Genomic DNA, 1,153,433 nt, shown 5'->3' with positions numbered 1-1,153,433 from the left:
CTTTTTGAGAATTAATTATGATGTAAGGACGAGTTAGGGGCAGACGGGCTGGGCAGGGAAAGATAAGGGAAAGGCCCCAGAGTCAGGCTCCTACTCAACCCAAGGAAACAGAGATAAGACAGTAAAAACAGAAAAAAATAAACCTGGCTCCCTAGCTCCAAAATGTTAGGGAGTATCCCCCTTTAATGGCTACTAAGTAATCAGAGAAACTCATCAGACCACAAAGAAATATGTCATGAAGGTGTTATCAATAGTCCCCGCTCAAACCAAGATGGTACAAGAAAAGCCATGGGCTCCCTGACTAGGCTCATGGGAGTAGAGAAGTGTTATGGAGGAGACATTAACCAGAGAGAAGGGAACACCTTGTTTGGGCTCATGATATATATATATATATATATATATATATATATATATATATATATATATATATATAATTTTTTTTGACAAAAACATCTTCTTTGGTATTATGATGGTTACAAGTGTACCATGTTTGTTCTAAATATACACCTGGTACTGATGGATTCCTTGGTCAGTTTCCTATAAAAGACAGGCCATAAAAGCCCTCCATGGCAACCCCGTCAGGGGCCATCTCACTTCTGAGAACTTTCTCTGTGTCTCTGCTTCAAACATCTATCGCTTTGCTCAGTCTCTGTTGTCTGCGAGATTCATTCTTCCACTCGGTGAGCCAAGAACCAAGCTCTCCCGTATCAGTTATCCATTCTAGTCCCTCTCAGATTCCTTTTCTGGTTCCTGCTACTCCCCAACTTCTTGATTTTGAAGCATCATAAGACTCAGTGTTTGAGCCTTTTCTCTTTTATATCACAATTAGCTTATCCAGTCTCCTAGCCTTAAATACTTCTATAAGCTGATGACCTCCACATTTATATCTCTGTCCTGGACCTTCCATTTGCTAAGCCCTCAAATCTTAGAGTTATAATTAACTTCTCTCATTTTTGCCATATCCCACATTAGGTCCATCAGCAAATATTTCTATTACTGACTTCAGAATATACCCAGAATCCAACCGCATCTCACCATCTCCACTGTCATCCCCTTAGTTGAACCACAGTTTTCCCTCACCCAGATATTGGAGTAGTATCCTAACTGGCCTCTGTTTTCCCATCACTCCATTTCAATTTGTTCCTAACACAGTGGCCAAATTGATTCTGTGGTATCATCAAGACATGAAGTCATGTTTTTCCTTCTGCTTAAAAACCTTCCAAAACTTCCCATTTTACTCAAACTTAAAGCTAAAGCTTTTGGCATTACATATAATCACCACCTAATTTATAAGCGTACCTCCCTACTCACACACACACACACACACACACACACACACACACATTCACACACCCAGCACTGCCCATCTCCCTTCTCTGATTTGTTTTTCTTCAGGATCTGCTCCTCCCCCTCCAACCTTACCTCTCTGACACTATCCCCTGTTTGCTCCCCCGTAGATACGGACATACTGCCCTTTCCCACAACACCCAGGGCACCCTCCTAAGTGCCTGCAGTTTCATCTACTCAGACCCTCTGCTCTCAGGTTTGTACCTGGCTCATCTCCTCACCTTCTTTAGTCTTTGTCCAAACATCACCTTTTCAACCAGACCTTCTGATTAAATTTTCTTCAGCTTTTCTGATTAAATTTTCACCCTGCTTTTCTGATTAAATTTTCTCCAGCCTCTATTTAATATGTTATACTGTATAATACAATATAATTTACTTATTTTTATAAATATCTGTTTGTACACACACATTAAGAGTGTAGAGATTTTCACTTTTGTTCACTGCTATTTCCTAAAAATATAGAATGCTGGCTGGTACATATTAGGCATTCAATAAGTGTTTGTTGAATACATGAAATTGTCTAACACCTCTTACTGTGTATGGTGTCTCAGTTTTATCTAGAAGCATATATAGATATGGATATAGATAGAGATAGGTATAAGGTAGTTGAGCAAGTCCCATCTTCTCCAAAATAGGTAGTCACATTATCTGGCACCATAAATATCATTTGCTATTCATTTCTCATGTCCCTTTTCTACCAGAGTACCATAGTTAAACCAGAAGGAGATAGGGAAATATCTGCCATGCATTCCTGTCATTCAAGTTGCGCTTGAATCCTTACAATCCTTAAAATATCTCCTAGATTTGTCCTAATGGTATCATTCATCTTGTGTCAGGTAGTATGGGACTATGTGACTACTGTCAATGTAACTGATACTTTAAACAGATTTTCTTCCTTAACAGATGTACAGCCTCCTGGAAATTGGCCAATTCAGAGACTGGTTAAAAATAAAACAAAGATCTCCAGAGTTTTAAAAGTAGCTAGTGTCTTGGTCGGCTATCACAGAAGACCATGAACTGTATGGCTTACATACAACAGAAATTTGTTGCTCACAGTTTTGGAAGGTCAAGGGTCCAAGACCAGAGTGCCAACATGGACAGGTTGTGGTGAGAGCTCTCTTCTGCTTGCAGATTGCTGGCTTCTCCCTGTGTCCTCACCTGGTGGAAGGGGTAGTGGAGCTCTCCAGGGGTCTCTCTTATAAGGGAACTAATCCCATTCATAAGGGTTCCATCCTCATGACCAAATCACCTATCAAAGCCCTTGCCTCCTAATACCATCACGTTGGAGGGAAAGATTTCCACATATGAATTTGCCTGTTTGCAGCCAGATTTTATTAATTTCCTGGATAAAGAGAAATTTCAGGGGCTTTTAAGTGTTAAAAGGAGTGAGTTCACGGTGGTTATGCCAATTAAGGAGTGAAACTTTGCACCCCTATTATGACTCCAATGAGTTTATCCATTTGAACACAGGTAATTAAAACAGGTCCCATTGTTCATTGTTAAGGAACGTCTTCATTTGGTTTTAATAAGGGTCTAGTATCCCAGAGTCTCTCAAAGTTCATTATCCTTTATCAGCTTCAGCTGATTTGAACCTGTCATGATGAAATACACATTCATTTTTTATTGAAGCTCTAGATGACTGCAGTTGTGAGCAAAAATTTTTCTTTTATACTACCTGTGGCTGCCTATATAATTTTCAGCACTCAGGCAACAAACACTACACTATATATATTATTCCCAGGGTTAAATTTTTTTTGACTTTTCTACTATAGAACAAATGAATTTTTCCTCTATAAACATGGACTCGAATTTGTGGAGAAAGATAATAATAGTTCATTTATTTACTCTTTAATGCATTCTATATGTAGTAAATGCCAGACACAATGCTTTTTACCTATTTTTTAACTAGCTGGAATTTCTTCTTTTGTCTCATTCTCTGCAGTGCCTTCTTCTATTTGTTAATTTCTTGTCACTAATTGAGTTATCCTCTCTACCTTCCATTTGGTGATTTCTTTCTTGAATTATTTCCTGAACAGACATCATTACTAATAAGTTTGTATAGTGAAGGCCTTTCAACGAACCCTTTCATATTATTGAAGGAAGAGCATAACTTTTATTCAATACAGTTATATAGGGGGAAATATGTTTAACAGGAAAGTTAATCTACTCAAACTTCTGTAGCCCATCAGTTTTCAAATCTCCTAACAATTAGAGACTATTGCACAATTTTATTCATTCAACATTTACTGAGAAATAAATAAGTGCCAAACATTCTGCTAAATTCTAGGGATGTTCAGCTAGACCCAATTTTTCTGTGGCTCTGCAATCAGACAACTACAAAGCAAATTATGATGCCAAGTTTCCTATTTGCTCCACTTGTTCTCCAGGATTTAGGAGCAAGGCTCCTCCGGCCGGATTCCTGGGACTGCTGGCCCTTCTTAGTAGAATTTTTTTCATTGCCAAGGCTTAATGTTCAGCAATTATGAGTAGCTATCAGTTGACCCAAAGATACCTAAAATATACATATTTTGAAATAATGTATTAGACTTTATTCTACTAATGAGAAAATTAGAGGCCTAAATTTGTGGCTGTGTGTTAGCCTTGTGGCTAACCTTTAGCCTTGAGTACTACTATTGAGTATTAATATCATTCCTTGCCACTCAAATTTTGACCCACACACATGCAACATCAGCAGTATCTGGGATTGTATTAGAAATGAAGACTCTGTGGTGATCCCCAGACCTACTAAATCATAACATGCATTTTCACAAAATCCTCTGGTGATTTGTATGTACATGGAAATTTGAGAAGCTGCTGTAAATCACTTTGACTTTTTGAGCCCTTCCTTGTAAGTGATTAAAGCTCTTTCCCCTACATAGTTATATTATTAATTTCAGTGAAAATAAAAGGAGATGAATAAGAAAGAAATCAAATTTTGAATCCAGAGAGGCCAATATTAGGCTTTGTTAGATGAGGTAGATACATCTAAGGTTTTAATGGGATGGTGGCACAGATAAATGGCAAAATTATTTAGAAGTTTTGCTACCTGTTGACATTATTGGAAATGCCTTCCAAGCAATTGGAAATCATCATGCAGGATTAACGTAACCCACCAGTCAGGAGCCTTTTGAACACTTGTAACTAATTGATGTTCACCCCTCCAGGCATCAAATACAATTACTGTTTTATCTGGGGCACAATTTAACTTGAATTTGATGTATTGAATGTAGAGAGAATCACAAACACTAAAGGCATGAAGAAGTCCACTTCAAAGGAGAGCATCTTTCATTCAGCAGTGGAACACACAGGGCACTGGCCCACTGACATGAGGCCTGAATCACACTGCTGATCTGTCACAGAGGTGAAATAAATAAATCCAAAGTCTTATAAAACTATTGTTAAGTATGTGTGCTATGTGGGGAAGTAGCTAAGAAATTAGTCCTAGGATCATACTAAACAAAATAAAAAAAAATGAAGGTCTCATTTATTAGTGTTATTTCTTAACCCTAATAAAAATAAATTAGGGCCTGTGGTTTATCAACTGCAAACATGGATTCTGGCTCTTTCTAACTAAAGTTTGTTGATTGCCCTGGGTTGAGGTTTGGGAATTGTGAAGATGGTATATCTGAAAATGCTTTGTAGGAGCACCAGAGTGGCTGTCGGTAAAGTGTCTATCTCTTGATTTTGGCTCAGGTCATGATCTCAGGGTACTGAGATGGAGCCCCACATCAGGCTTGGCATTGAGCAGGGAACCTGTTGGGATTCTCTCTCTCTCTCTTTCTCTCTCTCTCTCTCCCCCTCGGCCCCTCCCCCACTTACACCCTCTGTCTGTCTCTCTCTCTTAAAAAAAATGAAAACACTTTGTAGACAGAAGTTGATCTGACATATTATTCATCATTAGGCATAAGTATCTTTCTTATTTCAAAATTTGACTTATTTTTTTCTACAAAATAAATCTCCTTATTGTGGAAAGTATAGCTCAAATTATGCAAATGTCAGTAAAATCAGTTATTTACTCATCAATTCTCTGACATGACCCCACAATAAGGATTTCTATGCTCACTCAATAGAAGGTCTGTATTGTTTTTTATCCTGCATGCAGTTATCTCAAAACAGAAAGATTATTTACATGACACGTAAATCACTGCCATCCACAAATCTCTACTTCTGAATGCTTAGGCAACTGTGATTTAAAGTTCTCACTGCCTTGTTTTTAGAAAAATGAGCCAAAAAAATACATGTAATATTCTGGTCACTACCTCCAAAGTATAAAATGAATTTATTGAAGCACATTGTATTGATGTCATATGGAGACATTTGAAAGGTATGGGATTAGTTATTGGTATACTTTTAAAGAATATTCTAACAGAATTTCTTTTGTGGCTTTTTATGTGAATACACACACATATGTATGTGTGCACATAAATATAAATATAACAGCTAAAACTTTCTTCTTGCCAACTCTAGGTAGCATTACTTGCATTTAGTGTGGCAGAGATTGGCTACTTGCTCAATGACTCAATTCCTTTTTCTTCCAGGCAATTTTAGAGTTCATTTTATAGACTGCATTAGAGTTGACGCACAAACTGCCAACTGGAATTTATGTGGGCAAGAAGTAGACCTCCATTATATTCAACTACTGAGATTTTGGAATTTATGTGGTGGTATAGCTAGCAATGCTTTTTCTGCTAGAGAATAAGCATGCATCTGAGAACAATCACATATAAAATTTGAGAAGTTCTTCCTTATTAATTGTTCTTAACCGTACTCCCCTCCTACCCCATACACGTGTCTTTTTTAATCTAGAAGAAGAATGTGAACCAAAAAAAAGGAAGAATAAGGAAGAAGTAAGAGTGAAGATAGTACAGGAAGGGAGATATGTGAGTACAGAGGCCTGATCTTGTCCAGTGGGTTGCCAGGGGCAGTCTGTATGTCCCAAACTCCAATAAGCTGTTTATTACTAGACTCTTAAAGGCCCTCCTCTGTTGCTAATACTCATTTGCTGCTCTCATCCCTATCTTCATCCATCTGGTTTTGCTAACTGCTCAATAAACCTGTTTTCCCTACAACATATCAACAGGACAGCCGGCCCAAGTGCAGCTTGCACTTCAGAAGGGCTGTTGCTCTACTCTCCATATCCTGTTAATGACATCTGTCATGATTATTGTAATAATTCTATGGAAAAGATATACAGCTCAGATTTTAATACTCTTAGAGCTCATTCTTCATTCTCCCTTAAAGATGGTTGGTTTTTTTCTATGCCTCTGAATATGATAACATAGTGATTCAAACAATTATTTCGAGCCTGTTAATTTCTGGTACTATATTTGGCTTTGGGAACATACGGAAATAAGGCACAACCATCCATGAGAAGCTTTTAGTCTTTTACAAGCAGTCAAGTACATAAGCAATTCCCTTCAGTACAACATGATGAGTTCTATAATGGGGGTGTCTGTGGAATTTGCAAATTTACAAATCAGAGAAGGGAGTGGAAGTATGTCCTGGAAATACGGAAGATCATGAGAAAAGGAAGAGGGACAAAAGGACCAAGATATACATTCACCAACAAAGAATACATATTGCTAGGAGGAGAATATCTGAGTTTGTGAAAAGGATTTTATGGCAAGCATGTCCAGAGGCTTGGCTGGCATGTTAAGAAAGCTCTGTAAGACCTGGGTGCATGCTACAGGTACGTGTCTTAAGATATGGCACAGCAAGGTAGATAATGAGAGACAGAGTAAGAGGGTCAATTAGAAGTTGATTTCAACAATCCAGAAAGTGATGATTGTACCAATAAAATCAGTGAGGAGTACACAGATTATTTATGATACAGATTAGGCAAGATGTGGTTACATCTTAAACATAAAAGAGTCAGAGATGGCTAAAACTCTACCCAAGGTAGAAAATTAGGGAATCACTAAGAGATTGGCTGAAGCCATGGGAAATGATAAACATTCTTTGAACTGCATGTAGGGTGGAAAAGAAGGTCAACCAAATGTTCACAAGGTGATTTGGAGTCACAGGAACAAACCATCAGCATTCAATATTGCTGAAGTTAGATGAAAAGAAAATCTAAAAATGGGAAAGGATGAACAACATTGCTTCAAATGATGTCAAGAACAAACGTGATCTATGATAAAGTAGAATTATGTCTAGGATTAAAGTAAATTATTAATAGACTTTAGAACGGGTTAGTTATGATTTCCTTTATATGGAGATATATATTTTTATGTTTAATTTTCAGACAAAATTGCTACTTTTTTGTCTAATGCCGAAAAAACACTTATACTATGAAACTACATAGAGAGTAGGAGGAGCTTGATATACTAAACACTTAACTTACCCTAATAGCTTCCTACCCATGCCTAAAACCACATCCAAATAAGAAGAAACACATTCCCCAAGTGTCACTTCAATTGTTCTTAAGTAATCCTTACTTTCTGCCTTTAAACCTTTGAGACCACAAAAAAATTAAAATAAATTTTCTATGTTCTATCATGAATATCTTCATTAAAGTACTGAACCATTAAATTATTTCAACCAGACATCAAGGTGATGCTATAGTGCAGTAGTACACTGTGAGTACAATGGAACAGAGAAGAATTGAAAATCTTTTAAACATGTCAAGGAATAATGGGAAATTCCCGATAATACAACTCAAAAAATTAAATTCAAGAATAAAACACAAATATAAAGGAGATTAATACAAAAGAGGATCTTCAGATCATAAGAAGCAATTAATAAGATTTGAGTAAAAGATGAAATTTAACAATAGAAAATGTCTCTCAAAATGAATGTAAATAGTTTTAAATTACATGCATTATATTTAGCCTGTAAGAGTTATAATGGTCATTTCTTGACCATTCTAATTTTAAACATGAGTTGGAATTGTCTCCCAAGAGGTATTTAAGACAATAGGTGTCTTTGATTTAGGAACAGAAAAAAAATGCATTGTAAGAATCTCTAAAATATTTTCCAATCAGATTTAGCAGCTATCTAATATGATATAAAGCAAATCTGTCCCTTCTCCTTCTAAACATTTCTGTTCCCAGAATACATTGAACTGCAACTGCATGCTTATCTAAAAATAAATCTTAAAAAACTCTAAAAAGAGGAAATTCTCTGTTCTTTCCTGAAGAAATTCATAGTCCACTACATTTCCAATTTCTCTTAGATTTTTTCCCACCTGGACATTCTACTTGAGACTCAGATTCAGGATATACCACGCTCAATTTCCTTTCCTCAATCCTCTTCACTTTTCTGGCTTCCTTAATTCTCTTACAATTCTAGGATTCAGTCATATTTGACTCCTTCTTCTCTTCAGTTTCTAATTGGTAACCAAGTAAGTCATACTGGATCTCATTCTGATTCTCATTCCCTTCTTATAGCCTGTTCTTGTTCAGATTCTCTTTACCTTTTCCCCAAAGCATTGTCCTAGTTTCCTAACTTGCTTTATTTGGATTTTCTTCATTCCAATCCACTCTAGACTTTATTGTCAGATTACTATGTTTGACGCTCAAGGGGCACCTGAGTGATTCAGTTGGTTAAGCATCAACTCTTAGTTTCTGCTCAGGTCTGGTCTCAGGGTCATGAGATCAAGCCCTGCATCAGGCTCTGGACTCAGCATAGAGTCTGTTTGGGATTCTCTCCCTCCTTCAGCCCCTCCCCCACCTCTCTCTCTTTCTGTCTCAAATAAGTAAATAAATCTTTAAAAAAATACTTTTGTAGCTCTATTTGATCATAAATGCCCTTTATTCAAAATCTTCAATGGCTTTCCAGTGATTTGTGAACAAACTCAATGGTTTTGCCAGGAATGCAATATTTCTCAAATCTTTTTTTTTCCAATTTTATCCCCATTATTTCTTTTTATGCATGTCAGCTCCCACTAACAGCAAAATATTCCTTCCTTTCTATACCTTTTGATCTATTGTTTCTATTGATCAGCTCATGACTTGTGCCAATAATGTCCTTCCTGCATATCTATTATTAATCCAAATCCCATGTTATCACTGGAAATACTATCTCCTCAAAACAATTCTTCGTATTCTCCATCACATTCCACCCCTTTAGAGTTTCCTCTGAATTCCTTGGATTCCAGTAGTATTTTTTTTTTCATTTTTAAATTATACTCATCATTTTTACCTTATCTTACAGTTATTTGTATACTTATCTCACTTACAATCATGAAAGGTCCTTTAAGACAGGGCACTTGATTCATCCTTATAATAGTGCATACCTAGTATTTCTTTATTAAATACAAAATGAGGGCAGCCCGGGTGGCTCAGCGGTTTAGCACTGCCTTCAGCCCAGGGGCCTAATCCTGGAGACCCGGGATCGAGTCCTATGTCAGGCTTCCTTCATAGAGCCTGCTTCTTCCTCTGCCTGTGCCTCTGCCTCTTTCTCTCTCTCTATGTTTCTCTCATGAACAAATTAAAAAAAAATCTTTTTAAAAAAATGCAAAATGATGTGAAGATAAAATTTCTTTGTCCTGCTTCTGATTTTAAAGTGGAACTTTATACCACATCAGGTAGCACAAGCACAGTCATGAAGCAAAATAACACCAATATTAGCACATTTAGGATCTTAGTATCATCAAGATATATGAAAAAAAGGAAGGTAATTAGAACTCCAACTTTTGAGGGGAGGTATCCTTGAAAAGTGAATACCTCAAAATTTCAGATAATGAGTCTTACAAAGTTTTAGTAGGCCAGGAGAATCTACTGTGTTCAATTTTGAGTTGTTTGAAATTCTTTCCATTCTAACTATGGTAAAATAATCTAATTTCTTCTACAAGAGACTGTAAATAGCACTTTGCACTGGCTTAAAACAGAAGTAATCAAATAAGGACCAGAAGCTTTACAACAGTCTGATAAACCTGGAATTTTATAGTATAACCATCCTTCCTAATACTTAAGCATTATTAGTGGAACAAGGACCTTGAAGAGGGTGTCAAGAGTAGATAGGAAGGAAGGAGTAGAAAATAAGAGAGAGCAGCAACAGCTTCCAAGGAGGATTTTAGGAGTTAAAGGGATAAGAATGGGAGGTAGACAGAAAGATGTAGATTGCAGTTAAAGGAAAACTTTGGGAACAAAGAGATAAAGATTCAATTCACAGCTCTACCACTTACTGGCTATGGCTGTCTAACCAATTATCCTTAGCTATAAGGTTCAAATAGGGTAAATACCTAGTACACTAAAGTGAGAGCAGTGATTTCTACTCCAAAGATGTTCTAAAGATCAAATGAGATAATTACCTAACATAGTAACGATTATATAACCAGTGCTTAATTCATGGGAAGCTATTGCTGTAGGACTTTCCACTGCAGTAATGTAGATGTAGACCTAGGTGGAGAACCTAGTTTTGTCCTCATTAGTTTATGACTTGAAAAAAAATACCTAAATCCACCTTCAGCCTCAATTTCATCTTTAGCACAGGGTCTATGTGAACATTAAATAAAATTATATATATTTCATGCACTTATCAATTGCCCCTTGAAAGTTAGATGAAATTGGCTGGAATTCCTATGGTATGTTCTGTGAACAATCCAATACCGTCACAAAAACATGCATTGTATTTTGGGAGAGGAGGAGAGAAAATGAGAAAAGAGGGTCATATTTTAGTTTTACTAAATAATACATTCATTGAAGTTGTGCTTTTGTTATCTAATATTTCCCTAATGGGTGAAGGTAGTTTTACCCTGAGCATGTACATTTTCTTTTGCAGGTGACTTTTCTCCCTTTAGAAAAAGTAAAAGGTCTATTTGGAGCAAATGTTTTATAAATTAAAAAAAATTATTTCTGATCAAAAACAGCTCAATTGGAAAACATTTTACTTCAACAAACTTATTTTGTCATGTAAAAAATAAAAATGTTGAACCTATAGATATCAGACCTCCTCACCTCTGTCAGAACTGTGAAGAACATAAGTCAATGGGAAACATTAGTATTCTGTTTTTAAAGAAATAGCCTAAGATAAATGCATTATCTTCTAGTGGAAGGAGAGAAAGGTGGTATTTGTGTTGAAGGTAGTAAGGAGGTCAATAAAAATTGTGAACTATTACACATGGGGACTATTTGAATTGATCAAATATTCATTCTTTATACTGATCCACTGAGAGTCTGCTATTTCTAGAGTAGAAAGATGTAAACTTCTAAGATTTAACCATGATCAGAAGCTTCATCCATCCCTCTGGGAAGCATGCACGCCAGACTCATGAGTCATCCACCCTTGGGTGAAGGATGGAGGAACGGAGAGTCCAGGCGTTTGATGCCATTGGTATCATTTCCTTTTTTGAAATTTTTTATCTCTTTTGAATAAATAAACTTAATAGTTTCTGATAATTATATCATGGGATGGTAGTGGCTAACATTGGCACCAATTATGAATATATTTTAGTTAGTCCATAGACGGATGTTCTACAACATTTTTCTCCAGCTCCTATTTCTGACTCTTCCATTTATGTTCTTTTATCCTTGCTAGGACATTGTCCTCAACTCCATTCTGTGACTTCCAAAAACCAATTGCAGCCACAAAATAAAAATCAAAGGCAAACACCAAAACAAAGAAATAAAGAAAACAATATTTACAAAGGTTTCTATGTGTCTGGAAGTTTTGGAGTAGGTGAAAATAGTACTACATCAGAGGAACAGAAACATCTTTAAATTCGTTGTTATTATTATTTCTTGTCCTTGCCCACTATGAGACTCAGTGCTTCCATGTAACTCATTCCTCCTTTCTCATCCTTTTCATGATAAAAGCAAAAACATACAGTTATAAACCCAGTAATGACATTACCAACAATTCTTCCCTTTTCCTAATGCAGAGAGTTTGGTTCTCCATTGCCCCCGCGGTCAACTCAGGTCAGAGCTTCCCTTTACATGTCCAAAAATTCAGCAAAAGCTTTGAAATGACTACTTTGAAGAGCCTGGTGGACTTCCTAGGCCATACAAAATGTTCCATCTTTTTTATCTATAAGCAGCTGAGATAATGGGGGATTGAAGCAAAAGAAGAATTTTTACTTTGTACTGACACTGGTCTAAGAACCATAAATACATTAACTAGTTTAATTCCACAATTCCCCTAGAGGATCAGCATACTATCACCCCCATTTTGCAGGCAAAAATGCTGAAGTACAGAAAAGATTAAGGAATTTACCCAATGATACCCAGCTGGAATGCATCAGAGGGAAGAAGCCAGACTTTTTTAGTCAGGATAGGTTGGATTTTGCTGTCATATATTAATCAATCAATAAATCAATTCAGAATTTCAGCAACTTGATCCTTGATATGAAGTTATTTTAAATGCATTGATAATAAATGGAAATAATTTCCAAACAGCAAAATCAAATTGAAATGTAAGTGAGCTTTATGTTAATAAACGTTTATTATGGGTAGTCATAATTTCCAAGTCCCTTGTTTACCTACTCATTTGAAAATGACTCAATTAAGTAAAAGTGAAATGATTGTTTGCCTTTTTACCCACATAGTTACCAGAGTATGGCATAGGATTACCACATCAAAGCTAATCTCATAGAGAAAAAAACTATGCACAGGATTGAAGACAAGGAAGGATTCAAATCCTGGCTCTTCCCCTTCCTGGGACAATGACCTTCTCTTAGTGATCTCTTCTGGGCTTCAATAACGACAATGTCTCAATGGGATTATTGTCAGAAATAAAGGAAGTAAATAACATGCTAAGTGGAAAGGCGATTTTCTGGTCTTTGTGGTACGACTGCCCTGGGTTCAAATTTTAGCTCTGACAAATGATATGCATATGATATGGGGGCTGTTGCTAATTTCCTTACCTCAGAAATGGTAAAAATTATACCAACCTGGGTCTTACAGAGTTATGGGAAGCTGAGAGTGAAAATGCAGAAAACTGGTAGTTGAACTGACATACAGCAAAAGTTTAATATGTGGTTGATCTGAATATTTCATATTACCAATTTTTTATATCTGTAGGACACAGAGGCCATGATACTTTTTTGAGGCATTATTAATTACCCCAGACTTCAATCAACTTAAACCCCAAATGAAATAATCACACATTATTCATCTCTTCTTTTAAATCCCTTCACTGACTCACCATTGCCTTCTGTGTAACATTTTAATTTCTACTCCTAATAGTTCATGTATCTGCACAGCAGGCTTACAAGGCAGGCCTTGGTCCTTCTCATATAGGTTCTGTGGGCACAAGAAGGACTCAGTTCTTAAGGCATATAGAGAGCAGGCTAGATGCTGCATAAAAATGTGAGAAGACCAGTTCCTGCAATCTGACTTCTCAAATTGATTTTGTTATGTAATATAGAAATGATTGTTCAGGTTCCCCATCACTTTTTTTTCTCACTCAAATGTCCTACTTCCACTTTTCTCTCCCTTCACATCTTTCCATAGCTGTCTTAACTGGAATAGCTCTGGAGTTTAATTAAAACAATGAGCATCTAGTTTGCACAGTTTGTACAGGTGAAGAATATAACCCAGCAGTGATTATTTATTGATGTGAGGGTTAAACTCCTGCACTCTCCATGTTAGTGGGCTAAGCAACATTTTCCTTTTTAAATACCCCTTTAAATACCCTTTTAAATATCCTTGTAGAAGGGCTTAATTGATATAAGCAAGACAAGAGCAACACAACACACCCCTGGGTCTTACGTGTTAGAGCCTAACGAGAAGGAAGAAAGAAGTAATATGCCCATATGTCTATGATGCATCTTCAGAGTATTAGACCTGTTTTTAAAAGTAATATCATTCCTGAACATTTTGTTAAAGCATCAATAATTTAAATATTATATGCCTACATCTCAGTTGTGCTGGTCATTTTACTTAGCTGTACAGTGATGGGTCATTCACTTGTGCAACAAATATTTTGAACTAGTTAGTGGGTTAACTGAAGAGGTCCTGTGCTCTGAGAGAGAGCTGAGAGATGAGAAGGAGTTTGGGGGGAAGGTGGAAGAATTTTTCAACTGCAAGAAACATTATGGTGAAAGAATCCAAGGCTGAGGTGAGACTGGAATGGTAAATAGTGGTTTGATCCCCTAGGACCTTGTGTCCCATATTTAAGAAACTTGAGCTTTATCTTAAGTGAAATGACCTTCAAAATCATACAGTAGAAAAGGACTTAAAGGAGCAGAAATCTCACAATTCATAGCAAAAATATATCTGGCTATTAAAGAGGGGGAGCTCAGTAGGCAACAATGACGTAACATAAAAACTCACCTAACACCAGCCTGGTATGTTAGGAAAGAGTCTTCTGGGAGAGTGATGTCGATTCCAAGACCTGAAGGTTGAGGAAGCAAGGGGAAGAAATTACGAAGGTATTTCTGATAGAAGGAAAACATGGAATGACTGCCAGAGAGAGGACTAGATACATTAGGTCTGCAGGCGTGGAGTGACGACTGCTGTGGGGTGGAGGGCAGAGAGGAAATGGGATAGGCGAGCTAGCTCTGAATCAAGACGAGCTTTAACCACCACAGCTACCATTAAGTTTATTCTAGGGGCAATGAGAACTATGAAGGGAGTATCTTCTCTCCTGCCGTCACAGTTGTCTTCCTCTGGCAGTCAACACAAACAAGTGAAAACACAAGTAAAAACCACAAGTAAACAAGTAAAAACCACAAGGGTACACTGCATTTGCTTCTTCAACAGGTATTTCTTTTGAGCACCTATTTTGGGCTAGCACAGCATTAGGTACGAGAAAAGACAAGCCAGAAAGCAGGCAATATACTCATTTCTATCTTCCATTTTTGCAATTATTTTTATTAAGCAGCCACTGCGCTATCTGTGCCAGGAATACAATGCTGGGAGAAACACAGACAGGGCCTCTGCTTCTACTGAGATCTAACGCACGTTACCGCAAAGCTCATAGGGCTTTGAAAACACAAAGGACGGGCACCTAAAATGACTTCTGTCTCTGTGTACCATCTGGGTAAGGGGGCAGGCAAGAGATAAAAAAGCATTGTTAAGACAGGTTTTCCAATAATGTATTGGAGGAAGAGGGAGAAGCTTTACGAGTACAAAAAGAGAGGAAAGACCATGAGGTTTTCAGGAACTACTACAAAAGATGCCAACTATACCATCAACTTTAGCACAAATCCTGTGAACAACAGAGAAAAAATGCCCATGTTCAAAAAGGTTTCCTCTCTGCTTTACAGAAAGAACCAGATTCGTTCCTTTGTTAAATATAAAACCAGTCACATTAATTGACATTAGGTTAAATTTGACAGGATCTAGGGACCGGACTAAAGGACATTACTATTTTAATCTTAAATGACTTTATTTCTATACCTCCAATAGAGAGTAAATCAAAGGCTTATGAAAGTCCTGCAGCTGGGAAAAGGAAGCATGATGCAGATAACTATTTTTATTTAAATCAATGTGTTGTATTCATAGAGAATAGGGCAGGATGCTGCAGCTGCAAGAGGGAATTTAAAATTAGAGCAGCTTCAATAGTGTTGTTCACAATTTCATCCAAATTCCTGGGCCTTGCCCCATAGTAAGCATATTTTTTTGCATTTGTGATGTGTGTGCATATGCATGCATACACATTTAATATTTTCATGGGAAATTGAGACAAACTGCTCTAGAGTCTGAAAATAAAATTATTCTCTGTTGGATAATAATCCCTCTCTCTTTCTACTTATGTCCGTGGCCTCAAAGTCATGTCAAAACTGCTACTTCATAGCTGCTGCTTCTACAAATAAGGAACTTCATTCAATTTCCAGTACCTGGACAGGTACTGTTTGCTCCACATATGACAGAACTATAAAAACTACCCTCTAGTGTTATCCGACCAAAAGAAATAGCTGCCTTTCAAAGAATTGCTTATGTAATCCACACGTCCTAGATTTCTTCAGGTTTCAAGGGTCATCTTTTCCTATAAAACCCAAATGAGAACAGTCCAAATCCTCAACTGGCTTGCCCACGGAGGTCTAGTTTTTATCGGGTTCCCTTCTTCATCTATTTCTAGGAATCTTTACAGATGTCCTGAGTCATATAAATAATAGAACACAACCTGGCTTACGAGGGCATTGTCCACCTGAAAAATATAATTGCTTTATATCTGCCGCGCCTTTACAAAGCACTTGCTCACTCATCATCTCATTTATCTTCACATTATCTTGTACACAATGGCACCCAGATGCAAATAACACACATATTTATTGATGGCTTGGATCCACATTTAAGGATTCCCAATCCTGTGTTCAGTCACACACGACATTGTCTTGTCCCCCGGGGCTGTTGTAGTCAAGTGAGCTAACACATGTGAGAAAGCAGTAAAAAAAAGTGTGTTCCAAATAGATTGCTGTTTGATTTTTGTTTTGTGTTTGACATAGTTAAAGGTGTGCTAGGCCAGGTTGTCCCTTGTGCTCTATTCTTTGGATAATGATCAGATTAATCTCTCTGCGTGTTGCATCTGTTATACTGCCGAGTATACAAGAAGGCTCTACTTTGAAAACTCCTCTACTTATAGTCCAAGGAATTGCATCATGATAGTGTTCGAAGTTTCTCAGCTCAAGGGAGAACTTACCCAGCTTGAAAATCCCGGTTGTGGTACCTATTTCCGCAGACCGCCCAGCCTCCTCACCAGACTCTCAGCATCTCTGGGGAGAGTAGACCTACCGTTGGTAAAGTTAGCAAAACAACAAGGCCGCTGATTGATTTAGGAAGTGACAAATGTGTCAGGATTCCCCTGTGGGAAGCTGTGGAAATCTGGCCTGTCCACACATCCTTGGCAACTGTTACAAAGCCTTTTCAGTTGTGGTAAGTTGTAGTCTGGCTGACTAATTCAAAAGGAGCTCATGCGTGGACCAATTTTCTGCCAGCTTTGCATAGAAACACCCAGTAATAAGCCCGTGGAAGTCAGTAACATTTGCTTTACAATTTCACAGAGGCCACAATTAGAATTCTTCCTCCACAGTCAGGTGAATGGACAGAACAATCCAGAGAGTGAAGGTGTGATGGCAGGGAATGTTAGCACCCTTCAATGCTTCAATGGCTTGAGTCTGGAAATGCTCCTGGAAGGAAGACTCTGTCTCCAATAACCTCTGGTAGGCTCCATCCTTCGGTGTATTCATTTTATGCCAGTTCCTTTCTGCCTCTGGTGTGATTTACCAGCACTTCTCCACCATGCTCACATATGCCACCCTTCCAACTCTGACACGATTTCAGCCTGTCTCCTGCCTTTGACGATGACCTAAATAACAAAATCTCTGTTCTGAAACACCTTTCTTCAGGAAAGATATTTCACTACAGTTTTTGGCTTGGTTCTGTTTTGCTTAGCTGAGGTAGAAAAAAAAACATGGTGAAACAACTCATTATGTGCACTGACTTCTTTAAAAATATACATAAAGTATTTGAATAAATAATGTATATATTTAAGAATTCTTGATAAGTACAGATGAGAACTATTAAAATTAGATTTAAGCGAAGGAAGGAAGGGGGAAAAGCTAAGTAGAAAAATATTTCAACCATAAAGTAAAATATGTAGTTCGTACATCATAACTCAAACACCTACACTGATGTGCACAGTATGTGGATGATCCTACAACTGTGATTTTCACAATAGTTAAGTATGCTTTTTCAAAGACAATATTTCATTCAATCATAATCTAATCTTACTAGTTGTAAGGGAAGGAGGAATATATATATTTTAACCTGTTTCTAGGAAGGAATAAATATATTTTAAAAAAAAGATTGTTAAATCAGAATATCAATTTCCCATAGCATGCCAAAATCTAGAGTTTTGAGATTAAAACTACAACTGGCTTGTAGTCTTTAAGACAGCTCCCCTCACTTTTTAGTAGATACTCAGAAATAATCATCGTGAAAACCAGTATCACAAACATCAACTGATTTTCTGTCTTTAACCTATGTAAAAGAAAAATCCATGTTGCTTGGAATACTCAAGTGCTCTGAAAGCCTACTATTGAAAGCCACAGAGCTATACTCATGAATCTGAGAGAAAACCAATAATTAAAAGTAGGGTAGAGCATAAAAATAAGATTATATGGCTCAGATGTTAATCAATGATTCCTAGTTGCAATCTGTATTTGTCGTACTTGGTTTGTCCCAAATCAGTTGAATATCTTTTGGGTATTTGTGAGAATTTCCCACAGTGTGAGTCCTATCCTTCTAAAGTCAATCCCAGGACTCCTCGTGCCATCTTTTCCCACTGGTAGGCCATCAGGTAACTTAGATTCTGGCAACTAGACGTACCCACGTGAGGCAACCAGAAGGAACAAGAAGACTCCCTATATGAAGTGGGCAGCCTGGGTAGCTCAGTGGTTTAGTGCCACCTTCAGCCCAGGGTGTGATCCTGGAGACCCAGGATCAAGTCCCATGTCGGGCTCCCTGCATGGAGCCTGTTTCTCCCTCTGCCACTCTCTCTGTGTCTCTCATGAATAAACAAATAAAATCTTTAAAAAAGAAAGATAAGAAGTAGGCACGTGCAGAATCCACCTTTTAGTGAGTAACATAGTGAAGGGGTAAGACCCTTTGAGAGTGGCAGTGGTGCAATTTTGTTGTGGCCATTATGGCATTGGTGGTACACACTCTGTTGACTCAGAACTATGCTATTTGTGCAGGTTGGGGACAACAGCGATTTCTTCTTTGCAACAGTTCTACATGACATTGTTGGGGATTTTTCATGGCTAGTCATTGGCTTTCCAGAAGATGCTTTCAACTACCTAATGAACTTCAATAAATTCCTACCTGTTTTCACCTGAAAACATTGACTGCACTAAGTAACCATTTTCTCATTGTATTTGAATAGTATTCTAGTTCTGGTCTAATTTTCTGACCTGCTGGTCTATTGTGTGGTATAATTGCAAATTCACATCAGTAGGGCAGATGCAACAAACCCTCTTTCATAGTATTTGAGTGCCCTCTCACTTGATCTTCTTTCTTTTTCAAGCATTTATCACCTATAAGCAAAGTATATAGTTTATTCATTATGTTTAATACCTAATGTTTGTCTAACCAAAGCTTCCTGTAAAATGTAAGCTCCACAGGGCCAGGGATTATATTCTGTCTGGGGCATTGCTGTTTCACAAGTATCCCAAAAGAGTCAAGCACATAGTTGGGACTCAGTAAATAATGAGTGAATGAATTAACAAAAAAATACATCAATTCATCTTTGTGGTTCTAGAGGATCTAGGGAGAGATGGGTCCTGATGGCATTTTTAAATAGAGGTATGCTAGAGATGCTTTACCTATTTTTCCCATATTCTTGGTCTTTAAGTGAACCTGGGAACTTAGATCAAGTGAATCTTAAATGTGAATGAAGGAAATTCCTTTCTCTCCCACTCAATTGCCTTCATCAGAGAAAATCTATATCATTAGCCTGCTTTTTCTTTACTAAATACTTTGCTATTCTGCATATGTTCTCCTGAATTTCCTCATGCCTACCTACTAAAGGTCTCCATGAAAATGTATCATCATCATTAAAATAGCATTATCAAGAAAGTACTTCAAGTAAACACATTATTGAGACAAGTCCACTATTAAGTGAAAATAAGTGGCAGGAAAGTGAATTGATATCAAAACAACTAGGAGGCATTTGCTTAATAAAACTGATTGAAAATGGAAAGCTATTAAATATTTTTAATTATGCTCAGAAATAGACAAATGCATTTCGAACAAGTTTACAAATTTCTCCTCACTCACATAAGTACAAAATCATTTAACATGATTCACAATCAGATCAAGTCTCTTTTCTTTCTCAATATGAAAGTATTTTCCAAGGAGTTGGAAAAGACATATATGACATTTTCTACCAAATAGAGAATATTGACAATCAATGCTATTTATTTTAGTAAAACCTTTATAACTTTGAGAGAAGGAAAGAAAAGGAAATGGAAAAAGAGGAATATAAACACATATGTTGAATATCACAATGGGTCAGAAGCTGGGCTAGGTCTTTATACATGCATGACCTTTTACATATGTCTTTTCACGTCATCCTCATTATAACTCCAAGAGATATTATTATTGCTGATTGAGAAAATTGAGTCTTTGGGAATTGTCTTAAGTCAATGGAGCTAGTAAATGGGACACTTACAAAAATCTGACTTTAAAAGTATTATTGAACTGCAGTGTACTGACACACTAAAGATAAGGCTAATGGGAAGATGCCATTAGGATCCCTCTTGCCTCTTATTGAAGATGAAAGAAATCATCTCTAACATAGACTTGAAAACTCTCAAAGGACTTGGAGAAAATGACTGGCAAGGTTTAAACATGTCAGTTATCATGGCACAAGAGAATTGTCATAAAAAAGGAATGCTGATTATTCAAATCCTAAGAGAATAAAAATGGATCCAAAGTTCAAATTTAATTAAAATTACATTTTTGTCCCTGGTAATCTAATTTGCATTGTTGGACTTGATTGTTTTATTAACATAAGTAGAAAATCGAATAACATGGCAAAGAAGTAAAGAGTGAAAGAATGAAGAGAGAAAGTACCAATCTTTGTTTACTTCATAAACATAAACTAGCTCCCCAAATTCCATTCTTTGGTAAACAACTCTCTCCCCGGTTTTATGAAGCACTGCTTCTAAATAAAATCTTTTTTGAATAACAAGTTCTTCTTTATGAAATTTCCTACATAAGTCAAACTAATTTTCTCCCTGGAGAAAGTTCTGGTCCCAGCATGACGGAAGCCCCAGAACATACCCCTGTGGTCCCAAAGAGACTAATCAAACTGCATCAAGATGTGACACTCAAAATTTGACTTTCATGAGAAAAATATTATAAATGGATGCTTGCAAATGTAATTAATATCATAAACCACATATTATGGCACATTTCACTGAAACATTAAGAGATCATTGAAGCTGCAATTTAAAGAATATTCTTACATCATAGGACATGTTCCATAAAAACCATATATTCCAAGAAGCAAATCATCAAAATGGGAAATATACTTCATTATACAAATCTGTGGGTTTTAAGAATGTTTTGTGCATCAGTTTAAAGCATTTTGGTCTAAAAAACAAACATGCAAAAGGTATTCAAAGACTATTCAATGTGAAGAATTTTTCTGCAAGTGACCAACTGAGAGATCGAAATGTGTCACTTACGTTTCAAAGCCAAAAGCATGACCCAGAGACTGAACTTATTGCCAAAGACCAGTGAACTGCACCTAAACTAACTTATTTTTTTATGATTCATTTATTTATTTGAAAGAGAGAGTATGTAGGGGGAGGGGCAGAGGGAGAACAGGAGAGAGAATCTCAAGTACACTCCACCCTGAGCATGTGACCCCACTCGGACTCAACCCCAAGACCTTGAGATCATGATCTGAGCAGAAACAAGAGTGGGATCCTTAACCGATAACCACTCAGGCACTTCATGCCCCTAAACTCACTTTTGACTAATCAGAAGAATTAGATCCTATTAAATATTTCACAAGTTACCAAATATTAACTTTGTCATTAAAAATGAAACAAATGAAAAAAAATGAAACAGATGAACAATGGTTATTTGTTTGGATCATGTTTTGATTGCTTGTTTTATGTAAGAGGAAACTGGTAGAAGATAAGTCTCTTTCCCTGGACGTTAATTTTGTGATATTTCATATGATCTTAAGTCCTCACCATCCTAGTGAACTATAAATAAGTCTTTTGCCACCACCAACTTCATTCTAGAGAAATGTGGTTTTTGTACATAATAAATAGGTAAGTTTCAGGGAGCCTGGGTGGCTCAGTCAGTTAAGCCTCCACCTCTTGATTCCAGCTCAGGTCTTGACCTCAGGGTCATGAGATGGAGCCCTGTGTCATCTCCACACTGAGTGTGGAGCCTGCTTAAGATTCTCTCTCTCTCCCTCTGCCCCTCTGTCCTCACGTGGTCTAAATAAATAAATAAATAAATAAATAAATAAATAAATAAATTTCAAAAACCTACCTGAATAAATTATTTGAATATTTGCAAGCTATATTTGCAATATATTCTGAATATAGGAACATAGTGTTAGGAATTCAGGAATATAGTGTTAGGAACACTAACTGGGCCCAGAGAGGTTGAAACACTTTTCCAAGGTCATACAGCTGGTAAGTAACCAAACTGGGATTCAAACTTCAGCAGGAGCTTGAGGTGGCTCCAGAGTTTGTGTCCTAATCTACTATCTTATTTGCAAAGTTCTTTATATTATTCATATTCATACTTTGATACGTATATCACAAATATTATTTTCTCCAGGCATATTTGTTTTTTTTTTTCTCCAGGTATATTTGCCTTTGAACATAATTCAAGTTTTTTATTTAATCATGTACATCAACCTACTAAAACTATTGCCAGGATTCATGACACATGTTTCCACTGATCCCATAGACCAAATATCTCATCATCCTCACTTCATGTAGACTTTCTAATACTACGGTAATTTGTTTCTACTCCTTCTATCTTTTTCTTGATATTTCTAGATCTTTCTAAATAAGATCAGTTCTTATCTCTCTGAAGGCACTGTCTTTCATGTTCAGATTAAGCTATCTGATCTGTGGTGTTTTTCTCTAAGGGTCATCTAGAATTCTTGTATTTCATTCTCTGAAAAACCTAAATTATTCAGAAAAACCAGCCCTTGCACTGGAAGCTGTAAAAACCAAAGTCATGTTGCCAAGTTATAATCTCCTCCACTGTTCCCATGACTCTATTTCCGTGATATCTACTCTATGATATATTCTTAAAAAATATATTTTCTCTACATATGCAAAGGTGTTGTCCCTGTTGGCATAAAGAGCATGCTAAGGATGTATGAATCATATATTCCTTTTCTTCTCTTTTTTCAGTTTTTATTTAAATTCCAGTCAGTTAACATATGGGTTACTACATGTTAGTTTCCAGTGTATAATATAGTGATTCAACATTCCATACATTACCCAGTGCAAATCACAAGTGCACCTTAATCCCCATCACCTCTTTAGTTTCCCATTCTGTCTATATTGTTCTTTTTCACTTTGAGTCAAGGTGCAGTTGTGGAGGTTTACATAGTTATTATAATACAATGAATCACATATTTCTGATCAGTCTGAACACAGAGGCCCCCCCACCACAAAAAAAAAAGCAAAATAAAAATACAAGATTTTCTCAGGGCATCAAAGATTTATTAGTAGGCCCTTCTTGACAGGTTCTGTTGCCTTCAGGCAAATAGAGGGATTCACATTAAAAGATGTGACTAAATATAAATATGTGTTCATTAGCTGTGAAATTGAGTCATTGTGTTTTCATGGATTTCAGTAAGTTCTTAAAAGTTTGCTTTTAAAAAGACGAATATACATCATGGCATTTTGTTCAAAGTACTAACATTGTTCAAACATCCTTTGTAAAATTAATGACTGTTGCACACGTCTGTGTTCCTGCTGAAATATTTGAGGGAGGGAGAAAGGGCAGGGGTGTAAAGGAGGGAAGAGAGTCGGGCTTGTTTGTAATAATTGTTTTTTCAAGAGCGGTATCTGTGAGGTCCATTTAAAAATGGACACTGAATATAATTTCACAATGTAAAGTAATCAAGTTCAATACTTATTTCTTGGATTTGTTGAGTTCTTCTCATCCTGGATGTACTCATGCACTTCACAAACAAAGCCACCTTCTCCTTCTATCCCCGTCAGAATCTGGTGGGAGTTTACCTTTCCCACTAACACCCATTTATGTGAATTGGATTCATTGAATTAAATCAAGAGCAATCACAAGATTTAGAAATGGAAACACAGGGGCACCTGGGTTGCTTGGTGGTTGAGCATCTGCCTTCAGCCCAGGTTGTGATCCCGGAGTCCCAGGATCGAGTCCCACATGGGGCTCCCTGCATGAAGCCTGCTTCTCTCTCTGCCTGTGTCTCTGCCTCTCTCTCTATGTCTGTCATGAATAAATAAATAAAATCTTTAAAAAAAAAAAAAAGAAACATTGGAGACAGCAAGAGAATTAAAATGCATGAATGATGGGATGGAAGAGGAGGATAAGTTAAAGAGAAATTTCATACTTGAATGAGGAAAAATAAACAACAATTTAAAAAAAAGAAGAAAAGAGAAAAGCAATCATGTGATTCTGAATTTGCTTAGTAGTGGGACCTGTGTCAGGGTCCCAGTGTTTTTTTCAGGGCTCCAGGCCTTCCTCACTGATTTCACTCTGCACCTATAAGTTGATAAAGCTATCGCTTCTTTAAACAATTGTCACTAATATATGGCATTTGTATTTATATATATTAAATGGTAAGCTATCAGTGCATCAGAGGTATTTAATGTATCCCATCATTTGATAGACCCGTCCCCAAATAACAACACTCCAGAAAACACATTAGTGCTGTTTGCGTTGGACAAAACAAATCTTTCCTTGTAACTACTGTGAAATAAATATGGAGACTTTATCTGTGAGTTTCTAAAGATTTCATTATGAGGCAGATCTATTGTAGAAAATGTCACCTGAAACATATTTATATATTTATCAATTTTTTAGCATTTCTTAGTTACTAATCCAAGTTTACTTTTCTTTACCCCTCACTATGAAACACACGGTATATCTCATCTTTAGGAATTTTAAGGGGCTTTAAATATTCCCCTCCACAAGGGTTTAACTATAACATGGAAAGTATGAAGTAATTTCAAAACTAGCTTTCAAAACAATGACATTACTCAGGCAATTTGTATATTCCTAATCAGTTCAACAAATACACGTTAACTAGCTATTAAGTTTTGGACACGATTCATCTTGAAAGCAAAAATATATAAGAATAAATCCTGTCCTGTGCCTGTAAGTGGAGACAGGCATGTCAGGATGAAAATGCAAAGAATATATAATTCATATTTAATTTCTGTTTAATATATAATTAAGCTTTTAAATCACTAAATGAAATATATTATAATTGGTAGCGAATACTAGTTACTGAGAAAATGTTTTGTGTCACGCATTATGATAATACATCGTAATACATTATCTAATTTAATCTTGACAACTCAGAAAGTTAGGAAGTTTTATCTACCTGTTAACAACAATGACAATGAGACTTAAGCTCCTTGTTGACATTGTTGGGTTTAAGTGTTTGGCCCCTATTGTCAGAGCACCCGGGGATTCAAATCCCTTCTCTATAACCAGTTTTTGCTCCGCGGTCTACATCTCCAAAGCAGGATTGGTAAGAGAAGTGGCCTCACACAGAAAAGTACAGGAATAAGGAAGTCATCACCAGCAATGTGCTTCACGCTGGGCTCCTCGCATAGCAAGGGCTGAACAAATACTAGGTGACCCCACTTCTTCAACAAAACCAATGGAAGTACCTGGGGCAGGTGCATCAGGCACGAATGAGAATTACTGCACAGAACCGAATCGCTACACAAAGCTTTGTGTTTCCTTCTCCTTAATGAGCTATCAGGTAGCTAGGAGTGGCTGATACATAGACAAGGACAAAGTAAATGAGGGAAGCAGTTATAATTCAGAAAATTCACAGATTGGGGGCCAGGTTATGAGAGTAGAATGTGATTAGATTGTGATTTTCCATTAGTACCTTCCACCATTCAGATAACAGAAGAGAACTAGTAACAGTAGATAGAATGTAGATAGCAGAGGGTCATAAAGAAAAAAAGGCTAATTCCATTTTGTTAACTTTTTGTTTTTCTGCCAGAATCAGTGTTTTCACTTTTTCTTATCAGGAAAACTGCCTGTACTTTATTTTCAACAGTTGTTGAAAATACAAACAGTTGTTATGAGATCCATGATTCCTAACTTATGTTACAGCTTACCATGAACAAATAATGACTCTAATCAGTTGCTGTGTGGTGTTTTTTCCCCATTAAAGCAATTGAAAGTGACTGTTTCAGGTCCTAATTGAAAAGGTAAAACAGAAACACACACTTCATAAATAATGTCAAACAAATGTGGTATTGAAAAGATCAATTTAATTTTAATCTTCTAGATCACCAATTTTACGGTGGCAATATTCTGTTTGAGTCAAGAGTTACATGGAAGAGTGAATGACAGTTTTAGAGCCACAAACACCAGGGTTCATATCCAGCATCTCACATCAGCTGCTGTGTGCTCCTGGGCCAGTTGATTAACCTCCCTGATTTTCAATATTCTCATCTGTAACATGGAGATAATGCTTTACTGTGGTTTCTTAGAAAATTAAATGGATGTGTGGATGTTAGCATCCAAAATAGTGATTATCAAGTAGTTTTTACTTACTACATATTAGATTTTTTCCACCATATTCCAATAAATTAGGGTAGGATTGGTTTTATTATTCAAAAATATTTTTAGGGCATAAGAACAGGGGAAAACTACACTATCACAGGGAAAAGTAATCAACTGATTTCTGTATATCCAGTCAAGTTTAATTACCATATATGTGTGTATGTGTCCACATATAGTGGGTGTATATGTGTATGTGGAGAGAAAGAGAGAGAAAGAAGCAGAGACCAGGAGAGAGAGAAGGAGGGGGAGAAAGAGGAGAAGGGAGAAAAATTATTTCTATGTATTTTAAATGATTCAGGGGAAAAGGAAACTCAAATTTTAGAGCACTATCAAAGTACAGTTATCATGAAATACACTCATCTATCAATATAAACTTTTAAAGAGATACAGTCATCACTATCATCTTATAATTGACTCTATGCCTTACTGCAATTGGGGTGTATAAATAACCCAGATAATCCATCATTCCCAGACTCTGTCTGGTTTTCAAGCCTTCCATAATCCTGGCTTCATTTTGCCCACAATCCCTCATGTCCACTCATCAGCAATATGTATTTTTAACTTCAATGGTTGAACCTTCATCATAGTTCCACAAAAGTGCTAGATTCTATTTCTTCAGATATTCCATTCCCCTGGCGTAAAACATTTCTAATCCCTACTGTTCACAAAATCTACTTTGCTGAAGAAATCCAGCTCACTGTGTCTACAAAGTCATTTTGCGTTACTTCCAACAGCAGTTTTTCAAATGTTGATCCACAATAAATATTTCACTAACACAGAGGCAAATAAAAAATAAATAAATAAATAAATAAAACCTTTTATGTTGGTCACTGAATATAAAGTCCTGAGTAGTAAGGTTCCAGTTGTCATCATTCTTTGTTATATTTGAATTTCCAAAATACATTTATATCTCAGGTTTTGTGGGACAAATCTAATTTCAAATATATTTCCTCTCTCCATAAGCTCTTGAGATAACAAACTACTTTTTCCAAAGAGTCTCTTATACCCAGTAATGAAACAAAAATAATTTATCAGAAGAAGGGTACTGATTTTTGGTTTTGTAATATATGGCCATATATGTATATCACACAATAAAATACTTAAAAATAGATAGAACTTGCATAATTTGCATAGTTTGCCAACGTCTTTAGGATCTTTTATACTGTCTCCCATACATATATTGTCTCCCTTACATATTGACATTGTACTGTTTAGGAATCATACCTAGGCTGGTGCAGAACAGACACTCAGTAGTTGCTTGCTGATGAGCTGGGATGCTCCTTCCATCTGGAAAACAAAATGAGATCTCTATTAGAGCAAAGCTTCATAAAGACAATGACTTGATGCACAGAGTTAATAACATGGATCATTCTGATAATATCCAGCTAAAGTAGCAAAATAGCAAATGATGAAATATGCATTTCTGGTTGAAATATTTCCCAAAGATGATGAGTTATTGATCTTCTCTATGAATGTTGAAAGCAGTGCTTACTTGGGCAGACTTAGGAGCACTTGCTCTCTTCTGCACTAAGGGACCCTTTTGGTTTCTCTAACTCTCACAACCAAATAGATAATACACTATACACCTTGCGAAAAAAAAATTCTCCTGCTTTGAAGAGTACATCAGAAATCTTTCTTTTCTGTTTCAAAAATTGTAAAGATAGAGCCTAGAAAACTGCTACAGAGGTGAAATACCAAAACCTCTGTTTATGAGGGGAAAGACCAAGTGTATAATCCTCTTGCCTTGCCCTGGGCCAAACATGTTTAATGTGCTGAAAAGCAAGGAATTTTCTCCTTCTTCTTACATAAAATGTAAGCCTTTGTACATGTGCCCTATTTAATTTCCCCTTGGGTTAGAGCTGCCTGCACAGTCAATGTGACCATTTTCACTCAACTGCCTCCCTTTATTTATATACTTTTCAAAAGGCCAAACCAATTTGTGCATCATGTTGAAGTCCAATGCAGCGTTCATTCTTTATATAATTATAGAAAGTTGCTTATTGCTTCCTCTACATCAACAGTATATTTATCTTAATAACAACTCCCTAAGTTCCCAAGAAATCCTTGTCTTTATTCAAAAGCAAACTATGTTGGATTGACTGAGGCCAGGACGTGACCTGAGGCCAGGATCTGTTTCCAGATCCTTCTGCAGAAAATATTTTGGGAAAGCAGCTTGGAAATCTTTATATCACGGATGTATCTGTGATGACTTTTTCTGTTTAGGATCTATAGAAATGCTCGTCATTTATTTACATTAAGAAAATGATTACTGGACTGCAAAAAAAGCTGAAATCTTGTTTATTAAGTTCATGTTTCATATAAATATTAAAATTTATACTGTTTCCTTATGAAGTTTAATAAGAGCTTTATGATTAATATAACAAGGATAGAAGTTAAGTTGTAAACAATATTAATCAATTAAATTGAAGCAATTTATTATGAAAATTTTAATGACCTCTTTTTTTCCTGTTGGAGAAAACAAAAACTTTGTGAAATTCTATACCAAGAGAAACAAGCTGTTCCATGTCTTGTCTGACGTATGAAGAAGATTCATATGAAATAATTGTTCCCAGAAGACCCAAGAAAAGCACATAGTTTTTAAACTTGGAGGCAAAGCTTGAAATACATGACTCATGGCATTCAATGTTTGAATTTCACCGTACTGTTACCTGATTTTTTTAAGAAATGACAATCCCAGTGGGTTGAAGGGATAACTTCTTTTGAAATTATCAATAAACCATGAATGGTGAGATTGTCCCAAAATTTAACCAGGCAGCAAGCAGTGATAAAATATGAGGTTTTGTCTCAATTGGACACAAATGATAAAGAAGCAAAAGTGGTGAACTTCAAGAGGTATCCCAAGGCTAACAAGATAAATCTGCTTCAGGAAGCAAAAGAAGGAAACTTCTAATTCTTCTCTCCTACAATTTTAAGAATAAATGAAGAATAAAATAAATAAATTCTACTCTCTCAAAATCAAATCAGCATCTACTTCCTTAATATCTACAATATGCACAGACTATCTAAAACAAAGGGAGCAAAATGATTAGTTGGAAGATGAGTAAACTTCCTAATATATACAGGGCCCCTTTATCCTCACCCAAAAATGAGGAAGTTGAACCTTGATTGGTCTTTTTCCCAATAGAAAATAATTGGAGCTGGGTGTTCAAAAGTATTAGAGAAGGGAAAATGGAAGTCAGAAATTGTATAGGTTTTTTCGGCCTTTCTCTGTCTTCTTTAGCTTAGCAATAGGAGTTGTCCAAAATTCTCATTGCCCCTACTGACTGACAACCAAGGTTAAAAGTGGAATAAAACCATTACCAATATATTACCCCAGAGTGTGAAATTGACAGCATTACTAGTACTGACATTTTTCAGTTACCTGGATAAAATATTTATGTTATTGAATTGTATTTGAGTACCTCTGCAACAAAAGAAAAATGTTGCTAACGTAACAGAATACAAATATGTTACTAATGTTATAAAACACAAACTAATGTTTAAGTTGTTTGCATTGGAATTAATTTTCTTATAAAGCCCTAACTGTATGAAAATAGGCTTAGAAAGAGCCAACAAATTATACACAAGTATAATGAAAATCAACAAAGAAGTTAAATTAAAAACCTATTTATAAAGGAAGAGAAACTATGTCTTATGGCCAATGTATTATTGTTCCCTATAGTGTACAGGGGACAGTGTTTCATTTTATCATTAAACCACAAGCCAAAATATTCCTCTGAGTTTTTCTGAGATGCAAGGAACATCTCTTGAAGATTTTATTAAAAACAAGTCCAGGCAAAAACCTATTCTAATACATACTTCATGCTGCTGGCCCAGGAGGTCACTGAGTTTTTTTCAAAATACTTTTGAAACAGGAATTCAAAAACAGTCTGCTGGAAGCCAAGAAAAATCTTGAGTTTCTCATATGGTTTAATAGCTAGAGTTGCTGTGTTCAAAAATTAAATGAATTCAGTGATACATAAAATTTCTACCATTTGCCTTGCTTTATAAGTTCACGGGGTCAAAAGTAGCCAAGATTCAAGAAATCTACTTTATTTTAGTATTTAGTTATTTTTAATTTTTTGAGTACAGTTGAGCATTTAGTTATTTTTAATTTTTTATTTGAGTATAGTCGACATACAACGTTACATTAGTTTCAGGTGCACAACACAGTGATTCAACACCTCTGTATATTATGCTGCACTCACAAGTACAGCTACCATTTGTCAAGCTACAATGCTATTACAATATCAGTGACTATGTTCCCTCTGTACCTTTTATTCCCATGACTTATTCATTCCATAATTGAAAGCCTGTTTCTCAATCCCCTTCACCCATTTCACCCATCATCCTACCCCTCTTCCCTCTGGCAACCATCAGTTTCTTCTCTGTATTTATAGGTCTGATTTTGGTTTTTGTATGTTTATTCCTTTGTTTTGTTTTTTTAGATTCGTGAATCAGTAAAATCACATGGTATTTGACTTTCTCCGTCTGACTTAGTGAAATATATATTTTTTTAATATGTCTGATCCTTAGAATCCAGACTTGGATGTGCCCACCAGGAAACTCCATGAAGTAACATGTATGATGTTGGAATCAAATAGTCCACATGTTTTATTCTCCCTTCATGTAAGTAGATAATCTCTTTTTAGCATGTATTTTTTCGTATGTATCAAATATCACATACTTTTAAAAAATTGATAGTAAATAAATTACATTCTTCTTCCCCTTCCTTCATGTAGGGAAATGTTACAGATACTTCATACTGTCAAGAAGGGACCCCACACCAAATAGTGAAGTAAAAGAAAAGAAAACCATAAAACTCCTAGAAAAACCTATGGGAGTAAATCTTCTGGACATTAGTCTGGGAAGTGACTTCTTGGATATGACACCAGAACCACAGGCAACAAAAGCAAAAATAGATAAGTGAAACTACACCAAAGTAAAGATCTGCACAGCAAAGGAAACAATCAACCAAATGAAAAGGCAACCTATGGAATGGGAGAAAATATTTGCAAACCATATATCTGATAAAGAGTTAATATTCTGGGGGCACCTGAGTGACTCAGCCATTAAAGCAGTGAACTCTTGACTTTGGCTCAGGTCATGATCCCAGGGTTCTGGGATTAAGCCCCACATCAGGCTCCATGCTCAGTGGGGAATCTGCCTGAGGATTCTTTCTCCCTCTCCTTCCTCTCCCCCACTCACTTTCTCACTCTAAAATAAACAAATAAATCTTTAGAAAAAAAGAGTTAATATCCAAAGTATAAGGAATTCATACAACTTAATAGCAATTATCATCATCATCATCCTATTATAAAGTGATCAAAGGAAATGAATAGACATCTCTCCAAAGACATATAAATGGCAGGAGGTATATGAAAAGGTACCCAGTATCACTAATTATCATCACAAATCAAAACCATAGCAAGACATTACCTCATACTTGTTAGGATGGCTATTATAAAACAAAACAAAACAAAACAAAACAAAACACCACAAAAGATAATAAGTATTGGCAAGGGCATGGAGAAAAAGAAACCCCTGTACACTCCTGCCAGGAATGTAAACTCATGCTACTACTATGAAAAACAGTATGGAGGTTCCCCAAAAAATTAAAAATAGAACTACCATATGATCTAGTAACTCCACGTCTGCGGTTACCTCCAAAGGAATTGAAACCAGAATCTTGAACAGATGTCTGTAACCCCATATTTATTGCGGCAGAGTCCGTAACAGTCACCACATGAAACCAATGTAAATGCCCACCAATGGATGAATGAATAAGTTGTGGTACTGTCATGTGACAGAATATTATTCAGTTTTTTTTTAAAAGGGAAATTCTGTTTTTTGTGACACATGGATGAACCTGAAGGACTTTATGGAAGAGCAATAAGCCAGACACAAAAGGACAAAAGCTATATAATACCACGTCAGGAGGAATCTAGTCATGGAGAAGCAAAGTAGAATGGTGGTTGTCGGGGGCTGGAGAAAGATGGAAATGGAGAGATAATAGAGTGCAAAATTTTAGTTATGCAACATAAATAGTCCTAGTGATCTACTGTGCAACAATACTGTATTATATAGTTAAAAAATTGCTGGAGGATAGATCTTGTGCTAAGTGTTAATAATAATAATAATTAAATAAAGAGGATGGGAGGAAACTTTTAAAGGTGATGGATATGTTAATGGTAGAGACTGCAGTGATGGTTTTACAGGCATGCACTTATCCCCAAACTTACTAAGTTATATACATTAAATATGCACGCCTTTCTGTATGTCAATCAAATCTCAATAAAGTGGTTTTAAAAAATAACAACTACACTAACCTCTATTTAAGATCATAACATTGTATATAACCCCTAATGTAATATTGTATTTTTACTTATCTTTAGTGTATATACCCCCTAATATAATATTGTATTTTTACTTATCTTTATTGGAAGGAACAATTAGTGGTCAAGTTCAATAGGGGGTTGAGAGAAACAGCTGTGGGTACTGAGGGCATGCAGGGAACATAGTGGAAAAATTTTAATCCTCCCAGGTCTCTTTCAATGTAGGTATATAACCCTGCTAAGTACCAATATTCATTGCTTCCATTATATTTGTTTTTAGTTATATTTTTATCTTTAACTCTTTTCTATAATAGACTATCACAATCTAGGCAGAAATTCTAGATTTCTTATTGGATTCTCTTTTTACAGTACACTGTAGTTAAATTAATAAAATAATAATTTTATTCTAAACACATTTTTAAATAACCTTGATGGAAACTAATTATTTTTCCCAAAATAATATTCTTATAAAACTGAGATGCATCTTATCCATGTCCTAAGCATTAGAAAATCATGATAGTAGTTAGTCACCTGGTAAAAACAAAACAAGAGTAGTGTTGTAGAAACTAGATTGTAAGGGCTCGATGAAAATGTAGACAGCAAGGGGGTGCCTGGCTGCCTCAGTCAGTAGGGCATGCGATTCTTGATCTCAGGGTTGTAGGTTCAGGCCTACGTAAAAACATAAATATATAAAATGTGGGTAGTGAGGAAGTAGGAGCAGTAGGTAGATATTTATGTTAAGATGTCTGGCAGAGAAGGAAGGGGAAGAAGCAGGGACTTAAAGGATCAAATGGGAATGGCTTTTAGAAGAGAGGAGTTTAGGGGCACCTGGATGGCTCAGTAGGATAAGCACCCAACTCTTGATTTCAGCTTGTGTCATGATCTCAGGGTCAAAACATTGAGCCCTACATTAAGCCCCACCTTGGGCTCCACAGTGGGCGTGGAGCCTGCTTAAGATTCTCTCTCTCCCTCTCCCTCTACCCTCCCTCACTCTATCAAAGAAATGTAAATAAATAAATAATATAAAAGAGGAGTATGTTCATTAGACAAAAGGGGAAAAAAGAAGACTGAAGGATAGATCCTTTGGAGGAATGTCTCATTAGATGTAGAAAGTGATAAGAGCAGAACAGGGACTGAGATGAAGCAATCCACGTCAGGTGAGTTTCATTCCTCAGGAAAGCTTTAAGTAACACTATCTGCTAAGAGTAAGAACGGTGGGGAAAGGGAATGAATCTTCGGAAAATTGAGGGAGTGGAGATTAGCAACAGATGTCCTTAAGAGTCCTCTCGGGAGTCTCACTAGCTCAACTGCGTGTTGACTGCCAGCTCTGTTAAATAGGGAGCTGATTGAAGTAGACAGTAGGAACCTTTTTATAGTCTAGGAAAATAGTGTGCCAAGCAAATTAATAGAAGTCTAGGCATGAAAACTCAAGCTTGTGAAACTGTGCTCAAATAGACGGCGCAATAGACAATTATGCTCATTTCAGTTGATTCTTATGTGTTTGAAAGCTCATGCAGGTTCCTCAAAATCCTAAGAGATGTAGGTATAGTTCTATTTCCCTCTATTTCTATCAAGAAAAAGACTACACTTCTTCCATGTCTGACAGCTTCCACATACCACAATACAACACTATCTCCTACCAAACACACACACACACACACACACACGTGCACACATATACACACACACTGATATTTATTATATCTTGGCTTTTGTTTGATAAATTTAAATGGTACAGTCTGGTGAGTTATGGCTGAATGCATGTGTATCTCTTCGGGACAACCTATTCTGTGACATTCTCAAAGCTGAGCCGGGGACGGTATTTATGAATGTCATAGATATTAGAATGAATAATACCTAACTAAAATTATAAAATGGCAGGATAGTTAGGCATAAAAATACTACTAGTGGAATGCAGAAATATGATTCAATGTAATCACAGTTAATTTCAAAAGTAGTCACATAAAAAAAGATTTTTTTAGAAGAAACAAGATGATGAAAGATGGCCACAGATACAGCAAAAAAAAAAAAAAACCACACAAAAACAAAAACAAAAACAAAAAAACAACTTGGGTGGAGAGATTCAAAGTAGATGTGAAACAAACATTACACTTCCTATTATTATAGGAGACACAGCTCTTCTTCAGACACTGGGATAAAAAAAAGGGGTAGTGGACTTCCTTTATGGTATCAGCTTAGCTCATTATGACCCTGTAACTTACCTCCTCAAAAATATAAAAGGGAAGCAACTAGGGAATCATGTTTAAAGTACATAGCCTACCACACTTATGTCCACACTTTAGGCATTTGACCCAAGCTTCTTTCTCCTGCATTTTTCTCTCCTAAAAATCTAGACTTTAAAAAATAAAGAATTCTAGTTCAAGGAACCTAATTTTTTCTTTTTATCTTTTAAGCATGCATAAGCAAATGTATGCCAGTCATTTTTCACAAACCATATAGGCCAAGAAAAAGAACTTAGAACATGGCTACACCATAAGAAGATTCCACTTGAGATCACTGAAAGATCCAGGTTTGGCATTCTGAATGTACATGCATACACACACACACACACACACACACACACACAACCATTCTGAGTATAAATCTCTGCATGTAGAGATATGAAAAGAATGGGTCACTCAAATGTTTTGAAGGGTGAATCTGATTTCTCGGTGATATGATCACGGTTTATTGCTTCCACTGAATGTCAAATTGTAGAGAAGCAGGCTCAGCAGGCTTAAACATCGAGATAGACTTCAAATGAATTTCTTAACATCTCTCTCCTTGGAGGGCATTAAGAGGACTGATAAGTACTTTTGAAGAAGTGTTCAAAGCTTATGAATAATCAGGGAAGTAGATAAAGGAGGGTTGAGATAATACAAGAGTGTGTTTAAAAATATTTTTGCCATAGTTCCTTTACAGAACTTTTATCTATGAAGTTATTAATAGTATTACAGTAGACCTCCCTTATCCACAGTTTTGCTTTCCATGGTTTCAGTTACCCACTGTCAACCACGGTGCAGAAGCACATGATCCTCCTTGTAACATATCATCAGAAGGTCAAAAGTAGTCTAATACAATGTCATGATGCTGATGTCATCACCTCATTCATCTCATCATATAGGCACCTTATCATCTCATAGCATCACAAGAAGAATAAGTAAAACACAATAAGAAAAGAGATCATAGAGACCACATTCATATATTTTATTACAGTATATTGTTATCATCGTTCTATTATTTTATTGCTGTCAATTGCTGACTCCACCTAATTTATAAATGAAACTGATCATAGGTATGTATGAAAAATCACAGTATAGTGGCACCTGGTGGCTCAGCAGTTGAGTGCCTTCCTTTAGCTCAGGTTGTGATCCTGGGGTCCTGAGATCGAGTTCCACTTCGGGCTCCCCACAGAGAACCTGCTTCTCCCTCTGCATGTGTCTCTGCCTCTCTCTGTGTGTCTCTCATGAATAAATAAATAAAATCTTTAAAACAAAAAAAGAAAGAAAGAAAGAAAGAAAGAAAGAAAGAAAGAAAGAAAGAAAGAAAAAAAGCCATAGGATACATAGGGTTTGGTACTATCCCTGGTTTCAGGCCCTAAGGGCCTTAAGACATCTCCCCCAAAGAGAAGAGGGGACTGTTGTAACTTACTATGAAAATTTGGAAAAGTTTAGAATCAGAACTTGGCTACTTCTTGTATGACAGTCTTTTCGTCTTACAATATTAATAAATGAAAAGTAATAACAAGTAGCATCTACTGAGAACTTTAATATAAGACTGAGATCAAGTAACTTGCCCGCACTCACTAGCAATTGACAAGAGTTGAGATTTGAAGCCACAAATCAGTGGTCAGTCTGACCACAAAGCTCATGCTCTTCTAACCACTGTGCTATATGGCCATTCTTCATCTTCATGCCTCTGAACAATTAGAATTCATCTTGATAAAAACACATACCACCTGAACCCTATGTACAGTAGAGTTCCACAAACTTCTACTTCAGTGAACTTAACAAAGTGTAACCAGTCAGTTTACCCATACTGTGTTCTATTCAGGATTCATGGCATTCACTTTAGTATCTTAGCTTTGTTTACTCTCTGCTTTTCTTACTGAAACTGCTTCTCATCTTCCGACAGCTTTCAGGAACAGTAAAATCCGTTTTTCTGAGGTCATTCTATAAGGAAACAATTGGGAGTTAAAGACATAGAAAGATGTATTTAAGTCACAAAATATTTTCCATGCTGTCTCTTCTGCCTTCAAAGACAGAATCCAGCCTTATAGGGATTTTTACCATTTGGGAAAAGAAAAAAAAAATTCTGACACAGTGCATGCCAAAAGAAATATTCTTCTAAAATATCCATTCTCCTCTTTTAAATGTTACTTTCAAATGCCAGCCCATAATTTCCAAGCGGCATAAACTATTGTAAAAATCAAAGAAATTTAGTGTTTTTCATCTGAACAATACATTCTATGTGCAATCTTAGTGCTTCAGTTTTGGGTGTAGAGAGTTGGATATTTTTCATATTTCTTCTCTGTAATTCGATACCACATGTCTAACAGCATGGATATTCTCTTTTTTTGGATAGAGAGACAAGATGTGAGGGTGAGTGACAATGGTTGTAGGGACAGAGACTATGTGCAGTTCAGAACACTGTGCATAATTCATGGAATTCCATTTTTACTTTGTAAGTGTGCCACAAAATTCTAATTGGGTACTCATTAGCCTGGGAGAGGGGAAAAAAGAAAAAAAATGCTTCAAGATATATTTTTAATTTTCAAAGCATTCCATTTCAGATCTCTTGAATCTACAACAATATCTACTTTATTTGTTGATACAGATCCTATAAAATGCTTCCATTCAGTCAATTGCTGTGGTTGACTTTGACACTGATTTGACTTTGGGCCTAACTTCCACTTCTCTTTCTTGATGTCCACGATAAAACTCTCAAGCATTTGCCCTATTCGGAGAGCTGGCAGGTTGTTTTTCAATATCATTTCATGCAGCTGAGTGTTAAAGAAGTCTTTCACTCCAAGAATGGTGTTGCTTATTTAAACTACTGAAAAAAACTTAAGGACCCATGTGTTCCAAATAACAATAATACAAATAGTAAACATCATGGAGAACAAACAAAAAATTTTTATGGAAATTAATGAGCCATTCTTTATTCCCTCTCCCCAATGTGAGACACAAATAAGCAAAGGCAAACAACTTAGACAAATGAGCGTATGGAGATTGGAAGGGTTGAAGTGGACAGGTGGAAATGACAGATGCTCCGGGGGTGAGGAGGAGACCTGGGGACAAATGATAAAATCTGATCCAGACAATTGGAAGAAAATGATGGCTTGGTTTAGACAAAGGCTCTAGCTAAAGAGGAGCAGCACACAGGGACCCCAAGAAACAGGTGAAGGCCCCATCTAGAAAGTAAGGCTGGTGTTATTTGTGCCAGTGAGAAGAGGAGACAAGACACGTAAGAGACTGTAGCTGGCCAGGGCTGGGTGACGCCGAGGAAAAGTCTTGTTAGGATGACATGACTGGCAAGCAGTAAGTTGGATGAGAACTACCACTTCCCTGAGGGGAGACAGATGAAGGTAAGGACAGCAGGAGGAAGCATTCTGCTCCCAACTGACATAAAGATTGTCTGTTTGTTGAGGCTCACTTCTGGAGTCTTGATCTCCTTCCAAGGAGGGGAGGCTTCTTTCTCTATGAGGGGTGTTACCCTGGCCCTAAGTATAATTATAGCGGTAAAAATAGAACCTGTGTAGCTCAGGCAATAAATATATAGGTTTCTTAGAAGCCATATGGATTCCCTGAATGCCACATGTGTTCTTGAGGAAAGCCAGAAAAAGCCAGTTTAGTCACTTGAGAGCTAGAGATCATAAAGGACACACTGAAAGGAGTTAGAAGTTGTGAGATGCCCCAGGTCATCTCTACACACCTCCACCCACATGCACACAGTTTAAACACACTGTTCTGGAAACAACGGAGGAATTTTGAATAGCCCAGGCTCAAAATAATCTTGTTATCAATTTAGGTATGTACTCTTCCTCCCAGCCTAGCACTCTTCCTCCCAGCCTAGCACTCATGAGGAATTGCAGCATTACTAGTTTCTCCTCCTACACAGAATCTAACATGTTCTAATGACTCAAAGTAAGTGCCTAAGTTCTCTATATATTACACAGAGAGAAGCCCTGTCAGGTTTTTTTCTATGGTTCCCAAACCTCCGGGTTGCATACCCAGTTCCTTTACAGTATTCAAGGGTGGTGCACCTACGTGGCTCATTGGGCTAAGTGTCTGGCTCTTGATTTCAACTCAGGTCATGATCTCAGGATCTTGATCTCAGGGACATGATTTCCAGTCCCATGTTGTGCTCTGCACTGGGCATGGAGCCTACTTAAATAAAATAAAATAAAATAAAATAAAATAAAATAAAATAAAATAAAATAAAATAGGTTCAAGAGGCATCTTAGTCTAGTTTGGTCCTCTCTTGATTCAGCTTGTGAAACATGCCATAAGCAAAAAAGATGAGTTATTATCCAGGCTTCTCTAAAAGCCAAGGGGTCAAGGCATGTTGGTGGCCTGACTGTCACATTTTCAGGGGGATGCTCACTCCCAGTCTAATGTCCAATGGAGAGACTACACCTGACTTGCTCTGAGCTTTTTGATCTGAAGATCTTTCAACTTGCTCACTATGAATAAATAGAGGCAACAGATGGAGCTGAAGGTGGAATAGGTTATTAACCAAACTTTCCAGGGATCTTGGGGTTAAATAATTTATAAACCTACAGGGTTTCCGAGGAATTAGGTAGCAGTGATTTGTCTGTAAAGGCTAGAAGACTGGGTGTTAAGTTGCAGCTCCTTGAGTATGAGATGACACAGGAACCCGATGGTTAATGGTCTCTGTCACAATCTAGATACATTGTAGGAAGGACAAATAGACTAAAGCAGACTTTTCAACAATAAGAAGAGAAGCCAAGACAATGGGATAGTGATACACAGTCCTGAACTGTTCAGAACTGTTAATCTAGAATCATAGACTAACATAAACTTTCACCTGAAACGGAAGTGAAATTATGACATTTCAGAAAAACAAAAACCAAGGATTCACCACCAACAGAGCTTCAGTAAAGAACTTCTGGAAAGAAACTGAACAAAAAAGGAAAATACAGTGAAAGAAATAATGGCGATCAAAGGAAATCATGAACGTGTGGGTGAAACTAAGCAAATGATAAGTGCAGGAAGCAAAAGCATTAATAAGAATCTGGAAGGTAAAAACCAATATTGTTCTGATGGAACTAAAATACTGGAAAACAAAACTATGTAAATTGGAAGAAAGTAATGGAAGTCAGAGCATAGTGAATTGTTCAGAAGCAGCATAGAGATATTCATTAACTTCAGATTTTGTTAAATATGCGCGTGTTAAGTCAAAGTTTAAGGGTGATCGCTAAAGAAAATAATCGAGGTGTAATGTCCTAATCACCATGGGAAAACATATAATGTAAAAATATCTCAAACATTTCAAAAGAAAGCTTTGTAGAAGAAGAAGAAAAGAAGAAGAAGAAGAAGAAGAAGAAGAAGAAGAAGAAGAAGAAGAAGGAGAAGGAGAAGGAGAAGGAGAAGGAGAAGGAGAAGAAAGGAGAAGGAGAAGAAAGAAGAAAGAAGAAAGAAGAAGAAGAAAGAAGAAGAAGAATCAGGACAAACCAAAAGCTAGAAGCTATTAGAAATAAGGGCAAGTTGGGACGCCTGGGTGGCTCAGTGGTTGAGCGTCTGCCTTTGGCTCAGGGCATGATCCCAGGGTCCTGGGATTGAGTCTTGCATCATGCTTCCCGCAGGGAGCCTGCTTCTCCCTCTGCTTGTGTCTCTGCCTTTCTCTCTGTGTCTCTCATAAATAAATGAAATCTTTCTAAAAAAAATAGAAATAAGGCAAGTATATTCACAAATTCAATAAATACAAAGTAATTCAATTTATCTATTAAAAATAGATATTCTAAGATTGTGTTAGAATATTCCAGCTCTATTGTTTAAAGAGATCTAAAACATAAAGACCCAGAAATATATTAAAAATGAAAGTTCGTGAGAATTAAGTATTGCTTTATTACTATCGAATAAAATAAACTTAAGGGTTAAACATAACATGCTAAAGATAAGGGGGGACACAATATAATAAGTAAGTAGTTAAATATACCAAGAAGGCATAATACAATAATCCTAAATTACTTTACACCTAATAACACAGATTTAGGAGGACAAAAAGGAAAAAATGAAAGAATTACAAGAAGAAATTAATGAAGCTATGCTGAAGTGAGGAAATTGAATGTACTTGCATGCAGAAAATTTTAAAGCATCCTTCTTAATTTATAAATCAACAAACAAAATAAATGTGTGAGTTTATAGAAAATTTGAGCCAATAAGATAAAAATATGACAGTGTATCATAGGCATGTACAAAGCAGCATTCAAAAATTGGAGAACAGGAACAAATGAAACATTTATGCTAATTAACAACACAGTGGGGTAAACAATCAAGCCTTAATCAGCCAAAGACTTCCACTTCAGGAAGCTGAGTTTGCCACTTACCCCAAGTTTTTTGTTTGTTTATCACGGTGGCCTTGAAAAGCATTAAAATAGAACTCACAAGCATACTACTGACAGGAAGGACTGTAGGACAGATAAACACATGCAGCATAATACCGTTCACAGTGAAAATATAAAGACCTGAATTTTAAGTTTTGAAATTCAAGATGCCCACCTTGGGGCACGTGGGTGGCTCAGTTAAGTGTCCTTCTCTTGGTGTTGGCTCGGGTCATGATCTCAGTGTGCTGGGATAGAGGCCCCCAGTTGGCCTCTGAGCTCAGGGCAGAGTCTGCTGGAGATTATCTCCCTCTCCCTCATCCTCTGCTCCTCCCCTGCTCTCTCTCTCTCTCTCTCTGTCTCTCTCTCTCTCACACACACACACACACACTCTCTCTCTCTCTCTCTCTCTTTCTAAAATAAAAAAATAAAAATAAAGATGCCCACCTCTTAGAGGTAGTAGATAAGGAGGAGGAGGTGGCTATGGAAACATTTCTTGTAATGTTTCATTTCTTGGAGGTGCTACACAAGTATTCATTATATCATTCTTTATGCCTTTTTGGATGCCTGGAAATTTTACAATCAAAAATAATATAACAAAAAAATAACAACAAAATAATAATATAATAAATAAATACATATTTCTAACAGTGATCTAGAATAGAACTCATAACAACTTTCTTATAAGAAAGACAAACGTTTCAGCCTCTCAAAAATAAAAAAGAAAACAATGGAAGATAATTTTATGTGTGCAGATAGAGATACGTTTTGAAAGGTGAACAAAATAATATGAAAATAAAATCGCAGATGACCAACCATTGCAGAGCATTATGTCTTACTTACAGACATCCACCATCATGTTCTTCCCCAAACTGTAGTGTGCCACGTTAATGGGAATTCTCGGTGAAAGTTTAGGAAACATTATAAATTATATCTCCTCCTGGAAAATCACAAGACACATTATTACATGAAATGGCTCTAAGAAACTAGCTGTAAAATAAGCCTGTTTAATTTTGTTGAACTTCATTTCCCAAACTGATTTGATCTTAAAATCCTTGTTCTAAGGAATGCCTATGAGCGAATTTTCAGGATGCTAATGTTCTATTGAACAAATTTAGGAAATGCTGCCCTAAACATCCATTTCTTAGAGTCATAACTAAATGGGAAATACTCTAGTCATTTAAATTTAATTTATATAAAGAATTAAGGTACTCAGTCATTTTTCAGGTGAAATGCCCCAGATGATATGTTTTTTTTTTCTTCCTAAGCCTGTATCTTGTCATTTCTGTAGTTAAAATTTTTAAAAAGAGTGTTCTAATTACAAGAAAGAACTTGTTAACCACCAGGACTTTATTATTAACTATTTACCAAACAACAGATAGTTTTTGTTCAATTATTTTTATTCAATTTTATTTTTCACTGATTGCAAAAGTGAAACATAGAAAACTAATTAAATATGAAAACAAAAAGGAAGAAAATAAACCTATTTGAAATCCAGATCTAACTACTATTCTGGTCCTATAGGTATGACAGGCCCAGTTTTTATATATATGTAAAAATGTATATATTTTATTTTTTAACGTACTTTTCCAAACCCCATCTCTCACTTGCTCTCAACTTGATTTCTATTCTAAAAATAATTTATTATCTTCTGTGAAAGCCAGTGTTTTCATGATTTGACGCAGTGCATCTTAGATTTAGTCGATGTAAGTTCATCACATGAGCTCAATATCAAAGGCAGAGTTCAAGAGAAACATCTTCAGTCAGCCTCTTAGCACCAGGGTTAAATTTTTCTCTTACCCAAAAAGCAATTCAAGAGCTCCATTGATCAGCACTGCAGTCCTTTTATTGACTGTCAAAAAAGACTATCCAGCAATATTTCCATTATTGCCGTGTAACCTTCATCTCATTCATGTATTTATATCCTCATTTATTCATCCACTTAGCTAGATATGCCCTTTACTTAACTAGAAAATTAAGATGTATGCTCCCTCTTTAAACTGAACTGGATTATATAGGCTAGATTACAGCATGGCAAGTGTGTAGGGAAAGCAGAAGGAGGGATTGGCATGGTCTCTCAAGTAAAACTTGCAGCAATCGGAGCTAAATACAATTTCATTAATGCTATGTTTAAGGACACCTGGGGGGCTCAGTGGTTGAGTGTCTGTCTTCCGCTCAGGTCGTAATCTCAGGGTCCTTGGATCGAGTCCCACGTTGGGCTTCCTGCATGGAGCCTGCTTCTCCCTCTGCCTCTCTCTGTGTGTCTCTCATGAATAAATAAATAACATCTTTAAAAATAAATGCTGTATTTAGTCCAGCGAAGTGTTATTTTGTGGAAATAAAGAAAATATTTGAATTATACTAAACCACCATAGTCTATGAGCAGTCCTGCTGGCATGAGACTGCTGGGAGACACTCTCTCCCGGGCCCCTCAAGATCCCGAATGGGCCTCATACTCTGCTCCAGCCCCTTCCAGCCCCAGGTTAGGAACCCTCCTGCCAACCCCAGAGGCAGGCCAGCGACCTCAGTTGAACAGAAAGTCCTAAAATGGATGCTTGTGAGCTTCAATTTCTCCCAGTTGTGGTCCTGGAGAAGTTCGGTCCCCTCAGAGACCCACTGGGGGACATGCCCACCCGTGCTCCTGTCAACCTTGGTCTGTTGCAGAGCCTGAGATGGTCCTGTAAGTCAGCTTCAGGCTCCCTCAGTCATGGTCACGGAGCCACGGTGATGCAGTCACCTGTCCAAAGAAGAGGTGGGAGAGGAGCCCACCTGGGCCTCCAGAGCAAGCCTCTACCTTGGCTGTGGACCAGCAGTAACCGCAGGAGTCAGTTGTAGCCCTTCCCAGCCAACATCCGGATTTAGTCCTCTCCATGCAAGGATGCATCCAGGATCCCGGCAGGAGCCCATCCCCTCCACCCGCCCCACTCTGTGTACCTGGTAACAGGCTTGCTATTTAAGGACCCAACTGCACACCCCAAAGTGGATCCTTGTGCCAGCACCACCTACTGAACAATGTCCCTTCCACCTGGGGGGGGTCCCCCTATGCCCAAGACTCTAGCAAGAAGCCTGCCACCTCTGACCCCACAGCAGACCCAACAACAGCTTTATTTAAGGCAAATATTAATAGAACTGAAGGGAGAAATAAGTAACAATATAGTAATGATAAGGGAATTTATCACCCCACTTTTAAAATTGGTTAGATCATCCAGACAGAAAATCAATAAGGAAATAGCAGACCTGATTAACCCTGCACACCAAATGAACCTAATAGGCACATACAGAACATTTCAATCAAAAGCATCAGAACACACATTCTTCTCAAGTGCACATAGAACATTTTCCAGGGTTTCTGGACTGAACCCAGCTCTGCCCCTCTTCCCTTACCCTGCTCACGCTCTCCTCTCTCTCTCTCTCTCTCTCTCTCTCTCTCAAATAAATAAAATCTCGAGGGAAAAACCCTGGCTTAATCTACAATTCAGAGGTTTTCTAACTACTTAAATATATGTCATAAATCAGTAATTCTAGCTTCAGTATTATGTCAGCAACCTTACTAGACGGGTACGGTTTTCTAACACTTTCATAGCAAAATATTCATTTAAAATCATTTAAATGGGTATAACTTTGAGTATAAATGAAAAGAAGCTTGCATATGTCATCTATGTTCCTGAAGAGCCTATATTTTTTCAGTATGTATTTATTTAATATGCTCTTTTGTTCTCACTCATTATCTTCATAAGTGATAATGCACATAGCCTACTGCCATTCACAATTAGCAACACAAGTTCACTGCTTAGAATTTTGTCTTCTAATTCCTCAAACTCGTAGTCATGAAAACATGTTATGAATTTGGAAAGAATACTGATTTTCTCCCAAAAGGTATCTAAGTCAACCATGATACTGCTTTCAAAGGTAGAGAATTACAAAGGGGAGAGTTCACATTTGCTTTTGCCGGTGTTTCTATACCAGAGCTGTATTCAGGTGTATTCAGGCAATTTCAGAAATGTTTTAAAGAGACAAAAAATACCAGATACACATAAATAAAAATTGAAGGAAGACAAGTACTAAGTGCAACAGTAATAAGCATGCCATTGAAAGCCTTCCGGGAGGGAAAGGAATTAATCTATTTTTAGCAGCTGGGCATTATTTCTTAGTCATTTGCAGAACTAATGAGCTTAAAAGTTAGTCCTCCAGTTTCTTCCAAATGTTAGCACATTTAACCTAATTCATAAAACGTTTTCTGGTCTGAAGCTATCAACAGATTATTAGAAACTCAGTGATTTTTCTTCTTGCCACTCTGATAGCGTTCTTGTAACCTCCGCTGTCTTTTGTAACACAGAGTCCATTTTATAAAGTTAAAACGAAACAAAGCTGAGGAAAACAACCTCCAGTGTTCTATTGATGAAATATGTGATCAGCTTAGTTTAGAACGTATAGGAAATGTTAGTAAGCAAGTTAAATAAAATCATAAATAGGCTGCTTCTCTAAAGCCAACCACATAATAAAAATGTTCTAGCTTGAAGTTATATGAAAAAAGGACCATTCTTGGCAAAATAGAAAACAATCCAAAGGAGGGAGAATGAGAAGTTAAAAGTCTATCTTTGACATCAATTATCACTTTGTTCTCTCATTGCTCCCTTTTTCCCTCCAGGTGCCAGGGACTGAGTCTCTGTAACCCTCCCCAACCCCAAATCAATTTATATCTCAAGATTTTCTTCATCCTCTCTACGCCATCATCTAAGCTTCTCAATTTAAAGTTCCATTTTCTAAATATGTTAGTACAGTATTTCCCCCACATGTCTGAGAATCGGAATCATTTAGGAATCTTTAAAATACACACAAATCTGGGCTCCACCCAAGATAAATAAATCCAGAATACCGAGAGTAAGGTTCGGTGTCCAAATTCACTTTCCTGATGATTCTGATCATCAGGTTTGGGGAGGACCGGGGCTCTATCCAAACAGCTGAGATATCTGACAAATCTTTTTTTAAATGTATAAATAAATCCAAGAAACTACGGATTGTTAAATTTGTTTTCTTCAGGATCTTGTTTGTATATTAACAGGCCGTTCGATGGCAAAACTCCTAAAGTGGTAATTTTGGATATTTGAGATATTTACTTACATATTAATCAAATACAGAGCATCACACTGGGCTTTCCCAATTACTGTTCCAGGCAGTAGAGATTAAAAAAAAAAAAAAGACTAAGGTGTTGCTCTTGCAAAAATGGAGCTGTAAGTAGGGAAGAATAACAAGAAACAGATGAATTTTAAACACAATAGAAATATGAGCAAAGGCTTTTGGGATTCAAAGAGAGTAGATAATTCCTCCTTGGGGAGTTTGGGAAAATGTTATTGGAAGAGGTGATATTTAAACAGGTCAAAAGATGAGTAGTTTACCAAGTCCAGAAAGACAAACATTATTGCAGGATGGGAAAACTGTAAAGAGTGCAGTCTTCCTGGGCTCTGGATTGTACAGCTATTGAACAGAGAGATGATACTGAAAGCATGATTGAAGAAGCCCCACTGTGAAGGGATTTGAATACCCTGTTAAGTTGTTTACACTTTAGTCCAAAGATAGATCAGTGAGGGTCCATTTGGTTGCCAGGGACAGAAATCTCAAATAAAACTGTCTCATAGGAATAGCTTCAGTTGCTGGCTGAACCAGGAGTTCAAACCCCGCCCCCAGGACTCCCTCTCTGACATCTCTGCTTTCCTTCATGCTGCTTTTATCTCAGGCTTCACCTGGTGGCAACAACACTGCCAAAGAGTTAGAGCTACATGCTTCCCACCTACTAATCCCAAGGAACACAATGTCAATATCCCATAGCTCTCTTCTGAATCTCAAGGGGTTCTTTCAAGTGCCCAAACAGTTATCAGGTGCACCAGGACCCCATCTTGCAGGTTCTACTCCAGGCAGAATGAGAGTGTTCTCTCTGTAGCTCTACCACACATTCTAAGAACCAATCTGATTGCACCAACTTGAATTGATAGTCCCGTCCCTGAACAAATCACTGTGCTGGCGGGGTGAGAGGGGATGGCAGGGGGAAGTTGATTGGTCAGGACTGGCCAAACAGCCATCTAAAGCAGCCCTATAGTCAGGGTAATTTGGTGCCCTCATTGAAAAGGCAAAACAGGGAATCGTGTGCTGAGTATCAGAGACAAACAAAATATATAAGACAGAGGCAGTTCTGGTAGCCGACTAAAGAATTGGGTGAAGAGAAATGGACTGCAGTCAAAACAAAAGACAGTAGCCAAATTAACTTAGATGGAATTCAGGAGGAGAAACAAAATATGAAATCATTTATTTAGTAGAATCTATTAGGCCTCTGAATGATACGGGGGGTAGAAGATGCAGAGGAATTAATGCCAACTTGAGTTTCTACCTTTCATTGCCACTAAAATCACCATTTATATGCACAACTGAGCCCAATGTTAGAGATACCTTCACACTTCTCCGGATAGTCTCTTTGCTCATAAGATCCAAATGAGTAGATGCTAAATCTCTCTGAAATAACTAATAAGACTATGAACACACTGAGACACTTTGCACAGATATACACTCACACAAACACATAGGCATACATTTCTTGGATTTTAATCTATGTGCTGCTAATTAATGCAATGTTAATTAAAATTGTGATTTTGTGATACTGTTATTGCCTTTACAGCTGACTTTCCAGCAGAAACTTTTAAAAAGGTATTCCTATGAGTCCTTGAAAAGAAACATGACGGAAATGTTTCTGTTATTTGATTTTAACTGTTCAAAAATATCCTTAATTACCGCATGAAAAGAGTTTCAGCAAAAGGTATTTTAAACAAATTGGAATTGTTACAATAAAACTAATTCAAAAACTCTTTGTTTACTTTTAAGGATGCTAAATATAAAAAGGTAAATTTTAGATGAAGCTAATCAAAGGATCCACTGGAAGTAAAAATTTTTTCAGTCTCATCCATTCCATTAGTCTTTCAACTTGTTGCTCATTATTAAAGAAGATAGAATGTTTTATACACAATATGCAAGCAATTTAAATTACCTAAATGAATCCCTTTAAGTAGCTGTCATCTGTAACCGAACATTCCTTGACAGAATAATTCCAGATCCCATTTAACTATCTACTCAGTATTTTGCTGACACCACTTTCATGATTGTCTACTCACTTAAAACTTATTACCTGTAGATTCCATTCAAGGAGCATAGACAACAAACGTCTGCTTTGTGCTTACTTATTTGTTACATAAAATATTTTCTCATAAGGAGGCCATGTGTTTAAAATGTGTTTTATGCTGGTTTGAGGGCAACTGTAAGGAGGCAGAACAAGGTAGAACAAAGAAGGCAGGTTTTAATCACATTCTTCAGACTCAATGACTTAAAAACTAAATAAGAAGGTGAACCAGCCAGGATGCAAGAAGACTCTACAAATCTGCACAGAAATAGGCAATACCCGTGATATGTTCATGGGGAGTTCCAACTAGAAAAAAAACATAAGACTATTAAATGGAAACTCATCCAGGAGGTGAACATGATGGAGGTCACAATCTACAAAGAGTTCTTGACCCTCAGTGTCTTCTCTGCCATTTGACCTGGGAGAAACAGAGAGAAGAAAGACCCAGGAGAGAAGCTCAGGGAAGCTCTTGGGCTTTAATTGCACAAATGGCCAGCCAGTTCACATTCGGCTAAAATAATTGTAATGTGCTATGACCTTGGACTTTAGTCTCTGAGCCTCATTTTCCTTGCTTGCTGAATGCGGCCCATAATGCCTATCTTCAAAGGTGATATTCAAAATAGTTAACAATTAGCAAGACACAAGTTCCAGTCAATCAGCACAAACGTGTGATCAATGAGAACAGATATAGATAGTGAAGTACAGCTTGATATCTCTTCCCTCTCTCCCCACAAAGTTGATATGGTGATTAAATGATATGGCTGTAAAAGCTGTAACAGCACAGTATCAATAGGAGTTCAAATTATTTGTTTTTCTGCTTCTTCCTATAGCTTGCCCTTGACTCAGTGCACAAGACTGACTCCATGTACAATCTTTTGTTCATAAGGGCACCATTTCCAGAAAGTTCTACACTTAAATGAGAGCCTAAAAGGTGTTTTCCAACTCTAGCAGCTACAGATAATTTGTTAATTGTAAAAAAATTGTTAGCTCAAAACTCTGTCATTCACTCTTGTAACTTTTCTATGCTCATTCTTTTTAAATTTCCTCAGTTTTCCACCTAAGTACTGATAATTCCCAATTCTATGTCTCCAATCCAAATCTTTTCAACTATATCTTTAAAAGTTCTATTTCATTCATTCTTTTATTCAGCAAATATTTACTTAGCCGCTGCTGGATGCCAGGTCTCTACTAAGCAATGGTTATTTAGTAGTGAACAAAACAGATATCCCAGCAGAACATGTCCCCAGAAAAGCAGCGACAAAAATCTTTCACCAGAATCAATTCATTTTCTTGTCTTTCCTAATTCAGTGAATGACATTGCCAATTAGCCAAATGACAAAGTCAGATCTTGCCTGACATACTTAATTCCCTCCTCCTTATTCTCCAATACCCTACACAAAGTCAGCCTCATCAACCATGAAAGTTGGTTCTCTAAAACAGACTGTTTCTATATACTATAAAGCTGTAGTAATCAAAACAGTAAGTACTAGCACAAAAATAGACACATAGATCAGTGGAACAGAATAGAAAGCCCAGAAATAAATCCACATGTATATAGTCAATTAATTTTTGGCAAAGAAGGCAAGAATATGCAATGGGAAAATGATACTCTCTTCATCAAATGGTGTTCAGAAAATTAGCTACATGCAAAAGAATGAAACTGGACCATTTTCTTACACCATAAACAAAAATAAATTCAAAATGGATTAAAGACCTAAATGTGAAATCTGAAACTATAAAAGTCCTAGAAGAGAGCATGGGCAATAATTTTTCTGACATTGGCCACAGCAATTTTTCTAGATATGTCTCCTAAAGCAAAGGAAACCAAAGTAAAAATAAACTATTGGGACAACATCAAAATTAAAAGTTTCCACACAGCTAGCTGGGCAGCCCTGGTGGCTCACAGGTTTAGCACCACCTTTAGCCCAGGGTGCGATCCTGGAGTCCTGGGATCAAGTCCCACATCAGGCTCCCTGCATGGGGCTTGCTTCTCCCTCTGCCTGTGTCTCTGCCTCTCTCTCTCTCTGTGTGTGTCTCTCATGGATCAATAAATAAAATCTTAAAAAAAAAAAAGTTTCCACAAAGCAAAGGAAACTATCAACAAACTAAAAAGCAAACTACCAAATGGGAGAAGATATTTGCAAATGATATCCCTGATAAAGGATTAGTATCCACAATATATAAAGAACTTGTACAATTCAACACCAAAAACTCCACAAATAATTAAAATTGGGCAGAAGACACGAACAGACATTTCTCCAAAGAAGACATACAGTTGGCCAACAGACACATGAAAAAACATTCAACATCATTTATCATCATCAGGGAAATGCAAATCAAAGCCACAATGCAATTACCTCATACCTGTCAGGATAGCTAAAATAAACAACACAAGAAACAACAAGTGTTGGCGAGGATGTGGAGAAAAAGGAATGCTCATGTACTATTAGTGGGAATGCAAACTGGCACAGCCCCTGTGGAAAACAGTAAGGAGGTTCCTCAAAAATCAAAACTAGAATCATCATATGACCTACTCATTTCACTGCTGGGTATTTACCCAAAGAATATAAAACACCAATTTGGAAAGATAATTGGACCCCTGTGTTTATTGCAGTATTTTTTACAATAGCCAGATTATGGAAGCAGCCCATGTCCATCGATACATGAATGGATAAAGAAGGTGTGGTATATATATATATATATATATATATATATATATATATATATATATATTTTTATCTGTAAAAAAATATAAAATATATATCTATATTTTATCTTTTTCTTTATATAAATATATTGTGTGTGTGTGTGTGTGTGTGTGTGTGTGTGACACATAGTGGAATATCACTCATTCATTACAAAAAATAAAATAAAATCTTGCCATTTGCAAGAACATAGATGGATCCAGAGGGTATTATTCTAAATGAAATGTCAGTGAGAGAAAGACAAATAGCATATTATTTCACTCATATGTGGAATTTAAGAAACAAAACAAAGAAAGATAAAAGAGGCAAACCCCTCAAAAAATCAAAAAACAGACAAACAAACAAAAAGCTAGGGGTGGCTGGGTGGCTCAGACAGTTAAGCATTTGCCTTCAGCTCAGGTCATGATCCGGGAGTCCATCACTGAGCGCATGTTGGGCTCCCTGTTCAGTGGAGAGTCTGCTTCTCCCTCTCCCTCTGCTCCTCCCCCTGCCCCACCCCATTCATTTTCTCTCTCTCTCTCTCTCTCTCCCTCTCTCTCTCTCACACACATACACTCTCAAATAAATAAACAAAATTTTTAACAAAAAAGAAACAATAAGCCAGACTCTTAAATACAGAGAGCAAGCCAATGGTTATTAGAGGGAGGTGGGTTAGGAGATGGGTGAAAAAAGTGAAGGGAATTGAGAGCGCACTTATGATGAGCACTGAGTAACATATGGAATTGATGAAGCACTATATTGTATACCTGAAACTAATATAACACTCTTAACTATACTGGAGTTTAGGTTGGTTTTTAAGTAAAATAAAATAAAAGTAAAATGGCAGATTTTCTTAATGACTGTTTGTTAGAAATGTATTAATTGAGAAGAAAAAGAGCATTTATATTCTATACCCATTTTAGCAATTTTTATTAAAAATCACTTTTGCAACCGTTAGAGTGTGATGCTTCACATTTGATGATTTTTTTTAAGTAAAATAAAATAAAGACACATTTACTTGACAGACAGAAAGCTCTTCCTCCCTCACCTCTTGTTTCAGAGTCCTGAAGCCTTATTGCTCTGGCCCTCTGTGCCTTCCATAGTGTTTTTAATGATCATTTTGCTATTGATTCCATCTTGAGATGTGTTCCACAGCAATTATGACCTCTGACTTCCCATTTTCCCATTGAAATGTATATGTTTCATTCCTGCTAAGAAGCAACCCACATGTTTTGTCTTTTGAAGCTCAAGTCTCAGCCTAAAATTTTCTTTGCTTTTACATTTTATATTCTATCAGCAAGAGGCAAGGTTCAGGAAGAGAACACTGCTCTTTTGGTGGTGTTATATTCCATCCAAGTTTGCACAACATTTGAAATTGCAGACTGAAACAGTGCGTCAAATACATAGTAGCAACCGCTGGGCTTTGAAAAGCCTTTTTCCACTTTACAAAAAAATTCTGCAAGGCTCATGCTGTCCTATCACAGTTATGGTCTTTCTTTGAATAACTTATATTCAAACTTTTGCTTTATTTTATGGCCAAGAGAATTTCACACATCAAAGAAGGTTCAAGCAGGTCAAAAGAAGTGCCCGAATAAGTGCTAAGAATGTTACTACAATGAAAAGAACAATATGAAAACTAACATATGCCCCATAATAGCAGCTGCACTCTTTTAACTCATTATATCACTTTGCAGCTTTGTGCTTTTTCAGAGTTTTAAATCAACACATAATCCTATCATGATTTACTCATCCATTTAACAAATGTTTACCAAGACTATCTTCCGAGGCTCAAACCAAGCTTTCTTTTAAGAAAGCGGGATATGAAATGAAAAAGTCAAGCTCATGGTGCTAATTACATTTTATTTAAAGAATAAAGAATATGCATAAAGAGCCTGTTAAATTTGTTTCTAGAGAAACTATCATTCATAGTCCTCAAATTATAATTTACTCTCACTTTTCTTCTGGCCAGTCTTGAATGTAACAGAACATTTGAAGGGAAATCGCACATGGTCTTTCTTCATAAGGAAGGACAATACCATTGAAAGACTGAGTCATATTGCCTCATGAAACCTAAGTGAATTTTGCCATAGTCTTTTGTTTACTCACTAATTCAGTCAATAAATATCACATAAGTACTTAAAATATATCAGTCACTGTGTAACAGGCCGAGGTTATAATTGTAGTTGAGGCAGAAAAGGAGCCTGTCCTCAGACATCTTAAGTTCTGGTGGAAAAGAAAGGAATTAACCAAATAACACTGCGAATATACAACGTTGACACAACACTGTAGATTCACCTTCCACCACCCATCTCCCTCTACATTGCTATTTTCCTTCCTATGATAGTCTTCCCACAAAGATTGCAAGAAATTCTTCTGGGTTATAATTACAATGCCTGAATTCAGGGTAACTTGATGCCTGTGGCTCTGCCTCTTTTCATCCATTGTTTGTTGGACACTTTGATACAAAACAATAAAGAAAAATTGTGCTCACTCCGATCCTGTATATTGGCTTACTAAGCACACTGTTGTTCTCCCCATAACATTTCACAGCTCTGCTCTATTGCCTGAAGTTATGCCCCCAGATGTCCTACTGACTGTTGTTTCCCCCCTTCTTATGTTTTAGTAACTTCTGTACATTGCCCACGTCTAGTTCAGTGGAGCTCAAGGCAGCAGACCGGGTTCCCTGCTGGTAGACATTGCTGTCCAGGAGACTACGATTGTCGTTTCAGGTTTGCCACATGGTGAATCAGAGATAACTCTGATGCAACTCATCCAACTTATTTGCATTCTCTGGCAGTGAACTAAGAAATGCAGATGCAAGATAGCTGATAAAATCATCATGGATGAATATATTTCTTTACTTTAGGTTCATTCTTTCTACTCAAGTTCATGCTGATGCTTGGGTATTACTCAGCTACATCTATGGCTCCTATTTATCTTGTCCATTCGGTTGCCTATAAAATATTTATTACCAATTTCTGTTCATGCATTGCTTGTGCCTGGGGATGAAAAAAAACATGAATAAAGCACAATGGTTGATATGTAGTAGACTCTCAACAGTGTTTTTAAATAATAATAATAATAATAATAATAATAATAAACCCTGATGACTGACAAACACAGTGTCTATCTCCAATGACATTCTCTTTAGCAGAAAAGATAAGTAAACACAACACAAGGGGCATTGCCAGTAAAGAAGGTATAAAATGCACCTAGAACAATGCCTGTGATATGCTAGGCCACAAACATTTGTAGAATGAATGAATATGAACAAGTAAGGAGGTACTAATTACTGTGAGTTGACAGAAAATGAAACCCCTAATGTCTACCCCTAAGACATACAGAAGGAATCACTGTGCAGGTGTCGTCTGAGATAGATCTGAAGTTTGCTTAGCTATTCGCCAGGTGTGCCAAGGAAGCCTGGTTTGTTGACTATAGGAACAGGACGGGCTAAGCAGAGCTATGTAATTTATGGGGCCCAGTGCAAAATGAAAACATGGGATCAGACCCTTTGTGCAAAAAGTAGGGGGGGGGAGATGGTGTCTAAAGTACTAAAGTATAAAGCTTTTCCTGTCTTCCATGGTCTTTCTCCCACTTCTCAGCATGTTTATTATTTACTACTTCTATTGTTCTAAGTAGAAAAAAATTAAAAATTTTAAGTTATAAGCATCAATTGTGCCCTTCATCTTTATACTTTTCATGATATCAGTTTTAAATGAAAATATAAGAGCATTTAACTTGTGGGCGGAATCACCGAATCACACAATTTGTATTTCATAGCTCATATGTGTGTAATGGAAGTGCTACAAAAGCCTATCAGTTCTAGTTCAATTTTTGATATGCACACATTCTACCTGAATGAAGGAGAAAGGACCTATGGTCTGCCCCTTACTTTCCCTTTTTTACCACGTCATCATTTCCAGTACAAGTAATTGGCTAATATTGAGAAGTAATACAAGTGACAAAGGATATGATAGAATTCCTTGGTATTTCAAATTTCCTACAATACCATTGCCTTTCTTTTACATTTGAAGCCAGTTCAGATTCAGTAAGAAAGTGTGGCGTCTCAGGCTGTGTGCCCCTGCCTCCTAAATTGTAGACTTAGTACACGTATCTTGCTTGGACTTGCATTGAACTTCAACACCAAACTTCCACCATATTGTTGTAGTCATGGGGCCTCTCATGGGCAAATAAGCAACAAGCAAAGTCAAACACACAGACAATTCTCTCTGTTCATGTTCATGCCTCCTTGTTCCTTGGAACTTCACTAAATAAACACAAGTTCAAAGTTAAAATTATTTAGACTTTTTGGACCATGACAGCACAGCTTTCAATGAAGTACAGGGCCCTGGTATGTATGGAACCCTGTGCAACACAGGTTGCATGCTCATGAAGCACACCCTCGTTCAAAGGCCAAAGGCACAGAAGCAAAAAACAAACAAACAAACAAACAAACAAAAACAAAGGCACAGAAGCATGAGCCAGAGGTGTGGCCAAGGACCCTGGCACCGTCCCACTGTGAGGGAGCCTGGAGTCTGAAGGGAGTATAAGTGAAGCTGTGGCCAGGTAGGGTCGGTTGCCCTTTGCATTTTGCTCAGGAAATTTTCTCGATTCAGGTCTCTGGCGACAAAGACAGAGGCCCTAGGTCAGTGCGGGTCTTGAGTCAGGCCTCCAGGGTTCAATATCTGCTCCAAGTGAGACCTGCCTCACTCTGGCCTGCCTCAGTTTCCTCACTTATAAGAAGCATAAGAGTTGCAAAAGCATTTATTACAGTGGAGGACGTTTAGTAAACAGTGGAGGAACTTTAGTAAGTACACAACACATGTTAAGTAGTATTACATAACCTCTAGAATCATTCATGCAAACATTTACTGATCACAAGCTATTCACCAGGGACTCAGCTAAGAGACATTGTAAGAACAGTACTTATGTAGAAACCTGAATTATGGCACTAAAGGACTGTCAAAGCAACTTTAATTGTGGCGAGAGAAGGAGCTTAAGAAGGCACACTAATGTGCTGCTCCTCACAGCAAAAGACGCAATTGGAAATGGAACATCAATTGCAACTGGCCAGCCAAATGTTTCATTTATCAAGAAAGGAATTGGGAGAATTGTCAGCAACATGGACAAAAAGCAGCATGATCATAGAGGTTCTACAACCATTGTGAAAATTTGATTCCTTAAGAGACATCAAGTGTTTAAGTAAATATCTCCAGTAAATCATGTGAACCTCAGATGACATGGACATTTCTCCAAAATGAGACTACCTTAAATATTTTTAAATCAGATTTTGACTAGAATCTTGGTGATGGGCTTCAAAACATTTCAGTGAGGTTTCCACTGTGATAAATGTAGGTCCACCTTCTTATAAATGTTAATGGTTCACATGTGCAAATTGGTCCATTTGCCAATAGACACATTTATTTGCAAATTGACCTATTCTCTCTACCCTTGAATTCAAGAAAACATTTAGACTCATTTGGAAGCATAAAAAGTATTACAATTCTTACCTAGTACAAAGATTCTACCCATAATGGGAATTAATAATCACCTGCAATAGACTTTTACCTTTGCTCAACTATATTTCATGTCCACACAACAGCCGACTTTAAAAATTACAAATCAACTACCACTTCACTGCATGAAACCCTTTAATAACTTTTCCAGAGCAATTAGAATAAAACTAAAACTATTTAATATGATGCTAGGGATTGATATTACCTTCCTCCTTCATAACCATGATTCCAGATTTCCTGATTCTAGAACATATTACCAAGCTCTTTCCCTCATATTTGGCATGATCTTGGCCCAGAATTCTCTGGGTCCAGGTTTTCCCAAAGCTGACTCCTAACATGCATTGAAATCTTGGTTGAAATATCACTTTCTCAGACTAGCCTTCTCTTGCTGTCCTTTGAAAAGTGTTTCTCAATAAATAAATAAATAAAATAAAATAAAAGTGTTTCCTAGTTCACTTGCTATTCCATTACAATAGGTTTTTTCCCTCAATTCTCAGAGCACTTTTATCCTTTAAATTCTTATTTTGTGTTTACATGTTATTATTTGTCTTATCCTAGATGTAAGCTCTAGTAATCAGGGATTTTTAAAATTATTTGCTGTTTTATCTCCATCATTCAAAACTGTCACTGGCACCTAACAGAAACTTACCATAAATATTTGGCTGAATAAATGATCAAATGGATGAAGAAACTGCCTCTGTGATTTTATTATTTTTTTGCCCTCTTGTTCTTTCCACTATAGTTTATGATGCTTTTCAGAAGTATAAGCAATTACTCATTTGGTGTTCTAATTGATTTCTGCCAAAGAGAGTTAATACTTTCCTTGGTTTGGAAAGCCTTTGGTGTTTTATCTTATTTGGGCAGAACATTAGCTTATTCTCTAAAATGCACACTCAGAAAACAATCCAATTCTTATAAAAGAATTGAAACAAATATTACAGCTCCAAACAGTGTCTCAACTAGGGAATATTAGGAACTACAGCTATAAACAAATCAATCTAGAGGGTAGAAATCATTCATTCATGCCCCAATCCTACAAAGTCCTGCTCAAACTCATAAAATTGTGTGAAGCATCCCCAGAGCCCTCCATTCTTCTCAGTTAAATTAATTACTACTAAATCTAAATTTCTATATCTACTTTTTATACCTACCTTTGCTAGAGTGCAGCATTATATTTAACTGTTTAAGTATCTGTCTCTTCTGTTGGACTAAAAGTCCTTTGATATAGTAATCATATTTATTTGCCTGTCCAGTCTCAGTGCTATTACATAGTAGAAATAAAATATTTTAACGAATGCATATAGTCCATCAGTCTGAGGATCTTCAGAGTCCTTAGAGACTACATATTTGCTGATACTGAACTAATGTCTATAGGAAAAAATAGAGCTTAAATTTGGGGTTGGAAAGTAGAAAGCCCTGTTTCATAATCCAGATCTACCCCTTGCTAACAGTGTGGATTTGAGCACTTAAATGCAACCCATGGAAGACAGTTTCATCACCTCTAGACTAAGAATTATAAGAACATTTCTAGAAGGTTTTTGCGAGGATTAAATAAGATAACATTTCTGAAAGGTTTACCATAGTGCCTAGGACATAGCAAGCACTCAACAGAGAAGACACCTGATAGAGGTGTGAAGGAGCTTATGTTTGAAATGAGGGGCATGAATACAAGAAACTGCATATAATTCTCTTTAACTCTGTTAAAAACATGTGGAACTAAAAGTTGTGATATGTATTGAGGAGGAATGTTCCTCTGTATATTAAAAGCTGAATTCATGATCATCAGGGATTAAACTAATCCACAAAAAGCCATTTTTTTTTCTAACTATTGTTTTTATTGGGCCATTGAAAGTTTTAACTTTTGTCAGATTAGCTGGCAATAACATAGACTATCCATACTGATTTTGACTTTTATATAACTCAGCAAATGTCCAGTTGGATTTAAAAATGTGTTCAGGGACACCTGGGTGGCTCAGCGGTTGAGCATCTACCTTGGGCCCAGCGCGTGATCCCGGGGTCCTGGGGTCGAGTCCCGCATCAGGCTCCCTGCATGGAGCCTGCTTCTCCCTCTGCCTGTGTCTCTGCCCTTCTCTCTGTGTCTCTCATGAATAAATAAATAAAATCTTTTAAAAAATGTATTCAGATCCATCATTAGTCTTTGCACATATCAATTGTTTTCCTAAAACAGGAGTCAATAATCAATGACTCAGCCTGTGGTCTTACATCATAGGTTTTACACAACCCATGAGCTAAGAATGGGTTGTACAATTTTGAATGGCAGAAAAAATTAAAAGGGAGACATTTTCAAGACCCCTGAGAGTTATATATAAAATACAAGTTTCAATGTGCATAAATAATCTTCTGTCGAAACACAGTCTTCACAATATAGTGTTGATAAAGTTAAGTAATTGTGAGAGAACCCATGGCCAGCTAAGCTTAAAGATATTTACTATCTGATTCTTGATAATAATAATAATAATAATAATAATAATAATAATAATAATAAAGTTTTACAGCACTAACTGAAACACCAAAGAGTATCTTTATTTTCATGCACTGGGAGAAAGGACCGTTCTCCCCAAAACTTCTTCACCTGTTCCACCCTATGCCACCAACCTCATGAGGGTGTGGTCACTTTGTATGCTCACATAGGCACTCCTACAGAAACATGAATTTGTTAGCTCAGCGCATCAGTCTTCCACTCCAAAGTGCCATGTTTTAGGAGCCGAATCCAATACTCTCCTAATTTACTAGTAAAAACTGCTTCAGATTCACTATAATTGACTTTAAAACTGAAGATATTCTCTTTATTGTTGTTTAACTAATTTAACCTGACTTTTCAAGAAATGGGCTATGTTGTGAAATAGCTTGGAAGAACACACCTAATATTTGTCCCAGACTGTGTACTGTTATCCTGCTTGATATACATCTTGAAATAAGTCAATTTTCTTTTATGCTCTGCTAAGAGAGAAAGATGTATTTATTCTTAGGCTTCGTGAAACATTGGAATGAGTAAGTCGCTCTTCCATTTACTCAATGATAAACTCAAGGAGAATAAAAATGTAATAGTCAGCGAGAAAATTAGCATGTCACTTATTGTACTGGATGGTACTCCTGAAACATGCCTGTGCCTTTTTTCTTAAAATCTTTGACTTCCTCACCTCCATTTTCTGTGCCCAACACAAGTCCAAAAAAGTGCAAGTGCTTATCCACAAACACACCTTTCCATTTCTCATTTTCCAAGTAAATCAACAAATTTGAACAGATGACAGAGCCAGAGAATTGCTCTACAATACCATTGCCCTCAATTAACATTTCCTCTGGGCAATTCACACTGAAATAAAGTTCCCTTTGTCTCCAGTCAACATCTTAAGGAAACAAGGTGTAAATTGATGAAAGAGAGAGGAATCTTTTGGATTGGGCTTGGTAGGGTAACATCTAAGTGGCTATCTTTTTTCTCCTAGTCAATTCTTAAAAGAAGAAGCAGAGTCCTTAAAATATTTCCCATTTAGTTTGAAGTAATCATTGTCCAGGTTGATTGGAAACACTGTTCTGTGACGGCTAGCAGACGTCGAGCACTGCATTCTATATAAGAAATGAAGCTATCTCTCTGAACATAGTTTGTATGCTTTCAGGATGAAAACAATCAAAATGCTCATCCAGACACTGAAACAATCACTAGGGTCTTAAAGGACAAATTCACCAAACACACACACACACGCACACACACACACACACACACATGCACATGTACCCAAAGCATTTACACATAAATGTCTAGCCAGACAGAGCTAGATACTTGCAAACTAGTCCTGTGAATTAAGACAATCATTTTAGTTACTGGAAAATGTAAAAATTGGAATGCTGCATGTGGGTTTCTCCATAGCTTGCTTACTCTGTCTTAAGAGAAATAGTATTTAGATACTGTTTTCCTCAGACATGTAGCCAGAGAAAAAAGCATTTTGAAATTTCAAAGCTGAAGAAAAGAGTGACAGTATAGAGATATATCAGCTGATAAAAGTAATGCTGACCAGGAAGCTTTTAAATTATTTTCAAAATCTTTTATCAAGCTATATTCTATTATGGAATATGGCGGCTTTTTAAATTGGATTTCCCTCAAGCTGCAAAAGTGAGCTTGTTGTTCTGCTACAATCTCCTTTGAGGGAGCTCCAGGGTTATTAACCCTCTAACTTAAGAAATGCAGGCGATATCCCAAAGCCTAGTTCTGAGAGGAGTTGGCATCTGCGAGCATATAGAGAGCCTGACAGATGTGTGTTCACTAATTCAATGGTTATTTATTGAGCCCAGTACATGCTGTGGATATATGTGGGCCAAGGGCAGGCTGCCCTCAAATGTGCCACGATGGCATATGGACTATTTTGAATTAAAATCACTTAAGAAGAAGCCAGTGCAGAAAGAATGCTCTGACACCCCCCCGCCCCCCCCCCCACACCTTTTGTCTCCAGAAAGCAGGAAACAAATCTCCCATGTGAAAGATGGCATCCTTGTACCAGGGGGTAGATACACTTATTGTCAGACATAGGAAATTCAGAGCTAAAAGGCGCATATAAACAAAGCTTGTTGGTTTTTTTTTTGTTTTGTTTTGTTTTTACTAATTTACTACCTCAGCGCAAACTCTGTTTAAAATTCCATCTAGTTGAAGCTTCCAAACATACATTTCTTTGTCTTGTCAATTCCTCACAGATTTTTTTCTTTGTCTAAAAAGTATACAAATGCCTGCTTTGGTCACTTCTTTGGGTCTCAATATCAATATGGGCCTCCATGTGTATATAAGTAAACTTTGTGTTTTTTTTTCTCCTGCTAATCTGTCTCAGGTCAATTTCATTGTTAGATCAGCTAGAAGAATTTTGAAGAGTACAGAAAAATCTTTCCTCTCCAACACATACATCAGCAATAAAAACAGACAAAAGTCCCTACTTTTGAGCTTAAGAGGAGCTTACCTTCTAGCTGAGAGATACAGATAACAGACAATAAATGTATCAAATTAGTAAATAGCATAGTATAGTAAAAATATTCAGTACAATAGAAAAAATAAAGCAAAGTAAGAAGCGCTGAAGTTGGGAGAGTCACAACATTAAAAGAAATGGTAAACAATGTAGGCCTCATTGAAAAGAAAACGTTTGAAATCTGAGTTTCATATCTTGGAGAAGAATGATTCAGGGAGAGCAAGTGGCCAGTACAATGACCTAATCTACAATATAGATTAGGACACACTCAGTAAGTATGAAAAATATCAAGGAGGCCAGAGAGGGTTAGGCATAGGATGAGTGAGGGTAAAACTAGTAGGCAATGGGAAAATTGATAAACAGATTATGTAAGTGTTTAAAGTAATAATCTGAAAAAAAAATGAGGACTCACTGGCAGGTTTTGGGCAGAGGCATATTATGATGTAGATGTTGTGAAGCTTATGCCTGAGATGACTTGAATATTTTAGAAACTGAAATTTATTCTCGTACATGAAGTATGACTTGTCTCATATGAGATGGGGCACTACACGGATATTACATAAAAACCCCTCACTTAGAACACGGGAGAACTGACTAGCGCCAGGTTTTCTGTGTGATAAGTGAGTCATTTAATTTCTCTATGCCTCCAAAAAGTTGAAAAGAATAATGTTACCTGCCATGTGTAGCTCTCAGAGTGGTTTGAGGAACTGGGGAGATAATGGAAGAAAGATAAAGTGTCAGATCAATATGGGGTGTCTTAGAGCTCAAGAGTTGATGACGATTTGTGTACATTCTGGTTGTCACAGTGATTATAGTCCTTTCTATCAGGAGTGAGAATGTCTATGCTGAGGCTAGAGAGTCAAATTTTTAGAAGATTGTTATATTTGTGAGAATGATAGGATATGAAGTATGTATAAGAGCTTTACAGGGATAATGTAGTAGAGGTGCTGACAGGAGGCCACTATGATAGATGTCAGATCAATCTATCAGATGGTAAACTCAGAAGTGAATATAGAACGTGGGAGGAGAAGCTCAATCCCAAGTCAAGCACGTCACCAATGTTAAGTGACAATGCTTGCTACTGGGAAAGCTATGAAAGAAAATAATATTTGCCATTATGAAAATATCTGACTTGTCTTTTTCCATCCCTGCTCAAGCAAGAGAGTAGATTTTTGTTGGCTGAAAAATTAAATGGAATTAAATATCTGTAATTTTTAACATCAAAAATGTGAGTGAAATGTTCCTCAGACTATAAGTACATAGGAAAAATATATCAATGGGTATAAATGAAAATGACAGAACAACACTAAACTCTCTTACATAATGTAAGAGATGATAAATTCCTTCAGGCCATATTACATAGAATACAGATTACGGAAAACAATTTTGCTCCATTAAGATATTTACTCTATGATTTAGAGATTTTTTTAAATGCGTTCTTTGTTATTTTAAAAACCTCACAAGTTAACTGTATGTAGAAACATTAGCTCCCCCATGAGAATAAAATGAATAGGTTTATCAAATATCTTATCCTAAAAGATCTAGGAAGACAGATACATAAAATAGAAATGTCCAAATGCTAGAGGATAAAGACGGAGGAAAGCATTTCCCAAAGTGACTTGCTAATAGATTTTGCTGAAAGGGGTAGCGGGGTCTGCAGTCAAATTGATTTGGGAAATACTTGCCAAGAGCATATCCTGCTTCTAAAAATGGCAAACTAAATAGGTTAAAATGGTAGGGCACACTGAAGGAGAAATGTAGGAACAGCTAGAAATCCAGTGAGAGCCACAATGCAAAGAGACATGGAATCCCAAAGAGAAAGTTTCTTACTTTATACTTTTGCTGAATACACACATTTGTCACAGCACACGAAAAAAAATTATTTTGTGTTCATAGCATTTTTAGAGCAACTGGTTTCTTCTTTTAGAGGTGTATAAGCTGAGTTCCAAGAGATCAAGTGATTTACCTCAGGCCATAGAGCTGAGATTGGGTCTTAAATTCAAGTCTTCAATCAAAGTAATATTCTTTGACTTCTAAACCTCTAAATATCATTTTAAAAATGGAAGATTCTTACAATAAACTTATGATACTCTCCTCTCCTTTTTGGTGAATTATTTCTAATGGCTTTTGCCATGGGAGCTGAATTTTCCTTTTCTGGAAAAGAATCTCCTAGTTCCTATATAAAAAATAAAACAACTCTTGGTACCTACCAAGTGTTCCACAGATACAGTGGTCTAAATATTTGATCTATGTTTTACCATGTTTTTTTTTTTACTTTCTCCTACCAATTTACCATCAATAAATTTTTTGTCAGTGTTTGAAGACTTAAAATAATTATAGAGATGATTTTAGAAAGATACTGTGATAATATATGGCATAAGACATAGATATATGATAAATTTTGATGTGATATGAGAACTGTACTATGAAACAATAAATTCAAAGTCAACAATCCTGACAAAATTGTGATATATCTACAGAGAGACACACATATTCACACAAAAATGATTGCATGCAAAAAGCCTATGACAATTTAGTTCTATAATCTAGTTAAACATTATTGTACCAATGTTAGTTTCCTGGTTTTTATATTGTGCTACAGTTAAATCAGTTGTCACCACTATGGAAAGCTGGATGAAAAAAAAAAAGGAAAAAAAAAAAGAAAGAAAGCTGGATGAAGATATACAGATTTTATGCATTATTTTTGCAACATCCTGAGTTTATAATGACTCAAATGATCAGTTAAAAACAGACAAAATACAAAAACAAAAAGAGCATAATTCAGAAGAGGGATCCACAGTCCTCTTCAGGCAGCCAAAAGAGCACGGGGCACAAAAAAAGTTAAGAACACCTGGCCTAATCCTTGGTAACCACAAGAGGACAGGCTCAAGGACAGGCTGAGGCATCCTCTGTAGATCTCCTTCAACTTGACAAAATCCAAAGAGATATATTTTCAGGAATCTTTGAGAGTCTTTGTTTCTTCATCTGTACAATGGTTCACTCACAATGCCCACTCTGAATCAGAAGCAAGAAAACTTTTGTAGTGTTTTGGCTGAGTATCTATCTCCACGCTAACACCTTGGATCTCTACCCCCTACTTCCCTCCCTAATTTGGCAAGGGGCTAAAAATAAATTAGATTCAGGTCAGTAAGAGTTATCAATCCGAGTCAAAAAAGAAAGAGAAAACAAAAACTGTGATTTGTGAAACAGCTGATCCCCCTTTACTTATTCCTATCTATCTATCTATCATCTATCTATCTATCTATCAAGAATAAAGACACTGTCTGGAGCATGGCTTATTATGGAAGATGTAAGAAGTATTTTTCTTCTATTTTATGAGAAAATATAAGCATTATATTACAAAAAGTAATAGGCTATATATTTTACCATTAATTTGTATCAAATATTTTGAAAATCAAGTACTCAGTCTCTAAAAATACTACATTTAATAATTAAGTCTATTACTGAGATAATTGATCCAAAGAACATATTTTTCAAAATTATTTTCATCAATAGTATAGCTCCAAATAAATTTTAAAAATGCAATGTTTGGAATATCTATGCATATCAAAAACGAAACATGAACATATTGACTGTTTACTTTAGAAGAGATTGAAAGAATACTTACACTTTTTCAAATAATTTTTGCCTAAACTGCAACAACAGGGACTAACTTTGCACCCCAAATATGAAATGTCACTTTTAGAATTGAAGCTCAGCCTGCTTGATATTTGAAAGAAAGAGAACAGATTTCAACATCTCCACAATGCAGTCATTCTAGTCAAACATGTTCATACCATGAGTGCAAGTGTGGGATGTACTTTGAAAAGTATCTTGGAATTTTTTTTCCCTCCTAATTATCAGTAATGTTGAATGTATTTAGTGAGCTCAGAAAGAGTCCAGGCTGATTACTCTAGCAACGCCCTAATGCAATTGTATGAGTTTGCTAGGGCTGCCATAACAAATGACCACACACTGGGTAATTTGTTTAAAACGACAGAAATTTATTCTCTCGAAGTTATGGATGCCAGAAGCTCAAAAATAAGGTGAGTGGAGAACTTCTTTTGAGGCTCGAAGGAAAAATCCATCCCGTGCTCCTGTTCTAGCTTCTGGTACCTGACAGCAATCCTGGTGTCTTGGTTTAGTACTATGTAACTCTAATCTCTGTTTCCATATTTCACTTTCTCTTTGTTTGTATCTGTAGCTCCAATTTTTTTCTATCTTTCTATTATAGGGATACCTACCCCTGGACGTAGAGCCCAACCCAAATCCAGGATGATTTCATCTCAAGATGTTAACTACATCTAAGAAGATGCTTTTCCAAATAAGCTCACATTCATGAATTTTAAAGATTAGGACTTGGACATATATCTTTTGGGAGGCCTTAGTTAACCCACCACAGCAATGATCTATTTTAAAAGTAAACAAGGGGGGGCAGATCCCTGGGTGGCTCAGCGCTTTAGTGCCTGCCTTCCATCCAGGATGTGATCCTGGAGTCCCAGGATGGAGTCCCCCATCGGGCTCCTTGCATGGAGCCTGCTTCTCCCTCTGCCTGTGTCTTTGCCTCTTTCTCTCTCTCGAATAAATAAATAAATAAAATCTTAAAAAAATAAAAGTAAACAAGGAAAAAATAATAAATCCCACATAATCACAAATAATATGGACATCAGATTTGGCCATTTGGTAATATTAATATCACCCTACACATCTGTAGGGATTTTTTTAAACAGTTGAAAAGGGGTCTTGGGGCACCTGGGTGGCTTAGTGGTTGAGTGTCTGCCTTTGGCTCAGGTCCTGATCCTGAAGTCCTGGGATCAAGTCCTGCATCAGGCCCCACAGGCAGCCTGCTTCTCTCTCTGTCTTTCTCTCAGTGTCTCTCATGAATAAATAAATACAATCTTTAAAAAAATAAAATAAAAAGGGATCTCACATTTACTTTCTTTTCAATATTTATAACAATTACTAAAGATAGTTTTATTCTATTCTCATTTTGCAGATGACAAAGCTGAGGCTCAGAACAGTTACTGACTTATCAACATCAAATCAAGAGAGAATGTTAGGACATGTCAGAATTTTTTTTTAAAGGGCATGTCAGAATGTAACTCAATGTTGAAACCCAAGATGCCCGATTCCAGGATAAATTCATTGCTCTAACCTATGAGAAATTTTCTCCTTTGCACCTGATACAAAGATAAGACATAAAAAGAAGCTAGTGTCTTAATAAATCAAATACAGTCAGGTAAGTGTTGCCAATAATAGAGCTTGAGCAATATAGACAAAAATCATCCAGACCAATAAATGGACAATATCATGAAAAGGAATTGTTGATTCATAACAACAAAACTGTTAATAAAGCCTCACTAAAAGGCTTAGTTTATTATTTTCCTTCTTTTCTCTTTTAAACATTAGTGTATATGTAATAGAGCAAATGATGTAATAGAGCAAATGACCAGTGTCTGGATAATTTACTTCAAGAAGGTTGGATTATTCTTTCTCAGGGAAAAGGTCTGTTGACCTCTCTATTTCTGCCTCCTTGTTATGCCTTGCTGCAGGATTCCTTCCTTACCTCCTAGACAAAGCTGATGCTATATTTATCATGTGAGATTCTGAAAAGAACCACAGATAACATGTATTTGACACCTTACAAGATTGTGTAAGATGTTAGCAGGATAAGATTTCAGTTCTTTGATGTTTTTGGAAATCTCGCATTCTCCATTGCAATAGAAATAATGACCACGGTGCCTTCCTTTATGTAAGGAGTTTTAATGGTCAGGGACGTAGAATACATGATTTTGTGAAGTATGCCTTTTATCTCCCTAGAAATAGTGCCTTACCATCTCTGACTATCTATAAAGTCATATGAAACTGAAATGTTCAAATCTTAAATTTGGACCTCTCTGGATTAGAACATTCCAAAGGATATAATGAATCTATCTAAACCTACATTCGTCTTGCACACAGCAGGCTGACTGGATGAAAACACAGAAAGTGCCTATTAAGTTCTGGTCTAGAAGCATTCCACAATGAAATGAATTCACTGGAGTTGATTTCCACAGTAAGCTACATTAATCACTAGGTTCTCAGCTGTTATGTTCTGTGTGTTTGCTGCCTAATATGTAAAAGAGGCTGGGTAAATCTTACCAATTCTTTGACAAGCAGCTATACAGTATTTTATTCTTTATTACAGAATAAGAATCCCACTGAAAAATGAAGGTTTTTTTTTTTTTGATCACTCAATGTCAGGCAAGTCAGAAAGTATTAGTTCGTAATGTACCTTTCACTATTTAAATATTAAAAATGGTGAGGTGCAAAGCAATATGGAACAAATCCTTATGTGTAGGATAAGGTGGGGAACTTAAAAGGATATGGGGAGAAAATTAACCTCAATAGCAACAAGGAATTTGCTTTCTTTCCTTTCTTCCTCTTTTCCTTGGTAAGGGAGAAGGAATAATTTTCCTTCCACCCTTCGAAGTTCTTGGCTAAGACCCATCCTTTACAGGAGAGATACTCAGGAAGGCTGAGTAGCTCCCCAAATGGCTCAAACCACCAACTTAAAAATACTAACCTCAGCTAATGACAAAAGAAAATGTTGAGGAGGATGCGGAGCCTGAGCCTGGAAGCTTATCAGACAAAGCAGGGTCAACAACCGTATGCACATTAAAGTCAGTGTCTTCTCCATTGAAAGCTTCTGGAGATTCAGTGAGCTTTTCTTCCTGGTACAGAGAGGAACACCCTTACAAAGGAAGATTTCTCTTATAAATGTAAATGTCTCCTACAAAAGGATAACTTCTACCTGGTTTTCAAAGCTTCTCCCATGTCCTAGTTAAAAATAATCCCTATACACCACAGAGAAACATTCTAGAGTGGGGAGTTCTGCTCTTCAGCACCTCCTTCCATTTGTCCCTCATTTTCTCCCTTTCAGCCTCTTTCCCTCCCGTCCTTCTTTTTTCCCTTCTTTCATCTTTCTTCCACTTTTCCTTTCTTTCTTTCTTCCTTCCTTCCTTCCTCCCTTCTTTCCTTCTTTCTTTTTCTTTCTTCCTTTTTCCTTCTCTCACTCTTTTTTTTTTCCTTTCAAAGTTTGGAAATGCCATGATTTTACTCTACACATCTGACTCTAGCCATGAGATGTATGGAAATAAATTTGGATGACTCACATTCAATTGGATGAATTTTTATTGTTGTAAGAGTGTTATCCCTGTAAGAGGACCCTTGTCATTCTTTTATGTATTCGGTAATGTCTATGATTACTTACTTATGTGTCAAAAAGTGCAGTAGACACTAGGGATTCAACAGTGAACAAGATTTTCAGGGACCTCAGGCTTTATAGGGGACCCAGAAAATAAAGAAGGAAAACAACAAATTAAAAAATCAGATCCAGTTATGGTTAAACAGTTTGCTATGATAGAGAAAGAAACGGGTCACTATTATATAGAATAATAGGATTGAGTAGAATAACCTGATTTATATACTATAGTCAAACATATAGAAAAATGCAGTTTTATAGTCAATTTTATGCTATTTGGCATAAGAGAATAATGAATCCAGAATCAAATATTCTAATCAATGAAGTAAGTCTTTGAATGTCAGACAATATCAATATCACTTGCTAGAGGAATATAAAATTATGTTCTGACAAATATAGATTGAGTATCATTTATATGCAAAATACTGGCTACTCACTATAAGTAATACAAAGCTGAGTAAGACCTAGACTCTTGCATTTCTGGATTTATAATTTGGAAGGAAAGACACACAAATAACCACATTACCAAAAAAAAATCAACTATGGTAAATGCCATATGAACAATAAAGAAAGGCTACCAAAGATCAGAGGAACAATTCTTTTACAACATGAGTCACATTATGTCACTCCTCCACTGAATTTTTCTAATGGCTTGCTGCCTCACTGAATATAAATGTCAAAGTCCTCGCAATGAGCTTCAAGACCCTACACAATCCGGCTGCTGTTACATCTTTTACCTCATCTACTACCAACGCCCACCTTACTCTCTTAGGATCTGTGCTGTTTCACAAATCACCAAACACCATCCCATGTCAAGCCTTTGGAACTGGTTCTTTCCTTCAAATATCCACATGGCTAATTCTCTCACCTCTCCCAACACTTGTGTCAAATCTTACCTTCTAAAGGAGGCCTAATGGTTCCTTTATTTAAAATTAAGATACTATCTCCACTGCACCTTTTCAAATTCCTTTATCCTACTCTCTTGTTTTCTTTATTCTATTATGCTTATTATCTTCTAGTGTACTGTGAAAGTTATCCACTATCATGTGTGTCTATCGTCCATTTCTGCCAACAAGAATATAAACCCCATGTGGATAGGAATCTCTATCTGTTTTATTCCTTGATCCATTCCAAGTATCAGATCAATATCTGAAGCACAGTAGGTGCTCAATAAATAACTACTGAATAAATTAATGAGTGACCAGCTTTGACTGGGGAGAAAAGGCAGTGAAAGAAAACACTTATGACTTAATGTATGAGGAGGTAACTTGATGATAAAGAACTTTGACAGGAAGAGATGGTCTTCCTGATTTATCCATCCCTCTTTCAGCACATGGAGGATATTTTTCAAACATAGGTAAGTTCATAAAATTTCTCTATGTAACTATACAGTGGATAAGTATGAATCATAAGATGTGATCATAAAACAAGTTTATTTTGGTTTCCCAATGTCCTTGTCATGTATTTAGTTGTTCTCTTTCCACTGGATGAAATTCTTACGATTCTTTTGGTCATTCTAAGGAGGCTACTTTTAATCAAAGTTACCATCTCACTTTTATAAGTAAAACATTAAATCCAACTTGATTAACACAGACATGTATCCTCTCCACTGTAGTGGGTGGGGTCAGAAGGTGCAGAGAAGAGAAGGGAGCTCACAATTAAGAAAGAAGGATGGTTGGGTTTCTCCCTTCTTCTTCCAGCTTGAAAATATTAGTTTCTGAACACTACAGAATTAAGTTCAGGAAGGACAGAGTAGCATGGAGGACTTAACCGACCTTATTGTCCTGAGCTGCATTCCGTGGGTCTGTCAGCTGTTCAGAGCAGAATCTCTCCCTCATTAGTGCTTTCATGGGCTCTCTGGAGATTGCTCAATCACTGATGATCTCTCACTGGCAGTTCCCTAAATCCAAACAAAAGCATCTTTATTCTGAGCGCTCAATTACTCCTTCTACATCCCACATAATCCAGATTCCAGAAAGTGATGCCTGTTTGCTCCTGCAGGCAGCCTTTTACACAAGATCTAAGATAATACCTATAGACTTCCTTTAGCTCCTGACATATCTGGAGCCCATGGAAAATAGTCAAGCGTTCAATCACTTCTGCTACAACAAAAACAGTTTCTCTTTCACTCTGGCTATTAGATTAGTTATCCAGTTGTGTTTCTTCTTTTAGAATTTGAAAGCAGGAGTTAACTATCTGCCCACTCTATATCCCCCCACCACCAAAACCAACAACAACAATAACAACAACAATACACACACACACACACACACACACACGCACACACACAACCCTGCATAAAGTGTCTATTAAGATATTGGAGTAGTTTTAAAATGCACCTTTTTGACTTCAGGTAGAGGAAAAGCACCCCAACTCTCCCTATTATGGACAGAACTGAGACTCATATAATGGCCTTCTTCTCTACCATCTCTCAGTCTCCACTCAATGAATCCTTATATGTATTTGATAACATTTTGACCAAGTTAAGAGTGGCAAACATGGCTTGCGGTCAATTCGTGTTTATGAGAATTCTATAGGATGGTTCGTCTCACTGTTTAGTTGAGTACCTGGTATGGTACATTTATCCTTCCAATTTTGGCTGAAACTTTCATTTTTACATCCAATTCCCTACGCAAAAATCTTCTCTGCTTCACAATTACTCATAAGATAAAGTCTAAACTTCTGAACTAGAATTCACAGATTGATAGTATAGCTTCATATTTGCTTCCCAGTCTTGTCTTCTATTATGTACCTCTAATACATTCAAGTCTGACAGTGTTTAATTCATTTATTCAACAAATACCTATTTAAGCACATACAGCATTCCAGATCATGTTCTAGACCTTGTATGCACGTCAAAGATGAATGTGCTAGACTATTTATCTTTTCCCAAATATATCATAAACCATACTTTTTTTTACTCTTCTCATGTCATCTCCACCTTATGGAATACCATTTCACTCTTTTCTGAATAGTAAACTCAAATTCATCTTTTCTGTTACTGCTCTAAAATCACCTTCTCTGTGGAGCTGACCCTGAATTTCACGTCAGCATTCCTCCTCCTATTCAGTGCTCCCACTGCACTTTATTGATTTGGGCCAGCACATTATTATATTCTAACCTGTATATGTCAGAATTGTCTGCTAGTTAAGAAGATACATTATATTTATAGATTTCATTTCTAATACCTTAGCTAGGCATTCTTGCCTCATAATAGAAAGAACCTCAATAGGTTTGTAGAATAAAAAATGAAAACTGAGAAGGGAATGTCTTCGATGGGGATGCAGGCAGGTAGCACAAACATACTTGCAGACCAGTAGGTCAACCTAGCATAAGGTATGCATTAACTGGTGAAAGATAAGGCTTTAAATGTAGATTGGATCAAGAATAGGTGATATTCTGATAGGTGTTGAATACCATAGGGGGATGTGTACTTAACTCAGCAAACAATAAAGGGTTATAAAAAGCTTCAAAGAAATGCGTTATTATAGTTGAATAATCTGACAATATTACACAGGTTGCTTTGAAGTAGGAGAAGACCAAATAGTTATTAAAATAGTTATTAATTTGGGGTTCCTATGTGGCTCAGTCAGTTAAGCATCTGCCTTCAGCTCAGGTCATGATCCCAGGGTCCTGGGATCGAGTCCCACATCAGGGAGTCTGCTTCTACCTCTCCTCCCAGGCTCATGCTCTCTGTCACGATCTCTGTCTCTCTCTCTCAAATAAATAAAGTCTCGTTTTCAGAAAAAAAGAAAGTGTTCTTTATAAAAGAAATAGTTATTAATACGTAACATGAGAAGGAACAGCACAACCGTGAAGGAAACATCACATGAATCATTGTAATACAGGAAACTGTCTTTAAGAAAGGGTCAAAAAGAAAAGTAAAAGATACTCCAATTAATCCTGAGTGATTGGCAGAATGATAGCATAATTGTGGGAGTTGAGAAGGGGAAGAAGGTGATTCTTAGTCTAGTTTGGACATGTTAATTTTGTGTGAAAAGTGAGATGTTCTATTAAGATTTTCAGGAGGCAGATTGAAGCCCTGGCAACTTGATGGGAGCCTTTAGGAAGGATTTGGATAGAGAATTGTCACAACTTGTAATGAAACCCAGAGCAATTGTATAATTATAAAACTATAAGAAATGTACATTTATTTGTAAAAGATAATTTATCCAAAAGAGAAAAAAAAAGAATATCAATAAATAGCACATAAGAAAGGGTCTCGATGTAAGAAAAGGAGAATTGCATTCAATTCACTAGATTCACATTCTCCTTAAGGAATAGAAAGAAAAAAAAACAAATCAGTGAAACATTGCCCCTATGAAACAGAAACAGATGACAAAGATGAGGAAAAACTGTTGATAAACAGTACACTTATTGAATTAAAAAACACTTTAGTCTGAATCAATAATTAGCAGACCTGACATCACAGAAAATTTAATTAGTGATTTACAGAACAAGACGGAGAAGGAACTAAGGAATCCAGAATAAAAGGGCAAAGAGAGTATACAGGCAGATAAAATGAGAAAAATAGCAAGTCATAGTGAAATGCAGTTAATATAAGAGACTTCCAAAAGAAAGCAGAATAAGTATATTACGACAATAATCAGAGAGGAATTCTAGAAAATTATCTAGAAAATTAGACAAAAATTATCCAGTTTTTAAAAATGATCTATATTTGGAGATTGAGAAACTAGTCATGTTCCAAGCAAATTAATAATAAAATTTATACAACAAAAAATAGCTTGGTGACATTGGTGAATTCTAAGCATAGAGAATGCTCCATACAAAGAAAAAGTAAAATGTAAGACTGGCCCAGCATTCCTTTCAAACACCAAATGCTAGAGCACAAGGGAACAACACCCCTAGAGGTTGAAAGGAAAGACTGTGACCCACGATCGCCACATCCTGCTTCGCTGCTGTTCAAACATGAAGGCAACAGCTGGACAAGGGCCATAAAATAGACCATTATTTTGAAAAAGTTTATCAAAAATAATTATCTATCTATACAGTCAATATCTATCACACAAGCCTATGACTGTCAAATAGTAATCTCTTCCTTAGATCTGTTTCCTGAGCTCCAGACTTATATATTTAACTACTGATAGAATCTCCATTTAGATGAAATTCTCCATCCTAGAATGCCTCAATTCTCTCCATTTCCAGAGCTGCCACCTAGCCTAAGTCATGATTGCTTCCCTCCTAGGTTACTTCAATAGCCTCCTCTAGTTTTCCTGACACCCAGTCTTGCCTTTCTCCAAGTCATTCTCCACATTGTAACTGGAATGATCTTTTCCAAAGTGCTGTTGTCATCATTTCACTTCTTTGAATGAATCCTTTGATTCATGGTTTGTTTCTTTGTCCTTAGGATAAAGCCCAACATTTTCCAAGTAATTGAAAGAGTCATCTCAAACTGTTTAGTGTTCACTCTTGATTTTGGCTTAGGTCATGATCTCAGGGTCATGGAGTCAAGCCTCACATTGAGCCCCACCTCAGGCTCCATACTCAATAAGGAGTCTTGCTTGAGATTCTCTCTCTCTCTGCCCTTCTCTACCCTTCATAAATAAATAAATAAATAAATAAATAAATAAATAAATAAATAAAATTATAATCATGACCTGAGCTGAAACCAAGAGTCGATGCTTAACTGATTGAGCCATCCAGGTGCCCCTATTATTCCCTCTTTAAATGGCAACAGAATGCATAAAATAATATCTGTAGTAACTCCAAATTAACTGACAGATGTACATATCAGTGGTAGATTTAACATACATTATTATTTCTTATATTAAATAAAAAATGATAAAGTATTTTAATAATGGATTTGGTAGGATTGAGTTTATATATTTTTACCTTAAAAAATAAAATTTTATAACCATGAAAAAATTTCTAAAAATAGATCACATAAGAGATTATAAAGAAAACCTAAATAATTCATAATAATCTTATCAGTGGTTATTTTTAAACTTACCAGTCACTTTAATGACTTTATGTATAATCCAAAGTTCTTACAGTTAGTAGATATTGTTTCTATCAATAGGGAAAATTAAGCCTACCTTTTTAAAATCTAAACAAAAAGAAAGAAGAATGTGGAATGGCTGAGGCAGATGATGACCATGCAGACCAGGTTGCTTGATGATTAGATCATTTGTGATTTTTTGAGAGAGAATGTTAAAAAAAGATGCCAGATCACATGGTACTGTGGAACAGTGAGACAAAAGGAAGTTTGGGGGAAAAGCAGAGGAAGCAAAAATGGGGTTAGAGAGTAACGTGAGTGAGAGAATTCCACGCCTGAAATATTAGAGATTAAGTAAGATTTATTATCTTTTGCTTTCTCTTACCCTACATTTCCAACTTTCTAGAATTAATGACATCATTTGTGTCTTCTTATTCTTCCACATAAATCCCCAGAGTATACTCACCACATCCCTGAACTTTCTACATCCATCTACAACCTTCCTATAAGAAGCACATTTCATTTTATTTGATATTTCAGTAGCAAGAGACATTGGTAAATACCTCTTCCCTCTTTGTTTCAAACAGATGCTTGCTTTTTCCTCCTTGACGATCCTCTTGATATTCCTTCTGAATTGGCAACCAGGTAGATAGAGAATCAAGTCTAGACTTAGCAAGTCTGAGCAGATGGTGCTTAGAAGAGAGTTAAAGTATATAAAGATTAAGGTACATAGATGATCATAACCAGAGAGGAGGTTTTGATATTGTACTTCTTGGAGTACAGAGATTACTAAAATATGTAGGTGGCTGAGACAGAAAAAGAAATGGTAGTCTTTGGATAGAGGGAATATGCTCTCAGAGATTTCAGTGGTGTCATCAAGATGCTTTATTGGGTTTGTATACAGGCTAAGCTGTTTTTACAACACATCCCAAAATATACTTGTACAAATAAATATACTGTTTCCTAAAGTTCCAGTTCAAATGTAGGCAGGTGTGGGTAGGCGGTTAGCTCTCCAAAGTAATCCAGAAATTCAGGTTCTCTCTCTTTTGTTCTTCCACCATCCCCTAGGCTGCTTTCCTTTTCTAAACAGTCTGTAAGAAGAAGCAAGGGGGAAGCTTAAGGCAAGCAGTTGATCTGGGAGTAGTACATCTCTTATGTTCCCAACCCATTGGCCAGAGCTTAGTCACATTGCACATTTGAAGAACATGGAAGAAAGGAACAGTTGCAAAGAAGGTTTAGATAGATAGTCTCTGGCTGGTTGACAATGTCCTGTTAAATATAATGGGGTTCTTTATTAAAAGAAGTGAAGACTGTCTATTGGAAGTCTGCATGCATAAATGTAAGATAATTAGTAGTTTCAGACACAAAGTCAAAATACAAGATAGAACAAAGGACCATGAAACAAACGTTGAAATCAGTGAGGAAAGAATTAAAATCTTTTCTGGGTGGTAGGCAGGTGTCTTTAAGACAACAAAGGAAGTGCCGTCGGTAGAATGCATGAATTTTATTAAGGAAAAGATCCTAGGTTTTTCCTTGAGAATGTTGAACTCTTTTTCTGAGACTGTGAGTTGCAGTGCTTTTGAGAAGAGGAAAACTAAAGAGATATGGAATCTCTGGAGGTATGACACTTATTTACACATTTGTGGAAGAATGTGGAACCCGAGTTTTAAAAGGAAGATATTAGCACAGAGGACATTAGAAGTAAGCAGCAATAACTAAGGACAGGGGGATGCTAATTTTAGAGAGAAAAATTAGGGACACTGGGAAGGAAAAAATGCTTTTGGAGAAATCATGTCAATACCCAGAATAGGAGAAACAGGGAGGAGTCAGTGTATATTGACACAAAGGTAACTGAAAGGATAAATCTTTTTTTTTTTTATAAATCTTTTTTTATATATGGTTTCTCACCTTTAATTTTATCTTCATTTTAACAGTTCTTTGAAAATTATTAAGAACTCAACTCTTCCTGAATTTGAGTAGAAATTATAAATAAATATAAGTGCATGAGATATAAAAATAACAAACTGGGCAAAATTTCAATCCCAGTGTGAATTTATAAAACTAACCAGCTTAATCTGGACTCTTGGTATAACAAACTTACCTTAGAAACTGCCATCCCCCAATTGCTATCTTACTCCATTGTTTGCATTACACGTCCTGTGTTAAGGGACCAGTGTGAAAGCCAGCGTGGTAGCTGACACATATTTGCTACCTGCTTGTCCAAGTAATTTGCCCTAGTCTGGTCACAGGTTCTGGTGTTGGATTTATTCTCCTGGAAATAGTGATGGTGGAAGGATTTTAAGTAGACTTGGATCGCATTTTAAAGAGTTTACTGGGGTGGCAGAGAGAAAAAAATAAATGAAAATGAAATCAAACTAAAAAATAGGGAGAACACTTTGGAAATTAGCACTATAAAACCAAGTGAGAGAAGATACAAAAGGAATTACTCTGTCTTGCGGGCCTTTAGGACATCATTACAAACACAGCTTATCGATATACTCTAAACATATAGAAATACAACCTAGATGATAGGGAATAAAGCATATACTTGTTTTATGGAATGGATTTGGAAGAACCCAGAATCTTTGGATATTATAGCCAACGCCACTAAATCTTTTCTAGGTGGTAATATTTTTTATAAGCTTGTGTTTTTTTGAAATGCCTCCAGGGTTGGTTAACTTTTATTACAAGATGGAGGAATCATGATCACAATAATACTTCATAAGAAAGTATTTTGTTAGTCTGATTCCTGCTAGTGGACCTTTAATGCTATGCTTTTAGAAGAAATGTAGTACTTTGGTATGTCCCATCAAATTCTGCATCAGAACACTTGAAAAGTTTGATTTCTGTTATTCAGTGACCTCTTGACTAGACACTAATAGATTTCCAATCCACTGAGAAACAAACCCTCACAGACACTTTTTAGACTTTCAAAGCTATGATTAAATGTGCCTTTACATCAAAAATCAATCTTTTTTAAAGGATGCAAGGGATTTGTTCTGCAGAGCAGAGACTAACATGCTAGACAGGATCTCCTAGACTTTGCAATTATCTGTCTTTTCCCCTTGCAGGAAGTCATTGTTCCTGGGGCTGTTTATAGAGGTATATTTTCAAAGGTCCCCAAGCCTCAATTAAAATCATATTAGCTTAAGTACATGCTCTAATTTATTGCAGGATATTCTTGAATTATACAAAAGTTGCATGCTAAAAATATAACAATCAGCAACTAGTAGATGTGCCTTTCTGATACTTTGACTGGTTAGCAAAACAGCACATTTATCTTTACTTTTCAGAATCTTTCAGATAATATATATAGGAGATTTTTTTTCAAATAGTTATACCAATTCCATAAAACAAAAAGAAGTTTGCTCTTTAGAATTGTCATGATAATAACATAAAGTAAAATAATAAAATACACTAAAAATAAAATATTACAGGTGAATTTATCTAGCATTTATTGAATTCCCCACATATAAGATACAAAGATCATTGATTTTATATAGTTTTTAAAATAATTTTAATGGTTTCCTGTGCTTGTTAACCTTTCTTCTCCTAAAAGATAACGTGAGTTGCCTGGGGACAGGGATTCCATCTTATATTTTTCTTAATTCCATTACCACATTTAGCACAGCACCAAATTTTCCCAGGTAGTCCTCAGTAAGTACTAACAATGAGCCTTTAATACTACAAGTTCAATAACAATTCATTTTTCACTTTGTGAGGTACAAATAATAGCCTTCGTCAGTTCAATAAGCAACAGTAAGTAGATTGAAATTAACAGGTTCTATTGTCATCGAACTGGCATTATTAAATTGTTCACAGTTTTTTGTGTGGCCAAACTACAATATTGAAGCAGTCAATAAAACCTTTTCACCAGTTGTCCCAAATGTCATGTTGACCTCTTATAGGCTTTGTGATGTCATTGTCTATTACACTTGCTTCAGCTGTATCATTTTGTTATACCCTAGGCTTTAATTTGTACACTTTTTTATTACATATCAGGCCTCCGTGTGGTTTCCCACTATGTTTTGTGATGTTCCAATGTTTAATTATCTTGTTAAGTTGCTAAAAAAAATCTACAAAAGTGGACCTAAATTCATAAAAGAGGTCTGCACATGATCATAGCCTACATGGCAGAGGCTGGCATAACATGTGCCAAAATATATAAAGCATAAAATGCATAAGATGGTCCATAACAGGATGAAAGAGCTCAATAAATAATATTTATCAGCATTTCATGTCTCAGTGAATGGTGGTGGTTATCATTACAAAACTGGAAGAAAAGCATTCCTTTTAAACCTACCAAGAATTTGAGTAAGATCCCTTTGGAAAATATCAGAATTATTTTTAGGCCAAGAACTACTCTTATCTAGAAAAACATCTAGATAGATGCTTTTGGGATTGTGAAATCTAAGGCCTTGTGGATGTGATGTAGGAGGAGAGTTGAGAGCTCTGCATAAAAATAATTTAAAAAACCCCCACCTATATGGATCCAGGAGGGAATTTTGTAGAGATGAACAAGGAAGGCCATGGAGTAGAGACCCAGTATCATGACCAAGAGCAGAGGCCAGATAAGGATATTGGTCAGCGAAATATTCTCCAACACACTGCAAGCTAATAAACTTGTACAAATCCTGATTATAACAATGAATATGTTGTTCTTTGTTCAATACCGTGCCACAAACACCTCTATTACTGGTTAAAATTTTAGTAGAAGGTGGTTCCCATCAGCACTCTTGTTTTATTGGTGCCATGGGGAATGAGGCAAAAGAGGCCAGTGATCAGCTGGGTGCAAAGCAGCCTGAGCATGCAGTGTGCATGATTAGATCAAGCAACACAGAGAAGCAAGGGCCATATGGAGAGTGACTCATCAGGGATAGGAGACAAATCTCTTTTTTTTCCAAATGTACTAGAGGAAGGAAAAACTTTTTTTTTTCTTTTTTGAGAAGAAGGAAAGCAGAGGGAGTTGTTCATTTCTGATCTCACACATTTTCTGTTACAGAGTTAACTCTATCCAGATACCAATTATTATTTTTGTGAATTATTCACGTGATGATGATGGTGATGATAGTTTTGTTATTATTTCCAGGTGGTCTACATTATTTCAACATTAAGAAATATTTGAAAAGTTTTCTCAGAGGCATCATAGAAAAGCATTAAGAAATCTTGGAGCACCCAAGAAGCATAAGAAGAATGAAAGTGTCATATCATAATTATCTAAAAAGGGAATATTTTAGTTTCTAGTATGTAAAGATAGGTTAGCAATGCAAATCCTCACAAAAACCTAAAATTTATGACTTATCTGATGAATCGTACTTGGAATATATTTACTAGGTTACCATAAACTTGAATAGATTCACCCTAAAAAAAATCATCTTGTGAAACTTTTTTCTATTTTAAAGATATTTCTAAGCTTTTTTTTATTCAACTGAGTATTCTAAAAAAACAATTTTTAATATTTTATTTTTAAGTGATCTCTACACTCAACTAGGGGCTTGAACCAACAATCCCAAGATCATGCTCCACTGAATGAGCCAGTCAAGCACCCTAAAAAGATCATTTTTGCCACAAATGTAAGATGCAGTAGAAAAATTTCTTCCAAAAGAAAAACTTTTTCCAAATGACAATGTTGCTTTTTGGAATATTATGTTAACCTCTCCAGATTACTAAATTACAAACATAGCAACATAACAAGTTCTAAGTCTAAAAGATGTACCATAATCTAAAAATATGTATGTAAAGAAGGTACAGTATTTCCCAATCTGCTTTTATACATCTTATTTCCTCTGACAAAAATATTTTAACCTCCTTCAGTTCTATGATCTATTGTAGATGTTCTAAATGTAGAACATAGGTGATAATATTTATTTTTGTAAAGCTTGATTGATTGATTGATTGATTGATTGATTTTAAAGAAGGGGGAGGGACAGAAGGAGAGAGAGAAGCCTAAGCAGACTCCCCGCAGAGCACGGAGCCCACCGTGGGGCTTGATCCCACCACCCTGAGAGATCATGATCCAAGCTGAAATCGAAGAATCAGCTGCTCAACCCCCTGAGCTACCCAGGTGTCCCAGTGGTAATACTTTAAAATCATACTGTAAAATAAGGAACACATCCCCAATTAAATCAAAACCAATAATTTTTTAAAGGACTGTGTATAAACAGATGTTCCGGGGACACTCTAAGACACCTCCAATCATCTCTGTCTTCTGGTACTTGTGACCTTGTACAATCCCCTCTCCTTAAGTGTTATGATGCTGTCGCTTGTTTCTAACCAATAGAATACAGCAAAGGTGATGGAATGTCACTTCCAAGGTCATCTTAGAAAGTTTTGACGTCTATCCAGCTAAGATCCCCCTTCTCTTATTGGCTTTGATAAAGCAATACTGGGAAAGCCACATAGCAATGGCCGGAAAGTGGCCTCAAACTGACAGTCAGCAAGAAGTTGAAACCTTTAGTCTAACAATCCACAAAAGTGAATGCTGCCAATAACCACCTAGTTTGAAGCACATTTATCAAGCTTTTAGGTAAGAACCCAGTCGTGCCTGACAGTTTGGCTCTAGCTTTGTAGAGGACCCAGTAAAGCTATGCCTAGAGCATACAGAAAATGCGAGATAATGAAGGCAAATATTTTTATTAAACTTTCAATTTTGAGGTAGTTGTGGAATCCCATGTAGTTGTGCGAAATATACAGAGAGATACTCTGCACCCTTTCCTCAGTTTCCCTAATGAAAACACTTTTGCAAAACTACAGTATGATATCCCTACCCAGATATTGATACTGACATATTCAAGGTACAAAAAATTCCGATCACTATAACTAGCCCCATGTTGCCCTTTTACCTTGGAGTAACATAATAAGTCTTAAAATTTGGTAGGCTGATTTGTTCTCATTATTCATCTTTTACAAAATTGATCATCTTTTTTTAGTTCCTTTGCCTTTTATATAAATTTACAATGATCTCGTCTATTTCTATATATTATCATGATGGGATTTTTGTAATGATCACATTAAATCTGTATATAAATTTGGAGAGAATTGACATCTTTACTTTGTGAATCTTCCAATCTATGAAAACAACATATTTCTCCATTTGTTTAGATTCTTAGGTTTAGATTCTATGACTTTTAAAATCAGAACTGTGTCATTTTCATCATGAGTCCTGTACATGTTTTTTGTTAGATTTATGCCGTCATTCCTTCGTTTGCTTTAGTAATTCTGTCCACCTGTTTGCTAGCATTTAGAAATAAAATTTATTTTTATATATTTACTCTGCATCCTGCAATCCTGCTTAAATTGTTTTTATTAAGAATTCTTGGAATAATCTATGTAGACAATCATGTCATTTATAAAGAGAGACAATTTTAGCTCTTTTTTTTAATCTGCATTTTTTAAATGTCCTTTTCTTATTGTACTAGCTAAAATTTCCAGTACTATGCTAAATTAAAGTGATGAGAACAGACATCTTTGCTTTGTTCTTGAAATTAAGAAGGAAGCACTCAGTCTTTCTTCATGAAGTAGAATTTTAACTGTAGGAATTTTGTAGATGATCAAGTTGAGGAAATTTTCCTTTATTACTAGTTTTCTGAAAATTTTTATCATAAAAGAGTGGTGAATTTTGTCAAAAAATTTTTTCTGAACTGACTAATGTGATCATATGGATTTTCCTTTAGCTTGTTAGTATGGTAGATTACACTTATTTTTTTTTAAGATTTTATTTATTTATTCATGAGAGACACAGAGAGAGAGGCAGAGACACAGGCAGAGGAGAAGCAGGCTCCCTGCAGGGAGCCCAATGTGGGACTTGATCCGGGGACCCCAGTATCACACACTGAGCCGAAGGCAGAGGATTAACCATTGAGCCACTCAGGTGTCCCACATTTATTTATTTTCAAATACTGAAACAGCCTTGCATTCTGCAATAAAGCCTACTTGATCGTGATACATAATTATTTATGACTAAATTCTACTTGCTAATATTTTCTTAAGGAATTATATATATATAATTCATGAGGGATATCAGTCTGTGGTTCCCTTTTCTTGTCCTGTCTTTGTCTAGTTTTGATATCAAAGTAATACTAGCTCATAAAATGAATTGAGAATGATCACTCTTTTTCTATTTTCTGGAAAAAGTTGTTTTGAACTGGCGTTAGTTCCTCCTTAAAAGTTTGGTGTAATTCTCCAATGAAACCATCTGGGACTGTATTTTTTTATTTTAAATTGTGAATTCAATTTCCTTACTACTTATGGGGCTGTTCTAGTTCTATATTTCATATTGAGTGAATTATGGCAGTTTGTGTTTCTGAAAAATGTGTCTGTTGTCAAATTTATATGTGTAGAGTTGCTCATGGCATTCTCTCATTATGTTTTTAATGTCTTCAGGATCTGCAGTGATATGTGCTGCTTCATTCCTAATATCAGTAATTTATGTCTTCTTTGGGGTTTTTTTGTTGTTGTTGTTGTTGTTGTTGTTAGTTCTGCTGAAGATTTGGCAATCTTATTGATCTTTTTAAAGAACCAGATCTTTGTGTTGCTGATTTTTCCTATTGTTTCGCTGTTTTCGATTTTATTGATTTCCACTCTCATCTTTATTTCCTTCTTCATGCTTATTTTTGGATTTATTTTTCTTTCCCTTTTTAAGATTCTTTAGATGGGAAATTTATGTTATTGTTTTAAGACTTCTACTGTCTTCTAATATATTCCTTCAATGCCATAAATTTCCCCATTGGCACTGATTTAACTGTACTACACAAATTTTAATATGTTGTATTTTAATTTTATTCAGCTCAGTGTGGGCTTTTACATTTTCCTTGAGATATTATCTTTGGTCAATGAATTATTTAGAAATGTGCTGCTTAGTTTTCCAGGTGTTGGGAATTTTTCTGTTATTTTTCTGTTATCAATTTCCAGTTTAATTCCAAATAATATATCTGATAATAGTCTAACATTGAGAATTCATGGAGAACTCTTACAACTCAACAACAAAGACAGACCACCAAATTAAAAAAAAAAAAAAACAAAAAACAAAACTAGGCAAAGCACTTGAATAAAAAGTTTTCCACATATATAGTGATGGCCAATGGCCACATAAAACATGTTCATCATTAATCATTAGGGAAATACAAATCAAAACCACAAATAGATAGCACTTCACACCAACTAGGATAGTTGTAGTACTTGTAGTAATACTAATAATAATAGACAAAAACCAGTGTTTGTGATAATGTGGAGAGGTTGAACCATCATAAGTTGTTAGTGAGAATATAAAGTGTGCAGCTGTTGTGAAAAACATTTGGCAGTTCCTCTTAAAGTAAACATCCAATAACCCCATGGTCCAGCAATTCCACTCCTAGGTATACACCCAAAAGAATTGAAAACATAATCAAGCAAAAGCTGATACATGAATCTTCCTAGCAGCATTGTTCACATTCACCAAAAGTGGAAACAATCCAAATATTAGTTGACAAATAAATAGATAAACATGAGGGAATATAAATAAGCCATAAAAAAGAATAAAGTACTGATACATGCCAAAACACGAATGAATCTTGACAATACAATGCATAGTGAAAGAAGCCATGACAAAAGGCCATATAGTATATGGTTTCATTTATATGAAATATCCAGGGTTGGTAAGTCTATAGAGAAAAAAAGTATAATAGAGGTTTCTTAGAACTTAAGGGATAGGGAAGTAGGGATGACAGCTAAATAATATGGGGTTTCTCTTTGTGGCAATGAAAGTGTTCTAAAATTGTGGTGATAGTTGCACATAACTGTGAGTATAGTAAAAGCCATTGAATTTTACATTTGAAATGGGTGAATTGTACAGTAAATAAATTATACTTCAATAAAGCTATTTATTAAAAATATGAATGTGATTCATGTATACATTATCATATTAGAAAACAAATAATGGCATCTTTAAAAAACAAAACAAAACAAAACAAAAAACAAAGAAAGAAAGAAAAAACTCACAACCGTGTCAATTTCTAGGTCCCAAGTTGCCTAGTCAGTCTACCTTCTTCTCTTCACCTTTCAGATTTCTTCTATTTGCTTTCTATATAATGTCCAGGAATTTTACTTTTACCTAGCATAAAGGATAGGAAAAGTAGTATCTATTCTATCTTCCTGGAAGTACAATTCGCCAGTGTGTGCTATGTTAAGCTGATAATTTTGCTTTGAGATTGTTATGCAACAATAAATAATATGACATGTAATTGTATTTGTGTCCATTAAACACCAGGGGGTAAATATTTATCACAGATCATCATTGTAAGCATTAAATTACATAATACCAATAAACTGATAATAGTATACAAATATCACCTATATCCCAGCTTCATACCATGGTGGAACATAGATGAATGTTCCAATGCCTACTCCTCCAAATACTAAAAGTGTCCACTAATCAGTGCTTCCAAATCCTAGCGGCATATTACAGTCACCTGGGAAAGTTTAAAAAATTATAAATATCTCAGGAAAGAGTGATTAAATAAGAATATCTAGGCATGGATCCCTTGAGTCAAGAATTTTAAAAATTTGTCATGAAATTCTGATGAGTCATTGAGTTTTGGGAAATACTCCTCTAAGCCTCTCTAAAATTGTCTCCACCTAAAATGATGATCATAATGGGATAATGATAAGACAATGATATTGGTGTCACAACTTGCTATAAGATCTATAAGACACAAATAACCTAACTCAAGTTCCCAGCACAATACCAGCATTTTAAAGTTGCTGAAGTACAAGCTTTATTAACCAGGTTCATGACTGCCTGCATCACTTCTTAGGTTAGTCACTGATGAAGTCACATGACCTGTGAGCCTTGGTTTCCTCATTTCTAAGCTGGAGGAAACTCTACTTAACCCATGGGGTTTATGTAAGGTGAAAAGAGATAACATATATAAAAGCACTTCACATGTTGTAGGTGCATTAGTTCCCAGACCTTCTTTCTTAAATGTCTCTGCAAAGAACAAATAAAATACTGTTATCATGATATAAAGTTTCCTATGGAATTTTAAATGCTAGGAAAGAAAAAGACACTTTCTATGGGTTCAGCCAATATAGCATCCATACTGGATGCTACCAATAGTTCTTTGACCTCTTCTAGGCCTGGCTGCTGGTATAGTAAGTTTTTCAGAGTAAGAGGTTGTTTAAGTTTGCCTCCCTAAGAAAAGAGTACAGTTATTGTTCAGTCATCAATTTTTGGACAAATTTTGGACATCTATTTTTTCTCCCTTTATCAAGATTTCTGCATATCAGCCTTGTCCCAGGAGTCACCGGCTTCAAAAAGCCAAAATGTCATCCCCAGGATGTCTCTTCTGACATTCTAAAATTGCTATGCATTTAAAAGAGGTCCTGTTAGGGCACCCGGGTGGCTCAGTATCTCAAGCATCTGTCTTCTGCTCAGGTAATGATCTCAGGGTCCTGGGTTCAAGCCCTGCATCAGGCTGTCTACTCAGTGGGGAGTCTGCCTCTCCTTCCCCCTCCCGCTCATGTTCTCGCTCTCTCTTTCACATAAATAAAATCTTTAAATAAATAAATAAATTATAAATAACTAAGGTCCTGTTGTGTTTGTGAATTTGAGACTTTCTCCCCAATGTTAGATGCCTTGAAAAATTTCCGGGATATGCAATGAAGGAATTCTAAGACACTTCTCTGCATTGTCTGTCTTTTCGTCTCACTTCATGAAGTTTGCTCAGAATTCACACAAGTGGGTGATATTGTAGAACATGTGAAACAGATCTGAGAGATGTAATGCAAACCCCAGAACTGCCCTGTTCCAACTCTGTATCGGGACTCAGAGATTCAACATCTTGACTTAATAAACACAAGGGTTACTCATACTCCTACCAATCTTGAGGGTTTGGTTGATTGCAGAAAATCTATCATTTTTGGAACTTTACAAAACTATTCTCTCTCTGGTGTAGTTAATTAAACTACAAAATATTACTTGATCCATTATTTTATCTTTAGACAATTAGGCCAATGAAAGCATGATTAGATTCTGGAGTCTAACATCTGGGATTACGCTGCACACCACATCAGAAGTTGAAATAACCCACTGAACTCATTACCAGAGCTCTAAAGACAAAACCCCTCACTCTGCAATAAATAGACTTAATATAAAATGACAAAAGAATATATGATGCCCAAAGGAAAACAATTACACTTTCCATTTATGAGTACCATTAGAATAACTATGTCACATTATGAAAGTAAGATAGTAAAATGGTTTCTTTTAATAAACTATTGCCAAAGTATTTTAGGAAAAGAATATTTTCAACGACAGAAGTGAGTCATCATAAAGGCACACTATATTTTCTAAACAGATATTTTTGATCAGGGTCTGGGTTTAATTTTTGGACAATCTTTAAATGCTTTTGTATAAAAGAACTATTTTTAGCTGAGTCATGATATTCTTTTCATCCTCAGAATTCATTTTGTGTGATAGGGTTGGAGAGGCTGGAAATAAATGGATCAGATACTGACTAACATATATATATATATATATATATATATATATATATATATATATATATAACTAGATATTTGTACAGGAGGACAAAGCCGGCTAGCATTTAGAGTAGTGATTTGGGTCTCCTGGATTTCTGTTGACTTCCCTACCTTGAAAAAGTCAAAGCCTTTTCATTTTCTTGATTCTAAACAGAAGCAAAATGGACTCTCAAACTATTCCAATCCAAACTAAGCTGCTATTTTCCTACTGGAAAGTACTATTAACTTTCCCCTGAGAAAGAGAGGTTTATATAAAAGCCAAATAAATAAGACTCCCTTTAGAAGACCCTAAGAGTGCCTACAATGAACCTAAAAATCAATGTGAGCCCCTTTGACAGCTGAAATTAGATGTCTCATATGTTTTGCCAGCCTCACAGAGCATTGTATATTTTAGAGGCACCCTCTCTGCCTTTGTGCTCCTTTGTCTTCGTTTGCCTCTCTCGTTAAAAATACAATTTTGCCCTTTTGCTAACATTTCATGGGCTTAGGGATTTTCTTTTAAGACTTAGCCACAAAACCGTGAATCGGTGGCATCGGGGCTGCTATCAGCAAATTAAGCTGAGAGAATATGCACCTCAATGAAATAACCCATTTTGTTGGTAATTTTTATTTTGAAGCATGGCCCTCTTTCCATTTTATGTCACATGGCATCTGGATAAAAATGACTAAAGGCTGCAGAGAGTTGCCTACAAGAGACAAATGCCCTGTGATGTTGCAGGATCAGTGACATTCTCACGTCTAAAGCTCCAGGACTGAAATGCAAGGCACCAGTTTGGAGTCAGGAGAAGGAAACGGAACCAGCCAGCTAGTTCAAATCAGGTTCCTTAGGGACAATGGAAAACCACAGAAGTAAGGCATTACCACTTCTTAAAAAGATGGACACAGAAACACGCTATTTAATAAGACCATAAATGTAGGCATCCTTTGCGAAATTTTTCATACTCTACTCTGAAAGTTGATTTTATCCTTACAGAAAAAGACGTAATAAGAAAATGATTCATTTCAGGCACTATGTTTTCTATTATAAAACGGTCTGACCCAACAGCCTTTGAGGCCCTATCCTGACCACTCATTTAAAATCCAACCTCTTGGCATCTGGGTGGCTCAGTCGGTTAAGTGTCTACATTCTCAGGTCATGATCCCAGGGTCCTGAGATTGAGCCCCACATTGGCTCCCTGCTCAGCAGGGAGTCTGCTTCCCCCTTTCCCTCTGCCCACCACCCCACCCAACTCACACTCTATCTCAAATAAATAAAATATTTAAATAATTAAAAAAATAATAAAACCCAACCCCTCATCTCCAACACAGCACCCTGATTAACCTTAACTTGCTCTACATTTTCCTTCTTGTACATTCTAGAATAACTAGTAATTTACATATCTTCTGTGTTTATTGTTTATTGCAGATCTTTTCCTATGAAAATATAAAATCTACAACGGCAAAGACCTTTGTTTTATTCATTGGTGTATCCCAAGAGTGTTGAATAATGCCTAGCACAACATATTTGGTGAACAAGAGAATGAAAAGTACCACAACATGTATTAACCAGGATGTTTTTTCCCACATATAGAAATGAGCCCACTGGGAGCTGACTTAGTGTTCAGTGTTGGCTCTAGCATTTTGTCTCTGTATTAACGATTTACTGTAATTTACTCTTCTCGCCTTCAATTTACAAACATAAATTATATGGTTTGAAAAAACATTGCATTTTCTTCTAGTCTCAAAGGAATTATGCAATAAAGCCAGAAAGAGACTTAGGACCTTACAGTACTATACTGTATAATCTCTTATGGGCACATAGTGTTTAATACTGCAAGTATTTATTCATCCACAAGTCCCCATTCTTTTTTTTTTTAATTTTATTTATTTATTTATTTATTTATTTATTTATTTGAGAAGAGAGAGAGGGAGAGGGCACACTCATGCAAGCTGGGAGAGGAGCCAAGAGGGAGAGAAGGAGGGGGAAAGAATTCAAACAGACTCCCCACTGAGCACAGAGCCCAGCCTGGGGCTTGATCTCATCACCCTGAGATCATGACCTGAGCTGAAACCAAGAGCTGGACGCTCAACTCACTGAGTCACCCAGGCACCCTAGACCTCATTTTAATTTAATCACTATTTTAAAGACACTGTCTCCAAATATAGGTACATTCTGAAGCACTGGAATTAGGTGTTCAACACATAAATTTTGAAGGAAGACCCAATTCAGCTCATAACACGTATTAGAACGGGTTGACAGAGATTTATATAATTTCTGAAGCAAAGATCAGCATTAGATAAGATGTAGAAATCAGAATACAATATTAAAAACAGTCTGTTCTATTCTATCCTTTAAAGTGGAATTAACGTTCCAAAACAATCTCCTTCAATGAGCCAAGGAAAGGAAGGTGTCTATTCAAACAGCAAACATATCAGCAGGCATCTAATGCCAGTCTAGTGCCCTCTGGAGATGCTCTATATTGGCTCACAGTCTATTTTCTTCTAACCATATGGTTTTGTGCAGATGATTTAGCATGAAAATAACCTTCTTCAGTGAATAGTGATACCGTGTGCAGAAAGCTCACCCTTCCTTTTTTAACCACTCACAGAGGTGTAACCCCCAGAGGAAAGGCATCTGTCCTCCAGCAACAGTTCAGAAATTGGAGGTTATAGATTTGACAACTCACTGAAATGTCACAGAGAATCATTTTCTCAACAGAAATTTGCCATTTCCTCTTTCTTAAAGATTTATTTATTTATTCATGAGAGACACAGAGAGAGGCAGAGACACAGGCAGGGGGAGAAGCAGGCTCCATGCGGGGAGCCCCAGGTGGGACTCGATCCCGGATCCAGGGATCACGCCCTGAGCCAAAGGCAGATGCTCAAATGCTGAGCTACCCAGGCATCCCGAAATTTGCCATTTCTTATATTGAAGTTCAGAACTTTGCAATGAGACACAAGCTTTTTCTAAATTTATGGGGTTGAATTTTATATATAATTTTTTAGCATTTTAATAAGTATTTTATTCTGCTGGTCCATTAAACCAAAGCAAAATGATATAGCCTACTACTTTTCCCCCATTTTCTTCTTTTATTTGTTCATTTTAAAAATGGAGGGGCAGGACGCTTGGGTGGGTCAGTGGTTGAGCATCTGCCTTCGGCTCAGGTCATGATCCTGGGTCCTGAGATAGAGTCTCATATCAGGCTCCCTGCAGGGAGCCTACTTCTCCCTCTGCCTGTGTCTCTGCCTCTCTCTGTGTGTCTTTCTTGAATAAAAAAAATCTTTTTTAGATAAATAAATTTAAAAATGGAGGGATGCCTAAGTGGTTCGGTCAGTTAAGCATCTGACTCTTGGTTTTGGCTCAGGTCAGGATCTTAGGGTCATGAGGTCAAGCCCTGTGTTAGGCTCTGCACTCCACGTGGAATCCACTAGAGATTCTCTCTCCCTGTCCCTCTGCCCCTCCCCCTACTTATGCACACAAACTCTCTCTAAAATAAACAAAATATTTTAAAATTAACTAACTAATTAGGATGAGGTCATTGTGGTCATTGTAAGGGCTCTAATCCAATCCAGTGTCCTTGCAGGAAGAGAAAATGTGGACAGAAACATGAACAGAGGGAAGCTTATGTGAAGACAAAGCTTCACATAAGCTTCACATAAAGACAAAGAGAAGATGGCCATTTACAAGCCACAGAGAGACTCTTCAAATAGATTCTTTCCAGCCTTCAGAAGGAACCAACCCTGCAGACATTTTGATCATGATAAAATAAAATCTCGGGTGTTTTTATTGCCTAGTCTATGGTACCCTATTATGACAGCCTTAGCAAACCAATACAATACACAAGAATCTAAAAACTCTCTTCTGGAGTTAATTGAAAATAACTAACAAATTGATGGAGGATAGGTGATTTCTGCCCTATAAAGAACATAATAGGGACACTTGGGTGGCTCAATGTTTAAGCATCTGTCTTTGGCTCAGGTCATGATCCCAGGGTCCTAGGATCCCTGCTCAGGGGAGAGCCTGCTTCTCCCTCTCCACTTTCCTGCCACTCCTCCTGCTTGTGCTGTCTCTCCCTCTTTCTCTGTCAAATAAATAAATGAATAAAATCTTTAAAAAGAAAAAAGGAACACAATAGTCAGAGACCATTACCTACTTGAAAAAAAAGTATCCATATAGGGATAAAGATAAGCATAACATTAAATGTACAATAGTTTCAGAGAAATAATAATGAAAAATACAAAACAACCAATGTTTGCTCTGCACTCTTCCCAACCCTCTTTTGTTTAATGCTATCGACCTCACAAAGCAGTGTTGTAGATTTCAACCTTCAGGTTGGCTTGTCCAGTGCACACAGCTGAGACATGAACCCAAGTGCTTTAACTTTAATTCCTACTCTATCACAACGTCACTTCTGTGTCCTAATTGTATCTGGGCTTAATTTCTGTTATATTAATTGCTCTTAGTGAAGGAAGTTCAAAAATTTTTTTCTTACCTTGGTAAACACCACGCTCCTTGTAAGCAATGGAAATACTAGCAGTCAGTATATATATTAAGTAAGTTCTTTTTAATTGCCAATAATTTCACATTATTAATTATTTTGTTCTTTTTTAAAAGATTTATTTATTTATTCATGAGAAACAGAGAGTGACAGAGACACAGGCAGAGGGAGAAGCAGGCTCCCCATAGGGAGCCCCATGTGGAACTCAATCCCAGGACTCTGGGATCATGCCCTGAGCCAAAGGCAGACACTCAACCTCTGAGCCACCCAGACATCCTTCATTTTGTTCTTATAATGACAATTAATTTAGCTCCTCAAAACACTAAGACCTACTCAACCTTGTGGGCTTATAATCTGTGTCTTAAAATAAATGGCAAAATGTGTTATTCACTATTTTATAGTACCTAAGGTACATAATACAGAAATACCTCAATTATCTAAGCAGAACTCAGTTACTCTCAGCATGATTACTGCTACATTTTTTTGTTATGGGGTTACAAATTATTCATTTCATTTTTGTTATTTTCTATATTTTTGTGTAATGAGAAGAGATGCTTAGGAAGAGGAATTGTACATTTTCTAACATCAAATAGCCAATTTTATCTAGCAAGATTACTTCTAAGTCAAGAAAATCTAGATAATATGTTTTCATTAAAGTTTTGACCAAAAACATTAGAATAAATAGTACTGTGTGTCTTTATATGGCATTTATCACTTTGTACATTCACTATAGTCTGTATGTACAGGTTTTATCCTCTACTGATTTATAAAACCTTGAGATCAAGATTCATGTCTAATTTATCTTTGCAACCTCACTGATTTCTTTATAGTATGTGTTCAATAATTATTGATTCATAAATGAGTCAATTCAAACCAAAATAGTTCTCTGTGCCTCACTCAGATATTTAAAATATGGATTAAATCAGAATAACCCACTAATTATTTCATATCAAAGAAAACTTGTGCATCAAAATAAGAGTATTTATACCTTAGATTCTAAACAAATGAAACACTAACATATGGTAGAGTCCTTTCATCTGTGTTAAACAGATCTTTAATATTAATTTATGAATGGTGCTTATTAAATTTTTATGGCATGAAAAAGTATCCTTCCTTAAAATTACTATATTTGGTCTATGGCTTAAAAACCAAAGTCCATTAGTCTAGCTTTATTTATGTCATCACCTTGGCACACAGGACTCCCCTGGGATATTTGGAAAGTCACCATTCTCTCCTGCTGTTTCAATTAGCACTCAAGAACACTCATTATCTTTAGTAGAAACTATCTTTGAAACCATAACACCCTTCAGCATGAAATATTTTTTTTTGACTGTTCAGAAGTAAAAGGTTTAGGGTTTTTATTAGGGATCTCACATAGGGATGGAAATTACAAGTGGTGGAAGACCTTAGCCAAGACATTCAGAGAAGGTGATCACCAGTCCCTCCTGCCACTTAGCAAAATAACCAAGTCCATATACTAGGGCATAGCTGAGGTGAAAATGCAAGGAACACATTTTGCCAGCTCTCCAGATGAGAGAGCCTTGACCTAAACTATCTTCCTCATTAGCGAGATTATAAAACCTATTTTCTCACTCTGCCTGAACTTGAGTTGAGAAGGTAAGAACATTTCTTTGCTCTTTCCTCATTTGACTATGTGGCTCCAACCACTAGCCAACAAGGTTTATTGACCTCCTTTTCTTTTCTTTCTTTTTTTTTTATTTAAATTTATTTTTTATTGGTGTTCAATTTGCCAACATACAGAATAACACCCAGTGCTCATCCTGTCGAGTGTCCACCTCAGTGCCCATCACCCAGTCACCCCCACCCCCCACCCACCTCCCCTTCCACCACCCCTAGTTCGTTTCCCAGAGTTAGGAGTCTTTCATGTTCTGTCTCCCTTTCTGATATTTCCCACTCATATTTTCTCCTTTCCCCTTTATTCCCTTTCACTATTTTTTATATTCCCCAAATGAATGAGACCATATATTGTTTGTCCTTCTCCGATTGACTTATCTCACTCAGCATAATACCCTCCAGTGCTCCCTTTCTAGGGAAAGGCTGTGCTGCCATATCGTTTACCAGTGCTGAAGAATTGGGGTGTGAGGGGAAATGATCTTTGTCTTTGAATATCTCCAAACACAAGAAACATAGGCAAGTTAATTCCTACGTCACTTATTTCTTTTATTGGAATATACAGAGAAAGAAATTAATATGAATAAGTGCTGCCAAAGCCATATTCTTCCTCTGAGTTGGGTATGCCATAATGCAAAAGACAGGTGAGATAAAATAAGGATCCTTAGCTCACACAAATTGGCCTTATTTTTAGGCAAGTACCCCACATGAATATGAGAACACATGCCATTTACTGAAAGGTGACCTTATTAGGAAAATTAGCAACTATATGCTATAAAGGCATGAAATGTATGATAAAATGGTTCTAAAAATATTCTAGTACAGCTCTCACATTTTCAGATAGAGGCTACTTGATTAATTCACATGAAATCAAAGTTTATTAAAGTTTATCACAGTCTCATGTTCTTTTAAACAAATCATTGTTTTAATATAAAGATTTAGAATAATTCTTATCAAAATGTTTTATTTCCCATTAAAAGGTTGCTGGGGATTTATGTGTGTGTGTGTTTGTTTTTTCTGTGTCCTACACTCTCATCTGTTGTTGGAAGCATAGTGTTTTGATAAACGGATAAAGACGATGTGAAGCAAGTCACTGAGAGGGAAGCCCATTTCTAGAACCATTTTGTGATAACTTTAATCTCTCCTAATATATTTTTCCTTGCAATGTTCTTTATGATCAATAAATAAGTTTCTCAATGTTCCTGAGATTGAGTGGTTTCATCACAGGCAAGAAATTTATTCTACCTAAGTTCACTGACTGCTATCCCCAACACAATTTTTGCTGTCTTCCCCACGCTCCTCTCTCTCTCTCTCTCTCTCTCTCTCCCCCCCTCTCTCTCTCTTTCATAAAACATTTGGAGGAAAGAGGAAAAACCGAAACTAAAGGTGATTAGGAAGTATGACAGGTAATTCTTTGCCAGAAGTTGACCTCTGGGAAGCAGAGATGTAGTTTCTGGCTACAGGAAAGTGAAGACCTTTAATAAAAGTGAAAGGTCAACACCTAAATCATCACATCTATTGTGTGTCAAATAATCAATACTCATTATTAAAACTGGTTATAAACAGGTCAGACTTTCACTTGCCTCTATTTTACTGAAAGAAAACTCTTGAACTTTTGTCCTCTCGAGGTGGAAATATGAGAGGTTAAAATAGCAATGGCTTCCCACTGGCAAGATATTTCTTCTTAATATTCTACAATAGTGTTGCCTGGAACATTTTCTCTTGAAATATTCAGCTAATGCAAACAAAGAGAGTTGGGAATCGAAGTAGATCAGGGAGATGTAGCTTGTAAGGAAGGATGTGGGTGGTAATTTGATTAGGAAGTCAGGACAGCCAGTTCTGAAACAAAAGTTATTTCACAAAAGACTCTCTGTAATAAACCAAAAGTAAAAGGAGGAAAACAATTATAGGTTCTCTAGTTAATATTAAAGGGGAGTCATTACTTTGAAGGCAAGGTTAACTAACTTTATAAAACATACTCTGATGTCTTTTTTTTTTTAAGCATGAAAATCTGAATTATCTTAAGACTCTATGCATGAGTAGACTCAGACGCTGACTTAGGTGCTGCATGAATACCATCATATTTCCTTCTTAAGGAAAGGGAAATATTTTCTTTCTTGAATCTGAACTTTATGTCCTTCATGCTAGGGAGTTTATTGTAAGTGCTCAGTGTAGGATAACATAGAGGTACACATGCTTAGAAAATTAGAGATGTATTTCTGCCTGCAGGAATGGAGTTGGCTGGAATAATTCAGTAATTCCACAAATGTATATTCAGCTTTCTCTGGATTTTAAGCAAACACAAAGTCAAAGAAAATGTAATCCTTGATCCAAGGGTCATATAGCCTATGGGAAGTTAAAGGATACACACATTGCCTTCTTGTTAAATAAAATATGTTCAAAATTATGGGAGGTTACCAAATGCTATGAAGTTGACAGAAATAAAAAAAAAGGAAAAAATAGTTCCTCATAGAGAAAGTAGCAAAGGTTTTATTGAAATAGGAGCCCTCAAATTGGGACTTAACACCTAAGAAAACATAACTAAGAAAAATTGGCAGGATGGATATCGGACACAGTGGATATATTAAAGAGAACAAAGGGGCATGAGAAGGCAGATAGGGTCTTTGAGACTGAACAATCTAGTCTGACTAGAGAACAGAGTGTGGGAAAAGGAATCCAGAAAAGGCAATTTGATAAACATCCTCCATGTTCTTGAATACTAAGCTGTGAGGAATTTAGACTCTATTCCTCAAGCAATAAATGACAATTAGAACTATTTGAGATTGCATCCATTGTACACCTTCTAAAACCAGTTCTGGACTTATGCTATATCCTTTAATTTTCTCATCAGCCCCATAGGGTAAACAACTTACACGCAGGAGTCTGTAAATGGGATTTAAGCAATTCTTATGCCAAAGTGCTTTCCCCTCCATTCTCTTCATGGTCAGGAACATCATTGAGAATCTCAACAAAGCTACAAACTTCTTCCCAGAAAAATGCATATGCATATATGCACACAAAAGCTTTCTGCACTTTCAGGGTATTCACTAATACTCATTTTCATCATCTGTTAGAAACTCTCACACTATCGAAAGATATCACCTAGTGAGGGAATACATTGCCTTCTAATTCCGTGATCCACTAATATTTCAACAGGAAAACATATCAGAAAATGTTAAGGAAGTAAGCTGTTAAATAAGACATTATTTTTTCTTATTCTGTAGAAATGGAGTATATAAATTAAATTATTAATTAAAACAATGTAATAATTTCACCTCAAATTTACAAATGTTCCTCTTATTAATTAAAAACAACAGATTGATCTAAATCCACACCATACCACCATTCAAATCTCCTTAATGTTTCACTAACAACTGTTCTATTTGTCTTCATATTTTATCTAATGCTCTCTCTTTTAAAGAACCTAAATACCATTTCAACTTTACCCATATTTTCCAATTCAAATATCAACATTTTTATCAGTTGAGAATTCTAATATTTCAGTTGCTCAGAGGACAAGTTCTTAGTGATAGAATGTCTAAAACTGAGTCCCAAATCTGTACTTTATAGCCATATGAACCTGGACACAGTACTCAGGGTTTTGGTCAAGCCCATAAAAATATCCCATATCCCTCCTCTATAATAATAATTATACTTTTTCCTTGAAAGGTTATTATGTCCAGAAAATTTCTAAATGATAGAAACAATAGAAAGATCCTTTACCAATTCAATTCACCAACCATGTTTTAAGAACCTGGTTTGTGTAACAGCACTAAATTTGGGAATAAAGACTTTTAAAAAGGAAAAAGTTAAAAATAAGAAAAAGCTCACAGCATACTAAAAGAGAAAGACACATAAGTAATAAATTGTATAGAGCATGTAACAAAGATATACATAAAATGCCAGGAGAACACAAGTGAAGAAACAATAAATGATGGCTGGAGTGGTATAGTGACAAGGGGATATTTGAGTAGAGCCTTTCAGGAGGGGTTTTCTAGGTTGACCTCGCTTACTGTTGAAACAATTCTCAATGTAAAATGGCTACTTCCTATTGTCACATGACACACTAGTCCCTGGAATAGTGCTTATGCTTCTGAATAAAAATATTATATAAGCAAGAGAGAAATGCTATATCTCAGCTTAAATGCTACTTACTCATCCATATATTATGATTATAAAAGCACAATACCTTTCCAGTTACATGGGGAAATACATTGTTTATATGAACTTCAGGTAGCAGAAAAAGATCATATAAATGATGTTCACAAAACAACAAAACAAAGGCTAATTCAATTATTTTTCAAGAATTTGAAATTCCCTTATTCACAATATAAGGAAAGAGTCAACAGTTCTCGGCAACTCATCAACTCACATTAATTAGTTTCCTTTTCTTGATTAAAATATAACTTTTTAGTAATTTTGCTTTTTATTATCTTTGGGGAAATGTTTTTTCTCTCTAACTGTTCAAGCCCACCTGGGAATAGGAGAACATTAAAATCTAATCTTTTTAGTTTTGTTGATTCTTTCTTTCACCATACAGAAGCTTTTTATCTTGATGAGGTTCCAATAGTTCATTTTTGCTTTTGTTTCCCCTTGCAACCGATGAAATGAGAGAAGGTATTTGCAAATGACATATCAGATAAAGGGCTGGTATCCAGAATCCATAAAGAACCCAATAAAATCGACATCCAAAAAAATAAATAATCCAGCTAAGAAATGGGCAGAAGACATGAACAGACATTTCTTTAAAGAAGACACACAAATGACTAGCAGACACATGAAAAAATGCTCAACAACATTCATTATCAGGGAAACACAAATCAAAACCACAATGAACAGTTAGTGCAGGGTCAAGGGTCCAGCCAGTTCAGAGGAGTATAAGACCTCTTCCACATTAAATTTTACTCACTTGAGAAGAGACATCATCACTATGATAACTAATTGACAAGTGCCCTAACCACCAGCTACCTGAAGCCAGGAGAATGATTCTTCTCAAGTGTAATTTCTATCAATGTCACAGGAAGTAGGATTTTGCATCCCAGAGTTTTTCAAAAAACATAAAGGTTTTTCCACATTGTATGATATTTCTAGCCTAGGGTCTTTTTGCTAGGCAGACCTGGCCATGACCTACTAAAAGTTTCTTTGAGCTTAACCCTAGGATTTGAGATAAAAATCAAAAGTACTAGAATATTATTTGTTTAGTGAAAGAAAGAATGAATGAACTAGTAAGGTCAACACACACTGATGCTCATCTAATATAGCATGCCTTCAGGTCAAGAATCACATCTTATTTACTCTTTTGTCTCCTACACTTAAAAGAGTGACATCATATAGTGAATATTCAACAAACATTTGTGGACAAATTCTTTGGTCATTATTCATACATTATGACCTTGTTTAGACTTCCCAAGAAAGCTTTGAGATATGCTATTATTATCCCTGTATTTTAAATTAGGTGGTTACATCTTTATACCAAGAAGATGAAACTGGCAAGTGACTGAGTTGAAATTCAAAGCCAGAACTTCTGACCCTAAATCTAGTTTTGAAAGTGACATCAGTGAATTGAATGATTCAAAAATTTATAACCAATGACAAGGGATTTAACATATTATCCAAAAACTTTAAGACACATCACTAGACATTGTCAATACTCATTTAATCCTCATAACAATCTTGAGAGGTGACTGCTATTATTCCAATTTCACAGATATAATAAGGAAGCTCTGAAATGCTGAAACAGTCACCCAGGGTCAGAGGTTTAGAAAATGACTACTTACTACATGTCGAGTGCTTTATGTTTATTAACTTCTCAAAGAACTAGGGAAGGATTTGAACCTGGAAACTCAAACTCCAGTGTCCATACAATCTGATGCTTCATATATTCAGTGAGATTGATTTTAATTTCCCGAATTTGACAGTAAACATTTGGTTTCAAACAGATGAGCAAAATACTATTACATGTAAGATACAAATTCCCAAGTCCCTCTGGTGTAAGGAGTTCAGGCAGCATCCATAACACGTGTTGGACTTCACCGTCTGCCACCCATGCTGCTTCATCCTCATCTGCAAGGCCTGCCTTCTTACTTAGCCTGTTTTGAATATTCAAATGAAAACCTCAACTGTGGTAGGATCTCATTTGATCCTACATTCATAAATAAAATAACAGAACTCAAACCAAAGCTTTCAAGATAGCAAAATATTCACCCATTATACTAAAGACCAATTAGCTATTGCAGATTAGATGTTTGTGAACTGGTTTGATGGTTTACAAAACTCAGAATTTTATTTCATGCAAAATAAGATAAGCAGTAACTGTTCTAATATATGTCAACTTCTAAATCTAAAATTGAGGATAACAAGGCGAGGTCCTGCCTTGATAACCTTGAACATTTTGGAGAAAGGAAACAGTTATCTGCCCTTTCCAGAACTCTGCAATGAAGATAAACTGGAAAGAAAGCATGACAGCGTATATTTTGCACGGAGATTATTTAACAGAGATTTAAAAATGAAAAGTAAATAAAAAGAGCCACGCTTTCCCTCATACTAGTAACATTATATATTTGCTGGCTTGTTTTTGAGGTTTTTTGTTTTGTTTTGGGGGGGATTGTTTTTTTTTGTTTCTAAGCTCTTGAGAGTAAAGATTTGTGTTTCATCTATGCTCTTATAAATCACCAACCAACCTAGCCATGCTCCATAAATATATAATAAGATACACAGGAACACAAATATTACAGCAAGAGAATGAAGTCCATGGTGACTCAACTTCTCAATTTATGTGTGTTCTTCAATTTCTTTTTGCTCTGATTCAAAATCTTGGGACCTCTGAGCTTCTCCCCAATGAGTTGCTCTTTTCATATATATCTAAGGACTGACTTTAACCTTCACGTCTAGCACTTACGAACATTGGCTAATTCTTACCAAGTAATTATGAAGTTAGCCCTTACTAGTGCTGGATTTATGAAGTACAACAAAGGTCCCTACTTTATCACATAGTAGGAAAAATTACTAGAGCTAAACTGATCAACTTTAACATTATGCCTCAATTCTAAGAAGATAAGGAAATGCATGAAGACTTAATGAATCCAGAACCCAGAAGGGAGTTTACCAGGAGGACTCCCAGACAGATTGCTTGGGATGAGAATATTAATGCCAAATTATGTAAAATGATCTCCAGATGCAGAAACAGAAAATATATGAATATGTTCCTCTAAATGTGAGTAAATTTCTCTAAAAGTTCTCAGTATTGGTCACTGCTGTGTAAAAACACAGTGGTCATTTATTAAGAAAAGTCTATATAAATGTATAAATTCTTCATAGCCCCTTTCACAATTATTAAACCAAATATTTAGGGAAAAGGATTAGAAAATCCTATGAAAATGTCTCCCTTTTTATATCTCTTCAAAATAAATGTTATTAAATAAATAATCCTTATTTATTTATTTATAATTCATATTTTAACCCAAAAGTATACTGAACTTCTACAGTAAAGTTCTGGTATAATGAGTAACAGTGCCTAACTTAGTTTCTCTGGCACAGAAATGCACCAATAATATTCTATTTTAATTTTAATACTGATGGAGGGACAGTCAGGTTCCATCCCTCCCTTTACATGTCAACTTACGTTTTTCCTGCTCTAATCATTTGGGTATTATATATACTTTTTATATAATTTAGGTTTTAGAAATAGAAACATACTGATTCCTTTTTGGCATATGCAATTGAGGCAATTACTAGGTATTTAAGGTGAAAAATCATAAGAGAAATTAGTTTGTAAACTATAAAGAATGAGTTATTTTTAGATTATCATCTCCTTCTCTAGGAAGACATGTAATCTCTGGGATAGATTTTATTTCTGTTCACACATCTTTGATGCCTCCATTCAGAGCTCCTTCTTGTGGAAGGATTTTACATCTCCACCCTCTGGAATAAATTGGCCATGTGACTTGTTTAGGCCAACAAAATGTGAGAGGGGTGATGGGCATCACTTCTTAGCCAGACTTAAAGAGTGAGTGCATGGTTTGCATGTTTGCTAATATCTTTGTCAACTCAATCAATGAGCCAAGGAATTACTACTTGATTATGGATCCTAGAGTAAAGGCACAGCTGCCCTGCAATGGACATGTAGGATGAAAATGATATTTTTTTAAGTAAGTACTAATATTTTGTAGTTGAGAACATAGAATTACGTAGCCTGTCCTGTCTGATATACCCTCCATCAATATGCCTTGAAAATTGCTGATGCTTTATTTCGAGGGAGTAACTAGCCATTATTTATACATCAGAACCTCTAGAAGAATATATTCAATAAGCTCACTAATGATAAAGAGTTAATTGTAAACAATGAAAAATTGTCGTTGCTGTGGTCATTTAACAGGACATAGAAATCATTTTGCTTTAAAAATTCTCTTTGTTAACAGATTGTATCCAAGTCTGTTAAATAAAATTATCACACTCAAGTTTAAGTCATGACTTTATAATAATGTGAGCTTCCTCCTTATAGAATATTTTCATATAGAGAATCAAGAGTGAAGAACATAATTGGTGAAACCACATATAAATATTCCACGTTCTGTAAGAAGCATGTACATTTAATTTTTTTTTCTAACAACAACAAAAAAAGCACTGCTCCCTGGTCCAATGAGAAACATTAAGCGCAGAGAAAATGTTCTTTGGTTCAAAGCCCAAATTTTCCCACTTCACTTCTCATTTTGTACTTGAAGTGCTGGTACTGAGAAGTGATTTTACAGTGTAAACAGCTCAGTATTCCTTTCATTTCTAGTCGTTGCTAATGGGCTTTTATTGTGACTTTTGAGAATTATTTGTTTCATTTATTGCCACATAACATGTCTGATAGATCATATCTAAACCAAAAGGAGGTGACTAAGTGCCTGTGCACAATTATGCAGTGTGGGAAAGAAATAATATTAGCATCTGTAATCCTGACAGAAAGGGAGAGGAAAGGGGGAGGGATAGAGGAAGAAAGAGGAGGAAAGAGGGACAGAGGAGAGGAGAGATGAGAGTCAGAGCAATAAGCTGCACAGGGGCCTCGGAAGGGAATGGACATGTTTCACTGTATCATCTTTCCTGTTAAATACATTACGAAGAACTTCAAAATGTACTTTCTGAGAATGATTCAGAGTTAGGAAAGTCTTCTTTCATAATAAAATAGAGATAGATTTTCCAGCTCAGTAGACGTTACAAAATGTCAGCCAGTCAAACAGCAACTGTACCAGATTAAGAAAATAAAAATATCAAGACATTTTCTCAGTTTGGGCTACATCGTGGAGGCCTTAATTATATGCTCTGTTTAAAAAGATGGTCTGTTCCATCAATAATTCTCATTTTCTACCTTTAGATGAAAGATGCCCAGCCTTCGAGAAAGCTGGTTAGATACCCTGCTACACCAGGCACCTGATGTTTGCAGATATGCTTTTGTTTTCATCTCGGTATCAACACAACATCTTTATTTGCAAGGTCTGTCATTCTGACTTGCCTGTGAAAAATGATTTCCTCTTCAAGAGATAATCCATGCTCATCTTCCTCAGACAGAAGTCAGCAACAAATGGAGGAGAGTTCTAACGTCCAGAATTCACAAACATCTTGTCCCAGAAAAAGATATTTTTTAGTAATTATCATTTTGAGAAGAGGGAGTAAAAATCTGAAAATACTCTCAGTTCAATGAACCACTTCCTACCTTTTCTCCTTCCAGAAAAATAAAATATACATGAATGAAAGATACAAAAGCAGTCAGGTATAGCAATGCTGTTTCACTGTTGAGTGATTAGCCTTCTGAAGCTCTTCAAAAGCAGTTAGGGTGAAGGGAATCTCTTGGTCTTTGAGGAAATTAGTTGAAATGACAATGATTAGAAATAGGAAATATAGGCAGAAAAGAAGCTAGGCTTCTCTCACTCGAAAAACAGATAAAAGACAAAAAGAACTTTGAATGATGCTGATTAGTACTATTCAGGGGCAGCCACAGAAGCCTCAAAGTCTGGTTTTTTTAAGCATGAAGATGATACCAAAAAAATAAATAAATAAAATAAAAATAAGAAAGTAGTCTCAACCTTCAAAAATAGAGTATACCATTCTGAACTAAAGGGGCAAACCTTCTGATCCGGATGATCAATTATAAGATGTAGGAAATAAAGATGTTTTCCTAAGGCAAACTACTATGTAGAAGAGAAAGTATTCTCACGTGGCAATATTACTTTCAATAATATCTGAATTGATAAGTTCAACCATTTGACAAACATGCTTCATCTCAGCCCCGGTATCAATCTTAGCTGTTCAGGAAAGCTACAGCCCACATGGAACCATCTGTCTACTGCGTTTTCGGCCATGCTATCTTTAGGGCATTATGACATGCTGATCTTAATCCCTAGCCATGAGTACGGCTTCTAGAAGTTGGCCAATGAAACATTGAACTGGAGTTTTCACCTCTGAGATAGGCTTGATGACCTTGGCCTTTAAATGTCAGAGGCTGCGCAGAAAAGGTCAAGACTCTCCTCTTAAAATATCTAGCAGCTCCAATCATCGTCCCGGCTGATGAATAAAAAGCAGGGATCTCATTTTGTTTTTTTTAAAATCTAGAAAATTTTTGCTCCTCAAACTGCAAACGTGGGCCAACCTTTGTCTCTTTAGTCATTGAACTAAGAACGATTATACTCAGCAACTTTCCTAAAGGTAGTCCTTAATCTCCAAAAGATGAATCTGAAGCAAGGGGCACCTGGGTGGCTCTGTGGTTGAGAGGCTGCCTTCGGCTCAGGTCATGACCCCCGGGGCCTGGGATCAAGTCCCGCATCAGGCTTCCCATGGGGAGCCTGCTTTGCTTCTCCCTCTACCTGTGTTTTGCTTCTCTCTGTGTCTCTCATGAATGAATGAATGAATGAAGAAAGAAAGAAAGAAAGAAAGAAAGAAAGAAAGAAAGAAAGAGAAAAAAATAGATATGTCTGAAGCATGTTCTTAAAAGGAGAAAAGTGGCCCTCCAGGAGTTGCAGAGCAGACACTGATTAACAGTAAATGTGAAGAGCTTATATTCTGAAGGAAAGTGATATTTTTACCCCTAAGCATCTAGCATATGGGTTCCCTTTCATGAAAACTGCTTTAATGTTTAAAGTGGGAATAAGAAAAATATATATATATATATTTATAGAAAAGAGAACAAATATAGCTCATTAATATTTTTATTGAACTTGTATAACCATTTTTATCAATGTCCATAAAAGCAGGATAGCCAATGGAAATTATTCCTCTAAAACAACACCATCCAAAAGAAATATACTGAGAGCCACATATGCAATTTTAAATTCTCTAGTAGTCATCTTGAAGAAAAAGTAAAAAGAGGGACGATTGGCTGGCCCAGTGGTTGAGCATCTGCCTTCAGCTCATGGGATCCAGGATCGAGTACCACATCGGGCTCTTTGTGGGAGGCTTGCTTCTCCCTCTGCCTATGTTTCTGCCTCTCTCTGTGTGTCTCTCATGAATAAACAAATCTTTTTTAAAAAATTAAAAGTAAGTAAAAATAAATTTTTAAAAAAAGTAAAAATCAACAGGAGAAATGAATTTTAATATAATATTTAAACTAATTTTATTTTAATAATTACTAAAAATCAAATGTATGCTGCATTTGTTTTGAAACTTGAATTTAAGTGAATTAAAATTAAATAAGATTGAAAAGATAGTCTTTCAGTTGCAATAGCCACATTTCAGAGCTCAAGAGCCACATGTGGTTGGGGGCTCCGATGCTGTACCACACAACCTGGCATCACGTCAGGGTCAATGCACACTCATGGAAAAAAGGAAACGGAGGCTCACATGCGGAAAATGAGCTTCTCGAGGTTACCTAGCTAGAGAGTAATGTAACCTCAGCTAGAACCTCTTTCTTTGGTAAGCTTATGATATTCCTTCCATGAAAAGTTTTGTTGAACTCTAATGAGCTAAGTTGAAATTTTGCATTCCAGAGTAGAAAACTCTGAGGACTATCTCTAGTTTTTATTATTTAGTAACTCAGATGTATGAAAACAAATTCATTGATTACACTATAAAACTCCACAGTTTCCAGATGGGGCTCTTTGTGACACACGCAGAAGCTCTGCAGCGTGGTCAGGAGACATGGACACTTTTAGGGCTCACATTTTACTCTTTTCCTAAAAGTCAGTCAAACGTCCAAAAATCATCACAGGTCGCCTTCTCATGATTTTCTTTCTCTTGTTGGTTTGCCACCTGGTCATGGGTTTTGACTTAGGTTTTCTTAGGTTCTTAGAGTCAGCCACATGCCAGAAATAAAGTACATGTCATGCCATATCCAGGTTCTTTTTTAAAGTGTTTTCAGACAACTGGCCACAGGCAGAGTCACTTCAATTAACTCAACTGTAGCAGATGATGGATCTCCTTCACTGTGGGACCTCTCATCCATCACGAGGCACACCCTGCCCTCCATGGAAGTAATACATCATTATAGGGCTCAGGGCCATACGAGCGAAGACCCACAAAGATTAATATACAAAACAATGTGTTTTGTCAGCACAGACTAGGGCCACATCAAACAAACAACAACTTCAAATCCTCTTCAGGTGTGAGTACATTTTCCTTATGACCATTCTCTGGTTTGATGCCCACTTGTGCCTGCTGCAAACATGCTCTGTGGCTGTGTAAAATGAAGAGTCATCCTCTGCCTTCTGAGACCTTATATCTCTTTCATTGAATTATCTTCTAATGCCCTGCCCTGAACTGGGAGCTGTCCCAGCGCCTTGTCAAATCCTTTTATTTTTGTTATGAAGCAGGTTTCACCTGAAGGAGATGCCCATTTGTTGCCAAACTTAATTAAGGGAGGTTGGATCTTTTAGAGCAGGAAAGCATAGGAGTTGCTAAATAGCAAAGGGCATTTTCTGTGTTTTTCTACAGCACTAACACCATGTTCATTTCATCTAAGCAAACAGAACACCTCTAACCTCTGCTTACACTGTGCCCATCATTACCCCCATTTAGCAGGTGGGGAAACTGAGACCGTGAAAGGTAATTGGAGCTGCCTGGCACTAGGAAACAGCAGCCCGGGCTAGAAGTCATTAACTTTGTCTGTTTCCACAGCACAGCTCAGGCGCTGTGGTTTTGAAAAAGAACAGATGGTTAGTGAAGGAAGGACGAAGGCAGCGTCCTTCCTTTAGTAACTGGGAAGGCTGTCGGGTGCTCTTCTGCATGCTAAACAGCACAGAAATTCCAGACATTGAAAGCAAGCCATATTGCCTTATAGGAGGCTGTAAAAATAGTTTTCTTTGTAAAGGGTGGCCTATATTTAAAATATCCTCAGTGTCCTATTTTCAGGGGGTTCAGTTCAAACAGGTGTTTTGGTTTGGGGTTGCTTTTTATTTTTTTTAATAGCAACTGGTCTTCTCAGTGGTCTGTTTAAAATGGATTACTCTAAGCAATAGGCTACACTCTTTTTAGGTGATTTCCTTCTCTCCCTGTCTCTGTCTCTGTCTCTCCACCGTTCATTTCTGCAGAGCACTCTGACAACTCTAATCCTACAGATGAAGTCTAACCCCTTTCCCCCTACAAATAGGTTCACCCAATCAAGATTTTGCTTCTCACTACAAAAACTGTAGGGGAAAAATGCCTTCTGTAATGCAAACATGAGGACCAGGAAATCTGGTTCCTTTGCTTCTGTGATGTTATTTTCTCTGTGCCCATGATTCTTTGCCTCCTTGATACATTAGAGTAGTGTTGCTTTAAGCTATGAGGGGTACACTTTTTTTCTATCGCGTGCGTATCAGTGATATTTAATTTTAATATTATGATATTTTTACTTCCATCTATAATTAGGATAAACTAAATTAGTCAACTTTTCACTACATACCCTAACACAGCATTAATATGATAGCCTCTAGCCACATGGACCTATTAACACTTGAAATGTGGTGAGTTCAAATTAAGCGGCACTGTAAGTACAAAACACACACTAGATTTTGAAGACTTAGTACAAAAAATGGAATGCAAAAATCTCAATAATGTTTAATACCGATTATATCTTGAAATAATAATTGAGGTATATGTGGCTAAAATATCTCTTCAAAAGTAACTTCACCTTTTTAAAAACATTTTTTAGTGTACCTACCAGAAATTTTTAAACTACGCATGTGGCTTATTGTATTTCCACTGGACAATAGTACTATAGAGAAGAAGTTGGCAATTTTTTCTTGTGAAGGCCCAGATAGTAAATATTTTAGGTTTTGCAGCCATATGGTCTCTGTTTCAATTACTCATCTCTGTCATGATAGCTTGAAAGCAGCTATAGACAATGCGCAAATGAATGAGCATGGCTGTGTTCCAATAAAACTTTATTTATGGACACTGAATTTGAATTTCATGTAATTTTCATGTGTCATGAAATATTATTCTTCTCTTGATTTTTTCCCCAACAATTTAAAAATATGAAAAAAGAGTCTCAGAGGTCACCTACAAATAGATGGGGGGGGGGGCAATCTGTCAGAATTTGCCCATGGGACAAAGTTTGCCAACTCCTATATAGAATGGGTTACAGAAAGTACATGTAGGGACAACCTTATCATCCACCAGAGCCTACTGCCCATCCTAAAGGGGACCAAGTTATGTTACAAAATTAGGATAGAAAAGAAAATCGTAAATGAGATTTGCAGGGATGAAAAAAGAGGCAAAGTTGCCAGATTGATTTTGCACGAATCACAAAACCACAGAAACCCTTTTTTTTTTTTTTTACCCACAGTAATTAATACCATCAACTTTTACTACAAATATTCTTATGCTAGTAAATTTGTTTAAAGTTTCTTTTTCAGTAATCTCCACACCCAACGTGGAGCTCGAACTCACAACTCCAAGATCAAGAGTCGCATGCTCTTCTGACGGAGCCGGCCACGCACCCTGCTAGTAAAGTTTTCTCGTGCAAGTTTTAAAAATGCAAGAGATGATGAAGCTGAGACAGAAGGTAGAAAAGAAGTCACAGATGTTAGGTAATTCTCCTGCATAAGCGTCAGTTGCGCTGCGTGCTGGCCAGTAGGTGAATTAGCCAGAGAGACCAAAGAAAATTCTGTGCGGAGTGAAGTCTGTGTCTTGGGAGAGCTAAATAGCAGACAAAGTTTGTTACCCATCTTCCATCTTTGCCCATTAGTCCCTGACTTCATACAGCTTATAGTCTAGTGGATCAAGCAGGCTTTAAGCAGATAAGCAGGTATGTTACTTAAAAATGTGAAAATACTACAAAATAAAGGGCGAATACACTAGACGAGTGTTTGTCAAACTTAAACATCCATCTGTTTATGTAATCTGAGGATCTTGTTAAAAGGCACAACATAATCTAGCAGGTCTGGGTGATACCCAGACACTGTTTAAAATGGATTACTCTAAGCAATAGGCTACAATCACTCTTTTTAGATGATTTCCTTCTCTCCCTGTCTCTGTCTTTCTCCACCGTTCATTTCTGCAGAGCACTCCGACAACTCTAATCCACAGATGAAGTCTATCCCCTTTCCCCCCCGACAAATAGGTTCACCCAATCAGGATTTTGCTTCTCACTACAAAAACTGTAGGGGAAAAATGCCTTCTGTAATGCAAACATGAGGACCAGGAAATGGTCCACACACTCTACACTTACAAGTTTCTGGGTGATGCTCGCATTCTTGGTCCTTGGCACACATTTGACTAAAACACAAAGTTCACAAGGGCCATCAGTTGTGTCTACTGCGGTCTCTGATTAACTGAGGTTTCCAAAGTACCTTGAACAGCACTTAGCTGTACTGAGTAGAGGCACTCAGTAAGTACTCGATAAATACGTTTTAAATGAATAAAAGTCGATACAAGAGAAAATCACATGGAGAGACCTATCATTTAGATTGAGGTATCGAAAAAGGTCTCTGATGGAGAAAATATTTTAGCTAAAGCTAAATAAATAACAATATCCAGAGCCCTCTTAACCTTCCGAAGGTCACCACAGTGTCCCCATCCCCTCCATCTTACTCTCCACTATAAGAATGGGTCATCATAAAATAATTCAAAGATAAAATTATAGATAATAGTCAAACATGTTGCCTCTCCCATGATATTTACAGTCCTAATGTTGGTGCCAGGAGAAGGAACATTTTCTAAGGAATGACTCTCTAAGGGTGGAGTTTGATGATTAATGACAACTGAATAGGGAAATATTTATCCTTTTGTCAATGTCCTTTTGGTTACAGCAAATAATACCACTTACTACCAGTCTCTGCATAAAACTAGTGATATAATCATTAACAGATATGAGTCACATTTTCTTCAAAAATTAAGGCTACCATTTATGATTAACATTTCCTCTTACAGAAGAACTGATGAATAATAGACTGTTAAAGTTGCAAAGGATCTGAGTAATCATCTAGTTCAAATACTTTCTTAAGACAGGAACTTTTTATGCCATATCCTGCCTTTGAACAGTCATGCAATCTGAACTTCCTTACAAAACTATCCATTCCACAACTAGTACCTGGCAAATGATACTACTTGAATGATTCTCCCTTCCTAAAACTTTTATGTACTGGTTCTGGTTCATCTAGTCAACAGTTATTTTGGCTCCAACAAAATGCTAAGATATAACAGTATAGTCATTCATGGGCCCTGCTTATATCATTCTGCCCTCTGGAGCCCATCAGAATACATCTGATCCATCTTCCCGGTGACAGCATCTCATAATTTTGGAAGACAGTTATTCTTAAAGATGTGGAAAGCTGCCCATTCATCTTTATGAGAAGGTGTTTTATTTGGTCGCTCTTTCACAACTGCCATGTGCTCGTTGCTGGCCTAAGCATAAGGATATTGCTCTGCACAAGACAGACGTGGTCCTTGTCCCCATGGAAATTAAAGTTTATTTGGAAGCATATGCATTCAATAAGTTGGTACAATATTGAGTATTATGACAAAGCAAGAAATGATGCTCTGAGATCTGGGTAGTCAGAGGGTAGGGGTCTTAATAAACTGACCTTTAAATTGAAATCTCAAGGACTGAGGTTGACCAGTATGGGGGAAAGAATATCCCAGACTGGGGAACAGCAGATGCAAACACCCCATTTGAGAAAGAGAAGGGCACACTTAGAATAAAGATGGCTAGAGCATAGTATGTAAAGGGAAAGTGTTAGTGAGATGAAGCTGGGGTGGGAGGGTGATCAGTAACCAGGTCATGAAGGACTTTGTAATTTAATTAGAAGGTTTTGTATTTTAGCCAAAAGGACAAGGAGAAGAAATTAAAGGGTTTTAGCAATATGATCGGATTTGAATTTTATAATGGTTGCTCTAGCTTTGGTGTTCAGAATGGAACAAAGATAAAGAAAGCCAGAGGAAGGGGTATATGTCAGTGTTTCTCAAAACATAGCATGCATATAAATTATCTTGAGATCATTCAAAATGCAGATAATAATTATATTTGAAAAGGGGCTGGGATTTCATATTTCTAACAAGCTCCTGAGTGATGCTGATGATAATGAACTGAGGTCCTCACTTTAAGTAAAAGGCTATTGGGTGAGAAATGATGGAGACTGGATAAGGTGATAGCAGGGCAGTTGGAAGAGAAGTGGATGAGTTCAGGTGAGTTTTAGAAAGCTGACTTCAGGGCAACTGGATGCCTCAGTTAGTCAAGCAACTGCCTTTGGCTCAGGTCATGATCCCAGGGTCCTGGGGTTGAGCCCTTGTCAGGCTTCCTACTCAGCAGGGAGTCTGCATCTCCCTCTGCCTCTCCTTCTTGCTTGTGCTTTATCTCTCAAATAAATAAATAAAAATATATATTTTTAAGATTTTATTTATTTATCCATGAGAGACACAGAGACAGAAGCAGAGACAGAGACTAAGGGAGAAGCAGGCTCCTTACAGGGAGCCTAATGCAGGACTCAATCCCAGGACCCCGGGATCAGGACCAGAGCCAAAGGAAGACGCTCAACCACTGAGCCACCCAGGTGCCCCAATAAGAAAGAAAGAAAGAAAGAAAGAAGAAAGAAAGAAAGAAAGAAAGAAAGAAAGAAAGAAAGAAAGAAAGAAAGAAAGAAAGTTGACTTCAGTAGGTCCTACTGAATGATTTCTAATTCATTTTAATTGATTGGTGTGGGAAATGAGAAAAGGATGCCTCTTAGGTTTCTAGCTTAGCAAACAGGGACGTAGAGGTTGTGGTATATTTGAACATATTGTTTATGATTCAAAACAAAACTCTTAATAATTTTCCAGCTTCTCATAAATATAACAAGTTTTCTCCAGCCAGTTGTCTCTGGTCTATAAAAGCTGATATATTTATTCTAAAATGTGTTAAGTGGCTTAGAAAATGCATAAGCTTAGGCATATTGCCTTGATACGGTATTTCGGTTCTTTAAAGACAAACAGTCGAGGGTTAAGCTTTCTGTCTACAAAGCAACACACACATTCAGTACGTTTAGTGTTGCAAGTGTGCAGATCTACATACTTCTACGGTGCATTCTGGACTTCAAGGGACTGCATACCAATTTGGGGTCCCTATTTGGCTTTAGCAGTAGAAATGGGTAACTAGAGATGAAAGGGCTCATTTCCTAAATTTTTACTACTGGTGTGGTAGGAATAGTGAAAATCACATTTCTGCAACATGGTTCTTAATGACTAGGATTCCTTCTATACTCCCACAGTGCATTCCCTGGCAGATCTGTGTTAAACAGAAGAGGTAATTTAAAGGATTGATTATTATAGATTTCTTGAAGTTTAGCACACGTAGCAATCGCAGCCAGCCTTGCTAGAATAGTTGGGGGTTGGGGAGGGAATCTGATATGTTGAAACAACGAAACCTCATTTTGAGAGACAGCTCATATCCATTTTGTGTTTTATGAACAAAGTGTTTGTTGCACTATTCAGGCATAGGATTGATGAGCAGGTCCTAGACTTGTCAGCTGACGTGGAGAGCTGAAATATTCCTGGTTGCAAAGCTTAAAAAAGATCATTGTTTATGGTATATATTCCATAGTTTTCCATCTATTTAAATTGAAGCTGACAGAAATTCAAAGTCAATGCCTTCCTTATAAAGTGATCCTTTGTGATGTAATTACAGAATGAAATCTCTTGGCTGAAATAGGATTTTCTCCCCTAGAGATGACATTAAAAAGAAATAGAGATTACCAATAAACAATCTGAGAACCTAGATGAGTAGCCGCGAAAGGAAGTAATTTCTTTAATTCTCTTGAACGCTGTCAGAAAATAACATCATTCGGTTGAAACAAGTAACTCAAACCAGGCTGCAGAGACCAAGGCATTGCTGAAGTCCCTCCTAGGAAAAGCCAGTCATCTCATAACAGAAGACATCTCTGGGGATCTGCCCAGCAGTGCCTTTCTGACAACTTCCCCGAGGATGGATCCCTGTGGCAAAGATAATTCCATTTCCTTTCCTCCTCGGCTCATCAGTAGACAGAATTCCCCAGCCTCCCTTGCATTTAGATGGGTCCTGTGTCAGAGTTCTGGCAATGGCAAGTGGGTGGAAGTAATGAATGTCACTTCCAAGCCTAAAGCCTAAAAACCCTTTCAGGAGCTGCTCTACATGCTCTCTCTCTCTCTCTCTCTCTCTTCATTTATTGGCCTCCCCATTACAAAAGAGCCAATGGTGAGCTCTGGCATCATAAACGAAGTTGTAAAACAAAATCCCCTGATTCGTTTTTATTTATCCTTTTATCAAGGAAGTATCCCACCACAACGAATATGATCTCTGTAAGCCATGTCTTATGACTCCAGGATCCAAGTTCATTGGTCCAAGAGTGAGTAGCTCACTCTTGTTGGGCCAGGTTCCCATATCTTGCTGCTAGCCTCTAGAACTAAGGACATGTCAGTTTAAAAGCCTGGAGCAGACTCCTTTGGTTGCATGCAGGTAGAGGTAAATAAATGAAAACAGTCCGTGGAAGTGAGTACGCAGGCCGACTGCCCAGAAAAGTGACCATGGACCACAGAGATACAATATGAGATGTGCGGTAAGAGCTGGGCACCTTGAAAGTCAACTATTTCCTGGTTCTCTCTTCTCACTAAATTAACTTTTTCTATTAACTGTAGTCTTCTGATCCAAGTTGGGAGTTGGAAAAATTCCTACAGAAGGCTTCATATCAAGGCCATTTGTTGCCTATCTTCATGAGACTTACAATAAAACTCATTCTAGTGAAGATTCAAGAGTTCAAATTATACTGTTTTTATTCAGTAATTCAGGTTATTCTTCGGCAATTGCAACGGGGAGCAAGAACGCTATCCCATCTGGACTGCCTGTTGCTTTATTTCAAATCACACTGTTGGTTCAGAACAATGAGATCCATTAGCTAGATGAAGACCCCTCTGGCCTTAGTGATGAGAAGAGGGAAGGAGAGGAATGTATTCAAATATTTTGATTCAATTTAGGAAGAAGGAAGGGAAGGGAAAAGAAGTTAATGATGGAGGGTAAGAAACAGATCAGAGGCAGGTGGAAAGGAAAAATAAGGCAGAAAAGAAAACGAGAAAAGTGGGGAAAGCAGACACTGTACCCTAACACAACCCCTGCTGGCTGGTCAAGTTTATCACTGATGGGGGCATCAAAAACAACTAAACGGGGGGGGGGGGGGGGGGCGAAAAGAGGGGCACCGGGGTGGCTCAGTGGTTGAGGGTCTGCTCAGGTCATGATCCCAGTGTCCCACATGGGGCTGCCCCTAGGGAGCCTGCTTCTCCCTCTGTGTCTCTGCCTCTCTCTGTGTGTCTCTCATGAATAAATAAAATCTTAAAAAAAAAAAAAAAGTTTGCTCTTACAAGCCTCAACCAGTTCAATCTTCCTGGAAACAAACTGCAGTTATGAGGAAAACATAAGATCCTCCTGTGTTTGAGTCTTAAATATTGGGGGGCGGGGGCGCTGTTGATACATGTAGCTATTACTCTGTAAAATTGTTGAACTATGCTTCTGAATGCTATGTAGATGGGAGAAGCAGTGGGAATCTACATCCTCGTGGGAAAAACAAGTAAAAATTTGCAGGCTACTAAAGGGTCTTTATGTAGATAATGCAGTTTCTAAATTGGTTGGCAAGCCAACCGATCATTATTTTCAAGCAATGATGATAGCTGCTCCTATTGTTCTGGATTGCGTTGCCTTGCTGACCTCTGATCATCCTGTCTCTAGTTCCTTCTACACCCAATTTCCTTCTAAGTGCTACCAAATTGTATGTCTATACCATAAATCTGATTATCCATATTTCATGTAAAAACTCCTTGGTGACATCCCATTTTTTAAATTAAGCAGTATTTCCTAAATAGTCCAATGCAAAATGTCCTTAACATATATGTTTGGGCTTACATTTTCCTTTTTCCTCACTTCTCCTCCATTTGGAAAGAAGACTTCACTGAACCTAACAGTAAAGAAATCTCCGGAACATAGAGCCACATTCCACAACCATCAAAATGAAATATTTCTTATTTCCAAGATGGCCCTGCATAGCCTTACTACACTTTGTTTTCGTATCTTTATTTGTGCTCCTCTCATGGCATTACCAATTAGTATTGTTTTAGTATTATGAATGTATAATATTTCCTTTCACCGATGTACAGTGGAAACAAAGGATTCATATTCTAATCTCGTTGGCCATCATACAGATTGATATGAAAATGTTGGGGCTTAGGAGCAAATGGACAAGAAAGAATTCTTGAGTGGTCTTTGGTGCAAAAAGGGTGGTTTTATTAAAGCATGGGGACAGGATCTGTGGGCAGAAAGAGTTGTACTAGGGTCAGGAGGAGTGACTTGTTATATACTTTCAAGTTGGCAGGGGGTTAGGGATAGCATAAGTCTCTAAGGAATTTGGAGGCAAGGTTTTCAGGACCTTGAGGGGGCTAGCTATTGCCAGGGAAAGGTCCTCAATTAAAGTCTAGTGAAACCCTTGTCATGAGACCCTTCAGATGTATATTAGTGGACCATATGCTTGAAGGATGACTGCTAATGTATATCTTGGGGAGGTAGAGATAAAGGAAGTTTCCAGAGGAATTTTTATTTGTTAAAAGAGACTTACAGGATCCTGGAGGATGGGCTAATGATAAGCTAAGGTTGCCTTTTCCCCTGAGCAAAGTATTAACATCAAAGCAGTCAAGCTCCTAGAGGAAGGTCCCTCTGCCTTTTTCAAGGACTTGTCAATGGACTGGAAGTTGTAAGGGTATTTTTTTTTCTAAATTTATTTTGCCTTTGTTCTCTACATCACAAATGACCAGATATTGGTTTTTTTTTATATTGTTTGATCCAATTGATTCCACCTGCTTTTTAATCCTAAAACAAAAAGGTGGCTCCTTCCCTGATTTCTTTCATGCTCCCCCCCGTAAAGCTACATAGTGTGTTTGTTTTTATCTGTCTCCTAAGCACATCCCAGCAACCATAACAGCACGAGCAGCTGGCAGTCCTTTAAATGAAGGTTATGGTAGATACTATCCATTTCCATTGAGTCTTTGAAAAGGAATTGCTGAGCCGTTAACTTAATCCTATCACATGGAAGTAAATGTTTTCAAACTCTGATAAAATATGGGAGATAGGAATTAAAAATTCAGGTGATGTCTTCAACCTAACAATTTTTTTAAACTCCCATCATTTCATGAGATCACTTTGTGCGATGGTTTTCCACACTGTTTATTGGACGTGGAGCTACACAAACATGAAAGTGTTTAGCTGCTGTGTTCGCTTCGAAGTGAGCTGTTTGCCTCGGATTACTCAAGTCTTGTTACATTAGAATTGGAGCGTATTTCCTCCGAAAGGAAGAAACGTGTCACACAACTGTCCAGGGACAAGCTTGTGTCGCCTTTTGCCAGAGCACCGGACCAGACCCTTCTGAACCTGGAATACTGCACTGCCATCTGGGGGATAAACGTTTAACAGTCATTTGCTGGTAGCTGAGATGGAGGGGTGAGAGTCCTCAACAACCTAAAGAAATCCAGAGCAATGAGACTGTTTCTAAAATACAATGTGAAGACCGGTATTCTCCTTGGGATTGTTTACCCAAAAGTAAAATATATACATCAAATTCCATTCCCTTCCTTCAGAATAGGGTTCTGTTATTGTGATGTGTCACTTTCTCTTTTTAATGACACTTTATTTCCTTTAAGTTATAATCTGAACCCAAAGAAGTTTTAGGGCACATCTACCATAAGCTCCTTATGGCAGAGATGATGAAATGGAAGTCTAATATTGCTGCAAATTGCCCTGTCCTTGTAACTTGTCAGTGCAGGAGCCAAGCAACCCAAGTCCCTATCTCCTCATGGAATGTCCTCAGTTTTGGCAAGATCCCATCCCCAGTAGTATCAGGACATAAATATTTCCCAGCCTTGTAAATAGTCATTTAGCCAGTCTTCCAGGAGTAAAACACAAGTACAAGTGAGTCAACGGTGTTGTAGAAGAGTGAGTGGACATATTGGTTTGTGTGCTTATTTGATAAACTAGTATACTTATCCTTTATTAGTGTTTGAGAACGATCTCCAATAAGGTCCAGAGTTGTTGCTGTATTATATTTTATTATTATTTTTGTTGTTGCTGCTGCTGCATTTTTGAAATGATTTTTTAATTGGCTCATATAAAGTTAACATTATGAATTTAACAAAAAAAAAAAAACGTAAACCACATTAATTTGACCTCTGTTTAGTAGCTACTCACTGGGTTATATGAGTAGAAATAAATCATAAATTCCCCAAAACATGGCTTCATGTTGTCACATGTTTTTTGGGTTTTTTTCCATTAATTTTTAACTTATTTGCTCAATATATGCATCAGTAACACTGCCCACTTAATTCGTTCATCAATTTTTATATCATTCCTATTCAAAAGGGACCGGGCAACTTACTGATATGAACTAAAACTAAGTCATCCTTCCCTGCATTAAAATTCAAAAGTCCTAAATCTTACCTTCAATGGACAGGATTCCCAAGGATCTAAATGGATAGGATACAGCTGAGTCATCCTGTGAAACCATGCAGGGTTCTTTTTTTTTTTTTTTTTTTTTAATTTTATTTATTTTTCATGAGACAGAGAGAGAAAGAGAGACAAAGACACAGGCAGAGGGAGAAGCAAGCTCCATGCAGGGAGCCCGATGTGGGACTCGATCCGAGGTCTCCAGGATCACGCCCTGGGCTGAAGGCGGCGCTAAACCGCTGCACCACCGGGGCTCCCCCCCCCCCCCCCCCCCCGCCCCGCAGGGTTCCTGTGTCTGTCCAATCCTTTAGGCATAATAGACAGGATACCTTCCTCCCTTAGCCAAACTCCTGGAGGTCTGCATACCAGACAGCTCAAAGCACTTTGCATTTGGAGTAACTGATAAAGGGGAGCAAAATTTACTATGCCAAAATATGCCACTTAGGCATAAGGATTACCTAGAGCTAGTTATTTGTGAGAAACTACAGATACAGGTAAAGCTGTGAAAACTAAGTTACCTTTTTGTAAGAAACATTTATGTTCTGAAGGGAAATCTCCATTTGCAAGGGTGTTTGTCTCCTTCTCTATCCCAGGAAAAGGAGGAGGACCAAATCTCTAGAAGTGCTTTTCAACAGAAAAGGCAACAACTTCAATCCAGATAACAATCATACCTTTGTTTACTGTGCTTTTTTCCCAGTAACCTCCCATAACTGCCCTGCCAGCCCCTCGCAAACATCTTTTGTCTTTACCTGGATATGATCTACAAGGTGGTAGCGTGGGCCATTCAGGGAGTTATTCGGTTTTCCTGGGTATCTCCCATGTGGATAGGAGGTGTCCATGTTACTAAACCCTCTGTTTTTCTCCTGATAATTTGAGGGGGGGTGGCTTTTTTTACGATTTTACTTATTTATTTGAGAGAGAGAGAGCAGCTCCAAGAGCATGAGCAGGGGGAAGGGCAAAGGGAGAGGGAAAAGTAAACTTCCCACTGGGAGTCTAAGGCAGGGCTGCCCAGGATCCTGAGACCATGACCTGAGCTGAAGTCAGCTGCCTAACCGACTGAACCATCTAGGTGCACCTAATCTGTTTTTTTATTAAAACGGGGGGTCTCAGCCAAGGACCTAGAAGGTTTAAGGGGAAATTATTTTACCTCCTCTCCATGATGTCATTTCTAGAGGCAGTTGACAGCATAAATACCAAAGAAAGGCACTGAGTTTATGAGCCTTCTATCTACTGAGATGCCAAGAAGAAGAGAAGCTCCGGAGACATCATATTTAAAAAATATTAGTGGAATTCATACAATAGAAGAGCCTAAACTTTTTAAAACTACAACCCACAGAAAAATAAATTTTGTCAATCATACACACACATATATGTATAAGGTAAGCTATCTGTTCAAATGCTATAAGAGAGAGAGACTTCTTACATAACAATGATTTAAACAAGAAAAAAGTTCATTGCTTTCATGTAAAATTCCAAATGGGTAGCCCAGGCCTGCAATATTGACCTAGGCTCCCCCTATCTTGTGTCTGCCTTCCTGTGTAAGATGGGTGTTTCATTTCCTATCACCATGCCCACACTCAGTTAGTGGAAGAAGAGAAAAGAAAAGGAGACATGCTTCTTCTCTTAAAGGGTATGCCATAGAAGTTTACAAATCATTTGATTCATATCCCACTGGCAGCACTTATTCAAGTAGTCACATCCACATGCAAAAGAGACTGGAAAATATAGGCTTATGCTGGGTAGCCATGTGCCAAATTAATATTCTATTACATGCAAAAAGGTGTTTTAGGCACAGTAATAACAAAAAAAGAGGGGCACCTGGGTGGCTAAGTTGGTTAAGCATCAGACTCTCAGTTTCAGCTCAGGTCATGATCTCAGGGCCATAAAATCAAGCCCCATATCAGGCTCCATGCTGGGCTTGCAGCCTGCTTAAGAGTCTCTCTTTCCGGGATCCCTGGGTGGCGCAGCGGTTTGGCTCCTGCCTTTGGCCCAGAGCGCGATCCTGGAGACCCGGGATGGAATCCCGCGTCGGGCTCCCAGTGCATGGAGCCTGCTTCTCCCTCTGCCTGTGTCTTTGCCTCTCTCTCTCTCTCTCTCTGTCTCTGTGTGTGACCATCATAAATATTAAAAAAAAAAAAAAAAGTCTCTCTTTCCCTCTGACTCTACCCCTACCCTATGGCGCATGTGCTCTTATGCTCTCTTAAAAAGAGAGAGTCCTTTCCAAATGCAAAGTAGGTCAAATACAATAAAAGTTTCACTTGTATTTGGAAGTCGTTCAAAAACCCAGCCTGATGGTAGCTCAGTCATCCTCGATATATGGATTCCACCACTGAGGGTGAGGGAGGGATTTTCCTGTCCTTTCCAGCCATGAGATAGTGAGGAAAGAGGATTAAAAAAGGTATTTCTGTTTCTTAAACAACTTGGTCAAGAAATGACAGTCTCAAAAATAAATAAATAAATAAATAAATAAATAAATAAATAAATAAATAAATAAGAAATGACAGTCTCCACACATCACATGGACTTGCATTCTTTGGCAAGTAGTTATGTGAGCCCATCGGGGTATAAGAGGAGCTAGAAAATGTGGTCCCTGAATCCTGAGATCGACTCCGTCTACCTCAGTCTTTGCCATCGTTGTCCATCCAGGGCACATTTCCCTTCTCAGGTCGCAGTTAGAACATGTTCCTTCCCTCCCATTCTCTGAGACAGACAGCCCCGAAGTCTCATCTAACTCCTGCATCTTGTTCTAAGTCTGGCATTTCTGGGTGATAGGCATTTCTACCAAAACTGGAAGAGGCTTTGCACGAACTGACAATCTATAAATCAAAATTGACTTATCTGCGCCCCCCCAACCCTTGACGTAGGAACAGGGTCAACATAATGGACTCAATTCTGAAAAGGGAAGAGTTAAGAATAGCACTACAGTAGTGAACTCACTACTTGGCAGTAATTTCAACTGTGAAGCTCTCTGGCAGCCTTTGGTTCCATTTTCTGGAGCGTTCCTCTTTGGTCACTATCTTGCCAACATGTGACTTTGCCTTGAGCGAGGTTCTTGTATGTCTATTATATTCAAGGCCACATGAGAAGTAAACATCAGAGCCTATTCCCAACTCGGGAAATTCAGAATGTTGGCAGGCTCTTCCTACTAGTTGGACAGGTTTAGGGAGACAAAGTTTGTTTTAAGGGGTGACCTAAAATAGAATTTTGCAAGGCTGGCCCACAATTTCTCTGGTTACACCATGCAACAAAAAACTTTAGAAGATCAGTGGACTCTTGATTTCCATCAGTTCTGGTTACATGTAAATAAAGACAAAGTTCTCTTTGGTACATGGCTTTTTAGCCTGGAAATTCTGGTCTTTTGTTTACTTGCTTCTGTGCCCTGTCAATCACTCTCTTACTCAATTTAATAGTGACTACCTTCAGGCCAAATAAAACAATTGGCTTCAGTAGGAAGGCTGCATCTTTAATCTAATGTTTCCCACTGGGCTGGCTCCCACTGTCTGATAGTCTTAATGGTTTGTCCAGTCTTATCTCCTGCAAAGACTGTTTCTTGATTTAGAGACTCATTTTATCACTGCCTCCGTTTGGGCACAAATGGCATTGTTTCCTGTCAGAACTGATTTACAAGGCCCTGCATTATAAGACTCTCAATTTAGATTGCAGGCCAAAGAAACAGAAAGTCTACCTTGTCAGAGCTTCATTCTCTTCTTTCACTCCTTGCAAGTGGCCAGTTCTAACTTGAGTTCACCTCTCTGGTATGACGTGCCAGGTGGCAAAAATAAATAAATAAATAAATAAATAAATAAATAAATAAATAAATAAATAAATAAATTTAAAAAAATAAATAACTATCAGGGAGGAAGAACTTCCTCTCTCCTATAAGGTCCTTCTGTCTGGACTTAGAATCAAATTGACATGAGACAGATTAACAGGAGAAAATCAAAATAGGTATACACTCGGAATCCACACAAACATGGAATTTCAAAGACAACGAGGCAACAGGAAGCTTATAGGAGCTGAGAGGGAAGAGTCTGAGGCTACAAAGGGGAGAAAGGCCATTAACATAAAGGTGAAAGGAGATGTTTTGAAAAACAAAGTTTGCCCTATTATGCAGATAAACTTTTTAGGTAAAGAGGAGTGTCTGTTAATTGCCTGGTACATGCTGTCTTTCTATTGGAAATCTAGGCAGTTGAGGACCAGGAAAAGAGCTTTTACTGAATCTACTGGGTTTTGATAACATGTAGCTCAAAATAATACTGTCCATGCCACAGTGACCCATCTTGGGGCAGCTTGCTCTTGGTCCCTACACAGCCTACCAGTAACAAAAATATTAACGGTTTGGTTGGCACATGGTCTTCCCTCCAAGATGTCTCCAAATTTGTCATTTGGCAAATATTTTCTTACAACATACATATTGTCAACAGCTTCCTAGTCCAACATTTATGTCTTCACTTTGATGCTAGCTGAGGACAAAGCATGAGCTGATACCCAACAAACAAACCCTCCCCCCACCCCATGGTGGGATATATATGGCATTCCTCAGGAAGCTTCCAGTTGTCTTAATGCTAATGCCTTGCTAGAGGGAAAAACGATCTTTAACGTGACAATGGCAAGGCCTCCAGTATCTTGTAGGTCCTCCTTACCACATGAAAATTCTTTTGAAATCTCCCTTTTCCTTACCTCCCCCAACTCCCTGGTATATCATCAGCCACTCCTCACAAGCCAGAGGCAGCAGCTCTTCCTGCCACGGGTCCTGTCCCCAGGCTTTAATAAAACCACCATTTAGCACCAAAGACATCTCAAGAATTCTTTCTTGGTCGTTGGATCCAGACCTCACCCCACCAAACTTCACCTATATTCCAAAACTTCATCAAGTTCATGCCTCCGACTCACTAAGTCACTGTGATATTTTTAGGTTCTGCTTCTACAGCTCCACTACCAGATACCTTGAACTGCATTAATTGGAATAGCAATTCAGCCATGGTTAGAGAGAATCCAAAGAAGTAAAAGTTTAAACAGGAGAGTTGTTTGTGTCCTAATTAGAAGTCAGCTAGAAAGTCATGGACTGATATAAAGGCTCCATAATAATCAGGGATCCAAGCTCATTAGATCTTAACCAGCCATTTTCAGTATATGATTTTTATTTAGTGGTTTGGCTACTCCAAACGTGTGCATTCTAGCTAAAGTGAAGGTCAGAGAAAGAAAGGTGTGGCATTTCCCTCCCTCAAAGCCCCAACATAAAAGCATACTTCACTTTTGTTCATATGCCTTTAGCCAGAATTAGGCTGTAGAAGAGGAAAATAATCTTTTTTTTTAATCTATCCATCTTGGATTTTCCAACTGAAAACCTATCATTTAGACTGGCCAAAGACAGATAAATGGGAGAAAAACAAACAAGTTTATTAACAAGTGCATCACGCATGTGCATAGGGGAGCACCCATCAATGCACAACCCAAAGGGCTGGTCAGAACTTGTGCTTATAGACCACCTTAGGCTAAACAAAGGGAAAGAGGTTTGGGGCTTCTGGGCAGGGGAGTTTAAGTTATGGGAAGGTGACCAGATAAGTATGATCGACAAATCATTTAAGATTTGTTATACATATTTAATGGGGTATCTTTTCCATTAATAAGTTATTAGGAGTCCTCCACTTCCTGGTATGGGAGAGGGAGACATCTTTTACAAATGTAAATTTCCCTTACAAAGGGAAAAATGTGTGCTCTATATTTGGAGCTCTTCCTGCCTATGCTGATTTTGAATGACTGTTAGCTCAAAATAAATCCATATGCCAAAGAGGCAATTTTGGGGTGGCATATTACAGTACCCTTCAAAATGTTAAGCCTAGACAGCTACAGGGTGCCAGGGAAATGTAGTTGAAATGTAGTTATTCATTATTTAAGAAGAGAAGAATAGATATCTGGGGAAAATCTAACAGGCTTTTTCATTCATTTGTCTACATAACTGAAATGGAAATTGAACCACATGAAACCCACCCTATTAGTGTTGCTGTGCGGACTGGGGAGACCTGGGCATCTGAGGCCTCAATCCAGTCCAACCAAAACATATGGCTGGGGGCTCTTGGTCTCAACACGAGACAGATATAAGGTCCTTTCATAATCAAGGGCAGACATAACACAGGGGATGGGCAGTACAAGCAAGAAAGTCCATTAAAGAGAAAGTATACTCTTAAGATGTGAGCGGTGAGCTCAAGAAAGAGCTGTGTCCCCTAGGGCTTAGGTCTCTATCTTTTATTGACAGTTGTTAGCAAGGGGATGGAGTATTCATTACTTGAGGTGGGGATTTCTTGGAAGCAGGGTTCCAGGCTTCTTCTTCCTTATTTGGTCAGGGGTTTCCTGTCTTGGCACCCTTAGGGAGGTGACTTTAGAATGTGAATATAGAGTAATGAAGGAATAGTGTGAACTGTGGCCTACTTTGTCAGCCATCCTGGGCCTGTCTCGTTTGATCTAGTTTCTTGTGGTTTCGTTTTGGAGTCCCACCAGGACAGGCCTCTGACTTTCTCCTAGTTGGCCATGACCTGCTTTTTGCAAGCCTCCAGACATCCTGTTAGAACCTAACCAGCTGCTTACTCTAGCATTTGTATTACCCTCTGATATTTTCTATGACCATCTAGTCTAGTAATAGTGCTAGTCAAACCCACAAGCTTATTTTCTCCATTCATTAATGCATGAAAGCCATCAGTTGCAGTCTCTGGGTCTAGAAGTCAAGTTTAAGCTTCAGGTGAATTCTGCAAACTTGATTATGAAAGGAAGCTTACTTTTAATGATAATCTCAGAGGTAGGATGAGTTCCAGAACAAAAAACAAAAAAGCAAACAAACAAACAAAAACAAAAAAAAACAAGCCTACTCCCAGACACAAAGCAACAAACACAAAAGAGGAAAAAAGGAAAATAAATCTCTCCCATTAGCCTTAACTGGAAACTAAGTCCTCCACATTCAGATATAAAAAGCTTGGCAATGCAAGTACCTGGAGATATAAACACATGACTGTGAATGAGTTTCTATGGATTTCACACCCTGCAGGGTAACTACAGTCTACTACATTTTTGCTATTCAAAATAAATAATACCCCTGTTAGCATACCTCAAATTCTTAGGATCCCTCTGAGCTCACAATCACATCTTTTTCAGACTGCATTTATCCTCAGCACATGACTAGGACAAGAAAAAGCAGCTGTCTTTTTCTTAGAACAAGTCTGAGGGTGTACTCCATATGGCTTCACAACAGAAAAAAATATATAAATGTACATGTTTTTTAAAGTAATTATTTTCCTTTTTAACTTTTTTTTAAATCACATTTCAGTTTGGGAATTACATGAAATCTGGAGGAAAATAAACACTGATCCTCAGTAGATAAAAATTTCAGGAGTGAACAAGATTTTGTAAGTGTTCGAACAGAAATGAATTTTAGACAACACTTCATTTTTTAAAATGCAGTTTGAAACAATATATTGATTCTTCAGAGAAGGTAGTAGTGCTGAACTCTGATCTGGTTTTTTTTTTATTATTGTTGTTATTTCAATAAAATTGCTTTTAAAATAGCATATGCCATTAAGATTTTTAGTCACAGAAATAACAAATTCAACATCCCGTAAATATTTCCAAAACAGATATAAAATAGCAAATCCATTTTAGAGTAATAAGGTGGTATTTTGCCTCTCATGACAGTGACCTAAGAATCTCGGCTCCTCCTCCAGCACCTCCTACTGTAATGAGGACTATATTCAACATACTTACTACTTTTCATTCTTCAGTTCAACCATATTCTGAACTGATTGCCACTGCTCTGATATGCCCGGTATTTTGGCATAATAAGGTATAATATCTAGAAACTAATTTTCCTTTGGCATTAGAAGATGCCATTTTATAAGTACCCATTTTTCTATTAACATATACAAGAAGGCAAGTGGTAATGCCAAACACATAACATTTAAGTAATTATATTTCAGAATCACTATTCTTTTATGTTCACTCTTTCCTTTACTCCTAACCAAGCTTCCCTTTGACCAGCATAGAGAGGAGTCAAGCTGACCTACTTGTGTTATTTGGCTCATACAATCTGTGTAGTGACCCAGATTAGTTCCCTCTATGCACACAAATGTTAGCTTCAAAACCCATCCCTCTTTATCTCACACTTGAACCTTGAACAACACATGCAATCAACCAAAACATTATATAGCTCTAGCTCAAACTGTTGATAGTGGCATATGCTTTATTTGCAACTAGTTTCCTGCTTCTAGTAATCCCACTGCTACCTCCCTCCAGTATGCTCCCTTAAAATCTCATGCTTACCTGGATTTTGTATTTAACACACTGTAATTGCTTGTGTTCATAACTGCCCTTTTTTAGACCATGGAGTTAAGAATGTTGCCCGTACCTAGTTCATCTTGTTTACATCAGCATCTAGAAGAGCACTGTACATAATAACACCTTAATGAAGCCTTCCCAGATGAACTCGTAAACATAAGAATATGAAAATGTTCATAACAGCCAGAATGCACAGCGCCATGGAGGGGAAGGAGGGGGGGCCTGGGGGAGGATGGAGGTGGGGGGAATGTTTAACTATTACAGGAAAGTCACATCTCATATTTCTTGCTTGTGGGCATTTTCCAAACTTAAAGTTGATTTGGATACAATTACAATCATATTTATAAAACACAGAAGTATTGAATTGGGTAAACATCCTTACTCTCTTAATTTGCTAACACTGAGATTTTGCCCGTGCCAAGTAACAGGCATCCTTAAGTGTCATATACGGATGTTAAACCATGTTTTATCACCTGATTTTTCTGGACTAGCATCTAGAGCACCTGTGATAGCTCAAAATGGAAGCTTTCTGGTAATTAGCATCTAACAAGCCATCAAAAAACCTTCCAGAAGAGTTCAGAATTGTCCATTATAAAGCAATGCAGAGAAGCCATCAGAATGGTCCTTAGTGTCTTGATAAGAATGTAACAATATAATATTTGGTTGAGTATTGAGTTTACTAACAAAATATGTAATAGAGGAAAGCAATAGATAAATGAATTATTTTTAAATTTTTCAGCAAATTTTTAAATGTATTTCTATATCTTCTTCAGTTACAGCCATTATTTATACACTGATTCCTCTTAGATAGGCTTTAAGCCTTAAGAATTAAGACTTCTAGCATTTACACTGAAACAGGCATGTGCCATAACACATAGCAAAAGTCACTCACACTGTTATAAATTATATACCAATAGCAATAGTAGTAATAAGGAACAGCAAGGCAATTAAAACTGTTTTGTTCTTGGGAAGATTTGCCTAAGGGCTCCTGTGAGCCAGACTGATAAGAGGTAGCATTCCTCTCTCCTGCTATAATATGTCTGATATTTTTTTCTTAATATTAGAGAGAATTTGGAACAAACAAAGAAACAAACCACAATCACTTGAGAGAGAACCGTGATTTTAAAGTTATTTCACAAAGGGTACCTTGACCCAGCTACAAAATCACGGCCAATTCCATATGGTATGAGAAGCCCTCCTCATCAACAGTTACTTTTTCCTGAAGCTTGGCATTTTCCCTACACTATCCCTCAAGGTAACCTCAAACAGAAAGAAAAAGAAACAGGCTGTAATGTCCTACCTTAGGATTAATCAGGCAGCAAGACAGAGTTGGATTGCTTATTTATTTCCTTGTTCAGAAAATAGAATAAATGTTGGGAAATATCAGGAAGGGAGACAGAACATAAAGACTCCTAACTCGGGGAAACGAACTAGGGGTGGTGGAAGGGGGGAGGAGGGCGGGTGTTGGAGGGGAATGGGTGACGGGCACTGAGGTGGACACTTGACGGGATGAGCACTGGGTGTTTTTCTGTATGTTGGTAAATTGAACACCAATAAAAATTAATTAAAAAAAAAAAAAAAAAAAGTACTGTTTGGTGTGAGTACTGGCACCTGAGGCCACAGTCAACCAAGAAGAGTTGTTCAGAGTCCAGTAGGGGGAGCCACACATGTGAGGCAATAAATCTAATTCATTTTTAAACAGTTTCACAAGAAACTGAGCAGTCTCAGCAGACAGTCAGGACACAAAGAATTCTATCAGCTTATCAAGGAAAGTCTTCACAGAACAAATAACACTTGGAGAAATGTAAAAGAAAAAAAAAGGCAGAGAAATGAAAGGACATCTGAGGAACTACAAATTCATTGATAAGGCTGGCAGATGTAAGGAAAGGCAGCTAAGAAGTTGAAGTAGGAAAGATGGTAAAGGTTGATATCATGAAGGCCTCTGCAAATCACACTAGGTGTTTGAATATCATCTTGAAGTCAACAAAGAGCCAGAAAATAAATTGCGAATAAGCACAACAGGGAGACCCCGCAGGGAACTATTCCAATAGTCAGTCACTGAGCAAATCAGTGATGGTAAAAATAAATAGGAAGTGGTTAAACCAAGAAATGTTCATGAGAAAATATATATAAACACTAGCTTGTTGCCTGGCAAAATAGAAATTGCTAAATATGTATTGTCTATACATGTTGTATTTATTATCCACAAGGAGATTACTTGTGTAAAGTAGTGGGCTCCGAAGAAGCTCCTGATTATTTAAGATATTGATAAGGACACTTCTATTTCCAGCAATACAATAGCAATAATGGCCCTAGATCTAAGCATGAGAGGTGTGTGCCTGACTACAGCACTGTGGAGAGCCTGAAACAGTTCTTTTTTGGCCACGCCAGTCTTCAAAGGGTAAGGAATATAGATTCAAGGAGACCTGTCTAGTCAGAGCCTCTAGTCCTCCTCTTCTAGAACATCCTCCTGGTACGTAGGAACCCAAACTCCATGCCCATGAGACCTTAGCCTGTCCCACATTTTGCTAGCATCCCTTCCTTGTGTTGTTCGTCTTAAGAGCAAACAGCCACAGCACTAGGCTGGAGGAGGGTGGCTAAGGGAAAACTGTGAGTGGGGTCAGGGATGGAGCTTGATATGTGGATGCCATGTCTATGTGCAAGTGGGGGATGCAATGCTGGGCAGAGAAGGGGACCAGACAGCTGGCCACAGGCCAGGGGCCCTAGGGCTAGGCGATGGCATTCTTTGTAGCACAGATGCATGAAGAGTCCAAGCATTCTAAGTTCAATACTTGGCCTTTCATATTATTATGAAGGTTTGTTTGGATCTTGTTTTATGTAATGACTTAATTTGTCATGTTTAAATATGTAGAGATATGGTACATGGGCCTTTATTTGCACACTTGTCCTGAACCCTACAAAGATGAAGGATGAAAGTTCATGTAAACCAAATTTTCTTGAAAAATTAGCAAACAAAATTCTTACCTTAGATAAAATTCAACACTTACAATCACAGAAATGTTTTCACAAGAAACTGAGAAATATTTCCAAAATCACAAAAAGCCAGAGATAGATATAAAACAAAGAAGAAAAAAATAACATGAAAGGTATGATGAGAAATGTCTTCCAGATCAAAGAGGAGAAGAAAAGGAAAAGAGAGGAAACAAAATTCTCAAAGAAATAATGTATAAAACCTTTTCAGATTTAAAGCACTAAGATTCTTTCAGGTACAGGGAGCTGTACCTGAATCAGTCCCAAGCTGAATCTGTAAAAGAGAATCAAAACCTAAACTTACAAGAGTAAAAATTCATTTTAAAAGAGGAGGGAGGGACGCCTGGGTGGCTCAGCGGTTGGGCCTCTGCCTTCGGCTCAGGGCATGATCCTGGGTCCTGGGATCGAGTCCCACATGGGGCTCCCTGCATGGAGCCTGCTTCTCCCTCTACCTGTGTCTCTGCCTCTCTCTCTCTCTCTCTCTCTCTCTCTCTGTGTCTCTCATGAATAAATAAATAAAAATCTTTTTAAAAATACATAAATAAAAGAGGAGGGATTTCAAAGCAATTATGGTAGAAAGATGTAGTATATGTATAGGAATAAAGGAACAAAGGAAATCAAAAAACAGTAGAACAATATCTTCAAACTTCTAAAATAAAATAACTGTCAACACAGAATTGAGTGCACAAATAAACTATCATGCAAGAGCTAAGGTGAAATAAAGTCATTTTCAAGTAAAGGTGAATAATTTATTACCAATGATACCTCATTAAAAAAACTAGTTTGGGCAAAGTAACGAAACAAATCCAGAAACATCTTAGTATATGTGCTGCTGAAGTGAGCCAAAACATCTTAGAATGTAATATGTCATTTTAGAGTGAAGAAAATGATAAACATGAATAAATACAAAGAAACATCAACAATAAAAGTTGATCATTATCATCATGATAACGTCAAATTTGGGGAGTGTTATGGGTTGAACTGGGTCCCCCAGCGTTCATATATTAAAGTCCATAATATGTAAACTTTAATGGTTCAGAATGTGACACTACTTTGAGATAGGGTCTTTACAGAGATAATCAAGGTCATAATGAGGCCGTAGGGGTGGACCCTAATCTGATTGGAGTCCTTACAGAAAGGGGAAATTTGGACACAGTGGCATGCATAGAGGGAAGCTGATACAAAGAAACTTAGGGAAAAGTTGACCTTCTACAAGCCAAGAGAAGTGGCTGAAATACATCCTTCTCTCCCAGCCCTTTGAAAAATCAACCCTGGAGTGGCTGAAATACATCCTTCTCTCCCAGCCCTTTGAAAAATCAACCCTGCCAACACCTCAATTCTGGGTATCTAGACTCCAAAACTTTGAAACAATAAATTTCTGTTACCTTATGCCACTTAGACTATAGTTAAAATGGAAGTTATAATTATAATTTTATAATTAATGATATGTAAGACTGGGGTGGCTGTAAAACTTTTTAAGGCCCAAGAATCATTATGGAGGTATTAACATCAGATTTTAAGTATGCATGTGAAAATTCATGAGTAAATAACAGAAGTAGGAAGTGTACTTATAAAATCAATTGGGAGGGGGGAATAGAATTAAAGCAAAACCTTAATTTAAAAAAGAAGGCAATAAACAAGGAGGAAATACCTAAATAAAGGGAAAACAGACAAAAAGAAAATACACAATAAGATGGTAGAGGTGACTACAGATATTAATATGCCATTTATTTAAAATAAATTCAACAGTTGAAACAAACAGGATTAAAAAATAAAATCTCTCAATATCATTTACAAAAGATACATCTGAAACATAAGAGCATGCTCACATATTACCAAGTGTCTACAAGAGCATCTGAGAAGCAGTTTGGGAAAGGAATTACAAGAAAATCATAGGAGGGGTTATAAGAGTAAAATATCCTTTGGGTATGTCTTTAAAATGTACAGCTGAGGGCACCTGGGTGGCTCAGTCTGTTAAGCCACCAACTCTTGATTTCAGCTCAAGTTTGATCTCAGGATTGCCTAACTCTGGGTCAGGCTCTTCAAAGGGCATGGAGCCTGCCTAAGATTCCCCCTCTCTCTCTCTCTCTCTCCCTCTGCCCCCCCCCCATGCTATCTCTGTGTAATAAATAAAATGCATGGCATAGTTTTGTAAATTATTTTTTAAGTATCTTAAGTAACAGTATTTCCTATCCCCACTAAAAGGTAGCATGTATTATTTATATTACAATAGATACTTAGGGAGAAAAATTAGGTTTTTTTTAATATCTGAAAAATACATTTTTAATTGAAAATTTGCCTTCCTAAATTAAAACATTAATACTCCACAAAAACAAGAAACTGCTTTCTTAATAGTACCTTATGTGCACAAAGTATAAATATTATAATTATTATAACATACCTTTGAAGCAACTTTGATGTCATTAAATAATTAGTATAGTGCTTGTCTAGAGATTGCAAAATGAAATAAAGTTTCAACTAGAAACATCTAAAATATATTTTTTTCACTTTTTTTTAGAGATTTAATTACTAAGAGAAAGAGAGAACACAAGCAGGGGGAGGGGCAGAGGAGAGGGAAAAGAGGACCCCCACTGGGCAGGGAGCCCCATGTGGGGCTGGATCCCAGGATCCTGAGATCACAACCTAAGCCAAGGCAGACACTTAACCAACTGAACCACCCAGGTGCCCTACAATTTTACTTTTATGAAAAATCATATACTAGGTCAACTGAAAAGTAATATAGTAATTACCTATAACTTAGATTTTAAAATTACTTATAACCCATCAAAAAAGTATTAGTGACCTCAAATATGTGAAAAGAGATCATTTTAAAGATAGAAAATAAGTTTTTTGATTTGTTAGGAAAACAGTCATTACTGATATTTTTTCCAGGGTTATACTATATGTTTCCCAAACTGAAAAACAAAGAAAATAGATTTTCGTTCTACATTTTATGTATGATATACACACTGTGTGTTGTACTAAACGCATTAAGAAGTAAGTATTAAAACAAATGAAGAAATTCGAGGAGTATCTGACTGCTTCACATTTAAAGTAATGGTCGTAGTAGTGATGAGAGTTTGAACCGGGTAATTCTTGGTTGTGTGTGGGGTGGGGGAAGAAGGCTGTCCTGGGCATTGCAGAATGTTGAGCAGCATCCCTGGCCTTTACCCATTAGACACTGGTAGCTCCTCCCTGGTTTTTCCCACTCCCTCCCCAAAGTTGTGATGATCAAAAATGTCTACTGAGTGGCTCAGTGGATTAAGCGGTTAAGCATCTACCTTCAGCTCAGGTCATGATCCCAGAGGATCAAGCCCCATATGGGACTACCTGCTCAGTGGGGAGTGTGCTTGTCCCTTTCCCTCTGCCCCTCTTCACCACTCTAGCTCTCCCTCTCTCTCTCAAATAAATAAAATCTTAAAAAAAAAAAAAGTCTACAGATATTACAAAATGTCTCCTGTGGGGCAGTCATCCCTGGCTGAAAATCACTGATTTAATTTGAGTATTTCTGGCTTTTTCTTTTTTTCTTAGTGATGCTTCCACAGTCTTAATTTTACTTAATTTCATTTTAGAGTATAAATATGCGCAATATGTATCTAAGACAATGATTGCCACTTGAATGGAAGCAGTGATATTTATATAAAGCACATCTAAAAAAATTTTTTTAAATAAAGCATATCTTTTATAGGGTATTTTTTAAGTAGATTGAAACATTTTTAGTTCTCTAATATGATTACTAAGGAAGCTCATGAGCATTCTTTTCAGCTGAGTCCATGGTGGAATTCAGTTGTAAATAGGACCTCAGTACAAATCTCATTTAAAGAAAGAGCAGTTTGAGGATATCTCATGCAATCCAAGGGCAGGAGGCTATCTGGGATATTGTGAATCTCAGAAATATTTTCACTCCTCTTCTCTTTAAATGCCTACTTTATGTTTTTACTTTAAACTTTTTACTATGAAAATTTTCAATTACACGCAAAATTCCAAGGAAGAGTATAATCAACACCAATTCACCCGTAACTCAACAACTTCGATTACAATATTCTGAATGGTCTCATCTTTTACTTCCCTTTTTCATTCAACAGTATTGAAGCATACAAAAGCATATTCTAAACATTATAACATTTCATTACTAAATATTTCTGTACATACTGCTGAAAGATGTGCACCATTTTATAATATAACCATAAGCCATTATGACATGTAAATTCAAAATAAAATTAATTTGATACTATCAAACATGTCATCAGTGTTCAACTGTCCTTGATTGTCTTTTAATCATTAATTTGTTTAAACTAGAGTCCAAACATGTTCAACATTTAGTACTTGTTTGATCCATCACTTAAATCTGTTTCAATCTATAGCAATTACTAGGTCCTCTTTTTTTTTTTTTTGCCCTTTAGCCACTTTAATCGGTCAAAGAAACTGGATTATTTGTCCCATAGAATTTTCTAGGTTATGGATTTTGCTAACTATATTTCTTTACCATTTAATATTCCCTTCTTCTGTGTCTATCCTCTAATTTGTTATTTAGGGCTAGATGCTGATCAGACTCAGGTTCAAATTTTTGGCAAGAATATTTCATAGGTTATACTATATAGTTAGTTCTCACTGCATCATATCAGAAGATAAAAAATGTCAAATAGTCTCTTTTTTGTGAAGTTACATTCCCCATCTCTGCTTTGTTCTTTATTAAATGTCTTATTGTCCAAAATCGTATTTAGCGTTACGTAGCTTTAATGTGTACAATTATGCCATATTGACAACTAGTTTTGTTTAATGTCACAGTGGGACCATATCAATGACTTTCTATTTTCAAATGGATTCTAAATCATGCTTGAGCAATAATAACATCATTGCAATAAAGGGATAATTTCCCAAATATTATTTGAAGAGGCTAAAACTCATTCAAATGTGTAATTGCTAGTAAATTTATTTAAAACAAAAATGTCATGGCCTTATAATCACACTATAAAGCTGGTGACAACACTAATAATCATGATCCCCTAGATATGACTAGTGCTTTAGACCTTACAAAGCAGTTTCACATCCATAATTTCATTCAGGTCTCAAGACAGAGGAAAGGTGATGCTGGGAAGCTGGCTTGCACATTCAGGAGGGATATGGCACTGCTTGCCTACCTGAGAGTCCATCTGTCATCCCTGAGAAGAAGGGACTTGATGGTTGATAATATGACCATTTTTAGAAAATGAATACAGTGTTTCTATCAGTGATTTCTTACTCAATTTTAATAACTTTAGAATAGGAAAATAAAGTGGCAAAATGAACTGGGTCTTGACAGACAATACTACTGAAACAGGTTGCATGGGTTGGAAGTGATCATCTACATAATATTTTGGAAGAGGAAACTGAGACCAAAAATAAGAAATATAAAAATGAGGCAATCATCTGTGGATATTGTTTACATTTATTAATTTATCTACCAATTTACTAAATAATTATTATTAATTACTGATTCTTATCATCTGTGCATAAAAAATGTAGCATTACCCAATACTACACTAGACTGAGACATTAAAAATTCAAAATTAGATTTCCCTGAGAAAATGTTGACAGAAGGCCTGTCAGGGAGATGTATGTACTAGTTCCTAGCCAGGCTGTTTCAAAGACAGGAAAAGAGTAAAAAATAAATCAAACATATGGATGCTCATGAAGACAGGAAAGATTATTTAACTTCATTATATTAAATATAACTATATCCTTTCTGGTTTGATAAATATTTAAGGGTCTTGTATATTCAAGGATCTAAAACCAGAATTAGAGAAGCATAGCTGTGGATTGGAAATAGTCTGACTTCAAGCATGTAGGTCAATGTGAAATGTGATAAGCCATTGAAATAAACAATTAAAATGAAAGATGATTTTAAAATATTACAGGTTGAAACTGTAGAAAGCTAATTCTAACTAAAAGTAGTTAGAAAGACTACATGAAAGAGGTGGCAATATTAAAGGAAGAATAGCTGTCAGGCCTTCTAAGCTGAGAAAACAGCATGAGCCAAACACAGAGGTTTTTTAAAAAACGTTCAGGTCATGTAGAGAGAACAATAAACATCATGGTTTGAGGAAAGAGTTATGCACAGGAAGGACAAAGGCACGATAAAAACTCGGTGGGGGAGGGCAGGGGGGAGTGAAATTAGAAGGGCCTGGAATGCGTACTAGGGAATGGGCTTTATTTTACTGACAATGGGACACTTTCAAAGGATTTTTAGAAGGGACACACATGTTTAATACACTGATGTAGAAATATTCTTCTATCGGCTGTATTAAAGAGTAATTTAAAAGGAAAAAGGGTTAGAGATGGTGGACGAGAGAGCCAACCAATCTCTAAATTAGGAAATGAAAGTAGGAAATGAAAAATAAGCAAGAGAGTTGAAGGAAGAAACAGCTTGGCCATGACCACATAATGGCTAAAACCACCTGTCACATCAATCTGATGCTTCCACTTGTCAGTCAATCAAACTATTGTGTTTACTCTTCTGTTTGAGTTTCTAAATAATGTAGTTTTATAACACCAACAACCATATCAGCTGGATAATAGTATAGATGTCCCGCCAAAAAAATGGCATCTAACAATACTTAGTACAACATCTAATAAACTTTCACTTAATGAATTTTTTAAAGGTCAAGTATGAAAAAAATTGTATTCTGTAAACACCAGATTAACTAACAAGATAGTGGTGTTTACTTGCCTTGGTTTTAGGTTTTAGTAACCCAGCTGAGAAACAAGTGAAGAGCACAACCATTAAAAAGCCTACCTACATATTCATTGATAGACTCACTCAATGTTTCTATATAAAATATCTCATTGGAAATAATATGTGACAATGTATATCATTGGGTCCAGATTAAGTTCTTAAACTTGGAAAAGATTTGCATGAGAAAAGGAGAATTAATCTAGAAATTAAATGTTTAATCTTTTATCTGGGTGAAAATTTTTAAAAATCATATGATGGTCTGTTTGCTACCATCTAGAAAGAGTAGGAAGTACGTTATACATTGTATATCAGTGTATATGATTATTAGAAAGAAAATATATGAGTAGTTTATATTTCTCTGTGACAGAGAAACCAGCATCATTGGTGAGAGGAAAGCCCTCGACAAACTTACGTAGTATCGGGACTTCTATCAGATTTTTGTTTCCATCTTATGTAATATTTGTGAATGTAATTTGATTCAATGTCCTGTTGCAAGATATTGGAACAAATAGAAAACCAGATTATTTCTAGCGTCTTCCTGTCACCTGGGTCCCATGGGGTCTCACTGGATGCTCCACTCCAGCAGCCAGCCTAGGGTAGTCCCAGAAGACTGTCTCCCTTTTTTGCTGTATTTTGTTGCCTTTTTTTTTTTTTTAAGATTTAATTTATTCATGAGAGAGAGAGAGAGAGAGAGAGAGGCAGAGACACAGGCAGAGGGAGAAGCAGGCTCTGCAGGGAGCCCGAAGTGGGACTCGATCCGGGATCTGAAGGCAGCACTAAGCAGCTGAGCCACCAGGGCTGCCTTATTCTGTTGCTTTTAGTTATTCCTTTGTAATGGAGATATTTTTCTATGTAAATTAGCTTTCCCTTTCACATTTAAGTGTATTCAATCTCCTCCCAAATCAGATTGAAGCATGCATTTATCTATGGTTGATGAGGAATAGGGGCAAGGTGGGATCATTACAACAGGAATTCTAATGCTCTGATCACTTACTTGTTCACAGCTTCTTAAACTAACCTGGAAGTGGCTGTACTCATTAATTAATTAATTCATTCATTCATTTAATCATCCAGTCAATAATATTTCCTGAATAAATGTGAGAAGAGATTCCCAGGCAAATGAAAGACCAAGACAAAGGACCTGAGACGGGAGAGTGCTAGGTTTATCTGAGGAAGAGTAAGAAGATTGAGCAGTGAGGCTGGAGGGGAGTAAGTGAGGGTAACACTGTGATTTGTGCCAAGGTCTTAATTTATAAAGGTGACTGAGTGATGACACAGATTGGAGAGTGTCAATGAAAGACTGTATTGCTGACAGTTCCAGAGAGAAAAATGACATGCCACACCACACAAAGCCACACAGTGAAGCAGTCAGTAGGTTTTGTCAGGAGGCAGAGCATGAGTGAGGGGAAAGCATAGGACACAGTTTCTGTTGGGGTTTCTGTGGGAAAAGCAAGGCAGGGCAGGGTAAATAATTTAGGATTGGCTAGTTTCAATAATTTCAGCAGATTTGAGAACATTGGGGCTATTCATAGTTTTCTAATATCTGGCCCTCATTTGGTTTAATAATACTGGAGAAATATTGGCTTCCTGTGGGAGTTAGATACAGGAGGTGGTTGGAGATGTGGATTGGTTGGAGGGTGTGCAATGTGACTTTCACGTGTCTGTAAAAACTGGATCACAGGGGGAATGTAAACAGATTTGGCCATTAATCTGGCCCTGTGATTCGTGGATGCCAAAGAGAAAAATATAGAATTCAGGAAAATACAGAACATGGGGGTAGGACACAAGGCCAGAAAAGTAAAAGGCAGCAGAAGATTGATACAGGTGTCCATAGCCACTGTAAGGATTTTGAATATTACTCTAGGTAAGAAAGCAGTTGGAAGGTCTTGACCAGAGGAGTGACATGACCTGACCTACATTTTATTTTATTTTATTTATTTATTTTTTAAAATTTATTTGTGATAGTCATACAGAGAGAGAGAGAGAGAGAGAGAGAGAGAGGCAGAGACACAGGCAGAGGGAGAAGCAGGCTCCATGCACCGGGAGCCCGACATGGGATTCCATCCTGAGTCTCCAGGATCGCGCCCTGGGCCAAAGGCAGGCGCCAAACCGCTGCGCCACCCAGGGATCCCCCTGACCTACATTTTAAAGGGGCCTCTGCCATTGCTGTGTTACTATGGTAGAAACAGGTTGAGGGAAGAGAGAAGAACATCAGTAGTTTGGCTTTTTACTTGTTAAGTGTGAGGTGTCTGTTGGATATCCAGGAATTTAAAATACAGGTTGGTTAGATGAATATGTCCTTGATAAATATATTTGGAAATCTTTGGTGTACTTCAGATTTTTCTTTTTAAGGCCACGAGACCAAATAAGATCCTTCTATGGAGTGGGCACAGTTATAGAGGTACAATTGAGCTCCGTGGCACTGCAACATTGTGGGGTCAGAGTAATGAGAACAAAACAATAAAAAAGACTCCGAGGAATAGTCAGCAAGAAAAGAGAAGTACAGTGTTTTGTGAGCTACATGATACACCTGTTTTGAGAAGGAGAGGATCACTCAGTATCAAATTCTCCTTAAATTTTTGTAAGATGAAGTTGACTGGATTTAGCAATTCAAGGTCTTTGGTAACATTGATGTGTTCTGGTGGAGAAGCATGGGTGAGATACTAGTTAGAGAAGATTCAAGAAAAAGTACAAGGAGAGACACTTGAGAGAGTATAGACCTTTTCATGGAGTTTTGTCGCATAGGATTTGGAGAATGGAGGGTAGAGGGGCAGCTGCAGATAACTGCTGGGTCAAGGAAATTGTTTTGTTTTTAACATGGTTGCTATCACAGTGTGTTTTTATGTCTATGGGACTGAGTCAGTAAAAATGGGAAAAAAATAAAGATACTAGATAGAGAAGGGGAAATTAGTGGAGACATGTTCTTAAGGGAATAAAATCAAGTGAGCAGACAAAAGAGTTAGTCTTAGATAAGAACAAGCACATTTAATCCATGGCAATAGTAGATGTGTAATGTAATGTAATGTAATGGCAGATTTGATGGAAGCTATTTCCTGATCATTTCTTATTTTCTTCAGTATAATAAGAAACTGAGATTGCAGAATGGAGAAGAGGTATTAGATCTTTCCTACTTCACATCCCTGAAATATCCCATCGTGGACACACAATAACTAACCTACTTTAGTGTGTGCATCCACTGGGCCAATCCCTGGAGAAGGCTGCGTCAGTATACACCACACCCAAGGATACCCTCTTCCATGTAATTCACATGTGCCTCTTTGGAGAAGCATTGCTTCATGCCACCTCCATTGGGAATTTATTATTTAGAATGAGTTTTCTCTAAGGATACTCTCTGCCCCTTACAAATATATTTCCACTAAATCTATCTTACTGCTTGCTAGACATGTCCAGGCTTTTGTGAATCCTAGAAATATATTCAAGCTTCATTCCAACCGAGATAGATACTAATGTTACACCAATATGTATTTATCAATTCTGTTAAGCATTGTGAAGGGAGGAGGTAAACATTGAGCTGAAGTCTGAAAGACGAGGAGAATAGGCAAAAAGGAAGAGAAGAAAGGGTATGCATAAAGACCCTGAAAAAGGTCTTGGAGAAACTGATAAAAGACCAGTGAGCCAGGAGCATAGAAAGGGAAGTAGTGACAAACAGGAGTGACAAAGTTGGGGAAATAGGCAGAATTAGGTCATGCAAAATCTTCTGGGTCATTTTCTGGATTTTGGTCTTTATTATAAGACCAATAGAAAGATGATGCAGTCAGTTATGCAGATATGACATGATCAGATTTGCCTTGCAAAAGCAGTTCGGATCTAAGGTAGCCAAAGATGAGAGATTGGTTTTCCTTTTCATGCAGTGAGCCCCAAGTGTACGTGGGGTGGTTTAAAGGAGACAGAGAATCAGGAGGCATGAGCAAATGCTATAGATATTTAAAGGACAAAAGAATGGATACATGAAACAAATCTGGGAAGGTAAGATTGATCTAATCTATCATTTAATTCTTTTTTTTTTTTTTTTTTCGATTCTATTTACTTATTCATGAAAGACACACAGAGAGAGGCAGAGACACAGGTAGAGGGAGAAGTAGGCTCCCTGAGGAAGCCTGATGTGGGACTCAATCCCAGGAACAGTATGCTGAAGAATTATTATTATGCTAGATTTTGGTTTTCAGCTATTTCTCACCATTATATTGATCCAAGATTTCCTCATATAGTTGAGAGCCCCAATTATACAGCACAAGGGGGTATTACAGTTTTTCCTTTAAAAGGAACAAAAGTTACTGAGTATGATGAGCATTATTAATAAAGTTGTTAAGGGGTGCTATAAATGCTGATGAAGAGGAAAACAAAAGGTTGAAAATATTTTTTCATGGTAAATGAATAAATGTTTTTATATGACCTTCTTAAAATGCATAATTATCCTAGAGCATAATGGATTTATGAGTTTTAAAGTGTTTTCAGATTAATCTGTTCAATAATGACAATACCGCCACCTAGACTGTATATTTTGCAAACAATATGTGTAGGCTTACACACATCAGCATGATTTTCAAATTGTAGACCTTTTCCTAGTGACAGTGAATCACTAATAGGAACAATGTAATAGCACTAATTCAGAAATCCCACTGAACCATCTTTGAGACTTGCTTTCCATCTCTGCTTGGAGATTAATTTGATTTAAGGATCTCTTGAGTTAATGTCACAAGTGAGTTCTCATGAGTAACCTTCAATTTTTCCAGTCAATGATAATTTTAAATGAAATTTCATCAAAGTTCAGTATAAGAGATAAGCTCTGGGTTAGGAAGACTTGTTTAGAGTCATAAAAAGAAAAAAGGTAGTGGTCTTGCTCTGTATGTTTTACATTAGAAATTACATTTATAAGGTGTGGAGGAGAACACTTTCAGTTGTTTGAACAATAGACATTCCCTTTTTTGCTCTGTCCTTCGCTAGTAGATCCTACTTTGTGCATTATGAAGATGAAAAATGCCACATGGTCTCTCAAGTAGAGCATAGGCATATGACTCAATCTTCCTTAATGAAACCCAAGGTTAAGTTTGCTGATAGATTCCTGATGAACATTTTTGTTCTTCATCAAAAGAGGATAAGCTGCCTGGAGCTGTGGCAGCCTTCTAGTGATCATAAGGAAACACACCTATGAATACAAGCCAACACACTGAAATTGGAGAGCAGGAAAGGGGAAAGAACTTGAGTTCCTAATGTCATAATAATATCTCTGAACAAACCTGGAGCCATTCTACAGTTATACGTATTTTTTTTTAAGATTTTATTTATTTATTCATGAGAGATACACAGACAGAGAAGCAGAGACACAGGCAGAGGGAGAAGCAGGCTCCATGCCGGGAGCCCAACACGGGACTCGATCCCAGGTCTCCAGGATCACGCCTTGAGTCACAGGCAGATGCTCAATCACTGAGCCCCCCAGGCACCCCATTTATACTTATTTATGATTTATTACTTTTTCCCCTTGTGTAAGCCATCTTTATTTGGGGGAAATGGTCTGATTAAATCTCTAGATAAACATGTTAATGAAACATCTTACTAGTAGTTACAAACAGAAAAGTAACAGACAGTTCTTATCTCTAGATGCTTTTAACAGAATCTATCTTGATCATTCAGATTGTTAGTGATAAACAAACCTGGAATTTATGAATTTATGAGGCATGACCAGCTACAAAATGCCATACCAGCTACATAATTAACAAAGTATAAAATGAAGAGTTTTATGACCATCACTTTTCTCTTTGTGTCAGCAATGCCCTATATGCATCACTTAGAGAATGATATTAAATCCGGGGCAGGGTGGATACTAATGTTTTAAGGATAGGCATAGAAAACTGTCTTATTCATCCTGGATTTTACCACATTTCACCTCAATTTCCTTTGAGTTATTAGAAAAGTTTGATACAGCGTAGGATCTCTGGATTTTATGAATGAATGTAATTTGACAATTGAACCCTTAGTGGTATCTCACTGTCAGTCTCTATGACTTTCATTTTTTATGAGAAATATAAAACAGCAACTCAAGCAGGACAATAATATTTTCAGAAGATGTCTAAACAGCAACACTTGATGCTTTCTTTCCGCCAATTAACTCTGTTTGTGTTCTTCCTAGCAAAAAGCTAGACTCTGAAACTGCTCATGGATAGATTTTCTTATTTGAAATTGTGAGATCTGAAGAGAAAGCCTGTACATTCTCAAGACATCCTGGATTTTGAGCTGAGTTCAATAAATGGTTGTTTTGTTTGAGGAGGGATGTGGGGGAGCAGGCTTAAAGTAGAGGGAGGAATGTGTTTCTGGATATTTGAATGTCTTATTGTGGAAACTAATATTTTGCTCTCAAATCCACTCCTTCTTACATAATAGGATTTGTGGTTGGGCGCAACACAACGTAAGACAACATTCCCCGACTTCCCTTACAGCTATGTATGGCCTCATGACTAAGTGAGCCAATGAAATGTGAATGGGGTTGTCATGTCCAATTTCCAAATCATGGCCATAAAGGAAGGAAATATGCCCTCTGTTTTCCATTTTTATTCTCTGGTCCTCTCACCGGCAAAAATATTGTACCATGAGATGGAAGTTGTTTGTTAAAGATGAAAGGGCAACAGAATAGAAGGAGCCTGGATTTTTTATATTTAAGGAATTACCATGCTAACCAGGACTGAGTTCTTAGGCTTTCACATGAAAGAGAAAAAATTCCTTTTTGATCAAGCCACTATTATCTTTGTTCTCTACTACTGAGCTGAACCAATATTTAAACTATTATATTCATTCACCCCCATAATGACTTGGTATTCATCCTCTCTCTATATATTTTCTTATATTTGGTCTTTTATAAAGTTTTCATTTATTTTTTCCATTCTCTCATTTTAAAAAATCTTAATATGCTCAACTAAAAGTGTTGGTATCATGCAAAAAATTAATAGATATTGGGCAGTATCTAGCAGTTTCTATTATGTTAGATTATTTTAGTAAGTGAACAAAACACAATTTTAGTGTACATAGGCTTAAAATATTATTTAACAAATGTATTTCTCAATTATCATCACCCAAGATTTTCCTCACCTGTTATTTTAAGAAAATGCTAGCGTTTGCTTAAAGTTCTCAATATAAACTCTTTCTTGCACCATGAGCCTTCCCAAAAATAATCAGGTAGCTTAAAACTTGTTCCTAGAAAATCATTTTGGTTGGAAAAATGTCAATACAGAAGCTCCTATATTCATGAACTCTTAAAGTAACAAGTTTTGTTCATGTTAAAAAGTGCCATTCCAGGGCAAAAAGTACCATAACTCTTCATAAGCATTTGGAAGAATGGTAGTAGAAGGTGATTTTATTTTCCTCCATTTTTTTTGGCTTTTTTTTTTTTTCTGTTTAGAGTTGATTTTTCATATTTTATGAACTTATGCTTACCAACACTGGAAAAATGCAAAAGGATGTGAGAATGTGAAAAGTTCTTGGAAAAGAAGGCTTCTGATTGGGAAGGAAAATAGTAATGATAAAAATAAGCAATTTGTGATAAAATAATGTTGCATGTAACTACTGAAGTCATAGTAGGAGGTATTTTCTTAAGAGTAAATCATGCAATGTGTGTAAAGAGCGATGGGCCTTCCAATATGTAGTCACCAAGTGATAAGAAAAATGAGTTACGAATGGGAAAACCAGATCTGTATGGCAAGATCCATAGTCCACAAACTTTGGCAGATGTTAAACTCATTGTGAAGGCATTAAAAATATTGACTGACTTCTGCTTGCCCCTCCCCAGAGATTCTAATTTAATTAGTCTGTGATATAGCATGTGGTCTGGATATCTAGATCTTTTAAGTCTCCCCAAATAGCTCTAATGTGCAGTCACGACTGAGGATCACTGAATTAAGGTAATAACATCAATGCCAGATGCCAACTAATATTAAGGCAGGAGAAGGTTGGGAATTCATTCAAAACCTTACAATTAAGATTGTAGAAGGGTCTGATTATAAAAGTATTTCAAGCCACAGAAGGTCAAAGCCTCTTACTCTATCTATAAAGAAGTAGATCCTTTGATTCTATAAGGTAACACTGGCCAATAGAACTTTCTGCAATGATAGAAATGTTCTAAATCTTTGTTGTCTGATACAATAACCACTTGCCACATGTGATTACTGAGGATTGGAAGGGGGCCAGAATGACTAAAGAAATTACTACTCTTAATATAGCTCTAAATTTTGAATATTATTTTGCAAATAAATATTTTTAAATATTATAATTAAATTTTAATTAATTTATATATAAATTTAAATAGCCATGAGTGGCAAGGGCTGTCTTACTACATAGCCCAGCTCAAAGAACATCAAGTTAGAACATAATCTGATTCCACAGACTTTCAATATTGAAAAACTGGGCAGCCTATTTTAAATAAAGTTGTTTTACAGAGCATATATTTGGTATTTTTAAAATAAAGTTGTTGTATAGAACATATATCTGCAAGAAAAAAATACCAAAATTCTTTAAAGTTCCAAAGAATAGTCTTTTTCTTATAACTGCAGAAAGAACTATAAGCTTCAAATCATCCTTTGTAAATCTTGACCCACCCTACAAACAGATTTATAAACAGACCTTCAGAAGAAAAATCTGGTTGTAATTATGAATTTATATATGGTTTTAATTTGATAATTTTTATTAAATTAACCACTTAATCTTTAAATATAAAAGTACAGCATAAAGCATCACGTCCAAAATAAATTCATGTGACGGCACATATATAGAGATATAAACTAAGTATCTGTGCAATAAAATAAGCATGCATTCTTTTTTTCATCTTTACTTGAATTACTAGAATTGTATGTTTACTATAAACTGGATACTGTGCTTATAGCTTTAGATCTATATTTTCACTTTATTCTCATTATCAGCTACTGAGGTAGGTACTATTATCCATATTAAACACAGGAGAAAATGGATCATAGCAGTTCATAATTTTTAAAAATTCACCCAATTCATGAATGTTCCAGCTAAATGCTGCATTTTGTCTTTATCATAATAACAATTGACAAATGTTTTCATAATTACATAAGGATATTTAATAATGTTAATTTTATTGCTATTTAACATTTCAATACCACTACTGAAATAAATGCTCTATCAACAGAAAATAATTGGTTCCTGTCTGAGCAAGGTGTTATTTGTGTGTATTTGTGGACTCATTTTCATTTTGTTACTATACCACTTATATTTCTACAGCTCTAGCTCTCCAACAGAAGCTTGAACAAAGCCAAATTCTAGAAGCCACAGTAACAAAAATTCATTACTATTCATAAATTAGAACAATTGTTTGCTTCCAATTGGCTCCTGTAGTTTTGCCAAGGTAGCAAGAACAAAAGAAGGATAATGATTATCACCCATGCCTTTTGTTTTGGAACTATTCATTAAGTAAAGATAATTTAGCCAAAATATACTTCAAAAAGACTTGCTGATTTGCACATTTCTTACAAATGCATTCAGCAAGTGACAATGGCATTTAAAATCTAAATTTATCATAAAGAGATATCACAGAGTTTTGAAGCAGCAAAGCCGTTTCTAGCTGCTGAAATGCAAGAATGAAGAGACAGAAAAAAAAATGAGACCTTGCGAACATGTCTAAAAATGTGACACCAATACACTGAACATCCATCTCAAGCTGTCTCCAGAAAGCTTGATGTACACTTAAAATGCATGGCACTGCCATATCAGGGCCTTTTTCAAAATTTATCACCTGGCTCTGTATATTTTACTCTAGATTCCACTAGAAAGATGTAGAACTAACTGAATTACTGTCACCAGCCAGTGAGTTCTTGCAAGGTTATTCTCCAAATACCTCCGAGACGAGTATCTCCAAGGCCTCATCTAATAGACTGAAGCTGCCATTTTCAATCAGTGAAATGAGACAATACATTTGAAGATTCATTTTATCATATATGTTCAATGCTGCCTTTACTTTGGTTTAACGTCAATGTGTATGTTCTTATTAATATTTTGATCTTTTAAAAAATATGGAGTCATCTAAAATAAAGTCCAACTTCAAATCTAATAATAGTTATTGGTTGAATAATACATATGAAACATATGTGCTTCTTTCATCTCATTTAATCCTTTCAGGGCATTGAAGAAGACATCATTTTTCCATAGTTTGCCCATAACGAAACCAAAGGTAAGAGGTAAATGACTTTCTCAAAGTAACACAGCTAGTGTGAGTGTAAGCCTAGAGTGCCATGCTCTTGACCATTCTCTCCTCTCTGCCTACCTAGGAATGTACCTAGAGATAATTAAGTGTTCTGGTCCTTCATGTGTGAAAATGGACTGTCATTTCTTTCACAGAAGAAGCCTTCTATGAGAAAGGAAATGTGGTTATTTAATATCCGCCAAAGCAATCCTTGCTTTTTCTACAAATTGTCCAGAAATAGTCAACAGAAATCATTTCTTTCACTTTTATAACTTTGCAGAGTCTTCCCTATTTTTCCGATATTAAGTGAATTTGAAATCATAACTTTATGAACTCAAATCCATTTTATTATGTTTTTATTCTACACTGTGAATTGACTCCTTATTGAGAACTCAAATTGAGTCAAAAGTAAATTATCGCATTGTTACAGACCAACAGAACAGGTGGTAACCTAAGTCTAGAAGGGAAAACAAGACCATGTAAATAGTAGAAGAAAGTATGGGCACATTTCTTAAGAGTCTTAGAGTAGAGAAAACCTTCCAAATTATACCTCAATTCCTAAAGTCATTAAAAGCTGTATAAATTCAACTCCTACATGAAAAACACTATAAGCAAAAGTGATTTATAAGCAAACTTTCAAATTATATATCTCACAGAAAGAATAGATAAGAAGCTCCTAGTAGATTAAAAAGTAAAACAAAAACAAAAACAAAAAAAAAAAACACTTGGTAGAAAAGTGAGCATAGAATGTGCACCTCATGTTTATAGGCTAAAAGAAAAACAAAGTCTCAAGCACATGAAAGCATAATCAACCTTTCTCAGAATAAAACAACAGCAAACTAAAAACTACACCAAAATATAATTTTAACCTATATAGATAGAGCAAAAACTTAAAATTTACAGCAAACTTTCTTAGCAAGTGGGGAATAATTTCTCTAATATATTGCTAGTGGGAGTAAAAAGGTGCAGTCCCTGTGGAGACAACTTGACAATGACTTAAAAATGCATTTACTGCTCAGTCCGTCTGTCCCCACTTCTGAGAATTTATACTGCCAATTTGCATGCCTATGTACAATATGGCAAGTCTACAGGCTTCTTCATTGTGACATTTTTCTGTAACAATCAAAGATTGAGAAAGAAAAACAAGGATCTCTCAATAGGTACATATGTCATAACTGACTTAACCACTATCCTTTGGTTGAATTGTTTTCTTTTCTTTGCTTTTCTCCCCCAATATTATATGCCCCAGCCTCGAAGGGAGATGACATAACCTGGGCTACTACAACATGGAATTCTGGGAGTGAGACCCTGTGAAGCCAAATTAAAGGTTGCTAAGGAAACATGGCAACAGCACTCACGTGATCTCCCTGCTCTAGAGAGAATCTGGCCCAGCACAGTCACTAAGTCAGGAGGAGGGAAGCAAACTTGAGATAGATCCCAGGCAGTAATTCGTGTTCAAAGGGAAATAAAACTCTAAGGAAAAGGACTGAGGTCATGGCATTAGAAGAAGAAACAGATGGAGGAGTCATTTGAAAGATATCCAGATCTTTCAGAAATGGTGAGAAGGAACAAGAAAATACTTCAGAATATTTTGCTGAGAAATTTGCCTCACAATTTGGGAGTAACGTCCAAGACCTAAGGAGATAAGAAGTATCTCAGGCCAAAAAAAAAAAAAAAGCAAATAAGCAAATACCATCTTCCTTTCCTCAACCTGGCCAGGATAGATTGACTAAGATGTTGCCCGACAGGATTGCCAAGCTTCGTGTTTCTCTTCGGGCACTTTTGCACATGGTCTTAACACAGGATAGGAACATTTCAGAACTTGATTCATCAATGGTAAGAAAGCTTTTAATATATTACATGACCAACATGTAGTCTCACTTGCCAAGCAGCATAGCTCCAGATCTTGGTTTGCTATCATGTCAGGTCAAAAGGAAACTAACAACTCAATAAATACATTTTATTAATAAAGTACAGGTTTATGTTCTGCTGATCGATGTCCTCAAGTTGAATTACCATTACACAGATAGTGACCAATTATTTTCTATTGATAGAGCACTTATTTCAGTAGTGGTATTGAAATGTTGAATGATGGATTTGGGAGGGGGAAGGGAAAGACAAGAGATAGGAACTGAGTATACATCTTGTCTGTGGCAGGCAAAATGTCAGCACATGATTTGTTTTCTCACTTAATGTTCTCATAAACATTAAAAATTAAGTATTTTTATCTTCTATTTTGGAGATGAAGAAATTGGGAGTTTGATGAGTTTTAAGACTATTCTAGTGGCAGAGATCAAACTTGAATATGAATGGCCTGATTCTAAAGTTTATGCTCCTTCTAAATTACACTGCATTGTCTCTATGCCAAAAGCCAAAACTGAGATTTGCAAACTAACAGGTCAGTCTGCCATGGTTTTCATGGATTCCAGCAGAATACTTGAGACTCCTGGATCAGAGACAGAAGACACTTTATTACTCAGAAAAATAGAAATTGCCAGAATATTATAATTTTTCATGTATCAGGGTGACATAAAGAAGGGCAGGTGACACCTGCACATGCGGTGGGCTGTGTTATAGAAGAACCTTGAGTTTTTTTTTTTTAATAATCCAAATTTCTCATAATGGGTGATCAATATCCGGGCCTTTTGCCCCGGAGGGAGACATAATTTCTCTGAATAGTAAAAAGGCACTATTCCTATCATCCACATGATGATATTTGCTATATTTATATTTGCTATAAAACATCCTTGAAAAGATTGTCCATAAAAACAGCCGTCTGCACTTCTGTTTACAAAATGTAAGAAATGAGAAAGACCCGTGAAGAACTATCTCCTAATACCAAATGAAGGATCATATTAAAATATTGTTTCACAAAGAATGTATAACAATTTGCAATTCCTTCTGAAGAGTTTATGTGTATGACTTTCCCAATAAATTCATTTGTACCTGAGTACAATCATCTTTTTCATTTTATTTAACAGATGTAGAATTATTCTCAAGGTTGAATTGACATTTGTTATACTAGAAAATAATGATTTCTATGCAATGCAATTATATTTAATATCTATATTCTGTGAAAATTATTCTATTATTTGCATGTTTCTCTTTTAGAATTTTAAAATGTATCTTGTATATTTCTTTATGTAATATAGATATTGTTTGTATATGGTAAAATGGCTTTCCATTTTATGTCTTATTTTCATTTTACTATACCTTATAAAAAGAACTTAGAAGTTTTTGTTTTTGCTTTGTTTTGTTTTGTTTGAACTGTGAAAAGCTCTATCAACACTTTTACTATTTTTTTCTACTACCCGCAAAATATAAAAATTACCTCACAGGATTGGTAGCCATTACATTTTAATTTCAGCTACTTTTTTATAAAATTTAAGTTTATATTAAATTGTTTCTATATAATGTGGTTGTTGAATTATTAAAATTAAAGACTTAAAATGAACATATGTTTTTCAAAGTACCTCTATGTATATTACCTCAGTTAATCTCTGGAAAAATCTTGTAAAATATGTAGGATAGATGTTAGAGCCTTGGAGAGGGTTTTATCATTTTATCTTATGATCTATTTAATAGTTGAACTCCTGTTAGAGCCTTGGAGAGGGTTTTATCATTTTATCTTATGATCTATTTAATAGTTGAACTCCTGAAATGATATATTTATCCAACAATGGTCTAGCCTATTCTTGAATACCCCCAAATTAGGAATTGAGTATTCTTGAGTGACTCATTCTACCTTGGCACAGGTCAACTCTTTTCCAAAAATCCCAAGGCTAAATCTGTTCAACCTTAGTTTCCTGTTTGTACCCTTAGAGCCATTTAGAGTAAGCTTAGTTTCTTATTCCTGTGACAATGAAGAAAAATGTTTTTGTCTCTCCTAAATCTTCTCTCCTCTAGCAAGAACATCCCTAGTGCCATCAGTCCTTCTTTTTATGTCTCTTCATCATGTGATTTACTCTAAGCTTAAATATAGGAAAGTCAAAATTCTAGTCATAAACTGACTAATGAGAATAGAGTCATCTTGTCCATGCTGATTTGAGATATTGTACTTCTATAAATTTGGAAATTTTCAATTGGATTTCAAAGTCTTTTTGGTCAGTTTTTGGTTCTGAACCATATCTCAATATCTCACTGTCCTTTTTTTTTTTTTTTTTCCATTGGAGGAAAGGGATGATATTAGGGGAAAAATTGAAATCCTGGACTTGATTTATTGGATTGAGCCCCCAAAAGTTGTCATGGCAATTCACATCGATATAAAAATACATTGCACTTGTAAGTCTACATACTTGTATCACCACAAATTTTATGAATATACCTATATAAATCCCCTTTTCTGTGGATACAATACTGGATCATATGAACCTTCCAACCTATGAGTCAATACTTCCTTTCTGATTAGCAATGGTTATAATTTGTTTTCTCACTTAGTAAGTTACCTCTTCTTTTTGCTAATACCCAAAGCTTAAACATGAGGTTTTCATGATAAATCCCCTTAAATGTCTTATTGTAGTCCAGATGTGCTAGCTTTTCCATACTTTCATTATCTACACTATCTAAATACAAGAAAATAATTACTTATAATATTCATAGCAATGAAGTCCACCATTAAAATGCTGAATCTTATTCTAATATTGGCATTAATCTAGGCAATTGTCAGGAAATCAAAAAGATGGGGGAAAATTGAGCAGCCATCAGATATTCTAGATGCTGTAGTAATAGGTCTGAATCAGTTATTTAGAAATTTGAGATAGTTGCATTCAACAATAGCCAAAAAATTTGAAAAGGATCACTTCAGTTGTGCATAAAAAGGCAGCAAGAATTTTTCTATGTGCATGGGTCCAGCTGTATCTAGAACATTACGTTTTCTTTTCCTCTGTGATTATTTAAAATAGACTTGCAAGTACTAAGCCTATAATTTCTGAATATATGAGGTTTCAGGAGGCCGTATTTTAGCCACAGAAACCTAATTGACGAAGTCATTTTGTAACATATAATTTAAGTTTCAATACCTTAAGCCTATATAAATCACAACTTTATTAGATGGGAGTTAGTGGAACTGAGATTTTAAGATGCATTGACTTTTGATTATACACACAATCCAATAGGAACATTTGGACTCAAATGACTAGTTGATTAGTCAGTTCAAAAAGTAGTCAAGCTAATTTTGAGCTTACTAGACTTTTTAAGAAAAGTGACTATTTAAATTAATTAGACATGTAATGCAAAAATCTATTATGTGAATAATATGTATTTTAATCACTATTTTTTAGAGATAGGCAAATGAGAGTTAACTATTCAATCTAATAAGTATTTGTCTATTTATCTAATCTAATAACATGTTTTTGAATTTTTTTCTAAGAATTCCTATCTCCATTATTGTTATAAGATAGAAAAAAATGATAGGATATATATATTTTTTTTACAGGATGATGCACAATATAATTTATTCTGTTTGGAATAATATCTTCTTGTAAATAAATTACAAACAATTTCATTAGAAGGGTTTTTGAGAGTCTGGTTTTTTGGATTGATTATTTTAATAGCCTTGGCACATATTATAAAATTGTTTGTTACAGTGCTTATGGAATTTGAGCTGTAAGAATTGAACTAAATTAATTCTGAGCCGGACAATGTTATTAAATCATGTGAGACCTTGCCAATGTACTGCCTGTGACATCAAGATCAGATAGGATTTTGAAGGAGATACCCATTTAAACTACACACACACACACACACACACACACACACACACACACACAGAAGTGGATGAGGAGTATCCATTAAGGAGATTTCAATAAAATTCTGTGCTTGAGTTTTAGATGTTAAGAGAATATGACAACCCAAGTACTCAGTCCACAAAAGCAGAACAGAAGTTGATTATAGTACCCTTCATGGGTTGGGGAAAGAGGTTTCTCTAGGGCAAGAAGTCTCATAGTAAACAGATGAAGACAGAGCCTCCAGACCAAATTCAACTCTCATCATAACTTTCATTCATAGGATTTAAGACATTTCAGGTATTCTCTACATTTCTATAGGTAGAAAACCTCTGAGGTTAAAAAAATTTGAAGAACACGTTGTAAAAGTGACCCAAAATAACCCCAACACTCTTACACATAGTATGGACAAGATTAACTCATCCTTTGGACTTCAAGCACAGTGTATCTCAATTATCCAGCATCATTGTTGGCTGCTTTCCACATAATTTTTAAGAATGGAAATACTCATATGCTAGTATGTATGTCAATATTTCTTATCTATGGAAACCTGTCAGTTGTTTCCTAAAATCCTTTTCTCCTTCTTCTATAATAATAAGATTGTAGCTGAGCATGTGGCTACCCTGCTAAGGACAGTATTTCTCAGGGCCCTTGCAAGGTATGGTTACATGACTAAAGTTACAGCCGTGGAATGTGCACATAATGGAAACCACCTTCTCACTTACTTTAAATGAAATTGATGCCATCCATTTGTTGGTTTTGTTTTTGGATTTTGTTTGTTTGTTTTGTTTTTGTTTTAGCAGAAGAACTTAGTGATTCGTCAGTTGCATATAACATCCAGTGTTCTTTACATCAAGGGCCCTCCTTAATGTCCAATCCTAATGTTCATAATATATATAATATATATATATTATATCACATCTTTATGCATCCATCATTTGATGGACATTTGGGCTTCTTTCCATGTTTTGGCTATTGCGGACATTGCTCCTATAAACATTGGAGTGCAAGTGTCTCTTCGAATCATTACATTTGTACCTTTAGGGTAAATACCTAGGTGTGCAATTGCTGGGTCATAGGGTAGCTCTATTCTCGAGTTTTTGAGAACCTCCATATTGTTTTCCAGAGTGGCTGCACCAGCTTGCATCCTGACCACATTTTAAGAGGGATCTCCTTTTTCTGCATCTTCACCAACATCTGTCATTTCTTGACTTGTTCATTTTAGTTGTTTTGACTGGGGTGAGGTGGTATCTCATTGTCGTTTTGATTTGTATTTCCCTGATGATGAGTGATGTTGAGCATTTTTTCATGTGTGTGTTGACCATCTGTATGTCTTCTTTGGAGAAATGTCTGTTCACGTCTTTTGCCCATTTCTTGACTGGATTTTTTTGTCTTTTGGATGTTGAGTTTGATAAATTCTTTATCGTTCTAGATACTAGCCCTTTATCTGATATGTCATTTTCAAAACTCATGTCCCATTCTGTAGAATGCCTTTTAGTTTTGTTGATTGTTTCCTTTGCTGAAGTTTTTATGTTGATGAAGTCACAATAGTTCATGTTTGCTTTTGTTTCTCTTTCCTCTGGGGACATATCTAGTAAAAAAGTTGCTGTGGCTAATGTCAAAGAGGCTGCTGCCTGTCTTCTTCAATTTCTTTCTTTTCTCCTCCAGTATTTTGATAGATTCCCATCTCATTTATGCCTTTCATCCACCTTGAGGTTATTTTTGTGTATCATGTAAGAAAGTGGTCCATTCTTCTAAATGTGGCTGTCTGATTTTCTCAGTACCATTTGTTGAGGAAACTTTTTTCAATTAGATTTTCTTTCCAAGGCAGCCCTGGTGGCTTGTTGGTTTAGTGCCGCCTTCACCCGAGGTGTGATCCTGGAGACCCGGGATCAAATCCCATGTCGGGCTCCCTGCAGGGAGCCTGCTTCTCCCTCTGCCTGTGTCTCTGCCTCTCTCTGTGTGTCTCTCATGAATACATAAAAAGTAAAATCTTAAAATATATATATATTTTTTTTTTCTTTCCGGCTTCATCAAAGATTAGTTGACCATATAGTTGAGGGTCCACTTTTGGGTTCTCTATTTTGTTCTTTGGATCTATGCATCTGTTTTTGTGCCAGTACATACTATCTTGATGATTGCAGCTTTGTAATACAGCTTGAAGTCTGGAACTGTGATGCCTCCAGCTTTGGTTTTCTTTTTCAACATTACTTTGACCACTCAGGGTCTTTTCTGGTTCCATACAAATTTTAGGATTGTTTCTTCCAGCTTTGTGAATAATCCCAGTGTGATTTTGATAAGGATTGCACTGAATGTGTAGATTGCTTTGGGTAGTATAGCTATTTTAACAATATCTGTACTGGCAATCCATGAGCATGGAATGTTTTTCCATTTCTTTGTGTTTTCCTCAATTTCTTTCATAAGTGTTCTATAGTTTTCAGAGTACAGATCTTTTACCTCTTTGGTTGGTTTATTCCTAGTATCTCATGGATTTTGGTGCAATTGAAAAAGGGAACAACTCCTTGATTTCTCTTTCTGCTGCTTTGTTTTTGGTGTTTAGAAATGCAACAGGCTCCTCTGCATTGATTTTATATCCTATGGCTTTACTAAATTCCTCTATCAGTTCTAGAATTTTTTGGTGGAGTCTTCCAAGTTTTCTACATAGAGTATCATGTCATCTGTGAATCTACTGTTTTTATCACCTTTTACAGGTGGGTGATGACCTAGCTTCAAACACACATACTGCCTTTGAGGTAGGAAGGACAGAATGGAAGGAAATGTTTCCTAACACCTCCTCAAGCTGGTTTGCCTCACCTACCTGTGACTAGCTGGATTACTGAATAAAAAAAAAATCGAATTACAGTATATTTGAATAATTATATTTGAAAATCTCATTGATAAAGCAATTTAGCCTTTACCCTAAGGAATATAATTCTTCATATCCTATATCAGTAAAATATCCTATGCTGTGAAATTCTTAAGGGAAAGAAGATGACTTATTTACCTAATCTAGAGCTTAGCTCCTAGTAGCTTTCAAAAAATATGTACTAAAAAAATGTACTGAATAGATAATAAATTCCACAAAGTAACCAATCTTGGTAGTCTACCACAGTGTTACCCATGCAAAAAAAACTTCATGTATTTGAAGATAGTAATCATATTACTCCTCTCCAGGCTAAATGCCAATTCTTTTAACCTTTCCATGTAAGACTGACTTTTCAGCCCTTTAATCATTATGTCACTGTCACCCTTCTACAAATTCTGTATAGTTTCTCAGCATTTCTTTAAAATGTGATGATCATATATGCACACAAACTGTACAGTGAGGGAGTTCAGAACTTGTCACCCCAAAATATGCTGCTCTGCATATTTACTATTGTGAGTTAAAGGTGCTTGGAAAACACCAAATACAAGAAAATCACTCTGCTCTCCCTTCTTTTTTCTTAAAATCAGATGAAAGTCCAGTCTGAAAGCAGAAGCAAAAGGATATTCTTAAGAGAGAAAATTTTATATGGGTCTGGTTAAAATAATAGTGATCTGCCTTCGGCTTCTCCACAATTATCTTTGTTCAACCTAATATAAAAAGAAGTAGATTTTGCCATTTCTTAGTCTTCATTCTTTATGAGGGCCCCCATGCCACGTAAAACTTAATATAGGGACCCCCGGGTGGCTCAGCAGTTTAGCACCTGCCTTCAGCCCAGGGTGTGATCCTGGAGACCCAGAGATCGAGTCCCATATCAGACTCCTTGCATGGAGCCTGCTTCTCCCTCTGCCTGTGTCTCTGCTTCTCTCCCTCTCTTTGTGTCTCTCATGAATACATAAATAAAAATCTTTTTAAAAAAATACAATATAAATGTGTGTGCTTTTCTCCTGTTAATCTGTTGTCAGCTTAATTCTCAGGCACAGCTGAAAAACCCTAAGAGGATTGAGGTAAAAATTTGTTTCCTTTGCAACAGGAAGATTTTGACTAATGGAAATTAAAATGGAAGGATTATTTTCTAAGTGCTACTTGTGATATTCAGGCATATTTTAGTAGATTGAAAGAATGGTTAGTTGTTCACCAGAGAACCACAATAATAACTATACTTACTTTATGATCTAAAAAATGCTCTACTCTTTCTCTGAACTACTCCTTTTGCTACTGTAAATTATTATCTCTACTATTTAGTACCTACTTCCTGATATTTCTTCCTCTTTGGAATTCCATTATGTTTGTGTGTCTAGGTCATTTTTATATCTACAAATGTAATAATCAGATTTTGATTCATTTGACAGGTTATCATAAAACTATCAAGTAAGATAGAGAAGATCTCTGTGAATTATCACCTGAAATGTTACTCAGGTTGATCCAGAGCCACTGATAATTATCTATGCTGTGATCTTGTTTGGTATCAACATGTGAATCAACTACATATAATAAAACTTGCACTAATCAAATAGATTCTATTTTTCTCACTTAATAATAAGCCCAGGAAGGGAACAAGGGAATAGTTACCATATCTGTTGTGCATTACACTGAGAGAGTCCAGATTATAATTCCTAGATAATGAAGAATTTATCAGTAAGCAGAATAAAAAATACAACTAGTAATTAACTCTTCTTTCCAATTAATCAGCATAACTCTGTCTTCACTAACCATATTACTACATAACACTGACCTAGGTTATAGCACAATGTTTGATAATCTATTTTGGTTTTTATGTATAGCTATAATTTCTGAAATTCTTGATTTTACTTCTCATAAAAAAGACTTCAGTATTTTTCCTTAACCAACCCTCTGGGAATATGAGGCCCATGCTGCCAAGGAACATCAAGAAATAAATAAAACCAATGTTTTTAAACTGTTTGTGCCCTCGCTTCTGAAAAAAAAATTTGAGGTGCTCTTCTTTCCCCAAATTAAGTCTTAAGAAGAGAATGAATGTGGATTTATTGAGTCTCTGAACAGTTGTGTCTATTTAAATAGATTAGAACTCCCTATTTAATATGGAGTACTTTCTGTATACAAGACTCTTCCAAGATATATCTTGATATTTGTGTTTTTGCAGGTGGTTTACACTCATCATTCTGGAAGGAAAACAAGCTTTTATGATGCATATTTTCTGTTTTACTGTGGCTATTTAATGTGTTCCCAAATCTAGTGGAATGAGGGAGAATCTAATACTTACTACATATTTTTCATTCAGGAGCACTTTGACGATTAATAAACCCTCAGAAGTCACCAAATATTTTTGCCATATGGCAAGTATCATGGGAAAGTATCTTGACTCTGAGATCAGCTATGCCTTGGATTGAATTCTCTGCTTATTATTGGGTGACTCTCATCAAGTCATTGGAACTTTTGGTGACTTGATGAGAATAGAATTTACATGCTATCTCCCTGCAAGAAAGGAATTATGGTGTCCCACTCCATCACTGCCAATCCTCATTATTCTTTCCCAGAATGTCTTACCAGAATTAGGATTTCACAGCAATTATTTCCAAACACTTCACTGTGAAGAACTTAGTAAAAGACATTTTAGCTTGCTTTGCACCTCTGAAAGTTGACAACTTTTGGAATGATACAGAAAGCCTATTATTTTCCATTCTTCTAGTCCTCAGAATTATAGATCTGTAGGTAAACAGTGGCTTCTGTCATTTTTGAAATGTGTATTATTTTTCTAAAATAATGCACTAAATGTTGAAAACACTAATAGCTACAAAGATACAAGCCCAGCGCTTACTCATTGTAATTCCATTTAAATCTCTTTGCCTCAGTGATGTGTTTCTGTCTTCCACTTTGCCTCTTTGCTGTGTTTTTCACATTCTCACTGCCTCCACATTTATTATATGTTTGTATACTTTGGGGGTTTGCTAAGTTTTACCATAAAAGATATTATTTCAGAATTCTGTAAAGCTCTTACTCTAAGTATGATATACTTTATTTACATTATCTTGTGGCTATTTTTCTTTTAATTAATTAATTATTTATTTATTTATTCATGAGAGACACAGAAAGAGAGGCAGAGACATAGGCAAAGGGAGAAGCAGGGTCCTTGCAGGGAGCCTGACGTGGAACTCCATCCCAGGACCCTGGGATCACGCCCTGGGCCAAAGGCAGACACTCAACCCCTGAGCCACACAGGTGTTCTATTTTTCAAAGTTTTTAATTTACATTTTACTATAGGAATTTTAATGCCATTTTTCAAAACAAAACTGTTCCTCAGGTTGTATGGATTATACGCATTGTTAAACTTACCCTTGGATGCACAGTTAAATAGCTACTTCTTAATGAAAAACACCTTTTAATTAGCATGCAATATTTCTCTTTTAACTCCTGTGCAATGATGGCACAGCAGAGAGGAAAATCTACGATCTTCCCCGTGAGAAACACAAAGGCTAGTTCAAACTCTATCTGCAGACGAAAGGATGAGGCTGCACCCAGGATATTTCTAGGGATGTGGGGAAGCCATTATGGCTCATAGGCATGGTCCTCCACAGACTTGCCTTTTTCTCTGTGCACATCTTCTTATAAGGAAACAAATCATATGAGATTAGGGCCCCACCCTTATGATTTCAGTTAACCTTAATTCTCTCTTTAAAGGCCCTATCTCCAAGAATAATCACAAGGATTCAACAGATGAATTGCATGGGGGGTGAGGTGAAGAGAGACCTACACAATTAAGTTCCTAACAACATGGGTGCGAGGCATGGTATAGGAAAATCTGTCTCCTTTGCAAGTCCTTTTTTTTTAATTTTTTTTTATTTATGATAGTCACAGAGAGAGAGAGAGAGAGAGAGAGAGAGAGAGAGAGAGAGGCAGAGACACAGGCAGAGGGAGAGGGAGAAGTAGGCTCCATGCACCGGGAGCCCGATGTGGGATTCGATCCCGGGTCTCCAGGATCGCGCCCTGGGCCAAAGGCAGGCGCCAAACCGCTGCGCCACACAGGGATCCCTCCTTTGCAAGTCCTAATCCCAACACCTTAACATAGCTTCATGGGTGAAAGAATAAGAAATGTATATTTCTGGGGTAACCACCGATGCCTGTTGCAGAGGCGGGTGGGGAAGTTAGGGTATAATTTGGTCTGGCGCACACACTACACTCCTTTCCAACCAGGGCTTCAACAAAGGCTCTCATTCTGCAGAATTAGAAAAACCTATGTTATTAGTCATAGTAAGAAAGCTCAGTAACAGGACACATACACATGCAACAGACCCGTTGTGGTGCCAGCTGTGTGCCAGCTACCGTGGACACAGCTATAATTAAATCAGATCCAATTTTTGTATTTATGGCACTACATTCTAATAGCTCTTAAATATCTACTAATATTTTGAAGGAGAAAAAGAAAAGATAATATCCCCTTTTCTAAGAAATGTGACAAAAGAGACCAAAAGGGTAAAGGATAACTCCTCCACGCTTTCACTTCCTCATCTGAAATGTGAGGAGTTTGGATTAGACCGTTGCAAGGACTCTCGCTAGCTCCACGATTCTGTTCTATTGCATCCACAGTGACATCCGTGACCTCCAGAGCCAACACTAAATCTTCTCAGGTGCCCCCACCGGTCAGCATTTATTTCCAAGTGCCCTGATGGGTGCCAACTGGTGGAAATAAGGGGACTGCGACAACTCACAAAGCAGTGACAAAGGAGACCCAGTTGTGCAGCCACATTCCACAGAACAGCAGAGGAATAGCTGAAGATGACTGAGCCCAGGTGACCTTCCCCTCGTCCCCAGCCAGCCTGAGCTTCATCCCAAGGAAAGAGGGGCCTCAGGAGCACCTCCAGCCACACCACAGCACAGACACCTGCAGTGCTGACTTAGAGGCCTCTCGACTGGGTCCGAGATGGGAGCAACTTACTCACATAGCCACCATCTTCGCAATGCTCCAAAGTTCACAAGATTTCAGTTCTTGGCTGTGTCAATAAGCAGAATGTGGGTGCAAGCCTCCTTTGAAATTCTCTTTGTGTTTTGATTTCCATCCTTTTGTGACAGGCCTCTGTGTTCTCTGTAAGAAGGTGCTGAAAAGACAAAAGCCTACCTTTGGAGCCCTGAATGTGTGTCTAAATCCTTTCCTAAAGACTTTTTAAAAGATGATCTTTCTCTTTGTTTTTCTATCACCAGTTCACTTTCTTCCTTAAAAAGAAGAACCTGTGCCACAGGACTTGGGGCTCTCTCTCCATCTCATTCCCTTCACATAAAACGTTCATTTGCAATTCTAGGGCAGTGGTTCGCAAATTTTAACTCCAATCAGAATCGCCTGGAGGGTTTGTTAAAGCACAGATTGCTGGGCCCCACCCTAGGAGTTTCTGATTCTGGAGACCAGTCAGAGACAATTTGCAATTCTAACAAGTACCAAGTGATGCTGACGCTGCTGGTCTGGGGAATACAATTTCAGAGTCCCACTGCATTAGGGTCCCCGCGAAGAATCAAGTTTCCAACTATTTTCTACACTCTTAAGTACATTTGTAATGGTAAACTATTTTACTGCCTCCCAAATCTGATAATTTGTGCCAACAGTATAAATTTTGAAAGCCTGAAATTTCTTGCTTCATGTGAAAACTAGACCTGTTGCCTGTTTGCCTAAATCCCTGAATGATACAAAATAATAGGACGTCTGAGATGAGCCTTGATGAAGTCATGTCCTATCCACTGAGTTATTTGCATGGAAGTTTTCATCCAAGGGAGAGAAGACAGTTCCTCCTCGTCTTCTTTCCTTTCCCGTGGAAGCCTATCTTCTGTTGGTTTCCTCCCTCATAATACCATCTCGAACACTTATAAATAAGTACGTTAAGACATAAAAGACATAAATTCAGGACATAAAAGAAAGAGAAAGGCCAACTCGTCCAAGTGAAACTGTCCCCCACATTTCCTAGTCATTATTATCAACCCAACCTTAGATTCTGGTACAGCGGACACAACATTTTTTTCAAACCACTTATAAAATGAGGATATTAGACAGGGTATTTAACCTCTCAAAGCCTCAATTGCTTAATATATAAGGCAATAGTAATGGAATTTGCCTCCCTATGTGCTTATTAGGACTAAATCTCAAACATTCCCCATCACTGAGCCGGAAAATTTTGCTGATTGCTTTTTCTCTTTCCTCTCTTCCTCCTCCTACCTCTGATAATACTAAAACTTTGGGATCCCTGGGTGGCGCAGCGGTTTGGCGCCTGCCTTTGGCCCAGGGCGCGATCCTGGAGACCCGGGATCGAATCCCACGTTGGGCTCCCCGTGCATGGAGCCTGCTTCTCCCTCTGCCTGTGTCTCTGCCTCTCTCTCTCTCTGTATGACTATCATAAATAAAGAATAAAAAAAAATTTTTTTTAACTTTATCAAAAATAAAGATTAGGGGCACCAGGGTGGGTCAGTGGGTTGGGCATCTGTCTTGGGCTCGGGCCATGATCTTAGGATCCTGAGATCAAGCCCTACCACGGGCTCCCTGCTCAGTGGGGAGTCTGTTTCTCCCTCTCCTTCTGCCTGCTGCTTTGCCTACTTGTGCTCTCTCTCCTTCTCGGTCAAATAAATAAAATCCTTAAAAAAAATAAAGATTAAAAACAGATATTATGGGGAAAACACTATAATTTACCATACTTTTATGTTTCATGTTGGAGTAGAGTATAATTGTTATGAAGTTAAGATCTCTGTTGATTAAGCATTCTTTCATGCTGTGAGCTTTCCAAGTTGACTTTAATTTACTTCCTATTTTTATTTATTAGTGTTTAAATTAGTTGTCATTCCATAGAAAAATCCTCTCTTCCTTTGCGTCTTAGTCAATCCCTTTTCCAGAGCTTAATGCTTTCTTAAATTATTGTTAAGACCTTGAGCAGGGCAGAAAATGCTTAACACATTAATTTACATGTTCCTTTTCATCTTCTCTGCATTTATATTAGAGAACATAGCTGAAAATTTCTAGGGTTTGATACAGAGTTACAGCAATAATACAAAAATTTTGAGCACTTATTTCATGACAACCATTGTTCTATTTGCCCCGCCTCCTTTAATTTTCAGAACCCTTTGAGGTATTATAACCATTCCAATGAAAATGTGTGTTAAATGAGGCACAAATAAATCAGATGACACATAAATCTCAAAATAGATTTCAGAGTCTGAAATCTCTTAGAATAGATTCTGATTCCAAAGATCATGAGCTTAATTATTACACAGATTCCTGTGTAAACTTAGAATAGTTTTGGATTAGTAATACAATTTCCAACTGTTATGTAACAGAACAATTCCCTAAGAATTGCATCATTGATAAATGTGATTTTTTACTTGGTGCTATCAAAGAAAGTGTAATATTGACATATTCTCATTATATTCTGACATTTTAATCATCTTTACTCTTTTCTCAAATTTTTCTCCATCTTTGGCCATCAGCCTCCATGCTCTATACACACAAACAAAAATAAGTAGTTAGAAAGCATCAATTTTACCAGCTGCCACATATTAAACCCTAGTCTTAGTCACTAAATTTTCCTATATCAGATGGCAGTAAAGGATGAAGCCAAGAGAGCTTAGAGCTTTGTCCAGCCTTTGTCCAGCCTAAAGTGCTATCTTGGGCCCCTGGATGTGAAAGCAAAGGTGCATAAGCCATCTATCTAAGTCAATTATTTCATGTGATGCTTGGGAAATTATATTTGTTGCTATTAAGACAAGCCCCAAACTCCTACTTTTTTATGACCAGAATCTCTTCAACATCTTTTTGTCCTAAAAAATGCTAGAAAGAAACAAACTCACCAGTTACTGTTCAGGCTGCTATGATTTTTAGGAGGCCTGCGGGTGCTAGCTATAATGGATATTGATAATTACAAGGGGACAAAATACACAGATCTTAAAAACAGAAGGGATGATGTTTGTCAACCATCCTTTTTTTTTTTTAACCATCCTTTTTCTATATATTCCATCTGATTGGCATTCCTTATTTTATGACCAGTTCTTAAACTAGAATTTCCTGAAGCAAAGGCCAGAAGTTGCAAGAGCTTTGATTTAAAAAACAACAACAGGCGCACCTGGGTGGCACAGTTGGTTAAGGGAATGACTCTTGGTTTTGGCTCAGGTCATGATCTTCAAGATCATGAGATCGAGCCCCACGTCGGGCTCCATGCTCAATGTGGAGTCTGCATACGACTGTCTCCCCCTTTCCCTCTGCCCCTCCAAATAAATAAATAAATCTTAAAAAAACAAAATAAAATTAACAACAAACGATCAAACAAAAACAAACAAAAAACTTCTGAGGTTTTAAGAGACATAATATTTTACTGGGAAGAAAATACATTTTATCAACATAAAACCTGGGATCAATAATGAGGGCAAAGAGGGAAAGGAAGAAGGGAGGATATACATAAGAAGCAAAGGCCACTGATGCTGAAGCTGGTGTATTTGGAACAGGATGATGTACAGAGCCAAGGGAATGTGGTTATGGAAGGAAACAGATATAATTCAAAGCCATCGAGATGGCTTTCCTCAATTTTCAAGCAGTTGGTTCTCTCCCAGGCCTCTGCACAGGCTGAGATACGCTCAGGGGTGGGAGGAGGGATGCTGGTAAGGCAATATCTGTCACATATTCATATATCACATATTCACCACACATTCAATAACCATCACATATTCCATCCCATAATCCTCTGTGGATTCGTTTCCTGTGGCTGCTGTGATATTGAAACTCTGTGTCATTAAATAAGACAGAAATGTGTTCTCTCACAGTGATGGAGGCTAGGAGTCAGAAATCCAGGTATTATTAGCAGGGCTGTGCTCCCTCTGAAAACTCTAACAAAGATTATTTTGTTCCTAGCCTCTTTCAGTTTCTGGTGGCACCTGGTATTTCTTGACCTATGGCTGCATCACTCCAATCTCTACCTATGTGTCTTATCACTTATCCCTCTTTCTCTCATAGGGACACTTATCATCAGATTTAGGGCTCACCAGGATAATCTAGGATGATATCATCTCAAGATCATCACCTTAATCACAGCTGCAAAGGTCCTTTTTCTAAATAAGCTAACATTAATAGGTTCCGAGGGTTTGACAAATGTGTATCTTTTGGACAGGGACAGGGAGTGCCATTCAACCAACTACACCTTGATTGAATATTTCTCACAAATTCAGTCTCTGGTGAAGTGAAATAGCCTCTCTTCCCGGGGATAATTTTCCCTTCTTCGGATGAGTTTGAGCTTGGTCTTCTCTTAGTGCAAGTATGTGGAAGAGAGAGAAAAAAAGAGAATGGGGTCCAGCTATACTTCACAAATTTTGGACTCTTTCTCCACCCTATATAAAATCCTGGCTCTTTGAAAAATGTTCTAAGGATGGCTTCTTAATATCATGATACAGAAATATGTGAAGAAAAAAAATCACTTTTTCCATCACCAAAAGCAATTTTCTTAGGACAAGCTGCAAGTTTAGAGTAAATCCTCACTCTTTCAGGCCACCAGAGACCTACTAAATGTCTGTAATGGTCATACTTCCAGGCTTGAACAACTTACAAGAGAAATGTCTAATCTGCACCCAGGGCCCAGAGTAAATCTTGCCCTTGAACATCTGGTTTGACATGATATTGAAACGTGGTCGTCTATGTTTCTGCAATTGGCATCCTCACCAAGGATGTTAGAAGCTTAGTCAATTTGCTAACACTGGAAGTAAAGGATTAATTATTGGTGACCCAGCTAATGGCTGTTTCTCTATTCTTATCTAATAGGTCACATAAGAATAAGATCATGGGCCTTTGCAATACAATAGCATTTCTCTCCCAAGCATATGGCTAAGGACTTCAGAAGGAGTTATGAGTATTAACTACAATTAGACCCACTAATTGAGTTTTAAAAATCAAATTATAAGTAATAGAATGAGCCTCATGAAAGTTATCCTGTTCTTGGCAAACTAATAGTAGATAAGTGGACGTAAGAACTCCAAGATTTTAACTACTGTAATCTATGTCATACCCAGGAAGGAGCAGGGGGAAAAAAAAAAAGAATCTAACAACAAAAATAGTAACTTGATAATAACATCTGAGATCCATTTCAAAAACCTACTAAATGTCTTGCCCCTTGTCTTTGTCATCACCCATGTATGTATATACTGAGGTGAATAACTGGCACTGGAAAGAGCAAACCAGCACATTGTAGAGTTTAGTTCCCAGTTTAGTTATTTTATTCTGTAGATGCCTTTCCTCTTAATTCAGTATTAATAACATCACAGAGCACCTTCTCTATTTCACATTCACTCCATAACCTTCATCTGTATGCCTCTTTAAAGACAGAGCTAACTTACAAAAACAATTTGCTTCACTGGAGGGAATAATACAATGCATACTGATGCGGGGAATTTCCATCCCTAACTCTAAGGGGTTAACAGTTGCAAAGACAACAAAAAGTTCTCTGGCTTTCTCTCTCTCTCCCTCTCTCTTTCTCGATCCCCCTACCCCCCCCCCCCCCACCTCTCCTTCCTTCCCCTCCATCCTCCCTGGCTCTCTCCTTCTCACCCTTTGTAGTTCCCACTCCCCTGGTTCTCAGTTCCCAGCTTCCAAAGGAGGACCCAGCTGTCAGCATTGTGCTGCAATGGAAGTGGTGTCAAGGACATTTTGATAGGCAATGAACAGGACCATTGATCATTGTTTATCTTCACTGCTTACAGAGACTCTCTGGGCAAGAGAGTGTCTTTGCCAGGCAGAAAGAATTGAGAGTGCTGCATGGTTTGGGCTTTTTGGAACAATGCATTAAGCTTATTAAGTTCAGAATATTCAGCACTTTAAAATAGCTGTTTGCTTTTCGTCATTTTTGCCTCGGTGAAGAAATATGTGTACTTACATCTAAAAACATAAACCCGGAGTCTCTGTATAGCAAATATGGGGAGGAAAATCTTTCCCCCCACAGTTCTATACTGAAGCAATGTGAGTGACAAAAAACCCAAACACGCAAGCATAACCATTTTAGTCTGATAACTGTGCATTTTGTAGGCAAAAAGAACAAAAGTAAAGAACACTCAAATTACCATTTGCAAAATAGCCATGAATTTTTAGCATACAGCATGAACCATGGAAGTTGTTCTTTAAAAGCTTTGGATAAGCTTTTAAAGTTATGGATCTGCAACACAAACAAATTTAAACCTAAGAAGACATCCTGTTGCCATGACGACATGATACACCAGCTCCCTGTCATCATGGATCGTGGGCTTCTGGAATACGATCACACCCTGTACTTCGGCATTCTCTGATAACAATGTGCTGCTTTTAAATCTTATTAATTTATTACTCAGATGTTTGCTCTTAGTCTTCAAAAATAGATATAATGTCACAGGCAAAGCCCCTAGCAGGAAAAGTATTACATATCATTTCTTTCAAAACGTTTTTTTTTTTCTGATGTTTGTCTTAATTGTGAACTTAACCACAAAATCTTTAAATTAGACAAAGAAAGTCTACTATTCAAAAATGATAAATGTCACTTGTCAGAATCACAAGTTTTTAATGTTTCCATGACAAGCCATTTACTAATCTGACACCTCACAGATATTTATTGTGATATATTATTCATTACACAATAATGTCTACAAATATACTTTAAAAAAAAAATAGCTCAACAGGCCTTAACTCATCACAAACAACCTGAGTCAAAAAGAATCTTTTGAAGCACAAAACAAACAGGGTAGGAGGGTTTTCTTTCTGTCCGGGCAGATGGCAACCTACCACAAGTCCCTCACCTTCCTCCCAGATTTTTCCTTGCCTGGTCCTTATCTTATTGTTTTGCAAGCGATAAGAAATGAAATGCTAAAGTGCATTACCATTTTTCATTCTCCCAGTAAACATATAACAAGCATTTTTATTTTTTAGTAGGAAAAAAGATTAGAGAAAAATAAGCTCAGCCTAGAGAGAAAGGCAAATGTGAGAAAAATAATTATGTTACAATTTACTTAGAGGCAGTCAGTAGTCCTCAAATGTAAAAGATTCTGTAAAATCACAAAAAAGTATAGGGCTCAAAGAGCCTCTTGGCACAGATAAAAGTCCAGAGAAGAGGTTTTGTTTCAGGCAAGCAATTTTCCAGGCAATGAGGGGTGAAAAGAAGAGGGACTATTCCAAGGAGAGGACATGTACAAAGACAGGAAACCTGGGGATTCAGACCCTATTTTGGGAAGCCCATCATGTCTGTATTCCTAGAGCCAGGTGCAGATGGGAAAACAGTATTAAAAATGTTTATCATAATATAGAATCCATACTTTGTCCTATAAAATACAGGAACCCTTCAAAAAATTACAAGGCATTTGAAAATGAGCTCAAAGTGTTTTAGAAAGATCATTCTAACAGAATGGTGGAGGATGCATTTGGGTTGAGGTGAGGTTGAAGACAGGAGGCGACTTTCACAGTCCAAGTGAGAAAGACTTGGACAAATACAGCGTCTATAAAGAGCTTTGGGAAATCTTTGAATGGTAACTTCAACTAACCTTGGTAATCTCGTGAATATAGAAGTTAAAGAGGAGGAACTATTTCTGGCATGAAGGATTGGGTGAGTGTTGTTACAGTTTTCCACAGTAAGAAATGTGATTCAGGAGATAGCTATGGGCAGATGGATTGGTGAATTAGAGAAAATCACAACCAGTAGGACTATAAGAAGTGAAGAGAGGATATCAAATACCAAATGATGCTTATACAGAGGTAGACAAACAAAAAAGATGGCCAGAAATTGGTAGCCTCTCTTCAACAAAGCATTTCGAGAAGGGACGCTTAGGTGGCTCAGTGCTTGAGCGTCTACCTTCTGCCCAGGATGTGATCCCAGGGTCTGAGATTGAGTCCTACACTGAGCTCCCTGCATGGAGCCTGCTTCTCCCTCTGCCTATGTCTCTGCCTCTTTCTCTGTGCCTCTCATGAATAAATACATAAAATCATTTTTTAAAAAACGCATTTATCCCGGTGCATGGAGCCTGCTTCTCCCTCTGCCTGTGTCTCTGCCTCTCTCTCTTTCTGTGTGACTATCATAAATAAATAAAAATTTAAAAAAAGAGAAAAAAATTATTTAAAAAAAGCATTTAAAGACAAAAGCCTGCCATATTGAAATGTATCTAAATGTTTCTAATGTGATCAAGATATCCATTGATATGAAAAAGGTATATTATACCCTATTTAACACTTTATGGTACATCCTTATACAATGTATAAGCATCATTTGACCTCTGCCACAAATCTATGTGACTGGTTTAGGTATTATAATCCCTCTCGTTTTATGGAAGAGAAAATTGAAGGTCAGAGAGGTAAAGCTAACTCCCCCAGGTTACACAACTGGTAATCCAGGACTGCAAAACCCATATTCTCCAGATACTTCATTAAATAATCAAGTTATGCCTGAACTGCATATAAAGCTTTATTTAATGAAAGTATATAGAAAATTATTTCATTAATTAAGACCGTTCCACATCTTCTCAAGTGATGAGAAGTGATTTAAATAACAAAACAAATGGTATTTGGAGATAACTGTCTTCAGTGGGACTCCATGCTCATTTTTTTACCCTGAATTTATGGAACTAAGATATGACAGTTATAAAGAGAAAGAAAAGTAGAAAGCATCCTAACATCTTCTGAAGAAGGTATTTTTACTCAAATCAGAGAATCAATGAAATTTTTACTCTCAAGCAAATACCACCAGCCTCCATTACCTGTTTCAGATACACAAAAGCACTCTCAGTTTTAGACTCACTAAGTAATGTGGCAACCTGTTAACTAAGCCAAAGAAAATAATAGAAAGGATAAAATTATTCCAAGTATTATCGTAGAACTGTTTCAAAAATGGCACACCTAGGTCTCTTGCATAGATAGATGTTAAAGGGTAAATGGTAAAATGCTTGGGAAATCTGCCCAGCCCCAAAAAAGTGGCACAGAAAACAATGAAAATATCAGATTAAGAACTAAAACTAAAGCCACCTTTGCACAAACATCTTTCAGAACTGTAACAGATTCTACGGGAGTCACGGAGAAGTCAGCAAGGATAATAGGAGGCATCCTAGAGCGGTCACAGAGAATTTCTCCCTCCGATTAGTCCTTTGTAAAAACGAAAATTAGTACTCAGGAAGCTTAACCAGAATTTTATGTCACTTTACAACTTGTTTCTTTTATTTTAGTCTAAAAATCCTTTTTTGTGTCAAGGTGAGCAGATACAGTTTCCATCATTTAAGGATGAGGAACTGTTGCCTCAGGAAGGTTGTTGATATTTGCCCAGTTTTATCAGGAGGAGAAGGAAGAAAGCCAGAATGTGAATTCATGTGTTTGTATATCAGATCACAATATCACTCTATGGTTTGTTTGTTTCTCTAGAAACTTCTACTCTAACATTCCCATGGTAAAGCCCATAAAAATAATCCTTTACCAGATAGGAAGAAATCGAATCATATTGAGATGTCAACTGTCTCACGGCAATTATGACTTATTATGAGATTACTCATCTGGTGCATAGGCAGCTAATTCCTTTTTCTTCTCTAAACATAAAGTATGTTTACAAATAGCCAAGGGTGTGTCCTAGGCTGGATTAAACCCCTTGTGGGTTAACAGGATGCATAGACTGCATTTTAATTATACACAGTGAGTTCGTAACTCAGTCCCATGGCAAATCACCATAATAAACACTTCAAAAGAAGTCTTATTTCTTTTTGCATAATGCAAGTATCAAATACAATGACCTTTCTCATATTTGCACATTAGTAATTTCATTTTAGTAAGGGTAATGAATTCCTTTGCTTCTGGATTTGATCTTTGTTTTTGTAAAATATTAATCATCTGGTATTCAGAGTCCTTTATAAGTCAAATTTTAAAATCTCTTTGCTATAACCGAAAATATAAACAGAATTCTCAGATAATAATTATGGATTTCCTAAGCCTCTTAACAGTACTTCAAGGAGGCCAGCCAAAACATGCCTGCAAACAGAGAAGAGAGTCCCCAGAGCTTTAATCCTGGGACATTCTCTCGGAATGAAGCAATTCTGCAAAGTGTATTGGGCCTCTTTGGAGAGTCCTATGGATTTGTGCCTTGTGCCATCAATATGAGGCTTCCAGGGTGAGGCAGATATTTAAGTTACTGATTAAATTAGGTTTGGGATGCATTTGTGAGATGCGTGTAAGTCTGTTTCTATCCATAAGTCTCCCAGAATTGAGGAGACCTGAGTTTGAGCTCTGTCGACAGGTATATTGCCCAAAAAGGGAGTTCAGATTCGCATACCATAATTATATTTTAATAATACTTATATAATTATCACAATTATAGTTCATTATAATTTATTTTTTTCTTCAATATTTTTTTAAGCATCTACTATGTATGTGCCAACCGCTCCACTGGGTGCCAGAAATACAAGGAAGAGAATCATAGCCTGTTCTCAAGGAAATAATATCTCCAGCATCATCATTATCATTATAATAGCAAGTTCTTGTCATTATTAAACATATTTCTATGTGAATGTAATTTTTAGAAAAATGATTCCACATTGAAAAATGATTTTCCTACAAATAAACTGAGGTATTTCCTCCTGAGTTTTCAGAATTTTGGATCCAAAAGTGTTGCCACCTATTTTCATCCTATCCCTGTTGACACTGATCCTGCTCAATTAACATTTTGGTGGGAGAGGTCAGTGCCTAATGCCCTGTATGAAAAAAAAAAAAATTGTCCTGGGCATGCTCCTAAATGCAATGTTACCACCAAGTCTAAGAGCCTAGGAGGCAAGACAGACAGAGAAAGAGAAGCAAAGGACAATTGCTGGACAATTTAAAGGAAGAAGGATGAGGAAACACAGAGACAAAGGGAGAGAAGATGAAGATAGGAAAAGAGAGGAGGTAAGAAGGATCATAAACAGTGTGCGAGGAAGAGATAACGGATATAATAGGAGGTAAAAAGATAGTCGAGCAATATTCTGGTCAGTGGCACCAACACATTAGTTTTTCATATCACAGGTCACCAGTAAGGTGTCAGATACAAGGCCTCAACTCTGCTGATACTACATTGTGTATACTTGAAATAAAATCTTTGTACAATTATTATTCCAAATTTATATGTGTGTGTGTGTATATATATATATTTAACTCATAATATATAATATATAATATAATTTAACTCATTATATATAATATATAACTCATTATATATATATAATGTATTATATATATATATATATATATATAATACAGCTTTTTTGATAAAGAAATTGTAAAACCCAGGGCCAAATTCATCAAGTTCCTTTCCATTGGCCCCTCCACAGCCTCCCCAAAATTTGACATTATCGCTGGAGTCTAAAAGCAGAGTTCAGATAATTAACCGTAATCTTGTGTCAGGTATTTTACCTCTTAAAGCCTTAAATCTTTGTATATAAAATAAATACAAGAAAAGTAAGCATATTGGTATCATTCTTGAAATTAAATAAAATAGTTCATATAGAAATTATTTGATTTCTAGCTATAACAAAATACTCAATAAATAAGTTAAAATAATTATCTTTACCATCATCATCTGTGTTCACTGCTTAGCTAAGGATACTGAGCATTGAGCTCGTAGGAGTTCCACCCTTGGCTCACTGACCAGTATTTTAGAATACTACAGGGTTGATAGTGGTTTAAAAATAAAAGGCTACAGTTCCATATCAATTATGGATTTCTGAAAAAGCTTCTTTAACAGTGTCCAGAATATAAGTCCTCAACAAAGGGGACTGAGTTTAATGTAATTACGTGAAAATACATAAATACTATTTGGCATTACTGGAAGCAGCACATGCTGCTCATGCCCTTGGGTTCTGAGAATTATGGTAAGTGGCATCAGAGTGTCACAACTCCTGCCGTAGTACACTGGACGAGCGCATGGTCACCTGGCTAATGTCTAGCATGCACATGGCGAGGAGTAGAATATTTTTGCAATAGGAAATAATTTCCCCTTGTTCCTCTCCTCTTTTCCCCTCTGCTCAGCTCCTGCTTTTCCCTCACGCACAGCCTCCCCATTGCCCTTCTATTCCTGTGCTTGGGCTCTTCTGTCCTTACCAAGTAGTGGAAAGTAAAGCAAAAGAAGAGTCACTTAGCTGCAATTTGTAGAAGCTTCGTAGTCACTTTAGGGAAAAAAAGAGAATTTTAAGCATAAACAAATTCTTTGAGAAAAGTAGGTTGAAGGGAATCGGTATGACCCAGAATTAGGAGTAACGAACAAAAAAATGGAAGACTGTAAGATCCTTGATGTGGTCAGGGAACCAGGAACAAAGCATGTTTTAAGAGACTGGTGTGAAGCAGGCTGGTCAATTCAGTGAGTACCCACACCCAGACAACCCGCAAGACCATAGGCCCTCCCTCTACAGCGCTGTCTTAGTTCCTCAGACTGTCATGACAAAAATGCCATAGACTGGGTGATCTACAAACAACAGAAATTTCTTTCTCAGTTCTGGAGGCTGGGAAGTCCAAGATCAAGGTGTAGTCAGATTCGGTGTCTGGGGCAAGCTGGCTTCCTTGTTCATAGGTAGCTGTTTTCTCACCATGTCCTCCCACAAAATGAGCAAGGTAGCTTTCTCTGGGGTCTCTATCATTCACTCATTCATTCATTCATACATTTGTAATGGATCCTGGCAGCCAGTTGTGGTCCCCAGAAGTCCCTGCTTGTGACATGACCTATTTCTACCCTGCCCAGACCCAGGACCCATCCCACAGAGCCTGAACGCTGAGTCAGAGGCCCACACCTGTGCAATTTGCACCCCCACAGGCCAGGCCCTCCTGGCCTGTTGGATACAGCCTGCCTGTCCTAGCTAATCACATATTCCTGGAGCCAGAGCTTTCCTGATGTGGAGGTTGGAATGGTGGTTGCCATCAGACCCCTTCTGGCCCTCCTGTCCTTATGGTTCTTGGGACCTGTCTGACAATCATGATTTCCAGTTGTCTCTCCTGGAGTCTCTTTATAAGAACACTAATCCAATTCATGGGAGCAACGCCCTCATGACCTAATCACATTCCGGAGGCGCCACCTTTGAATACAGTCAGGGTGGGAATTAGGCGTCTACATACGAGTTCTGTGGAGACACACGGAGTCTATACCAGAGATAGTACATAAGCTTCCAGAATTTAGTCACAACCCTAGTAAAGGCGACAGAGTTCAAACCATTATTACATTTCTGTCACAGGTGTAGAATGAAAGCTCGGATTAGAAATTGAATATTTATATGAAGTGCAATGTTATTTTCTTGCACACCTGAATTAATGGACTCAGTTTATACCCACTCTACACATCCTAGCTTTGTGTCTCTCTGTTATATGTATTTAAATACACATACAAATCAATATAGCTATAAAATTATGGATTTAATGCCCAATAAATTATACATAGTAAATACTACATAATTTTCTCTCCTGGGAACCTGTAAACATCTCAAAGGCAAGAATGCTCTTTTATTCATGTTTATATTAGGAAGACCTAACACAGCTCCTGAACTTAGTAAGTACTTAGAGTAGCTCTTACACTATTAAGTATTCACTGAGTTAAATTAAATGACTACTATTTAGTAGTCCTTTAATGTGTAAGAAAGCAACATGATTGAACAGTGTGCCCTGAATACATTAATTTGGAAGCTGTAAGTAAGGGGGTGACTGGGTGACGGGCACTGAGGTGGGCACTTGACGGGATGAGCACTGGGTGTTATTCTATATGTTGACAAATTGAACACCAATAAAAAAATAAATTTATTTTTTAAAAAAAAGGAAGCTGTAAGTAAGATAGCTTGAATAGCTCAGCTGGGAGGCTACTGAAACACCAGGGGAGGACATAAGGATCTGAATCAGGTTGGTGGCACCAGAAACAAAAGAACTTGAATCAGATGGCCAAGTGGGAATGAATAAAACTTGATTGTGGGGGTGGTTTGCAGAGGGTCAGAGTGTGCTTTGTCCTCAGCTAGCCTTCTGCTCCCTCATCAAATTCACACGTGAAACAACTTGCTAGAACATTTATATGTGGTATAAATTTCAAACTGGAATTGGAATTGTTGCCAATTCCACACTTAAAGAAATAGGTTTTACTATGCCTGGGGTCTTTATTATCTTTGAGCTCTGATGAAATATAATATATCCTAAGGAAATAAAAAGAAGATATTCAGGTTTCCGTGGTTGGATCAAGGTAAAAAGTAAAACTTTATCATTACAGGATATAAAATTTAACCAATATAACTTTTAAATATAAAAGGGGGCAAATACCCTTTTAGCATTAGAATTTTAACTATAAAAAAATAAGAAAAAATAGCCAAAAATATCTTGAGTATACATAGACTCTTAGAGCATGACATTTCTCTGTAAATTTTATGCTTGTTTAACAGAGTATAATTTAGGTGGAATTGGTAGAAAATTACAATTTCTGGTCCTTCTTTTGTGAGTTGCTTTCAAATATCAGACTTGATTTTGATGTTCTTTGATATAAATTCTGAGGGAAACCAATCTCTATTAGAGAGAATTCTTCAGAGGCCATATTTGTACAACACAGCTTGATACGATCTCAATAATTATACTATGTAATAATGGAGTCAAATGATTTTATTATTTTATGTTGTTAATTAAATCATAAAAATTCCCCCAGTGCACACCAAAAAGTATAGGTGACACGTGTAAACAGAGGCAATCAAGCTCAGGCTCAAGGGCTTGAAATAAAAGTCAAATTTGCAATTACAAAAATGGCAGTTTATTAATTATTGAAATTAAATCACAAGGACAAACCATAGTGCTCTTTTTAGAAGCCTTAAGGCCTTGTTGGGGGACAACTTTGGAGTTAAGGGGGACCAGTGATGAACTGGCCATGATGAAAAGAATCGGAATGAAAGGAATATGACCATATTCCAGATAGAGGAAGGAGAAAACCACATCCCTCTTACTGCATGCGTCTCCCAGCCACAGGAGCCGCGCATGCTCAGAGCCTAGGGGCTCGTGGGCCACTAGCATTTTCTAAGGCCTATGTGGTTTCCAAGCTTCCTTGCACATCTATCACAAAACTGCATCCTATGTACAGTTGGGCCCTCATTCTTAACAAACTTCACAAAGATTTCATTACTGTATTTATTTCTAGTCTTGGGAGGAATGGGTAGGGTAGGAGAGAAAAAATAACCCCCATGTTCGCCATGGGCCATTCTGATGACAATGTTCATTCCAGTGCTGCCCTCTATGGAAGGTAGTGGCCTAGGCAAGTGGCTTTCAAGAGTCTAGGCTGCTCACCCTTAACTGCCCTCACCCTTAACTAGAGGTAAAGGCACCTAAAAGGTTCCTTCATTTTCTGACCCACAGGATATCTCTAAATAGTTTCTGAGGGGCCGGAATTAGGCTGAAATTTCTTCAGAATTGTTTGGCATGAATCCCCCTCACTGTACAGTTTGCTACAGTCCTCTTGGCTCTGCCATTGACTACCAAACTATAGGATGGCCGCTGGTCTATGCCACAGAAAGCCCTGCCCCAAAGCATTCCTTGAACCAGATGGTGAAGTTCCAAATCAACCAGATTATCCTTTAAGGACGAGGCTTACAGAGATTCTGATGATATTTGCAAAAGCCTTTAGAAAGCCAAAGCTATGAAAAATATAAGCCAGAGTGATGAATAATGAAAAAGTAATTATAGATCCCAGAACCTTACAAGCAGACACACACAAAAAGACACCAAAATCCTAGACTGGTTGGCTCCTGTGTCACTTTGACATACCCCCCGTCACACTGTGCAGATGGTAATACTGCCTTACTTTCTGGAATTATCAGATGTGCCAGCTCGTCATATATTTACTGACTCAGTCCTAAGAATTAGCCATTTCTCCAAGGAGCCCTCATATTCAAAATCTGTGCAACTAGCTGAGATGTTATTAGTGTAATTTTGATCAAAATTGTCAAAGGCTAACAAACCTGGCCTTATCACACTAAAAGACCAGTTACTGTGGGGTTTGGGGCCAAGGACCAAGAAAGAATTCTTGAAGTATCTTTGTGAGTTAGAGACAAACAGGGCTAGGCAGGGCTAGGTAGGGGGCCATGGAAGCAGGTTCACAGAAATCTCAAAAATGCTGAGGTGCATGGAAACCAGAGATAAAGGAGCAAGCCAGACCACCCTGCCCTAGATGTGGGTGGGGAGGGTGTCTTGTTGTGAGTCATCTGTGACCAACAATAACCAGACCCCAAAGAAGTAGGCCATTGAAGATGTTAGCACCAGTCCTAACTCAAAGCAAGACAGCACCAGAATCTCAAGGCCACAAGCCTTCCAGTCAGTTCTCAATAAAAGACCAACCCTACAAGCCCTCAGTGGAAATTCTATCGGGAGCCCCCCTCATTTCTGAGAGTTTTCTCTGTATCTTAATACACTTCTATCCCTTTACTCACTCCCCTGTGTCCATGAGATTCATTCTTCGACTCCGTGAGTCAAGAACCAAGCTCTCCCGTTATTATTTGGTGCGAAAAAGGCAGTTTTATTAAAGCACAGGGACAGGACCCATGGGCAGAAAAGGCTGCCTTGGGAAGTGAGGAGCAATTGATTGTACACAGAGTCGGGGAGGTAAAGCCAAGGGAAGCTTCCAAAGGGATTTTCCCAGGTACAGGAGACCCAGAGGACCCTGGAGCTTGGCTATTGTCAAGCTAAGGTTGTTTTTCCCTCCAGCAAGTCATTCTCCTTAAGATTGGGAGTTCCTAGAGAAATGTCCTTCTCTACCTGCTTCAAGTACTTGTCAACGGGCTGCAGGTTGCAGGGAAATTTATCTACATTTCCTTCTTGCCTTGTTCGCCTCATCATTCACCCTCCTTGCTCCACCACTAAAACCTAGTTCAACCACTAAACTTGGAATTCATCAAAACTATCTTATCCACTAGAATTTAATTTATTCACTAAAGACACATATAACGTGTGGCACAAAGTGCTTGGCTCAGAGTGAAAGGTTGAAAATATCCTCGTAACAACCATCTGAGGAAAGACAATTAACATCCCCATTTATCAATGAAGAAACAGCAACACAGAGAGTTCTAATAACTTGCTCAGGGTGCACAGATTAGACCGACCTAGGTTGGAGTCCTCTTCTTTTCATCCCTACAGCAAACTACCTCTTTTCTCCCCGCCCTAAAATAAGAATTTTCACTAGGATTTTAATTCTTTTTTTTTCTTTTTTCTTTTTTTTTTTTTTTAGGGAATAGGATTTTAATTCTTAAGGATTTCTCTTCTAAACCAGCCAAAGGGGATCCCTGGATGGCGCAGTGGTTTGGCGCCTGCCTTTGGCCCAGGGCGCGATCCCGGAGACCCAGGATCAAGTCCCACGTCAGGCTCTTGGTGCATGGAGCCTGCTTCTCCCTCTGCCTCTCTCTCTCTGTGTGTGTGACTATCATAAATAAATAAAAGTTTTAAAAAAGATTTTAAAAAAATAAATAATAAAAAAATAAAAAAATAAACCAGCCAAAGAAGCCTGGTTTGTGTAACTTTCCAGAATGGAGACTGCCAGTTGGCAATTTCAACAGAGGGCAAATGTGGGGTGTTTTTGCAGATGGCAGGTATACTGAGACATTTTAGCACTCTGCCAATGAGCCCCTGCTGGCCTCAAAATCTTCCCTAGCAAATATCCAGGCAGCCACCAAGTCAATGTCACCATCTCTGTGCAGAAAATATTGGCAATATCATTCTGAAAAGGTAATTATATGAATATATAAGGTTAAATGACTCTGACCAAGACAAGTAATGATTGCTCTGTCCCATAAAAGCACATATAATGAGTGAAAAAGCTGGCCTCAAAACAGAAATCTTTTGGACCAAGTCAAAATACGGAATGAGCATCACTCCTATATTAGGAGTTGGCAATTCAGACCACACATTTATCTTTCCCCTCTGTGTTTTCCTGATTGTTATCAACACAGAGATTAAAGAGCCTTACAGACCAGACTCTTGAGGTTGGGAGCTCGAAGTTATGACTTCTCCAATTTTATTTACATCCCCCTTTTCCAGTCCCTGGCACTGACAGAGTAGACAATCTTTGGTGATATACTATACCATGTCTGTAAGACAATTTGTTCATTTATATCAAGAATGGCACAGCCTTCACCTTTGGCAATCTGAACGCTGTACATGAGAATTTACAGAAGTTTCTACTGAGTAGAAGTTTAGAACAACTTCCCCAAACTCAAAGATTCCCAGAGGGGGAATGAATAAAAGCTTCAGGAAATCTGCACTGCATGAATCAAGGCATTAAATAAATACCTTCTTTTCTGCATTCATCTCAGATAAAACAAAACTGGCATTTTGGTTGTATACATTAAGATCAGGCCTCAGAAAAATGGAAGAAATTGTATCCCCTGAGATGGAATTTAGGAAGAATAATTGCTTATTTGTGGGAAAATCCGACCTGCAAGCAAATATAAACTAAGTGCTGAGTCAGAAGTCTTCATAGAGATTGTAGCACAGTCCTGATGGTGGTTGAAAACAGAACTGCCCTTTTTTCCCTTTTAGAGAATTTTGATAACCAGAAGCTAACCATAACAAGAGAATATAATGCCATCTCCTGTGGATATGTTGGGGTTCAGAGGCGATAACCAAGAATTCTTGAGATGTCTTTGCTGCAAAAATATGGTTTTATTAAAGCACAGGGACCACGGGCAGAAAGAACTTCCGTCCTGTGATTTGTGAGGAGCCACTGATTATATACTATGGAGTTGGGAGGGAAAAAGACTAGGGAAGTTTCTAAAAGGACTTTCATACGCTAAAAGAAGACTCTGAGGATCCTGAAGTCCTGGCCACTGTCCAGCTAAAGCTGTTTTTTGTTTTTCTTTGAATTCAATTGATTAACACATATTGTATTATTAGTTTATTAACACATAATGTATTATTAGTTTCAGAGGGAGATGTCAGTGGTTGATCAGCCTTATGTAACACCCAGTGCTCATTACATCACGTGGCCTGCTTAATGTCCGTCACCCAGTTACCCCATCCCCCCACACCCCTCGCCTCCAGTGACCCTCAGTTTGTTTCTTATGATTAAAAGTGTCTTATGGTTTGTCTCCCTGATTTTGTCTTGTTTTATTTTTTCCTCTCTTCCCCGATGATCTTCTGCTTTGTTTCTTAAATTCCACATATAAGTGAAATCATATGATAATTGTTTTTCCCTGTTTGACTTATTTCACTTAGCATAGTATTGTCTGGTTCCACCCATGTCATTGCAAATGGCAAGATTTTATTTTTCTGATGGCTGAGTAGTATTCCATTGTATTATATATATACCACATCTTCTTTATCCATTCATCTGTCGATGGACATCTGGGCTCCTTCCATAGTTTGGCTATTGTGGACATTGCTGCTATAAATCTTGGGGTGCACGTACCTCTTCAGATCACTACATTTGTACCTTTGGGGTAAATACCTAGGAGTACAATTGCTGGGTCATAGGGTAGCTCTTATTTTCAACTTTTTGAAGAACCTCCATACTGTTTTCCAGAGTGGCTGCCCCAGTTCACATTCCCACCCACAGTGCAAGAGGGTTCCCCTTGCTCCACAGCCTCACCAACATCTGTTGTGTCCTGACTTGTTCATTTTAGCCTGGTGTGAGGTGGTATCTCATTGTGATTTTGATTTGTATTTCCCTGAATAGCATTTTTTTCACGTGTCTGTTGGCCACTGTATGTCTTTGGAGAAATGTCTATTCATGTCTTCTACCCATTTCTTGATTGTACCGTTTGTTCTTTGGGTGTTGAGTTTGATAAATTCTTTATAGATTTTGGATAGTAGCCGTTTATCTGATAAGACATTTGCAAATATCTTCTATTCTGTAGGGTGTCTTTTGGTTTTGTGGGCTATTTACTTTGCTGTGCAAAAGCTTTTTATCTTGATGAAGTCCTAATAGTTCATTTTTGCCTATGTTTCCCTTGTAAACTAAGGTTGTTCTCCGCCTAGCAAGGCATTTACATTGAGATTGGGAGTTCCTGCAGGAATGCTAGACTCCCCCTGCCTCAGCTATTTGTCAATGGTCTGCAAGTTATAAGGAAATTTAATTTTACCTACATTTCTTTTGCCTTTGTCCCTCACATCACAATCCATGGACTAACCAAATTCGAATTTAAAAAATGATACCAATGTAAATTTTGAATATATAAAATATATAGATGGGCTCCACATGTAGCAGTAATTCAAGTAATAAAATATTCTGAAAAAATGAACAGGGCAATACAAGCAAAAAGTAATACATTTACATCATCAAGATATGTTTCAAAATTCCCCTAAAAACATCTTTCATTGCAAGACTGCATGTTCTTTAAATAATTGATCTTTAATGAATTATTTTTAAATAAAACGGTATTATTTTTCCATATATATATGGAATATATAAAATATATATATATACCATATAAAAATATATTTTTTTCCATATATATATATATACCATAAAATATAACATACTTCTTCTTAAAAAAATGAAATAATACCAAAAGTTTAAAAACTGAAGCAAAAATGAGGAACCTAACCATTCAGCAATAATAGCTAACATTTGATTATCTTTTCAGAAAATCCATCAGGCTTATGTACTAGGAAAATTACATAAATTTGATACAACAAAATTTATATTTTCTAACTTATTCATTAAAAACAATAATGGTTCATGGGCAACTTTGAATATCCATAACCATCAATCAACAGACCAATTTATAATGGTGAAATAATATTTCCTGTGTGATTGTATCATATTTAACTAATCTTGTATGATACGGATATTTCTAATTTTTGTGCTATAAAATTGTGAGCACATCTAGTATGCATCTTTATGTGTCTATTTGATACTCTTTATGAGAAATTCTTATAAGTAGATTACTATATTAAATTTATTCATTTTAAATAGAATGTATCATGCCAAACTACTCAATAGAAAAGCTGGGTATAAATTTTCAAGGAAAATGCTTCATTGTAATTGGTTAGACTAAATTTCTCAAGCTCAGGGTTGTTTTTGTCTTGGTTTTTGCCCTATCCTCAATGCTGAAACTATTTCTAGCACGTAATCAGCACACAATAAATATTAGTTGAATAAATTAATAATGCTTTAGTTGAATTTTTAAAAATTAATTTGCATCTAATTAGTTTTATATTTGAAACTGACTGCAACTGTTGTTAGGCCCTCTTCTTCAGCATAACCATGGAGGAAATGTGGCTAGGAAATTTAAGGACAAATTCTCTCCTCACATTCCACAAGGATTATGTATGATTGTGCTCTGCTACCTACCAGTTTGTATGACCTTTGGCCCATTAATATCTTTGAGTCTCCAATTTTCCATAGTGCGATGAGTATAATAAATCCCACTTTACCAGCCTGTCAGGATTGTTGTGAGATTTAAACACTGTAATGTGAGGTGAAAGCACTTTGTATACAATAAAATGGTCTACAAATAAGAGATTAACCATTAAAAACAGGTTTAACATTCTGGAATACATTATACTCAACTCATATTAACCTGAAAAGATTTCTGCAAACATCCTAAAGCTCCAGGCTCAGAGGGACAGGCCCCAGTGCCCACCTGCAGATGATGCATCATAATGACGATTTCTTACAAGATTGGGAAATGGCATTTATTTTCACTTTTAACTGTTATATTTAGCCAAACAATGCTTCTTATTGATTTGCAGCAACAAAGTCACTTCCTTTTTCCAGGCATGACATTTGCTATTATCTCTTTGTAAGCACGCAGATCTAAAAGCAACACCATAAAAAAAATAAATAAGCAAAACCCTCATAGCTTAAGTATTGATTAAAATCAAGTTTGGTTCATTAAAAACACTGCTGGGATTTGAAAGCACTTAAAAGTAATCTTTTCTTTTTCTCAGCATTAAAAAATATAGTGGTTTATAGGTCTCCACAGTGCCAAGATAGTAGTTGTTAAAGTAAGCTTTGGATTTAAAAAAAAATTATAAGTTAGAGTCCAAATTTTCCCCCTCATTCTATTTTGTACCTAAATATGGGAAAGATGATTTTTCTCCTCATAATAATATCTTATCAATATTTGTATAGCACTTTTTCTATTATAAGGATCTTTCCTATAATATATTCTATATCTTTGACTTATCCCTGAATTTTTTAGTCCAAAAGAGACAAGGTCAGGGTTGTGGTAGAGGTGAGACTGAGCAGTCACTAGCTGCTGTCTTTAGGGATCCTCCCAGGGAGGGAAAAATCTGTGCTCCTGTCAAAAGGAAATATGTGTCCCCATCTCAACCAACTGCACTGTGTCCCTCTTCTAGCCAGGTGTCATCTTGGTTGGAAGGAAGAGTGGCGAGTCATATGATGACCCAAACCCTTTGCCCTTTTGAAAGGGCATTCAGCTTATATCCTACCTTAAACAAAGGGAAATAATGACATTGGAAAGAATTCTTAAACTTGCTTAAAACTCTTTGCAAATAAATTTTGTTATAGATTTGTGTTTCATTTGTTTGATTATCCTATACATCAGTGGTCTTAATACTGACTCTAAACACGCGTGCATCATAGTTTTTGCCCTATCCATGTATTACCAATACTATTATTGTCTTACTTTATTTAAAATTGACACATTTTTACTTAAAGTTTAAGAGGAGTTTCAAATCTACCATACTTTAAAACTGTACATATAAAATGATTACAATGTACAGTACAATAAAAACAAGATAGTAAAAACTTGCTTTATCATTGTCTGTCAAAAGCTATTTCTCTCTTTTTTAAAGAGACAGTGGTAGAAAAATGTTAAGAGAAATAGTCTCAAAAACGCTTGATTCCAGTTGATCAGAGGATTGAAAGAGATTGGGAAATAGAGTTATGTTCTCAGTCATTGTTATGTAACACTGTGTCCATTACCACCTAAAACCTCCTATGTCGAGTGATACCTGTCCTTTAGAAACACAGCAATGTTATAATTTTTCATGATGTATCTTTTGAGCTATTTATTTTTAAAGATTTTGTTTATTTATTCATGAGAAACACACGGAGACAAGCAGAGACATAGGCAGAGATAAGCAGGCTCCCTGCAGGGAGTCCCATGCAGGACTCGATCCCAGGAACCCAGGATCACAACCTGAGCCAAAGGTAGATGCTCAACTACTGAGCCACCCAGGTGCCCCTCTTTTGAGCTATTTAACCTCCAATTCTGGTGTTCCTACTTAAAAGGGTAAAGCAGCAGCATGACAACCATTTTAGTGTGCAAGTAAAATATCCAAATTGAATTTTCTAATTTTCATCCAGATTCACTGATATTATTTGGGTATAATCTCTGACTTTGACTAAAAAAATCATAACAGAGTATTCTATTAGCCCAGAATTATCTCTCCCCAAAAACCTTTTGGATACAGAAGCAGTATACAGTGCTTCTCAAACTTTTGTGTGCATGTTATTTACCTGCAGATATTACAAACGTGCAGGTCTGGGTGAGGCCTAAAATTTTATATTTCCAAGAAAATTTCAGATGGCATCAATGATGCTGGTTGGGGTGTGCAATTGAGTAGCAATTAGAGCATAGGCTCTGAATTCAGGTTCTGGAGTTATAATCCACCAAATTCCAGCTTCGCTTTTTTTTTTTTTTTAAGATTTTATTTATTTATTCATGAGAGACACACACACAGAGAGGCAGAGACATAGGCAGAGAGAGAATCAGGCTCCGTGCAGGGAGCCGGATGTGGGACTCAATCCCACCTCTCCAGGATCAGACTTTGGACCAAAGGCAGGTACTCAACCGCTGAGCCAGCCAGCTTCATTTTTTTGTAATTATGTGAATATGGATAAGTTGTTTAATTTTTTTATGACAGTCACACACAGAGAGAGAGAGAGAGAAAGAGAGAGAGGCAGAGACACAGGCAGAGGGAGAAGCAGGCTCCATGCACCGGGAGCCCGACGTGGAATTCGATCCCGGGTCTCCAGGATCGTGCCCTGGGCCAAAGGCAGGCGCCAAACCGCTGCGCCACCCAGGGATCCCAGTTATTTAATTTCTTGAAGCTTGTTTCCTCATCTGTTAAATGGACTAATAAGAAAGAGGCAGACACCTACTTCACAAAAGAACACTTCATCTGTTCTTTGAACAAAGACCTGTTAGTACATGGACTAAATTCCATGAATAAATCTTGAAAACACCTGCAATATCTGATCACACTCATGATCATCTCTTACTATAGTCCTTTAAGAGCCCTGCTAAGGCTACACAGTAAAGTCACAATTCATTGACAGGCAATAAAACTCAACCTGGCTTGTGATTATCACTCTAATGCTACTTTCTAGCTCTCCATCTTTAGTTAGACTAAAGTATCAGACTAAATAGGCCACGTTTTCTTACATCTCTGTGCCTTTAACAGATGAAGAGCACTGGGAGCCAAGCGTATTTCACCTGCCAGGGGAGAACCAGAGTGTATTCTATGTCACCAGCTTTCTCTTTTTGCATTATACCCCCTTCTTAAATGATTTTTAAATGATACAGTTACTCCCTTGATTTTCCCGTTATTTTATGTTACATATCTTGAAGCAATAACCCTGCATCGGTGTACCTTCAGCACTGAGTGGAATAATGAGAAATGTAATGTTATTTTCACTATACCATTTGGCACAGTGGTGCTAAATACTTGTTGAATTAATGAAAATCACAAACTAAAATGATATATGCATGCTTCTAAAGCCATTCCTCTCACTCATTCAGATAAATTCACACTCATCAGGGAATATAATGATATTTAACTAGACACAACTCAATACATACTAAAGGATCACTATTATAAATAATTTCTAAAACAATGCAAAATACCCATTAGTCCCAATCAGTAATTCTGAAAGTTTCTTCACAAAAGAACTCTGGGTGTGTCATGTTTAAAATCTTGTGTACCCTATTACATAATATACTTTTGTGTGTTTATTTTAAAACACAAAGATTTTATATTATTTTTCATAAAATATTTTTAAAATTTCTTCTCTGTTTCATTAATTAATGAAGTCTTTCTTTCTTCTTCTTCTTTTTTTTTTTTTTTTTTTTTTTTTTTTGGAAAGAGAGCACACACAGGAGCAGTGGAGGGGGCCTGGTGGTGGAGGGTTGGGGATAGGTAAGCGGGGAGGGGTAGAGGGAGAGGGAGAAGAGAATCTCACCCTGGGCCGGGCATGGAGCCCCATGCAGGGCTCTATCTCAGGACCCTGAGATTATGACTTGAGCCGAAATCAAGAGTTGGTCACTTAACTGCTGAATTGGACAAAGCCACCCAGGTGACCTTCGTTAATGATGCTTTTAAGCATATCAACCTCAGAAATAAGACTGAATTGGGAAAAATCCACAGTATGCATCAGATTTTTATAGTAGGCAATTTTTTCTTTCCTTTTCAATATTTCATTATGAAATATTGAAATTTTTCTTTAAATTGTGATATATATCATGTTACTTCTTAAAATCAATATCATCTTAAACACAATAAAATTTAGTACAAGGAAGAAAATGGCAAGAGGTCTTTACCACTTAATGAGCAGTTTACTGCGATCACGAAGGAGAAATGCCCAGAGTACTATCAAAGACGTTGTGTAACACAGGTCGCCAATACTAGACATTTTGATGTGTATCCTCTCGTTAGGAGATGTGGTTACGTGAAATTGCTACAAGTATCTGATTAGTTATATTGATTATATTGAATGTCTCATTTAAATACCCCTGAAGTTTTTTGTTTTCAAATAAAGAGGTAAGAGTACCACTTTTAACAAACTAGCTTGTCAGACCAATCCTCTCACCGATAACAGTATGAGAAGATGGATAACAAATGTTAAAACATCTGTTTTAACGACTAAGATTCCTAAACTGATGGCCAAGATTCCAAGGAGAAGTGCAGAGGCACAATCTTACGTTTTGTACATCCTTTGTCCTGGAAGCATTTGACAGTTCATTAGTAATGGACGAGCAACTGAGTAGTTTTTAGCAGTTTCAAAAGACAACTAGAAAAAAAAAAAAACAATGTAGTCAGAGCCTGTCAGTGAGAGGGATTCTGGTAAAATTCTCAAATTTTCAATCAAGATTCTTGAAAGTCTATATGAAAGATTTAATGGAGAATCAAAGAGTCTTCATACTGACAGGAACCTAATTTCATCTATGATTGGTTTAAACAATCTCTTAGTCTAACTCTTGCCAGGGACAAGAGAAAATCCTCAGTGAAGAAAAACAACATATTCAAAAGACTCAAATTATGTCTCTAATTTTTCATGTACAACAATCAGCATGCAGGCAAAAATTAACGGATGCAGCACTAGATCACACCATACCTGATATATCATGTTGCCACAATCAAGGATAAAAAAGAAAAAGACCTTCAGGAGACTCTGATATTAGAGGTATCAGGCATGGACTTTAAAATATCTATAATTAATACATTAAAGAAAATCAGGGGACATATGGTTAATATCAGCATATAACCAGGATTTATGAAGAATTACTGTGGAAACCATGGAAGATTTAGAACTAGGGAATACCATAAATATAAAAAATAATAGACGGATTTGACAAATTAGACACAGCTGAAGAGAGGACCAGTTTGAAGGTAGAAAAGTTACTGGAACATATCTAGGCTAAAGCATGGACAGTAAAGAGAAAGCACAATACAGAATATAAGTCTATACACAAAACTACAAAATATTACTGAGAGATATTTTTTTTAATTTTTATTTATTTATGATAGTCACACACAGGGAGAGAGAGAGGCAGAGACACAGGCAGAGGGAGAAGCAGGCTCCCTGCTGGGGGCCCGAGCTGGGACTCGATCCCAGGGCCCCAGGATCACGCCCTGAGCTGAAGGCAGGTGCTCAACCACTGAGCCACTCAGGTGCCCCTTGAAATAACATTTTTAGCAATTTTTTAATTTGCTATTTTGATTAAGTTGTTATTTTATTGTATTCTATACACAGTACTTTTCTTTTAGCTGTAAAATCTTCTGATGTTTTATATTTAGATTATCTATGATTATCATTTACATGCTACAAAAAGACATTACATTTATATAATTTTTGCTCAGGAGACTGACTTATTTTCATCTTTGGTATTTATATTTTAATAACATGCAAACACATCCTAGTCTTTCTTGTAATTTGCCACTTATCACTAAGTCACCTGTTATGATTGGAATGATGATAGCATCTTCTTTACTGTTGTCTTAATAATTTAATGCTCCTTTACTGTATTGTGACATATTTACAGATTCATTCTCATACTTTAAATGTTCTTTAATGTTTTTAAATTTCTAAATTATTATTTTAAGTTAACATGTTTTTTAAATAAAGTGTTATAGATGAAAAATTATGGATACAACTGAATCACAAATCTTGGATTATTTGATACTTTTACTGAAAAAGTAGAACAATCAATACAACATGTAACCAAAGTATCTGATCTACAGTGATAGCAGCAGGAAGATGAATGGATTTTTGAGAGTCAAGTTTTTTTTTTAAGTAGTTAAGAGCAAAAATTAAGCTGGTTCATAAGATGATAAATATAAATTTTTAAAGAGATTTTCAATATCAGCCTCTTATTTTAAAGAGATTTTCAATATCAGCCTCTTAACTTTCTAACTTCAACAAGAAATCATGACAGTGCGTCCCTGTTCTACATTAGCATACTTTGTTCACTCTAACGTACTCTGTTCACACTGATACACTATACCATAGAATTCCCTAGTATCACAAAAGTAGTCACTGTTAAAAAAATATGAGATTGGCTGACACAGTAAAGTGGGTTTTACTGACTTTTCATATGAGCACACATTAAAATACTTTTAAAGACCATATGCATTCAAAACCAGTTTTCTTCAGATATTCAGGGAAAATTGGCATTGAACTGAAATGTGTTTTGGTTATCCTATAGAAAACTAGTGTCCTGTGAAAACTCACTGTCATGCTCCCGTGAGTGTCATCTGGAAGGCACTTTAGTTTGAGATGCTCTGAAATCCACCACTGGTTTAAGCCAGGTCGCCAGAGAAGTGGCTGCATAAAATAGATTTCCCTGGTCTTCTTTGGTCTTCTTTATTCAAACTGTGCTTTGGTATGATGCCTTTCTGAGTAGACAAAGAGGTGTATTTTCTAGGGCTACTGCTACTTGATAGAAAATTCATACTGCTTTAAGAAAGTTCATTGCAAGGGACGCCTGAGTGGCTCAGCAGTTGAGCATCTGCCTTTGGCTCAGGGCATGACCTGGGTCCTGGATCGAGTAGCACACTGGGCTCCTTGTGAGGAGCCTGCTTCTCCCTCTTCCCGTGTCTCTGCCTCTCTCTGTCTCTCATGAATAAATAAAATCTTTAAAAAAAAGTTCATTGCAAGATATACCTAGAACAGTAAGAGAGATGAAATATCAAGCAAATCTAAGAACAGTAAGTGGGAGGTGTTAGGTGATCAAGAGTGATTGCATTTCTGTACCCTTCCTTACTCCCTACCTCACCCTACCCCAACCTTGGTGCATATAATATGAATAAATCAGATGATTGTATGTAGTACTAATACATAATGGATTTTTAGTTTAAATTTTTTTTTATTGAATTGCAGTTGGCGTACAATATTAGTTTCTGTTATACAACATAGCATAGTCCTTCAATATTTATATACATTATGAGGTGATCACCACAATAAATCTAGCTATCATCATACAAGGTTTTATTTTTTTTTGTTTATATTCTCTATGCTGTATACCATTGTGATTTATTTGCTTTATAACTGGAAATGTGTACCTTTTAATCCCCATGATCCTTAATTTTATGTCAACAGGATGACTTGAAAAGTTGTGAATGTAAGGCACAAATATATCAGTAGGAAAAAACATACAATGTTAACATTTATTATCTGTAGAAATTATAGTTCCAACAGATAAGAGAGAAAATATAAACAGAACTCAGAATTCAATGATTGAGAAAATACATTAGTTGTATCAAACCATTGGCATAGTCTCACCTCAAGTAGGATTACAGACTCTAATATGACTTGTAAATTAGGCAATGCTAAATCTCAAGTCCCCCATTTTGGGCGACCTGACCAATGCTAAATGGCTATAAGAAGGGTTTCATCGAAGCAAGTCAGAAGAGTGCAAAACAAAAACTAACCCTGGTTCTGAGCATCTTCTGGATATATCCCTGGATTAGTTAGATCTCTAGTTGGTAAGTGATATCAGCTAAGAAAGTAACACAAAAAAATTTGCCTTGTGGAAACATTCCCAAATTAATTGGAATATATTAGAAAATTTAGCTTTAAATTTCTTAGTAATTCTTTAGGTACATAAAGAAGAAACTATTAAATAGGTAAAGGCATTTAACTTTCCAGTTCTATAAAGGCAATAACATTAATCAAAAGTTTTCTTAAAAGTGATTGTTCACAATTACTAGACTTACAAACAAAGCAAAAGAATAATGTTTATAAACTGAGCTTAAAATCTTACGGAAGATCTGGCTCCTTTATAAATAAAATATAAATTTTAAAACCAAAGGTGACCTATGAATAATCTTTTGTGTCCACAAAAGCCACTTTGAATCCATCAAAAATTCACCTTAATGATACAAAATTTGGGGCACCGGGTGGCTCAGCGATTGATCCTGGATCCCAGGTCTGGGGATCAAACCCCTCATCAGGCTCCCTGTAGGGAGCCTGCTTCTCCCTCTGCCTGTGTCTCTGCCTCTTTCTCTGTGTCTCTCATGAATAAATAAATAAACAAAATCTTTAATAAAATACAAAGTTTAAAAGTTATTTTTTCATAATCATAATTTGCACTATGGCTAAATTATAACATATTATCAATCATAGCATGGGTCCTATTGTGTCTCTGTAGGGAAACAAGTTTTCACATGTAATTGATGAGTCAGTAATCTTCACTGGAGATGGTATGACTTATGAAAACTTTCATGATGCTAATAATACAACACATTCAGGGTGCCTGGATGGCTCATTTGGTTAAGCATCCAACTGGTGATTTCAGCTCAGGTCATGATCTCAGGTTCTGGGATTAAATCCCCTACATCAGAGTTCTGTGCTCAGCAGGGAGTCTCCTTGACATTCTCTCTTCCTTTCCATCTGCTCCTCCCCCTCAGCTCACTCTCTCACTCTTCTCTCTCATAAATAAATCTTAAAACAATAATAATATTAATATCCATTAATATGAAATAAAGCTATTCAATCTACCCTATAATGAGTTCAGATATTCAATATAAAATAAAGTTATTCAATCTACCTTATAACTGGAGTTCAGTTATTTTCAGGGGCATCTTTGTTACCATATTTAAATTTCCAATGTTGCATAATACATATTCGAGTTTTTATTTTACTCTTTGTTGAGATTTGAATATGAATAAACTGGTAAAGAACAAATGTCTGTGAACTGTAAAACTCCAGGAAATACTTTTCATATTACAGTTTATATAGACAGGGCCACCTTAGACTGGCAACTTGGCTACTGATCATCCATAGTCATAGTAAGTTTTCCAAAAATGGTACATTTTTCAAGGGAAAAGTCATAAAGTTACTGAATTAAGTGTTCTTTGCTTCCTATGGTTCATCTGAAATCTTAATTCATCATCTAGCACATTTTAACTTACAAGACAATATTTTATTTTTGATCTCCCAGTAGCATGCTGTTGTAACTAGTCAGAATTTTTTACAGCAAAGTGAATTTAAGATTATCTAATATTGCTTCATAATGTTATGAAAGGAATTATAGGCATTGAAGTAATGCACATTACTCCCACATCTTTCACCTCACTGTGCAGTCAGCCAAATTATATATTTATTAATTTTGTTAAGCTGGCCTCATGAGTCAATAGATTGAATAGAGTCCCTGTTAATTAAGTTTGCTGATGAAATGACTAGAAGCTTGGAGAATCGCTTTGGAATTAAAAATGAGTTTAACCAGCTGGAAGGGATTTATGCATTGGATAAGGATTGGACCAGATGACCTCTGTGGTCCTTTTCAACTCTAGGATTCTATAAAAGACTGAGAAATCAATATAACAAAAAATTTATCTAGAATGAATTCAATATAACAAAATGCTACATGAAATGATATATATATATCATATATATATGATATATATATATATATATGATTAAATCAGCAATGAATGGTAACCACAGACACGGTTTTAGATTCTAGTAGAGAGACAATCTAAACATATGTTAGCAAGTTAGGTTGATTTAATCATGACACTGAGATACATTGCTTCATAAAAATTTTTCTATAGCATATTTTTTATGGTGTCAGAGTCTGACTAGGTGCTCAAACATCTTATGGTTTCCATATCAACGTTAATCAATAAGATTACATTTTCTTGTAACTAATGGGATTCCTGTAGCTAAATTAAATTTTGACCAATGAAATGTGCATAGAAGTGACGTGCATCAATTTCAGGCCTTCTTTATAAATGTGCTCTCATGGAATCCTACATTCTCTATTTCTTTCCTTTTTTAGATTAACTATCATAGAGTAACCTCCAGGGCAAATTTGGATGCCCTGTAACAAAGACAGACTCAGATATAAAAAGACAACATATATATACACATACACATATATGATTTTTAAAAGCACAATAAGAAATAGCAGAAGTCGAATCTCACAGTGGGCTTCTTGCATGGAGCCTGCTTCTCCTGTCTCTGCCTCTCTCTGTGTGTGTCTTATGAAAAAATAAAATCTTAAAAAAATACACAAAATGGAAAAATATTCATCAACAGTAGGATGGACAAATTGTGCTATATTTTTATGACAGAATATCATAGAACAGCAACAACAAAAATGCGAATTCCTTTATCTGAGGCAGAATTATATAATGTTGAACAAAACAGCCCTGAAACAAAGGTCAACGTATATACTAATATTTACTTGAAATTTAAAAATAGGAAACTAATAAGAATAGAAATAAGGGATCCCTGGGTGGCGCAGCGGTTTGGCGCCTGCCTTTGGCCCAGGGCGCGATCCTGGAGACCCGGGATCGAATCCCACGTCGGGCTCCCGGTGCATGGAGCCTGCTTCTCCCTCTGCCTGTGTCTCTGCCTCTCTCTCTCACTGTGTGCCTATCATAAATAAATAAAAAATAAAAAAACTTTAAAAAAAAAAAGAATCTTTAAAAAAAAAAAAAGAATAGAAATAAAATGGTAGTTACTTTCAGTGTGTTTGTAGGGGGGGAATATTATTTTGTAGTGGATTGAAGGGATTGAAGGAGGCTTCTGGAATGCTAAGAATGTTGCACGTTTTGATTTGTAATCCCAGTGTTTCCATTATAAAAACATATGGAGCTTTAAACCTAAAATTTGCACACTTCACTGCAAGTTTTTAAAAAGTTTAACAAAAAAAAGTGTTAGTCTGATGAGTCTAGGTTAAATGTCCCAAATACCCATCTGAAATATTAAAACAGCAAAAATGTACAATTTCCTTTCTCAAAGGAGATTCTATCGTTTAAACGCAATCATGCCCAGAGGCAGGCTGAGAGATTTGATGACCTTTCTGGGTCCCTCTCAGCCCTATGATCCTATGATATTTCCTACAATGTGTTGTTTTCTTAAAACTCCCTTCAGCCTTTCCATTTCTCTAGTATTGTGTCGTCCAGGACTGAATTTAATACTCTAGGGGGTTTCTCACAAGGGCAACATAAGTTGAAAGCCTGTCACCACCCTAATAAGTAATATGATGGAGTTGTGTCCAGTGGGAAATCTAAATGGCATTTTGTGCAGCCCTGCTACAGTTGGGTGGATAATGCAAGGTCATATACTATTCTCTCTCTGCTCTCACCTCGGGATATTTTAACATTATTTCTTCACAAGTTTCCTGTCATGTTGCATGCTTTGTACTAGACTTACTCCCTCCACCCCCCAAGAGATACTAAATTGACTTCCTTTTTGTCATCTTCAGAACAATTTCTTAAACATTCTAATTCTGTGAATATATGGGATGGAAAATATATATATATATATATATATATGGGATGGAGAACACTAGTGATTTCAAGAACTTTTATGGAAAAAACTAGTGGGATCATTGTCATTATATAAATAAGGGGGTCAATTAATCAAATAAACTATTTTGCTTTTAAACATAGATTTTAATGAAATGGGGACAAACTAAAAAGAGTCTTGAAAAGAGATGAAAAATTTTATACAAAATAATTTTATCGTAACTACAGAGATTTGAGCTTTTACCTAGTAAATTTTCTTTCATGGGAATTTATTTGTTTGAGATACAGTGAATGAGCAGGGGAGAGGTGCAGAGGGAGAGGGAGAACCAGACTCTCTATTGAGCAGGGAGCCAAATATGGGAGGGCTTGATCCCAGGACCCTGAGAGCATGACCTGAGCTGAAGGCAGACATCCAAGCACTGAGCCAGCCAGGCACCCTTTTCATGGGAATTATAAATGTTACTATCAATGCTACTAGTAAAGTCCTTGATTGACTAAGCTTCATATTTTTTTAAATGAACAAACTCACACCAGAGTATATGGCAATATGAATAAATTCTTACTGCTAAAATGTTGTAACTTTCAAATAAAATTTAATACTAATTTTCATTTAGTTTATGAAATATGATACATGTATTTTGCTTTGGCATTGTTGAACTTCCAAAAAACAATGAAGAAGTAGCTATCTCTCAACATACACATTTTAGGGACATTTTTAGTTGGAGAATTCACTGGATACTAGAAGCCTATTATTTCTGGAAATTCCCCAAGTAAAACATTTACTCTGGTGTAATAAGCTTATGGATTTGAAGACAACTACATTAATTGACACAACAACATTTGTTCCAGACTTTTAAGGCTCTCCAAAGGCTGTGATTTTAGGACACTCTTTCAAACTTTATGCCACTGAATGGTTTGGGGCAACTACAGAAAAACAGCATTCCACGGGTACTGTGCATCTGTGTATATAGCAATCTCTAAATGCAGCTAATGGAATCTCAGCATGAAACCAGAAAGATTTTTCGAAACTCATTACAGTTGCAGGTTACTCTAGTTGAAAAATTGATTTTACACAGGAAAGTAAAAATCTAACTTTACAAGGTCATCAATCACTGGGAAAACATAACTGAGGCCTGGTTGCAAAACCTATCCATTCACAATTCTTAGAAAATCTTTAGGTCATTCAAATGCAACCAAAATCTCAATATAGTTTTAAAGAGCACTTATAGGAATGCAAATAGAGTATTAGTATTTATTTTACAAAAAAAAATTAAATATAAGGTCAATTTCTAGATATTGTAGACCAGGGAAGATTTGTAAGAAAGTACATAGCAACTAGAATTTGTTTTCATTCAAGAACCTTCTTCTTCAGATAACTAATGTCAGAACTACAAATCCTAAATGATACTCCTTGTTTAGCATGACTGATATGGCAAATGAGTTTTATTCATTCACTTATTCATTGATTAATTTAGCAATTTTTTAAATATTCAACTGCTTAAAAGGAAGGATGGATTTGCCTTATGTTTCTTTTAAAAGCAGACAATACTAAAAGTATTTCTCAACATCCTAGGATTTCAAGGATACCTGATAGAAAAACACTGGTCTAATTGATTATAGATAAATATTGCTATCCTCATAAAGACTTTTGTGAATGTGGACTCCTCAACCAACCTCAAAGTTCTGTTGCCATTTGCCAAACACACAGTTGTTGTGTAAGTCAGAGAAGAATTTTCATTAATTTCTACTTCCTATATTTATAGAGTTGGTGTGTTAGGCATCTTCTACTTTAAAGTTAAACCTGACCTGTGGAAGGCAGCCTCCAAAATGGTACCAACATCCCACTTCCTGGTATTCACACCTTTGTCCCTTTAGTGTGGGCTAGATTTAACTGGCTTACTTCTAACAAATAGAATATAGCAAACTTAATCAGAATGTCGTTTCCTAAGTTAGCTTGTAGAAAAGGCTATGGCCTTCATTTGGCTGCTTGTCCTCTCTTGCTCTTTCATTCATTTGTTCTAAGAGAAGCCATTTGCCACATTGTGAGCTTCTCTATGGAGAGAACACATGGAAAGGAAACGAAGAATGTCTCTGGTCAACAAATGTTAGGGATCTAAATTCTGCCAAGTGCAATCAAGGAAATCTCCTGCCAACAAGCCATCAAGTAATTAAGTTCTGCGAGGAACTGAATCTTACCAACTGTATTACTGAGTTTGCAAGTAAAATTCCAACTTGAGCTTTCGGATGAGACCACAACCGACAGCATGATTAAAACATCAAGCGACATCATTAAGAGAGGCACCCAGCTAAGTTGTGCTCAGTTCCTAGAAACAGAGAAGTTCTAAGATAATAACTGTATTGTTTTAAGCCACTAAGGTTTGGGGCAATTTGCTACACAGCAATAGACAACTCAGCTACTTTTTTTTTTTAAAGGATACTTTAAAAAAAAAAAAAAAAATATATATATATATATATATATATATATTTTATTTATTTATTCATGAGAGACACACAGAGGCAGAGACATAGGCAGAGGCAGAAGCAGGCTCTCTGCAGGGAGCCTGATGCTGAGCTCAATCCCAGGACCCCGGATCATGACCTGAACCAAAGGCAGACACTCAACCACTGATCCACCTAGGTGCCCCTAAGTTACATTTTTATATTCCTAGAAAAGTAGAATTAACTTATCACATCTTATGATTAACTTCTGAATTTAAATTTTTTTGAAAATATTAACAATTATTAAAGTTGGATTATGAGCATGTTGGGGTTTATGACATTCTTTACCTTTGTATATTTAAAAAAAAACACAAAAGCTTCTTAAAATGCTTTATATAATCAGAAAGAGAATCTACATTTCTGCTTCTCATTTTCTACTTGGATTAAATATTCTCCTTCTTACAAATTCTCATATGAATTATCCCTCATTTTTTAGTTTTTTTCCCACATAAAGAGCATATTGATATAATTAGATACATTTATCTAAAAGCTACCTGACATAAAAAAGAAAGCCTTAGGAGATTTTATTAAATGTAGAATCTGTAGGATAAAAAGATTTCTAACTTACATGTCCATGAAATAAGTATGGATTTTATAATAAAGTAAGCCTGAGTTTAAAACCATGCAATAATAGTTATCATCACCAATCTTGAATTTTTAATCTTCAAAATTTTAATAAAATTTGCCTCATTGGCCCATGATAAAGAGTAGTAGGATAATACTAGCTAACATTTGGTGAACAATTATTATGTAGCTAGCAATTATTTTTCTTTCTCTTAAATCTCATATAAAACATAAAAGAACCAATGAGATAGATTCTGTTATTATTTTTCTATTTATCGACAGGGAAACTAGGCACTGAAATATTAAGTTAACTTTCCCAAGGACACACAGGTAGTAAGTGATGAAGCTGGGTAATGAATGAAAATTTTAATCATTAAGCTATACTATTAATAAGATAATTATGTTATGTATCTAAACAGTATCTAGCACTGAGAAAGTGAAATTACAGCGTAATTTCTTTCTTTTCATCATCCTCATGCAAATACAGATTTGAGAGACAGTGAGATAACTCTTTGTCATGTTTCTATCAGCATATGTTGTATAACTACCTCCAAATTTCCATGCCTTAAAGCAGCAAACATTTATTTTATCCTTACAGATCTACATTTTGGCTGGAAAGTTCTGTTTTAAACTGAAGATTCAATTCAAGACCATGTGTTTCTCACCAAATACCCAGGTCAAGTGTTTTTCATTTCAGATAAAAGAGTCTCAAGTGAGCAAAACTATTTTATGTTTCTTTCTTGGGGCTTCAACTCAAAGCTGGTACAAATGCACCCTCATTCCATTGCCAAATGAAGTCACATGGCCAAGCCTGAAGTCAATGGCACAGGAAAGTATTCCAGGCTCACAATGAATCATGCTAGGGAGAAGGAAGAAGGACTTCTAGATAAATAATAGTTTACCACAGCATTCATGGATATGTCATAAAACATTGGCTATATAGTTGGAACATTTAATGTTTAAGTTCTACACATCCTAAAATTCTATATATTTAGCATAATTTAGAAATCGCTTTCTAAAAAATTAATAATAAAATTAATAAAAATTAATTTCTATGTGAAGGAAACCTTCAACAAAAAGGCAACCTACTGAATGGAAGAAGATATTTGCAAATTATGTATCTGATAAGGGGTTAATATCCAAAATATATAAAGAACCTATACAACTCAACACCAAAAATAATAATTCAATTAAAAATTGGGCAGAGATCGAAAGATGAATGGATAAGGAAGATGTGGTTTATGTATACAATGGAATATTACTCAGCCATTAGAAATGACAAATATCCACCATTTGCTTCGATGTGGATGGACCTGGAGGGTATTATGCTGAGTGAAATAAGTCAATCAGAGAAGGAAAAATGTTATATGGTCTCATTCATTTGGGTAATATAAAAATTAGTGAAAGGGAATAAAGGGGAAAGGAGAAAAAATAAGTGGGAAATATCAGAAAGGGAGACAGAACATGAAAGACTCCTAACTCTGGGAAACGAACTAGAGATGGTGGAAGGGGAGGTGGGCAGGGGGTGGGGGTGACTGGGTGACGGGCACTGAGGTGGGCACTTGATGGGATGAGCACTGGGTGTTATTCTATATGATGACAAATTGAACACCAATAAAAAACAAATTCATTTAAAAAATTGGGCAGAGGATCTGAATAGACATTTTTCCAAAGAAGACATATAGATGGCCTACAGACACATGAGAAGATGCTCAACATCATCATCACTGGGGAAATTCAAATCAAAACCACAATGAGAAATCACCTTATATCTGTTAAAATGCCTAGAATCAACAAGACAAGAAATAATAAGGGTTGGCAAGGATGTGGGGAAAAAAGGAATACTTGTGCACTGTTGGTGGGAATGGAAACTGGTGCAGCCACTAAGGAAAACAGCATGGAGTTTCCTCAAAAAATCAGAATTGCCATGTGATCCAGTAATTTCACTGCTGGGTATTTGTACAAAGAAAATGTAAGCACTAATTCGGAAAGATACATGCAACCCTATGTTTATTGCAGCATTATTTACAATAGCCAAATTATGGAAGCAGTCCAAGTGTCCATCCGTAGATGAATGAATAAAGATGTGGTGTGTGTGTGTGTGTGTGTGTGTGTGTGTGTGTGTGTGTGTGTGTATAACATATGTAGTACTAATGCTAAGTGAAATCAAAGAAAGACAAAATACCAAATGATTTTACTCGAGGAATTTAAGAAACAAAACAGAACAAATGAACAAACAAAAACAGAGAGAAAAAGAAAATAGTCTCTTAAGTAATGAGAAGAAACTGGTGGTTGCAAAGGGAGAGTGAGTAGGGGGATGGGTGAAATAGATAAAGGGGATTAAGAGTATGCTTATCTTGATGAGCCCTGAGACATGTATAGAATTGCTGAATCGTTCTACTGTACATTTGAAACTAATATCCCTCTACATGTTCTGTCTCGCATGCATGCGCTTTCTCTCTCTCCCACGTATCATGCCTTTCCTAATTTTTTATTGGTCACCCATAGGCCTGTGCCTAGCTGGGTGGGGTCTAGGGAGGGGGTCACTGCTCCCTCCTTGGAGAATGAGAAAGCCCTGCCCTAGCCTTCCAAGTCAGAGATCAAAAGGGCAGGTGTAGACTTTCTCAGGTCAGCATGGGGTAACCAGGTAAGGGCACAGGTAGGGATCTAGAGCCCAAGCTTTCTACCTGTCAGCATAGTTGTGTTTGGACAGCCTTGCTGTCATCCACATTTTGGGCTTGATTGTGTCACTGTCCGGCTGCCACCCAGTGGGGCCGATTTCCCCACGTTCATCTGTGTACAGGAAGTCCTGAACAGCTGCAGAGCTTCGTCCATGGAGCACCCACAGGCAAATCACTGACAGTGATCTCGTGAAGGGCATCCTTGTTATGGATGATAAAGAGGCCCCTGTTGGCAATGCCCTCATCTTCCTTCGACATACCATAATCTTGTGACAAGTTTCTGGTTACATCTGCCAGCAGGCATGTTCAGGGGGTCCAAGGCTCCTTCCTTCTTGGGAGTTTTGATCAAAGGCCAGGTGGGTAAACAGAGAGTGGACAGAGACCCCAGCAGCTTCCAGCCTAACTTGCCAAAGTGCTCAGCATGTTCTCTGAAAGTGATCTTCAGCCAAAAGATGATGTCCAGTGGGTACAAAAAGAGGACCAAAGTATCTCTCTCTGTAGTCAGAAACTTCACCTCTTTGAAGGTGCCCTCCACCACAGAGATGGCTGGAAGTCCGGAGTGGGCTTCCCATGTGTATGTTGTCTGAGGCCATGACAAAGATTCTTGAACAAGGACAGGTCATGCAGACTAGCAGACTCGTGAACATGCATTTCAGTGCCCCCATTATATTTCAATTAAAAAAAAAAAGAAAAAAATGCTTTCTATCCTATAAATCATTCTCTTATTAACACTATATAGGTATTAACACAAGCCATCCTTTTCTATTTTTACACTTTTTTTTTTTAATAAGGAAAGCATGGATCTTGAGTCATTCTCAGGAAATTTCAACAACTCCTCAAGTTAATACGTAATGGCTCATAAGTAGTATCTATAATAACTGAATTATTTTAGAAATGATGACCACAGTTACTATGACTTTGGTTATTTTAATTTTTCTAAGATTTTATTTATTTATTTGATAGAGCGAGCACGGGCAGGTGGAGTGGCAGGTAGAAGGAGAGGAAGGCTGAGCAGGGAGGCTGATTTGGGGCTTGGTCCTAGGAGCCCAAGATCATGACCAGAGCTGAAGGCAGATGCTTAACCGACTGGGCCAACCAGGTGCCTGTTACTATGATTTTAAATGTATGATTTCTAGGTAACTTTGAGTAAAAGTTTTCACAACTATAGTCTGATTTCCACGGGTAGAATACAAGTGATATTTATTTTAACTAATTCTCCACAGCTGACCTTTTTTGCATTGGAGAATGTAAGAAACATCAAAAGAGGGACACCTGTGTGGCTCAGTGGTTGAGTGTCTGCCTTTGGCTCAGGGCATGATCCTGGAGACCCAGGATCGAGTCCCACATCGGGCTCCCTGCATGGAGCCTGCTTCTCCCTCTGCCTGTGTCTCTGCCTCTCTCTGTCTCTCTATGTGTGTCTCTCATGAATAAATTAATAAAGTCTTAAAAAAAAAAAGAAACACCAAAAGACTTTGGGTTTCAATTAAACTCCGTTATTCCTTATCACTCTTTGGCTATCAAGGACACAGGTTTGCTGCTGTTGCCTTTTCCAAGGGGTACCTCTCCTCAGGCCTTCCATTTTATTCATTGTTTTGTTTGCTTGTTTTAGAATGAATGGTTTAAGTGTCCGTCTCCCTCAAGGAAGAGGTTGAAACTGATTTACCTTAGTACCAATTGTGCCTATTCCAGTGCCTAAAACCTAGTAGATGCCTAATATATGTAAATTAAAGGAAGATTGACTGAATAAGCAGATGACGTAATTTTTACCATCTAACCTGCCTCTCAAAGTTACAAAGTTCTTTTTTTTTTTTAAGATTTTATTTATTTATTAATGAGAGAGAGAGAGAGAGAGAGAGGCAGAGACACAGGCAGAGGGAGAGGCAGGTTCCATGCAGGGAGCCTGATGTGGGACTCGATCCCGGGTCTCCAGGATCACGCCCTGGGCCGAAGGCAGGCGCTAAACGCTGAGCCACCTGGGCTGCCCACAAAGTTCTATTTTGAAAATAATAGTTTTTGACTAAGAAATACCCAAATTTATTTTATATACAAGTGAAAAACTTATCACCAACTAAGATGAAAAAGACTAGAAATCATAAATTGATCATGCAAGCCATGTTGCGATCAACATGGTAAAGTCAAGGAACTCTACATAGTTGGCATGAGCCTCCACCAGCACACAAAAAAACAGTTCTAATCCCAAAGAATAAAGGCTCACCATACTATGTAAAATATCAAGCATCCTAGGTATACTCTGGAGCTCACACCCTCAGTTTCTGGTTAGATGGGAAAATGCAATCCTAAGATGCATCACAGGGATGAAGTTACTATTGCAGAAACAGAGTAGTCAGTTTTAAGGACTGTCAAAGTTCCTGCCGCAGGTTCCCCTTTGGTACATCAGAGTTTAGGTTCATGTTGGCAACAGATCTCAACTTCAACTGTACCTCAGGAAGGAGAAAAAGAAAAGGGAGAAAGATGGCATCACTGCATACTATTTTCTAGGAATTCCATTGACTGCTCGCATGTATGTTATTTCTTTATCCAAAACATGTTTAGTGGAGGTCTAGTTGAGTTATGGATCATTTTATGTGCAAGGTAGACATAGAGGAGAGTATAAACTCTAGTGAAGGAGATGTCGAATTATATATAAAATAAGACATTGTAGGTACAATTTGCTCTATGAGAACATAGGACTCCCAACCTGGACATGAAGGCTATGGGAAAGCTTCCAGGGGAGGAAGCGGATTCTCAGCCGAGAACTGGAGGATGAATGAGAGTCAGCCAGAAGAACATTTTCAAAGAAAGAAAGACGTGGGCAGCTCAATGTATTTCTTTTATAAGCCATGTTGTTCAGGTCTGGACTGGAGAATTTGAGAACTACTGTTGATTTTCAATTGTCATTTTGACAATGTCTTAAAGATTTGTTTATTTATGAGAGAGAGAGAGAGAGAGAGAGAGACAGAAAGCTTGGGTGAGAGAGGGAGAAGGAAAGAATCTCAAGAAGATTCCCCACAGAGCACATAGCTCAACTTGGGGCTCTATCACATGCCTCTGAGATCATGACCTGAGCCAAAAATCAGGAGTTGGACACTTAATGGGCTGAGCCACCCAGGTGCCCCTGACAATGTCTTATATGAACATCCTTGCTTTTGGTAGAATTCCCAAAAGAAAGGCATGGAGATATTCCCTCTCCCAGGCCCTGGAACTCAAGGGTCCTGTAAGGGATCAAACTCAATCAGAGAAGATGGTGCCTATAACAGAGTCTTAGCCACAGTTGGTTGTTCTTATTTGCAACCAAATTCCCTGATAATTCAATCTTTAAAGGATTATGAGCAGAAAAGTGGCAAGGAGGTGTTTGCAGTTTAGGACAATTTGTCTGGCTGTGCTGTGCAGTTTATAACATGAAGGAGGGTGGCTGGTCAAGATTCTAGTTCTGGGAGTCTTCAATCAGCCAAACTAGAGATGCTGATGGCTACCTACAGTGGTGGCACTGAGCAAGGAGAATAGCCAGTGGCCTTGAGGGACATTGATGGAGAACTTACAAATATAAAGGAGTTAGGGAGGAGGAAAAACCGTGGCTTTCTTCATTCCCATGAAAAACATTTACTGACCAACTTCTGAATATACATTATGGTGTATAGGCAACTACGTGGAAGAAATAATAGAGGGGCAGTAGTTAGGATTTTGTAGAGAGGAAATGGAGTCTCTGATGTCAAGCAGGAGCTTGTGTCAAACAGGGGCCAGTGTCAAGCAATGACGCAAGCAGTTAAGGTACTGCAGCTAGGAGATATCACCCGGACCAGTGTCAGCTGACACCCCAGAACTGATTAGGGGCAGAACCAGAGGAGGTCTGCAGAGACCCAGAACAAATTAAATCCCTTTAAAAAGGGAAGGATTTTGGCAGCAAACTGTCAGACTCCCCAGACATGACCCCTCTGTCTGATCACTTAAAAAAAAGGCGACTATCACCAAAGGTTCTGCCCAATGGATCTCCGAACAGGACTGAGATCCTTCACTACTTGAACATAAGCAGCAGTAGGTGCCAAGAGCTGACCTGGACCAAATCGAGGCCTTAGCTCAGCTGTGTGCCCATGGACTGACTTCACATGTGGTTCGTTAGCTTCCTGTACCCTTCCGTTATCTTTGTTGCGTGGCTTGTCTTCTGTTTTGTGTGCTGTGTATGAAGCCAAATTTAATCACATAATGAATTGCCATTTAGTTTGGAATCCTGAACCTGCTTTATCATAGTGATTTAACTTTATGATTGAATAAAGTTGACATTGCAGCAAGACACAACTCATGTGTGCGCCCTCATAGCGTGCTCGTGAGAGACTCAAATAAGCAAAAACCTTTTTCGAAGTGACTTAAACAGGAAGGAATTTTTGTGCTCATTTATCTGAGAGTTGAGAGATAAGATTATTGATTTAATCTCCCTGATATTTGCTTGACTATTTCATCCTGTTTCTGTGCCTTTCCTTATTGGGATGATATGAATAGGATTAGGGCAGTTTGGAGCCACAAATCTGTGCCCAAAAATGTTTGGAAGAAGCGGGTCATTTCTTTTTGTATCTGTCTCTTAAGGGAAAGTCCCTAATTTCCTACAGGTACAGAAAGCTTCTTCTCCTTCATCACTGTTGTATATTAGGGCATGTGTCCATTCCTGAAATATTTATTGTGGCTAGAAAATTACATGTGTGACAGGCTTAGGCATGAGTTCCTCTGATAAGACTGATTAAGGAAAAAAATATATAATAGTAATAAAAGGAAAGAGTGTTTATTACAAATAAACACTATTAGCAATTTCAGGGGACAAGATAGTGATAGAACATTAGAGTTTTTTTTTTATCACAAGAGAATATTACAATAACTTTATGCCAATATATTTGAATAGATGAAATGGTCAATTTTATATAAAAAATAAGTTACTAGGGATCCCTGGGTGGCGCAGTGATTTGGCGCTTGCCTTTGGCCCAGGGCGCGATCCTGGAGACCCGGGATCGAATCCCACATCAGGCTCCCGGTGCATGGAACCTGCTTCTCCCTCTGCCTGTGTCTCTGCCTCTCTCTCTCTCTCTCTCTCTGTGTGTGACTATCATAAATAAATAAAAATTTAAAAAAAAATAAGTTACTAAAATTGACTTAATAAGTAGAAAAATTGAATAGACCAGCAGCCATTAAGACACTGAACTGGTTGAGGGGGACGGACAAAAACCTTTCCCTAAAACAGGCAGTAGATCCAGATCATCGTATCCATTTTACCAGATGTTAAAGTTATTAGTAATTCTTATACTACCAAATTATTTTAGAAACAACAACAAAAAAAAAACCTATGGAAAACTGCCTTACTCATTTTATGAATCTAATATAGAACATAATATGGGAATCAGGCAATGGTATAAAAATTAAATTATAGTTAAATCTCACCTTTCAAAAAACATGAAGAAATAATAAAACAGAAATCAAATTCAACCCAGTGTAGTATTTAAAAAGAACTCAAAAATACCAAAAATTTTTATTCCAGGAATGCAAGGTTGGTACAAAATATTTTTTAATTACCAATTCAATATAAAACACGGATCTATTAACTGAAAGATCACATTATGAGAAAAAAATAAGTGCTAAAAAAATTGAAAAACTAAGCACCCGTTTATTTAAAAAGCAATTTAGGAGTCAACAGGAATGTCTTTACCTGATAAGGTTTAACAAAAAAATCTAGAGGAATATTATTCCTAAAAGCAAAATGCAAGAATCTTTCAAAACAAGTGTTTTACTATCATTCAATTATTGAATACTGCATGGGATATCCTAGCCAATATTATAACTCAAGAAAAATAAATACGAAGCATACGAATTTAAAAAGAAGTCACAAAAAAAAAGTCACAAAATAGTTGTTATTTACATAGAACATCCAAGACAATCTTAGCATTCAATCAAATAGAGAGTCCAGTAAGTTTCCTGGGGACAAGATCAACATAATGAAATCATTAGAATTCTTATAAGTAAGCAATAATAAATTAGAAAATGCTATGCAAGACATAAACATTCACAGTAGCAACACAAATTACATTTTCCTTTAGTACCTGTTAGAAGTAAATTTAATGAAAATTGTGTGACACATCAAAGAAAAAATATAAAATATTAAAATCCACAAAGGTGTATAGGTGGATAGATAGATGAGACTCATATTTATACAGAAAGCAGAACATGTCCATATTGGCCAATTTTGGGTGGTGGGCACACTACTATGTGTTATACTACTTGTTGTACCTTACCTTGCTGTATTTTGTGTGTGTGTGTGTGTGTGTGTGTGTGCGTGTGACTTTTCAAAACAAATCAGTAGAAGGAGTTTCATGGTTCTGAAGAGAAAAATACATTCTACTACATGAATCAATAACATAAATTTCCTATAATGCTTTTCAGAAGTAAAAGTTTGACACAAGTATTTCATCCCTAGAACCGAGGCAGAAATGTTTTGTAGAGTGTCTGCCTAAAAACATTTGCTGTTTGAAACCAGGAAATACGGAAGTCTATTCAAAAATAACATAAAAAATAGGATGATAGGATTAAAGTCTTAAATAAAAACTACCAAAGTGGTCTTCATTAAAATGATTGTCAAGGGATCCCTGGGTGGCGCAGCGGTTTGGCGCCTGCCTTTGGCCCAGGGCGAGATCCTGGAGACCTGGGATGGAATCCCACATCGGGCTCCCGGTGCATGGAGCCTGCTTCTCCCTGTCTGTGTCTCTGCCTCTCTCTCTCTCTCTGTGACTATCATAAATAAATAAAAAAATTTAAAAAAAATGATTGTCAATACAGAGTCTCAAGTATACAATAAAATTGTGATAGTCTCATCTCATTCAGAGAGCAAATCAAGCTAATGTGACTGAAAAGTGTTTATGAAGCAAAGTGAGGAAAGTTTTGAGGAAAATAATATTTTTCAAGTGTTTTCCAATGTATTTTTTAATAGTCTGTATTTTATTCCTAAGTACTACATTCATTTCTGCTAAGACACTAAATCATACATATCTTCTGTCTGAAAGTTGTATTAACACTTTTCAGTATATCCATAAAACAGAATTATTTTTTCTTTAGGAATTAGTGAAAGATATTTTTCTCATCCTAGTTCCGAATATTATTAGATACTTGACGCCTTGGGATGATTTAAATTACTTTCGATAAGCTCAAGATACAGTTTTACCACATTGCTTCCTTGAACCAAAAGGAGAAGAATTCCATATTAGCTTTATCTTCTTACTAAACTAAATTAAACTAAAATGGGAATGATACCAATTTTTTTAAACCAAAATATATATATATATATTTGGGGGTCAAATATTGGTATGTATGGGAACCTTGAATTTAGTTCTCCTCATAAGAGCTGGGAGCTTGGAAAATCACTGGGGGTTAAATAGAGGATCCAGACAACTTCATGGCAATGAACTATAAATCCTGAATATTTTCTCGCCCGAATATGTATCCTATTGTCTCAACTATTAAAATTCTACATATGATTAAAATCCAATTTAAATTTTATTGTTTCTTAATGTTTTCTCACTTGATTAAAATTAGATATGATCTCTGCCCAAAAGCTGGTTTAGGGGTTTGTGTGAACCATGCTTGGAATAGTATTCTGCTGGATTTAGGAGAAGAACATTCAGATTATCTGGGTCAAGCCTCTCTCCAATGAATAAATGATGTCACAATGCTGCCAAATAGGCCAGCTTCTGTTTAAACACTGCTAAGTGCTTACAAACCTCAGCAGATACTTTACATGGCCCATCTAAGACACAGTATCTCTACCTCTGCTTCTCCTTACCCAAGCCAGAAAGCTAAGGAAGTATCATAAAAAAACAAATCCAGATTTACGTAAGGAGAGACGTTATTGAGAAGAACGACTATTTCATTAGGAAGAACTCATTGGTCTCAGAATTCTAGAAACATCTCAAAATGAAACAGAAAAAAGGCTTTTCTTGTAGAGGGAGGGGTAAGCAGTAAGTAAAGAAAGTTAGCAAAAGAATGCAGAGTGAGCAGACTGCGTATTGCCTGTGGCTGGACAGAGAATGTCTTGTCTTGGGTAGCTACTTCTCCCCCACGCTGAGAGGGGGACGTGTTCTGCATTTTGGTGCTTGCTTAGGGGGCAAGCTGACGCTCAGAACCTTCTGGCGGAGAGGGAAGTCAGACTGAAGTTTGGCAGAAACAAAGCTATGATTTAGAAATGGTCAATTATGATCACTGGGTGCAAAACAATAATGTGCATCTGGAAGATGGTTTTGTGATGCTGTCCTGGCTGTTGAGATGAAAGCAGAAGATTATTTCTGCTTTTGTTTTCAGGATAAAAAGGGACCTGCTTGGCTGGCAAACATCTTCCATAGATATGACACCTACATGTGGAGAGCAATCCAAAGAATATGAAGAAGAAAGCTACGAATGAGGAGAGATGGTAGGAGCCAGATCACTTGGCATCATTGAGTCGGCATAAATGTCTAGACTGAGACTGCTTTCTGCAAAATAAATAAATCAATTAATTAATTTTAAAAATGCTGTTAGGTTAAGTCACAATTTCTGTTACTTGTAACCAAAGATCATCTTAAGTGATAGGAAACACATATTTAAGAATCTACTCTAAACTTTTGGCCAAAAAGCAACACTAATACATTCTTTTTTTTTTAGATATCCAAAATCACCATTGTACTTTTCTTGCAAAAGTTTTCACATTTATAAATCCCCAGTCCTGTGGATTTTCATTGATTTTTTTCATACTTATTTTCAAAAATGAAATGAAAGTAAACAAATACATGTATCTTTACAAGAAGCCAAATTTAATGTGTGCATATATATGTATGTGTGTGTCTGTGTTTTCATTCTGCCTTTTACATGGTAAATACTCTATAAATATTTTTGAGTAATTCCATCAAATTTCTAATTCTGACAAATTATACACATTGAGAGGATTTGGAAAGCTCTTTCAGTTTTAGTGGCATTTCAAAACATCACCACTGTGCTAATAGCTACGTGACAAGAATGAACTAAAACTAAATATGGATATCTCTCTGAAAGTCTTTTTTTTAAAGTTAATTGAATTATTTCAATTTGCATTAGTGAAGTACAATATTTAAAGAAATCCTATGGTGAAACCTCTTACAAACGTAATGTTTCCTTTACCCATAACTTATCTGCTGGGTTTTTTAATTGCTCTAGGCAGAAACTGGAAGACCCCAACATTCACTGTTGTCCATCATATAAGCGTTAACCAGGATGTCAGCAAACAGTTTGAAGAGCATCCGGGAGTCAGAGGAGAGGCAAAGGGTAGCTCAGGACAACTCTTCCAGTAAAAAATTCTACTAAATGAGGTGATTTAATCTGGAAGCAGCTTGATTCTACCAACCGACTTTGCTGAGGGTTGGTCTGGGTGCCCCTTTATGGTCCATGTTCATCTCCTAAGTAAATCTGTATCCCTCTTGGTTTACTAAGACCCTCCCTCATCGTAGCCATAAAGTTTCACTTTTTGAAGTTCACTAATTCCCTATCAGATCCATGTGCACTTGAGGGTGATCAGAGTTGCAGCAGTTAATAAGACCTGACTGGAGACCTGATGCTGCCTACGATGGAGTCTCCTAGGATCTGTAGAATGTTATATAAGGACAATAAGAAAGCAAAGACCAATAAAATCAATAAGTCACAGGGATGGAAAGTATAGCACAGGGAATATAATCAATACTATTGTAATCACTTTGTATGGTAACAGGATGGTAACTACACTCACAGTGGTGAGCATTTTGTAATATACATAATTGTCGAATCACTATGCTTTACACCTGAACCTAATATTATATGTCAACTGTACATCAATTTTAAAAAAAAATGCTCTGGGATCCCTGTGTGGCGCAGCGGTTTGGCGCCTGCCTTTGGCCCAGGGCGCGATCCTGGAAACCCGGGATCGAATCCCACATCGGGCTCCCGGTGCATGGAGCCTGCTTCTCCCTCTGCCTGTGTCTCTGCCTCTCTCTCTCTCTGTGACTATCATAAATAAATAAAAATAATAAATAAAAATTTTAAAAAATGCTCTCTACCCCACATCAGGCTGTTTGATTTGCTTTGGCCAATGTAAGTAAAACTGACATGTGGTATTTTTGAGCAAAATATTAGGATCCTTCACGAGGCTATGCCATTTTTCATTTCAATTTTTGCCTGTCATAGGAGCTTCATGTACCAAGATGCTAAGGCCTGTTTTTCCAACTTGATCCTGGATTGAAGATGTGAAGTAGAGTCACAGCCAAACTGAAGGTAACATGTAACGTGATAAAAAAATTATTATTTGTTGTTGTTGTAAGCCTTTGAGATTTGGGGGTTCTTTGTTATCAATCTAGGCTAAGCTGACTCATACAGAACATTATTCTAAATGGTAGGAATAAAAGTTAGAATATCTTAAAAAAAGAAAAGGAGGCAAAGACCAGATAATATATCCTATTATTGTCATAGTTAAACAAATTCCCTTAGGAAAGATAAACATCAAAATAAGTTTTAAACGTGGCTCTCAATATATGCTGAATGAGGAAAAAATAATCTAAAGAGGGATGCTATGTTATTATATATCAAAAAATTATATCTTTCAAGCGTAATGCATGACAGCAAAAGGTTAACATTGCCCATTATTGGTATTTAAAATATATTTTAAAAGGCTTGTAATTAGGAATTCAATCATTCATTCATTGATTTGAGAGAGAGAGAGAGCTTGCACGCATGAAGGGAGGAGCCGAGAGGGAGGGAGCTGACCTCAGACTCTTGCTGAGGGTGGATCTCTACCTGGAGCTTGATTTCATGACCTGAACCGAATGCAAAAGTCAGGTGCTTAACCAACTGAGCCACCCGGGTGACCCTAGGAATTCAATTATTCATAAGTAAATGCATCCTTCCCTGTTTTGTGTGACCAAACACAAAATTCATTATATTTTAGATATAAAACATTCAAACATTTTAAAACATTTTTTAAAACATGTTTTTGGCAATTCACTTTGAATAATCCATTTTCTTTAGCAAAACTTCTGATCATGAAATGCAAAATTAAGCTTCATATTAGGTGCTAAATAAAAGACAATTCACTCAAAATCTCAAATATGTGTAACACTGAGTTTTCTATCAATGTGTTATACTCCTCTTTATATAAGGACGCAAAACAATATAAATTATTGTTGGTAAAATTTTATGACATAAAAGCTATCCCTAAAGCCTTTATTTTTTTAAAGATTTTTTTTTATTTATTCATGAGAGACACAGAAAGAGAGAGAGAGGCAGAGACACAGGCAGAGGGACAAGCAGTCTCCATGCAGGGAGTCCCACGTGGGACTCGATCCCGGGTCTCTAGGATCACACCCTGGCCTGAAGGCGGCACTAAACTGCTGAGCCCCCCAGGTTGCCCTCACTAAAGCTTTTAAATAAAACCATCCTATATTGGAAAATGTTTGATATTTGAAACGCACCAATTCTGGGCCCTTTCCTGGTATTTATAAATAATTCTTATCTGGAAGAAGAGATGTGTTTCTTATAAGGTTTTATAAAGAAAGGGCTAGATTTCTTTTTATTGTTTTTTTAAAACAATACTCAACTATTATATTGATGAAGTTATAGTGCAATTCTGTCCTCTGCATTTTGGCCAGGGTTTTTGACCATAAGAGCTCTGCAAATCAAGTTTATATGATGTTTATTGCCGAGGTCTGCAGATGGAGTTTAGGGAGGAACGAGACAAAGAAGAAAGAATTGGAGGGCAACTAAAAAAACCTACCTGTGGAACAATATCTGTATATTTAATATCAAGCAAGGGATAATGCCTCTGCCAAATCTGTGATGTTTTTGCAGATCACCGGCAATGATTTGAGGAAAGGGAACATTTTTGTATATTCTGATTTACTCATTATCTCTTCAATTCCTCTCAGCTCTGATAGCATTGAGAGCTAGAAAAATATGCTATTTGCATTGAATAATTACAGCAGGAGACTTGAAAGTATAAGCATTGCTTTCTTTCAAAGTAGAGGGCACGTCAAGCCAAATGGGTCATGGGGACTAATCCGAACAGTGTCCTGGCTGGGCAGGCTGGCTGACCCCAGCTTCCCTTGGCTCCTGCAGGGCCCTTTACACTGGGTGATTGAGGAACTGGAAAATAACGACCGGTCTTAGAGCAATTCAGAGTTCCTTCCCATGAATACTAGAGGAATGTAGTTTCTTTCCCTGAGGTTGTCAAGATTTTATGGGCAAAACTTTTTTTCTTTTTCTAGCCTCTAGCTCCATTATCCCTCTGTTACCAGTGTAGGAATCAGACGTCAAGTCAGATACCCCAAGACCATCCCTCGAGTTTTCTAGTAACTACTAAGGTGCTGCTCCATGTTTTCATCCGTTTACTCTAAACTCCTCCAACCATTATGGTTCATGATTAGCTCCTTCAAAACTTCCATCCTGGGGCTGGACTTGAGCTCGAGGGCCCTTATAAAGAGAAAGAACTCAGCAAACCAATGCAATTTTAGAGCTGAGAACAGGCTGACATTCTAGAGCTTGCATCACTGAAGCGGGAAGGCTCCATGTGTAGTAGTGTTTCATCTAATAATAATATTGTTTCCTCAAAGAAAAGAAAGTATAGGAAGGCAGTGAGATCATACCGAGGGGAAAACCACAAGTTCAGGAAAAGAGAAAATAAAACAGAAAATCTAAGTAAAGAAGGACGAGACCTGATTTAATGCTAGCCTATCGATTTCTAGACTGCTCATCAGAACTGCATTTCCCAGCAAACTCTTCTTGCTTAAGAATCACAATTCCAACTGATTTCGAAGATTATCTTGGATACTGAGTATGAACAACTAAAAGCTGACTTTAGCTCTCCGTATATTTGGATTTAGCAAACATTTTGTAATTAAGTTCTATGAACAAAATAAATTCATTCTTCTTTGTCAGTCTCTTTTTTATTATGGAAAAACAGTAAAGGGTGAAGTAATATGTAAAATGCCCAAGTATAAACACTTTTAATCCCAGAACCTGTTTATAAAATTGCATTGACCAAAAACATACTTATTTTTGTCATTTGTATTACCCTGGATGGCTTTTGCAACACTTAAATTTTCATGCAGAATTCTTGTTTCTTATATTTTGAGAACAAATATTGTAGTGTTCTTTGCACTGGGAACCAAATTCAAAACTCCTCTAGCATCTTACAGTAAAATTTATTTCTTTTCCTTCCAACACTCATTCTTCCTTACCAATATCTATATGAGAGATTATACATATGATTATATATATGATATTTTTCTGAGACATATGAATTCATATCATGACATATTAGGAGAGCTCAACATTTTGACAAAACACAAACTGTTTTTTTTAGAATTTAGAACACACATTAGTTACCCAATGACTGATAGTCAATAATCTTTGAGATATAATGGCTAATAAAAAATTCTAAAAACTTAAGGCATCAGAAAATGTTTTTAAATGACTGCTATTTATGTTTCCTAAAAATATGCTTTGTTCAAACAGAAATGTTCCGTTCTGTGCACATGAAAAAGTCTTTCCTGATGAAAGTTTAGCATCAAATGCTTTTTACTTACAGCTTCAGAATCACAAGTGTCTTCAATTTCTCAATACAGTGGAAATAGCAACAGGAAATGGATATGGTTGTGAATTGACCTAGTGAGGATCAGTGCAGATGTTTGGACTCCCTTAAATGAATGCTCATTGTAAAATTCAAAATGACTAACAAAATAGCAGAAAATGCTAGATTGCTCAGTTTTTTCAAACTTATGTTTTCTTCACATGGATATGGACTTACCATCACTGGAGTTCAGGAGCTCTGAGATACGTAACACAGGCCTAAAAGCTCCATTAAAAGGTGTCAAGTTTTTCACAATTGTTTCAAGAGATGAAACATGAGGTCAAAATTTTAGAAGGTTCCTCCCAACTTTTTGGTTTATTTGTTATTACTATTTTCCTTGATTTTTATCCGTTCTCTAGTATCTTTGTCAAGGGGTGATGCTCTGCAGCAAGGGCACAGGACAGCAGGAGTACTCTGATGAATCAAGGAAATGCAGCCACTGGGGCAAGTGTTCTCCTCATTGGTTGCATGGCGTCATTGAGAAAGCAACCCAGTCGCTGGCTTTTTCTCTATCCAGGTACATCTTGATATAGCCATCAACCCATTGGTTCTATATATGTGCTAGGAATTAACCTCTGGCAAAGCAGAGCAAGGCTCTGACTGAAAAAAATGGAAAAATCATAAAAGACGACAATAGAAATACATTATTTTCTTTAACCTTTTTGTTTACTTCAACATCCTCATTGGAAAACAAAATGAGCCATACGTGATATTTACTCAAAGGATTCATATTATCCATAAGGATATATCAAAGATTAATTTATTGCTACCAGATTAATCAGGTGTAGGATTTATACCTGTCAGTTCTGCAAATAGATGGCCTATTCAAATATTTCTTCATTCATTCATTCCTTCAACAGTATTTATGGATAATATGTTGGTTCATAGAAATTCTTCTGTGTGCTGAGCATAAAGTAGTATATCTCCTAATACCAAAGACTTTCTATGTAGAGAAAGAAAACAGAAAATATGTAAGTTGACAAAGAGAGATGGTAATTTCATAAGTGCCCTGATTGACAATAAAACCTGATGCTGTAACACAGTGCCTAAGATAGGAGGGAAACAACTTTAGAGTATTCAAGGAAGGACTTTCTAAGAAAGTAGCACCTGAGTCATGCACTTTGGGTTTTCAAGTTCCCGTCTATACCAGATTGCTTTAGGCGCAGGGAATCGGAGTTTCCTACCTATGCATATCTCATAACACCCAGCAAATTGCCTGCTTGGAACAAATGCTTGTGAAGAGGGCAGAGATGAGGAGGTGAAGTCTGTTCTCTATCCCATATTTTTTAGACAAATGAAGTGAAGGAGAATGCGTACAACCAGGAGAGAAAAAATTGGAAGTGCATGGAGTCCTCTCCTTCCCCAGGAGGAGAGTGACATATCTAATTGGTTCATTAGGGAGAAGAACCTAAGCCTGTCAATCCCTGCCCTGGTATTTCTTTCTAGCAGTTTCTCCTCAAGATGCACATTTTCTCTGCTTTCTGAAAGCAGTCTCTGCCTCCATCAAGGGGAGGCATCTGCATTTCTGAGTATATGGATTTTATTCTGAAGGAAAAAATACAAGGAAACCCAGTTGCAGACCTGTATCTGAAACACATTTTCTGTTTCAACTTATTAATAATAAGACTGTGGTATTTTTAGCTCTGTCTCTCTCCTCCTCCATCTTAAAAAAGCAAAACAAAACTCAAGACTGCTTAATGAATGAACGAATGAAAGAGTGTACATCAAGTAGAGGTTATAACCCGCCCACTTATCTCGGCCTTCTTTGTGGGCTTGTTAAAATCACTGCTCTTGGAAGATTGAGGAAATAAAGCAAGAATCTAAATCAGTAACTTCTTAGTAGAATTGCCTCATCTGGCAGCCAAGATAGCCAACAATGGGGCAAAGATATGTTTTAATTTTTTTTCTCCAAACTAAAGACCCTCTTAACTTGAAAGAATAGAGGTCTGAGTGCTAAATATCTTTGCAACCAAGATTAATGAGAAGTTACACCAGGGAGAATGCTTTACATACATAAAGAGGTAAGTTCCATGCATTTCTAATCAGCCAAGTATCCTCATTTATTTCAATACAACTTTGTGTGCCTGAAGACTGATATTTGAGAAGCTAGGAATTTTAAACACTTCTTTAACTCATTAGGAAGAGCTTATTGGATCTTATTGGGGGGGGGGGGCTTTTAAGAAATATTTGACATCATCAAAATTAAAGTTATTGAGGAAAACATACAGTAATTCTCAAAAGCAATGTACTTGTTATGAATAGCTCCTCCAAGAAAATTCCCAGCATCCGGGGATCCCTGGGTGGCGCAGCGGTTTGGCGCCTGCCTTTGGCCCAGGGCGCGATCCTGGAGACCCGGGATCGAGTCCCACGTCAGGCTCCCGGTGCATGGAGCCTGCTTCTCCCTCTGCCTGTGTCTCTGTCTCTCTCTCTCTCTCTCTCTCTCTCTCTCTCTCTCTGTGACTATCATAAATAAAAAAAATGAAAAAAAAATTCCCAGCATCCCGTCTATGTCCAAACAGTACATATCTAAAATAAAGATCATGAGTCACACCAAAGAACTAGAATCCTAAATTCACCAGCAAAGCAAAATACAAGGGAAAATCACTTTGTTTCGTTTTAAAAAGTGACATCCAAACCTTTTCTTCTAATTCTCTTAAAGATTTAATGTTTTCTAGTATTATTTCTTTTCCAGAGTGGTCACGTCTTCCTCTATAATAAGCATGAGACGATTTCTGGGAAGGAGATTGTACCAATATTATTCTGTAAGAATATAGCAATTACTTAACAATTTTACTGTCACTGGAAAAAATTTTAAAAATAAAATCTTTGCTGCATATAACTCAACACCCTCTTATATCCCGCAGGACTTTAATTTAGATTTTAATTCATGTATTCCACCCTTTAGAACTTTTTCAATTTCCTCTTCATGAATTCAACATTTTGATTTGAATATACTGGAAGGGAATTGAAGCTTAAGCCATTGTGGTCAGGTGCGATTATGGTATTAACCACCCATGCACGGGCTCACCTATTAATAATTTCCAGTAACAATGGAAACACCACATCACGGAGGTTATTCCATCGAAGGCAGGCTTCCTTCAGCTGTGATCTCACCATCTAATCGCATTTTTCACAAGTTATTAAAAAGACAGTGTTGGCTAGATGGAAGCAGCCCAGAGCTCCACTGAATCTTAAACTATCACAAAGAGGCAATTTATAGTTGTTAGCCACTTGGCATTGCATGAATACCAGATTGTACTAAAACATTACCTCTCAATGGTTCTCATAAATTTCCATACCACCACATGTTGTGTACAAATGGCTACCCATTCAGAAGTCTATGAGCACCCGGTACCGGTTGAGTCTTGGCCTAGGAAACGGGTATTTTGGCAGCTTTTGATCAGAAAAAGTTGATCCCAAATTTATCACATTAAAAGGAATTTCCAATGAAGGAAATTTCAGAACTGGTAATACCTCCAACTCACCCATCTTATACTTTAGTACGTATGGTCTAGGTTCAGCTCATCCTCTGATACCTCTACACAGGAGCACAGCAGAACTCTGACCTGCTTGCCCATGGGCTTGCCCTCTGCTTCGTAATGGACAGTCCCAAGGCCATCACGCTTTGATACTCTTTTCTTTACCTTCCCAAAGTATACATGGCAAAAGCAGTTCTTCTATTCTGCTAGTAACACCACTATCCTTTTTTCTCTTTCCAAATAATGATCTACTTTTCCACTCATTACCTACAGAATGAATTATGCACATTTTGAAAATATGAAAAACAAATTAACACTTTGTTAGACTTAGTCTTTCAGACTTGTCTAAAAAATAATATGATATATTCTGGTAATTATTCATGTCAATAATGCAAGATAGATTTAGGACTTATTTTTTTTAAAAAAGACTAATTAAAACAGAGTAAATAAATTATCTTTTATTTGGGAAAGGCAGGGAGGGGGCTATTTTTCCATTCTTCTGGTGTTTGCTTTCTCATGGAGAGGACTCCAAGAGGGGAACGTTTCTAGTCTTTCTCTGTTCCATCATTTATTTCTCCCAAGGTGTAAATAATGACTTAAAATTATTGGTTATTTTGTGATGAAAAACTGGGGAATTCAGTCACTTCCCCTTCTCCTTCTCTTTGGAGCCAGAGTGTTTACAAACAAACACAGACATATTTGTTTTGCCTCTCTATGCTCACGCCCCAAGCATGAAGGTCTGGCCCCAAAGCCAGAGTTAACTGTGGCTAAGTCTATCTAATTATCTGCTTCCATATTAAATATCCCACCTTCCTTCAGATATAAGCCACCATCTGCAATATCAGTGTTATCAATAATGCTGCTTTACTCTTTTGTCTTAATATTTCAGTTGTTCAGAACTCAGGCAAAGAATTTACTTTTGTTTCTTAGGCTCCCCAAACCCTAGATTATTTGAAGAACCACAACAAATTAAGTAAAATGTAATGATACCACCTACTGCAAGGGATAACACAAAGATCATTGGAGTAATCAAGGGACTTGACAAACACCCATTCTTTTCTCATGTTATTTTTTTTTTCCTGACCTAGCAGCATATCATATTAGAATATGGCAATTACCTGAATCACCTGCTCAAATATATAATAGGACATTAATATTTGCAAAAGTTAATATTATTAACTGCAGAGCAATAAGTCCATACGAGGTAATAGTCAAATGATAATTAATAGCTAACACTTTTGAGTGCTATGTGAAAATAATTCTGAAGACATAATATCTTATTTAAACTTGAAAACAGCTCTATTAGGAGCACGATTATCATCTCCACTTAGAAGTGTTAAAATTCAAGCATAAAAAACCTTTTGGAGGATATAAAGCTCTTTCAAGATTGAAAGCCAAGTCTGTTAGATCTCAAGGCCCATGTATTCTAAAATCATACTGTATATTGTCTCCAAATCATATTTTCCAGAATATTCTGGGGAAACTAGAGAATCACTTTGAAAATAAATGCAACTTCATTCAACTTGTTTCTCTTAAGATTTTATTTATTTATGCATGAGAGACACACAGGGAGAGGCAGAGACCCAGGCAGAGGGAGAAGCAGGCTCCCTGCAGGGAGCCCAATGGGGGACTCGATCGATCCCCAGGCCCCAGGATCACAAACTGAACCAAAGACAGATGCCCAACCATTGAGCCACCTGGGTGTCCCTGCTTCATTCAACTTGTATTTGCAGTTCAAATCTCAACAATATGCTAAAACACACACGCATTAATAAAAAACATGGCACTGCAAAATTCATAGATTTTATTAGATACCCATTGTCTTGAAACAAAAGGTTTGCCTAAAAGATAATATGTAAAGGTGAGGGGATTCTTCAGGATTCAAGGAACAGAGCTATAGGGAGATCATGTCAGTAATTGGAGATCCATCCTCAGGACACAAAGGAAGGTAAGAACTAGAGGAAGTAGTCCCAACTGCCATGTAGTCAAACCTCATGCAGAACCGAGATGCTTGCTGTTCAGCATCTTATAAAAACAATTTCAGCAGCACCTCAATGAACTCAAACATGTGACGCCCTGACTTGATGGTGACTCAACAGCTCTGTTTTTGTTTCTCTCTCCATGTGCTGCTTTTTTTTTTTTTTTCCCCTATTCTGCTCCTAACTGCCTTTAATCTTCTCCATGACTTCTGCTTTCTGAAGACATCAATTGCTTCATGGCTTTCCTTACAGATGAGGTTAGATCATTGGCTTTCTGACTCGTTCAGAGTCAGGCTATCATAGGTTGATGGATTATTGTTTTCATGCTTTTGACTTCACCCTTCTCTAATGCTGTATAACAAGCAATTTTCTTCCTGAAGCAGACTTTCTTTTGCTCATCCTGAAACCTCTTCTTTGATGTCTCATCATGTTTGATCCTAATTATTTCAAAGAAAGACAATGCCTTTGATGATATCCTTACTTGCTTAAGAGGCATATAGATTTGCTAAGACACAGTATGTAGCCATTTCATTTAAATTTTTTCTACTCCTGTCTCAGTCCATCAGTTTTTCATTTTGTTTTCTTTTAATCATTATTGATGATGTTGTCAGCTGACTAGGGTAGCACGCACTAGTGTTAACATCCTGCACAGTGACACAGTTGTAAATACATGATATAAGCATTATTATATCATAAAATTGGAAGGTGCACGTTGAACCATCTTTGAGGGTTTTTTCCTCAGGAGATATCATGTTCTCCTCCACCACCTTGGGTAGTGATACATTCCACCTTCCTGTCCAGAGAGATAGTTGTTAACCATAGTATCACTTGCCCCTGACCACAGTAAGTGGCTCAGGGATGCATTCACCCAAACCAAACCAATCAGAGCCCTTTGCCTGAAGGCTAACAGTTCCTCTTTAGAAAAAAATTCTCTAATAATGTGCTTCCAATGTTGTTCACTAATCACTATTTTTATGACAGGGGAAAAAATTGCCTACCATAGAAGGAAACAGAATCAGAAGACAAGCAAAAAGAGAGATGGGGGGCGGGGGGAGATAGGGAATAATTTCTGATTGTGGCCAAGCCCCGGTTTTTATTCCATAATCCCCCAGAAGTCTCCAAGTCCTGAGGTTGTTCCTTTGTGTTGTGAGCTACTCCAGTGCCCTTCCGATAAATCTTTTTTATTGCTTAAACTTATTTGTGTGAGGTTTCCATCATTTGCACCTGATAATGCTGTGATATAGTATCCTTCTTAGACTATCACACATATGTGGTCCCTGATACAGAAAAGCCTGAGTGTGTGTCTCAAATTCTCTCCGGTATAAACCAGCTTTATTTAACAGACTTCTCATTCAAGGTTACTTGAATGTGCCTCTAATTCACCATGTATAACACAAATGAATTCATCCTTCATCCCCCAAGTACTATTCTTATGTCATTTCCTTTAAAAAAAAAAAAAAGATTTTATTTATTTATTTGTGAGAGAAGCACAAGCCTGGGGGAGAGGCAGAGGGAGAGGAAGAAGCAGGCTCCCCACTGAGCCGGGAACCTGACTCTGGGCTCAATCCCAGAACCCCAGGATCATGAGCTGAGCAAAAGGCAGACGCTTAATTTACCCAGCCACCCAAGCGCACCCCTGTGTCACTTCCCATGTGTTTTCATTATCCCTTCAGTTTCTCACTTCCTATTCATTTTCTCTAGCATAGCAGTGCAGATTTCTTATATAAACCTGTGTAGCTGATTTCTTTCTCCTCTGCCTTCTACATGCCACTTTCCACAGTTATCTATTTATACATCATTTTGAGCAACACCGCTCAACTTCAGATGAAATTTTAAAATCTGTACAGTAAGTCTAAACTTTTCAAGTCTAAATCCAAAGCCATTTTTTAAAGGTAGTTTATTTTTTTTTAATTTTTGAAATATTTTATTTATTTGACAGAGAGAACGTACACAAGCAGGGGGAGCAGCAGGCAGAGGGAGACAGAGAAGCAGGCTCCCTGACTCTCTGGGGTTCTATCTCAGGATCCCGAGATCATGACCTCAGTCAAAGGCAGACACCTAACCAAGTGAGCTATACAGGTGCCCCAAAACTCAAGGCTATTTTTGTGGCCTATACCTATCATTTCTACCTAAGCTTTTACTGTTTTCTTTCATCATTCCCACAGTTATCCACATAATGTCCCCTAGTCACATATTTATGTTTCTACCTCTGCACCATCCATTTTACCTAGGATGCCTTCCTATTTTCATCTTATTTTCTAAGTTTGTCAAGCTCTGTTTTTTCCTTGGAGGATGTGTTTGCCCAGAGGCTAGATAAACTAATCAAGAGGAATCGAAACTAAATGTGATAAGAGAGGAGAAAAACATTCAGATAAATATGTAAATCAATTTACTATGGAAAACAAGTAGCTAAGATATTCAAAGAAGGAAAACATGGTGGGAGGTGCCAGCGAGTCATATGAGAAAACATTGGACCAGCAACCATTAATTATACTTATAACCTCAAGTGAAAATATGTATTTTTGTGCAGGTCCCAAGTAAAGTGAATTTTAACTTTTAAGAAAAAAAAATAAAATCAATGGGTAGACTTTGTAGAGCTTTATAGGAGGGAAATACAGTGTTAGAAGGACATATAGACATATGTCATTTTGACATATGTCATATGACATTTTTTTTTTAAACACAGCAAGATCTGTTTAATAATAAAGTGGTTTGTTGAGGTCTAGGATTTTATTATTTCTTTTTAGAAAAAGGACAAAATTTACAAGATGCAAAGGTCTTACACAATACATTATCACTGATGTTTGTTCTCTTTACACCCTAACACGGGCCCTGGCTTAGCCAGTACTGGGAAGAACATGGATGCAGTTGAGACCCATCATGGACACATGTGAAAGGAGGACTCAGTGTCAGGTGATGTTGGGCCAGCCTGTTTCAAAAGAGAGCCAAGAAATCATAGGAACCAGCAGAGTCTTTTCATGGGGAAAGCATGGGTGTATGCCCTGCTGCCATGTGCATGAGGTGCACTCCCCCATACCTCCAACACCCACTTTCTCTATTAGACCACAGCAACAACAGAAAATGTTAATGTTCCTTTGGTGGTGTTGTTTTGTTTTATTTTTTTTTTTTTGTTTTTGCAGGGCTACTCAGGTTCCCAATTTCTTATTCTGTCTTCCTTTTCATGACTCAGTTCCAAATTCTTAAAGCAGTGTAGGTACTTAGCATCTTTCATGAATTTTTCAGGATCCAGTTCCGCCCAATGATAATGCACTGAGTTTCATCCCTAAGTCTACGGTTCCCGTTCAGAAGACACGTCGCCCTCTGCATGGTTTTATGTGGCCTAGAAAACCATTATCTTAAGAGGTAAAGATTACTAAAGAACATCTAGGAGATGATTTTGTTTTTTAAAAGAGCAATGATTATCCCAATGAGATTTTGCTATGGGGTTAGAGGTTGGATCACAGGGTTAGTGTTGGAGTTTGGGGTAAAATTAAGATTAGGGCCATCAATTGGGGAATAAGAAACTTTCCTCAGAAGTGAGACTAAGTAGTATGTTCAAAGACTCATTTCACTCAAAACAGAGTATCTTACAAGTTCTATATTAGCTTTGCTGAAAATCAAAACTCCCAGAGAGAGGAGGAATTATCCAAGGGAAATTATTTAGAAGCTAATTATGACCAATAAAGAGGATTAAATGGCAAAATGAGTAAGATGCAAAAGTTGAAAATGATGTTAAAATACCATGAACATGTAGGCCTGAAGAGAGCTGGCATGACTGAATTAATGGCAGGCGCAATGTGCTTTAAGACAGGAAGCACAATTAGGAGATAAAAAATGGTCTCTACATAATAATAAAAATAATACTGAACAGGAAAATATAACAATTTAAAATCATCATATACCTAAGAATAAATCTCAGAATACATTTGAGATAACAATCTAGAGAAATTAGAAATTCTGCTACCATAGTAGGAAACTTAAAAATATCTGCATACCTCCTTCAGTAATTGGAATATTCAGCAGAGAGTCAACAAGAATATAAAAGATTTGAACATATTTATTACTATATTTGGTCTGATGATACGTATATATAACCACGCATACCAAGATTTAAGACTACCCAATTTTTCAGGCTCACATGATATTTTTATAAAAAATTTATCATGTACCAAATAATAAAAGAGTTTCAAATAAATACCAAAAAATAGATAATATGCAGAACACATTCTTAATGATAAAGCACTTCATTTAGGCATACGTGATTTTTAAATAAGGAGAAACACATCTGAAAAGTATAAAAAGTATTTTTAAATAATTCAGATTTAAAAATAATAGAAATTGGAATATATTTAAAATATCCAAATGTGGAAATAATGCATGTTTAAACTTATTAAACAAGCTAGGGCTTTACAAGTGTACCTCACTACACAACCTTTCAAATGATATGAAAACTCAAAATAAAGGATTGCAAATTTTTGCCCAAATTCACTGAGTTGAAACTCCCTACTAAAAATCCATATCTGTATACCAGGAAAAATGTTGAATTTATACACCACCCAGCGCCATAGAAGACAATTGGCTTCAGTCTAAACTGGATTGTCTCCCAAGGATAGTACTTTGACCTCCTGTTATTTAAAAAGATTCTCCATAATCACTATATATTCCCACATATTCCTTGGGCAGGATGGTTTGCTTGTACTGGGCAACTTGGCACAGTACCAACCTGGGTCCAGTTGAAATTAGTATCTTTAGCCTACTGTTTCTTTATTTGTGTTATGTAACATATATTATGTATACATTACAAATGTCATTTGTATCTCATATTGCATCCTTATTTAATAGTGAAAACAACAGAATAAATGGTTTTGGGTGTTTTCTATTATACAAAAAGCCTTGTATTAAAGTTTTAGTGATATGTGGAGAAACTTGACTAAGGGCTTTGGATGGCCTGAGAATGCATTTTTGTGTACCATTTAAAAATTGGAATGGAATATACGAGAATGTTCAGCCTAACATATTTCCAGGTACATATTAGATATTGATAACAAAGATTCCCATATTAACATTGTATGAGGACAATAAAACCTTAATACAAGTCTAGATACAAACAACTGAGGAAAAAAATGCAAAAATTTTATTTCTGAGTGTAGGTATAATAATCCTACATAAAATATTGTCAGAGAAAATGACGCAAGGTACATAAAACATAAAAAACATAAAACATAAAAACATCATATAATTAGATTTATCTTATACATGCAAAGATTATCTTATATTTGAAAAATCTAACTATGCTAATAGATGTAAGGAAAAAAGAACATAATTGCAATAGGTTTGGGAAAGGGATTTGAGGGAAAAAAAAAACTTTTACAAAGACTATGGTCAAATGGAAACTTTCTCAACCTATTAGAAGGTACCTGACCAAAAAAAAAAAAAAAAAAAAAAAACTACAGAAAACATTATGCTTAAAAGTAAAACATGAGAAGCATTTTCTTTAGTCACTAGAAGAGAAGAAACTCACATTACCACTGAAGCAGTTATCTACTGCTGTGAAACAAACTGTCCCAAAACTTTGTGCTGTATGAAAACAATAATTTACTAATTCTCATGATTCTGTGAATTCATTGGGCACAGATGGGATGACTTGTCGATTCCACAGAACTAAGTCTCTATTGGGTTTGCTAACATGGCTTTAGTTTGGGCTGAAGAATTCAAGATAGTCTCCATCACATGCCCAGTTCCTAACCTAGGAAAGTTGGGTCCTCTCTCCCTCTACTTGTATGCTTTTCTCCTCTAGGGCCTCTTTCCCTGTTTAGGCTTTCATTCCCTAGGTTCTTTCTCTCCATGTGGCCTCTTTGGTGGGAATGCTCAGGCTTCTTTACATTGTATCTCAAGAATTTCAAGAGAACAAAAGCAGAAACTACAAGGTTTCCTAAAGTATAGGCTTTTGACCTCAGATAACATGATCTCTGCAATATTCTATAACTTAAGCTAAATGCTAAGTCCAATTCAGCGTAGGAGGAGATTACACAAAGGTATGAATACAGAGAAGAATTTGTTTGTGGGGCATCATTTTGTATTAATCTATCACAGCCATTTCATTTCAAGTTTGTATTCAAGATTTTATCCATCACATTAAATGAGAAGGAGGAGAAGCATGATAAAGATGATAATGATGATGATATTAAAGATTGGGAGGAGACTTATTTAAGAATTACATGATTGTAATTCTTAAGTATACACAGGAAATCTAGGAGAATGAACAAAAAACTATAAAACAAAACCAATACTGCCAATAATCGGAATATAAAATTAGTATGTAAAAGTAATTTTATATACCATAAAGAAACACAAAACTTTTAAATTATTTTAAAAGATATAGGGGATCCCTGGGTGGCTCAGCAGTTTAGCACCTGCCTTCAGCCCAGGGCATGATCCTGGAGACCCAGGATCGAGTCCCACATTGGGCTCCTTGCATGGAGCCTGCTTCTCCCTCTGCCTGTGTCTCTGCCTCTCTCTCTCTCTCTCTCTCTCTCTCTCTGTGTGTGTCTCCATGAATTTATTTTATTTTTAAAAAATAAAATAAAAGATATATACATTAGCAAAAAGTCAACATAAAGTATATAAGAATATCCAGCAAAGATATTCAAGACCTATTTGAGAAAAATGAAAATATTTTATTGACTAACATTTAAAAGTACCAAGTAGAGATTGCAAATAGACGATTCCCAGTATCATAAAGCAAATAATTTTTTCCAATATTAATCTATAAATTTAATGAAATTTTAATGAAAACTACAAGATTTTCCATGAGACCTAATAAACTAATTTTACAATTAATGTTCAAGGGTGAAAAGCCAAGAATAGTCAAGACGAATATGAAAAGGAAGACAGAAAAAAAAAAAGAGAGAGAGAGAGAGAAGGAAGACAGACAAGAGTTGGGGTCTTACCCTACCATATATGAAGACCTAATAAGAGATATTTATTAAGCCAATGTGCTTATAGGGATATGTCATAGAGACAAAGGAAAACAAACAGAATAGTCTAGAAACATGCATAGATTTTATAAAACGATAGAAATGTCATTAGTACGTAGTAGGAAAGAATGCATTATGATCTTGAACAATCACTCATCCATAAGGGAAAAATATATAATTTTATTTCTAATACATACTGCATAGGAATATAGCTTTAAAATAGACAATATTTAATTGTATAAAGTAAAACACTGAAATGTTTCTGATAAAAGACAGGACAAATATTTTTAAGATTCTGAGTAAACAGGAAGCAAAAAGCACAAGGAATAAAGTGAGAGACAGATAAATTGAATTACATTAACAATTAGAAGCTCCTGCACATCCAAAGACACTATAAGAAATAGAAATGACAAACAACAGTACAGGGGAAAGCATATGCGATGACTCATCTGATAATGCATTCTTATCAGAAAATATTTTTTAAACCTTCAGATTAATAAGAAAATGACGATAGAGGAATGAGCATACAATATGGATAGATAATAAAGATGGGAAATCCAAAATGTCCAACAAATAAACTAAGGGTTATTCAGTTTTTCTGAAAATGGCAAATTAAAAATGATTTAGTAAATTTTAAGCCATCTGAAGATTATTATAAGTTTTTAAAAGTAGAGACATTCATATTATGCTCATAGTAGTATGGATTTAAGCAATTTCTTTGGAGAGGAATTTAGCAATATAAATTTGAAAGTGCCTAATGGAACCTTCACACATTTACCCTCGGAATATACAGACAAGAATGTTTCTTCAGGTTCATAACAGCAAAAAAAATGGAGTCCAACATATCAAAGCAGAAGCATAAAAACATTTGGACTACCCATACATACAATGGAAGAGCAAATAACTGTAAAAATTGATAAAATAGAGCTATCTTATAAACACAGATAAATCTCACAGATTCAATGTTAAGAGGGTAAAAACAAAAGTAAGTTGCTTGAGGGCTATATAACTTGATACCAGTTATATGAAATTAAAAAATAATCTAATCAAGCAAAATAAGTTTATATGTTTAGTAAAACTATCTTTTAAATGATTTTGATTAAAAACTATATTCAACACAGTAGTTAGCTCAATTTCAAAAATATTTTTAATGTTTTATTTCATAATCTTGTTGGTAAGTCCATGGATGTTCTTATTGTTATCTAGACTTTTGTGTGCATGCCCTTGAAATATGACAAATGTTCAAAAATAATGCAGGAAATTTGAATTTGGCAAATGATGATCTTCTATTTTTATTTATTTATTTTTAAAGATTTTATTTATTTATTCATGAGAGACACAGAGAGAGGCAGAGACACAGGCAGAGGGAGAAGCAGGTTCCCTGTGGGGAGCCTGATAAGGGACTTGATCCCAGGACGCCAGGGTCATGACTTGAGCCAAAGGCAGATGCTCAACCACTGAGCCACCCAGGTGCCCCAATGATCTTCTATTTTTAAAAAGAAAACAGGGATAGATTTTTCATTCATTTTTCAACAAATATTTGAAATATTTTTTCAACAATTACAAATATTGTAATTCCAGTATGTGCCAGACACTGTGCTAAACGCTAGAGAAATATCAGTGAAAAGAAAGATGCCTTCACTGCATACTTGGTATTTATAATCCAAATATTACATAACCTACCGACAGTCAGGATTTATGTGGTTCTGACTCAAAAATTTTTTAGTGGTTAAAGTGCTCGTGGCTTGTGACAAAATAGAACAAATCATACCAGGCTAACCTCATTTATTTAAGGCTAACTTCATTTCTTTCTTTTAAGGGATTCCTCTTAAAAGTACTCTGCTTTGATCTACTAACATACTGTTGTTTTGTTTTGTTTTTTTTTAATGGCGTGGGCAAAGATATAGATGATATGTTTATTTCCATTTTTCCACATGAAACTTGAAGAAGTAAAAAACATTAATATGCAAATGCTAGTATACCAAATTAACCAAAACTATGTCAAAATTCTATTTTTTCTCCCAAACCACACTGCCTGTCATAAATTTACAAATACTCTCATAGCATGAATATACATGCATATATATATATATATATAAATCATTCTCTAAAATTCATGATTATCAATTGCATTGGTTTAACTGGTTTGTCCCAACCAGTTCCAACTACGTTGCAAGATACATGCTTACAACAAAGATAGATCCCAAGTTTTCAAATGATTTTCTAAAAAAGCAAAGTGAGTAGATACAACGTGTATCTCAGCAAAGAATATATTAATAACTGTTACTTCTGCACACATTATATATCAATGCCACTTTCCTAGTGGCTTGGCTTTTGATCACAGCAACTTATTAAGAAAAATTTTGCAAAGGATAGAATTGACCCTTTTATTATTATTTTTTAAAGATTTTATTTATTTATTCATGAGAGACACAGAGAGAGAGAGGCAGAAACACAGGCAGAGGGAGAAGCAGGATCCCTGCATGTGGGACTCAATCCCAGGTCTTCAGGATCAGGCCCTGGGCCAAAGGCAGGTGCTAAACGGCTGAGCCACCCAGGTTGCCCAAGAATTGACCCTTTTAGTTAGTTCAACAAAAAAGAAAAGATGTATCAGAGCAGACATTGTGGCAGTGCATAAAGCATTAGCACCTCCGACACCAAACCAGGATCTGAACTCAGGCTGTCTCAGCGCCACAGTCCACACTCTGAACTACGCACCATGGACAGCTGACATGTTGTACGGCTCCATGTATCCCACACTTACGCAGATAGGAGAGTCTCTTGGAAGACTTGTTAAAACACAAAGCAGCCCACCCCTGCAGGTTCTAGAGGTCGGATAATCTGCATTTCTAAAAAGTTTCCGGGTGGAACTGATACTACTGATCCTTAGCCTATGGCTTACGGGGTTAAATTGGCTTGCTGAAGAACTTTAAAGCAAGAGAAACTTTATGAGCCTAGCACAGAGAGACAAATTACCATCTCACTCCAGAAAAGCAAGATGGAACAAACCCATTTATTCCAAGATGGAATAAATCCTATGATTACATGAAACCCTTTCCCAAATCACTGTGGTTTATAGCTCAGAGACAACCACAACATGGTTTACATGATAATTTAAAAAGCATTTTTTTTTTTTTTTTGCCTGCCAAGATGCAGAGAAAAGGCACGCATACTAGGAAGTCTTTTCTTATGATGGTTCTACAGTGAAGATGAGGGTGACAAGACAATAAGCATCCAAACTTCTGGAATCTTTTGGGTTTCGGGGCTCAACTCTGTCCACCATCTGCTTACAGGTACAAACTCGAGAACTAGTATTTCATCCAGGACACGTCAGCTCAGGAAACAAAATGGGCATTTTATATTCTAATAAAGCTAAGCTTCTCTCACACAATTTGGTTTCTAAAAGAGGAAGCTAATTTGGGGGAAACGTGCAGATCTTAGCTCCAGAGACAAGAGTGGGGGAGGTGGCGTTGAAGGAAGCGGGAGCATCGCATTAGTCAGGGCCTCCCGGGCCCAGCCTATCCGGAGAAAGACAGCTGCTTGAAGTTCAGCACCAATTAAAGATTTCACAGGCTTTAGTCACTTTCTTTTACAAGAACATTCGACTTGCTTACTTAGAAAGTAAATCAATGGAATATTTTGTTTAAGGGGGAAAAGAGCATACGCTGCAAGTCTTTTACCATAAGAAGCAAATATTGGGAGAGATAATTTTCATATACAATGGCGATGTAGTTTGAAACCTCTTGGCCAAGTGTCCACAGGGTGTGTCCCAACAGGATTATTTGTCAGCCTTCCTGCAGTCAAGTTCTCCACTTGAGAACTTGAAGTTTCAGGTCTTAACGATGTGATTTTTCTAGTACGTTTTATCTTCAGTTCTCTGCCACATCTTGGGACATAGTGATTTCTCAGAAGTTAAAAAGTTTGTTCAGAAGTGCTGCCATTTCTATGTTGAGAAGGAACTCCTCTTGGACCTCTGTTTCCCATATTTTCAGGAACAGTGAAAAACCATATTTCTTCATGTTTCTGCTCATCAAAAACCAACATAAGGGGGTGGGGAGTGTGGAGAGAGAGGGTTTAAGCAATAATTCATGAGCTGTGAACTATGTTTCCAGGCTGTGTTGTTAAAATGTTTTTGTTAGCTCTTGAACCTGAGACTCTTGCTCTGGGATACAAAAAGCTCATAAGTCACGTTTTTATTGATCCATATAAATGCATACCTCACAAGAAGCCTATGAGAAAGTTAATGCTCATGCTTAAAGGAGGGCAATGTAGCTACCTACCTAAAGACCCTCAGTCAAGGGTCTCTTTCCACTCGATTCCTTAGACAGTTCGAATGTACCCAGATGATTTCTTTTGTAACCTGGTGACAAGCCCATGAGAGAGAGGCTGTGATTCCACTGCATTAAGTCTGTTTTAATTTGTCCCCTGTTAACCGAGCTTGGAATCACTATCAGGAGAGGAGAAAATGCCTATTTAGGAATTATTTGTGCTGACTACCATGTCTTAATTGTCTTTAAACTGCTCTGCTGAAAGATTCATTTTGAAATAAATATAATGATACAAGTTTACATGTGGGAGTCCAGTAAATATTTGTTTTGAGGAGCCTGCGGTATTCAGGACAGATTCTTTGGGGAGTCCCTGGAAGAGCTTTAAATCCAAGAGGGGAAAGATTTGGAGATAGATTTTGAAGGCCTCCTTGAGCCCATGGAGCTATTTTAAGTCATGGCAAAAAATAGCCACACTCCTATATTCAGGAAGTTTCAAAAATTATTTCTATGCATATTTCTTGCATAAGTACTAGAGGAGAGAATCTAAGAAATATCTGATGGAGTTAAACAAGGACTTCCTGGGACGCCTGAGTGGCTCAGGGGTTGAGTGTCTCCCTTGGGCTCAGGGCGTGACCCCAGGGTCCCGGGATCGAGTCCCACATCAGGCTCCCTGCATGGAGCCTGCTTCTCCCTCTGCCTGTATCTCTCTGTCTCTCATGAATAAATAAATAAAATCTTTAAAAAGTAAAAATAAATAAACAAGGGCATCTTAGCTGGCAAGGAAGGAAGGTTTTTCTGAGGAGCCAACTTTTAATTTCTAAATTAATAAAATCAGCTGAGAGAGGGACAGGTGGAAAGGATAAGGAAAACCATGATCCAGCCATACATAGAGAACATGGGGTGTGAAGCCCATGAAGAAAGAGGCAGTAGAAAGAGTTTGAGACATGGAATAAAAGTCACTGTGAGGTGGAGAAAGCAAGGGCGAAGAAAAGCGTGACACGAGGCTGGGAGGGAAAGAAATTTAAAAAGTCAAAAGAAGAAAAAAAAAGACAAAAAGCAAAACAAGAACAAAAGATGAAAATGACCCCCCCCAAAAAAAGAAAAAATAACAAAAAAGAAAAAGAAAGAGATTTTGAAAACAAACAAACAATAGAGATTCAACAAAGTAAAAAAGAAACAAAAAAAAAAAAAATGAGGCTGGGAGGGGCCAGACCAAGAGGGCTTGTTGGTGACATCGAGGAGCTCCCACTGTGCTCCTGGAGTGATAGGGGATCACAGAGGGCTTTAAGCAAGGAAATGGAATCACAGTATTTATGTCTTTCAGGAAACCTCTCTCCATGCTACGTGAGTTGATTGTTGGGTAGGAGTGGAGGTAGAGAGGCCACGGAAGAGATTTCCTTAGCCCAGCAAGGTGAGGGTGCTGGGCACCGATTTAGTGGGAGTGAAATGGATAAAATGCTTATTTACAGAGGAAAATAGATGGCACTGAAGAACAAGAAGGAGGTCTCAAAGACGAGGCCCACATTTCTGGCTTAAGAAATGGTAAGATAGAGAAGCAAGAACTTGCATCAAGAATGGGGCTTATGTATTTATTGAATACTTACTACGTGCCGAGCATCAGTCTAGATACTTGGACCTGACATAGAGCCCCTGGATCCAGCATAGTAATAATGTCTGGTGTTTGTTGAGCTTTTACCAGGACCTAAGCACTCTAATACATACATATTCACTCCACCCTTAATTAGTCGTATATAATAAGGACTATTTTCTCCATTTTGAAGATGAAGATGAGAAAAGTGAGGCATAAAATGTTTAAAGAACACATTGTATGTAGTAAATTCAGAACCGAAACTAGAGTTGATAGTTGGCCCTAGAGTTGATAATTTTTATTTTTTTTAAGACTTGAGAAAGGAGAGAGGGAGAAAGAGCACGTGAGTGGGGGGGGGGGAGAGGGAGAGAAGCAGACACCCCACTGAGCGCAGGGCTGGATCCCAGGAACCTGAGGATCAAACAAGGGTCTTGGGCAGCTGAGCCCCTCAGGCGCCCCATAGCGTTGATGCTGTGAAACGCCGAGCTATACCACGGAGCAAAATGTGTCGTTGCACAAGTATGTACTGAGCCATTGGACGCAGCAAAGGCCATTCTGTGCTCTCCAGGTCTCCAGGAAGGACTAGTACATGCTACAGTGGACACTATATGGACACACAATTGCATAGTCTCCCAACTGCAGCGGTCTCATCGTACAAACGTGCAACTTTTGCCAAGTCAAATATACGGGGTGGACACCAAAATGGAGAGAAGAAAGGAAAAAAAAATGAACAAACAAAAAAAACAAATCCAATGTGGAAAAAACAAATTCCAAAAACAAATTCGCATGGAAGCTTTCTGCTGCTGTTCCAACCAACGGAGGTTACCCCCACCCCCCCGGGTCGGTGTGAAGTGGGAAAGGTGACTCTAATGTCAACTCAGTTAGTCCCAGTTCCCAACCGCCTCCGCAGAGTGTGCACTTCTCCCAGAGGTGAGTGTGATTCTTGTGTTAAGGCTCATGCTCCATGTCCCCAAATAGAACTACTTCATCAGGTATGCATATGGAGGAACGAAGGCAGCTTGCCTCACTCTGTTCTGAGATATCACATATTGCCAATGTGACACCTTCTAAAGGGACGTCGTGCTAGATTGTGTGGTGGATCCCATTTGTGCTGAAGATTTTATTTTTATTCTCCGTTCTTCTGTGCAACTCCCAATAATAGCGCCTACACCCCTACTCGGTGCCTGTGACTGGCTGAGTCTTTCCCAGTGGAAGCAATCAATATACTTCCCACGGTCATCATCTTCAACCTTAGCCAGGTGACTTGCTTTTTGGACAGTGGGACATAAGCAGGGGTGAAACTTCTTACGACTGAATTTGCAGAGCCGTCAGATGGTTTCCCCCTGGCTCTCTGATCCCCTACCACAACAATAGCATGTACCAGAAAAGGACTGATCCTGCAGTCTGGTTCCCAGAAGGAGGGAAAACTTGTGGGATCAACCTGCAAGTAAATCGAGTCAACATCTACCATGAAAAAGAAACAGGTGTTTAAACTGCTGAAATCTGGGGGCCATTTATTACTGCAGGACAAGATGGTCCAAATTAACTGACACGAACATCCCAAACTGCTTTTGCTTAAACTTGAGTGTATGAGTATTTTACTTTAAATTCACCTTGAGAACCTATCCCAAGGAAGATGAAACTCCAGGTACTTTTAGGGAGTTGCCATTATCCCGCTTCACTCCAGGGCTCAGATCTCATAACTGAGGTCATTAATGGAAGATCTACAAGCAGAGAATTTTCAGCCCCAGAATGATACACCGTGTTCTGGGTTCCCCAAGAAAGCTGAAGATCTTCAGGGGGCCTGGTCCTAGACCCCTATTTTGACCACCAGCTCCAGTAACTCATTCTAAACATTTCCCATTCAGGTCTTCTGCATGTAAGATTAACACCCAGGCGTCCCTCTCATTTCTACTTTTACAGACAAGTGTCACACTGCCTGCCATGTTTCTTAGGCTGCAAGTCTGATTTTGCCTTTTTCCAGAGGTAATGAATGTTTTCTCTATGAAGTCTGTGCTAACTCACTGTGTACACCTCCATAAACTCCAGGTCTTCCATAAACTCCTGGGTTTTGCTGAATTTTACTTAGTCTTAGTATCAACTAACCTGAATCCTTGTCAGTAACTCATCCTTTCTCTGTCTCTCTTGTACACACACACACACACACACACACACACACACACAAACCCACAGGCCACCAATCACTATTTCTGGATGTTTTCTCCTCTGTATAATATCTGGCAATGACAAAAGGTATCAGTAGCACTAGCACAACACACCTGAAAGACCAGCTCTCCATGAACTCAGGATGAATAACCCAAGACAGAGAAGAGATCATGAAACTTTTCTCCCTGATGCCATATAACCTAGTATAACAAGATGGCAGTAAAATGACAATAAGGTCCCTTGATGGGGCTTGAGCACCAATTATCTCAACCTTTGATTGTTTTTCCATATACAAAGTCCAGTAAAGAAATGGCCTTGTAGATTTACCCAAGGAAGGAAGGAATGTGTCCCTAGGAGGACCGATAATTTGAAAGTAAGCAAAAAGTTCCAAGGAAAGAAGCCCATCTGAAATTGTCATTTTGACTTGAGCTGTGACAAACCGAGTTCTGCTCACTGCCTTTCGGGACATCAAATGGAAAGAAAGTGACTCTTTCCCTTAGCATTCTTCTAGTCTTCGTATGCCCATCTTGCTTATGAGCTATGTTTTTTTTTCTTAAAATTTAAACACCCTCTTCCTCCCGCCCACAAGATAGAATGCCAAGTGCTGTTCTCTAATCAGCTATTGATTTGGTGCCATCTGTTACCTACAAAGCATGATTTCAAGAAAAGCAATGGTGTGGCATCTCCTAGCTTAAAGTGTTCTAGCCAACCTCTTCTTCCAAGTGCTAGACATAAACCTGTTTGTTCCCTGTCTGCCACCGTGATTTATGATTTGTCATTATTTATAATTTATATCTAAACGAATTTATAAAGTATAACAGAAATTTGCAGGGCACCTGAGTGGTTCAGTGGTTGAGCGTCTGCCTTCAGCCCAGAGTGTGATCCTGGGGGCCCGGGATCGAGTCTCACGTCAGGCTCCCTGCATGGAGCCTGCTTCTCCCTCTGCCTGTGTCTCTGCTTCTGTGTGTCTCATGAATAAATAAATAAAATATTTTAAAAATGTTTTTATAATAGAAATTTGCATTGGGCAGATAGGTTGAACAGGTTTTTAAACCATTATTTTCCCCAGTCAGGAGGTTCTTACGGGCATGCAGGTCACCCAAGTGAGCTTTCTAATAAACATCATTTCTTGTAACTTTTTTCCACTTATTTCTGCCATTGCTAATTCTTCTACCTCTCCCTCCTTGGGAAAAAAAAATCAGTGAAGAAAATCTACACCATTCTTTAATTTGAATGCCACCATTTATTAAAAATAGTGTGCTATTAAAGGATATGCTTTAACTGCTGGTCAAAATAGAAGTTTGCTATGACAGTAGCATAGGAATAATAATTACACTCATTTTAACCATGTAGCAATGAGTGAACTGAACATCTCTATTATTTCACATGATGCAATTTCTACTTTCCTAAATCTTTGGTCTTTCCCTTCTTTGTTTACCTAACCATCTATTTACTTTATACACATTTTCTCTAGTTATGTTTCCTTTGTTTTCAAGCAACAGGTATTTCATAAGCCAAAACAGAAAGAAAAACTGGGATTTTCATTATACTCACAAACATTGTAATTTATTGGACACTCAGAAACAAAAACCAAAGTACCATGATATCTAATGGAGACCATGACAAGAAAGTCATGGATTAAAAAAAAAAAAAAAGTCACGGATTGAGATGACAATCTCTTTCTCCCAGGTCATAGTGTCTACAACACATATATATGGAGTAACATCTATGTGCCAGGCACTGTGTGAGCCACAGAAATGAGAAATTAGACATTAACCAATTATTTAAAATACTTTAAAAATAGAAAAACCGTACAGAGTAGAAATACTAGATGCAGAACTCAGCTGAGTTTGAGAGTACAGTAAAGTCTTCTTAGAAATGGAATTGAGGGGGCCCCTGGGTGGCTCCGTCGGTTAAGCATCTGCCTTCAGCTCATGTTCCTGGGGTCCCGGGAAGGAGCCCCACATCAAGCTCCCCGCTCAGCAGGAATCCTACTAATTTCTCCCTCTCCCTTTGCCTGCTGGTCATGCTCTCCCTTTGTTAGATAAGTAAATACAATCTTAAAAAGAAAAAAAAAATGGAGTTGAGGTCGAAATCTTAAGAATAAACAGAAGGTAATCAGGCAAGTGGTGCTATGAACTTTCAATTAGTACAATTGTGTGTTGTCTAAATTGAAGTCTGCTTCATTCTTCCCCCTGTGCAGTTTCTTTTGGCTATCTCTGCATTTTGTACAGACCCAAAATATAGATGACTTCAAATCTGGAAATTATACAAGCATTAGGCTGTTAGAGGCCTACTGTTATCTCTCAGAGTGAAAAATCTAATGGACTTAGCCTGATCTATGGAGGATTTGGCTAATATTAGGTGATGCCATCAGTCCAATTAACCTGTGGAGAAGGATTAGGGGAGGGAAGGTCTTGAAGTAAATGGCTGTGGTTATCGCCAAGTCTATGCAAGAAGGAAAAGTAAACTGCAGCAGATGAACTGATGGACATACTGTAGAATACAGATCTTTTTGCGCACACACGCATATGTGGTGCCTCCTGGGCAGTGCTCTGTGTTGCTTCTCCCTGGTGGTGAACAGTTCTGCGTGCCCTAATCCAGCTCTCTCTCTGATTACCAGGCAGCGTGTGGCTGGAGCTAAGGAATGGCCAAAGGCAAGAACAGATTGTGGCTATTGAAATAAATCCAACTTCCTTGGGGAAAGTATTCCTGACCTTGCCTTGACTGGCTATGGTCTCAACCCCTGCATAAAGCACTATCACGGTTTGAAAAGAATTCTGTTGCATGCTACCCGATGTGGATGTTCACAATGAAATTACCAGGATTGATCTAGCAGTAGATTGTTGCATTCTAGAGTCAGACAGACCCCAACTTGAATCCAAATATGGTAAAAGTTACCTAACAGGGTTGGCTAACATGGGTAAGATTCGTCTTCCCTGAAATCAAGATAACAATACCTACGTACCAGTTATGACTTCTGTGGGATAGCGTATAAAATAGACTACCCACAATAACAGTGGCTTAAACACAGATGGTTAAACCTCTGTCACAAAAGAATTACAGATATAAGCAGTTTGCAAGTGGTTCCAGAAAGTTCTCCAGAACCCAGGATCCTTGATCTTTCTACTTTCCCTCAGGCTCAGTGCTGGCTCCCGTCCTCAAGCTGTAATGGTCCATGCTGGCCTGAGTCATCGGGGATCATCTCTGCATTCCAGAGTTAAAAAGGAGAAAAGGAGAGCGAGAAGGTGGGCTCAAAAGGAGGATCTCCCAATGGCCTGAAGTTCCGCACAGCAAATCTGTACACACGCCGTGGGCTGGTACTCGGTCAGGTGACCGCACAAAGCTGCAAGGTGTCCCTTAGCTTGTCACTCATGCTCCAATTGGAAGCTAACTCTCACATGGTTGGGTGAAGGTATCCAAGGACAGATGAAAATGATACTCTCTGCTGACTTTCCTGAAATTTTCCCCATTGTCCCAGTCAAGCTACAGCACAATAAAGAGGAAGTTTGCTTCAAAAAAAAAACAAAAGTGAATACAAAGGAGATCAGGGGAATGAGACTGGTTGGCAACCAGCCCTCTTCACCCCGATGCTCCCCACAGAATCACAGTGCAGACCGAATGAGCATATTCAACGTGTCCTAACACGTTCAGCTCTGAGCACAGGGCCTAATGCATTGTCAGCACCCCGGAGCCAGCCGATGCCAGGGAGGTAAGACTCTATCATCTAAAACTTATTAAAAAGGAAATTATCTATATCTCTGAAATATGCTAATTCCCTCCTTCTATGTGTACTGATTACATTTTAAAGGAAATGATTTTAAAAAGTCATAGAGTATATGGGGAAAACAGGTTAAGCCAGCAGTTAAAAATCATGCTGAAAAAAAAAATCATGCTTTGGAGTTTGCATAAATCAACACAAACCTCTTGAATAAAAGATCCAAAAGCTCAGAAACTGTAGAGAACTACATATACGGGAAAGGAAATGGTTTCCTTGATTTCTAGAATGTGTCTCAATAAACAACTCAGATGAGATGATAATAGAATGTGGGTTTTTCCTCAATACTTCACAGATTTTCACACAGTTGAGCACAAGTGCTCGTGTGGGCGGCCGACGGAGGGGAAGCAGCGTGTTCCTGTTCTTCCCCAGACGTCTTTAGGCTCTGCTCGCTGCCTCTCCTCCGTCTATTTTCTCCATCCTTCCCCTTTCTCTCTTTTTTCTGCAAGACTCTGGGTCCTTCCCCCGCTCCCTTTGCATCCTCCCCTGGGCCTGTTCTGTTGTGCTACTCTGCAATGTTTCTGAGGTTTGAGGCAAATCATAATCAATGTTTTTTCTTCTTTTCTAGAGTATGTACATCATCGTGAATCACTGTTTCCAGGCAAGTGCTGATGCCAAGTTCTCTGAATGCTAATTCTCACGTTCAGTGCCCTCTCGAAAGTAAAATGGAAATCAACTGCTAGAAACATGTTAGAGACTGAAGACGGGAGTGTAGGTAAGCGCACAGCACGGTAGGAGGCCTGGAGCAGGTGACTGTGAGCTCCGGTAAGAACGATGATTGTAATGAAACTAGAGACAGAAATTCTACAGCCAAGCCTCTGGTATCTGCAAAATATTGTCATTAAATAATAACTACATTACCATGCTGTTAGGTCAATGGGGACGTTCCACGTGGAGCCAAATAAATAAACAAAAGCTCAAAAACAAATATGCTACGTTTGATTATCTTTTGGGTGAATTTCAGTCCCTGGGAAAATACTGCAAATTGTCCAAAGTCTGTCCTTGTGGCTACGGCCCAAGAGCACTTTCTGTTTGATGAAATACGATGCTTGCTCTCGGCCTTCCATCATTTAGTCTAACTCAGAAATAGATGGTCTCTCGGTTTAGTTTTTTTTTTTTTTTCCTTGTATCTTGAAATTATTTCCTTGTTGTTCATCATTCTCTAGACAGAATAATCCAGACTTCGTCTGGTAATCTATACAATATCAGTCTGCATTGAAAAACCTTTAGTCTAATTAGTGTGGATATGTTTATCCTTTGCCTGACCATCTGACATAAAAGCTCCCACTCATTCCCTTCCTTCCAGGGCACATATGGTGTTTTTCTAATAATCCTCTCCCCAAGGCACTGACATATCTTGACAGATTTTCCCTACCTCTGTCAAAAGCGAAGGTTCTTAAACTGTTTTGGCTGATGGAGGTTTCTGAAAACCTGATGAAAAAGCGCTATTTGGGGTTGGGGGAGTTTGGGGGGAGGTTCACACATGTTGCTATAGACCAAATGGTTCCCCCCCCCAAAATACCTATGTTAAAATCTTAAATTCCAAAGTGATGATATTCAGAGGTGGGGCTTTTGGGGGGTTGATTAGGTCATGAGAGTGGAGCTCTTGTAAATGGGATTAGTGCCCTTATGAAAGAGGCCCCCCGAGAGAGCTAGGTTACCTCTTCTACTAGATGAGGATAAAACAAGAAGCCTGGGTCCTGGAAAAGGGGCCTCACCCAACCACTCTGATCTCAGACTTCCAGCCTCTCAAACTGTGAAAACTAAATGTCTGTTGTTTATAAGCCACTCTGTTTATGGGACTTTGTCACAGCAGCCTGAACACACTGAGACCACACTTACATGCCAAGTGGTGTTTCTACCTTCCTTTTGCCTGTGTTTTTTCCCTACAAGTCATGCCTTTCAAAGACCAGCCCTTTAAGTCTCACAAACCTTCCAACTCCTTCTTGGAGTCCATGCTCTGATTTATTAAGGTCCACGGTTAGCATTTTTAGACTTCTGAGGGAGGCTGGATACTTCTGGCAGTAGGTTTGGATCAACCGTAGGCTCATTCTGGTTCCCACCCTCTCCCTCCACAAGAGTTCATGGTTTCCTTTGCTTACTTAAAGGCCCTGGGGTAGGAGGTGCTAGATGGCCCCAAGCTGGAGTTTCCTGTTTTGGCTGCCTTAGAATTTACCTGAAGTTTTTAGTATTCTTTCTAAATTATGCTGAAGGTGTTGTTTTGGTATAGGTTTATTCTTCCCTCCTTGTTGATCTGTGTTGTTTTAGGAAGAAATCCTAGGACACAGGGACACGAGCAGCCACCCTTGTCTTCAACGGTCTGAAATTCCTCACTGATAATTCTGTTCCCAGTGTGAAGGGCAGGTTAGAAGAGAGGCTGCCACATGAAAAGGTTCACTTGGAACTATTTCAGTGGTGTAAATAAAATATAATGAGGGCCATGATCAACTCTGGACACAAAGATGTGGTTTTATTTTTTATTAAGTATCTGGTAAGCATGAAGCAGAAGGAAGGAAGGGTGACCGGTAGGCTTCCGGCTTCACCATTGCAATCGTTGTAGAACCATTTAGAGATCAAGAAGACGGGATGGGGCAGATTGGGGCAGGTGGGGAGTCTAGATAGAAAGAATTTAATGAGTTTCATTTCAAAACCAGGAGTTTGAGATGCCTGAGAAATATCCAAGAGAATTTGCTCCCTGGGAATTTAGAAATAGAGAGCACACAAAAATGTTACAACTAAAGATAGAAATCTGGAAGTCCACGCATAAAGCTGATAGAAGGAGCTGTGCTCATGTGCGAGGTTTACCAATGAAAAGGAGGAGGAAAAAGTATAGAGGAGGAAAGGGTGCCAGGATAACACCCAGGAAGGCATTTGTACCGCCGGCGCAGGCCAGGGAAGAGGAGCCAGGGGAGAGATCTGGAAAAGAGTAGGAGGCAAGCCAGGGGAAAACCCGGGACAAACCCTGTCCACCTTGGAAGTTGAGGGTGGGCCCAGTTTCTTGGTGGATGACCGTGTTGTGAGTGCCCAACAGAAAATAAAGGAGGAAGTGAAGATATGAACACCAAGTTGCTTGAAGACTAAAGATCAATTGAAGTTGTCAGCATTAGGTCATGGGTGATGTTAGCAAAGAACATCTCCTACGGACTGGTGGGGGGGTGAATGTCAGGCTACAGTGGGTTGAGGAATGAGTCAGAGGTGAAGCACTGAGGGTAGGAAGTGTAGACCTCTCATTGATAGTGCCTTGTCCACAGCAGGCCCTAAAGGATAAAATAACAACGGTAGTTGAAATCCTACACCTAGTGGTTTTCTCATAACACTGAGCACTCCTGGCCTGCGACACTTCCCACCATGGGTGCAAGGATCACTTCTTCCACTTTGAACTGGAAGTTCCTTTACGTAGGAACTAAGTATCTATGTATCTAAGTCCTGTCTGTATCATGCAGAAGAGGGCACCTGTGACGAATTCAGTGAGAAATTGTTGGCTAAATGAGTGAGCCTAGACCCAACCGTGTTCCAAATCCCAGGCATAATAGTTGGTCCTGGTTTCCAGGTGCCACTGCCTAGAACGGTTAGCCTCCAATTTGAAACAATGAAGAGATGCCCGACTCGTGGCTTATTTTATGCGATGTGACTGGCAGCCTGGCAGCCTGGGCCGAGGAACTATTAGGTCGCGCCGGAGAGGCCCTGACAACCAGCTGGGTATGTACGTGCCACTCGGACAGCTCTTCTCCAAAAGGGCCTTGCCGAGCCTAATGTGCTTTGCCATTTCTCTGTCATTGTACAAGTAAAGAAATGTTTTCTCATCTGTAACTACCCACAGGCACTTACCTAACTTTCTTACTGCTCTCCTCAGTGCTCCCAGGCAAACATCCCCTGAGACTATTTTGATTAATAGCTTGGTTTGCGTGGAGTGTCTGATTTGCAAGCATATCTCAAAGTGAGACTCCAGCGTGGACTTCCAGGTCTTTTCCACATCAGCTCTGTTTTGAAAGGGAGGCTCTGACTGAGCTAAGGTTCAGAGAACACTGAGCGTGAATACAAGAGCAACAGCATGTACACAGAGCCCAGAAAGGAAGAGAAAACAACCCAGAACAAATGTGCCAGAGCTTGGTTTTTAAGAGGAAAAGAACCAGAGGACAGATGTGGACCAAAATATCCAACGCAAGATTTCATAATCCTTTTTGACTTTCACCCCAGGTGTGGCTTCCTATGTAGGCCAACGATTTTTTTTTTTTAAAGCCAAATACAGAAGTGCAATTGGAATGTTTCTAGTTATGCTTGTGATCTACACATCTAGAAATGTCTAATTTGGCCAGCTGGCTGTGGTGGTCTTAGCCTTAATATATGCATGACATTGGCTTGGATTCCTCAAATCTCCTAGGATTATCTGGGTAGAGACCTGGAAGGCCAGCTACATTTCTCCCTATCATTTTAGCTTCCTCGTTGATCTCAATTTCAAGCTATGTCAACTGTGCGTACAGTTCTTTGGTCTATACTCCACAGCCACACACGGATACCTTTATCCTCCCAAATTCCTCCAACCCAAGATGACAAATATTTCAGATTTTATTCGAGAATTCAGAGGCTACAGTGGGAAAGGTGGGTTTATGTAGCTGCACAGCAGGACAAACAATTTAACATTGACTGTTAGCCATCACTGGCCTTAAAGGTCCTTGCATTTACCCACGGAATTTGTGGTGACCATTTTTTTTCTGCTAGGATTTTAGCTTAGCAATGGTGCTAAGTGCTTGCTGCCCCTTTCTCCTCAAACCAAACTCACTCGCCCACAGCTCTCAATAAGAGGTTTTAGATCATTTTCTGCTGTGGAACAGTTTAGCTAGCCCTCTGTTTCATTGCAAAACATCTGCTTATGCCCAAAAGGGCCTCATTCTCATATTTATGACCAAACAGGACTCTTCTCTCCCTAGAAGGAGTTCTGCACCAGTCCTTAAAATAATGCAATTTTTCCTCTCTCTGCTACTTCAAAATAGAGCTTGCATGCTGGGTCTCTCCCTGTTATGGAAATTACATACTTCTGTCATCACATTATCATAAACAATTTAAAAATGGAGGTATAAGGATTTATTTTGCCTCTTTTGCTTTTGTCCCCAAAGGATTTATCCTAATCCTTCCCATCTTGAGCTAATCTTTCTCTAAGGAGTCCCAACAAAATGGTTAAACGAGGAAAAGTGGAAACCTTTAGTTCTGAGCATGTTCCCTGCAGGCCCCAGCCCCCATCTTGGTTCCCTGCATCCAAAAGGCTTATTATACTCCTGTGCTGATTAATTTTATGTGTCAACTTGCCAAGGCCACTGGATGTCCAGACATTAGGTCAAACATAATTCTGGTGTGTCTGTGAGAATGTTCTTGAATAAGATTAGCATTTGAATCAGTAGACTGAGTAAAGCAGATGTAGTTCATAGGATAGTTGCATCATATTAGTCAGATTTATGACCTTGTCTTTGGCTTTATTTGAAGATGGTATGGTTTAAGGAGATATGTATGGGTACCAACTTGAAAAGGGATGTATTTGTGATAGTTAATTTTCTACATCAGCTTTTTTAAAAGCTTCTCACTAACATTTAATTTTACTCATTTTATGTAGGCAAATTTTATCAACCCAAACAAAAATACTGAGTATATTTTGCATCTGTTAAAGCAATATATTTCTATTATATAAAGGGTTTTCTGAAGCACACATTTTAAACCAATCATTGCTTACACTCCACAGAAAGCTGCATTAGGGTCTTAGAATTTCTTAGTCCTGGGAAGACTGTGGTCACAATACCCAACACTGCAAACGATGCACCATTTTTAGTTTTTAAGGAACAAAACATAAAAAATTAGATTGTGTAAAATAGATTGCATTCCCTAAGGTGAGTGGCCTTCATCCAACCAATAGAAGACTGAATAGAACAAAACAGCTGTAGGAAAAGGTACTACTTTGGCCTGACTGCTGAGATGAGACATTGGCTCTCCCATTCTCAGGCCTTTGACTCAGATAGAACTTAACATTATTGGTCACCTGGGTCTCCAGCTTGCTAACTACAGATCTTGAGACTTCTTGGCCTCAGTCACATGATCCAATTCCTTATAATAGATCTCCCAACTTGATATATAAATAAAATCAGGTTCTCCAGAGAAACAGAATGAGTAGGCTCTATGTATGTATGTATGTATCCATCCATCCATCCATCCATCCATCCAATCCTCCTGTAGGCAAATCCCCTCTCTCATTATAGGCTATTCAGGACAGATGTACTCTCAAGTTCAGAGTCTATTATGCCTTCTATAACTTCCTGATTTATGTTCCTTTTCTTTTGTGCATGCCCGTGCTAAGAGATACACATTTGTTCAGAGTAATTGTCTCAGTGAGAAAATGCTATTTCAGGGATGCCTGCATGGCTCAGTGGTTGAGTGTCTGCCTTCAGCCCAGGGTGTGAAGTCCCACATCAGGCTCCCTACATGGAGCTTGCTTCTCTCTCTGCCTGTGTCTCTGCCTCTCTCTCTCTCTCTCTCTCTCTGTGTGTGTGTGTGTCTCATGAATAAATAAATAAAATCTTAAAAAAAGAAAAGAAAATGCTATTTCCTAGGCACTGTTTGGGTGCTACACACAAAGCAGTGAACCCGATGGACCGAAATCTTCCCTCACATAACATTCATCATTGGGAAAAGATAGAACAAGCAAAACAACTGGTCAGTTATTTACTACACAGTGGGAAGTGCTACAGAGAAAATGAAAAACAGGGAAATGAATAGAGAGTGAGGATGGGAGCAGCAATTTTAAATCGTGTTGTCAGAGGAGGGCTCACTTGCAAGGTGACACTTAGGCAAATACCGGTATATTTTCCTATTGCTGCTGTAACAAATTATCACAAATCTAGTAGCTTAAGGCAACACACAGTCACTCTGTTACAGTTCTGATGGTCACAAGTCCAAAATCAATTTCACCAGGAGGAAATCAGGGCAGCAGGAGGGCCATGCTCACCCCGGAGCCCCTAAAGAAGGATCTATTTCCTGACCTTTTCTGGATTCTAGATTACATTCCTTGGCTCAGAGCCCCTTCCTCTGTCTTCCAGGCCAGGAGTATAGTATCTCTGGCTCTGGCAGTCACATTGCTTTTTCTGTATCTACTTTCCCTCTGCATCCTCTTATAAGAACACTTATGATTATATTTAGGGCCCATTTGGATAATTCAGGATAATCCCTTCATCCCCAGATCTTAAATTCAATCACATCTGAAAAACTCTATTGCCTTATAAGATAACATTTGCAGATCCCAAAGGTTAAAAACTGGATATCTTGAGGGGCCACTAATGAGTCTATGACAGGTAGTAAAAGAGCAAGCCATGCAAATATATGGGAGGAGATCTCTCCATGAATATAGAATGGCAATTACAGAAGTCTGGAGAAATGCATGTTCCCATGTATTCAAAGAATAGGAGGGAAACCAGTATAGCTGGAGTGAAGTGAACAAGCACAGGGTAGCAGATGAGGTCAGAGAAATAATGAAGAGGGTCTAGTGACAGAAGAGATAGGTCAATCACCCTTGTGAGCTCATTTTAATTTAACTTAATTTTTTCCTTAAAGGCCCTATCTTCAAATAGAGTCACATTCTAAATACTGGAGATTTGGGCTAAGAAAATAATGCACCAGCACTGAGTGGGACTTATTCTAGGAATGTAGGGTCGGTTTAATATTAGAAAATCTATTAATTTTATATATCATTATATCTAGGGGAAAAATTATGATTACCTTCATAAGTGCTGCAAATACCTTTGACAAAATTCAACACACATTATTTTTAAAAACTTCAAAGTAAGAATTGAAATGCACATGCTTTCTTAAAATTTGTGTGTGTGTGTGTGTGTGTGTGTGTAAGTAAGAAGTAATAGCTTACTTCTTTAACCTATTGTCTTATTTAAAGGGGAAGTACTACATGCATTTCTACTATCTCCTACTAGTTGATATTGTACTAGAAATATTAGTCAAAATAATTATACAAGAAAAGTCAACAAGAGACTAGGAATAAAGAAGTAATCCAACCTCTACTTATAGGTGATAGGTTAGTATACCTGAAAGTATACTTGAGAGAATCAATGATTCGGTGAAGAAACAAATATTAAAATAACATAAAAAATCAATAACCTTCATATACACATGTAATAAATAGTTAACATAAAGGTAGAGGGAAAATCCATTTAAAATAGCATCAAATAAAATACACTATTTAGGAATAGATCTGACACCAAGTGCATAAAATCTTTATGAGGAAAACTATAAGACACTCCCAAAAGTCACAAAGGTAGATTTGAAAAATGGAAAGACATTTCCTGTTCTTGAATAGAATGCCTCTATATAGAGAGGTCAGTTGATTTATAAAATTAATGCAATCCCTATAAAAATGCAAATAAGCTATTTTTGCAGTTGGATAATTTGCTATTAAAATTCACATGGAAAAACAAACATGCAGGAATAATATGGAAAATATGGCTAAAGAAAATTTATGAGGCGAGGACTAGGCCAGTAGATATTAAAACATACTATTATAGAGACTCTATAATTAAGAGTGTGTTACTGTGCATTTCTAGACAAATAGATCAGTGGATTAGAATAGAAAGTCCATAACTGGACACAAAAACAAATGGAAACTTAATATATGACAAAGATAGCATTGCAAATCTCTGAGTAAAGCTGGACGTTTTTAAATAAATGGTGCTGGGTCAACTAAAGAGTCATTTGGAAAAAAGATAAAGTTAGATCCATATCTCACACCGTAAACAAGAATAAACTGCAAATGAATCAGGAATCTAATTGAAAAATGAAACCAAACAAATAATAAGAGAAAGCAAGATGAATTCCTCTTTAACCTCATTATAGGGAAAGGCTTTCTGTAGCTCAGTATCCAGAGGCAATAAGAAAAGATAGGTTAACTTGACAGCAGTTGTTGGTTTTATTTTTCTAATTTGCATGAAAACAACAACAACAACAAAACCATAAACAAAGTGTAAAGAAAACTAACCAACCAGGAGAAACTATTCACAATATATATCACGGACAAAGGGCTAACATATAAATAACTCTTAAAATTAAGAGGAAAATTACAACAACCCAATAAAAATGTCTCCTCAATAAATACATTAGAAGTCTACTCTGAAAATATGCCACCAAGAATAAACACATATGCATAAGGTCATTCATTGCTGCACCGTTTGTAGTAGCTAAATATTAAAACAACTTAAGTATCCATATATAGGAAAGTGGTTGAGTAAACTCTAGAACATCCACATGATGCAGATACTATGCAACTGTAATATAAGCATTAGGAAGACATCTACAAATTGATATGGAAAGCTCTCAAGGATATTACTGTTAAGTGAAAAACACAAAGCATAAGATTATGCTACCAGGGAATATATGAAAATACACATTTTTCTGCTCCTTTGTGCAAAATAAGTGCTGGAAGGACAAACCAGAAACTAAAAAGAACAGATTACCTATAAAGAGTAACAGAAATGGGTGGCAAGAAGGGGGCAATTAGGAACAGGGTAGCAGAAAGAACTGAATCACACTTCTCTGAGTTTATTTTTTAGTATGGCTCTAATGTATAGACCCATAGGAAGGCTTCACCCACCCAAAAAAGAAAAAAAAAGAAAACCATCCAGGATGAGGAGGAACCCAAAATAGAATATAAACACTAACAAATGAACTCAATTATCTGAATTATATGAAGAGCAACCACATTCATTTGCAGGAAGGAAAAGATAGGGAAAAAAGAACTAACCTATATAACTTTGGACACTGCAAGGTCAAAAGAACATACAGTAGATAAGAGCCAGGTTGGAGTAAGAGGCTAAAAAACAAAGGAAGAAAACTAATAATGAACACTTGCTGGTGGACTGCAAAGTCAGTATCTTAGTGAAAATGCATGGTTTGTAATATATATACAACTAGATACATAAATATAGATATTTGAATATGACCAAGTTAGTATACATACACGTATTCCTTACCTCTCTCTGAAAATAGGTGAAAAGCAATGACATCCCAGTAACAATGAGCAGAAGAGTGCCCAGATGCGGTTACTAAACACTATCCTTCACTAAAAGGAACCAGGGATCCTTGGAGAAATAGTTGGTTCCAGGACGGGGGCAGTGAAAATATAAGATGAACCTGAAAATTATGTGGTATCAGATAGTATGAAAGTGTTAAAACAAAAATAGATGGAGACTTGTCAAAAGCATAGGCACCAATCTAAAGGAGTTTCTAATGACCAAACCCAGAACAACTTGAGGCCCTCCTCACACACACACACACACACACACACACACACACACACACACACAAAAGTAGTATTAGATTATAACCCATAAAAAATAAATATCTTAAAATTAAAAAGGGAATTATCATATGATTCCACTTATGACTACTTATCCAAAGAAAATGAGGGGCGCCTGGATGACTCAGCAGTTGAGCATCTGCCTTCGGTTGAGGGCATGATCCCAGGGCCAGGGATTGAGTCCCACAATGGGCTCCCTGCAGGGAGCCTGCTTCTCCCTCTGCCTGTGTCTCTGCCTTTCTCTCTGTGTCTCTTGTGAAAAAAATAAATAAAATCTTAAAAAAAAAAAACAATGAAAACGAAAATGTAAATTTGAAGAGATAACATGCACCCCTATGTTCCTTGCTGCATTATTTGCAATAGCCAAGATATGGAAGCAACCTAGGTCTCCACTGATGGGTGCATGGATAAAGAAAAAGTGGTATATATAACAATTGGAATATTAGCAATAAAAAAGAATGAAATCTTGCCATTTGTGACAACATGGATGAATCTAGAGGATATTATTCTGAGTGACATACATCAGACAAAGACAGACATATGCTATATGATTTCATTTATATATGGAATCTATATAACAGAACAAGTGAATAAACAAAACAAATCAGAAAGAGATTCACAGACATAGGAAATAAACTGTGAGTTCCCAGAGTAGGAGAAGCTGGGGAGAAGGGCAAAGTAGGTGAAGAGGATTAAGTACAAACTTTCAGTTATAAAATAAATAAGTCATCGGGATATAGTGTATAGCATAGGGAATGTAGCCAATAGTATTGTAATAATTTTGTAAGGTACAGATGGTAACCAGGCTTATCAAGGGGATCCTCTTGTAATGTATAAAATATTGACTCGCTATGATGTACACCTGAAACGATTAAAATATTGTATGTCAGTTATACTTCAATAAAACAATCAAAAGAATAAATAGTTCTGGAATAATAAAAAAAAAACCACAAGTCCATATTGATACAAATCAGTAATCAAAGAAACACATTAGGAAGAAAAGATAGCTCTTTAACACAAAATTCCAACTAATAATATAGAGAGAAATATGAATTCATCATTGGCAAACACCACACTAATAACTTTTTGCAGACAAGATCAACAGGCAGACGCTAAAATTATTGGTCAAATGTGTGAAGGAAAAGTAGATTTCCACATTGTCAAAGTAACTCCCAATGATATTTATTAATTGCAAAGGAAAAGATAATAACTTTACAGTAGAGGAATCCAGCTTCTGCTGGATTATTTTATATTTATTTATTATTATTCACTTTAAGCAAGTGATCAAGGTCAACATCCGTAGCAATCACACACACCAACATCACGAACCCCATGATACGAAGTCTTGAGGAGCACATATCATTTCTGTGGTATGCTTGCCAAAAACATATACCCTCGATCCAATGATGAGAAAATTTCAGACATCCGTGAATTGAAGAACATTCCACAAATCACTGTTTCATAACCTTTGAAAATGTCAAGATCATGAAGGACAAGGAGTCACTTATGAAAGATAAGACTAAGGAACTGCAGGAGACTAAGGAGAAATAACATTTTAAAGTAGAATGGGATTCTGAATGGAATTCTAGAATAGATGACATCAGTGGTAAAACTGGTCAAATTCTGATAAGGTCTTTAGTTCAGTTAATAAGATTATTATTATTGTTAATCTAGATTATTATTAATCTAATTATTAATGTTCACTTCCTGGTTTTAATAGTTGCAGTGTGGTTCAGGGCTATAAAGAAAAGATGTACAGAAAGTCTGTGCGATTTTTGCCAATTTTCTGTAAGTCTAAAATTACTTCAAAATTTATTTTTAAACATTGTTGGGCTTTATCTCAACAGCAATGTCCAAAATAATCTAATTGTTTTTTTTCTTTCAACCCTAAGTATTGGAGTTATCCTAGTGACATATCCTAGAAGAGTCCTGGTGCTTCGGCTTTTCCTCCCAGTCACACCATGCGGTCACATGGCTACCTAAGGCTCTTGTCACCATTCAGGTCAGCCAGAGTGCGGCTCTGCTCGGTTGTAATCAAAGAAACATAACTGACACTGACTGGCTAGTTTATGAGAATGATTTTTCAAGTCTATTTTCAAGGTTTATTTTTTCTATTATACAAGTGGAAAATGTATTGAAAGAAAAAAATTTTAAGTGAGTTCTATATGGGCTTTTTTTTCTTTCATTTCATATAAAATGCTCACATCCTGTCGTCCTAAGAGTTATAACAAGCCTTAACATTTAGGGAAATTCTTCATTACAAGTACAAGGATGTAGAGAGAAGAAATGGTAATAGAAGACAAAGTTGACTTCTGATGATAATTTTTAACTGCTTTCAATTTTAACATGCCACAACCCAACTTTCTGTCTGATTACACCTGGAAGCCTCTTCGGTACTAAGTCCTATAAATCTAGGAGTGATTGTCAAACAGTGCAAGGTGCTTCCTCACTGGGAAATAACTATTTCCTCGTTGTGAATCTTCAACCCTAATTTTCTGGCTTGTTTCTCTCTTCACTCCTGTCTCTGCATCTCTTGCCATCTATTGGGCCTCTCAAACCTCTCTATGGTAGAGACCAGGATTCAACACCATTAATTTTTAAAAATAAGAGTTAAAAGACCTTCTAACTCTGAATCTGCAATAACAACTCCCCTCTTCTGATGTGGATCTGTATCAGAATGCAAATATATTTAATGACAGAGCTAGTTCAGAACTAGGCAAAACTGTGAAGAAACTGAAATTTATGTACCTTTCATATCCTCCTCCTCCTCATTTTTTTTACTCAAATATTCATTTATTTATTTATTTGAAAATTATATGTAGAAAGAGAAATGAGAAAACCTCCATTAGAGTTTCATACATTGATAGGAAAACAGATAAACAAGCCAATATGGTAATATATAAGGGCTATAATGTTTATACGAATCGTCTTGATTTATTTATTTTGTAATTTTTTTAGGAGATTTTATTTATTTATTCATGAGATACACAGAAAGAGGCAAAGACACAGGCAGAGAGAGAAGCAGGCTCCATGCAGGGAGCCCGAGTGGGACTCCAGGCCCAGACTCCAGGACCACGCCCTGGCCCGAAGGCAGGCACTCAACCACTGAGCCCCCCAGGCATCCCAAATCTTCTTGATTTAAACAACAACAATCTGAATAAAGTATGTGCCTTTAAATTAAAAGTATTTTTTTCAGCTTAAACCAATTTAAAAAGAAAAAGGAAATGATGGTGTAGACCTAGCAACCATTAATTTAAACTCTTATTGAAATTTGTTTTCTTTCTGTGGCACTATTTCTTTTACCTTTCTTGTACTAATCATAGCACTGTGCGCTTTGTCCAAAAGTTATCTTCAAATAACTATTTTTTCCAATACTTTTGGAAATTTGGAAATTTCCAATACTTTTGTGTATTTCTTCTTGTTTCTTAGCACTTAGGGATGTGCTGTCTACACTGAGAATTTTTGATTGCCTGCAAATAATTCAAAACAAAACCAAAAAAAATCCCAAATCTTATTTGGTAAAACCATTTTGGTTTGATGAATCTAATCAAGCAGAAGTATTGGGTTGGCTCTCATGTTTAATTTCCTGTTTTCTCTAATAACCCCTGATTCTGTGGTGAAGGGCAGAGGAACAAGAAGAACGAGGACTGTTATTTATTTTCACTTGACATAACTCACTTTGCTGTCAGCATGCAATCTATAGCTGTCTGGAAGTCTAGAATAACTCCTAAAGTTCTTTCCTTGGGTTGTAGCAGTTCCTTGAAAGCTATAATTGTCTAAGTGCTGGTTCTGCACTCCTGGGCACTTGCCAGATTAATGTGTTATCTATTGGTCATGGTCATTAAATGATTATCTTTTGGAATAACAGATTGATGAGTCATCCTTGGATTAAATAAAGAATTAATTCTCCTCTGATTTTTCTATGAATTACTAGTCAACTTCCCTCCTTGTTTCTAGTCCACAGGGATGCTGAAACCCATATGTTATAGTCATTAGTACTATTCAATAAATAAGAGAAACAAACTTTTGTTGCATTAAGCTTCTACCATTTTGGGATATTTATTACTACAGCAGGACCTAGCCTGTCTTTACTGGTATACTGCTGAACTTCATAATTAAGGACAGTGAACATAATATTTTCCCATCTTAGGGACGACAGGTCTGTGGCAAAAAAGAAGAGTAAAGAAACAACTTCATCCTGGATGAAAGTATTCAATCTTTATTCATTCAATGAGTATTTGAGTGCCTCCTATGTACCAATTGGAAAAATGGAGATCAAAAAGGAAGTTGCAGCCCTGTCCTTATTGAGCCTATGTAAAGTGTTATGAAGAAGCCTACGATGCTGCTTAAGTAGGTGGTGGTTATGGTGCTCAGAGCCACAAAATGGGGAAATTTGGACTGGTTGGGGAAATCAAGAAAGGCTGACTGAAGTAGTTAGATGTATGCTGAGATAGGACTAAAGAAAATGAATCAGCAAGATACGGAGATGTGAGAAGTGTTCTGAACACAGGGATCAGCATGTGCGAAGACCTAGTAAGGAAAGGATGAGTGGGAAGAACTCAAAACAAGGCTAATACGATAGTTGGCGAGTGAAGAAGGGATGAAGTGTGATGAGATGAAGCTGGAGGTATAGGTAGTCCATGTTAAAAAGTTTTGTCTTAATCCTAAAAGCGCCGCAGAAGCTATAAAACAGTTATCAAGGGGGTAATGGAGATGAATGTTTCAAAAGAATCATGTGGAGAACCAATTTGAGTGACTACCAGTAGAGATGAGGTTATTATAGAAGTCTAAATGGAAATAGAAATGATGGATTCATGAGAAATCTGAAAGATAAGTATCAGCAAGGCTCAATAATGAATAGGAATTGGTGATAGAAAGAAGTAGGAATCAAGAATAACTCCTAGGTTATTGTCTTGGTTCCCTTCACAGAAATAGGGCAATAGTGACAAAGCACCTGTAGGGGAGGAGAATTTTCCCTCTATCCTCCTAGGTTCAACGGCTGGCATCCATGAATCACTACTGCTAAAAGACAGATTAACAAGAGAAAATACAACCTTCATTGTGTAAATATGCACAAAATTTCACAAGGAAACATGTGGCTCAAGGAGGCAGCCAGATAGATGACTGAGGTTTGTTTATATACCATCTAGGTGAAACAAAGGAAAAGGGGGCTTGGGGTTCTGGGCTATGAAGGCAAGTTATGGGAAGGGGAAAGAAGGAAATGTATCCTAAGTAAGAGTCACAAAATATAGTATGCACGGAAGTCTCTCAGGTAATAAAAGTTGTCTCCAGGAATAGCTCCCTTCCTGATAAGGAGATTTCACAACAAATGGAAATTTTCTTTACAAAGGGGAAATGTATATTCTTAGGGGAAGGTAAAGAGCTTTTTCTGCCTCAGTTCTTAGTTGCCTTTAACTCAAAATAAATCCAAATGCCAAAGGGGCATATTTTGAGGTAGCATATTCTCGTACCCTTCCTGCCAAATTTAGGAGAGCTAGGGGTGAATAGGAGGTACCACTGAGATGTGCAAGAGGAAATGTCAATACTATTTAATACCATTGACTCTGTTTTCTCCAAGACATTTTCTTCTCTTGGTACCTACCTGGTATTGTTCCTATCTTTCTATAATCTTTTATTAAGTCTATTTGCCTCTCCTGAACACTAAATGTGGGAATGTCCCAGAGCTCTCTGTCCTTGGACTCATCTCTTTTCTATCTTACCCTCTCCCTACATGATCTCATCCAGTGGCATGGCTTCCCATACCATCTATACTGTGACGACTTACCCATTTGGAGCTAACAATGCAACTGATGAATTATTGAACACATCTGAAACTAATGATGTACTAGATGTTGGCTAATTGAATTGAAATCAAAAAAAGAAAAAAAATAATCTACATAAAGTCAGAAAACTAACACATTTTATTTTTGTAATATACAATAATGTGCCATTAGTTAAGAAAAAAAGTAAATGAAAGTACTTCCAATCACTGCTTGCTTCAAAAAAGAAATCTCAAATGTTGTGTTATCTAGAAGTTGGCGTCTAGTTCACAAAAATTTTATAGGTTTTCTTTCATGCGCAAGATCTCCCGTTACCTGTCTACCTCCCACACTCAAACACACCAGGGCTTCTTTTATGGTCCAAAGAAGAGGGAGGGCCTTGAACTCACAAATAAACACACTTTAAAAGGCTATTTGAAAAGGAGCAGTCAGCAGTCATTTGAAAAGTGCTCAAATATACACTTGAAGATATGGGGGGGGGGGATCACTTTTTTTTTTTTAGATCAAGAAGAAATATGTAATTGAACACTATTTAAAAGTTTAAGATGACTGAGTAAGTAAAACATATTATCTTTTTGTTATTTTAGTTTGTTTTAATTTTTGAATTGGTTACATGGACTCCTGGTGATTAAAGAGGACCTGATTTCATAATATTCAGATGTGGTTACTCTGCAGAACTACAGATTTATGGACACAACTTCCCCCTGGGCTTCTCTGCTGGGGTGTATCTCAGAGTCAGCCTGTCGAACCTGAGCTCCTGCCACCCACCAACACCTCCTGCACGTGTTGTCACTGCAAGTAACGGTAGCATCATCATTTCACCTTTATATGACCAAAACTTTTGGAGTTGTCATTGCTCAAATTCTCTGGAGAAGCAAGGCACCAATAGGACAGAAAACATATATATAAGGGGATGACGTGGGAAGCAAAGGCAAAAGATAAAATTAAGTTTCCTTGCTACCTATGGCCCATTGGCAATCCTTGAAACAGGTAGAGTGACCTTCCTCTAGTTGCTCAGCTGTCTTGACGTGGAAACTTTGCTAAGAGCAAAAGGCGCTCTTAGCTTAACATTATCCCAATCCCCCAGGATCCTGTGAGTCTACTCTAAACATACAGAAATTCCTTTGGAAACTTCCTTTATCTCTATCCCCCCCAAGATAAATGTTAGCAATCATCCTCCAAGCATATGGTCCACTGATATATATCTGAAGGTTCTCATGACTGAGGTTTTATTAGACAGTGATAAATGACCTTTTTCTAATAGCTAGCCCCTTCAAGGTCCTGGAAACCTTGCTTCCAAAATTCCCTAGCTACTCATGGTATCTCTAACTTCCTCCCAACTTGAAAGTATAAAATCAGTCATTAGAACCCCAATGCAGCCCTTTGTGTTCACAGGTCCCGTCCCCGCGCTTTAGTAAAACCAGTGTTTGGCACTGTAGATGGCTCAAGAATTCTTTCTTGACCATTTGCTCTAAACCCTATCACTTCCACCTCAGGTGACATAAGAGGGCGTTTTTGTTGTTGTTGTTGTTTTTAAAGATTTACTTATTTGAGAGAGAGAGAGAGAACATAAGCAGAGGAAGAGGGAGAAGCAGGCTCCCCACTGAGCAGAGAGCTTGATGCAGGACTTGATCTCAGGACCCTGAGATCAGGACCTGAGCCGAAGGCGACACTCAACCGACTAAGCCACCCAGGTGCCCTAACATGAGAGTTAATTTGACTAAAATACAAAGTTCAAGATAGAAGCAATTAGTACGAGATGAACTTGGATTAGTTTGCAGGAGCTAATTATAAAATGTCTTATGGGAACTTTATGCCAGATGATGGGGAGACACTGGAAATTTTAAGAAGAGAAGTGGCAAGGCCTTATTTTCATTCTAAAAAATAAAATCATAAACTGCAACTTAGACAATGTAGTAGAGGGGGCTAGGAAGAGGAGTTCGTGTAATGATCTTACCTACAATAAGCTAGCTCTCAGGGTTACTGCATCTTCTTAAGGAGAGAGACACAAAAGGGTCATTAAAGGTGGGAATCCACTCCTATGTTAAATATGAATAGAAACTGTGAGGAAAAAAGTGATGTGATTATAGGTTTCTAAGTCTGTGTTGCATTGAAATAAAAAGTCATTTTGAAGTAATAAACAAATGTAATTGTAACAATGATTTGGGTACACATGGGAACTGAGGAACTAATTATTTTCCCCTTCTAAAGTGCCCACTGCTGTTTATCAAGTTTGCAAGATAAATGCTTTAATTCATTACATTTACATAAATCCCCTCGCAGCGCCTTCTTTATCAGCGCACTTACAAAATGAATGGATTCTCTAACACTTTCTAACTTTTTTCAATTAACATGCTTACATTTGCAGTTTATTAAATTCAGTTTTTCTTCAGTTAAAGTATCTTATCAACTTATCACCAAAAAGTGGATTCCAGAATCAATCAGAATTTGAAAACTTAATTTCCGCCCTTATGAATAGAGTCCACCTTTTCTCACCTTCTGCATGATACCCACTGCTTTCATTAAATCAAATCCAGTAACTTTGCCCTTGGTAGTTTTAGCCTCGATAAAAGAACTGAAAAATTAAATAGCAAGTTGGTATAAAAGCTTGGTTTATCATGAAGAAGACTGAATAAATTTTTTTTCAAAAAAATTAAACTCTCCAGGCATGAGTTTCCCTTGATGTGAATTGTTCTCTTCTTCCTCATAACACAGAACTTAGTGATTTGTAATTACATTACAATCAAGAAACAAAATTTTGCCCTTAATAGTACTCACTACATATATTGGAATAATAGGGATCCATATGTATTTCTGTCCTTCTCTTTTCTAAGGACCTCCTATAAGAGGCTAAAGTAGCATTTGAGAACCGGGAGGAAGAAGTAGGAGGATACAGTCATAACTTTCAGCACATGAAAGAACAGAACAGATCTAAGGTGATCTATTGAACAAAGAGCTCTTAGGCACCTTCAAATATTGGTCTGGACAAGAGAACAGCTGCTTCTCTTTGGATACAGAGTGACTCAGATTTGATTTATTTGGCTCCTGTTTTTATCCATTTCTGAGCCTTCTTCTGGCTGTAAAACCAATACCACCCACCTGAAGTCTGATCCCCCTTCAGCTTACCTAAATTTTAGACCATTTTCTTCCGAAGTGTTGGTTCCTGACATCCCTTTTTTTTCTTTTCTTTTCCTGTCATCCTTTTTCTTAGAGCATTTACTTGATTCTTTCTCTGACCCTTTGAGACACAAATTTTTTACAACCTGAGACTGCCCTTCTCAGACCTGTGAGCCTCCTTTTTGAAATGTCATCATCAAGAAAGAAAGAGAAAGAGAGACAGAGAGAGAGATAGAGAAAGGTCTCAGTCTCCCAGTCCCTGTGGGAGGACTAACTTCACAATAAGCACCTCTTGGCAAACTCAGAGGGCCCAATCACATGGACCTGCACGGTCCTCTACTACTTCGGCCCTCACTCCAGAGCTTAAAAACTCTCTCACCTTTTGTTTCAGTGAAATTTAGTTCATTCTCCCTCTCCTATCTCAATGACTTTGACTCTTATTATAATCGTCTTGAATAAAGTCTTCTTTGCCTCTAGAACTCCATCGGGTACAATTGGGTTTGACAGGTCACAGGCTGATGTTGTGGAGACAGTCACAGCCCTGTTTGGGCATAGTTTTAAGGATTACATCCCCAAGAGCACCTCGGTGGCTCAGTGGTTGGAGGTCTGCCTTCAGGGCGTGATCCCAGGGTCCTGGATTCGAGCCCCACATCCAGCTCCCTGCATGGAGCCTGCTTCTCCCTCTGCCTGTGTCTCTGCCTCTCTCATGAATAAATATATAAAATCTTTTTTTTTTTTTTTAAATGGTTAAATCCCCAAAGGAACAAGAATACAAAACTGGAGGTTTAGAGTGTGTGTGGCGGGTGGGTTAGTTAGGGAACATCTTTCCCTTGGTTTCCCCTTCTCATCTGCAGGAGTTCCTGTAGATAACCCCCTCACCTCTAGTCCTCCACTCCCCTCCCCTGCCTGCCCCTCCTCCCCTGCAGGGGATGCTGAGTGAATTGTTGAAGAGGCAGCCTTGAGCATCAGAGATCTGCTGACTATAAGGCCAACTTGGCCTGGCAGCCTGAGAGGGAGGAAAGTAAGCATTACATAAGTGTTTGTTAAATTGATCAACTGAAATATAAACAAATAAGGTTCAAACTCAGGCAAGAAGCAGGTAAATCATTTTTGACACCTTCAAATGCTATTTTTCAGGTCAGTGCTTACAACAAATTGAAGATACTACACTTCTAAATTCTGTTTAAAATACTTAAGGAGATTTAATTAACTAAGTTGCTCAAGGAGTCGATTAAGAGTTTAAATCATTAGACTTGAGCTAATCAATATGAATTAAAGAATAAGTAAAAGAGGGTGACTGATCTTTCCCAAATATAATTTTTAGATTTATAAATGATATGATAAAACTTGTGGAAAATACCTTAAAGACCGATGGAAAATGTGGTTTTAAAATTTGTAACCTTAAGAAATTGTCAATTTAACTGTAAAATGTAAAAGTGTATTAATTGACAAAAGGCATTCTAGAAACTCACACGAACTATTAAAATAACTTACTACTAATTTCAATGTCTCAGGGATTACTTTGAACAAGCAGGACTGCAGATATGAATGCCACTAAAAAGTCAATAAAAGGATTTTGAATATTGACAATGAATATTTGTATAAACTTCTTTAAAAGATTTTATTTATTTATTTGAGAGAGAGAGAGAGAGGGAGAGAGGGAGAAAGAATCTTAAGCCAACCGGGCGCTAAGCATGCAGGCTGCCACAGGGCTCGATCCCAGGACCCTGAGGTCACAACGTGAGCTGAAACCAGGAGTCCGACGCTCTGAGTGAGCTACCCAGGTGCCCCATCTGTATCAACTTCTTTGGATAGTTTTTTTAAAAAGAAACCAGCCATCAACAGATATGGCCCTTTAAAATAAACCTCCTATATTCTAAAATAAGAGATATTAGTTGCTGTTTTTAATCTCTATTTATTTGAGCAAGCACATTGTTAAAAACAAGACGACAGGCCAAAGGTGGAGCCCTTTATGCCCCCCATCCCCACATCAAGACTTAATCAGTTTCAGCTCCCCCAGAAATGGAATCTTAAACCAGTCAAATCCACATCACCTGCTCAGCATGCTGGCTGGGTAATCTGCCTCAGAGATGCCGTGATCCCCTAATGGGAAGGGACCTTGCAACCACAATCCCCTTCTTTGTCTAGGAGCACTTCTTGCTCCTACTCTGTTCTGCCTATGGAAGTCTTGCATTCTGGACAGTACTTTGGAGCCCCTTCCTGTCCACTAGGCTGCATGCCGTCTGATTCATGAATCACTGGATGAAGCCAACACCATCTCTAAAATTTACCCAGTTGAATTTTTGCTTTTTAACAACAACATAAAATTTCAGTAGGTCTTCCATCACTCAGTGACCCAATTCTACACATGGGTAGAATTTTAATTTTTAATGTTGTCGAAACAAATGAAAACAGAGCCACTTAACACCAGGAATGAAACGGAGGTAGCAAAGGCAGGCACATTAAAGAAAGTAAAATTTAACCTTACCTAACAGAAGTTGCAGAAATTCATGGCTTTTTTTTTTTTTTTTTTTTTTGGAAATCAGTAGAGGACACCTGCCAATCCCCGGCTGCCAAGTCTGTTCACGCGAGCTCTGGACTTCCTGGTTTCCCTACCTCAACTACTCTGATCCAAATAACCAATCCTGATCCAGCAACCAATCAGCGGGAAAGTCGAACAATTTACGCATTTGCTCTGTAAAAACTCCTTTGTGTGTAAGCAACTCAGAGCTCATTGTCCCCATAGTCTTGAGTTTCGACCAACTCAGAGCTCACTGTCCCCATAGTCTTGAGTTTCAAGGATCGCAGTTTGAAAACCTTGCAATAAATTAATCTTTTTGCCTTACTCAGTGTTCAGAGCTCGGTTTTTGGTAGTGTTTTAAGGCCGCGAGACACCTTTATACCAGAAATAAGCATGATACAATTGTGTGGATTTAGAGAACTGCCACCTAACTTTACTATTTTAAATGTTTGTACAGGTAGAAGGCATTATGCTAAGTACCTTAACCTGGCCCAGTATTTCTATTCTAGTTGTACTGATACACATACAAAATAATACTATTAAAAAAAAAAAAAACCTGAAATAGGAGAGCTACTCTGTGATGCACAGTAAGATCACATCTCTCACCAGAGTCCCCAAAGACTCAGGTCGATTTGCTTTCAAGTTATATAACAGGTAGGCATTGACATGGCTGTGATGCAACTGTGATGTTTTATATGTAACTAAATGCCCATGGTCACATATGTGACTTCCCCAGTTGTCAAACTGTCCCTACGGGAAAGAGACTATATTTCAAGAAGATTTAATTTACTCTGTGAGCATCAGGAAATCATTTAGTGAAAAAACAAATGGGAACTTCCTCTACTCAGACTTATGAGGCAGGTCCTATTGCTCTGAGTAAACACATCACAAAGGTGGTTACCATGTGAATGGATGGAAAGATGAGAAAGCTACTCCTCAACACATTCAAGAGGAAGAACCTGGGGAGACTTCTCAGAAGCTAAGTGAAAAATAGGTTGGGGTTTAAGAGTAATTAAAGAGAAATAAAGTAAGCAAGAATGAAAAATGTGAGGGGGTGAGGAGGTGACAAGGCCAAGTGGAAGGAGATGGTAGACAGAAGGCTTTTGCAAATGGCCTCGAGGGAGGAGAAAAGCTGGAAGAGGAAGGTGGAGCAGTGAAATTCACAGGAGTTGGTTGCTCCCATCAATAATAAGAGGAGGCATTTCTCTAGGCCATTTCACCACAGAGGAAGAGAGGACGCTGGAGGAAACAGCACGGCCCAAGGCCAATGTATTTCACCTGGCAAGGGTTGACCTGGCCCTGTGAGCTGTTGGGAAGAATGGCAGCTGAGGGAGAAATCCAGACCTTTTTACTTTTCATTAGCTCAATAAAAACCAGGACACAATCAGCATAACAAAAGGTGTGCGGATCACTTAATAGAATTCTACTGTGCTCATCAAAGGCCTTTCTCTCTTTAGAAGCCTGTTAGAGGTCTTACAGAGCTAAGGAAAGGCATCATCAAAGGAGCACTTGCCCTCACCTGCGTTAGGGAAAGCACAGGCAGGGCCACCTGCCGGATATGCCAGGAAGTGCAAGGAGAGAGGTTCCCCGTTTGAAAATCCCTCCCTTTGGGTTTGCAAAAAAAAAAAAAAAAAAAATCAAATTCCCCTTAGCAGAGTCATTCGGGCTTAGGCATTCATTTCTTTGATGTCCAAGGTTAAAATGTAAGTCAGCTAGCTAACTGGAAAAAAAAACTAGACTTCTTTTTTTAGGCAGGATCCTCGTCTCTAACGGTAATAACACTGTAGATGGTAATGTGGGGCCATCTTCTCAGCTTTTCTTCTTTGTAAAGAACCCGAATTAATAGGAGTCGGACGGAGAGGAACATTTTGTTACTGTGAACCTGCCATCCTGATCATGGCTCACTGGACGAGGGAGGAGATGGGATCCAAGCTAGGCCCATCAGGATCTTTTCCTTAAGCATTTAAACTGGCATACACAGAGATTAGCAATTGAACTGAGATGAAGGATTTCCTCAAATCCGAATTATGTAGGCACCACTTTTTTTTAAGATTTTATTGATTTATTCATGAGAGACAGAGAGAGAGAGAGAGAGAGAGGCAGAGACACAGGCAGAGGGAGAAGCAGGCTCCCCATGGGGAGCCTGATGTGGGACTTGATCCCAGCATGCCAGGGTCATGACCTGAGACAAAGGCAGATGCTCAACCACTGAGCCACCCAGGTACCCCATACAGGCACCACTTTTAAGTGAGGAAAATATGGAATTCCAGCACGATCATAACAATTTTTTACAACACGATGTAATCATGGATAAGAATAACCTTATATTTGTATTTATAACCGCTATCCATTTATAAGATCTAAGTTACAAATATAAACACAATTATACAATCAATAATAGTCAAATTAAGATAATAAAGATCATGTGAAGAGCATGCTGTTTTGCTTAAATCATGGAAAGCTCAACATGCTGTGATGATGAGCCAATTTTTCCCGTGACTGACCCTAAGTGAGATAGTACCTTTGAGGTGATGGGTTGATGTTACAGATTCCATGTCATGTACCCCTTGTTATAAAATGAGTTGACTTGGTTCTTTTATCAAGAGCCTTCATCAGGGGATCCCTGGGTGGCGCAGCGGTTTGGCGCCTGCCTTTGGCCCAGGGCGCGATCCTGGAGACCTGGGATCGAATCCCACATCGGGCTCCCGGTGCATGGATCCTGCTTCTCCCTCTGCCTGTGTCTCTGCCACCCCCCCTCTCTGTATGACTATCATAAATAAATAATAAAAAAAAATTTTTTTTTAAATAGCCCTCATCATTTAGAGCACCACTGCCTGCTTGAAACTCCATTAGAAACATCCAAATTTGGGCAGCCTGGGTGGCTCAGTGGTTTAGCACCGCCTTCCGCCCAGAGCATGATCCTGGAGACCCAGGATCGAATCCCACATCGGGTTCCCTGCGTGGAGCCTGCTTCTCCCTCCGCCTGTGTCTCTGCCTCTCTCTCCTCATGAATAAATAAATAAATAAAATCTTAAAAAAAAAAAAAAAAGAAACATCCAAATTCCAGGTCTTAAGTGAAGCACAGGAATCGATTTGCAGTATTTGGTTTTAAGATGGTGGTCCAGATGATTCAGAATGTGTTGATTTCTTAAAAAATGATCGATACAACAAACATCTCAAATATATAAATCCAAATAAAAGTAAGAAAATATATCCATGTTTTCCTGAGCCTTTGAAGGCTCATTGCTCCAGAGCCACACGGTCTCGTAGAACCTTCTAAGATAATAAAAATCTTCTGTATCTGCACTCTCTGATACAACAGCCACCGACCACATGTGGCTATAGTTACTTATAATGTAACTAATGTGACTGGCAAATTGAATATTAAAATTTATTTAATCTTAACCAATTTAAATTTAAATAGCCATATGTGGCTGGCAGCTGCTGTAATGGCCAGCAGCTGTACTTTTTTTTCTGACTACCTGTCAAATGTTGGCTTTCCAAAATATTACTAAAACAACTTTTTGCATGACGAATTACTCATGCAATTTAGTAGCTTAAAACAACCAGCATGTAGTTGCTCACATAGTTTCCACGATGCAGGAATTTGAGAGCAGCCTAGCTGAATGTTTATATGCAATATTGATTAAGAATATTAATTATAATTACATGACATCAATTCTTTCATGCATGTTTCATGTAAGTATTAAAACAGAGCATAGAAATAGTTTGCCCGAGTCATATAGCTGGTCAGTGACTGAGATGGGATTTGAATCCACACAGTCTGCCTCCCAAGGTGAGACTTCTGACTGCTGCACTCTTGGGCTACTCTAAGGGGGAATCCCTGTGCACAACACAATCATCTCCAAACTTCGTGCCCTGACCTGTGGAGCCTCCACTATCTAGCCCACAACTTTTAGCTAATCCCATTACTTTAAGCCTCATCAACTCCAGCCTCCCCTCCCACGGCCCCCCAGAGTACAGGGCCAGCCTGCTTTGCACCCCCCCCTGCACCTTCATGCCTTCTGAAACTGGAAAACCTCGGGGAATGAAGGCGAGCTCTCAGAGAAACCAGCGCAGGGAAGCAGCCGGCCTCCCAACTGCCAACATCTGAATTCTGAGGCTGTAGAATCCAACTTTGACAATGTGATCCTTCAGACTGTTTCATAAGTGTTTATTTAGACTCTCCGCCCAAGAACAAGGAAAAGGAAATTTAGTGCCGAGCTGTGTGAACATGGTCCGACTCTCGGATAATTTATTTTTTATGACAGATTCCATTTTCTGCAGCTGGCATGATTACACGGGAATGCATTTGTCCACTGGGAGTACATTTGTGTCTTTTGCATGGGCTAACTCAGTGGCAGCATTTAATTTGTGCAGTATTATTCACTTATCAGCCCAAAAGACAGTACATGCTCGGAATCACTAAGTTATTGAAATGTTATTACAAGAATCAGTCTTGAGAGGCAAAAGGAACATTAGTGTGCAGCTTGAGATTGTCTCATTATCTTTAAAGTGCAGATGTCATTGAGATGATTAGTTTCCCGGATAAATTTAGGTTTGAAGAGGTGTGAATATGTGCTGTGTCAGAAATGTTGTGCTGCGTATTATTTATTGCACAATGCACCTGTTGGAAACCGAGAGAAGTGCAGAGTGAACCTGGGTGGATATACAGCCGTAGGGCTGGGATGTAGTCCGTCGAACAGTGCTCCTCTGCAAGAGATCGTCACTTGTCAAGTCTCTCCAATGGTCCTAATGGTGGAACGTGGCCCAATGTTGCTAGAAATTTTGATTTTAAGAGGAACCAGATTTCTGGATATCTATATGAAATATCCCGATGTTTGAATGTTGGTAAGCATGGTAGGCATCCAGTTGCTAGAAATTTTGATTTTAAGAGGAACCAGATTTCTGGATATGAAATACCCCGAGGTCTGAATGTCTGAATGTTGGTAAGCGCAGTAGGCATCTTTCTAACAAGGACTCCTAATGGCTCTCTTCTGATGTAGTCCTTTTCCCTTAGAATGTGAATGGGATCTGTTACAGGAATGAGCTTACTATTACTCCCTTGACTGTTACATTATGTGGCAAAAGGCTGATTATCTAGGGAGGCCCAATACCATCACATACTATCAAAGGGAGAAAGCAGGAGAAGGATGCCACAAGTTTTTGCTGCCCTTGAGGCTGTAAAAGGCCACACCAAGGACTGAGAAACATACAGATGCTGAGAGTTGCCCCAGGCTGATAGCCAGCAAGACTATGTGGGACCAACGTCCTACAACCACAAGGAATTAAATTCCGCCAATGACTTGAACAAGCTTGGAAAAGACTTCTTCCCCAGAGTTTCCAAGGAAGAGCTCATTGCAGCCAACACTTCCATTTTGGTCTCGTGAGACCCTGAACAGAGAACCCAGCTGAGCCCAGCTGACTCATGACTAACAGACTCTGAGATAAATAAATGGGTGTCAGTTTTGGTTGCTACCTATGTGGTCGTTTATTACCCAGCGATAGAAAAATAATATTTTTATTATAAATTGTAAAATAATAATTGTAAATTATTTTACAAATAATTGTAAGCAATTAGAACTATTTACAAAAAGCGTTAGTAGGTCAGTTAGTGTGCATCTCCGAGGCATTGGTTTGCAGGCTCTAGTACAGCTACTGTGAGGTGAGGCAGTTCAGAGGGAAGAGGGTCTACAGCGGCCCTCCCTCTTCTAATGGAACAAGCTGTACTCTGTGCTTCTTGTGGTCATCCCTTAAAGGGTATCGTAAAAGAAATGAACTTTTGATTTGACATGCAAATAAAAATGGCCACGTTTTGGGTAATGGGCAAAAGCATACGTGTGAATGCATTAACTGAGATGATTCATTGGCTTTGTGGGTATTTTCTGTATTCGGTTAATGTCAGATCATTGAGGTAAATGAAGAAGGGAAACGTCCTGAACATTTTTTCCTAAAAAATGAATTGGGGATAATTGTTTTCTTTTGAACTCTCTCTTGTCGGCCTATACAAATCTGCTCCACTTATTCTTGATCAAGGGTGTATTTTTTAAAAAATAGATGGTGACAATTTGCACCCCTAAAGGTTCTCCACTTGAATACTAGGTAGTGAATATGGGCAAGTGCAGGAATTCCGGAAGAGGTAGTTTCTGTTTTGGCAAACAAGTTTTGGAAGGTTATCCCAAGTGGCTCTGGGAATAAATTTGTTCTCCTTGCGTATGTAACAACATCCCTTGGCTAACGTGTTTCTTGAATGTAAAAATGATTAATCAGGGACTCCTGCGTGGCTCAGTGGTTGAGTACCTGCCTTCAGCTCAGGGTCCTGGGATTGAGTCCCCCATCAGGGTCCCCGCAGGGAGCCTCGTCCCTCTGCCTGTGTCTCTGCCTCTGTGTGTCTCTCATGAATATATAAAAAAAAATCTTTTTAAAAATAAATAAAGATGACTAATCAGTAAGTACCTTCTGTTGCAGGCCTTAGAAGGCTCCCCTGATCTACTCAGCAGAGCCAACTGAACACCGAGCGTTTTCAAGATGTGTGTTGTGGATAGAGAGCCGAGGACAACGCTGGCTGAAAGGACGCACTGGCCCCCTGGCTGCCGCTACCTCACTACCTCCTTTTCTTTTTTAATCTTTCTGTTAAAAGATGTTACCCAGATTTCCTGGCTATGCACCCTGCCCCCCTACCATACCCGCAAATACCAATTCAAAGTCAGAAGACAGCTGGACTTGCTCAGTGCGGGTGAAAAGCTGGGGAACGTCAGTACACCCCCCACCCCATACCTAGTCCAACTGTTTGCAGAGCCCCTGCCCAGGGATGCTGGGCAGCTGGATTTGCACACAAGCAGATTTGAGACCATTCTGCTCTCTTTGGCAGAGAAGTGTGACCTGCTGCATATCTTACCCAGCACATAGGTCACTCTTGCTCTGGGTAAGTTCACGTGAAGGGCTTTTAAGAGCAGGCTGGGCCTTGGAGAAATTTTGAGGGTAACCTGGCTAATACTAATAATATTTACATGAGATTTTTACAAGTGCAACTGGTTTGGCCTCTGGTTCATCACCCTCACCCCTTCACCCCCGCCCCCCACCTCACTCTTCCTTTGCAGCATACTAGGCCTTTATTTGTATAAAGCTCTTACCCTGGGGGTGGAGATGGGGTGTGGGCCCTGCAGGTCTTCCCAGGTGGAATTTCTATTCCCTTATGGCCCAAGGCCAAAATGTGGGGAGAGGAGGAAAGTTTCCCTTTCATTAGCACTTAGAAAGTCTTTAAAATCAGCCATTTGTTTACTCAGTGGAGTCCTGAGATAATGGATGTTCATGAAATAAAATGTCTTAACCATAGAGACCAGAGATGATTTTTACTATCTGTTTGGGAACGCTAAAAACTTACATAATATAACTACCACACTATAATTGTTGTTTCTTTCTCTTTTAAAAAAAAATTATTTATTTATTCATGAGAGACAGAGAGGCAGAGGGAGAAGCAGACTCCGTGCAGGGAGCCCGATGCGGGACTCCATCCCAGGACTCCGGGTTCACGCCCTGGGCTGAAGGCAGGCGCTCAACCACTGGGCCACCCAGGCGTCCCTATCATTATTGTTTTTGGAATTTTCCAGTTAGTGTCTCGTGCACGTGCACATGAAATAAGGCCTGCATTTAGCTACCTTGTTATTTGATTGAACAGTAGGTTATTCTGGGATTCCTCTTCCTCTTCAGTTTAGGTCCTACGTCGTATATGAAGAGTAATACAATGTAAGAGATTTTTTTTTTTTCTGATACTTTCCGAAAATTGGTTTATACTACTTTGTAGATATATCTGTATATTATTAAGACTTCATAACATGCCAGAAGTCTCAATTCTTTGATCACAAGATCTTTTTTTTTTTTTCTTTTTTTCTTCAAATTAACCCTTGGGTTGATTTCTCAATGGAAGGTAACGAAGTAAAATTGCATACAGCATTTTCCTATGGTATGTTCAAACTCCTGTTCCACTTTTGCCTTGTTGATGTTAAAATCTGCAACTTGACCTTTCTCTGAAATTAATGGTCACACAGACACTATAGGTCAGGTTCTAGCAGTATCAATATTTGCTTGGCCGGAAAAATGTTTTCATCTGTTTGCACATGATCTATTTTCCAGTTCTCTGAAGGTCCTGCATATCTTTTTGCAATTCATTCTGTGAGGAGGAAATTTCCAGAGCAGACTGCAAATCCATGGTGTCCTGCAGGAGCATCACAGGAGTCACTCTCACGTAGTTACCACACCAGCTGGTCACCTAGAAACTTTCCTCCCCGTTCTTGTTTTATGCTAGTGGCATTTAACTTTCAGGCTGGCGATTAATATAACGTTAGTATCAATTATAATTTCATTTGATAGGATAATGAATTCATTTCACTTAAACCAATAATAATTTTGAATAGTTAAAAAGTATAATAATTTAAAATTTCCGAGGGTGCCACTGGTATTACAGGCATCTTTTTCTCAAGCTAGTTAGTGAAACACTTGGTTGATACCGAAAAAAAGCAAACAGCTACAGAGGACAGTGTAAATATTAAAAAAAAAAAAAAAAGGCTAATTACTGTGCTACCCTGGCAAGGGGACTATTGTCTTCTTTATAGACAGCCCTGTGGCTTCTGCAGATGAACCAAATTTCTAGTAGCAGCGCTTTAAAAAAAGATGTAGTCAGGGAAATATGGTTTTTCAGATCTTGGAAAGAACTAATCACTGAACTTTAGTATATAAGAAAAAGAAAAGAAAAACATTATATTTGAGAAATACCTATATAGGTTTCAGGGTTTCTAGGAAACCAGATTAGCAATTAGAACGACGTTTGGTGAATAGCACATGTGGGCAAGAAAAGGGGGTCGCCCCAGAGGGATATTTTATGCAGATTAGGAAAAGCCTGCTGCTTCTCTCTCATTCAGTAAGCAAGTCCATTTTTAGTGTATTGGTAGGTATTTTTCTCTTCTTCTGTCTCCATCTCTGAAAACATTCTCTCTTTATATTTATATATGTTAATATTATTGATAGCTTTGCAGTGAAATTCTGATCTTGCGTTGGACTCATTCTGCTATTTCAAATATCTTTGAATGGTTACCTTTCTTTCTTTTCTCTTCTTTCTTCTTCTTCCTTTTCTTCTTCTTCTTCTTCTTCTTCTTCTTCTTCTTCTTCTTCTTCTTCTTCTCTTCTTCTTCCTTTTCTTCTTCTTCTTCTTCTTCTTCTTCTTCTTCTTCTTCTTCTTCTTCTTCTTCTTTTCTTCTTCTTCTTCCTTCTTCTTTTTTTTTAATCTGGAGAAGAGAATCATTTCCTGCCAGGCAAAAGGATAACTTGAGGTAAGTTCCTTCCTTATCCAAATGTAGGATGAGGAGGCATTCTTTTGTCCTGGGATTACGGAGTAAGAAATATATATACAGAAATCTGGAACTCAATTTTTAACTTGATGGTAACCATCCAAAATTTAAACCTAAAACTCCTACCCAATTTTTTAAAGAAGATTTTATATATTTACTTGAGAGAGAGAGAGAGAGAGCAAGCTAGAGAGGACACGAGGAGAGAATGGGGCGGGGATGGGGGGTGTTGAGAGGGGAAGGGGTGGACGGAGAAGGAGAAGCAGGCGTCCTGCTCAGCAGAGAGCCTCATGCAGGTTCCATCCCAGGGCTCTGGGGCCCGACCTGGGCTGAAGCACATGCTGAACCCACTGAGCCACCCAGGTGCCCCTCATGTTCAATTTATATTAACTATTTTTGGAGCAACTTACCTATGTGAATCTACTTTTTAACTATTCAAATTTTTTTTAAAAAAAAGATTTATTTATTCATTTTAGAGAGGGAAGAATGCATGTGCCCTGGAGCAGGGGAGGGAGGGGCAGAGGGAGTGAGAGATAAGCAGACCCCCCTCACCCCACCCCTCGCTGAACGGGGCTCCAGCCCAGGGTTCTGAGATCATGACCTAAGCCAAAATCAATAGCTGGACACTCAACCAACTGGGCCACCCAGGCACCCCCTTAACTATTCATTTTTTAATTCCCAATATAGATCAAGTTCTTCTGATAAAGACTGTGTCCAGATTGACATGTGCTATACGTGTAAAATACATGCTGGATTTCAAAGGCTTAGTTCCAAATATAAAATACAAAATATATTAAAAAATCTTATTAAAGATTTTAAAAATCTTATTAAAGATCTTATTATAGCTTGATCATATGGTGCAGTGATAATAACAGGCGTCATCGGTTGGGATGCTAAAGTACATTGTTATAATCAGTTTCACCTGTTTCTTCTACTGCTCTCAGCATGGCTACTGAAAAAGTTCAGATTGTGCATGTGGCTCTTTTTTCCTAAGTTCTGCAGTCGCCCAGGATATGAAGCCATACAGTGAGCAAACACAGTCCTTGGGAGTTTCCTTCCCCTGAGAAACCCCTGGTATTGGAGAAGGCTCTCCTTTAGCTTCTAGGTAGTGGCCAGACTTGAGGGGTTATCCTCAATCACCAGGAGCCTGAGGCTGGCTGTTCATTGCGCTTGCTTTTGGTCTCAAAAGTCCAACTAATGCCAGGCTTCTGGGCAGCATTTCCCCATCATTATCTGAGCTTCTAGCTCACTGGCAACCAGCCCACAGGACTGCCCCGTGCCCACACCTTGTAGGTAACCCATGCAAGGGCCAGACTAGGGAATGAGAGCAGCTAACCAGGACAGCCATTTGCCTTGGAACTTGGCAGCCCACCTTCAAAGAGGGGCAGAGGGAGTGGGAGATAAGCAGACCCCCTCACCTCACCCCCTCGCTGAGCAGGGCTCCAGCCCAGAGGCCTGAGATCATGACCTAATGATGTTAAGCAAACAATCATTTGCCTGCACTCAAGCACTTTATGGGGGATTTGGTCCAGCTTCTACACCTCGGACACCACCCTCTAAAACAAGCCTTACTCAGCGGCCTCACATCGGTCACACTGATTAGGACCAAACTGAACACAACTATTGAAAACACAAGCGCTCAAGTATTCATGGATGGGCTGTGACTAGACTTCAAGATTTTTTTTACCACTCCCTAAGAATATGTTTTCTAGGAACTGATAAATACACGTCATTTGCATCACGATGTCGAGAGTGGCTGCTGTCCTGCTACACTGGGGACATCAGTTATCCATCAGCATCTTTAGGGTATAAAATCTAGATGAACACAGATGACAGGTTAGTCATCCCTGAAGCAGTCACAACACATGACAGATTTCTGACTCTGAAATGTTTTTTTTTTCTTCCATTACACCCCTCTTTTATAAATGTTGCATTAAATGGGCAGAGACAAATTATGCAAATTGAAAAAGACCAAATGAACTTTCTGGAGTTTTAGTCTCAGTCTTCACCACTTGGTCAAGATCTTTCCTGTGGGAAAACATCCCAAAATGAAATTCACAACTTCACTTCTCATTTCTATGCTAAGGATTCCTATTTTGATCTTTTCAGCCCCCACTTGTCTTCTAGGCTCTAGCACTACATTTCCAACTGTTTTATCCGTTCCCCCCCAAACCCCACACATTTAAATTGCACTATATATAACTGAGTCATGTTCAAAAACTTGAAAAGCAGAAGGAAAAAGAAAACTTGGTAGAAAGTATGTAGTACATTACATCTAAAGGGAAAACAAATCCTAAGCGGGAGGCAGTATTTTGTCTCTACTGGATTACACAAACCCTCAGGTTATCCACTTCCTTCCCTGGTCATCAGACAGCTTCTAATCAATCTGGCTTCCCAGGAAGCTCCTCACCTGTAAAAGTAGTTCTTGAATTTAATGCTTTTGCTTTACAGATGCTAACATTCTGTTGTTATCTCCACATACAGATATTTTTATTAAATATGTGTATTGAGAATACACTATAGTCTAAGTCCCGAAATTGCATAAGTGGCATTAGAGAAGCATATAAGATCTATGCCTTTTTTATGTAAGATAATGATATGTAATGCCTAGAAAAGTGGATTCTTGACCTAGTCTGAAGGACCAGAAAGGCTTATCCAAGGTAATAGCATTTGAGAATGCGTAAGGGCCTGGGGGTGAAAGGAAGTAAAAAAAATTATTGTGAAAGAAATACTGTTCCAAACCCAGTTTGGGATAAAACCTTATTGCTTGATATAATTAGTAATCTCCTTATTGAATAAATTAGAATTCTGAGAATTGCTTAATTATTTATGGGATAAACATTGGTCTTGGGAAACCGATCACTCATGCTTCCGCCGGACAGTCAAGAGTCTGCAGACCTTGAAATAAACATTCTTTTTTGCCTAATCTATATAGTCCATGCATGCCCTCTACTAGAAGAGACACTCCAGCTGGCCCACTAGAGGTTGTTCCCATGCAGCAAGATTATAATCAAACTGGCACGTGCTCGTAGCTAAGTTACCTAGGAAGTTGTTATGGTCTCAAGAATTACTTCTAGGTCTACAATTAGGTTAATATCATGGAGAACAGAACCACAACGGAGGCACTGGGTCTGGTGAAAAAGGAAGCCAAGGGATAAGCCAAATCCAGATGGAGCAAGGAATTACCCTTTGGTATTTAGATCTTATTCATAAACACAAAATATAAAAAAGATGCGAGGGCGATCGCATTTACATTTTATAAAGATCAATCTTTCTATGATATACTATCTAATGGGAACATAAATGTGAGTCACAAATACAAGCAACATATTTAATTGTAAATTTTCTAGGAGCCACAGTAGAAAAAATTAAAGAGAATCAGGTGAATTAATTACAATACTATAGTTAATATAACTCAATACATCGACAATGTTTTCATTTTAACACGTAACGAGTATAAAAAATTATTTACTAAAAAAAAATTATTTACTCTGTTCTTCATCACCTTCACCTCCATTGTGTGTTACCCTAGAATATTAAGGTGAATTGTTAAAAGTTCCAGTGACAATGGAAAGGCTTTAAAAAAATTTTTTTTGATATTTTATGGAAAACAACGTGAGAACTTTCATTTTCCTCTAATAAGATCATAGTTCAGAATATGCTATGTTTAATTTCTGTGAATATGTTTTCTTATTGATGAACTCCTGCATAAATAAAAGATAATGGGTACTTAGTGAGGAGATCCTCCAACATCATTATCCAGATCATTTTCACTAAATTAAAAATAATATTGCATCCAGAAATGCAGTATTTTACCTGTTGGTGCCTCCTTCCAACCAAAAAAGCAAAACACAATTGAAGCTTCTTTTAAACATCTTCATTTTTCAAAACATAGAATCAATATTTTTGAGGGTGGCTTATTTCTTATAAAAATTTTGGGGTTTTTTTAAATGTGAAAATCCAAAAGGCTGAAATAAAAGCATTTGAATTTCTCCAAATTCAAATAAGATTCATTTGATCGTTTAATTCTATCAGTGTCTGAAAACACTCTTATGAAGAGATAGTATAATCATCCCATTTTACAGATTAGGAAATTGGATGAAAGACATACTTTTAGCAAGACTCTAATATTACCTTGAATATAGTTACAAATTGAATCCTGAGAATATTTGTCATACTACTGATATAATTAACTTATTATAATGACAGTGTCTTACAGCAGCTAATATTTATTCAAAGTTTCCTGAGTGCTAGGCAGTGTTTTATAAATGCTTTACGGATCCAAACCTGATCCCCCAATTGCCCTACAGGTGGATACCCTTAGTAGCTCCATTTTTTAAAAGATTTTATTTATTTATTCATGAGAGACACAGAGAGAGAGAGAGAGAGAGAGGCAGAGACACAGGTAGAGGGAGAAGCAGGCTCCATGCAGGGAGCTCATCGTGGGACTCGATCCCGGGACCCCAGGATCATGCCCTGGGCTGAAGGCAGCCCCTCAACCACTGAGCCACCTGGGCGCCCCAACTCCATTTTTTTGAATGAGGGAATTACATGAAGAGATAAATTCTTAAAAATTTTTTTAATAAATTGAAATACTTCCCACATTGTCGTTCTCAAGAATGTTTGAAAATAGCCTCGAGCATCTTTTATAATTATTAGTTTGTAATAATGGTTGTAAAAGCAGCTGTAATCAGTGGAGGGCTCTGTAAGCGTTGGGCACTGCTCAAGGCATTTGCATGTAATGACCCACTTGATGATAATGGTGATCTGCGAGACGGGGATTCTAGTACTCTCACTATTTTAGAGAGAAGAAAACAGGCAACAGGATGTGGGTAAAAATGGGCCAGAGAAGAATGACAGTGGCAGGACTCCTATCTGCAGCCTGAGAGTGCACGTGTCAAAATTGTATTCAAGTTAGTGCTTACCCAGGGAGGCTGAAATGGGGAGATTTCCCTCATTTCCCAAACTGTGAATGAAGAATCGAACGCATCAATTTTGGCTGACTGACCCATTTTAATGAATGCCTTTCTTTTCCCCCTTCTACAACTGTTCTAATTTAACAGTTTTCCTGTCCTAAAAACCAAAAACCTGCTTGTATCATCCAAATATACATTCTAATTACTGGAGTTGGAACTCAAGGTATTTTAAAAAAGCCTAATTTTAAAGGGAGTTTTCTTTTTATAATCTCTATTAAAAAGTTAAGCAGCACCCAAAAATTACCCTGCCTTAAATAATCTTCTAGAGCTAAAAGTTTGAGGATTTAGTGAAATATAAAGAAACATCTGATTAGTTGATTTAACTAAGTCACATCGACATTCTATTTTATATCAATTCATATTTTATAATCCAGCACTAAGACTAGTGAGAGTTTTCTAAAAATTCTTACTGTATACATTTCATTAAAAAAAAAATATGTCCCGGGCCTTCAGTTTATGTATTTACTAAAAGCTATGTGGTCTTTTCTATAGAGTATCTAAAATAAAAATTCACACATATCCCCATTGATGGCGCATTAGTAGTTATAAGCACCATTTTAAAGCTTGAGACTTTTGGTGCATGATCATTCAGTTTTTCCCCATATATGGATGCCACACCTTGTTGTCAATAAATAATTCCACTTTAATGGCAAAGTAATAATTTAGACAGATACAGGGTGCACATTTGCAAAAAAATATATGCAAGCTGGTTTACAAGCTAGAGGAACAATAAACCAATAGAAAATACATCATCCAGTTAAGTCCATTGACACCAAGTACTTATTATTGGGGCTTTACAAAGACTACAAAACTTTTCAGATGATTTATTTCACTGTTTCTGCCTATTTACATGATATGTTACATCAAAAATGTACAAAATATAAAATGTATACAGACACATGTTTCACAAACTAGTTTAAGTTGTAAACTAGGTGAACCTACTGGGATGTATTGCAGGAATTTGTGTTTATGATCATGTTTGGACTGTGTTTCTCAAAAATGGCAGGGAAAGATTAGCAATTTTTTTAGATCACATATTATACAAGGGCAACCAGTCACTCATCCAGCTACATGTATTGATGTTTTACAACAGTTTTGATCCATGTTCGAGGCTTCAAAGTCAGGGTGACCATTCTATGTGCATAAATTCAGTTCAGATTTCCCTTAGGGCAATAGCACCGTGTAGGACCTGTGGACTTAGTGACACTCTGAAAACTGCACAGATGTCTTGTGCTGTTATTGTTCTATAGCAACTGACCCACGGGTGGTCACAGAGAGTAGCACCAATTGCCCATCCTGAAAGCAACACATCTTCACACACTTAGAACACGTCTACACCATGGCCTAGCCCTTCGGTTCTAAAAACTCAAAACCCGTCCTCTGTGAGCGGTGGTAACTTCTCCAATGATTCCCATCGGTTTTCATGCACTCTCTTTAAAGCCTGCCACAACAGATGCACTTTCAGACTTTTTTTTTTTTTTTTTTACTTTTCCAAGAATGTATCGGCTTCATGAACAGTTTTGAAGCATGCTCACTCTAGCACTGATAGCTCCTGCATAGTCATGACAACTGTAAATACAGGACAAACACACCAGATAATAACAGCTTGGAGGGTCTGCATTCTGTATTTGTTTGCAATGTACAGGAAATCTCAGCAAGTGAAACACCTCTTAACACCGACAGGATTACAATACATTTTTGTGTGCATGTGTTTGTTTTGATTTGTGCAAGTTTTTAAAATTATTATTTACAATACCTACCCAGTAGACTGTGCAAATCTAACCTTCTCTTACAGTATAAGCGCTTCCTCTTCCACAGTGACTTCACTGCTTCAGTGTTCTTTAATGCTGAATTTCTCATGTACAACGATAGCAATCGAAACAACATGCTCCAAACTAATAGTAACAGGAATCATAATCACAAAAAGAAGAGGGGAGGAAAGCCAAATAGTTGTGTCCGTGTTGCATCTAGCACTTCCAGCTCTGCGGGATGGGATTTCCAAATCTCCCTCCTTCTAAAACGCCATTTGCCTAGAACTGGATGGAATTTAGCCACATGTCTTAGCTTTTAAGTGACAGTCAAAGAGGGTTTCTGGGTTACTTGGACACTTTGGAGGACAGGCAATCGATTCTCAAGGGCAGAAAAATACTGATTTTTCTCCTATCCAATTCTTCTGGAAAAACAAAAACAAAAAAAACAAAAAACAAAACAAACCAACCCAAAACAACCAAACCAAAAAAACCCCAAAACAGATATATAGAGATGAGAGGCTACTGTGTGAACTGGTGTTGCTTGGTTATAAATGAAAAGACAGTGGAAATCACCGACGGTTTAGGATTTAAACCAACTGTTAAACTGTTGTAGAAATCTGTTTTAAGGCAGTGAGACAGCACCATAGGAAATGTTCCTTCTTTCACTGAAAAGGCTCAAACAAGTAAAGCCCTAAGAAAGCCTTTTGTCAGTGTTGACTAATAATTGGTATAAAACTCTTGTTCGGGGAGTGGGCCGGTGGTTTCAAAAGACCACTGTGGTAAAAACAACCTTATAAAACCTGTGACTCATAGACGAGGAAGGTGGTGGAGCACATCATGGGAACGTGGCAGTTAAGAATGACACTGGCACGACTCCAGCTTGCCATAGTAGTGTTTTCCTGGTGGTCGCACAATTCCGGCTGTGCTTACGGAGGACTGGCCTCTTGGCTTCGTTTTGGAATGGGGTGAGCGCACGACACAGATCCCACTGGGGCCCTGTGACCAGCACCGTGTGGCACAAAGGAGGCTTGAACGGGGAAGCAGGGGCCCTGCTTGGCGGTGGAGGGTGGGGGGTGGGGGGTGAGAAGGGCCCCTCGAGGAAACAAAAGGAAGGGACGACAGAAGGGCTGCATTGTAAACTTTTAAAGAGGGACAAAATAAAGTCCAGTCTGGCTATCCCACATGCACTCCATTCGGTCGCCCTGTCATGAGGGTCCTTTCCGGTTGAGTAATGGAGCCGTGCAGGGCCCCACGGATATAAAAACGCCTAGAAATAAAATAAAGTTAAGCTTCCATTTCCGTCGAGCATCTTGGCGGTTCAGGCTTCTTCCTGCTGCCTCCTGGGAGACCACAGCTCTGGGGCAGGGCCCTCGACAGGGCGCTTTCGTACTGGCAGTGGTGTAGGGACAATACCTTGCCTCTCAGGCCTTTGGAAAGAGCGTCAGTCTTTTCCCCTAACTTTGTTCACCCTTTAGAGGGTCGATTCCAGGGACGAATCCAAAATGTCTTCATGGTGGCTGGTGCTATCGCTGTCACAGCTTTGGGTGCCCGAGTAGTTGGCTGCTTCTTGGAGCTTCATTAGCATGTTCATCTGTGGAAAGAGAAAGACACATGGATGTGGCAGCGACACGGGGAGCGGGCTGGCCCTCAGCCCTCCTCAGCCTGCGGCCCTGAGCCCCCCAGGCACCCCAACCTCCCAGCCAAGGGCAACGGGGACATGACTTTGACTTCCAGCCGTCGCCTGGGGCTCCTCTACCGGCTCTCCCACGCACGGCCCCCCGCCCAGCAGCAAGCCATGGGGCCAAATGGGGCCTGGAGAGAGCGCTGTGATGGGGGCTTGTGACCCAATGGGCTCCGGTGGGGAGCCCGGGGAGGGCTCATCCCCACTGGGTCTGGGCCCGCTGCTGGACGGCGAGAAGCTGACAGCACCCGGTGGCACCTGCAAGCCGTGGACGTTCATGCACATGCTCCCCCGGGCCGGGGTGGGGGGCAGGAGCACAGGGCACGGCACCAGCTGGCTCGGGGCTGGCCCCAGGGAGGGGCAAGGAGCAGGCCCTGGGTGTCTGAAGAGGGAGAGGCAAAGAATCGCTGTCGGATTTCTGGCTAAACTATGATTGATAGATCACTGAACACAAAAGCCAGCTTCTGGAACAAGAGCAGCTGCCCCAGGCTCCCAGTTGAGAGGACGGTGGTGATGTTTGTTCCAGGGAAGGGGACACACGCGTGGAAGCACCTGGGGAGAAGGGCAGCCAGCTGCTTCCATGTATCACAGAACAGACGGCGGCCGCCTTGCTTGGCTGCTGCTAGATCCGCGGACCCACCATCAGAGAAAAAAAGAAAGATGGTTTAAAAGCGGATTGTGGAAAAATTGTTCGACGGTTCTAGAAAGCACAGGAAAACTGGCACACGTCTTCAGCAAGGGAAGAAGACATGTCTTCCTGTCAAGGGTTCCTATTCGTTGTAATGATATTTATATTGTTGAATGCATAGTAATTTTATTATTTGATAAAGTAATCCAAGTTGTTGTTGTTGTTTTTCCAAATTAGAGAAATAGAGACTCTGATCCAATAAAAAAAAGAAATCTAAAAAAATATAAAAAAGGATTCTTTGGTCATGTGTTAGGGCCACGTGCGCTTGGGTGCTCAGTGTAAAATGCATGTTCAATAAATGCTCGTGAAATCAATGATACACTGGTAATCCCCAATTTTAGCACGCATGCCTTTCTAAAAAGAGGCTATGGCGATAGCCGTGTCTTAAGGTCATTTTAATATTCTTCAGGACAGTATTTTTTGACACAACGGTTAGTCTAACTCTCTGAATTTATTAAATGAGCTGCACACAGATACGGGTTGGGATTTGCTGGGACAACCTCTCAAACCCAATGAGGCAAAAAGCCAAAGGTCTCCATCGGCACCTGCTCCCCCCTCCTCGTCTCTCTTTCCCCCTCTCTCCCCCACACGCCACCCCCCTCACAATTATTTTGCCTCCCTCTTTCGTGATGCCAGCTCCTCCCTCATTAGTTGCTGGCCGCATGTTCCAGCATTTGGGTGAAGATAATTTGTAGAACACGCTTGTGTGCTGAGCGTCCTCTTGCTTTCCCGAGAGCAGTAGGCATTGTGAATGAGGTCCCTCTGAAGGGTCACGCTTCTGACCTCGGTCATGAATGCTGGGAATCACTTGGACGCTGAGTGTTGTAAAAGTTTTATGGTGTGATGCAAGTGTCACTAAAGTCTTAATCTTTGCAAATGGTGCCATATAATAAATACGCTTTATTAGAATAAGTTCCAAGTCTCAGGTTCCTAATAAATGTGCGCACGGGATTTAGTTTGCCTTCTCACGGCGTTGCTTTGTGCACTCAGGTCCCCGCGGATTACAGAGGGGGCAAGGTTACAGATGATCCAACTGTCACTGCGACAGATCATTATTCTCTGCAAAACAATGTCCCTCCTCCCCTCTCCTCTCCTCCCCCCCTCCCTGCTCCTCTCCCCTTCCCTCTTCTCCTCTCCTCTCCTCTCCTCTCCTCCCCTCCCCTCCCCTCTCTGCATTCTCCGCACCCAAAGTCATTTATATAATGTCTATCATTTGTAACACGCTGCGCAGGTCCTTATCACCCCTGCTATTTGCCAATCTGCTGGGCTCCCAGCTTCCATCCTCTCTTCTTTAATCTGTCTTCTGTTCTATTACCAAAGCAATGTTTATAACCTGCAAATCTAGCCAAGGTAAGTCCCCTGCCCAAACACCTCCGGTAGCCCCCCATTATCTGTGTGATCAAGTTTTAGCTTCTTACAAAGATAAATAGGCCTCGGCCTCTAGTTTTTCTTGCCCTTCTTATTCTAATCCCGCCATTCTGCATAGAGCCCTGAAGTCATTTTTGTTATGCCGTTCCATGGTTCACCTGCCGCTTCCTTAATTTTGGATGTTCTCCATCTAACCACACGAGGAACTTCTATTCACCCTTCTAGAGGCAGCTTAAGAATCTCCTCCTTTATATTCCCCAAATGAATGAGAACATACACTGCTTGTCCTTCTCCGATTGACTTATAATATAAATAATAGTGAAAGGGAATATAAAGGAAGGGAGAAGAAATGTTGGGAAATATCAGGAAGGGAGACAGAACATAAAGACTCCTAACTCAGGGAAACGAACTAGGGGTGGTGGAAGGGGGGAGGAGGGCGGGTGTTGGAGGGGAATGGGTGACGGGCACTGAGGTGGACACTTGACGGGATGAGCACTGGGTGTTTTTCTGTATGTTGGTAAATTGAACACCAATAAAAATTAATTAAAAAAAAAAAAAAAAGAATCTCCTCCTTTTGGAAGCTGTCTCCTAATCACTTCCTCAATGGACTCCCTACTTTATCTAGTATGTGACTCTACCACTATTTTACTGTCATTTATATGGGTAGATGGCTCTCTCTGCTAATGGACTGTGAGCTTCCTGAGATCAGAAACGATCTTTTATTTATCTTCTGGCCACCGGGTCTTAGCCGAGTACATACTTATTAATACTTGTTGAAATAGGGGATCCCTGGGTGGCTCAGTGGTTTAGCGCCACCTTCAGCCCAGGGAGTGATCCTGGAGACCCAGGATCGAGTCCCACATCAGGCTCCCTGCATGGAGCCTGCTTCTCCCTCTGCCTGTGTCTCTGCCTCTCTCTCTCTGTGTCTCTCATGAATAAATAACAATCTTTAAAAAAAATACTTGTTGAAAGAATGAATGAGTTTGTTGATGATGAATAAAATACTGTGAGATGCACCAAAAAGTTGTATCCTTGTTCATATCCAAAAACATATTTCTGACATTAAATAGTGGATTTTTCCCATATATTTTTTATTTAGATTGGACTGCAAATATATTTTCACTTGATGACAGTAATTATAAATCTATAACAACATAAAAGCAGATAGAATATTTATTTTCTTATCAGAAATGTCCTAAAGATTTACTTTTTGATGATAAGCCTTTCGCTTTTTAACATATCATAATCCCTGTTTCTTAACATATTTAGTTGAGCAGCTGTTTAAGAATCAGATATTACATTTTTTTTTTTTTTGATTTGACAGAGAGAGAGAGCAAGTGAGCACAAGCAGGGGGAATGGGAGAGGGAGAAGCAGGCTTCCTGCTGAGCAGGGACCCACTCCCGGGCCCCCTGGACCCCGCCCCCCCCCCCCAATCCCTGTTGACGGAGCTCAATCCCAGGACCCTGGGATTATGACCCGAGGCAAAAGCAGATGCTTAACCAACTGAGCGACCCAGGTACCCCAAGAATCAGGTTTTTTAACCCTAATTTCCACTCAGTATGGGAAACTCTGGAGCTCTTTTCCATACTAGAAGAAAGAGCATTCAGAGCCAGGGAAGAATGCTGGATGGGTTTAGTTATCAGGACTGTGGGAATTGGGAAGTTGAGGGCATTCCTTAGCGGTCTCTCACTCTATAGTGTAATTCTCAAAACAAACTCTATAAAGCCTCTCCTTACCTGGAACAGATACAGTGTATCAACACTGCAAAGTGAAGACTAGAAGTTATAAAATTCAAAGGTGATAGCTCATACTTGTACCCTGAAGTCTATATTTGCTGTTAAATTTTAAACCATTCTATCAGCAATTAATTAGTACTTGCTCCCAATTATGCTGCATCCAAACCAATTCCTCCACCACTGTTAATTTTAAACTATGTAGGAGCTAAAGGGCCAGCTACCTGTTATAGAAATAAAAGTCCAGGTTCTTAAGGATTTTATGGTCTAGAGTGAAAGTCCAATATCAGAAGTCCTATATAGGAGTTCTCTGGAATCAAAGCAAGTCTATGTATATACCCCCATGACTCTATGGAGCCCTTTGAAATGTTTTACAAAATTTTTTTTGCATGTGTGCATTTTGCCATGGAAAAGATCTTAAAAATCTATCAGTTTGTTCACATGTAACCCTCAAAACGTTAAGACTGGTCAGGTGAGATGATAATGTATATATGTTGGGTTATGGGTATAGGAATATCCCATAAAATACCAAGTCATTTTATGTTCTTGGGTATTGTCATAGGTTATGATTTTTAATCATTTCCTTTTTGCCTGTTTTAAATGACATAATGGCTGTTATTTCAGTATCTTTTCTTCTTGTATTTATTGTGCAAGTCCAGTGATTTCTTTAGCCATAGAATGGTAAGCTAATAAATGCATTCTAACTGACCCCAATCTATACGGGTTCATCCGTACATATGAAAAAATACATAAAAAATAAAATCTTCTTTTTAATAACACCACTTACTTAATAGTCTCAGAATACTCATAGTTTTACTTTTTTTTTTTTTTAATTCATATATATAGAGAGAGGCAGAGTCACAGGCAGAGGAGAGGCAGGCTCCGTGCAGGGAGCCCGACGTGGGACTTGATCCTGGGTCTCCAGGATCACACCCCTGGCTGCAGGGGGCGCTAAACCGCTGCACCACCGGGGCTGCCCGTTTTACTGACTTTTATTAAACCAAACAGAACTGCAAATTAAGCAAGAGAGGCAGAATCAGGGAGAGTAACTTCCCTTTGATTTCCAAGTCAGTTTAGTCTTCTCCACCGTAGGCAACAACAGACTAATGATATATCTAGTCAGATTAGTTGATATATGTAAAATATTCTTTAGTTCTCCAAGTATACATTATATTCAATTCTTTTTTTGTAAATTTAAGAATGGAATTTGGTTTTCTCTTAAATACCTAGTGAATTGAGTCATGTAATGTTGAAGATTTATTAATTTATTCATATAATTTTCTGCATAAAAAAATAAAAATTGTGGTCATAGAGTTCAGCCTGGTTTTAGTGTTTCTAGGTTTTTAAGCATATAAATTTGGTCTTTCATTTTAAGAATTTCACTCAATGAAAGCAGGCCAAAGGCAAAAGAGTTAAAGTTGACTATATATATCAGAACAGCCCCAAATACTACTGAAGAGAAATATCTTTAAAACAAATGACTAAATATTGATGACCACACACCATACTAATATGATATTAGAAGAACCATACATCAGTTTCTTACCAGAGGATCCCCTTCTGTGTCATTTTGTGGAATGTGCTTTGAGGTTGTGGCTTCCTTAGTGGATATGCAGCCCTCATACCCAACATCTTCTGGTCGCAACTGAAGTAACGCTGGACCATCCTGAGGCAGAGACGCTGAACTCCATGGGTATGTGTCAAGCACCCACTTTGAGGGGTCTTCCCAAGGTGCCCGTTTCCCATACATCTAAAAAATGATCACATGTTTAATACGTTTAGAATACATTTCTATTCAGTAAAATAGGTGGCTGTTAATTGAGTAATTCCATTGCACATTGAGTTCTTATGGGACTTTCCAGGGAACTGTGTCCATATACTGTATGTGTCCATATACAGTTTTCCAGATTGTAAATATATGTCTATCTACGTACTCTCTTTAACCTCGAAGGAGAAGCAAAATAAAGAGGAACATCTAAAATAGATGGTCAAAATTTGGGAGAGAGTAAGAGGGAGGTTTATTTTAAATGCATATAGAAATCACTGCCCACATTTATCTTTATTAGTAATTCTATAAACCAAAAGAAAACTCAGTTGAGAAAGAGAAGTTCCAAAGATGGAGAATTGAAAAAAGCCATGCTAGACACTAAATAGAGTTCTCTACTAAAGTGCACTTTGGAAAAATGATAAATAAAATCACAGACCTTTTCTCTGCCAACCTCACTCTAACTCAAATTTTCTTTGAAAATAAAAATACTTTCTCTGATAATCATTTTCTTTGCATTAATTTCCTCTAATAATCTCATTGCTTCCTGTAGAAACTCTTTTTAGGTGTTTATTTATAAGGCCAGAGGTAAAAGAAGAGGAAAAATAGGAAATGAAAGCATTAATGTTGTCAGGATTCAAATGCAAGCAGAGTCAGTAAGAAAGAGATGAGAAAAGCTAGTTAAAGTACTGGGAGTGAAGTAGAGGGGACAAGATGAATATAAGTTATGTTAAAAGGTTCTAAGCTGTGGGCACATGGCTGTGGTTAAGCATCTGCCTTTGGCTTAGGTCGTGATCTTGGGGTTCTGAGATCAAGTCCCATATCAGGCTCTCTGCATGGAGCCTGCTTCTCCCTCTGTCTATGTCTCTGTCTCTCTCTGCGTGTCTCTCATGAATAAATAAATAAAATCTTTTACAAAAAAAGTTTTTAAGCTGGAAGCAATCTTGAAGCCAAATTAGGCAGGGCACACTGAAGAGACAGAGGTGGAATGGACTTTGTAAACAAGGACTTTCTTTTCTAAAGAAAAGCTAAAATGAAGAGAAGAGAACAGTAACATGGGCAAACTAGTCCTTTGATGTACTCCCCGTCTGCCTTGACCTACTCTTTTGAGGCCAATCCTGGTTACCTGGTGCCTATTTGGTCCCAGATAGCTTACTGTGAGGTGTTCTACATGGCTCATTGTGGTTCAGTGAGACAAAAGCAAAATGGTGGACACTGACACCATGAAAGGCACACAGATTGCTTTGGAGTTATCTTTTGGGTTTCTCCAGGAGGAACTGAATAAGTTTGTGTCAGCCTTGCCTTGAGAAAGAGAGAGAGAGAGAAAGAGAGCAAGCGAGCGAGTGAGCGCCAGGTCCTGATATCTGTATATTCCTTGGGAGATGACGGCAGGGGTAACAGTTATCTTGTTTTGGAGCAAAAGTTTTCCCTCAGTTAAAAACCTACTTTATAGAACTATAAGACATAGGCTGCTGTACAGCTTAAGCTAATCGAAGGAAATGTGTAATTCTTGGAAAGTAAATGTTACAAAAAGAACATGCAGGCTAGAATCGACTGATGCCAGCCTTTTAAAGATTCATCAAGGATAGTAAAATTGGAATTGACCAATAAAATGCTAAATAGGCCCAATTCTGTATTTTGGTGTAAAATAGGTATTATAGAAAATAATTGAAAGAATATTTAAATATTAAAATATTATAAAATATTGTAAAATTATAACATACAAAATATTTAAATATTTAGAATACTATAAATTGATTGTTGACATTTCAATAAAGGTAGAATCACCAGATTAAAAATCAGAATCCTTTGTAACACCAGTGGGTTTTTTTTTTTTTTTCCAACTAGAACGTCTGCCGGAGAGTATTCCCCATATGTTTCCTCATCAAAGCATTCATTTGAAAAGAGATTTTTCTATTCCTCTCAACTCGGATGTTCATCTTTGCAATCAGGCTTTGTTTTTTCACTTCTTGCTCCAATTCAAGGTTCTTTGTTACCAGTAGATCCAAGGGAATAGTTCAAAACATACATGATTCCTTTTCTTCCTTTTCTTATAGAAAACATATATGGACGACCCCAGGAATATCACCTACCAACGGACTTGTGGCGGAGCACATCCTTTAGTAGCAATGAGAACTGTCCACCCGCTAAGGGTTTTCCTGTCTTACCTCTCCTGTGTTCTGGATGTCCCCCCTACACTCCCTACATCGTGGCTGATTCAGCACTTACACTATCTTGCTCCTTAACATCTAGAACCACAGCAAGAAGCAAGACATTTTTACTCCCTCTTCAAAATAATTTTGTTTTAGTCTGGGAAACTGGTATTACTCTAATGGTTATACTTTTGCCTGAATAGAAGCTGTATAAAATTATCATTCTCAGGACAGTGTTTTATAAATAATATTAATTTAATTGTTAAAAAAGGAACCTATGCACTTTTAAAAAATGATATTTAAGAGCTAAGTATTCTTAGATATTACTGTTTTTGAGTTTGTAAAATCATCTTTTTCTTTACATGTACGAGTAAACAAATATGAAATAAAGAGGATTTTATATGTAAAGACTTGGATGATAGCTTATTAAATACTGAAACTATCTGAAGAGGACAAATAGTTTATTTAAATATTAGTTTTAAAAATTATGACTTCTAGAATGTTATAAATATTCACAAATTTCTTTTTCATATACAGTGATTGAAATTGCGAGACTCAACTCACATCTTTGCATAAGAGTTTTAGAGGAATCCAGAAAATGGATACGTTATTCTTAAAAAATAAAAACCTTTGGTATAGTCTTTTATTCTGTTGGAACCAAAATAGAATAAATGATCAAGACCCATGTTAACACCTGACTTATAAGATAAAGAAATGTCCAATTAACTAGCTATCAATTGACTGCTATTACCTACAGCAGTAAGTTTGTTTGGCCTTAAATGGGTAGTTGTTAGAACAAAGGTTTTCTCCTTCTCCTGCATATTTAGTCTCAGAACAGAATACGTAAATAAATAGTTATATACTAGTTGATCTTTAAAACCTTACCAGCATCTTTGTATAGCTCATGCCTTCAGTTTTCTGTTATAAATACCCAGAGAAAAGATTATTATTATTTTTTTTACTTTAAAGGACGATTTTGCTTGTTTTTAAATAGTAAAGAAAATTGAGTACGATACCTGAAGACCTTCTCTTACTGCTTCTAGAATGTAAGGTACCAAAGAATAGTTCCAGAGGTCCATGAACCATACTCTAGAACCTTCTACATCCATAGGGCAAGGGAGGAAAAGTCGGGGACCTAAGAAGAAGCAAACCATTTTGAGAACCATTACGTTTAACCTAAACACATAAATAGCCAGACATCATTATGAGGGATTTAATAATATATGTCTTACAGGATTCTTAAACAATTATAATCTTGACCAGCTTGATTGTCACAAAGTATGTTTTACTGGAGACTCAATCTACTGAACTCTCCTTCCTTTAACCCTAAAATCTTAATCTAGAACGTAACAAATTAGAGTTAGGAGAAACCTTAAAGGTCATAGTCTAGTTTACCTGCCCCATTTTATAGATGATGAAACTGTGCTGAAGTAAACTGCCAAATATAAAATATGTCATTATTTGAAGAGTAGGACTCAGCCTTGGCCTTCTGATCTCAAATGTAAAATTCTTCTTTTTCATTTACCTTGTATCTTTAGTGAGTACATCTTTATGATCCATCACAATGGCAAAGAGACTTTTATACACTCAATTTAAGAAAGATTAGGAAAATAAACATCTTTATGGCAGCTAAAGAGAAGTAATTCAGTTTTACCTTAATGAAAAATATGAAACACTTCAATTATCCATGAAACACCGAAATTACCTCTAACTAAAATCTTCTCTCACAACTACGTTTGATGTGAGCCATTGGCTAAAATTTGTTTTTAGCATAAAAAGAAACTTTAAACAGATACAGTGTATTTCAAATGCTTATTTGATTTTTAAATATTTGTCTGTATTAAACTCATGTGATTTCAGTCAAACCTTAGTAAACCACAATTGTCAGCCAAAATGAATTTAATCAGACATATAAAGCTTAGAAGAAGGCAAACTTTCAGAAGGAAAAAAAGAAAACTTAAATCTTTGGAAGCCTGAAAAAAAATGAGCTTTACTTGTTATTTTCTACCATCCAATCTGGCCATCTTTACCACATACTCTTAGTTCCTGGAAAATGGCATATTGCAGTTTTGGAACTCACCAATGGTAACATCAGAAGAACTGTGTGTTTCCAAAAAACTGTTGAGATGATGCCATGTCTTAGGAATCCAATCTATAATTTTTACTAAGTCATTATTGCGTATATTCCTTTCTATTTCCATCTCTATCAGTTTCCTTCGAAGATATCTGCCTAAAAATCCTTTCACTGGTTCTGTGTGGTTTGCGCAGAGCACCCACCTACAAAAAGACAAAAAAAAAAAAATCAGAAATCTTTGAATAATTAAGTTTGAAGTCTAGAGTATTCTCTTTTCCAATATAAATTAAGAATATTCCTATTTCAATTGATGGCTCATTTTAATGATCAAAGGGTTAGGAGATCTATTAGCATTAGAGGTAGACAAAATAACTAACTTTTTAAGCTAAAGAGAAGCTCATGTGCGTCAGAAGTGAGTGGGAGTATACACGCTGAGTACTCTTTTATAGGAGAATCACAAATCCTGAAATAGGAACTCTTCACATTCCTCACACTTTGAAGAAAAGTGCTCTACTTTAGCTGGTGACATAGTGAGCAGGACCAACATTTCTTTCCTTTTTCTTTCTTTCTTTCTTTCTTTCTTTCTTTTTCTTTCTTTCTTTCTTTCTTTCTTTTTTTTTTCTTTCTTTCTTTCTTTCTTTCTTCTTTCTTTTAAGAAACACTTCTGATTACAGGTGGAGGATTACCAAATGTCTGCTTGAGGAAGTGTCAGAAGAAGTGAGAATTATTTTCACACCACAGGTTACCACTGGCAGGATGTGTCAATGTGCAAATGGAAAAACACTAATGTAACCGAAAGCAAACAGAAAGAGACAACACAACAAACAAACAAAACATTTCATTTCATTTCTCTTTACCTGAAATTGTGATGCAGCTCTAGATTTGGTGATGAAGAAACTCCCTGATTCATTGTTCCAATAATATATGGACTGGAAAACAAAATAACATATGCAGATGTGCTGAAGATAAAAGATATCAGTCTATTAAAATTGTCTTAAAAAACAATTTAGGTAAATATGGATACTTCCATTTTAATATTAGGTTAGAAGGGTAATTTTGTAATGTTAGATTGAAAAATGACAAAGATCATTGAGCTGGAAATTTTGATTTGGGGCTCTAATTTCAACTAGGGCATCCTAGGAGAATCATTTTACCTTTCTGAGCCTGAGTTTACCCATCTATAAAATAAAAAGGTTAGATAGAATAATCACAGAAAACTCATTTCACTCTAACATCTTATGACTCTTATGATTATAATCAAATTCATTAATTTTTCCTCTTTTATTATTTCATAGAGATTTTAAAGTTTCTCAATGACATTAGAAGATTTGTATTCTTGTTTCAATGCCTTTTTCATTATCTACTTTTAACATTTAAAAAATCCCTAGTAGAGATTAATTGGGATATTGCCTCAGTAAAACTAATATTTAGTTTGTTCTTTTATGTCCTTCCTTTAGAGGCCATACTATAGTGAATACTTAGTGGGTTTTCAGATTTCTTTTATACCCTACTTCAATCTTTGCTTTCATTATAAATAATTAAAAATTAGACTCAATAATGGAGAGAGATATGTCTAAATGCATTAAATTTATCTTTATAGGAAGGTTGAATTCAAACTTTGATGTGGAGGAAAAAAAACAAAACCAGAGCTCTAGACCTTCATTTTAATTCTTAATTTCTTTGATTCAAACATTCTGTCATTGATCTCGGTCTCCCAGACCTTCAGCATATCTGCAGAAGCTAATGCCATCATGTAAATTATGTTTTCATAACAGTTGCCTGGGGCATAATTGCTGAATGAATAAATAGATGTTCCAAGAAATGCACAAGGATTTTTTGGGAAATATGTTATAATATTAATGAAGTCTTTAAAAGGTATAAAGACCCAAGAAAACAAATCTGATGATTTTTTCATATTTCATCACTCAAAATATTTCATAAGCATACCATTTGTTGTATTTACAGTTGAGAAAGCCATTGAAGATATCACTCAAAGAGCCCACATGATGAAGATTATCAAGAATTATTACAACAGGGAGTTCTACACCATTATTATCAGCACTGCACTGTTCAGCCAGGTTAGCTAGATACTGTTGCAACTCCTTGAAAAAAAAAAAAAAAAGAAAAGAAAACAAATACATCAATGATGAGTTTAAACCATTGGCAAGCAACTCACAGTTTAGGAATAGCACACTTTGTCTGCCATCCAGTACCTCTGATTAAAACCCACAGGTCATTCCACTGATATAAAACAAAGCAAACACATATAATGCTGTGAGGATGTATTTTTTTAAAAAGAGCAAAGAGAAAAGCCAATACAGAACAGCTGCAGCAAATATAAAATTGTGAAAACAAAAGCATGTTTCTCAGTTGTTGTCTCCCCTTAAAAAAGGCCCAAAAAAAAAAAAAAAAGCGAATGAGAGTTTTGGATATAAGCTCTTATAACAAACCACAAATACTGAGACTTCATTCTTGCTTTTGGTATTACAATGATAAAAGTGGATTTTAGCAAACCTTATAATTTTCCGGTATAGAATAAATCCAAAATGGCACACCTAAGTTTCCACTAATACTTTAAATGTTTTAATTGCAATTCATTTCAGTAGGGTGCATTAAACCAAGTATTTGGATAGAAGTGTGGTTATTTACTTATTTATAATCTGCATACAACTTCTGTGATTTTAAACAAAGACAAAATTTGTTATATTCACTGGGTCACTTGACATTAGCATTTAGCATTTCTTGAGCTTCTTTTTTTTTTTTACAGGTATTATTCCTTTCTAATAGCTTTTAATCTAAATATGATAACCAGTTTGCTGATTGACTGCTCTCACAGATGGATAGGCCAGGAACACAATTAGGTTTCTTAAAATTATCCTAATCAGTAAGAGCATTTCCATAATATTTGCATACTTACAATGACATTTTCAATTTGTAAATCTTGCTCAGGGTTAAAAAACAATTCCATAATTCCAGTTTCTGGAATCTGCCAGGTGAATATGTGAACCACTTACCCTAGATGCCACCTCCCTCTGTCTGTAATACTAATTATATTTTTATTTTTTCAAGATTTTATTTATTTATTGACAGAAAGAGAGAGAGCACCAGCAGGGGGAGCAGCAGGCAGAGGGAGAGGGAGAAGCAGGCTCCTTGCTGATGGGCTGGATCCCAAGACCCTGGAACAATGACTTGAGCTGAAGGCTGAGGCTTAACCAGCTGAGCCACACAGGCACCCCTATAATACTACATTTAGAACTAAAAGCAGAGAATGATAAAAACATTGCCCAGGGTTTTGAGGCATTTAGTAATATATTCACTTAAGTTTAAATATAAAATTTATTAGAAAACTAATGCACTTTTGATCTTACATTGAACCAATCACACTGAATAAATATAGCCTAAATCAAAGAATTCAGAAAAATATGTTTAAACTAATGAATGCTCTGGAGAATTTCATTTATCTTAGAACACAAAAAATGGAATTTATACCAATAAAATAACTATATTAAGTCATGCATTCATTTATAAAATATTGACTGCCTATCTTCTATGTTCATAGCTCTAGACAATCCCCTGAGATGTATAAAAATAATGAAGCATTATTCAAGTTAGTAAGTTTAATGCTAATTATGAACTGAATCAACTCCTTCTGGGTATAGGGGTTAAAAAGTATTCCCTTGTAGGCATTAAGATTATCACGTTAGGCACTAAAATTTGAGTATGATAAATCATATGAATACAATATCACAGTATATTAGGAGCTATGAGAGGTCAGGAGAGGAGATTTTGCCTAGGTGGTATCAAGGAAAGCTTTCCAGAGAAGGAAATGCTGGAGCTTGGGAGGGTGGAAGGTACATACATAACTAATAAATGTACAAAATACAATGTAAAATATCCCTTGAGAGAGGTTAAACAGAGACTTGGCCTGTAGGAAGAAGAAGAAGTAATTCCAACCGGGGGATCCTGATGACGTGAGGTGAAATTTGAGATGAATTCTGAAAAATGAGTAGAATTCCAAATGTTAAGTATGCAGTTATTGATCCTTTCAAAACACCGTTAGCAAGTACCTGTTATGTTCCAGGTACTTTGGCACTAAGGATTCAGAGATTATTTCTCCATTCCAAGAATTTAGAGTTGAGAAACAGAAAGGCAGGTCAATAAATAAATGAAATGCACAAAACACTATACAGAAACTTAAGAGAGGCACCTAATCCAGACTTGTTCAGAGAACAGGGTACTGGGGACAAACTACTGAAGTGCAAGTAATAAAGAATGAAAACTGGAAGGTATGAGCATGTGATGTGTTTGGGGGAAATGAAACGCATTCCGTTGTTGCAAGAGAAATTGCACATGGTAGTGCTGGTTGTAATGAAAAAGAAAATAGATCTTGAATCCATGCACAAAAAAGTTGGATCTTTCTATATAAATAAACGTGAACCGTTGACACATATTTTTTTTTCAGTAGGGAAAGAGCAAATTTATTTATCAAAGGAAACATAAATATGAAGGAGATGATGGTTAATTAGAAACGGAAAAAGCATTCAGAAGCCTATTGCCCAGAATAGAGGGTTACGTGTGTGTATAAAAAAAAAACAAACTGTGATTCATGGTTAAAAAAAAATTAAAAAGGCATACATCACAGATTTTGTTCAGAGCATGTAAACCTTACTTGTACCAATGGGAAAGACCTTCTGGCGGTAGGCTTATTTGCTATTAACCTTTTATTTTTAGGAGTAGGTAATGTTTTGATGCTTCAAAATGCAAAAAGAGCTTTCCAAATAGAGGGGAAAGAATAATCAAAAGCATAAACACAAAAAAGATGTGGAAGGAAAGAAACTAGTAGCATATGTTTTGGGAATATGAATAATGTTAAGTAAGTTGGAAAGAAGAGTTTGTAATCCTGAATGATTTGAAAGGTTACTGGACTTTTCCTGTTGGCAACAAAGAAACATTGAATGTTCTGTCTGGAGTTCTGAGTAATGTAGTTAGAATCATGATTTCAAAGTATGGTAAGTATATTGTAGAGGAGGAAGAGAAACCAGTCAAGAGAATAACAAAATTGTGGAAGCCAAGGGACATTACGGGACTAATAGGATAGTAGAGGTGTGGGGAGATTTTTGACCCAGTATGAAAAGCAATAGAAAAACGTTGCGGATTTAATGTAGTCAGACTTTAATAATGAAAAGATATTCTATTTTCCAGTAGGTGAAGGGATAGTCAGAAAGAGAGAAGGATGATTTAACAGAAGTTGTGAATCAAGCAGTTAGAAAACAGATGCTGTCATCTAAAAGATAAAAGAGTGTTAACTTTGATGGGAGGGTGGCGATAGCAGAGATGGAAGGAAGAAGATGGATTTGATGTTTTTTAGAGTTGAAACTGGGTTTTCTAAACATGTGTACTTAGCATGCTAATAGAAACATACGTGTATGCTAAGGGAGAGGCCTACTATTCAGGAGAATGGGCGTGACTAATGGGGTCCAATTGGAGTCAATACACGATGACTCCAGGGGGGTCATCCAGGCAAGAACAGAAGAATGTTGGGTCACAGTTTCATTTACTGGTAGGTGATGGAAAAATAGTCAGTGGGTGAGACTGAGAAGGAGCTTGCTAGAGAGTAACAAGGAAATAGAGAACGATAATCATGAAAATTAGAGGAATTTTTGAAAGGGGAAGATTACCTGTAACAATTTGCTATACCTAAGCAATAAAAGAGAGAGACAGAGAAAAGATGCAAAGGGCACTGAACTTGGTAATTAAGACATCACTGAGTGATTCTGGAAAAGTAGGGCCATTAGATTCTATCAGGATTCTCATCTTGAGAAGGGTAGTAGACCTCTTTGGGAGTCTGATGAAAGCTATGGACCAGGTGTAAGTGGCAATAGGCATGCACAAATAATTTTGTCATTAACTTAAGAGTTTTTCCTGGATCCCTTTGAAATCACTTTATGATCCCCACTGTAACTTAATAGAGGTTAAATCTTTGATTGAAGTACTGATACATTAGCATTAAAAGTTTCATGTCTAAGATCTAATTAGGCAAAAGAAAACAGGTATATGCACCAGATGGACACTGATAATGAGATGAATCCCATACTTTGAAAATACACAGAGAACTCAGGAGTCATAGAAAAGCTGTTGATCATTGCCTTCTCCGGTTTTGACTCTAGACACATCAAAAATGAATCTGCCAAGACCAGTTTTTTTATCTTTTCCTACCTAACATTCCAAGTGTTTTCAGCTGGCCACATATTATTTACTAAATTCATCTCTAGCCTTCTGGGCCTGCTATATCAAATGTCACAAAGTGTAATCGCTTATGTGTACTGCTCTTGATCAAAATATTCCAGCTGGCAGCTTGAGGGAGGGCTTGAAGAGTAGGAAGAGGGACAGGATGCAAAATGCAGAGCGACCAAACACATGAAAAGATTTTTTTCGTTTGATGGTTTTATTGTTCGATTATTCTTTTTTTTTGAATCTGTAAGTGTTTTTTTGGCTTTGTCTCTTCAGTGCTATCTATGGCGTAGCAAAATGCACGTCAGCCACTGCACAGCTTCATTTTTCAGGGACGGGATTTATTAGTTCATGCCTCATTCACACTTGCCGTTAGTAGATCTACACAGCTAGCAGCTGTCCCTCAGACAATCTCAACTAGTCATCCCTATTCCTTTATACCATTCTCGCCTACCCCCGCCCACCCCCCATCACAAAAAAGCAGAGCAATAATAAACAAATAAAAACCACTGTGGATTTTCTGACAATTTGGCAAGAATTAGGCTAAATTCTCTAGCAACAATTGTACCCAGCACTATTGACAGCTCATTCATATCTTACAAACAGAAAGAAACAATAAACATGTCAGTTGTATTTTGTGCTTCCTTGGTGCCGAATGCCACACGATGTGTCCCTGGGTTTTTTCCTATTACTGCCTCCTAGCATCATTAATTCTGTTCCAACACTCTTGGCAATGCTTTATTTTCCATTATTTTGTAATAGCAAACATTATACTGACCTATTAACGACACAAGTGATTTTATTCAGAAAAAGAAGAAAATAAAAGTGTTGGTACTATTTGGTCATATTTTTTTAAGGTTCCTATGATAGTATTAAGAACATCTCCAAACACTAAACAACTTTTTAACTGAAATAAAAAGAACCTATATGTAACAGTAGATTTGGGGTGAGGCAAATTTTATTAGTGTAAGTAATTTTGTAAGTGTAGATTTTATCAGTATAAATTAACCAACTGTATCATACCATGTTCAGCTACATCCTAATGAAGCCCAAATCACTCTACTTGATTCAAAACTTGATTTTAAGTGATTCTCAACTTTGTCAAAATGACACTGTTTCCTGTAATACATCTATTCTTCTTTTACCAACCACTTGTTTTTTTTCCCCCCCACAAGGAAGTCACTTCTGAAGAGCTGTCATGCCAACATTGGGGGAAATCCAAGGAACACACGGAGGATGGCTAAGGGACATAATCCTTTTGTCATTCTGGCTGAGAAAAAAAAGAATGGTGGTAAAACACTTTTTAAATAACATTCTGAGGAGACTCAGAATTCACAGGAGGCATTAAACATGTAGGCTGAAGCAAACCAAGGACTACGCTCTTAGTACTTCTGCTTAGAGAAGATTCAAATATTCAGCCTCAGGTTATGTGTCTCTATTCAGTTGAAATGAGAATGGGTGGGTCAATCACAATTTGAATGCTGCCGTGTTCCAAGGAAATATTTGGAATTCAAGTGCTATATTTGTTTAATTTTTAAGAGGTCCTAGCAATGTTGTTTGTACTTCATTGTTCTTGAAAACTACAGTTTTGGACAAAGGTCTATGTGTGTGTTTGAGGGATGGGTCCATATGGGTTGTGATAGAAATCTTTATTGAAAGCAATTAAACGTTAATTATACATCTTATTTCTCTCTCTCTCTCTCTCTCTCTCTCTCACACACACACACACACACACACACACACACACACTCTTAGCTCTTACCATGATCCTACTATTTTTCCCATATTACAGCTGGGAGAACCAAGTCAAAGGGAATTCCACAATCTGCCTTAGATCCCACAGTTGGTCACTGACAGGGACTTAATAAACTCCATTAAGAACATTTTTTATTGAGAGACAATTGACATACATCGTTGTATAAATTTAAACTGTATAGCATGATGATTTGATTTACACCTATTGTGAAATGATTACCATGAAAGATTTAGCTAACATCCATCTTCTCTTATATATCCCATAAAAAAAAAAAGAAGAAGAAAAAAAGGCCAAAAAATTTTCTTGTGACGGGAACTCTTTGAATTTACTCCCTTAACAACTTTCCTAATACATCATCATATAGCAGTGTTAGCTATGGTCATCATGTTGCCTATTATATCCCAAGTAATTATTTATCCTGTAACTGGAAGTTTGTACCTTTTTAAAAAAATATTTTATTTATTTATTCATGAGAGACACAAAGAAAGAGAGAGACAGAGACACAGGCAGAGGGAGAAGCAGGCTCCATGCAGGGAGCCTGATGCAGGACTCGATCCCGGGACTCCAGGATCATGGCCTGAGCCAAAGCAGATGCTCAACCACTGAGCCACCCAGGCATCCCAAGTGTGTACCTTTTAACCATTTTTCTACAATTCTGGTCCCCCATCCTCTGCCTTAGGTAATATTTTTTTTTTTTTTGAGATTCCACACAGTGAGATCAGAGTTATTTGCCTTTTTCTGACTTACCTCACTTAGTGTAGTGCCTTCCAAGCCTATGGATTTTGAGGCAATTGGTAGAATTTCCTCGTTTATTTATGGCCGGATAATATTCCACTGTATGTGTACATACACATATACAAATACATGTTCATCCATTCATTTCTTTATCCACTCACCCATCCGTGACACTTAGGTTGTTTCTAGGTCTTAGCTTAGCTATTGCTTCTATGAACATGGTGTGTTGCAGATGTTTTTTGAGTTTGTGTTTTCATTTCCTTTGGATATATTCCAAGAAGTGGAATTACTGGGTCATATGGCAGTACTACTTTTAATTTTTTGAGGATCCTCCATTCTGTTTTCCATAGTGGCCGTACCAGTTAACAATCCCACCAACAGTATACAAGGGTCCCCTTCTCTCTACATCCATACCAACATTTGTTATCTCTTATCTTTTTGATGATGGCCATTCTAACAGGCATGAGGTGATATCTCACGTGGTTTTACCTTGCATTTCTCTAATGACTAGTGATATCGGGCATCTTTTCATGTACTTCGTCTTCTCTGGACAATGTCTATTCAGGTCCCTTGTCCATTTTTTAATTGGGTCATATGTTTTCTTGTTATTGAGTGGCATGAGTTTTTTCTATATTTTGGATTCTAATCCCTTATCAAATATATATGATTTGTAAATGTTTTTCTCATTCTGTAGGTTGTCTTTTCACATTTTGCTGATGGTTTCTTTTGCTGTGCAGGAGTTTTTAGCTTGATGTATTCTCGCTTGTTTATTTTTTATTTTGTTGCTTGTACTTTAGGTGTCATATCCAAAAAATCATTACCAACACCCATGTCAAGAAGCTTTATTTCTATGTTTTCTTCTAGGAATTTCATGGTTTCAGGTTGTATATTTAAGTCTTTAATCCACTGCAAGTAAGTTTTTTGTGAGTAATGTAAATATGTGTTCAGTTTTTTTCTTTTGCATGTGAACATCCAATTTCCCAGCATCATTTATTGAAGAGACTCCTCTGAGTATTCTTGCCTTCCTTGTCCAATATTAGTTGATGATATAGGCGTGGGTTTATTTCCAGGTTTTTGATTCTGTTTCAGTGTGTCTGTCAATTTTATGTGTCTACTGTTATGACAATACCATACTGTTTTGATGACTATATCTTTATAGTATAGCTGAAATTAGGAAGCGTGATGTCTCCTGCTTTGTTCTTCTTTCTCAGCATTTCTTTGGCTATTCAGTCTTTTGTGGTTCCATATACATTTTATGAGTTTTTTTTTTTTGCTTCTAGAAGTCAATTGGAATTTTGATAGGAATTGCATTGACTCTATAGATGGGTTTTAGTAGTATTGACATTTTAATGACATTAATTCTTCCAACCCATGAACATGAAATACATATCCATTTATTTGTGTCTTCTTTCTTTCATCATTGTATTGTAGTTCTCATAGTAGAGATCTTTTATCTTTGTAAATTTATTTCTAAGTGTTTTATTGTTTTTGATCCTACTATAAAATGAGATCAACTTCCTTACTTCTTTTTCAGAAAATGCATATTTGTGTATAGAAACAAACTGATTTTATTATATCCTGCAACTTTACTAAATTAATTATTTAGATCTAATAGGTTTTGGTGAAGTCTTTAGGATTTTCTATATATAAAATCATGTCATCTACCTATAGAGAAAATTTTACCTCTTCCTAATTCTGATACATTTTCCTCTCCCACTCCTGCTCCCTCTCCTTTTCTCCTTCTTCTTCTTCTTTGCCTGATTGTTTTAGCTAGGACTTCTAGTTCTATGCTGAAGAGAAGTGATGAGAGTAGGCATCTTTGTCTTGATCACTGAGTCACACAGGCGTCCCTAATTTGTTGAGAGTTTTTATGAGTGATGCACTTTGTCATATGCTGTCTCTGCATCTATTGAGATGGCTATATGATTTGTTTTATTTCCTTCTATTAATGTGCCATATCACACTGATTAATTTCTGCATGTTGAACTATCTTTGTATACTAGTGATACATCCCATTTGACCATGGTGAATGATCCTTTTAATGTGCTGCTGAATTTGATTTGCTGTATTTTTTTTTTTTTTTGAGAACTTTTACATCCCTACTCATCAGGGATACTGCCTACAGTTTTCTTTCCTTTTCTTTTCTTTCTTTCTTTCTTTCTTTCTTTCTTTCTTTCTTTCTTTCTTTCTTTTTTTTAAGATTTTATTTATTTAGAGGCAGAGACACAGGCAGAGGGAGAAGGCTCCATGTGGGGAGCCCGACGTGGGACTCGATCTCGGGTCTCCAGGATCAGGCCCTGAGCTGAAGGTGGCGCTAAACCGCTGAGCCACCTGGGCTGCCCCACTTTTCTTTTCTAGTAGCATCATTTCTAGTTTGGGTAATAGGATGATGCTGGCCTCATGAGTTTTGAAGTATCCCTTCAGCTTCAAATTTTTGGAAGAGTGAGAAGGATTGGTATTAATTCTTCTTTAAATGTTTGACAAAATTCACCAGTGAAGTTATCTGGTCCTGAGCTTTTCTTCTTTCTCGGGGATTTTTGGTTACTGATTCAATCCTCTTACTAGTAAGAGGTCTATTTAGATTTTCTATTTCTTCCTGATTCAGTCATGGCAAGTTGTATGTTTCTAAAAGCTTTTCCAGTGTGGTGGCATATTGCTGTTCATACCATTAAGAATATTTTGTTTGCTAAACTACATGTCTGGTTTATTTCAAGAATCCAATTCAAATTTTGTGAATTGCATTTATTTCTGAAAATTTGTAGGCCTGAAGTTTCGGAGAGACTGGGTCAGTTTAGATCATCTAAACAGGCTATCTTTGGAAGAATAACATGACCCAGTATCATATGGATTCCATCAAGGTATTGTCTATAACAGATCCAGCTTCCTAGGAGAAGCTGAGGTTGAATTGATTGAGAATGTAATGAGTACTTACAGGCAAAAATATTCTAGTGTTAGGAATATGTTAGGCATTCACTACTTTCTTTTTAGGATTCTTTGTTTTACTTGTAATATGTGAAAGTACTGGCTAGGTTTTATAGCCCCCTCATGCCTATTTAATAGCTGAGAGTGTTCAAGCTGATTATTATGGTACATTAGGCCTTAGTTGATGGCAAAATGAAATACGGTTCAATTTCCTAAGGTTCTGAAGCAGAAATCCTATAGAAGTAAAATGTAAGCAAATTGCTACTCCCAGAATTTCTGCCTAGATTATTCTAATCATCCCCACATCCCCATTGTTGTAACACCCAGTTAATTCCCACCTATTTAATATGACTCAGGTCAAGTATTGACTTTTTATAAAGCCTTAATTCTTCCAGGAAGAGTTCTATTTTCCCCTCTTGCTTCTACAGAAGAAAGGATAGACCTTTTTCTACTGTAACACTTCCCAAATGGATGTCTAAGAGAAATCAGACAATAGAGACTGTCATTTTCTTCTGTGTATCCCCAATGATTAGGAAGTATCTGATCACTGAATGTTACTGAATAGCCGTCTTGCTTAAATTCACAAAACCGGGTTTAGTCACCCACCAAATTTTAGTTTTAGTCAAAAAAAAGGTATGTTTCCATGTTTAAAATGGGTCTTACACAATCTTATATCTTAATTGCTTAAAACAGTTATGGATAAAGAACAAAGGTTCTCTTAGGAGTTTGCAACTTACCTTACTTGACTTGTGGTCCACATTAAAAGTGGCAATTGCATCTTCTGTTTTTTTCCTCCCAGATTTGGTTATTACATATTCAGCAAGTTTGTTTGCTAAATATGTCTTTCCAGTACCACTAGGTCCTGAGAGTATAATTCTGTGATGCTCCATCAACAAGTTAAAGTACCTTTGGGTAATTGGTTTAGGAATCAGTGTATCAAAAACAAAACTGTCCAAACTGTTTTCTTCTACTCCTGAAGGAAGAAACAAAGGGAATAATAGCCTGTCTTATTGTTCTACAGAAGTTGGTATTTAAAAATAGTGTTAACCCACAACAGAGTTTTATGAGTCATAGGAATGCAGGCCTTGTAAAATGTCTTTCTTGGTATTTCTATCTTACAACCACATGTTGCCATTTTAAGACAAAAAAACATTCGTAAAAAGGCAGAGCGAACATCCAAATGAAGGTAAGCTATTTCCTTTTGTTCAGTCTTCCTTCCCCTGTCTACTTCATGTTTCCCACTTATGTTTCCAGAGAGAACTGAAAGAATTACTATAAATTCTATTATAATATCTTTCTTCTCTTTGGGGGTGGTAGGTTTGTAGAGCTTAAATATAAATAATAAAATGTGTATTTTTTCCTTTTTCTTCCTATTTTCTCCTTCTTTTCATTTTCTTCTATCTCTCATTACAAATCCCAGCTGTACACTTAAGCTTTTGAAGAACAGAAATTGTGATATCTGGCAAAGAATTAAGAAATAAAGCAACAGAATCTCCTTTTACTAACCCAAGCACCTTAATCACAAAATCAAATGTTGGCAAATTCCTCTATTAATCTCGTTTATATAGATGGGCTCTGACTCTTTAACATATATGAACAAGGAATTATGGAGACAAGTATACTTTAGATATTCTGTTTGCCTATAATTAATCACTTGATCCAAAGCAAACAGATTTTCTTACCCCCAATTCCTAACATCTAGTCTCTATCCCCAGTGGATATTTATTGGGTATGCATATTTTAAAATCAAAGATACAGTGATGAATATATTACTTTGTGATATGCAATGAATTATTTGAATCCTCCCTAAATGAAGGATGAAAATGGAGAAAACTGAGAGATTTGAAATTCCTTAAATCACATTCCTTTTTCTTGAGTCTTGGAGAATCTTCAAAATTACATCCCAAGTTTCACATCCCAGAAATCAAAGAATTTCATTTACTTGGATTTTAGTGTTCTTAGTAAGATTTTCATGTTTTAAAAATAAATAATTGAAGTCTCTTTTCATACTAAAACTATCAACATGGTTAGCATAGTTTCCAAATATGAAAATGTAAAGTGAAACTAGAAAGAAAGGAAGAAAGAAAGAAAGAAAAAGAAAAAGAAGAAAAGAAAAGAAGAAAGAAAGAAAGAAAGAAAGAAAGAAAGAAAGAAAGAAAGAAAGAAAGAAGTTGGCTAAAACAATACGGTTGTGTTTTTCTTTTCATTTTTGTTTTTACCTTTCAGGTTCACAGTAATGATGTTATTATCTCCAACAAGGTATCCACAAGGCAGCAGTTCAGGCACTTCTAGGCTATGGGATCTAATTAAATCTCCTATACAGTAGCTAGCAATGCAGTCAGAGCTCAGACCAAGGCTAGTGGATGTATCAATTCGGAACACATATTCCTAAAATGATACATACAAAAAAGGAAGTCAAAACAGATTCAACTTATCTACAACAAATACAAAACTCATGGGGATATGAAGCTAGCTGTGAAGACTTTTGGAATGGATAATAGAAGAATTATTAATATCACACAACAACAAATAGAGAAAGCTTTTCTTACTCCTTGAAATGGAGGCAAGGGAAAGCATATATGTCTACATTATTAAAGCTAAAGGAAACATATAAAATAAAACATAAAGGAAAATTAATATCAAGATACCTTGCGTAACTTACCTTAAAGAGACGTCTAATTACACCATCTAAGACATCCCACTTGGTTTTTCCACTAACACCAATGGATCCTATCAAATATGCCTGAGACTTCTGATCCTAAATAATTAAAAAAAAACCACAATAGAATCCAATTATATATCTTGTTTTATTACTACATTCTCTACTAAAATATATTAATGTACTAATGATTAAGACTCAAATGTTTATTAAGCCTATGGGTTTTATTATAACAGACATGTATGGTATAGTATATAAAATAAAACATACCCCAAACAAACTAAACAAATAAATGAAGTAATATTAAATTCAACAAGAAAGAAAGAGATGAGATGAAGTAGAATGGTATGACCTGTTTGGTAGTAGGGAAATAAGTCTTTTGCTTTGATGCAGTGAGTACATTCTTGAAGAGAAGCAGCTTGGTAGAAGGGAAATAGTGGCAGTTATGGAAGAGAACTATTTCATATGAGCCCTAGACTTCATCTTACTCATTTTGTGATCCTATCTTTAAGTCTAAAATTCAATTTTTCATTTGTTAATTTAGATTGTATCTAAAATTGAATCTGTCTTTTTTTTAAAGATTTATTTTATTTTAGAAAAACAGAGATAGAGGAAGGGAGGGGAAGAAGGAAAGGGGGAGAGAGAGGGAGAGAGGGAGAAAGGCGGGGGGAGAGAGAATCTCAAGCAGACTTCTCATTGAGCATAGAGCCTGACATAGGGCTCGATCTCACAACCCTGAGATCACAACCTGAGCCAAAACCAGATGGACACTTAACCAACTATGCCACCCAGGTGCCCTTAAAGTCTAATCTGTCTTTTAAAAAATGAGTTATCCATAGTAGCATGGCATTCACATATTTATAAAACAGATCCCATTTTGAATTTATCAGAAAATTCACTAAAAGAACATGTCAAGGAATCCTACAGGACTCATTTTATCAAGCAAAGAATCCTTTTTCAGTATAAAGAATTGTCCCAAATTTATTATTATTTTTTTGTAGGATGCGATTTTGAGGACTTTCTACATACATTGGACAAATAAACAATTCAAGATTTATAGACAGTGGAGCCTCTTTTGCGATGACTGGAAATGGTCACATAAAGTAGTGCTCATGATGCCAGTAGATATAACTAGCTAGTTGATGTGTTACAATCCTGAGTCTAGTTGCCAACTGTATTCATCCTTAAGAGGGTGATAGAATAATCACTGAATCAGATATTAGGAGACAGCGACTATGCAAAACACAGTATCTGCTACCTAATTTAAAAAATGTGACTTTAGACACCTCAGGGCCTCGATTTCTTCATCTGTAACATTTACCTCTATAAGGGTAAATGATTATTACCATTATTTAGATATAATCCAAGTTAGAAGCCAATACCTTTTTCAGAAAAAGTTAAGAAATTCACAGAACAACCTTGTGATTTTTTTTTAGTACTGTTATGCACTGAATGTTTGTGTCTCCCCAAAATCCAAATGTTAAAGCCATAGCCTTCAGTGTGATGATTTTTGGAAATGGGACCTTTAGGAGGAAATCAGATTAGGTCAGTAGAATGGGGCTCTCATGATGGGATTAGTGACCTTATAAGTAGGAGAGGAGAAGGAGACATTTATCTTTCTCTCCCCAAGTACACACACTTTAGAAAGGACATGTGAAGACATATCAGAAAGGTGGTTTATCTGCAATGCAATGAAAGACTTCTCACTAAATCAGCCGACATTTTGATCTTGGGCTTCACAATGGTGATAAAATAAATTTTTTATGTTTAAGCCACCCAATATGGTATTTTGTTATGGCAGCCCAAGAAGACTAAAAAAAAAAAAACCAATTTTCATTGTTCAAAGACATTGTTTTTTAGAATCGTTGTAAAAAACTGAACTTGTTTCCCAGTATCACTGTAACTCAGTCAAAATGAATGCTCATACAATGTAAGTAGCTGGTTTTAAATCAGAGATAGTTTAAGCTTCATTGAGACTATTACAGTCTTTCACATGAAGACCCACTTGGGAAAATCAGGCATACATCTACAGTTCAAGCAGAAAGTTTGTGGTGTTGGAATTCTTTGAATATTTTCTCGGGGTAAAAATTCACAAGTGCTATCTTACCTTTCAAACTTCAATACTTCAATTATTTTAAAATTCCAAAGAAGCAAAAAAAAAAAAAAATTCCAAAGAAGCTTTTGTTTTTTTGGTATATAGGAAAAAATTCAGATTCTTACAAATTTGTATTCTTGGCCACTCAACTACAAATTCAGCTCGAAATAATACTTTTAGTTTTAAAAAAGGACTTGAGTCACAATTTGACAGCAGCATTTGATTCCAGAAAAGCTAAAATGTTTTCCTTATCAGCTAAGACTTTGCTTAAAAATGATATATACAAGTTGCATCAATGGAATTGTCATATGAAGTTCAGTAAATACATCTTTCCAATGCCTAGAATGTTCATATAGCTTATAGTCTCCTCTTTGTACAAAAGCTATATTGACAGCTCTGGTAACACATTACTACACATCATAAATATCACCTGTATTTTACAGGTGACACCAAACGAATTTAGACAAGATGTTTATGTCAAAGAAAGCAATGTTCCTTTTTTGAAGTTATAGAAATGAGAATGGTTGACAAACAATATTGTCTTCTGTGAATGAATGGGATGCATTGAGACACATTTCTACCTATATGATGGTGTCATTTATTTTGAGTCCCTAACTTTCATGCTTTTATAACATACTAAGCCAATGCCAAGACACAGGCTGATGACAGTATATTTACCAGGAGAAATATTCAAGTATAAAATACATTTGATTCATGGTCACACTCATTCTTTAGTAATACAGAATTTAAGATTAAAGACGTACCTTTGCTCGGCCGTAGCCCTTGCTTATGGAGACTATAATTTTTACACTGCGGCCATCTTTGTGTCCAGTTCCATCACCAGCATCATCCAGCAAGATATCTACCAAATTTTCAAAGAAACACACACACACACACACACACACACACACACACACACCATGCACACAACAGAGTCACATTAGCTTGGAATTGTTTATTGTCATTGTTTTCTCCCTCATAGTTTTATGTCTTTCAGTGGGAATATTTGGCCTTTTGGTTTCCCATTCTAGCCTAACTGGTTTGAAAAGTCTCAGCTTTCAAGATGAATTAGTGTGGTTGCGCAGAAGGTTCAGTCGCAGAATTTATTTCTGCCTCCAGAGATCATCACCCACGTGGTGGGCCATTGCCTTCAGATTAGGAAATAAGGAGTTGCTTTCTCTATTATACCCAGGTCTTAGGAATACCTGAGTAATATTCAGTTATCATTGTAGCTGTGACAAACTGAAAAGCAATTTGATTTTTCCATCCAACGTAAAATATCCAAGCTCAATACCTATGTAAATTACAAATGCTAAGGTACTGAGATTGGCTGTCAACTGAAATTATTTTCAACCATTTGGCACACATCCAGCTATATTATTGCCTACCTTATATCTATAATTATTAGGGACTGTTATTGAATTTCAACCATAGCATTAAACTTCCCTATAGGAGTACATTAATTATCACTCTCTAGTACCCTTCATGCTTGTAGTTTTAAAACCAAAATAGTATTTCTAACAATCAGCTAAGACTTACAGAAGCCTGACAAAGCTAGCTAACCTTCAAAGCACCAGTCTTTAAATGTAATTAAAGATTAATTTTCAAAATATACTATATGAGATTAACGTCCGTTTTGGATAATTATTAATGTCAACTATTCCACATATGTTTTCCTTTGACAATAATGTTAGTATAATAGGGCCATGTTGAATATGAATACAGTGCTCTGTGGACAAAAGAAACTCCATTATGTGCTAAAGAACACATGTGTCTGGTGACAAGGGGCCTCGATTACTCTGACTATAAATTTATAGAGATAAGGGCTGTGAATGTACTAGCAGAGACACGATAATTTAATCAAATAGCTTCTGAAAATGGAATGGTTCTATTATCTTAACAATTAAGAATATGCAATTTCACAAAGGAAGGAGTAAAAAAAACATGCCCTAAGACCATAACAATAAAAAAAGCAACAGAATTTGCGGAATATGGATATTTTTGCTAGAAATGTTTAAATCATCAAAGATAATCCTTTCACTAGAAATTTAATTATTTTACCAGATTAATATGCTCACAACCTCTCACCTTTTTGCTTATCTCAGTCAAACTAGAACTCTTCCTAAGTGTCATTTTATCCTCTTGCTCTTTTTCTTAGAAGTTTAGAGTGGCTTACTGTGGGCTGCCTACATCTAAATTTCTGGTAGGCTGTGACCAAATTATCTCTTTAGTACTTTGCTCAATTAGTCATAAATGTTCATAAATATTCAAAGATATTTATTAAACCTAAATGACACCAGGAACTGTGCCGAGCATTGGGAAAGAATACCAAGGTGAGAAGCAAAACAAGTTTCTTGCTCTTTTGGAGTGTACATTCTCAACAGGGTAATTTCAGAATGTGTTAAGTGCCAGAGCTAACGGGTGTGAAGCAGTGAAACAGAGTAAGCAAAGGAAGGCTGCACTACATGGCTAGGTCATCCTGGAAGGCATCCTTGAGGAGGTGCTCTTTAGAGATAAGACCGGCAAGTAAAGACCTAGGGAAAGAGGTCCAGAAAACAAGAACAAATGCAAAAGCCTTGATAAAAGAGCTAGATGTGTTCAAGGCTCAGACGAAAGCTCTGGGGGGCAGGAGTGTGGAGATCAAGATGAGGGGGGGAGGAGAGTAGCAGGAAATAATGTTGAGGTGGGTAAGGGCCAGATCAAGAGCGGCCCAGTCCTCCATCGCAAGGCATTTAAGGTGATTTCTGATCTACTTCTTTGCTCAAATTTGTTCTGGAACATGTTATTCATTTAATGTTACGCTTACTTTTAAAAACTGTGCTTAAAATATGGAATTTCTTCTGACAGCAGTGAAGTAAATGTCACCATTAACGAATGAACAACTGTCCTTGGCTTCTCACACGTGGTTATTTACAGTAGAATGAATATAGTAGGGAAAAGGTCAGGCACTGGATTCCTACAGACCTGGGTTCAGATATTAGTTCTGTCCCCAACTAGTCACATGATCTGGAACAAATTATTATTGTCTCTTTCCTAAGTCTTGGTTTCCTCATCTGTAAAATGGCCTCAAACAGCACCCACGTCATAGGGTTGCTGAGACCATCAGAGATCATGCCTTTACAGCATTTTATCCTCAGTGTTTAACAAGGTCAGCGGTTCTAACCATTATTCCTTTCTCCATGTGTTTATTATAAGTCTTTTCTCTTTGCAGGAGTGGGAGGAGCGCATCATGACTCTCTCTGTCTCCCTTTCTTCCCAACATATTGATAAGATGTGAAATAACTCCAAGAAAAAAAGGGAAAAGTAGCAAATTTGAGGTAAGGTCTTTCTGTTGGTTGGTTTTGTTTTGTTTTTTCTTGTTTTATGGAAAATAGGTTATGGTCCTCTGTCAATACTTTGAAGGAAGAATATAAAGATCTGCCACTCTGATTATAATCAAGTGAAAGTCTCACACACACAAAAAATGAAGGTTTTTCAAGCTTCTGCCTTTACTGGATGTATAGAAATACAGAACTAAACATTTGTCAATTATTCACTCTCCTGCCTACTGCTCTCTTTAAAAAAAAAAAAAATCATGAGCCCTAGAAAGTTTTTTTGCTAAAAAGCTCCAATGTAAAGGTGCTTCTGATTTTTAATTTTAAAGCCACTAATCAAGAGGGAAGGCAGTGAAAACAGTATCCTAGTCATGTGACTTAATTTTGTTAGTTCAGATCTAATTATCACTAATGATAAATAATTAAGGAAATAAAGTAATATTAAACTGCAAATAAATAATAAAATGGGTAATTAAAAAGTACATTTTTGAAACGCCTCCAAAATATCTGCCCCAAATTCTGAATCACAGACATCCGTATTTTCAGTCTGATGAACACCGAGATTGTCTATTTCTTTTATTTAGCTTATACTTATCTTTCTGAGTTTTAGTCTTTCCTGGACATGAATTTCAGTTTCATTTTTTTTTTCAGTTTCATTTTTATTTGGCTTCTATTTCTAGCATATAATTCTTTTTTTTAAGATTTTTATTTTATTTATTCATGAGAGAGAGAGGGAGAGAGAGAGAGAGAGGCAGAGACAGGCAGAGGGAGAAGCAGGCTCCATGCAGGGAGCCCCACGTGGAACTCCATCCCGGGTCTCCAGGATCATGCCCTGGGCCAAAGGCGGTGCTAAACTGCTGAGCCACCCGGGCTGCCCCTTGGCTTCTATTTCTAAACTATCTTCAGCACTAACTATGCCTCTTTTAAACCTTATTACATATCCATGAGATGAAACAAGATCACGTAACAAGCAGTGAAATCCTGCCATTAAGCCACCGTGTAAGGCACACGCCCATGTCTCTTCTTAGTCAAGCCAGGACAAGACAGTTACTGACGGCCTTTGGTTGTGGACCCTCATCCACTTCTCCATCAGGTTCATCACCAACAAGCCAACATATAGCATATTGCTCAGGGCTCCCGGAATCTATACATTTGAAGTCTTCGTTTTTTCTTTTTGAGCATCTTTTGAAGAATTTGCATGATAACACATTACAGACAGTTTACACATCCAAGTTACTATCACAGCCTCAATGTTCTATTTTACCAAATGATTTATCATTTTGTTTAATTGTGACATCTCTCTGTTTCTTCCTGGCTACTAATGTTTGTTTTGCTTGATACTTATTCTCAGAAATCATTCCCTTTCCCAAGTACCTGCCAAATGTCATATACAGTGTGTTTCTGAATTTCAGGGAGTTCCTACTTGTCTTTTAGTTCCCACTTGTCTTTTCTAAGAAGAAAGCAAGTTATACATTTGAGCCATTTCATTTTACACTATGAAGGGCAGATATAACAGTAGAATTGTCAATATTCTCACTTTTTAGAAGAGATGTGATTAAAAATGTCATCAAATTCAGCATGCTGTGTCTCTGTGTCACTTCCTCTTCTATATTTTCGTGTAATTTAAGACAAGCCGGAAAGAGCTATATAGTTGTATAATGGCATCAAAAGTGTCCCAGGAACATGTATATCATTGGTTTCCAAGCGTCATCTGGTGGCTGTGCTCTGCAATTACTACAGATCTTCGCGTAAATCTCTCCTAAACTAAATCTTACCCACATAAAATCATTCACTGCCACAGGAGCATTTACACTTGATAACTCAATAGTTTGTCACATACTAAGATAACATTACGTCAGATGATTCTATTTGCAGTGAAATAAAACCATCATTAATACCACTGAACACAGTGACAGAATCCAGGGAGTTCTTTTCATTTGTTTGTTGAACACTTAATAGAACTGTGCCCTGGGTGATGCAGTGGCTTTATGTTCTCTCTAGGCAACATAATGCAAGATCATCTGGTCAAATTCACCGATAGATCCTGATACACTCGTAAATGGGCTTTGTACACTGAAAACACTCTAAAATTGCATGCAATTACTAGTATTATAAATACTGATGATCACCCCTGAGAATATTATTTTTTTTTATTGTGTTTGTCATCATTCAGGAAGAAACTTCTCAAGCACGTCATTTTTTCACATGACACGAAAACCACATTCTCCTAAGTCTTTCACTCTTTCACGGAGAATGCTCTTTAGACATTGTAACAAAGTAGAATAATTAAAAAAAAAAAAGAAGAAGAATGGGGCTATTTCTGAGAATTAAGAGTGCTAACGTTTTTACGAGGGTAAGGTGAGAACGGGGTGGGGGTGGGCTTCTGCAAATCCCAGCCCCTTCCCCTCCCACTAAGTCACAGGCAGGTGTGTACACAGAATTACCTGAGGTAACAGACTCTGTGATGTTCAGATTGTTTAGAGAAAGTCCTAACGACTGCCGTGAAGATGAGGAGGATGTGCTACTTGAGGACTCTGATGGTGGGCGAGCAGGCTTAGCTGTGTTACCAGTTTCTGCTTTCAACCGGTCATTTTCTGCCTTCAGCATTTCAATTTCATTCTGTTGTGAGGATGGAAAACATGAAAAAAAAATCCAGCTAGTTTGAGTGAGAAAATGGCACCAACTCTTTTATCACAGCTGATTATTTGGTTTATTTAATTAAGCATGTGGTGGTATGTTTAATAAACAAATATAAATTATGAAAACAGGACTTTCTCTACAGAAGGAAAACCAACCTATTCTCTTTCTAACATTCATATATTTATGTATCTGCAAATATAGAGGCACTAACCATTAGAATTTTTAAAGGTATTTTTAAAATATACCATATATTTGAGGAGTCTTCCAGGACTTGATCCCATTTGAATCAAGAATAATAATGTTTAGAGAGTTTATAAAAATTTCTCATTTTATTTTTTTTAAAGATTTTATTTATTTATTCATGAGAGACAGAGAGAGAAGCAGAGACACAGGCAGAAGGAGAAGCAGGCTCCTTGTAGGGAGCCCGACATGGGACTCAATCCCGGGTCTCCAGGATTAGGCCCTCGGCCGAAGGCAGGGGCTAAACTGCTGAGCCACCTGGGCTGCCCATATTTCTTGTTTTAAATGTACTGTTAACATCTCACAGGTAAATAACGCCATCTGTAATATTTGGAACTCACAGAGAGTTGAAAACCAGAGTAAAACAGAAACAATAGGAGTCAGGTGATTTAAAATTACTTCAAAATCCCAACTAACATCTGAAAAAGTTTCTGTTCCTTCAAACTGGGGCATTAGGCTCATAAACGCAACCAAAACCTTTGGATGAACATACACAGGGGCAGAGAAATCTGCTCAGCGGTGAGCTTTCCTTTTTTCTGTCATCTGTGGTAGCAGGCAATTACCAGTTTACAATAATAAAATGAAAACTTAGGCTGAGCACAGACTGGTTCTGAAATTAGCCTTCAGATGCTTCCCCGAAATACAAAAGCCTTACTTGTACAGATGGCATTCTACATCACTTTTACTTCCATATTTAGAAAGCTTGTGTTAAATTCCTGTAGTTTCCTCATTGCTTCCCCCCTCCACCCCCCCACCCTTCCTGGTAGAAAACAGGTAAGGGCAACTGAAAGTCAGATTTCAAAAGAGCGTAGAACAGCCAACACCAAGGTACATCATGGAAAAGTGAAGATGGGAGGCTTGTAGTAGTTGCTCGACAAACTCCGCTCTCAAGTGAATCCAGTCACTAGGACAGGGTCTTGAACGGCCCTTGAGTGCAACTGGCCAGTCTCTGTCTGGGTTTGACAAAACACTCCAGTTGGTATGAAGAAATGAGGTGCAAAGATTGAATAAACTGTGTGTTTCCACAGTGGGCACAAAAGGGAGATTTGTTTTTAGAATAACCAAGAGTGAAAAGAGATAGCATTTTTAATGTCTCCCGTTGGCCCCTGGAAGGTGTTTCGCCACTGACCTGCATCCGGTTCATGGCTTCCCGTATCTGGTCAAGATGATGAGCAGAGCTGAGGGCCTCCAGTCGAATATCTGTTAATTTTAATTCCTTTTCTCTGAGCTCACTCTTCAGCTGCAGAATGATCTCGGCCTCAGCCTCTGTGCATTCACAGATCCTGAAGAAGGAAACAAACACAAAATCAGTCGTGGGGGGTGGGGGCGGGGGGAGCCAGAGGATCAGGAAAAGCAATGATTCTTTTAAGGCTGAACTGCAACATTATCCAGCAGCTAGCTACAGAGGTTCTTTGCTGCTGGCAAAACCTAAAGAGAAGGAGAAAGAGTTTTACAAACGATAACACATTCACAGGTTCAAAACTGAAAGCAGTTGCTTTTTTCTTTAATCCTTTCTTCCTATTTTTCTGAAGTTTAAAAACAATGATTACTGAATACCAAGTACTCTTCAAAATATCCTTGTTGTTGATATTCGGGGGGCTGCATAACATTACACTCATTCTACCATTTTTCAAGAGACTTACATCTCTGTTTGCAACTTAAGAAATATTCTTTTTTTAAAGTAGTTGTGATGTTCCTAAAACTTTGATCTCTCGCTCTCTCTTTTTTTTTTTTGGAAAACTGTGCAAAGAATGACATTATTTGCCACGACACTGTCTTAAAGTTACCATGAAAAATCCAATATAAATATTGTAGAAAATAAATCAGAGAGATTAGTTTTGGACATTTAAATAATGGATGAGTGTTACATAATCCTCCTGGTAGGCTCTGCTGATTTAGGAGATCAAAAAGCTAATGAAGCTAAATGACAGGTTTCAACCCATGGAAGCAGGCTCGTCGAGGGCTCATTGAAGGTCATATACGTTACTTCCTTATTATTTTGTGGTTATTGTCATATTGTGGGCAGTTTTGCAGGAAACATGGTGCAAGAACCTGTTTTATATTAACTAATAGCTTTCCCATTTGAAATGTAATGACTACGGCGTTGGTTACAAAATGATAGTGCTACATGCCTCCTCCCTATATATGTGATGAAATTATCTGGGACACACAAGCATCTTAAATGGTCCCATCAGTGGTTCTGTCCTACACGAGTCCTACGCTAGTCGCCGTCGTGGGCATACAAGGATATTTGATTTAAATAATATATAAAGCAGAGGACCACCGCGGCACAGTGCATGTTCTGCATTCTAAAGGTCTCGCTCATTCTTGTCACATCGAATGGTGAGCTCCTATAAAAATGCTATGCCAGACTAAGGGAATTAAAGACAAATGGATTACAGCTAGGTTTTAGGAAAACAAGCTGGACCCCAAAACCAGAAAGACAGAGGTGGTTTTTATCACTGAAATGCATGCGAGCGATTTTAGAAAGAGCAAAAGCAAACACTGCTTAGGTTAGGACCTGGATCTTGGCAAGTTTCATGCATCACACGCCGTTTTACCGGGATCTATGCTTGTAGATCACAGGGCCATTTTGCCGTTTCTTTGGTGGCCAGACAAAGGGTGACCTGCATTGAACGCACAGTGAGACAGATACATGGACAAGTGCAAGTGAAAAGAAAACTAGACTCAGAAAAGTGGGAGAATGAGATCACAAAAGCACTCAGATTCTAATATGGGAAAAGTGAAGGAGAAACCAAAGCTGTCCACAGTTCTAGGGAGATCTGAAAGCGACGGGCACAGGTGCTGTTGCCACCGTGAGAGTACAACCCGGCTGCATTTACAACACAAACATGGGCCCGGCCCCAAGTTGTTTTATAAGAAGACTTGAGCATCCTGCAGACCGAGGGACTTACGCTGAGGCCGACTGTGAGGGCTTCATGGATGCGGAGCCGCAGTCACCCGCACCATGGGGGACTTTAGGGGACGCTGGCAGGGAGGAGTCAGTAAGCTCTTCAATGTCCGAATGTGAGGAAGGAGGCTTGGTGGACTTTTTCTTCCCAAAGGCTTGCTTGAATGAGCTTCTCAGCTGAAAAGAGGACAGAAATTACCTGTCTTGTCTTTTTGCACTTGGAGAATTTTGCTTTGGGGCGTTAGTTTGCAGGTGCCATCCTAGCCACTGCCTGGGGTCAGTATGTACAAGCAGAGTATTAACAGCTGCAGCGCGGTATCTCTAAGAAAAAAATGATACCGCGTTTGGGGTTTTGTTTTATTCCTATATTAATCCAGCGCAGCGCAAACACGGAAGGCTTTTAAATAGTGCAGGGTCAAGGGCACGGCTGTCAGAGCACTCATTTAAAACTAAGTACCTTGAAGGGATCTCCACTCCCAATGCTTCTCTCTTCAAGGCAATTTGTTTTAAATGGCCACTTTAGCGCTACAGTCAAGTCATGTCCCGCTGACAGTATAAACTTAAAAAGCAAAATGAAATCAAATTCACCTAACACTTCATTAATTGTGATTTTCTATTCAAATTTTCAGTTCCCGTACCATTCAAAACCAGAATCGGTCTCCCCTACAGCTCTATTCAGAAAGTGGTTTTTACCTCTTCTCTTTAAAATTTGAGATTAAAATGAAAAGACACAAAGAAAAGACATACAAGGTAATCTGTTTTTAAAAGGTATAAAAAGCCTACTGCCAAAATGAATAGCATTCATGCCAAGGTAGGGTATTTTTTATAGATGCATGCCAAACTGCCCACAGTTCATATTCACCTCACTTCCTCTAGAGTTCACCTTGCAGAAACATGAAAGAGTGTGGAATTACAAATCAAGGGAATGAAGGCTGATCAGTATTGTAAAATATTACCTGTATAAACATTTTTTTAAGACAAAAAAGATATTTCTTTCATTCTTTATAATAGGCACTCCAGTAAAATCCTCTGATAGTTAGGTTTTGGATTTCATCGACAGCTGTCCTTATTTAAATATCTACCTTCGTTCCATGGTATTAAAAGAAATCCGTTACTGCATGATTATGGTTTCTGAACATTTTGCTGTGATAGCATCTTCCCCTCAGTTTTTTAGCAACTGCTTTGTGTTATCATAAATTACATCCTAGTAAATGTAAAGCACTGCTCTGTTAAAGTGCATTTCTGTAGCTCTGCAATATCCCCTTGTAAAAAAACCAGAAAGCAGACACTAATAATGTAGTTGATCTCTTATGAGGTGAAGCTTTATTCACACTATGCCCCGTTGAAGTGAGAGTGGGGGAGACTTTCAAGGTTTCTTCTTTCCTTTTTTTCAGGATTCATTTCTTCTCTTCCTCCACACCCATCAGTACTGCCACCGTCACCACCCCACCCCCACCGCCACCCCCATCTTTTCTTTCCTTATCTCCATAGTAAACCCCTGCTCTCTCAGGGCTTATGAACAGATGTCATCTTATTTCTCCTACAACAACTTTATAAAGTTCGTATTAATTATCCTATTTTTGTAGACGAGTAAAGGTGGGCCCCTTCAAAAGGTGAAGCAGCCTGCCTCAGGTCCAATTAGTAAGTGGCAGAGCTGGGATTCAAACCCAAACCTAGTCCTGGTGAAAATATACGCTCCTCAGCACCATGCCGCCCTAATTTTGGTGATGAGGACAGCGTTCCAGGGGCCAGTCACTTGAATGAGACTCTTTGTAAACTGATACGGATTTCTAAAGCTCAAGGGGGGGGGGGGGGAACCACCTGACTCATGGTGCAAGAATAAGCTTCAGCATGAGATGAATGACCATGGCTTACCCAGTTTTTCTTTTTCTTTTTCTTGGAGTCAGCATCATTACCACTACCAATGCTGGAATGGCTTGTGGCGCTGTTGATACTAGAAACACTCTCAGAAGAATGCTGCCTTCTGATGCGGAGATCTAGCAACAGATAGAGAGCATCACATTAGCTCCTAAAGACCTTCCTTGTGAACACATATGACTTCTAGGCTTTCTGAGAGGAAGTCCGCTAATAAAAGTCAACATGGCTTTGTACCGATGATTTCAGTGCAGTTTTGGTTTTATAAGTTTAATAAAGTACAGCCTCATTTGCTTTAATTAACTGGGTTATCGGCATTAAGATTCACTGGGTATCTCATATAGGTCTGTAGCACTGGTGGTTTAATGAGTTCTGAGTTTTATCCAAAAATGAAATCCTATGCTAGTGATTTCTGCTGAATACCTGGATCAAACAGATATTCCAAAGTGATTTATTCCAAATGATTACTTCCAGGGAGTAAATGGAAACTCATAAAAGCATGAGAACTAATTGTGTCTTTTTAATATTAGTGCTTTGAATAAAGCTGCCAGAGCCAAATATATTAATTTTCCATTTCATAGAATCATACCATGATAGAGCCAAAACAAACCTTGGAAGTCACTTAAGCCATTCAGTTCATAGATGATGAAATTAAAGTGCAAAAAAGTAACTTGGCCAAGGTCAAAGAGCCAGTGAGGGGAAGGTGCTCAAGAGAGAAACTGTGTTTACTGCATGTGTAAACTAAACAGAAAACATATTTAAGGCAGTGCAATTCTTCTATCATAATCCCGCCCATGACTTGGAACAGTAATGACAATAATAATAATAACACCACATAATAGTAAAGCTAGCTTTTACTATGTGTTTACTCTGCCCTGGGATTATCTAATTTCATTCTTTTTTTCCCTTTTAAAGATATTATTTATTTGAGAGAGAGAAAGAGGGAGCATGAGTGGGAGGGGAGGGGCTGAGGGAGAGGGAGTAGTGGACTCCCTGCTGAGCAGGGAGCCTGATGAGTAGATGAGTAGGGTTTGATCCCAGGACCCTGACATCATGACCTGAGCGGAAGGCAGGTACTTCCACTGAGCCACCTGGGCACCCCTTATCTAATTTCATTCTTAAAGCCAAGGGTTGACATAAGTTTGGTTACAGAGTAATTTTATCAGTAATTTTATCTACATAGCTGTAACACAGAGCCAATCTGAGACCTAGGCAGATTCTAACGTCTATTGTGCTAATTGCCACGTGATATGGGCTTGCCATGCTTCTAAAAAGCATGTACTGCTTCTCTAGTCACACAAGATAACTTGAAAAAAAAATAACATTCGATATTTAATCACGTTTTGAAGATATCCATTTACTCTATACAATCAGCTTATAAGATTTATTTATAGTTGTTGAAATTAAAATTTTATCTACTTACGGTGAACTGATATTCAGTGTTAGTGGAGACTAAGAAATTATAAAATTGTTTTGGTTTAAGATTTTATTCATTTATTCATGAGAAAGAGGTAGAGACAATAGGCAGAGGGAGAAGCAGGCTCCCATGGGGAGCCTTATGTGGGGCTTGATCCTACAGACGCTCAACCACTGAGCCACCCAGGTGTCCCAGATTTTTAAGGTCAAATCTGCCTTAAGGCCAAATTTATTACTATATATAATTGGCATCAATGAAATTTTGCTAAGCAAAAAAATCTCAGTGGAACTTCTAAGATGTCAGAAATTACCGCATAGCTTTCAAAAAGTTTCCATAGAAACAATAGTATAAAATCAAAGCCTTCCAGTTGACTGATTTATTTAACATTATAACACCCCATGACAAGGAAACTATAACCATTACTTTCAAAACATATAATAAATGAGTACATGTGTGGGTATATATGTGTATGTATCTCTATCTTTATAGTCATATAGTACATATCAGTAAGTACCTTAATTTTTCCATTAAGATAATAGTATGCTGACAAATTTTAGAGGAGGGAAGAAAACTACTTCTCAGAATTTGTAGATTTTGGCCTCTTAAAAGAACTTTAAAAAGTAATGATGAGAATATTTACTGTAGTTGTATGCCTAAAATATTACCAACATAAAAACTTGAACAAAGGCATTTATTTATGTGTGCTATTTCGATTACATAGTAAAGGAGCATAGTATCCCTTAATCTATGAATATGGAAGTTATATGACTAAAGAAAAGAAGAATATGTTGGTATTTATTTGTGTTTTAAATTTCTGCTGCAGTTGGCTATAAGCTTTTGTGATCAAGATATATTTATTTTCCTAGTAGTGGACTTTGACAGATAAAGCAATTATACTAAGTGTTAAAGTACTCCAGAGTTTTTATACATCCAGAATTAATAAATTGTATTTGACTTTGATTAACTCTCAAAATTTAAGAGGATGGGTAATTCTTATAATTGAAAGTCAAAAGTTGTCCTTGGAGGTATTATGTACCTTCAGTTATGATGGGATTTACCAACAAAGATTAGCAAAGGAATGGTTTCAATAATATCATGGAATGAAAGGAATGCATTTTACTCTTTTCTATTCCTTTCTAGTGCTTGTATTTGATTCAGTACATGTGGCATCACAGAGCTTAGTAAAGAATGATTGACCAAATGGATAACAATATGAGTGAATGGAGAAGCTTTCTCTAAAAGTCTGTATTTCAGTTAGGTGTTTGTTCATCAGTTAGGTGTTTGCATTTCCTCTTCCTACCCTTCATACCACTACAGCCCCCCGTTCAAGCTATCACTATCACTTACCTGCTCTACAGCAAGAATAGCGGTCCAACTTACTCACTTTCAAACCATCCAATAGATAGTAGCTAGGGAATTCTTTTTAAAAGGAAAACATCATCACTCTCTTAAGACTTTTCAATAGATTCCCATTTTAATAAGAAGGAAAACATTTCAACTCTTAAACAGGGCCTAAAAGTCCCTCAGTAATCTGGTCAGTATTTATCTCTCTAACCTCATTCTACTTGTTTTACGTTTCCTCATTGTATCGGTTTCATAAGGGATTAGTCTATTTTCTATCTCAAGATTCTTCTGGAATATTCCTCTCTCAATATTTACCATATGAGTTGATAACTATTCCTTGATCTCCCCTTAAATGTTGCTATCTGGGAAAGGCCTTTCCTGACTCTTAACCTCTAGTAGGTTCCCTGGTACCCTTGCTTTCTATGGCACCTATTCTTGTCCATTTTAGAACTTATAACTATTTTGGCATACATATTCAGCAATGATCACAACAATTGTTTATTTTCTGCTCTCCCACAAGACTAAAAGTTTAATGGAAACAAAGATTATATCTGTTTGGTTTACCATTGTATACCCACAACCTTGTATGACATGTGGTAATCAATAAGCACTTATGCGTAATATTATTCGCATTATTCATTCAATGTAACTAAGTTTGCTTAACATTCCTAAAAATGTATTCATCGTTGATAGAAATTTACTATGTGTTTTGTTGAACGGTTTGGTACATCTCAAGGAAAAACTATTCTATGTTTATACACAAAGGTAGTGAGTTAAAAAACAGTAGTACATTTTGAAAAGTAAGAGTAAAATTTTCCATTACTTTACTTTTCATATATAGTTGTATACATGTATCTCTATAAAGTTATACAGAGATATTTATATCTCTGTGGCAGTGGGCTGCGAGCCCTTGAGTAGAGGACTTTTTTTTAAATCTTTGTTATTCAAGATCTAGTAGAGTGGCTAGTATACATCAGGTATTCAAATAACATTTGTGCATGAGTAAATAAATTCATTATATTATAGATTGCTATTATTTATCAGGCTTTGTAGTAAATGTGATGCACAAATAGAAAATAAAGTTACATTAATTAATTTTGTGATTTTTTGTCATAGTTTGATCTGTCTAAAGAAGTGTTGCCTCACTCCAAAAATATATTGTAAGATTATATGTTACAGATTTACCTAACATAAATATGTAAAAGTCTCAGAAACCGAATCTCAATATGATTTCAGATTATAAGCTTATAGCTCATATAATCACTTTAATAACTCATGAAAAGGAACACGATTATCTTTATTTTCTCCATGGGATGTCAATGGTTAATATAGTAAGAAACAGTTTGTGTTCACTGAATTTCATATTCTTTTAATATTACAAAAACCTAATCTAAATATCCCATATACACTTATAATTATTTGTCTTTGTTAGTTTTAAATCTTGTAAAAATATTTTTAATCTTTAATGACCAATTTGAATATTAATTGTTATCATTTTACTCATTTTATGCACTCCTCCCACATTTCTGAGCAGAGGAATTCCTTTTTTCAACTCCACTAGATATATTAGGCTACCTGTTGCCTAAGATAAAAGGAATCCTTCCAGAAAGTTTTACTTCAGTGACTTGTACTGTGTTAAAGAAAAGATTAAGCCTTTTAAATTCCCTTCTGGACCTATTTACGACATGAAGATTTAGAACATAAGCTGCTTTGTTATAGCTCTAAGATAAGCTTTAAATATGCAGTAATTTTCCATGTGGCATATAAATCAACTCTCCCACATGGAAAGTTGCTAAATTCTTAACAGAAGTAGCCCCTAGAGAACCAGTTTTTCCTTCAATTTAAGTATATCTCACTTTGTATAATTTTTTTTCCTAAGATTTTAAATTCAAGTATTTAAAATTATATTTTATTTTTTTTTATTTTTAAAGAAGATTTTATTTATTTATTCATGACAGAGCGAGAGAGAGGCAGAGACAGAGGCAGAGGGTGAAGCAGGCTCCATGCAGGGAGGCCCATGTGGGACTTGATCCCCAGACCCCGGGATCACGACCTGAGCCAAAAGCAAATGCTCAACTGCTGAGCCACCCAGGCGTCCCCCAAAAATTATAAATTAAAATTCAAATAAGCCCCTTTTATGTTTAAGGCACCATCACAGCCACTTAGACTGAAAAAACAAACCACTCCACCATTGATCAGAAAGAGGTAGACCTTAAATAAATTAAGGCATTGAAGTATGATACGAACTTTGATCGAAGTACAGTTATTTCCAAAAAAATATCACAAAGGAACTTTTTCCAGTGTAAGGGTCAAGGAGGCATACTTAGGGCAACTCTTTTAAGGTCTCAGGAAGTTTTTACACTGAACAAACAAGGCAGAAAATTTTAAGTAGAAATAAACAGAACATACAAAGAACTTTTAGAGAATTGGAAGTTCAGGATACCTAAAATATACAATATAACAACAACAACCAAAAAAAGGCGCAAAGCACAAGGCCTAGAGCAGTGTCTAGCTAATAATAGGCAATCAATAAATACCTGCTGAATGAACAAAGTTGGTGAAGAGAGATTAAGTCATGTTAAGAAGTTTATATTTCATCCTAAAAGCAATGAGATACCTGTAGATATATGCTGTTGATAATTGCTTTGGTTTCAGTGTGAAAAACGATATAAAATGATAGAAGATGAAAGGCAGGAAGGATGTAGGAATTTGTGGTCATAGTTCAGGGGAGCCATGAGAGATGGTGATAGCAGGGTCAGAGAAACAGGACAGACCCAAGAGATATTTAATGGGTGGAATCAACAGAACTTGATGATTTAACGAATGAGTAGAGGACGATCTATGAATGACCTCTAGATTTATGGCTATATGGAAGGCTGATGGTATCATTTACTGAGGCAAGAACACTGAAGGCATAGCAGGTCTAAGAGGGAAGATGACAAGTTCAAATTTGAAGATGTTGAATTGGGTGTGATACACAGACATCCAAAGATAACCAAATGGAGCTCTCTCTTGGGCACTAGATTTATAGATCTGTAACTCAACAGATGAGCCCAGCCTGGAGAGATATATTACCAGTTACCAACACATAAAAAGATAAGTGTAGCTAGAGTATTAGATGAGCTTTATAGACTTTTGGGTAGGATGAAGAGAATCACAATGTACAAAACCATAAAGGAAGAGAGCTGAGGACTGGATTCTAAGAAACACCAACATTTAAGAAATGGATACAAATGAGTGAACCTGCAAAAGAAATTTTGAAAGAGATTTCAAAGGAACAGGAGAAAAACTAAGAATGTTAATGTCACAAACATTAGAAGAAATGAAATGTGTCAAGAAGGATGGAATGGACAGTCAGCATCAAATGCTACTTAGACTGTCAAATACAATAAGAATTTTACATGTTGTATTGGATTTAGTGTCCTGTAAGTCATTATGGGTCCTGGAGAGAACAGTCTTGGTTTGATGGTAAGAGAACCCACACTCCAGTGGTCTGAAGTGTGACTGGCTGCTGGAGACATTAACAGACTCTATCAAATGGATTTCTCCTGAAATGGATTCACCTGTAGATGGAAAAATACATGACAGAGCATTCAGGATTTAGAAAAGTATTTTTCTAGCTGATGAAGAGCATCCTGAGTGCTGTTGAAAAGATTAGGATATGAATAAGTAGAGCCCATGCAAAGGAAAATAAATGACAGGACATGAATACAAAGCATTTCTGCTGTGGGAAACTAAGGAGGGTGTGGTGACAAATAAGATTATTTTATTATTGTTTAGAACTGATGAGGCATAATGATAATTAAAAGCAGACTTTGTCTTTTTTCTTCCTGTTTTTAACATTTCTGTAGAAAGTGTACCTTTTCACTGCCTCCATCCAGAACGAGCTGTTCCCCATACCTATTATTGATATTTTACCATATTGACTATTTGATTTTTGTTTTCAGACCTAGATTTTTATACTCCTTACGGGGTGTGTTTTGCTTGAAGTCAGACATGAATGTATTAAGAAACCTCCCCATCCCCACTTTCACTAAATAGAATGGAGAAAAATGTGTGTATGACTACAGAAGCAAATTCCTTAAGCTTAATTAGAAATTATTGATAAGGAAAGCTACTGTTCTTGAATTCTGGGATTTTGACTGTATTAATACCAATTTATTTATTATAAAACAAAGTGCCCTGAGTAAAAGCAGCTTCACTCTAATAAATAAATAAAATATATCCCTATTACTATTGGATGAAAAATGGCAATATTTCCAAATATACCTTTGGGAGGGTGGTCTGGACCGTTCAGGGCTCCCTGAATAGCTGCCTGGGCAGCAGAGTTCTGGGCCTTCAGCATTTCAATGGTTTCTCTTAGTTCTATAAGTTCAGACTCCTGTGAAACAAATAGAATTTAGAAGTTTTAATACCTAGAGAAAACAGTAAAATGTCCTTGTTCATAATTCACAATCACGTGGGTTTAATTTTATATAGTACTAACATCCTGGGAGATTTGGATGCCTGATGACACCATTAAGTCATATCTAACAATTCTTATTTGCCTAAATGTTCAGGAAAACTAAAAAAAAAAAAAATCTTGGTTATTCTCTTATAAATGTGATCTGAATAGCCTTTATTCCTTTCGAAGGATGGCAATTAAAGCTGACCAGTGCAACATAAAGCAAGATATCACACTGCCCATTTTATACCAAACTTATTAATGCCACCATGGTTACATCACCTCGCTAGCAGAACTGTCCAGGTGCATCAAATTGCATTTACTGTAAGCCGGAAACGCTAAGTTCTTGTTGAATGGATGACTTTAGATTTTGTCTCACTTACTTTGCACTTGGGGAACGGATTCTTTATATTCAAGTATAAAAGCAGGAAGTCAGCCCTAACTCATTCCTACCAAATGTCATCTTATTAAATTCTGCTGGGCAAGTCAAGGTCATCTTAGATTCTGATACTTTTCATCCAGTAAGATTCCTAGATTGGAGACCCAGTTTTACCAAGCCAAAGCAACACAGGGATTTTTTTTAAGTGAATAGAAATACATGCAATCTACATTCCTTAAATAATACTAATTTACAAAAAAAAAAAAAAAAAAAAGCTTACAAATCAAATTGTCATGAAACATCTATTTTCTTATTGAACCCAGAGTAACTTTAAGATGTGTCCCACTGAACATATAAATGTGATCTTTCACAGTTATCGAAGTGAATTATTTTACCAGAAATGACTATGAGGAAGACAAGATATGTGACTCTCCAAAAAAGGAAGCAAAAGTATTGTTTCAGCGTGGGCAGTATTTCCATCAGGAGCTTGAAAACAAGGGGTATTCAAAATTCTTGGCAGTGGTGGCAACTCTAAAAATTAGAATTCTTGTCAGTCTCTTAGAGGGAGAATTCTGAGGGAATATAATGGTCATTGATCATTTTCTCTAGCATCTTTGGCAGAAATCAAAGAATCAGGCTCAGGTTCTTCCCTCCATAGTAAATAGGTTACTCCTACTCTCCACCTTCCAGAATATATGTAAAGCAGTAAAATCATGACAATTGCCTCTTGTAGATTTCTAATAGTTTATAAGTCAAAGAATTTCATAATGAAGGGTCAGTAGCAACCTCTTGCATTCACAGTTGGGTCTTCAAGTATTTGACTGTAATTTAATTTGCATGTATTTATCATAAAAGAAAAATACCAGTTTGTGGGAAACTTCCAGGGCCACAATATAAAATTCAGATCCAATTCATCATAATTTTTCAGTCTCTCCAAATTCTTTCTGTAATTTTGTCCCTTGTTCTAATAATACATAAGTTTTCCAAAACTTGATATATTTTCCATTTAAAATAAATCTCTCAACAGAGAAAATGTTTACTGAAATTCATTCTGCTTTTACCAGAAAATTATTCACAAAAGGAGCTCTATAGCACACACTTAGCAAACCATACAATTTAAATAGCAATTTTACAACATATAGACTAAAGTACATGTTAAATTTTAATTAAAATCAGATTTTTCATCCTTGAATTTAAAATCACTAGTGCTTGTACTATAGATTAAAAAATCTGCTAGAACACTGGTCTTACGTTGAAAGAAGAATGAGATCTCATAAAAGGTCTAAAAAATACAGCTTAATTTTATGAGTAAGCTGACTTATCCATCCATTTTATGACTCAAAGTCTAAACTTCAGTCTTTTGTAGAGAAATCTCAAACTATTTTTAAAAAGATCTGAACGATAATTTGAATAGCATTTTTTTCCAATTCTGACATGGATGGTACAAAGTTTGCACCATTCCAGGTGCAGAGAAAAGAAGTTACTTTATCATTTATAATTGATATCTCAGGGCATTAAGTCTTAATTTTCTCAAAGAATCTTGGGGGAGAAGCGCTAATAAGGGACAAGAACTACAAATGCAGGTATAATTATTGATCAGACTATGTCATTGTCATAATCTATTGAGCCTTAGGTTAGGCATAGAGCAATATCTAGAGACAGCCAACAAGCATTCATGACAATTATCTTATTTTTTCCTAGTTATAGACTTACTATTATGTAACACGAGCCTTCTAGTGGTTACTGAGGATGCTGTTAAACTATGGGATCGATCTTCATTAACTTTTATATTAGTCTAATGGCAAAAGCCTTGGAATGGCTCCTTGTTTTCAAGGACCAGATTCCTTAGACATCTTTCTAGCCTCAGTTCCACATTTCTTTCTACATCCCTTCTTTTTCCCTGTATGTCTCCCTCTTCCCTCTTTGCTGCTCAAGCTCATGGTCACCCTTCTTTTATAACATGCAGTCCCCCCACTTTCCAAAAATTAATCTTTTTATCCTCCCAGAGCCCAAGGGAGTCCTCTATGCCATCTCTACTCTGGAGCCTAAGTGAAGATGCAGTAGTCTCCTGTGAGTACGCTCAGGACACTCCTATACTTCCAATAGCACCCCAAATTTTCTGCCTCCTGAGTTATTCATACATGTCTTTTCTTTCTCAGCAGGTTATAAGTGTATAAAAGCAGTGGTCTGGCAAGATAATCAGGATTACAGATTCGGCATCTGGGAGCAGGGAAAGATTTTAAGATACTATTCAAGGAAGTGGACTTGGTCTATACATGAAACTAAAATTTTGATACAGTTTTCAGACTATTAATGCCATATGGTTGTTGAAAATCATACTTTAAAGCCAGAAGAAGCCTAAAGACTTGGATTTGAGTCCTAGTTTCATTTACATTTGAGGGTTTGAGTCCCAGTTTCATTAACATTTCTCAAGTATGTATGTAACCCAACCTTGACTTCTGTTGCTTCCTGTGGTAGCATCCCACCTTCACTTCCCAATATCTTCACTCTCAACATTTTCAGTGGTGCTTATCTTTACCTGAAATCCTGTATTTTTATCATAATCTGTCACATACTAGAATATGATCTCTATTTTATGTTATAACCAGTTATAAACTAGGACATAAACAGTGTGTGTGTATATAAAATGCATATATTATATGTAATATATTATATACGTATGTACTATATATACATGTATATATTATACACACATATATTTTTTCACTGCTGAATTCTCAGTAGCTAGAGCAGTCTCTCCTACACAGTAGAAATTCAATAGAACTTTGGTGAATGATTAAATGGACAAATGAGCCCTGGAACTCCAAGAACAGAGTTTCAAAAACCTCTGCTCTGTATGCGCTAATCTTTTTCCCAGGATTGTTGGATCACCAGAGAGCAATATACCCTTTTATCTCAGCTCCCTGAAGAAATGACTTTACTGAAATATGATTAAATGTTATGCCCTCAGCTTTTAGAGAAATGTCTATTTCAACGGCGATTTTGTCTTTTGTTATTCCATGACCCCAATTTAAGAAACTTTACAATAAATTTGTCCTTGAGTTCAGTGCCAAAAAGTTTGTCTCTTCGATCTAAATTATGCTCTTTCTGGTCAGAAAATGAGAACTAGACAAGCCAAGCAATCTCCCTTTGTGCCTTAGCTTCCCTGACATTCAATTCCATTCAGCGCTTTGCGGTAGTAATTACATAGGCTCGGGCATCTTGTTATATACATTCTTCTACTTATTTTCACTAGATCCTGTTATTGAATCGTGCCATATCATATTGCAATTAGTTTTATGATTCCCAAGGCCACCTTGGAAATAGGAAAGTTTTAAATCTCAGATTAATAACATAAACCACTTCCTAACATCGTTGTGTGCATGCAGCTTGCAACGAGACAAGCAATCATTTTATTTTCAGTTAAAAAAAGGCAAGGCAATTTCAGACATCACGATATCTTCTGAGAAAATTTTATAATTTTGGCAATGTTACTTTATGGGTAATGTGCACACAATGATAAAATTCCACGCATTATGCAGATGTATTTAAAAATATTCAAGGCATTATTCATAGGCATTAACAAATGCAGAGTTTTCCAATTTCCATGAGAAAATGTACTCATAAATATAAAAGAATTTTAGGCAATATGGGTCGCTAAAAAGCATTAATTTTGACTTCTTAAAGATATTGAGACTTAAACACTAACCATGATTTCAAGCAATGTTCCTGGCATATGGCCAATGATGAATTTGATTTATCCCATATTTTTTTAAGAGGAATAAAAGGAGAGAAGTGCAAAGAAAGGTAACATGTGTTTTCCTGTCCACTGTCTGTGGTATTGCATAGTATCCCACAGCGATTCTACAAGGTTGTTATTATAAACCTGACTTTTCAAATGACGAATGTGAGGGTCAGTGAAGGAAGATTCTACAGCTCTTAGGAAGTTCCTTCGAGATTCTCACTCAAGCTTCCCCGGGCTCCAGCCTTCACACGCTTTCCCACTTGGCTGGCCTACAAGACCTCGGCATCCTATTTACTAAGCTCTTAGGTTACATAGTGAAGTGGTATGATGAAAGATGAAGATAAGATCCCTGTGCTCAAAAGGCATTTGTCATCTTCCCTTACAGGGAGGATCCCCTGACGGGGAAGGACAGTGTTCTTTTTCAGGGGTGGGGGGATTCTCTGAAATAGGAGAGTGAAAAGGCGAATTAAATAGAGTTTGCTAATTACGGCAGGCTATCACAGGAATATTTGATTTTCTCTTTAGTTTAATTGGGCTGTTCATTCAGGTTTTTTATTTAATTAAAAAAACAGTAAACTGACAAAATGGTAACACACACTAGTTCTCCAACGCTAATGACATACTTTACAGAACTGAAGACAAAACCGAAGCCATCTCTAAGGATAGATCTAGGTACTGATCTGAAAATACCCAAAGCCTTTTAGGTTTTGCATCTCTTTGGAAATTAGATGAAAACTGTGGACATCTGCCCATATGATGCACATATGCAGTTTTTACAAATGTTTCCATACACTTTTAGAGACTTCATCTGTCTCTAACACCCATCCAAGGACTCAGGTGAGGGTCACCGAAGTCATGGCAGAGAGGGAAGTTACTGGTCATCCCATGGAAATGTCCAGATTCTTTCTCGGCAAAATGAACTTTTTTGATTATGTCTGTCTTGTGAACTAAATTCTCTGTTTCTTTCTTTTTAGAATTTCTTCTCCCCCTCCCCTCCATAAAACAGATGCGACTTTATTTTCAAGTTTTTGATATGAGTTAACTTTACTTTTCAAAGACAGCACCCCCAGATGCCAACTAGACCTCGTTACTCCCAAGTGACACAAATCTTCCTGTAGCATTCCGTATTTCTAAACTTTAGCTCAGGGTCAGTGTTTCAGTCTCTTGCCCACAGACGCTGCAACAAGAGTCCCCTGACTTTAGAGAGTCCTCGCATCTCCTCCAAACTTTCTCCACCGGTATCTCCAATTACTGCCATGGTCTCTATCTGGGCTTATAGACCATGAGTTTGTGAAAATGCTTGTCAGAGTGCAATTCTTGTCAACTGCATGACAAACTGTTCCTAGAATATTCTAACTCTTCTCATATACGACTGTTTCTCTTTCTTAACATTTGGTATTCTTTTAATAGGTCCAATCAGAAGTAAAATAATAGACTGCCTGGAAAGAACTTGTGTGTGTGTGTGTGTGTGTGTGTGTCCTAATATGGATCAAAATGAATCACAAGTCTTTAAAATCTGAAAAGAAAAAGTATTATCTTGCCATTTTCCAATTTAGAATGGAATGGATCCCCTCCAGTATTACGCTTAAGGAGCTGCAGGTCATGCATTGTTTAAACATCCTATGCAACTTGCTGTCTTATTTCAAGCCCCTGTGGTAATTCGTGAACATACCTTCTGTTCTGCTGTCATGGTTAGACTCTGCAGCCGGCCAGTCATATTCCCTAAGCTCTTTTCAAAAGCTGCTACGAGGTGAGCCTGTGAACAAGATGGAAGGAACACATTTTAAATGTCAGAACCTTGTATATGGATGGATGGATGAAAACTCCTGATTTTATAAAATGCTCAATTTCAGGTATCCGAACTTTTTAAATACTATGACCATCACCGTTAGCTTTCAGTGATGACTCTCCCTTAACACAAATCTTTGTTTATCATTTCTAAACTTCAGTTTAAATTCCATCTCTTGACATTTAATGTGAATTCAACTTCTGAAAAGGGATGGTATTTTGCAAATAATAACACCTTCTGACTTGCATATCACAGAGGACTTGACACCCAAAATACAGAACACAGTTCTGAGGTGCCAAGTTTTTAGACTTAAAGCTCAAGAGGAGGTCCCTGCAATAGTCAATGGACAAATGTATCTCATTTTTATACCTCCATGATGACCTTTGAAGATATTGTTCGCTCCTTTATTATAGCGATACTCTCCTTCTAGTGTCAGACATCTGCTGACAGCTATAACATTACCTTTCCTCTCTTTGTGCTTACAACAGAATGGTATCAGAAAGAGTTGTCTTCACTTTCCAAACTCTTTACAATAAAAGGGCTTTTATTGCTACTTTATTCCCTTCAACGAAGGAAGTACAGGTAGGCCAGCTAGAAATAATATTCAGTCATATTTTATTTAAGTTTTCATGGCTTTCTTTTAAATCTCAGGGAATTACACTTATTGCAGTATAAAACCCAAACTTTTTTTTTTTTTATAAAACCCAAACTCTTATGATTAAGAGGTATTTGACAATCTCACAGCTCTAAAATAGGCCAGGTTCTGTTGACATGCCATTATCTATCAGCTTCACCCACAGAATATTAAGCATGAAGAGGTGCTTCAATCTCTCACTGTTGCTTGAGGAGAACTACAGGTGTATTATCTTAAACCGATCTACTTTTATTGTGCCCTTACAAAGACATGATGATAGAATTTATTTTACAACCTACATCGAAAATAAACTATGTGTGTGTGTGGGGGGGGGGGGGGGTATTTGGCAACCCTCGGCCAAAGATTAATTTTTTGAGAGAAAGGAGTAAAAGGACTTACTAAAATATATCACCTTGTAACTCTCACAGAGCTGAAAAGCTGAGGTAGCCATTATCACATGGATTGCAGGGGTCCAAAGGATTAGGGCACTAGAAATTTATTCCATTATTCGTAACAGAAAGAAGTGTATATTCCACTACTGGTAACAGCTAGAAGGTACAAGTCCCTTCCATTAGGATCATGATACAAAGGCGTCCTTGTTCCTAGCTCTGAGCTTATCCTGCGCTGCTCCCCTCCTTTTCCTGACACAACAATATAGAGAAAGATAATTTGTGGAGGATTCTTCTTCTATTAATCTTCAGTCCACCGATACAAACTTTTATTCTTTTTCCACTCTCTCCTTCCTCTATCTCATTTTCCCACCAAATCTTTCTCTTTCTCTCTCTTTCACACGCACAGCCATGAGAATCATACTCCAAGGTTAGTTAGCAGATTTAATAGGATAAATAATACTCTTTTTTTTTTTAAAAAAGGGATAGTATCTTGAGCTTAAAATGTTTTCAGTGATAAGGAATATCATTGCATCAGGCTCCATATATAAGAAATTAGCTTATGTTCCATATTCTCTCTCACATGTAACCTTTTTATTGTAAGAAAATTTAAAAAGAGAACAAAAGCATATTAAATCATATAAACCATATTAAAAGTGAACAAAATGAAAAGGCACAGCTCATCGTTTTCTCACGCAGTGAACATTCATACACTCACCAGCCAAGTCAAAAAATAGGACAAGTGAAGACCCTAGAAATTTTCTCTTATCTTTCTCTTATTACTGTCCCCTCTTCCCTTTCCACAGATAAGCACTTATGGCAATGATTTTCTTGCTTCTCTTTTTAGTTGCATCCCTAAACACTTTATTTTAGCTTTGTCTATTTTTAAAACTATCAGAATGGAATCATATGGCAACAATTTTTTTGTGACTGTTTTCTTTTTCTTAACATTGTGTTTCTGAGAGTCACCCATGTGAATTATTGTGCTGCTAAACAGTAAGACGAAAGGTTATGAAAAAGTGCCAGCATTATATTTATTCACCCAGAATTTAATGACAGTCCATCAACCAGAAAAAAAATATAGAGATTTATATGGAGATGTACATAAGTGTGTGTAGCAGTAGTTAGATTTTGCTTTAATGTATTGCTCCATGTGATTTATAATATATTTGCCCAAATATATTTGCCCATTTGCCATGATTTATATTTGCCCATTTATATACAATGGGTTACTAAATCCTAAAATAAAATTGCTCATTTTCTCTTAGAATAGTGAAAATTCTGGCTAAAACCACCATTAATATTTACTAAAAGTAATGCAGGAATCTACTCAATATTGCAATTTTAATTCTCCAAAACAACTGTAAGGCTTAATTATTGGATATATAAACTTGAATGTATAAACTTGGAAGAAAATTTAAACTTTACCTTCTTTGCATATTTTCTCAGTTAAACAAGAGTTAAAATATGGCAAATAAAGTAGGAATGTGAATATGCTGAATAAATGTATTGCCTGTATTTTGTAGCTATTAGTTCATACAAAATGTTCGCTATGAGATTGTCAGTTTTCAATCTTTGGAACATTGATGTTCACTAATTATTCATAAGAAAATGTATAACTAGTTACCAAAGAACATTTTGAGTCACATTGTTCTCCATGAAAAATATGCTAGAGATGTGTCAGTGAAATACTGCTTTATTTAAATTTATGTTGCCTTGGCTTCAGTTATCAGATTAACTTTGTTACTTTGAGTTAATACAAAGTTAAATTTCTCACCAATTGGATTAATAGAAAGAGAGTACAAGAAACAAATAACAGAAACCATTACTACCAGTGATGATCTTTCTCACCTCAATGGAGAGAAAATGAAAAGCAAAAGCAATTGACAATAGGACAATAGATCTTATCTAAAAAACTTAATAATATGGTGACTTTTTCTAAAATTGTGGATTTTTAGGGGGATTATTGATCATGGTTTACTTGGTTTCGACTTTTCTCTTAGCAGCTGCATAATTTTTAAGCCAGAGTAAAACTCTATTAACATGATAATGAATATTCCCTGACTTGTGTTAGGTGAAGTCTGTCAAGGGAATAAAATAGACACAACTGAATATTAGGTAAGGGAAGGTATTTCTAATACACACTGTCTTTAGTTTTGGAATTCTATAATATAATCTGAATATAATCTGGATCTTTACATAAAGAGAATTATTGTGCTGCTAAACAGTAAGACGAAAGGTTATGAAAAAGTGCCAGCATTATATTTATTCACCCAGAATTTAATGACAGTCCATCAACCAGAAAAAAAATATAGAGATTTATATGGAGATGTACATAAGTGTGACTTTACATTTGAAAAACAATAGATGAACTGAAAAGGACTCTGAAGGTATCATAAATAAGGTTTCACATTTCTTTTACACAATATAAAATTGTTCCTTCAGTGTTTGTCATTGTTAATACGTGCAAAACTGTTTTCTGTGAAAGGAGATACAGAAAAACGAGAGTAACTGCCAGAATGTATAAAAATATTAAATATGCGATGCCTGGGGGGCTCAGTGGTTGAGCATCTGCCTACAGGGCATGATCCTGGGGTCCTGGGATCGAGTCCCACATGGGGCTCCCTGCAGGGAGCCTGCTTCTCTCTCTGCCTGTGTCTCTGCCTCTGTGTGAGACTCATGAATGGATAAATAAAATCTTTAAAAGTAATAAATTTAAAAAAAAATTAAAAATAGAAATATTAAATAGAACAAAAAAACCAGACACAATCCTAAACAAAAGAACACCTGAGAGATTTTTGGCTAAAAGACCTATGTGCTGAAAGGCAAAAAAAAAAAAAAAAAAAAAAAAAGACCCTCTGTTTTGTGACATATTCATTCAGCGGTATCTTTCAAAAATGGTAATAATAACTAGCCTTAGTGCCTACTTCTAAATATGTAAGAGCTGAGATTCATCAACAAAATATATTATCATGCCAACAAATGCTTAGCACCTGATTTGGCAGTAGGAAGGTGTGGGTGAGAGGCTGGGGGGCCGGCTGACTGTAGGATATGGCCATACATACATTTGCAGTGGCTCGCTGGTGGGATCCTCTTTTCCTCCTGTTCACATGTGCTGTATTGATTCGGCGAGGTCAGGCAGTAGCACCTGCCAACATACCCTCTTTCCTTTCTAAAGACACTTTCTAGTAGAAAGTGCTTTACAGAGAGTCCTCCCAGGGCTTTATGTAGCTCTATGATCAGAGAACCTGACAAGTGGATGGGAAGATTCACTGCATATTCTACTGAGTGGAGGTTTACTCTGCCGGTCAAACGAAAAGTGAGTTGGCTGGGCACCTTTCTAATTTACCACTGCTATGGGTTTTTTTTTTTTTTTAAGATTTATTTATTTGAGAGAGAGAGAGAATGTGAGCCAGGGGGAGGCAGAGAGGGAGAGAGAAAGAATCTCCAGGAGAATCCACACTGAGCATGGAGCCTGACTTGGGGCTTGACCTCACAAGCCTGAGATTATGACCTGAGCCCAAACCAAGAGTAAGATGTTTAACCAACTGCTCCACTCAGGCACCCCTACTGCTGCTCCTTTTAACAAAGTGAGGAAAAAAGCACTTTAAATATATATATATATATATATATTTTTTTTTTTAAGATTTTATTTATTTACTCCTGAGAGAGATAGAGAGAGAGGCATAGACACAGGCAGAGGGAGAAGCAGGCTCCATGCAGGGAGCCCGATGTGGAACTTGTATCCAGGACCCCAGAATCACACCCTGAGCCAAAGGCAGATGCTCACCCACGGAGCCACCCAGGTGCCTCTGAAAAAAGCATTTTAATAGATAAGCAGGTAAGTTTCAAATTTAAAAATTAAAACATGGATTATTGTGTGGATTCCATATAAATATAATTATGTCAGAAAAAAATATAATTATGTCAAGCCCAAACACAGTTCAATTGACAGATCAATTAACAACACAACAACAAAAATTCCCCAAAGTAAGGAGAATCATTTTAGTTCTGATAGAGTGACTCATATATTGAGTAAAAAATCAATTATCTGGACACTTAAATAATCATTAAATAAAAAGTTAACAGTTAATGATATTTTCTACAGAACCAAATCCATTGTAATTCATCCTTATAAAAATCATGGCTCTTTTACTACTTCACTTCTATACAATAATGCTCATTGTAGTGATCTTATGCAGTTTAAATAAACTAAAACAATACAAGGTTTACTCCTACTTCCAAAAAGGATTACAAGATTAAAAATAGTTTTTGACTTAAAGAGTTCTGTACAGAAATAATTTTATTCAGTCTTATGACTGACTTAACTTCTGCACCTGTATATTACATGTATATATTACATACATCAATAGATATTAACAGATATCCTGAATTTGTTAATTTGAATATCTGAGCATATTCTCTGAATGAAATTTAAATGCAGTATTTTTTAGAACTAAGAAAAAATAAAATATTAACTAAAAAATCCTTTGATGGCTCATTATGCTCTATGGGAACTTAAGTGACATTATAAATCAAATGCCAAAGAAAGTTCAAGATAATTTGCAGTTAATAGATAATTCATAAGTAATTCAAATTTTTAAATGTACAAAAAAGTTTGTACATTTAAAAATACAAGTTGACATAGATATATAAGATGGCTGAGTGGTAATCCATGATAGTTTGTTTTACACAACAACCCCTGAAGGGATATTTTGGTTGTTTGCAATGTTCTTTACTGTTAAAAAATAAAGTTGCTAGGTATAGTTTTTTGTGTGGCTCTTAGGTGATTTAAGAAGATTTATAAAATGCATTATGAAGTAAAAAAAAAAAAGGCCTGCAAAATAGGATATAACTTAGGCTCCTATCTGTGAGCAAAAGGCACAGTTAAGATAACATAGATATGGGTAGGGGAAGCTGGAGACATTTGGGCATCTTCTCTAAGACTAGAACTTGATAAACAAAATCACCTATTTGACACTACTTGCTCTAATTCTGTATTCATTCCTTTTTTTCATTATTGTTCCTTGAGGAAATATTCTATGCTTTTTTTCCTAATCACCCCTTTCCTCCATGACATTTTAATACCATAGATATGATGTATACCTGTCCATGTACTCTATGAATACTGTGCTTTATGCATAAAAAAGAGTAAATTTTTTTCACCACCAAAATCAATTTTCACCCTCTGGTGGTCATATTGATGCTCAGCTGAGACTACATGAGCCAAAGTCATGAAAACACATCAGTGATAATCAGTGTGGCATGCATGACTGGAGCAGAAGTGGTAGGTAGCCAACGGCTGTCACCCTTAAAAATTTTTTGCTCCTTTCCCAAACAATGGTACAGAGTCATATTTCAGGACTGCTTCCTCAGGTTAAAATTTGGTTGCTCCTCTGTGTGTGTGTGTGTATGTGTGTGTGTGTGTGTATGTGTGTGTATACAAGCCTTTGCAAGTGTGTACTGCATATATCTCTTCAAAAGATCAACACTGAAAAGAAACATAAGAAACCAACCATTGAATATTATGCAGTCATAAAAAAGGGTGGGATTGTGCCTTTTGAGACAACATAGATGGATCTTGACGTATTATGCTAAGTGAAGTGCAAATGAAAGAAAAGAGAAAGACAAATGGCATATGATTCCACTCATCAATGAAATCTGGAAAAAAACAAGCAAACAAAAAGTAGAACCAGACCTATAAATATAGAGAACAAATTGATGCCTGCCTGCGGGAAAGTGTGGGGCAATGGGCAAATAGGTGAAGGGGAGACGGAGATCCAGGCCTCCAATTATGGAATGAGTAAGTCACGGGAATAAAAACCAGAGCCTAAGGAATACGGTCAATGATAATGTAATAGTGATGTAATGGAACAAATGGCAGCAACTCTTGCAGGGAACACAGGATAGTGTATACATTGGTCAAATCACTAAGCTGTACACCTGAAACTAATGCAACACTATGTGTCAACTCTACTCCCTCCACCACCCAGGCCCCCAAAAAGAAACCAACAACCATGTTTAGGTAGGGTGTCTGAGGGAAAAACAAGTATATGTCTTTTATTACAGGCTTGTTTTTAGTTTCAGTTTTCCTTTTTAATACAAGAGGCACATAACGTAAAGCTTTTTAAATGGCAATAGTTTAAAAATTGTTTATGGAATTTAAAAATTCCATAATGTATAGCAGATGTTTATTATTAATGTCTGAATATATAAACCCATGCAAGAGACATTTACACAATAAAAATAAAATCCTTCAATTTTAATCGTTAAAGACATCTATAAATATCTTGACCATCCAACGAGTGGGGTCTGCCACTGAGCCTTCCTCGTTGCAGATAAATACAGCCCAGTGTGTTGGCATTTACATTGTCATTTGTCCTTTGGGTACAGATTCAGGAATGTAGACAGAGTGTTTTATACTCTTATTCACTAGTCTGGTATAAAATTTATAGTTTCTTCTGAACTATTTCTTTAAGAATTCTTCTTAGATGGAAAATATGGGTTAAATAATTCTGTTGTCTCTTCCAGTATTGCCTAAAAATTCTCTAAAACCTGCTATTATTTTTAACGATTCCCTAACATCTATAAAAATAAATACAGACAATCCAAAATTAATTTTATCCTCCCAACATTGAAAAGATAAAATCAATTCAAGTACAGTTGTAAAATGAATACATTGTCAGTGAAATGACTCACTTATATGCTGTGGAAGTTGTATGACACAAGAATTTTCATCCTTAAAATCTCTCTTAGTCAAGTCATACCCCGTGGGCCTACTACACCTGCTCTCTCTTGCTATGTCATGCTTTGTCTGGGACATAGAAAACCTCAATGGAGAGTAGAGATCCATGAGGCAGACGAGAGGCCCAAAGCTACACGGTTCAACTGAACAGATTAGTGTTGGATGAAGGTGGCAAGGCAAATGGCAAAACAGCAGGAGCTTCCCTACCCCTCACTGGTGCTCCTAACACTACTGTTCCTTAGGACCAGGCACCATGCCACGTGTTCTCCGTTATTATTCTCCATCTATTCTGAGTATTCCCTGGCACGTGGAAAGACTATTGATGGTCTTCACTGGCGTCATTTTTGCCATTCTCAGCTGGCCAAACTGCTGTGAGAAGGCTGCCAAAATTTTTAAGAGAACTACCTCTCATTTACAACATAGCTCAGATACTCAAATGTCATCCTAAGTTAATTTTTTTTATATAATTAATTGGATGCTTAACTAATTGCCCAGTAAATTGTGCTGAAGAAGGCAGGGCACATAGAATATTTTATCTTCCAGAGTTAATCACTATCAACCCCAACCGTATTGTGGCTGGAAAAAAAAATCTATAGAGAGTAAAAAAAGACATAAGAAATAACCCTTGTAACTGTGACTAATGTCTCCAACCTTAGAAGAAACAAAAGGCCTTTTAACCACATCAGTTTGGGTTTACATTTTAATACTCAGTATGCAGGAAAGTTTACCTTCATATGACTGACTGAAGACTTTATTTTTGGCCATTTAAAATTTGTCTATCTGTTGCTAAGGTTATTCCATTTACTACTTACATGTCTGTTTAGATATATCGAAAAATAATCACAAGTGACTTACGTTTGCTGAGAGTTGAGATGTGAGGGTAGCAACTTTTTCTTGTGACGCAACCAGCTCTCGCCGCAGTTTGTGGATTTGCTGGATATAATTTAAAAAAATCAATTCAATATACTATATTTTTACTTAAAACTAAGAATTCAATCCAAGAAAGTAAATGTTATATTTCACTCATGCAACCCCTTAATTAGTGTATCAGCACCAATTCCTGAAAAAAACAAAGAAATGTGAACACTAGCTACACAGTAATAGTCAAATGCCCTTATTAAGAAGAGCGGTAAGTGACTGTTCAAGGTTAGGACCCAAATTTGCAAATTAAAGGATGTTTGCTTGCTCTCTTGCCCCATCTGCCTGACTCAAGAATCAAGTTTATTTTCTCTATTAATTCTCCTACTTCAGGGAATTTGTGGTAACAGAACTCAGGCAGTAAGATCTTTTCTTTTTAAAAATTAAATATACATAGACACATTTTTTCTGGGTCTTCTTTTAGCAAAAAGTACTGAATGTTCTAGCATGGCATTGAGCATAGAGTTTTAGAAAAATACTCAGTTTTTTTGGTGTGTGCTTATTTTAATTGTCTGTAGTTTGGCAATTTCTCAGAAGCTGTGGAATATCCTTTAGTCACTGAAAGATGGCTCTAATTCCACAAGTAATGAGTCCATATTTGGAAATAATTTTATTAGCTGGAGTTTCAATGGCTAACACTCAGAGAAGCCTTCCCAAATCTTTACTGTAATGCTTTTTATTCACAGAGTTATTATTAACTCAGAATAGTAATGCTTTATAGATTACCTATAGTTTAAAAGTAAGCAGAAAAATTAGTAATACTGTTCAAATAAGATAAGCCAACAAAATTAATATGCTAAAATGTCTTCTTCCTTAGCTAAGTTCACATTGTAATAAAACTGAACCAGAAAAAAGAGAGTATTTCACATCACATTTAAATTGTTAATATAAGCATTCTCTGCAGTTGAACCTGAATATCTTATGTTGCTAAAACATGTAAACACAGATTAGTAAGGGTAAAACATTTACAACCATCTGAGGCTAAGTCTGTAAGTATATTTCTGGTCTCAAGGGATTTTAGTTACTCAGATGCCAAATATTCTACTCTAATTCTTCTCATTTCTGTGAAAATAAGTCTTCTATTGTTGTGGCTGGACATTTGGAATACTATCTCAGTTTGAAAGAGCATTCTTGACATAGTCCATTAACTGTCTTATTTTTTTCCCTCTTGTGGAAAAAAAAATGGTAGTCAATATTGCAAGAGTCAAAAAGGAGCTGTGAACTTTAAGCTGGAAGCAGAGACAGTGGACATTTATTATAATCTCAGCAAATGTGATTCTGTTTCACTCCTGTTTTTTTTAAGAGGTTCACTAGCCCTAAATAGCACTTGACTTGCATTTGAATGATGACGACCACAGATAGTCCCAGAAAATAGACCACCTATTTTCTTAAACCAATACAAATTCAAACAGCCTTTCTCAAATTAATAATCTCCATTACATAATACTTTACAATGAAATCTAGGAAAACTTAAGGTAATGTAAATTATTTTTTTAAAAAAACCATGACCCATTAGGGGCAGGAATGATACAAAGGGGAGTTGGGTAAGTACTAATCAGGCAAATAGGCAGCATTCGAATACCTCAGTAGTTACATTATGACCAAATTAGAAGCACTGTCCTGTCCATGCAACATAAATAAAATAGTATAGTTTTTTTAAAACCATATTTACTTTTTTGGTCTAGATAATCAGATTGCTATAACCAATACTATTTCGATATTTTAAACATAGCACAAATTTTACTTTAAAGGCAAAGTAAGGCAAGGAATTCCATTGCAAAGGCTGCCGCCAAGACACTGGTTTTCTCTGTGTTCTGACTGCCTCAGTGTCAACCAATCAAATAGTCATTACCACACCTTGAATAAAGGCCTAATTAAAGTCCTGCTCTCCTGGGATAGGACAATTCTTTTACAAAGGGAAACCAAAAGAACACTCTCCAGGTTGCAACCTGACCTGTGCATGATTGCGAGAGGGTGTGTATTTGTGAAACGTGTGTGGTCAGAACAATGTAGCACGCTAGACATAAAGTGGTGGTCAGAACAGCAAAGTCCTGGCATGAAGAGATAGGCTGGGATGCTGGGAGCTTCTCTTGTGGAGATGTGGTGCCTAAGACTCAACACTACATTAATCCTATGCAGTTAGTCTCATAGGCATTGGTGAGAAGAGACGACAATAAGCGAGGAAGACCACACATCCATTCATTCATCGGGTTTAATGAGTGCTTACTACTGCAGGCGATGGTTAGTTGTTGATATAAAACCCCATTCTAGAATGTGAGAGGAGAGTTTGCTTTTAAGAACTTCTTTTCATTTTCTTTATGAGGAAGCACCCAAGACCATTTATCAACTAGAGGATCGCGTCTATCAGCCGTGCTGGAGAGCTATGCCTCTGTATCACAGAGCCCTCTACTGGTAGAAGCATTCATCACAAGTGTACACAAAGAGCATCAAATTCAAAAATGCTACAAATTTTACCTCTGAATGAGCCTTTTCTTCAGCCTGTTAAAGACAAAAGGTAAAAATTATCTATAAATATAACTAAGTCATTTTGTTCCACAAGTATAAATGAGTAATTTCATTGTATAATTATACTGTATTTTCAAAATGTTACTATGATCCAATATAAGACTAGTAAAATACATAATATTATTATAGTAAAATACATGTTATTTTATCATATTGTTACAAATGATTATGATAGTGATATTGTATTTATATAATTATGATATTATTATATTATTATAACAGGAACCTTTAAGATTACAAACGAATGCTTCCTTACATATATATGATTCACTGAAAATGTAGGTTATTTGATTCATGGACATACAATATGCCTTACAAGCAAAGTTAGAATTAAAGATTTTATTTATTTATTCTTGAGAGACACACAGAGAGAGGCAGAGACACAGGCAGAGGGAGAAGCAGGCTCCCTGCAGGGAGCCCAACGTGGGACTCGATCCCAGGACTCCAGGATCATGACCTGCCTGAAGGCAGATGCTCAACTGCTGAGCCACCCAGGTGTCCCGCAAAGTTAGAATTAAAAGAACATGTTACCCTTAGAGTCAGACCATAAGCAACAAAAGCAAAACAAGTCATAAAATTCTATCTTAAAATAGATGGGTGTAGGAAAAAAGGAAACATTACTTTTTTTTTTCATTCATATTATAGAAAATACACTCCATGCTCTATAGAGATCTTCAGGCAAGACTTAGGTGTTGGAGTTTTATTTTGGCTTGGATTTAAACACAAGCACACAAACCCTTTTATGATTTACACATCATAAAAAAAATCTCAAATAAAGCCGGAGGGAAAATATTGACCTTTACTAATAACCACAGAAAATCAGTTTCTATCTTCTTTTATTGTCCCTAATGATTATTAATGAAGTTTATGGAGCTGCAAGCCAGCAAAGAGTAAAATGCCCAGTGTCAAGGTGGAGATAAAAGTGGCTGACAAACATCTGGGTTATACACATTATGGAAATGAGGACTGCTATGAAAGCTTGCAGGCTGTTTTGGACTCAGTTGCAGAAAATTCCCAGCTCTGTTTTTCTTCTTTTTGCTGGGCTGCAAAATGCCAGAAAATGAGTTATGTGTGCCATTATGTTTGGGAAGCTCCCTTATTCTGGAAAAAGCTGGAGAATGAATATCGCTGAACAGTACAAATCTGCTCATTGCCTTGAGGTCTGAAAGTGAAAAAAAGCCCCTTATTTCCTATCTCTCCTTTGGGGACACTTCCCAGTTAACTGATGCAGAAGTACCCGAACTACTTTCTTTTTTTTCTCCAGAAAACATAAAATAAAACAAAGTAAAATAAACTTAGATATTTTTATGCATAAGCATTTCTGGAGTATTCTCTTTCCTGTATTTTCTCTGCTCTTAAAAATAATGTATAGTTAATAATAAAGTGTTAAAGTAATAGAGTGGTTAAATAGTATAATCCTAATAGCCTGTATAAGAAAACTATGTTTTAAAAATAAATGCTAACACGAAACTTGAATATTTTACAGTTCAACTTTAATTTTTAAGGGAATATTTTATTTTTTTGATTCTAATAATATTAAGGTGTCAGATGTAGTCTGTTTTTGAATCAGAAGTAAGGAACTAATTTTAAGATTAGTTAGGGAACTAACCTTAAGATGGAAATTTCATCTTAAAGCAAAAGAAAGCTGGAAGTTGTTTGCCTTAAGACAAATGTGCAATTAACCAGGACTATTTGTTTTCCTTAGAACTTTGCATGTTCATTGCCACTATATTCTGTCCAAATGCTGCTTAAGGCCTGTTAGGATTATATGAAACTTTTAATAAATAATTTGAGTATTTTAAAAAAGCAATGTATTCTACTTAAAAAATAAAAAGGCTATCCATCATATCTTCTCATTAAAAAAGCCTTGAATAAGTTATATATATTACTCATAAGCATAACCATTACATATTAATTCTGTAGGTATAGTATATAAACTCTTTTCTTATTGTTGTTTTTTCAGAACTCTCTTTTCCTTAATCTTTGCCTCCTTTTATACCCCATGACTATCAATACCAGGTAAGGTGTTATCATAAAGTCAAAGCAGTGAGGCAGAATTTTAATATTGTATTTCTTTCAGCGATTTAGGCATGAGATAAAAAATGATGGAATGTGATTACTTGCCATTTTTAAATGACGGTGTTGAACCAAGCCCAGTGTTCTAAAAGATGGTACACAGTATAAAACATTTTAACTAAATACAAATATATCAGATGACTCTTTATTCTATGAACCATCAACCTGCCATTCATTCAGCCAAAGTTACTTAAAAAAAAAAATTCCTTCTTGAATTAGCTGTAGGTTAGGAAATATGCTAATGAACCAAACATGGCCCCAGCCCTTATTAAATCAACATAAATTAGATTCCAATTACAAAACAGATCCAATAAACTTTTAAAGACACAATCAGTCAGAAAGAACCTATTTATTGCAAGGCTAAAAGGGCCAGGAATGCAAAGAATAAAAAAAGGCTCTAGAATTAAAAAAAAAAAAGTCACACAGCCTTCCTTGGCTAATGTCTATTTCCCTCACTTTTCATACAGATGTGAGTAATAAGAAGTATGTCTTTCCTATACGAAAAGTAACAGCACAACAATAACTAAGAACTGAAACTGAGGAAGAAAAGAGGTAGAAGAAAAGAAGAGGTGGTGGGGTCTGGAACCAAGCCTGGGAACTCATGCCAGCATCTAAAGGGGTTGATGCCAAGAATCTGTAAACCTGGAGGAATTTAATCTCAGTGTTGCTAGATATTCCGATTACATTAAAAATAATTTAGCAATTTGCACTTTTAGATTAAAAGCTCCGGATGTCACAGCGTTGGCTTGGATTTAAACACAAGCACACAAACCCTAAGTTTGCCAAAGGTAATAAGTTGGCAGATCAAACTAAGTCTGTGATTCCCAACCAACATGCAAATTCCCTGAATCTTTCTGCTCAGAAATTCCATAAGGTGATATACTTAACTTTATAACAAGATACTTTGAAGAAATTTACCAAACTGTAAGTGGTAGAAGCTTTAAAAGAATGTATAGGTGAAGAATCTGTACAATGAGATTTGTTAAATCGGTGATTTTATAGGTAAATGTTTTTTGCAAAAAGCCATTTTATTAGTTTAACTTCAAGTGAAATACGTACAGCAAAATATATAATTCTGTAAGTTGTATAAATGATGTCAGAGGAAACATGATTTATACTCACGGTTCATAAGAACAGTATTTTGCCTAATAAAAGCAGATAGAGCCTAATATTGTTCTTAAAAAAAGGAACTTCGCCCCCCCCCATAGACACTTAAATTATTTTATGAAGTACCACCATGCACACCTACGTTAGTTGAATACTGCATAATCTCAAAAGATGCAATTCATATAGACTATGGTATAAACAGTGCTCCTAGAACCATGTAGTATACCATAATTTTTGTTATTTATGGTATACAACATTCCTGGTCTTCTCTAATAATTACACCAAACCCACGTGACAGATGGGATAGATCTGACTGTTGTTTTCCAATTTTATTTTACAGGTATGGTCCAAAAAAACCTAGCAATTTGCCTGATGTCATATAATAGCTGCTGATAGAGTTAGGCAAGAATGCAAATCAACTGAATCCTGATCCACAGTCTTTAAGAAGGCATGAAAAATGATAAACTGCCTTTTTACTTCATGGTTTGAAAAGCACTTTCACAGATATTTTCTCATTGTCAGTGGAGACTCAGTGCATGATAATGGGGGACAAAAATCTGACTCCTCATTATCTTTGATTTTTCTCTTTATCAGTCCTTCAAATATGCATTTATTTGAGTTGTTCAACTCTAGGTTATTTATGAGTTCAAGAATATAATTTCAGTCATTTTCTGTACAATTAAATTCCCTAATATCCTAACAATATCACCTTTCACATAGTTTGATCAACCAACCCATTCTTTTCACACATAAGGGTGTATTTCATTTCTAAATTTTGGCACATGGGTATGCATATATAGTCATTTTGTTTTAATCTCTCATTTATGCTTTCTGATTATCCTTACCATTTTGACACCTACTCTTACTCCTCAGTCTCACAACCCTGAGATTATGACCTGAGCTGAAATCAAGAATCAAATGCTCAACTCAATGAGCCTATCTACAATTTTTAAAACGTACCTGCTTTGTTCTCTATAAGCCTGCAATAGCCAATATAGTAGCTACTGGGCACATGTGCCTATTTAAATTTAAATTAATTAACTTAAAAATTCAGTTCGTCTTGTCATACCAGACATGCTGCAAATATTCAACAGCCACATGTGGCCAGAGGTTACTATATTACACAGTGCAGCTATAGAACATTTTTATTATCACAGAAAGTTCTATTGGACTCTGGTACATAGTAATTGGCCATCTGTTTTCCTTTAACCCACGTGCCTTTTCTTCTTTGTCTGTCTCAGGCTGAATGAAGGCAGTTTTATCCAAACACTGTTTTTGCATATATTTAAAAATACTATAAACATGCTGCATCTCTTGATTCTATCCTATACAGAGACTTCAACCAAAATGGTTTAAGTCAGAGCACATCCCCTCAACAAGCAGTGGCGCTGGGCCAATTAGGAGGGACACTAAGCGTGAACACGTTTCTTTTATGTGTTGTTTCCCCCAAACATTGCACCTTTCTCACTTCTTATCCATTTGCCTTCAATTTACTGCTTTAGGCAGTAAATTGAAGCAATACTGATTTCTTCATTGACAGAGTGTAATTGGCAAATTTAATCAAAAGGAGAAATGATGGGAAAAATATTGCCTTTCCCAATAACAACGTGATCTTGAGTAACTATCCAAAGCAGTAAATATGCAATATGAGCTTATAAAAGGAGGGCCCTACCATTTAAGCCTAATGAAATGAGTGAAACAATTAGTATTGCCCGTCATGCTTAATTGCTCAGCGACAGCCAAGACTGATCTTTTTATGAACCTTTCAGTCCTGGACTCAGGATTATTCACAGTGCTCTAGTCCCAGTGAGATGCAGTAAACTAAATACACCTCACCCTCACCTGGCATGAAGGAGTCCTCTTATAAAATACAACTTCCTAGAGATCTTTTTTTGTTTTTATGCATAGGGAAAGTAAGTTGAAACACTAGCATTTTTCTCTTTTTTAAGAAATAGTTTTAAAAATCACCGTCTATTTCAGAAGATAGGTTTTTTGTTTTGTTTTGTTTTGTTTTGTTTTTAAATCTCTAGGCTGGGATCCCTGGGTGGCGCAGCGGTTTGGCGCCTGCCTTTGGCCCAGGGCACGATCCTGGAGACCCGGGATCGAATCCCACGTCGGGCTCCCGGTGCATGGAGCCTGCTTCTCCGTCTGCCTGTGTCTCTGCCTCTCTCTCTCTCTGTGTGACTGTCATAAATAAATAAAAATTAAAAAAAAAATAAATCTCTAGGCCTTTTTGGCCCTCACCCTTTGGCACAATCTTCTCAAAAATATGAACTTGAAAAATTAAAATAATAAAATGGAGAAAATACCAGAGGACAATTGCCAGTCATGGTTCAGACATCCAAACAAGGAAAACTAGTCAATATTATGAATTTATGGTACAGCATAGAACAAGGGCTCAGGGATTCCCAGGCGTACCCCAATCGGTTTTACGAAATTCAGTGCATGAAGAAATGCACTCACTAACTTTAACAAGTACCCCAAGGTCCAGTGAAGGCACATATAAGTAAGTGGGTTGCAGAAGGGTGCGGTAGCTCTGCGCATTACTTCCTGCCCAACTTCTGCATAAGTATCAATCCACTGAGTCACGCGTGTGCTTGGCAAATGCAGAAGCTTTCTCTTCACAGTGGATACTTACTGTCGAGTAAAGGGAAGACGTGCTGGAGACCAGTGATAATGAAGAGCCGTGAACTGGAAAAAGCAAAGAAGAACAAAAGGTGAAATACTGAAGTCTGCTCAGAAACAGCGGGCCTTTGCTGGAACGTGGAGAACAGGCCATTAGGGACGTAAAATAATAACAGCTAGACAGAAGAATCGGAGAATGATTCTGCTTCTGGAGGTCAAACAGTTGAGACAGGGGAAGGTCCCATACCTGTTCCTCTAAAATACCTCCTTCATCATGTTGGATAGACCCTCCGAGTGTGCTGTGTGCTTATTTCAAGCTGTAGTAAACTTTCACAGAATAAATTACCAGAAAAATCACAGAAACCTAAAATAAAGTGGCCAGAAACTTTACACTTTAAGAAAACGTTTTATGTATTTTATTTATTTAATTTCCTTTTTATACAACAAGGATCTATTTTCAATGGTTTTCGCCATATGCTTTCAGGGGAATAAGCATTTAACTTAACTTGCTATTTCAACATTATCTGTGATGAGTCGATTATGCCCTTTTAAATGGAGAATTATTATTCCTTTTGTAGTTTTAGTCATAGAAAAATACTTATTTCAAGGTGGTGTCTCACGGAAACGAAGAACGGAAATTTCATATTTTTATTGGAGTATACCAAAAATACCATCTTACACAATTGATAGACTGTTTTATATCTCTGCACATCTAATGTGTTAAGTCCAAAAGGTGGTAAAATTATGCTTAATTATATTTGTAGAAAAGTCCTTCTGTTTTTCACTGTGGGGTAATATAAAGTTATTTCTGCATATTCACCCATTAAAACACATTAGTTGGGCCCATCCAATGAGAGAGGCCATTTCTAGATCCTGGGACTATAAAAATGATAACACCATCCTAGGAGCTCAAAAAAAAAAGTAGAAAGATATACAACTCAGAAGATAATTACAATAGAGTAATAAAAACCCTGTCGAGAGCAATGCAAGGGGTACTATAAGAATACATGGGAGATGCTCACAACCTGGTCCGGAGAGGACTGGGACAATCCTGTGTGTAGGATTATGGCAGTGGGGCTCAAAAGCAAGGGATGAATTTGAGGGACAGCAGCAAGAACTTGTTTAAAACTGACTAAATGTAAAAATGTTGGTCAAAAGAAGAATAAAGGACAATCCTCAGATTTCTACTACCCCTCTGTGAGATGTGTAAAATGTTAGTCATCTGAAGAACACAATACAAACAAAATCCCACATTCTTCCAGCCTCTAAACTAAGATTTTCAGCATAGGGTACAGAAGGCAGGTGGACAACAAATCAGGAGATTCCATTTTGGGTCCATTGCTGCTACCTACTATTCATAGGTCAATGACCTCCTCCTAGTCTGAGGCTGTTTCTTTATCTTCACCATGAGCATTGAGCAGAGAAGGCATCAATAAAGCCCCTGCCATCTCGCTAGCTCAACAATCCCTTGATGGTAGACCACAAGATAAGACCTGTAATAGTTTACTGTTCAATGTATGGGCATCAAAGAGCCATTGTGCCCACTCAGCCTGGCGTTCAGCAGTTTAGATGATTGAATCTTCATACACAGAAGGCCGGACTTTCCCAGCATAAGAAAAGTATTCTTTCTGTAAATGAGGCACCCTAGATGAGTCACCAGGATGCTTAGCAAATTATTGTTTTTTTAAATATTTTATTTATTCATGAGAGATAGAAATAGAGAGAGAGATAGAGATAGAGATAGAGAGAGAGGCAGAGGGAGAAGCAGGCTCCATGCAGGGAGCCCAACGTGGGACTCGAACCCAGGACTCCAGGACATGCCCTGAGCTGAAGGCAGGTGCTAAACCGCTGAGCCACTCTGGAATCCCCACAAATTATTTTTTACAGTATTATAAGATGCCTGTCTGTGAAGAGAGTGATAGAACCATCTCAAAAAAACAATGACTTCACATTTCTTATCAGTTTAATTTTGTCTATCTACTCTGCCACAATCAGCAGACTCTCGGGATATAACCCCCCTCCGTCACACTGAGCCGAGGGGCTTCAGTTAATAACCCAAAAGGTAATGGCAGTGGTGATCAACCGATTTAATGCCAGCAGTTTAAATGTACAGTGGTGGCCTGAAAACATGAAATCAATTTTCACAGCTATCTAAACTTTTAGTCAGAAGAAACTTTAAAAAAGTAGGAAGGATAAAGAGAAAGGAACAGAGCTACCCCCTAATTTCATTCTCATGACAAACCTGTGAATTATAGATGCAGGAATTAGCACTGATTAAGTTAAGAAACCTGGTCAAGTTCATACCACAGATAAGTGGATGACCAGAGGCATAACAGTATGTTTCAAGGTCTGGAGTCCTTTCTTTCACACATAATTATTAAAGACTAGGATAGTTGGCTGATTTCATGTCTGATTGTATTCTGATCAGTTTAAAGTTTTATGTTTACCTTTATTTTATCCTTAGCTGATATGCTTTATAATATGTGTGCCACAGTTTCCTTTATGGCTATTTTAAAAAATCTTCCTCTAAATCAAAGAGGAAAATCTCTCAAATATTGTCAAATTTCACACCTGCAGTTATATAGCTTAAAAAATTACATATATTTGAACATCAATGAGGCCTCCTGAGTTTTTCAAATAGAACTATTACAAAGTATTCACATAGAACCTGTTGCATTGTATAAGGAAATGAAACTTCTAAGGCAAAAAAGTAGACCTGATATGAATTCTGATATGATAATAGAAACCAACAGCAGAGGGAGTTTCTGAGAATACAAGTTGGCAACATGCAGTAGTTTCATGAGATCATTTTTCTCGTTTATGTATCTGTATGGTTCTTTAAGGTGTCAAACAAAACATTTGCTCTGATATTTGACACACAAGGGCAAATAGTCTCTAAAATAATGAGGATTTCTGTATGGGAATGTTCGATTTGTTCTGAGCTGTCCTATAGGTAACTATTAACCTAAACAATTTCTGGCATATTTCCAAATGCATAAAGAAACAGAAGGTAATGCAGACTAAAACTTCTTCAAGCTTCAGGGCTCCCTAAAAATGAGAGTTATACTTACTCATTTATTTACTCTTCAGGAATCCTTGTGATGGCGACTGCTGTGACAGTTTTCATCTCTGAGTTAAATAAAGTAACTCCATCTTTATTTCCCCCTACGCCTACCTTCCTCCATGCTGTCTCGGAAGGAGCCTGAATGACTGATGGCACGTGGCCTTTCTTCCAGAGACGTGGCACTGCCACAGAGCTGGGAGTCATCGTAGAGATCGAAGGAAGAGTCTTGGGCTGGGATGCTATTGGAACGCATCATGCTGGGCCCAGGAAGGTTAAATTGAGACAGATTGGTTGGGCTCACTGAAAAACAAAGCACACATAGCCTCATTATTTTGGGGCTTGGGTGATGAAAACGGTAGGCTGCTGGAGAGGGAGGATGAGATCCTAATTCGATGGTAAGGTGAATTCAGTGGGTGTCTCTATCTAAGGTAGGCTGACTGTCTGCATCTGAAATGTTCAACAACAGTTTCCGCAGAGTCCTTCTTGTCTCCCAACACTTCCATGGCCAGCAGAATGGCAATGACTAAAGCAATATTAAACAAAGCCGCCAAGCAACCTCTCCTGTTCATGCTCGAAATACAACAACATGGTAGATCCTGCTGGCGATTATGAAGAAAAGACTTTATGTTTGCAGGTTTCTTTTCGAGAAAAATGCATCACTTTTATAGAAAAAATAAAATTGAAAGGGAAACACAAGAAATCTAAATTTCCCAAGAAGACCCTTCTGAAGCTTCCAGGCAAAGACTTCCAGTCATTTTGAGTTCTGAATTTATGTAAGTTCATGGTCAGTACCATCATTATTATCAGAGTTAGTTTATACAAGAAGAAAATAAAATTTTTCTTTAAATGGAATGTAATATACATGGTTTATAAAGCTCATCCAGCAGATTAATGACACAATTCTTTTCTTCTGTGTCTAAGACCAGAGTGCCGTAGTGAGACTGTCAAATGTCACAAACCTGTTATGTTTTCTGAGCGGTACCTCATGTTCACCATTTGAAATAAGAATTTATTTACTTAGTGCTCATTGTCAAAGAGTTCTGATGAGACTTAACTTTGCAGGCCAACTGATAATAATGAACTTAAAAAAAGACGTGGCTGACTGAATGTACAACTGCTTTGGAAACAATACTGTCTTAAAATATGGAATAAAAGCACAGCACAAACCAAGAAATGTATTTATCATAAATGCTCATATTTAAGAAAAGTAAGCTGTTACAGACATGTGAAGAAGTAGGCAGGAACCTTTTAAGCTATCACAAAAGCTGTGAGTACTTTCAAAACCTCAGGGAATTTATGTCATTGGCTCAGAATTAGTCTGATTATCATTTCAAATTTTGCTATTTTTTTCCTTTGACACAGGCACTACATTTCTTTTTAATATAATGGCTGGCTTTCAAAACAATGTAACATAGGAGTCATACATTGAGGCAAATGAAAGAGAATGTCTCCTGTTTCCCATGCACTGTGCTGGATATTTTATAGGTATAAATGAATTAATATACAGAACAACTCTGTGACAGAGTGGTTGTGGATCAGAATGAAAAAAAAAAAGGATGAGAAAAAGGAAAGAAACGCAAGATTTAGAATTGTATCTGTGTGTGCAAATGCAAAATGTGATAAAGATGAAAGAAACCATAGATTTGCAAAGTGTGCAATCTTTTGGAAAGAAGAAAGCCCTTAGAGAAGGAAAGAGAGAAGAAAAGAAGGAAGAATGAGGAGAGATTGGGAGAGAAAAGGGACAGCAAGGGAGAGAGAGGTATCTTTTAGGCACAGTCCTTCAGCCAGCAGTGCCTAATTCAATTTAATTGCTGATTGACTGCCAATAGCTACACTGAAGGACATTCTAGACTTGAATGTGTATGTTTAAAGTACCTGCATTGGAGTAAATCGTCCTATTCTATGCCTACAGTTTGAATTGTCTCTTTGCTAAATGAATGAAGTATTCAACACACTTGTAAATATTTTATGTCAATACGTATCCAGAGGTTAGGAGGTCATTTCTTTCACTATTCGTCTTCGCATAGTGGTTGCAGAGCTATCCAAGTAAATTGTCCTTCTATAATTTCAAAACCTACGACTTGACTGATGCAAGAAACAGAGAATTGGAGTGAATTTTAAAGTGAATAGTTTGCATTTACAAACACTTTTGATAGCTTCTCCATTGAAACTATACCCATACTATTTAAGAATGTTCAGTTAAGTTCATGTCTATGACAGGTCTACTTTTTTTGGTACTGTGGTCGAATGGAAAGATAAATATGGCATGGCCTTGACTTCAAGAATGGCTACAGCAGAGGTGACTGAAGGGCAGAAAATTTCATATGTAAATAAATCAAGAAAAGTTATACAATAGAAGACAAAATATGACAGAGAATTTCTGCAATGGTACACAAATTAGCACAGGGCTTTTGCAGTGGCTTTGTTTCCCATCTGCTTTGGGCAAATATCCCAATCTCTACCCTTCAGCTTCTTCATGAATTATAATTTTTAAAAACAGCAGAATAAATGACCTCATGACTCATTCAAAGCTTAGAGACACAGTCAAGTTCTAAATAGGAAAGCTATAGATGTGGCAATATATTAGGGAAAAGGGGGCTACTGACTTTGTCTTAAATTATATTTCAGAGCAAAGCCACTGTTTTTATTATATTCTTTAAAGATTTTATTTACTTATTCATGAGAGATACAGAGAGAGGCAGAGAGAAAGGCAGAGCACCAGGCAGAGGGAGAAGGAGGCTCCATGCGGGGAGCCCGATGCAGGACTCGATCCCGGGACTCTGGGATCACACCCTGAGCCAAAGGTAGATGCTCAACTGCTGAGCCACCCAAGTGTCCCATCCCTGTTTTTATTAAATTAAATGTTGACTTGTGGGATTTGAGGAGAATGGAACTGATAGAAATATGGAGTGGATTTTTAAATACCCAGGATCTCTCCTTGACTTTGCTACTATATCTAGACATACTAGCGAGTTTATGATATTGTTTGAAAATAAGAATATTCATATGGAAGCTGATTTTTAACTTATTTTGTGGAAGCTGAGACTACCACTAGGCACTAGGTAGAGATTCAAGAAAATTTTATTTGATTTTTTAAAAGAGGAACTTCAAAAGTATGATATAACCAGATTTCAGAAAGTTTCTGTCATGGGTGGGTTTAGAGAAGCTACAGATGTCATAAGAATTTAACTGATAGTTGAATTGAACCAGAGGTAGATGTCTCCCATCTCTGAGATTCTATGCTCTCATGAGTATAGAAGAAAGGGGTTAATTCTGAAAAGCTTGAAAGGAGAATATGGAGAGGGGAACAGGAGGGCATTCAAGGTGGAGGAACCCCTGGATGCAAAACCATAGAAACTTCCCATATAAAGCTGTTTAAACTACTCTGTATGCAAAAAGGTCTGACAAATATATAGAACTCGCAGGTTAGAGGCAGATATTATGACTTCTACACACTAAATCTCACAGTAGAGTGAAAAATGAAGCTGAGTAATTGCCGTCACTCATGGGAAGATGACAATGAGTCTCACCAGGTTATGAGATGCCTTGCAAGGACTATGACCAATAGTAAAGTTTCAACTAAAGATGTATTTTATTTATATAAGTTAGATTCTGATTCATTTTCTTGAGTGAAATGGTTTCTATTATAGGCATCATACATACCAGGAACTACACAAAAACCACAGTTTACTTTGGTAATAGCTCCTGCTACTCTACTGACAATGATGATGCATCTACAGTGATCTTGAATTTCTGTTTGTTATATGTGACTTCTTACAGCAATATTTCTAAAAATTTTATGTATTAACATATTTTAATAGGTAGAAAGGATAAAGAAAACACAGGTACTGTAACTGCCGAATGTGAGTAATAATCACTTCCTGATCATTCAGAAGAGATAATGACCAAATTGGAAACAAATGATGACCAAAGTGAACTGCGGGACAGTGCTATCTATCTATATTCAAGTTAAAATATTCCATTTGATATATTTTTAAAATTTAGTAATAAAGAAATCTTTACTTATATTTAATAATACCCACTGTCTTGCCCAGTAAGTATAAATTCTGTTGATTGGAGATACAATAGAAAGTTGTTTCTCGTTTTATTTTTTAAAGATTTATTTATTTATTTGAGAGAGAGAATGAGTGAGAGAGAGAGATACAAAGAGAGAGAGAGGGAGGGAGACAGAGAGCCTAATGACAGGCTTGACGTCATGACCCTGAGATTATGACCTGAGCTGAAACTAAGAGATGCCCAACTGACTGAGCCACCCAGGTGCACCACAATAAAAAGTTTTAAAAAATAATTTCATGTTTTTAAAATTGGCCATTTTTTTCTGTAAAATAACACAGCATAGAGATCTCAGAATGCTTGATTTGAAGCCATGTGCACTTATAAAATTTGGGTGGGCACACGAGAGTGTGTTAACATGTCTGGGAAGGTCTTCCTTTATAAGTCACAATGGGTGAAAATGTTGGATAGTAGAGGCAGTAGATCAATTTGAAATCCACTGCTATCATCATGATAATGTAAGGCATGCTTTCCAATAAAAATGATGAAGTAGCAAGGCCTGTTAAGTCTACACTCTCTTGAGTCTTAGTGCACATAAGATCAGTCCCCTATAATATAAGCTAGGTATTATGGATCCATTTCACAGATGAGGAAATTGACTTTGTCAAAGTCAGATATAGTAAATGGTGAGTATTTTTTTCCAAATAATAATGAACAGACAGATTTACTTAGAACAATAGAAATAAGAATATAATGGGGTAAGGATTCAATTAGTCAGGGGTGTCTGGGTGGCTTATTTGGTTAAGCATTTGCCTTCGGCTCAGGTCATGATCCCAGAGTCCTGGGATTGAGCCCCACATTGGGCTCCCTGCTCAGCAGGAAGTTTGCTTCTCCCTCAGCCTCTTACCCCACTAGTGTTCTTTCTCTCTGTCAAATAAATTAATAAAATCTTATAAAAATGATTCAATTAGTCAGATTAATGTCAGGTATTGAAAAGATTGATAAGAGATATAACTAGCAAACTCAACATCCCAGGTGGTTTGGGTTTGTCTCAGATGTTGTGTAAAATTAGAGCTCATTTCATATTTCTATGACACTATAAAAAATATTTTTTTAAGATATTCATTTTTTGAAGTCAAAATTTTAAGCTTCTTGCTATGTTTCATAATTACAATTTGAAGGAAGTAAAAGCTATACTTTCCGTTGTCGTTATGAGACAAAGTAGTCTCATCACTGTGTTGGCGTGGCAGTAAAAACTTGGTGTTTGTTAGGAATTCCTTAGCTCATATGGAACCATGACCAAAATAATTGGTTTTTATTGCCAAAGCTTTATTCTGTAAACAATGAAGAGTTACCAAGAGAAGAGAAAAGAGCCATGAGTATCCTATGGGACTGAAAAAGTTGAAACTATGAAAGGATTTGGATAATCGGTAGGTCCATTATTAGAAAAAAAAATTCTAAAGCAAAACGAAAAAGAATAATGAGACCACTTGATATGTGATTTTATAGAACAGGAATCTATTTTTAAAAGCACTGGATCTATTAAATTATAACTGGCATGTTTAGACATCTTTCATTATTTGTCACTCTTCCCTATGTTTTCTGTGACATTTATACAAATGATTTTATATTTCATACAGATGATGCTAAGCACAAAGTAATCCAGTGGCTAACTTTGTCATTTTTTTTTTCATTTCACTTATCCAAAAATGTTCACAGGGAAAACTCAGATTCATTTTAAGGAGAGTTTTGAAATGGTATGAATTTTGATCAGTTGTAAAGATGTGATTTTAGAGTCATGGAGTTATTTTTTTCTTAATTATTTATATTTTCTGTTTTTCTACAAAAGTATGATAAATTTTGTTAAGGATTTAAAAAAACATTTTTAACAAAACCCAAGAGATATTTATTATTTTTTTAAGAGGACCCTAAGAAAATGCCATAGGCTTGAAGTCAGGTGTTCTGGGATCTATTACTGCCTCTGCCCCTTATGAGGTGAGACCCTTTCTTTGAGAGAAATGACCTCTCTGTGCCTCTGGATCCTAGACTGTAAAATAACAACAGTAGTACCCATATCAAGTTGTTGTCTTTGGCAATAAACTGCATATCATTTGGAAAGTATTTTGTGAATATCCAGCCATCCAACAAGTACGAGGTACTATTAATGTGTGTATCTTTTCTTTAAGGAAACAATTTTTATGGATACCAGAGCTCCCGTGAGGGGCAGGTGGTGAAAGGAACAAGATGAAATTGTGTTTAGAACATTTTACCCAGGTTGGAAAAGTGGTATTTTCCTGTTGCAGAAGATGACATAGCAGAAGGGGAGAGCAGCGGGGACTGGTTGCCAGCATCCTGCAGCCCTCCAGTGGAATGGGAGCGCAGCCACTCTTTGCCCTCTTCTTGGTTGGCCTGCCGAGATGATGGGGTGTATCTGCAAAACAGCACAGCTAAGACACTGAAGTACGTCTACAAGGGCAAGGCAATACCAGAACAAGAAAACAATTGAGAGGAGCTTACTATTCAGACTGAACAACATTCTCAAACAGATTGAATCTAATTATAATTGCTTAGTTCTTCCAGATGATCTGACACCATCTGTTTGAATCTCACAGGAAAAAAAAAATAAAGGATTTTGAAAGGAAAATTATGCTTCTGTGAGATATGTAGTGGAAAATCATAAGCAATGAGCAGACAGCCAAGTTAATTGAGAAGGCCTCAAAAGCACAGTGCTTGGAAGGATATGAAGAGGGTGAAGGCACAGACTAAATATGGTAGACAGTGCTAGGCCAGGAGCCAAGGAAACTGGCGTGATGGCCACAGAAAGGCATAGGAAATGGAACACAAATTGACAGATCTTTTTTTGAAAAACAAAAAAAAGAAATGAAAAAAAAAAAAGAAAAACATTAAAAAAATTATTTGGCTAAAATGCCACTTGATATCATGTCTAGATTTTTTTTTTTAAAAAAAAAGGAAAAAATGGGCTCACTTTGGTGGAAAGTAAATTTCTAAAACAAAATCTTGAAATGGAATAACTGCAAACTATTTGCTATTACTAAGGGACTGGCAGGAAAAAGGATAACAGGGAAAGACCTATTTGGCCAGTGCTCATTTTCACCAGAGTAAGTAAATTCTTGACATCAAAGAGCATTTAACTCACTATGTTCATACGTGTTTCACCTCTCTTTGTTGTTCATTGTATATCCTCTCCTCAGACAAAAGTATACAGTAAAGGAAGGCCATGGATTAAATTTTCATTTTAGTTTTTATGAAGAACTGAAGGATTATTTTGAGACTATTATGTTAGACTAGACTAATTGATATCTCAATTGACCAGTACTCCTGATAAACAGAAATTAAAACTCTTGAGTTTTTACCAAAAGGACTCTTTAAAAATTCATACCTTAATTATAGTATTTGTCCTCTGATGATGAAAATGTATTTTTTGAAAATTCAAATTAGAGCATCCTTCAACCTTTCAACATTAACGGGCCACATCTGTAGATTATATGGGTTGAGGTTTTGCAAGCATATGCCTCCAAGATGCAAAAGTTAGGGAAATTAATTTTATTTTAATTTATAGAAGTGAGTACTGGACTCTACCAAAAGTTGCTGCCCCCCAAATAATGGTATTTACATTGGATTTAATTTACTTAGTCTGACCTCTGGTATCTCCAACAGGAGGCTTATATCACCAATGCCTCAGGCCAGAGAAAACATCAGGATTAAAAGTGATGCCATCTGTGATGGCAAACGAAGAAGAAAGAGGGAGATAGACAGCACACAAAGTTTACGTAACAACAGAGAAAGGCAGCAATTGTGCTGAGAGAAATATATACCTTAGTCCCTTTTTGGGTAGTGTATTTCTGGCAAGCTGCATGCTGTTAAAACAAAGAAAACCCCTAAGGACATAATGCAAACAAAACCTCCAAATTACACATGCAACAAAAATGGTTCTCTAAACTTCACAAAATAAAGTTTTTGTGACAAATATTTAGTGCTTAATTTATTGGAAAAGGCCAACAAAAGGGGACCGGATGTCCATTGTTGTAACACATTTGATGATAATTTAGGGACCGGATTATGAGCAGGTGGATTAAGTCATTTGTTGACATAATTCCCCACTAGATTCTATTTACCTACTGCTAGGGTAGCTTTTGCTTCCCTGTGCAGCTGACTAGACTTTGGCTGTGATTTCAAATTCTGGAGAGTCCGAGGTGGAAATAAGACAGATCTGCTCTCCCTCAGTTAAACTGACAACTTTCAATGGACAGAGGAGATATAAAACACCCTTTAATACTCAGTTTTTGTTTTCATATTATTTTTAATAAAAACAAAGGCAGATCTATTCCATTTGCATAGAAGGACAGAAAGTAATATATAATAAAATATCTGCTTGAAACGTAATGTTTTTGGCACCATTTATTTAAATATTTAATAGAATTAAACCATGCCATCCTTTGGAGATTCTAAGTTAGGTATTTAAAAGGCTGTGAGTTTTTATCAGTTTCCATTTTAAAGAATTCTCAACTGGTCATAGAAGAGGGATGAAAGGATGTGTCTGGAGAAAATGAGAAATGGCCTCTCTAAAAATAGAAGAGGGTGTCAACAACTAAGTGGGACAAGTCTAGAGATTTCTGTTATAATCTCTGGCATGTAAGAATAAAATTTATTTGAATTTCAAGAATGATAGCTCTCTTCCAGTAGAACCTCCAATGATCAAAATTAAATACACAGGATATGCATAATGGGGATGATAAAACACAAATGCAAACACATTGACTTGAAAATTAAGCACTCAAAATCAAAGCTAAAATGTTTTCTTCTATGTGTACTCCATTAGCACTGTAGTAGAAAGCAACCAAAGGCATGATGACTTTACTTGTTGGGAATGTCTGCATAAGGTAATTACGCCATTATGTAGAGGCCAGTTCTAGTAAATGTTTTGACTACATAAGGTTTTTAGTAGTGTGCATCAGCAAACAAAAAGGAATCAGACTGAACAAATATGAAAAACCTATTAATGTGGTCACAAGCCATTTTAAAGATTATCTTTTTCATGTGTGCAGATTTATTAAAGCTTCACATTGCAGAGAAAATTGAAAATAAGCAGTTTGCCAAAATATCAATTGTATAAAATGTGTATATTTATATCATTCAGAGAATTTAATTTAAAAAAATGGAAAAAATACATTTAAATTGACCAATATAACTTAAAACCTTTAAGTAGAAATATGTTTGATCTGGATACTAGTGGTTTTATAATGTAGACACTTTCCACACATCTTGAAAGGTCACATACTCTTATGCCTACAAGGGCCAGGCAGGCAGGCAGGGGGCAATGAAGGAGAGAGGGATTTTAGCCAGTCTGAAGTGGTCAGACCGTATCTGTTCAAAGCCAAAAGATGCTCTACAGGATTGTGAAGGCAGGGTTGCTCCACTTGATATTTCAAAACAAGCCTGCAATAAAGTAACCAACTACTTTAAATTACTGTTAAATAATTATTGTGAGATGGCATCATTATATATTATTGCTTTAAATTATTTAATTAATTAGAATTTATAAAATGTTTTATAAAATAAATGTATAGAATTAAAATAAATTACCTTAAATTACTTTAAATTAATGTTTAATTATTGTTAAATAATAATTATTGTTAAATAATATGGTTAGGTTACAAAAAGCAAAACAAACTAAATAACTGCAAACTGGTTACGGCTCAAGGGCCACCAATGATTTGGAGCAGCTAGCAGGAAAATTACTGAAAAACTTTTGTGATTATTCATTATTTTATGACATTTTAACGAAAAGGAATTTGAACAAAGTCAAAAATATTTATGGAAAATTATTGATTCAATAATATTAAGATATGAATATATCAATAAAATTTTTTGAAATTGTAGATTAACAGGTAAGTCGTGAACTTCTATACAACCCCAACATCTCCCTCTAATTACTTTCTTTTCAATATTTACATTTTAGCACACTTTTTGTCAGGTATGGCTCTTTGGTTTCCTTAGCATGCCCAGCATTCTGCTGACTGCTTAATTCTAATTAAGTCAGGATCTCTGATAGGATCTAATTTTCTCTTCAACAGATCATACACTTTTTTGAATGTACTTTAAAGGATTAGAATAAATTGCGACTGCCTGCAGTTTTGTTCCCAAGAAAGAAAAAATACAACTCTCATATCAAAAATTATTTCAATCTAGTAATTTCCTAGGGGGAACTAAATAATATTTATATCATATATTATAACTAGGAAAGTATTTTTATTTTTAACAATTTAATATTCATCAATATATTTCACTAAGAATCCAGTATAAAATATGCATTTATTTTAAATTAGCCTACGGTTTATTTTAGAAAAATTGCTTATCTGGCTATTTTTAATACTGGAACACTTTCATTTGTAAAGCTGGTCTATTTCAAAAACTGACCAACAACAAGAAGATTTGCTTAAAGAAAATAAGTGACTGCATATTTGCCAGTGTATTTCTAAGTGAAAATGTATATTGACTTCTGCTAAAATATCGATAAAGTAAAAAATTAGCATTGCATTTGTATCCATAAAACTCAATTTTATCATCGGGTTTGATTTGAGGGTTACGTGGTTACAAATTGTTCCTTGTCTATTTTTCTGATTTTTTAATATCTAAATGCCAGAGAAATGGGTTGATGGCTAAATGGTCAACTTATTGCAGCCAAATATATAATTTAAAAAATCAGTAATCTGGAGGGTGATTTGGGTTAATAAATAATGACCTATTGGCAGTGTGATTATAAAATTATCATTTGGATTCCTCCTATATCAGTATACAATCAAAGATACATTCATTAAACTATAGATAGTTAACAGACTTTCAGCATAATTTGATTTACTTGTTATAAGTTTTGAAAATGACATATGAGGGTGCCATTTACCTTCAAGTATGGAAATTCAAATCCAAGATGCTGTAGGAAGCCTAGCTTCTGAGATAAAAAATTAAACGAAACAGTACTTACAGCCAATGTTTTTGTGGCTATAGTTGCTCTTCATGTATACTAGCTACGATAATAAAACTAGCAGAGACATAGATGCAAAGGCCTCTAGTTTAGTCTCTATCTCTCAACTTTGTCTTGTGTCTCTTGGTCCAGTTTTTTGTTTATGCAGAAAAAAGTTATTTTGCAATAAGTAGCCCACCATAGAAACTATCAAGCATAAACATTTCAGTTCTAAAATTCTTTTACCAGGGGGATGTCTCATGGGCATGGGTGTCCACATCCACGAGGGGACCAGGAGGTGCCGTGGATGGAAGCAATGCTTTGTGACACTTCACAAAGGCAAGACAAACAGAAGAGCAATGGGGAAGTGTTAGGTTAACGGGACAACTAGTGCAATGTAGTAAGAGTCTAGGTGAGAGGTTTAGTCAAGGTTTTTAAAAATAATTCTGGGAGTAAGGCTGGAAGTCTGGAAAAGAGATGATGTCATCCCAGTAATAGATCGAATGAAAGATTAAGGAATGATATCAGGCATTTTCCAGGGCCAGGAGTGCTTTCACACAGTAACACAACTAAGACATGTGGCCAGGAGTGCTTCTAAAAGCCTTAGGTCAACAACTTTAAGGTTATCAGGGTCAACTTCAGGACATTTTCCAGGGGGAAAGAGTCAGGACCATAATACATGAGAAAGGATTTTTAGGGTGAAAGAATCTAAAGACATTTTGGTTAATATGACACTTTCTGGTAAATTTATTTGGTGAGACATGCCTCGTATGTGTTTCTCATGGTTAAGTAAAAAACAAAAAATAACCTCCTTAAACCAATGGGAAACACATTTATTTTCAAGGGGCCTATTAAAAATATCACTGATGTTATTAATTTTCTCTAAGAATTCCTATCTGACAATTGACTTTTTTTTTCCAATTCAACTAGGATTCCCCAGTGACCTTTTTGCTATTTTCCACAGAAGTGCTAATAAGGTAAACTTAACATATCGCTCAGAGCATAATTGTAGAATCCATTTAAATTTGGTCTTTAAAAAATGCTTAAATTATCATAAGAAGCTATTGCTGTCTTGGAGCTTAGGCCAAATCATTAACATGTCTTGAGAAGACATCATTTAATACATAAATACAACGTTTTGAATTTTATTCAAATTGCCTATTTGGTATATACGGATGCATTCATATTAAAAAACTTAATTATACAATTATCCTATTCTTAATGGCTTTTTTTTTTCCTTCTACGAATTTGGTAATAAGAGCAAACAAAGGCCAGTCTCCTTAATCTTCTCTCTCTTCAGTTTTATGGTCCTTTGCACAGTGGCACTCCCAGTGACATCAAGGGGATTTAGTGGGGGAAGAGGGAGGAGAGGGTGAAGACTTCATTGATGCCTCTAGAAAAGCTCACCTTTCTGAGAGAGTAGATCTCACACTACCCGTTCTCATGAGCAGGCTCTGCACCTCGTGAGTGCCTGTGGTCAGTCCAGACAGGGAGCCATGGTGGCTGAGGGGGAGGTCAATGGACTCAGAGCTCGTATGGAGGCTAGTCAGGGACTGGTAACTCGGAGTGTCCTTGCTGCCAGCAGAGGAACTGCTCAGATTGGCAGCCCACACGAGACCACCTGAGGTGAAAGAGTGAACCGATGCTGGGCTGGAGGCCAACGAGTGACTTAAGCTTATAACATCTGTAGTTAAGTCTGAGGGTTTATTGAAGAGAGGGCTGCTGCTGCCACTCAGCCCACCAGCACTGCCCATGCTGCCCGTACCAGACGATGGTGACTCCAGACTGCCTTGCCGCGCTAATGTGGTACTAGGACTGGGCATTACTGAGGAGGATTTCACACCCTCAGTATTAGGTGCAGAGGCAGATTTGCCACCTGCCTTGGCACCAAACAACCTAAAAGAAAAACAAATAACAACTTCAGTTGTTCCAAGACACTGATATCCACATTTAATATTTAGGGTTACAGTACACAGAGCCAGGTGTGCTTTGGCGTACCACGCTGCCAAGCACCTCCTGTCTCTGTTAATGAACTTTATAAACTTGAACTTCTTAATCTAGTGCCAAAAAAGTCTCACGTGTCACCATAAGGGTAAGCCGGTACTGGGCTGACACCCAGGTGCTGGGGGTGGGGGGAAGGGGGGCAAAGCAAAAGTAGATCAAACATGAAAATCCTTGGCTTTCACAGTTTAAGTGACCATGAGAATCTTTGGAGAAAATTAAAGAGTTGGAGCACACTTGCTGTTACCTATTTACAGATCCATTATAATGAAACAACTTCTACGCATTCGGTATATAATACTTAAAATTTTTTTCTTTCTTTTTTTTTTTCTTCATTGTAACGATTCATTCAAAATCTAAAAGGAGTGCTTAAGGCAAGGTTTAGGAGGTAATGTGACCTATCTGGTGGCCTGAGTGACCAGAGAGCCGTTGGTTAGAAACAAGATTGGACACTATTGGCAACATGTTGGTTTGTGTGTATTTTCCCCAAGAAAGACCAAAAGGTTTTATGTCAGTTGCCAGTGCTATTCAAATACACATTTATAATAGTGATTTGAAACATCGCTGGTGCTTAGATGTTGGAGTTTCGTTCAGAAAACATTTTAGTTTTGTAAATGAAGCAGATGGTATAATCGAATTTATGTAAATATGGAAATAAAGTGATATGAAGTAATGGCATAATGATTACTAGCTAATTAAGTTGCAATGAAATCCATATTTCCTATAGTGAAATATTTTATGACGAATATGAGAAATTGTTTCATAGGTAATGGGCCACTGGAGGGCACTATTGGCTTTTACTTAAGCAACAGAAATAATTACTCCCACTACAAGCCATTATTCTTTCCAATGAGAATCAACATTTCAAAAAGCCAGTTTTTCAGAATTAATATTTCTACTGAGGAATATAACCTCTAGGTTTTCAAACAATCATGTATCTGGGATTGCTTGAAACGTACAAGTGTTACAAGACCCCTTACTCCCCAGTTATCAAGGTTCTTAGTTTACTTATCATAATAAAAACAAACATGAAAAATACTTAACACGTAAGAGATTATAAATCATACTCTATCATTTCAGGGGCGAAGAAACAGACCCAGAGAAGTTTAACCATTTGTCTCAAGTCTTTAACAGTATGTATCTTCCTGCCACTTAAAATATATTTGTATTTTAATACCACAAATTCTCACAGCAAAACTGCACGTACTGAGTACCAAAGACAGTTCCTATACAGAAACCAAGTTATGCTGCTTATCAGAGTCCTATCAGAGAAAGCTGATGAAGCTACAAAATCTCACCCATTCCTTAGTCGTTAGCCTATTTGCACCATACAAACGTTTTCAAGTTCTGTCCATATCATATCTTGATTTTCATTAATGTCAAGATACAGTACAGCATTGATCTGTCCAATGTAATCTCTTACAAGAAAAACAATTTCATCTACATTCATGATCATCTGCTCATTAAGAGGCAGAAGATCATAAACACTGGAAATTAATACCAAGAGTCATGAAGACCTATTTTGTTTTATTTTTAACTGTGGAAAGGACAGTTGAAAATCTAGGGAAATGGAACACACGATTACTCTATTTTATCACTACCCCCCAGTACTGCCATCTGCTTTTAAGTTTCTTATAAACGCTGGTTGTGTTGCTAGTATTAGAACAATAGTGGAACTGAGAAGTTTGAGCATTTCTCAAATGAATACCAATTTTTTTTTTTTTGCTAGTTAACTGTATGATCAGCTTTTTAAAACCCACAGTACTTAGAAACTAAATAAAAGATTCTAAGATATATGTACCTTAGAACATATATTTAGGGTATATATCTATATATTTAGGATATAGGATTTAGGACACACATAATAGTCTATATATATATATATATATATATATATATACATACATAAATGGTTCGCATGTATCCTACAGTATAGCATTTTAAAAATTTTCCCAGCATCATTTTACACATTCTTACCTTCGAAACGTAGGTGAGGCAATGTCAGGATACTTGGATCCTGGCTGCCTGAGCCCTTGCGTCCCACAGGCACTGGCAGAGGTAGGGCTGGATTTAGGGGAACCTGACAAAGAGACACTCTCTGAATCTGAGACTGCTACTTTTTCCTTTTCCTTGTCTGTTTGGTTGACAGTAACAGGACTTGAGCGCCCTGACCCAATCTTAGTAGGTTCTCTGAGTTTCGAGGTGGAGGCCCCGGCTGACTTGCTGCTGACATTGGAATCAATACTGCTGGTGCTGGACCTGTGTCCACCTCGGCCGGGGATGCCACTCGTGCTCGATTTTGAAGGGCGGGGCAAGCTGCGGTACTGTAGGGAAGTCTTTGAGCTCACATGCAGCACACCATCATCCTGATTCTGTGAACCGTCCAGACTGGTTTTTCTCCCTGCATTTGACTTCCCACCAATGGCAGCAGATTTGGGGATTTTACCCAGGGTTGCTGATCCACTTGTTATTGTGGCTCCGCTGCTTGTGATCATTGTAGACGACCCTACTCCACTTGGTTTCTTAAATCCGAAAGAGCCAGGAGCAGCTGACCTTCCAATGCCTGAAGGGGGCTTTTTCCCCTCATCTCCACTGCTTTTTCCTGCATCTGAAGGAGACCTCTGTAGAGATGATCCTTTTAGAGGAGTTTTGCCTTTCTCAGAAGCTTTGGCATCATCGGTTTTCCCTAAGTAATGAGAAATACACAAATATACATGCCTGCACATTACGATTACATAATAACCTTTCTTTAAACAATGTGTAAACATGTGAATATGTCTTTGTATTACTTCAGTTCCTAAATACCCATTTAGACATCTTTATATTACTTCAGTTCCTAAATACCCATTTAGATCTAGATAGGTATGTACTTTAATATATTGCGAGGATTGAGTACAAAGCTATGAAAATATGGCTAGAGGAAATGTGATGAGTGATGAAGGAGATAAAGTGAAAACACATATTTTTGCAGTTTATTACTGTCTTAAACCTCAGAACACTCTCCCTTTATCAGGACAGCACTTAATCTTATCAAGCTAAGTGCTCGAAAAAGAATTCATTTGACTATCTGTAAGATGCTTATATTTAGAGTCTCCTGATAAAAAACTACTTCAAATGGCACTATTTAAAATTAGGCACCATTTTAAAAATAGAAAGAGCATCTTTAAAAAAAAAAGATGGTACAATTTGGCAGAAGTCTTCCACTCTATTGTTTCATAAAGTAAAATTCACAAATGATGTTTCATATCTCCAGAATTCCAACCCATTAGATTAGTGTGATTGGTCTTGATTCTCAGTGGTAGTAGTGAAAATTAGTGGAATACTTCACATAAATATTCCAAACTTTCATAAGGAAGTCAGAGGGAAAGCAGTCTTATTTTTATTAAGCAGATTTCTTTTATTTCCACATGAACAGAAATGACTACGGCAGAATAGAGACACTCAATAGCCCCAAATTATAATGGTGCTCTCTAGAGAATGCCTAGATTGTGATATTCATGTGGACTTGCAGGGTAAAGTATGTGACATTTACATGGAAGAAAATAACCATACAGAGAAGAATATGATTTAATTAAATATAAAGCTATTATTAAGGAGAACAAAGATTGAATGGAAACCATAAATTAAAACATTTTTGCATAACAGCTGTGAAATGACAAGCCTACCGGGGGTCTTGAGTGCACTTGTGCCAGCTTTCTGCCTGGATGGCGCTCCTCCTTGGGCAGACATGCCTCTTCTCCAGGACCCCGTCTGTGAGATGGACAGGGACGCTTTCTGTCCCATCTTCTCGGGGTCTTCAGGAAGGCCTGAGGAAACACCCTTCCACTTGCCACCACTATCCCCATGGCTGTCAAAGTCCTCTTCTGGTTTTTTCAGCTCCTCAGTAGTATCCCATGTCTCATCTGTTGTAGAATGTTTCTCCGAATCTGTCTTGAGCTATGGGGAAAATATTACAAAGAAACTTTGTGCAGAAAAATTGACAATGTGTGAATAGGCCTTAGAATGTACTTTTGGATAACTGGTTAAAAAAAATGAAGCACTGATTTCTATTTCAAAAGAAATCCAATGACTCCTATTTTTATCTATGTCTTCATTTAAGTTTCATTAATTTTAGCCACATAATTCTCACTTGCACATATTAGAGAATGTCAGAATAAATATGTGCAGAAAACCCCAATTAAATGCTCCCGAGAAGGAATTTTCTATGTCAAATTTAACAAGGGAAAAGAGGACAAGATAAAACTTAATTATCTAATATCCATTCTTGATTTACCATTCTCAAGAGATGTAGTAATTTATTTCAGAGATCAATATAAAATTAATCAAGAACTCTCTAAAATTAGACAATTAAAATAACTTCTAGGGTTAAAAACTATCAGTATTATAAAAGGAGAAATGGTAAAATAAGTGTTTCAGGGGGGCTTGTAATCAATGGAAAAAATATGTATACATAAGCTTCTACAGTTTATGCAATCATTTCAGATTCGGAGGTTGTACTGTATTTTGTTCTGATATACAATAGATTGAGGGAAAAAGCTGGCAGAAGCATTAGAGAAAGAAAGCAGCCACTTCTCACCTGGGTGTTTTTCCTGGAGGGGACAGTGATGTTGGAGTAAGAGCTGACCGAGGAGGTGGTATTCAAGTCGTCAGTGCTGATGTTATCCAGGGTGTCACTGAGACCACTGCTCACAGAGCTGCTGTCATCCCAGCTAAAGGCAGGACACACAGCAGCAAGGAAGTAAACATAGGATGCACAAGGCAAGTCACCTATATTTCCATATACATGTATTGGGAAGATAATACTCATTTTTTTACTCTCATGATGGAAAAATTATTGACTTTCCATCTTTGGAGAATCATAGTAAATAAGAATTCAATGCTGTCCTGAGGATAACCTTATCTGATATTTGCAAAGAATCAGTATCTAGTGCAGATCCAGGCTCTAGGGGAGTATCTAGAGAGTGAATGAAAACACCATGCAAATATTGCATGGTATCAGGAAAGGATAAGACCATCAATTCCTTTATTTTTCCCCCTGGAGAAAAGCAACAGAGCATATAAGAACTCATTCTTTGTTCTGAACGTTAAGAAAAGCCAAACTGTGCTTTAGTTAGGAATCAGAAAGTCATTCTTCATTCTTTCTCCTCCCTTAGTAACTACTTCTAATGATTCACCAACTCTTGGACACTGAGTTTCACTTCTATCATATCATCGCTCCTGCCATACCTTACAGTTTCTGGCCCTGACAATAAGTAATAACCTCTTATCTGGCCTTCCTGCCTTTGGTCTTTCTCAATACAACTTCATTGCTATATCTGGGCCAATGATCAAAATGATCAAAGATTCACATCTGGTCAGAGACTTCTCTTTATCAAAGCCATAGATTCCAAAATAGAATGCACCTGCCTCAAAGGATGAACAAGGCAACCTATTGGGCCATAAGAAAAAAATATCTGAAATTCTGAATATATTTGTTAGATACATCTAAAGAAGAAAAAATAAAATAGGCTACATTAATATTCATGTGCAGGCTAACATGTGCACGCTCACAGAGCCAGTGTGTCAGATCATGCAGAAGAAATGTAGGATAAGCAGGTTAAGTTGAATGAGAATAGCAGCTCCAGAGTTCAAAGGGGTGGGACACAGTTCTCTCATTTACTGGCTGGTTCTCAGTCTACTGTGATGTATTGCTGCTTACTTGTGTTCTATTAAACAAATTCATGCACATGGGATACATATATTATATACAGATAAAAGTTAAGTTTCACAAAATGGACAAGTGTCTTTAAAAACCTTGTGCAAAAGAATATCCTTAATGAAAGCATAAGCAAACCACAGAAGTATGGTGGTGAACTGATACTTTTCCTACTCTGTTATGTGTACTTGATAAGTCATATCATAAATTCAAAATAATAGTAACATATTGAGATGACATATGAAACCAATAAGAAATGCAATTATTTAGAAGAAAATAAAATTTGAATTTATAGTAAATAGTGTTAATGATAACCCCTCCCTAGCTGCATATTTTGTGATATTGGCTACTGATAGCATAAAACATCATGATTATAAAAGATATTTATAAGTCAGATTATCGATAACAACTGTATTTTCATTGAGATATCATTAACATATGACTTTATATCAGTTTTAGGTGTTCAACATAATGAATGACTTGATAAATGCATCTGTTACAAAATGACTACTACAAAGGTTTATTTAATATGCAGCTGTTACAAATTCTTTTTTGTGATGAGAACTTTTAAGATCCACTCTCTAAGGCCACAGGGTGCACAAGGCAGATGATTTCTCATAACAATTGGCTTGGAAAGCAAAAATTGGCCTACTTTCATGAGTTCTTGCAACCAGGAAGAGCCCAAAGAGCATTGAACTGCTCCTGGAGAGAAGGCATGGAAAGCAGCTTGGGGACACACAGCTTGGAAATAGTGATCTGAAGAGCACCTGGGGCACACAGTGTAAAGGTTATCTGCTCTTTTTGGAGCGTGTCCCACAAAGGTATCATTCATGGAGAGACCCCTCCAAAAACAAAGGAACTGGCCAGCACCATTTCCCTTCCCCTATCCCTTAGCACAAGCATAGGGCAAACCGTGGAAACCAGTTCAGTACCCACACTTGCTACCTAACATGCTTACACCAAGCCGTTCCCCCACTCTACTCACATGCTTCATGGAATTGACCATTGCAGTCCCAGTGTGAAGGGCCCCATTTCCCAGAAGACTGGCTGAAACACTTGTCCAGGGTCCGTGTCTTTTGACCCTGGAGTTTTGCAGAGCCTCAGTTCTGGAAGCAGTGATGACAGCTCTCATTTCACAAGCATACCAAAGCAATTATCTAGCTAAAACTCACCAAGGTCAGGCAAAGGACCAAACATTGCCCCACAAGCAATGAGAGCCTCTGCAGATGACTGGCGTGAAGAATAAAGTGTCCAGGACACAACAGCAGAGCACATGCAGCATACATTCAAGATACTTCCTGAAGCCATCAAGCCCTGGGAAATAGGGAACACCACACTGCAGGATGCTATACCCTGCACCACACTATAGGCACTATTCTTCATAAGGATAATTACCTTCAAGAGCAGGAGATGCAGTGTACTTTTCTAATACATGGAAGTAGGCACAGAGACTTAAAATGAGAAGACAGAGTAATCTGTCCCAAGTGAAAGAACAGGACAAAGCCACCACCAGAACTCTAAGTGAAACAGATATAAGAAACATACCTCATACAGAATTTAAAGTAGTGATCACAAAGATATTTGCTGGACTTAAGAAAAGAGTGGAACACATCAGTGAGACCCTTAACACAGAGATAAGGAATAACAGAGCAGAGGTGAAGGGCTCAGTAAATGAAATCAGAAACATACATGATGGAATGAACAGCAGGCTGGATGAAACAGAGGAATGAATCACTGACCTAGAAGAGAGTGTAGTAGAAACTAATCAAGCTGAACAGAAGAGAAGAAAAAGAATTATGCAAAATTAGAATAGACTTAGAGAACTCAGTGAGTCCTTCATATGTAATTACATTCATTTTATAGGAGTCCAAGAAGAAGACAGAGAAAGGGAGCAGAAAATTTATTTGAGGAAATAACAGCTGAAAGCTTTCCTAATCTGGGGAAGGAAACAGATATCCAAATCCAAGAGGCACAGAGAACCCAAAACAAAATTAACAAAAGCAGATCTAAACTAAGATGTATCGTAATTAAATTGGCAAAAGATAGTGGTACAGAAAAAGCTTTAAAAACACCAAGAAAAAAGAAGACAGTTACATACAAAGGAAACCTCATAAGGCTAGCAGCAGATTTTCAGCAAAAACTTTCCAAGCCAGAAGGGACTGGCATAATCTGTTCCACGTGCTGAATGGGAAAAAATATGCAGTCAAGAATACTCTATCCAGCAAGACTACCATTCAGAATAGAAGGAGACATATAGAGTTTCCCAGACAAACAAAACTAAACAAGTTCATGACCACTAAACCAGCCCTGCCAAGAAATACTAAAGGGGACTCTGTAAGCGGAAAGGAAATACCAAAAGTGACAGTATGAAGGCAGAAAACACAAAAGAAAAATGAATATTTCTATAAAAAGTCAGTCAAGGAACTCAGAAAATAAAAGAATGTAAAATACATCCCCATTTACCTAAAACGTGTGAGGATATATGTTCAAACTTAAGAATGTGTTCAAACTTAAACAACAATCAACTTAATATAGACCGCCATTTGCAGAAGATATTAAATGTAAACCTAATTATAATCACAAATCAAAAACCACTAATAAATATGCAAAGAATAAAGAGAAAGAAATCCAAATATATGACTAAAGAAAATCAGCAAACCATGTAAAAGAGAAAGACAATCAAGGACCAGAGAAAATCTCCAGAAACAACTAAAAAACCAGCAGTAAAATGACAATAAATATATCTACCAATAGTTATTTTGAATGTAAATGGACTAAATGTTCCAGTCAAAAGACAGAGTGTGACATAAATGATACAGAAACTAAAAAATCAATAGAAGATATCAATGACCCAGATGTTGGTTCTTTGAAAAAAAAAATCAATAAAATTGATAAATGTTTAGCCAGACTTAAGAAAAAAGAGAAAGGACCCAAATAAATAAAATTACAAAGGAGAAAGGAGATATAACAACCAATACCACAGAAATACAAACAATTATAAGAGAATATTATGAAAAACTATATGCCAACAAATTGGACAACCTAGAAGAAATTGATAAATTTCTAGAAGCATATAAACTATCAAAGCTGAATCAGAAAGAAATAGAAAATTTGAACAGACCAATTACCAGCAATGCAATTGAATTAGTAATCAAAAAACCTTCCAATAAACAAAAGTCCAGGGCCAGGTGGCTTCACAGGTGAATTCTACCAAACATTTAAAGAACATTTAACATCTATTTTTCTCAGACTATTCTAAAAAATAGAAAAGGAAGGGAAACTCCTAAATTCATTTCATGAGACCAGCATTACCCTAATAACCAAACCAGGTAAAGAAATCACAAGAAAAGAGAAGTACAGGCCACTATCTCTGATTATCATAGATACAAAAATCCTCAGTAAAATAGTAGCAAACCAAATTAAAAAAATCATTCATCACGATCAAGTGGGATTTATTCCTGGGTTGCAAAAGTGGTTCAATTTTTGCAAACAATCAATGTGATACATCACATCAATAAGAGAAAGGGAAGAACCATATGATCATTTCAACAGATGCAGAAAAAGCATTTGAGAAAGTGCAACATCCATTCATGATAAAATTCTTTAACGAAGGAGAATTAGAGGGAACATACCTCAAGATAATAAAGGCCACACATGAAAAACCCACAGCTAACATCATACTCAATGGGGAAAAATTGAGAGCTTTCTTCCTCCAGAGTCTGGACAAGACAAGAATGCCCACTCTCATGACTTTTACTCAACATAGTACTGGAAATCCTAGCCATGCAATCAGACAATAGAAATAAATACCAAATCGGTAAAGAAGAATTAAACCTTCACTATTTGCAAATAACATACCATATATAGAAAATGCAAAAGATTCCACAAAAAAAATTGTTAGAACTGATAAATGAATTCAGTAAAGTCGCAAGATACAAAATCAACGCACAGAAGTCTGCGGCATTTCTATACACCAATAATGAAGCAGCAAAAAGAGAAATTAAGAAAACAGTCCCATTTTGAACTGCACCAAAAATAATAAGATACTTAGGAATAAACCTAACCAAAGAAGCAAAAGACTTGTACTCTGAAAACTATAAAACACTGATAAAGAAATTGAAGAGGACACAAATAAATGGAAAGACATTCCATGCTCATGGATTGGAAGAAGTATTGTTATGTGTCCCAATCTACAGATTTAATGCAATCCTATCAAAATACAGCATTTTTCACAGATCTAGAACAATCCTAAAATTTGTATAAAGCCACAAAAGACTGCAAATAGCCAAAGTGATCTTGATTAAGCAAAGCAAAGCAAAGCAAAGCAAAGCAAAGCAAAGCAGGGAGCATCACAATTCTGGACTTCAAGTTACATTACGAAGCTGCAGTCATAAAACAGTATGGTACTGGCATAAAAATAGACCCACAGTTCAGTAGAACAGAATAGAAAACAAATGAACCCACAATTATATGGTTAATGAATCTGACAGGAAAGACTATCCATGTGAAAAAAAAATACAATATATTCAACAGATGATATTGGGAGAATTGGACAGTCGCATGCAAAAGAATGAAACTGGAGCACTTTCTTACACCACACATGAAAATAAACTCTAAATGGATTAAAGACTTAAATGTGAGACCTGAAGCCATAAAAATCCTAGAAGACAGCACAGGCAGTAACTACTTTGACATCAGCCATAGTTACTTTTCTTCTAAATAGGTATCCTGAGGCAACAAAAGCAAAAATAAAAGACTAGGACTACATCACAAAAAGGTTCTGTGTAGTGAAGGAAATAATGAACAAAACTAAAAGGCATTCTGCAGAATGGGAGAAGACATTTGATAACAACATACCTGATAAAAGGTTAGTATCCAAAATATATAAGGAACTTATAAAAACTCAACCCCAAAAAAGGAAATAATCCAATTTAAAAATGGGCAGAAGGCATGAACAGACATTTCTCCAAAGAAGACATGCTGCTGGCCAACAGACACATGAAAAGATGCTCATCATCACTCATCATCAAGGAAATGCAAATCAAAGCTACAATGTGATACCACCTCACACCTGTTTGAATGGCTAAAATCAAAACACAAGAAAAAATGTTGGCAAGAATATGGAGAAAAAGGAACCCTTGTACATTGTTGATGGGAATAAAAACTGGTGCAGCCACTGTGGAAAACAGTGTGATGGTTTCTCATAAAGTTAAAAATAGAGCTATCCTACACCAAGCAAAGTAAGTCAGAGAAAGACAAATACCATATGATTTCACTCATATGTGGAATTTAAGAGACAGAACAGATGAGTAAAGGGGGAGGAGAAGGAGGAAGAGGAGGAGGAGGACGAGGGCGAGGAGGAGAGAGAGAGAGAAATCAAGAAATAGACTTTGAACTATAGAGAACAAACTAAGGGTGACCATAGGGGAGGTGGGTGGAGAGATGGGTGAAATAGGTGATGGGAATTAAAGAGTGCATTTGTGATGAGCAGCAGGTGATGTATGGAAGTGCTGAAGCACTATATTGTACACCTGAAACTCATGTAACACTGTATGTTAACTGGAATTAAAATATAAAAACTTCAAAAAATATAATTTCCTTCAAATTTTAAAAGCCTCGTGTTACTTCTCTCTTCTTCCTCTGGATTCCAAAATCTTCCTCCTAATACTGAAATTGCTTTCACAAAGGTCAATAAAGCCATGAATTGAGTGCTTACTATGTGTCCTATTCTTCTAATTACTTAATATGTATTTTATAATCACCAAATAAATATATGAGGCAGGCATTATAAATATTAAGAGGTTCAGGCAGGTTAAATGACATGTCTAAGAGTCCAGGAATTATGTCCCATGGCTCCCCTGCCTCCCATCTTTTCACCCCTTCTCTCTTGAAATATATCAATTATGAGTCTTTTCAGGTTCAGTCTTTGCAGGTCCTTTGCAAGATTCACAGAGTCCTCCAAATCCTTTACGTTTTTTTCCCTTTTCTTTGGGATTCCTCTGAATTCCTCAATATTCAGAAATTAATCTTATCTCACCTTTTACATTCCTCCTTGGAAATTCCCTAGTCTTCCACAACTTCAATATCACCTCTATGATTAGGACACTTAGATTCACATCTTTAACCAGACTAGTTCCTATCGGATCAGCATTTCCAGCCTTCTGCTGGACCGTTTGTCTAGGATGTCTTGTCAACATCTCAAAATCACTCTGCCTAGACTGTATCATTTCCCTTTAAAAATTATTCTCCCTTTCATTACCACATAGTTACCCACATTACGTATTAATCTTTCTGTCATAAAATCTAAGTGTTATTGCCTCTCTTCTCTCATTTGGCTCCATTCTTACTTACATTGTCTCTAAGCCTTGGAAATCTTCCCAGCTACAGGTAACACAGCCATCCTTTTGTTCCACATATCCACTGCCTCTGCTTGTCTTTCCTTCCATAAAAATTATTAGTAAGTATCTGCTTTTATTCATTAAGTGATGAATAAATTACAGTCCCTCTCCTTGAAGAACTCTGTGTTTATTGTTGAAGACAAATATTTAAATAAATGATGACAATAAAATGTGGTAATTGTAATAGAACTGCATTTTAAATGAATGGCAGGGCAGGGCTACTATCACTTATTTGAAGAGCTGAAGAATTATTTCACAATGGGAATATTGTAGCGTGATCAGATGAAATCTATGTTAATCACTGTATTGTAGCATATATCACCTGTTAAGTGATGTGTTTTTCTATATAATTTGGATTGCCTGAAGTCAGGGAGTGTATTTGATTGAATCCTAGCACATACCATAGTGTCTACTGCTAAATAGATAATTAGTAGATGTTTGTTAAATGAATAAAAACAATTTTACTTTTGAAAATGCTCCTTCTATCCAGTAATGTTAAGTTAGAGTGAATCCAATAATAAATGCAGATTTTGAAAAAAATTTGTTCGACATATTTCTTTGCTAAACAAACTTTAAAGGAGCAAACTTTGATTGATGACATTATTTTCCTAAATTTATCCTGTGATTTTGACTTTCATCTTTGATTTTGTGGTACCAGAATTCTCCCTAGCTAGGGTGCAATTAATCTTGTTTATTATGGCACACTTAATTAAATTGAAAAAGCTTCATAAAAATAGGGGTTTTTTACTGAAAAAAAAATGACGATTTACTCACATAATTAGCTCTGAAATCTCAAGCCTGATCAATATATTTTTTTCCATCCTTTCATTTTTAATTTCATTAAGATGTGCTATGAATTCTTGCTGATACTCTTTTTTTTTTTTAAATTTTTATTTATTTATGATAGTCACACAGAGAGAGAGAGAGAGGCAGAGACACAGGCAGAGGGAGAAGCAGGCTCCATGCACCGGGAGCCCGACGTGGGGCTCGATCCCAGGTCTCCAGGATCACGCCCTGGGCCAAAGGCAGGCGCCAAACCACTGCGCCACCCAGGGATCCCTGATACTCTTTATAAAAGGGCAGCTCTTTTTCTCTTCCAAGTTACAGATCTGTCACTCTGCTAAATTTTTCTCTACAATCTAGGACAGCTCAGTACATTACAAGACTGTGGATCTTATCCACATAGATTGCATATATACCCTGGATTGTTTCCAGTTTTTAAATACTATGAATAAAACTGTTAAGAACATTCATACACATTCTACTTATGTGACATTTTAGAAGAGGCAAAACTACAGATATGTAGGATGATCAGTGATGGCCAGTGCTCAGAAGTATGGGAAGATTTTAGTGGCCATACAACATGACTTGATGCATATGTCAAAACTCAGAACTGTAGGGAAAAAAATTCCTGTGTTAAAGCCCAAAATACAGCCAATTACCCTGTTGGTAAATTACAATTTAGATATACACTAGATTATTAACTATTCTAAGAGAATGATTTCTTGGCATGTCTTTTATTATGTATATATATATATTTTTTTTTATGATAGTCACAGAGAGAGAGAGAGAGAGGCAGAGACACAGGCGGAGGGAGAAGCAGGCTCCATGCACCGGGAGCCTGATGTGGGATTCGATCCCGGGTCTCCAGGATCGCGCCCTGGGCCAAAGGCAGGCGCCAAACCGCTGCGCCACCCAGGGATCCCTATTATGTATATTTTTAATGCTCAATAACTCAATGGGGCTAGGGATCTATTTTATTTATCGATCAGTGCATTTGTAGCTCTGACCCCCACATGCACCTCTGGATTCACACTTAGAAGCAGACCTGCTTGAAAACAAATGTGTTCTATTCTTGAGGTCATTTTTTATTTCCTGCTTTTTATAATGAAGAATTCTGAAATATTAACTAAATTATTTTATTATTTTTAGAGGGGGGTACGGTGGGAAGGAGAGAGAAAGAGAGAGAAAGAGCAGAGGGTGGGGAGAGAGAATCTTAAGCAAACCCTGCACCCAGCGTGGAGCTGAACAGGGGGCTCAATCTCACAGCTCTGGGATGATGACCTAAGCCGAAATCAAGAGTCGGATGCCCAACTGACTGAGCCACCCTGGTGTCCCTAACTAAATAATAGTTAAAATAAGTTTTCAGATTTAAAACTAACACCAGAGAAAAATGCTAGTCCTATTTGTGGGCAATTTTTCAACAACACAGTCCTATTTTTGGTGTAGTAGCTGTTCACATAGCAGGTATTCAATCAGGACCTTCCATAGTTCATATTGCCAGCTCCACTGTCCTACTTATACATGAACATGTAAAACAGAGATTTTCTTTCAGTAAATAACTAGTTCCTACACTTCAGGCATTCAAAAGTAACCTCAACCTCAATTTGCTTGCTCATTAAATACTCCATTAATGAAATAAATGAACATGTGCATTACTACTGTTTCCTCTGGAGGTACTATGTTCCAACTCTAATTCAATTCCAATTATGAGAATGTTGTCTACTAAGGTGACATAAGTTTTGATTTTATTTTAAGATTTTATTTATTTATTCATGAGAGACACAGAGAGAGTGTCAGAGACACATGCAGAGGGAGAAGCAGGCTCCCTGCAGGGAGCCCGATGTGGTACTTGGTCCCAGGACCCTGGGATCACGACCTGAGTCAAAGGCAGATGCTCAACCACTGAGCCATCCAGGTGCCCCAAATTTTGATTGCTATAAAAAAACTTTCTTAGTTCAATGTTTTAACAATATTTTTTGTTAGCTTATTTTATTAAAAGTTAAAATAAGAAATAGCGATATAAACACTGGTATATTTTCTTGAATCTGTGATTATATAACATGTGGCTATTTAGAAAACATAACTATGGATATTATAATATTTTGTCAATATGTGAGTATTTCTAGGCCAATGCTGTTGGAACTGCCTGAGGTATGCCATAGTGTTTCCTCCAGGTACAAGTATGTCTCACTTCCTCATTCATTATGATCCAGCAATATCCACTTTCCTTATATTGAGAGTAATTATCCAGAAGGAGTCTATATCACCCATATGAATAGATTATTATACATGCTTTAGATCCTTGATGCCACTCCCACTTATGTCTCAGTCCCCTTAGGGGACTGACTTACTGGACAGGTCTTAAGCCAAGTCCTAAATCCTTCCCCCACCACCCTCTCTGAATTCTAAATTACATCTCATTTACCCTTGGTCCTATTTTCAAGAACCTCAAGAATACAAAAAGTTTTAAAACACTGAGCAAATAAAACATTTTTATATAATATTTAAATGCAAATTCTGGAGTCATGTTTGCCATTTATAAATAATATAGATGATGTGAAGTGTTCACTGCAGTGCTGAGACCTGTGGACATTCAACAAATATATAGAATGACACATTTGATGTATTTAGGCACTGTCAAAATTCTCATGGGATAGACACATTGTTCTCTTCCAACCTAAAAATTGGCAAAACTTTTAATAATAATATATGATAAAGTATAAATTTTAAGGATTTTATTAAATATTTCTTAACACTAATAACAACCATTTTACAAAGAGAAAAATGAAGCAAATCTAGCTATCCATGAAATAAATCTTTGTGTAAAAACTTCTGGATATGCTTATTGTTTCTAAGGGAAGATACATATCATTTGCAAAACAAAATGAAAGCACCACTTTAAAAAAATCCTATTCCAAGATATTTGTTTTCTAGTTCCATTACTTATGGCAATGTAAATAGTATACATAAGGAGATACAGATATTTTTAAAAATCTGTATTTTGACACAATGACATTTATAATAGTAACTTAAAAAAACTAAGAATCATCTGTGTAGGCTTTGCATGTTGGCACCATTATGTTAAATCAATTAATATCTCCTCAAAACTAAACAAACACAAAACTCCTTAGACCTATGCTATACCTTTTTTTTTTTTAAATCAGCAAACACAATGCACTACCTGTCAAGTTTGAGCATTGCAACCACTGAAGTGTAAATTCTGTATTACTTCAAGGTCATTGACAGAAAGCAATATAGTGTATTTCAACAAAGATTTGTTCAGCATTTCCCTGGGGAAAAAATATGTTATTATCGAGAAAAAAAAGAATAAGTCATTAAAAGAGACTTCTGAATCACAAAAACTTAAGTATATATCAACAACATGCTGAAAATAATTTTATTATTTTATGTTAAAAATATTCTCTTGGGATGCCTGAGTGGTTTAGTCTGCTGTGCCCAACTCTTGATTTTGGCTCAGGTCATGATCTCAGGGTTATGAGATCAAGGTCTTAGTTGGGATCCCCAGGTCATGATCTCACGGTTATGAGATCAAGGTCTTAGTTGGGATCCCCACTGGGCATGGGACTTGCTTAGGATTCTCTCTCTCCCTCTGCCCTTCCCCCCTAGTATGCATGTGCACACACACTTTCTCTAATATATATATATATTATATATATATTGCTCATTAAATACTCCATTAATGAAATAAATGAACATGTGCATTACTACTGTTTCATATTAGATGAATATATATATGAAGATATATTCTTTATTTTATGAAGTAAATATATGTGAAATGTATTCATATATATAATATATATGAATATATATATTCTCTTTATTTTATGAAATGTGTATGATTTTTTAAGAGTAGGATTTTTTTTCTAGTTCTACGTATAGTTTCAAAAGTGTTTCAGCCTGCCAGTGTTCATTACCTATGTAATATAGTAGAGTTTAAGTAGCAGGTGTAGAATCCAGGTGAAATGTCATTTCCTCTATGAATCCTCCTATGATTTCCAAGCAAACTTTAATTCCTTCACGTCTGTATTTACTACTAGCGTGCTTCTATTGTACTGCAGTTTACCTGCTTAGAGAGCTCTTTTAGCCACAGGATCATGGTCGAGGGCAAGGAAAGTGGCTTGTCTCTTGGAATCTCAGTGCCCCAGTTGGTATCTGGCCCATGAGAGGGTCTCAACATTTGAGAAATCAATCAATGATCTAGTCTTACATAGTCAAAATCTACTGCCTTAATCTGTGATTCATTTACTCATCCTCACTCTTAAATGGGCAAATAACTTTGAATTATGGTAAAAAAAAAAAATCAATGGAAAAAAAAGTGAGAGAAAAACCAATGAGAGAGACCTGCTGAGTTTGGGTGAAGAAAGAACAACCTCTTTGAGAAGATAATTTTAAAGAAGCATTACACAGACAAGTGAAAGGTGAAGAGGCTATCTGTGAAAGTGGTGGAGGAGAGAGCATTAAAGGAGGAGAAGACAACAAGTGTAAAGACCTGGAAGCAACAAAGGTCATGGTACAGCAGGCAAGGGGAAATGCGGAAGTTCTGAGATTGCAGAAGTAGGCAGGGCCAGCCTTTGAGAGATCTTACAGACAAGGTGGAAAAAATCCAACTTTCTTAGAAGTACAATAAAAAGTCATCAGTTTTAAGTGGTAAAATGATATGAGCAGATATACATTTTAAAAAGTATTTTAGTATGATGAATATATTAGAGGTAAGGAAGAGTAGAAGCAGGAAGCTCAATGGGGAGGCTTCTGTGACATGCTTGTTTTTGACCAGGGGATACATGTAAATTAAGAGAAGGCACTTTCAAGATAATTTGGAGGTAGAAATGGTAGGATTTGCTCTTGGTTGGTGTGACCTAATAATAAGTATATTAAATATAATTAAACCCAGGATACCTGATACAGAGCTCCTAAAACCTTTGTAATTCCTTGAGTGATAAGGATACTAGGATCATCTTCTGTTCTAATATTTGGTCTTTGATTCCAGTAACTAACACAAGGCTCCTCAATCTCTTGGAATTTCCTGAGTGATAGAAGCATCACTTGCTCTAATGAGGGAACCTTTGGTTGGCTCCTGGATAGCCCATTGATTTCTTTTTACCCCAATTAATAATTATTCGCACATTTAAGGTGTTAGAATGGGTGAATGAATTTCAGATTTAGGCTTTTGTGACTATATGAGTAGACTGTTTATTGATTTATCCCACACCTCTATCCTCTGGGATGGGAGAGAAGTAGAGGATTCAGTCAATAATGTATCATGCCTATGTGAGGACACTTCTGTAAAAAATCCATTAAGTTACAAGGTTTGGAGAGCTTCCAGGACAGTGAACACATGGTGGAGTTGGGGATATGGTGTGCTGTGAGACGGCTGGAAGTTCTGTGCTCCTTCTCTCTATTTGGCTCTAAGTACCTCCTCAATTGGCTGTTCAGACGATGTTCAGTATCCCTTGGCATATCCTTTAAAAGAAACTAGTAAATATGAATATTATCCTGAGTTTTGTGAGCCAACCTAGGAAATTATCAAACCTGCGGAGGGAATCATGGGAACCCCAATTTGTGGCTGGTAATTCAAAAACACAGGGGTCCTGGACTTGCAACTGGTATCCGAAATGGGGGAGTCTTACTGGACTCAGCCCTTACCTTCTGGGATCTGATGCTCACTCCAGGTAGTTTAGTGCCAGAACCGAAGTGTATTACATTGGACAGGCAGCTAGGGTGAGAAAATTGGTTGGTGTGGGAAAACCCCAAACATTTGGTGTCAGAAACATTCCACGAGTAGAGATTTTTCTTTTAGTTTTCTTTTAGTTGGAATGTGGTAAAAAAAAGGGGGGGGGGAGACTACAGACCCCTTGCATACTTTCCACAGGTCATAGAGGCACAAATGGATTTTTGGAAAAGTAAAAAATCCATCAGTAGGATTCAAAACATAATTTTAATCCCAAATTCAGCCTGCACTTAGTACCATTAGTTTCACATACCAAGGGAAACTGATACGAGTTTACTATATTATAATTTAAGTCTACAACTCTTGACAAACTGGCAATTCATGTAAACAGAAAGTTAAAATCTTTCCATATTATTTTTAGTATGCAGAGAATATTATGCATTTATCCATGAAACATTTATAGAGACTACATCAATACCACGTGGGTTCTGAGTAAGGAGAGCAATCAATAAAATCTCTGCGCTGAACTTTTCATTCCCTTTTCTTTTCTCTAGAAAACAAATAATGAAGATTTATTCTATTGTAGCATCAGATAAGGTAAGATAAATGAAAAATGAAAAGCCCTTGTTCTTTATAAAATAAAGCCCTAGGTAGATTTGGTTAAATGTGATGAATGATGTTAGCTTGAAATGAATTTATGCAGTCAGGCAGATTTTTATATTTTAATGGTATCTGAGGCAGATAAGAAACATCTATTTTTTGTTTTTATTATAATATGAGCTGAAATCACAAAAGATAAAAGGATCTTACTGAAAATTACTTTGCTGGAACACATTACTAGAACAATGCTACTGTAATTTTGCTAGCTTCCTCCAGTGTTCATTTTCATGATGCTGTTATATAGTTGAAATAGGTAAAAGTTTATCTAGAAGTTTCTTTTGAAAAAAAATTTTATTTATTTGAGAGAGAGAGCAAACATGAGTGGGGGGAGGGATGGGCAGGTGGAGGGAGAAGCAGACTTCCTGCTCAGCAGGGAGCCCAACATGGGCCTCGATCCCAGGACCCTGAGATCATGATCTGAGCCAAAGGCAGATGCCCAACCAACTGAGCCACCAGGTGCCCCTATTTAAAAGTTTCTGTGAGTAATAAGTTGAGAATATAACATATAACATGAAAGGTAACTCAGGGATTAAGATCCATTGGTGTCCCTTCATATCTCATAACAATTTAAAAACCAGTATGTGCTCATTATGGAAAAGTAGGCAGTCCATAAATATATAAAAGAGACAAGGTTAATCATCTGCAATCCCACCCCAAAGTAACCACCACCACCATTTTGATGATTTCTGTCCATTCATTTGCTGGATGTATTATATGTACAGATACCAATTTACCTGGTTGAGACCTTCCTGATTATTATATTTGTCCATTATTCATTTTTTACTTATTTGACATTATAATGATCTTTAATGTCCTTAAAATCTTTCTGATATAATTATATCCTATGAACCATTATATATTTAACCATTTTTGTTTTAGGAAATAAGAAAAACTTTATAATTTTCTTACTATTCTAAGTAATGTGCAACGAATACCTTTGTACATTTATGTTTACATAAAACATTACATTCAGTATTATTTTCCTAGGATACATTCCTAGAAAGAGAATTAGTGATTCACAGGATATAAACATTGGAAACTGCAAATGCAAACAATTGAAACTGCTGCAGATGCAGCATAACAGTTGAAGAACACATCATTTTCTATTCCTGCCAGTCAAACACAGTGCTAACCCTACAAAATCCTAGGTGATTTCGGATAATGTGGCTTTCTTCAGTAATTTGAAAATTGCTCAGTGTAATCTACATTGATCAAATTTTGAGATTATATTTTCTATAGATTTATTGGCTATTTTTATATCCATAAATCATCTATGTCCTTTGTATATTTTTTCAACAGAGTTTAACTTATTTGTACTAGATTTTTATATATTATAAATTATTTCAAATATTTTCCTCCTCTGTTTCTTGGCCTTTACTTTTATTACTGATACTCTATTGATTTTTTTATATTTTAATATATAAGGTTCAAAAATTTTTTAGCCAACTCCATCAATCTTTGCTTCTATAATATCTTCTCCCAAGAAATTCTGTGTATATAATTTGATGAATATTCCTTCCCTTTTTCTGATATTCTATTTTTATGATAAGGTGAGAAACCTTGATAACTATTTCTTTCTATTTATTATTATGGCTCACTTATTAAGTCTTAATATATGAGACATTCTAGGATATTTTTTAATGATTATCAAATATGTTCCACTGACCTATTTTTTGATTTCCACAGTAATACCATGGTGCTCTTAACTCTTATAATGATGCTCAAAGTTTATTTTTTAAGGCTCACTACAACTTAAAAATATATATTTAACTAAGAATTCAAGGCTTTTAAAAAAGCCTTCTCAAAATTATAGAAATTAGGTATTATTCTAAAAAATTATTACTATGCATAGTTTTACTCACTAATACATGAAACATTTATCGAATAGTTTCATTATGGAAGATACTGAGAATATAGAAATCAATACAATAGTATAGAGATGTGGTTTTTACTTTAATGTGGAAAATGCATAATCCTTCCTTTTGAGAACTCACAGGTGATTTTTTCATATCTGAACATTTAGCTACAGGCATTTCTCTTAATAAATAGCAATCAAAGCTATTAATCCTCAGCTAAATTGTCTCCCCTCTCAGAAACCTTCTTTATCACTTGAATTATTTTTGGCATTAGCTGTTTCTTTCAGAAGAACAGAAGTACCCTAATTACTATAATTTCAAGGTTGCATGAAAAGAGAAACGTTATGTAGAAATACAAGAGCTTAGATAAACCTCAACAATTTAGCTACAGGCCTAACTGAACAAGGTTGAAAATGGCAATCTGTTTTGTGTTATCTTGCTTGAAAGAGCTTGCATTAAAGTAACAAGAATTCACTGAAATATTTTTAGTTTAAGAGAAAAACATGATTAACAAAGAAATACTTTTGCCCTGAGATATCTAAAAGACATAATATAAAAATATCCCAGATTCCTCCATTTTAAAACATTGGGAACACTGCCTTTGTAGAGAACGTTCCTTAAAAAAGTCACTCTAGTGAGTGAAGATTTCTAGAAGGGGTGAAAGATAGTTCACAATTAGAGAGATAGTTGCCAGGAAATTCACGTCCCAACACTGGAAAACAACAGATGGCAGCAGTTAACAATGAAAATTTGCAGCAGATCCTGTCTGGCACGCTTTCAAAATGGCCATTTATATTTCCTCTCACAAACAGCTAACTGCTGTCTCCTTATATTGTGTGTACGGATATAGAAGAAAAAAGTGTAAGACTGACACTTGAATTGCCTTCACAGGGAAAGGAGTAAACCTGAAAGCAAGGCTGGGGTGACGACAGGCCCCTGGCCAGGTGTCTCAGTTTCCTGAGATTTCCCAGGCACCAACCCACTGCTGAGGCTTTGCCTAAACTATCTCCAGGTCTGCAATGCTGCAGCCCCTCCTAGGCCACCGTCATATTTCCCACGCCTTTTCTCTGTTTCTGAGTCCTGCTTAGTAACTCTCAATTGTTTGCTGCCTCCTTCCAGATGAAGATTTCTGTCCATAAGCTTTTGCTGCTAATCCTGGACCATGACACCTGATCAGATTTATTTGTGTTCCTTCCAGCAGGACGTGAGGATTCAGAAAAGGTGGCGCTTAAACGATGAAGCAGTGGTGGGTCAACAGACCATCTCTCACCCCAGGCAAGCAAAGTGGAGTCAGGGCACACCCAAGGAGAAAGTGAGGCTAGAAGAGAAACAGGCAAGAGCAAGAGAGAGAGAGAGGTCGTCGAGTCCCAACACCATGTAGAACAAGGGGATTTATAGGAGCTGAAAAGGCTCAAAACACAAACAGGAGAAAAGATGTGATATCTAGATGTGATTGAGCACTGGGTGTTACTCTGTATTTTGGCAAATTGAACACCAATAAAAAATAAATTTATTATTTAAAAAAAATTTAAAAATTGAAAAAAAAAAGACTGACAACTGGAGCAGTCATTCAACTAAAACAGGGAGCATTTGTATTACTAGAGCAGACACCAACTTTCCAGGATTTGGTGAAGGCAAACAGAAGGGCCTGACAGAGAATGGGGTAACGATGGGAAGAAAAGCAACTCCTTTCCTCATTAGTTTGTGATGCAGGTTATGTTATTCCTTGTTCTTCTCAAAGGAGAATGGGGGAAGCTGGATCATTGGTTGGGGCATATCCTGAGCGGTGCTGATTCATAGGACTGATCTTGAGAATTTTCTCTCTTTTCCGAATCGTAAATTTGATACCACCTTGTGTTAGCTTCAGGAATGAGATATATGAAATACTCGTCTCAGGCCAAAATGAGCTAAAATATGAGGATCAAAACAGAATTTTATCAGTTGGGTTTACACCAATCTATTCCATCTCCTATTCTCCATACAGGTTCCTTCTAGAGCCACCCATAGTCTGTGTAGCAGGTGTCTTTACATAGTTCCATGGAAGCATGGCTTTGAAAGTAGTTATGGTCTAGATTTCAGCTACACAGTCATTCAGCCATCGTACTTGCATAGTATACAATCTGTACAATCCTGCATGACCATCTGGGGTACTATCATGGAAGCACCTGCCCAAGACACAAACATAGATTTTTCCATCTTGCATAACCTTTATCTATATCCAGTTGGTCACCAAGCTCAATCTGATCTGTATTCCCTCCATTTGCACCTCTTCATCCTCCCTGCCTCTGTCTTAACTAATGATCTCACTGCTTCCCAGTAGACTATTGCCATCTCATAATTGCTATGTCAGTCTCACATCTGGGTTTTCAGTGGATCCTCCAAAGAGCCAGAATGAATTACTTAGCATGGTTAGTAAAACTTAGCATGGTACAAAGACTCTTCAAAGTCTGTGGTTTAGCCTAGTTCCCTACTGCTTCCTTGCACACAATCATATTTAACTACTTTGACTTCAAGCGTTCCCTCAGTTTGATGAACTCATGCGTTCATGAATGCATTTCTCTATTCTCTACGCATACATTCCTCCCAGACTGTTGCATGTCCTCAGTTAAATTGTCTTCCTTCTCAAAAACCTTCTTCAAACACCTTACGCTCTTACCTGACCTTCTTCTGTATTCTGAGGGTGTCCAATTCACATGTGTTTCATTTTCATTATAGTACTTTCTCACCAAATTGATATTGCTTATTTTATTTATCTACATTTTTCATTGGGATGTCATCTGCTAGAAGGTAGTTGTGGACAGACTTCTGATTACATTAAAAGCTTTGTAAACATTTATACGGATCTGTATTTGTCTACGTATGTATTTATATGTATAAAGAAGTCCTAAGTTACATTAGTACTAGGTTTACACAAGATTGGGGGATTTCACTCTCAGTAAGCTAAACAATTACAAGCCTTCTAATCTCTGCTTATCTCTTAGACAAAATCTCTGAAAATAAAATAATTTGATTTTTTCTTCAAATATTAACATATGACAGACTGGTTTGAGTCCAGTAAGAATTCCAAAGAGGCTAAAGGTACAGATTTTGGCATTCCTAAGCCAAACTCTTTCCACTGATCTTCCTTTCTTTATCATACCTCCTCCCTAGGTGGTCTCATTTAATCTTATTACAATATACTGCAATTTCTTCAGTTTGGTCCTGTATGAAGTAGCTAAGTTTTAATGACTAGCTGAAATACATAAAGACAAGTATGTCTAATACTAGAATCACTGCTTAACTCACTCTACAAAAGATAAGTAGAAACTAGGACTAAGTGAACTACAAATATAACTCTCCCATCTATGCTCACTCTAGAGGATGGGCTCTTTGAGTGGAATGCTGAGATGAACACCAGGAATACTTCATTTGTGTTTATAAACCACATTCATTCATGTTCTTTCTTTCTGTCACCCTAACTCTTCCATCAAGATTTGAGTTTGAATTTACTGAGGAAGTTTACAAAAGTCACTTCCAGCAACGGGATTATCTTCTTATGAAGCTTTTTTTTTTTATAAATTGAAAGACTCTCTGGAACTGAGGTCTCATATAATGTGCAAGGAAGGTACTGACAAAGCAAATGTATAGTATGACACACTTTGCCATGATATCAAGAAATATTTTCTAATATGTTTGATGTGCAAGGTACTAGAAGTGTTATATGCTTCTGCTTTATAAACTGGCAATTAAAAACACCTTTACTTTTTCTTCAATCTTCATCATATTCTTGAGTTTTCTTAAGAATGTAATAGGACATATTTGTAATCCTGTATTTACAAAGTGTTATAATTATGAATTAAATACTTTAGGATGTTCATAATGATATGGCAAGGTTAATGCAAGTCCTCAAAGTTTCAATATGCAATTTGCAGTCATCTCAGTAATTATTTGTAGTTTATTAAGCACAAATTTTTGATTTGGGGAATTATTTTCTTCTCATTAAAATGTTATAATATGACATCCACTGAATCATTTCAACTGAAAACAAACAGTCCATTATTTAACAACCTGGACATAATGTTAAACATAAGGCATTTGAAATTAATATTTTCTAGAGTTACTTCTGGGATCAAGGACAAGCCAGCCTCATTGCTGCATGTTAGAAGGAAATTCTCAGCTAGCTCAAGACTTCACAATGATCTCTCCAGTGTTTTTAATAAACTCTTCAATGAAGGGGGACAGAATGAAAAAGTCTAATCCTCTGACTGTATTCAAATTGGTACTTTAGAACTTCTTAAAAAATAAAATAGGAATAAAATGATTATTATTTTTAAGACCTATTTCAGTAAACATTTCTTTGAGTATGTTCTGGAATTAATAGATCTCCTAATGTAAAAGTAAAGACGATTTCGGGTAGGGAATGTTTACTGGGAAAGAAAAAGCTTGTCTATTTTTCCACTTAATGCTCTGCTGTCCTTTTATTTAGTTTTTGTTAATCCCTAGAGTCCTTTTGTTTTGTCAAACTGAAGCATCAAGTTTATGGCCTCTAATCCCTACAGCTTTTCCACTGCTCTGCAAATCTTTATGCCATCGTGAGGTGTGTTTTATTTCCAAATATATATCTGGATTTGTTGTACTGCTTCTATCTCAGTTTCATACACTGTTAGATTTCGAGTACTTTAGATTTCCTAATCAAACCTTAAAATGCCCCTTCTGTTCTTTCATTCCATCCTTGATTTATTGAGCACTTTCTATATTCCAGGCTCAGTACTAACTGCAGATTATAAAACGGTGAATAAAAATTGGATTTCGTCCTCAATAAGCATATATAGGATGGAGACAAAGATAGATAGATGGTAAACCTCTGTAACTGAGAACCTGGATTTTCACTTATTTTCAGTCAAATAACAGAAGAATAAGAATGCATCATGTAAAACCTATCTGAATTTGCTTGTTCTCACAAAAAGCAGTAACAGGTTTAACAGCAGAAACTTGAAAATGTTATTCAATGTATCATATTCATTGTTTATTGCTACATAATTTCTTCTTTCATGTATTCATTCTTCCTCCAAGAATTTGCTGGGTGCTTACTCAGTAGCCTATAAAGATGAACAGAACAAAACCAGCCACCTAGAATGTGACCAAATGAAAATTATTGCAGAAAGTAGACCATGACTTGGCAAGTGTCTCTGGAGGATTTGACCAACTAACCAGGTAATATTTAATCAGTATGTGTAAGTCAAATACACATCTTCTATGTGCTATGCAACAGGGAGAAACAAAATGTTGGCATCTCCTTAGAATGAAATAGCCTTAGAATTTGGTAGAAGGCCCAAATGAATATGGATGAAACAACTTGGAAAATAATAAATACTTTCGAAGGGTGAGTTTCCTTCTTGCATTAGAAAAGTACTATCATACTAACATGAGCCCATGTTTAAAGATGTATTTATTTCATACGCTACAATGCTCCTTCAATATAAGCCAACTATTTAAACTGTCATCTCTCTGGCTTTTCATCTCAATTTCCACCAGATTCCAATTTGCAATGTCACTTAAAATAGCCTTGAACCTGAATGTGAACTTTCCATGAATTCAGGAAAGCCCATAGAAATCTAGGGTATGGGGATCCCTGGGTGGCGCAGCGGTTTGGCGCCTGCCTTTGGCCCAGGGCGCCATCCTGGAGACCCGGGATCGAATCCCACATCGGGCTCCCGGTGCATGGAGCCTGCTTCTCCCTCTGCCTGTGTCTCTGCCTCTCTCTCTCTCTCTGTGACTATCATAAATAAAAATTAAAAAAAAAAAAAGAAAAAAAAAGAAATCTAGGGTATGTAGAATTTGTGCCCTGGTTTATCTTGTGCATTATTATATTCCCAACACTTTGTATACATGAATATTTGCTGGAAGAATAATAAATGAATGCAGAAGGCTGAAAAATACTAGGAAATTTAAAGCACTATTTCTTTCTTACCATCTCGACTGCTCTTTAACTTAGAGTGAGAGCTATTTTGAGAGGATGAAGCATGATAGTGCTTCTTTATATGATGTCAATTAGAACAAAAAGCCAAAAAGGAAGAAAATGAGAAACTGAATGAGAAATGTAGCCCATTAACAGATGAATTACTGGCTATACAATGATTAACACATTGTTTTACCTTATTATTTATTTTGAGTTAAGTTTTTGGTCAATTGAACCTGCTGAGCAATGGGCATTTATCATAGGATCAGTCACTGAATTATTAATATTCAACAGTTTAAAAACTATCAGCACTAACCAAAGAACAACTTATTTTAGCAAGAAAGGGCCAATAATGCACCTCTAATGAATCCATCAGAATCATCTTCTGAAGCCAACTTTAAATTTATAAAACTAAAGTTTTATCTTCAAAGAGCTTTTAAATAAATGTCGAAACATCAATAAAAGCAGTAGGTATTATTTCTATGATCTTTACCACTTCAAGTACATATCTTCAGGAGAGTCTTCTCAATTAACTAGGTTAGTAAATCAGTTGTATTTCAAAAAGTCATTTTTCAATGTAAACTACACACTTTTCAACTATATTGTGCCACTTTTCAATATAATGGTTACTTGAATAAAAACCCAAATCTCTTTAGATATATTCTCTCTCCCCTCTTTCTCTCTCTCTCTCTCTCTGTCTCTCTCTCTCACACACACACAGGGCAGAAATAGCTCTGACACTTTGCAAGATACTATTCACCTTTCATTTTTATTGTTAGAGTTTGAAAGTGAAAAGATGGATCCTCTGAAAAGACTTACGGTATTTTCACATCTTTTTAAAAACTTTTATCTCTAAAATCAATGACTTTTAGAAATATGAAAGCAACTATTATAGGATCTTCTTTATCACTTTAAAGATAGGTCATAAAGACAGTTGTATGATGTGTCAACCATAGCAGGTTTTGTTTTAGAGAAAATTTTAAAACATACATGGCTTTTGCCTACTTTTAAGAAGAATATACAAAGGAAGTGCCCAGGGTGACTCTATAATAAAGTTCATAGTATACTGGCCACAAAGATCTATTTAATGTCAATGGTTTCATGATCATTGGGAAAATCCTGAAAAGCTCATTCAACATATACTCCATATTAATCTAACAGTTTGGAACTATTTAAGACACAATTCCCATAGTGAGATTTAACAGGCATCTTTGGGGGATCCCTGGGTGGTGCAGTGGTTTAGCGCCTGCCTTCAGCCCAGGGCATGATCCTGGAGACCCGGGATCGAGTCCCGCGTCGGACTCCCTGCATGGAGCCTGCTTCTCCCTCTGCCTGTGTCTTTGCCTCACTCTCTATCTGTGTCTCTCATGAGTAAATGAATAAAATCTTTAAAAAAAAATTTAAAAACATGCATCTTTAGGCAATGTGGTTAATGTTAGTAGCAGAGGCTTTAATTTCAGACAAACTTAAATTAGAATCTTGGATAAATTTCTTAACACCTGTGAATTTTCCATTGCTTAATATAATACCATCTATAATCATTTGCAACACAAGAACCAAAGCAGTATGGTTTAAGAACATTTGCAAAATAATTGAACTTTCAAAACATCTTTTGGACAGTCCTGTGTAGAAAATAAAGTGGCCATCACTTGATGCAAGTCATAGTGGAGATACAAGAGAAGGAGAAACACACCTATGTAATGATTCTAATTTTGCAAAAAGGTGATGGAGGTGAATAAAACAAGTAAACAAAATCATATAAAAGTCAGACAGTGCAGAGTAGAAAGAGAGAACTTACTCCAGAGTTTGAGAGAGGGATAATTTTTTTTAAATCTTTTTTTAAAAAAGATTTTATTTCTGGGGTGCCTGGGTGACTTACTAGGTTAAGCATCCAACTCTTGATTTCAGCTCAGATCATGATCTCAGGGTCATGGAATTAAGCCCCGCATCAGGCTCTGTTCTGTGTAGGGAGCCTACTTAAGATTCTCTCACTCTGCCCCTACTCCACTGTCTAAAAAAAGAGATTTTATTTTTAAGTAATCTCTACACCCAATGTGAGGTTCAAACTTACAACCCTGAGATCAAGGGTTGCATGCTCTACTGACTCAGTCAGCCAGGTGCCCCAGAGACAGGTAGTTCTGAATAGAAATAGAAGGGAAAGCAAAGGAGGCATGGAAGGACTGAAGATACCAGGCCAGCTGGAAATCAAGACATAAGCTGAAAAATAATAAAAGATGAGGTTGAATAGGTACACTGGAGCATTTGGGATCTGAACTTATTTTTTATTAGATGACATAGATGTAGTGGCTAAGGAAGAAGGGTCAAATAGGATAGATGTACACTGGGGATCATAGGTATCAACCGACATATGGTCAGGAGGGAAAAGGGAACCAACTTCCCATGTCACCTAGTATCTCATCATAACTTCAGAGTCATAATTTCCACTCTTAACTCTATTCCTAACTGGTACATTCAACCTGGGTATTGAATTAGATTAAAAATTCATTCATAATGCTAAACCTAAAACGCATCCTCTAAGCTAATAAAATAACTGAAATGAAGTATATTTCATCTCAGAAATAAGAGAAGGAAACTAGATAAAGAAAACCTTTGGAAAGATATACAGTATATTGGGAAAAAAAACAAAAACAAAAACAAAACCAACAACAACAACCACCACCACCACATCACTAAGTACTCAGGGGACTTATGATGGACTATTTTTTCACAAACCAGAAACACCAGTATGCCTTGTTCCATTAATATGTTAAGATGAAGTTTAATATGTTCATCTAAATGTTTTATTACAATCATGACCTCACCATATAGTTTAGCATTTGTCTCTTTCTTGTTTGTTTTACCTGTTTTAGCTTCATCACTACCTGAATTGAAACCTCAGAGGGAAGAAATCTGAGTTTATAAATGGGTTTTCTATAAAGCTGTATTGGGGTGTGGTGATAGGGAAAGTGATAAGCTGGTTGACCAAATTACAAATAGAAATGACCTTCCCTGCCATCTCTGTGGGGTATAGTGCACAAAAGTGCCCACTATGTCAATCTCAACATGTATAGCAGATAGAGTCCATTCATAACCCAAATTATAAGAGATCAACAAGCAGCTACTAACAATGAACTGCATAGTATCTTATGAAAGACCCAAAGCTGAAAGTACTAATCCAAATGGCAGTAGGAGATGTTCGAGTTTGTAATATGCATAGATGTGTTCTTGGATCCCATCTTTGCTGATACAGTTTGTCTTTGGTCCCACTATGTAGAGATTTGGTCCAGCTCATGGTGATTCTGGGTTATTTTCAAATTCTCTGGGGACCCCTGAAAAAAAGCAAGCAGTTGCTGCCTAAGAGAAGGAAGACCTAGAGAGTTCAGCAGTCACAAGCTCTGTTGCATTTACATGAAGTTCTAGGTAAGAGGATTTTAGATTCTTCCTGAGCTCCTCCTGAAAGAAGGACAGAAAGAGAAAGAAGTGGGATAAAGATCTTTTTGATTTTCTCTTCTGGAGAGGATGGTATTAGCATCGCCGGTGAGTTTATGCTCTAGTGCGGTTTCAACAAACTCTTTTTTTTTTTTTTTTCAACAAACTCTTAAAAGAAGAAAAGAGTCGCAAAACTAATGTGATCATTGGGTCTTCCCTCTTCATCTGCCTTGTTGAGATATTGTTTGTAGTGAAAATCCATCCACACATTCTATAATAATGTCATTTTATTCTTTTGTTGAAAAGACGTTTGGGAAGAAAAGGATAATTGAATAAATTTTACATTTTAACCTGTTATATTTTGTCCATAATATGCTATATATTTTTCTTCACATACTTTCAGAACCACTAATTGATTTTAATGTACTTTATATATTACATGAATTATATATCTATAACAAGAAATATTGTTATTGCTATCAACATAAAAAGATTTATACGTTAAGTGAATAACCAACATATAAAATTGAACAAAGTTTATGTCCTATCTAGGTAAAAACAAATATACATATGAATTAAGGCTGGAAAATGAAAGAAAAAATTAACATCAATTTTGTTTTTAGGAGGTGTGGGTTTTTTTTTCCTATTGAGCAGAAGCTTTCTATGATATCCTATTACTTTTACAATAAAAAAATAGTTTGTTTAATCATGTTGATCTGTAAGTGGATATTCAAGTTAATCTTTATTAGGAGTTCATCTGTAAAACTAGGAAAAAGAGATATATCCTAATTAAATAAACAGTATCTATAGGACTATAAAAAATAACGGGTGTAATTCTAAAATACTTTGTGTAATTTACAAGGGAAAAAAATCAAGAGGACAATTCATTTTAGTGTTTGTACTTTATAAACTATTATTTCTAGAAACAGAAGGGAGACCTTCCACTCTGTAAAGAATCTTCTTGACCATTGCTAGAATACTGCTGTCATCAGATTGAAAAATAATCAACGTAAAATCCATGTTAAATCCCACCCAGGTCACTACCCCACTTCCTAAATACCCATTTCTTGGCTGTGCATTGCAATTTGGAGGGAAGTCACATTGGTAAAGTATAGATGCTTTGGGGTTCCTTCTGAATATATCACGTATGTCCCAAACTCGTCTGTGGAGTACGGGACAGACTACACATGTGGATACCAACAAAATCTTTAATCCTCCTGAGGTTGTTGATTTTCAGCTAAAAGTCTGATTTCTTGAATTAGATCATACATGTCAAGGTTTGTTACAAAATCAGCTCTCATCGAAGGTTTATGTATCTTGGCAGCTTAGCAAAGAAATCCCCGATTTCAGTGAGATCAGGAGAACCATTTTTAGAAAATTCACTGCCAGACCTGAAGCTAATTTCCACTAATTCTACAACATCTGTAAGCCTCATAGGGGAGTCTGGGTTTTAATCAGTCCTGCAGTCTAACAAATGGCTAGTGATGCTTAGAGAAAATAAACACCAAAAACCATTTCACAGGAAAACCACAAGATAGCATAAAAGAACAATATGGAGAACAGGCTCTAGAACACACTGTTTCATTGACAACTTGAAGACTTACGAGCATTTCATTCAAAACCAGGAAAAAGGGTGGGTGTCACAAAGGGAACGTTCTTCACTAAAAATTATTATTTTTTTACTAGTATAAAAGACGGCCAGAGAAATCACTAATATCCTTAACACAGAGACATCTTTCAATGGCAACCATATTTCAACGGGAAGTGATGGGTAGAGAATGAAATGTAAAAATGAATCTAGGCCACAAGTGGGCTGCAGAAATACTAAGAGCGAAATAAATCTATCTTTCTAAGTGCTTAATCCTAGCCAATTTTCAAGACCTGCCTTCATTATTTCTTCCAGCTATGTGGAACAGTCCCCTTGGTGGTGTTTAATTCCTTTACCTTTTTTTCATCACCATATGATTTTTCATTAAGCATAAAGCTTAAGAAGTTGAAGGTAAACAGTAAAGCCTGTGCAAACAGGCTTTCGTAATTCCACTGTAATAAAAACGTCAGTAGCCTAAACGTGTACACTGCACTCCTGCAAGGGACAAGAAGCAAGCATTTGGGCGTAATGATTCTAGAAATAAATATGGTATTACTCAAAGTGCTGCATACACGTTCTAACCGAATTTAGTTCTAATTTGCATTTTGCACATAATTGGCTAATAATACAAATCCCAGGCATCCTTGTTAAATTGTCAAATGAATTTTTAACACTAGTAAATAAAGAACATATGCTTAACGGGAAGACTTTAAGGAAAGCAAAGGTAAACAAAGCCAGAGTTAATGTTTTCTTTTTGTAATTCTGTTAACAATACTACTAATACTGACTCGATATTCTAAACAAGCCAGGAGCTGCCTTGACATCTTACAGGCATCACCTCATTTGAGCCTCTCAACCATCTGGTGAGGTAAATATCATTACTATTTTCCAGAGAAGGAGGCAGGTTTAGAGAAGTGAAGTCACTTGCCCAATCTGAATAAGTTACAAAGTGGGAAAGGTAAATTCGTATCTTTGACCCCATGAGCCTGTGTTTTTAATTTCTATGCCATATTGTCTCTCTGATAAATTCTTGTGATTCTGAACCTATTGCTGAGTGAGTCTTGGCGACTTAACAGCGGATCACCAATGCACAATTCTGTCAGGATGTGTTTTTACTTCACATTTGAGCTTGGGTTTTTAAAATCTGTGAACTGGGCTACTCTGTGTCCTATAGTCATACCCTTCACCCTTCTTTGCCAAATATGTGTTCCCAAATGGTCTGTTCTTGGCTCTATTCAAAATTCCCAGCTCTGACCTTTCCCTAAGTGCCAGATTTTCATTTCAAAATGCCTGTCTGATGTCTCTGAATGTTCAACCCACACAATATGTATTTCTTACTAAATTCATCATCTTCCTTCCCAAATCCATCCATTCTACTGGATTTTCTATTTCTGTCCATTATTCTGATAATCACTTAGGAGGACAGAAACCACTATGAATTGCCACTACAGCAAATGGTATTATTTATTCACAAATATTCTATCCCCCTTCCCTCTTTGACCTTGGCCATGTCATGTGTTCAGCCAATGGGATGTATGCAGTTATGACATTTCCTACATCCTTTAGGGAGCAGCGCACTGTTTCTATCAGCTTTCTTGTCCTTTCTCTCTGTCTTAAGAAAAGGTATCCCAAAAAGAGGCTACTCCTTCGGTCTAGATCTAGGAGTGAGAAAACAAGTCAAGCCATAGAAAAACCAACCTACAATTTGGCATATATTAAAAGCAAGGAATAAATGCTAGCCGTTGGTACTAGGGGATTATTTCTTGTTACTGCAAATACAGATTTTTGTTTTATTCTCTTCTTGTGATAAAATTCACTGCAATTTACATTAGTTCTACATTTGTAATGTATCACCTATCTATTTATATACCACCACTACCCTTATTATGTTGACCATTACCCATCTCTGTGATGACTGCAATTCCTTATGCTGGTCTTTTTCTCTAGTTTCTGATCTAGAGGAGAGTGACTCTTTCTCAAATGAAATTTGATCATTTCATTTCCCTATTCAAATATCATAAATGATTGTCCAAGGTTGGCAGGGAAGGTCCATAGAAGACTAGGTAAGAAATGTATCAAATAGTACTGTAGGTCCAGTCAGAAAGCAATGAGAAATAACCATTGGATTTATCAATATGTGTTTGATATCAATGGAAATCATTCTAACCCTATTACTTTAATACAAACGGTTTGGGAAAAGTAGAGTAGATTTAAGGGACAACAGAAAGAGAGGAATTAGAGACATCAAGATAATTAAAAAAAAAAAACCCTCTCAAGAGTTTTGATTTTTTAAAAAAGGACAGAGAAAGACAGTAGGCTCAAGGGCAATATGGAATTTGGTAAGGGGACTTTTGCTTTGTTTTCTCTGGTTTGCTTGCAGTGACAGAGACACCACAACACACTGGTGTGCCGATGGGAATAACTTAGTGGAAAGAATCAAACAAAAATTGATGATACAGGATAGCTTAGAAATTAGGGAACTACATTGAACAGAAGAGAAGGGATAGGACCCAGTGCCTAATTGGAAAATTTGGCCTTGTTTAGGAGCTGAGACAGTTCCTATGAGTATAAGTGAGTTGTAAGGAAGAAGCTAGCAAGGGTGATGAGAATTACATTTGGATTGCTTCTGTTTTCTCAGAGAAATTTTAAACATGCTAATTGAGAATCAGAACGGAAAAAAGAGATCAGAGGTTTGAAAGGAAAGAACAAGCATGAATTATTTGCCAAGAGACTGGAAGAGTGAGTGGACCAGGGAAATGTATGATCTCTGGGAACACCAAAAATCCACTTGAGATTACCAGTCCTGAACTTGCTGTGAAACCAGTCTGCATGATTTTTCAAAGTTTCTCATTACATTCAGCTGGGAAGGTGAAGAGCAGATGAAATGTTGGGCTTACCTAAAGGCTGAAGTTTTGCAGTCAATTAAGTGAAGAGAGGAAGGGGCAGTAGGGCAGAAGGGTATCTATATCCAACGAAGAGATTTTTTTTTTATGGACCATGGACTCTAACCTGTACAAAGAAAATGAAGATGCAGTAAAAGTATGGGAGTCTGATAAACTTGGAGTCAATGGCTTGCACGTCCTGGTTGGATATTATTCGTGATTTTGGGATAATAAAAAGAGTGAACTAGAAAAGTAGGAGTAGTTATTAAAAATATGATATTCAAGATTGTTTCTTTTTTTCTTTTCTTTTTTTTAATAAATTAATTTTTTATTGGTGTTCAATTTACTTTTTTTTTCAAGACTGTTTCAGTGGAGAAGGTGAAGCTTTTATTAACAACCAGTTCTAGGAGGTGACAGTTGGGAGCATGTGGCTAAGCTCAAGTGGAAAGCAAGATCACTTGAGGATAAGGTGTCAAGGTTCTAAGAAACTAGGCTGTTTCAAAGTATATGTAGATGCTGACACCATATTATGACAAGAGTGGTATTAGAAAAAGTGACCAAAAAAGAGTTAAAATTTTGAATAACTGAGGGAGAGTGGCTTAAGGTTCTTGAAGTGACAACACTATGGAGAGGCAACAGGTGGAAGAAACTACTGGTGAGGACTTCAAAACGATGTTGACAGGGAGAAGAAGGAGTGAAAATGTGCTCAAGGAAGGAGGACACTTACCTGCATGGGAGCCCAGTGATAGTAGGGTTGTGCACGAAGGACTGTATGGAAAACACAGGCATGATGGGAGAGGCAATTTGCAATAAAAATAAGGTGAAGGATGTAATTCAAGAAGGGATTACTGATAGAGGCGATGTAGAGGACAGTGGATTTGAATTCTAAGACAGTAAAATTGTTCCAGATATCAGGGAGGTATGGAAAATTGAGTTTAAAAAGGTGGGATTTATAGAACTACACAGCTATGGGGATATAAGTATGAGGGAGAACCTTCTAATTAGCACATTAAATGTATGCCTTAAAAGTTGGATACATGTAAACATGAAGTTTGTAAAATAAATACCTTCTGTTAAAATGTTAGCAGTAGGGGAACCACATTACACTTGGCTTTTGTTTAATAATAGATGAACAGAAATCACACACAGCATGTGTGAAACAAAATATCGAAGTATTCAACACATAATTTATTACGCTCAAGTTAAATCTTACCAGGAAAAAAAAAAAAGAGTTAACTCGACCCAAAAGAACATGTTTTTCTTAAAACTTGTGCACAGACATTTTCAAAGCAGGTTGTTAATGTGATAAACAGTTAAAATAATTCATTACCCATGCATTTATACTTGAAAATGTGTATATGCCTGGGAATGAGCTACATTAATTAGCACCCAGGGAAATAGCTAATTAACGTTCTCATCTTTAAGAAGTTTGGCATTTTAAAATGACAGATTATCTTTGCGGGGGCACCTGGGTGGCTCAGTCAGTTAAGCATCCGACTCCTGATTTCGGCTGAGGTCATGATCTCAGGGTTGGGAGATCAAGCCCGGGGTTGGGCTCCATGCTCAGCGGGGAGTCTGCTTAAGATCCTCTTTCTCTCTCTGTCTCTGCTCCTTGCCCTCTACCCCTCAAATAAAAAAGAAAAGAAAACCTGTCTTTGTGGTGTGGTCTGAGGTGAAAATACACAGGGTGGGTGACAAAGGGAAAGGGACCAATAGGCATGGAGGACTCAGCACGGAGACACCGGACTCCAGGGAGGGTAACCAGTAGCCCTGGGCCCTTCTCCTGGGACACAGAGAGACAGCATCACTTCCACTAGGAAGCAGGGCACCTCAGACAGGACTCTCTCCCGCTTCAAGATCTGCCCCCATCAAGTCTTCCTGTGTGTAAACAGGTCTAGGCTGGGAGGTTCAAAGAGAAAGTGGCAAGAGAGCAAGAGAGTGAATGACTGTTGACCGTGAGCAAGAGGCTGTCAGGAGGATTGACAGCGAGAGGGACACTGATGACAGAGTACACTTGGCTTACTCATCTCCTGCCATTCACAGCCCATAGCGGGTTGCAATCAGCATCTTGAGGCCCTTGAGCTACACTGAGCACCAAGAACTGTCTGCGCCCAATCCATCCTGAGCCTCGCAGAGCTGAACACACAGGCCCGTGAGCTGTACCCAACTATTGGCAATAATAAAAGGCTTGCTAGTGTTGGTTGACTCGGACCAATGGGTATTCCTTCAAGAAAAGGACATTCCTTTGAATCTGAAAAATCAACCTCACTCTTCCTTAACATATTCTAGTGCTTTACAGCTTCTAAGATATTAGAGATATTATGACGGTTTAAATAACTGAATGTTTCATATACACATTAAACAAAGACCCCTCTAACTTGATAGTTTTTTTTTTTCCTGAGGGAAGAAAAAAAATCAAAACCAGACTTCTTTCTTTTCTACTTTATTGCTTTTCCTCTCCATACCTGCTACCTTTGTCACGTACATACAATCTCTAAAATGCACCATCCATTTATGATTACTAAATTGCCCATGGGTGACAGGATTTCGAATTAGCCTATTTGTTATTATCCTGTGCATGTGCTCTGCTAAATAAAGTCGTAAGACAAACAAGTTTGAGATAATTAGATGCTGTTGATTGTACCTGCAGTATGCACTTGACTTTCATGATTAATTCTGTGTTGAAGACTACACACACCGTACACTGTGACACAGAGCACCGCAGTAAGAGAAAAAAGTCCAGAGTCCCTAGTGACAATCAAGACCAATTTCAACACTATTATCTGACTAGGACTCGATATTGTGGAAAACCTCCAAGGCAGCAGCTGATCAAGGGTTATGATCTATATTAGATAAAAACTAAACTATAGTGGGAAAAGGGAAAAATCTAAAACCATAATCAATACTGACACCCACTGTGTTAATGAGCTGCTGTTATTACAGTAACAATGGAGTCAGAAGGTTAAGGAAAGTATCTCTTCAGAGTGTGGTGATGAGGCCTTTAATCCAAAGAGAATATTTATGCAGGTGGAAATTCATTTTAAAAGCATGTTCCAGAGAGAAAACATTTAAAAGTTAATTTTAACTTTTCACTCTATACATCACACAGACAACTTAATTTTACAAAAGGGTTCCTGTTGATCTTTAGAAAATGAAAGAGAGGCCTGTTCTGCTCCTGCTGCCTGCTTGTTAAGGGGATGGGATACTCTCCTTTCCTACCCTCTATCAGCCCTCTGCACTTTTATACCCCAACCCATACCATGTGAGTGTCTAACTATGGGAAAGGTAATTTTAAGTGAGAAGGATCTGAGCTATGACCTAACCATAAACCATCCTAGTCAGAAATATCAGACAAGAAAGCCCTCGTGGGTACAGCTGGCAATTCTACTGTCAACTGGATTTGTTCATGTGTGTTTGTGTGTAGGCAAGAACGTGCTCATAAGGTATTAAAATACAGGGACACCTGGTGGCTCAGTGGTTGAGCTTCTGCCTTTGGCTCAGGACATGATTCTGGGATCAGGGATCCAGTCCCATGTCGGGCTCCCTGCAGGGAGCCTGCTTCTCCCTCTGCCTGTGTCTCTGCCTCTCTCTCTGTGTCTCTCGTGAATAAATAAATAAAATCTCTTTAAAAAAATAAAATAAAATACAAACTGAACACATTGAATACTGTGTGTTCACTCTCCATGCTTCAGTTACCTATTTGCAAAATGTAGAACATGATATCTTTGATTATTAATTCAAAGCATTTAGTGTAGCATTTCTTCTATGGTCAGGTGGATATAGGTCCCCTCCCCTTGCTGCCATATGTAGGGAAGGGAGTCCCCCTGACTTATCCTGCATGGAAGTGGTGGCAATGCCCTTTGGTGGACAGGTATCATCAATTCTCTGGCGTTCTCTTTGAAGAGGGTTCCATTCTAGAGGTATGATCAGTGCAGCTGGGTATCTAACCATTCTCCAACTGAAGAAGTCTCATGTTTCTCTTCTTATTTGTAGAGAAGGGAGTGTTTTAAGGAATCCACTTGGGGCATCTGGGCGGCTGAGTTGGTTAGGCATCTGATTCTTGATTTTGGCTTGGGTCATGATCTCAGGGTGGTGGGATTGAGCCTGGTGTTGGGCTCCACGCTGAGCAGGACACCTGCTTGGGATTCTCTCTCCCTCTCCCTCTGCCCCTCCCCACAGTCTCTTCTCTCCCTCTAAAAATAAAAATCAACTCAACTCTTTCCTCTGTAAAGACAAAGGGGAATTGATCACAGCACTATATGGTGCTTTTGTATGTTATCATATGTATTTTCTACAATAAATCTATTGAAATAAGTTTGAAATGGATGAAGCAGATATTAACTACCAAATGTCAAACAATGAATACCAAAAACTACTGCCTTCTTTTGCTGATAAAAAAGTCATCAGTCATGAAAATAATACATAGATCAAATGCAGCCTAACTAAGACTTCAAAGAGAGAGGATACCATGCTTTGTTTTAAAGCATATTTTTAAAAATTGATGACTATGGGCTAATTTTTCTAAAGACAGTATCAGGTAGCTAACCTATAAATCTAGGCCATTATATTTAAGAACCTCACATGGTATTTTCATTAAAAAAAAATCTTGTAGAATTCCTGTACTAAGCCGTCCTTACCCTGGCTTCAAGACTCAATGGCATACAGGCTGTGCATGCTGTGACAGCTCTAGCTACAAAAGGTATGACACTTCCTAACAACAAGGCACATTCACAGCTGGGGACTTCAAATGACAGATTTATTTTAGAGTCAATTCTGTCTGCTGCTTGGACACAGGAGGATGTGATTTGTGTGAGTCTTATTCTTCATATATTTATGGAACCAGAGGGTTAAGGCCCTTAACCAGCAAAATATTTATCGGAAATATGATCAAAATTAATATTTTTCTCTTATAATTGATTTTTCTAAATATTGTTGCCCACTTGTTAAAATGGCTAAGCACTCAAATGATGGATACTATGCCCTACTTTCTTCTGGGTGTTTTGTAAGGTTGAAGCAGCAGGTCTTTCAGGGTCATCTTTCCATTTTCTCTGTTCAGTTCTATGTGTCTGTTATGCTGCAGGGGAGCTGGGAGAGAAGCCACGGCTTTAACTTGAGGACAGGAAAAGTGAGGCACAACTTTGTCCTTGTACTTGACCTCCTACTAGCAATGGGGTTTGATGTCGTACAAAGAGAATGAGGGTGTCCCAGTTGAATGTAGGTCACTCCCCTCCCCCCGCCCATGTCCCAGTCGTAACCCCCAGCACTCAGGATGTGACCTTATTTGAAGATGGGGGTCTTCAGAGTTACTAAGTTCAAGTGAGGTCATTACAGTGTGCACTAATGCGACCTGACCTGTGTTCTTGTAAGAAGGGGAAATCTGAACACAGACACATAGAGAGAAAGACCATGTGAAGCCCAAGACAGACACCAGCAAATACAAACCCAGGAGGGAGGTCTAGGAAATGTCCTTCCCTCACGACCCTCAAGAGTTAAACCTAACCAACACCTGGATTTTCTACATTGAGCTTCTAGAACTGTGAGACAGTACATTTCTACTACTTCAGCTACCCAATTTCTGGTTGTTAAGGCAGCTCTAGCAAACATGCAGAGAACAAATGTCAGGCCTAAGAACAGCTTGGAACAGGAGTCCGCAAACCATGGCTGTAGACCCAATCCAAATTGTAGACCCTGTGAACTAAGAATGTCCTCCACATTTCTTCTAAAAGCTCGTGGCAACTCCCCCCCCCCCATCACTTTCAATCACCCAATCACTTTCTTGATTTTACCTCTTACCCTGCAAAGCTTAAAATATTTTTTGCCTGACCTTTTTCAGAAAAAAAATTGATGACCTTTGATCTGGATAAGAGCAAGTCAAGTTCACTTTTAACGCTGCCATTCAATTATTGGAAGTTCAGTTACCTTCACTGAACTTTCCTAGTTTCATTTATAGGATAAGCCTTTTCCACAACTCTCCTGATGTCACAGAATTAGTGTCAAGGAGTAAATAAAAACTGACACTGTGGAGTAACTTGAGAACTGTAGAAAGGTCTCTCCAAACATAAGTGCAATTTTTCCCAGAAATATAAATATGAACTATATAGACACCAACTTTCAAAAGTCCATACTTTTACTCTATAAATTTTCTAAACTCGGGGATCAGTTCTGTGCTGTTTGTGACAACATCAAAACACACTTCAGAATTTCTGAAGAAAAGTGACCCTTAGATTCAGGTTTCTCTTCAGGTCCTGACCTCAGGGTTGTGAGATCGAGCCTTGCATTGGGTTCTGTGCTCGGCGGGGAGTTGGCTTGAGACTCTCTCTCCTCCCTCTGCTCCTCCCATTTTGTGTGCTCGCTCTCTCTCTCTCTCTCTCAAATAAATCTTTAAATGAAGGAGACACAGTCCCTATCCTTGGATACATTACAGACTTCTGGGAGAGACACACACAATAACAATCTTTAAAATCATATAATAAATTGTAGAATTGAAATATACCCAGCGCACAGAGATGGCACAATGGGCCTGCCAGAGCTTTGAGGGGAGGTCACCGAGGAGACAGCACCCGAAGTGAATCCTGCAGAATAAGCAGGGATTATGAAGGAAGACAGAATGGGTATTCCAGGTGGAAGCAAAAGCAGGAAACAGCAGACTTAGTTGAGGGGCCGCTAAACATTTTCAAAGTGTAAACTGGGAGGCCCGGCAAGGCATGAGGTGTCGTAAAGCTGTGAGCAGAAGCTAGGACGCCCAGGGGCACCTGAATGGCTCAGATGTTTAAGCATCAGCCTTGGGCTCAGGTCATGATCTCAGGGTCCTGGGATCGGGTCCCATGTGGGGCTCCCTGTTCAGGCAGGAGTCTGCTTCACCCTTCACCTCTCCCCTCCTCTGGTTCTATCTCTTTCTCAAATAAAGAAATAAAATCTATTTTTTTTTAAAAAAAGAAGAAGCCAGGATGCCCAGGTTTGGGACAGAAGAAAGGAAGGAGGACACGGGTGCACTAGCAATTTTACAGATAAAGCATGTTAAGATGGAAGTAAAAGACTTAGGCAGTTAATGTGCTTCTCTGGCTGTAGTGAGTGGTTCAAGAATGTATATATGATGAGATCCTCATACGTCCGATCCTAGGAACCCAAGAAGCTTGCTTCACCCTCCCTGGACTCGAACCTGGATTATGTAGGAATGAGAATAAGCTGCCCTGCTGAGGGCATGAAGCCCACTTACACAAAATACCACGGCCAAGCCAGGAGATAAAGAAAACTGGATCCTACATCCAGCCACATCCAAACTCCGAACTACGTAAGACTCTTCAGCTATGGGAGCAATGCAGGTCTTTTTTTCTTAAGCCAGTTTTGGTGAGATTTCTGCTACTTACAATCATAAAAGGCCCAAGTGGGTAACTAGTCATTATTAATACTTCATGCAATTTGTAAATATAAAAATAAGGCTAAGAGAGGCCAGTGGCTTAGCTGGGAGATCAAAACCAAGAATCCAAACTCAAAAATCCTTTTAAATAACCAATGATGCTAACTTCTTTCTCACAATACTGTATTTTCTCCAAAGGTATACTGGGCTTCTGGGGATTTGATGACTTGTGGCAATAAGCATGTGGTAGAAGTAGAAGGGGAGGAAGTAGAGGGTAAATGATGGTCCTGATGGGATGGACTCACACCTGGTTGTTAGGGGTACAGGACTAAGGGGGAAAACTGGGAATCTCCACGTTTATCATACAAACCTTATTTCATTACTTTGTGGTCAGCCCTCAACTATATCCTGTGTCCCATCAAGATGCCGTATTTTTCCCTCTCCAGAGAATAACCTCAGTCTTTTGCTACAGTAGAAAAGGGACAGTTGCTCAGTTATTCATGAGTTGGGCGGGGAATCTGATTGCTTCTTAAAAAAACAAAACAAACAAACAAAAAAAACTTTGATCCATTTCCTTCCATTTTTACTTCACATTTATCCCTACATCCCAAGGTAGCCAATCCTGAAATTCCCAGGACTTTTGGGTGCCTGTGCTTCTGGACTTCACCCACAGTGTTCACAGTGTGCTCAGTGCTTTCCTGGGGCTGCTAAATCAGTCCCCATTCTCCCTCTCTGTTTTGCCACTTTCACAGCTTTTTTGCTATTGTTGTCCCTGTGTATTCTGGCTCCTGTGGCTTTATACATTTAAGGAAATCTTTTCACTAACATATTTGGAGAGTTTTTAAATAGCATTGGAGCTGGTATGATATCTGAATGTGAAAATGTTTCTGCTGTAAAATCAAGAGCACCAACATATTCTAAAAATTTAGTAGTTAATTAGAATCTGAACAGCATTTATTTTTAAGTAGGCTTCACAATCAGCATGGAGCCCAATTCAGAGCTCAAGCCCACGACCCCTGAGATCAAGACCTGAGCTGAGATCAAGAGTCAGAAGCTAAACCAAGTGAGCCACCCAGATACCCTGCTTTAACTTTTACCTAGTGAATATTTGGGTTTTCAAGTGTACATGGATTGTACAAACCATCTGGGATCAGAATAAAATAGACCGTTAGAGAAACAAATATACGGTTTTGTTCTGTAAGAAATAAGGTACCTCTGGATATTTAATTAAGTTTGAAGGAGAAGCACAGTTTCAGTCAACAGTGCTTACCTCAGCAGCAAAATCTGGCTTACAAAATATTGTAAAAGTACAACAAATTCACGAACCCTAAGAGTGTACAAAATCTTAAATATATACCTGAGATTTAAGAAAAAAATCTAAAACATATTTTACAGAATTTAATCTCAAGGAGTGAGATTTACATGGGAAAATAAAATTAAATTCCAAATGTACATGCACATACACACACACAAAGATGCAAACATGCATGGATGCATGTGAGGCATCCTCTTCTATAAGTTCAACATCTGATCTGTTTAGAAAACAATACTGGGATCCCTGGGTGGCGCAGCAGTTTGGCGCCTGCCTTTGGCCCAGGGCGCGATCCTGGAGACCGGGGATCGAATCCCACATCGGGCTCCCGGTGCATGGAGCCTGCTTTTCCTTCTACCTGTGTCTCTGCCATGCTCTCTCTCTCTCTCTGTGACTATCATAAGTAAATAAAAATTAAAAAAAAAAAGAAAAAGAAAACAATACCTGGATATAGACATACAACCAGGTAGGTAAGATTCTGCTAATGCCTTTGCCAATTCAATCAGAAATTTGATGAATGTCTTAAATTTAATGGTTGGTTACACAAACTCCTTGGATATAATTCATTCCATATGCCAGAAGAGCGTACAGTCATTACAAGTCATAACTTAAGATAATATTTAGTACTATGTGTATTGCTTATTATGTAAGTTAAGAAAGCAGGATAATATATCGTACAGATGGTGTAACCCAATCTGTATAAATGGAGAGGTGAGCATGTGTTGGAGGAAACACATCAAAGTAATACTCTTGGTTTTTTGAGGGTGTGTGGGTAATATATTATTCTTAGATTATTCTTTGTGCTTATATGTATTCTGTGAACTTTCCTCAGTAAACACAGAAAAGCTTTATACAATAATAAAATAACTATTTAACTCAGAAAATAAGCACTCATTTGTAATGAAAACACATTTGCAACTTATCTGAAAAAACATATGGAAGCTCTGTTAATGCTTAAAAATTCAGCTCATGGCAAGTAACTTTAACCATTTCAAACACAAATTAAGTCAAGCAAGGAAAAAGAATATAACTAGAGTACATGTGATTCTGTTAGCAAGTCCATGCCACCCACTCTATACAGCTGGAGTGAGGAAGATGCAGAATTTATCAGCTGCCAGCCGGAAGCCCTCAATTTAATGATCCCAAGTTGAATGTCTCACCCTATTAGTTAGCCTGTTAAAAAAAGAATTCATCCCTAGTTCTTGCAGGGAAAAAACAAAACAAAACCTCACACAAGTGTCTCATGTTATAGATGCAACTTCTTAAATCAAATTAAGCAATTAAATTAGTTGATACAGTCTCTATTTTACTGCTCTTTGTGTAAAAAAATCATGTACTATAAAAAAACCCACATTGCTTTTCCCTCCAAATAAATACTTTTAATACTTTTATATATATAACATGAATATATTTCTCCTCTTTCCATTTTTCCAATGTTTTCTTGAGCCTGTAAGAAATAGATATTTCAACGGACATTAGGTGTCAAGAGTATGATAGATTTTATATATGTAAAGAGAACAAATTGCTAAATTGCTTTACTCATACTAGCAAACTAGCCAGCATTTTAGCAGCTATAACGCATTTGAAAATATTGTTTTTAGGTTTATCAACAATCTGCAATAGAATAGATTATGATTTGTATATTGAGGGAACTTACTGACATTTATGAAGTTTAATAAAAAAAATCTGTTCATATTTTATAGACATGTTTAGATCAAAATGGAAAAATAATGTATTAAAAATCAGACAATTTGTACATCCAGGCATGATAAAAGCTTTTATCCAAATTAATAATATTATAAAGAATAGTAAGGGCACAGGAACTGGGTTCAAATTCTACCACTACAGTTAATTAGTGTTTACAGGCAAGTTTCTTAATCTAAGAACTCTTTGCTCATAAAACAGCAGTAATAAAACCCACTTCACAGGACTGTTGTACAGGTAAATTGTAACAAGGTATTTGGGTAACATGGCATGTTAGATACACATAACTAGTCCTCATTGCTGACACCTATGGTAGCTAATTTTTATTATGACAACCTTGGCTCCTCCTTTTCTTCCTCATTACCACCTTCATGAGACTGTTAGTAAATTGTTTTGGAAGGAGATAAAGTAAAACTACCACATAAGAGTACTGGGGATCACCTCTTCTGTTAAAAGAATATTCTGTAATAGAAAAGTTTAGCTTTGGCCAAGTTTAATGTCAGGAGCAGTCCTTCAAGAGATGGTAAAGCTAGAGCTTAGAGCCACCTGCATGCATGTTTTGAAAAATATTAAAAGGTATCCCGAACAAAAGTATCTACAGCTTGGGCTCGTTGGATTGTCCAAGTATCCTTTCAATCTCCTTTTAGATTTTCCTAATCCCTACTCTCATTCCCTTGAATCCCCTAAGATGGATCACAGTGCTCAGGAGAGGCTGAGTTCTCAATAGTGTTTCTGGAGTGACTTAATCCTATCAGGGGTATCACTTAAAAGCACTGGAAGTTTAAAAGATTATTCACAATGAGGTCAGTTATTTCTGAGAACTGGAACACAGGAGATAAGTTCAGCAGCAGTTCAAAGGCCTGCAGTGGTGAGCAGGGCATCAAAGGGAAGTTGGTAGGGCAAATAAATTTTTTTCTATGTCTCTAATATTTTTGCACTGGTCTCTTTCTACTTAAAGAAACAAGAGCAAAAAAGGCAGGCCATTTTATTATGAAGTGAAATAATTATATTTACTTTATCTATTTCCAACTCAGCCTATTAATCTTTTTTTTTGTGTTTGCTTTTAATTACGATGGAAAGCCAGTAAGCTAATGAAGGAAATACTTGATATATGGGACTATGCTGATTCTGTGATTTTGCTAGAACAAATCAACACGGAATAGGATGAATTAGGAGAGTGTACACACACTAATGACAAGCATCATGAATCTGAGCCCTCGAGATATTTGCTTGATAGTTTAGGAGAAATCTCTGTTGCCTTCACTTCTCCTATGTGGAGAAGTTGAGGAAATAGCAAAGGCCTCCCATCGTTAGAAGTGATTCCTTATGTGATTTTGTGAGAATCTGCAATGACTCCCTTTGTAAAGGCAGCACAGTATTCTGTACCTTGATACCAATTGTAGATTTAGGGTGAAGGGTTCCAGAATACACCACTGTGAAGAGCTGGGTTTTTTTTTTCTGAACTGCCTTTATTTGCCTAAAAGTAGAGCCTCCCTAAATAATTCAAAAATCATAAATTCCCTCCCTGGGAGTTCTGTAACCAGAAGAGATTGACTCCTGTCACCAGGGATGAGAAGGACAAGAAACCCCCTAGACAGACATTGTCACAAAACTGTCATATGTCTCATCTTCTAAGTGTTCTTTTGTTTTTCCCAGAAGTCATTTGTTTTCCTACGAACGCCCTTATCCCACTCTCATTTCATGATTAAGCAAGCCAATCCTAAGAATTCTCAGCACAGGAAGAAAATTCTTTTCCTCTTTTCTTTTTATTCTATCCATGTGAAAAGATCATATTAGCTGAACCTATTGTGGTAATCATTTCATGATACATGGAAACCAAACCACCATGCTGTGCACATTAAACTTATACAGTGATGTATGTTGATTATTTTCAATAAACTTGGGGGGAAAAACGGATGGTATTAAGTCCAAATTCCAATTGCCTCCTTGAGTCACATTCTCTGTCAATTCTCACATACATATGTGACACAAAGACCTCACTTTTAAAAAAATTTTTTTAATTGGAGTTCAATTTGCCAACATATAGCATAACACTCAGTGAAAAGCTCACTTTTTAATTGATAATTTCTTCTGCAGTGTAATTTGCAGGCCCCCAAATCATAAACCTAAGAGGAAAGAGGAAGGTCATTGACCACCCCCAACAAGAGATTTAGTATGACTAGTGTTTAGTCCTAGGCTTCCCTTAATATATTGAGTTATAATGACTGACAACCTGAGGGCCGTGTACCATCATGACAGTCCCTTACTACCTTTTGTAAACTCATCCATCAACTGTGATTTCAGCATCTGGGCAGCAATACAACAAATCAAACCAATCTAACAGTTCCATACAAAAATAACAATTTTCTATGATGCACTATGCTTTTATATTTTCAAAAGATCATGATTCAACACAAAAGATCTGTAAAAACATGAATAACTAATCATAAATAAAAACTGATAAGTAAAAACTGATTAGTTTACAACTGAAATGAACAATCACTATATTTACGAATATGTTTTTTTTTTTTTTTTTTTAGGAATATACTTTGGATAACAATGTAATAGATAATCCAGGCTGGGCCTGGATTTATGGAATTTTGTTCATTTTCCAAAAAGAGTTTATTACTTGGAGATTTATCTTCCTTTTCCTTGAGACTCATTCTGTCATTATATTGACTTGATGTCACGTGGATAAATAGCCTTAATAACCACATTTTAACTTCTATGACCATTCTACTTGAGTAACTCAGGCTATTGCTTGTACCTTGCTCGATCATCCAGGAGAGCACTATTTCCTCAAATGGTAAACTTCATACTATTTTATTTTATTCTTTGGTATAAACCTTCTCCAATTAACTTCATTTTTCCATGGAGTTTACATTGTTGCTTAGTTCCTCTACTCTCCATTTCCAAAAATATCAGATAGCCCTATATGTTCTTCACTTTTGTGGAGGAGTTGTTTTCTCTGCCTCTTTAATGGTTCCTCTCCCTTTATTCACTCTTTAAATGTCAAGGGTTCATTTTCGGGGCTTCTCTTCCTACTCTACGTCACAGATACACATGTGCTCTTAGTCTGCACAGTGCTGATTCACATAGTGGTTTCAACAAAATTAATTAGTTACCACCATAACAGACATCAGGCCAGCTCCATTGAGGGCGGCTAGCGCTGGGAAACTGGCCTGACATTGCTCTGTCTTGCGCTGCAAACTTGGAAATATGCTCACATAGTTTTGCCTCAACTACTAGGCTGGCTTCTCATGACTGGTGGCATTTTCTTCCTCTATGGCTGATACCATCCCAGCATATCTCTGTGGGAAACTTTAAGGCACAAGGAAGTTTACATGACCATACATGAGAACAAACACTGTCTCTTGCTTTATAAAAGTGTCTCTGTAATTTCCTACATAACCTGCCATTGAAGAAAATGTATATCTTTATCTACTGATTTTACAGACATGTTAAGACAGTTACCAATATTTAAAAATTAGGTCATTTCTCACAAAAGTTGAGTCTTACTTTACTTAAAGAGGCAAATGGTCCTGCAGGCAATCTTTAGCCCCACCTTTCCCTACTTCAGCATTTCCCCAGGCAGCAACCTCTAGAGCTAAGGGTGGCCGCCCTCTTCCCCCTCTTTAGTCTGGTTGTGTTTAACACATCCCTTCTACTTCACTCATTTCATGGGAATCTTCCCGATTCCTGAAGGATATGAGCCTAACACTGTGCATACTATATATAATCAGGACTTTAATCCAGCATTTATACAGACACTAACCTATATAAGAATCACACAGTGGTATGGATTTAATTGTGTCCCTCTCCCCTCAAAGTCTTATGTTGAAACCCTAACTACCAATATGACTGTATTCGAGAATGGGCCTTTACAGAGGTAATTAAGGTTAAATAAAGTCATAGGGGTGGGGGGCCCTCCTTGGATAGAACCGATGGCCTCCTAAGAACAGGAAGCTATATGAGAGAGATCTTCCTCTTTCTCCCTGAGGAAGCACAGAGGAAAGACTGTGTGAAGACGTAGTGAGATGGTGGCTGTCTACAAACCAGGAAGCAAGTTCACACCAGAGAATGACTTTTCCAGCACTGTAATCATGGATATGCAGCCTTCAGAACTGCGTGAAAATGCACATCTTGTTGTTTGAGCCACCCGGTCTGTGTGTTTTGTCATGGCAGCCTGAGCAGAGTACCCTACACAGAGCCGACCCCTGGGGAGCTCATCTTCGTTCACCTGGACTTCTGTGGTCCCCTCCTGAGCTGTCTGCCTACCTTTGGGCCATATCTCTTCACTATTTGCTGTAGATGAGCTATTTTTAAAATACAAACAGTATAACACAGGCTCTTGCTTTGAAATTTAAAAAGAAAACTAATTAAAGCTAGTAAAGTAGCCCCTTACCACGTATAGGTCCAAACACTCTAGACCAGCCCCCCAGGGCTTTTGTCTGTTGTCATCCTTGCCCACGTTCCCAGCGCACTAGCAAAATCACATTATTAATGGGTCTGACTCTCTTTTTGATGAAACTCAAGCTCCTCTGAGGTCTCTTCTTGACTTGGCCTTGACTTTGACCCACTGCCTGGCCTGCCTAGCACCATTTTCACAAGAACATGGCTTGCTCGGGCACGTTAGAGAGGTTCTTCCGCCTGTGGTATCTGGCTGTAGCCCTCAAGGCCACACGTAGCATCTGATCACCCTGGTGTCTTTTCGGCAAGAATCCTTAGTGGGCTTAGCAAGAATCCCCCTACCCTTGATGTCTTCTCTTAGTACTTTTTCATCCATTGACCTCCCTCATTCCATTTGTTGGCTATGAATCCCCACTTGTCCCTGTTGTATTGAGAACTGAGCCCAGCTGTATACTAAGGTCTCTTCTCCCTACTGCAACAGCTCCTTACAAAATCTGTTTTCCTTACTTTGATCACTGCCCATTTCTGGTTTTCTGTAACACCCCCTTAAACTAAACTCTTCCATGCTTCTATGCTCTCCACTCCCACATTTCTTCAGATTTCTCCCAGGCCACATGTCAAAAAGTACTACGCTTTCTTTATGGCTCCATTTAAGTCATACTGCTTTCTGAAGTCTTTCCTTATACTCACAGGTAGGAATAATCACTTCCCTTTGGGCTGCTTCTTAGATACTTTGCACATACATCTATTATGACTTAATCAGTTTTATTACCATTTTATTTTTTGCTTATATTGTTCTATCTGACCTTTAAATTCAGGGTCTTTCATTTTTATTCTTTTGTTTTGTTTTTATCCAAGCTGCTACTATGCTGTCATGCATGCACTTAGGAGGTGATTATTTATTCACCAAATATTTTTTCATATTTGTTAATACTAGCAGGGAAGTTAGTGTCAGGACAAGAGTTAATAAAAACCAAAACAACTTTCCCCCACCTTCCCCCACAAATTACCTTTTAAATATAGTGTAATCCAACTGTATAAGTGTATATGAGTTAGGATTGACCTCATTACAACCAGAGCCAAATGGATAAAGCCCACACATTTTAACTGTCTATTATGAACTTATTTGTGAGGCTCCCAGAGCATCTCTAACATGTCTACAAGGATTAGTCCCATTCTATAAGCTTTTTTTTTTTTTTTCGGTCAGCTTAGGAAGGAAATGGGGCTGGTGTTGGATTGATATGGAAAATGAAGGAACTACAATATCTTTGAGTAATAAAACACGATACACTACAGTTGTCTGCTGAAAGCCCTTCTCTTTTCTTTGGGGCCATTTCAATCTGCTGGGAAGAAGATTTCAGCTGTTCTCTATTGCCCATCCCATTTTAACTAGACTTTGATCAAAGGGGAACCTTATAATCTGCACTAAAATAACACAAGCAATTCAAACCCATTGCTATCCTACTCAGCTGGCTACTTTGGTTTTATGTAATGTATTTTCACTGATCACAGCTTATAGAAAAAATGTCTACAAAATATGAAAAATTAATAAAACACTGCTGGGGTTTATTTTTTTTTCTCTTAAGCTTTTTGTCAGTGAACTATTACAAGCCTTACATTTACCAATTTACTAAAATGAACCAAGCACTAATATTTTTCATACTGTTAAAAAGAACATTGACTAAAGTCGCTGGGAAACTGTTAAGTATAGGAGGTAAAAGACCCAAGTCCTTGTACTATTATATCCACTAAATGAAGGCATTAGGCAAAGATCAGCATTTCTGAAAATATCACAGGAACAAATTATTACAGAGAAAAATGTGGGGGAATCAGTGATAAAAAAGCTTTTAGGGAGCACTGGATTAAATCAAGTTAAACAGTTTTATTTTGAAGTATGGGACTTTTTAGTATCTTTTTGAGTAAAAGTAAGCAAAGTGGTATTACCTTATAGCTATTCTTGCTTATCCTCTTTGGAATGGATATCAGAATTAAGAAAGCTTTATGAAACAACACCCTGTACAAGGATATTTTTAAATTAACAGCAGGACTTACACAACTAGAATATTTAATACTATGCATTTTTAAATTAAGTACATCCCTAATCACTTCCTGAATATAGGATTTTGAAAGAGCTTCAGATTTAACTATAATAAAAGACAAACTCCTATCTCTGCTGATAGCAGGATTTTCCCTATGACCTTATTGGTGTTTAATATATACAAGTTACACCAATAAAAAATAAATTTATTATAAAAAAATAATATATACAAGTGATTAAAGTGGGTTTTGTTTTCCTTATATAATTCTTTCAAAAATGCAATTTTCAGAAGCTGAATCTAATGAATGGAGACAATATCTTTCAGGGACAACATGTCATTATTTGACCTAATCTAAAGATCAGTGACACTGTGATTTTGACACTCTCTTTCCTTCGACAGAGCACAGCTAGAAAAGTGAATAAAAACTTCAAAATGTCATTTTTTAATGTTTAAATGTTTATGCTAAGTGTTCATGTTTTCATCAACTTGGCATATAGTTGTTAATTTTAAGGTAGTGACTTGCCAGCTTTAGTATCCACTAGAATCACCTGGAGGGCCTGTTCAAGCTCAGATTGCTGGACACAGCCCAAAGTTTCCCCTTCAGTAAGTCTTAGATAGAACTAATCTGCATTTCTATCAAGTTCCCAAGTGATGCTGCTACCGCTGCTGATTTAGTGACCACACTTTAAGATCCTTGCGTTCACAGGTCCCAATTTATTAGACACACATCTGGGTTTTCCCGTTGGTCTGCGGTTCCTCAGCCACGCACCAGGCTGGAACCTTAGAGGAGCAAGGAGAGCTGGGTATCCCAACTATCTCTAAAATACTGATTCCTTGGTTCTGCCACCACAGCCTCAGTTCCCAAAAACCAACAGACTTTCCCCCTCCTTTAATACTTTCCATTTTCAGCTAAGAATGTGTAGGTCCTTAGTTTTAAAGTGTAGTCCACACTGTGGATTTCATCCCCTCGAATCACTGCTTCCTGTTTTTCCACATAACCCCTTCCCTCTCTTACATAATATCCTTGCAGTATGTTGGCTCTGGCCCCATTTGCCTCTCGACCCTGTTGGACTCTATCGCTAGCCATACCCGGATATTCAGTAGTAGTTTGTATTCATTCCTTTGTTCTTTCACCCCATAAGCATTTGTTAAAGGCTCAAAATACACTGAAGTGACAAAAATTCTGCACTCGTAGCCTGACATTGTAATGGAGGAGATATAAGATAAGCGGGTAAAGAAATAAGCAAGTATGCTATACTCAACGAATGATGAGAATAGTATAAGGTGATGGTTAAGAAAGTGACTGCTCCTAACTCTGGGAAATGAACTAGGGGTGGTGGAAGGGGAGGAGGGCGGGGGGTGGGGGTGAATGGGTGACGAGCACTGAGGGGGGCACTTGACGGGATGAGCACTGGGTGTTATTCTGTATGTTGGTAAATTGAACACCAATAAAAAATAAATTTATTAAAAAAAAAAAGAAAGTGACTGCCCATCAGATGTATGTTAGCCTCTCTGGAATCATTTCTCTGAGAAGGAAACATTCTGCTGAAATTGAAATGCGACGGAGGCAATAATGCAGTGAATGTAGAAAGGGCATTCTAGGCAGAGGAAGCATCAATCCAAGAGCAGAAACAAGTTCAGGGTGGCTGAAGGAGTCAGGAAGGGAGAATAGTTGAGGAGCTCAGGTCAGTGGTGGGGCAGCAACATTTTTCATAATCCTTTTGTAACTACATGCTTCTCTCACACACACCTGGTCTATGGACTGGGATACGTCTATCCTAGTCTCCCAGTGGAAACTGTCCTCTGGCCAACAGGAGTTAAAATATCAACAGCCTTATTTAAAGAGTATTTAGAGCCCCAAATGCCCTACTTGTCTCAGTTCAGTTGACGGCTGCCATGTCTGTTCTCACCCCAGTAGTTCTGGGGTTTGATTCTCTGGAGAGGTCTCTGAACTACAGGACATCAGGCACATACCCAAACTCCCAACCCGAACCTGAGCCCTAACCCTAACCCTAACCCTTCGGAGAGGTCTCTGAACGGCAGGATACCAGGCATATGCCCTTACCCTCACACTCACCCTGACCCTAGATCTGAGAGAGTGGCCTCCTCAACACATGACAAGGAAAGCTGAGAAACAGCCTACTTATCCTGGAGAAGACTCCAAATATTTAAAAATTGGTGGTATTTCGTTTTTTAATTTAAATTCGATTAATTAATATATAATGCATTATTAGTTTCAAAGACAGAGTTCAGTGATTCGTCAGTTGTATATAACACTCAGTGCTCATTTACATCACCTGCCCTCCTTAATGCCCATCACCTGATACCCATTCCTCCCCACACCCCTCCCTCCTGTGTTTCTGAAAATGGGTGTGAAGGTAGACATCAAAACAGATTATCTATTTAAAGAGTAGTATCTAAAAGTCCCTAATCTCTTCCAAAAATATATCTACAGCATCTGACTGAGGAGAAACGGATGGCTAATATCAGGATTCAAGCCTTTGGTTTGGCTATGTTAAGATGCACGATGAATTGTACACAGTTCCTATTTCAGAACGTGGATACATTAAGTCACAACTTCTGCCCTCTTCCTCAAAGCTGGCTTTAGTAAAGAATCACTCTAGGTACAGATATAGCATAGGTTTGAAATGTCAATTCCTTCTTGATGAATAAAGTAAAAATTCTGAATGAAGAGAGGGCAAAATCAAGTCAGAAGTATGTCTTACAATATTATTTTACAAGAACAATATTCTCTAACAGCAGTGATTCTGATCAAACTGACAAAACAACTTCCAGCAAAATAATAACTAGCATATGAAGTGCGCAAGCATGCACACGCATACACCTTTAAACAATCTAAAACAATTACATACAAAACAGAAATTAGCCTAAAGCGAGAGTTGTAGGCTTTCAACAAACCCCTCAAGAAAAGCATCAAGTTTATTGTACCTGATAATTCGAATTATGTTTCAATCTTTGTATCATTAGCCTCCGGGTAAATCCGAGACTATCCAAACCAAAAGGAACTTATCAGCCAGAGTTCTTTTCAAGGAAAGAACATAGTCTATGTTTATTATTTTGCTTTTACAGATATTAAAATTTGCTGCCATGTAACTGAAAGTTGTTAAATATTCTCACCAATGCAATATTATATAGGGCTCAGCAAGTCTTGTAAGAAAAACTACCTTAGTATTTAAAATATTTAAATATTTTAAAATATTTCAAATATTTCAAATATTTAAAAATAATTATTATATTGAAATAAAAAGTCTTTTGATTTATGTTATAAAACTCCTAGGGTCTCACTTATGCACCTGGTTTCTGTGGTTCTCACCATCGTACATGCTGGTAGCATTACCTGTCTGCATCCACTGTCACATCGTGAACTCCTCTCTGGATGACATCCCGGGAAGTGGCTGTGTCTGGTATTCGGTTCAGACTTCTAGTATACAGGTTGAGCCCTCCATCTGTCATGTACCTGAAAATAATTGTGTAATTAATCAACAGAAAATTAAATGATCTCATCTGTATAATTTAACTTCATAAACAGTGTTCACAATTTTCAATAATTATGCAAATGTGCTTTATTACAGTTTTTCTATATAAACATTTTACTCACCAGGAAGAATGAGAGTCTTTTTCAAGTTTATTAGGAAATCAATCTTCCTTACTACAACAAATAAGTAGACTACGTAAAACCTTCACTTCCACCCCTCTTTTGTTATCAAAATTTTGAACAGGCTGCAAGATCATTTAACTCTTAAGTAAGAGCAAGATCACTTCATTTTCTAAATACCATTTTTGAAGCACTGAAGGTCACAGGAGTAAGGGGATATTGCTCAACTTAAAATTAATCTATTTGGTACATAAAATGTATGTTACCAACTGGCCACAATGATAAAATAATAGCCAAGGTGCATTACATGTTTAAAATGTTGCCAGGAACTGTTGTAAATAGTTTACAGACAGTAACCATTGTCACATTAGAGAAAAAAAATAAGCACAAAAAGGTTAAGTGACATGATGTTACTCTACCAGTTACGGCGGAACTAAGAACTCAAGTCTAGAAAGCTGGTCCCAGAGTGACCCCACCCGCCACGGGGAAAGCCGGTCAGCAAAGTAAAAACAGTGACAAAGCAGGTGCACAAAAGGAAGCAGAGACACTTGGCCCCTTGGTCTCAACTTCACAGCTTGTCTGTGGGCTCCAAGAGATATTCTTGCTTCTTTATAATCATGTCCCTAACTTGCTCAAGCAAATTCGAGTGGATTTCGCTTTTTAAACTAAAAAAAAAAATTAATCATGACCATATTGAAGACTGATTATTAAACAGGTTAACGACTGCCACGGTCAATAAATTCTGTCCTTACACTAGTTGAAGGACCTTGAAACAAGTTTCTTAAACTGTGCCTCGATTTCTTCCTCTGAAAATGGGGAGAATAAAATCTGCAGAGATTTTATGAGAATTAAAGGAAAAATACACAAAGCTCTTACTTGCTATTCACGAAGTCTCTTCCACATATTTGGAGGAAATATATGAAATTTATATACAAGACAACACTAGGTCATGCTGCATTATCCTTATAAGGTACTCTACACGGTTAGTTTTATTGATTACTCAAGAATTTAATCTCACCAAAACTGAAAAATAAAGGACTTTGGCTCTAAAATTGAACACTGATATACTCTTGGAATAAGAAATACTACATAGAATTTAACTTTTTTTTTTTTTAAATAACTAATTCATGGTTAGGAGCATCATAAAATTAAACAAATAAGGAGGGAAGGGATATTTGTCCTTCATGTGTTTTCCTTTGTCAGCTGCCACATCTTGGTGGTGTCTGTGTTTCAGGGTTTATTCTTACTTTCAATTCCTTTTTTTCTTTTTTTTTTTTTAAGATTTTATTTATTCATGAGAGACACATAGAGAGAGAGGCAGAGATGCAGGCAGAGGGAGAAGCAGGCTCCCTGCAGGGAGCCCGATGCGGGACTCGATCCCAGGACCCCGGGATCACGCCCTGGGCTGAAGGCAGTTGCTGAACCACTGAGCCACCCCGGTGCCCCATTTCCAATTTCTTACTGTATTTCCCACACAGTTCTCAACCAACATCTAAAAGGTTTTATTGTCTCTTAAGGTGGCTTATGTAAAATTCCTGACAAAGTGTTTAGTGGCAAATGTTTTTTCAATCACTTTTGAGATTGTGTTTTAAAAGGTTGAGGGTAGTTGAAATTTTCTCTGCAGATAAGTGTAATACTCCCAGCCTCCTGCTTTTTTTTTTTTAAAACTACCAACATGCTTAATCCTAAACTTAACCTTGGAGGAAGTTATAACAATGTACACATGTTATGTTTCACGTATGTCTCTTTGGTCTGTCTTCATCTGTGTATCTCCAAAATTGTTTAGCACAGTGTTTTGTATACAAATGAGGGTCCACAAATATATTATGTTCGTCCAGCTGAATTCAAAAGGCTTCCATATTTATTTATTTATTGTAAAAAGAAAGCATCAGAGCTGATTTCTGTATCTTACCCATGATGGTGATGCATGTAAAAAAGAAATAAAAGAAATAAGATGACAGATTACTTCTATTAGAAACATAACCTTTTAGTTCTTCAATACTTACAGGAGAGTAAGGTCTATAAACAAAGGTTAACTGCTTTGAAAACTAATTTTCAAAAGGAAAAAAACATATGTTTAAAACTTCAATAAATTAAGAAAAAAGTTTTTTTTTCAGGAAGCACCTAAAAGGATATTCATTTTTCTTGGGTCCTTCAATTTTCCAGTTAATATCAAATAGGTTTACAACAGATCTTAATTGAACCAAAAAAAAAAAAAAACTCAGTTATAACTCCTCCTTTTACACAGGCACACTGTGATTTGAATGTTGGTAGGGCATTTTGATTACAGAACCATGAGTTTGTTATTTAAAAAACAACATACAGTATGGAGGCTCCTCAAGGAGTTAAAAATAGAGCTACCCTACAACCCAGCAATTGTGCTAATAGGTATTTACTCTCAAGATACAAATGTAGTGATCCGAAGGGGCACCTGTACTCCAGTGTGTATAGCAGGAATGTCCACAACAGCCAAACTTTGGAAAGAGCCCAGACGTCCATCGACGGATGAGTGGGTTAAAGGAGAGGTGGTGTATATGTACAATGGAATACTACTCAGCCATCAGAAAGAACGAAATCTTACCATTTACATCAACATTATACTGAGTAAAATAAGTCAATCAGAGAAAGAAAATTATAGTACGGTTTCACTCATATATGGAATATAAGAAGCAGTGCAGAGAATCATAGGGGAAGGGAGGGAAAACTGAATAGGAAGAAATCAGAGAGGGAGACAGACCATGGGAGATTTCCTAACTATGGAAAAGAAACTGTGGGTCAGTGGAGGGGAAGTGGGCAAGGAGATGGGGTAACTGGGTGATGGGCATCGAGGGCATGTGATGTGATGAGCACTGGGTGTTACACGCAACTGATGAATAACTGACCTCTACCTCTGAAACTAATGATCTACTACTATATGTTGGCTAACTGAATTTAAATTAAAAGAAAAACAACATACAGGCATCGCACAAGTAAGACAAATTCCTGACTTGAATTTTTTCTTGGTAATTCTTCCTTCTTTTCATTCTTTCTGAAGGATTTAAAAATCTATATATAAGAACATGAATTTTACAGTTACTCTAAAAAATTATGCTACAGTCTGGGAGCTATCAGTGGTAGGGGATCATTCTGAAAGAATAATGTAAAATTTTAAGAATGATTTCCTAAACTTCAAAACTGTCAGCCCAGATGGGTTTACTAAGAAGAGATAATAGTCAGAGGGAAGATTGGTACAAAAAGCTGAAAAGAAACTTGTGAAGATTACTGACAAAAAATAAATTATTTCAAAGTCTTAGAATAATTTTAGCCATGTTCAAATTCTATAAACTGTAAAATAATTCCCATAAAAAATAGTCTCACAAAGCACTTCCTAATTCTTCCTCATTTCTACCGGCACCCTGATTCTTTCTGTGTAGGCAATTTGCATATGTATGGCATGCACTTTAGGTGTCTATTATCCAAATTAACATTTCTAGGCCATATCATTCCACCTTACCCTAAAGTAAGGTATTAAACTGCTTCTAAGGCACAGATAGGTGGCTTTCTCATAAGCACCTCAAATATAGCAAAAGCTGAGGATATATTCATTTCAGCACTAATGCTCATGCTCCTTTTGTTGTGCACAACAGTGGCTAAAAGGAAAGACACGATATACATATTAATCATAGTGACCAGGGATTATGAGGCCATGGATGGATGCAATGGACATGAACGAAGGAAAGTTTGCCCGTCCAAATGTGCTTGAATACCTGAGCTGTTTTCAAATCACTACCACCAGGGAGACCAAGAGCAGAGGATTTTGTCTCCCAGGACGCCTTTGGCAACTTCTGAAGACGGTTTTGTTTGGGATGGAAAGGTGTTAGGCCCTCTACTGGGTAGGGGCCAGGGACTCCTCCCATGCCAACACAGAAACCCTGGTCTTGAATGAGACACAGGCATTATATTATTTAATAGTTTCTCAAATAAGTCAGGTAATTTGCAACCATTATTGAAAACCACTGAAAGTTTGCAGAATTCGTTCTCAAATATACATTAGTTGAAGGCTCCTATTAAAATCCTTGAGAGCATTAAAAAATAATAATAATATAAAAAAAAGGAAAGACACCATCCACCTAATTGATAATCTAGATATACGACTCCTTGTCACTCAATACCCTCAGCTGTTATAAGACAGAGTCTGTTCAAATCCGTGAATCTGCATCATTATGCTCTAATTATGTCTGGAAGTCACTGAAATAGACAAAACTTGTAAAAATCTTATTTTTATATTGTTCAATCCTACTTTCTCAATTAACAGAAATATATATATGTATATATATATATATATATATATATATATATATATATATATATATAACTCTACCACCACAGTAATGCCATGCTTTACAAAGAAAAGGGAAATACATACTTTTGCAGGTGTATGAGGTATAAAAGTACATATCAAATAATAAAAATAATACCAATTTTCATGCACCTACTACCGGGCTTCAGAAATAGAACATTCCCTGTGTCTTCATCATCCATATAGGTTCCTTCCACTCACAGCCCCAAACCTCCCTTCCAGAGATATCTGCTGCCCTGGATTGTGTAAGTATTCCTTTACTTTCCTTTATGGTTTTGCTACATAGGCATGTATCCCTAAAAATATATTATTTAGCATCTCCTGGATTTGAACTTGCTATACATTGAGTCAATCTATGTGTAATCTTTTTGTGACTTCTTTCCTTTGCTCAAAATTACATTTTTTCAACTATTTTCATATGTATCATTGTGTTATTCATTTTATAGCTTTACAACTCTGTTTACAAATGTACTATTAATTCCATTTGACTCTTTGGACATTTGAGTTGTTTTTCGTCTCTGCTGCCATGAACACTTGTGTGCCCATACTTGCCTGTGCTCACAGGAAGAACTAACCTAAGGTCTGTATCTGGAAAGAAAATCACTGGGTCGTAAGATGCCCATACCCATATTTGACCTTACTAGTCAATGCTAAATATTTTTCAAAATAGTTTCAGCATAAATACCTACTTGCCTCTAGGTGAAAATTCTCATTTTGGTTTGGTTTACAAGTTCCGGATTACAAAGCAGGTTCATCATATTTTCACTTTGTTATAACCCATTTATGTTTTGTTTATGAAATGTCTGTTTACGTCTTTTGCTCATTTAAAAATTTTTATTAAGTTTTTGAAATTTAATTCCAATCTAGCTAACATGTGGCGCATTGTATTAGTTTCAGGTGTACGATACTTAACAATACTATACATTCTATACGTTGCTCAGTGATGATTATGGTAAATGTTCCTTGAGTTCTCTTTGTGTATCCCCCCCTCCCCCACCTCTCCTCTGGCAACCCTCAGTTCTTTTTTAGTTAAGAGTCTGTTTCTTGGCTTTTCTCTTTTCTTTTCTCCTTTGTTCCTTTAATTCCACATATGAGTGAAATCATATGTTATTTGTCTTTCTCTGGCTGACTTATCTCACTTTCTTTCCCTCATTTCTCTATTGGATTCAGTGCTATGTTTTGTTTTCCTTTTTTCTTTCCTCATTGATACTAATCCTTTATTTGTTATATGTGTTGGCATATGTTTGTGGCTTCTATGAGGTTTCATCCTGACACTCTTCTCCTGCTTGTTTTTTATGTGAAATTCATTTTTTTTCCGGAATAAAAAGAAACAACGTAGATACCTTTCTAATTTCACATAGTAACTGCCTCTATTATTTTTGTATAGTGTTTTAAAATGCAATACGTAGCTTTTTGAGATTTTCGGGTTGTTTCCATCTCTTACTTTCATCCAGACTTTCACTTCTACCTTTATTGCCACGTCCTGTTTAATTTGCTTCTACTCCCAGAAGATGTCTGTTGGTGTGGAGTCCTCCTGGAAGGGAGCTGTGGTTGGGCAGTTTAAATGAATTCATAGGAACGAGACTATTCTAATTCCCTTCAGACATGACCTTCTGCCCTTATTCTCTCTGGCTGGTCAAGTGGTCAAAACTCCTCCCAGCTTCAGCTGCTGACTTCAGATGCCCTGTGTGTTTTCTAGTCAATTTCTCGGCCATTTGGGGGTTCTTCTGTTCTTAGTGTTACCAGATGCCCCAGGGCTACCTCTGTTTCTTCTTAAACAGATGTTGACGCCATCCTTCGGCTCTTGGATGTTTGTCCCCAGCTGCTTATACTTGGGGGCTGAGATGATACTTTGTCATCATCTTTTATGTGTAAACAATGATCATGATTTTTTGGCTTTCCTGTCTAGTTGCTTTGTCTGTTTTTGTGGGGATTTGGGAAGATTCACAATCTATGCTTGCACCATAATTTACTAGAATCACACACTGACATTTCATATCAGCCACTACATGTTACAATTAGTTATTTTTTTAAATGACATGAACACACAGGCTTTTTAAATCTCAAAGGCACAACAGTTCAGCATCTTCTTTTAGATGAGCACAGATGATATTAACTATTATCCCCTAGATCATACATGCTAACTTAAAAAAAAACTATACTAATAATAAAGATTGCTGTAAATCTCTGCTATATTATAGAAAATCAACACCCAGGAGAAAAATAGTACATGTAGACATATAGATAATCTCACAGGGTCAGTATGTCATGATGGTTAAAAGTATAGACTGGAGCCAGATTGCTTGGTTCAAGTCCAGCCCTGCATGTTTTAAGAAATTTTGAATTCCCAAAAACAGATTAACTAATTTTCTGAGTTCTAGCTAAAATCACTTAACCCAGCCATGCCTCAGTTATTTCATCTGTAAAATGGAGATAGTAATGATATATTTACTTCTTACAGTTATGGCAAGACATAAATAGCATGTCGTAAAGGCTATGCAAGTGTTGGCTAGTATCACCAGCTACTTTTCCATTAGGATGTCCACATTCACTAAATATAACTCTCACATCTTGAATACGAAATTAGTAGGAACATTATGATTAGGAAGCTCTCATTTGCTATGTAGACTCTTTCAACCCAACATTTTAACCCTGCCCTTTCTAATGTTAGACATGCTTCACATCATCAGGTGAACCGAGGGAGGATCAAATGAGAAGGATAAAAGTATTCATGTTCCTGTTTAAGAAGATCATTCCTCAAAATTAAATTACTCTGTGTTTGGGCCATATGACTTAAGTAGAATTTTAGATTATATTCTGACCCAGGTGTTAATACTGTGACACCTGGAGATAACTTCAATTCCCACCCAATTAAAATATGTAACTTTCTCCCCAATTTTCCAGCATGTTCCTTTTTTTTGCTTCACAAATGGAGACTTTCTCAGAGACTCATTATAAGTAAGAGGGCTTCCTCTGACTAATTCCTAATTACTGGCAGATTCACATCCCCAAGTGTTTAAAGTAATTTTAAAATGAGAAGAAAGAGATAAGTCTTTACATGCTTCGGAAATTTTGAATTCTCCGAATGCTGATTAACTAGTTTTCTGAGTTCTACCTAAGGTATATGAGAAAATGAAACTCCATTCCCATTCACTTCACATTCCTTGTGGTTACGTGAGGGAAAAAAAATCTTAAATTAAACACCTTCATTCATTACTATGCCTTTTGAGCTCTTTGTCCCTTTAATCACTGAAACATACTTTTAAAAATTGGGAACAGAAAATTAACTCTGTGACTCAATTTCTTTCCTGAATTGTAGCACAGACGTTTCGATGCCCTTCTTTCTCACTTAAAACATCATCAAATTAAAATTCCCATGGGATGTCTCTAGCCCTCTCATCTTCCTATCTTTTAATTCTAGGCTGAAGCATGGGCTACACCGTATAAATGCCAATAACTTTTCTGTGTAAACTGGTGAGCGCTGAAGTGCTGCACACCCCAGGGTATCCTCCACATAATAACCCCTAATCACGGTTGAGCTGCGACCAGCCATACTGCCTGCTGATGATGTCTAGTCACCTTCCACCCAGGGGACAAAACTGAGTCATTCTTTAAACCTCAGGGTTCTGTACTCTGCCACAGGAAAGAGAAAGTGTATAATGCCAAACAGGTCAACATCACCAGGGCAAGTTTTCATGCAGGATTTTTTGTATGGTTTTTTTTTCCAATATACTGAGTATGGATGACGACATAAAACATGCAGACCACTGATGCATATTTAAATGAGCTCATCTGTGAAACTACCAAGACTTCATTTGAAAGACAGGGAACAAAAATGAAGAGAAGACTGAATTGGGTTTTCACTGAGGCATGAAACAAGTAGGAAAGACAATGGACATAACTTTTTTTTTCCCCTAAGTGAATTCAGCAGAAACTACCCAGCTCTCATCAAAAAACGTCCTCTTCCTTCTGGGCCTATAGCTGAACCATATTTCCTGGCTTCTCTTATAGTGAGATGCGGCCATCCAGCTATTTTAGATAAGGGAATGTGTGTGGAAGTCATATGAGCCACTTCTAGGCCTGGTACAGATGAAATATTCTCATGCCATGGTCCTTTCTCTCATTGGCTACCTGCTGGTTGAGTGTCAATGTGGGTGTGACAGTGGAATTACCGCAATCTTGTTTTCCTACAGGCTACATGTGTACCTTCCCAAATGAAGGTCAGAAACCCCAGCGAAGGTTTTATGTGAAGGAGAAATGAACTCTGTGTTAAGTTATAAGATTTTGAGATTTCTTGTTTACAGAAGTTACTGTTAACTAATACAGCTAGGGTCCTGGAAAATACAAAATGCTTCTGAGTATAGGTATGCCTGTAATATACATCATTATATATAGATTCAGTTGTTTTTAAAAATTGCCTTAAGAAAAAACTGCTAATCTAAGAATGTATACACACATACTTACTTACAAGCATGTGTATCTATTGGTCATTCATTCATTGGACAAGGGAGTACCTATAAAAATATAAACAACACTAGTGGGTGAGTCACAGGATGCTTTGTCTATATCACTCACTACTGCACGCACATTCGCAAAATGCTGCTTGGCACCTAGGATAAACTCAGAAATACATTTTGGATACATACACACACACACACTTCAGCTCAGGACCCTTCTCCCTATTCTTTTCCCAGAAGTCCTCATGTCTCCCATAAGTTCTACTATCTTCTAGATGAGACCACACTTTACATCATAACTCTACCCTGGATACTACTCCGGCTTTTTCAGCTTATATCACAATCACTACATTTCTGTCTGCATTTCTGACTCTACATCCATTATCTCCCTTCTGCTTTATCAAAAAAAAAAAAATAGTCTCTCTTTTTGCTTCTTTTTTGTAACAGTATAATTTCCTATCTCTGGTGCTTACAAAATGGGCATCTTATGTGAATTCTCTGCCTCTTTCGAGCCATTGTGAGTAGCCTATCATTATTTCCGTACATTTCTCCTTTGTGGTATCTCACATATCAATTTTTCCCTCCTTTCATCCCCATCAAGGCTATTCCCATATTTCTGGCCTATAGACCTTGGATGTGAGGTTTTGGAGTAGTGTCTGAAATCTACCACCAGAGCTTCTCCTCCCAATCCATTTTGCAGATTTCCCCTAAAAGGGACTCTCAAAAATCATCATCATGCCCTATTCTGTGACTATTAGATAATCTCTCTTAAGAAACAGTGCTTTCAGGATGCCTGGGTGGCTGAGTGTCTGCCTTCGGCTCAGGACGTGATCCCAGGATCTGGATGGAGTCCCACATCGGGCTCCCTGCATGGAGCCTGCTTCTCCCTCTGTGTCCCTCCTTCTGTCCCCCTCTCTCTCTGTGTGTCTCTCATGAATACATAAAATCTTTAAAAAAGAAAAAAGAAAAAACATAAAGACAGGGCTTTCCATTGCTTAGAGTACATAGTTTAAACTTCTTAGCATAATGTTATTGAAGCCTGTCAAAAGAGACCCTATCTCTCAAAATTAAGGATTCAGATTCCATGAATCTCAATTAAGGGAAAGGTCAGTGAGTGTCATCTAATCCCATTGTCCCTCTGATTTTGAAAATTATATTTTAGTCAGGCTCACTAAATGGCCTTCTTTCTACATCATTTATACTTTTCCTACAAAAATTCTCTTAATACAGTTCCCTTCTCTATAGCTATTTAAATCAGAGAATGTAACTAAACTATTTCTTTTTCTTATTCCCTCCTATCTCATGCCTAGGTTTAGCACTTTCTCCTTATTCTAAGTTTTTATGTGTATGAAACTTTTGAAATTACCCACATATTGCATTGTCAATGTCCATTGATTTCTGATTTAAACTGCTCCCAAGATATGCCTTGTCTCTCAAGATAAGCATTTTACATGTGTATAAATAAATAGTCAGTCTTCATTATTCACAAACTCCACGTTTGCAAATTTGCTTACTTGCTAAAATTTGCAAATCAATAATTGCAACATTTTCATGGTGCCTCGTGGAGAGGCACAAGTCTGAGCAACAAGTCTTGAGTTGCCCCATAAGGACATTCCCAGCTGAGGTCAAATAAGGTGACATTCTGCTTTCTTGATTCAGCTCTCCTACTGACAACGTGTCCTTTTTACAGTCCCTTTAGAGCCACGTTTTCCACATTTTTGTGCTTTGTCTTGGAGATTCTTCTGTTTAAAATGCCCCTGAAGTGTAGTGCTGAAGGGTTCTTGTATTCCTAAGTGTAGGAAGACTGTGATATGTCTTATGGAAAAGAATGTGTTAGATAAGCTTCTTCAAGGCATGAACTGCAGTGGTGAGAAGGCATGAGCTCAATGTTAATGAATCGACAGCATGTACTAATAAGGAAGGTGGCTTTAAATTGAAATACACACAAAACAAGATTATATTCTGATGAGTTGATAAAAATGTGACCTAAAGCTCACAAGAGCCACATCTGTCTTTCCCCTAGGAGCAATGATTCAATATTCATTAATTTGGTGTATGTGGCACCTTCACTGAATGTAACTACTGTGAGACGCCTGGGTGGCTCAGCAACTGAGTGTCTGCATTGGGCTCAGGCCGTGACCCCAGGGCCCCAGGATCGAGTCCCACACTGGGCTCCCTGCATGGAGCCTGCTTCTCCCTCTGCCTGTGTCTCTGCCTCTCTGTGTCTCTCATGAATAAATAAATAAAAATCTTAAAAAAAAAAAGGGAATGTAACTACCGCATATAAGGAGAGTGACTGCCTGTGTGTGTATGTGTGTATTATGTGTATGATGTGTGTATATATAGGTATGTATATGTTATATTTATGTATATAATTAAATCACCAGTAGTGAATATAAAAATACACACATATGCCGTCATTTAAAGAGATGAAGAAAGAAGAAAGAGGAGGATGTAAGAGAGTGGAAAGACTGGGTAAGAAAAGGGAGAGGCGGGAGAAAAAGTTCATGCCTTAGCTGTTCCTGTGTTGCCATCACGTTCCCCGAGCTGGGTATCCCCTCCTAGGTGGTTTTTAATACATACAAAAATGGTAACAGTAACATCCACACATTAGTATGATTATTAATGATAATACATGAAATTATGATGCTGGTGACAAATTTACTCAACACTCAGACCATGACAGGCTCTGAGTTAGTACAATTTTGTGGGTTATTTTCTTACTTCCTAGGAATTTTGTGGAGATTCTGCAATCGTATCCCTAATTACAGAAAACAAAAAAGCGTCTAACTTAAGCCGCCCCTCCAAAGTCCACAGATAGCAAATGTTAGAAAGGAATTTAAATTGTCTGACTCCATTGGCAACTCAACTACTGCCTACCCTCACTGACCACAATCCATCTGAGTCTGCATTGCTGGGATTTCGCCATCTGGGAAGGTGGCATCAGGCAAGCTCTGGATCGCAGGGTATCAGAGCAGAGATACACACTGATCTAAAAGCTCTTCCGTAGGCCTGTCATCTTTAAATAAGCTTTTCTGTCCTCTCATGAATGAAGTCAGGAAGGGTTACTCTTAAGAAGAATGATTTCTGATACTGGTTCTCTCAGGTATGCAAGGACAAAAAGTAAGTCAAAACTCCTAAATTTCAAAACATGATAATCATGAAATTGATTTGGGAAGCTTTTCCTTGCATTAACAGAGCCAGGGTTTTGAAGTCAGATATATCTGAGTTCTAGTGCCGTTCTAGCTCTTCCTTAGCCTTATACAATTGTGCTCAGTTAGGATCAGTTTTCTTATCTGTATGGAATTACTATTAGTAATAGAAGTAGTTTTAATAGATTATCCTATTGCCTCCATTGGGGCTCATCCTCAGGTTGAACTAAATATTCCTCACTACCAAAATCTTTAAGAGTTTTCTAATCATCTATATATAATCATTAATTAATTAATTAATTTCCTGATTTTGGAATATAATAGAAAGCAGAAGAAAAAGGCGGAGTTTTTTTTTAATCTGATACCATCAAAAGAGATTGAAACTCTCAATTCTAAAATGATTTCCCTCAAATTAGATTGGAGGTACATAAATGAAGAATGCTTAAAGATATTTGTTCTTCAAAGAAGTTAGAGGCAGTTTTGACAAGCCAAATTAAAAAAAAAAAAGTCCAGCAGCTCAGCAAAATTCCTCCTGTCCCCTTCTCACGTCTTTCACTACAAAATCTGTTACTTAAGAAGCATGTGAAAATCACTCTGAAAAGCAAAGGCATATTTGTTTCTCTAAAGTCATAAGAGAAAAATTTAATAGCTTACAATGAAATGATTTTACAGAAGTCTTAGATATTTTACTTTTCACAAATGAGCAGAAAAGGGGGCCTGACATACCCCCAGTAACCTTCCATTTGTCACGGTTTCTAATGACTCTGTGAGCTAGCCTAATTATTCCTCTTCCAGCTAATGAATCTCTGTAGGCCACCGTCCCCGTTCGCATAACGCTGATAGAGATAAAGGCCACTTACCCACTGTTGATGTCATCAGCCCGGAGACTTTTCCCAAGGATGTCACCGTCACTCATATATCCACCAACGTCAACTTCAGAAGACATGTCCAGGTCACTGCTTGCTTTCTCACTCATGTCAATTTGTGATAGATTTCCCAGCCGAGAGACAGCTGCTCGACGGAGAGGCGTCGTGTACATGAACCTCGAGGGGTCCGTGTGGATGAATCGGCCGGTGCCACTGCGAGGGTAGCCAGCCCCCAGGGAGGGAGCATCTCCAGCCTGAAGTCGAGGACATGCCTGACCCAGCCTCCAGGTCATGGGAGTGGGTCGGCCTGTCAGGTTGGATATGGTTCTTCCATTCACTTCTGTTGTCACAGTGCTGTCAAATGTTGTCTCCAGGGTGCTGTCAAACAAATGAAGAAATAACTATAATTCACTTGGTATCACAGACCAAGACTATGGTCTACAGGAAAGGCTAGAGCGGAGTCATTTCTTAGAAGTACGTCATTTGCATGCGAGTCAAATTAGGCATTCATCATGAGATGCAAAACACTTCTGCACATGTCAGTGTGGGAAGGGGCATTCATTTGAAGTCTGTTGTTTTGCATTTCTGCTTTCAAAAGAAAGGCCATCATCAATCATTTTACATGAGACAGAGTTTTGTTTCACAGTTTCAACAAACCCTTAACCTAACCCCAAAGGCTTCCCAGAACCATCCTGGAAGTTGAGTACAATTATGTTTCATGGTCTATCCCTCCCCCATTGCCGACCCCCTGCCCTAGATGCATTTCAACTGCAACTTTGCCTTGCTGTCTGTCACAGGCATGAAATCTACTTAGTAGTGATGGTGGTAGTTTCAGTGGCTAATTCGGTTTGAAAGGGACACTACATGGAAGAAGAGATGGATAGGAGAAAAAAGTCCCTGGGTCTGTCCTAAGAAGTCACCAGATGAATGTCATGTAAAATTGACGAAAATAGTAAGGAAACTAAAATTCTTTCTTTATCCTTATAAGAGGTTAGGTACTTGGCTGTTATTTTTCTCTTTATATATAGAACTGAGAAAAAAAAACCTGTGGCTTATCTGGGTCCCACGAAGACTGGACATAGTCTCCTCTAAATTCTGCCTCAAATCTGCTATGTTTTTAACTGTTCTCATTCTTCTTGTTTCAGGATCTTCACCTAGAAAATTAATATAATCATAAATTTATTAGTCAAGACATTTACTGGTCTTAGAATAATTGTCTACCTAGATAAGTAATATAAATTCTTCTCCTTAAAAGTAAAATAATAGGTAGGGGATTCCAAATGCTTACTGCCTGAAAATTATGTCTCCTTTCTACAAATAAAATGTGAATAGAAACAAACGTAACATTGGAAGTAATAATGGATAATAAGGAGTGACGATAATACAATAATACTTTGTAGATTCATGACCTTAATCATGCAAAGTGACAGTGATTAATTCAGAAATATATTACACAGTACTCTCTCTTGCTGAGTTTAATTTAAAAATCTGGAATTATTTGGATTCTAATTATCCTCATAATTACCTCTTCCTAGGTATAGTCAGAATAATAAGATAAACTTACCTTGTACAATTACACACTTGGATTCTGGGGAATAAGAGGCCTTTTCTTACAGAAGCAGTACCTTTGTAAGTCTCCTATTAACATTGGATGGCTTTGTTTTTAAATATTTGTCACTTTTTACAGAGATTTACAGCATCCACCTAGACGCTCGAGTTCCAGGAGAGGCTCTAGCATCTAACCCCCTCCTGTGTTTAACAGGCATGAAACCAGCAGCTTTGCCAGTGTGACAAATGCTAGCCTTGCACAACCACCACCTATCATTTGGAGGGAGAGGTGCCATTAAACCAGTCTGATTATGGACATGTAATACTCCCAAGCGAGTGGCCATTTGAAACTGGCCTATCTGGATACTGAGAAGAACACGGGGAGACAGTAGGGGAAGTATAGCTTCTCTTCTGTTCAGTTTGGGCTCAGAAGGATGTCCAGTGAGGAGAAACTTTAGTAAGAAAGATGAAGGAGAAAAGAAGGGAGGTAAAGGAAATGGATGGTCTAAGGGGATCAGGGGAGGGAAGGTACGAGAAGGAGGAGGGAAAAGAGGAAGGCAAAAGAAGGGGATAGTGGGAAAGAGAAGGGAACGAAGGAAAGGAAAAACAGACGGGAAAGTGAAGGTAGGAAATAGCATTGATTAAACTTCTGTATGAAAACTGTCACATGGAGAAGTCAAGATGCATACCTACAGGCTATTTCAAGAATGTACGTAGATAGTTGACGTGTTCATTTCCTTACATAGAATTCATGCCAGATTTAAAAAAAAATACACAGTAAATACACCTGTATAATAGTGAAGTGATCATAGAATCACTTCACCTGTATAATATAATCATAGAATTGGCAGGGGTTTCAAAGAATGCCCCACCTTTCCTCTCAGCCAGTGAAGGAACTCATCTATGCCTCCCTTGGGAGGTAGCCATGGGCCTCTGCCTGAAGCCTCTAAGATTGGAAAGGCATCGTCTCCAGAAGAGATGGCTCCTTCTGCTATTGGACAGGTCTCATTGTGAAAACATTTCCGAGGATGAATAATTTGCCTGCCTTTCATTTCCATCTGCTGGTCTTAAGACCTCTGAAGGTGACTGAACAACTCTATACCACCTTCACCACAGCAACCACCTTCACCACAGCAGTCAGAGACTAAAAGACACCAACTGCTCATTCCCCAATTTTCTTCTTCAGCCAAACATCACTGCGTTGTTCATTTTTCCTCATCCTGGATGGTTGCCTAAACAACCACCATTCTGCTGCCTGCCTGTGTCTACTTTTTAATTGACAAAATACTCGAATGATTAAAGGAGGTTTAGCAATAGCATTATTATTTCAAACTTTAAGAATACAAAAAACGTCCTTAGATATATTGTCAAGATAGAAAAATAGGTGTTGAACCCTCCTCGGGCACATGGCACAAACTTCTCCTACACTAATTCAAGTCCTGCAGTCCTTAACCTTATCAATTACCATCACTTTAAAACTCAGAGCTGGTAATGACCCTTGAGATTCTAATCATAATCCCTTGGAACTTTTCCCCACCCTTCTCATAAATATAGCAGCATATTTGAGAAGTGGTGATAAAGAAGCCCACTTTTTACTTCCAAATAATCTGGTACTAAAAGAAGATAAGAAGGAGTTTGTAAGGAAAATCCTAAAGGGCAGATGACTTTTACTGGAGGGAGGAGGAATATAGTTATTGACCTTACACAGGTTGTACAATATACCATTACACGTCCCCTGGCCCCCTCCCCTCTGTGAGAACTTGCACATTGTGCTCAAGCTCTATCTCAACCATTTGTCAACTGGCATAATATTAAAAATATTTATATTTGCATTGCTTTCCATATATTCTTAATGTAAACTATAGGAACATTATATTTTCAGAGATTCCATTTCAGTAGATTTTTTTCACATCTTCATCTGCTATTTATTATTTTTTTAAAGTAAGTTTTATTTATTTATCCATGAGAGACACGCAGAGAGAGAGAGAGAGAGAGAGAAAGAGAGAGAGAGAGAGAGAGAAGAGAGGCAGAGGGAGAAGCAGGCTCCATGCAGGGAGCCCAATGCGGGACTTGATCCCAGGACCTGGGGGTCACGCCCTGAGCCAAGGCAGATGCTCAACCGCTTAGCCACCCAGGCATCCCCTTCTTCATCTTTTAAGTGTTTCTTCTCCTGGGGTTCCTGGGTGGCTCAGTTGCCTAAGCATTGGACTCTTGGTTTTGGCTCAGGTCATGATCTCACGAGTCATGGGATCGAGCCCCACGTGGAGCCTGGAGCCCAGGTCAGGCTCCTTGCTCAGCTTGAAGAATCAGCTTGAAGATTCTCTCCCTCTGCCCCTCACATCCACATGCGTGTTCTTTCTCAAATACATAAATAGATCTAAAAATACATAAACAAATGTCCTTCTTCCAATCCAACAGGCATCTTAGATCCTTGGCTTTTCCAGCTGAATCCATTTTTGTTTATATAGCTTCTCTCGTATTTCAGAACCACAACTTCTTTTCCTCCTTTGGTTTCAGGCATCACAACACTCACTCAAAAGGCACTGCACTGTTCATGACAATCAGACAAATGGATCTTTTCCTCCCAGACCTTACTGAGCAAAACATAATTGCTGCTTCATTCATGTTATGAAGGATAACATGATTTATCATGTTATGCAGTAAATTTATTGCAGTAAATGTTCTCAATGACCCACAAAAGTCAAAATACAACTAAATACAACCCCCTGAAGGATTACACAAATCTGAAACATCCTATAAATTTGTATCCAAATGATGTCTAGAAGATTGAGGGAGAGGTGGGAGTCTCAACTGACAAGGCCAAATGTAAAAGCACAAGTAAAATGTAAAGCACGAGTAAAATAAAAGCAGAAAAAAGCACGTATGATAAATTCATTTAGTCACAAAAGTGTTGTATCTCCTCTCACTTCCATAATCTCCAAGCCACTAAGGCTCCCTTGGGACCTACTCTCTGCCCCACTTAGAGAGGACACTTTAGGAGCCATGAGAAAGCAGTTTGCAACAATGTTAAAAACTCAAAGTGGATTCCAGAATGTACCATTTTGGAAAATGTGTGTAAATCTTTACTATCTTGACAGTCAGGAAGGAGGCTTCCTTGAGGAAAAACAGTGGCTTCTACATTTTTTTTGCCTCAGACAGAGGCCACATGATCCGTGTGGTCCTGCTCTTAATATTTAGGCTTTACTTAAGTACATTGTAATTAACACCGCCAGCACTATCATCTTTTAATAAGAAGTCAAATTATCAGTGAATGAACCTGATTCACAGAGAATTATGTCCTCTACCCCAACTCCTTGGCAAATGTTATTATTTAGAGTACAGCTGCCTGATTTATTTTGAGAACCCTAATTTTGTAGATGACCCCAACAGTCATTTGGATGGAAATTTTTCAAATCTTCTTAAGCCAGATACTTGGAGCAGAAAATAGCAAAAAAACTATGGCCAATCACCTTTTAAATAGTCTCCTGTATAGCCATAGCACAGACCCTGGTCTAGTCTAGTAGGATACTCAAGATTCAAGAGTTGTACTCAAGGAACCCTGCCTAAAAATTAACTTGGAAGAGGCCATTTTGAGTCAGAAGCAGAACTTAGGCAGGCACATGGCAGAAATGCTGCAATTCCTGTGTGCTCTGGGCTTGGATATATTTACCCACATAACACGCATCATTATTTAGGAAACTGCATTGGAGCGCTTCATTATCCTGATAGGATTATTCATGTCACAACTACCAGAGTAAATAAATTCTTCCTTACTTTCTCACTTGCATTTTTGACTACTGGCATAAGTTGGGGAGGGGTAAGCCTTAAAAAGAATAATCCCATAAATATAATAAGCAGCTGCAGAGTTTAAGAATCATGGAACACACAGGCTTCTATTGAGAGATTACCCTCTGTCAGTAATGCTCCAAGTTATTTATGCACAAAAGGCATATGTCATGTATACACCCACGTACAGCATGCTATAATTTAACAGAGTAACCAAAAAATACTGCCAGGGGACTGCTTTCTGTTCATATCTTTGAGAATACTTATATAAAAGGTCCTTAGAACAAGATAAATGCTACTATTTTACAGCAAAAGATGAATATTATTTGATTGTACAGTTTCAGAGGATCAAAAAAATAAGAAGGTTCTTCAGGAGTAAGACTCCCTCTCTTGCCTTTGTACTGCTTAGAGGTCTTTTATGAGATACAGTTCATCACAGAAATCGCACAATGGTGAAGAAGTAAATCTCCTATGTCTGAGCACCTGGTGTATTCAGATTCAGAAATCACTCTTCCCACAACTGTAGAAACATTACTCTCTTTGGAGCTAAACTGACATGACAAATTGAGCAGTATTTCCTTCTGCTGTCTCTCTAAGCTTTCTTCTTCTAATGCTGGCTCACCAAGATTCTGGAAAGCCTCATAAAACCTCTTGCAACAGGAGGGTCTACACAGAGAATAAGAACACATCTACATTTAGCTTCCGTTGTATGAACAAGAAACAAAGAGATCACTGGTCAGGCTTAAGTCTTTCCTATGTGAGGAGTCTTATAGGAAGTTTTCTTGTAAACACACATATTTGCAAAATATGATGCGGTCAATGGCTTAAAACTTAAGAATTTTCGAGGAGGGGACTGTGTGATATCAATGTACTTTGGTAGAGCACTCAATTAGGGGTAACAAGCAGAACATGTACAGTCTGGCTATTCAGGGAGGTAGTAAAGTCAAAACTGAAACAAAATACAAGAATCATTTTAGATATCTTCCTACCTAGTTAGTGAGAGATCATGTCAGAAGTTATTTAAGACTTGGGTCATCAAAAAGGCCTACTCTGTAAAGTATCATAATCACCTACACAGTAGTTTAGATAGTTGCAATGTGAATTTTTTTGCCACACACACACACACACACACACACAAAAGAAAAAAAGAAAAAGAAAAAGAAAAAGAAAAAAAAAAAAAAAAAACAGCAGCCTGTGAGTGAAGCTGTCAAAAGATGCCTGTGCGTTTCTGCGAGTGTTACTAGCATCCTAGTGCCTGTTGTGGGAGCCCCCGGGGCAGCGGCTGAAGCCCCCTAGACACAAAGTTTGCCCAAGAGGCTCTGGGCTGCTCACCCCCTCTTTGTGGCGGGGTCACCTCGCAGGAAAGTAGGTAGACGTCTAATTCCCGGGCAAGCATCAGGTCGGCGGCCCTAGGGCCCGGCACCCCTTTGCGGAGGCCTGGACCGGCCCGGGAGCGGCCGCGACCCCAGCCCGCGCAGGGCGGGCTTTACGGCTGGGTCTCAGGGGTCGGCTCTGCAAAGGAACAACGCAGCAAGTCGCTCAAAAATCATAATCACAGTAATAGAGAGAGAGAGAGAGGGAGAGCGCGGCCCAGGTTGTGGCGGCCACTCACCCAGCAGGTCCGCGCCCAGCGCCTGCTCCAGGTCGCCCAGCATCGTCAGGATCACGTCGGCGTCCAGGTGGGCCGCGCCCTCCCGCAGGCAGCTCTCGCCCTCCTCGGCCGCCCAGCTCCTGCCCGCGCGCCCCGGGCCGCCCTCGCCCCAGCTGCCCCCCGGGGAGCGGAGACCCGGGGTCGCGGGGTCCTGGGCCGCGCCGGGGCCGGGGCGCGCCCGCAGCCAGGACGCCGGGCTCGGCGCCCCGCCCGCCCTGGCCGCGCTGCCGAACCAGTTGGAGGGGCGCGCGGCGGCCCTGCGGTCCCCGTCGGCGGGGCTCACGCCCGGGGCCCCCGGCTTCCGCGGCCGCGCAGCTCGCCGGCCCGCCCCCGCCCCCGGCACCGAGAGCCCCGCCGGCCGCTGCATGGTCGCCGCGGGCCCGTCGCCGTCAGCGGGGCTCATGCTAGCCGTGCGCACGGGGGGCGGCGGGGCAGAGGCCCCGGGTCAGCACCCCCCCGCGGGCCCCGCCAGGTGAGGCCGTGGGGCAGGTGCCGGCGGGCAGGTGAGGCCGCGGGGCGGGTGCCTCACGGGGCAGATGCCAGCCCCCAGGTGAGTCCGCGGGGCAGGTGCCGGCGGGCAGGTGAGTCCGCGGGGCAGCCCGGCCCCCAGGTGAGTCCGCGGGGCAGGTGCCGGCCGGCAGGTCCCCGTCGGCGGCAGGTGGCGCAGGCGGCCCGGGTCGCGGTCCCGCCCCCGCGCGGCCGCAGGGCTCCGCCGCCCCGCAGGTGCGCATCCCCGGGCCCGAGCGGCCAGCGAGGCTGCGGGATGCGGGACCGCGGCCGCCGCTCTCCCTCCGCCCCCGCCGCTCCTGCGTCTCCCGAGCTCCACGGGGCGGGTCTGCGCGGGGCTCCGGGGGGCGGGGCACCGGGCGGCGGGGGAGGGGGGGTGGCCCGCGCCCTAGGTCGCCGGCGCTGCCCGGGGGCGCGGGGAGGCTGCGGGCGCGGGGCGGGCCCCCACGGCAGCGGGCGCGCGGCCACCCGGGCGGAGGCCGCCGGCCGCCGGGACCACGCCCCCCCCCGCCCGCCCGGCCCCCGACACACGCTCGCGCTCCCGGACTCGCAGGACGAGCGATTGGCTGCCTCCCCAGGGCTGGGCTCGTGCTGTAAACGCACAAATCAAAACCCAGAGTGTAAAGGGCCTAAAACCCGCAGCGTGACCCTCCCCGTGGCGGGCAGGTAATGCGTTAAAGGGAAAGACTTCACCTCCTGCTCGCGGGCTCGTTTTCTGAAGCTGTTTCAGGGAGATCCCAACAGGACAATAAAACCCAGGTTTCTTCCTGTAGGAAACAGCCAAGAAAGGAACTCAAGAGGCTTTTCCCCAATATCTTCACTCGAAGCATAGAATTAAAAGTTGATGGCCAAGTATGCGGGAGATAACGATGTGACAAAAAAAAAAAAAAAATATATATATATATATATATATGTGTGTGTGTGTGTGTGTGTGTATGTATATATATATAACGCACATTATGGTTTTTGACACTGAGCATTTTTTCTGGTCTGAGTCCATAAATCTATTGCAGCAGCATCAGCTCTTTGTCTCTTCATATTTTAATAAAACCGGAAAACCTAGATGATAAATTTATTATATTTTTCTTGGATTGGTTGTATGTTTTACACCAGCGCCCTAACATTTTGATTTTAGGAAAACTTTTAAAACACTTATCAAGTCTATTCGGGGACCATATATGTACCACTTAGAGCTAAGGACAAGAGTATTCAAAATTTCTTGAAAGTTTTCTGCCCATAAACATGCCCTATGAAAAGGAGAGAAGCAGAGAGATACATAGAAGTATTTGTGCCACTCCAACTGCTAAGTCCTTATTATTTTCTGGACTAATATGATTAAATTACTTCTGAGTTTTCACTTCATATTGCCTACCTCAACTCATGTAGGGTAAATGCCCAATTACTTGACTACAAATAAATTAGCATTAGAACATACACTGACTATCCTTTACATATGATAATAACCTACTTTGCAAAGCTAATTAATTCTTATGCCCAGGCCCATGGCAGATCATATCTAGGTTTGCTTTACACACATATGTAAAAAGGAATTAAATGAAAAGCAAATTTTTACAACTATTTATCAAAGAAAATTGCAATTAAGCGAACAAACCTGTGAATGCAAATACTGATTCTCAATTCTCCAGTCTTCAAAAATAAATGTTTTATATAAATATGCTTAAATGAGGGTACAAATGTCAAATCATAGAAACTGATGATTATCCTTTTAAATACATCATTTTACAAAGTGTTTTTTAAAAGCTCAAAATGCCACTACCCTCTGGATTCCTAAGCAATACATTTCTTTTTCTTTATTTGGAATCACTGTGACCTAGTGAATCACCAGCTCATGAGACTACAGTAAATTTACTGACTCTATAAAACTAATTTGTCTGACACATATTACACTAAAGTACACATGGAGTGTCTTGAGAGATTCACAAAAAAGGGAATTCTTATGCTTTAGACATCAAAATAAGTGAAAGCAATAATCACATTCTCCTCTATACAAAGGGGCTCGTGTACCAATCAGCTTCAACCAGTGGCTCTCAAATTTTAATGTTCAGAACTCTTGGAGGACTCATTAAGTTCTAGCTTGCTGGGCCCCAGCCCCATCCCTACTCATTCACGGTCTGAAAGAGGCTTGAGACACTGCATTTCTAACATATTGCCAGGCGATGCAGATACTGCTGGTTCTGAGACCCCCGCTTTGAGAACTACCAGGCTTAGACTAGTGTTTCTGAAATGGGTCCCCCTTAGGGGACATTCAGCAACATCCACATTTTCAGTTGTCACAACTGGGGAGTGTGGTGCTTCTGGCATCTAGTAGGTAGATGATGATAGCACCAATGATGTTGTTATACCCGCTACAATGACAGGACAGCCGCCTACAACAGAGTTATGCAGACTACAATGTCAGTAGTGTCAAGGTGGAGAAATTCAGGCATAGATTCAGTTATGTCGAATTTACAAAAGTTTTAGAAATTCTAGTGGTTTACAAAAACAAAGATATGCTTTTGCTCACATTACTGTTGGCTGCAGCTCTGATCCAGGTATCACTTATACAAAGACCCATGCTAAAAGAGCAATACCAGTCTTCAGACATGTTGATCTTATGACAGAGGGACAGGATATGAGAGATCCAAGCATTGACTCTTAAAGCTTCTGCTCAGGGATGGCCCATATCATTTTTCCACTTATATTTCCTGGGTCAAATTAAATCGCGGGGTCCATCCTGATTCAGTGGCTAATCCTCCAGTAGGGATGAACCCAGGAAGAGGCTGGTAAGGAGGAACTGGTTATTCTGAAGAAACGATCCCAACAGAAAACATCAAAAGGGTATTTTTGTTTGTTTCTTTACAGAAGATTATTGTTATCAACTTGTAACTACAGTAGTTTTTCCCTCGGAACTACATCATCAGTTCATCAGTTTACCCTGAATGGCTGTAAGGAACCCACTTATTGCTTCTCTAGAGGCAGCTATACCTGCTTGTTCTGGAAGTGCATTCATATATGGGTATAATTCTACTTATTTGTATTCATCCATATATATGCGTATGATTCAAGGTGGAGGACGAAGCTTCAATTCACAGGAGATGAACACATATAATCAATACTAAAAATGAGAATCACTCGTATTTTGCCAAGACTTAACATAAAGCACAGCTGCTATAATGTTCTAAAAAGGAATGCTTTTCAGCTTTTTAGTAAACATGATTATAAAGCAGCTATTTAAGTAAAAGATCAAAACTGATTTAAATTACCTGAGCTTGATTTCCTAATCTTTCTAAACATCGAAGAAACAGGCAACTTAAATGATCATTTACAAAAGTTTTAAATACCAGATACTGACCATTATTTAAGACAAAGTCTGGTAAGCCAGAAAAAGAACCCATGGAACCATTAGCTTATGCTGCTTAATCTAAATTCTCTTTTAAAATGATTTCCCAGATTTGTCCAATTGTTTTATTACTTTTTCACAAATGGCGTGCCAGCTTTGCTAATACCAAGTCAGCGTGGCACTTGCAATATTTTTCAGTTGAGTATAAATTCTAGATAAAAGTTAAAAAGTGCATTAAACAGATGTTGTACGTGTTGGTAAAAAGCCTTATGCACAAAAAAAAAGGGGCAAGGGTGAACCTATATAAAAACAAACAAAAACCAAAACAAAACCAAATCCTAAAAACTTTCCTGAATGATTCCAGTGGACTAAAAAGTAAAGCTCATTTTGCATTTGGCAGGGTCTCTTGGCACTTGACGATAGGGATGGTCTCTGAGGCCAAATTCTTTTTGTCAATGAATGTAAGAATGAAATCCAAGCCAAAGCAGTAAAATCTGAATCATCGCCCTGGCTGGACTTACACTATCGAGGTAGTGGCATGAATCTTAAAGGATAGGCTGGAGGCAAGAAGCTCACTCACCCATTACCATAAATTGTTTAACATATTCCACCTGACTGTGATAATTAACAAAAGCCCCATTATTAGACTGGGTAAATATCACTAGGTCTCCTCCCTTAGAAAATGACAAATAATAGAAAATGTGAATGATATTAAAGACATCAGAGGGATAGAGGTCACCAAATCGTAAAAGTCCTGAGCTTTCTCCAGTATGCCATTTTAAAGTCACTCATTTCTGATACGTTTCTTCACATCCTATGTGTCTTCACACCATAATTTAACCTCATTTTAACTTCCACTATCATTTAATCACAAAGACAATGTTTTTTATGACTTCATAAGAATTACTGTGTAGATGAAAGCATAAACAGCTAAGCTTCCTGGTTTCATGAATCTTTCTAACAAACCTGCTTTTCAATGTGAACCATTCAAGTTTGCTCCTTACCAGTACCACAAATCCTCACGTCATGCATCTTGCAGGTCATGCAATAGGGATGCTTTTCATATTGTTTAAGCATGAAAAGGGATTTTCCCTAGGGAGTGTAACAGAAGAGTGCAGGGGAGGGAGGGATAATTTTAGGCATGGCTTGCTCACAGGGGCTCAGACATTTCCTACAATGACCTTCACCTCACTCTCTCTCCTGCTCTCGGTTCTGTTTCTCAATGTTTGTTTCACTTGAGGGTGAAGCTAACTGCCAGCAGCTCCAAGTTGCTTTTGTTTAGCTTTGGGTCTAGTGGAAAAACCTCATCTCTCTTCTAATAGTCTTAGGAAAAATTCTGAGATTTATTCTCATTGGTTCTGACTAAACTGAATTGGGTCAGTGGCCATTCCTGAATGAGTCACTGTGGTCAAGGGAAAAGGTGGTTCTGATTTGATCTGCTAGGGTAATTTCACTTGAACCACTTAAGCAGTGATGGATAGGACAATGGTTTCCTCCACTAATAATAATGATAATGATGATGATAATGATAATAATAATATCCTTATTATTATTAGCAGATGGGGCAAGGGATGCTGGTCAGGCAAAAGTATACCAGGACCTCAAGGTATATTTACCATGAACAAATAGTTCTTAAGATACAGAGCTTCTAACTAGATTAAGCTCCTTCCTCAAACACTACATGCAATTTCATATTTCTATTTTTATATTATTTTCAGGCTCCCTCGGATAGCATAGGTTTCAAAAATTCTTAAGACCTGGATCTTATCCTGCCAAGGCTAAATCCATCTGAGTTCCGTATCATTAAGGTTAATTCATTTGGAGAGCAGGACAGAATTATTCCCCAGTGAGGCCCCAGCACCAACCATTAACAGTAAGAGTTCACCAGTAACAACAGCCCTGAAATTTCCCGTTGTAAAAAAACCAGTGAGCTACCAAGATTCCAGTGAACTTAAGAAAAGTTTCCAGTTTTATAATAAAAATATTAATGAAACTAATAAGATAAGTAGAATTTTTTTATATTGTTTTCTTTGAAGTTGTTTCTTTCTGGAATATTATTTTAAGCCCTATCTAACTCTTCACAGCTAACTTAGTTGTTCTCGAGCATCTAGTAATTTAAGTATTTGTGGTGTTAAAGTTTGTATCTTCTTCTTCCACAGGAGGGCTCATGTCCTAGCCCCATTTGTTTTCCCCACCCTTGGCATGCCCAACACGTATAAGGTACCAGGTGAAGATGACTGAAAATAGGGATGGAGGACTAAAACTCTATCTCACAACAATCCTATAAGATTATTAAACATCATAGTCATGTCACAAAAAAAAGGAAACCAAGGAACAATTCAGCTCAATAATGGCAGCACAAAGGCCAGAAGTATGTTTTTCTACTTCCTAGAACATTTCACCTCCCCTATTTCGTATTATCTTTGAAGGAATATTCTGTGGGCTCAGCAATAATTTCACATGCTTTTGTGGTCCGTGTTTCTCTAGCAGCCAGAACATAGTAGCAACAACAGAAGTCGGGAGGAGAAGAAAGAAGGAAAGAAGAGGTCAAGAGAAGCTTTATTTTTTCAAATTAAAACTAGAGAGATGTAGCATCCAGAGGACTACAGAGAATGATCTGGAGCAGAGGGAGATATTAAGGAGGTAGAAGAGAAAGTAATCTGAGGAAAGGTGGAAAGAATGGGTATAAATGTTGCATGTAGGTAGATGTGGTGGTAGCAGTGTATGAAATTCTTTTCTCTGCTTTAATTTTTTGTAGTGAAGCCAACATCAAGGCCATTAGTTAAGAGAGAGGGTGGAAGAGCTGATATGATAAATTTGAGAAGAAAAGGTATAAAATTGTCATCTAAGAACTTGAGAGGGAGAAAAAGAGAGAGAGAGTGGACTAGAGAAATACAGGATGCTTGCTAGGCAGTATTAAATATTCATTAAATATTGAGGGTCATACAGCAATTGCACTGCTGGGGATTTACCCCAAAGATACAGATGCAGTAAAACGCTGGGACACCTGAACCCTAATGTTTATAGCAGCAACGTCCACAATAGCCACACTGTGGAAGGAGCCTCGGTGTCCATCGGCAGATGATGGATAGAGAAGCTGTGGTCTATATATACAGTGGAATATTAGTCATTAGAAACGACAAATACCTACCATTTGCTTCAATGTGGATGGACCTGGAGGGTATTATGCTGAGTGAAATAAGGCAATCAGAGAAGGACAAACATTACATGGTCTCATTCATTTGGGGAATATAAAAATTAGTGAAAGGGAATAAAGGGAAAGGAGAGAAAATGAGTGACAATATCAGTGAGGGTTACAAAACATGAGAGACACCTAACTCTGGGAAATGAACAAGGGGTAGTGGAAGGGGAGGTGGGCAGGGGGTTGGGGTGACTGGGTGATGGGCACTTGGCGGGATGAGCACTGGGTGTTATGCTAAATGTTGGCAAACTGAACTCTAAATAAATAAATAAATAAATAAATAAATAAATAAATAAATAAATTGAGGGTCATAAATGTAAAATCAATCACATCAACATGGGATGTGTTTTTCTCCAGGTTCATTCACTGCTAGTATGGAACAGGTAGAGGGTTGAATGTAACCAAGCCTGTGATTTCATCAAATGAATTGAGAAGGGAGCAAGTGTAAAGAGTATATGCAAAAGTCAAACTGCATTCAGTTACCACAGGAATTCAGCTGATTCCGGGCAGGGAAGAAAGAATACACAGTTCGGTGAGGGTCAGTAAAAGGCTGTGGGATCAATATTTAGATCCCATTTAAATGGGTTTTTAAAAATAGGATCCATATTTAAATTAGAATCTAGAAATCCTAGTAGAATCATTGGTAGAGTTGAAACAAAAGAAAGAGCACTGAAAAGTCAAGAGGTAAGCAGTGAGAATTAGTGAGTTTATCGAAAAACTGCAGGGTCTGATGATGCCCAGATCAAGGGTAGGACCATGAACATAAGTAGCTGAGGAGGAATCAGAAGACAAGATCACTGGAAGAAAGGCCAGGGCATGCTAATCATTCTGTCATCACTGGTCTACCTGTATACTCTCACCTAGGTTCTCCCAATCACAGTACTCAATTTGTAGCTTACTAATCATAAATGAATATCATCTTCCAGGAAATCTCAAGTTTGCATTAGAGAAATTTTTACTATCATCTTAAACAAATAATAGAAATGACCCAATCAGGTAAGACTCATTGCACCATTTACTTGCTGTTTTCTTTCTTTTTTTATGTTCCTATCTAAATCACAGATTTAAATCTATGATTCTACAGAAATAATAAAAATGCAAAATAATACTACACCTCCTAATAAATCCATTAAATTATTATATTATGTTAAAGTCTAGTTCATATTTCACTTCCAAGTGTTATATTTAAAAACATCAGAATTTACATGGAGATATTAACTGAAAATATGAAAAAATGATCAAGTGGTGGACAGAATAAAAAACTGGAGAAAAAATCATATATGGATTATTTACTTAATCAGAGATACTCAGTGATACACTAATTTCAGAGAAAGAATGTTCCTTTGTGAAATTCCCATAAAAATTAGAATTCACACTGTACTAAATGCATTTTGTCCTACATATTTGAGCTCTCGTATTTCATAGGCATATTGATACATAATTGAAGACATTCATGAATAAAGAAATGTGTGAAGTATATGAATCTTCATGCCACACCAGGCTTTAAAAATATCTAGTCACAATACAGATATACATCATCATTCTGACTGTGAGACTATCTGGAGCTATGAGAAAGCCAAAACTTCCCCCGACTACTTGAAAAATCTGTAACTACCATCCCGATAGCTATGTCTTGGCATTACCTTTTCTACTTTGCCCAGCTCCGGCCCATTGTAATCTTCACACAAAACTCTTGATGCCTAATGATACTGCTGATAATTCTACAAGGACCCCTCGTGATGTTGTGCTGTCAATGTGGTCAATATCTACTGGTAGATATTGCAGTAATGGCTAATGCCTGCCAAAGGGTTCAAGTCTGTCAAAGTAGAGAAGTTCTTTAACCCACAAATTTGTGATAGGGTTATTTTCCGGAGCTTCAGCCCAATACTCTGGATCTTTGGAGTACCATACCATTTTTTAAAATGAAGCAATTTTTTTAGTTTTTTCTTCAGAATATACAAGGGCTGACCAGAAGCTTATTGGAATAACCAACATACCTCTATTTCTATGAATTCTTAACTGTAGATATGTTCTTAAACTCTTTTCCCCATTAGGAGCTTATATTTTGCTGAGTTTTCTTAGTTGCTCATGAATACAGACCTATATAATAGAATTACACCAAAGCCCTTCCATATATGCCTATGTTTATATGGGTCCTGGGGGGAAAAAAAACTAACACCGTGCACTAACACAGTGAAGTTGTTTTATAGACTTAAAACTCTGATAAATTGTGTCTGATGATGCCCAGATCGATTCCTTATGTTACTTATGTTATGAAATATTTCCATAATTGGATTTCTTTCTAAACACACATTTTGGAGCCATCATGTAGGAGTGTTCTAAATAGCACAGAATTGAAAAAAGAGGGTTGGATTGACCATGGAACATTTGCATTGACATTTGACCCTTAGCACTGTTTTACATCTCCATATATATTCAAGGTCTGTCTTATTAACAAATAGAAGTTTCTCCAGGTTTTCTCTGATTATATAGAACTTGACTGAGGGCAATGAGAACTTAAAAATCTCATCCTGTAAAAGCACTACCATTCTTTACAAAGTTCTTCACAGAACAACAAAGAGATCACCTCAAGCAAAGTAGCCAAATATCTAAGAATCTCTGAAGCACAAGATGTACACAGTCCATTTATGCTTAAGAAAAATCAATATAGCACAAACACGACTTAATAAAAAGACTTACAGAGAGATTGTAAAAATTCTGAGGTTTGACCTACCCATCAATCAACCAGGTCACTTACCAGATATCTCCTCTAGGCACTGCTTAGCAGTTTTATTATATGATAAGTCCATCTTAGTAGGACTGGTACAGGAGTCAGCAGATGGTAAAGAGGTACCTTCATTTTCTGAATGTGATCTGAAATTACCAAAAAGATAGAAACAAATAACAATTGTTGTCACCAGTAACTCAAAGTTCTCTAGCACAAGCAGAAAACAGCATGTTAAAAGTTTACTATTAAGGTAAGTATGCATTTCCTTATGATGGAGACATTCCAAAACTAACTATAAGAGAAAGCCCTTGAAAAGATCCAACTTTCTTTCTGCTATTTTAGACAGAGTCTGGCTAAGTTGTATTCTTGTGAGAATAACTAATAAAGGTACTGAGGGCACCCCTAAAATTATTTTTTCCATGAAAATTCTAGAAAATATATCCTAAAATTGAAAGTGTAAGTAAAAATAAATTTCAGAAAAATTAAGGTCCATCAAAACTAAATTTCGTCTACTTTATGTTTTATATGTTTATGTGTGTGTGATTAACATGTAGAGAGTAGGTCTAATCAAATGAAAAGCACACAACAGATGGACTGAGTGTATTTTGATATTCCCATCTTTCTTCATGCATTGCTTCTTCCTTTTATGCACAGGCAAATGTTTTAAGAGGCATGATCTTTCCTGGTGCAGCTTCAAAATCTACATATATTTGATCCAAATTACCACATCTTAAAAAAATCTCCAGCATGAACTACTAAGACACAGATGGACGCAAAACAGTAGAGCATCATATGCTAGACTGTGTCCTTTGGAGATTTCTCATTTGCTTGGAGTCCCGTTTGTATGACTGAGTTTGGACCATGGCAAGTGGTCACTACGTATTTCTTATTTTTAAAGACATCTAGGGGGAATATTTATATGTGAAAGAAAGTTTCAGTATCTTTTTTTAAAATCAATTTTTACGTAACATTACTTTTATTCTCAATCTTGGTGCTGAGAGGAAAAAAAGTGTAATCACTGACACCAAAGACACTTTATATTGAGCTGAGAGATGTAGAAGCTCTGAGCTCATTAGGATTTTAAGAAGTCATGGAAAACTTTATGCTGTATGTATGGATATATGTGTATATACAGGAATTGATCTAGAAAAGAAAGAGCTATGTAAAAATTCATACAAATGGTCTCTGTAGATTTCTGGCAGACTGTCTTTATTTTATTCTAACTTAAGACTGAATTTAAAAGCACAGCAAAACTAAGAAAAAGGATATACCATTCTAGTGACAGGGCATATCATAAAGGCCAGTAAAGACCTCAACGTTGCTAAAATCAACAAAACATTGTAGCCTTCACCTTCCTTGATATCTTGGCAGCATTAAGAACAGACGATTTATTCTTTTCATGAAATTGTCCTACCCTGGCTTCTATGACAAAAATTTTCCAAGGTTGTTCCTCATTCTCTCTGGATGCTACCTTTCTCCTCTTTTGTTTTCTTTTACACAATCATTAAATATTGTAGTTCTGGGTAGTCAAAAGAAGGGATACAGAGGCCAAAAACTGTGAGTTCCTCAAAGCAATATGCTAAACTTTGTCCAGTTTTCACTGTAGTCTCTTTAGATCATCTGAAACATATTCATTGTATTAGTCACTACCGAGCCACACATGAATCCCAGTTTCAAACTCTAACCCAGCATTTTCCTCTGACTTCCAGATATGTATCACAACCGTTTCATCCACATTACCTCTTGGTTGTCACAAGGTTATCTCAAACCCATCATGTACAGAATTAAACTTGTGATCTTTTTTCTATAAACCTGTTCCTTGTTTGCAGTATCCTGGTGAAACCTTTAGAGTTTCATAGGTATGAGGCTGTGCGTGGTCTGATCTCCGTCTGCTTCCCGAGTGTTATCTTGCACAGGACTGCTCTTATCTCCCTCCCCTGTGGTCACAACAGTCTTCTACCCACTCTCATAGCTCCCTGCCTTAACAGAGCTTTTACACTCCGTTATTTTCCATCCCTCTTTATCCAATTGAGTCTCTCCCTTCAAGTCTCAGTTCAAGTAACTTATCAAGAATCATCCCTAGTTTTTAGGTAAAGTCCCAAATTAGAAGAACCTATTGCTCTCTGTATCTTTTTAAAAGATTTTATTTAAAAGATTTTTTAAAAGATTTTATTTATTTATTCATGAGAGACACACAGAGAGAGGCAGAGACATAGGCAGAGAGAGAGGCAGAGAGAGAGGCAGGCTCCATGCAGGGAGCCCGATGTGGGACTCGATCCCGGGTCTCCAGGACCATGCACTGGGTCAAAGGTGGGCACTAAACCGCTGAGCCATCCAGGGAACCCTCTCTCTGTATCTATCTTGACAGCACTTCATACTCTTGAAATGCAAAATCTGTAATTATTTGATCAGTGCTTCTCTCCCAAACTAGACTTACATGTTTAAGCTCACTGTTATATTCCGGTGCCTAGCCCTGGTCGCAGCAAATAATTAGTAAATAAAAAATCTTACTAGTAATGATGATAAAATATATTATTGAAGTATAGTATATGGAAGGAAGTATAGTATATGGAAGGAAGCATGGTATAACGGTGCATGCACTGGGTTCTGATGTAAAACTTGGCCCTGTAACTGAATAGTTATTAACTCATGTGACCCTGCTAAGTTACTTAGCCTCCCTGAACCTCAATTTGCTCATGTATGAAAGCCAAGAAAAACAGGTGCCTTGTAAAATAACTGTGAACTCAAGCACCATTATTACTAAAGGCCTGGAAAGGCACTCTCTTGAGGCATGTAGGGTTCTGGTCAACATTAAAATGTGGGGAATTCATCTGGCTCTCTGTGTAGCCCATTTCTTTTCTTCTCTGGCTCCCAGGTTCTCCTCTATCTCTATTGACAGCCCCTCCCTACTCACTGCTAAAGCCCACTACAGTTGGTTCTTCTATTTGGCCTACTTTCTTCCTGGCCACTGTACCTCCCTGACCTGTTCCTTAGCCTGCTGTCTCTGAATGAAGGGAGAAAATCCTCTGAAGCTTTCTAAGGATTTTTGTTACTTGCTGAAAAGTTTAAATGGAGAGTATGTCGTGAGACTAGAGACCTCAGGAAAAGCTCACTGGCTGCTGGCCAAGAAGCCTCAGAAAGGCAGGGTGCCTTGGTAAACTGGCTGTGAGCCAGGGCTGGCCTGGCCTATGGTCCTGCCAACTCAGTATTCAAACACTGATCTCTCAGAAGCTGAGTCACACTAAGTAGTTTACCGTGATGGCTGTCTAAAGCCCAACGCCAATTGGTTTTTATTAGAACATGATCAGCAGCTGGGACAGGAGCCTGAAAGCATGTGGTCATGTTAGTTATGAAGATTCACACACTTCCGCCCTCTAGAAAAATCTGCATGGAGCAAAAGCATATTCAGAACATGTATTGGGAGTAGAAATTTTACTTTGCTCTGAACAGATTATTTTTAAGGTTTTATTTATTTATTCATGAGAGACAGAGAGAGGCAGAGACACAGGCAGAGGGAGAAGCAGGCTCCATGCAGGGAGCCCGATGGGGGACTCGATCTGAGGACCCCAGGATCATACCCTGAGCCAAAGGTAGAACCTCAACCACTGAGCCACCCACGTGCCCTGAACAAACAGATCTTAAAAAGTATTGCTCAGGAGCTGACTGCGGCTATCTTCCTCAGGATATGAGACCCAATACTCAATGCCATCAGCCATCTCCACACCCCTTGTTTGAGACTCTTTTATAAAAAGGGGGCACACTTCTGAGAGTTCAGTCTTGTCTTAGAAGCCTTTGTTTTATTTTGTTTTATTTTTTTTAATGTGTCAGTGTGTATTTCTGGCTAATTCCCTCTTATCTTTTCACTTTAAGTCACAACAGACAATCTTATTTACCTTGTTTTCAAGTTCTTTGTTGTATTTTCCATGGTATTCCCCACACTAGCAATGATAGGGAAGCAGATTGATCAAAGAAAGGAACATGGAAAAAGAAAAAAAAAAAAAAAAAAAAAAAAGAAAGGAACATGGAAAGGTAAAATGTCAAATAATTATAAAAAGGACTTAGAAGACAGCTTTGGTTTGTATATACATGTAAATGAGTCCAGATCTCTGTTCCACATATGTTACAAACCATCCATTTCTCCAGGATTTCCATTCATTATTTGTTAGGGAAGAATCAGATTTTAACTCCAGTCTCCAGAGGGGCAATCACTACTAACTGGTAAAGATTTAACTTTTATACAAATGATCAAAAAAGTTCAGTTAAATCTCTGAAGACTCTTAATATGTCATCTTTTTTGTATGTTTCATTCTAATAAAATAAAAGGATTTGGAGTTGACCCATGAAACAAGAGTTCAGAATCCTAGTGTTCTCCAATCAAAGGGTACATTTTGACAGAGTGGATACTAAAGTGGCACCACTCATTGTTCCCACATAAACTGATACTGAATTTTCCTCATACTTATTGGAAAAAGAAAAAAATAGGTGTCATCATGTTCCTTTAAATTATTTAGAAGACTGGGGTGCCTGGGTGGCTCAGGCAGGTAAGCGGCTGTCTTTGGCTCAGGTCATGGCCCTGGGGTCCTGGGATGGAGCCTCGCTCAGGGCTCCCTGCTCAATAGGCTGTTTCTCCCTCTCCTGCCACTCCCCCTGCTTGTATGCACGCGTGCTCTCTCAAAAAAATAAAATATTTGTTAAAAATAAAATAAAATATTTAGAAGACATGCTCTGTGCAGACTAACTACTGTGCATTTAAAACATGGTTGACATGTTACAGAAACCCATGGAAACTGTAAAATATAGCATTGCAAAAACACTAATCTATTTAGAGCGCTAATAAGCCAGGCTCTCGGTGTCAGCACTAACTTTTACTAAGGCGCAAAGTGGTGAAAAGTCTAGACTTCACCAATGATTAGCATAAAAGCTATTTCCTGTTGATGTGCACATACTATGTGCCAAATACTATGCCTGGCATTTTAACTATGGCATGTCACTTCCATGTCACAACAATCCTGTTGTTAGGGAATGGATGCCTGCTTCCTCTCCCAAATTCCTATGTTGAAAACTAACCTCCAATATGATAGCATTAGGAGAAGGAGCCTTTCTTTGTGAGCTAATTAGGCCTTGAGTGGAGAGCGCTGATGCCTGGGCTTCTGGGCTTCGTGTTGTTAGAAAAGAGACCTCGGAGAGCTCCCTCACTCCTGCCAAGCGAGGGTAGAGTGAGGAGATGGTCACCTAGGAACCAGGAAGCAGGCTCTCGGTAGACATGTAAAGTGATAGACTACTTTGATCTTAGATCTCCTGGCCTGCAGAACCATGAGAAAGAAATATTTGCTGTTTAAGCAGCCCAGTCTATGGTATTTTTGTTACAGTGGCCTGAACAGATCAAGACACCTATAATGTAGGTATTATAGATAAATTTAGGCTTCTAGAGGTTGAATAATTTGCCTTAAGTAACAAGCTGGTAGATAATTATTCTGTATTTGAACCTGGCTGCCTCTAAATACTTTTAACCACTCCCCTTCTGTTTAACACCATCCAAACGCCCCTGGACACTATCTCAGTGCATTTAAGGTCTCTTTAGCTGACAGATACCTTGGTCACTAAGTTAATAACACACAATATTTGAATATGACTGTATCTATTGGTCTACCTGAAATTTTCTTCTTTACTCTTTACTAACCTTAAATTTTTACTCTTAAAAAAAGAAGCTACTATACATACCACTTAATGGAACTCAACAATAAGTCCTAGATACTATCAACCTGCAAATTTCAAGTTTCATAAATATGAGTGTTTGCTTATTGGTTTAAAAATATATCCTTCTGTGGACTCATTTTAATATGGATATAGTCACAAATGTGAACACAAATAGAACTCATCAGAGACAGCAATATTAACTAACAGTCTAATAGTTCCTGATTCATAAATCCAACAAAGGCAAAGTATCTTTCCAAAATCACCAATGGTTTTGCTTTCTTCTTTCCTTTATGTTGGGAAGGTGGACAGGTGACAGCCAAGGCCAAGGAGAGAAATCCATCAAGGTGGAGAGTAGTTCAGTGTGGATGGGAGATTGGTTAGACTCAGGTGGGTTGAGCAAATAAGAAAATATATTGAAAATCATGGGAGCCAGGTTTCTCAATCGACAAGAGGAAATACAAGTATGGAAAGGGAATATACACATTGTCCACAATTTATGAAAGGGTTACATTCCGATAAGTTGAAAATATGAAAATACCGTAAATTGAAAATGAATTTAATACACTTAACAGACCAAACACCAAAGCTTAGCCTTGTCTACCTTAAATGTGCTCAGAACACTTACATTAACTTCAGTTGGGCAAAACCATCTCACACAAGGCCTATTTTACAATAAAGTGTTGATTACCTCATGTAATCTATTGAATACTGTACTGAAAGTGACCAACAGAATGGTTGTATTGAGGCTGAATAATTGTAAATGCATCAGTTTTGGACTCTTGTGATTGCCGGCTGACTGAGCTGGCTCCTCCTGCTGCCCTGCATCACCCGAGAGGGGATCCTACTGTGTATCAGTCACCTGGGCCAAAAATAATTTCAAGGTATGATTTCTACTGAGTGCATATTTGCTTTGACACCACTATAAATTGAGGATTGTCTCTGTGTGTGTGTATATATCATAGATAGCTCACAGATACTGAGGAAAAGAATGATATAGGAAGTGTGTGTACCTACATGGATTTACCACTTAGGAAATATGGGAGCAGTGAGATCTTGGTTTCTAAATGCCACTCTCCACTAAAAGAAATCAGGGTTCCTTAGTAAAAGCTACAGCCAAGGTAGGGAGAGTACAAGATGAGCCTGGAACACGTTGAGCCAAAAAGAAATGAAGTTCTCAAGTAATAATGGGGCAGAAGCCAGCGTAAAGGGGATCCCCATAGCGAGATCTGAGAAAATATAAGCATAAATATAATCCACTGAATACAACAGGAATCCATTAGTCCATACAATCTGAAGACAGAGGGAGAGAGGAAGGGAGAAGGGTATCTCTTAACAAAGAAAGCCAAGGCATAAGTGCACAAGGAATGTGCAGGATTAGAAATCATTTGACCTCCATTAAAGTAAAATATTAATTTATGCAAGAAATCTCAATGGATGCTAAAACTTATGGGTAAAAATAGATCAAGGAGTCGACTCTTTATAGAGTCTCAAAATATCTTCCCATGAAAATACTTATTAAATACAAATGGGGCATAGTAATTTGGGAATGAAAAACCGTGGCAGACATTATCTGAATCAAGGGATCAAATTTACCACCACCAAAATGGGAAGGAGCAATATTGTTGCTACCCGATAGGATGCCGTGGAAAGAACATGGCATCATTTCTGTGACGTTCTAGACAAAAAATACAGAATATGCACCTAAACATGAGGAAATATCAGACATTCTCACCCAAATTAAGAAACATTGGACAAAGGTCTGTCTTCAACACATCAGTGTCATGAAGGTCAAGGAAAGACTGAAGAACTGAGGGATATGACATGACAACTGGATTCAATAGTCATCCTCAACCAATCAAAGGGATACCTCTCTGGCACGATCAGTGAAACCTGAATAAAGTCTCCGGGTGCTCTGAGTGAGTATATATGAGAGTGCTTTGTACTATTCTTGCAAATTTTCTGTAAGCTTAAATTTTTTCCATGAGCAAATAAAATATAGAAGGAAGAAACAGCAGTGGTTTGATTGGGCAATCTGGCAGTAAAGCCTGGAAGCCAACTACAGAAGGTATTTGATAAAGCTTCTCTGCTGAGAGAATGCCAGCTCTTAGCACTATCCCACACAACAGGCCCTCTTCTAGTGGTGTCTGGATCCCATCTTCAAAATACTGCTGTGTGAGGGAGTTTCAGCTGCTACCCAATGCAGAGATCTGTATCAGACCTAGCAAAAGACAAGCTCGCCCAGGCAAGCATTCACTACGCTGTACTTTGTACTGATGACCGATTATGTCCAGCTCACATAAAACCAAAATTGCGGCATAATCTGCAACGGTAGCTGCAGGGCTCAGAGAAGCTTTGACTTGAATGATGGTTATCTGCTCTACATTTCAATCTTGGTAGATTCACAGCTCCTCCTACTCAATTTACTGGTTCAACAAATTAGCCAAACTTAAAACCCTGTGACTAAGCATTTTCAAAATTAATGTTTTGCATTCTTTACCTTCCACAACGTAGTATATGCAACTGTCCATTTTCCCTGTCACTTTCTGGGTAAATCTGAAATCTTGCAAAAACTGGTTACAACAAAATTTTCTCCCGAGAAACCATAATGCTGTTGTATAAGATATATGAAAGAAAGAAAGCCTCTAAATTCAGCCTCTAAATTGACCTAATTTTACAAATCAAGTGTGCAAAGAGGGTCTCCTTTTATATTTAATTCATAGGTTTTCTTCTCTGTATAACAATCTCTTGCCTTATCTAAGGGTTGGGTTCTGTGTGTGTGTGTGTGTTACCCACACTCTCGATTCTGCTCCCTTTGCTTTTAGATGTTTGCTTCATGTCCAATGCACCGTTTTCCCGGCATTTACTACAAGTGGTCAGAAAATAAGAAAAGAACATGGACCTCAAAATAACAACTTATGTATCTGGTTAACAGCTGTTTTGAAATTTATTGGGATTTAGAAAAAATGCACAGGTCTTTCTTTTCTCCTTAATTGGGTCTTTACCTCACTATGGGATTTCATATATGTTTGCAGTCATGAGGAATATAGCTCTAAAGTGACGAATACAAAAGCAATGTAAGAAAACTAACACGTGGGAAGAGGAGAGCTAAGGTAACATTTTTTGAATTCCAGGAAAAGAAAACAAATTTGAAGAAGACAGCATAAAGGGCAGATGTTGATGCTAGAACATATAGAACAGGAACAAATAGAGCTTCCTTTCTTAACTCTGCTCCTCCCCTTTCTCCTTCCTTTCTTCCTGTAATTGGGACACCTTTGTTAAGCTATGGCTGCAAGTAAGGAAGTTTCTCCCTCATCTAGCCATCGGACATGGTCTGACCTATGCAGTCCTGTTCCACTACCATTCTTCACACACATGCTCATGTGCACACACACACACACACACACACACATGCTTGCACACGCGTGAGTCCAAGTGCCTGAGACTCAAGAATTTCTATGACAATTAGGCTCCAATCAACCTTCATTTTCCAGAATATCTGTTCTACTCGCTGACTACCCTACACATCTGGTGTTTATCCTGTTTATAGGGTTTGTTGAGTCTTACAATTCCTTTCCTGTCCTCATTCCTGCATGCCTAAGTCGCACTTATCTTTCAGAACCCAGCTCAAGTGTCACTATCTCTGATTCCGATAGCTAGGGGCAATTTTCCTTATTTTGAAGTCGCAGTGTATCAAATCCAGTTCACTGCTAGAGAGCTTTACCCTTCCTGCTTCATTTTGTAGCCATCTTTGAGTCACCCTCTTGCCTACTATGTACACTGTGGACTATGGAAGGAAAATGACATATGGGACATGTGCTGTTTCACTCTGCCCTTGATGCCTTACCCATTGTAGATGCTTAGTAGGTAGTCATTTAGAAAAGGAAAAAAATAAGTGAATAAATGTCCTGAAGAGAAGCTACTTCATTCTTTAAATATTTTAAAGCTGTTTATATTTCAATTAAGCCACCTCATTTCTAGGAAGTAAGAGATTTGAGAATTTTCCCTATTCCATTGTACGTTTTTGCTAATTTTTCTATCGTATAGCAGGTGAGTCTAATCCAGGGGGAGGTGTTCCATTCAACAATTTTATTTGGTGTCTATTGTGGGCAGGTTCTGTTCTGGACATTATGCTACTCAATAAGAAACACAAGACTTGCTCTCAATGAGCTTACATTATAGCTGGAAATGGCTGAAATCACACTTATTAGTTTTCAAAATAATAGCAGATAATGATAAACTCTATGAATAAAATACAAGAGGATGATGTCATATAATTCTAGCAAGATTCCCACGAAATGTTTCTTTGGACTAGATGGTTGGAGAGGCCTTCTGTGAAGAGGCAGTATGTAAGCAGAGATCTGATGCAAAGACGTACCCTGTTTTCTCTACAAGAGAGTCATTATAGGTAGAGAGATCACTAAGCAAGGTAGGTTACTTTGTTGAGACACAACAAAGGCAGGGGTTCAGTGCACCACAGAGAGAGTGGTATGAGGGTGGTTTGAGGGCCAGATTACGTAGGCAAGGTGTTTGGGTTTCATTTTTTAAGTGTAATGTAAATCTGATAGATTTTCTCATGATTTGGAATGACATATATAATTTATGCTTTTAGAGGGTTAGAGTCCTTGCTGTGTGAAGGATACTATTGGAAAGGGCCAAAAGTGGAAGCGGGAAGACTCACTGGAAACTGGGTAAGGTTGGTGGTGACATGGCTTGGACTAGGACAGGTAGGGTGAAAATGGAGAGAAATGCCTGATTGAGGGTATGTTTTGGGGAGACAGCCAATAGGACTGGCTGAAAATACAATGTGTAGGGACAGGGTGATTGAAAATGAAGAACAAAATATGGCTTCTTTCCAAATTTTCTTCCTTAGTCTCCCACACAAAGAATCATGCATCCCAACATCTAGTCTCTGTAGTATTAGTTACTAGCACTTGCCCAGGACTTTATAATCTGCCAACTACATGTTCAATAAGGCTTGGATTGTAAAATTATAGAATGTCAAATTTGGATGACGCCACAACATTCTCCCTTCCACCTGACAAATTCTGTCTCATGCTTTAAACCTCATCTCTTGCTTACCTCCTGGAAGCATCCACTGACTCCATCCTCATGTAAGACTTAGGGAAACCTTCTACATTATTTCTTGCATATACTTTTATAATAGCAATTATTTTTTTTATCTTTATTATGTTTTATCATTATCTCCTATAGACTCAGCTCCCTGAAGGCAGAGGATTTTTAGAAAAAATCTTTGTAACTCTTATTACATAGTATTTGCAGAATGAGTGATGAGTACATAAATGAATAAGTATTTCATGCTTTCCCTTTACCTAAACTATGGCAAGTTGTTATCCTATAATTTCTTAATTATCTGTGGTAGTCATGTTAGTACTTAACAAAAGTGGCCTACTACATTCAAATAGGTTTAAATATTGGGAACTTTTGACATTAAATTTAAAAATTCTTTCTTAAAATTTTCACCTTTGATTTCAGTTATCTCCACTCATTAAGTCGATAAAGATATACTAAGTTCAAGACTACTTTTATCACATTGTAGTGATAAATGAGTTATAAAAACTTAATATAGAACATCTTTGCATTGTATAGGAAGTAGGACTAATATGAAATCCATCAACTTCCAGAGCTCAACATTATATTTATAGAATTCTGACATTCAATTTGTAAGAAAGAGTACTATGAAGCATATATTAGAGTCCCAGAAGGAATAATTAATAACCCAGCCTGACCTAGACATAGGCTGAGGAAAAGGGGAAAATATCAGCCATCAATCCTCCCATTTTATAGAAGTTATTTAATTATCTTTAAATATCAAAAATATGCATGTTTATACATATACACACATGTATATGTATTTTAAATTTATACTCCTTAAAAGCAATTAAGCATTTCCCATCATAAATGAATTCTGATTGAGAATTTTCAATCTACCATTCACATTTTTCCAGTCAGAATCTTTCTAGTAACAATATTTCTAATTGCTATACGTGCAGAAAGAAATGTTGAGCAAAGAAAGTCATGCGAAGGGTCCAGGCATAATTCGGTTCAAAGGCAAACCCCTGTTAGCCCTGTGACTTTCAGAGATGATTACTGTTCTGACTTGAAATCTCTGATTCTTCATCTCTGTAAAATGGAGATAACATTCTTTTCTCATGAGTTTATGATACAGTGGAAATGAGAAAATGAATACGAATCTTGTGACATACAGACTTGCATGGGGTACTCAACAACATTACAAAGTAGCTAATTATTACTATTATCTTATTGAATAATTAGCAACTCCCGGGAAGTCTGTCAGGCGTCTTGCAGAACAGGGTTGGAGCAGGCAAAGTCAAAAATACATCAGGGGTCATATAATCCAAACAATATGACTCTGGAATATAAATATCTTTCACTGATGGTTAAAAAGCTTAAATACTGACTACCCTACCTTGAGGAGATTCACATGATCATTTATAAAATTATTCTGATTTTATAAAAGACTCCCAGCAACTATCGTCTCATCTATAGACTAAAATGTGAAATTTTATTACTGGATGGTTTTATTTCCAACCACCTTGTGTTATTCATAAGAGTACAACTCATTGCTGACATCTGAATCTGGCTCTGTGCTAAAGTCCCTACATGGAGTTGCCTCATTTAATCTTTGAAACACCTAAATAAAGTAGATACTCTTACCCACCACACTTTACAGGATTATAAACTGGAACTTGGAGGAGACTGTTCACTATGTGGCAGGTACTGTCACAAGCCCTGTGTAAATATTAACTCACTTAATCTTCAAAAGAGCCTTATGAGGCTACTTCTATTATCACTCCCATTTTACAGATTAGGAAATTAAGGCGCAGAGTCTTTAAATAGTTTACCCAAAGTCACATGGCTAATAAATGACATTATCAGGATTCTCACCCAGGCAAATCAGCTCTCAGGGTCATCTTCTCAGCAACACAAGATATTATTTCTGAACATTAGTAGAACCAGCGGACCTCACAGTCCACACTCTTAGCTGCTTGGCTATATTACCTCAGTTTCATAATCTTCACTTTAAAAAGGGCAAACAGAAACTCAGAGGTTGGACATTTGGCAAGGTCATACAGCCGGTCCATACTTGAACCTATGAACCTATGAGCCGTGCTCCTTCCTCTTTTTAACAGGGAGTGTTTTATCTTTCAAATGGAAACCACTGAAGTTGTACCCACTGGATACTTTAGGACCAACAAACAAGCCTGTTGCTATTTCCGGGAAGATGCTTGCTAACCTGGCAGGTATAGTCTTTCTGCTTAGATTTGGACTTTTCTGTGAAATTCATTTGTGATGATAAGAAATGACTGATGCCTCTACAGAATAGATTTGAGATGCACGAGTAGGCTGAGCAGGACATATTTAAAACTTTATGATTTTTCTCTCCCATATTTGAAATGTGGATTATGATTTTGACATGTTAAATTCTCATTTGTCACATAGGGACTCTGGAGTTAGAAAGAGCTGACTCCCATCTGATCCAAAGAAAAAGGTTTTAAATGAATTGCTGCTGCTAAAGGCAGAAAAGCAGACTTTAAAAAGAGCTGAGATGCAATAATTAGAAACTTGCTTTGCCGAGGATATAAAGCACCAGAAAAGCACTTGCATTTTTCACTGAAGGATAACAAATCATTATATTTATTTTCTTTCCTTAAAAAAACCCACACATTTAATAAATTTAATATGCTTTTAAGCTATTATATAATATTGACACTTACTTAATTATAGCAGGTCCTATTTTCTATTCAGAAAAATTTCTCACCTGCTATTGAACTGCCAACCTGCCAAAAGGGCAGACATTATTCCTCCCTAAGCATCTCTCACCAGAAAGACAGTGAATAAAAATGGAGACAAAGCAGCAACTGATGTATTTCTAATAGATTAAAACAAACCAGACAATAGGCACAGTGTGCTATTTTTGTAACTGTATAGTAGAAGAAATATTTTAAAATATGGCATTTATTGGTATACTTTAACCCTTACAAAATAAACAAGTATAATGCACAAACTAATAAATGAAGTACAAATACAATAATTATGTAGATGATTATTTTTGCCTGGAAACCTATGTTTATAGATTTTATTCTGGGAATGAAATGCCTTATAAACAACATTTAACAAACACAATGTGCCAGAACATATAGTAAACATACGCACTGCCCTGTTATTCTTGTCACCCTGTTAAATAGATACTATTCTGCCTATCGGGCAGGTGAAGACAATGAGGCTAAGAGACGTTAAGTAACTTGTTCAAAGTCACACAGCTGGTAAGTGCCAGACCAAGGCATTGAAGACCATGCGTCGGATTCTGGAGTCCGCCCCTTTAACCATCATGACACACTTTCTCCCAAGGGTGAAAACAAAAATATCTGTAAACTCTATAAAACTGACACTTATTTTAAAGGACTACTAATAAAAACAGTAGTAGGAGGAGTAATAGTAATAGACATAGGAGAGAGTCACGGCATCTGGGTTTTACTTCACCTTTGAGAACAAGTTAACTTCTGAAGGCCTCAAGTTTTTGTTTTTTTTAAGATTTTATTTCTTTATTCCTAAGAGACACAGAGAAAGAGAGAAAGAGAGAGAGAGGGAGAGGGAGAGGGAGAGAGAGAGAGAGAGAGAGAGAGAGAGAGACGCAGGCTCCCCATAGGGAGCCCGATGCGAGACTCGATCCCAGGACCCCAGGGGTCACGCCCTGAGCCGATGCAGATGCCCAACCACTGAGCCACCCAGGCGTCCCTGGAGGCCTCATGTTCTTAAAAAGAAGGGTCAAGAGGGCAGAAGAGGGGAAGAGGAGAAAGGACAAGGCCAGAGCACACTAAATAACGGTTTTCTTAAAAAGTGAAATTCTAGGCGTGCGTCTTGAGGATGCCAGTGTTGCAGTGTGCCTAGGAAAGCGCCGGTGTGGCCTGGCCCAGGACGGAGGGCCACCTACCTGTAGATGAACGGCGCCACGGTGGCCGTGTTGGGGTGGCTGTGCTGCTGCTGCTGCTGCTGCTGCTGCGGGAGCTGGACAGTGCCTCCACCCGCGGGGGGCCCCGCGCTGCAGTCCCTGCCCTCAGGGGGCGCCGGGCAGCCGGGGGCGCCGGCCTTCTCCGCCTTCTCGGCGGCGCTGGGCTTGGGGGAGCCCTGGGGAGGGCCCCCCTTGGTAGTCCTGAACTTCTCCGACTCCTTGCTCACTGCACTGCCGGGCGAAACGGTTGGCTTCGCCGTGGGCACCTTGGAGCCCGGTTTCGGAATGCCACTGGAGGAGGGGATTAAGCTCTCTTTCTTGGCCGCTGTCGTCTTGCTACCCTTTGGGATCAAGCTCGCATTTTTTGAGGTCTTCTTTGGAGCCGTCTCTGTCACCTGATCCTTCTCATCCTTGACTGGTTTTTCAGTGCAAACTTTGTTTTTGTCCCTGTTCTTCTCCTCTTTGTCCTTTGGCTGCAGCAAAGACTTTTTATTGCTGAGATTTTTGCTTCCAGCCTTCGGAGGGGCTAGCTTAGGTGACGCTTTGGGGCTGCTACTGGTTGAGCCACCACTATTCAGACCACTGTTAAAACCTTCCGTGTCACCAGACTCAGAAAAGGCATCGTCATCCTTCCCACCATCACTGGGGCCTGAACTGGAGGACTGGGGGGGGCGTAAAGCAGTCCGGGCGTTGACCAGCTTGAATTTTTCAAGCATGGATTTCTGTCCCGAGGAAATTGTTTTGACCCCCTCTGAGACCGGGGGCTTCAGTCTGTCGGCAGGGGGGGTCGGGGAGGTGGCCGGGCTGGGCTGCTTTACCGCCAGCATGGTGGAGGTGGCGCTGTGCTTGACATTCATGGACTTGCTGCGCCAGGGCTTGCAGGCGCTCGGAGAAGGGATGGCAGAGGCAGGGGGCTGCCCAGCAATGCCAGGGGGCTGCGGGTTCCCATTTACACCTGAAGATGGTTGAGGCCCTTTGGAGGAATCTGGACATGAAGAAAAAAATAAGAAAATGTTGATCACTTTCGATCATTTACATCATACCCCTGAATACTTCAACTACAGACACAGGAAAATATCTCTCCTGCAAGCTGAAAGCAGACATGCTATGAGGCATCAATCACTTTGTTATGTGGTTATTTTTATATCATATATCAAAAATTCAGGATCTGAGAGCCACTGATTTTGGAAAATAACTTTTTCTTTTTCCCTTCTAAAATTACTCTTACCCAAATGAACTCTGCTAGTCATTGCTATCTAAAGACAAAACACTATCCTTCCCGTAAGCAATTCTTTATATTTTTTCCAATTATTGCTGTAGCTTGTAGCAGAAAATTGATTCGACATAGCCTTATAAAAATATGTTGTATAATAAATGTTGAGAAGGTATTTTAACTTACAGGGAGACTAGCTTATTGTTCTCTGATTAAATGTGCTTATGAGTCATGACTTAGCTTTTAGTTAATATTGTTTACTTTTATTCTTATAAAAAAGGCATTGAAATTCAGGCTTATATGGCTCAGATAATCTACTGATATGTAAATATACATATATATACACACACACTGTGTATATATATATGCATAGTTATATATGTTATACATTTACACACAATATATACTTATATCTAGATATATTTATATATATATAACATGTATTACATATATATTACATAAATCCTTATAACTACCCTACAAGGTATGTATTGATATTATCATCCCTATTTTACAAACTGAGGCAAAGAGAAACTGCATAACATGTTCAGGGTCACCCAGCCTGGATTTAAACACGATTCAGAGCTGGTGCTCTTAACCAACACACCTCTTACCTCCTGAAGTGATCTGAACAAACTTTAAGTCCTAATAAAAACTCAAGCTACTTTTTGGGGGCTATGGAAATAGGGCTTTGTCCCTTAAGGACTTTATAATGCACATGTTTACTTACTTTCAGCTCAGAAATCTCATTATGGTATGAACTGTTCTATGGACTGTTCTAACACTGATTAATACCTGATTACAAGTCTCATCTTCAAGTATGAAAAACTAAATCAAAAGGAGATTTTACAACATGGCAGAGAATAGAAAAAACTGAGCTTGGAATTTAAAGACCTCAATATAATTGTTAATTCACATTGGGGAGCAGGAGAATTTACTTTAGACTTCATCTACCATAAATGCTTCCTCTTTCATCTTTTTTTTTTTTTGAGACATGAGATGATCAATGATTAAATTAGATATTTACATAAAAGAAGCAGCATTTAGCACTGTTAACAAACTAGAAATTGACAAATAGATGCAGAGCTATTTTTGATGAAATGTCCAATTGGAATATTTTATAAATAATATCCTTCCATCCTTCCCATAATATTCAGGAATTGGAGCCCATTCAATTTCATTAAATCTTTACAACTATAAACTACAACGTTTTTAGTTGTAAATGTTTTCTTCAAAATGCATGAAAAATGATACATCATAAGCCAGTTAGTACCAAATGCTACTTGTAACCATTTTTTTAGAAAAGGAAACTAATACACAAAAAGAGAAAACAAAGAAATTAGAGACACGAAAAGAGGTTAGATTATTGGTTGGAAATTTGTGTGAATTAAACTTTTTAAAAATAATGTGTGCCTAAAATGATACAACAGATTTGTGAAATTTATGTTAACAAAAATAGACAAAATTAATAATTTCATATCTATTTAATAATTTTTTCTACCAAATTTTTATTTACAGTCCAGTTAGTTAACATACTGTCTTAGCTTCAGGTGTTGGATTTAGTGATTCATCACTTACATACAACACCCAGTGTTCATCACAAAAGTGCCCTCCTTAATATTTGTTTTAAAAACCGGTATACTAACATTAATTCTAATACTCTTTACTTTTCTGCAATACCATATTTCAACTGGCAAAAGTTTTGTTTTAATTTTTATTTATTTATGATAGTCACAGAGAGAGAGAGAGAGAGAGAGGCAGAGACATAGGCAAAGGGAGAAGCAGGCTCCATGCACCGGGAGCCCGACGTGGGATTCGATCCCAGGTCTCCAGGATCACGCCCTGGGCCAAAGGCAGGCGCTAAACCGCTGCGCCACCCAGGGACACCTCAACTGGCAAAAGTTAATGTAAGACTGTACATAGATAGTCTATGTTAAAATAGAGTAGTTTACTGAAAAGTCAAAATGCTTACATGGTATATTTAAATTGTACAGCCTATGATGATAAATTGATGTTTTTCAGTATTCATGTAAAGTCTGTAATTGTGTCCATTTCTAGAATATTTGTAGAAATCCATTAGGTTCATACATAAACACTAAGGTGTTCTGTAAAACAGTAGGAGTGTTGACTAATTCAAGACAAACAAATCCAACAAGCTTCAAAGTACCCAATGTCTCAAATATGTTCACTCTCTGTTAGTGAATTTCAAGCTTTTACTCCAATCTCTTTTAAGTACAGGTAATTTCAAATTTCTTCCACTTTCACATTAAGATCCCTTTCAGAGACCAATAACATTTCGTCATAATTTGAATCATTCTCAGTAGCAGAACGAGCACAATGACTACGTGCAGTTAGAAATGCCTACCAAGTATTTCTTCAGAACAATTCCCATTTATTGGTAAGGTCTCAACTTTGACCTTACTTCTTCTGAAAGAAAACCCAAAAAACAAAAAACAGGCCAAAAACATTACCTCCACCCCCATTTCTGATCATCTGAGCATCAAGTCTGGATTTGGGGGCTCCTTGACATTTTTCCACAGCTTATTGTTTCCTCTGTTCTAACCATTAGAAGGCCAGTGTAATTGTCTGCATCTTCCACTACACTGGATGTTCCATTGAAGCAAAGACCATGCCTGTTATTATGCAGAGAATGCCTAACATCCTAAGTGTTTAACTTAATAGAGGTTCTGAAACTTTAATGGGTACATGAGTGAGCTGGGGGTCCTGCCCCTACACACCGCATTGCGAGTCAGCAGGTCTGCTGCAGGGCCCTGGGATTTTCCATTTCTAAAAGCTTCAGATGATGACCGGCTGCTGGTTGCAAACCATGTTTCGAGTAACAAAGGTTGAACAGACTCAGAAATCATGGCAACATTATCAGCTCTAAAGAATGTTTCTTAGGACAGCACCCGCTTTGGTGGAATTTGTTAAATGTTCCATAGCTGTGCAGCATGAATATTCTTTGCCCTTTGAATCTCCAGAACCTAAGCCAGTTCTGTATTCACTGGAGACCTGACAATTTGTGGTGAGGGAAACTGAGGATGAAAGAAGCCCATCAGGTTTTCCTGATGACCACGTATTTAGTGTATATTTTCAACTCGATTAAGAAGTCAGGAGACTCTGGGGCACCTGGGTGGCTCAATGGTTGAGCTTCTGCCTTTGGCTCAGGTCGTGACCCTGGGGTCCCAGGATCGAGTCCCGCATCGGGCTCCCTGCATGGAGCCTGCTTCTCCTTCTGCCTGTGTTGCTGCCTCTCTCGTGTCTCGAATGAATGAATGAATGAATAAATAAATAAATAAATAAATAAATCTTTAAAAAAAAAAGCAGTCAGGAGACTCCTATTCCTGCGTGACTGGAGCTTTGGTTGGAAGGAGAGAAAAAGGTAGAAGAGAATGTCAGGATGTTTCGTAAGTGTGCTGCCATTAGCTAGATACAGGGCTGCGGCGGTTCAAGTACAGAGGAGGAATTTCAACATCACTACACTCAAACATGAGACAGGAGGGACTCCGAATTACAACATCCACATCCAAACCATAGTCACCGTCACAGCAACAGCTGTAAAATCGTTCTCAGATGAGTACACACATAGAAGCCACTTCTTGAAGCTCAATGCTAAATCTGTCCCCAGCCTGTCTCTATACAGCAGCAGTGAGGTGTTTCAGGTCTTATTAAGAGGGCAAATCATAGTTGCTGTGCATCAGGAAAGCACTGGAATAATAAGAGTCTCCCTGGGCTCCTCGCAGTCAAGGTTGCCCAACAGCAGCAGCTGAAATGATAGTGTGGATAGCTCCTGCCAAGTGGGTGCTCCCACAGATTCTAGTCTCTCTGTGATTTCTGCGTTCAATATTAAGTAGCCTGGGCTCACAGATTATTTCTGAATGTTGATAACTCAGCTTCTGACTACAAATTAGTTGTTATCTGGGTATGAGGAAAGGACCAGATATCTAATGCACTTATTGATTGGTTGATTGATTGATTTTATTTACTTATTCATGAGAGACACGGAGAGAGAGGCAGAGACACAGGTGGAGGGAGAAGCAGGCTCCACGCAGGAAGCCTGATGTGGGACTCGATCCCAGGACCCCAGGATCACACCCTGAGTTGAAGGCAGATGCTCAACCACTGAGCCCCCGCCCCAGGTGCCCCTCTAATGCACATATTTAAAGGCATCGTTGCAAATGGATCTGGCTTGAATTTGCAGAGCCTGTCTTGGCCTACAGCCCTGCCTCCTTGTCTCTAACCTCTCAAGAGAAATTGCCTTCCACTCACTCTCCTTTCCTTCCTCCACATCCCCCTATCATCAACTCCACTACAATCAAATAATATTATTTATCAACAGCTCACTTTTTCCAAGTACTTTGATACACGGCATCACACTGAAAGCTCTTCATACATGGGATCCCACGTAAACCCCTAATAATCTGCAATATGCTTAAGATTTCTCTTGTTACAAATGGGAAAACTGAATCTTAAAAAGTGAAAGTAATTTGTTCTAATTCACAAAGATCGTATAACTGGGATGCTGGGGTGGCTCAGCGATGGGATCCCCTCCATGGAGCCTGCTTCTCCCTCTGCCTGTGTCTCTGCCTCTCTCTGTGTGTCTCTCATGAATAAATAAATAAATCTTAAAAAAAGCAAACATAGTAAAACTTAGAAAAGAGAACATCAAAATTGGAGCTTAGGTTTTTCTGACCCCGAATTTTGGAGGCTTTTCACTCTGTCTTTTTTCTATATCTTCACTGTGCATCCAGAAATTCTGCTGGTGTGGCTCTGCAGAAAGCCATATGTCTATCACAAGACTGAAGCTAATTGGGTAGCTCCTTGAAGCAAGGTGTCCTTCTTCCTCGATGAGTGAATACAATGGGGAGAATATGATAAGACACCCTCCCTACTTAGTTCATTATATACAAACTCCTTGGGCAGCCTACCCGCACCATCGTTCTGAGCTGATGTAAGAATAGATTTTTTTAAAAAGATTTTATTTATTTATTCATGAGAGACTCAGAGAGAGAGGCAGAGACACAGGCAGAGGGAGAAGCAGGCTCCATGCAGGGAGCCTGACTTGGGAATTGATCCCAATCTCCAGGATCAGGCCCTGGGCTGAAGGCAGTGCCAAACCGCCAAGCCACCAGGGCTGCCCCTGATGTAAGAATAGATTTTAATTCATGCTTAGGAAACATGTAAATTGACAGAGTTAATTTTTAGTTTATCTCATCTTACCAAAAATAAATAAATAATGCTGATGACCTAGGAAAAAATGCCAATCTAGTTGTAAAATTAATACACATCAATAAATGTGGCATATGGAACAACAGGCATATGGAAAGTTTAGATAAGGACTTTTCTCTGTGGAGCTTCAGCTAGCTTTAGAGTTTAGCACCATGTTGCCAACAGCACTGTCAGCCTGAGAAAAGACACAGGGACCTTCCTCAACCCATTTACCTCTTCTTCTTTGCTCAATAGTATGATGCCTAGATGCAAGCAAACCAGCTTTCAACTTGCAAAGTAACAACAGAATGACAATATACAAAGGAACAAAAATGATGTCAACAGCACCATTCATTTAAAAATCTTCAATGTGTAGTGGACACTGCATTCTCCGGTATCTTTGATCTCTGCTAAATACAGGGCAACTTAAGTATCACAGGTCATTGTGAAAGGAAGGAAATTATCTATCATTGTGACCACGGCAAATAGTTACCTTCGACTCTCATTTCACAATAACATGCCAAAATACATTTGAACACTGTAAAAGGTTAAAAAAAAAAAAAAAAGGTAGCATTCAAATCCAAGAACGTCTTGTTACCAACTGGCCCCTTGTCCACACCTGACCACATGATGTTTACTCATGCAACGTCTCAATCATCGACTGTAGGATGACTTAACAGAAACACGGAATGCTTTTACAGGGCCCCCAGAGGTGCTGTTCCTTCTGCCCCTGCTAATGTTGTACCACTCGCGATGTTACAGTGCCACTTTGTGGAGTATTGTGCAATTCAGGGGAGCTTTGATTCACCAGCCCACTTTTGGAAACAGAGTGTAATTTAGGTACAGGCAGGTATATAAAACGTGTACACCTCAATATGTGAGCACTTATCCATAGGAAAACAATATAGTCTCAAGTCTATTTAATTGTATCACCTAATGTATGTGCCCAATTTTGTTACCTCATGAAAATCCCTAAGATTAGTCTGCAATTTTCATTTAACATTTTATTTTAGGCTTATATAAGTCTCAAGGAAATAAAGCAAAAAGTCATGGCAAAACACGTAATTAAATCACTACTGATGCAATATAATAAGTAAAACATATTTGTATTGCCTTGAAGAGAAAACAGTTGAGTTCTTGATGCTACAGTAATTTCAGAGCAATTAAAAAAAAAGCACTTAAGAACCAGATAGCTATGTTTTAGCAATCAAAATTCCGTAACTAATGGAGCATTCACATTAACTTTATAGTTTTAAGAAGTTCAACTGTAATGTTGCCAAATTCTCGATATCAATTCCAATAAATCTATGTTGAGTGGAAATGAAAGTGAACCCTTGCGCAGCACAGGATACCTCATTAGGATCCAGGAGAACAGAAAAGACATCTCTTTAGTAGATGTGAACGTACAAAGTAGGAATCCCTTGGGAGAAACAATAAAAATATGGCAAGATGCCCTCTGGCGCCGTGGCACGTTTCTTAGCAACGTGGAAAAACAACTCTCTGCTAACAAAACTCTGTCGAGCAACAAGTGTTTACAGATCTTAATTCAGAAACTGAATTCTGAATAAAGCTGGGGATATTTACATTCCTAATAATATTAAACTGTGTAGCTTTTTTCTTATTTAATACCCAGATTTATAAAACAAGAATGATTTCTTAAGATAATGTGCTTCAAGCATACAAAGTGTCTAAATGAACCAGGGCATCATCTTCACACGATCCTTGATTTCCAAGGAACGGGTATTTAATTTATCTTTAAAGACTACATCTGTGGGGGCACCTGGATGGCTCAGTCCGGTAAGCCTCTGCCTTCAGCTCAGGTCATGATCCAGGGGTCCTGAGATCGAGCCCCGTGTCTGGCTCCTGCCTCAGCAGGGAGTCTGCTTCTCCTTCTGCCTCTCTCCCATGTTCTCTCTCTCTCTCAAAATAAATAAATATAATTTAAAAATATATATATATATGTAGATCATGTACGGGCAAATTGGTAACTGCTGGTGTCAGAACATATTATTCATCATCAGTATCTGAGTGGCAGGTCACCAAGAGAAAAAATTTTGACTCTCGGCAGGAATTCTTCCCTACAAACAGTGCTATCTTCATTTCACCATTCGTTCTGGAAAATCTGTTCCCACATTCCATTTTAGCAGAAGGGTGCCATGTCCTTGCCTCCAACTGTAACACTTCTTTTTGCCTTCTCTGCAAAGGGGCACCTATGGCCACTGACACTTTAATTCATCTGGTAAAATGGTGAAACGATCACCCTGTTTTGGGGATTGCATTATTTTTTTCAATTTTTTTTAAATAAATTTATTTTTTATTGGTGTTCAATTTACCAACATACAGAATAACACCCAGTGGGAATTGCATTATTATTAAAATGACATTCGATGTGTCTTTCGAAGTGGCAGCTTGTGACTCTCTTCTGATTTCCTTTCACCAGTGCCACAATTTGCAAAATAAGTCACGTACACACTGCCATCCTGGTGAAAAGCTACTGTGCTTTCAACAGTTTGTTTTTTAATAGGGAAATGAAATGGTTTTCATTGTGAATAAATCTTTATAGTCTATCACAAGTTCTAGAGCGTCTCCAAGTGGTTCATATAACCACTCATCACCCAAGACTTGTTAAAGAAAGTAGAAAGTGCATTTCTACTTAAAAGCATTCCAGGAACACTTTGTGTGGATAATTTGGTTAATCCTTCAAGTAATATACCTTAATTTGTTGAATTTAAAAGTTATACTTTCTAAAGGCTAAAAAAAGGAGTCGTAGTTAGAATACTCAAGTTAGTAGTTCCTGAACTCTGTCATTATAATACTGTAACCTTTGAAAACTCTTAGTTTTCACCTACTCGATCTTATCCAGGGTATGTACGCAGACCAGTCTGTGACAGAGATCAGCTTGTCAGCAGAAGGAAGCTTCTATTTTCACACTGATTTCGCTACCACTATAAATATCTATGTCAAAAAAATTTAAATATTCTTATAGAAAAAGGCACACCCTTTAATAGTCTAAAAAGTAAGTTATACATTGTTTCATATGTGATCTTTATCATTTGTTTGCTCTTAAAATCTAAGATAATATTATATATATATATTTTTAAAGATTCTATTCGTTTTAGAGAGAGTGCATGAGTGGCAGAGGGGGCCGAGGGAGAGGGAGAGAATCTCAAGCAGCCTCTGTGCTGAGTGCGGATCCCAGCGCAAGGCTTGATCTCGTTACCCTGAGATCCCGACCTGAGCTGAAATGAAGTTGGACACTTGACGGCCTGAGCCACCCGGGTGCCCCACGATGTTTTAGAAATATAAAGTAGCATGACCGAATGATTAATTTAGAAGCACTGGTATTGGGTGTATTGATAAAGTCGTAACTCCGCGTTAATAGAAAATGCATGTGACGATCAAGAGACAATTTATGCTTCAGCTATTATTGGCAGCTTTCAGGTATCTAATGCCTATATTGGCATTACTGTAGCATCAAATTCAAATGTTTTTAATTTTTAGTTATTTGGCAATTAACAGTAATGACTATGCTAGTATTTTGCTGCAGATGTGGACCTAAGGGAATCTGCTTTTCTGAGTCAAAAACCTTATAATGTATGTCATCTGTCTCCACCTTGTGGTTACTGTAAATATTGCTACTTCCTAATTTTGCACTGTGTCCTAGACACACACAGCGAGAGATGTTGAATGCCTATGGAAAAATACAAATGGCTCGTCTATCTTGAGATTTCCACGTTTTGACACCAGGAACACAGAAAACCATTTCACATGACAGAAAACTTCAGATACATTGTTATATCAAAGTGTTAGATCACCTAAAGCACTTGTGAGTCTCTCTGCCAATGTTATTAATAATTTCTTGCAAAAATATTATGCAACTGTAGAATCATGTAGTTAAACTGGATATATGGGGGATCCCTGGGTGCCTCAGAGGTTTAGCGCCACCTTCGACTCAGGACATGATCCCGGGGTCCTGGGATCCAGTCCCGTATCGGGCTCCCTGCATGGAGCCTGCTTCTCCCTCTGCCTATGTCTCTGCCTCTCTCTGTGTCTCTCATGAATAAATAAATAAAATCTTAAAAAAAAAAAACCCTGGATATATGAAGTCCAGTCAGCACATTTCACTTCAGAGCACATATAGACTCCATGTGACATTTTCTAAGAAAGTCGCAAAATGAAGAAGAAAGTTTTCCTGAGAAATTGCTGTCTCCCCTTCCCTCAGGAAAAAGCATAAGTGTTCAGCAAAATTCCTTAGGTTCCTAAATCAGAAGTTTTAATCTATGTTTGAAAGACAAACTCCTAAACTTCCAATTATACATTATTTTATTCTTTTTCCATTCAGTTCAAGAATAGGGAATATTACAGGGATTAAGACACGCCACTTTGCTCTCAGGGATTTCTGATCTGTCCAATTTTGTTTTAATGCATGAGAACTATTCATAAAAGTGTCCGATTCATAGATTATCTGTCATTTCATGTCAAAGTTGGAGAAAGCCATGTGATCACATTGTCTATACGAAACAATTTGAAATGATCTAATTTGAGCAAAAAGCTTCCTACCTGGCTGAACTTGCCAGCTGTCCCGCCAACTAGGCACGTTTGTTACTTTTGAACTTCATGTTGCATGAAGTGAATGGAAAGTGAAATACTGAAAAGGGAAGTTAAAAGTCTATGGATCTGAGGAAACTACCTCAAAAGCCAGCCAAAGGCCTTAGTCCCTCACACAGTCCCTCTGCCTACAACAATCTAGGTTCTTGATGTGCTTGTGGTTTCGATGGAAAATGCACTCTCTCCACTGACCATGCTCCACAGTGCAAGTATTAAGCAAGCACCTAGTTCAGTACACACTCTGCACAGCACAGAGAGCTGGGTATTATCTAGTTAATATATAATTTGCCTTTAATACAGATTTCCATGAAGTGTCCTTGCCTCCCAAGGATTTCATGATTTGGTATTTCTATTCTGCATTCTTTCAAGAAAAAGAGATAGGCAGGAATCATTTGTCTCTTTAGGGGAAAACTACGGTCACACTAGTTCTGTGTCCTGCTGCTATCAGAGATTAAATATCCCTCCTAATTATGTCTCAATTTTTTGAGGCCCAAAACACTACGGCATTTATGTTGACTGAAACTAAAGCGTCAATAAACTTAATATGGATTTATGATTTTACAATAATTGTTCATAAAACATGAGAAGACAAAAGAAAATGCTATTTATATGCAAACCAGGAGGAAATGTTTTTTGGAAAACAGATTTTGCACCTGGATATATAATTAGCCACTTTGAAATAAATGAGTTTACTTCCTTAAAATGTTCTTCAGGTAAGAAAAGCCCTGAAGAAAGCTGGAATTCAGGAAGGGGCGGTTAGAAAACCTGAAACCACACTGATCACGACTTCCATTCCAAAAGGCATTAACACCGCTCAAATATTGGACTTAGCATGTAATTTATACGATGAATACATTAGACTTGTGCCATAATGATGTAACAGGCAAACACTTACCTTTTTCATTGCCATTTGCATAATTTGGAGGCTTGTTTTTATCAATGCTGTTAAAGCTCTGACTTCTCCTATTTAAATTAGAGGCTCCTTGGACCTTGCTGCTGCTGCCTGCAGCTGGCACCCTAGAGGGACCTGGAAGCCTGAAATAGTATAAGAAAAATTACATCATTGTTGTACATTACAAGAAGATAGGGGATAGCAGGTTCTGATCAGGGAAGCTTTAATGGAAAAAGCACTAATACACGATATTCTAAAATCTATTTAGCAGAAAATGGTGGTTTCAGTGATAAAGAGCTATACACAGCATTAGGAACCTTCAGAAAAATCGTTTCACTTTTCAATAAACATGCCCTAAAACAATATTAATAATATAGAGCAATTAGAAATAAAGCAACCTTTAACTAAATAAGTCATACTTACCATACCCCTGATGAATAACACTTTGACTTGAAAGTACTATAATAATTACACGAAAAGCAAGAACAGAAATGTATGTTCTTGGGGTATTATCACCTATTTGCAGTTGTTGTTAAGCTGGTCTTTTGAATGTATGGGACATTTGTTTTTATCTTAGATAGCGGTTTCCTAAGTCAAATTGATGGTAAGAAGAATAAAGTTACTGGGAAGATTGCTAGTAGCAAATGCTTATTGCATATCCAAGCAGTAAACTCTTCTACTTCAAACAGGGTGCAGAGACTGCAGCCGTTAGCTTATATTTTACTGGTCTGCCTCAAAATTTTTTTTTCTTTAATCATTTTGCCAAAAATAAGCACCTAGACCTTAGCTGGCTATCTTATGAGTGTGTCCAGCTGATCACAGATGTGATATGATGAGAAAGGATACAGGTCTCAGAAGAAGAAAAATCTCTGTTAGCAGAATGACAATGTAAAATATACCTACAGGGACGGAGATTTCAGCTAGCCTTTGGGTATGATGGACAGGACATGAGGAAATACAGGCAGACTGGATTAAAATTAGGGGAAGTTTGACATGAGGCTGTGATTTGCAGTTATTTTATATGGACTAAAATTAAATACCACTGTGGACCATTTATGTAGTTTCCATCTTAAAATTTCAAGTATTGATTATTTCATGAATTATACCTAAAATATACAATCACTATATTTTATTCTACACTGTTAACATACTATATATGTAGAATAAACAATCCGAGTGAATTAAAAATGAGCAATTAAGAACTAACATTGGCATTCTAAGTCATATTTAACAACATGATACTAAAGGATGTTATCATCATTGCTAGCATTTGCTGCCACCATGTGAATGTCACTGTGTACTGCTCTGATAATTTCTATTTTAAAGGGAAAAAATCCAGAACTTGTAAATGAAGCACTGAAATTTTTACTGTTCTCTACACTAAATTTTTAAAATGAAAGTGTTTACATCTGTTAAATTGGTGCCCCATTTATCACAAGATCAGTTAACTATTTTAACTCACCTTCGTAACTGGTTATTTCCATAGGTTATTAGGAAATCAAACTCTTAAATACTATAGCTATTTTTTAAAATAGTAACAGGTTTGCAACAGGGAATGAACATCAGGAAAACACAAATACCAGCTTAAAAACAGAAGTGCTGCTTTCTTGGAATAGTTAATAGTTTCAAAATGTTGGAGTTTAAATACATATGGCTAATAAATAGTTCCTTCAGCTATTTTGCTAATTAGAAGTTGTGCCACGTACAAGATTGGAACATTTTCCAAATGATTCCAGCATTTGACTTTTGCTCAAGTGGATCTACAGGGTCTGTAAGTATAGCCCAGTAAGCACAGACACCAGGAATTTTGAGTACCAATGACTGCACTCTGCAGAAAGAACTCTATTAATTAATTTGGCCAAATGCCCCAATCATAATAAATCTGAGAACTATTCCTGCAGACACAGCTACAGACTTAGAAAGTTCATTCCAAACTCACATGTATAAACAAATGTTGTCACACAACTTGCCCTGCTTGCAATGAAACTCGACCTGTTTCTAGAAAGCAATTAAAATGCATCTTAATCTTTACTGTGACCCATGAAACCAAGTGATCTTTAGTTCTTAGAAGAACAAATTAAAACAAATTAAAAAATTCATTTGCTCTTCTCATTACCCTAATTTGACAGGCAGCGAGAGCTCCAGATCATTCATCAAAGTAATAAAAAGAGAAATGAGAATGAAGCCAAAAAAAGACAGAAAGAGAGAGAGAGAGAGAGAGTGAGAGAGATGTTCTATTTAATCAAAGTACTTAAAATATACTTTATATGCATGAGTCTTAGAAGTGGTAATAAAAAAATGCTTCCTGTACACAGCAGGTCATTGTTATTTGCACATCTGAATTTATATCATTTTTCCTACTTTTAATTAAATACCCTTTAAATTTTTCCCTCCAGAATCATTTTAATTACTATGGAAATGAACATAACATTGAAAACCAAGGCAAGAAGAAAAGCACATACCTCACATCAAGGCATCATAAGCAGTCCTTTTGGTCAGACATTGCATGCATAATATGATACATTTTCAGAGCAGTGATTAGGAAGCCACCACAGAGATACTTCCCCCATGTGAGAGATGGCACATAATCACATAATAATTAGGGGTGCAAGACACATTTGCTGTGGCTCCACTTGGCTGCACCATCATGCCTTCGGCAACTTTTTTTTTTTAAATCAAACACTTTCAATACTCATTTATAAATCAGTATTTCCAAACAGCACATTATACAGTCATTTGCTACAACAGACTGTCTTTAAAATATGTATGTCATAAAGAAGCAAAAATTTAAACTATTACAGATAAAGGAACAGACCAGGTTAACTTAGTGACCCGGTGCTAACTTCCCCACAAAAATCTGCCAATATTTCTCAATTCTGCTTCAAACTGTCAGTAATTCATGCATGCCCATCTCGAAAAAAAAATTACATTCTTGTTGTGTAACTTCCAGATTCTGTAACCTGGAAAGAATGGGGCCTTCAAGTAATGTTTTCCTTGACTTTCTCTACGCCTAGAAGCTAGACTTCAGCCCAGTCATAACAGTATATATAACAAACCTAAAACAGAAGAAGCCAAAACCCATTTAATGATCTCACACAGACATGCTCATCCCCGAGAATGCATATGGAAATCCACTTGGAAGAATTCAGTCTTCTAAACTTTTTATCCAGAAGTATGTAATTTATGAAAAAAATTTAGAATGATAGGACAAAATATCACTGGGCAGTTACTTTATTATCACTAACAAGCAATAAATTAGAGATATTAACTGACCGAGTAGGCTTTTTTTGACTGGTTGCAATTCCACTGTGATTAGACTGAGTTGCATATCTGGCTGCCAGACTGTATGAGGAGAAACAGAGAAATTGAATTAAAGAGATTCTTTGAACATGGAAAGAAAGCACAAAATTACAAGAAAACTATGAGTTAATGAAATGCAATTGGAACATGTATAAGCATGTATAAAGAATAAATTAATTAGAAAATTATGATAATGCAACATATAGACCGTGACCTTTGATTAATGAACACACTATGAAACAATGCAGTGCACCCCTTGTAATAAAGTGTGTCATCATTGACTTTAAAATTATGGCTGTGTGATATTGGTCATATTATTTTTAGTAGTATTTCATGTCATAAAAAAAATTCAACCTTTGTAAATGACTAGGAAAACTTCCAGAAAACTAAAGTTTGACTTTACATAATACAAATATCTCTTTCTCAAAAAGGCTAAAAGGAACAGAAAGAGTATGAGGGTCACTATTTTCTGTAGTAAACTCTTCTAATTTGCTGCCTTAACCAAAATATTATTTCAAAAACCAAATGACTAAAATATCTGGTTTCTGACAAATGTACCATTTGATCTTGAGTCCTAGATAGAATGGTTTAAAGAAGCGAACAATACATGATGTTTTTCTAAAGAAAAGATCTATGTACAAGCTAAAAGGAATAAATTGGAGTTAGATTTTTCAAACAAAAACCTGAACAGCTATTAATGATAACTTCTGGGCATTCTTGAATTATTGTTCTTAATAACTTTTAAATCAAAATCTTTGATCAAAGACACAAAAGAAAGCATTATTTAAACTGAGTTCTAAGGAGCCGTGAATATTCTATAGACAAAAATGAAATTTGCACTTCCAGTGAAACTAAGCTCTGAATTACCTGAATGTTCTGAAATTAGTGTTTTGAAGAATATGGTGAGACCCAATTAGACCTGAAACATGTTCACATATCCTGTGATGGTTATGGATTGATGCCCAAGTAGAGAATCACTTTTCAGGTGAATTGTGAGGACTCTGAATGAACCCACTTGTTGCGAACACACAATTTCTGAGGTCTCCAGGGAAACAGGAACAACATGGGGGTGTCAGAATCAGGGTAAAGGGGTTAATCAGAGCCCTGCTATATTTGATCCAAGTGCTTTGCTGCCAAGTATGGGGCATTTTAGTCAAGGGAAGAATTTCTTAGGGTGCTGACATGCCTCCTAAGTTAACTTCTGCTCCACTAAGCCAGTCTGTGGTGGGAGCATGAAGACCCTTAAAAAATGCCTGGATAGAAAAGAACAACATCCTCATACTTAGAGAGCTTTTCTGAGCACTTTTTTTTTCACATCTGGTATGTGATATATCATTATTTGCATATAATAAACTCTGTCTCCTAACGACACTGGTCCGAGACCAATTGAATCAACTGCTTCAGTAACAATGATACCAGAGAACAATGTATAAATAAAACCAAAGTGTCTGAATGAAACGAGATATTACTTTAAAATCTAAATTTAAAATACAAGCACCCCAAGTGAAAAAATATTTTTGCATGTGTGAACCTCTCAGTCTACTTTGTCAACCCTGGAGAAAGAGACCTATGGCAAGGTTCACTACTATGTCTTATCCTGTACTCTCCAAATTGAACACAAATATTAGCTGGAGAAATGACAAGGACACAGTGTACTTTCCTTCAGGGACCTGAAGCTGCCTCATGGGGTTTTCTTTCATGATTTTAAAGAAGTAGAATAATTTCTAGGATAGAAATGAGGTGGGGGAAGAAAATCTAGAAAGGTCAACTGACTTGCTAAGATCGGTTTAGTTTTATGGCCCATGTGTATTTTCTAATTTATTATGAGAGAATAATATTCTACATGTTGCCTAGATTTTTGTATTAAGCCCTCATACTTTAGTCCTCTGAAACTTGGCTTCCATTCTGCTTCTCTTGCACTTGTGAAACTGTTATGTGAAGAACACAAGAGTTTTATTCAATTCTCACCACACTCTAACATCTTTGTATTTGACCCATACTGCTCCCTCTGCCTTTTTGGAATCTCTCGCTTTCATAGCCTGTAATACTAGTGAGCTCACTTGATTTGCCCACCGTCATTCTTATCCATTTTCTCTTTCCTTCCCCAGGTCCTTTTACTTTATCAAGCTCTTAAAGGCATGATTCTTCATACATCCTCTCTCTTTAAACACTTGTATGCATTCTTTCACTTAGCAGTTCATTTCTTACCTAAGACTTTAAATAAAAGCGACTATAAACTAGAATTTCTGTGTGCATTGCACTCCCAACCATCAATATCAACTGAGTAAAAGATGTCCATTTCCATGATCTTCAAAGTCACCCCATTAAACACCATTTTCCTTCTTTGATGCTCCAAGTCTTAATCAGATACTTCCTCTCATTTCTTTATTTCCATTCACAGGATCATCATTTTCTTTAGTTCAATGGGCTTGAAACCTCAGGAAGTTGATGCTTCTTTTTATCCTTTTAATTATTGCAGATATGCAATCAATAAGCTGTCACTCTCCAAATCCATTTGCATTTATGTTCTCTTCTGATTTCCTTGTTTATCACGCTAACTCAAGCCCCCAACACTTGTCGCAATGTCTCTGGCTCCTTTTCTTTTTTTTAATATTTTCCTTGACTCTGCCTCCACACTCAGTAGAAAACCACTATTTTCCCCATGGTGCTTGTAATACTGTATCTCAAGTTTCAGATTTACAAACAGTCTAGTGACAGAGTAGGTGACGCAGTACAGCTAATGCAATTTATTGGTAAAACAGACACAAGGGACATGTAGACACAGCTCTGAGGCAAGATGGGGTAGACAGAGTCAGACCACCAGTAAACTAGGAATTTTCAAAATATCTGGATTGAGGATTGTGTTTTTCTTTTTTTTTCCTGGAAAGACTATCAAAAGAGACTCCTTCAAGCTAACGGGTGGTAAAAACATCAGAAACAGAACCAAAAAAGAAATAGACATTTTGAGACTCATTGTGGGTTTTACCAAAATAAGTATCTGCTCATCTATCTGATACAGTAAAATATTAAGGGAATGCTTTTTATTTCCTTAATGTGGAAGACAAGAGGAGGAGACTAGAGACAGTCAAGTGAATTTGAAAAAATGAAACTCATCTGGTGTTCAACACACAGAAAGATCCAAGCTACTAGATCCTTCTAATCTATCTTCAGTGTGAATCCCCGGTGGAACTATACTATCCATTTATCAGAAGGAAAGATAGTTTCTCAAAATAAACAGATCCTGAATTTTAACTTAACCCATTTTTACTAATTGCCAGACTCTTGCCACTAAAAGTGTTGTCCAAAGACCAAAAGAACTGGCATCACCTGGGACTTTTTAGAAATACTGAACCTCGGGTCTCAACCCAGAGAATCTGTATTTTAACAGGATTCTGATGCACAAAAATATTGAAAAAGCTGTGCTCTACAGAATACCCACCAATCTCCAAACTTGAGAGGAAAAAAACTTATCTTATAGTTTCTAAAGTCAAACATCATAATCTAAACATCTCGAGTCACGTCTCATCATCTAACCTGCAGCAGCTTTGGATACTGTTGATATTCTCCTTCTGGAAATCCTCATCTCACTTAGGTGTCCTAATGCAACAGCTACCTCTCCTGTAGCTACTCATACTTCCCAAATATTGGTCAACTCATTCTCCTCATCCCCTAAATTTTTGTACAGTTACCATGAGTATTTTCAGACTGTAATCCTAGGCAACTGCTAACCTATCTATTCTTTCTATCTCAGATCTACCTTTTTATACTCAAATCTCAAAACTAAATTCAAAGTTTCTTCCTAGAAGTCACCTTGAGATTCCCTAAATACTATATCCAGATCTATCACCTCAATTTCTCCCAGATATTCCAAAAACGTTCAAAACAACTAATTCTCCTTCTTTCAAACCATCCCCCCCACCTCCCGCTGACTTTCCTCTGTAACTTATCACCATTTTCTCCACTGAACAATAAGGAGTTGTCTTTATCATTACTTATCGTTTTTTTCCCCTCCATGTCATCTCTCTCACAAGACTCTTATAATATCTCATCACTAATTTCTTTGTTATCAGTCCATTTTTATTCCCAGAGAAATCAAACCATTCGTCTCACAGTCGACAGGGTAAACTTTCCCGTGGAAGAATGAATGCCAACTTCTTTCTTTGAAATTGCTGTTGACCCCCCCCGCCCCCCTGCCCATTGTCCACTGGATAAAATCCAAGCCCTGTGATCTAGTTTACAGCACTTCAGTATGTCTCTTTAAATCGTTACAGCTTCATCCTCTCTGCATACCTCCACCCTGTGCTCTCCACTGTCACCACACCTCTGCTCTGGCCTATAGCCTCTTCTCCCATGGGTCCATAGCCTGTCTCATGAGGTTTCCTTCATCTGAAATACCAGTCCTCTCTTCCCTACATTATAAAATCTTACTGCTAGTTCAAAATCTTGCAAATGTCACCTTCTTGTTAAAGAATTTCTTAAGTTTCCCAGAGTTAATTTTGTCCTTTCCTGGTCCACAGATCTTAATTCTTCTCTAATTATTAGGTTAATATGAGAATTTATCATGGTAAATGGAGCATGATTGTTTTGTTTACTGGGACAGAAATTATGTCCACTACTCTCAGTTCCTTTCAATGGGGTTAGTATGGGTTCAATAACTAAATAATTAATGGATATTTACTAAGTAGTATTATCAAACAATTATTTGTTATACCTCCATTTTTAAGCAAGGGGTATTGTTTTAAGAAAGGATTCATCAGAAATATACCAAAGGAAGGAACAAAAAGAATTCATCTTTGTTGTGTCCTTATTAAGTGGAGCACAGTTTACATTTTTTTCATTTATTTCTTATAATAGTCCTCCATAGGGGACACTCTATTCCTGTCTAGAAATATGAAACTAAGGATTTTAAACATTAAGTTATCTGTACACATATACATCTTAAAAATAACAGTATTTATCATTTTCTTGCAAACTGATTACTAATTGTAATATTTTAGTGCTTCTTTTTCTATTAACTCATTGTCCTGTGGATTTGTGAATATTTCTAAGACACAATAATAACAATAATAATTTCAATACTACTACAAAACAGCAACTCTTCCAGTATCAAATAAATCTACTTCAAAAGATACTGTTTAGCATTCAGATACATAATATTAATAATTTCATTCAATGGGTCAATTTATGTAGAAATCTAGAACAGGCAATAATACAATTTGAAAGAGTAAGATACTTTCAGTATCTAAGTAACTCTCCTCAAAAGTCTTCCAAGTAAACACCATTTTTTAAAATTTTAAGCAACATTTAATCAGGGCTAGGAAATGGCACAATAATTATAAACTGCTATTCTCATGCCCACTGCACAGATGATTAATCAATCAATCAATCAATCAATCACAGAATCATTTTCTACTAAGCCCTGTGGTAGCTTCAAAATCCGAGGCCAGGATTCAAACAATCCTTATTACCCAAAAGAATTAGAATAAGAACTTATTTGAGTCTTTTCTTTATTGTCCCATTAAAATATTAAAATGTGAGTGGGTCAGTACAGGGTTTCTGTAGAAGATTCTATTTCTATTATAGTTATTCTAGAAGTAGACTTCCATGTAGAAGTACAAATTATATAATCTTATTCCTTAGTTTTTATTCTCCAAAACCAAATTGAACCCAGACATAAAGCACACATGAATCATTAAAAAGCACCAAAACATAGTATCTCAGCCTCACACAATTTATCATTCTTTATCTCCATTGGCTACTACCAAGTTTCTTCTTTAACAAACTCAGTTGAGATGGTTGACATTTGAATTGTCTTAATTTGTGTTTAATTATGATAATTAAAAACATGTTTTTCTTATTTGTTCAATCTACAAATACCCTTTTAATACCTTCTGCTTGCCCAGGCTAGAACCAGGAAAGCCACAGCAACTTGCTATGGAATTTGGCCTTTGTCCTGATGCAATATAGATTACTAAAAGTTTTTGACTGCAAAATAAGTGTTAAATTCTCAGATTGGAGAGTTCCTCTCTTAGATATGTAAAGGAGGAACTGGGGGAAGAAGGAAGCTGGAACATTTAGTAAGACCAAATTTCCCATTTAGGAGCCCAAATGGGAAATCACTGCTATAATTCAGGCAACATTTGGTGAGGGTCTGAATGAAGACAGAGGTAGAGGAAATAGAAGTAAATGATTAATGAGAGAAGTTTTAATGGTAGCTGTAAGAAGTGAAGAAAAGGGAAGAATTTAGGTTGGCTCCTGGGCCTCTGAGAGCTTGAGCTGCGCAGTATAGTTAGTTACATAGATGCAAAATAGGAAAAGGAAACTGAACATCCGTGGTATAGTGTATGATGAGAAAAAAAAATCAAGAGTCGACTTCTAGATTATGTCAGTAGTTACAGGGTGAATAAAGTAACAGGATATACTAGGAAGATGGCTATTTAGTGGTGAGTAAACCCACCTTTACAGAGGAGCTAAAGTAAAGACCATTTTGTGATCTTATTGTAACAGTTCTCTTATAAAGTACATAAACACCTTTGGGTGTTGAATGAATAAATAAATAAGAAACCGAGCCCACATCCCTCAGGTTTTCAAAGTGGCAGATAGATATACTGTGAAATTTCATTCCGTTCTGTATTGTTTATTCTAATAAGCACATATTTGTTGATGTAATCAACAGATGAATAAATCATTAAAGACTTTAATTGACTGCCTCCATGTATTGGCACTATGCTAGAAAAACTCAACTTGGAAAAATTGCACTTACACATGCATGATTTATGTTTCACTGTGAAAAGTATAACCCTTAAAATCATGTTTACTAATTCAAACTCCTTTCTAAAAAGTGTAGTTTGATATTCAATGGAAACTGAATTTACTGCAAGCTTGAAAAGAACAATATAAAAATATTCAGCAGGTATATAAAAATGGTACATTAAAATTTTTTCTATGAATTATTCAACTAAAACGTCAATAGTAAAAATCTAGTGTATTGGATAGTAGCACAGAATTTAGTCAGGCTGCTGTACCTGAATCTGAGCCTCACTGTTGCTGTTCTCTGCGCCTATTTCCTCATCTGTTAGATGAGGATGATAACTTTACCTATCTCAAAGTTCTTATGGGGCATAAGCTGTAAATCACATAGAAGGCTCTTTGGCTTAAATAACTGCTGTAACAGTTAAAAAGAAAATTCAACGGATTCAGATGTACATTTGAGAGTCCCTGAATGAACTAAGCCCCCACAGGAAGCTCTATAAATATTCTGGTGAATTAGGAACAACATAACCTCCTGTTTCTCAATCCCTATAATGCCTCTGCTCTTTTGTGCTTTGTCTTCCCAAGACCACCTCTTTTGGTTCTCACCATCACTTCTGAGACCACCTCTTTTGGTTCTCACCATCACTTACTCTAAATCTCATAAGAATGGACCTCTCAGTACAGTAGTTGAGCTTGTAACTCTGGCTCTCAGTCTCTAGATTTATAATTACTTTGGGACCACGATTTATTGAAAACAAAGATAATGAAGTCTCCTTCTCCCCAAAACATCCCTGGATACTACTCAGTCTTCTTGTTTCCTGAACTCAACAGTATGAATCCCTGTTGGTCCCAATAGGACATCTATGAAACACCATCCTCAAAGCAACATGCACAGGGTGACTTTCAGAACCTATGATTCTCAACGCTGTACATAATCCAAAAAGTGTCTCAAATACAGATTTTAATAAATATTTTTGCTTTATAATATATAACAAAATTTAAAATAATTTTGTTTATAATTTTGTTATATAATAGAGTGGTTAGATGAAATATAGTTTTGATATGCTTATAAAACACAGTATATTTACTTTAATACTTCCACCAGAGTTTTGTTTTAAATTTGTACTCTAGGTTTTGCAACTAATTTGAGAGACAAAGATAAAATGTCTCAAAAAAAAAATGAGGCATCCCTCAACAACAACAACAAAAATAATTTGCCTTGAAGAAGATTCCAGACAAGCTATCATAAACTCTGAATATACTACAAAACAAACAAAAGGGACATTCTCTTGTTTGCTTACTTTACCCATAAATGTGGTTGCCAGAGTTTTGCTCTGAGACCTTTTTTCCCTCCAGCTTTATACTTTTTCCCTGAGTAATCCCTTCCACTTCTATTGTTTCAATCAATAAACAGGGTTAACAATGTTCCCATGTCTGTATCTCTGGCCCTGACTTCTCTCCTGGGATCCAGTCTACCACCATCTAGAAGTCCCACCGAAATGTCAAATTCATGAGGGCCAAAGGTGAACTTTTTTCTCTCCACCTCCTTTTCATCTGTTTCTACTACTGTATTATTTTTTTCCTTACTGAAATATATCACTATCCAATGAGTCGAAAAAACAAAAAACAAAAAAACAAAATGTGATGTTTTCTTTCACCCTTACCCACAAACAGTCCCCGAGTCCATTTTCCTAGTCAGCACCTCGTGCCTATTAATATTACACCCTTCACTTTCCTACCACTTTAGTTGCAGTGCCCCTCCCACTCCTCTCCCCTGGCACCAGGTTTGTGTTCCTAAGTTATAAGGGGCATCATTTTTCCTCTGCTAAAAAAAATCTCCAAGACAATTGTCCTTTACATTCAAGAAATGATTCTGAGCTCCTAGACATAACATCCGAAGCCTCCATAAATTGACCTGGGCCTACTTCTCTAGTCTTATCTCTCACCATACCCTGTGGCAATTTAAACATAGAGCGATCATAAATTCTTTGACATTCCTTTCATTGAGAGGTGAAATCTTGGTTCCACTGACACTCTCCTTGAATCTGGGTGGCCTTGTCCTTCCATCAGCCAATAGGTCACCATGTAAGAAGTACAACATTCTTGTGACAGCCGTGCTGGAGAAGCTTTGTATAGTCACTATTCCAGCTAAGCTGACAGACACACTGAGTGGAAAAATTACCTTGGGAGTGGATTCACTTGCCACAGATGTTTTGTCTCTCAGAAGTTTGTGACACCTCAGCCACTCCACCCATCCCTTTAAAGGTCCCAAACGTGGTGAAGCAGAGACAAGCCATATCTACTGTGCTCTGTTTGACTCTTAGGCTCACAAAATCCATGAGTATGATCAAATGGTTACTGCTTTGCACAACTATATTTGGGTTTGTTTGGTTGTTTGTTTGTTTGTTTTTAACAGCAATGGATACTCAGATTACTCTTCTACTAACAATTTTTCCTTGTAATATCCTTGCAGTTTTCTGAATGTAAATGGCATTTAATTCATCAGTATCCTTATCTGGGCTTTTTCCTCTAACTGGGGTCACTGAGTAACTGTTAGATTAGTCAGCATACCTGACTGAACTATCTCTGTAAGTATCTAGGTCTTCTATTACATTGTCAGCAATTTGAATCGTAAAAACATCAGCATTATCTCAACCAAACATCTAGCATAATTCTTGGCACACAGTGGGGGCTGTATCTTTATTTGTTAAAAGGTCACAGCTGAACTTTCAAAACACCAATGAAAAAGAACACTGGACTCTAATGTAATATATGAAGAATCATTAGGAACAAAATCGTCTTTCATTAAAATCGTTCATTTCATTTCCATACGGTATTCACTGACTGAGCCCAACTGCACAGTGACTGACTCATCAAAAGATAAAAATCAGGCACAAAACAGTTCTTCTTAAGAAGTATGTACTTAATGCAAGTATAATTGGATAAACTACGTTTATCAAAACAAGGTAGAGTCTGAAGGCAATTTTTTGTCTGTGTAGGTTCTTTTAACTCCTCACCTGTATCAAGAAATTGTATAGAAAATTATTTTCGAATCACCCTTTATTCCTCACTTGTCTGTTTACCATTAAGTCTTAGAGCCACATGTATGATGAGTAGAAATCCCTACACAGAATCTCTATCAATCAGACACTTAGTGCTTTTGATTCCCTCAAGAAAGAGAAAAACATGCTAAATCATAACAACACATTTATTTTAACAGCACTGTGCTCAAGGAACCAAGGGGGAATACAAGGAAATCACAAAATAGGAGGTAGAAATTCCTTGGCTATGAATTTTAGTGGACAATTAAACCTCTCAATGGTACTTTTACTGGTACCATGTTTAAAAGGCAGAAATTATTTCCTCCCAAATACAGTGAAAATAGCTTGAGAGAAAATCAGGAAGAGGTGACCCAACATATATTATAATTAAGGACATGGGAAGAGAGTCTTGAAAGATTTTTAGACACAATGACAAACACTACAGAGTAACAGGTTTTGAAGATGGTAAAGCACATCCACTAACATTTTAAGACTGAGATAGACTGAAATATGTTTCCTTATATATCCGATAATTGCTAAGAGTAGGTATAAAACCAAACATTCAGAATTAAGATTCAAAGAATTCTCTGAACCAAATTCTGCCTTCAGTGTAAAGATCTTCCCTTTTGTAGAGTCCTTGTGCAATGTTATAAAATGATGACTGACACACTAACAGCTCAAGAGGGAGGTAGTCAGTCACTTCTGCAAAAATATCTTTTGCAAAAAAAATCTTTTGCACCTCAAAACCAAATACGCTCCTTCAAAAATATTTGAGATGTTTTGCAACAGCTATATGCATATCAGAGTATGTGATACAAATACTGTCTCTCTGCTTAAATTTTGCTGAGACTTCACTGAAAACAGTTATTGCCTAATCCATAAATGAGTCAGAAACTTAGCTTTCATCCACATGTGTTTCTTTTTAGTAGCTGGGTGGCTGAAATATCATCCTGATTAGATGTGAGACAGGTTACGGTGATAACTTATCCCATTAGTGAAATATGGTATGTAAATATATTATAACCTCTATGTTATCTTAAATTCCAACTGACAGTTGATAAGGCCACCTGCATGGTCTGTTTTTGTGGGATCTCAAAACAGTAACTGAAGAGGGAGATGCCTGTGTAAGATATTACCGCATCAAAGTCTCATGCTCTTTCAGGAATGTAGAACTTCAAGATAAAGGGCAACTCAGGAAACCAGGCTCGTATTTCTCTCACAATCTTACCATAAATGAAATGTTCCAACAATGCTTTTACTTACACATCGCTCAAAGCACTAAGCTGCTCCACGGATCTTTTCTACTTAAAATTTTCAGTATGGAGTAAAATTGTATCACAATAAATTGAGTGCTCCATTCCAAAGGGTCATTTTAATGCAATCACCAAAACAAAACAAACAAAAAAACAAGAAGCCACGCGGAAAAAAAAAAAAAAACAAACAAAAAAACTGGACCCTGAATAGCAGTAGACAAAACTGTTTTGTTAACCTAAAAATTTAAACAAACTTTGGTAAAGACTACCCTGATTAATAAAAAATCTGAATTACTCAATACTTTGAAAGAAGGGCAGCCCGGGTGGCTCAGCAGTTTAGCACTGCCTTCGGTCCAGGGTGTGATCCTGGAGACCGGGGATTGAGTCCCATGTCGGGCTCCCTGTGTGGAGCCTGCTTCTCCCTCTGCCTGTGTCTCTGCCCCCCTCTCTCTCTATGTGTCTCTCATGAATAAATAAATAAAATCTTAAAAAAAATACTCTGAAAGACTTTAAAAAGTATTGTAGTAAGCACAAAATATGTTAACAACTATTTCTTAGTACACATGCTTCCGAAAATGGCTTTTAATTATTATACTTAAAAATAATTATATAAATGAGAATCTATATACTGTTTGAAGATCTTTGAAAGTCTATTTTGTCGAATCCTTATAATTGGACTATTCTCAATTAACTGCAAAGCAAATGTAATCATCAATGCAGTCGGCTTCATGTTCCTCAGGAGTGGCTGGGGTCTCAAAACATCTCTGTTGGTGAGCTTTGGCCTAGAGTCTCACAGTCTTGCAGAGAGAGAAGGCTGATTTTCTTTATACATCTTTTCAGACTGAGAGGTCAATCAGAAAGGGGGAGCTTTGGGGGTTGTCAGAAGTGGAAGTTCAGGAAATAGAATGTGAAGAAGCAAATGTTGGGGGTATGCTTTATAATGAAGGGAGACCCTAGACCAATCGCTAAAGTCTCATAGGAGAGACTGTCTCAGGTACAGAATTGTTACAAGTCCCCTAAATCCAATTCTGTGTCCATCTTGTCATCTCCTGATGATTATTTGGTTCTCTACCTAGCTCTGACTACAGGAAAATAATTCAGTGGTCATACTGACATGAGTAGTGTAGTTATCATGACAGTTCCATTTTCTATTAAGTCAGTAAACTGAATACAATCTCTAGTAGAAAGCAGATCAATGTAAAATAATTTCATATGGTATAAAGTTGGAGGTGTAATAATCAAGTCTATATTATCAGTGCTCTCTTTGAGAAAAAAGGGCCCCTTAAATACTAAAAATCAAATAGAATCCAAACAATGGCTAGTCCTTGGGGGATGTTTGTAAGATGTAGGTAGAAAAAGGATATCAAAATGTCCTGTGGTAAAATGTCAAAGTATTAAGTTGCAAATTAGTTACTCTGGGTCACAGGGGTATCATTACTCTGTAATGATGAATCACATTTTAGGTTGTTTTAAGAGCAAATTATGAAACACTGACTAACCATGTTTTTACATAGACACATCAAAAAGCACACAAGTCTTCACTTCTAAATTTTTGCAGTCAATCTAATACTTTAAAATATATATTATATTCTCCCAATCCCCTGAAAAGATAGAGTATAATTAGGATAATCTTATTTTCTGTCTGCAGAAGTTAGGCTCAGTTAATTGATTTTTATTTTTTTAAGGAAGACAAGGAAATTATCAGGACCAAAAATGATTCTGCTCACGCCTTCTGAGACTCAAATCCACGTTATTCTCTTTTTCCTAGTGTGATGCCATTAGCATGCTGAAAAGGGAATAATTATGGTTTAGGTTCAAACTTCAAAAATAACAGGATAGAGAACAAGAGACATCAATAGACAAGAGATTTGAACATACTTTGAAAAACTGAAAATAAATGGAGTAGTGTTAATGGAGAACACCCAGGGAGAGAAGTTTCACCCCAGTGTACACAGGGAGGAAGGTTTCAGCTGAGAAAAAGAGGAGGGAAGCTGGGCTAGGAAATTGAAGATAAAATGAAGGGACTATAAAAAGGAGACCAATCAAATATCCATGTCAATCATTATCAATGACCACTCCTTGGCCAGATATAAACAAACCAAATGATTACCCACCCAAACAAACAAGAAGCAATTTTAACAACAATAACTGAATAATCCCAGAAAAATGATGCTGGCACAGAGGGCTTCCTCAATATCCTGGACTGCTTTCTCCAAAGCATCATCAAATGAACCCTGGCCAATTCTTAAAGTTATCTATCAGTTTATGATTGCATTCAAACAAATGATCAACTTTCAATAGACATTCAAGAAAGGCTTTGATCAGGAAAGAATCTGTTTTGATTCTGCAGAATATATTTATAATCACCATTAGTTAAACACTCCATTGGTTTGAGCTTTTGGAATCAATCTGTACAAAATAGAATGTAAATCACATGAACCTTAATTTTAAAAAGTGAAGATGACAGAGGTTGGAAATTTTTAGTTGATGGGGAGAAGCAGAAATGCTAATAGCCATATTTTATAATACAGATTTTTTTTCTAAATTTTACTGAGAAAGAAACAAAGATGTTATTTCATTATATAAAGCTACAAAGTTAACCAATAAAAGAACTAAAAAGACTGAAATTTAACTATTAGTAGCACTCCTAGAAAGACCTGTCCATTCACTATTGACCACCTCTAGTTCCTCTCTCCTGTTTTCCACTGAACAGAGTCTAATCAAGTTATCACAGCAACTACTCCACTGGAGTAGCTTGCATCAGAGTCTCCAGTGCGAAATCCCTGAGTCAGGTCTCAGTGCTCATCCTACTGACATACAATATTTGATATAGCTGAGGTCCTGCAGGTAGGTAGATAATGGTTAGAAACACAACCTCTGCCTCTCTCTCTGCATCTCTCATAAATAAATAAATAAATAAATAAATAAATAAATAAATAAGATCTAAAACAATAAATAAATAAACAAAACCCACAAACTCTGTAGCCAGATTGCCTGGATTAAATTTACACATTAGTCACCATGAAATTTTGTGCAATCTAATAGGCATTTCCATTTACAGCTGTTGTTTTGCTGTTTTTAATTTGAAAACTAGGATTACTAATAATACCTATATCATAGGGTTGCTCTGAGGAATGAAAGAATAAATACCTATATAAAGTACGTAGAATGGTGACTGAGGATACATATAAATTATCTTTGATCTCCCCCTTCTCCTTAGAACCCTTCCTTCACTTACTCTCAGGCAAACAAGTTCTGGTTTTCTTCTGACTCTGCAGGCTTCCCTTTTTGAGTTTCCTCTAGAAACTCATGCTTTCACCAGTTGTCTCAACACAGGTGGGCTCCGGACCTGAGTTCTCGTCCTCTTCTCTCCATCTATACATAGGTTTTTGGTGAGTTTATTGCCACTAATCTCACAGTTTTTATTATTTCTATATGCTGTTATGTCCAGATTTTTGTCTATAGCCTACAACTGTCTATTAAACAACAGCCTTGCAATTCCAGTTGCTTTCTTTGTATTTGCACTTGGATATACCCAGTAGACATCATAAAATTGACATATCTATAAGTAAATATCTGACCTTCTCTGCACCTAACCTGTTCCTCCCACACTCTCTCTTTCCCTTTTTAGTAAATAGAAACATTATTTTTCTAATGGAGAGTCTCCTCTTTGTTTACCAATTCCATTGCAAATTTGTTGGCTAATTTTACTGACAATGCCTTCAAAATATATTTCGAGCACTCCTTCCTCTCTCTACTTCCAATATGGCACTCCAAGCTTTTCTCCATGACTCCTCGTTTTCACCTTTTCCCCCTATAATCTCTTCCCAACAGGGCAGCCAGAGTGTCCCTTTGATGTTCTAAACATGTTTATGTTCCTGCTGTGGCATATAGTAGCTTCCCATCCCTTCTGGAGTAAAATCCAATGTCCTTGTAATGGCAACAGGGTCATATTAGTGTCTCCCTGCATTTGGTCTGAATTAATTCCACTCTTCTCCTGCCTTCTTCCCTCTGGTCCATCCCAAGTGGGGTATTTCCTCTTTGTGAAATAAACCAGACAATTATAGACATTGCTGCTATAAACACTGATGTCCAAAATAGCCAAACTATGGAAAGAGCCCAGATGTCTATCGACAGGTGAATGAATAAAGATGTGTGTGGTGTGCGCGCGTGCACACACACACACACACACACACACACACACACACACTGGAACACTATTTACCCATCAAAAGTGAAATCTCACCATTTGCAATGATGAGGATGGAACTAGCAGCTATTATGCCAAATGAAAGAAGTTAATCAGAGAAAGACAATTATCATACGATCTCACTCATGTGAAATTTAAGAAACAAAACAGAGGATCATAGGGGAAGAGAGGGAAAAATATTGGAATTGGCAATTCCCAATGCCACACCACTGGGAATTGGCAGGCGGAATTTAAACCCATGCCTGTCTGACTCTAAAGTATCCAGAACTAGATAGATGCTACTTCATCTATAACAACAGAAGTCTAAGTGGTTGTCAGGCTTTTTACATAGTGAAATAAAAGCAAAGAACGCAAGCAAAGTGTATATGCTGTTATGTATGCTTTTTTAATATTACACTTCCTAAGTCAGGCAATTAAAGAGTAGTTTCTTATTACCCTTCAATTATTTCTCTCTAGGAAAGAAAAAGTCTGGCTTTGAAAAAAATTCATAAATGTCCTTTGTGTTTTGTTTTTTTCAAAGTTTAATTGATTCAATGACTTTTTTTGAAGAGCACACTATAGGCCACAACACAGAGCTGAGTTAAGAAACTAATTGAAGCCAGGTTCATGAGGGCTTAAATTACCAGAGCCTTCCTGTCATCTTAAATTAAACTTCCTTATATACTTTGCAAGATTTATAACCCCAGGCTGAGAAGCTGTAAACCGTCCCAGTTTCTGAGTGAATCCCCCAGAAGGAAATGATGTTTCCTGGAAAAGAGAAAGGCAAATGTCCTCAATGGAAGAGGGTTCCAAGAGCAACGTGTGTGGCAGAGGTCACGAGAACCTCGGCTTGGAGCTGCGGCGGGAATAGACAAGTCACTCAAAGAACATGTGTCCACAGATTTTGCTCTTCGCCTTGCAAGTCCTATCTGAGCAAGTTCGTCTAAACTGCAAGTGGACAAGCATTTGATTTTCTCCAACAAATGGAAAGCAGAAGGGCAAATGATCATCTGTGGAAATCACAATCTCTCAAGTTCTCAAAATAGTTACTGTAGCTCAGAAAGACTTAACATTGCTGCCTTTCCTGATTCTATGACCTACATGATTTCTTACCTGCCTCTACTTTTATACATTTGATTTCCTTTCTTTTTTACATGTTTTATTTGTATAAAACATAAAAATAAAATATTTGTTCATGCAATTCAGTAATCACTATTTGTGAGTTGGTAAAGTTCACTATTTAATAACAGGAAGGAAAGCTATTTCATAATCTGGACAATAATTAAGCTAAAGGTCCACATTTTAAGGAAAATCTCTTTCTTAAAGCTTTTAGCAAATAAAAATCATACTCTTTTACATATACCATCATGCTAACACCTCATATGTAACCTACCAATACCTAGGAAAAAATGCATTTTCATTATATAATTTTCTTGCACTATAATGATTTATCAGATATCTCAGGAAAAGTATCCACTGATGACATGCATTTTGCTCATTGTTGGCTGTTCTCCTGTGCCAGACACTGTGTAAGATTTTGGTGAAATTAAACTTCCTGTTACCTTTCATGTCAACTAGAACTCTCACAGTCAAAACTCAACACATGGAAAAGTATGATTAGCAGAAATATCCTGAACGCCCAGGATGTATCCTGAATTTACTGACCAAATGAATTTTCTGAGTTCAAAAAAATACAGTACTCACTTCCACTTTGTTTTCTAGAATAAAAAAGATACTTCCCCATCTCCTAGTTAATACTTAGAGAAAATCACTATGACTCTTACAAAAGTTTATCACTTTTTACTAAAATATTTTTCATATTTTCCCAGTTGGCTGAAGAGAAGGTCTTTAATCTAATATTTTCTTTTTTTAAGGTGCATTTCTTTCTTTATTTCTTTTAGGGAATGTGTGCGCATGTGTGCCCATGCACATACACCAGCTGATGGCAGGGGAGTGAGGGGCAGAAGGTGAGGGAGAGAGAAAATCTTAAGCAGGAGCCCAACAAGGGGCTCAACCACACAATCATGACCTGAACAGAACTGAAGAGTCAGATGCTTAACCAACTGAGCCTCTCAGTTGCCCCATCTACTATTTTCAAAATGAAAAGTAAAACCAGAAAAAAGTGAGGGGCTAGTTTTTATTTATATTAAATAAATGCAAATACAATGCTTTACATTATGTAGCCCAGCAAGATCGCTACTCTTTACTCATGTGAAGTCCTTCCAAAGATCATGGATAGAGAAAATTTAATTTTTATCTTAAATGTATTCAGATTTTTGAGAACTGAAGATTCAATTAACCAAGTCTTTATCACTCCAGATATAACCAAATAATCCCTGTGAAGGATTTAGGAAATTTAGAATCTAAGTTCCAGCTTTATTTTAATACAGATACTACAAGTGGGTAATTCCAGTAATAATAAGAATCTCTACTCTAGACTATTTGGAAACTAGCTAGTTCAATATCACGACTACCCCCAAATCAAGAACATATTTAATTTTATGCTACTAATTTTATAAATACATACAATTTTTGTTATGAATTACTTACAATTGTAATTGTGAATCTTCCTACTTAAAATTTGAAGCAGCTGTAACATAGATTTGTTCTTAAATTATCTCATTTCAGAAACAGTTGCTGAAAACTCCTGTGTGTCAGGCTCTGTGCTTATCCCTTGGATAATACCAGTGATTAAAATATAAAAAATACTGCTGTGCTAATAGTGCTTACCTTTTAAAGGGAAATGGCAATAATGAATAATGAATATAAGTAAATTGAAATTAAAGATTGATTAAAGCTAAGAAAAAAATAAAACGTATGGCAAAGTACAATGGGGAGTGGACATGGGCAGCCGGTAGTGTTAAAAGGGGAGTTGTCAAGGTAAGCATCAGTGAGAAGGTAACACATGAGCCGTTGACTTGAAGCAGGTGAGAGATTTAGGCCAAGCAGCTAGGAGAAAGAGTATTCCAGGCAAAGCAGGAGCATATCTCCTAAGGTGGGAGCAAGCCTGGACTATTTGAGACCATTGCAAGGCTTTGAACAGGGAGTAGTGTGTGCTTGGTATGTTCAGAGTGTTTTATACTGTAGTGACTCAGTGAACCTAAAAACAACCTCATGAGAACAATGCCATTTTTTATTCTCTTTTAACAAATGAGAACACTGCAGCAGTGACAGGTCAGGCAAGTTTCCTGAGACCCTACAATTAGAAAGTGGTGAAATTGGGATCCAAGTGTAGGCAGTTTGATTCTACAGGCAAACTTTACACCTCTAGTTGTCATTTGAACAGGACACACACACTTGTGTGTGCATGCACACACACACGCAGGTATAATCTTATGTATGTGCACCTACAAACCCACAAGCGGACAGACGGAAGAGTGGAGAAAGAGCTGAGACGCCAGAAAAGGAGAGTTTGTTACCCATACTCTATTCCTTTTGGTCCATGTTTTATTTTCTCTCTTATGTGCTTGTTAACCTTTGGGTCAAAGTGTCTGTTTAAATGAAAGATGTTCCAAATGATTGAAAACATTTGGAGTTATTTGCAAAATACCAAAACCAAGTTAGAAATTCTTAATGCATAAAATAAATATTGTGGGAATATATACAGTTACACCAATTTATTTTAAATGAAAAGAATAAAACAAAACTCTCACTGAACTGAAACCATGTGCCCTTAAAATTTTTTATGAGTTGACAGAGAAAAATATAAGAATATTTTCTGGTAAATATCCAGAATAATATAGCAACCAATCATTTAAGCTATTTACTTGGGAAGAGCTTTAGAATTAACAGAGAAGCTTCATAAATCATGATTTATGACTCACATCTCAAGCAAATGAAGATAAATGTGTCACTGGGTTATTTTTTTTCTGTGTTAATTATGTTCGTTTTACAATATGGACATAAACACCATTTCTGATGTATATTCTCACTATGGGCTTTTGGAAAATACATTGCTTGTTGTATGTAAGGCCACAGAAATTCTAATTCATAGGCTATTTCCCTGTGTGAAATCTATATAAGTGGAAATAAGTATTAATGTTTGAAATATAATATTCTCCAAAATATATAATAAATTCTATTAAAATTAAGACATGTAGCTCCTCTATATCAGCATCGTAAGTACTATACTTAGTACAGCAAGTACTCCACATTTATAAATTATGAGTCTAAAAAGTAATTAAAACCAATTAAATTTATTAGCAGAAAAAATTCTTAATAAGGTGTCCTAAAGAACACGGATGAATAGAATACTTTTCAAAACATAATTTTAATGAAAAAAATTAGATAGCTCTCCCCAAAATGGTATAAAATTACCATGCCTACTATAAAGAGCTTTAATTTTTAATTAAAATATAGTTCCAGAACAGCCAGGCATATCCAGCAAGAATGAGAAAAACAATCTCCCCAGAAGGGTCATAACCACTGAGAAATTCTGAGTAAGAAATTCCACATGGTAGATACAGAAATAGAACAAGGTAAAGATAAGACAAATGATACTCCACATCACTTCCAGGGTGAACATTTTTTGTACAATACCACTTCACTTCCTATGTTTTCTCAGCTACTATTCTTGCTTCTTATCCATTCAAATAACTTAAACCAAACTCTAGGAAATATTATTTTTGGCAGCTTTCAAAATCTAGATCTCTTTCAACCAACCATCCCCTTCAAAATAATAATACATAATAAAAAAGATATTTCCTTATCCCCTCTTCTCTATTCTTAAGGAAATCCAAAGAACTTACCCTATAGAGAATGTTTTCACTTTGATTTTTATACAATTTCACTTATGTCACAAAAAGCAAGGATGAGTTTAAAGAATAGAAGTATATCTGCATTGTCGAGTGATGAGAAATATCTTTTACCACTCCATGAACTATGCCGTATACTCTATATTTTTGGCTAAAATTACAATTTTTCTTTATTGGCTTAATTATTCGTGAGTCAAATCTTCCAAAGCAAGTAGAGTTTACTTGGCCATATAGAGAAAAGAAGTACTGCTTACCGGGAAGAAAGGGCTGGTTGGCAGGTGAAAGAGAAGAGGATTTCTGAACTGTTGAATATTTGACAATAAGTTGGGGGGTGGTTTGTGAATGTAATTTGGAATTTTACTCTAACTTTTTGAGTCAATACTAAATACCAAAAACAAACTCAGGGTAAACTGAGTGTTACTAGGTCTCAGATTTTCAGATTTGCCTTGTAAGATGGAAAAGTTAAATATTTACATCTGTGTGATATGTGTGTATACTCTTAAAGATGATGAGTCTTTTCATATTGGACATTCTTCCTCCGAAGGGCAAACAATCAGCTATTTACGCAATAGACCCAGTGACCCGATATCCTGGTCGTTGGTGAGTAACAAATGAGCAGTATGCATGAAGCTTGTCTACTTAATTTCATGCTGTGGTCATTTTTTGATGTGTCAACTTAGCTAGGCCTATTCAGGGCCGCTTGTTCAATCAGACACTGACCTAGGTGCTGCTGTTGAAAGTGTTTTGTGGCTGCAGTTAAAGTCTAGAGCAGCTGACTTTAAGGGAGATTCTCTTAGATACACTGGGTCGGTGTGATTTCCCACTTGAAAGATCTCAAAGGCAGGATGGAGGCTTTCTTCAGAGAAGAAATTGTACCGTATACAAGTTTGGGCTCATGCTGAGAGAGTTTCAGCCTGTCCTTCCTGCAGGGCTGCCCTGAGGATTCCAGACTTGCCTCCCTAGCCCCCACCGTCGTGTAAACCAATTCTTCACAATCAGTCTCTTCATCCCTTACTGCTTCTGCTTCTCCGGTCGAGCCCTGACTGATAACCATTCCAAATTGGAAAACAGTGCTAATGGACGAGGGGAGAAAGTGGCCATGACGTGTCAGCACCCCACCGCAAGCTGTGCCTACAATGCACCAACAGATGAACACACACGTGTGTTTATAAATACACACATACAATCACATATTGAAAACAGTATGTCCCCAAACACTCAAACCCCTCCCTATGTTTGACAGACCCAAAATTTTTGACAGATTCAATGAATCGAATCATAAGCCTTAATAAAAGAGAACTAACTACCCACTTGGAGAGGAGGACTCTAGCACATTGTAAATAATAATTTGCAGAAGGAGGACTCTAGCACATTGTAAATAATAATAATTTGTACGTAATAATTTCTGGCCTGGTCCGTGCGCTCTGTCCTGACCCAGATGGAGCCCCTCACCTCCAAATGCAGACACAGGGTACCCTTTGACCCAGTGGCAGCCAGGCTGCTCCACGGGCCTCACCCTGTGTTAGCAAGGATCCCCCCTCTTCAGCATCTGCCCTAGTGACTTCCCATCCACGGACCCCACTCTGCTTCTTGGCAGCAGCCAGGCTGTCTCTGCTGGATTCTCTCTCCCCTGTTGCAATAGTCGTGAATAAAGTATTTCACTTTCATTAAAAAAACAAAAAACAAAAAACAAAAACAACTGTGCCTCATCACTTACAGAAAAAGACACTTCACACACTTTGATACAAACCACACTCAACTTTGGAAAACACACAGAGATATTTCACCTAAATTTAATAAATGTTGCTCATCCAACCACGAGAAAAGTGGTTTTTAACTTCTACAACACTGGTCAAGTAACATCGGAACACTGATGCAATGACATAAATATGTTTTTGCAAACTCACAAACAATAGCTTGTTAAAAAAAAAAAAAACAATTTGTAACTAGACAGGTTAAGTCTAAACACACGACCTGCTTCCCCTTCCTTACCTGGACTGCATATCTTGTTGGGCTTTGGCCTGACTCGCTTCTGCCTGAGAGGAGGCCTGGCTGACTCGCTGCTGAAGTTCGGCCAAGGACTGGTAATACTGCTGCTGATGGTGCTGTTGCTGCTTGTAGCGAGACAAACTGAAAAACAGCCCTAGAATGGCTTTTAAGTTTCCATTTCTTATTTCTGTATCAAAGGGAAAATATAAAAACAGGAACAGATGAAATGAATGCGGTTTTCCATTTATTTTATTTTATTTTATTTTTTTTACAAATGCAATTCGAGTTGCCATGCTCTTAGAGGAAATCTGTGAAGACAGAAGCAACTCGAGTGTCTCAGTCACAGATTGGAGCAAACCTGAATTTCTGAAACATGATAACGTTTCCAAGTGGAGCTTCAGGGACAGAGGATGGAATGAGAGGCCCAGTGAACAAAACTTGTAGGAGCCATGCTCTTTGCTGATCTTAAAATACAGTTTTCCTAGAGTTTGCTTCTTCTCAGAAATGGATGGGCTCTGTGTCTTGTGCGAATCATTTGATGCAGCATTCTGCCTCCCTCACAAATACACAGCTGGTATCAACTTAGTGATGGCTGGGAACTGAAGAAAAAACGCCACTTAATGTTGGTTGTCCTGTGTTAAAAATAAGGATGGTGTGGCTGCACCTTATAGTGGCAACGGGATTTATAATAGTTCTCCTAAATCACCTAGTAATTGCTTTATTAAATTGTTTATTTATTTAAAGAGAAAAATGGGAGCTTTAAAATTAATACAATGTCTACTTTTGGGAGATTATATACATAGTCATATAAATAAATAATGATTTCCTCCTCCTTTCTTTCTTTCTTTCTTTCTTTCTTTCTTTCTTTCTTTCTTTCTTTCTTTCTTCTTTTTTAACATTACATATTAATAAATAATAAAGATCAGCTTATTCATGACTTTAGATAATGTAATTGAATAGACATAAATGTAAATCCTAGGTTTAATACACGGAGCTCCTAAATTGTTCTAATACTGAACAAAAGTTAAACACCCAAAGTAAGTTACAATCTGAACCTAGCTTTCTTTCTCTTGCAGTTCTAATTTAAAAATTAGGAGAAGAGATGAAGTAAAGCTGGAAATAAATCTATATGAAACCTATAATCATATTCTAAATAAAACGTGCTATTGGCAATAAAATACATCCACCTGGGGATCCCTGGGTGGCTCAGCCGTTTAGCACCTGCCTTCGGCCCAGGACGTGATCCTGGAGACCTGGGATCGAGTCCCACATCAGGCTTCCTGCATGGAACCTGCTTCTCTCTCTGCCTGTGTCTCTGCTTCTCTCTCTCTCTCTCTCTCTCTGTGTGTGTGTGTGTGTGTGTGTGTCTTTCATGAATAAATAAAATCTTAAAAAAAAATACATCCACCTGTAAGGTCAAAATTTTGTCTCCCTTTTAAAGTTTAGGAACATTAGCAAATTATTTGGATTTCTTGCTCTCTGATGGTTTATAAATGTCACAGAAAGTATGCAGTGGAATTATTCATTTAAAATAAGAATGAGAGGAGCACCTGGGTGGCTCAGTCAGTTAAGCACCTGCCTTCAGCCCAGGTCCTGATCCAGCCCATGTAGCCTCCTTGCTCAGTGAGGAGTCTGCTTCTCCCTGTCTTTCTCTGCTCCTCCCCCTACTCATGCTCTCTCACTCACTCACTCTCTCTCAAATAAACAAATAAAATCTTAAGAAAAAAAATGAAATGAGAACATGACGGTCCCCCCAAACCTTTTCACAGTTGCATAATATAGAAGAGTTAGTCTGATCAATAGGAGGCTACCGTAAGAGTATTTATGTTCTCATTAAAACTAGATGATCTTAAAGGTTTTCAAATTCCTTGTTTTATTATATGCATATTTTATTTATTTAGCAAATCATTTTGAGCATTCATATATTTTTAGAAGATAAGTGAAAATCAATGTGTTTCTTCTGTTACTAAAGGATGTCATATGAGAAGGCAGAGACATAAGATGAACAAATGGTAACATTTCTAACCCGCTTTCCACCACTGAAAAAAGTAAAATATTTTCCTGGGGAGTTTTATCACCTTTTATTCTAAGGTAAGAACCAGCAGTTAGGTTTGAACCTTAGCTTTTTGGCCACTAAATGTGTAATTTAGTATTACACAACATATCACATAAATGTAAAAGACAAAGGAAATTTAAACAAGTAAAAAAGAAAATAGAAGAAAACTTGGGAAAACTCAATAATTCTATTAAATATTCATTGTATTTCAGAAACCACATAATTCCTTTTTCCAATGACAACAAAATTTTAAAACTTTAGATCTAATATTTCTACTGTGTGTGTGGGAAAAAGCTATTCAGAGCAAATGACAAAAGTAGAAACATTAACCAATCTAAATTATCAAAGTATATACCAGTATCTAGCAGAATTTTTAAATGCATAAATTAATATTCTAATAAAATGGTGATTATTAGTGCAGATCTCAAAGGTCTTGTTATTTCATAACCTTAGCAACTAGATTTTGTTAGAGTACTTGAAAAGTTTCCTAAAAATATATGTGAAAGAAAAAGATTCAGAAAAAAAAAAAAAATGACAGAACAAGTTCAGCTTTTTTCCACTTTTCTATATTTTGATTTTAGTGATGATCTTTTAAACCTTTAATGACTTAAAGCTTTTACATATGACAGGCATTAAATACTGTTAGTACTAATTATTTAAGAACTCATGATGATTTATTTAAATTTACCAAATATTTCAACAAGACTGCTAATTTGATATTATTGATGAAGTGATATTTGCAAATTAATTATATTATTTTTACCTGAATTTAGGTTCATCTATGATCTAGCATTATCTATATATCCATCCATCCCTCTCCTTAAGACTAAAAATACTATATACACTGGTAATAACATAAAAGTGTTTTGTGAACTTACCCCTCTCTCATGCACTCAGTCAAGAAAATAACACTTTTGGCAAAATATGGAACATATAAATAATTAAAGCATACATTAATAACCATTACATTTATGTCTCTATTATTTTGGAAACTGTACTGATTTCCTTCACATATCAAGGATCTAGGTACTCCCACTTTACATTTCTTGCAATACAAAAATATTTCTTTTTTTTAAGAGTTGGGTGATATTGGTGACAACTGTGCCTTTTCTTACCTTCAGCAGATAGACCTTGAACATTTACTCCTCTGGCTGCTAGAAAACTAAGGCAGACATCAACATTTTCAATCTGTAACATGAAAAAGCAGTGAAAAAGCAACTTAGCGGGTTATTTTTAAATAAACAAATCAGCTAAAATGAAACCAGAGGGTAAGATAAAGAAAGAATGAATACCTTACATTCATTTCATTCTAGAGATCTTTACCAGAGTTTAACTAGAATTATTTTGGCTAATTGTAGAACGAATATAAAGCTTGCATTGTCCAGTTTGGTATTCACAAACAATTCATAAAGGCTTGATCAAGAATGGCACTCTCACAGATTAGCAACCCACCTACTTAACATAAAACTGGTTTTTGTGCTTCACAACTAAGACTCGATGAAAGCATCCATACAGGAGGAGACTGTTGCTTAATGCAAGTTGTAGGGTGTGGGTAAATGGGATTCAGAGCCAGTGACATTAGGTCATTATGTCAGAAGGGATGACATAGAATGAAATAAATAAAGCATATTTTCATCTTAAACCATAACGTAGTCTTTATTTTAAAAACTGTATTTGTATTTCTATCATTTGATAGAATGATCATTTCTAGATTATTTGATTTAGAGTCTATAGTTGTATATTTCTCTGATTAAATATAGGTATTTGTAATTTAAAATGGTGATGCCACGGCTTTTAAACAGTTTTGATATGAACACCAGTTTGTAACCACTTAGAGTGATAGGTAAAAACAAAACAAAAAGGGCAGCCCGGGTGGCTAGGCGGTTTAGTGCAGCCTTCAACCCAGGGTGTGATCTTGGAGACCGGAGATCAAGTCCCGCATCGGGCTCCCTGCACGGAGCCTGCTTCTCCCTCTGCCTGTGTCTCCACCTCTCTCTCTCTCTCTGTGTCTCTCATGAATAAATAAATAAACCTTTAAAAAAAAAAGCTTTAAATGATTGATTTATGTTAATTCACAGGTTGATCTCCATATTGATCATGGTGCTAGACAGCAAAGTTAAACAGCTAAGACTTTTTAAAAAGGATGTAGGAAACTAGAAAGTGCTAGTTCTTTATGAGTCATCTCCCTGGATTGTTCTGGTATTCCATAAATCTTGAAATTCTAAAGTAAATAGAAGATTTAAAGTTAATACTTGGCAAGGTATTGTTTTCTGTCTTCTTAAATTCCCATCCAAAGCTATGTATAAGGACACACAAAGTTCTGCCAATGTCCTCTCTAGCTTAGCTTAGCAAAGCTTAGCAAAGGTCAAAATGTCTCTTAAAGAAAATAAAAAGAAAAAAAAGATAAAGAATCTGTCCTTATAAAATGAACAACTATTTATAATCATTTTTAATGTAATTTTATGCAAAACTAAGTTCATATTCAATGAGATGTTCTTTGCTTAAAAATGAGATATATGTACTTGCTTTAAGAAAAATGATTTTTATTAATTCATTTAAAAATAAGCGTTAAAAAAGTAAGCTTTACCGAAATTATTCTACTGAAAAACAATGGATTTGAAGTCACTGAATACAATATGACCAAAGAAATCTTGCTTTGCCCATGAGCATCTGAATATTCAATAAGGCCATGGAGTTAAAAATATCTTTTAAATCCTTTCCTTTCTTTACATTTCACTTCGCTACTAGAAAATGAGACTGGAAGAAGGAAGGAAATCAGGAGGAAAGAGAAGAAATGGACAAAACAGGATGTTCTACTGTATTCATCTAAAATGTTCTTTTAAACTTTTCTTTTTTAGGACCATTGAAAGTAGTAAAAGAAACACCAAACAATTATTGTGGTCCAATACTAAGAGAATTGAATTGAATATTTTTAAATGTTGGTCATAATAGTCTGATGTTGTCAATTTCCTATCCACTACGTATTGTTTACAGAAAGTAAGATTATTCCTGGTCCAAACATATGTTATTTACAGCAAAATGTTCACTGGCTATTACTGCCTAAATTTTAGTTACTTTTATTACACATGAACAGATTAATTCACTATAAGACCCACAAAAGGTTAATAAATAGCATCCATAATAGGATTGCTAGATAGTTTTTTTGGCTACCATTTAAACCATTTAAAAAATAAACTGGTGCCTGGAGTGGGTATTGAAGACAAAGAACTCTCTCAGCATGCCCCAAAAAATTGAAAGGGAAATTAACATGGCCCTAATACAGCAGAGAAAAAAACACTCTTTCTCTTCCCTCCCTTATTCTCTCCCTCTCCCCCTTTTCTACCCTCCTTCTCTCTCTCTCTCTCTCCCCCCCACCCCTACTCCTTTCCATAAGTATACGGAGTGGGAGAGAGGGAAAGAAAGGAAGAGGGAGAGAGAGAGAGAAAGAGGGAGAGAGAGAGAGAGAGGGAGGAAGAAGGAGACAGAGAAGGAGGGAGAAAGGGAAAAAAGGTAGGGAGAGGAGAGAGGGAGAGAGAGAGAGGAAGAAAGAAGGAGAGAGAGAGGTCATTTGATTTAGAGTCTGTAGGGTCAATTTTCATTGGGATTTTAAAAATTATGCTACTTCTCTGTGCCTGACTCCAGACAATAAACATCAAGAACTCTTTGGGTTGGGACTAAACTTCAGCTGATTTCAAATGTTAACTGCTGATGTCAGTCTACCTTCCTCTTCCTCTTTAAAAATGAGGCAACTGACTTTCAGAGAAGATCTCATATAACGATGAGCAAAAGAATCCAACAAAAGAGTATATCCTCTTTTATCCCCAATATCCATGAAATTCAAGATGTCCAAGAGCAAACACTGAAAATACAACAGTGATGAACATTGGAAGGGCCTGGTAATCGAAAGTCATATAGGGGGAGCAGGTACACTGGAAGTGACCTTTGTTTGGACCTGAGTGTGACTACACAGGTATATACATATTTAAAAATCAATCAGCTATATACTTAAGACTGGAGTGTACGTTATACACTTTCTACATTTGTTTTACCTTAATTCCCAGTAGAGTACCTTATGTATGTTTTACTTCAATTAAAAATAAAAATAAAATGAAGAGCCTTCTGTCTTACTAAAAAGAAAGGCAGACAAGGACAGAAGTACAGAAACTTGATGGGTGGCTTTTGCCAGTAATTAAGTGAATGATGATGGTGTTTCAGACAACAGTGGGGGCAGTGAAGGTGATCCAGACTCTGGGTATAAGTTGAAGAATATTAGTGGGAAGCTATGGCATACAAGAAAGTGAGGAGTCAAGGATGACCATAATACTACATAATGCATGCATTTTACATTTTATGCCTGTGGTATTTTATATACATATCCTCTTATGGCAGTAATATAGAGAAATTAACTCTCAGTTCTGTGGGCAATACACTTCTCATATAGCTCAACTAATAGTCATGTCCATAGCGTGTGACAGTCACTCCCAGGACTTTCACTTGCCTACTATTATGTCATGCACAATTTTCTGGGTCTATTTGTGGCTTACATTTTACTGGCCCAGAGCACCCACTTTGCCTCTCTTTACCTGTTAAATTTAAGCATGGCCACACAAAATATATAAAAATTGACTTTGTAATGAAAATAAAACTGGAAATCTCTAAGTTCTAAATCCACTCAATCGCATCCAGTTTCTAAGTTCTAAATCCAGTCAATATCATCTAGTCAGAATTTTCAAAATGTCTGGTACAGTGAGCTTTGAGGCTTTTGGATTCTATGAAAATATCTAATGTTAACACAATGCCTAAAAAAAAGACAATTTTGCTCGAATAAATAGGAAAGTGGACCGTTGTGTGTGTTTTCCCTATTAAAGACACAAATTCAATAGCAGTTGATTCATATTTTTGTACCTCAGTAGTTTATATTTGTATAATTAATAGTAGTATTTTGAAGCATTACCATTTAATTTTATGTTTTATAAAATCCAATCCTTTAATTATTCATTCATTAAGCATTTATCAAATCTATTTTATGCATGGAATTCTGCTCAGTGCTGCATATATAAATTTCAAGACATAGCCATTATCCTCATATTTTCTAAAGAGCATTGACTCATTTCCAATATTTTCCACACTCCCATGAATAATGAAAGGCATTTTTCAAAACCAATTTCGTTGATTGTCTAATTTCATAATTGTACATTTATCCTGATCCTTATCAACTTGCTAAATGTAAGCATGTATTCTGTTAAATCACAAATTGGGTTTTAAATGAGGAAAATGTGTTTTTATTATCTTCACTTATGACACTCAAGACAGTCGTCAGTGTATTTGTGCCTTCAAAGTTTTTTAAACTTGAGATCAATATATATTCTCAACATATTAACATAGTTAGAAGATAAACTGGAAATACTTGTATTTATTTACTTCATTGTTGAATAAAGTATTCTGAAAAATGTAGAATTTTTAATTAGCACAGTTCTTTATTGAATTCACACTTTAAGCTGCATGTTTTATGACATTTACCTTTTAGTATTTTTACTACAAAACTGGTATTACCTGTTTTAGAAATTGTGACTTGAGGCATCTTTCACAGTATTAACAAAGTTATACCTTGTCCATTCACACGTTTCTTTCACTTTTACTTATGGATAATTAATGAGAACTATGTTTAGGTCCTAAATATCTGGGTATGATTAATATCAACCTTATAGTTTGTGATTCCATTTAAATCATGGCACCAAGACCTAACAACGAATGATAAATTCACTCAGCAAGAACTGACTGTTTATTACATGCAAAGAGCTCTGCTAGATGGTGAAGGGATATAAAAATGAATTACACAGTCTTTTGCCTTTGTGAGCTTGCAAAATAGCTGGAGACAAAAAAAAAAGACTGATAAATCACCCTAACACAAGGCATAATATGATAAATTCTAAAAAAAAATTATATGGCAGTAGAGAGAATGGACTTATCAATTTTCACTACACAGCTGGGAAAAGCTTCAGAGAAGAATCAGTCAAACTTGAAGTCTGTCTGACTTTGTTATGGTAGACAAGTGTCAGAAGGAGGGCTGGGCATGCCCATCAGAGCAACCAAGAGCAAAATTGTTCATAAAGATGTTTGAGAGTAGATCATGCCAGGCTTCACTTTCTACAGTTATGCTGACAGAGCTGAATTTGACCTAGAATTGAAAAGCATTTGTTGCCACTTCGGTTCTGAAAACACTGCAATAGAAAATGTTAAATAACTGTACACCAGGTAGCAGATACAATACTTCAGAGTCTGAGTTCTCTCTACAGATGTAATGCATCCGGTTAAGGCATGCCTGGAGTGCTAGATAATGCTGTTATGAATCATACAAACAGAATGTCTAGAAGAATATAAGCCGAATTTAACTTTTGTTATCTCTGGATGATAGATTCTCTTGTGACTTGTGCTATTTTTGATTAACTACATGTCCTACTTTTTCATTATAAATGTGTACTGGTAGTGTCACTATATAAACTAATTAAACAAATGTGATTTCAACGAAAAAAAAAAACAGTAAAATTGTTCAGTTTGAGTGAACTCTCATCCTTCATGGGATTCAAATAATAATTTAAATTTTAGCCAAAGATTTTAATCAGATATACATTTGTCTGAAGACCTTAAATAATGCATTAGTATTTTTGCATTGATTAAAATTCTTAATTTTGTTTGCATTCACTCATTCAACAATTAGTTGTTCGTTGAACATGTCCAAGTCCTTAAAAATATATAGTTTTATAAGACAGAGAGATATTTCCAATGTAGTGCAAGAAATGCTATGGTCAGAGAAACGGAGACTCCTGGAGAAGCATGCAGAAGCCTATTCTGGACTAGAGGTCAAGTACTAGGAAATGAGAAAGTTATTAGTAACTAAGACTTACTTAACACAGTTACAAATATATTTTCATCTGAGGTTGCCATTACTATACCTTTTTACGAGAAAGGTGTTGCTCAGAAAATTAAACTGACACACTCAGAGATCACACAGAGAGAATGTATCAAAACAGAGCCTATGTCATTAATCCCCACATTTTTCTCTTTAAAGAGAAGTCTGAGCTAGTCCCTGAAAGGTTAGGAAGAGTTAACCAAATTAGAGGATGTGCCATGAGGTGAATCCGAGGGAGGAGCACAATGTCAACTGGTCATGGTTGAGAAACATCGTCTAAGTTAAGTGAGTGGCAAAGAATTCAGAATAGCAGGAAATGTTAAGGGTGAACTGCACCTAAATCTTTCTTCATAACTTCACTGTTTACCAAATATGACAAAAGCCTACTCCAAAAGCTGATAACCTTCGATCAGTTTCATGACCAAAAGTAGGAGAAGAGATCACCAGACGGGACTTCAGGGACAAGAACCTTGAAATCTGGACAATCTAGTGGCAGGAGACAGGGCCACAGAACCTGATGATGGGCAGAGGCTAGCTTGGGAATATGCCTCAGGCCGGGAGGAGCCTGGCTTGGTCTCAAAGCTCAGGGAGCTAGTGGTGTGTTTTGTGTAAAAGAAATAGTCAGTGCTGCTTTGAAGATATCTATTCCATATGATCACACAGTACATACAACGGATTTACTAATAAATTTCACACCTCAATTTCTACTCATACCATCTGCAATGCTCTCTGGTTTTTCAAAATTCTACTTTAGTGTATTTCACTTAACAATGTCACTTTTAACACATTATCTTCACAGCATAGTAGGTAAACAAGTTGCATTCAGAAAAACCCTACACTACGCGTCAAGAATGGAAGCAGGAAAAATGCCTCGGAAGCTACTTTTTTTCCCACCTGTCAACAACCTAGCACGGTGAGTTCATACAGAGTTTTAAGCCCATATACTATTTACTCCAAATCCAAAACTCTTTTCAACATCACCATCCACTCTGGTAAATTTTATATAATTTTTCCATTCAGTAGAAACTTAGAGAGATAATATAATTTTTATAAATGTGCACAGCTAATACACAGCAGAGCCAGAATTCAAATTCAACCCTGTCAGTGTCCAATGAACTAGCTCTCCCTGCCACAAGTTCCGACCACTCTAATTTAGACATTCTGACAGTCATTTCGAGCCTCTGACTCAAGCTCTCAACATGACTGACAGCTAGGATACAGTGCCTGGCACAAAATAGGTGCTCAATAAATATTTGGTTGAATGTAAAGATGATGCCTTCCCTGCAGTGGGAAGGCAAAGACAGAAATACTATGCAAGATCTCTTTGTTCAATACATACTTTGTTCAATACAAGTTCACAAGACTGAAATGCCTCCAAATTCAATCTCAAATATCCAGTGCACTTTTATGCCCTGGTATATAACATACAGAATGGCTGACGTGGCCACCAGCCAAAGAACACTGGCAGCCACCAGAAGCTAGAACAGGCGAGGAGTGAGTGCGTTTCTTCCACAGCCTCTGAAAGGAGCACAAAACTGCTGATGCTTTGATTTTGGTCTTGAGGTACTGACTCCAGACTTCTGGCCTCCAGAACTGTGTGAGATTAAATTTTTGTCTTAAGTTACCCAGTTTGTGATAATTTGTAACAGCAGCCACAGAAAATGAATTCAATTATCTAGTCAAAGTAGTAGATACCAACAGTTAGCAAGGCTAAGGGTGAGCTGCTGGTATCTGTGAGCATACTGATTTCCAGGCCTCCCCCTCCGACTTTGGATTTGTTAGGTCTTCGGGGAGGGGAGATAAAATATGCAGTTAAATTAAGTGCCTCATGTCATTGCAATGCTAAACCACACATTTCCCCTTTCCATCTCAAGTGACTTTGTGTAACTTGGAGAGGGACAGGTTGGGGGAGAGAGTAATTTTGTTCCACTCTGCAGTTTGTTTTTGTACTGAGTTGGTCTGCTGTTAGTTGCAATGAGTCAGTTTATTAATTAAGTAGGAGAGTATAATAATTAAAAGTTTTTGCAGTCAAGTAAAACTGGATTTGCATCCTAGTTATGCAATTTATACACTGTAAGAAATTGAGAAAGTTTTCACTCTCCTGAAGCCTCAGCTTCCTTATCCATGAAATGGATATAAAACCATCTTCCACATAATATATGAGCAACTAAATATATATATATACAGTGTAGACAGATAGATATATGTGTGTACTTACATATATATCAGTATGGATATAGATATGGAAAATCTATTAGTATTTTATCAGATAAATATTATTTTTGTTCAGAATTCTACTATTCTAACTGACTGGTATTTAGAGAATAATGAACATTGTTTAATATTTTGGTCGATTATAGGTATTTAGGGGATGCCTGGGTGGCTCAGTGGTTTAGCGCCGCCTTTGGCTCAGGGTGTGACTCTGGAGACCCGGGATCAAGTCCCGCATTGGGCTCCACAGGGAGCCTAGCCTGTTTCTCCCTCTGTCTATGTCTCTGCCTCTCTGTGTCTCTCATGAATAAGTAAATAAAATCTTTAAAAATATATATAGGTATTTAATCTTCATAGGCTATAATTACCAATATGAAATTTTATAAATGAAATTATTTAAAAAATTACATCAGCATTCATTGACCTGAAGATATACTCTGTGGGTTTTAATGAATTCCTGCTTTTCAGTTTGTTTTAGAGAACAAAAGAATCTTACTCTTTTACAACAAAGTTATAAATTTGCCCTAAACTTAATGTTTATTTACATATAGGACTAAAGTTACATCTTTGTCATTTTGCCATTTTGTGATGAAATGATTTGCCAAATGCATAATTTCATCACAAAATCTATACACTATTATTTATCTCATATACCCACCCCCCTCCCAACCTAACCAAAGTTTATACACCTCTATGGATAGGAAAGACCAGTACAGTTTTAAAGAAAAATAATTAATATTGCATGGTTGGGAGTAAGGAAGGGTGAAAGACTGAAATATTAAAGAAGAAAGAAGTGGGAAAGAGGAAGAGGAGGCCAAGGGGAGGAGGTGGAAGGAGCAGAGGAGAGGTTGAAAATCCAAAGACTTGAATTTTGTTAAGTTTGTTTATTAATAAGTTTTATTAAAAGTAATTTAGTCTAAACTCAGAGACATGAGACCCAGTACTGGCCCTTTAATAGGCAGGCTCAGTGAGACCTCGTTCCTTTGCAGGTTTGCTGTGATGCTAAATGAAAAATGCAAGCAAATCATCCAAGCACAGTACCAGACACACATGCCTGACTTTCGATCATTAAGTGAACCAATAAGTAAAACTGATATTGCTGAGCACTCAACAATTTAGTTTCTATGATATGATTCCCAATATTTTTGTGGTTTGAAACATGGCTAATACAAATCAACTGGGCAATATAATTCCTCCAAGGTATTTCATGAATTTTTATCTGTGTCTATCCAGATGAGTCAGTTTAACTCAATTAATATTAAAATCATTTAAATATAATGTCATAAAGTAACTAGGGCTTTTTACTGATTGGCAAATAATTTATCTCATCCAAGATTAACTTTTCAAATCATTATAATGAGATCAAATGAACAAGATTCTCCCTATTTTATTTCCTTTTTCTCTTTTCCTAGAAGTTATTTTTATAACATTATTTGTTATAGATTCTTAAGAATATCATAGTTTTCATTCAAAATGGCCTCATATCTTAGTACACTATTTGTCAAACTACGATTTTTATTTTTTATTTTTTTATTTTTTTTATTTTTTTTCAAACTACGGTTTTTAAAATTGCTCTTGTATATTTGATCACTGATTATTATCAGTGGTCATTTTCTATGAAATTTCAAGAATGAGCCTTAAAAACATGGAGCAGTAAGTCCTTTTTAAAAGGACTAGATTGGGACACCAGGGTGGCTCAGCGGTTAAGCATCTACCTTTGGCTCAAGTCGTGACCCCGGGGTCCCAGGATCGAGTCCCACATCGGTATCCTTGTATGGTCCTCTGCCTGGGTCTCTGCCTCTCTCTCTGTGTCTCTCATGAATAAATAAATAAAATCTTTAAAAAAAAGGACTAGATTATTGAAAGTAATAAAAACTAAATTTGTGGAAGGATTGTTAGAAACATACTTTCTATGATTAGTATGATTAGTATGATTATACTTAGTGTTTACTGGGCTATGGCCTATTGGTGAGAAACAATTTACAGCAATTAAGTTAAAAATATCAGGATGGGGTGCCTGGGTGGTTCAGTCGGTTAAGCATCCAACTCTTGACTTTGGCTCAGCTTGTGATCTCAAGTCATATAATCGAGACCTGCAACTGGCTCCATGCTCAGTAGGGAGTCTGCTGGAGATTCTCTCCATCTCCCTCTGCCTCCTCTCCTCTCTCCAACTCGTGTTCCCCCTCCCTCTCTCTTTCTCCCTCTAAAATAAATAAATTGTTTAAAAAATATATCAGGATAAAGAACATGCTAAATGTTTAAGAAAGTGATTGATATTCTAATATATAGTTGAAATATCAACTACAGCTCCCAATGGTTATTATATATGCATATATAAAGCTTACTAATTTTCCTCGAATTAAAGAAAAAATATATCTATTTTCTCCAAAAAAAAGAAAAAAATTACACAGACTCTGGAGTTCAATTCAAAATTACATTATTTCAATTTCTATTTGTCCTACTAGTGGCATGAACCAATTTAAATATTGATACTCCTGAGAACATTTACACTATTTATTCTATGATTTAAAGCTAATGGGGAAAAGGATTCTTGTATTTTCGACATTTACTTCATTTCTTAATGGAGGACCAGACAACTCCCATAAAAGTATGATTCCCATGCAACTATTCTTTTTTTTTTTTTTTTAAAGATTTTATTTATTCGTGAGAGACTCAGAGAGAGAGAGAGAGAGAGAGAGAAGCAGAGACACAGGCAGAGGGAGAAGCAGACCCCATGCAGGGAGCCCGATGCAGGACTCGATCCCAGGTCTCTAGGATCACACCCTGGGCTGAAGGTGGCACTAAACCGCTGAGCCACCAAGGCTGCCCTATTCTTTTTCTTTGTAAACTGGACTCAAATATTTTAGAAAATATTTTTCTCACCTTACTATGAAGATACTTTCAAAAAAGCCATAAAGAATGAAAACCCAAATATAGCTCTAAGATAAAAGAGTGAACAGAAACCATGGTCTTTGGTGTTTTGTTAAATCAATCTAGCCACTCAGAGTTTCATTGGTCTAATTCCCTCAATGTGGAAATGAGCAGAGACTGAGCATTCACTGGATTTTTTCCTGGGCCACACAGTCCGAATCAGAATTTCAGTGACCATTGCCCTTTCAACTTAACATGCTTCCTTTCAGTGTCTCCATATCATTTCTTCATTTGAACTTTGCTAACAATACAGAGCTACTTCTAGAGACGTTTGGTTTTAAAAATTATCAGGGCGCTATTCTAAAAACTTAAGGATATATTTCTCCATTTTAGCACTTTTTCTTATTCTTCCAAGTTTGAACCTATAGGAAAATAATGAAATTATGAAGAAAACTAGAAAGCACAAATATCCTCTTAGCATTTCTTTAGAGATGAGAGCTCTATTTGTAGGAAAGCATTTGTCTTCATTAAGCTATCTTTTTCTAGCCATTCCAGAAGATGAACAGTTTCAAAAATGGCAGGGGATCATGTGAATGGACTAACTTAGCAATAATCCACTCCTCTGAGTCATAGTGCTAGAATGCTGCAGTGTGCCATTTATGAGATTTTATTGAATCTTTAAGAGCATTCCAATATTTTATCTCTTCCCTATTTGGTTAGAAACCTTATCTTCCTATCTTACATAAATAGATCCTTTAAAAGAGAAGCAATTACAAGCAGTGGCTAAAAGAATTAAAATTTTAAGGGACAGAACACTGACAAAAAGATAAAATACTTTGACTAGGAGGACTGTCCAGATAAGTGTAAACTATTGAGATGGAATGAAGATGCCTATAAAATCATAACAGTCTACTATTCTGGAAGTCACAACAATGTGGGACCTGGAACTGGAGAATCAAGGGAAAAGGAAACTGAATTTTCTATCTTGGAGGAAAAAGAGAGGGTAAGAGGCATCTCATTCCCCAAACGCTCCTATTAGCAAATTTTAAGCAACGTGATACATTAGAAAGTAAGATTGAAAATTGTGGCCGAAAAACAATTGAGCTATTACATTGAGGTCATGGGAGGAGCCAGCAAAAAGGAAGGGCAATTGTGACTCCTATTTGTCAGATCCTCAGCTATCTGGTATAACCAAAATCTTGGTTTACTTCATATAATCAAACAATCAAATTTCCTCATCTCTCTATGCGTTTGTAAAGATCCTTCATTGTAAAGCCTATTTTAACATAAAGGAAAATTGGTCTTCACAACTTTTCCCTTACATGTCTTACATTTTTGTCTAAGAACCTAGCTAGCACTTGTGCCTCTGCATTTCAAATACATGTTGGGCATTTTTCTGCTATTTTTAATCTGCTGGGCATTCTGGACATTCCTAGTATTTATAGTTTACTAATTTATTTCCCCATGTAATCTCACCAAAGTGTGGCATGCAGCATAGATTTTGAATTCTGATACCACCCACCTAGAAATTACTCAACAGGTGCAATCCATAATAGTAACTTCATCTTTGGATAAGGTTAATTATAGTGTTGAATAAGCTCCTCAAACCAGTTCTGTTTTTTCAGGATGAGTTTAGTCTCAAGCTTGTTAAGGAAAGATAACCATGACTTTGAGACTTAGAATAAACATGAATCACGATCTCTCAATAATTACGCTAATAAATTGGCATAAGGACAAGTTCATATTTCTCTTAAATATGGTTCTTTGGCCCATGTAATTTGAAAGCTCTATTGTTAATTTTTTTCATCTATTTTGAGATATCATAATTGAATTTTTCTCTATATTATAAGGTAATGTAGAAAATCCCAAGGAAAAAAGCACATTATTCTCTAATACTCTGAAGTTATCTTATTGATGAATTCCTTCAATTTCTATTTAATCCGTTTTCAGATATTCACATTTCACACAATCATATCCTCTTGCAACATGACACAAAGGAAAACGTACCCCTTCTTTTCCAGCGTTGTATCTTCTATCTACACAGACTTCAAGACTCTTCCTTTGCCACTTCCTCTAGGATTTGTTATCATCTCTTGTCTCCTCAATCCCCTGGGTCCTCTCCTCTCTACTGCTTCCTCTTTCCCTGCTTACTTCCCCCTTTCCAAAAACTCCCTTCATTCTTCCTTCCTCTCAGAATATACGTATGTATGTATGTATATATATATGTATACATACATGTATATATACATTATATATGTATATATGTATACATACATGTATATATACATTATATATGTATATATGTAAATATATGTATATATATTTACATATATATATAAATAAAATTGTATACCATAATTGAAGCGCATCTGCCTTTGGCTCAAGGCATGACCCTAGAGTACCAGGATCAAGTCCACCTGCATTGGACTCCCAGCATGGAGCCTCCTTCCTCCTCTGCATATATATATATTTTTTTTTCTCTTTGACAGGAAACTCCTAGAAAGACTGTTCAAGACTCAATGGATATGTGCATCTCTGTTATTCCTTAACAGATGGTTACCCTATAGAAGATATTTGTTTCAGCACATCAACTAGTTGGCTAAGTAGCATCTAACAACATCTACCACATTCTGCTCATCTTACCTTGCCCTAATCTCACTGGGTTAGTCCAAGTACTCCATTTTAAGCTATCATAACTACCCTAAGGATCCACACCCCGCATCTGTGGATTTATCCCTTTAAAGATGGGCTCACTCTTTCACCATTCTTTCCTTTTTTCTGACTCTACATTGTTGCTAAACATATTTATGGTATTCTCCAATGTGAGAACCTCAAATTTCTTCCCTCCTGACTTTATACAGGCCTTCTTTTGAGATCCCATCCTTTTCCATGACTTCAATCATTACCTATGTACTAGGTATGTTCTAATACCTTACTTGTCACCTTCAGGAACACATGCCTAATTGCCTAAAGTCACCTCCTCCTAGTTGATATTCCAATGGACATGTCAAACTCTACTTTCAAAATATGAATTTGTCATCTTCCCCCTTCTACCTTTAGCCTGTTTTCTCCTTCTGTAATAATCGTAATTTATCAGGTCAAAATTGTGGGATCATTTTATACTCCCTATATTCTTCACCTCTCACATCCACACATATTCTACAATTTCCAGAAAACACCTAGGGTATCCTTTTAAAAATATTTACAACAGGGACGCCTGGATGGCTCAGCGGTTAAGCTCATCTGCCTTAGGCTCAGGGCGTGATCCTGGAGTACCGGAATCGAGTCCACCCGTATCGGGCTCCCAGCATGGAGCCTCCTTCCCCCTCTGCCTATGTCTCCGCTTCTCTGTGTGTGTGTCACTCATGAATAAATAAATAAAATCTTTAAAAAAAGTTTAAAAAATATTTACATCAGATCATGACATAGCCCAGTTTAAAAAGTCTTCCAAAGGACCCCTGTCCAACTTAGAATGACAAACAAACTCCTTAATTTGGCCCTACGTGGTTAGGCTTCCATTGTCCCATCCAAACGCTGCCCTGTACTCAAACCACAGTGGTCTCCTATCTGTTGCTGAAATACACCAAGCTTATTCCCTTCCCAGCATTTTGTTTCTGCCTATGTGACATTGTTGGTATTATTTATTTCAGTATTTGCTCCTCTGTTCCCCAAATGTCCCTCCATCTGGTAGCTCAGGTGCTCAACTGACTCACTATGAATTACCTGACTGTTCTTACATCAAAATATTTATCAATATATTATAGATTCATACCACAAGAGAACCTATATTCTTAAAAGGCTTAAAACAATCCAATAAAGGATATCAAAGCTGAAATTTAAATAAATACAATTTGTGATTAGAAACAGTAGCATACCTAGCTTTACCCTACCTTTTGTTATTAAACACAAACAGCAAGCAAAGACAAGAAAAGATCAGATGTACAAAAGGATGTAGTCAAAGCATTTCTGTGAGTAAGGATAGCACTCATTGTCTTGGTTGTTAAGCAATGCAAAGACAGGCAACATCCTGTTTGGAATAGATATACTAAATTCTTAAGCCTAGTCATGCTCTCTCATAATTCTTTTTCCTCTAATTTCTTGTTTCAGTTAAAATCTGGAATTTTAATTCATTAATAATATAGTACCAATGCCAATTTGTAAGAACAGAGGCAAAAATAAGTCAACCCCCTGAAAGCTACATTTTTGTTATATGTATTATTTTGAATCAACACACTCAGGGCATGCCAACTTCAGATTCAAAACTTAATCACATCAGAAAAAAATGAAAATACAAGTTGCTCTTTATGAAAAATTCTATGTGATTCTGACTAATACTATTTGGCTGGAAAAACTACCTTTTTCATAGCATTTACATTTCTTAGGTTTTGGTTTTTATGCATGTGTTTTTTTTAATCAAAAGCAGAAATATCAACATAACATAACATGTATACTAGATATTACATGAAATTTGGGGGCTAATAAGGAGTAGGAAGTAATAAAAAATTAACAGAGTCTAATACTCATGAGAAAGTTTTCACAGATTTGTAGAATCTTTGGTACAGATGTTTCACATAAATATCTAGGGACTGAATTCCTATCCACAGTTATGAGTTTTGGAGAGGTTTCCCCCCCCCACCCCCATCATGAAGCATTATCTTGGCTGTTTATTGGATTCTCTATAATCAGAATCAAATTGGAATAACAACAGAGAAGATGTGTTTTAGTATCCAGCACCTCTTTATGTTTGAAATAATGAAAGCAAGACCCAGTGTTGAGTTTGAGAAACGTAATATACGATATTCAGGGACTACAGAGCTCTTTAAGATAAAGCCCTAAAAAATCTTGTAACGGGTGTTAATTTATGAATGTGTCTTACCAAAGTTTATAACATCACTACTAGGTATTTCCATATTAGTTTAGGTAGTAAAGAATGTCCATAATTATATGTCATTATCTTATCCTAATTAGGGTTCATTACACAGATGAAAATGCGGGGACTCAGAGAGGTTACATCTCTTTTACAGTATCACACAGCTATTATTTTAGGAGAGTCTGATGGTATTATAATTATTTTCAGTAAAACTATAATTAATTTCTAAAGAGTCATGCTTATGCCCAGAGTAATTAGAACAGGAATTTCTTTAAAACTGAAGTATTTTACAGAAAATTGTTTTTTATAGTGATTTTTTCACAATAGTTATACAGAGTTTTTGACACTGTAATAGTTCCTTAAAATGTTTATTAATCACACACACCAGACATGCTAGTTAATCACTCTTTAAGAATACATTCCTTTAATTATTTTGGATTTCAGTTCTCTGACATTAGATAAAGCAAGTAAGCATGTCAAAAGAGTTCACTTTTTTTTTCCACTTCCAGTCTCTGATAATTAAGAACTCATCACAGTCACTTAAAATGCCTATTCCATGTTAAAAAGAGTTTTGAAGGAAGCCTCATCTTATTGATTTTGGCTATCATTCCTGATTATATCCACAGATATAACTTTAATGAAGGTATCTGTACTTCATCTTGTCCTATAAAATTAAGTTGTGGCTATTTAATCAAGATAGCAGTGAGTTCTTTTTCCTCAGTGGTTTATCAATCTATTTTTCTTTTATTACAAAACCTTAAGCTTTACCAGTTGCTAAAGACAAAAAGAGGGCTTGGAAAGACACAGACCCCTAGATCAACAGCTTTCTGGAAAAGGCTATGAATCATATCTCATGATCAGTCACTGCTCAGAAAACTCCTAACAGCATGCCTTTGCAGCTATTTCCAAAAGTGCTGAAGAGCCCATGTGTTTACACTGGACTTTGTTAGGAACAAAGAAAACACCATTTATATATTTTTAAGATGTACATGGCAAGTTCTGTTCTTCAAACCAGTTGCTCAGACATAAAGGCTCCACTTAAGATGGGATTTACTGCCACCAAAACCAGTGTTAAGTTATTCAGACATCAGGACAACAACAACAAAAAGTAAAGATCTGATAACAACTTGGAGACCTATGTTATTCAGGAGTCATACATATTCAACTGTGCTGACGCTATCACTTGTTCATATATTGTTCCCAAAGAAATACATATGACAGCATGTGATCAAATGGTTTCTTAAGCAGGAAGGCATGCAAAAGAAATTTCTAGTCCATTTACAAAAGCAATTTAATCAAAAGTGAAGATAAGCATTATATTTTAGAATAAATATGATTCTTACCATCTGAGATTGACTCCTAGGACATCCATTGATATCTTCAACTTTTTCATTTGCTAAAGCCAAGAAATAAAATAAAAGAGAGAAAAAAAGAATGACATGCTTAAGCAATGAAGTGAAACACAAAAAAAAGGGAGACTAAGAAAAAACAAAAACAAAAACAGAAACAAGCACAATGCTGCTGCTACATTCACTTTGTCTCCCGAGCCGTGTACAAGAGGACACACTTGTTAGCAGCCGCCAATTCCATATGCACAAATCAGGCAAAAAAAAAAAAAAAAAAGTGAGTGAGAAGGAAGTTGCTGCTAATTCTTTAGCCTGTGCCAAATGACTGCTGACATGAAACCTTTCACAATTGTCCCTGCTGGATCAGGATACAGTTTCAAGGAATCTCAGAGTGTATGAGTTGCTCCAGCTAACGAAATGCACACATGGGAGACATATGGTTTAATGAAGCATTCATTTCTGACAATTCAGTGTATGTAAAGATACAGTTCTAGCCATTTAAAAGTATAGTCAAACTGCTTTTTTTCAAACATTCTCACATAAACATTTTTAATTAAATCGAGGGAGAGCTACATTAATCTCAGAGACACACGGACCAAGTTCATATGCATTCAACTGAAATTGTGTTTTACCAAGGCGGGTGGGGCAGAGACTTTCATGGCTTTTCCCAGGGGGCAGGTCTTACCAATGATCTGGATGATTTCGGCTAGCAGTACTCCATCTGCAATGTCTTGTTGCAAATCCTTGATCAACCGCTTGTGGCCCGATTTTGCTAGGTAGTGGTTGGCCCAGTCAGTGTAAATCTGTTGAACAGAGGGAGAGAAGAAGTACGATGGTGTGAGAGAAAATAGAGACAATAAAAATGCTTAAGACAAATGTTGGATTCAAAGGGAAGCTATTCTGGATCACATTCCAGTTCAAGAAGTCATAGCTTAAAAGGAAATAGTTGTAAAATAATTTTATACGGCTCTCTCTCTCCCACTTATCTCTTGTTTCAAAGGAGGATGATTCACTCTCTTTCAAAACCAGGGACCAGTCACTTGTGACACAGCAGAACTCCCTTCCCGGATGACTACTGAGGAAACTGCTGTTTGCAAATCAGTTGGGTTTTCACTCTTTCCCCTCGTTCTGTCATATTGAAAATAATCCTGCCTGTCCTTGTAAAAGGAAACCACCTGGACTGATTTATACAGGAACCTATTATAAACATTTCTGTTTCTCTGAGACTTTATTAGCTTTGTCATGTGAGATACTGTATATGACAATATTTTGGCATCATGCTATGAAATAATTGCAAATGCCAAAGACACTTTATTTGGACTGTCATCTCCCATTTAAGCCTCCTGAAATGTGTTTATATAAGAAAACAGAGGAAGCAAATACAGTTATTACATAGAAATCACAATATAGAATTGAGGAGTGGATTAGAAGTCACAAGGTTGGCGATTTGTCCTAAAGCAGAGGTGACTCTTCAATAGTAAACCAGGATATAAAGAAAAGCTGGAATTGTTCAAAAAAATGCACAAAAATAAAACACTATTAATTTTTCAAATGTTATGAGACACCTACTAAGGTAAAGTAATCTAATTATAAGGAAATAAGCATTAAGATGTTTCAGTTTTATGGGTGGCTCATATGACTATATTATTAGGTTTATTACAAGCCAGAGTATGATATGTGATGTAACAGAAGAACACAATATCTGAAATAATGGCAGAGGAGAGAAATTGATTGAGAAATATACATATAAAAATGTGTATCAAAGCCCTGGAATTAGAACTGGGAACATAGCGGAACCCGGATATAAGAAGTCAAGGGAAGTGGCGCCTGGATGGCTCAGTCGGTTAAGCCTCCACCTCTTGGTTTAGGCTCAGGTTGTGATCTCAGGGTCCTGAGATGGACCCCATGTCCGGCTCCATGCTCAGCAGGGCGTCTGCTTCAAGATTTTCTTCCTCTGCCCTTCCCCTCATGTGTGTGCGCACCTGTGCGCTCTCAAATAAATAAATAAATAAATCATTTTAAAAAGAGAGAAAGAAATGAAGGGAAGGCTCTTCCCCAAAGAGGATACCAGGTGCAGAAAGGTAGAGTAAAGGAATCAAAGACACAGTTGGAAAATCTCTAATTAAGGTGGCAAGCTTGAAATTAGGATAATTAGACTGGAAAGGCAAATTGTTTTAGTCATAAGCACTGAATGCCAAGCAAACTACAAAAATATTATTTTTGGTTTCTAATAAAACCAATAAATGTTTTTGTAAGGACAAAACACAATAAATAAGAAGTGTAGAAACTAAGAAGTACATGTTTCCCCACAATTTGCAATCCCTACTCACTTTTGAATACTTTGGTATAATAATTCTAAAATTGTGTTCTATACCTACACGCTTCACCACAGGACACCACATACACACCCTCACATACGTACACACACAATAGGATTTTTAACCAAATATGACTCAAATTTCACATATCATTCTATGCTTCCCGACTTTTTATGCAATGATATTTTAATAACAGTGCTACAACCATTTTACATATATGTATCCCACTATTTTTGATGTTCTTGCACATAATATCAACCTCCCATTTAAAGATACTCAATTGTTTAAATATGTTTCTATTACATCTAAAGTTGAAGAGACATCTTTAAAATGTATCTTTGCACACTTATATGATAGTATTTTTATAGGACCAAAACCTAAAAGTGGCACTGCTAAGTTTTTTTAAATAGATCCTAGATACAAACATTCCAAAATACAACAAAGAAGTCAAAGAAAGTGCTTCTTCAGTTTACACAATATAAAGTGGCATCTTAATGCAATGAAGTGGTGATTAAGTTCCTAAAAGACTACAAATAATTGGAAGCATCCAACTGCATAAGGAATTATACCTCCTTTCCCCGTGTTCATGATTTTCCTTATATTAAAGATATTAGTGTGAGAAAGGGTACTAGCACAACTGTCTGCTAAATTAGAAAACAAAAACAGGGTTCCTAGATATTCTTATTTTGGAATCAGTTTCCTCAAAATTCTATTCTATCTGTATTTTCTATTTTGCAATGTGAAAATATATTTTTATAAGGATTTATACTGCTCAGAACCTAAACCATTGAGGACTTTCCCCTCAGCCACACATCATTCAAATGGTTAGTTGTTTGGCTATTAATTGTTTGGCCTCCTACTAGAAATTTTAGGTTTAGCCAGACTCGATTTGTGCCTTTATCCCCACAGGCAGTTAAGAGGACCAGCTGATTGACTCTAAGGCACCCCACAAAGATGAAGAACATAAGTTCTGGAGTCAGGAGACCTGGCTTTGAGGCCCAGTAGACCTCTTACCACCCCTGGGACCATGGAGAAGTTTCTTATCCCTTCTTAAAAAAAAAAAAAAAGATTTTATTTATTTATTCATGAGAGACACAGAGAGAGAGGCAGAGACACAGGCAGAGGGAGAAGCAGGCTCCATGCAGGGAGCCCGACGTGGGACTCGATCCCCGGTCGCGTTGGACTCTTTCCCTGGTCTCCAGGATCAGGCCCTGGCCTGAAGGCGGCACTAAACCGCTGAGCCACCCCTTCTAATCCCTTCGAAGCTGGACTCCTTGCCTCTGACACTGCTCATGTAGGGACTCCTCCTGCCTTCTGACTCACTGTGGCCACAGATCCGTCCCCCAGCCAAACTCAGAGCCATGCACCCCATCTCAAGGTTGCCATGTTCTCCTTCAGGTCTGCAATGCCTCCATGGGGACTCTACCTCCATCAGGCTCCATGTTGCAAGTATTCTGTTTTCCAAAGGCATTAAATTATGCAAAAAATACTTATTCAAATGCACACAGAATGGAATATTTTAGGAATGAAAACAAGAATCTCTTCATTCTCCAAATGCCTGTCAAGAATGTCTTAGCCTCTATCCAAATTGGTCCTGGAACTTAGGTGAGAAAACAGATGGGAGGCCAGCTGGTTGGCTTCAAGACTGACTGGAAAAGCCTCTGATTTAGCTCATAAAATATTTGTTTTTTACTTGGTCCAGGATTTCTTCCAGAGGAATCCCAAGCCTAAGTGCTTTGACTTGTCTTGGATCTTTAATATATGAAACATTGCTCAGACCATAATCTCTGACTTTAGTTGCAATCAGCAAAACCAATTCAGACTATAGAAATAAACTGAAAATAAATCTCCATTTAAAAAAGTCCTTATACTTTACTTATTCTTTCATTTTTTTAAGAAGATTTTATTTATTTATTCATGACACACACACACACACACACACACACACACACACAAACAGAGAGGCAGAGACACAGGCAGAGGGAGAAGGAGGCTCCCTGCAGGGAGTCCGACAAGGGAGTCAATCCCAGGTCTCCGGATCATGCCCTGGGCTGAAAGCAGGTACTAAACCGCTGAGCCACCTGGGCTGCCCCTTATTCTTTCTTAATATGTGTAAAAGATACTTGAGGCCCTTCAAGCAAACCAGTACCTTTCAAAAGGATGTTATAATCTAATATTTTATTTTATTATTTATTTATTTATTTATTTATTTATTTATTTATTTATTTATGATAGTCACAGAGAGAAAGAGAGAGAGGCAGAGACACAGGCAGAGGGAGAAGTAGGCTCCATGCACCAGGAGCCCGATGTGGGATTTGATTCCGGGTCTCCAGGATCGTGCCCTGGGCCAAAGGCAGGCGCCAAACCGCTGCGCCACCCAGGGATCCCAGGATGTTATAATCTAGATGAAATATGAAACAATTACAAAGTGGCTTATAAATATATCTTAACATTATATTTAAACTTATTTTTGTCTTTTAAAACTTTATATATGTAAATTGAAGAAAAAAGTAGAAACATGAGGTATATCTTTAATGAGACAGTCTCCAAGCAAAGAATACATGATATATAAATATATGCAAAACTGATCAATAAACTTACTGTACTATTCTGATAAGAGAAGATACACACAACCTTGTCAACTGTCACATTAGAAACTATTGTTCAAATAAATACAACAGAATGACAAAATCATGTCCAGATTTTAGATCTGAACTCCAAAGCTGCCTTTGGTTCATTGCCACACACACAAAAATCACAATATTCAACCTCCTTAGCCTCACTAGAATGAGCTACAAACTGAGTGCTAATGATTTCCGTAGGATTATGTTATAAATAGGTTTCTAGTGAACAAACTGATATTACTGGGCACAATATCAAGTTAATCATAAATTAATGTTTAGTCATCAAGGTCTGGCTGAAGCTTTAAATATAATTTATCTCCAAATATCTGAAGTCAGTTTTCCTCATCTGTTTTAATTGCAATATTATAAATACAAATGTCATCTCATGTGGTAATTATATTTTAGGAAATCCTGAAAAATTAAGGATATTAGACTTACCAAAGGATACTCAGAGTTCAGGTAAAATCATAAATATATTAAATCACTTACTGTAATTAAATATAAAAATAAAAGGTACCATAGCATAATTTATATTTAATTTTGATGAACATAAATTTTAGGGCCTATTATGCAATAGTATGCCTTCTTTGAGGAACATCCTATATTGTTGGAATTTCTGCTTTGCCACTTAATATCCATGTGGACATTAACTGAACATAAATTTTCTCTTAGTGCCGGAGCTTTTCTTATCTGTAAAATCACAATAATAGTATTACCTACTAATTGGATCATTTTAAGGGTTGAATGAATTTAGATTTTTGGAACACAACCATTCACTTAATAAATATTTGTTAAATGTTAAATATTAGTATTGACCATTTTAATATAAACTACATTTTTATTAATTATGAGAATTTTATTAATATTATGAGCTATGATAATTTTCAAATCCTTAAATCTTAGCCATCTGCCCAACTGTAGTTAACCTAAGGAAAACTGCTGCAAGATGTAATAATCCCTTAGCTTAGTCATTTGCTCTTATAATATTTCTTTCACAGTACTTATTTTTATAAAGTAATGGGTTCAAATAGAAGGGAATATATGTGACACCATATTGCTTCTGTCCAGTGAATTTGTCTCAGTAAAACATCTGAAGAACATCTACTTTGATTCTCCATGGAGTCCTAAGCTTTTGTTTATGGCATTTTTCTTTTTCACTACTGACAATATAACACAGCCTTTGTGTATCACAGCACACTGCCCAATAAATTAAACCAATATTTAATTAAATTAAAAATTAAACCAATATTTAATTTAGTATTTGATTAAGTATAAGTAACCTAACAATTACATAAAAATAAGTATGACTTTTTGTCATTGCATGCCCTACTCTATAGAAGGCATATAAATGTTTCAAAGAAACACAGTATTTTTAAGAAGTGCTAAATGATAAAGAAATGCAAAAAAGTAGTAGGGGAAAAGCAGACTTCATTTAAGTCAAGAATCTATTTTAGTAGAAAGACACAAATCTATAATCTGGTTAGAAATACCACATGATCTAGTCATTCCACTACTGGTTTATTACTCAAAGAAAATGAAAACACTCATTTGAAAAGATATATGTATCCCTAAGTTTATTGCAGCATTAAGTACAATAGCCAAAATATTGAAGCAACCTGTTTCTACTGATGGATGGATGAAGATTTGGAATATCACTCAGCCGTAAAGAGTATGAGATCTTACCATTTGAGACAATGTGGATGGAGCTAGATGGTATTATGCTAAGTGAAATAAGCCAGATGAAGACAAATATCATATGATTTCACTTACATGTGAAATCTGAAAAAAACAAAACAAGTGAACTAACAGAAACAAACCCACAAATACAAAGGATAAGTGGGTAGTTTCAAGAGGGGGGAAGAGTGGGTGTGGGTAAAACAGGTGAAGGGGATTAGGAGGTACAATCTTCAGTTATAAAATAAATAAGTCCCGGGGATGAAACATACAGTACAGGGAATATAGTCAATACAATTGTAATAATGTTATATGGTGACTATACTTATTGTGGTGAAGACTGAGTAATGTAGAGATGTGTCAAATCACTATCCTATACATCTGAAACTAATATAACACTGCATGTCAATTATATTTCAATAATAAAAACTGTTTTAAAAAATCAAGATATTTTTTAAAACATTAGTTACAACAACAAAAAAATGTTGAAAAAAGCATTTATTTTTCCATCGAAATCTTTTGGGGACTATGCAAGAAATAAAACTTTAAATTTGTGTTAGAAAAAAATTTCAAGTTTAAAGGTTGATTTGAAAGTGAGTATTAAGGAGTCAACAACTCCAGAAAATTAGTGAGTGGTCTATGAAGGAAGGTAAATTCTAAAGGAAAGATAAAATGGATTCTGATAATTTCCCTTGACTTTTTCTTTATTTCTCATATCCAATCTCTGGCCCAGTTCTGTTAATTCTATACCCTCAATGCCTCTTGACCCTTCTGCTCCATTACTGCTATAATCACCATGGTGCAGCTTTTCCTCCTTTCTCACCCAAACTGCTTTACCAGTTCTAAAAACAGTCTGAGTGTAGGCAGGCTAAGCATTAAACTATTCTATACACTATAGTTAAGTGATTGCTTTAAAATGCAAATCTGATCAAGTAATTTACTTTCCTACCTAAAAAAATCACCTAATTGCTCCCACTTACTTTCACAAAGTAAGTACTTTGGCCACTTTTCTTTAAACCAATTCACTTTTCAAAAGAATAAATTGGCTTCAAACGGAAATTTCTTATGAAGGAAGGTGCAGCTGTGAAGACTCTAGAACAATGAAGATTGAGGGGGATGCCTGGGCGGCTCGGCGGTTTAGGGCCTGCTTCAGCCCAGGGTGTGATCCAGTCCCACATCGGGCTCCCTACAGGGAGCCTGCTTCTCTCTCTCTCTCTCTCTGTCTCTCTCTCTGTGTCTCATGAATAAATAAAATCCTAAGAAGAAAAAGAAAGAATGAAGATTGAGGAAAGCCACAAAAAGGATGGGTTTTGACAAGCAGAAAAAAGGGGGAAGCTTAACTCCATCAGCAGATACAGGGATAACGAAACTACAAAAGGTTGGAGGTATGAAACAGCATGCTGAATTCACTGAATACTGGATAATTCCATTTGGTCAGAGCATGGGGAAGAGGCACATGGGAAGACTAGGGTTAAGAGAATAGGAATCAGTGTGTGTGTGGGTACATCATATATAAAGTAAAGACAGTTGCATCATTACCTTTAGGTGAATGTTAGCTTACTTATATGTAGGGGATATAAAAATGACAGCCATGGCTGTGTTTCTAAACTGTAGCTCTGGTGCAGCTCTGAAGGATAGTTTAGAGCAGAGAAAAACTGCACAAAAAGGGGTCTAGTGTGAGACTTCCACTTTCTAGATGGTGAAATACTTTCCTGCCCTGTATTTTCTAGAAAATCTCCCTCTATACAGCAAGAAGAAAAAAAAAAAAAAGCTCAAACTCTGTCTCCCATGACTACAATACATGAATATGGAAAACAGCTGAAAGGATGATAGATGATTTAGCAAGGAGGAATAAAGAAAGAGTAAACCCACAGGAGCCTGCAGAGGGAGATAGCAGAGCAATGTTAACAGATTTTTCCACAGAACTCCAGAGGAGCTCAGGAAGTGTGGGCATCAGACCAAATAGAGGTGGGATGAATCAGAGTCAAGAGGTTTGACTCTGACTACTTGCTTCCTCCTCATCCTACCAAGAGCCAGTCAGACAGGAGGGTGGAGACACGGTAACGAAAACAGGAGGTTAAACGAAATTATTATTATCCTGGTGTTGAGACTTCAGCAACAGTCTTCCCCTCTAGGCTCCTGCTCTTTCAGAAATGCAGGACTATATATCCCCCAGAAATGGAAATCTTTCTCTGAAAACAGTGATTCAAGAGATTTCAAGTGATTCAAGACCAACAGACATTCAAGTTCAAGGTAACCAGTCAATGGAGCAGCTGGCCAGTGGATAGCCTATTATGAATCCCAGAGGACAGAAAGAATTGTGTGCTTGTATGAACACAGCTTTTTACTGCCTCATACTTAGTAGAGTTAGAGGCTACCAAACATTTGATGAAATCCTTTAAAATTTAGATGCCAGATAAACAGATAAAACAGAAGTCAGAATGAAACAGAGTGAAAGTCGGGAGTAGAAGAAAACTTGAAGAAAATGATAATATTGGTACCTCCTACTTGGACTCCAAAAAAAGCCTGGCTTACAGCCTATAGGGCCATCTTTATGTCATCCATATAATTGATACACTCACAGTTATACAGTTGTGTGTGGTGGCCTCAACCAGCCAATACAACAGTACTCTAAAAATGCCTTCATTTTTGTTTCAAGAAAATGTAAATATTTCTTTAATTTTTTTTAAAAAGGTTTGACTTTAGTTGCAAAAGAGAAAACGTCTTAGTGCTGACCAACATCAAAATTCCAGTCCATGTCACATATATTACTAATAATACATTCCATGTGAAGGGATTACTGGTCTTAAGTAAACATGAATAAACTTCATATTCATGCATAAATGTCACTTTCCATTAATACTGCATTTAACTTTCTCAGTTCTTTTGAGAGATAACTTCCCATCTGAGAAAAGAATATACCTAACCCAGATGGAACAAGCAATCAACATCAATATTTTCAACTCTAATACACACAATCCTACCCGTCCCAGTGATATGCTTTCTTGATATGTAGCTATAAAATGCACCCCTTAATGCAAGTTTCAGATTTTACTGGAACCAAAATTATATCGATATTTTCATTTACAATTGCATTTATCTGTTTAAATTTATAACTACAAATTATTCGCTTGAACTATCATGAGATCTCTCTATTTTGACACTGGGGAGAGGACATTTTTAGATGAAAAGATACAGACCTCAAGTCAATAGGAAAAGAAAGGGTAGGGCTTATTGTGTGAACACCAGTATGTTCCAACTCCTTTCACCTGTGGTTTCTTTATAGAGAAAAGTAACCAAAGCTATCATACAAAGCAAGGCGTCCATCATCAAATCAAACCAGCCAACACTGATTGAACAGTGCCATGCTGGGTGTTGTGGGCAACACTAAAAAGTCAAAAGCACATAGTTTGTCCTGGAACCAGGAGGGTAAGAGGGGGAAGGGAACACGTTAGCCAATTTTGAGAAGCTACTAGATCTTCTCTGCAACGTTGCCCACCTAGCCTTTCCCCCATCTCACCTATTGAATGGCATTCCAGCTACTGGATTCTTTGTCTGAATCATCACTTCCCAAACGCTTGTGAAGACTCCTCAGCATTCATTTGAGGCCATATGTGTCACTCCCTAATCTTTACTGCTTTATTCTGTGAAGAATACTTTGTCTCCCGAGTCAGTATTTTTTTCCCTTAACCTTACGTATTAATCATCCTGGGCGATTTCATTATCAGGTGGACAATCCATCAAACACTATTCCAGAAATTAAATATATGATGAACCAACTATCCTATCTTAAAAGCACAATGATTATCATTAATGATCTTTTCTTCTACAGACAATATGGCATTTTGTAAATTTTTGAAAAAGGGGTTGAATATTATAATTACGTAGCACAATTCTGGTATTAATTTGTGTGTGTGTGTGTGTGTCTTTGTGGGTAGGCTCCATGCTCAATGTAGATTAAGAGATACATGCTCTAAGGCAGCCAGGAACTCAATTCTTGTATTAATTTAAGTTTTATTTCACTTAACTTCAATTGTATTACCACTGCTACTAGCAGTATGACCCTCCCCCCCCAAAAAAGAGGGCAAGAGGCTGCACAGAATTCTTTCTCCTAGATGTAGTGTTTATTAGTAACAGTGTTGAGAGTAAAGCATGCTTGAAACATGTAGATAACTCAGTCCTCAAAGCTAAGAGGATACTATCATTCCATTTGAGAGATGAGGATCTTGAAACAGAGAAGGGAAGTATTTTCCCCACGTCATAACAGTAAGTGCTGCACAGAACCTAGATTTTCTGGCTCAAAAATCCACACTCTCAGTCCAAACAAAAGGTAATATTTCATTTAAGAGCCTTCCCTAATTCCAGCCTCCTACAGTTATTTCCATTGTATCTGACATCCATCTCAGAATACGGTGTAAAACTTCCCTTATTTGGCTGCTACAACATCTGGCATTTATAGAATGCTCTATGGGGAATGCACCCTAACAGCTTGCAAAATTCTAATAATGCAGGTGACAACATGAGCTAAAATCTGCATATGAAACTGTACCAAAGAGTATTTTAGAAAAACAGTTAAGAGAACTTGTAGTACTCACATTTTCAAAGGGGGGAAAGGCATGCTACTTGAGATTCTTTTTCTTTTTTTATATATATATATTTTTTATTGGAGTTCAATTTGCCAACATACAGTATAACACCCAGTGCTCATCCCCTCAAGTGCCCCCCTCAGTGCCCATCACCCAGTCACCCCGTGCCCCGCCCACCTTCCCTTTCACTATCCCTTGTTCATTTCCCAGAGTTAGAGGAGTCTCTCATGGTTTGTCTCTCTCTCTCTGATATTTCCCACTCATTTTCCCTCCTTTCCCCATAATCCCTTTACCTTCCTTTTCTTTCAGTCTGTAATTGATGTATTGATAATGCAAATGAATTCAAGGTAAATACTAGCAACCACCCTTCGGAGACCAAATCACATGGCAGAAAATCCGTAAGAAAATAACATTAACAAAACACCATGCTAAGAGGGAATAAACATGTCTAAGTCATTTCAGAGTTTCTAGGCTTCTGAATCGGGGATTTCCAATCACATGCCAATAATTAGCAGTGAGGAATTGGCTGAGAGAAACACTTAGTGTAAACCAGTAATTCTCAAAGTGTGGTCCTGGATCAACACCATCAGAGTCATCTAGGAACTTGTTACAAATGCAAATTATCAGTCCTAATCCCAGATCTACTGATTCAGAAACTCTGGAAGTGGGGCCAGTAATTTGAGTTTTAACAAGCCCTCTAGGTGATTCTGATGTGTGTTAATATTTAAGGACCCCTGGCAAAGATGAATGCTGTTCACAGAACTGGTTTTGCTTCTAACACTTTAAACTGTATATTAATTTAAGAGAATGCAATTTCATTAGAAGCAAAAGACTTAGGGCTTATGTAATATTTCCCCTTACCTCCTGAATGTTTCTTGCTACCAAGAAAAACACACCAAGCCAATACAATACTGATTGAAAATGCCCTTTGCAAACCACTAATTCCCACGTTTTAAATCCTTTGAATGATGAGTGATAAAGGTAGTCATTTATTTCAAAGATAGTTTCCAAATTAAAAAAAAATCATTTATTTAGAAATACGTGCAGAAGGAATGATTTACATTTACTTAGGCTGAAAACATAGAACTTGGAAGCTGAGAGAGAACACACTTCCTGCTGTGCTAAAAAGCCACAGTGGAAAGTAATGGAAATACAAAAGCAGTCTATGGGTTATTACACATCCAGCCAGCCATCAGGGAAGGGAGGCAGCCAGAGTAACATTTCGGGGGTGGGGGGGAAGAGACTTTTCATAATATTTATTTTCTTGACAATCTTTCTTTCCTTTTTGTACCATAACTCTAAGCAAACACAACACTATCTGAAAGATTTGTTGAGCCTTAGTAGAACATATTCTATTTTCATAAATCTCTGAAATGCTTGAACCGAACACAAATGATGAGAAAATATGCACACATCTGTATGTATGTGACACATGGTGAGATCCGTCACCTAGTTTGCTGTTTTCTAAAGACACTTCAATGAATGAATGAATGAATGAATGAATGAATAAATAAACAAACAAACAAACAAACAAATAAATAAATAAATAAATAAATAAATAAATAAATAAATAAATAAATAAATAAAATAAAGGCGACTCAAAGGATTCACGTTATATTCCAATCAGACAATTATTTATCAGCTTCCTGCAGGTGGTTTCTCTTCCTGCAGTGACGTGCTATGACTCCCAATCACCACGGGTAGGGGCTAGAGTCACATAACTCAATACCACCGGCAGCAGCGGTTGCTACTGTGCTGCTTGTCACACTGTAAAGTAAAACTGCTGACATAATGAAACAACCACGTTAGCCAGTCTCCTGACCACTGAGAAAGTATCAAGACTTTAGAAGTCACCCCATTAACAGTCACCTTAAAAACCTCCATATTTCATCCTGAAATTCTTTCATTTTACATGAACCTCAGTTGCTAGATTGCTAAGGATTCCAATGGAATGCCTTACAAATCACTGCACTATATTAAATAAAATGAGGGGAGGAACGACTGGAAAAAAAGAAACCAAAAACACAGATTGCTCACTATATGATTTTATATTATATTTGTATACAAATACAAGCAAAGAAAAACCAAAGATTCTAAATAGGCCGATATTTTAAGTTCAAGCCCATACGCCAAATTTGAGTCTGTTTTCTTAGAAAACCTATTCCTGTGATTGAAGTGTTCCTCAAGAGGGTATGTGAACGTTGTTTGAAGCATTCACCCAAAATGCATGACTCGGGAAGTTACATTTCCCACTGAGCAGAGAGGCTGATCAAAGTTGATGCTCTTCTGCTCCTAACTCCTCCAAGAAAAAAGATAAAGTTAAATTGTGAAAGATTTCAGAGTGGAAAGCATGGAGCCTGGACTCAGAAATTCTAGGCTCCTTTCCCTATAGGTTCCAGGGTTTCCTCCTTTTTGATGCGAGTATCACATCCTGTCCCACCCTGCTTCTCTCTTAGGATTATCATGAGGATGAACTGTATTAGAAAACATCTGCATAAGCAAAATGTGTTACACATTATAAGGCATCATTATTATAATGAATAACATGTTACCCATGAAGTAAATTCGGAACCATAGTCCCCCAAAACAAACATACAGTAATTTCAAATAATACCACCCATGCATAGTGAGACTACTCTTTGTTTTTCAATTGCATTAATGACACACAGAAACTAGTTTGTTTCCATAAAATAAACCTATCTTAAATTTCTTCCCTGCTTATTTCTGACGTATTATCTAGTCTATTCCAAGAAAGGTTATAACACTTCAGCAATGTAGTTTGACAATGGAATATTATACAACTATTCCTCAAGTTTTAGGAAGAGTCAACCCAACCAGGAATGCACTTCCAGTTTCTCTATGACTGGTGTCCCTCCACAGCCACCTCTTGTTAGGGAACTTATTACACTTAAGCTGCTGTTTGGCAAAATTTGCGCTCTACCTTCCATAGCATAGAATATTCTCTAGCAAGCACACAGGGACTTCATTTCTAGCTCTTTTCTTTACATGTATATGGGGACATGTGGACTAGTTCTCACCAAAGGAATGTGAGCTAGAGTGATACACTTCTCCTCCAAGCCTGACCTAAACAATACTCCTTACCCTATTCCCCACTCCTTTGCCCTCAGGTTGGCTGGAAACACATACTAAGAAGGACACAGAAGCCACCTAATGAAAATGGCAGAGCTTCCATCAGTATGAGTTTCTGAGTGACTGCACAAAACAGAACAGCCCAACTCCACACCCAACAACCAGGAAACACCTCGGAGTGTGTGTGCATGACCAATAAACAGCTATTGTGTGAACCACTGAAATCTGGGAGTTTATTGTAGGCCTGTGTTAATTTAGTTACAGAGACCTTCTCCTTACAGCCAAAGACTCTTTGAAGAACACCTTCCCTATGTCTAAGAATTCAACTATGAGTCCAATAGAGAGCTACCTTCTATTCCCAATATTCCTATTTCCCTTCTAGATGCCATTGCCCCGGGCCCACCATCCTTACCAAGGACTTTCTCTTTGTTCTTGATAATCTTTTCATTAATTCATTGAATGTGTATCTTTTGAACATGAGCTCTTCATCACTAGGAACTCCTCTCTCTTCTTTCCGAAGCTCTGAGCAGAGCAGTTCTGATTCAGTTTGTTACTACTGGTCTTGGGGTAGGGGTATGGGCATAGGTTGGTCAAATTTCCATATCAGGAATCTTTGAAACTTGGTATAATACTTTGGGTTCTTTTTTTTCAACAAAAATGATGACATGACCAAGTATTAAGCATATCTGACCTCTGGGTATGAAATTAAAGTCAATGGTTTAAAATATATGTAAAAACATAAACAATGCTTTCTAAAATTCAGAATTCCCCAGTATCATAATGTAGTTGATAGAATTCTGCAGTGATAGAGAATATATTTTTAAATTTGTCAAATTGGATTTACATTTTCCATACACTCCTGTGACATTTCTTTACTCTCTTTTTTAGGTGCGTTTACATGCCAAGAAAATGCCATTTATAGTATTAATCATGGTATTTAAAATAAAAATTAAATACCCAATAACAGGGAGATTATTATTAAATATTATTTATTCACATCGTGAAATACTGAGTAGTCACAAAAAATAGAAATCATGATACTTGTATAGCAAAAGGGAAAGGAGAATGCCAAAAAAATTGAATATAAAACAATTGAGATGTACATACAAAAATACTAGAATCAAATGCAGGGAATAGTAGTATTTGGAATGAGTGTGATTGGTTTTATAGATTTTTTATTTTAATTTTATATTTGTATAAATATATTTATTAGAAGTATATATTATTCATATTTAATTTATATTTATGTAATCTGTATTTAATTTTATATTTTAAAATTCTGTTTAATTCTGTTGCATATATAACTAAAATTGATTTCAAAGCATTACCTAACAGGTAATCCAAGAAAATCACTAAGAATACTGTAAGGGTATGTTTTGGTTTTCTAGGTGAAAAAAATATATATGCAGTGAGATTTTGAATTCAAATCAGTAATATGAACTCTCATTATTTATTACTATTTCTACAGAGAGAGCCACAAGAAACAAAAGGGGTTTTGGACCACATAAAGGTTGAGGGATGCATGTCAAGCTGACAAGACTAAAGCCAACTCTGGACAAAGGTAGGAGCCAAAGCGCTCTGGAGTGGCTCACTGAGGTCCAGAAAGTCAGACCAGTACTTTTGTAGGATAACAACAGAGAGAGGCACAGGGGAACCGTAAACGTCAGAATAAACATGAGGAAGGATTTTCCCAGAAAAGCAGAGGGAAGTGAATAAGTAAAAGATCAAGGGATCAGACAAGAAGCAGGATGTTCATAGGAGCCCAGTGAACAGAAAAGCAATTAGAAGATCAAATGCAAAGCAGTGGTTCACAGCTCAGAGATTTTCAAACACAGAGGCAGTGAACTATCCCCGAGTAGCTACTTGGGCATCTTCAGGGAGAGCAGGTAATTGGAACTGATGGCTGAATTAAAGAGTGTCTTCAGGGTTGACAGAGGCAGCAGCTTCCTTTAAGCAAATGGCCAGAAGCTCTTGCCCTGCAAATTCACTGACACAAAGATTCAGAGAGACAGCTTTGATGTAATTGCCACTGTTCCCACTAAGTCCTGATAGGCACCCGTCCCCGGTATGGCATTTACTCCCAAGTGCTGCACACCTTACAGGTGTTATATCATTTACCCTCCAAAGGACCCTATGAGATGGGCATTGCTATACTCATTTTACACAGGAGACAACTGAAGATTAGATCAGTTTAGCAACTTGCCCAAAGTCAATAAATAGTAAGTCAAAGAGTCAGGTTGGAAATTGCTTATCTCTAATACCCATATGTTTTCAATGACACTATACTATCTTCTCTGTTGGTATAAACAATAAAATGGGTAACTACATTTTTCAAGGTGCTGGTCCTTGTATTGTCCTTTATAAGTCTGTAAAATAATGGCTTTCCCTACAAATATCACCTTAACTTTACGTTTTTCAGTAGATTTTTCATCTTTTTCACATCAGAAGGCTCATTAACTTTAAGGTAAAGGGATTTAACTATGAGAAAAACTTACTGTCAGACAATCCTTCTTAAGTCAGCTCCACGCTGCAGCTGTTAAAAACAGCATTGTTTTTTGGCTGTAATATATTTGGGTTAATAACAGGCACAATTTATTGGTTATTCCAGGCTGCCAGTCTCTGTGAGTGGGTAAGGATAGCTAATCCTGGGCTGTAGGATTATAAAGGGCACTACTGCCCCATGGCTACAGTTCTCCAACAGTTCTGTGTATAATAAAGTTGACATGTGGGTCTTCATTTCTAGGACTCCAGCAACTATTTGCAGTTGGTATTAATTTAGCAGAAGAACAGTTACTAGTCTCTAGTATTTTCAAACTGTAATTTGAATAAAAATGAACATTTTCAAAATTCCATTTCTTATAGATAGATGTTCTCAGTTACTAGATTCATAATGACCAAACAAACAAACTGTCTCACATCTTTTCTCAAACTAATCTAAATTTAAGGTTAAATCTTTGTCAAAATGGCTATTGAATATTTCACATAGTTCAACCATAAATTTCAGCTCTTCACTGGCAGTTGACCCTTGAGAATAGGTGTCCTTTTTATGTCCTTATAATAAGATCATCAGAAACTTGCAATTTCTAACTAAAATTCTCTACTCAGAAACATCTACAGCCTTCTGTTCCCTTTGTTGAAAGGGTATGGGCAGATACCCCTAACGAACCAGAATGGTGACATCTGAAGGTCTCGTACTCTTCCCATCCACAAGGAAAAAATGCCACTAATGTCTTATTTTCTGATAATCTTTTCTTTCCCAAGACAAGCAGCATCTCAAGTGTAATTTTTTAATATAACTTTTTGTGATAAACATTGATGGTTAATATTTGGATTTATGCTTGTAAATCAAGTACAAAACGATAACAGCTACTTGGCTACATGAGCTGAGTGTTTGAGTATTGGTGCATAAAAGAGCATCAAATATTTGCATTTGTCCTTCAGCTAGCTCTAAATTTTACAATACAGCTGACCCTTGAGCAGCATGGGTTTGAACTGTGTGGATTCATTCATAGGTGGATTTTTTACAATACATACAGTACTGTAACTGTATTTTTCTTCCTTATGATTTTTTTAAATAAAGATTTTATTTATTTATTTTAGAGAGGGAGAGAGCACACACAAGTGGGGGAGGAAGGCAGAGGAAGAGGAAGATAAGAATCTCAAGCAAACTCCCTGCTAAGTGCAGAGCCCTACATGGGCTCCATCTCACGTTCCTGAGATCATGGCTTGAGCTGAAGCCAAATTAAATAACACATCTAGCATGGTGTCTTTATTCAAATATCAAGTATGAGTTTTAGAGTGCTAATTATATATACTTGAGTGATAGTAATAATAATGTGTATTGAGCTCTTACTAGGTGCTAGGCACTGTGCTATGCTCTAACAAGTAATGCAATCCTCAAAACAATAGACAGAAAGTGTTATCATTATTCTTATTGTGCAGATGAGGAAACTAAGGTTTACAGATACTAAGCACTTTGCCAAAGATCTCACAGGTGGTAAGTAGCTGAGCTTGGGGTATTAACCAAGCCTAACAAACTCTGGAGCTCTTCATAATATTCTATGTTTTAAATGAATTTGATGAATACAGCTTAAAATGGTGCTAAGTCCTGAACCTGCCATTTTACAGTGTGATTTCTGAAACTAAAATATAATTTTTCAGTTCTCTATAGAAAACATGGGTCTTTCCCTTCAAATTCCAACCACACAGACCCAACAGTGACACAAGGCCACCAGACAATCAAAGCTCAATTAGGTTTTTATACTGACCAAACAATGGCCCTCTGAGAACCAGAATTCTTTTGCTCTGAAAAATTTAACCAAAGGGAATATAAACTGACACTAAGCACAGTATACATGTAGGTTGTCTTGATGAAAACATGTCTATTCTTATAAGAAAACAGATGTTTGCTAAATTAACATGATTTACTTTGCCTTGAAATATATAACGATGTCCTTCAGTGGTTGCTAGGTAACATATTTTAGTCTAGTAAATAAGCTAAGTTATAGACTTTAGAATATTTTTCTTAATTATGTATTTTCCTAAAACAGGGGGTTAAAAAGTAAGGCACAAGGTCATGGCTTAAATTGACAAGACGCAGTCCCTGCTAGCCTCACTTCCACTTAAGCAGAGTTGCAATAATGCTGTGTAAGCATTTTCATAAGATAAGCTGGACCCTAGTAGTTGAAGTCTCCTTTTCTACCTTTACTGCAATAGTTGAAGTCTAATTTTTTTTTGAAGTCTAATTTAACAACATTCATGTGAGCCTTGTGGTATGAAAGTTCTATATAGACTAATCTGGGGGGCCTGGGCGACTCAGTCAGTTAAGCATCTGACTTATTTCAGCTCAAGTCATTATCTCAGGCTCATGAGATTGAGCCCCCACATTGGGCTCCATGATCAAGTGGAGAGTCTGCTCGAGATTCTCTCTCTATATATATATCCTATATATATATATAGATAGTGTGCATAAATGCAGAGTGGAGGGGCAGAGGGAAAGGGAGAGAGAGAGAATTAATTAAATTAAATTAAATTAAATTAAATTAAATTAAATTAAAAACTAGACTAATTCACCCATGTTTTCTTTATTTGGTTTGACTAACATTTCAATTCATGTGGATGCCTGGTTAAGACAGCATAGCAAAGAAATCTTTTACCACACTTTGACTCATCTCAGACTAATTCATGATTAAGAGCCTACTCTCCATGATTCAGTTTCTTTTTGCCATTGACACCAAATTATTTGTTCTGATTGTTCTCTTTCTGTGATAGTCATACTCATTCCAAATCCAAGTTTCTCTCCCCAGTTCAGTCACTAAAGATTCCAATTCTTCCCCTATATTATTGTCTTTGTAAATATCCTTTTTCTTATAGTCCCTTCAAACCAGCTCTCTGACTCAGTCTTTTCCTTTGCTTGAATAAATCACTGGGCCAGTTGTATATGTTTCCTTTGATAGTTCATAAAAATGATCACAGTTGTCACTTTTCTCATAGTGATATGGAATCTCTTTCTCTATCCTTGAATTGAGGCTGGCCATTTGACTGGCTTTGTTCAACGTGACTTTGGCAACACGATACAAGCACATACTGGAAAAGCACTGTACAATAGGTCTTTCCTGTTTGCTGTTCTTAAAACTCTGAGCTGCCATGTGAATAAGCCTGGACTAGTCAAGAAAAGACCATGTGGCAAGAAGCCCCAGTTGCCCCAGCTGTGTCACATGAAGCCATCATACATCACCTTGCCAAGAGCCATGAAACCCTTAGAAATAGTCACCTGGCCAACTGGCAGCCAACCACAAACATGAATGAACACATGGAGCAGAGATGACCTGCCCTGATGAGGGTAGCCCAATCATCACCCCACAAAGTTATGAACTAAATATAAATACATGATTGTTATCTTAAGACAGGAAGTTTGGGGTTGGTTAGTTTTGTAGCAAAAGCTACCTAATACAGTTTCCAATAACTGAAAAATAGATGTGGATGTGCTAACAGAATCAGTAGCTAATAACTCTGGACTAGCTGGCATAAAAGATCTCCATAATGTAACCATACTCAGCCAAATAGTTTCTCGTTATGGCTCAGAGACTAATAGAATGTAGATCTAATAAGCAAGCGAATAAGGTTCCTCAAAGGAAATAGCTTTGGCCATGAAAATTTGTCCAAAGAAAGGGTCATAAAATGGTGTTTAATACATTTCATTCAGGAAGAACTCTAATAATAGAAGCAAGGGGAATGAATGCCTAGGGCCGAGGGACAAGAGAGAGGTATCACAACAGACCATTCCATTTGGACGAACAGATGCCAGAATATTGTTCTTTAGGAATAAAGTGCTAAGGCTGGATTTTGATTAGTTCAATCTGTACTTTATATAGTTTGTTAATCTGCCTGCCTCAAAACAATGTTTTGACCATGTATAGATGAATGGAAGTTATACTAAATGCTATTCCAGGATTTCCACCTTAAAGAATATAAACTACCAATGAAAATGATCCATTTGATCACTGCCTTTATTTTTATTTTATTTATTCACTTATTTATTTTTTTAAGTGAGCTCCATGCCCAATATGGGAGTTGAACTCATAAACCCAAGATCAAGAGTCACGTGCTCTATCAACTGAGCCAGGCTTTAAGATGCAAAAGTTACTGTGAGTCAGGATCCAGTCAGGAAAATAGAATCCACTCTAGATGTTTTACATAGAAGGAATTAAATTTGTGACCATCGGCGACAAAAACGATGGGACAGTCATAAGAAGAAACAGGGAAAGTTTAAGCCAGGTGTTAGCAAGCGCAGGAAGCCACTATCACTTCTACAGGAAAAGGGGAAGCAAGTGTGGTACTCTGAATCCTAGGAGCAAGATTTAAGTGCTGGAAGCTAGAGCCAGCAGATCACAGAAGAGGAGACACACCCACTGCATCAACGCCAACCTACCACCCCACAGCAATCACTGGTTAAAATACTTCTTAATATGACCGAAAAACAGTAGTAGATTTTGTACTTTTCACCCTTTTGTTGAAATAGACATTAAAATATATGGAGAACCTGCCTTCATCCTATTGCAACTAATGGCCGATCTCCTTTACTCTGTTTCTAGTATAATCTCTACACCATAGGCTCCTCTCTGGGTGAGATTTTAATGATTTCTTCTTCCTTGCTTCTGGGCCTTTCACTTAAAAGAGCTGGACTCCCAACAAGGTGCAATCAGAAAGGGGATTGATTGTCTCTCTTCAAATCAGTCCCCTGGATTTGTTTTCTCCTCTTCTCTAAATGAAATGTTGGATCAGCTGTACACATTTTATCATGATTTTCAACTAGCAAATAGTTCTTTAGTTCCTGCATTAAGAAAACATATACAATCGACGCGGCTTCTATAACTCCAGTCTAGCTTCAGGGCATTACATTCGCTGTTCCCTCTGCTCATAATGCTCTTCCACCAGTAACTTGTTCACATAACCATTTCCTTCATGTCTGTGCTCACATATCACAACTTCAGAGAAGTCATCCTTAAATCCCTTGATAGAATACTTCCCTACTGCAATTCTATCGCTGTCTGACCCCACATGTTGCTTTATTTTCTTGACATGCTTACTATCACCTGATACTATACACTTGTCTCCCAATTCCTTCCATCCCCTCAGAATGTAAGCTCACGTTATTCATTGTTCTGTCTTGTTCATTGCTATATCTCCAGTGGCTTGGGCAAGGTCTAGCCCATAGGAATAAATACTAAGGGCATAAGTAAATAATAATGGGGTAAAATGGATGAATGAAGAATGCATGATCCCACAGAGTACATATAGTGAATATCTTACCAGTCTTTCAAATTTCTTGCTGTTACAGCTCTACTAGAGAAGATAATATTGCAGTCAATTTAATCATTTCTTGGAGAAAAGTAATCATCTCCAAAGATCACACAAAATTTACCCTCCTGATCCTGACAAATTTTTGCAGATAAAAAATGGCAACAGTTACATTAAAAGATGCAAAGAATACACTATTTAGTTGAATTACTTGATTCTGGCTGGAACACCTTTTCTTGCTTTGAACATGAAGAGACCGAGTGGGAAATGCCTGGCTTGCGTGTCTGTTTTTGTCAAACATTCAACAGTAACTGATAATCTCTACATCTGTTATTTATTTGACAACTCTCCAGAGGGCCATACAAGTGGAAATTTCAGAGAAGCCCTAAACAAACTCTGCAGCTCTATGCAATGCCAGCAAGAATTTGTAACTGTTATATATGAGTTAAGTTTAATTCAATGCTTCACACAAATGGTGACTTCGTGCTTCATTCTTCTGCTTAACGTATAGAACATGAAATTCTGTGATGTGTCTACCATTGTATTTAAGAATAAAAATTAATTACACGTTGAAATTAAGCCACTCGACTCTGGGAGGAGACAAAAGTCAATGAAAATTTGCAGCTGGTCAGGAAGTAAATCCAGGGTGGAGAGATTTTTGCAGAGCTCAGTAAGACAGGAGGGTTGTAAGGCATGAAGGAAGACATTTAGATTTTGTTATGATGTTTTCAAGATTCTGACAACTGGAATGAAAAAGATGCAACCTATCTCCCTAAACTCAGATTACATAACTAAGCTCAATGATCTCAGAAATTAATGAACTGCCTCTGGCTTGGATTTTTAAAATCACTAAACAATCTATTCTATATATAATATGTATGCTGCAACACATGCATGAGGCATGATATGGAAAACACCAAGATCACAAAGCAAAGACAAAACATTTAGGCATTTCTTTACCTGGTAACAGGTATTCCTTTACAGTTTTGAGTTAAGAATGTTTGTTTTCTGAATTTGAACAGAGACCCAAAAATTGCTTTTTGCAAACTATTCACTCTAGTTCCACCACAGATGAGACAAAACCCCGTGGGCTGTCACTCCAGATTCATGCGAAGGGGGACTGGGGGAGCACAAGACATGCAGGTTATCCCACCGGGTATTAACTAATCCTTTGAGGAAATTTAATCCATGCCTGTGACCATAATTTATTTTAATGGAATCCCCAAACAAGAAGCTGTCCTTCCGGTATAATTTTTAGATCAAAGCAAAGTCATTTATCATGGCAATTTCACGACAGGAAAACACTGGCAGTGGAACACTAGAGAGCACTCCTCACTAAGGTTATCAAAGTAACTGCTCCACTCAGTGGTCAGCTGACACACAAGCAGCATCAGTAATCTGTGTACCTCCAAAAATATCTCACACCTTTTCAAATGATTGATGAACTGCTTGATGAGTAAATAAATGATTGAAGCTCTCGATAGGAATCAAAGGCATGATCTCTTTACACGCCAATAAGACCAAGAAGTATTAGCCTGTAGAAGAGGCTGTTGGAGGATTCTCGAAACAGTTGGCCTAGATACAAAGTGTAAAAATTATGGGAAACATTAACCGACTACACATCTGCTGAAATTTTCATTCAATTAAAAGCAGAGCATCATAAAACCTCAACCTGGCTTCCTTAACATGTCATGGCTCAGAGGTTAAGAGGGACTTCTGCTCTGGATATGATTAAGAATCACAAATAATTAAGGGGGAAAAAAGTCAAAATATAATGAAATCCAAGACCCACATCAGACTGAAAAAGCATATGTCCAATCAACAGAAAGAAGAGACACACAGCTAAGGAAACAAAGTAAATCCTCTACAAAAAGCATGAAGCCCAGGATTCAGAATTATTTAAACATTGTAATTATTACATTCTAAAGACAGACCTTAAAGTGAGAGAATTTTGTAAAAACACTCATCTCCTATTTTGCCTCCAGCCTCTCTACCAAGAATAGTATTGTGGAGTTATCATTATCATTCATGCACATACTCCCTGAGTTCAGAGTCCAATCTTCTGATAAATTATAACCTCTCTAGGTGAAATTATCCTGAAAACAAAAAGAATCAACTAAACAGAGTAAATACAATACATATAAAACTCTTATAATAATGCCAATACATGGTTAAATACTAGTTAAATGTTACCTATGATCATCATCATCATCTTCATTCTTATTATTAAGATGTTATTCTTAGAGTGGTTTACTGAATGGAGTAAATGTTAGAGGGACTACTTGGAATTTTCGACCATTTTCCCACACAACACTGTAAGTTGGCTACTACTGGAATACACATTTGAACTCTCGTTTTGTTCCTTTCTCCCTTTAGTTTAGCTAAATGGCTCTCCCCTGAATATAAGAACTTCTATGTGTATGATATATGAAATAATAGTTTATGTGACAATAACCATATACAACATGTTTAGGGGCCAATTATACTATTATAAGTGTTTTTCCCATCATGATGCACATTTTTTCATGTCACAATGGACTTTAGAAATTACATTAAACAAAAGAGGGATTCAAATGTAACTAGTAGGGACACCTGGGTAGCTCAGTAGTTGAGTGTCTGCCTTTGGCTCCAGGTGTGATCCCGGGGTCCTGTGATCGAGTCCCACATCGGGCTTCCTGCATGGAGCCTGCTTGCCTGTCTGCCTACGTCTCTGCCTCTATGTGTGTGTGTGCATCTCTCATGAATAAATAAACAAAATCTTAAAAAAAAAGAAACCAATGTAACTAGTAACCTGGAACATCATCAAGGGTCACTGAAACACCTGAAGATCAGAGAAAATCCAGGAAAAACGTTACAGAAAAAAAGTTTTCTAGATACTTTAAACATACTAAAATCCTCAAATACACATTGTTTATTTCCCAACGTTCTTGAAAAAATACATTTCAAAGCAGTATAGAGATAACAACAACAACTATATACTTCTAAGAAATAGAGACTGACCAATTTTCAAAACTGGGGAAAATGTGTATTCGCAGATCACTAGCTTGATGTGGACTTAGTGTGACATACTGAGCAATTGACTTGTGAGCTTTTGCAAAATAAAAGATATATCTAGCAATCAGATTTTAATTACTAGGAACAAGTCAATCAAATTAACACCATGTCATTGCAATTGGGCTTGGTAGGTATTCCTTGGCTTGTAGACCCATCACTCCATTCTCTGCCTCCATGGGCACACTGAGTGTTCCCTGTGTGCCTGTATCCAAACTCCCCTCTTCCCAAAAGGACATAGCTCATTAGATTAGGGTCCACCCTAATCCAGTGTGATCTCATCCTAATTTGACTACATTATCAAAGACCCTATTTCCAAACAAGGTCACATTTATGGGTACAATAGGTTAGGACTTCAACATATCTTTTTAAGGGACACAACTCCATTCCCAATAGCAGTATATTCCAGGCCTTTTACATTATGTTGCCTCAATTAATCGTTGTCATAAACTCAATGGAGTAGATCTCATTCCCTCCTAAATGATTGCAAACAAGACTTGCTAAGACTAAGTTATTCTTTTTAGAATGACATAACAAGTAAAAGGCAGTCTTGATTCAAATATGGAACTACCTGATTACAAAGCCTATGTTTCTGAAACTGGGGCATGAACACTCTAGAGTCACAAAAAGTGTGGTCATCGGTGGCACAAGAATCTTTTTGGTTAACATGGTCCATCTTCAATGGAATCCAACTTTATCTACAGACAAATGACTTAAAACATTAGTTTTATTTTAAAATTAACATTTTGTAATGGAATGCAAACTTTAGAGAGGGTGTTATAAGTAATTTTTACTTCAAATTCTATTTCTCAAGTCTGGAGGACTGATTTTTGGCAAACACTTAAGTAAATATTCACTCCATCAGTTTTTAGATACTCTGTAGGTTAAAAAGGAAATTAGAGATCTGTTGCTGGAATGATAGGTGTTTTTATTTATAGGATGAATCATCATTTGCCAAGCCCTTGTAGGAAAAATCCAGGATAATATGCAATATTTTGAATCTAAACTGCTAATAAGCCAAAATACCCAATGAACTGTCCTCATTAGTTGATTTTTTAACAAACACAGACACAAGATTGAGATAGAAAATCTTATTTTCGCAGGATAGATCAACCATGTCATACTTTCATTTGATGGCAAATTTCACGTTCTCACTAGTTAATAGGTTAGGGAACATTTTGTGAAAATTTCAGATTCTAATCCCATTTCTTCAAGGGAATTCTAGATCTTCCAAAAGCTAGGACCAATCACCCATCCAATTTTCTTTTTTTCATGGTCTTAAGGCACCGGGGCACTTTTCCCATCAACATGGCTCTTTGCTCCCTCCCCCCAGCCATATTACTACCTAATTATTCTTCACCTAATGTTTGGTGGAAATGACACTACACTTCCCTAAGTGTATTCATTTATTCTTCATTCATTCACAATCCCATTATTATGCCTACGTTATTTGCTGGGTACTGTACAACAGGCTGATAAAAGTATGAAAAGATGGCCATTCACTTCTCTCCAAATACAGAAATTTAGGGGGTTTCCTTCTATCTCTCTTGTTGTCTGTCTCTACATGTTAGCAACTATCTTTATCATTATTATCTGGCTTTCTCTCCATGGTTTCTTGTTTCTTGTTTTTGTTTTTGTTTTTCCATTCACTGGCTTTCAAGCAATATGGCTTTGGAGGGATATCGCCAGCCTATCAGGATGCACATTTTCTCTCTGAGCTCTCAGGGAACATCCTGAACACACGTGGTATATTACACAGCCTGTGTACTTTCAGTTCCATTTTTCGACAGAGGTCACTTGATTGGGTGCCCTAGGCTTTCTGTGTCACTAATTTCAAGTGTAGAGTGAGTTGTTAGAATCCAGATAGGTAGTAATGCTTCTTGCGGCCAGAGGGTAGTAACAAGTTGCTGAAGTTCAGGACAAACACAAACTTAGGCATAAGCAAGAGAGAGTTTTAGACTATAATAAATTTTTAGTGATCTGTTAAACATAATCCCCCAAATTTCCTCTGTAATTGAACTCTCTGTGGAACACAGGTTAAGAATGCCTTAATAGTAAAACAGTGCTATTCGAAAAAGCACCTTAAAATAAAAATAGTAAGAACATTGTAAAGATGTCTCAAGAATGACAACCAGCAAGACATTTAAATGATTACTTAAATATGAATATCATCTATCTTAGTCCCTAAAGGTATCTAAACTACCAGGGGAAAGGTATACTATACTCATTTTTAGACACTCATTTTTGTGTGATTAAAGCAAATTCTGATACCTTTAAAAATGTCCATTGTACCTACAGACGCTGAGGCCAACTCAATCATTTCCATAGAATCTATGATAAGCCATAAAACCTGAGGCAATTATTCCACAGTATCTAAAGTATTCAGGACAAATTATTTGTATGAGAAAACTGGAAAGTAAATTCTCCATTTCCATTGGATCATATTAGAGAATGGGTGATGCACTCAAAAAGTAGCTGAACACCATGCCAGTAGCTGATTTTTAAAAGGCAAAAGTATGTTGTGTTCCAATAAAATGTTACAGAAAAGAATTAGTTCTAAGGAAAAGAGAACTAACAAGCTGGTCTGCTTTTCCTTCCATGACTACAAACACCAGCAGGTAGTACCAAAATCTCCTTATCACATGATTTCTCTTTTTTTCACATGAGTTGGCATCTCTTGTGTTCCTTCCTCCTATCACTATTCACTCCGATCAGCCTTGACAAGGGTGGAACTGTCATTTGGATGGAAACAGGCCTCTCTAAATTTGATGTTCTAGCAAAATCAAGAAAAATGTCCTTGAAAATTTTTCAACCACAGATGTTCTGATACTCATTCGCTGATTTTTATTTCCTGTTTTAAAACTTACATCCTCTTTAATTATGAAACTGTTGTAAAAATCCTATACCTACACATTGAATCTTATAACAGTAGCCACGTTTTTTGAGCACATGCTACATTCTAGGACTTATATTAGGGGCTTTCTATCTAGTATCTGATTTAATGCTCAGAGTGAAACTACAAGACAAATATCATTATCCCAGTTTTATAGGTAAGGAAACAGCAACTAAGAGAACTTAAGTAGCTTGAGCAGTGTCAAACAACAAATGGTCATTATTTGAATCCACTCTATTTTCACATCTATGTTCTTGCCACTGAACTATGGAATTTACGGTTTGTTTTTACTTTCAAATTCTCTAAATACAAACCATTCAATCTATTTTCATAGGCAAGAATAAAACGTTGTTATTAAACAGAAGGAATCTGATCTATAAATTATGCAAAGGAGAAAAATCTTTTAGAATGGTAAGCTGAGTGTTCCTCTGAAATATTGTGAATAGTACGGTAGCAGAAAAATCCATCCATGAATCAAGGTCTTTTAACTGTATCTAAGCCAATTACCAGGAAATGCAGTACATTTCATGATATTAATATCAGAAAAATAGTATTAAATCCAAGTATTATAAAATGAAGTAGATCCGATCACCAAAAGGTATCTAGACACCAGAAATCAGAGAGTAACAAGAATATATTATTTTTAAGTTGCATTTTCTCTCTTAAAAATATTTGTTTCATTATTTCTTTTTTTTCTAACAAACATATTTATGCACATTTTGATAAGTGATGCCTACTTGGAAAACATTTTATATTACTAAAATAAATAAATAAATAACTTCCCAGCTTTCAGTGAAGCACAATATATTTAGCCCATAAGAAGTCATAAACAATATGTCAGCTTCAATACTTACTAGATGCATATGCTATGCTGTTGGTTTTATGTTATATTTACAATATGGCCATTTTATTATTCGTGTATTTTTCTGATATATAATTAGTAGTCTATGTGGAAACAAGCAATTCTGAATATAAGTTATTTTGAAACATCCTGCTGAGAAATAAACATATAATCTGTGATTGCTACTTACAAACAAAACCTCATTATATTTTAAAATAGGAATAAAATATAAGAAAATATGCCAAAACCCTCTGTTAACCACAATTCTATAGTTTCTACTTGGGGGTGGTTTCTGGCTTTCAGGAATATTATGGAAAAAAAATTATGTGGCAGTCACTGTGTTCAATACACAGGCCACTAACTTTATTTAGCTATTCATCATTGCGAAAATAGTTATTCTCCTTAAAGTTAAATAGTGCCTGCTATTTTAGTCCCAGCTAATAAAGTGTTATAAAATAATAATAGCTTAATAGCTAACACCTAGATAGATTTCTGTGAGCCAAACATTCATCTGAGCCCTTGTATGAATTAAATAATTAAGTCCTCACAACAACCTTGTGAGGTAGGTACTATTTTTATCTGTTGTTTTTTTTTTTAAGATTTTATTTATTCATGAGAAACACAGACAGAGGCAGAGCCACAGGCAGAGGGAGAAGCAGGCTCCATGCAGGGAGCCCAATATGGGACCCAATCCCAGGACCCCAGGATCACGCCCTGAACCAGAGGCAGATGCTCAACCACTGAGCCACCCAGGTGCCCCTTTATCTCTGTCTTTCACAGAAAGAGAGGTTAAAAAAAATGTTCACATGGGACAGCTAGTGTGTGACAGAGGTGGGATCTGAACCCAGGCTGTCAGGCTCAGAGTTTTAGGACTCTGCTACACTGCTTCATGATCATTTCTGAATCCTTTAAGCGTAGGCCAGTAGTCCAGTAATCATTCCATCCTGGCAGTATTGTTGGTCGTCCTAATGTGTCATTCAAAGTACAAGGGAAAAAAAAGTTGCTTTTTGTGGATTGCGATAAATGTAAACTTATGCAAAGATTTAGCTGTGGGACACCTGGGTGGCTCAGTGGTTGAGCATCTGCCTTTGGCTCAGGGTGTGATCCACTCCTTCACCAGGGTTCTCTCAGGGAGCTGCTTCTCCCCCTGCTTATGTCTCTGCCTCTCTTTCTGTGTCTCTCATGAACAAATGAATGTAATTTTTTTTTAAAAAAAGATTTAGCTGAAAAGGGAGTTTATTTTGAAGATTCAGAGGTTTGTCCATCCTAAGGGCAGAGTGCTGGGTCTAGAAAACCCAAAGGAGGTAATTGAAATTAATTGGAAAGCCCTTGGGAAAACAGCTTGCCCTTTCCTTTTCCTGTCCTGTCTCCTCTCTCCTCCCCTCTCTTTTCCCCTCCTTCTTCCCCTCCCTACTCTCCTCTCCTCTCCTGTTGTCTCTAATTTCTTCCATGCCTTTTCCCCACTTCATTCTTCGTTGATGGAGCTAAACTGGCTTCCTCCATCGTGCATGACCATGGCCAATCCAGGTCTGATATTTCTAAACTAATATACTAGTGTCTATAGCTAACTGTTTATATTCATGGTCTGTTTATATTCAATTTCTAGGCAGCAGAAATAGAGTTGGCATAGCTTGGATCAAAAGTCCACCCTTTATGTAATCAGAAGTGACCAGAGTGGGCAAGGTTTCACAGGTTGCCACTGACTCAGTAGATTGTGGGAAAAACACTGACCGGAGTAAAGGAAGCTAACAGCACCCATGACAGTTCTATTCCAGTATTTACCAGCAATCCAAATGTTCCAGTTCCTTTGTGGTCAACATACAAAAATAAATTCCTATAGAGGAGCCTGATGGGCTCAGTCAGAAGGGCATGCAACTCTTGACCTTGGGGTCATCAGTTCAAGCCCTACATTGGGAGTAGAGATTACTTAAATGAATAAATAAATAAAAATTTAAAAATAATTTTAAAAAGTAAGTTACTGTGGTAATATTTGTGCTTACATATCTATGGGTCCGGCCAGCCACAGTTAATATAGCTTCTATTAAACAGGAAAATAATTACTATTGCTGTAAATGATAAACATATTACTTCTAGATTCTGAGTTACATTATGATTAATTCCTAAAACCTCCATGAGAGAGAAAAGGAGTTAAATGAGAAAATAGAATCCAGTGGATATAAATATATAACCGAATTTGTAAACTGAAAATATAAACCGAATGTATTTGAAAGCCAATGTTTAAAAGGAAAAAAAGCTCAAAGAGTTATGCTACCAAACTTGGACAATTCACCCAACCTTTCTAGGTTTTTGCCATCCTATAATTTGACTTATACATTCTGAAGGCCTCTCTGCTTTTAAAATTATATGCCACTCTCTTCCCTCCTACAAATATAGTATTTAAGGAAATGATCTTAAATCTAAAGAGAATTTCCTTCAAACAAAATGATTCATTGACTATATAAAAAAGTGTATGGAAAAGAAAACCATTCTTACCACCTGTATGTTATCAGAAAAAAAAGAAAGAAAGAAAGAAAGAAAGAAAGAAAGAAAGAAAGAAAGAAAAAAAGAAAGAAAGAAAGAAAGAAAGAAAGAAAGAAAGAAAGAAAGAAAGAAAGAAAGAAAGAAATTATATATTTTGGGCATTTTTCCCCAAAGTAATTTCTATAGCTTAGAATACATTTATTCATTTTAAGCCTGAATTTTGAGATTCCAGTTGGCATTTAAAGAGTACTAAGTCCCTGAAGACATAAATAACATTTTGTTACCCCCAAAGGTAAGTTTTTAATGAAATAATTTCAGATATTTCAAAGTACAAGGGAAAAAAAAAGTTGTTTTATGTGGATTGCAATAAATGTAAACTTACGCATCTAAATGCCAAAGGTAAGTTTTTAATGAAATAATTTCAGATATTTCAAAGTATAAGGGGAAAAAAAAGTTGCTTTAGAGACCCAGGCATTTAGAGACCAAGGCAAGAGCATACTGACTTTACTATCACTGAGCAGTAAATATGACAATACATTTCATTCCTTGATTTGTGCATTGAATACATACTTTTTTTTTTCAGATCTTCTTCTTAGTATTTTAAAAAATACTCAAACTAATGCAGCCATATGGCATGATCAGCACAGAAGGAAAACATATACTGACTCCTGTGCAGAGGAAGTATAGAAGGAAAATTAGAGTAGAGAGAGATATAATGAAATAGTTACCACAACAACTTTTGGCCCTAAGCCCAAAATAAGTTAGGGAAAAAAATTAAGAAAATATGGCAATAGTTCTAAAGTAAATAAGTACTGCTGTGCCTTTGTATTCCTTGTAGGCTTGGTTTTTGTGACCACCTACCTTTTGGGATAATCCTTACTGCATTTTTCATAGCCCCTGTTTCATAATCTACACAACATAAAAACAACAAAATGGTTCATTCAATCTAATGGCTGATCAGCTCATCAAACTACCAGTATTGTGGAATTAAATTAGTGCAACCAATTCACAGAGTAAGCACCATCCATCCAAGAGCCAATTTCAGGTGTAGCAAGGTCCTAATTAAAGAGTATTAAGAAAGAAAGATAATTCAGAGAAATTTTGCCATCAATTAAATACCTAGTTAAGTTTCAGAAGGTAATTTTTAAAAGTAATTTAAAACAACTAAAATATAATGCCAGAAATAACAGTTAAGAATAGAAATCACTTGTTTCAGAGATAGGACTAAAGGTAAAGACAATTAGGATGAAATCACTTACTATACAGCCCCAACCCTTCTATGTTTGTATATCCGTATGGTGGACAACTACTGCTCAATCAAGTGACCTCTCTGTGGCACTCAAACTACTAGAGAATTTCAGAGCTCCATATTCATGCAAACCCAGGGACTCCGAACAGACTAAAGAAGAGGAGCTTCCTCTTTAAGGAACTAGGGTAGCTCCACTGAAACTGGTAGAAAAGGGTAGGTACAGCCGAATCAGAATCTGAAACAGAGACAAGGAATTCAGAAAATAAATTATGGTTGACTCAGAGAATGAGGGAAGAAAAGATTTATGACAAGGATAGTCCAGGTTTGAGGAATTAAATCGAGTGAGCAATCTCGCCATGAGCTTCATTTCCCACACTGGACTCACGTGGGTTATACTGACATAACCTTGTTTAATTTCCTTTATGTCCAGAATTTGTGACTTTTCTTGCTCTTAAGATGACTAGGTTGTGAGAGCAGAGATAAGGATGGCATGCTAAGAAAGACCAAATAAATCAAGCCAGGTTGACTTGATGACTGCCAGGTTCTAGTTCCATAAAGTAGCAAAGAGGCAGACACCAGGCCCATCCTGCATGGAAGCCTTAATGAAATCTGATGAGAACAAAAAAGTCTCTTTTCCTGAGAAGTCTATTTAGCAGATCCGGAGGTGAAAGGAGCAAAGAGATGGTCAGGATTTCAAGACAGCAGCTGAAGAAAAGAAAGACAATTAGTAGATAGCCAAGGAAACATTAGAACACACAGAAGAAAAAGAGATATTAGGAATAAAAAGTAAGTTGACTCAATTATGGGCCTCTGGTAGCTAGTGAATGAATAGTTTGTCTTGAAAAAAGTATACAAATCTTAAAATTTTGAACACATAAAATATGCCTCACTGGTAATTCAAATATATTGAAATTTTAGACTTTCTACCCTCCTCCCCTGCTCCAAAACTCACATTAAACCTTCAGGAAGAATCAGTTCCAATCTGCTTCCTCAAGAAGCCTTGGACAAGTCATCCTGCAGCCTCAGAATTTAATGGTCACAAAATTCTGTCCCCAGTGCACTTGATGAGCCCATCTTCTGTCCCTCCCTATACACGGCCTTTGTCCGGGTTAGTAATGACTTCCAAGTGTTGAATTCACTGGCCACTTTTCAGTTCTTACCCGCTTGACTTGTCAGCAGCTTTTGATGTAGCTGATCATTTTCTCCTCCTTGAGCCCCTTCTTCACTTGGTTTCCAGGATGACACATTCTTAGGTTTTCCTCCTGCCCTCCTGGCTGCTGTGTCTTGGTCTCCACTGATGTTTTTTCCTCATCTCTCTGACCTCTCCCTACACACTGATAGTCCTCCAGTTTCAGTACTTAAGCCTGTTGTTCTCTTCTCAATTTATACTCTCTCCCGTGGAGATTTCGTCAGATTTCAGGGCTTTAAATATGACCTGTACATTACTACTCCAAAATGATTAACTATAGTTCTCACCTTCCTCCTGAAGTCCAGATGAAAATTTCCAACTACTAACCTAATATTTCTACTTGGATATCCAAAAAGCATCTTGTGATAATTACTTTTACATGTCAAATGGATGGAGCCACAAGATGACCAGATATCTGTTAAAACATGACCTCTGGGTGTGTCTGTGAGAGTTTTTCCAAAGAGAATATGAGAGTTGATTTTGAATATAAGAATATAAGAGTAATATTTTGAGTTGATGGCCCTCTCTAAAGTGGGTGGGCATCACTGAATCCTTTGAGGGCCTAAAAAGAACAAAAAGGGAGAGGAAGGTTGAATTCACTCTATGCCTGATTGATTAAGATGCAACATGGATCCTCTGCCCTTGGCACTCCTGGTTCAGGCCTTCAGATTCAGACTGGAATCTAATCCATTGACTGTCTGGCTCTCAGACCTTCAAACTATGCCATCAGCTTTCTTGGGACTCCAGGCTGCAGCTGGCAGATTGTGGGACTTCCCAGCCTCCTAATCTCATCAGCCAATACCTTATGATACATCTCATTATACACATATCCTTTTGGCTCTGTTTCTCTCAAGAACGCTAACACACATCTCAAACTTAACATTTCCATAACTGAGTTGCTGGTCCCTACTTCAACCCACACTGGCTCCTCTTGCATTCTTTCCCATCTCATTTCACAGCAATTGCACCCTTCTGACTGGTCAATCTAAAACCTTGATGTCATCTTTGACTAGCCTCTTAGTCTTATATTCTATGTATGTGTCAGAAAGTTCTGATAACTTTATGCTTTATATTTAATGTATGTTTTTAACTGAATAAAAATTGATATTCATTTAGTTTGACTAGCTTGTTAGAGTGAAAATGAAATGCAAATGTATTATGAGAAGCTTTCTTTATCATGTTTGTGAGTGATTGGATATGGTTTAAAAAACAACAACAAAAAATAAGGGACAAAAATCCAGTGTCTATTCAAGAGTGTGTGGTCTTAGTCTCTACTTAGCTAATTGCCATAATCATCATATTCTCTTCTGTGAAATGGGAATATAGTTATCCAATCTGTAATGGTTGTCTTAAGAAATAAGTGGAATATAAATCTCAAGATCAATGAAATACCACATGAAAATAAGTACTTATAATGAAAATTATTGGTGATCAGAAGCACTCCAGTATTAGGTCACATGTGGACTGCTTGGAGACAGAGCTATGAAGGAGCAAAGGGGTGTGAAATAGGAAGTTGAGTTTACAAGAGAAGAATCTGTAACAGATACACAGATTTCCTCTCCCAAGACTTTATTAGAATTGTACAATCCCCACAGTGGTTTGAATAAAATGAATACCAATGAACACAGACATTTATACATGCATACCCCACACATGCTTGCCAACCCCCCTCCCCCAAATATGTTCATAATATGTCAACAGAAAAGAAAAAAATAGGAAATCAGAGTCCAGGATTAGCTGATAAAAAACTATAGGTACCGTTCATGGAGAAAGAAAGCAAAAGAAAGAGCCACAACAGCCAAATTAGTACTTAGAAGGACTACAGGCTTACAATTTGAATCACTGTGACAAAGTCAACAAAGACGTAACCAAGGCTGAGCTAGCAAAAGGCCCCTCTGTTCCTGCGTATAAGAGATATGAGAAAGCAGAGATGAGGCAAAATGGCACAAAAGGGTAATAGAGAATGAGGTCGGAGGTCTAAGACTGCATGGAGAATGCCAGTAAATACTCACACCTTCTATCAAGTCAAAGGAAGGATGTGATGTGACAGGATGCACTGGGCATTTAATGAAACACCTTGTACCGTTACAGTAAATTCAGATTTACTTCCATGACAGTTTAGATGAGCTGTTGTCTAGGACATACCAAGTATCAATGATAATCAATAATGGCATGAGAAAGGCACAAGAAGAAAAAGAGAAAGACCTATAATTCGAAGTAACAGGCTTAAAGGAAAATCGATTTGTTCTTTTTGATGCCTTCCTAGGCCAGAGCTTGTCAAATATTCATGAGCCTGTAAATCACCTGGAATTTGCTGAAATGTAGATTCTGTTCCAGAAGGTCTGGGGCTGATCCTGAGATTCTACACTTTTTTAATTGTATTTATTTATTGTTTTAAATAATCTCTACACCAAACATGGGGCTCAAAGTCACAACCCCAAGATCACAAGTTGCCTCTTCTTCCTGAGCCATTCAGGAGTCCCTGAGATTCTGTATTTTTAACAAGCTCACAGGTGATGCTCCCGTCACTGGTCCAATGACCACAATTCAATCAGTGAGTTTCTGGTGTGTAGGCAACTTGAGAGCCTAAAGGGTTTTCTTTGGCTGTTCATTGGCCTCCTGCACGCCATGACCTACAGCTTTATTCTATTTGACCCACACAATTTAAAGTCCATATTTAAAAAGCAGATTTCACTCAAACATTGGGTTTCTGGTTCTCTTAACATATCAGGACTCCTGGAATTATCACTGGGTCTGAAGTTATACATGTCAACCAACAGCTGGAGCTGAGTTAAAGTCACTCCTTTAGAGAAGCCATGTTTACCTCCAATCCCTGCCCTTTATTACCAAGTACATCACCCACTGAGTCAGAGACCATTTGCTATTCATCATGTAATTGTTATGTTGATTTTGTTTAGTAGAGGAGTATTTTTTCATCCTTATGTCTCTGTCAAAACTGAGAAAACAAACTTAAACAAGTGGTATCATGTTGTAGACTTTCCCATATCAATCATTCATATGATCTGTCAACCCCCTTTCAATTTTTGACTTTGTAACATGTCTTATTCAACTACCTATTTCCAGTACCTAAGACAGAGCCTGGCAAACAGTAATGTGAACTGCATTTCCAACAGAAAACAGAGATTCAGAATCAAGGGGATTCTTTTGGAATCCGTTAGTGGTACTATTTTATTACATTAATATTTCCACTATGAACTTGGTTTTCACATGCAGTCAGATCCATGTATTATATATCTACCTACAGTGAACCTGTAAGTTCACAGTCAAACTTTTAGATGAATTTTGTGAACGGAAAGGTTAGAGGATAGGGCTACAGTGATCTGTCTCTTGAAAAGGATCATGGTTCCTGGTATCAGAAATGATGATAAAATTAAAATGAAAAGTGCAACCTTAACATATATTGCTTAATTCATTAATATTCTAAAATTAGCACTTTCTCAGTTTTTAACATGTTTCCATTGTCCTACAAAACAACATAAAAGAGTGTTCTTTTTTCTTTTTTTTTTACTGGAAATTAAGATCAAAAGACATACTAAATTGCCTCAAAAGGTCAGAATAAAATTAAATCTCACTTTCAGTGGCTATAAATCATAATTTATACTTTTATATGAGCTCTTTGCAAAAGAGAGGGACACGTTACTCCTTTTATTAGAACTGTGTATTTTGTTTAAAAAGAAACACTTGGGTAAATGTTTCCAGACAGAATTTTAAAAATACACACACACACACACACTCCATATATAAATATGGTACAGGATGAAGCAGCATGGAAAGAAGGCAAACTTAAAACAAATACATGATGCTTAAAGAAAATATTTAAGAAAATGTACACTGTTAACATATTTTATATAAAGCTCAGAAGTAAGCTTTGCATTGAGAATAGAACTGCTGAGAATATTAACAACATACATTCAAAGCCAAAATGATAAAAAGTCAGGTTCTAAGAAAAATATTAATCTTGTATTTTCAGAGTATATTCTAAGTTTTCTATGCTACAGCATGTCCAAGAATCAAAAAAAAAAAATATTCCCTTCAGTCTTTACCATAAAGTGATTGGCAAGTTTTGAAAATTATACCATCTACAATCTACTTTCCTCTCTTCTTCCTTCCCACAAAATACACACATATCACAATTCCCTTCTTTTCAAAATCTATTTTAAAATTGGGTCAGCCCCAGACAAACCAGCAAGTCTGTTGACTTCCCACCTGTTTTATCCCCAGAACTTGGCTTTGTTCATATTTGGTATCTCCATTCCCTTCATTGCACTTAGTCACTAGGGTCCTAGCTATGCAGGGCCCCATCTGGATGAATCTGTGAAAATATATACTTTTCAAGAAATACTGCTGTCCTTATCTGTTTTCTATCAGAACTCATGATCTGATTTCTCTTTCAAATGTGCCCTCATCTGCTAATATTTTAATGAGTTACTCCTTTACAGGTGGAACATGTGATGAGCGGAAAGTAGAAAATGTGAGAAGTATCTGGTGCCAGAGCAGAGGTAGAAAACTGGATTAAGCCCTCCCATGATGCTTTACTTGGCAAGCACGGTATTTCAAAAATATTTTAGCTAGTTTATAAAACTCAGAATATTTCACGTAAAATTCCAGATTTCTGGCTTCTTTTGAGAACTTTTAAGGAAGTTCTAGCAACACCAGGCCCATGTTCTTGAATGTCAATAATAAGTAAGAGCCGTCCCTTTAACACGGAGCCTGCACCTGTCGTCCAATGCTCTTTACCATCCCTTGTGGCTTCTTACACTCAGCCCTTCCTACATAGTCACTCTTCTTGTCTGGTCACTGAAGACCTTTCTTTAAGTTTACCATTCCTGTGCTACATAGCACCTCATTCTTTCTAGTTCTACTCACTGTAATTTGGTAGGGATCAAAATAACGAAGTCCTAAGAATTTGTTTTTCTTTTCCCTAATACTCAAGCCTGTTTTACTAACAGGTTATAGTTTTCTGAATCAAAATTATTGCAATTTTTACACCAACGTGAACTATCATATAGAGCAAGATTTAAAAATACATACCAGATTTATATGTTCTCTAACTTTTATCTTGGCTTAGGAACTTTGTTTTGAATCTTATTTTAGGGATAGAAACCTTTCTAGGTTGTGTTTATAACTGACACGCTGGAGTGCAGTGACAACACTCGCTGGTTAGTTAATTGGAAAAATACCTGGGCAAAGTGCCAGAGTCAACAGACTAAAGTAAAGCTGCTATAATTTCTGGAAGTCAGGAGTTAAAGAGGAAGCCGAAGTTCTGGAATTTAGATCAAATCATGTGCTTGAAAGGGGAAACCAGGTGAAGTGTCAAGAAGTTAGAGAAAGACAGCACTGAGGAGCAAAAATAAGTTGTCCTATGTCCTCCTTGACATTTTCTGTAGGAAATAAGCAGTTCTTGGTCTAAGGGTTTTTTGTTGTTGTGGTCGTTGTTGTTGTTTTATGAACACATTAGTGTAACTAGAGAAGAGTTTTATGATTATATTTGGAGTTTTCATTTTTAAACCAATAATTAAAAGGAAGTTCTTAGAATACCTTAAAGATGCTTCTCCAGCTCTTACAAACTCACTGCTTTAAACATCATTGGGAAAAAATCTGATTGAAGTTGCCCAAGTCACGATTCTAAAACTTTATTGGAGCAGGCTATCATTCTTGCCCTCTAACTCTCTGATCTTGAACCCTGGATTTTATCTTTGAGTAAACCTCAGCCTTTGCAAATCAGATTAAGCTTGCCTGCACAATTTCAATTCCACCCCTTTAACTTAGAATGGTTCTCTGAGGGATGTCTGGGTGGCTCAGTGGTTGAGCATCTGCCTTCAGCTCAGGGCGTGGTCCCAGAGTCCCAGGACCGAGTCCCAAACCGGGCTCTCTGCATGGAGCCTGCTTCTCCCTCTGCCAATCCCGCTCTCTCTCTCTCTCTGTCTCTCAGGAATAACAAAATCTTTTTAAAATGTTCCCTGACTTTTTTATATTAGATTTTGTTATCAATTCATTTTGATAAGATGCTTTCTTTATTAATATGTGCATAAGACAATGTCATTATAAGTACTCTATGCAATTCAATTCTAATAGAAATACATTAGTATAATGGACTTCAACTGGGTCTCTTCTTTTTATCTTCTTCTTTAACAATCTCAGTCTCTCTCCTGAGATTTATGCTTCAGGGAAAATTTCCTATTGAATAGCAGAGAAAGTGTGACCTAATAGTAAACTCCTGAGAAAATGTTACATTTGATAGAGTGGGACCTCCATAAAATTTGAGATTAGAAAAATTACGGGAAAAAAAAGAAAAAAATTTATAGCATGATGTTACTCGTGGTTGGTTATTTAGCTCATTCTTGGTTTTAAAGATACCAACTTTCATTTCTTAGTATCTTCATGCTCCTTTAAATCCTATTTTATATTTCCATACCACGTAAGTTAATAACACTATAGTTAAATGTGGTGGATAAGATCTTATAACTACGTATTTTCAAGCACTGTTCTTCAGTAAACTAACATCCAAGGAGATATTAATAGTTATCACCAAATGGCCGTAAATGATTACCTTGAAACTGACCACCTATGGGCACTGTTACTTCAATTACTTATCTATTATCAAAGTTATCTATCCAATAATCATCACCTCTCTTCCTTTTTCCTTTATAATAGATAACATATATTTTTCACTTACTACCAGGAACTGTACTGAGCACTTCACATCTATTTTCTCAATACTATTCCCATTTTGAGATAAAGAAAATGCGGCCTAATAGTTTTAAATAATTTTCTCAAAATCATACAGTGAATGGTAAAGCCAAAATTAAATTCAGAGTTTTACTGTAGAGCTTGTCTCCTCTACGCACTTAGGGAAATCTTTCATGAGTACCTGATTCACGAAGAAATAATTTTCCACCAGCAAGAAGTTCTAGACAGCATTTATCAACACACTTTTGCAATGAATGCTTCTACTCAGAAGCTATAGACTATGCCATGAGCTCATAACTTCTATATCTTTATTGTATATTAAACATAAGTCATATTTTGATAACTTATCAAGCAATTAATTAAGAGACCATTTTTGCTTTCTATTTTAATGTTAGTTTAGATCCCTTCTCCCTATCACCTGGGGGAATATTGTTAATCTAGTACTCTGGGAAAAGTTATCATTATCAAAGTCTTCTATGGTCAAATAAGTTTGAAAAAGCTTGTGTGTAAGTCAACTCCTCTAAATCCATGAAACCAACAGAGTGGATGACTTACCTTCTCAAAGGCTTCTGTTAGACTAGTAGATAAGAAATTACACCTGCAAGGCTGTTGGCCACAGAGCAAAAGGGGAAAGAATGATGGGATTGATGACACCTTCAAGATGGAGAAGAACAGATGGACTTAAGATAAATGGTTCATCCCTGGAAGGCAGCCTAGTGTTAATAGAAGGGCATTAGACTGGAAAGACTGCATTAGGCTTCAATGCCATTCTTATAGACGGATGTTTATTAAATTGCTCTTTTTGTGACTTATGTGATACAGTGCATCACACTAAATCATTTTAACTTAGGTTGTTACTCTTTCCAAAAGTGTAACAAGCCACAAATAATAGCACTGGAAATTTGTTAGTGTCTTCAAAAACAAAAACAAAAAACCCGACATTTGAGAGTAAGAGAAATGAGATGGCCACTACCCCAAATAGAAATATATTTATCTGGGATCCCTGGGTGGCGCAGCGGTTTAGCGCCTGCCTTTGGCCCAGGGCGCGATCCTGGAGACCCAGGATCAAATCCCACGTCAGGCTCCCGGTGCATGGAGCCTGCTTCTTCCTCTGCCTGTGTCTCTGCCTCTCTCTCTCTCTCTCTCTGTGACTATCATAAATAAATAAATTAAAAATAAAAAATAAAAAAAAGAAATATATTTATCTGACAAAAGTACAAACAGGGAGATTTAAGACAAGGCACTTTATGGCATAGTTTGAGCTCAACATAACATGAAAACAATGCTCACCACAGAAACAGTTACTGAGTTAACATCAAAATAACCTCTGGTAGTAAATTCATACTAAATCACAACATAGATACAGAAGACCATATCTAACTTACTGGGAAAATACGTTTGATTTATTTTGTTATTTCCCTTGGTTTCAATTTACCTATTTTTGAGGCAGTAATATTTAAAAAGTTCTAATATTTCATTACAAACACTAAACAGGGAGTCCTACATATAAAATGGGATAATCTTGCGTAGGAGAAGAAAGGGTAAAAAATATTTGACTAACCACAGCTGCAAGGTGGAGAACCACCTTGTATCTAAATTATTAAATAATTTATTATATTAGAATGTTGGCACGATTCCTTCGCTTTGAATTAGTTTCTGAAATGTTACAGGCTTTACAGATGTTGCAGTGACTTGAAGCTACTTTCAGAAAAACTTGCAGCGTTCCTACGGTTTACAAATAGTACTTTGAGACGCTTTGCGATATTCAATGAACATTTATTGTGGAGTACCTACTTTGTGCGAAAGTCATCATATAGTTTAAATACTCATCTTTTGTTTTACAAAGTGAGATCTAGGGATATTTTCTAAGTCAAAATAGAGCAGGCTATTTACCATAAGAAGTATTGTATAATATCAAAGCAAAATAGATATTGTCTAAATTTAAAAAGGAAAGGTAAGAAACCTTTGTTTTAAAATTCCATCCATGGAGACCACATATGAAGTAGATAATGAGTTAAGGTATAACAATTATATTCATTATCTTGATTTCATAATTTCTTTAAAATTAAATAAATAAAAATAGGCTGCAAATAGCAAAGTTCTCATGCAGTTCCTTCATTAAAAATGATTAATCAAGACGTAAGATTTGATTGAATCTGAATTATAATTTGTTTAGAACCAGAATTCATAAGATGAGGCCATATGGGACTAATTAGATATAATTAAAGATTACAAAGATTAGCAAGATTCATTTATCACTCTTCAGTTTTTCTATTTTCTCCTCCCACTGGGCTTGGTCTCAGTTTTGAATAGCTACCCTAGCCAGGCTTCAAACAGCTACAGGACAAGAATGACAGCTATTACATGTATTTATACACGATTCAAATTTATAATAGCTACTCTTTGTATATCCTGGTGAAGACACCAGAATGGTTAACCATTAGATATATTTTCTCATGTTCACATGAATGAAGACTAGAATTTTCTTCCACTATAGAAATACAAATTCTACTTTGAGTTTTTTTAATTGAAATAAATTACATCTATTGGAAAAATATGAATAAAGCATGGGCTCTATCCTTGAGGGACTTACAGTCTAATGTGTTAGACCACAAGGTGGATAATGTACATTCCATATACCATAAGTCTGAGATAGAGACACATCCATTGTGATGACAGCAGGGGAAGGTATGGAAGTTCAAAAAGAGCTGGGAAAATGTAACCACTAAACAGAAGGTTGTGCGAGGAACAGCCATTCAGTGTTACTAGAGCAGAGAAACGAGGCTGTAAATGAATGCAGGGACCAGATCATGGCATTCCTGCGAGGCATGCTGTGCAGATGGGACCTCACCCCACGGCAACAGGGAACATTTACATGGATGTGGTGTGGTACATTGTGTACATTGCTTAGGCAGCAGTTGAAAATTGGTTGGGAGGAAGTAAGACAGGATTGAGACCATCAAAAAAATGCTTTTAGATAGTGCAAATGAGAAAGGAGAATGACTGAAACTAGGGCAATGATCATAGAGATAGATAGGGAAGGAGGGATTGAAGAAACTAAATAAGCAGGACTTGATGATTGATTTGATACCAGGAATGAGGAATAGATATTTGGCTTATGTAGATATACAGGTGTTGCTTTGAACTGGGAGGAGGAATTGGCAAAAAAAAAAAAATTGTATTCTTTGTTTAAATAAAAAAGCATTCCTAAATGAAAAGATTTAATTGCTCCCACTGTCAAGAAAGCTGAGGAAGATCATGGAACCAGAGCTATAACTCAGCCTGGATTATATTTGGCTTTAATGAAGCAAGAGGACACTTAGGAGATGACGTATCTTGCTTCAGCAATGTTCTTTTAGGAATCTGGTCTCTCCAATATATTTAACTTCATGTTAACATGAAGGAAATGGACATAGGTAGATAAATTTAGAAGGAAGACTAGCAGTTCCTTTGAATGGAAGATGAGAGCATAATCTGACCTTTTTCATTCATGAAAGTACTCCTCTGCGGCAGATACAAACTATAAAAAGCAAGCAACCTCCATATATGACCAATATAACCTTTATTTCTATGTAGATGCTCACTGTACAACAAACTATCATGCATTTATTGAGAACTTATTCTGCACAAGGTACTGTTGTGAGCAGCTATCATTTTTTTTTCCCGAAAATAAAAGGCAAGTACAGAAAGAAGTAGCAGTACAACCTCTGGAAATTGCTTGATTTTCTTAGACTTTAGATTGATCATTTGTATAATCGGACAATTGAATTCTAAGAAAGCCATTGCAACTCTGTAACATAAACGGGAAAATCCAGTCACACTTCACTATAATAAAACTTACCAATTCCTAGAAAGTTCAAGATTATAATTGCCTTTTTCTTTTTTTTTAAAAGATTTATTTACTTATTTATTTATTCAAGAGAGAGAAGGAGCACCAGTGGGAAGGAGTGGCAGTGGGAGAGGGACAACTGGAATCCCCACTGAACAGGGAGCCCAATGTGAGGCTTGATCCCAAGACCCTGACATCATGACCTGAGCCAAAGGAAGGTGCTTATGGACTGAGTCATCCAGGCACCCCATTGCTGTTTTTCTTACTCTATACACGAGTAATCTCATATTTTCAGAAACAATAATGAAATACTTAAATGGTTGGACTCCTTTACGTTAAAGCAAATAACACAAAATTGTACATGATATGTTAGCCATGGTAGATGTTATGTTCCATGAATGTACATTTTTCCAACAGGAAAGATAAGAATCCAGAAATGCTCCATCTGTCATCATTATCACCCTTATCATCATACTTGTGATAAGACACAGTTCTTCATAACTTATTTATGAAAATGGGGTGCATCCCATAATAATTTGGTATTGTCAACATTTCTTTTCCTCCCTCCAAAGTTTCATTAAATTGATGGTGAATCTGAGAATTGCAGAAATAAAGAAATAATCAGAGCTACCATTTATTAAGACTTGGAGCTGCTTTTAGACACTATGCTAAAGGACACCCAGCTATTAATTGAACCAACTGGTCTGAGAAAGCATCTCTGCCTTCCTTACTTGAATGAGCTATGAAAAAAGATCAAAGCTAAAGTAAGTAGTGGGCCTCCCAGAAGGTTATTTTGGGCTCTATTTTCAATTACAATAAAATCACAGGAAAAAATATTTTAGGTGGCCAAATGTAATTTGCTTTATACCTTTTATAAAATAATGGCAGAAAAGTATAATCAATCTTTTCTAAGAAAAATTTTCACCTGGACCTGTGATTTCCTATTTCCCTCTGGCAAATTGAAAGCCAGGAGAAACAGAAACAAACAAACAAACAAACAAATGAGTAACTAACCATATAGGTCATAGCAAAAACCCAATGCAGCAGAGACCACCTTTGGGAAAAAGAAACTTCTCTTTAACATGAAATATGCTAGTCAGTGCATATACTCTCTCTTGCATGCTCTGTCTTAGTAAACATGTTGAAAGAAAATAGCTTTTTAACCAAATATAATTTCAAGTTATTTTGCTGACCAGTGGGGAAGCTGTTAAAGACCAACTGCTATATTCAATGAATGCTAATGGATGATTAAATCTGATCCTCAGATATACTTCATGGAAGACTCCAGCTGAGCTGCTAAGCATTGTAAACACTGTGGTGATCTGAGATTTCACCTGGGAATGCAGTGCAGTCCACACTGGAGCGGGTTAGGGAGAAAGACCAACCTTAGAACCAGCTCCTGAGGTCAAAATCACTACAGTAAAAATTCCTCTGAAAAACTTCATGCCCCAAATATACTCATGTTTATGCGAACTTAGACCTGAGATTTGCCAACCTTAAGGAAAGACGAAAGCACAGATATCTAGGTACTCTGCTTTAAAGATAATTAAACAGTATCATTAACTGGCAGGGTAGGTGAAGAGAGCATCAAAGAGCTGTACAAATTCAGGGGTGCCATTCACAGGCTGTCTACGTGGAGAGTATCTACTAAAGTTGTCCAGGAATTAGTCTGAGCAATGCATCATAGAGGCTCTCGACGGAGAACATTAAAAGACTCCTACTCGCGTGCAGGGTTATCCTCCTTCTACTTAACAGGGAGTCTCTATAAAGTAACCGCATGCTAACAGAATTGCCCATTTTCCTCACAATTAGGGGGAATCACATTCTACTTGATGTGACTCCACTAGGAAACATCTGCTATTTGCTAAAGAAAGGTTTCCTCCCTGAAGCTCCCTGCTGATATCTTCCCAGAATGAGAAATACAATAAGAGGAACAGAATTATGCCACTTGTTACATCTTATTACTTTGAAATGCAGGCTTAGACAAGTTTTTACCAAGTGCCATTGGCAGGTTGGGAAGGCTTGGACTCCTATTCACTGTTCCCTATCACAGAATCCTAGAAGGAAAACTCATATTAATAATAACTCCTATCATTTATTAGGCACTTAAGCTAGGCACATTTTTACAAATGTGATCCCATTTATGGTACCCCTGTAAGGAAGAGGTTATCACCGTTAAGTATCAATGTGGAAACCAAGACTGCAGAACTCAAGCCATTTATCCAAGGTCCTGGCTAGTAGGCAGGAGGGCCAGCTTTTAAACCCACACTCAAGGGACTCCATTATCATCTGCTTTGTATTACAAATTATGGAAAAGATGACTTCGGCTTAACAGGAGAAAATGCTTTTTAAAAAGTTATAGCTAACAGTGAACCAAACTGGCTTGTGAGGCAGTGAAGTCTGATAATTACACATAATAATTATGTATATCCATATGCAGAGCACTTTATAGTTGCAAAGTATTTTTCACATCATGATCTCATTCAACCTAGATAGCCCTGTGGGTCAAATATTATTTTAATTCTCATTTAAAATGAGTTCTGCGAACATGAATCCCGAATAATGTAGAGAGCTGATTTAGACAGCTACTAAAACCCTAGGTTCCCTGAAAGTGTGGAGGAGACATTTTTGAGCCTGGGGATTTTCCAAGGTTACTGCTTAATCTGTACTGTTAACTCTCCCTTACGAATTTATAAATAGTTCCTCTGGCATTAACTGTATGTGGTGGCATAGAGCAAGTGACCTCCAAGGCACTGTTATGTTCTTTGTTTTGCAAGCTGTTTCCTCCTCCAAAGGTCAAAAAAATGAAGAAAGTTTTGTCTGGGACAAAGTGTGTGTAGGCATAGAAACAAATATACTCAACTGGAAAAAAAAATTTACAAATGGACGTCTCTCTCCTATAAACACCTTATTGAACTGTATCAGGCTAATATAAAGGTTAAATTTTCTCAGCCATTCTCAGAAAGGCAATCAGGTCAGAATTTGATGGCCAAAGGATGTTTCTAGAGCAAAAAGACCAGAAACAATGGGAACTCTGAAAACCATTATACAATTAAGTCTATGTAATTAGCAATGTCTAAGCTCCACCCAATGGAGACATCATTGGCAGATCAAATTAACCTTCTTTTAAAGACAGACCTTATTTTTTAGAACAGTTTAGTTCTACACAAAAATTGAGAAGATAGTACAGAGTTCCCATATACCTAGCACCTAATTTCCTCTATTATTAATATTGTATATTATTATAGATATTTGTGACATTTAATGAATCAGAGTTGCTACATTATTTTTTAAATTTTTGTTTATTTATTTTAGAAGGGGGGAAGGAGTGGGAGGAGGAGCAGAGGGAGAGAACCTCAAGCAGACTCCCAGTGAATGCAGAGCCATACATGGTGCTCCATCTCAGGACCCTGAGATCATGAGGTGAACCAAAATCAAGAGTCAGATTTCAACCAACTGAGCCACCCAGGCACCCCTGCTACATTATTATTAACTAAAATCCATATTTCATTCAGATTCCCTAAGCTTTGAATGAATGATCATTTTCTGTTCCAGGATCTCATTCAGTATACCGTGATACACTGAGCTGGCATGTTGGCTTTGGCTCCTCTTGGCTGTGCCAGTTTCTTAAATTTCCCTAGATTTTGATGACCTTGACAGTCTTGAGGAGCAGTGGTAGGATATTCACCTACTGAAATTTGTCTGATGTTCTTCTCATGATTATACTGGAATTACAGGTTTGGGGGAGGAAGACCACATTACTTCTGTGTAATGTTACTCACATCATAAAAAAGGTAAATACTACCAACATGATTTAGCACTTTTGATGTTGACCTTAGTCACCTGGCTGAAGTAGTATTTGTCAGGTTTTCCCAACTCTCCTCCCCACCTGCTTTCCATACTTTACTCTTTGGAAGCTAGTCACTATATGTAGCCCATGATTAAGAAGGTGGGAGTTATGCTTTCCAATTTAGGGTGTTGTATCTACATAATTTATTTGGAAGTCTTATACACAGGAGGTTGCCCATTCTCCTCAATTATGTATTTGTTCAATTCATACAAAGAATTGAAAGTTGAGGCTCACGGATATTTACTTTATATTATGGGCTATAATATGATACTATTTTATTTTATTTTTTCAATTATTTCAGTTTTGGATATTGGAGGTTCACTTACTGGACTTCTGTATGTTACTTTGACATACTCACACCAATGATTTTACTCATTTTGTGTTTCAGTGATTTCCTTATTTTATGGTACTACAAGATGTTCCAGAATCATTGTATGCATTTCTTATTCTAGAACCAGCCATTTCTCCACGGTTTTGATTAGAGAATGGCATGAGAAACCAAGATTTGGGTGGTTGGTATGCTTTTTGCTACTAGTATGTCCTTGCATTTCAGATCCTCTCAACTGACAGAGCAAAGAAATACATGTGTATCTCTGTATACTACCCCATGTTTCTACATGTATCTATAAAATATTTCTATATTTAACTGCCTGTATTTTTATTAAGCTAAACATGAATACAAATGAATGTCTTCTAATTTAATCGATTAGTAATAGATTATCCCAGCTCCTCTGATTGTCTATAAATTTCCACCCAATGAAATCACATTAACTTTTTTTTTTTTAAGAGCACATTAACTTTTAATACCCAAATTTTAGTGGCATGCTCAGCACTACTACTACAGATAGGTCTGTAAGCATGCCTGTACTCTAACCCAAACGAAAGTAACATTTTTAAACACTACATGGAAAGAGTGTTTGAAAAGAGACTTCAATTTTATATGGAATATACACTTCTATAGAGAAAAAATGGATTATCTAAAGAGAAGCATGAAATCAGTTCTTACTAGGTTTCTTATCAGCAAATTGGCTATAAGAAAACATTTAAGCAGTGTCATCAAAGTTCTGAAAAAAAAAGTCTATAAAATCTGTACTTTCATATCCAGCCAAGATATTTTTTGCATATAAAGCAACATAAAATTGGTTCCAGATATGCAAAGCCTCATGAATATACTAACCATATTAGAATGAATTAGTAGAAAATTTATTCTCATATTTTTCAAAATGAATCTATTAAATGAGTTAAAAGAACTACAAGTGAGCAAAGACCACTGGAATTATTAAGTTTAATACATTTACAATTTAAAAATAATTAACAAGAAGTGGAATTAAAATCCCAATGAAACTGACATAGAGATGGAATCATCAGAGGAGAGACAAAATAAAAGGGACATGTTCATTCATATATATACACACACATATATATATGAATATGTATATACTGTAAGTTTTTCACAGCTTAGTGTATTCTAGCATTTCTTATGAAACTTAAAATATAACAAATCAAGGTTTTATAGTAAGTAAATAAATGTAAAATAGTACTTAAAATTCTCAGTGATTTTTCTGTGGACTGTTGAGGAAAGGATGTAGATGTTCATGGAGCATACTAAGTAGCTTGTGAGATATTTCAAATTAGAAAATTTCAAATTAAGACACTTTTTGGCAATACTCTTATTTAATTTATTTTTTTTTTATATTTTAATTCCAGTTTAGTTAACATATAGTGTTAGATTAGTTTCAGGTGTACAATATAGTGATTCAACAACTCTATAGATGTACTCAGTGCTCGTAATGATAAGGATACTCAGTCCCCTTCATCTATTTGATCCACCTTCCACCCACCACTCCTCTGGCAATCAACAGTTTATTCTCTATAGTTAAGAGATTGCTTCTTGGTTTGTCTTTTTCTTTCTTATTTCACTTGTTTTTCCCTTTGATTTCATATAGGAATGAAATCCCATGGTATTTGTCTTTCTCTGATTGAGTTATTTCACTTAGCATCACATCCTCTAAATCCAACCATGTTGTTGCAAATGGCAAGATTCCATTTTTTCTTTTATGGCTGAGCAATATTCCATGGTGTATATATATCACTTCTTAATCCATTCATCTTTCAGTAGACACTTGGGATGCTTCTATATTTTGGCTATTGTAAATAATGCTGCAATAAACATACGGGTGCACTTATCTTTTCAAATTGGTGTCTTAATATTCTATGGGTCCCTACCCAGTAGTAGAATTACTGGATCATATGGTAATTCTACTTTTTAACGTTTTAGGGAATATTGCACCAGTTTGCAATCCCACCAACACTGCATGAGGGTTCCTTTTCCTCCACATCCTCACCAGTACTTATTTTTTTGAGTTTTTTAATTTTAGCCACTCTGATAGGTTTGAGGTGATAGATATCTCATGCTGTTGATTTACATTTCCCTGATGATGGGTGATGTTGAGCCTTTTTTCATGCGTCTATTGGCCATCTGTATGTCTTCTGTGGAGATATGTCAGTTCAGGTCTTCTGCTCATTTTTCAGTTGGTATGTGGGGTTTTTGAGATGTTGAGTTGTGTAACTTCTTTTTTATATTTTGAAAACTCTTTATCAAATATATAATTTGCAATTATCTTCTCCCATTCTGTAGGTTGCCTTTTAGTTATGTTGATTATTGCCTTTGTTGTGCAGAAGCTTTTTATTTTTATATAGCCCCAATGGTTTATTTTTAGTTTTCTTTACCTTGCCTCAGGAGACATGTCTAAAAAAATGTTGCTATGGCTGATGTCAGAGAAACTACTGCTTGTGCTCTCTTCTAGGATTTTTATGGTTTCAGGTTTCACATTAGGTCTTCAATACATTTTGAATTAAATTTTGCGGATGGCATAAGAAAGTGGTCCAATTCCATTTTTTGTATGTAACTGTACAGTTTTCCCAACACTATTTGTTGAACAGATTGTCTTTTCCTCATTGCATATTCCTGACTTCTTTATTGAAGACAAATTGACCATATAATGGTGGGTTCATTTCTGGGCTCTCCATTCTGTTCAATTGATCTATGTGTTTATATTTATCCCAGTACCATACTATTGTGACTACTATAGATTTGTAGTATATATTGAAATCTGAGATTGTGATGCCTCCGGTTCTGTTCTTTTTCAAGATTGCTTTGGTTATTCAGGCTCTTTTGTGGTTCCATACAAAATTTAGGAACATTTGTTTTAGTTCTGTGAAAAATGCTGTTGGTATTTTGATAGGGATTGCATTAAATGTGCATATTACTTTGGGTAGTATGGACATTTTAACAATATTTGTTCTTCCAACCCCTAAGTATAGAATAGCTTTCCATTTTTTCTGTGTCATCTTCAATTTCTTTCATCAGTGTTTTATAGTTTTCAGAGTACAAGTCTTTCACCTTCTTGGTTAAGTTTATTCCTAGATAGTTTATTATTTCTGGTGTCACTGTAAATGGAATTGTTTTCTTAATTTCTCTATGTGCTACTTCATTATTAGTGTATAGATTTCTGTATATTGATTTTGTATCCTGAGACTTTACTGAATTTTTTATCACTTGTAGTAGTTTTTTGGTAGAGTCTTTAGAATTTTCTATCTATCTATATAGATATAGTATCATCTCATCTACAAATAGTAAAATTTTACATCTTCCTTACCAATTTGGACTTTTATTTTTTTCTTGTCTGATTGCTGCAACTAGAACTTGCAGCACTGTGTTGTGGTAACAGTGGACATCGTTGTCTTGTTCCTGATTTTAGGGGAGAAGCTGTCAGTTTTCCTATTTGAGTAAGATGTTAGCTGTGGGTTTTTCATATATGGTCTTTATTATGTTGAGGTATGTTCTTTCGAAAACTGACTTTGCTGAGGGATTTTATCATGAATAGATGTTGTACTTTGTCAAGTGTTTTTTCTGCACCTGTTGAAACAATCATATGGTTTTTAAACTTTTTCTTATTGGTATGATGCATTGTGTTGATGGATTTGTGAATAATGAATCATCCTTGAATCCCAGGAATAAATCCCAGTTGATTGTGATGAATGATTTTTTAAAATGTGCTTTTGGACTCAATATGCTAATATTTTGTTGAGGATATTTGCATCAATGTTCATCAGAGATACTGGCTGGTAGTTCTCTTTTTTAAAAATGTCCTTATCTGGTTTTGGTGTCCAGGTGATGCTGGCCTCCTAGAATAAATTTGGAAACCTTCCTTCCTCTCCTTTTTTTTGGAATCATTTGAGAAGAATAGGTATTAACTCTTCAAATCCTTTCATCTATGAAGCCTTCTAGTCCTGAACTTTTGATTGTTGGTAGTTTTTGGATTACCAATTCAACTTCACTGCTGATAATTTGTCTGTTCCAATTTTCTATTTCTTCCTGATTCAGTTTTGGAAGGCTATACGGTTCTAGGAATTTCTCCATTTCTTCTAGGTTGTCCAGTTTGTTAAAATATACTTTTTCATAATATTCTCTTATAATCCTTTGTATTTCTGTCGTGTTGGTTGTTATTTCTCCTGTTTCATTTATATATATATTTTTTAGTCCTCTCTCTGTTTATTCTTTCTTTTAAATCTGGCTAAGGTGTTATCCGTTTTGTTGGTTCTTTTCAAAGAACAAGCTCCTGGTTTTATTAATCTGTTCTATTCCTGTTTTGTTTTGTTTTTAGTTTCTATATAATTTACTTCTGCCCTGATCTCTATTATTTCCTTACTTATATTGGTTATAGGTTTTGTTTGTTGTTCTTTTTCTAGCTTTTTTAGGTATAGGATTAAATTGTTTGAGATTTTCCTTCCTTCTCTAGGTAGGCCTGTATTGCTGTCAATCTCTCAGAACAGATTTACCTGCATCCCAAACCTTTTGGATTGTTGTGTTTCCATTTGCCTCCATATATTCTTTTATTTCCTCTTTGATTCCTTGGTTGACCCAATCATCGTTTAGTAGCAAGTTTTTTCTTAACCTCCACATATTTGTGTTCTTTCCAGACTTTTTCTGGTGGTTGATTTCTAATTTAATTTTGTTGTAGTCAGAGAAGATGCATGGCATGACTTCAATCTTGAATTTGTTGAAGCCTGTTTTGTGTTCTTTTTTTCAAAATTTTATTTATTTATTCATGAGAGACACAGAGAGAGGCAGAGACACAGGCAGAGGGAGAAGCAGGCTCTAAGCAGGAAGCCTGACGTGGGACTCGATCCCGGGTCTCCAGGATCACGCCCTGGGCTGAAGCCGGCGCCAAACCGCGAGCCACCTGGGCTGCCCTGTTCTGTGCTCTAATACATGATCTATTCTACAGAGTGTTCCATATGCACTTGAAAAGAAAATGTTGGTTTAAGATGGACTGTTCTGAATATAAATGTTAGATCCATCTGATCCAATATGTCCTTTAAAGCCCCCATTTCCTTGCTGATTTTCTGTTTAGATAATCTATCCATTGATGTAAGTGGGGTGTTAAAGTCCCCTAGTAATACTGTATTATTATCAATTCTTTTATATCTGTTATTAGCTGCTTCATAAAATTGGGTGCTCCCCTATTGAGTGCATAAATAATTAAAACTATTATATCTTCTTTTTTGATCATTCCCTTTATGATTATATAGTGTCCTTCTCTGCCTCTTGTTACAGTCTCTTTTAAAGTCTATTTTATTCGGTGTCAGTATTGCTATCTTGGCTTTTTTACTTATATTTTTTTACTTCCATTTGCATGATAAATGCTTCTCCATCCTTTCACATTCAATCTACATGTGCTTTTATGTCTAAAATGAGTCTCTAGTAGGCAGCATATAGATGGTTTTTGTTTTGTTTTAATACATTCTTTCACCCTGTGTCTTTTGATTGGAGTGTTTATTCCATTTACATTCAACATAATTATTAATAGGTATGTACTTATTGCTATTTTATTACTTGTTTTATGATTGTTTTGTAGTTATTCTCTGATCCACTCTTCTCTTGCTCTTGTGTCTTATGGTTTGCTGGCTTTCTTTAGTGAAATATTTGAATTCCTTTCTCTTTATTTTTTTGCATATCTGTTACTGGTTTTGATTTGTGGTTACCATTAGGTAAGTACATTACACCTTACACAGATAGCAACCTGTATTAAGCTGATGATCACTTAAGTTTGAACCCATTCTTTTACTTCTCTCTCCTTGACATTCTAAGTATATGGTGTCTTACTTCGTGTTCTTTTTATTTTGTGAATCCCCTGATTTTTATAAATATTCTTAATTCTACTTCTTTTTTGCTTCCTACTTTTCTTACTCTTATGGTCTTCCCTTTCCATTAGAGGAGTCCCCTTGAACATTTCTTATAGGGCTGATTTAGTGGTGATTAATGCCTTAACTTTTCTTTGTACGACAAACTCTTTATCACTCCTTCTATTATGAAGGATAGCCTTGCTGGATAGAGTATTCTTGGCTGCAGGTTTTCTTTTTCTTTTGGCATTTTGAATATATCATGCCATATTCTTCTGGCCTGCAAAGTTTCTGCTGAAAATTCATCTGAAAGCTCTATGGGGCTTTCTTCGCATATAACTATTTTTCTTTTTCTCTTTTTGCTTTCTTTTTCTTGCTTTATCACTACTTTTTGCCATTTTAATTACCATTTGTCTTGCTGTGGATCATCTTGGGTTGATTTTGTTGGAGGCTCTCAATGCCACCTGAACCTGGATTTCTTTTTCCTTCTCTAGATTCAAGTCTTCAGTTATTATTTCTTCAGATAAATTTTCTGCCCCGTTTTCTCTCCATTCTCCTTCTGGGATCCCTATAATGCAAGGTTATTATGCTTGCTGATGTCATTGAATTTCCTAAGTCTACTTATTATTATTTTTAATCATTTATTATTATTCTTATTCTTATTTAGTCATTTATTAATTAGTTATTTTTTATTACTTTGTTTCCTTCTCCTGTTCAGCTTGGTTGCTTTGCATTACTCTGTCCTTTAGGTCACTGATCCACTCTTCTGCTTGCTCTTGTCTACTCTTTATTCCATCTGGTGAGTTTTTAATTTCAGTTATGAATTCTTCATCTCTGATTGCTTCTTTTTTATGTTTTCTATTTCTTTGTTAAGGTCCCACTGAGGTCCTTTACTCTTCTTAAGTTCAGTAAGTATCTTTACGACCATTCCTTTAATTCTGTATCAGGCACGTTACTTATTTCTATTTCTGTTAGGTGTCTTGCTGTGATTTTGTTTTGTTCTTTTATTTGGGATATATTCCCGTCTGACTTTCTGTTTTTCTATGTGGTAGGAAAGTCAGCTATGTCTCCTGCTCTTAAAAGTAGTAGCCTTATGAAGAAGAGGCCCTACAATGTCCTGCAGTACAATGTCACCTGCTCATGAGAACCTGGCTCTTCAGGCATGTCTCCTATGTGTATTACATGCACCCTCCTCTTGTGGCTGAGCTGATTTTGCCTTCAGTCCATGGGGCTGCAAAGGCTCTCCTTGTCTGCTGTGGGCAAGGTTTGGTCTGTGTTGATAGTGTATCAGCAGTTTAAGGCCACTCTGGATTTAAGTTGCATCACATCAGGTGTTTGACAGAGATGTAGTAATACTAATCTGCAAGGCACTTCCATGTTTATTCCTGGGAAACTTTAGCTGGTGAGCAAAACCTGCAATCAGACCAGATATCTGTCCCTAGCCCACTGCTGGGGCCCAGGTGGATTGGTGTATGTGGTTATTTTCCCCTCTCTCTAGGGCAGAAGTCATTTTGGAATGGTACTGGCCTCTGTCAAGGCTGCTTGCATACTGCCAGGCTGTGGCACAGCTTTGGATAGCCTCTGGTCAGGGGCATATTTTGCAGGAGAGCATGGGGTCAGGGTCAGCAAGGTCCTTGCAAGTCCACTGCAGGAGGGGACCTGTTTCCCCTGGAGACCAAGGCAGCCCGAGGTGGATGGGGCACATCCACAAAAGCACGCAGGAGTGAAATGTACAGTATTAACAAAGTTTGCTTAGGTCTGCTATGGGAGGGATCCTGGAGCTGAGGCATGGCTGGAGGGGGTGTGTCTGCAGAGAACAGAGGTGGGATGTGCTGTTAGCAACTTGGGTAAGGAATGTGGAACGGTACTGGTTCCTGTAGGTGTATGTGTGTCTAGGCTGGGAACTGGGAAGAAAATGCACCAGCCAGCTTCCTTGTTCCTAGAGAAGTCTCCCAAGGATATTTGCGCCTCCAACACGCACTCTGACATTCGTAAACAAATCTCCCTCCCATATACCCCAGGTATTTTCAAACTGCTACTTCTATGCTGTATCTTTGTGGAGCTGTTTGTTGTGGTGTCTCTATAAGGGTGAGGATACAGTTTCCTCCTGCCCTGGATGTTAAGTCTTGCTGACTTAAGGGGATCTGTCTTCCCCATACAAATTTCCCATGCCTGTTGCGAGGGTCTGTTTTTACCCCCTCTTGGCACCCACAGCATCCTTCCATTACATGGACAATCCCATGAATACATTTAGCTTCCAACCATGTCTCTGCCTCCCCTAACCTTTTCAATTTGGCCTCTTCTCTACATTTAGCTGTAGAGAGTCTGTTCTGTCAGTATTCTGGTCTTTCTCTGGGTTATTTCCATTGGTATGACTGTTATCTAGTTATCATGAGACATAACTAGCTACCACGGGACAAAGTCAACTCAGGATCGTCCTACTCCACCATTTTTCCCACACTGCCAAATTAAGACAATTCTTAAGTACCGTTAAAAAGAACACAAAGGTGTTCATTCTCTTATCTTTCAAAACGCATACTGAAGATTTATGATCATTTTCATGGAAACTGAAGGAAGAAAAATGACTTTTCATGAGGAACAGATAAAGCAGAAAAAAGAAATAAGTAGGCAGCCAATCCTAATGTTCTGAAAGACCTGACAAACTGATTCGCCAGATTAACTTTTATACTAAACTAAAAGTCTGAAAATGGTTTATAAATCATCAATATTTCTTATATTTTGTCATGGGAGATATATTTAAAAACATATTTTTAAGTATGATTTTTTTCTTTTGTCTTTTATGGTTTCTTAATGGAAAAACACCTTCCTCTTTATGTGTAAATGATGTTACAAATACATTCATCATACTTAGTGACACTTTCTAACCAACTTAAATGCATGTGTGTATGTCTTGTTGAAAACAATGAAAAACTCCTCAACGAAGTTAAAGGAACACTAATAAAAAATAAAGAACTCATTCCTCAAAACCAGGCTATTTACTTCATCTCTTTCATGAATCATCTCAAATTGTTATCATGTTGATCCCACTTCCCCATCTTCCTGCCCTGAGTGCTGTGGGTGCTCTGAGTGTTCTTAAAATTAGAGCTATAGAATTATTTTACATTAGCTTCCTTTCATCCTCTCAGTGGTGAAGAAGTGGAAGGGCAATGACCAATTCATGTAATCACAAAATACGGTAGGAATATTCAGCTTCAACTTTAGTGATCTAGTATAATTTTCATGTCCAAAACAACTGACAATGAAACTATTTATGATACAATAAAATGACATAATATACAAAAAAAGAATGTAAAATAGTGATAAAAACATATCAATTACATTTCCATATTTATTTGCATATCTACATTATTTCTTTTAGAATTTTGATGGAAATAAAGACAATAACAGATCACAGTACTATTTTCACTCTACCCTGTACCCTGGAAAAAAAGACTAGAACCCGAAATGCCAAGTTGCTTCTCTAATATGCCAAATTTTTTTAAAATGACGAAAAGGGCAAAGAGGAAATCATCATGAATCTCTATTAGTATTGCCTACTGACAGAGGAACACACACAAATGGAGAAAAGAACATAATAGAAAATTCACAAATAATGGATTTGGACAAGAAGATGAATGGAGACACATAAAGGCACACTGCGGACTATTCATTAATAAAGTGTTTGAAATCTATTATCTAGCATGTAATTTGCACACAGTCTAAATATTCCTAGTCAACAAAATATGTAAGTCATAGGAGTAGGAATATGATAAAATACTATCTATTTAGATAAATATATTTTATCCATTTTTACTAGATCCAACTTATACATTTTTTCATAAATTCATTCATTTAATAAATATTCATTGTGCATATTCTATATGCCAGTTGATGTCTTAGGAACTAAGAACATGACATTAAATGAAACATTCTCCTTGTTCTCATAGAACTAACCTTCAAATCAGAAAATTGATCATTATAATGTATTGATAACTTGCTGCAGAGGAGCTCCAAGTGGTATTTATAATATAAACTCCTTCTGAAAGATCCCAAAGTTTCTATCTTACATGCATAGAAGCATTCGCTAGTAACTAAAACAATGCTAGTAAAAGGTGTTTTTAAAATCTACCCATCCCATATGCAAAGGTTAAAAATAATCTTAACACCTAGTGCTGACTAAGCTATAGAGAAATGGACACTCTTCTACATTTTTATTTAAAGAACAAATTGATACAATATTTAGAGAGAACTTTCACATAATGCAACATAATATGCTATAACATAATCCAATGTCCTATATATATGTTTAAAAATATTAACACTATTTGCTCTTCTACATACGTACCCTAAAGGAAAGAACAAACAAACAAAAAATAGCCATGGTTCTTTGCTAAGACATTATATACAGTTGTGAACAAAAATTACATGTAACAGAAATGTTAATCACCAGGCAATTATTAAAATAAATTTCAATGGATTCATAGAGGAGATATTTGCAATCATTAAAATCAAACTTCTCAAAATATTTATGGATATGCAGAAATATTTAAGAAATACCAGTCTGAAGGATAGTATATGTATAGAATATATATCTTCATACATATTAAAACTGAAAATATACATATGTTAAAAAGAGTAGTATCTCATAAATGAGGCTACAGGTTTTAAACATTCTTTCCTACTTCTCAAACTTTGCAATGAGCATACCTTACACTTAACACAATAGGAAAAGGAAAAAAAAAAGATGTAAAAAACAGCTCCATGTTGATTAAAACCATAATCACATTTAGAGAGTTCTAGAAGTTTAGAATTATATAAAGGAGATATATTAAAATCTTAGCAAACATTATTTAAGATGCAATGGCTGAGGCCTCAGCTGGAAACAAATGAAATATTTCAATTGAATTTTCTCAGTACTTATGCCTCTATTATGCATTTTCTAGTTTGACAGGATTGTCAAGAACTTATGATCTATCCTAGAACTTGGCCTGGCATCATAGAATCCTCAACCAAGGCGTTTTAGAAACTGAGGCCTCTTTTCCAAGACCATATTCTTTCCCCAAAGAACTAACATTTCAAGGTTTTCCCTCAGCTCAACAATTTGCATTTCTACCAAGAGCTATCCTCATTGGTCTCTTTATTCTCTAAATGTTTTTGTTTTTTAGAAGTTTAGAGACTACAGTAAAGTTACAGTGCACATAAAGTTAACAAAAATTCCACTGTACTTAGGCAGCAACCTTCAGGGCATTCTCCCTCCCTATTAGCTGGTCTCAGACATAGGCTTACTTTATTTAATATTCACTTAAAGAAATAGCAAGCTGTTCCTATGCTAGAGGAAAAACTTGGCCAATAAATTGCAAGCAGATACAGTGCACAAAATTATCACGTGTGTGATATTCTCTGATTTAAAAAAATCTTAAAGGTATTTTTTACTAGAATTTCTTCTCTGCTTATATACTGATTTATAGAAGTTATTTCTATGTAAAATTATATCCATTTAAATCTGTATTGAAATGTATTCACATATTAAAATGGACTACAAGCTATTAACGTTTAGTAAAGTTGGTTCATTCCACAGCCCACGGATCAAGGGGCAATTTCAACTTTCAAGTTTTATTACAAAAGAAATGCATTTCAAGGGTGGAAATATGAATGAAAGAGATGAAAGGGATTAAGAAGAGTATATTCATCTTGATGAGCACAAAGTAATATTTGGAACTGCTGAATCACTATATTACACATCTGAAACTAAGATAACACAGTATATAAACTACATTGGAATTAAAATTTTTGAGGGGGAGGGGCAAGATGGCAGAAGAGTAGGGTCCCCAAGTCACCTGTCCTCAACAAATTACCTAGAAAACCATCCAATCATCCTGAAAATCTACGCATTCGGCCTGAGATTTAAAGAGAGACCAGCTGGAATGCTACAGTGAGAAGAGTTCGCGCTTCTATCAAGGTAGGAAGACGGGGAAAAAGGAATAAAGACACAAAAGGCCTCCAAGGGGGAGGGCCCCGCGAGGAGCCGGGCTGAGGCCGGGGCGAGTGTCCCCAGGACAGGAGAGCCCCGTCCCGGAGGAGCAGGAGCTGCACCAACCTTCCCGGGCGGAAAGGGGCTCGCAGGGAGGTGGAGCAGGATCTCCAGAAAGGCGGGGATGCCCTCGGGCTCCCTGGGACACTAACAGGCACCTGCGCCCTGGGAGATGCGCCGAGCTCCCTAAGGGCTGCAGCGCTCGGCGGGACCCGGAGCAGCTCGGAGGGGCTCGGGCGGCGGCTCCACGGAGGGGGCTGCGGGGCGGGAGCGCGAATCCAACAGCGCAGGCCCCGGAGCACAGGGCGCCGGGACACAGCCCAGGATCCGGCCTCCCCCAGGGACAGGCAGAGGCCGGGAGGGTCCAGGACAGCAAGGACGCTCCTGCCCTGAGCTGAGCAGATCAGCGGCCCCGCCCTGGAGCCTCCAGGCCCTGCAGACGGAGAGCCCCAGAGCGACTGCGGAAGCTGACTCCAGGGTCCCAGAGCTGCCCCCGCCACTGTGGCTTCCTCCCGGGGCCTCACGGGGTGAACAACCCCCACTGAGCCCTGCACCTGGCAGGGGCAGAGCAGCTCCCCCAAGTGCTAACACCTGAAAATCAGCACAGCAGGTCCCTCCCCCAGAAGACCAGCGAGACGGACCAGTTCCAGAGGAAGTCAAGGGACTTAAAGTATACAGAATCGGAAGATACTCCCCCGTGTTTTTTTTTGTTTGTTTGTTTTTTTGTTTTTTTTGTTTTGTTTTGTTTTGTACTTTTCTTTTTCTTTCTTCTTGATTTCTGATTGCTTCCCCCACCCCCCCTTTTTATTCTTTTTTCTCCTTTCTTTCTTTTTCTTTTTCTTCTCTTTTTCCCCCTTTTTTTTCTTCTTTCTCTTTTCTCTTTTTCTATTTTCTTTCCTTCTCTCTCTTTTTCTCCTTTTCCCAATACAACTTGTTTTGGGCCACTCTGCACTGAGCAAAATGACTAGAAGGAAAACCTCACCTCAAAAAAAAGAATCAGAAACAGCCCTCTCTCCAACAGAGTTACAAAATATAGATTACAATTCAATGTCAGAAAGCCAATTCAGAAGCACTATTATACAGCTACTGGTGGCTCTAGAAAAAACCATAAAGGACTCAAGAGACTTCATGACAGCAGAATTTAGATCCAATCAGGCAGAAATTAAAAATCAATTAAATGAGATGCAATCCAAGCTGGAAGTCCTAACGACGAGGGTTAACGAGGTGGAAGAACGAGTGAGTGACATCGAAGACAAGTTGATGGCAAAGAGGGAAACTGAGGAAAAAAGAGATAAGCAATTAAAAGATCATGAGGATAGATTAAGGGAAATAAATGACAGCCTGAGGAAGAAAAACCTACATTTAATTGGGGTTCCCGAGGGCGCCGAAAGGGACAGAGGGCCAGAATATGTATTTGAACAAATCATAGCTGAAAACTTTCCTAATCTGGGATGGGAAACAGGCATTCAGATCCAGGAAATAGAGAGATCCCCCCCTAAAATCAACAAAAACCGTTCAACACCTCGACATTTAATAGTGAAACTTGCAAATTCCAAAGATAAGGAGAAGATTCTTAAAGCAGCAAGAGAAAAAAAGTCCCTGAATTTTATGGGGAGGAATATTAGGGTAACAGCAGACCTCTCCACAGAGACCTGGCAGGCCAGAAAGGGCTGGCAGGATATATTCAGGGTCCTAAATGAAAAGAACATGCAACCAAGAATACTTTATCCAGCAAGGCTTTCATTCAAAATGGAAGGAGAGATAAAGAGCTTCCAAGACAGGCAGGAACTGAAAGAATATGTAACCTCCAAACCAGCTCTGCAAGAAATTTTAAGGGGGACTCTTAAAATTACCCTTTAAGAAGAAGTTCAGTGGAACAATCCACAAAAACAAGGACTGAATAGATATGATGACACTAAACTCATATCTATCAATACTAACTCTGAACGTGAACGGGCTTAATGACCCCATCAAAAGGCGCAGGGTTTCAGACTGGATAAAAAAGCAGGACCCATCTATTTGTAGTCTACAAGAGACTCATTTGAGACAGAAAGACACCTACAATGTGAAAATAAAAGGTTGGAGAACCATTTACCATTCAAATGGTCCTCTAAAGAAAGCAGGGGTTGCCATCCTTATATCAGATAAATTAAAATTTACCCCGAAGACTATAGTGAGAGATGAAGAGGGACACTATCTCATACTCAAAGGATCTATCCAACAAGAGGACTTAACACTCCTCAATATATATGCCCCGAATGTGGGAGCTGCCAAATATTTAAACCAATTAATAACCAAACTGAAGAAATATTTAGATAATAATACACTTGGTGACTTCAATCTAGCTCTTTCTACTCTCGATAGGTCTTCTAAGCACAACATATCCAAAGAAACGAGAGCTTTAAATGATACACTGGACCAGATGGATTTCACAGATATCTACAGAACTTTACATCCAAACTCAACTGAATACACATTCTTCTCAAGTGCACATGGAACTTTCTCCAGAATAGACCACATACTGGGTCACAAATTGGGTCTGAACCGATACCAAAAGATCGGGATAGTCCCCTGTATATTCTCAGACCATAATGCCGTGAAATTAGAACTAAATCACAACAAGAAGTTTGGAAGGACCACAAACACGTGGAGGTTAAGGACCATCCTGCTAAAAGATGAAAAGGTCAACCAGGAAATTAAGGAAGAATTAAAAAGATTCATGGAAACTAATGAGAATGAAGATACAACCGTTCAAAATCTTTGGGATGCAGCAAAAGCAGTCCTGAGGGGGAAATACATCTCAATACAAGCATCCATTCAAAAACTGGAAAGACTCAAATTCAAAAGCTCACCTTACACATAAAGGAACTAGAGAAAAAGCAACAAATAGACCCCACCCCCAGCAGAAGAAGACAGTTAATTAAAATTCGAGCAGAACTCAATGATATCGAGACCAAAAGAACTGTGGAACAGATCAACAGAACCAGGAGTTGGTTCTTTGAAAGAATTAATAAGATAGATAAACCATTAGCCAACCTTATTAAAAAGAAGAGAGAGAAGACTCAAATTAATAAAATCATGAATGAGAAAGGAGAGATCACTACCAACACCAAGGAAATACAAACGATTTTAATAACATATTATGAACAGCTGTACGCCAATAAATTAGGAAATCTAGAAGAAATGGATGCATTCCTGGAAAGCCACAAACTACCAAAACTGGAGCAGGAAGAAATAGAAAACCTGAACAGGCCAATAACCAGGGAGGAAATTGAAGCAGTCATCAAAAACCTCCCAAGACACAAGAGTCCAGGGCCAGATGGCTTCCCAGGGGAATTCTATCAAACGTTTAAAGAAGAAATCATACCTATTCTACTAAAGCTGTTTGGAAAGATAGAAAGAGATGGAGTACTTCCAAATTCGTTCTATGAGGCCAGCATCACCTTAATTCCAATACCAGACAAAGACCCCACCAAAAAGGAGAATTACAGACCAATATCCCTGATGAACATGGATGCAAAATTTCTCAACAAGATACTAGCCAATCGGATCCAACAAGACATTAAGAAAATTATTCACCATGACCAAGTAGGATTTATCCCTGAGACACAAGGCTGGTTCAACACTCGGAAAACAATCCATGTGATTCATCATATCAGCAAGAGAAAAACCAAGCACCATATGATCCTCTCATTAGATGCAGAGAAAGCATTTGACAAAATACAGCATCCATTCCTGATCAAAACTCTTCAGATGTAGGGTTAGAGGGAACATTGCTCAACATCTTAAAAGTCATCTACGAAAAGCCAACAGCAATTATCATTCTCAATGGAGAAACACTGGGAATTCCCCTAAGATCAGGAACAAGACAGGGATGTCCACTCTCACCACTGCTATTCAACATAGTATTGGAAGTCCTAGCCTCAGCAATCAGACAACAAAAGACATTAAAGGCATTCAAATTGGCAAAGAAGAAGTCAAACTCTCCCTCTTCGCCGATGACATGATACTCTACATAGAAAACCCAAAAGCCTCCACCCCAAGATTGCTAGAACTCATACAGCAATTTGGTAGCGTGGCAGGATACGAAATCAATGCCCAGAAATCAATGGCATTTCTATACACTAACAATGAGACTGAAGAAAGAGAAATTAAGGAATCAATCCCATTTACAATTGCACCCAAAAGCATAAGATACCTAGGAATAAACCTAACCAAAGAGGTAAAGGATCTATACCCTAAAAACTATAGAACACTTCTGAAAGAAATTGAGGAAGACACAAAGAGATGGAAAAACATCCCATGCTCATGGATTGGCAGAATTAATATTGTGAAAATGTCAGTGTTACCCAGGGCAATTTACACGTTTAATGCAATCCCTATCAAAATACCATGGACTTTCATCAGAGAGCTAGAACAAATTATTTTAAGATTTGTGTGGAATCAGAAAAGACCCCGAATAGCCAGGGGAATTTTAAAAAAGAAAACCATAGCTGGGGGCATCACAATGCCAGATTTCAGGTTGTACTACAAAGCTGTGGTCATCAAGACAGTGTGGTACTGGCACAAAAACGGACACATAGATCAATGGAACAGAATAGAGAACCCAGAAGTGGACCCTGAAATGTATGTTCAACTAATATTCGATAAAGGAGGAAAGACTATCCATTGGAAGAAAGACAGTCTCTTCAATAAATGGTGCTGGGAAAATTGGACATCCACATGCAGAAGAATGAAACTAGACCACTGTCTTTCACCATACACAAAGATAAACTCAAAATGGATGAAAGATCTAAATGGGAGACAAGATTCGATCAAAATCCTAGAGGAGAACACAGGCAACACCCTTTTTGAACTCGGCCACAGTAACTTCTTGCAAGATACATCCACGAAGGCAAAAGAAACAAAAGCAAAAATGAACTATTGGGACTTCATCAAGATAAGAAGCTTTTGCTCAGCAAAGGATACAGTCAACAAAACTCAAAGACAACCTACAGAATGGGAGAAGATATTTGCAAATGACATATCAGATAAAGGGCTAGTTTCCAAGATCTATAAAGAACTTCTTAAACTCAACACCAAAGAAACAAGTTTCCAAAATCTATAAAGAACTTCTTAAACTCAACACCAAAGAAACAAACAATCCAATCACGAAATGGGCAAAATACATGAAGAGAAATCTCACAGAGGAAGACATAGATATGGTCAACAGGCACATGAGAAAATGCTCTGCATCACGTTCTATCAGGGAAATAGAAATCAAAACCACAATGAGATACCACCTCACACCAGTGAGAATGGGGAAAATTAACCAGGCAGGAAACAACAAATGTTGGAGAGGATGCGGAGAAAAGGGAACCCTCTTACACTGTTGGTGGGAATGTGAAGTGGTGCAGCCACTCTGGAAAACTGTGTGGAGGTTCCTCAAAGAGTTAAAAATAGACCTGCCCTACAACCGAGCAATTGCACTGTTGGGAATTTACCCCAAAGATTCAGATACAATGAAACGCCGGGACACCTGCACCCCGTTGTTTCTAGCAGCAATGTCCACAATAGCCAAACTGTGGAAGGAGCCTCGGTGTCCATCGAAAGATGAATGGATAAAGAAGATGTGGTTTTTGTATACAATGGAATATTACTCAGCCATTAGAAACGACAAATACCCACCATTTGCTTCGACGTGGATGGAATTGGAGGGTATTATGCTGAGTGAAGTAAGTCAATCGGAGAAGGACAAACAGTGTATGTTCTCATTCATTTGGGGAATATAAATAATAGTGAAAGGGAGTGTAAGGGAAGGGAGAGGAAATGTGTGGGAAATATCAGAAAGGGAGACAGAACATAAAGACTCCTAACTCTGGGAAATGAACTAGTGGTGGTGGAGGGGGAGGAGGCCGGGGGGTGGGGGTGAATGGGTGATGGGCACTGAGGGGGACACTTGACGGGATGAGCACTGGGTGTTATTCTGTATGTTGGTAAATTGAACACCAATAAAAAATTAATTTAATTTAAAAAAAAGAATTAGAGGTGGAGTCTGAAAATGAAACTGAATGGCTGCAATCCCGTGATAAAATTTTAACGGATGAGGAGTTGCTTCTTATGGATGAGCAGAGAAAGTGATTTCTTGAGATGCAGTCTACTCCTTGTGAAGATGCTATAAAGGTTGTTGAAATGACAAAGGATGTCGAATACTACATAAACTTAGTTGATAAAGCAGCAGCAGAGTTTGAGAGGACTGACTCCAATTCTGAAAGAAATTCTACCGTGAGTAAAATGCTATTGAACAGCATCACATACTACATAGAAATCTTCAGGAAAGAAACAGTGAATCGATACAGCCAACTTTATCGTCTTATTTTAAGAAATTGCAACAGCCATTCCAACCTTCAGCAACCACCACCCTACCCTAATCAGTCAGCAGCCATTAACACTGAAACAAGATCCTTTATCAGTGAAAGGATGATGTGACTCACTGAAAGCTCAGGTAGTAGTTAGCATTTTTTAGCAATAAAGCATTTTTAAGTAAAAAGAGGCTTTGTTAAAAAAAAAAAAGACTAAAGTTGGGCATATGTATTCTCAATACCCTTGTAAGTGCTTAGATTCTAGAGCTAAAACTAACATAAATGGACCTTCTACCATGAGCCAGTACCTTTCATGCCTAGATTATATCATCTTTCTCACATCCGTGTGTGTTTTTTATCCCTTTCATCTCCAGGAAACTCTAAGGATAGAACAGAATCCTTGGTGGAGCAACATGAAAATGGTGAGAAAGCAGCATAGGCTTTTACCTTGCCGTTAAGTAAAGGTTGATGAATATCCTTGAATGTCATGAAGAATGGCTGGTGTTCTTTAGAATTTAATTTAAGCCCTCTTCCTCCCTTGGTTTATTAGATCCTCATGGGCTAGCTTCTTCTTGCCAGGTCTCCCACTGACTGTCTTCCTCTCCCCAAATCTCCTTGAACTCTAGTTATTTTTTCCACTCTGCCCACTTTCCTTTCCCCAGAGTGTGGTGGACTCTCCATCCACACATTCTCCAGCACTGGTAACAGAAGCACCTTCACTGACTGACTCACTAACTTGTTAAAAATGGTAAAAATCTCACTTTGAGTCCCAATATTTCTTCTCAAATCTGATCCCTAAATGTCTCACTAATAACAAGCTAATTTTTTTTCTAGAAAGTTTTTTGTTAGAAATATCTTAGAAAAAGATTTTCTAGGCCTTCTTCTGACTTATTTGGTCACCTAAAATCTATCAATTTTATCTCTATATATTCTTTCCTGAAAAATACAGAGATGTGGGGATCCCCGGGTGGCTCAGCGGTTTAGCGCCTGCCTTCGGCCCAGGGCTGATCCTGGGGTCCCGGGATCAAGTCCACGTCAGGCTCCCTGCATGGAGCCTGCTTCTCCCTATGCCTGGGTCTCTGCCTCTCTCTCTCTCTGTGTCTCTCATGAATAAATAAATAAAATCTTAAGAAAAAAAGTTTTAAAAAATACAGAGATGTGATGATTATTAGAATTTTTTATTCATACTACTTCTAGATATTATTTTGTAGTGATATTTATATATTTTATTGGTAAATTGTCATAGACAGAAAGTTTGAGTTGGATAACACAAAAAGATTGTATGTGTTTTTACTTATTTTCTATCCATTGCAAAAATGATTTGCAAAACAGAATTGAAGACACACATTATACATTAATTAATTAATTTGTCACATGGTTATGTCTTGTATACATTAAACACCAGAAATACGTTGTTGGGCAAAAAAACCCCACAGGTTTTGCACCCATAAAGCTAATGGCCTCATGGGGGAAAAAGACATTCAGCAAATAATTATAATCAATATAGTATTATAAATTGTTGGAACAATGTGAATGGAGCTAGAGAGTATTATGCTAAACAAAATATGTCAGTCAGATACAAATACCATATGATTTCACTCATGTGGAATTTAAGAAACAAAACAAATGATCATTGGGGAAAACAGAGAGATACAAACAAAGAAATAGACTCTTAACTACAGAGAACAAACTGACAATTACAGAGGGGAGGTGGGGGATATGTATAGGTGATGAGGATTAAGGAGGGCACTTGATGTGATAAGTACGGGGTGTTGTATGGAAGTGTTGAATCACTATATTGTATGCCTCAAACTAATATTACAATCTGCATTAACAAACTGGAATTCAAATAAAAACTTTAAAAAATTGAGATAAGAACTCTGAATGAAAAGAACATGTTATCAAAAGAGCACAAAGCAAAGGAAACGGATTTAGACTTGGAGAATAGAAGCATGTGGTCATGGGAGTTGGTCTTGAGAAAGTCAAGTTTGAACTAAAATCAGAAAATGAGTAAGAGTTAGCCAGGTCAAGGGTAAGGGAAGAAAGCTCCAACTAGAAACAGTACCTCCAAAAATCCTGAGGAAAGAAGGGAACATGCTATGTTCAAAATGGCTGATATTATCAAGATCACATCTATTAAGATGAATTTTCATTTATTTAATGATCATGGACATAAACTGTCACTGCATTGGATGATTAGTTTCATAAAAACCCTCACTACCATAACATAATTTTCAATACAATATTGTTCTTACTTGACATTTATGGCCCCAAATAGGGTATTTACTTACTGTATGTCAAGAATTTTATGTTTAATGGAATCCTGTAAAAGCTGAGGAACCGATACTAATAGATGTTAGGCAATTTGCCCAAGGTCACAGGACAGATAAGGGGCAAACCAAAGAACTAAATCTTCCCTGTCCAAAGCCCAGCACCTTTCCACTTGACCTTATTTCCACCATATTAATTAGGACTTCACATTCTCAGCTGAGAATGTGAAGGTTCTGAGCAGAACCCTCGCACTCTTTTTAAGTGATTATTTTAAATGGCTTGTACTGATCTGCAAGGATAGTTTTTACATAGTGATGTTTAAGGCATTCATATAATCATTTAAATTAACCAGGCTTCGTGCAAGAGTTGAGTTTCTTAGGAGGACCTATATTTAGTCCATAGGAATGTATCCCCTGGGTCTGTTTCTCTCCTCATTATAATTCAGTGATCTCAGCATGTTGTTTATTCTTCTAAGATTCTTCCTAATTTTAATAGCTCTCTGTAAAGTTTAAAGACTCAAAGAAAATGACTCAAAGAAAATGACTTTGGTTTACCATAGAACCAATGAATCCACAATGCAGGGTCTGTGACTGAGATGAAGGATGGTATCTGGTGTGAGCACTCTACTCCTTAGTATTCCCTACTGCCTTACCTACACGCGTCCTTACTTGAGTGACCTCAGCCCTGCAATCTACTAGGTCAATGCAGTCCAGAACTGCAGGGGCTACGTACTGTTTACACTGGTTTTGCCTTAAAAGATGCCCTTAGTGTTTACTGTCATTCAAGAAATATTTTTTGCTATACTACAGTTACTCAAACTCATTACTTTAGTGTTTTTAATCTTATTACGTCATTGGGTCTACTCAAGGATTTAGTGTCATAGCTCTAAGAATGGCCTGCCTACCATGCTTGAAATGGTCCCATTTTATTTTCATACTTCACAACATTCTACATGTCTGATCCTGTTTTAAAAAGCACATCTTCCACTCCTTTCCCACATCCATCTGTTCATTACTTTCAAGGGCCACTCAACACTCACCAACTTGTGACCATGAGGCTCAACTATATGCTAATTTCACTTAGTTTAAATCATAACCTTAGGACTTTATATACTAACCTATATTTAATTAGCAATTTCTACATATTTTTAAAATGTATGCAAACCCTGTATATGCGTTTCAGCTTTGATACGCTGGCATACTTATAGAGAAAAGATTAATGGGAACAAATGTGTAATAAATATGGTGGTCAAATGGAACAAAGAGTAATTATGGTATCTTGGACTTCATCCATTTCCACCTTCAGTATTTGCATTGATTATTCTAAATGCTATCTTTTAAACTGTTAAACGTATTGCTTGTTTCCACTGTCACGGTACTAAGTTTAGTTCACACCAAGTTATCTGCATGTTCTAAAGAACAAATTTTCTTTTCATAGTTCTATTTGGTTACATTGAAAAGGAAGCTAAGTATAGGTGAGAGGTTTTCAAGAATGTATCTTCATTGAGGATAGACGTTCCCTTTTACTTGATGGAATAATTTAGCTATAAACGAAAGCTGTGATTGGATATAAAGAGAATTTCTTTGCATTTAAAACTATTAAATGAGCTATTCACAAGCATTCACTGAGTTATTCAAGAATATACAGTACTAATATATCATTTATGCCTCAAACTTATGAGATTTTAAATCCTAATCAAAAGGCAAACTTCCGGTAACTACCAACACAGTAAAATTGTCTCAAGTCACATCTCAACATTTTTCTGAGACAGTAATTAAAATTGCGTAAAATCTTAGTTATTGGTCTTGATGTAGGATAGAAAAAAAAAATGTTTGGTTTAGCATCCTGTGGTTGTTGGATCATCTGGCTTCTCTGATTCAAATCAAAGTGCCTCTGTGGCCACACAGACCAGGAGGCCTGTGGAATTTGCATGAGCCAGTAGCCACTAAAGCTAACTCATTCTTACTGTACCAAGGTCTTTTAAAAAACTCCTTTCTTGTATCTGGTATCATTCTATGAATCCTCAAAACCATACTAATCGAAACTTAAGCCTCATGTGTTCAATTTCAATTCACTGTTTTCAAAAATTACTATTCTCTTGTGGATTTGCATGTTTGCTTTTTGCAAAGTTAAAATATTTTGTTTTCAAACCATATGCTCAGAACTTTGTTCGTTATATTATATAAGATGTATTTGGTAAACAAATAAGAGAAAAAATGTTATTGCATATTGTTTTAGTGGCAGGCTGACAAACTCCCATAATGTGAGGTCAATGAGCAATATTCTTAAGAGCAGCCAGTTGTCCTTACATGCATTTAAAAAGATATATGTTGATTATCTATTATACCCAAAGTAAGAAATCTCAAAACTTAGGGAAAAAGGAGAAATGGGTAGTGGTCACTAACCAACAAGATTAGAGTGATAAAAAAATACATATAAAAGAAGAGAAGCAATCAGTTGTTTCACATTGTAGAGTTATACAATAGAAGTTGTGTTCATTTGTTTTTTGTTAAATAATTTATCTTACAACTTATATACATCCCTAAATATTATTCTTTAATATTATCTTCGTAAATTGTAATACATAAAGAAGTTTAGCAAAACAAAATTTTTATTACTACTACCAACAGGAAGTAACCACAAACATTTTAAGGATCAAACAGTAACTAATGAGCACATCTCATGTACACTTCAAAGAGTCATAGCTCCAAAGAACTGCAAATTCTCCCTTGGAATATATATTTGTAATAATAGAAGATTTGAAAACAAAACTAGGTTCCATGATGTTCATTGGAAAAGGACTTGAGAAATTCAGTTGTCATATTGACATTAAGAAGGTAAAAAAGGAAACATCTATTCTTTCTTGTTCATTAAAAATGTTTCACATACCAGTTTTTCCTCTCACTTAAAAGCAAAAGAAAATAAGGACGCCTGAGTGGCTTAGCAGTTGAGCATCTGCCTTCAGCTCAGGTCATGATCCTGGATTACCAGGATCGAATCCCACATCAGGCTCAGCGGGGAGCCTGCTTCTCCCTCTGCCTGTGTCTCTGCCTCTCTCTGTGCTTCTCATGAGTAAATAAATAAAATCTTTAAAAAAGAAAAAGAAAATAAAAATAGGATAAAAACATACAGACGCAGGGCACCTGAGTGGCTCAGTTGGTTAAGCTCCTAGCTCTTGATTTTGGCTCAAGTCATGATCTCAGGGTCGTGAGATCAAGTTCCACATCAGGGTCCCCACTTAGTGGGGCATCTGCTTGAGATTTTCCTTCCCCTGCTCACTCTCTCTCCAAAATAAATAGATCTTTAAAGAAGAAGAAAAAGAAAAAAAATTACAGACTCATCTGTATTAACTACAAAAGATTTTGTTTGAACTGCAGAGTGAAGATTATAGTTTAATCATAAATTTTTACAGAAGAGGCTAACACAAATGAAAATATTCAAGATTTCCTCACCAACTGTTCACATTCCACCTAAATTCATCACTGTTGACAATAGAAATGCCTTTGTTTTAGATTTGATAATGATACATTTAATGTTCATAACAAATTAAAATAAATAATAAAATGTGCTTGCTGCCAGCAAGGCTAATCATGGAGAATAGCAAATGCTCTGAACCCTTGTTGGGATACACCTATGGGAAGCTCATTCATAAACAGTCCTTCATTTGTTATTTGAATTGATATTTACTGAGCACCAACTCTGTGCTCTACTACTCAGGACATAAAGGGGGTCAGGGTTGAAAAACAATAATACAGATAAGGCCTCTCCCCTCATGATGTATATATTCTTTTTAAAAAGTCAATAAGGGGGATCCCTGGGTGGCACAGAGGTTTGGCACCTGCCTTTGGCCCAGGGTGCAATCCTGGAGACCCAGGATCGAGTCCCGCATCGGGCTCCTGGTGCATGGAGCCTGCTTCTCCCTCTGCCTGTGTCTCTGCCTCTCTTTCTCTCTCTGTGACTATCATAAATAAATAAATAAAAAGTTTAAAAAGTCAATAAGAGAATTAGAGATTGAAATACATACTATGAAAGGAATAAAAAAAGGGTAATATGATATATAGTGGATTGGCAATGGGGACTTTAGACAGGAAAGGGTTGCTTAAGAGGTGAGCAGAGATGGCACTGAAATATATTTGAGACAAGTCTATTTCTATTCAGATTAGTCACAAGAATTTATATCCTTGCTCTCTTGGGCATCTTAGAAATTCGAACTCACTACATTAAAGCTTTATAAATGCTTACTATAAAGAGTGGTGTTTGCAGAGCAAAAGGTCCTCTGTCCTCTCTGCTGTACAAGGGAAATTCTGACAGTGGACATTAGCTAGTGTACATTCGATACTTTAAAATTTAAAAATAAGAATTAACTGATATGAAGAGGACTCAAAGGCATATCACAAGGTGTGTTTAAGCAAATGTCATCACTATATTTGCAAAAGCTATAGCAAGATGAAAGTCACAAATCAAATTAGAGATGCTCTAATTATGGGATTTAAATAAAGCTTTGTGTATATATATTTTCTAAGATGTATCAAAGATGTGTCAGTCTGCCCCGTTTCTTTTACAAGCTCTAGCACAAGATGCCTATCTCTAAAGTGTAAAAACGAATTAAAATAAAAGAAACAAAAACAAAACTATATACATACTTGAGAGTTTAGAGATCTATTACTATTAACTTGATTGTCCTGTAGGAAGGACTCTTAAGTGATTTTTGTTTCCTGTTCTTGCCTTCTGATTTAACAGATGTATTATTTAAAACAAAACAAACACTGACTTGTAAGATAACCGTCTATAATTGTTTTAATCTTAGCTATAAATGTCCCTACTTTCAAAGGTCTGCACATACGCTGTAGCCTTGAAACATGATTTATTATGGTTATAGGATTTTCCCCCTATATAGCCAATTTAAACGTTCTAATTCAAAAGAATACTCTGAAGACTACAGGAATACTGCTAACTAAATAAATCCTACACACATTTATGTCAATGAATGCAAAGGATCATAGTCAAAAGAAAACTGAAGAGTTAGATATGTTATGACCGAAACCACTAGATTTTAAAAATATCTAAAATGTTCAGTAGAATAACTTATGCTATTATTTACGTAAGGAAAAAAAAAAAACGTTGAAACACCTAATTACGAAGATTTCAAAAAGCTGTCCACTGAATAGTGACTATGAAGAAGGAACTATGAAGGGATCAAAAATACCTGGGTGGTTTGCAAAAGTTTAAGCAGTAGTCAGAGTGTCTTCCCCATAGATATCCTGACATCTGCTGAAAATCACTGAGCTTCTATGACATTAAATATCGATGATTCATTGTAAAAATCCTTAGAAAAATAAGTTAAAAGTTAACCTTGTTAAACAAGTTAGTCTGATATACCTATCTTTAGCAAAAGTATTATTTGTTTATACTTTACATTTTGTTTCTCTAGTATTTGGACAGTTGGCACTCCCAGGCCTTCCATTTTAAATATAAACCTGTTGTATTTGGTACAAGCAGCTGCAAATAATTTAACAAAGATTTTCAAGATGTCAATTCCTTAAGTATATGCGTGCAGTTCATCAAGTCACTGGCAAATAAAGTTTTCATTAACAAAGAAGAAAGGGAATTCAGAATGGTAACATGCAGTGTTTAAAATGATAGAAATAAAGAACTGGAATACTTTAGTCCTGTTTGTTCATCGAGATGAGAGAAAAAAGAAGGCAAAGTTTCCCTGACCTTCTATAACTAAGTGTGACAGTATCCTGCTTCATCCTGTCCCCATTCAAGTTTTAAAATAAATAGTTGCTTCATCCAAGAAACGTCTGCCTGATTTATATGGAAACATTAATTAGATAAGCTATTGTTTAATCAAAATAATGTTTTTTGGTTTTTTTTGTTTTTTTTTTTAAGTTCTTATATCACCACCAATGAAACAATGCTCTTTCCCTCTGGACTTTCACTTTGTTTAATGAATTCAAACAGAAAGAGAATAATAATGTGGTCTTTTTATAACTCTTTATCATTTGCTTAGTACACCCATTGGGCCCTGCTAGGACGGATTTCAGGGCAGATTATTAATTTCATAAATGTTTTCTCTTTTGGTTCCATCTCAAAAACAGAACATCAAGCCAAAGTAAACACTCTTAAATTTTTCTACAGATTCTATAGGCTGGCCACAGAGGGTTCAGCATCAGTTTTAGATGATGCTCCGACTTTCTCTTCACCTCCCCACAAACTCCTCTAGCATTACAAAATGTGAAACACATTCATCTTGTTGACAAGCAGAACTGATTCAAGAAAGGCGAGATACCTCATTACCTTTGTCATGGAACTTGAGGTAATTAAAATGTCACACCAAATTTTCCTTTGGACAAAAGGCTGGTGAGGGACAAATGATAAACTTCTCTTTTCTATACACTTAACTTAAAAGCACTTAAACATTATTTTAATGATATACAAAAGAAAATTAATTGACTGTTACTTTTTTAGTACTCCTCCAAAGACCCATGAACAGAAACATCATTCATTTTCATGTGTGTCCCACATCTGGAGAAACCTCAGCAGAGCTGTATTTGTCCGTTATTTAAAATAACAATCACGACAATATTATCCATTGGAAAAATTAGAAAACATGTCAGAAATGAGACAGAAATGAACATTATCTTTCTTGTGTGTGGAATTCCTTCTTGACCTAAGACTGTATTTTAAAGTCACTTTAGACAAATACAACTTATATGTCAGTTGACAAAAATGATTGAAATCCTACCTGATGTTTATTCACATTGGTATTAGCCTGGTAAGGGAAGGACTATTTTTCCAATGCCTTAAAAGAATAAACTTCATTTTTACAATTACAGAGTTTAAACACAGTATATGATAGAATATATAGCAGTAAACAAGCTTAGAAAAATTACTTAAGATCTCAGGAAGTATCTTTAGAGCCTCCTCCAAGATTCTGGGTTGTTTTCTTTTGTTTTCATAATCTACCCCCTCCCCAACCCTAACAATGTGAACCTCAGTTGGCTTCTGTGATACCTGGTTAGAAGGTTAAGAGTGACTCTACGCTAACGCATGCCCTTGTTTATGTAGCAGGTTGCAAGCGTCCAGGAGGTTCATGGGCCATATTTCATTTGTTATTTATCTGCTTTATGTTTTCACGATACAACACGAAACTCTACTTGCTAAAGCATTTCTGAATGTGTTCTTAGGACAGATAAATAAGATGGTTTCACTGGAACATCACTCCAGGTATCTTAGTATTTGACCAGAGTGTAAGTGACATTAATTTATCCCATTAGGGGCAGCCCAGGTGGCTCAGTGGTTGAACACCTGCCTTCAGCCCATGGTGTGATCCTGGAGACCCTGGATCGAGTCCCACGTCGGGCTCCCTGCATGGAGCCTGCTTCTCCCTCTGCCTGTGTCTCTACCTCTCTGTCTCTGTCTCTCTCATGAATAAATAAGTAAAATCTTAAAAAAAATTTTAGCCCATTAAAGATCACCCTCTCTAGTCATGACCAATACTATGTAACAGGAAAACTAAACAAGAAAGTCACCAGCCCTCTAGATAGGCTTGATAATTAAGAGTGTTTCATGCAGACAAATTTACATAGCTGTGTAGACAAAACAGAAGGGAAAAAAGAAAAAGATAAAGCTTTTCTTTTTAACCTGAAAAACGTCTTCATCAGTCATGACCCCCGTAAATACCAGAGCTATATGGTTTTGCAATCACTTGTTAATTTCATCTCTACCACATAGGAGACAATCTCAGTTGTGGTATCAAACTGAACTCTCAACTGAAGTACAAAATGCTCAAGACAAATGTCTCCATGATTTAAAAAAAAAAAAAAAGGAATTAATGGGATTTTCCAAAGCTGTGCTTTTAAATGACTCTTATCATTTCTTCACAAACATACATCAAGTGAATATTGTACAGTATAGCCAAATAATTCAGACAAAAATGATCAAGTTTATCCACTCTGTGTAGGATAGTTTTGATCCTCAAGCCTTTTATTTCCCTTAAGTGGGCCAATTAAAACAGCTTGGCTAAGGATTATTGAAATGCTAAATTCACTGCCATTGAAAATTGTATGAGACACTGCCAGCAACCCTTCCCACTTGGTTGTAAACCCATATGGAGCTCTACTTAAAACTTTAAACCTGACTTTAGGCATTCACATCTGCATCTAATATTTTGACAGTAAAAACTAACTTTATTGTATTTAAATGTCAAATACAGACTTGGGAGTATTGTATTTTATTCAAATAAATAATGCCAATTTATTCCAATCCCAAAGTAATAATGCTTTATTGAACAATTACAATTTTTGCCCTATACCCAGAAAACATTTTTAAAAAGAGAAATATTGTTTAGCAACTAGAAAAATACTAAGTATTTTTTGTTTGAATACTTATGATTGCCAAGTTTGGTATAGCACTAGTTTAAAAATGGTTCTTTCTTTTTTTTTTAAATTTATTTATTTATTTGAGAGAGGGGAAGATCAGGGTGGGTAGGGGATGGGGAGCAAAGGGAGAGTCCCAAGTGGACCTGTGTGGAGCACAACACAGGGCTCTATCTCAGAATCCTGAAATCGTGACTGGAGCCAAAACCAAGAGCAGGACCCTTAAGTGACTGTGCTGCCCAGGCACCCCTGGAAATGGTTATTTCTAAATCAAGTATAGAAAGGGATATTAAAGTTATTATCTAAACTTCAGCTACATTTTAATTCTCCAATTTTTAAATAATATACATAATAAAAAGTTTAATAATAAGGTGTGTATGTGTGTGTCTGTTTATACATAGATTTACACATATATTTATATACACTTTATAAATGTGTGTTGTATGTGTACATATATATGTGTGTGTTTATGTGTGTACTTGACACATATATATCTATAGATACATACAAGTAAAGTAAGCACCTCTCTACCCTTGATCCCTAAGCTTCTCAGTTTCCCATTCCTCCCTGGAGGCAATCCCTGTTACTATTTTCATATGTATCTTTCCAAAGCTGGTTTTTACCTAAATAAATATATATGTACACGCATATATAAATATATTTTGTGTGTATTTCATTATAAAAGTGGAAGTATTACTACCCACAATGTTCTGCACTCTACTTTTTCTGCTTGAGTCTCATTCATTATTAGTACACATAGATCAATCATATTCTTTTTAATGAATAGCGAAATATTTTAAATGTGCCTTACTTATTAACAGAAGTAGATCTAAACTATGATGAAATAGAATTAAGCATGAAATAAATGAAAATGGCAACAGTGTGAGCAACAGAAGAAAAAAATACAAGAATTATGAGGCATGTTAAAGTTCAAACTCAAGGCAAAGATTATTTTAAATATTTTCTTGAAAAGCAGAAATATACAGCAAAAAGGTTGTCAATATAGTCTTTGCTATCACCCAAAAACCTGTTCTTCCAACAGAGTCACATCTGATTTTCTTTAGGCCTGAAAAATTACTCATACAGCTTTTGCCCTGGGGGCCAAAAGCCTTATTTCAAGGGACTATGTATTTCTCTTAGACAAAACTGAATAATTTTAAGACTGGATTTGCAGGCTTGGTTATTTCTGTGGCACATTTGCAATAAAAATTTCCAAGGACTTACAATATAATTGCTGAGGTGGTATCTTGGAAGCATAAATGATTCCCAAAGATTTATAAATATGATAAAAATAAGCAAAGAGTCCCATGAATTAAAGAAAATGACAACGAAACTGAACATTTTTTCTCCTCTCTCTAAAAGACTGAGATTTCAACCGGTTGTGAAACTGATTTGCACTCCTCATTCATTGACAGGGTGGCTGAAACTCTGGTTATTGTGAAGGACACACATTTTCTATATTATAATGAAAATAGAAGAAATACTTGTGAACACCTAATGCCAGTCAACCCACACAAAAGGATTATAACCTTAAAACCTTATCTTATAATCATACGGGGGTAAAGAAACTTGCATCTCTCTCAGTAGAAAACCGTAACAGAGTTCTTCTACAAGGCAAGGTCTCCTCTGAGCACTGCATTTGCAACTGCACACTGAATGAGATTTTGTAAGATTGTATTTGGATTGGTTTGGGCTTTGGTAGAGCAGCTATTGTTATATGGATAGGCATGCTTATGCTGCAGGATTTTCCTTTTAAATATCTTCCTGGGGTTTAACATGAGCAAATTTTTGATTTGTGAGCTTCTGCTTTCCCTGAAGAAAAGTGGTCATACTCCAGTGAAAGAAGAGAGGCTCCCCTAGTTCTGGAAGTCGAATTCCCACAGTGTGAAAAACCACAATGAGATAGTGGTAATAAAATATGGCTGTGAGTTCCCGATCTCTCGTCAACAGAGCTGCTTTCTCACTGATTCTTCTGGTAAATCTCTATTAAAATTGTGCACGTAAACAGCTGGAAACTTATATATTAACATTAACATGGCAGCTATACACATTATACTTCCTGAGAACCCGAGGTATTACTGAATCTTTGGAAATCTTAATTAACAACACAGTCTTCACAAAACATTTCCTGGAACATATGTACTTTGAGTCAAATTCTTCATCCACATGGAATCCAATCCCCCCTAAACCTCCCGTCTCTCATTTTCATTCTCTTTTCATGTTTTCCACCTCCCATGAATAGTGAATTTTTCAAGCCATACTCCAGAGCTTAAAATACTGCAATGTACATTACAAAGTGGATGATGGATAACTTTCTGAAATATTATAAGCTATTGTGTTTTATTTTAGAAGCCACTGCCAAAAGTAAAAATCACAGGCCAGATTCCTAACTCCCTTGGAACTCTCCTATAGAAGTGACCCCTTGAAATTCCTAAGCCCATGAAATAAATATGGATTGTATTTTGTATCAAATGCAAACTGTATTTTTATTCTTGGCAAATGGCAGGGGCAGCATTTGGTATCTAATGTGAATTTTCTTTCCACTTATGGAACTTTTGTCCTTACAAATATACTAAAAACAAATAACCAAACAAAAGAACAATAACAAAACTCATAAACTTTGTGTCATAAAAATATAACCAACTCCCTGGCATTGTAAATATAAGTACGAACATAAGGGGGGTGGTCACTGTCATCTATATATTTCATCTAACTAATATAGATTTTTATTATCCCCAGTTTCAAGATATAGTTTTATATCTGAATATTTAATTAAAGTTTTTGCAAGAACATTCTAATATGATAAATTCCTTTGAGGAAAATATGACCCAAGGCAGACTTTTTTTCCAAAACCTTGTTTCTTCCTGTCCTTGAAAAAAATCCAAGAAATGTCATGTATATAACTAAAGATAATTGTTTAAAATTCAGACAAGGGGAACTGTTAGGAACCAAAATGGTGACACTTTAACATTCATCATTACAAGTACTGCTGAATATTTGAAAAAAATAGAAATGATTCCACTTTCTTTTTATTGGCTGAATTAATGACATTTAATTTTTGAAACTTTTTAGTTTTGACCTTCCTATTTCATGTAACTATCACCGCTAAGAAAGAAAAAAGAAGAAAGAAAGAGAGAGAGAGAGAGAAAGGAGAGGAGAAAAGAGGGGAGGGGATGGGAGGGGAGGGGAGGAGAGAGGAGGGGAGGGGAGGAGAGGAACAAAAATTCATCCAACAATTATCATGATTTCAAAGAAGACTGAAACCAAAATCTTGGGAGTACCTGACAATAGTCATAATTTATTAAAGGCCTATTTATTCCAGGCACTGTAAAAAGATATCTAATCCTTACAAAAACTTTATCAAGGCCATAGTATAACTTCCAGTTTAGAGATAAAGGACAGGCACTCTGAGAGGTTAAATATTCAAGGTTACTCCCTCAGTAAGTGGCAGGACTGGAATTTGTATGTAATTCTGTCTGGTTTCAACATGCATGCTTGAATTCCTCCCCAAATTTATCAGAAACATGTAGGTTTGAATTTCCCGATTGGTATCTCATTTTTCAGATTATCAAAATAAATGTGTGTGTTTTAAAAGAGTTAAAGATTATTCAAAGCAAAGCCAGAAAAATACCTTTAAATATTCAACAATACTAAATGAAAACTAAACAATTAGAATTTAATCCTCCTTATCCTTTCATTGTCCAAAGTAAGTAAAAATTTAGAACCACTCAAGATCTATAAAGCATATTTTCAGAAAATATCACTTCTTACTGCCAAATTAAACTATTCAAAGTGTAGAACACAAAATTCGCCACTATCTTGGGAATTTTTTTAAAAAGTCATTTCCTAATATTCAAATACTTAATATCATTTAGAGAAAAGATGTGGATAATTAACATAATTTCCCTGTTTTCAACCTAGTATTTTAATGTTATACATTCCCCTAACATTGTAAAATGATACTAATAATGGGGATATGATTTTTATTAATTTACTGTTTGTTACATCAATCCAAAACTCTGACCTTTTTCCATCAGAAAATTTTCAAAGAGAGTATTTTTCAATTATTTCTGGAGTTAATTGAAAGATTATACTAGCCAAAATAAACCAAATATAGTCTTACTTCAAGTAAATCTAAGTTTCCAATGTGTATTTTTACACTATAAAACAAAGGCAACAACTCTAGTGTGAGAAAATAGCCCTCAAGGCTCACAGGATGCCAATAGCCAGCATTCAGAATTTATGAGCAATTTATCAGTATTTCCACCAAATTTTCACCCTGCCATTATCACCCCATAAAGTGGTATTTATGCTCACATTTAAATAGCTACATGTTACAAGAATGAAAAATAGGAAGACTACTCTAGTAAATATAAAACCAAGATCTGCAACCCATACTATTTTATGAAAGAGAAGAAAGAGCATGGTTTCTAAAATTCTTAATATATCCAAAGATAAAAATACTTATATAGTACTACTTTTCACTCCACAGCATATATGCCAGAATAAAGTGGATTTCTGAAAAATTATACTAATGTGAAATGAATATTCAAAATTTTATAGAAAAATAAATTTTAATGGCAAAATTTACATCCAAATAAAATTCATAGTATTATTATGAACATCTAGTACACATCTGTACCAGTTAGCATCTGCTATAAAATACACTATCAAAAATTTAGTGGGTTAAAACAATCTTTTTTTTTTTTCTTTTTGTAGTTTATGATACTATGAGTTGACAGTCTGGGCTATAATCTGCTGAGTTGTCTGTCATTCACTTAGTTTTGGCCAATCTCACACAGGTATCTGCAGTATGCTGGTGTGCTGGTAGTTGATGACGTTGTCATATGTCTGGTATTAGCTAGCTGTTGGTTGGGGACCTGTGTCATGTGCTATTCATTACCCAGTAGGCTAGCCCAGGCTTATTCATGTAACAGTTCCCAAGAACAGCAAGCAGACCTCCTGAAACCCAGGTTTAGAATTCCCAGTGTTTCTTCAACTACATTCTATTGCTCAAAGCAAATTACAAGGGCACCCCAGATTCAAAATGGGGGCAAACAGATTCTTCTACCTTGCCTTGATAGGAGAAGCTGTAAAGTATTGTAGAATTTTTATAACACAATGTCACTAAACAAACATTTAATGAGAAATTAGAAAAATAATGTAATGTCCTTTAGGAATATCATACATTTACTAATATAGGCTCTACCAAATTAAAGTTCAAATTTTGTAACAACATTACTAAGTAGGCAGCTAAGGGAGTGACAAAAACAAAGATATTTTGATTTCACAAACATTTTTTATGATGATTTCACTTATTTTTTTAAAACATATTAAAATTCAGTCTATACAATAGGAAAGAGTTGGATAATTTCAAAAGTATTCAGACAATTAAAATTAAATCAAAGTGATTAACAGACCACTGTCTACTTGAATATTTTTAGGGAACATCCAAAAGGATTTACTAATTAGTATTTCTAATAAGTATAACTAGCTTACACTTAAAAGATTTAGATGCTAACCCATTCAGCTTAAAGATTAGAAAAGATACTAGAAAAAGCTAGCATGATTGATAAGCAAAGTGGAAACTAGCATAGTTGGACTTAAAACTGCATGCTATCATCGGAAGAAAATGCTACGGATATTTTGATGCATTTACCTTTTTTTTTTTTAATTTATAAGCAGACTCCTCACAGAGCAGGGAACTCGACACAGGGCTCAATCCCAGGACCCTAAAATCAAGACCTGAGCTAAAATTAGGAGTTGGACGCTTAACCAACTGAGTCATCCAGGTGCCACTGGATGCATTTGCCTTTAATTACTTCAATATAGACAATACACACACACAATTGGATTATAGTGATCATACAGTTTATATCCCATTTATTTCATTTATCTTTATATAAAAAAATATAGTCCTACATCATAAAATATTCTTCAAAAGCATGGTTTCTAATGACAAATAATTTTTGAGTATTATAATTTAACTGAAAATGTCGGAGAAGACTTGGGTTGACAATAATTAGAAGATCTAGGGGGAATATTAAAAATTAAAGTTTAGTCTGTACAAATAGTATGAAGCACTGCTGAAAAGATGATAAAACTGCTTTAGCTTGAATCAACAGAAACTGGTTGGCTTCCATGAAGGAATTAATAGAATCATGGTCCCTTTCCCGGTAAAACATTTTGGGACTGTTCCTTTGAATTAACTTTTAATTTTAAAGATATCAGTAACTAATTAGGCTATAGCTAAAGCAGAATAGGATGGTAAAGAATCTAGAATCTATATCATGTATGAAATAATTAAAGACTTTTGCTCAATAAGAAAGATAAAAGTTTTCACCTTTTCACATTCCCACCACCTTGTAAGGCTAAGACAACTATCCTTTCACAAGCCTGCTCCCCCAGGTCTGATCTCCTCCAGACTTTTATTCACCTTTGTGTCCCTAATACCTATAAAGTCTGAGATTTGATAGGACTCATATAATATCTATTGAATAAATAAGTAAAAGAAAACATACATTAGGGAATTAGAACCATTAATTAGAAGTTAGAGAGAGGCAGTTTTTATCCAAGTATAAGAAAAAATGTACTCCGTGAAACACTAACCCCTGGTCATCAGAAGGATTCTAACTAACTAAAAGTTCCTACATTAAGATGAGAAGTTTCACCAGATTCTTCATGGATTCAGAGATAATATGACACAAAATAAAATGGACTTTAGTTTTTACAATATGGATGAGATTATCTCAATTCTTTACCATGAACAATTCCGCATGTTTTAGTATATTTAGTATGTAAATATATAAAAACATCTATCAAATATATTATACATATCCTATTTTATATCTCAAATGTTTTTTTTTTACCATAGACTAGCTTAGTGCCCTATGAATGAATAGGCAATCTTAAACAAGACACGGAAAAAGTGATATATGAGATTATATTAAATGTAAAATTTTTTATTAAATTAAGAATTTATGTTCTTCAGAAGAAACCATTCCTAGAGAGTGAAAACGCAATTCACAGGGCGGGAAAAGATATTGACAAAATGTGTTTCCAGCAAAGGGCCCTGATCCAGAAAATATGAAGAATTCATAGAGATCATTAAGGAAAGAGAGTCACCACTCATTAAGAAAGTGAGAAAAAAGACACTTCACAAGATAGGATATCCAAATGTTCAATTAAATATATGAAACAATGGCCGATGCCATTAGTTATCAGGAAAATGTATATAATAGCTACAAAGAAATCCCATTACACAGAAGATAAGAAGAATTTGTGGCCTCATACCAATAAGGATACCTACTATGAGCAGAGATGTGGAACAACCAGTGATATATGCAAGGCAGTAAGCAATTTGGTACAAGCATTTGGGAAAACCACAGCAGTATAAAGTTGAGTATATGCATGGATTATGACCTTGCAATTTCCCTCCTAGGTATTTACCCAATAGACACTATCTCACATGTTCATAAAAATCATGTACAAGAATTTTCACAGCATAATTCATAAAGCCCCAAACCTTAAACCAGTCTAAACGGGTACATTGAGGAGGGGCAAACGGCGGCAGAGTAGGGTCCCCAAGTCACCTGTCCCCAACAAATTACCTAGATAACCTTCAAACCATCCTGAAAATCTACGAATTCCGCCTGAGATTTAAAGAGAGACCAGCTGGAACGCTACAGTGAGAAGAGTTCGTGCTTCTATCAGGTAGGAAGACGGGGAAAAAGAAATAAAGAAACAAAAGGCCTCCAAGGGGGAGGGGCCCCGCGAGGAGCCGGGCTGAGGCCGGGGCGAGTGTCCCCAGGACAGGAGAGCCCCGTCCCGGAGGAGCAGGAGCTGCACCAACCTTCCCCGCGGAAAGGCCTCCTCGGGAATTGGAGCAGGATCCCCAGAAAGGCGGGGATGCCCTCGGGCTCCCTGGGACAGTAACAGGAACTGCGCCCTGGGAGATGCGCCGAGCTCCCTAAGGGCTGCAGCGCTCGGCGGGACCCGGAGCAGCTCGGAGGGGCTCGGGCGGCGGCTCCGCGGAGGGGGCTGCGCGGCTCCGGGAACAGCTCGGAGGGGCTCGGGCGGCGGCTCCGCGGAGGGGGCTGCGGGGCGGGAGCGCGAATCCAACAGCGCAGGCCCCGGAGCACAGGGCGCCGGGACACAGCCCAGGATCCGGGCTCCCCCAGGGACAGGCAGAGGCCGGGAGGGCCCAGGACCGCAAGGACGCCCCTGCCTGGAGCTGAGCAGATCAGCGGCCCCGCCCCGAAGCCCCCAGGCCCTGCAGACGGAGAGCCCCGGAGCTACTGCGGGAGCTGACTCCAGGGTCCCAGAGCTGGCCCCGCCACTGTGACTTCCTCCCGGGGCCTCACGGGGCGAACAACCCCCACTGAGCCCTGCACCAGGCAGGGGCAGAGCAGCTCCCCCAATTGCTAACACCTGAGAATCAGCACAGCAGGCCCCTCCCCCAGAAGACCAGCGACACGGACCAGTTCCAGGGGAAGTCAAAGGACTTAAAATATACAGAATCAGAAGATACATCCCCGTGGTTTGTTTTTTTTTTTTTTCTTTTGATTTCTGATTGCATCCCCCACCATTTTTCCCCTTTCTTTCTTTTTCTTTCTCTTTTTCCTTTTTTTCTTCCTTTTTCCGTTATTCTTTCTCTCTTTTCTTTCCTTCTTTCTCTCCTCTCTTTTTCTCCTTTTCCCAATACACTTGTTTTTGGCCACTCTGCACCGAGCAAAATGACTAGAAGGAAAACCTCACCTCAAAAGAAAGAATCAGAAACAGTCCTCTCTCCTACAGAGTTACAAAATCTGGATTACAATTCAATGTCAGAAAGCCAATTCAGAAGCACTATTATACAGCTACTCGTGGCTCTAGAAAAAAGCATAAAGGACTCAAGAAACTTCAGGACTGCAGAATTTAGACCCAATCAGGCAGAAATTAAAAATCAATTAAATGAGATGCAATCCAACCTAGAAGTCCTAACGACGAGGGTTAAGGAGGTGGAAGAACGAGTGAGTGACATTAGAAGATAAGTTGATGGCAAAGAGGGAAACTGAGGAAAAAAGAGACAATTAAAAGACCATGAAGACAAATTAAGGGAAATAAACGATAGCCTGAGGAAGAAAAACCTACATTTAATTGGGGTTCCCGAGGGCGCTGAAAGGGACAGAGGGCCAGAATATGTATTTGAACAAATCATAGCTGAAAACTTTCCTAATCTGGGATGGGAAACAGGCATTCAGATACAGGAAAGAGAGAGATCCCCCCCCTAAAATCAATAAAAACCGTTCAACACCTCGACATTTAATAGCGAAGCTTGCAAATTCCAAAGATAAAGAGAATATCCTTAAAGCAGCAAGAGACAAGAAATCCCTGACTTTTATGGGGAGGAATATTAAGGTAATAGCAGACCTCTCCACAGAGACCTGGAAGGGCAGAAAGGGCTGGCAGGATATATTCAGGGTCCTAAATGAGAAGAACATGCAACCAAGAATACTTTATCCAGCAAGGCTCTCATTCAAAATGGAAGGAGAGATAAAGAGCTTCCAAGACAGGCAGGAACTCAAAGAATATGTGACCTCCAAACCAGCTCTGCAAGAAATTTTAAGGAGGACTCTTAAAATTCCCCTTTAAGAAGAAGTTCAGTGGAACAATCTACAAAAACAAAGACTGAATAGATGTCATGAGGACACAAACTCATATCTGTGAATAGTAACTCTGAACGTGAACGGGCTTAATGACCCCATCAAAAGGCACAGGGTTTCAGACTGGACCCATCTATTTGCCGTCTACAAGAGACTCATTTGAGACAGAAGGACACCTACAACCTGAAAATAAAAGGTTGGAGAACCATTTACCATTCAAATGGTCCTCAAAAGAAAGCAGGGGTAGCCATCCTCATATCAGATAAACTAAAATTTACCCCGAAGACTGTAGTGAGAGATGAAGAGGGACACTATATCATACTCAAAGGATCTATCCAACAAGAGGACTTAACAATCCTCAATATATATTCCCCGAAAGTGGGAGCTGCCAAATATTTAAACCAATTAATAACCAAACTGAAGAAATACTTAGATAATAATACACTTATACTTGGTGACTTCAATCTAGCTCTTTCTACTCTCGATAGGTCTTCTAAGCACAACATATCCAAAGAAACGAGAGCTTTAAATGATACACTGGACCAGATGGATTTCACAGATATCTACAGAACTTTACATTCAAACTCAACTGAATACACATTCTCCTCAAGTGCACATGGAACTTTCTCCAGAATAGACCACATACTGGGTCACAAATCGGGTCTGAACAGATACCAAAAGATCGGGATAGTCCCCTGCATATTCTCAGACCATAATGCCTTGAAATTAGAACTAAATCACAACAAGAAGTTTGGAAGGACCTCAAACACGTGGAGGTTAAGGACCATCCTGCTAAAAGATGAAAGGGCCAACCAGGAAATTAAGGAAGAATTAAAAAGATTCAAGGAAACTAACAAGAATGAAGATACAACCGTTCAAAATCTTTGGGATGCAGCAAAAGCAGTCCTGAGGGGGAAATACATCGCAATACAAGCATCCATTCAAAAACTGGAAAGAACCCAAATACAAAAGCTAACCTTACACATAAAGGAGCTAGAGAAAAAAACAGCAAATGGACCCTTCTACGCCCAGCAGAGGAGAGAGTTATTTAAAATTCGAGGAGAACGCAACGAAATTGAGACCAGAAGAACTGTGGAACAGATCAACATAACCAGGAGTTGGATCCTTGAAAGAATTAATAAGATAGATAAACCATTAGCCACACTGTCTTGATGACCACAGCTTTGTAGTACAACCTGAAATCTGGCATTGTGATGCCCCCAGCTATGGTTTTCTTTTTTAAAATTCCCCTGGCTATTCGAGGTCTTTTCTGATTCCACACAGCCTTATTAAAAAGAAGAGAGAGAAGACTGAAATTAATAAATTCATGAATGAGAAAGGAGAGATCACTACCAACACCAAGGAAATACAAACGATTTTAAAAACATATTATGAATAGCTCTACGCCAATAAATTAGGCAATCTAGAAGAAATGGACGCATTCCTAGAAAGCCAAAAACTACCAAAACTGGAACAGGAAGCAACAGAAAACCTGAACAGGCCAATAACCAGGGAGGAAATTGAAGCAGTCATCAAAAACCTCCCAAGACACAAGAGTTCAGGGCCAGATGGCTTCCCAGGGGAATTCTATCAAACGTTTAGAGAAGAAATCATACCTATTCTACTAAAGCTGTTTGGAAAGATAGAAAGAGATGGAGTACTTCCAAATTCATTCTATCAGGCCAGCATCACCTTAATTCCAATACCAGACAAAGACCCCACAAAAAAGGAGAATTACAGACCAATATCCCTGATGAACATGGATGCAAAAATTCTCAACAAGATACTAGCCAATAGGATCCAACAACACATTAAGAAAATTATTCACCATGACCAAGTAGGATTTATCCCCGGGACACAAGGCTGGTTCAACACTCGTAAAACAATCCATGTGATTCATCATATCAGCAAGAGAAAAACCAAGCACCATATGATCCTCTCATTAGATGCAGAGAAAGCATTTGACAAAATACAGCATCCATTCCTGATCAAAACTCTTCAGAGTGTAGGGATAGACAGAACATTCCTCGACATCTTAAAAGCCATCTATGAAAAGCCCACAACAATTATCATTCTCAATGGGGAAACACTGGGAATTCCCCTAAGATCAGGAACAAGACAGGGATGTCCACTCTCACCACTGCTATTCAACATAGTATTGGAAGTCCTAGCCTCAGCAATCAGACAACAAAAGACATTAAAGGCATTCAAATTGGCAAAGAAGAAGTCAAACTCTCCCTCTTCGCCGATGACATGATACTCTACATAGAAAACCCAAAAGCCTCCACCCCAAGATTGCTAGAACTCATACAGCAATTTGGTAGCGTGGCAGGATACGAAATCAATGCCCAGAAATCAATGGCATTTCTATACACTAACAATGAGACTGAAGAAAGAGAAATTAAGGAATCAATCCCATTTACAATTGCACCCAAAAGCATAAGATACCTAGGAATAAACCTAACCAAAGAGGTAAAGGATCTATACCCTAAAAACTATAGAACACTTCTGAAAGAAATTGAGGAAGACACAAAGAGATGGAAAAACATCCCATGCTCATGGATTGGCAGAATTAATATTGTGAAAATGTCAGTGTTACCCAGGGCAATTTACACGTTTAATGCAATCCCTATCAAAATACCATGGACTTTCATCAGAGAGCTAGAACAAATTATTTTAAGATTTGTGTGGAATCAGAAAAGACCCCGAATAGCCAGGGGAATTTTAAAAAAGAAAACCATAGCTGGGGGCATCACAATGCCAGATTTCAGGTTGTACTACAAAGCTGTGGTCATCAAGACAGTGTGGTACTGGCACAAAAACAGACACATAGATCAGTGGAACAGAATAGAGAACCCAGAAGTGGACCCTGAACTTAATGGTCAACTAATATTCGATAAAGGAGGAAAGACTATCCACTGGAAGAAAGACAGTCTCTTCAATAAATGGTGCTGGGAAAATTGGACATCCACATGCAGAAGAATGAAACTAGACCACTCTCTTTCACCACACACAAAGATAAACTCAAAATGGATGAAAGATCTAAATGGGAGACAAGATTCCATCAAAATACTAGAGGAGAACACAGGTAACACAGTTTTTGAACCTGGCCACAGTAACTTCTTGCAAGATACATCCACGAAGGCAAAAGAAACAAAAGCAAAAATGAACTATTGGGACTTCATCAAGATAAGAAGCTTTTGCACAGCAAAGGATACAGTCAACATAACTCAAAGACAACCTACAGAATGGGAGAAGATATTTGCAAATCAGATAAAAGGCTAGTTTCCAAGATCTATAAAGAACTTCTTAAACTCAACACCAAAGAAACAAACAATCCAATCATGAAATGGGCAAAATACATGACGAGAAATCTCACAGAGGAAGACATAGACATAAGCAACATGCACATGAGAAAATGCTCTGCAGCACTGGCCATCAGGGAAATACAAATCAAAACCACAATGAGATCCCACCTCACACCAGTGAGAATGGGGAAAATTAACAAGGCAGGAAACCACAAATGTTGGAGAGGATGTGGAGAAAAGGGAACCCTCTTACACTGTTGGTGGGAATGTGAACTGGTGCAGCCACTCTGGAAAACTGTGTGGAGGTTCCTCAAAGAGTTAAAAATAGACCTGCCCTACGACCCAGCAATTGCACTGTTGGGAATTTACCCCAAAGATTCAGATGCAATGAAACGCCGGGACACCTGCACCCCGATGTTTCTAACAGCAATGTCCACAATAGCCAAACTGTGGAAGGAGCCTCGGTGTCCATCGAAAGATGAATGGATAAAGAAGATGTGGTTTATGTATACAATGGAATATTACTCAGCCATTAGAAACGACAAATACCCACCATTTGCTTCAATGTGGATGGAAGTGGAGGGCATTATGCTGAGTGAAGTAAGTCAACCACAGAAGGACAAACATTATATGCTCTCATTCATTTGGGGAATATAAATAATAGTGAAAGGGAATATAAGGGAAGGGAGAAGAAATGTGTGGGAAATATCAGAAAGGGAGACAACATAAAGACTCCTAACTCTGGGAAACGAACTAGGGGTGGTGGAAGGGACGAGGGTGGGGGGCACTGAGGGGGACACTTGACGGGATGAGCACTGGGTGTTATTCTGCATGTTGATAAATTGAACACCAATAAAAAATTAATTTATTAAAAACAAAAAATAATAAAATGGGTACATAATGGTAGAATTAAAAAAAATCAATTTTGCAGAAACTCATGCTCTGGAATAACATGAATCCTTCAGAATAACCCATCCATACCCACATACAACAATATGCAAATATATGCAAACATAATGATGGACTTTAAAAGAAGCAGAACAGAATATATTTCATAATTTCAGTTGTATACAAAGGATAAAATAGGCAAAAATTAATATTGACTCTTAAAAATTAAGGATAGTGGTTTCTATCATTAGAATTCAAGGGGTGAGGGGCTTCTGGGATGTTAGCAATGCCTGCTTCCTCTTCTGCTCTACTTGTACAGGTATGTTCTGTTTCTGAAAACTCATGAGCTATGTATTTATGATACGCATACTTTTTTGGTGTGTTTTCATTATGCTTCAATACAATCTTTAAAATAACAGTTATAAATGTTTTCTAACAAGCTAATTATTTTACTAATGCTTCTCACAAACTTATAGTGCATGACATTATGCTATTATGTTTCTTAAATATAATAGAAACGTTTAGGACAGTTATTCCATTTTGATGATCAATTAGTCCATTGTTAACCTGAATTACATGATGAGTATCTACTCATACTTTCAAAAACCGCCTCTTATTTCCTAAAAGTCATTTATTTTATGCTCTTGCCCTTTTTCTCAATCTTTGCTTCTACAATAATAGTTCTTATTCCTCCACATAATCTACAGGAATCACATAAAAGGCAGTAGAATCTGGGTCATTTGGTTCTTGTCACTTGGCTCCTTTATGCTTTGGTTTCCTTGTCTGTAAAGCATGGTGAATAGTACACACAAATAGTAAATTAAATGCATTTCAAGTACCTCCAACAGTGTCTGCCAAGAATTCCTAATGAGTGATAGCCATTATTAGTTGTCTTTCATGATGTACATAATAGACACTGAGAACAGTATTAAAGAATATTTTTAACATTTTACAATGAAAGTTGGAAAAAAACTACAGTAAGCTGTGAATTTCACCAAATTCACACATATATATGTATTTCTATATTTATACACATCATTCCTATAGCCTATTTTTGAGACATTAAAACATTATAGAATTGTCCTTATTTACTTCTCCTTCTTAGTTGATCTTTGGGTCCTCCATTCATTGAAATGATGACTTTTATTATTTCAAGAGGACAGAATTCAGCCCATAACCAAAAAAAAAAGTCTCATGGCTCAACTTTATATCAAATATTTATGTTCATAGGGACAAAACAATCTTGAAAGTCAGAATTTTCAACAAATCTCTTTCAACAAGAGAGAAGCCCTCTTTTACCTATCAAATGAAAAACCAGGGCAGTTCGGGTGGCTCAGTGGTTTAGCGCTGCCTTCAGCCCAGGGTGTGATCCTGGAGACCTGGGATGGAGTCCCACGTCAGGCTTCCGGCATGGAGCCTGCTTCTCCCTCTCCCTGTGTCTGTGCCTCTCTTTTTCTCTGTTTCTCAAATAAATGAATAAAATCTTTAAAAAAACAGAGAAAAAAAAACAGATCCCAGAGTTATACAATAAAGCATAACACAGAGTATACAGGAGGTATTTTCAGAGAAGCTAACCGCAATGGTGAGATAAATAAAAGTTCAAATAGCAGGAAGACAGGAGATTCAGAAAGGGTGTGTCTAAGATAAAATGCTATTAGAATTTGAGAAGCAGTCTAATATCTCCATATCCCTGGGAACAGCCTCAGGACTGTTGAACAAGAGAAATTCTCAGGTAGGTTGAAGATCAGAGTGAAAGCTAAGAAGAGAAAAAAAAAAAAAAAAAAAGAAAGCTAAGAAGATTTGGTCCCACTTCCCACCTACAAGACGGTGCCCCTTGCCCATTCCGAATAGCCTCAGTAAAGAGAAAATGGCAACAGGACATGGTTAGACAGGTGGGCCTTGAGAAAGCACTCCCGGTATATATGAATTCAGAAGTTTCTATGGATCCCAATGGGGTTATGCACACAGGTGGAGAAGACCAGTGTCCCCAAGGAGAGTGGGCATTAGGACAAGGTAAATGCAGAATCTGGGCAATGCTAACCAGCCCTGGGTGTCCACACAATGCCCAAAGCCCAAGTCTCGGCAGAGATTCACACAGCATTTCAGCGACCAGGCATATGTGGCTATCTTAGCAATGCATAGCAAGGAAACAGATGGTAGCACGCAAACAGGAGTGGCTCTCATTCCACACCTGATTAGCCTGAGCACACACAAACTTCCCTAAGCACATTGTTTCCACATCCAGAGATACCACTTAATTAATGAGAAAAGAGAAACTTCATGAAGAAAGGAAACAGCACTTACAAAAAGTTTGACTTTCAAATTACCACACATGTCTTTAATGAGGCATTCTTAAACAAACAAATAAAAGTCCAAGTTAGGTTCCTCCCATCCTCACCAATCTCCTTCTTTAGTAAGAATTACTAAATTCAGCAGGAATGGCACTTGAGAACAAGAAGAGATACGCTGTGGAAAACACTGAGTTATGTTTTCTTGTACATCTAAGATGTAGTAAGAAGTAGTATGTCTCCAAGCCCTTTAAATAAGACACATAAATTACAAAGTGCTTGGCTGAATTTACTACACTACAATGGATTTGAGATTATTTAGAGGAAGATTCGGACCATACATCACCCTAGACAGAGAAAACTCTATTAACATCCATAAACCCAACCTGGCAATAGCACATGGACATTGTTACTGAATAAAGTGACCTCACCAGTTATGTTCTGACAAGAAAATCGAAGAATGCGAAGGTGCTTTTAGGTGTCAGAGCATGACGTGAACATATTCCATCTCCTTACTGATTCTCCAGCACAAAGCTATGGCTGGCTTGACAATAAGACAGACCTTGAGACTTGGATTTGATGTTAAAATCACATTCCTTTTCCTAAGCAAGTTTGTATGACAACTAAATAATAGTTATCAACAAATAGGACAGCCATGTCATGGCTCTTATATTCATTTTAATATGAAATTCCTTTTAGACAGTCCATCAATTTTACCAACATACAAAAAAAAGATACTTGTATCAGAAGATCCTCCACTATTCCTTCCACTAGTAATATGTACTATTTTGTGAGATAGATTTAGAGACGTATGAGACCACCATTGAATTAGGCTAGGTTTGCTCAAGAAGGACTACTTGTATACTATACTGATGCCAAAATTATGAGGATTTTGACCTTGAATCACTGAAACAGCAGAAATGTATGAAAATAGAAGAGCCAAAATTTATATCCAAGCAGTCATGGATAAGATCTAGGATAGGTATTTATGAAATATAGACATGATGTAAATCTTGAGACAACAGAATAAAATTACAAAAATCACTGTCAATTTTTAGTTCAACAGTTATGTTTAAATTCCTACTGCATGCAAGGCATTGTGTTAGATTCAACAAGTGGTACTGGGAAAACCAGATAGCTGCATGCAGAAGAATGAAACTGGGCCAGTTTCTTACACCAGATATAAAAATAAACTCAAAATGGATTAAAGGCCTAAATGTGAGACCTGAAATCATGGAACTCCTAGAAGAAAACATAAGTAGTAATCTCTTTGACACTAACCTAAGCAACATTTCTCTAGGTATATCTTCTCAGGCAAGCAGAACAAAGCAATTCAGACTATATATATATATATATGTATACATATAAGTATATATATATGTATATATATAAGTATATATATAAGCATATATATAAGTATATATATATAAGTATATATATATAAACTTTTGCATAAACTATATATATATATATATAAACTTTTGCATAGTGAAGGAAATCATAAATGAAATAAAAAGGCAACCTACAGAATGCCAGAAGATACATTCAAATGATATATCCAATAGGGCTTAATAACAAAAATATACAAAGAACTTATGCAACTCAAAACTAAAACCCCAAACAATCTGATTAAAAAATGGCCAGAAGATCTGAATAGACATTTTCCCAGAGAAGACACGCAGATGACCAACAGACACATGAACAGATGCTCAACATTACTAATAATCAGGAAAATGTAAATCAAAGCAATGAGGTATCACCTCAAACTAGTCAGAATGGCTAGTATCCAAAGACAAGAAATAACAAGTGATGGTGAGGATGTGAGGGACGTAAATCGGTGCAACCTGTGTGAGAAACAGTACAGAGGTTCCTCAAAAAATTAAGAATAGAAAGACACTATGATCCAGTAATTTCACTAGTGGGTATTTACCCAAAGGAAAAAAACCCCACTGATTCAAAAAGGTATCTCCCCACATGTGTATTGCAGCATTATGTACAATAGTTAAGATAGTGAAGCAATTCATGTCTACCAATAAATGAATGGATTAAGATCAATCGCTCTATCTATAACTCAGGCATTAAAAAAGAATGAAATCTTGTGACAACATGTATAGACCTAGAAGTATTACATGAAGCGAAATACCCTAGGATGTCATTTATATTTGGAATCTAGAAAACAAAACAAAGAAAGAAGAATAGCAGAAACAGATTCATAAATACAGAGAACTGGTTGTTGCCACAGGGGAGCAGGAGGCAGGGGATGGAGATGGACAAAATGGGTGAAGGGGAGTGGGAGGTACAGGCTTTCAGTTATGGGATGAGTAAGTCATGGGGATGAGAGGTACTGGGTAAGGAGTACAGTCAACGGTACTGTACTAGGAACACAGCCAGTGATTGCACAGTGAGCACAGCATAATGTGCAGCCTTGTTGAATCACTATGTTGTACATATGAAACTCATGTAACATTGTGTGTCAACGATAATTTTTTTAAAAAATTAAAGACACTGTTTTAGATATCTCAGTGGATGTAAACATGAATCAAATAGGCCTCCCTTTGAAGTAAAGGTTTAAAATGAGAAAATTCATTTCAATCAGATTAGAGAGAACCTTGAAATTACCAAGATTACAGCGGTGCTAGGGAAGATTAATTTATCAACAGTGTCTAGAAAGGACGAGTATCCCCTTTATAGCCACAAAATCAAAGCAAACACTACTGTTATACAATCACTCTGAGAAGTTCAAAACCTATGATCTATAAACCTCAGCGAACTGGCAAACACAGCACTCTCTCTCTCGGAGTGTATATCAAATTGAACGGAATCCTGCTGGGAAGACTAAGGTTCTTGGTCTTTCCTAGGAGATTCTTCTCCATTTACCTGGGTTCTGGCCTCTAAAGTAAAGAATTCTATTCTAGCAATAGAATTGAACTCATCTACTATTCCAGAACATATGGCAAATATAGGACACATTTTGTTCAACAAATGATAAGGTAGGTACCTCTTTATCCTTTATGCCACAGCCAGGATAAACTGTTCCCAGTGTTTAGTAAATTACGTGCTGTATTAAAAATAATATGAGCTCATTATTCATTATTTGTAGTAGAGGACAAAGTTCCTGTATGTCTCCAACTTGACTACTTCCAACAGAGAAATGGTTTTGATTTATTTGGACTAAAATACTTGGGAGTGTAATGGAAGGAGGGTAAGAACTTCTCGCTGATTTTTCCCATTAAATATTCTTGGGCAAACCTGAGAAATTACTCCACAGGATGGATCTTATATTCATTCAGTAGCCTAAGTTAGAAGCAAGAAGCAAAATTCATCAGCTTAACTCAGAGCAGTCTTGTTATTTCAATATGGCTGTTTCTATTTATAAAGTCACACAATCCAGTTGGTCCCTTCTTCTTCCTCCCTGTCTGAGACACAGTTTACAAACAAAAACAAAAACAAAAACAAAAACAACACAAAGCTCTCTCTTGCTCTCTCTCCCCCTCTGTCACACACACACACACACACACACACACACACACACACACACACACAGAGTTATTACATAATTGCATTGCCAGGAAATCCAAGCATTGCTTTCTGGTGGAAAGTAAAAACCCACACCTTGGCTTATTTCTTACTCATCCTAAATCACATCTGCTTTTGGGGGCACTTTCTCCTGGCTGAAGAATTTGCTCTGAAGTTTTACTACGTTCATTAGCAGTCCGTTTTTGCTATCCTGACTATTCGTGTTGTGGTTTTACAGATGTCCTGTAAATGAAAGCCTGCTGCACAACAGGAAGTACCCACTGCCAAGTCCTTTGGAGAGCAGCAACACATTCAACAAGAGGATCCAGGTGGTAAGACATTTGAACAAAAGTCGTACACAACCACACTTGAAAAGAAGAAAGCCAGAGACAAGGCAGACATTGGCCCTCACTCTAACTCACTGTTCAGCTTAATGGCAGCTGCACCAAATGGGTGTGTGTTTGTGCAAGTCAACGCTGTGACAGGGTGTATATAGGGGAACCTTCCCCTGGAAGGGAATATAAGCTACAAGAGGAACAGAATGAACACAAGGATAAAATGGCAAAGACTTTCTTGCAACTTCTTAAAAGAGTACGTTTGATAAAAATCGAATTACTAATTTTCAAGGCTGGAGAAGAGAAAGGGATATATTGGAGCTATGATACCCATGCTCCACGTAGCATCCTTTCTTCTATTTCAAGCAGAATGAATTGTGGGTGAAGCCAGCGCCTGGGTCGCTCTTTGCCTCGAAGGACTTCTTTCCTGCGGAACTCTCTGCAGCATTCTCTTCCAGCTGGATTTTCTCTTCTCCCTGTTAGTTCTCTAAGCTTGGTTCACAGAGGCCATACAGGAGGGCTAAACGAAATGTGCTTCACGCCTGAGGAAATTAATTTTCTGCCTGGAATAAGGAGGCAAAATGTGAGGCAATTCCTCCCTTGATTTTAAACCGTTTTATTATCTTGAAGGCAACTCTCCTTATCCAATAAAAACAGAGAAGGAAAACCTTAAAAAAACATATTTCTGCAACCTAAGATTCTCTCTCACACACACATGCCTCTGATAATTCTGGGTGTAGACAGATGCTCTCTTCCTTTTTGAGCTTCCCAAACATTCTGTCAATGGTCTATTGTTAAAGTGTGGACTTTCTCCCAGACCACATCCTGTCTGTCTTACAGAGAAGCATGCTGCTCAAGGAAGCTCAAAGTCCCATTCTTTGGGTTCTAGAAAGAACCAGCTGCACATACCTCAAAGTATCACTCCATTCAACTCGGGGCCCACAGGACTCATGCTGGAAATCACCTGATGAACTCAGAGCACTAGGCTACCTTTGTTTTATTGACGACTCCAAGTCTTTCACACAAAAGGAAACAGGGCATTCATTATTGTCAACACCAGTTAAAAATGTATGGATAAGGAAGGAGCAGATGTAAACATCTGAACCTCATTAAAAGGATCACTCATCTTTGAAAACACAACCTCCATAGGAATTATTTCTAATCTGAATAATTGCTTTTAAAGAAAAGTTATGCTGTCATGTCCAGAGAATTGACATCTGATGATGAAATCTTGATTAAATAAAGTGATGTTTTAAAATGATTAATATAAAATATATTTTCAACTGCAGAATTAAAATTAACAATTAGAGATTTAAAAAAAAAAAAGTAAAACTAGGGCAGCCCGGGTGGCTTAGCGGTTTAGTGCCAGCTTCGGCCCAGGGCATGATCCTGGAGACCTGGGATCGAGTTCCACGACGGGCTCCCTGCATGGAGCCTGCTTCTCCCTCTGCCTCTCTCTCTCTTTCTCTCTCTGTGTCTCTAATAAATAAATAAAATCTTTAAAAAAATAAAATAAAATTTAAAAAGTAAAACTAAAGAGGAAAAACCAGAACATCTGATTCAGAATTAGGGTGACTAACCATCCCAGTTTGTTCTGTACTGAAAGATTCCCAAAACAAGATCTCTGCACTGCTAAAATCAGGGCAGTCCTGAGAAAACCAGCACAATGGTCATCCTAAGTGGACTTAATTAATTTTTTTATTTTAATGGTTATATATATAAGGTAGGGACAGGAAGAGAAAATAATAACTAAAACCTTCAATAAAAATGTTGAGAAAGTTGTTATATAAATTACATAGGAATGTCTCTATAAATGCCCATAGGAAATATTTCTTTGTACATGTAGAAACAAAGATGATTCTCCAGAACAAATATTAGCTCAGGCTTTGGGCACTGATTAAAACAGTACTTGCTCAACCTTTATGTATGAGAAACTGGAAAGCTCAGATCCAAAGGCCAGGTTTAACCTCCAGCAACGATGCAAAACATCACAGCACAAATTTGATATATTTATATATTGCAGCCTGTCCTCTACCATTATCCTTTTCTATTTTTCTTTTCTTCTTGTAATCTCATTTTATTTGCTTATATTTTGGAATCTTCTATATTGTCTATGTTTTTTAATTCTACTAAACCTTTTATTTTCAAACAAGGCATGATCTAAATCAGTGGTTCTAAGCTGGGGGCAACTTTCCCCCCAGAGGACAGACTAAAGACATTTTTGATTGTCACAACTGGAGGGGGTAAATCTATTCTAAATTAAACAAACATACCTCAAATGTATAATGAAAGTAATGATTATTGGAAATCAAAAGTATAATCATTTCTGTCTTTTCTAGGTAATATTAATTAAAAATCTAACATTGCCATAAAAAGAATATAAATTTCTAGAAGAGTCCCAGTTGCTGCAAGCATATTTCCCATAAAGCCTATCATGTTAAAATAATATCTATATTATATATAGACATATCCATATGCTTATGTATATAAGTTATGTATTTGCACCTATACACTTTGCTTGTGCATGGCAAGTATGCAATAAATAGTTGATAATGGAATAAATTAATCGGATGAATGACTGTCAAAGACAAGAAAAGTCACCTGGGATCCATGATCTATACCTAAAGGAGTCATTGGAGTAATTTACATTTGTGAGACAGCAGCCTAGTTTTAGAATACAATAGGTCTAGACTAAATCAGAGGAAAAGAAGAGAGAGAACATATTGTTGGAGATGATAAACCTTGTGTTCAATGGAAGAAAGCAACACACAAGTGTAGATACCAAAAAGTCAGCCACAGGAAGGAAGAAATAGCTATAAAAAGCAGATGGCTTAAAGAGAAAGGAAATGTGAAACACAACCCTCAAAAATATATGGGTCAAAATAATAACATAAAAGGTTCTGGCAAAAATATCACTCTGTAGAAATTCAATCAATCCCCCCCCCCAAAAAAAAGCACAACAAAATTATATTAAAAATACGAGCATTCAGGGGCGCTAAAGAGAAATACATAACCTGTATATTTTCTTGAGTCTAAAAAGTGAACAATTTAAATTGACTCAAAGCTAAACAGTAACCACTGTCAAAGAGAAGTAGAAACCTGAGTAGAAATAGCCCCATATGCACAACTAAATTTAAAGACCAATCTAGTCATTTAGAAATTATCTTGCATTTACAAAGAGCTTGTTTTACGTACTGTTTCTTAGAGCTGCATCCCATGGTCTGAAAGGATTGCTGGGAGTTGCTTCTTTCAATGCTGGTGGGGGCTTTGTCTGGGACCCATTCACACCTTCCCACTAGGTCCCCTCTGGAGCCAATCTGCAGAGTGTTGACAGAGCTACATCATATCTGCCGGCCGGGAGAGCAGATGCTCCCTCACACAAGGATGCAGTCACCCATTGGACCCCACCTAGTAGCCAGCAAATGCCTCCTTCCTGGGGAGATGCCTGACTCCACCCTGATGCTCTAAACGTCCCTTCAAGAATTCACATCTTATACTGCCTTGGCTTTTCTGGAGCTCTGATGGAGACCTTCCAGATCCAGCAATAGAAGAATGCTACAAACTGAATAGTGAAGCAATTAGAAACAAGCACACAGAACCAAGATAGAGATAGAGTTGCTTTCAGGATGGGACTTTGGAAGAGCAGATTGGGACAGGAGAAATTGAAGGGGATTATCAAAATCGTAAGGTGGGGGTGCAACCAGTTGAGTCATTCGACTACAGTGAACTTTTTATAGGATACTTCTGTATAGATGTGCCCGGTCTATTTTTTAAAAGCTGAGTTAACTGCAAGATTTTCTTTCTGTACACCTAGTCACGAGTATAATTATGGTTCTCCACTTATTCAATGTGTTATGTTTAATCCAGAAGACACTTTGGGGGCACTTCAGAATATTTCTAATATGGCAAATTATTGCTTAATTTTGAAAATCTGAAAAATTAGGCAGTCTCTGGCTAATTAAATGCTGGCTAATAAATAGTTCACCCAACCATTTCCCTTAATTTCTAGGCACACAGGTAGATTGTAATTCCTAGCCTCTCTTGGGATTGGTTTCATCATATGACAGAGTCCTGACCAATAGAAGGAAATGGACACTTCCATGAAATTTCTTAGTCTCTTATGTAACCGTACATTTTCTCTCTTTCACTGATGGCTGATTAGAGGTGGGATGATGGAACCACAAGCTGGAAGGAATCTGGTTTCCTGAGTTGTCATATGAACATGTCAGCAAACATTTCTACAAAGGGCCAGAAAGTAAATATTTTAGTCTTTGCAGGCCATATAGTCCCTATTGTAACTCCTCAATTCTGCTGTTACAGCACAAAAGCAACCATAGGCCACACACACACACCAATGGCATGGCTTTGTTCCAATAAAACGTCACTTAATAAAACTGGGTGCCAGCCCAGATTTGACCTATAGACCACAGTTCATCAAGCCCTCCCTATACAAACAGCTAAATATAAAAGAAAGGAAATTTCCTGCTGTGTTAAGCCACTGAGGCCTTGAGTTCATCTGCTACAGAAGTTAACATTACTTTAAATAACACAAGGCCATATTGATAGTTCATGAAATTTTATATATATCATGATGGAAAACTGTGGATCTGCCCACCTCAGGTTTTCAGTTTTACAAGAGTCCTTTACAACACTGAAATGTAGCAAAAAGTAATGGTCCATTGTTTTGTTTGTTTTCTTTTCTTTCATGGAGATTGCATCATGTTATTTTATTGGGAAAATGGTAAATTTTTGCCAATGCTCTCTCATCTGGTGACTTTATCAGCAAGCAGAATTGCAACATTTTTTAACAAATCATTCCATTTACTGGCAACAGTGGGGAAATCCTGCCATATATCCAATTAATGAATTCTCCCACAGATATTGAATTTCCCTATTGGCCCTAGTGACTAGAAGTCCAAAGAAAAGCACTTTTTAAAGCCAATATGGAGCAACAATGGGGATGGGGAGGAGAGGAAGAATTAACAGTGAATCTTATCAAAGATTAATTCATAACTTCTGCAAGAATCCATTGTTTTCTTTCTTTTTTGTCTCTCATTATATGACTAAGTGTCCACATAGAGATAAAAGAATAACATTGATTTTGACTGTGGTTTATAAATTGTTATGAGAGACAGACAGAGAGGGACACTGATAGAGGAATTAAACACACCTAGTTTGAAATTCCTGCTCTACTTTAGCACCAATCTGAGGCTCAGTTTCTATGTATGTTTGATTATATTAATAAACTGGATACAGCATATCCAGCATAGGACAGGTACTCAAAAAGTAATAATTATCACTAGTTTTGTTTCTTTTTTTTAAGATTTTATTTATTTATTAATGAGAAACACAGAGAGGCGGAGACACAGGCAGAGGGAGAAGCAGGTCCATGCAGGGAGCCCAACGTGGGACTCAATCCCCGGTCTCCAGGATCACGCCCTGGGCTGAAGGCAGTGCTAAATCACTAAGCCACCTGGGCTGCCCAATTATCACTAGTTTTAATCACTACTTGCTGCCAAGTTCACAAATTATCATTTCCCACTAAACTATAAGTTTTTGTTTGAAGAGAAATGTACTTACCTTCAGGACTTAAAATTTTGTAGATTGCTAATAATTAATAAATGTACCCAAACATCTATTGCTTCTTTTACTAGACTTGTCTCTCTTCCATTGCTCTATAGTTTGGTATTTTAGTCAAAATTTTGCTCTATCACAGTCTTCTTCTCTTCTGCAGTTTTGAACTTCTCTCCCTTTACTGCATCTGTCCATGTTTCATTTCATTATCATCTTTCTCAGTAAAATATAGATTTACTCATGTCATGTTGGCATCCTGCCCCCAACTTCTACAAAATAAGTTCAAACAACTTACTGGACAACTAATGGCCATCTTCCCAATGCCTCAACTCAACTTCCTCTCTCTTACTTGCATCCCACATTCTAGGATTGCTGAATAATGTATAGTGTTCTAAACAGAGTACAATATTACACAACTTGGTAAATGCTCGCCTATCTAAAATGTTATTTTTTGCAAATATGTTTGACTAAACAAATTCACCGGTCAGAACATGGCAGGAATGTTATTTTCCCTGTGCATGGAGAATTAATCATTGCCTCCTTTGCCACAAACTCCCACCATTTACCAATTTTTGTGCTAAAATATTAGGTATTTTTATAATATTATATAATAGGTCGTGAATGTTGGCTACCAACTATATACCAGGTACTCTGTTGGAATACAGTTTATACGAAATACCTCATTTATTTTTCACAATAATTTTATGAGGCAGTTTATATTGTCCTCATTTCATAAATGAAGAAACTAAGACTTAAGTACTAATTGGCTCACCAAGGCCAGTGGGTTAGTAAATACTGGAGTATTCCAAAAGGAGAACTGTGCTCTGCACATATCAAGTGCTGCAAACAAGATGAAAACAAGAGCTAAAATGTTAAGCAAAATAATAAATAAATAGGGCAGCCCAGGTGCTCAGCAATTTAGTGCCATCTTCAGCCCAGGGCGCGATCCTGGAGACCTGGGATAGAGTCCTACGTCAGGCTCCCTGCATGGAGTCTGTTTCTCCCTCTGCCTATGTCTCTGCCTCTCTCTGTGTGTGTCTCTCATGAATAAATAAATAAAATCTTTAACAACAACAACAATAATAAATACGTAAAATTAATTAATTAAAATATTAACCAAGAAGAGATGTCTTTTCAAAAGCTATTTGGTAACCTCTAGGAAAACAGAATAGGAGTCAGATATCAGAAGTAAAGCTAACACAAAGCCTGGGATAATGGCACTGAACACAAACTAACCTTTCAAGAAATGTATCTGCAAAGCTGAAAAGGAGTGATTATAGGAAACAGATCGAAGGAAATAATAATAATATTAAAAAAGAATAGAGCTCTGAAACCACAAAACTTCTAGAAGAAAACATAGGCTATAATCTCTTTGACATCAGCCTTACTAACATTTCTCTAGATATGTCTCCTCAGGTAAGCAGAACAAAAGCAAAAATAAAACTATTGGGACTACACCAAAACAAAAAACTTTTGCATAGTAAAGGAAACCATCAGTGAAACAAAAAGGCAACCTATGAAATGGCAAAGGATATATGCAAATGATATATCAGGTAAGGGCTTAATATCTAAAGTCTATAAAGAACTTAGGCAACTCAACACTAAAAAAAAAACAAACAATCTGATTAAAAAATGGGCAGAAGACCTGAATAGACATTTTTTTCCAAAGGACATGCAGATGACCAGCAGACACACGAACAGATGCTCAACATCACTAATAATCAGGAGAATGTGAATCAAAAGCAATGAGGCATCACCTCAAACTAGTCAAAACAACTAGTATCAAAAAGACAACAAACTGGGATCCCTGGGTGGCTCAGCGGTTCAGCGCTGCCTTCAGCTTAGGTCATGATCCTGGAGACCTGGGATCGAGCCCCATGTCAGGCTCCCCACAGGGAGCCTGCTTCTCCTTCTGCCTATGTCTCTGCCTCTTTCTGTGTGTCTCTCATGAATAAATAAATAAGTCTTTAAAAAAAAAAGACAAGAAATAACAAATGTTGATGAGGATGTGGAGAAAAGGGAATCCTCATACCCTGTTGATGGGAATATAAATTGGTACAACCAGTGTGGAAAGCAGTACAGAGTTTCCTCAAAAAAAAATTAAAAATAGAAAGACCATATGGTCTAGTAGAATTATTTTAGTTTGTACTGGGTATCTACCCAAAGAATATGAAAACACCAATTTGAAAAGATATATGTCCCCCTATGTTTATTGTAGCATTATTTACAACAGTGAAGTGGAAGCAACCCAAACACCCATTGACAGATAAATGGATAAAAAAGATGTGGTATATATAACAGGGTGTGCACACACAATGGAATATTACTCACCCATAAGAAAGAATGAGATCTTGACATCTGCAACAACATGGATGGACCCAGAGGGTATTATGCTAAGTGAAATAAGCCAGCCAGAGAAAGACAAATAACATATGATTTCACTTAAATGTGGAATCTAGAAAACAAAACAAATGAACAAACAAAAAGCAGAAACTGATTCATAAATACAGAGAACTGATGGTTGCTATTGGGAAGGGGGGTGGGGAGATGGGCAAAATGGGTGAAAGGAAGTAAGAGGTACAGGCTTCCAGTCACAGAATGAACAAGTCATGGGGATGAAAGACACAGCATAGGGAATATATTTACTGATATTGTAATAGCATTAAATTGTGATGGATGATAGATAGTAACACTTGGTGGGCATAGCATAAAGTACAGAGTTGTTGAATCATTATATTGCACACCTGAAACTAAGGTAACATATGTTAATTATACTTGAGTAAAACAAAAAACAGCAAAAAAATAATAATAATAATGGCAACCTGAGCATTTTTTGAAGCTGAATCTAAATCACTGTTTCTCAGCTAGGTTTATTTTGACCTCTCTCCAGATACTTTTCCCAATATCTGGAGACATTTTTGTTTGTCACAACCAAAGAATGCTACTGCCATATAGTCAGTAATAGGGATGCTGCTAAATATTCTATAATAGTAAGACTGACCTCCTACAATAAAGAATTATCAGGTCCAAAATGTGCCGAGTTTGAAAAATCCTGGTAAAAGGATCTACTGGAGAGGAAGAGATTGAAAAAAAAAATATGAGAAAAGAAATAACTGATCGGACAAAATCAGGAAAAAGGAGAAAGGAAGTGGATAATAAAAATGTTACCTTTCGAAAAGCCTTATTAAGAGCTATTAACTTCATTTCACAGAATATAGAGATTGAAGTTCAGAGAATTTAAGTGACTTCTCTTTTCAGGATGTAGCAGAAGGTTAAGTCAAATCCTGGAGCTTCTAATTTGATGTTCTTTTAACTATGCTAACTAATACAATAAGTTCAAGGATAATTGTTGGAGATGTGATAGCATGAGCAGGAAACAATTTTTTGCTTAAAAATTAGTGACATATCTATTGATTTTATGTTTGGTGCCTTCCTGTATAGTAAAGAAAAAAACATGTCTATAACAGTAGACAGGTTTAAGAAACTCAGAAGAACATGTTTGGAAAACTGGCATCAGATATACATACAATATTGACATTTGAAAAAGAGCAATAAAAAACATTGTATGAGATTTTCAATAACATATAATCATGTTTAGTTTACCCAAGCATATTTAGTAATTTCATAGTTTAAAGCATGAGATATAATTCTTTAAGGACTTTGCAAAGCACAAACTAAAATAACAAACAATGGTATTAAGTTGCTACATTTCTATGAATGGTTACTCAAGAGACATAACTGTACAATATTGAAAAGCTTAGCATTCCACCAGTAGAGAAAATGTTAAAATTCAAGGATCATTACAACATTCTTCCTACCATTGCTACCACAAAGGCAGAAACAATTAAAACGACCATTAACAGTTTAACTGTGAAACTTGGAACATGAGCCATAACTGAAAAAGAAATAATTGTGCTTCTTTAAGCACAAATAAGTAAATGTGCAAGCCCAGCAGAAACAGGCAAGGAAGGCGGAATCATCTAGGGACTCGAGGGCTGACCTGTGCAGCTGGAGGCCTGGCGAGCGCTGGAAGTGCTACCATGTGAGCAAGCCAACGGGAGTGTCGACAGTCCTCAGCAATCAGGCATCTTCTCCAAGAAGGAAACAGCTGGAGGCCAGAGCCAGTCATCTACTCTATTGACATCTGTTGCTATAATTCTACCATGGGGCTTCTTTTATTTATTTCTGTTATTTGAACAACTCAGTAGAGGCCCTCTATCAACTTAACTGTCTTCTGATACTTCTAAGCAATTGGGCACACCAATGATTTATTTGCAATTCACTAGCAGTGTTAACCAAATATTTAAAACAAGCCTGACTAGTCTATGGAGAAGCCAAGTCAATCAATAGCTCTTCTCTCCCAATGACATGGCGAAGTCTTCATTGCCGCGGTGTTATTAGTTGGGAGCACTGTCTTCTAGAGGTGCACAGCCTTGGTTCAAATCCCTATTCTAACACACTCTAGCACTGAAATATTGGTAAGTTATACAGCCTCTCTCCGCCTCAGTTTTTTAATCTATGAAATGAGGACAATCACAGTGCTTATATCATAAGGCTGTTGTGAGGACTGATGGATGCTCCACGAAGTGTTTGACCCACTATCAGACATATAACAAGTCTCTATAAACATTAATTAATATGCTTTGATTGTTCCTAAATATCATCGCCAGTGTAATTTTCTCTCATTCTTACAAAAGAGCCTTCCCCAACGTCTACCTAATGGAAGTCTGCATCCATGCATACTCTGACCCAAACCTGCTCCTTTCCATAAACAGTCTCCTCAAATTATAATGATTTACTCACTGGGTATTCTATGCAAATCTCTCCTCCAAGAATGCTTTTTCCCTATCTATGTCTGAGTCCTATCTGTCCATTAAACATCAACTACTTGGTGAAGTCTTTCCTGAATGCTCCATCCAAGTAGGATTTCTCTCATCCCTGAAATCTGACAAAAATATTGCTCTTATTAGCAATACTATTTATACAATCTATTTGCTTGTCTATATTGCTATTCATATTTTTTAAAAAATATTCAATTTAAGGCTTTAAGTATATTCTGTTTTGAAAATATCAGTGCTAACACCTGTGAATGTAATATTAAGAACATATCTCTACCTTAATTGTCCTTGTAATTGGTAGAGTCAAAATATGAAACAAATGTCTATACTAACATGGACAAAGAGGACAAAGTTCTCTTTCAGGAACTTCCTTCAGACCTTCCTAACTGGATGCAAACTTTCCTTCCTTTTAACCTCCACAACAATTTGTTTACTCTTTTCTTTGACTTTTGAACTGACTGTTAAGAGCTGGTGAGATCTGGGGGACAGGATATAGCTAGAAAAAACTAGAAAAAATACTGCAATTACATCATGAAGAGAAATTATATTGTAATATACAAAAACAAATAAAAGCTTTGAAGGAACAAACCTAGATTCGAATTCTGGATTTTGGTACTAGTTAACCAACTGATCTTATGAATGTCTCCCACTCTATGTGAGTTTATTTCTCTGTAAATGTGGATAATAAAGCATTCTTTGAAATGCCATGAGAAAGAAATTAAGAAATTTCCTATAAAGTACCATGTACATGCTCAAGATTATCTTCTATACTAATGTAAAGAATGTTGAGTTTCTATAGGTAATCAAAGAGGGAAAAGGTGAGTGGACCCAGAACTAGAAAGAAATTGAAATGACAATAAAAATGAGAGGTAAAAGAGAGATGGCAGACCAAGCTGGAAAATGAGGCTGGGGAAAGAAAAAAAGAAGGCTAAGGGGGTGCGCATGCCAGGGGATTTTCAGGAACAAGGATGCCTAAAGCTTAACTGCTTGGGATTTGCTGAGCTGTGACAAAATAGAACTCCCTTTCTTAACTTTAATCTCTTGATTCTTAAGTAACGTTTCCAAAGCAAAGTGACTCTCTTCCTCATTTGGATGAATGCCCAGGAAGAATGGAAAAACCAATCCATATGAAGAGAGACATTAGAAAATTCAAAGAAAGTAAGAAATCAGAACAAGAGACAGCTAAGGAAAACATAAGTCCTTGAGGAATGGTGATGGAGATTCCAAATGTATGTGGCATGGAATCTGGAACTAATGTTATTTATTTGTAAAAAGACAATGAGACTAAGCACTCCGAACAACTTGGGACACCCAGGAAGGAGACATCTGGAAAACAGTAGCTAGATGGAACTACAATAGAAGAAGAGGTGTCAACAATTAAAGACTGGAAGGGCTGAGCGAAGGAACTGCAAGACATGAGAAGTAACTAAAGTTACCAAGCTGAAAGCAGGATGGTGAACGTGCTGGATGTACGGGGTAGAAAGCCACAGGAAGAGAGGAGACCAATATGAAACTATTGCAATAACTGATAGAAAACAAAGGCCAATGCATGAGAATGCATATAAAGTAATAAGCCCAAGCTCCAATATGGAAGTAAAATCTCCAATATCTAGCAGATTATATGTAAAATAGTGATATTTATTGCCAGATATTAGACTAGAAATTCAAGATTAGATAACTGGAGTGATAGCATTATGTACAGAAGCATTATGTAACTTTTATTTTACACCTCCACAAATGCTTGTACAACATACAGTAACTACTCTTAATATTTACAGCATTTTTTTCCATAGCACAGAAAGGAAGAAAGATTAGTGACACACAGATGTTGCTACAGTGACACTGGGTGGAGCCCTCAGGAGCCCACTTTGTAAAGGAGGGCTGGGCGTTGCTGACATTTGGGTCCCAAGCAGCTGCTGGGAGATGCAGGTGAGCCCACTGAAGCGGAGGGTGGGGTCCCTGCACCTCCGCCAGGCTGCTCATCTGCTATCTATCAAGGAGGGGAGGGGACACCAGTGCTGGATTGAAGACACATTTCTGACATTGTCATATACACATTTGTTTCCCCTAACCATACCATAAGGCTGTTTGGTGCAAGGACTAGCAGAGTATGCCACATAAATGTTTCTTAATGACAGTCATCTATTGTGGGTACTATACATGGTCTCTTTTCCTCAGAAACAGAACCCATAATTTTTAGCTGGGCACATGGCTACCTAGAATAAACACTATATTTTTCAGTCTCCACTGCAGCTACATAAGGCCTCGGAATTGTAAATAGGCCAAGTGGATGTAGAAGAATACTTAATAAAGCAGGGTGTGTCTTTCTAATAGAACAAAACTTCATTATCCACGTAAGACTGAGAGACAGATGCTACAGAGTGATTGACAAAGGAGAGGGACGAGTTCCTTGGCAATTTCATGAAGTCACCCTTCCAGCTATAGACTGCTTACTTCCAGATATCCTTTATATGAGGGAATGATGCTAAGGGAAGTAAGTCAAACAGAGAAAGAATTATCATATGATCTCACTCATATGTGGAATTTAAGAAACAAGACAGAGGATCATAGGGGAGGAAGGGGAAAAAGAAAATAAGACAAACCGTAAGAGATTCTTAACTACAGGAAACCAACTGAGGGTCTCTGGAGGGGTGGGGGGTGAGGGAATGGGATAACTGGGTGATGGGCATTAAGGAGGGCATTTGATGTAATGAGCACTGGGTGTCATATGCAACTGATGAATCACTAAACTCTACCTTTGAAACTAATAATACACTACATGTTAAGAATTGAATTTAAATTTTAAAAAAAGGAAAAAGAAAACTCCTGTGTTATTTGTCTTATTGTTATGTTGAGCCTTCTATTTTTTTGCGGTCAAATCTAATTATCTCTAATACAATTCCCTTGATCATTTCTGCTATTTTCTTCAGTTCTAGTTTTTCAAAGTTTATAAAAATCTTTAAATATACTTTTTTAACATTCAGAAATATTCTGAAATGCTGATATAGCATTCTTTAAATTTGTTTGAAAAAATTTTTAATCTGATAAGTGGCATGTTAAAAACATCCCATAAATACAACATTGCTGACCACAGAGACTTATTGGAATATCAGATGTATGATTGATATGTTTGTTAACCAAAGAAATCGACCAAAATTCTACTGAAAACAGTACTTATGGTGTGCAAGTCTTAGGCCAAGGTCATTTAGCAAAATGGAAGTTTGACTAGACCTGCAGATGATAGCTATGGTCCGCAAAGAAAAAGGGACTATCTATTCTTTCCATCTAATCTCAACAGGTCGTTGTGGGTACACAGAACATTAAAGCAGATATAAAACAAATATGGCATTTGCTTTTAATTATTTACATAAAGTCAAATATTTTTAGTATTTCATTGATAATTTATACTTCTCTACTTTTACCGTGAATTGTTTACATTGAACTGAGAACTATAAGCATTGAGTTAATTAATTTTTAATTTATTTTTCTTGTGTGATTTTCTAATGTTTTCTTAAAACACAAAAGGAATAATATAACCCTAGAGCTATAAGTAAAAATCATTCACTCCAAACCCTCTGTTTCATAGATTAAGTGATTCAAAGGGACTAATGAATTAACTAAATATTTCTTAGAATAGTTCTTCATTCATTGATTCATTCATTCATGTATTAATCCACTCAACTACTATTTAATTCTTAGGCACAAAGCACTGGGCAGAGGGAGCTGTATCACAGTAGAAATAAGACTTGCCATCGGCATATTTTCAATTCAGTGGCAATAGAAATAAATCATCCAGATAACTAAAATATAGTGTAAATAAATGTGTTTTGAGCATTACTAAAAGAATCAAGGAGAGGAAAGGAGAGTAAGGAGTAGCTAGCAAAGACTTTGGGGGAAAAGTTGCATTTGCCTGTTCCTTAGGGGATTTGAGCAGGTGGAGATAGATGAATGGGCACTTCAGACAAAAGGGGTGGCTTTCTTTTTAACTTGTAGATTGGATTTCAATATGAAATTTCTTCTTAAATTATTATAAATTACATTTGGGTGGGAAAGTAAAATCAAAGCATTCCTTAAGCCAGGAAGTGAGAACAGCAACTTTGGAAAGCTTGGCATAGTTAATGCTGCATTAAAAAGTGATGTTTATCAGGATACAAATGAATGCCCCTGAAGTTCAGCATCTGAAAGGCCATGCAACCCCTCAGCATCTGGAGAAAACGAATGCAGTATGGCTTAAAAACAAACCAGGAGCTAGGATCCACTGCTCACAAAATACCATAAATTAAATGACTGAAAAAGATGTCAGTAATAAGTTAAACAGTAGGGTTTCAATTTACAAGTGAAAATCCAGACCAATGTGCAATATCAAGGAAAATAATATTTCATTTTTGTTCACATTGCAATGAATTAAGCAGTCTAAGATACATATATTTAAACAGAAAGTGTTTAAAATGCAAATTGCATTTAGAAAAAAGTGATGGCACCTCCATGGACTTTTTACAGATAAATCTCCTCCTTTCATAGTGTAATATGCATGGAAAATACGTCCCTTTCTCCATATTTTGGACTAGTTATGGCTATTAGTAATAAAGTGATATCTAAGCCTAAGTAGGCACTCCATCAGTAAGTAGTACTAAGTGAGAATAAACATGCATTTTCAGAGAAATCTGCTAATGACTTTTGCTACAACTATAAATCATCAACACACTTTTTACAAAGGCTAAATACTTAGCTTTTCAGCTATATAAACTACTTACATTCTTACATGGGTGATCCTCTATCACTCCCCATTTCACAACATGCTTTATATTCCACCTACAAGGAAATTTGCATTGTAGCTTTATAAGTCTGCAAGTAACCTTCAGCCACTAACCTTACTGTCTTCTGTCTCTTTAGCTTTTTCTTGGAGGGGTTTCTTCTCTCCAAATTCACAGGTTGATTTTAATGTGAGTTGACAAGAAAGCATTGAGGTCTCTGTTTCAGTAAGTTCCAAAGGTCTTGAAGAATAGGGCTGTGACCCAGTAGTGCCAAGATTTGGTATCGGAAGAGCAGTATGAACAGGCTTTGACCCAACAGCTGGCTGCCTCAGTTTTGAGGCAACCCCAAGTACAGGCATGGCTTCTATAAAAGTATCTTCTTGCTGCCAAAGAAAATGCTTCTAACCTCAGTCTGGTAGGCTCCAACTTTAGTATTTCCAGAACAAATAGTTTAAACAAAACTAGCAGTCATCATGATTCAAAAAAAAAAAAAAAACTAATAATATAACTTCCAGGAAGAGGCAAAACTTCCCTTCATCTTTAGTTAAGTATCTTTCTTTCTTGCTGGCTTGAATTCTCATATTCTCATCATTCTCTCTCTCTTTCAGCCTCGCTCTCTGTTCAGTGAGTCAGTGTCTATGCAATATTAAATACTCCTTTGGGGAGTACACTTTTCTTGAAGGTAACTGCTACAAAGCTCCTTCTCTAGGATTAAAGAGCTCCTAGTTATATTTTTTTCCCTCCCACTACAGCGATCTGAGCCTGAGCATTAAGAATAAAAAAGTGGAGAGAAACAAAAGGAAAACTCTTCAGTCCAACTGTCAAGGCAGCCAAAAGACCACAATACGGGAAGGACAGGCATTCTTCCTGACTTCAGAAATAACCAGCCTACATTCTCTCTTTAAAGAAAATTGTATTTCCCCAGTTTAAAAAAAAAAAAAAAAAAAAAAAAAAAAAAAAAAAAAGAATGGACACGATTAATGGCCAAAACAAACAGCTGTTAGAAGAACTTTTAGCCCGGAAACAATCTCAGCAATGAAGCTGTTTGTCTGATTTCCAGCTATTTTTCACTACTGACAGCCATGAACCACTGTGCTCATTCTGTTTTATCCCATGAAATTAGGTTAAATTCATGCAATAGTGGAACTAGCTAAAGCTGTTAAACCATTCAGCTGACTATACCTGCCTAGGTTATGAAAATATAGTAAATATGGAGAGCAAGACACTAGATAGATAGTAATTATTGTTTCTAAATTTAATAATGATAATGATAAAAATATTCACAGCTAACACATATGTGGAATGTAGTACATAGCAGTTACCTCACATTTAACCGGTGGGACCGCTCAAGAATAGGCACAACTATTCTCTCCACTATATAGAAAGGATAACTAAGGCTCGGATTCATTTAAGTAATTTGACCCAAGTCATATAGTTATAAAGTGTAAAAGCCTGTACTATTTAGAGTATTCAAAAACCACCTTAGAAACAATTTAAAATAACACTGTTATTTGAGCTCTTAAGGTCCAAACTAAAATCCTAAACTATTCCAAATACATATTCAGTGACGATGAACAACGCTGCTTCTATCCATAGAAGTTTTTTACTATAATTGGATTATATTCTATTTCTGGCAAAAGTATGTCTGGATGCTTAACAAAAGCAAGGGAGAAGCTTTTAAGAGACATCTGACATGCATGTATTATTGTCTTTAAAGTAGTTGTATGTAGATAATGGGTATATTGAGAAATTCTTCCACCACTTAGTAAATACCATATTTATGGGATGGTGTCAAGATTTCAATAGCATTAGCTATCTAATAATAGTATTTTATTTCATATCCCTCATGTTTCTGTTGAAGATTCTAAAAGACACATATTTACTCCTTTGTTTTCTTTATTTAGAAAATCTCTGGGGGTGCCCATGTGGCTCAGTAGGTTCAGTGTCTGCCTTCGGCTCAGGTTACAATTCCAGGGCCCTTTGATGGAGCCCTGCTCAGCAGGGAGTCTGCTTCTCCCTCTCTCTCTGCCTGCCACTCCCTCTGCTTGTGTTTTGTCTCCCTTTCTGTCAAATAAATAAAATCTTAAAAAAAAAAAAAAGAAAACCTATGTTATATTCACTAAATATTTTAAAAAATAATAATATTGCAAGTGAAGTTCTTAGAAAAACGAATGGACATTTAATGGACATTCAATAAATGGTAGCAATTAGCAGAATCATAACAATTATTGTAGAAAATATCTCCCTATAGTAAATAAATTATCTTCTTTGTCAAGTATTTCCAGCTCTATAAATTATTATGTAATTTTCGGTAAGAAGCAGTAATTTACAGATAAAAGCTAATAACTAAAGTCAAATTTACATGCTGTTTTGATACAAGCACAGAAGCAATTCAAATACGAATTAGAAATCTTGCCAACGTTAAAAAAGAAAGTAACTCAAGTGGGATTTACTCAGGGTAAAGTAAGAAACAAATAGAACACATCACTGGGAGTAAGTTACTTTATAATTAACAAACCACTTAACACACCACCCCTTCCAGGGAATATAAAATATTGCAAAGCAGGAGATGTTCATGTTCCTAAAATGGCATTTAAATAGGTGAGAAGGTATATGCATCCTGCAATCTCCACATTGCAAACAAAATGGTGTACCCCAAATATTAGGACTTATGGGGAGAAAAGGTTCTGGGAAGACCACTGAAAACATGCAACTTTGGGATCAGATCACTACCAAAAATTATATTGGTACCCTGGAAGATAAATTGGACCACCCAGGCAAGCAGCTCACCCCGGAGCTTAAAAGCAAAGAAACAAATACAAAGCAAACAAAAATACTCCACAATTGATTGGAAGGGCTGGCATTATTTTAATTAGAAATGGCAGGAAAAATCCAATTGGAAGGCAAACTCTGAGCCAATAAATAGGCTTCGGCACAGGGGGCAGTGCAATCTGCAAATATTTAAGAACCACACAAGACAAGGGGTATGCAACTTTGGCCAGGGAGACCCAAATACAGGCATTTTTTTTTTTTAATTTTCTTAAAAGAAAACCAAAAGGGCTCCCTTTTGTTGACTACTTAGTATCAAAGTTGAGGGCATTCTTTTCCTGCCCAAGGTTATACTTCAACTCTGCCTCCTTTGCCCTAGAATACGTCACACATAAAGCTTTTCAACTTCTACATTACACTAATGTGATTCTATTTACCAATTGTAAATGAGCTACTTGGTATTTCAGAAACATATTCTGGAGCAAAACACACTGTAATTCCTGATATAATAAAATTTTTTAAAAAGTATTTACATTCAATAAAATGTCTTTTTACTTTGAAATGCCTTTTGCTTATTGGATAATATCATTTCACGGAAGTACAAGTTGAAAAGAGTTGCCACCGTTAACTAATTCAATGAAATAACATCTACCACCAAGAACAACAAAAACTATTTATTTTGGAGAATTTACCGTGTGCCTGGAGCAGTCATCCAATTCAATCCTAAAAAAAAAAATCACCTTTGAATAGGTGATGACAAAGGCCCGGAGAAGCTAAGCAGTAAGCTTAAAGTCACAAAAAAGTAAATTAATTAATTTATTTTAGAAAAAGAGCATGCGCACATGCATGTGCAAATGAGGGCAGGTGTAAAGGGAGAGGGAGAAGGAGGGGGAGAGAATCTCAAGCAGACTCTACAACGACCATGGAGCCCAAGGCAGGGCTCAATCTTATGACCCTGAGATCATGGCCTGAGCTGAAGCCAAGACTCAGATGCGTAACGGACTGAGCTATCCAAGCACCCCAGAAAATGGGATTTCTCAAACCAAGTTCAACAAACCAACACCTGCAGTGCCTGCTAAACATATAGATTACTGGATTCATCCTAAATCAATCAAGTAGGAATAATGAGAGCAACAGAAAAAAAAAAAAAACTGAGAATAGAATTTAAACAATCTGATTCTCCTATACACTAAAATTTAAGATCTATATTTTAGAGGATTTGTAGATTCAGGGAACAGACTAAAACTGCACTGCCTAGAGTCAAATTCCTGCTTCCTCACTTATTAGCTGAATGAATTTGAAAGTTGCTATGTATCAGTTTCATCATCTGTAAAACAGGAAAAAAATAATTTCATTCCTTTTACAACATTGCTGTGAGAATTAAAGGAAATAAATATATGAAGTCATTAGAACAGAATCTGCCACATAAATGCTCAATAAATGCTGGATCCTAATGTTATAAGACACACAACGACATTGAGAATTATCAAGGTAAGGTCAAGAAGCATTAAGTGAAAAATCTGGCCAAACTCAAGGGTTAACAGAACTGAATTCAGGGGGGAAATCCAGAAAATTAAAATGAGATAATTTGAGATAATTATTTGTCATTTGCCTGAAATACAACCCTCTAAAGCTAAGCTAGAGTTTCAGGCAATAATAAGACAATTCCAACCTGGCTGAATTTTAACATCAGCGATTTGAAAAATAAATAATAAAACCTCATGAAATGACAATCTGCTATTATTTATTTACAAGAAATAAAGAGAAAATAACCAACTATCAAACAACAGTAAGAACATGTTTATAAAAACAAAACAGAGAATAGAAACATAGATATACAAACTATGATTGGTTAGTCAATTTAGAGGTTTGCTAAAATAAAGATAAGAGAGTCACATTCTCATTTTTAAAAGCTTGAAGTAAAAATTACACAAAAAATTCAACAATTCTAAAGAAATAATCCAATGTAACCAGAACTATAGAAAGATGGGAAAATGTCCTTTATCCTAAAGAGTTCTCTTATTGCCAACTCAAGCAACAATGAAGTACTTTCTGACGGTAGTTTTATTTTTTTTCTAGGATTCCATTTAATTGAAAGTATGCAGTATTTTACCGTCTGGCCTTTTTCATCTTGCATAATGCTTTTGAGATTTATCCATGTTATGTGTATCAAGGGTGTTTTGTTTTGTTTTGTTCTTTGTATGGCTGAGATGTGTTCCATCGTGTGGATATGGTACAATTTGTTTATGCATTCATCAGTTTGGGGGATATTAAGAATAAAATTCTATTAATATTTGAATATGGGGGCAGCCCAGGTGGTTCAGTGGTTTAGCGCTGCCCTCAGCCCAGGGCCTGATCCTGGAAACCCGGGATCGAGTCCCACATAAGGCTCCCTGCATGGAGCCTGCTTCTCCCTCTGCCTGTGTCTCTGCCTCTCTCTCTCTCTCTCTCTCTCTGTGTGTGTGTGTGTGTCTCATGAATAAATAAATAAAATCTTAAAAATATATATTTGAATATGTTTTGTGTTGGTTTTTATCATATGTTCTCATGAATAAATAACGAGGAGGAGATTGATAGCTTATTTGATAAGTATGCATTAAATTGTTTTAAGAAACTGCCAAGGCATTTTTAAAAACATACCATTTTGAACTTCTACAAGCAATACATAAAACTTATAGTTGCTCCACATTCATACTTCATATTGTAAATGTTTAATTTTAGCCATTCTAGTAAGATACAGTTTATCAGTGCAGTTTTAATTTAAACTTTTCTAATAACTTCTTTCTGTTGAGTAGATTTTTATGTTTGTCATGCAATGCATATATCATCTTTGACGAAATATCTGTTCAAAATTTTTGCTCATTTTTTATTATTGAGTTTTCATAGCTCTTTACATATTTTGGAAACACATCCTCTCTTAGATATACATTCTGAAAACATTTTCCTCTACTTTGCAGATGGTCTTAAGATAACACTTCCATATATTTCTCACATTTTTTGCAGTCTTGTTACCAGAGCCCATAACTGACTGCACTTTTATGCTGAAATACGTTTTCAAGAATTTTGCTTGTTTTCAAGCAAAGAGGCATGGAAGATAGAAGAAAATAGTCTTGAAAGATAAAAATGGAGGGTGTTTCCCTCAGGAACAAAGAATAGGCTTATTTACTGCCCATTATAAAAAAAGATAATGCCTCCCTCCAGATAAAAATGTTGGGCAGCTTTGCTCACAACTAATTATAAAAGATTTATGCTCCCTAGGCTCAAAGTTTCCTTTCTATAATCCAATACAATGCATGCACAGACATCATCTGCTCCTTGTCACACTGTCCTTGAAATGGGGCTCAAGGAACCTGTACAAGACCTGATATTCTGGCTCCTGCCAGAATTTGTATAAGTAACAAATTATTTGTATAATTGTATAAGTAACAAATTTTCCTTGGTCTCCAAGGGAGGAGTCCTTGCTTTCTGCCAGGTAGTGTGTTTCAGGAGTCATGGCCACTTTTTAACTAAGATACATCACGTTAGCTCAGTAGCTTGCAAAAAGAGTAAAATCCCAGACTTTTCATAGTTTATAACACCCTTCTGTTATCTTAATATTGTCTTTTAGCAATATTGTCAGTTTTTGCCTCATATACTTTAAAGCTTTATCATTGGCTTTATATACATTTACAATTATTATTTCCCCTCCTTGAGTCTTTTAACATACTAAATGAAAAGTATTTGTCTATATTTGTTAGTATTTATTCTGAAGTCTATTTTGGCAATACACGATGGTTCTTTTGATGACTATTTGGTAGAGCTTTTCCATCTTTTTAGTTTGAATGTGTATCTTTAAACTTAAAGTGGATTTCTGGTAGATGATGCATATTTGACTTTGTTCTTTTATTCTCTATGACAATCTGTGCCTCTTAATTGCAGTATTTAAGCCATTTCAAATTCACGTAACTATGAAGATGATTGGTTTAAGTCTACCATATACTGTTAGTTTTCTATTTGTTCTTATGCTTGTTGCCCTTTCCTGCTTTCTTTGGATCAATTCAATTTTTTAAACTAAGTTAGGAATTTTTTTCTTCGGTATTTTAAAGATGCCACTGTATTGTTTTCAACTTGTATGGTTTCTAAAGGTCTTTTTTTTTTTTTAAGATTTTATTTATTTTTTCATGAGAGACAGAGAGAGAAAGAGGAGAGACATAGGGAGAGGGAAAAGCAAGCTCCCTTCAGGGAGTACGAAACGGGATTCGGTCCTGGGATCCCAGAATCACAACCAGAGCTGAAAGCAGATGCTCAACCACTGAGCCACCCAGGCATCCCCAACTTTCATGGTTTCTAAGAAGTTTGTTGTAATTCTGATCTTTGTTCCTCTCTATGTATTGTGACTACTTTATCCAGCTTCTGTTAAGATTTTTTTTTCTTTTATACTCATTTTTATTATGTTTATTCTATTTTGGGTTCATTGAACTTATTTATATCTTTGTCAAATTGGAGACCTTTTTGATAATTATTTTTAAAAATATTTTATTCACAGCCCTCTTTATTTCTGGGGCCCCTCATTACACATGTGTTGGACCATTTGGTTTTCTTCCATAGGTTACGAATGTTCTGTTCATTCTTTAAACCTTTCTAACTCTGTTATTCATTTTGCATTCAATTAACTTCTGCTTCATGTTGTTAAGTTCACCAGGCTTTACTTCTACAATATTTATTTATTTTTTTAAAGATTTATTTATTTATTTATGAGAGAGAGAGAGAGAGAGAGAGAGAGAGAGAGAGAGGGAGAAGCAGGCTCCATGCCAGGAGCCCGACGTGGGACTCAATCCTGGGACTCCAGGATCGCGCCCTGGACCAAAGGCAGGCGCCAAACCACTGAGCCACCCAGGGATCCCCTACTTTTACAATATTTAATCTGTTGTTAAGCTTATCTAGGAATTTTATTTCATATAATTCATATTTTACCTCAAGAAGTTCCATTGGGTATCTTTTATATTGACCCTTGTGCTTTCCATCATATTCATGTTTTCTTCTACCTTCATGAATGTAGGGACAGATTTATAGTAACTGTTTAACATTCTTGTCCACTGATTTCATCACTTCTGTCATTTGGGATATTTCTGTTAATGGACTTTTTTGCTTCAGGATAGAAGTCACTGTTACACATTCTTTTTACATGCCCAGTAATTTTTTAGTTCACGTTAGACATTTTGAATTATACATTGTTGTATGCTGGATTTTAAGGTGTCTTTGACTTTGTAATGTTACACAGTTAAGCCACTTTTGAGACTTCCTTATAAGCTATGTTAAAGAAGGGACAGAGAAGCTTACTGTCTAAAACTAACTTAATACCACTCCTAATGAAATATACCTTTTTGAACTCTAACTTTGCTTCAAGTCTTAAGTGGCTTTCTACTTTTACTGGGGGAAATCCCAAGTATTCCTAGACTTGTATGAGTTCTAGGAATTGTTTACGCCTTCTGGTGCATCTTTCCTTGGCCTTTGCTAGTTTCCTTCCAGACATACAAATATATTCTCTACGACACACTGAGGGAAACATCTCTCTACATTTTCAGTGTTCATTCTCATTATTTCATTCTTTCTCTTTCTCATTCATTTTCTTTCTCTCTATCTCCCCACAGTTTTTCTTTTCTAGTACACTGAAAAATTTTAGACCTTTAGACTATTCTGGACTTTGATTTCAGTCTCTGTAACTCAGCACAACTCCTGGACTCTATTTACGTTTTCAATCTCTACTCTGTGACCTGGAGACTGTCTCCAGAAATTCAGCTGACACAATAATAGGATTCTCCTTTTATTATCCTTCTCTCAAGGATCATAGGCCTGTGCTGCCTATGATCCAGTGGCTGAATAATATTGTTTTATACTCTTTTGTCCAGATTCTAGTTGTTTAAGGTATGAGAATATATCAGATCCCTCTTAATCTACAATGGCTAGAAGCAAAAGTAAAAGTTATATTCTTAATTCCTTTTTTCTGCAATCCATCCTGAAAACATATTGGGTGTTATTAGTTTTTCACATTAAACCTCAAAAACTTCCACTAGTTTGTTAGTTTCCTTTATCTAGCTAAGAATTGCCATTAAACCTTAGAGAAGAAATATTTTGTACTGACACCTTGCAAAGTGTTTGAATTAGAATGTCTTCCAAATCTAATGAGGAAATATAAATAATAAAAAATAACATAAGATCTAGTGAGCATGGAGTTAAAACTATTCTCCAGATTTGTCTTGAAACACTTAAAACACTGAGGTCTATTTTAGAATATCTCTTGCCAGAATCCCCATTGGCACCATTTTTTTTTTTCAGGGATCTGGGAAAAATTTGATACATAGTGAAGTATTAGCCATACAGTATATTTAAGGGGGCAATAAGCCAAGATATGCCTTTATTGTGGTGCTGAGCAGGGGAAAAGAAGGTAAACCAGCTGTCTAAAACATAAAGGCAGGTGATGAGTACAAAGGAGCCAAAAATAAAACAGTTAATGGACATTTGGAAATGCAACTGATGCCCATTAAATGAGGAACAACTCAGGAAGGGTGGAAGCTGGTTCTATGTGTTCTATGGCATACATTTACCATCTTACAGGCTTCCTTACAATATGCTACTGATATAGTTAATTGGGCAAATAAAATTCATCAAATTCAGAAGGCTGCTTAACCATGAAGTATAATGAAAAGCAAATGTACTAAGCTTTGAAATGGCATTGCATGTTATACTCTCCCTTTTAGAATATCATCCCCCAGAATCAAAAATACATACATCTGGAGAAAGGACAGCTATTTTATTAAAACAAAATCCCTTCATAGTCTTGCCAGATAAATTTCAGTGCTCCACCAAGGCAGTAAACCTTACAAATCTAAAGAAACATTCAAAAAGGACGTTGACAACTTTTAAAATACTTATATTTGAAAGAACTATTTTTGTTGGCATACATGTACAAATACACATTGTGTTACAAAGGTAAATAAGGGCACCTTCACCCAAGTCATGAGAGTTTGTTCCTGGGAAGTGCAGCCAAATAATTTTAGGAATAACAATATATAAAACACTATTCTAAAAAGTCGCTTTTTCACTACTGTTCACTTTTATTATTTTCATCTAATTTTGAATATTATATATAAATAAGAATTGGTTAATATAAAAAAGGATGACATACCATAATATAAATGTTTAAAAGGTAAAAAAAAAAAAAAGTTTGCAAAGGTTGCACATTGCAGCTGTGAAGAATGTGTAGGAATATCACTTGGAATACTGCATATTCTCACATCCCAAGCACCCTGGGGCATAATAGAACCACTGCCTTACTCTTTCAGAATAAAAATGTTAACTATCCTGTGCTTTATTTCAAAAAATTGAGGGTGCATCAGGTTTCTTTTAGGAACTGAAAAGAAATATTTTTCTAAAGTTTCTTAAACCATTTATTTTTACGTTTTAACACAGGGTAGCATAATAATCACCTGTGACTTCAACTAAAAAACTGAGTTAAATGAATTGCTGCCTGTGATCAGAAGATATTTTCCTTAGTTCCAGCAAAGGGAAATTTAGATATGTTAACATTCATATCCAATCTACAAGACCACCCAGAAAACCCATTCAAATCAACAGCTTCACAAAGGTGGTCTTTATCAAATCATGCAACATTTTACTGAGAACTCTGGGGATATTTCAAAATAGTTGTGTGAGTGGGGCCAGAGGAGTGGGGAAGGAGGAGGATACTGATTATTCAACCTACCTGAAGACAGAGAACTAAGAATGGGGGATCAGGAAGTGTAAAAGGAAAGCATGGGGTCTACTTATTAGCCTCCTATTATTCTAAGTATTTTATTCAGCTGCTTGGTTAGCAACACAAAATTACGTATGTATTACAAGCAAGTGTTTAATCCACTGTGCAAATTTAGTGATCCAGGGCCACCACTTGCAGCTGTAGTGTCTTTTAGATCTGGAGTGGTGCAGGGCACAATCTTCTCCGCAACATACAATAGCCCTATTTTCAAGAGCCCAGAAACAAAATGAAATCAATAACTGAGAACGATGCTTCTGTCAGGAACATCTAATCCATTAGATTCAGAAATATACAGAAAACAGATCATAATAAGATGCAAGGTTCAAATACACTCCTAGAAGAACAAATCTGAATGAATGAATGAAGAGCTTTTCCTCTTCCTTTTTATCTGCCTTCACCAGAATAGTTTTCCCTAAATGTTTTCTTTTACTGACATTAGTTTCATCCTGACCTTGCCATCTGTCCTCTGTCAGTTTTCTCAATAATATATTGATGTCCAGATATACATTCCTTTTATTTCCATATTATCTGTGTCTCGAGGTTCCCTTTTCTTGAAATTTCACAATGAAAGGATGATTTCTGACAGCAGTAGAGACTGTCATCTAGCTCTGTCTTACATATTCTTTGGTTATTGGTTTTATGAACAACACATATGTTACCGTAAAATATCTTTCTCTTTCCTGTGCTAAATGCTTAAACAGTGAAAGTGAATAGAAAAGCATAATGTTGAAAAAGTATGATAGACTTCTCTAAAGGTGACTTTTAATTCAAGAAATTTTTTTATTATTATCAAGATAAGATATAAATAATGAGCTTCTAATATTTAACAAAGTTGACATTTTAGGTGAAGAGTATTATTTTTGTTTGATTTCTTAATCTTTTACCCTGCACTCATATATACTTGCTAAATATTTTTATAACATTCTGTTTCTTATTCCCCCTACAATGCTTCCACAAAATATTTATAAGCTTTAGAGGGTGGGTAAGGATGAGGATAGGAAAAAAAGGGATAACTAAGGTTGGTATCCAAAACTTCAGTCTATTTCTCTTTATTCAATAGCTATATTTTTTAATGAATTGGAGAGATTCTACAAACTTAAAAGAAATGACAATGAAGAAAAATTTGCTGCTAATCTGCTATTAAGTAGCTGGTAATAAACTAGATTTTCATCTACTAGAAGAGGAAGTTCAACTCTTAGTAACCTCAGCTTAAAATTCTCATTATTAGTCAACTCTTGTACATTCAGGATGAGTAGCATACGTATACCATAGTTATGTTAGTATTCAGTTCAGGCATAAAGGCAAAAGTGAGTGAGGTGAGGGGGAACCACTAAATATTCAGAAGATTCCCACTGGTCTCATAAAAAGTTCCCAGATACATCTATTGCTGCCATGAGTTTTCTCTTTGCCAAGTTCTGTAATAGCAACAAGAAGCTTTTGATATCAATCAATTCCACTATCACTGACAGATACCGCCTTAGTCACTGGAATGGCCTGCAATGGATTTTAAGAATATGGAAGAAACTTGCATGGCAAAAATAAAATGAATAAAGTACCATTTTTGCTAAAAATAGGATGGGCTGAAATCTATCAATAATGGGTGCAAGACATATTACATGTGAATTTGGAATAGAGAATCAGGTAAAGAAGCAAGTTGGTAACTTTTAAAATAATCTGACTTTTCTTTAATTAAATTTAGATACTAATGGATACATTTATTTTCATATTCCTTATCATAAATAAACTAAAATCCCTCATATATATTTCTGGAGTGGATAGAATAAAAGCTGCTTTTCTCAAATGCAGGTAGGATGAAAGATGAAATGTCAAAGATGAAAAATAATCTATTATTTGTCTCTCCTCTCCTATGAACACTTGCTGATGGACACCATTAGATGCTAACCTGGATTCTTGCAAATGTAATATTTTACTCCTGCCGGTCCTAACAGAAGTGTTAACTTTTACATGAGGCCATTGAAAACAAATGATGTTAGTATTCACATACTCTTACTCTTGGGTATAACACAGCCAACTTTCCACACTTCATGACAAAAAACAGGCAAACAAAGCAAAACAAAACTCTTTGAAGAAACAAACATGGAAAGTTTCATAATTCTAATTGGATGGGATAGATTCTTCTCCCATAAAGCCAATTTCCCTGTTTTCTATTAAACATTAAAATTGCTCATTAGAAATATATCATTTTCATAGGACAGTTTTTAAAACCATGCCCGAAAGTATGTGCATTCTAGAAGTTTTATTTCTGTAATTCTTTCTGCAATAATGGCAATGTTTGCATTTTCTACTGTACATATTCCAAATTCTCATGAAACAAGATATTTGGAATTTCTCTGAGGATGACATTAGGAAGAATAAACTCAATTGTATGTCTTACTAGGAGTCATTTCAATTATTAAATTCCCATATTCTTTGAAATTGCCTTTTGTTTATATTCATCAAGAAGGAATCCTTAACTTTCTCCTGCTCATGTGCATTCTCTCTCTCTCTCTCTTTCTGTGTCTCTCCACCCCCCTCACACACACAGAGCTTCTTTTCTACACATATTTATTTCACCATAACTCAGCTACTAATTCACCTGCTTAATGCATCTTACTTAAAAAGTATTTTCTGAATAGCCCAAAGTTATTAAATGATAAAATCAGATTCTATGTATGTAGGCCTCTTCATACTGTTGAGGAAATACACAAAAATATTGCTTGATCTCTGAAAGATTCTTAGAAACACATTTACCCAGCTGAATTTACCTTTGAGGGTTAAAATAAGATAAATGGGAGACCAGTGCTGACTTTTTCCCCACCAGCTTGTATCTCTCAGCTGGGTTTTAAGAGCTATCTTACTTAGCTAGCATGTGGAGACCATAACTGCTACAAGTGTACATAAACAAGAAAAATAATGAAAATAACACACCATGAGAACTATAATAAAGGTGAAATGATCATTTAATTGCACATCTGGCAAAGCTAAGAAGTGAAAAGGAGAAAATGCTTTGCTAGAGAAACCTCAGGAGAGGTGAACATTTGCCTCTGCAGTAAAAAAGTAGAGTGTGGTCTTGACAGGATCACTAGAACTTTGCAGAGCATTTCAATCAACAAGTAATGCTGTCAAGGAAACTTTATTTTTTTTTTTTTTTTTTTTTTTAAAGATTTTATTTATTTATTCTTGAGAAATAGAAGGAGAGACAGAGCCAGAGACACAGGCAGAGGGAGAAGCAGGCTCCATGCACCGGGAGCCCGACGTGGGATTCGATCCCGGGCCTCCAGGATCGCGCCCTGGGCCAAAGGCAGGCGCCAAACCGCTGCGCCACCCAGGGATCCCCTGTCAAGGAAACTTTAAAGGAAAAAAAAGAAAGAGACTTTTTTTTATATTAAGTAAACTTAGCAGCTTTTCTTCTTGAATTTTTCTCTAGAGGATTTGATTTAAACAAAGCATCTCTGGCAAAGAGTAAGACTTATTATTCCTTCACAGAATAGTCAATATAAGTGGGAAATTACCAGTAAATCTTAAAGAGGGTAGAGCAATTTCAGGCAGTGCTAAACAGTGAGCTCCATTTAGATAAGCTTTTTTAAGTTTGCTTCTTCTCTTTGTTTCATTTATATTTTACTGCTGCCATTTCTTCCTATGCATCTGAGCCCCAACAAAAATTCCGCAAATGTCTCACCAAAATGTATGTGGTAAGTTAGGGTCAACAACGAGCCAATCAGAAGATGCAGAGTATCATAACAGATTGGAGAGGAAGTGAAAAAATTTGAAAATAAAAGTAACAACCAGAGTCTGAAGTAGGAGGTAAAATACCAGCTCTGCAGGCACACTTTCACCCAATTCAGCTTGTTCATTAGGAAGAATTCATAGAGCTGAAACACATATTTGGAACTTTACTACTCTCTCTCAACGGTAAGCTTTAAAAGTTCACTGAAAACCAGTGAGCATTGTCTCCATCATTTAGAGATCATAAGGATGTTTAAAATTGAGCTGAAACATAAAGCCCTAAAGCTACATTACTCATTTCAAATTTGCCTATTAATACAAATCTATTTTTTTCTCCAATCCTGGCTTACGGAAGGGGGTGGAGGGGTGGCAAATAATAAAACAAAGCAAACATAAAGCAAAAGCGGAACAAGATAAGGAGCCTATAAGTGATACTCAAAGCCCACCACGTGCAGAGAGGGGTGCAAGAAGACAGCTAAGCAAGGGTAGGGCCCAGGATTAGGGTTACAAGAGTGATGCAGATAACTGTGCTTGTCAGAGGCTATGTGGTGGTTTTACCTTCCATTTTTCTAACCATTTGTGCTTGCAGTAAATGAAGATGCAGGACTTCTGGACAGTCCTGAATGATACACTCATAGGAAAGTAACCAAAGGGAAATAAATTGCTTCATCAGAACCTATCTAAACATACTGACCGAGTACCAATTCTTTTCTGAAAATGAGAACAGTGATTTTCCAATATATTCACTTTTAGGAAGTTGACAAATTCCTTCTCTTTGCAGAAGTGTCCCTTCTCTGATGGAGCTAACACATTTACTTACGTATGAATCATATTAGAGGGGTCAACAAGTCTGAAAATATAGGTGAATACATTAAATGATATATAGATATTATGATGCAATACATCCTAAAATAATAGTCTTTGCTTCCAGACCTTCTGCTTCTAGTATCTTTAACAGCCTTTATTCTTAATCCCTTTCCAACGAATACCGCATTCATCTCCCCCTTAACACATCTTGTAATTATCCGTAAATTTCCACCTATCCATTCTTAATTATTCTTCCCTCAAGTTTCTTCCTGCCTTTGAAATTCTATCTTCTATTTCCTCAATACTCCTGCTTTTTATTCCCTGCCCTAAAATCACTTGATATATGAGACTAGCTAAACATAGACTATAATGTATTTCAGCTTCTCACCTCCCCTGGTATATACTTAAATATTAAGAGGTTCCAAAATATCATAAATTATCAATAGAAAATCATCCAGTTTTCCTTAGACATGAGATTATTTTATTGGAATATCTAAAAATTGCTAAGTACCACACCCAAGTTCTAGTTTTGATAGATCATACTTGGCAATCTAAAAATTACAGTGTACTTGTTCAGGAAGGATGTGGAGATGAGATGTATGAGAAAAAAGATCTGATGAATTATGACAACTCAGGAAGCCATGACCACACTATATATTAAAACTAAAATGGTCTAAAATAAAGTGATAATTATATGAGACTACAACATAACTTTAAAAGCTGCAACGTACTGAAGATGATACACATGATAATTTGCAAAGCTATTCATCATATATCAGGGTTTTTAATGCATTATATTTAACTTAGCTAATCTAGTAGAGACCATTAGCTTCTCCAAACATTAAAAAGGAATGGCCAATATTTACTGTATGCTTCTGAAAATATACATGTGTCATCCTAGCAATGAGAAAAGAGTAGCACCATCACACAGCAGTATCTTCACAGAACAAGATTTTCAAGTTTTGCAGCTTGGATTTTTAAAGTAATTTCATCACTGCCCACTCCTGTATCCTCCTGCCCAAGGCAGATCTGCATTTGCTTCTCTATAAACAACAGAAGTAACTGTAATGCCCTAAGTAACAAGACTGTACTGAGCTAAATAGTAAGCTACGACTAAAATTACTGTCTGCAACGTATTTGCTTTTTGCATTATTTATTTATTCAGCCTAAAATTTTACTTTGAAATAATGAAGAACATCTGATTTGCAGTGAAGAGAGCCAGAACTAAGATTTAAGAAACGGGTAATCCTTCCAGCAGCAGTGCTCAGCACCTTATCCATTAGCCGGCTGCACGCTGACATCCCTGACCATTGGCTCCCCTGACCGCCTTCGAGGACCCTTCCAGTAACCGTGCCAGCTCAAATGACAGCACAGTAGGTACACCTTGCGGCGTGCATCTCCGCTCTTGGGGAAAATAAAAAATTTCTCTTCGTCTCCCAAAAGTGGGGCCCGCACTCAAGGAGCTCCTCGGGTTCCCAGAAACGTCTCATCACCAGCAAGCGGAGACAGAGTCTTGCTTTGAGGCCTGTACCTCCAGCGTTTCACTGTTTGGCCACTGCTGGTTTTGAATCACAGGTAAGTCCCACTAATGGGCAATTCCAGGAGTCTCATTAAGGAAGAAAGTAGGCCTGGGCTAGTGAGGGCTCACGTTCTCAGTGTGCAAACGGCTTCTCAGTCTGTTCCACAAAACCCAGTTTTTTTCCCTCTCCTTCTGTAACTGCCTCTGCTTACCACACATCAGTTGTTTCTCTTGGCTCTAACCCAGCCCATCCTTTTGAATTCAGGGTCCTCTCCCGGTTGTTGTTTTCTTGGTATAACATTTCAAATAACCATCTCTGTTACTTTGGTGTTGCTTTATTTATTTCGCTTTTAATTTGCATGGTGTAGAGTCTGGTGGAAGTAGAGTTCAATGCCAGACCATGGCAGGGAAAGCAGAATGTCTGACTTGAAGACATCATCCCAGAGGATGATTGAGAAATTCGTCATAAGAAGGAAACGTTAAGAGCTGTTGGGATGTTCTCCCCAAATCAGACATACGGAAGGCCATGAGCCTCTGTGGGCATGGACACGCTGCTGCCTCTGAAAGATCAGACTTGTGACTGTCCATAAACCTCCTCCGTGACATCAGGTCAGTGGTTCTTTAAAGCTGTCTGGCTTCCCAATCACTTGGAGGGTATGCTAACACACAGCTGACTAGGGCCCACCCCTAGAGCCTCTGAAATGGTAGATCAGGGTTCTGAGGATTTACTTTTCTAGCAAGTTCCTAAGTGCTGCTGATCTCAAGACCGAACACCATGAACCACTATTTTGTAGTGTGCCATAAAGAGAAGAGCAAGAAACTGGATTTACTTCTGAAAATAACTTAGGTGCATTTACATTGGATGTCAGAAAAAAAATACTGAAAGATATGAGGACACTGACATTTTAGAATTTGCCACTCTTTACTGAAGTATTTTTGATTAGCATCAGACTCTAATCTTTCATATATAGGTATTTTAAGATTTTATTTACCTTAGAGAGAGAGGGAGGCAGAGAAGGAGGGAGAGAGAGAGAGAGAGAGAGAGAGAGAGAGGAGCGAGAGCCCGTACAAGCAGTGGGGGATTGGCAGAGGGTGAGAGTAGAAGCAGGCTCCCCTCGGATGGAGCAGGGAGCCCCATGCAGGGCTTGATCCCAGGACCCCAAGATCTCACCCTGAGCAGTCTGTAGATGCTTAACTAATTGAGCTACCCAGGTGCCCCAATACTTCTTTTTGAACCATCTCTTAAGATACAAATTTGTTCAGTCTTCCTAAGCCCTTTTATTGGATGGGTTCTTATTTCTCCCAGGCTATCTTCTGTGGGATGCCTTTAGAATTAGGGATAGCTCCTTGATGTGGGACTATAACTACTGAAAGGAGGATGCAGAATTAGGCGCTAACAAAAATGCCAAAAAGCCCAAAATCAATCAAGCCTGGTGATATCAGTGGCGGGAACTAATGGGCACTTTCAGGGCCTCCTAAGATCAATTCCAGACTTGTTTTTTTACCCTGCTAAAGATCGCATTCCTGGGAAAGAAATTCGATTCATGAAATGGGTTACATTCTTATCTCTCAGCCAGAAAAAGTGGAATACCTTGATATATCATCCCACAAAGACAGTATCTAATTGCAATGGCTCGTTTCCAAAAGTAAAATGAGTGCACTATGAAGAAAAGAATTAGAAATAAATGTTGGGCAGGTAAAAACAAAAGATGTCCAAAGCATGCAGGTTCCTTGGTTGTATATAAAATGCCCAGGTGCCAATGTTCAATAGAATCGCATTACCCATAAGAGGTCGGTGACTTTTTATTTCCAAAGAATGTCTGTATCAATTCTTGAGTTTTACTCGATGATCAAATGTGATTTTTAGTATATCAGAAATAAAGTTCCCCAATACTTTATTGGGACTAAATCTCTGATCTCTGAAGTGATCATGGAAATCAGGGTAGGGGGATCCCTGGGTGGCGCAGCGGTTTGGCGCCTGCCTTTGGCCCAGGGCGCGATCCTGGAGACCCGGGATCAAATCCCATGTCGGGCTCCCGGTGCATGGAGCCTGCTTCTCCCTCTGCCTGTGTCTCTGCCTCTCTCTCTCTCTCTCTGTAACTATCATAAATAAATAAAAATTAAAAAAAAAAACAAAACAGAAAAAAAAAAGGAAATCAGGGTAGGAAGAAATAAATAACAAAATGCTATTTACTAAGTGATTTAAGTTATTTATTTTCATGTTTGACTAATTCATTGGGTTTCCATCAGAGTAAGATTTCCAGATATTTTCAGTCCAAGGAAGGTATAAAGAAAGTGGAAGGAATTGAACTGGAAGTTGATGTTTGTTCCAATTAAAGAATTTGAATTGCATGGAGTTTAGCAACAGGATATGGATTGTTATTTCAGGCTAGGCGCAGTAAAAGAAAACAATGGAAAATACACATCTCACGGAATGAAGGAATCCAAGGAGAATGGAAAAAAATTTTTTTTCTATGCTTATGTTTACCACTTTGCTTAATATTATGAAGAAATGTCAAGGTTGAGGGTAAATAAAAATATAGTGACAATGGAATCAGGGTTCATAATCAGCATCTCCTAAGAACCACCCCAACTGATGACTGATTTGGAGGATTAAGAAGATAAAAAATCTTAAGGGATCAAACCAAGGAAGAAGGAAACTTCTATTTTAAGTTCATATACATTAAAAATAATTCTAATGGAATAGGTTTATTAAAAAAATCATAAGCTTGAAAACAAGTTTTCTATTAATGCAAAAATTTAAATTGAAAACAGTTTTAATATTCACAAAATGATCTTTTCTTAATATATCAAATAAATAGTAGGTCATAATTTGTCCTATCATGTCATAAAAACATGATCTGGCAATTTCACTCCTGGACATATACCCTAAAGAATTAAAAACAGATACTAAAGAATCACATGCACATGCATGTTCATAACAGCACTATTATTCATAATAGTCCAAAGGAGGAAATAAACCAAAGGGCCATCAATGGATGAATGGAAAAACAAATCGTGGTTTATACATACAATGAAATATGCAGCCATAAAAAGGAATGAAGCACTGATACGGCTACAATGTGAATGAACCTTGAAAACATTATGGTAAGTGAAAGAAGCCAGACACAAAGGTTATAGAGCATAAGATTCCAACTTCTACAAAATATCCAGAATAGGTAAACACACAGAGACACAATGCAGACTGGTGGTTGCCAGGCGCTAGGGAGAAAGAGAAAATGTGGACCAACTGCTTAATGAGTACAGGGTTTCCTCTGGAGGTGATGAAAGTGTTTGAACACGTGAGGTTGAGCTGGCGTGGTCGCACAGCACTGTCAATGTGCTAAATGCCACTGAATTATTCACTTCAAAATGGTTAACTCTGTGTTATCTTATTTTAGACACCCCAGTAAATGTCTCTCTTTCTTCTTCCTATGTATCCACGTCCTTGTCTTCTAGAGCCAATTCAAATGCCATTTACTTATTACGACCTTCCTCGACAATTCCATACCCAAGTTAACCTTCACTTTTCCGAGCTAGTTTTTGTTGCATTTCACATTCAATCCCTCCATCAGCAGGTATTTATTAAGCACCCACTACGTATTGGGCACAGGAAAAGCTTTGGTGAACCCGTTCTGACAACTGGAAAGAATTATTTAGTCCAACTAAAGAAAAGTCTAGCATCACACCAACAAAAGTGCTTTAATAAAAAGAAACAATTCCTAAGGACGTAAAACTGAATAACCTGAGACTTGGTGGAGATTGGGGGTCAGAAAAGACTTCTCTCTCTCTCTTTTTTAAAGATTCTACTTATTTATCTATTCATGAGAGACACAGAAAGAGGCAGAGACACAAGCAGAGGGAGAAGCAGGATCCCCACAGGGAGCCGATGTAGGACTCAATCCCAGGACCCCGGGATCACAAACCTGACTCAAAGGCAGATGCTCAAACACTGAGCTACCCAGGTGCCCCAGGAAAGACTTCTCTTAATACATGTCTTACCATATGCTCTTAATTATTGAAAACCATAATTAGTTTTTGCAATTAAATTATAATATCATAGAGGTCAGGGGCCTTTATATACTAGAAAATGTGGCTAGAGACTATGCAAATTATCCTACTCTTGAGCAATACTGAGAGGTGCCTGGGTGGCTCAGGTAAGCCTGTGCCTTGGGCTCCTGTCATGATTCCAGGGTCCTGAGATTGAGCCCCTCATCGGGCTCCCTGCTCAGTGGGGTGTCTGCATCTTCTTCTTCCCTCTACCTCTTCCCTCCTATTCTTGCTCTCTCTCTCTCTCTCTAAGAAATAAATAAAATCTTTTTTTAAAAAAAAGTGATACTGAAAAAATGGGAGAATGGTAAATGATGAATGGACATCCATGGGCAATAGGACCAGAGGGTGAAAACCTGTTTTTAGAGAAATTTGTAGTAGTACCTAATAACTACAATCCTAATTAACACTTTTATAGTTTAAAAAACTCTTCTACTATGCATGTTTACATGTCATTTTTGAGACAAATCTTTTAAATTGAATGGTTAAATTTTTCCATTTAAGAAATCTAATTGCTTTGAATATTTATTATCAGTAATCATATTGAGGGCTCTGATTAGAAAATTGTTTTATTTTTCTCATTCTTTTCATGTTTTAAAATGAGGTTTTCTGAATTAACATGAGAAAACTTAAGAAAACTGATTTAACAAAAAAAAACTTGCGACAATTAAAAAAAAATGTAATTTCAATATTGGCCTACTTTTATTCATAGAGTCTAGGCAGAAATATTTGTTAAGTATAAAGTATTAAAACATTTTTTTAAAGATTTATTTTAGAGATGGAGACAGAGAGAGAGCGAGAGAGAGAGAGAGCGCACGGTGGGAATGGGCAGAGGGAGAAGAGGAGAGAGAATCTAGAGCAGACTCTCCCTGGTAAGCACAAGGCCCAAGACAGGGCTTGACCCCAGGACTGAGATCATGATGTGAGCCAATATCAAGAGTCGGATGCTCAACCAACTGAGCCACCCAAGCATCCCAAGAATTAAAACATTTTAATGAAATGCATTTGCTGATATTGTGCCTGAAATTTCTTGGTTTCACTTTAATTAACATTTCCGAAAACTATTTAAGCCTGGAAAGGGAAATCTGTTCAAACCCCTCTTGATCTGTAAAGCTGTCCTAACTTTTAAAACATTTTATGATTCTAAAACAGTTACCAGTCTATTAATGAATTCATGTAATATCACTTCAAACCAATCAACAACACACTAAGTAAGAGCTGATCAGATTACCCATGGGCATAAAAACAAATATCTTTTACATAAAAATGTATAAAACGACTAAGAAATTCAGAAAGTAGACCAACAGAAATAGAAATTAAACTGAAAAAGAAGGAAAAACCTGGATCAATCTTGAGCAGAACAGTTTGAATAGTCAGGCATTTGAGAATCTGGTTTTAATAGATCCTTGATTTAATATTTTTACAACAGCAAAGGTGACAAGCCAATAAAAATATTTGGCAATTCAATTTTTGCTTCATTGGAGCAACCAGGAACCCAACCAAAGGCAGATCTGATACAAAAACCAAGTACATATCTGCCAAACATTAAAGCCAAAATGATTTGTAATTCACCGTGGAAAAAGCCACACAACAGTGGTTTTGCTGTGAAATGGAAATTAGCTATTTAACCCAATTTAAATGACAGAGTTCAAATATAAAGAATAAACAACTCACATCAACAAAGTATTTTTTATTCTGAATTTTTTTCATAACTAAAAAAGTAAGAAAGATAGTAACTAATTCCTCGGGTTCACTGATAAAACATGAAAAATAAAGCAGGAAAGAAAGCTAGGCAGTGTGATATTTGTTATTAAAATGTCATTGAGCATAGGATGTTATAAATAAATGTAACCTTTTAAATTATCTTAAAGAGTTTTCAAGTATTAAATGCATAAGAAGAATGTAGTTTTTAAAGTTCTTTTAGGCTTCATTAACATAGTTTACTTCAAGCACGTTTACATTACCCTAGGATCCATTTCTAGAAACTAATAATTTGAATTTCTCAGAGAAGAGCTCTGTTTTTCTTTTGAATACCTGAAAATAATAGCAAACACATTTCTTCTTTTTCCTTATTTCCTTCCTAAAACATTACAGATAACACTGATTGAGCTATAAATGTAAACCACACAGTTAATGTAATATAAAATTCACGAAGCACTTAACTTCTCAAATCCCCTATGTTTCATTTTCTAGAGTCAATTATTATGGGAAGATTAATTAATTACATTTGCTATAAAAAGTTATGCAGGTCTTTTCAGCCGATTCCTGTCCATTGACTGCTGAACATCTAGGCTAAGTTTGATAAAGAGAGAAGAGAAGAGTGACATAGGTAGCATCAAAATATATCCCAAGCCCTTGGGGCAAGAATCCTTTCCCATATTCTTTTATTTATACAAATACTTTAAGGTCAGAGGCTTCTTTTAAACGATGGGGATTATTTTAAATAGTAGTTTACCCTACTTTTCTATCTATATGTACAATCCAATACAATGCTCAAAACTGGGCCCTGGGGAGACAAAACGACCATCCATTCATTCACTCATTTATCAAATATCCAGTTAGCAGCAACTATAAGCAAAAGTGCTATATAAAGAGGGAGAGACATAAGACATGACATGTCTCACTCAGTAACTTACTAACTGAAAAGGAAGCTAAAACAAGGGCATTTCATTTAGAAATCATTTAAGAGGGAAAATGAAAGTCTCTGATATGCAAAGGGTGTTACACACTAAAGGCCGCAGGATGGAGTAACTGTAGGACATCAGGGAAGTCTTAGTTCTTCCAGGTAATGACCTAAAGTCTTAGGGAGCAAGTTACAATAAGCATGCCAAATTGTGTTAGTGAGAACAAAGCCCAAGAAAGTAATATTTAACTTTTCTATACTAAGTTTTCCAATTTTCTAGGGAACATATTACTTTTTTAGAGTTTTAGCATAAAAAATATTCCAAGCATAATTTTTATTTACTAAAGAAAGAATGAAAAAAAAAAAGCCTTTTGCTTTCTAAGTCTCTGAAAATCAGTACTGTAAGTAGTAAACACTATCAAAACAGAAATTTCCAGAGATTAGAGAAAACAAATATCCCTCTCACCCCCTGGATGTATGTACGTGCAGGAGAAACAGGAAGAAATGGTGAGACTGTGGATTTGGAAAATAGGAGTGGAAATTAAAATTCACATAATAATTTAAGATCAATAACATATCCCAAACCATTTTCAGTTAAGGTTTAGTTTTGTTCACAAAGACAGTTTGTTCGATGTATGCTATGTGATGACAGAAATGACGTATACGGTGTGTTATGTGATCATGTAACTGGGAGAAAGGGACTGATACTGAGTAAGTAAGGTCTGTGTGACAGCCAGTCGGCCAGGCTGATTTCATGTACTTAGTTCACCAAATACTCACCATCACGCTCTGAGCGGGGGATATCAATTTGCAGCTGCTGCTGTTGTTGGAACTAAGTTTCTGTGAGATTAAGTGTTGTACTCAAGGTCAGTCTGGATTAGAATCTGGACTAAAAAATAATTTTTCAGAATCTAATGCTCAGGTACTCTAGTGCTCTAATACTCAAAGAAACAGATATCGGGCTGATGAGGAATGATGGCTGTCATTTTTTTTTGTTAATTACCTCTTTAACAAAATTACACAATGTACTGAATAATCATAACGTTCTAAAAAGTGATGAGGAGAGCATCCTAGATGAATCAAAGGACTTTAGAGTAAAAAGAAAATCTGGTAACTGCTAGCATCTCTCTTTCATAAAAAGCAAAAAAAGAAATAAACGAGGAGTTTTGTATTCATGTGTTTCATCTCACAAATCTGTATTTACTAAAAAGCAGATCTGAAAAATATTTCCCCAATTAACTCTTCACAAATTATTCTGGTATAAACTCAGATATTTAGGCCAATTTAATAGATGTCAGAGTGTGTTCTTACTTCACATTTTAAAAGTACAGTTGCATAATTATTTCCAAGAAAAATTATAAATTGTTTATAGACCACAGTTGCTCCTATTATACTTAAAAACCAAGAGAAAAAAAATGCCTATTTCCTTTGTTAGTGAATATTATAAAACTAAGGCTAATATCAAGCCAATGACATTGGGGGAAGGGGTGCAAAAGCTCTCATTATTTTATAAATATTTAATAACCATCATAATTTTCACATTCCTTCAATAGAAATATGAGCCCCAAGAACATCAGACCACTGTACATTCACTAGCACCCATTTACTTTACATCATAGTAGAAAGCACTTTCCTACAATAATAGCCAAACTGAAGTTAGTGTGATTTGTAGATGTGAATGCCTCAGTGTATTAGCTTTGGGAGTTGAGTTCCATGTTCCATTTCTGCTTTGGGAAAAGTTTCATTTCTAAAGCCCACCCATAAATACAGCTAGTCCCTTCCTGCTTTACCTTTTCCCTTTTGGCTTATTCCTATACTTAGCAAGCCAAATTGAATTTTCGGAGTGGCTGCCAAGTTCAAGGGCTCAAATGCCATTTCATGACACTACTGTTGATGTTCCATAAGAGTACAAGTCCATTATTATAAGACTACTATTCACCTATAGTTTGACATATTTCAACTAAGTTATACCTCACAGAAAGCAAATGGATGTGATGGTGAGAACAAAACCTGTTAGCACATTAACTGTGTCATTATTTTTTTCTAATATTGATTCCCCATATCACTGAGATTAATGCTGAGATTCTGGGACATATAAATAATGCAATAGCAGTGTAATTAATAAGTACAAATAAATTTAAAAATTATATATATGTATATATATAATTTATATTGTATAATTTATATAATATATAAACATAGATATATTTAAGATACATACACACTTGTGACACTGTATAGTATGTACCATATAATCAAAAGTCTCTATTCTGCAGTTGGGTAGCCAAGGTCCCAGCCCCCATGCACCACAGTGGCAGCATGCCCCACCCTCGTCAGGCTGGGGAGCACCCGGCCTCAGCATGCCACAGCCAGTGGGCAAAAGCAGCCCACACAGGGTATGGCCCCTGACTGCCTTAATCTGGTGGCTAGAGGGGAGTGCATTTCTGGGACTCACAGGTCTGAAACAATCAGAGAAACAGCCCTTGGCAGGATACTACCTCCAGCGTCCTGCACAAACAGCAGATTGAAACAGAACCCCAGTCTTCTTATGAAAAGACCCTATTTTCTTGTCATGGAGCCTGAGGGGCAGCGTTTAGGTTTACCACACATCCCAAGGCTACAGAGGTGCCCCCAGAAAACATGGGCAGGAAAACACCATATTAGTGCCCTATTATGCCATTACCAAAGCTCACTAATACCTCTAAGATGGGAACTTATATACACATTTAAAGGCATAATTTTTGCTTCACTCAGGGCACACCTCCAGATCTCCTGGTCTGGAAGTCGGCATGGTTTACAATTATAGCCCACTAGACAGTTTATATTTACCTATTTTAAAAGCTGCTGCCTGATAATCTGGCCTACAGTTAGCCTAAAACTAGGTACTATCTGAAACCCTTTCCTTTGGAATGCTGGCAGGTCTTGGAATACCTTCAACAACTAGGACCCATCAAGTCACAAAGGTCCAAGAATCAATCAAAAACTAGGGCAAGTTTGCACAAAAATATTCATCTGTAGAAGGCCACTGTTTTAAGACTGACTGGGAGAGATAGCTGTTTCACCTAATGCATAGAAACAAATACAGAGAGTCAAGTGAAATAAAGACAGAGAAAAATGTTCCAAACAAAAAGAACAGATCTCAGAAAAAGACCTTAATGAAATAGAGAAAAATAGTCACCTGATAAAAGTTCAAATCATAAAGATGTTCCTCAAACCCAGGAGAAGAATAGATGAATAAAGTGAGAACTTAAACAAAGAGATGTAAAAATGTAAGTACCAAACAGAAGTCAGAGACCTGAAGAGCACAATAGCTGAACTAAGAAAAAAAAAATACACACACACATTTATATACACACACTAGAGGGGTTCAATAACACATTAGATAAAGTAGGAGAATAGATAAAGTAGAAGAATGGATCAGCAACCTGGAAGACAGGATACTGGAAATTACCCAGTCAGAGCAGCAAAAAGAAAAAAGAGTTTTAAAAAGTAAAAGTATCTTAAGGGAACTGTGGAACAATATCAAGCATAATAATATCAACATTATAGGGGACCCAGAGGAGAAGAATGAGAAAAAGGGCTAGAAAACCTATTTAAAGAAATAATGGCTGAACACTTCCTAACTTGAAAAAGAAACAGATATCCAGCTTCAGGAAGCAAAGAGACTGTCAAATAAGATGAACACAGAGAGAGCCACACCAAGACAGTTCATAAGTAAAATGTCAAAAATTAAAGACAGGATATTAAAAGCAACAAGAAAAAGAACAACTTGTTACATACAGTGGAACCCCCATATGACTATCAGCTGATTTCCTAGCAGAAAATCTGCAAGCCAGAAGAGCATGATCTACTCCAAATGCTGAAAGGAAAAATCTTCCAACTAAGAATAGTCTACCCAGCAAAATTATCATTCACAGTGGAAGAAACGATAGAGTTTTCCAGACAAGCAAAAAGTAAAGATATTCATCTGTACTAACCAAGTCTTACAAGAAATGTTAAAGAGACTTCTTTAAGCTAAAAAGAAAGGCACTAACTAATAACATACATACAAAAGTAAAAAAACATACAAAAGTAAAAATCTCACAAAAAAAACATACAAAAGTAAAAATCTCACTATTAAATGCAAATATATAGTAAAGGTAGTAGATTAACCACTTACAAAGCTAACATGAGGGTTAAAAGACAGGAACTATATAAATAAATATAATTACAATAATTACTTAAGGAATACACAAAATAAAAAGATGTAAAATAATGACATCAACACCAGAACATTTTGGGTACCTGGGTGGCTTAGTGATTGAGTATCTGCCTTTGGCTCAGGTCGTGATCTCGGTGTCCTGGGATTCAGTGCAGCATCAGGCTCTCCATGGGGAACCTGTTTCTCCCTCTGCCTATGTCTCGCCTCTGTGTGTGTGTGTCTCATGAATAAATAAATACATCTTAAAACAAAACAAAACAACAAACCAGAACACTTGCAAGGGATAAAAATGTAGTTTAGAATGCATTCAAACTGAAAATGCTACTAACTGACCACAGACTGTTACATATAAAGGATGCTATATGTGAACCTCAAGGTAACCACAAACCAAAAATCTACAGTAGATACACAAAAGAGTTTGAGAAATAAATCTAACACTAAGGAAAATCACAAGGAAAGAGAGCAAGAAAAACAGGGGAAGAACATAAACAACCAAAAAACAAACAACAAAATGGTGATCAGTATATACCTATCAATAATTATTTTAAATATAAATAGACTAAATTCTGCAACCAAAAAGCATAGAGTGACTAAATAGATTTTTTTTTAAAAAGACCTATCAATATATTGCTTATAAGAAACTCACTTCAGATCTAAGAACACACAGAGACTGAAAGAGAAAGGATGGAAAAATAAATCCATACAAATGAAAATGAAGAAAAAAAAAGCTGCTATACCTATACTTACATCAGACTAAATAGACTTTAAAACCAAGACTAAAAGATCAAGAAGGGCATTACATAATGATAAAGGAGATAATTCAATAAGAGGATGAAACATTTATAAATATTTATGCATACAATTTAGGAGAACATAAATACATAAAGTGAATATTAATAGATCTAAGAAGAGAAAATGACAGCAATATAGTAATAGTGGTAATTCTAATATCCCACTTACATAATGAATAGATCATCCATGCAAAAAAATCAATCAGGAAACATGAGCCTTAAATAACACATTAGAACAGATGGACTTGATAGATATATCCAAAACATCCCATCCAAAAGCAATAGAATACACATTCTTCTCTTGTGTACACTAAACATTCTCTGAGATAGACCACATATTGGGTCAACAAACAAGTCTAAAAGAACTGAAATCAAATCAAACATCTTTTCTGACAAGAATAGTATAAAACAAGAAATCAATTACAGAAAGAAAACTAGAAAAATCACAAATATGTGGAGGTTAAAGAACATGCTACTGAATAACCAGTGGGCCAAAAAATAAATTTAAAAAAAGAAATATACCTGATACAAATGATACAAATGAAAATGGAAATACAACAGTCCAAAATCCATGGGATGCAGCAAAAGCAGTTTTAAAATTGAAGTTTATAGCAATACAGGCCTACCTCAAGACACAGTATCAAATACACAATAACTCTACATCTAAAAGACATAGAAAAAGAAGAACATTATAAGTCCATAGTTAGTAGAAGGAAGGAAATAGTAAAGATCAGAGTGAAAATAAATGAAATAAAAAGACAATGGAAAAGATTGATGAAACTAAGAGCTGGATCATTGAAAAGATAAACAAAATTGACAAAATTTTAGCTAGGGTAACCAACTGAAAAAAGACAGGGCTCAAATAAATAAAATCAGAAATGAAGGAGAAGTTACAACTGATACCACAGAAATACAAAGGAGCATAAGAGAATACTATGACAATTATATCCCAATAAATAAGACAACCTATAAGAACTGGATAAATTACAAGAAACATAACCTACCAAGACTAAATCATGAAGAAATAGAAAATCTTAATAGACCAATTACTAGAAAAGAGATTAAATCAGTAATAAACACCTCCCAACAAACAAAAGTTCAGGGACAGAAGATTTCACTGGTGAATCCTACCAAACATTAAAAAATTTAATACCTAAACTTCTGAAACTTTTCCAAAAACCTGAAAGAAGGGAATGCTTCCAAATTTATTTTATAAGGCCAGCCTTACCCTGAAACCAAACCCAGATATAGACAACACAAAAAAAAAAGAAATTATAAGCCAATATCCCTAATGAACACAGATGCAAAAATCCTAAAAACTAAAAACAAAAACACATTCAGCAATGAGTTTAAAGGATCATACACTATAATGAAGTGAAATTTGTTCTAGAGATGCAAGAATGGTTCACTGTCCCCAAATCAATCAATGTGATACACCACATTAACCAAATGAAGGATGAAAATCATACAATCACCTCAAGAGATGCAGAAAAAGCATTTGACAAAAATCCAATATCCAGTTAAGATAGAAACTCTCATTCATAGAGGGAATGTAGCCCAACTTAATAAAATCTATATATGACAAACCCATAGCTAACATCATCCTTAATGGTGAAAAGTTGAAATCTTATCCTTGAAGATCAGGAACAAGTATTGGAAGTCCTAGCCACAGCAATTAGGCAAGAAAAAGATATAAAAGACATCCAAATTGGAAAGGAAAAAGCAAAACTGTCACTACTTGCCCCTAACATGTTAATATATATAGAGAAACCTATAAAGACTCCACCAAACTAAAAGAAGAAAAGAGAAAAAACAGAAAAAAGGAAAAAAAAAAAAAAAGACCTGTTAGAGCTAAAAATGTAATTCAGTAAAGTTCCAGAATACAAAATCAATATTCAGAAATCTGTTGTGTTTCCAAACATTAATAATGAACTATTAGAAAGGGAAATTAAGAAAATAATCCTATGTATATTTGCTTCAAAAAGAATAAAATGCCCAGGAATAAACTTAACCAAAGAAGTGAAAGATCTATATGCTGAAAACTACAAGACACTACTAAAAGAAATTTTAAAAGATATAAATAAATGGAAAGATATTCCATGCTCAGGGACTGTTTAAATATCCATATTACTCAAATCCATCCATATATTCAATGTAATTCCTATCAAAATACCAATGGCATTTTTCAGGGAAAACAAATGAATAATTACAAAATTTGTAGGGGAGACAAATAGACAACAGAAGACTCCAAATAGACAAAATGAACTTGGGGAAAAAAAAAAAGAACAAAGCTGGAGGTATCATGTTTCTAGATTTCAAACCTACTACAAAGCTATGGTAATCAAAACAGCATGGTATTGACATAAAAACAGACACAGACTGGAACAGAATAGAGAACCCAGAAATAAATCCACATATATATGGTCAATTATTTTTCAGCAGAAGAAACAAGAAGATACAGATGCCTGGATGGCTCAGCAGTTGAGCGTCTGCCTTCAGCTCAGGGCATGATCTTGGGGTCCTGGGAGTGAGTCCCACATTGGGCTCCCTGCATGGAGCCTGCTTCTACTTCTGTCTGTGTCTCTGCCTCTCTCTTTCTCCCGCTCTCTCTCTCTGTCTCTCATGAATAAATAAATCAAATCTTAAAAAAAAAAAAAAAAGAAGATACAATGGGAAAAGGCAGTCTTTAATAAATGGTGTTGGGGAAACTGGACAGCCATATATTAAAGAATGAATCTAGAGCACTATCTTTTACCATACATAAAAATTACCTAGAGATGGATTAAGGACTTGAATATAGACTTTAATTCATAAAATTTATAGGAGAAACACAGGTAGTAATAAGCTCCTTGACATTGGTTTCAGTGATGGTTTTTTGGGTCTGATTCCAAAGGCAAGGGAAATAAAAAGCAAAACTAAAAAAATGGGACCACATCAAATGAAAAAACTTCTACACAGTAATGAAAACCATCAACAAAATGAAAAGGCAACCTAATGAATAGGGGGAGACATTTGTAAATATTATATTTTATGAGTGGTTAATGTCCAAAGTATGTAAAGAATCCATACAGCTCAACAACAACAACAACAACAACAAAACAAACAACCCACCTAATTAAAACTTGGGCAGAGTATATAAACATCCCCCCCCCCAAGAAGACAGATAGGTTCATGAAAAGATGTTCAATATCACAAATTATCAAGGAAATGAAAATCCAAGTTACAATGAGGTATCACCTTATACCTGCTATAAGCGCTATTATCAAAAAGACAAGAAAGAAAAAATGTTACAAGGATGTGGAGAAAAGGAAACCCTCGAGGTGCCTGGGTGGCTCAGTCAGTTAAGCATCCAACTCATGATTTAGGCTCAGGTCATGGTCTTGGGGTTGCAAGAGCAAGCCCTGCCTCGGGTTCCATGCTCAGCAAGGAGTTGGCTTGAGATTCTTTCCCTCTGCTTCTCCTCACACTTGCTTGCACTCTCTCTTTGTCTCTCTCTCAAATAAATGAACAAATAATAAACAAATCTCTCTTAACAAAAAAAAAGCCCTCACACACTGTTGGTGAGAACATAAATTGATACAACCACTATGGAAAACAGTATGGAGTTTTCTCAGGAAGTTAAAATAGACCTAACATAGGATCCAATTATTCCACTCGTGGGTATTATATAAAGAACACAAAATAGTAATTTGAAAAGATATGTGCACCTAATATTTACTGCATCATGACAGCCAACATAGAAACAAAATGTGTCCAATAATGGATGAGTGGATGAAGATGTAAGATAGAGAGAAAGACAGATATATACACAAGGAAACAGTATTCCACCAAGAAAAAGTAGGAAATCTTGCCATTTGCAAGAACATGGGCAGAACTTATCATGCTAAATGAAATAAGAGAACGGCCAATAGAGTCAGTACTGAATTATTTTACTTATATATGAAATCCAAAAAACAAACAAACAAAAACAAAAAGAGATAGATAAAAAGAAAAGATTATTGATTACCAGAGGGTAAGAGGACTGGGGGTGAGTGAAATGGGTAAACTTTACAGTGATGGATGGTACCTAGACTTACGGTGATCATCACTTTGCAATATATACAAGTATCATATTATAGTGCTTATACTTGAAATTTGTATTCGTTATATACCAATCTTACCCCCTCAAACTAAATAAATCAAATGTATCCTGCTGAACACTTTTAGAAAAGTGGGAAAAACATAATTATCCTGAATACATAATAGAGGATAGAAGGTTGCAGAACTGCAGAAATCATGGGGCACCTAGTGGCTGAGTTGGTAAAGTGTCCAACTCTTAATTTTGGCTCAGTTCATGTTCTCAGGCTTGTGAGATCAAGCCCGGAATGGGCTTGGCACTGGGTGCAGAGCCTGCTTAATAGTCTCTCTGCCTCCCTCTCCCTCTGCCCCTCACCCCTACCAACATGCTCTCTCTAAAAACAAAAACAATAAACAAAACTTAAAAAAAAAAGAATTGCAGAAATCAATTTTTAAAGGTTTATTTTTTTTAGAAAGAGAGTAGACAAGAGAGAGTCTTAAGTAGCCTCCACACTGAGCACAGAGCCTGATGTGGGGCTCAATATCATGACCCTGAGAGATCATGACTGAGCTGAAACCAAGAGTTGGGTGCTTAACTCACTGTGCACCATCCAGGTGCCCCTTGCAGAAATGATTTTAAAATCTAACTGCAGAAATAGATAGTGGTGATAGTTGTATAACAACGCAAATGTACTAAGTGTCTCTGAATTCTATACTTGGAAATAGTTAAAATGGTAAACACTCTTTATTTTGCATCTAGTTTGTGTGTGCTAAGTGTTGTACATACGTAATCTCCACTATAACAGACAGTATGAAAAAGGTCTATTATTTCCATTTTATAGTAAAAAGAAGTTGAAAATCTGTACCAAGGTCACACATTATTGATGAAACCAAACCACTACCCAATCCAAATTATCTCCGACCTTGCTGCATTATGCTCTGAAGACCATAGAGACTGATGTTAAATACCATGGTTTTTAGATAGATAGCTGGCAAGATCAATCTTCTAGATCAACAGCTGGGTGGTTTATTGATGCTGACTTAGGGACTGCTAGAGGTGACGAGATCTTAAAAACCACTTAGTAGAAGAAATAATAAGAAAATGGAGTTCCTAATAATTTTGTTTATTTGCCCAAAATTTTACTGATCCTTAGGAAAGAAGACTTGGCTATAAATCAGTTCCTGACCTCAGGTTCAATGCTTTTCTGCCATTATTGAAATTGAAACTATACATTTACACCTTAAACAGAAGATATAAAGAAATAAATTATCACTTCTTCAAATCTTAGACAAAAATACCACCTTCTCAAAAACCGTTCTTGATTTCAATGTAATATTATCGAAGGATTTTTATTATACCTATACCGTTGTTTTTCCTTCCTAAGATTGATTATTAGCTATTTTAGTTATTTACTCATTCATTTTATTTCATTTCATTTATTGTCTTGTTTCTGTATCCACACACCCCACCCCCATAAAATATAAGTTCATAGAAGGTGGCCTCATTTGATGTACTGATGAGGGCAGTTTGCATTAGCAAGGCCTAAGAAAGGTTTTAGCTTCCTGGGATAACTAGGCACAGAGGACCACAGGTAGTCTCTCAGAAGATTCTTACCCTGGAATAATGGACTGAACCAGCCAAGAGCCAGCAGATTTGAAGGGCCGTGGTAGCACATCCACTGAAAGACATGTCTCTTAGTACTCATGGGTAGGAACCAAATCCCATATACATTGGTATGGGTTTTCTTAGAAACAGACACCAAAACTGGATTAAATATGTCAAACATTTTACTAAAGAAAACGCTTAACAAGAGAAAATAGGGAGGGACCCTTAAATATTTTGGTTATCTTCAGACAGTAATACAAGTCTGATCTCAATGGAGGGAAGAGGGAAGGAAGGCTGGGAGTGGCAGTGCCTCAGGCCGCTGTGCAATGGAAGGATGGTTCAGCAAGACTGTTGGGGAGCCTGTGAACCAAATCTGGCCATCAAGGAAATCTCATGACTTCTAGAAACAGGCCTGCCTGAATATCCCTGCTACGCTTAGTCACTGGCTGGGAGCAGCCCTTGTGAAGCTTGTGCACATATGTCAGTGGCTTTCAGATCACAGCAGCAGGGGCTCTGGGTCAGTAATGCTCCCTGTACTTTGCAGCCTGAGCGGCATGTTCTCATGGCCACCGTGATTCACATCTAATGCCTTAGACTTATGTGGTATTTGGATACCATGAGTGTACGAGGGGGCCCGAAAAAGAGGGCTGAAAAGAAATTTTTTGCCAGCCAGACAGAAGATTGGTTAAAATACAAACTAAATTGAACTATAAAGATTGTTTTATTTTTTTTAAAAAATTGTTCTATTGCTTGCCACCTGAGTTTTGTAAGTTGAGGTCTATACTTGTTGCATGTAGGAGGAAAAAGAATTCCAAACAGAAGTAAAAGCAGATGGTTCAGAAATAATTTTTAAAAATTTAAAAAAGGACAATTTGGAGGAATTCAAAGAAGTCATTCTGGCTGTAGCATGCAGAGAGTGAAAACAGTGTCAGATAGTGTTGATAAACTACTAGGAGATACCCTGCACTCAGGAGGCTTTCAGAGTCGTCCACACAGCTGTTGGTTTCTGCCGTGTGCCTGTGGTGAACCATGGGATAAGAACTGCTCTTTGTGAGCCTCTGTAAAATAGGAATAATAATACTAGCAACTATGCCTTAGGGGAGTCATGAAACCTAAATGCGACAATATATTTAAAGCGCTCAGTAAGTTATCATAAAATCAGTTCCCTAATGCAAAGAATTCTGTTCTACCATCAGGCCTTTTCCTAAGGATAAGTGAAGAAGGAAGGAACGACAGCATGAATGGAAAACCTTTCTGTTGTCCTAGAGGAACCAAGAAAGCACTAAGTTGAGATCAAAATTACTGCCTTTTCCCCTCTCCCTCTGAGGGAATACACTCAAGAGGTATATGTGGAGAAGGGGGTGGTGGAGAAGAATGTCTATAAAAACACGAAATAAGTGGAGGAAAGCATCAAGAGACAGTGGGCCTCAGTTGGTACCGGTTGCCCAGAGTGGTCAGGTGGAGAGAGGCTCTAGTTTGTACTCCTGAAGATTCTTACATTGCCTGGACTGAATTAAGTTACTGGGGCTGCTAAGGCCCATCCTGGTGGTGGTAAATCCCATCGGCTGGGGGAAATGTCCAGGATCTCAGACCCAGATAGAGGTCAGCAAGCTCTTAAGACCAGCAAGGTCTAGTCAACAGGGGTACAATGGTAGGTCCTACCCAAACCACAAGCAAGTCTGCACATTACACTAGTAGCTGTCCTCACCTGCAAAGACTAACAACAAGGTAGAGAGGAAGGTACTCCTTTAGGGATCAGAACAACCAGAAGCTTCAGTATCCAAAAACTCCAATCTTTTTACCCATAAGATTATGCAAGTCACAACTTATACCCAGAGTAATCTAGGAAAAATTGTCCCTAAAATGGGGAAAGATGACAAAGTGATCCAAGATTGTATATATTCTCCTAGAGATGCTGAGAATCACCTAAATAGCCATTGTCAGGCATCGTATCTGTTTTTTCTGATATGGGCCTTTGTGAAGGAAACTCAGCTTAAAAAAAAAAAAAAAAAAAGAGAACATGTCTACTGTGCATCTCATCTCATATCATTTCTTTTATGGTTGTTTCTATTACAAATAACAGTAGGGGAACCAAAGACACTCTCGTTCCTGGAGGTATGAGCTGGTGTATTAGTAAAAGAAGTTTCACAGGGTTGTAATATACAAAACAGAGACTTGCTGAATCTTGAAAAGCTAATGGGTATTCACCGGGAAGATAAAAGTACTCTAGGCAGCAGGAACAGGAAGATAAACTTAGGTACTAGATGCCAGAAAAAAAAAAAGTACTAAAGAAAACAAAGCAGTTCAGTAATTAGCTGGAGGGCACAGGGTCAGGGAAGGAAAGGCTAATGACTAACAAACCCAGTGACAACCTAAGCAAGAGGCATTCAATGAAAAGCTGGTAAGAAACTAGAAAAATTTCTTGAAGGATGGATATGATAATCAGACATAATTCCAGGAAATCCCACTCTGGCAGAGAAGTGGAGAATTTACTGGGGGAGGGGGTTGAGATCAGAATAAGGGAAATAGGCTATTAGAATAATGCATGCCAAGAACTGGTTAGGGCCTGAACTAAAGCTGTGGCAATGGAAAGGGAAAGGAGGGGACAAACTATCAGCGAAGTCGGTAATATGGTCATGACTTTTGTTAGTGGGTTACTGTGGATAGGGCACGCGACTAAGAGGGACATTTCTCTCAAGGCTACCAGAGCTCTGGCTGGGAAAGATGTAGAAGAGGACACCATCTGTGAGGTAAGGGAAAGCCGGGGAAGGACTGAGTTTGGGGAGAGAGGCAATGGAGAAGATAATTGTTGAGGAGGAATATTAAATTTTGTGTTTGTTTTGTTATTGTTTTAACATCCTGTAAGGATTTCATCTCATGGAATCTCAATTGCTCTGTCTTGGAAATGGGAAGTCTATGATTTCACCATCCTGAAAGCAGTGGTCATGTTTGGAATCTCTACAGATTCAACATAATAGAAGGAAGGAGAAGGAAAAGGGAGGTGGGAAGGAAGAGGAAGAGGAAACACCTGAAAAAGTCTTAAAAAAAAAAAAAAAGCTAACTGCTTGCAAGAGTAGTCCATGTGTAAAACTCATTATGTCAAAGTACATTGGAAGATTCATAGACTTTTAGAATTGAAAGACACCTTAGAGATCATGTAATCCAAGTGAGCATTTTTATAGATGAGGCTACAGGGATAGAGAAGGGTTAAGAGACTTGGCCGAGACCACACAAGTGAGGCACAGGACAGGTCCCCTGGCATGTATCTGGTGACTACACTCAGACTGAGAACTTCATGTGACACATCTCTACCTGCTGATTTTCTTCTGACCATGCAAAATTTCTAATTTTACTAGAAACATCTCAACATCATTCTGAATGTTATCTAATAACAACAACAAAAAACAGATGTACATATACATGTAATATACTTCCATGAAATCCACAGAAAGGACATTATTTGGGTCTACATTCCCATGAAGATTATTGAGATGCCCTACCCAGGGTCACAGAGCTAATAACTTGTAGAATCAGGACTTGAACATTGGTGAGCTAGGTGCAGATTCTATATTCCTGAACTCTAATACACTGTCTCTCAATTATCTTTTTTTTTTTTTGCCTCAAAATAACAGGGCTAATAAACATTATAATGCTACTGAAAGTATTTTCAACATGTTGCCATCTATAATCTAGACCTAAACATTATCAAGATTAGTCCACGAATAATTTTAAAATGTGTGTGTGCATATATATATATAGTATATCTATGAATGTATAAATAGTCTGATAGTATATATATATCTGTGTCTGTGTACGTGTGTGTATAAATATAGGTGTGTGTATATATAGTTTGATAGTATATATGTGTGTGTGTGTGTATGTGTGTGTGTGTGTGTGTGTGTGTGTGTGTGTGTAGTTTGATAGTATATCAAACTGTATACTCCATACTAATACCAGCTTGGTAAATCACATTTATATAGTTTCCCAAAGATTGATAAATAACAAAAAAGAGATTGTTTACAAAAACTACTTAACTTGGCTCTAGGAATCACTACCAGGTGGAGGCTTATGCTTTCAGATCCATTAGACAATGAGTATGTCCTAAAGGTAGCCATGCCAGGAAAATACGTTGGTCCCATCATGTCTATGCGCAAGGCACCCTCTGAACACGTATGCAACTGCTGCTGGGCTTAAAGGACGGGCAGGACAGAGGAGCCACACAAGCAAGAACTTCTCTGCTTCTCCTTAGTTGCCACTGGTGTCCATCGGCTCTTCAGCCTCAGAAGGTCAGTGTCCAAGCAGATGGAAGAATAAGGGAGTACGTTAGGGAGCACCTAAAGTAAGGAATAGTTCTAAAGCTTCAAAGCTCTTCTTGGGCATGTCTGAGTAATGGGAAACAATAGATGGTGCCGGAAACAGGAATAATGTGTGCTGAGAGCCTGAAGGCCAGGACACCCTTTAGAAGAAAACCTGAGACTCTAAGACCTTAATTCCAGCATGGGTAGGATTGGAAAAGACAGACCCTGAGATGTTAGAAACGACAGAAGCCAGCAATGTGGAGAGAGGAAAGAGGAGAGAGTTAAAGATTCAGAGATTTCTTTCTTTTAATCCTACCATCAGTACCCCCAACTCGCACATCAGTTTTAATGGGAACTTTTTCAAGTCTACTTCGTACGCTGCCTCCATCTGAACTGCTTCAAAATGTTAAAAGAAATCACACTTTTTGTTTAAAATACATGGCTGTTGACATACTGCCCAAATGAACAAAAATGTTTTATTTGGCCCATTTTACAATGAAACAAAATGATGTTTCAAAAAACATTCTCTTTAAATTATCCTAGTGTTACAAGGACAAAAAGAGTCACTTCAGTTTTAACATATGAACAACATTAAAATGACATACGAAAAATATTAAAATACGTGTATAATAGTCACCATTTGGAAATGATAGCAGACAAGGGGGGTGTATGATGAACAATCCAAAAATGTAAAGCTTTAACTCAGGGAAAAAAATAAAAAATAAAAAATAAAATATAAGCATTCTCCTATTTCAACGTAATCGGAATTATCTTACTCTCTACCATATACTTCTCAAAAAGGAATAACTGGTACCACAGAGCAGTTAGAAGCATATCAAAATTGACATTTTCAGTTATTTTTGAGGAATCACTTAGAGATTTCTTTTAAAAGAGGGATTATTTGGCAAAAATTTCAACTGTGGTGATTTTTACTGGAAAGATTTCATGGGCTCCCACAGCTTAGGTGAGAGAATTTGATCCCGAACTCCAAGCCAAAATTTTTATAAATCTACACTCACCAAATAAGATCCCTCAGCTCCTGCTAAGCCGTCACTTGTTTCGGGTTTACTATGACATCTCCTCATCTCAGTATACCCGGGCTCTGTTAGTAAGGGATTTGTAGGAGACGTAAAAGGGAAGGAGGGATGACCACAGGCTTCTTGGGTTTCCAAAGTCTGTCCTTTGCAAATTGGCCCTGATCAAAGGCATCTTGAAGGTGCTCCAGCACCCCCCCTCCCCCCGTTATTCCTTTCATCAGAAAGGCCACCGAGGAGACAGTTCACACATGCCCAGCACTCCAGGCACGGTACTAGGCCGACAAACAAGGTGGGAACTGGCATGACACTGAGCTTCTACTCAAATGTGTCCTGCTACCTGGAATCTCCTCTTCTTACTTCTCCTTCAAGGATCTACCTTCTCCTGGAACTCATCTGCAACAGGCACTGAAATGTGTCTCCTAGAAGCTTATCTTCTTTCTTTGTCCCTTATCTTCTTTTGTTCCCTCTGCCCTCCTCCTACTTCTCCCAATACCTCCAGGGAGACACCTAATACCCAAACCCTCTTCCAATAGGCATCCCAATCTCTGCTGAGAGGATCTCCTCTTATTATCTTGGGAAATGGGGTTTACTTCTCCCTGAGGAAGTAAAAAACAATAGGATCTTCATTACCTTGCTCCACACAGGGGCCAGTCCTAAGCAGAGGTCAATGTCAGGCTCCACCAGGTTTTTGTTTTGTTTTGTTTAGAGTTTTTATTTATTCATTTGAGAGAGAAACAGAGCACAGCAGTGGGAAAGGCAGAGAGGGAGGGAGAAGCAGGCTCCCCGCTGACTGGGAGCCTGACATGGGGCTCCATCCCAGGGCCTGGGGATCATGGCCTGAGCCGAAGGCAGATGCCCAGCTATCTGAGCCACCCCGGCCCCCCTCTCCCAGGCTTTTAAATGAGCAAGTGACACCACAATTAATATGGGGGCAGCTAGAGGTCAGAGTGGAGACATGAAAACCACATGACCCTCACGGTGGCTCCTGCCGGTCAGCCCTCTGGGGTGCCTGTGGTTCCTGTTCCTTTCCAAGTCTGGACCTCGAGCTTCCCACTGATTCACTAAACTTGCATTATCCTCATTAATTTCCATTTTGCTTTTTTGAGTTAGCTTCTTAGACTCAATACTGAGTCCTTGACTGATACATCTCCCAATATCAATTCCACTCCAACTGAACCAACTTATTGCTCCTCTACAATATATAAAACCATCTATATAAAACCATAAGTAACACAAGATACTAATTCAAAGAACTGTTTCATGATCAAACTGACTGATTTCTGGCATGAGCTGAGTCCTAGTGCTGACTGTCGCCTGTACCTCTAACCTTCACATGCCCTTAACAGGTAGCTTTCTGCTTTGGATGATACTAGTTATACTGTTCTTCCTTACGTTGTCCTGGTGTTGTGGTGCATGCATAGCCAAACTTCTGATGGCTTCCAGATCCCGACTTTAATAAGTATATAGTTTGAGCCTCCACTCAAGGTGTGTTATCTTTCTATGTCGATCAGTTCCTTCATCTTCTGTTCCTGCTGTTATTCAGAATAACTACTACAGATTAATAGAAGGAATGAAGTACCATCACTCCGCCTGTCCAGACCAGAGGGAATGTATTACCAGTGACATAATAAATTCTCTCCTGATCAGCTCAGAATGGCAGGCTCCTCAAAGCTCCTCTCAGCCTTGTCACCTCAAGGAATCCATTCTAGGCTTTCTATCTACTTCAGTTCCCTATTCTTTTTGTTCCTTCTACATCATCCCTTTATTCACTGATAATTCTGTATTCCATATGCCTTTAGTGTGCGTTCTCCCTGGGATCACTGGACAACCTGCTCAGTCCTGTGTTCTAATCCATTTAGCAATAAGCTAGCATGAGCAGAGTCAGTTCCTACTCATCTGGGAGAGAGGGAGTGTCACATTCACATCCACAATTGAAGAGGGTAGTTGTGTTGAGGTCGTGGCATTGTCATTCCTCTATTTAGCATAACCATAGCTCACAGAGTGTCCTTATTGAGCATCAAGTACTGGCCTAAGAATTTAAGGTATATAATCTTATTCAATCTTCAGGATTTCCCTCTTAAATCTGCATTACTGTCTTCATCTATTGATAGAAAAACAAACAAACAAACAAACAAACCCTGAAGGTCAGGGGCATTATATATAAGTTCACATAAACCAGTGGATGGAAGAATCAGAACAGAAAACCAAGTTATTCTGATCCCAACATCTGTTATTTTAACCCCTACACTTTGACTTCATTCAGCCCCTGCTTACACACACTAGTGAAAACGTCAGCAAATCCTAACCTGGTAACTGACCCCGCCAAGATTTGCCTCAATTTGCCTTTTCAGATTCATCTTTCCCTTTGTCCCTCCCTCTTCTCGGCCACATGGAATCTGAACTCCAGGCAAATGAAAATGCATGTATCTGCAAATAAGATATACACGTAGATGGTGGTCGTTTTATTAATGTGATTTCCCCTGATGTAAAATATTCTCACCTTTACAAACTCTGTTTTCAGTCCTGTTCATCCCATATGACCCAGATCAAATGCATACTTTTCCGTGAAACTTGCCCCATTCCCTGACTTTGAAATAATTTGCCAGGTTCTTTAAAGTCTCATGCCCCTTGATTTACTTGCTGCATAGTTCACACCTCTACAACCGCCCAACTAGATGTTGAGCTCCTTGGAGGATCATGTTGTGGTCTCCTCTTCTCCATACACCCGCTGTGTACCAAACTCTTCTGTGGTAGGTTCAACTGCTGGATTCCCTTAAGTCCCCTCTGCCTTTTCATATTCCCAGCACATCCTGAGGGAAGGGAATGTGGTTGTCAGATGCTGGCAGTCAGAAGCCACCAAATCTGCACTTGCTCTTCTTCCTTCATAATTGCAAGCTTCATGTGCCCCATCTGGGGAGGTTCTCCTACCAGGCCTAGAAAGGTCATGTGTTTATACTCTACAAGTACAAAGGAGAAGATTGGCTCCAATAGTCCTAATAAGTAAAACATTAAACAGCAGCTGGAATCTATAGCCACAACTGAAGTTAACACAGCACCTTTTAAAATGGTATCCCTATTATTACAAAATGAAAAACAGATAAACCATCACATATAGAAAGACCTGATGATATAAATGAATATAAAAAATATTTTCCAAGGATAGTTTGTGATGAGCTGCCCAACAACATAATGAGAAAAACAACTGCTGAGGAACTGCTTCCTCTTGTGCTCCCTCCCACCTCCACTTCACCTCCAGAGAGTCTGTAAACACAGCCTGGGACATTGTGTCAGCATATGTTCCATCTTCACACTAAGATGGAAAAGATAACTCTGCAAATACAAAGAGGAAAAATTCAAGTTTGTTCTCAGATGTGGAAAGCTCACTAAGTAATAAATATTATAGAATGATATCAACATGTGACTGGGTCTCTTTTCATCTGGATGCTACTTTAAGCTCCAGTAGGATTCTCTTCAGCTTTCCTGTTGCAAGTGAGATGATCCCTTTGGAGAAGAGACAGCTATGAAAAACTCAAGGAGGGACACACCTGGGTGGCTCAGTTGGTTAAGCATCTGCCTTCTGCTCAGGTCCTGATCTCAGGATCCTGGAATTGAGCCTGGGCATCAGGCTCTCTGCTCAGGGGGAGTCTGCACTGCCCTCTGCCCACCCCTCAGGCTCTCTCTCCCAAATAAATAAATAAATTCTTCAAAAAAATACTCAAGAATGGACAGAGGATAAAAACTGTGTGGAAACGCTGAACTGATTTTTTTTTCTATGTGTCTCTGTGCAGAGTGAGCTACCAGTTTACAGGTTGTTTGCTCAAGACAGGGAATCTTATGTTCTTTCTAGGACAAGTCACATGATAACTATGGTCAAATTCAGGAGGCTAAGATTTAATTCATGAAGCAAGTTTTCAGTTTAAATTTTATTTGAATCATAGCTTTTCCAACTCAAGTGATCCTAATTCTTATCTAGGCTAATGCATTTTTAAATTACATTTTAAGGAAACAAGAACTTCATGAAAGGAAGAAAGGAAAGAAGGAAGGTAAGATGAAAAGAGAAGAAAAGGAAAGGAAAGGAAAATACAAATGTCATAAGGAATCTCCCCATGCTACTTAGGTCACAGTAGGCAAGAGAAGCACAACTCCATAACATGGTAAACCTGGATCCATCACCAAGCTGCTCCAAAAACAACTTGGAGTACTTCTAGGGATCTGAAAGTTTATTATTAGTGAAATTGCTTTAGTTTTACAAATGAAGGATGTGGCACAGAGACTGTTAGGATGGCCTCTTGGGGTTCACATCTTTGTGTGAAAACCTCCCTTGAGTGTGCATGGGACATGTGAGTTGCTTCTAACCAACAGACCAAAGCAAAGGTGATGAGATGTCATCACCTTCCATATGATTACATTATAATATGCAAAACTTATTGCTAGCCAACTTGCCCTGGTATCTCTTCCTTTCTCACTTTGAAGAAGCATGATAGCATGAATCCTACAACCCCAGAGAGGAGCCAAGAATCTTGCCAAGAACCAGGCAAACAGAGGAAGCAGATGCTTCCCTTGTCAGATTTCTAGAAGAAAGCACAGTCCCGGTCAACACATTGATTTCAAGAGATCCCAAGTGGGCTTCTGACCTACAGAAACTGTGCGATAAATAAAAGGTATGTTGTTTGAAGCTGCTAAGTGTGTGGTAGTTTTTATGCAGTATACACAACTAACAGAGAAGAACCAACACTCAAAAAGTATGCCTAAGCAAGAGTCAAAGATAAAAGCTACTTTTCATGGTTAGAATTTTCTCTCCCCACATTGCCTCCAAGGAAGATGAATGTGACCAAGAGGGCCTTAAGGATCTCCTTGACTTTATTAAACTGTAGACCAATTTCTTCCTCTGTCCTCCCTCAGAGAATTTCCATAAGAATATTCACAACCGTAAATTCTTTTTTTTTTTTTTGCTTTTATCAAATTGTTTTTATTGCCAATTTATATTTGACAGAAAGGTTATTTCAATAAGCTGCTTTTTACCAAACTTTCTGGGACCCAGATCAGTGTTTTTTTTTTTAATTAATTTTTATTGGTGTTCAATTTACCAACATACAGAAAAACACCCAGTGCTCATCCCGTCAAGTGTCCACCTCAGTGCCCGTCACCCATTCCCCTCCAACACCCGCCCTCCTCCCCTTCCACCACCCCTAGTTCGTTTCCCCGAGTTAGGAGTCTTTATGTTCCGTCTCCCTTCCTGATATTTCCCAACATTTCTTTTCCCTTCCTTTATATTCCCTTTCACTATTATTCATATTCCCCAAATGAATGAGAACATACACTGTTTGTCCTTCTCCGATTGACTTATTTCACTCAGCATAATACCCTCCAGTTCCACCCACGTTGAAGCAAATGGTGGGTATTTGTCGTTTCAAATTGCTGAGTAATATTCCATTGTATACATAAACCACATCTTCTTTATCCATTCATCTTTTGATGGACACCGAGGCTCCTTCCACAGTTTGGCTATTGTGGCCATTGCTGATAGAAACATCGGGGTGCAGGTGTCCCGGCGTTTCATTGCATCTGAATCTTTGGGGTAAATCCCCAACAGTGCAATTGCTGGGTCGTAGGGCAGGTCTATTTTTAACTCTTTGAGGAACCTCCACACAGTTTTCCAGAGTGGCTGCACCAGTTCACATTCCCACCAACAGTGTAAGAGGGTTCCCTTTTCTCCGCATCCTCTCCAACATTTGTGGTTTCCTGCCTTGTTAATTTTCCCCATTCTCACTGGTGTGAGGTGGGATCTCATTGTGGTTTTGATTTGTATTTCCCTGATGGCAAGTGATGCAGAGCATTTTCTCATGTGCATGTTGGCCATGTCCATGTCTTCCTCTGTGAGATTTCTCTTCATGTCTTTTGCCCATTTCATGATTGGATTGTTTGTTTCTTTGGTGTTGAGTTTAATAAGTTCTTTATAGATTTTGGAAACTAGCCCTTTATCTGATATGTCATTTGCAAATATCTTCTCCCATTCTGTAGGTTGTCTTTGAGTTTTGTTGACTGTATCCTTTGCTGTGCAAAAGCTTCTTATCTTGATGAAGTCCCAATAGTTCATTTTTGCTTTTGTTTCTTTTGCCTTTGTGGATGTATCTTGCAAGAAGTTACTGTGGCCGAGTTCAAAGAGGGTGTTGCCTGTGTTCTCTTCTATGATTTTGATGGACTCTTGTCTCACATTTAGATCTCTCATCCATTTTGAGTTTATCTTTGTGTGTGGTGAAAGAGAGTGGTCCAGTTTCAGTCTTCTGCATGTGGATGTCCAATTTTCCCAGCACCATTTATTGAAGAGACTGTCTTTCTTCCAGTGGATAGTCTTTCCTCCTTTATCGAATATTAGATGACCGTACATTTCAGGGTCCACTTCTGGGTTCTCTATTCTGTTCCATTGATCTATGTGTCTGTTTTTGTGCCAGTACCACACTGTCTTGATGACCACAGCTTTGTAGTACAACCTGAAATCTGGCATTGTGATGCCACCAGATATGGTTTTCTTTTTTAAAATTCCCCTGGCTATTCGGGGTCTTTTCTGATTCCACACAAATCTTAAAATAATTTGTTCTAACTCTCTGAAGAAAGTCCATGGTATTTTGATAGGGATTGCATTAAACGTGTAAATTGCCCTGGGTAACATTGACATTTTTACAATATTAATTCTGCCAATCCATGAGCATGGAATATTTTTCCATCTCTTTGTGTCTTCCTCAATTTCTTTCAGAAGTGTTCTATAGTTTTTAGGGTATAGATCTTTTACCTCTTTGGTTAGGTTTATTCCTAGGTATCTTATGCTTTTGGGTGCAACCGTGAATTCTTAATCTGCCCCTTTAAGATGTAACTTTCCCCAGCCTCTGGCCTAGTCTACAATTTGGGACTGTCTTTCTCAAGAACCTGGGAGCCATCCCTTTGAAATGTAATCAAGAAAGATTGAGCTTCAATCTCCCAGCCTCTGTGGGAGTAGGAGTCTAATGTAGATAAACTGCCAGTTAGCAAACACACTGACCAGCTTCTCCACTAACATCCTCCAGTACTTTTCCACTAGCTCAAGCCAGGGCTTAAAAATTCTATCCTCTTTTGTTTCAGCAGAATTAAAATAGTCTCTCTCTATTGTGTGGTCTTGAACTTTATGGCAATATTCAGGTCTCCTATTGAAATAGTAATGAATAAAGTCTTCCTTGTCTGTTTAACTCCGTCCAGTATCTGCCCAATTCCAAGAGGTACCATTCATATTTATTCACAGTGAACTTCATGGGATTGTGATACATGGTGGTCCAGCTATGCACAGTTTTTACCAATGAGCAGTTTAAAATAGCTGAAAGTTCTCTTCTTTAGCAGTCCTGGATGATCTGAGTATATACAGGCTATAGAGAATTCAATTTCAGAAAATGTCCATTTTATTGGAATGGTTGGTTTTATACCCCTTGAGATGTTATTTTAGTGTTGGTTTCACCCAGCTCATGGGTAAAAGCCAAAAATTTAATTCATACCCTCTGGGTGTGATTTTTTAGTGTTGTGACAACATTTTAACCACAAACCACAAATCTCAGTGATTTCACAACGTTTATCCAAAACTGACACTTGTAGCAGAAACAATGTGACCAATTGCCACAAAAGTGTCCTTACAAAAACAAAATTGAAGTATAAACTCTAATGATACATTCTCACTTTGTTACACAGTGACACAGGCTTGTACCTAAGAGGCTTTTTTAAAAAAAATTACATTTTCAGAGCCTATTGATATTAGGTGTTTTATTAATAATTTGAGAAAATTACAAATTCCAACACACAGATTATGTATCATAGGTTAATTTAGTCATTTGAGACACCCAATCTCAATAATCACTAGATAAACTGATTCTCTCTCTTTATCCCAAAGAGAATAGTTGATGTTATATAAATACATACACATTTATTAGTGAGGATTGAGAACTCTTACTTAAAGAAAATTTTCTACTTTATTAATAGATACACTTTCTTTGTTCTAGCAAACTATTTTCTATAATTTTAAAATAAACTTTTCCTTTAATTTTAATATAAAATAATACATACTCATTGTAACAATCTGGAAAATAAAAGTGTAAAAACAACAATGGAAATGATCTATAATTTTACCAAAAGAATCTCTAATATTTTTGGTATTTTAATTTTTAAGGAAAAAAAAAAGCATACATTGCAATCATACTGATTAAACTCTCACCTAGTCAGCTTTATTATCTTAACAGTTTGACGAAGCATTTTTCCTCCCTGGGTGATTACTAATTCTTTCCAAACATCCTTTTTTTTTTTTTTTTTTTTTTTTGCCCCCAAACATCCTTTTAAGTGACTATACAATATTCCATGGAATCAATGTATAATGATTTACTTAATCTTTGCTTCCTTGTCTTTTAAAAATATTTATTTTAGAGAGAGAAAGAGAGAGTCAGAGTTGGAGAAAGAGAGAGAGAGAGAGAGAGAGAGAGAGAATCTGAAACAGACTTTGTGCTGAGCACGGAGCCCAATGCAGGGCTTGGTCTCACCACTCTGAAATCAGGATCTAAGCCAAACCAAAAGTTGGCTGCTTAACTGACTGCATCACCCAGGTGCCCCAATCCTTGCTTATATATGCTTTAGCAGCAGATTACGCTAAATAGAACCTGAACCAGTCGGCCAGATGGATAAAGAGAAGAATGAATCCTCACATTCATTTCTATTAGCCTCTGTTTGAACAGTGTATAACTCTCTGCTCTTATTTAGACTGCTTCAGAAGCCATATTTATCTGTGCTGAGAGCACAAAGCTTGGCTTTAGTGAGCTTAGGGATTTGTGATTTTGAGGCATAAGGTCAGAAAGGTACAGTACCTTTATAAAGTCATCATCACTCTTCTACTGAACAAATGGTTGAATGAACAAAACTCTCCAAACAATAGCTAGAGTTTATCCCCTAATTTGATAATGTGCAGAAATTCAATATAAAGTTTATATGTTTAAACCTTATGTGTTATGTGTTTTCCTACAGGATTGTAGCTTTCATCAGATTTTCAAAAGGTCTGTGACCCACAAAAAGGATTTAGCTATTAAATACAGGAGTAGTCCAGTATGTATCAAAAAAAAATTTAAGTGTAATATAATAGATATGCATCCTATTGCTTATCTTTCTTTTCTGTGAGCTTAGAATTGTTTATCTCTGTTTATATGGTCATAAAATGTTGCCAGCCTAGAATCTACCTCATTAGCTTTTAGTCTTGTTTTCAGTGGTCAAACACATGTGGGAGATGATATTTAGGTGTAATGCACTAGTAGGGTTTCTGGGAATGGTCCAGCAAGCTGTACTTTGCCCAATAATTCCTAGCCCAAGAGAAGTGGGGACTACAATCTTTGTCATGCTCTGACAACAAAAACACAAGTCCTGACTGTCAGCTGTATCCTCTGGGATGATAACATACCCTTTTTTAAATTCATGCAAAGCTACCACAAGGACAGTGGCCATCACGTGTAAAAGGACAAACTTTTGTTTACATGCTACTCTCAGCATTAGATGTGAACTTACTTCTTTTATCACATTTAAGAAAGTAAACAAGTAAACAAAGATCTATTTAAGATCTCTTTATAGGGACCATCCAGTCAACAATCAATGTCAAAATGTAAACTCTTTTCTATTATTATTTAATTATGATTGGCCACAAAAATACTGGCATTTGTGGCCCACCTCACAATACCCTGGAGTGCAATGCTATTGTGAGAAAGAAATATTTGGAACGACATACGTTTTGGAAGCTGTTTCTTATTTTTAATCTCCTCTGTTCCCAGAAGTTCAAAGGTGGTCTATATAGATACAAGATATAAGACAAGATATACATTTCAAAATAAATGAATAAAGAATTTGAAGGAAAAGGAGAATAAGAAAGATAAGTCAAAAGTGAAGTTAAAGGTAAGTATGTATAGCAAGATGAGATCCACTGGCTAGAGCCTGGTCATGAATTTAGATTAACTTTTTGCAAGAGACAAATAGACACTCCTAAGTAGGATATCCATGTCTAAAGCCACCAGCTCTTGATATAGAATGGTAGTTTGCAAATCTACTTATTTTTATCCACAGTAGAAGCACAACTAATCCTGGTACTAAGACCAGACAGAAATTTCTCCCAGTGGTCCTCATAGGAGGACACTGTGATATATAAATATAGTAAATAGAACCATATGTTTCATAAATCTTTATTTTTTAACTCTCTCAGTGGAGACTGTTGGATTCACAATACATAACAACTTAGAAATTATATTTTAGCAGAGATTAGAATAATGTGATTTGGCTTATAGTCTTTTGCCATCCTATCTTAATCAGAGGGGGGTTATGATCTATTTAAATGCTGAGTTTCAAAGCAATCAGCGGCTTGCAGGAGTCAACCTGCAGGAGTACTCTGTGATGCTGAAGAATAGCTTTCCCTTAGATGGGCATGTGGCCACCAGCATGCCATAGGTCACATGGCTGCCTTCATTCAATTTGATACTGTCTTGGTCTTTCTAGTCCTTTAAGTTTGTAATTCTCAGTGTAGAGGAGTGGATGACCTGCACCTTCTTCAAGGAATCCTTCGTGGGATCCCTGGGTGGCGCAGCGGTTTGGCGCCTGCCTTTGGCCCAGGGCACAATCCTGGAGACCCGGGATCCCGGTGCATGGAGCCTGCTTCTCCCTCCGCCTGTGTCTTTGCCTCTCTCTCTCTGTGACTATCATAAATAAATAAAAATTAAAAAAAAAAAAAAGGAATCCTTCGTAAATACTCTTTCTCATTCCAGCTCTTGAAAAGCATTTTGGAGCAGTAATAGCAAAATAATATCCTCTGAGAAGTGCCTTGAATGCAGCTACTATATGTTGCTGACTAAGCAGTGATTACACAAAAAAGTAAAAAAAGGATTTAACCAAGCATCAACTTGTGAAGGCTAATAAAGTCCACTCTACTTCTTAATTTAGAAGTGGATCAAAATGAGAGTAATGACTGAATAACAGAAGATACTTCCTAAGAGGCCTTATGCAGTTTTTAAGAGTATTACCATCTTTGTATCTGAGTAGATGACATACTTATTTTTTCTAGTCTCTGTAGCTTGGCAACAGTGCAAGCTGTTCACCTGAGCATAAAATCACAACTAGAAATTGCTATTTGATCCTCCAGAAAACCATTTCGTTCACAATGATTTGGTAATATTTATGTAAACATGTTTTATGAACTCAAGCATTTTTAACCTATGGCTAATTTCTTACCATGAGCTTAACAGGCAAAGTAAGTACAACAAAGACTTAACAGATTTTTTGGCATTATGATAAAAAGCATAATAATGATTAGCAGTAGAATAATCCTATCTAATGGCAACTTGCTCCTAATACAGAAGAGTAGCTTTTGACTCCACCACATTCTACTACTTTTTATTCTTTAATTAACATGACAGCGGGGATTGGTTGACATATATTTAAAAATAAGACATAGTATAATTACAAAATTAAGTAGATGAAATATCAAGCTATGTACTATGTATATTAGGCAAAGTTGTAAATGAAGTTGTCAAAATACATATTTTAAAGCTAATCTACGAGAATTTTTCTATTAAAATTGCACCTCTCATGCTCCCAATAGTATTCTCCACTTGCCTTTCCTGCCTTTTGTTTCTCCATAGCTCTTATCATCATCTAACATATTCCGTATTTTACTTCATTTACTTCTTATCTGACTCCCTAACTAAATTTTACACTTCATTAGGACAAGAATCATTTTTCCACTTCACCAAGCCCAAGACTGTATATCTTCAGTGTACAGAAATGTTTCTAGCACTTAGTAGGTACTTCATACATTTCTGCAAAGGAATGAACAGAATGATTTGCAGTAACTTTTCTTTACAATGTATAGAAGATGTTACAAAAACCAATGCCAAATAATAGAGACATTATAGAATTTTTCCAATATAAGATATCATCGTCTACGTTGCTTTTCTTCTGAAGTGTAGGCACTGACAATCATTCCTTGTTTTTGGAACAAAGCTTCCTTGTTTTTGTCTACAATACTTTCAATACATTCTTATCTTTGAGCATTATCACTAGAGAGAACAGTATAAAACTGATGGCTTTGGCAAAGGGGGTTCTGATAAGATGAGAAAGTATACAATCAACACTCTGATGAAAACAGAAATCTCTGATTGTTTTGTTACTGCAGGGCAGGCCAACCAGACATCTATCACAGAGTGATGTCATATCTAAGTTACTGGATGCCTTTGTAGCCAATAGGAGAATTCACCTGTTTCTGTCTGATGATCAAAAAATCGGGATGACAGAGTGTCAGAAACCAGCCTATTTTTTCACTATTACAATGTCTTCATCTAATATATATGTTTTTGAAAAAATTAGATTTATCTGTTGTTCTTGAATGGTCATAACGCAAAAAACTAAAGGAGACAGGAACAGCTGGTAGGAAAACGAGCAATCTGTTTAGTGCATTAAGTCAGGTCTGGGTGCTATCATGTAACATGTGTGTCCCACAAGCACATTTTGGCCATCAACAGTCATCCTAAACCTCAGTTAGAATTCAACACAGATTCCAACTGCTTGAACCATCAAGGATTTTCCTCTTAAAACAGCTTCTCATGTGACTGTGAGGTTTATCCATTGAAACAGAACCTCTCAAACCAAGGATAAATTTAAGATAAAAGGATAACCAAACCAAAAACTCAGTTCAGTTTTCAAGTAATATAAAATTCCCTACCTGCTAGCATCTCCTTACTAATTTTGTTAGTGAAGTCACTGTCACTGTTAACACTATCATTAGCTCTAACAAGGATCTGCTTCTGAAATTTCCTTATAGAAAAACGTACATTCATAACATGAGTGACAAGTAGAGTTGCAATCAAAGGTTTATGAATAAAAAATATTTAGTTTGATGATAAGTCCCTGCTTTTTCCTAATTAACTAAAAGTTTTCAAAATTAAAGTCATCTCCCCTTGCTTTTCTTTTAAAATCATTTTTTATTTTAGGATCTATTGCTCAGAAAGTACAGGGTGGACAAAATTCTTGAAAAAACTTCACAGAATCAGTATAACTTAGAGATCACACAAACCTAAGTTTGAATATTGGCTTTGTCCTGAAGTAGCACCTGAAACAAGTTACACATCCTCGTTACACATTGTCTCCAGGCCGCAGCATCCCCATCTGCAAGTGGAGCTAACAATGTTACCAAATGGGATCCCTGGGTGGCGCAGCGGTTTGGTGCCTGCCTTTGGCCCAGGGTGCGATCCTGGAGACCCGGGATCGAATCCCACGTCGGGCTCCCAGTGCATGGGGCCTGCTTCTCCCTCTGCCTATGTCTCTGCCTCTCTCTCGCTCTCTCTCTCTCTCTCTCTCTCTGTGTGTGTGACTATCATAAATATAAAAAAACAAAAAAAACAAAAACAAAAAACAATGTTACCAAATTCAGGCCTGATTTAAGTTCTAAATGAGATCATCACACAAAGCTCTTAGTACAATATGTGGTGCATCTTAAAAAGATGATAAATATCAGCTATTATTAATAGATACCAACATTGAATATAAGGTAAACATTTTTCATGCCTGGTCATATTCTGGGCTAATCTAAATCTAAATGGTGAAGTCTTAGACTTCTGATAGAAGCAAGGAATAAGGGATACCTGGGTGGCTCAGCGGTTGAGCGTCTGCCTTTGGCTCAGATCATGTGATCTTGGAGTCCTGCATCAGGCTCCCTGCAGGGGAGCCGGCTTCTCCCTCTGCCTATGTCTCTGTCCCTCTCTCTGTGTGTCTCTCATGAACGAATAAATTTTAAAAAGGCAAGGAAAGGCAGGCTAGGCATGACTGCTAGGCTATATTGTTAACTATTCAGATCTGAAGCTCTTGGCAACCACTGGGGCAAGGTGCATCTAAATCAAAGTCAACTCCCTGGGTTGATTTCTCAAGAGTTCTAGAGAAGTTCAGGCAAACGTTCCTACTAAATAATATTCTCCTGGTTACTTGGGAGGACAACTTATTGAATGGCCTGAATCCATGTCATGTTCAACCTCAGTGACATCCATCTCCAAGGCTACTCTCAGCAGCAAACTTCTGGAGGTCTGTAACTCAGATGTCTCCTCATTCAGAAGTGCTCCATCTCTAAGACTGTATAAACTGACAGTCTACTCTCTTCCCACAGGCATTTTAGCTTCCTGATTTCTTCATTCCTGTGAATGTTCTCCTCAGTGCCACTATTCTTTCTCATAAACCAGAGAACTCCACCCCATCTTCAGCATCTTAATACCTCCAATGTTCTCCTGCCCTTCAAAAGAAAAAAACATAACAAAATCTAGAATTCTAGTCCTAACTGCTATCACGTGTCTTATGTTTACTATACCTAGTGGCATCTCAAAAACAACACACCCCAATTCAAAGCCATCATTTACTCTAAAAAGGCAACTTCTCCTTATTTATTTCCTTAGCTCTGTTTTAAAAGAAAGTAACTCAAATATCCTAGTTACTGTTCCAACAATCATTTCACTAGACATACATACTGACTCATAATAGGAACTGACAGGTTTTTTCTTTAATAACAATATTTACTGCCAGGTTAACTAGGATAAAAATCTATATAGGGTATGGTCAATTAATATTTAATAATGATGATGGTAATTGTTTTGAAAAGCACTTCCTTGTTGAATCAGCTGACCCTGTAAAGTGGCAGTATGCTTCAAACACTAATGTCAAAGACTTTAATTTCAAAGTAAGCCTCTAGTTCAGATTATTACTAAATAATTATAATGATTCCAGTTTTACTTTACTAATTTATAAGAATGCAATACCTTTATTTTTTAATCCCAATCAGAATTTCTCTTCATTTTTTTTGGTTTTGTTTTGTTTTGTTTTGTTTTTCCTCTTCAAATATTCCTGTGACTTTTCTTTGATGTGGATGTACAATTTACTCTTTCAAGGCAAGGAAATGTACAGAAGAAGTTTCAGATGTCAAAGTGTTATCTGGCTAACCGTACAAAACAGATCAACATTCCTCTTTTCAAATACAGTAATGACTGCACTATCAGAAAACGTTTCTGACAAATGGCATGACCACTCTGGGAGCTGGGCTCTTCTGTTAGTTATTACTAACAAACTGTACATTTTGCATATGTCTAAAGTTATCCTAGAAATTATATTTGAAAGCTTGGAAGCCATATTTAGCTGAGCTTTGTATCAAATGTAATTTATATCAAACAGAGATTTGACTAAGAATTATTTCATGAATATACGGCAACTACATGTAGTAGTTAAAAACAAAGGCTCTGGGACTGACTTGTCTGAATTTAAATTGGGGCTCAGTCCTTTACTATAGGAGTTACTGTGAGCAAATCACTTAATCTCTCTATGCCTCCCTCAATTGTACAATGGGAATGAAAATAATTTTTTATGAGGATAAGATATATTAATGTAGAACACATGTTAATTCACACTAAATTTTCATTCAATATTTGCTATTAATATTTTCCTAAGTAAAGCAAGATCAATGAGCAAAGTGAATTTAAGGAAGAAGAGAGTCACAAATATTATCAGGCACCCACAATGTGCCATGTTTGTGCTGGCTATTTTAAAGAGATTGCCTTCTATGGTTCTCACATTGGTCCTGTAGGAAATTATATACATACTCGTTATGGGGAGGTCAAACTGAGACTTAATGAGTTTAAATAACATAGGTGAGAGTAGAAAACCAACACACCAAAAGCCAAGATTCCAGAACCTGCCTCTGACTATCTACCTCACTTCCTAATAGTCATTTCTTCCCTTTTAATAAAATCCTTAATTTCCTAATTTTAAAATCCTCAGTTTTAAGCTAGATTATATCTTACGTAGACTCTAATCAAAATGGTTACTTTTTAAAGTAGAAGACACAGAACTTACACCCCTCACAAAAGTAAATCAAAATGAATCACAGACATAAAAATGTAAAACACAAAACTATGAAATTCTCAGAAGATGACCTAGATGACCTTGGCATGGTGATGCCTTTTTTGGTACAACACCAAAGATAGATCCCATGAGAGAAATCACTGACAAGCAAACTTCATTAAAATGAAAAACTTATGCTCTCCAAAGGACAATATCAAAAAAATAAAAAGGCAAGCTACAGACTCAAAGAGAATCTTAAAAAAAAAATAACTGATAAAGGCCTGTTATATAAAATACACAGAGGTTTCTTAAAACTCAACAAGAAAAACAACAAAAATGAAAGAAAGAAAGAAAGAAAGAAAGAAAGAAAGAAAGAAAGAAGAAAGAAAGAAAGAAAGAAAGAAAGAAAGAAAGAAAGAAAGAAAGAAGAAAGAAAGAAAGAAAAGAGAGAATAGGCCAAAGACCTTAATAAGCACCTCACCAGGAAAGATGTACAGATGGCAAATAAACATTTAAAAAATATTCCCCATATTCTATACTAACAAAGAAATGTAAATTAAAACAATAATGAGGGCAGCCCGGGTGGCTCAGAGGTTTAGTGCTGCCTTCAGCCCAGGGCATGATCCCGGAGACCTGGGATTGAGTCCTGTGTCGGGCTCCCTGCATGGAGCCTGCTTCTCCCTCTGCCTGTGTCTCTGCCTCTTTCTCTCTGTCTCTCATGAATAAATAAAAATAAAATCTTAAAAAAAACAATTATGAGATACCACCATATATGTATTAGAATGGCCAAAATCCAGAACACTGACAACAACAAACACTGGTGAGAACGTGAAGCAACAGGAGCTCTAGTACTTGCGGGGCTCACAGTGATATGCCACCTGGGAAGACAGTTTGGAAGTTTCTTATAAAAATAAACATACTATTGCCATATAACCAGTAATCACTCTTATATTTACACAAAGGGGTTGGAAATTCACGTCCACACAAATGCCTGCATGTGGATGTTTATAGCAGCCTTATTCATAACTGCCAAAACTTGGAAGAGAAAAAAAAAAAAAAACTTGGAAGCAACCAAAATATCCTTCAGTTTGTGAATGAATAAGTCAAATTGTGATATACCCAGACAATTAAATATTATTCAGTGATAAAAAGAAATGAGCTATCAAGACATAAAGACCTAAAGAAACCTTAAATACATATTATGAAGTGAAAGAAGCCAATATTAAAAGTCTGCATATTATACTGATTTCAATTACGTAACATTCCAGGAAAGCAAAATCTATGGAGACAATAAAAAGATAAATGACAAAAAAAAAAAAAAAAAAAAGATAAATGACTATCAGGGGATGGGGAGAGGGTAGGGAATGAAGAGGCAAGGCCCAGAGGGCATTTCACTTTAGAGCAGGGAGAGTATATTGTACACTTTCATGATGGGTACGTGATATACATTTTCCCAAACCCACTGAATGTGCAACACAAATAGTGAACCTTTATGTAAACTATGGGTCGATTATGGGTGGTTATGATGTGTCATTGTAAGTTAACCCTTGATTTTAAAAATGTCCATTCGGGTCAATGATGTTGATAAAGAGAGAGGCTACAGATGATGTGTGGGGGCAAGGGGTATATGGCCTATCTCTGTACCTTCATTAAATCTACCCTAGACCTAAAAGTGCTCTAAACAATTATAATGAAGCCTTAAAGAATAGGAGAGGATTAAAGCCCAGAGTGTTTACGTGTCTTGTCTTGAGGCCATATGCCTATCGTTTTTTATCTTTCTTCAGCTATCAATATATTTTTTATACTAACATCATCCTCTTTGAATGTTAAAAACATTACGTTGGCCATTATCTGTTTTAGACAGTGAATTGATGAATATGTATCAGGCCATGATAAGCAGGGAATGAAATGGGCCAACCACGAAGGAAAGTGGGAGCCAGGTTCTGAGACGGACATAAAAAGAACAGCTTTGTCAGCGAATTACAACTGTGCCAAAAGGGGAGTCCAGTTTCACTGGGAAAGGAAACGAAGAGCGAGAAAAAGGTAGTGTTGATGTGGGAAAGGAACTAACAGATTTTCTGCACCCCCTTTAAGAGAGATCATAATTTCTTCCATTTCTCCCAAGTGTCTTCACTGTCTAGCTCCTTCTTTTCTCTTGCATGAGAAATGTGATCTAAGTTTCTCTGTCCAGGAGCAACAACAACAAAACAAGGCTGCCCGGACAAGTGTTTGGCTGCCAGTTCCTTTCCTTCCTCCTTCAGGACATGAGAGCACTCGACATCTCTTCTCTCTCACATCCCAGCCTCGAGCAGTTGCTCTCTCTCAACCAGTCAGCTGAGGTAGTTCTTCACTATGAAATTCAAGAGTCATTTCACATTTCTCATGTGGTTTCACGTGCCTCCTTCAAATTTCACCACGGGTTCCTTCCTCCTTTGTTACACTGTTCTCGTCCTGTTTCCAGGTGGTAACTTTCTCTTGGTTCTCCTCCTCCTCTCATTCTTTGGTCTTGATGGTCTCTTCGTATCTACTGAGTTTCCTCAAGGTTTCACCATGTCCCTTCAACTCCCAGGCTGAGGGCTGAACTTGAGTCTCCTTTTCTCCAACTGTACCATTTCCACCTGTCCTGACCCAGTTCTGACCACCGACCATGGGAACTCGAAGGTCCAGCGGCCCTGCTCCTCTAATATGCCAAGTTCCTTCAGAACTGCCCATCTTTCTTCCTGCCATTCCTTTTATTTGGATGGCCCTTTTCTCATTTGGTTTCCTGGCAATTTGGCTAAAAAATCATCTTAACTGAATGCCCGAAACAGTATCAGCTGCTGCTGCTTCGGTATTCTCATGAGTGTACAGCAACTATGACTTTTTTTGGAGTCTGGACTTCTCCAGGAGAATGCACTCTTCAAAGGCATCTCAAAATATGTCATTTATGTTCATTGCCTCAGTAACTGTCATAGTACCTGGAATTCAGAGGCCCTCTCACAAGTAGTTTTTGAGAGTTTGATCAGTGAGCAAATCTGGAATTATGAGGCAAGTAGCCATTACTGATATTTAGAAAGGTAACAGAGCATAAAGCTGAGGCCAAAAGGGATTTGGCTGAAAAAGGGATTTGTGGCTGAGGGTCTCAGAAAGGTCAGAGAACTTTGGGGTCTGAGGAATTCAGGCCTGGCAGCAGGACTGTTGTCAGAAATCTTCCTTCAACCCAGGGTATGAAAATACTATGCTCTTCCAACAAGATTTGAGTAAAGAAGAAAGTTTAAAAGATTAGGATTTCTGGGGATTTCCATCTTCCAAATACCATGTTTAAATTTAATAGCCTTCATAATGTTTTATATTCATGAAAACTTTTAGGCAGGTTTCTTAACCTAGCATAACTGGCAACACACCATTAAGAGCTTTTACAAGAGGGCATGGGGAAGACTGGTTTACGAGTGCATACCCAGATACTTCCTGGATGAGGTATATGTTACATGAACTGGGACAGCTTCCAAAACAATGACACAGGCTTGCTTTTACAAATGTCACCTATAAACCAACATGAATATATAGTAATTTATGTACCCAGTGATGTCACTTATAAATGAGAGGTCCTGCAGGTAATTGAGAGATGCAGACCTCCTGTAAGAGAGTAAAAGAAAGAATGAAATGCAATAATCCTATTAACAATGAAATATTTTATTGGGTTTAAAACCAGTGTAAAACCAATTTAATACTCTCTTTTAAATCCCATTAAGTAATAAAAAAATAATGTCATGCTTAAATCACTGAAATCTCAAATGCCGTTAAAGTCTATTTTGGAACTTTATTAAAGTGATCTTGAACCATTTCAGGATTAAATTGCCTTTAAATTCCTAAATAGATAAAAAATAGTTTATTTTTATTTTCTTTTCCAAATAATCAATGATTGGTCTCAACTACAAAATGGCCAGGGTCCTATGTGTGGGTCGTAAAACGTGCACAAAATCTCTATGACTGCCTATCTAGTAATATTTGCATTTGATAAATGACAACTGGGGTGATTTTACTGATTTTGAACAGATTCTATTACTCAGTATATGAATGCCAAACAAACACATAAACAATGCAGATGATACTATGTACAACTTAATTAGAAAAGATAGTGCCTACACACCAATGGTCACACATATAAAAGAGCGGCATCTAAAATGCTGGTACATTTCAGAAGGCATTCATTCACTTGTGAAAATAATTAAAGAAATCAAGGAGGACAAGTTTAGAAAAGCAAAGTTGACTTAGGGCAAAAAAAAAAAAAAAAAAAAAACAAAACGTGTTTTTGCATAATTTAACAGCAACAGTGGGTAACACCGCCTTTTACAACTAGGTAAGATAGGCCCAGCCCTCAGGGACTTCCACATTTGAAATTATTTCCTTGAAATTTTCTTTCTTCTTTTCCCTTCTCTCCTTTTCTTTTTAGAATAGCTTTACTGGGCAGCCCGTGTGGCTCAGTGGTTTAGCGCCGCCTTCAGTCCAGGGTTCGAGTCCTGCGTAGGGATCCCTGCACAGAGCCTGCTTCTCCCTCTGCCTGTGTATCTGCCTCTCTCTCTCTGTGTGTGTGTGTGTGTGTCTCGTGAATAAATAAATAGTTTTAAAAATAATAAAAATAAAGGGCTATACATATTTTTTAAAAATTAAAATAAAATAGCTTTACTGAGATACAAATTGATATACAAAAAACTACAAATAATGTATACAGTTAGATGAGTTTGGACATACGTACAAACCCATGAAACCATCATCACCAAGTAACAGACTTACCCAACACTTCCAAAAGTTTCCTCTGTGTGTGTGTGCACACATGTGTGTGTGGTCAGAGCACTTAACCGGTGATCTATCCTCCTGACAAACTCTTACACGCACAATGTATTACTAACTCTAGGTGCTATATTGTACAGCAGACCTCTAGAAATTACTCATCTTGCAAAACTAAAACCTGTATCACTCCATTAAAATTTTCTAAGTTCCTCTCTTGGAACCTGCCAAGGTCTGCCATGCTGTCTAGGTGTGGCACTCCAAACTCAGACCAGACCACATGGGAGTCATTCCTATTTTTTTCTGTTTAAAGTCTTCTCTATTTCTTTATCCCAAGTATTGTGTCAACAGGATGCTCTGAGGAGCTAAGGGACTCACACCCATCTCAGGGCTTAATGACCTTGTCCTAGTTATAGAAGGGCAGCCTGGCAAGGGTTCCCTCCCACCACTAAAGACAGGGTTTCTTTAATAGGACTGTACAAGGAATTGTAAATGGGATTATGTTCTCAATTTATCTGATAGTGCACTTATAGACTATAGAAATACAACAGATTTTTGCACATTCATTTTGTATGCTGCCAATTTACCGACTTCATTTATTAGTTCCAAAAATCGTTTCTTTCTTTTTTGATGAAGTCTTTAGGGTTTTCTGTATTCAGTATCATCCTATATGCAAATTGTAATAGTTTTCTTTTTTCTTTCCAATTTGACTGCCTATTTTTCTTTTTCTTGCCTAATGGTTTAGCTAGAGCTTTCAATATCACATTGAATAAGAAGGTAAGAGTGGGCATCTTTTTCCTGTTCCTTATCTTAGCGGAAAAGCTTTCAGCTTTTTGCTGTTGAATATGATGTTAGTAGGGTGCCTCAGTGGCTCAGGTCATGATTTCAGGGTTATGAGATCGAGGCCCGTGTCCAGCATAGAGCCTACTTAAGAATCTCTCCCTCTCCCTCTGCCCACCACCCCTCCCCAATTGCTTGGACTCTTTCTCTAAAAAAATATACGCTGTTAGCTGTGGGGTTGTCATACTATGGCCTTTATTATGTTGAGGTATATTCCCACAATACTCACTTCGTTGAGATTTTTTTTAAATTATAAATGGATATTGACTTTTGCTACATCCTTTGAGATGATCACATGATTTTTATCCTTCATTTAGTGAATGAATGTGTTAAATGATATTCAACAATTAGCAGATATTGAACCATTCTTGCATCCCATAAATCCCATCTGATCACAGTGTATGATCCTTTGACTATACTGTTGAATTTAGTTTGCTAATATTTTGTTGAGGCCTTGGATATTTTTTTAAGAGGTTTTTGATTACTGATTCAAACTCTTGCTATTAATTGGTCTGTTCGGATTTTCTATTTCTTCATGTTCAGTCTTGGTAGATTGTACGTTTATAGGAATTTATTCATTTTCTTCTAGGTTGTCCAATTTGTTGGCATATAACTGTTCACTGTAGTCTATTATGATCCTTTCTGTTTCTGTGGTATCAGTTATAACAAAGTTGCTTTTTTGTTATTGTCTTCCATCCACTAACTTTGGGATTTGTCTTTCTCTAGTTTCTTTAGTTGTAAACTTTGAGACTTTTCTCATTTCTTGAGGTAGGCATTTATCACTATGATCTTCCCTCTTAGAACTGCTTTTGCTGCATCCTATAAGTTTTTGTGTGTTATATTTCCATTTTCATTTGTCTCAGGTATTTTTTGATCTCTCTTTTGATTTCTTCTTTGTCCCATTTGTTGTTGAGTTGCATGTTGCTTAATTTCCACATATTTGTGCATTTTCCAGTTTTCTTTGTGTAATTGATTTCTAGTTTCATACCAGTGTGGTCAGAAAAGACTCTTGATAGGATTTTAACCCTCTTAAACTTATTAAGACTTGATTTGTGACTGACATGTGCTCTATTGTGTTAAATGTTCCATGTGCACTTGAGATTAAAGTATATTCTGTTGCTTTTGGATGGAATGTTTTGTACATATCTGTTAAACCATCTGGTCTGACATGTTGCCTAAGGCCAATATTTTCTATTGATTTTCTCTCTGGATGATCTATCCATTATGTAAGTAGGGTAGTAAAGTCCCTATGACTATTGAATTACTATCTGTATCTCCCCTTAGGCCTGTTAATAAGTGCTTTATATATTTAGATGCTCCTATGTTGGGAATGTATATTTATAAATGCCAAATCCTCTTGTTGGACTGACCTTTCCATCATTATGTAACACCCTTCTCTGTCTCTTATTACAGTCTGTTTTAAAGTCTATTTTGTCTGATAAAACTATAGCTGGGGTAGTTATATATATTTCTGTGTAATATAACATATATTATATGTTATGATCCTTTTATGATTTTATTATATATAACGCAAGCTATACTTTTATCTGAATAGTAAATTTAACATGACTAGAAAACTAATTATGATTCACCTTCCTGTCTATATCCTGAATAAGACATCCATTCCTTGTTACTATTTTACACAGAAACAATCTCTGAGGGAAACAGAAGAAGCCAGTATTCATGGAAAAAAACAATGGATAAAACAGTGTCAGGAATAATGATTTAACTACATTAACTGAATGACACTATGCAACTGCAAAAGCAAGATGTACAGTGTTTCAATATAAATCAATTCTAGGGATCCCTGGGTGGCGCAGCGGTTTGGCGCCTGCCTTTGGCCCAGGGCGCGATCCTGGAGACCCGGGATCGAATCCCACGTCGGGCTCCCGGTGCATGGAGCCTGCTTCTCCCTCTGCCTGTGTCTGCCTCTCTCTCTCACTGTGTGCCTATCATAAATTAAAAAAAAAAAAAAATCAATTCTAAAGATTTGTGGCATTAAAGGTAGTAATGGCCTTGTACCCTTTCTCACAGTGAGAAATAATCAATTAGCCAGAAATTGAGTATTTAACAAGAGCGAACATGGAAGACATGGATGGAAGAGCTCTGTTGACTAAAAAGAACTTTCTAACAATTATTCCTGTTCATATGTGGGATAGTCATCTTTCAAATATTTTCCATGCTAAACGAATCAAGCAACACTGATCAAATACCAGGAATGCTGGGAGATCATAGCTTCAGATTAAAATAGATAATCTTTATGGTGTTGTTGAATTATAATGGTCTTAGATATCTCCTCCTTTGAGAGGAGACAGTGGAATGCCCTAAGCGGTTTCAAAATAGTTTCCTATATAACTCCAGGTTTCTATAAGGCACTGCTTAGGTTTCACAAAATCAATATGAAGCTGATAGAAATTTATGAATTTAAAATGTCAATATCTGTCATTTTGAAGAAAATACCCTTGAAAGAGAATTTTAAAAAGCAAAGGTTGCTATTCTTTGATTACTCTGTTACGCTGACTAAATCACACTGCTTTGTGCAATGACTATAAGTGTTCCAAATTACCATGGAAAATCATACAGTGTTGTTTGTAGGACACTTGGTTTCTATTTCCTTCACCCTTCTCTCCCCTGAATCATCCTGTTAAATCACCATTTCATGTAATTCCATCACTTCATAGGTGTAATTGTAAGTATTCTGGACAAAACTACTATCACCACTTATCTATCACCACTACAGCTACTACTACTGCTGCTGCTACTATCACGACTGCTACTATTACTAATAAGTCTAAGATATTCTCAAATATTCCATTTCTTCTTTTTTTAAAGATACATTTGACTTCTAAGTGAATCTGAATTCAAATGGGATTATTAAGAGTACCACTATATATTATTCTCTTAATATACAACAACCTAACAGAAACCAGAATAATAAGAGGGAAAGTTTAATGTATCCACATGTCAGGCACTGTACTAATATAATCTCTGATTATATTTAATGGCAAATTATTTTTCTTCTTATCATTGTCACTTTAGGGGGTAATCTACAGATACGCCTTCTATCTCTCTACTGGGTCTACTATAGAACCAATGTATACTTTATGTCCATAGTAACCAATCATAGCAGGATTCACTGTTACCTCTGATTTGCAAGTTCTGTGTCTGGGTCAATCTTGGCTCACATTATCAGCATATTAGCAGTACTTTCTCATGGTCTCATGGTCCACTTCCAAGATATGCTGCTCTCCTATCATATGGGGTCTTAAAATGCCCATATTTTCTTTCACTAATCAATATCTATGCACTGGGAGATAATTTTCCTAGTCTTCCCCTATTGCAGTCTGTAAAAAGAAATGGGTTACTGTCCTATTTCCCATCATTACCTGATTCATTACCATGCCTAAGATTTTAAACCATTCTGGGACAAGGCCTGTACTTTAAAATGCATCCAGTAATGGGCATCCAGAAACCCCTCTATTTTATGTAAAGCACTGCTGATGGAAGAGCACTTTGCCCCTAATACATACACCATCTTATTCTATACAAACAAGTACCTGTCACCTGCTGCATATCGGTACTTCCTACTGATGTGCTCAATCAATTGGACCCTTTGCAGAGGTGTAACTAGCAATTTTAGATGCGTAGGGTAAGCTTAAGACCTTAGTCAGAGAACCAGCATTAGTTGGGTGTATTTTCTTTTGCTTTTATAGTGATCACGGCTTAAAATTGCAGAATTCATTTCCTAAAAGTTCAATTCTCTGGGAAAACCCTCTCACTCTGAACTAATTATGGTCCTACCTCCTAGTACTCACAGTTGCTTAAAACACACTTGAGCTTGAACAAATTTTGGCACTCTAGTGGCCCAGTGCTATGTTACCACCCTTTCTCCCTGTCTCTGTATGCTCCATGTTTTCCTGGACTCATACTATACTATAACTCAACACTAAAAAAAGTCACAAAATAAACCTTATATGATTGATAATGTTTCTTTCGCTTTTACCAAGAATTTCATCTAAAATAGAGTTCATTTTCAATACAACATCTTCAAAATGATGACTTTGAAGTTCTACTTACTGACAGCTCAAGCGATATTAAAAACAAGACTACTGATGCCTTTTCAAACTCTTCAACTGCTACTAATACAAGTGACACTAAACAATAGCCAAAAGCAACAGTGAAGGCTTAGAGATGCTAATGCAGGTTAACATTTTACTTTGAAATTCACATTTATGGCAAGAAATCCTGTCTCCAAAGCAAACTTGCATGCTGCTCTGTGGTTCCCCAGAAATCCATCTGCCCACTCCTAATCCATTCAGAACAGTGGGACCAAGGCCAAGATATTTCCTCAGCATAAAAATTATCTCCACCTGAATGTGTAACTAAAATCCTGACAAAAGGAAAATTATTTTGGAGTAAGATTCAAAAGTTTTTTTTGTGTGTGTTTTTTTGTTTTTTGTTTTTTAGTTTTTTTAGTTTTTGTTTTTGTTTTTTTTTTTTTACATTGCTATTCAGGACTTAAAAGACATTGCTTTCCTCATACACATGGATAGTTTCTGCCCTATCTGGATTTAATATTAGTTCTGATCAAAATTCAAAACACTGAACATTTTCTATTCTAGAGATCTTCTGATGTTTACAATGTTCAAAAGTCTAGGCTGTTCAAATCACCATGAAAAAGGTCCCAGTTCCCTCAAACTTATAGCTGATCCTGGGTAGAAAACAAATATACATTTATATATGTATATATATAAATAAAACATAATACTTTATATTTGCTCTTTGGGTATCTGTTACATGCAGAAATCCACTGCATACTGAAGCATAACTTTGGCAGAAGTTATACAATGATGCTTCAGAATCCAGAAAAATAGCAGTACTGGGCAGACCAACTACTTTACTATGAAAAAAAGAGGTCCTTTAAGGACCTCATATTTATTTCAGTTAATATAGTTTCATTATCTATCAAATTAAGTTCAATTTGTAGATCCTTGGAGTCTCAAAAAACCTGGATCTATACACATACCTAAGTCAGTCAAAAGGTAATAGTTCTTGAGGTGTCTGGGTGGCTCAGTTGGTTTAAGCCTTCAACTCTTGGTATTGGCTCAGGTCATGACCTCATGGGTCAGGAGCTCAAGCGCCAGCAGAACCCTGAGCTCAGGAGGGAGTCTGCTTGAAGATTCTCTCCCTTTGTCCCTCCCCCGACTCACTCTTGAGCACTCATGCATGCTCTCTTTCTAAATAAATAAATCTTTAAAAAATAAAAAAGTAAGATAGCTCTGAACTTGAACCCCAGCTCCACCATTTTAAGTTGTGTGAATTTAGGCAAATTTTGTAACCTTTCTGGGCCTCATTTTCCTTTTAACACATTTCACTTTTTTTGTGAAGAGCTAGTGAACACTTATAAAGCAACTACAATAATCCTAGCATATAGGTGGCACTCAATAACCATACCCATGATAAATCTTCCTATTAATCAAAAATGGAAATTAAAAATGATGAAACATTGTTTTTGTCTACTAAATTTGAAAAAAATAAAACCCACAAAAAAACACAAAACAGTAGTGGATTAAAGGTGCCATCCTATAAATCATCCTATTTATCAGTATGGCAGGCTAGATTGGAACTGTGATATTCAATATGGTAGCTATCAGCCACAAGTGGCAACTGATAACATGGGATGTGGTCAATCCAAATTGAGATGTGTGTTAAACATAAAAACACATCAGGTTTCAAAGAATTAGTATTAAAATATAAATGACTTCATTAATTTTTATATTGATGGTATACTGAAATGATGCTTTGGCTTAAATGAAAAATCTTAGCTTATTAAATAGAAAATCTGAGATTATTAAACTTATCAAATATCATAAGGTTAACTTTGTTTTTGAGTTTTTGCTCTGAATTAAAAATACTGTTTGATTTTTTTTCTTTCATCTGTTTTCCAAGGAAAAGAGCAATTTTACTTCTCTCATTTGCTTAAGTGTAGTTAACATTTCAAATAAATCAATTTCTATCTATAGGTAAGAACATGTAAAATAAAACCTTCTAGGAAATATTATAATCATTTATATTTTATAGTTCTTTATATTGCCACCAACTTCTAACTATTTAGACTGCATTTAATTGGTTAGTGACTTGGAACATAAAAATATATATTCCATTATTATGTCTCAATCATCTTTTCTAGACCAGTTTTTTGTGTATATAGTAATAAACAGGAGATATGGAGCCCCTATCTTTTTTTTTCCCCCTCTGGTTAGTCTTCTCTTGAGTGATGATTAAAAGATACATTTATTTGCTCATCACTAATTAAGCACCTAGTATGGACCAGGTACCACTGGAGGTGCTAGAGTGAGAAACAGTGAGAAAAAAATGCTGTTTCTATGAAGTTTAAATTTTAAAAGGAGGAAAAATCATAAATCAGCAAACACATATGAGTATCAAAGTGATGAGAAATCAAAATAGTAAAATATGTCAAGGTGAGGATAGATAGAAGGATTGATACCTTACATTGAGTGGTGGGTCAGAAGCCTCTCTAATGAGGTAGCATTCAAGTAGAATAAAATGATGAGATCAACTTTGTAAATTTGAAAAAAAGAACATCCCTGTGAGAACAGCAGGGGCAAAGGTAGCATGCCGGGAGTATGTTTTGTGTGTTTTGGGTTATCAAGAAGTCCAAGATATCTGGAGCGAAGTAATAAGGGAGAGAGCCATGGAACCAAAATGTTTTAGAGTTTACAAATCAAAAGAGGACTTCTGTTTTAATTCTGAGTGATATCAGAAGTCTTACAGGGTTCTCATGGAAGTGACACAAGATATGACTTGCATAGGGATTTGTAACACATCACACATTGTACCAAGTGATTCATATTTTTTATGAAATGTAATCCCCAAAGTTATAATATCTCCATTTTACTGTTGAGGAAACTAAAGGTCAGAGAGGATAAATCACTTGACCAAGATCACATAGCTAATAATCAAGAAGTAGAATTCTAATCCTATCTCTCTTACTTAAAAAATCCAAGTCATTTGAAATTTGGCATCATAAAAGGTAAATGAGAAGAAAGTTTCAAGGAAAACATGGAAACTATTCAATATGCATAGAAATAACAAAGAGCTAAGAATGTCAATATATTTTTCTTTCAGTTAATGATCCTTCATATTAAAGTTTATTCAATTACAGAAGCTGTAAGAGCCAGAACGGAGCCCCACAATCTCCCTTTATGTATCTACTATCATCTTGGCATGGCCCAGATAAAGGTAGCTCCTTAGGATGAGTCCCAGGATGAATGAAGGGGAGCCTTGGACAATATTTAACATCAAGAAATAAAACTTTGACTTCATGGAATCATTCCTGCCATACAGACTTGCGAAAGTCACGTGATAGGGGTAAAAGATCAAAGTTGAAAAACTTGAAAACTGCAAGGTCTTGTTCATGGAAGTAATAACTAAAATCTTAGACTACAAGTGAAGTTAGGAGTCTCAAGCAAGTTGAATGACCAGGAAGATTCTTTTCAGGAATAAGGCAATTCTCCCTATATATATGTGTATATATATATATATTTTTTTTTTTTTTCAAATGGCAAGGAATAGTTAAATAACCTCGCTAAAATGTACCAACTAAATATAGTTGGGGAGACTGTGGATATCGTGTATCTCAAAGACTTCCAAAGTACATTTACATTTTAGTTATTAGGAACGTTTTACTTTTAAACAAGGAAATAAGAATAATATAATATAATAAGAATAATTCAGAATATCAATTTTAAACCATTACTGAAATAATTCCAAAAGAAAGCCAACCAAGAATCTTTACATAATCTTCAGCTATAAAATACAGAGTTATGGATAATTTTTACATGACATTCCAGACTCATAAGCTACACAGCTCCTGAAGAAGCTTGTTCTACTGACATCACTGAGTGTAACAAGAGAATGGCCAAGATAATCTAGACATTTCCAAGCACTCCTTTATTCTCATGTCCAGAATTATAAGTAGGACAACATACTGAGTAGAAAAACAATAATACATGCTTCCTGGAGATAGGAGAGGGAACTGAAATATTAAAAATAAATTTGACAGTTAAATAAGCATGATATTAATAAACTTCAAAAATCAACTGAGCCAACATTGTGAAAGAAGATTCTATCCTACGGTTTTCAAATTTTTATAACTTTATTTAATTTCCATAAGCTCCTGTTTTTAATAACATTAATAATAATAAAAGGCACAATGCATTAAGAACCTACTTGGTGGTAGGTTTTGTGCATGTTATTTCATAGTCCTCACACACCATCACGAGAATGGTACCTTTGTTATCTCTCTGTTTTGGAGAGAACAGAATGAGAAGGCAAAAAGTACAATTTGTACCTGTTAAGTAACCATGCTAAGGTTCAAAAGTTGATATTTCTGTTTGAAGTATCTTAGACTTTATCCTATGCTTTCCTATAAACATATGGAAGATTTTTTTTAATGTTTTTTTTATTTTTAAGTATTTCTTAAAACACTTTCAAAGCTGACTTATTTTTCAACCCACTTAGGCTTATTATCCAATAGCTTCCCAAAAAGGAGACTGTAACCCCCATCAGATAGAAGCAGAGCACTTTGTGCCCTTCATATATGCCCAAAACATAGTTGCTACACACTAGGTATGAATGAGCAAGGTGCCAAAATACATGTAGCTTACTGTAAATTAAAGTCAAACATTTCATTTATATCTTAGAGAAGTCTTATTAGGAAAAATATAAACTGGGAATTATGAATTGAGATAAGAGATCAGTATCAATGTCAGGAATAGTCTATTAGGAAAAAAAGGACTTGGTGAATATAACAGATTTCAGGAAAAAGAGGAAGAGACTTAAATACATCAAGATGGTAAGGTTCACATCCCTATGAAAAAGTCTACCCCATCTTCCTCCCAATTAACTGAGAAATGGGGAAAATTAAGTCATAAGATTTTTGTTTTTTAAGCCAGAAAAGAAACTTGCCCTGACATTGATAAAAAAAACCATTCAGGATATCATATTTCAATCTCCTGATAAAAGATTCTCTACTCAGACCAACAATTATAAGTTTTGTTTGTTTTTTCAGTAATCATTGTCTGACCACGGCTTTGCGTTTAGTGCAAAATTAGGAGCAAAATAACAGGATCGTAAGAAATATGACTCCAGCAGCCCTTCTCTCCAAAGCAGAGAGAAAAAAAGCCTCATAGAATCAGTGGTCTCATGAGCAATTCAGGTAAAGTTTCACATTAGCAGTTAATTCATTGGAAGCATGGCCAAAATGAACATTAACATTTTCCAAGGATTTCACAGAGTCTCACTGATATAGTCAACAGGGCTGCCTTCCTGCCCATATTAATAGCAGTAAGAAATGAGCAATTGTGATTTAGAAACCTGCTTTCTAAAAACCTGCAACTGTCCAAGTTTTAGTGGGTAAGAATTAGATAATTAACCTCAAAGTCCAGGCTATAGAGAAATCGAAAGCTACAACTGCATGCTATGAATTGAGACCATGGAAGAAAGAACCTCAGTAAAGTAGTTCTTGAGGAGCAGCGAAGGTCATCATAGTAATCCAATGTGGGGAAATGAAAATAGCCATGGCTTGCCTTGGGGTACAACTCTGAAAGCACTTTCACATCCACCGTTATCCCTTGCCCATGTGAGCAAAAATGGTGAATTAGGCCAATGGATATTTCAATTAATTTATCTGACACTGGTTCCATATGACTGGGGGCTTTGGTATTGCTAATGCTCTGTCAATATTGACTTGAGGAGAGTGAAGAACCTTTAGTAAATGGCTAAAATAGGAGCTTGAAATGGGTAAAGCTGACAGACAGTTTTGATGATAATGATGAGATGCCTATGAGATGCCTTTGGAGAGCTCATTCAACAGTATTTATTAAGCAGTTTTAGTGACAAACGTAAAGTTAATGTTTCTGAAACAAATTCCAGTGTACTGGCCTATTTTTTCCCATATATCAAGATCAAAATCACAGTTAACAATGTGAAATTTAATGGCACTAAGTATGGCAGTCTGATCAATGTGAAGAAATTCAGATCACTGTGAGTGAACCATGAGTAGAGTATCAAAACATTTTATTCAATTTTTCCTTAAATATAATTCAATGCATTACTGACTTAATAAGCACTAATTATCTTCATCTGCAAAACATTTTTTTAAGTAGGCTCCACACCCAGTGTGGGGTTTCAATTCACAATCCTGAGAACAAGAGTTGCATGCTCTACTGACTGGGCCAGCCAGACACCCATCTGTAAAACAATTTTGTTTTAGACAAGAATTTTTTATATAAGCATGCAAGTTTGGTGCCATTTCTTAAAAAGCAATCCGTTTGGTGTTGTAGAACAATGCCAATGGATCTCCCCTTCCCTCTTCCTTTTGCTAAACTGTGGCAAAGGATAAAAAAGAATGCAACACTTCATTTTTAATGCTATCATCATTCTCAATATGACCTAACCAGTAAAAACTGCAAAATCAGCAGTGGATCCAGACCTAGGGATTGTCTTTAAAAAGAGAGACAGAAGAAATGCACATGAGCTGCATCCAAGAAGCTGTCATTAGACTTAGGGATGAAGTTTGCTTTTGGCTACTGCTAAGCTCAGCAATTGCTACTTCTCCACTTCTGACTGCTTATCTACTTTAAAAAGAAGAGATTTGGAGAATATTTTAAAAGGAACCTTTATTGTGAAAAGCTTGGTCATAAACTTCAGTTGAAAAAAATTTTTTATTAGGTGCCTACAGTGTACAAGGCAGGGAGCTCATGAAAATGATAAGTAGTTTTTTCCACTCCGAAGGTTCGAGACACTCCATAAATACGAATAAATGGATTGATGTGACAGGTAAAGGTTGATAGGAATTCTTTTCTACTATTTCTATGTGTTTTCAATTTCTAGCCTCACCATAGCTCCTGCAGAAAACAGCTTAAATTTTTCCAAAATATGGATGAACTGAGCTCATATAATCTAAATTATTCATAAAATATACTTGAAAGGTTCACATCTGGGATCCCTGGGTGGCGCAGCGGTTTGGCGCCTGCCTTTGGCCCAGGGCGCGATCCTGGAGACCCAGGATCGAATCCCACGTCGGGCTCCCGGTACATGGAGCCTGCTTCTCCTTCTGTCTGTGTCTCTGCCTCTCTCTCTCTCTCTCTCTGTGACTATCATAAATAAATAAAAATTAAAAAAAAAAAAAAGAAAGAAAGGTTCACATCTTAGAGGTGTATTAGTACCTTCAAGTCACAGGACTACCGTTCAGTTTGCTATATAAGAAGTGTAAGACTACGTCAATGAGTTCCCAAGTTGGAGCAGGATGGTAATGAAGCCAGAAAAACCAAGACTAACTCTGTAAAGACCCTAATCCTAAGTCTTGCCAAAAAGGAATTTAACTCATGCATTCATTTTGAGAGACAAGGTAGAGAATGTTATTTTGTGTCAAACACTGATGATACTTTGTGTCAGTCACTGCACTAAGTCACTTAACTTATTTAACCTTTATAAAAGTTCCACGAAGGGGATCCCTGGGTGGCTCAGCTGTTTGGTACCCACCTTCGGCCCAGGGTGTGATCCTGGAGTCCCGGGATGGAGTCCCACGTCAGGTTCCCAGCATGGAGCCTGCTTCTCCCTCTGCCTGTGTCTCTGCCTCTCTATCTCTCTCACTCTCATAAATAAATAAAAATAAAATCTTAAAAAAAAGAAAAGTTCCACGAAGCCAAAACTTTTGAGACTTCATTTTACATTTCAGAAAACAAAGACTCAGGGAGGCTAAACAACATGCTTAGGTATCTAAGCAGTAGAATCAGGATTCGAACTCAGGCAGTCTGTAGCTAAATCCTATACAGTACTGACTCAGTCCTGTAGAACTGCAGTAGTGAAAAGCCATTGGCCTCAAGGTAGTACTTCTCCTGGATTGCTCTGCATTCCATTAAACTGAGCATTTTGATGAGTATTTATCTGCTTTTACCTAGAAACTAAGAAAAACGGACTCTTGCCTAGATGTTTCTTTTTAAAATAGCAGTGCCAAACCCAAACTTTGGATAGTGGCACCTTCAGGTAGCAGTGCTGTCCCTAGAAGAGCAACACAAACATCCTCCCTATATATTTCTTTGGAGACTGTCGGCAAATAGTTTTCTGCCCAGATTGCATGTCAAAATGGAGTTTGTTTCATGTTTTACACCAAAGAGAAGACCTATGCCAAGTTTAAATTAAGAACAAAAGTCAAAGTAATGGTGCATCAGTTGTGGGTTTGGCAATGGCAAGAAAAGATAGCCTCAAAGAAAACTCATACCTTTTATGGAAACCAAATATTGACCATAATGGGCACAGAGAAAACTGCACGGACAAACAAAACTGCTGGATAAACAAATCAAAATTACATAGGAAGCTGACACCCATTCTTTACAGTGGAAAACCAAAGATAAAAATGAGTCACAAATTTTATATTCTTGGAAAGGATAAATGTTCATCCATCTGGTAATATGTTTTTAAAAAAATTTCCCTGAAGATATCTAATATTTCCAATATTTTCTTTAACAACAAACTAAGAATAACTGCAACGTGTTAATATCACAGAATAACTGACTATAAACTCAGTTGTGAAAGAAAAAAACCTTGAACAATGTATTATTTGTACTATGTGATTTAATAATGCAACATGCAGTCTCAGATTCATTTCTGGATTATGAAAGAAAAGTGTGTGTGTGTGTGTGTGTGTGTGTGTATGTGTGTGTGTGTGTGTGTCTGGCCAGGGGTGGATTTGGATTTGACAGGGGGAGAAAAGAATCCTTTCAAAGACAGCTTTATACAAGACTGGTATTTTTGAAGTAGAGAGGCTTCTCAGGGTGTAACACACTAGTCATCTCTTCTGTCTCTTGTTATCAAGCGCCTTATTTGCTTTGCCCACCAAACTAAACTTTCATATGCTCAATAGATTCTAAAGACATAACAGGATCAACTTGTTCAAACTAAGATCTGTATCTTCATCAAATGGCAAACAACAGAATTCTTTAGCCCACTGACCCTAAAATAAACAAAAAAGAGAATTCTAGACAATTCTTACTACTAGTCTTAAGACTGTAGGAATCATTAAACAAATTAAAAGGGCAATCATGCAGCCAGAAACACCTTCATTTCCAATTCTAAGTGAACTATAATGTAAAAAAACTGTAATCCTGTTAGTTCATGAAAACCTCCAAAGTGCATATGCTATCATCTCTCGTGAGTTTTGTGTTTTGCCTTTTTATTTGTTGGCCTGATTTGGGATAAAGTCCACGTGAAACCATTTCTGACCTCTTTTTAATGCTAACGGTGTGATGTGCTTTTCTATCACTTGCCACTGTATATCACGAATATTTAAGTTCACGTCAGTCTTAACTGGAGACCTGAGGACCACACAACATGCTTCAGTAGGCACAGAAAGCTCGAGAATGAGAGCCCTTCCTACTCGTCTCGGTACTCACCCAGGGCTGTCTTTCTTTTTGCCTTCTCAAAATTTTCATCTATATTAAAATAATCATGGCATCTTTAACTTTTAAGAGGAAAACAGAAGTTATTCCATTTATTTTTACCAAACCGAAGAATCCACTTTACTAAATTTCTTGATTGGCAGGGGCCCATGACTTTCCAGGAGAAGCAAGTTGGCTTCCTGAAGCTTTTATTTGAAAGAAAATAATTCTAGCATCTGTTCCACTGGCAACTCAAATATTTGAAAAGAACTGGTCAGCCTCCTTTGACCAACTCTAGTTTATCATGTATTCTCTTAAAATACGGCCCACAGATGACAGTACAACCCTCTGGATGCAGCCTAAGTATCACGGAGTTGCGACGTGTCCATGACTTCTTTTGATCTTTACTTTGTGTCTACTGTGCCTATGGTCTTTACTTTTACCAGCTGCTTCACAGTAGTGGCTCATATTAACTTTACAGTCATATAAAAAGCCCCAGCTTAACCTTTTTAAAAAGAAAGCATCTTTTGCTAGCAAGCTTTGTCTCTGCTCTCTTAAAATTGTCCAAATCGATTTTTTAAATAAATATTTGTTTAAATTTAATCCCATAATTTGATGTAATCTGTCAACTCAAGCCATGCACCCATTTTCTCCCCCATCATATCAATGCTCTTTCCCATATTTCTATCATCTGCAAAAGCTGACTGCATATCTTTTATGATTTCATCTAAGGTTTAATAATTTTTAAAAAATGTAATGTAAACCCAGCCTCAGGGTGAACCCTTCACAGTGTGATCTGTAGACATCCCTCAAAATAACAAAATTGTTAGAAATGGAATGTCCCTTTTCTGTTTACAATTATCTCCCCTTCTCTGTTCATCTGATGCCTATCAGCACAGTCTGGTTAGAATCACTCTCTTTAGAAATGTAGTTCATATCAGGTTTTCCCTCATCATGCCTGTCATCATTAAAGCATAACATCTCTTTTCAACAGTGCCGGGTAAGACTGTTAAGTGGGAGATCTTTCCCACTTTGCTTTGTGACATAGAGAGGTCATTGTCAGCAATGCAGCATACATTTAAGATCACCGCCAACCTATGAGGCCAACTTGAATCTTATCCACATCTTGAAAGCTTAACATACAATTTTTTGTCATCCATAACTATGGAAATCTTAGATTTGACAACAAAAAAACAAAGCAAAACACAAATGGAATGTGTATACTGATTGTGGCAACCAAACTGCTCAGGCGGCTTTATAGAGATGCCACCATGATACTGAATGGCTGAGGCTGCAATTTTCCATCAAGTATCACAGATTGTGTTTGAAGAATGACTAGTAAGAAGTGATAGCACTGAGTCCTTCTGACATATTGTTCTATGATATCAAAATGAAACAAATCTGTAACACTATCATTTACTTTTTTTACATGCTCCTTTCTGATTACTCTCAAAATATTAGGTTTAACAGCTTAAACTGCTAGTCTTAATCCTGCAAACACAACCTAGAATTTATCCACCAGTCTTTATTTTTCTTAGGTAGAATTTCATAAGATATAATCAGCAACTTAATCTACTGTCACATAAATGCATTTTATAATTCAATAAAATTTTTACTTAAGAAGGAAAAAAGAATCTATATCAAATATAGCAAGACACTATTTTCAAGGCATCAAATGTTTTAGGAGACCATTACCATACCTGTCAAAGTACAACCGAGTCTGAAGAGTGTCTATTTAATGTTTAGGTTTTTCCAACCTTTAATAACAATTCAGACTATATGACATTTAGCAGAACTAAGCAGTTGAAATAATAATCCTGGAAAAATGAGTCATTATTTCATCTTTCCAAAGCACAAGAATAACTGAAATGCTGTATGTGAGAAAAAGAGTTCCCAGTTGGCTACTGTCTCAAATTTCAAGTCCAAAGACAGAGAAATCTTCCTCCTGCTTGATTTTTTGCACTCAAAGTCATTAGTACTTTTTTTTTTTTAGCAGTAATTCATTGCCCAATTACATGATATTTTATGACCATTTCTATTTTTCTAATCTTCTCCCTATCTCCTTCTCCAAACAGACGGACATTTCTTGGAAGACAATTTCTTTTATTTCTATGTATTTCTCAGAAGGCCTGAAACAGTATTAGGTATGTAATATAACAAACGCATAAACACACACACACACACACACACACGTACAGATGCACACAGAGGTATACATACTGTGGGTAGACTGTAAGAAGCTATTTAACATCCAACCAGCTGGGAAGATTTGCAACAGTGCTTACACCAAGACTTCTTTGTGTTGACTTCTAATGGGCATCTCCTAGTGTTTCTGGGAAGCCCGCAGTTTTCATGTAAATGCATTTACGTATTGACTAAAGCTGTGTTCATGCTATGATGGTAAATCTGAGCTGCTGTGATAGAAAATACGGCCCCTAAAGCCAAAAATATATGCTATCTAGGTCTATAAGAAAATGTCAACATGTAAAACATAAAAGTAGATCTCAACTAAGAGTAATGGTAGAAGCTGTACTAGAGTAATAGATTCTCTTTTAATTGTTATTTTCCTATTGTTAGCATCAACTTGCCAACTGGAAACCAGGCTACTGCTCATTACTAATGAATAAAGGTTGGCTAGGTCGGCTTCCTATATTTTGACCTGAAGTCTTTAGCTAATCTTCTGGGGTCTTCACAGATTTCTAGTCAAAGTTTTCATAGTCAGGCCATCCTGACCCCTATCTCATTTTCCCATACAGATCTCTTACTATTTGAGAGTTCATCGTTGTCCCATTTATTTTAGAAGTTGATTTTTCTTTGTTCTTCTCTGTCAAAGACTACCAGAAACTTACAGTGCCATCCTGTTTGATTTAGAATATGCATCTAACTCCACTGAGTCCTATTACTCAGCATGCCTTGCACTCAGTCCTAATGGACTCTTGCATTCTCCTCCACAGTTGACCTCAAACTTTCCTACTATCCTCAAATCTTCTGTCTTCCTTCCCTCCCTTGGTGACCTCAACCCGTTTGAGGAGTATTTACTAAGCACAGGAACCTCCTTCTTAATTTAGAGAAGATCATGACCTCTGGAGCTAACACCTTGCAATCTCCTTCCTCCCCACTTGAAGATGTGGCTGGCTTCAACTGCACACTTCCTTTCACCCAGCTCCACTTCCCAAGGCCATATATATGCTTCTGGGCTTATCCCCAGTCTGGTCTGAGGCACTTTTTTCAATCAATTGCTCTGGGCTCCTTTATCATCAAATCTTTCACTCACTCAACTGACTCAAACATTTCCAGTTTTCACAAGAACCAATGATTTCCACCTGGCTAAGTGGTCCAAACTCCTACTGTGTTAAAAAGAGGGCAGGAAATAGCCTCTGTTTCATGAAGAATGAATGGCACAGTAGTAACACACACAATAACAAAGTGTTAGTTTTAATTACTTACTGGTTTGACAAAGTCTAACAATATTGAAATCAGAAAAATTACTGCAACATTAGTTTCTAACCAAAAGAAAACACCTTAGTCCTACATTGTTAATTTTTTAAATAAAATGTAGTCATACTAGAGAGTTCCTCATCATATTTATTTAACACCTCATTGTCCGAAACAAGATGTAGAGATATAGTCATTGTTCATCCTTGAAACGCAAATCTTACATAGATAGATGGAATTATCTGGCATTGAAGGATATTCTTGGACTTATTTTAGAACCATTGCACTCTTTCAAGCTCAAATCTTCAAAACTCCATTGATTTCTGATAATAAGTATTTCAAATACTATTATTTGTTTCCTGACACACCTTCCCCCTATTGTTTTTTAATCAGTATACAACTACAAACATTGGGCGGGGAGGGGGGGGCGGGGACGGACAAAAACAACTCCATATCCCAATCCAAAACAGCATAACAGAGATATGTAGAATTTTAGAAAGTTCTACTCTTTACAAGCTCCCTAAAATTAGACTGAGGAGAAACAATCTGTGTCCTGTATATGCTTCTACTCACTAAACAGAGAAGCCCTCTCACTATACGTGAGGCTTCTCATATTTAAAGCCCCTTGTCAGGGATACCTGGGTGGCTCAGCTGTTTAGTTCCTGCCTTCAGCCCAGGGCGTGATCCTGGAGTCCTGGGATTGAGTCCTGTGTCGGGCTCCCGGCATGAAGCCTCCTTCTCCCTCTGCCTGGGTCTCTGCCTCTCTCTCTATCATGAATAAATAAATAAAATCTAAATAAATAAATAAATAAATAAAGCCCCTTGTCTAGAAACTCAAGACCTTAAAACCAGGTCTAGAAAGGTATTTTTGTATTATGCAAATACTTGCACCATCTTTTTTTACTACTTGTCCTTTACTCAAGTATTTCATATTCGATTTGAGTCTAAAGCCCAAGCAGGAAAAGGTAAGAGAAAGAGGAGAAAAAAGGGCTTATAGACTGGGAGCAGTAGGTTCCCTTTAAAACACAAAACAAACAAACTAAATAAATAAATAAATCAAACACAAAACAATGGGGCATCTGGGTGGCTCAATGGTTGAGTGTCTGCCTTTGACTCAGATCATGGGATCAAGTCCCTCATGGGGCTCCCCACAGGGAACCTGCTTCTCTCTCTACCTCTCTCTGTGTGTCTCTTATGAATAAATGAAAAAAGTATTTTTTTAAAAATAAAATAAATAAAGCAGAAAACAAAAACTGTACATTAGAGATCTATTTTTTGAAAGATCTTTCCTGTTTTTTTGAAAGATCTTTCCTTATCCCATCAATTGCCTTCAGCATATTTGTCAAAAATCAATTTTACCATATGCAGATCTATTTCTGTATTCTCTATTCCCTTCCACTGATCTATTTATCTATATTTACATCATGCCACACTGTTTTTTACAAGTAGCTTTCCTGCAGGTCTTAAAATCAAATAGTGTAAGTAAATAGCTTTAACTGTTTTAAAATCCTTATTTATTGTGAGTGGTTTATATTCCTAAATATTTGTTTATTTCTAAAAGAAAAAACCAATAATAGTTGGTGTCGTTCTTAGGATTTTTTTTTTTGGGGGGGGGGTAGATCAACAGATCAGTTTAAGTAAAATCAACACCTTAATAATATTGAGTCTGTGAATCCATCAACATGCATCATTAAGTAATGCTATTCTTTTATCTCAGCTGATTTCTCTGTAAATTTTCCACCTCCTCTCATATTATACTGATGACTAGTGTTTTAAAATATGCTCCTAGTTTCTACAGAAAATCACTTACAAAGATATGGTCATTATCCTAATTTACAGCCTGATGTTTCTTTTCTTGTGTTCTGCAATTTTTATTGCACCCCTGGTTTATTTTTTTCTTATTTATAAGGTTTGAAAGCTCCTTAATATCTTTCATATAAATGAAATTCTATAGCAGGTATTTCTATAGCAGGTAATGGAAAGTAATGAAGAAATACTTTCTGTATCTAGCTTCTTTCAGTCACCATATTTCTCAGACTCATTTACGTTTTTGTAGCACTAGCTGTTTGTTTTCTTTTCTTTTTTTAAAGATTTATTTATTTATTTTAGAGAGGCATAGAGAACCCGAGTAAGGGGAAGGACAGAGGAAGAGGGATGAGAAATCTCCAGCAGATTCCCTGTAGAGCCCGGAGCCCAACATGGAGCTTGATCTCACAACCTTGAAATCAGGATCTGAGCAGAAATCAAGAGTCAGACACTTAAGCAACTAAGCCACCCAGGCACCCCCATTTGTTTCTTTTCATTGCTGTGTAGTAGTCCTTTTTATAGATACATCCCATTTTGTTCATCCATTCACTTGCTGATACACATTTAGGCTGTTTCCACTATCTGAAAATTCTGACTAAAGTATGTATGAATATATTTGAGTTTAAGTATTTGTGTGGATATATGCTTTCATTTATCTTTGGGTAAATACATAGGAGTGAATTGTTATGTTCACCTGAGAGGTACACACTTAATTTTGTAACAATGCTGTACTGTTTATATTTCTCTAGCAAAGGCAATGAGATGAGATAAACTAGTTCAATGAGGAAGGGCTGCAAGGACACCAAAATTGTACCAGTTAAATTAAAAGCACAACTGATGCTATCGTTAAAACTACAGCATAGAGGTTAAATGAAAAACTCAAAATAGAAAAAAACCCAAAGAGCTATACAGTGTCCTGTAGGAGAATTTATATAGAGAATGCACAACAGATCATTAATCAAAGATTTTTAGGTGTAATGAGTGCAGAAACCAGAAAAGTACGCAATAAGAGTTTCATTTATTATTATTCTTTATTAAAGAATAAATGGTAATTATGAAAGAAAACTTCATGAAGCTATACATGAAGAGCAAGCAATCACTGTGTCCTTAACAAAGAAATTCAAGTTAATCAAATAAGAGCTTATAGCCACATTTTAGATTTTCTTTTGTTTAAAGATCAGTTAAGGGTAGCCCGGGTGGCTCAGTGGTTTAGCGCTGCCTTTGGCCTAGGGCGTGATCCTGGAGACCTAGGATCAAGTCCCACGTCAGGCTCCCTGCATGGAGCCTGCTTCTCCCTCTGCCTGTGTGTCTCTGCCTCTGACTCTCTCTCTCTCTCTCTCTCTCTCTCTCTGTCTCTCATGAATAAATAAATAAAATTTTTAAAAAATAAAATAAAGATCAATTAATATCAAGAAGCATGAAGTCATAAAAAATTAGTCACCAATGAAAACAGAAAGACATTAATTTGTCAACATACTCATCTGCAAAATTAAATTCCTAAAAAAACGAGCAATGCACGTAATTTTTATTTTTTGCACGTAATTTTAATAACCAACCAATAATTTTCTATTTAGTCATTTTATTCATACATAAAGGTAAGAGAAAGACATTTTTAGTAATTCAAACGACTTATCAAACTACTAGAACATGTCAAATGTAAGATCTTAATTTTTTTTTAATTTTATTTATTCATTCATGAGACACAGAGAGAGAGAGGCAGAGACATAGGCAGAGGGAGAGGCAGGCTCCATATAGGGAGCCCAATGTGGGACTCAATCTGAGGATCCTGGGATTACATCCTGAGCCAAAGGCAGGCACTCAACCACTGAGTCACCCAGGTGCCCCATGAATGTAATAGATCTTGAACAAGGAAGAAATGCTAGCAGTGAGAATAAAAACTAGCTAAACAGAAGTTGTTTGGGGCACCTGGGTGGCTCAGTTGGTTGAGCCTCTGCCTTCGGCTCAGGTCATGATCCTGGAGTCCTGGGATCAAGCCCTACTTTGGGCTCCCTGGTTGGTGGGGAGTCTGTTTCTCCCTTTCCCTCTGGCCCTGTTCATGCTCTTTCTCGCTCTTGCTCTCTTTCTCTCTCTCAAGTAAATAAAAATCTTTTTTAAAAAGTTGTCTAATTGTACTAAGTATGGTAAAAACAAAATTGAAAACAGTACGAAAAGGTAAAAGTACATACGTATAGTATGTACATACATAGAAATTATTAGTTTGTAACAACAACCTAATTCCAAATCTCAGATTATTATATATATAACAATGGAAAGTAATGAATAAATTGATAGTACACAAGCAAAAAAGAAAAGAAAACTGAAACTGCTAAGTGTATCATATTTTATACACGTTCTATTTTGTTCTGTGTCTCCATTTTTTTCTTTTTTCTTCTTACTATCTTTGCCAACTGGATTTTGTTAATGTCATTTCTAAAATCAACAAATACTAGTCCCAATTTTTGCAGCCAGTGCGGAATGACATTTTAAGGAATACTTTCTTTATAAAGTATCTTTTTTTTTTTTTTTTTTTGATACTGGACTCTCCTATTTGATAACATACAATCCACCCAGCAAACTTCTGAGTACTTCTGTTTATCTGAAAAACTAAGGGTCAGAGAGTTGCTCTGGATTTTTTAGGTCCTTTTCTCCCAAGCAAGAATCCTTGGTCCTCACCTCCGTGATATTGTATCAACCTGCTGAAGTATTTATTCACAGTATTTGGGAGTTCACTTCTTTCCAGACCAGCTTGCATCATGGTTGGATAATGCTATTAAGAGTTGATGCTTCTCTTCCAGGAGGCATAATTCACCTCCCACCATTATTTACCCATTTATGGTAGCCTACTTGCAAGACCTATTTTCCAGGGCAATCACAGCACCTTCTCCTCACTGGAAACCATTCAAATTCCCTTACCCTTCCACATCGTCTTTTAGGAAATGTTCCCTATGAATGGACCCACTGCGCTAGATATGGTTTTAACCAAAAATGGGATTTGGCAATATAGGACAATGGGTGGTGAAGTACCTCCTTTAATTGGGAATATGGTTTTATCAATGTATGATGAGTTCCAATTCCATTGTTACTCTGTTTTTCTCAAACTAAACTATTTAGCGTATCGTTTCACAACTAAATTCATAAAAGAATAACCCCCAGGATATACATTTTCCTACAGATTATTTTTTTTGCAAAATTAGGTTTCTTCCAACCAATAATATATATTGTTTGACTTCTATAATGGCCTTCATTCTGTTATATATCATCTTATAGGACTTTCTAAATGGCTATCTTCTTAGTCTTTAAAGCATTCTGATACTCTCTACCAGTTTCCTACATATTAGAAATGTCACATTAAAGAGGAAAGTGTCCACAGATTCAATGAAGCATATTTAAGCTTTATTTTTAAAAAAGATTTTATTTATTAATTTATTTAAGTAAGAGAGTGGGAGCACAGGCAAAAGGGGAGGAGCAAAGAGAGAGGGATAAGCAGACTGCTCTGAGAGTGGAACCGATGCCAGGCTTGATCCTGTGACCATGAGATCATGACGTGAGCTGAAATCAATAGTTGGACGCTTAACTGACTGAGCCATCCAGGCACCCCGCATATGTAAGCTTTAAATTGAGTGCTATAATGTTAGTTTCCTCATGTCTACATGGAAATAATAACTACATTGCAAAAATTTTAATAAGACATGTAAAATCTACCAAGAATAGGAACTGAAAAATAACTGGTAGACAATAAATGGTAATCATCAGTTCCCAACTAAAACCTGGAAGTAAAGTGGCATCTTTTTTGTTTCAATTGTATACTATCAACTTAAATTGATATTTTCTTTTCAGGCATTGATGACATTATTCTAATTCATGCAAATAATTGTTAAATCAGATTTTACACCTTGTATTAAGATTTTATTTAAACAACTTAAATTATAGTGAAAAAAGTCACTGTGTGAATCATTATAAAACACTAGGGCATTTGTCTTTTAGATTTAATGTTTAAAGCTCCAGAACCATAGCCACTCTCTACTTATAAGAAACAATTATCCATGTGGATTTGAATTTTCCATCATCTGACATTATTCCAATTTATTATTACTGTAATTTTCTGGGATCTGAAAGGTTGAGTAGAATAGTTGAGGTTAAAATAAAATCTGTTTACTTCTCACAAACTTATTTTTGTATCATTTTTAAATTTGCTGTTAAAGGAATAGTTATGCTTTGGGTGGATTTGGTTTAAATCAGTAAAATACAATTTTCTCTACTAGTTAGGAATACTCAGTTTAATCAGTTTTTCCGACAAAAACTCTTTTTTTGGGGGGGGGCGGTCTGGTATGAACTTAACAGTCAATAATCACTTAGGTCAATGAATGCTAATTTTGCTCTTAGTAAATGTAGCATTGTGTTAAATGTGAGACATACACAGAGGTAACAAAAAAGTATAAAACCTTTTTCTCTACATGAGAAAAGATGCTAACTAAGGAAAGATATGGGATTACACCGGAAGGGATACATATTTAGAAATGTATAGTGCCCTTATTTTAAGAAAATATATTTAAAAATAAATAAAAGCTAACATTTATGCGCTATGTAAAATATGCCAAGCACTATTTTAAATTACCTCCTGTAATGTTTACCACAACCCTATCAGACAGGTATTTTTATCAACATCTAATGAAAGAGGAAACTGAAATACACAGACCAATTATTTGCCTCAAATCACACAGCTAATTAGTGCTAAAGCCAAGATTTGAACTTAAACCCAGTTCCAGAACCCACAACCTTAACCACTTTGCTATTCTACTTCCAATTACATTTTTTCCCAAGTAATTTACTGAGGTGTGGTTACATCTAGAAAATGCATAAATCTTAAACATAAAGCTCAATAAACTTGGGCATATGTAAACGCCTGTGTAACTGCCACCAAAATCAAGAATAAACGTGTATGTGTACACATGTGTGCACACCCTCTTGCACACTTTTAGGTCTAGCATCCATTAATTATATTTTGGTTAATTTATTTAGAAAAGCTAATAAACTTGGAGAAAAGGGGAGGTGTCACGGGAACCAGTGATAACAACTAATATTTACAGAACATTTACTAAGTGGCCCCCACTGCACAGGGCGCTCTCCATCTACTGTAAACCTCCCAACAACCCCTCACAGAAGAAGCTGCAACTCTCCAAACTGCAGATCAGGAACTGAAGTGCAGAGAAGTTAAGGAAGAAGCAGCAACACTTGGCATTTTTTTCACTCTACTACTGATCAATTAAAAAGGTAAAGAGGTAAAAAGAGACAACAAGACTGATGAATGTTAGAAGAGATTTTTTAAAGCCCAAGAAAGAATTCCATAATCACCAGTTTAATTTTGATTTGCCATCCATTCCTTTATTAACATGGTGTATGATGTGATTGGTTTGCACATCTTGAACCATGGGCATGCCTGCAGCCCAGGAATAAATCCCACTTGATCGGGGTGAATCTGATTCTTTTAAGATACTGTTAGATTCGATTTGCTAGTATCTTGTTAAGAACTTTTGCATCTGTGTTCATCAGGGATACTGGCTTGTAGTTCTCCTTGTGAGTGGGGTCTTTGGTTTTAGGATCAAGGTGATGATGACCTGGTAGAATGAGTTTGGAAGTTTTCCTTCCACTTCTATTTTTTGGAACAGTTTGAGAAGAATAAGTGTTAACTCTTCTTTAAATATTTAGTAGAGGCAGCCCAGGTGGCTCAGTGGTTTACTGCCACCTTCGGCCCGGGGCCTGATCCTGGAGACCCAGGATCGAGTCCCACGTCGGGCTCCCTGCATGGAGCCTGCTTCTCCCTCTGCCTCTCTCTCTCTCTCTCTCTCTCTCTCTGTGTGTGTGTGTGTGTGTCTCATGAATAAATAAATAAAATCTTTAAAAAAAAAAAGTTTGGTAGAATCCAGAATCCATCCAGAAGTGTCCTACACCGCATATCATGAGAAACTCATTACAGAACAAACAGAGGAAGCTAAAGTTAAAGCACACATTCAGGGACCTGAGGAGGAAGAATGAATTGAAGACAGGAAATAAGAGGATGCCCACATTAAGACGGTTGGGGCAGGATATCAAGAGAGGACAGGAGAGCTAGCAGGCAAAAGTTGCAGAATTGAGGAGAGTAGTGGAGTGGACTTTCACCTAATAGAGAACTGTAGGAAAAACTACAGAAAAACACAGGAAAATACATTTGAATCTTTCTAGAAAATGGTCAGCCTCAATGACCAATCAGTGGGAAATTCTGGAAACACTTGGGTCAGAAAAACAGTAACTGTTGAATTCCTCCATGGCAGAGGGTTTACTAGTAGTTGAAGAGCCCAATTAACGGCTATGAATGAGTCCTTCCCAGAAATTACATATATAAAACTTATCCTTAAATTTGAGACAGTTGCTAATATTCATTAGCTGTCCCTGTCATCTATGGATAATATTATCAGGTCTGGCCTTGTTCCCACGACTTTTGCTTCCCCAGATGGAATGCTCACCCTTCTTCCCTATTCACTTGTCTTTAGTTTCTTTAGTTGTTCTTAATTCTGAGCAGGTATCAGAATCTCCCAGGGAGCTTTTAAAATTGTATCAATGCCCACATCCCCCGGTAGAGGAGGTCATATAAAAGAAGCACCTGGGAGCTTTTTCAAAGTATACATGCTTCTTCCTCCACCCCTGTGACACTGGGGCAAGGTGGAGTTTTAGAAAGCAGAGTTCGCAAATGACTCTTAGTGAATCCTGATAGACTTCCCTCCTCCTTAAAAAGCACTGTTTGTAAAGGCTCCTTGGGTGAGCTCAGTGTCTCCTAAAGCTTCAATAAACCCTTTCTATACTAACAACTAGACCATTCTAGATCTCTCATTCCAAACCCACAGAGCCATTTGACTAGTATATATTTCTATCTGTACATCAGAAAGAAATGTCATAGTCAACAGATCTTTAAAAAAAAAAATTCCTTCCCCATCTGAGAGGTTAGTGTTAATACAGAACCATACTAAATTTCTCTTTCCCCTGTCTCTTTATTTCTTCGCTCTCTCTTACAGTTAAAAGAAGGCTGAAGAAAATTTCAGGAGAAAAAAGAAAGGAGTGGCCTAATTGTAGGCTCAAATCAATTCTTACCTGAATATTACTACACTACTTTCACATTGGCCTCCTTGACAGTAGTCTTGTTCTCCTGAAATCCATCCTCCACATCGCTGCCCAAGAGACGGACCTGACCATGCCACTCATTGACCTGGCAGTGTGTCCACTCACTCTCTTGGGTAGAAGCCAAGGTTCTTATGGTGACCTACAATGCCCCCTAAGAGCTGTGAGAATACACACTACATCTTGAATTTAGTTTCTTTAAAGCAGTCTAGCATTGGTGGCCCCAACGAACCACAGGTTCCAGTATTTGTGCTTTTTCTCTGTACTCTCCCTATGAATCTGTGTTTTACTTTAACTATAATCTGTTCTAAGTCTAAACTGTTGCACTCATGAGAACTCTGAACTGACAGATTGGAAGTACATCTACCTCCTCCAGCAGGACATCACAGAGAGAAGAGGTCCTGAGACCACATAGAAGAGAGAAAAGCTAAATTGTCTCAAGGATCCAGTGGATCCCGGGCCCCCATCTAACTGGATGCATCCACATTAGTTCCTACCAGCAAGACCAGGAGAAGAACCATTCAGCTGAACCCAACCCAGACTGCAGAATCATGAGCAAATGACTGTTTTTTGTTTGTTTGTTTGTTTTTAAAGATAATAGGTTTTGAGGCATTTATTATATAGCAATAAAAAACTAAAACAGCTTCTGGTTCTGGAAGGATTTTCATAACTGTTACTAATATAGATGTGTATATACATGTTGACCTTTGTAGGAAAAAACTGATTTACTTGACTGAGTATTTGGTAAGAATGAACAAATAAGAAATAGCTTCTAGTCCATATGACCCACACGATGTTTACCTGGACATATCAAACAGAGTGTAATAGTGGCCAACTACAACTATTAAAGATTTCCCTAAGTGTCTCTGCAAGAAGACATAAGTTAGCTGAACTGCTAACATGCATTTTAAAATATGTCTTTGGGTTGCAGATGGGAAGTGTAGACCTCAGAAGGGTGCAAGCATCCTAACCAAACCTATGAATGGTAGTGTTAAATGTCCTATTGTGATTTGGGTAATTCTTTTTAAAGATTTTGTTTCACTTTTAAGTAGTGATATTCATTCATTTAGTGCACATAGCATTTCACTTTATGAGTGGTTCTGTCTGGACTTAGAAAAGCAGATTCAAATGACGGGTATGAAAAGTCAAACTTCAAAGTAAAATCCCATGTAAGAAAGTAGGTTTTTATGATTTGTCTTTCCAATATCAAAACACACTTTTTCTGATGATAGTGATAAAATAATTCCTAATAATGCAGAAAACTGAGTACTGAAAATATTTAAAAAGAAAATAATCACCCTAACACTAAGACTTTAATCAATTTAAAACAAAAGTGGATTCCAGCTAGGGGGCATCCTCTGTTTACAGGAGGGTTTAACATGTTTTCTTTCTTACCTTTGTATCACTCAAATTCACTAACCATTGTTGAACCCCTACCATGAATAATGAATGACCTGCAGTCTCTTTTAGGTTAACTCATTTATTAACAGTTTTCCTTACACATACTCACTTGCACTGAAATTCAAATCCTATTTAAGAATAATTAAGTATTTATATTCAAAGGTAAATATCATTTTCTAGCACTCTTATTATTAAAATCATATTATAAGCAAATGTCCAGTGCACTCGTTTTCAATATTGTTTTCAATAAAGTCTTCTTCAAGACTTTAAAAGACCCTGTCAAATTTTACATAATTTTCCATTTATTTTGTCTAAAATATCTTCTTTATCCTGTTATGTCTAAATACACACAGTTCTGTGAATAATATCATGTTCTTGGTATCTGTGCAAAGGAAGCCTTATTATACCACTCAAGTACACAGACACAGTGTACTCACTGACATTTACACATCAATTTGCATACTATCTGCTTTTTCAAAGAGAAAATTGATTCAACTTCCTCTTGTCCTTGGTAAAATGAGTTATATATGACTCTTATAAAACAGCAAGGCCAGTAGGGAAAAAACCAACAACACAACACTGGATTTTCAAAGGCAAATGAAGGAAGTAATCTTTACCACTGTCTTCAGTAGTAATTCTATTATTTTTTTCATCCAAATGTTTGTTTTCACTTAAAGGAACTGGCCGCGCTTGACATATTAGGCGGCCCTGCCTAGCAGATAATATTTTTAATAGTAATTTGCTGGAGGCATGGCTTTGGATTTTGCAGTGTCCCTGGAACTGGCAGTTTAAAATTCAAGATAGGCTGACTCATCCCTTCCACATTCGGAGGTTAAAAAAAAAAAAAAATTAAGGCACATCTTACAATTTACTGCATGCAGATCTTTGAGGCCAGGTTGTAGATCATCTGCTCAGGCTGCAAAATTATATCCAAATATGCAAACTGAAAAACCTCAAACTTAGCTGCTATAACTCTGACTTCTATAAGAGTCATAAGACAATCCTTTAAAATTCAGTTTCATTCCATGCCAAGCATTTCTCATGTATAGATTGAGTTATTGGCAAGATTTTCCTTAAAAACTACCATGTGGGTAGCATTTACATGGAATCTAGGGGATTAGGAGGACAAATGGACATGGCCTGTGATTTTTGAGTTCACCGTGAAGATAAAATACGTATTGCAGTACTGGATTTGTGAGAAGTATATATTTGGTCCTACGAATGAATACATTTCTCATACGTATTTGGTCTTCATCCACAGGTCCTGGCTCGCACCTCCCGGAATCCTTGAAATTCCCTGAGTGCAGAAAGTGATATGTTAATGAGGTGACTTTTGGAAAACACCTGAGGAAGAAACCAGGTGCCCCAGGAGCCAACCATTTGATATAGAGGGTTGGAACTTTCATTCCCACCCCCTGACTTCTCCGGAGGAGATGGGGAGGATTAAAAAATCACCAATGACCAGTCATTTAATCAACCATGTCTATGCAATAAAGCCTCCATAAAAACCTAAAAGGAATCAGTTCAGGTGTGGTAAACACAGGGGAATGAAGGAGAATGGCATGCCTGGAGAGGGCATGCCAAGTTCCGTGCCCTTTTCCTCAGACCTTGCCCTGTGCACCTCTGCCATGTGGATGTTCCTGAGTTACAGCTTATCATAATAAAACAGTGATCTAGTAAGTGAAGTGTTTCTCTGAATTCTATGAGCTGTGCTAGCAGATTAATCAGACCCCAAAACGAGGTCATGGGAACCTCTACTTTGCAGCCAGTCAGTCAGAAGTAACAACCTGGACTTGCAACTGGTGTCCGCAATCTAAGGAGGGCATTGTGGGAACCTCCAGTCTCTAACCAGTGGGTCAGAAGTACAGATAACAGCCTGGGCTCTTGCATCTGAAGTGTGTATGTGTGCTGGGGTGGCAGGGTGGGGGTGATTGTTTCAGGGGTCTTTTATAGGACTGAATCCATAATCTGTGTTATCTGATGCTATCTCTGGGTAAACAGTGCTAGAATTGAGTTGAATTCTTGGACACCCTGCTGGTGTCCTGCTGGGATCTGAGAACTGCTGGAGGTGTCGGAGAATCCCCTGCACACATGCTGGAATCTGGTCTCAGAATCAATTTAGGTATGTAAATTAAAACAAAACAAACAAACAAACAAGAACAAGAAGAGTTCAGAGAAAAAAATGACTGATTCATGAAAGACAGAAGTAAAGAAGGAGAATCTATCAGAGTGGACAAATAAATGGCTACATTTTCTGTGCCAAGTTCTTACTTTTATCCTCATGGCATTTGTGCATACTTCTATCTAGAAGTTTCCCAGGTCACACAAAATTGATACATTTCAAACAACTGACATTCTCCAGGTCTCCCAAATGCTCTTCTTCCCAGTATTCTGGGAATAACCCAAGCCAAAAATGAAGGAATCATACCTAACATCCCTTCTTCCAATCTTCCACTAAATCTGATGATATCACTTTCTTGTGTCACCCATACCTATTCCCCCCTCCTCCCTCCCTCCTCCCTCCCTCCTCCCTCCCCACCCCCTGCCCGCTTCTTCTACAATGTCAGAGAACCTTTCTGAAACACATCCAATCACACTATTTTCTCACTTAAAATCTTTCAATGGATCCCTCTAGCTATCAGGTTAAAGCCTACAGGTCTTCCACGTGACAACAAGGCTCCTTATGAACTAGTTTCTCCGATGTCTGCAAATTTTCTCTACCAGTTGGCCACAGACATCTTTCATATGTGCACCGGGCAGCCTATGCTCCAGGTTTACTCTGATCTCTCAACCGCTGTGCACTTGCTGTTCTCTCATCTACAGGGCAGGCACAGCTGACCTAAGATAATGACCAATCACACAGGCTAGTAAGTCCAGCTACTCAGATTCAAATATCACCTCCTCCATTCTCTAGCCATTAAGCCCTGTGTGCCTTGTTTTTCTTATTTGTAAAATGGGGATGAGAACAATTTTTGCCTCCTAGAGTTGTGGTGAGGATTACATCAGACAATCCACATAAAGCAGTGAAGACAGGACTGGCAATAACCTCTCGGCAAATGTTAGCAATAATCACCACAGCTACATGCATTAACATCTACAGGAAGTGCTGGATTCTATGTGAGTTGGGGAGTAGTTCTCAAAAATATTCAAGCAGCTTAGATGCAATGTGGAGATCCTGCAGCTTGGTGACACTCACCCAGGGAAGCAGCTTCGGCAGCAAGGAGAAGAGCCTCTCCTCCAATCTCCCTCTCCAAATTCTTCCCAAGTGCAGTTTGTGTCCAGCTCCCTTCCTAAATCTCTGCCCATCTCTTCATTCCATTTCAAGGCCACAGCCTTTTTCTGGAAATTTTCATCAACTGATACGGCCTGACTTCATCACCTGTGCACATGGCTGTAGATGAGGCTACTGAATCTATAGGACCATGAAGAGAAGGCTCTAGGAACCCTGGTAACAGGGAAGAATAGAAATTTGCAGTGACCCCAATTCTTTCCGGTGGTGTCAGTGCAAACTTTACCACTTAGAAAATTTAATTTGTGGGTTCTTTTATTTTTTGCTTTGTTTTCAAATTCTCTTCTCCACTGTTTCAATCGCTGTATCCTACAGACCAATTCATACCCCTCCATACTAAAATCGTCCTTCCCCTCAATGCTAAATGCAGCAATGGTTCCTCACTTCTCTTTCATCTGCCCCTCACAGCTTAATTCTAGCTACCTAGAATACCCTTGTGTGACTTTTGCAGTCCCTACCTCAAGTATCCATTCTCTAATTATTTTTACTTAATCTTTTTTTTTTAAGTAGGCTCCATATCCAGCATGGACTCCAACATGGGACTTGAACTCAGAACACTGATATTTAAACCTGAGCTGAGATCAAGGGTCAGATGCTTAACTGACTGAGCCACCCAGGTACCCTCATTCTCTAATTTTTAATTCATATTATATAAATATAATTTTATTTTCAAAATCATATGCAAAATTTTTTAAAAAACTAAATACTACTGGAAATATTTTTTTTTTTTTACTGGAAATATTTTAATAAGAACAGCAGTCCTTCGTGTCATCATTGAGTTCAGTTCCTTAAAGGCAACTATTTTAACTCTTCTACTCATTCTTCTAGAATTTATATCAAATGTACAAACAATATCCATTCTACTTACTATTTCAAAGTTCAACAATCTCTTGAATTCCTATATGGAAGATAAGGATGATTCTCTCCTAGTCCACATTTTACTCCCTCATGAGCTTTCTCCAATCATAGTTTGGACAGAAATCAATGTTCAGTGTTTATATTATAGTAACTAAGTAATTGTGTTTACTGCTGGGTCATGTATCATATCATAAAATCATTTACTCTGTTATACAATGTTTTGTTTCTCTTGGAATTAATTGCCTCTTTTAAAAATCTGCATAGTTTTCTATGTTCCTAATTCTTCTATAAATCTCAGAGGGACTGCACATAGGATAGATAATCCATCACTTCAACTTTTTCTTTCCTCTGAAAGACGTTCCTCTGGAGCCCTGCTTCCTACTCCTACTCAGACTGGCTGATGTGCAAGCCTGGTATGCAGGCAACACCCTTGTCTTCAACTTCATTTTTCTGGGAAGTTCCTTCAGCCCTCTTATGTGCTAGATCTCATTCGTGAATACCATGCTATCCTCATTCTTGACCTATTCCCTTTTGTTTCTAAGACTTTATTTATCCATGAGACACACACAGAGAGAAAAGCAGAGACACAGGCAGAGGGAGAAGCAGGCTCTGTGCAGGGAGCCCGATGCGGGACTCGATCCCGGGACCTTGGATCATGCCCTGAGCCGAAGGCAGACACTCAACTGCTGAGCCACCCAGGTGTCCCTTGATCTAGTCCCTTGACTTGATAGATTGTCAGTGATATGAGTGGTAAAAGTTTAATACCACGCATTTTTTTGAAATACCTTTCTTTTCTCTTTTTTTAAAAATTTTTTAATCTGAGTATAGCTGACAATGTTACAGGAGTTTGAGGTGTACAACATAGCGATTCGATAGTTCTATGTGTAGTGATATACTCACCAGTGTAGCTACCATCTGCCACCGTAAAACACTATTAAAATACTATTAACCATATCCTGGATGTTGTGCCTTTTATTCCAGTAATTTATGCATTCCACAACTGGAAGCTTGGATCTACCACTCCCCTTGGGCTATTTTGCTAATCCCACCCACCCTCCTCCCCTCTGGCAATCAAGTTTGTTATCTGTATTTATAGGTCTAATTCTGCTTTTGTTTATTCGTTAATTCCTTTTTTTTTCTTTTAGATTCCACAGATGAGTGAAATCATATGATATTTGTCTTTCTCATTTAGCATAATATCCCCTGGATCCATCCTTAGTGTCACAAGTGGCTTGATATCATCCTTCTTTGCAGCATATAACATTCCATTGCATATCTATACCACATCTTCCTTAACCATTTACCTATCAGTGGACATTTAGGTTGATTCCAGAATTTGGCCATTGTAGATAATGCTGCAATAAACATAGAGAAGCATACATCTTTTTGAATTAGTGTTTTCATATATATTCTTCAGGTAAGTAACCAGTAGCAGAATTACTGGGTTTTATGGTAGTTCTATTTTTAATTTTTTGAGACACCTCCATACTGTTCTGCACAGTGGCTGCATCAGTTGCATTCCTTCCAACGATCCACAAGGGTTCCTTTTTCTCCATAGATTTCACTCATATCCTCCCCCATCTCTTTTCCTTGTAGGTTTTCATTCTTTGCTAACATTTCAGCAAGAATTTTTCAGAGGAAGTCAAAATAAACACGTGAACTCAATCTTCCATGTTTAAGTAGAAGACTTCCTCTTCCTTTTCAATCATGAAATCAGGTTTCTAACCCTTTCTTGCCACTGAAACTGTTTTAGTAAGGATCAATAATGACATTCCTCATTCTAAGACCAACGTTATCAATAATGATCTGAACCTGTATAGATCAAGCTTAGGCCTCTCTGCACGTGGGTATAGGTAAGTGGCTTCTGGACATCGTTTACAAAATTGGACTCACTGTTTCCTCGGCCCTCCAGCCTAACGTTATTGCCTCCAACTCACACCTCAGGCTAAAGACTTAGGTATGTCTTCCTTCTATCTGATCCTTTCCAAACTAATAAAAAAATTCTATAGCGATAAATTATGAGTTCCATGTAACTGTTTCCCCTTTATCTTCAATGCTAACAATGCTTCAGTCCACTTTTTTCATCAACTCACCTTGGTTACAGAAATAGTCTAAATATATTCTAACTCTAGTCTTGCACTTTCCATTTCATTGCAAATGGGAGCTTCCCTAAACACAAATCTTGCTGTTATTGCCTGTTGAAAAGTCACGAAACATCTTTGCTCACAAGCCACAGCAACCAACTCAAACAACTTTGGGCATTTTTTATTCATATGACTGAATTGCTGAAAGGGGATGCTAGCCTCCATCATACTGGAATGAATTACAGGTTCATTCAAAAGGATTTCAAACGACTCACTAAAACAAACACACAAACAAACACAAAATACGCACTAGGTCTCTTCTCTGCTTTTCTTGGTGTGTGAGGTTTTTGAACTACACTATGTCCACAAAACCAGAATGACAGTCGCTTGCAATCTGGAATGCACATTCCATCCGCTCTAGTTACTAAAGGAGCACAGATTTCTATTCCTTTATATCCAATTTTTAAAATCCTAAAGAAAGAGACACCTGGGTGGCTCAGTGGTTGAGCATCTGCCTTTGGCTCAGGTCATGATCCTGGGGTCTTGGGATTGAGTCCTGCAGCAGGCTCCCCACAGGGAGTGTCTCTGCCTCTCATGTGTGTCTCTCATGATTAATAAATAAAATCTTTTTTAAAAAATCCTAAAGAAAGATATCGATGAGGCCAGCTAGAATTTACTGCCAGCTCTGATAACCAGTGGTAATGGAGATGACTGCCAGCCCTCATTAGAATGAACAAGGGAGCAGTTTCCCCCAAAGGGTAATTATAAGAATGCTGGGCAAAAGTGGTTGTCCGCTACGTAATACTATGAGTCCCAGCATAACTCCCCAGTTATATAAAGACTGATTGATTTATGGCAGAGGGAGGGAAGGAGAGAGGCAGAGAGAATCCTTGAATAGACTCCCTGCTGAGTGTGACACGGAGCTTAATCTTAGGACCCTGAGACCATGATCTGAGCTGAAATCAAGAGCTGGATGCTCAATTAACTGAACCACCCAGGTGCCCCACCCCAGCTATTTAACTAGAGCAAGTCACTTACTTTCTCAGTGCCTTACTGATCTAAGATACAAAATGAGACCAATTACAATAATTACCTCATAGACTTGTTGATTTAGCATGTGTGAAAATCTTAGAACAATCTCAGCCCCATTATAAGTATTAAATAAATATTAGTCATGTATAAGCAAATTGAATTCTTCTTATATGACAAACAAACCCCATTACAACCAGGCCCCTGGCTAAATATTTCAGCATAATTTCTTATCCCATTCCTCATATTGACACTTCCAAACTCTGCTGAGCACTATATACTCTCCCTGCCTCTTGGCCCTTGCTTATGCCATTCTCTCTCTCTGGAACGCCTTTGCCTAATGTTGTCTGCCTCTGTGCCATGTAAGCTTCAGTTCAATATTAAAATAATTATACCTTCAATATCACTTAAATCAAATATTACTTCTAAATGATACAAAAAATAGTCAAATATTTATGCAAAAATGTCACTGGAAAAAAATACATTATTTCTTCCTTTTAAGAGCAATTCCTTTTTTCCCCTCTCTTTACTTCAGTGCTATGCTTACTGTTGCTTTCCATAGATTAAAGGCATCCACAAATGTAGCTCCAGCCCAGAATGAACTCTCCCCACTGAACCTCCATGTTCATGACTCTCAAACTCAATATCCAAGGCTGAAAATCTTCCTACTGCAACTGCTTCTTCTTTGCTTATATGTATTCTAGTAAATGGAATCATTCCTGCTACTCTGACTATCCACTTTCATTAACAAACTTACGGATATTTCTCAACAGTCCCCCATTACCCCTTCTACTTCTGTTCCCTCAATTCACGATTATTAGTGTTGCAGCCAGAGTGATCAATGGCTTAATGCAACCTTACTGTTATTTCTCCTTTGCTTAAAAGTAGTCAATAGCTTTCCTTTGTCTTAGAAAAACAAAATTCAATATTCTCACCCTGGCGTGTTAAGTCTTATATGTTCTGGACCCTGTCTACCTTTCCATCTCTTTCTGAAGGCATTCTTGTCCTCATCAAGGAGGAGAGTTGTCTGACTTCTTCAGATTCCCCCAATGTACCAAGCAGCTTCCTGATTTTTGGTCTTTACCCAAGCTCTCCTTTTTGCTTCAAACACTCCTCCCCACTTCCTAAGAATATAAATCCATACACCCTTCTGGTCCCAGCTTAAATACCACATGAAATCATACCTGACTCCCCACATTAGGAATGTTCTTCCCATTTTTATGGCATCTTATTCTTCATTTTCATGCTAAGTCGGAATTTTAGTTAATAATCTTTTAATTAGTTCCTTACTTTCCTTCTCCATTTTCTCATAAATTCCTCAATGGCAGAGGTTTTGATTGATTGTTTTTGACTAAATCCATAGTTCTTTGCAGGACATTTCTCACATAATTAATACACAATATATATCTTATGAATAGGTGAAATGGCAAACACTAGGTAAGTAGGTAAGTAATTTATAACAAATTCTTGCAATGTAATATTCTATAGCTGTGAAAACAATATTCAGTAAAAAGTGTTGAGTGAAAATACAAATCAGAACTAGAGGTGAATCTCTCATGAATAAACAAAATCTTTAAAAAAATAAATAAATAAATAAAAATAAATAAATAAGAGCAGCCCGTGTAGCTCAGCGGTTTAGTGCCACCTTCAGCCCAGGGTGCGATCCTCGAGGTCCGGGATCGAGTCCCACATCGGGCTCCCGCATGGAGCCTGCTTCTCCCTCTGCCTGTATTTCTGCCTCTCTCTCTCTCTCTCATAAACAACCAAAATCTTAAAAAAAAAAAAAAAAGAAAGAAAGAACTGGAGGTGAACAATGCAAAATACAAATTATATACACAGTCCTCTAATTCTGGAAAACTGCACAGAAGATATGTGGTAGCCAGAAAAACGACCCCTCTCCCCAAAAACATCCACATTCTAATCCCTGGAACCTAAGAATGTTATAATACATGGGAATGGGGAAATTAAAGTTACTAATCAGTTTAAAATAGGGAGATTAAAAAAAAGATTAAAAAATAATAAAATAAAATAGGGATATTATCCTGGATTATTTGGCTGGACTCCTATGTAGTCACAAGGGTCTTTTAAATATGAGGGTGAAGCAGAAGAGTCGGTCAGAGGGAAACAAATGGAAGAGATTCAATCTGCTACTGCTGGTTTTGAAGACAGAGGGAAAGCACAGCCAAGGATTGTAGACAGCCTCTAGAATTTGAAAAAGTCAAGAAAGTAAATTCTCCCAGAGACACCAGAAAAAATGTAGACTTGCACTCTTAATATTATTTCAATGAGACCCATTCTGGATTTCTAATTTCCAGAATTGTAAGATAAAATATTTCTGGATTTTAAGCCATTAGTTTGTAGTAACTAATTTGTTACAGCAGTAATAAGAAACTAATACAATAGGATATTTATGTCTAGGAGGCTTTACTTCTATTTTCTTCCTTTTCCAATTTTGTATGGTTTTGCAGGCAAGCTCTGTGAAACTTCAACTTTCTGTACATTTAGTCCTATCTTAACAGTATAGTTTGCAGCATTGCATTTCTGATTGCCATATTTCTACTCAACACCTGAAATTAAAAAAAAAAAAAAAACGTGGAGAAACTATCTGGCTCACAAATGTAAGCACTTATCCCCAAAAGCAATCTTAAATGAAAATATAGATAGAAGATATCCAGAGAAATTTCATTATTGTTCTTGCTAAAATGATGAAAGAATAAATTTTCATCAGTTACATTAATATTACAAAAGGACTTCAGAAAATGTCTATATAGCTTGACGACTTTTAGCACTGAAAGACAGAAACAGTTCCCAGGATATTATCATCCTTTTACTACTTTAACGTGTCCTTAAGCCTTTATAGCAGTCAAAAAAAAAAAAAAAACAGCACTGGATTTTGGAATCTGGGAAGCATATCCTACTTGCTGAATGGGAAAGAGAAGGGAAATCCTTGAAGATTTTTTTTAATGCCAGCATCTTCCAGATGCTTAAACTGTCTTGAAATGTAACATGTGAACTATATACACGTGGACACCTGATAATATTTTATATTTAGGAAAGTTGGAAGATAGCAAAGTCTTTAAGGATAATGAATTTATTTACAAGATTAGAAAATGCACTCTAGAATTAAACATTCAATAATACCATTCTCATATTTTGAGCACAGAACAAATTGACCTTTGAAAGATCTTAAATTTAAATTCACATAAAACAAACTTTCTTCATAAAGTTGACATAAAAGAAGAATTTTTAAGCAGAAATATAAAATACTATCAATTACATGAATGTTATGTCCTCAAATAATTCACACAATTATTTTCCTAAAGACTTTCAATTATTTCCTTGTGAGTCTAAGAATCTTTTCATTGCTTCTGCATCTCATCAAATTCACGAAACTTCATAGATATTACATTAAAACCCTATGAAAACCTGTCACTGCATGTAAGAAATATTACCTAGAAAGAGAGAAGAGCAAAAGTAAAGGGAAAAACATACTGCAAAGCAGTCATGAGAGCTGGTTTTATTTCCCTCCAGCACCTTCTGGTGGCAAACACAGTGTATTGCTGATTCCTACAAAACTGACAGGAAGAATTTACTACAAATATTATTTAACATATAAAGTATTACTCAGTATCTTCCTTCCTCCCAAAGCAGCCTAAATACATTGTTTACTTTTTCTGTAGTTTCAGGCATGCATTCATAATATGTCTTGCAAAGGATAACTTTAAAGTTTCCTTCCAGAATTGAGTATCTTTGAGCTAATTTACTTGTAAGCACCATGAGTTTTTTCAATCTCTTGAAAAGAAAGAAAAAAAGTAGAAAAAGGTAAGATCAAATATGACAAGACGATAAACAAATATACAAGTCAGCCTGGATTTATATATAAAAGAAGCAATTAAAAAATGTGCCCAACTTTTCCTCTAAAATGTGGTATTATTTAGTGTCGGCAATATCTAATATTTTTTAAGATGTTATATGAACACCTGGAATAATGTTAAAATACGTCATATACATGATCCCATCTGATTACACAGTAAAGTAATGAGATAAAGGTTATTACTATTTAATGTATATCCAAAAGTAACAATTTGGCATATCTTTAAATAACAAAGAGAAAAACTTAAAAAACAAAGACAAATATGCACTCCCATATTGGATGACTAAATTAATGGATGGATGTATTTATAACTTAAAATCATGTATATATCAAGGACCAAACACTGGAAATCTAACAGGAAAGACTCATCACTGTATTGAAAACATTCGCTGTATGAGTTGCAAAAGGCAGAAATGAAACAACTAAAATATCATGGGAACTGTTGTGACAGATATATGTGCAAAATGTTAGGACTGCCAAGAAGATTAAGCCTAATGTATATGATGACACAGAAAAAGCATCAGCTGGTTAGTGATCACAATCTGCCCATTAACCCTCTATTTGCATGATCATATAGCAACCAAGGAATTATAATTTGTACTTGGATGTCCTGCAGGGATGATGAGATGCAGGAGCCTGAAGATTCAAGCCCTTCACTGTATCTATCATAATTTGAAATGTGACATTTGTTTACATAAAATGGACTAAGATCATCTCTATCTTGTTTATTACTGATTTCCCAACAGCCAACAGAGTGCTGGGCACACAGTGGGACTTGCCAAATATCCGCTCAGTGACTCCACATGGCCTAAGCATCCTGCCAGCTTCCTTAAGGATATCTCCTCGTCACAATCCCTCACCATAACATCCTGTATATATACAAACATTTCCAAGATTTTCTGGTACCACTAAGTGTGACAATTAAGTGGCATGATTCTGCAAAAGTGAGGAGCTAAGGCTTACAGTGATCTGCTCAGTTCACTTTACAGGTAGGCACTGAAGAAAGGCAGGGCAGGTAAAGGAAGGGGACTGAGGGAAGAAAGCTGATCTGGTCCATCACATTTCCTCCGAAGAGGGCAGAGACCATGCCATTGTCACTTCTGCATCCTAGTGCCTTGCTCAGTGTCTGGCACATAGTACAGATATCTGTTGAAGAATAGAGAACAATATATATATATATAGGATAGGACTATATATTTTGCAGAGTTAACCACAAATTAAGAGGATACTGACTATGAATCTGAAAGACAGAAAAATTATTCGAAATCACTAGAGCTAATCACACAAAAGCTACAGTCATGTTCCTCTATTCAGTCAGGGCAGAAAGACTATGTACATTCATCTGGACCCTGCCTCATTGAGGCTTAAGCCAAGTATGCATGGCAAAGCAGAAGAAAAAGAGCCATCATTTCTTAAGTCAGAGAACTGAACTTAATGAGTAAGGTTTTGGCTAGAAAATTGCTATCCCCGTAAACATGTCATGATTTCCAAGGAACATGACAAAATTTCTATCAATAATGCCATAAGATAAATATTTGGCTTAATTCAAAAATAGTTCAGATCATTCTTTTATTTAAACCATTTCCCCATGTAAACAAAGCATGGAAATAGCCTGGATGCTCTTCAAAAGACTCTAAAGAACTCAACGACCCATATAATAACATTATTTAACAAAATTTCTCCCAGACTATAGCAAAATAGTTTTCATTTTTTTCCATTACTGCAATTTATGTGTAATATGAATACTGCCCATTTAAAAAAAAACCGAAAAATCTCATAGTCCTTTAGTAATCAAGTTATTCCTAAACAGCATTACCAGCATAATGCTTTATAGAAGCAATGGTTTAAGTATCAAAATTCTGAAAGCTATCACATACCACATCAACATTTTTATACTACCTGGTGTTCTGACAGGGCACAGCATGTACTTTTCTTCAAATGGTACAAGTATATTAATTACAGGAAGTCTTGAGTCCCCTTTTCTTCTGAACAAAGGGTGTTTATAATTCCTATTAAATGAACTATGTCAGTCACAGGCCAGCACACAGAGTAGAAAAACACTACCCAACATAACTGAAATCATTTTCACGTCTTTCATTTCCTATAGAAATCTCACTCTCAAAATAAAACAAGAGGACACACAAAAATACACGTCACGTTGAAAGGGTTGTGGGCTTTGTCGTTGCTTTCTTTAGTGCAAACATTTGCCCAGCAGAAAATGGAGTTGGGTTTCAATTCCTTTAAAACACACAGAACACGTGGTTTATGGCAATTGTTGGCACAGTGTAAAATCACAATTCTTTCAGGTGTGCTATTCTTCCATTTCTTTTATTTCTTTTTTAAGATGTTATTTATTTATTTGAGAGAGAGAGAGAGAGAGAGAGATGGCAAGAGAGAGCAGAAGCAGGAAGCAGGGAGGGAGAAGCAGGCTCCCCCTGAGCAGGGAACCCAACATAAGGCTTGATGCCTGGAGCCCAGGATCATGACGTGGGCCAAAGGCAGACGCTTAGCTCACTGAGCCACCCAGACACCCCAATTCTTCCATTTCTTGCCCAAGGAAAACCAGAACAATGTAGCAGTTAAAGGCCTGGGTTGGACTGGCTATCCTGAATCAGAAAAAGCCTACAAAGAGACTTTCCTTCAATTAATAGATTTTGGGATCTTAACTAAAGGAAAAATTATTTACCTCACATGAATCAGAGAATAGTCATAATGTGCTTGGCATCCCTTGAAGAAATGTACTATGTAACTGCTACATTCTCACAGAGCACTCCCCAAAAATGGGTATGTAGGGGCTAATATGGCTTTCAGCATTTCAGATCTTGAATGTGATGTTAAATTAATTTACTATGAAGGGCAAATAATAAGAATTACTGATTTAGCAAATATAAACAAATAACTAAAGTTACTCTTTTTTACTTTTGATTCAATGCTTCATGTTTTAATATCCATATTTTTTGCTTATTACTAGCACTAATTTAAATATAAAATGACAAAGTTATTGAGTTCTAGGATTTAACATATCTGAAGTGGATACAGATGCATTTATATATGTGAGGGAATTTAGCTAAATATAATGAAGAGGTATAATGAAATTTTTTAATTACTCAGAATTTGCAGTAAACTCAAATGTCTTTGCAATGCTAACACTGAGTAAAAAAGTAACTGCTGTCAAAATGAACTAACTATGAATTAGGTTGGAAAAAATCCACATATTCAAGATATATCCTACAGTCATTACACACAATCAATACATTTCATTTAGTGTTTTTATACTCTTACAATGTATTCACAAAAGTACTGATGAATATTTAACTAATGTTCAAATATTACAAACAAAAGAATGGGAGTTTCAGAGATGTTAAATGACTGTTCTTAGCTCCCCAGATTACAGTGGATCCACTGGGTCAGGTACTCTCAGTTTACTAGGAAAAACAAAACAAAAACCAAACCAACAAACAAAACATCTATCTCTAAATCAGACTCAGACCACACTACTGAGCTTATACAAATATAGAATACTATAATATGGGATCCCTGGGTGGCGCAGCGGTTTGGCGCCTGCCTTTGGAGATCCTGGAGACCCGGGATCGAATCCCACATCGGGCTCCCGGTGCATGGAGCCTGCTTCTCCCTCTGCCTATGTCTCTGCCTCTCTCTCTCTCTCTGTGACTATCATAAATAAATAAAGATTTAAAAAAAAAAAAGAATACTATAATATTGTCATAGTGGCGCATAAATCACTTTTAACTCTGGTACAGAAGTTAAAAAAATAACTATAACAATAAAATTACATTAATGGATATACAATATATAAATGTAATTTGTGACATTAATAACATAAAGTATAAGTAGGGGGAAGAATAAAAAAGCAACTTTTGTATGAGATTAAAGTTAGGTTGTTACAAGCTTGAAACATTATTATAAGATAATTCATGCAAGGCCCATGGCAATCATGGAGAAAATATTTGTAGGACATACACAAAATAAAAAGAGAATGAAATCAAAGCATATCACTTCAAAAAAAGAATCAGATCACAAAGGAAGAGAGCAAGAGAGGAAAAGGGGGCTCAAAAGAATTACAAGACAGAAATCAATTAACAAAATGGCAATAGCAGATCTATAACTATAAAAAATCAAGTAAAATGGATTACATGTGCCAAACAAAAGACAGAGAAGGGCTAATTGGATCTTAAAAAAAGAAAAAGATCCAATTTTTTTCCTTCTACAACAGACCCACTTTAGATTTCAGGACACACGTAAGCTAAAAGTGAAAGGATGGAAAATGGCTTATGCAAATGTTAACCAAAAGAAATCAGGGCTAACCAACTTATACCAGATAAATATACCTTAAATGAAAAATATCCTCAAAGGACATTATGAAATAGGAAAAGAGTCAATTCATAAGGAAGTTATAACAATTTTAAGTACAGATGGGCCCAATATCAGAGCACCCATATAAATAAAGCAAACACTGACAGAACTGAGGAAATAGACAGCAATACAATAATAGTAGAAGACTGCAGTACCTCACTTTCAATAATAAACAGAACATCCAAACAGAAGATCAATAAGGAAACAGGACACAAACAACATTATAAATGAAATGTACCTCACAGACATATACAGAACATCTATACAACAGCAGCAGAATATACATCCTTCTAAAATGCACATGAAACGTTCTCCAGATAGACATATGTTAGGTCACAAAACAAGTCTTAACAGATTTAAGAACTTTAAAATTATACTAAGTACCAAGTACCTTTTCTGATGATAATGGAATGAAATTAGAAACCAATTACAGAAAGAAAACTGGAAAATTCACAGATTTGTGAAAATTAAACACACTCTTAACAACTAAATGATTCAGGGATCCCTGGGTGGCGCAGTGGTTTGGCGCCTGCCTTTGGCCCAGGGCGCGATCCTGGAGACCCGGGATCGAATCCCACGTCGGGCTCCCGGTGCATGGAGCCTGCTTCTCCCTCTCCCTGTGTCTCTGCCTCTCTCTCTCTCTCTCTCTCTCTCTCTCTCTCTCTGTGACTATCATAAATAAATAAAAATTAAAAAAAAAATAAATGATTCAAACAGGAAATCAAAAGAGAAATCAGACAATATCTTGAGATAAATGAAAGCACAAATTACCAAAATGCACTTGCATTTTAAAAGAAGAGAGATCTCAAATAAACCACCTAATTTTACACCTCAAGAAACTTGAGAAAAAAAATCACACTAAGCCTAGACTTAGCAGAGGAAAGAGAATAATATTAGAGCAGAAATAAACAAAATAGAGGCTAAAAAACAACAACAAAACTAGGAATAGGTTTTTTTGAAAAGATAGACAAAACTGACAAATCTTTATCTCAATTAATGAGACAAAAAGGGAGAAGACTCAAATAAATAAAATCATTAAAAAATGAGATTTTATAACTGATGCCACAAAAATAAAAAGAATTATGAGCAATTATTTTCCAAAAAATTAGGTAACCAAAAATTGCACAGAGTAAGGTTTTTTTTTTTGAAATATACAATATATAAAGAACTGAATCATGAAGAAATGGAAAATTTAACAGATAGATAACTAGCAAGGAGACTGGATTAGAAATCAAGAACTTTTCATCAAAGGAAAAACCATGACCAATGGCTTCACTGGTAAATTCTGCCACTTTAAGATGAGCTAATGCCAATTTTTCTCAAACTCTCCCAGAAAAATGAAGGGGAAGGAACACTTCTAAAGATATTTTATGAAGACAGAATTACCCTGATATTGAAGCTAAACAAAGACAGTACAAGAAAAAAAAAAAGAACAAAAATAGGCAAATATTCCTAGTGAATATACATGCAAAATTTGCAAAAAAAAATTATACTAGCAAACCAAATTTCACAGCGTATTATAAGAATCATATATCATGACCAAGTGGAATTTATCCCTGGGAGGCAAAGATGGTTCAACAAATGGAATCAATCAATGTAGCATACCACATTAACAGAACAAAAGAAAAATTACATGATCATCTCAATAGACACAGAAAAAATTGTTTGACAAAATGCAACACCCTTTCATGACAAAAGCACTCAACAAACTACAACAGAAAAAGAAATTAACATATTAAAGGCCATATGTAAAAAGCTCAAGGCTAATATACTAAGTAGTGAAAAACTGAGAACTTTTCTTTAAGATCAGCAACAAGGAAGGCATGGATGCCCACTCTCACCATATCTATTTAACATAGTTAAAAAGTCCTGGGCAAAGCAATTAGGCAAGAAAAGGAAGTAAACAGCATCCAAAGTGGAAATGAAGTCATATGATCTCCGTTTACTAATGACATTATCTTCTCTGTAGAAAACCACAGAGATTCCACATGCAGAACTCTTATAACTAAAAGCAAAGTCAATAAAGTTGCAGGATACAGAGTCAACACACAAAAATCAGTTGCACATTTATATCCTGACAAACAATCTGAAAATGATATGATGAAAATAATCCCATTTATAGTAGCATAAAAAAGAATAAAATATCCAGGAATATATTTGAGACAAAAGACTTATGTACTGAAAACTACAAAACACTGATGAAAGAAATTAAAGAAAACACAAATAAATGGAAAGACAATCTGTATTCAAGTATTAAAACTTATTTAAGAATTTACTTATTTATTTGAGAGAGCACAAGGTGGCGGGGGGGGGGGGGGGAGACACCAACAGTATGGTGGGGGGAGGGATGGAGAGAGAAGCAAGCTCCATGCTGAGCAGGGAGCCTGACGTGGGGCTCAATCCCAGGACCCAGGGATCATGACCTAAGCTCAAGGCAGATGCTTAACTGATGGAGCTATCCATGCACCCCTGGAAGATTTACCATTAAAATGTTTACAATACCCAAAGTGATCTACAGAGCCAGTGCAATCCCCAACAAACTTCAATGGCGTTTTCTTGCCAAAATAGAATTTAAAAATCCTAAAACTAGTATGGAACCACAAAACAACGAATAGCCCAAACAATTTTGAGACAGAAGAACAAAGCTGAAGGCTTCATACATTCTGACTTCAAATCATATTACAAAGGTACAATAATCAAAAGAGTATGGTACTGGCATAAAGACAAAAGTATAGATAAATGCAACAGAGTAGAGAACCCAGAAAAATACACACACATGTTTAGTCAAATGATCTTTGATAAGGGTGCCAAAACTATATTGGGGAAAGAGCAATCTCTTCAAAAACTAGTATTGGAAAAATTAGATACTCACACGTAAGAGAATAAAACTGGACTTTTAACTATACATGAAAATGAATTAAAATGGATTAATGGCTTAAACTTAAGACCTAAGACCATAAAAGTCCTAAAAAAGAACGTAGAAAAAAAGCCTTTATAGACTGGTCCTGAACATAACATTGAAATGATTTCTTGGATATGACATCAAAAGCATAAGAAATTAAAGCAAAAATAGACAAATGGGACTACAGTAAACTACAAAAGCCTCTGCACAGCAAAGAAAACAAGCAAAAGAGTATAAAGCAATCTATGGAATAGGAGAAAATAATTGCAAACTATATATCTGTCATGGGCATTAATAACCAAAATATCTAAGGAGTACCGAGAAAGCAACAGTAAATAAACAAATAACCTTACTAAAAAATGGACAATTGACTTGAATAGATATTTCTCCAAAGAAGACATTCAAATGACCAATTTGTACATAAAATATACTCAACATCACTAATAATCAGGGAAATGTAAGTCAAAATCACAGTGAGCTATCACTTCACACCGGCTGAGAAGGCCATTGTAAAAAAAAAAAAAAAAGAAAGAAAGAAAGAAAAAAAGAAAAGAAACAGTAAATGTTGAGGATGGGAAGAAACTGGAATCCTGTGCACTATCTGTGGTAATGCAGAATAGTGCAACCACTATGGAAAACAGTACGGAGTTTCATTTAAAACTTAAAAAAAAAAAAATAGAACTGCGATATGACCCCAGCGATCCCACTTCTGGGTATTTATCCAAAAAACACCAAAAACAGGCTCTCAAAGAGATACTTGCACTCTCCCATTGATTGTAGCATTATTTACAACACCCAAGAGATAAAAAACAATCTAAATGTCCATCACTAGATGAATGGATAAAGAGAATAAAATATATATTTACAATGGAATAATATTCAGACTTGAAAAGAAGGAAATGTTGACATATCCTACAATATGGATGGACAGTGAGACATCATGCTAAATGAAATAAGCCAGTCACAGAATGACATATACTGGATGGTTCCACCTACATGAGGGAGTCAAACTCACATAAGCAAGAAGTGGATTGGTGGTTGACAAGGGCTAGAGGAAGAGAGTAATTGGAAGTTGCTGTTCAATGGGTATAGAGTTTCAGTCTTTCAACTTGAGAAACATCTAGACATCTGCTGTACTATATAATGTGTTTATAGTTAATACCATACTGTACACTGTAGAATTTAAGAGGGGAGATTGTATGTTGTGTGCTTTTACTACAGTTTTGTTAAAAAGCATAAAAAATCAGAGGTGTTCAATAATTCCTTACATCCACACGTGCGCATACATTCATGCACAGATGTGTATTTAATTTTCAGTAAGCCGCATATGGCACAGTTGCTTTAGTCACTTCTACAGTGCTTCCTTATAAGAAATCTAACAGTTTCCTAAAAGCCTTGTTCTATAAGATTTCTGCTATCAACATAGGTGCCTACACTGTTTAGCAGATGGAGATTGCTTCATGCATATCTCATGTTTTATCAAAACTGGGGGAAGTGGTAATCATATACCCCTTTATACAGGTAAGGCATAGAATTGCTCAGAGGTAATAAGTAGTATGGCTTAGATTTAAATTACATCTGTTGAACTTTATGAAGTCAAAGGTTCTATCCACAATTTTAGTCCATGAGAAGAACTGGGCATTTAGATTCATTCACCCATAACTTGATTTGTGACTGCGACCTTGGAGAAAAAATCGCATTTTCACTTCTACATTTCCAGCTCATAGGGTGTAATACATAAACTTAGTTATATGATGGTAATATAAACAAAATATTTTTAAATGGTTAATCCTTTGAAAAAATTACAGAAACACAAGATTTAGTGATTGTTATTTTTGCACAATATATTTTTGTACAACCCTATACTACATATATTACTTATTATGTATAATTTTCCCCTCATTACACCAGTTACCATTTTTTTCCTCTGTGGTACAAGTACAGTGTTACACATAATTGTTTTAATATACTTTTAAATAAACATTTCCTATAATGTACACATTTCTACAAAGCACAATTTACTACCTAAATTAAAATTCTCTATCATTGAGAAAGTGATATATCATTTTCCCAATGACATCTAGTATTTATGAATCTGTCAGTCTTTATCTCTGGGAACTTATAAATGAGAAATGATTTCAGTTGCTTAGATAAGGTGCTTATAAATTTCTGTGTCATAATTGACAAATGTGCAGGAAAACTAAAGGTCATGATTATTTCTTCTATTTCTCTAAATCAGTGACTATTTTAGACTGGACAAATGCAATTGCTCAGATGTGTAAAGAAAAGAAAATCTAATCTCATTATTCCTTTTTGGGAAATGCGATTAGATTTCTCAAAGTCCAAAACTTACTTTAAAACCCCACAGATGTTACAGTACTTAAACTCTTACTTAGAAAAAGAATATACGACATCAAGATTTATGAATTTTGGAAAGAAACTTGAAAAATGAGATTATTTGAATTTCATTGTAAAAGTCTGACAAACTCTAAAAAGTTCAAAGTTACAGTTACAGGTTTGTACACTGTAAATATAACTTGTAAATATATTGTACTTGTTAAGTACAATGATTTTTCTTTTGCCTCTAAATCTTGATAATGGCCTCAGCTCTACACAACTCTGAAAATCTATAGCACAGGTATAAAGTAGTGCCTATAAATGTACCTAAAAATAATTTTATAAAAGGTTCATGCTCTCATGATATAAATAAATGGTATTCTACAACAATGGTAGAAGGCTACTATAATTTTTTCTTCACGCAGCAAAATGGCATACTATGCAGTAAAAACACATGAGAAGTAAAAAAATGGCTGTCAGCAGAGCTTTGATACTCAGCCCATGTGTGACTAACTTAGTTCATAAGACACCCTGTGGTACAGTAACAAAAGGACTGTACCACAAAAATCATCAATGGTTTAATGTATCTAAAAATAGTGTTCTCAGTAATATTCTATTTCATTTCAATATCATAATAATTGAATAACCCTATTTCTTTTGGGATAAAAATGATACTTTATCAGCTACAAATTTTAAATATATTTTAATAATATATTAAATAAAATATAAATGTTAAAATATTTTGATAACAATAACAATTGTATGCATATAGACATAAATATTTGTTGTTTTGAACATTTTTTAAAATATTGAACATTTGTATTCAAAAGGAAATAAAAATAGGAAGCACATGTAATACAAAACACAAAAATCAAAGTTTCAAAGTTAATTTTTAAAACTCTAAATCTGTACTTTTTTACTTAAGATTTGGTTCCACTCCATATCAACTATATATGAATGGACATTGACGAAAGGTGCCATTTTCAATGATATGATAAAGATAGGGTATATTTTCAGCATGGCAAATTTCGTTAATAATACTGTATTGCATATTTGAAAGCTGTGTAGAGAGTAAATCTCAAAAGTTTCCACTATAAGGAAAAAATTTGTTACTACGATGGTGATGGATGTTAACCAGATTTATTCTGGTGATCATTATATACAAATATAATACATACAAATATACAAATAAAGAATCATTATGTGGTACACCTGAACTAATATTTTTTTAAAGATTTTTATTTATTGGGGGAGGAGCAAGACGGTCGGAAGCCTAGGGTCCCCAAATCACCTGTCCCCAACAAATTACGTAGAAAACCTTCAAATCATCCTGAAAATCTACGAATTCAGCCTGAGATTTAAAGAGAGACCAGCTGGAACGCTACAGTGAGAAGAGTTCGCGCTTCTATCAAGGTAGGAAGACGGGGAAAAAGAAATAAAGGAACAAAAGGCCTCCAAGGGGGAGGGGCCCGCGAGGAGCAGGGCTGAGGCCGGGGCGAGTGTCCCCAGGACAGGAGAGCCCCGTCCCGGAGGAGCAGGAGCTGCACCAACCTTCCCCGCGGAAAGGGGCTCGCAGGGAGGTGGAGCAGGACCCAGGAGGGCGGGGATGCCCTCGGGCTCCCTGGGACAGTGACAGGGACCTGCGCCCCGGGAGAGTGCGCCGAGCTCCCTAAGGGCTGCAGCGCGCACGGCGGGACCCGGAGCAGCTGGGAGGGGCTCGGGCGGCGGCTCCGCGGAGGGGGCTGCGGGGCGGGAGCGCGAATCCAACAGCGCAGGCCCCGTAGCACAGGGCGCCGGGACACAGCCCAGGATCCGGCCTCCCCCGGGACAGGCAGAGGCCGGGAGGGCCCAGGACAGCGAGGACGCTCCTGCCCCGAGCTGAGCAGATCAGCGGCCCCGCCCGGGAGCCCCCAGGCCCTGCAGACGGAGAGCCCCGGAGCGACTGCGGAAGCTGACTCCAGGGCTCCAGAGTTGGCCCCGCCACTGGGGTTGTTCCTCCTGGGGCCTCACGGGGTAAACAACCCCCCTGAGCCCTGCACCAGGCAGGGACAGAGCAGCTCCCCCAAGTGCTAACACCTGAAAATCAGCACAGCAGGCCCCTCCCCCAGAAGACCACCGACACGGACCAGTTCCAGGGGAAGTCAAAGGACTTAAAATATACAGAATCAGAAGATACATCCCCATGGTTTTTTTTTTTTTTTTTTTTTTTTTTGATTTCTGATTGCATCCCCCACCATTTTTTCCCCTTTCTTTCTTTTTCTTTCTCTTTTTTCCTTTTTTTCTTCCTTTTTCATTATTCTTTCTCTCTTTTCTTTCCTTCTTTCTCTCCTCTCTTTTTCTCCTTTTCCCAATACAACTTGTTTTTGGCCACTCTGCACTGAGCAAAATGACTAGAAGGAAAACCTCACCTCAAAAGAAAGAATCAGAAACAGTCCTCTCTCCCACAGAGTTACAAAATCTGGATTACAATTCAATGTCAGAAACCCAATTCAGAAGCACTATTATAGAGCTACTGGTGGCTCTAGAAAAAAGCATAAAGGACTCAAGAAACTTCAGGACTGCAGAATTTAGACCCAATCAGGCAGAAATTAAAAATCAATTAAATGAGATGCAATCCAAACTAGAAGTCCTAACGACAAGGGTTAAGGAAGTGGAAGAACGAGTGAGTGATAGAGAAGACAAGTTGATGGCAAAGAGGGAAACTGAGGAAAAAAGAGACAAACAATGAAAAGACCATGAAGATAGATTAAGGGAAACAAACGACAGCCTGAGGAAGAGAAACCTAGTTTAATTGGGGTTCCCGAGGGCGCAAAAGCGACAGAGGGCCAGAATATGTATTTGAAATATTCATAAAAACTTACATAAAAACTTTCCTACATAAAAACTTACATAAAAACTTTCCTAATCTGGGAAGGGAAACAGGCATTCAGATACAGGAAAGAGAGAGATCCCCCCCTAAAATAAAAAAAAAAACCGTTCAACACCTCAACATTTAATAGTGAAGCTTGCAAATTCCAAAGATAAAGAGAAGACCCTTACAGCAGCAAGAGACAAGAAATCCCTGACTCTTATGGGGAGGAGTATTAGAGTAACAGCAGACCTCTCCACAGAGACCTGGCAGGCCAGAAAGGGCTGGCAGGAAATATTCAGGGTCCTAAATGAGAAGAACATGCAACCAAGAATACTTTATCCAGCAAGGCTCTCATTCAAAATGGAAGGAGAGATAAAGAGCTTCCAAGACAGGCAGGAACTCAAACAATATGTGACCTCCAAACCAGCTCTGCAAGAAATTTTAAGGGGGACTCTTAAAATTCCCCTTTAAGAAGAAGTTCAGTGGAACAATCCACAAAAACAAGGACTGAATAGATATCATGGTGACACTAAACTCATATCTCTCAATAGTAACTCTGAATGTGAACGGGCTTAATGACCCCATCAAAAGGCACAGGGTGTCAGACTGGATAAAAAAGCAGGACCTATCTATTTGCTGTCTACTAGAGACTTATTTTAGACAGAAGGACACCTACAGCCTGAAAATAAAAGGTTGGAGAACCATTTACCATTCAAATGGTAAATGCCTATGTCTGTCTCCTCTCTCTTTGTCTCTCATTTATTTATTTGAGAGAGAGAGAGAGAGAGAGAGCCCTAGTGCATGAGTGCATACATGCACAAAAGAGGGGAAAAGCAGAGGGAGAGGGGGAAAGGAGGAGGAGGAAAGAATGCCAGGCAGATCCTTACTGAGCATGGAGCCCACTGGGGCTCTATCTCATGACCGTAAGATTATGACCTAAGCCCAAACCAGGAGTCAGATGCTTAACGAACTGAGCCACCCAGGTGCCCCTAGGTCCTCATTTCAAACACCGCTCCTGGACTAGGTTCTTTTCCAGCTCTAGGCTTTGGGAAGAGAGGTCTTCCTTTCCAGTTTCGGTGTATCCTGCTTTACCTGGTGGGAAGCTGCTAACTAAGCAGCTGCTAAATGAGCTCTCGGGAAGCTCTCTGATTAGTCTTCTGTACTAGGCTTCTGTCCCAACCAACAGAGTTGGGGTTCTTTCTCCTTCAGTTTGATCTTCCTGGTATTTGGCTTTACCATTTCTCTGCTGGGCTATTTCCAGAACCCTCTAGGTCTAGTGAACTCATTCTGTCTTCTCTCTTTTATCCCCCCTCAAAACCCACGAGTCCATTAAAAAGCTTTTAGTTCTTTTGAATTAAGGCTGTCTACATCTGTCCTTCAAATGCCAGGTTATTTAAAGCACCTGTAACTTGTTAAAAGCAAACTGGTTTTAGTTCTCCTTTGTCATTTTCTATTGCATTTTGTCATGTCTAACTTTGTTCCTCTTGTTAAGCCACAATCTCCTTTTCAGAAAGAAAGAGGTAGATTCTTGTAAAAATAAGCAACAGAGGGCAGCCAGGTGATTCAGCGATTTAGCTTTGGCTTCAGCCCAGGGTGTGATCCTGGAGACCTGGGATCGAGTCCCGCGTCGGGCTCTCTGCATGGAGCCTGCTTCTCCCTCTGCCTGTGGCTCTGCCTCTCTTTCTCTCTCTGTGCCTCTCATTAATATAAATAAATAAAATATTTTAAAAAATAAGCAACAGAGAATACGGGAAACCTAAAAAAGAGAAAAAAATGCTGGACCAAGGAGAGCTATTGCAGGGTAAGTGAAGGTTATCATTCTATATTTATCATACGTTATTTGCCCCGCACGAATTTGTTCCACTTGCAAGAACACTCTTCATTTCCAAAAAACACCAGTTTAAATGCATACAAACTCCATCCAAAGTTAAATATATTGAAAACCCCCTCCTTACATTAAAATTTAGAAAATGATTAATCACTAATGAGTTAGAGACCAACATATTTTGAAGTCCAAAAAGTGTTCCCAATAAAGGGTCACTTCTAATTAGAATTAAAGCTACAGTAAAGTAAATATTAAGCTAATGTCCTAGCCAGAATACATTTAGAGTGACCCAAAGGTGTCTACAACCTTGGTTTTCCCTTTGGATTCTTACTAACTGATGGTGGTAATAAGTCCTCAACTATGGATATTTCTTTTCCTATGGAGCTCATTTTAATTCAGATCTCTCTGAGATAGGAACTGTTGCCTTAGGGTTCTGTGGACCAGAGTTTGCATGGAAACAAAACAGACTCACACATACGAATTACTCATTGATAAACAAGCAAGTGAGTTGATGGAAGTCACTTAAGACAATTACACACGGTTATATTTCATAAATCATGCTCTTTGGCTAATAGCTAGTTTTCTCAACAAAGTGAGCAAGTGGCTTGGTCCTGTGTGAATATCTGTTGCTGTGATGGTTCCGGAGCTCACAGCTGCCTGTGTCTGTGGCCCCAGGTGCCTTTAGTTCAAACACTGACTGCCCTGCTGGAGTCAGGGCCCTGGCTCAAGCCCAGTACCCTGCAGCTAGCAGCTTGGCTTCTTCCACCTAAGGCCCTCCTAGGACCTTGGTTTCATTTGACTTAAGTAGCATACCCGTACATACCCATGCAGAATTGTACACTCATTTAAGTGTAAAAAAACACAAGTGGCTGATTATCTTAAAGAGGGAGGTTGATGTATGTATGCATTGGTTTCTGGTGTTTTTAAGCACTTGCTTTTCTATTCAATTATGAAGACTATATATCTTCACTGACAAAAATGAGGTGTGTTCAGAAATTATCTAACTATCCTACATACCTGCACTTATCTATGCCTTTAATGATAGAGGCTTGAAATTAGACTTATAATGTATATTCATTTTATATACTGTTTTTAACTTACAGAGTGAACAATTTGCCATCTTAAAATATTTGTCCACAACTGAATAATATGTCTGTTCTTAATTCCATATTTAAATGGAAGCCAGTGAACGTAGAAGTAGAAGTGCTGTTTAGGAAATATATAGATTATATGAAGCTCATGAAATGTTGAGAGGAAGCACTCCTGCTTATTTTGTTATACTCTTTATCATGTTTTAAAGTTTCATTTTATGATCTTCCTTAGATCTTTTCTGTATGACCTTGTGCTGTCTTCATTTCCTCTATTGCATCCTTTTTATCTCTTTCCAATCTAAAATTAATTATGGATACATGTGAGCCAGAAGTGGAAATAAAACAAATGTGTATAATATCTTGTATGGGGCTAAGGGCATGGACTTCATAGTCAGATGCTCTGGATCTGAATCCTAGTTCTAACATTTACCAGTCCAGTGGATGTTGTGAGCTAGGTAATTAATCATTTGTATTTATTTTTATTGTTTCTAAAATGGGGAGGATAATATTTCCTAGCAAAATTAAGTGCTCAATAGGGGTTAGTTGCCATTATTATTATTATAACATTTTTATATTGAGGAAGCACTTTATCTTTTTCTGCATGGCATAAAATATCATTCAATTTTCTGGAGATAAAAAAGATGTATTTTCTCTGTTTTCTTCTGGGAATATAGTTTGTTATATGTTTAATGCATGGCTTGAGATTGGCATTTGGAGAAATTCCAAAGAAATTGATGATCTGCTTCTCAGAATCTTGCTCAGAAATTGAGAATATAAGGCATAGAGATGTCAGATCTCTCTAACTTAGAAATCTGAGAATTGAAGCTATGAAGAAATACCCAAAATAATACCACATGAATGGGCAGAGGAGATTATTATTTTTTTTTTTTTTAGATTTTATTTATTCATTTATGAGAGAGAGAGAGATTGGCAGAGACACAGGCAGAGGGAGAAGGAGGCTCCATGCAGAGAGTCCAACACAGGACTGGATCCCCGGTCTCCAGGATCACGCCCTGGGCTGAAGGCAGCGCTAAACTGCTGAGCCACCTGGGCTGCCCAGTCAGAGGAGATTAAATGCAATTCTATCCTATACTCAATTTAACTTAGGAAATTCATCAGTTGATGCTGTATTTTGTTGTTGTTTTGGCTTGCGAGGTGCATGCTTAATTCTGCTAATAAGCCCTCTGCACAATCACTGATTGATCTAGTTCTTGACCTGTTGGACCTTGTTCAACTTTGTGTCCTACAGCCTGTCAAATCTTTTTAGGATTGAAGGACAGCCCTATGTGTGGGTTAGATTCTATTCTTACCTTATTCCTCCCATACAGATTTAAATAAGGCTACCTTAGAAGATTAGCTTCTTTAGACACTTCTAGTAAAATACATCCATCCATTAGATACTGAAGAAATTGTTAAAATATATTAGTTTCAATATCATTTATCTATGGTTTTGTTTATAATAAAACTTCTATACATCTATGAATTCAGTTTGGGGTTAAAAGATTCTGCTTTCAAATATATTATGAGCTGTCTGGAAGGAAGTTTTGAAAGCTGTTTAACTCCCTTTTTGTATAATGTATCCCTTACAGTTTGAGAATCTTTACCATTTTAAACAGACTGCAGAAATTGCTTATACAAAGGTAATTAAAAGTCCTACTTGGCACAAAGAATTAAATATGTAAATTTATAACATAGGGAGTTTTGGGTTTGCCAGGTATATTTAGTTAAAAATATATTAACTTTTCATGATGTATTTAACCCACAAGAACTTAATTTAGATTAATGCTAGGGTATTAAGGGCCCTATAAGTGTAGATAAATGGCAGGTCACACTTGGTAATGATTTGGCTCTCCCATTGAAATTGTAACCACAAGAACTCTAAGACGTTAGTTATAATCCTATCTGCCAATAGAACTATTGTGGTGATTGTGATATTAAATCTATAAGACAAAAGGAACATCAGAGGAAGTATGATTTGACAATGAAATTTGAGTAAATGTAATTATCGTTTTTGAAATTGAGGTATAATTGATATAAAATATTAGTTCAGGGCAGCCCAGGTGGCTCAGCGCGTTAGTGCCTGCCTTCAGCCCAGGGCGTGATCCTGGGGACCCAGGATCAAGGCCCAGGTCCGGCTCCCTGCATGGAGCCTGCTTCTCCCTCTGCCTGTGTCTCTGCATCTGTGTCTGTGTGTTTCTCATGAATAAATAAATAAAAATCTTTATTTTTTTATTTTTTAATAAATTTATTTTTTATTGGTGTTCAATTTACCAACATACAGAATAACACTCAGTGCTCATCCCGTCAAGTGCCCCCCTCAGTGCCCGTCACCCATTCACCCCACCCCCCGCCCTCCTCCCCTTCCGTCACCCCTAGTTCCTTTCCCAGAGTAAGGAGTCTTTATGTTCTGTCTCCCATTCTGATATTTCCCACACATTTCTTCTCCCTTCCCTTATATTCCCTTTCACTATTATTTATATTCCCCAAATGAATGAGAACATATAATGTTTGTCCTTCTCTGATTGACTTACTTCACTCAGCATAATACCCTCCACTTCCATCCACGTTGCTTCTGGAGAAGCAAATGGTGGGTATTTGTCATTTCTAATGGCTGAGTAATATTCCATTGTATACATAAACCACATCTTCTTTATCCATTCATCTTTTGGCTACTGTGGACATTGCTGCTATAAACATCGGGGTGCAGGTGTCCCTGCGTTTCATTGCATCTGAATCTTTGGGGTAAATCCCCAGCAGTGCAATTGATGGGTCGTAGGGCAGGTCTATTTTTAACTCTTTGAGGAACCTCCACACAGTTTTCCAGAGTGGCTGCACCAGTTCACATTCCCACCAACAGTGTAAGAGGGTTCCCTTTTCTCTGCATCCTCTCTAACATTTGTGGTTTCCTGCCTGGTTAATTTTCCCCATTCTCACTGGTGTGAGGTGGTATCTCATTGTGGTTTTGATTTGTATTTCCCTGATAGCACGGATGCAGAGCATTTTCTCAAGTGCATGCTGGCCATGTCAATGTCTTCCTCTGTGAGATTTCTCTTCATGTATTTTGCCCATTTCGTGATTGGATTGTTTGTTTCTTTGGTGTTGAGTTTCATAAGTTCTTTATAGATCTTGGAAACTATCCCTTTATCTGATACGTCATTTGCAAATATCTTCTCCCATTCTGTAGGTTGTCTTTGAGTTTTGTTGACTGTATCCTTTGCTGTGCAAAAGCTTCTTATCTTGATGAAGTCCTAATAGTTCATTTTTGCTTTTGTTTCTTTTGCCTTCGTGGATGTATCTTGCAAGAAGTTACTGTGGCTGAGTTCAAAAGTGTGTTGCCTGTGTTCTCCTCTAGGATTTTGATGGAATCTTGTCTCACATTTAGATCTTTCATCCATTTTGAGTTTATCTTTGTGTATGGTGAAAGAAAGTGGTCTAGTTTCATTCTTCTGCATGTGGATGTCCAATTTTCCCAGCACCATTTATTGAAGAGACTGTCTTTCTTCCAGTGGATAGTCTTTCCTCCTTTATCAAATATTAGTTGATCATAAAGTTCAGGGTCCACTTCTGGGTTCTCTATTCTGTTCCACTGATCTATGTGTCTGTTTTTGTGCCAGTACCACACTGTCTTGATGACCACAGCTTTGTAGTACAACCTGAAATCTGGCATTGTGATGTCCCCAGCTATGGTTTTCTTTTTTAAAATTCCCCTGGCTTTTCGGGGTCTTTTCTGATTCCACACAAATCTTAAAATAATTTGTTCTAACTCTCTGAAGAAAGTCCATGGTATTTTGATAGGGATTGCATTAAACGTGTAAATTGCCCTGGGTAACACTGACATTTTCACAATATTAATTCTGCCAATCCATGAGCATGGGATATTTTTCCATCTCTTTGTGTCTTCCTCAATTTCTTTCAGAAGTGTTCTATAGTTTTTAGGGTATAGATCCTTTACCTCTTTGGTTAGGTTTATTCCTAGGTATCTTACGCTTTTGGGTGCAATTGTAAATGGGACTGACTCCTTAATTTCTCTTTCTTCAGTCTCATTGTTAGGGTATAGAAATGCCACAGACTTCTGGGCATTGATTTTATATCCTGTCACGCTACCAAATTGCTGTATGAGTTCTAGCAATCTTGGGGTGGAGGCTTTTGGGTTTTCTATGTAGAGTATCATGTCATCAGCGAAGAGGGAGAGTTTGACTTCTTCTTTGCCAATTTGAATGCCTTTAATGTCTTTTTGTTGTTTGATTGCTGAGGCTAGGACTTCCAATACTATGTTGAATAGCAGTGGTGAGAGTGGACATCCCTGTCTTGTTCCTGATCTTAGGGGAAAGGCTCCCAGTGTTTCCCCATTGAGAATGATATTTGCTGTGGGCTTTTCGTAGATGGCTTTTAAGATGTTGAGCAATGTTCCCTCTATCCCTACATCTGAAGAGTTTTGATCAGGAATGGATGCTGTATTTTGTCAAATGCTTTCTCTGCATCTAATGAGAGGATCATATGGTTCTTGGTTTTTCTCTTGCTGATATGATGAATCACATGGATTGTTTTATGAGTGTTGAACCAGCCTTGTGTCCTGGGGATAAATCCTACTTGGTCATGGTGAATAATTTTCTTAATGTACTGTTGGATCCGATTGGCTAGTATCTTGTTGAGAATTTTTGCATCCATGTTCATCAGGGATATTGGTCTGTAATTCTCCTTTTTGGTGGGGTCTTTGTCTGGTTTTGGAATTAAGGTGATGCTGGCCTCATAGAACGAATTTGGAAGTACTCCATCTCTTTCTATCCTTCCAATCCACTTTAGTAGAATAGGTATGATTTCTTCTTTAAACGTTTGATAGAATTCCCCTGGGAAGCCATCTGGCCCTGGACTCTTGTGTCTTGGGAGGTTTTTGATGACTGCTTCAATTTCCTCCCTGGTTGTTGGCCTGTTCAAGTTTTCTATTGCTTCCTGTTCCCGTTTTGGTAGTTTGTGGCTTTCCAGGAATGCGTCCATTTCTTCTAGATTGCCTAATTTATTGGCGTAGAGCTGTTCATAATGGTTTTAAAATCATTTGTATTTCCTTGGTGTTGGTAGTGATCTCTCCTTTCTCATTCATGATTTTATTAATTTGAGTCTTCTCTCTCTTGTTTTTAATAAGGCTGGCTAATGCTTTATCTATCTTATTAATTCTTTCAAAGAACCAACTCCTGGTTCTGTTGATCTGTTCCACAGTTCTTCTGGTCTCGATTTCGTTGAGTTCTGCTCGAATTTTAATTAACTCTCTTCTTCTGCTGGGTGTAGGATCCATCTGCTGTTTTTTCTCTAGCTCCTTTATGTGTAAGGTTAGCTTTTGTATTTGAGTTCTTTCCAGTTTTTGAATGGATGCTTGTATTGCGATGTATTTCCCCCTTAGGACTGCTTTTGCTGCATCCCAAAGATTTTGAACGGTTGTATCTTCATTCTCATTAGTTTCCATTAATCTTTTTAATTCTTCCTTAATTTCCTGGTTGACCGTTTCATCTTTTAGCAGGATGGTCCTTAACCTCCACGTGTTTGAGGTCCTTCCAAACTTCTTGTTGTTATTTATTTATTTATTTATTTATTTAATTTTTATTTATTTATGATTGTCACACAGAGAGAGAGAGAGAGAGAGAGAGGCAGAGACACAAGCAGAGGGAGAAGCAGGTTCCATGCACCAGGAGCCCGATGTGGGATTTGATTCCGGGTCTCCAGAATCGCATCCTGGGCCAAAGGCAGGCGCTAAACTGCTGTGCCACCCAGGGATCCCTCTTGTTGTAATTTAGTTCTAATTTCAAGGCATTATGGTCTGAGTATATGCAGGGGATGATCCAAATCTTTTGGTATCCGTTCAGACCCGATTTGTGACCCAGTATGTGGTCTATTCTGGAAAAAGTTCCATGTGCACTTAAGAAGAATGTGTTCAGTTGAGTTTGGATGGAGAGTTCTGTAGATATCTGTGAAATCCATCTGGTCCAGTGTATCATTTAAAGCTCTCGTTTCTTTGGAGATGTTGTGCTTAGAAGACCTATCGAGTATAGAAAGAGCTATATTGAAGTCACCAAGTATAAGTGTATTATTATTAAGTATTTCTTCAGTTTGGTTATTAATTGGTTTATATATTTGGCAGCTCCCACATTCAGGGCGTATATATTGAGGATTATTAAGTCATCTTGTTGGATAGATCCTTTAAGTATGAGATAGTATCCCTCTTCATCTCTCACTACAGTCTTCGGGGTAAATTTTAGTTTATCTGATATAAGGATGGCTACCCCTGCTTCTGGAGAAGCAGGTTTCCCACAGGGAGCCTAACAGAGGACTCAATTCCAGAACCCCGGGATCATGACCTGAGCCAAAGGCAGACACACTCAATCACTGAGCCACCCAGTTGCCCCAATAAATAAAATCTTTAAAGATGAGGGCTTAGAACTGAGAAAAAGGGAAATAGAGTAATGTCCCCCAGTATATTGTTAAACATCGCATGCCTGCATCTAAGCATAACCAGGCAACTACGTCTGATTTACTACAAGCAAATAGAGCTTGCATGCTGTGATTTCCTCTCTCTGTGAGAAGAAAGGTCCCAGACCTAAAGCATAGCACTGGACCCTTGGGAGGCAGAGACAGAAAAAAGCACATGTAGGTACCAAGAGCTCAGGGGGACAGAGACCTCTTGGCTCCCAGCTGATGGTATAAAAAATTTATCACTCGATTCACACCGATGAGGATTCCAGAAAAATCTGCAGACACCTTCTTCCTTCAAAGGTCCTCTGTCCCACTGCCATCCTGACTCACCTCCTTCAGGCAGCTGAGGAAACAACACTGGCTGGCCATCAGGAGTGCCAGCCTGTCAACTGCCCCTGACACTACACTCAACACCACTGGGATGAAAAGATCAGATCCCACTTGTAATTCCCTTCAGTTTTTAAGCTGTAATTTTGATATCGGCTCAAAGTTCTTGCCCCTTCTCCCAGATTTCAGAAGTAAAGAGATAAGAAAAGAAAATTTGCACAATTTTCTTAGTTTTGACCAATTCCCCTGAAGTCAAGGAAGGAAAACTGTAACAGGATAACAAAGAAAGACTAGGAATTTCCCTTGAGCCCAGTGATGCACAGACAATGAAAGGCAGGGCAGAGACCATAGCTTTAAACAAACAAACAAAAAAGCCTTTCTGCTTCAATCCATTAGCATGGGATTAGATCATATTAACAAAAGTGAAGACCACTTGAATCTCTGTGGCTCAAACTAATAATTCTAATGCAAAATCACAAAGGGAATGCAGATGACTGAGAGATTCCAAGTGGGTTTGATGTTTCACAAAATGCAAAGCACTCAAATAATTTTGTTGTGTACTGAGCCGGTTCCAACAGCAATTATTTCCAAAACACACAATTCTCAGTTACTTCATTTCTTTGAGAAGAGCAAAGTGACATAGTATTTGAAGAGTGTTTGAATTCAGTTTGTTGTTTTATAAGGTCATTGGTTTGGGACAGAATCAAGAAATATCACAGTACAAAAGTTCTGACCAATAAAAACTGAATAAAAATTCTTAGAAATAATTTTTTTAAACTATGTTTCAAGGTAGCTGCCAAAAAAGGAAACCCCTACTCAAAGAAATTTTGCCAAGTATATTAGATTAGTTCATTTAATCCACTGCCAAAGCTAGAACAAGGAAAACACTTAGATTGTTTCTAGAAATATAAGTAACATGAAGTGCTATTTTTCTAATATGTCAGTGGAATTCTACGAAGATTCAAGAAAGCAGAAACAAAGAACTCAAGTGTATCTCTGTGCATGCCAGAGATACGCTTTCAAGTCTTTGTTCTCTAAAAAGTATAGAACATCTCTACTAATTTGTTCATTAAATTACAATTATGTCATATATTTCCAATCACTTTTAAGTAATTTCTACTGGCACCTATGGGGGGGCATAAATTACATTCACATCCATTTTCCAGATGTAAAAATTGGTACAGAGGATGCACGAGTTTCAACATCACAAAGAACATTGGCAGATTCAAACTTGAACTCAGTTTTCCACTCCTGCTTTTAATCCACTGGACTGATAAAGCGCAGGGCATCCAAAATGTTAATTACTTGACAAGCGCTCCAAACAGGTAACAGTTGCCCGGGAATCAAGTCCAGGAAAACTCAAAAGTTTTAGATTCACAAGTTAAATCTATGCTTGGATTTGTAATTTTTGCATCATAATTGAGAGAGTCCACACAAAAGCATTTCATTTCTGAAGTGATTTCAAGTGTTTTGGAGAGAGCAGAATCTTTTAATGATTTGAAGTATGACAGTTTGGAATACATTAGGATATTTAAAAGGAAAAATGTATGCCCTAATAATAATAATCATTGGCTGATTTGTTGTTGTTGTTGTTGTTAGGAACTATTAAATAACTACTGGCTTTCAAAATGCAGTTTTCTAAGATACGTACTACTCTAAAAACAAGTTACTTTTAAAAAGCAATGCAAATTGGTATTTGTCTCCACTGATGCCCTGAGGAGGTCCATTAAGAAAGCTCAAGATTCTATATAGTTCATCTGGATTCAGAGCATATAACTGGATCTACAGGGTTTGGCTCAGTGTTTGATGCTGGCAAACTGAACAGAGACAGATTAATAGTTTGACAATATATATGGAAGGAAAACATATACCTTTTAATTAAAACAAAATTCACTGAGTGTTTGCTCCATGTCAGGCACCAAGCTAACTGCTGGAAATACAAAATCAATTTTGAGATGGCTGTAATTTAGCAAGAGGGTTGGACAAATACAATATAGAGTACTTACATTCAGAAGCCCTTTGTCAGAATATGACAATGGGCATGTTACCTAATTTCTCAATATTTCGGTTTTTAAATTCTCAAAAGGATATATACATAACTCGCCATTTTTAAGTAGGCAGGAATTTCATATGTCAAGGAGTTTTTATAGTTTAAAATACTATGTTTGATATGATCCCTTGCTGTACTTAGCAAAAATCTTTATGGCACCTGAAATACTTCATTGAATTTACATACAAGCATACCTCATTTTAGTGTACTCCGCTTTACTGCCTTTCACAGATATTGCGTTTTTTGGTAAATTAAAAGGTATGGGGACCGTGCATTGAGCAATCTCTCAGAGCTGTTTTTTCAACAGCGTTTGCTCACTTCCTATCTCTGTGTCACACTTTGGTAAGTCTTGCTAGACTCCAAAGTTTTTCATTGCTATCATTTTTATTATTTTATTGTTGATAATTATTATTATCAACAAATGTGATCTGTCACATTTGTTATGTGATTTTTGATGTTATTATTGTAATTGTTTTGAGACACCACAAACCACCCCCAGATAAGACAATGACCTTAAATGTTGTGTGTGTTCTGACTGCCCCACCTACTGGTCATTCCCCATCCCTCTTCCTCTCCGTGGGGGAGACAAAACAATATATTGAATTAATTCAATTAATAATCCTACAATAGCCTCTAAGTACTCAAGGGCAAGGAAGACTCACACTTTCTCACTTTCGATCAAAGCCAGAAATGATGGAGTTTAGTGAGGAAGGCATGTCGAAAGCCAAGCTAAACTGAAAGCTAGGCCTCGTATGCCAAATAGCCACACTGTGAATGCAAAGGGAAAGGTCCTGAGAGAAATTAGAAGTGCTCCTCCAGTGAACACGCAAAAGAAAAGAAAGCCTTTTTGATGATGTACAGAAAGACTGAGTGGGCTGAAGAGAAGACAAATGAGCCACAACATTCCCTTAGGCCAAAAAGCTTACTGTTGGCTTGAATTCTGTGAAGGCTAAGGCTGGGAGAGGTGAGGAAGCTACAGAAGAAAAGTCTGAAGCTAGCAAAGGCTGGTTGGTGAGGTTTACGTAGAGAAGCCATCTCCATAACATAAAAGTGCAAGACAAAACAGCAAGTGCTAATAGAAGATGCAACAAATTAACCAGAAAATTTAGGTAAAATAATAAATGAAGGTGTCTACACTAAACTACAGATTTCTAACATAGACAAAACAGCCTTCTATTGGAAGAAGAAGCCATCTAGGACCTTCAGAGCTAGAAAGGAAATGTCCATGCCTGACTTCAAAGGTTCACAGGACAAGCTGACTCTCTTGTTAGGGGCTAAGGCAGCTTGTGACTTCAGGTTGAAGACAATGCTCACTTACCATTCTGAAAATCCTAGGGCCCTTAAGAATTATGCTAAATCTACTATCTGTGCTTTATAAATGTAACAACAAAATCTGGATGACAGCACATTTGTTTACAACATGGTTTGCTGAATACTTTACACCCACTGTTGAGACCTATTGTTCAGAAAATAAGATTCCTTGCAAAATGTGACTGCTCATTGACAATGCACCTGATCACCCAAGAACTCTGATGGGGATGTACAATTAGATTACTGTTTAAGGAAGACTTAATCTCTGTGGCAAACTTCATTACTGTCTTATTTTAAGAAATTATCACAGCCACCCAACCTTCAGCAGCTACTACCCTAACCAGTCAGCAGTCATCAACATGAAGGCAAGACCCTCCACCAGCAAAAAGATTATAACTCACTAAAAGCTCAGGTGATGGTTAGCATTTTTTAGTAAAACAAGCATTTTTAAAATTATGGTGTATTTTTTAAGATATAACACTACAGATTACAGTACACTCTAAACATAACTTTTATATACAGTGGGAAACCGAAAAATTCATTGGACTCACTTTACTACAATATTCAATTTATTTTGGTGGTCTGGAACTAAGCTCATAATATCTCTGTGGTACATCTATAAATACTGTTCACCTTCCTCTCTTTTGCATGCCTCTTAAAGGTGCTGGATTATATATATATTCAGAGTCTCATAGAGCAGATACATAATGGGCACCCAGTCACTGTAAATAAATTTTGGAGCATCAACGAAAAGAAATCAAAATTATCTGGCAGTAGAATTCAAGCTGGCTCCTGAAAAAGAGAGTAGGGGTTTAGCAGGTAAACAAAGGAAAATAAAGTACCCCCACTAACAGGTAAAAACATACATACACAGACCTTACAATCAGGATGCAAAAAGAGCATACTTTTTCTCTCCCCGGGCTTCTCATCTGGGTCTGTTTTATCTTTTTATTTCTAGTGTGGAAAAACTGATCAGGACTAGTCAAGATAATCACAGTAACTCACCACTAGCAGGCCTTAGAAATTTGCACAGTAAAAGAAGAGTTTCAAAGTGGATACAGGGGACAAGTCAACATGTCAAGTTGGTCTCTAATTTGAAGAAAGCCTTTTTTTGTGTAATGAGAAAAGTATCTCAAAGCCTTTGAACAACTTTTTGGGGAATATACTATGCACTCCTAGAAGTTTAATGTACTGGTAAAGTTACATTATTTTTTTCAGCATTCATAATGGAGATCTGCTATGTTCATTTAGTTCCCCAAAATAATTAACTAGGCTCTCTAGTTTGCACACTAATAGGTCTACCTGAAGTTTCATTAACTTTTTTATTAATTCATATCTCTTAGATATACAACAGGGTAATCTTCTTTGACTTGAAGTATGAATCATAAAAGCTAGAGGTTGTTTAATAATAACTGTCTTGTCTTTATAAAATAATTATCTTCTCTCAATTACAGATATCATAGACTATAAGCCACCTTCTATAATAATAGCTTTGGAAGGAAAACTCAATCACAGTGGACAAACACATTAAAAATTCATTCCAATTGAAGAAAAAAATACATGTGAAAAAATATGCAACTTAAAATCAGAAACAAGAGGGTTATTGTATCTGAAAATTTATAAGGCTAAGGAAAAAATGGCAACTGTAATGCAGCTGTAAGAAATTTCCATTATAAATAACAGAGAGCTCTACATCCTAAATCTGTGGCTAGGACAGAAGCTCTGTGATGGAATAAATTTGGACTGTTTGTTATCAGTGTTTAGACCAGTATTTATGATTCCATCTCTGAATCCAGGGGCAGCAAATGACCCAGGTGAAACCAACTAATGCAGTCCACCTGGCTGGAGCTGCTGATAACCATGTATTTCTTTTTATTTGTCCAAGAAACTGTGCCCCCAAACCACACAGAGAAAAGTAATGCTAAGAATTGGAAAGAGAACATCCTAAAAATGTAATTTTAGGGAATGGGTCTAAAGCCATTTCATAATTTTATTTATTTATTTATTTATTTATTTATTTATTTATTTATTTATTTATTTTTAAATTTATGATAGTCACACAGATAGAGAGAGAGAGAGGTAGAGACACAGGCAGAGGGAGAAACAGGCTCCATGCACCGGGAGCCCTACGTGGGATTCGATCCCGGGTCTCCAGGATCGCGCCCCGGGCCAAAGGCAGGCACTAAACTGCTGCGCCACCCAGGGATCCCCCATTTCATAATTTTAAATGTCCAAGTTTTCTTAGCCAATATATCCCCTTTCAATTTCAAGCTAGCATGAGCTAATTTCTGTCATTTCTTTCAGTATCATGAGAGAAAGAGTTCTGATTAATACAAACTCAAGTATAACAAAGATACATTCATCTTTAGACTGACCAAGAAATAGGGTGAGTGTGACATCAGAGTAGCAATAAGATTTTTCCGGCCTGCTTATCACTATCTCTTACACCTTATTACTATTTGCTATTAAATTTCTAAAAGAGTATCATAAAATCCTTCATTTCACAAATATAAACTAGATTTAAAATGCAACTATCCTAGACATAAGTAATGCTACCCCAGAAGCTCACATTTGGGTTGAAAAGAACTAGATGGACTAAGGGTCTTTGATCTAGTAGAGCAGGATGGAGAGAACAGACAGATCAATAAATCTCTGAAATGTGGAAAATAAAAAAGTTCCTATACATCTTCTTTAGTGCATTTAGGTTTGTCGTTTTTGTTTTTGTTTTGTAATATAGCTTTATCCAGTCTAGTTTACTAATGCCCAGTGTGTTAAACTGGAATCCCATTCACTCCATTTTAGCAAATATCAAGAGTTGGCTTTTATTTTTATTATAGCCCTTAATTAACAATGATGTGAACATCCACACTCATCAACAGGAACATCTTCCTCTGAAAAAAAAAAAAAGATAATATGTTTTGCTTTCTATGAGGAGACTTTTGTGGAATGGCATAAAATTTTTAAAGGATTTAAGAGCAACAATTACCGTATTATAATGGGATTTCCAAAGCGTGTGTACCCAATACTATTTTCGAAATCTAGCAAATAGGAATCAGGACTGCTTGACTGAATAGCATTTGGGATAAGGCAGCTTTTCTTTGTGTTTCAAAATGTAAGCTCTGTTACAATATCTTATAAGCTCCAAATTGGCACTATTGCTACTAATCCAATCTATGTGAATCACCTGCCAATTTACTTTTAAGTATTGCACACTGCATGCACATATTTCTAACCTCAAACCTTTCAGTAGCTTTAAATATTAAAACTAATAGAGAAAAATGTTCTTTATCCAATTTGAAAGTGACAGTGAACAAAAGATATGAAAATAAAGACCTTCAGCTTCACATCCTTTTAAATTTGTTCATTCAAAACACGTTTTAATTCATCTCCCATGGCTCAGATTAAACTCAAAATGGTAGTAATCTCATCAAGATCATCCACTTAATTCTTCTAGTGTTACAACTGAGAGAAACCTTACAAAGAGAAGTCAGATGTGGTGTAGAAGGTCATGCAAATAAAGATTGGCAAGGTTAGGAGTAGTATTAATATCAAATCCAGTAAGCTAACAGTCTTTCTACTTCTGTGGCATTTTTTGGCAGAAACTATCACTATTTGCATCTGCTCAGCAATCATTCTTCTATTGACGGGATCTTATTTTCATTGGAGAAATATGCAACTTTGTATCAGATTGATTTTAACTTTGTGGAATTGTCAAAATAGGAATTCTACTCTCTCCTGACCAAGGTGTGCACATATGCCTAAAAACAGGCCAACTAGTTCTCTCAAAAATCTGAACCATCAATATTTGCTTGTGGAAACGGAAAATGTCACAGATATTCTGAAAAATTTGGGAGTTTCTGACGTAGTTAAACATGCCTTGCCATGTGACCCCATAGACTCACTCTTAGACCTTTATCAAGATAATGTAAATATATGTCGACAAAATAATATGTATGGAAATGTTCATGTAAGCCTTATTCAGAATAGCCAAAAACCAGAAACAATCCAAATACCCACAAGTGGTAAATGGATAAACTGTAGAAAATTAATAAAATTGAATACTATTCCACAAAAGTAAACTACTGATATATGCAATACATGGATGAATCCCAAAAATAAACTAAGTTAAAGAACAGACACATAATCTTATATAGTTTATGATTCCATTTATATGACATTGTGAAATAAAACAAAAACAGAAACAAAAACCTCAAGGACAGAAAAAAAAGATCAGCTGTTGCCAGGGGCGAGAAAGAGAGAAGGGGATTGATTTCAAAGATGTATGAAAAAAAAGTATTTGGGATTAAGGAAAAGGAATGTTCTATATCTGGGCTGCTGTGGTAGATATAGAACTGTACATATTAATCAAAACTTATCAAACTATACAATTTTAAAAATGACTTTTATGTATGTACCAAAATGTTTTTTTTAATTAATTAATTTTTTTTAGATTTTTATTTATTTATTTATTTATTCATGAGAGACACATAGAGAGAGAGGCAGACACAGGCAGAGGGAGAAGCAGGCTGCCTACAGGGAGCCCAACATGGAACTCAATCCCGGACTCCAGGATCACCACCTGAGCTGAAGGCAGCTGCTCAACTGCTGAGCCACCCCGGCATCCCTAAAAAGTTTTTTAAAGGAAGAAAAAGACATTTTTCAGATAAAAACAGATAAAAAAAATTGAAGGCAATCTAATCACCAGCAGACCATCACATTATAAGAATTCTAAAAGAAAATCTTCAGGATGAAGGGAAATCATCTCAAATTTACAGAAAGAAATAAAGAGAAATGGAAATTTCTGACATGCAGGTGAACATAAAATACTATCTATTTTTCTATTAATTTCTTTGAAAGGCACTTGTTTATTTGAAGCAAAAGTAATAATGGTGGAATTTTTAATGTTTATAGAACTACAATAGATGACAACAATAATACAAAAAATAGGAGTAAGTAGAAATGTACTTTTATATTGTTTTACATTTTATGTGAAGTGATAAACAATATTAACCATAAGTAGACTATGACCGTTAAGAATGAATATTGTAATCCCTAGAGCAACCATTAGAAAAAGAAAATTGGAAAACTGAAAAAAAAAAGCCAGCAAATGAATTAAAATAGTAAAAAGATATTAATCTGAATGACTCCAGGAAAAGATCTGAGAAAATGCATGTGATAAATACAAAAGAGATAAAAACAATTTATCCCAGATATAAGAATAAACACAATAAATGTAAACGTACTTAATCTTCCAATAAACGCAGAAAGTATCAGACAGATTTCAAAGGCAATACTAAATTATGTTCTCTGCAAGAGACAGACTTTAAATAGAAAAACGCAGAGGCAGGAAGTAAAAGAAGAAAAAAATGTAAAGGTTATGCTATGCAAAGAGTAAGCATGTAATATGCAAACTGAAAGCAAGTATGACTATATTGATTTCAGACAAAATAATCTTCAAGGCAGAAAGTATCACTGAAGTTAAAGAAGGATATTTTGTACTGATGAATGGGTCAATTAATCAAAAAAGACAGAAAAATTCTAAATCTACATGTACTTATTTACAGAACTTTAAAAGACATAAACCCATAACTGAAAAATAAAATGAGAAATTAATAATCACAGTTGGAGATATTAATACCCCTGTCTTCATAATTGACAGAACTAGAAAAAATCAATAAGTATATAAAAAGAATGAAGAACATTATCAACTGATGTACACAGAACACAAACACAAAGAATACATATTTTGCTCCACATACACCTGGACATTTCACCAAGGTAAACCATATGCGGGGCTATCAAATGTCTTAATGAATTTAAAAAACAAAGAAATTTTACAAAGTATGTTCTCTGACCACTATATTAACTGAATTTAAGAAATCTGTAACAGTAAGACACATAGAAAAACCACTCAAATTAGGAAACGAACAACTCTCTCCGAAAAAACAAAACAAAACAACAACAACAACAACAAAACCGAGACAAAGAAGAAATCACAGTGGAAACTAGGAAACATTTTGAACTCAAGGATAATGTAAATACTGCACAGAAAAATTTGTGTGATGCAGCTACAATTGTGATAGAGGGAAATGTATACATTGAAATGCTTGCATTAGAAAAAGTGAATGGTTTGAACTTAAGCAGCTAGAAAAATCAGAAACATAAGGCAAATTCTGTTTTCTCTTACTAGACTATCATCTCCAACAGTTTTTGACTTCTAAATTCCTGCTCACCTTACATAGTCCAATTTCAATGATATCTTCTTTTGGGAAACTCTTAATTTCTAGCTAATTGTTCCCATCTCTGCTTAAGCTCTTAGCTCGTGTTTTATTTCTTAGCTTATTGCACTGTATATAATTTTATTCCTCGCATTCCAGTCTGTAACTTATTTCAGGGAAGGCACAACATCTTGCTATTCTTATTATCCATGATGTCTGTTTGGATCTGCCAATAAATAGGCACTTACAAAATATTTAATACATGAGTGTTTAAGGGAATGAGAACGAAATGCAAATCCATGAGTGTACGTGATTTGGAAACAATAAATATGAAATTAATAGAACATTTCTGCTGGGCTAAACTGTGGGAAATGGGAACTTGAGTTCAAAAAAACAAAAATAAAACATTATCATATTCATTTTACAGATGAAAAAATTGAGAAACATTAAGCAACTTGGTCCTGGTCATAAACTCACAAGGAATCAGGATTTGTATCTAGGACAGTCTGACTCCAATGTCCCTAATTTTAGTTACTGTGCTTAGTCAGTTATTTGCAGCCCTTTCAACCTGTCCATCACTGTTGGGAGATGCCCCAAGACAAGACTATGGGCAGCTGCAGGGAGAGGGAAGAAGATGTGGATGATGACACATTGATGGTGCATCTAGAGTCACAGAGAGGGCTGGGAGAGTAATGGGCTCAAGAAGCCTTAAGAAAGAGGTGACTGGTAAGTAGGAAGGCTGTGGGCGTTAATTATACATTCCAGGTTCCCCCAGGCCAGGTGAGTTACACAAGATGCCAACATGCACTGCTCCTCTGGGAGAAGGAAACTGGGTCAGACACAGAGAAATGTAGCTCTGCAATAAGGTGAAAAGCCCAGCTGCTAGAGGTAAGGATACTGGCAAGAGGTTTTCAACTATATCACCAAAGATGAAGCTAGTGAGTCAAATATATGATGATTTTGAACTGGTAGTGGCTGGAAATAATTAGGGAATGTGCATGAACCAAAATCTATAACCAAACAGGAGTCGGTAATAAAGCATGCTCATTTCTAACAGTTCTATTCAGACAGCAGTAGATTATAAACCAGTGAACAGATAAGTGTAGGAAGCCAATGCCTACACCACTCCATGTCATTACTTACTCATTCAGCAGATTCATTTTTATTTATCATGTCTAGGGCCCAAGGACAGTCACCAGAGATAATGGGAAGAAAGAAGTCTGGTCCTTACACCAAGAAGCTCAGAGTCTTGGCACAAACCAGAAGGGAGAATGAACAAGAGTATTGTATCATGTGCTTCCTAAAGGAAAAAAAAATCTTACTCAGCAGCAACAGAGAAAGGCTACTGTAGGTACGTTTAAGAACTTAAAGTTATCTTCAGGACAAGGACTATGACTTGTCAAAAAGCCTTACTTAGGATAGAGCCAGTGCTGCTGATTAGGAAGCTAGAGGTTTCTAAACTTAGGAAGTACCTAAGGATTTTTTTGTGTTGGTCACAGCCGCTACAGAAAATTCAGAGATCAATGAACAGTCCTCAAGCCCTTATTGACTATAGTAGATACTGAGCTCTTTGATGCAAAGTGTCATGGCTCACGGCCCAAGAGTAGACATGGAATCATCTAAAAATTCCCCTTATTAGAGTTCTCATTCTGTGAATGATATAATAGCTCCATGAGTAATCCCTACTTTCCACTATACACCTAAAGTCCTAGTCCCAGGACATGGTTATAAGAAGCTAGCTGCCCAGAAAGGAATTCACTCCAGGGATGAGAATGCTGTCCCAGCATGCATTACTGAGAATATAGCAGCCGTGGAGAATGGGGCCTGAGGTAGAGGCAGTACAAGGGGGAAATGTGAGAGCGCATGTTAGGATAGACAACTTTGTGCTACTTATTCAATCTCCCAATTTTGCCAAAGGCTAACTGCAGTATTAACCACCTCTTGCCACTTACATATTACCACAGCTCAGTGACTTAAAAGAACATGTTTATTACTTCACAATTCCCACGGGGCAGGAAAATAGGCAGAATGAATTAACTGGGGCCTCTGTTTCAGGGTCTCTCACAAGGCTGACCCAGGTGTTGACCAAGGTCCGGGTCATATCTGAAGGCCCAACTGAGGAGAATCTGTCTCTGAACTCACCCGGTTGTTGGCAAAATTCATTTCCCGGTAGGCTATTAGACTCAAGGCCTCATTTTTTGCTGGCTGTTGGCCAGAGCCCCCCACCCCCACCCCGCTTTGTTCCTTACCACATGAGTCTTTCTAACATAGCAGCTTGTTTCATCAAACACAGCAAGGTTTAGCAACAGATCCTAATTCAAAACAGTACCAGGAATGGTAGTATATGGGCAAAGGATGCCTTTTTAGGCTACAGACCCAGACTATGTGGAGTGGTAGCAAATCTTTTTAGGTAGTAGTGGCTATTTTAGTAGATACTATTTTATAGCCACTTTGCAAAAATTTGTCAGTGGGTAAGTAAGTGATGGGTATGTGTTTTGATCCCTGGTCTTTTTGATTCCAAAGTCTAATTTTAACCATTCACCACACTTAGTTCAGGAAGCTATCAGTTGAGGAAAGACAAGAGTACAAATAGAAAAAAGACCAAAGATTAGACACTGACAAAGACTCTCTTTCTGATCAAACTTTAGACAGGTTGCTTGCTCTGAGCCTGCTGTTCGACTAGGACTCTTCCTTGGTCCCTGTCTTCAGTCTGCCTGGCCCAGTGGCAGAAAGAATCCCCCCACCCCTGATGTCTCCCCTTGGTCTTCTTCTTCCACTGATCCCTCATTGCTCCTTGGCTATAAATCTCCAGTCATTGTTGCTATATCCAACATAGAAGCACTATTTCTCTACTGTATTGCAAGAGTCCACATTGAATTCTTTTATACTATTCTAGAAGTATCTGAATAATTTTTCTCTAAAATATATGAAGTATCAGGACGCTTTGGGTGGCTCAGCAGTTAAGCTTCTGCCTTTGGCTCAGGGTGTGATCCTGGGGTCCTGGAATAGAGTCCCACATTAGGCTCCCCGCAGGGAGCCTGCTTCTCCCTCTGCCTGTGTCTCTGCCTCTCCCTTTCTGTGTCTCTCATGAATAGATAAATAAAATCTTAAAAAATATATGAAGTATGTAGGAGGGCTAGGCAAATTGAAGACAGCTCAAGGAAAGACCATCAATATTAAAGGTGGTCTAGTAGTTGGCTTTCATCTGTCAACACACGGGCTAGACACCAACATCGGTTGTGAGGTTTACATGCATGACAGATTATAGCTTCAAAGACAAAGGGATTCCATTTAAAACTATCCATGGGGTAGAAAATATTCAAAAACAAAATTCTATTTCAGGTCCTAGGATTACAGGAAATAAAACAGGGATATATAGGAATAGAGATCATAGGTACCATAAAGCTTGATATTAAGGATGGAATAGGGGATTGTGCTGCTGTCGTAAAACCCAAGGTGTCCCAATTATCCTGCTGATACAAGATACAGCATCTTAAATATTTCTTGTATATCCTATTAGAACAGTTGCATCAGTTGGGATTAAAGATTATAAGCAAAGGCAGATACCCTATTATTTGAAGGACCTTAAAAAGGGCACATAGAAAAGGAAAGTGAATGGACTTCTGTCATCTAGAAAGACATTGGGCATGATGACTATTTGAGAAAAGAGTACTTTTACAGTAGGTAAAGTGGGTAATTTTGTGAGGGTAACTACAAGGACAAGAAGTCTATGAACCTGGTGTTAAGGTAATCAGGCGTGTGGCAGATGCTAACAGGTGTTGCCTTGTGGGAGAAGAATGGATGGAATAATTTGTTCAGACCCAAGATTACACTAACACAGTATGAAGGGCCAATTCTAGTAGGATTTCCCAGAGTCCTCAGGAGGTTACTAGAAACCTATAATAAGTAAGAAGTTGTCAATAAAGGCACCTCTACCTATTGGTGATTTCACAGTCAGCATGGAATGGCAGTTTCACAACATCGTCATTCAACTGATGCTAGATAATGATGTTGGTCCATGTGATTTCTAGAGGACAGATTGGATTATAAGAGACAGAGGTTTGCAGATGGAAAGGATGACAAGATTTTCTCATGGCTTGATATCTGGGCTCCTAGGCTGAGACACTGGTATACTGTACTTGCTTGTGGGATACAGGAATCCAGTAGTCACGTCACAGGATTTTCCATGGCTTGGACACTGACAACCTCTCCTTACCCTCTCCTTCTCCATAGTCTGGACATTCTGGTTTTCTTTTTGTCATTAAGAGGGCCTTTGTGTATGCTGTTCCTCTAATAAGAATGTCGCCATTTTTCTTCACCCTATTTTCTTGGTTAGCTTTTATTTTTCAGATTTTAACCCATCTATAACTTGCTCAGAGAAGCTTTCGCTGACCTCCCAAGTTAGGTCCAGTCTCCCTGTTGCTATGTTTTTAAAATCACATGCTTCTTTTTTATAGCCTTACCATAATTGTAATATAATTTATGTGATTCCTTAATTAAGGAATCTGTGTCTCCCAATAGATTTTTATTTTTTTTAAAGATTTTATTTATTTATTCATGACAGACACACAGAGAGGGAGAGAGAGAGAAAGAGAGAGAGAGCGTGGCAGAGACACAGGCAGAGGGAGAAGCAGGCTACATGCTTTTCTAACATGGGACTCGATCCCAGGTCTCCAGGATCAGGCCCCGGGGCTGAAGGCGGCGCTAAACCACTGAGCCACCCGGGCTGCCCTCCCAATTGATTTTTAAGTTCTGTAAGGGCAAAAACATATTCTTGTTTTTTTTTAAATCTACATATTTTTGTACATTATCTTATACCATAATATCACTCAAAAACAACCAAAAATGAACAGCTGAGTGAGCTACGGAAATATAATTACTATACCTTTATATAAATAGCTAAACATGCCTCTTTGTTCTAATCACTGTAGCTCACAACAATCACTAAATAATGGTGCTGGATGGTGATGGGAAGGAGCTTTTACAGCATGAGTAGTACACAATGCTAGGTTCAAAGTACATAGTACACCATTCTCAGTAAATTGCTTCAACAAATTCACTTGATCCTTACCACAATCCTGTAAGAATTGATAATATCATTTCCTTATTATGAATTTGGAATACTAAGACTTAGAGAAAAAAATGATTTACATAATCCCATAAAGCTATCAAATGATGGAGCAGTGTTCTAACTCAAGTTGCTTGAGTCTTAATTCATTCAGAATATCAATATTTATAAAAGAAGTCCTTATTAATATAGTAAAAACATAAACATAAAATATTTCATTACAGATTTCTCATGTAACATTAAAATATAATCATTGTATCCCCATAACATAAGATACTCAGTGTAAAAAAAAAAAAAAAGATACTCAGTGTATGTACGGATATATTTTATACTTATTACTCTCCATACTCCTATTCTTGCCTTTCATTTATATATTCCAATATTTACTTAGATACAATTTTAGGCATAGGGAATTCCCAACTAAATTGTGTACTAGGAACACTGGAGAGAGCTGTATACAAACGCAGCCTAACAGTTGGCATCCATGGATAAGCAGTGGGCAACACTGCTGAAAGTGATACCATGGCAAGAGAGGTAGTAGTCCCTATCTTTAAATGAACTCAGAGTTTAATTTTAAACTTGACATAAGAAAGTGATGTAAGCGCCCAAGTGGTTTGGATTCTAACACATATGACTGCAAATCCTAGCCCCTGCATTTATTACCTGTACAATGTGAGGAAAGTTACTTTCTGAGCATCAACCATCTCATATATAAACAATATAATGATAACAATCTCAGAGCAATCTAGTATAAAGAAATAACTCAAAAATGAAAATAGTAAGATACAACAAATAATAAAGGTACAAGATTACATTCAAAAATAGAAAATTCAAAGATAGAAAAATTACATTTGTCATAAAAGGGTCACTGTCCTTAATATCTGGTCATTCATATCAAGTTGTATTAACAAATTAATATAAATTAAAACTAAAGACCACAAGATTTTTAATTAAATTTATGAGATAAATTATTTTTTTTTTTGAGACTCACTTTTAGTTTCACATTGGTGCTGTAAGGATTCAATCTTACATGTTCTAGCTGTACTTTCTCTTAGAAGCTAGCGCTATTCAACCTTCTATAGAATAGGGGGCACCAGATCCTGCCATGGGAGTTTCTGTTGTGATACCTAAACTATTAAAGGTGCAGGTTTAAATAAACCACGGAAAAACAGGGATTTCCATTTATGAGGGAATGTCATACACTAATTGAATTCTGCAGCTATAACTCATGACAATAATTGAGTTGCTAGTGGCTCTCTTAAGGAACTTGCTGCAGAATGGTCAAATCCCTTCTGATTAGCTTCCCCACCTGCTGCCCCATCTTTTGATTTCTAACTATTGTTTCCTCTGCTATTGTTTTATTTTTACTTCAAAATTATAATTTTTAAGTGCTATTTTAAAGTTCTTGAATTTAAAAAAAGATGTGATACGAAAGATGTTCACTCATGTAACCCCTGTCAGGAGAGTGTTACTTGCCTCCTTTTAGTACATGCATGGTAGTATCCAACTTTCTACCTTATTAAATTGAAGTTTCCATTTAATCGGATCTCATTTTTCATTTACCAAGACTCCATTGACTATTCACTCAAACCATGTATTAAGCAATTTGGCAGATGCTAGGAAAACAGAGTAATGGATTGATCCAACCTTGGTTGCCTGAAATTTTGTCCATTTCTTATCTGTCTGTAAGATAATTGTGATTCAATATTTTTGTCATTATTTCATCCAAAATCTTTATTTCTTTAATGATTCTATTATCAATATAAAAATAATGATATTTAGTTTGGCTTACAACTGGAAGATTAATGTAAGGAAAAGAATGGATATAATTAGGAAATATGACAGTAAGCATATTTAGAACACAATTTATTGCTAGTATTTCAGTGTGTTTTAAGACTTTCACTTGAATTTTAGCAATCGGAACCTACTGAATCATAAACTCAGAAAACTAACACTGAATAAATGCTCCTTTTTCACATGAGGAACGAAGGAAGGAAAAAGAGGCAATTTTCTAAGTGACTATTATTTTAGACACACATATATTTTATTATTTATTATTCCCAACCACCCAGTGTTGTAGTTAACATAATCATCAATTTAATGAGGGAGAAAACTGAAGCTCTAGAAGTTAAACAACTTGTCCAACATCCCTCATTACATGATGGGGTTGAGAACAAAATGCCTAACTGTCTGGCTGAATCACTCAAGTTCTTTCCATTCCACCATACTGCCCCATACACAGCAGAGATGAGCATGCCTTTGAAATAAAAATATAAGTTTCAGGAATTTAAAATATATTTATATCAGAATGACATTATAAAGTATTAAAACATTTTAAAGGATTTATTGCATTTTAATTACCTTATTGGTAATGGCAACTAAATATTATCCTTTCTAAACAATGAATTTTCTAGAAATTTTAGTAGTGCTTTTATATCCCAAGAAATAAACACTAAATTGATTGTCACACAATCAACACTAAATTGATCAGACTCCTTCGGAGTCTCTCATTTGTCAAAGTGACCCAAGATTTCCCTGGGGCAGTAAGTTGAGGCAGTTTGCTTCTCAAGTGTTATCTAGGAACCATCTGTATTAGAAAACTTGTGAAATTGGAAAGTATTCATATTCAGTATCACTGAATCAGAATGGCTGAGAAAAAGACCTGAAAATCTGCATTTCATCGAACACCATAAAGTACTCTGATATTCATGGCTTCTGAAGAACCTGATAAAGCTGAATATTTAATTTTACCTAAAGTATGAGGACCATTCATCTATGACAGGAAAAAAAAAAAAACAGCTCAATACTGGTAATCAATTTCATTTCAGAATGGCTAATGGAAAAAAGACCTACTTCCAATCATATTTATTTTCTTTTTTAGAAAGATTTTATTTATTTGTTTTATTTATTCATGAGAGAGACAGAGAGAAAGGCAGAGACATAGACAGAGGGAGAAGCAGGCTCCCTGTGGGGAGCCCGATGTAGGACTCAATCCCAGGACCCAGGATCACAACCTGAGCCAAAGGCAGATAGATGCGCAACCACTGAGCCACCCAGGCGCCCCAAACATATTTATTTTCAATATGATCATCACTCTTGAAATGTAGGCTGCAACTAATATATAACACTTCAGAGTCTAATTGCTGGAGATAATTAGTCCTACTGTGATATCTGAAAATATTAAAATATTCAATTTTATAATAAAATTCTGGTAGTACAAAGTAAATGAATTACTTAAAATGTTGAGTCATCATCATTTTATTATTACATTAAATAAAAACAGCAAAAAATGAAGCTCTACTTTAGCAATGGTCATTTGGAAATATTACCTTTATGATAAACCCTACCTCAGTTTTGCTTCCTATTTGTTTTTTCATTCTACTACATCTGAACACCAGGATGGTGTTTCTGCAATCAGCTCTCAGAGAAAAACATCTTAGTGCACTGCTACAGTTGCTAAGGTAACCACCATCTGCTAGTCCATTAAAAGTTTCAAGTTCACAGACATCTTAACCCACCTTCCTGAAACATCCAACATAAAAGCCACTGCCTACTGATACCTTAGATTCTAATGTATTGGTTATAGATCTCAGACAACATCATGTATGGCATTGAAAAAGGTTGTAATTTTTAATTTACAATTTTCATTGCACTTCAACAACTGGTAGAAAGACTAGATATGTTCTAAAATGGACTGTTGGATGATCTCATCTTGATTCATTCAGAGATTTTAGTGCTGCTTTGACTGGAACACTGCTATATAATATTGAGCTTTGAGATTTTTTTCTCCTAGCAGCAGATGTTCAAGACATGAGAATAACATATTTTGCTTGGAAAAGAAGCAGCAGTTTCAGCAGGAAATGTTATCATTTTTAGACTTGTTAATACTTGGAAATAATTGGCTGTGTATGTTGAAATCTTCCATATTCAATTCTATTGATGAAGTCTTTAATAATGCTCTCAACCGCATCACTTCCTTAACCCTCCCACTATTCCAGTCTTAAATCCTGAATTATCCGTTAGCCACTTCCTATTATCCTGGTTTCAGCAGAGCCCTTTAGCAGAAAGCAATGGAACTGTGTAAATTTGGCCCACCAATAATTCAGATTTCCAGTCTCAGTTGGTTTCTTATCACCTTTTAGAAACCTTTCATTCACCCATTATTGATCACATAGCACACTGCCCAAAGCAGTGAGCTATACTTTCCTTCCCACTCCGTGCCCACGTACCCAGTTTCACTGAATTTCTCTTTGCTTCTACTGCCTCTCCTTCATTTCCCATCGGTCTTTAATATCCTTCACAATCTAACTCCCATTAACTCCATTCTACTGAAACTTCATTCTCCAAAGTCATACCTCAGCAATAAATTCTTTGTAATAACTTTTATTTGACCACTGGCTTTTGTAATACTCAAAGTCACATTTCTGTCTGCTCTTAACTGTCTCTGCTTACTGATTCCTCAATAAATATCAACTGGGCAAATATTCACTGTGTACCCATAAATATATTAATGCTGTTTTGAAATTTTGTGGACTAATAATTGCGTGGGAGAAGTGGACTGGAAGGAAAATTTCAAGAAGAAAATACAACTTAAAATTTCTGCCTGTTAAAATTGAGCTTGTCCATCCACTATTTAAATGGGTAACATTGGGTTTCAATTTGGCACGATATTTATACTCCACTAGATACAACTAATGGTATGTAAACATTTGATGTAAAACCAGTATTTATAATATGTTGAAAATTTTATCCTCCTGGAAATAAAATGAAAAATCAAGATGTGGATTATGATACATTTTATACAGAAATAATATTGAAGAAATAATCAGTCAAGAATTAGTATGACATATTGAAGTTTTTAAAAAGTTTTTACTTTGCAGTAAGGTGATACCTAAGACTCTGTCCTGACCTTCAAGTAGCTTATAATCAAGAAAGGTCTTGGATAGAGAGCTCATGGAACCTATTTAAATTTATATTACTGTTCAGTGGTAGAGCCTAGGAATCCAGTTTTTTCATGATTTTTCCCTTTTATTATGCTAGAATGCTTCCATATGCTGTTCTTTTTAACTCATACTTGGCCTGTTATTGGGCAACTAAACACACCATTTAAATTTCTGGGAGATATAAGCTTAATTAATTCTCTTTCATTACCTCTAGGCATTTCCTGGGTCTATTTCAAAACTCTGTTTTGTCTATAGATTCAGACATTTGAAGAGTTTTTATGTATTGAATTATCAGAAATTACTCTGGTATAGACTCAGAGGTGGAAGGATAAAGTGTACATTGAAAGGCTCACTGATAAATGTGGGCTCTGACACAGCTTTCACACACACACACACACACACACACACACACATCCCCATTCTCACATATGAACATGCGGTATATCCAAATAACAAAGAATATCCCTAATAAAAGCCAAATATCAGACCTAGGATAAAAAATGCAGCAGGCCACTTTTTTCTGGTTTTGTAATTGATTATATGTCATATTAAAAAAAAGGAATATTACAGTCAGCTCTTCATGTTCTTCTAGCCTGAAGGTACAGAAGTAGAGAACTGGGTTGATCAGAGATAAGGCATCAAAAAATATTAGTTAGAAAAATCAAATTCTGTACATATATCAAATCATTATGTTGTATATGTTAAATTTATACAATATTATATGTCAGTTATATGTCAATAAAACTCAAAACATAAAAAGAAAATTGTGCACATGCTAATATTTGCTGGAAATTATAAATTTAGTTAATGGAAGATGTACAGTGGCTAAGGGGTAGTGAAGATGGGAAGACTGCTATGGAAAAAAGGCCCCACTAAGAGGCAGCATTGCGTTGTGGACATGTACACACAATTAGGCTTTTGTAAAATTATTATTCTCCTACAACTCTATGTTCATATATTACAACATAAATCTTAATTAGTAAAGAACTGAGATTTTAAAACTTCATCAGAGCTTTTAGATAGAAAGTTGTTTTAGTAAAGTGAATGTCTGAAAAAGAGAAATAGTAATGTGTAGAGCTTAATATGAGCTTAATATGAAGTCAGATGGACCTGATTAAAATACTGGGTTCCCCCTGCCATGTACGTATGATAAATTACATCACCCGTGTAAGCACTGTGTAATCTCTATAAATGAGGATAATAATAAAATGAAATAATACATGCAAAGTAATCAGAACTCAGGGATGCTATGTGTGAACTCATCACTGTGTTGGAGTCTTAAAGTAGCCTTACAAATCAGTCTGGTAATTCAAATATTACACACATACACACCCATATATAAGGTTTAAAACACTTGTGTTAAGAAGAGACAAAGTATAAAACCAATTTAGAACAAAGTCTCTGATTTTAATGCAAAAAAACCCCAACTCCTTAATGATCACTATGGCTAAACTTAGTCACGATGGTAAGCTGTGGCTATTCATGTGTCAGGACACTTAGAATCAGGCATGATGGAGAAAGAGGGACTCCACATCTAGGTACTTAGTCAATCTCTCTCCAGTTATATGCTGACTTTCAAAAACTAGCCATTTGTATTTAGTTAGCAATGCTAAATAAAATAAAAGAAAAAAACCACCACTCTTCTAGCTAGTAATAGTTCCATACCTGTAGTAAACATTTTCAGAGTTTTCTCAAGTTTCTTGAGCATTTCCAAATCCAAGAGTATAGGGAAGCAAAATATCTTCAACATGGTTAACTTTTTTCTACTTATGAATTATTATACATAAAATAGTTTACAAAGTTGTTAATGGATCCAATACCCTATTTGGCTTAGAGACTGCAGAGTAATTTTTAAAAACACTAAAATTAATAATCTTTAATGAGGCTTGAAATGATTGGCAATGACCTGACAAAAAGGCATTTTTAGAATTCTCTGAGGCTGAAGAGATCTGAATCTTCAGGGCTATTCCAAAAAAGTCTTGGGAAGAAAAAGTGTGAAACTTGATAACTGGGTAGGAAGGCTAAAAGTGAATAGGAAACAAAAACCTAAATGAGATATAGAAACGTGTGTGTGTGTGTGTGTGTGTGTGTGTGTGTGTGTGTGTGTTTGGAATATGTTAGAGATTGGGCTGGAGAATCTGTCTGAAGATGCTAGATGAACAAAGAAAGACAGCTAAGAGTTCATCCTCATATAATGCAATTGGAAACACTGATCAGCAGATGGCACACGTGTCAGGAAACCTGTTTCACTGCACAAAAGAATGGCTTTAAGACACTTTACAAATTTCATGGCATGTCACACATTGCTTCTTGGATGCATGGTGAGCAGAAGCATACATGTTTACATTTTGATGCCTTCAGTAATTCATTTATAAAATTAGAGGACTAAAAGATTCTATGTAAGTAAAAAGTAATTCTTATTAAAAATTACAGCTTCAGAATCTTGAAAAGGAATAATGAAACTACAGGATTATAAATAACACTGTCTGATTTTAAGATTTAGTATGAAGCTAAAATAATTATAACAGTCTGGTATTTATACAAGAACAAATAGGTCAATGGAACAGAGTTGAGAGTATATAAATGACCCAAATGATTTTTGATAAAGGTGTCAGTATAATTCAATGGGGAAAGGAAAGTCCAGCATTATTTTGCTAACTTAAATGTATATCTACAGGGGGGAAAAAAAACTGAACCTTGATTCATACCTCAGGCCATATGTAAAAATTAATTTAGTTAATTAAGTCTGGACTCCAAACTTAAATGTGAAAGCCAAACTATAAAGCTCAGTGAAGAAACCAAAGTAAAATATCCTGCGTGAAACCATAGGAAAATATCCTTGCGACCAGTTAGGAAATGATTTTTTGATACAACAGAAAACTAATCATTAAAAAAGTGTAATAAATATGGCTTCCTCAAAATTCTGCTCATCAAAAGTCACCATTAAGAAAACAAAAGGAAAAAAAAAGAAAAAAGGACAAACCACAAAATGAAAAAAAATTACCAACATAAATCATATACTTGTATTCAGATTATCTAAATTATACCTGTAGATAAATAATAATGATGGAAATGATGATCAAACAAGCCATTTAAAAATGGGCAAAAGACTTGAAAGACACTTCAGAAAAAAAAGTGTATCAGAATGCCAATAAACACATGAAAATATGTTCATCATAGTATTAGGGAAATGTACATTAAAACCACAACAAGATATCACTTTGTGCTCATTAGAATGATTAAGATTTTCTTAAGATTTTATTTATTTATTCATGAGAGACACAGACAGAGAGAGAAGCGGTCTCCATGCAGGGAGCCTGACGTGGGACTCAAACCCGGGTCTCCAGGATCATGCCCTAGGCTGAAGGTGGCGGTAACCGCTGAGCCACCCGAGCTGCCCAGAGAATGATTAAGATTAAAGAGAGTAATAGCATCTAATGTGGGAGAGAATGCAGAGCAATAGGATCACTCAGATATTATTGGGAGAAGTACAAAACTGATCAACCTCTGTGGAAAATCATGATGCCATTTCTTTTAAAATTATACACACACCTACCTTACAATCCATTATTTCCACTCTTATGTATTTACCCAATATAAATAAAAGTATATGTCTCCCAAAATACTGTATACAAATATTCATAGTAATCTTATTAATAATAAGCTAAAAGTGGAAACAACCCAGATATCCATCAACAAGAACAAGAGAAGGGACAACTGTAACATATTCATAAAATAGGAGACTACTCAATAATAAAAAGGAATAAATTCCTTTGGAATTAATCCTAAAAACGTAATTAGGAGAATCCAAACATAAAAGCATATCTAATGTATAATTCATTGTTGCAATGTTCATGTACAAATAAAACCATTCCATGAAAAAAAGAAAGGAGAGGTGTCATTACCTCTGGGAGAGTGGCATAAAATGAAAAGATGGCAATGCCCCATACCCTGACGGAGGTGTTGGCTAGATGGTTATATACATTTATCAAAAGCCATCAAACTACACCTAGGATCTGTAAATCTGATGGTCTTAAATTATACCAATAAAAAAGGGAAACGTGTCCAGTGGCATGTGACACCTTGTGTCAGAAATCTATTGGGGGGGGGGGAGTTGATTATTTAACACATTATACTGTTTGTTCTTACCTCTTCTCAATTGCAAATATCACTCAAATGCAGGTGGTGCAATACAGGTGAGATTCTCTTTTGAATTAAAATTTTAAAACAGACATTTCTGTAATAAAATAAGCATTCACCTTACTGAAAATATACACCAGCTACTCTCCTTATGCATTGGTGATCTCTTTCCATTACATTCACAGGACACAAAAGGAATGTCAAACACTTCCTGGGCCAGAATTGCTACTCCCAAAAGGGTTGATATATTTGACATCACCAACATAAATGTTACCTGCTTGGCTGTCACCAAACAGACATCCAAAGTACGCTTACTAAATTGAATGTTATTCTTATTTAGACTTTAAATTTCATTTAAGGGGCACCTGAGTGACTCAGTGGTTGAGCATCTGCCTTCAGCTCAGGGCATAGCCCCAGGGTCCTGGGATCAAGTCCTACATGCTTCTCCCTCTGCCTATGTCTCTGCCTTTCTCTCTCTGTCTCATGAATAAATACAATCTTTAAAAGAATAGATAGATAGATAGATAGATAGATAGATAGATAGATAGATAGATAGATAGATGATAGTGATGTGTTTCATTCTGAAGAGAGATGAAGTTGGGGATCATTTTAAAAATTAATTATTAAATATTTTTAAAATTAAACAATATTTACAGTAAAGAGCTTGTCAGAGAATTGATCAGGCTATCCTGGAGCTAATTACAATAAAGACAGAAATTCTAGGAATATTTAGATATGTCACAAACTTCAGAAAAAGTTAAAGAAAAAAAATAGATAAGATCCCAGGGCCAGAAATTTAACAAAGAATGTGACTAACCTTAGTCACCCTGATATAGAATAAAGGAGAAAACTATTTTAATAAATTCTCTCAGCTGTCTGTAAAATATCAATCAGTACTCTAAGTGTCCACATTTGACTCTTCAGAGTCTACTCCAATCCTGACCTCTCCTCCTAGGAAGGGTCAAAGTCAAGACTTGAAACCAAAAGGTCAAGACTGTTACTTTTACATTTGCATATGTATGGAAACAGTTTATCTTCAATTATTAACCACTTTCCACATATCTTAGAAGAAAAGTTTGATGATAGTTGCCAGAAGAGAGAGGGGGGTGGGAAGTGAGTAAAATGGGTGATGGGGGGTTGGGAGACACAGGCTTCCACTTATGGAATGAATAAATACAGGGATAAAAGACAGACCAGACGTAGTCAATGATAGTGTAATAGAAATGTATCAGGACAGATGGTAGCTATGCTTGCTGTGAGCACAGCATAAGAAACAAACTTGTTGAATCACTAAATTGTACACCTAGAGCTAATGTAACATTGTGTGCCCACTATATTTTTTAAAAAATCAATAAGGGGCACCAAGAATAAGAGATACTTCTTCCCTGAGTACTGAGCCAATTGAGAAATAAGTCAATGAAGTTCAAAACTACCAGCTTTCTTATTGTTGAAGTTAACAGTGGAAACTATGGCTGAAGTATAAGACTTGAAAGTTCTTAATTCAAAGTTCTCCCTGAAAATGAAAACCAAGCACTCTTACCAACCAGGAACAGAGAAAAAGAGAATTCATAAAAGGAATGAAAGAGGAAAATGACCTGCGAACACGTAGGTTTTTCTAAACTCACAAATTAAGTAGGTTATGCCTCCCACTTTCCCCCGAGGAAGTGTGGGTAAGAGAGTGCATTGAAGCTTTGTTACTCTAATACTCTTTTCTCATGGAAGGAAATATCAGTACTGGGCTGGAAAAGCAAAATATCTCTATTTCCCATCCCTAACCCTGCTGTATCCCTCCCCAATGACATGAAAGTAGGAGTTTTGAATTTTTTGCCAGAGTCAATCCAGACCTGGATCTCTAGAACCTATTATTTTCCCTCCCTGTCCATCAGTCATTCCCCCCTTTGTCCTATACCGCTTAGCTCCCTTCCTCTGTCAGTATGAGTACACAATCTCTATCGTTAAAAAGTGTTTCCTTCACCCCTGCATCCTCTTGTATATATAAATCCTCTCTTCCAGGCTTAGTTGAGCTTCTGAAGGGCAAATAGCATGCTGTTCTCTTCACCACGCCCCTGACTTCTCCATCCACTGTAATCTGGTCTTCCTCCCACTGCACTTGACAGCACTGTACCTCAAATCAGCAACTGCCTCTCAGTAATCAAAGCTTATGGGCATATAACACTCCTCATCCCCCTTGACTCCAATGTCAGTCGACACTGTTGACCATTGTTCCCTCTCCAACACATATCTTCATTTTCTTCTCTGATGCTCTCTTTTCCTGCTTCCCTTCAGATCTCTCAGATTGCTGCCTCTGTGGCGGTCCTCACTGTCACTTCTCTATCTTTACCTTCTCACACTCACGTCTCTGTTGAGCAGGCTCATTCACCACCTGGGGTAAACAATCACTTAAAAATGGGTAAATGTGGGACGCCTGGGTGGCTCAGTGGTTGAGCATCTGCCTTCGGCTCAGGGTGTGATCCTGGGGTTCTGGGTTCTAGTCCACATCAGGCTCCCTGCAGGGAGCCTAATTCCCCCCCTCTGCCTATATATCTGCCTCTGTGTGTGTGTGTGTGTTTCTCGTGAATAAATGGAGTCTTTTTTTAAAAAATGGGTAAACAGTAGGATGTTTTGGCTGTCTTTTTGGTCTCTCACCTGAGCCCCAGACTCATAAACTTACTTCCTACAACTGAAGCAACTTAAAATGACCAGAATGGAACTCATTGACTTGTTCACCACCTTGTAGGTGTTCTATCTTCTATGAATGGCATCAAACTCCACCCATGTGTCTGTAAGTTTTCCTATGGATTCAACCTCTCATTCATCTCTTCAGTTTCTTTTTTTTTTAATTTTTTTTTTATTTATTTATGATAGTCACACAGAGAGAGAGAGAGAGAGAGAGAGAGAGAGAGGCAGAGACACAGGCAGAGGGAGAAGCAGGCTCCATGCACCGGGAGCCCAACGTGGGATTCGATCCCGGGTCTCCAGGATCGCGCCCTGGGCCAAAGGCAGGCGCTAAACTGCTGTGCCACCCAGGGATCCCCATCTCTTCAGTTTCAATCAACACCAAGTCCTGTCAAGCCTCTTCTTCATCTCATCCTATCCTTCATACTTTCAACAGACTCTCTTTTAAGAGCCCTAACACTAATGGAGGACTTCATCATCTCTTATTCAAATATATCACTGTAGGGACATTGAAATTTAACAGAACTAAATATAAAGTGTTGAATTTGGTTAAAAAAAAAAAAAAAAAAAAAAAAGATCCAGAGCCAGTGAACTGCAAATTCAAATGAGCTAACATTGAGTAACTGCTCAGCAGTCTATATAGACACAATCACATTTCAGATGCTTTCAGTTCACAAATGAAATAATGCAAATTCAAACTACTTTTTTTTTCAAGTTTCAGAATTACTTAAAAGATAATGAGATACTTAAAGAATCTCAAAGGAAGCAGGACCTCAAAAGGCTCTAGAAACAGAAGCCAGAAAGCCTTCAGGAATCTGGGCACACTCTCTTCATCTCTTCTCTTTCTTCTCTGTCCTTCTGTTTACTTCTGATCTCTCTGGGATGAGATTTCTCTATTTCTTAGGGTACCATATGGTATAAGATTACTGCTCCTGTATTTTTACAGCTCTCTTAATTCTAACCACCTAAAGAGACTGATTAGAATCAAATGTATTTAAAAATCCTGAGAAAGGGGGAAACTGAAGAAACAGATCCACCTACATCAATTAAAGGGTCACTAGAAAACTAAGTAGAATTTAAGAAACAAAACAAAGAAGAAGGAAAAAAGACTCAAAATAGAGAACTGATAGTTGCCAGAGCAGAGGTGGTTGGGGAAACTAGGTGCAGGGGATTAAGAGTACACTTCTCATGATGAGCACTGAGTAAAGTATTGAATCATTGAATTATTATACTGCATACCTGAAACTAATATAACACTGTATGTTAATTATACTAGAATAAAAAAATAAAACACTTAAAAAAAAAAAGGAGAAAGAAAACAGAAGTTGTGTCACAAGCATTCTGTGAGAGCTTGGGAAGATTCCTTGAAAGAAGGAAAGAATTCCTAGGTTCCTTTAGAGTTCCCAAAGAGAAAACTTCAAAGGCATGATGTTCCTAGTGATGACCATGACTTACTAATAAAAGGTACACAATACTTAGTACATTCTATTTTCTGAATCAGAAGTCTGTAATATTTAAGATTTCCATAGAAACAAATACTTTCCATTAAAACATGTTAAAGCAGGCACTGTAAGTTTAAATGCTTAAGCTTCATTTATGAGGTAAGTTCATTTATCCATTCCCCTGGCACACTGAATGGGTGAGTTATTCTGTTTCCAATCATTTCTCAAACAGGTGATAACTTTTAAAAAGTATACATTATTATGTCTGCTCCTTCCTCCTAATCTACTACTCCAATTTGTCCATCAGTCCCATCCTTTGTTGGAGTTTATGTGTACTTGATTTATTTATAAATCTATATAAAATGTGGATTCCTTAAGAAACAAGCAAATTATCAAATTCCTAACAGCAAACCAATGGTAATGAGGCTTAATATCAGAGCCGGCTAGCTCTCCTTTAGAAAATCATGCTAGTTAGCAATCTTAAAGTTGTCAGGAAAAAAAATCCAAACAAATTTAATTTAAATCTGCGAGGAAAAAGTCCTGCCTACTAGCTGTGCAAAAACTAACCAGTGACTAGTAATTAAAGAGGTTGACAGTATTAGGGTAATAACCCTGGATTTTTTTAAAAATCCACTTTATATTGGTTTTATTTTAGAGCAAGGTAAACTATTTGCTTTTTTATTGGTTGTCAGACCTAAAACATAATTTGGCTCCAAAACACATTCATTTATGTATTAGTGACAGCTAGCAGCTGCCAACGTTTACTGCATCCTCAGTAACTGCTGAGCAATGCACTAATTACACCATTCACACACCTCTCTTCTCTGCAATCCTATGCAGGCGCTGGTATATCTCTACTTTACAGAAGAGGGAAGGTTTAGATTGGTCAAGTAACTGGCCTACCTGCTAGCAAGTGAAGTCAGGATTAGAAGGCAAATCCCTCAGTTCATGACTGGCTACACAATATGCTGGGCCCCACACCAAATGAAAATGTGGGGGCCCTTGTTCAAACATGGAGAATTTTAGCAGCGGGACATTAAACAAAGTGTGGGCCCTTCTAAGTCCATCCATGGAGTCAGCCTTGCCTCTGCTCCAACAAATCACAAAATACACAAAATTCTACTTTTTCTTAATCTATCTAAATTACATTCTTCAAAGATTAAGTCTTTGTAATGGCTAATTAGCCAATTACAAATTAAGACTCAGATTTCCTATTACAGGCTGTGCTTAGATACACTCAATAAATATTTGTTGAATAAATGAACTTATTTTTTGGCCTCTAACTAAACACCCTTTATTCAATAACTCATGCTGAAAATGCCTCTAGTTAAACGTGGGGATGGGTTCAGAAAAAATAAATGAATCGTTAGGAATCCCACCCATACCCCTGGTGGAAACATTGCATGTTCATTTGTGCTGGTGTAGGAATTTTGATGACTCTAAGAAACCATTTTTACAGTCTAATTATCATTTCCATCTAGTTGACATTTAAATGCTGCGGCTCTAAGCTAAGCTTCAAAATACACTCCTCACTCCCCCACTCCCACACAACCCTCATCCCACCCCGAAGTTCTTAACTTTCTCTAATAAACGGTTTACTAGCAGAAGAAAAGTTCTTTCTCCTCAATTCATGCCCAGGTGAAGGACAATATAATTAATATGTAAATTGTACCTTTCAAAAGACATTAAAAGGTTAGGCTTGCAAGTCACAAGAACAGCCCTGGGAGATTGTGGGAAGGAATAAAGTAAAAATAAAAACCAACATGTAAGACATGTGTTTGGCTCTGCAGTGGGAAGCACTGAGGATAGCATATAATCTGCGTGAAATAGGCCATGGGAGGTTGCCACCTTGCTGGCCCTCCTTTGTTGAGGAAGGGAGCAACCATATCCTGATGGTGCGATCCTGTTAGGCAAAGGCCAGTCTGAGAGCTAACATCTGGAAACTTCTTCTCAAGTGAAATGGATGTACTGAGAACCAGTGGGTTCACTACAGACCCATCCTGGTGAACGAGGGACTATGGAAACCAGACTAATGGCCAAATGAGGGTAAAAGACAGAGCTAGAGGTCTACGTTAGTAGCCTCTGAGAATAGTCTAGAAACACTGGCCAGGATAAATGTACAGGACAGAAGAGCATGCATCAACCATGTTAATCACGGATAGGAACCCCGAGGCGACAAACTCCAGCTGGTGTACACATACACACAAGGACCAGTATGAGAGGGAGCTCTACACGCCTCCTCTGACCCCACATCTTCCCTACCTTCCCAGAACATTCACACCTCAACACCTGGATCTATGAAGACACCTGGATGTCATCATAGAGAGAGAAATAGGTTGGGAGGAAGGTAGTTTGAGGAACACATTTTTTTTTTATCTAAATGAGAGGCTGAGGTTTACCAAAACAGACTGTATATGTTCAAATCAGTCAAATTTAAATTGTGTCGGTGTGATGGTCAATTTCATGTGTCAACCTGACTAGAGCTCCCAGCTATGCAATTAAACACTAACCTAGGTGTTGCTGTGAAGGTATTGTAGGGATATGATTAAACTCCATAATCAGTAGAGTTTAAGTAAGAAGAATTATCCAAGGTATTCTGGGTGAGCCTTTCAGTTGATCGGTCTTAAAAACAGAGCTGAGGAAAATTTTGCCTTTGGATGGCAGCTTTGGGTCCTGATGAGAGTTCCATCACACCCTTTTTGAAAACCTGCCCTGTAGATTTGCCCTACCCACCTAGCCATCCGCGCAGTTATGTAGCCAATTACATGTGATAAATCTTTTAATATGAATCTCTTTTCTCTGAACTCAGACTGACATAATCAGATACTCACAAAGTAAACCAAAATAATGATGAAATATGTAAAATACATTTTTCTTCACATCCAGTTTGCAGCATGAACAAGCAATCGAATGTGTAAACACGCCCTGCGTACCTTAAGGATTTCATGCATACTCCCCTTTTGCCAGAAATGCTCTTATCCTATTCTCTTTCCTTCCAAGTCCCAATCTAAGGATCTACTTTTCCAGGAATGCTTTTGTTGACCATCCATCAAATTCTGGTTCTGTTGTTAGATATGCTCTTCATACCTATTTTTCTCTTGGATCTCTTAACATAGTTGAAATGAATGTTTAATTATTCAACATTCATTTGTCTTCCTCCTTAAAATTTAAGCTCTATGTAAATAGAGCCCAGGTCTGACTTAGTCACCAATGTAGCCTCATTACCAAACACACTACCTAGGACATACAGTGAGCGCTCAAAAATATTAACTGAATGAATGCATGGGCATAAATGGATATAGAATGTTTAAAAAGCACATATACCAAACATGAATATGATTTGATAAATATCTAAATTTGGTAGTTGATCCTTAGCTGTATCATCCAAAGAACACTTGTGTAGGGAATCAGAATGTAAAATTTAGAGGTAAGAAATACGGGTATCATTAGCTTTGTCTGTGTAGGCAGCCCACTGCATATCACCATTTGTCAGTTTGGGCTGTTATAACAAAATAACACACAGTGAGTACTTTACAAACAACGATATTTACTTCTCACAGTTCTGGAGGCTGAAGTCTGAGATCAGTATGCCAGCATGATCAAGTGAGGACTTTCTTCTGGGTTACAGACTTCCCGTATCCTCACATTGTGGAAGGGGGCAATGGACCTTTCTAGGCCTTTTTTAATAAGATTACTAATCCCATTCATGAAAGCTAGCCCTCATAACCTAATCACCCAAGACTATAACCTTGGAGGTTAGATTTTAACATATGAATTGGGGGGAAGGAGGAATATATTCAGATCATAACAATCATGAACTCTTTTTTAGTTAACACGACCTAAATCACATGAACTCAGGATGGCCCAAAGCCAATGCTGCAAGAAGACCTTATAAATCTGTTTGCCAATTTTACAGTTATTCAGAAACACAGATTTTATAGTCATCTGAGACAGCTAAATGGCACAACATTTTATGGCATTTTTAATAGTATTTTAAGATCCCTTTGGAAATAATGATTCATCTCATGACTTGGGATATTAATTTGGATGTTAAAAATTAGGTAATGAGAATATATGGAGCCATAAATATGTTTAATAAAAACCTATGTTCACAATCTAAGGCTAACCAAATTCTTGTTTTGTTCTTTTGGCACAGTAGGGCTGAATATGAATATCAAACACCACTTTAAAAAGCACAGTTACACTGGGCACTGACCAGAATATATCAGAAAGGAAAACATATAAAAGAGAACTTGTTTACATAATTCTTCTATGTATTTCACAGTTTAAGAACTGAGTCTTCCCTGCTGAAAATCCTTCCCATGAGAAAAGGATCTCCAACTACCTCTTCACTTATTCCTTTTATAAGTAACTTAATCTTAGATGAAGCTGAAAACAAACACACCACACAAAAAAAATACAGGAATTAATACTCACTTTCAAATAAATGTGATACCATTTGTGAATCAGATTAGCTGGAAGGATGTTCAACGAATTACTGCATCTTTAATATTCTCTAAGGTAAGTAACTTCGTTGGCTCAAGAACAACTTCGTGCTTAAAAGCTGACATAGGAATTTGAAAATAAATGTTACACTTTGGGTATTAATATAAAAGAAAATCTTCTTACTAGTTATTAATCTTCTCACTAGTGGTGTTGACTGTTATTTCTCTCAATGAAGCGTAAGAAGTGGCTACCACAGCTATTAAGCTATGCTGAATCATTCATATGTAATCTGATCATAAAAGAGTATGTTTTAAATTCAATATATGTATGAACAGTGAAACCAAATCGCACAATCAATGGAGTTTTTTAATCACAAAGAGAGAAACATCACTCAGCAAAAAGATGAAAAAAACTGATATTCTCATAAATTAGTATCTGACTTAATGATTTAGTATGAAAAATGTTTTTTTTAAGATTTTATTTATTTATTTATTCATAGAGACAGACAGAGAGAGAGAGGCAGAGAGAGAAGCAGGCTTCATGCAGGGAGCCCAACGTGGGACTCATCCAGGGTCTCCAGGATCACACCCCGGGCTGCAGGCGGCGCCAAACCGCTGTGCCACCAGGCCTGCCCTGAAAAATGTTTTTAAAATAGAATTTATATAGCAAAACATACTTAATGACTATTAAATATAAGAAAACACTTTCAAGTAATAACTACAAATTTGTACAAAGAATCCTTAATGTGCAAATGCATATCATTTTCTTCTTAAGTAGGAAAAAGAATAGGAAGAACAAAAGGCATGCATATTTTTTGGAAGCCTTTATTAGTACCCTTCAAAATAGTCATAAAATAGTCACAAAATTGGGATCCCTGGGTGGCGCAGCGGTTTGGCGCCTGCCTTTGGCCCAGGGCGCGATCCTGGAGACCCGGGATCGAATCCCACATCAGGCTCCCGGTGCATGGAGCCTGCTTCTCCCTCCGCCTGTGTCTCTGCCTCTCTCTCTCTCTCTCTGTGACTATCATAAATAAATAAAAAAAAATTAAAAAAAAAATAGTCACAAAATTTTTAAATCCACTTTTACACCAACTAAAACTAGTAGCTCCCATTCCACAAAATTCCTGGCATTCCCACTTCATGTGATCCATGAGAACAGAGACCCAACAAACCCTCTTTGCATTCTGAAGATTAAACTTGAGGTTATTATTTCCAAGTAATTTGGTACTCAATCCTCACAAACTGCACTTCAGTTTATGTAATTTGTGCTTAATAAACTCTTCATTTATAAGATGCCCTTATTTTAAGGTGACCATTACACGTCTTGGCTTCTTTAAGAAATTAAATATGAAACACCCAAAAAACAAATCTACTTCAAAAAGAAACCCACTGTTACCTACGATGACAAGTAATACAAAGAAAGTGTTCAACAGAAGTATAATGAATCAAATCAATCTTACAATAAATTCTTTCAAACTAACTCTGTCCTCCTATCTGATATGAATATCAAAGAAGAATTCTAATTCAAATAAAAATACTTAATCTAGATAAAATAAACTTTAAAGAAGTACAATAGATACCTTTAAAGATGAGGATTTAATTCATAATTTAATACTTCAGCAGAATATTTAGACTTACTTAATACAAGCCAGTTGCTGTACAATCTTTGAATTCATTCTCAGAATACATTAAATTGAAACTACCATTTTCTCATGCACTATTTTTTCCCTAATAGACAATATTCATCATGCACAATAGATTAAACTACCATGTCCCTCCATTTAATATAAGTGATCTGACGTTTTTTGCAATCTAGGCACTATAAATTCATTCATTCCTTGTCCAATTATTTGTTCCTTGCCTACCATGAATTAGGCAAATGGTTTAACAGAAGAATTATTGAGATCACAAATCAAGGACCAGTGTTCTACAGTAATTTGAAAAGAAATTGAAAGAAACAGTAAAGAAGTCTCTAACAATAAACTAAGGAAGCAGTTGACTGAAACCACTTAGGGTTACATGTGTCTACATGAATATATCTGAAAGAATTTAATATGAAAATTAGTAAAAAAACAGATTTTTAGAAATAAAAATTGGACACATAGTTATGATTAATAATCAATTATAATCCTAAATTCATAGGTTCCTATTTTCTCATCTGTCATGTAAGATAGTTAATCCTAAGCACTAGCAAAATATTGAATAAATGAATTAAAGTGAAATGTATAAAGATTCTGAGATGTTATATGATGTGTATTATTTTCCTAATTTGAGAAATTATCAAAGTAACATCTCTTTGGTAATTCAAGGCAAATCAATTTATGTATTTGTTTATTTTATTTATTTATTTTTAAGGCAAATCAATTTAGCTTGCAGTGGAATGTTTACATTCCAAGGCTGAAAAGTCAGGCAAACTGGCTGGAGTCCCCATTTGTCTTCTAACTGAGTAATTACTGATTGAGTAATCCTGGGAAAGTTACTTCAAGTCAGCCTCAGGGACCTGAACCACAAAATAGGAATATCACGTATACCTGTTACAGACAGAATACGCCAAAAATGAGTCAACTATAGAAGACTGGCATACAGTAGTTCTTTAATAGTTAATACTTAATTTTACAACTTAATTTCAGAATATAAATGATTTATTTTATTTTATTTATTTATTCATGAGAGACACACAGAGAGAGAGGCAGAGACACAGGCAGAGGGAGAAGCAGGCTCCACGCAAGGAGCCCGATGTGGGACTCGATCATGGGACTCCAGGATCATGCCCTGGGCTAAAGGCAGGTGCTAAACCACTGAGCTACCCACGTGTCCCCAGAATATAAATGATTTTAAAGATATGTGAACTCTAAACAGTCTTCATTTTCCCAAGATACTGAATATTTGACCAATAACAAAGACTTCCTCACAACTTCCTGATAAAAAATTATTTGCAGATAAAGAAAATATGATTCATAAAGAATGTTCTTTTTTTCAGAGCAATACATCATTTAATTTTAATCCTCATACAAAGAAAAACTGTAATATGAAATGACACAGGCCCCAATGATTCATTCCACTGTACAAAGAATGTAAAATACAAAAGGCAGTAAGATTCCTGTGATACTGATCACAAGAAATTGTGAATTACTGACAAACGTCTCTAACTCACACAGAAATAGTAGAATAAGGTTTCTACTATTCTTCTACTAAAGTAGTAAGAATTATACCATGGGGGCACCTGGCTGGCTCAGTGGTTGGGCCTCTGTCTTTGGCTCAGGTCATGATACAGGATCCTGGGATCAAGTCCCGCATCAGGCTCCCCTCAGGAAGCTTGCTTATCCCTCTCCCTATGTCTCTGCCTCTCTCTCTCTGTCTCTTATGAATAACATAAAATAACATAAAATAGAATTATACTATGGAATGTCCTCAGTTGAGCTTTAGAGGATTCAGTGACCTAAAGGATCTATATACAAAATTTTATTTGCATATGTTCCTACATACTTTTTTGAGAGGAAAAGGTCCAGGGTTTTCACAGATTCTTTTAAAGATTTTTCAAAAAGGCACATAAACCAATCACAAAAGCTCAAGTTCTCCACTCCAGAAGTGCTGACATAAATTACAACTCTTACGTATGGTACAGCACAGTGTTGAAAACTTGATTTCAGCCACTGCCATTTAATATTTTTAGTGCACAAAGATAATGTATTATCAAAGAAGAATCTACATAGGTTAACAGGATTTTAGCACGCTTTTTGGTTTTTGTTTTTTAACCTAAATAAACATATAGAAATAGGGAGACAGTTAAGATATCATATACTGACTGATAAATAAGTTTGAACAAAGAATCAGAGTAATACAGTGCTTTTGTAGTTCAACAAAATTTATGAATTAGCAATTATAACAGCACCTTGAGGACAGTATCATCTGTGACTTTAGCAGAGTACACTGAAATAATTCATATATTCTCACTAGATCATATTTGTCATCATTAATGATACTGTCAAATTACCTATTTCTCTAATATAATTACAAGGGCACATTAAAAGTGTCAAAAAGAAGAAGTGCTTTAAAATGTCCTCAAGAATTGTGAAGAAACACTGGATATCAGTTCAATGACTATTTAACCAACTCTTCCAGGATATAAAAGCAGTAATATGTTAAATAGAACTTCATGCTTCACTGAGTATCACAGTTATTTGATGCAGGACTGGAAAATTATATGTTAAGCAGGTTGATTTACATGAGTACTTAAAATAGTTTACAATTCTGACATTGCTAAAATAATATGGATTAAAATCTCCATTAAACATATTACTATCATATATGTACTTACCATCGGCACATGCCAAATCCTAAATAATTTCACAGCTTTTCAATCTGATTTTGTTTCCCATTATGTCTATTGTCATCAACCTCTGTACTAACCTAAAGGTTTAATACTAAGAAATGGTTTACATGGCAGGAACTCTGAGAAATACTACATCAGGACAACCAGATTTAATAATAATGGCTAAAATATATTGTTCACTTATTATGTACAAGGCACTGCTATTCAAAACAATAGCTATCTATCCATCTATCTATACACACACCTACACAGATATACAAGCACATGTATTTGTGCATATGTATGTGTCAATATAGATGTATGTATATTCCCCCCACATGTATACATATACACAGGGCTAAAGTGATAGATCCGTAACCATCTTTATAAAACCCAAGGAGATAGTTACTGCTATTATCTCCATTTTGCAGATTGGAAATATGACATCATATAGTGTAAACAAGTTGCCTGTGATAACACAGCTACTAAGTGACGGAGCCAAAACATGAACCCAGGTAATACTGTCCAAAGTCCTGGCTTTTACCTGTTGCTAACAGATGCTTCTGATAGTAAGGGTAACAAATAGGTAAGCAGGTGGCAAGGAGGAATGGGTTTTTTGGGAAGTGGTGGTGACACTGAAGGGATATCTATTTGGCAAAAGCCCTTGAGTTAATGCTGATTATACTCTGGGTATAATATTAGAACATACATGAGATTAACCACAGTTCCAGGTATACATCCATGCACTCATGGTGTAAGTTCATCCCACACACTTGAAAGAGATGTTGTGGGGCACCTGGGTGGCTCAGTCAGTTAGGTGTCCACCTTCGGCTCAGGTCATGATCCCAGGGTCCTGGGAGGGAGCCCCACATTAGGCTCTCTGCTCAGCAGGGATCCTGCTTCTCCCTCTTCCTCTGCTGCTCCTCTTGCTTGTGTTCTCTCTCTCTCTGTATCAAATTAATACATAAAATCTTTAAAAAAAAAAAAAGACATGTTGCTTCATAAGTAATATAATCCTTATGTGTAGTTGAAAAAGTTAGCTTTATATGTTTTGTTTGTGTTTGTTGACTTTTTTCTTTGTGCCCCTCATTTCCAAATTGATGTAGTTTCAGAAATGACAAATTGAAAGTTCCATAAACCCATCTTTGGCTTGAAAAGTGAGGTACATTTTGACTTTTCTCGTACATTAGTCAAATAGGGATATATGTTTAGCATCATACCAACTGATACTATGTGGGAAAATAGATGTTTGTGTTTTATACATAAAAATATTTGCTCAAAAATTAGGAAAAAAAAAGATTCTCTTAGTAAAATGTAAGACGTTTAAAATGACTCAGATTGTTAGTTAAAAAAAAAACCTAAGTGGGGCAGCTCGGTGGCTCAGTGGTTTAGCGCCTGCCTTTGGCCCAGGATGTGATCCTGGAGTCCCGGGATCGAGTCCCATATCAGGCTCCCTGCATGGAGCCTGCTTCTCCCTCTGCCTGTGTCTCTGCCTCTGCCTCTCTCTCTCTCTCTCTCTCTCTCTCTCTCATAAATAAATAAATAATATCTTTAAAAAAAAAACGACTAAGTGAATAAAAATGATGTGTACTCAGTGTTCATAAACAATATAATTTAGAACATTTAAGTGAAAATTAGATATATTGTTGCTATAAATTACAAATTACACAATAAACATGATAAGGCATAAGCATTTTTCTTTCATGAAATCAAAGCCTGACAGTAAGGAATTCACTCTTAATGCATTTAGTATTGATCACATACTCACTTAAAATGCTCATCTTTCTGAGGAAAAAAAAAGTAAAAAGGTGGATCTTATTACCCAAATGCTCTTGAATAAAATAAATCTATTTTATTGCCAACTTGTGGGTTTTTTCCTTTTTTTCTCACATTCTCTGTAAAGCTTAGGAATAAAGTCTAACACACAAAACATTTGCATTGAAACTATAATGAAATGTAAATATCATTTTTATATAGTTAAAATACCTATTAAGTATAGTTAGAAAAAATCATAATACTTTGAAGAAATATATGGAAAAACCCATCCCATCATTCAACAGACATGTGTTAAACATTCCTATATGCTAGGCATGGAGATCTGCTCCCAAGAAGCAAGCATATACAGACTATTTCTGAAAAACATTCTTTTAAAAAGTCCTAAGCATTTTGCAAAAAAATCTACTAACATGTTTGTTGTATAATGTAGCAAGATTATAAGATACAAGATCAATATAAAAAATCAATTGTTTACAATATAAACAAAGAATCTGAAAATGTAGTTGTGAAAACAAATTACTTGCAAAAACAGTAAAAGAACAACGTATTAAGAAAGATTTTAACAGACGTGCAAGACCTGTAAACTAAAACCTATAAAACATCCCTGAGAAAATTTTAAAAGACCTCCCAAAAAAGTAAGATAATGCCATGTTCAATGAACTAGGAGAATGAGTATCACTGATGGCAATTCTCCAAACTGATAAAATGTAACAGAATTTCTATGAAAATCCTACCAATCATTATTGTAGAAATTGACAAGCTAATCCGAAATTTTACATGGAAAGGCAAAGGACTTGGAATAGTTAAAATAATTTTTAAAAAGAAGGTTTAAGTCCAAGAATTTTATACTACTGGATTTCAAAAGTCAATATAAAGCTACAGTAACGAAGACAGGATATTATTTCCGTAAAGATAAACATATATATTAATGAAACTGAAGAGAAAGTCCAGAAAGATACCCTCTAATTATGTCAATTAATTCTTGATAAAGATGTCAATGCAACTCAAAGAGGGAAAAGGCCTTCTCAGTAAATGATACTGGGATGATTAGGTATTTATATGAAAAAAAAAAATAAAGTTGTTTCTAGTTTCACACCATATACAAAAATAAACTAAAAATGGATCATATATCTGAATGTACGAACTAAAATTATAAAACATCTGGAAGAAATAGAAAATAGAAAAAAAGAGGAGAAAACCTCTAGCTTTGGGATTAGGCAAAGATTTCTTATCTTATACCAACGGCATGATTCATCTAAGAAACAAAATGTTAAATTGAACTTCAGCAAAATTAAAAACCTTTCTCTTCAAAAAGCACTGTTAAATAAGCAAAAAGATAAGCCACAGACTGAGTAAAAACAATGTAACTCATGTATCTAGTAAAAATCTTCTATCTACAATATATCAATAACTAATAATTCAAGAAATAATTCAATTAAAAGTGGCAAACGATCTGAAAAGATATTTCATCGAAGAACAATGCATAAATGGCTAATATGTGCATAAACCACTCTCAACATCATAAGTCATTATGTATGCAAATTCAAACTTCAGTAAGATACTGTTACTCACATGAGAATAGCAAAAATCAGACTTACAAATCTAATTTTGCTGATGAAATGGAAAAACTGGACATCTCATACATTGCTAGTTGGTATGTACAGTGGTGCACCCACTTTGGAAAGCAATCTGCCAGTGAGGGCAAGGACTGCCTGCTAATGGGCACAGGGGAACGTCTGGCAAAGATAGATGTGCTCTAAAAGTGGACTGATGTAATGTGCACAATTTTACTTATTTCCTCGAAAGTGTCAAGCTACAAATAGAATGGCAAACTTTATAGTACGTTATACTTTTAAAAAGTTCTTAAAAATAAAAAGTATACCTTTAAACAAGTCATGTACAAACTTTATGTATAAAGATGAGGAACTATCCCATCCATTTGAAGAAACAGAATTGTTTCACAGATGTGACTCTCTACAAATTTTTTTTCTAAAGTCTGGCTTCAATAATCTCATTTTATGGTATCATAGTATTTGACCTAAATTCTGAGATAAATGCCATTCAAAATGAAAAACAAAATGGAAATCATCCAGCTAAAACTTTTCTGTTCTGTGCAATAAACCATGACTTTAAACTGATGGTGGTAGCTGATTTTAAAACTTTAGTTAGAAAAAAATAAAAATAAAAAAATAAAACTTTAGTTAGGGGTGCCTGGATGGCTCAGTCAGCTAAGTGTCTGACTCTTGATTTCGCTCTGGTCATGATCTCAGGGTAGTGATGTCAAGCCTCTGAGCTCAGTGCAGAGTCTGCTTAAGACTCTCCCACAGCCACATGCAAAAGAATGAAACTGGACCACTCTCTTGCACCATACACAAAGATAAACTCAAAATGGTTGAAAGATCTAAATGTAAGACAGGAACGCTTCAAAATCCTAGAGGAGAACACAGACAACAACCTTTTTGCCCTGACTGCAGCAACTTCTGGCAAGACATATCCATAAAGGCAAGGGAAATCAAAGCAATTATGAACTATCAGGACTTCATTAAGATAAAAAGCTTCTGCACAGCAAAGGAAACAGTCAACAAAACTAAAAAGCAACCTACAGAATGGGAGAAGATATTTTGCAAATGACATATCAGCTAAAGGACTGGGTATCGAAGATACATAAAGAACTTAACAAACTCAACACCCAAAAAACAAACAATCTAGTCAAGAAATGGGTAGAAGATATGAACAGACATTTCACTAAAGAAGACCTACATATAGCCAACAAGCACAGGAGAAAATGCTCTGCGCATCACTTGCCATCAGGGAAATACAAATCAAAACCACAATGAGATCCCACCTCACACCAGTGAGAATGGGGAAAACTAATAAGCAGGAAAAAATAAATGTTGGCGAGGATGTGGAGATATGGAACCCTCTTGCACTGCTGGTAGGAACGCAAGCTGGTACAGCCACTCAGGAAAACAGTGGGGAGGTTCCTCAAGGAGTTAAAAATAAAGCTACCCTATGACCCAGCAATTGCACTACCAAGTATTTACCCCAAAGATACAGATGTAGTGAAATGCCGGGACACCTGCACCCCAATGTTCATAGCAGCAATTCCCACAATAACCAAACTGGGGAGGAGCCATGATGTCCTTCAACAGTTGAACAGATAAAAAAGATGTGGTCTATATACATATGTAACGAGGTATATTATATGTGTGTGTGTGTGTGTATACACACACACACACACACACACACACATATAATGGAATATTACTCGGCCAACAAAAAGTGAAATCTTGCCATTTGCAATGACATGGATGGAACTAGAGGATATTATGCTAAGCAAAATAAGTCAATCAGAGAAAGACATTTACCATATGATCTCCTCATATGGGGAACTTATGAAACAAAACAGAGAATCATAGGGGAAGAGGATAAAACAAAACAAGATGAAACCAGAGAAGGAGACAAACCATAAAAGACTCTTAAGCTTAGGAAACAGTTTGAACTGAGGGTCGCTGGGGGGCAGGAGGATGGAGGGGTTGGGGTACTTGGGTGATGGACATTAAAAAGGGCACATGATATAAAGATCACTGGGTATTGTGTAAGAATGATGAATCACTGACCTCCACCTCTGAAACCAATAATACATTATGTCAATTAGTTGAATTTAAATAAATGAATGAATGAGGGAAAACAAAGACTCTTCCCCTCCCCTTGATCTCTAAAATAAAAAAATAAATCTTAAAAAAAATACAACTTCAACTAGACTTTTGTTCTACCCATTAGAAGTAATTTATGATGCATTAATTTTATTTATGTAATTACCATAAAATAAGATGGCTAATATTTCTTACTTCAGGGGACATTTGTATGTTTTTTCTTGATTCAGAAAACCAGAAGTTTTCTAATACACTTCACACGTAGATGCATATATGTTTTCAAACCTAAAAATGTATGCATGTATAAAGAGCAATAATGCATATATACACATATTCATTTTATACAATAAAACTGTATTTTTACAACTATAAAATATAAATAATTTAAGTATAAAATATTATAGATATACACATCTTTTATAAATATACTATAGATATGTAGCTTTTCACACAAAAGTACTATACCATTCTCTGGAAAAAGTGTCTTCTGAAAGGCTCCCTCCCAGCAATATCCCATGTCAAAAAGAAACTCAAAACAAATGGTGCTAAAACTTGGTATGTGTGTTTTGCACATACCAATTGTGGCTATAAAAAAAGATATAAAAATATCTGAAGATATTTCTAACACATGAAAATGTCAAGAAATTTGTTTTCAGTTAATTTAAATTTTATTATCAAATCTAATTAGAAAATAGAGACTTTCCATTCTCAAATCTAAAAGAAAAATTACAGCAAGAGTAATTTTAATCCAGTTTTTAGTCAGCTTCCTCTTCTCAAATACATGTCAGATCGTATCATCAAGATATTAAGTAATCCATCATTTTCTTTAGGATTCTATTCAACACTTAGCATTTATTCATTCAGTCAATAAATACCAAATGAGTACTCTGTATCACGCACTATGCTAGATACCAGTGATAGAAAGAGGAATAGGGACAGCCTCTGCCCTCCAGCAGCCTAAGAGTCCAAACAGGACTTGTAGAAATCCAACCCAGGTATTTTGCAAATTCAGTACATAAGAACCTCAAGAGCCACAATACGGTTAGTTTTAGCAATGCTACATTCTAGAACTCTTCCTGAAAATTAAGAAAATTAAAGCCTCTGAGCAGTCCTATAGTGAAGACCTGTTTCACATTTTACGTTCTAGAATTTCTTAAATTTATTTGACTAAGAAATTTTTTCAGCCATTAATCCTAATAACATCCATTGAACATCCTTTGAAAAATACTTTGGAATTCCTTGTATAAAATCTGTAATGCTTTTATAAAGGTAAAGCAGACACATCTAGCATTGCTTTCATTTCTCAGGCTCATGCTGATTACAGTAGTTGTGGACTGACAAATACTGATTGCTTGATAATGGGTTCTACTCTTTGGCCAGCTAGTATGGAAGCTACACTGAACAGTCTATAATTTTACAAGTCATTTTTTATCAATGATGGATATAACATTTACCTTTTCCTAGCCATTAGGTTTATTCCTTATCCTTCTCTAAAATCAAAGATGATATTTTTGTGTCAAGCATTGACTGTTTTAATAACATTAGGCATCAAGTCTATGGATTTGGGTGCATTTTGATGGGTATATGTGTTTTACTTCATATTCCAGATCCACATCTTTTTGGTGTTCTAGTTTGGTTTTCAATGATTTGTTTTGTTCACATCTCTAATGCTTCTGAAAAGACAGAAAGACAAAAAAACAAATAATAAAAAAAGGTGCAGAACTTTGGGATTTGTGGCCTAAAGACATTCATACACTCAACACTTACTTATTGAGTGCTCTCATAAAGTAGTAAACAAATTAGGTAATTGAATCTATCCTCAAAGAGCCTATAGGTTTGGCTCCCTTACCCACAGGCTCAATAATCTTGGGAAAGTATCAAAATTAATGTGCTAAGTGCCCCTAGCTATAAAATAAACACAATTTTAATATGTACCTTATGAGGTTGTGGCAAGGATCTAGAACACAGTCTGGAACTTACAAAATATAAATACTACCTTTTTTTATAAGTTTCCATCTTTCACTTTATGCTGGTTATATATTCTTTTTTGGATAGATGTCCTTTTTATTTTGATTGTTCTTTGTTAGTAGGGAAGAAAGGACCCTCGTTGCACTTTCCTATTTTCCGAGATGCAATAAAGTTGGGTCAGAGCTACAAGGCTCCAGAATTAGGCAGAGCTCAGTTCAAAGCTCAGCTGCCACCTGTACTCGCTCTATGGACTGGATCACAACATTTAATTTCCCTCCGCTGTATTTTCACCACCCGTAAAGTGGGGATCATCTTACTGGCCTCTGAGAAAAAATCAAGTAACATACGCTACTCAGGAAAAGTATTACAATTTGAGACTGTAAGGAGCCAAGGAGTAGAATTCAAACTTTTCTTTAAAATGACACTGTCAGAAGAAACTCTACAATAAAGAGAAGGCTGACCTTACAGGGCTAGGCTCTGTGAACCTTTGAGGCAAAATGGCAGAGTGTTGAAGAGTGAATGCTCTGTAATGAGATGGGTTGAAAGCCAGCTCCACCACTCCTCATTGTGACTCTAGGCAGGTTAGTTAAGTCTCTCTGAACCATAGTTTCTCATCCATAAAATGGAGATAATAATGATACTGGATGCTTATTATTTGTTAAACACTGTTCTAAGTGCTTCTAGTTTCACGACCATTAGCAACTTAAGAAATAAGTAGTATTAGGCCCATGTTAGTGACAAGACACTCCAGAGAGCTTAATCCCAGAGAGCAGTGCAGGAAGCTACTGTTTCTTGCCTTCCCTATGTCACGTGGCTTTCCTCCGGTCATCACATTCCCCCCGAATGCTCTGAAAGCCACTCTTTCCATACCAGTACCTGACTTTCCTTAGCCACAACTGGAGAACAGACCAAATACAATCCAACTAGATTCTCCTTGGAGTTATATTCCCAAGCACGGGACGTGAATTGCTGCTGCTGCACAAACCCAAGAGCATCTCTTTCTTTTTCCAAGCCTGGATCTTCAGCTGTTCCTTTTGCTACATAACCTACCAGATATTCTTTCCATAAATTCATTTTTTTTTTTGTTTAAACGGCCACATTGTAGTCTCCTGTGTGTAAGTGAAGTAGCCTAAGAAATAAACACCAGCTCAGCTAATACTCCAGTTGTAGCCCCTGGAGCATTACAGTACGGAAAGAACACTAGCCACCTGATGTAGTTGTCACCTATTCATCAATACATATATACCACCTATGGATATGGGTTCAGGAAGTTAAGGGCAGAGGCTGCCCTAACTATGGACCAGGTTTCAAAGTGTTTTTTTTTTTTTTTTTTTTTTTTGAGAATGTTGTATGTGTGTGTTTAAAAGTATTTGAAAACCCTGTGGCTTTACTATAACCTACTGCAATCATCATTCATAAGCAGTAGGAATTCTGAAAGAAAAGCAAAGCATGGGAAAATATATTGGGAGTAACAAACTAATCACCAACAAAGCAGAGGAAACACAAGAACCGATCAGTCAGCATTAAGTATGAGAGGATTAAGGGCTCACAGAGAAAAAGCATTTGAAACTTTACTTCAATATTTTTTAACTGAAGCCACCTGGGTGGCTCAGTGGTTGAGCGTCTGGCTTTGGCTCAGGTCGTGATCTCAGGGTCCTGGGATCAAGTCCCACGTCGGGCTCCCTGCAAGAAGCCTGCTTCTCCCTCTGCCTGTGTCTCTGCCTCTCTCTGTGTGTCTCTCATAAACAAATAAAGTCTTAGATTTTTCCCCATCTCATATATATAGGTACAAGCTATAGATATATATTAACATCACTATAAATATGATGGGGAATTTCCTTGGGTTTCAATGGCCAAAATTTTCTAAGAAATTGATAGTTATGTTTGCTAATAGGTAATTAATGCAAACAGCTGGGCTGAAAAGTAGAAAAGTATTAAAATTAATCTGAATCTAAGGGATTGGGTCATCTCAGGCATTCTTCATTAAAATGTATAAACAATGTACAATATGTTTGTACTTTGATGAGTCTAAAAAGTGGACCTGCTAGTTTGAATAACAATCTGAGTTATTTGGATGAATTTCATCTAGATTTACAATGGCGCCTAAACATTTGTGAGAAAATGAGGTTTCCGATCCTCAGTGCTCTCAGTTGGAACAGATCACTTGAAAACCAGTGGAAAGTTTGGAAGCAGTGCCTATCATTATCAGTGTCTTTCTTTTGATTCTTAATTCTTTCACTGGCCTAATCATAGGACTATGAAGACCATCTCCGTGATCCTTACTACACTATTATTAAACAATACCATACATGAGAAATTTAAGTCATTAACTTTAATGTTTACCTACAACTCATATCAGGTTTCAAGAACATCTTCAGGCTTACTACATCCATGAAACTAACACCCTTTTACAAAAGTGAATCGCAATTTATGTAATTTTTAAATTGAAGTAATAAGCCACACTAAACAACTCATGTCAAGGACATAAAGAAATACTATAATATATGACAAAATGTTCCTCTCTCCACCAGAGTTTTGCACTTAAATCTTTTCTCTTCAAATCATGCATTAGATTAATTCAGCACACCCAATAACAAGGCTTCCAGCTGTACCTCCTTGAAACTCAGCATCAAGTGAAATATCTCCTGACAGCAGAGGAGTGGCAATTAGAGATTCTTCTCATCAGGTTCTTTGTTCTCTCCAACTGAGAAATACTCAAGGTTTAGCTTAAATGGTTTATCTTCAGGAAAGTCTTTCTTGATCCACTCCCTTTTCCACAGCCTGGGGTAAATTCCCCAATATACCTTTTGATACACTTCATACTTTTTCTTTCAAGATACTAAAACAAGAAATTGAATTACTATGTGTGATTGTGTGTGTTAGGAACATTGTTTTATCATCAGATCCAAGGGGGATGTGATTAATGGCCTCACTGGCCTACCCCTTGAAGCCAACATGAAGTCTGGCACTTTGGAAATACCTAAAGAAAGGGAGAAACAGTTTGACATGAACCAAATCTGAAGGAGAGAAGCTTACAAGACCAAGAGAAGACAGGGTGGAAGGATATCAGAGTCATGCCACAGAAATTAAACACCATCTCTCATTACATCTGAAGGAAAAGACCTTTGTTTTGGCATGTTCTGGCTAAATGATTCATGGAGCCTAAAATGAAATAAAAGAGGAACTCAAGATCATCATAAAACTATTGTAAGGGGAAACAAACGTGTAGACTGTCATTTTTAAAAGAGCTGTTAAACCATTCATTTTCAAAGGCATATATAAAAATCTTGAGTCATACAAAACATAGCAGAAAGAAAACGATATAGACAAAATGATGTCACACTACAGAAAATTGCTCAAATTCAGTCTATTATAATAAAGTCATTTTTAAACAAGATTACAATAAGGTCACAATAATGTATAGTCACACTGCACATGAATTTCATTCATTTATTTTAAAATTAAAAATGAAAGGGACGCCTGGATGGCTCAGCGGTTGAGCGTCTGCCTTTCACTCAGGGTGTGATCTCAGGGTCCTGTGGTCAAGTCCCACAACAGGCTCCCTGCAGGGAGCCTGCTTCTCCCTCTGCCTATGTCTCTGCCTCTCTTTCTGTGTCTCTCATGAATAAATAAATAAATCCTTTTAAAAATTTCAAAGTGAAAGATTGTATTTCTGATGTACTCCTCCTGCATGTTGAACTGTACTTTGTGAATCAAAGAAAATACAAGAATTCAGCTGCATAATTTGATGCAAACAACATGATGTTCTAATTTATGCCTTTTAATTAAATAAGATAAATTAAAACTTGAAATACAATGGAACAAAAAGTAATACAAATAATATTGGTGTATTACTACACAGAGCTTATAGTAAACCAATTATCTCTATTTCTTACCACTAATACTCAACAAAGAAACTGACATACACAAATATCAGATTTTGAACAATCTAAGATCAGTAACAACCTATGTTTTTATTCACTACATTATCCTCAGTACTTAGAATGCCTCCCGTATAGTAGGTGCTCCATAAATATTTGTTGACTGAATGAATCACTTTCTCATTTCCCATCTGGATCCATCTGTGTGGCAATGGTCTCTCTGCAGAGCCACTGGCTTAAATAAAGTCTAGTCCAAAATGCATTGAAAATTCATTTAGGAAACTAAGGCTGGAACAGCATTGAGGAAGCCCAGATATCAGGGATAATCTATGATTACAGCAGATCATCTGAGCCTGATTCTATCCAAATCACCTCCCTGGTACCTTTCTAGTTCTCAGATGGCTTACTCTATGACTTGCTGGAAGAATAAATGATGTCAGAAACAATTTATGGTGTAATAAGAGGATTTATGATCAATCCAAAAGAAAAAACAAATTTCCTCAGTAGACACCATAACCAATGAACCTTGCCAGCAAAGGTAGAAAGTTCAAGATGCTAACATCATTGAAAATATAGTTGAAAGAAACTTTAGCAGGTCTCATCAGGTCTACCCTTCATGCATGAGGGAAAACTGAGATAATTACTAAAAACAAAGAAACTGTCACCAAAATTTCTATGACATATATTAGGGGCCCTGCCAGTTGTAGATTCTTCATAGTTTATTCAAATTTGGACGAACAATCTTGAGTTCAGAAGACATATCTTCCACTGAGTGCCACGCTCATATTCAAGAAGCAGAAATATTTGAATAATCATGTTGGCCCTGATCCATCTATTACCATTTAATAACTAGTCAGTAACATACTCTAAGACTCTGTAATTTGTGAAATATAAATACTACTATTAAGTTGCTTGTCTGCAGTGTTCACCACCTTTGATGTTTTTGACTTAAAACACCAAGAACCCAATTAATTAAAATTAGGGGTGTCTATGTATGTGCATGTGCCTGTGTATGTTTCTGAAAAAGTAATAAAGATCAGGCCTCTAACTACAGCTGAATCATAGCATAATTCAGGATAGGACTCTGTTTGATAATAGACTCCAACAGCTTCTTAGCTTTAAAACTGCTCCAAAGAAATTCCTTTGAAATCAGGACTTACTTTTACCAGACAAAATTGAAACACTCGATTTTATTTTTGTATGCCTTTCCAAATAGGCATAATTTTTCAAATAGGCCCAAATCTCTCTTTGGCCAGTGATAGAGAGTACAACATCAGGGAAAAATCAGGATCTGTTTTCTTCTCTTTGTTATGTCATTATTTTTGAACAGCTGCCAGGTTTCTCCTTGGTTTTGGGGGCCCCAAATGTAATATTATTACATTTCCCCATCTGTTTTAGGAGAAGCTAGGATGTACACTGTAAATTAAGGTACAGAAAACCACATTTTTCTTTTATATAGCATAGGAAAGGTAGGGCTGTGGCTTTAAATCAAGCAATTTCCTGACGGCAGGCTTTATTTTTCTGTAGTAGTAAAACATAATACAGTAGTAATATTAGTAGGAACAGTGGTGTGTCTATATTACTTCGTTCCATTCCTTAGAGGTGGTATAGTATAACAATAGTACAAGCTATGAAATATTAATAAATCACTTCATTTTATATCAAATAGAATAGGATCAGAAACAACACTAAATAAGCAGTGACTTGATTCTGATTCCATGCCTTTTCAAGTGTTTATGGAAGGATGGAAAGAGGGTAAAATGGAGATAAAATCTCAAGGCCCAAACTTTCTCAAATTTCTGAGATTAAATAAAAAACAACTGTCTATTTAGTTTCAGCAAAGAAAAACGTGCTACAAGTCTACAGCTGGTTGCAGCACAGAGCTGTTTCAGAAGACTAATGACTTTAGCTTACTGTGATTTTAGCTGATGCAGACACAGGATAAAATATAATTTGGTGTACCAGCTACGGCATTTAAAACCTTTGTAATATAAGGGGAGCCTCTCTCCCTTCACTAAAAAAAAAAGTCACTCCCTAATTCTTTTTTCTTTTTTACTGTAAAGCCATTAAACACTTACGCTTTTTAACTTTTTTAATTATATGATTACATCATAAGACAACAGACAAACTGGTGAGCTACAAGATCACCAAGATAACCAAGAATGTTATGGAGAAAATTAAGTGTATTAAGTAAATGGCTGAATGAACCATTCAGTTTCTATTTAAATGTTTCTCTATAGATTATAAACTGTGTAAGAGCAGAGTGGGGCTATCTTGTTCATTTCTGAGTCACTTATATCGAGATAAGTGCCTGGTATCTAGACTAAACTGCTAAATGACTAAATTAATAAATGAAGAAATCTCACATATTCCTTTACACATGAGGGTAAACGAAAGTTTGTTTACAGACCCTAGGTCTGTTGGAAATCTAAATCCAGGTGGAAGCAGTCTAGTTATATTAAAAAAAAGGGGGGGGGGGGGCAGCCCCGGTGGCGCAGCGGTTTAGCGCCACCTGCAGCCCAGGGTGTGATCCTGGACACCAGGGATCAAGTCCCACGTCGGGCTTCCTGCATGGAGCCTGCTTCTCCCTCTGCCTGTGTCTCTGCCCGCCCGCACCGAATAAATAAATAAATAACATTTTTTTAAAAGGAAGCAGTCTAGTTATCCCAAACTTTATCTCAACAGGTGTTCCCCCTGAATCTATCTCAGTGCTTCTAAACCACTGTGCCATGTGCTCATCACCAATTACTTTTCATGTGAAAACTTTTTTTCTGAATACACACACCATTACCTAATGGCCTTTAAATAGGATTTTGAACATGCTATGTGCAATATAGGAGAGGTAAAAAACAAACACACAAAACATAACATGGGTCCAAATAAATAAATATTGTATCCTTTCTAGACTATGAAAGCATTGTCTCGTAAGGACATGAAAGAGCAGGTTTAAGATAAAAAATGGGTTCTATTCAAATAGAGACACAAGATTCAGAGTTCCCAAATTCATATGATATCTATGATCTGGCCATTGCAAATAATTCTGCGGTGATGCACTATCAATATTACTGATTTTATTCCTCTTTGGAAAGTTTTAATCTATTCAGTGTGATGGCAAAACTATTAGTATATAAAAATGTCACAGGTTCAGAAAATAATGTAAGGATCTTAAGTTGCTCTATTTTTCAATCAGTATTTTCAGAATATTGAGAAGGAACTTAGTAAATGAGAGAACTGCAGCTCATGCAGCATGGTCTCTAGATTCTGTTGAAAGACTGAGCACAACCATTACACACTTGAGACATACACCTTCTCCTAGAAAGCAGACTCCCACACTGGATGCAACAGCAAAGAGAAGATATGGAGAACAGACCAGCAGTGAGGTAATAGGGAGCTACCAGTAAATGTACTATATAAACCCCTAGACTTTAAAGAGAATAATGATGTAGTAGAGCAAAAATCTATCCTTACTTGGGGGTGGTAAGATGCATAAAGGAAAATTCCAAGAAATCATCCTCTGCTTTCCAACAAAGCAGAAGGAACAATTCCCCATTATTCTTGAGAAGATACTACATTAATGTAGTTAGGCAATTCATAAAAATCATTCAAAGATCCTATAATTTTAATTAATGCATTTAATTGGGACAAGACATTAATTTCTCTCAAAAGACTTAGCCATGCTATGTTTTTTTATTAATGATCAATTGCTATAGAAATCCCTATGGACAAGAAACATTATGTTCTACGCTCTAGTGCACAAATAAGATGACAAATGGCATCAAAGTACACCACAAAGGTTGCTTTATGATGCATCAAATAGTGTCTGTTGAGAACCTTCGACTTAATTAAAATGTCAATTAATTAAAAAGAATTTTCTATGATAGCAGTCAAAATAGGAAATGAGGAAATACTATTTAAAAAGTCATATCACAGCACAATTTTAAAAAATGATTACATTCTTTGAAATTACAGCTGGCATGAATCAATTTCTTAATAGAACACAGAACACTGAAATATAGACAATATCTTTAAAACACTAACTGAACAATTGAATTAAGTATTTGGAAGACATGTGAGACGCAGCATTGAACACAGAACTAGATTTAGCTGTGATTTAAATCCACTGGCCATACCTACTAGTCATACAAATATTAGCAAGTTTTTTGTCTCATTTGATTTTCTTTAAAATTGGGGCATAATAATACCTACCTCATGGGGGTCAATATGAAGATTAAGTAAGTTAATATTTTAAAAGTCCTTACGACAGTCTCTGTAACATAGCAATTGCTATACATCTGTATGATAAAATGACTTAACATATATACATCTTTGAAAAACTTACATTTTTGTCAATATTGGAAACTGCTTTGATTCTAGGTTTAAACACCAAAAATTGGAAAAACGCTGCAATTTTCCTGATCACAGGGATGTTTTTCTCCCAAAAAATTCTAATAAATACTTAATCTTTACACTTGCAAGTAGCATAAATAATTTTTACATCTTAGTGATGGTTTAAATATTACAATTTTATAGTCAATTTTTTTGTCACAAGCATTAATAATATCTCAAAGTCAAACATTCATAGAGTCGATTTATTTTACATATCATATCCATTATGGGTCCCTGGATATTTATAAACTAATTCAATTCCTTTAAAAGATTTATTTATTTAAGAGAGTGTGTGTGTGCACAAGTCGGGGAGGTGGGGGAGAGAAACTTCAAACAGACTCCCCACTGAGCACAGAGCTTCACCCAAGACTCAGTCTCATGACCAATGAGGTAAAACCAAGAATCAAACATTTAACCTCAAAATAGGTGAATATTTTTTAAAGAAAAATTATGTCACTATTTCTATTGTAATGAAGTAACAGAATAGAGAACAAGAGGAAGACTTTGGCATTTGAGTTGTACCAGCCTGACATTAATTCTTTAACTTTGGAAAATTTATTTTATTCTCAGAGTTTTAATTTCCTCATCTTCAAAATATGAATAATGATTGTTCTGATTTCACAGTGTTTTTCTTAAGAAAATTAAATGAAGTTAATTCAAATATAGTGTTCAATTTCAGAGCCTATAAAAATATAAGTATTCAATAAATGTTAGCTCACAATATGAGTTTTTACAGTCAAATGCTCTTAAAACAGTTTTAAGGTGCCACTTCAGTAAGTTAGAGAAGTTAATCAGTCCTAAATTCTCAGGAGGTCCCAAGTAAAGTCACTGTTACAAAATTTTAAGACATTTGGAAACATCCTCCATACTTTTTTGTTGTTGTTGAAGAACCACTGCTATTAACACAAAGCTATCATATAAAATTCTCAGGAGAAAATTTTATTTACATATATTTTCCCCACTTAAATTATTTCTCATCTTACATAACCATTTCTTTGATTTAGAAGGCAAATCTGTCCTTAAAATAGTATTTGCTAGGGTTATATTATGAACATCACCATTTATAAATCTTTAAATACAAATGATTTTCTCATTTCTGTTTTTACACTTTTATTGTCTCAATAAATTTTATCAGTCATATAGATAATGTGTTTTGTTAATTACTGCTCGAACCTTAGAATGCATAATAATAGAATATGAAATCTTCATCATTAACATAAATGCAACTCCAAAATGAAAAAAAGGTGTGAACTCCAAAATTCCATACTATGAGTTTCATGTTTTACATATTAAAACATCTTTTTGTGTACTTAAGTATGCAAAAAGTGTCACTGATTAAAGATGAACAAGCTGCAAACAAGAGCAATTCCTTTTTCCAACATTTTTCATAGCCATCTTAATTACACTAGTTGTGGTCCCAAGTAAAGAACACTTCACAGATTGGTCCATTGTGGCAATGTTTATGGTAAGAAAGCCAGTAGAACAAAGAAAAAATTGCTCATGATACTTCACAAAAATATAAGAATCATCAACATAAAAGCAACGAGCATTTAATCACAGATATTCAATAAATGCTATTTAAAATTAAAGTATATTGATCAAACCAAAATAGAAATGCATATAATTAATGCTGATGAAGATGTTATATAAAGACCATGCAGTCTGAAAGTGGAACCACAGGTTATGAAAACAGCCACTGCTTATTGAGGACTTGCTCTGTACCAAGCACCAGTTAAGGTCTTTATAGCACATATCATTTTAAACCTCTCAAAAATTCAAGTGATTCTTGTAAAACAGGTTGCATTAATTAAAATATCTGCAAAGGTGGCTGGAAACAAGATTAAAATACACATCAAAAAAATGATAAATGGAAGAGGAAATACTTCATTTACATAAACAACAAAGCTATTAAATACCAAGAAACAAATTTAACAAGACATAGATTAAAAAGAAAACACTAGAATAATCTAGAAGTTAAACAAGATCTGAACAATTTGAAACTTATTTTATATTCTGCAGTGGGAAGATTTATCACCAAAATGTACATCTTCAAAATAAATTTGACATAATTCCAATTAGCATTCCAATGATACTGTTTTTCAAATAGAATAAAATGAGCATATTACACCTTACCTAAGCATATCTTTACCCAAAAGAAATAGGTGGCAAATGCAAATAGTTATCTTATAAACTCTTACATGAATAAAATAATGGTATACATTTTAAGTATTTTTTGACTCAACTTTATGTTTACAAGATGAACTATCTAGCATTTTAAAATTAACTGCTCAATGCTAATAATAATTCACAATTTCCAACCTCAACAATAACATAAGATGCTATTCTGGGATGCAAATTGGTTGATCTGTTTCTCCTTTAGATTTTTTTTTTTTAAACAATTTTATTTATTTATGAGAGACACAGGGAGAGAGGCAAAGACATAGGCAGAGGAAGAAGCAGGGTCCTTGCAGGGTGCCTGATGCAGGACTTGATCTCAGGACTCCAGGATCACGAGTCCCTGAGCTAAAGGCAGATGCTCAACCAGTGAGCCCCCAGGTGTTCATCCTTTCAATATTTAAAGCAAATTATTTAGTATTTGGAAAGTGCTTTGAAACTTTTAGATTTTATTTCTAGCAGAGTGTCAAGAATACTATAGTTTCCTTTGATGAATAGTTTTATGAACTTCAAGAGAATTATCAATTTTTAAAGAAAAAATGACTTATTCTAATTTCTTTATTAAGAACAGCACTTAAGGGCAGCCCCGGTGGCCCAGTGGTTTGGCGCCGCCTGCAGCCTGGGGTGTGATCCTAGAGACCGGGGATCGCCTCCCACATTGGGCTCCCTGCATGGAGCCTGTTTCTCCATCTGCCTCTCTCTCTCTCTTTCTGTGTCTATGAATAAATAAATAAAATTTAAAAAAAAAGAAAGAACAGCACTTTTAAAAAAAAAGAACAGCACTAGATATGCAACAGTCATAGATTAGCTTTAGAAAATGAAATGTTATATTAGGTATACATTAGCTTTAACAATAACAATTAAGAAAAAGTGTTTGAGTCTAATTCCTATAATGGTGACAAATTCTTTAGAATCCTTTTTTTCTGCTTAAGAAAAAAAAAATAGCGAGGGGTGCCTGGGCGGCTCGGTTGGTTAAATGTCCAACTCTTGATTTTTGACTCAGGTCATGATCTCAGGGTTGTCAGACTCCACACTGGGATGGAGCTTATTTGGGATTTTCTCTCTCTTCCCACCACCCTCCAAAAAAGTCAAAAAACAAACCACAGTGAAATAGTTTCAGATTCATTAAAGACTACAACTGCAGTCTAGACTTAAGATACTAAATAGGGATAACAATGAAACACAACTTTTAGGAATACAGTGAGATAATATGTGTAAAATATTTAATATGCTGCCTAGCATATTATGGTGCCTGCACTGTGCCACGTTATACCGGTTATGTAGGCAAACAGGGCGTCTCAGTGGTTTAAGGAGAATGGATTGCAGTCACTGACTATGTCACATCAGATACCTGACTTGATCTTTCTATGCCCCAGTGTCTCTCCCATCTATTAAGCTGAACTACAGGATACTTTCCTTAAAGTAAAAAATTAGGAGGAGGGGCAAGATGGCAGAAGAGTAGGGTCCCCAAATCACCTGTCCCCAACAAATTACCTAGATAACCTTCAAATCATCCTGAAAATCTAGGAATTAAGCCTGAGATTTAAAGAGAGAACAGCTGAAACGCTACAGTGAGAAGAGTTCGCGCTTCTATCAAGGTAGGAAGACGGGGAAAAAGAAATAAACAAAAGACCTCCAAGGGGGAGGGGCCCCGCGAGGAGCCGGGCTGAGGCCGGGGCGAGTGTCCCCAGGACAGGAGAGCCCCGTCCCGGAGGAGCAGGAGCTGCACCAACCTTCCCGGGCGGAAAGGGGCTCGCAGGGAGTTAGAGCAGGACCCAGGAGGACGGGGATGCCCTCGGGCTCCCTGGGACACTAACAGGCACCTGCGCCCCTGGAGAGTGCGCCGAGCTCCCTAAGGGCTGCAGCGCGCACCGCGGGACCCGGGATCAGCTGGGAGGGGCTCGGGCGGCGGCTCCGCGGAGGGGGCTGCGGGGCGGGAGCGCGAATCCAACAGCGCAGGCCCCGGAGCACAGGGCGCCGGGACACAGCCCAGGATCCGGCCTCCCCCGGGACAGGCAGAGGCCGGGAGGGCCCAGGACAGCAAGGACGCTCCTGCCCCGAGCTGAGCAGATCAGCGGCCCCGCCCCGGAGCCCCCAGGCCCTGCAGACGGAGAGCCCCGGAGCTACTGCGGGGGCTGACTCCAGGGTCCCAGAGCTGCCCCCGCCACTGTGGCTTCCTCCCGGGGCCTCACGGGGTAAACACCCCCCACTGAGCCCTGCACCAGGCAGGGGCAGAGCAGCTCCCCCAAGTGCTAACACCTGAGAATCAGCACAGCAGGCCCCTTCCCCAGAAGACCACCGACACGGACCAGTTCCAGGCGAAGTCAAGGGACTTAAAGTATACAGAATCGGAAGATACTCCCCCGTGTTTTTTGTTTTTCTTTTTGATTTGATTGCTTCCCCCACCCTTTTTCCCCCTTTCTTTCTTTTTCTTTCTCTTTTTCTTTTTCCATTTTTTCTTCCTTTTTTCTTTTTTCATTTTCTCTTTTCTTTCCTTCTTTCTCTATCTTTTTCTCCTTTTCCCAATACAACTTGTTTTGGGCCACTCGGCACTGAGCAAAATGACTATAAGGAAAACCTCACCTCAAAAGAAAGAATCAGAAACAGTCCTCTCTCCCACAGAGTTACAAAATCTGGATTACAATTCAATGTCAGAAAGCCAATTCAGAAGCACTATTATAGAGCTACTGGTGGCTCTAGAAAAAAGCATAAAGGACTCAAGAGACTTCATGACTGCCGAATTTAGATCCAATCAGGCAGAAATTAAAAATCTATTGAATGAGATGCAATCCAAACTAGAAGTCCTAACAATGAGGGTTAACGAGGTTGAAGAACGAGTGAATGACATAGAAGACAAGTTAATGGCAAAGAGGGAAACTGAGGAAAAAAGAGACAATTAAAAGACCATGAAGACAGATTAAGGGAAATAAACGACAGCCTGAGGAAGAAAAACCTACGTTTAATTGGGGTTCATGAGGGTGCCAAAAGGGCCAGAGGGCCAGAATATGTATTTGAACAAATCCTAGATGAAAACTTTCCTAATCTGGGAAGGGAAACAGACATTCAGATACAGGAAATAGAGAGATCCCCCCCTAAAATCAATAAAAACCGTTCAACACCTCAACATTTAATAGCGAAGCTTGCAAATTCCAAACATAAAGAGAAGATCATTAAAGCAGCAAGAGACAAGAAATCCCTGACTTTTATGGGGAGGAATATTAGGGTAACAGCAGACCTCTCCACAGACACCTGGCAGGCCAGAAAGGGCTGGCAGGATATATTCAGGGTCCTAAATGAGAAGAACATGCAACCAAGAATACTTTATCCAGCAAGGTTCTCATTCAAAATGGAAGGAGAGATAAAGAGCTTCCAAGACAGGCAGGAACTGAAAGAATATGTGACCTCCAAACCAGCTCTGCAAGAAATTTAAAGGGGGACTCTTAAAATTCCCCTTTAAGAAGAAGTTCAGTGGAACAATCCACAAAAACAAGGACTGAATAGATATCATGGTGACACTAAACTCATATCTCTCAATAGTAACTCTGAACGTGAACGGGCTTATTGACCCCATCAAAAGGCGCAGGGTTTCAGACTGGATAAAAAAGCAGGACCCATCTATTTGCTGTCTACAAGAGACTCATTTTAGACAGAAGGACACCTACAACCTGAAAATAAAAGGTTGGGGAACCATTTACCATTCAAATGGTCCTCAAAAGAAAGCAGGGGTAGCCATCCTTATATCAGATAAACTAAAATTTACCCCAAAGACTGTAGGGAGAGATGAAGAGGGACACTATCTCATACTTAAAGGATCTATCCAACAAGAGGACTTAATAATCCTCAATATATATGCCCTGAATGTGGGAGCTGCCAAATATTTAAACCAATTAACAACCAAAGTTAAGAAATACTTACATAATACTACACTTATACTTGGTGACTTCAATCTAGCTCTTTCTATACTCGATAGGTCTTCTAAGCACAACATCTCCAAAGAAACGAGAGCTTTAAATGATACACTGGACCAGATGGATGTCACAGACATCTACAGAACTTTCCATCCAAACTCAACTGAATACACATTCTTCTCAAGTGCACATGGAACTTTCTCCAGAATAGACCACATACTGGGTCACAAATCGGGTCTGAACCGATACCAAAAGATTGGGATCGTCCCCTGCATATTCTCAGGCCATAATGCCTTGAAATTAGAACTGAATCACAACAAGAAGTTTGGAAGGACCTCAAACACGTGGAGGTTAAGGACCATCCTGCTAAAAGATGAAAGGGTCAACCAGGAAATTAAGGAAGAATTAAAAAGATTGATGGAAACTAATGAGAATGAAGATATAACCCTTCAGAATCTTTGGGATGCAGCAAAAGCAGTCCTGAGGGGGAAATACATCGCAATACAAGCATCCATTCAAAAACTGGAAAGAACTCAAATACAAAAGCTAACCTTACACATAAAGGAGCTAGAGAAAAAACAGCAGATGGATCATACACCCAGCAGAAGAGAGTTAATTAGAATTCGAGCAGAACTCAACAAAATCGAGACCAGAAGAACTGTGGAACAGATCAACAGAACCAGGAGTTGGTTCTTTGAAAGAATTAATAAGATAGATAAACCATTAGCCAGCCTTATTAAAAAGAAGAGAGAAGACTCAAATTAATAAAATCATAAATGAGAAAGGAGAGATCACTACCAACACCAAGGAAATACAAATGATTTTAAAAACATATTATGAACAGCTGTATGCTAATAAATTAGGCAATCTAGAAGAAATGGACGCATTCCTGGAAAGCCAAAAACTACCAAAACAGGAACAGGAAGCAATAGAAAACCTGAACAGGCCAACAACCAGGGAGGAAATTGAAGCAGTCATCAAAAACCTCCCAAGACACAAGAGTCCAGGGCCAGATGGCTTCCCAGGGGAATTCTATCAAACGTTTAAAGAAGAAATCATACCTATTCTACTAAAGCTGTTTGGAAAGATAGAAAGAGATGGAGTACTTCCAAATTCGTTCTATGAGGCCAGCATCACCTTAATTCCAAAACCAGACAAGGACCCGCCCAAAAAGGAGAATTACAGACCAATATCCCTGATGAACTTGGATGCAAAAATTCTCAACAAGATACTAGCCAATAGGATCCAACAGTACATTAAGAAAATTATTCACCATGACCAAGTAGGATTTATCCCCGGGACACAAGGCTGGTTCAACACTCATAAAACAATCCATGTGATTCATCATATCAGCAAGAGAAAAACCAAGAACCATATGATCCTCTCATTAGATGGAGAGAAAGCATTTGACAAAATACAGCATCCATTCCTGATCAAAACTCTTCAGATGTAGGGATAGAGGGAACATTGCTCAACATCTTAAAAGCCATCTACGAAAAGCCCACAGCAAATATCATTCTCAATGGGGAAACACTGGGAGCCTTTCCCCTAAGATCAGGAACAAGACAGGGATGTCCACTCTCACCACTGCTATTCAACATAGTATTGGAAGTCCTAGCCTCAGCAATCAAACAACAAAAAGACATTAAAGGCATTCAAATTGGCAAAGAAGAAGTCAAACTCTCCCTCTTCGCTGATGACATGATACTCTACATAGAAAACCCAAAAGCCTCCACCCCAAGATTGCTAGAACTCATACAGCAATTTGGTAGCGTGACAGGATACAAAATCAATGCCCAGAAATCAGTGTCACTTCTATACACTAACATGAGACTGAAGAAAGAGAAACTAAGGAGTCAGTCCCATTTACAATTGCACCCAAAAGCATAAGATACCTAGGAATAAACCTCACCAAAGAGGTGAAGGATCTATACCCTAAAAACTATAGAACACTTCTGAAAGAAATTGAGGAAGACACAAAGAGATGGAAAAACATTCCATGCTCATGGATTGGCAGAATTAATATTGTGAAAATGTCAGTGTTACCCAGGGCAATTTACACGTTTAATGCAATCCCTATCAAAATACCATGGACTTTCTTCAGAGAGTTAGAACAAATTATTTTAAGATTTGTGTGGAATCAGAAAAGACCCCGAAAAGCCAGGGGAATTTTAAAAAAGAAAACCATAGCTGGGGACATCACAATGCCATATTTCAGGTTGTACTACAAAGCTGTGGTCATCAAGACAGTGTGGTACTGGCACAAAAACAGACACATAGATCAGTGGAACAGAATAGAGAACCCAGAAGTGGACCCTGAACTTTATGATCAACTAATATTTGATAAAGGAGGAAAGACTATCCACTGGAAGAAAGACAGCCTCTTCAATAAATGGTGCTGGGAAAATTGGACATCCACATGCAGAAGAATGAAACTAGACCACTCTCTTTCACCATACACAAAGATAAACTCAAAATGGATGAAAGATCTAAATGTGAGACAAGATTCCATCAAAATCCTAGAGGAGAACACAGGCAACACACTTTTTGAACTCGGCCACAGTAACTTCTTGCAAGATACATCCATGAAGGGAAAAGAAACAAAAGCAAAAATGAACTATTAGGACTTCATCAAGATAAGAAGCTTTTGCACAGCAAAGGATACAGTCAACAAAACTCAAAGACAACCTACAGAATGGGAGAAGATATTTGCAAATGACGTATCAGATAAAGGGCTAGTTTCCAAGATCTATAAAGAACTTCTTAAACTCAACACCAAAGAAACAAACAATCCAATCATGAAATGGACAAAAGACATGAAGAGAAATCTCACAGAGGAAGACATAGACATGGCCAACATGCACTTGAGAAAATGCTCTGCATCACTTGCCATCAGGGAAATACAAATCAAAACCACAATGAGATACCACCTCACACCAGTGAGAATGGGGAAAATTAACAAGGCAGGAAACCACAAATGTTGGAGAGGATGTGGAGAAAAGGGAACCCTCTTACACTGTTGGTGGGAATGTGACTGGTGCAGCCACTCTGGAAAACTGTGTGGAGGTTCCTCAAAGAGTTAAAAATAGACCTGCCCTACGACCCATCAATTGCACTGTTGGGGATTTACCCCAAAGATTCAGATGCAATGAAACGCCGGGACACCTGCACCCCGATGTTTCTAGCAGCAATGTCCACAATAGCCAAACTGTGGAAGGAGCCTCGGTGTCCATCGAAAGATGAATGGATAAAGAAGATGTGGTTTATGCATACAATGGAATATAACTCAGCCATTAGAAACGACAAATACCCACCATTTGTTTCAACGTGGATGGAATTGGAGGGTATTATGCTGAGTGAAGTAAGTCAATCGGAGAAGGACAAACAGTGTATGTTCTCATTCATTTGGGGAATATAAATAATAGTGAAATGGAATATAAGGGAAGGGAGAAGAAATGTGTGGGAAATATCAGAAAGGGAGACAGACATAAAGACTCCTAACTCTGGGAAACGAACTAGGGGTGGTGGAAGGGGAGGAGGGTGGGGGGTGGGGGTGAGTGTGTGACGGGCACTGAGGGGGCCACTTGACGGGATGAGCACTGGGTGTTATTCTGTATGTTGGTAAATTGAATACCAATAAAAAATTAATTTATTAAAAAATAAATAAATATAAATAAATAAATAAATAAATAAATAAATAAATAAATAAATAAAAAATAAAGTAAAAAATTATCAAAGCTGAAGTTCCACCAAATAGAAGAGGGAAATTGATGGCTCTTAACTCATAATTGTCGCACCTTGATATAATGAGGTAGAGGGTGATATGGAATACGAACCTATGTGTTATTATCACCCTCACAATGAGGGAAGCTGGTGTTTCTAGTCTCAGTCTTAGCATAATGATTTCAAAGTTCAAACTTAGATTTGACTCCTAAGTCAACTGCTGTCTCTTCTGCACCACACTGTCAGCCACAGTATCTGAGACTCTGCTGAAAATATCTAAGCTGCTTTTCTCTTCAGAAAAATTAACATAATGCAAATCCTGCTTTCCAGGGACATTTAATAAATTAAAGCAACACATATTTAATTGCTATGAAATGGCCTTTGTTTCTTTCTTTATTTTTCCCCCCATGATGGATTAGTTCCCTGGAGTAGCTATTTGCCAAATGGTACCCTAGTGTCCTGAAAGAGTTAAGGCAGCTTGTATATTTGCATAATTTACAACCAGGGAGTAGCTGGGCACTAGGAGAATCTGGTTCAGTAGGCCATTTAGAAATTCATTAAAATTCATTCACTCCTTATGCTTTTTCTGGTTATGACCAGAACCTGAAAACATTAAAAATGTGTTTCCAAAAGTAAAGTAGAAAATAACATAAAACCAATATGCTTACATGCGTAACTGTAAACTCTTAAATCACCCCATTGTTTGGGGGCCTTTTCCTTAAAAACAGAAACTTATTCATACATTCACATTAGGCAGTTAATTGAACAGAATAGAAGTTGCTATGGAAACAGTGTGGTATGCCCTAGTACTTAGTGAGGAAATGAACACTACTAATTATCACCAAACGTATGATATTTCTGCTTTTGTACTCTATAGTTTTTAATGTACAATCTGTTTAATGAGCAGCAAGTTGTTCACCCAGCATGCAGAAGGTGAATGGAGCCTAAAAATAGATGATTAAATCATCAGGTGTGAATCTGCAAAATTTATTGGAATAAAGCCATAAAGGACTTCTCTTTCTCTCATATACCTTAGCAAGAATGGTAGGCTTATTGCAGCCTAAAACCTTAAATACATGCAGTTAAGACAACAGGAAAATGCTGCTAAGGGAAAAAAATTGGTTTTTCTCTCACTTTATTAAAATATTTCACACTCAAAAGGTACATGTTAAGTGCTTACTGCGAGCCAGGTACTGGGGAGGAATGGGGCCTGGCCTGAAGATACATGGTTTTATGCTGTGGCAAAGCCAACTCTATGAAGTTCCATTAAAGAGAAAGCAAAAAGCATGCTAGTGGGAACACAGAGAATAAACATTATATCTATCCTTGGAGACTGAAGGAGGCTGTTTTCAGCTGGCATCTTTGAAGGAGGGTGAAACCCCCGGCCAATGGAGGTGCTCTTGTAGCTGCCAGAGGTAATGACTCACTAATCCACAGGCACAGCCCGTCCCTGAAGTCCACCAACAAGATGGCACAGACACTGAATTAACAGGCTCTTTCACATGAGTGACAGGAATGTGGAAATGGATTGGCCTGCTGTTCACACTCCAACTTCACAGGGTATTTGAAAGAGAAGCTAGTGTCAGCTTCCCTATCTAACTGTGACCCTGGTGGGTTGAGTCCTAGAGTCCAGTCTAGTTCATGATTGTTGCTCTTTTTCATCTGGCTCTCAACCTCCTGTGCTGAACTTAGAGGGCCTCTTCCAACAACCGCCTTTGCAACCCTTGTGGCCATGGGTTGGCCCCAACATTGACTCCCTTAAAAAGACCTGGTAAGGGAAATGTTGAGAATACTGGACTTAGTAGTAGGGTTGTTTGCCTCAATCCATCAAGGAGTCATCCTTTCTACAGGTTAGTTCCTTCTGTCTCCTCTCAAGCCAGCTTTATTACTGTTTCAGTATGCTGGTACTCCCAGCATACCCAAAAAGTTGAGTAACAAGCAGAATATCATTTTAAGCAGAAAGGAGAGTTTTAAACTGATATGCAAAAGTTAGCATAGTATATATTTAAGATATATAGTATGTAATGATAGTAAAATGGAGTATTACTGCATGAGTAGCATCATGCTTGGAAACGGAGGTTGGTACATCCCTGAGAATGTTTCATGTTTGAAATCTTATTCTAGGGGAAAATGAGAGTAAAAGGTTTTGTGACAGTCTAAGCAAGAGATAAAGAGAACCAGATATGAGCCATATTTATCCACAACTTTACAAGTAAAATTCCCAAATTTTATTAATTTGTGCAATCACATATGCACATTGTGTGCAATCACAATGCACATTAAATAATGTATACTGAATAACATTTGTAGATGACCCTGATGTTGACAGGTCAGCTTCAAAATATCAAACTAAAGGCCACTTATCACAATTATAATTTTAAAGCTGCATTTTTCTCTGCCATTTGTGTGATTCACACAGCATTTTCAAAATTTCCATTTTACTTTATTTAGCACATGAAATTAATAATCAAACATTAATTAAAGTGCAACTATTTATTGTATACTTATGCTCCAGCATGTTGGAATCCTGTAACAAGATCTAAAGAAAAACAGTATTTATCGAGTTGAAATAAGCCAGTTCTCATTTTTTATAACTTTATTATTTCTGTGCTAAGATAAAACTGTTATTAAGTACTATGATTAATCAATATCTTAAAAACTGTGTTTTAGACATTAAGAACGTTCTTCAAAATGATAAAGTTATTTTCAAGTATATGGCAATTAAGTTGTTTTGTACATTCAATCTGGTACCCCCAATGAATTGAGAATGCCATTAGGAAATTTAAAATTCTTGAAAATGCAAAAAAAATACATTAAGATTTTGGGTTCCCGAAAAGCAATTTGCAAAACACAGAAAAAAACCCAGCAATGTACACATAATAATAGTTTAATGATACAAATAATAATTTAAAAACTGTGTCTTTTGCTGATAATGTGCTTCTCTTAGGTTACAAATCTTAAACATGTTGTTAGGGAAGAAAAATCTGATATAATTTCAAACTATTTACTTATGAATTTATCTATTGAGTTTTCAGGGTTTTTTTTTTCATTAATTTCATGTACAGCTCATTTTCAATTCTTTTGGCTTGTTCAGTTCGTGGATTACTTATTCCTTTTGTTTCTGAAGCTGCTTCTTTCTTGAAAAATTTGAATCACATATCTGTTCTTGTTAGCAATGATATAAATAGATAATAAAAATCATTAACACTTATTAATAAGTTACTATGTGCCAAGCATTGCTCAGAGCATTATATATGTAGTAAACCATTAAATCCTCACAACAATTCTTTAAAGTAGGCAACGTTATTATTTCTAATTTATAGATGAAGAAAAAGAGTAATGTCCTTAAAGTTGCAAAGCTCATTAATGGTGATATCAGCATTTAAATCCAGTCTGCTTCTAGAACTCATACTCTTAACAATTCAATCATGTTTATACTTCATTCTCCATAAAGTATTTCTTATATGCATTTTGAACTTGATCCTGTGTACTATTTTACTACAGCTATAAAACTATGGAAAACCAAAGTCAGAGGTGAGAAAGATCCCCAATCTAGAAGTCACTAAAACACCCCTAAGCATTAGGGATGACTGCCTTGAAAAACTGTGCAAAATTTGGAAGGGCTCGAAGAAGTTAAAACTGATAGAGGACGTCAATTTTAATTTTGAAGTACAATGTTTCTCAAATGAGCATCCCATAAATTGAGGGTAATTCATAAACTTTAGAATCTTGGTTCCTCTCTTTCTCTGCTAGCCTAGATTATGTCCATTGGCATACCCTGTAAACTCTACCTTCAACAGTCACCTTACAACTTCTGTACTTCCACCTGGTCCAAGTCAACCTTTATCTTTCAAAGACTCTGGGTATCCATAGAATCTGAGTCCACTCTTGCCAGACCAAGAAAACCACAAAGAATGCAGGAGGATCCTTTGGAAATATCCGTCCGATTGTATCTCTTTTAGACTCAGCATCTTCCAGTGGCTTTTAAGGTCACTCTGCAAAGAAGGTGTTTTATGGGCTATCCTAGAGTTCCCACGTGTTTGGAACTTGGCTGCTTCTCCAGTTTTACTTCTACAACTTTCCCCTTGTTCTGTGGTCTCCTTATCTGGTCTCACCATGACCAGCTATGCTCAGAACCTTTACTAATCTCTCTGCTGAACTGCCCCCCCCCCCCCCCCGCTCCCCCAGCATGTATTCAGATGCTGGCACCTGTACTTATTTCATTCCTACTCAAAATGTCACCCGTTCAGTCCTTTCTTGACCGGCCCATTTAACACCTTCCATCATTGCACTACCTGATATTATTTATTATCATCTCCCTTATTATTATGTAGGTTCACCTAAGTTTTACATGCTTGCAACTTAGACAAACTGGCTATGTGCTTAAATCCTAGAGCAGTACCTAAAACAATGGATGCTGAAGACATCTATTTAAGGAATGGATGAAGTGAAATATAAAATTTCTTCTCATATTCATTTCACTAGTGTAGTAGTAGTAGGGAATGAATCTAGCTCTTTGTCTTCATATTTTCTTTAAGGAGACTGATCTTTAAACTCATACACTAAGTTTTTTACAGATATTTTTTTCTGGAAAATGCCATCAGTACTTAAAGGTTGAAATATTTGTCTTTACGTTGTCATAAGAATTATCCCGGTTCTTTTTCAACAAGAAACTCAAGGAAAAACTTGGCATTTAAGTATTCTTTAGGGTGAGAACAAGGACATAAAGATCTACTTGTCCATAAACATGTTAGACCTTAATAATGGTACACAAAGGGGATCCCTGGGTGGCTCAGCAGTTTAGCGCCTGCCTTTGGCCCAGGGCGCGATCCTGGAGTCCTGGGATCGAGTCCCACATCGGGCTCCCGGCATGGAGCCTGCTTCTCCCTCTGCCTGTGTCTCTGCCTCTCTCTCTCTCTCTATGTCTATCATGAATAAATAAATACATAAATCTTAAAAAATAATGGTACACAAAAAACACAGACTCTCCTGGAATTTCTCATCCCTAATTATGCTGCTGGGTAGATAATATTGTTCCAAACTCCCACTGACTCTTTATACCATTCACTTAAGGCATAGGCCTAAACTTGAGATGGAAAACTCCGTTTTGCAGGAGATCTTTCATAATGTAGGATGTTTCATTTTCCAGATTTCCACAGACTCCACATCAGAGGCATTCCCCAGGAATTGTTATAACTAAAACATCTCCAAACACTTCCACACCCCCAGTTAAGAACCTGTGATAGACTCTAAGACCTTGAGGTTCACTCTTGTCCCCCTGCTACATTCTCCTTCCAGTCTGACTTAATTCTGTTTGCTCACAATCTATCAAATATATTATAACCAGATTAACCTCCTGAAGCACATCTCTAATCAACATGTCCCCTGGCTTGCAGGTGCCTAAGAGACATTGGGTAAAAAGACCTTTATTATCCTTAAATTTATTTTTATCTATTATTTTTTTTTGTCTTACAGAATTTAGAATTTAAAAAACAATCTGTTTTCAGTAACAGGAAAGTACGATACTTTAATTTGAAAAGAACATTCATGATAATGTGTTCTGGCTCAATGTTCATCCTGTACAAAGTCATCTAGAGCAGGCACAGTGATGAATCATTCCTCTCCCTGCCCCAATGTTTGCCAAGTCACACTTCTATCAATGTAGTTTTGTATCCATCATTTTCTATTATGACACTGCCTAACATGAAATTGCATTACAAACATTATTGACTAAAAATCACTGTGCGTAAATCACATTCTCTGGCACATACAAATATGCATCTTTGTACTATCTAGGTATCTAGATGATAATAGAATTGCTACATCTGCATCTAAATCTCAGTATTGTTTACAACACCAGGTAATGTGGTGGAAAAATAAATTTTTTAAACTACGTGAATTATGGATACACATGTGTATACACACACGCACACACACACACATATCATCTAACTTTGTTTCATAAATTCTCCACATCAAATTTAACGTGATTAATATGACACAATGTGCCAAATAAAGTACAAGAACGCTATTGCTTTTCTAAATATTCTGGAGCAAGTACAACTAGCTGATGCATCATGTTTTTTTTGGTGTTTGCATAATCATTTCTCCTCCAACTTCCAATGAAAAATTCATATGGTAGAGCAACATACAAAACACACTGGACTTTGATCAATGTGATTTGGTGGAAAAGTACTGAAGGCTTAGAATTGGGTGCAAGGGTCTCCTGCCTCTTCCATTCAATTTCCTGCCCTATGTAATGAAATAATAATTAGACTGAGGTAAGCTTTTTGCTAGTGAGACCAGGGCACCAAAATATTACTGTCAGAAGACAACGAACCTTAAATTGCAAAGTGTCTACCATTCCCCATCTTCATCCTAAAAGTCTTTATACTGTATTCACCCAAATTTGATTTCTCTGGTTCCAAAATATAAAATGATACAATGATGAGCAGTGAAACGTGTATTCTATGACTGTTATTTGCGGAGTAGGGGGTGGTCATCTTCTTTTGACAACACTTCCTGAGCTCAAAGGTGGTATATGTGGGGGATCCCCGGGTGGCTCAGCAGTTTGGCGCCTTCCTTCAGCCCGGGGCGTGGTCCTGGGGTCCCAGGGTCCAGTCCCACATCGGGCTGCGTGGAGCCTGCTTCTCCCTCTGCCTGTGTCTCTGCCTCTCTCTGTGTGTGTCTCTCAGGAATAAATGAATAAAATCTTAAAAAAAAAAAAGTAGTATATGCAATGGAGCTTGTAGTGAGAGCTGGAGGGTTCAGTAATGTTGCATTCCCTTCTGGTTTCCTCCTTAGGGTTTAAACAAAGTGATGATTATACCCAGAGGCTACAGTGGTTCCTTTGTCAGATCTGATGAGTTATTGGGTGCTTCCTTAAATAAAAGACATTGCTTATATGTTTCTGTTTATAATCACGGCAACTAAATAAGGCCCAACAGTTGTAGGAAAAGTTAACTAATCATCCCCTAGGATTTTATAGTTACTGATTCCAAGAAAATACAGGGGGAAATAATTTTATAAATGATGAACTTATAAATGATAAACATGATTGTCTGCTTATCGCTTCTAATATATCTTAGAAAAAGACTGAGTTTCAGAATGAACTCAAACACATCAAAAATCCAATATTCTTTCAAGAACAGCTTATCTAAAGCACTAAAAATGTGAGCCACCTGTTTCACTCCTCACTTCCTCCAACTTTACCCCTCACGCCGCCACATCCGCGCTTGTTTCAAACTTGTATCATGATGTTACCTGTGTTCCTCGACTCCTTTAATTGCTTCCCATATTTTATGACTTTCAGTTTTTATAATTTGCTACATTTTCAAATGTTCATTCAATTCTTTGACACAAATACCAAAATATTTCCTTGTTGTACTCTTTCAATAGACAGCAATTTGGGTCCCTATTTCACAAGATGGATGTTCAAAATCAGAAGTGTAATTTTGGAGACTGAGCACAAGCACAGGTAAACCTCTGTGCAAATGGTTTCCATTGGTGTATCTGCATTTTTGACTCAACACCTGCCAACATCATTGTGATTAATGAAAACTATATTTATTTTGCAACTACTATATATGATGTAACATGTGATAACCAGTCTTAATCAACCATAATCTTCATAAAACCTCAATACAGGGACAACAAAGATGAGGCTCAGGGAGACAGTAAGTAAGTTGCCCAAGGTTTCAGAGTTAGTGAGTGGCAAAGCTGAGCACAGAAGGAGAGAAAGGCTGAATTTCAGGTAGACTACTGTAATATCTGAAGTATTTCCAAAATGTACACAGATTTCTCTAATTTGTTCTAAAAGTTGCTCTCTGGATCAAAAGCATCCTTCATTTTACGGTGAAAAAAGAGTTTCGTTATATTTTAGCAATAAAAGTAAATTCAGAATTCTCCACCTTCCACATCCTTTTAAAAAGTTCTATACTCAAATGGGATGTTTAAACACTTAAAAACGTCCACACCAGATGAGTAAGGTGTGTGTGTGCGTGTGTGTGTGTGAGACAGAGACAGAGACAGAGAGGAATAGAGACAGACAGACAGACTGATTGATTTAGGATGTTTTCCTTATCCAAATTTGTAATTCCCCTCTTTCCTTAAAAAATTCTTCCACTCCAAAGTCATTTTGAGAATGGAATGCCTCATGTTTCTTTCAAAAAAGGAGATACACATGAATAAAAATGGTGATTTAAAGAAAGTAATTCACACCATGACAACTCTACTCATTCATTTTTCTTTCCCACATGTTCCCTATGATAGCTAAAGCATCTAGTTCTTCAATAGTCCAAAAACAATTAATGTCATACATCATGTGTGAATGCAACTGACAGGACACACCATCTGCGGCAACCACGTGTGCCTGCTTGGAAGGCCGGGCACACCTGCAACCAAAGCTCAAGACAAGAATGTATGCTAAGAGCCACAGCTACATGTTTAATACCTAGGCTTTATTTACTTAACCATCAGGAAATTGTCAAGTAAAAGGAAATAACGAAATGCAATTGCTCTGGTCAGAACAAAGGGTCATTAGAAAAGATAGTCTGATTTCTGGATCTGTCTGACGTGGTTTATGACCTTCATCGGCAGATGTACATGGAATCTAAAAAATATTATTGATGGATATGCACTATTTTTAAATGTTGCAAGAAGCTCTGTGGCTTTTAATAGTGCTCACAAACTTAAGGAGGGGGGAAAAAGGAGACTGCTTTATTTTCTGAGGAAGCATGAAGAATCACAGTTGGCAGTGATCATTTTGTTGTGCCAATATAATAAACCACTATTTCAAAAGATGGCAAAATATAATAAAATCCTTCTATGAAGGAAGTATCATGTTAAGAGTATTCAATACAATACTAAACTGGTTTATCAAAATGTATTTTCAATGATTATGATAGGATTCTTATTTTGTGAGGCCATCTCCTCAGTCATCATTAATGTTTCTCAGATTTCAAAGCCACAGTTGTTGGTTATATACTAGAAAGCTTATCCCGACAATGTAACTTAAAGAAACACAGGCCCCTTTTACACCAGAAGGTACCGTTACTAGGCTATTGACAACCACTTTATTTAGACCTGATGTGCTTTCAGCTCTTGATTTGTAGACAAGGGCTGATAATATTTCTGCTGTATCTTTCTTTCTTTCTTCTTCCTGTATTTCTCTTAGGCATTACAAAATTCCTGAATACGTTTTATAAAATATAAACATCGAAGTAATATTCAAGGATTACAGTATTTTTTTTATTAAGGGGGAATCTCCTCAAGTTATTTTGTTAATATTATATGTAAGAACACTTTGCAAGAGTTTAGAAATGAATTTAACTCAATAGCTTACAATTGGATAACAATTCTATTTTATAAATGCTTTCCATATATCTTTTATTTTAAATTTAAAACACTAATGACTAGAGATAAAAACAATTTATAGAATCATTGTTTATAATATTGAGCACAGAAAAACAAGAAGCATATTCCATTTCAAAAAGACAAAATAATATGCAGAGTACTTAATATTTCACATGTTTTAACAGTATCTATCAAGTAGTTTAAAATCATTCCAAAGGAGTACTATTGCTCAGTATGACAAATTATCCCTAAATCTAGTGTCTTAAAACAATAAACATTTATTATTTTATGGTTTCGGTGGGTCATGAATTCAGTAGCTGGGTAGCCAGGCAGTTCTAGCTCAGTATCCCTCATGACACTACATTCAAGATGTTGGCCAGGGTTTGTAGCCATAAGAAGGTTTGACTGTGGCTCAAAGAGTCACTTCTTAATGACTTATATACAAGGTCTAGACAGGAGGCCCCAGTTCTTTACCATGTGCTTCTCTCCACAGAGATGACTCATAAGACAGCAGCTGGCTTCCTCCAGAACAAGTGATCCAAAAGGGCAAGACAAAAGCTCGTAATGGGTTTTATAACCTAGCCTAAGAAGTCATTCTGTGCCCTTTCAGCATCATTCTATTGTTTGTACATGTCATCCCTATTCCATGTGGGAGGGAACTCTTCAAGGGCATAAATACCAGGGAGTAGGAATTACTGGGGAACATCTGGAGACTGGATACCACAATCACCTTATAAGCTAGTCAAAATTTTAAAACTATCTGATCTCTAGCAAATTCAGTAGTGATTTCTCCAAAGAGCTTCTAGTAGGTGTGAACTCGCTGAGAGCAACTATGAAACGTGCCCAAAAACTAAAAAATAAAAAGTCACAAGGGCACCTGAGTGACTCGGTGGTTGAGTGTCTGACTCTTTTTTTTTTCTTTAAGATTTATTTATTTATTTATGATAGACACAGAGAGAGTGGCAGAGACACAGGCAGAGTGAGAAGCAGGCTCCATGCTGGGAGCCCGACGCGGAACTCGATCCCGGGACTCCAGGACCGTGCCCTGGGCCAAAGGCAGGCACCAAACCGCTGAGCCACCCAGGGATCCCTGAGTGTCTGACTCTTGATTTTGGTTCAGGTCATGATCTCAGGTCATGAGATGGAGCCCTGTGTCAGACTCCGTGCTCAATGGGAAGTTTAAGATTCTCTCTCTCTCGTTCCCCCTCTCCCCCTCCTTCCTGTGCAAGCACTCCCTCTCTAAAATAAATAAATAAATCTTTAAAAGGGGGGGGGCAGAGACGACATCCTCAGGAAGCTCACTAGAATGAGCAAGATAACTGATTATTCAGAATCATGTAAATGTTATGATGATTCTACATGTTCTTATTGAATTATAAAAAAATGAAATTAGTCACAAGTTCAAATAATCATCAGTTTAAGTCCATCAGCAATAGCCTAGGATTAAAAAAAAATACAAAAGAAATGGAAGAAGAGATATTGAACTGTTCTGCAGAACATCATTTTACCTTAATAGCTCATAAAATGTTTTTGAAAAGGAGGTATATGACTGCATAGAGTACATTTGAACGTAACTGTGTACGTAGCAGGAATAGCAGGCTTTGGAGTCCAGCAGACCTGGTTTCCCTGCCCAGTTCTGGATTTGAGTTAACCTAGACAAGTAACACTTCTGAGCCCAATTTCCTCACCTGTAAACTTGCCCTGCCTACTCTACTGGCTTATTTATGGGTCACAGAAGCGAATGTAGATGTTGGAGACAGCACCATGTCATATAAATGTTAGGAAGGGGTATGGCTTGTTTTTGAACAGTATCCTTGAATCACCAGGGCAGCTGAGCATTCATCAGGAACTGTCCAAGGATGATTAGATCCCTAGTCACATATAAATAAGGTAGCTAACATGGACACGAGAGACAGAAAAACCTCCATTAGACAAAACCTATGCTTTAAACATTATTTGGAAAGAAGCAAACAGAAGTAGGAAATAACCAGGCTCTCCTCAGTCTGTGACCAGAAGGAATCCTAAAATTAGACAAGACTATCATGGAGTTCTCAAGGAAAACATAAAGGGGTCAATTAAAATCAATACTTCATTAAAATGGTATAAAGAACACTTCATGAGACTTTTCTAATAGCAAAATAAATGTATAAGCTATGAAGACTTGCGAACTGAGAAATACAAGCTGAAAAAAATTACTGCATTTTTAAATATTTCAAAGAAACAAGTAATATTTATCTGTTTCTATATCACAGATTATACATAAAAGAAAATGCAATACTTTGCTGGAATGCTCTTCTTGCTGTTTTTCACTATCTTTCGGCTGACCTTGTCTCCCAGGGCACACTCAAGGCTTATCTTTTCCAGAAAGGCTTCTGATGCTGCTACCACCCCTCTACTCAGGATTAGGAGTTCTTCTCTTTAATAAGCACAACACCCTTGAAAATAGTGCTGTTGATCCAGATAACGAAAAGGTCTACTTCAACGCACCAGGCACTGTGTTAAGTGTTTTATATCTCTGATTTAGTTTAATTTTATCAACAGGTACGTGAAAAGTAAATGGTGCTATTACTACCATTTTATTTATGATTAATTTAAGATATTCGTTGTTGAAGATCATACAGCCAGAAATGCTACAACCAGTCTTTGAATTCAGGCAGCCTGACTCCAAAACTTATGGTCTTAACGTCTAAGTGAACACTGCCTATATCCTCATTAGAATACTTATTACATAGGACAGTGACCTATTGATACAGGTACTCAACTACATTTTTCAATAAAGAAATGATTTAAAATACAGTATAGTGATAAATAATTTTAAATATTACTAAAAAGTTTCTTTCACACTAGTATACTCAGACTGAGGACAAAACATTTCTAGAAGACACAGTTCCCAATGTAACAATAAAGGAAGACACTTGCATTATGAAAGACTGTAGGTTTCAAAGGTATCTGCATCCAGACTTCCTTTCCCTGTAGACTGGTGCTTCTCATCTAGGGGTGATTTTACTTCCCAAGGGACATTTGGTAATGACTGGAGACATTTTTGGCTGTCACAACTGGAAAGGTGATGCTACTAAGATCTAGTGGGTAGAAGCCAGGGATGCTGATAGCATTCCATAATGTGAAGAAGAGTCACCCACAATGGCGAATTGCCCTGCCTGATAGATCAGTAGTGCTACAGACTAAGCTAGCCTTGAATATATATTTTCTCCTAAGTTTCATACACTTACTAATATTTAAGGAATCTCCACTAACCCCCAAATTCCATAATGTTTTATATGCTAAGTAGGAGATGAAAAACATAGTTTCAAAGGTCAAGGTGACATACCAATGTTTTGGAAAATTATGACTTCTAGGAAGATAAACATTGACCTCAGAGAACATTAGACCATCAGAAGCAAAGGTTGATGAGAAGGAAAGTTATTCCCTGAATACACTTGATTTGGTTCAGGCTATGGGCAAGACATTCAGAAACATCCCAATCGGGACGCCTGGGTGACTCAGTGGTTGAGCACCTGCCTTTGGCTCAGGTCGTGATCCTGTGGTCCTGTGACTGAGTCCTGCATCAGGCTCCCTCTACCTATATCTCTGCCTCTCTCTTGTATATTTCATGAGTAAATAAATAAAATCTGAAAGAAAGAAAGAAAGAAGAAAGAAAGAAAGAAAGAAAGAAAGAAAGAAAGAAAGAAAGAAAGAAAAGGAAAGAAACATCGCAATCAATGTTCTACAGTGCTTCACTGAGGTCACATGTTCAATAAAATAGTAAGGTGGGGACCTTTAGGAGCTTCTTCCAAAGCCAAGGCTTCCCTGTACATATTCACACAGGTCATGTTTAATAGAAGAAGCCCCTGCAGGAGGAAGAAAAAAACCAGGTACCCTAGTTCATAATGACACCTATCAAATCAACAAACAGCTATCAGATCAGTTTGATTTGTAGTTAAATACATGGTTTCTTTGAAGAAAAATCCTGAAGTTCCTAACAGAAAAAAGACAACTCCACAAAGAAGTATAAAAACCTCAGCAAATTACCATATGAAATATAAAAACAAATGACAGCATGTGTGGGTTTATACTGTGAAAAGGCCCACATACTACTCTTCCAGACTCACCCACAAATACTGAGAACAATATCTTTTTCTAGCTTGCAGGGACAAATACTGAAAGGATACTGGATGCTCTGAATACAAAGAATTCCCCTCTACAATTTTCTGTAAAGCAAACACCAAATAATGGCAAAAGAGAATAATGGGAGAAATGAGAAGGCAGGCTTCAAGAAGAGAGGACACCTACTGCACGCACAATTTTCATGTAAAAGACTATTTACCCCTCCCTGAGGCTAAAGGCTGTTAACTTCATTTTCTCCACCTCCCTCTTTAAAGCAATGTGTCCAACACTCCCTAACTATGTACCAATACAACCTACTTCCTTCCACAGCAAAAACACCAGTAAAGGGAAATGAAAGTTGCTCAGTTCCTTTCAAAGGAAGAACAAATTAAAATAGTAGAGGACTCCTGTGCACATAAAAATCTCCTCATTGCACTGTTTAGAGTTCTATCCCGAGCAAAATATGCAAATAACTAGCCAAGAAACAGATTAATAAAGTCTAGGTTATTCTGCTTCCAAGGCAAGGCAAGTCCAGTGGTCAATGAGAAATCGCTGCTGCTAAAGAAGACTCCCTCAAATTATAGAGTAGTATATAAAAAATGAGAAGAAAATAGGTCACCAAAAATATTTCTGAAAACTACTTGTATAAAATGATAAGGTAGTATCAGAGGCTCTACAATCTGTGGGGATACCTTCTAAATGCAAAGGTACTGATAAATTCAGATAAACGCAGGCCCTCAATAAGTCAAACAACAATGGAAAACTAACACTGATATGACCACAGGGATACCCAGTCTCTCCTGCTAACTTCCACCTCCAGAGTGGGTAAGGAAACACTAAGTCAAAAGATAAGAGAGTGCCAAAGCAAGGGCAAGGTGACAAGGTCCCTGACCTGTGAGAGCACACATGTGCCTTCACATAACCAGCTCCACCAGGATGAAAAGCATAGTTACAGACATTACTAATTTACCCACAGTGGCTCGGATACTTAAGCTTCATTCTATAAAAACTCAAAACTCAATATTTTCTACAAGTGTGTATGATGATTGGAGGCACTTTCCCCATGAATGATTGAAAAGTGATTCTTCCACAATAAGGGTCAAATATTGGCTGGATTATCATCCAATTTACACCGGACAGTATGTTTAAATAATATTGTAATATAAAATAATTTCTCTATTATATTTCTGAAAGTCTGTCCATACTTTTTAGTATGGGATTATGAAATGATAATATCTAATCTTTTCTGGAAAATCATCTAAAAAGTATTTTTCTAATAATTAAGAATCAAAAGAGACATGTACAATGGAATCATATCAATACATGTAATCTAAAATATCTGATATGAAGTCTCTGGGATCATGATCTCCTTAGCTTATTTACAGTATTTATATAATTTTGAAAAGCCATGAGTGGTAGCAAATATCTTTGAATAAATAAACATCAGCTTCCTGAATCAACATATTAAAAGATGAAGAAAAGGAGCTCCGTCCCTCCACTCCTAAATGGAGAAAATACTTTTAATCTGTTTTGGGTAAAAAAAAATACATACTTAATAAGTTATCCTCAATTATTTATTTCTCCTCTCTTGATTATTGCAGTTTTTGTCATAATTTTGAAGTACACATTTTCAAGATATTTCAGGAAAAATCAAGGCTTTGTAAAGTATGATTCAATTTCTGCTGTGTGTGTGTTACATAAATTGGAAGGATGCACAAAAACCTGTTAACGGTGGTTGCTTCTGGGGGTAAAACTGGCAATTGACAGAGGATTTTTAAAAGACTTTCCATTTTATATAATTTTATGCATTTGAATTTTCCACCATGTGCACATATTTCTTCCAAAGTAAAATTTAAAATTCTTTAATGTAAGAAAATATTTTATAAGAGAATAAATAGCTACCATTTATTTTTAGCCTTTCTTTTTTTTTTTTTTTTTTTTTTTTGCCCGGTCTCATCGAACTCAATTGAAATTTTAATTCCTTTTTCCCAGAAAGTAAATTACAAAAATCTAGGCATTGAAACTAATTTTCTCCAACTCAAGACAAAAGTTTTATGACAAAAGGAAAAGATAAATTGGAACATTAAAATGAATGGAAAATTAGAAGGCAAAATTGCTTGTCAGGATAGAGATTTCATTGGCAACTGTTGCCCTGAAGGATGTTCTGGTCAAAGCATGTTTATTTTCACCCTCTGATGTGAGTTATTAGGTATAAGACAGACCTTTCTCACACTGGCATTTAAAATGAAAATATATTATTAAAGTACTCAAAATTAGCAAACATGAACATTACTATGAAGCAGAGCTAAAGAACTTTTTAAATTATCTGAAAATTGGATATCCTTTGTTCTCAAGAGTTTAATTTTTACTTCTCTCTTACTCTACTTGATTATTTTATTTCGAAGAGTGTACAGAGATCACACACATCTTTCATCAAATATACTTGCCTCTTAAAATATTCCGCTTTCCAAATAAAAAGCCAAAAAAAGGTGCTTTGCTTCTGAGTCCATGGAGACTAGGATCCCGTTCCCAGTTCTATCTGCAGAACTTGATTCTTTCCTGCTGCCAGGACGGAGGAAGCCTTCGTTCCAAGCACTTATGAGATTTTCTTTGAAATTTTCTTCTAAGTCTCAAAAAATGGAGCCCAAGTGATTCCAGACAAAGTTCTAGGAGGAGATCTCAACTACAGAGCTTCCATTCTCTCATCCCTTCCATCTGGGACCAGTGCAACTCTTTTCACCTGGCTTCAGTCTATTTATCTATAAATATGAAATAGAATGAATTTCACAAACTGACAAGTCTTTTCCAACATTAAAATTTGGGTGAGTGAACTGTCAGTGATGGCCACTTTTTATTTGTCCAAGAGCAAACAAAGTTAAAAATATATATATACCATATAATACCAATGCTATTTACCTACCCAGATACCTGACGAGGAAAACATGGAGAGCAAAGATAAGGTATAGTTAAAAAAAAAAGGTAGTATCAGTACCATGGTCAAAAGAATTTCAAACAAAATGCATTCTAAGTGATGGCACTTGAAGTTAATTAACAGTGACTAAGAGAAACGCTCTCTTTTAAATGTAGGCAATAATTAGTGTATCTTAAAAATCAATAATTCAACGGCATAGTTTATCTTCCTGAAAACAGTATTCGGCAAAGCCATTTTAAGCAGAAATATTACTCGAAGAATGCTTCATTAGGTTAAAAAAATACATTGGAAGGGGAAATGTAAAGCCATGAGCAGAAAGTAGGAAAAAATTATGGAAGAAGAAATTTTCAAATGGTTGACACTCATTCAAAAACACATACTGGGGCAGCCCCAGTGGCCCAGCGGTTTAGCGCCACTGTCAGCCCAGGGCCTGATCCTGGAGGCCCGGGATCGAGTCCCACGTTGGGCTTCCTGCATGGAGCCTGCTTCTCCCTCTGCCTGTGTCTCTGCCTCTCTCTCTCTCTCTCTCTCTCTCTCTCTCTGTTTCTCATTAATAAACAAACAAAATCTTTAAAAAAAAAAAAAACAGGGATCCCTGGGTGGCGCAGCGGTTTGGCGCCTGCCTTTGGCCCAGGGCGCGATCCTGGAGACCCGGGATCGAATCCCACGTCAGGCTCCCGGTGCATGGAGCCTGCTTCTCCCTCTGCCTGTATCTCTGCCTCTCTCTCTCTCTGTGACTATCATAAATAAATAAAAATTTTAAAAAAATAAAAAAAAAAAAAAAAAAAAAAAACACATACTGAATTTCCCTCTGGTGCAAATCACTGAACCACAGACATGGAGATAGGATGTTGTACAGAAATGAGATAAAGTTTGAAAGAATTTACAGTCTAATTTTAATCCAAGTGCAATAACAGTGATAACCGAGGCAAAAACAAAGTGTTGGACAAAATATGGGGGAAAAGATTTCTTCCATCTGGGACTTCAAGGACTGATCTATGACAGCATTATCAGAATGGTGGCAAACACACAGGTAGATAAAGAAGTTGGTGTAGGAAAGTTAGCATTCCAAGGCAAGATATTAGCATAAATCAGTGCTTCCTCCTGTGTGATCCCCGGACCAGCCCCATCAGCATCAATCACATGGGAAATAGTTAGAAATTCTCAGGCCCCACCCCTAGGAGTCAGAAATCCTAAGGTTGAGCCTCATAATCTAATTTTAATAATCACTCCAGGTGATTCTGATGTGGACTAAGGTTTGAGAATTATAAGTAAAAGCATAGTGAGGCAAATACGTTTTCAAACATTTAACAGTAGATTGGCAATGTCAGAATCATCTAGAATGGAAAAAACAAAAAAATACTGTTCAGTTCTATACTGCAGTTCTCAATTTATAGAGAGGATTCTCTAGGTCATACTGTTGTGTAGCAAGGTTTGGGAGTTACTGAGTAGTAACCTGAGGCCAGGCTACTGAGAGGCTTAAATTCAGGTCTGAAGTATCACACTTCAGGGGGAGGTCACAGAAAGCTACGTTAAGTGTTAGGGTTTTTTAACTTTTTAGTTGAAATATAACACCCATGTACAGGAATGTGCACAAGTCATACCTGTACATCTCAACAAATTACTGCAAAATAGCAAGTATTAAAAGTATCGTGAGCAGGTAAGGCAATGCTTCGGAAAAATTTACATGCCAGTCAGTGGTCGGGAGCCCTGACTTAGGAGGCAGGGATTCTGGCAAAGGCACCAGATGAAAGGTTATTACCACCTTTAAGTGTAATACAGCCAAAGGACAGTCAGGATGTTTGCAGAGGATTCACCAAATGTGAGATGGAGGACTTTAAAAGTAGGGAAAGTGACACCAAGAAGTGTTAAATGACTTGATCAAGGTCACACATCCCCTGGCCCAAGGGCATTTCTCTTATATCACGCTGTCAGCCAGAAAAGGAGATAGTCAGGATTTTCTTTTCTCTTCTTTAAAGATTGATTGGTTGGTTGGTTGACTGATTGACTTGAGAACAAAAGAGAGTAAGAGTGAGGGGCAGAGGGAGAGGGGGAGAGAGAGAGAACCTCAAGCAGACTCCCCACTGAGCATGGTGCCCGACACAGGGGGCTTGATCCCATGACTCTGAGATCATGACTTGAGCCAAAATCAAGAGTCAGATCCCCAACTGACTAAACCACTCCAGCATCCTGCCAAGATTTTCAAAGGAAGGACTGAAGACACATGGCCAGTGACTGGATGAGGAGGATAAAGTAGGGAATTCCCAGTTGACTCTGGCATCTGTAGGTCTATGAGAGTGCAGAAACGGCTGCCACCAGCCCGGACAGATTAGGTCGGGGCCTAGAAGATCTCTTTACAGCATTCAAGATGGCATGACCTCAGCCGTTTAGCATTTGAGACCCAGCAATGCCAAAGACTCTCTTTTACTAGCATCTTGTTGTGGCCTAACTCTACGTCTAAAAAGAGGCCAATATTTTGCATATAGGACGTAACAGTCTGTTTAAGTTATTCCGAAAAGAGAGTACTGTCTCAACTGACACTTGTGATTTAATTCTCATAAGGACTTGCTTTAGAAGGTTTTTGGCAGAAAGTTCTAAGTTGACAGTTCACAGAAAACAAGGACTTAGCTGTTTACAACAAATATGGGGGCAATAATGATACTATACCATCTCTCTTTCCTCCCCTGCATCTGCTTAACAAGAATGTTTGAATAACACTATCGTCTGTCCATATCTTGACAATTTTACGGACTGATGAAATATAAATGCAGTGACACACCTATAAAGTATCTTTCTTTATTAACCATTTGTTTGAAAGTTATTAGAAACCTGGCAGCAAAAAAGCAATGAAAATAATTTCAAACAGTTCCATTCCCTTTAAAAGCCTTTCCACAGACGCCTGTCTTATTGGATCTTTTTTCTTTGCGTGTCAATATTGAAGTTTTAATCATAGTTTCGTGTGAAAAAAAAATGTTTCATAGTGAAAAAACAGGTTAGGCAAACATTTTCACATCATTGTGGTCCAATCATCTTTGCCCAAATCACCATGAAATGGATGATTTGACCCAATTCCCATCAGCATTTCTTCAGCAATAATGACTTATGGAGCAACTCTACAAAATGCCGGGTTAATTTCAGAGAAAGACAAGACAAAGTTCCTGCTCTCAGGATGCTTACATTCTGTTTAGGGAGACAAGACATGCAAATATAAACAGATAAATGAAATCACAAGGCAATGTGGGAACAAGAGAAAAAATGGATCAGACGATAGGACTTGTAGGGGGTTGAAACAGAAAAGTGGGTCAGTCATGGAAGGGAAGAGTTGATAAGTCCACAGTCTCCAAGAAGATAACTTAAGTTTTATACAAAGTTAGCACCTCCACACAATATTGGTTTGGGCTTCCTGGCTATGATACCCTCTCTTAAACACTTCATTCATTCATCTATCTCCTTCCAAAATGTAAATGCTCACACAAAATCAAGGTTTTAAGAAATCAGAAGTACCTGGCCTAGGTCTAGACAAAATTGTGAGTCTGCAAAGTTTGATTCTCTCCATTTTCCCTGTCTCATGTTTGCCTTTCCTTATCCAGTTATTCAGACATTTCCTTATTATTAAAAGAAAATGCACCCCTTGGGGCATCTTGGGTTGAGCGTCTGCCTTCAGCTCAGGGCCTGATCCCAGGTCCTGGGATCGAGGCCCCCATCAGGCTCCCCGAAGGGAGCCTGCTTCTCCCTCTCCCTCTGTCTCTGCCTCTCTCTGCGTCTCTCATGAATAACAGATAAATAAAATCTTTAAAAAAGAAAAGAAAATGCACCCCTTATTGAAGGCTAAAATTCAAGGGGATAAAATGATAGAGGAGTTGGGAGCAATGGAAGATTATTCCTAAATTACAGTATGAAGAGAATTGCCCCCCTATAAGTTTTGCTAAGATCAGTCTTGGAATTCATTTAATTGTACGTAGCCAGAATTCTTACTATGTACAATTGGATAAACTTGTGTAAATGTGTGCAACTATTTTTCAACTACCAAGATGTGATATTTTTCAGATTTAAGACAACTTTTAAAAAATGTTTCATTTCCCTATACTTCATTAAAATGCACTAGAGACATGGAATTCCATTGATTTATGGTAGTGAATATTTTTTTAATAAGTTTTTTTGGCATTCATCTCCTGACTGCAATCAGTTTTCAGGAGCAGAACACAATCTTGGCGAAGCCCATCAGTATATTCTATACCTGATGGTAGTTACTGGTTTAAGGACAGCATGTGACCCAAGAGAGTCTAGTAGAAATGAATTTCAGGACTGCTCCTAGCAGTTTTAGGGCACAGATTGTGTCTTGCACTAAATATGCAAGGTCACACGTCGCAGCCATTTTGCTCCCTGAGGAAAGCCTGCAGAAGAGTGAAATTCCGACATGGAGACGTAAAGGGCTAAACAGAGGCAGAGGGAGTCTTGAGCAAAGTGGGCCTAAATTATCAAGTTAAATTATTTTACTGTTCAAGCACTGCCCCTTTCCCTGCAAATAAAACATATACCTAATGAATTCAGTAAATGTTCAATGAGCACATGCTATGTGCTAGGTTCTAGGATTGCAGCAGGTAATAAGATGTATTTTCTGTCCTGAAGGTGCTAATAGTCCAGTGGAAAAGGTAAAAAAAAAAAAAAAAAAAAAAAAAAAGACTAAATCAATAATGTTATATAATGAATGAAGAAGGGTAAACTCTGTAATAGGAAAATGGAACGCTAAAAACAAAGGACAACCCAGTACTGGTACAATAAAAACAAGTTTAAAAAGTTAACATTAAGGGGCACCTGGTGGTTTGGTCAGTTAAGCCTTCGACTCATGATTCCTGCTCAGGTCTTATCTCAGGGTCGTGAGATCGAGCCCTGCATTGGGCTCTGCACTGAGTGTGCAGCCTCCCTGGGATTCTCTCCCTCTGTCCCTTCCCACTCCTCTCTCTTAGAACAAAACAAAACACAAATTAACATCAAAATGTCAGACGCAGGGCACCTGGGTGGCTCAGCTGGTTAAGTGTCTGCCTTCAGCTCAGGTCATGATCCCAGGGTCCTGGGATCAAGCCCCGCATCAGGCTCCCTGCTCACTGGGGAGTCCACTTCTCTAGTTCCCTCTCCCTTTGCGTGTGCTCGTGCTCTCACTCTAGCTCTCATGACCTCTCTCAAATAAATAAAAAAATCTTAAAAAAAAAAAAAGTCTTTTAGCCAGTATCTTAAAAAACAAAGACTCAACCCCATCACTGGTTTATAGACATCCATCTGCCAGCTAACAGTGTGGCTAGTTCCTTTATATTCAGTGTGAAATGCCTGTGGCTTAAATGCTAAATATTAATACTCTCACCCAACATCAGCCCCTTGAAATCACCAACTCATTCCTGAAACAAACTGACATTTATTGTGTGGCATGAAAGGACATTCCAGTGGACAAAATGCAAAGTTCTGACTCTTAGGCCACTACCAGGTAATTTATTTTACCTGTGGTGTCTTTCAGAAGCAATCTCCGGGGACCTGAAAGTCAACAAATACATGGAGGCAAAAAATTAACTGCTATTTTAAAAAGCCAAGGTGGTAAAATAGTAGTTGTATGTTAAAATGTATTTCTGTATGACGGGAATGTTTCCTGCGGAGTCACATGCAATACAGGATATGAAAGCAAGTTAAAGATTATAAAGCACTCAAGATAAATGCCAGTTATTGTCATTCTTCTAGAGTGTGCACTTTTATTGTAATCAGAGATACTGGAAGTATGATTATCTTAAGCACTTATCCCTAAAAAAAGACTGTATCTTTAATCTTAGAGCACAAACTGAACATGTTAAAGAAGTCTCAGTACAAATTAATGTGCTACAATAAAGAATTGCAATACTACTCTTCTTACTTGAGTTTCTACAAGTATTAACAGTTTGGAGCTCGGTTCCCTTGATTTGTCATTGAGAATGGAATATAGGGAGGATCAATTAACTGACTAACTGAATCTTCTAGGTTAATAGGAAGATGGGCAAGAAAACCAGTATTTAGAGGTAAATATCATACAGCTTGTTGGGATTGTTGGGATGATCATTCCCATTTTACAGATGAGGAGACAGACTATGAAAGCGCAAATTCACATGACTGAATGAATGACTATAAGGCATTTTGCCAAAGAGGATTCTAATTTATCTCGTAGGCTATTAGAATTATTTAGAATTGCTGTATTAGGGCAGCCTGGGTGGCTCAGTGGTTAAGCGCCTGCGTTCCACCCAGGGTGTGATCCTGGAGTCCCAGAATCGAGTCCCACATCAGGCTCCCTGCGTGGAGCCTGCTTCTCCCTCTGCCTGTGTCTTGGCCTCTCTCTCTGTGTGTCTCTCATGAATGAATAAATAAAATCTAAATAAATAAATAGATAGATAGATAGATAGATAGATAGATAAATAAATAAATAAATAAACAAATAAATTTAGAGTTTAAAGAACAAAGTTTATTTCTGTAATAGTGCAGTGTTAATATAAGAGTCCAGTTCTATGAGAGGTAGTAAGTAAATCCTCTTAATATGCTATTTAAATATCCCCCCAGCTAGTTGTAATTTTACAATAAGCACCATTTATATACAATGTTTAAACCTGTTTATCTAAATAAGAGCAACAGAAACAGAAATTAACTAAGGACTATAGAAGCAGAAACTAAGCACTCAAGAGGAAGAAAACGTCATCAAAGAAAAAGCAACACATAATCCAATGCTAATTTGCATCTCAAATGCATTCTAAAAAGCTATTTTTCTCAAAATGCTCCCCCTAAAAAACTACGTATGAATACAGTTATGATTCCTAGAGGGAAAAAATAGTCACTTATTTAAACAATATTTATTTGTGACTGGTCTGTACCAGGCACTGTTCTAGGATCTGTGTCGGCACCTCTGTTCATAGTTTTATTAAGGTATCAGTAGGTATGGTTTTAATTGTTCATCTTTCTCTAAATGTTAATCCTGTCCTATGACTTTTATATTTTCATTCCAAACCACACTTAGTTTGCTAGCCAGTCTAGAATCAAATTTTCCAGCATTCTTGATTCACTTTCTCTCTTGTCCTTTTTTGTGTATTTTTTATTGGAGTTCAATTTGCCAACATATAGTATAACACCCAGTGCTCATCCCATCAAGTGCCCTCCTCAGTGCCCATCACCCCTCTCTTGTCCTTCTGCTATAAACACTGGATTAAATGCCCTGGGAAGGGAAGTAACTGTTGTGTTCTGAATGCTTGCAATTCAAAGTGTTGCTGAAGAACATATCTGCACAGTTTGGTTGGATGATGGTCTGATCCCATCTGAGGCATGGCACTGCTCTGCTTTATCACTTTTGTCTGCATGGAGTTCTTTTTCATATCTCCCTGTAGCTCTTTACTCTTCTATGTCCTCTACTCTAACCTTATTACTTGATAAGCCAGCTTTCTAATTAATAGAGAAAAAATAAAATATCAAACAGGAACTCTCCCAAATTATCTTCTCAAACTCCATCTCTAAACTTATTCAACAGACTATTTTCTTATACTATTTGTTCCTATCTGTCTTATGAAAGACTTCTTCTATACATTAGACATCTCTTTCCTGTATTTTGAAGGCATCTTCCCTTGCATTGGCTTCTACCCATCAGACTATAAACATATTTAACCCCCCCCCCCATGGAAAGAAGGAAGGGAAGAAGGAAGGCAGAAGGAAGGATATAATTCATTATAGATTTGCCCTCGATTCAAGGGTCTATCTGGCCTATTGCTCCCTTCATCATGACCATCCCTCCAGCTTCTGCTCATCAGCAAAATCTGTGAAAGCATAACCTAAATTTTCTATTATCATGGCTCAACATTCATTAATCCACAACTCAGTGTGTCTTGCTCCACCAGTTATGATCCTTCAGCTTCTATAATACCAATGCATCAGAGAGACCATGCTGTAGTTTTAGTTCTTACCTTCTCTGATCTCTCTTCAGTACTTGCTACTTCACAAGCTTCATCCATCCTGGGTTTTCACATACCAATGAGCACAAATTGCTGTACTTTACAGGTGAGACTGAGGGCCTGCACCGATGAGTTAACTCTAAAGTCTACTAGCCTTGGAAACCAACATGTACACCATTAGAAGGTCTGAGATCCCACAGCATTGTTTCTACCATTCCCTCAATGACAATAAATAGAAATAAAGCAGACGGGATGCCTGCATGGCTCAGTGGTTGAGCGCCTGCCATTGGCTCAGGGTGTGATCCTGGCGTCCAGGATCTAGTCCCACATCGGGCTCCCTATGGGGAGCCTGCTTCTCCCTCTATGTCTCTGCCTCTCTGTCTCTCTCATGAATAAATAAATAAAATCCTAAAAAAAAAAAAGAAATAAAACAGACAGTAATATCAAGATAACATGTATACATTCCCTGCTGGGATTGACTCTGAAGACACTAAATGGTAAATTATTGCAAGGAACTGAAAGATACTGTATCATTCAATGCTCTGAATTGAAGGCTAAGTGTTTTAAAAATTTCTTAGAGTCTCCTGTAGCACTGGTCTTTGCTTCCATGAATAAAATAAGCAATAGGTGGAGGCCATGCTTGAAGACCATTGTGACTGGATGCTCAGAATTTGAAAGCTATTTTCTGATAGGCAGGAGGCTACAGAGTAGATTTGCTTTTTTGGGCACAGTAATCTGTGCAAGGATATTGCAGTCTGCTGCTACAGGAATAATCACACGGGGTCTGCAACTTTGAAGGAGAATCCTAATGTCATTCTTTCCTATTTTTCTGCCCATCTTGCCCTCACACTCACTCTCTTTACATCTCAGCAGATTGGCTTCTGCTCCTGTCTCCAATACATCCCTCCCAACGTGATGCCCTTTAGACTCTGCTCCTAGTCTTCAATATTTGCTATTAATGCCTTTCCCAGTCCATTTGACACAACCTCAAATTGCTGATGAATGTCAAATTTATCTGTCATGATCAAAATTATTTCAAACCACCTACTGGATATAGCTATTAGATGGTCTCATAGACGCCTAAAATTTAATATATCCAAATGGAACTTACCATCTCCGCATATCTCCTTAAATATGTTCTATCTTGTCCTTTTCAGATTTCTATTAGTGTGCTCATCAGACACTCTGTAGCTAAACTACTAATTGTACCTCAATATCTATTCTTCCCTTTTTCAACAATGGCACCTCCGATTTTTAGTTGGAAGCCATTAAAATTAAGACTACAATTCTCAGCCTTCTTTATATCCAGAAGTAGTTACATGACTACATACATTGTAGCCAACAGAAATGTGAGCAGACTTACTGGTCATGCTGCTTCTCCCTTTTGCTCCAGCCAATTTGATGGACTATGGAGGTAAACTCTTGGTGATGAGACCTCTCATCAACCATATGGATGAGGTTATCATTTTAATGGATGTAAGAGAAACCAATAAAAATAAATCTGGATCTGTAATACCACAATGCCCTATTATCTCTACACTGCTAAATCTGGATTGTTTGGCTGACAGAGAAATAAACATGCATTGTTTTTTCTAATAATTAACAATTAAAATTATATACACATAAGGCATACAATTTGGTAATTTGATATATATATGCATTGTGAAATAACCGCCACAATCAGGCTAATTACATAGTTCTTATATAGTTATATAGTTCTCTTCCTTCCTCTCTCTCTCTCTCTCTCTTTTGGTGTGATGAGAACACTTAAGATTTGCCCTGTTAGCAAAATTCAAGTATATAATTTTATACCCCTTTACCAACATCGTCCCATTTTTTTCTTCCCCCCAGGCCCTGGCAATCACTATTCTATAAGCTTGAGTATATTAGATTGTATACATAGCTGAGATCATACAGTATTCATTTTTATCCAACTGGCCTTTTTCATTTAGCAATAAATGAAATACCTATTGCTTAAACGTCTTTGAGATTCATCCACATGGTTGCAAATAAGATTTCTTTCTTTCTTAAGGCTAGAAATTTCAAAGGCACTGCTCAATATATCTCATCCTCTACCTCCAATCATTTATCAAATCTTATTGATCCTATAAGAAAAAAAATCCCAAATTCAATTTCTCTTTTCTAAGTGTGCAGACTCTGCTTGAGCTCTATCTGTAAAAGCCTCTAGCTTAGAACTTTCTATGTCTCATGCTTGATACCCTTTACACTGTGGTCTATTCTCCAATAACCTATAACATAACCTTCCTATCACACACATCTCTTGATATCACTCTTCCACATCAAAACTTCTGAAGGTTTCCCAGTATCTACCAATACAATCCTAATTTCCTAGCTTGGTATATACAGATTTTTGAAATCCTTCTTGTTACCATTCCTCACTATACACCCTATGTTCCTGCTGCACAGAAATCCCCATTACTTCCATAATTATTTCAGCCTTCTTATAACACTTTGCCTTTGCTCATGGAGTCTCTTTGGCTAAAATACCCCTTTCACTCTTCTTAGTCATGAAAACACCTATTTAACCCCTAAATCCCATTATAAATGTTTTATCTTCAATGAAGACTCTTAGAAATCTCCCTGTAGTGATTATTGCTCTATTATCTGTGTTCTAGGAGTTTGCTTATACTTTGTAATAGCAGCAGTGAATCATATTTTAATTTACCTGTTTGCATGTCTGACTCACTCCAGGTTTCTAAAGAATTGAAAGCATTTCTTACTCATCTTTGTATCTCTATCACCCTGGTATGTATTGGACAGTCATATATATTTGTTGAAAAAACTGAATAAATCCTTCAAAAGTTCAGTACATCTGCAAAGATTGATTTAATGAATGTCAGGAAGCATCCTACCAGAATAAAAAGGTACAATGGAAAGATGCCTGGGTGGCTCAGTGTCTGACTGAATGTCAGACATGTCAGACAAGTGTCTGACTCTTCATTTCAGCTCTGGTCATGATCTCGGGGTCATGAGATTGAGCCCAGTGTCTGGCTCAGTGGGGAAGCTGCCTGAGATTCTCACTGTCCTTCTCCCTTTTCTCCACTCCCCATGTGCATGATCGCTCTCTCTTTCTCAAATAAATAAATAAGTAAATCTTTTTTTTTTTTTTTAAAGTACAATGGCTGGACGCCTGGGTGGATCAGTGGTTGATCATCTGCCTTTACCTCAGGTCATAATTCCAGGATCCTGTGATCGAGTCCCACATTGGGCTCCCTGCATGGAGCCTGCTTCTCCCTCTGCCTGTGTCTCTGCCTCTCTCTCTGTGTCCCTCATGAATAAGTAAATAAAATCTTTTTTTAAAAAGTACAATGGTGGGGATCCCTGGGTGGCGCAGTGGTTTGGCGCCTGCCTTTGGCCCAGGGCGCGATCCTGGAGAACCGGGATCGAATCCCACATCCGGCTCCCGGTGCTTGGAGCCTGCTTCTCCCTCTGTGTCTCTGCCTCTCTCTCTCTCTCTCTCTCTCTCTCTCTCTCTGTGACTACCATAAAAAAAAAAAAGTACAATGGTGATAGTCCTCCCTAATATTCAGATTGGACACATCTCATCATAATCCTTCTTTCTGGTTATAAAAGGGAAAAGCATTAGTTGAGACAGTAGCCTAGGAGTCATAAAACGCATGTAAATTGTTCAAAAACATTTGAGCCACAGTGCCTGGTTTCAAATCCTGACCCTACTATTCGCCAGCTGTATGCCACTCACCTGAGCATAACACTTACCCTCTCTATGCTTCAGTTTCTTCATCTGGATTAGGAATCATAATTTTTCCTAATCATATTGTATTTGCCGGGATAAAATGAGTTTGGATATGTAACAAGTTGTATGTATATAAATACGTAATAAGTTTACACATAAAGCACTTAGAACAATGACTGCCACACCAAGCACTATAAAAGCCTAGTTGTTATTACAATTTCAAAACGAAAATGGTAAAAGAAAAATAAGGAGGGTCTTAGGATATTTGAGTAAACAGCAAAGATAGCTAATTATTTGGTTTTTTTTTTCTTATTATTATCAGGTAGGGATACATTTCTAATACTGGGTACAGTTTTGAAATTGTTACATGAACAATCTATTGAGTTTCAAGGGTTATAGGACAACTGGCAGAGATCTGCCACTTTAAGGCCCAGTATATGTAGAGATCCTTTGTAAAGATACTGGAGGCCAGACCTCAGTATCTGCTAGATAGATACTGAACTAGACTTTCAGCCCCTCTAAAGGTCATTCACCACCATGTGTCCTGGGATGAACCGGATTCATCTCTCTGACCAAATTCTATCTATACTCTTCTCTCCAGCTCTGCTATCCAATGGATATGCTCTTCCTCTAGCTTCCAATTCACATATTCGTTCTCTGATTTACAATGGTTTTCCCTCATCTGGTTACTTGCTGGTTGTATTTCAGCTAAATTCTCTTGTTTCTGGTCCAATGTAAAGGCTGTATCCACATTGTGGCTCTCCCCCATACCTACTGTCCTACAAAATTCCCACTTTACCAGTTGAATTTGAAGCTTGGCAAAGAATTGAAGGTTGCAGAATGAGGTGGAGGGAAGAGATAGTCAGGAGAGCAGAAGGACTGGTGTTGGAAAGTTCAGTCGAAGGGAAAATTGGGATGTCCTGGGAAAATGATCAGTAACAGATCAGAGATCCAGACCCAATCCATCAGTAATCCTACGCAGAAAGGAGCTGAAAGAAGATGAGAATGCCAAAGACATGCTCTGCCGCTTCTGCCTATAGCTGGCCTAGGTACTAAATATTTCAGCACAAACATCAAAACCCTAGTTTTGCGTTCCCTGAGGTAAACTTACACTTATGCTGCATTACTTTGACCACATGTATTACACATTTGCTTAAGCATCAGTGTTTCTAAATATATTCCGATAGCAAGTATGGCTACAAAGGAGAAGAAAATCTGTGATGTCGTTTTTCAAAGATCTGACAGGCTTCTTTAATAATTAAAAAGCTGCTCTACTGGCCTAATGGCAAAATATTTCTGCAAATTGACTTTCTATTCACAGTGCAAAAGGACCGGAGAACTAAAAACTGGACAATCATTAACGTGCCTTCTTATTCTATATTCCTTAAGGTTTGTTTGTTTTTGGTTTCTTATAAACTCAAAACTAACCAGATTAAAAATTTACAATCTCCCAAGTATAAATCACAACATTTTATTAGAGAATAAAACTTGATCTGAGTCTTTTTAAAAATAACATGTTTAAATAAATAAGAAAACTTGAGAAAGATATTGAGATTTTATAAATTATAATTGTTAAGAGGACTACAGTAAGTGATGATATAAGTGATGAAAAAACAGGAGTTTTAAAATACTTGAACAAATATCTATCACTACTACCACAACATTAAATATCCTATATTGGAATGGTTCTCAGCCTACAGAAATTTGTTTTATTTCTGACTAATGAAAAATCTGGGGTATGCAAATTGTATTTCAGTAAATGGAACCAGCATTACCATATAATTCATGTTACCGGTAAGTATATCAAATAAATGGTCCCAGAGTCATGATTAAAGCCCACCTCTGGATATATATCCAAAAGAACTGAAATCAGAATCTTATTATGCAGAGTTATCTGCATTCCATCTTCATTGCAGCATTACTCACAATATCCAAGATCCAAATGTCCAAGGTCCACAATATCGAAGGTCCAAATGTCCACTGGCGGATGAACGGGTAAATGGTGGTATATACATACAATGGAATATCATTCAGCATTAAAAATGAATAAAATCCCACCATGTGACAGTGTGGATGAAACTCAAAGATTTTATCCTAAAGGAAATAAGCCAGTCACAGAAGGACAATTACTGCATAATTTAACTCATATGAGGTATCTAAAATAATTAAACTCATAGAAGCACAGACAAGAATGATGCTTGCCAGGGGCATGTGGGGAGAAAGGTGTTCAGTGGGTATAAAATTTTAGTTATACAAGATGAGTAAAAGTTCCAGAGGTCAGATGTACAACATTATGTCCATTGATAATAAGAATGTATTATGCAATTAAAATATTTGCTAAAGTGGATAGATCTCAGATCAAGTGTTTTTAACAAAAAACAAAACATAAAAAAAAGGAATGAGGAAACATTTGGAGGTATGTTTATTACTTGATTGTAGCAATAGTTTCATGGGTGTATGCATGGATACAACCGAATCAAAGTGTGTGTGTGTGTGTATATACATATATGTATATATGTGTGTGTGTGTGTGTATAAGTGATATTGCAATAAAGCTACTTAGAAATAAACAATAATAGTATGCTCAAAATTGTTATGCAATTTCTGGAGAATAATTAGGCACTACTACAAAGTCCTTCAAATATATGTATGCACTATCATCTAACAACTTCATTTCTACAAATTTATCCTAAAACATGAAAGATATGTTGAAATATTTAGTAAATGTTTAGCCATTCAAAATGTCAATGACATCATACATAATTGTCACAAATAAATATCGAAACAATCAAATTCCCAGCAATAATGAAATGGTTATTAGACTGGGATACATCCATAAAAAGAAGACTATTTACCATGTATTGTCAACTAACACTTATATTTTTTAAATGGCTACTTTATCATGAAACAAAAATTTCCACTGACAATATAGGAGGTAAAATAATATTCGGGAAAGAATGATTTCACTTTCTACAATGTCATATGTGGTTATATAACTTATAAAACAATTTTAAGGGATCCCTGGGTGGCGCAGCGGTTTGGCGCCTGCCTTTGGCCCAGGGCGCGATCCTGGAAACCCGGGATCGAGTCCCACGTCGGGCTCCCGGTGCATGGAGCCTGCTTCTCCCTCTGCCTGTGTCTCTGCCTCTCTCTCTCTCTGTGTGACTATCATAAATAAATAAAAATTAAAAAATAAAAAAATAAAAAAAAAAACAATTTTAAGCTTCTTATAGGAAGACGGAGTGATTTTTTATAAAAATTTTTTTATAAAACTGAAATACAGTGGTTACAACTTATGCATTTCTTAAAGCCTTCCTCATAAATTTATCACAGCTGCACCTGTCTTGTTCCCACTTTTCCCTTTTTTTCCTTCTACATAGTCATAGATGTAAAGAGGCTTTCCTTTTCCTTTCCAAGACTAATTCCATCTGGGTCCATTCCCAGCATAACCACCTGAAAACTAATATCATGCTACCAACTCAAATGTTACATTCTCTGAAAAAGTTTTCTGCTCATCTCAAGTTGATTTAGATGCAGCTTTATCTTACTGCAATTTGAACACACCTCTGCTTTCTTATTATATTTCAATTACTTGCATGTATCACAAGGTAGAAACTGGAAACTATTTGAGACAAGAAAGCATGTATTTTTATGTTTATATCCTGTCATACAGAACAGTGCCCAACACCCAATATTTATTCAGTGACTTTTGAATAAAAGTCTACTAAAAGTCCTCCTTGAAAATACAATCAAGTAATTCAAGATTCTCTAAAATCTAATCACATACATAATCACCATGCTACCCAAAATCTTATTCAATTGATTAAAAGAGCGATATTTTTCATAAGATTACTGAAAATCACTAATCCTTAAAGATAAAGAATTTGAATATTTATTGAGTACCTGCTCTGTGCCCTGGAGATATCAAGACTTCCTGGCTTAGTAGAGGAGACAGGAATAGAAACAAATCATTTCACATCATATGGCTAATGCTGAATAGAAGCCACTGCAATTTGATAATGGGAATACAGAGAAGTCAGTAACAACATACCTCGGTAGTGTCAAATATATCCCAACAAAGAACAGGCTATGGAAAGTTGTTACTTTAGACCCTAAATATCATCAGCTTTTACTAATTGTCACTTTGAAAGAATTGTTCAGGGTTGGTTTTCAAATTGCATGTTAGTCATCACCGTGTATCTTAGGCCTAGCAAATGCTCACCAATTTTAGAATAATGATGGACAGAGATCTCTATCCGCACATGCTCTTTGAGTTGAAAACAGTGATGATGCATCCACATTGCTGAATTGCAGAGAAAGGAATCAGTGGATGCAGAGAAGTAGCCATGCCTTGACTATAAGACCCTTCACATTTTCACTTTACCAACAGCTTTATTTTACCTCTCTCCATCTCACCTATCACGCTGACTTCCTAGCAAAGTCAAACTGCATATGGATGCCCAAATACACCAACCTGGTTCACATCTCTGCACCTTCAAACACAACCATGACTTGTATCTTGTGTTCCCCTACAAAACACCCACCTAAGTCCACTTGTTCCACACTTAATCACTATTTCCTCTATGTTACCCCTGTGCATTATATAAGCTTGTCTTGTTTCATTGGTTACTCTATTAAAATGTTTTTCTCTTAGTCTCTGTATGCCTTGAAAGCTAAGAAAGTGTCATTTGCATTTCCTATTCTCAATGCCTAGAGCAGCATCTAGAGATGACTGCTTCGTGAATAGATCGTTTGACTAATCTTTAATTTGAAAATACAAAGATATGCTAAAATATTCTAACTTATTCTATAACCCATGAAACTGGCATAACATGTAATGTTCAGAAATAAGTCTGAATAAAATTTTATGCAATTTTACTTGACATCTAAGCAATCTAAGCTGTGAAGATTTCTTGGTAGCATTACATTTAAATTTTTATTATACTGTTATTTATAGCCTAAAATATTTATGATCTAATATACCAATCAGTAAATATCAAGAATGATTTGATAAAAGGCTAAATTTCTTTTAAAGATTATTTATTTATTTATTTATTTATTTATTTATTTATTTATTTATGAGAGACACAGAGAGAGGGACAGAGAGACAGAGGGAGAAGCAGGCTCCTCGCAGGGAGCCTGATATGGGACTCGATCCCTGGACCGGGATCACACGCTGAGCCGAAGGCAGAAGCTCAACCATTGAGCCACTCAGGTGTCCCAAAAGGCTAAATTTTGATCAAACCCAGAGTCTTTACAACGTAAAATCAGGTTTTTTGATCTACTCAAATAATCAAAATTTATGTATTTTTTTAAGTTCTTGCCATGCATCATGCACTTGCTAAAGGCTTAAATATATTCCCTCATTTATCTAACTATTAACCATCCGTGGATACTCTATTCCCATTGACTATAAGAGACTCAGAGAGATCAAGCCTCTAGTCCAATGCCAGCCAGCAAAGTGGTAGAGCAAGGATCTGAATCTGATTTGCCTGGCCCCAGAGCCCAACATTTTAGTCACTAGTTATATCACTGAAATGACATGTTGCTCAGAGATTCCCAAAATGCACCAAACAATTGAGTATAAACTATAAATTCAGGGACTCCAGTGCTCTTAAGGTAAGTGTCCCCCTATTTGAAACAATTTTAGAATTCAGTGCATTACCCTCCTGTTCCTTATTATTTATCTGCCAGACAAATGTAGTTGTCACAGAGCCAATTAGTCTATGTGAATATGACAAATATTCAAATTATACATATACATAGCAGAGCAAATACACTTCACATTTGTAATATTATGGCTTATTTCTCCTGCAAACTTTTGTTTGGCGTGATAAAAGATGTGCTGAAAATAAATATAAATTATGGAGGAATTTGTTCAATAAGTATTCACTTAATAACTACCATATGTCAGCAACCAGGCTAGAGTGTAAAAAGTGGTAGGATACATTCTTACCCACACAGTCTATTGGAGAGTCCATCTTAGTAGGTACAATAAATTAACTGCTGCAATTTGAAGAACACCAATAAGGAGGTCATGCCAACATGTCCTGCCATTTGTGTTTAGGACCAGTGACCATCTCCTTAGACCATTTTTCTTAACGTCCTCCAAGAAACAGATGCTACAACCAAGATTCATAGAATTAAATACACAACAAAAAAATCCCCAGCAATGTTTTATGGTCCAAAGCACAACGTGTAACTTATAGCCCACTTAGAGAAATCAGTTAGAGTGAGAGAACACACCGTGAACTTATCGTTTGTTGTTGTCAAAATCATACAATTATGAGAAAATCAACTAAACCGTGCAATGTACAGATACACGTGCCAGACATGTTAGCCGGAAAACAAACCAAATGACAGTGTTTATCATAATCATCAGCACTACCCTGCATTCAGCAGGAGCTTACGCCACAGATGCACATTGGCAAATATTATATTTTCATAATGAATTCTTTCTTTTCTCACAATTGGGTTTTTCTCACTGGCATTTATTAAAGCAAAGCTCCCACTTAGTTAAACGAATAATTACAAATCCTGTGCAGTAAAACAATGATCCCACTATTACTGCCTGGTTTCCATTTTACTCCCGTAAGTTAGTCCTGGGGGAAAATGTCCTATAACCTTGAGTCCACGTGGGCAAAATGTGTCTTCTCTTCCTCATTTTCTCCTTCTTTCTCATCTTCTCCTGTCTTTCACTGACTTACTTGCCTGCTGCTGCCTGTGTGTTGTATGCCCAAAGTGGCCAGAACTGGGCACGTTAGTGCCTAAAACCCAGTGGAGGAACATTCCTTCCAAGTAAATATCCAGGCTGTTCTGCGGATGTTGAACTCACAAAACCAAGTACTGTTCAGTCTTTCTGTCCAGTCTTGCTGCCGGCAGACCATTAACATACACAAGGACTTGCGACAAGTCAGTGGAAACTGGTCAAGATAATTGGGCACGTTTATTTAAACACTAGAAGAAGGGCTAAGCTGCTTTTTTTTCTTCTTTCTCAGTGCAGATGATTATAGAATTCTGTGTGGCTATTCTCTTTGATGTGACAATATTTTCAATAGGTGCACACCAGCTACTACCTCCCACCCCCCACCTCCCCAGTGAGCAATAGAAATGATTAAATAAAGTGTCTGCAATTGTAAATGTGTGGGATAATACTCATAATTCCTCTGCTAGAAGACAAAATTTACTAGCATCTTTTTTATTGTTGTCCCAACAGCATGAGGACTTAGATTTTCCTTTTATGATTTTGTTAGTCATTGGAATTAAGTAGATCTGCTGAAAATGAAAAGAGATAAAAATTACGTAAAATTTATTCAAAAACTAGTAGCTAGACATGTGACAAAAGCTGTGTTGGTGTAAGTAAGTCTCATATGCTCAAGATTGCAACCATGTGACATTACAGAGAACATAAAATATTGAGAAAAGAGCATGAAGACATTGGACAACTTAACAAGCTACAAACATCTTATTTTTCTCTCTTCTGCCCAAAATACTCCCTCCCCCCCTCAAAAAAATCACAAAAAAATACAACCCTTTGGCAGCTTGGGAGAGAGAAAAAGAGAAGGGGGGGGGAAGAGATGGGTTAGAGATGAGAAAGGGAGGGGAAGAGAAAGGGAGAGAGACAGAGAAGTTAAGGTGGTAGAGTAAGATGTAATCAGCTTTATATTGTTTAAAATCTAAGAAATAAAAATACACACACCTGCACACACACACACACACACACTCCATAGAATTAATGAACATTAACAGTGTTGGTGTAACAGTGGCATTCCTTTTCAACAGATCATTATTTTTACAACTAGAAACATTTCTAGCCACCCCAGGGCGATGAGGGTTTCTCTTTTCTCTCAGAGGCCCAGTCTTCCCTGAAAGCTGGCTTCCATCCTTGTTGCAGGCTGGAAAAAGCAGGGCTGTTTGCATGGCACAGCACCAAGCCCTTTAACTCAGAGACTCACGCCATTTAGAAGCTCAGTTTTTACCACCTCCATCTGCTACCCAAGAAGAATTAGATCTCAATTGTCTAGGCCACTGAGAAAGGATATTTGTAGAATTCCTCTGGCATTTCCAGAGCCCTCTCAGCATTTTCTTTTCATTCAATAGGCTTTGCTAAACAAAAATGTAACACTGTATAAAATAGTCTGATAAAAGTAGGACAAACTCACAATACCCACTATATGGGCAACCTGGCTAATCAACTGCCAGAGGAAATCATGCAGCCAAAATATTTAGAAGAATTCAGAAAAGTTTAGCAATGTAGCATATGTAAACAAGCACAACATATGCAGTAGCACCAACCAAGATATCAGACCAAAGACTAGGAACAACTGTTAGGCTACAGGGCAAAATCTGACTCTCTTCATTCAGGAAGGTCAGAAAAGAAACCATCCCTTGGGGCTGTATTCCAAAGCAAAGGGCTGGGCATGAGAAGCCCCCATCAGGAAGAGAAAGGACAGGGAATGACTTGAATTAAAGTTTTAGTGTGACACAAAAAGAATCTTCTGATTTGGCTATAATATTATTGACATGAGGTCAAAGAATGACCATTCTCTCACTGTAAACCCTATTCAAAATTCCCCAGATATATATCTACAGTAACAGAACATTCTGGAACTGACCTAGTACCTTTCTAGGGCTGCTTTCATGCAGGAGCATCATGCAGTAAGCCCTGAGCAGTATTAGAAAACCCTTCTCCAGGTGACCTCTAGACAGTGTGGACAGAGCCCTGTCAGCCCCCAGCCAGCTTCCAGGCCCATGTTGACTGTCACTAAGCTTCCTAATGATAGGCAGCAGCTGGCCTTCAGTTTTCTGATCAGAAAACCTGGGAGGAAAGCCCAATGAGCTAGGCAGGATCCAAAGCGGGCATCAGAGCCAGACACTGTGCAAAGCACCTGCAGTGCCTGGCCAACAAGAAGCCCAGAATTTCTAACAACAATGCAGCGTCCCACCATTGAATCCTATTTCAGAAGACTTGCTTCAACAGAATGAAAAATATATTTCATGGTTCACAAATCATCTCAGAAATTCATAACATTCTTTATATTTTCCTAAAAATTGGGGAGACTTTCTTATTAATTAGTATTAATGTCAAATAGGATAGCGTACTTATATACATATGAATACATTTAGATATATATAAAGAAACACTTATGTACAGAAACAAACTCATATATATACATATACACACATATTTTTATATTTATATAGGATTGCCTCCAGGTGCACTCAGTTTTAGATATACAAATGTAGAATAATTTGCTTTATGTTTAAATCGTTTTGAAATTGACTCACACACACCTGAATATGGCTGATCGAGCATAAAGCTTTATCTGTATTGGCTGGTTTAAAAAGCTAGTTAGTTATTCTCAAAGCACCAGCTTCTTCCATCTATGTAGAGTTTAATGCTATTGACTGAATATTTTATACATCTTCCAGAAATATCCCCAACTTCGGAGTTTGCACAAAATAATTAGATAAGGAACGTCACACCCATGAGGCAGTTTCCCACAGGAAATAATCCTAAAAATCTACAGAGGAAATCCAGCAGATAAGATTCATCCCATTGTCTGTAAGAGTTAATAAAATAGACTAAAATTTCTCAAAGTGTTTGAGATGGATAGAAGTAACAGATTTTTATATTAATTATCACTTTCCTTTTAAGAAATAAGGTTTCAAAATGAAAATAACTCATTAAGGGATTTTGTTTAAGACAGTGATTTTAATGAGCAGTGAGCCTGGAAAATGGGACTTAACATAGCTTATCACCCTTATTATCATAACCACCTAATGAGGTGGGTATTACTATGAGGTGGGTATTACTATGACCCCCATCTTTCAGATGTTTAAACTGAGGCTAAAGAAGCTATGATCTGGGTATTATGGGTATTACTAATGAGGTGGGTATTACTAATGACCCCCATCTTTCAGATGTTTAAACTGAGGCTAAAGAAGCTATGATCACATGGAAAAGATGGAGTAATCTTGACAATCATACACAGATCTGTAGGATTCCACAACATGCTACCATTACTGCAAAATTCTGTGTTTATTCACAAATTCCATACAAGGGGCTATAATATAATGTGATCCCTTGACGATCAATCTCCATGAATGAGCACACTGACATGAATAATTAAAGCCCCAAGTGCGGGATCTTAACATCATTCCCTCTGCTGGGAATCTGCCATTGGGTCTTCTCACTTGAATCAGAGAGGGCACAAGCAAGAGGCAGGCCAGGAGCTTACCCCTTGGCCGACACGACCCAGGATCCTTCCTCCAGCTGTGCGTGTCCTGCCATCACCTGACTTAACGTGCCAAATGTAGATTTGGGTATGCATCCTCTTCCAGTAATTCCAGTAACTGCCCTATACCTAGCCAGCTTTTTCTTCTTTGTAGAGCTTTCTGACTGTTTTAGTCTTGTATCATTCGGGAATGGCAGTAGCCGACAGATCTGATCTTTACTAAATGCTTACTCTCTTCCAAGCTTATGTGAGTTAGCTCCCCTAATGTTCTTAACAACCCTTCGGAGAAAGGCTATGACCGTCCCTATTCTGTAGATGAGGAAACTAAAACACAAGGAGACTAAGCCACCTGGTTAGGTGACAGCAGTTAAGAAAGAGCAGAAGGGTGTTTAGACCCAGCCTCTCTGACTCCAGAGCCTGTGCCTTTCACCTCAATTCTTTGTAAAACATACATGGTGAATGACTAAACATAAGGACAGTTTCAGATGTCCTCCACTGTGGCTCTTCATATTGTTCCTATTAAAAAATAAATTGTTTTAAGCTAAGGCTTCAGCGAGGGACTTTATATAGTTTTATGATAAAGTCCAAACTGGTCAACTATGTTCAGACTCTATTCTCCAAAGTCCACTGACCTCCTTGTCAGGCACAAGGGTTTTGGGGCCCTTCTCGGTGGCCTGCAGAAGTTATCTTCTTCCATAATTGTAGGACTTTAGCAGCACCACTCAACAACCTACTATACACCACTCCACTAAGTGTTACAAAAATCCAAAAAGGGGAACAAAAGTAGGTTCTTTCCATAAGAACACTGGGACATGATTTCTAAGAAGAGTAAAATTTTAATTTTCTTTTGAACTATGACCCTAATATAAGTTAATACTTTAATATCTTAAATCAGTATTGCTACATATGATATTTCTGTGTTTATCAATTTACCTGTCATTTTCAGATATTCCCAACTGGATACCTAGAGAGAGAGCATGTGTGTGTGTGTACATACACATGGTGTGTATTTATATACTTTGTTGATCTAACATGGACAAATATTATTTGCAAATTTTCTTTTAAGAAAGTGTACTTGTGCCGATTTCTTTTTCCTAACCTGATGTCCAGTATATTTGTCAGAGCTCTTAGTGTTTCTTTTGTTATCTACAAAAATCAATATAATAAAAGTGATTTTAAAAGACCATCCATACTTAAGAGAATGCTTGCTAACTAGTAGTCTCTGACCAGGCTATGTTCTGAAAGGGGAACTAACATTTATAAAACCATTTTACAGATGAGGAAAGTTGAGACTCACTTATAGTTAAATCACTGAACTAAAGTCACAGATCTATTAGTGAGGGAACCAGGAACTAAATTCACAGATCTATTAGTGAGGAAACCAGGATTTGACCTACCTGCCTCTTTTCAAGGCTTCTGTTTTTCCCATTTCATGCTACCAAGATCTTCCTTTAGTAAATAAATTATAGTTTTTTCTAATTCAATCTGTTTCAGTATTTAGATACTTCCAGCCTCGATTAATCTGGGCTGCTTGGCTCTGATGGGGCTTGATGCTCCTACACCACGTTGAGAAACTCAGATTCCTAGATGCTTGGCCTGTCTTTACTTCAAGCGCTGGGACATCCCCCAACTGGAGAGTCTGTTTAGCTTGTTGCTACCCGTCATCCCTAGGTTATACTTTGCTCTACGTACTGCTAACTTGCAGCCCACTGCCTTCATCTCCTACTGATCGGCATCCAGAGAACCAACTATAACTTCATTCCAAAAGAGATTTAAATTTTGGGGGAAATTTTTTTAAAAGAATCAGAGTTACCTAATTTTGTTTTTCTCATCAAACAAAAGGCAATGCTGAGTTAAAATTACAACTTTTATTTTAGAAAAAGGGGAAAAGGAGTATTTTTAAGTTTCAGACCTATATTTTTCATGTGAACTACTTTTATAGGTACTTACCAAAATAAGATCTTTACTGGATAGAAGATTATGATCATTCACTCATTCATTCAACAAACACAATATAGGCAGAGGTTCCACTAGGCTGGACGTTAACTAAGCACTAGGGATACAGAGATGTTTAAGGCCTGGGACTTAAAGTGCCTGAACACTTGTAGTTACAAACAAAAGTGTCCACGAAGAACTACGACACAAGGTGGGTTGGGAACCTCAGTGTCTGAAATCAGCAAGGAGATGGCAATGAAGCTCAATTCTAGTGCACTACTGGGTTATTCCTATTCTATCCCTGGTCACCTGTAACAGTACAGATGTATTGGCTCATAACATTAAGACAAGCTTCTCTGAGACTGTTAAATTTGCAAATCACTGGTATGTATAAATTTATGTTTTAAAATGTGGGAATTATAAGCAACTAAACATTACAATGGGCTGCCTGATTTTTAAAAAAGTAAAATCAGGGGCATCTGGTTGGCATGGTTAGTTAAGCATCTGACTCTTGGTGTCTGCTCAGTTGTGAGATAAGCCCCATGTTGGGGTCTGCGCTCAGCATGCAGTCTGCTTGAGATTCTCTCTCTCTGTCTCCTGGCTCATGCTCTCTCTGTCACTCTGTCTCTCTATATATAATAAATAAACAGAGCCTTAAAAAATTAAATTCAATTCAAAAAAATAAAATCAACTGAATGGAATCAAAACTAATATATATATCAAAACTTTGATCACAGTTCTTTTTTATTTTTTTAAAAGATTTTCTTTATTTATTCATGAGAGACACAGGCAGAGGGAGAAGCAGAAGCAGGATCCATGCAGGGAGCTGACGTGGGACTCCATCCTGGGACTCCAGGATCATGCCCTGAGCTGAAGGCAGGCACTAAACCGCTGAGCCGCCCAGGCTTCCCCTGGTCACAGTTCTGACATCATTCAGCTGTGTGAACTTGAAAAAGTTACATAGCCACTCTGGGCCTCAGATTTCTCACCTTCAGAGTGAACTATGTGATCTCTGAGGTTTTTTTTGGCTTTATCATTCTGTAAATACTACATGGAACACACAATTCAGTCTACTAAGACTTAACAATGCTGGTAAATTAAGTATTCATGTATCTTATTTTTATTATTATTTAAATTCTATGATATTTTTTCATTTTTAATGAACATAAAGTTTCATCAAGCTCTTCTGGGGCACCTTTGGTTTTACGTCTTGTACCAAAAATGATCTGATATGACCTCACAGAAAATGGGCTTCCAAAGTACCTATTTTGGAACAACAATGCCTAGAACACAAATTTAACTAATGATGTCCTTGCTGAGTAACATTTTCCTTGTCCTAGCTTTAGTAAAATAAAATCTCTGTCCAAGAGGAGCTTAAGAAACATATGGTTTTGTTGACCTTATCATTTGGCAAGAAGACAATAAAATATATATGACAAATAAGTTGAACTGCAATACAAATGGATACAAACAAGATGTTAAATCATTTGCTAAAATTGATAAGGAATATTACATGTATTTTTGCAAGTACTTTAAGATTCTCTCTGACCTCAGTTCTTTTGCCCCGATATTCATTTGTTGGCTGAAAACCTTATCATGTTCTAAGATTTGAAACAGCATTTAGTTTCCCACGAGATCATGGAAAGCATTTTTGGAAAGTCTTCATGTTGCTTCAGTAGTGAAAGTTTATTATCAAACAATTTATTATGAATAATAGCCTATGACAATTCAAATTTTTTTCTTTATATATAATGCAAAACTGATTATCCCACTCATTGCTCAATGTATATTCCTTCTTAAAGTACGATGCTTTGGATTAAGTCCATGTAAGCAAAAATAAGCAATATAAACAGTTAAAATAATAACTTGGTAATTGGTCTGACTTTTAAGGTCTTTTCAAACACTGTATTTGAATAAACTAATGGCAGGAAAAAAGGTTATTGCCCCTTTAACATGAGACAATGATGGTTTCCCATTCCAATTTTGTGCACTAAAAAGAAGACAAAATGCTCTCCATGACTGCTCTTGTTCCTCTGAATTTCGTTGTTCTAACTGATTTTGATTCCCCTAACTTCCCATTCTACATTGCATTCTAACCAGGACAGTATTTCAGTAGCAATGTCCAACAGAACTTTCTATAATTACGTAAATGTGCTTTCCAACATGGTAGCCACTAGTCACATGTAATGATTGAGCAAGCACTTGAAATACGGCTGTTGCAACTGAAGAACTGAATTCCTTATTTAATTTTTATTAATTTAAATTGTAATAGCTACAGTGGCTAGTGGATACTGTATCAGTAAGCACAGACAGAGCATTCAAATAATTTTTAATCTCTGTTTTCTACTTTGTAGTAGCTGCTCTAGCGGAACTTTCTCTTGGACTAAGCCTAAATTTGTATCAGGTGCTCTCTAAGACTTGTATAAAAAACTAACACTTCGGTTAATCAACATTCTATTACAATTAAGTTCCTCTCCACAAAAGCCTATTTTTAATTATGTTTGTAAACAAGAGTATGAAAAGCCCATTATCTCTGAGAAAAAAATAAAACAACAGTGTGTTCTAATGGACTCCTAGTCTTTCTGAAGATTGGAAAGAATCTAGCCATATAAAACAAGCATATAAAGGGCTAATTATATTTTCTTATCCAGGAAAGTGCTCTCCTAACTACCGAAAATAAAGTCTTTCTTCAAGGAAAGAATCTTAATGTTTTTGGCCAAATGATATTATAAGATTTTACAGAATAAGACTTCTTGTACAAGAAGTTGACAGTCAGTATAAATTATAATATTACAGAGAGTTTCTGAGAATGGACATGCTTGATACTAAGGCGCTAAGTAAAAAACAAATCTAATGACTAGTGTATATAGTAGCATGGCTCATTACAGAGTATTTTAATTTAGTTTTCATATTTGTGTTTTCTCTTCCTTAATATGTGAGTTGCTGGAAATTACCTTGGAGTCATTGAAACCGACTCTAGGGTCCAAGGAAGTTTTACTAGAAGCCAACTACCCAGGTAAAGGGTGTATAACCACACACATTGTGGTTTTTTGGTAGAAAAGAGAAGTTGTAGTCAAAAATTATGTCTAGGGGTCAATCCCTGGAGAATAAAGAAATTCCTGGAAACAGATCTGATGCAGCGTCCCTGGTGCCAGCTGGTGCCTGGAAGGTGGGTATGTATGTGACCTGAAAAGGAGGAACACTGAATACCGCAGGTACAGTGGCAAAAGTACAGTTCAGCTTAGCCCTAGGAAGCAAGATCATATTCAGTCAGAGAACATCCTGAACCAACACCAGGTTGGCATTACCAGTTAGGCTCTAAAGAAACACCTGTCAGCACCATCTGGCAGCAAAAGACAATGGCATGGGCTGAGGAGACAGTTTATCTCTATTTGCATGAGTATGTAGGACTGATGTGGGCCCTCTCCCCTTTGAACTATACCATCAGAATTCTGGAATACCACTCAAGAAGTTAATACTAGTGTCTGTGCTAAGATGTGCTAGTTAAGGGCACTTACATTCATTCCAAAACTTAAATAAAATGACACTATCCTTTTACCCTATATTTGTTAGTAAAAACAACCCTTACATGTTAAATAATGTTAGCCTTCATTTCTGATACTGCTTAAATAGAAATGGTCCAATTATCATAGAAATTTCTCTCACCTTTTAGAACTGAAAGGCTTCAGAGTCGGTGGAAAATCAAGGATGCTGCACAGTCGTGCTTCAAAATTTCTACCCTTGGGGTGCCTGGGTGGTGTAGTCAGTCGAGCATCCAACTCTTGATTTCAGCTCAGGTCATGGTCCCAGGGTCATGGGATCGAGCCCCCACATCTGGCCCTGCACTCAGCACAGTCTGCTTGAGATTCTCCCTCTCTCACTCTTCTCCTTCCCACCATGCACACTCTCTCTCTCAAAAAAAATCTTTAAAAAAGAAAATTCCACTCTTCCCTCATAGAGGAAAATAAAGATCCAAGAGTATGTTTAGACAGAGAATACTCATAAGCATTTACTGCAATCAAAAAGCCCTTTTCTTGAGTTAAAGTTCTCCCATTTTCTTTTTTTAAGGATTCTACTTATTCATTTATGAGAGACACAGAGAGAGAGACAGAGACACAGGCAGAGGGAGAAGCAGATTCCCTACAGGGAGGCGGATGGATGCAGGACTTGATCCGGATTCAGGGATCATGCCCTAAGCCAAAGGCAGACACCCAACCCTTGAGCTTCCCAGGTGTCCCTCCCAATTCCTTATTTAACTATTTACTAGCCTGAGAACTGCTTTAGAGCAAGATGGGTGTTTAAATCTTTCTTCCGTACCTTTTTATAAAAAATGACAGCCCAATTTGGTAAGTACTCATTAAACCTTGGCTGGATAAATGTTTGTTTATGGATTCACATGGATTTTTCATCTTAGTTCTATAGCCACAGTTCCCGAGTTCCTATCACAGGTTTCTGACACAATGTTGACCAAGACAGACAGTGTCCTTAAGCTAATAGAGGCAGACTGTAAATAAGCAAGCAGTTCTGCAGGTCATAGGATATACTGAAAGGACAACCAGAAAGAAAATCAACAGAACACAAGGATGGCGTGAATGGAGAAGCACTTTCTGGAGGAAATTACATTAATACTCTTTATCTGAAGATTCTTTCCATAAATCGTCTTGGTACCATACACTTAGCTAGAACACTGATTTGGTACCTGATAACGGATATGAAAGACATAGCTTAAATGGCAAGTGGGACAGAAATGTGAAGGCACATTTTTATTTAACATTATTTTGTACTTTTCCCCCAAAGCAATGTGGAAATCACTGCATCAGTTCATGATTACATACAAATATTTTACAAAGCAAAGCAGACTAGGACATTATGTTGTTTTTCAATTTTAACCCCAAATCCTTTCCCAGTGTTAATTAGAGAGTAACAAGTCCATACAAGGTGTTGTTTATCTGTTATTTGCAAGTATTATGATTTGCCAATACCAGCAACTGTTAAAAGAAGCCCTTCTTACTGAGACAGCATGAAGTAAAAGTACTACATTGTACCTAATAATGTTGCTTAATCAAGCAGCCAGTGAGAGTTTCAAAGGAGAGTAGCTAATTTTAACAAATAAAAATATAAAGTGTAAAATTAACTACCAGCAGCAAAACGAATCATGTGTTCTCAGTCACTTAGGAAGGGGCAGCCTTGCCTCAGAGCTATATGTGCCCATTTGGATTAATACCTTAGAGGTATTAGCAGGTGTGAAAACACAAACATTATGAAAATGTAATACTTGTAACTATAGCGTTGTTTAGATATATTCATTAAGGTAGAAAACCAAAATGACTTTATATAGAACACTATTCTCAGGGCGCCTGGGTGGCTCAGTGGTTGAGTGTCTGCCTTTGGCTCAAGGCGTGAACCTGAGGTCCTGGGATGGAGTCCCATGTCTGGCTCCCTCCACGGAGCCTGCCTCTCTCTCTTTGTCTCTCATGAATGGATAAATAAAATCTTTAAAAAATAAAAAAATTTTAAAAAGAACACTATTCTCATCTTCATTTTGCATGAGATAAATCAAGTGTACTATGAATTCAGTGCAGTGATGGGCACATATCCATCTTATTTTCTTTTTAAATATTCCCTCAAAAATGATGTGGATATGCCTTAAAATGGCTAGCAATCTTATCTCTGGGACAGACCCGACTTCCCATCCATTTCCACCATGGTGAGCAAATTCTGAGCGTTGAGCGTAGTCCAAGAGAACATCCTGCCTCACCACAGGAGAGCACAGTGGCTTACATACCTGCGTGTACTCACATGTGTCACTGGCACAGCCAGAAGACCAGGGAGCCAAGCTTTGTGAGTTATCTGGTGGCTGATGAGCTGGCAAAGCACAGAACCTGAGAGGGAGTGTGACCCTACCTGTGTGGACTGGCAATGATTTTCCTCTGTGTAGCCTATCAAATTTAAATGTGACCTATGTTCCTTACAACATATTTTCCTAACAATTAAATGAAGCTTCCTAATGTGACTTAATGAAATCCGTCACCTTTAATAAGATAGATGGGGAACCTTGAACGAAAGTTCCCAAATGTGACAAATCTAATGTGACCAAACCAAGTTGAAAGCCAACAAAGAACTGCAGCTTCCCAAATCCGGGCTCTCATTTTTCACATTTTTTTCAGTCACCTGGGAGGAGCTCTTGAAAAACATTTGCCTAAAAAAGTGTATCGGACTCGCGTAGCATAAAAATTTAACACAACCAGAGTCTTTTGTAGATTTATCTCTTTCAAACAGATTTGTAACAATACATTAATATATTAGATGTTGAGAAATAAGTACTCTCCATGCACATGGAAAACATGCTAAACATAGGGAGATAAATTTTAAAATAAAATCACAAACCATTTGCAAAATAAAAAAGATGCAACCTGGTGAGCTCTCCCATCTTGGACTAGTTGATCACTAAAATGGACGTGAAAAGCATCGGACCTACAATCTGACAGAGTTGTGAGGTTGGACAGAAATGCAAGAAGTACTTTGTAAACTACAGATCACTTGCTATTCAGATATTAGAGCCTAACCCACTCTGTTATGCAAGGCGGAGGTGATGGATATAAATGGATGCGCTCGTTAGCGAAGCAGGTAACACAGTAAAGTGTATTACTGTTACCTACCACACAACATTAGCAGGCACTCCATAAATGCACCAATACACACTGAAGTCAGCCAAAGCATCAGATCTTTTAAATCTGTGTTTGATTCTTAGATTGATCATTTCCATCTTCAGACAAAATATTATGCTACAATGCAATATATAATACAACTAAGAGCAGCAATTATTACTAACCTGAATCCACTAGCCTCCATCTCTGTCTCTCAAATAAATGACACCTCAAAATCTAATTAGTTAACTGGAAGATAGCAGTCAATATGTAGAGCCTTCTGTATATACTTGTAGAACATTCTTAGCCAAGAAGTGCATCCATTGGACAGTAAGGAAACACTTAACTATTATGCAAAATTGCTCGCAAGAATTGCTTCTAAACAGGCAATGTAACACTGCACATTTTTAATGAATTTTTAACCAACTGAACTATCCAGGTATTTCCTTTTATTGTGTTAATGCTTGGAACTGACATCTCCAGGCTGAAATTGAAGCACAATAATTGTGCTCTTCTATGAAATATACATGTGATTGAAAAACCAAACTTATTTTTAAGTCAAGGAAATTCAATACATATGGGGATAGATCCTATAATTGATTTTTAAGCCAGTGGTGGAAAATTGTGAGTGTATTTCCTATATATATCCTGTAAGAAACACTGCTTCGGATCCCAGGCCAATTGCAACAGTACCCCGTGCAGTTAAAAGACTGGTACTAGCAGTCCTGAGTCAGTCTCTCTCTAAAATCCCATAAGCTCTCCTGATCCCTGACTTACTTTGAGGAGGAGAGTCAAGCGCAGGAAAGTAAGGCACAAAAACTATAGATATGCTACTAGAATCTAAATACCAAGAAGCATCACTTCATATTAATACATTCCCCTAAAAATAAATTAAAAATATAGGGGAATGTATTTTTTTATTTTATTTTTTATTTATTTTATTTATTTATTTATTTATTTGCATTTTCAGGCATACAGAAAAGTTCAAAGAATTGTACAGTAAACACCTATATGCCTACCACTAGACTCTACAGTTAACACACTACTGTGCTTCATGACATATCTTTGTTATATACATTTTAATGCTCTCAATCTCATGTTGGAAATGAAAGAAATAAAGTCTGTGTCAACTGAGAATTTTTCCTGCATTTAATGTTCTTTTTATCCTCTTGAAAATAGAAACAAAACTCTTCCTAAATATTTAGGGTTTAGAAAGTAAATGTTTATTTAAAATGTACCAAAAGTTGAGGATACCTTTGTATTTATTAAATATGCTATGCCCAGAAAATATTTTGGTTTATCAAACTTACCATCCTATGAAAAATAAAGTCTTTGAACTCCTAGACTTTTCTTCTGACCGACTCTGGGGTTGAACTCTAGTCACATGTGATTAACTTTACATCCTAGGAAAAGATAGGAGTTCAGTAATTCTAGGAAGAGCCAAAGCCAAGATTCAAACTCAGGCAGTCTTATTCTAGATCCTTTGCTCTTAACTATTTACTGCACTACTTTTTACTGGATCTTTCCAAAGACTAATCCTCCCTCTAGCCTAATTGATGAGGTCATGAGTGTAACATTGAGACAAGTTTTATTATTGGGTGTTTCTTCCAACTAAAGATAAGATCGTGGGCATCACAGGGTTTTATCCCATTGTATTGCTCACTTGTGATAAAATTCCCTAAAAGGTCCTCCTCTGTGGGCAGGTTATCTGTCCATCTCTATCTGCATAACTAACATGGCTAGTATTTTCCAGTCTGTTCACTGGAGCAGTGACTCCAGCTTTGAGGGTAGCAGGAAATGCAGATTTGGCTTCTGGAACTGAGGCACTACAGCTTCTCAGAGAAGATCTACCTTTAGGAGATTTTAGGAGCATTTATATGCATCCTCTTCTTATAACGCTAGTCCTCCATTCCCACTTAAACATTGTTTTGTGTATATAGAGCTTCCCCAGCAAGGAATCATAGAGGAAAAGAGAAATGAATAAGAAGATTTCACATAAAAATCCACTCCAAACACTAGATTCAATAATTGTGTTTTGTGAGTGAAGAAGTCTTGAGTTCCAAATAACTGTGTTAACGAAGTCCAACACTAGCTGATTGAAACAAATATACTACATGGAATCCAGAACTCTAGATACAGAATGTCTTAGTTTAGGTTTCTACCAGAGTAGACCCTGAAACAATGATTCAATTCAAGTAGTTTATTTAGCTGATGATTCCAGAAAAAAATGGAAGAGAAGTCAGGAGGGGAAACAGGAACCAGAAGATAGAAAATAAAGGGCATCTTATTGCAACAGTGGGTAACCAAAGCTTAATCCCAAGAAGTTCTCAAGCATGATCTCTAAGGCGGTGCTTCTCCAACACTGCTGTGCATTAGATTCACCTGGGATCTTGTGAAAACGCACATTCTCATTCAGTAGGCTTGGTGTGGGGCCTGAGGCTCTGCATTTCTTGCACATTCACATTCCCTGACAAGAGTACGGTTGCTGTTCCTCAGAACACACTGAAGATCTGATGGTCTGCTTATTTCTCATTAAAATTTTCTAAATTTGCATATAAAATCAAGAGAATTTCTTATGCCCACTGCTTTTATAACATATCATTAAATCTGCTTATCACAGGCATTACATACTCACGGAATATGGTGTCTGGGAGACATGTAGTCACTCCCTGTGTAAGGAAAACACACAAAAAAATCTGTATACCCTGCCCTAGTGATATTAAGTCAGATGGCTCTGTACACCAGCCAGGTAGCCTGCTGCATGCAGAAACAAATCAGGCCTGTCAGCCCACTCCTAGCTCACCTCAGACTCTTCTCTGCTTCTCTGCCTACAACATCTTGTTCTTGCTTCCCATTCCATTCTGGTGCCGAGACAGACTATGATTTTGTGATGAATCTCAAACCTTTGGCCTTTGGAAATGCAAAAGTCTTTTTTTTATCTCCCCCTAATTGTGACATTCAGCACTCTTTAATGGTATTTTTACATGCATTCACAGGTTTTTGCCCACTTAGAGCTCCCCAGAGTAAGGTTTGTGGAATCTCAGTCCACCCTTTTATACTTACCTGGAACCTCAAAGGAGGCAACTGGATATGGTTAAACTACTATTTTAAAATTATTGTGCTATATTCAAAAGTATATATTTACATGGTCAAATGGAAAAAAGCCCCAGCCCTCTTAGGAGCATAATCCTAAGGAGAAATGAATATGGCATGACTGGCCATTTGAAACAGGACACACATTATTATAACATCTGCTTTAAAAACTTGTGTGTGGGGGATCCCTGGGTGGCACAGCGGTTTGGCGCCTGCCTTTGGCCCAGGGCGCAATCCTAGAGACCCGGGATCGAATCCCACGTCGGGCTCCCGGTGCATGAAGCCTGATTCTCCCTCTGCCTAACTCTCTGCCTCTCTCTCTCTCTGTGTGACTATCATAAATAAATAAAAATTAAAAAAAAAACTTGTGTGTGTATAAATATAAATGTTCTATTTACATATAAATATATAAAAATCTAATAATATCTGTATAGAAAGGAAAGAAGCAATTGGCGTATTAGTGTATTCCAAGGTTTTACAACGCATATGGTGACATTTTTCCAATATACTCTAGAAGAAAAAATTAGTCTCATCATTCCTTTACGAAATGATAAAAGTCAGAACTCACATGTTAATATCAAGACAGAAAAAAGGATTTAAGAAAAAACAGGAATTAAAACTTATTAAACCTTTATCTTGTAAGTCACTATTATCATTGAGATCATAATTAATGATAACTAATAACCATAATAGTAATTTACAAATAATTCTGCCTTCAAAATGCTCAAAATATGTATCACACAACTCAAGTATCGTGGATCTTGGGCCTGCCTGTTGTATCTATTTCTGTGAAGATTATGCAGTCATTATATCTGTTGACATCTAAAATCCACCACCAGGAAATGGAACATGGTCTAGTTTAGAGCAAAGGAGTAGACCCATTAAGCATGATATACAGTATTCACTTGTATCTATTTCCAGTTCTTCCTTTTAGCCCAAGTGTGTTTACATTGAAAATGTATGCTGCCAGGATCAAAAAGGCAAGTAGCCATATAAACTGGCAGAAGGTCCTTATTCAAGGACTACCTATGATACGATAGAAGAAGCTCTATCCAAGTCCAGATCTGAGAGGGAAGTTTCTACAATCACTGCTCAGCAGAAAAAGAGCTCGCCTTATCTAATTCATCCTTAGAGAACTCCAGGTAAAGTGGCTGGAAAATAGTTGTTTGCAGCACCCTTTTATAAGAGACAATGAGGCAAAGGGAGAAATTAGGGACAATCTTAATTGGTATCACAGTACCCACATTTCCAGTACTAGTTTCTTTGTGAACATGACATTTGTATTTGTGTCCATACACGGATTCCAGATTTATACAGTAACATTGCAGAATGGCTGCTCAATGTATTTCAAAAATTAAAGGTTTGGATAATCAGTAACTGGATGACTATTCAATTTTGTTGAAACACCCAGATAATCCATTCGTATTAGCTAAGTCGTGCTTCACAATCAGATGATTAATAAATGATGTGATTTTGGCTTCAGAAACCTCATCCTCCCTTACGGTCCTTTTAATATGTCTCACAAACACTAACAAAAAAGAAGTCAGTAAGATTCAGACACATAAAGTACCACATAATGAGTCCATCCTTAAAGAAGATCAAAGAATGAAAAGCTTGGATCTATCCTAAGCCTTCTCTTCTTTAGTGACTTATCTTCATATTTTCTTTTAAGAAAACAGATTTTTAATCAGTTTCCAACATAAACAATTTCAAGTTCTCAATGTCTGTGTCGATAATCTCAATACACTTTTTGACTCCTACACGATGCTATTATACCACCACTACAAGAAAATGTAACCAATGTAGTCTAAACTAAAAGAATCAGCACACAAAAAAGGGAAAACCAGTAAAAGAAAAATTAGGTTATATTTAAACTAATATATATATATTTTTTTTACTCCCGAAAGCATTGGCCATCACAAGTAAGGTTTTCATTAAATTTCTGGAGTAGCCTAACACAGGTGTATGCAGCTATTCAGCTGGACCACACTTCTTCTGTCTGATGTCAACTGAAAAACAAACAAACAAACAGAACTAGCCTATGTGGAGAGACACTGTTGAAGCACTCACTGTCACTTGCAGATGATGCTTTCTCTAACCCTCTACATAAGCTTGATTTTAAGTCCACAGTGTCACTGGGGTCACCCTCAAAATAACAGGCTTTCTTCATATCAGCACTCCCTCTTCCATTAATTAATACAATCATATCTCTCATTTTACATGGTTTTCCACATCTCAAGCTCTCTCATTCACTACACCCTGATTGTGTTACTTCTAAAATAACTGCCATCACTAAGGAAGACATGATGTGTTAGACTTTATCTGGAGGTTTTTGCAAGGCAGTGTGAAAATAATGCTGACTAACATGTAAAAGACATGACTTTAGGCAGTTGAAGAACTGTGATGACATCAATCTTAGATATTTCCATGAATGTAAATATCTCTGCATACGTGCAATAATACTGTCATCCCTTTCTGCTTTAAGAATAGAGAAACAAAAGCATTCCAACATGCCACTAAATATGTATTACATTTCATTGCCATAATTTCAAAATGTGTGTCCTGCTATCCTTTCCAGCAGTACCTAGTAAATTGTTGACTATGACAAATGCTTTAGTTTAATACACAAAATATTCATGGAGCAATAAAGCAGTGTCCCAGGGCTGTCTGAACCATAAACTGCTGTAATTAGACTCACCGTAAAACCTACAGAGCTCTGCTTTTCAGTTCAAGGTCACAATTAATTAAACCGAAATGACATTTGTACCTACTGGTCTTTCACTGTTCCAGGGACTTTTGCAGAAAGAATCCCACAAAGCAATAAAATCAGTGGAAAGCAATATAACAAACTCACTGGCATCAATGAGCAAACACGGGTCAAAAGGTCAAGTTTTCAAAAATTACACACCTCCTAATGGGCATTCAGGAGCTTCGAGATGCCACAATAATTTTCCCATCTGCTACATTCCAGAAATGGAACGCCAAGAGCTGGGATTATGGGCCAATGCTAACTGAAAATTCTACTGAGAAAAATCATAGGAATCAAAAAGTTGAGTTGAATTTCACCTAGCTCTACACTAATCCAAGTTGATTTGAGATTCTTAGAAGTAGCCTCGACTCCTGTAGGATCCACATCTCTGGTTTATCCGTAATGAAGAGTACTTCAGATAGGACTTGAGGATATGATACCTTTGAACTTTCAAGTATGTTTTCCAGACTGAGTCAGGCGATGGGGCATTATTTTAAAGAAGCCCAAGAAGTCACATACACTTTTGAAATCCTTAGTTTTGAATAATGGTATATATAATCTTCTTATTTTATACATATGTATATTTTTTCTGAGGAACTGATCACTATTTTTACAGGACCAAATCTCTTAAGGAGATACAGCAAAGGTAAAAGCACCTTTTATCTTTGTAGAAATACACTTTCTTCATAAATGAGAAAGGATCAAGCATGTGCCTGGTATAGTCAGCCCTGCATAAATTATCTCCTCCCCAGCATTCACCTACTCACTGCAGTAGAACCCATACTCACAAACCCATATGCTCATGGAAGCAGAGCATACTAAGTACAAATTCATGTATTTTAAGTCAAGAACAAAAGCTAATGAGCTCTTTGCAGACTGAACAAAAAATCAGTGGTGCAGTGTTCAATATAGGAGCATATATTAAAGTCAGTTCAATTCACCTTGCTTTAAATATCTACCATATGCCAAACACTGTGAGAAGAACATATTTTTCAGTAATACCAAAAAGATGCTTCACCTCTGGATTAAGTCATGAGTTGGAATAAGTGTGTTTTATTTCACTGATGTGGAATGCTGTGCCAGTTAAATTAATTCATCATGAAGGACTACAAACACTTGAAGTAATTACATGAATGCTCTTATAATCTCTACTGGCAATTGTGTGGTGGCAGGGCCGTGCTCAGAGCTCAGTCTATGAAGATTCATGATGTTACGTTTCCTTTTTCTCCTTAATACAAACTCACAACACTGTCACTGAAACTAGGTATACCTGCTGACACTTGGCAAATTTGAATCTTAAGAACTGATCAATTGATTGATCAATATCTGAGGTTCTGGCTTACTCACGTGTGAATACTCACACCAAATGGGTGGCCAGGAAATAATTAGAATCCCATTTTCCCCTTGATAATGCTCATTGAAAATGTTCCTTCCTCCCCCATCTCCCTACCAACCAACAATGAAATGGGGATCCTCTCATTCAACACCATCACACTGGTCTCTTTAATTTTCCCACAGAATCATGGCTCTCCGTAGTTTGTCTAAATTCTACCACTATTCTACACGAGCTGAACGGTCCTTTGTGAACTGGCCTGGGAAACTAAGCATCATTATAGACCATTGTTTAAAGTTCCATACAAGGAAAAAAAAAAGTTCCATACAAGGAATTTTCAGAATTATTTTAAGAGTACATTCCATTCTGTAGCTTGCAATCCCTTCTGTGTTTGCAGAAAATATCTTTTATTCAGGAAAGAAAATGATAGCACCTGCAAACAGACTTGTCTTTCCTGCCAGCAAAGAACTTCCTTCAAAAATCTGAATTCTGTAATATTAATTGCTTACCTATTACCCACTTCCCTCCTCACCAATCCAATACAGTAAGCAAATCACCCATCAGAATTAAGGACATTTAAAAAAATGTAGATAGAGGAAAATGATTAAAATGCTCCTCAGTAGTTAAGAAATTGTAGAGTGCTTTGGATAGAAACTGATCTTGCCATCTCTTTTGGATTAACACCCTTAATATCAGAAGAAAAAAATACTGATGCACTTGAAACACCAACAGCATTCTTGGTAATACACTTATTTGAACAGAAATTTATATCCACATTGAAGTCAAAATTGATTCCAGGCATCTTGGATTTTCCACTACTTAGTATTTCCAAGATTTACTTATACTGCAGGTAAACCCAGTGAATGAACCAAACTAGACACAAATAACCCACTCATTTTTGTCTGGATTAATGCAAAGAGATCACTGTAGTACCTTTTCTAGTAGACATGTCAAAATGTCAGAGCAAATTAATAAGCTATTGTCTATAAAACCTCTTCTAAACTTACCACCAAAACTGCAAAATAGTTGTCTCATGGGAGTATAAGATGACTAGTCAGCAAATTTCTAGGACAGATGTAAAAACAAACTTTAATTACGCCACTTAGATCCAGGTCTAACTAAAAATATCCTTTGTATTATTACATTATTCCTTGCTTTTGAGCCTTAGCTACTGGATCCCCACACACCTCTCCTGTACTAATGGAGTCAATGAAAGCACTATAAAAGAATATATTTCATTATGAGTGGGATTTATCTCCTGGGCACCATCTTTGACCCTTCTGATAAGTGCCCTCTAGATGGTTCTCACTATAGTACAGCAGTTTAGCAGGTAACAATTTCCAAGAAGGTAGAAAAATGAGGTTTAAGTGCAAACCTTGATATTCAATTCCCAGCTTCTCACTCAGAACCTCTCTAACTCCATTAAAAAAATATTAGCACAGCCCTATTTTGGTATTTTCCATTAGTTCCTTCAACATCACACATGAAGAGTCAAACCAAAGCTCACAGTTTTCTCATGACTCTCCTTCCAGGCCAGCTGTAAAAATGAGAAGGCTTAAGTTGATGTACCCCAAGGACATGAAATTGGAGAATTTCAAATGCCACCTACACCTTCTATTGGCAGGAGGGCAGGTGTTCTCTTTTAGGAGAGCTCTAACTTGCTCCATTACTCCAGCAATACCTATGACTCATACCTCACCCTCAATTTCAGAAAACTATTCCATGAGGTCACCAGGTCACTAGAATTTCTAAAAGTCAGGACTGAGAGAACACCACAGAATCCTTTGCCAACCCATTAGATGGATGAATTCAGAAGACTTCAGAAATAAAACCACCAACTGGTAATGAAATCCAGACCCATAGCTACACTTGGCTATATGGCAGGATTTATTTCCATGAAATAGCATGTTATTTTATCTCCTAAAGCACGTTCATTTTCAATTTACAAAATTCTCTCCAAGCATAAACAAAAAAGACCAAGTAAAAGGAAATTTATTTGTATTACCTTCTTCTGATCTTCGAGCTTGTGACTCACTGGATTCTTCCCATGTCTGTTCATCTCTGAAGACAAATCCATCACATTAGGTTCTTGCTTTTCAAAATGGAATCTCTTCAAAAAAGCAGCAAACTAATCCAAGATGCAATCACTAGGAAAACACTGGCATGCCACATTTCCCATCACACACCATCTCCGAACTTCATCAAGTCCATGGAATGATTAAAAAGTCCATTGATTTAATGGAAAAGATGAACTTTGCAATTTACTCCTGGGACTTTCCAAATCAGCATATCGTTTTTAAATGCTGATGTCTCAAAAACAAAATATTCACCAAGAAATCTTAACTCCAACTGCTATCTTCTTTCTTCACAGTTTTCCATTTTAATAAATAATTACACAGTTCTCGTAAACCTGTGATTAAAAAAAAGGCACACAGTTAATTCTCCCCCATTATTTACAGTACAATTAAGAAAACCTATCTGAAATATGTAATTTTGAAAAAAAAATTTAGGGATGGATTGTATTTCACATAAAAGCAAGAGCAAGTGAAAAGCATTATTCTTTACCCTTATGGCCTTGAAAAATACCAAATATAATACCTGAATTAAAGCAGAATATTAAAACCAGTGATTCACAGCACATCAGAACTAAAAATCAAGAGAAAATACACAAAACTCATCAAATGTATACACGCTCCATGACCACTCATTAATTTCAGTATTCGCAGAACTACAGAATTTAGAGAACAGCCCAATATATGTAGACATGATGCTAGCCTGACAGTTTCCATAAATAACTTTATTTAAATTTTAAAATTAATTTATAGGGATCCCTGGGTGGCGCAGCGGTTTGGCGCCTGCCTTTGGCCCAGGGCGCGATCCTGGAGACCCGGGATCGAATCCCACATCGGGCTCCCGGTGCATGGAGCCTGCTTCTCCCTCTGCCTGTGTCTCTGCCTCTCTCTCTCTCTCTGTGACTATCATAAATAAATAAAAATTTAAAAAAATTAATTTATAAAATGTTTAGTACTCTATTTTAAGATGTGTAGTTTGAGAGGGGAAGCAAATTTTTGTTAAGTCTAATAAATAGGTAGTAACAGGACTAGAATAGAATTCAGATACCTTTGAATCCAAAACCCATTCTATGTCCTACACAGTTGTCTCAATTGATATTATATATTTTGTCCACAAAGAACCCACAAATAGCTTGTCAGGTACCTTGCTGAATTATGAATGCATAAAGCATTCTCCTTTTTAAAAAAAAGTCATACAATCTAGTGGTTTCCAAATCCTGTTAGAAAATGTAATAATCTGGGAATAATGTTCATCATACAGACTCCTTGCATCCACCTAACAATTAACACTGCTAATGGAGAAGCTACAGGGTAATGCTTAGAAATTTGTGCTTTTTTTTCCCCCATTTCTTCAAGACACTCCCAATGCAGGAAAACCCCTGAAGAGTCGAAACCTCCCTCTACTGTAGGCCTTCCCAAACTTGTCTGCACTTTGGAATCAAGGGAAGCTTCAAAAACCATTGATTCTTGTGTCCAATCCCCAGAGACTCTGATTTAATTAGTCTGGTTATGACCTGAGTCTTGGAACCGCTGCCCTAATATATAAAATCCCTTAACATAATTGACCAACCACTGCTTGAATACATTAAATAAGAGGAAGCAGGATCTTGGGAGGCAGTTCCTTCCATACTGAAGCAGTTCTGGTCTTTAAACAGTTGTTCCTAATTTGGAGATGAATTCTGGCTTCCTAAATACATCTATACATTTGTAATTATTTATATCCTTGAAGTCATCAATATACACAAAATATTTTCAATTTCCTCTTTTATCTGACAATTCTTCAAGTATCACTTTATTCAGGTTAGCCATCCCTAGCACCCCCAACAATTCCTTATTACCCTGGTTATTTACTTAAGAGGTTTCACTTTTTATATGACTCATAAACTGTGCTATCAAGAGCTGAGCACAAGGGTTCAGCATGATGTATTCCCTTTAAGAAATCACTGCCAGGTTCCACAAAACAAGGCAAGCCAAGCATAAAATACATGATAAAGTAAACAGTGTGAAAAATCAGCTCCTGAACTGCCTTTTGTACCTTTCCATACACTGTCTCCCGGCTAGCCAGTATTTTGCCAAGCTATGCTCCTTTTTGAAGTCCTCTGATATGGTACAGAGGTATATTTAGATTGTGTACTAATGGGAATGTCACCAGCAAAGAAAACAGCATTGGGCCAATGCTTGGACATGACAGAACACATGGCTAATAGGAGGAGTTCATAGAAAATCAGAGTCACTGAAAATTTTGGAGAAGAAATGAAGCATAATAGAATCTGTGGTTTTAAAAGTTCATCCTGACTGCACTATAGAAGATAAATGGAAGGGAACAAAACTTTTGGCAGAAAAACGTTATGGGGATTACTTAAATAACCAAAGAAAGTGACAATAGTATCCGGAACTAGTATAGGAGCTGATAGGATGAAAAGAATGACAAAACTAAGTAATATCATATTTAAAAGGTGCAGATGACAGAGTTGGTAATTGACTGGACATGAGTGTGGGTGTGTAATGTAAGGGTGCATGAGCACAGGGAGGATTAGATCATCTAAAACAGCAAATACCAAAAATCAATCAATCAATCAAACAGCAAATCCCACAAGAGAAGCACTTTGGCCAAAAGAAGGTAAGAGAATTTGTAAAGCAAACAAAAGTTGCTTGCTAAAATCCAGAAAATTACAAGCCAATCTCACTGATGGACATAGAAGCAAAAATCTTAAAGGATCAACAAACTGAATCGAGTAATGTATAAAATGAATCATATTTGAATTCCAAGTTGGTGCTATGCCAGGAATAAAGATTGGTTTAAGATTTGAAAATCAATCAGTGTAACTCATCACATTAACAAAATAAGGAAGAAAAATGATACACTCATCTCTACTGGTGCAGAAACATAATTTGACAAATTAAGTATTGATTCATTTCACACACATACACAAACTCTTGGAGAAGGAAGACTAGGAAAGGACTTCCAAAGTCTTCCTTCAGCTTCAGATAAAGTGTATTCACAAAATATCTACAGCAACTTATCGGTAAAACATTAAAGACTTTCCATTTGCTCAGGAACAGCACATAAGGACCTGCTAATATAAATTCTATTCAATATTGTACTAAAGGTCCTACCATGTAGTGATATAAGAAAATATGAGAGAGGGATGACGGGAGGGAGAGGGATACAGGCAAGCAGTATAAGCACTGGAAAGGAAGAAACAGAACTTTTATTTATAAATAGTCTGATGATGTATACAGAAAATATTAAAGAATCAAGAGATAAATTACTAGAATTAATAATTGATTTAGCAAGTTTCCCAGACACAGAAATCAATATATAACATCCCTTTATATTCCTTTATAATAGCAGCAAACACTCAAAGGATGAAACTTTAAAAAGATACTATTTATAGTGGCATTAAAAATATCAAATATCTTGAAATAGATCTCCCAAGAGATGGTAAAAACCTTATGATAAAGCAATAAAACATCAAAAAGTAAAAATCTAAACAGAAGAGTATGTTATATTCATAAACTATAAGGTTGAATACTGCAGAAATGCCAATTCACACCTAAAAAATTTATAGACTCAGTGTATTATCAATCAAAATTCCAAGTTTCTTTTTATAACTTCAAAAGATGCTTCTAAAATATATATGGGAAAGAAAAACAATATTAAAACCCAAGACATTTATGAAGAACAAGTTGAAACTATTTGCTCTGCCATATGTTAAGAAATATAAACCAACAGTAAATACAATGGTACATAACTGGTGCAAGGATAGACAAGTTAACCAATGGACATAGAAAGCCCAGAAACAAACTCTTGACACATACGGTCACTTGATTCATAACAAAGGTGAAATTACAAGGCCTTGGGAAGAAGTTTTTTCAATAAAGTTCTGGCTCAATTAGATATGCATGTAGGTAAAAAATGAAATTTGACCTCTACTTCACATCAAAAATAAATTGCAGGTGGATTATATAGATCTACCTGTGACAAGAAGGGGGAATACTTTCATAATCTGACAGAAGAGAAACAAGAGGTTGAAAGCACTAAAAATAAAGAAAAAGATGATAACTAAGATAACATTAAAATCAAGAACTTTTATTCATCAGATTATACCAATAAGAAAATATAAATGCAACCGAGAGAGCAGGAAAAGATACTTGCTATAAATGCAACTATATCCATACAATCAAGAAAAGACAGAAAACAGACAAAAATATTTGAATAGGTGCTCCACAAAAGTAAAAAATAACAGACATAGAAAACAAATTCAGGATGTTTGCTGTGGTTTAAGGATGGGGAAAACCAGGTGTGTCTAAAAGGGACAGTGTAAATAAGTCTTATAGTAATGGAATAATTCTATCTTAATTGTGGAGGTGGTTACATGATCTATACATGCAATAACATTATTATACACACACATAAATGAGTGTATATAAAGTTGGTGAAATATGAGTGAACTCTGGTAATTATACCAATGTCAATTTCCTGGCTTTGATTCTGTACTATAGTTACAATGTTACCACTGGGAGAAACTAGGTACATAAAATGTCCCTACACTTTCTTTCCCACCACTTTTTATAAATCTGAAATTATTTAAAAATAAAAAGTGAGAAAAAAGAGGGTGTACAAATAGCCAATAAACAAGTAAATACCTTAATTATATTAGGAAAATGCTAATGTAAACCAAGGTTTGTAATTTGTCCTCTACCCAAAGGATTCTAAAAAATGACAATACCTTCAACAAAGTAGGTTTAAGGGAACACACTAAACACAATAAAGCCCATAGATGAAAAACTCACAGCTAACATCATACTCAATGGTGAAAAACTTAAAGCTTTCCTCCTAAGATCAGGAACATGACAGGGATGTCCACTTTCACCACTTGATTCAACATAGTACTGGAAGTTCCAGCCACAGCAATCAGACAACAAAGAGGAATAAAAAGCATCTGCATTGATAACAAAGAAGTAAATCTTTCACTATTTGCAGTTGACTTGATACTATATATAGAAAACCTGTGATGCCTGAGTTGCTCAGTGGTTGAGCGTCTGCCTTTGGCTCAGGTTGTGATCCCAGGGTCCTGCGATTGAGTCCCACATCGGGCTCCCTGCATGGAGCCTGCTTTTCCCTCTGCCTGTGTCTCTGTCTCTCTGTGTCTCTCATGAATAAATAAATAAAATAAAATTTAAAAAGAAAGGAATTTTAAAAAAGAAAACCATAGCTGGGGGCATCACAATGCCAGATTTCAGGTTGTACTACAAAACTGTGGTCATCAAGACAGTGTGGTACTGGCACAAAAACAGACACATAGATCAATGGAACAGAATAGAGAATCCAGAAGTGGATCCTCAACTTTATGGTCAACTAATATTCAATAAAGGAGGAAAGACTATCCACTGGAAGAAGACAGTCTCTTCAATAAATGGTGCTGGGAAAATTGGACATCCACATGCAGAAGAATGAAACTAGACCACTCTCTTTCACCGTACACAAAGATAAACTCAAAATGGATGAAAGATCTAAATGTGAGACAAGATTCCATCAAAATCCTAGAGGAGAACACAGGCAACACACTTTTTGAACTCGGCCACAGTAACTTCTTGCAAGATACATCCACAAAGGCAAAAGAAACAAAAGCAAAAATGAACTATTGGGACTTCATCAAGATAAGAAGCTTTTGCACAGCAAAGGATACAGTCAACAAAACTCAAAGACAACCTACAGAATGGGAGAAGATATTTGTAAATGACGTATAAGATAAAGGGCTAGTTTCCAAGATCTATAAAGAACTTATGAAACTCAACACCAAAGAAACAAACAATCCAATCATGAAATGGGCAAAAGACATGAAGAGAAATCTCACAGAGGAAGACATAGACATGGCCAACATGCACATGAGAAAATGCTCTGCATCACTGGCCATCAGGGAAATACAAATCAAAACCACAATGAGATCCCACCTCACACCAGTGAGAATGGGGAAAATTAACAAGGCAGGAAACCACAAATGTTAGAGAGGATGCGGAGAAAAGGGAACCCTCTTACACTGTTGGTGGGAATGTGAACTGGTGCAGCCACTCTGGAAAACTGTGTGGAGGTTCCTCAAAGAGTTAAAAATAGACCTGCCCTACGACCCAGCAATTGCATTGTGTGTGTGTGTGTATATGTATATATACACACACACACACAATGGACATACATATGGTATATAGAGACAATGAATATTATTCAGCCATATAAAAGAAATAAATCTTGCCATTTGCAATGACATTGATGGAACTAAAGAGTATAATACTACATGAAATAAGTCAATCAGAGAAAGACAAATAGCATTATGATTTCATTCATATGTGGAATTTAAGGGGAAAAAAACAAATGAACAAAGGAAAAAAGAGAGAGAGAGAGACAAACCAAGGAACAGACTCTTAACTATAGACAATAAACTGATGGTTACCAGAGGGGAAGTTGGGGGAAGGTATGTGAAATAAGTGATGGGGATTAAGAGTACACATCATGACGAGCACTGAGTAATGTATAGAATTGTTGAAACACTATATGGTATATCTGAGACTAATATAACATTCTACATTAACTATACTGAAATTAAAATTAAAAACTGAGTAAGTTTTTTTTAAAATGACAACACCAAGTGTTGGCAAAGTCATGGAAAAGCAAGAACATGCTGGCCAAAGTACAAACTGGTACAATCATCATGCAAAAATAGTTATATATTTTTTTTTTACCAAAAATTGGTAACTGCAAACCTACTAAGTTTGAAGATACATATACTATATAACCCAGCAATAATACTCCTAGGCTTGTACTGTTCAAAAATAAATGTATAGGGATGTCTGGGTGGTTCAGTGGTTGGGTGGCTACCTTCGGCTCAGGTCGTGATTCCAGGATTCAGGATCGAGTCCTGCATCGGGCTCCTGTGAGGGGCCTGCTTCTCCCTCTGCCTATGTCTCTACTGCTCTCTTTTTCTCTCCCTGTGTCTCTGTCTCTCATGAATAAATAAATAAATCTTTTAAAAAACAAAAATATATGTATATGTGCATTAAGAAAAATGCACAAGACAGTTCATTTAGAAAGGCCAAAAATAGGGAAATAGCACAAAAGTCCAACATCACAATGGGTAAATAAATTGTGGTATATTACAAAAGAGATAAGCATACATTTTGAAAAATGAGCAAGCTAGAAACATATATCAATATAAACAAATATCAAAAATATTAACAATTTGAAGTCTAAACTGAAAGAATATACTGTAAGATTCCATTTATGTTCAAAACATGTGAACTACAGTGTTGGAAGTCAGGACAGTGGTTATCTTTGGTGAGGAAGACAGCGTTCAAAAAAAAAAAAAACCACATTATTTTAGAGAGAGAGCACACAAGCATTGTGAGTAGGGGCAGAAGGAGAGGGAGATAGAAACCCAAGCAGATTCCAAGCTCAGCTTGATCCCACCACCCAGAGATCATAACCTGATCTCGGACAGAAAGGGTTTGAATGGAATTTAACTGGAGTGCTGTCAATATTCCATTCTGTGCCTTGGGTGGGCATGACATGGATGCTAGCTTTGTAACAAGTCAGTGAACTATAAATTCACATTCTGTGTAGTTTTCTTAATGTCTCATATGTTTTGTGATAAAAGCAATAAGCTGAGAAAAAATTCAGATATATTTTGTCTTTGGTATTCCCATTAATGGTCTTTCCAATGAGCAACAAATAAGTACCTAAGTTAAACTGATGGAATCTGTAACTCGTGGGCATCATTCTTCTTTAAGGTGATGGACCTATGGTTTGATTATGGCACAGAATTTTGCCTGAGAACAGTGTCATCCTTTAGCCAGTACATGGCTTGTCAAATATCAGAAAATGTACTCATGAAGACCAGTACCTGAGCAAGGTAAGGGGACCTGTGGCAGCAGACTAGAGTGAATCATCAGAGAGGTAAATTACGCAGTCTTCTCTGACTGCAGATCAAAGATGTGTAAGCCTCAGGAACAGGATGTGGAATTTCCGGTAGGAATGTTTGCCTGAATTTATTTATAAAAGGGACTCTACTTGAAAGAGTAATTTGCCAAGGTAAGGGGATTCCGGCTGGAGGAAGCAGTAGCTATCACTGGGAAAAGGAGCTGAGGAGAGATCTGAAATGTCCAGCTCAAAGAAAGATCACAGCCCAGGTCAAGGGAGGTAAAATCAAAGGGACCCCACAGTGAAATCTTCAATAGCTAAGGTAAATAACAACACCGGAGTCAGTTTAAATAGCCCCCAGGCCTAGAGAACAAAACCATCTTACTTACCATAGCATCAGCCAATATGAAAACTTCTACCTCTGTATCTCTCCCCTTTTCCCCATCTTCCCTACAGAAGACCCTATTGAGTTGGCGAGGAGGTGAAAAAAGGTCCCTTCCAAGTGGCAGGAATGTAGAAGTAAGCGGCACAAGCATGCAGTTTGGGTTTGGGTGAAGAGGAAGAAGCTTTTGTATAAACATGTGTTTATAAATACATAGGAATAAATATTCTAAATCATAAATTGAAATTTTTTGTGACCTAAAGTGACAAGAAACAATCCAAATTTGCATCCAATGACAGAGAAACAATTAATTCTACTAATAAGTTTTTTTTTTAAGATTTTATTATTTATTCAGGATAGACAGAGAGAGAGAGGCAGAGACACACAGGCAGAGGGGGAAGCAGGCACCATGCCGGGAGCTTGACACAGGACTCGATCCTGGGTCTCCAGGATCACACCCTGGGCCAAAGGCAGGCACTGAACTGCTGAGCCACCAGGGATCTCCTCTACTAACAAGCTTGAAGAAACAGGAGAGAAGTTTGGAACAGATTTAGATTTAGGAATCACCAGTCTGCAGAGATCATGCAGAGAAGTTATCCAGAGTAAGAAAAGTACCAAGGGAAGAACGCCAGGGGGAAGATCCAAATTCTCTTGACAATACTGCCAAATGATCTCCAAAAGGAAAATCTTATCATACCACTTAATTAAAATTATCAACGGTTCCCTAACACCTAAAGCCAAAGAGAAAATAAGATAAAAATTCTTAGCATGTCACTCAACACTCTTCCCATCATGACTCTTTTTAACTTTATAATTTCATTTATCAACACTTCCCAGGTTCTTTTTTTGTTTTTAAAGATTTTATTTATTTATTCATGAGAGACACAGAAAGAGGGGCAGAGACATAGGCAGATGGGGAAGCAGGCTCCCTGTGGGGAGCCTGATGTGGAACTCCATCCCAGGACTCCAGGATCATGCCCTGGGCCAAAGGCAGGCACTCAACCGCTGAGCCACCATGCATCTCTATACTTCCCAGGTTCTATATTTTGTTGCACTTATACAAAAAATCTTCGAGTTCCTGAAGATAAAATGACATTTCACACCTTTAGCACTAACATATCTGCAAGTGCTACACAATCCACTTGTCAAAGTTCTAGTTATCCTTTAAAACTTTCCTCAAACCATGTCTTCAGAAGGTTTCACTTTATGTTCCCAACTCTGCTGCAGACAAGTCAGGTTTTCCTTTCCCAATGTTCTGGAAGGCATCAAATACAACCCCCTCCCATGCTTTCACACACACCTAATTACTTGTCCCCCACTAGACTGTCAGCCCTGATAAACCTTCTGAGAATCCTCAAGTTATAACACAACACCTGGAGGCTGATAATTATTCATTAAAGGATTCATGTCAAGCTGAAGAAAATATATGAGATTCATACACACACACACACACACACACAAATAACCTCCTGTAAACCTAAAAAGATTATACCAAAATTGATTCATTCTATGAAAAAAATATAATGTTTAGAAAGAACAATAAGCCTTTTCTGAATTTATTTTAGCCACACTCTTTTTAACTGAGGAGTCACATGCATACAATAAAGTACAAAAATCTTATGCGTACAGCATGAGATACACTGTTAATCACCACCCATATGGAGATATAGAACATTTTCAGAACTCCAGAAGATCCTTTCATTCCTTCCTCCCTTAATAGGTAACCATATTCCGTTTTATCACTGTAGATTTACCTGTCCTTAAAACATCACATTGAGTGAAATCATAAATCATGTATCCACTTGTTTCCCCTTGTTTTCAACATTAAATCTGTAGGATTCGTCTGTGTAATTGTAAGTAGCAGTTCATTCTTCTGCTCTATGGAAGGGATGGTTGTGTTAACAGGTCCCAATTCATGTAACTGACCAAAATGAAGTCCAATTCAACAGTAGGATTTTTTATTATCTTGAACTCAATATCCTAATTCAGGCTTTCTGGACTCTTCATTTTAAGAAAGAAAGAAAGAAAAGAAAAGAAAAAAAAAGAAAAGAGAGAAGAGAAGAGAGAGAAAGAAGAAAGAAAAAAAGAAAGAAAGAAAGAAAGAAAAAGAAAGAAAGAAAGAAAGAAAGAGAAAGAAAGAAAGAAAGAGAAAGAAAGAAAGAAAGAAAGAAAGAGAGAAAGAGAAGAGAAGAGAAAGAAGAGAAGAGAAAGAAGAGAAGAGAAGAGAAGAGAAGAGAAGAGAAGAGAAGAGAAGAGAAGAGAAAAGAAAGAAGAAAAGAAAAGAAAAGAAAAGAAAAGAAAAGAAAAGAAAAGAAAAGAAAAAAGAATAGAATTAGAGTTCGCTTTATTTCACATAATTTTCCCAGGCTCTGTGACCTCTATTCAAGTCCAAGAGAATGCAAAATAATCAACAGTTCCTGTGGTCAGACTACTGACAAAGTAACAAATCACACATCCAGAAAACCATTAAAAATTACTGGAAATTGCTTTTAGAATTTTAAGTATTAGAGGTGAATGGCCATTGTGTAACTCTTTAAATTCTGGTATCTGTTAAATATTCTTCACATGACTAAATCAGTATCTCTGAAGTGCAAAAAGAAAAAAAAAAAAAAAAAAACGGATCCAGGAGCAATGGAAAGAGTTAAGAAGTTGCTCCAGAAGTGGGTCCTGGAGTGAGAAGTTCTACTTGCCTTTCCACTACCATGTCCTAGATCAAAGACACTAGTGTTTCGTACAATAAAGGACTCGAACACTATAAAAATATTTAAAAAGTATTATAATAATATGACTCACAAAAAAATGTTAAATCTTTTTTGATAAACTTCAATATCCATTCATGATTTAAGTATAAAAAAAAATAATAGAAGTAGCCCTAGCAAAAAATACATTCTTAATGGTGAACTATAAGAATAGATACAATTTAGGGATCCCTGGGTGGCGCAGCGGTTTGGCGCCTGCCTTTGGCCCGGGGCGCGATCCTGGAGACCCGGGATCGAATCCCACATCGGGCTCCCGGTGCATGGAGCCTGCTTCTCCCTCTGCCTGTGTCTCTGCCTCTCTCTCTCTGTGACTATCATAAATAAATAAAAATAAATCTTAAAAAAAAAAGAATAGATACAATTTATATGAAGTTTAAAACTATTAGTAAGTAGTGTTTATAAATACAAATAAAGTATCATCTTATATATGAAATAATAAATCTCTCAAAGTCAAAAATAAGAAAAAGATGCCTGCTATCATCATTCTCACAAACTGCTATAGTATAGGCACTTATCACCATAGTAAGGCAAAAAAATCAATAAGCAATATAAGGATAGGAAAGGAAGAAAAAAATGTTTGCATAAAATATTGACAACATAGAACATTTGAGAGAAATTATAAACAAATTATTTCAACTAAACAAGACTATTACTTATAATATGCCAGCAAAAAATATACTTTTCATATAAGTTACAATAAAAACAGCAAAAGAAAATATAATTTTAAAACAATTTCCACTAGTAAGAGCAACAGGATATAATGTCCTCAGAGAAAAAACCTAAAAAAATGTATTAAGATCGGGGCACCTGGGTAGCTCAGTCAGTTAAGTGTCTGCCTCCAGCTCAGGTCCTGTTCTCCTGGTTCCGGGATCCAGTCTGGAGTCGCAGGCTCCCTGCCCAGTGGGTAGTTGGCTTCTCCCTCTGTCCCTCCACCACCCCGCTGTGTGCTCTCTTTCTCACTCACTCTCTCTCTCCCAAACAAGTAAATAAGTGAATCTAAATCTATCTACCCATCTCTCTCTCTCTCTGTGTGTGTGTGTGTGTGTGTGTGTGTGTGTATATATATATATATATATATATCAAGACAGCAGGTTTTTTTCTGAGGTGGGGACATGAAAATCTGCTTGGGAAGGATTACAAAGGAAGTTTTAATAATGATGTAGTATTCCATGTCTTTAAAAAAATGTCTAAAAGCAAAATGTTAAAATGTAGTAAAGTTAGATGTGAGTGCCCAGAAGTTAATCATTATTATTCATTCTGCTTTTCCTAACACTGGAAAGAGTTCACAATAAAAATAAGAAAGGCTTAAAAAGAAGAAGTTCTAGAATATAAAAACGTTTATAATAGTTAAATCAATCAAGTAAACACTAACTATGGGACTCCAGCCAGTGGGTTTCTGCAGGGCTACAACCTCCTCCTAAGTGGCATTTGCTAATGTGCCAGGAGGCAGGAGACCCTTTTTAGTTGTTCCAAGAACGCTGCTGGCATTTATGACGACGAAGGGAGAGAATGATGACTAATTACAATGCGTTAGTACAATCCAGTTCAAGGAAAAACTGTCCATAGATCTTCTGTTGACAGTTACAGTCACCATACAAGCAGCCCTGGAATATGCCTGACTTGACCATCATCTTACCTTAAGTTCCTTATCTAGAGCAAATGGCTTCTTCCCTGGTATCCTTCCCCTAATAACACTTTTTTTTGTTTGTTTTCCCAGAGCTTCTTATGTGTCAGAGATCATTTCTTGTACAGAAAGAGAAAAGATGCGTAAGGTTCCACTCTGGCCCCAACCCCTAAGCGAAGTCCACAGTTCCTCGCTTCAGCCAAGGGCTCAGTCAAGTTAACCTCAGGAAACCTCTACCCTCTACTAGATTCAGCTACACACAATTAAACAGAGACTTGCTGCTACCGGCTGCCCCATAAATGCCCCACAAATAATCCCTTTTTTTTGCGACATCATAGTGAAACAGGCAACCAGAAAGTCAACACTAAGAGAACACAAATTTTGTGGGTTAGTTTTCAGAAAACTGCAACCCAATTATGTAAGACAAAGCAAGCTTCTCTCTTATATGCCAAATATCCGGGGAAAGTATTTAAATAACCACCTTGCATCCTACGTCACAAACTAACTTCTTGTAAAATTCCATCTTTCTTACTTGAGATATGCAGAGCAAATAAAAACAGGGGGGAAAACATTGTGTTCCTTGCAACATGGCTACTCTGCTTCACTGCTGTACCAGAAACGGTTGGTAGGTTATTTGCTTTATCAGATAAATTGGCTCTGCAGCCCACATTTAAAAGAACATGCATGGGTTTTCAGCAGGAAGTTTGGACTTGATTAGTTTAAGATAAAAGTACACAAGGAGGGTTGGATATCATTCTGAGCCAATAAATGTAAGTGTAATGGAGATAGAAGAGTATGAAACATTCATATTCTAAGGTATTAAAGATAAGTAGAAAAAAAAGCTCGTGTCTTTTAGCTAAATTTGTTTATTGTCTGAAAACTCAATGTAGTAATTCAAGGCCAAGTGACAGGAAATTACAGTTTCCTGGCTGACATCAATTTGATCTTTGGTAGTAGTTCTGACATGGAGTTTCTAAGCCCTGAAGAGAAGGGGGAAAACACACATACATCCATAATAATTCCAATAATTCAGGTCACAACCCAGATGATAAGGCACACATTATGCACATAAACTTATGACGTATGCTTACAAAAACTTAGTACCTTATTATGTAATTTTAATCAAACTTTTTATTTGATTAGGTTCTTACATTTAGTCTATACGTGAATTTGGTTACTCACTGAAAACAGGCTCCTATAAGGGAGATGTGAAAACATATGGCTGTTTCTTGTTATAAGAGCAAATATACAATCATTTTTCCTAGGTAATCATAAAAGTAAATATACTGAGAATTGGTGAGCTAAAAAAGTTTTAAAATGTTTTCTAGTCTTCTTGCTATGAAAGGTAGTTATCTACATATTCCCTCTAAGGGAACAGAGCATTCCTCACCTTTTCTACCCCTGCTCATTCCCCCATATGTAGAATTAGCGCAAGCTAGGACTGCTTGGCATTCTCTCCTTCTCCTTCTCCATTTGCCCCTACTCCTGCTTGCACAGATGCTCTCTCTCACTCTAGAAAAGATATTAATCTTAAAAAAAACAGATCTACCAGTCAATGAAGACATCACTTTCTTTATTAAATGCCAGAGATTTAACCTTGACAGTCAAATTATAGAGAGCAGCTAGCATGATACAATTTTAAAACAAAACGAAATTAACAGGTGACCTTGATGCTATTCTCTGGAGGAAAATACTGGTTCCAATGGATAGAATATCTTATTTGCATTAAATTGCAAACAGGAAACCCTACAGAAATATCTGCCTAGTCCTGCATTAAAATATAAATACAAGGGAAGCCTGGCTGGCTCAGTTGGTAAAGCATATGACTCTTGACCTTGGGGTCATGGGTTCAAGTCCCTCTTTGGGAATAGAGCTTACTTAAAAAAAAAAAAATATATATATATATATATACACATACACAAATATATATTCTATTTACTTAAATGATTTCAGCAACAATAATTCACATGGTATAGTACCATTTTTGATTAACAAAAAAATAGCTACATTAAGGAGCTACATACATTTTCTTTTGCTGGCCTTTCATAAAGGCCATTGCTTACTCAATCTGTAAAGCAAGAGTAAAGAGAAACTCTTTAGCCTGTCAGTAAAGATGATTTGCTTGTAAGGACTAGTTAGTTCTTCCAGGAGCTAAAAATACACAGTGAGTTACATGGAAGAACAGGAATTCCATTGGATTGAAACTCTGTTTCAATGGTGATCCTATATGTACTGCTGCTCTCAGTGGTAGAGTTATTCTTCAACCTTAAACTCTTCTTTCAAATGGACTACAGATTATAATAGCTTAAACATACAGTATTTTCTGTAAGCCATGCTCGTACCATGCTCATTATCATCTCACTGAAAACTTGTGACCTTAAGGTTTTCATTCTATCCATTTTATAGACAAGGAAATTGAGGCATACAAAGGTGAAATAAGCTACCAAAAGTCATCTGGACAGAAAATGATGGAAACAGCTTGATTCTGAATTAAAAGAGTGCTTTTATTCAACTTACAGAATGAGAGTAAATATTTGCAAATGAAATATCTAATAAAGGGTTAGTATCTAAAATATATAAAGAACTCATGAAACTCAACACCCAAAAAAGAAACAGTAATCCAAAAAAAAATAGGCAGAAGAAATGAGATTCACCTACAATGAGAGATCACTTTATACCTGGGTCAGAAAGGCTAAATCAACAACATGAGAAACAACAGGTGTTGACAAGGATATAGAGAAAGGGGAACCCTCTTGCATTGGTGGTGGGAATGCCAACTGGTGCTGCTACTCTGGAAAACAGTATGGAAGTTCTTTAAAAAGTTAAAAATAGGTATTACCTTATAATCCAGCAATCGCACTATTAAGTATTTACCCACGAAAGACAAAAATACTAATTTAAAGGCATACATACACCCTATGTATAGCAGCATTATCTACAATAGCCAGATTATGGAAACGGCTCAATGTACACTGATTGATTAGTGGACAAAGATACACACACACACACACACACACACACACACATACATACATAAGATGTACATAATAAGGGGCGCCTGGGTGGCTCAGTGGTTGAGCATCTGCCTTTGGATCAGGTTGTGATCCCAGAGTCCTGGGATCGAGTCCCACATCAGGCTCCCTGGAGGGAACCTGCTTCTCCCTTTGCCTATGTCTCTGCCTCTCTCTGTGTGTGTGTCTCGTGAATAAATAAAAATCTATTTAAAAAAAAGATGCACATAATATATATATATATATATATATACACATATATATACATACACACACACACACACACACGCACGCACACCATGGAATATTACTCACCCATAAAAAAGAATGAAATCTTTCCGTTTGTAATGACATGGATAGAGCTAGAGAGCATATGCTAAGCAAAATAAGTCAGAGAAAAACAAACACTATATGATTTCCCTCATATGTGTAATTTAAGGGACAAAAAAAAAAACAAGCAAAAGAGAGAGAGAGGCAACCCAAAACAGACTCTTAACTACAGAGAACAAACTGATGGTTACCAGAGGGGCAGTAGGTGAGGGGGTGGGTGAAATAGGTAATGGGCGTTAGGGAGTGTACTTGTTATGAAGACCACGGGGTGATGTGTGGAAGTGCTGAATCACTATATTGTACACCTGAAACGAGAATTACACTATATGTTAACTAGCTGAAATTTAAATGAAAACTTTTAAAACAGTGTGCTTTTATTGTATTATAACAGACGGTAGCTACACTTGTGTGAACACAGTATATAGACTTACTGAGTCACTATACTGTCCACCTGAGACCAACACTGTAACAATGTACGTCAACTACATTTCAATTTGAAAAAAAAAATTGTCAGAGGGGGAAAGAAAAGTACTCCTTTAACCACTTTACTTTCCCCAGATCAGTGGGCGACTGGGGAGTATTTGTTGGGTGAGCGAAAGGAAGGTAGTAATAACATCTACCTTACAGATGTAAAATAGCAATTGATTTTTGTTGTTTTGGGCGGGGGGAGCAGCTAAAATTTTTTCTTTTGTCTTTCTTTTTTAATTGGAGTATAAATAACACGCAGTGTTATATTAGTTTCAGTACAATATAATGACTCAACAGTTCTCTGCATTACTCAGGGCTCAGCAAGATAAATATACCCCTCATCTGCATTATCTATTTCACCCATTCCCCTGGCCACGTTCCCTCTGGCAACCAGCAGCTTGTTCTCTGAGTTAAGAGTCTGTTTTTTGTTTGTGTGGCTCTTCTTGTTTGTTTTAGAAGTTTCTTAAATTCCACATTAGTGAAACCATATGGTATTTGTCTCCCTCTAACTTATTTCACTTAGCATTATATCCTCTAGGTCCATCCATGTTGTTGTAAATAGCAAGATCTCATCCTTTTTATGGTCGAATGATATCCCATTGTGTGTGTGTGTGTGTGTGTGTACACACACTACCTCTTCCTTACCCTTTCATCTATGGATAAATATTTGGATTGCTTCCATATCTTGACTATTGTAAATAATGCTACAAAAAACAAAGGGGTGCATATATCTTTTTGAATTTGTGTTTTGTCTTTGGTTAAATACCCAATAGCAAAATTAGTGGATCTTACAGTCTTTGTGGTTTTTTTAGAGAAGGGGAAAAAGGGTGGTAAGGGTCAGAATCGTAAGCAGTCTCCATGCCCCAGCATGGAGCCTAGTGAATAGCCCAATGCAGGGCTCGATTTCACAACCCTGAAATCATGAGCTGAGCTGAAATCCAGAGAATTTTTTTTTAATTTTTTGAGGAAATTCCATACTGTTTTCCACAGTGGATATACCAATCTATATTCCCACCAACAGGGCAAAATTAAACTACTGGGACTACATCAAGATAAAAGGCTTTTGCACAGTGAAAGAAACTATCAAAAAGGCAATCTACTGAATGGGAGAGGATATTTTCAGCTGATATATCTGATAAGGGGTTAATATTCAAAATATATAAAGAACTTAAACATCTCAATACCAAAAAAACCCACTCTCATTTAAAAATGGGCAGAGGACCCAAATAGATATTTTTTCAAAGAAGGAACACAGATGGCCAATAGGCACATTGAAAAGATGCTCAACATCACTCATCACCAGGGGACGCCTGCGGGGGCTCAGCAGTTGAGCATCTGCCCTCGGCTCAGGCATGATCCCGGAGTCCCAGGATCCAGTCCCACATCAGGCTTTCTGCATGGAGCCTGCTTCTCCCTCTGCCTATGTCTCTGCCTCTCTCTGTGTGTCTCATGAATAAATAAATAAAATCTTTTAAAAAATCACAATAAGATATCACATTACACCTGTCAGAATGGTTAAAATCAAAACCACAAGAAACAACAAGTGTTGGTAAGGATAGGGAGGGAAAGAATGCACAGAACAAGTGATTTTTGAAATTTACTAACCACATTCATATATTACGTTTTAATTTCCAAGATATTTTCCCACCCCTCATCTCACTAGAAAATCCTCTTCAAACACAAATTACCGCACGATGATTAACAATATAATAGCAAATAGTTATCATTTAAGTCCGTTGTTTCCACAGGCCTTCTTCCTCTGTAAAGAACCCTAAAGGACAACTAAATTTCTATGATTCTCTAACTTAAAATAATTTCCTTATTATAGCTACTTAGGGCATGTTAACTGCAAGCCCAAATTTTTCCCATATGAATCTCATAGTCACACATCTTAAGACTTTTATTCCTATAAAGTTCCGAGCTGCCCCACTCCAGCTAATGAATTTTTGTTCTTTATCCTTTTTTCCATCTTATTTACGAGGGACTTGCCTGTCTTAAACATTCAATTTCCCATGCCAACACTTCCTTGATATTTCATTTATTAATGGCAGTTTAATCAGATAAACTTGGAATATAGGACTCCTGTTGAACAAGTTGCCCTACTTTGAGACAAATGTTTTAACTATGTCACTAAAATTACACAGACTTCCCTAAAAATCTTAAAGGGATTAAGAAAAGGCTTAGTGGAATTAATTCATAAGGAAAAGCTGTCTCTCTTCCATGAGCTATGTATTCAGTAACTGATTTACATCAATATGGATATTTGTCTTATTCTATGAGTTATACTCCAACACTCTTATTGTTTTATTCAAGTTGTTCCTGGTTTGACTTAGAAGCTCCTGCAAGTTGGCATCCATGTCCTTTCAAGATTCCCCATCGCTTCTGTTTTTATTATGATAAAAACACTGAGGAACCTCCACAGTTTCCACAGCAATTATGCAATTTGACATTTCCATCAAGAGCACACAAAATTTCCAATTTTTCCACATCCTCATCACCATATGTCTTCTGTTTGTTTTTAATAGCAGCCATGCTAATGGATGTAAAGTGGTATCTCATTGTGCTTTTGATGCGCATTTCTCTAAATGATTAATGATGTTGAGCATCTTTTCATGCGCTTATTGGTCACTCATATCTTATTTAGAGAAAGGTCTATTCAAGTCCTTTGCTCATCTTTTAATCTGGTTGTTTTGTTGCTGAGGTTTAGATATCCTATTCTAGATATTAATCCCTTAACAGATACCTGGTTTACAAATATTTTATCTTATTCCATGGTTGCCTTTTCACTGTTTAGAGTGTCTTTTTATTTTAAACATTTTTCATGAAGTCCAATTTGTCTCTTCTTTCTTTAGTAACTGTTGCCTTTGGTGATAATCCAAAGATTATCAAATCCAATGTGATAAAGCTTTTGTCCTGAGTTTTCTTCTAAGATTTTCTCATTTTAGGTCTTACTTTAGATTCTTGATCCATTTTGGGTTAGTTTTTGTATATGGTGTTAGATGAAAGTCTAATTCCATAACTTTGCATGTGGATATCCACTCCCCAGCACCATCTGTTGAAAAGAGTTTCCTTTCCGTGCTGAATGGTATTGGTACCTTTTCACAAATCATTTAAACATATATGGGAGAATTTATTTCTGGGCTCTCTATTCCATCCCATTGGTCTATATTTCTGGCTTTATGTCAATACCACAGTTTTGATTACTATAGCTTTGAAAAGTATTGACATCAGGAAGTAGAAATCCTCCTGTTTTGTTCTTCTTTTTAAAGATTACTTTGGTAAGTTAGAGTCCCTTGAGATTCTGTATGAATTTTAGAATGGATATTCTGGAGGGAAAAAAAAGTCACTGGGATTTTAATAGGGATTGTACTAAATCTGTAGATTGCTTTTGGTACTATTAACATTTTAAAAATATTAAGTTGTCCAGGGGAGCCTGAGTGGTGCAGTCAGCTGAGCATTTGACCTTTGGTTTTGGCTCAGGTCGTGATCTCAGGGTCCGGAGATTAAGTCGAGTCAGGCTCTGCACTCAGCGAGGATTCTGCTTATAATTCTATCTCGTTTTGCCTCTACCCCTTGCCTTTCCTCAAATCTTTTTTAAAAATTTGAGTTGTCCAAACCATGAACATGGGATGTTTCATTTGGATCTTTTTTCGTTTCTTTCAGCAGTGATTTGTAGTTTTCTTTATATAAGTCTTTCACCAATCTGATTAAGTTAACCTGTATTTCATTCTTTTTGATAGAGTTATAAATGGAACTTTGTGATTGATTTCCTTTTCAGATTGCTCATGAACATAAGTACAAATGATTTTTGTGTGTTTTTATCTTGCTACTTTGCTGAATTTAGTTATTAGTTCTAGTAAGTTTTTTGTGGAATCTTTAGGGTTTTCTACATATAAGACCATATCATCTGTAAACAGGTAATTTTACTTCTTCCTTTCCAATTTCAATGGTTTTTATTTTTCTTGTCTAATTGCTCTTACTACATTTTCCAGTACTACATTGAAAGTGATAAAAATTACTTTGTTCCTGATCTTAGATTAAGTCTTCAGTCTTTCACCACTGAGTATGAAATTCACCATGAGTTTACAGATGGCTTTTATTATGTTGAGGTAGTTCCCTTCTATTCTTAGTTTCTTCAGTTTTTACAAATGCTTTTTTTTCTGTTGATGTGGCATATTACACTGACCAATTTTTATATTGGAGGAATAAATCCCATTTAGTCATTTATATAATCCTTTTTAATATGCTGAATCCAGCATTCTAGGAATAAATGGAATTCTTCCATTCTAGGAATAAATCCCATTTAGTCATTTATATAATCCTTTTTAATATGCTGAATCCAGTTTGCTAGTGTTTGGGGAGTTTGAGGGTTGTTTTTGTATGTGTGCTCTTTTTAAATATTTTTGCATGAATGCCATATGGTCTGCAGGGTTTTTTTTTATTTTTTTTTATTTGTGTTCAATTTGCCAACATACAGAATAACACCCAGTGCTCATCCCATCAAGTGCCCCCCTCAGTGACCATCACCCATTCACCCCCACCCCCCACCCTCCTCCCCTTCCACCACCCCCAGGTCATTTCCCAGAGTTAGGAGTCTTCATGTTCTGTCTCCCTTTCTGACATTTCCCACCCATTTCTTCTCTCTTCCCTTCTATTCCCTTTCACTATTATTTATAGTCCCCAAATGAATGAGAACATATAATGTTTGTCCTTCTCCGATTGACTTATTTCACTCAGCATAATACCCTCCAGTTCCATCCACGTTGAAGCAAATGGTGGGTATTTGTCATTCCTAATGGCTGAGTAATATTCCATTGGATACATAAACCACATCTTCTTTATCCATTCATCTTTCGATGGACACCGAGGCTCCTTCCACAGTTTGGCTACTGTGGACATTGCTGCTAGAAACATCGGGGTGCAGATGTCCCGGTGTTTCATTGCATCTGCATCTTTGGGGTAAATCCCCAGCAGTGGTCTGTTTTCTTGTAGCATCTTTGTCTGGCTTTGATAGCAGGGTATTGCTGAACTCACAGAATGAGTGAAGAAGTGTTTCCTCCTCTTCAATTATTTGGAAGAGTTTGAGAAGGACTGGTATTATTTCTTCTTTAAATGTTTAGTAAGAATTCTCCAATGAAGCCATCAGGCCTCTGGCTTTTCTTTGTTGGGAAATTTCTGATTACTTATTCAATTTCCTTACTAGTCACAGGTCTATTTAGCTTTTCTATTTCTTTGTTATTTAATCTTGGTAGGTTTTTGTGTTTCTAGGTATTTGCCCATTTCATCTAGATTATCCAATTTATTTTGGTGCAACTGCTCATAGCACTTTCTTACAATCCTTCTTTATAAGTTTGTAGAATTGGTAGTAATGTCCCCATTTACATTTCTCACTTCAGTAACTTTTCTTTTTTCTCCCCCTTAGTCCCACCTAGGTGAAAGTTTGTCAATTCTGCTGATCTTTTCAAAGATCAACTTTTTTCATTGATTTCTCTCCTTTTTCTATTCTCTATTTCAATTATCTCTGCTCTAATCCTTATTATTTCATTCCTTCCACTAGTTTTGAGTTTAGTTTGTTTTTATACGTCTTTATTTTGTAAAATTAGATACTTGGTTTGAGATATTTCTTAATGAAGGCATTTATAGTTATAAATTTCCCTCTTAGAACTTTTGCTGCATCCCAAAAGCTTTGTATGTTGTGTTTCATTTTCATTTGTCTCAAGTATTTTCTAATTTACCTTGTAATTTCTTTTTTAAAAAAGATTTTATTTATTCATGAGAGACAGAAAGAGAAAGACAGAGATTTAGACTGGGGGATAAGCAGGCTCCTGAGGGAGCCCCATGCAGGATTTCATCCCAAGACCCAGGGATCATGACCTGAGCCGAAGGCAGGTGCTCAACCTCTGAGCCACCCAGGCGTCCCTCCCTTGCAATTTCTTCTTTGTTCCACTGGTTGTTTAGAAGTGTGTAAATTTCCACAGGTTTGAAAAATGTCTTCATTACTACAGTATAACCTTTGTATTATGTTCATCTTTGTCTCAAACCTTACAGTACATAGCCAAATACTGTTTTCCAAATTAACCTAAATCTTTGCTTTCCCCAGCCTCAGTGTAGTGATGTCAATCATCTGTAATACAGTTATGCTCATCTGCTATTCTTTAAATTCCATTTTGGGTTCTCCCCACATCCTGATTGATTTTAATTGTTTATTCGAGGAAAGATATGTGAAAGATTATCATGTTTATAACACAGCTATATATAATCTATATTAAGTATAACTCTCATTAAGCCTCTTTTCACTCATCTTCTGTTGTTAACAATCTGTTTCTCGTTTATCCTTTCCATATTTATTTTGGACAAATAAAACACATACTTTTCTTATACTCCCTATTTCTGATACAGAGAGTAGCATAATACAGATAGTCTTTGTGCTTTGTGGTTTTGTTTTGCTTTTTGTTGTTGTATAGTGTTTCACTATGTAGATATACCACTGCTTACTCAGTCGTTCTTGCAAATGTGAGCTTCTGGGTCATTTCTAGTCTTCTGCAATTCTAATTTAACTTGCAATGAGTAACCTTGTATAGGTATTTCCATACTGCTACAAAAGTACTCATAGGGGAGAGCTCTAAAAGTACAGTTGCTGGTTAAAAGGTAATAACATATATAATTTTGCCAAGTATTTTCAAATTCTCATTCGGAACGACTGTACCAGTTTGCATTCCCATGAGCAATGCTTAAGAGCATTTATTTCCTCACAGTCTTGCCAATGGGATGTATTAGCATACTTCATTTTCACTCACCTGATGGCTGAGAAAGTAACTCAGTATTATTTTATTGGTGTTTACCTAATAATCAATGAATTTGAATCTTTTTTCCTATGCCTCAGGAATATTTTTATATCTTCTCTTACAAATTTGAATTGCCTATATCTTTACCATTTTTCTTTTGGAGTTCTGTAGTTTTTTCCTATCTTTCATAATTATGTATATATTAAGGATATACTAAGCCCTTTGTTGGATATGTTGCAAATATTTACTGCCAATTCATCAGGTGTCTTTCACTTAGCTAATGGTGCTTTATTCCCTGAACTGTGACCATGTGTGTGTATTCAAGTAATCATTTTTTTCCTTTCTTCGGCTTTTGATTTTAAGTCCTAACTAGATAAGCTTTTCCTTACATCAAAGTTAAAGAGGAAACAATCCATGTTTTCTTTTAGTACATATATAGTAATTTTTTTACATAAAACATTTCTACTGATCATATTAGTAAGTGATATCAACTTAAAAACAGAAGAGGAAATTCTTAGTTTCTTTAAATACAGTCTATTTATGTTAAAAGGAAAAATCAAAAAGTTCCACTTTAATTATTGCTTAATCTTTAGTAATTTCATCCTGTATTTTCTATTTTGTTTGGAAGTCATTTAAAAATTCAAGACTTGCAGTAAAACTTGTGATAAAAGTACAGCAGAAACTTCAGGTAAGTTTCCCCAGATCCTACACACACACACACACACACACACACACACACACACACACACACAGGGAAACATAGGCTCCAGATCCAAAGCGAAAACAAAACAGTGGCAGTAAATTTTCCAAGTCAAACTGAGGATCTTTGCTACTCTGGTTTAAAATGCTAGTTGCTTTAATAGCTGGCGTGTCAGAAACAGTTCTTTTCTAATTCAGTTCTTGTTGGGTGCCTGGATGTCTCAGGCAGCTAAGCCTCTGCCTTCACTCAGGGCATGATCCTAAGGTCCTGGGATGGGTCCAGCATTGGGCTGTCTGCTCAGTGGAGAGTCTGTTTCTTCCTCTCCTCTGCCCCTCCCCCTGCTCGGGAGCTTGCGCGCGCTCTCTTTCTCTCTCTCTAACAAATAAAATCTTTTAAAAAATAATTCAGTTCTTGTCTACAAGGAGCTCACAGTTTCATAAATAACTTAAAATATAGGGACGCCTGGGTGGCTCAGTGGTTGAGCATCTGCCTTTGGCTCAGGTCATGATCCCAGGGTGCCGGGATGGAGTCCCACATCGGGCTCCCTGCATGGAGCCTGCTTCTCCCTCTGCCTGTGTCTCTGCCTTCTCTCTGTGTCTCATGAATAAATAAATAAAATCTAAAAAAAAAAGTTAAAATATAGACAAGTACAAGGTAATAATTGATAAGTGTCAAAAAAAAAAAGATAAAGGGAGTGAACTGCAATATACAGGAGACTTGTGATCAGAACTAGGTTTGTATCCCACCTTCCCCTGACCTAAGAACTTACTTTCTTCATCTATAAAATTAGAGAAAATAGTATCACCCTTCATATCAAGAGTATTAAACAGAATAATGTGTATGTAAGTACCTACCCTCACATATTGTCAGGGGTATATAAGAAGTTCAAAATATATTATTTAAATGAATTATCTACAGACAACAATTGCTATTCATATCAGAGAAGGGAGAGATCACAAAAGGTATACCATTAATTATATATCTGTATAACTGGGCCATATTCGTATGAAATATAGTATGGAATATTTTCTTCCTCTGACTATAATTAAGGCAAATTGAATATGCTTAAACTTTTGTTACAAATTGCTTTACCCATTTATGCATTGCTTGGTGGAGCTGTCTATTTTATTTGCATGACAGAACAAAATAAACTAAGTAAGTCCTTTATATTGAAAGGTTTAAAAGATCTATTTCCCAGTAAGGCAATTGGCTTATACTTCCCTAACAGGAAACAATTCCCTCTATTAAAACATCACGGTGCATACGTGTATATAAATACACACATACTCATGAAGTATGTGTGTATATACACATTTTAACATATGTTTGAGGATAGGAAGACACCTAGATATCACAAAGGGCAATTAATTATGTAGACTAATCATCATTTACTTAACTACTACTAGAAGATGTGATTGGGAAAAAACATGAAATCATGCAATATAACTTAAGAATTATATTCTTGTACTGCGAAAGCTTGACAAATCCCAAAATGTGTTTTCAGTGTACAATAGTCAACTTTATCATCACATATGGTATTAAAATAAAAATACGGAGTGCCTCTATTATTTGAGGAATGGTTTCAAATTTATCAATGTCAGAGTCGAAAATATTTAGGTTACATTCAGATGTATGGTTTAAGGTACATTTATGTTTAGACAGAAAAATGGTATACTTTCCATAATTCATTATATATTTTAGTCTCACACAAGGTCAGAGATAAAGTACGCATCTTGGACCACCAATTTCAATTATTAAGAGAAAATCAAATGCAAAAATGCGAAAACAAAAACATAAAACAACTTTTTTTATTTTTTTATATTTTTAAAACAACTTTTCAAAAAACACAATGAATTAAATAATTTAAGCACTTGCCACCTTTTCCTTATATGGTATTTTTCTTATCCTCTTAATGTAAATATTTTCATGATCCAATTAGTATTTATTAATTTTAAAATATAAGCTAGGAACCATGTTAAATTTGGGAATATAAAAATGAGGAACAATCAACAGCGCCTACTCTCAAGACACTCACAACGTAATGGTGTAACTGCCCCTGCTATTATCCCCCACGTAGCCCATGTCAACATTTTAAGATTATACCCAGTTATTTTCTTGAATGCAATCTTTCTTCATCTGCCAACTATAACACACGATAAAATGATACTCCTCAGACCCAATGAGTATCAGAACTAGTAGCTTGGACTTGACTGATTAGTGTACACAATATCTCTGTAAGAGATCACTGGTTTCTCATAAATATGCATCATCCTCTTCTTCCTTAAATAGCAGAAATCCCAAATTAAAACCTGCAAATTAAATAGGTAAGCAACCGTATAGCTAAAAACACTTCCAGGCCTTCCCTGCATGTAGGTGTGATATATGACACACTTCTGGCTAATGGAACCTAGGAAGAACTGCTATGTGCCACTGCTCTTAGAAGAAATGGTTCTATGCTCACCCAACCTTCCCTCTTTCCATTATGTGGAGTACATGAAAATGTAACCTGAGGACTGAAAGAACAAACTACACAACTAGAAGGGGAGAAGATGCCACATCAAGGAAGGCAGGAAATGTGGAAATGTGGTTTGGGGGAGAAAGAGATTGCAGGTGCTGCAAAGGGAAGGGAGTCCTGGTCTTGGAGAAAGGTGAGAGCAAGGGGCCCACAAAGATATGCCCAAAGAGAACATCTCCCCAAAGCTGTTGGCTGTGATAATGAGAAGAGCTGATTTTTGTGAGTTTTTGCAACCAGCATGGCACAAAGACTGGAGTTTTAGATGGAGGCAGGCTTGGCTGGGATAAAGCCCTAAGGACACTGCCCACTCCTGGAGAGAAGGCAAGCAAACAACCCCCGGAGTAGACAGTGCATCTGTGGATTGCCAAAGGTGCACACAGAGAGATTGTTCATTCTCCCTGCATCTGTGAGAGGTGGAGTTCACAGAAAGGACTCTCTGGGGATAAACAAGTCCATGGTTGCCATTACCTTCCCCCTCTCCTCAGCACAGGAGCAGAAACACCTGCTGAGGGCAGCTTACCTGAACGCTAGCCAGCGTTGCTCCAAATCTCATGCCTCTGTGCTCCGGTGTGACTGGCCCTCTCAGCCAAACCTGCATCCAGCCCAGTGCAGTAAGAGCCTCCCCCAGAAGACCAGCACAGGTCCTCACCACACCAGGCCCCTAAAGTTTAGAATTTTAAAAGTCAGCAGGCCTGGCTGGGATACAGACCAAAGTGCACTGCGCTGCTCCAGGTAGGCAAACAACCCAGAGGCAAGTAGCTTAAAAACAGAGAGCAGAAAAGTGCCTGGGATGCAAAAGGGGAAACTACTCACTCTTCTGGAAGGGCTACTCTGAGAGCAGCAAGCACTGAGTCCCCTCTCCAGGGACAAAGGTCCTGGCTGGTGCCATTTCCCTCCTCTGCCTCTCAGCTCAGCATAAACCAACTTCAGTAAACAGCACAGCACCAACAATAGTTGCCTAACCTGCCTTACATCAAGTTCTGCCCCTCTGCTGACACTGCTTTCTTGGACAAGTATGCCTAAGGACCAATGCAGCAGGCCCCTTCCCCAGAAGACCAGCACAAACCCCCACAAGTACCACATCTACCAGTCACAGAGTCCTGCAAGGCTTCAGTTCCAGAAGTGGCATCAGGTTTCATTTAACAAGCAGACCAGAGCATACCTAGTTAAAACTTGCCATAGTCTGGCCAAGGTCCCAACACTGCCCACTGCAGGCAAGCAGAACCTTTGCAGATGACTGACCTGAGGGACAGAGCAGCCAAAACACAGCGGCAAAGTACATGCAGCACACACCAGAGTCACTCCCCAAATCACCAGGCCTTGGGCACTATATGACCTCTTCTTCATAAAGCCATTATTCTCAGGAACAGAAACCCTAACAGGCTTTTCTAACACACAGAAGAAGACAGAGACCTAGACAAAATACCAAGATGGAGGAATTCATTCCAAAAGAAGGAACAAGAAAAGGGCACAGTCAAACATCTAATTGAAACTGATATAAGTAATATTCCTGACAAAGAATTTAAAGCAACATTACTAAGGATACTTGCTGGGCTTGAAAAAAACATGGAAGACATCAGAGAGACCCTTACTGCAGAGACAAAAGAGTTAAAAAACAGAAATGAAAAATGAAATAATTGAGATTCAAAACAGACTGGATATAATGAACACAAGGATGGAAGAAGCAGGGGAATCAGTAAATGAGCACAAGACAGAATAATGGAAAATAATGAGGCTGAACAAAAGAGAGAAAGAATGATCGATCACAGAGTAGACTTATTGAACTCGGCAACTCCATCAAACATAGTAACATTAATATAATAGGAGTCCCCAAAGAAGAAAGAAGAAAAAAGAGAGGCAGAAGTTTTATTGGAGGAAACAATGGTTGAAAGCTTCCCTAATCCAGAGAAGGAAATAGACATTTAAATCCAGGAGGCACAGAGAACTCCCAACAAAATCAACAAAAGCAGGCCAAAACCAAGATATACTGTAGTTAAATTTGCAAAATACAGTAATAAAGAAAAAAAATCCTAAAACCAGCAGAACAAAAGAAATCCCTAACTTACAAGGGAAGACCCATAAGGCTAGCTGCAGATCTCTCTACATAAATCTGGCAAGCCAAAATGCAGTGCATGATACATTCAATGTGTGGAATGGAAAAAATCTACAGCCAAGAATACTCTATCCAGAAAGACTATCATTGAGAATAGAAGGAGAGGTAAAGAGTTTCCCAGACAAAAACTAAAGGAGCTCATGACCACTACACCATCCCTGCAAGAAATATTAAAGGGAACTCTGTGAGTGGGAAGGAAAGACCAAAAGTGACAAAGGCTAGAAAGGAATAGAGAAAATCTCCAGAAATAACAAAATGATTAATAAAATGGCACAAAATAGATATCTATGGATAATTACTCTGAATGTAAATAACTAAACTCTCCAATCAAAAGACATAGGATGTCCGAATGGATAAAAAACAAGACTCATCTATATGCTGCCTACAAAAGACTCATTTTAGGCCTAAAAACACCTCTAGACTTAAAGTGAGGGGATGGAGAAATATCTATCATGCAAATGGAAGTCAAAAGAAAGCTGGAATAGCAATACTTATATCAAACAAACTAGATTTAAATCAAAGTCAGTAACAAGAGATGAAGAAGGGGACTATCCAACAAGAGGATATAATTAAAGTAAATATTTATGCCCCCAACATGGGAGTACCCAAATACATAAAACAATTAATAACAAACATAAAGGAACTCATTGAATAATAATATAATAATAGTAGGTGACTTTAACACTCCATTAAAACACCACTGGACAGATCATCTAAGCAGAAAATGAACAAAGAAACAAGGGCTTTGAATGACTCACTAGACCAGATGGACTTAACAGATATATTCAGAACATTTCATCCCAAAGCAGCAGAATACACATTCTTTTCAAACACACATGGGATGTTCTCCAGAATACATCACATACTAGGTTACAAATCAGGCCTCCACAAGTAAAAAAGATTGAGATCATACCATGAACATTTTCTGACCATGTGATGAAACTTGAAGTCAACCACAAGAAAAAAAAATATTGAAAGACCACAATTACATAGAGGTCAAACAACATGCTACAAAACAACGAACAGGTCAACCAGGAAATTAAAGAATAAATTTTTTAAATACATGGAAACAAATGAAAATGAAAGTGCGATGGCCCAAGACCTCTGGGATATAGCAAAAGCAGTCATAAGAGGTAAGTATATAGCAATACAGACCTATCTCAAGAAGAAAAATAAAACAAAACAAAACAAAAAACAACCCTAACCTTACACTTAAAAAGCTTAAAAAAAAAAAAAAGGAACAAAGCTTAAAGCCGGTAGAAGAAGGGAATAAAGATTAGGGCAGAAATAAATGATATCGAAACTAAAAAAAAAAAAAATAGAACAGGTGAAACCAGGAGCTGGTTCTTTGAAAAAAATTAATAAAATTGAAAAACCCCTAACCATATTTAGCAAAAAGAAAAGATAAGGACTTAAATAAATAAAATCACAAATGAGAGAGAGGAGAACAACCAACATCACAGAAATGCAAATAATTATAAAACATTATGAAAAATTATATATCAACAAATTGGACAATCTGAGAGAAATAGGCAAACTCCTAGAAATATAAACTACCAAAACAGGAAGAAATAGAAAACTTGAAAAGACTGATCACCAGCAGAGAAACTAAATCAGTAATCAAAATTCTACCTTCAAACAAAAGCCCAGGGCCAGATGGCTTCCCAGGGGAATTCTCTTAAATATTTAAAGAAGAGTTAACACCTATTCTTCTCAAACTATTTCAAACTCATTCTATGAGGCCAACATTGCCCTGTTCCAAAACCAGACAAAGCCTCCACTAAAAAGAGAGAACTACAGGCCAATATCCCTGATGAACGTGAATGCAAAAAGTCTCAACAAAATACTAGCCAAATGAATCCAACAATACATTCAAAGTATCATTCACCATGATCAATTGGGATTTATTCCTGGGCTGCAAGGATGGTTCAATATTTGCATATCAATCAATGTCATATACCACATTAATAAAAGAAAGGATAAGAACTGTATGATTCTTTCAAAAGATGCAGAAAAAGCATCTGACAAAGTACAACATAGATTCATGATAAAAACCCTCAACAAAGTAGGGATATAGGGAACGTACCTCAACATTATAAATGCCATCTACAGGAAAAACCCACATCTAGTATCATCCTCAATGGGGAAAAACTGGGAGCTTTTCCTCTACAGTCAGGAACAAGACAGGGATGTCCACTCTCACCACTGTTTAACATAGTACTGTTGCTCAGTAACATAATTGCTGAGTCTAGGACTTCAGCAGTTGGACAACAAAAAGAAATAAAAGGTATAGAAATCAGTAAGGAAGAAGTCAAACTTTCACTATTTGTAGATGATATGATACTTTATATAGAAAACCCAAAAGGTTCCACCAAAAAATTGCTAGAACTGGCACATAAATTCAGTAAAATTGCAGGATGCAAAATCAGTGTGCAGAAATCTGTTGCATTTCTATACACCAATAATGAAGCAGCAGAAAGAGAAAGTAAGGAATCAATCTCATGTACAATTCCACCAAAAATAATAAGATACCTAGGAATAAACCTAACCATCAGGTAAAAGATCTATATTCTGAAAACTGTAAGACACTGATGAAAAAAAATTGAAGATGAAACAAAGAAATGGAAAAACAGTCCATGCTCATGGATTAAAAGAACAAATACTGTTAAATCAGCAGTACGACCCAAAGCAATCTACACATTTAATGCAATCCCTGTCAAATTACCAGGAGTATTTTTTAAAGAGCTAGAACAAACAATTCCTTTTTTAAAAAAAGATGATATTTACTTATTCATGAGAGACAGAGAGAGAGAGAGAGAGAGAGAGAGAGGAAGAGACACACAGGCAGAGGGAGAAGCAGGCTACATGCTGGGAGCCCAACGTGGTACTCGATCCCCAGACTCCAGGATCACACCTTGGGCCAGGATCACACCCTGGGCCAAAGGCAGGTGCTAAACTGCTGAGCCATCCAGGGATCCCCTAGAACGAACAATTCTAAAATGTATATGGTATGGAACCACAAAAGATCCCAAATAGCCAAATCAATCTTGAAATAGAAAAGCAAAACTGGAAGCATCACAATTCCATTCTTTAAATTATATTACAAAGCTGCATTAATCAAGACAGTAGGGTACTGACTGAAAAATCAACACATAGATCAGTGGAACAAATTGAAAACCCAAATTTGGATCTATGACTATATGGTCAACTAATCTTTGACAAAGCTGGAAAGAATATTCAATGGAAAAAAAGTCTCTTCAACAAAAAGTGTTGGGAAATAGACAGCAATATGCAAAAAAATTGAACTGAACCACTTTCATACACCATACACAAAAATAAATTCAAAATGGATGAAAGAGGGATCCCTGGGTGTCGCAGCAGTTTAGCGCCTGCCTTTGGCCCAGGGCGCGATCCTGGAGACCCGGGATCGAATCCGTCGGGCTCCCGGTGCATGGAACCTGCTTCTCCCTCTGGCTATGTCTCTGCTTCTCTCTCTCTGTGTGTGACTATCATAAATAAATAAAAATTAAAAATAAAAAAAAATGGATGAAAGACCTCAATATGAGACAGGAAACCATCAGAATCCTAGAGGAAAATACAGGGAGTAACCTCTCTGACATTGGCCATAGCAACTTTTTTCTAGATAGGTCTCTGAGGCAAGGGAAACAAAAGCAAAAATAAACTATTGGGATTTTAAAAACATCTCTGCACAGCAAAGGAAACAATAAACAAACTGAAGGCAACCAACTGAATGGGAGAAGATATTTCCAAATTAAATAGCTGATAAAGAATTAGTATCCAAAATCTATAAGGAACTTATATAACTGAATACCACCCAAAATTATCCAGTTTAAAAATGGACAGAAGACATGAACTGTCATTTTTGCAAGGGAGACATACTGATGGCCAACAGACGGCCAACAGGCACATGAAAAGATACTCAACATCACTCATCATCAGGGAAATACAAATCAAAACCACAATGAAACATCACCTTGCACCTGTCAAAATGGCTAAAATTAACAACACAGGAAACAACAGATGTTGTCAAGGATGTGGAGAAAGGGGAACCCTCTTACACTGTTGGTGGGAATGCAAGCTGGTGCACCCACTCTGGAAAACAGTATGGAGGTTCATCAAGAAGTTAAAAATAGAGGTACCCTACAATCCAGCCACTGCACCACTAGATATTTATCCAAAGGATACAAAACCACTGATTCAAAGGGATACATATACCCTGATGTTTATAGCAGCACTACCAACAATAACCAAATTATGGAAAGAGCTCAAATGTCCATCAGCTGATGAATGCATAAGATGACATAATTTGCATGTATGTCTGTGTGTATATGTGTATGTGTATGTATGTATGTATGTATACACACACACACAATGGAATATTACTCAGCCATAAAAAGAACAAAATCTTGCCATCTGCAACAACATGGCTGGAGCTGGAGAATACTATGCTAAGTGAAATAAGTCAGAGAAAGGCAAATAATGTATAATTTCACTCATATGTGGAAATTAAGAAATAGAACAGAAGAACATAGGGGGATAAGAGACAGGCAAACCATGAAACAGACTCTTAACTCCAGAGAACAAAGGCCGCTGCAGGGGAGGTGGGCGGGGCAGGGAGTGGTGGTGGATGGGTTAAATGGGTCATGGGTATTAAGAAGAGCACCTGTTGGGATGAGCACTGGGTGTTGTATGTAGTGATGAATAACTAAATTCTACACCTGAAACTAGTATTATACTGTATGTTAACTAATTAACTGGAATTTAAATAAGGACTTGAAAAAAATCAATCCTTTTGAAAAATTTGAAACTCCTTATTTCCAAGGAGTAATTCAAACATTTACTTTTAGCAAGCTACCAACTTAATGTTAGGAATAGTCTAGCTCTGTTGACCTCACAGGAGCTGGCCAAAAGAGTGTCTCACTTTGGTTTGGCAATATCTTTCAAAAATATTTCACTACTTTCTACTTGCGTCCAGGAATTGGTGCAATTTTTCAAAAGAAATGTAGTTATAACAACTGAAACTTAAAGTACATGATAATTTCACCAATTTCTTACAGGGTCTAAGTTGGAAAATTAAAATACAAGTAGACAAAACAATTACAAAATCAAATGATATTTGGAGGAAATATTAAGGTTTTTACTAAATGTTGACACATCTTCTACTATTGGAAGAATACCTATGAATTTACAGAAGTCAATATAAAATAGGGTATAACAATATTAAAACTAAATATCACTTAGTTTTTAATGGCAGTCAACCAAGCACAGATTTTTAAAGTAGGTAATTATGAGTAAAATCAGTAACCCTAAATTTTATTTGTGCAGTGATGTCATGTATTAGTCCCAGCCACAAACCAAGCTGGCAACTAACCTGATAGTGTAATTCATAATAAATCCAAATCTAAAAATATAAGGCTCCAAAAGCCCAGGTTAGGCTTTAAGATATTCTCCTATTACTTAAAATATTCTAAGTTCTTGCCTATACCATGAACAAACACGGGTCGCTGACTCTGTCAAATACACACAAATCTTGTTCACTCCAAAATTCTACAATACAACTCACTGATGCTTTTGCAGTTAAACTGTTTCTTTAGCATCTTATTTCCTTTTTTCATGTGTCTTGCTACCAGAGCTCAGCGCCCAGGACTGCTTCACAAGCGCTACATCAAATTTTATTATCACAGTGTAGAAAGAATACAATAACACACAAATGTTAATAAAGACAAATGTTTAAAATAAGTAGGTGTGAACAGAATTCATGGTATCTGGAATGGCATACTCAGCATGGTGAGAACTCTGTATTTGCCTAATGTACTGAAAAAAATTATTCAGGAACAAATTACCCAAGCAAAGGAAGGCTAGCCCTAGGAACATGAGCAGTACTGAGAAAAGGCTTTTAAAAGTATGCAGCCATTTGCTTCATGAATCGAAATGAATACCCCATAATCAATGTGATTCTTTTCCACACCTGGACCAATACCTTCCTCCAGTGTTCTGAGAATGAGTGTAGATGAGAGCCAACTGTACCAAGAATGTTTCTCACATACCTAGAAGATAAAGCCATTCATGCAAAGTTGAAACCATGTGAGTTTCTTCTAAGGACAGAGGTAAAAAGATACCTTAGATACTTTTGAAGCAAATAAGAGATTTATAATTAAATGTCTCTATAGGCATTATCACTCAGGAACACTTAGCAGCACCTAGAGGATCCCCTGAGTCATGTTACCTAAGGACCTGTCCTGGAATTTTTGTTTTAGAAGATACTTTTTTATTGCCTGGATTATGGAAAAGAACTTGTACATATGAAATTGATACAAGCTAGGGCTTGGGAAAAGGGCATGCTGGTAGCAGTCCAGTTCTTTCAGTCCTCATTCTTAGAGTTAATCATTCTAAGGTTCTAGTTAGTTTTCCCTCCAGTTCTTTCAGAAGAAGAAGATGGAAACCGTACAAAGGAAGAGGAGAATGAGGTAGCCTCCCTGCTTTTTCTACTTTTTCCCACATGGAAATACAAGAAAACTGTCTAAACGCAGTACCAAATACAAGCAAATTCTAAGATTTACCCATAGTTTAGTGTCAATGTACATAAGCAGTTCACTAAGCTTCGGAGCTGAATTTCCGTAACGGACTAGACAAGTCACTTCCTCACCAAAGCTGACCATCCAATGACAAGCCAACAAATTTGAAGTGGATGCTCTGCACATGACCCTGTGGGGGTCACTTAAGAAGAGCAACCTGGTCTCTACTGGAGCCTCTGTAAGATATACCACCTGTGTGTCCAATTTTGGTTAAATTGAAAAGTGCATGTGGGTGTGTTTTAATGAATATGTATGTGTGCAGAAGAAGAAAGTGATCTCTGAGAAGTGGGACTGGAAGTGTATTTATTACATTTACTTAAAGAAATTTTCAAAGGATAGAGAAGGAAAGCAAATAGCATAATGAATCTGTGTACCCCAAACTTACATGGCCAATACAGTTTCATCTAGATCTCACTTTTCTCTGTTTATTTTGAAGCATATCTCATTGTGTATCATTTTCCTACAAACACTTTTCATTGATTTTTAATTGAACGTATTTTCCAAAGTTTTTAACATGAAGATTTATCGTTTATATTAGAAAAAGACAATAAATGCTATAAAATAAAAATATGGAATCCAAAGCAGTACCAAAAGACCATTAACAGCAAAATGGACATTGTAAACCAATATTAATAAGGAATATTGCCCATGATTATAATATTTACTGACTTGGCAGGAGAGACCTCTTCCTAACATTTATTTCAATTATTTTTACCTTTCATTGTTCTCAGTTTGGGAGAATGTGTAGACCTTTAAACTGACAGTAAACAACACCAACACATGAAATAAGGATCAAAATACTGATTTCTTCCCTAATACCTGACTGTAGATTTTCCTCCTCTTCTCTGTTTTCTATGTTTTGTGTCACCATGCATGAGTTAGCATCATTTGTCCATCCTTTGCGCAATCCAAAAAGAATTCAAATGTTGAAGGAGTCATGACCTAAGGTATTTATGTATTTAAAGTCTAATGAAAAATCACACAATTCACAGTGTAGCTTCAGAAAACATGTTTTGCTCAGAAGCGCTTTCTGGTAATTGCAATAAGCATTACTTTATAAAGGGTATAATGCCATGGTCCTTTTAAGAACCCTGTTAACTTTGAAATCTAAAGTAGAAAGTAAAATGACCTTTTATTTAAAACTACTACCTAAATCCGATATTGACCACCTGTTGGAAAGTGAAAGGTGACATGTAATAAGAAGCGTCCCAGAGTGGCCCATCATTACAGATGCATCTTTGAAGAGAAGTGTATCACTGAGGCTCAATCATATCCTTCCACCTTGGGCCAAGCTGTGTTAGGGATCAAATACAAAATAGAGTAAACCAGGTTCTTATGAGAGTGAGAGGGAAGGACCGAATGAGATACTAAGAATAAAAATGAACATATTCGGTCCAAAAATCTGTTTGCTAACAACAAAAACCTGACGCCAAGCTTCAAGCAGTGCACGTAGCACAATTCAAATACCCCTCTCCATAATCAGCGCTCCTTACCTGAAGAGGGCCTTCAAAGAGGGCAACGTGAGATGTGACAGGGGAAGAGAAGGGTTCCTCCCATTTAAATGCGTTCTCATCAGGCAGTTCCGTATAGAGCACAGCAGTTTCACAGAGGGATGCACTCCAGGAAATAACCAAAGATGCTTTCTAATTTACTCCTGACTTCAATTAAATACTCACTGAGATCCTAACTATGTACCTTTTTAAAACTGTCTCCTCTTGCCTTCTTTTTAGGCCTACTAGAGCAATCTAAAAGTGATGTTGCTAGTATTTCTAATTAAAACCAAAAGGAACCATTGGTGAAATATACAAATAGCCTTCTCTGGAAAGATCTGTCTTGTCACTTGTTTTCTGGATTATGAAAATATAGCTTGAGTTCCAGCCATGCTCCCTTGCTGAATCAGACCACAAAATGAGTGTCTCACTTGCAAAGCTGCTTCTACATTTGGTTGCTGTCAGACGTGGCTACCGATCGTTCTGAGGTAGATTCCATCGATCAGTTACCAGGCATGCACAACAGGCAGGGGTTAACCATCATCACCGCACATCACCAAGGGACAAAATGAGCAGCACATGTTCGTAACATGGCCATCGAGTACAGGGCACTCAGCTACTGACCCCAGACCACCTTTGATATCACAACCTGAATTCACAGCACATAAAACAATTAAGAAGGTCAGCCCAGGTATGCAAAACAACAGAGGAGCCGACACAGTGGGCTATGGAAACACCTGGCTTATTTTGAGCCAAACAAATTCTTGGATGGCAACATGTACAAGAGAGAATGTATTATTTATTGAACACTCATACTACAAGAGAGCAAGAGGGCAAAATGATGTCTTAAATGAAATAACAAATCAATAAAAATTCACTCCATTCCACTTCAATAAGAATCTCAGAGGATTGTTCCTTGATTCTGTAATAAAAAAGGTATATTGCTCTGTGCTAGCACAGCAATAAATAGTTCATCTCCTATACTTCTTGCTATTTCAGTGAAAGGCAAAAGATTCTTAACATCCTAAAATGAAATGATGCATGTGACATTTCAGTTGGCAACGTAAATAGTATATTCATATTTCAGTACACACGTCTCCATATTTTATTTTTTATTTTTTTTTACATCTCCATATTTTAATACTAATTTATAATGGACATTAGTCAGATCTTGGTATGCCTTTGCAGATCTTATTATTCTTCAAATATAAAGTCTGATTTTTAAGAACCCTATATTTAAGCAATATTACAATCACATTAAACTTCTAGCATACCCCAACAAACAGACATAAAAGTAACATTCAGAATATTATATATGATTGTCTGCACACACACAAATTTATTTTAATAAACTGCTATCTTTGATTTGAAAATTTCACAACCTACCACTTCATTTCTGCTAAAGATTAGTACTTACAGACCTCTAGAACCAAGCTTTACTATGAAGAACAATGCTTTGAGGGTGGGAGTTAGGTGGCCTTTCCCCCAGAATGTATGGGTCTCCTGATAGGAATTTTAATGTTTCCTCAGGAATATCAAATGTTCTAATCTCAGATGACCTCACACATCACATCAGGTACAATGACAGCTCATTTGCCCTGAAAACCAATACCAGGAAGAACAATGCTGCCTATATTCACACATGATGTCTTTTTCTTCCTATGTGAACAAATGCATTTTTTTCTTTCATAGTATTCTCAAAAACCTCACATACTTCTACTCTAGTCCAGCATTACATCTTTAATTAACTTAATCTACATTTTAAAAACCACTAACACAAACTATCAAACACTGTGGTAAGAGTTTTACAAATACCCTTTACCTTTATAATATTCCTATAAAGTTGATGATATTATCATCCATATTTCACAGATGAGGAAACTGAAATATAGAGTCTAGTAAAGGTCAAATGTCCATTATGTGGCAAAGCTGAGATAAGAACCCAGGAATCTGACTCCACAAAAAAATAGTTCTAAGACTTTCTGATAATCATGCATAATATTGATGAAACAACCACTTCATCTTTTCAGAAATCTTAGGCTGAGAAAAGGATTCTAAAATTCACTTGAAGGTTAAATACATACAAATAGTAAGAACATTTCAGGGGGAAAAAAAAAGTAATGCTTTTCTCTACCAGGTGCTTTAAAAACATGAGCATTTCATATACAAAGACAATCATTCAATTCAAATCAGTGATGAGAAGATATAAGCCAGTAAGTGGTACAGAGAAAAAGGCTAGTACACAATCTGGGGAAACAATTTACGATGCCTTATAAATGTCTTACATAATATAAATGTTATTTTAGTATATTAAAATACATAAATTAAAACACAATATTCTCATACTCTCTCTGTATTCTAGATTCCGCCAAAGCAAAGGAGGGGACAATCATACCTCTAAAAAAGTCTTACCATCAAAAACACAGCTAAGGTTTAAATAGTATCTGCTTTATACACTCAAAACAATTTTAAAATAACTGGTGATTTCATAAATGCTCTGCTAGTCCAGTGCTACTCCTATCTGATTCTCCTCTCCTTCCAGGTACACTCAGTTTGCTGAGCTAAGTGACTGCCTCCAGCCAATGAGACAGAAAAACTCAATCACAGTGCTGTGACTCCAAAAGTAACATATCCCAGATGGTGCTGGTAAATAACCGCAGGGCTCCATCAGCTTGGGGCACTGAGTGGCTGTGTGAAGCAGAGCACACCATCACCTTCAGAGGAATATGCAGCATAGAAAAGAATACACTTTTTACTTTCATTGAGCTTTGGCTATCTATTTCTGCTACATAGGCTAGTCTGTTCTAATTAGTATAAACACTAACATGGCAAGGTAGAGTATTAATGGAGCTGTATAAGAGAATTTTAGGTCATTTATAAAACCACAGTGGAATTCAAAAGAACATCAGAGATAGTAAGCAATAAATAATGTAAAATTCAAATCCAATTTTGAATTCAAATTCAAATTTGAATTCAAAATTCAAATTGAATTATCAGTCAATTTCGACAAGCTTCCCAAAAATGTAAAGGAAAAATACAAAAATTGACTATAATAAAGAATTAACGATAAAACTAATGATAATTGATTTCTAACATATGAATGACAGATCCATTATTTTCTTTTTTTTTTTTTTTTTTTTTTTCATTATTTTCTTGATGAAAAAACTAAGATAAATAGAACAAATATAATAGCCCAACATATTTCAAAATAGAGCTAAATAAAGACTGACAGGATGAGTTGAAATGACTCTGCACATACAAGTCAATAATAAAAGAATAATAGGGCTAAGTTGGATTAAAAAATTGTTCCAATAGATATATGCAAAGAAAAAAATACTGAGCCATAGACATTTGCTCTGAGATAATACATTCAAAAGATAAGAAATAAGAAGGATACCAAATATGGCCTTGTGGCTCAAAATTTTAAACACTCAACCAAAGAGTATCCATAATGCAAGTTTTTCTAAAAAATGAAAATATTCACAGGATTTATAGGGAAGCAAGAGCTTAGTTGCTTTCTTTTTATTTATTTTTTGTCAAAAATTTTAAAGACTATAAACTACAGTGGTATCCCAGGTATCCTATAAAAACATGAACTTTCAAAAAGATATTCTTTAAAGAAAAATGAGTACCAAATTTGAGAGCATAATAAGATTCTGAGTATTTGAATACTAAATCAGACATGCTTCACATGTAAGAGCTTGTATACATAGGATTGTCAGCTCTGTCAACATTTACGCTCAACTTAGAAAATTGAAAAAATTATCATACATTTTCTTCATATAGTCTTTTGATGCTACAGTAAATTTTTTTGCAGCTGGCAAGGAATTTCAAGATCGCTGACAGCAATAAGAAACACTCAAGTGAGAAGAGTCTGATTGGTCTGGATTTATTGATAGAGACTTGATTATATTTTATTTCAGAAAGTTCTATCTGTTGCAATAATGAGAAAACAATTACTGTGCAGAAGCTTTTTATCAACAAATACTTCATCCATTTACTGGTCCTCTGCATATAGCTGGTATATAACAAAAAAAATAGTTATGTAATAATTTTCTTAAAGCTTCTTTACACATTAAAGGAGACGAGAAATAATTTCCAGCACATCTAATCCTCCAGGTCCAGAGTATAAGTTTGTTTTAGCTTTACATAATGTTTATCCTTACCAGAATCCACATTTACCTTCTATGTTATGGACCTCTCAATCAGTCAAAACCTTTATTAAATCGACATAATCAGGTATCTTAATAAGATACAGAGGAATAGAATGTAACGAGCTCCCAAGTGCTTAATAATGAAGGTAATGAGGACAAATCAAAAACACAATAAAATATAAGCAGAACCCCAACACAATTCAAAATTGATGTAGTTGCATGATAATACATGCATAAGTGCCAAAGAGAAAGTTCGTAATTGTTATTTCGATGACAGAAATCAGAAGCGCTTCAAGGAAGATTTGAAAAGTTATGTCCAAACAATTCTCAAAATGTTTATCTATCAGCAATATTGATTTAAAAAACTGGAGACTTAAGAATAAAAGAGCTGAAAAATGGAAAATGTGCCACTTTTCCCACTCAACCATGTTTATCTCCAAGTCCTAAAGATACTATTGCATTGGGGTACCTGGGTGGCTCAGACAGTCAAGTGTCTGCCTTCGGCTCAGGTCATGACTTCCAAGTCCTGGGATCGAGCCCCCACATCAGGCTCACTGCTCAATGGGGAGTCTGCTCTCCCCCTGCCGCTTCTTCGGCCCCTCTCCCTGCTCATGCATGCATGCACATATGTACACACACACATGTGCATTTTCTCTCTCAAGTGAATAAATGAAATCTTTTTTTAAAAAAGATACTATTGGGCTGGAAAAGTTCAATAAGCACCACTCAACTTATGGCTATCACAGGGGCTGGTGCCACCAACTAGATAGTTTTCCCAATCACACACCTGTGCATCAACCCTGCCAGTTTCCCTCTTCCTAAATTACTGTATTTACTTAATTTCAAAGGCTGGCTGATTTAATCTCTTAAATTCATCTTCAACCTAACTTCTTTATAGCTCTGCTACCCCAGACTGATTTTAAGTCTCCTTCATTCCCTGTGAGGGGATGGTAAGTTTACCTTGACCTTCTGAAATCCACTATTCACACAAAGAGTCATCCTTTGAAAGTACAGATTCCATAATGGCACTTCTCTCCCTAAATAGCATTCACTGGCTTCCTATTTGACCCAAGATGAAGTCCCACCTCTGCAGTATAACTTACAAAGGTCCTTAAGAATCTGGCACCGAGTACCTCTCCACCCACACCACTGGTTACTCCACACCCCACCTATCCCATCTCTGTTCCAAACACAATGAAATGTTGAATGCCAGGTTTCCTTATCCAAACCATGTGTATTTTTGCCCTTTTTTTCCCCTGGAAACTCCCTTTTCTATCCTTTTTTTACCTAAATTCTGTTCAAAATTCAGGTGTTGGCTTAAATGTTACTCCCCCTAGGTTTTTTGATACTGACCTCTCACTCGTGATTGATTAGATGTTTCTCCTAACCCAACCTCCACAGCACCTGATGCTTCCTCCTATCACAGCACTTACTACACTGATTTAATATGGACTGAATGTTTGTGTCTCCACCCCTCAAATCCGTATGTTGAAGTGCCAACCCCAATGAAGCCCCAATGGTTTTTGGAGGTGGGGCCTTTGGGAAATAATTCGGTTTAGATGAAGTCATGAAGGCAGAGCCTCCATGATGGGATTAATGTCCTTAGAAAAATATAAAAAGACAAGATCTCTCTTTCAGTGCATGTACCAAGGAAAGGCCCTGTGAGGATATAATCAGGATAAGGACTTTCACCAAGAACCTGACCATCACAACCTGATTACAGATTTCCAGACTCCAGGATGGAAATATCTGTTATTTAAGCCCCTAAGTTTGTGTTGTTATAGCAGCCTGAACTGAGACGACACTGTAATCACCTGTATATATTTGTGAATTGAATCCAAAGCTGGAAAGCATACACCATAGGCCCAAGAATTTGTCTATTTGGGTTCAACACCACAGTCTTAGGGACACCTGGGTGGCTCAGTGACTGGACGCCTGCCTTTTGTTCAGGTGGTAATCCCGAGATCCGGGAACGAGTCCTGTATTGGGCTCCTGCAAGAAGCCTGCTTCTCCCTCTGCCTGTGTGTCTGCCTCTCTCTCAGTCTGTGTCTCTCATAAATAAATAAATCTTAAAAACAAAATGAAACACACCACAGTCTTAGCACTGACATTGTCTCTGTCATAGCAGTAGAGTCAATAATGGAACTCACTAGAAATAGCAAGCTGATGTGACATATTAAATTTCCTAACAGAATCTTTATTAAATAAAATTAAAACTCTCTGGTGCTTTCTTAAGTATCGAAAACACTCTAAAGTTTGGAGTTTACAATATTATCCTAGAATAAAGTTAGGAAGTATAACGTATAGAAAAAGAAAAAAAAATGGTAACAGAAAAGGTTTAGAGAATAGAGATAACTATTTGCTTAATTTCAGCCAAAAATTAAATCCAAGAGAATTCTTCTTTTTCTTTTTTTTTTTTTTTTTAAATAAGACGAGTTTGGGAAAGTTAAGTTTGTTGTTTAGAAAACACTGTATTTTTTTTTAATTTTTATTTATTTATGATAGTCACACAGAGAGAGAGAGAGAGGCAGAGACACAGGCAGAGGGAGAAGCAGGCTCCATGCACCGGGAGCCTGACATGGGATTCGATCCTGGGTCCCCAGGGATCCCCAAATTCTTCTTTTTCTTAAACAAAGCATCATAGCTTTAAAATTTCGCCACATTTATCCAACCTTTGTCCACTGAGGAATAGGCAGGGCAGATCCTGGATCTGATTTCAGCTCCAAGCTGAAGACAGACGAGTGCATCAATCATGGTAATGCTATCTTCCTCTGTCAATGATTATTGGAGAGATAGACCTGTGACCCAGTTCTGGCCAATGAGATGGAAGCTTCAGGGAGAGTTAGAGGTATCAAAGGAAGTGGGTGCTGAATATAAATGAGGAAACATGCAGGTCCAAGGGCCACTGTGCCATCTCACCCCATGAGAAGTAAGCATAGTGACATGTCACCAAGAAGAAGGAAAAATCTCAGTGACCCAAAAGATTCAGGTCTGGGGCCCAACTGAACTACACCTGAGGCTCACTTTACCTTTGAATTTCTCTTTGCATGAGACAGTAAAATGACTTACTGTTTAACCCAGTGGAAGTATGTTTTTGCCAAACCTGCAGCCTTCCTGATAGTCACTCACTCTCCCTGGTCCACGGTTTAAGTCACCTGTTAAGTAAATGCTTGAAAAGACAAACTCTAAGCTGCTATTTTCTCAATGCGGTCCAACAACCACATGCATCAAAATCAGTGGGGCACATTTAAAAAATACAAATTTACTAGGCCCCATGTTAGACCTACTAAACCAGATTCTTCAGAAATGGGTAAGAATCTCCATGTTAAAGCAGCATTCCGTCAAATGCTTTCTCTGCATCTAATGAGAGGATCATATGGTTCGAGGTTTTTCTCTTGCTGATATGATGAATCACATTGATTGTTTTACGAGTGCTGAACCAGGCTTGTGTCCCGGGGATAAATCCTACTTGGTCATGGTGAATAATTTTCTTAATGTGTTGTTGGATCCGATTGGCTAGTATCTTGTTGAGAATTTTTGCATCCATATTCATCAGGGATATTGGTCTGTAATTCTCCTTTTTGGGCGGGTCCTTGTCTGGTTTTGGAATTAAGGTGATGCTGGCCTCATAGAACGAATTTGGAAGTACTCCATCTCTTTCTATCCTTCCAAACCGCTTTAGTAGAATAGGTATGATTTCTTCTTTAAACGTTTGATAGAATTCCCCTGGGAAGCCATCTGGCCCTGGACTCTTGTGTCTTGGGAGTTTTTGATGACTGCTTCAATTTCCTCCCTGGTTGTTGGCCTGTTCAGGTTTTCTATTGCTTCCTGTTCCAGTTTTGGTAGTTTGTGGCTTTCCAGGAATGCGTCCATTTCTTCTAGATTGCCTAATTTATTGGCGTATGGCTGTTCATAATGTTTTTAAAATCATTTGTATTTCCTTGGTGTTGGTAGTGATCTCTCCTTTCTCATTCATGATTTTATTAATTTGAGTCTTCTCTCTTCTTTTTAATAAGGCTGGCTAATGGTTTATCTATCTTATTAATTCTTTCAAAAAGAACCAACTCCTGGTTCTGTTGATCTGTTCCACAGTTCTTCTGGTCTCGATTTCATTGAGTTCTGCTCGAATTCTAATTAACTCTCTTCTGCTGGGTGTAGGATCTATCTGCTGTTTTTTCTCTAGCTCCGTTATGTGTAAGGTTAGCTTTTGTATTTGAGTTCTTTCCAGTTTTTGAATGGATGCTTATATTGCGATGTATTTCCCCCTTAGGACTGCTTTTGCTGCATCCCAAAGATTTTGAACGGTTGTATCTTCATTCTCATTAGTTTCCATTAATCTTTTTAATTCTTCCTTAATTTCATGGTTGACCCTTTCATCTTTTAGCAGGACCAAAAAATTAATAAATAAATAAAAATAAAGCAGCATTCCTAGTTCTGCAACAAATTTTGAGATTTGCCTTCATACATGAGTGCTTTTAACAGCTCTACGTGCTTCTGGCTTATCAAAATCTTTTCTCTTCATGTATGTATATACACATAGAAACTATTGATAATTTAAAGAAATTATAAATTATTCTGATGAAGCAACAATCAAGCTTATAACTGGGTCTTATGAAATTACTACTATGAGGTTAGTAACATAAAAATGTGAAACTGGCACTTTCGTCTTGCCTAACAGCTGTGACAAGAGATTTTGTTTTGTTTTTGTTTTCATTTTTGTTTTTTGCCTCCTGCTACTTTCCCCTGTCCTTCTAGGGTGAAGCAGCAAGAGTTACCACCCAGGGTAAACCAGCCTAGGGTTATTCTGGCAGACATAAAAGACTCACTACATTTGAATAGTATTTTTAGTATTCAATTTTGAACTGAATAAACAATACAATGCTAATAGGAAAGATGCATTATGTACTTAGTATCTACCAAAACGTTGTACGTGGAGTGGGGTACACCTGAAATACAAAGTAATGTAGAAAAGCAAAATGATGGTGGCACAACAGTGCAACTTTCTATTTTAAAAAACGTCTTGCTATTATATCATCATTCCATTTGAAAAGTATAAAAAGTAAAAAGATCTACCCATGGAAGGCTGGTCTTCAACCAAGATGCACTTCTTGGTTTGGGGAACTGATACCCTCTCCTCTCTAGCACGTAACTGATAGGATCAAGGGTAATATCATCTCAGGCAATGAGAGAAGGGGGCAGGAACATGAAAACAAAACTAAACTAAACAAAACTAACCGTTTCATTTTGTATGTAACATGATGGAAAAGTTCTGATGGAAAAGTTCTGATGCTGTCAAACCAGCATCAGAAAATCCCTGGAAGTTTCATCTTTATTTCCTGCTTCTTCCACATTTATATCCTTATTTCCTCTCCCCTTTATCTATCCCTTGACCAATCTCCCTTGCCCACACACACAAAAGAAAAAAGTCGGAAATGAAAGGTCATTGTATTATACTAGAAACTGATAATTTCTTTTTCAACTCTCAAAATGTCAGACACAGCTTGGTTCAACATGCTCTTGATTTAATGCTGTTATTGAATTACTTATTTTTGATACCTGCCTAGACAATCTCTATGGAACAAGAATTCTTCACATCTTTTTTTTTTTTTTAAAGGAAAACAGAACTGAGTGCCACTATGTGTTCTAGACAAGAGTTTATGATCTATATTATCAGCTGAAATAGGGAAACTCTTAAAATTTCAAATCCAGTGTCATTTTATGTGTAATTTATTCCTGAGATCTGTTGCTGTGTTCCTGAAATTGTGATAATTGCCTGAGTCTCTGAATAAAAGCAGGGTTCCTTGGTCCTTCTGCTGACCACTAACCAGTATTGCTTCAGCAACTTCCAAAGTACAGAAGAAACAATTCTCACCAAACGATCAATTGGCACTCCAAGTAAGAATACACATATAAGGACTATCACTTGAATAATCAAGAGGAGTTGTTTAAAGCTTATGGAAGCATCTTATAAAAGGCATAAAAATTCTATCTACTTTCAATAGGTTGTTCATACCACTGTTGCGAAACTATGTTCCATGAATATTTTCATATTTCTGCACATTCAGGACTTTTTGAGTAAAAATTACTGGCAATCTGAGTTAAAGGATGACTGAATGGTAACCACACATTGGAAATTAGAGATAAATTTTTCCAAAGAGATTTAAGGGCTTATCTCCCCCATAACTCCTTTCGTACATTTGAAGGGTAATAAACATCTAGGGACCTTTCCTTCCCCTCCCCAGGACTTATCTCTCTGTGGGAGAGTAAGAGTGGATATGCTTGCTGCCCTACATAAGCTCTGAGCTTCATTATGTAGGGGTTCCTCTACTTGGGTGCAGTCTCCACATGCACAGATATATCTAGTCTGCATTGCACTGCCCCATAGAGACCTGGAGCATGAGGAATCAGGGCTGCTAAAATGCTCAGTGAATAAATGGTCTCTTCTCTAATCCAGAGTCTTGTGTTTTCCTTAGCATGTACACACATACACTACCTCTTAGCTTCTAGAGTCACATCTCACATCTGTGCAGTGATTCAACAACTTCCCACCAATGCTCTTTATTCAGACTCACGGTTTTCCACCTGCACTAGTGCTGTCAACTACCTTTCTTCCAGAGGCTTCCTCTACATTATTACTGCAGTATCTTCCTAAGACACATCTTGCATTGGCCTCTATTTTCCCTCCTTAAATACTGTCAAAGAAGGCAGCAAGGTATTTACATTATTTAGCAACACACATCTTTGCGATTCAACTCTATGTGGCTCTAACCCGTCTCTGCCAGTTATCAGCTATGAGACCTTAGTTAAGTGACATCACCTCTGTGAGCCTTAGCTTGTCTACCAAATGGGAATAAGAAGATACATGCAAATAACTTAATTCGTTGCCCCTGGTTAGCGCCCGGTAAATGGTAGCTATTATAATCACTGATAGCACAGTTCCTCAACCAACACCTGATGAGTGAATTATCAAGTGTACAGGAGGTCCCATTGGAGGTACCATAATCTGGTTCCCAATGTTCTCATTACGCAACTCAAACCCTAAGCACATCACACGTCTCATCATCCTCAAGGCATGACCTACTTTCCCAACTCCAGGGCTTTCTTTGTGCTCTTTCTTTACCTAACAGCATTTATCCTTCTCTCCCATGGAAGTGACTGTATTCCGATCAATCCCAGCTCTACCACAGGCTCCTTCATCCGTGCCTTGGGCAGAGCCAGTCACCGCAGCCTCTTGCTCTGGCACTGCATCTCTGAGCTCTCCGAGCACTGGCTGCGACCACTCTTACTTATCTAAGCATCTATTTCCCACACTGGACGGTGTGTTACCCAAGACAGAGCCAGTCTGGAATTACCTGTCAATCTGTATCCAATGTTTTTTTAAAAATAAAGGTATAATTCATTGATCAGATTCTTCTAATAGAAAATTTTCCTGAATGAATAAGCATAGCAACTTTTACTCTTTGGCCGTTTTTCTCTAAAGTAAAATTTTTCTAGTTCAAAATTTGCAGTTCTAACTTTTTTTAAAAGACCTTATCCAGGGATACCAGGGTGGCTCAGCAGTTGAGCGGCTGCCTTCAGCTCAGGTAGTGATCCTGGAGTCCGGGGATCGAGTCCCACATCGGGCTCCCTGCAGGGAGCCTGCTTCTCCCTCTGCCTGTGTCTCTGCCTCTCTCTCTGTGTCTCTCATGAATAAATAGATGAAATCTAAAGAAAAAAAAAAAAGACCTTACCCATCCATTTGACAGAGTGTGAGTGAGCATGGGCAGGGGACAGGGGAGGCAGGCAGCGGGGAGGTAGAGAAGGGGGCAGAGGGAGAGGGAGAAGCAGACTCCCATTGAGCAGGGAACCCCAGTGAATGACAATGCAGGGCTCAATCCCAGGACCCTAAGATCATGATCTGAGCTAAAGGCGGCTGCTCAAAAGACTGAGCCACCCAGGTGCGCCTGAAGTTCTAAATTTTCAGAATGCAGGTTTGGCTTATAGAACATTTTTATTGTTTACCTGTAAAATATCTCATTTTATCCAAATTTCTGATGAAAATATTCCTACTATCCACTGCTGGGGAAAAGAGTCTAAATACAATGTCATACCTTTTCCAGATCTCCATATATATACATTTTTAGGAATTCTTCTGTGGTAAAGAAAAATAAAATTTATCACCTTAAGTATTTTTATGTGTACAATACGCTAATGTTAACTATATGCATATTGTTGTGCAACAGATTTCGAGAACTCTTGCATCTTGCAAAACAAACTATGCCCATTGAACAACACCCAATTTATCCTTCTCCCTCAGTCCCTGGTAACCACATTCTACTTTCTATTTCTTTGAGTCTGACTGCTTTAGATATCTCATATAAGTGGATCATGCAGTATTTGTCCTTCTATGACTAACTTATTCCACTTAGTCCTCCAGGTTCATTCATATGTCAGCATATAAAAAGGCTTCCTACCAATATTCCATTGTACATATGTACCACATTTTCTTTATCCATTCACCCACTGATGGACACCTCTTGGACACTATAAACAATGTTACAATGAACACGGTGCACAAATATCTCTTCAAAATTCTGTTTTCAATTCTTTTCTAAATATAGTAAACCTTGAGTATCTAAATGGCAATTTAATAATATATTGTTCAGCTAGCAAAAATTTTACAATATCCATGTTTTTAAGTGAAAATCACAGGCAAATTGTGACATAGACATGCAGTGATCAAAGCTTAGAGTTTTTCTTTACATCACGTAGTTAATTAGGTCACAGTACGCCTTCTTTTCCCTACCAATAATCTTTCAATTTCTAGATAAAGCAAGTACAAAAACAGGACTATATCTGCCTTCTCTTTCATTTTTATATTGATTATCACTGAACCTAAGTTGCTGAACATAACCAGTTGAACTAAATTTTTTGGCTGACACTAAACATATCAAAAATCATTATTAAGTTTCTCTTACCGCCTCATGTAGACATACATAAAACTTAAATGCAGATTTATTACTAAAATCAGTCTTTTTCCTTCTTTTCCTTCTGTCTCCACTTCTCTGTCCTTTCACTCACATGTATGTACACTATGTTGAAAAATATTAAGTATATTTTTCATCCTAACTACTCACTCTAATATTTTTAAATTCAATTATTATTGACACACACTGTTACATTATAACATTTTGCAATACTCCATTGCAATGATCTGAATCCAAGAAATTATACAATGCATGAATAAAAAATGCCAGAATGACATTTACATCCTTCTCAAAATATTCAAATATATCTGCATTCAAACTCTCTTTGAAACGAGTATCAAGCATGGAGTCTTTTTATTGGCTAAACTCACTCTTCATATAATATCACTAACAAGCACACCAAGAAAATACTACAATATTTAAAACAGAATTTTTTAAGATTCTATTTATTTATTTGAGAAAGAGAGAGAACCTGCATACAACTGGGGTGAGGAACAGAGGGAGAGGAAGTGGGAGAGAGAGAATCTCAAGCAGACTCCACACTGAGCATGTAGCCCAACATGGGGCTTGATCCCACAACCCTAAGATCACGAACCTGAGCTGAAACCAAGAGCCAGCAGCTCAAACAACTGAGCTACCCAGGTGCCCAAAAATTCACTCTTAAAGCACACAAGTCAGTGTTTTTTAGAATATTCATGGAACTGTACAACCATCACCATTATGTAATGCAAAAAATTTTCTTCAATTAAACACACACACACACAAACAACCACCTTGTACCTATAGGCAGTCATTCTGGCAACCACTAATCTACTTTTTGTTTCTGGGCATTCACCTAAAGTGAACATTTTGTATAAGTAATCCGATAATATGTTACCTTTTATAACTCTCTTCTTTGACTTAGTATGTTTTCAAGGTTAATTTACATTATAGGACATATCACTAATTCATTCCTTTTTAATGCCAAAGAAACTTTTGTTGTATAGTTTATATCATTCATCAATTGATGGGATATTTGAATTGTTTCTACTTCTTGGCTAGTATGAATAATACTGCCATGAACTTTCACGTATAGGTTTTTGCGTGGAAAATAGTTCTCTTGGGTATATACCTAGAAGTGGAATACCTAGGTCACTTGGTTACTCTATGCTTAAGATTTTGAGGAACTACTAACCAGTTTTCCCAGCTGAATGTGCCATTTACAACCCCACCAGCAAAGTATGAAGGTTTTAGCGTCTTCTCTTCCTCAAAACATTTGTTACAGTCTTTCTGATTTTAGCCGTCCTAATGGGTATGAAGTGGCATCTGATTGTTGTTTTTATTTGCATTTTTCTGATGACAACATATACAGGTGCCTACTGGACATCTGTATGATTTTTTTTAGAAAAATATCTATTCAAATAGTTTAGTTATTTTCACTTTATCTTACTGTTCAATTGGAATAGTTCTTTACATAGCATAGATATAAGTCTTTTATCAAATACATAAATTTATAAATTTCGATTATTTTCTCCCATTCTATTGGAGAAAACACAATAGACAAAATCCACAATAGGTTGTTAATTCACTGTTTTGATGGTGCCCTTTAAAACAGAATTTTTAATTTTAATAAAAATCAAATTTATCTATTTTTCCTTTTGTTATTCTTTTGGTGTCATATCTAAGAAACCACTGCCTAACCCATAACCATAAAAATTTACTCCTACACTTTAAGAATTTTATAGTTTTTACTTTTACGTGTAGCTCTAATGATTCGTTTTGAGTTAATGTTTGTATATGGTATAGAAGGTCCAAATTCATTCTTTTATATGTAGATACCCAGTTGTCCCAATACTATTTGTTGAAAAGATGCTTCCTTCTTCAGTGAATTACCCTAACACCCTTGTTAAACACTCTGTGTCTTCTTAAAGACAAATGTATAGCTGTTGACAATGTAATTGACTTTTCTAATTATTTTATTAAATATTTTTACAATCGGGACCCCTGGGTAGCTCAGTGGTTGAGCGTCTACCTTAGGCTCAGGGCGTGATCCTGGGTCAGGGATCCAGTCCCACACTGGGCTCCCTATGAGAGCCTGTCTCCATCTTTTTATGTCTTTGTCCTCTCTCTCTGTGTCTCTCATGAAGAAATAAATAAATAAATATTTAAATAAATAAATATTTTTACAATCATAGTTCATTTTTATAAGTTTTTGTGGTTTTATCCCAAATTCTCTGTTTAAACTGGTAGTAACCCCCAAACAATTTTCATTTCAAAGGGAATGCTGGTTTTAGAATCTAATCTTTTATTTGCTCAGTAATATCCTAAGCATAATATACTGACTCTTTACAACAACAGTAAGTTCCAAAACACATAGAGTTACAAACTCTACTGTAGTTGCTCACTCTTTTAAAGAGAATCTCTGAGCAAAAGCAGGACTACTTATGCAATGGCAGACTGCTTTTAAACCCTTAAAGAAAAGAAAAAAAGAGAAAAAAAAAAAACCTAGTATAGTGGATAGCTCTTGCCTTGAAGCTGCCTGATGGGCATCTGCCTTGCTAATATAATAAGTATCCAATTTCATTTTAGGGAAAACTTTCCCTCCCTATGCAATATCTTGGAACTACAAGTCAACGTAATCCACTCTTCCATTACAGACCTTGAAGGAGTGCCTGAAGGGTCTCATCATTGATTCTTTCCTCTAGCCATCCATATACAGGTAAGGAGTGAGGCAACCTAATTGAGGCTCTCAGAAATACAAGTAAGGGAATGCAAGAGTAGAGTGAGTATTTTAAGTTCACATATCTCATGAAGCTGCCAGAGAAAGATGATTAAAATTTTCCTATCCCCAAGAGCCATGTGAGTATGCCTGGTTCTATCTGAAGCTTGGTTTGTAGTATCACTTTCAATACTGGGAACTGTACCCTAAGCCTCAAATAAATGCATTTATTTACTTATGCTAACCATAGTGATTCATTGCCTGGAGGAAAAAAAATCCTAATTTATATAGTCAATTCCAAAGGTGTCACCAGAGATTTTGATCTTGTTTTCTACTATGATTTCTCCATTAATAAAAACTAATAATTTCTCTTAGAGTCTAATAGCTGGGTCAACACAAATTAACAATTGCTTGATTTAATGAGCTTGTTTAAGCAGGTGGTTTCTAACATCATTAAGATCATAATTTGTCTCTATATCTGGGAAATAGCATCCCACTAACTTGCAGAGAACTCTGTACATGTACACATTACTTGGATACTTTTTTTTTTTTTTTTTTTTTTACTTGGATACTTTTGACTGAAGTTAGCCAAGCTGCCTTTCCAGCACTTTTCAAGGAAATATTAATAATTAGAGGATACCAAAACCGGCGGGGGGGGGGGGGGGGGGGAATGAGTATTGGTATGTGTTTTCAATTTGAAGAAAAAATGATGAGATTTTTTTTTCTGCCCAAATATGATGGATGGAGGCTCTATGGGAACTACCACATTCACCTGACAAGTGACCTATTGCCATAAAATTAAGCATCTCAATGGCATTCATGATGTAAATTCCTCACTTCCTGAAGCACCATTTCTGCCAAAGAAATAGAGACAATCACCATCATAATAGGAAACACATTCTAGGATCACCCATTAATGAAGTACTAGAAGTTGACTTAATCCTTTAGAAAGTTTAGCTTCAAGCTATTCATCTACTTTTTAAACACATGTATTAGTCTACTTGGGCTGTCATAACAAAATACCAACAAGTGGTATCAAACAACACAAATTTATTTTGTAAGTTCTCAAGATTAAGTTGTCATCAGACTTGGTTTACTCTCTTGGTGGCTTGTAGGTGGCCATTTTCTTGTTTCCTCATATGGCGTTTCCTCTGCACACACTAACAGAAATACAGATCTCTTTGATGTTTCTTCCTCTTCTCATAAGAACACCAGTTATATCCGGATTAGGGTCATCCCTTATACCTCACCTAACCTTAATTACTCCTTCGAAGGCTCTATCTCCAAATACAGTCCCACTGGAGTCTAATACTTCAACATATGAATGGGGGCGGGGGGATAATTCAGTCCATAAAATCCTTTTTTTGAAAGATTTATTTATTTGAGAGAGAAAGCAAGCAAGCATGAGCAAGGGAAGGGGCAAAGGGAGAGAGATAATCCTCAAGCAAACTCTCTGCTGAGCACAAAGGCTCAATCCCAGGACCCCAAGATCATGACCTGAGCCGAAATCAAAATTCAGCCACTTAATCAAATGAACTACTCAGGTACCTCACTATAACATAATTTTAAGACTTTCATGGTGTTTATGCTCATTCTAGCTCCTCTCTCTTTTCATCTTTTTGTTATGTATTTATCATATATTCCATCTACAACTTATTCTTCAGCGTTTTATAGACCAGAGATATCACAACACATAAATGAGCATGCCTTCCTGGGGTGTTCACAATAATAACCCTGACATATCATTGCTTCTCATTAGGAATCACTGAGCATATCTGTTTATGTAAAGAGCTAATGACTGAAAATCTCTATATCCTTAGATGCACAAACTTGTTACTAGTCTTCATAGCTCATTTTTTTTCTGATGCTCCTCCATAAGAGTTGACATTATTCAGCTCAATCATACAAAAATTAAATGCCTTGAATTCATTAAGTGCCTCTTACCTGTCAAACAATGAAGCAGACTGGTGATAGCAAGATTATTTATGGTGACTTAAAAATATAGCTATAAATTACTTGACCCTCTTCTATCAGGAAGTGAGTCTATATCTTCCTGCCCCATCCAGGAAGTGAGAATACAATCTGGGGCCCTGGTGTCTTCATGGTGATGATTCAATCTCCATGTGAACAAGGACTTTAGGTCCACACATGTGATGACTTTCCACCAGTGCCAAGTCTTAAAACCTAGCTCCTACTGCCAAGAGTCACCTTGAATCTGAGTGGGGCTGACTGTGATAGTCACAATGTGATAGTCCTCACAGATGGGAACAATTGCCAATGCCTGTAAATATGTTACGTTATATGGCAAGAGGGAATTGAAGTTGTTGGTGGAATTAAGGTTGACAATCAGCTGACCTTGAGATTGGATGTACAGCTTCTGCTTTCTTCTGACTTACTCCTGGAGCCCCAAGATGCCATGTAAGAAGTCTGGTATTATCAATCTACCATGCTCTGAAGACTCCAAGAACAGAGAGAGGCCACAGGAAGGCACTGTGTACACAATCCCGACTGAACTAGGTCTTCAAGTTGTCTCAGTCTGGATACCAAACCCATGAGTAACAACGCCTTAAGACAATTCCATCCTGTATTCCCTACCCTTCTAGTCTTTCTAGTTAAGGCCTCAAATACCATGGAGCAGAGATAAGTCATCCTCATATTTGGACTGTGTCTTATCCAAATTTCTGATCCATGGAAGCCATGGACATACAAAATGATAGCTGTTTTATACCACTAAGTTTTGAGGTTTGTTTTAATAGTAACTGGAACAGATTTGGGTTCTTGGAAGTGGGGTGCCACCATAACCAAACTAAAACATACAGTGATAGAAAACCAGAACAGATATGGTCTCATCTCTCATAATCTAGTGGAAGGTACAGACAAGTAAATAAGCAACGGCAATGATGAGTAAAAAGCGCCACAATAATGATGAAATGGCTGCATTGTGTGTAACGTGAATACCTAACCTCGTCTGTGCTGCTTGGGGAAAATTTCCTCTGTGCAGTGACATCTAAATTGAAGACTGGAAGGCAGCAAGACAGTAAACCAAAGGAAGATGATGCGTGAAGAGTGGAGTTGCCACACAGCCATGTGACATTTGAGAACATAAATGAAGCTCCTGTATGCCTGGAGCTTAGACGCTGAGGGAGTAAGAAGGGAGTCTGAAGCTGAAGAAATAGGAGAAGGTCAGGCCTCCAAACACTTTATACAACATACTAAGTAGTTCGTATCTTATCCTAAGGGCAATACCACTGATGTCTTAAGCAGGGAGATGGCATGATTATACATCATGGTGACTAAAGGAGAAAGAATGGGTTGAAAAGTAGTGGCAGAGAGAAGGCAGAAAGTCATTACAACAATGTAGGGCAGAGCCAGAGGACTGAATTAAGTAGGGGCTGTGGAGATCCAGTACTGAGCAGACTCCAGAATGAGTTAGACACAAAAGAAAGGGAAAAGTAGGAGTTAAGCATGAAGCCCAGTTTTCCATTTTGGGCAAGAGATTGAATGAATGCACCAGATCGTAAGAAAGAGAATCAAGAACACCTGCTGAGAGAATATGGTAAGTCATATGACATGTATGGCTCCTTCTAAATATAAGATGAAAAAACTATATTATGAACATGAGATATTGACAGATTTCTCATATGGAAGAACAGTTCTTCAGAGATGTTTTAAAAAATAGACCCTTAAAGAAAAAAAATTTAATGAACATCAAATATTTGTAAAGACTAAAACATTTAAGAAGTTCACCAAATGGGTACGCGTCAAGTCCTGCAAAAAAAATCAATGGTAGCTATTTCCAGTTTTAATATTCAATATATAAATATTCATATCAGAAGGAAGAAATGATCTCCTAAGAGACTGCCTCTTCAAAAAGAAAAGATACCCAGATTCAGCTCTCTAGTCTTTCACGAAATGGGAAATCAATGAGAATGTTCAATTTGTGTGTTTGAAATTATTTAACAAGCCATCATGTGGCCAGTCAGCCGAATTATCTCTCCTATCACAGCACAACACCCCTATACTAAGAGGCCACATTAGCTATACTCATCAACCAAAAATAAATACTTCCTTTCTTACCACAATTTGCTTAACTCAGCTGGCTAAAACAACACAATACTCCTTTTGATTGACAGGATACTCAGATCTAATTATAATTTCCACCAGTTTCTAAATATGCTGTGTGTTCCATATGAATTCCAACACAATGGAACAACTCACACATCAATATGAATCTAGGGCACTGGTGATAACAAATGTCTATATTGCTGCACATGCAGATAATAAATTGGTAGGATCCTTTTATTTATTTCATTACAGAATAATGTTAATAAAGCCAAGGTCAAGAGTTTAGTCTTTTTTTTAGGGAATTCAAAGTCACTTTCTGTAGTCTAGCACCCTTCCCAGAGACTAATGTGTTTATAAATGCAAAGCACTGATTTCAAGAGCCCCCTCACACCAAGCGCTACACTATGAAAAGTCCATTGACACTTCTAGGAAACCAAATTAATGTTTATGTCTGGTGACTGTGTATGAGATGAGGAGCTCTCACATTGGCCCACACACTGTTTAAGAACTACAACACAGGGATCCCTGGGTGGCACAGCGGTTTGGCGCCTGACTTTGGCCCAGGGCGCGATCCTGGAGACCCGGGATCGAATCCCACATCGGGCTCCTGGTGCATGGAGCCCGCTTCTCCCTCTGCCTGTGTCTCTGCCTCTCTCTCTCTCTCTCTCTCTCTCTCTCTCTCTGTGTGTGTGACTATCATAAATAAATAAAAATTAAAAAAAAAAAAGAACTACAACACAAAAACAGTATGCTAATACTCTAGCAGCTTTTAGTTTTACTGCTGCATTTGTGTCTTGCCATTATTTCCTTATCTCTTAATTCTGTAGCCCTGTGATTTTCTGATTAGTTTCTGCACTTGAGGAGGTTCACTTTGACCTCTGTACCTAGCAATCAGCTCCATTTCTGCAGCTACATCGTCCTGCCTCCTTACACATGGACGATTCAGACCCTCCCTCTCACCACTTGGCCTCCAGCCACCATGATTCCACGTTCTGTATAATCCAGCATGGCACATGGGCCACTCCGTCTTGGTTCAAGCCTTTATCACACTTCCCCATCGGCTCCTAAAGCAAAGCCAGCCAAGATCTCTCTAAACTCTAGGGCTGAATTGCCAAGGGCCTATTTAATATGCTGCTTGAATGCCTTCCAGGCATCTTAAGCTGAAAACTACATTTGGAGCCTATTCCCCAACTTCCCACCCATCTTTATAAATAATTCCTTCTTCCAAATGGTTGCTTACACCAGAAATATGGGAGACATGCTTGGAACGCTCCCTTCCCTCACCCTAATCAAGGCCTGCCCTGTCAATTCTACTTCCAAAACCTAGTAAAAACCCTTTTAACTATTCTCCAATCACCTGTTAGATTTACTGATATTCTCCACTACTTCTATAAAAAGACACCGACGGCGGCACACTGAATGCTTACACCAATACAAAGTTAATTTCTAGTATCACCCTACATTATTACTCCCTCCAGTCAAATGATACACATGCCAGAAGTGAGCTGTACTTTTTTTTTTAACAAACCTGTTTATATCAGTATATACTTATTACTGAAATTATATGTTTTAATTAATTTTACTAAATCAGTAAAATTCTAAAAAGTTTACTTCTATAAAATTACATAAAGTATTTTTAAAAACTTCTAAGAGAAAAATTTTAAGATTTATTTTATTTATTTTATTTTTTTTTAAGATTTTATTTATTTATTCATGAGGGGGGGTGGTGGTGCAGAGACACAGGCAGAGGAAGAAGCAGGCTCCATGCCGGGAGCCTGACATGGGACTCGATCCCCGTCTCCAGGATTAGGCCCCGGATGAAGGCAGTGCTAAACCGCTGAGCCACCGGGCTGCCCATATTTGTTTATTTTAAAGAATGAGAGAGAGAGAGAGAGCACACATGAGTGGGAGGGACAGAGGGAGAGGGAGAGAATCTCAGGCAGACTCCATGCTGAGCATACAGCCTGATGCAGGGCTCCATCTCATGAACATGAGATCACTATCTGAGCTGAAACCAAGAGATGGACATTTAACCAACTGTGCCACCCAGGAGCCCCATGAGAAAACTGCTTTATAAACCGTTTTTAAACCACACAGTAGGATAAATTGGAAAAAAAAAAAAAAGAAAGAAAGAAAGTTCTCTATCCTCTTCCTCATCTTTGTCTTATAAAGACATCTAAGGAGGTCTTTTAATTTCTTGCTGGACTTTACAAGAACCACAACTATAAATCAGAGGATACACAAACCTGGGTGTGAGTCATACAAAACCAAACCCAACAAAAGCAGTTGAGAACTACAATTCACAGATTTATATTCAACAAATTACCCCAACACTGCATTAAAAGATTGGCAATGAGTGTTTATATGTTTTATGTTAAAACATAGAGTATGTTTACATATTATTTACTATTTGCCTTCTTTAACCAGCTTTCTCAATTAACTAATCAACCAGTACAAATTCCACTAGATAACACAAATAATAATAGCTAATATTCACTGAACCTGGAACCCAGTACAAAATACAGCAACTATTCCCATTTTACAGATAATGGAACTGAGGGGCTTGGTCTGTATATCTTGGCGCTGTCCACTTTTAACCATCATCCCTTTCACCATCCTTCTATTGCTTTGATAGCCACTCCCAGTCTCTACATTTCTTCATACCTTCTCCAATTTCCATTCATCAGTGAATAGCAAAGAAGAAAAATATATATTTTTTTAATTCTGATGATGCCATCCCCCTACTTAAAACTTTTCAATGTCTTTACACTTGGAAAAATGTTCAAAACTCTTACAATGGCCTCCAAGGTCCTTTACAGACCCAACACTTGCACAGATGTCCATCTTTATCTCATAACAGATACTCTTTCTTGCTCACTGCATTCCAGTTTCCTGGGCCTTCTTTCAGTTCTCACAAAATGCCAATCTTTCCCACACTGCTTCCTCTGTTAGGAGTACTGTTTTTTCTAGTTTCTCTTCACCTGTCAGATCTCAACTTGATCATCAGCTCTAATTTCATCTCTAAATTCCCAATCAAAATTATCTTTCTTGCTAATTATTGTAAATTCAAAGCACCCAATACATTTATAAGACTTATTATAATTGATAAATATGGATCCTTTTGCATGATTATTTTACTCTTTTCAGGAGGGCAGGGGCCATATATCTTTTAGTTACCTCTCCAGTATCTCCCACAATGCCTTTAAGTGAGTAAACTCATAAACAATCATTAGAATAAATAAATCCATCAATGTTCATATGTGAAGTAGAGAACAAAGGCAGAGCCAAAAAAGTCTGCAAATGGTTACCTGGCCCATAAAACCTCTACTACCAAAGCATTAACTAAAAATAGTTGGCAGTGATTCTCGAGTTATACTATGCAATATATCTAGGGATGGGGATTCTCATGACCTGTATTATATTCTGTTCCTCTTTTTACCATCATTACATTTAGGATATCTAATATACAAATTCAGAATTCTATTCCTCCTATTGCTGATGTAGCAAATCTACTCAATAATATCTGCATAACATTCACATTTATACTCAAGTTCTTCACTTAGCCATCTATTTAAAATATAAATAGGCTCTCTGATTGTATCTTAGTATAGTGTATCAGACATCAAAACTAGTTCCTATAGCAGAGCTCTCTAAGGAGTCAATATCTCATCTATTATACTAACTCCTTAGCCCATGAACTGCACTTCAGAAGAAAACATCAAGTTCTTACTCAAGCTCTCTTCTAGTGTTATTTTAGACACAATTCCAGGGAGCATGGCTTCTAGTCAGTATCAACAAATAAAGGGTACTGGCTTTCTAGAAGCTGGCACATTGCCGATGGTAAGGAATAACAGTGGACATGAGAATTCACAGAAAGGCAGCTGTCTGGACTCATTTAGTACATGGTCAAGGAGGGCTACCTATTTTAATATATCCTGAGGAAAGTGTTGTGTCACTGAGCAGTATAATAAAAATTCCTAATAATGACCCTGTATTATGAAGAAAAATTTACATTATATTCACTACTAACTGCTTTGGGAGACAAGGAAAAATAATACATTCTAGAGGGAAAATCACCTTAAAAAATTCATTTATCTAGAGTATATCATTTCTGTACAACTTTTCAGAAAATCATATTATTTTTATTACCATATCTCAGAGCTTTGCATCCTATGCCTTATGAAAATAAAATAAAAGTAGACTGTGGGATCCCTGGGTGGCGCAGCGGTTTGGCGCCTGCCTTTGGCCCAGGGCGTGATCCTGGAGACCCGGGATCGAGTCCCACATCGGGCTCCCGGTGCATGGAGCCTGCTTCTCCCTCTGCCTGTGTCTCTGCCTCTCTCTCGCTCTCTGTGTGACTATCATAAATAAATAAAAATTAAAAAAAAAAAGTAGACTGTATAAGTTTTAAACATACAACTTATTTTCCTAATATTCCTCTAAAGAAGGGGCACAAATATGAAAACATAAATTGCCAAAATGAAAGATTAATGATTCTAGTTCAGTGATTTTATAATTGTAAAGTGCCCATCTATTAAGGACATGGCTAAGAATAACAAGGAAAATAAGAAAATAGTACATAACACACAATTCTCATACAAATTTCCAAAACAGGGAAGCACTTTAACCTGAAAACCTTGCAAACAAATAAAATAGGCTGAAATAATCTAACACTTCAAATTATTACAACTAAATGATTTCATATATATGTGTGCATGTATGTATATTTATAGTTGATTCTCATGCACAATATCTTCAGGTTCTCTCAAAAAATATTCTTTACAAATTGTTCAAATAAGATCTAAAGTAACTACAGTAAATGAAAACCTGCTTGATCAAGAATCAGAAGGTCTAATTCAAATATTGATTATAAATACTAAAATTACAAAATGTCAAAGACAAATTATTACAGAAATAGTGTTCACTATGTGTCAGATAATGTTTCTAAGTAAGCATGTTATCAACAGGATATCATTTAATCCTCAGAACAAGACTAGCAACTAGGTACTATTATAATAACCAGTTCAAGAAAACCTAAAACACAGGTGTTTACGTTTTTTAAAAGTCACAGAGCTAGTAAATGATTGAAGTAGTAGAGAATCCTGGAAGTCCATCTTCAGAATGCACTTTTACCCACTTCCAAAACACTATGAATGTAGACTTTATGCCCAGGAAAGAAAAAGCTTTGGGGCGCCCCAGTGGCTCAGTCAGTTAAGCGTCTAACTTCTTAATTTCAGTTCAGGTCATGATCTCAGGATCCTGGCATTGAGCTCCAAGTGACAGGAGCTTTGGGCTCCTGTCCTGTGGAGAGTCCGCTTGTCTCCTTCTCCCTCTGACCCTCCACCAACTTGCACACCATCTAAAATAAATCAATTATTTTTTTAAAAAAAAGAAATGGCTTTATTTCATTTTTATAAAGTCATTAAGTTGAATAGACACAAAACTGACACAAAAGAAAATTTTGGAGAACACATTTTTCCTAAAGCATTTGCTATTACATATAAAGAAAGACACCAAGTGCCTTGATTTAATATAAAATAAGGGACATTCAATGATCTTCAAAAAATCCTATTTCAGCAATCGCAAACATTTAATGTTTCAAACACCACGTTACAGGATACTTCTGTAATACTGGGGAGAGCATTCTTGGGAAGTGGAAAATACAAGACACTACTTGTTCTCTGTTACTGTTGAAACTCATCATCATTTTAAGGAAATTTCAGTGGGAAAATAAAAACTTTTGGGACATCTGGGTGGCTCAGCGGTTGAGCATCTGCCTTCGGCTCAGGTCATGATCCTGGGATCCTGGGATCAAGTCCCACATGGGGCTCCCTGTAGGGAGCCTGCTTCTCTCTCTGCCTGTGTCTCTGCCTCTCTCTCTCTCTCTCTCTCTCTGTCTCTCATGAATAAAAAAATAAAATCTCTAAAAAATAAAGAAAAATAAAAACTTTTATCTGAAAAAAATAAATTATCAAAAAACAAGAGTTTTATAGAAAGAGTATTGGTATGCTCTTCTTCAAATTGCTTCAAATCCCAGGAGCCAGTGGTCGATAAAGAGTAAACTACCATGTAAATTAACAATATAACATAGAGTCATAACCAATGTTTTAGAATCAGCACAGTCAAACGGCATACATTTGAGATGTAAATGAGAACAGGCTGATTTTTATTTCTTCCAAAAATCGCAGATAAATGTATGTAAAAGCATTTCTGCTTACAACAGATATATTTTGCCTAGCAACTAAAATACCGTATTTCCAGCTAACCAACTCAACTCTCTAACAAATGGGAAGTAATCCGACAAACCTTGCTCACACCAGAATTCTCTTAGGCTGCAAATTTGCAAGATTCTGAAAGACACAAAAGCCTCCCTGGGGCACAACAAGGCATTCAAGTCACTCAGGGTGTTGTGGCTACTTTAGTTTTGCTTCCCTATTTGATTCCATCTAAATTTCTAATATCTCAATTAAGCAAATTTTCAAATAAGAATTATTAAACTTAGAGATGATTTATGGCCTTTTCTCTTCTCCTTTCTGTCCAATTTCCTTAGCAATATCTAGAGAAAAGGTAGAAAGAGGAAATAAAAGGATCAAAATTTAAAGTTACTCAAGTGTAATAATAAACACATTTCCTGCCTGAAATGCCGTTCTCCATCCTTGCCAATCTTCAGTCTTTTGTTCTGACCTGCGCTATTACATATCTCCTGATTCCAGTACCTTCCTAGAATTGAATTTAAATATGCTGCTTATCTTGGAAATTGATTCTTTTGATTTGTGAGCTCCCCAGGTTTGGACAGTTAACCAAATTCTGGGCCAGACAAAGCAAAGAGCAGAATTACTTAAGTCCAACATATCTGGAACCTGAACTCACAAGACACAAAGAGTGAGGTGGGCATCTGACAGGATGATCTTCTATTCACATCTCTCCACCACCACCCCTGCCCAGTTCCTTGGTGACAAAATATTTCTGAGAACCTCTGGAACATGTTCTCACATCTCACAGAATCTAAGCAGGCTGGCTCCTTAGGGTGGGCACATCCCTGGAGTCCAGTGGTGCCACTGTTTTGTTTTGTTTTGTTTTTGGACCTCCACAGATGCTTTGGATCTTAAGAATAAGAAAGCAGAAATCAAAGCCATATTTTTACCTGGATGCAAGCACAATTCTATTATTCTAACCAAAGGTAGCTTACGGATGGCTGAGAAATAAATACAAATAAACAGGGGCTACAGCAATTCATTCATTCGCTCACGCCTTTATTATTTTACCCATCTACCTACTTGCCACCATTGTACCGTGCAAACATGTCTAGGCTTGAAGCTATATCTACTGAGCTCAAATCTACCACTATAATTACTAAGTGAATGGTCTTGTACAAGTTATTTATTTGTATGCTTCAGTTTCTCCATCTGTACAAGAGAAAGTATAATAGAACTTCAGGATTGCTCTGAAGATGAGAAAAAATTCTTGCCTTCTATGTGCCTTCTATATCCCAGTGACTTTACCAAACATGAGGATATAGTGGACATGGTCCCTGACTTCACAGTATTTTCAAAATGCCTGGATGACTCACAAGAACAAGGTCTGGGCTCAATAAATGGGTGTTGATACTGCCTTTATTATTGATATATATTAGTATTATTCTTGGGCCAGCCAAACGCTGACAATACTGAGCTTGGACCTAGGGATCTCCCTCCAACAGGAATATATAATTCAATTTCCCTCTACAATGTCTCTTGAAATAAAAGAAGTTTAAAGGGGGATATAATTATGAGAGAAGAAAGAGAAGTAACCACTGAGCAGACCCATTAGGACCCCACAAACATAGATATAACTCCACTGAGAAAAGTAGCTTGGTTTTTATTAAAGATGCAGAAGTTTTCTACTGTGAGTCCTTGTTTGGGGTTTGGGGCTAAAAAATTTTTCTCAAGTTACAGGTTGATCAAAGACTCTCTAACATTGCTTAAAAACCCTACTCCACTATGGCTGGTCACCCATTCTGCCTCCTGACCTACCTTACTTTACTTCCACTCTATGACCTGGGATACAACTACTGCCTCATTTCTGCCTCATTTTTGTATCTATGTCTTGGTTCAGGTGACTAGCTGATCATTCTCAGGAAAGAAAACAAGGAGCCTATTCTGGGAGAGGTACATACCTCCTGGTCCAATTTTCTATTGCCCAAAACAAGCACAGATTTGCCTTCTAGGACCAAAGGGGAAAAGGGAAAGTGATGTTGTTGGGGACTGACCAAACAGGCCCCAAACCAGTTACTAAAATTATCAGTGGAACACAAACTAAAAATACACAGTAATCAAATATACACTGCAAAAGCTGTAACAATACTGACTATACCAGATATTCCTGCTTCATTCACATGTGTGAGGAGGTGCCACACAGAAAGGGGAGGGGAGGAGTCACTAGTCATCACAAAGTAAGAAAATTAGGAAAGCACATCTGTGAGAGGTATTTCTCTATATACCAAACATTTTTTTATGGAGAACTAAAAGTTCTTTCAACATTCAATCAATTGATATTTATTTTTTTTTAATTTTTATTTATTTATGATAGTCACAGGGAGAGAGAGAAATAGGGAGAGGCAGAGACACAGGCAGAGAGAGAAGCAGGCTCCATGCACCGGGAGCCCGACGTGGGATTCGATCCCGGGTCTCCAGGATCGCGCCCTGGGCCAAAGGCAGGCGCCAAACCGCTGCGCGACCCAGGGATCCCTCAATTGATATTTATTAAATACACACTACATGTCAGTGACTGTCAAACTCCAGAAGAAGAAAGTCCATTTGATTTGAAAATTAGAGAAGACTGGTGGCACAGACAAAATAGTTTCAGGAGAAAGTAAAGTTCAGAATGAAATGGGGTTAAAGACAGCAAGTGGGGACATAAAAGAACTAAATGTAACCTATTGTTTGTTTTAATTTTTAATGTGATACAATACAATCAAATTTACCATTTTAGTCACATTTTAAATGTACAATTCAGTGACATGAAGTATAAATGTAACCTCTTAAGAGATGTAGGAGCACTGAAAAACCTACAGATACAATCAGAGACAGAGACAGAGAAACCATGAGCTCTTAGGTCTCAAGAAACTTGTGTTTGCCTAAGAGTGCAAGAACGTGTGTGCATGTGCGCACGTGCACACACATATGGACGCCTCTGCACACATGCTCATTTTAAAGCTGAGCCAGACAGCTTGTTTCTAGCCTCAGTGTAGAAGCCTATGATGTATGAGAGGTTGACAACTAAATAAAAAGAGAAATTAATTGAAGAAATCAGTTCTTAGAGAAGAAAGGAAGGAAGGAAGGAAGGAAGTGGACCAAGCTTCCACTGGATGGGAATTAGCTTTATATAGGACAAGTCTTGGAGGTTATTAAAGCATAATGTCTCTGGGAAAAAAATATAATTTTTGAAGTAGGACTTTATAGTATAAAGTGAATGGAGTAAATAAAACTAAAATACTCATATTTTGAAGAACATTCTGTAAACGGAATGAAAAATATACATGAAAAGTAGAGCTGCATATCTTTTCAGACACAATGCAAGATGCCATTTATGGTATAGTATTTTTCCCTTATTGTTTGTATCAAACAACACTCATGGAAAAGCTTTATTACTAGATTGCCCTAAAAATGTATTCCCTCTGGCATGAGAATTTTCATCTTGTATTAACATCTTCACTGTCACTAGTAAAATACTAACTTATAGTGGAATCTTCAGTCTGTTATGAAAATCAAAATTTACTTAAGAAGCATTATAATCTGTCACAGGAACGATAAGATGTTTTAATTAAAGATTAAAAAAAGAACCTCCCTACTATGCAGATTCAAAAGATGTATTTGGGCCTAATAAAATAAAAAACAAATAAAACAAAGCATTCTTTTCATATAAAACTATGTTCCTCACTTCCAAAGAGTAGGACATAGAGAGGGAAGATAGTAACTTTTCAGTGAAGAAACCCCAGCAAACACTACCTTATACAAGTGAGCAAGATCAGTATCACCAGGAATAGGTCAGGTTGATGCCATGCATCTCAGACACGAGGCAAGCAGGAGGGATCTTCGCCTCTGTGATATTCGTCCCCAACCCTCATCGTTCAGATCTAATAATGATAAAAAATATATATAGGACAAAACTAAGTAAAGGAATATCCCTTTTTTTAAGTTCAGGTTAGTTAACATATAGCATATTATTAGTTTCAGGGGTAGAATTTAGTGAGTCACAGTTGCATGTAACACCCGGTGCTCATTACACCACATGCCCTCCTTAATGCCCACCACCCAGTTACCCCATCCCCCTCCACCCACCTCCCTTCCAGCGACCCCACTTCCCTATAGTTAGGAATCTCTTATGGTTTGCCTCCATGTTTTTATAAATTAAGAAACATTCTAAAACACATCTGACCAGTACTGCTGAAAAATGTCAAGGTCATGCCAAAGACAAGGAAAGAAAAAAAACTGTCACAAACCAGAGGAGACTAAGAAGACATGTGATTACATGCAGTGTTGTAGCCTGGATTGGATCAATGGACAGAAAAAAGGATATCAATGGAAAAAACTGAATTCCAAATATATCCTGGAGTTTAGTTAGTATCAATGTGCTAATACTAATTTCCTAGTTTTGACCAGTATTTATATCATGGCTAACATTTTTTTTCTTTTTAAGATTTATTTATTTATTCATTCATTCATTCATTCATTCATGAGAGACACAGACACAGGTGAGGGAGAAGCAGGCTCCATGCCGGGAGCCTGTATGCAGGACTCAATCCCCGGACTCTGGGATCACACCCTGGGCGGAAGGCAGATGCTCAACCGCTGAGCCACCCAGGCATCCCTTATACCATGGCTAACCTTAAGGTTCATCAGTAAGGGCTTTTTTGAAAACCCTACTCTCTTCACAACTTTTCTATAAATACAAAATTACTCCGAAAACCACAAAGTTTATTTAAAAATAAACTTATTTTTTTAATTATCTGAAAACCCTGGTGTCTTTCTCTGAATTACCTCAGATTGCAATTAAACTACTGCCAAAACAGAAGTAATCAGTCCCCAGTTAAATTATGAGAGCAAACAAAAGGTTAATTTTGAAGTATAGTTATAAAAACCTTGAATCAAAATTAGCAACATGAAATCTACTGTCTACGTTATAAAAACTATTCAGCTTACAGTTTCTTTCCCTCTGTTCTTGAGCTATTTTTTCCACTTTATTGGACTTCGTTTTAAATGTCCTTCTGAAAATATCAGTCTTTATTAGTTGACTCTATTCATATGAATGCAGATTTTATACAAAGTTAAACCAAATAGCTATGCTGGTTGTGCTCTTTAGCATGTGAAGGCACCTTGAGCAAGAACTCTAATATGAAAAATCAACATGTAAACAATACCCAAAACATAAAGACTATCATTTAATTCATCACTTCCACTCAATTCTAAAATATGCACTTCCTTTTCAACAACCTTATTGAGATATAAGTCATACACTATACAATTTGCCCATTTAAAATGTACAATTCAGTGGGTTTTGGTATATTACTAGAGTTGTGCAACCATCACCATGATCTAATTTTATAACATTTTTGTTACCCAAAACAGAAAGCCCTTAGCAGCTACTGCTCATGCCCCACTCTACCCTCAGCCTGGCAACCATTAATCCACTTTCTATCTCTATAAATTGTCTATTCTGGGCTTTCCAAAAGAAGGAAATCATGGGACATGTGGTTCTTTGTGACTGGCTTCTTTCAGCTGACATAATCCCTTTAGGATTCATCCGTCTTGTAGCATATATAAGCACTTCCTTTCTTTTTATTGCTGAATAATACTCCATTGAGTGAATATACCACATTTTATCGTTTGACAGATATTTGGGTTATTTCCAATTTTTGGCTATCATGAATAATGCTGCTATGAACATGCGTTTGTGAACAAGCTTTGTGTGGACATACATTTTCATTGCTCTCAACTATATACCTTGGAATGGATTTGCTGCACCAAATGTCAACTGTTTGACTTTTTGAAGGAGTGCTAGGTTGTTTTCCAAAGCGGCTGCAGTTTTACATTCCCTTTAGCAATATATGAGGTTTCCAATTTCTCTACGTTCTCAACACTTCTCATTGTCATAAAAAGTAATATTAAGGGACTCCTGGGTGGCTCAGCGGTTGAGCATCTGCCTTTGGCTCAGGGCATGATCCTGGGGTCCGGGGGCTGAGTCCCACCTCAGGCTCCCTGCGGGGAGCCTGCTTCTCTCTCTGCCTGTGTCTCTGCCTCTCTCTCTGTGTCCCTCATAAATAAATAAATAAAATCTTTTTTAAAAAAGTCGTATTAATACTTATAACATCTCTTTATCATTTTACTATTAAAATTGTTTGTGTTTTACCCTTTCCATCAAGCCTCCTGTATTATCAAACAACTCTACAAATTTAAATGAAACAAAATATACTAAATCCATAATCCATCTTAATCCTATTATTTTCTAAATGTTTTACTTCATTCCCCTCTGACCTAATCATTACCCTTTTTTTATTTCATTGATAATTACTTTAATATGACTTTTCAAAATATAAATTCCCACTGAAGTAATTCTTAGCAAAGTAATTAATGCGACATGCATTTATATGTGTGATAGAAGCAAAATTAGTAATTCAGCCACGTTCATAGACTTCTCTCCCCAATGGAAGATAACTCTGTAACTCCGTTTCTTAATGCTGTTCATGACCACTGATGAATCCTAAAACCAACTGGTCATAAGCAAAATTCTTTTTCTCTTAAGATTTTATTTATTTATTCATGAGAAACACACAGGAGAGGCAGAGACAGAGAGAGAGAGAGAGAAGCAGGCTTTTCACAGTGAACCCAATGCTGAACTTGATCCCAGAACCTGGGGTCATGCCCTGAACCAAAGGCAGACACTAAACCACTGAGCCACACAGGCACCCCATAACCAAAATTCTTAAGTAGAGGGGGATAGAAGGGAAGAGCAGACCAGAATGGAATGGAATAACAGAAGTGTCAAAGCCCACTGCATTATCTTCTCACATTTTCCACTTATTACATGTGGTCTAGAAAGTTTGAAAGCCACTGCTGAAACCACAAGTGTTTGATTTCCCCTTACCTCTTCCCTAAAAAAAAAAAGAAAAAAAAAAAAGAAAAAAAGAAAAAGGAAAAGGAATTCTTTCCCAAACTGAAAGAACTGAAACAGGAAAGGGGATATTTTTTAAAGGCTGGTTGTGACAAGGAATTTGGGGAATTTAAAGAAAAGAGTTGTAAGAGAAAAGAGAAGTTGAATAAATGCTGATTGTGAGCTATGTCTTCAAGTTCTTTTAATGTTTGTTGAAGATCAGAGCAAGAGTAGAATATATTTTTAATTATTTTGGGCTATTCAATTTGTTTCATCCTATGCTGCTCTGACATTAATGAGTATCTAGGTTATTAAGGGCCACATAATATGTGCATACTTACAAATATATGCTCACTTGTGTAAGCAACCATTTATTTTGGTTGGAAAAGATGACTTAATAGTTCTCTATGGAAAAAGAATTTGTCTTTTTCAAAGATGACAGTAGCTTATATTTAAGAGCATAAACTTTAGAGTCAAGCAGACTTTAGATAATCTTAGCTTTACCTCTAATTATATATGGTACACTGTCATTATTTAACCTCTGTAGGAAAATTATTTAACCTCTGTAAAACTGAACTTTCTTCTAGAAACCCATTAGGCTGTTTTTAAAAATTAAATAATTATAAACCACATTTTTTAAGTTAGGTACAGTATCCTAGGACCAAGAACATAGTAAGCAATCAATAAACTGAAGTTATTTTTATTTAAATAATTATATAAGCTTTAAAAATATTTTAAAGCAGATAATCCAAAGATATAGCCAATTTTAATCAAAAGAAAATAACTGGTACAAAAGAAAACCTTACTGGTGTAAGTGATCAGACAAGGACAGGCACCGCTCAGTGATTCCATCATTACTGCCAGTTCACATAACTATATTCATTATAATTTTTCAAACTGAGATATGACAAAAAAGTCTACATCGTTCTTTGTGTTCCAGCTTCCAATAATGAAAGGTAATTTAAGCTGTAATCAACTATGTATCAGTCCACTAATAGCACAGAAAGACTCTAGGTGCACACCAGTCAGGTGAGATTATTTGGTTGCAAAACATATACAGGAATAGGATATTGAAAACTCAATTATTACTTATGCATTTTTATGACACTGATTAAACTATACCATATCTCTGAAGACAAGAGACTGACATAAACACCATTTGTTAAATGTGAAGTAAATGGGGAAAATGGAGATCAAAAGATTTGATCAAGAATATCTAGGAAATTGGGATCCCTGGGTGGCGCAGCGGTTTGGCGCCTGCCTTTGGCCCAGGGCACGATCCTGGAGACTCGGGATCGAATCCCACATCGGGTTCCCGGTGCATGGAGCCTGCTTCTCCCTCTGCCTGTGTCTCTGCCTCTCTCTCTCTCTCTGTGACTATAATACATAAATAATAAATAAAAATTAAAGAAAAAAAGAATATCTAGGAAATCAAGTGCAAAACAAAAGTTTCAAACTACTCTGAACTGTTTTAACTTGGCTAAGGCCCTTCTAATCAGCTCATTTAGACAATGTCACTGACCAAGGTCCTCTATTGCTTGTTCACACAAGGAAATTATATAATATTAGAGAGATTCCAAAGTGACCCATAATCATCCCCAGGGCTCCTACCAAGAGTATAATTTCTGAGACACCTCTAAATGATCTAGCAAGTTACATATTCCAATGGAGTATAATTGTAAATAATTCATGGATATTATGACCAAAAGTAAATCTGCAACAATAACACCATCTAGCCTGTTGTCTAGTACTTGTAAGACTGTGTCTTCTGAGGCAAGAAATCGGGCACAGGATCTATTGTCTTTTTTTTTTTTTTTTTTTTTTTTTTTTTTAGGATCTATTGTCTTAAGTAACCACAATTATTTCATTTTATTCTCTAATAAAATTTTTCCCGAATTCTAAAACAAAGATTATTTAATTTTCATAAAAAAACATAACTATCCACTGCTTATATACAAAGGTTTGTACTAAGTATTAGAGCCTCATGCATTTAAAAAGAGGTAACAGGCATAAAGGGGCTATTAGGTCATAATAATACTTACAGAAGAAAATTAAGAAGAAGGATAAAGAGAAAAACAAATTAAAGTTAATTGGATACCACCAGAGAATGTTAAGGTAGCAAATTAGTTCTCTGAAAATTAATGATTACAGAGGAAAATTAAAATTTATGCTGCTGCTCTTGTTTAAATTGTATTACACGGTAACCATGATGCAAGTTCTATATAGAGAAATTCTACCCACTAAATGCAAACAGAATGGAAGAATTAGACATTTTTAAATTCTAACTAATTCATGGGGATCCCTGGGTGGCGCAGCGGTTTGGTGCCTGCCTTTGGCGCAGGGCGCGATCCTGGAGACCCGGGATCGAATCCCACATCGGGCTCCCGGTGCATGGAGCCTGCTTCTCCCTCTGCCTGTGTCTCTGCCTCTCTCTCTCTCTCTCTCTCTGTGTGTGTGTGTGTGTGTGACTATCATAAATAAAAAAAAATTAAAAAAAATAATAAATAAAAAATTCTAACTAATTCATGCAATAGTCCTCAGTGGATGCTAAAACCATTAGGTACAGAGTTGATAGGAAAGTTTATAAGGAAGATACCAGGTTGGCACCTGTCACCACCTGAACCCAATCTAAGCATTATTCAAAGTGAAACAACCACACATTATTTACCACCTATATGATGAAATTTGAAATACAGCACTACTTATGAATTTTTATTACTAAAAAAGTACATACATCTAATTAAAACTTTCTAATTTCCAGTATATAAGAGAACATGAAGAACAGAGGAATAAGTTAAATACCTGGACAAAGGAGCAGTCAGAAATCTAAACTCCAAAGTGTAGGACTTTCTACAGAACAACTGACTGATGGCTTCCACAAAACAGAATGGGAGAAAGAGAAGAAGGGGTGAAGAAAAGAAAAGAGGGATGAAGAAGGAATTAAAGAAGGGGAGAGGGCAGCCCGGGTGGCTTAGCAATTTAGCACCGCCTTCAGCCCAGGGTGTGATCCTGGAGACCTGGGATCGAGTCCCACGTCGGGCTCCCTGCATGGAGCCTGCTTCTCCCTCGGCCTGCTTCTCTGCTTCTCTCTCTCTCTCTCTCTCTCTCTCTCTCTCTCTTTCATGAATAAAAAAATAAAATCTTAAAAAAAAAAAAGGAAGGGGAGAAAGTGAAGAAGGAAAGGAAGGGAAGGAAGGGAAGAAAGGTGATTTTTAGATTAAAAGAACCCAAAAGACTTAAAACAGATAAAGGACATAACCAAATACAATGAATGGATCTCATGTGGAACCTGATTTGGAGAAACCAACTGCTTAAAGCACACATTTTTTAGATAAATGCAAATGTGCTATGAACTGAGAATGACTTAAGTATTGCTCATTTTATCTGCAGGGACAACTGAATTGTATTTAATGGTCTAATAATGTTGAAATGACAGCTCTGAGTGCTATATAAGTCTCAGCTAACTACAGTACATAAAGATGAGAAGCTCCGAATAAGAGGGACCATGTTTACTTTACTCACTTGTGCATCCTCAGTGCCTAACAGTGTCCACACACTGAGCACTCAGTATTTGCTGAATGACTATACCTAGGATAGGGTAAGAAGATATTGCAGAAGCTTGCCTCAGAGTTTTAACAAATCAATAATAGGAAATACCAATAAGTTTTCAAGAACATGCAAATTGCTTCAAGTAACTGGAATTTCATCATATTTGGTAGAAGAATGAGATATTGCTGAAGTAGTAAGGACTAAGCAAATCATAATTATACTCTATGTGCTATGAACATAGCATACATATTTTACACTATTGTAAAATAGTGTATTTTACACTATTGGCAGAGGCCAGTCATTGAAAGGGTTTGACTACACATAAATTAGAATGAAGTTTTAGCAAGCTTTCTCTAGAGCAGTGTTTTTCAGTATCTGCATTGTTGACACTTTGACCAGGTAATTCCTCATTTGAGGGGACTGTCTTGTGCATTGTGCAATGTCTGGCAACATCCCTAGCCTCTCTCTCGACTAGATGCAACCCCCAGTTGTGACAACCAAATATGTCTTCAGACATTGCCAAATTTCACCTGGGGGGTAAAATTTCTCTCGGTTGGGAACCACTACACCAGAAATTTTGTGAATCAGAGGGTAACTCAAATCAGGGAAACAGATTAGAATGCTACCACAAAAAAAAGAAAGAATAAGTGCTAGAATTAATGCAGTAGCATGAGGAATGGAGGGAAAAACATAGATTTGAGTAACATTCGAGAGGTAAATATAACCTGACTGATCAACAGTAATGCCCAGCTATCTTGAATGAGCAACTAGACCATGGTGCATATCAAACAAGGACCATGGATGAGAAGGGGCTCATTCATCCTTTCATCCAGCAAGCACTTAACCACTCTCTAGGCGCTAGAAGACCAACATCCTTCTCTTGTGGAACTTAGATGCCAACAGAGGTAGGCAAGTGAAGAGATGTAGGAATAACACAACTTCTGAGAGTGGTACCTACTATGAAGGGATGGTGCTTGTGGAAATGTTTAACGAAGCTAAAGCTAGAGACATAGGGAGACTATTAGTAACATATGGTGATTTTATCATGTAGCCTTGGATTTAGAAGATGAGAAACTCGATGCCCATTCTGTTTTTAACGGGCTGTGCCATTTGGCCTGTCTCAGTTTCCCCAATCATGACCTGAGAATAGTAACAGATACTAGCAATTATGTAATAGGATTATTAGGAGTTGTTAATGGGAAACAACATATTTGTATTTCTGCGTCCATGTGCATGTGCCCATGTATGTGGGTGTACGTGTAGTGTAGTACATGGTCTGATATACCAAACAGCACTCAATAGTAAGAATTATTATTATAATCATTCAGTAGTATGGGAGAAGAGGACAGATACTGTTTAAAAGCCTTGCCCAAAGCCATTAAGCACTTAGGCTTTTCATGCTTCATGCCTTCATTCAACAAGTTTTCATCATGTGCCCACTCTGTGGTTATACTGTTCTGGGAGCCAGGGACCCCACAGTGAACAAGACAGACAAGGTTCCAGGCTTCGGAACCAAAGCTGTTACTGGCAGCTTCATCATTCTCAGCAGCTGGGTCTCTTCACTTCACAGCCTGTCTGGGCGGCTCCTTGATGTAAAACCAGCAAAATTCCCAGCATGACCTCAGAACAGTCCATTTCAAGGGTGATATATAATAGCTAAAAAACTACACCAGGGTCTGGGGTACAGAGAAAATTAGGTAGCTGTTTGACCCTCCCCAATCTACAATGATACTAGGTTTAAAGTTGTTTGAAAGAGAAATGGCTTGGCTCTACAGAAGGCAATTCCAGTCAATAATGGTAGCCAAGCTGGAATCTTGCTAAAACTGCATCCTGGGGCCAGTTGTGCTCTAAACAATAACACTTACATCTCCTACATGGGAGCAAGGGGAAGAACAGCTGAGAGTATAGAACAGAATAATGATGCAGACATTTTTGAACCAATGGGTTCCAAGAGATGGAGGGTTGTAACTGCCATCCCAGGGCCCCCTTGTGAGTGATCGCTGTCAAGATCTGCTGAATCAGTAGTTCTCAACCTTGCCATACATCAAAGTCACTTGGACACGTCTTAAAAATAGCCAGGCCTGGGCCTTACTCACCCTGAATCAGAGATTCTGATTTAATTGGACTGGGTGGGGTCTGGGAATTGGCACTTTTATGAAGTTCCCCAGGTGATTCTGAAGTTTGTGAACTTTTTTGTGAACTGCTGGCCAAAATAAAAACTGAGTATAATTTAAACAGAAATGTTTGCAACAAGGGCAAGATATTATAAGTCAATATAATTAGAAGAAAAATTAGAAGATATATTTTATCCAATCCTCTCTGGGTCTTCTTCAAACTTGGATCTTGATCTAAGAGTACTGATGACTAAACAATTCAAATTCATTAACAAAAATTCATAGTAAACTGATAACTATTTTTAAGAAGTTGTCTTATTTTTTGGTATGTCTTGTAAATTAACTATAAATAAACTATGATAAATTAGTATAAATAACATAAATAAGAAATGGAAATCCATTTTTAAAACTTCCTAAAAACAATCTTATCCCTCAAAATTTAATTTCTTTTCTTGATCTCTATCTTTCTTTACCACAGTGTCTGGTAAACTGGATACCAAGTTCTAATTTAATATAAAATAAGTACTCTGTATTACAGGATAATTTACCAACAGCAATTAAAATATGTAAATATATCAATATATTATAAATAATGATTGCTACAAATTAAACCAAAAAAAACAAAAATAAGGAAAATAAGTTATTTATTTTTAAATTGACCAAAAATAATTTGGATATGAATTTCAAAGGCATTATTTTTCTGACAAAACTTCATGAAAACATTTACAAGACATTGTTCATTTCTGATTCACACAAAAAATGGTATTTCATTTCCCAAGGACTCACACTGAATTTATATTATATTTCAGCAAATAACTGCCCTTTGTGGAATGTGGTATCACGTATAGGTAAAAATGACATCATTAAGCATAAGAGATGTCTGAATGGAGACTACTTTTTGAGATAAATATCAGTAAAGAGCTTAATGTTATAACAATTTTTGCTCTCTAGCTAACTCTATATCTGGATAACAAACACTCTGTGTATTACTCTGAAATTATGATCCTAGAATAAAAATAACCTGATTAGTCACAAAACCCACAGATGATCAAATTAATATAGTACTCAAAAGACTATATTAAAGGTGATTTCACATGCAAAATAGCCACCAGCCCTAACAACAAGGTCCAATATTGATCTGAAGGTCCAATTGATCTCAAGGTCCAATATTCTTTTGAAGTCAATTATTGACCTTAAAAGAAAAGAAATACATGAGATACAAAGGCTTTTGTCTCAGCTAGCAACATAATATTCTATGGTCCCAATTGCTACCAAATAGTATTAAATGATAATTCCGTGATACTGTAATACTTTACACAGTGCTGTGTAGTCTACGTAAGAATATTATTACCCCACTTTACAGATAGTGGAAATGGAGCCTCAGAAGTGGTAAGCAACTCACCTAAGAATGTTTGATCAGGAAAAGGTAGAGATTAAATTCAAAGCCAGATTTTCTTGGCTCTAAATATATAGGTTTTAGTTTTCTAAAGAGAGCTACTCTACCTGTTAAAGAATATCCCTATTTTTCAAGCAAAAACGCCAGAGAAATGTCTTTCCTTATTCCATGAGATAGAAACATTTCTCTCTAAATTATGGAATCAGAAAGAGGACGAACTTTACTTTCTTTTATTCTCTAGGAGGGAAAGAGGGCAGATTTGTCATAAAAATTCTAGAATTTGCTAAAAAAAACCACCATTTTTAAACCAATATCCATCGTGCTTCAGTCACAACTGTCCATGCAAATTAATACAAGGAACAAACTCTTCAAAAGCACTGAAAAAAATGTCATCATCAAATCCATATTTTAGCTTCTTTCCTAAGTTTACTAAGCCAGAATCTTACAATTATTTAGGTCACCCCCAAACTCCCCAAAACACATAAGTAATGACCTTACATATCCTCCATAGTAGAAACTACCATCTACCAATTTATATTATCCTAGACTGGCACAAAGTAGGTACTTGTGTATCTTTGTTAAGCCATTATTCTCATCAAAAGCTTTTGTGTCTGACGTGTAAGTTCACATTCGTGGGAACGTTTAACGAATGAGTCTAACCCCTCCCTTATACTAGAAACTCCTTAGGGTGGCACCGCACCTCTTTCTGTTAATATTCACATCCCCAGAACAGAACATGCTGCCTGGCACACTCTGCTGGCCCTCAGTACCGTTAGTAAAGATTACTATATATATAGGTCTTGGAATAGAGGAATAGCTTTAGACCTACAGTAAGCACCCTAAGCCTTTGCTGTTGTTGTTGTTGTTTGTTGAACAAATGAGTAAGTCATTGGCAACCTTACCACAACCTAATGTAACAGATAAGGAAGCTCTTATAGTCTAGATTTTACTAGAATCTTTTTTAAAAACTTACGGAAATTATATAAGTAAAACAAAAATCCTTGGCAAGGATGTATTCTGTAATATCATCTCAGAGGAATTAAATGGATCAGAGTAGGGTCTGATTAAAAGAGACATATCTAATCTTGGCAGTTCCTAAAATATGAATCAAATCAGAAACTTGAGACCATAAGGAGCAGACAAATCAGCCTCCTGAGTGTATCTCAGCCTTGACTACCATCTAATCCCTTTATTCCGCATGGAAGACTGTGTATTTCAGAGATAGTGGCAACAGTACCTTCTTCCTGGCATGTTCTTCTGCAATATGAAGAACATTCCCTCCTAAACAGGTGAAGTCTACTTCCTCTTCCCTTCAATGAGCTGGCCTTGGTGATTTTCGGACTAAAATAATGTGGCCAGAGTCAAGTGCTGAGATTTGTAAGACTGGGGGAAAACGTCCTGGAGCTTCTACTTGGACTTCCTGAAACCACCCAGCTGAGTCCAGTCAACTCACAAAACCATGACAAATAATTAATAAGTGGTTAATTATTTGTTACTAAGGTTGGTAATGGTTACATAGCAACAGATAATGAAAATTCAGGGAAAACACACATGACCCCTACTACATGCAGGTACTGTGCCCGCTTAAACTATAAGCTACAAAACTATTGAGGACAAAGGATGAAATTCAGAGCTACCGCAAGTATTAACTAAAAGTGTCTGATGGCCCAGGTTACCGTGATCCTCTTATCCTGGCCTCTTGCAACCTAGCAGATGTGTTGTTTACTTCCATGCAACTATCCTGTAACTTATCTGGACCCTCTGTCTGGCATGCTCAGCTCATTCCACTCTCCTCAGTCAGCTGACCACTACTCAATCTTGGACTTATTAGTCCTCCTTTTTTACTTACACATTCATAACATCTTGACCTTGTCCACTCTCCACATCTTGACCATTTATCACTCTTCTAATTAATGAATTGTGTGTTTATTGGCTTACTATTTATCCCAATAAACAATGAATTCCATGAGAAATGAAGCCAGGCACTTATTATAGTATCATAAAGACACGAATATGGCACAGTACTCTGCACATAGTAAGATTTTTGCTTTCTTTTTTTTTTTTTTTTCTCCCAAATGAACATATAAGATGTCACACTACAGGCCACTGGGAGAAAGAGGACTTCTTCCAAATCTAAGGCTTCTTTACTTTGTTTATCCCAAAGATGACAAGCACAGTATCCAAAGAGTTCTGGAAGTTCTAACAAGAGGATGGGCTGGCTCAGGTAGGTGAGTCTTTGTATGGCTTGGTGACAACAGATCTGTTATACAATAACAGACACCATCAACTTCCCCCCTTGCATGCTGCTTAAAGACTTCAGATACCCAACTCAGGTACAACTTCATTCTAAAGGATAAGGGTGTAGTTTCTGGAATCAAATAAAAAATCAGACAGGGCAGCCCCGATGGCTTAGCGGTTTAGCGCCGCCTTCAGTCCAGGGCATGATCCTGGAGACCAGGGATCGAGTCCCACATCAGGCTCCCTGCATGGAGCCTGCTCCTCCCTCTGCCTGTGTCTCTGCCTCTCTCTCTCTCTCTCTGTGTGTGTGTGTGTGTGTGTGTGTCTCGTGAATAAATACAATCTTAAAAAAAACAAACAAAAAACAAATAAAATCAGACAGATCTACAGACACATTCTACTTCTACAAATCACTAGTTGTATCCTATCGGGCAAATTCTTTTTCTGAGCCTCATTTTCCAACACACACAAAAAAATGGAGATAATATATTTTCATGAAATTATGACAATTAAATAAAATAATGTATGGACAACCCTTGACATGGAGTCCAGTAGGTTACTCAATGAAGTCATTCCCTTCTCTTTTGGAATGCATAACCACCACTCTACAATGTTTCATAATGGATATCACAATGTAATCCACCATGAAAATCAAAAGTAAAAATGTACATCAGCTTCCCTTATGATGACAGAGTACTGCTTACTGAATTTTTATCTATTTAACTGTAAATCATCTATTAAAAACTTAAAGGAAACATTTGTACAGCCATGCATTTAAGATGCGAGTAGATGAGGTAACACCAAGGCTAGCTGGAGGCTCACTTCTGTACTATTCTCAAGACACATCAATTTTTGCCTATGCATTTTCAAGCGGAACCCAGGATAACTCTTCACGTTTTAAATCACAATTTGGAAGAAGCAGTTTAAATTCCAGGGAAGAAAGAAACAATACTTTGTACTTCACACTAACTATAAACCTGAGGAAACAGAATGACAGCCTCATTGTCAGTGTCTCAGAATTGACACATACCCCAAGAAGCTAAGTCATCCTCATCTTCCTTCTATGACTACCACTTGGCACAATCATATGAGAAAAATGCTAATGAGGCTGATACAGAAGGTGTCAGGAGGAAAAAGCGTATAACTTTGATCTGAGCATTACCCAAGCTCTACAACCTCATCAAAATGTTTCTCTACACTCTCAGCTCTTGTCACTGAGTATCTACTATTTTTGACTATTTACCTAAGTCAACCTAAAGCTTAAGAATAGATTTGAGAAATTTTACAAGAACATTTAAAATGGAATGAGGGCAAAGATACAAATTTCTGAAAGAGAGATCAAAAACTGTTTAAAGGAAAGAAAGATACTAAGATTTTCTTACGACAGTTCTGCAATCGAGGATCAAATGTAGCACTCAGCTAAAATTTTGTGATGGATTTCACAGTCCTCTTTGCAAGCAAGTTCATTTGAGAGGCAGATTTTGTTGGCACTGAGTTCTAGGAAGAATTCATTTTGTGGATCCTTATATGTAAGGAACATGTTGAAAATGAGATGAAAAATACTTTTTGAATATGGGATTGCAAAACTATCTTTTTATGGCCATTTCTCATAACAAGGTTGAAGACTAAAGACGAAACAGTAATAATTTCACGAAGCTTAAATAATATGTTGCTTTCCTGAAGATAAAATCTAATGAAGAATTCAGGGGAAGCAATGAAATATTCTCTTTAGGTACTTTTGACTTGTGGTTCCAAGACATCGGGAATTTCTACTAAGTAAAATCGAGGGTCGAAAAAAAAAATCGAGGGTCGGAGGAAAGAAGAACACAAGTAGAGGGTTTGCCAAGTGTTACTTATGACAGATATATGCATTTTTATGTCTCTCATCATGATCACTTAAAAAAGAAAGGCTAAAAAAAAAAAGAAAGAAAGGCTATTTAAATAGCAAAAAAAAAGTAGGAATATTAAGTTAAAGGGTCAGTCCTTTAGTAAATTTTATGAAACTTTTGCTAGATCACTACATTGTTCTAACATGTGTTTTTCCTACTTGCCACAATCAGTAAAAGTTTTGCTACTGAATAGCACCAGAATGCAGGTATTTGAGATCAGTGCCTCAGATAGTTTTTCTAAAATCAGGGTCAGCTTCATGGATAAGTAGCTCTGCCCTCAGAAATACTGCCTAAAATGCCGTGGGTATCATGTATGTTTCAAAGTAACCTACCTAGCAAGAAGCTCAGGATTTAGTTTCTAGTGAGTAGCCCAAGTACAAACCTAATACTATCCACTGGAAAGAGAGCGAAAGCCTTCAGAAACAGGCAGGCATTTGACATGAAAACTGTGACATCTGATTTCACCCAGATGCCACTTTGGCTCTCAACAGGCTGTCAAGATGCCTTAAGAAAGAAAGTCAAAGTTGTTCTAAAGGAATAAAAGTATGAGTCGCTCAAGTGATGGGCCCAGTACTAAGCTGAGCCTACATAGTTCCCTACTAGAGAACACAAATAAGTGTTGAGTTGGGCCAGGAAGATGTTACCATCCTTTATTATCTCTCCTCTAGCACACAATACCAGCTTTTGAAAGGCTTGCCAGAACAAATTAACCCCAAAAGCGATACTCAAGTTGTCTTCCCCACTGCACTCTTGAAAAGAATTATTCAATCTTGTCCATGCGAATTTGGACAATTTATATGCCAGAAATACTAACCTACACTTGGCAAGGTTGAAGTAAAAAGATGTTTTTCCTGAAAATAATTAACCAAAGTGTGGCATGGTTTAGAGCAAAATCAATCTGGATTTAAACCCAGCGGGTTCTGAGCTGTATGACCTCAAGCAAGGAGTCATACCTTAATCTCCATAAACCTCAGTTTCCTCTTCCCATCCTCTTCTAAACCTAGGATGATTCTGGTGACTAAGTGCACACTTTAGTAACGTGGCTAAAAGCAGGAACTCAAGAGTCATCCTGGCCCTGACACTTACTGGCTGTGTAACCTTGGTCATTTATCTCTGTGTCTTGGAGTGACTACTTATTAGTTTTAAGTCCAAAAGACATGGCAGGTAGATACCCCATTATAACTTTTACTAACTCCCATTAGGAATATGTCCCAATACCATCATGTTTCAAGGCTACAGGGGACACCCCTAGCTGGTTCAGGTCCTTCACTGTTAGCCCTTCTTCAGGTATTGAATAACACGCCTGTATCTGCTGCCCCCAGCTTTCTCATTCTGTAGAACCCTAAGCACAGAATATCCCTCAGGTCACTGACCTTGGAAAAATGATTTAGCCTCACACACATCCATTCTGATGAAACAGGGTGTCCCTGACTTGGCCTGGACTGAGTCAGCTATGTCTAGCATGTGACCTCCTTCACTTCATATAGATTAATAGGTATGGATTAATATTCTTGGGGAATTTAGGTGTTATTTTAAAATTATCCATGCTTGTCCCCACTAGAGTATAAATTCCTTAAGGACAAAAGCAGTGGCCTGCTCATCAGCTTTGTCCCACCAGGGTTCGTCATATAGCACACACCTACCTCTCGTGGTCTAAAGATGCAATGAAACAATGTCTAAAAAATAACTAGTAAAGAACCCACCCCAAAGTAGACTCTCAATAACTAACAGTGCCCCTCAAATTGTATTTTCCTTTACCTTTCCACAAAGTAAGGCTGTGTGAAGCACTTAGCCATTTAATTTCGTATTAAGTATTTTACTTGACTCTTATCTTCGAACATCAAGTCACGTATGATTCATACGTGAATATTTCAGTTCTGTGATGTTGTTTTTTGTTGTTGTTTTTCAAGCCTAAAGGTCATCACTAAAACAATGGTTTCCAAGCACTAATTACTTGATAAATAGTTGATGGATGGAAGAATGCATGAATGATTTCAATCTCCTTTTCAATCTACTCTATCATCTCTTCTCCCAAACATTATAGATGTAATTAAGAATTTAGAGCAAACCAGTATTTCTAAACTCATAAAGACCAAAGCACACATAAGGAGATGTCTAACTCCCAGTCTTACTCACATTCCCACCCATGGAGGCAAGTGCCCTTTGTTTTGCAAGAACATCTGAGAGTAACCAACAGAAGTAATCCAAACTTCCAGGGTTTATGCAAAATTAAGATTTAGCTTCTATGGTGTAGTAAGAGAGGAAGCTTTTGGTTTGCAATGTAGAGAGTTAAAAGTCCCTGGGTCTCTATCACCTTCATTTAAAAGCTCAGCTTAACAAACCTGTCCATTAGATATATTTCACCAACATTAAGTTATTATGACTTTATAAAGTTCTGATAAAGTTAAAATATCATGTATACATGAATAAGAATCGCAAAAGAGCTATATAAAAGTAGACTAATATTACTTTGCTTCTCTGTAAAATGAAAATGTAAGATGGAGAGTAGTTCAAGAAATTTTTATATAGCATAGATTATCATATGTAAGTACTACACAGATAAAGATTTTCTGAAACATGTTTTTAACCTCAAAAGTATTTTGTCACGAAGCTCCAATTTCATAATGCTTAATAATCTTATAAAATCTCATATAACACTTTAAAACATAGTAATGGATAGTTTTTCACAAACAAAAAATTCCTTTTAATGGACATCAGCTAGCCAGAATGTGAATTTAGGTTGAAGATGGTTTTTCTCTCTCCTTTCTTCTTATTTTTCTCTTCTCTTCTTTCCTTCTCTTAGAATTTTGGATATTTTTAAATGAAATATTCCATAATTCAAAATGAGAAACAGTGATTACTCAATAGCCTGGAAGAAACAGGAAATAATATTCAAGGTGATGTTCCCAACTTACAGGCTTTCCCCAGGCTATGCCTAAAAGAGAGGGAAGAGAAACCAAAATGTGTTTTCCCACTTCTACTTTTCCCGCAGCCCCAAGAAGACCTCCTGGCAAAGCTGTCACATCTAATCTTAGTTTACATTCCTGGATGTACTTTACTAACCTCTTATCCCGTTTCCAGCTGACAAGCTGAAGAGCACATCTGCGGTTTCTCGTTTTGATTGTAATCTTTTTAACTCCAGTCTTCACTACAGATTCTATTGTCTGATAATCTCCCTACTTGAACCCATTTGACTGACTCAGAGTGCAGGTAGCAAGCAGGGACCACACTTTCACCAACCATGTTCAGTCCCTTTTCTCCTTTTCACTCAATGCCCAAGTTCCTCAAGACCATGACTATTTCAAACAAGGCCCAGGGATGCAGAGTCAAACTGTCATAGACCTGCACTTGAAGAACGTGAAGCTGAGAGAGAATGTGTACCTTTGCTCACGATTACATGCCTAGCAAGTACTAGAAAGAGGATTTGATCTCAGGTCTCCCAGATTACAACAGTCCCTATTCTTAACCAATTTTTGCAATATTTTCTTTATTTTTAAACACATGTGAAATAGGAATTACACTTATTCTGTATACCTCTTGAAATCCTGACTTAACAATTAAACTAGTTTTTAGAATACAATAAATATTTACTCAAGTAGAAATCACTAGGCCATCTCTCAGAATTTCTGTTTGGATAAGAGATTGGTCGCTTAATCTTGAAAGCCATTAGTCTCTTTTAAAGATGTGGTTCTTTATATCTGCAAATGACATACCTTATAATGGGCTAGTATCCAAAATATATAAAGAACTTATACAACTCAACACCGAAAAAACCCAAATAATCTGGGATCCCTGGGTGGCGCAGCAGTTTGGCGCCTGCCTTTGACCCAGGACGCGATCCTGGAGACCCAGGATCGAATCCCACGTCGGGCTCCCGGTGCACGGAGCCTGCTTCTCCCTCTGCCTATGTCTCTGCCTCTCTCTCTCTCTATCTCTGTGTGACTATCATAAATAAATAAAAATTTAAAAAAAACCCAAATAATCCAATTTTAAAATGGGCAGAAAACATCGACAGACATTTCTCCAAAGAAGACATTCCAATGGCCAACAGACACATGAAAAGATGTTCAACATCATTCATCATCAGAGAATTGCAAATCAACACTACAATGAGATATCATCACCTCACATCTCTCAGAATGGCTATATTCAAAAACACAAAAAACAAGTGTTGGCCAGGATGTGGAGAAAAAGGAACCCTTGTGTACTGTTGGTGGGAATGCAAACTAGTGTAGCCACTATGAAAAACAGTATGGAGTTTCCTCAAAAAAAAAAAAATTAAATAGAACAACCATATGATCTATTAATTCCACTATTGGGTATTTATCCAAAGAATACAAAAACACTAGAAAAGATGTATGCATTTCTTTTTTTTTTCTTTTTTTTTTTAAGATTTTACTTATTTGACAGAGAGAGCAAGAAAGCACAAGCAGGGGGAGCAGCAGAGGGAGGGGAAAAACAGATTCCCCAATGAGCAAGGAGCCCAATGTGGGGCTTGATTTTAGGGCTGTGAGATCATGACCTGAGCTAAAGGCAGATGCTTAACTGACTGAGCCACCCGGGTGGCCCAATATATGCATTCCTATGTTTACTGAAGCATTATGTACAATAGCCAAAGTATGGAAGCAACCCAAATGTCCATCAAAAGATGAATGGATAAAGAAGATGGTGTGTGTGTGTGTGTGTGTGTGCGTGCACCCGCGCGCACAATGGAATATTACTCAGCCATAAAAAAGAATAAAATTTTGCCATTTGCACAACATGGGTGGAGCATGGGTATTATGCTAAGTGAAGTAAGTCAGTGGGAGAAAGATAAATACTGTAGGATTTCACTCATATGTGGAATTTAAGAAACAAAACAAATGAACAAAGAAAAAAAGAGATAAACCAAAAAACAGACTTAACTTTAGAGAAAAGCCAAGGTTTACAGAGGAGGGGAGTAGGGAGACAGGTGAAATAGGTGAAGGGGATTAAGAGTATACTTAAGATAGGCACTGGGTAATGTATAAAATTACGGAGTCACTAAATTGTATACTTGAAACTAATATAACATTGTATGTTAACTATACTAGAATTAAAAAATAAATATTTAATTATTTAAAAACCAACATCTGAGGCAAATATTTCAGAATCAAGCTTAAATGGAAAGTACAGTCCCAATGAAAAGAAAAAAAGTAGGGAAGGAAGGAAAGAAAACACAAGGAGGGGTCAGGAGAGAGGGCATTACAAAGCTTCACAAGAAAATACAGCCAGTGGTTCAAGCATGATAGGGCGATGTCCTCAAATATGGATACCATGTGGAAACATGGCACCTTGGGTGAGTTAGGAGAGCATTCTGTCTATACAGTTCTTTAAGCCACTTTTCTCTCATTGGGCAAAATCAAGCCCCAAGTCATAATAACCCTCTAATATTTCCCTTTTTTTTTTATCCTGTCTTCTGCATAACTGCTGGAAAAGAAGCCAGAGCCTACGAACTGTTTGGATAGCACCTCTTTTAAGCCCAGAAGTTTTATAAGGACCCTCCATGAGACTTGTTAGTCTGGACCTAGAGGTTGGACCTGGGTGTCAGAGCTGCCGTGGCCAGGCCTCACCCCAGCAGAGGATGTATTGTGAGATAAAGCGGTGACAATGTGGTGAGGCCTTCCGTTAAGCAAGTTACCAAGCCCTAGAGAGGCACCAAGTTGGGTCTAATACAGCTGCTTAGACAGAGAATCTTATGCTCCCTTGAGTTCCAACAGCCTATGATTCAAAACATCCCAGTGGGGATGATAACCTGCTGAAGATCAAACAGCCATGTTAGCAGCAGCAGATTTAAAATGCAACTCCTGAGACCTTGTCTAGTGTTCTTTCCACTACAGCAGAGCCTTCTTAAAACTCCTCAGAATCCTTTTGTGTCCTCAGAGTCCTCTGGGTAGGAAATATCCATACATGTATCCCAAACTAATAAATTGTGCCAGCTATTTAGATATTGAATATTGAATTTTAAAAATATATCCTTTTTTTAAAAAACATGTAGTCTTTTGGTTTTTTTTGTTTTGTTTTTTGTTTTTTTACATGTAGTCTTGATTTGTCTTTCAGGTTTCCAATTTTGGTGGAACAAAAGGAATAAAGAAATATTTCTTTGCTGTTAGAAAAATAATATAAGTGCAATGATAAATGAAAACTGCCCATGGTATATTAGAAACAGCTCATACTAGATTGTATGGCTGTCTTCCCTACTGCTTGTTATATGACTTCACATTGGTAACCTGAAATTGGCCATGGTGAAAAACAATAAAATTTTACAAAAAGGCTTTTTATTTCTCAAGATCCAAGCAGTAAACATCAGCCAGCACACTACTATACACAGTCTCAGTTTTAGAGACACTACAGAAAGTTATAGAGCATGTTCCCTTTAAAAATGGCAGTAATATTGAACCTCAGAAAAATATTGCCATGCAGTAAAATGTCCTCTGAAGACTATGCTAGGTGGTGGGCCAATTAAAGTAGCAAGCTATTTTAAAATTTATTATAGCAAGCTCTAAGTAATTAATTTAATATATCTATATCTATATATATCTCCATGTAACAATGCAGGCTCTGCATGGTTAATCTTCCAAGTCTTCTAGGAAGTCAGGACCCCAAGTATTTAAATTAAAACCTCTAATTTTTAACTGTCAGCTTAATTTTTTCCCTAAATATCTCCATGTTTTCCAAAATGTCCATAAGACAAACTGGGAACCTTGGCTTCAAGTTTGCAAATTCTGGTTTAAACCAAGTATGATCCCAAAGGGTACCATCATACACATCTTCAATGAAACATCAGTAAGAAAGATTTGGTCTGAATTTTCTTTTTCTGAAGGTAGTCTTCTAGGCTACTGATTTTAACATTAGCCGTTACTTGAGTGGGCTTCCAGTAGGATAATTGCCAAGACATGAAAATATTCTATATCCTACCTGAGGAAATATCTTTATTACCTTAAATGCCCATAGATGGAAAATAAAATACGGGGGGGGGAAAAATCTTCCTTCCAAATCCTAAGTTATATTCTATTGGAAATGACGTCATTTGTTAAAAGAACATAGTGAAGTCTAAGATTCTCTTATATGATCCAGATACATCTACAGGACAGGCACAGGTGGGTGGTCCCTTGCTTTGTGACTGGAGCTGCAATTTTCATAGTTTGCCACTTGTCTGCAATCTACCTTCATAAATGCCTGATGAACTCAAAGTTTCTTGTTTTCTTTTAATGTGGTAAGAAAGAAAGATCGTACTCTTTTAAAAAAATTAAAATGTATATATTCAAGGTATACAACTTGACTTTTCAATATAAATAGACATAGTGAAAAGATTACTAGTCAAGCTCATTGACATATCCATCTGCTCCAACCCAACAGTTATCTTTTATGCATGTGGTGAGAGTACCTGAATCTACTCTCAGCTAATTTCCAGTATTCAATACAGTTTTATTAACTATACTTTTCACACTGTACATTATATCTCTAGATTTTTTTCATCCTAATCACAATTTTCTACCCTATGACCAGTATCTCCCCATTGGCAACCACTCTTCTACTCTCTAATTCTATAAATTCAACTTTTCTAAGATTCCACATACAAGTGAGCATGCAGTATTTTCCTTTCTCTGTCTGGCTTATTTCCCTTAGCATTATGTCCTCTAGGTTTATCTAAGTTATTGCAAATGGTAGGATCTCTTCTTTAAGACTAAATGATATTCCCTAATATATTTACTTACATATATATATCTATATAGATATTTACATAATATATACAATATTTTATATACATGATCTATATATGTATTTACTATATATCTATATATGTTCTATATATACCTATCTATGCATAGTCTATATATGCAGATGTATATTTATATCTATATTTATATACAGATATATATATATAAATATTACAGATACACAGACACAATCGATGTGTTACAATTTTTTTATCCATTTATCCATCAGTACAGACTTAGGTTGTTTCCATGTATTGACTATTGTGAGTAACAGTACAATAAACATGGGAGTACAGGTTATATCCCCAAGGTACTCATTTCATTCCCTTTGGGCCTATCACAAAAAAGTGATGCTCTCCCTGGGATTTATATCCATGCCCAATGGACTATACTCTTTAATTTCTGATTGTACTCTTTTTCTGAATTCTCTCAGGCTCCAAAAAGCTACCTGTCTGGATGTCTTGCTATCAGGTGTTCTCTGTACATACATAGACCAGTAGAGTTTCACTAGTAAGCAGAGCCAGAAAAATATGGAAACATCCCACTGTAGGGAGTTACATGGTTTTGAGTCAAACAACAGGAAATATGGATGCAAGTATTTGAGCACACAGATGCATAAGAAACACTCCTTCAGATTCTATCTCAACCTTATATAACTTAGGTTCAGTCTAAACCTTAATTCTCTTGATTATATTCTATCTGCCAATCCACAACTTTGTTGGACCTAAGTTTTTAAATTTATATTTACCTTTCACATACTACCTAAATCAGTAGCATTTGGTTGTATCTTTCAACTTTGCAGTGTCAAGAAACATAGTTTCAGGTATTTAAAGGGTCGGGAAACATCAGAAAAACTTTTTTAAAAAATAGTTTGTTATCACTCTGTAAAATATACTCAATATATTTTATTTCAACTCTTAGAAAACATTTTGGGTGTCTCTAAATTTAAATAAGTGGGTGAAATTATTAATACACCATAGCACATAAAAAATCTGGAAACAGAGAGAAAAATGTTGTTTTACTTTTTTCTAATGAACAACTGTTCAGACCTTGAGTACAATCAATATGTTTTTTCCTTATTCAGTGCAAAGAAGATTAGACAAGTGATCACACAGTTTTCTGTCTCAATTAGAATGGTATCCTTAAAATTCTTTTCATTTCTTTATCTACATTTGGAGATTAAAAAACAGTATGTCTAAAGCACTGCAAAATGCACACAAATCCAACTGGCTTGAGTATACCACATTCAAGACTTAGCACCATTAATATTTGTTTTTACTGAGCTTGTGAGTAAACAAAACCAGGAAGAAATAGGAGACAATAAATTTTAAAAATGGGCTATTTCTCAAATGCAAATATTTTGGCTCAAGTTGAAACATTATATTGTTTCTAGACACATAATATTTTAAAATAGCAAAACCAATATTCTCTTAAAATATACCACATGCTGAGGAGAAAATATGTAATCTATTAAAATATTGAGCAGAACCTTTTCTCATAGAATACAACCATGTGTATCAAGAAGATTAATAAATATTACTTTGACAAGGTTACTGGAGAGAATTTTTTTTCAATTTTATTATCCAGAAAAAGATACATTGATTACCAACTTCCATTCATCTTATTTATTAAGACTACTTTATATTCTACTAAAATTCTATCTTCTAAGTAAAAAGAATGCAAGCAAATCCCCATTGCACTGACTTAGTATCTTTGACAATAAAGAGTTCCTAGGCAGATTTTGCATTATATGGTTTAGATCACCATTTAAATTTATGCACATTACCTGGTGACATCAAGCTTTGGGACCAAGAGAGAAAACAGTTTCTGCTATGTCAAAGGTCAGTTATTCCTGTGTGCCAGAAAATATGAACTTGTTTACCTACTTTGTTATAATGTTCTTAGAAAGTACAGACTTCAGCAGCATGCATTTTCCTTCTCAAAAGGCCAAATAGTAGCTAAAAATAAAACATAGCTTTACCATCTCCCTGGGACGTTCAGTCAAATATATAAATGGTGGGTGGAATGACTGAAATATCCATGTTTTATTAGGCAATTCAACATTCCTCCATCTTCCAGAATATGCTGTCTTTATTTTTTAAAAAATGCAGTTGGAAAAAATATGTAAACAAATGACCAAAGAAGTAACTCAAAATCAAGTCATATTGTCATATGCCTCAAACTCTACCTCAGTAAAGCCGAAAAGAAAACAAAAACCCAAATTTAATGAAGTACTACTATAAAACTCTTGCAGCTACAAATATGGAAGTTCTGGATATAAGAAGGCAGGTCAATCTATGCTAAAAACCAGAGCTGTGATAGGTTATCTATCTGTCTCTTAGAAGCTTACTGCAGTGGTCTTAAGAGGTACTACCTGCTAGAGGAGCGTCTCATGCTTGTAGTGGGGGGAAGAAGTTAAACAAAGTTTGTTGAGAACTTTCAGTACAGAGCATCAGAACAGTTTACTGAGATCTTGGATGGATTTTTAGCAAAACAAAGCAAACCAGTGTTTGTGGGGTAAGGAAAAGGCAGGCAAGCACAATGCTATGAAGCTTTTGACAACAGCCTTCCTTTCTGCCTACACTGGAACAGAAAGCACCAATTTCTGCCTGCCCTTGCAGGAACTGTCTGCATTCAGACTTCTCTGGCTGTAATTCCAATACGCCAATATTTGCTATAAAAATATGAGCATATGACCTATTAAACTCCTCCTAATAAATCAACACTCAGGCAGGCTGTCCATATGTCTAAATGTTGGTTTAGTTCAAATGTAGCTACTCATTCCCCTTCCCGAGCCATTATTTATTCTCCGTATATATACCACACGCACGTGCACGCACACACATGCCCATGCATGAGGAAGGGTCAGCAGGAGTAAGACAGTGATGGTGTTAATGATGTTTAAACTATCAACCAACCCCATTTCCTTGTTAACCATCCGACCCCCTTCAAGCAAAACTCCTATCCAATAGCCCACATTCCATAAACCAATCTGCTTGAGTTACAGGAAAGGCCTTGCCTCACTGGATTTTACTCCTTTGAAATCTGTCAGATTTGGGCATGGCAGTGCTGTCAAGGTGATGGCAGTACTGCAAATCCATGCAACCCCAGAAGATTTTGATGCTTGTGTATGTGAGTGTGCATCCACGTACATGTTCATCGTGATTTCCAAACTTAACCCCTTCAGTAGAATTACAGGAGAGAGAGAAAAAAAGCAAATTGCTATAGATTGCATGTCTATGCTTCTCCCCAATTCCTATGTTGAAACCTCACCTCCAACCTCACACTAGGAGGTAGGACCTGTTGGAGGTGATTAGGTCATGAGGGCACAATTCTCATGCATGGGATTAGTGCTCTTCTAAAAGAGACTCAAGGGGTGCCTGAGTGGCCCTAGTTAGGTAAGCATCCAACTCTTGATTTTTGACTCAGGTCATAATCTCAGGGATGAGGGATCAAGCCCTGGGTTGGGTTCTGTGCTGGCAGTGGTGTCTACTTAAGATTCTGTCCATCTCCCCTTCTCCCTCTCTAAAAAATATTTTAAGAATTAAAAAATTTAAAAAATAAATGAGACTCCAGAGCACACTCTCATCCTTTCCACCACATGAAGACACAATGAGAAGACAGCCAGCTACGAACTAAGAAGCGGACCCTCAACAGACATGGAATCTGCTGGCACCTTGATCTTGGACTTCCTAGCCTTCAGGACTGTAAGTAATAAACTTTTCTGGATAAGGCATCCAATCTAGGAGCCCAAATGGACCAAGATAACAATTACTGCTCCAAATCCATTTTGTGTAATTACAACCATGACTGCAGCCTCTGTCCCTTGGAGGGTTGGAGACACATACCACTTGAAGAGAGCCCATCAACGCCTTCTAGCAGAGCTCGCTTCAGGAAAGTCAGCTTTGCCAGCTTATGGTGCTTAGTTCTCATCTTTAGATCTACTAACCAGCTTCTCACCGCCCTCCAACTCCTTGGCAGCCTGTCCATACAATCCGGACCTTTCTCTACCCATTCTCCACACCCATGTTACCCAATCTTTGGGCTCTACTTCTCTTTTTTCTTTGCATGTGAGATTATCTATTTCTATTCTCCCTAAAACCTTTATTCTTGGTTTTGTGTTTTCTAAGAAAAAATGTTACCTCTAATCTCATTTTCAGTTCTTCACATGTCTCTTTTTTTTTTCATGATTAATTTATGTTAATGTCAAGATTTATTACAGCTGTCTCTAGCTAAGTCACTAGGGAGCTTGTGTAATATAAAGGTAATCAATTAATAATTACAGATTGCTAAAAATGTTTTCCAGTCTCCGCAATTTAAATGTCCTTTTTAGGAATTATTCAGAAAAGGGAAGTAAGAGGAAAAAGGCTTTACACCAGACACCTCTTGCACACAAATAATGGAATATAGACTTTCATCACCCCAAATTCCATCAAGCTGGGACTATCCTATAATTCTGATTTCTCTAAATAAACAAACTACCCCTTTGAAAATAAAACAGATTTTAGAGTACAGATCAGATAAATGGAGAATTAAAATCTTTCTCCCATGGGAAAGTTAGATTGAAAGCATATAACATACACTAAACCAGAAATGAAGCATCCTGGATGAGCTAAAATTATTTTCATCACACTCTGAATAGGTAGCCTTGCCAGAAATATGCCATTAAAGAACAAAACTGTGGAGCCCTCAGACAAGTTATGTTAATTAATGTGTCATTTACAAGTTATGTAAATACCTCATTAAAAACTGTAAAGTATTAAAGAATTACTTGTCAAATTTTAATAAATACAATATTGTAGAATCTCATCATTTAATTCATTCTGTGCATCAGACCCTCAGATTCCTAATTATGTATTTGCTATAATGTGTATATAAGTCATCATGGCAGGCTTTCTAGCCAATATTAACTATAGTCCTGACTTTCATTTCACCAACTTTAATATTTGGTCTCTTTATCTAAAGGACATAAACACTGGCAAAAGTTCTTAACCTCTTTTTGGTGGGGTGGTAGGAGTGTCATGATCCCTTTGAGAACTGGATAAAAGGTACAGACACTCTTCAGAGAGAGGCATATGGGAACGTGTGCATGTATATACATCATACATCCACACAAAGAATTTCAGCTATAATTTCAGGGATTCCTCAGAGCTCTTAATTATTCGTGGCCAGGGAAGATCCTAAGGACACATCATGACCTCATAACTCTGGAACTATTCTGTTAAAATTTCTAAACAGCCTTCCACATTCTACGTGAAGGAATCCTTCTAAGATTTTAAATGGCAACATACAAATGTGAGAAATGGCCAGAAACTTTGTACACTTCCATTTCTAGAAGATTGGAAGGAACACTTTTTATTTAAAAAAAACAACAATAACAGCACATACCTTCACAGACAAAAAAAAATCATTATTAGCCATGTAGAAATACTGAGCACTAGAAATTCAACTAGTCCAAATGGAAACATACATTGTTAACCGACCAGATTTTCAGAACTAAGTACCAAAAAATATATAAAGTAGTTCGTTAATTTTCATTTGATTACCTGATGAAATGAGATTTTGGAAATACTGGGTAAATTAAGTATATGCTATGACTAAAGGTGTTTCCTCTTTCTTTTTGCTTTTAAGATGTAGCTACTAGGGAAAAAATTTTTTAAAGATTTTATTTATTTATTTGGCAGAGCATGAGATTGAATGGGAGTGGGGGGATGAGCAGAGGGAGAAGGAGAAGCAGACTCCCGCTTAGCAGGGCTGGATCCCAAGACCCTGAGATTATGACCTGAGTGGAAGGCAGACGCTTAACAACTGGAGCCACTCGGGTGCCCCACTACTAGAAAATTTTAAATGAGATATGAAGCTTGTCTTATATTTCTCCTGGAACAGTGCTGGTCTAGATAAATGTAAATCAACAGTTATTCATTATACATCTAATCCTGTGGGAGGACTGGACCATCATAATCATTCACCTACAGGCACTACATACCTGACTCATCATGCATTCCCAACATACAGATATGAAAAACTACTGTATCTCACTGCCTTGACTCCTTCCTCCTCCATCACTAGCCCTATTGCCCCTTCTGCTTTTCTGATCTACGTCATGTTTTCTTCTATCACTGCCCCTGCGCCTACTGTGCAACACTACAAACACTGGAATATTCCTACTTGGAAGGCCCCTTCAATCCTGGGCCATTTACAAGTTATGTAAATACCTCATTAAAAACTGTAAAGTATTAAAGAATTACTTGTCAAATTTTAATAAATACAATATTGTAGAATCTCATCATTTAATTCATTCTGTGCATCAGACCCTCAGATTCCTAATTATGTATTTGCTATAATGTGTATATAAGTCTTTTAAATGTGGCCTTTTAAAATATTGTTGGACTTAGTATTCATTCCCTCATTTCATCTCTATTTTCTCTCAGCATGATACAGTTTGCATTATTGAGCACTTGCCTCAGAAAAGCTGGAAGCTGGTAAATTCTTGGGATTTTCTATGATTCCAGCCCTGAGGAAGTTAACCATCATGTATGAGATAAGACATTCAAATATAAAACACCACTGCCAAATTTAAAGGAGGAATGCAATCAAATGGTGACAATTATGGGATGGACCATAACTAGGTGTCATAAAAATTTCCTTTAAAAAATAGTATAAATTATTGCCTATCAAGTTTTTCTTTTTTTTTAATTTTTATTTATTTATGATAGTCACACACAGAGAGAGAGAGAGAGGCAGAGACACAGGCAGAGGGAGAAGCAGGCTCCATGCACTGGGAGCCCAATGTGGGATTCGATCCCGGGTCTCCAGGATCACACCCTGGGCCAAAGGCAGGCGCCAAACCGCTGCACCACCCAGGGATCCCTCAAGTTTTTCATCTTAAATGTCACTGCTAGAACCAGAGTCAGTAAGTTCATCTCTGTAATGTTCCAAAGCATTTGACTAAAATGCGGGAAAAAAAGAAAAAAGAAAAGTACTGATTTACAGAAAAACAAAATAAAAATATTTGACTGTTTTTGACATTTTGATGACTAGAAGCAATGACTTGAATATCATCTCACATATCGTATAATCACATACAAACTCATGTTTTTGTTTTTGTTTTGCTTGCAAGGAAATGCAGTCTTTACATAATGAAGAATTCAGATCCCTGAGGACTTAAAATAATTCTGAGGAAACTTCAAAGCAGAAAACTGGAAATTTTTATTTGATATTTAGAAGGATACAATTGCTAAGGACCTAAGTAGATGAAACATTATTTTCCCAGCATTTTGTTTGATGTATCTTACAAATAGCCAACTTACATCAGTTCACAAACTTTTGTCAGTAACGTGTATTGATCACCAACTATGTGATTTATTTTTTAGGTAATGATTTTTCAACCACCTTGTTTTCAATGCAAAGGACAGCATTTTACAGGGAGGTATGTCTGCCTGCTATAACCGATTCTTAATCTTGGTCAAACAAACGTGTTCCATGTAATAGGGCAAAGTTCACAATTTCTCCCAAGTCTTCAATCTCCGTCCTTTCTGAAAAATCCATATGTCATACAGCATTCTGAATGCAATTCACTTTCCAGCTTAACCTTGGCCTTTGCCCATAATTATAAAAGGCCTGCATAATAGCAGTAATCCGGTTTACTCCTGTTCAAGTGACAGGGCAATCGATACTGCTGCAGCATTTCACACATCATCTCCTACTTTCACTCTATTCATTTTGAAGTAACTACAAGACTCTGCATAGGATCCATACCTGTGTACTCAGGAATGAAACAGCAGTTGTCAAGAGACACAAACTCATAATAAAGGAATTGAAATAAAAGCAAAATGAACTCTCGAAACTGCAAGATAGATAAAACCATGACAGAGAAAAAATAAAAGTACATAATAAATTACTTCCAGTTTTTAAAGCCTATAAATGTGAAATGTGTATAGCAACAGCAATATCCTATATGTACCTACTAGAAATCTGTTGAACAAGAAAATGTGAGAGTACCATATTACTTGTTACTATACACATGAATTCTGTATTTTTCTACGCTTTATGTTTGTTTCTATATTCTAACTTTTGTATTTTTATATATCAGCATACGCCTGAAAGCATATACAATCAAATCTAGAATAGACATACTAAAAACCATTTCAAGTAACCACACTCCATAACATGATTTTATCTATGTTATACCTATGTGACACACAAGTATTCAGTAATTTCTTGTTGAGTCAATGAAGGAATGAATGAATAACAAATGCAAAAATAGGGGCAGCCTGGGTGGCTCAGCGGTTTAAGCGCCTGTCTTCGGCCCAGGGCATGATCCTGGAGACCCCGGATCAAGTCCCACATCGGGCTCCCTGCATGGAGCCTGCTTCTCCCTCTGCCTGTGTCTCTGTTTCTCTCTCTGTGTCTATCATGAATAAATAAATAAAATCTTAAAAAAAAAACAACAAATGCCAAAATACAGAATACTGGATTTTTCTTCAAATAGTGTTTGATGAAAACTGTGAATTAATTGTGCTATAGAATCTCACTGGTTCCTTTCTCCCTACACAATGAGATGGAAAAATTTCCCAAAATAGTCTTAATTGAAGATCGATGGGTGAGAAAAGAGAATAGAAGCTGGGAGGATGGGAAATTCATCAAGACAATTTAGTAATATCTGTTTCCTGTAGCAATGACTGGCTCATTGGCAAATCAGCTTTGGGTCTGTTGTTTCACATTTTTAATTTAATGATTTGGAAGGAAAACAAATTTAGCATATGATACCTTCTAGATATACTACAAACACCAGTGAAGTCATGAAAATAGAAAAATATAGTCTAGTATCAATAAGAAACAGATTCAGGATGCCTGGGTGGTTCAGCGGTTGAGCATCTGCCTTTAGCTCAGGGTGTGATCCCAGGGTCCTGGGATCGAGTCCCATAGCAGACTCCCTGCAGGGAGCCTGCTTGTCCCTCTGCCTAGGTCTCTGCCTCTCTCTGTGTCTCTCATGAATAAATAAAATCTTTTAAAAAAATAAGAAACATATTCTCCCTCAAGTGAATTGTGGTCGAGGGGAGTCCAAGATCAAGTGATTAAGATAACACAAATACATACATGTGCATGCACACATGTACACATACAACAGGAAGGGTAAAATCAGAAAAATGTATATAGTCCTGTCATAAATCTTTTTTCTAATAGATTTATGAAGGTATACTCAATTTCATCAAATCTACTGTGGTATCACAAAATTAAGAATATGTCTACAAATATCTAATTGATAAAAGAGGAACAATAATCCTGAAGAGTATATGTATTCATAATTGACCCAGTTGAATTTCTTTCCAAGATGTAGCTAAAGAAACATGTGACAACTCCTTGCAAGCTTTTTTTCCTTCAGCTATCTATAGTAAAATGAAACCATTATTTCCCAAAGCTTCTCAGGTTCTCTGCACTAGTAGAAAAATGGACTATTACTGTTTAATGCACTGGCCTCAAATGATTTCCCTAGTGCTTATTCATTCAAGGAAAATGTGTTCTTGTGACCCTTGCCTTTAGAAATTAAAATGAATAATTGGAGAAATTATTAAATAATTGAAATCCATAGAATGTGCATTGGCAGCTTAACCACAGATAATTTCACCTGTCATTTATACCTCACAAGCTCTCTGATGAACATTATGATCAAGTAAATTAAGTAATGATACAGGGTTTTTTAATGATGACACTAGGAACTTTCCAGTACAGAAGACAAAATGCACAAGGGAATAATTTGAGTACTATGAACTAATGGCTGAATTTCTGGGTTTATCCTTGTAATAGTGAAAGTTTTACATAGGGAAATAGGCCTAAATTTCATTTTTATTTAGTTTTCAGTGGGAGGGAGGAGAACCACATGAAATGTTTTACCAGGATGGCTTTAGGCCTTCACTGGGCATTAATCAAGAATGTGGATTCCTGAGAATCTGCTTTGCTACTCTTTTTTGTTGTGGGGAAAAATAAAAATACTGGCAACCATGTATCACGCTTGCCTTCTACTTCTTCATTTACAATTACTCTTCACATTTTTCTTGCTCTAGTTGTTACATATTAAAATATTACTACCCTCTCTGAAGAAAGCCAAGGTTCAGCATTGGCTCACCAAGACCAGTCGGACTGATTAACAAATTAATATGTATCATCAAGTGTGAAGAAAGCAGAAGGGATTGAGACCATTCTCAACCATGGATAGGCAGCAGAATAGAAGGTGTGGTCCACAAAATAGGCTGTGCACCCACTTTAGCCTGGGGCGGGCCTAAGTGGATTTCCCATCTGTGGCTCCAAGGCCCCTTCACCAAGCGCCACAGTCAGAAGCTGAACTGTAGCCTGAAGGACTTGTCAGAATCTTGCCAAAAATCTATCTATGAAGGATGTTTCTTTCTGGGCTAATGATGACTAGTGACAACTTATTAGGATCACATAATGTGTCAGGGACATCACTTTCAATGAATCAGTAAATCCTATAAAGTAGGTACTGTTTTTTATCCTTATCTGATATTAGAAAACAGCCTGAGAGAGGTTATCTGATTGAAACCACATACAAAGTGGCATGAGCAATCGAAAAGATCACTCCTATTCTTTAGATGCACAAAAAAAGCATCAGAAGCTAAAATTATACCAGTAAAAAAATAGCTGAGAAGATTTAGGAAGGCAGTCTCAGGAGTGAGAATCCTGTATGTGACCAAATTATTCGTTTTTTACATACTTCCAACATTCCCAGTATAACAAGCAGTCATTGAGGTAGAGTCAGTCCTTGCTCAAGCAACAGTATTCTTATTCAACAAAATGTATAAAATGCATTCTAAACACCTACTCTTAAGGATTTATTGCCTAATGTCAAATTCAAATTTCTCACGAATGGAAAGAAATCTAGATGTAGTACAGTATTTCAGCAAGAGTGCAAAAGAAACAGAGTTATTAGCTGGAATGAATGGCAGTGAGAACTGTGTCAGGATGGAACAACACTTGCTCTAAGGCCACTTTTGGGAAAGGAGGTACAGGGATTTTATAATAATAATTATTACTATTATTATAATAATACACTGATAAGAGCAGCCACAACAACCACTACACATGTTCACATTTATAGGATGCCTACCATGTGCCAAGTGTTGCTCCAGCAAATTTAAGCAAATTGACTCATTTAATTCTCACAATAACTCTATAGGTAGGTAACAAAGTTATAGCCCCATTTCTTAAATGAGACACAAGGTCACAGAGCTAGCAAGTAGTTGAAGCAGGGATTAATTCTCAAGCAGCCTGGATTTTCAGCACATGCTCCAAATTACAAAAAACCATGCCCACACAGCAGCCCCTTAGTCATATGTGGTATTTCCAGGATAGAACACAGAGGCCTAATCCTTACTAGGCTCTTCCTTCCATCACCCATCATAAGCTGAAGAAACCAAATGAATCTCTTAAATTTGCAGTGCATGAGTCAATTTCTATGTTATTGAAGGTTTCTAACAATAATCCTTTCAATTATTACCTGTACGAAACCATATAGAAGTACAGTGTCTGAAAGTGTGCATATCAAGCAGAAGAGGCATACTTCAAAAGAAAACCATCTAAGATTGAGGAAAACTAGAGAAATTAGGAATATTACTACTGTTTCCACCTTGCATTTTAAGAAATCCTTCCCTCCAACTAACTCTAAAATCACTTTTTATGTATACTAAAAAATTCTTTCAATTTTTGAGGGCCAGAAACAAAGGAATAAATATAAAGGACTATATACTTGAGTACAGAATTAGCCTTAATGACACAGCAGTTTTACAAATGTTGAAATTAAATCTAAATTAATTTTAAAGAAAAGTGCACGGTTAGTGATGTTTGAATGGTTTTGAGCCATGTCCTTAGCCTAATCTTTGAAATTTTTAGAATACTAAGAGTGAAGCTAACTCCAAGAAAAATAGAAGAAAATTAATAAAATTACTAAAGACAGAATTTAGAACTCTTCTCACTCAAAGCCACCATCTGAAAAGCATAATGAAGCATTCACATTTTCCTCAGAAGGCTTTAATCGCTTTAACTTCATTATGTTTAACATTTCTCTAGCTCAAATCACAGCTATGAATCTTGCCACTGATCCTGGCTCAATATTCTCCCAGTGGTTCACTGCTAGTCAGGTTTGCACCTGCTTTCTGATTGCCTGCACCCATTTCCAAGTTGAAATCAATGAAACCCATTAGCATGTTCTCTACTTGGCACTTCAATTTTGGATAGAGATGTATTATTAATGTAATCATCCCGGCAAGCCTGGTTTAGCACAGAAGTAAAATTGAAGGGTTCACGATAGAGAACATTAATAAGAATACTTATTAAGTTGTATTGAAATCTAAATAATTGAATGCATATTTGATACAAATTTTAAATTGAAATGGATCACACCAAAGTAGAGGGTTATCACTGGAGTACAGAGATCCTTTATACCTTCAAAAGACAAAGCATGATTACTACCATGTATCACTGCATTCATGATATATAGCAATGATCACTTATTTCTAAATCTAAAGATAACTGCTCCTTCTTTTATGTTTTTACTCTGCTGAACATCTTCTATGAATAAAGCAATTCTTCTCCAAGTCAGGTAAAGACAGTGTAGAATTGCTGTATTTCTATCTCAAAGAAGTTTGAACCACAGGTACCAATTTTACTTGGTAAAATGTAAGATCCCAAAGGGGGAAAAAAAAAATCAGTGAGGGTATTGATGAATTCACCCACTACCAAAAAAACCAGAACTTTAATGTAACAATTAACCATTAGAAGATACTTGGTTAGTTATTCAATTTTCCTCAACAAGAACCTTCAACTATTTGAAAATTAATGTTCACTTTCCTTAGAGTTTGCCTTATGACATTATCATAATTAAAATAAAATATTAATTTCCAACATGTACCATCTTGTTTAAGCAATTCACTCTTTATATTCTAGGCAGTTACAATCTAAAATAGCCACCAAAGGGCTGTGGCTAGCTAAGTCGGTTAAGCGTCTGCCTTCAGCTCAGGTCATGATTCCAGGGTCCTGGGACCAAGCCCTGCATGGGGCTCCAGCCCCTCATTGGGCACCCTGCTCATTGCTCAGCAGGGAGCCTGTTTCTTCCTTTTCCTCTGCCCCTCTCTCCCTATTTCTATTCTTGTTAGCTCTCCTCTCAAATAAATAAATAATCTTTAATAAAAATAAATTCCACATCCATAAACCACAGTTCTCACTTTTAAAAAAATTAATAGCCACCAAAGCAGACATCATAGAAGAGTAGCAACAGAAAGGTATTAAAACAACGGATGTGGCATACATAAACAGCTGCCTACATACACTGAGCATGCCAAAGTGAAGAGCAAAGTCTTGGAAAAAAACAGAAAAACCTTTGTCAGTTATGTTATAAGGGGGGGGGGGGGGGGAATGCCATCAGAGTCCCTATACTGAAATTTGAGAAACCTGCTTATCTTCTGATTGCATTGGCAATTTCAGGCTAGAGATTAATGACTTATACAGCAATCCACTCCACATATATAAAGCACCTGCTTTATATTAGACTAGTGCACTTTTCCACTCATAAAGTTATGATAACACCTCCTTATAAGCCTCATGTTTTTCTTTTTTTTCAATAGTCTGCCTATATATCCTCTCTCATACAAACCATCAGTCACCAGAGAAGTCACCAGATACCTTACTTGAGAGGTATCAAGTAAGAGAAACACTTGGAAGATCGTTACAATAGTTCAGGTAAAAAATATGAGTGATCAAAACAGGTTAGATGCTGTGTGGATTAAAGGGAAGCATTTGAAATGTAATCATGAGATCTAATTGACCAGAATTTGTAATTGATTTGTTATGGGCATGGGCAAGGAGGTAGGATCCAGTAGGATATCAGATCTTTAGTCTGGGTGAATTGCTAGACAGTGCATTTCTCCAGTTGACATAAAGAAACCAGGAGCATCTGACTAAGAAGGTGATGGATTCAGTCTGAGGCCTCAGAAGATGCCCAGAAGGATATCTAGCAGGTTTTTCATGCTTGAAATTCCAGTGAGGACTCTGGACTAGAGACAGAGATTTGGCTGCCATCAGCATCTTTTTTGTGCTCTCAAATAGAAATATGATGCACTTCACATACAAAATGTAAAATCTTCCTACTAGCTACATTTTTAAAAAGTTATAACATATTTATGACAAATAGTTATATTTTATTTTACCAGTATCCAAAATATTTTTTCAGCATATGGCACTACTTCTATTTCAACTGCTAAGTAGCCATATGTGACTAGTGGCTACTGTATTGTGAACTGGGAGTGGTTGAAGTCTTGAAAATGTGTGTGTTACATGGAAAGTGTAAACTGAGTAAGAAGGGAAGACTAGAACAGGAACCCTGGATAATGCCAAGAGAGATGATAAGAAAATAGCCTACAACTTGGATGAGGGGAAACTTTAAAAAAACTACAGTAACTGGGAAAAACACGAAGGAAAAAGAGATTAGTAGTGTAATGTACAAGGAAGTCCAGTTGGGCAAAACCTTAAATCCTGTAGTTACTATATAAACAACATTTCAATAGTATTTGACAATAGAACTTGGGGCATATTCAGATTTTGTGGGACATAAAAATCAACCAATTTTAGAATCTTCTTTCAAAGAAAAATATTATGAATACAAAATTGCACAGGCCCCGATAAAGGCCTAGGAAAAAGCTCATACAAATGAGGGGCCCTGATGCTTAGGCTTTGGTAGTTTCACAGTTCAAATGGATGCAGTTTCAGTGGAAGGTAAGAACATGGAAACTTTTTCAAACATATTTTTAAAAATGGAAAAAAAAATTGAATGATAACCACAGGTATATTCCGATTAAGATGAAGGTTCAGATAGAGTACAAGCCGCACAAAATGTAACATGAGCTAAAAGAGGTGAGGGAATTGGGATGCCAGAGAGACAAGAATGAAGCTAAAAATGTAACGTTGTGTCATTGAAAGGCAGTCCATGCTCCTACATCTGCAGAATGTATTCTCTATTGGATATTCAAAAGATAAAAGAAGTCTAAGTGCTAGCTCCTCTTTCCAAGTAATTTGGATTATGCAAAAAAGTATCTTCAAGTTTAGATTTCTTTAATGTCTAATTTTTTAATGTTTCATTTAAAGACTCAAAGAAAGCACAGATATCTAAGATTTTGTCAGCTTTACCACCATTCTTTTGCCTGTGTAACTTTTCTACCATCCTTTTGCATCTAGTTTTCCGAGTCCATAAAAATAAAATGAGATAAAAGAAAATCTTCATTGCTCCTCAAACAGTAAATACAGGCTTACATCATGTAACTCCTTTGCAATATTTATCCTCAGAATAAGGCTGCATATCATAATTCTGTATAATTTAGAAATCCAGCCAAGTATAACCATCTACAAACTTCTGAGTAAAGCTTTTGGGGACTCACATCAGAAAATGAATGAAAGATTAAAAATGAAGATTCTTTACAGTTTCAAAAATAAAGCTTTCATTTAGACTAGGTCCTTTGCCATATGGGACCACCTGGCTGCTTCCAGCAAAATCTTATCACCATGACTACTGAGCTCAAACTTCCCATAATGTCTTTGGGATTCTTATGACACCCCCAAAATAAACTGTTAAAGCTACACTTCACAATAAACCATTTCTATACAAAAATAGAAAAAGTAATTATCTGATTGTCCTTCCATGAACTAGAAGGGTTACCACCACAGACCACAAACATACTTCAGAGCACAAGCTCCTTCAGTTGAATCAGAATGGCCATGGACTGCTGGGAAATTAAAACTACTCAAACACAAATGGGAAGCTAAAAAAGAACAATAATATTCCAAAAACACTTTAGAATATATGTAACAATTATATGTAAATCAACCTATTCAGGCCTCAACTACTAGGAAGTAGGAATCTTTTTCTTTTTTAATAAATGAGGAAAAAGTGCTTCAGAGAAGCAAATAACTTGTCCCAGTTTTAGAACGAGAAGAATAACAGAACTAAAAAACCTACTGGCTCACTCACTCACTCACTCATTCATTCATTCGTCAGGTACCCTGCACTGAATTCCAATGAAGAGGAGAGATTTGTTTTTACAGGGAGGTTAAAACAATGCACATGACTTTACAGCCACTGACACACAGAGTGATAACTTATTATTAGAGAGTGATCTTCATGTCCAAGTGACTGATTTCCTCATTTAAAAAAAAAGTAAAATGATAGCAGCACATTTATTTTTATCTTATTCTCCTTCATGTGCATTTTTCAGGTTGTAGGTTTTCTCACTCTCCTTTTTTATACATTCAGGCATTTGGTCTTCAGAATGTTACAGCTCATTAACACAGAATTTCAGAAATCCTAAGAGAATAATTAATGAGATAGGATCCTTAGATATCTCATATACATTTTTAATTTGACATTCAGTGAACAGTAAAATCATGATAGCCCCACCAGTTGTGACATGTAATACCTATGTAAGCTTAACCAAAAAAATATACCAAAGTCAATGCATTGGGTAAATTATAGTATTCACTCATCAGAGAAGGCCCCAGATCAAAGCAAAATTAATTCCTTTATCATGTGCTTTTCAAAGTGAAATTGGAAATAAGGCTTAAATAACAGTAGAAGCAAGACAAGAGAACAGTCACAAGTAAACAATGTAAATGATACTAATTCTTAACCAAATGCCAAACACATCTGAGAATATTTGGAATGATGGTAATAAAAAAGGAGGGGACATTTTTCTAATCAATTGTACATGAATACCAATAAAAAGCTCTCTTTCGGGGCACCTGGGTGTCTAGGTGGTTGAGTATCTGCCTCAAACAATAAATTAAAAAAAATAACATCTTTTAAAAAACTTTATTAAAAAAAAATTTAAGTAATCTCTACGCCCAAAGTGGGACTTGAACCCACAACCCTGAGATCAAGTTGTGTGTTACACCAACTGAGCCAGCCAGGCACCTCTCATTTGCAGCGTTTTATGAGTAACATTAATAACACCAGCAACAACACTATCCAATATATTTTGGGGGCAGTGGGCCAGGTGCTACATCTCAGTACAGTGCCTTATGTAATTTTCTTATGTCAACCTAAAAATAATCTTATTTTTCTAAGTTTGTTTATTTATTTATTTATTCATGAGAGACACACAGAGAGAGAGAGAGAGAGAGAGAGAGAGAGAGAGAGAGAGGCAGGGACACAGGCAGAGGGAGAAGCAGGCACCACGCAGGGAGCCTGATGTGGGACTCGATCCCGGGAACCCTGGATCATGTCCTGCGCCAAAGGCAGGTGCTAAACCGCTGAGCCATCCAGGAATCCCTCAAAATAATCTTAAAATTGAGATACTATCATTATCCCTATTTTATAGAAGCAGAAACTGAGGTACACAAAGGTTCCTACCACTTGGCAAAGCTCCCGTAGCTGGTAAGTGGCAAAGCTAGTGGTTAAATCTTTGCAGCTAACCACACATTTCAGGTCCAGAGGCATTTTTCTCTGGAACATGACACAGTTTATGAGCTTTGCTTTTGTATGAATAATTAAGACTATTTGATGGTTGGCAGCGTGATGTGCTATGATAGTTTTAGAACTCCATTCTGAGTTGTACCGAATGACAGTCTCTGAAGGTGGCTTTTTCTTTCTCGTGCAGACTCTACAATCCACATTCTTAACCTGTTGTAGAGGGTGCAAATGGTAGTTTTTTATTGTTTGAGGCATACTATGAAGCAGATGTCTCTCATTTTCTCTTGTTATTGGCAAAATTTTCCTTCTCACATATATTAGTTATTGGTACAACAAAATGCTCCTTTACTTTGTGAGGCTTGTAAGTAGTCTCAATGGCTAGAAGCTGCCTTTTAGTTGATACCACAGTCAAATTTGGTTCAGTCAAGAGCTTTAGGAAGAGTCTCCTGTGATCTTCATATATAACCAAACCAAAGGAAATCTTTTCTGTTAAAAAACCCACAATTCTCAATGTTGAGACATTTGCAGGTTTGTGTCAAACCTAAGTCATAGCACCCTAGCATCCGTAAGAATGATACTGTGAAATGAAAAATGACTTTCAGCTGACCCATAAAGTCACTCTCCTAATCCTCTGTGGAGCTAGAAAGGTAAGAGGGCTTAACATGGCAAGTATTTGATAGACTCTCAGAAAAACATCAAAGTAGATCTGTATTCTGAGTCCACCTCCATCAACTGAAAGATAGTGAAAATACTGTGTTTCTTCATATTCTGTAATGAACAGAAATACAGTTTGTGGGATGCAGTGCCAGGGTGGGAAGTTCAAGCTCGTTTAAAAATTTCATCTACTTTTCTTCTTCCACAGTTGTGCAGAGCTCCCAAGGTTATGCACTCCAGCAAGACAACGATGTGGGCCCTCTTGTCATAGGCGATTAGTACATCACTAGGGACTACAGGGATACCCACATTTCTAGACCCGATGTTTCCCTGCAGTTCTCTCTCCATTCATTCCATAGTGCAGTTCAGGCCCAGGGATCTGAAGCAATGTTGAGAATCAGGAGCCATGGTAGCTAAGACCTCCTCTCCCTTTTGTGCCCCACAACAGCAGTTCCCCTGCTTGGCTCTGGCACTTCCCTAACGGGGAACAAGGTGCCAGTCCCCAGACCTCTGTCCCCAGCCTAGTCTCAGGAAATCTTCCTTCTTCACCACAGGACTTCTCAAAATCACTTTCAGTGACCCAGTCCACATCTCTAAAATAAGGAATTACAAGGCAAGACCTATAATTTAGTATTTCAACAAACTACTTTGTTGCAGTAAACGGAGCACCTTTCAGAAAATGAATCCTGGGGATCCCTGGGTGGCTCAGTGGTTTGGCACCTGCCTTCGGCCCAGGGCGTGATCCTGGAGTCCAGTCCCAAGATTGAGTCCCACGTTGGGCCCCTGCATGGAGCCTGCATCTCCCTCTGCCTGTGTCTCTGCCTCTCTCCCTCTCTCTCTCTCTCTCTCTCTCTCTCATGAATAAATAAATAAAATCTAAAAAAGAAAGAAAGGAAGAAAGAAAGAAAGAAAGAAAGAAAGAAAGAAAGAAAGAAAGAAAGAAAGAAAGAAAAAGAAAGAAAGAAAGAAAGAAAGAAAGAAAGAAAGAAAGAAAGAAGAAAGAAAGAAGAAAGAAAGAAGAAAGAAAAAGAAAATGAATCCAGGAAGTAGCGTGACTGATATCCATTTACTCTGTACAACCAAAGAGCTATTTTGAAGAGAAGGTCTAGGTCTAGGAGATATCTAGAACGGAGACTGTAGTAGCTGTTTATCCCAAATTGTTAAGAGCAGGGTTCAAGGTACTCTCTTGAAAAACGCTATTGACCTGAGAGCCCTGTTCTCATCATGAAGAAAGTTATCTTATTGGGTAGCATTAAAATGCAAATAAGCCAAGAAAAGCATGTTTCTTTTACCAGGAAGGCCTTTGTGGCTCCCATTTACCTTTGGTGGATTCTTCTTTCCATGAATGAACAGACAACTCAAGGGATTCAAAATGGTTAACATTCTTCAGCAATACTGAATCACAGAACTCAATGAGGCCTACCTCCATAGGGCAGCTGGCGGGGAGATGGTAGGAGAGCCCCACAGCACCCCTTCTGGTGTCCTCAGCCATAGCATTCACTGGAGGAGCAATTTCTTCCATTTGGAGGATGAAAAAGGCAAGGCTTTACAGGTGTTTGACAATTATAATAGAATAAACACTCACTGGCTGTAGAATATGAGACAGGCCTAGAAAGAGGGTTGGGTTTTTTTTAAAGATATTATTTATTTATTCATGAGAATCACAGAGAGAGAAGCAGAAACATAGGCAGGCTCCCACAGGAAGCCTGATATGAGACTCGAACCCAGCACCCCAGGATCACGACCTGAGCCAAAGGCAGATGCTCAACCACTGAGCCCCCCAGGTGCCCCAAAAATAAAATCTTAAAAATAAAAAAGCTGCAAGTGAAAACTCTAAGGTGACTCTGTTTTCTGCCAACAATGCATTCAATAAATATTTTTTAAAGCACCTACGATACCAATATACAGGGAATACAGCACCAACTAGAAAGGCAACTCCCTCCTTCACCTGGATCTTTCATTCTAGTGGGGGAATGCAGAACGATAGACAATAGGTATACATACAGTGACAGTGTTCTGCTAAAACATGTTTTGTTATGTTTTAACATAAAGCTACGTAAAACATAAAACTGAAGTGACAGAGTGACAGGGAGGGCTGCTTTCGTTTGGGGCCAGAAACAGAGTCTGAAAAGTAAATATTTGATTTCCAAACAGCAGAGAGCTCCAGCCTAGAGAAGATCTGGGTCAGCAGCTTCTGGGGAAGAAAATATTAAGTTCAGAGGCCCTAAGGCAGAAAAGAGCCCCAGAGGCCTTTGGAATAGCTTCTCTCCCAGAATTATCATAACAGGAGAGTAGGTACCAATAGAAATTGTTTTGTTAAATGAAGCATGAATCTTCAGGGAGAGGTTTCAGCTTCTTATTGCTGTATGTTGAGCCAGGAGTCTCAGTCGAGAACCTTCACCACTTAGCGTGGACCTTCTTTACCGCGGTGGAGTGTGCAGAATGGGCCACCCTGTTTGTTTATTGTATCCCAAACCTCCGCAACAATCTCACCTTGCCAATAGTGAATAAGTTGTCTTTCTTCTCCTCATGCTATGTACCTTTCATACTTCAGTTTAGGAAATTATTGTTCTAGGACTTTATCCAAGGAAATAAGGGGGCAGAAACTATTATGTTTTCCCCAAAGCTGACTGTTTAAAAATGGTTGTCAGGAAGATTTTTGAGGTCAAGAGCAGAAGTCAACCTTGATAAATTAGTTGCAAGGTCACTCTATTTGGACATAGTTGTAAAAAATAAAATAAAATAAAGCCAACTCAGCAGATACACGTTCTACTCTATCTGTTCTTTGCCCTTCTCCTCCCCCGTTTGCCTGCTTTTTTTTTTTTTTCCTGCTCATATTTAATCAAGTAGACTAGTCCTTACTTAAGACCATGGACCTTGGGACAACTAGGTGGCTCAGTGGTTGAGCATCTGCCTTTGACTCAGGGCGTGATCCTGGGGTTCCGGGATCCTGGGATCGAGTCCCACATCGGGCTTCCTACAGTGAGCCTGGTTCTCCCTCTGCCTGTGTCTCTACCTCTCTCACTGTGTCTCTCTTGAATAAATAAAATGTTAAAAAAAAAAAAAAAAAAAGACCATGGACCTGAACACCAGAGAGTCCTCATGATCAAGGAGTCACAATAAGACACTGATAAACTTTAAAAACATTCTTCCCAGAAGGACTACCAGGATGTACAACTATTAGATGCATCATCTCAAGAGTGAGCCGGCACTGTATCTAAATGTGCATCTCGCCAGTCCCAGAGGAAGAAAGCAATATTATTTTTGACCAACGACAAAGTCAAATGAACTGGGAATCTTACTGGAATCAATTGGGAATCCTTATGCATGAATCATTTAACAGAGAGAAGTCACAACAGACTCCTTTTAAAAGAGAGAGACGCTCAGGGGGCAAGACGGCGGAAGAGTAGGGTCTCCAAGTCACCTGTCCTCAACAAATCACCTAGAAAACCATCCAATCATCCTGAAAATCTACGCATTCGGCCTGAGATTTAAAGAGAGACCAGCTGGAACGCTACAGTGAGAAGAGTTCGCGCTTCTATCAAGGTAGGAAGACGGGGAAAAAGAAATAAAGAAGCAAAAGGCCTTCAAGGGGGAGGGGCCCGCGAGGAGCCGGGCTGAGGCCGGGGCGAGTGTCCCCAGGACAGGAGAGCCCCGTCCCGGAGGAGCAGGAGCTGCACCAACCTTCCCCGCGGAAAGGCCTCCTGGGGAATTGGAGCAGGATCCCCAGAAAGGCGGGGATGCCCTCGGGCTCCCTGGGACAGTAACAGGCACCTGCGCCCCGGGAGATGCGCCGAGCTCCCTAAGGGCTGCAGCGCTCGGCGGGACCCGGGATCAGCTGGGAGGGGCTCGGGCGGCGGCTCCGCGGAGGGGGCTGCGGGGCGGGAGCGCGAATCCAACAGCGCAGGCCCCGGAGCACAGGGCGCGGGGACACAGCCCAGGATCCGGCCTCCCCCCGGGACAGGCAGAGGCCGGGAGGGCCCAGGACAGCAAGGACGCTCCTGCCTGGAGCTGAGCAGATCAGCGGCCCCGCCCGGGAGCCCCCAGGCCCTGCAGACGGAGAGCCCCGGAGCTACTGCGGGAGCTGACTCCAGGGTCCCAGAGCTGCCCCCGCCACTGTGGCTTCCTCCCGGGGCCTCACGGGGTAAACACCCCCCACTGAGCCCTGCACCAGGCAGGGGCAGAGCAGCTCCCCCAAGTGCTAACACCTGAGAATCAGCACAGCAGGCCCCTCCCCCAGAAGACCAGCTAGACGGACCAGTTCCAGGGGAAGTCAAGGGACTTAAAGTATACAGAATCGGAAGATACTCCCCCGTGGGTTTTTTTGTTTGTGTTTTTGTTTTGTTTTCTGTTTTTTTTTTTTTCTTTCTTTCTTCTTGATTTCTGATTGCTTCCCCCACTCCACCCCCCGTTTTTTTTCTTTTTTCTCCTTTCTTTTTCTTTCTCTTTTTCTTCTCTTCCCCCCCCTTTTTTTTTTTCTTATTTCTCTTTTTTCTTTTTCTCTTTTCTTTCCTTCTCTCTCTTTTTCTCCTTTTCCCAATACAACTTGTTTTTGGTCACTCTGCACTGAGCAAAATGACTAGAAGGAAAACCTCACCTCAAAAAAAAAGAATCAGAAACAGCCCTCTCTCCCACAGAGTTACAAAATCTGGATTACAATTCAATGTCAGAAAGCCAATTCAGAAGCACTATTATACAGCTACTGGTGGCTCTAGAAAAAACCATAAAGGACTCAAGAGACTTCATGACTGCAGAATTTAGATCCAATCAGGCAGAAATTAAAAATCAATTAAATGAGATGCAATCCAAGCTAGAAGTCCTAACGACGAGGCTTAACGAGGTGGAAGAACAAGTGAGTGACATAGAAGACAAGTTGATGGCAAAGAGGGAAACTGAGGAAAAAAGAGACAGGCAATTAAAAGACCATGAGGATAGATTAAGGGAAATAAATGACAGCCTGAGGAAGAAAAACCTACGTTTAATTGCGGTTCCCGAGGGCGCCAAAAGGGCCAGAGGGCCAGAATATGTATTTGAACAAATCATAGCTGAAAACTTTCCCAATCTGGGAAGGGAAACAGGCATTCAGATCCAGGAAATAGAGAGATCCCCCCCTAAAATCAACAAAAACCGTTCAACACCTCGACATTTAATAGTGAAGCTTACAAATTCCAAAGATAAGGAGAAGATCCTTAAACCAGCAAGAGAAAAAAAGTCCCTGACTTTTATGGGGAAGAATATTAGGGTAACAGCAGACCTCTCCACAGAGACCTGGCAGGCCAGAAAGGGCTGGCAGGATATATTCAGGGTCCTAAATGAAAAAAACATGCAACCAAGAATACTTTATCCAGCAAGGCTTTCATTCAAAATGGAAGGAGAGATAAAGAGCTTCCAAGACAGGCAGGAACTGAAAGAATATGTAACCTCCAAACCAGCTCTGCAAGAAATTTTAAGGGGGACTCTTAAAATTACCCTTTAAGAAGAAGTTCAAAGGAACAATCCACAAAAACAAGGACTGAATAGATATGATGACACTAAACTCATATCTCTCAATAGTAACTCTGAACGTGAACGGGCTTAATGACCCCATCAAAAGGCGCAGGGTTTCAGACTGGATAAAAAAGCAGGACCCATCTATTTGCTGTCTACAAGAGACTCATTTTAGACAGAAGGACACCTACAACCTGAAAATAAAAGGTTGGAGAACCATTTACCATTCAAATGGTCCTCAAAAGAAAGCAGGGGTTGCCATCCTTATATCAGATAAATTAAAATTTACCCCGAAGACTATAGTCACAGATGAAGAGGGACACTATCTCATACTCAAAGGATCTATCCAACAAGAGGACTTAACAATCCTCAATATATATGCCCCGAATGTGGGAGCTGCCAAATATTTAAACCAATTAATAACCAAACTGAAGAAATACTTTGATAATAATACACTTATACTTGGTGACTTAAATCTAGCTCTCTCTATACTAGATAGGTCTTCTAAGCACAACATATCCAAAGAAACGAGAGCTTTAAATGATACACTGGACCAGATGGATTTCACAGATATCTACAGAACTTTACATCCAAACTCAACTGAATACACATTCTTCTCAAGTGCACATGGAACTTTCTCCAGAATAGACCACATACTGGTCACAAATCAGGTCTGAACCGATACCAAAAGTTCGGGATAGTCCCCTGTATATTCTCCGACCATAATGCCTTGAAATTAGAACTCAATCACAACAAGAAGTTTGGAAGGACCACAAACACGTGGAGTTTAAGGACCATCCTGCTAAAAGATGAAAAGGTCAACCAGGAAATTAAGGAAGAATTAAAAAGATTCATGGAAACTAATGAGAATGAAGAAACAACCGTTCAAAATCTTTGGGATGCAGCAAAAGCAGTCCTGAGGGGGAAATACATCGCAATACAAGCATCCATTCAAAAACTGGAAAGACTCAAATTCAAAAGCTCACCTTACACATAAAGGAACTAGAGAAAAAGCAACAAATAGACCCCACCCCCAGCAGAAGAAGACAGTTAATTAAAATTCGAGCAGAACTAAATGATATCGAGACCAAAAGAACTGTGGAACAGATCAACAGAACCAGGAGTTGGTTCTTTGAAAGAATTAATAAGATAGATAAACCATTAGCCAACCTTATTAAAAAGAAGAGAGAGAAGACTCAAATTAATAAAATCATGAATGAGAAAGGAGAGATCACTACCAACACCAAGGAAATACAAACGATTTTAAAAACATATTATGAACAGCTGTACCAATAAATTAGGCAATCTAGAAGAAATGGACGCATTCCTGGAAAGCCACAAACTACCAAAACTGAAGCAGGAAGAAATAGAAAACCTGAACAGGCCAACAACCGGGGAGGAAATTGAAGCAGTCATCAAAAACCTCCCAAGACACAAGAGTCCAGGGCCAGATGGCTTCCCAGGGGAATTCTATCAAACGTTTAAAGAAGAAATCATACCTATTCTACTAAAGCTGTTTGGAAAGATAGAAAGAGATGGAGTACTTCCAAATTCGTTCTATGAGGCCAGCATCACCTTAATTCCAAAACCTGACAAAGACCCCACCAAAAAGGAGAATTACAGACCAATATCCCTGATGAACATGGATGCAAAAATTCTCAACAAGATACTAGCCAATAGGATCCAACAACACATTAAGAAAATTATTCACCATGACCAAGTAGGATTTATCCCCGGGACACAAGGCTGGTTCAACACTCGTAAAACCATCAATGTGATTCATCATATCAGCAAGAGAAAAACCAAGAACCATATGATACTCTCATTAGACGCAGAGAAAGCATTTGACAAAATACAGCATCCATTCCTGATCAAAACCCTTCAGTGTTGGGATAGAGGGAACTTTCCTCGACATCTTAAAGCCATTTACGAAAAGCCCACAGCAAATATCATTCTCAATGGGGAAGCACTGGGAGCCTTTCCCCTAAGATCAGGAACAAGACAGGGATGTCCACTCTCACCACTGCTGTTCAACATAGTTCTGGAAGTCCTCGCCTCAGCAATCAGACAACAAAAAGACATTAAAGGCATTCAAATTGGCAAAGAAGAAGTCAAATTCTCCCTCTTCGCCGATGACATGATACTCTACATAGAAAACCCAAAAGCCTCCACCCCAAGATTGCTAGAACTCATACAGCAATTTGGTAGCATGGCAGGATACAAAATCAATGCCCAGAAATCAATGGCATTTCTATACACTAACAATGAGACTGAAGAAAGAGAAATTAAGGAGTCAATCCCATTTACAATTGCACCCAAAAGCATAAGATACCTAGGAATAAACCTAACCAAAGAGGTAAAAGATCTATACCCTAAAAACTATAGAACACTTCTGAAAGAAATTGAAGAAGACACAAAGAGATGGAAAAATATTCCATGCTCATGGATTGGCAGAATTAATCTTGTAAAAATGTCAATGTTACCCAGGGCAATTTACACGTTTAATGCAATCCCTATCAAAATACCATGGACTTTCTTCAGAGAGTTAGAACAAATTATTTTTAGATTTGTGTGGAATCAGAAAAGACCCCGAATAGCCAGGGGGATTTTAAAAAAGAAAACCATAGCTGGGGGCATCACAATGCCAGATTTCAGGTTGTACTACAAAGCTGTGGTCATCAAGACAGTGTGGTACTGGCACAAAAACAGACACATAGATCAATGGAACAGAATAGAGAACCCAGAATTGGACCCTGAAATGTATGGTCATCTAATATTCGATAAAGGAGGAAAGACTATCCATTGGAAGAAAGACAGTCTCTTCAATAAATGGTGCTGGGAAAATTGGACATCCACATGCAGAAGAATGAAACTGGACCACTCTCTTTCACCATACACAAAGATAAACTCAAAATGGATGAGAGATCTAAATGTGAGACAAGAGTCCATCAAAATCATAGAAGAGAACACAGGCAACACCCTTTTTGAGCTCGGCCACAGTAACTTCTTGCAAGATACATCCACAAAGGCAAAAGAAACAAAAGCAAAAATGAACTATTGGGACTTCATCAAGATAAGAAGCTTTTGCACAGCAAAGGATACAGTCAACAAAACTAAAAGACAACCTACAGAATGGGAGAAGATATTTGCAAATGACATATCAGATAAAGGGCTAGTTTCCAAAATCTATAAAGAACTTATTAAACTCAACACCAAAGAAGCAAACAATCCAATCATGAAATGGGCAAAAGACATGAAGAGAAATCTCACAGAGGAAGACATGGACATGGCCAACATGCACATGAGAAAATGCTCTGCATCACTTGCCATCAGGGAAATACAAATCAAAACCACAATGAGATCCCACCTCACACCAGTGAGAATGGGGAAAATTAACAAGGCAGGAAACCACAAATGTTGGAGAGGATGCAGAGAAAAGGGAACCCTCTTACACTGTTGGTGGGAATGTGAACTGGTGCAGCCACTCTGGAAAACGGTGTGGAGGTTCCTCAAAGAGTTAAAAATAGACCTGCCCTACGACCCAGCAATTGCACTGTTGGGGATTTACCCCAAAGATTCAGATGCAATGAAACGTCGGGACACCTGCACCCCGATGTTTCTATCAGCAATGGCCACAATAGCCAAACTGTGGAAGGAGCCTCGGTGTCCATCGAAAGATGAATGGATAAAGAAGATGTGGTTTATGTATATAATGGAATATTACTTAGCAATTAGAAACGACAAATACCCACCATTTGCTTCAACGTGGATGGAACTGAAGGGTATTATGCTGAGTGAAATAAGTCAATCGGAGAAGGACAAACAGTGTATGTTCTCATTCATTTGGGGAATATAAATAATAGTGAAAGGGAATATAAAGGAACGGAAAAGAAATGTTGGGAAATATCAGGAAGGGAGACAGAACATAAAGACTCCTAACTCGGGGAAACGAACTAGGGGTGGTGGAAGGGGAGGAGGGCGGGTGTTGGAGGGGAATGGGTGACGGGCACTGTGGTGGACACTTGACGGGATGAGCACTGGGTGTTTTTCTGTATGTTGGTAAATTGAACACCAATAAAAATTAATTTAAAAAAAAAAGAGAGAGAGACTGGGCATTTTACACACTGGAGGGAAACTTTCTTTAGTATTACTGTCTTCTTTTTGTCCTTGTCCCTTCTTACAGCTCTTTATTGAAAGGATTTTTAAGGAAGATTAGCAGACTTATTTTGCATAAAATAGACAGAAGTACAAGGTTACTGGCCCTTTAAGATTTTGTTTTATTTCTGCTTTTTCTCTTTATAATTTCTACCATGATTTCCTCCATATAAGATAGTGACACTCACTATATCCTATTGTTATTTTATTTTTTTAAGTAGGTTCCATGTCCAGCATGGAACCCAACCTGGGGCTTGAACTTACGACTCTGAGGATCAAGACCTGAGCTGAGATCAAGAGTCGGATGCTTAACTCATTGAGCCACCCAGGCGCCCCTCCTGTTGTTATTTTTAACATAGAGGTTCAACCTGCTAAAGCGAGTCAAACTTTTAATATTTCATCCCTGCTTCTGACTTTTCTCTTACAATCCACAATCTCAGTATGGTTCTGAAGGTCCAAAAGCAGCTTGGGTAAAATATTAACAGTTATTATATGAAAGATTAAGTTAAAGAGTAACTTCAGCATTGAAAAGGTACTTTAAAACAATGAAACAAATGAAGTTAAAGTCAATGTTTGGAAGCCTGAGTTTTGCAAACAAGTTAGAGGGGAAAATGTAAATATAGGAAATGATTAATTACCAAATGACTTCTGATTAAATGGTGTTTTAATTTGCTCCAACTGCATGCAAAGGTACGTTACTGTATGATTAGAGAGAACCAGACAAAATGCCGATTTCATTATGGTTGTTGCATGTTTGTACACAAAGCCAGTTAAATTACATCTTCCAGGGTCCATTTTAAGGTCTTGAAATAACTACATGCTGGTCCAGTGACAAGAACATCATATGACATGAAAAGCTTGATGAACAGGAAAGATCATTTCTTCTCCTTTTTAAAAAAATAACTAAAATAGAGGAACTAAACTATAGTAGAGTATTAAAAGTGTGGATTTCAACCAAGTTCTTCTAAATATTAAGGTAAACTTCTAAAACCACCTCCTGGTCAAGTATATTTTTGATACAAAAGAGCTCTATTGGGTCTCAGCCTTAGAACACTCATGCTAATGACAGGCACATCCTAGCCTGACAATAGTCACATTTTGAGCAAAATAGATTCATCATTCAAAATCCCTCAAGGATACCCAAATATTCCCAGGAATCCAGGAGTTAAGAGCACTCCTTCCCTCAAGCAGAAAAACAAATAATCAAAAAACAATGTCCTTGTCTCCATGGATGAAATGGAAAATTTTAGATCCAAAACAAAATACATACATGCATATTCATATATTTGTGTGTGTTTATCTATTTGTGTGTATATTTGTCTGTGTATATATACACACACACACATATATGTGTATACATGCATCCATAGACTTTTATGACATTATCTCCAGTGAGACTAAAGCCCTAAAAAACCAAAAATACCACTAACATGGTCACTCTCTTGAGAAGATTATATGTAGTGAGGAAAATATATTCATCATATTGATTAGTATATCAGATAAACTACTGTGATGGTGGTTCATTTTTAAGTGTCAACTTGATTGAGCCATGAGGTGCCCAGATATTTGGTCAAACACTATTCTGGGTGTTTCTAGAAGGGTGTTCTTGGGCAAGATTAAGATTTAAATGGGAAGACCTTAACATTAGATTAACATTTTAATCAGTAAAGCAGATTGCCTTCTATAACACGGGTGGACTTCATCCAATCAATTGAAAGCCTACATAAACTGTAGACTGACCCTCCTCCAGGTAAGACATAATTCTCTAGCTAATTGCCTTCAAACTTCATCTGCAACACTGACTTTTACTGCCTGATAGCCCCTTAACTAGAACGTGGGCTCTCCCTGAGTCTCCCACACTACCAGTCCACCTCTGAAGATTTTGGACTTCCCAGCCTCCATAATCACATGAGCCAATTCCTTACAATAAATTTATATACACAAACATATATTTATTTACTTTATATATATTTATATAGAGAGATTTTAATTATATTAATCATTTATAATAAATCCTAATTATATTGTATGGATATAGAGATATTGATATAGATATAGATATAGATATAGATATAGATATAGATATAGATATATAGGGTTTCTCTTTCTCTGGAGTACCCTAATAAAACTGTGATCATAATATTAATAGCTAATACTTACTGAGGATATATTTGGTGAAAGACATTTCAAATACAAAATTCCAATTGATCCTTACCACATTACTATTACATTAGTACTATTACTCTCATTTTACAGTTGGGGAATCTGAGAATCAGAGTTTCAGTAATTTTTTGTTTCCCCACCTACATATTAGGGAAAGCAATAAAACCTGCAGGATAGGGTTGGGAGCAATAACTGAAAGAAATAATATTTGTTAAAACTTAGAATAGTATCAGACACACAGTGTTGGGTGTTTGCTCTTATAATTAACAGCATTGGTTACAGTATGTTGATCAACATCCCATTGTTATTCTGTAGCAAAACTGAATTTCAAGCCCAGTCTCAAAAAGTCCAACTCCTAACTACTTCTCTCCACTATACACAAAGGGGAGAGATTGTAGGAAGAGTTCATCAAATGAAATATTTGCAGAACCTTCCCACATGTGACATGAGAATGATGGGCCATGATTAATTGTGGTGATGGTATAAAAAGCAGCAGCTAATTTCTGAGGTGAACAAGGCCTAGATTATTTAGGGCTTGATAGACCATAACCGGCTTCCTGAATTGCACTTGAAAGCAAATTGGCAGCCAGAGCTGAGTGAAGATCCTTGGTATAATGTGCTCCCTGCGGCTCGCTCACTTAGCACTTTATACCACCAGAGTTTGTTCTATTTGCTTAGTTTAGAAGTCAATAAAACTCTGCACAGAGCTGCTAAGCACACATAAAACACAAAAAATACAACAGTTGAGAAAAAAGATAAATCAAAGAAAACCAACACTGCCATTCTTTCTGAATCCTCAGGTCCCAGCCAAGGTCCAGAAAGGTCCCACCAACAAAAATATGCCCTTGACATCTTCCTGAATAGAAGGTTCATGCTGATAAACAAATCCCTTTAAGACGATCTTAGTTACACATAGTTGGTTGAAACAGCTCCTAGATTTGGTCACTAAATACAGCTGAATAAAGAGATAAAGAGCTACCCGGAGACCACGGATAAGAAAAGCCACAAAACTCGAACTTCAATTTTAGCACCCCTCATCTTCTTAGCAGTTCTTGAGACAGAGAATATGAAAGAATATGGCTTAAAGCGAAATGTATTCAATCATGTGAGCCTTTATCCTAATATTATGAATCCTAACACAAAAATACTCACCAGACATACTGCAGAGCGCTATGATCTCAATTTAGAGCTCTCCAAAATCAAGGAGGAGAAACCTTAAGGTTTGCACCCAACTCTTGTGTGCCTCTGGCTCCCAGAGCAGAGGTCCTGCAACAGGGGATTGTGTGAATAAAAGTACGTGTCCTCAAGAGGCAGGAGTATTAACATAACCTTATGATCCAGATCTAGGTTACCCTCATGTAACTCTAACCATCAATATGTCACATATACTTTTGATGACACACAAGAAAAGCACTTGCTAAGACTCAAAAGTAAACTAGCCAATTGCTATAAATAGTTTCAGTGATTGCAAAGGTTCAAGGTGTAGGAGTAGAGTTTTAGTTACACTGTGACTCAGTCTAATGCTTTGACTTCTCACTGTTTAGAAAGGAAATGTCCTACTTAAGCTGTTACTGTCCTAGTTGTTTTATATGTTCTTATGATATGGAGTGTGCAAGTTATTAAATTGCCTTGAGCTTTATAGAGTTGTAATGCATCTGATAATCCCTCAGGTTTAAAAGCAGTAAGGAGGACACTCAGCCACTTTTGTTTCTTAGCTTGGGGAATCCAAAACCCTCTTCATCAAATGAATTAAGAATACAGAGAATAAAGAATGACTAAAAATAATGCCACAGAACCAGTAGATGTCAAACTGACGTGGTCAATTGCCTTAGTTTAAGAACTAGGTATCTCTACTTGGTGGAATGGAGATTAGTATTTGATCCATGAAGCAGATATATCTTGAAAAATAACTGCTAAAAGCAGATCAGAAAAAATAAGAATAAAATAGACATAGCATATACAGATTCCTAATAGATAAAACTTAGATTAACTAGAATCTCAAAGTCAAATATGAAGCCAGTAGAACTTATAAAGATTTGAAATGGGATCTGTGTGAAACTACAATGAAATCAAAGGAGAATTTAATGAGAAATCAATAAATATCATAAAGCTATATCTCTGCAGTTCTTATGATTTCCAAGACATAAAACAACTTCGACAATTTCATGGTGCCTGTGTGGAGGCAAGGCCCCTGTTTTTTCTCATCATTCCTACTGTTTTTCCAGCTGTCAGACTGAATTTACCTATAGGCAGGACATGGCCATACCAGGCAATCTGTGAGAACAAATGGAATGAAAGCAACAAGAGTAATATCAACAAAACCAGATTAAATTCGGTGAAAATGGTATTATTCTAAGCTGGTTATGGATATTTGGTGGTTATTAATGAGATCTTGCAAACATACAGTGAGTTCCTCATAGCATTTCCTAGACACACAAGACTACATTCTCCATAGCGAAAGGGAATATAAAGGAAGGGAGAAGAAATATCAGAAAGGGAGACAGAATATAAAGACTCCTAACTCTGGGAAATGAACTAGGGGTGGTGGAAGGGGAGGAGGGCAGGGGGTGGGAGTGAATGGGTGATGGGCACTGAGGGGGGCACTTGACGGGATGGGCACTGGGTGTTATTCTGTATGTTGGTAAATTGAACACCAATAAAAAATAAATTTATTATAAAAAAAAAAGACTACATTCTCCAGTCCACTTGCGTTTATATGGAGCTACGTAGCTGAATTCTAGTCAATAAGAACATGGGTAGAAGAGAATTGTATCACTGCTACCCCAGGCCCCCAAAACTGCCTATTTGATCCTACAAACTCTTGCTCTTCACTCATCAGCCAGCTGGATAGGGGGATGCAGCTGGATTTCCAAGGAGACTCTAGAGCACAGATAGGACCAAGAGAGGAAGATTCTGGATCCCTGAGTCACCACTTAAAGAAGAATAGCCTCTCAACTTACAATTACCACTAATTGCCTGTACTAACATAGCTATTAATATTCCAACTGATTTTCAAGATTCCCAAACTCTGGGGCTCAGTCAGATAAGCGGCTGCCTTCAGCTCAGGTCATGATCTCAGGGTCCTGGGATCAAGCCAGACATCGGGCTTCCCAAGCTCAGCAGGGAGTCTGTTTCTCCCTCTGCCTCTTCTACCCTGCCCCCCACCCCGTCCTGCTTGTGCTGTTTCTCAAATAAATAAAATCTTTAAAAAATAGTAATATTCCCAAACTCTGACCAAAATGTAGGGGAAGTGTGATGCTATATTCCTAAAAATGAAAGCTAATGTTCATCAAGCATTATATATGTGCCAGGCACTTCCTAAAGACTTCCTGTATACATTATGCCATTCCATTCTCCCAAGAATCTTCTATGCTCTATTAGCTCTATGAGGAAGCTGAAGCTAGAAAGACTCAGTAAACTCCCATGGCTACACAGCAAGAAGAAGCAGAGCCTGGTCAAAACTAGGCAGTCTCTGGAGCCTACAGAACAAAACTCCATGGAGTCATCACTTGGTACATCCTAGGCACTATCCCAGTAATTGAGACACAAGGAATAAGTAGAGTACCTGACTTTCAGCAGCTTATTGCAAAGTGGAGAAACAATTAAAAGTAAGCATCTTGACTGTTTTCACTATCCTAATCAATTTCCTAATAATCAACTACCTCAATAAAAAAACTAAAAGTGCAAGTAAAATAAAAATAACTTCCAGATGAATTTAGAATGGCAGCTTCGAGTGAATACAATCACTATTCTTCATTTGACTGAATAGATCCAACTCCTAAGCATCACCTTGAGGCCTTGCCTACCCTGAACTCCTTGAGGAACCAGCTGAGGAACAGGATCATCCATTTCCTGTATGTTGGCAGGATGGGTCTTTGAAGGACTTCTCCATTAAGACTTCAAGTAGCCTGGGATTTAGTTACATATTGTTACCTTTTTTTTTAAAGATATATTTATTTATTTCCAGAGAAAGAAAGAGGGAGGTCACAAGTGGGAAGGGCAGACAGAGAAGGAGAGAACTCAAGCAGCCTCCCCTCCCCACTGAGCGTGAAGCCTAATACGCAGCTTGATCTAACAGCCCTAAGATAATACCTGCATTGAAACCCAGAGTTGGACACTTAACCAACTGTACTACCCAGGGGCCCCATTAAGTCACCTCCTGATTAACTACTGCCTGCCCATTTGGTAGACTGTTGCTAAGTTCAAGGAAATAAATGCAACACTCTTCAGGCTCAAGCCATGTTTCCCTAAGTGCTGCAAAAGTCTCTCTGACCAAGTATCCCTGGATGGCTCAGCGGTTTAGCGCCTGCCTTCGGCCCAGGGCGTGATCCTGGAGTCCCAGGATCCAGTCCCACGTCGGGCTCCCTGCATGGAGCCTGCTTCTCCCTCTGCCTGTGTCTCTGCCTCTCTCTCTTTCTTTCTCTCTGTGTGTCTCTCATGAATAAATAAATAAAATCTTTAAAAAAAAGTCTCTCTGACCAATCTTAATTGCTCCTTTCTTTTCTAATCACACCTATATTTTACTTGGTGTTTTATAACTGCATCTCCTTTCCTAGTCAATCAAGCTACAGCCAATTGTGAAGAGCCACATCTGATGCATGAACAATTTCTGCCCAAGGGCTTGATACCAACATCCTTTCCAAATGTTTAATTTTAAATACATAAAAATATTAATTAACTTAATAGATATTTACTGACTATTGACTATGTCCCAGAAACTGTGCTAGGAAGTTGTAGGAATATAAAGATAAGCAACAACAAATGCATTCCGAGCCATCACAGAACATACCGTTTGGCAAAGAACAGATACTAGTGTGTCTATTTTTACAACTCTAATAGATGCAAACTGAAATTGTGGTGAGTACCATGAAGCAATGTACACATAACATCTCAAAGATACAAGATCAGTACAAGAGGATAATAAGGATAGATGGGGTCAGAGACAACAAAGGGGAGATGGAAACTGATTAGATGGAGACTGGAGAGAGAGAAGCATTTTATACTGAGGGCCCAGCTACGTTTTAAGAGGGAGCACAGCGAACATAAGAAAATTAGAGAATGCAGAGAGCAAGGGGAAAGCTGGAACAAGATGTAGTTGGAAATATGGCAAAGGCCAGATCACATAGTGATTCAAGGATTCTTTTAAACATGGGAAGGCACAGAGGGGTTCAAGCAACTCTACAACTGCCTCTAGAGATGTACCACTAGATCACATAGCTATCAGAAAACTGCTGAAATCCATATAAAAGGAGGTTACCCTTCACACCTGGGAAAGCCATCCAGAGGCACAACTGACTTGTTATTTATGCACACTCTGTGGGCAGTTTTTCCTACAACAGGAGCCATCTAATTAGAAAAAGTGCTGTGAAATGTATCCCTGACTTGAGCTGAAGTGATCAATGATACCAACCAGGCCTTGGAAAGCATTCAGGTCAGCTTCAGCTCACTGGCCAAGGCTGTTATGGATGACAGAGTGCCCTAGACTTACTCCTGTTGGGCTGAGGCAGAGTAGATACATCCTGCACTGCCTGGGTTAATGCTAAACCAAGTGGAAAAGTCAATACAGAAACTTGAGAAAGCCACCAGGTTTTCACTGACCCTGATGTGTTATGGGATTTGTTAGCTAAGTCTGGGACCCTAGAGGGTATGGCTGGACCCCTGGAAGATGAGGTTGGCCTCACCACACTGCTTGGAATCCTGTTGATAGTAGTCTTGATTCAACACTCCATTCGATGAAGTAAACAGATCTGATGCAGCTTCTGTTGGCCAGCATAGAAGAGCCCCTGGTGTGGCATACTCATGGGACAAGTCTCCAGGAGCTGAGAGGCAGCAGAAATGTGCGGTATCATCAGGAAACAATTCCACAGGTCCCTCATATTTATGCACATCTTGCAAGTGGAGGCACTAACAGCTTTTGTTCTAGGCTATCTTTTCAGGGATGCTTGTGTAGAAGAAGTCTTGGAAGACAAACATTCTCTCTGGAACAAAAGGCAGATTTATTGTCCAGTATAATAAAAATAACGACTATGTTCAAGGTAAAGGCAGGCAGATTTGCTTAGAGGACGTTATGAAAGATTCCGCTGCCCTAATCTTAGTGGGGTGGTCCTCTTATATAATGCAACCCATGGCACCTGCAGATGTCATCTGGTGTCTTTGCGTTGCCCTGTGGGAACCGGGCCTGAGGTAACTAGTACAAATGCTAACACTCCTCCACTGCTATTGTCATAATAAACCCTTTGCACCCGAATTAGGAGTCCTGAGCAAACATGAACTGGGGCAGGCTAAATTATTAGCTTGCCCAGTAGGGTAAAATCTCAGAATGTTCACACTTTTTGATAGTCATAACCATCTGAGGTAGGTATTTTTCCTGTTGAGACTCTACCAAGCAAAGCGTAGTGTCTTAAAACTACTCATTTAATTTTTTGATTAATCAAGCTATTTAAGTTATGATTCCGGTGTGATGCATGGGTCATGTGTGCCCCTGAGCTCGATTTCAAATATTCTTCTCCAGGCACTCATTGTTAAATATGCCAGATTTACTTATTTATTCAAAGACAATTGTTTTATTGATGAGCACTAATCCCTTTATGAGCCAACTAGTACAGATTTCCTTAACCACAAGGGTTGGCATGTGGCCTAAGTTGTTCCAAATAAAATAAAACCTACAGCTCCCACTTTAGGGTTGAGAATGAACATTTTCTACATTTTCAGATGGAGTGATATAGGGTATGAGGCCTAGAACTAGGCCAGCCACTTTCCTACAAGAAAAAGTATTCCAAAGAAAAGACAACTCAAAAATAAGGACACAGATAATTACAGATAAATGGTGCTGGAGCTGAGATCAAATCTGCCAGCCAGCCAGCCAGCCCTCCATTAAAACAACCAGCAATATATTTTCTGAAACTTACAACTGTTAGGATGCTGATTCATATGGTCCATCTGGCTTTAGAACACATCTTCATAACCACTAAACTATACTGGATCTCACTTTTCCTACTGCCCATCACTCAAAAAGCTATGACCTGTCAAACACTACAAGAAATCAAGAAATGAGAAGGAAGACAGCAAGGCAGGGAGGCAGGGAGGGAAAGAAAGACAATGAGCAATAAATAAGTAAAAAGGTTTTTTGTAGGGTTTTTTTTATATGTTACAAAAGAAATAGTCTTTTTTTCCTAAAGATTTTATTTATTTATTCATGAGAGAGAGAGAGGCAGAGACACAGGCAGAGGGAGAAGAGGGCTCCATGCAGGGAGCCCGATGTGGGACTCGATCCCAGGACTCCAGGATCACACCCTGGGCTGAAGGCGGCGCTAAACCACTGAGCCACTCAGAGATCCCCCAAAAAATAGCCTTTCATTGTCCAAGGCCACTGGCATGAAAACTATTCAAATTTGATATGCTGATAAATGATTAAGAACAAGGAAGGATATAACAAAAAGAAATCACTGAAAGCTATCTAAAGCATTTGGCAAAGGCATAAACAGTCTTCTACCTATTAATGTGGTAATCAGACATCCAGAAATAGCTATCAGGATCCTATAAATCTTGGAGTTAGCTTCAATTGGTAAGAACATACAATGTTTGAGGAATTTCAAGTAGTAAAATGTTCATGCAGGATAAAGTGGTAGGAAATTAATCTAGAGAGGCAGGTACCTAGGGAACAGAACATAAATGGCATCCTGATAGGATTGTGGGCTAATCAGTTCTGTCGTTATCCTTCAAGTGAGATGTTTTAATTTGGGACACACAGATCATAGATGTAATCCCTGAACACTCTGAGGCTGTGATCACACTGTGTGCACACATGCGTGTGCGCGCGCGTACACGTGTATCTGTACACACGCACACATATACACCCTGGGAAACAACCTATAGCTGTCTTTAAATTCAAAAAGCGGGGAGCAGACACCTGGGTGGCTGAGTGGTTGAGCGCCTGCCTTCAGCTCAAGGCATGATCCCGGGGTCCTGGGATCAAGTCCCACATTGAGCTCCCAATAGAGAGCCTTCTTCTCCCTCTGCCTGTGTCTCTGTCTCTCCCTGTCTCTCAGGAATAAATAAATAAAATCTTAAAAAAAAAAAAGGTGGGGGGGGTCCATGAATTAAGAAATGTTATGAAATCTGCTGGGAGTATTTGCAGGGGGATTTATCTACACGTATGCTTTGGAGAGATGAGTTTGGTTCTGGAACTGTATACAGATTGGGCAGACAGCACATAATACTAAAGGAACAGAAATTGGGTAAGAGACTATGGGAAATGCCAAGACTGCAAAGGATACAGACAGCCTGCTAAGTCAGGCACCGCAAGAAGAATTCCCGCTGAATAAAACCAAGAAGCAGCAATGCCCCTGCTATAATTATGCATAGAGCCATAATGGGTCTATGAAAATATACACATTTTAAATCATCAAGGATACACTTACAAACAATACCATTATATACAAAATAGCTGCCTGGTAAATCTCTGGACTAATTTCAATTACCATTAAACCTGAGATTTGTTTTATTTTTCATCTTGATAAATGGCTTACAGTTGGTAGATTATGCTAAGTATTTCTGGCTACCAAGGTGTCAATCACAGAAATAACCTGCAAAAAGATTGCACTAGGCTATGTGAGTGCAAAGAAATGGGAGTAAACATTCTTAGCCAAAATAATCCAAACTATATTTGTGTGATAGGGACTTACAATAAGAGACTCATTATACAAAAGGACAATACATAAATGAAAAGATGATCAACATCACTAACAATAAAGAAAATATAAAGTCTTTTATAGTAAAAAGTAATAAAAATATTACTGTCTGATAATACCAGGTGTTGACAAGGAAGTTGAACAATTCTTGCACTGCAAATGGAAGAAAGAATTGGCAAAACAATTTTGGAGAACATCGTGTTAACACCTAGTAAAGGTAAAGATCTGTATTCCCACGACAGGTAGAATAATAGCTTTCTCAATGATATCCACCTCCTAATCCTGGAAACCTGTAAATATATTACATTATACGGCAAAAGAGATTTTCCAGATATGATTAAGGATTTGAGATGGGGAGATAATCTGGGTGGACCCAATGTAATTACAGTGGTCCTAATAAGAAGGAGCAAATAAGATAGTCAGACAGCAAAATATAGCAAAATCCTGAGATTTGTGAAGTTGAGAGTTGAGTATGCAAAATTTTGACATTCTCTTTCCTTTACGCATTGCTGACTTCAAGAGTTTGAGACCCAACATTCTGCTGCAAATTCTTCCCCACACCCTAAACCAGTCAAACATTCCTGGAGATCTATCAGAAAACAGACCATTGCTTTTCTGAACTTTTTTTAGATCAGAAAACTACATAAAAGTATCAGACACTAAAGAGAAAATATTTATAAAGTCCCCTAAATCCAGGTGGTAGAACACAGAAAGTTCAAGGAAATATAGGTTTAGGAAGCTTTATGAAAAGTGTTCTCAAATTTGGGGGCTCAGAAGCCCAGTAAACCCTTTAAAACAACTGAGGACCATGGTGATCTTTTATTTGTATGGGTTGTATCTATCAACATTTACCTCTAAGAATTAAAAGTGAGAAGCATTTAAATACCTGTTAATGCATTTTTTTTTTCTTTAAGATTTTACTTATTTTGAGAGAGAACAAGAGAGAGTGAGAAAAGGAGCATGCATGAAGAGGGAGGTGCAGAGAGAGATGGAGAAGTAGCCCTCCCTGAGCAGGGAGTCTGATGCAGAACTCAATCCCAGGACTCTGGGATCATGATCTGAGCTGAAGGCAGACGCTTACCCAACTGAGTCACCCAGGAGACCCTCAATATTTGATAATGCATTTTAAATAACAATATTATGCCCATTGCATGTTTAAATGTAAACACATATCTTTTATGAAAAAAATAAGTACATTTCCTAAAACAAAAATAATTAGTTAGAAGAGTGGCTTTGTTCTCCATTTTAAAAAAACCTTTTACAGTCTGGCTTGACAAAAGCCAGCTAGCCTCTATTGAGATGTATTGTTTTGGTTGAAGTATATAAAGATAATCTGGCCTCACATAGATAAATAGTTGTAAAGTGGAAGCTTTTATGGACCTAAGAAAGACTTGGGGGACTTCTATGGGTCTTCAGACCAAACTATGAGTACCACTAATCAAGGGAGTGGTTTCTTATGCTCAAAAACTGAAGAAGTATCTAATCAAAAGTATAATGATGTTACATTAAAAACAGGTTAAAAATTATTTTGTAATCTTATTATTCAAATTACAGAACACCAGAGCTATAATTTCCACACACTCATAAATGCCACACAGTCATCTTGAAGCTTCCAAGATGAAAATTTTTGGACAAAAACAAGGTAATGCTACTTTATCATTAGATGACAAATTTAAGCATGAATACACAGAATGTGAAAAAATAAACACTTTTTTAAGGAATTAGATAATTTTGATTCCAAGGACTCTGAAATACTAATAGGTAGATTCATGATGGGTAAGAGACTAGAGTACCAAGTCAATCCCCATAAATGTTCTCTATCCAAAAGAAGTAAAGATGTTCTGGACAACTTAAAAAAAAAATCTGCATTTTACCTACTATTGACTTTCTATGGAAGAGAAAAATCAGCCAAGAAAATGAAAGTCAAAATACCAAATCATTTGCAATGCTGTCATAGAACGTTATGATTTTAGGTTTTAGACGTTATTCATTTAAAAGAGTACTCAGATATCTAACTCAGGTTATTTCAGTCCAGAAATTAGTCAATGAGATTATACGAAAAATAGTAGTAATAGCAGCCACACCACTATTCCCTTCCTTGGTACTTTCAAGGGAGTACAGGGGGAAACCATAAGTAAAACACAGCAATCATGGAGAATCATAAATAACAAACAGCTACAAGTTCATAGCCCACTTTCATCCATTTAGCCTACACCTCACAGTACCCAAGCATGTTTGCTTAAGTGTAAGTCAGTACCCAAACATTCTCAGAGCCAGATCCTAAAAAATCCTAATAGAAATACAAGGACCCACGGCTTACTGCTAACATAACTAACCTGGAGCTTATCTGATAAAACTCCAAAAGGGATACAGTGGGGCAGGGAATTGTCACAAAACAGTGGCTCCTTACTCTGGGAGAAATTTAACTCTATGTCAACAGCTCCAACATACAACATCCTTGGCTTAAATATTAATTGTGTGACACTTCCAGAGAATGAATGCAATTACTTACTTTCCTGCAAATTAACAATCTATAAATCAGCCATAGATTTACTTTTGAATGAGCTTTCTTTAGCCTTTTAAAAATCAAGTGAAGAAATAAAGTAGTGTTAGCGGTAGCTAAATACAAAAGAATAAGCTAAAAAAAGCATTATTTTTAACATCATAAATTAAATAAATGAGTAAATTAAATTAACAAGGCTGCTAGATATACACAGTAAATTTTCCCAGCACAATTTGCATCTAAGCAAAGGACAGGTCCAGCGCATCTTATGGGAATCCACCATGATTAGCACAATCTTCCAACTTTCAGATTCATGTGTTGATAGCAACACTGTAAATTTAAATTCTGGAACAATGCCCAGAATTTTTTTTAACTGAAAACCAAGCATATCCCTGAAAGATATAGGTCTCCTCCCTCCGTGGTTAATGCATATTTTACGTCTCAATAGTTTTAGCAACAGATTCTTGGAGTTATTTCTCTTGCCTGGCTCTGTGACATTTAACTTTAAACAAATATCTGACACCTAGTGTCCTAAAGAGGGAAAGAAGGTCCATAAAACCACATGACGTACTCTACGAATGTAGGACTACAGCACCCAATAAGCTGTCATTATCCAAAATGATTGAGGTCAGATTATTGAACAGCTCAAAATTTTCAAGATCTTAGGAAGATCTTGAAATACATTAATATTTAATGTATTAATATTAATTAATACATTAATATTATATTACACTCTGTCAGGCTACAAACACATTAATATCCTGTAGTAAATCATAAAAAACAGATACCTGAATAGTACAGTCAGTTAAACGTCTGGGTCTTGATTTCAGTTCAGGTAGTGATCTCAGGGTCATGAGATGGAGCCCCATGACTGGCTCTGCAGTCACTATGAAATCTGCCTGAGTTTCTCTCTCCCTTTCCCTCTGTCCCTACTGCCCCTCACTCTTGCTCGCTCCCTAAAAAAACAAAATCAATATACATTAACTGAAATAAAGACTATAAATCTCCTCACATCCACTCAGGTTAAATATTAAAATTAAATTAAAGATGAAAAAACAAATCTTTTACCAGTCAACAGTCCTCTGAATTACATGCAAACACTGAAGGAAAAAAAAGGCAAAGAAAAGTGAAAACAAATATAATAGAGGAAATAAAAAGGTCTGAGCAGAAATTAAATGATATGAGGGAGAAAGAAGAAAAGAAAGAAGAAAGAAAGAAAAGAAAGAAAGAAAGAGAGAAAGAAAGAAAGAAAGAAAGAAGAGAGAGAGGTCCATGCCTTCATGGTATCAACAGGTAGTAAAAACTTGTAAGAGTTCATGGCCCAACATACTCATAAGCAAACTGAAAGGTCGAGATCATACAATTGGCTAGCGAGGGAGACTTTGAGCTAGTTCTTTGGCTTTTTTTATTGCCATCCTAGAGGCAGAATGACACTCATTGGATGGCCATCCCCAAATCCCTGGAATCTCTGTTTACATTACAGGGCAAAAGGGATTTTGTGTAATTTGGTACGGCAGCAAAAGAAAACTAATACAGCCCATCCCTGTGAAAAGCAATGTTGGCCAACTCCAATTGGTGGCTGGCCACAGAGAGAGCCATCACAAGTATGGGCTCCCAGTGATATTAAACAGGAGAAACCAAGCGGGATGATTAAATCTGGCCATAGTAAAGTGCAATTTAAATAGACCAAAATATTTTTTATTGTCTATTACATGCTGGCAGAGAGTACACTACAATTTATATAAATGATGATTTTTATTATTCAAAGTCAAAACTCCACTTCTCTAATATCTATGGTATTACCATCCGTAGGAATTATTAACATCATAACTCTTTTACACAGATTTGTGAAATTGAATAAATAGGGAGAAAAATCTCTCAGTGAAAGGCATGTGTATATGTGTGTATCAAAGATAAACCAATGTAGTATAAAGGCAAAGGTTGTCATTCAAACTGACTTACACTTAAGCAAACATTCAAATATCATTTAGCAAATGTTTAGATATTTAAGTATATTATTTGTGGAAGATAAATGCTATTTAATTCAGATATTGACAATAATTTGGACTTCAATGCATAACCAAGTTATGTCTCAACAAACACGAATTGCCTCAAATTTTGTTTTCATCTACTGAATTTTAAAAGATACATAGAGGATTGTATAGATAATCATCTCATTATCTAGTAGCCCTGGATCATCTTACTGTAGTAAGTCATACAAGTTCACACAGTTTAGAATACTGATCTCTCTCCTTTGAGGTTAGATCTTAGAACCCAAAACTAAAAGAAAAAGGAAAAATACATTGTTTGTACTCCTTCAGCTAATCGTTTTTACTAAAGAGTCTGTAAGCATCATTCAAGCGTGAGGAGTATTTTTATAATTGGAGACTGCACTCATGTTCAAGGTTCAAACACCTTTTTATAGAAATGACTATATTTAACCATTTTCAGGACTATCGGCATAAAAATTTTCAAAGTTCACAGAAGTAAGAAAAGTTCAGTAGCCAATCATATTATATGTTTTAATATTACCAGAATGCTGTATAAAGGGAGTTCTATTATTTCTCATGCAGGGTAGTGCCATAAAACTCATAAAGGGCTCTAGCAATATTTTGAAAAATATCATCAAAATGATATCAGGCATCTTAAGAATTTTTAAGACTTTTCCTACACGTTTTACTTTATTGTAAGTTACAAGTTCCCTTATAACAAACCTATACTTTCCAAATCTAATTGGTCTTTTCCAAGCATATTCAAAGTAGGAATTATCTTCTCAAAACTGGCTATGAAATGTACAGATCTCATTTCTTAGGTTTGCCAGGTAGTATGTGCCAATAAATTTTTAATTAGTTACTTTTTTTTATCTAATTCATTAACAAACTTATTGAAATAGAAAGTTAAAAAATAAACATAGAAAATTTAAAGCTAACCATAAAATGCTGGATGTATGTGTTAAAATGTATTAGTATATATTCAGAATATGAGGAAAATGTCATGCCCATGATATTAAGAAAAACATTCAACCAGCAATATATATTGATACATCCAAAGGATATTTAGCAACCAGAGTATGTACTCAATAAGAAAGGAGAGTAACTGATAAAATCCAGAAAGCAGCCTCATTCTAATAGCTAAATTTTTGTTAACCCTGCAGTATCACATAGTTTATGTTTGGTGTTTAAGATGTATTTATTATGAGTCAATGCACCTAACCAACAAAATGGGTCACCTACCACACGCCCTGCTCTCCAAAGTCATTTTCCAACTGCATTTTGATTTTCCTGAGTACAAAACCAACCTAAAAGGTATAAAATATCTTCCTGAGTAATGGTCACGTTCTTTTCCCTTAAAAACTGGGTAAAGGCAACTACCTAAAAATAGATGTACATTCCCCTGCAAATGAGCATTGGCCTAGAGGATGAAACTGGCCAGACTTAAAAGAAAGCACCAGAAAACCGAGAATATTAATAAAAGATGATGACTGTCCTCCCCCACCCTGCCCCAAGCCCTGGAGCTAATGCATTTGCCTCAGGACACAGACATTCTCTACCTTAGGATTTGGAAAAATAAAAATTAAATTTTTGCAGACTGACCTTTTTCTAGGATTGAATTAGTTTGAAGCAATCTGTAAGTTGGTATTTCCTGGGCCCTCAAGGTGGTTTACAGCTGTAGCAAATGTGCACTTTTGCTTAAAGCAAATGGTAGCCTATCTCAGATAACTAAAACTTAGCTGCTTTAGATTGGGAGAAGTTTGCATCACATTAATCACTGTCTTCCCAGAGAGCAGCCCCAAACAGAGTTGCTTAGGTACAGCAACGCATTCATTAATCCTGGTATCGAGGACAGCATCAAATGATAACCTGGCACTTCTCTTTCATTTCTCTCTACCCCATTAAAGCAACAGACACCTTAACATTGTTAGGATGTAATTTTTTTCACATAAGAATGTCTTACAGAGAAATGCATGTAAAGGCAAAGGAAAGAGGAACCAGCTTTTTATGGCATGAAGCCCAATGACAGAATGAAAACTAGCATTATGTATGTGAAGAGTAAAATGCCGGAAAAGCAATTGGAAGATGATTACAGAAGTCGCAGACACTCGCCTCTAGATTTCATCATGTTGCAACTCATAGACTTGAAATCTCATGCAGCTGAAGGTTGCAAATGGGGGCTGGGACCGTGAAAACTCTCACTTGATGAAGCTATTCAGAATCCAGGATGGTCGGATAAATCCAAGATTCGCATGACCCCTGGCAGCATTCACATCTCATCAAGGCGAGGAATGTCCCGTTGATGGTCTGGAGAGCATGGATCACGTCAGCACAGCCTGCTCGTGCTATAAACCACCTCTGTGATTTATAGGCATCGGCGGCCTGATGGTGCCCTTTCGGCTCTGCTGGGCGCGACAGGAGCTTCCCGAGTCATTTCAACGAAAGAAACTTACGTTGGCTGTTCAATCCTATCTCCTGTGAGCTGAATTCTCATTATCTCACTCACCTAGAAAGGATTTGCCTAAAAGGTTTCAGTACCTTTCAAGACCCATCAGTTCCCTGCAAGGAGCTCCCAAAAAACTTATCACAAAATGATTTTGGAGTCTCTTTTATAGTCCTACATGCATACGAAGTCTAGAGTTTTATTTTTGTCAAGTAACTTGGAAAAATCAAACCTATAGATCACCATCTCTCACCTACTTCCATTGGGTAATGCTGCTCCCTCCTTTAAACCAAATGAAAACTTCAGTGCCGCCCCCAACTCCCGACCCCGCACACAGGTTAAGTTCTAACTCCTTGAATGGACACGTTGGCCCTCCACAATCTAGCTCAGGGTTTCTCAATCTCACTGCTGCTGTTTTGAGCTGGAAGATTATTTGTTATATGGACCTGTCCTACGGATTTTACAATATTTAGGAGCATCTTTCATCCCCACCAACTAGATGCCGGCATCACCACCTCACCCCTTCAGTTACAACAGCAAGAAAACATCTCCAGACATTGCTAAATTTCACCCCCCATTGAAAATCACTGACCTAACCACAAACCACCTTTCCAGAAATCTTCCTCCCTATAGGCCTTCACATAAAGCCTCTGATCTAACTGTATTCTAGAATATTGCTTGGACTTTCTTATTTTGATACTTTACCAGAATATCCAACCTGTATCTTCCTCAAGATACACCTTCTACTCCCATTTCTAGAAGTTTTTTCTGAACATGTCATCTTGAATGCTGAAGTTTATTTTTTAAGGATCCTGATTTGACCCTTGTAGTACATTTACTTAATTATGACTTCATGTAAGTCTCCTTAATCTCTAGACTGCTTATCGTAATTTAATGAGGAGGATATCTAGCCTATGTACTTGATGAGTATGAAAAGCAAACTAGATGATATACATGGAAGTATTTTGGTAATTATAAAACACAAAAGAAATGTAAAGTATTATTAATAAATCATAAAATGCCTTCTGCTATTTCACTTTTCATAGCTCTTGTTATTTAGCCTTTGTACTACGATTTACATGCTCACACTCCCATCATATTTTCATTCTGTGACGAAAAAGAGGATCATACCTGTTGCAGGAGAAGGTAATTTACCTTTATATTTTGTATCTTCCCTAAGGGCATCAGTTACACCTGAAAGTTCCATTTGGTAAGAAAGACTACTCTGATTACTCTATCATTCCCCCGTCACCCCAAAATAAAACCAATCTGCTTTTTCATTAGGAGATCTGAAACCAATTCTCAGCACTTAGATATATTTGAAAGAAGGATGGAAAAGGGAAAATAATCAAGATGGGGTGAGGTATTAAGTGCTGATCCCCTCTCCTCCTCTCCTATCCTATCCAGCAAACAGCAAACTTGCACCCTTTCCAACTTTTGGCCTCCTTTTACAGTGCCAGAGCTGTTTCTATCTTTTAAAGCCTCCAAAATCATCAATAATTATAGCTCCAAAGCTAAACTATCTGTAGAATCCAGATCGCTGTCACATGAGTATCTTCATTATTTGAAAATGGATTTAATACTTGATTAAAGCCAAATCATTCAGACAAAAGTTCATGAATGAGGTGGGTATCAATGCACCTAACAAGCTAATTAGCTCTATAAAGTTAACTGGTATGCCTCAAACTCTGTATGTAACATTCCAAAACTGTGACAAGAATGACTGAGAGGCACTGGGTGGCTCAGTCGGTTAAGCATCCAACTCGGTTTTGGCTCAGGTCAGGATCTCAGGGTCTTGAGATCAGTCTGCTGGAGATTCTCTTCTTCTGCCCCTTTCCCCTCCCCACTCCATACACATGCACTCACTCGCTCTCTCTCCCCGCCCCCCCCCCCAAAAAAAGTTTGATAGTGGCAACGTTTGTTGAAAAAGTATGTGACCTTCCATATAATTTTACAGCCATAATCACATAATCATTTGTATAATTTTTGATACTTCATTATAAAAATAGTTACAGTACCTAAAAGTGAGAGCTCACATGGGGAAAAAGCAACTTCTAGTTATAAGCATCGCCTCTGAACTATAAATAAAATTAAATGATATGGAATCAATCCAACTGCATTCTGCATTTTATGAATAAGTTTATTTCTCAATAATGTATATTTTAAGTAAAGGACAAATACAATTGGATTATTAATGTTTTTTAATATTTTATTTATTTATTCATGAGACACACATAGAGAGAGGCAGAGACACAGGCAGAGGGAGAAGCAGGCTCCATGCAGGGAGCCCGACACGGGACTTGATCCCAGGTCTCTAGGATCACACCCTGGGCTGAAGGTGGTGCTAAACCACTGAGCCACCCAGGCTGCCCTCATTGATGCTTTTGAAGGAGCTTTTAATAAATACTATCACAGAACATAGATTTTTTTTTTCTAATTTGGACTGTAAGTAACCTAAAATTCCTAGTGAATTTATTTACTCAAACTAGACAATAGCCAATACAGATTGTAAATAATAAAAGAGGATTTAAAAATCTTTACTATCTCTAATCTTGATATGTATCTTTCAAAAATATTGTGTACTCTAAATATGGTGCCTCTAATTCCTGCTTTCATTAAGCAGTGAATACTCACGGGTGCCCATTTTAAAAAATAGACCATAGTTCACAGCAAACTGTACTCTAGCATCATCTTGGCAAAGACTGGGGAAACCATCTGAGTTACAGATCAAGTCTGTACATAAATATATAGAGATACTCTTGTGGTTTATAAGTTCTTTCTAGGATGAGAGCCTTTTTAAAAAAATCAATGTTTCCTAATTGATCCACTAGAAGTTTCATTTTGACAGTGAAAAGTCAAGTCAGTGGTTGATTTAATTCAGCACTTTAGAACCGTAGACCATGATTCAGATGTGGCTAGAAAGAAATCTATGGAGATTTAGAGCTGGATTTTAGAGGCTGTTTGATTTCTAAAGCAGCAAACTTGACAGCTAACTGATAACTTGGCATTGTAGATGAGTTGTAAAGTTAGGCCAAGTCCCCTGGAGTTAAAGAGAAAGGACATACAAATCAATAATGGATCTGAATAAATTCATTTCAGAAGTATCAGGATATGAAAACTAAGTCATTTAAATCTGTGTAGAGCCAAGGATGGAGGAAAAGGTACTTTTTTAATCCTAGAAGATCAATTTTTAAAATACTCATCTAATGGTCTATATATAGACTCTTAAAAGGTAATTTTTAATGGCTTTCTGAAGTGCGTGGCTCAATGTTATCACATCCACTAAAACCAGAAGAATGTCTTTATGATACCTCAATATCAAGAATTAAGATCCAATAGTCTAAAAGTGATTAAGAAAGAAAAGAGCAAGTTGCAGTGCTCTTCCTATATAAACTATTCTAGCTAAAAAGAAAGACCCCAAAATCCCTTTTCATCCAAAAAAATATAATCTTCAAGTCTAAACTGGCTACATATTAGTATCATCAAGGGTCATATCAACCCATTAGAGACTACTTATATTCAACAGAACACTGAAAATAAACCTGGTGAACATAAGGAATATGCTCTAATTATCCTATCTCCCCTAGACATAAAGATGATCGTCTTTCCTGGGAGTAAAATCTTTAAAGGAAAATGCTTATAAAGAAGAAAGGAACCTAAGGTGAAGAGAAATAAACCCAATGCAAAAGGCTCAAATTAGTAAACATAAAATAAGCACTTGCATTTCCCAAAAGCTTGTCCAATTCTGAATATTTCCATAGTTTATGAAAGAAAATAACTGTCACAAACTGACTTTTTAACAGCTACTAGTAAAAGCTAACAGGAATAAGTCCATCACCCAGGATCCTTTGTAAGTCATTTACATCTCTTTAACTCTCCCAACAAGTGGGAGAGTGCTATTAAGGCCGCCAAGGTCACACAGCTAGTAAGTGGCAGAAGCAGGATTAGCCTGTGCTTTTAGCCACTACCGTATACAGTCTCTGCTAAAACAAGCAACTGTATAACCATAAGGAAAGAACAGAGTCCAATCCTCTCTAGATTAGAAAAGGCTTAGTAATCACAAGCAAAAGGTTTATACCCAAACTATGAATGCCGATGGCAATCTCATTTACCAGGGAAACCAGGGGAAATAGTTCTCTGGGGATTAAATCTAAATAACAGTTATCCTAATTCCTCTTTGGAAAAGTCAGAAAGTAAAACTGATAGATTAAGTACTTACTGAATACCTACTAAGTGCCAATACTGCCAGGTATTGTGGGGAATGAAATAGAAGTCATGGCATGTTATGTACCCCACAGGACATTAATAAGGTTTATTCCAAATACCTTGCTAAATGCAAGAACAAACAAGGCCAGAAATAATGAAGGAATAAGCTCATAGGTAATGAAGTGCAAATAACTGCAGCACAAACAGCAACTACTCTTACAAAAAAAAAAAAAATTCAGTTTCCACTTCAGGAAAGCAATGCAAAGTTGTAAGTTTACATTGACCTATCTGCAATTTACAAAATCCCACACAAGCTAATATGAAGATATCAAAAAATCTACTTGAAACAAATGTTAATAGACCATCACAGAGAATTAGAACCATGGGGATCAATAGGAAAAGAACATCCTAGGTTTATTTTAAGTGTGTATCAATGTAAGATTTGAGCCAGCTTAATAGTGGTTAATTTCATGGCTTTCCTGGCTTTTCTCACCTCTTCCACCCAATGGGGCACGTGGAGAGTGAGTGCAGAGGACAGTAAGTATGATTTTAATGAACATCTTGTTTCTATAAGGAGTCTCCAAGGTGCTGAGGAGTTGGTAAAAATACAGCTCCTACTTTTCCCCCCCTATTATGCAGACTGCTTAGACTTTTGCTATTAAAGAACCATAGAACTTCTTCCTGAACTGTTCTACTTCCCCCGTTGAGTACACAAGCCAGAACTCCCACTTACTCTCTATTTCTATCTTATTTAATAGCATCCTATCCATTGTCTCCTGGATCCGGAGAAAAACAGTCTCATGGATTCTTCCCACCCAAAGTAAATGTCGAATTTAGAGTTCTTCATCAGACCAAGCTATAGTGCATTGTTGTGGCCCAGAAGCAATTATGGTGATACAGGAAGCTGGAAAGCATGTGTGAATGTGTAATGACTACTGTCAATCCTCAGTGAATCGTGTACCCTTCACTCTTTGGATGTTTCTTAACAACCAAAACCTGAAATTTTGTCTGGAGATTCAATCACTAGGCCTGCTGTAAACTCCAGGCAATGATTACAGTTTAAAAGTGAGCACCTGCAAACCTTGTAATGTTTTCACTCTTTTGGGACCTACTCTCAGCTCTTCATGACGACACCAGCCCTTTGTGTCCATGTGGGACAATGGATGCATCAGTGCTCCAGAATACATGTGGTATGAAAATCTTTACATTCATTCTTCCTTCATTTATCAAAACAACTACAGACTTATTTTGCCATCAAATTTCACTTCTGAAAAGCTAATTAGGGTAGAAAAAAATAAACAGATGACTCAATCCAGTTCTATACCATTCAGAATACTTGTATGGGTGAGTACTCCTTGAATATGATGGATGGCAATACTTTTATAGTCAAAAACCTTGACCTCAACATGGAGATGCTTGAACTTCATAAATAACTCAGGCTTGTAATACAAACTCCTTTTGAAGAACTGCAGGGAATATTTCCCTAATGACTCTTCAGCATGAGGAGTTGGAGAATAAATTACTTTCTATTGTATGGATACTTGTAGTGTTGTCTATTTTTTCTCTGATTAAAGACCCAAGGATGTTCTCAATGGGCTAACATGCACAATAAAGGCTGACACTCATACCCTTTTCATATGTGAGTGCCTGGCATTGTTCAAAGTGGACTCCACGTATTAACTCAGGTTACCTTCACCACACCTGCAGGAGGAGAGGTGCTATATTATCTTCAGTGCACAGGTGAAGAAACTAAGGCACAGAAACTAACAGCAAGAAAGTGCCAATCCAGGGTTCAATCTCAGGCAATGTGAGTCCAGAGTGTGTGCCCTTAATCCCATGCTGCCTCTCGACTGCACCACAAATGCCAACCTGATGCCACCTCATGTTATTCAGCTGAAGACTCAAATGAAAACATACTATAGGATTGACTTTTAAAATTCTTAACTGAGAGCGCTCACTATTTACTTCTCAACCTCTTTCCTGAAAACACATCTTCCATGAGGCTACTTAACAACATTTCTACAATAAAGTTGAAGTTTAAATAGGGTACCAAAGAAACAATGTATTATCTTACAGCATACTCAAAATTATGAGCTTTTCAGGAACTTCTTTATGTACTGAACTTGTGGCAATGAAACACACATTTCATCTAAACTAGAGTCTTAACTCTCCCCAGGATGTGATAACATCAGTAGGTAACAGCGTTCAAAATGCTCAGTGATGGAAGTGGTCAGTGCTTTCCAAATCTCTTGGACTTTTACATAGAAGTCAAAGCACATGCAAAAAAGGAAAAAGAAAAAATGCAATGGTAAACATCTTTTTTGTGTTTATAAATTTTAGTGATGTATTTACATTCTACTAAACTACTCTAGTGGGGAACAAGGTCTAGCAGGAGCATTTCCTCAACAGAATGTAAGAATTAATTATCCAACTTCGACTCTTAGAATTCTAGCACCCTTTTATAGGGCATCTTTCTTTATAAAACCCACAAGCAACTAATACTAAATGGGAAGCCTGGGTGGCTCAGTGGTTTAACATTGCCTTCAGCCCAGGGCCTGATCCTGGAGTCCCAGGATAGAGTCCCACATCAGGCTCCCTACATGGAGCCTGCTTCTCCCTCTGCCTGTGTCTCTGCCTCTCTCTCTCTCTCTCTCTCTCTCTCTCTCTCTGTGTGTCTCATGAATAAATAAATAAAATCTTTAAAAAAATTACTTCCCATCCTTATAATAAATTAATGGATTAACTGGTCAAGGTTAATAACTGGCTCATCAGAGTATATGCAAAAGAGGTACAGTGAACACAACTTTCTAACCTCAAGGACCAAACACTAGAACTAGTATTTAAAGCTATATTGGGATCCCTGGGTGGCGCAGCGGTTTGGCGCCTGCCTTTGGCCCAGGGCGCGATCCTGGAGACCCAGGATCGAATCCCACATCAGGCTCCCGGTGCATGGAGCCTGCTTCTCCCTCTGCCTGTGTCTCTGCCTCTCTCTCTCTCTCTGATGACTATCATAAATAAATAAAATAAAATAAATTAAAAAAAAAATAATTTAAAGCTATATTGCCTCAAAAGCTTCAGCAAATGAAAAATAGGACGAAAGGAATGCTGTATTATTTTCAATGACATAACTAATAGCAACCCTGACTTTGGGAAACTAAATTGGAGACTCTCTTAGATTAGGGACCATACACTCAATGAGGAGGAAGTGAGGTGGATGCTAAGTGCACATTAATGATGTGTATCCAAACGAAGTTGTTTTTCTAAAAAAAAAAAAAAAAAAAAAAAAAAAAAACATGTTTAAAGTAAACTAACACCCCTACAGATGTGCAGTCCATGTGCACATCAGTTCCTAACTCCTCCTGCAAATATTAGTCTCATCTCCTAATTCCTAACCAAGCTTTTCGCATTGGTTACTTTCCCCCTTCGACCCTGTATTTCAAGAGAATTGGCTGTAATTTCAGCCCAAACTAAAAGATGTCTTAAATAGTCTATGCAGCAGTAACAACAATAAATGCTTAGAGTTTTTGAGAATAAAAACTATTTACACACTCCCTTAGAGAATACTTAAATGTAGGCTCTGAGAACAGAACAATCTTGATAGGAATCTCAGGTCAGCTTCAATCACATATCATTTAGGTATATTATCTTAGACATGTTTCTTGACCTCTGTGTATCTCAGTTTCTTAACCTATAAAATGGGTATGAAAACAATACCTGCCTCATGGGACTGTTGGAAGAAATTAAATGAGTAAATAGTTGATGAACCCAACACCTGGTAAGTCATCCACAAACATGAGTTGCCACAACTGCCCTATGAACACAAATTCCTAAAGTTCACTAGACTGACTACAGATAAAACCACTACATAGATGTCTTCTTTCAACAACAAAAAAAATTCCCAAACAAGAAATCAGGTTGAGACATCCTTCTCTGAGTTTATTATGAAGTAAAATACTTCAGTGGAATGGGGTATTAACAGTTGGCAATCCTTTGCAGATATGAGTTCATTTTAATTTATGAAAAACAGGCTAATCAGAGTTTTGCTACAATCCTGACAGATGTTGACATTGAGCTTTAATCTTCCATTTGCAGCTCTCACAATTTCCTCTTTATTATTTCATTATGGCAACATATGTTTTAAAAGGGTCACACTACGTTTTATACCACTATTATTACTTTATGTCTGCATGTGGAAAAATCCTACTATCACCTCCTGTGATATAACATGAGCAGCTTCTCCTCTTCAATTTCAGTACTCTATCCACAAAAACCAGGCCTAAATATTCTATTTCACTTCTCAAGACTAATATTATCAAGTTGAAAGAATGGACATGTTCAGGTTTGAATGACAGGTAATGTCTAGTTTATTGAGCAATTACTACTCACCAGGCCTGGCAGTAAACAATTCACATGCATTAATTCTTACAAAAGTCCTGTAAGATGGACTTTTATAAGAATTAATGCATGTGAATTGTTTACATGCATGTGATGGATGGATTGTTATCCACATTATACTAAGAAACTGAAAAGAGAGTTACATAACCTGACAGAGGTCACATGGCTAGAAAGTGGCAAAGCTCAGATTCAAACCCTGGCTTGTTCCCAGAGCTTGTACTCTTGCAAAGATGTGTGTATGTGTGTATACTAAGTGAATCCAGTTGGAAGCAGTGTTTAAGCTCCACATCTGAAATGCCTCATAAAATATGGGTAGATCAATACCTACCTAACTCAGGTTGTTACAAAGCCTAAATAATATACACAGACTGTATAGTATAATAACTAAGGCAGAGTTGCCATTCAATAATCCTTCCTCTACTCTCTAAAATAACCATGAGGCTAAGTTATACCTAAAGCTCAACCTACAGAATATTTCCTCAGTACTATGCAGAAAATATCAAACAAAAATCCATTTTAAAAGTTTGTTGTTGTTTCCAAAAAAAATTATGCTGGAATAACTGGATATCCACATGCAAAAAAGAGAATTATCTAGATTACATTATACCCATTACAAAAATTAAAATGGATCACAGGGGATCCCTGGGTGGCGCAGCGGTTTGGCGCCTGCCTTTGGCCCAGGGCGCAATCCTGGAGACCCGGGATCGAATCCCACGTCGGGCTCCCGGTGCATGGAGCCTGCTTCTCCCTCTGCCTGTGTCTCTGCCTCTCTCTCTCTGTGACTATCATAAATAAATAAAAATTTAAAATAAATAAATAAATAAAATGGATCACAGACCTAAATGTAAAGTACAAAACTATACAACTCCTAGAAGATTACATAAGAGAAAACCTAAATGATCTAGGGTTTAGCAAGTGACTTTTTAGAATACAATACCAGGCATGATCCATACAAAAAAAAAAAAAGAATTGAGAAGTTGGACTTCATTAAAATTAAAACTTTTTGTTTTGAGAAAGTTACTGTTCAAAGAATAAAAAGAGAAGCCACAGACATGGAGAAAACATCTGCACAAGATGTATCTGCTAAAGGACTGTAACTATTAAAACTCAATAATATAAACAACCCAATTAAAAATGAGCCAAAGACCTTAAGAGACACCTCACTAGAGAAAATATAAAGACAGCAAAAAAGCATATGAAAAAATGCTTCACATCATATGTCATCAGGTAAATAAATACAAACTAAAGCAGCAGTGAGATACCACAATATACCTGTCGGAATGGCTGAAATCCAGAACACCGACAACACCAAATGCTAGGAAGGATGTGATGCAACAGGAGTTCTTATCCATTGCTAGTGGGAATAATGCAAAATGGTACAGCCTCTTTGGAAGATAGTTTGGTGGTTTCTTAGAAACTAAACATGCCCTAACCATTTGACCCAGTAATCCCACTCCTCGGCATTCACCTAAGCAATTGAAAATTTATGTCCACACAAAAACCTGCACACAGATGTTTGTAGTTGCATTAGTCATGATAGCCAAAAACTGGAAGCAACTAAGATGTCATTCAGTAAGTAAATGGGCAAATAAACTGTAGTACATTCAGACAATGCTTTTAAGACCACGCTGAAAAGAAATGAACTATCAATCCATGAATAAGATATGGAGGGAACAAAAATTCTATTAAAATTCTATATTAATATAGAATAAATTCTATATTATTAAAAGAACAATTATTCTATTATTATAGAAAACCTCAATCTAAAAAGGCTACAAATTATATGTATGATTCCAACTATATGATATTTTATAAAAGGCAAAACTTTGGAGACTATAAAAAGATCAGTGGTTGCAAGGCATTAGGGGGAAGAAGGCTCAAATAAGTAGAGCACAGAGATTTTCTGGGCAGTGAAACCGCTCTTTATAAGATTGGGGGGTTTTGTTTTGTTTTTGTTTTGTTAAAGATTTATTTATTTATTCATGAGAGACACAGAGAGAGGCAGAGACACAGGCAGAGGGAGAAGCTGGCTCCATGCAGGGAGCCCGATGTGGGATTCGATCCCAGGACCCCGGGATCATGCCCTGAGCCACCTAGGCATCCCTGCTCTTTATAAGATTGTAACAATGGATATACATTATAAATTTATCTAAACCCATAGAACGTACTACCCCAAGAGTGAATTCTAAGGTAAACTATGGATTTTGCATCATAAGGACAGGTCAATGTAGGTTCCTCAGTTGTAATCAATGTAGCACTCCGATGGCGGGTATTGATGATGGGGGAGGCTTCGCACTTGTGGGTGCAGGAGATATATGAGCAATCTCTGTACCTTCCCCTAATTTTGCCATGAACTCAAAACCTACCTAAAAAATAAAGCCTAGGGGCACCTGGGTGGCTCAGTTTGTTGAGCATCCAGCTCTTGGTTTCCACCCAGGTCATGATCTCAGGGTACTGAGACTGAAGCCGGTGTCGAGCCTCCCACTCAGCAAGGAGTCTGCTTGTCTCCCTCTGTGTCTGCCCCGTCTCCCACTTATGCTCACTTGCTCTCTAAAATAAATAAATAAATCTTGAAAAAAAAATAAAATGAAGAGGCATAGATTTTTTTCTTTTAGAATGTAAGCTGCTCAAGAGTGGGGATAAAAATGTCTAAATGTCCTATTGTGCCTAGTACACTGCAAGCAATAAATATTGTTAAGAGGTAGTAAGTCTTAAGAAGGGTAAAGCATGTAAATCTCAAAACTAAAAAGGCAGCTGTTAAATGTATGCATATGTGTGTAGCTAGATATGTGAATACATACACATACATGTATATATGGCATAAAAGTACATATATTTTTATATATTCTTTTTTTACTAACATAACCAAAAGGATCAGTGAAGGGTCCCCTTGTCTCTGGTGATTCTGTGAAACGACTGAAGATGTTAAAAGACCGTTGTGGCAGATGGGATTTCTGTTCACCCACATGTTTGCTCTGGGGCACCCTCTGTGATGCCCCTCCCTGCCCCAAAATTTAGCAGTTTAACTCAGCCATTAGTTACTTGGCCTGATTTGACCAATGACACTTTAAGAACCAGTGCATTGTGCATGAACTCTCTCTGCCACAGGAGCAGCAATAGAATATTGCTACTATTGTTCAGGCAGGGAATCAATTGAAGAAAATGTGGAATAGCATTAAATCACAACAAAAATCTTCTGTGAGAAATAAGCTTATATTTTTGTAAGGTGCGAACATCAGAGGGTGGTTAGTGCAGCATATCACAGCCTCTGCTGATATAAGGGTGCTTCCATCAGAGCTTAAACTTTGGAGGTTAATCAATAGACAAGCATCCCATGGTTCTGTAAACTACTTCCCACTACAGCCAGAATGCAGTAGCAAAGAAGTCTGACTCCGTTTCTCTGCTCTTAGAATATTTTTATTTAACCCTCTTAAGGTTTTATTACTTTTATGAGGGGAGGGGACGTCAAAGAAAAAATAAATCACAAACTTTCACACCTAAAATCTTGAAAGCTTTCAAATATGTAGGTCCTATTCTTTATTTAAAAGGATGGTCAAAACTTAAAATTCTAGGATCCATCCATGGAATTATTCACAGTATTTTATTTTATTTTTTTAAAGATTTATTTATTTATTCCTGAGAGACACAGAGAGAGAGATAGTGAGACAGAGACACAGGCAGAGGGAGAAGCAGGCTCCATGCAGGGAGACACAGGCAGAGGGAGAAGCAGGCTCCATGCAGGGAGCACAACATGGGACTCGATCCCTGGACTCAGGGTTCATGCCCTGGGCTGAAGGCAGCACTAAACCGCTGAGCCAACCGGGCTGCCCTATTCACAGTATTTTAAATGAATAATTAAGCACTTAACTTTTACCACAAGTACACGAGAAGGAAGCCTTGACTTGAAATGAGAAGACCCAGGTGTGGATTTTGGCCCTGCTCTGTAGCAGCCCTATTTCGAGATGCCAATCCTATCCACACTCCCTTATTTGGAAGTGACCCCATCTTACCAACTCTGTGGAAGTGTAGTCATGTTTGTGACAAGTGAATGCTTTACCTTTCCACCCAAAGACTTCAGATAATCAGCTCCCAGTTGGCAGGACCAGGCACCATGTGGTCCAAACGGACTTCATCTGCAAGCCTTTAGTGTGTATAAGAATATCTCTTACGATAAACTGAAAGGGCTTTTTAAACTTGGATTTAAAAATATTTTGATTGGGATGCATAGGTGGCCCAGCGGTTGAGCGTCTGCCTTTGGCCCAGGGCGTGATCCTGGAGACCCAGGATCCAGTCCCACATCGGGCTCCCTGCATAGAGTCAGCTTCTCCCTCTGCCTGTGTCTCTGCCTGTCTATGTCTCTCTCATGATAAATAAATAAAATCTTTTAAAAAAGTACCTTGATTAAAACATGTACACTTTAAGTGAACTCTCTCTGAGCCTAGGTCTCCCGAGCTGTAAAATAGACTAAAACAGCTCACATCTCACCTGAGATTCAAATAATGGGAATATGTGCAACCAAACGGGAATGATCAATTTTAAAGAAATTTCAAAGAAGCAACTCGAGTCACTGATCATTCTTCTAAATGCTCAGGCAAGGAAATTACTGGTAATCCAGTATTTAACAACTATACCTGCCATATTTATTTTAAGTATATCAAATTTCATGTGAGTATTTAACTTCCATGTATAACTCCTTATACAACAAAAATATAGTATTTAATTTTTAAATTCAATATACATGCTTAAAAGCATAATTTTAGCATTTTAGACAATAGTGAATTTTAGTTGAAATTCAAAGTTATTACTTCTTTATTTGTTATAACTGTCTAGCCTTATTGAGAAACCCAATAGCCTTTGAAAGCTTTGTTTCTTTGGCAAAGTATAACTGTGCATGAATTTTCCTGAAACTGTTTATAGCAAAAGTCTAGAACTGATAGGAACCCACCTTTGGGGAAAGAGAAAGGAGTACATTGGGTTTAAGATGGCCTTTTAAGTGCCTGGAGGATTTTTATTTTCTCTTCCTATATACAGCCTAGGGAATAGTGTTTACTGGATGAACTGTCATTCTGATTACCTACTTAACCCTGCAAGCCTGATGTTTAATAAGCACCATCCTTATACAAATCGTGTTTTCTTTGCAGAAAAACAGTAACATTTTCTCCCAAAATGGCTTGAATAAACTTAACGATTTCCAGAAAATTTACCTTAATATAGTACATAAATTCTAACATATGGATCCGCTTCTAAAAGCAAGACATATATTAACTGCTCAGTAAACCATAAACGTCATTTAGATACAATCCTGTTACTTCCCTAATTCTCTTTTTTTCCAGGTCTCCAAAAGTTGTACTTCCTTTGTACCATGTTTTGAATTGCCCTGCCAGAGACAGTTTTCAACACTGGACATTATTTTACTCGCTGTGGATCCAAATTTGTAGTTATGATTTGCTCCATGAAGGCCATTTTTAATAAAATACATTAGTTTAAAAAATATTTTCAAGTTACCTCTTTCTTTTATGTGTCTGAAAATTGTTTGATAGTGCAAAAATTGTTTGGATGTCTTCTCCTAAAAGGACACTTAATAAAGTGGCATCCGCATATTGAAGTTTAATGACTAAAGTAGCCATGATTCCAGCTTGAGCTTGATCTACTTCAATCTCTGCTACATAGGGACAAATAAATAGAAAGCATTTACAGCCACTCTTGGAGCCATTCTGTTATATCCTAAATGTTATTTACTGCATAGTTTTCTCAGTTTTCTTTTCACATTAAAATGCTTAGCTCATTGGAATTTTCTGAGAAGAGAAATTTAAGAGAATTTAACCAACACAGTACTGGTCAAATGGAGCAACCTAAGTTTATGGGATCATTGAGAAGAAACTAGAAAAATCTTGAGCCCAGACTCCAAAAATAAACATATCATAAAGGTAAAATTCTGTACCAACCATGCAACATGAATGGCTTCCTTTCTGTAAACATCCCTGAAAGTAATTCTACTTGCAAATATAGCAGGCAATTATATAGCTCATTAGAATATTTTTAAATCAAAATTAAATTATTTGTGTCATTTCCAAGGCATTTGAAGTTCTAAAGCAGTGATTAACAAAATTTGGTCAACGGATCATTGGTGGTCTATTGATATCCACCAGGTGGTGTTTAAACAGACGTGCAATACTATTCATGTTTTGAGTATATTAATGAGCGCATTAAGTAATTTGTTATAATTGCTGCTGATGAGGCATAAGAAAGAACACTGCCCATCACTCCACTTAAAGAGCCAACATCTCTCCTGTCTTTGTCTCATCTCAATTACAAGAGAAAAATATGGCATGACGACACCCTAGTTCTTTTGTCTGGAGTACTGAATACTGAAAACATTAACAAAAAAAAAAAATATATCACAAGCGTCCTTCAAAAAACAAAAAGTCTTTCAATGGAAGGATAGTCTGACTTGGGTCACTGATAATAAACAAAGACTTGATCCTTCTGACCAATGGGGGAGACTTGCTCTGCCGAAGGCACCATAGCAAGCTATATACCCCACTGATAGAGTGGTACCAGTACAAGCTCTACTCTGGTTTATAAGAACTAATTTTAACACTTAAGACTTGCATATACATTAAATTCATACAAATTGGGACTATTTTAATACATAATGTGGCTTAGTTGTCAAGATATCTCAGTAGTATTTTTAATAGTAGATATGAAAACTAATTAAATGTCTTATAATATTCAATAAGAGGCAATAATTCAAAAGGAGAAATTTTATTTCTATTAGTATGGATAAATCTTACTTGAGTTCAGAAATTTAGATGTGTAATTATGAGGGGAAAATATATGCGAGAGATAAATTAGGAATTTTAAGCATGAGAACACAGAGTCATTTTATCTTACAGTTTTCCTACACTTTTAGTAAAATCAATCTAAAAGACAAAAAAACCAATCTTTTGAGCAGCTGTTAATTAAATAAATTACTCGCTTTAATAATGAATGATACATAAATATCAAGAGAGAAATTATTCACTTCATGTCTAGGTTATCTAATGATGTTTGAACTTTGTCTATTGCAATATAATAGAATTTTAACTTGATTTTATGTTAAAGCTGCAAGATCTTAGCACCTTTTAATAATGAATTGAAAGAATTTCATGTTCAGGCTTTAAACTGTTGCATACTCAGTATCAGAAAGAAAGTGTTATTTCAGAGAAAGCAAAAAGTGAAGTCTTGACTCTTCTGACCTTCTAAATTTTGAGGATCCATGTGTAGAAAAAAATAAATGGCTTGAGTATGGGAATTCCATAACCTCAGAACACTCTGCAGCTTTTACAGAAGGCTCAAATCTCTCAAAGGTATAGGCACCCTTCATGCTAGAGCCTTTTTGCCTCCCCATTAAACTTCTTAGAAATTCTATTTTTGAGGATATAAAAAGAAAAATACAAATCTTGAGAAAAGAAAGGCATGAATTCCTATCTGGAATATTAGGGAAAAATCAACAACACCCTCTTTTTAAAAAAATAAAGTTTCATTATAGCGCTCAGTCTATCCATCTTCAATATGATCATTTGTCCTTCATATTTCTGTATACAAGAGTTCTCTGGATCATCAAGAATCTAGAAAATAGGAATGCCTGGGTGGCTCAATGGTTGAGTGCCTCCCTTCAGCCCAAGGCACGATCCTGGAGTCCCGAGATCAAGACCCACATCGGGCTCCCTTCATGGAGCCTGCTTCCTCCTCTGCCTATGCTCTGCTTCTCTCTCTCTCTCTCTCTGTGTCTCATGAATAAATAAATAAAATCTTATTACAAAAAGAATCTAGAAAATAAAACATTAACAATAATAACAGTCTATCTCCAATAAAGCACCTACCATATGCTAATCATGGTGTTAGGTGATCTAGGCACATTGTGTCTCCTTCCTAAAATAATCCAGTACAAGTAGATACCGTGATACCATTTTCCAAGCAATGAAATCACAGGCTGAGGATGCTGAATGGCCTTTCCAAGGTCATTTGGCTAGTAACTAGAAGAACCGGAATCAAATCAAAGTTGGCTTAAAGCCCTGCCCCCAAGACCAAGGGGTTAGACAAGCTGTGATGTGAGCCTAATAGAATAAGGTAGAAAATGCAATGAGAAGACAGAGACCTTCTCTTCCCTACACTACCTCTGTCCTGATGCTACTACCTCAGTAGTAGTGTCCTCTATGCCCTGCTGTAACACTACACCTCTCTAACATTGGCAGGGCATCTGTCAATCTTGGTATTAACACCAGCATGCTAGTTAAGAGCAAGAAAAAAATAAAATCTACAGTATATGTCACTTTGTGTAAGAAATGCAAGAAGTGAGTTAGATTAGATAAGACTGTTTCTGAAAAGGAGCTTCAAGGATCGTTAATATCTTTTACCTCTTTTTTTAATAACTAAGTAAACAATACTAAGCCTAAAGACTTTTAAAACACAGACTTCTTGGAAACATATCCTTACCAGAATAATCTACGTAGGGTGTTAAACCCCGTATTTTTCCCTTTGTAAGACTAAGCTTATATGTGTTAGAGCTAGAACATAAGAATGTTAATGCTATGAGTGACTGCATATAGTAGATATTTCTCCCACAGAGGTTTTACTATTTTTCTCATGTTAACCAATGTCAATACAAGGACTCAGTCATTACAAGAAGCCAAGACAGTCCTTCAGCATCACCACTATTCACAGGTACCCAGTATCCCAGGCGCCCAACGCAGAGTTCACAATCATGCACTTAACCATCAGTTCAGGTTTCTTCTTTCCCCTTAATATGTCTCAGAAAATTTCTCACAGGACATTTTTCATGCCTTTATTAAGTTTCATTTTTCACTTTTTAATTCTCTAAACAGAAGTTAGTAGGGATACTGAACTCAAAATTCATGATAATATCAATTAATAATACCTTGACTCCAAAAATCAAAAACCCTAAAATTTAAAAATTCATAAAGTAGAGTTAAAGCTAAAAACTTTTCCATTTCAAAAGATAGCAATAAGAAAATGAAAAGACAAACCTGAGACTGAGAAATTATTTATCAATCACATCTGATAAAGGACTTGTATCTGGAATATATAAAGAACTCTTACAACTCAGTAAGTAGACAAACAAAACAATTTAAAAATTGGCAAAACAATGGATATTTTACCAAAGAAGAAGAATGGCTAATAAGCATATGAAAAAGTGATCAACATCATTATTCATTAGGGAATGCAAATTAAATCCACAATGAAACACCACTATATTTCAACTAGAACGGCTAAAAATCAAAGACAGACAGTACCAAATGTTGATGAGGATGTGGAAAAACTGGGATCACTTGTGTGTTTCTGGTGGAAACTGGTCCAGATACTTTGGAAAATAGATTGGCAGTTTCTTCAAAGTGAAACAGACCTATGATGCAACAATTCCACTCCACTCCTAGGAATCAAACTAAGAAGAATGAAAACACACTGTTCACAAAAAGACTTGTACACAAATGCCCGTAACAGTATTATTCATATTAGCCCAAAAACAATCCAGATGTCCATATACAAGTGAATGTGGCAATACACAAAATGGAGCAATATTTAAAAATAAAATAGGAATGAATTACTGTTAGTGCTACCTCAGAGACATTATACTAAGTGAAAGAAGCTAGGCACAAAAGACAGATATTCTTTAATAACATTTATAGGAAATATCCAGAGAAATGCAAATTTATAAAGACAGAAAAGATATCAGTAATTGCCTAGACTGACTACAAGAATGCCCATAGGGACTTGGAGATTGATGGCAATTTTTTAAAAATGAATCGTGGTGATAGTGGCACAATTCAATGAATTTATTAAAAAGCACTGAATTGTACACTGCGGTGAATGAATTTTAGGGTAGGTAGAGTTTACCCAAATGAGTTTTTAAAATGATAATGCCGGGATCCCTGGGTGGTTCAGTGGTTTAGCACCTGCCTTTAGCCCAGGGCGCAATCCTGGAGTCCCGGGATCGAGTCCTGCGTCGGGCTCCCAGCATGGAGCCTGCTTCTCCCTCTGCCTGTGTCTCTGCCTCTTTCTTTCTCTGTGTCTCTCATGAATAAGTAAATAAAATCTTTAAAAAAATAAATAAATAAAAAATAAAATGATAATGTCTTACTTGGCTATACTTTCATATTTTCTGACTGAATAAAAAGAAAAACTTTAAATCCAGAGCAGCACAAAAGCTAATATAAGAGATATCAACATGCCAGTCACCCAGAGATAAGCCATATTGACATGCTTTATATTTTTCCAATTGTTTTCATATACATTATAATATCTCAGCTACTTCAATTGTATAAAGGAAGAAGAAATGTTGTCATCCAAATATTTCATCAGTAGAAGCAGGCAGAAATAGCAAGAGAATTAAATAAATTTATCAAAACCGAAACATCTTTAATAAAATTCTAATTTGGTGTCTTTCTACTTTTCCAAGTTTTCATGCATTTAAAAGTGACAAGCCAAACAATTCACCTCTTCCCATAATTCATAGGTAATTCCAAAGAATTAAAGACTGTTGGAAAATTTATTCTTTTTCATAAAATATACGAGGTCAGTCATAACAGTGAATCCCTCATCCTAATGGGTAAATCTTAGTTGCGGCTTTGAAAGTATCATGTACTCATGAAAAATGGAGAGGAAAACATGTCTTCCTCTCTACACCGGGTTGTGTCAGCCATCAGAGTCTAACTATATTCATATCCTGTAAATCTGTAACTAAGATTTTAAGGTTGTAATGAATCAGATATAAAACTTTGCTTCAATGGTTATTGAGAAAGCCCTTCAAAATTACTGCAAATGTTGTTCAACAGGAACTACCGGAGCCAGGTAATGGCTAGGGTCTGAGACATCGGCTGAGAAGAGGCATCCCTGTCCTCAAGGAACTCATGATCTGAATGGAAAACAAATCATTTAGATATCCTACGGTCTACTCTTTTTTTTTTTTTTTTCCCTCTTCACTTAATACATGTATAGGCCACATCGGAATGTATTTTTCTCCAGTAAAAGTTCCTATGTGTAAATGGTTTTAATCCTGCCAAACAGAAGTGCTACATCACGATTTGACTTAGATTGCTACCTCTCCACAAAAGTCATTTTGAAATGCTTCAAGGCATTCTGAATTGGGCAGAGGTCACATCCAGTTGCCCACAATAAGCATCTTAATTGGTCGTTCAGAAAAAGAAACACGCAGTTGCCTGATGACAACCACCTTGGGTAACAACAAGTTACATACACAAAATGGAAGACTTAAAGCTTCAGAAACCACAGTTTAATGGTTTGTATTTAAAACTGGAAGTCTGGGGCACCTGGGTGGCTCAGGCTGAGAGTCTGTCTTCAGCTCAGGTCATGACCCCGGGGTCCTGGGATCAAGTCCTGCATCAGGCTCCCCGCAGGAAACCTGCTTCTCCCTCCGTCTGTGTCTCTGCCTCTCCCTCACTGTGTCTCCCATGAATAAATAAATAAAATCTTTTAAAAAATTAAAATAAAACTGGAAGTCCGAGGGTGCCTGGTAGTCTGTTGAGGGTGTGACTCTTGATTTCAGCTCAGGTCTTGATCTCAGGGTCATGAGTTCAAGCCCTGCAATGTGCTCTGCACTGGGTGTGGAACCTAATTAAAATAAATAAAATTGGAAGTCCCGATTTAAGGGAAAAGAAGCAATTCCAGTCTTCAATGGGATTTCTAATGAAAAGTTTGCTCTAAGCATAGATGAGTGAACCAGATACATTTCCACAGCTGCTCCAATTAACTAAGGATAATTTGAGTAAACAAAAACTTTTGCATATGATTTCAATAAAAACAACAGTGTCTTGTGGACTCATGCTTGGAAACTAATCAACTACATGGTTGTTCCTCTCAGAGGCTGAATGCACACCACAATGGTAATCTTTAATAAACCCCTAAATCTACCTTCTTTTCCACTTCCAAAATGTCAGGAAATGCCTATGATCCATAAGAGTGTTCCACCCAGACACTATCGCTTGAACACTGGATCAGTGTTGTGCATTTTTGAAATGATGAGCTGCCTTTCCATTTATCAGCCAGATATTAAGAACATCTGCTGATGCTGGTTTGCCACTGCAGAAGGAAGTTTGCAACCATCCCAGAAGTTCCCCTACCATCCTCTACTTTTCCCTAAGAATCTTTAATGAATACAAAGTTCTTGGCTTTCTCTCTTTACAGGGAGTAGCCTCGAAAAAGAAGACAATCAATAATAATAAATGTTTCACATTTCTGTGCTGTTAACATGGATAGGCATTTTTTAAAGATATGGGAGTCTCTACATCCATCTTTGAAACCGAGCCATTATTAAGGCAGAAGACAGGAATTCATCAAGTCCTTCGGAATTACTCAGCAACCAAAAAATACCACAGGCTGGATGACTCAACAAAGGCCCCAAAAAGGCAACCAAGAACCATTGTCTACTATACCCTGGCTTTCGATTTCTGGAACACTGTAACCTTTCAAACTGCTGTCTGGCTCCACAGAGCAGTCACTTAGCTTTCCTATGAATACATAGATCAGAAACTTTTTCATTCAACCCAACCAACCCTGGGCCAGTATGTGGAAGGTTTTGGCCATTATGCAGTTAAATACAAAACAAATGACAAATGAGAGCAGATTTTTTTAATAGCAATGACATTCATGAAACTGAAAATAGACACATTTTATGAGAGATTGGAGTCTGAAAATTTGGAAAATCATTATTTATGGACTTAGACATCATCAGAGTTCATGTTTAATCCTGCAGAGTTATTTGACCTGTGATTAGAGAGAAGACGCGTCATCTCCTCCTTTGTGGAAGCACTGAGGTAGAGTGGCTTCACTAAGCCCAATGCATAGATAGGGAAACACTGAAGGTAAGGAATTAGGAGGTGGGCCATAATTAAGAAACCACAGACAAGGCAACTTAAGGATTCTTGGGGCATTCAGTCCCTGAAAAACTATAGGAAAATTTTACTTTCATTTCCAAATTCTGGAAGGGTCATCAGGTCTAAGAGTCCCCACCATATCTCAGATTGGCATAACTTCATGATTCCAAATGGGTTTCCGAAAGGTAGGGAAAATAGTAATAAAGCTATTCTCTATAAGCATTAGAAACATTCCAATCTCATCCCATCTATATCCCAGATCTCCTTCAAATTAGGTAGGGTCAGGCTACTCACTTAAGCATCTCTCAGTTTATCTGTAGTTCTTAGTGCTATTAAGACTACTACCTAGCCAACTCATTTTCCAGAATTCTCGTAGTTAGGATGAGATCAGATACATCTCCTACTCTAAATTGCTAATTCAAGTGTATTTGCTGGAAGATTTTCCTAATATAATTTGGTATACAGCTTCATGTTTCCTCAGGATGATATATAATCAGTAACAAGGAACTATCTCAAAAGGATATACAGGATATACATGTTTTCAAGGCCTGGAATAATATTTAAAATGTCACTAAATAGTTTTCTAATGGTTACAAAGATAATTCAGTGTCCTTGGGACTAGACCAAAGGCTTTCAGAAATCTAGAAAACTCTTGTGTAAATCTAATCCATCTTCTTCAAGATATGTGCAAATTTCTTTCATGACACACATTTCTTTCTACTAGAGAACAGAATTCTACATTTGATCTAGGAAATTTGATTTACTCTAAACATAGATCAAATGACCTGCTCTTGAAACCAAATTTTAGTTTGACACTAAATTAGTTTCCAGTGTTTTCCTAGGAACGTAATTCCTTGAGATGGTTCATAAAGATTTATGTAGTCAAGAAGGTTTGAGAAGCCCTGTACTCTCCTGCTGGATAGTCCCAAAGCACAATAGCATATTCAAAGCTCGGAGGAGTCCTTCAGTAAAGAACCTTTTTTAAATATTTAACCCAGCATTTTATGTATTTATTAGCCACAGAAACCTTTTCTCATGCAATACCTTTGTTCCTGATTATAGTCCCTGCCACTATATTCCTAACACATACACCTCTGCTAACTCTGCTTCTGCATTGATCTATGCAATTTCTCTACCTTATTTAAATAATTGAATAATGAATAGTGACAGAGATCATTCAGAGGTTTGTTTACAACTACCTTGCTTATCTTCCATGTCCCATAATTTAATTTCAGTAAATAGTTTCTAAATGAATAAATATCCTCCACACTTTCATTGTCAGATGGTGTAATGGGTTGAATCATCCACCCCCCACCCACCAAAAACATGCTGAAGTCTTAACCCCTACTACCTCGGAAAGTAACCTTATTTGGAAATAGGGTAAAAATGAGGTCACTAGGGCTTACAATAATTTTTTAAAAAAACAGTTTGGACAAAGAAAGAGACATACACAGAAAGATAATAACGTAAAAACACAAACAAAAAAAAAGATGGCCACATGACTAGAATGATGCATCTAGAAGCCAAAACTCCAAGGATTACAGCAAACAGCAAACACCATAAGCTAGAAGAGCCAAGAGTCCCTTGGAGCACTCAGGGAGAGCATGGCCCGACCAAAACCCTCATTGTAGTCTTCTACCCACCAGAATTGTTCAACAATAAATTTCTGTTATACCACCCAGTTTTGGGTACTTCATTACAGCAGTCCTAGGAAACTAATACAGATGGCCTATCTACATGTGGTTTATATTTTTTCTTCACGTTAGCTTGATATAATGAACTATGTCAGTAATAAATTATTTTCTTTAACAGCCTCTTTCATAATAGGTTCATTTACCTATTGTTTTTACAAGTTGAATTTTAAATTTCATTCAGCAAATCCATAACCTTTGGAGAAAACCTAAAAATCAAGGAAAATAATAATCAAAATATAAATCAATGTCTGATGAACATTACTGAAATGCAAGAACTCTACACCAAGGATCTCATAACATTTTCACAGAATATACTATGCTTGATACTCCTCACATCTGGAAAACCTCTGTGCAAGAATTATGTCTTTCATGTATTGCAGTGGCTACTGCAGAACACAGAAATTATCGTCTTCTGAAATTCTAGATTATGATCGGCTTGTTTTAAGCCAGATAGGGACATGAGAGTAATACAATTATATATTTGAACCAAAGTGTCCACATGTTTTTTAAAGAGATGTTACTCTATGTTGACTTTTTTTTTTTCACTTTATTAAGGCACAAAATGAAATTCCCCACAGAAAGAACTGGAGGGAAAGTTATTCAGGAGTCAGAAAGGTACAGAGTAGCTGATAAATCCATGGATCGTTTATGGAGACAGAAACGTTGATTTTACAAGTCAGAAATAAAAAGGCCTATAAGAAATGTTTCCTGAATTTGGTTACCTTTCCATGTATTCAGGTAGAGCCAACAAGGGCAGCATTCATCTTACTAGTCCTACCTCAGAAGTGGTGACCTCCAATCCTAGGAAGGTCACTTACTAATCACTAACTAGGGGCCCTGATAGCCATGGATACCCAGAGCCCATAACCATCATAGCCAGAAAGGAGGCAGACACTACTAGTAAAGCATACAGCTAGTTGAGAAAGCGAAATAATACTCTGAAGAATATGTTGTACAAATATCTAAGTTTCGTATTCACTGTCGAAAGTTGGAGGATGAGCTTTTTATTCTTCTAGTTCACTAATAAAAATTTTCAACTAATATCTATACCCATCACATTCAAATTATTACCAATACAACAGCTTAATATTGGTAATATTGACTGTACAAAGGCGCTATACACCTATGAGCATATACACACGTGTATTATATAAATTCTATAAAAATCTAACAACTATGTAATCCTTGTTGAATGCCCAACTGTCCTTGGGTGATAGTAAAAACACACACATATATCTCAACATTCATATATATGTATATATACAAATGTATTTTTTAAGTAGATACACCCAAAGAACATTTTAAAAATGGAGGGATGCAAGGAATAACCATCTGAGTGGTTCAAACTGATAAATGAAGCATTTACCAGCAAGAAACAACAGAAAGATTTAGATGTTAAATAAAACATATAAAGCCGGTTACTATTTACTGAACTATATTAGAAGAGGGTCTTTATTGACTCCACAGTGTCTATCCCATGAAGAATATATATTTTAGGGTCCACATTTGGATTCATGTCCCTATATCAATGTGGTTCCACTCTTTAAGTTTTAATTATTTATTCATCTAAGTAATCTCTACACCCAACATGAGGCTCAAGCTCACAACCCCAAGATCAAAAGTCACATGCTCTCCTGGCTAAGCCAGCCAGGCAGCCCCGGATCTGCTCTTTTTAAATGGGCTGCTCAGTCTAAACCCAGAGAAGCTGGCAATGGTCTTAACCCTATTAAGACAGGAACTGCTTATTTTGTAAGTATTTGCAAGGTATCAGCCATCTATACAACTATTTCCTGATGCACTATGGCTGGGCACAATCCATATTAAAAAAATACTGCACAGTAAAGATTAAAATTCCAGTGCTCGAGATTCAACATCTCATTATTTATTCATTAGGGATGCATATCTAATGCCACAGCACCAGTGAAAACACACTGATGCTAATGAAACAAACACTGGCATATAAGTGGCGGATATTTAAAACCTATCTCTGGAAAGTGATTCAGTTCAGTCACCAGCAGTATAATGACCTTATAACCTTGGGCTCAAAAACTAGATTTGTAACAGTTCACTTTGTTTAAAAGCCAAGAAATCCCAATCAACTTCTCTAATATCACTACGTTTGAAAATAATACAAGAACTAGGAAGTGCCAAAATACTTTAAATTTCATGCTGTTATTGGCTTTTCAGGATATTACCACTTCAGACAAAATCAGGAATGTCTGAGTACAGAGAAATCCGAGCAATCTTTGATGTTCAGTATCAGACAGGGAAACGCTACAGACTGTCTGCTCTATAAACATCAAGCTGCATGCCCTGGAACAACGCCAAAGAGAAACAGGCATTAATGAGTTATTTTCTATTGTTACTCACTGTATGGCAGTGCCTTATAATTATGCAAACTACTGAAAGGACAATTTAAAATCTAATCAGGATTAGGAAAAATCCTTACATTATCGTATTTTTTTCATAAGCCACATTTGTTTGAGTATCTACTTAGCTAAACTCATTCAGAGCACGCCCCTCCTACAATAAATCAATTTGAATTTATTTTGTCTTTCATTTTTCTTTATGCAGTGCAAATAAAATGAGTTAGAAACTGACCTCCAGAAAAATTAAGTCAGACCTAGTTAGTTTATATTACTTTGACGGGTGAGGAGAAACGGAATCAATATGACTTTTTTGAGGCTGCATTTTTCATATCCACTTTAATCATCTGAATCCTTGCAAAATATCAAATTAAGTTGTTACAAGAACGCTTGAATCACAATGTAGAATGCTGGATTGCTTAATAGAAAAGCGCCAGAAGGATCACTCCCAGACCAGACTTGACACCGTGAATCAAATTCGACAGAGTATGTAGGCTTTTGAATTGCTTTGTAGTTCTTGTACAGCAAAACTTCAAAATTACTACACTATAAGATATTGAGCTTCCTCCCCCAAATTGTCTTTTCATCCAAAAATCAGAGTAATTAGCTAGAAGGCAATACATTCTCTATTATAAATATTGATGTACTATAGAAAACTAATGCCTGCTTATACCAAAAATCTCAAACACAGAAGGGAAAAAAAAAAAAGAGTCCTCTTCTCTTCTAGACCCCATTTCTATTTCTCAGGGGCGACCCACTTAATAACTGCGTATTCTTTTCTATATTTTCTGTACAAAGAAGAGGATCCTGTAATTTTTCACTTAATATGTCTTGGACATCTTCCCAAGGGTTTCTGTCATTTGTTGTAATGTCTGTACATCTCACTGTATGGATTTGCCATAATTTAATCAGTTCCTAATATAGCAGCATTTCTTTGCAGTTTTAGATCTGCTATCTAAAACAATGCTATCATGAGCACAATTGTTCCTAGATCCTAAGATTTTACTCTTCAGCTGTACAAGTACATGGATGGCAATACTGGTTTGTCAGAAGACTGTCAAACTGCCTTCCATAAAGTGCCTCTCAATTAACACTCTATCCATCATTGCTATGTGGAAACTCCCAGTTCCCCATGCCCTCACTCAGGAAAAAGTATGGATAAATAATTTCTGTTGGCCCAAGTTTCTATAAGCATTTTAAATCATATTTGAGTTTCATTTGCTCCTCTCAAGACAATCCTGTAAGTTTTGTATTATCCTCCTTTTAAAAATCATATGAGGGAACAGAGATTTAGTAAAGTTGGGCTGATACAAAACCAAGATTAAAATCTGAGATACCTAGTTCCCAGATTTAAGCTTTTTCCAGTCTGCTAAGTTCCCCTGTGAGTCAACAACATACTATGGGTTCTTAATTAAAATTCTGGAACTTGTACCACCATCTGTCTTGGGAGGATTCACGGAATAAGGCAAGCAGTACATCACTGAGATGTAATAGTAGCTGTAGAATCTCTATTTAGAAGGTGCACAGAGTCACTATTCTGATTTTATTAGCCTCATTAACAGGAGAAGTTAGGAGACAGTACAAGAAATATATTTACTTTCTGTTTTAATTCTTTCAAAAAACTTATCAGCAACTTAGGAGAAACTAAGAACTTGCTCCTGGTCCTCTGACCAACCTCTCACAACTGAGGATAAGAAGTCAGTAGGTACAGCATTATCTCAGGATCCTCTGGTTGTTTCGTTTTGTTGTCCAAAGACACTAAGGTTCTGCATCTCCTGGGTACCAGAAATCAACAGTATTTTTAATCAAATTGGCCCACATTATATAGAAAAGTGCTACAATTTATTACTTCATTTGACCATTTGCTTTCTATCTCCTAATCCTTCTCTCATCAAACTTGGAAAAAGAATTTCTAGAATGGAAGACATATCTGACCAATTTTCCCAAAGTAGATTTAAATCACAAACTGCAACAAAAAAAATGTCAAGGAATTATAGGAGACAAAGAAATAATACAAACTCATTCTGTTTTATTGATCTATTTAAAGTTGAACTTTTTTCCAGAAAGGATTTAAAATAGACCTATGAATATTTGGGAAAGCGGTTTTTTAAAGAAACAAAAAATATATATACTTTGCAAGCACTAAAGAGATTCACAAAAAATAAAAATATAAAAAGCAGTCAAGAGCTTAAAAAAAACTGGGTGGACCAAGGAGTCAGAAACCTAGTTTTAAGTGCTGTTCTGCCAAAATCACCTACCCAAATTATGAGGCAGCAATGTAGCCGGCACAAAGCTGGTCTCCCAATAAACATTTTCCCCCAACTCCTCTCATTCTGTAAATATTTTCTAAGCAGATATCACATCAGGTCCTGAGCTGTCCAATATGATAGCCACGGGCTACATGCTGCCACTGAACACCTGAAATGTGGCCAGCAAGAGCTGAGACGTGCTGTAATTATAAATACACACCAAAAAGCAAAGGCTTATTTTTTTAAATATAGAATATCTTCTCATTTTACATAGATATACTGAGTTAAATAAGATATTAAAAAGTAAAAAAAAAATGTGAAACTAACAAGCCTCCTAGAAAATTTAAAATTACATATGTGGCTGGCATTCATTCTATTTCTATTAGAGCACAATTCTACATTCCTGTTCCCCAAATTTTAGTGTGCACAGAACTCACCTGGGATCTTGATAAAATGCAGATTCATGAATAAATAAATAAAATCTCTCATGAATAAATAAATAAATAAAATATTTTTTAAAAATTAAAAAATAAAAAATAAACAAACAGCATATGGGCCAGTTCAAATGTTGTCAGACTCACATGGTACAAGCTGTGTCTACTAGTCATCACTAGTTGTCCATTGTGACAGGTGAGAATGTCCAAAGTTGGTACTTCATCACAGAAATTTCAGAACCACTGCTCCAGAACTTAGACCATCCTGGCCAAAGAGGGTTCACAGAATACCAGAGTGTGGCATATCAAGAAATGTAAAAACTTACTGGTTAAATAAATTTAAGAAACATTATTTAAACAAAATTGAAACTGGCCTCTTCACTGCAGGACTTCTCAGAGCCTTCAATATGCCTGGCATTCTTTTGTATCGCCAAGAGAACATAGCATACATTATTTCCCAACTATTTTTGGTATCCAAACCCCTCACTGTACACCACCAGCATTACCATATCTCAAGAAATAGCACTTTATAAGATACCAGTGTATGAAATCACTCTCCTAAATTATTTAATCGAGATATCTTGCTTCAGCCATTTGAAAAATACTGTTAAGTACTAAGTAAAATTAACCTGTAGTGTATTTACTATGATCCTGAATAGTTTAAGCAGTTTTAATTTGCAAGAAGTTATTTATGTTTCTTTGAGATGAGACTCAGTCTATTAACAGCAGGATAGTTGGCATATAAACACATCGGTATAAAACATGATTTAAAATTTTTAAAAACACACATTGACATGACACCACAGTATTTAGGGTCTTACAGCAATAGCATTTACAATTTTATTATAAAGCTAATTTGGAATTCAATTTAGATAACAGTTTTGCGATTGTTGAGTCTCGCCCTCTTACCACTAATGAAATCCCAGATAAAATATATCGCCGGTCCACTTGGTATATGAAATCACTAATTAGGCTTAGTTCTCTCTTTTTACAAAATCATGCTTAAGTTATAAGCAATCAGAGACTTTTAAATATAAACCCTAAGTTACAGGGTATAGTAAGTATATTCAATGTCTTGACCTCCATGCCTAAAATCTCAGAACCAATGGTATGAGGCTGAGCTCTACAAGTGAAACACGGAAAATGAAAGATGGTCCTCAACATCTTTCCTTTTAACCACCACTAGCAATAGGAATACCTTTGGCCATAAAAATCACAAGTCTGTAGAAAATATCCATGATCATTTTGTGAAGACAATAAAAGTAATAGCCTTTTTGTTTGTTCATTAGGGGATGGCTGCTATGAGGTGCAGGAAGTTCACTCTAGTTGTATAAGCTCTACAGGAAAATCAGCTTTTATTTCACAAATATGCCCTTGGCACCTAGAACAGAGTTTGACCGATGCTAAGCATTCAACATTACAGTTTAATAAATGTGACGGGCTCTTATATGAAAAACATTTTAGTACAACCTGAGCATGATGCACTTGTACAAAGATTAGAGAAGATACAGCATCTAAAGACAAAAGCAAAGAAATGCTCATAATCCTCATGATTTACCTTTAATGTCCATTTGTACCTTAGTGCATATATTCTAAGACACTTATTTTTCAATAAACATAGAATCATACTCTGTGCTACATTTTCCCAGTTGTTACTGGTACTAAATAAGAATATGCAGCTTCATTGTGAATGGCTATGTGGGCATTTTATAAATACAGCAAATTTAAGTCACAGTTCTACTCTTGAAGACTTAAATTATTCTTCTTCCTCTCTCATCTTCCACTCTGGGAAGACATTCTTCTGGTCAAATCTTTGCCTATCCCAAACGGTTTAGGAAATATTCCTGAAAAAACGTAGACATTTTAAAATCATTGTTATACATTTCCAAGGTATCCTTTAGAAAACCTACAATCTCTCACACCCCTAGAACTGGTACAGAAGACTAATCTACTGAGTTTTAACTAAAAGTCAGGAGTTAGGACTCCAAAATCCCACATTTTCACTTTCTACCAAACCATCAACAAATAGCATCCATTAAACCACCACCTGGCTGTGATGACTACTGCAAGAAATTTTTAAAATTTAACCTTTCTTTCAGGAAACCAACCAATAAAAAAATAATAATATAAAACAAGGATTTGTCCTGAAGTTACACAGTAGGGAAAAAAAAACACCACCACCTCAGAGCTCAATGCTCAGAATGGAAGAAATAACACCATGTGAAAAAACTAAGAAGAATGAATTTCATCAGATAAAATTTTTTAGTCTTGTAATTTTGTGCCAAGGAGAGTATTAAGATAATAATAGGCTGAAAAATTACTCATTTTTCTCACTCAGAAGAAGAGAGGTTCTAAGTACTGTGTGAGGGAGTAAGGTGAGATGCTTGGGAAAAAAGGCAGTATGTTCCTTCTTTTCTGAGGTGAAAAGACCATACATGGATAATGATCTTAGCAAAGATTACTACAGTATAATCCCAAGAAAAATTATTATCAATAAGAAACATAGGGGCGCCTGGGTGGCTCAGTCAGTGAAGCAATCTGCCTTCAGCTCAGGTCATGATCCCAGGGGCATGGGATCTAGTCCCTGTGTCAGGCTCCCTGTGTGGGGAGTCTGCTTGTCCCTCTCTCTCCACCCCTTCCCCAGCTCACACATGTGCACTCTCTCACTCTCCTTCTCTCTCATAAATAAGAAACTTAAAATATATTTAGAGAAAGAACACAGACAAATCAAAAACAGTCATATCATATTAACAGGCAACATCAATCCTAACACAGTAAAAAGTATCCAATTCAAGTCTCTTGAAAGTTCAGTAAGAAGATGGTCAATGTTTTACACATAAAATTTATCCAGTGGATGGTGAGCTGATTCATGTCAATGGACATGATAACTCTTTAAGGCATGATACACAAGTTTCTTGTTCAGAAATCTGTTTATTGGGATCCACTGCACCTAATGTCAGTCACCTTCTAACAACCAACATTAGATTTCCCCAAACAATTGACCCACCCAACTAAGTTACTGACAAGCAATTACATCCTGATTTATAAGATCTTTCCAAAAGACTCTAGTCTAGGTCACACTCTTATTAAAAATACAGCCACCAACGTCTTAGGGGAGAGTCTAAGAGAAATCTGATGAGGACTTTAGAAACTGTATTTCAATGAGACGTTGGCGGTATTTGTCTGCTTGAGCCTAAATGAAAGACAGGAAAGGGGCACAATTGTCTGGTTTTGTCATCTTTAAGTCTAATCGTGTTTTCTGCAAAACCCATGGCCTCTTCCTGTGGCAGAAAATACATCCACTCCTAAAACAACACTGTCTAGGTCTCCAAGAGGCTCAGTCTCTGAAACACTCATTTGTGTTTGTGCGAGGACCCTGTATAACTGTGACATCTGCAAGAAATATAATAGTGATTGATTTCAAAAATTTGGGAAAAAATGTGGAGGAGAAGGAATGTTAGGAAAATCATCTGCTGATGCCCTCTTTCACATAAGTATTCAAAATGCAACAAACTTAAACACTGACTTTTCATTTAAACAGCATATGAAACTCCCACAATGACAAATTCTTCAAGTATTTTTCAAGACATATAACATATGTTTATTTTCCTTTCACTGTAATTGGGCTTTTATATTTTAAAAAATCATTGAATCATGTCTCTATCTTGGTGAAAATTCCCAGTCATATGGTTATAATCAAGGGTCAAATTGCTAATGACATCAAAATCAAGGAGAGCCCTAAAATTAGAGGGTGCAGTCCACTTGACTCCCATACCCACCTTAACTCTTTTTTAGGATAAAAAGAGACTTGAAGCACTCTTATTTCTTGGGTGGTTTATTTAGAACTACATGGCATGTGCTGCTCCCTATGCCATGTTCAAATTTTTCATCACACATACCCTGTGTACACACACACACACACACACACAGAATGGGTAGGGGGAGAGAGAAAGGAGCAGGAGAAAAATTCAAATATCTTCTGACCTCATGATCTGGAAATAAGACATAAATTGGTAGGTTTCAACTAAAAATGTGCCAGTTTCACATAGCTCAAACAACCATCTTAAGAAGACTTTTCTGAACTATTTTCTTAAAAAAAAAAAATCAAGACATAGGTTATGCTTCCTCTAATAGAGATAAATGACTCAATTTTGATTTGCATTACTGTTTTTAAAAAATATCTTACCTGACAACATCTAGTGAACAAAACTTAGCAGGAAAATATGAGGCGTTTAAAACAAATAATTTTGACGTCTGATTATAAGGATAGGAATAATTACAAATTCAGCTGGTTGTGCAAAGTTTAAAAGCTTACTTTACAGACTGAATTTCATCCTGGATACACATTTGTCTCAATAAGAAAATAAGAAAGGATACTTTCTTGGGTTATTCTGCTACAGCCTAGAAGCTAGACTGAAAATCTTTGTTGTAACAGTAATCTGTTTGTATTGTAAAATGAATTAATGAATTCAATACAAATTTGTTGAGTACTTCTGCCATTCTGAGAAGTAGAGGTTGTACAACAGAGGCAAAAATATCTACCCACACAGAATTTTCATCGTTTGAACTGAATTTTGATTGAAAATTTTATTGTGTTCAAACACTGAACTACAGCAACTATAGAATATTAAATAATAATTAAATAAATCTCACCGGCAAATTGCAATGATATTTTTCCTGATAACTGTTTCTGGTTTTTACTTTTATAGAAAGTGAGTCCTGAAATACTTAGACCCACGTTAGCCTGCATAACAAAAGAGTTTAATAGACAATAACTTAATTATCAAATATCAAGAATTTCCATTCATTTAAAAAAGCATTCCCACTTCTTTAGTTTAAACAAAGCTTCAAAGTTATCTAGAAGCAAGTGATGATGTTAATAAATCTAACTTATTTACAACTATTAATTTCTAGGGACTCACTTGAATTTTTAATATATTTTTGAAAATACCTCCTTCCATTTACCTTCCCACATCCTTCCCTCATTTGCTACCCATAGGCTGGACCACAGTTATATTTCTGTATTTCGATTAGGTGATACTTGAGTTGAATTGCCTTTCCTACTAAGGCCCAAAGTATATTTTCTTTGATTCCTACTTGGAAAACACATTAAAAGATAAGCTTCAATCAGATTACAAATTTCAAATTATTCAAAAGGGGATTTCATTTCATTACAATTTTTGAGTGTAAAAAAAAGGGTGAATTTAGCATGAGGAGATGAAAGCAAGGCTCTAAACAGAGTTACACCTGTTACCATGTCAGTGACAACTAAGTCATCTCTGCTCATACCAGAGGATTTGAACACACAAAAGGATCATACATATGCAAGGTACAAAAATGAAAACAATGATAAATTTGAACACATTGTATAAGAAAAAGCAAAGCAGCTAAAAGCACACTGGTGTTCTCCTGCTATTATTTTGATGTTGATATCATAACATTCAACACAACTATCCGAAGAAAGAAGTTCTTCTCTGAAATTGTGACTAACCAGGAGCATAATAATCAAGAAGCCCATTATTTTTATTTTTGTGCCTGGAAGAAAATTAACGGCCACTTGAAGTTTTACGTTTCGTTGGGATTTCACAATGTGTAATTAGTTTCAGTATAAAAGCAAATTAAACATGTGTGTTTTTCATCATAATGACCTGTCTTTGTATCACGGAACTATGAGAGTTTGAGATGCTGGATCTGAAGACACACACACACACACACACACACACACACACATACACACACACACAAAAAAAAACCTAACTGCAAATAGACTATTCAGGAAGCCCAAACAATGCTCAATCATGACACAATGATCTTAGTTTGCAGATGTGAACACGTCTTTATTAACAGGGTTGCTCCTTAAGAGGGGTGCACCAACACCAATTACTCTCCATTCCTGAACCTCTACATGCACAATGAGGGGGATCAGGACTTGAAACAGTGCCATGAGTAAAAGGGAAATGATGGAGGAGAAGAAATGGGTTTTGGATTAAAGAGCTGGCATGCACACCACGGCCTTAATGGGCAGCGCTGACAGGGTTCAATTATAGTGGAGCGCGCGCAGCCTCATTACTGCCAGGGGGCTGTCACTTAGGGCACTGGTGCCGAGGAGGATCCAAGTGACTGCAGACAAAGGGAAAGAGAAATACATGAAAACAAAAGACATTTACAAAGCATCTTCAGGAGCAGACCTCCCCACCCTGTCTCCCCCAACACACACAGCCAAATCCATACATACACGCACACATACACACACTCCTCAGTTCTACTGACACGCTGGCACACAGTGCACGCACACACACACAAACACACACACACGGGGCGCAAGCTCTTTGTATTTACACACAGTGAGGTTTCCTCCAGCGTGGCTTGCTAATTGATTATTACAGAAGGGCTTTTAGTTGGAAAGCTAATTGAATTAGGAGCTGGTGTCAAGGCAGTTTTTAAAAATGGGACCTTAAATACCATCCCTCCAAAAAATAAATCCACATTAAAACTGTTATTCATTTTATTGGTCACTGGTGCCTTACAGTTCTATTACTCCACGTTGTCTTATTAACGATTATCACACTTTACCACAAAATTTTCACTACAAAGTCAAATAAAAAATTTTAAAGGAAATCTTTTGATTCCCTGAATAGATGTATGTAAATTTTCTAGGGTATTGAAATTCTCTTCATGTCCTAATGTTTAAGTGGAGGGAGAAAAGTGCTCAATGGAAATTTGGTAAGGCCTGACTAATAAAAGTTTCAACAATGTGTGGGATCAGGTCTTGCCACAGAAAATCCATTTCTAAAATGCATTCCATGAATTCACTTACAAAAGACAAAAGGCTGCCTCTCTTTCCCATGAAAAATCATCTGTCTCTAAAAAACAAATACACATATAACTGACTCGAAAACAGCAGCTCAAAGCATGAAGACCAAAAATAATCAGAGGCATTAACAGAAAACTACTGCATTATCTACTATGCATTTATACAAATTTAGTCTGGGAAATTTTAACATACAAACATATATATTTAGTATTTAATATGCAGTATATTCTTATGATACCCAAACAGCAAATTGTAATGCTGACATTTTTCTCTCCTAGAAAACACCTCCAGGTCAATCTTAACAACCTATCGCTAAATAATAATTGGATTATTTTCAATTATCTATGACCATTCAGAAACAAACATTAATCTTAGTGGGAATAATTCAGGATATCCTTTAGGGTCTCTTAAAAAGAAAAAAAAAAAAAAACAGGAGCAGCTGTGTGGCTCCAGTTGGTTAAGCATCTGCCTTGGGCTCAGGTCATCATCCCAGGTTCCTGGGACAGAACTTTGGCTTGGACTCCCTGCACCTCCCTCCCCCTCTGTACCTCCCTCCTTCCACCCCCAGCTTGTGCACACTCTCTCTGTCTTTCAAATAAATAAAATATTTTAAAAATAATAAGAAGAAAATAACAATAGAAATCTCTCAGGATCATTCAGAGGATAGTTTCCAGTTCCCCTTCCTGAACTCATAATACATATGTATAGTTGAGATGATTTAAGCCTAGGAATATACTCCTAAAATCAGGAGGAATAATACACAAATACACAGGGCACAGATTCATGAGTCAAATGAAGCTAAAATAACAAGAAACATGCAAGAAGAAAATGTCTCAAATGAAAGCATTTTTATATCAACCAAATTATCCCTTGAAAAGACCAAAATGTTTTTACATTTTAAAAAAAGGTTAAAAACAGCCATTTTCTATAAGGAATTTGTATCATGACTTCTAGAATAATCGAGTGCCAGAAACAAGGCATAATTATGATTCTGAATGGAAAACCCAATAAAACCAACCCTTAAGATAAATATCTCTGTTTGTTTTTATATTACCACATGTATTCTCATTCTAACATTTACAGGTAATTAGAACACAAATAAGATTAGCTTATCTCAACAAAGCATCCTTTTACCAGGGATGGTTACACTTTGGTGATAGTTTTTCCAATTTTCCAGTTTGAAACACTTACTTAGACCAAAGGCAGCCTCCCAGCCATCCTACTTAAGTCACAGTCCAGGAGCTCCCGCAGGCATGTTCTACAGGTGGCATCCCAAGTAGTGAGCACCGGGGAGGTCGAGCCACACCAGCTGCCTGGTCACCACTGGTGTTAAGTGTCATCCTTTCCTGTCTGCCTGGAGTCTACCCACATTGTCTCCTCACTTCTTCACATTTACCTCTCGATCCAAACTCATACCTCCCATCACTTTTATGACCTCAGTAGGTCCTCAATGGCTACACTGCCAACAAGCTGCACCATGGGCACTCAACGAAGTATCAATGAACAAAAGAACTGATCATGTAACACCCACTGTATACAGAGATCACTGCTTTGGAGGACTCCACTCAGCACTGAGAAACCATGCACATGAACGTGGTTCACTGCAAGACATGGAGTCCCATAAATCTATAGGTAGGGAAATTAAGGCAATCTTTATAGAGTTTTAGTAGGCAATAAATACAGAAAGAGTGAAATGTATCTGAAGTATCTATGTAGAGTTTGACTACTGGAAAATGTTGATTTTCCTCCTCCCCCCCCTTTACCGTAATGCATGACTTCATTTTGTTTCGAGACCCACAGCACTTTGTGGCTTATGTCCCCATCTCAGATCTGCCAAGCTAAACCACAAGAGTGTAGGATAAGGACTGCCACATCTTAAGTGCTGTGCAACCACTAAAAATATATTTTACATATACCTCTGATCTCATTGACATAATTGGCACAGACCAAAATATACTGCAACCCATCTCATCATCTCCTGCCTACAGTGCTAGTAGTTCATAGAAAGATCTCGACTTTTGGTCCTTATTATAGCCTTAATAAGCCCTACACATTCTTTATTCAAAAGAATCGTTGTTACTAAAAGATGCTTGTGTTCTCTTCTGAAAATTTCAAGTGCTTTCACGAATAAAATTCTTTTTCCTTCCGAAATATGGAAAGCTGCATACATACTACAGTACAAATTGATTTAAAATTTTACTCAATATTTTTGTATTATATTATGCATTTAACATTAACAAAAATCAACATAAAAATTAATTTTAATTAAAATTAAAATTTTAAATTAACAAAAAATAACTATTGACAGTTCTCCAGCCGTAAGATTGGTGGCTTCCTATCATTTCCAGCAGAAAATGTAAGTTTTACTGTTTCTCATATCTCAACTTAGCAAAACCTAATGCTTTACTAGTGTTTCTATCTTTGGGCCTGGCCCCAAAGTCCCAGGTTCACTGACCTCTGGAGAGAACACGTGCATGCAATAGTTCTTCATCTGACCTGAGAGGACACAGCTAAGCCAGACTCAGCAAACATCCCACTAATAAAATGCCTTTTCTCTAAGGAGTAAGATTTGATTGGTTTTCCACCCCCCAAGAGGCCGACTCACCTTCAGCCAACAACATTCATTTCCCTAAACTTGACTCAGCTGGGGTCTTCCACTCTCACAAGACTTCCAAGTCTCTGATTTTTCCAACATTTAATAGCTGCCAGACTCCACAGTCATCCAGTGTGTGTTTCACCCCTAATTGTAAACAAGGCCCCTCACGCACACTCCATAAAACCAAATGCCAAGCAATAATGAGGGTTTTAACTGTGGCAACCACTCAAAATACTATCTGCTCCCTTAACCTACCCTTCCACCACTGAAACAAACCGACCCAAACTCACATACCCTCCTTTGATCCTGATCCTGTACTTGAGAGCTTCCCAGGCTCAAGATGCTTCACTCTATATATCCTAATTTCAATTTCAGACCCATTCCATCTCAGGGAACTAGATCCATGTTCCTACACTTGAATGTATATATTATCTTAGTTCGGGCTGCTATAACAAGGTGCCTTACACTGGATGACTTAAAAACAACAGAAATTTCTCTCTCCCTGTTCTAGAGGCTGGGAAGTCCAGGATCAAGGCAGCAGCAGGTGCAGTGTCTGGTGAGGACCTGCTTCCTGATTCAAAGACCAGGCCTGATTCACATGGCAGCAGCAGGAAGGGAGCAATCTGGACCCTCTTTTATAAGGGCATTAATCCCAATCATGAAGCCTTCACCCTCACAGCCCAATTACCTCCCAGAGGTTCCACCTCCAAATACCCTTACAATGGGGGTTAGGTTTCAACCTATGAATCACTAAGTCTGGGTTGGATCTCGGATTCTACATGTCTAACAAGCACCCAGGTGATGCCTAGGCCGCAGGTCCTGCTAACTGAATAGCACATTTCTATATGTCCCTTAGTTTTTGGACCTTAACACTAATTGTTTGGCCTCGCCTGCTCTCCTAGTAGCCTCGCCTGGCTACTCCTCTGACTAAATGTGAGGTACCTTCGTCCCTTCGCATGTTATCAATGACATCCTGATGCAAACATAAGGCTGTGATTATTTAAGATCAAGGTAGTTAGTCTCTATTGAAAAAGTTCAGATGACCTAAAATGGTCATAAAGCCCCATTATGAAATCATCATTCTACTTATCAACTGTTGTTGGGCTATTTGAAAATTTTAAATTGCCCAGTCATTTAAATTAAAATAATTGATGTTAAGATACATAAACTAAGAGATATAACCGGGGTCCCATTCTCATACTCTGATCTCATTTATATCGTAACACATTGGTCACACATTCATATAACTGAAATTTATAGGCATGACTGAGATTTTCTGTAAATTTCCTATACTGTAGAGCCCTTGTACTTTATAGGAAACAGCTTGCTACCACTTTACCACACAGCTGCTTCTTCCTTTAACAACTGCACAGGTTCCATAATAATAAAATAACCCCATGTATGAGCAAACCACATGCCTCCTTCACTATCTTCTAAGGGATCTTTTGCATGAACATAAAAAATTTGCTCTTTTCAAAGGATTTAAGGGAGGGGAGTATCAAACAATTTTTAACACCACAGTTAGCAGCTCAGACTGCTCTAAACCCTTGAAGCACACATCAATAAAGCTATATTTCATTATGGGCTTGACAGCATTGTATAGCTCTGAATTTTTTATTTTATTTCAAGCCCACACAAAAGTATAGAGGAAGAAAGGAGGTGATAATGGAATAAAAGAACGCATCATGAAATACAAAGAATGCCATTAAACCAAGAAATACCTACAATGTGTTTAACACTTTCTCAAAAATACAGAAAACTGTGTCTAATACTTTGCTCTAGCTACATTTTGAGTTCCTAAACTGGGTCCCTATTTTCAGCAGTGGAAATTGGATAAGCAAAACACACACACACACACACACACACACACACACACACACACACACACACACTTTCCAATATTTTTTAAACCAATGAGTTCTGTTTGCCCACAACTCCTCTACTTCAAATTATGATTCCCTAATTACATATTTTTAGGCCTCATGACATCAGCGACTCCTTTTGGTTATTAACAGTTTACTGTGGTTTACTTCTTGCCAAGAATACCTCCAACATTCTCAGTAGAGAACCCAGGAGAGTCTCTGATTCCTGGAATATGTGTTCTAGAACAACCAATTCTATGTACCTGAGATTTGCTTCCAAGAATACCAGGTCATCACCACACCTCTGCAGAAGAATAGATACAAGGGATACCAATGTTAAGGATATGGGTGCATATTTATCACTTCACTGATAAATGAAAAATATTTCAACAGACCTGGAAATAATTTTGTACACTCCCCCAAAACCTGGTGTTTTATAATTAGTTAGCTTTTGTCTTTTCTTGAATGCACTGTAGAAGTTAACATCTATCTCGGCCATTCCTACAACTCTTTATTTTTATTCCTGACACAAATTTCTCCTGTTATATATGCTCTTTATTATTCAGAAAAATAGATGACATTGACTGTCCTTCCAAATGTTCCTCATGGACTTACAATTTGTATGTAAATCACCACTTATTTATCTACATGTGAAATAATTTTCAATTCCTGTTAACTTTTACTCATAGGTCCTATTTCCCAAACCATTAGTCATATTCCAGATGTTTCTAGGAAAGACTATTGGAGAAGGATTACTCGTGATTACTGGATGCTACATTCCTGTTTAAACAGCCCTACTTCCAGTTTAGTTGTTTGAAGAAAGTAGAAGTACAAAGGAGTTTAGTCAAGGGCTAAGAAATGTGCCTCTTAGGAATTGTTTCAACTACATTAAGTCAGGGAACCCTACGATTTTTAAATATCAAAGGGCTGGCATTCTAATTCCAAATAAAAAAGATGAATCAAAACTCACAACATGTAAGGTTTATACTGCCATGAATACAATAAAACTCAAATGACTAATTTTAATTGGTTCCTAGGAGTTGTATAATTGTAACTTCTCCAAGTATGTTTAGCACAAAGGGAAATTCCCAAATTTCTAATCTAGAATTTGAAAACCTTTTTAATCACCAATCTGGAAACTCTAATTCTTAATGTAAATAAATCATTTATGATCCTCTCTAAATACAATGAACTCTGGAATTCTCTAACAATGACAGCACTGCATTTATTTTTCTAAATGTGAGGGAAGCAGGAAAAAAAACTTTCCCGAAGTTATAAAACTGGATGTAACTCAAAAAATGACAGATTAGGTGGGGCAACACGCACACTCCCTTCATGATTTTGTTCTTGCTTTATAAATCAAAATCTGAGATATAAGTGCCAGTCAGACGTATTCCACCTGGGATCCGAAAATACAGCTCTTTTCTTCCTTCTTATAATACTGCCCAATAACAGAAGTTCTGCAAGCATAATTTACATCACTGACAGCTTTGGAGATAATGCAAGAAAAAGGATTCCAGCTCTTTCTTTGGATTTGGATTGCTTCTTTGATGCCAATAGCAATGTATACTTCCTTTTATTTTTCCTGCAAAAGAAATAGGGATGCATCAGACACTGTGGCTGATGACAACTTCAGTCAGAACGTGCCATTTATACATAATCTTTTTTCTGGACATTATGGTGTTTTCATCTCAAACCAATCTTGCATTTTCTGAAGTTGGATCCCATCCTTCATTTTTACTCTTTTATTTCCACCCAGAAATAACATTTGTTGATATCATTTATCCTATCATGTATAACCTTGACATAGTCCACTTAACAACATTAGGTTAGATTTCACTGAAAATTATTCTTCCAGAGTAGTTTTGTTTCTGTTTTTGTCTTTTCCTTGGATGGGGGGGAGCCTGTAACTTTCCTACAACTAATATGTATGGTGCACAATTGCATGCAAGTGAGGTGTGCCAGCAGTCTGGTGATTTAATCATATTTAACAAAAACAACAAAAAAGACAAATGTACAAACTTACTGCTGCTCAGATCAATGAACTTCTACTACTTTCTTCTACTGATTTAAAAACAAAAATAAATAAAGCAGTGCCTGAAAAAAATGTGTCTCTGACTTAGGAGTACACCTCTTATTCTGGTTGCGTTTTCTTTATAGCTGTGGCAAGCACAAGACAGTAATAAATAGCAGCCAGGAATTCTGAAGTCCTACTCCTATGTCTGTTCAAGCAGCAATAATAATTACTCAACTCATTCTTCCCCATTTGATTGCCACTATTCTGGATGCTACAGGTAACTGAATAATCCATCTTGGTATTTTTTTTTAAGATTTTATTTATTTATTCATGAGAGACACAGAAAGACAGAGAGGCAGAGACACAGCAGAGGGAGAAGCAGGCTCCATGCAGGGACCCTGACGTGGGACTCGATCCCAGGTCTCCAGGATCACACCCCAGGCTGAAGGCAGCGCTAAACTGCTGAGCCACCAGGGCTGCCCCCCATCTTGGTCTTTACAGTAGAAATTGATTGGGCTAAGTTACTGAGAAGAGGGAGTATGGATGCTCATTCTCAACTTAAAAGGCTACCCTCTTTAGAGCAAGCAAGTAAAATTTTACAAGCAAAATTCAGCTAAGGGTCCTATGAGAAGGCTTTAGAACCGATCCTATTTCTTAAAAGAGAATTATCAAGAAGACGTACAATTAGAGATAATTTTCCTTTGATTGACTTTATAGAAATTATCTACTCCAGTTCCCCCATTTTATGGATATGAAAAGGGTCCTGGAGAGGAAGCATGACTTGCCCAAAGTCACAGAGAGGCTGCAAGACAGAGGACTCAGTGTCTTTGCCAGTTGGACATTTTACTACCAGGATAAGGACAGAATGTATTAAACCATCATTTACAACCTACCTCTAACCCTCCTGTCCTGAGCCTCCCTCTAAACCTTGGCCCATTTGGGAGTGCCAGAACTTCCCTGAAGAAAACTGAGGAGAGTGGAGTTCAGCCTGAAGACCCCATAAAACAAAAGCAAAAGCATGCGGGTAAACCACCCGTAGGTAGGAGGACCCTCTATGACAGCAGGACTTGTCCCAGAATTTTCATCTGTTTTTGTCAAGTCCCAAACTACAGAAGAGATCCAAAAACCATACCACTTACAGATGAAACGTGAACCCCAAATTAATCTTTCAGAAAAGCTTAAATGGGGCAGGGTTCCAAGAATCTATCCAGAACAACATAAAATGAATCCAGAGGTATTCTAGGCCACTCTCCTACATGGACGTATCATTTTCCACTTCTCCTGCCTTCAGTAACTTCCTCTGTAACTGACCCTATGTGGAGAAATGTCTAGAGCAAAGGGCCCTCACATGCATTTGTATTCCACGCCTGAGGGTGTCTAGTATTGTGCGATGGTTCTATTCTAATCACCATGCTTTTGCAAACTGAGAAAAGCAAACTATAATTTGGAAATGGTTGCTGTTGTGTTTGTCTGATTGTTTGTTTCCTCGTTACAGCCCCAGCACATAGCAAAATACATCGCGTATTGTATGCACTTAACAAAGAGCTGTTGAAGAATTATGTTTTTTAATGTTATGTTCTGTTTGTGATTGTAGGCCATTTTGACTGCATCTGTCCTGGCTCTACTGCCCTGTTCCTAAAGATTGTCCTATACAAATTTCAGGTATAATGAAAGGCAATATTGACTCTAAATATGACTATGTTATTATAGGATACTTTATAACATCCTGAAAGAAAGCAAGACCTAAGAAACCTAAGTAACCTTATGAAAATACTTTAAGTGATAAATTCACTTTGAATCTAACTCAGGTATGTGTGAGTCTTAAGTCAATGAACACAGAATATAACATACTCAAGAAGAAGAGGAAGTAGGCCCAAGTTCCTGTCTAAAGCAACTCCCATATTCTGCAGTTGTTTCTCTCAACTACATGATTTTTGCTGTACTGAGGTACAGAGAGGAGAGTGCTCCTACTGCATTTTTGGTATTATACGGCAAACACTGCTGCTTTCCCAGCTTCTGAAGAATGTCATCTAGTAATAACAGAGTATTAGAGTCAGAGGGGAGCAAGCCAATACTCTCATTTTACAGATTGTACATAAATCCTCCTAGCCCTCCTCTTATAGGCAAGGCAGCAAATGTTTTTCTAGTATGTCTACCCCCAATCTTCTTTATAACATCTCAACTTTGCCACGTTCAAATTTTTTTCCAGCTGTCTTGTCTCCTCCAGAGTTATTTAAATCTTCGGAATAAATTAACTCTTTCCCACCACCAGAACTGTGTGACCACCTCTACAAAGCCTCCCACATAATTTACAACTCTAAAACTTAGTTTCTGTCTTCCAGTGCTTGCATCAATGCACAACCTGTCCCTCCACTCAACATCCTTACCTACTCACAGACCACAGATACGGAATAGCGCTCTACCACCAGCAGCAAGAAAATTAGTATAATCAGAAGAAATGATTCTATCAAATAGGAGAGGACTCCAAGAAGTTAGAGGGGTACCAAGAAGGTGGGACAATCTCTATTTAAAAACTCCTGAAGGATGCCTGGGTGGCTCAGTCCGTTAGGCATCCAACTCTTGATCTCAGCTGAGGTCTTGATCTCCAGATCAGGAGGTCAAGCCCCACGTTAGGCTCCTATTTAACAAACAGAAACACACTCTTGAAATGAATGTTGGTTGTCTCTAGGTAGGAAAAGTGGTGGTTGAGGAGACATGACTATGAGGTGCAGGGAAGACTCTTACATCTGAAACTATCTCACCCATCTGCCGACAATTCTTTATTTCATTGAAGCAAAACCCATGAGACTTCTTGAAGTTAGAAAGCTGTACTTTTAACAAAAGGCACATGCTAAGAGGCCCAATACAATAACTCCTCTGAATTATTTCCAATTTCTAACAAATTTGATTGATCATCTGGCTCTCCTATTCATTAGCTGAAAGCCAATGCATATGAAACTCCTTAAAAAGTGAAGATTGACAATAAAATGTTGTGCACTGCTGTGCATTACAGAAGGTAAGTAGGAATAAGTTTGAAGTTTTGGAAAGGGAGCATTAGTAGGTAAGAGGAAAGAAAGAGCAGAATGCAAGACAAATGTCACTTGCCTCCATGTTGACAAAATTCTATCCTTCCTTCTAAAGGACAATTTGCTAAAGAGGAGCAAAAACACTTACTACTTTTACTTTCTGGGAAATGTGGTCCTTGAGACTTATAATCATTGAGCACTTTTAAAATAGTGTTGATTCTAAACCTCTGCCTTCACTTTAGTAATTCCCTCAACCTAAGCACATCAGTATTCTCAGAGGGAAAAGAAGTGAGCTGAGAATGAATGACAGGAACAAAGTAAGAAATAAATGAGAAAAGTCAGTCATTGGTTAAAAGAAGACAGTATCCTGCAGGAAACAAACTCAGTAGGGTTTACATCAGGGGTTCTCAACCCAGAGTGATTTTTCTTCCCTGGGAGACATCTGCACAATGTGAAGACATTTTTGGTTGTCACAACTGGGAAAGGAGGAATGCTTCTGGCACCTAACAGATGCAGCTAGGGATGCTGCAAAACATCCTATCATACACAGAACAGCCACCCACATATAGAGTTATCCAGCTCAGAATAACAAGGGTGGTGAGGCTGAAAAACTCTGGTCTAGACTTCTGTAAAATATGAAAAATGATAGTAGGAACAATCAAACCAAGATCTCTTGCCAGGTACAAAAAGGTTTTCCAGAGGTTTCACTTCGCTCGTGCTCATCTGCACGAATCAGGCCTAGATTTTCTCCAAAACTTTGTTTAGATAAACATAGATACTAGTGTGAAAGGGTCTAATTCATATCCAAGCCTTCAACTCCAACTGACCAAAGAAAATGAGCATGAGTCAGAGCACTGGCACTCAAATATGCAAAGCGATTTGACATGATGAAGAATTATGGGTTGGACTGATACCACAATCTCAAGAACTGCACCATATTTAGAAATATAGCAAAAGCAAACATTATAACCTTGGAATTTTTAGCTCATCCTATGAAAAGTACAGAAGTCCAAACGAATTCAGATGATTATGACCAGATCAACTAGCACAGATTCAAGACTTACTATGGGCCAAATATGTGTTAAATTCTTTACATGCATAGTATCATTATATACTATCCATTCTATAGTTAAGAAAACTAAGGTTCAAATTTGTGACAACACAGATGAACCTAGGGGGTATTATGCTAAGTGAAATAAGTCAGAGAAAGACAACTACCATAAGATTTCACATACGTGTGGAATCTAAAAAACAAATGAACAAACAAACAAAAAAGCAGAAACAGACCCTTCAATACAGAGAACAAACTGACGGTTGCTAGAGGAGAGAATTAGGATGGGCGATTGAGCAAACTGGTAGAGGAATAGGAAATACAGGCTCTAGGTATGGAATAAATAAGTTACGGGGATGAAAGGTACAGCCTAGGGACTAATGTCAGTGGTATCGTAATGGCGTATGGTGACAGATGTAGCTATTCTGTAGTGAGCATAGTATTATGTATAGAGTTGTCAAATCACCATGTTGTACATCTGAAACTAATGTAACATTGTACGTCAACTATACTCAATTTAAAAAAACCTGAGGCTCGGAGAGGTAAGGTAATAATCAGAAAGATGACATTTAGGAGTCAAATCCAAGTAGGTCTGACTCCAGAGTCTACCTTCAACTACTGCGCCACACTAACTTCCTAATGAATCACAGCACTGATCCAAGAGAAAGAAAACAACCAATGTTCCTTCATTTATCACTCAATTATTTAAGCATCTCCTAAATGCTGAGAATACAGCAATGAAAAAGACACACAAGTGCCTTGATCTCAGACAACTCAGAAACCAGTGGGCATACACAATGTGCAGAATGAGACTGTCATCAGACTCCAACCAACCCCTAAAGTCCACAACATTGAAACAGAAGCAAAAGCCCAGTGCAATGCAATTTAATCACATGCTGAGTCCTCTCCTCTGTTAAAAAATCAAAATGAAACCTCTCTCCCCCTTTCAGATAGAAAGAGCTCTCTCCCTGCTGAAGATCATTTTGATGGCAAATTCCAAACAAAGATTCTACATAAGAACTTGCCACTTGTTATCCATCTAACTCTAGAGAAAATAGATTTAGGACCTTCTTGACAAGAAATTGAAGTCCTCAGCTCTCAGACCGCCAGTCATACAGAAAATGATGAAGGCATCAAAATACAAAACAATAAGGAAAAGAAGCTGCAAAAGCAGTTGTCTGATGGAACAGCTGCTGCCTGCACATGAAAACGGTCTCATCCATTTTAAAGAACACAGTACAACAGGAAAATCCCCTGGATTAAGACACAAAAGACTGTATTTCAAGTCACAGCTTTACCACTTACTGGTTGTGACCCTAGACAAGTCAATTAGCCTTCTCAGGAAACCCATTTCCTCACCTATTAAATAAGAATAACAGCTTCCCTGCCTATATTACAGAAATGCAATAAATAAAATAATACCGATAGAAGGGTACCTATAAACTGTCAAGGTTACCCACTATGTTTGATATCCAACTTCATCATCTCTAATTCTTGGAAGCCAAACATCTGGTTAGAAACATAGGTGCTTAGCAGAGGCACACCACAACATCCCCATCCAAACTGTCACCTCCCATCACCACAGGTCACCAGCAGAAGGATGGGCAAAGGAGGGGCGAACCTGACTGCAGTGATCTCTCCACGAGGTGGCGTTAGAGCTTCCTGGTTTTCAGTTATCAACTTCATTATCTTGCTTACAAACACAGAACCAAATAGTTGACTTATTTATAGTCCTGAATTCTCATATTTTGTATCTGAGCATATTTCTCATGGTTATTTTGCATGCATGCCCCCATCCCGGCATGTGCACTGGGACCTTACACTTTGATACATGGTAGGGCTCTATAACTGTAATAGGAAAGACGTCTTGTTTCTCCCCTTCCTGTCTATGCTCCCATTACAAACCAAGTTTAGTTAAAATTCAGCCAACATCTCTTCAGGTACTATTAAAATATTCTGATGAGTGCCCAGGATAGAAAGCACTGACCCACCTATGTAACTGAGGGCAGAGACCTATGCAAGGATCATGGTCCTTCACATGGAAGTATGCTTTCTTCCTGGTACAAGTTCACAGTGCCCACAATAGTGTCTGAAAGAATGATGTCAATTATGCAGTGATGGTTAAAAGCATAGGGTCTGGATTAAACTAACCAGGTTCTTAAAGACACTCTACCATGTGACCTTGAACAAGTATCTGTGTGACCCTGGATAAGTTACTTAACTTTCTGAGTCTCAGTAGCTTTATGTGTAAAACAGAGATTAATAGTAACCTCCTAGGACCATTATGAGGATGAAATGAGAATATCCAGGTAAACTAATGTGACACGGTGCCTGTCATTACACTATATATTCAGGAAAGGTTGGCAGCTACTTAATTACAATTAAATGATCGTCAACTGAGAGATGTGCAAGGTTTTACTTTTCCTACATAGGTAAATGATCTAAAAGAACTCCTGATTCCCCTCAGGTCTACTTTTATTGCTAAGCATAGATTCTAGCAGTGAGCACCTGAGGGTAAACTTTCACAAAGCTTGGCAACATACCAGCAGCAATAAATGAGGTGCAAGTAACCAATCTGCATAGAAACCAAAGCACATCAGGCTAGTTGGTCGAGGGAAAACAGAATCCAGGTAGCAGTTGTAGGATAGGACTGAATTCCCAACAGCTCTTGCACTCGTGTAGAAAAGGCCTGAATGGAGAGGATGGAAGGCGGAGGAAAAGCCAGGCCACTGACAACCAAGTGGGTCACTCTCACAAGCGACAAGGGTCAGATATAAACAATGACCACAGTGAAAATTCCCAGCGAGGTGCAAGGAGGATACTGAACAGAATTAACAGGAAAACCAGTAAGGTGTCAGGAGAGATCATATGAACTTGCTAGAAGTTCAATAATACTCTTATTTAACTGCAAATATTAGAAAGTTGCTGGGGACAGAAATGGAAAAATGGAAGTCCTATGCTGGAACCGCCCCCTACATTTCTGGCCACTCCAGGCATCTCTTGTTATCCTCCAAGAGTGGAAGCCAGTCAATTCTGATATAGTACTTGCTTTGAAAACATGAATCTGTCCCAACATGATTGATTACATTAGCAAACAATTTAGCATAACCACATTTTGCATTTGCTTATGCACAATTTCATCTTTGAGAAAGACTAGGTGAACAAAGAGAAGGGCACCCAATTAAAACCAAGCCACACAGGAAGACAAAATAAATTTTAAAAATCATGCACATGCACACACTTCAACACCCACCAGTTCCCTTAGCTACCGTATTATGAGCCACACATCTGGTATGATAATTTTCACTCCCATTTCAGATAACCCTCTCGCCACCACTTCACAATAATTCACAAGCTATAACCCTTCTGATGCCAACTTCTGAAGGCAAACTTCAGATCTTTTTCAAGGCAATGTGCCATATTTGTTGTAGTACTCATAAAATTCTGAACCTTTTGACATGTGTAAGACTGTGCTATCGTGTTTATTAGATTCCTATCTTATTTTCTTCCATGGCACATGAAGTTCTTGACTGCTTTGCCTTGATGCCTTTTTTCTTATAATCAAGTTTGTCATTGTACAGTTTTGCAACAGTGATCTTTAGGAATGCATAGGTCACATTACAGCAGAGCCAACTGTATCCTATAGTGACCACATGCACTCTCATGTTTTAGACACCACTTAAAACTGTTCCCATTGTCTAGAGTTCTATCCTACGTCTTAGGCTCAGGCTCACTGCTCCTCTGTAATTAAATCCTGCTGCCCTTTAAGACTTAGCCTATCCAGAAAAGCCTCTCCTGGCTTGCCAGGCTTGCTATCTATGTGACCCTCCTCTGAGCTTTTGCAGCGCTTGCCATGCGTGTGTCCATCATTACAATTACCACTGTATACAGAAATTCTACGTTGACAGATAGTTCCACCAATGCTTTAAACCTCAAAAGCAGGGACCTGTTCTTCTGTATTCAGGTATCTAGGCACAGCACAGGCACTTAATAAATGTTTGCTGAGGTAAATGAAATAACAAAACAAAGCACTTCCACGTTTAACAACCCACCTGATATCTCACGGCTCAGCAACAATATCTATACTCTACAGAATCTGAAGAAGGGAAAAAAAAAAAAACTAGACGAACCAAGGATCATTCAAAACAAGCTGAGTATGTTCAAAGCTGCCAGATCAATAAAAAAGGTATAAAATTAAGAGGACTCAAAATAGAAAAGGTCCATACCAAGGGATACACAAAAGAATACATTTACAAGTAGGAAGAACATATCTGAAAACACTGATGAAATTGTGAGTTCAACATATGAAGAAAAAATGAGACTATACTGTACCTACACAATGACCCCTTGCCAAAATTTTCTTAATAGCTGCTACATAACATCTTCCCTTACTAAATATCCTTTTATCTTTTAAGTTAAGATTCCCCAGGCAGCCCGGGTGGCTCAGTGGTTTAGCACTGCCCTCGGTCCAGGGCCTGGTCCTGAGGACCTGGGATTGAGTCCCACTTCGGGCTCCCTGCAGGAAGCCTGCTTCTCCCTCTGCCTGTGTCTCTGTCTCTCTGTTTCTGATGAATAAACAAATAAAATCTTAAAAAAAAAAAAAAAAGATTTTCCATATAAGCCATGGAAGGGCAATACAGGGAAAGCTTACTGACTTCAATGTGAGATATGTTTAAGCCAACCAAAGGGCACATTTCTTGGTTTTCCTTGAATGGAGACTAAAATGAGACATAATACAAAGTTCCTTTTAGTTTGGGCAACGTATATAATGAGACACATGGACACTAAAAGTTTTATCATAGATTCAGAACCCAGATACATAACAAAGCACTCAGTAAAGAACCTAACCTAGTGATTTTTTTTAAAGATTTTATTTATTTGACAGAGAAAGAGAGAACATGCACATGTGCACAAGCAGTGGAAGGAGGAGACGGAGAAGCAGACTTCCCTGGTGAACAGGGAGCCCAATGCAGGGCTCCATCCCAGGGTCCTGGCTGGGATCATGACCTGAGCCAAAGGCAAATACTTAACCAACTGAGCCACCCAGGATCCTCTAACCTAGTGATTTCTTTCTTTCTTTCTTTCTTTCTTTCTTTCTTTCTTTCTTTTTCTTTCTTTTTCTTTCTTTCTTTTTCTTTCTTTCTTTTTCTTTCTTTCTTTTTCTTTCTTTCTTTTTCTTTCTTTCTTTTTCTTTCTTTCTTTTTCTTTCTTTCTTTCTCTCTCTCTCTCTCTCTCTCTCTCTCTCTCTCTCTCTCTTTCTTTCTTTATGATAGACATAGAGAGAGACAGAGAGAGAGGCAGAGACACAGGCAGAGGGAGAAGCAGGCTCCATGCTAGGAGCCCAACGTGGGATTCGATCCCGGGACTCCAGGATCGCGCCCTGGGCCAAAGGCAGGCGCTAAACCACTGAGCTACCCAGGGATGCCTAACCTAGTGATTTCAAATAACTTTTGTAGAGGTGAAGACTGCAGTCATATTTCACCAAATGGAAGTCATGCTTCACACTGCTTTTGAAGCTGCACACTACTGGCAATGCAACAATGGTCCTTAAACCTGAGATTCACTCACTGCTCACATGTGAATACAAGAATAAGACAATGTAAAAACTGAATTACATTCACTTCAAGACCTTATTACTGAGAGAAAAATTTTCCTCCAATTGGTAAAAATTCAAACAGGAAAAAATGGAAGGACAAAATGTATCACAAAGCCACATTATAAACAAAGGGAGAACCTCAATTCACAAAACATATTAAGTTCAAGCAAAGAGAAAAGGGCACTCCAAAGCTATAACAGATAAAGTACATAAATAACATGAAGGAGAGTACAAACCAACCAAGACTCTGAAGCATGCTGTATTTTATAAAGCTTGTTTAAGATGAGACTCTTTCAAAAAGTTATCCACAGGATAACTCTGGATTACAAAACCTCAAGGATGATTTAAATTAATTTATATGATGACTAACTCTGATAAAGGAAGGAGATATTTCAAAGGGAACAAAAATGTTTCCTTGGATATGGAACAGAGAAGGTGTAAATGAAAAACCTGAGTGATAGCAGTGGATAAAGAAATTGTTATCAGACGCAGATTTTTTTTTCAGTGTATATATGTATGCAATGCCTCTCACAAAGCAACCTTCAATAGCTATGCAGATCTTCATCACAAAACCCTCATCCTTCCTATTCTCTTTTCCTCTGAAGCCATATATTTCAGCGTTTGTTAATTTTTAAGTGGCACTTGAGCACTTTTCCATGCCAGGTAGTATGTTAAGTACTTTCTGTAAATGAACATATTAATTCTCACAATAAGTGATTATTACTATTCCCACCTTATACATGAGTAAAATGAGGCTCAAGGAGGGTAACAGACTTAGTTAGCAAGGAGACACAGAGCCAGAATGTGAACCCAAACAATCTAGATCTAGAAGTCTATACTACTGCTGACTATACCAAATATTAAACAGGTAATTATTTAAATGCACCCCGCACATTATACTTAAGAATCTATTTTAGAAATGATGCATGAGACCAACACACCCTTGTTTGTTTTGTGATGTAAATTCCTATTGTACTTGTGTGGTTCAATGATACATGTGTAGCCAACATGGCACTTGCAGTTACTCAGCTAAAACCATGGGACTGGATCCAATACACTCACCCCAATTTGCTGGAGCGCTATGGAGTGTCATTCACCCAGCTAGGGAGAGAAAATACACACAGCTACTAGGACCAGCTCCAAAATGAAAAACAGCATGCTTTAAATTGTAATTTCTCTGGAGACAACACTTTCTCCTCTATTCAAAACTGCTGACAAAAGTTACCTCTTTTGCCCTAAGTAATTTAAACTACGACTTGTCAATACCCAAAGAGTGAGCTGGGCCTCACATAACCTCACCTTAACAACCTGCTTCCTGCAATATTCCTGCTGGCAATTGCTCTTGGCAAACATTGATGGGAATACTGTTCCCACTTGGCCTAAAAAATACAGAGGAAGGAATAAAGCTAGGTGCCCTGCATAAATACGCCTTATGGATTTGGTTATGGATTCCAAGAAGAGCTCTTTGGATGTTCCATAATGTTAAAGATACAATGCCAGAAAGAGAGAGGACAGATTGGTAGAGTAGTAAGGTGCAGGGTAATAAGGACATACTTGGAAACCCAGTGCTAAGAGCTAAACACTCTCATCCAAAAGCACAGACGGATTTTTTTATATCCCAAATTATAACTCAGTAACATCAACATTTAGTTCTCACTGCCTCCAAAAAACTATTCCTCATCCACCAAAGTTACTCTAGATGCACTCAAAGACCCTCCCATTCACTCTTATCCTGGTACATTGTACATCATGGTGTCACCGACAATCGCCTGTTGACTTGGTCACTTCATCACTGGGCTGTTCCCCATGTGAGCTCCCTAGCAGCAGACACGGTGCCTTGTCCTCATGTATCCTCTATGCCTGACACATTAAAAGACACTCCAAAAATTTTATGAATGAATGCAGACCAAACCAGCTGGCAGATGTTAAACCCAACCTATTCTGAGGTCAAAGATAGCAGGAGCTGGAGTCAGCTCCTAAAGAATTCAAGACCACCTAAAAGCAATTCCAAGGTAGCATAAAATATTCTAGGAAATGAGAGAAGAAAAAGGTAGATGTTTGGCCCATGATGGTGCTTCCAAAAGGATGTGGAAGGATAATTATTAACAATGAAAAATGGAAAATACCAGAAGAAAAGGTGAATAGCGAGGGATGACAATTCTGACTTTTAATTTCTAGTCCATATTAATAGGTTCAGATGCAAAGGAAAGGCATGTAGCTAGACATTCCAATGAGATCTGATCTCACTTTATTTCTGCTTTATATTCTGCTTTACTTATTTGCCTACATTTGATTTTTATGGGCTGTTTACCTGAAACTGAATACTTACTTGGTACTAAAATCTGTATTTAACGGAGTTTGGGTGTGTCCTAGTGAATTAAGGGGAGAGGAAAAGAAGCAGAAAGACTAACCAATAGTTTTACAGATAAATAATTTTACAGCCTCAACTGCCGTTTCCCAAATAACCACTTATACATTTTATCATTTTTAATGTTTTTACGTGAGTGAAGCCAAATGGTTCTCATAGTTCTCTGACCAGTTGTAAAATAATTTCAACTATACAGCCTGAAATATAGAACCTGAAAGGATAGGGGAGAAAAAGTGTAGAAAAAAAAAGAGAATAACAAAAAAGCATTTATTCCATGGCAAACAACATCAGCTAACCCAAAAATATACAAACGTTTGTGTACTGCTGCCATACTCCAGAGCCAGAAATAACTGTTCAAGAATCTATGACCATTTTAACCTTGTGCTTCAATGATTATTGTTCATAGTGTGAGGGCAATGCTGAGAGGGTTGTCCCCATGTCACTGACTACCATCACCAGTGACAAATATTCATACTTGGGAAACAACAGAGAGATGTTCTTCTTAAGCACTAAACATGAAAAATGAACAGAAGCAAGGATATTTCAGAGGTATTCATTTATTCATTCATATACTCATTCATTCAATAACCCGTGTTTCTTCAAGTCCCAGTATGCATCAGGCATTGTATTGGGCTCTGGTGTGCAGGGTTCATAATCTACGATGAAGGGGGAAAAAACCTATAGGCAAATAATTTGAATGCAGCTTCAACAAATAGATACACTATGATAGTGAGCGGAGTGGTACAGAGGTTTGTTCAGGAAAAAACACCCTGAAGGAAGAAGTGGCACACCAACTAAGTTATACAAGATAAAGGCACTTGAAAGTTTGTGTGTCTGCTTCTGTTTATAAGGGACAGAAATTATGTGTCAGAGGTAGGGGAAGGGAGAAGAAGGCAGGACACAGGAAGGAAGAACATGAATAAAGATCTGAAGCAAGAAAGAACAGATTATAAAAGAACAGTTGAGTATGCCTCAAACCAAATTTATGAGAGGCAAGAAGGTTAAGAAACGGAACATCACAAACAAGGCTAATGGCGAAATGCCTTTTATTCCATGTTAAGAAACTTGGACTTTTTCCCATAAGTAATGTAGAATAGCAGGGTTTTTAATTTTTTTAATTTAAATTCAATTAATTAACATATATTATTAGTTTCAGAGGCAGAGGTCAGTGACTCAATAGTCTTATATGATACCCAGTACTCATTACATCACATGTCCTCCTTAATGTCCATTACCCACTTATGCCTCCACTTACCTTCCTCCCCTCCATCAACCCTTAGTTCTTTCCTATGATTAAGAGTCTCTTGGGACGCTGGGGTGGCTCAGTGGTTGAGCGTCTGCCTTCAGCTCATGTCGTGATCCCAGGGTCCTGGGATCAAGTCCCACATCGGACTCCCTGCATGGAGCCTGCTTCTCCCTTTGCCTGTGTCTGCCTCTCTCTCTGTTTCTCATGAATAAGTAAATAAAATCTTAAAAAAAAAAAAAAAAGAGTCTCTTATGGTTTGTCTCCCTCTCTGATTTTGTCTTTATTTTATCCTCTCTTCCCCTATAATCCTGTTTCATTTCTTAAATTCGACATATGACTCAGATCACATAATTATCTTCCTCTGATTGACTTATTTTACTTAGTTCTATCCACATCACTGCAAATGGCAAGATTTCATTTTTTTGATGGCTGGGTAATATTCCATTGTATACACCACCTCTTCTTTATCCATTTGTCTGTTGATAGACATCTGGGCTCTTTCCATAGTTTGGCTATTGTGGACATTGCTGCTGTAAACATTGGGGTACAGGTGCTCCTTCGGATCACTACATTTGTATCTTTAAGGTAAATACCCAGTAGCACAACTGCTGGGTTGTAGGGTAGCTCTATTTTCAACTTTTCTTAGAACCTTGATATTGTTTTCCAGAGTAGCTGCACTAGCTTTCATTCTCACCAGAGTAAGAGAATTTAAACAGGAAACTGAAGTGGTTATAGTTGAGCTTCTCAAGTGACTGTCTCCAATAGTACGTCTTGAATAAGTCATGACAGCACCAGGTCAACATGTGTGATAAAGCTTGTAAGGTACACCAAAAGAGTGGTCAGAATAGGAGTGTCAAGGATAGTGAGCAGAGTCTTGATTGAGGTTCAAGGAAATGGATAGAGCCTTGATTAGAATAAGGACTTCTGGAAATGTGTGGGGCAACCTCAATTGCCAGGAATCAGGCACTCTTACATAATGCCAGGGGGATAGTTTGTTGGTAAGATGATGGTATTATACTATGTATAATTACATAACATATCCCTTAAAAACATTCATATCCTCTGAATTAGTAATTATGCATATGGAAAGATAGCTTAAAGAATAATCTCAATTTAGGGAAATATTTATACACAAAGATGTTAATCACAACAATTTTATGGTAACAAATACTTCAAAACCAAATGTCTAACAATAGGGGAAAACTGAATAAACTATAATGGATTTATTCAATGAACTAATAAACTCACTGCAAGTATAATTTTAATAACATTAAAAAAACTTCTTTTGTAGTAACTAAGAAAAAAGCAAGATACAAAATCGTATATAATGTGTGGTCAACTCTAAAAAGCAGCTACCTGTACATTAAAACGTGAACAGACAAGGTATACATAAAAAATGCTGGGAGTACTTAATTTTAAATTGTGGAATTATGGGTAGTTTAATTATAATTTTGTATTTTCCAGATTTTCCTTATTGTTATTATATTTTCTTATTGGATTATTGGCAAATAAAATAATATATAAGTTTTAAAACATTATTTTGGGATCCTGACTTGATTCCAGCCAAGAAAAAGTAAGTCCACTATACCCTCACTCCTCCTACCATTGATTATAACTAAAAACTCTGGACAAAACACAAAATGCAACAACTTGAAAACTCTGAAAAACAAACAAGAGCAGATGATTTAGGGAGAGAAGTCAAAACTTAAGGAATGATCAGTACAATAATCTATATTCCTGCTTTGACCCAAGGCTGGGTCTGGGTCCCTGAAATACATAGTGGATACAGATGGCAGAGAACTCCAAGACAAAGTCTGTCTTTCCCTCTAGACGACTGGAAAATGGACTCCTGTGAACAGAGGAGTATGGAGGGAATCCTTCCTTTTTCCCTTCCCCAGTCCTGCTCAGAGATCACTTGTAGTCACAAGCTTGCACTACCTACCACAGCTGTGACACAGGCATTTAAAATCTGGAAAGAAAACCTATCTCTTGATTCAAAGGAATGGAGCTAATGAACCCAAGTGATCTAAAGAATGTGAGGCTATCAGCATTTCTCTTTCTGTCCCTGTCTTCCCCGAAACTTCTCACCCATCCCCTCATTACTTAATCCCAAAGGCAGCCCAGATAGGCAGAACTGTACAACAGCACAGGGTGCTAAACTGAGCCAAACATTAGCCTTTTTTGCCAAAGAAACAGGAAAACAGAATCCTAGGAGTCAGAAAGTACTGAAGAACATCCAATGAGGAAAGACTGGAGGAGAGATCCTCTAATGCGGTATGTAAACACTACAAATGCCAGGTCTACCCCAATGTGCACTTTCATAACAGAGACAAAAGGAAACCTAACAAAGGTTTTGAGAACTAAGCTATGATCAAAACCACCACCCAAGAGCCAAATGAACCCCAGAGTGGGGAATGCACAAAATGGACACAAAACAGCACAGCAAAGCCTTGGAAAACAGAACAAACATTGAGCAAACCACTCATTGAAGTGGTACAAACCTAAATGGGTTCACTGCCAACTAAAACAAAGAAACAAAAGAAATCAACAATCTCAGAACTTTAAGAAGACTCCGAGTCTCATAAAATAATATTCCAAAAGTCCAGGATATAATCCCAACATATTCAACATAAAAAACATCAGGAAATTCTGACCAATTCACAAGGAAAAGAACAAACAACAGGGGCAAGCCCAAGATGTCTGTGATCTTTAAAATTAATAAAGATTTTAAAGAGGCAATTATAACTGTAGTAAATACGAACATATTCTTGAAATGAATTGAAAGAGCAAGGTCTCCCCAGAGATAAAGAAACCATAAAAAAGAAAGCACATTTACTAGTTTTGTTTTTCCTTCTTTATCTCCTTACGTTGACCCAGTAGCAAAACAAAAAAGAAATTTCTTTCAACATACACACACACATTAAAAAAAAAAATTCTGAAATTTAAAATTCTGAAACTCAAAAATCCAGTAGATGGTCTCAATAGCAGAATCAAGATGAAAAAGGACATTGTTAGTGAACTTGAGGACAGAGCAGCAGAAACTGTCCTCTCTGTTCTTCAGCTTAGATTTTTGTTTAATGAACACTATCTCAGGGGCACATGGGCAATATCAAAAAGACAAACATTTGTGTCATGGGACTCCTGGAGGGAGAAGAGAATGATAATGGTGCAGAAAAAAAATACTGGAAGAAATAATGGCCAACAGCATCCCAAATTTGGAGAAACATATTAATTTACAGATTTACTAAGCCCAGTGAACCTCAAATAAGATAAAGTGAAATAAAACCATAAATGAAATGAACAATTCCTTGAAAGAAACAAACTACCAAACTGAAAAAGATAACCTGAAGAGACCTACAACTACTTTTAAAATTTAATTCATAATCTCAATACTTCCAACAAAGAAAACTCCAGGCCCAAATGGTGCCACTGAGAAAGTCTACCAAATATTCCAGGAAGAAATCATAACAACTCCACAAAATCTCCCTTAGAAACTGGAAGAGGAAAGAACACATCCCATCGAATTATAGGCATCTGACATTACCCAGAGACTAAAACCAAAGACATGCAAGAAAACTACTGATATTGTTCATGAATATAGATGTCAAAATCCTCAAGAAAATATCAGATTATATGTGTGTATTTATTCACACACACACACACATACCCCATAGAGACATATATTATTTCATAATTAATTGGGATTTCTTCCAACAATACAAATCTACTTCAACCTTCTAAAAATAAATGTAATTTACCATATTCATAGACTACTGAAGAAAAAATCATAGGATTACATCAGTAGATACAGAAAAAAAACTGAAGAAATTTAATGCCCACTCATAATTAAGAAAAAAAATCATATTAGCAACATAACATGAGTAAAAGGGAATTCTCTTAACCTAACAAAGAGCATACACACACACACACACACACACTAACATCTATAGCTAACATCAATCTTCGTAAGAGACTGGATGCTTTCACCTAAAATCGAGAAAAATGTAAAGATACCTGCTCTCACCGTTTGTGTTTCACATCTCATTCAGAGTCCTAACCATTGCAGTAAGATGAAAAAAAGAAAAGGCATACAGATTGGAGAAGAAGAAATGAAACTATGCCTATCTGTAAACAACATGATTGCTTATGTGGAAAATCTCAAGAAATCCTCATAAGAAGGTTCTATAAATAGTGAGTTTTAATAAGGTCACCAGAAACAAGGTAGAAATCCAAAAATTAATAATATTGCTATAAGGAACAATGAGCAAATGCAAAAAAATTTTAAGCACCATAACAGCAGCCCCCAAAATATTGAGATCAGTGAAAATTCATCAAAATATGCAGTATCTGTATGCTGAAAATTACAAAGCCTGATGAAAGTAAAGATGTAATTTTTTAAGAGATACATCATATTCATGGATTGAAAGATTCAATATTATTAAAATATAGATTATCCCAAATTTATCCAAAGAAATTGCATTAATAGAATCAACATAACCCCTAAAAAATGCCAGGAGAAATTTTTTGTAGCTATCAACAAGCTGATTCTAAAATTTCTATGGGAAGACAAAGGAACCAAAATAGCAAAAACAATTCTGGAAAACAAAGTCAGAGGACTCATGGTACCTGATTCTAAGGTTTTCTATAAATATATAGTAATAAAGAGACAATAGTACTGTGAAAAACACACATGAAAGTGGAACAACAGAAAGATACTAGAAGTACAACCACACAAATACAATCGATTTTGATCAGAATGCAAAGGCAATTCAAAGAAGGAAGAGTTTTTTCCATAATTAGGGTTGGAACAACTGAACATCCATATGCAGAACAAAAACAAAAACACCTTGCCATATACTCTACATCTTATATAAATATTAACTGACAATAGATGATCAGATCTAAACGTAACTTGTAAAACTATAAAATTTTTATAAGAAAACATAAGAGGAGGTTTTTGGGACCCTGAGTTAGGCTAACAGTCTTTAGCAACAGCATCAAAACTGCAATCTAAAAGAAAATACAGTTAAAGTGGACGTCAAATTTAAAACTTTTACCTTGGGCAGCCCCGGTGGCACAGCGGTTTAGCGCCGCCTGCAGCCCAGGGCATGATCCTGGAGACCTGGGGTTGAGTCCCACATCGGGCTCCCTGCATGGAGCCTGCTTTCCCTCTGCCTGGGTCTCTGCCTCTCTCTCTAGCTGTGTCTCTATGAATAAATAAATAAAATCTTAAAAAAAAATAAAATAAAATCAAACTTTTACCTCTGCAAAAGCCTCTGTTAGGAAAGACAAGCCAAAGACTGGGAAAAATTATTTTCAAGTCACATAACGGACAGAGAACTTTTACCCAAGGTATAGGAGAAGCACTTAGTAAGAAAACAACCTTTTTTTTTTTTAATGTTCAAAAGGTTTGAACAATTCACTGAGAATATACAGATAACAAGCACAAAGATGTCCAACATCAGTCATTAGCAACATGTAAATTATAACTAAGATGAGATACCACCACATAACTATTGGAATAGCTAAACTGAAGGGGAGGCAGGGGAGGAAGAAAGAAAGAAAATACCAAGTGCTAACAAAGAGGGAGAGAAACCGAGATGTTCATACTTTGCTGGTTGGAGTAGTTCAAACTGTTACAGTCACTTTGAAGATGAAACAAAAACAGTTTGTCAACTTCTTATAAAGCTAAATATACATTTACTCTATGATCCAACAATCACAGTCTTAGGTATTTATGTCTATTTAAGAGAGACAAATACTTACATTTACATACAAATTTATATGCAATGTTTACAGCTGCCTATTCATAACTGCAAAAAAAACAGAAACATCCTAGATGTCTCAACTGGTAAGGGAGTGAGCAAACTATGGTACATACATACAGTGGAATGTTACTCAACAATAAAAAAGGAACTACTGATAAAACAGTTTAGATGAATCTCAAATGCATCCTGTTATCTGAAAAAAGCTCAAATGTAAAAGACTGCATAGGAGTCTATTTATACAACATTATGAAAAATGCAAAATTATACGGAAGAACAAATCGGCAGCTAGAAGCAGGAGGAGGATTTAACTTCAAAGGGACATAAAGGAATTTGGGGAAGGGAAGAAATTATTATGAACCTTGTGCTGCTGCAATTTGCCATAATTCATAGAACAATCACATCAATAAAGTGACTTTTAACATATATATTTCAGGAGTGCCTGAGTGGCTCAGCTAGTTAAGCATCCAACTCTTCTTGATTTTAGCTCAGGTCTGGATCTCAGGGTCATGAGATCAAGCCCCACGAAGGGGGCTCCATGCTCAGCAGGGAGTCAGCTTGAGATTCTCTCTCCCTCTGCCCCTCTCCCAAATAAATAAAATATTTTAATTTTTTTTAAATACCACATATATAAGTTTAAAAATAAGTAATTTTCATATCCTACATCTCCTGTTGCCTTTCATTTAGCTACAGTTCTCTCACATCTTATAAGAAAATGCAGTAATCACATTTGGTACAAGGAAACCAATAAGCAAGCATACACACATCAAGCACTTAATCACAATTCCTTGGTTCATTAATTATGTATATTTCTGTTTCAACTTCCTAGAAAGCAGTGAAGCAAAATATATGTATTAGTAGAACTAGGATCAAGATGCCTAAATATAAAGGCCTATTTTCATCTTAGTCTGGGGCTCTGCAAACAGTAATGCTTATTTGTTTACCACTGGAAAGGCAAAGCCAGGATAAATAAAATATTTCATTAAAAGGGTGAGTTTTCATCTAACAGAAACAAGAATTTCAAGCTTCTGCCTGTTGTTGAGAATTGAATAGGGGTGACAGAGGAAAAGTCAATGTCATCAGAATTTCTCCCCAAACATGTTTTACCGTTGCAATTCTGCTTTAAGCATTACCTGAGATAACAAAACCTACAGAATTTTATCTGCTTTCTACACACATCCATAAGCCTTTGAAATAAAAAACACACCACACACAAAAAAAAAAAAACAGAGTCAACTGACAGAAATGAGTAAGAGTTATTACAAAAGTGAAGCCTTTTTAATTTTTGTTTTTTTTTTTTTTAATTTTTTTTTTAATTTATTTATGATAGTCACAGAGAGAGAGAGAGAGGCAGAGACACAGGCGGAGGGAGAAGCAGGCTCCATGCACCGGGAGCCTGATGTGGGATTCGATCCCAGGTCTCCAGGATCGCGCCCTGGGCCAAAGGCAGGCGCCAAACCGCTGCGCCACCCAGGGATCCCCCTTTTTAATTTTTGTAAAAATAAACTATTGATAGCATTGAAATAAAAGTTATTTTAAGATTGAAACCTTTTTCATATACCTTTTGTTAAAAAAACAACCTCTTATTATGAGAAAGATCTTTTAGTTAATCAATCAATTGCCATTATTGCAAAAGAATGCTTATCAGTCTGGCAATGACATCACTGTAACCATAACACCTCCATGTGTGGTCCTCGGCAGTATGCTGCTGGCCTCTCCACATCAGGGGAAAGCTGAGCCTTTATTTGCAGGCTACCTGAATTTCAGGAGGGGTTGGGCTGGCAAGATCAGGAGCCTACCATTTAAAAAGTCAATGTAACAATAACAAACCAGATGAAACAACTGCCCTTCCTTGGGTAGAAAGGTTTATTCTGCATCCTTGCAATACAAGGTGCAAAGTACGAATCTTAGGATGTTGCTCTGAAGAGTAAGAGTGACAGACAGGAAAGCAAAGACAGGCAAATCAACGGAAGCAGACACGAAGTAAGACAGATTCCTAGAGAAATGCTAGGGATTAGTGCATTAGGCTGTGCCTTCCTGACTCTAATCGGCAGGATTCTCTTCTGCACAGACTCCAGGGTCAATGGTGAAAGACCCTCAGGGCTCCACTGCAGATTTTGATTTTGGGAGAAGAGTGCTTCTCATTTTCTTTTCCACTTTTGCCTCCAATGGTCAAAATACCAGCTTGGTTTTAAATGTAGGAATTAATCTCTAATAGGAAGATATAAATAGAATGCCATGAGTTCGAATGTCGACTACACTATCAATGAATACATTGTAACAGTGGAGTTGCATGAAAATGAATATTGACCTTCATCTAAAATTTTTTGGCTTACCCTAACTTAACGCTTTAGCTGTTTTATAATCGGAAGTGTTGGCAAGTCAGGACGATGAGTAGCACCTACTCCACACCAGGTTTTAGCATCCATTAATTCATTCAATCCTCACTACAATGTGGTGAGGTAGGTATTATCTCTTCCCTACAAAAGAGGGATCTGATCCAAAAAGGTGGAGTTATTTGCCCCAAATTAAAGAGTTAGTATGAAATAAGGCCTGAAATCGAATACCAAGTATGATTGGTACGGCATGAGTTTCTCATCCCAATCTGACTCCATTAAAGCTAAGGGTATAGAAGGCTAAATTTGGATAGATTTTTCTAACACCAAAGCATAATGTCTGAATGTAATTCTAAGAACTGATGAACTACAAGTAGAACACAAGACAACATGAATGAACATGAAGACACTACACTGAAGCAAGCCCATCACAGAAGGACAATTCTACTTACTTCAGTTATCCAGTCATCAAACTCATAGAAGCAGAGAGTAGAATGATGGTTGCCAGATACCAGCGGGCAACTGGAATGAGGAGTTGCTATTATATCAAGTTTCACGTACAAGATGAGTAAGTTCTAGACATTGGCATACAATACTGTGCCTACAGGTAACAATACTGCATTGTAGACTTAAGAATTTAAGACGGTAGATTTCATATTAAGTGCTCTTACCACAATAGGAATATAAAAAAGAAATTGGAAGAAGTTATGCCTTCTTGAACATTCATGCAGACAGGACAGAAAAAAATAGAAGGAAACTAAGACTCTGGCATCAGAGAAAATGGTATTGAAAATCCAACTCTGCCACTTTCCAGGCATTTAAATCTTTCTTAGGCTCAACCCTCTTATCACTAAAATGGGAATTATAATACTTCTTAGGGTTGCTGTCAGGATTAAAGCATGTATGCAAACACCTGCCAAGGTACCCAGCACACAGCAAGGGAGCAGTATGTATTAGTATTCTTCCTATACAGCATGGAATTTTCCCAAACTTCTTCAAAATGTATAAAAATGCTAGAGCCAGGGCCTCTGAATAAGAATCTAATGTCATGGGGAAGGGGGGGGGGGGGGAATCCAATGTCATAAGGATAATGGACACTCAGACCAAGAAAAGTGAACTGAGTGAAGATAATAAGTAGCACGTAACTGCTGCCTTTATAAACACTTTCAAACAGAGCTTCAGACTGGCCCCAAGTCTTTCCTCTCCAGCCTACCACTCTAACTCTAGCCCATAAATGGTGTAAAGCTGTTCCATATCTGACAGCGGCTCAGCATCCCACATGCAACAGCAGCACACATGATCCGGTCCTGACGCTACTGCTGAGGCCCTATCACCGAGTTGCACCACATCTCAGCAGCAACAGGCCACTGCCGTCATAGGCTGCTGTTCACATAAAAAGGAGGATGGCAGGCAAAAAGTTTGGTTGTTTTGTTGTTGTTGTTTTAACAGCTACGTATCTACAGTTTCCTCCTCTGATAGTCACTGAACACCATGACTGTGTCCAAAACTCCTGCACTGTGCAGGAAAGGAGACAGGAAATGCTCAAGGGCTTCCCTCCTTCCTCCCCTCTGGCCTTCATTACCTCCCACCTGCCAACACAGAGCAAAGCACTACGCTCAGTGCAAACCACACACTGTATTATTCCTGGGTAGGGGGGCTGAATTGGATGTTTTCAAGATATAGTGATGGATACGTGCTTACTAATTTAATGTTGGGTCACCCTTCTCAAATGAGGGATAAGGAAGGAAATCCAAATCCTCCTGAGGAATATGTAGAAGTGACTGCCTTATTATGATCTTAATGAGTTTTTCTCTCTAACAAGGGAATTACCATAGTTACTGCCTTTAACATTTAGGAATGCCCTCTCGGTTCAGTTGGAAGAAAGATGTTCAAATGCAATAATACTTATGAAAATATTAACAACTGTATTATAATAATACATGGGGGTTTTCCTCCCCTGATTAGTTCTAAATATATGTTCTTTAATAAAATGCTAGACAATTATATGTTAACATTGTTTGAGGGAATGACCTTCTATTATGAATAAATGTAACTGAAAATGCTACTATATTCACATAAAATATGAATATGAACTTTGCTCATAGAGAACATATGTTTTTACTTAAAGTCATAATTTCAAGAATGCACACTTCTTATACACATATGCACACTTCTTATACACACATAATTACCTTTCAGAATCTTGGCCTTATATTCTAATTGCTTCACAACAAATTTATCAACAATGTTAATCAAGATGCTACCTATATCTAAACCTAAATGTTGTAAATTTTCAAAACACAATTACATGCATATATTTAAAAAAGAAGGCAAAAAGCATCATCCCAAGACCTCACATTTATATTCCAGAAAATCATGATAAACTGTCAAATAAGTGTTAAATGTTGTTAAAATGTTAGAATTGAGTCATTTGGATCAATGTGGATACATAATTACATATGTCTACATGTTCAGATCAGCATGAATGGTCTCATTAGAAAAAAATGTTTAATTTCACAATGTTGCAAAGCTAGATTTTATCTTTAAAAAGAACTACATACCACTGTATTAAGCCAATTGGCATTGACAAGTTCAAGTCTACAGTCATAAAATGTTACCTTAAATAGGATAGCAGTCCCTTTCAATTCACAAAGACAATAATATGGTCATATCAAATCTATAGTGTCAATAGGTTTATGATCACAAACACTTGATGAGCTGAACATTGTACCTACCCTTCAATAATGCTTGCAGTGTGACAGGGCCTGACGGTTACCATAGTGATCATGAGGCAGCTTCTGATTTATTACCCTGTTCCCCAAGACTGTGATGGCTCTTCGACTATACCTTCAGCAGCAATTTCAGATTTGAGAGCTACACTATGATAAATGTCCACTATCTGAAATATATACTCAACAGAATGTAACCTTGGAGAGCAGTGCTTTAAATGCAAATTGCCAGCTTTGCCTTCCTCTTAGAATATGAAAGAGTGATTCCAAAGCCATGAAAAAGACAGACCTCTGCCCTCTGACACACAGATTCTGATCCTTAGGGACTGTCATTTTCAGGGATACCACCCAGTGAATGCTTAAGCAGTCTGAAATAGAAAATGAGGCAATAAATCCTGCTGAAGCTAGCCCAAGTAGCACATTGATTACAAAAGCAGGCATGCGTCTAAGCAATTAGTGAGACATTCAGCTATGTGGCACCAAATGTTCAACGTATTTAGAAAGTTATCACCACAGGTCAATAGATTATGTCATTTCACCTCAACTAATTGACACAGCTAACGCTTTCACACAGAACCCTGAAAAGAGCATTTAGGGAATGAATCTCATACTCAGGTGTCCATTTGCCAACGCTTTCTAGTTATACCTGCCAAAGGAGGAGTTCTTACTTAAAAAAAAAAAAAAAAAAAAAAACCACCACCAGGTTTTATCTGATTTTTGCTTTAAGAAAACACATCACATGTAATACAGCAATTTGTCACAAGTGTTTGTCATTCGACTAGCTAATACATAGGTAACTGCTGTGGTCACTACACATGTGAATTAACATCCTTGAAAGTTTAGGATATAGATAGTTTCATTCCCTTACATTGTTTCTATCTATTCTTTCATCTGACTACATGGCAATGAAATACTGAGAGAACATGGCCTTTCAAGCTTATCAAGCTCATAAGCATCATACATTAATTTGTGTATTAGCAAGTCCCACGTGGAACCTAGTTATTGATTCTACTGTCTAAATCCCTTGCTCTAACAGGAAGAATATTGCTTTTAGGGATAAATAAAACAATCCCCACCATCACTTATGTTCAGTTCTTAGATCTCGGTTTGCGGGAATCTTTCACAAGGACGAAAATTCACACAGTATTTTTTCAGCACAAATGAAAATCAGGTTCCTTTTTGCAGGACTAGTATTAAAGCATAACCACCATGACAGGGCGAGCTCTTCCTGACTCACAAAACTCAGGAATGGGATGTACTTTCCACTTGCTACTTCGTTGATTCATCAAATCTCTACAATTCCTGTCTGAGCAGTACTTTAATGGGGTCCCCATATATCACTGCTAACTTACAGACTTACTTGATACTACCTTTTGTTTACTGGTGAATGGGATGGAGAAGATCAAATAAGACAAAAGACTTTTCTTTTTTAATAACTGGAACAGAAATATTTGCAGAATAGTTTAAGGAAGTATTTTCAAATTTCATATCCTTTATCCCTGTCAAGTACTTAGAGGGGAAGGGGAAGAGGGACAGAAATGGATTACTTCAGTGATCTGATTTTTGTACTTAACATTTAACGTTTTAATGAAAACTACCTAACTACCCGCTATGCCTCCAGTTCCTCATAGAAAATGGTTACATATCAACAGGCAAAACAAGCTATTTATCTGACTCTGATCTGTGTTCCCACAACTAGGACTTCACAGATACCTTGTAGGACTAACCACTTTGTGATTAGTATCTTTGTATTTCAAATCAGATACATAAGACAGAGAATTCATATTCTAAGGTATTAACAAGTCACAGATATAAGCATTCAGAATAGGATATTTCATTAGTTTAAAAAACTGTATACATAAGTTTGATAATAAGAAGTCCCAAAGTTAGGGGTGCCTGGGTGGCTCAGCGGGTGAGCACCTGCCTTCCACTCAGAGCGTGATCCTGGGGTCCTGGGATTGAGTCCCGAATCAGGCTCCCTGCATGGAGCCTGCTTCTCCCTCTGCCTGTGTCTCTGCCTCTCTCTCTGTGTGTATCTCATGAATAAATAAATAAAACCTAAAAAAAAAAAAAAAAGTCCCAAAGTTAGAAATTTTGATATGCCTCACAGCACTTCTACTGTGGAACAGGAATAAGTTAGGCAAATACGTAATTTGTAAGCTGGCTTAACTTGTGCAAACAGTGAACTAATATTTTCTTACAGGTCTCTACTCTGCTAATGTCCTTAAAGTTAGGGCTTCAGCCCCAACATTCTCAGAACCTGGTCATCCAAACCCACTTTATGGGTCCCAATCCTCATCACTAACATAGCAGCTCCACCTTCACACCCAAAACCAGAAAACAAGGAAAATACAAATGTTTTATTCAGCACCTCTTTATGCTGTTCTCATTTCCTTTTACCACATGTACGGCCTTGAGTATAGTGAAGACATGTGATTAAAAGTATCCTGGAAGGCAAATCTACCAATCCCTTCCTGTTACTTAATTCTGAATCAATTAGATCATCACCTATCCAGACCCAGTGCTAGAAAAGAAAAAAAGGCCAAAAAAAAAAAAATTGTTGACTGAGGTCCCCAGTCTTCAACACATTCTGTTTCAGCAGCTCCTGTGAATCCTAGCACTTTACTTTTCTTACCTACATAGCCCACTAGGAGTTAACGATTGTCAGCCAGGCAAGAGTCATTCTGGCCCAGAGGTCAGCAATCTTATTAAATCCCTATGCCACCACTGGGACATAGTAATGCCCACACTGCTCCGTGCAAGGCAGGGGGAAAAATGATTGAAGAGGGACTTAGAAAAGCCAGAGGGAAAATGAAAGGAGAATAGAAACTAGATGATAGCAAGTGGTAGAGAGAAAACACCAAATACTTCCACACCTAGGCTGTTCTTATCCTTCTTCTAAGAATTCACCAATCAAAGAGGCATTTGGTGTAATTAAATAAATATCACAACGGGGAAACTCCTCTAAAACAACCTTACATTTTTGTAATCGATGTCATTCTACTGTGAATACACTGTCCACACCCAGAAGTACTGGTGTAGTCATCCTCTGGCATTTTGCAGACAAGTGTTAAAAGTCTGCAAGTACAAAACATATTGACATTTATTTTTATAATGGCAATGCTCCAAAATAGAATGAATCATTTTTCATTTTAACAAACAGAATTGGGCTGGAGCAAATGCATGGGATATAGCTTCTCATTTTTAATCTCATTTATGTATGCTAAATAGATTATTAAACAATCTTTCTGGCATTAAGTCTCAGCTATGCAATTTCAGATTTATGTCCATTCTGTTTGTAAATGTTTATATTTGAAGGAAAACTCACGATCATTGAATTGTTGTAAAGATCACAATAGTAGGGGTACCTGGCTGGCTCAGTGACTTAAGTGGCTGCCTGCGGCTCAGGTCATGGTCCCGGAACTCTGGGACTGAGCCCCATGTTGGGCTCCCTGCTCAGCGGGAAGTCTGGAGTCTGCTTCTCCCTCTCCCTCTGCCTCCCCGTACCCATCCCTACTCATGCACTCATGCATGTGTGCCCTCTCTCTCTCTCAAATAAATAAATAAAATCTTAAAAAAAAAAAAAAGATCACATTAGCTGATCCAGAGGCCCAGTGACCATTTTCAACACACTACAAATATAAGAAAAGGGATATTTGCTTCATTGTTTAAAGTTTTTACTTCACGACATACAACTTCACTTATTTCAAGAGGAAGCCCCTATTACTACTCTATGCCCATGCTGTCCATGATTTAATTGCATATTAACAGAAGAGATGTAACCAACGTAAAGATATAAGATAGTAAGGGGGTCCAGTGATGGAATGTGAGAAGGAGCTGAAAGCTTGTAGTTATCCAATCTGAGAAGCTGACAACTCAAGAAGGGAGATACATGTGATGGGAATTAGACAAGCTCTTGGTGGCTCCAGGTATCACAGAGTAACAATGGGTAAGAGGTTTAGGCAGAGGACAATAAAAATAAGGGAAATTTTTATTCTGAAAAAAAATAAGCATTATTTAAAGATAGAAAAAGCTTTGTACATTGGTAGAGAAGGATAATCTAGAAAGAACACCTGAGAAGAAGGTGACAGAAAAAATTTAAGCTTAAGAAAAATAACTCCATAACATCTCAGGTCTTTCTGGACCAGATAGACTACGCTTAGTCGCTGGAAATATCATTAGCCAAGAATAGAAAAATGATATACTCTCCTCTGACACACCCTAAGGACTAATTAGCTACCCCGTTATTACTTGCTGCCAGTGCCAACTGGTCAACTACAGAAGTTATTAATTAATACTTATTTCCTTTTTTTACAGAAATACGGTTTTAATCAAAATAGGGCTAAGCAAATGAACAAACCAAATGCTCTCAACATTCAATATGGCACCAAACACAAGCTCAAATGTTTCATATCCCTTTCCTTCTCCATATCCTGAGGCCATTTTCCACTGGCAGAAAAGATGGAACAGAAACAGAATAAACGCAACAGAAGAACAGCCTCTGATCTCTCAAATCAGCAACAAGCCACTTTGGTGCCCCTTTGGCTAACATCACAAGTCGCTTTAATATCATGTAATTTTCTGCAGTTCCCATATAAACAATCCTTGAAGTGGGGCAAAGGGGAAAGTGCTTGAGGAACTGGTCTTTCCTCACTGGTGTCACCGTCCTGTGACAATTTCTGAATATTCTACTAAGTAACATGCATGATACGCATTTGTTAGCTGTTCCATGGTGGAGAAGCTGGACTACATGTAGCTTTAAGTTCCCTTCCAAACCTAAGAGTCTATAAGCTCATACAAATTGGAAACTAAAGCTGAATTAAACTGTAAATAATATACAAAATCTGAAGAATTTTGAAATACTGGTTTTTCCCTCTCCCTGGGAAAGCAGAAATTGTTATAATTATTTATTTATTCATTATTTATGGACCACCTACTATTCAATATTTATGGAGTACCTGGACATTATTCCAGAAACCGAGCATGTAGAAATAAACTCAAGAAAGCCACTGCCCTCAGAAGCTTATATTCTAGTGACACATTTAAACAGTTCTTAAAGTACTTGACCCATGAAAAACTTAAACCATTTTAAACATTCATTTATAAAAGCCACACAATGTATATACTTCATGTAAAATATGATCTCAGAAGTTGGAAAAAACAGAATTATATGGAAAGTTAATAGATTATACATTAGATGGATCAAAAAACATATAAGGAAATACTAAAAAGCTAAAGAACATCATTCTGAAGTCCAGATGTATGGCCCCATAAGGCACAGATCATGTGATCTATGGGATCCACTCCCTATGAATGCTTTTCTGTTTATTATAAGCTTTTAGTCATCAGGTAAGCATTGGATACCTAATATATTCATTCTACCATTTATTCATTCTGCTTATTATGTGTAAGTTACTAGGAGGGGGAGAGATCTTCCTTATCTTTTATATATAAAAGACAAGAACCCATGTTCAAGAAGCTCAGTATACTAGCCAAGTTTAAACAAATATACAAATTCAAAAATCATAATACAGTAAAAATAAATTACCATAAGAAAGTTTGATAGTACTGGGTAGTACAAACTGCTGGAAAGAAAAGTGAGAGGCAGATTTTGGAGAGCCCTGAATAGCAGCAGGCTAAGACAGAGCTCAGTAGTATTCAAGGTGTAGGTCGGAGGTCTGCATCAGAACCCAGGGCAGAGAATGAGAGATCAGAGCCCCAGACCTCACCATCCACACACAGGGCCAGGTAATGCCAGCAGAGCTCAATAGGGAATTTCCCAAAGAAAGGCAGAATGTGGATCCCAGTACCAGCATTAAACAGCAAGTCTAGATACAGGCCATAGTCAGGGAGGATGAGGGCAGGCAGGGCCTGGATCCTGTAAGATGGGGCAAAGAACCATTACTGAGTCCCCAGTATGATAAGAATATACACTCAGCTAGCTACTGGGTTCAGAGTCTGTTCACTGGAGAACCTAGTAAACAGAACTCAGCCACTGTAAACAGCAGGACCAGTATCATGATTAATTTTATGCTAAGCCAATCAAGATAATTGCCTAGGTTTCTGAAATTCCCTCTAAGAGATTCCCCTCAGTGACTAGGCTGAATATAATCCTACAAACAAGAGCTGAGGAGTCCCAGCTATGGAACGGAGATTGGAATTAGAGGAAGCCAGGGTCCAGGGGTGTCATGTCAGCTGTCCTGAAAGAACTCATCTTCTAATAAGTTGAAGGATAAAACTACTATACTATATGTGGAACATAACAAATACAAGGAGATAGAATTTCTCCCCAAGAACTGTGTAATTTAAATTCATATGAAATTCAGAGCAAAACTCATCTATATTTTCCTTTTTTTTTTTTTAAGATTTTTATTTATTTGAGAGAGAGAGAGCCAGAGAGAGAACAGAGGCAGGTGGAGGAGCAGAGGGAAAGGGAGAAACAGGCTCCCCGCTGAGCAGGGAGCCCAATGTGGGGCTTGATTCCAGGTCTTGGGATCATGACAAGAGCCAAAGGCAGACGCATAACCGACTGAGCCACCCTGGTGCCACAATATTCTCCTTTAAAATATGCAGTCTTGGAGAATTACCAGAAGATTTGTGGTCTTGCTAACTAAGAAAAGAATATGTATTTATCTCATGGAGAAAATAATTTAAACTAGTAAAGAAAAAAATGACCATGAGCAAGTAACTTAGTATCACCAAACCTTCTACAAATTAAACAGAATAGGGTCATTGTGAGCATTAAATGAGATAATAAGGAAAGAGCTCATTCATATACATATTAGCCTAGCTCTTACAAGTGTATTTGATTGAGTATTCTGTGCCAAATGCAAAATGTACTATGTTATAATTAAAAAGGAATGTAAAATAAAGAATACATTGTAATAGGGAAGAAAAGAAAAAAGTGCCGATTAAGATGCACCACCACTAAGATACATCCTGATTTAAGAGATCTTAAAATGTGGAAAAATAGGTTTCAGCATTAAAGAAAAATTATACTAACTAAAAGTAATTAAATTAACAGCTTCTTTTAAATTCAGGACCACACCTGAAGGGAAATTATCCCTGCTAGTATGCTAGCAGTGAGATTAACTCCATCATTACCTTAATCACAGGACACAACTACAGCAGGATGCAATGTCAATTTCAGCAGCACATAAACTGCCATACTGGCCTTGAACGGGACCTCGGGAGAGTAACCTTCTTGATAAGATTCTGATTTTGTACCTTCTCTGATTCCCCTTCCCCTAAGAGACAATTACTCCCATAACAATCTGCACATGTGTTTGTTTTCCTTCCAGTTAAGAAACTATGGGTGCTTTAAAAGCTTTTAAGGGCAAAATTATCTTACTGACTTCTGAATCCTAGCTTTGTATCTGTCTGAAGAATGGCTAATGTAGGACTCCTTACGACATCTGAAACAACCAACACAATCAACTTATGACGACCATCAAGACATATCTGTAAAAGGTAGAAGGTAAGCAGGACACAAGATCTGCAAATAACCTAATTCACATTTTTCAACCCCAGCTGCTATGAACTGAACTGTCCCCTTCAAAATCCATATATCGAAGCCCTAACCCTCAACATTTGGAAATGGGACCTATGGAAGGTAATTAAGGTTAGATAAGTCATGCGGGCGACACCTCATGTCAGGATTAGTGGCTTTTTTTTTTTTAAGATTTTATTTATTTATTCATGACAGACAGAGAGAGAGGGGCAGAGATACAGGCAGAGGGAGAAGCAGGCTCCCTGCAGGGAGCCCCATGCGGGACTCGATCCCGGGACTCCAGGATCATGACCTGAGCCAAAGGCAGATGCTCAACCACTGAACCACCCAGGCGCCCCGGGTAGGTGGCTTTATAAGAAGGAAAGAGTACCCTCCTCCATGTCAGGACACAGGGAAAAGGCAGCTGTCTGCAAAAAGAGGGTGTTCACCAGGAACAGAATCCCTGGATTCCCTGATCTTAGACTTCACCTGGACTGCCTACCTCCAGGACTGTAAGAAATAAGTTCTTGTTGCATAAGCTAACCAGTCTGTGTTATGGCAGCCCAAGTAGGCTAATGTACTAGTTTTACCCTAAACATATCCTATCAAAGAACTATTCACTAGTATTATCAACAGAGTTAAGAATAAACTGATCTCCTAACTTATTCAACTACAAGTAACCGATCTGAAACAAGGATGAAACTCTAAAGACATGAAGAGAAAGAAAATACTTGCAGGATAAAACCTTAGACAAAAAAAATCAAATATGAGTCAGGATTGGCCCTTTCTCCTTTGATTGACAGCATAAAGGTAAACAGGTATGTTTCACATTTAAGCTGGATTTCAAACATGCATCAGGTCATTGGGTAGGGACATATCAAAATTAAGATATTATTAACAACTATAAAATACCTCAGTAATACAGTCAGGCCATAACATAAAGTGAACACAAAGTAGCCATGGTCTCCCTAACAAGCAAAAAACAAGAGTCTGAAATCTGCTATGGTGTACATTTGAAGATGGGGCTATATAGAGGAGAAGTCCTGAGTTATTGTTACTACAAATAGGAATCTCCAAGAGGTTTCTTACTGTCTGTGTTGATAACTACCACAATTACAATTCTCATATCCTGTGTGCTTACCATGTGCCAGGTACTGTGTACTATGTTAAACACTCTTTAAAATATATTATCTCATTTAATTCTCACCACAATCTTTCACTCCTCATTTCTAATATGTTACCAAGTCTTTAGAATCATAGCACCTAAATTTCTCATTAGCCATCTCCTCCCTTTCAGTTTCCCCTGCCAGGACCTTAATTTAGGTGCTCATCCCCTTTAACATAAAGTGCTCGAGGGCCTGGGTGGCTCAGTAGGTTAAGCATTTGACTCTTGGTTTCAGCTGAGATCATAATCTCAAAGTCCTGAAACTGAGACTGGCCCTGTGCTCAGCATGAGGTCCACTTGAGATTCTCTCTCCCTCTTCCCCTCCTGCTCATGCTCCTTCTCTCAAAAAAATCTAAAAAAAAAAAAAAAAAAAATCTTTCAAAGAAAGTGCTTAACAGCAACTTCATTACCAAACTCCTACTCTCACGCCTCAACCCTCTTCATACTCATCCCCCAAACTTATCTTTATAAAAGGCAAGCCTATTGCTATCTCCCCAAGGCCAGAGATTCTAAATCCTTAGCACAGCATGTGAGACCCTGCTTTATATGGTCCCTGTCTATCTTTGGAGATATAAACTATTGCCCCTTCCAACCATGTGCTCGAGGCTCCAATAATCCAACACAATTGTAGTACCCTACACATGCCATCCTGCCTCACCTCTCCATGCCTCCTGAAAACTTACAAATCCTACAAGACTCAACTCAAACATCTCTTCTGAAAACTTTTATGATCCTCAGCCACCCCCCAGCAACCACCACCCAACAAGAAATGACAATCAAAAAGTAGGCATTTTCTTTTAATGCCCCCAGAGTGCTTACCCTTTCTATGGAAGTCATTTGGAGAGTGTGGGGTATTGAAAAGGAGAGGCTGGATGCCCACACAAACGGCATCCTTTAAACTTTGACTTTCACCACAATCCAGGGTATGGTTCTTATTAACTCAATTCTAACAGTGACACCCCCCCCCCAAAAAAAAGTGTTGATCAGACTGAAAAAGCTAAATCATACTCATACTATCCAAAGATTAAATGACATACAGAGATTTAATGACATACATACAAAGATTTAATGACCTACATTAGATACCTTATCACAGACAGCATCTAATCAGGACTGAAAAAAAAAAATAAAAATAAAGCATGAAATGACAGTGTAATAAATTTCTTCTTTATTATATCTAACTGACTGTCATTGGGTTCTGATCCTATTCATGCCCACAGCAGGTCTTATTTTTATAGCTTCATTGAAGCAACATAGATGATTTCTTTGTCTACCCTGCCTTGGGAGATAATTTTCAAAAAGCCCAATCCTTAGATCGCTTTTCTTTCTCATTTTAATTGTCATAAAGACATACTTTCACCATATCATGCCAGGAAATGAGTAACCCTGCTAACAGCACCTAAAAAAAATATGCAAACTACTAACATTCCTGAAGCCAAGAAAGATTTTTAACACATTGTCTGTCCTTTATCTGATTTCCCTCCCTCCTAAAAATAAAACTTGAGTGACTGTATCAGGAAGTATGATTTTGACGGGTAAATATATATGTTCTTATGTATGTTCCACTTTACTCCAGCTCTTTCAAATTTCTTCCAAGAAATTATATACTCCTATGAAACTAGTTATTATATTTATTGAAAATAAACAAAGTCAGCATTTCAGCACTCACACACGAGTGGCTATTTCTTTTCCCTGAGCTGTGTATAATATCCAAATATTTCAAAACATCTTGGGTTAACACTTTGGGTTATTATCTGTTGATTGCTACTAGTTCCAATTTTGTACCACCAAAGGAGAAAGGACTTGAAAATTTTATTTTTTTTTTAAGATTTTATCTATTTATTCATGAGAGAGACAGAGAGAGAGAGAGGCAGAGACACAGGTAGAGGGAGAAGCAGGCTCCATACAGGGAGCCTGATGTGGGACTCATCCCAGGATCCTGGGATCACGCCCTGAGCCGAAGGCAGACGCTCAACCGCTGAGCCACTCAGGCATCCTGACTTGAAAATTTTAACTGAAAGTGTACATTTGGGTGCTCTCTTAGGTTACCCTAGCATACAATTCTCTTGGCTAACAACATAGTGCTGAATAAATCCAACCCACCTTGCTTATAGTTAGAACCACAGCCATTTTTCTAACCAAAATGTAAATGTAAAAATCAACTACCAATAAATGCCAGACAACGCTGCTTGTCAAAAAATAATAATAATAATAAAAGATTTGTTTTAAAGAACAAAGAAAGAGGCACATTAAATTCTAACAAACGGGACACAAGGAAGCTCCATCAGATAGAGAGTGACAATTGCCTCACTATCATGGTGTGGCACTGTCATTTGGATAATGTGAACCAGGGGTAGACAACACAGTACACAAAAGCTGTTCTGAATTAGAAAAGCTACTGACTCTGCTGAATCACATACAATACACTTACCACTAGCACTCATGGGATTGTGGTCAAATATCCAACAAGCCAGCTGGGCCAGAAATGGATCTCAGAACATCTACGAGGTAAACAGTAGTCAACAACTTTGTTCCTCCATATCCAATAACTCAAATATGCTTTCTTCCAACTCTTTTGGACTAGAAGAAAAAAATTCACACCAGATAATACCTTGGATAGGCATGTATTCTGAAAATCATCCTAAAAATTCCATTCCTCAGTAAAAGCTATCTCGAACAGTGAACGTGTTAGAGAATCAACAAGAAGGAAGACACACATCTTTCCACCTTGCCTCTTCAAGATGGGATGCCATTAAGAGGGGTTTCACAGCTCTGTGCTAAATACTTTTGCTTAGTTCAATTACTTAAAATTACTCATAACAAAACAAGGAAATGCATTTCTAGGAAGTCAAGTTCTATAGCGAGTCTTCTTACTTGGTAATACTGAGTAAGTCCTATTTCTAGACATGAGTTTTTTGCATCTTTAAAGGAAGAGATGTATTAACTAATTTATTCTAAGATTCTCTCCAACGTACACAGAGAGCTAAGAATTTATTATTAAGCACTGGTTGCCATATCTTTAAGTGAAATAATTAGGATAAAATTACAGATTTCAGTGTATGTATCATTACCTGTTTCTCAGAGGACTGAACCATAGCCATCCCCCAAAAATGGTCAGTACTTTGCCTTAAATTCTCCAAAGAAGACTTCATAACCTTCCTTCATAACCTTCATAAGAATGAACTCACATATTTAGAGAAAGAATAGCTGAACAGAATGTTGCACAAATTGCTGAAAATCAATGCATATGTGGAATCCTGAAAGGCACAAACCACAAGAAAGGCCATTTTAAACATTTGAGGAGGGAAGCAGACAACACATCAGCTCATAATGAAGAATAAAAGTACCGAATCTGTCCCATAGCTGAATCACTAGAGATATGGTTAGGAACAGAAGGTGAAATCCTGGCTTCAGTTTCCTCTTTATCATTATTACTCTAAAGCACCATTTCCCAGTGTTCTAGGAGATATTCACAGATGCTCTGTTGGAAAGGGGGTCCCCTCAGCCCCCGTGGCTGAATAAAACAGTTAATTAAATAGGTTTCTCTGCTGCTGGACCTTTCAGAGCCTTGGAATGTGAATATAGATTCTGCATCTCCCAGAGAGGAATAAAGAATGCATCATTACCCTTTCTTTTCCTCTCCACCTCCCCAAGGAATACCTATTAATCCTTCCTGAAACAGAGAGCACTCTCCTACCTACTAGAATACAGAACAAAATCCCTATGTCTGCTTCCTCTCAAATTCCCATCAGCCCATCTATGCAAAATTTCCCTTATGTAAAATATAAATTCTGCTACAGGTTACTGATTATCAAGCAATACTAGGCATTAATGGTTTAGTGCATATAAAATGCTTAAATGAAAATAATGAATCCTCTCTTTGACTGAATTGCCCACACCTTTTCCAGAGTACGTCAAATTTACTGCATAAAGAATGAGATTAAATTTAACATTATTTCGAGTTCTTTTTTTTTCTTTTTGGCAGATGACAGAAATACACTGCTATGATACTATGATAGTCTGCTCTAAGAATATGGGCCCAACCATCTACTTATATCTCTCCTTACCTCCACACCTATGATTTCATGATAAAATAGCTCAGGAATATAAAAGCAATACAATCATGGTGTTACTCCAGCAGCTTCTCTTTATACAACCTGCAGCTTAAGAGAAGGTCAGCGACATAAAAAAAAAAAAAAAGAGGGGGGACGACTTTGAAATGTCATGAAACAGAGCTGTTTATCAATATGCCTGACAAGAATAAGGTGAGAGCCCATTTCAGCTGGCCAGAATGACTGCTGTACACCACACTCTGAGGCAGTAAGCCAAGACAGAATGAGTATTACCAAGTTGTTATGGTAACTAAATTGTGGCTGGTTCCATAAAACATTAGCTTTCCATTGCAGAGACAGTGTTTAAAATTCAATGTAAGTCAGGGTCTCTGCTCCAAATGAGAGAGCAGTGGTCACCTCGACCTAGGATAAGCCAATCTGAGAACTCCACTTGAAGAGAACAGAGCAGCAGCCACATACCAGGGTAGCTCAGCTGCACCAGGCCAAAGGCCGTCGCCCATTAACTGTCAACATCACAACATCATGACCCAAGTGACAACCCGCTCCACCTGACTTCACTGATAAATAAGCACGATCTGGAATGGGAAACCAAACAAACAAACAAAACAAAGATCATGGAAACCACAGCTGAAGGCAAAAATCTCGGTAGGACAAGGGTCCGATATCAGCACATGAAGAAGAACATTTCACACTGAGGTTTTGGGATCCAAGAGATTCAGTTTGAATATTGACCCTGTTTACAAACTACCTGTATGAGCCAGAGGAAACACCCTCTTTTCACTTAGGCCTGCCTGTACTGAAAATGTAATAAATGTGGAATGGTATCATGGGTAAGAGTATGAACACTGGCATCAAACAGCCTGGACTGCAATCCTGTCTGCTGCCAAATGGCTGCAGGACTCTAGATAAGTCACTCAACCTCCCCAAGCCTCAATGCCTTCCCAAAAAATACCAACCTCCTCCAGTTGTGCTGAAGGTTAAGTTAAAACCTTTCTCCTGACTGGAACAGAGTGGGCACTTAATACGTGTAAAGTACTGCCATGGTCTGGCGGCAGGAGCCATTACTACCTAGGAGAGACAGTAAAATGGGCCCCCAACTATGGCTACATCCTAATCCCTGGAACCTGTAGACATGTTCTTTTCCGTGTCAAAGGGACTTTGCTGATGTTATTTAATAAAGGATCTTGAGATGGGAAGATTATCCAGGCAGACACAATGTAGTCCTCGGGGAAAAAGGGGGAAGGAGAATCAGAATGAGAGAAAAAGAGGTGAGGACATATCCAGAGGACAGAGGAGAGTTCTGAAGATGACCTACTGCTGGCTTGGAAGACGGAGGAACATGGTCCACAAGTCGAGGAACATGGGCAGCCTCCCAAAGCTGGGAAAGGCAAGGAAGCAGACTCTCTCCCCTAGAGCCTCCAGGAGGAGCACAGCCCTGATGACACCTTAATTTTTAGGACTTTTGTCCTAACTATAAGAAATTTGTGACCTTTTAAATTTATAATTATATCAAATTTATTATAGTTGTTTTAAGCTACTATATTGCTGGCGATGTTACAGCAGCAATAGGATACTAATAACTACCTTATCAATATGTCAAATGGAAAAGTATGTGAAAAAAACATGGCACACAGTTGGCACAGAATAAAAGATGGTTGTTGAGTCATTTTCGAGAGACGCCAGTCACTAGGGAGACCTCATGCCTCTCCGAGAAACCAGTCATGCACCCTTCCACTGCAGCCAACGTCTGTCACCTCTAGCAACCTGGGGACCTCCTACCACATAGCGAACAGTTATAGATAGAGATCATCCTCTAGCCATTCATTCTCAGATAATTGCACCTGAAATAGTCCACACAACTGAATGAACCAGAAAGGGAGGGACCATCAACAAAAAAGCAGCTCAATTCCAAAGATGAGCAAACCTACACAGGAATATCATTAGCCCAAGGCACTCTTGTAACTTAAAGCAGAAAAAGAAAAACATAGTGCATTAAAAAGAAATAACAACAACAAAAAAAAATGTCTACTTGCCTTAGGTCAGGTCTACGACCACAGAAACTACGAATCTGACTGCATCCGTAAGAAGAAGCCTCCCAATGGTAACGGAGAAGGAATGAGACACAAAAATGCCAAGAGCCTGCCCCAGTCAATAATGAGGGAAAACAAACACAGGAGTGATCAGAAGGTGGTTTCCCCTCCCTTTTGTTACAGCTAACATCTAGTGTGAATCGAGTATTGCGTTCACTCTTGGCAGCACCGCTGCTAGTACATCAGTGACATAGCAGCGGAGGGGAGGGTTGACTTCATCCCCCTCCCTCTGCAAGGATCTTGGATTCCTGCTGCCTGGATGTTACGGGCCTGCCGGAGAGGCAGCTTTAATTGAGAGAACTGTCCAGACACAGCAATTAGGGTGATCTTTGCAACGACACTCCAGATCATGTGCAGGAAGATGGATGGGATGTCTGCAATAAAGAGACTGGGAAGGGAAGAGAATACAGCAGAAAAACAAGGAGACAGAGAACAAACGATAGAATTAATTGATTAGTTGCACTGGGGAAATTAGTAGGCAAGTCCAGGTTATTACTTTCTTGTGTACCTTCACATACCTCCCAGAAAATAGCCCTACCTGTACACTGTGTGGAACCCGGGGCCTTGGCACTAGAACGTTCTACGTCAGGACTGTTGGAGGGTCAGGAAAGAGCCCAGTCCCTTTCCTAGGCACAAAAAAGAACCTCTCACTTAATATTTGTTTTTAAAGGGCTTTATGTACATCTCTATCCCTAAAATTACATTTTGAAGGTGCAGGTCTTTCAAACAAACAATAAAAAGTTTCGAAGGAAACAAAATGTGCCCATGCTCCTACGACCAAGAGAGGCTATCAGGAGTCAAGGGAAAGCACAGAGGTGATGACGAAGCCCAAAAGGAATACTCCACTGCCTTCGGGGACATTACATCCTTTTTCTTCAGTTAGGATTTGCATGGGCCCGATACCAACAATGCACATTTGCCTGACATCTTCAGGACAAGAAGATGCGGCACAGGAATCCAGTGAAGGGTAAATGATGGGTGGAATACACTGATGGAATGTCAGTTTTCAAACTGCCTCAGCGATCCCGTGGGACCGATAGGTGGGGTGTGCTTGGGTGGGAGGGTGGGGAACTGGAACCCTGCCCCCGCCCAGGCTTCAACTTGAACTTGCCTTTTATTTGTTTTACGCTTGGGCTTCTTTAAGGAAAAAAATTCTTAAAAACATCTAACCTGATCCAAACATCTCCTTTCACCAACAAACGAAAATACTGAAGAGAGGGTAACTGGTTTGCCCAGGATGGCCCAGGTTTATGCCTGATGACTCACTGTAATTTTGAAAAGTACCTCCACAAAGAACAATAAATTATGTGGTCACCCACATTAGAAAGGTTATAGGTCTGCCTGAGAGACCTCCACATTTTCATGTGGTGCAGCCAGTATCTGATCATCTCCTAAGATTCTTCCTCCCATACACTGCAATTCTCTTAACAAATAAATCACATTTTTATTTGCTTTTTGTTTTTATTTCTTTCATCAACAGGAGAAATAATTCCATTATAACGTAGTAACAGTCATAGAAAGAATTTAAATGGTCACTGCACATTTTTCCTTATTTTACACCACATGGATTCTTTGCCTTGGATGTTAATCAAACACCATAGAGCCTGCTTGTATGGTCCTTTTGAAAAATCAGACTGATTTTTTTTCCAGTACAATTAGGACTTAAACTAAGCAATAAAAACTGTCTGAGGGGCAGCCCAGGTGGCTCAGCAGTTTAGCGCCTGCCTTCAGCCCAGGGTATGATCCTGGAGACCCAGGATCAAGTCCCAGGTCGGGCTCCCTGCATAGAGCCTGCTTCTCCCTCTGCCTGTGTCTCTCCCTCTCTCTCTCTCTCTCTCTCTCTCTCTCTCTGTGTCTCTCATGAATAAATAAAATCTTAAAAAAATAAAAAATAAAAATAAAAACTGTCTGAACATGACCCAGAGACATCCACCAAAGGATAGGAGAATTCCAGTACAGACAGTCCTTATTTACAGATTTTCAGTTTTACGTATTTTTGAGTAATGTAAATAACACAAAAATTATGAAGTATAATGTAAAATCTGCATTCATTTTTAGGATGAAACGGGAGATTTCAGAGCAGTTTCCTGTTTGTTCCCATAAACCTTAGGGCACGTATTTCCAGACTCCTTCCATCATTACAAGTACTACAAGGTGATAAATGTTTCTGCAGGTGGTTCATACACACTCTTTATGGCTAATACCCCTGACAAGCCACAAGTCACTACCCTTGCCTCTCAGAATGTAACCTCATCTGTGTATAGAGCATCCCTTATTTTGTGCTTCCCTGAAAAGGGCTGTTTTTATACCCAATTCTCAGGACCAAGTCCCATTTGGTTCATTAACATCCTAAGAGGACTTCTGGCTAGCTAGGAGAAAGGGAGATTTCTGAAACACACTCAAGCTGAAATTATGCATTGCCCTACAAATGCTGACCCAGCTGTATCACCTCAGCATAACCATGCTGCCTTCCTATCCAGAGGCCTGCCTAGAAAATGCAAATGCAAAGAGAAAAGAACAACAATATGACAAGCCCCTTATTAATATATTCCCAATACTGTATGCTCCCAGGTTCCCAGCAATATTCTAACATGTTGCTGTGATAAAATCTTGTTAATCTCTACTCTTTGGTTCCTAACGCTCACATGAAATCTTACTGGTGACAGAAAAACTAAATAGTAGAAGTAGGCTATCAGCAATGGAACGGTGATGAGAAAAGCTATAGCATATTTTCCAATAGTCCCTGCATTGGAACACTATGTTACTTTCTCAACTCTTTCAGTTTTTGAAAATATTTATTACATATGCTCAGGGTAAGCGATGCCTAGCTGAGATAGGACTTCCTATTGTAATGGAGACTGTACTGTAACAAGGAAGATGAATAGGTTATTTCACCTTGGCAATTGTACTCCCTTCAATTTCCTAGTTTAAATGCAAAGATCCAGGAAGAAACAGACCTGCATCCCTATCTCCACTCCAACACAAATCTGCCCGTGCAAATCTCTTACTCTCTCTCAATGGGCCTCAGTGAGGTGAGCATGCATATGACTAATGTAGAATTGTATAAGGTTTATTCAAAATATCTAAAGCCATATATGAGCAAATGGCTTTTTAAAAAAGAACCACAGGAAGTTGAAAACAGTTTCCTGTAAGATCCAGGAAATTGTCCCTATGACAAACTGCTGCTGTCAGCAAGGAAAAAAGGTTGTGTTCTTGGCCTTCTGAGCCTCGGGATACCTGGACAACTTCGAGGGGAAACGTTAATAAGAAAGGGAAATGTGGAGGTTCAAGAATTTAATGCCAGGGATGGTGGGGAGGGAAACAGAATGCCAAACTAATTTCCCTCCTAAATACAATAAAATGTCCCCATATTCCTTCCAAAGGAATGAGTCTTCCAAAACTAAGGCAAATGCAACTTTGACCATGTCAGCATTGTTCCTTCAAAAAACTATTTTTGTTAGTGGGGGAGGCACTCAGGACTATACACTTAACAGAATTATTCCTCCCCAGTCGTTTGTTTGGCAAGAAAACTTGATCTACTTTATGTAATTAGATGATTAAAAGTGGTATTTGATTGAGCCCTAGCTATACAAAGTGATCTTGAGTTGACTGAAGGACACGTTCAAACCCCTTAATTGACAACGTTTATGTCTGAGATAATATATCTTTACTCAAAGAGAGGATAAATATTTCCTATTTAAGCAATTTCAACACCTATAATAATGTATTTATTCATCCCAGGGGCAGGTTTTATTAGACCCTTTCAAGAATGAAAAGAACATGATAATACTTTAAATCATACACTCCTGGGAAAAATGAGTAAAGTATCCACAATGATCATTTTCAGTGAGAAGAATAGCAACAGAAATTATCAAACTTGATCGATTTATGATGCAGAAGAGAGAGACTGCATTGTGAAACAGTAATTTCACCAGTCAGTCGCAAAACTATTGGCTTTGCAGAAACCCATGTCACAACTAAGACACGCTGACCCCAAACACAAGGAGAAAAGTGTTTTAAAGAATAGTTCCTTCCACTTGTGCCTGGTAAAACAAGCAGATCAGGCTTTTTTTTTTCCTCCTTCAACTGTCATTACTGATTTTAAAATAGGTATGGGTTCCCTCAAAGCTGCAGAGGCCTAACTAAAGGCCTATCATGTTGAAAATGCCCCAGAAATAATGAGTAACAGAGTCCCTGCCCCACTGCCTTAGCAACTACATGCCTTTCTTAATCATAGATGTGAATTCAAAAGTCTAAACATCAGTGAAACTGGGTTCTAATTCTCTCTACCACTAATCACTTTTATGAATTCAACTAAACCCCTGAAGTTTATTCCAAGCCTCAGGTTAGTTACCTACAAATTGGGAGTAAATATAGGTACTGTGTGCCCCCCAAACCAGAAAATATTATATGCCAAAATACTTCAGAAAAAAAGCAAACTATATAAATGTAACAAATACCAACTAGTTATTTCCTATTGACATTAAACTGCTATAGGAATGGTAAAATTTCTTTGTAGTCTTCCTAGAGACTTTTTCTAAACCAATGCATAAAAAGAGGAGACAATGTATTGTATCTCACATAAAGGCTACCATTTTTAAAACTGTTTTAACTGGAGTAGAAAATAGAATTTGAGCAGTCTGAGTCACCAGGCCTTAGGGACTCTTCTATTATTTCTCAGAGATGGTCTCACTCTGGCCATAGGCTATTTTAATTTACCCCCCATTGTCACAGCTAGCCATGATGAAGACTCAGTCTTGGTCAAATCGATCAAGCAGCACTCAAAAAGCATAAAACCAGTTTGAACAGGCAGCAAATGAATCTGGTTTAAAAGTCAGATAAACAACCACAACAACAGTTGGCTGCAATAGCATGTAATTGTATTCCCTTAAACCTAAAGCTAATCAATTAGCAGTAAATTGTTATAACTTGCCATTTGGTTTGATCATTTTGAAGTTTCCAAAGCCTCCCCTTCCAGTAAACAGCTGTGAACTGTGTTTCTACTCGAAAAAAGACGCTGTCAATTCCACTATTCCATCCTCCTCTATCTTATCCTCACTCAGTCCTGCAAAGCTTTAATACCCATGCAAAATATCAGACCTTACACTACTTGGCTACACACACAAGAAATAAAAATCTGTATAACTAGGATTCTAACCATAAACCCATTTGCCCACATGGTATTTCCATCATGACAAAGATGTTTGGAGGCAGAAATGTAAATAGAATTATTTACTTGCTGAGCATGACAGGAAGTAAAATAAAATGTAGTTCTACAATCCTCACAATTAGAATTTAGCCAATTGATTGTCCACTGCCTGAGTGCTGAATTTCAATCTATTCTTTCGGTGTAACATACACACATATACACAGACACAAACACACGCATGCACAAAAGGTTTGAACCTGAGGCACATAAACACAAATTCTATTATAATGGAAGCAGGGAAGCCATACAATGAAATCTTTCTCTGTCTACAAGGTCATCCTTCTAATTCATGGAACTCATTTAATCCTGAGGTCCGATTCAATGTGTCCTCTTCTACAAATAAATCTATACCGGCTCCTAACAAGAGCCCTAAGAGGGGGTTCAGAATGCAAATGAGAAAAACAACCATAACATGGCCACTGGTAAATTGCTCCTTTCAGGTAAGCAACACAAAAGAAGCATTTTTCTAATTTAAATATCTTTTAGAGGGCAATAAACTGCTTTATCAAAAAATTTAAACTGTAGCTCTAAGTAAAAAATGGAACTAATAACATGAGCTAGAGGTTAATTTTCAAGGGCTTGGATCTATAATTTACCACCCACTTCTTTTTCATTAATGGCACCAACTTATCATTAAAAACTTCTCTAGACTGTGCCTTCCTTTGGTATTGGTGATTCACATGACTGAGAAAGTAAGAATTATTCATAAAAATAAAAAAAAAAGACCAAGGTCTGACTTCACCTTTAAATTAGACAGATGATATAAGAAGTTACAAACACTTACAAGTCCTGCTGTTTAGAAACAGAATGTTTCAACATCAGTTGGAAAGTCAGTGAGATGAAACCACTCTCAAAGAAATTATCGTGGTAATTACCTTAAAAACCTTGCTACAGTAATAGGGAAATAGTTCGAAACACTTTTTAAAATAGCAAAGAAAATACAATTATCAATTAATAAAACCATAAGTATGCTTAAGTATCAGTCTATCTTATAAAAATATTATTTGGTATTTTACTAACAGAAAAGCCAATGATATATAGAATACATCTTGATATACAAAAGTACTGAACTATGAGAATGTCTTTGTGAAATACTTTGTACTCACTAATACACACATTTTTACCAATAGAACCACTAAATCTGTGTCTTCTGCTTTCCTGAAAAATACTTACTAGATTTAGGTAGTTACTATCTGCTGACCCATCATCTCTAAGAATGGTATGTGAGGGATTTTTGAGTGAATATTCACACAGTTTTGTGGCTAGCCACAAGTCACTGACAATCATTGAGCCTTAAAAGGCCAGCAGAAGCCACGGAGTAACCTTTACACCATTTTGTGTCCTAGGCTTTAGCTCACATTGCTCTGGACCAACTGAGTCAGAGCAGAGGAAACTCAACCTTCAACATTCCGTTTTGCATAGAGTACCTCATGTAGTGATTGTACCTTTGCTGATAGTGGGACATAATGATGCTAACTGCGGGATGGGATTCCAATGACCTCATCTAAGTGTGACTAATCCCAGTCAGGGTCCCAAACACTGCCACATTAGCGACTCAATTTTCATTTCTACCACATCTTCTTTCCTTAGGCAGGTAAACAAAACAATACCAGATTGCAAAAAATATTTAAAATTCAGCTTACGGGTTTGGGCCTTTGTTATAAAGTTAAAATAAGAACACAATGCCATTGACCTTTAAGGAAGCATCCAGTTCCTACACTGCCAACCTCTTGCTGAACACCTACTCGCTAATTCTTAATAAAATCAAAATCCATAATAAATGTAATGTTATTACCATGCACTTACTATATTGTTGGGTTATTTAGCAACAACACCACCTAATTGTCACATCAATTATGTGACAGGTACTATTATCATTCCCACTTGCAGACGAAGAAACTGAGATTTGGAAAAATTGAATCATTTGTCCACATACACACAGTCTAAAAGAAGTGTTAGCATGGGACGCCTGGGTGGCTCAGTGGTTAAGTGTCTGCCTTTGGCTCAGGGTGTGATCCTCGGATCTGGGATCGAGTCTCACATCGGGCTCCTTGTGTGGAGCCTGCTTCTCCCTCTGCCTGTGTCTCTGCCTTCTCTCTCTCTCTATCTCCGTGTCTCATGAATAAATAAATAAAAAACCTTTAAAAAAAAAAAAAAGAAGTGTTAGCATATTGTAAAGACTCCGCTCTTTACATGGTATTGCCTCTATTAAACAATTTTATATTAAGTCCTTGTAATTCTAATATCTCCTCTCAAACAGAATTATATACATGGCATCCCTGTTCGATATATTCTTCAATGATCACTGCTACCTCCAGAATAAAGTACAAACTCCTTAATCCAGAAGTATACATTTTCTGAGCTGCCTACCCTTCCAGCTTCACCGGGTTGCACCTACCTGACCTATGCACACATTTTTGATCCTAGGGACTGACTGTTCCCAAACTTTTCATGTTCCCTTATGTCTTTCTATGCTTGCAGAGTTACATCCTAAAACAGCCTACTGCTTTGTCCATCTGGTAAGTTCCCACTCATCTTTCATGACTCAGTTCAAGCATCTCTTCTCTGGGCATCCTTCCCTGACACCCTGAGGCAGAATGGACACTCCCACTTCTGTTTTCCCATGCATCTTCTTCAAACATCTAGATTGACTTTGAAAGTTTCATATTAAAACTATTTTCAAGTGTCTCACCAGTAGTGAGCTCCTTAGCTCCTTAGGAGCAACTATTTGTCATCTTTGCCTTTCTGGCAATAGATGGGCTTCAAGAATAAGCAAAGGAAGGGCTGCATGGGTGCCACAGTCGGTTAAGCTCCTGACTCTTGGTTTTAGTTCACGTTATGATCTTAGGGTCATGAGATGGAGCCCCACATGGGTTTCCGTGCTCAGTGCCCAGTCGGCCTGAGATTCTCTCTCTCTCTCATCCTCTCCTTCTGCCCCTCCCCCCTGCTCACATGCATGCACGCATGCTCTCTAATGTACTCTCTCAAGTAAATCTTAAAAAAAAAAAAAAAACAATAAGCAAAGGAACAAATGTATAAGTGGCATTAGTAGAGTTGAGTAACAAATACTCCATACTACAAGTTCTGAAATTCTTGGACTGAATGTGATTTACAGAGAGTAAGGTCTACATCTTAAACTGAGTTCAAAAAAAAAAAAAAAAAAAAAAACCCTCAATACAGAAAGCTCACTATACAGCAACTATACCTGATAGCACCAGTCCAAAGTGGAAAGAGGACACTACAATAGCTCCACACAGCTAGAATGGGAGGTAAAGATGGCCAGATGCAAGAGAAGGCAGGGCAAAATCCCAAGGATCCATATGCCATGGAACAGATTCAATTTTGTTTGAATATTCTATTATCCCATTTCCCAGTTAGAATACATCCTTGTATCTCTGCATGTCTCAAGGCTATCCTTCATGGTTCAAAAGCCACTTTGTCCATCAAGCATTCTGCATTTTTCCAAACCAGAAGAAGCCTTCCCCCTCCTTTATCTGTTCCCTTCCACTGATACTTGTACTTGTCTACAGAACTTGCCACATTTTCCTTTACACAATCCTTCCCTTACCTGCCAGAGATAAACTCATTAAGGACAAAGTCTACACCCTTAGCACTTAGCCCACAGCCCAGTGTCTGCGGTATGAACAATAAGGCACACTCTAGGTTCCAAAACTATTTTAAATATACACTTGAGTTAAAAATCAGTAGTAAGTGTCGAAACAAATTTATGATTATACATCACAGCAATTACAGGAAAGATGTCAAGTGAGAAAATGAAGGAAAAACAGTAACACAACCACACACGCACATGCACACACGCGCCAGGCAGAGTAAGACTCAGTCTCCCAGCACTTGGACATGGAAAGAATCAATAGGACAACTGGTGTTCCTAAAGATTCAGCTACAAATCAAGGACATTGCAAGGGGCACGCTCAAAGTTAGCATTTTAATTTGAAGCAGAGCTAGCTAGTATCATTCTGAAATATTTCATGGAAAGCATAACCTTCAAACATGAATCAACTACAATCATTTCATAATAATGGATATACTACAAAAGCACAGCATCACAAGGAAACAAATACTGCATTTTTAGTGTAAAGTGCTCCCCTGTATTGTAAAGTGCACTTTATAATTTGTGGGACATTTTTAGAAAATTTCCACACGTAGACTTTGCCCTGGCTTCTATCATGGGAAGAAGCAGAACATGGAGATTCCTTCCTTACATAACATATTCATATAATTAAATGTAAATGGCTGACGATGAAGTACACGGATGAGCCCAAGGGTTTCCGGTCCTTCGGTGAGGAGACATTCATTCCAAGGGCCACCTCCCTTGGAACCACACCCACTTTAAGAGACTTGAGGTATAGAAGGATTTCTGGCAGCCAGAAGGAAGGGACAGCACTGCTGCCACATTCGCAGAATCATCCTGCGGTACTTCTTCCCCCCTAACCTCCAACCTGGCAAAAAGGAAAGCCAGGAAGCAGCTGCTCAAGAATAAATACAATCAACAAGGACCAATGTGCAATTGCACAGTACCCTGGAGTCTGGGTCCCTTCACCTCTATTACCTTAATCTGACTTACAGTGAACCAAGGTCCATGGTTAGTCAAATTGGCCAGAGCCATCATCGACTATTGTAAGATCCATAAAGGCAATGGAAATGAATACAAAGAAATCAGCAAAGGCTTAAGTATTAGGATGGTAACGATTAAAAGGCTTTCTTCTAAGAAGCTCCTCCCATGACTAAAAATTCAAACTCTGTAAAGTCATCCAGTGAAAACATCAAGATTCCTGATTCCCTCTACAGGTCCACAATCCCTAAATGCAATTCATAATCCAAAAGCTCTGAAAATCGGGCCCCAGGGTGGCTCAGTCTGTTACATATCTTGCCCTCAGCTCAGGTCATGATCCTAGGGTCCTGGGATCAAATTCTGCATCAGGCTCCCTGCTCGGCGAGAGTCTGAGTCTCCCTCTCCCTCTGCCCCTCTTCCCAGTTCAAGCACATGCATGCGCTCACTCTCTCTCAAATAAATAAAATCTTTAAAAGAATTTTAAAAAGCTCTGGAAATCATAAAGTTTTTTTATAAGCCAACCTAAAGTAAAATAAAGTTACACAGTGTTTGTCTAACTGTACTAGCTTTCTATGGCTCTGTAATAAGTTACCACAGTTTTAGCTGCTTAAAACAACACAAAATGGATTGTCTCACAGTTCTAGAGTTCAGAAGCCCAGCCAGGGTCTCACTGAGCTGACATCCAAGTGCCAACAGGACCACATTCCTTTCTAGAGGTCTAGGTGATAATCTGTTTCCTGGCCCTTCCCAGCATCTACGGTACATTTGTTCACCCATGTTCCCCTTCCCCCATTTTCAAACACAGTTCGTACCTCTCTGACCCTGTTCTCATGATCACATCTCCAATTCTGACCACAGTTGGGAAAGGTTCTCAGTCTTCAAGGACTCATGTGGTTAGACTGGGCCCACCCAAATAATCCTGGTCACATTCCCATCACAAAGCCCTTAAACTTAATTAAAAACTCAAAGTCCCTTTGCCATGAAAAGTGACATAGTCACAGGTTCTGGGGATTGAGATGTGAATATTTTGGGAGAAGGGCATGATTCTATCTTCTACTCCCACTTATTCTATTTATGAATTTTCTTATTGGAATAGTCATTTTTGACCAAAAAAAGAAGCTGCCCCAGGCCATAGCTGGATTGTTACATAATGTACTGTGTATACACACACACACACACACACACACACACTCCACTGTCTTTCTAAAATATGAAAATATCCACATTCTGAAGTATTTCTTATTTATCCTTAGGGTTTCACTAAAAGACTGTGACTCGTACCATAATTTAACCATAGTTTGTTCTCTCCCACTCACCAGAGCTCCCTCTGTCCACTTCCTTCAAAGAAAGAATTGCTCTTCTATTAAGTCAGATCCAAAAGCGGTGCCTGGACTTTAATTACTAGTGAACAGAGTGATTATGCTTTAAAGGTCCTGGGTGGCTGAGTTGACTAAGCATCTGACTCTTGATTTTGGCTCAGGTCATGATCTCAGGGTCATGAGATCGAGCCCTGAGTCCAGCTCTATGCTGGGCATGGAGCCTACTACTTAAGATTCTCCCTCTCCCTCTGCACCCCTTCTCTAAAAAAAATTAAATTAAAAAAAAAGGCACAAAACCAAGGTCTACTCCCTCTTGTGCTCTTTTGACTTCCTGGTTTTATATGGCTCTTGAGTTGAAATTAGGGTCTCTCTTTCTTTTTTGGACTTCTTCTTCCTAAACTGTGGCTAGACCAGAGCATAGCAAGACTAAATATATTTACATATTTGGACTCACGACTAAATATGTGTTCCAAACCACCATCTTCCAAAGAGCCCTGCACCAAGGGTCAACTGCACCATCTCATACTATTAATAAAGTGGTATTCTGATTACCATTTGGCAGCTATTGCCTACATAGATCTTCCCTGGGGAATAGCATCCCTTGCACATGGACGGACGTAACTGGCAGAGAAAATTTAGGCAGTTCTGGGACCTAACATACTACTAAAGAAATCCCACCTCAATTTTTAAACTACAATTAGCAAGCACTAACATCAGGAAGTTTCAAAGTTCATGAGATGCATTTCCACTCTGGCAGGGAAAAAAGAAAAAATGTATTTCCAAAGTATGATACAGACATTTGCCCTATAGGGAATACCCTGAAGATACATTATTAGTTGGCAAAAAAGGAAAAAACTATAGGTAACAGCATAATTTCCAATGCAACTTCCTGTGACATTATTGAGAGTTTATCTGCTGTAGGCAGAAAAGCCTTTGTGGTTATTGAGGCCATATATAGGAGACCTTCAAAAGAGCATTAGCATTCATTAACAGTGTAGAACCCAGGGTAAGTCTCAATTACGGTAACATAATTCAACTCGATCTTGTGTTGAGTGCAGATTAACCATAATAAATTTTAAAGGCCGGCTATAAATAAGCAGCTAAACACTCTGAAAAATAAAAAATAAAAAAAATTTAAATTAAGCAAATTCAACTTCCTCCAGGGCAAGGACCTTGTCTTACTCATTTCTGTATCCCTGATGCCCTCATCACAGCATAGAAAACAACTAATGTGTATCTATAAAACTTTACTTTTGTTTAAACATCATGCTTACTTCATGGGGTAAATTAATGCAATGCCAAATGTACAAAGCACATAAAACAAGCACACAAGATGGGACATATTATCCAACAAATAAAAGCATGTTATCAAAAGACATCTAAGGAAACACTCTCAGACTTCATACATGTCTGCTGTAGATCCTTTTCACTGGCAACTTGGGAGTGGTTTAATTTGTACACAATTCACGAAGAACAAAAAAAATCCAGTCTGTACTATTCATCCTCAATTCTAAAGGTATTTCTTATTGTACACTGTGCTGAAACATGAAAATATCAAGGACTAGGAACTTCATTAACTTTTTCCTGAGGCTTGTGATGCAACTCATTTGTGATGTCCTAAAAACTAATTTCTGAATGACTCCTTTGTGGTGTTCTGGTCCTCCCAGGTGAGGCTTGTTCAAATAGCTAAAGACCGGGGAAAAAAAAAAAAATCAATTTCAATTCCCAGAGAGCATGATATTGGTGTAGGCCATCAAACACTGTTTCATACCAGGATAACCATGGATCTGAAAAAATTCCCAGGGGCAATAATCCTATTAACTACCCTACCTAACAAAGTACACGGAAGTACTAAAACCTTACACTCCAAACTGTAACACTGGGTGGCTCATTTATGAGAACCCAATATTCACACCAACTTAGAGACTCAAGACCTTTACTTCTTAGTGTTTATTCTCCAAGGTTCCTAGCACCAACTTATACATAGTAAAGATTCAGTCACCTTTTAAGTTTTTACAGATGGTGATTTATATAGATAAAACAGATTCGTTAAGTAAAAAGTAAAGGTACTTTCTCTTCTCAATTCTGTGATCCACACCATTTCAGGTATACCAAAACTTTGCACTTTGATATCTAATTTTCAGAGTTCATTAAACTTATGACATAACAATGAGAAAAACAGATGGATATATATAATCCAGAACCATGCTGAGCAGGGAAACCTAGCAATATACACAAAAGCCTCGAGTACAAATTCATAAAGAATGGCCCCATGAAACAACGTTACCAGGACATCATTTGGACCACATTATATTTTGGGCACTTAAATCTTACCCTGCTTAGCAGGAACAGAAGAAAAGCCTACACGACAATGAAAGCCTAAATCATTAAGGACTTTGTGTGTGCTGGGAGCAACCTGAAGGTAAACTATGATACTGCATCAAAGTTTACCCAAGTATCAGCTAAAACCTATCCCAGTCCTCAATCCCCAGACCGCGATGGCTTTCAAAATTCCAAAACAGGTGAACTGTTAACACACAGCAGTGCCAAAAGGAAGGGCCAGGATTAAGTTCCAGGTTAGCAACTAATGAAAGCAGAAACATCAGGTCTTTTGTCCTCATTTAATTATGGATAATGTCCACAAGAGATCCTTTCTGAGGAGTTAAAGTATAAAAGACTAGGATGCCAGTAATTCACTATGGTTAAGTGCGCACTGTAATCAGCACTCTGTCCACCAGAACTCTATTAACTGGCATCTGTACCTATCTATAAAACAATAACTAGTATTTATAGGAACCACCTTGAGACAGTTGAAAGTTTTTATATTGCTGCTGCATAACAAATTACTCCAAAATTTAGCAGTTTCAAACAGTACACATGTAATAGCTCATGCAGTTTCTAGGAGTTCCCAATTCAGAAGTGCCTTAGTTAGATGGCTCTGCCTTGTGATCTCTCCCGAGCATACAGTGGGTGTGCTGCCCAAGACCGCCAGCAGCTGAAGACCGTACCAGGGCTAAGGCCCCTCTTCCAAGGTGGCTCTTTCAGATGGCTGACAGACTGGGAAACTGCTGGCTGTTGGCAAAAGGCCTCGCTTGTACGTGAAACTCCATGGACTGGCTGAATGTCCTCACAACATGGTGGTCGACTTCTCCCAAAGTGAGTCAAGAGAACCCGGCAACACTGGCAATGTCCTTTATGACTTAGCCTCCAAAGTCTGACACCGTCGTATCTGCCATCTCCTATCCATCACACATAACAACCCTGATACAATGTGGGACAGGACCTCACAAGGGCATGAATCTCAACAGGCAGTGACCACTGGGGACCATCTGCAGGCTGGCTATCGTTACAATCTTGAAACAAGCTTCCAAATGAAAGAAAGAACAATATAGCTTCAGACCTCCGTTTTATAGCCCAATTTCTTAATAATTATTCTTAAATATGATATGTACGCTGTTTTGACTTGCCATTAAATGCTCAGTACAGTAATTTTTGTTTGTTTTTTTTAAGATTTTATTTATTTATTCATGAGAGACACAGACAGACAGACAGAGAGGCAGAGACACAGGCAGAGCGAGAAGCAGGCTCCATGCAGGGAGCCGGACATGGGACTTGATCCCAGGATCATGCCCAGAGCAGAAGGCAGACGTTCAACTGCTGAGCCACCCAGGCGTCCCTCAGTACAGTAATTTAATAACTATATTATTTTAGAATATTGACAGTACTACCAATATTATTTTAAAAGCAAATATTCTAGATCCTCAAAACCTGAGTAAAGTTTCCATAGTCACATGATCACAGAATCCAGAAGGATCTTAAGAGGTCACCTAATTTGTTGAAGCTGAATGATGGGTCCTTGGGAATCCACTATACCATCCTTTCTACTTTTGTGTTTATTCAAGACTTTTCCACAATAAATGTTTTAGGAAGCACAGTAATCCAATACATTCACTTTACAGATAAAGACATCCCCTCAATATGTAAAGAAATTTATCTATTCAATACAGATCTTAACACTGGAACTCACAAAAGAAAGATAAAAAGCAAGGATTAAACATGACATCTTCAAACAAATGACATCATTTTATCGATAAGACCTGAAGTAATTTCACACACACACACACACACACACACACACACACAATCTAAAAAATTTATCCAGCAACCTTCTTTAGCAGAAGTTTGTCGCTTTAGGATTACATTAGGGTAACAGTAGTCAGTTGTAGTTTTTGGGGAAAAAAGCACTATAACACCAAAGCTGGGAGTTTTAGGTTGGTCAGGTTGTTTTTAAGCTAATCCGGATTTTGAGTTTCAATTACTAAATTAAGCAAAACATAGATAATGTTGTTATTGCATATAAAAAAAGATTAGGATAAACTTTTCCGGAAACTAGAAGAATGGATCACCCTCCAGAAACAGATGCACTCTTTTCTCCCAGGTACCTGGTTATTATTTTCAGCTGGAAACTATAGGGAAAAGCTACGATGGGGATGGCAGAGAAGAGGGAAAGAATGAAGCGGCACAGCTCCTAGGTGGAAAAGTGTTCTATATGGGTTACATCAGACTTTGAAGGAAAAGCAAAACTAAACATAAACATAACTATGGAACGATGGCTTTCTGATACATTTCAGAAGCAGCAGCAACAGCAGTAATAGTACATATGCAATGAATACTTATTACATGCCAGGAACACTCCTCGATATTGAATCAATATATTCTCTTGTTTAATCTTCACAAAAATCCTTCTCAATGACTATTTTACAGATTAAGTTATTATCTCAGATTAAGATAATCACCAATGATAACCTACATAGTAAGTGGAATAAGTGGAGATTCAAACTCAAGCGGTTGACTCCGGGTGCTAAGTCTTTAACTCCTGTGCAATACAGCCTTAAAATGGAGTAATAAAACAAACAGCCATGATATTTGATCCCATGTAATAAAGTAACATAAGAAGGTGTTCAAGAGAAAAAAAAAAAAAAAGGTGTTCAAGAACAATGCTTCTTTGGATTGAAAAAAACAAAAAACTCCTAATGGTAGGAGTTTGTGGTCTCATTTTTTGTATTTGCAACATTGGCACATAGAAGATACCATTCCTTCCTCATACCGTCCCTACAAACCTACCCAAAGCCACCAAGTAAGGTTGGAGACTTGGCTGACGTCCCCCAGCGGGAAAAACTTAAAGCTGAATAAGAGGCCCGTGGTTCCACATATAAATATATACAAAACAAGACAAAAGAAATATAAAAGCTTGTTTCAAATCCTCCTGACTACACCTGAACTGTTATAAATTACTTGTCAAAACACTGATTTTCCCTTTTCTGCCTCAAGAAAACTTTGGTCCTGTGTCATTGGCAGCATTTCCAGATCGAAATCTCGAGGTCCCCATTACGTCAAGTACTTACCCAAACAAGCACAACCAGCAATTGTCCCAACTGCTATACTCTCATGAAAACGCTGCACAGATTAACAAAAAGTATCATTGTACAAACACTGTTTAATGACATGAACAAGCAGCTTTTAAATCCCTACAGGGACCAGGCTTATTTTCTCGGAACACTGTAAAAAATCATTTTAAAATAATAGTAAACACATATAATTTTAAAGACTTGGGAGTTTTTGTCGTTCTTTGTTTTTTTTTTTTTTTAAAAAAAAAACAAGAATGCTGAGTTACATAACCAACTTGAATGATACATTAAATTCAGCATCTATGCTACTGCATTGCTTGTCCTGAGACTTCATCTGGGACGTAGAAGGATGATGACCTATGGAAACATCAGCACCAGAGGCTCATATCAGATATTATTGTTGACAGTTAGACTTGGGAGGAAAAATGAAGTCTGAGCAGAAAGAACGCTCTAGGGATTTTTCTTCCTACCCTGAGGTCCACTTAACCTTACAGAAAATTACTTTTCCTTACAAAATGGGGCGGGGTGAGGGAGGAAGGAGATCTTAAATTGTCTTTTTAAAAAGTGGGAGAAATTTATTACTCACTTGCATTCAAGTAAAAGGGTGATGCCTGCTGGGATTATTCAGTTCTGCACATTAGGGTGTGTGATGAGCCATTAAGGATCTACTACCTATATCCATAGAATACAGAGAGTAATCACCTTCTCCAGAATGGAAAGAAACACCCCACATCACTGCCCATCTGTCAATGGTATAAGGAAAGAGTTCCCTGCTCTATTCAGAAGACTTGTCTTCTGCCTCTGAGTGTATGTGTGGAATATATCCTAGTATATCCACCGAGGCTACGGATACACACCTGTGCACATGGAGGATTATGTCATATATACATATATATTTGAGAATTCAAAAATAAGAAAAAAAAAGATTATGACGCCCATTTTTCTTTTGGATAAAACAAAGCCAAGTGACATCCGTGAGTAAGGAGACCACCCCAAGAGCAGCTCCGCGACGGCGACAAGTAGGAATAGAACCTTGGTCTCTTGGCTCCTGCTTCAAGTACAGCTCCCTGACTCCCAGCACTTCTAAGACTGGCAGTGTCTCATTTCATTTGGCGATATGCTCACCCTAATCATCCCAGTTCCACACAAAGTCAGACACGCGCACACGTCCTCATAACTTCTTGTCTCCTACAAAAATGACATTCAACTCCTGCGTCTTCTGAAAATTTCAGAACACTCCTCAAGTGAATAAGGAGCTAAGGAAAACTGCACACCTAAGCCTGGGAATCACCGTTCTGACTCAAGTCCCAAAGTTAACATGAGACTGACTCCACACAGGAGCCAGGGCCGGCACACTTCCCCTATCAAGTCCCTGAATGATCACAAAGTGTGGATTTGTGTCCACACTTCAGCTTGCACCCAGGACAACCATTTCCTGTTGCCATGGGTTACAAGGATGAGTCACTTGGAACCCTCCAGACAACTTGAAAGATGTCTTATCTTGTACCATTTTCAGAATTAACAAAATATATTCTTGGTAATTGGCAGTGCTCAGCAATACAGTCTACTAAAACATCAGATCAAAAATATCTGTCAATCCCTCAGCATGAAAATGGGGACTTGAGGTAAGTAAACTTGAGGGATTTTGTTTTCCCTCTTATAAAACAGATAACTCATTATTACTGACCTTTCATTACAGGATGCAATCACAAGGGGGGGGGGGGGCAGAAGCAGTTTCAGGATCAATGCACCAAAATAAGAATAATTTATGGCTTGTCACTAATATACCTTTTAACTTCAAATCATGCAAGGCTTAATCAGAACAGACTTCACGTTAAATCCGTCATGTACACATACAAAAAAAAAAAGGATGTTGCACCCAAATACTAAATGTACAGGAGGGCATGACATCTCTTAAACCAAGAGCAAGAAGAAAAAAAAAATCAACATTTTATTGCATCTACAACTAATTGTGCATTCAGGTTCCGCGCAGTCTGCCAGGAACATCTTGTACATATGTCAAGAGAAGCCACCCAACCAGGAAACACCGAAACCAGGAGTCAGGCAAAAACAATAATGTAGGACCATTACTACTACGGTGGCTCACTAGAAGGAAGAAAATGTTGAAAGAAAGAAAAAAAAAAAAAAAACATGCTTTTTTAGATTTCACTTGCAAGGGAATTTTAAGTCTTTTGTAAATATTCATCTGAACTGGATAAATATGACCTGTGGCATGAACAGCATTAGGTGCAGAGTCGAGAAGATGAAAATATCTTTAAAATCTACAGCTTCTTAACTGGCCAAAAACAAAGCCAACAGAGTGGGGTGGCGGGGCAGTAATTATGTTTTCTCGCTGAGGATTATTGGTTGTATTTTCCGATATATCAGCAGTGTGTCCTCTCCTTGAGCCAGGCTCTGCTCCAAGACCCCCCCCCCCCCCATTCTATACGGAGAGTTGGATTTAAAAACAAATGCGCAGACAAAGGGAAGGAGGCGAGGGGAGCTCGGTGAAACGCAGACCTTTCCCGGTGTGAACCGCGCGCACCAGCGAAGCAGAGCGGAGGATAATCACTGATTAGCATGGTTCTCACCCAGGGAATATTTTGACTTCGAGAAAACTTGAGAGCGTGACAACTTGCTCTTTCGGGGGAGACAACGACAACGACAACGACAACGACAACCACATCCATATAAATTGTATCTCTGGTTCAAACAAGCCGTCCTGACTTATCCCTTTGTTTGCAGACATCTCAGGTCTCTAAGAAAAAAATAAAAGCGTGGTGAGCAGGCGAGCGGCTGGGCCTCCGCGAGGCAGGGCGGGCGCCACCCCGGAGGGGCTCCGCCGGTAACTAAGTTGTGGCTCGCACTCACCCGGCGGGGGCCCACGCACGCCGGGAACCGGGAGCTCAAGTCGGGGGTCCTCGCCCTCGAGGCTGGACCCGGCTGCAAGATCTGGGCTGTTCCCCGGCGGGTCTGCGCGCCCCCCGCCCCCGGGATGCTCCCAGCACCTTCCACCTGCCGCTCCGGGCAGCTGGGGCTGGAGGGGGCAGGAGGGCGCAGGGAGGGCGCAGGAGGTCGCAGGGGGCTGAGCCTCAATCGCGACCCGCGCAGTCCCCGCACCTGCGAGGCGTGAAAGTGAAGGGGAGACGGTTAAGGCAGCAGAAGTTGCGCGTTCCCCGTAGCAGGGGAGGGGAGAGGAGGCAGGGAAGGAAGAGAAGAGAGGGGAGGGACGGGACGGGGCCGGCTCCGGGGTCCCCTCCCCCCAAAAAAAATTAATAGCAAAGAAGGCAAAGTGTGTATCGATCATTGAAAAAGGGGGAGTTTCTAGAGACGAGGACTGGATTTTTTTTCTTTTTTTCTTTTAATTTTGGAGCATGGGTTTCTTTCTGTCCGTGGCTTCCGTGGGCTGCAAGCCACAGGCAGCCCTTGCAGTAGGAGTCGCGGAGCGAGCGCACAGGTCGGATGCACCTGGCTCGCGGGTCCGCAGGGTCGCGGGGGGGCGGGTCGGGGCGCCCCGGGGGCGGTGGCCGCGCCGCAGGCTGCTCGCTGCCCCCTCCCGGCGGCGGGGCCGCGGGGTCACCAGCGAGACACCCCCTCCCCGCGTCCCTGCATCTAACAGGGAAACGGGAAAAAGGGGAGAAGGAGGGAAGGGAGGGAACAGCATGGAGCCGGTAAGGAGAAGAGAAGAAAGAGGAGAACCGGGAGACAGAAGCCGCGCGCCCCCCGCGCCCCCCGCGCCCGTCTGCGCAAGAGCAGGACCGGGGAACATCAAAAAGGGGAGGGGGACCGCCAAAATAACAATTAAAAAAAAAAAGAAAGAAAGAAAGAAAGAAAAAAAAAATTTAAATGATGTGCTACTAGGTCCCGGGGGGCCGCGGGCAACGCTCCAGCGGAGGAAGTTTGGCCGGAGCGCGGGGCCCGCGGGGCCCGGGGCGGGGGCGCGTTACCTGGCGGAGGTCCTCGGGGTCGCCGTCCTCAGCCCCGCGGTCGGCTCACGACAGACATCGCCTCGAGGAGGAAGGGGGGGAAAAAAAGAAAAGGGGAAAAAAAAAAAAAAAGCCCGCAGCCCGGGCTCATCGTCGTCGCCCCGGAGGGAGCTGCCGGCGCCGCCGAGCGCGGGCGCGGGACCGGGTGCGGCGCGTCTCCCGGCCCGGCTCGCTCTTTCTTCCCTCGTGGGCCGGGCCGCGCCTCCCGCCGCCGCCGCCGCCCCGCCCGCCGCCGCCGCCGAGCAGCCCGCCGGAGCAGCAGCCCTCCGCGGCGCGCCGCCGGGAGCGGGCGCGGGCGCGGGAACGAGCGCGAGAGCGGGGACGAGCGCGAGAGCAAGCGCGAGAGCCGGAGCGGGAGCGAGCGGGGGAACGAGCGCGAGAGCGAGAGCGGGAGCGAGCGGGGGAACGAGCGCGAGAGCGGGAACGAGCGCGAGAGCGAGCGCGGGAACGAGCGCGAGAGCGGGAGCGAGCGCGGGAACGAGAATGAGAGCGGGAGCGAGCGCGGGAACGAGCGCGGGAGCGAGCTCGCAGCCGGCCCGCCCGCCGAGGGGCGCTGTTTCGCAGCCGCGCAGCTGGAATTTAAAGAGACAGACGCGCGGCGGGGGCGGGGGCGGGGGCGGGGGCGGGGGCGGGGGCGGGGCCCCGGCACCTCCCCGGGCGCCCACCGGCCGCGGCGGACCCCGCAGGCCTGGGCCTCCCTCCGCTGAGCCCAGGCTGCCGGGACCCGGGCACAGCCTCACTCGGAGACGGAGGGGACGTGACGTGTGTGCTCAACAAGTCGTGCGCCTCTTTGCAGCCGCGCCGGCTTTCCTCCTCGCGCACCGACTTTTTTCGCCGAAGGCACGGGGCACCGACGGGGCGCGTCCCCCCCGCCCTCCTCGTTCTACGCCCCACCCGCAGCGGAGATGCCCGTGGGCGCGCAGGGAAGCTGGTGGCTGGAGGAGGCCGCGGTCCGAGATCTTGAAAGATCTGCCCCCGCGGCCCTCCTGTCGCAGCCAGCGAGGCCTCGCCCTCCTCCGCCCCGGGGACGGGCTCCAGGACACGCGCAGCCCCGCAGCCCCGGGCCGCCCTCCTGCGCCCCCGCCCCCCACCTGCGGGCGGCGGCGCCTCCCCCCGCCCCTGCACCCAGGCGCCCGCCTGCGCTGCACCGCGCGCCCACCCCGCCCCTGCACCCAGGCGCCCGCCTGCGCTGCTCCGCGCGCCCACCCCGCCCCTGCACCCAGGCGCCCGCCTGCGCTGCTCCGCGCGCCCACCCTGCCCCTGCACCCAGGCGCCCGCCCCCTCGCCCCTGCACCCAGCCCCCCTCCCCCAGGGAGCGCGTCTACCAATGCACGTGGCTTAATCGCCACCGCGCATTATTTGGAGCAGGAGGCCCCTTACTTCGCTTCTCCCGAAGGCTCACCCTCCACCGCTGTCCATACTTAACCTCTGGGCGCTACACCAGTTGCGCGCAGGCTTTCCGGGGGCGGCGGGCGGAGGAGAAGACGCTGCCTCGCCGCGGGCTTGTCCGGAGGCCCCGAGCGCATCGTGCAGAGTCACGGGCGCACGGAGCAGCGGATGCTCCGCCAGCCGCAGCGACGAGGGTGACACTCGCGGTCGGCCCGGCGTTCCCCGAAGGAATGAGCCCCCGTGGGCGGGAAGCGTACACCTTCCCCGTGGCCCTGCGCCGCGTCCTGACCCACGGGCCGCGGAGGCTCCGCTGCCTGTGCCTGCAGGCTGACCCCGGGCACTCACCCTCTATCTTGCTTGTCTTTTCCCGGCTTCCAGAGCAAGCCTTCAGAAGCATAGTGGTCCTATCTAAAATTCGTCTAGAGTTCTCCATTTCCTGCAGGAAAATGGCCAGTTTAAAAAAAAAAAAAATTATGGAATAGAACTGCATTTCCCAAATTTTAGCATGCATCAGAATCACCGCGAGGCCTTATTAAGAGATTTCCAGGACTTCCCTGCTTATGCTCAGCTTTTCGCTTTCAATAAGTCTAGGGTGAGGCCCAAGAATGTAGAGTCTTAACAAGATCCCAGGTGATGTGGGCGCTGTCGGTCCAGGACCCACACTCTGAGAACCCCTGGCATCCATCATTCATGATCTGGCACCTGCTTATTTCTCCTGCTTCATCCCTCACATCTGCCCCCACATGTCCCAAGCAAGGCAAACTGATTAACTTAGGCTATGCTTTCCAGATAGCACCCCCTCAGCCTCACTTGCATATGCTCTTCCCTGCCAGGAATCCTGCCCCCTGCCCTTTTCCCAAGGTCCCACCGCCCCATCCTGGCAACTTGTTCAACCTCTAACATGAAGCCTTGGGATGCCTTGCCAAAACTCCCCGGTTCCACATTTGAGTTTAGATCCCACTCTGTGCTGCCTCTGTACCCACTCTTCCCACCTGGAGTGTAATAACTGTAGGTTCATTTGTCTGCTTCCTCAGTAGACTGGGTAGGCTAAGGCCAGGGACTAGCTTACTTATCCCTGTATCCCCAAGTGTCTAGTACATTGCTCAAGACATCGCAGCTCAATAAATGGGAGCAGGAGAGGGAGGGAGCAAATGAGAGTGAGAGAGGTGACATTTTTTTCAGTGCTGATGATTTTAATGATGTTTAAAGACAAAAAAAAAAGTGACATAAGGGAAGTAGCAGTAACATTAGAAAGGACAGAGGGGGAAATGGGGAATTAGTATTTAGCTTTTAGCATGTATCAGATACTGAGTTAAATGCTTTGCATGTTTTGTGCCCCCCACCAAATTCATATGCTGAAACCCAACCCCTAACATGACTGTATTTGGAAGTGGGGGCTTTCAGAGGTCATCAGGATAGACCCTTCATGAATTGGATTTAGTGCCCTTGTAAAGGAGACCCCAGAAGGGCCTCTTAGCCCTTTCTCCTTTTCAGGACACAGTGAGAAGATAGTCATCTGTGAACCAAGAAGTTCGTCCGCACCAGAAACTGCCAGTGCCTAGATCTTGGACTTCCCAGCCTCCGGAGCTGAGAGAAATAAATGCCTGTTGGGTAAGTCACCCAGGGTGGGCAACCCGAGAAGACAAAGACAATGTTACCTCCTCTATTCCTCAAAATAACCCTGCAAGATAAATATTACATGACATATGAGAAATTCGGGGCATGGAAATGTTAAGGACTTTGCTCAACATCACGTAGTCTTTAACTCCCCTGACTCAACAGTCAACTGATGTGAAGGACTTCTCTGGATACTGTTAGTAGTCTCGCTCTACTATCCTTAATGCTATATAAATTTTTAAATGACCAACCAAACCGGACAGGTAAACATCTGTTATAGTGACAAGACCAGAGCAGAGTCCTTTCCTTGTCCATATTTCCATTATACCACATTTTACTATCATAGAGGTAACTATGATAGTACTAACATTAACTGGCAAGAAAATATGTAAATGTATGAAAAGCATGATAAATAAAATGTGTGCTCCCTTTGATATTTGTCCAAACCACACACACACACACACACACACACACACACACAAAGTGAGCTTTTTGGAAGTAAGTGGATATTATGGTTATTTGGGATAAATCTTCAATTAAACATTTAGCTAATTTTCTCTAAGTATACCAATGTTAATAGCTAATAAAATGAGTTCTATATAAAATTGGGAACCATGGGATTGTAGAATAAATCATTACTTCCCTGTAGTGATGTTTGTTTTCCTTGAATGTAGGATTAGGCTAAAGGCATGAAATTCTGACTTTAGCTGCATACTGGAATCACCTTCAGAGTTCTCAAAGGTCTCAATGCCCAGGTTGCACCTCAGACCAACTATATAAGAACCTCTAGGATTGGCATCTTGGCATCAGGACTTCTAAAGCCTTCCAGATGATTTTAATGGGGCTGAAACTCACATCTTTTGAGATGATCAGCAATGGAATTCAAATTTGGCTATTCATCTGAATCACCTGAGACATTGTAAAGGCCTCCACGCACAGGCTCCTCCAAGGAGGCTCTGATTTGGTCTGAGTGGGGCCCAGTTCTTCCTATGGTTAAAAGCAACCCCAGGTGATTCAGATATTGAGCCAAGGTTGAGAATCACTATGTCAGAGCAATGGTTCTCAGAGCAGAGACCCCAGAACAGTAGCATGGGCATCACCTGGGAATGTGGTAGGAATGCAGGTTGATTCCCACCTCAGATCCACTGAATCAGAAGTGCTTGGTGGGCTCCAAGACTCTATATTTTAACAAGTGCTCCTAATTATTCTAATACACACTGGAGTTTGAGAACCACTGCCTTATAACAGGGTATTAGCGGTGTCATTCTCCTTTAGAATTAAGAATTCACCATTATGTTCAGCAAAGATCTATTGAGCTCTTACTCTGGTGGTTCTGAAGATCATTTCTAACAAGTTTCTGGTGATGCTGATGCCGCAGGGCCAGGCATCACACTTTGAGAACCACTCACTGTCCCATTATGTGCCAAACCCCTAATATTAAGTACTAAGAATCCTGAGATAACGTATTATTTTTTTATTTTCAAAAGGAACTGTAAGAGTGGAAAACTCCCTTTCTTTCCTCCTAGCTTCTTTGACGGGTCTAACAGATAAATTGATACAAAGCAGATTAACAAGAGAAAAATAAATTTTGTATGTATGGGAGCCCCAAAGACAGGCAGTTGAGGCTCATACACTACCCTGAGCTAAGAAGACGGGGTTAGGGGTCTGGGACCTCAAGGAGGAAGAAGACAATTCATAGGAGGATAAGAAGAGCAGATGTTTAGTAAACATGTTTGCCATGCCACACAGATAAATATTTCTAACGCAAAAGTTATTTTGATCATTCCTATATCCATTCCTAGTACAGGCCCTCCATCTAAATTCTTTTTAATTAAACAGAGATGCAAAAGAAAAGAAGTCTTCCTCGAGTCTGCTGGGTCTTCATTGCCTTCAACTCAAAATCATCCTTTTGCCAAAGGGCCACATTCTGGGGTCATGTACTCTGCTCCCCCTCAGAACTTACCCCAAAATGAAACCAATATGTTGTGGCTACATCAGGCTTATGAAAAGAAATTTCTTGTCCCTAATCCCCTAAAGTAAAAAGCTATGGGAGGATTGTGTGTGTGTATATTTTATTTTATTTTATTTTATTTTATTTTATTTTATTTTATTTTATTTTATTTTATATATATGATTTTTTTTTCACCTACTCTTACATACTGGGTAAAAAAAAAACAAAAAACAAACGTGTATTCAGAACTAAAAGCTACAGGGACCACAGCTATAGATACAGTTGTAAAGAGTTCAGCGATTATACTAGATTACACAAAAAGTTTAGGGGGAAAAAAAAGATGATCCCTTCCCTCCTCGAAACAAACCACCAGATCCAGAGCATAAAAGCTGATGAAAAGTTCGCCCTCTCTGGCTACACAAATGAGCTGACCTGCCTTCCCCCAGAGAGGCAGCAGCTCTTCTTTCTAGAGTAGCTTTAAGAAGAAAGAAAAACCTGTCATTCTCAAAAAGTAAATACTGTCCTCCTTGGTACCTTGGTGTGAATGTAGCTATATAAACCCTGTCCATCCTAACCTACAAACGTTAAAAGAACCCCTGGTTCCCACAGCCTGGGCTTCCTTCCAGGGAAAAGCATAGAAGCACAGATCACTGAAAGCAAGCACTGTGTTACTAATCTTTGCCTCTAGTCAGGCAGCCAAAGAAAACCCCCAACCAGAGACTCAAAAGAAGACACCCCAGACCGTGAAATCTCCTTTCATCCTTTTAGCTGCTTGAACTGATTTTAGGCTACTAACCTGGGTCCTTTAGGGGAGAATCTTTTGGGGATAAGCTCCTTTTCTTACGAGACCCTGCCTCTCAACTTGGCAATTGCTTTTGAAAAGTTCCAAAATAGGCCGTTAAACTGCATTTTCTTTCTGAGACTTCTTTAGGATCAATGGCATTTCTGTGTTTAACAGATGAGAGCTCTGGGGAGAGGGTCCTAAAAGAGCTGCCAGCCACAACATCAGGTGCCGAGTTGCTGACAAGAGAAAAGCTCTCTGAGAGTGATCCCCCAGCCTGTGTTTGCCTCTGCTTTTTCAAATAGCCGCAACGTTAATTACTACATCAGCTACTGAACTACTTCCTCTGGAAGGCTCTTAAAGTTTGAATGAAGTCTCCTCCTACCAAGGCTGGAGGAAATAATAGTCACCACCAAACTGCAAAATGTCACACAGATTTCTTTTTATAGGCATATACACTTAAATAAGCAATGCAGCTCCAAGAAATGTAATTAAGTTGCTTAGGTGAATGGAGAACAGCAGTAAATGGCCTTTAAAAATATCAATTGTGAAGGGGAAATGTAAAGGGAACAAAAAGTAGATAAAGATAATGACAAGAAGGGCACGTAGGAACATTTGGGAAGGGAGTTGCTGAGTGGCAAGGTGGCCTTCATTTGGACGGGGTCAGTTATGCACAGATACCTGGCATTGTTTCATTTTGGAGTTGATCTCCATGGAAAAGATAATAAAAGCTCAATTTTCAAATCAAAGGACTCGGGATCCCTGGGTGGCGCGGCGGTTTGGCGCCTGTCTTTGGCCCAGGGCGCGATCCTGGAGACCCGGGATCGAATCCCACGTCAGGCTCCCGGTGCATGGAGCCTGCTTCTCCCTCTGCCTGTGTCTCTGCCTCTCTCTCTCTCTGTGACTATCATAAATAAATAAAAAATTAAAAAAAAAAAACAAAAAAAAAAAAACAAATCAAAGGACTCAAAAATAGATTATTACCTGAATTTGAGAGTAGCAGTGAGGTTATATAAGAAAATGTTCCTGTTCTTAGGAGACGTCAGCTGAATTTACACTGAAATGGCCACCCACCCCCCCAAAAAAATGCTTATTTAAGAATAAGAAGGTTTCTTATTTGCACGTGAAAATAAGAAATTATCTCCATATACCTATGTGTGTAGAGAGGATGCAAATGTGACAAGCGTTAATGAAAGGTGATACAGGCGAATAGAAGTGAATTGTAATAGGCTTGCAGCACGTCCGCAGGTTTTTTTTTTTCAAAAGTAAAAAGTTTTAAAAAATTAATTAATTAAATTGCTACAAAATAAGTTACCCAAAGGCACAATACAAAAAGAGCTTACAACGAGGGTCCTGAAAATAGGTTTCAGTCTGTTCTAAAACCCATTAACGGGAGATTGGTGATGTGTTCCGCTCTTGTGTCGCAATTATCGTAATTAGAGACGTGGCACACAGGTTTAACATATCATATATTCCAAGTATTGCTAGCATCCTTCTCTGCACCATGGTGACCTTTTTAATATTCGGCAGATTGATTTTCAGGCCATTCCCACTACCCCTTGTTTATAGCTTTGGTTACCCAGAAGAAAATGAGAAAGACTGGCCAGCTGTGAGTCCTGCATTTCTGTGCTCATCACTGCTCAGAATCACATTTCTCTTTCCCAGAGGCCTCATAACAACCCTTATTGTTGGTCTGGAGATCAGCAGCACCAAGAACCTTCTACAAGGACAGGTTCAAGAGCTGCGAGCCACTGTGTGAGTTCCTCAGAGGTGCTCAGTCGAACACCAGTAGAAGATGAGTACTTTTCTGTACTGCAAACTATGACAGTAAGATTAAAAACCTCTAGAAAAGGTAGCATGTATACAACTCTTGAAACCATGACATGATCACGTTATTAATGTCTTTTTCCATCATTAAATCACCTTTACTTGTTCTCTTGAATTTGGGGATCCATAAAAATGTCTTTCCTTATGCGAAGTTTGCATAGATGCTGATCCTACTGATTGAGGCTAAGGTTTCCTCTAAAAATGCCTGCAACGATCAACCCCCCCCCCCCAAAAAAAAACAATCAATCCCTACCCCCTAGTCACACCCAGATCATGAAATAAGAGGAAGTTGGCACCTGCCTTAAGCTTTATGACTTAGAATTCCCTAGCAGACCCATATTCCTATAAATAACAGATAAAATGGAATCAAAATAAGCCGGGGGCGGGGGGGGGGGGAAGCCAGGGTATTCCATTTCTTCAAGGCAGCTGCTCTGTTTCTGTTAGATTTTCTAGGTGGTAGGAAGTTTTAAAAAAAGATTTTGATTTTCAGTACTTGGTCAACTCTTACTTGCACAGATTTCTTATCTTTTGGGGAAAACAAGTAAAAATGGAAGAATTAGCTAGCATGAAAATAAAATGGAACAGAGAGTGATTTTTTTCCCCACATGCCAGAGGATATAGAGAAAAAGATAAAAGTTAGAAAAAGTTCATCGCCTCTTGACTCACACGGATAGTGCAAATCAAAACTTTTTAAGATGTGTTTGCAAGGTTGACACAGCAAAAGAAGAATGTTCTCTTTTCCTTTCAGAAATACTTGAGTAAGAGGACTTCTATTTGAGTAGCTCAATATATATGGAGAGGAATTATACATTCAGTCGTCTTTACAGACGTGAATACAGAGTGAATACAGAGCCACATTCTCAAGAAAAGCTCAACAAGTATAAAACAAGTCATAAACGGAAAGCTAGTGTCACCCCTTAGTTATTCAGCCCTGTAGAGAATCTTGTTGCATATGTGAAAAGTTCAGAAACATGTGTTTTGCTCTTCAAATCAACAGGTCTTTGTAAAATTTGCTTCCTCTAAAAGGAGTCCTGTTCACTTTTATGTGTTTGAAGTTCCAAGTCCTAATGGAAGTTACTTGGGACAGGAGGGTGAGGGAACAGTCCTGAACTTTTGTAGTAACTGGGGATGGGTAGATATTAGTAAAATTTTACTTATTTTTATTCTAACTGAGCATGGTGACAGGACTGTAGCTTTTTTCAAATACCAAGGGATTGATTAGGGCCAGTTTGGGGAGGAATTTCATTAGCTTCCATTTATGGGTTATTGGTTTCTTTCTTCTGATATTTTTCGCAAGGCACCTTTAGGAACTAAAACACTAGTACAGACCAGCATATTGATTTGCTTATTCCATTCACAGGATGCCCCCTTAACCATAGCTGGTGGGAATTCAAACATAGAAAAGTTAACTTATTATTAAAAAATATGAATAACAGGCAAATAGAAGATACAGTCTGGGCAAAATAATTAGTTAAAAATAAGTTGAAAAAAAATAAAAAATAAAAATAAAAAATAAAAATAAGTTGAAGACAGCTGGTTTTTCATAACTTAATCTAATCCACAGCTACCTATTACTGCATGCGATCCCAACATACTTAAGCTACACATAACATTTTATGTAAAATAGATTACATAGATACTTGAATCTACACTGTGTGATTTACTGCATGAAAAACATTTAAGCCTGAGTTCCTAGTATTTTACATATAAGAATTTAGTCTACATGTTTGATAAGACTGAGTTATCACACTTCTGATAATTCATTTAAATCCACTATCTAAGTGCTTCCTTATTGACACTCAAATAGTATCATAAGCATGTGGATGAGACAATGTAGGTACACAGGGGCTTTGATATCCTAGTCTCAGGAAATCCTCATTTTCGGTTTCTTTAAAAGGAACATATTAAATTTAATAAGCACCCCCTGTTCTGTGTATAACAAACCAGGATACTTCATTTTGAAACCCCAGACATTTTACTCACTGTGCAACTCTTCTGCACGAACACTCGATTCAAGTCACAATCTGCAATCTGAGATCCTGAAAGGACAGATAGGGACTGCATCACGTGATCGGGAATGCAGAGTCATATCTCAGCTCCTGTAAAAACCATCACAGGAGAGCAGATGTGAAATGCTAATGCCTGTCTCCTTGATGTTTTGCAGACTAGGGAGATTTTCCTAGTAATTTATAAGCTTGAAGTCATAAGCACTTCATTCCAGTGCTTCATTCCTGGCTTAATCAGGAGTCTCACCTGAAGGGTGGTGCTTGCTACTTCTGTCAAACAACTAGGTTTGGGTCCATACCAGTTATCATTACTCCACATAAGAATCAAAGCTTATTTAAGTCTCCTACTCTCAGATGTACACACAGTATCCAGTTAGAACGATGGCTTCTGCTGCTGGTGAAGATAAATGATTATCTCCTTTACAAGAAAATTGTACTAATATCTCTATTGTTTCTTTCTTTTTTTTTTTTTTTTTTGTACTACTATCTCTAGAAGCATCTATGTAAGAACCATTTCTTTCCTACCAATGCACCCAAATAGGGGTATGAGTGGGGAAATATAAATGGAATGCTGGTCATTAGAACACATGCCCCGAGAATATTTCATTAATTTAAAAATGAAACAAAATTGAACAAAAATCTCGGAGAATAATGGATAAATGATAAGAAAATATATGGTCCTTCCAGTTTATTTCCTGAACTCTGGGATCCTTAGGAAGTGATGAGATTTTCCTGAGGAAAAACTTAAAGTTATCACAGACATATATTTGTCCCATTGAAGGCAAGTGTAAACCCCCTGGAAATCCACGTATTTTGAAACATACATATCCATAAAATTTACTCAGGAGCATCTGACTTCTCTTGAGAGTTATAGGAGATGATTCAATCAGTATATTCACTTGAAAACAGAAATCCAAAGTCTGCAGTCAAGATTTATGACCATTTTATTACTTTTTTCCCCCTAAACTTTTCACCAGCCCTTCTACAGGCTGTTATATCCTGATGTCTGTGGGAGGTTTCTAACTCTGTTTCAAAGTTCCAAAAAGAAGAGAGTTTACAGCATGTTATTTCTGTAGACCATCTAACTATTGAAATCCTTCAAAATTCCTTAACAGGAACTCTGTGGGGATGTGCTCTACCCACACAAGTTGATTAGATTTGTGTCTAAGGTATCAATTAAAAAAAATAATTTTGGAAATAATCATCAGGATTATAACCTATAATTTCATGATTTTTGAGTTTTCCAGAGTACATATCAAGTAATCAAAGCAATAATACAGTAATACACATTTTCCCCTAACCTTGTTCATTAAAGCTATTTCAATTTACATTATCTTTAATATAGCAAAGACCTTTACTGCTTGCATTAGCATTGCAATTTAATAATTCAAATATAGCATTTTCTTCTGTTAGCATTTATAATTTCAATATAATTTATAATTTTGCTTAAAATATTTGTTTGTTGCCAAAGTGTAAATTTAAATATATTTCAGGGGTTCTAATTGGATAGAAGAGTAAGAAGGCATTCCTTAAGAATGATTAATCGAAAAAAAAAAAAAAAAGAATGATTAATCGATCAGCAAATTTATTGTGGACCGGCTATGTGGCATTGTGACCCCACTATAAGAAATCACCAAAGTTATCCAGAACCAGCTTTGTCTACCTGGGATGACAGCTTTTGAAAATAAAACACTTTTGGGACACCTGGGTGGCTCAGTGGTTGAATGTCTGCCTTTGGCCCAGGACATGATCCTGGGGTCCTGGGATCGAATCCCACGTCAGGCTCCCTATAGGGAGCCTGCTTCTCCCTCTGCCTATGTTTCTGCCTCTCTCTCTCTTTGTGTCTCTCATGAATGAATGAATGAATAAATCTTTAGAACCCTCCCTCCATCAACCACATAACCTCCAGTGTTCACACCCACACAACTTGCACACCCAAGCAAGAACACTGGAGTCACGTGCATTGCTTCTCAGTACTCTGTGGTTGGCTAGATTCCCAAAATTCCAGAGTCACTGCCAATCCATTAGTGAAGTCATGACTTGACAATCCAGATCCAAGTGCAGGCCACCATAGTTCTACAAAGAAGCAGGAGCCCACTTCCTCAGTGCTAATCAAGGACAAGAGTGCCTGCCCTTCCCTGAGCTCTTGACATTTGCAGCTTTCAAAACTTTGGGGTCTGGATTGGTTCAGTGTCAGCCACCCACAGACTACTTCAGTTTCCCTCCTCAGGGTGTCAGGCAGCTTTTCATTGTATATTCTCCAAACACAAAGTCGTTACTCCTCTAAGGAAGTAATACTGTGAGTCAAAGATAATTTTACCCTGCTATTGATGAACCCTTATATCTCTGTAGGAAGATGAAGTCTCTTAATGCCTTTTATGATTCCTAGGCAAAATTTTGGCACTTCTCTTGAAAGAGACTTAAAAAAAGGAAACTCTGGAATTCTATACACAGATTAACACAACTGAAAGTGTCTGCTATTCACCAAGTGAGTGTCTTGTGATTTAACAAATACTTAGGAAAAGTATTAACTTTGGTGTTGGGGATGGAAATGATGGAATATCAACCACAGCCATTTCCCAAGAAAAAAGTTACTGAACCTAGAGACTGATCAGGCTTCTTAATAGACCAGAAAATAAAATAGGGAAAGACAAAAATAAAGTCAAGTGTGAAACAAAGTTTCCAGTCTGAATGATGAGGATAATACTGATGCGATCAACAAGTGAGAGCTAAGTAATTGGAGCTGATTTAGGATAAAAGAGTATTAGTTTAGTTGGAGAAATATGCTTTTGAGCTAATAGTAGAACTTGCAAGTGGAAATATCTAATGGACAGTTTGAAATTTTAAAAAACAGAGCATGGTTAAGGATTAGAAGTTACTATACAAAACTGAGAGTCTTTCACTTTTAAAGGATTGTAGCCTCACAGATGAGCTTATTAATAATGGCAAAGAGAGGGATGAAAAAGATGAGTCATCAAAGAGGTCAAAGAAAGTATGGGCAAAAAGACAGTGCAGTGTTGACCTGGAAATGGAAATGAGTGTCAGTGAAACAGAAATCTGAAAAGAGACAAAACATGGAAAATCTAAAGATAAATTCAACCAGATGGAAGTCAACAGTACTGAATGTCGTGGAGAGATCAGAGGAGACAAAGTCTGAAAATAAACCTTTGGATTTTATACAAAGAAGAAGGTACAAATGTTTGAATGCCAACTATGTGCTAGGTGCTGCTACTTCCATGAAATGTTTTAAGAAAAATCTCCAGCAGCGTCCTTGGATATGGAGACACAAAAACTGAGAAATCTGGCGGGGAAAGAACTGAGCAACACCAAGTGGGCCTCAGGGGAACAGTAGGGTCAAGCTACAAGGTTTTTTTGTTTTGTTTTATTCTCTTGTATCAAGGTGGGGCAAACTACTTGCTTGAAAGCAGGAAGAAACCTAGAGGGAGAGGAATCAGAGGGGTTATGATAGAAGCTAAGTGATTCCAATGGTAAATGTTAAAAATGTGAAGTTTTGACATTAATTACAAATAATTAGCAATTTTATATTCTCTATCAAAGAGTTAATTTCATTTAATTATGCATGGAATGAGTCTATGGTTCTTATCAGCTCTCCTTGTCTCCCTGCCCTTTGCTTTTACGGCTTTGCTTTCATAAAAACAAAGTCTTTAAAAAAAAAAAGAAAGAAAGAAAAAAACAAAGTCTTTTTCATTCCATTATACCCTTGTGAACAGTTAACTAGTTTTACAAAGAAATATAAATTCTGAGTAATCAGCCTAATTGTTGACCCACTTCTACATTTATAAATTATTTTTTTTTAAATCCACCAGGGAATTTCAAATCTTCTCTAAAAATCAACCAGATGTTGCTCACATAATTTATTATAATAAAAAACTCCTAAGGGTTTTGTCTCATAGCAGCGATACTCCAACTCCCCCAAAATCATTTTGCCTTCCAATAAACTGATATATTATTCTGAAAAGTATATAAATGAATCTGTGAAGCAGAATAGCTACCAAAAAGTGATTTCCTCATTTCTTGCATTACTAAGCTCTTCCAAATACCAAGTATTAGAATGCAATATTCTAAACTGGCAGTTTATTTCCTGTATTTAGAGTAAAATACTGTACTTCTGACAATACCTTCTCATCCTTGTCATTCCTCTAAGCACTAACCACCCAATTCCCTAGGACCAAGAACCAGTCTCAGCTGCATCAGCTGCTCCCTGACATCCTTGGCTAACCTCCCGTGCCTAAATGTCCCTTGGGCAAGATAAAATTACAGTGTGATAGGATATCATTTTCTCTAACAATTAAATCCTACCCTCGACATGCAGACAACAGCGACTTCATCTCTGCCCGACAGCTAGCCACTTCTGGGTGATGATTACTAAGTACAGTTACTTCTCCGGAAACCAGAAGCAGAGACTCAAATGAGTCACGGGTAGGTATTGCACACCAAAAGGAGGCAAGTGGGCTGAAAAGAAAAGCCACAATGCCTGATTTCATTGCCACATTAAATAGAAAGCAGAGTGGAACTCAGTCAACAAGTCAATCTAGTCTTGGTAGGCAGTAGAACTAAAAATACTCGAAACTAATAAAATTATTCAACCAGTGGCAATAAATATTTATTACCTTTAAATTCGAGCTGACATTTTATGACTTGAGAAAGGTGAGAATACAAGTGAAGTAATAATTGCAAAGGTATTTTAGAAGAAATATCCTATAGCTATTTTACAAGTTTACTGAATCTCATGAGCTATTGATGTACATGAAGCTACTTTGAAAACTATAGAGTGCTGTAAAATGTTATTCTTAGTGTAAGAAAATTCAAGATATAATTATTAAATGGCCGTGACTGTTGGGCACATGTTATCATAAGCCAGTTATGAAATCTACTCAATTATTATTATTTTATATTAGATTTTATTTATTTATGAGAGAGAGAGAGAGAGTCAGAGACCCAGGCAGAGGGAGAAGCAGGCTCCATGCAAGGAGCCCGAGGTGGGACTCAATCCCGGGTCTCCAGGATCATGCCCTGGGCTGAAGGCGGCACTAAACCACTGAGCCACCCAGGCTGCCCGAAATCTACTCTAAATTAATGTTAAAATGTTTGAAGGTGCTTACACTGATATCCATAAGGTTTATTGGCAAAATAAATTTCAGAAATCTTCTTGTTAGTCCTTAAGGATAAGCAGATGTCAACTGTAGTATAGCATTATTTAGAAACTGATAAATCTAGAAGTTATCTAAGAATAAAAATTTCAAAGGTATTTTTTTCTATTTGTCATTGTAAAAGCATTCGCCAAATCTTATGCAGAATTCTTTTAAAAAAGAAAAAAAAAAAAAACTTGTGTTACAATCTCCCTATTATGTCTCTCCTGAAGTATTGATGTCAAATAATTATAAGGTTCTTTTTTACTCTTCTTCAGTAACACAAATTATAGGCAAGACTTCAAGATACTCCAAAGAAGTGCTTCTCAAACTTAATGTGCATACAAATCACCTGGGGATCTTGTCAAAATGCAGACTCTACTTCAGTGGGTCTAGGATGGGGCCTGAGAGTCTGACATTCTGCATTTCTAATAAGATCCCAAAGGATGTCAATGCTGTTAGTCCGGGGCCAGTCTTTGAGTAGCAAGAACATCAAAAGAATTTATTGAGGTTGGGTGCTATATTAGACAAGGTTCTCCAGAGATAAAGAATATATAAGACACATATATGACTATACATATATATACACACATATACACATACACATATATATTACATAGACACATAATTTATATATAATACAATATCATGATTATATATATATCATATACATATATATGAGAAAGAGAGAGAGATAGGTTTTAAGAAATTGGCTCACATGATTATGGAGGCAAAAAAGTCCTAAGATCTGTAGTTAGCAATTTGGAGATGGAGAGAACCAGTGGTATAGCTCCAGTCTGAGAGCCAGCCAGTCTCAAGACCCAAGAAGAAAGTCTTGTTTCAGTTTGAGTCCCAAGTCAAGAAGACTGATGTCCATGTTGGTGCCATCAGGTAGGAGGAGCTCCTTTTTACTCATGGGAGGGTCAGACTTTTCATTCTATTCAGCCCTTCAACGCCTGGATGAGGGCCACCCACATTAAGAAGGGCAATCTGCTTACCTCATTCCACATATCCAAATGGTTTTTTTTTTTATTATTATTTATGATAGTCACAGAGAGAGAGAGAGAGAGAGAGGCAGAGACACAGGCAGAGGGAGAAGCAGGCTCCATGCACCGGGAGCCCGATGTGGGATTCGATCCCGGGTCTCCAGGATCGCGCCCTGGGCCAAAGGCAGGCGCCAAACCGCTGTGCCACCCAGGGATCCCTACATATCCAAATGTTAATCTCATTCAGAGACACTCTCACAGACATACCCAGAATAATGTTTGACCAAATATCCGGCGACCACATGGCCCAGTCAAGTTGACACATAACATTAGCCATCACGAGTGCTATTGCTCCCTAACATATATGTTCTTTATTTCAGCCAAGTAGTAATATTCTAATTAAAAATAATTCCAAAGAACTTATTTAAAACTCCTAATTTATTAGAAACCTGACCCATAATAAATTAAGGAGACAAATAGCAGTGATTGATTTTAGTACTTGATTTTAACGGTAATAAAAATAATCCTTATTTGAAGAAGACGATACTTACCTCAAAAATGCAGTTTTAAAAGTTAAGTAGGCCTGTATTACATGTCTTTTTCAAAGTTGTATTATGAACTGGTGTGAAAAATATGAAATTAAGTCATCTGAGACATAATACGTTTTATAGAAAAAGGCTGTCATAAAATGCTGTCAAAATTATTCTACTCTAAAACCCTCTTAGAGTTTTTAATATGCTAATCATTAGCATCTCTATATGCTAATGTGTAGGAGTATATACCCTTCTATATATCCAAAAGGGAAATATATTATATTTCATTGAATCTAAAGTGCTGTCTAATGCTAAGACAATTTAGGTACCACTAAACAGAACATAATAATGGCAATTAAATAGGACATGATGCTTTTTAAGTCACTTATGATTTTTGAAATACTGACTGAGCCCTTATAGATTTATAGATGGACTTAATCATGTATCACCCACATGCATATAGAAAAAGGAAAATATACATAAATGTCATTAATTACAGTATTAACAAAATTTTTTCACAAAGTCTGACTTTTCTGAATCACTTTTCAGCTGAGTTTCACTATCATTTTTCCATACAATATTTTCCCCTAGAGCACTGATGATGCACTATTTCTTTAAAAATGTTTTAAAGAATTTTATCTATTTATTCATGAGAGACACAGAAAGAGGCAGAGACACAGGCAGAGGGAGAAGCAGGCTCCATGCAGGGAGCCTGACGCTGGACTCAATCCGGGACCCTGGGATCACACCCTGGGCCAAAGGAAGATGCTCAACCACTGAGCCACCCAGGGGTCCCATGATGCACTAGTTCTTAAGGGTATTTCACTATTGTCTCTAGAATATTCCTCCAAGATACTTATACCTATTCTGGAAGTTTTGATGTTGGCATGTTCTTCATTAGATGTCAAAGAAATTTTGGGGGACCAGTCAAGTACTCAAATATCTTGAGTTGGGGGACCAGTCAAGTACTCAAATATCTTGACTTGGGGGACCAGTCAAGTACTCAAACATCAAAGATGTGTAAGGCACATCTTGAATTCAGAGATGTAAAACCTGAAAACATACAAACACACACACATACACATGCACACACATTTCTTCTTAGAATCAATGGCAATACAGTTATTCCCAAATTTATTTGACCAAAGAAGAATCTCTTGCTTTTTAAAGAACTATATCTCAAGGTACTAGTGTCTCATGAATCTCATTTTTTAAAAACATTACCTTAAATGTATTCATTCTCTATACCAAATTACCTTTTGGCATAAGTTGATCTAACCAATTTACTTTTTTCTTAGTATATAACCTTTCTGAATAAAAAAAGTATGCCTATTCCTTCTCCCCTTTCCCCTTTCCACAGTATCTAGGACACTGGTCATTGTACTTTAGGTCTTCACTAAAAGTTCTAGGAAGGTCCAGGACTGAGCATCACAGAAATTTTCCTAGCCTGCCTCCAAAGCAAGTTTAATTCTTCTTTTGTTCTGTCTTATGACTGAAACTTTCTGCCTAGAAATGTCTATCAAATAATTTCTAGCCTTTTATTCTCAGGAAAATATCCACTTTTCTGGACACACTTCTGTGATCACTGCCATAACCTATTCTAACAGGCTGACGTTTACAGATACTCTGCAGTGGAATAAGGGTGAGAAAATCTGAGTTCTAATTATAACCCTGCCCTTTGCTAACTATGCACATAGCTCCTCCAATCCTCAGTTTTCTCTTAAGTCAAATGACGATAACACTCGTCCAACTAGCTTCACAGGACTGTTGTCATAATCATTAGAAAAAAATATACCAAAAAGCACTCTAAAAGCTACATAGTGCTAGCTCTGCTTTTATTACACACATTACATTAAAATTCTGTGCAAACCTCGATTTGGCTTTGGTTTTGTTATTCATCTGACATAAACTATAAGCTCCCCAGAGAAACTTTATGAGCACTTCCAGAGAATCCCTTCCACTGAAAAACATCATTAAACAGTAATAGTCATGAGATTTCTGAGAACTATTCTATTTGAGATAATAACCATAAACATATAAAAGTGAGTCCCCCGGAGCACAGGGAATCCATTCATTGTGGACTTCCTAGCTATATTAATTAAATATCAAAGGTTTGTTTTTGTTTGTATGAAAGAAGTAAACAGGAATAGTAACGAAATCCTCTTCATTACCATTAAAGAACTCTTAAAGATAAAATTCTTTGATGAACATTATTTCATTGGAACTTGACAAAGCTCTGGCAGGTGTCAATATCACAGTGGTTTACAGATGAGAAGACTAAAGCTCCAAGGGGTTTACTACCTGGAGTAAATCATCTTGCTCCCATATTCATGGCAGAGCTAAGGTTTTAATCTCAGAATGCTAAGTTTCCTCCAACGTTAGGATTTCTCAGTCTCAGCACCCTCGATCTTGTAAGTGGGGTGGTTCTTTACTGAGGGGGGGGGGGGGGTTGTCCTGTGCATTTCAAAATGTTTTGTGGCATTCTGGCTTCCCCACTAGAGACCAGCAGTGCCTCTCCCCGGTTGTGCCAACAGAAAGGTCTCTAGATATTGCCAAATGTCTTTAGGGACAAAGTCACCCCCAGTTGAAAACCTGCCATACATCATACCACTTTTATAGCAGCAATTTTACAATGTTTCCAATAATTATCATATGCTTACTCATTACCATATGTCAGATGACAATGGTAACTTAGGACCCCTCGTATTAGTTTCCTGTGTCTGCCATGAAAATTTACCATAAACTTGAGGGCTTAAAAGAAGAGATTTATTCTCTCATAGTTCTAGGAACAAGAAGTCCAAAATCGAGGTGTCCGTCGAGCCACATTCTCTGAGGGCCAGAGAGAATCTTGCCTTGCCTTTCCCAGCTTCTGGTGGCTGTAGAACTCCAACCTCTGCCTCCATCTTCACATGATCTTCTCCACGTCCCCTCCTCTTCATTAGATTTAAGGCTCACAGGAGAATCCAAGACTATCTCAAGATCCTTACTCATAGGTACAAAGACGCTTTTTGAAAATAAAGTCTCATTCACAGGTTCTGGGTGAATGCTTCCTTTGTGGGGCTACCACTCTACTCCACAGATCATACCCTTTTCCCAAGAATGTAAAAAACTTTTTGTATAACCTATCATCTCATTATTTTCACAAATACTCTAGAAAATAAAGAAGAATGGGAAAGAAAATGAGAAACAAGGAGATTAAGGCAAACTTGCTAAGGTCAGTGAGTTACAGATTTACTAAAATAATCTTCAAGGGCCTTCCCCACTGGGTCTATCACAGGATGGTTGAAAGAACCAGTTGAATTACATCCTGCTTTAGGAACCATGCAATTTACTGTTGAGTTCTGGTGGAAAATTGAAAAGCAAAAGAGATCACAGCTGGATATTCAGATCCCTTTGTTAATTTAAAAAAAAATCAGCAGGGATCCCTGGGTGGCGCAGCGGTTTAGCGCCTGCCTTTGGCCCAGGGCGCGATCCTGGAGACCCGGGATCGAATCCCATGTCGGGCTCCCGGTGCATGGAGCCTGCTTCTCCCTCTGCCTGTGTCTCTGCCTCTCTCTCTCTCTCTGTGTGACTATCATAAATAAATACAATAAAATAAAATAAAAAATAAAAAATAAAATAAAATAAAAAAAAATCAGCTGTAGATTTCTAACATCAACAAGATTTTCTGGAACCTGGTGAAAGAAAACAAATATGGAACCTCATTTAATAAAGTTGCTTCTCAATGTGTAAGTGTTCTTTGAAATTCATTCCTTTACGTGTGTTGCATGTTAATTTTTTAAAAATCTGTGATTATAGAGCCATGAGCATTAGAGATACAAAGCATTAACTTCTCTAATGCATAATAGTAATCACTCTCTCATATATAGAAACTGGTTCCACAAAAAACTATGAGATCATGCTCCTTTAACAGAGCTTGGTCACACAGTAATGGTCTGCTGATTTCCCCAAAATATTACATTTCCTTTTTTTGATATCACCACATTTTCATCCTAAGCAGTGTTGACATTTTAACCAGAGTGTCCAGTAAGTTATGAATCACCACTAGACACCAAATGACTCAGTTATAGAATTACAACCATGATTTGCATAAAAAGCCTTTTTAAATATATTATACTAAACAATCCCCTTCTTGATTTCTCTTGCAATGGTTATACTCCTTCTGCTAAAGGTTAGCATGAAGATGTCCAGTCACTCATTTTCCTGATCTCCATTTACAACTGTAAGCTGAATTCGCCAAAATTACATCCTTATTACATCCTTTGTTGCATGTCCTAGATTTTATCTGAACATTTTTTTATTTATTAAAGAGTAAGCTATTCACATGGTTATGTTTTGGGGGGCTTTCTGGTTTTGCTTTATTGTGTTTCTTGTTGTTGTTGTTTTTAAACAGCAAACAGGGCTGTGGGATGCAAAGTCTAAATTTCATACCAAGCCCGAGCCTCTGTTCCGATCCTCAGAACAACTCAGTGTTAATAGCTTTGAGGGTATCTTTTCAGAAATATTTTACATATTCTCAAGTCTCCTTTTAAAGAAAGCCCTTTCTACTAAAGCACAAATCATTCTTAAGAGAGTCCTCACATTTTTGTTTTATAACATGGCTCTAATAGGATTAACCCTAACCTGCCCTAAATCTTCTGAGTGGATTTAATCAAATATTAGACTCAATAGATATCATCTCACAACCTGGAAAAAGTATATTTTTAAAAATATCTTATTAATGGGGCACCCGGGTGGCTCAGTAGGTTAAGCTCTGCCTTCGGCTCAGGCCATGATCCCAGGGTCCTGGGATGGAGCCCTACATTGGGTTCCCTGTTCAGCAGAGAGCCTGCTTCTCCTTCTTCCTCTGCCTATAACTCTCCCTGCTGTGCTCTCTCGCAGTCTTTCTCTCTCTCAAATAAATAAATAAATAAATAAATAAATAAATAAATAAATAAAATCTTTTAAAAGGATGTTAATTATGAATAATCCTCAGCAAGCCCTACTCTTTATGTTCTGTGTACCATAATCAGCTCACTTGAACTTTATCCTATGAAGGTCTTTTAAATTTTATTCTCAGAGAGAAATAGTGTATCTTCTTAATATCAAATTTCAAGTGACAAATCTCTCGCCTTGAAAATGAAACATCCCCAGATTTCTCCACTATATAATCCCAGGGATGACTAAACCCTTATATTTACTTTGATTTTTCTTTCAAGGGTTGAAGTTGTTAATGAGCTTATCTATTAAGGAAAAAATCTAGAGGTATGTGTAAGCCAGATTTGGATTTACACTAGCACATAATAAAAGCACACCATACAACTACAAATGCTAACACAGGGCCTGAAAGAAGGTAGGCAAGATTTAAAACAGGTGAAAATTTAGCTTTAATTAAATATTATGAATGGCCTAAGAATTATTCTTCAACTGTAGCTTTTCTTTGCCTTCTGCTGCAGATTTATTGTTAAAAGAGCTTGAAAGAACTTAGTGAATGTTTTATAATACTGTCAAGGTGTCTGAAATGTAAGGATTCTGTAGACCCATGGGTATCCAACAGAAATGGGCCAGAAGATTGGGAATGGTTAGAAGATAGAAATCTGAATCCTTGAATGCAGGAGAGAACCTACTGTGATTAATGAGTAAAAAGTCCTGTGGGATGAAGTCTGTCAAGAAACTAAGAGCCTATCCAAAGGTGAGAATGGACACATTCCCCTTCTTAAACAACACAAATAGCAGGTTTCTATTCTTGGGGGATGATAGACATTCTGGGAAAGTCATTTTCATGTAAAATATTTATACCTTTTTTGCATATATAACCACATTCTAGGAAAAATTGAATCAAGAAATACAAATTAGAGAACATCAGGAAGAGAAAAAAAAACAAAATTATGTACCACACATATAAATCAATCCTCAAAAAACAAGTCAAGATAGACCAATCATCTCCTGGTCATATGTACAACTCCAGGCTGTCCCTAATCGTGTCATGCTCTTCTTTGTGGTTCTTTGTGAATCTCATTGCTGTCGTGTTCCTAAGCGTTGAAGCTTTGCTACTTGCCTTGTATCAGAGTAGGCATTAGACTGAAGACATTAAGTTTGCCAGGTTGCTGTCCCTGATATCAGCCAAGTCTCATTTTCTAAGGTAGAAACACTCAAAGAAATGAAGATCTCCACTTTCTCTTCTGAGTAGAAATCCTGCCAATCATGTCCTTCCCATCTATGCTTACAGTTTCAGTCCAGACACTTAGGCAACTGATAAAAGTCCCTCTCTTTTTATGTGAAACATAAGGATATAATTCATTATTCAATCTCTTCATTCTATTGCCCATGTATCAACAAAATTCAATCTATGAGTATAGATTACCATAAATAGGAAACTTCTCTGATATATTTTACATAATTTAACAGAAACTGCATCTTTCAGTCTACTGGGAATGTAACAGTACTGTCTTCAAAGTGTTTTCTTAGGCACAACACTCAATCTCCCATCAAGCTGAATGATCTTACCCAAGATGATAATGAAAAGACCTCAAAGGTCCTTCAAGTAAGCAATTAATACTTTATAGAATAGACTGGTTTATCTCTGCTTTTGGGAAGGTTTTAGTATGCACAAATTGTGCCTTCATTCTTCAATTCAGAATCCTGTTGTTCCTGAAAAAAGAATACTCTTGCTCCTGCAGAGAGTAAAATTGACCCTATTTTTATGTCTGGGGTAGCTCTTATTTGTGTGTTTCACTCTATATGATGACAGGAAACCCTATAATTAATTTTCTAACAAGTAGTAGCTTGAACTAAGAAAATAAACCAAGGACAAACTATATCATTTTAAGTGAACCCCAACCCCCAATTCCCTTCTTAATCATATTAATGGTTTTTCATTTTTCATTATTATTTGTGGGGGAGGGGGCATAACTCTGTGCCTCCATGCTGTGGAAATGCATGATCTCATAGTCCCTTTTCCAGGCCCTCCTACCCTTCCTTGTCCAGCTTTCTGCTACCTATTATATGCCCCTTCCTCCAATTTCTCCGTTAAGTCCTTGTTTCCTTCCACCTCAGGGACTTAAAACACGGTGAAAAATCCATCTCCATCCCTGACCTTAGATGTACCCTGTTCTGCACCTCATTAAGTATAGATTCTCTATTCCTTCCTTCAGATTTCAGCTCTGTAATCACCTCCTTCAGAAAACAACTCAGCTCAATCACCCGGTCTCATTTTTTCTTGTGTCTCCCCTTCATCACACTTATAAAAGTAGTCATTTTATTTGTGTGATTCTTTGATAAATATCCATGAGGCAAAGCCATGGCTTTTTTTTTTTTTTTTTTTTTTTTTTGGTCATCAGCACCCCTCCCAGCACATAGCATTCAATAAAGGTATTTATTCAAGAAACTGAATTTTTAAATGTGACCTACATAAAGAACATAAAATAAATTTTAATGAAGACCCTAAGCAAGGGTAATCACAATTTATAAAGAAATGCTTTTTTTTTTTTTTTCCTGTAAAGACATTGCAGGAGAATACCAGTAGAAGGTAAAGGAAAATGCAACGAACCCTGTGCTCTAAAGAAGAAAAATTATGAGATTTTCTGGGTGGGGAGAAGAACTCCTATAAAAATTGATTTGGTGATTCTGTAACAAGATTCCTGATGTTCTGCTCAGTTATTTGTATAAAAATGACTCATTCTTCCTTTCAAGCAACAAAAGCTCAATCTCACATTTAACAATGTCTGCAGCACAATTGCTCCAACATTTGAACATGAAAGAAAATATTTACAAACCTGCATCTGAGAGATATTTTCCTCTGACTTGCATTCCTATTCGGGATGAATAAACATCCTATTGGTATATCCTATTTGTATACATCCTAGGAGGTAAAGGTAACTGAGCTGACCTGTTTTACTGAAATAGGAATAATAACCTAGAGGGACTAATAACATGTGAAAACCCAAGAATCATGATGAAAACTGGGGTTACCAACCTTTGCTTTTCACTGAAAACTTGTCTCTTAGGATTTATATTCTTTTTCTATGAAACTGCTGAATGTCTAATACAGCCAGATACAGTTTCTTAGAGAAAAGTGAGCAAATAGTAACTGAGCCAGAGGCAACCATTCAAAATGCCATATTTAAATTTAAAAAGTGTCCTAATAATGGGATGTGGACCACAGGTGGGGTACTTGGGCCACTACCCATAGAAGGAAGCCCTACTCTCCCATTTACCCAACCACTCTACCCAGTACATATGTTTCTCATTTCTGTCTGTTGACTGAGTAAATAAATGAACAAATTAATGAATAAATTATTTAGATGGCATCATAGCATGCGTTCGTAGTACACAGTATACCCAAATGATATTTCTACTGGGAGCATCAGAACCTCATCTGAGGGTATTTCCACTTCCAGTAGAATGGTTTAATTATTTAATAAAATCTGGAGAGGATCTTTAATTTGGAGCACTTTAGGGAATACAAAATGTCAAGTGAGAATAAGGAAACTTAAAAACTGAATGAGCATTTTAGAATAAATTTGGCCAAATTTTGTAGCTAGTGATTGTGAACATTATCCAAGGATTTCTGCTATAAAATCTCTATCAGCAAGTCTCCATTCATTCTAGTTTCTATTCTATAGTTTAGTCTAAACACCTCTTCTTGTATCTCCAAGTTCTTCTCTTCTGTGTTTGATTAGTTATTATATTTAATAATAATCATATTAGATTACTAATATACAAGATTATTAATTACTGGACTTATTATGAGGCTGATTGTTGCAATGAACAACCCATACACTGTAGTGGCTTAATCCAAATAGGGTGTCTTTCTTGCTTGGGTCACAACCAATGCAGACTGAGTGAGATAGATGGAAGAGTGGTGGCCCACTCCACACAATCACTGAAGGACCAGGCTCCTTCCAACGGTTGGCTCTGCTGCGTTCTAGTAGTGACTAAACCTCAGAGCCCATCCCTAGAATCTCTGGATGCAGACTAGCTAATGAACAAAATTTGAGAGAGGCATCTGCAGGCTCTCATAATAATGGCTTCTACCCCTTTTATCTACATGCCATTGACCTGAACTGAATCACATGCAATGGGTAGATAAATTTAGAAAAGCGAAATACCAAGGAAAATTATTTGGTCAGCTGTATCTAGTCTAGTTTCTGCCATAGTGTCCTACATTTCCTGGCCCCGTTGCCCTGTTCTGGGATGTCACCCCTTTGCCTTAAGAGTATCATTTTCAATTTCCATTTATAGACTTGTTGTAAGTTGACTTACAATTATTTATCCATTTTTTTAAATTCCTAAGTATATTTTCTCCAACCAATGTGTTCTATACAATGCAGGCCATGAATCAGTTATTAACCTGAAATGGCTTTTCTGTGTTCCAGCCCTGACAACTTTCAGCTGCGAGTCTGTCTGCCCCATCCATATTCTTGCCCTGCAGCGACTGAAGGGTGTTTCAGACATTCTCTGAGGCAGAAGAAAAAGAGCTAAATATGGCCTTTATCTTCCATTGAGTGGAAGAGCCCATTACAAATCCCCACAGTTGCAACAACCACAAAGCATTCCTTCCTAATCCTTTTATCGCCTCTTTTCACAAAAAGTTATTAATATTTATGTTTGTTTATTTGTTTTTATCTGAAACATCTGGGAACCTTTACTCTTCAAGCATGATTCTTCCTTCTCCAATGTATGGCTTTTCTTGGCTCCAGAAGTATCACTAAAGAATAGCCTCAAATGAGTCTTTGTTTCCTGGATGAATTGCTCAAGCATCTTGAAAAGCTCCACTTGCACTTGTGAATATTCAGCTCAGTAGGGTGGTTAACCCAAACCTTGGCACTTTTTTTTTTTTTCCAACCAGAGAAATAAGAAAAGAACTGCATGTTAATTTTATTTCAATGATAAGAACAATTAAAGTTATTTTATATTAAAAAACCTTAATATGGTTTGAAAATCTCAACAAATTTCTTTATCATCTGAAATGACTTTAATGGATTTTCCCTAGTATGCCATTAATACAGATCCATTTTGTTTTACTGAGGTCAAACTACATTCCCTTGTCTTGTTCCCTAGGAGAAGGAAATTTGGTAAGAATTAGCCCATTGTGGTTATATTCACTCTGTATTGCTGCATAAAGGAGAGGACTAACTAGAGGGTAAGCTGATACCTCACAAAGATGAAGCACTTTATATTAAGCCAGAGTTCCTGTGACGTAAGGGGGAGATGAGAGTGGGAAAGACTATAAATAAAAGACTCAAAGAATCACTGAAGGTAGAGGTTATTGACTTTGGGGAGCTTTTCTTAAAAATTAGCACATTTGGGGGCAGCCCCGGTGGCGCAGCGGTTTGGCGCCGCCTGCAGCCTGGGGTGTGATCCTGGAGACCTGGGATCGAGTCCCACACCCGGCTCCCTGTGTGGAGCCTGCTTCTCCCTCTGCCTCTCTCTGTCTCTATGAATAAATAAATAAATAAATAAATGAATAAATAAATAAAATCTTTTAAAAAAATAGCACATTTTGGGGATGTGGTTGAGGGTCTGCCTTCGGCTCAGGGAGTGATCCCAGGGTCCTGGAATCAAGTCCCACATCGGGCTCCTTGCAGGGAGCCTGCTTCTCCCTCTGTGTCTCTGCCTCTCTCTCTCTGTCTCTTATGAATAAACAAACAAACAAAATTAGCAAGTTTTATATATACACACATTAGTTACTAAGTTGCACAGAACATCAACCTTGCATCATCTCCCTCTTTAGCTATAAGTAGAGCTAACTACAAATATACATTTTTTTTCCCTATAGGTGTCATTTTCCTGAGAGCTTTAAGCCTACTTTGTCATTTCAGTTACGGGTTAATTAAGTACTAAATGCATACACAGAGTACCAACATATAAGGCACATTTACACTTCACATGGTACAAATATCTAAATACATGAAACATCCACACGACACAAATACATAAACACACATAAGTAAATACCATTGGGATATGCTGGATACTGGAGGTTAGCTATAGCTTTTTCAAGCTCCAGTCTATCTTCCTTCTAGTTGAGGAGGCCGGAAAGCTTAAAACAAAATATTTAGACTCCCTTGAATCTAAGATTCTTGATGTAAATTCAGTCATGCCAATTGGATGCTCCTATGTGAAATTTGGGAGACAAAGTCAGCTGAAAGAACTGGCCTGTTCCTTTTTGGTTCTTTCTACTGGCAAGCAACGTCACAGAAAAGGAAGTTGCTCTCCATAGCAATGATCCAGGATCTGTTCCCCAGCTGTGTAGTTATTAAGAAATGGTTGTGGCCTGATGGAGGGAGGTGGGTGGAGGATAGATGGGCTAGATGGGTGACAGGTATTAAAGAGGGCACCCATTGGGATGGGCACTGGGTGTTTATATAAGTAATGAATCACTAGATTCTACTCCTGAAACCAATACTACACTATATGTTAACTAACTTGAATGTAAATAAAATAAAATAATAAAATAAAATAAAGAATTGGTTGTGTCATCTCTTTCTAATCTTTGGGTCAGTTATGGGCCCATTGTCCAGATTCCTGGGTAATGAGAAGAAGTTGTCCACAGCAGCAGCTTCATTACAGAACTGGTTTATTACAGATGACTAACCTGGAATCAAAGTGATGGGGTGTGTTTTTGAGCTCATTGCACCACTTATAGTACTATCCCTAATATAAATTATGAACTCTTTTGGAATTTATTCCTGGAGGCCTATTCTAGAACCTACTTCTTTCCTTCAAACAACCAATAAGCATCATATGCATTTCATGTAACCCTAATTAAAGGCATGGAGTGTTTTGTTCCTTGCACTGAACCCTGATTGATACAATGGATAACATTTTATGTAATTCTTCAGTGTATTCAACTGTTCTCTGTGCAGTCCATTGCCTGGATATGCTACACCTAATGCAACCTCCTACAAGTCTGCTCACAATTTCCCTCAGGATATTTGGTTGCCTCCAAAGCTCTACAACCAGTCTTCTGTCATTATCCAAGGAATTCTAGGGACGTCTTTGTCCAAGAGCCTCCTTTCCAAAGTCTAATTGCAAGTTAGTCTTTCATGATTTTTGCTGAATTCCTCTTTAAAATTCCTTCTCTGTCTCAACCTTGATGCCACTTTTTTGCTCAAGTCGTTTAGTGATATATATTATCTGCAGTTTTGACGAGGTTATATTTTTCCATTTTATCTTGGTAAATATAAATTTCACAATAAATCCCTCTGTTTTTTTTCTATGGAAGAAGAAGAACAATAACAAAGTAGCCAAAATAAGGTTGTTCAATATGATTGCCATTCCCTGTCTTGGAGAAATTAACCAATCAAAAAGGTTAATCAGTGACTTAGGATTAGATCTAGGGGGAATCCCTGGGTGGCTCAGCGGTTTGTCGCCTGCCTTCGGCCCAGGGCGTGATCCTGAAGCCCCGGGATCGAGTCCCACGTTGGGCTGCCTGCATGGAGCCTGCTTCTTCCTCTGCCTGTGTCTCTGCCCCTCTCTCTGTGTCTCTCATGAATAAATAAAATCTTAAAAAAAAAAAAATAATTAGATCTAGGAAAGGCTATTTAAAAAAAAAGAAGTCTGCATTTCTTGCTGCTTTACTCTTCTCTCCTTGGAATGTCATCAGGTATTTTTCTACATTTTTATCCTTCCTTTCTATTCCTGGCAAGTAGAGTAGAAAGACTGGCAAGTTTTCACAATGGATGCCCTGGCAAGACTCACAGGGACAGAGCCTGTCCTCTCCATGAGCTAAGACTCTTATGACAGACTAGGAAAGGAAAGTCTCTACTGCCTCCAGGCCTCATGCCTAGATCTCAGTGTAGAGTTTCAAGAGTAATGTGCTATCTCTATAGCAGAGTAATAGTAGCATCTTCAAGGAGCCATGAAGGAGCAATGGTGGAGTAGAAATATATTATTGCTGCTCAAAGCCTTTCTGATAGGCCCCTATTTTGCTGTTGTTGTTGTTCTAGGGAGGCAAAGAATCCCTTTCTTTAAGGAACTTCCCCTTACCCATTCCATGCTCTCTTGAAACTATCACTGACAATATTTCTCCATATCTTACCCACAACATGATCTTTGATTCAAGTTAGGCCAGTCATCCCCTCTCCCCCAGGAGTGCGGGCATTGGTTGTTAGAACTCTCCCATCTCCCATGTGCCTTTGCTTCTTTCTCACCTTTAGGCCTGGTTGTTTTGGTAAGCATGTCTTTTGGTTTTATGAGTGCTTTAGTATATTTTTGATAAGCTCTGCTTTATTTAAATTTTTGAGACTGAATCTTGTTTCCTTCCAACCAGAGGACCCCAACCAATCCTCCTTCCTTTCCACTTCATATAATCAAAAAGACTCCTGACAGCCAGTAAAATCTAGCTTAATATTGCCTGATGAAAGTGTCCTGTCATTTATTCATTCAGTAAATACAGATTGAGATTTTTCTCAGTGATATGCAGTAGGAATACAAAGATGAAACAAAATATTGCCCTCAGGCAGCTCATATTCTAGCAAGGAACAATGCAATATGAAATGAAATTTAGTAAAAGAATTACCAGAAAAATCAACATCTGAAGTCTTGGAAAGAATTAGGCATTTTACCAGGTGGAAAGGAAGCAGAGAGTACACTCCAGGCAAAGAAGAGAACTTTGGCAAAAGCAGGAAGGAGCCTTGGCTCTGAGAATTACTAGATATCGTATAAAACTGGAACCCAGACTCAAACCAGGAAGTGATGGAAAACTGGACTGGAATGGGAAATGGAGCCAGAATAGTAAAGCCAAGGTATTCTCTTAGAATACATGGAGAGAGAACAGATACCGCTACTACCCTCCCCTATATAGTCCTTCTTCCATCCCATAGTATTAGCATCCACAATTTAAACTAGACACATCAATGCAAAGAATAAAGAATGCACTTGCCAGCTTCTCTCAATAACTAGATGTGGCCACATGACCAAGGCCCAGCCAACAGGAAGTAAGCAAAAGTAATGTGTGCAATTTGGAATCTTGCCCTCTCCTTCCCTATTTTTCCTTCTCATGGGAATGGGAATGGTGATGATGAAGCAAATTGGACCGTGCAGATGAGAGCACACATTGAGAATGGAAGCAACTAGATTGAAGATGCCTGGGTCTCCAGCTCCAGAGAGACGTTGTTACACGTGCCCTGGCCTATTTACACTTGGAGTGGTACACAAAAATAAATGTCAACTTTAATCCAGTGTAAACCAATGTATAGTGGCCCCCTGTCACAGCAGGTGAATTAATTAACTGTAACAAGAGGAAGGACCTAAAGGTAGAAAGTGGAGAAGTTACAATTAAATTTGCTTTGCAACAGGGGCCGGCAAAAGGCTGCTCACTTCTTGTTTCTCTATGACCCATAAGCAAGATGTTTTCTTACATTTTTAAATGGCTGGAAAGGACCAGAAGAATAATACTACTTTGTGACACATGAAAATGATATAAAATTCAGCGTCCATAAGAAACATTTTGTTGGAACACAGCCATGTTCATTCATTCATTTATGTATTGTCTATAGCTGCTTACACACTACAACAGCCTGGTTGAACAGATGCAACAGAGATCATGTGGCCCACGGTCTAAAATATTTACTGTCTGGCCCTTTATTGAAAGAGTTTGCCAATTCCTGCTTTAGATGATTACATCAATGAATGTAACAAATGTATTGAAGAATGGAAAAAATAGAATCAAACAAGAGCCAGTCAGAAGGCTACCCAGTGGTCTAGATAAAAGAGATAAAGGAGGCCAAACCAAAAGCAGTGATGACAAATATGGTGGTATATTAAAGAGCTGGGTAGTAAAATTAACATGATGGAGATTATAGTGAAATATGAAAATGGTCCTTTGCCCAAAAGTCATTGTGTTTGACAAAGTATTAAACTATTAAAATAAAACCATTTTACTCCCTTCAAAGTTGATACTCAAACCTCTGCCGGGGGCCTGCCAGGGATGCCCAAATCCATGACTATTAGCCTCTCTGAGCTTTGCCAACATCTATTTTCAGCCATCATATTTAAGTCCAAACTTGATCCTCAGCAGGAATTTCTCCTGCCTTGCCTTAAAGACATCTAGAATGTGTCTCCCACTTCCTTTTACACAAGCAGCAAGGCATCCTCAGGTGGCTTTGTTGGTGCCCTATTTATTTCAGACTTGAAAAAAGAAACTTTTTCTCAGTTTCAAAACTTACGCTCATTGCCACAGATACTTGATATTTGTGGAAAATTGGAATTGCATAAATACTAACTTATACCATCATTCATGCACATGCTCCTCTTGTATAAATAATAACCAAGTCATCACATAGATATTTTTAATCAGTCTGAGCTCAATCTGTAAAGTCTCATTTTAAGGCCTCCTAATCGATGGCTAGACCAAAACAAAACACATGGCTTTCCCCTGCCATTGCAGCTCTGATGTTTAATCTATGCTCCTGTGACTTCAAAATTAAAACAGAGCTGTATTTCAAACCCAGGTTAGATAGTGTATATGGTATTGCAGATCACTCATTCATTCATCCATTTAACAAATATTTATTGCATGCCTATTACTTTCTAGTAGGGATGTCAAACACTGGGAATATCAGACAAATAAGGGCTTTTTCCCCTGAAGAGTGTGAAAAAAGTTTCCAAAGTGAAGTAAGTATTGCTAAGAGAGTCATTCAAAGCAGGGTCTGGAGGATATTGAGGAAGCCAGGCCTATCTGTAGCTCCTTTTTCAATTTTTTTTTCTTTTTAAAGATTTTTATTTATTTATTCATGAAAGACACAGCAAGAGAGAGAGGCAGAGACACAGGCAGAGGGAGAAGCAGGCTCCATGCAGGGAGTCCAATGTGGGACTCGATCCCGGATCCCCAGATCACGCCCTGGGCCAAAGGCAGATGCTCAACCACTGAGCCACCCAGGTGCCCATCCTTTGTCAATTTTTGAAACACTGGATGCTTGGCTTTTGCCAATTACAACGTGTCAATTGCACTTCAACAACTTTTTGGCAGACCTCTTCGTACTTGGGACTGATAAGGAGATAATGTAACACCTGTTGGCTAAACAGCCAATCATGTATTAGCCAATTTAACTCTGTCAGCATCAATCATAATTCCTGCAAAAAAAGTGACGTAACTTTGTGAGTTTTGCCTTTATAAGCCTGCACTCCCTCACTTGGAATTCAGAGCACACTTTCAGTTCTGGCCCACCTTGTGTCTCCCAGATTGCATTCCCTAAAGACCCCAAATAATGCTTCTGATTGTTTTACAGCCTCTTCTTGGTGGACGGGAGCATGTGGTTTAGTGAGAGATCCAGTCAACAGGCTGTCATAAAACATTGTAATGAACACTGAACTGTCTGGAGTGGGGCAATGGATACATGGAAAAGAAGTACGGAGCCCAGATCGGGGGAGATGGGGGTGGCTTCCTATTGGAAATGACGTTTAACTGAGGCTGAAGTCTGAGTAAGAGTTATCCGAGAGACAAGAGAAAATTTCAGGTACATTTGACAAACAGGGCATTTATTTTGGGTCCACTTTAAATTTGTAAAATGAAAGGCATGTGGACAGCCTGGGAAGAGATGGTGGAAGAACAAATGGCCCCTTTGAATCATAGTTGTAGTCAGGGGCTACCAAAGGTGGGCCACTCTTCAAACTTCTTTCCCCCATTATGGTCTGAAAAGGCACTGCTTTTGGAGATGTGCTCAGGGATAGTAGTTGCTCCTCTGTCCCCAACCCCACTCTTTGTTTCCAGATACACCACTGTTTGAGTAACAAAGAAATTGTATGTGCCTGAAAATCAAAGTATGAGGAGGGGGATGTGGTGAGTCAAGCAATGACAAGGAGGCACAGTGCCTGATACTACTGGGATTTCTGTATCTCGGCCTTGCCCTGCCTTGACACCAATGCACTTAACTGGGCAGGCGGTCTCTGAGGCATCCATTCCTGGTCATGGCCTGGTTGACAGTAACCAATGGTCACTGATACTTTGGAACACGAGTTCGTGCTACTCGGGGGGTGACATACACCCATATAGGACCTCGGCGTGCTGTCAGCCTTGACTCTGGGGGTAGGATGCTTTCTCTGTAAAAAGCAACATGGCCAGAATCTGGCTTCTGGGATCTTCCCAAACAAGATGGAAAAACATGGAAGAGAATTCAAATCACTGTTTTGTTTTTTAAATCACAAGACAGCATTAATCAGAAACTAACCTATTTCACCTAATTATATTTCCTACTTTGTATTCAACTTGAAAGGAAAAAAAAAAAAACCCACGCATCATTGTTACAAATATTATTGTGTTTGACCTGTTTTTCCCTTCTGACAACATTTAAATATTCTACTTCCCTTACTTCTACCTACAGTACAATGATTTGTATTGTTCCTGAGTGAGATATTTCCCAAAACAAGTGGAGGAAAAAACATATATTAAGAATTTCCTTACCAAGGATTTTAAAATAACAGAATGTTTACTGAAAATTGGTTCACATTTGCTGGCATCCTGGCAAGTTTAATTCAGAAACCAGCTACAGCATGGGAAATTGTATTGATGACTTTTCTTTGAACTTTCTCAGCAGCCGCCAATTAAATACCATTTTCACTTGATGGATAGGTGAGCTCAGACTTTAGTGAGTTGATGTGGAAAAAAAAAAAGCTTCCTGCTCTTAATAGTTTGAGACAACCTGGATGTAAGTAATCAAAACAAATATTCATGCAAACTTTCAAGTGGCATCTTCATTTGACAGTGCCTAGACAACACACGTTGAAGAGGAGATACAGATGTAATTTTTCATACATCGGAGTAATTAGTCTGCTTTCAATTATACCCCCATTGAGTCACCAACTAGAAAGGGTGTTGGGGAGGTATGTAGATGTTGTCAAGTCAGTAAATAGAAAATTTGGAGTTATTTTGTAATCTGATCGTATTGTAAAAATGAAAGGTTTGTCCTCATCTCTCGACAAAATAATAAATTACCTTTTGCATTTGCCTCTTTCTTTTTTTTTTTTTTTTTTTTGCATGTGCCTCTTTCTGTTCACAACACCAAATACTAGGGTTTGGGCCAATGCATGTCTCCCTAAAAATAAAAAAAATAAAAATAAAATAAAATAAAATAAAAACACTACAAAAATGCAATTAAAAATTTATGTCTATATAAGAATGCTGTGTTCTCGTTTTCAGTTAAGTATTTCATATTATGATTTGAAACAACTGGTCAGATTGCAGATTTTAGTAGACAGGTTGTATTGATCATTCTATTTATTGATATATGAAATTGATGCTCCCATAACTGAACCAGTCTGGATGAGAATAAAAATTATGATATCAACTTTGATGTGAAAAGAAAAAAGTTACAGAAGTTATAAGTATGGTATCCATATATACCCACCTCCCCACTTCCCTTACCCACACACCCACAGTCATGGCACTGGAATTGCCATATTTTAAAATAACAAAATAAATTTATATTTTGAGAAAAAAAGCCTCTGACATCAGGAAAAATCAGGATCAGAAATTATTTTAATACATGTTTTCATTAATTTCAGGTACAGTTGACAAACAGGGCAGTTATTTTTGGTCCACTTTAAATTTGTAATTTTATGTGTTATTTGTAAACAGTGTTTCTAAGAGGGTTTAAAAATTGTGGGAAAGATAAGCATTTGGTTGAAGTCTTTTTACAATGTTGTTTCCATAGCAAACGTCTTCTCCGTAGATTATAAGGCCTTCCAGTTGTATGAGAACTATCACATATAGACACTTTGACACACGCGTTCTCATTTAAGCCTCACAATAATGCTGCGAGACATTTAATTTTTCCTCCTTTTTGCAAAGGCAGAGGCTCAGTAGGATTAAGAACCTAACCCAAGGCCAACACACACACTCAGAAAAGTGACAGAATCAATATACAAATCCATTTCTTACTCTACAGCTCTTTCACTAATGAAACCAAGCATCAGCCCAGCTAACCAAATTATCACTAATTCTTAATTAGCGGATGAGCTAATGAGGTTTTACTTTATTATTCATAATTTAGAGATGCAACTTTAAGACCCACGCAAAAACAGCATAGGACCACTGCAGTAAGACGGTTTTCACCTGTTTTTATTTTTAGTTAAGAATTTTACATTAAGATTTGATCTATCTGGTTGGTTTGTAAGATATTTCAGGCCCTTGAAAGATTGTGGACGTGAAAACCTAAATCCACGGAACCTTCTTTCTAATGACTTCTTCCACATTCACCTCAACCACAGGTTCTTCCTGTCATCAGGGAAGCATGGCTCCAAACATGTCTAATTCAGGCATCTTGATCTTCGGTCACAACTTTCCAAACTTTCGTGTTTCTTGATCAACTATTCCTGCTATGACCCCTTCACTGGGCGAGGCCCTGAAGTGAATGGTTCTCAGTAACATTCTTGCTAATCCTCTACAGTCTCCTGCTCCTCTGGAGCTTTGCTGTACCGCCTGGAAAACACCAGCCCTGATGTCCCAACCATCTGCCTTTTCCATGTCGTCTCCATTTATCCGAATATCACTGGAGAAAGTCACTCAGCAGAGCTATGTGTGCCATTCCACGTCATGGTTATTGTCCCCAAACTGATTCTCAACCCCACCTGGAATTCTCTCTGGATCCATATGGTTTACCCTCTCAGCTTCTGGACTAGCTGGAACCTTCTCCCACTCTTCAGCAAATCAATGTCCTCAATCAACATCCTTCACTCATCCAATGTCTCCTGACATTACTTGGAGAGAAAATAAGATCTAGTAGCAGGAAACCCTTCTACCCACCTCTATCGAATGTACAGATAGATCATCTGCACCCCTTTTCTTATTCTTTTCTTCAAGAAATGCTTATAGAATGCCCGCCACACTCCAGGTACTGTGCTAAACCCTACAGCTATACGTGTGGACAGGGCAAAGTCTGTCTGTTCCAGGAGTTACCTGACACTGGGCACAAACCTATGATACCTTCAGAGATGGAAAAGTGCCGTAAAGTGTACGAGATAGGGTCAAGGATTAGGCTGTGATCGGAGATGGTAATAGAGGATGGCAACATAAGATACAGTGTCAAGGGAAACTTCTCTGAGGAGGTGACATTTGAGATACGATTAAAAAAAAATCCATGTGGCTTGAGCACAGTAAGCAATAAGCAGGGAGGAGAATGGTATGACACAGAGTCCCCACTCATCCTTCAGCTACAAGAAAGCGGATCTAATATAGTCTTTCCATTTGGGCTTTGCAACCCACACCTTCTGCCTTCCCAAGTACCCTCACTGCTGAGTTACCACATTTGTCTCCTGCATTCTCTCTCAAGCTGATCTTATCATTCAGCATTAAAACATGCTCAGGACACTAATATTTTACAACATATCTCCACTCTCTCCTCCAGATTCAGTCTATTCGAAGTTTATTTTTATTTTATTTTATTTTATTTTTATTTATGATAGTCACAGAGAGAGAGAGAGAGAGAGGCAGAGACACAGGCGGAGGGAGAAGCAGGCTCCATGCACCGGGAGCCCGATGTGGGATTCGATCCCGGGTCTCCAGGATCGCGCCCTGGGCCAAAGGCAGGCGCCAAACCGCTGTGCCATCCAGGGATCCCTATTCAAAGTTTAAAAAGAAGAGTTGTCTATACTTATCTCCTTTTTTCCCCTCTCACTCATTCCTCAGGATCCTTCCAGTATATTTTCATCCCAGTCCTTGATGGAAATAGTTTTCTCTAAAGTCAGAAGTGACCACCATTTCATTTGATCTCCCAACTACATTTGATTCTGTTGACCTTTGTCTTCTCTTTGAGATATTTTCCTCCCTTTTCCTAATGACTCCCTTGGTTTCTCTTTTACAGACTGGCAAGCAGCTCAATGTCAGTAATCTTTACAGACAGGTCTCCTCCACCCTTCCATTATTAGTGGTTTTCAAACTTGAGCATGCATCAGAAACATCTGAAGACGTGTTTTGGGGCATGTTGCTGAGCCCCACCTCCAGAGTTTTTGATTCAGGATGTCTCTTTGCATTTCCAATAGATTCGTAGGTGATTCCTATACTGCTGCTCTGGGGATCACATTTTGAGAGCCACCGTATTAAATACTACAATTCCCCTAGACTTAGTCATAGCTATATTCTTTTTTTACTGTCTGCTCTTTCTATTGATGATTTCATGCGCACCCATGATTTCAATTACCAGTGTCCTATCAATGACACACAAACTTACATACCCAAATAATCCAATAAGAGTCACAAATAGGACTTTTTGATGCTTAAAAGCCACTTATGAGCATCAGTTATCCTCAAACTCAATGTATTTGTAATAAACTTGTAGTGACCTTGTAATAAACCAGCTATTTTTCCAGGGTTCTCTATTCAAGGAAAACATACCTTATCCACCCTATTAGGGAGATCAGAGTCTAGGATTCATCTTCAACACCTCCTTCTCATTTCCTACCACCCATATTTAAAATTTAATTTCTATTTCACTTCCTAAATATCTTTCCATGAATTGTTCATGGCTCTCCACGTCCTTCATTACCATCCTTGTCCAAACAGCCATCCTCTTTCTTGAGCCACTGTCTACAGTAATCTTCTTGACTTCTTCCATCCCATTCTTCACACTTTATCCAGAGTGATCACTTAAAAGGCTCATGACAGCTGTTCATGTAAATTCCAATGGTTTCCCATTGCTTTACAGGGTAAAAAAGTTCCTGTGACCTGCAAGGTCTAGTGTCTGCCTATGTGTCTCTACTTCATTTCGCATCTTGCTCTTTGCCCTCTGCCCACCAAATGTTCCTTCTCTGTTTCTTTAAAGCATTGTGTCCCTTCAGGCCACAGGCTCTTGGCACATGCTTTCACTTGAAACAAGAGCTCTTTTGAACTTCTCTCCTCTTAGAATTCCTGGTCATCCCTCATATTCTCTGTATACCCTCCATGGCCAAGGTCAGTGTCTTCTGTTAGATGCTTTTATACCACCGGCTACCTTTACTTCAAAGCAACTGCACAGTTTGTAAATATACATTTATGTGAATGTTTCATGAAATCTATCTCCCTTTAGGTTTAAACTCCTTGAGGTCAGGGCCAGAGTCTGTATTTTCTCACCAAGACAGCTCCAGGGCCTATCCAAAGTGATAGGAAGAAGGCCTGCAATAAATATATGTTAAATGAATAAATAAAGGAGACTGACTGTTTACTTTTTAAATAAGGAGTTTATCCCTTTTTTCCTCCAGGCCTCTGTTCTGAGCCTTGGGGGCCCTTCTTCAGCATCAGAATTTCATTAGCTGGGATCTGCATCTTGGTTATTGTTATGCAAAAGCTACTAAGTGTATATCCCTGAAGGCGGTATTTTGCTTAGAGTCTCCTAGGAAATGGGAATGTGTGCACACAGAGGCTGTGGATATTTAATATGAACTGACCTCCTACTGTGTTGCTCTGAAAACTTGTGATTTGCTACCACTCTAATTTTCTTACTAATATTGTATCATGACTTCCGAATCCTCAGTGGGTTTAGAGCAGCTGGTAGGGAATATAAGAAGCAAAATTTGATTGTGCATGGAAAATTGGCCTGCATATGAGACAAAGAGCTTTGGTTTCCTTATTCCATTTACTGTACTACAATTATCAGAAATCTCAACCTCCTTGGGTTGCAAAAAACTGCAGCAGCTTTAATTAATGCTTTTGCCACTGTTGCTATTGATTATTGCAAATGTCTGTATGTCTCTCCAAATGTTGTCTTCTGAGGGTTCTGGGTACTTCAAAGGACCTCCACTGTTGCTGCCGCAAGACAGCTCATTAAGGTTCGTATAATAAGTGACCCCTCTTGCTCTTACTTCTTCAGGCTTAACACCACTAGGACCCATGCTGGGTTCAGATCCCATCCCTGTTCTTCGTCTGAAGAATCTGTGCTTTTCTACAATTTAGCTTTGTGTTTCTAGTGATCAATTCAAATTTCTTTTGCAACCACATTGTTTAGGTGACACTTGGTGTAAGCTTCTGGAATGTGTTATACTCAGGCTGCCATTTTAAGATTTGCTAAGCCACATCATCAACTGTACATAATAACTCAGTGAGGTTTAGGCTCTAGGTTTTGAAAAGTAAAATTTTTGCTTCATCTCTCCACTCTTTGGTGATTTCTCTCTCTACTCTCTTTTTTTTTTTTCTTACGTTCTTGCTGACATGTTTAGGAAGAATATATCAGAATAAATGCATTATTTAAATTTCCAGGTTGTCTATAGCAACCCTTGCTCAGTCTAATTAGGACCAGTAGGTTGTAAAATGCCTAAAGCAAATCCATTAACACTTAACTGCTTCTCTGGATCTCAGATCCTTTTTTTTTTTTCTTTCTCCAACAGATTTATTTGGAAAGGAATGGATTTTGAGGAGAAAAAACATGGGGCAGAGGTATGGAATAGAAAATAAATACAAATGTAAGCTGTTTTTCTAATTGTTTTATAACCACAACAAATTCGTACAGAGAATGCCCTGTACAAAACAACACAATAAAGGTTCAAAGATCGAGATGTTCCCCTAGGCAAGGCTGAAGATTTCAGTCTCTGGTATCTGGAATTTAGGCTGCAGTCCTTGGTTTTGGATGGATCACTGGGTGTGTGACACAGTCCATGCTTTTAACCAGATTTGAACAGAATGGCCACTTGGCCCAGGTAGAAGTAGATGAAGTGTTTGGTTTCATGTGTCACATGTAGCACTGACTGACTGCAGATTTGGTGCCTCGCATTGGATGGGGACTAATGATTTGGTAATGCATTCATTGTGTCAGATGTCAGGTGTACAATAGGACTATGAGAAACACACAAAAGAAAAGAAGCAGCAACATTTGCTAATAGTGTCTTCCTCCCTCCTCTCCCCAAGGTAGTGCCACTGGCAAAGCAGGCTCCAGTTCACAGAGGTGGTGGCGGAGAAGAGACCTGTAGGATCAAGGGCATCTGGGCAATGATTTGTCTACACTGCAGTCATAACAGCTCTCGTCCATCTGCCTGATGTGTGAATAGAGATGTGGGTCCGCGTAAGCTCTTGGTTTACCAGCTGCACCCTCACCTCTGCCTGGCAAGGTGGTCAGAGGTCTGGGGGAATGAAAGAAGTGACTACATTTGCTCTGTTCGCCAAGATCAGGTAAGGTGCTCCTCCACTGATCAGGTAAGGTGCTCCCCTGCTGTACTATATGGCAAAGCAGATGACACTTAATGATTAATAATGAATATGGGAACCGGTTAGATGGGGTGGTGCTGTTCCTCACAGGAACTGATGCAGCGTCAGGTGTTCTAGGACCGAAGAATGGTCCGGCTGTTCAGAAACAAAAAAGCAAAGGTCTCTCTCTCCCTCTTGAATATGGGCATCATGCTCTGCTGCTCAATCTTAACACCTTTACAGTAGAAACAGCAATGAATAACAATTACGGGCGACAACTAAAAGCGATACGGCTAAATTTTAGAAAATATAATGGAATCTTCCTATTAGGCAAACACACTTTTGTGCTCTTTAAGAAAGGAAGCTGGATGTTTATTGCAAGGATTCTATTTTCCAGTCTTTCGCAAACCCTCACTTTGGAATCACCTTCAGGACCCAGGACCCAGGACACGTTCTTTGGACTACTGTGCAGACTGGCAAAGCTTCAGGACTTCGGGTCTATCTGCTCTGAGAAAGTCCACAACAGGCATTCCGAGCTGAGTCCGGTGATTAGAAGGAGATGACCCAAAGGGGTGAGGTGCCCCGGGCTCCAGAGTGAGGGGTGACTCTGGGGGACAGGAGCGGTGGCTTTCCTCTGCGGCCCCTCTGCTCACCCCCCAGCCCCCAGCACACCTGCTGGAGCCACAGACACCCACTAGTGTTCGCAATTATCTAATAACACTAGATGGCTCGCTTGTTGGAGTTGCACAGTGTTCCCCAACTTTATCTCAATCTCCACCCTACTCCTCCCGACTCGCAGATTCTGAATCCAGAACTTGATTCCATCTGCTTTTTTTTTGAACTGCAAGGTAGCAATGACTTCTCCAATGTCTGAACTATTCCTTTTCAAAACAAGCCTCTAACTTAAAATTTTCCTCTTACCTTTGGATGCAGTATGTTTGCTGACAGAGGATTCCCCACCTTGCCTTGCTCCACCCGGAAACTGAAATCCTGACATGGGCCACGCGGTCCACATGCTGACAGTTCTACTGTCATGAGCACACTTTCAAAAGCTGTATTTCAGAGCTATTTTAGCTAGTGTTGTTACTATTGGAATAAGTATTTAATAAGCGCACAACCTTCCAAGATGACTACTTTGAAGGTAACACTCCCTTCAATGTGTACATTCTTTTTTTTTTATAATTTCCTTTTTTTATAAAGATTTTATTTATTTATTCATGAAAGACAGAGAGAGAGAGACAGAGAGAGACAGAGAGACAGAGAGAGAGGCAGAGACACAGGCAGAAGGAGAAGCAGGCTCCACGCAGGGAGCCCGACGTGGGACTCGATCCTGGGACTCCAAGATCACGCCCTGGGCCAAAGGCAGGCGCTAAACCACTGAGCCACCCAGGGACTCCCCAATGTGTACATTCTGACATGAATGCTTTTTTTCTCCAACTTTTTTGTATGGAAGATTTCAAGTGTTTCTGCTCAGCTTTGAGAACCAACAGCTTTCTCCTGTTTTTCCTTCTCAACTTTCTTCCAAATCTTTTTCTGGAGTATTTAAAAGCAAAACCCAAACACCACGTCATTTCTTCTAGAAATACATCAGTACTTATCTCTAATAGATAAGGATTAAAAAAAAATCACTATTTTATTAGTATGTCCAATAAAATTAATACAATTTTTAATATTGGCTGTATTCTAATCTGTTTAATTTTCCCTGTATCTCAGAAGTGTCCTTTCAGAACTGGTTGATTGACTCAGAATCCAAATGAGATTCACCTATTTTTACCTATTAAAATTATTATTAAAAATACCTATTTTTAATCTTAATAGGTATTTTTGCTTTAAGTGATAACATATATATACTTACAGGCTTTACTGTTATAAATTTATCTTCTATAGCTAAATTATAAGGAGATGTTTTTCTTTGTTTATATATAAATAAGAATCTTAGGGTTATCTCCAGTAATGACTAAAGAAAGGAATTGAGTTCACCAACTGTCTAAACCGGCCGGTGTATGAGGCAGTGGCCCTGATTGTGATGGCCTTAAGCCATCCCTTCTTGGTCTTTAATTTTGATTCCATAAAAATGATAGCTCATCATTTCTATAATAAATTTAGGGCTTATAGATATTGTTTATATCACTCTATCTCAGATTTTCCAATATGAGCTCGCAAAAAGGAGAGTTTATTTCAATGATAGATAGCTCTTCATTGTTATTTTTTTACTCCTTTAGTGCCACATAAATCTGTTAATTCTTAATATAGAACATATTGCAGAAAATGAACATTTAAAAAAAAAGTGGTAAGCATTCTCCAAATACTATTCAAATAACAATGTTCATTAATTCATAAAATAAAAGCACAATAAAATCCTAACTTCCTGCCATTAGCTCTATACAAAAGATACACATTTATGCTGTTTTATGATATCTCCAATTTGTATAGCCCTACCTGGATCTTTATGTTAAATCCATTTTTTTCATTTTGTGCAGTTTCTTCTTAGTAGCATAAATAAATATGAAAATAGATACAGAATAAAAATGTGCTGTAAAAGTTTATAATTAGAAAAAGCTAAATTGAAAGATAATTAAAAGATAATCCTGGTTTAAAAATCAGCACTTGTTGAACCCCATATTTCAGTGCGTTAATAGTATTACTTTATGTCATGATTTGCAAATTCATTATTGAATCTTTGTAAACTGGTATATAAAATATACAAATGCAGCCCAAGAAATAACAGGTTAATAGTCTTGTTTCACATGGAACTAATTCTATGTTCAAGTATGCTCCTGGCAGGGGGTGGGGGAAGACTGAAGAATTTAATTGAACATTTGGAATAGCAAAAGAGAAAATTAATGTATTTAGGAATAGACTGACGCAAATAACATTCCATTACATTAGCGTTTGTTTGTGCAGCAAACAGTCTCCAATTGAGCTCCTGTGCCTTAGCTTTTTAAGGTAAACATCTTCTTTTGCCTTAAAAGAGATTTGAACCTGGCTTGAAACAGCATTCCAATCCAGCAACTGCTATTAAAAGACCCAATTCTATACCTCACATTCCTGTGCATCCTTCACTGATGTCAATATTAAAGTCTTAGATAGAAAAATCCCCTACCCTTATTCTTTTTAACTGAGAAAATATAGCATTTAAATCCCTGCTCTAGTAACTACATATACATATGCAAGCCCCTGAGCACAAAAAATAAAGGCAGTTACGATTTAGGGTGCAGTAGGGTGATAGGAGCCAGTAATGTTTACAAAAGTAGCCACCCAATATTCTACAGGTTTCTTCTTTTCACATTATAAACTGGTAAGTCATTTCACTAAAAAGCTGTAACAATCACTTTCCTGGACCAAAACCCATCCTTTGGTGATAATGGAAGCAATTCAACAGAGGAATGCATATTAATAAATATTTAATATCTGGACTTAAAATCCCTGCCCAAGATCTGAAAGGCATAAAATTATAAGGAATAACAATTTGAGGATCTCTTTAGTGACAGTCAATATTCCTTTCCTAAAAATGCTTAGAAAGAATTCAATTTACTTACTTTCTTGGTAAGTCCTGCTGAAAATTCTGACCCCCTAAAAAAAAAATTAGTGGCAGTCAATTTGTGTTTTATTACACATGGGAAATTGATTTTTACAGGAATCTCAGGAGAACTCCCTTTGTAAATTCCCCAACCCCAAATCCTGCATAGTGTGAATAATGATCTGTAAGATTGCTTTGTGAGTGGGTCTCTGTAGTATAGGCTTTCCTAAAAGAAGGCCATAATGATAGGCTCTGTATTGTCCACGGAGAATGAATTCTGGAGATTATTATTTTTTATTTTTATTTTTAAAGGTTTTAAAACCTTTATTCATGAGAGACAGAGACAGAGAGAGAGAGAAAGAGAGGCAGAGACCCAGACAGAGGGAGAAGCAGACTCCATGTGGGGAGCCCAACGTGGGACTTGATCCTGGATCTCCAGGATCACGCCCTGGGCTGAAGGCAGTGCTAAAGCACTGAGCCACCCAGGTATCCCCTATTCTGGAGACTATTTAGCACAGCTGGGCAGCTGTGGCTTCTCCACCTGAGCAGGTTACAAGGCTATAACAGAAACAGCAGCAACAGAGACTAGGATTGAAGAACAAGAAAAATGAGTGGCCTTCTTTTTCTAAGCATGTACCTCACCTCAATGCTTCCCGATAGTAAATACAGTTTATTCTTATAAATTCTGTTGTTTAGAAGCTATAGTCTAATTGAAATGATTGCAGAATCATTTGACAAAAGAGAGTAAGCCACACTGTGTCCAATGGCACACAGTGTTCTCATTAATCCAGTTATTTATTAGACTTTAAGCATTTGAAACGTAACATTGAAATTTTACAACTTTTTAATCTCCCCAAAATTATAGAGGCTAAAAGATATTTAGGAAAGACTATGCATATTGCTTAGAGGACACAATAAAGATAAAAGCAATTGAAGGATTTATAACACTATATTTAGCTTTTGTTTTTGTTTGAGAAAATCCATAAAGACTAGAAAACGTTAGTCCCCACAATTCCACAAAATAAAAAATAACCTCTTTAGCAACCAGACAGGAATAGCAATGCAAATTAATCCTATTTTCTACTATAGTTTGTCTAAAATATGACCTTTTTTCCTACTGTACTATGATTTGTTGTTTTAGTTCTCATAATATGCAGAAGAGAGCCTTAAACATAGAAGGTGCATAAAAATAACGCTTGTATTCGTAGTAACATTGTTCAGTCAAGAGAACAGTTTCTCAGGATGACCTAAAACTTCACCTCCCATCCAAGTTCTCAACCACATATCCCTTCCTGGCAAAGAACAAAGAAAAATAAATTGACGTTATCCTTTACCACTTTCTCTACTTCTACTGTTCATATCCTCTGGATGAGTGGCTATTTTAAAGTTAACATGGACTATTTGTAATTACCATCAAATATTAAAATTTTTTCTTAAAGTTATTCTGGGAACAACAATACTAGGTACACAAGTACCATTTTCCCAATCCCATAAAACTTAAGTTAAAATATAATTCAGTGGAAAAAATATATATAATTCAGTGGAATGTTGATAACCAACAACCTCCCACAAGAGGAAATTTTCATTGCAGAATCATGAAGCCATGTTTGAGCAGGCTTTGGGTTTATCGTTCAATGAAGCAAAACTCACAAAAGATGACTAGGATATCCTAAGGAAAACTCCTTTCAGTCAAAGACATTTATCTTTCAGTTGGTAACACTTCTTTCCTTCTGCTGACAGATGGCTAGGCTTGCAGGCCTTCCTGGTGGGCTGGCACTAGCAGTGTCCAACATTTAAAAAGAGACAATATTATTTTGTCTGTAAAGACTCAGACCAGAATACTTACTGCATTCCCATATATAATTTAGGAATAAAAAATGCGAACAGAAATATATAGGAACTGACTATTCCTATGCGTGTACTATAAAAGCTGTATTCTTAGAGATGGCATTCTAGGGTGCGGGCAAAGCCAATGTTTCTTGCTGTTCCACTTAAATGCTCAAGGAGCTCAGATATAGGCAGGTTCTAGAAATATATCTTAACATGACAATGCACAGAAAAAGCGAGGCAGAGAAGGGTGTTGACTATGAACCACATTATCACACTGTTCGAATGTTACCTCCTAAATTCCTGAATAAAATTCTTAATTCTCTGTGTCTATGTGAAAGCAATACACTTCCATCAGGATCAAGATGTGGTCCTGCATTTATGGGAGTGACTTTGCTTTCAAATTCTGCTCAAGGAAACACAAATTGAATGTCTATTTAGGAGAAAGGAGTAAGGTGTAATATATGATGTCACACAAGACATAATTCCTCACAAATGTTCCATGTAATAATTATATATGAAGATAAAAGTGCCATTTTGATAAAAGTCAAAACCCTGTGGGCGCCTGGGTGGCTCAGTGATTGAGTGCCTGCCTTTGGCTCAGGGTGTGATCCTGGGGTCCTGGGATCGAGTCCCACATCAGGCTCCCTATAGGGAGCCTTCTTCTCCCTCTGCCTATGTCTCTGTCTCTCTAATGAATAAATAAGTAAAATCTTTTAAACAAAACAAAACAAAACCCTGCTAGTTCAATGAAGATAAAGTCCCTTTAACAAGTTAAGTTATTTTCAGCTGGTGCCTTCTTCAATTAAGGCAGCTTGTTAAATTAGTTTTAATGTAAAGCCTCTGAATTCCAGCTTAAAATAATGTCTACTAAACCATCCTTGGCACACATGGCACCACCAGCCTACTAGATGATGTGAAAGTATGGAACGAGACAAAAACAAGTCCTGATAATCACTCAGGGAAATTTATTCACTGTAAGGCCAATGGAACCACACTGAGAGATCTAATTAGTGACTTATTCCTGTTACACAAGCAGAAAAGGGCAGGGCTGCCTCCTTATAAGTAGGTAAATGACACCTTTCCATCTTTTGTCATTCCCCTGGTTCAGAAACAATAGTTTCTACCAAGCAGAAAATCAAGCAGCTATCTCTCTACCATATGGGTGGTCAGGAAATCAAAATGTCATTGTCCTTGTTCTCACTGTCTACATGTCCTATCTCATATTGAGCTGGAAATTGTTCATGCCAAAATACAGAGCAGAATGTTATGGACAGAAGTCAGATATGGAGATAGTTCAAATAATAGCTCAATATCTAGTAACCAAGAATGATAATAAAGCAGTTAGGAACTAAAACCATTTTAACTTAGTGTTTGTAAGCACAATAAATTTTATTAAAAAACTGAATATAAATATCAATGGTAGTACTTCGATAAAAATGTGTTATTAGAAAGTAATTTTATATGTATAATTTGGGTTTTAAAGTCTAGATTATATAAACAGAGAAGTGAGAACAATTGCGTAGGCCCCCAAAACTTGGAAACATCTTGACACCTCTCTTTGACTCATACCCCATATTTAATCCATCTGCTGTTGGTCTTACATACCTCCAGAATATACCCAGGGCCTGACCACTAGCCACCTCCTCCACCAAGGCACCTTCCTCTCACACCTGGATTATTGCAACAGGCCTGTTAACCCATCTCATCATATCCTGTTTTGTCCCATTTTGTAATCTCTTCTCAACACTGTAGTCAGTGTGGTCCTTTTAAAAATGTAAGTCAGATGTTATCAGTTGCCTTTTCCATATTTTCAAATTGTTTCCCATCACACTCAGGGTAGAAGTCAAAGTTCCCCAGATGCCTGGGTGGCTCAGTGGTTGAATGTCTGCCTTTGGCTCAGGGCGTGATCCTGGACTCCCAGGATCGAGTCCCACATCGGGCTCCCTGCAGGGAGCCTGTTTCTCCCTCTGCCTGTGTCTCTCATAAATAAATAAATATTTTTTTTGTTTAATTTTTTTATTTATTTATGATAGTCACACACACACACACACAGAGAGAGAGAGAGAGAGAGAGGCAGAGACACAGGCAGAGGGAGAAGCAGGCTCCATGCACCGGGAGCCTGACGTGGGATTCGATCCCGGGTCTCCAGGATCGCGCCCTGGGCCAAAGGCAGGCGCCAAACCACTGCGCCACCCGGGGATCCCTCTCATAAATAAATAAATAAATAAAATCTTTTTTATAAAAGAAAAGTCCCCCTATGGCTATATGACTCTATAAAAGTTGGCCCCTACTGACTCTTTGACATCCCCTATTACTGTTCCCCACACTCACCCTATGCCTTGAACATGCCAGGGGCCCTCCAGCATCAATACCCTTGTATATGATGTACTCTTACCTGGACCCCACTTACCCTTGATATCCAAATGGCTCCCTCCATAGGCATGGAACATGGCTATAAGGCTCTTCACATAATCCCTATGAATGGCAATCATAAAAGTGAAGCAGTGTATGGCCTGCACAACCGCACACGGTGTTCCTACTCACTTTCTCATCTCCTTTAGGTCTCTGCTCAAGGCATCCCTGATCACCCTACTTAAAAATATAACACTTCTCCAGCAAGTCCATCCCCTTTCTTCACCTTCTTTTTCCCCATAGCATTTATCACCATTGAATAAACTACAATATTTTATTCAATGTAAGACATAAATATCCTATCCAAGAAAGCACAATTGGACATGATATATCACGAGTTGCAAAAGGCATCCTGATTTCAAAGATGCTAAATTGTGAAAAAAAAAAAAAAGTATTTCTTTGACTCAATGAAATATGGTCATTTACTTACTTATTGTTTATTATCCATCTCTCCCCACTAGAATTAAGTTCCAAAATGATAGGGATTTTTATTCTTATTTTTCACAACTTAAACAGTGCCTATGGAATCATCATAGGTGTTCAAGAGCTATTTTTTGATTGAATGAATGAAAGCTGGTAAAGGTGGGGTTAAGTTCCTCATTTTACATAAAAAAATATGAAAAAGATACCTTACTTTTGACATTTATAATTGGTTATAAATATGGGTTGAATATTTTGGGGGGTAAAGTACTATGCAATTCAAGATTTTTTTTTCAATTTTATTTATTTATTCATGAGAGACACACAGAGAGAGGCAGAAACATTGGCAGAGAGAGAAGCAGGGTCCATGCAGGGAGCCCAATGTGGGACTGATCCCAGGACTCCAGGATCACGCCCTGGGCTGAAGGCAGGCGCTTAACTGCTAAGCCACTGAGGCATCCCAGCAATTCAAGATTTAAAAACCAAACAGTACAGTATTCAATAAAGAAAGATATAAAAATCATGAACCTTAACAGACTTCACAGTATGGTCCCAAACACAATAAACATACACACACACACACACACACACACACACACACACACACACACCAGAAACTAGTTGCAAAACAAGGAGAAAGACAAAAATACAATTTGTGGGAGATTTTAACATATCTTTTTCTGTCTCTGATGAATTTAAAAAGAGAGAAAATAACATATGGAGGAATAATACAATTAATTATCTAGTTAGTATGTAAAAATATTTCTTACAGAATAATATTTCTAAAAAATGTTCCTATTCTTGTCTTGGTCACAAAATATAGTCTAAATACATACTAGTTTAAATCACAAAAATCATAACACAAAATAAGTAACAAGGAAATAGCAAAAAGAAAAAACAGAAAGCATGAAATATATCAGTTATAACTATGTGTAAGTAATTTAAACTTCTATACTAAATAAAGATTCAAAACACTCCCTTTTCCATAATTGGTGGATAATAATTCATTTTTTTCCCTTTAATAAAAGTAGGTATTATGATCCCTTTTTCTTACTATTTAAATCTTTCATAACATAAACTATGTTTTAATTAATTTTTTCTTTAGCTACTTGAAAGGTCTGCATCACATTTTAATTCCACTAGTTGTGAACTTAAAGATATATGACATATGCTAAGTGAAGATCCAATATATGCCAACAAAAGAAATCCAAAACAGAATGTGTGGGAAAGCTTATAAGTAAAAGTATGGGAATAATTAATAAGAAAAACAACAATAACAAAACAAAAACAAAACAAAATAATGAAAAGCAGGATAAATAAAGTTTTAATGTCAGAATACAGCAAAGCAATGGAATTTTTAAAAAGTCTAGGAGTTGATTCTTGGGTCAAAATAACGAAACAAATAAATCTCTGTCAAGTACAAATTTAGAAGGAGAAAACAAATCAACAGTGAGAAATAGAAGGGAATTAGAAAATCCCAGAGACCAGGTTTCTGGAAAGCAGAGTGGTAATATGGCCTGATGCTAAAACTATGGCTGAGGGGATCCCTGGGTGGCTCAGTGGTTTAGTGCCTGCCTTTGGCCCAGGGCATGATCCTGGAGTCCCAGGATCGAGTCTCATGTCCGGCTCCCTGCATAAAGCCTGCTTCTCCCTCTGCCTGTGTCTCTGCCTTTCTCTCTCTCTCTCTCATGAATAAATACATAAAATCTTAAAAAAAAAAAAAAAAAGAACAAAAAACACCCCCCAAAAACTATGGCTGATCTTGGAATCTCTCCTGATCTTGAAACCAGCTTGCTAAGGAAGCAAGCAAGGCCTTGGGCACTAGCCAAGAGGGACTTGCAATTGGGACCAATGCACAAAGGTGGGAAGGCTTTATCCTCAAGGAAACAAGATACAAACCAAGACTTTCTACTACTGGCAAAAGAAGGCAAGAAAATGTTTGAATCCCATCCTGAGCTCTGAATAG

The 1,153,433-nt window shown here is 37.3% G+C and overlaps 2 protein-coding genes and 2 long non-coding RNA genes across 8 annotated transcripts; 1 reads left to right on the top strand and 3 right to left on the bottom strand.

Annotated features, from left to right (window-relative positions):
- Positions 1–206,120: 206,120 nt before the first annotated feature.
- Positions 206,121–236,513, top strand: LOC140594339 (uncharacterized). The gene is made up of 3 exons (XR_011995056.1): positions 206,121–206,390; positions 208,148–208,234; positions 236,387–236,513. It is a non-coding gene; the product is annotated as an uncharacterized lncRNA (long non-coding RNA).
- Positions 236,514–272,514: 36,001 nt separating this feature from the next.
- Positions 272,515–868,181, bottom strand: NAV3 (neuron navigator 3). Of its 5 annotated transcripts, none has more exons than XM_072724439.1 (39): positions 867,777–868,181; positions 516,454–516,571; positions 515,766–515,818; positions 498,676–498,748; positions 495,508–495,691; positions 473,499–473,567; positions 470,229–470,368; positions 458,287–459,289; positions 443,646–443,761; positions 427,899–428,007; positions 426,848–427,231; positions 413,782–413,901; positions 363,260–363,392; positions 362,349–362,619; positions 360,661–361,369; positions 358,090–358,578; positions 353,537–353,578; positions 351,971–352,131; positions 345,798–345,986; positions 342,636–342,688; positions 336,764–336,787; positions 334,226–334,303; positions 325,486–325,569; positions 319,515–319,626; positions 312,485–312,606; positions 311,472–311,492; positions 310,614–310,786; positions 308,828–308,981; positions 307,263–307,437; positions 302,269–302,366; positions 299,413–299,508; positions 298,970–299,138; positions 297,488–297,723; positions 287,054–287,208; positions 285,964–286,035; positions 285,113–285,309; positions 284,049–284,167; positions 280,661–280,864; positions 272,515–275,234 (listed from the first exon to the last, which is right to left on the bottom strand). In XM_072724439.1, the coding sequence occupies exons 1-39, from the start codon at positions 867,846–867,848 to the stop codon at positions 275,115–275,117; spliced, it is 6,897 nt and encodes a 2,298-aa protein (XP_072580540.1). In that variant the 5' UTR covers positions 867,849–868,181; the 3' UTR covers positions 272,515–275,114. The 5 variants fall into 5 exon arrangements, with proteins under 5 accessions (XP_072580540.1, XP_072580538.1, XP_025847941.2 ...); XM_072724437.1 differs by lacking the exon at positions 867,777–868,181 and adding an exon at positions 628,426–629,212; XM_025992156.2 differs by lacking the exons at positions 311,472–311,492; positions 867,777–868,181 and adding an exon at positions 628,426–629,212.
- LOC140594104 (uncharacterized) lies at positions 868,048–1,104,797 on the bottom strand. Its single transcript, XM_072722478.1, has 3 exons — positions 1,104,415–1,104,797; positions 1,102,937–1,103,710; positions 868,048–868,181 (listed from the first exon to the last, which is right to left on the bottom strand). Exons 1-3 carry the CDS (start codon positions 1,104,795–1,104,797, stop codon positions 868,163–868,165), a joined length of 1,176 nt encoding a protein of 391 aa, XP_072578579.1. The 3' UTR covers positions 868,048–868,162.
- Positions 1,036,074–1,078,876, bottom strand: LOC140594217 (uncharacterized). Its single transcript, XR_011994882.1, has 4 exons — positions 1,078,749–1,078,876; positions 1,042,929–1,043,114; positions 1,041,793–1,041,833; positions 1,036,074–1,036,377 (listed from the first exon to the last, which is right to left on the bottom strand). It is a non-coding gene; the product is annotated as an uncharacterized lncRNA (long non-coding RNA).
- Positions 1,104,798–1,153,433: the final 48,636 nt, after the last annotated feature.

Source organism: Vulpes vulpes, chromosome 10 (assembly GCF_048418805.1).
Source record: "Vulpes vulpes isolate BD-2025 chromosome 10, VulVul3, whole genome shotgun sequence".
Taxonomy (NCBI): domain Eukaryota; kingdom Metazoa; phylum Chordata; class Mammalia; order Carnivora; family Canidae; genus Vulpes; species Vulpes vulpes.
This window is presented reverse-complemented; position numbering and strand designations above follow the sequence as displayed.

Coding starts and splice junctions, on each gene's coding strand:
- LOC140594104 (XM_072722478.1), bottom strand. CDS start 1,104,797: ATGGAGAACTCTAGACGAATTTTAGATAGGACCACTATGCTTCTGAAG. Junction 1,103,711..1,104,414: donor AAAGCCTGCGCGCAACTGGT/GTAGCGCCCAGA, acceptor TCTCCGAGTGAG/GCTGTGCCCGGGTCCCGGCA.
- NAV3 (XM_072724437.1), bottom strand. CDS start 628,668: ATGCCTGTACTTGGGGTTGCCTCAAAACTGAGGCAGCCAGCTGTTGGG. Junction 361,370..362,348: donor AAGTGCACTCAAGACCCCCG/GTAGGCTTGTCA, acceptor CTCATTACTTAG/GGAAAACCGATGATGCCAAA. Junction 302,367..307,262: donor CACAGAGTCTGTTACCTCAG/GTAATTCTGTGT, acceptor AAAATTTGGTAG/ATATCTTGCTGGATGATGCT.